This window comes from Parasteatoda tepidariorum, chromosome 2 (assembly GCF_982258835.1).
Source record: "Parasteatoda tepidariorum strain Cologne lab strain chromosome 2, Ptep-v5.0, whole genome shotgun sequence".
Lineage (NCBI taxonomy): Eukaryota > Metazoa > Arthropoda > Arachnida > Araneae > Theridiidae > Parasteatoda > Parasteatoda tepidariorum.
Window position 1 is genome coordinate 51,951,520 of NC_141756.1, and position 1,153,433 is coordinate 53,104,952.

General features: G+C 28.6%; 16 protein-coding genes, 2 long non-coding RNA genes and 4 other non-coding genes across 35 annotated transcripts; 12 read left to right on the forward strand and 10 right to left on the reverse strand.

Moving 5' to 3' along the window:
- The first annotated feature begins 6,544 nt into the window (after window positions 1-6,544).
- Window positions 6,545-100,038, forward strand: LOC107453699 (hephaestin-like protein). Of its 4 annotated transcripts, none has more exons than XM_071177539.2 (15): window positions 6,545-6,706; window positions 68,732-68,982; window positions 75,355-75,567; window positions 76,670-76,839; window positions 78,347-78,513; window positions 79,378-79,484; window positions 80,663-80,831; window positions 82,430-82,674; window positions 84,129-84,328; window positions 88,058-88,208; window positions 90,342-90,554; window positions 92,257-92,476; window positions 94,859-95,325; window positions 96,310-96,468; window positions 99,597-100,038. In XM_071177539.2, exons 2-15 carry the CDS (start codon window positions 68,835-68,837, stop codon window positions 99,893-99,895), a joined length of 2,928 nt encoding a protein of 975 aa, XP_071033640.2. In that variant the 5' UTR covers window positions 6,545-6,706; window positions 68,732-68,834; the 3' UTR covers window positions 99,896-100,038. The 4 variants fall into 4 exon arrangements, with proteins under 4 accessions (XP_071033640.2, XP_042894912.2, XP_042894911.2 ...); XM_043038978.3 differs by having other exon boundaries at window positions 6,562-6,693; XM_043038977.3 differs by lacking the exon at window positions 6,545-6,706 and adding an exon at window positions 25,284-25,810.
- Window positions 100,039-104,442: 4,404 nt separating this feature from the next.
- On the forward strand, window positions 104,443-146,020 carry LOC107453698 (hephaestin-like protein). The gene is made up of 15 exons (XM_087157328.1): window positions 104,443-104,808; window positions 109,308-109,558; window positions 111,324-111,536; window positions 112,422-112,579; window positions 114,246-114,412; window positions 117,002-117,108; window positions 118,451-118,622; window positions 120,780-121,027; window positions 128,891-129,084; window positions 130,730-130,880; window positions 135,932-136,144; window positions 140,421-140,766; window positions 142,587-143,050; window positions 143,904-144,062; window positions 145,641-146,020. The coding sequence occupies exons 1-15, from the start codon at window positions 104,618-104,620 to the stop codon at window positions 145,937-145,939; spliced, it is 3,333 nt and encodes a 1,110-aa protein (XP_087013454.1). The 5' UTR covers window positions 104,443-104,617; the 3' UTR covers window positions 145,940-146,020.
- Window positions 146,021-147,318: 1,298 nt separating this feature from the next.
- TRNAE-CUC (transfer RNA glutamic acid (anticodon CUC)) lies at window positions 147,319-147,390 on the forward strand. Its single transcript has one exon. It is a non-coding gene; the product is annotated as a tRNA-Glu (tRNA).
- Window positions 147,391-168,621: 21,231 nt separating this feature from the next.
- LOC122268753 (uncharacterized) lies at window positions 168,622-190,105 on the forward strand. Its single transcript, XR_015431377.1, has 2 exons — window positions 168,622-168,748; window positions 188,179-190,105. It is a non-coding gene; the product is annotated as an uncharacterized LOC122268753 (long non-coding RNA).
- A 24,572-nt stretch (window positions 190,106-214,677) lies between these two features.
- On the forward strand, window positions 214,678-214,749 carry TRNAE-CUC (transfer RNA glutamic acid (anticodon CUC)). Its single transcript has one exon. It is a non-coding gene; the product is annotated as a tRNA-Glu (tRNA).
- A 589-nt stretch (window positions 214,750-215,338) lies between these two features.
- Window positions 215,339-215,410, forward strand: TRNAE-CUC (transfer RNA glutamic acid (anticodon CUC)). The gene has a single exon. It is a non-coding gene; the product is annotated as a tRNA-Glu (tRNA).
- A 9,901-nt stretch (window positions 215,411-225,311) lies between these two features.
- On the reverse strand, window positions 225,312-250,495 carry LOC107453693 (longistatin). Its single transcript, XM_021148180.4, has 4 exons — window positions 250,116-250,495; window positions 232,867-232,953; window positions 230,761-230,873; window positions 225,312-225,568 (listed from the first exon to the last, which is right to left on the reverse strand). The coding sequence occupies exons 1-4, from the start codon at window positions 250,262-250,264 to the stop codon at window positions 225,474-225,476; spliced, it is 444 nt and encodes a 147-aa protein (XP_021003839.1). The 5' UTR covers window positions 250,265-250,495; the 3' UTR covers window positions 225,312-225,473.
- Window positions 250,496-269,890: 19,395 nt separating this feature from the next.
- LOC147815763 (uncharacterized) lies at window positions 269,891-272,848 on the forward strand. The gene is made up of 3 exons (XR_015430843.1): window positions 269,891-270,042; window positions 270,145-270,255; window positions 272,509-272,848. It is a non-coding gene; the product is annotated as an uncharacterized LOC147815763 (long non-coding RNA).
- Window positions 272,849-304,085: 31,237 nt separating this feature from the next.
- Window positions 304,086-313,914, forward strand: LOC107437291 (uncharacterized). Its single transcript, XM_016049230.4, has 2 exons — window positions 304,086-304,530; window positions 309,489-313,914. The coding sequence occupies exons 1-2, from the start codon at window positions 304,355-304,357 to the stop codon at window positions 311,302-311,304; spliced, it is 1,992 nt and encodes a 663-aa protein (XP_015904716.2). The 5' UTR covers window positions 304,086-304,354; the 3' UTR covers window positions 311,305-313,914.
- A 27,915-nt stretch (window positions 313,915-341,829) lies between these two features.
- On the forward strand, window positions 341,830-347,016 carry LOC147815764 (uncharacterized). The gene is made up of 2 exons (XM_087156573.1): window positions 341,830-344,682; window positions 344,881-347,016. Exons 1-2 carry the CDS (start codon window positions 341,830-341,832, stop codon window positions 347,014-347,016), a joined length of 4,989 nt encoding a protein of 1,662 aa, XP_087012699.1.
- A 10,053-nt stretch (window positions 347,017-357,069) lies between these two features.
- Window positions 357,070-519,390, forward strand: LOC107437293 (ATP-binding cassette sub-family C member 4). 7 transcript variants are annotated; one of them, XM_087157330.1, is made up of 28 exons: window positions 357,070-357,304; window positions 399,332-399,450; window positions 457,258-457,368; window positions 462,845-462,962; window positions 467,657-467,875; window positions 467,950-468,039; window positions 469,002-469,165; window positions 471,811-471,936; window positions 474,394-474,646; window positions 479,202-479,318; window positions 481,734-481,820; window positions 481,920-482,111; window positions 483,028-483,122; window positions 483,264-483,350; window positions 484,994-485,090; window positions 487,800-488,021; window positions 489,195-489,382; window positions 490,963-491,348; window positions 499,920-499,999; window positions 501,170-501,320; window positions 503,065-503,295; window positions 503,411-503,514; window positions 510,099-510,296; window positions 512,077-512,232; window positions 514,657-514,746; window positions 514,834-515,006; window positions 517,437-517,542; window positions 518,925-519,390. In XM_087157330.1, the coding sequence occupies exons 3-28, from the start codon at window positions 457,277-457,279 to the stop codon at window positions 519,246-519,248; spliced, it is 4,146 nt and encodes a 1,381-aa protein (XP_087013456.1). In that variant the 5' UTR covers window positions 357,070-357,304; window positions 399,332-399,450; window positions 457,258-457,276; the 3' UTR covers window positions 519,249-519,390. The 7 variants fall into 7 exon arrangements, with proteins under 7 accessions (XP_087013456.1, XP_087013458.1, XP_087013455.1 ...); XM_087157332.1 differs by lacking the exon at window positions 499,920-499,999 and adding an exon at window positions 492,660-492,739 and having other exon boundaries at window positions 357,232-357,304; XM_087157329.1 differs by lacking the exon at window positions 399,332-399,450 and having other exon boundaries at window positions 357,276-357,304.
- On the reverse strand, window positions 420,022-420,093 carry TRNAE-CUC (transfer RNA glutamic acid (anticodon CUC)). Its single transcript has one exon. It is a non-coding gene; the product is annotated as a tRNA-Glu (tRNA).
- Window positions 519,391-522,666: 3,276 nt separating the features above from the next.
- On the reverse strand, window positions 522,667-614,677 carry LOC107442288 (transcriptional coactivator YAP1). The gene is made up of 7 exons (XM_016055818.5): window positions 613,973-614,677; window positions 535,382-535,572; window positions 531,849-531,934; window positions 530,152-530,355; window positions 528,537-528,765; window positions 525,862-525,956; window positions 522,667-523,517 (listed from the first exon to the last, which is right to left on the reverse strand). The coding sequence occupies exons 1-7, from the start codon at window positions 614,461-614,463 to the stop codon at window positions 523,434-523,436; spliced, it is 1,380 nt and encodes a 459-aa protein (XP_015911304.3). The 5' UTR covers window positions 614,464-614,677; the 3' UTR covers window positions 522,667-523,433.
- A 15,161-nt stretch (window positions 614,678-629,838) lies between these two features.
- Window positions 629,839-718,265, reverse strand: LOC107442289 (uncharacterized). 3 transcript variants are annotated; one of them, XM_043038985.3, is made up of 39 exons: window positions 717,911-718,265; window positions 716,829-716,880; window positions 670,074-670,229; window positions 666,726-666,860; window positions 665,007-665,051; window positions 664,861-664,923; window positions 664,552-664,674; window positions 663,992-664,027; window positions 662,282-662,344; window positions 659,645-659,722; window positions 659,273-659,389; window positions 659,126-659,179; window positions 658,218-658,280; window positions 658,081-658,125; window positions 657,331-657,450; window positions 655,923-656,013; window positions 653,360-653,653; window positions 653,058-653,180; window positions 652,351-652,529; window positions 651,132-651,222; window positions 650,946-651,061; window positions 650,370-650,547; window positions 649,967-650,158; window positions 649,744-649,851; window positions 649,069-649,182; window positions 647,181-647,342; window positions 646,764-646,934; window positions 645,259-645,537; window positions 644,707-644,882; window positions 643,428-643,671; window positions 642,216-642,323; window positions 640,092-640,163; window positions 639,383-639,505; window positions 636,519-636,761; window positions 636,279-636,413; window positions 635,887-636,042; window positions 635,353-635,661; window positions 633,243-633,529; window positions 629,839-631,533 (listed from the first exon to the last, which is right to left on the reverse strand). In XM_043038985.3, exons 1-39 carry the CDS (start codon window positions 718,012-718,014, stop codon window positions 631,261-631,263), a joined length of 5,478 nt encoding a protein of 1,825 aa, XP_042894919.2. In that variant the 5' UTR covers window positions 718,015-718,265; the 3' UTR covers window positions 629,839-631,260. The 3 variants fall into 3 exon arrangements, with proteins under 3 accessions (XP_042894919.2, XP_042894917.2, XP_087013461.1); XM_043038983.3 differs by having other exon boundaries at window positions 670,074-670,232; XM_087157335.1 differs by lacking the exons at window positions 716,829-716,880; window positions 717,911-718,265 and adding an exon at window positions 670,379-670,489 and having other exon boundaries at window positions 670,074-670,232.
- LOC107442286 (uncharacterized) lies at window positions 714,856-800,442 on the forward strand. Of its 3 annotated transcripts, none has more exons than XM_087157336.1 (42): window positions 714,856-715,191; window positions 719,548-719,773; window positions 751,294-751,350; window positions 754,105-754,239; window positions 758,696-758,740; window positions 758,839-758,901; window positions 759,763-759,843; window positions 760,084-760,161; window positions 760,252-760,314; window positions 760,548-760,625; window positions 762,879-762,992; window positions 764,498-764,551; window positions 765,880-765,942; window positions 766,737-766,835; window positions 767,543-767,596; window positions 767,735-767,831; window positions 769,310-769,432; window positions 770,141-770,317; window positions 771,698-771,907; window positions 775,302-775,399; window positions 775,917-776,117; window positions 776,590-776,758; window positions 778,630-778,740; window positions 779,303-779,505; window positions 780,676-780,829; window positions 782,399-782,512; window positions 783,268-783,438; window positions 784,731-784,820; window positions 785,656-785,817; window positions 787,205-787,390; window positions 788,479-788,612; window positions 788,875-789,001; window positions 789,531-789,710; window positions 790,731-790,784; window positions 790,883-791,068; window positions 791,986-792,116; window positions 792,874-793,018; window positions 794,699-794,935; window positions 795,033-795,245; window positions 797,951-798,156; window positions 798,859-798,945; window positions 799,636-800,442. In XM_087157336.1, exons 2-42 carry the CDS (start codon window positions 719,681-719,683, stop codon window positions 799,921-799,923), a joined length of 5,331 nt encoding a protein of 1,776 aa, XP_087013462.1. In that variant the 5' UTR covers window positions 714,856-715,191; window positions 719,548-719,680; the 3' UTR covers window positions 799,924-800,442. The 3 variants fall into 3 exon arrangements, with proteins under 3 accessions (XP_087013462.1, XP_071033644.2, XP_087013463.1); XM_087157337.1 differs by lacking the exon at window positions 714,856-715,191 and adding an exon at window positions 719,365-719,438; XM_071177543.2 differs by lacking the exon at window positions 714,856-715,191 and having other exon boundaries at window positions 719,364-719,773.
- On the forward strand, window positions 747,129-748,157 carry LOC147815765 (proteasome assembly chaperone 3-like). The gene has a single exon (XM_087157338.1). It carries the CDS (start codon window positions 747,639-747,641, stop codon window positions 747,999-748,001), a length of 363 nt encoding a protein of 120 aa, XP_087013464.1. The 5' UTR covers window positions 747,129-747,638; the 3' UTR covers window positions 748,002-748,157.
- Window positions 800,443-801,480: 1,038 nt separating the features above from the next.
- On the reverse strand, window positions 801,481-885,555 carry LOC107453496 (reversion-inducing cysteine-rich protein with Kazal motifs). Its single transcript, XM_043038986.3, has 22 exons — window positions 885,272-885,555; window positions 869,601-869,653; window positions 856,979-857,065; window positions 826,122-826,158; window positions 822,650-822,732; window positions 821,891-821,972; window positions 820,275-820,469; window positions 819,087-819,220; window positions 816,304-816,453; window positions 816,106-816,202; window positions 814,500-814,773; window positions 814,269-814,405; window positions 813,107-813,244; window positions 811,272-811,457; window positions 810,325-810,411; window positions 809,377-809,458; window positions 808,402-808,491; window positions 807,919-807,983; window positions 807,716-807,843; window positions 806,060-806,186; window positions 804,921-805,019; window positions 801,481-802,082 (listed from the first exon to the last, which is right to left on the reverse strand). Exons 1-22 carry the CDS (start codon window positions 885,372-885,374, stop codon window positions 801,658-801,660), a joined length of 2,859 nt encoding a protein of 952 aa, XP_042894920.2. The 5' UTR covers window positions 885,375-885,555; the 3' UTR covers window positions 801,481-801,657.
- A 55,343-nt stretch (window positions 885,556-940,898) lies between these two features.
- Proc (Proctolin) lies at window positions 940,899-1,027,302 on the reverse strand. The gene is made up of 3 exons (XM_071177544.2): window positions 1,027,164-1,027,302; window positions 958,503-958,633; window positions 940,899-941,273 (listed from the first exon to the last, which is right to left on the reverse strand). Exons 1-3 carry the CDS (start codon window positions 1,027,168-1,027,170, stop codon window positions 941,139-941,141), a joined length of 273 nt encoding a protein of 90 aa, XP_071033645.1. The 5' UTR covers window positions 1,027,171-1,027,302; the 3' UTR covers window positions 940,899-941,138.
- A 38,422-nt stretch (window positions 1,027,303-1,065,724) lies between these two features.
- Window positions 1,065,725-1,076,092, reverse strand: LOC107453501 (uncharacterized). Its single transcript, XM_016070360.4, has 3 exons — window positions 1,076,039-1,076,092; window positions 1,070,632-1,070,732; window positions 1,065,725-1,067,162 (listed from the first exon to the last, which is right to left on the reverse strand). Exons 2-3 carry the CDS (start codon window positions 1,070,730-1,070,732, stop codon window positions 1,065,974-1,065,976), a joined length of 1,290 nt encoding a protein of 429 aa, XP_015925846.3. The 5' UTR covers window positions 1,076,039-1,076,092; the 3' UTR covers window positions 1,065,725-1,065,973.
- Window positions 1,076,093-1,081,578: 5,486 nt separating this feature from the next.
- LOC147815766 (uncharacterized) lies at window positions 1,081,579-1,085,815 on the reverse strand. The gene is made up of 2 exons (XM_087156574.1): window positions 1,083,096-1,085,815; window positions 1,081,579-1,081,729 (listed from the first exon to the last, which is right to left on the reverse strand). The coding sequence occupies exons 1-2, from the start codon at window positions 1,085,813-1,085,815 to the stop codon at window positions 1,081,579-1,081,581; spliced, it is 2,871 nt and encodes a 956-aa protein (XP_087012700.1).
- Window positions 1,085,816-1,095,894: 10,079 nt separating this feature from the next.
- Window positions 1,095,895-1,103,152, reverse strand: LOC107453491 (uncharacterized). The gene is made up of 3 exons (XM_016070350.4): window positions 1,103,067-1,103,152; window positions 1,101,161-1,101,240; window positions 1,095,895-1,097,504 (listed from the first exon to the last, which is right to left on the reverse strand). The coding sequence occupies exons 2-3, from the start codon at window positions 1,101,238-1,101,240 to the stop codon at window positions 1,096,202-1,096,204; spliced, it is 1,383 nt and encodes a 460-aa protein (XP_015925836.2). The 5' UTR covers window positions 1,103,067-1,103,152; the 3' UTR covers window positions 1,095,895-1,096,201.
- Window positions 1,103,153-1,143,609: 40,457 nt separating this feature from the next.
- Window positions 1,143,610-1,151,879, reverse strand: LOC107453492 (uncharacterized). Its single transcript, XM_016070351.4, has 3 exons — window positions 1,151,799-1,151,879; window positions 1,146,186-1,146,271; window positions 1,143,610-1,145,222 (listed from the first exon to the last, which is right to left on the reverse strand). Exons 2-3 carry the CDS (start codon window positions 1,146,269-1,146,271, stop codon window positions 1,144,277-1,144,279), a joined length of 1,032 nt encoding a protein of 343 aa, XP_015925837.2. The 5' UTR covers window positions 1,151,799-1,151,879; the 3' UTR covers window positions 1,143,610-1,144,276.
- Window positions 1,151,880-1,153,433: the final 1,554 nt, after the last annotated feature.

Here is a 1,153,433-nt window from a genome sequence, read left to right on the forward strand (position 1 = left end):
TTTTGAATAACAAAAGCGTTTTGTCTCATTTTCTGCCTACTCTACTTATTCTATTACTATTAAACTCTTTGAAAGAATTATTAACGTTTGATTCACGTAACGTAAATATTATATTCAAATCCTCTAAAAATATATTATAATTCGTATAGGTTTTCACTGTTTTAGCATGTTGTTTCAGAATAATTATGAGATATCTTGTTTAAAATAATTAGATTTAGCTACTAATGCAATTTATTTTAGGCATTTTCTTATAAATTATGCAATTGCAATCAAAACTGTACCAATTATTTCTGCCAAATTCTTAGTGTAATTTTAAAAATTTATTCATCTGTAAATTATACGCTGCATCCTGTTATTCTGAACTAAATATAATAGAGATTCTTTTTATTATAATTGAATGAGCTTAGCTTTCAAATTATAGTCTTCCCTCAAGTAAATAGATGGCAGCACAAGTTTTACTACACCACATCCCTATAAATTATTTGAAGCCTGTTTGCAATGTTTTTCGGACCTTTTTGAAATGTAATGTTCGAAATGTAGTTTAAAAAAAAAAAAAAAATATCGTATGGTATTTAGTGATATTTTATTCAAAGCTTTTCAATATTGTATTTTATTTAATTGCAACTGCCATCCATTTATTTAAATTGCGTATTTAAGTATAAAAAAGTTGTCACCTCCATTTCACCGAAGTTATTTTCGATAAACTAATGCAGTATAATTGTACAGTCGAACTCGTTTATAACGAGCTCGGATTTAACGAGAACTCGGATTTACCGAGGGAAATGAGAATTTTTGGTTGGATCAATGTTAAGTCTATGGAACAGAAGTCGCTTTTAACGAGCAAGACCCGGTTTTAGCGAGCAATATTTTTCTGTCTTGCAATCTTTTTTCTCATCTTTCTAGTCTTTCTGTCTTATCTTTTTTTCAAAATGATAAAGAAATGCGAGGGAAGGGGGTTAGTTGTCATTAAATTAAGAAAAGTATTTAATTAAATTAATTAATGTAATTAAAGTAAGTAAGTATTAATTAAATTTTAAGTATGCTCAATCATTTGACCTCCCAAGCTCCCCCCCTCTTCTGGTTGCACGCCTGTCTTAAGGACCCGTTTATTACGAGCACTCGGATTTAACGAGTACATGTTACGGTCCCTTTGTGCTCGTTATAAACGAGTTCGACTGTAGTATAATTTTGAAAGGTTGCTAAAGAATTCTAAAATTTGAAAGTACTTTCATTCTCCAAATGTTTATCGATAGGCATTAGCTAAAATTTAAGGTTCTGCACTTCTAAAATCTATTCATTATACACTTTGGCTCATTAATGGATTATATTTATTGTTACGACCCCTACCCTACTTTTAGGGTGGAATTTCCAATTGGGGGCAGTGATACTTAGTGCATGCCGTTTCGAATGATTTGATTTAGTACTTTTAAAGTGTATATACCAGGACGAAAACATACTTTCCTTTTCCTAAATAAATAACAAATAAAATAAATTAAACAGACTTGGAGGTACAATGGAAAACTTGTTTAATTGTAATAGATCCTGTTTCCAAGGCTTTTCTTTGGTTAATTGCCTAAAGTAAATAATTTTGCATGTAACAAATTCTGCAAATTGCTTAGCAAGTGCACGATTACTAAAAATGTTAATTGGAATTATCATATGAAAATATACACACCTGTTGAAACAATTAGTGCTTTATTTCTTATACGTAAAAAAAACTTTACTTGATTAGAAGGGTTTAGTGGTAAAAAAGACATTATAGCCTTTAATCATTAAAATTTTTTCCAAGGATTTTAACGCTTTCCTTCCTTTTATGCCCAATAATGAGACATGCTTTAAAACAACCGCCCATCTTTATAAATGACGCATTAAATCAGTACCACTAATACTGATAATCCATATTATTATTTAAATAAACAAAACTGATAAGGCAAATATTTTTCTTTTCCCAAATTACTAATTAAACAAAAGACAATTATAAAGATCTGGAGTGAAAAAGGATTATATTTTGTCGTAAGAAATCAGGTTTTCAAGGCCTTCAATGCAACATACTGTCTAATTACACCAAATGATATTTGCTCTAAGACAATCATCTATCTATTTAAATTGAGCATTTTTCAACAAAAAGCTTAAGAAGAAATTAGTAATCGGAAATATCATATTAAAATATACACAACTAATAAAACAAATAGTTCTCCGTTTCTAAAAAAATAATAAATGTAAACTGATTTGCAGGATTTAGATGCAAAAAGGTTATAACCTTTGACCATTAAATATTTTTACAAGGCTTTTAACACTTTGCTTCCTCCTAATGCGCACAATTATATGATTTGCTTAAAAACAGCTTCCCGTTTGTTTAAATGGCGTATAAAATAATGATAATGCATATTATTATTTAAATGAACACACCTGATAAAAAAATAGTTTTCTTTTCTTATAAAAAAAAGCCACTTATAAAGATTTTCAACGCATCAAGGTTTTCAACGCATCATACTGTCTAATTACATATAACGATATTTGTTTTAAAACAATCATCGCCAATTTAAAATGCGTATTTTCCGGAAAAAAAGCGTTCGTTGTATAAAAAAAAGCCTTCAACTTGGGCATGAACAAAGGAAGCAATAGTTAATTTTGAAATCCCCTAATTTAACGAAAAAAAATTGCTCGATTTAATCTTTTTACAGCGGTTTTACTCAACCAGTTTTTTCCGCTTGGATTACCAAGTCAAGGTGAAAGTTAGAGCTAAGACAACAAGTCTGGCTCACCCTTTCTTCAAAACAAAAGCGGATGTATGACGAAAATTATTCCCAATTACTTGCTAAATCGGATGTGACGGCATATGTTCGTCTGCAGCGATTAATACCCAATTTAATACTACTTTCACAACTTGTCAACAATTGCAACCTTTAGGGACACAATGCATTATCGGTCAAGTCTCCCTTAAAGTCCGCTGAAAGACATGTTTGAGATAAATAATGGATGCGTAAACATATTATGACCAGTCCACTTTAATAATGAGATTAATACAAGTCCAGCTTGTTTATGAATCGTGCCCTTCCTTATGGTCGACTTAATCTTATTCGTCAAGTTCAATTGGGCATAAGCCGATATGAAATGCTCTTTGTTAAGGATATTTCTTTTCGTTCTTGTCTATTATGTAGTCACATGTTAAGTAATTTTACAATGCTAAAACTAGTAGCTGTTTTGAAACAACATTGATTGTTTCCTTTTTATTTTTATGGTCTTTCATTTGCTTTGTGGTTAGCTCGGATAGTTTCCAGCTGTGATTTATTCAAATCATTCAACAACGGAAACTAAATTTTAGAAGCCTACTTTCAAAATCAGAATACCCTATGAAATTATCCTATTTTGTGTGATGAAACTTTTGTCATTTGTTACAAAAATTATTATATTATCTATTAATTATTTGGTATCGATTATTTTGTATCGATCATAAATATTTAATTTACTGCGTCTTTCTCAAGGTTAAGTGAACTTCAAAAGAATATTTAACATGGAAAACTTGAAGTTTTTCTTTAAAACAGCTAACGTTTCTACTTTTTGAAATACCATACTTCACTATTAGTGTACTATTGCAGATTTTTGAGCATTAGAATAAAAAAATAAACCCTTTAATTTTATTTAAATTTTATGAATTTGATTTTTTTTTAACAATGTCAATGGCAATGACTAAAATTTAGGAATTATATAAATATATAGCACTAAGAGGTTGTACGTAGCATCACCTACAACTAACATAAGAAAACGTCGCAAAACGTGTTTGTACACATCGAACAAAATTATGGTCGAAACTATTAGTATATGGTAAAAAATGGCGTGGTTCCGGCTTTATGGGGACACCAAAAAGCTCGATAATTTTTGTCAAAGTGCTTTGGTGATGATTTAGGTGAAATTAACTGTAAAATAACATTTTATAATCTGTGTTAAAATTTGGTAAATGTGGTATTGTAAATTTTTTTTCGTATTACCTTAGAGCATGGCATAAAAACCATTTAGTTGGCTAAAATTATTTATAAATTTTGAATTTTCGAACGGTATAATAATAAGAACCATAATTTTGAAAATCAAAATTTCCGGGGAATTGCTACCGTAAAAGAGGGAAAATAAAAAAATAAATGGTTCAAATACCGTATCGTTTGATTTTCATATCCAAAAATATGTTGTTTTCTTTCACCAGATATTACCACACAGAACGGTAATTTCTTCAGAATTTTTTTCTCCGCATATGCTACTCAATCCACATCTCAGCGTCGTGTTTTACTTTATACCTTAAATCATAGGCTTTAGTCTATGATTTAAGGTATAAAATCATATACTCATATGACATACTCATCATATGCTCATACTCATATGACACGTTCGATTAATAGTTGAAATGTTTCGTGGTCTTCGGGAATTCTAAGGAAAGTTTTAATTGCAGCATTAGTCAGCATTTGTGCTTTAAAAGATTAACAGTAACGCAAACAGTGTAAATTTCAATGAAAAGAAAAAAATGGATAAGAATGTCCTTCTTACTCTATTAAGGTAATTAACCAATTGAGGTTATAATGAATCATGTATTTCCCAGTTTGTTTACGATAAGTTTATAACCAATAATAACTTAATCTGAAATAGCAATAAGGGATAAAATAACAAATTCGTCATCTTACCGATAGCTGGTAATTCTACCCAACAGGTTTCTTTTTTTATAACAACTTTCATTTTCTTAAAATAATTTTGCATTTCTATATAATTAGGTTACAATTATTTTTTTTTCTTGTATTCTTTATCCATATGCATGACTCTCTAATCTACAGGTAATTTTGGTTTTAAACATAACATGACATCATGTTAAGAAAAGTGAGGCAATCGACAATTAATGTAGCTATTACCGAAGTATTAGATTAAACCACAAGTATTAATTTCGTGGCAAAGAAATACAAGGATATTCATAATTCCCTCCACCTGTAAACGCCATTTTTTTACTACAACTGACTTCAGTGGTATATGTTACTGCCATCTACCGGCAACTGCGTAAATTAAAACTTGAATACTTTCGGAATAATTTCATATGTTCTTTTTTGCTATATTCGTCTTCGTTTTTTCACTATAACGCTTTGAAACCCCGGAGAGAATTATAAATAACTCTGTAAATAGTTTCTGAGCCAACACCACGCCGATTTAAAAAAAATTGTTCTGGATGGAAAAAAGTAAGTATTTTAGGAGTTTTAAAAACGAAATGGTTAAATAAATAATGAAATTTTATGTTTGGGTAATTTGCGTACTTTTCATGCATATCCTTAACATTTAGGGGGTTTCAAAATCTTCTTTACGAATCTCAAAGAGAAAGATAGAAGGGGTAATTCTAACTAAACTGTTAGAATTTCCATTCTAAAATTATGGCGAAATAACCGACAGCAGTCAGTCCGTCCGATTATTCGTAAAGTCTAAGGTAAAGAACATTTTTTACCTTTACGGTTTCGAAATTATTAACAGCTAGTACGGTTAAAATGTCATGGATAAAAAACTATACTATTATTTAACCATTTACAACTAGCATAGTTTCAAAACCGTAAAAAAAGGAATTAACAGAACATAGGAGCTAGACTTTTCATTAGGTAACGGGCGTTGGACAGTGCAAGACACCGGAAACTCTTCATGTGCTGAGAGGTTTGGGAAGAATATTGCGGTGTTCATGCTTTGACTCAATTGGTCATGAGACTGACAGATTAGCCATACTATAGCCAAAAGGGCTATAGTATGTGCGCAGTTGCAAGGAACGAAGTGGTTTCATTTGGTGGGCTAAGTTGGTGCGTTTAAATTCGGGTTGCTTAACCGTATTAGGTGAAAGCAATTAATAAACGGTTTTTCACACAGTTAACAGTTTGGTTACCATCATATTTACGGTTATTTGACTCTTTTTTTTTCTTGAACATGATAAAATAACAATCAAATTATCTGTTAACCATTTTTCTTAATACTATCATAATTATCTGTAATCTGTATTCATAATTATCTGTAATTCATAATTAACAGATAATCATAAATTATCTGTTAACCGTTTTTCCAAGAAATTTCCAACAGTATAAGAGATCCTTTGGGATAACCGCGAAATAATTCGAAAAACTGTGTTATAAGTATGCAGAGAAATTGAAATTAAGCCATTAGTTTAATAAAGATAAGGAAAAAAGATAATGAAAAAAACTTTATGAATTACTGTAAATTATCTCAGAGAAACCAGGGGATACATAAATAGCTCGACTCATGGCCTTCGATAAACTTAATTTTTGGAAATTTTGGACACACTCAGAGAAATGAGATTGAAATAGTTTTTCAAACTCAAAATATTGTAATATTCCTAAAATAGGATTTATATCAGCCCCACCGAAAACTCCTAAAGTTAAAGCACCAATGAAGCTCGTATATAAATTATCTCGGCAGTTGGTGCTCGACATTTCATTGAAGCTACTTTTGCTAGACAAGGATTGACAGTCCTATGTCATGAGGACTGCTGAAACTTATATTTTTTTCTTGTCTTCCTTAGGATAAGGATGTATCCTCATTAAGACTCAAAGCTATAGGCTCAAGAAAAGAAGCTTTCCTTATCAGGATGGATAGCGTAGCATTGAAGCACCTACTACACGTTATCATCCATGCTCATCTAAGCAAAGTATGAAGTTGTAAATTAAAAGAGTAAGTTTAATAAGTAAGTTATAAAGAGAAAAAGAACTTACACTAAAAAAAAATTCCATATTTTTTAATCAATCAGATTATAATAATTTCTTCACTCACTTATTTTAAAATTGAAATTAATGCCCACTTATTCAAATAAATTATTATTAGTTCCCCAAACGTTTTCCGGGTTTCAATTTGAATAATTAAAAAAAAATGAGAATAATAATTAAATTATGTTAAACATATAATAATTTTAAAAATATGCATTTTTCTATTAATTAATATTTGCCTACAAAATGGCCAACTTTGATCCATTATGTGGAAATTTATATATATATATATATATATATATATATATATATATATATATATATATATATATATATATATATATATATATATATATATATATATATATATATATATATATATATATATATATATATATATATATATATATATATATATGTATATATATATATATATATATATATATATATATATAGCATAAATAATTTAAGAGTAAAAAGAAATCCTGAGAAATTTGAAAAAAAGAAATTTAACAGAAAATCCTGAGTCTGCAGCGATTAATTGAGATAATTTAGGTGTGCCCTTCCGAAGATTCTATTTTATAATACATTATTGACCACTTATTCGATTGTTATTGTTGCCAATGCTATCTAAGACTAAGTTCATTGATCTAGAATGAAATCACGTAGGAAAAACAGCTACTAACCTTCATAAGTTCAGTAAACATTATTTACGCGGACATATAATTTTCTTTAGAAATTGCGATTGAAAACAACTTGACAACGTATTTCAAATATATATTACATTTTAGTACGAGTCTGAAGTTTATAATTTCAAAAAATAAATCAAATACATTCACCGTAAGAATTTTTTTTTAAATAACAGACAAAGAGAAACTAATGCAGTCTGTTATATGAAATTAAACATAAAAATAACAAAGAACAGTAAAACGATGCTTAGTATAGATTATGGGAATAATTGAAGTTGACTTCCAATAAACATAAAAACAATGCAAATAAAGTGAAATATAAATTTGAAAATGACTATTTGTTTTATAGTAAGCTATGAAAAAGAGTTTAGAATAATTATGAAGAATAAATAAAAAAGGAAGAAAGAAATATTAAATAAATCTAAATCTACACTAAAATGAAAACCTAAATCTTTCAAGTTTAGATTACATTTTACTATTTTCTGGGTGCATTAGACCTTTAATGTGAAAATTTTTAGAAGGACATTGCGGTTGCATTCCTAACTAATAGACATTACCAATATGATAGACTTTGTCGAAACATTATTTCAAATGAAATGTAATATTAGACTTATGCTTTTCAGTGAGCACAACAAATAAAGAAGAAAAGAGCAAAAATGCTAATTATTTAATTGATTATGCTGTTTATTATCATATAAAAAAGAGACAAATTTTTAATCAGCGCACTACCAGTTTGAAGTTCAAAAAGGAATTAGAAAAACAAATTAAAAATCCTTTTCAGTTTTTAATACAAAAATTACAAAAAATGGGTTTTTTAATAATAAAGATCAAATTAATAAGGGGTCAGGTGTATTAAAAATTAAAATAATGATTATTTAAAAATAATAATTATTTTTCGTCATGCGTGAATAAATGATAGTCAGTAAATTTTAATTCTTTCTACTACACAAATTAAATAGAAATTTAATTTTTAAAAAGCACATACATATAAAACAGTAATGTTAATACTTCCATAAAGTCAATTAAGATAAATATTATTTTTAGATTTTAACATAAAAAAATAGGTATTTAAATAAAGGGTTAGGTGTATTGAACAATGAAATAATCATTTTTTTCAAAAAAAATCATTTGTCGTCATGCATGAAAAAATTTAATATAAATTTTATTTCCTTTAAAATTTCTTTATCATTCTTTAACGAAAACAGAGATCTTTAATTTTTAAAAGAAACATTAATATGAAATAACAATGTCAATATTTCTGTAAAGTCATTTGTCATAGAATTAGGCAATTTTTTTAGAAATCGATCTTTATCTACTAATTGTTTGAATTTAACTCAAATGAACGCAGAATCATGTAAATAAGTTCAGTTACGCTGCATTTTTATATTTTCTTTTTGCTATTTTAAGCTCTTTCGTACCAGCTTCAAAGTGACTATGAAGTTATGAAAAACAAATTGCCTTTATGACTTTTTTGACGTCATGTTTAAAACTTCAGAACTTCAACCAACCATTAAAATCCTAGCACTCTGCTATTGATAAAATAGTTACATTTAAATATATTTTTTTAAATATTTTCTCTTTGATAAAAGTATTACAGTTTTAATTTAAACTGTGGGCACCTGCATTTTGATCTACAGCACACACATTAGGGATTCTTTCTGTAAATTAGATTGTTATTTTGGTTTTTATACTTTGTTCATTTGTGCCAAAACTGTACAAATACATGTAAATTTAAGTTATTGCTTTAGAAATAAGTTGTAGAAGAGAAATATTTCATTAAAAAACTCAATGACATATAGAAAAGAAATGTTTTTGTTCATATGTGCCAACTGAAGAAGTACATAGAAATTAAAGTTATTGTCTTAGAAACACGATGTAGAAGAGAAATACTTCATTAGAAAACTCAATTACATAAAGAAAAGTATTATTTTTGTTCATATATGCCAACTGTAAACACTTGAAAATTAAAGTTATTGCTTTAGGAACATGATGTAGAAGAGAAATATTTCATTAAATAACTCAATTACGTAAAGATAAAGAATTATTTTTGTTCATATGTGCGAACTGTAGAAGCACGTGAAAATTCAAGCTATTGTTTTGAAAGCACTGAACAAGTGAGGGATATTTTATTAAAAAGCTAAAACAATTACACAAACGAAAGAAATATATTTATTGAAATGTGTGAACATTTCTATTCTACAAAGTGGGTATCTTTTCTTAAGAAATTGAAATTAAATTCTGTCATTTATATGCTATTTTTATTGGATCTCATGCAAATATTTTGTTATTTTATTTTATACCTAGCGTTGAACAGCCGATTCAATTATGAGTTTGCGACAGCCAATAATTTTGAGCCAAACAAAAAAGACAGGGGAACTTCTGGATCAGATATTGATGCAAACTATCCTTCTTTCAGGACTTGCTTTAATTGTACTAAAACGCAGTAGCCTTACATGGAGAGGAAAGCTACGAAAACCTCCCATGGTTAGTCTGTTAGCAAGGGGATTCTAACCCAGGATTCATCTACCACTGAGGATATTTTACATCAGCACTGTGGTCGCTGCAAGGTTCGAATCAACCAGCCATCCCTGGGATTCAAACCCGAGGCACCTCATTGGAGAAAACTCTATCCCCTGAGCTACCATGGCTCAAAATGAAGAGTTCTAAGAAATTTAAATTTTAGTCGGGTGCAAAATTTGTCACAATTAGGTATTCTTATCAGCCAATCCATATCAACTCCGCTGGGAGTCAAACCTGGATCATCTCATTGGGAGGTGAACGCTCTTCCTCTTGACTCACGTGATTCCTCTTGACCGCGGTTACGTGCAAATAATTGGAATTATTATTTTAACCTACATCAAAAAAGAAATATTTAGAAAAATAATTAGAAAAACATTTAAAAAAATTCCTTGTGCTTAAAAAATGCTCAAGATTTAAAAAGGAACAAATTAGATATATTTTATTTCAGTATAGTGAAATAGACAAGATACTTGGAAGAACAGTTATAAAAAAAAATAGATGCGTAAAAATAAAGAAATAAAGGTAATATCTGTATTTAATGACAAAATAAAGATATATTGGATATTTGTTTTGAAAAAATAATGGATACTAAGATAATAATGGATAAAAATACATATGAAGATATAAATATTTTTAATATTCAATTATTAATGTGTGCTGCTTATGGGAGAAAATGTGGATTATCGAAGTAATTTTTTAAACATGCAATAAAGAAAAGAATACTTTTATGAAAAAGATGAGAAGAATACAAAATGCCACGAAATTAGCATTATGTATTTCGTTTGCTATATTCAGGCATTATGGTAATCATTTGACATATCACGTGCACGTCATGCATGTGTCTAAAGCAAAATGTCTACTTAATGCAAAATAAAGGGCTGAATATAAAATTGTCGATTTGTTTCAATACAATTATTAACGATATTTTCGGAAAAATAAAGAAATGTAATTTTTTTCTTTTAAAAAGTAATATATTGCTCTACTTTTATATAATAAGGGTTTAGCATGAATGTTTCATTTTATGGTTATAAATATCAAATAATAATACTTCAGTAATCATTAATAATCGTTTTTAGTGGTGAAAATGAGCTCTCTCATTGATGGAATCTTTCTATCAATGAAATAATCTTTCAGCAAATACGTGATTTTTTTTTTAACGATTTCCTTAATGATTTTGCAGTATGATTAGACTGTTTCATTTTTGCGTTTTCAAATGATACCATAAATCATAAAAAGTTTTTTTGCTTACGTAGCACCACTAAACTGTGTGGGATGAAATAAATTTGATGGGCAAAATAATATTTAAAAGAAAGTATATGAATCATTACAAATTTTAAAATATAGATATTTCTTTTAAAATATAACACAATTAAAATATAATTTAAAATATAATGACGACTTTTCTTATGAATATAATTAAAATAATTTTTATCTATTGAGATTTGGTTATTACAAGATCTTAATAGATAAAAATGATTGTGCCACCCATAAATCTGGCTTAAATCATATTAACGAAATGTTTTTTGACAATTTTGTTACTTAATCACATGCGGCACATATATGACAAAATAAGGGAATCATCCCACATTTTGTTTCAAAACTTAATATATAATTGCAAATAAATCAGGCATTTAAAATGATAAAAAATTAAATCTATAAATTATTTTCTACCAATTGCAATTAACCGTAAGCAAAAATAAATTATACAATATCACCCGTGAATTTTCTTTTTTATTAATTAAAAGTGATATCTGAAGGTGCTACATTTTTAAATTTGCAATCACTTTGATAAATTAACATATAAATAAAAAGGTTTGTGAAATTTTTTGAAGAATATAGCCAGAAGTATCGAAAAATTGAGGTTAAATAGCCTTCGAAGATCGACTCACCTTTATCAGTGAATGAAGGTAGCTTATCAATTGCCTGGTCAAAAAAAAAAAGAAGAAAAAAACATAAGTTACATGTGGATGGATTTAATGAATAAAATATTGATTTCTTTAGGCTTTTACGAAACATTGTGAAATCAATATTTGTTTCTCCATGCTTTTGAACGTGGAGAATTTCAAATAAATTTCATATCGATGTATAAGGAACTCACACACAAAAAAAAATATTTGAAGAAAAAAAAATGATTCAAATTCATGAGGCATGCTGAGTTAGGGCGTTAACAGTAATGTGTGTGAAGAAGGGCAAGTGCTAGAACGATACATTGTTACTATTTCAAGGTCCCAAATATTTATATCAAGGATTTTAATGTCATTTTCCAAAGATTACAAAAGCAGCAATTAAAAAAAAAATGCTGTAAGAAAACCTTACCTTTTACGAAGTAGTGCCACAATTGAAGGCAACGATAGATCACATTTTATTTTTGTTAAGATAATTGGGAAATCCAAATCGTGGACGTCATTTTTCAATGTGTCAGAGTTATTAAAAATTCCAGATTGCGAACGTCATTTTGTAATGCGTCAGTCTAATAGGTGAAGTTACCAGGTTTTTGATTCAATTATATTTTTTAGGCTTATTACAATGAACTAGCTTGAGCCGTAGCGGTTCAGGGGGAAGGGCGCTTGCCTTCAAATGTACCCGGCTCGCACCGACCATAGTACTAACGTAAAATATCCTCAGAGGTCATGAGTTAGGGTCTTCTTGCCGTCAGTTTCCTCTCCATGTAATTCATATGCGGGTTAGTTCTATCAAAATGTCCTCCACGAAGCCAAATTTCTCCCAATTCCTGCTACAGTAGTCCTCTTGTCTTCTGGATTGGGTTCAAAATTCCAAGGCTACGGGATTAGACATTGATAGTCGTAAACTCAAAAATTGGATGGGCTCTTCGACGATGAAATGAAATAAAATAAAAATGAACCAGCTTATCATGAGGATAATAAGAGAATGTACTCCTTACTGCTTAACCCCTTCCTTATCGCTCCCGTGATATTGACGGGCTGGAGGGTTCAGTAGTAACGTAGAATAAAACTAATTCATTTCTTTTGCCCGGAAAACATTTTATTTCTCGTTTTATACACCTGATGGCAGTACCAGGATATTTTTAAAATTATTGTAGATAGTTAGTTTATTTTAAACTAGTTGCAGCACTAATCAAATACGTAATACAAATACAAAAGCCAAAAAAACAGGCACTTTTACGACAGTTTTCTTGAAAATTAACCGATCGTTAATGGGTTAATAAATAAGTCTGATTTATTTCAATCTATTGCTAATAAAAGCCTAAAATATTCACGCTGAGTGAGCAACTTTTTGCCTGTATTTTAATAAGCCCAAGGATATATGGGCTGGATGAGCTATTTTACTTATAGCTAATTGGAAAAGTCACCACTATTTTTAGTCATCCTGGAAATTTTCATTCTTGTTACAATGAGACTGGCCTGTGTAGGGGATAGGGAACTGTCCTTGCATCAGAAAGGTTTTGGGTTCGAATCCCGGGCAAGATATGGATGTTCTTTCCTTTACTGTACTATCTGTCCTTAGTGTGGGAGCGACGTTGGCCCACCTAATATGGTGCCCCTGTAAGAGAGGTCAACAAAATCGCCCTGTAGATGCCTGAATTGACGGATGTTAACACATGCGGTCATTTGGAAAAAAAAGAGACTACTTACCTTTAGGCCAATTAGAGAATACATCATTTTTTTTCTCAATTAATTTAAATATCTATTCATTACTTATAGATATTCAGGTTGATAAGACACTTTTTTGCGCGTTTTATTTTTTTAATTAGACTGCAGTTAAATGAGCTGATTGCATTGAGAATATTTTTGTATTTATCAGCTTTTATTGACTTTTCCAATTAGCCTGGTGTTTTGAAAAATGACAACAATATTTGCAAAAATTGCCGGATTTTCTAATCAACCTACGACTTATTAAATTCAAAATTAAGTGATTAAAGAGTGAATTTTATAAAACTTGTATTAGAAGTGAAAATGCTTGAAATTCCTAATTGTGAGTATCATAACATATTTATTGGGGATGGATAGACAAAATCGAGTTGATCGGTGAATCCAGAACTTTTGGTACTTTTTACTGAAATACTGCTACTATTTATTTGAAATCCCAAGAAACTAGTTGTTGACAGACACCATGCTACTTTGAAATGAAAGAGAAAGAATAATAGAGTATTTACCCAATTTTTTTATTGTTTGCCTACTCCAGGCTATTGGCCAATTTGATTGGCGAAAATATGATTTTTACTCTGCTACTTTAATTTTATAGTTTATATTTGGTTTCGAAGGATTATTTCAGGTAAGTTTAACAACTGATCAGACCAATTTTAAACTACTGTTTCAAATTGTTAAAACAGGTTCTACTTCATGCTCAAAATATGTTAAACCTTCCTTTCTGTAAAATGGCACTGTCGGAAGAATTCGTGACTTTTACATTCAGACATAAACGATTTTATCCGACTGGGTAAATTTTATTCAATTTTTTTTAAATGAAGAAAAAAGACCAAGAATCGTTTAATTAAAGAATCAAGTTAAAGCAACTGAATGTTTATTTAAGGAAATACAAGTCTGTCTAACTGCTGACAAAAATATTTTGTAGCAGACGTAGATATTTAAAATACTGGATACAAGTAACACCATTTATACTCACTTGATTTGATCATTATTAGTTTCTGGAAGGGTTAAAATGCTTATTTTCTAAAAAAGCAGACCAGTAAGTATCGGTTTTTTTTAATTATTCTTTAATCGCATATTAAAAAAAGTAATTAGATTATCAAGAAACTTTGATTCGACTATATTGTTGAAATTTTTAAAGTATTTTGAAATAAAATATTTTTCAAATTTCCAAGCAGACAATGCTCATGATGTACTATGTGCTATGATGGCAAATGAATATTAATGAACAGCGACCATTTACCGTAATAATTACAATAAAATAAACAGTGATTTTATGGTAATTATTACTGTAGAAATTACATGGTATTTACGGTTTTTTGTTCCGTACATGTTCCGATAAAAATAGATTTCACAGTAAAAAGTACCGGCCCCCTAAATGCTGGTACACTTTACAGTTATTTGATCAGGTATTTTTACACGGTACTTCCCGATTAATCAAATGTTGCAAATTAGTCTTAAATTACTTTTTGAAAAACATCGTCAATTTATCCAGAGCGCGTAATGAAATCCCATCTTCAAATGAATTGTACAAAAGTGAAACGGAATATTAACATTAGTTTTATGATATGAAAGATTGAAAAAAGATTGCAACAACCACTTACTTTTTATATAATTATGATTATGATTAAATAATAATTTATTTTTCGAGCTTCAGATTAATTATTTATTTAAGAACGTATTTGAAATGAAACTGAAAAAACAAATATTTAAAGGGAAAAAAACATAAAACCAATAATGTTAAAAAGGGAGACTATTTTTTATTAACCTAAAAAAATCTGGGTGATAAGCCAACAAAGGTTTCTGCCTTCAAAAATTTAAAATTATCCATCTTAAAATATTCATTTGTTTGTTCGAAATTCGAGTTTTTTTCATGAATGTTTTCAGACAAATCGTTTAATGGGTGAAGAAAGAGGAAAAATTGAAGTGCTTTTACAAACAGTGGCTTGAATGAAAAAAAAAAAAGAAAGAAATTCTGATAGAATTCAAATGTCTAAGACCGTTTTGCATAATTTTCTGTCACTTTAATAGGTTACAGGAAAAAAAATGTAGACTGCTGTCAATGATAACTTGTCGCTGTCAACGTAGGCATAATTAAAGCAGTAACAGAATGAAAATATTAAAAAATCACTGTTTCAAAATTTCGGCACCAATTAAACCATCACTGCAATTTCTAATTTCACTTCGAGTAGTATGCAATATTGTAAAAATTTTTAATTATCTAACAGTTTTCAAATTCAAAAAGGGAAGGTTGGTGAAACAATATATTGTAGAATACATAAAATTTGCTCTATATAATGCTGCAAGGCCACATTTGCTGCGTAAATTTAAAAAAAATTAATCTAGAAGTTTTAGATGAACCAAGATATTATTCTATCATAATTTTAAATAAGGAACTTCATAACTATCCAAGCGAGTATAAAGAGGTGACTCGGTAACAGTATGGGCCTGCTCAATGAAATAGTTATGACTGCTTATCGTTTCAAATGATAAAACCAATCAATGTATTACTGATGGGTAGCGGGTACTCAGGTTACACAGCGTCCACTACCCGACGAGGTGGCCCAGATTCGAATCCCAGTGGTGGTTGGTTGATACGAATTCTACTCCCGGCTCGCACCGATCACAATGCTGACGTAAAATATCTTCAGTGGTACACGTATCATGGGTTAGAGTCTCTTTGCAGCAGGGCTAACCGAGGGAGGTTTTCGTGATTTTCCTCTCCTTGTATGGCAATTGCGGGTTAGTTATATCAAAAAAGTCCTCCACAAAGGCTAGTTTGTATCAACGCTTGAATCAGGAGTTTCCTCGTCTTCAGAGTTGGGTTCAAAACTACAAGGTTACTGAACATGGATAGTCTGAAACTCAGAATTGTGTTGATTGTTAAACACCAGATATGAAATAAAATGGATTAATAAGATACTAAGATATAATTGCCTATTATTACTAAAATATAATTACCAATAACTCCACTCCGTTGAAAAATTTACTGATAGACCAAAATCTGATATTATTGAGGGATAATGTTTCAGTTCATAAATTTCTATCCTCAACTAATTGGTTCTTAAAATACAATATTAAGAAATTGAAGTATCTCTCCATACGCCCTAATTAAAACCGTATGAAAATACTCTACTCTAATGAAAAGAAGGCATACTCTAATGAAAAGAAATACAAGATAATTTATGAGGTAAAATCGGCAATCAATGAATTTTTGAGTATCTTCTTTTTTCCATTTGTAAAACTCTTGCATTTTTTTTCTTAAATCGTCTTTTAGATGTTATTCGGATATAAACGAAATGACACATTCTTAAAACTTTGAATAAAAATCATTTTTGGAATATTTTTAATTAATATCCACTTCTGCTCTCAAACTGTTTGGGAAGTATTTATCAATATTTAAAAAATCTTATATTAATAAGATAAAAAATTAATATTTTGTATTAATGATATTAATGATATTTTGTATATGGTCCATTTATTTTGTTGCACACTGTACCAAAATGAAACAAAATTTAGGTGAAGGCAAAAAGAGTTAGTGGAGATTTTTCGTTTAATTTGTTCCTAAGCATTCGAAGGATGAGAATTCTTCGAAATATATGATCAACGTATATTCTCCAAAATCTCTAAATTATTTTACAGTTTATATTTAGGATTAGTAACACGTAAGGATGTATAAAAAAGAACTAAATTAAGATATAACAGGATAAAACACTACGAATAATTGAAAATGAACATTATGCTTCACATTCTTGAACCAAATTAGGATGTAACAGGATTAAGTACTAAGAGGCATTGAATCTGAACATTATCTTTAATGTTCCAGAATTATATTAGAATGTAATGGAATAAAGTACTAAGAGTAATTTTAAATGCACATCATTCTTCACATTCCCGAACTAAATTAATGTGTAACAGGATAAAGAACTAAAAATAATTGAATCTAATCATTATGCTTCGCATTTCAGAACTAAATTAGGATGTAACAGGATAAATTTCTAAGAATCATTGAATCTGAACATCATTTTTCTCATTCTAACAGTTATACTATGAAATTTATTTTTAAAAAACCTAAAAGATCATTGATAACTACTGAATGAAGTTAGAATGAAGTTAAATATGATTTTTTTCCAAATAAACTTTTCTTTTTAACTATTGTTAAAACTTTCATTTTTCTTAAAACGTAATTTTAACGTAATATTATATTTCAAAAATATTATATTATCGCTGAACCAAAATGGTTTCTATTTTATAACAGACATAAACATCATATTACATCACATGAAAAGTGATGCTTGTTCCTCTTTGTAAAAAATATTTTCTAGTCGTAGGTGAATTTTAAAATATTTTTAGCTTAGTAAATTTGGTTTTAAAGTATTAGAACCAGAACCACCAGAACCATATTAAATATACTAAGTTTGATATAATAATCAAGTTTAATGCGCTTGATGCAATATTACCCATTGAAACTATTTGAGAATCGGAGACAAATGTCCATTATTCTGTTTTTAGTGTTATCGTTAAATTCGTAATCAATTTATTAAGAAAACTTTTGCAAAAAGCGGAGCTGTTGGCATCTTTGTCTGAATATCATAACATTAACATAAATATTTCTTTAAATACACTTTTACTTAACTATTTATGAAACTTAAATTTTTCTTAACATTTAATGTTATAACAAACTTTCAAGATTTTAGTAACATAAACATTATACCACTGCCTTGTTTACAATATGTATATCTCAACCGAATTCCCAATCCTTTTTAAAATTTACTAATAGATACAAAAAACTTTTTCGCATAATACTCAGTTTTCCAATTCATTCTCTACTCTTCGGTCAAAGCTAAAACAACTTAAGATATAAGACATCTCATTTAATTTCTTTTTATAAAGAAAGAAAGAAGCACAACTGATAAACAAGTCAGTGTTAGTTATTTACTAACTATATGTATTTCCGCTTTCTAAATTTAAATCCTTTATCTGAAACGGAACCTAAAATTTGAGTCATTATTGATTTATACACGATGCTAATAGCTGTTATCAACAACGAGTTGTAGTACGTGAAATATACCGATAGGGTAATAAATTACCGGAAAACTGCAGAAAGACAATACTTTAAAAACAATGGTCGACAACAACTGATTTGGATAATTCACAAAAGAACTGGGTGCGGCAATGAAAAGTGAAACGAGAATTTTAAAGTTTTCTTAAACAAAGAGATCGATAAGTGCGATATCTCTTGATAATTAAGGCTTTTTCTAATATTTGTATCTTCTTGATCAGTCTTCGAAAATGATTGCAACCGGTTTCAAGATGTGATAGCGAAAATGAGAGGCGTGTGTCTTTTTCGATTTGGTTGAACTTTCAGAACAATTGATGTGAAAAATAGAATACATGATTTAGAAAAATACACAAAATAGATCAAGACTAGGAAATTAACTTAATTGGTCATGAAATATGAACACAAGTAGCTAGTTTTGAAATATTGAAAAATGGACATGGTATAGTTTGGATCTCAGTAATAATTAGACGTTGCAGGGCACGTTTAGAAAGTTTTTAACTCCATGACTATGGCAAGGTAAAGCCATTAGTGTCCACGCTGTTAGAAGTTTAGAAGTGTGTTGCATGGTAAGAATTTTCATACTGAAATTAGGGTAAAATAACCGGTAGCAGTTTGTTTATCCGATTAACCTTAAAATTTATGGTAAGGTACATTACTTTTACCGTTTTGAAACCGTCCACAATTAGCACAGTTAAGAAACTGAGAATACATAACTAAACAGTTTTGTAACCAATTACAACTGGCACAGTTTCTAAACCATAAAAATAAAACCTTAAACGGACTTTGGAGTTCTGTGTGTGCTGCGCCCTTTATGCATCAATAATAATTATTGTGATATCTGCTCTGCAAATATAAATATTGTGATATCTACGATGGGATTACAACCCCTGTTTAGTCGATCATGACATTGATCGATTAGTCCTCTCAATTACAGTATGTACCCAGAAGCTCGGAACAAAATTGCTTCATAAGGTGGGCCTAGATAGCACGATGAAATTCTGATTGTTAAACCATATCAGGTAAAAAACAATCAATAAACTTTTTTTTTCTCATATTTAAAAGTTTGAATATCATCTTTTGTGGTTATTTGATTGCTTTGGTTGAAGATGGTAAGATAACAATTAAATAAAACCATTAATTAAAACCATCTGCAAAGAGAAATAACAGTGTAAACCATAATATATTTAAAATTTACAGCAACCTTAACGAAATTGAACAACATTGTTGTGCAATTGACACCGTCTTAAACTTGGACAAACCATCCCATGCATTGTTTAACTCAAATGAAGAAGTGTTTAACATAACACGTTATAAAGATTGCAGCAAATGTCAAAACAAAGGAAAGTTAAGTAACTTAGAAAATCGGAAGCAAGAAAACCCTAAATAAATAATATATATTTTTTGTTTTAGTTGAATTTATGCATGTAATTATGCATGTTTTATTTTCCATAAAAAATAAAATGTGATTTTTTCGCTAAAAAAATTATTATAAAAAAAGACTTATATAAAAAGACGCATAAATAAACGAACTAACATGCAACAAAATAAGCGTTTGCATAAATAATAAAATTGTTGCAGTCACTCCAACCTTTCTCTCAAATGAGTGATAAACCGCTTCTTTCACAGAAGAAAATTGAGCGCAAAGAAACTTTTACACTACCTTCTTTACACAAAAAACAAAACTGTCAAATAACCGTAAATGAGATGGTATTCAAAGTGTTAACTATGAAAAAACGGTTTATTAACGTTCTCCTAATACGGAAACAACCAGAATTTTATCGCACTGCTACGGTTACCTAATAAAGCTACTCAGTTCCTTGCTGATGGATACATATTATAGCCGAGAGGACTTTTCCGTCAAATGGATACATATTACAGCAGAGAGGACTACTCCGTCAGATGGATACATATTATAGTGGAGAGGACTAATCCGTCAGATGGATACATATTATAGCCGAGAGGACTAATCCGTCAGATGGATACATATTATAGCCGAGAGGACTAATCCGTCAATCTCGTGAGCGGCAGAACGGTGCTTCGAGTCGCAGTTTTGACACAACAATATTTCCTCCATTAACACATAAAGAGTTTCCAGTGTCTAGCAAGTCCCAATTTGTGACCCTGGGCTAATAGATTACGATTCTCTCATTCACGCATAAATGATAGTCTAGCAGCTCCATAAAGCTGCTAAACTATCTCCCATGTCCAGTTAAAATTCGTTTTAACGATTTCTATACAATGCTAGTTGTAACTGCTTAAAAAAACAGTACAGCTTTGTATTCATGTTTTTTAAATCATACTTGTTGAAAACAGCTTCAAAACCGTAAAGCGAAGAAATAGTCTTTACCGTAAACTTTACGGTGAATTGGATGATCAGACTGCTACCGGCTATTTGAACGTTAATTTTAGAATGAAAATTCCAACCGTGCTACTTATGTCTGCCGCTCTTTTGTTCTTCTAGCTGATTTTTAGGAATATCGGATAACTGCAGTATAATTTCTTACCCAATTTTCAGCATAAATTGTCACAAACAGTCTTATCTAGAATTGCACAAGTATATTAAGTTTCATTGGGGATGTGAAAAGATGTAGGCTCTGCATTACTGTCAGTCACCAATGGGACATTCAATTTTTGAATGTCTTACTGGTATGTGTCAGTTTTTTCAGGAGAGCAAACGAAAGTTTGGGCCTCTTAATATTATTTGTTTTCACTTATTTTTAATAGAATTTTTTTTGCATACAATTGGCAAGTTCGTTTATGCAAAAATAATCCAACTTACAAAGTAATTTTTAGCAATAATTAGTTGCATTTTATTATTATTTTTTTTTAATAATAGTCGAAGAACTTTGAAGTGTTATGTATGCAATTTTATACATGATCTTAAAGTAGTAATTGTAAATGATCGAATATAAACTTTTATTTGTAATTTATAACCGCCGTATAGCAACCGATCCAAATGACTACTAATGTTCAACTCCATTGCCTTGTAATTTTGAACCCAATCCAAAAGATAAGGGAACTACTGAATGATGTATTGGGAAAAATGCACTTTCGTAGAGGACTTTTTAATGGAAATATCCCCCATTAGAGTTACTTGGGGAGGAAAACCTTCTACGGTTAGCCTGATGGTAGGAGAACTCTAACCCATGATCCGTCTACCACTGAGGATATTTTGAGTCAGCACTGTGGTCACTGTGAAATTCGAATCGATCAGCCATCGCTGGGATTCGAACCAGGGACACCTCGTTGGAGAGAATTCTACCTCTTGAGCACCCACGGCTCAAAATGAAGAGTTCTCAAGAATTGGAATTTTAGATGTACGGTTACTTAATTTTTTCTTAAAAATACGACGATTGTTGTACGCGCTTCCACCTGTTCGCCTTTTATAGATATACCTAAGGCGGACATTTAAGAGGTTGACCAGTAATCAGTTCTTTCTCTGTACGTCAGACATAGTATCTCATCAGCCTACTTTGAGAAGTATTTACGTCATTACGTTATTCAACTTACTCGAAGTAATACGTTGCTTCATTTTTTTTAATACTTAAATTCGAACAGCTTTATCTTGTTACAAACGTAATATTTTATAGTTCTTAAAATAAATTTTAAAATCAGTTATTACGAAAAAATATATATTAAGATGTTTAAATTTTTTGCGTGTATTGAATGCTAATGTTAGGGAATGATTTTCATTTAGAAGCATATGCATATTACTTATGTCAAATTTTCGTCATATATTAAGATAAAGATATTCTTATCATTATTTGCGTCTTTCGGCATTTATACATTTAAATAACTCTGCATCATGCTCGCTAACTCCAGAATTGCTTACGCAATTTTTTCTTGATCAATTCGGAAATCTCAGTGGAGTACGGATTACCGAAAAAGCGGTGAAATATCAAGGAGTTGGTTGATTTCTGATTTCTTGCAAAAAAAACTTGCAAAGTGGAAGTTCTTAATTGAAAATCCTTACGAATATTGGTTAAGAAAAGTTGAATTTCTTATTTATAGAGACTAAAATCATAAATCTTGAAACATTTTTGCTGTTAAGATTAGGTAACCTAGTTTTAATTTTTACCTTTTTATAATAAATCATACAAAGTGCTACTAATTTTGATTTCAATCAGGGAAATGTGCAAAAGCGACTAAAAAGTAAAACTTTATTTCAGCTGATTCTACAGAATATTTTAAATAAAAGAATATTTAATGAAGAATTTATTTTAACGGTAGAAAAAATTGCTTAAATTACTTTTCTCTGTCTCCATGAAGGACTGGGTCGAACAGAAGGAATGAAATGAAATTAGAATGAAAATTTTAAAGAAAGAAATGAAATGAACATTTTAGAAATCTCACTTAATACTAATAGAAATTACTGGGGAAAATGGGTAAATAACAATTAATTTAATTGTTATTTTACCATACTCAGACAAAACAGTCAAATAACCATAAATAAAATGGTGATCAAACTATTAACCGTGAGAAAACCGTTTATTTACTTCCTTCACCTAATATAGTTAAGCAACCAGAATTTTATTGCGCCAATTACTCTCACCTAATGAAGCGACTTAATTCCTTGCAGCTGGTTCATTTACATAGTTCAGCCGAGAAGGCTAATCTGCCACGATCGGGAGCTCGGGAACCATCGTTGAAACCGCAGTATTTCCTTGATTCATGAAGAGTTTCTAGTGTCATAGACTCCCAAATTAGTGATCCTAGTCTATTATAATACGATACTTTCTCTCACACATAGATGGTAGCATCGTAAATCTTCGTCTTCTCCTTCTCATTGGCACGACAGTCCAGGATGGGCCTTGGCCTTCTCAACAAGCCTATGCCGAGACATTCTTCCCTTAGCCAAGGTTTTCCAATTTATTATTTTTAAAACTTGTCGGTCCTTTTCAAAGCAGTCTTAAAATCTCAGGTTTAGTCGTCCTCTTTTTCTTGTACTTGTTGGCCTGGCACTGAAATTTTTTTTGGTTGTCCTGCTATCCTCCATTCTTATAATGTAACCTGCCCATTTAATCCTTTGAATTTTGATAAGTGATCCCATGAATTTTGATCGTAAATCTGCTTAACGGAAAAAAGTCTAGTATTTCCCAACTTTTGCAATAGATATGTAACACAACCGGATAAATTTATTTGGCCAAATTTCACTGTAGATTTGATAAAATTGTACTCAACCACAGCCTAATTCCAATGCTCATTACCTAACGAAAAGATCAGCTCCAATGTCCTGTTAAATTTCTTTATTACGGTTTTGAAAGCATGCTAATTGTAAATGGTTAAAAAACTGTTTATATTTTTGTATCCAAACTAGTTGTAAACGGTTTCAAAACCGTAAAGGTAAAAATGTTCTTTGTCGTAAACTTCACGGTTAACTGGATTGACAGACTGTTGTCCGTTATTTTACAATAAATTTTTAATGAAAAAATTCTAACAATGTATTAATTTAGGTTATATGGTTTCCGTTAACTAGTCCAACAAATTCCATTTTTTAGTATAGTAGACAATATAGCAATGCTATTTTCCAAGAAAAAGTGAAAAAAATACAAATTTTTGTTCACCTTTCGGGAATATACAAAGGAAATTTATCGGAATGGTTCGAAACTTTAAAGATTTTAAACTAATTTTAATTTTTTTTTTAAAATAAAGGCCAGGATTCTTTCTATTCCTGAGAAAAAGTATAAGTAGTTGTGAAATATTATTTCTCAAAACTGTAAAAAAAAATATATATATATATACATATATATATAATTTTTTTTTAATTTGCACATTTTTTAAATCAATAATTTTTTTCAGTATTTTTGTATAAATTAATAAAAATTAATTAAAAATTATATTTTGCATAGGGTTATCTTTGGATAAACACATTTTACAATTGTGTGCAAAAAATTCTCCATTTGATTCGAGATAAGGCGATATACGCAAAATGTAAAATTAGAATTAAAAAGGTCCAAATATGTTATAACCGTCGCCGAACAGCAGACACGATTTTGAGTTTACTACTACCATTCCTCAACTCCATAGCCTTGTAGTTTTGAACCGAATCCAGAAGACAAATTTACCTTCGAGAAGGACTTTTTGTTAGAACTAACCCGCTTTCCGTTACATGGAGAGGAAAACCATGTAAACCTCCTACGGTTAGCCACACGGCAATGGGACTCATTATTCACCGACCACTGAGGATATTTTTCATCAGCACTGTGGTCGGTGTGAACCAGTTTCGGAGATCTAAACATTCGGCCGCTCTCCAGACCTAACTATTAGTCCATACCTTACTAAGCTAACTTTCTTAAGATTTCAACAACTCTCCATTTTTTTTTTTTTTTTTTTTTGGATCAAGAATCTAAACCCATGTGTTTATTCACCGTTATGCTAAAGAATTTATTAAATTTCGATTACATTTTCCCTGTTACGCAATTAAAATAAATAAGTAAATAACACTCGGTTATTTCGTTAAAAGAAAAGACAAAAAACGAATTTCGTTGAAAACGAAGGTGGCCGACCGTCCTTTAAGAATGACCTATTAAAAAAATAAGAACAAAACAGAATGGGAAGGAAAGCAGTTACGTCAGCGGTGAAAGACTGTTGCCAATTGGAGGAAATAAATTTTTTCCCTGAGAGGTTCTATATGGTTCGTCGGATCCCTGAAAGAGACACAAAGGAAAACTCTTTAAATCAGGGGGTGGGTCGAATTAACAGTTACTAACAGTAAAACTTTCCACCGCCTTTTATTGGATGAATATTAACTAAGAGTAATTTACTCGCAATATCTTTTTCCAAGAAGTGGTGAACGTTCTTTACTAGTCGATACCTTTGAATGGATCACTACACTTTCGATTTCACTCCGTTATTCGATTTTCGTTTTTAGAGCACTTTGCCAACTTAGTGCTGACATAACTGGACAAATATGAGGTGCTTTTCGTGGTGCTATATCAGCGTGTTTTTGCTCGTATTATGGGCAGTGGACGAGTGCTTAGGACAATTTTTCGGTGACCCGGGATGGGGGGCACCGCCAATTAGAAAGAAACATCGAGCGAAACCAGGATTCAAGCAAAATTATGACTCTAATATTGAAAAATATCTACGGAAAGCTAAGACTGTTAGACATTATTATGTTGCTGCTATTGAAGTTGATTGGGATTATGCTCCTGGAGGAAATTTACTCGGTGAAAGGGCAGAAGAGTAAGTTCATCATTTTAATACATTTAAAAAAATTATTTGCAAAGTTTTCGTTCGTAAATTCTGATTGGTGTACGTTTTACTAATGGATGATATAATGTTGCAGTTTCATACACAAATGTTTATCGTGCATTTATTAAACATATTTAATCAGTTTCCTCTTAAGTTTTAAAATCAAAAATACATGAAGTCAATTTTTTTTTAAATTGTTGAAACAAAAAATTGACTTTTGGTTGACATAAAATAACAAGTATTGAAAATTATATAAAATAATTCACCATTTTAATACATTTAAAAAAAAAATTTGTAGAGTTTTCGTTCGTAAATTCTGATTGGTGTACGCTTTACTAAAGGATGATATAATGTTGCAGTTTCATACACAAATGTTTACCCTGCATTTACTAAGCATATTTAATCAGTTTCCTCTTAAGTTTGAAAAATCAAAAGTAAATAAAATTAATTTTTATTTTTATTTTATATTTTTTTTTAAATCGTTGAAACAATATATTGATTTTTAGATGACATAAAATAACAAATATTGAAAATGATATAAAATAAATAAGTACAAAAAAATAGTATTTTTTTAAAATAAAATAAATTTAAAAAAAATTTAAATTAATATTAAGATCATAAATTATTTTCATTTTATCTCGTGTTTTAAAATCAAAATAAATTAAATTCGTTTTTTTTAATAAATTCATGTTTCTTTTAAATCGTTGAAACAAAATATGGATTCATTGTAGTACATGAAATAAATAATATTTTAATTAAATAAATCAGGAAATAAATATCAATATTTTTTATAAAATACTGATTTAAAATAATAAGAAATAATGTGAAATAAGTAAAAATAGAAAGATAATAATTAGAAATATAATATATAAAGAAATTCATTGAAATACATATGTTTAAAACATAGCACATTAATGTGAATAAATACAAAATTCTTGATAGATTGTTTAGACCTAGATTTTTTTCAATAACCTAGATGCGAACAAGAAGAAAAATTTTTGTTAGCAGTTCCTTTTTTTTCTTTTTTTTGTTAAGAAAATGCCAAAATATATTTCAGTAGCATGTAATCAAATAGTTATCTAATTTTAACAGGTAAGTTTCTCAAAGAAAATTTTAAGATTAAAATAAATTTCTATCTCTGAAATAAAATATTTGAATTATCATTATAATAATTTACATTCCTTTTAAAAAGAATAAACATTACGATTTTTCACTATCACATCTTCCAAAGATTTTTTTTGAATTGAAGATTTAATATGACAAATTATTTGTTTTCACTGTCCCCTTGAAAATCAGCCCCTTAAATCGATATCTTAAAACAACTAACATTTTTTTATTTTTTAGGTGCACTTGAACAAATAGTTTAAAAACTTGCGTTACACCTACGTATGAGATATAGTAACTTGCGATACATAATGAGATGCATTAACAACGCCTGAGATGCATTAATTAAGTTCGAAGACCTTAACTGGTCTCTGCCCTCGCCATCTTGGGTTTAAGGTTGATTTTTGATTCGTGTTTTCTGCATATTTTTTGAACTTAGTAAACTTTTGTTGATATAGTATTATTAGTCAACACTATACCTTCAAAAAAACAGAATTTTTTTCCTTCTTTTGATTAAGAGATATTGTGCTTGATAATTTTTAGAAATTCTATGGATTTTTTCTCAAAACTTTAAAACAATAAAATTCTGAGATTTTTAGTTTTGAGTAAGCAATTTAAAACTACAAGTTTCTCAGTTTTTAGATTTTTAAATTCTGTTTTTATTAAACTTTAAACTGATGAAAACCAATTTAGATGACGCTAAAAGATTCTTTTAATGTTAATTTCGTAAAAACAAAGATTAAAAGTCTCAAAACAGACAGCTGCATATAGTATAGGCAAAATAATTTGGCCCCTCATTCGGGAAAATATTCCCGAATTTATAGGCTCAATAAGGATGTAAAGAGACGATATTTTCCGATATTGATCATATATAGAATTAACCGATTCAGCCGATAATTTACAGCCACTTTGCACCCAATATTATCCCTATATATAGTTGTTAGAGTCACCCCATATTTAATTGTCATTAAACCCCTTAATTTAGCCAATATATACTTTTTATCGGTCTCATATAGGCCGATATTGGCTCTATATAGGACCAATAACTCTAGACATGGTGCATATTCATATAGGACCCATATTGAGCCAATTTAGACCCCAACAGGGGACGAGGTAAAATTGTTGCTAGGAATATTTAAATACCTATCAGAAACTGTTGATTTCAGAATTGTAAGGGCACACTTTTGACAGAAAAAATTAATCAAGAATCTGAAATACCAGATGCTTTAACTCGAACTGCAATTGGCTGGCGGTCTTGTATTTTACATGTATCGAAATATAGTTCTCAGTAGAATAAATATCCATCATCAGTTCATTTGGGAAAATTAAATAAAAAGGATTAAAATCAAATTTAAGATTTTTTTATCCTCGTCCCCACGACTGTATCAGTTAATTTCGTTTGGGAGATGAAGTGTCAGTGGCTGCAAATTTTTTCGGCAATGGAACCTTCTGTGTCAGAATTTTCTTTTGGCAGAATCCCTACTTTATATAAGAAAAGGTTCAATGGCATCTCTAAATAAATAAAAAGAACTATTAATTATTTTGAAAACGCTTTATGAGAGGAATTAATTAGATATAATCGTTCTTGGTCTCTTGAAAAAGAATGAAATTAAATAAATTATGGTTTTAAAAAAAAATCTGTTTATTATGTTGTAGATAGTAATCAGAGCAACACAATTTTTTGTATTTTGAATTTATTGTTTTGTTTTAAATTTAAAAACTCGATGAGTTTTTTAGCTGATATTTTACATAAATTATTTCATATGAACCACCAAAATTTTAAACGAATTATGGCTTATTGCTGTGATATAAATATTGTTATAACAGGTTAATAAGAAGTCCTAAGTCTCGAAAAACTTTTTATCTGCTCACAGAATCCTACGTTTCCAAGGAGCACTTTTTAGGAACCACTGTTTAAGTCACATTTCGGTGGAACAAGTTGAAAAAAAAAAGTGCATTTTTAAGAAAAGAAAATCAATAAGGAAGATCATTAATTGCTTTGTGATATAATAAATAATAAAAACTCAAACTTTGCTTTGTGCTTAGATAAATAATAAAAAATCAAGTGAACAACTTTTAAGGAAAAACAAAACATAACAAAAAGAATACAATTATGGGGCCTTAAAAATATTGCAAAGCTTCTTTCAAGATCAATCTGTTGAATTATTCGTCAGTTACACAAATGGAAAATTTTTAGAGAATGCTTCTCTCCTATACACTGTTTCGATAGCTAATAATAATATTAAGATTACAGGAATATTCTCTAAACTTTTCTGGTGGTTGCACAAATTGGCAAGATTTTTCTTATACATAGTTTCACCGTTTCCCTAGCTAATAATATTGGACGCACTCATGAATAATTTCTAAAACCCTATGGTTAGCAGCTGGCTCAAGGGATAGAGAGTTTGCCTCCCGATGAAGTGACCCAGTTTAAATCCTAGTATCTGGTTGATACGAATTCTGCTCCTAGCTCGCACCAACAACAGTTTTAGAATAATCTTGCTGTCGAGTAACCGTGGGAGGTTTTCGTGGTTTCCCTCTCCATGTAATGCAAATGTGGGTTAATTCCATCCTCCGGGTTAATTAAGTCCTCCAGGAAGGCTAGTTTGTCCCAATTCTTGATCCAAGAGTTACCTTCCCTTCTGTGTTACATTTAAAACTACAAGGTCGTACACTTAGAATTGGGTCATCTATTCAATACCGTTAATAAAATAAAGTAAAACCCTATGGTAATATTCAAATGAGCATGCTGGGAGAATGTTTCTCCCTTATTTAACCCTAAATCTATATATTTACATAGGACGCCTTCAAAATTAATATCTAAAATTCTTTGGCAATTGCACTAATAGGCAAATTTCAGGATATATCGCTCATGGGCTACAATAGTGGAACAACTCAAAAAACACGAGTTTTGGTCAAAGAACAAGTGTAAATGGGAAAATACGCATTCTTTCAGCAGCAATACTTGCACAACTCATAATTCAACTTGAAAGTAATCTTCGTTTAAGCAAACGAAAGCATTTCTAATGCATTTTGCTTAACAATGAAAACTTTAAACCCACTTATCTCAAAACTTGATTTTTTGAGCTGTGCCGCTATTGAAGCCCATGAACTATATTTCCCTTCTCTACATTGCTAACTAATAACATAAGAAAACTGTAGTTGATATGCAGATAAGAATGCAGCTCGAAATGTGACTTGCTACGTGGAGGAGTCACATCATGGCTCAAACAACTTTTATAAAAATTTATTGTCTTACTTCGATTCTGAATTTTTTTCCCCCATTTCACGAAAGAATTCTCAAATATTAAGGAAAAATACGATTTCTCGAGTATAGTTTTCATTTGCATGCCACTCAATGGTTAAATAAAATTTTGTTTTTGCATAATGTAATTAAGAATTGGTATAGAGCGAAGGCGTTTCAGACATAAACTGAATATTGAGTGTCAATTATTTTGAAAATTTTGGAACGTGGTGAAATACAAAAGTTACGAATTGCACTTTTTTTCACGAGTGGAAGAGATTCGTGTGATAAATGAAACTTGTTATGAAGTCTAGCAAAGATAACATTCAAAACTTCATTTTAATTCACGTGTGCCCTTCAAAGACCTTCATTTTGAAAAAAAGAACTCTAATATATGTCCATGAACGACAAGTTTCTTCCAACGATCAACTAAAATTGGTGATTCGACACAAAAAAAAATACTTTTGTTGAATTCTTACAACTTAAATTGCGTTAGAACCTAAGCGCCAAAACATATGTTAAGGTTTCATTCTGATCTGTTTTTGAAAGCAATCAACTTCCGTTTTTGATTCTTAGTTAAAAATCTTTTGCTGAAAACAAGTTTTTTGAGAAAAAGTATTTCATTATAATAACTTGTTAATTTTTATTTTTTAGTTTAATCATTATCATTAAATTGCGTTAGAACCTAAGCGCCAAAACATACGTTAGGGTTTCATTCTGATCTGTGTTTGAAAGCAATCAACTTCCGTTTTTGATTCATAGTTAAAAATCTTTTACCGAAAACAAGTTCTTTGAGAAAAAGTATTTCGTTATAATAACTTGTTAATTTTCCTTTTTTAGCTTAATCATAATCATAGAAATTTTAAACTTAAAAAAAAAATCATTTTTATCTCAGTGTTTTGTATAAATAACAATTTAAATATATGCTAAACTGCGCAAGTCGTTAAAAAATTTCACTCTTTAAGTTTTTTTAAAGGAATTTCAAAAATCTTTCTATCTAATTCATGCAAAAATAATAATTACTAAATAGTTTTTATGATTCATACTTAAAATAAATCATACTTGAAATTAAACTTTAAATAATCAAGGCTAAATTTTTATAAATTTAGTTAATTACATTTAGTTAGTTTAGTTAATTTAATTTCACAGTGATTTTTTTTGTTGTGTTTATTTAAAAATGTGAAACTCAAGAAAATTAAATGTCAAAGCGGAATTGTTAAATCACGCATTTAAAAACCGGGTATCATTTTTGTTAATTTTTCCCCTCTTTTATTTTATCTAAGTGTAAATCTGATCATAAAGGAAATATTTCAACATTTTTGAGTTAGAAGTATATTGTGGAATATAGTTTCCAACCTAATTTTCTTCAACCAATTGTCATATGGAATTTCACTTAAAATAATGCTTGTTTGCTTTTTTATATTTTAAAAAAAAAACCCTAGCTGTATGCATGTTTTCTGGTGATTTTTCTATTCGCCATTAATTAAAATAATTTACTTGATTTATTCGTAGGAAAATTTTAAAAAAAATTTTAGGTCAGTAAAATGGCTGCATTAATTTTTTCGAAAAACGACCTCAGCCAATACCACTTCAGTCAAAAAGAATTATGGTCCTTAACCATAGTGAAACAAGTAATAATTAAAATTTCCTACCATCGGTTAATACATTAAACAGTAAATATTTGTAAAATTCATCGACATCTTCTTCTTTTATAACACAATAGGATTCAATATTTTGTGATAGATTGAGGTCATTGGTTGGACTTCTTTATTCCAAGACAATATTCATAATTTTTTTCTCTGAAAAGCAAAGAGAAATAAGCCTATCTAAAACTGTCCTAAGTTTCAGTTAATGTAATTATTCTCAGTATCTAAGAATAATAGTTTATACGAACGCAGTTCGTGTTTCTTGTTTTAAAAAACTGGAATAAAGAAACAGGTATGAAATACAATGAATCGAACTTAAAATTATTAACTATACAATGAATCGAATTAAAAATTATTTGAAAATATAAATATAATGGAATAACATTAGTTGTGTATACAACCATATCTTTCCGCAAATTTTATTTCACGAATAATTAATTTTGATAACACTGTTCCTTTAAAAGAATAAGAAAACATTTTTATTTATATCTTGTAGAATTGTAGTCAAAAAATGTTTTATAATTTATATATTTGGCAATGGCCCTTATCGGTAGAGGAAAAAATAATATTTTCAAACGAAGAAAAAAACAGTGCGTGGTAATACTTCTTTAATACGAAATATTATTGTTTCTCAAGTGTTAACACAATGTATAGTTTAGTGTTTGCTATTACAATTAAAGTGATAAAATACTATTACCATTTATAAGGTTAATCAATATTAAAGAGGTCACATATTTTCCACCCGAATACAATAGAAGTCAGTAATACTGAATTCCATAACAACATCCTCCAAGAACAATATATTTCCGAATCAAATCAATTATAGTCCCTGAAATACTTCCGCAATTCTTCATTAGAATAAATAGACCACGTTATGGAAAAAAAAAGTAAGCAAACGAGTAAGCAAAACTTTCAGGATGCGAATTACGCACTCTTGTTCTTTAGTGCGTGTAATATGACAATGACAAGAACCACTTCCACATCATGTTATGTTCGATTCTTAATAATTAATAGAATTACATCTCTGGTCAGACTACCCAGACATCTTCGCTTGCTTTAAATCCGCCAGCCATGAAACCTGTTTTCAAACTCATTATGGTATAAGGATCGAATCGAACAATTATGTTCGAAAGGTAGTTGCATTTTTTTCCCACCACGACGTCATGAATACTGATGTTAAAAAGCATAAATCTTTTTAAAATATAAGGATTTTGTCAATTATTTCGCCTAAAGAGAAAATGAAGGGGAGTGTCGGGACTTAGCAATTTTCTTTTCTTTCTTTTTTTCTTTTAATAAAAAGTGATTGATTCCTGTTCGCGTAATTTAATAAAGTGTTTATATAAAAACTCGTTATATAGCTTCAATAATCAGACTTGCGACGTAAATCTAACTAGGGACAAAATGGTACCTTTCAGGTTTTGGCGGTCAACTAATGAAACGTTTGAAAAATTAACAACTATGATGGCGGTTGCGTTTATTTGCCGGAGATTACCATGGTCTTCAAAAGAAAAGTGCTAAATTGATGTATATCTCCTTTATTTGTTTGGAAGACTCTAGGTGGTATTACGCTTCCTAAAACCGATGTTTCATATAAAATAGTGTCTTTAGATGCCTTGTCTAAGATGAGTGACAATTACAGAATGCTCTGCTATAAAAGCGCAATTGGATTTTGCATTGACAAGTATTTGCGTAATTTGTTGTAAAGAGAATGTAAGAAAAAAATGAAGACTAAGTTGAAATAAGTTTTAAGAATCATATTCCTGCAAGTAAAAAGTAAACAAAGATTTTAAGAGGCAAACAGGTAAGCCCTGGTAACCCATAATGTAAATTTATTTTTGGCTGTAACTCAAAAATTTCTCAATATTTAAATACAGGGTTATTCATAATTCCTTCCGTCTGTAAACGCCATTTTTCTTTACTACAACTGGCTTCAGTGGTACATGTTACTGCCATCTACCGGCAACTGCTCAAATTAAAACTTGAATAAACTTGAGTAGTTTCGGAATAATTTCATATGTTCTTTTTTGCCATATTCGTCTTCGTTTTTTTACTCTAACGCTTCGAAACTCCGGAGGGAATTATGAATAACCTTGTATTTAACAGCTATCTGCATCAAACTAAGCTATCTAAATTTCACGTGAAAAAACTTTAGAGATTCATTTAATAGGTTATACTAAAAAAATCAAAAGAAGCTCTTGAATTTTTATCATAATCATCTTGTTAAAGTTCCGAAATTTTAGACATTAATAATAAAATATTTGTTAGCAATAAGCAATAAAATTTCAACTTTTGTTTTCAACCAATGAAAGGAGTGATAACTTAGTTCTGAAATAAGCAATAAAAATAATTTTAAATCAACAATTTCTGTGTCTCGGCATTGACTATGTAATGCATTCATAGTACCAAAACGGCTGTCTTATAACTTTTCTTTTTATCATTTTCTAAACGTTTATCTTCTATTACTATGTTTTGTTTTATTAGTTTTTGCAGTTCAAAACCTAAATGTCCATACGTTTTAAACTGAATTTGAGTACAATATTTTTATGCAAACTTTTAATTAATATTTTATACAAACTTTTAAGTAATGAATAGATTTTCTCGTAGCATATTTTAAATATGTCAATGATTAATTTCCTTTTATTATTTAGAAATAACATTAACGGATTTAAAAAAAACTAAAGCAATATCTGTACGTCATTCATTTAAGATGGAGATAAAGATTAAGCAACTCATAAATACTTAGAATAAAAAGTATGAATATAGTTTGTCCAATTTAACAATTTTTAATTTGTTCAATTTGTTCTATTTAACAAATTTAAATTTAACAATTTCTTCCTTTTATTAAAAAAAGTAAAACATTTTTGATGTTTCATTCTTTCACCTAAAACAGGAAACTCATAAATAATTACAAATAAAAAATATTTTGGTATGTCAACTAGGTTATTGAAAAATGCTGTAACAATTATAAACGGATAGTTTGAAACAAAAAATTTCAATTTATATTAAAAACTAAATATGTCAAATTTTATTTGAATATTCTAGAATAACTAAAAAATTTATTGAATGAATTTCCAAAAAAAATTTTAGTAATGGGAATTTTATTTCATTCCGGCACTTTATTCCCTCATTTAAGAAAGACAATACTCATAAATATTTTACTATCCTATTTACTAGGTCATGAATACGTTCAATCTGTCGCAATTATAAACCAATCAACAAAATCAAAATTCATTTCGAATGAAAAACAATAATAATAAACATCCGGAGGAATAATTTGGGCGTACCCTGTGACTTATGTCCATGAAGAAAAACTATGTCAGAAGTTGAAATCGAAACCAAACGTTATATAACACGCGATTAATTTCCACACTCTGAACGTCATTGACAAATTAAATATCAAATGACGCTTTTTATCTCATCAATAAAAGTAATGTAGGTACAACAAGCCAGTAAAGATAAAGAAGAAAGCTCAGGTTAGTGGACCACATGTAAGGCAGGAACAAGAGATAGAATTTAACTGGTCTCATTAAATATCATTAAAGACATTTAAAACACTTCAAGTACGAAATGAAATTGATTACCAATTGGTCAGCGTGTCAAGATTGATGAAAGTTTATTTCGCAAATAAATTAATTAAACCTTCGAACAATATTGTTCAGGTTTAAATTTCGTGAATAAATTACGTTGACCCAAAATATGATAATCAATTTTGCCTTCTAAAAAAGGACATGAGTTTTCCTTGGATTTCTATTGTTGAAGCATAGTAAGAAGCCTGTATGATAAATTGAAAAATGCGAAATTTTATTTTAAATATTTTATTAAAATTATTTTTGATTATTTTTTTGGAACTTTAATAGTTTACGTTGTAAAAATGTTGTGATAAACATCTTTCGAAAAATTATTGTTTCTCCATTAAATTACATTGATAAAAAGTGTTTTGTTTTGAGGGATAGCAGCCGAGATGTAATTCAAACAATTTTTTGATAACATTTAAAACTCAACGGTAAAAATTATATTATTACATTTAAAATTCGACATTCGTGTGAAAAAAAAAACTAAAGACGGTCAGAGAAAGCATAATTTTAGTTCAACAACAGAAAATATACTTGAATTGTATCAATTGCAATAAAGTATACCGATATATAGATTATAAAACATAAAGGATAACAATTTATGTTGTAAATTACCATATTAAACCAAATTATGTTATTACCATAGATACCATCTACCATATAAATTACCCATTTATGTAATTACCATACTTTATAAGCGGATTTAAGAAATATCGTTATTAGATACCGTAGTTTGCGATTAATATTTTTACGGTAATTTGTTTTTATTTGCATATTTATTCTTAAAAATAAATTTGTTACAGATTAGCACGTTTTTTAAGAATTTTTTTTTACGAGTACACACAAATAAGTATTTTTTTTTGACATTTTATTACATTTTAGGAAACATATTTGTTACTAATTAGTACATTTTTAGAAAATAAATTTGGCAGTCACGGAGAAATTGTTCGGAGATAAATTTGTCATAAACTAGTATAATTATTTGAAAATATTTTTTCTTAAATATTTGCTTATTTGTTTGAAAATAAGTTTACATTTTTACACAATACCTCATTTCTTATGAATGGAATTCTTATTTGTTACAAAGTAGTAAAATGTTTAACCTAAATTTTAATTCGTTACACTTTAGCAAACTTTTGGTAAATAAATCTTAGTTTGTTACATTTTAGTACATTTGCTTGAATTTAAATTTTAATGGTCTATACAATAGAATATTTGTTATATTATAAATTTAAGTTTTAATCTGTTACATATTAGCACTCTTTTTCTTAGGATAAATTTTAATTTGTCACATAGTACATTTGTTTGATTTTAAATTTAATGCATAATATAACATTTGTTACATTATAAAATGAGTTTTAATCTATTACATATTAGAGCTTTTTTCTAAGATTATATTTTAATTTGTTAAGTATTTATACATTTGTTTGAATAAAATTTTAATTCTTTACACAATAGAAAACTTGTTTCGTTATAAAATGAGTTTTAATTCTGTTACCTAATTAGCCCATTTCTCTGAGAATAAATATTAAATTTTTTACACATTAGTTCATTTGATTGAGTATAAATTTAATGCTTTTCGCAATAGAATATATTTTTTGTTGCAAAATGAGTTTTAAGCAGTTACATATTATCACATTTTTTCTGAAAATAAATTTTAAACTTTTATACACAAGCTGTTATAAAATAAATTTCATTTTGCTTCGCAGAGTAGTTTTTAGAAGTATACTGAACCCGGAAAAACTAATGTGTGGCTTTTTATCAACTATTAAAAGAAAATCTACGTTTTTAATTAGGTTTGTTGAAAACCTTTAAAGTTTACTCTTATCTTTCAACTTAACGAGCCGTTTCAAATAAATTCATTAGTGTACGTCTTCTGTCTTTAATGTATTCGTAAAATTCGTGACTCTTTTAAGAACGATGACCGTTTATTTTTGCTCGTTTCCTGTCAACCCTGTGAATTGGAAAATTTCATTCTACATAATTTCTTTTCTTTCAAACGCCATTTAAAACTCGTAACACACTTCAGTTTATTTGAGGAAATTACTTTCGCTATTTACCATTCATTGATACTTTTTATATAAACATTCTTTTGTATAGTTCCGAGTTTTCCTGATGCTTTACTTAAAGCCTTTTGTTGCATGCAAGACATATTTATTTATAGACCCAATTATCAGCGCCAAATTTCTTATTTTCGTTTTATTACATACAGTGATATAATATGTAGACCTTTGTTTGTTTAGAAATCCTTAAAATTTCAGGTGATTATGTTACGGCTAATAAAGCTATAATCTGATAACAAAAATACAAGGAAATTTGATCGGGAACAATTTCTATTGTAAAGCTATTTAACAATTGTAAGTTAGTGTCAAATTGTTAAACATAGTATTATACTGGGAGTTTAAAAGTAGAACTTTTCATAAATGTTTTAAACAAACATATCTGTTTATTTTCAATATTATTTAGATCATCATAAAAATTGAATATTTGTCCATATTTCTACATATTCTCTTCTTAAGTTTATGCATTTTGTAGATACTTTGAGAAAAAAGTTGTTACTCCCATGTCATACCAGATCCCCGATATGTCCTAAGGAACACCATTTATTGCTACGTTTAAAAAACATTCGGTAGGGGCGAAACTCCGACGACGATGTAAGAAATGATGTTTATTGTAATAACATGGATGTTAACTGGCATGTTTATATTCATATATGTACTTTTAATGCGTAAAATAGAACCGTGGTGGCTCAGGGGATAAAGTGTTTGCCTTCCAATGAGGTGAACCGGGTTCGAATCCCATCGATGACTGGCTCACACCGAGCACAGTGCTGACGTAAAATATCCTCAGGGGTAGGCGAATCAGGAATTAGAGTCCCCTTGTCATCAGGCTAACCGTAGGAGGTTTTCGTTGTTTTCCTCTCCGTTTTACTCAAATGCGGATTAGTCCCATCGAAAGTCCTCCACGAAGACAAATTTCACCTAACACTTGATCCAGGAGTTCTATTGTCTTCTTAATCGGGTTAAAAATTACAAGGCTGGGGAGTTGAACAATAGTAATTGTAAGCCCAAAATTGGGCCAGCTGTTCAACGACGGTTGTAAAATGAAATTTTAAAAAATGCGTCAAAAGATGCATCAACCAAAATATTGTAAAATAAGTGCATCATGTCTAACGTATAAAAAGACTGCTGAAGACACCATAGATGAAAATTTTCTATATTTAAAAACCGAAAAATATATTAAGTATACAAAATATTTTCAAGTTAAGAATATACCGTTCTCGCTGGAAATGATACATTTGCTTTCAAATAAAGATGTTTGATGTCATTGAATTGGGCACACATGATGATCTGGAATCTTTAAATTTGATACGTTGTGGTATGTTTTAATAGTTTTCATTATGGATTCTTTTTTAAATATTTTCAAAAAAAAATTCTTAACTTCTCTTGTTTTTTAATCTTTCTGAACTAAATTTAAAGTTTTTTTTTAATTTTTTTTTAGTTTTTTTAAAAAAACCTAATTTTAAATTCTATTTTTTATACGTAAAGAAAATAAGAGAGAAACTGCAAAACTATCTTAACTGTATCTTTTAATTGATATCATAAAAAATAAATGTCTATTTTTCTTTCTTAAACAAACCCCAGAGGAAAGATTTAGATTATTTTTGTCTATTAGATTAAGATATTTTGTAACTAACTATAAAAACTATTTAAAACTAAACTAATAATATCCCGATATCAATTATTCTGCAAAGTTTTTGCGATTAAATACATTTATGTATAATCCTTGCATTCTAAATTTTAAACTGAAATCTTAACATCAAGATTTTTTTTTCATATGTTATTGTTGAACTTCCTTATTCATTAAATATGCTATCATACTTTTCCTTGCAGTACGTCTTTATTAAGTTGTGAAATTGTTAAGCCATGCAGAAAACTTTTGTAAAAAGTAAACCGCTTTTTCTCTCTCGCTTATTTTTTCGCACAAAAGATCTTCTACAGATATCTCCTACGGGATAAAACAGCTGTCAATAAGATTTCAATATGATCATCACGTTACTCGGCCCATGTATTATCAATAGTAAGTGGGACGCCTAACTTTTCACAAACTAGATTTGAACATGATGGAAAATCAAACTATTAATCAAGCTATACGACAAATAAAACATTTTGAGAACAAGATTATTTTTTTGATAGGATATATATTCTTATTGTTCTTTACTTTGAATAAAAAATATAAACGGTAGTGATTATTTATACAGTATTTTGGAACGATGAAACAAGCTATTTTTGTAATGAAAAATAACTATTTTCGTAATGCAGTAATGTTTATTTATATAGTGTAATAGTAATAAGCTACGAACAAAGCTTTTTTCATAATGAAAAAAAAAACATTTTTCGTGAAAATTTAAAAATTTCCGTTTCAAGGTCGGCAATCGGTTTTGAACCGCTTTATGACAGCAGATTTATCATTTAAACAATTTCAAACTTGCTGGAGGGCTTTAAATTATTTGTAAACATTTTTTTATTGTTATTTGCTTATTGAATGGTTTTAAGTCGTCTAAGCTTGTTAAGAATACCGGTTAAGAATGAAAAACTGTAACTTTGAACGCACGAAATCGTATTAGAGTGAAAGCTGAGTTTTGGAAGAAAATTGAAAATTAAAATAAATCATTTTTCAAATAGTTGAATACAACAATGAAACGTTTTTGTAAGTAGCGTTTATTAAAATTAGGATAATATGACAACGAACTTCAAAATAGTAATTTAAATTTAGAAAATTAACTGAATAATCGACTTTAAAAAATCATTGAGTTTCAAGACTAGTTAGTATCTGTTGCAATTATCATAAATAAATAAAATTGCATGTTTATATTTATGATTATTTATAATTATTTATAATTATTTATAATAATTTATAATTATTTATAATTATTTATAATTATTTATAAGTATTTTATGATTATACGACAATGTAACCATAGTATTATAATGACTAATAACAATGACAATAAACAACAACTTTTTAATAGTTGTGTTATAGTAGTTGTATTATAATAGTTGTTGTTGATTATGCTTATTTTTTTTTTGCAATTACTTATGATTATTTAACAGTATTTTAGGATTATAAGCTATATTTTAAGATATTTAGAGTGTGTAATATAATGACTAATAACAATGACATTAGTAAGTGCATTAAAATGTGTATTATAATGAATAATAACAATGACAATAAAAACAAATTTATATTAGTTTATACCAACTTTATTGGTGTTTACCTCTTCCTTTCCAGCCTATGCAAGGAAATCAAATCATTTTTACCACTCCATTTGTATTGATTAAAAAAAAAACAGACGCCATTTTTGAAATCAGGGATAAAAAAAACATGAAATAATCGCGCATTCTTTTAACAAACGTTTGACATTATTTAAATATTTCGTGTCACTGTCTGCATTCCGAAACAATAATTAAGTTACCTGGTCGGAGACAGAATTATTTTACTTAATTATAATGGGTCTCGTGATAAATGTCAATTAGCGGGAAAGTTAGCGTTTGTGTTTTTATCAATTTGGAATGGCGGCAAGGAAAGTCAGTATCTTTCGGGGTCATCGGTAATATTCCACAGACCACTTTTTCCATTCATTCGAAACTTTACCTTTAGTGGAGGTGGAGAACTAATTTGTTCGCGTGTTCTTATCTCTAAAAGCGTACTTTAGCAATCAAGTGTCGAAAGATACAAACGGAAACGATATTATTGGTTATATAATAGTAGAACTTATTCCCATTTTAAATCGTTTTCGTTGTGAATGGTTATTATCATTAGTTCAAATGCATTGTTAAGTGTAAAAGGGTTTTACGATCCAGGTTTGGTTTGAGAGTTTCATAACTTTAGTCTTTTAAAGGAAAATTAGCGGCTGTTGAATAAACTATAAGAGGTTTTTTTTATTATTTTGATCAAGGTCATGAGAAATGGTGATAGGTTAAAAAAAAATTCACAGAAAGTAATCTAAACATTTAACAGAGAATAATAATTTAAATTATCACATAATATTGGTAATTAAAGGATAATTTAATGAAATTTAATTATTATTAATATTTATTATTATTCTGACTGATTTGATAAATTGTATTGATTTGAATTTCACAGATCTACTGAAATTCAATTTTGTTTAAGGGGAACCAATTTAGAGAAATTACAAATTTTGTCTTTTTTGTGAAGTTACAACTGACAAATTTCTGCAATAACAGCCAAATTTTGATTGAATAATATTTTATTTATATCATGACATTTGTAAAATTTCTGAATTAAAGCATTTTGATGCTTTTTTATTTTACCTCAAGTGCTTTTTTTCAGATATTACTTTCTTTACAAATTATAATGAAGTGTTGCATTGTATCATAAGCAAATTATAAACTAAATAAAGATGTACACGGAGAAAAAAACCGGTAAAATTTCTGTATTTTGTTTTATTGACCTTTTTGGTAAAAATAGATTCGGTAAATAAATTTGGTAAAAATAAACTTTGGTAAAAATTCATACTATAACGGTTTAATGGAAATTCTGGTTTTCAAGATTATAGTTCTCCTTCTCATTTAGTAAAAAAATACAAAATTGAAAAATAAATTTATCTTAATAACTGATTTTTACACCATGCTCCAAGTTATTATGATAAAATTACTGAATTTACTGAATAAAAGTACTGAATTTACTGATGAAATTACTGAAATGACTTTGGAAAAGTTGACAATAAAATATGGTTTTATAACATGTGATAAAATTTGGCAAATGTAGTCAAATTTGGTAATTTTATCACGATACCCTAGAGCAGAAGAAGTTTTAATCTAGGAAATACTAAATAATCAAGAATCTTTTTGAGAAACGCCTCATTAATAAATAAAATTAGTAACTGAGGATATACTAATCGAAAATAATAATGTTAATGGTATTGATTATATCTAATGTGAAGAATAGCATTCATTTTTGGAAATGACTTTGGTAAAGTTGACAATAAAATATGGTTTTATAACATGTGATAAAATTTGGCAAATGTAGTCAAATTTGGTAATTTTATCACGATACCCTAGAGCAGAAGAAGTTTTAATCTAGGAAATACTAAATAATCAAGAATCTTTTTGAGAAACGCCTCATTAATAAATAAAATTAGTAACTGAGGATATACTAATCGAAAATAATAATGTTAATGGTATTGATTATATCTAATGTGAAGAATAGCATTCATTTTTGGAAATGACTTTGGTAAAGTTGACAATAAAATATGGTTTTATAACATGTGATAAAATTTGGCAAATGTAGTCAAATTTGGTAATTTTATCACGATACCCTAGAGCAGAAGAAGTTTTAATCTAGGAAATACTAAATAATCAAGAATCTTTTTGAGAAACGCCTCATTAATAAATAAAATTAGTAACTGAGGATATACTAATCGAAAATAATAATGTTAATGGTATTGATTATATCTAATGTGAAGAATAGCATTCATTTTTGGAAATGACTTTGGTAAAGTTGACAATAAAATATGGTTTTATAACATGTGATAAAATTTGGCAAATGTAGTCAAATTTGGTAATTTTATCACGATACCCTAGAGCAGAAGAAGTTTTAATCTAGGAAATACTAAATAATCAAGAATCTTTTTGAGAAACGCCTCATTAATAAATAAAATTAGTAACTGAGGATATACTAATCGAAAATAATAATGTTAATGGTATTGATTATATCTAATGTGAAGAATAGCATTCATTTTTGGAAATGACTTTGGTAAAGTTGACAATAAAATATGGTTTTATAACATGTGATAAAATTTGGCAAATGTAGTCAAATTTGGTAATTTTATCACGATACCCTAGAGCAGAAGAAGTTTTAATCTAGGAAATACTAAATAATCAAGAATCTTTTTGAGAAACGCCTCATTAATAAATAAAATTAGTAACTGAGGATATACTAATCGAAAATAATAATGTTAATGGTATTGATTATATCTAATGTGAAGAATAGCATTCATTTTTGGAAATGACTTTGGTAAAGTTGACAATAAAATATGGTTTTATAACATGTGATAAAATTTGGCAAATGTAGTCAAATTTGGTAATTTTATCACGATACCCTAGAGCAGAAGAAGTTTTAATCTAGGAAATACTAAATAATCAAGAATCTTTTTGAGAAACGCCTCATTAATAAATAAAATTAGTAACTGAGGATATACTAATCGAAAATAATAATGTTAATGGTATTGATTATATCTAATGTGAAGAATAGCATTCATTTTTGGAAATGACTTTGGTAAAGTTGACAATAAAATATGATTTTATAACATGTGATAAAATTTGGTAATTTTATCATGATTCCCTAGAGCAGCGCTTCCTAAGCTTTACGGCTAGGAAATACTAAGTAATCGAGAATCTTTTGGAGGAACACTTCATTAATAAATAAAATTAGTAACTGGGGACATACTAACCAAAAATAATAATGTTAATGATATTGATTATATTTAATGTGAAGAATGGCATTCATTTAGTCATTATTTTATCAATATTTATTTTCAAACAATTGGGTTTAAGCCGAACAATTTAATTCGAAGGTCTGGAGTGTCATCTAGACTAAATCTGAGTTTATTTTTGGTGTATGTATAAGCTGAATATGAATTAAGTATACTGATTTATAGTTTTCGAAAGGTACTGTTATAAACTTTGAGATTAGTTATCAAAAAAAATATTTTTTTTATTCTAGGATTTTGATTATTTTACATTGAATTGAAAAGTTCGATGCGAAATTATAATGCAATTTTTTTTATAAGAGCATGTCTTTTTCATAATTTATTCAATGTATTTGTTATTCAAGGAAATATTTTTCTTCTAATTCTTTTCTTAATGTTATTTTACTTAAATAATTAAAAAAAACTAATAAAAATATCAAATAAAGGATTGTTTGTTGTTTGGATATAATGACAGATTTCAAAAATCATTACTGGTTTATAAAATATAAACTCTTGGAACCCCTGGGAGCTTTCCACAAACCCCAGGGTACCGCAGAGAAACATTTGCCCTTTGAGCATTGCAGAAGAACCATTTTTTCAGTTACATTTAAATTTAAGTTTTGTATTTTTTACAAAATCTGTATTAATACGAGTTATTATTTTGAAAATCAGAAGTTCCGGTACACCGTTACCATATGAACGGAAAAATTACTGAATACGGTTTAAATACAGTGTGACGAATATTTTGGTTTTATTAGCAAGACCTACGTATATTTATTTTATTTTTTTCAACCAGAAATCTTAATGTCATACGTTACGATAATCTTTCATCCGTGTTAATTAACTTTTTTTCCAGAAGAAATACTACACACTCAGGCTCTTTATATTTCGCCAAAATAACTTCAAAGTAAATTCCGAAAGAGTCTGAATGGTAGAGACAGACCCTTATATGACTAAATTTAAATAAACAATAACAAAAGCAACTTCTGAAATTGTTTCTATAACCACACCGTGACATATAAAATAAATGTTATTCAATTTTTTTCTTAAAATAACAAATTAATCACTTAGTTTGAACTTTTCGCTTGAGGGTTAAATAATTTCTGAAAGAGAAAGTTTAATCGTCTTCCATGCTGAGTCTTCTGTTGAAGTATTTAAAGAGCTTCGCGCTCTATCACGCGAGGAAAATAATTAATCCTTGAATGATAATCCGTAATCTGCTTTGTTTCCAATTTTAATTTTAGGAAGTTGTTACATTATTCTTATTTTTTCCCAAGTTTCAGAGAAAACTTCTAAAATGAGAAGTTTTTTTTATAATAATAATGAAGGCAAAGTGTATGAACATACTTTAATGTTGCAACATTTAATTGAGAAATTAAAAATCAATAAAAAGATAAGAGTAATAATAGATAAGAGCATAAAAGATGAGAGACTTTGTAATAACTAATCCTAAAATCTTTCTGATGACAAAAATGTATTTAAAAATCCATAAAAAAATTTTGTCAGATTACTGAATTTAAATAAATGTATGTGTCTTGCTCTTCAGTTCAAATTTGTTATTGCGTTATTAATTCAAATACTAATTTATGTGAAAAATGATAATTTTACTGTGCACTCAATAAGAAATTAGTTATTTGCATTTTTGATGTTATTGCACTAATTACTAATTTAAATATATATTTATTTTAAATATATCTTATTTTGTGTTTTATTCTTTTAAAATAAAAATGAAGGGCTTATGTTAAAAAATACTTGTAACTAACTAATTGTGTCAAAATCTTAATTCTATACCTAAAAAATTAATTTTAATACATAAAAAAGGAAATATCCATATCTTTACGAGAAATTTATATTTGCACATTGAATTCTAGGTACTCTTAATATTTAAATAATAAGTAATTTTGGTTTAATATAAAAATTGGTTTTGTTAAATTTAATTTTTAAGTAATGACTAAATATTAATTTGATAAATATTTGCACCAACATAGGAAACTTAAAAAAAGGTGTTGTTAAAAATAATCACTTTTGCTGAATATGCAATTACAATGGATAACAATTCTTAAATGCTAATGCCAAATTAACTTTTTTTTTCGAAAGTCTTTCTCCATGATCAATAAAAATGCCACATTTTAATAATATGCAAATCGAAATATTCTAAACCAAATATTATTAAATGTTATTAAATCTTGTAAAGTAGTCTAACATTATGCTAAAGCATAAATTTTACTACAATAGGGATTGCACGAGCAAGTTGTCACGTTGTGCAGTTGTTATAAAACTTCATCCTTTCTTTACATACAGAGAGAACAATCTGGTAAAATTACCGTACTATATGGTAAAGACATTTCTGGAAAATAAACCATCTTTCAGGTTAATAAAACCAACATATACTTTATTTAAACCATTTATTTGGTAATTTTTCCGTTCATATTGCTGCAGTTTACAGGAAATTCTGTTTTTTCAAAATTATAGATCTTATTACCACACATTTAGTAAAAAATATAAAACTGAAACCAAATAAGTGATTTTTGATGCCATGCCCTAAAGGATCATGATAAAATTGCCAAATTTTACTACATTTATCAAATTTCATCATACGTTATAGAAATATATTTTATCGTTAATTTTATTAAAATTTTTACCAAAGCCCTTTGGTAAAAATTGCCGAGCTTTTTGGTGTTCTCATAGAGTCAGAAACACAGTAAATTCTACCATATTCTGGAAGTTTTGACCAAGTAGTTTTTCTCAATGTATAAAATGTTATTTGCCTTTATCATCCTTTTCATTCAGTTTTTTTTAATCAGAAAAATACCATTTTAAACATTTTTTCAGTGGATATTCAGTATAGCTTTATTAAAACGTTAATTTATAAAAATTCCCCTTTATATTGTTATCGATATTGTTACATTGGGCTACCCGTATGCCCTGAATTGGGGCAGGTCGGGGTAAATATTTTCATATTGTTACATTGGGCGTAGAAAAATCCAAAATATTGAACATGTAAAAAAGTATTCTGATGTTTCTATTTATTAAAAAAATTTTCGATCATTTTATAAAATTACTATTTTTTATTTGTTATATTTTTATTCTCCCAAATTATAAATTTGAAATTTACACAGCCTAAAAAATTAGAATGTAAAAAAAAATGACAAGAGACTTACAATATTCCTTTATTTCCCTTTCTCACAGTTGTTTTTTTTAATTTATTTTTATGACCACTTTGTAGTCTTTTGAAGAAAAAATAAATAAATAAAATTCTACGAAATAAAAGCTCTTAAACAAAATCATGCCTTCGAACGAGATGTTTTAATCTTTGTCTGTAAATAAAGTTGTTCGTATTTCCACACATACAACCACCTTCAAACAAAAAAAAAGAAGGAAAAAAAAAAGAAAAGAAAGTAGACAGTTTTGAATGGAAAAAGCATTAAAAATTCTTCGATGAAAGAAAGGAATTCCAGCATTTATTTATAAGGTAACAATAACCATACCCGTAACACCTCTCCAAGTTGCACGTATATCTGTGACCTAGAAAGTCATTGAGGTGTGGTGCAATATGAACGAATGCGTGTAATTTTCGAAGAACAGGAACTTTTAAGGGAAAGGGTATGTTCAGGTGCGAGTTTCAGTAACAAAAGTATCTTATTAAAATTAATATTAGCTAAGTCACTTGAAGTGATAAATTATTTAATTTTGAATTAAAGTTACTTTTGTGAACTTATAACTGAATTTTTAGTTTTTTTTCGTTGCATGAGAATATATTGTATAAAAGCTTTGACAACTTAACATTAAGTTAAATTTATTGTTGAATACTACAGGCGCTCCACCCTTTTCTAATTTTACTGACCTACCCCCTTCATAAACTTTTTTATTATTCAATTTAAAAAAATTATTCATTTTGAAATCATTTTTTTTTCACTAACAATCGGTTGAATCAAGACCGCGAAATTTTTTATTGTTCCAACTTTGATTTAGTGTTTGGTTTTGTTGGGATAAAAATTAAATGTATTAAATTTATTTGATAGCCTTTACAAATTTTACCACTAATTTTTCTTTAATATTTTAATATTTGTTTAATTTACAATAAAAACTATTTATTAAAAAAATTATTCGGCTAAGAACTTATTTTGCAAAATTTTGAAAAGACAATTCTTAATATTGCTTTAGAATTTTAAAGAATTATTTTTTATTCATTATTTTGAATGCATAGTTTGCTGAAATACAATTTTACATAAAACTCATCATAAAAGTAACTATAGCTAATAAAAAATAAATATTATTTATTTACTGTTAAACGATTTCAATAATTGAATATATCGAATTATTAGCTTTTGAGATCTTGTCAAAGAGGAAAGACATAAATATCACAAAACTTAAATTCAAAATTTTTTTTAAGGAAATAAGATTTTTTACAAGCTACAATATTTTGCAATAAGCTATAAGTAGCTCAAATACTTTTTTTAATTGTTAGAAAGTTAATTTGATGCTTATTTAAATTAAACTATAAATTTTTAATTATTCTTAAAATGATGAATGTCACGTTTTTTATCCTGTTATGTCCCGTTAACAAGTAACTGTTTAAATTAAAACTCAGTCAAATGTCAAAAATGCTTAAATTTTAAAAAGATTCTTATTTGATTTAATTTAAATAACTGGATTTCTATTCAAATATACTTAAATTGTAATATTTCTATACGGCTCAAATTAAATTGCAACTGGATTTCTACTTGCTCTTTTTTAACTGGATTTCTACTTGTTTCCATTTAAATTGTTACTGGATTTTCATTATGTTCAAATTAAATTATTACTGAATTTCCAATCAGTTCTATTGAAACTGTAACTGGATTTCCATTTTATTCTAATAAAATTTTAGCAGAATTTCTATTTAAATTGTAACAGAATTGTTTACCGTTCTGTTTAACTAACTAACCGTTCTGTTTAAATTGTAACTGGATTGCTATTTATTTCTGTTTAAATAACTGGATTTCGATTAAATTCAATTTTATTTAAATTGGAATTCTATTCAATTTAAATTAAATTGCTATTAGAATTCCTATCGATTTTATTTAAATTGTTACTGGATTTCTTTTTGATTCTATTGAAATTGTACAAATTCCACTTAAATTGTATCTGGATATATATTCAGTTATATAAAAATAGTACGCTGAATCAAAAATTTGACGCTGAATCATAAAACGATAAAAAAAAATTTGCAAAATTAAGGAGATATTAAATTAAACAAAATTTCCATTTAGAATAAAGCATAGCATTGTGTAATCAAATTTGAAAAGCATAATAATATGGTTCAGTTTAAAATCATCGATTAGTTATAGCATATTTGAATCATGCACTGTAAAAATAATGTAGATCAAATCACGGTAAAAAGTTCTAGCATCCTAAGTGCAGGTATTTTTCGTCGTAAAGTCTTACAGAACAAAAAATCTGATATCATACAATATTATTTACAGTAAAATTGCTGAACTACTGTAAATTATAAATATTAATGTAAAAATTACGGTATGAATTTTTGTGTTAAAATGTATCTTACGAATGCTGCACTCAGGGTGTTAATGCTTTTCCTCTGAATTTGATCCGGAATTTTAATAAGTGTGGTTCAACTAGGTTTACAATAAATACACAAGTGGGCGACCTTTGTGCTAAAATACAAACTAAGGTAAACAACGTTTAAAAGCACAAAAAATATTTATATATTATCATAAATATTTTTTGTGCTTTTAAACATTAAATATTTTTTGTGCTTTTAAACGTTGTTTACCTTAGTTTGTAGTTTTACAATTTCTAATAATGTAGATTTCTATTTAATTTTACTTAAATTGTTTTAGACCTCGATTGTGTTATAATTATTACTAGATTTTTACATAATTTTATTTAACCTAAAACTAACGGCGTATCACTTTGCTTTATCACAAATATATATTTCTCATTTGTAAAGTCTGAAAACAAACCACTTTGTCAGTTTATTTTGACAAAACAACCTAACCGGAATCCTTCTCAATGCAAATCAAGGTTAAATTTCTTAAGATTTAAGACTTCACGTCTGTGAAGTCAACCATATACATTATGTTTAAAAAGAAGCCGACTAGTCTGGCAAAATGACAGATGTTTAAAACCAATACCCGTGCATTTCATAGACCATTGATCAAAAATATGCCGTCTACTACTTCAAGAATTAGAAAATTAAGTGTAAAATAACGAAATAAATAACTGTTTACATGCATGCAGAAATATTTTAATCCTGTTAAATTGTCCTCTTCAAAACAAGTTTCAGTTCTTAAATATAGAAAATTAATGAAACAAATCACGAAACCATGCCACTTAAGGAACTACTAAGTTAAATAAATAAGAGAAAACCGGTAAAAAAGCATCTCTATTAATATGATTTTGAACTGGTTTAACTTAATTATTTTATAAAAAGTAGCTTGTTTTTAAATTTCTCTTGAGTTTAGTCTCTTTGTCTGGAAATAAATAAATTTTTATTTTACTACGGATAATAAATTTACTAATCGCCTTTGGAATTTTTTGATAATTTTGAACCTTTTACTTATATAAATTTGGCTCACAAATCTTCTGCAATACCTTTTTTAAAAAAAGTCATGATGGCTCAGGCGATTGGGTGATCTTACGCCTCCCAATGAGGTGACCCAGGATCGAATCCTAAAGATGATTGGTTGATACGAATTCTCCAACCTCCTCACACCGACCACAGTGCTACTAACGGGAAAAAAATGCTCAGTGGTAGAGTCTCTTTGCCGTCAGGCTAACCATAAAAGGGTTTCATGGCTTTCCTCTCTATGTAACTCTATGTATATTCGGGTCAATACCTCCAAAAAGTATACCATTAGTGCAAATTTTTCCAATATTTGGCCAAGTCCTTTTGTCTTTTGGTAAGGGCTCAAAATTGCAATGCTGCAAAGTTGAACATTGGCAGTTGTAAACTTAAATTGGGTGGGGGTGATCAACGTCAGTTATAAAATAAAATAAAATAAATTTTAAATAAGTGATGTTTTTGTTTTTGCTTCAACTGATTTTAATATAATTTAATATTTAAAACTTCTATTATTTATAGTAAAATTATTAAAAAATAAATTTGTTTTTAATATCTGATAACTGTTAGAAAAACAAATTCAAATCTTAATATTGCATTTTTATTCATCCTAATTATAAATATTGATAGTTTATTAATGATAAATTTTGATAAAATTGATAATTTTTTATATTTTTTTCTTTTTTATTCTAAAATTGAAATTTGAATTTTCCTGAAGAAAAGTTAAAGTAAAACTACCTTTAAACTGGTTACTATTCATCAACTACGGATTAAATTAAATGCTTCAATAACTTAATAATTTAATAATTAATACTGAATTAACTGAATAGCAAAAAATATGCGTTTGGTGATTGTTTTCCTCAGAACGAAAAGAGTAATGAAGCTTATAACTTTTTCTTAAAAATATTTTTTTTCTTCTGTTATGCAGATAATGTTGGATAAATAGTTTTAATTACCTTGTTCAAATGATTAAATAGTTTTTCTCGAATCATTAATTTTTAAACTAATAGTTTTGTTAGCAATAAAAATTCAAAACAATTTATATTATTTAAACTAAATTTTGTTTTCTTAACCGGATGAATGATTTGAAAGTTTCCCTTAGAAAACAACATTCAGAAAAATAAGTAAAAGTTGTTATTGTCTGATTTTTTTAATTACAAAATACCGTTTATACACAATTGAAAAATATTTCAAAAACTCAATTCTGAAGGTAATTTAGTATTTGTATCAATATTGTATTGCTACTAAATCACTCAATTACGTTTTGCAATGCATTTTCCCAAACAAATGATATATTTCTGTTATGCAGATAATGCTTGGATAAATAGTTTTAAATGCTTTTTTAAATGATTGAGTGTTTTTTTTATTAAATCAACAAATTTTAAGCTGAAATATTTTTGTTAGTAATTAAAATTCAAAACAATTGATATTATTTAAAGCAAATATTGTTTTATTAATCGCATGAATGATTTGAAAGTTTCCCGGCTTTTAGAAAACAATATTCTGAAAAATAAGTAAAAGTTGTTATTGTTTGTTTTCTTTTTAATTACAAAGTACCATTTAAGCATAACATAATTAGAAAATACTTCAAATTCTGAAATCCGAAGTGTATTTGATATTAAATCACAGAATGTTTTACAAACTTTGCGTATTTTTAATAAAAACTTCCGCAGATGAATTTTTTATGTTCGAATTATTTTTTTTGAGAATGGAATTTATGAATATCAGAATTGAGTTCTGAATATGTTTAGAGTTAGAGTAGAAAAGTAATTGCAATTTCCTCAGACGGTATTGTGAAAACCGTGCCGAGAACTGGTTTAATTAGCAAAGACATGACTACTACTAAGATGATTTGAACACGTTGCTCTAACACTTTTTAACAAATGTCTGGATAGGTTAGGAGATTGGGTAGAAATGTAATTGGGAAGAGACGTGACAACTACTAAGATGGGTTGAACACGTTGCTCTAACACTTTTTAATAAATGTCTGGATAGGTTAGGAGATTGGGTAGAAATGTAATTGGGAAGAGACGTGACAACTACTAAGATGGTTTGAACACGTTGCTCTAATGCTTTCCAATAAATGCCTGGATAGGTTAGGAGATTTGTAGAAAAGAAAGTGGGAAGAGACGTGAGAACTACTAAGATGATTTGAACACGTTGCTCTAACACTTTCCAACAAATGTCGTAATAGGTTAGGAGATTGGGTAGAAAAGTAATTGGGAAGAGATGTGACAACTACTAAGAAGGGTTAAACACGTTGCTCTAACGCTTTCCAATAAATGTCTCGATAGGTTAGGAGATTTGGAAGAAAAGTAATTGGGAAAGTTTTCTTCTGATAGTACTGTGAAAACCATACCTCCGAGAATTGGCTCAATAGGCAAAGGCAAGATCACTATTAAGATGGTAGGAACGCGTTAGTTGTGCGAGTTCCAATAAATGCATGGAAGTGTTTGGTGATAGGATAGAAATATCATAATTAAATATGTCTCATAATTCAATTTTGAATTTCTGTGTACTGTTTTAAATAATTTTTAATTACCTTCATAAACTTTTCTTTCTTTTGAATCCTTCCTCGGAACAGCATGTCATCTATTTTCTGTAAACGTTTGCATGTCACACTTAGTCATTTGTAAAACTCCAAGGAATGTAAAGCTTTCACCATAAATGGATTACTTTTCCTTCAACAAGTATTATACGATAACATAGATTGTTTTTAAGATAAATGAAAGATTATACGACTTAACGTCGTTGACTGATTGACGGACGCATCTTGCGAAAGTTTTTTGTGTCAGGAGATTAAAATAGCTTAAAGTCATGAATCAATTTAATCTTCTTAAACAAATACAGTATTTTTTTTTCTTTTACTCTTAATTTTAATGAGAACTTTCCTTTAAATGATTAACAAATATCTCAAAGTACTTCGTATGCGGCATCTCAATTTTGCTTAATCAATTAATGCATATTTGAGGCAAGGTTACCCTAAATTATCTAGGAAATTTCTGATTGAATTGATTTTATGGAATATAATTGGATTTATTTCAAAGATAAATAAAAGATAGCGAATAAAAAAATCTGTTTTAGGTGTCTATTGCTAGTTTTGCATTAGACTTACTTCATATTTTTAATATACTAATTAGCATTCTTAACGTATTAATGACCACCATCTCCGTTTACTAATAGTTCTGAAATTGCATCATAATTTCACCTAATTTATTTTCTACTCACAAAGTTTATCGGTAAAGGGGATTAATTTGTTTTTTCTTCGCTTTTTGATACATTTTAATTCAATTCGTTCGTTAATTTTAATTTGATAATTCCAATTTCTCTTACAAATTCATAAACAAAATACAAGGTTTCCCATTAAAAAAATTAAAAAAAAAATTTATTTACAGAACCTTATCGAAACGTATTTTATTTTATAACCATTGTTGAACAGCCTAATTAGGGTTTACTACTAATGTTCAACTCCGTAGTCTTGTAATTTTGAACCCAATCCCGAAGATAAGGAAACTCCTGAATCAAGTATTGTGAGAAATTGGCCTTCGTGGAGGATTTTTGGACGGAACTAACCCGCGTTAGCGTTACATGGAGCGGAATATGGTACGTTATATGGAAATTGCGTCATATGGTTTGTCTAAATGCAAGGGGACTCTAACCTATGAATCGTATACCACTGAGAATATTTTACGTCAGCACTGACGTCGGTGCGAGCCGGGTGCAGAATTCGCATTGCCCAGTCATAGTTGGGATTCGAACCCGGTTCACCTCATAGGAAGACGAACTCTCTTTTCCCGGAGCCAGCGCGGCTCAAGCCGAAGTTTATTGTGAGCATACAGGCTACAATAAGAAAATATTTAACTAAAAAATTATTTAAAATGCATATTTTTTGATAATTACAAAATTTATCCTTAAGTTCCATATTAGTACGGAGAGAGATATACATTATAAAATGATCGAAAACGAAAAAATTGCCTTTAGATTGTAATTTTAATGCAAGTTTGGTTGTTTTTAAAGTTAAAGATTCATACTTAATGTTTTAATTTATCAATTTTATTTGTTATCCATCACTACATAACTATGAATAAAATGTTGTAGTTCAGCAAAGGTGCAATTTTCAAACCTTATTTTTCTTCATTTTACCGAAAGGAAAGTCACGCTTGTTTCAAAGAAAAAGATTGCATTTGTTCAAGAGCTAAGTTAAATGGGAGGATTGTTACAAACTTGCATCACTTTTGTATTTTTTTTAAATCATTCTTTTTTTAAAAATGTGTAGAAAATTTTTTAAGCTAATAATATCTTCTATCATTTCTGTTTCAAGTAATACTACTTACAAGCAACAAAATAAACGAAATTAATATCAAAAACAGTGAAATATGAGTAGAGAAGTCAAGTGTCTTGATCCATGTCCCATGAACTCAAATTATTATCAGAAAAGAGGCTTTAACGTTGAATCATAATATTTTGATAATGTGTTGCTACCTTAATAAGGTGTTAAATTGAGCCACTGAATCATGCTATCAAATTTAGTCAATGCGATAATATGGTTCAACTTGTTCAGGTTGTATGATAATAGAGTTTAACATGTACCGGTTATACAATAATATGTTTCAAAATGCTGAGGTTGTATGATAATTGTTTCAACATGTTCAGGTAGTACGACAATATGGTTAATAAAGCAAAAATATATTTATGCCATTCATTTTGTAATTTTTTCGTTCCTATGATAACTGTTTACTTAAAATTGTGGTTTTCAAATATTTTGTTCTTATAGCCACACAGTGAAAAATGCAAAATTGAATCGAATAAATGGATTTTGTGCCATACTTTCAGAAATCATGCTATAATTTCCAAATTTTACCACAATTACCAAATTTTATCACCTATTATAGTGCCATAATTTATTGCTAACTTTTCTAAAATCATTATCATAGCTTATTGGAGAGCAAGTACCGAGCTTTTTAGTGTTCACTGCGAGCCATGGAAGCGATATTTTTTACCTTATTCTTGTAGTTTTGGTCATACTTCTTTTTCTCAGAGTATAACATAGATAAGAAAACAAATAAATGTTGAGCTGGTAGATAGTACTAGGTTTCCCTACTTTTACCTTACCCTTCACAAAATACTATTTTCTTATAAAAATAGCACAGAAGGCAAAAAAAGTTGTTTTTTCTCATTATCAATTCTTTTTATCCTGTTAAAGAAAGTGTCTCTGTTTTCGAATTCAATAACTTTGCGCAGACAAATGAACCTTCTGAGAGGTTAACTAGTTTTCCATTTCAGGAAAGAATCATATACATTTCTTTTTTAATTCATTCCATTGAAAGAACAATACCGGAACTTATCTGTTAAGGTCACGTCTCGCTTTTAACGACCTCCAAGTTAACATTAAAAAAAAATAATAATAATCAGAAAGAGAGCATCATTATAGATTTGGGCGATGCAGAAGGAAGTGTTCAAAAGTCCGTTGAAACAATTCAAATATATATTTGGAGAAAAGTTATTGGGTGTAGAAATTTCTTTTTTTACGTCCTTATAAAACGGAATTTCTTTGTTCTTTGTAAAAGATTCAAATAAATTTCTCTTCGACGATTATTTTTACAAGTTTAGTATCAATTGATGAAAGAGTTTCTTTTGTTTAAAAAAATATTAATAGGTTTCTGAAACAATTATTGTAGATGATCATGGCTAAATTTATTTTGCAATCTTAGACACCGTCCTTTCTGTAGCTTGAATCATGCATTGAAGTTTAAAGCGTTAGGGGAAAAAGTACATTTTGCTTTTAATAAATTTTACTTTTGTTTAACATTTTCCTTTTAATATTTTTTCCTTATCTTCAATTTTAAAGTAAACTATAAAAATAAAAATATTTTTTAAAGATGTATTTTTATAGTAAGTATAGCTTTAAAACGTCAAATTAGGAAAAGAATTTGCAAGTGGTATATGAATTAATTATTGTTAAACGACCTACATGAAGCAATGATTTTGAAATCTAGTACTTAAAAAAAGTTGGGGAAAATTACCTAGGAGTATGGTAGAGTACTAATTTAACTTTTTCCTATTTTTGAACTCATTTTATCGGTCATTATATCGTATTCTGCATAATATTTTTACCGATATTGTAAATGAATTTTTTTATAAAATTTTTTGTATTCAATGCCATTTATTAACATTAGTTAAATTTTTTTATTTAAATGTTCTCGGAAAAAAACTACACTTAAATTACTAAAAAATAATTTTGGTTTAAGCTTTTTAACTGTGAAAATAAGTACCTTACCCACTATCTTCCTAATTTATGTACTTTAGTAAATAAATAAGCAAATAGCAAAATAGTTTAATAATAATGAGTACCCAGTCAGATCTTCAAATCTTTCTCGGAATAAATTTCTCCGTATACAAAGTTTTTATTCTTTTTTAATCATAAATATTGATTGCAAATTATTGAAAATTTAAGGCATAGATATTTACGAGCAGAAAAGTCTCCCTCAAAATGTTTCATTTGCATAAAATTTAGAACAACGATTACTTGAATCATATAGTATACATGGATTTTATACATATTCCAAAATTTTGCATTTAATTGACTAGTAGTTTAATTTCTAAAAATGAGCCACAGTGATACGTAAAGTTATAAATAATTATTTAAAACTTACTACAGTTCATTAAACACCATTTAATCTATCTATAATTCATTACACTTATCATAAAGTTATTGAAAGAGCTTGTTTTTTAAATTAACTTCAAATTTTTGACAAATAGGCAACATAATTTTCAAATAATTTTTCTACACTTTTGGATAACGTGAGAGATAAAAAAAAATTAAATGAAATATTCTTAATATATTGTCATGCACGGATGAATATTGCTTACTTTATAAATAAAATGTGCAAAATATTTACTAAAAAGAATGATAGGTAGTATTTTTTTATCCTAAATAAATGCGAGTTTTATATTAATAACAAAAATGCTTTTTTCTTTGATTTATGTGCAATTTAAAATGAATTTAAAGTTGTTTTTCATGTTTAGTTAGAAGATTGCGTGTTTTTCTAATTTTGCAAGCAATTCAATTTGCAAACAATTTGTTCCATTAAACTTCATCGTTTAAACTAGTTAATTGGAAAATGCCTTAATAATCATAATTTAAAAATATTGCAAAATTATCCTCAATTTAAAATTTGAATCAAGGGAAAAACTGTTACAAGGAAATATAATTGCAAGAAAAGTGTTTCTCATTTTACGTAAATTTAAACCATAACTATATTACGATTGAACTCACATGGTGCAATCATATGGATATCATATTGAATACTGATTTGCGATGACTTACATCAAGTTGAGTTTTAAGAATATATAGCATTGGAATTCAAATCATGAAATAAATTTTATTTTATATTAGCTTGAACATGAGAATATGTTATATTGAGATTAAATAGTTTTAGTTAATTGTAGTTTACAGAAATTTGAATCAAAAGTTTGATATTAAATTATTAAATACGTTTAGTTTCTAAGAAGCTTGAAACATACACTGAGATGAAAAGTGTAGTCAAAACTACAAGAATATGGTAAAATTTAAGGTATTTCTGACTCTGTGGAAACACCAAGAAGCTCAGTAATTTTTACTGAAGCACTTTAGTACGGATTTCTGTAAAGTTAATAAGAAAATATGGTCTTATTATATGCGATAAGATTTGGTAATTTTATTATGATAATTTAGAGGATGGCATAAAAACTAACTATTTGGTTAAATTTACTTTGCAGTTTTATACTTTTTTTATTAAATGTGTGGTAATATGAACTATCCTTAAAAAAAGCATTTCCAGTAAACCGTTACCATATAAGCTGAAAATTACCAAATGAATGATTAAAATACCGTGTATTATGATTTTATTAACCAGAATTATGATTTTGTTTTATCTGAAAGGTCATTACCATACAGTACGGTAATTTTAGCAGAATTCTTTTTCTCAGTGCATGAATATGCTATACTAAGTGTGAATTTATTAAAAAAATTGTAATATCTCTGATTATCCATTGTGCAAATTTAAGAAATAAGATAAGCAAATTCAGAAGTAATTTGTTTGACATAAATTATTAAATATTCACGCAGACATAATGCCATGATAAATATAACAAAAAATACATTAAAGAATGAATAGCAATGCAACGTGTTAAAGACTAAGATTAAATTTGAATCTATTGTGAGCAAACTTTCCTTTTATTCTAAAGAAACTTTGCATTGTAAGTACAATATATTATTTTAGAGAAACGCCTTTTTCTCAGACTATGATAGCTGTATCAATGGTCATAATAAGCTTTTAGAATTTATCTTGATTCCTTAACAATACAAAAATATTACCGATTTAGAGCTTATGCTCCACCCAAAAACGTTAAAATCTAACCTAGATATTAGGTCAGTTCGTATATATTTATTTTTTAAAACCATTTTTAGTCTTATTCGCAATTTTGTTGTTTTCAAAGCTTCATTAATCTTTTTACAGCGATAGTATGAAAACAAAAAAGAAAAAAGATTTTGCAAAAAAAATTAAATAATAAAAAGTAAAATTGCTTTTTCTCTGAGAAAAAGTGAAAGGAAATTTATTTTTGAATCATTCATATGTCTCTCTGCATATATTACTGGTCCCAATTTTCTTCGATTACGGTACACTATATTTTCAAGAAAACCCCAAATTCGTAAGTAAAGTATGTAAAACAATTGTGATCATCAATAAAAAAAAATTCCTTTTGAAACTTTTTGTAAGGAGTGTGATATTTTTCATCATTTACCATTAATTACCTTTGATTAGGTTTAATGTTCGACAGTTGAATTTGCAATTCATTTGAATTCGTTTTTGATGCATATGTTACCGGCAAAGTATGTTATGAAACGCCGGCATAACTTATAATGCCTGACGTTTATAGGCAAAGTATGAAATATGAGAAGAATTACTTTCCCTAGGCATTGCAGATAAAGCCTAGGCATTCTATATAATGCCGCAAGCTATTTAGGCAAAGTATGAAATACACGCCCTGATGAGGTTATTATGTAAATGATGTGCATGTTACTGTGAATGACCAAAATTGGTGGTTGTTGAATTTTAAATGTGAATGTTGACAATCACATAGTCGCTTTGGTGAATGTCCGATATATTTATTACATCCGATTTTATCTTAATTTATTCGTGGATATATTTACATTTATTCGATATTTTAATACTTACTGACGATAGATTAGAAGAAACATCAGTGTTTAGAGTATCGGCCAAATGTATACAGGGCAGTGGCACTGAACCTTAATAAAACATCAGTGTAGTATATACCGGGCAAATATATACCGGGCAGTGGCACTTAACTAGACCTAGTATGACTAGTCCTTTGGTAAATGTCCGAAATATATACAAGGTCTAATTGAGTGCCACTGCCCGGTATACATTTGCCCGGTATACCCTACACTGATATTTTTTAAGGCCAAGTATCATTGCCCGATACTCCAAACACTGATGTTTCGTCTAATCTATCGTCAATAAGTATTAAAATATCGAATAAATGTAATTATATCCACGAATAAATTAATATCAAATCGGATGTAATAAATATTTTGGACATTCACCAAAGCTACTATGTGATTGTCAACATTCACCAGTGAAAGTTAACAACCACCGATTTCGGTCATTCAGAGTAACGTGCACATCATTTACATAATAACCTCATCAGGACGTTTATTTCATACTTTGCCTAAATAGCATCCGGCATTATGTAGAACGCCTAGGCAATGTGTGAAATATATATCATTTCATACTTTGCCGGCTAGTTTTAGGCATTATATACAATGCCGGATTTCATACTATGCCGGTAACATATATACAGAACCTGAAAATTAATAAAATGAGTTAAATTCTTTGCGGTTGAAATAAAAACTAAAAATATCTATTTTAAAAGTGAAAAGGAATATTATTGAAACATAAATTTTATATAATAAATTCATAGAGTTTTATTGTTAATTCGAAAAAGGAGAGGAAAAACACAAGTAAATTTTTTTATAAATGCGTGCGTCTTTTGCTTACATTTTTAATTCATCGTTAATAGAAAAATTAAATACATCTCTTTCCACAACCGTTTGCCATCTATTTTTCAATGGAATTTTACTTTAAATAGTTTTGTAAAAACAACCAAAATATTAAATAAATGAATAGATAATTGATAGGATTTAAATGTATTTAAGTAAAAATTTTGAAAGGAACTGTTTAACAAATATCCTAACTGCCAACCTTTTTTTAAAATCTTCCATAAAATCTTAGGATTCTACGGCACCACTTAGGAATCGCTGAAATAAGTATTATAATATGGTGTGCCTTGAAAATATTATAGATGAGAGGAGTTATTCGAGAGAAAAAATTACAATAATTAAAATTTACAGTATTTTCATACCGTTCTGAGAACAGGTATACAACTAGTAATGCTCAATTTGGAACAGCTAGAGAATTAATCACAAAAGTGAATAATCTATCAAATATTTCTAATCTATTTAACCATGATGACGCAATAAAAATCCCCAGAATGCGTATTTGAATCACTACATTAATAATTCACTCCTTTTAAATTAGTTTACCCTTGAAACTTATTTATCACTAATGATTTGTACGTATGAAGATAAAGTGGCAAACTAATATAAGCTAGGTCAACTTGATTTGAAAACTTGAATTCCAATCCACCCTATGATAAATTATTTGTAATAAATACAGGCCTACGATTACATAGGAAAAACTATTAACATTATTTCACAAAAAATAATTTTATCAATTACTTTCAGTAATGATTGTTGGTAGCAGTTCAGTATTTTATTCGAATTTATTATCATTATTAGTTTTTTAAATGATATGTTTTTGGCATTTCCTAGTTTTACTCTTCGAATTTTATCATATATATATATATATATATATATATATATATATATATATATATATATATATATATATATATATATATATATATATATATATATATATATATATATATATATATATATATATATATATATATATATATATATATATATATATATATATGTATATATAACCAAATAAATAAATGCAAGAGAGCACGAAAAAAGTTGAGAAACACTATTATATTAATATATTTTGAGTTGGCTATATTGATACAATATCAGAATGCACTCTTTTTTGCGGATATAATCGTGTGGGCTGATGATGTATATATATATATATATATATATATATATATATATATATATATATATATATATATATATATATATATATATATATATTATCTGGTTAATACGAATTCAGTTCCCGGCTCGCACCGACTACTGACATAAAAGTATAATCAATGGTAGACGGATAATGAGTAAGAATCCCTTTGCCGTCAGGCTGACCGTGGGAGGATTTCGAGTTTTTCATCTCCATGAAATGCAAATGCAAGTTAGTTTCATAAAAAAAGTCTTCATACGAAGGCTAATTCGTCCCAATGCTTGATCCAGGAGTTTCCTTAGATTTTTTCCTTGGGTTCGAAATTACAAGGCTACAGAATTGTTATAAACTCAGAATTGGGTCAGCTGATGTTCAACGCTGGTTATAAAATAAAATAAAAAATTTAATTCGATTCAGTAAATTTGACTAACTGTGCAGTAGGGATAAAATTCTGCGCATTTCTACATCTAAAATCATCTTTACTTCACTTCCACCTAATTATTTTAAGTTTCAAAATTTATTATGTCCAAAAAAATTCAGAATTCAAAAACTTATTGTTTCTAACTGTATTCATTTTTAAAAACTTAATAATTTTTATTTATTGAATTTTTCAAATCTCTAAAACTGAGTTCATTCTGGATTTAAAAAAATGCTTCTTTTTTTTTTCATTTCTAAATGCAGCAGACTATGCATAAAATCCTTCACATTTCGCCCCACTTTTTTCGCATATTTTGCATATCTCTCACAGAAACATTTATACCTTTTCCCAAGAGCTAACTTCCTTCATCGCCAGCAATTCCTAATCTCAGAAGAAAAAAAACTGAACAGCTTTAAGGCGAAGACATTTTGCGATAATGACATCCAATTGAAAAGAAAAATAGGAAGATAAAAAGACGAAAGTGAAATCTTTCCTCAAATGCAATTACAGGTTCCCAAGCTAACTGCAGATGCTTCTTAAATCGTTCTTTGCCCTTGTCCATAGAATCAGTAAAGGAATCAATTTTAAAAATCGAGCACCGGAACACAACATGTTAGCCTATATATTTCAACAGTAAAATGGTCCACAAAGTCTGGCATCAACGAACCATGTAATCCTGTCAGCCGTTTTGGAAAAACCCACTAGACTTGCTCAATTTAAGTTTCACAAAAAACACATTGCCATAAAAATAAGCAATATAATTTGGGTATATTTTTGAGATTAAATGGCAATTCGTTATTGCAATATTTTAAACATACACATTGATTTTTAGCATTATATTTATTCATATAATAAATAGGAAATATTTCATGCTTATAATTTCATGGAACAAAAAACATCCAAGTAAAGAAAATGCTAACATAGCGCTCCATATGCTTATTTTTTAAAAGAATTTATGCTTTGCAAGCTTCTGAACAAAATATTTTTAAAATATAATCAGAACTGACCAATAAGATATCGAAATTTCCAGCCCCAATCAACACCAACACATTGGCTAGTTGGTTTCATATTTGAACTGGATTTAAACCCTTTGCTTTCAAAAATTAAAGCATAAACAAACTTAACATTCCTTTTCTCATAAGTATCGTTAAAAACAGTTTTATTCAAATTCAGCATGAAACAACAAAGCAATATGAAACACACACGATTGCTGGAGAGATAATATTTTATCAAAAAAAAAACTTATATTTTTTTTTAATAGAAATTGTTTTATATTAGTAAAAATGTGTTTTCCTAAGTAGAATTAGTTACCAGGGAGAATAACAGCACAATACTTGGAATATATAATTAATAAAAACAGTGATTAAATATAATCGAATTAATGTTTCAGGTTGTCATTTAGAGTTTTGCTTAATATCAGTCTTTATATTTAATTAGAAAATCTAACTATAACTATAACTAGTTATAGATTTGTTTTAAATGCAGCTATTTTGCATTTGTAAAATTTGTACGAATCGCTTAGAAATATTAATAACAAACAGCAATAATTTCAGTTACGATTATTTAATCATATTTCTATTATAGATATATGTCAATATGTTTCTGTCAGTTATATTGTTTAAATACATAAAAAATCGCTCTACTTTATTGTTAAATGTCACATTTTAAAATATTCAAAAAGTTGTTATTATTACTGGTCTTAGAATTATTTTTGTTTGTGCTAACCACTAACAACTGAGCAAGTCTGACGCAGAACCATTTTCTCATTATCAAAAATTTTAATGTTCTGTTTTATTTTAAAACGTTTAAAAATTTATTAAAATTACATGGTTACATACTTATTTCCTCAAGTTAACGATAAACAACTGAACGGTTACGACGCATTGCTTTTTCAAATGATTAAAAAGATAAATGCTCTCCATTATTCTAAAATGCAACATTCTAAAACATTTACAAAATATTTAAACTTCGCTAGCTATTGATTAGTTTTTGCATGCTAACTATTAACATCTAAACGAGTTCGACGTACTGCTTGTTTCTAAAACAAGTAGACAAGTAGTCTTGTTCTATTTACATCAATTCATCTAAGCTCAGTTATTTATAATTAAGTTTTGCTTTAATGGTTTTTTGTCTGCTGCACTTTTAATTAATCTAAATAGGTTCCCTTATTAAAATCAATACTCAAACTCATAAATAAGCTGTGATTTATTTTTCTCACACGGTGGTGCTAACCTTGATCTCATTTGAATTTATTTCTAAATGCAAATTTGCGTCCCTTTTTAAGAAAAATACGGTAAGCTGCTTGCCTTGAACGTCGCGTTTCTTTTATTTTTCGTGATAAAAATTAAGGAAATATTCCCACAGTGCTATATCACCATCGAAATCTACATTGGGTGTGCCGCTATAACATTTAATTCACATTTTTTTTAAATAATTCCTTGATGTTTATATTGTAAAACGCAGTGTGAGGGCCGAACAATTTAAACTTCTTCACATAGTGTCAATCTTTGTTGCTCTATGGGGAAATAATCTGCATACTTCTGGTACAACAGGGATTGTCAGATACCAAAACAGGATTTACTCGAGGACAAAATGATTTCAGTTGACGTGAAAGTTTTTCACTTAGATTATTTATAATGGATTTCATATTTTTCTAATTATTAGAAAGTTATATTTCAAAGTTTCGTGAGGTTTATTTATTAAATATCAATTAATAAACATATCTTTATCCTAAATTGGAATAAAAATTTTGTACTTAACTCCTGCTAAGTTTTGATACAGATAAGACTTATTTTTTTAGAGAAGTTGGATTTGCCGAAGAAATAAATATCATTGCTGTATGATATTTCTATAACTGCCAAAAAAGTGATTTTTGAAACACTGTAATTTAAAGTATAACTTTTGTTTATTTTTGTTTATTTAAGAAAATTCTGTCTGTTAATATAATCTTTTTATAATTCGGGGGATATTTTATATTTTATTGGAAGATAACAACCCTATGAAATCCTGATACAGTAAGGTATGGTTTTCTGTTCCTTCAAAAATCTAGATTTACCGGAAAAATTATTTTGACCTATTCCAACAAAATCGTGTTTGAGTTTGACAACAGATTGAGAAAAAGAATTTAGAATTTTCAATTCTTTATTTGAAAGAACAGCTAACTTGAATCTCCTTAGCAGGATATTTTTAATACAAAGCTCTTTCTCAGCAAATATGTCTCTAAAAATTATTTTCTTTAAAAAATTTATTTCTGTTTATCTTTTTTTTTAAATGCAAAGCCTAAAAATCTTTCCACGTTCATTTATTTTGAAGTTTCAAACATTTATTTACTTTTTTTACGCACCCATTAGCGAATGTTTCATTTTCCGTTTGTGCTTATTTATAGCACTGATACATTTATGCAGATTTAGATTCAATGAAGTTAACATATTTGAAGCAATAAAATTCTTCATAAAATGTGTTTTAGCATTTAAAGTATCAATCTAGTTTTACAATTTCCGATTTATAGATTCCACAACTGAGAGCTATAGTAGACTTTCTGCTACAATAGACTCTTTGCATTTCTTGTTTGCTTTCTTGCTATTCTTACCTTTTTTGTTTCTGTATCAGATATTGGCTTTATCTCTATTGTTTGTCTTTTTAGAATTTCTGGAGTATGTTTTATCTTAAGTTTCTTTCATGATTTTTTTTTTTGGCTCAGTATATCCAGATCCATTTTTTTTGTTCCATCAATTTCTTCTTTCCACCAAATGCAATCCTGAAAGTATTTAATTTTTTGTTTAAAGAAAAGTATTGGAAAAACATTTTTGAATTAGAATTTTCTTTAATCAGTTTAGGGTATCAACAGCCTTTTTTTTTCAATGAAATGTATATTTTTTGTAGAAAGGGTTACACGATTTAATTAACAGTTGTATAAGGAATAGTTATTGTTATTTTAATAATGAAGAGATAGACACTTTTGAGAACTTCTTAAACTTAATCCAGAGAGAACACTGCATTTTATGTTCAATCAAAAACTAATAATGTTTAAAAACAAATATATATATATATATATATATATATATATATATATATATATATATATATATATATATATATATATATATATATATATATATATATATATATATATATATATATATATATATATATATATATATATATATATATATATATATATATATATATATATATATATATATATATATATATATATATATATATATATATATATATATTAAAAACGGAAACATACGGTGAAACTATTCATTTGCTAATTTTTCCATTCTTTTTACAACTGTTTACAGGAAATTCTGGTTTTCAAAATTACAGTTTTTATTACCACACATTTAGTAAAAATACATAACTGAGAATTAAATTTAACCGAATAATTAGCTTTCATACCATGCGCTAAAGTACCATGAAAACAATTACCAAATGTTACCATAATTTCCAAATATTATAAGATTTTATAAAACTATATTTTGTTATTCATTTTACCAAAATAATTATGTTGATAAAATAACGTTGTTTTTTAAAAGATTAAGTTTAAACAATTAAATTTCCAAAATTATTTTATTTTTTAAATTTTATTCAATGAAATTATCGTAAACGTTACTGGCAACGTTTTGCCATCTAGTGTGCACATTTTCCCTTCGCGGTGCCAAAAATATTAGTTGACTTTTGATCTGGAGATGAAACTTTAATCCTATTTAATTTTTTTAATTTTTTAGACACATCAAAAATTTTGTACCAATTATGCTAAATGGATATCCGATGGTTCAATATCAAATAAGTATAGTTAGTGAGATATTACCCCCCCCCCCTACCACGATTCATTAATATTGCCAGAGATTGTTCTTCCTGATCGATGTTGACAAAAAAATTAAAACGGGATTTGACTTTAAAAATTCAACTTTGACATTTACGAGAGTTTAATGCCCTTGGTAACACTGCAAGTATTTTTGTCATCAACTTTTACGTTACTACTCTTTTGTGAAGAAAAAAAACATAAAATAGTGATTTAAACCTCTTATAGTATTTGGTGTATCATTTTACTATAAATTGCGAAACAAAAATATAAGGTTCGACTTCTTACAAGGTAAACAAGTCATTGTAGCCATGAATTGTCTTTGACTAGACATTGACGCACACAACAAGCAACTAAATGACAAACGAATATGATATTGCTTAGAAATTATATGACTTGCAGAATTAAAAAAAGATTGTTTCATTCTCTTTAGTGAATGATTAATAAACTTCAGAAAATATCAGTTTTGACGTAAATAAGTAAAAAAATGTCATCAAGTGTTTACTAAACAAGCATTAAATAAATATATATATATATATATATTTGTTAGAATCATTTCTAAAATATATAAAAGTAAAGTTTAAATAAATTAAATAAATTTTCTATTGTACCAAAATTGAGATATATCTTGTAAGAAATAATGTAATGCTGAATAATGTTGAAAAAAAATGATGGTTTTTTTCAAATTATAAAAGTTCATTAAAAATAAGTGTTCAAAAACTCTTCCCAAACCTAATTTAATACTGTCTTCTAAAAAACAATTTTCTTTTGTTTCTTTGAAATTCGATACTCGAGAAAAAATAAGTGTTCAAGAACTATTCCCTAACCTAATTGGATACTGTCTTCTAAAAAACGATTTTATTTTTACCATTTAGAATTTGATACTCGAGTGTCCTTTTAATTCTAAACATTATGATACATAAAATCCATTTTTCGGTAGAAGAAATTGTTTCAGAATATTTTTTATTTTATTTTGGTAGCCAGCTTTAATATTTTTCCATGATATCCAAATGAAATATATACTTGAGTAAAAAAAAATCTAATTTGTGCTTTTTTCTTGTCAAAGGTTATCATATACTAGGACTAAATCACAATTTTGAACAATTTATAATTTTAAAAATAATTTGAAATAGCAGATTTTATTAATGTTTCAAAAAAATACTAAAATTTAATCTTAATATTAAAATTTTATATCAAATTCAATTATAATAAAGAAATTTTAAGGGCAAATAGAATTTCTGATTGATTTCCTAGTGATACTCCGGATATGCCGCAGAAAACCTACTACTTTAGAACTCAAAGAGGAGGTAGGGTAAGATAGAGTAAGATAGGGAAGATAGAGTAAGATAGGGAAGACAGAGTAAGATAGGGAAGACAGAGTAAGATAGGGAAGATAGGGTGAGATGTCATAAGATTTGTGAATTAATTAGCAATTGGCAGGAAATTTCATCTCACGACACTTGGTTCGTTTTCCTATTATGAACTTTCTGCTCGTGCGCGTTTGTAATTGTCTCTTATTTATCGAATTATTTTAATTTTATGTTAATTCAATGTTTTTGAGTAATAATTGTCAATAATTGCGTTAAATTTAGCTTAGAAGTAAGCTTTTTATCGCAATTTACTTATTTTGCAAACAACTTGAAAACTTGTCACAATTTGACAACTTGTCGTGATAATGGCATGTAACTTAATATTATATTTCGGGCAATTGATTTCGATGCAATTCTTAATCATTTTGATGAGCTCTACTTCCTCTCTAAGTGTGAAACAGCAGAATCAAAACAATCTGTAGTTTGTATATATTTCAAGAGTGCAGGTTTAAACTGTATGTAATAAATCTTTTAACTCTTTTCAGCTTGTCAAAGAGATATTTTCAAGTCAGTCAAAATCCCTTACGTCTGGGCAAGGTGTACAAGAAAGCTATTTACAGAGAATTCACCGATGAGACTTATACTATAATGAAAGCCCGTGAGCCATGGCAAGGTATCCTCGGACCAACTATCAGAGGAGAAGTAGGTGATATGGCCATCGTCCACTTCTGGAACAATGCCTCCATGCTTCTTTCTATGCATCCTCACGGTTCTCGATACATCAAGGTTCACGAAGGTACGATATTTATCTCATAGATCAAAAGTAGTAATAGTAATTTTAACACATTCACGGCTGATCTCGCACCAGCACGAGACATTACACTAGTGACTAAAAATCCGGAAACTGTAAACAAAAATGGTGAATAAACAGCACTGTAAAAGAAATGTGGATCAAATCACACAAAAAGATGCTGGACCTCAGAGTGCCGGTACTTTTTACCATGAAATCCCTTTTTACCGGAACATATTATGAAATAAAAAAATCTGACCTACCTTAATTTTTACAATAATAATTTCCATAAAATCACTGAATCCCTATAATTAAACAAATATTACTGTAAAAATTACGGTATAATATTTTACGGTAATAATTGTTTTATGAAAAAAAAATTGATTTTACGGTGAAATTTATTTTATGGTAAAACTGATTTTACAGATGATGCATCTAAAGTGCCGGTACTTAATACCGTAATTCTATCATATCGTAAAATTATACCGTAATTCGAATGTATCACACGAGTGCGGAAGAAAGATAGCGAACGTGTCAATCGGATGGCGTATTTAGAGGACGCTATACCTCGTGAGAAACCCTTTAGGGAAAATTATTTTTCGCCTCCGTAAGTAATTCGAAATGTAAATTACAGAAAAAGTTAGTTCAAATAAACCTATAGTATGATATGAAGTTTCGATTACTAAGAAAACATTTCACGATATCAAAATGCAAACAAATTATGATAGGATACAAACAAATTAGGACACTGTGAAAAATTACGCTGTGAAAAATTGCGGATCAAACTCCGGCACTTGAGTGCATTGTCCGTGAAATCCATTTTATCGTAATATTCATTTTTACCGTCAAATATTATACAGTCATTTTTACTGTAATATTTGTTTAATTAGAGGGATTCAGTGATTTTGCCGTAATTATTACTGTAAAAATTACTGTACATCAATTTTTTGTTCCGTAACATGTTCCGCTAAAAATGGATTTTACAGTAAAAAGTTACTTTTTTTTACCAATTTGACTCGGAATATTTTACAGTGTAGAAATTAGCTATGGGATGGTTCTCCAATTATTTGCTTGCATTTCGATATTTGGAGAAAAAAATTTCAGTATTTTAAACTCCATAGTTTTTTTTAATATTACATAAACTCACTTTCAATGGAAATAAAACAGAATTTGCAATGAAAAGTTTCTTCTTCAGTCTAGTTTCCTAATAAGCTATTTGACAATAAAATATTCCCACGTGTAATATAAATGTTTTTATCAAATAAAACCTTTTCACCATTCAAAAGTCTAGAAACTTGAGTAAAGCTTCATTCTTATCTCCCGAAACAGAAGCATAAATACAAAAATTTGTTATTCGTGAAAGAAATGGAACTAAGTGCTACACAAATAATTGACAACAAACAAAATATTTTCGAAATATATGAAGTTAACATTTTCTTATCTAATTTTGTGCAGAATATTATTCTTAACTCAAACAGTATTAGCTTCATGATATTTAGCATGGAAAGGGTACCAAGTGTACGATAAAATTGCCAAACTTTACACCATTTACCAAATTTTATACCATATTATCAAATGATATTTTATTATTAATTTTACCTAAATCACTACCAAAGCACCTTTATAATCATTACAGAGCTTTTTAGAGTGCCCATGGAGACAAAAATACAGTAAATTTTTCCATATTCTGGTTGTTTTAACCATACTTTTTCCCCCAGTGATTTCCCGTTTCACATTTACATATCTGGTCCCGTAGTCATCGGATTGCTTTGATTCAGCAGTAATTAATTTTTAGAACTCTTTTGAAACAAACATTTCGAAGAAAATCAAAATATTAAGAAAAAGACAAACATATATGAAAATAATACCTTAACACTGAAGAAATAACTTTCACAAAATAACTTGCGTGGGTGCATTAAGCGAATTCTACTTTTTCAACACATCAGTGATTCGCCCTATTTCAACATGATGAAATAGAAAATACTGATTCTTAAATTCTTGAAAATCATTTAGCCAAAGTGCGTTAGCACATTAGCCACAAGTGCATCGGTTAATTCGAGTTTAATCATTCTTAGGTAATGTGGCATATATTGATGCACAAAACGGTCAGAGAATCTCACGTGCTCAATCATAGCTATACTAGTTACGGTTAGAAGTAGCAATCCACACGCTCGCTGGGTTGAAAAAAAACGATGTTTTTCACACGACACTGCTTTCTAAATTACCCATGTCACAATGGCTTTTAAATTCTCATTTTTATTATTCTCCATTTACTTTTCTCTTCGCAAAACAAATTGACTTTCACCTGAATACCAGTACTCTTTGAAAAATAAGTGATATCAAGGAAGCTGAATGCTGAAACATTTTTTAGCTTTACAGACGTTTTTAAATAGCATTTTATAGTGTTTACGAACAAAGTAACATATGTTACAATTGAAAACTCTGGTTCAAATTAAGGTATAAAATACTGGCACTTTTAGTTCCTCATCTGTTAAATCAATTTTATCGTAAAATTTATTTTTACTGTAAAATATTATACCGTAATTTTTACAGTAATATTTACTTAATTAAGAGTGATTCAATGATTGTTTAGTAGCTATTACTTAATTACACTACCACAGTACCACAGATTTTTGCTCTGTTACATGTTCCGGTAAAAGTGAATTTTATGGTAAAAAGTACCAGCACCCTGAAAAGTACCAGCCGGTACTTTTTACCGTAATTTGATGAGGAATTTTTTTACAGTGCATCTCCTTTAAAATAGCAGATATTGGCCTTAATATATTTAATTAGTTTCTTTCTCTTTGACTTACTATCTTCGATTATTGTATTGCAAAACAACATAATGTTACAAATATATTTTACAGAATATCAGCTTTAATATATTTTATTCGTTTCTTTCTCTTGATTGACTCTCTTGATTTATTTAACATGCTATAAATATTTTTGGAAAAGTAGAGGATATTGGCCTTAATAAATTTTATTAGTTTTTTTCCCTCTAGATTGACTCTCTTGTATTATTTAATATGTTGCCAAATAACAAATGTTGCAAATACCTCTTACAAAATATCAGATATCAGTCTTAATATGTTTTATTATTTTGCTTCCCCTGATTGACTCTCTTGTATTATTTGTACTGTTATAAAACTCCAAATGTTGCAAATATCTCTTAGAAAATAGCAGACTTCCTCGCTAGTCTTTTGATTGATTCTCTAGTGCATTCAGAACAGCTGTAACAGTTATAATTCATGTCTGATGGGTTACAAAGAAACAGACTCAATATCAAAGTCTTCCTTTGATTGACTCTCTAGTGCATTCAGAACAGCTGTAACAGTTACAATTCCTGTCTGATGGGTTACAGAGAAACAGACTCAATATCAAAGTCTTCCTTTGATTGACTCTCTAGTGCATTCAGAACAGCTGTAACAGTTACAATGCCTGTCTGATGGGTTACAGAGAAACAGACTCAATATCAAAGCCTTCCTTTGATTGACTCTCTAATGCATTCAGAACAGCTGTAACAGTTACAACTTATGTCTGATGGGTTACAGAAAAACAGACTCAATATCAAAGTCTTCCTTTGATTGACTCCCTAGAGTCTAGTGCATTCAGAACAGCTGTAGCAGCTATAATTCATGCGTGATAGGTTACAGAGGGAAAGATTCCATATCAATGACTCTCATTGGCTAAAGTCAATTGATTGATATGTTATTACATATATTACATTATATAAATATTGCATTAGGTGATGTCTTATAAAATAGAATACATATTGCAAATATCTCTTACAAAGTAGCAAACTTCTCTTATAGTTCCTTTATTTTGGTTGACACTCAAGTATATTCAGAACAGCATTAACAGTTACAATTCATGTATGATATGTTACAGTGAAACAGATTCAATATAAACGTCTCTCAGTGGTTAAATCGCGATACTATGATGAATCTTCTATCAATGTTTCATTGTCATTAATTGTCGTAGTTAATGGTATGTAAAACAAAAAAAAGTCTAACATTAATATTTTTAAATTGCATTTCAAAGTTTCGAATTCCATTTGTTTTTAATCGATCAATCAGACCTTTGGTAATGTATTTATACAATCAAAATATAACTTTAATCATTTAATTTCCTAATAGGAATTGGGGAAATATTAAACACATATTTTATAAGCTATTTCTATTTAAAATCAACACGAAGTGTTTCAAATTGAGAAATACCTAATAATTTACCCGAGGCTAAGACTTAACAACATGAATTCATCATTCACAATTCAATAGACATGTTAGGAAAAAAGACTCATTCTTATTTTATTATTCATTGATTCATTCAATTGTTAAAACTGTCATACTTCACTTATCTCAACAAAGGGAAGGTAACTTACATAACAGAATACAAATAATGTGACCTATATATTTCGTTTTTAATATTTTTAATTTTTTGAACTGCTAATAAATTTAGAAATTAATGTTTACAATATTATTTCTAATTTATAATTTAAATTTGGAAATGAATTTTATGAAGAAAAATAGTATAAAAAATTTCACTTACGTTTAATACTGTAACACAAATAATACTTTACGGCATTAATAATTTTTAGCAATTCAATCTAAAAAAAAAAGTTCAATGTTCTGTTCGTATTTTTTACTCATCAACTGAGTTTTTATTCAAAAAAGAACTTAAATGGAGGACTTCTAATGGCATACCCCAATTATTCATAGGATACTTTTTTTGGTTATAACAGTTACATATATATATATATATATATATATATATATCCACTTCGTCGTGAAACTAACTGAAAATTTCGCCTCTTTGTAATCTGCTTTCGTTTCTCTTTCAGACTTATTGCAATAAATGCACGTAGACTTAGGCTAATTAGAAAATATATCATACATTGCCAATTAAATTCCTTTGTTTCAGACAATTTACAATTAGCTTGTTAAAGTTTATTGCAAAAAGCAGAGTGAAGTAAAAACTTTTTAAATATAATTGTTAAAAGAATTAAACGTAAAGAAGACTGAATTATTTCTTTTAATGATAAAAAGATTAAAAAACACGTGTTACTAATTATTTATATGTAGGTCAACTAACTAGCGATTGTGCTATAGAAAATTAATAACAATAAGCTGCAGTCTAACTAACATCTGAATCATTGTTCTTGGATAATAAACTTTTACGCCTGATAAAGCCTATAAATATTTTGATTTTTTCACCCTTTTTTTAATAAAAATGTAAAGTTATTAAATTATTATTATTTAAATGCGAATAGTTTTCAGACACTACTTACATTTTTTAACCTTGAGTAAGTAATTATTCTTTACGGAAAAAAACATTCTGGTAAAATTACAGTGCTGTATGCTAAGAACATTTCTGGTAAAAAATCATAATTCTGATTAATAAAGCCAAAATGTACTGTATTTATATTATTCATTTAGTAATTTTGCCGTACATATATAGTAATGGCTCATTACTGTACATTTAGTAAAAAGTACACAACTTAAAAATAAATTTAACTGAATAAATGGGTTTTTATGCCATGCTCTAAGGTAGCATGATATAATGATCAAATTTTACCATATTTACCAAATTTTTCAATCTATTATGAAACCATAGTTTATTGTTAATTTCAAAAAAATCCTTAACAAATCTATTCTTTAAAAATCAACGAGCTTTTCAATGTTCCCATAGAGCCAGAAACACTGTAAATTTTACCATATTTTTTAGTTTTGGTCTTACTTTTTTCTCAATGTTATTTCTGAGAAAAGAAACTATGCGTGATAAATTAATAGATTTTGATATTTATTAAGTCTTAATTTATTATTGAAAATTTATTATTTAATTTAAACTAAAAATTTTCATATAAGGAGGATTTGAAATCTTTTTTTTTTACGTTTACATTTTATAAAGTGTAGCAAATAATATTTTTGAACTATTAAAAATAGTTTTAATTACCATTTCTATTTTTTTTTAAATTTATTTTTGAAAGTAATTTAAAAAAAATAGCGCTATATGCTTACTTAATTTATTATACTCCATAAATACAATAAAAGATATTAAAAAAAATTTTACTATAATTTCATTTGTGATTTGAATAAAAGAATTACAGAAAAATGTTCCTTTTTATTCCATGCACGGTCATGAATAATATTTTTTATCATAAATAATATATTTAATGGAACTTTACCATTAAAAAAGAATTCATAATTTTATTTTAATCAAATTGCTTTAAATATCGGTAATTAAACAGAGCAGTAAACATTGCGTCATTAAGTTATTTTTGTTGAACGTTTAGTAAGATATTGTTTCATGTTAGTAATACCCAGACAACATTTAATGTCAATAATAAATGAGAAATTACTAACAGAATTTTATTTTTAGGAGCTCTTTATGAGGATGGTACTGGACCACAGGATAAAGTGGATGATATGGTACCACCAAATGGACGACATTCTTACCACTGGTTCTTCATTCCTGAAGATGGTCCTAGTCCTACTGATCCAGATTGTCTCACATGGATGTACCATTCTCACAGGAATGCTGATACTGATATTCATGCTGGTCTTCTTGGGCCACTCATCGTCTGTAGACCAGGTCAGAATCAAGCAATTATTTAATTCTATAAATTAAAAGATTTAAGGGTGTTTTTTAAAGGCTCTATATTTGCATGAAATGATGCTTTTTTTGGAAATAATGTGCTATTTTCCTAAATGATGTGAGTTTGTAAGATTTATTCATTACTGTTAGGTCAAGTTTAGCCTATCTTTATCCAGTGCTGTCTATGCTTATTTTGAAAATGAAGCAGCATGCCAATCTGGAAAAAAAACACAATTTTGAAGAAATGAAAAGTGTATGAGGTCTAATTATTTAAGATTTAAAAACTTACTTCAATGCTGTATTATCTGGGCTCATAAAAAAATTGCAAAAAGTAAAACTAATGCTTTAATTTTGACAATTTTCATGTAGGTGATGAAATGTCGCCAAATTGGCGATTTTTAAAGAAGTTTCGTAACTTTTAAAATATTTTAGTTATTTATACCTTCTGAAGCTCAAATAATTTTTTACGGCAGTATATTATATTTAATTCATAATTATAGCTTTGCTTCAAGTGTAAGGCACTTAAACTGCGTGTTTTTTTCCTAGGCAAAAAAGCTTTGGAAAACCGTGTAAAGAAAAGTGCGCGCTTTATAATAAAACAACACAAAAAAGGCTAATATTCTTTTTTTATCCCTTTTCCCGATTTACCCTTCTTATGATGCACTTACGCATTCAACTTTCAATTTTTTAAACTTTCATAAAGCTTTCAATTAATTTTTATCATATGATTGAATACAACAGTTTTTAATAGTGTTATAGAATTCTTTGAAAACATTAGAATTCTTTGAAAAAAACATTTGGTTAATTACTTTTGAGCTTTTTTAATAAACTCAAATAATTTTATAACATATTTGTATTTTCATTTTTTATTTATAAAAGAAACACGAGGATGTTTAGTGAAAAATCAAGATATTATAAAAATAATATTATCTAATCTTAAAAAAGTGTTTTTTTTAAACATTTATAAATATTAACCTTCATTTTTTGTAAAAAAGAAAACTTTGAAGTCAGAATTTAAACAATATATGTCTTTTGTATTGTTTTTCAATTTACTTTTGAAAAGATGCATTACAACATTTTTATTACTTCATATTTACAGGCACTTTAGATATGTATGACAGACCTAGAAATGTGGACCGAGATTTCATTCTCGTTTTTATGATTTTCGATGAAAATGATAGTTTATACATTGATGAAAACATTGACAGAATGGCACCACACTTAACAGAAGAGGAGAGACGAAGAATTAGAGCTGACATTAGTTTTAGAGTAAGTAATTTGGAGCTTATATTTTAATTAAATAATTTTCTAAACTATGAAGACTTTTAGGAAGAAAAAGGGCTTTCATTTGCTAGTATTTAAAATTTTAGTTTAAAAAAAAAAAAAAAAAAAACAAGAGACGTGCTTTTTTTAAATAAATAAATAAAGAGACATTTTCACTTTTTTGTAGTATTCAGCATATTACTATATGTATGTTCTGTGCGAGAGAAAAATGGCTTTTATTTATTAGTTTTTAATCATTTCGTTTAAAACAAATGAACAAAACAGTTTCTAAGAAAATTCTTTACTAACTCAAAGACTGTACTTAAGTAAATCTTAAGGTTTTAAAATATTTCAGGTAAAAATACGAGCATCATCTTCATTTTAAATGCTTATCGGAAGGAATCATTTTTGTTTCTGGAAATTTTTAAAATAATTTCTGTTACTTTTTTTTCTCTTTCTTTTTTCAAGAAAAAAAAGCTACACTGTTGGCATAATTCTGCATAATATAAAGTTCCCAAATTGAAATTTCATTTAAAAATAGTGTGTTTAATTGTACGAATATTATGTAATAAGGTATAGTGAATCCCGAAAATACCGCTAATTTCAGAAATCAGTTTAAAAGACGGGAAGGGGTTAGAATGTACGTAATTGCTCAGGAAACAAACTTTTTTTCAAGTTTTAAAATTTAGTTACAAAATATTTCAATGGATGGTGCTCCTGATTGATAACATAAAGGAAAAGGTTTTCTACTTTATGTCAGTTAATACCACTAACCAAAAATATTTGCATGGGTGTGCATTAATTCTGTCTCCAGTCTACGGCTATAAATAGTAACTGGTTTTAAAAAATCGTTTTCCAGTCAGCAGTCCAATATTTTAACGAACTTATTAAGTACCCAGATAGCACTTTATGTAGCAGCAACTTTTATCACAATCCCACAACATGGTTTATAAATAATTAGCGGAAAAAAACATACAGTTAAATTTATCTGCGCTTGTTTACGCGCAATTGAGTTCGATATAAGCTTGCATAAACAGTCATCGTATATCGAGATTGAATTGAAAAACACTATACATAATCATTAAAAAAATGTCACATTTGAGAACTATAACATATATAGGGGGAAAAAAAGCTCACACGCAAGGTTGCAATTATATTTTTTGTAAAAATTTATGTATACCTTTTTCTTTTATCTTTAAAAAAATAAAATTGGTCTTGTAATATTTCTGCTTTGTTAAAATTAACCAGTCAACTTTATTTTAACCATCAAACCACAAATACAACGTTTGCCGTAAGATTTCTTGCTATCTGAATATATTTTCCAAGCTTAGTTTCCTTAACAGAAAGCAGCTAACTGTTTAGTTCTACTTTCTTTTGTTTACCCTTAATTTAGTTTTATTTATCTGTTTTTTGGGAATTTTAAGTTGGTGTTATGTTCAGAAGTGTGGAAAAGAGATAAAAAATATTCAACTCCGATTTCTTTTAATAATGTAAAATGACCGTGTACTTTCAGAGATCTAATATGATGTTTTCTGTAAATGGTATGAGCTTCGGCAATCTTAGAGGACTGGATATGTGTTTGGGAGACAAAGTAGGTTGGCACGTCGTCGGAATGGGTAATGAAGTTGATGTTCACAGTATCAGTTTCGAAGGCCAAGTCTTCACAATAAATGGAATGACGTAAGAACAGTACCTTGTTACTATCTTAGGGCATGGTGCAGCACAATGATAAGCCAGACTTTTTGTCAAGGTGACATTTTGATATCAACCTGTTGTTTTGTATTTTTTCCTGATCGGTCATAAAGTTTCCACTCAATGACAGCAAAATAAACGAATACATATTTTGGCCTACACGGAAATTTTAACACCAATAACTCGCTCCAAAAACCTTTGAAAATGTGGCTTATCATTTTAATGCCCCAAGCTCTTATCAATTCCAATTTTAATTCATTATTACGTAAGTTATAAAGTTATAAAGTCTTTCAATAAACCAATTTCAGATCATGAGATCAAAGACTGTTTTTTTTTAATAAATTATATTATATAAATTATATCATATAATTATATTATACCTAATATTAAGCATGATTTCATTTAAATTTCAAAAGATCATAGCTTTCAGCAAAGAATCTAATTTTTTTTTTCAGATCTGATCAAAGAGAATTTTAACTTGTTTCACCATTTACTTGCATTCAGAAAGCTATTAACAATACTTTCAGATTCATTGGTTTTTCGACATTTTGCATCATCTATCTATATTTAAAATTTTAAATCTTTTTATTTTACAAATAAATGGACAAACATTTTTAAATGATCATTTTTTGGTAATTTTTAAACTGAGTGTACGTCAGTTTATGTTAAATAACAAATGTTTATTGAAAATATACGGCTTGTACTTAAATGAGATAAGCGTACATCCTTGGAAGTAACTTTTTCTTAATTTTTTTTTAGAAATTTTCAACAATAAATTGACACCAATTATTTTATCACTATATCTATCTAATAATGTTTAAAGTGTGTTGATACTATTCCATTATATTTTAGAACTGAAATCATTAGCGTTTTTCCTGCTAAGTTTGTAACAAGTTTGATGATAGCTAGCAGAGAAGGTACCTTTCCATTTAGGTGTGAAGTCGGTTTGCATGGATTAGGTAAAAACCTTTTTTCTTAAAATTTGTATTTATCACTAAGTAAACTGATCAAATCTTCACTTTTAATACAATCTCCACAAAACTAAAGTTATTTTAGCTACTAATATCATTACTGTGAAAACTTTTTATAAAAATAAGAAGGAAAAAACTCAAGAATCTCTGTTACATTGCACACGTCTTTTTCCAAGCGTTATAACATGGTTACTCCTTAACAGAGATACAGAAAATGTCGCATTTTCTCTATGCGAACCTTGCTGTGTGCAAAATTATCTCTTTTTCTTTGTCTGTAAAGAGACTATTTCTCAAATACTTAAATATATTGCTATTTAATTCATACGTAAGTAAACGCCCATTTAGCATTAGGGATAGAGATTTCGCCTACTAATGATTCGGCAGCGGTTCGATCCCCTGTGTTAAAACTTTTGCTATTAACACTTTCAACATTAAAGCTTTTGCTAAAATATAAACTCCACTTACCCACCAGTGGTACACCGCAACATCACCTGGCACCCTTCTGGGAATCAATTGCTATCGAAGCTCCCAGACTGCTTTGGCCAGATTCTCAACTGTCACCTAAAATGTCTAACATTCAAATGTGGCACAAAAATTTATCCGACTTATAAAAAATGCTGTGTCTATCCAGCCTTACCGAAACATATACTTGAATGTGTCGGACTATCCAGGGTGGACTTAACTTCCGATCCCTTTCTTGTCATCGACTTTCTGGCTGTCAACAACCTTTTGGAGTTGATCTGACTAATATCAGATCGATGAGGATAAGCAACAACAACTAAACTTTTGCATGTGAATGATTAGCACTTTCTCTGATCGTGTCTCAGCATGTTGGATTCTACTGAAATGTAATGTCCCTGCCCGTTTCAGAACCGGAAAAGACTTTGTCTTAAAGTTGGGATGTAATTTACTGAGTTCAACTAACTTATCACTGAATCGCTTGTGAATATTTTATCATAATTTTGCAGAAATTTTTATTTTAATTGTCTATAATTTTCAATGAGACATCTGATAAATGAATTTCAATAGATTCTCAAGTAAAAAAAAAAGTTTGTTTTCTTATATTAAAATGCAATGTACCATTTAAGCAATTTGTATTTCTGTATTACTTTATTGTTCATACCTAACGTGGTCAAAGTAAAGACAAATAATGCATTTCTCTTTAGCTGGTATGGAATCAGTATTTTCTATCAGCCGTTGTCCACATTCCAGACCAGTTGTTACAAATCTGAATGGTGTAACAAGAAATTATTACATAGCTGCGGAGGAAGTTGAATGGAACTATGGGCCATCAGGAATAAACAAGTTTAATGGTGTACCATTAGTAGAAGATAGGTAGGTACTAAATTTTTTTGTTTTTGTTACTAAAAACATTAACTTTAAAAATAGTGGTTAATGTACTTCAGAATCACACTAATTTGTTTTGCCAACAGCAAAATTGCTTTGACAACGATTTTCTTCACGTCTCCACGTTCCTTTTTGAAAAATAATTAATTTTTTCCCTTTGCTCTGCTTTATTTAAAATCTGAAATATACAGTCCAGCTAAGTTTAAAATATTTTACCGGTTCCATTTCAATTTTGGAGAACTGTGCAAAGAATGAAAGAAATTAGCAATTACGTCCAAAGTTTTAACTGCTTTTCTAATTAAATTTTTGGGACCATAACTTCTGGGGGGACTTAACAGCAAGGGAGGAACTGGGGAAGATATACTAAATGGATTAAACAAAGCCCGAAGAAGTTATGCTATTCTCAATAAATTTTGGAAAAACAAAAACAACAAAAATTAGAATTTTCAACACTAATATTAAATCAGTTCTACAATATGGATTTGAGACATGACACTGCAATAAAAATGACATGAAAAAACTTCAAACACTTATTATCAACTTTAAAGAAGAACCTTGCTTTTTTAAGTGGTTCTGTAAAATTTGTAGTGCAGAAATCCTTAGAAAAGCAAAACAGAAACGATTGATCTGGAAATTTTAAAAAAAACGTAAATAGAAACGGATTGGTTATGTTCCATGTAAACCTAAAAAATTTAAAGTAAAACAAGCTTTTAATTGGAACCCTCAGGGCAATAGAAAAAGAGGAAGGCAAACTACTATTGTGAACGAATTGAAAACAATAGGAAAGACATGGAGAAAGGCAAAATATCTGCCCACAAATAGAGTGAAATGGAAAGTTATGATAGAAGGCCTATGCTCCTATTCAGAGTGTGTATATTTTCCGGAATTCTGCTATTCCACATTCTGTAAGAATGAAAAATTCAAATCTGAGTATGTTATGTATAATCTGAATAATAGCTATTCAAAGAAAGTACGTATTTGTGTCTGGCATCATAATTTAAAATATCATTCGATTGTGTATTTAAGGATACCCATTTGAACAATAAGGTTGATTCTTGTGTATGTAAAAACGTGATCTGAAGGCATTAATGTGATCCGTTTCTTTCTTTTTTTTTCTCCTTTCTTTTCTTGAGCCCTTAAATATTTATTCTTACAATTTTTTATTTTACTTAGCATGATGGTAACTGTTCAAAATTGTGCAGCAATTCGTTTCTTTAATCTGAGGATCTTAATTTTAAAAATTTCACACCTAGATTATAGACAACGACCTACTAAAATATTTTGGTCATCAATCGTTAAAACAAATTTATACCAGTAAAGCTATCTTAAGAATACAGGTATGTTCGTATAAAAAAGGTTTAGTCGTTTAATTTAACGGTCAACTTTACTGATCTTGATGGAACTCGTTACAATTAAGGGCACTGAGCATTTTTTTCTCAAAGGAAGAAGCTGGCCGCGCACATTAATAGTTAAGCTCTGTACCGTCTTGGTTTTTTTTGTCACATTTTTGAATATGTATCATATGAGAACGATGAATGGTATTCCTGACAAAATGATAAACATTTCAAATGTATATTAATTTTCAGAGCTGCTTCCATTTTCTTTGTAAGAAATGAAACTAGAATCGGAGGAACATACAGAAAGGTTGTTTATAGAGAATATAGTGATGCATCTTTCACGCTGAAAAAAGTTCGGGGTGAAGATGAAGCCCATCTTGCAATGTTAGGACCTACACTGAGGGGAGAAGTTGGTGATGTCATCCGAGTCACATTCCTCAACGCAGCCACTAAGCTGTATAATATGCATACCCATGGAGCTTTTTACGAACCAGGTACATTTTTACTTTGATTGTTAATGTTCGTTAAGTAAATAGAAATGCAGTAATATTTATTTTTTTTTTTGAAAAAATTGTTTAAATTATTTAAATTGTGCAAAACCTACAAACTGATGTACCTGATAATAGGAAAACTTACTTGACTTCAAAAATTATTTATGTGAACAAATGACAAACATTATGAGCGACTAAATATTGTCAACTTGAAAATTTTATGTTGCTGTTGTTAAAACACAAAAACTAGAACTGTAACACAACTCTACTTTAGTAAAAAAAAACAGCGTTATTAAACTTAACAACGTTTTATTATTTTAAACATAACGAAAGCAAAGCAACGAAGCATTATACCAAAGAAAACAAACTGAAACTAAAACATAAATACAAACTGAAACTAAACAAAAACAGTTAATATACAGTCATAGTTAACCTAGCTGATGCGTCAGAAACTACATCAGTGGCATAACTAGATCACCCATCGAAACTAGATCTCTGTTTAATTTAGGATCTAGTTCATCGCTTTCAACAGTTGTCGCTTAAAATCGTCAGTACATGAATCATGACAATTTTCCTATCTAACTCTTTTTCAACGATAAATAATTTTACAAGCATTATCCATAATCTATAATAATCGTTACCGATTATTCTCATTATTATTGTTAACGAATTCGTTGTTGATAATGATCGCTTAATATCGACGTCGATAGTTGCAATATATTCCATGTCATTTGAAAGACGTACGCAGCAGTATTCACCATATATAGCAGGATTATCTGTTCTAAATAATGGGCTAAATAACGTGGGATTATTCGTTTGATGAACTATCGCTATCTCCCGAAACTAGCATTGTCATCAGAAGCTCCAATAGAGATTTCAGTGTCCAGACAGTGAAAAACTGGTCGAAGTTTCGATTAAAAGACCACACTCTCCAGGACCCAAAAACCAGTTAATAAAAATGCATTAACCCCTTAACATAAAAGTGCCTATTTTTTTAATCACATATCACAAATACACGTATTTGATTAGTGCTGACATCTAGCTTAAAATAAACTAACTATCTACAATTACCTTAAAAATATCCTGGTACTGCCATCAGGTGTGCAAAATGAGAAATAAAATGTTTTCCGGGCAAAAGAAATGAATTAGTTTTATTCTTATTGGCGCGTTACTACTGAACACTCCAACCCGTCAATTTCACGGGAGCGAGAAACAGAGGGCGAAACCTCACTCCGTCATTTTCAAGGGAGCGAGAAGGAAGGGGTTAATAAAATAAAGAAAAACAATTTTTAAAAAATGCTTGAAAACTATTAGATTTTATGGATGCGTAAAATAGAATAATTTTTGCATTTATAAAATGTAATTTAAATACATATTAAGTAATCTTTCATGCGAAGTTTACTTTTCCAAAGTGTGAGAATTATTCAACATCCGTAATTATACATTCTCTTTTCTAGAAACGCTGCCTGTCGAACCTGGCACTACTAAAATTTACACATGGACAGTAGCGGAGCAATACGGACCAACCCATACAGATCCAGAATGTTTAACATGGCGATACTATTCAAGTGTAGATGTGGAACGTGATATGTGGGATGGTTTAAGTGGTAAACTTTTAACATGCAGGAAAGGAACACTTGATAGGAGTGGAAAACAGGTAATCATCCATTTACACTTTTATTATTTACCTTAATTATAAAAAAATACCAACTTAAATCTGAATGATTTATATTTTTTAAATTAAAGTACCGCCGACCGGCCTGTGTAGGGGACAGGGAACTGTTCTTGTATCAGAAAGGTCCTGGGTTCGAATCCCGGGCAAGGCATGGATGCTTCTTTCTCTCTTTGTGTACCTTTCTCCTTTGTATGTGAATGTGTGTGAATGTGACCCTCCCTGTAAACGGATTGTGGTTGTGTGAATGGCGTGGCAGAAGTCGAATTCCTGGTCATAGATGGCGCCACTGAGAAACAGGAACAATCGCACCACCACTGCCTAAACAGGCATACGACAAAAAAAAAGCACACAAAAAATGAAATTACGAAAAATATATTATTTCAAAAGTGGGAATATTCTTAAAAATTTAGAGAAAATCACTAATAATTATTAAAAAAGAATATATAATTTTAATGAAATACTAAAAATATTTAATTTGATTTTTGAAGATAAAAGGAACATAAAACATGTTCTAACAGGAACATAAAACGTGTTGTTTAAGCAAAGGAAAAAATATTCTGGTAAAATTACCGTTGTGTATGGTACAGACATTTCTGGTTAAAAAGAAAATATGTAATCCAGGTAATAAAACCAAAATATATGGTATTTAAACTATTTGTTCGTAATTTCTTTACCTAAAAGATAACGGTTTACCGAAAAATTTAGTTTTCAAAATTATAATTCTTATTACCATACACTTAGTAACAAAAACGAAACTTAAAACTAAACCGAATAAATGGTTTAAATTCAGGCTATAAAGTATCATGATTAAATTACCAAATTTATATAACAATATTTAATTGTTGATTTTACCAAAATCATTGCCAAAGCTTTTCGGTAAAAATTACTGTGTTTTTTAATGCCCTCATAGATCCAGAAACACGGTAAATTTTACCATATTATTGTAGTTTTGACCATACTTTCTTTCTCAGGGCTCTTAGAGAGAGAAAAATTGTTTAACACTCTCAATTAATTATTTTTCCTCCGTGATTTAAATCTACACCTAATAAATTAAATAATAAAAAGTAGTGATAATAATAAGTAATAAATAAGTAGCAGTTAAATGAATAATAAAAAAATATGTAATTTTAATAAAACACTAAAAACATTTAAACTGGTTTTTGAGGATAAAAAGAATATTGAACATATAGTGTTTACTTATTAAAAATGCGAAAATTATTAAAACTCTCAATTAATAATTTTTTTTCGGCGTGACTGAAATTTACACATGAACAATAGCAGAGCAATATGAGCCAACTCCAGCCGATCCAGTATCTTTAACATTGTTGTGTTGCACTTTTCAAGTGTTAATTTCGATCGTGACGCGTGGGATGGTTTAAGCAATAAACTTTTAACGTGTTGAAGAGGAACTGTCACTAAATATGGTAAATATTTATATCTTTATAACAAAAAGTATTAATTTACTGAAAAAATCTTCAAACATAAAGAAACTAATCGTTTTAGTTCATAATTTTGGTCTTTATTGTTCAATAAATACTCAATAGGTCAACTTTACTTTTAAAGTTTTCCTTGTTGTTTTCATGCGCTTGTTTACAAATATGCTAATTAGTGCAACCCTTTTTTCCCCCTGAATCACGAGCAACGATGTCAAGGCAGTTATGAGAAAGAAACGACCGAATTCGAGGCGTATTTGAATAACGCATAATTGTTTAATGTTGATTTTAAGGCAAAAATAAATAAAAGGTATTTCATCGGGAAAACCATCACAATTAAATAAAAAGCTTTTTTAAAATGATTTCGCAGCAGGTATAATTTAATCATAAAATAAAAAAACTGATAAATTGAAAGCTTCGAGTCAACAGAAAAAAAATATGACGTACATTGCAAAATTACTTAAAAAAACTTTCTTAGCTTGACTAATTGATTTAAATTTGGGTAAATTATGCTCAAGGGAGCATAAAATGCTTTAAATTACGAAAAAGAAATATTGAATATTTTAGTTTATTTTTGACTTTTTATTTCATAATTGAAATTTCACATGTGGTCTGGAATGATTCAAATAATTTCAATACTTTTCTTATAAGTATTTAACCTACATATTTTTTAGAATAACATTAAAAAGCGAGTTTTGCTAACAAATAATCATGCATCTTTTCACCATGAATAGCAAAATGTATGCTAAATAGTAAAATTTAAATCATGATGTAACGCCTAACAATTAGGAAGAAGTTGAATACGTATGAAAATATATCAACATATAAGGTCGACGTGAATAATTTAATTACGAGGAAAGACCCCCCCCCCCCAAACAAAAAAAAACTGGAATTTTTATCAAAAATTTATTTATTAACTATTATACAAAATTCCTTTAGTCATCTTCAAAGTACTCTCCAATAAATGCGATGCATTTGTCAAGTTTTTATTTTTTTCCCTATGGTTTGAACTATCTCTGGTACTCTTCAACATTCAGTGTTCTTTGTGAAGCTGTTTTTCCATCTTAATCAAAACTTCAGCCGTTCAAATTTTTCTCCATTCTCGAAAACAGGAAAGTCGCACCGGGCTAGGTCTGGCGAATATGTAGTATGAGGAATGACTGGCTTTCCCTGAGAGGGCAAATAGTGGGTCACTTGTAAAGCCGTGTGGGTGGAGGCGTCTCATTTACAAATCCTCTGTCAAAATTCGATGACGCGAGTTCCAACTCACGCCTGTGTCTCCTCTGAAATTTGGAACGTTCGTGGAAAGAATATCTATGTTGATTATTTGGTGAATTTTTTTTCCAACTTTTTCATCGCTTCGAGACATTGAAAGACACCCAAAAGGAGCGTAGTTTTCAACATGTTTAAAGCACCCAATCCATTCGAAAATTTGCGTGCGTCTTATAAACATCGTTGAAGCATTTGGTAAGCTTTCGTTGCTGATTTTTCAAACGGAAAGCAAAATTTCAGACACACATTTTTAAAAAAAATTGCCATAAGAATTTCGCAATAGAGACCAAAATAACAATAATAGAAATAGAACACTATGCTTAAACGTTTACTTACAAATTGACGCCACCTGCACATTGTGTCGTGAAGGTTTCAAATAACCCCATCCAAGCAGGACAACTCTGTAACGCAATGGTAGGTATAGTAACGTATTTAGCAATTTTTCCGTTCATATGGTAACGGTTTTCTGAAATTCTGGTTTTCGAAATTATTGTTCTTATTACCACACAAGTAAAAAATAAAAAAATTGAAAATTGAAACTAAACGAATAAATTATTTTTATTCTGTCATCAAACGTAATTGTACCAATTTTTATCACATCTTATAAAACAGTATTTCATAGTTAATTTTTCCAAAATCATTAACAAAGTGCTTCAGCAAAAATTACCAAGCTGTTTGGTAATTTTTATAAAGAACCAGAAACACGGTAAGTTTTAGCATATTCTGGAAATTTTGATCATACTTTTTTGTCAGTGTAGAATGTGCACATATTCTAAGCTGCATATTTTCCAAGTCCCAAAAAATGAAATAAAATGGAAAGTTTATTTATTATATACAGTTGTAGATCACAAAAATGCTCCGAGATAAGTGTGCTATAAAAAATTATAGCTCAACCGTAATCATCACAGTAGTACATGAATTTAATAGCTAAGATCTTTTCTTTCCTGTTTATTATGATTTAGTTATTTGTAACCTATTTCTATACATGTTTATTTTCTTTAAATAGAAATATGTGGATAAAGAATTTGCTCTGTTGTTTTCTGTCATGGATGAAAGTTTATCACATTATTTGCCAGAAAATGTAATGCAATATGCATATAGACCAGACCTTGTCAATACATCAGATCCTATGTTTATCGAATCAAACCAAATGCACTGTAAGTAGTTACAAATAATGACAAATTTTGTTACATTATCATATTATTTCTTAATAAATATTATATAAAAATACATAGTATAATATTTTATTCCTTGCTATTAGATTAAAAATAAAAAAATAATAATAAAGCCCAAAATGCGACAAAAAGTTTTATAAAATAATTTATGATTGCGAGTTTTGGTTTTTATATTTTTCTCATTGAGATGCCTTTATAGGCATTACATATTCCCTAGCTTTTTTTAAATTTCAAAAATGTCAAAAATTTAATTTTTTAATCATTCTTAATCCTGTTAAATTTATCAATCTTTATAAAAAGTAAGTATAAATACTTTTATTCTCTTTTTTATCAATATATGGCTAAATTTTTTAATTCAATATGAATTTAAAATTCATTAATTCGGAGTCATGACTAAATCGAATAACAAAATCTATTTTTAACTCTATTTTTCTTTAAACTACTTTATTTCTCTAATATATAGTGATATGAAGTTTTAGAAATTGGAATTTTTTTTAATATATCATTTCAGCACTCGAAGTTAGCCTTTTGATGTCTTTTGAAGAGATTATAAGTTTAAAAAAATAAAAATAACAAGGAAAAATCATTTTGTCCAATTCAGATTGGTTTTTACGATAAAAATTGTCTTTATAAAACATATTTTATTTAAGGAATCAAATGCTATTCACACTTTAAAATTTGAGAAATAAATTATTTCTCCCAAAATTTACAATTGTTTTCTAATTTTATATTTAAAACAACTTTTGACTATGTTTTTATTCTTGATATTTTGTCAAAAAAATCATTTCGTGTATTATATAATATTCAAGTATTTAGTTATATAATCGAGGAAATTTCTTCTCTTGCGTCGGAAAGCAGGAACTGAGCTATAAGCTGACAGAAAGAAGAAGCTGAATGGAACAATTAATAAATTATAGCCATATTTTACTTTTAATGATACCTTGGATCGATAGGTATTTGCAATAAATCTTGTTGGCCTAATGAAAATGGGCAAATAGTTCAAAAAATGCTAAATTAAATTACATAATTTTATATCTAACATGATTAATGCGCATCAAGAAACTTTCACAACAATACTTTAAGAAGATAAGCCTATTTTGTGAATATTAAGTAAATTAAATTCGTCTTGCTAACAAACAGCGTGATAAATATTGTAGTATTCAGCTTATGGTCGATATATTTAGTAGTATTTAGTTTTATTATCGGTAATATTCTGAATTGATTATAAAACTAAATGTTGTACTTGGAAGAAAAAGAAAATCAGCTCAAATTACCGTACTGCATGGTAATAACATTTAAAAAATAGAAACATAATTTTAGTTAATAAAACCAAAAAATGCAGTATTTAAACCATTCATTTGGTAATTTTCCGTTCATTTGATAACGGTTTGGCAGAAATTTTGGTTTTCGAAATTATAGTTCGTATTACCACACCTTTAGTAAAAAATATAAAATTGAAAAACAAACTGAACTGAATAAATGCTTTCTATTTCATGATCCGAAGTCTTATGATACAATTACAAAATTTTACCTCATTTAGTGCCTAACAGCATGGTAATAAAATCATATTTTATTGCTAATTTTACCAAAATCTTGATTAAAGGATTTTGATAAAAGTTTTCGAGCTTCTTGTTGGACATATAGGGTCAGAAACACGTCAATTTTAACCATATTCTTTTAGTTTTGACATGCTTGTTTTTTATGTGTATTACTGAGTATTAAGTGTGGTATTAAATAGTACATGATTTTTATTATTAGTTTATTTAGAATAGTACATGATTTTTATTATTAGTTTATTTAGAATAGTACATGATTTGTATTATTAGTTTATTTAGAATAGTACATGATTTTTATTATTTATTAGTTTATTTAGAAAAAGTTAAAAATTAATATTTAAAGAAAATATTTAAAAGCATTTATTTTGAATTAAATTAAAAAAATTAAAAAAAATTAGATTTACTTAAAGGTTAAAAATTCATGTTTAAAAAAGTTTTTTTTACAAAAATATTAAATTTTCTTAGTCTTCTATTTATTTAAAAAAATCGGATGTAAAAGACTTTCGTTTCGAGGCGTGAATAATTTTACATGGTATTAATTGAAATATTACTTTCCCAGCTATCAACGGCAGAGTTTGGGGAAATCTTGAAGGTCTTAGAATGTGCGTTGGAGACAAAGTAAGCTGGCATCTTGCTACATATGGAAAAGCTATAGATATACACACACCATACTTCCACGGCAACACTTTCCAAATAAGTGGTAAATTCAGAGATGCTATCAGTGTAGCACCAAGCACACATTACACAGTTGTTATGCATGCTGATAATCCTGGTAAGTGACAAATAAAATATCTTTAGCACATATTTTTATTGTTACTGTTTTACATAAAAATAACATCGTTCATGTATATGATGTCTTCTGTTATTTTTGTTTTGGATGCCCCTTGCCAACCAGTGAATCTAAAGACAGAGGGTGCGTTTCTTGTTTGTGCACTTCTTGTCTTTTATCTATGGTCAAAAATACGCCTTCAGCCACACAGACGTCACAGCCCATTTCTAGGGCGAACCCATACATACATCCATTTATTCATCCACAGATCATGATTTTGAACTATAGAACGATCAATCTCCATTTTAGTACCACCAGGGTATTGATTTGTAATAGGAACATTGAGTACTTTGTGATCCGATAGATTTAACGTGCACTAGTCATGGCCAACGCTCGATCAACCAGGCTATCCTGGATGTTTCTTGAACAGATTAAATGCTTAAAAATTATTTTTGGTAATTTTATTATCATGAAGAGAATTATATTAAAAGTTACAATTAGCATTTAATATTACAGGGCTGCCGGGTATTCAAATTTCATTTTTTGAGGATATTTGTTTTTATAAATCGGTTGATTTTATAAACTGGAATATCTCCACCTAATGAAAAATGTTTAAAATTTGAACTTTATGTAAAAGTTAATTTGGTTGCTACATTTAAATTTTATTCTCTATGAATTTACCTTTGACATTTTAACTAATTGTGAGCTACAATTTTTAATTTACAGAAGGGTGTCAAAATATTAACGTGTTTATTTAATCTGCGAAATTTGTAATTGAAGATTCAACACGATTTCAAACTTTAGAGTAATTATATTAATTTTAAATATTTTCTTATGTAAAATTAATTTTAAAATATCCAGCACTTTTTTATTGAAGTTAGATTTATCCTATTATGATCATTGACATTAAATGACGATAGGCATTCCAAATCGTTTTTTAACCATTATCCTTTAATTTCCTTAATCCGCATTTGACGTTTTTGTTCGTAGGTAGCTGAATTTTTCTTTGATATGCTACGCATATTCTAAAACTTGAGAAGATAGATTATTCTTATAATTCGGACAACAATAATTTTAACTAATGTGATAATGATTTTATTAACAGTTGGTTTTAACATATTTTGATTTCGTAATGATTCTGGTCTTGAAAATTTGATTTTAAAAATCTGCTTTCTTTACAATCCAGTGATTTTATTCATGTATAAGAATATCTAAGAATTTATAATATAGATAAGAATTTATTAGTTATAGTAATCTTATTCCTTTCTATTTTCCTAGCCGCGATTATTTAAAAAAATAATACCAAAATTTTCCATGCGTAAGAAAACAATTAATATAAAAATTTATATTGTTTACAAGTAATATTTTGAGCACCTATCGACATCATATATATTTTATAATTCTAATAATATCACTTATCTGTTAATAATAATACTTTACATTAATTCCATCAATGTTAATTCGCACTTAATACTCCCTTGAGTGCCTAAACAGAAGTGATATGCCTAATAATATTATCACTTCTGATTTCTATTTAAAACTGAAGTATATTTTTACTGTTTTATACATAAAATTGAAGTAAATGTAATGTTGTTAATGTCACGTTTCTAAAATGCCCGGCTTTGCATGAACAAATTATGAAATTTTTCGAGCTCAACTGTATTATTACTATTATTATAACTAATAATACTATTTATTTTTTAAGGTACATGGGCTTTAGACTGCCGAATAAACAATCATTTTGCTGGAGGTATGAGAGCTATTTACCATGTAGAAGATTGTGGTCACGGATTATATCCAGCAAGGCAGATCTTTTATGATCATAAGAAAGTTAGAGAATATTTCATTGCAGCAATAGAAATCGAATGGGACTATGCACCCAACCCTAGGCACATAATTGATGGTTCTAATCTATTAGAAAACGAGTAAGTAATTAAAGCGTCTATTCATTAATCACAATCTGTCAAAAAGAAAGTCTTTGACCTCGTTAGAAAGATTAAAATTTCATTAGAGATTTAAAAGAAAATATTTTCTTAAACTATACGAAAATTTCAGAACTCGTTTTACTGCTTGCAAAGCTGTCTTGTTCAAAAACAGTTTTACCCTCAACTAGGAGAATCCATCTCTTTCTGATTTCACCCATTAACCACCACGATTGCAACGTAATAATTTTTATTTATTTACGATAAACAGATTGTCTCACAAAATTAATTAATAAAACGAACCCGATTTTTTTTTTACTTTACTGACACACATTTAATTCCACAGATTTCTCTATTGAGATAAGATTTAAACTTTAATTTTTTGTTCGAATACTATCGGAACTTCATCATAAGCTTGTATTTTAAATTCTTACTTAATTTTTAGTTTTTTTAAATATTCGTTAAACATTTTTGCCACTTATATTGTTTAGCAATAGTGCAAAAATTTAATTCGTAATACCACTATACAATTTAAAATTATTATTTTTTATTTATAATTATTTTTATTATTTTTTATTTATAATTATTTTTATTATTTTTTATTTATAATTATTTTTATTATTTTTTATTTATAACTATTTTTATTACTTTTTATTTATAATTATTTTTATTATTTATTAATTTATTGTTTTTATTGAAACATCACAGTTTTACATAAAATTTGTAATGCAGCAAAATATAACTTTTTTATCGCTTAGTTATTTTTAAATGGTTGCTAAATATGTGTGTCATATACTGATGAGCAATAAGGTGAGATCAAAGGAATATTTTTGTAAAAAAGTAACACTGATTTTAGATGTGAGCCTTTAATTCCGAATAATAATCAAAATCAAAAGAGTAAAAATAGTGCGGAATAATATTAGGAAGAAATGAAAAATTATTATATGCAAAAACAGTTGAATAAAGAATCAATAATTTACAATTTCATGCTGATTAAAATCTAAGATAATCTGAATGTCTTGTGCTTATCAACGATCATATCATGTAATTTTCATGTCCAATGAGACTACACGAAATGATAAGATGACAATTTTATTTTTAAAGTGTAAAGGATAAATTACTATAAAATTATTTATTAGTTACTAATTTCGCAATTTCAATATGGTTTTTCAATTATTAGGTTTCCAAATACTACATAGTTGCACTGCATACATTCTCAGAAAACGGGTTCCGTATGAACAATAATATCGGTACCCTGGACCATTAATACCATGTAAATTAGCTGACAGCATAATAAGGCGTTAAACAAAATTATGTTTCATTTCAAGAATAATCATAGTACCATGTAATCAAGTTTAAAAAGGATTTATTTACACAGTATTATGGTTAATTTTAACGCTTCATTAAATTAAAAAAATTTGAGCAATATAATGAATCAATACGCTTAAAAACTTTTGAAAGTTTAACTTATTTGTGAAAGCTCAATATTTGATTAAATGTTTGGGAAAAGTTTCTAAAAGAAAGCAAGTAAAATTTAATGATATTATTGATGTATTCTAGCTTTTAAACTGCTGAATCTGGGGAACTGTTCAAAAGATTTAAAGTTTCAAAAGATTTAAATCAAGCTTTGTATACATATTTAATTTGAATATTAAATTTCGTTAAATCACAATCCTTTCGTGTTTTCTTGAGAAAAAAAATTCTAGCAAAATTCTGGTGTTGTATGGTAATGACATTTCAGATAAGAAAAACCATAATTCTTGTTAATAAAACCAAAATATATATTTCAAATATATATACAAAATTCTCTTGATAATTATTCCATTCATGGGGATGCAAAAGTAAATTCAAATAAATAATTTTAATTCCATGCTCTAAGGTATCATGATATAATTACCAAATTTTACCACATTTACTAAATTTTATCACAAATTAAAAAGCCATATTTTATTGTTAATTTTACCAAAATCATTACCAAGGCACTTCTGTAAGTACTACCGACCTGTTTTGGTGTTCCCATAAATCCCAAAACACGATAAATTTTACCATATTCTGACAGTTTTGACCATACTTATTTCCCAGTGCTGCTTTTTGCAAAATTCCTGCATTCTTAACTAAGTGTGAAAGTTTTTCCTCATGTTAAACCATAACATCGCGAAAATAAAGTTCATTAAGAATTAATTTTAATGATGATAAGGTTCAACTTGGTACTTTGTTAAATTTGTAACAAATTTGCGTTTTATTATTGTTTTAGGATTTTAACAGAGCTATCAGGAACTATTTTAACAAAACTATTTATTAATGTTTCAGGATTTTTAAAACTTTTTTGAATGACATGCAGGCATTATGACATTGATCCGTCATTGATTTCGTTTTTTTTTTCAGAGAAAGTCGACCATTTGTAGAGAATGGGCCACAACGTATTGGCAGAATATACAAAAAAGCAGTCTTCCGAGAATTCACTGATTCCTCTTTTACTCACATGAAGCCGAGAGGAAGAGATGAACAGCATTTGGAACTCATTGGTCCATACATCAAAGCTGAAGTTGGCGATCTCATTCGAGTTGTGTTCAAGAACTTGGCATCAAGACCCTACAATATCCATCCCCACGGAGTCTTGTTAGAAAAGTACGAGTCCTACGCAGATGCTCTGGGTGAAGACGAAGAACCAGTGGCTCCAGGTGACACACATGTTTATGAGTGGCCAGTACCAGAACGAGCTGGACCAGGAAGAAATGGATTCAACTGTTCTTCATGGGCTTACTATTCAGCTGTGGATGTTGTGAAGGATACCAACTCTGGTCTTGTTGGTCCTTTAATAACATGCAAGCCTGGTACTTTGACATCCAAAGGTAAACTATAATATAATTTAATTGGTTTCTCAAAATACACCATAACTAGGCATATAGAAAAGTTATATATATATATATCTTCAATTCTCTTTGAAAATAGGGAAATAAAGCGTTAAAAGAAATTCGCTTTGCTCATAAAAAGTCAAGAACTTTATAAATATTTGTGGGTAACATTAGAAAGTTTAAAACTTTATAGATATTTATCGATATTAACATAAAAACTACGCGTATTGGAAGGCTATATCTTCAATTTCCTAGGAAAATAGTGAAACAAGACATAGAAAGATATTCGCTCTGCTCACGAAAGGTTTAGAACTTCTTTAGTTAAAACCGTTTCAACCCCAGACAGAAATGGCTTTAACTGTTCTTCGTGGGCTTAAAATTCAGTATGGCCTTGTTGGTCATTTGATTACATGCAAGCCAAGCACTTCCTACAAAGGTAATATATTATTTTAATTAGTTTCTTTAAATGCACCATAGCTGAAAATACAAAATTATGCTTATTGGAAGGCTTTATCTGCCATTCTCTGGGAAAATGGTGAACTAAAGCGTAAAAAGATATTAGCTCTGCTCACGAAAAGTTTAAAACTTTATAAATATAAAGGAATAATATTTAAAAGATTTGAACTTTATATATATTAAAGGATAACATTAATTAGTTTATGTATGACATAAAACAGGAAATTTAAAACTGAAGTTAAACTGTTTTCTTTTAATTATTATTTACCATTTATGTTCCTTATTTACACAAAAAATTTAATTCTTTAGAAGAAAATCTAATCTTGAGTACTTAAAATAGCTTAATATTAATAGACGTAAAATAAACAATGTAATAATTACAGTAACATAAAAAGGATAACGTAAGAAAAAATAAATTCATGATTTCGAATTATTAGTTTTAGTATATTTTATAAACTGACTTTTAATGGTTGCGTAAAAAAAGATTATTATTCAGAAGCTAAAAATTCTTTCCTTTCATTACAGGACGACGAAGAGATTTAGATCATGAATTTGCTGTTCTATTTACCATCTTCGATGAGAATAGAAGTTGGTACATCCAAGAAAATACTTATAAGTATGCCACCAGGCCGGAAACAGTAAATCCTTTGGATCCTGGTTTCATTTTAAGTAACAGAATGCACGGTAAGCTAAACAATATTAATACAGTAGAACATTCGATAAGTGCTTAAAATTTAACCATACTTTGCAAAATTATGTACAAGGTGCTGCTTAAAAGTTCGGTAAATGAAAAATAAAATCATAAAACAAGCAGTATCAGCAGTGAGATACAATACAATTTTTAATGCGTCGGTAATGCTATTTCAATAAGACTGTAATAGCCTTGTAAGAATTGATCGATGGACTGGTGTCCCACGTTCACAATGAGATCAGCACGAAATAAGCGAGAACGAATCACGAACTTACACAAATATTTGTTAATAATCTGCTAAAACAAAGTTATTCTTTATTTAAAACCACCTTATCTCAAGACTAAACATAGTAAATTAATGTTGTATGCTCATTGCCGATTATAACATGTTTTAACCACGAGAATTAATTGGTTTTCAAAATGAGACTCAACATGTGTTTCTACTATGCTCTTAAATTAGGTAATAAAATTAAATCACTTTGAGTGCACTAAATTTTAAGCCTAGTATTATTTTTTTTCAGAAACTGTATTAAATGATAATGAAGTGATATAATACATAAATTTAATCTTATATATTTTGCACATTAAGTCAAAAAAAAATATGCAACTTGCTTTGTCAGAACATTAGACGGCACATCTGACTGAATGCTTTTTTTAAAACACTGCATTAGACACTGTCTGGCCAAAAGTGTCCGGACACCCAGTGGCATGAACTTAGAGCTTCCTGAGGCACATATTATTATGATACTGCTCCCCTTTTTGCATCAATGACTACCAGCACACGACTCAGAAGACTTCCACAAGTTTTTGATAGGTGACCATAGGAATTGACTTCCAGGCTTTCATCGTAGCTGAAGTGAAGGCTTGCAGTGAGGGTGATCTATTTGACTATCCACGTAATCTTTGCTCCAATTCGTTCAAAAGGGGTTCTATGGGATTTAGATCGAGACTCTGAGAAAGCCAGTCCAGTGTTTGGACATTCATTTCGTTAAATCAGCCTCGATGTGTCAATGGAGCAGTTATCCTGCTGGGAAAAGAAATAGGCCTTCCCCGAAATATTATCATAGAGTTGATAGTGCAGCATTGTTCAGAATGTTCGCATACATCTCAGAGTTCATGTTTCCAACCAGAGGAACTAATGGATTTAGGCCATACCACGAGAAACACCTCCACACCATTATGCTTTCCCCACCTTAACAATCGGGAGTCCAGTGGCCAGATAACGTATCATTGAAATTAAAAATGAAGGATTAATAACTGAGTGAATTAATAACTGAAAGATTAATAAAATATTTATGTTATTAATTAAACTATACACAGAAGAGCCATTACATTATGACCACCCTGCTAATAACATGTAGGACCACCTTTAGCCCTCAAAACTGCTAGCTCCCGCCATGGCATTGATTCCACAAGGTGCTGATAGGTAGTCTGAGGTGTCTGGTACCAAGCACTCACCAACTGGTCCTGCAATTCCTCCACATTGCGAGGGGGTAGCGTGGCAGCACGAATTTGGTTCTCCAAGTAGGACCACGAATGCTCTATTGGATTAAGGTCAGGTGAATTGGGGGGCTAAAACATGACTTGAAAGCCACTGGAATGTTCCTCGACTATTCTACCCAAATGACATGGTGCATTATCCTGTTGGTAAACACCATCCCCCACAGGAAAAACTGCTGCCATGAATGGGTGATTCTGGCCTGCAACTATGTTCAAGTAGCTTACAGACGTCAGGGATTGTTCTATGAGGATTATGGGTTCTAATGTGCCCAACGAAAACATTGTTCCTGGGCGAGAAACAATGAAAACCTGGGCGAGCTCATTGTTATAGATGGACGGTGGTCATAATATAATGGCTCTTCGGTGTAATATTAGCAGTAAAATTGTAGCATATGCCTCCTTAAGTAACCCAGACTTCCGAAGATGAGTGAACCCTTTAGCAGAGAAAGATAAGGAACTGATCTGCAGTATAACAGATTAGCGGTTCTGTTTACCCCAACAACCTACTCATCTCAAGCTATTATTATCAGCCAGTCAACAAATAAAATGTAACCCATTTCTGTACCAATCATATTCCTTTTAAATTATGTTAAATACTTAAAAAAAAAATTTAATTTTGTCTAGATAAACGATAACATTTATAGCTTATATTTCCTTAAATCTCACAATTTTTAGAATGTCTGGTTTCTAAGCAGAGTAATTAATATTATTGACTAACTTATTTTTTGCACTGAGAAAAAAATAATGATAAAATGTATCGTGTTTCTGGCCCTATAGTAACATCGAAAAGCTCGATAAGTTTTACCGAAGCGCATTGGTAATGATTTTCGTAAAATTAACAATAAAATGTGGTTTTATAATATGTGATAAAATTTGGTTAATGTGGTAAGATTTGGTGATTTTATTGTGATACCTTATCGCATGGCATAAAAACCATTCAATCGGTAAAATTTATTTTTTTGTCATATGTTTATTTACAAAATCTGTGACAATAATAAATATAATTTTGAAAACTAAGAATTTCTGGTATACCGTTACTATATAAATGGGAAACATATAAAATGAATAGTAAATAAGTATTTACATATAAGTACAAATATATATATATAAATATACAATATATACATATAAAATAAATATACATATAAATGAAACATATAAAATGAATAGTAAATAAGTATTTACATATAAGTACAAATATATATATAAATATACAAATATATATATAAATATACAAATATACATATATACAAATAAGTAAATACATAGTACTATGTATTTTCGTTTTTTTAACCAGAATCATGTTTTCTTTTACCAAATATTTCGTAATCAGACAGCTCAGTAATTTTACTTGAATTTTTTCCCGGTAAATAAAGCTCGTTTTTTTAACGATATGATTTCTTAATCATGATATCTAAATTATAAGCATAATAATCAGTATTATAGCAAGCTATTTTTTACTTCTTATGATATACTTTTCTTTGTCTTTATTGCATCGAGATCAAAAACACATTATTTAATAGTATTTTCAAGGGTTTTGCTAATAAAAAAAATCTACGCTAAATTAGCAAAATAAATAGTATATAAAATTATTAAATCATCGACATTTATTTTTTTACAGCTGTGAATGGTAGACTGTATGGATCTTTGGATGGTCTTGTTGCAAGGCGGAACACATTGGCTGCATGGTATCTCATAGGTATGGGAACAGAAGTAGATATGCACACTGCTCACTTCCACGGTCAGACCTTCCTACGTCGAACAGACAGTACTCGACGTTCTGATGTCGTTTACCTTTTCCCTGGTGTGTTTGAAACGGTAGAAATGATTATGGATAATCCTGGTACATGGATCCTGCATTGTCACGTAGACGACCATATGAGAGCGGGCATGGCGGTCACCTACACCGTGGAGCGCTGACACAACTAACTCTTAAATAATATTTGTATAAATTACTAATATGGATTATTTTTTACAAACTTGAGCAAAATTAATAGGAGATTAAATGCTGATTTTTATGAAAAACTCTCAACACATGGGGACTTTTACGTCAAAGTGATTGAACACAGCATCTGTCTTTTGAAACCGTCTTCTGTTTACCTCAAAATAAGAAAATGCGATAGTGTTTCAGAAATTTAGTCTGACTCAATTTTTCAACGTAAAGTGAATATGTAAAATATTTATATTAGGAGCTTGTTACTCATAAAACTATTCTTGTATATATTTTCTTATGCATACAGTAAATGCAAATTAAAAAATTAATCCTTGAAAATATATGTATTTATTTTGTAACATTTTTTGAATTCAAAGGCCGTGTATAAGTTTGATATTTATTTTAATATGAAGCTCAATATTTAATAAAGAAATTAGTAAGAGTTTTAATCAAAATCAGCTTGTGTGAAACGCTAGCTCTTTCACATGAAAATATTATATACTCACAAAATATTGTAGAATAAAAGTAGAAATATTAAGAATAAATTCATGAAGCTAATAATAAGTGACATTTTTACTCTCTGTGTTTACTGACATAGAAGTTATACCAAAGAAACACTCACCTTTTTAACTCAAAATTTATATTTATTATTATATCTTTATTTTAAATTTATTTTTTTATTCTAAATAAATTTAAAACAAAGGACTATAAGTTTATTTGAAAGCAATGCTACGCATTTTTAACATTCCAGGCTCATTTTTTTGCTTCATTAAAAATAGAAACTGTTTGAAATTTAATGCCACATTCTTAAAAATTTTAAAAGTAACAATTTTAAAGTGCAAATCTGTAATCTTTTATTCTGTCAAAATAATTCTACCTAATTAAACATTTCAGTATGTCCTTTTTGATGTAAATTTACAGTCCTGGGTAAAATAATATTGATTAGTCTTACTGAGATACAGACTTTTTATATGCAAGTTTTTATATGCGAATTTAAATAACCGAAGCTAATCGAACCAGTTTTAACTTTAAAAATTCAGCTTTTTGTATGTATCTCAATGTGCCAAATATATCAGCCTCAATCTCTATTACTGTAATAAGTCTCACAAAGTCAAGTTTAAATAGTACAGTTATGTTTAGTTTGTACAATACTCCTCTTTGTACTGTCGCTACTACTTATGATATACTGCAATTGAATTGGAAAATGAAGTTTTATGTAGACATTGTAAAAAAGTACATATGAAGCAGATTATTTGCTTGAGATTTCACTACAGTGTTTATTTATATTTTATATGATTGTATGAGAGTGTATGTTAGAAGTATCATGTTTTTCAATTCTTTGAGTCCAGTTTAGCATCAAAAATAGAGTTTTGATGCTCACATGGGCTCTTTGAGAATTAAAACACATGATTATGTAATTTATATTTGTTTCTAGTATTACTTGGTTTAGATACCTATGTATTTTCTATTGTCAATAAAATTAACTCTTAAGATAAATGTTTGTTTCTTATTCGCTTGCTTGAAACTTGAACACACTGTAAAAAAAATACGGATTCAATTGCGGCAAAAAATCAGATATACCATAATTTTAACTGTAATATTTGAGGTAAAATTACTGAATCACTTTAATTAAGTAAATATTAAATAAATATGATTTGTATTTTTATTTATTAAATTGTGATAAAAAGGATTATTCATCAGATAATTGTATAATTTAGAAAAGCACTGAATTCACATTATATTAAAATAATGACTTAAACAAAAGTTTACTTTATCATTTTTAACGAAGCATTTATCACTGTAATTAGTTTAGGAAGATGGTATAGCGCATGCGAAACTCTGCTTGGTAACTATTTTAGTAACTTTAAAATTTAAATTACAGAAAAAAATTTGTTAAAATAAAGAGTATGTAAAATATGAAGTTTTAAATGCGCAGAGAAAAAAATCGGGTAATATTATCGAACTGTATGACAATGATATTTTTGGTTAAAAAAAAGAAGAAAAAAAACTTACTTTCGATTAACAAAACCAAAGTATATGGTATTTAAACCATTCACTTGGTAATTTTTCCTTTCATATGGTAACGGATTACCAGAAATTTTGGTTTTAAACTTTTACTTCTTATTACCCCATAATAATCATACCATATTTTATTGTTAATTTTTCCAAAATCATTACTAAAGAGTTTTGGTAAAAGTAACTGAGATTTTCGATGTTCCCTTAGAGCCAGAAATTTTTACCGTATTTCTGGCTCTATTACCGTAGTTTACCATATTCTGGTAGTTTTGACGACACGTTTTTTCTCAGTGTGCTGAAACCATTTTTTCTAAATATTAATTGCAATCATATTACGGTAATATTAGCTACTGCGCAGGAAAAGGATAAGTAATACTGTCATAATATGTTTGCAATTTGACATTTTAGTAAAAATGTATACTATTGAAACTTCTTGGTCTGTCTATCTTGGTTTATCTGAACATTTTTTTCTATACTTTAAATTCGAAAGTGCTAATATAATTGAAAGAGAATGTCTTATGAAGGGTGACTCCTGTAGTATAGCGTCCTCTTTAAGGTAGTAAATGTTATTATTAGAAGTGCTAAAATTTAGTGCCAAATTCATGATTCAAAGTTAAGGATAAATTCATATTACTTTTTTAGAGAAATTCAGTAGCTGTCGTCACAGGAAAGAAATATCATAGGACTATCTCAGATAAACCGCGATAATGAAACTAAAATCCATGATCCATCTAGAATTGAGGATATTTTCTGTCATCACTATTGAGGAAGCAATACCTGACTTCCAAAGCTGTAACCAACCAAACCATGTAATAACTCTCTCTATACTCCATGTCTGGGCCTGAAGCCGAGAACGAGTATTGATGTGATAAGCATAACTAGAACCTAAAAAGAAATCACTTCCTCAAGATAATCTATTGCAACTAACTAAAATTTATAGATATAAAAAGAGAATACTTCGTTAAAAATACATAAAGAGAAATATTCAAGTCTAGCTGCATTTAGTATTTGACCTTAGCCATACATTATGCATTTGTAGTTATGTATTAAACATGTAACCTTAAATAATTATGATTAAAAAGAGACTGTTATAACTGATAAACAGAAATTAGCTTTGTTTTTAGATGTCATTATACTTTAGCATATTATTTGAAAAATAATGTATATTTTAATAAAAGTAATTTCATTTATTTAATAAAAACTCAGAAATATTAATTTTATAATACTTAACTAAACTATTGCTAGAACTCGAATAAAAAAAAGAGAATAAGTACCTGTAACATACCAACATCTGAAATTGATATTCTATTTATTTAGCAAATGTTATAACAGATATAAACTGTAAATAATTCCAGATCAAACTGCGGTAAAAAGTACCGTCACACAGGGTGCCGGTACTTTTTATGGTAAAATTCATTTTTACAGGAACATGTTACGGAACAAAGAATCCTATATACCGCAATTTTTACAATAATAATTACCATAAAATCATATAATCGCTCTATTTATGTAAATATTACTGTAAAAATTAGAGTATAATATTTTACGATAAAAAGAGATTTTACGAAAGATGCATCCAAAGTGCCAGTACTTCATACCGTAATTTGAAGCTGAATTTTTACAGAGCAGTATAATTTATTATATTTATTACTTGACCAATAAAATCTGTAGTTCGAGATGAATTTGTGTGGAAATCTAAAGTTAAATGTAAAAATTAAATTTCCAAAAAATGGTAACATTCACATGAAGTAGGCAATAAGTCTTGCTTTTAAAACCAAGGTTGAACACCCAACCCAAATTAGAGATTACGACTACCAATGTTCAATTCTATAGCCTTGTAATTTTAAACCGAATCCAGAAGACAAGGGAACTCCTAGATTAAACTTTTGTTAAATTTGCCATCTCGAAGGATTTTTCGATGAAACTAACCCACATTCATGTTACATGGAGAGAGAAGCCACGAAAACCTCCCACAGTTAGCTAGAAGACAAGGGGACTCTAGCCCATAATCCGTCTATTAAAACATTGCATAAATTTAGGTTTAAATACATCGATCTTCCAAAACCACATTTCAGTCCTTTAATTCAGGGGATAACTTTAGCAAAAATAAAAATAATTGCCATGCATAATAACAGCGTTTGTAACATTTTCAGCTGTATCACTTGCTTATTTTAAAAAATTAACAGGATCCAATTTTTTCTCTCTTCTGCTTCGCGATATGTCATGGTATCAAAGATATTCGAATAAAAGAAATAGAAACACTTATATAAATTTGTTTTTCAAAACTTTCACTCAGATATTTAGAAATACAAAGATTAGTAGCATTAGCATATTCTAAATCTCCTATAAATCAGTATTTCCATTGTAAAGTGTTTTAACAACTCTACTTTTCAAAACAACTGCTTCTATCAAGGCTGGTTGAGAAATTTGAGACGAAATTCACCCGTAATCCTCTTACATAACTACTTTATCATTTATGTAGGTTAACTCATAAATACTGCACAAGAATACTGAAATTAATTCTTTAGAATGTTTAGGCTGGCCAACTCGCAATGAGTTTGTTCTTTTTATCTGAAGACGCTACCAGTGAAACATCAAACTGTGAAATCTCGCGTTGTTCAACTAAGTGCACTTGTTCAGAACAAATTAGAGTAACTTCAAGTAATAATTAAAAGAATTTGTAAGACATTACGATGCATGGTGTTCAGTCGACTTATTCCATCTTATGCCGATATGTTTTTGTGGTATGTGTCTCTTTATGTTATGTCAAAACTCAAAGGATACCTGACGAAGATCGTCCAACGAGGACTATTTACATAGGTGCGGTAGAAACTGACTGGGATTATGCACCAGAGGGTAATTTATTGGGTCCTGGTGCAGATGAGTAAGTAAAAATATTAAAATTACCAGGAATAAATTACTGTCAATTTTTCCAGTTTTAGCTTAAAAAGCCCATCCGCTTCCGACCGAAATTAAATAACGAAGGGGTGGATACTAAATATCGAACTTGAATATCAAAGGGGTGGATATTTAATATAGAACTTAAATATCGAAGGGGTGGACATTTAATATCGAACTTAAATATCGAAGGGGTGGATACTCAATATCGAACCTTAAATATCAAAGGGGTGGATATTTAATATCGAACTTAAATATCAAAGGGGTGGATATTTAATATCGAACTTAAATATCGAAGGGGTGGATACTTAATATCGAACTTGAATATCGAAAGGGTGAATATTTAATATCGAACTTAAATATTGAAGGGATCTAAGAGGGAAAATTCTAATTATGCTTTTAATCCTTTTTATTTAATTTTCTCAGATTAACTGATGATGGATGTTTATCCTATTTTGCAGTATCTTTAGATAAATGTAAGATGCAAGGCCACCACCCAATCACAATTTGAGATCTAAACCATGCGGTATTTTTGATTGTCTATTAATTTTTTCTCTCAATATTATGTGAATAGAATTCAGTAATCAACAGTTTCTGATAGGTAGAGAAATAGCAAATAGTTTCTGCATTATTTTTTTGATGAATATCTTTGTTTTCACTTAATTAGCGCCATCCAAATTGGTATTCATTAGTTTAAAATGTAATAAAATTAAATTTTAAAAAATCTAAAAACTGACAAACATATACTTTTAAATTACTGAAAACTGCAAATAGCACCATTTTATTGTTTTAAAGTTTTAAGAAGAAAAAAATGATACAGGTTCTAAAAATAATCAAGCACTATTTTTCCTTATCTAATAAAGTGACCCCTTTATTTTCTACTTTCTTTGAAGGATATTGTGCTGTTTAATAGTACTATATTATCAAAAGTATGTTAAGTACGAAAAATATCCAGAAAACAAAAAAAATTTACATGACAAAGATGGCAAGGGTAGAGTCCTCTTAAGATAAAAGTTTGAAGAAAACAGTAGCTGAATATTTTTATTTCTTTGCAAATAAGAAGCAAAAAATTTTATAAATCTGAGGGAAAATATATAACGCTATTTATTGATATTACAATTATTGAAATTTCTTATATTTTTCAATATACGTTGGAAATTTCCGATTTAGTGTGACATCACAGCACAAGGTTATCAATTCAGTTCAAAACTTAATTTATAAAATAGTTATTTTTGGCAGTTTGGAAAGTTTTTAAAAAAAACGTCTGTTTCATAACTTAAGCTATTCGTGTGTGTCAAAGCATTGCAAAATCTTTGAAATCCAGGATTCAATTTATATTTAACTAACATAAGCATTAGAAAATATTTTTCCGAGCACCAAGTTCATCACACATTCCAACCCTATACAGGAGAGTTTTTTTCCTAAGCGTACAAATTAAAATTAAATAACCAAAATCACGGATGTTTAGAGGATCTTGAAAATGATTGTTGCTATAACATGTTTTGAATTTTGTTAAAAGCATTTAAGTACTTTTAAACTCTCATCAAGAAGTTATAGCATTAAAGTGTAACAAATTATCGTAACAAAACTATCTCAGAACCTTAAGAAATGTGCAAAAATATTTAAAAATAAAAATTTCTCTTTAAAGAAACAGAAAAATTTATCAACTGTACATTTTACGAAGTTTAACTAGATTTTATTTTAAGAATGATATTGTAATTTAAACTTGAAGCACTACAATCTATTTACAGACATTTTGCACGAAAATTATTTAGCTATTAGCTTATATTTCTTGATACTAATAGTAATTTATTTTATTGTTGACATTTTCTTATCTTTTTAAAAATAAGGTAAAATTGAATTTTCAGATAGCATACCAAAAATGCAGATTTTTTCGACAGTTAATAAACAAATTTGCTTAATAAGCCAAAATATTCAATATTTAAAACACTCATTTGGTAAGTTTTCCTTCCATATGCTAACGGCTTACCGGAAATACTAGTTTTCCAAATTATAGTTCCAATAACCAAACATTTACTAAAAATTACAAAACTGAGAAGTAAACTTAACCGAATAAATGGTTTTTATGTCATGCTCTAAAGTATCATGATAAAATTACGAAATTCTTCCACATTTAGCAAATTTCAACACACATTATCAAACCATATTTTATTGGTTATTTTACCAGTTTGTTTCGGAAAAAAAGGACAGAATTTTTTTGATTTCCCATAGAGCCAAAAGAAACGGAAAATTTCACCATATTCTAGTAATATTGGCCATATTTTTTTTTTCTCAGTCTAGTTAAAAACACATGATTTTGAAATGCTTCTCATTATGCGTAAAAATATTTAATTGCGCGAGTCTAAAATTATAAATTAGACGAGTTAAAAACTTAATATTAAATGATATGTTAGATACACAGTCTACAAAGTATTAGGCACACTCTAAACATTATATTATATCCATAACATTGTACCGTGCCCATACATGCGCTTTTAAAAAGTATATCAGAAAAATTTTCTGCAACACACTCGATGCACTTTTTACAATACATTAGATGGATTTTACAGGTTTGAATACTTATTTTAATTACTCAAATAAATCAATAAAGAGTTGAAATCTTTGCTAAATTTTAAATCAAGAGTTTATTATATTTTTAATTATATGTTCTTAAAATAAATTCAATGCTAGTCATGTTTTAAATTTTACATCAAACGTGTTTATAATTTTTAAGTATGCTTTCTTAAAATATTCATCAAACTGCATAAAATTTAGTATTAAACTATTTAAAATTGTTCTACATTATTTTAGAAGGTTCTTATACATTCCCGCCAAATTGATTAAACAGGAAAATCAATAAATATTTGCTGCTCCATAGTGATTCGAAAAATTATCCAATGAGCTTCATGTTTAGTGATAAAACCGAATTCTTTGGCAGTTTAACTAACGGTGCGGCCCTCAGACATTAACTCATTTTTTAATTTATTTTCCCAAATCTTGACGCATTGTAAATTAAACAGGGGAAGGAGGATTTTTTGCTGCATTGAAGCAATTGATTTTGTCTAATTTGGGAGTAGGAAATTCAAATCTGAAATTAATTTTGCACCAACAGCTACATTTTTTTTCCTTATAAATGACATTTTTAGTCTATTTTCTGTTTTTTAAAAGCGTTATATATAGCATGGGGTCGTGCAAGTGTTGCGACATACCTCTTGGGAAGTAAAGACACATCATAAAGATTAAAATTGCCTAGAAATCCATTCCCAGAAATGCCATCGTATGCGGCTAGCGACGCTTTCCTATTGTGACCTGTTCAGAAGCACACGAAGAAGCAGATCGTAATAGAGAAGCGTTCCTAGTGGCGTATGATGACATTTCCGAGCATTAATTCTCACGCAATTTTAATTTTCCCTTTCTCTCCCAGAAGTATGTTGCATCATTTATGCGACCCATTGTTATACATAACGTTTTTAAATTTATTCAACAAAAAAAATGACTAAAAAGGTCATTTAAAAACTGATTGCAGATCGGAAATCAGCGAAACGAAAGTATCCAAGACCTGCGAAAAAAATCTCATTCAGCAGTACAAAAAAAAAACTTATTCCCCAGCTTTATTTCTTTTGAAACTTTCTAAATTTTTTTCTGGATTATTTAATTTTCTTAATAATGGTTTTTTAATAATGATAAACACATGTATAAAAAGAATTCATTGGCATTTGTGTACAAACATAAAACTATCCAAGCCCAAAAAATTTGATTTTTTTTTTTTATCAAAGCTAAACATAAGAAATTAAAGAAAATTGCGATCACTTTATTATGATCACTGCTAACCCATTGGTCAAATGCTTTTTTTTTCTGGTTTGACTCCGATAAACACCACAACATTTCAAATCATGGATTGCAAAAACTGTCTCAATTGATGTTTGTCGTCGAATTGGTTTTCAAATCCTGGCTATATGCGTGTTTCAAGAAGTCACAAAATACTTTTCCTTCTTCAGTATTCATATTTATATTAAAATCACCGTAAAGGTAGTAATTACAAGTTAATAATAAAAGTAATATAAAAATACTTTAAATTATTATTATGTAAATGCATTAAGAATGACTGCTGGGGAAAATAAAGAGAAAAAAAGAATTCTAAAAAAATTATCAAACAGCAACGGTCGCCATAGGAAGGCATGCAATGACGACGCATGCGAACTGTTTACTATTACTCTTAAATACAGTTGAAAAGTATGATAACGTCCAAATAAAGTGCGCACGCCATAAAACCCAAAACAAGACCCATTTTGTCAATGGTTAAAAGTCTTTAAACATCTCATTTTAATGTCATTTCTTTAATAAGTCAAATACATAGTTAATTTCGATATTCATATTCAAACAGTAAAAAAAAAATGCATTGCCTAAAAACAAATGCCTAAAAACAAACCTCGGTTTATAAACTCTACAAATTTACGTAACTCTCAATTGCAAATTTTTTAATAGGTACAAAGAGCTTTATTTATCAAAAAGTTCTGATCCCTTAAAACTGGGTCAGATATACAGGAAAGCAATTTTATGGGAATACACAGATGAGACATTCACAATACAGAAACCAAAAGAGCCATGGATGGGAATACTGGGTCCAGTACTCCAAGGAGAGGTGGGTGACATATTGAATATTGTATTCTACAACATGGCTAATCACCCACTGTCAATTCATCCTCATGGAGTCCGATATCAAAAAATTCATGAAGGTAAAGTTTTTCCTTTCTTAAGTGTGAGTTATCATTATTTATCTGTATTTATCTTTATTTATCTGTGTAGTTATCTTTTTTAATAATACTAAATGAATGAGAATTGCATAGCAGCCTATGACGAAATGGCGAGCTCCACAATTTAGTTGCCTAAGTCGTAACTTACGAGTTGTTTTTGAGCCGATTTGATTGGAATTTGCAATAACATAAAATTAAGATAATTTGTGTAAATATATGCTCTGCAAAAATTTTCTGTTTGAAATGCTCCTGAAGAGCAAGTCCATGGTAGAGAAAGAAAAAACCCTAGCGGTGCTCGAGGACACCTCTGGTTATTGGTTGCTATGCAATTCTCAAACTTAGTGTTATGCACAATATCCATTCCAATATTTTCCTCTTCTTCTTAATCACCCTGTATGCAACAGTTAAATTAGCAAACAGGTAATATAGATATCCTGATGTGGAATGACAGACTACTGACACTTGAAAAGAGGCATTGAAAGCTACAATTCAACAGCTGACTTTACTTACTTGAAAGCTACTTACGAATATAAATGTTAAAGTAATATATGGTTGGAAGTGCACTACAAGCTACTTACGGTTCTTAAATTTAATTTATTAATCATTCACTTAATTTAAAAATCTGCGGTCGAATGACATATTTTTGTAATAATTTTTTTGTCGACAAGAAATGCAAAGTTGCTGGGAATAAAGATTTAGAAATAGCTAATTAGAGTGGTTATGTTCCATTTATGCCAAACGCTCATAGGTGATAAGTTTCCTGGACATTCCGCTCCGCTAAATATGCAGTAAGTTAAAAAAAAAAGTGTTTAAACTTAGAAATAATGTAAAGAAAAATTTACCTAATATCTATTCATCAAAAATCTATTGAAACAATATATTTTTTTATTAAGTAAGCTTTTCTTATAAGCCTGCTTTTTTTTCCTTTAATGTATGCATATGGAGGTAATGTAATTGAAGTTGCCACTGCTTTTAAATCCCTCATATAGTTACATATGAATAGTAAAGTAGTAGATAAAAATAATAACTAATTATCATAATGTACATTCTTCTCGAAAGTTTTCGTTGGATAATTTCTTATAGATTTTATTTTTAAAAAAATTATTTTTAGATGGATAAGACAATGATAAAAAATATTGAAGAGGTTAAATATTTGGCTGATGCTTTGATTAAACTTTCCAAACTACAAATATTTCAGACTGCAACCGCCTATTTTAAAGGTTAATAATTTAAATAAATTGGAAATAAAATATGTTTATTCATAAAAAATACATTCTTGTATATGATTTCATAACTGAATACTTAGCAATCGTGAATTGACATGTCATTCAAAGCACAAAAATATTAACCTTTGTAAACCATAAGCTTCACCGATATAAATAATTAGCACAAATAGTAGTACGCAATAGTTATTATTTTTTATTTAAAAAAATACAGGTGTGTACACTGGAAAAGTACAAGAACAAAATATCTAGGATCAAAATTTCATGAGATAATTTCTCCAGATCCAGATAAAAAAAATATGAAAGATACTGAAACTGCTCAAATTAAAAGTCTAAATAGTTTCTCTTCAATTTATCCTAAGAAATTAAAAGTTTTTAATGAAAAAACGTGCACTTAATAATTTAATAATGCAATTCTGATAATCCTGCTCTAATCATATGAATTTTATTATAAATTCAAGAATTATATGATAATAAATTTATTTTATTCCAATGAGTCAATTTTGGTGGAAATGTATTTTCAGGGGCTCTGTATGATGACAATACGACAGAAAGCGAAAAAGTAGACGATAGAGTACAACCTGGTTCCAAACACACCTACAGATGGCTTATGAATGACCATGACGCTCCAACAGAAAATGATCCAGATTGCTTGACATGGATGTATCATTCCCACAGACATGGTGAAACTGAACTACATGCTGGAGTTCTCGGTCCTCTCCTTGTTTGTAAGAAAGGTGATACGAACATATTTTTAGAATTTTTTTTCTCAAGAGAAGGAGGATAATTAAAGCCATGATAGTAAACTTGATGATAAATATATGATTATTAATAGTCTAATGGAAAGTTATAAATAATTTATGTATTGTTAATAGTCGAATGGATACACACAAAGAAATGCAGAAAATTAAGTAGGCATGCTAAATGGAATGGTTGGATTTCTGAGTAGCAAAAAAATGGTATCGGTATGAAATTGCATTAATCAAAAGCGCTGGTTTATCATCTTTCATTTTGTGATGATATAACTATTAAACTTTCTGTCATGAGTAAAATTGCTTGGGTCGTATGATTAGATGATTAAAGTTATATATAATTAAGTATTTTTATTTGATAAATATTTATGAACATTTTGATACACAAAGAGTTTTGTTTTATGAGAGATTGATGACCCTTTCTAATTGTTGTCATAGTCGCGTAAAAAGTAGTACTAAGAAAGGGGGAGAAATTTTAAGTATTTATTTCTCGTCGAGCATTAGTGGCATCGTTCAGTATAAGCAAGCTGGCAAGTTGTAAAAGATATTGTTGATATCTAATCAGTAATGTGTGGTTTGAAATATTCAGGGTAAAATTGAGATTTTAAAAGCTCTATGAAGAGACTTTACAGCGATTCATTTAGTTTATGTTCTAGTAAATAGGTTTAAAATTCAATTATTAAAATCGGAGTAGATAAAATTTATACGGATAATTTATGCTCTTTTAAGTTAAATGGAAACAATACCACATAAAGTTCTGAAATGAAGAATACTTTTATTGAAATGCAATCTGGGGAAAAATAAAATGTAATTTTTAATTTAAGCAATTAAATGTTGTAAAAGCTCATTTTCTAAATTTGATCATCACAGGAACATTGCAGAAAAAAGAAGTGGATCGTAGAGTTGTGTTAGTTTTTATGAATTTTGATGAAAGCAAAAGTATTTATATTGATGAGAATATTGACAGACAAGCTCCATCAATGGCAAAAGAAGAAAAAGAAACGCTGAAAAAAGACGCAGAATTCAGAGTAAGTTCTGTATTAAAATAATTTACATTTATGATTTAAAGAGTACTTTTTTTCTCGGAAAGTAATTAAAAGTCAATTACTGTGATTTAGGTCAACTTAATTTGTAATTGCGCTTTTTAAAAATGAGTCTATTATACGCAATTCAGTCACATTAATGCGCCCACCGCCTACTTTCGAAGCTAACATGAAATAACCAGCACAAAAGTCAGGGGGCAGAAGTCGCAGTCGTTTTGGTTGGCCGGAGTGGCATTTTGCCCTTTCATCATCTGGTGAGGATCGTTGAGATGGAAAATCTTCTAGTCCTTGTAGCCTAGAAATAGGACAATTTCGCAATCAGAAATAGCAAGTCAACTGATCAATGTGAACCATCTATCGAAAGTAGGCGTGTTCAAATCGAAGTAATTGGCAGTACTATCGTTGGAGGGTTTATAAAGGGTGACAACGGAAAGCGAGTCTTAGATAATGCAGAAGCAGAGTGATATTTGTCAGACGTTGAAAAAGGCATGATCATAGACTTCCGGATCAGGGGTGCAAATGTTTTTAAAACTATTATTTTGTTAACTGTTCGCGTTAAACTATGATAAAAGTATATAGTACAAGGCACAATGGCACTATCAAAAATTTTTGACAAAAAAGATGTCATGCACCACAAATCATGGATTACAATGGTTATCGACAGTTGTGGAGATATCTGGTGTAAAAAGATGTGCAAAACGGTGATCAACAGAAAATTCAGTCTTGAATCCTCAACCACTTTATCCACAACAATAGAGTCGGCATGGCTTCATGCTCCTGCAAATGGTTTCTAGAAACTCAATGACTCTCTCTTTCAGATCGTCCTGCGATGGACCGTGTTCGAGATGCTGATATTCTGGCATTTGGCAGATGATCACATTAAAGGGACTGCATAAGTGGAACACAAAGCAAAATTTTTGATATGTATTTAGATAAAATTTCTTATTTAAAAAACAATCTTGGAAACTATCAGAAAAATTTTGAAAAGTAACTCAGTCGGGATGTCAATTACAGTCGTAATATTTGCACATCTCTTAGTAAGCTCTGGGAATATTCAGTATGCTAATAAGCTTTACCAACTTACATGCAATCTTTTTTCTTTTTTCATTTTCTCAAACTTTGGCAGTAGATTTTTGGAAAATGAAGAAAATATTAATTTTATTTTCTTTCTAAAATTTTGCTATTAAAAAAGTAATTGAATTTAATGTGAACATAATGCTTGAAGAATTTCCTACTTTACATACAATTGTTCAATTAGAACCATATTACTTTTAATGTATATAAAAGTGCCATTTAAGCAATTTTTAAAACTATTCCATTGGCATTTGTTTTAAAATTGTTTTATCTACATAACTAAAAGCCATCTTATAATAAATTTAAAACTTAAAATTTTTTGCACTTTTCCACGTCGGATGTATTCTTGCTAGAATTAATAACTTAAAGTTTTTCAAGAGAATCATGCATTTATTGTCCTAAAAAATAGAAATTTAATGTTTATTTATCAGAAAACTATTCTTACTTTCCAATAATGATTTTTTGCAATTTCTACGCATTTTAGCAGCAAATTATTTGAAAGGAAATGTTAACTTGATTAATTTAAAAAACACTGTTTTGAACCATCGATTATAATATTTTTTCTTTCTTTTTCGAGGCGTCAAATTTGATGCATACCATCAATGGTCTTGCATTTGGCAACTTAAAAGGACTCGAGTTTTGTGTAAATGATAGAGTAAGCTGGCACCTGGTAGGTATGGGTGACGTCGTCGATGTTCACACAGCGAGCTTTGGTGGACATGTAGTTCGATGGAACGGGCACAAGTAAGATTCCAGGTTTTTTTTCCAGACTTTTACTAAAATCATGTACATTAAATATTTATTCCTCAAAAAGGCACAAAGTATTGCACTTTATCCCTTTTCTGCAAAATTTTAACATTTCTGATTATTTTGAATTATTTTGGTTAAAATCAGTTTAAAGTATTATATTTAGCTTTTTAATAATTTATGATGTGACAGCATGGAACGGGGATTTTTTTTCCTGCGTTACAGCTAAAATCTTTCAAACATGACTCGCTTCCAAGCAATAGATTTTCCAAACAATAATTCGAGCGTCATACGTAATACATAAAAGGGTCACCGGTATCCCATCTGCATTAAAGGGTTAAAGTCATCGCATCTTGGAAAGATCTGTAAAGACAACTTGCGCCCTTAGTACTGGCACTCAGAGTGCAACATTCGTAAAATTTTATGCTGTAATTATTACAGTAATATTATCTCAATTACAGTGATTCGGTAAATTTTACTATAAATATCAGACCTTTTGTTCTGTAAAATTTCACAATGAAAATAGACTTTACGGTGAAAAGCACTGACACTCATAATGCCAGTACCATTCACCAAACTGTTTTACATGAATTTTTTACCCTGTATGATTTTTCTTATTATTAGCATCAATGGTATGCAAACAAACTTTGATTTTTACTAGTAAACGTTTTGCTTATTCAAAATCTTGAATCTCTAAGTGATTGAAATTGCAACATGCCTTCTTGTTGTAATAAAAATCGACAGTTTATCTTACAATTCAAGCCACGTTTAGAAGATATTTTGTATTTTCATGTTGCTGGTTTCAACTGTCTCTAAAGATGTTCTACGAGAACAAAAATACGTGTTTATTAAGTTGATCTCAGTTAACAAAGTGTTATTGTAAAGCAATCTCTCTCTGATATCCTTAGCCATTTGCTTACTGGCCTTTATTCCTCTACAAAGCGCAGGCTGCTCTGCATCATAAAACTTATTTTTGAAATAGTAGTTATAACTGAGTAATATACACCGAAGAGTCATTACATTATGACCACCCTCCATCTATAACAATGGGCTCACCCAGGTTTTCATGGTTTCTCACCCAGGAACAATGTTTTCATGGGGCACATTAGGACCCATAATCCTCGTAGAACAATCCCTGACGTCTGTAAGGTACTTGAACATAGTTGCAGACCAGGTTCACCCATTCATGGCAACAGCTTTTCCCGCGGGAGATGGTGTTTACCAACAGGATAATGCACCATGTCATAAGGGTTGAATCGTCATGAATTGGTTCGAGGAAAATTCCAGTGACTTTCAAGTCATGTCTTGGCCCCCAAATTCACCTGACCTTAATCCAATATAGCATTTGTGGTCCTACTTGGAAAACCAAATTCGTGCTGCCACGCTACCCCCTCGCAATGTGAGGGAATCAGAAGACCAGTTGGTGAGCGCTTGGTACCAGATACCTCAGATTACCTATCAGCACCTTGTGGAATTAATGTCACTGCGGGTGCTAGCAGTTTTGAGGGCTAAAGGTGGTCCTACATGTTATTAGCAGGGTGGTCATAATGTAATGGCTCTTCGGTGTATATCAGGTAGCTCCTAAGTTCTTATTAAAAAAATACAATTATATTTGTTTAAAAGAATCAGGAAAAACCAGGGCTCGAAAAAACTCAGAAATTTTACCTGTCCCTGAGGACGGCTTGTCCAACAACGAACCCGTCCTCCTTTGAAACTAACCCGTATCTTCTAAATAAATAAAAATATAATTTTCTCTTATTTATTACTAACATTTATATAAATTGCACAATGAATTAGTAGTTACAAGGATTACAAATACTAAGATTACACTATACAGTAATGAATGAAATACTAAGACACTAATAGTAATCTAGTATTTCTTTTATGAAATAATTTAATGACAAAGGTCAAGTTATCTGGAATGTCAATTTATCCGAGGATACAGCGTTTTTTAAATGAATCAAATATGACGCTTACCAGTTCCACAATCAAGCCAATGATTTTTAGAGGTTTCTGCACAGAAATCTGAAGGGGGTTTTCCATTTAGGTAGATGTTCATAATTGCTTTTAACGCTTCTTGTTTAAGAACAGTACATCATGTGTTTTTTTTTGTTTTTTTTGTTTTTTTTTTTGTAAGTTCGTTGCTGAAAAGCCTATTTTAACTGCTGCAGTACTCCCAGACAGAAAAAAACATTAATTCCACCATGTGCTGTATGTTGCTGTATTGTGGGTCATTTTGCCGCATTAGGTCTTAATAAGTAGCTTGGGCTAGAAGGGCTGAGTTTTCTGGTGTTTAACGATGCTATGTATCTTAAATTTTAATGACACCCATTAAAATTTAAGATGTATGCCAACAAAAATTGAAAATGTATCACGAACATTAACGGGAAAAGAGCCGTCCGTGCGGACGTCAGATTCGAGAAATTCGTTGTCCGCGGGGAATTTCTGACGGACGGGTTGTTTTTCGAGCCCTGGGAAAAACCATTTCTAAAATAAAATCTAGGTTACAACTTACTTACTTACTGTGACGTTAACAAATTATCCATACTACATTTTTGATTTAAAAATCCATTTTTTTTCTTTCAGAACGGATGATATCAATCTATTTCCAGCAAAATTCACAACCAGTTACATGGTAGCAAGACGAGTTGGTGTTTGGCCTATTCGCTGTGAGGTTGGATCCCACGCGCATTGTAAGTTTTTTAAAAGAACAATGCAATTAAATAAAACCTCATGCAAAAATACAAAGCGCAATAAACTACAAAAATCTATTATTAACCTTCAAAGTAAAAATAGATCATTAAAATAAACTTACAATATAATTCTGTGCAAGATTTTAACATTCAACTTTAAAATAAAAATAAAATTTTTTCAGGCATTTCATAAGCATTTTATACCATATATCTATATATACTACTTATAAAAAGTAACAGAACTGTAGATATAGAACTAAAATTATACCCCCAAACATTAAAAATGCATAATTTTAAAAATAATTGTCGTAGTCAAGTAATAAATAATATTTTTTGTAAAATTTCATATTAAAGCACCAGTGATCCCCGAACATGAAAAAAGATGCATAAATAATTTTAAGAAATATCCGAGCTAAATTCGGAGAAAATATTTTTATGTTTGCAAAATTTTATATTAAAGCATACTAAACAAAAGTTGATTAGTTGATTGAAAAGTTGATGTTGTAAGGCAGAGGGAATGGATGTAAAACGACGAGAATCTACTCAATAACTCGGTAATCCTAAAAAGCTTCTCGAATGTAAAACACATTTGTAGTCGTATTTAACGAAATATTTCATTTTAATTTCTCTAAAATATAGTTTTTAAACAAACTTGAAAAAGAGTTCGCTGAAAATAATGCATGAGTTAATTGAATTTAAAATTTATTTCTACTCATTTCATTTTTATTTCGATAAAATATTATTTTAAAACAAACCTGAAAAAGACTTCGCTAAAAATCAACAATCACGTGAGTTAAATTAAATTTTAAATTTATTTCAATAAATTTTCTTTTTATTTGAATAAAATATCGTTTTAAAACAAAATTGAAAAAAAGTTCACTAAAATAAAGAATTACACGAGTTAAATTAAATTTAAAATTTATTTTATTTCATTTCAATAAATATTGTTTTATTATTTCAATTAAATATTGTTTTAAAACAATCTTGGAAAAGAGTTTGCTAAAAATAAAGAACTACATAAGTTAAATTAAAATTAAAATTTATTTAAGCTTATTTCATTTTCATTTCAATAAAATATCGTTTTAAAACAAACTTGAAAAAGAGTTCGCTAGAAATAAACAACTACATGAGTTAAATTGAATTCAAAATTTATTTCATTTCATTTCGATTCGTTTCATTTTTATTTCTATAAAATATCGTTTTAAAACAAACACGAAAAAGAGTTCTCCAAAACTAAACACTTACATAAGTCAAATTAAATTTATTATTTGGAAAAATATCTTTAAGAACGGTTTAATATTGATCTGTATCAATAATTGTCTTTATTTTTTCCTCAAATAAGCTGGCATGGAAACATTCTTTCGAGTTCGGCAATGTGAGAATTCTAAACCTGATGAACAGACGACAGTTAAAGGAAAGTTTAGAGAAATATACATTGCAGCTGAAGAAGTTGAATGGAATTATGCCCCAACAGGTTTTAATTTTTTAAGTGGCACAAACCTCACAGATGATGCGTAAGTATATATGTGACATCATTACATATTCATGTATGTTACATTATCTCATGTTCGTTCAAAACGTTTAATTACATTAAACTATAAATTAAAAGCAAATTGCTCATTTATTGTCTAATCAATTTATATTTTATATACTTCTAGAGAGAAAAACACCCTGTTGTCCAAAACTAAAACTTAGTTTTCTATGCTAATTCTTCAGTTTTCTAAGAACAGAATATAAAAAAGTAGTATAAAGTAATAATAATAAATTAGTAATATCAGGAAGTAAAACATAAGTAATTAGAAATATAAATTAGATATTTTTTTAAGTTGTTTTTAATTAAAAAATAATACATATTGACGCAATTGTAAGATTTTCTAATGACTTGCTCTGGGTTTATTGCAAACATTCGAAATTATACGAAAAAAAGGCAAAAATTATCTTTTCTTTCATTTGCTGAAAGATTTTCTCATAAGTATTTCAAGCATAGTTAGGCTATCAAAGCACAGAAAGGCTAATTTCAATAATAATATTAAAGAAACAAAATCCCAAAATTTGACTTTTAAAAAAAATCGAGAAAGATTCGATTTTTCATGACAAAGCAATCACACACGGGTTTAGAGAAAAAAATTTCCGGCCAAAAAATTCTAACCAAGTAGGCATTATTGGTTCAAAATACGAGAATTACATTACTGTGACTGATTAGAACCTTTATCTGTTCCATTAAAAAGTGAGACTGAGCTACATGATATAACGAGACGTAATGTAAATATTACAGACATGTACGACGTGACTGTATTGACGTGAATTGCAACAATCAAAACTTTTAGAAGTGTAGTTAGATACACTGAAGTGGTGTTTTGTTTAATACGCAATTTAACCCCCCGAGTAACAAAGAAACAATGCGTGTGTAATTGCAGAATACGAAACATTAGAGATGTAAGATAGTTGCAAGCCGAAACATTTAATCAGAAATAATTCCAATACAAATTGCCGAGGTCAAATGGCTGTACATTTTAAAGCGAAGATACGACACTACAATGTGAAAAATTCTGAATCAAAATACAGTGAAAAACATTAGCACTCTAATTGCCTGTACTTTTTATCGTCATTTCGGTTTTTAACGGGACAGGTTACGGGGATAAATATTTGACATACCGTAAAACCACTGAATCACTATAAATTAAATAATTATTACTGTAAAAATTACGGTATAATATTTTTCGGAAAAAAATGGATTTTACGGATGATGCAGCGAAAGTTCTGGAACTTTATACCATAATTTGATCCAGAATTTTTTACAGTATATTGACATGATGGCGCAAGAGCCTATACGTTGTATAAAATTGATGAATGGTTGGAACAATATAAATAATATATCATGATATCATATAGTCTGAATTTACCCCACTTATATTTTAATTCATTCGAGGTTTTAAATGTAATTTTAGACGGTAAGCTATATTTTGCGGGTCAGAAAGATTTTTAAACAACGTTTCAGAAATTATCCATCAGCCTAACTAATTACAGCACAATAAAAGAGTGTTTTCGTATTAAAGCCACTTTGGGATAAATGTCTCAACATTAAAGAGATTTTCTAAAACGTTACGGTTTCCCCTAACTCAAACGCTAACTTTATGTGAACTTCACAGCGAAAAATTCCCAACAAATCACTGTTTCGCTTAGAGATGTAAAATAATGTTACCATTTCGATTAAAGTAGTGAAAACTTACACAACAATATTATTACAAAAATACGATTGTATTAATCCCTTCCTTCTCGCTCCCGTGAAAATGACGGGATGAGGTTTCGCCCTCTATTTCTCGCTCCCGTGACATTCCCGGGCTGGAGTGTTCAGAAGTAACGCGCCAATAAGAATAAAACTAATTCAATTTTTTTGCCCGGAAAGCATTTTATTTTTCATTTTACACACCAGATGGCAGAACCAGGATATTTTTAAGGTAATTGTAAATAGTTAGTTTATCTTAAACTAGATATCGGCACTAATCAAATAAGTGTATAATATACGTGTATATAAAAAATAGGCACTTTCATGACCGCTTTCTTGAAAAATGACCGATCGTTAAGAATATGAGTACTTCCTTATATAACCCTCTTAATATAGGTTATATTAAATTATTATAACATAATCATCTGCTCTAATAATATTTTAGGTATTCTGAACCATATTTTGTGAAAGGCCCACACAGAATTGGCGGAATATACAGAAAAGCTGTTTATCGAGAATACACTGATGCTACTTTTAAGACACCAAAAGTGAGAGGACCGGATGATATTCATTTAGCTATTATGGGACCTACAATTAGAGGAGAGATTGGGGATATCATCAAAGTGACATTTAAGAACTTGGCGTCCTGGCCGTATTCCATTGAAACGCATGGGGCATACTACTTACCAAATGGTAATTTATCAGAATCTGTATATGCTGAAATATATCATTAATGAATTGATTAATTTTTTTAATTGCCTTTCGTAAGTAAATATTGTATCAGTAAGAGAAATATTCCATTAATAATCGAAGAATTTGATTATCATTTTTGAAGTGATTATAATCCACTTAAAAGTGATGAACCCGAGGAACCAAAAATGAATACGTGCGGAATATTATTCTCTTTCATTTCTTCTTTATTCTTATTCTAATTACGCTATTTTTTTACTTCCTCCATTGTTATCCAGTTTTAAATTTTAATTTATTAAATACTGTTACTATTGTAATAAAAATAGAATTAAGAGCGTGAAAATAAATGCATAAGTAAAAAAAGAAAACCAAAAAAATAACAATATTTATTAAAAAAAAAACAATAATATAAAAATTAGTAAAATTTAATTAAAAAAATAAAAAATCTTCAAAATAATTACATATTTTATCCCTTTCTAGCCTCAAACGTTAACTTATAACTGAAAAAAAGCAAGTAATAAATGAAAAATAGATATATTAGTTAAATAAATTTCATTTTAACATTTTCTTACCACTCTTAGAAAAAAGTATGATCAAAACTAACAGAATATGATAAAATTTACCATTTTTCTGACTTTGTGGAAACACCAAAAAGCTCAGTAAATTTTACCGATTTTTTTTCAAATTAACAATAAAATATGGTTTTATATATTATTAAATATCTGTTAAAATTAGATAAATATAGTAATTTTATTATAATATCTCAAAGCATGGCATTAAAAACCGTTTGTTCGGTTAAACTTACTTTAGAGTATTGTATATTTTACTAAATGTGTGGTAAAAAGAACTATAGTTTTAAAAACCGGAATTTCCACTTCATATGAATGAAAAAATTACGAAATGAATAGTTTAAATAGTATATATTAGTCTTTTAAAAAATGAAATGATTACACAGTTCGCTAATTTTACAAATTTTTTCTTCTACCTCCAAAATGCCCCTTTATTTTCTTTCAATGATTTTGATCTTTTAAGATGCTCCCACCGCGCATTTTGATTTTGTCTGTTTTTGAATAAGCAGGCATAACTAACTTCATATATGCGTTGATTCCAAATTCCGCAAGAAAAACATTGCTGATAAGCAGTTTATTACAATTTTATTATAATTTTAAATTTATAAGTTATTATAATTTTCAGAGAATTAGAAATAAAGGCATAGGAAAAAAGAGTTTTATAAATGTGTTATTAATGTGTTAATTTATTTATTAATGCATTTATTTATGTATTATTAATGTATTATTAATGTATTTATTAATGTGTTAATTAATTAAAATCATATTGTTGTTCATTAAAATCTAATTCGAAGAAGTAATAAAATATATAGTTTTCGAATATAGGCTAAAAAATATTATTTTACAAGTTTGAGCACCACGATATTTTACAAATATAAAAAATTAACCATTTTAATTAAAACAAAGGGGTTTTTATAATAATGATTAAGAAAAATATGTTTTTTTTTAATTGAACGCGATTTATTTAGAGTCAAAAGCCTCACCGACGTTTTAAATAAATCAATTAAAGAAAAACGGAAAGAGATAGATTCTACTACTAATTTATTTATTCTTAGTTAGGTTCGAAATTTTTTGCGAAGTCCAGAAAAAGAGAATGCTGGACTTTGTTCAAGAAAAGTGATAATACAATCAGTGATAATCCAATTCAGAGACTGAACTATTAATATCATAAAATGAAAATCATAGGAATTTAAAATTCAATTTAAAAATTTTCTTTTCAGAAAACATTATCAAATTAAATCAAATCTAAAAAACGAATATTACTTCATAGTGAAAATTTTCACATCAAATGTTTCTTTCTTCTCCAAATTGTATCTAAATCCTATTTAAAGATAAATTTTAGAAACATCTGAACCAATAACTAGAACAACTTTAGTACGAAGCTTCTGTTTTGAGTACATCTAGAAAGTTCCAGAAAGTTCTTAGATCTTACTACAGGAAGACGCCAAAATCAGTAAATTGGCTTATAGCTTGGATAGAGGGACAAATAAGAAATTAATTTCAATCGAATTCAAATGAAATCGAAACTTAAATAAAAATAAAAGTGATAAAAGGAATAATAGATAATAAATGAAAGATGTAAAGATAGAAAATATGTGATAAAAAACATCACAGCTCTGACTCTTTTGCCGTTGGCTAAATAGCAACCTGATCTATCTCATTCATCATTGTTTCACTCTTAAAAAAATTATTAGATAAGATCGAGATGACAGGGATAGCAAGTATATGGTTGATTTTTCAGAAAGTTCAACATTCATGAGGAATAAGACATGATTTATGAGATTTTTTTTAAATACCAATTATTAATAAAAATCAATCTACACATACTCTTGACAATAACGAAACATAATTCCATATACTCGATGAAAGAAGCAATTAATAAATGTGTTTGACCAAAAAGACGAAGAAAAATTACTCTACTTTTTCATTTGAAGGATTATTTTTTTTCTAAATAAACTAAAAGAAAGCATTTAGTGATTTGCTTTGAGAAGTATTAGAGCATTTTTCATTGATTCTTTAACCCTTTGACACAGAATTTTTATTAAACATATTTTTCATTATTTTTTCCCACTGTTTTGTATTAGCTTAGATCAAACTAAAGAAAAATATTATCTTTGGCAATTTAATAATTTATGGTTAGAAAACACCGGTCTCTTTTTCTGAGTTAAAGGTAAGATCTTTCAAACACGGCTCGCTTCGAAATAATAATGTCTCAAACTTGCACTTATTTGCCGTTATTTAAATCAAAGAGAAACAGTTATTCCTCATTGAAAGTTCTTTAAGTTACAAAATCAAAACAAAACTTTTAAACTGCTTTTTTCGGATCTTATGTTTTAATACAATTATAATACCGATAATCTAACAGATTTTTTTTAAACTATTAGACTTCTTATATAATTAGAAAATATGAAAACATATTTTTGCTATTAATTAAAGCGTTAGAAAAAATACATAAAATACATCGGTGTCCTATCTTCGTCAAAAGGTTAAAATTGCAAAACAGAATTTTCCTACACTTTTTGAAAAATTTACAGCCTATTTCATTACTATATGAATATTATTATACATTATAATATATAGAAATATTTGCGTGGTAATAAATTGGGCATTTAATAAAGCAATTTTACAATATATTTTATTTTTGTATGTGCCTGGTTTGACACTCACGCGCACAGAATAGTGACATACATACACACAAATAGACAGGCAGTCTCTCCATTCTATTATTACAGGTAAATTTATTGCTCCTTAAATGCGCAATTGTAAGGCTTTAATAGTATTTAAAGAAAAGAAAACATTCTTTCAATGAAAATTAAATTAAATAAATGCAAAAGACCCAAATGCCACACTTTCTGAAAATGCTCCATATGCATTAATTTTATTATAAGCATTAGTATCTTGAGCGTAACACGAAGGGTTAAAAATCGCTCTCGGACTGGCCAGCAACGGCTTTTTCGTTCGCGAATACAAGTAACTCTTTATTAATTGCCTTTATTACAGTAATTGCCCATTTTCACGAACTGACATCTTCATGATTTAGTAACAAACCAGAAAAAGGAATCAGCTTGAAAATCAGCTTTGTTGGAAACAACTATGCTGCGCCATACTTCACGTCATAAATTTGTTTTCGTAAGACATTCACGTTTTGCAGTTCACATTTTATCAAACCGCCTTCTTGGGAAGTGAAAGAATAGGAATGGGGAATAAGGGAATCGAAATAAAATTAGGGATTGGAACGAGTAAAGGTCTTGCCTTTATAAATATTTTTTTAACGATTTTACCACTAAAATATTTTTTTAATTGCTTTTTTACGTATCAACCTATTTTTAACGTATTTTATTGTATTTCGCATGCATTAATTTCTCTATGTAATGTGGATTTTTTTCCAATTATAATTATTATTACAGGATTTTTTTCATGGCAGCAATAAAAAACTGTTTTATATATGTAACATAAAAAGCTTCAATTAATCTTTTTATGTTAGTTTCTTTTATAAAACTTCATCCCAATTAATTATTCTAATCGAAATACTTTCTCACACTTTTAAAAGCCACATCCTGTTCTTAAATCTATTTTTGGCTCAAGTATGCATTTAATTAAGAGCAGGACATTTTTCCCTTTGCTCTGTGTGGGAAACGTTCGATCTATTTCATAAACCAATAGCAACTACTAAGAGTTCCCTCTTTCCCTAAATTAAGACATATTACGGATTTTACTTTGCAAGATTTTCCCTAACATATAACCAAGGAGCACAACTTTTCGTGTTCACTTTTACTCACTCTCATGACTGCTGTTGTCTAATAATTAATAAATAAATTTTGTACCCTCCTTCCCTACCTATGACCTGTTTTAATCGTTCCACTCGGCAACGACGTTATAAGCCGACAGGATTAAACGGTCGGGAAGGGGGTACGGTACATCAACGATATGGAATATCTCTCATTTGAAATTAAATAAATCAACTTCAGAAGAGGGTACATCAAAAATATGGAATAACTTCAAATCATTTATTCAAATGAGCAGTTAGTAAATAAGCAGTCAAATTCTTCTTCAACTAATGGCAAAGAATAATTCATCCAGTAGCTTCAACAAAAAATAAACTCTTCAATCATCAAGCGTTTAGTTTATTATAAATGATACCTACGCACAGTGGAACTAAACGATCATCCGTTTTCCATGTCTATGCTGCATATTTTGTCTACGTTCCTGAGACTACTAGAAAGCTGAGCTTCAATTTCTTTCCTTGGACAAAAACTGCATCGAACTCCTGATAATTAAAATGTTTTTATTGAAACCCTATCCCTTTGAGAAAGCGTTGATTTTGCCACTCTTAAGTGCTGAGCTGGATTTTATCGTCGATGAATTGTTTTCACACCCCGGAATGGTTTACGATGGTCTCCTTAGATGTTCGACATTCCCCTCCCACCTACTCAGAACTCAAAGAAAAATAAGCTTCAATTTCTCCATTCAGTGTTAATTTACAATTCATCTTAACGAAGAAAAAAAAAATTTCCCTAGCAGCTCTCGTCTTTGCTTTTGGAATTGTGCTCACGGAATTTCAACGCACTTTCATCGCTGATGTTGTGGTTTTCAAAATATCTTGGACTAATTCGAACATTTTCACGCATCCTTTGAGTTAAATTTTTTTACAATTCTCATAAAACAATTTCTTAAATGATTATGATTTTAATTTTTTCCCATATTTGATGTTTCAAAGTGAAACTACTTTTTATATATTAATCGTATTTACTGTTGAAATTTTTATTTTCAGTGAATTGATTGTCATAAGAAATGTTTCGAGAAATTATTTTCAAATTTATTGTTTCATGTGTTACAGCTTCTATGATTTTTTGAGTAGTAGAAATTATATCTTTGTTTTACAGTGATTAGGGTTTAAATGAAAATACCATTTAAATTTTTTTTTCTCTTCGTAATGCAACTGCAATAATTATTGAGATTCAATTTTAATATATAAATGCAATTACGGTGTGGCAAAAATTAAATCAAGAAATGTCAAAACTAATACAAATAGTTTGGAAAAATGAATAAAATACTTGTTGTTAGAATTAAAATTGAAGTACAACCAGACATTAATGCTTTAGTTCAACGTTGGTAATTAGTTCATAGCTCTGTTATAGCTCAGTAATTTCCATAAACAAATCGTTTCTTTATTTCTGAACTTTAATTCCAGCATACAGATAGGAAAATGATCAAACACAAATTGAAAAATTTAGTAACCAAATACACTTCAAAAACGCGTTTAAAATAGAAATGAAAATATTTGAATTCCCTAACAATTGTGACAAATTAAATTATCAATTAAGATCTCTGCACAAAAATTACTTTAAAAAATGTCCGAACTAAAATTTTTGAAAAAAAAAATTATGTCCAAAAAAGAAAAGAAAGAAAGAAAGAAATATTAATACAAAAAAAAAGAAATTAAAGGTAATTTGCAAATTAACCAAACTTGCACTTCAGATTAAAAATAAGGAAAATAGCTAGATCAGTCAAAAATTAAAAACTGATTTACCTTAATACCAAATTAAATTTGAAAGTTTGTTATGGATTTCAATTAGTGATTGTGTTAAACAGGTTGTAATGCAAAATCTGAGAAGACTGATCATCTTTTCCGATTATAAAAGCAATTTGTCCTTGCACATTTTTCCTGAAATCCGGGTTAATAATTGCAATAAAAATACCAAGAAAGAAAATAAAAGTATAAAACAATATAGAAAGTAGAAATAAAAGAAAAGTAAAAGAAAGAAAAGAAAAATAAAGGAAAGTAGAAAGAAAAATAAGTGAAAAAGAAAAGAAAGTAGAAAGAAAAATAAGAGAGAAAAAGAAAAGAAAAAATGTTATAGAAGGCAAATTTTGGACATAAAGAAAAAAAAAATTTCCGGATATTTTGCTACTAAAGTGATAAATATGAAAGGCAAATAATAAATAAAGTGAAATGAAGACAATTCTGAAGTCTTGGTCTTCAGAATAACAACCACTGTGTCATTTTTATTTTATTTTAATTTCAAAAAAGGTAAACAACACTCAAATCTAATTTCAGATTGAAATTTTTCCAGTAAAAATGTTTTTTGTATTTTGTGTTTTACATTTTAAATTACACATTTCTAACAAATGTTTATAAATTTTTGTCATCATGATTGAAGAGTTAACATAAATTGGTATTATGAGGAATACTTCTTGGAGAATAACTGTAATGTGATCTTTAAACAAAATACTTTTGAAACTGAAAAAACTGTTAAGTCAAAAAAATTGTTGAAAATGAAAATCTTAAAATTGCTGATAATGCTACTACAGATTTTTAATTGTGTTAAAATTTTTACAATGAGAACATATGTAAATGTTTTATAATTTATATTACTTTTATATATTGCTAACATTACAAATTTGATTATCTTAAATGTGCTTCTACCATAGGGAAGATTTTGCAAATGGATAATTTCAAAATTTTTGGATTCTAATTAAATAATTTTGGCGAAGGAGGATGTAACATAAAAAGCTTCAATTAATCTTTTTATGTTAGTTTCTTTTATAAAACTTCATCCTAATTAATTATTCTAATCGAAATACTTTCTCACACTTTTAAAAGCCACATCCTGTTCTTAAATCTATTTTTGGCTCAAGTATGCATTTAATTAAGAGCAGGACAATTTTCCCTTTGCTCTGTGTGGGAAACGTTCGATCTATTTCATAAACCAATAGCAACTACTAAGAGTTCCCTCTTTCCCTAAATTAAGACATATTACGGATTTTACTTTGCAAGAGTTTCCCTAACATATAACCAAGGAGCACAACTTTTCGTGTTCACTTTTACTCACTCTCATGACTGCTGTTGTCTAATTAATAAATAAATTTTGTACCCTCCTTCCCTACCTATGACCTGTTTTAATCCTTCCACTCGGCAACGACGTTATATATATATTTTTACCAATTTTTCATACGATAAAGCTGAAAGTGTATTTATTATATTTTTTCTTCTAAACAACTTTTGTTAACTGTTAGATTAGTATATCTAATTTCAACACATGTTAATTTTATTTTACTTCATATCTCGAAGTTTGTTTTCTGCTTTTCTTTTTTCATCTTAGACTCATTTAAAATTAAATTTTTTTAAGTCTTCAACGCATTATGAAGAGTGATTTTTATCTTAGGATAATTATTATTTATTTTGAAATGTCTCTCTCGCTGTAGTAAAGGAATGCGTCCTGATGAGAACCTTTTCCTTTTTCCACATTTTTTTTAATTAATTTTCTAACTATATTATGTTTATATATATATGCAGGAGAAGTGAAGACAAACGAGACAAAAGTATCCTACTGGACTCTTTTGCAACAATATGGTCCAACAAGTATGGATCCAGATTGCTTACCTTGGAGATACTTTTCTGATGTAGATTTCAGGAGAGACGGTTATGATGGTTTGAATGGAATTTTACTTGTATGCAGAAAAGGTATTCTTAACGAAGAAGGCAAACAGGTAAGGAAAAAAACATTTAATCTAATTTATTCAATTTGCTAGGATAAATCACTTATAAAATAAAAAGTTTATTGAATAAAGGGGTTTATTTTCATAGGAATATGATTTTTTTTATTAAAGAATTGCTAAAAGAACTATCTTTAAAAAAGGAGGTATTAAAAATTTATCTATAACATATTTTTACCTTTAGCGGATATTTATAACCTCAAAAAATACTTTTTTTTATCTCAAAACCTGCTTCAATATTCTCTTTTAAACTTCATTTATAATTAAATTTTATATAAAAGGAAAATTTAGCTAGATTCAATAGATTACTTAGCTAGCTTCAAATTCCAAAATTTTTATCAACCTTACAAATTAGCTTTAACAAATTATACTATTTTGAAGTTGAAAGTTTATATCCGATTAAATTATTGTATTTAAAAAGATAAAATTTCTATATAATTAAAATTTCGATTTCTTGTAAGAGATCGATCGATTCTTGTAAGACATATTTATTGTATAATCAAAGCTACATATACAAATTTGTTATAATTCTCTATAAAATTACATTTTTCTTAAACTTCGCTATGTTTGAAAATTTATATACAAATTTTGTGATCAGTTAACTAATATAACTTATCTAAATGTGCCAACTCTCCCAAAAGAATAAGGTATTTTTTCAGGTTGTTTTGTTGTTTACAAGTGAAGTGACACTTGTCAACATCAAAACAACCTGATACGCCAGAGGTAGATAATTTTGTCATGATTTGCACCAAAAGTAAATTCATCAATAAACCTTAATTTAATACTTATTAACATCTTATAAAACTAACCTGAGTTAAAGCTAAGCATTATTTATAGTTGAAATCGCGTGAAATTATTCACACCTCAAATATATTTATTCACTTGAAGTGTAGAAAAAATAGCCTGTACCCCTGAAAATTGACTTCTCTAAGCAGGTTGCTCTAAGATAGATTTCTCTCAACTTTAAAACAACCTAAAATTTTAATAAAACAACCTCATGCATCTTGATTATAAACCTTAGGAGGCTGATTTTTTAAGGTTGTTTTTTAAGTTAACTTCTAATAAACCTCAAATCAAGCTTAACACCCCAAAACAACCACAAATAAACTCATTTGTTTCTGACAGTTGTAATCAAAACAGTTGTATATATCTTTCAAAATTGACCTCTCTAAGCTGGTTGCTCTAAGGTAGATTTCTTTCAACTTTAAAACTGCCTAAAGCCTGAATAAAACAATTTCATAAATCTTGATTATAAACCTTGGGAGGTAGGTTTTTTAAGGTTGTTTTTTAAGTCAACTTCTAATGAACCTCAAATTGACCTTAACACCTCAAAACAATCTCAAATAAATCTATTTGTCTCTGTCAATTGTAATCAAAACAACAACAAAAAATTTAAAATATCTCGTCTGTTGTAATCAAAGTTTTGTCAGTTCTAACCAAAACAACAACAAAATTTTGCAAATATCTCGTCTGTTGTAATCAAAGTTCCGTCAGTTGTAATCAAAACAACAACAAAATTTTGTAAATATCTCGAATTTGTTTCAGTTTTATTGAGTTACAAATGTAATTTAATCAAATTTCGTAATTCTTGACTAAATTTCTAAAACTAAAATTTTTCTTTTTTCACGTTTATTTGTAGAAGAACTTCGATCGAGAATTCTCGCTACTTTTTTCTGCTGTGGATGAAAATGTTGCTCACTATATTGACGACAATGTCTTGGCATATACGAGTGATCCATATGGTGTTGATTTTTATGACAATGATTTTAGGATTGCCAATAGAAGATACGGTAAGAAAAATTTATTGAATGTGGGAAGGTATGAAAATTTGTTTTTGAATCTGACTGAATATCTGTTTTTCGGAGGAGGAGGGGAAAAAAAGTAAATAACACTGCATAACAAATTTTTCGTTGCACTTATAAAAATACTTGATCTTGTTTAATTCTGGTATGGGTATTTCAAATCCTAAATTAGTTTTACTCTTAAAGCTGCATACTTTAAATGAGATTTTTAGTATGATATTTCTAGTCTATTTTTGTAGAAATGTACGAGATAAAAAACGTTATATGTAAGGGTTCGCATAAATGTTGTGACAAACTTTTTAAGGGAGTTAAGGCACATCAACACGATTAAAATTGCATAGGAAACAATGCCTAGAAATGTCATGCTAAGGGCGCGGTTGAGGAAGCTTATCTAATGTGACATGTCTAGCAGCACTCAGAAAAAGGGTTTATGATAGGGAAGCGCCCCTAGTGGTGTTTGACGTTTCCGGACATGCGTTCCTGAGCAATTTTAATCCTGATCATCAGCCCTAACGTCTCTAGAAGTTCGTCGCAGCATTTATGTGACCCCTGAAGTTAACGTTAACCCCCAATTAGTTTACACATTTCGACCAAATATAATTCAAATTGTCATTTTTAAAAAAAATTTAACTTGGCTATAAAAATACTTCACATTTGAAATTGATCGATTGTAGAATGAATCGATTGCAGATTTGTTACAAACGGGATTTGTTAAAAAGTCTCCTGTAACAGAAAAAAAATTAATAGCCCATTGTGCAGCTCTATTGTGACGTAAATAAAGTACCTACCGACCTATAACTCATATCAATTTAATGCTGATGACAACCATACCAATACGAAAGTTAATGTGCGAAAACTGGATCTATCATGTGATTTTCCGACCAATAAAAATTAATTGACAACAATGAAAAAATCAATGACATTATCATTAGAATTTTATATATATTAAGATACTCCCAATTCATATGTTCAATTCATATTAAGATACTCCCAATTCATATACTCACAATTCATATATTTACTTTTCAACTTCTTAAATGTTTTCTCAAGTTGCAATTCATGATGTGCTTTGCACAGTTTTCTGTGTTATGTTTGTAATCTATCAGTACCCCCTGGGTGCCCCTAGGCGGGGGCGGGACAGGGCTCAGTAATAAATATATATTAAGATAATTACAAAAAACACACAATACATTACATGATCGTAAAAGAAATCTTGAAGTAAATTATCCTTAAAGTCTTTCTGCGCTTTTTGAAGTTTTTAGATTGAAGCATTTGAAAGAAAGATATTACTTTCAACTTAATTTCCATACAAGGAGTACAAGGAAAAAAGATAAGTGAGCGACAGTTAGAAACACACCCAAAATGTACAATTTCATTTCACGCATACCAGTTAACATCCAAATAGACTTTTTTTTTGTTCTTATTAAACGAGCTGTATATTTATGTTATTTCTTCATGAATGTTTATTTTTTTATTATAATTCGGTTATATCTTGACTTTCTTGTGGTTATTTTTTGACGATAAATACATGCAAAAGTAATTAGGTTTTATCATACTCCGTTCATAAAAGGGACGCAGATTGCATTAGGTAAATAGCTTCCTGATAAAACTGTCAGATTAAACTTCTCTTTCATTCATCTAGTTAATTTAATCAAAAAGCAGAAAGTTTTCATCTGTGTTACGTGTCAAATTGTAAAACGTTATTTTACAATAAAAAATGCCATTCTGTTTAGATTTTATATACACAGAAAACGATTTGTTTTTATTTCCATAATTGTTTTTTACTTTTTTATGCATTTGCGCATAATTTCTGATTAATTGCATAATGATAAGCGTAATAAGCATGAATACAGTTAATTAAATATTATAACACGTTTACGATAGTATAAATTGAAGTTTTTGACAATGTTCGCAAGGCATGCGTCGCTTTTACACAAACTATCAATCACAGTTGTAAGACTTTCTCGGTTTTCTTTGTTTTTTCCCTTGGTATATTTTAATCCATCCTGTATATTTTAACCCTTAACTGTCTAGAAATACTTCAAGCTTAATTCCCAGAAGATATGCTTACAATAATTAATTATAACACCAATAACAATAATACATTAACAAAGATTAAATTAATTTCAAATATGTTAACAATTAAAGTGAAAAAAAAGGATTTCGCTGCCATTTGCGTGGCATAGGACACAGTAAAAAAAAGTGCTATGCCCCTTATATGACAGAATTGATTCTTATATTATTGCTTATCTAAGGGTTAATATAAGGAGTAGAATACGGTTGACATAGAAACAATATAAATAATACATATTTATATGTTATTATACTCTTAAATATTACAATAAAGTAACTGAATTAGTAAAATTTGATTTAAAAATTAAAAAAAAGTTCAGAGTTAAAAGAAGCAAAATAGAATCGAGTATGGAAAGTATGTTAGGTGTGTCAGTCAAAAAGAGCAGCCAAGTCAGTATGGTGAATTACAGCTTCACGGGAAGTGGTATTTCCCGTGTATATCTTATAGTTTGTTCAAAATGAGAACTCCTCCAGACATTCGTCTGGACCTGTGGCGGTGACCATGGTAACGAGGTATGACTATTTCAAGTAGGAGTGCGGGGTCACTGTTTTGGAGTGGTTTCGGCTCGAGTCGGTGAGAGAAAGGGAATCTCTTCGGTCTATTGTGTTAGTCCTAGAGTGAAGCTACCCTCCCTAAAGTGCGCCACTCTTGTTTCCATAGCACCAGACGATTTCAGACTTCTTAGCTTACACAAACTATAGTTTATGTGTTCTTAGTAGCTCGGAATCAACTCTAATTCAATATTCCGCTCAGTTTCAAAACCGATATAAAGTTCATGCACGCTTATGTGCTTGGACAGAGTGGTGCGAAGGCAGGGTGATTACTACCATCATCCTCCATCTTATCTGAATTTTAACAATTTTAACACGGAAGTAGGAACATGCGCCATTAACACCTTCGCATTATTATTGAAATAGAATCCCATACCATTGCCAATAGCCTATTAGTATACTTTTAGTGCATTAAGTGTAGTAACTAGAGTTGTTTTTTAACAGCCAAACCAAATCAAAATTCTCCTCTACGAAAACTAATGTGTATTAATGTTTGAGTATTCTTGTCTCATGAGGGGGAATTGAAAAATACAAAATTATACAGCTGAACTAAAAAATCGAACTGCTTCAACTGGATTTAGTTGTTTAAGTGTGATAACTCAGCTAAAATTTTGACCACAATTATCTAAATTTTATTACATTAGATGTTAGCTAACAAGTATTTAAGAAAAATATGGACCAATTTTATTCTCATTTAAATTGAAGAGTTTGGAACAATATAATGATAATCAATACTTTTAAAATGACCAAAATAATTTTTTGAAAGTAGTTTCGGTGAAAAACACCACGATTTTCCTGTTAGCAGCAAAATTATTTTAGCTATTATAATGTTATTTAGAAAATACTTGTAATGAACCTATTTGGAAACAATAATAATTAGCAGTTTGAAGCAAAATATATTACTTTTGGAAAAAGTGTAGTTTATCGATGTATTGCTCTAAGTCAAATCCTTCAGTTACAAATTTGATAATCTCTGATGCTACGAAAATCAAAATAAAAAACGAACGAAAGCAAGATACTGTCAGAATTGATTTTCAGTGCATGATCAAATTTAAAAGGAGATACATTTATAATAAAATTAAATAAAGTTTTAAAAACTACGTTTTTCGATTACACTGAAAAAGAGAAAAAATTTTATTTTTGTTAGATCTGAAACGAAAAATGTAGGGTTCCTGACTTGCAAAAAGACTGCAGAAAATTTTCTTTGGATTAAAAGTTAATTATGTAGATTACACCCTAAGTTTTTCTTTCTTGGTTTAATAATAATGAAATTATTATACTTTTGTCTGTCTACTTTAAAAGTGTAGCTTTCAAAACTTTTATTATGTTGCATTACTTCCTTCTTTTTAATTTGTGCCTGTTAGTTTTTTTGCATAGAAAAACTGTCAAATTTCAATTGGAAAAACAAAAATAAAAAGTAAAGCAATAAATTTAGCAAGCCCTTTTTAGAAAAACTATTGGTAACACCAACCACTAAGCTTCAGTTTATATTTAAGTACCCTAGTTAGTCAAAAATAAGTCGAAGCTTTTATTGACGATAAATTCTTTCTGGTGATAAACTAGTGAAAAAAAATTTGGTTTGCAGCAATTAACAAAGGAAAATTTGCATTATTATCAAGTACGGAGCACTGTAAAAACTTCAGAATCAAATTGCGGTAAAAAGTACTGGAACTCTGAGTGTGGATACTTTTTACCGTCTAATCCATTATATCGGTATATGTTACGGTAACGAAAAATCTGATATACCATAATCTTTACAGTAATAATTATCGTAAAATCCTAAATTAACTATTACTGTAAAAATTACGGTATGATATTTTACGGTTAAAATGGATCTCACGGATGATGTACCTAAAATGCTGGTACTTTGTACCGTAATTTGATACGGAATTTTTTAAAGTGCAGTTAAAATTCGAGTTATCTAACTCAAAAGTGGTTGAAATTTTGAACTCAATATTCCACCATTACAGACACGAAATCGTCGTAAAAGCAATTCATTTCCATTCATAAAAAATCCCATCACATTTTAGATCTAGCATGCGAGCTTAAAGCTGAATTTGTGTCAATTTGAAACTATGTTAAAGATACATTTAGTATAAAAGTAAGAATGCATAAAAAATCCCATCTCATTTTAAATCTAGCATGCGAGCTTAAAGCTGATTTTGTGTCAATTTGAAACTATGCTAAAGATACATGGTATAAAATTAAGAATGCATAAAAAATCCCATGTCTTTTTAAATCTAACATGCGAGCTTCAAGCTAATTTTGTGTTAATTTAAAACTGTGTTAAAAATTCATCTCGTATAAATTTAAGAATTCGTTCAAACGAATAATCGCTTGAATTCTGCTAAGAAGACAGAACATAATATCCAATTGTTCAAATTCTGTCTATTAATTCGGCATTTGGGTTTTAGCTATTAATGGACGTATGTACGGAAACTTGGAAGGACTATCGATGTGTAAAGGAGATCGCGTGGTGTGGAACATCCTTTGTGTTGGTAGATCCATTGATCTGCATACAGCATATTTCCATGGCAACAATTTCCTCCATCGGGGCATCTATAGAGATACGGTGACTGTAGTGCCGAGTATCTTATATGCAATAACAATGACAGTGGAAAATGAAGGTTTGTATTAAGTGCTATTTTAAATGTAACAATATCAAATTACTAACTTTAAATTTGTCCGAAAGTTGCGAAAAAACATTTGGACATATTTATAATTATTCTTATCTGTCTCATATATTCGTTAATTTCTAGATTAATTCGTTTTGTGGTTGCTTAGATTTTCGAGCGAAATAAAGTTTAAATGAAAGCTTTTTTTTTAAATAAAATGACATATTTTGTTTTAGCGAGTTATATAAAGTAAACGAAGAAAAATATTATGATAAAATTACCGCATCGTATGGTAATGACATTTCTGGTAAAAAAAATAAGCCAAAATTCTGGCCAATAAAGCCAAAATATATAGTATTTAAGCCATTCATTTTTCCGTTCAAATGGCAACGGTTTATCAGAAATTCTGGTTTTCAAAATTATAGTTCTTATTACCACTCATTACTATTAGTAAAAAATACAAAATTAAAAAATATATTTAACTGAATAAATGTTTTTTATACCATGTTCTAAGTTATCAAAATAAAATTACACGTTTATCAAATTTAACTGCACATTATAAAGGCAAATTTTATTATTAATTTCACCAAAACCATTAAGCGCTTCAGTAATTTTTATCGAACTTTTTGGTGTTCCCATAAAGGCAGAAGCACAGTAAATTTTATTATTTTATTTTGGTAGTTTTTATCAAACTTTTTTGAATGTAATGTTTAACCTTCATACAGCATATTACCATGGTAAAAATTTTCTTCATCAGGACATTTTCAGAAATATCGAGTTATTGCATTAATAGAAATCTTATAAATAAGATTATATATAAGATATATCTTATGTAATCCTATATATAAGATGTATATATACATCTTATATACATAACAGTGCAAGATGATAGCTTGTAATAATAGTTATTTTAAATTAACACAGATATTCCAAATAAATTTGAGTTCACAATATTGAAAAATGGTAACTATTCAAACTTGTACCACTAATAAGTTTAAATAACCACACTTATCTAAAATACTTATAACATTAAAATACATTGTTTTCCAGTAGTTTGGAAAAAAATTTATAAAACCAACGTAATAAGATATAAACATTTGATAAAAATTAATGACAGATTTTGAATTTTTATTCAGAATTACAATAAATTAAATTAAAAAACGTTTCTTGATTAAAATCTGATCAGTTTGGATAGATTTTAACGTTAGTTGATTTTGCTTACATCAGACATTTTAGAAGCATTTAAACTAATACGTTATCTCTTCAACTATAATTAAATAAACCATTTCGTAAATTTTCAAATATTGCTCTACATATTACCATAAAAGGTACGAAATTCAACGTTTTTTTTTATGTTAAGCTTACTTTTCATCCAATTTTTTTAAATATTTATTTTGACACTTTAAACAAAACCTTTATTTCTTAATTAAAATATGTCAATCACTTCATGAAATTTGAAATACTTCTAAAAGAAACTTAACGTGCAAAGATTATGCATTTATTTCAATCTTATTTTAGAGAAAACGCAATAAATATACATTTCCTCTAACTTTTCGAAATACATTTCTGAGCATATTTTAAATTTTACAATGTTTCTTTGACACTTCATATAGTTAGAAATAAAAAAATTTAAATGACACTAAGTAAAAAAAAATTATAAGATTTTCCTTTCAATCATACTTTAGAAAAATAGTTTTAGAAATATATTTTATTTTCATTCATTTTGATTTTACCTCCCAGGAAAACGTAAAGTCATTGTAGAAAAAAGTTGAATATTTTAATCAAATTTTATTCTAAGTTAAATATTGGCAAGATTTAAAACACACCAAATTGCTAAAATACATAAAAACAAAATGAAAAAAGTAAATATTAATCCTTACGCAGCTTGAGGGACAGTAAATATTGCTTCTAGGTTAAATTTAAAAAATAAAAATAAAAAGAAGAACATTCTATGCAAGAAGTTTAAGAAGATTTAATTATAAGAAGGGAAAAAAAAGACTACTAACTTTTAGTTTGCCTTATAACTCGTAAGACAAAGTTTAAATTGAAATAGGAAGAAAAGGTTTAAGAATGAGGAAGAACGCATTTTTTCTTTAATGAATTCAAATAATTTTTTATCGTGAATATTTTTTACTATTTTTTTTTTCATTTCTATTAAAAGCGATGGTTTAAGATTTCCTTAAGCTAAAACTTCAAGTATGTAGCGTCAAAAATAATTACAACTTACAAAGCGTGAAAGAATAAATACTGATTTTGATTTAGGTGTTATGTATTTCTTATGTATTCTCTTGCTTCGTTCTTATGGAACAATATTGAGTAAAACTTAATTGTTTAATTGTTCATCGGAAAATTAGGCCACGCAATTACTACATTATTATGAAGGAAAAAGAACATTTTTTTATGTGGGTTATCTGAAATGAATTCTGTAATCGAGGAGAACAGTTTCCCTAATTCTTTATTACAAATACAATGAATTAAAGATTTGAGAGCAAAACAGAATTATTTAGAATAAAAGATTGAAATAAATATAAATAACTTATATTACATGTGTTAAAAAAATATGTTAAAAAATATGTTACATATGTTAAAAAAATATGTTAAAGGTAAAATTTATCATGTTTTGGCTCTGTGGGAAAGCCAAAAAGCTCGGTAGTTTTTACTGGAAAACGTTGGTGATGATTTTTGCATACTTACCAATAAGTCATGGTTTTATAATATGTAATAAAATTTAGTCAACGAGGTAAAATCTGGTAATTTTGTCATGAAATTTCAGGGCACGCAATTTCATGACGTGGCACGAAGCCATATATTTAGTTAAATTTGTTTTACAGCTTTGTATTTTTTTTAATTAAATATGTGGTAATAAGAAATATAATTTTGAAAAGTGGAATTCCCGGTAATATCAGAATTAGGTAAAATTATCATGTTTTGGCTCTATGGGAACGCCAAAAATCTCGGTAATTTTTACTGGTAAACTTTAGTAATGATTTTTGCATACTTATCAATAAGTCATGGTTTTATAATATGTGATAAAATTTAGTCAACGCGGTAAATTTTTTTAATTTTATCATGAAACTTTAGAGCACAACGTTTCCTGACGTGGCACGAAGCCATATATTTAGTAAAATTTGTTTTACAGTTTTTTATTAAATATGTGGCAATAAGAAATATAATTTGAAAACCGGAATTCCCGGTAAACCGTTAACATATGAAAGACGAAATTAACAAATGAATGGTTTAAATATCATATATTTTGATTTTAATAACCCGAATTATGTTTGTTTTTCAGTAATGTCATCCTCATACAGAATGGTAATTTTACTTAACTTTTTATCCTTGTTCATAAGCAAGACGAAAGCTAAAAACAAATAGCAAAAAAATTTACTACGAGTGATAAGTAAATAAAAATTAAAGGGCGGTAAATAACTTTTGCTCTAATGAACAGTTTTCTTCTCCCGGAACGCGTAACGAAATTGAATTAAGATAACTAATTACGGCTCTTACATCGTATACTAAGAGATAAAAATGGAACCCTTGGAATAAGGACACCATACAAAGTATCTCATTCAGCCTTTAGCAATATTTGTTGGGTCGAAATATTTCTACATCACTTAACATTATGTATAGCCATTATGTATAGTCGAAACATTACTACATCACTTAACATTATGTATAGTCGTTATTGTATAATTTTTTGTCCATCCAACAGGTGACTAGATTTATTTTATATTTTGTAACTGTCGTTGAACAGCCGACTCAATTTTGGGTTTACAACTACAATTTTCAACTCCGCAGCCTTGTAATTTTGAACCAATCCAAAAAACAAGGAAGCGCCTGGATGAGTACTCCTAGAGGTATGATTTGTTATAGGAACATGAAAGACTTTGTGACTCGTCAGATTTAACATGCATCAGTCACCACTCTTTGGCCTTTCGGGTATCGAACCCTCGAAATCTTTTGCATGGGCCCAGTACCCTGTGAACCAGGCTATCTCGGCCCCAGGTAGAATTTCAGGTAGCTTGTAGAATTTCGGACAAAATGTCAACTCATGGTAGGAATGAGGCCACTATACGAAGTGCATCTGGTTGGTAATATTACTGCATCACTTAATATAGTGACATCATTTTACTACCAATAGTTGACTGGATTATGAAATGTCGAACAAATAGCCATCTTACTAGAGAAATGAGGGCTCTGTACAAAGTGTCTCATTCCTCCTATAAGATGGCTGATTGTTCGTAATATTACTTCAACACTTAATATATTAACATCATTTTACTATCCACAGGTGACTGGATTATAGAATGCAGAACAAACAGCCATCTTACTGGAGGAATGAGAGCTTTGTACAGAGTTGCTGAATGCCTAACTGGCAATCGCCAGAAACGTCAGATTAGTGACAGCAGCATCAATGAAATCGCAAGTCGAGTGGAATATTATGATGAAAATTCTAAAGAAGAGAAACAATACGAGAAGGAGACAATGAAGAAACCTTTACCGGAATTTAAAATGAAAGCAACACCAATGCGTGATGGCAAAATTCGAGAATATTTTGTCGCAGCTCTTGAGGAAGAATGGGAGTATGCTCCCAAAGACAGACATTTAATTCTGGGAGGTAGCTTAATGGATAGCGAGTAAGTATGCTCTTACAGCAATTATATTTTGCATACTTGAGACCAGAACTTATTTAACTGTGAACAGCAGTTTGAATTAGGGTCGCATCACTATTATATTTTATACGTTGTCGAAAATGAATCTGTAAATGAAAAGAAATTTCAAGCAAGTTCGTTGTCGGAAATTCTCCTTATCATCATTAAACTTAGATTCAAATATCTATTTTTAAGATGTTTCAGTTTTTTATACAGGTTTGAGGTTATAGTGTTCATGAAATAATCTATTTATATTTTATACGCTGTAGAAAATGAATCTGTTAATGAAAAGACATTTCGAGCAAATTCGTAGTCAGAAATTCTCCTTTTCATCATTAAATTTAGATTCAACTATCTATTTTTAAGAAAAATGTTTTGGTTTTTAATATATATTATAGTGTTCATAAAATAATACAATTTAAAAATTCGTAATAAAACTAGATTCCATCTACTTGAATATTATACAAAAGTAATAAAAATTTAAAGCATATTTATTAAAAAATATTTTTAGAAAAGTAATTGTTCAAATTTTAGTATCTAATTCTGTTTAAATTTGACTTGCAACAACGTTTCATTTAGGTAATAAAAAAGTTTAAAATTTAATATACATCGTCAATAAAATAATGTATTAGAGAATCATTGCTTCTGCAAAATATGAATGGCTTGAGAGCGTAATTGTTAACTACAAAATTACAAATTCAGTGCAGGAATATATTCTTTCATTAATAAAGCGGGTTAGGTCCAAAATTGTAGCTATTTGTTTAAGTGAACGAATCCTAATCTGTTTTAAACTTAGCTTAATAAAATATCTATTAAAGTGTCTATTAAAGTGTCTATTAAACTTTTCGTCTAACTGCTAAATTGAAACATTTGCTAAAGTATAAGTTGTTGCATTTGAATGATGTCAGTCTAAAAAAAAATTTCCAAGTAAAAAAGTAAAGCATAAAATGCATATGTCACCATCAAAAATCAAATTAAATCTGCGAATAATTATGTGTGGCAATTTCAGCCAAAGTATGAAATAAAAGAATTATTTTACGCTTTTTCTATGCATTCCTTATTAGGACAAATGCATTTTATGCAAAGTATGAAATGCTTGAATCATTATTATATATATATTGCATTAAGGTTCTTTATTCGTCATTCTACTGAATGACAATGAAAAGTATGAAATATTATTCATTTCATGCTTTTTGGGTTTGCCATTTGGCATTCTATACAAGGACTAGGTATTCTATAAATCTTACACGGAGAAAAAAATCTGTTAAAATTGCCATGCTGTGTAATGATGACATTTTAGGTCAATGAAACCAAAATATACAATATTTAAACCATTCATTTAGTAATTTCTCCGTTGCTGAGGTAACAGGTTTTCAAAATTATAGTTAATTATAGTTCTTACTACCACACATTTAGTGAAAAATACAAAACTGAAAAGTAAAAACCAAATAAATGGTTTTTAGACCATGCTCGGAGGTATGATAAAATTACCAAATTTTACCACATTTGCCTAACTTTATCACACATTATAAAACCATATTATATTGTTAATTTAATCAAAATTATTACCAAAGCGATTCAGTAAAAATTGCCAACCTTTTTTAGTATTCTCGTAAATTCAGTAACATGGTAAATTCACCATATTCTAATAGATTTAGCAATACTTTTTTCTCAATATAAGCAATGACAAAGGCTTTTCAGAATGCCGAATTTCATAAATTGATTCATTACCATTAACATAATTAAAAGTCATTGTTGAAATTAAAATAACTTAATTCGTATTTTAACTTCGCTTTCCTTTCCAGAGAAAGTAAAAGGTTCGTGGAACGTGGCGACAACCGTATTGGAACCCGATATAAGAAAGCTCTTTTTAGAGAATTCACTGACGGAACCTTTACCAAAAGAAAATGGGAAACTCCAAAAACAATTCACCTAGGAGTTCTAGGTCCGATGATAAAAGCTGAAGTAGGCGATCTCTTACGAGTTACGTTTCGGAATATGGCATCAAGACCTTATTCGTTTCATCCACATGGACTCCTAAACCACCAAGACAAAAATCACATGAATCTAGGAGCTGATGAGGATCCAGTTTACCCAGGAGATGTTATGGTTTACGAATGGGTTGTACCGAAAATGGCTGGCCCTGGTCCCAATGGATTCAACTGCACTTCATGGGCTTATTATTCAGCTGTTGATCCAGTAAAAGACACAAATGCTGGGCTCATTGGCCCTCTAGTCATTTGTCGTCATGGAATTTTAAACGAAAATGGTGAGTTTTAATTTTGGGAATGAACAATGAATTTTATAATTTAGGAATTGTGTTGCAAATAGCTATTTTTATATTGATCTGAAATCCTTGAAAAGTTTATTATTTTTATTTAAGATAATAGCAATAATTTAAATTGATATTTGGATCCTTTTTTTCTAGATGTTTGGTTTTCTTTATTGTAAAAACATGCAGATTATGATATTAATAACAGAATCGCTAATTACGTTATTATTAAATTTTTATAAATTGTTAAAAAAGACTTACTAATTTAAAAGAAGATTCAAAACTTTTAATAGGTAGAATTTCAAATTAAATAGTAGTATAAAATGCAAACTGGTTTTCTGGGAATAAGGAGAAACAACTTATGAATCACTACAAAAACCTACCTATTAAATGGAGATAAATCTAGCTATTAAATGGTATTTTTATTAGAGATATGTCTTAGGTTTTGTCGCCAATAATTCTGAGATAAGAGTTATTCACAGCAGCTTAAGCTTTTTGAGGAATCAAATAAAAGTATAAAATGCTTTTTATTACACAATTATTAATTTATTCGTATAATTATACTTTTATTCACTTGTATGATTTTGTTACTAATTATTTACTATTTTTTTATATATAAAATTATTAATTTACCATTTAATTATTTTTTTAATAAATAGGGTTAAAGACTAATTACATTTCATATTTTGAATATTTGTGGCTGTTATCCACTCATTGGTAGAATTTTCAAATGTTTAAGAATATTCTTCAATAGAAGCTTATTTAAATAATTATAAAAAAGTTATTTATTTTAACTTATTTGCGATATTTCATTGTCAAAAATATTACTTTTTTATTATTTTTTTTTCAGGAGACAGGACAGATGCAGAACAAGAATTCGTTGTGCTATACACTATTCTAGATGAAAATGACAGTTGGTACATTCAAGAAAATGTCATGAGATACACTAGGCAACCCTATTCAGTGGATTTTAATGATGCTGATTTTAAAGCCAGCAATAGAATGCACGGTAATGCTGATTTATATTTTATTTTATAAGTTAAGGATTAATTGAAGCATATGGTCAAATTACCAAAAGTGCAATCGTGCAAAACACTTTGTTCATTCTGTATTTTGGAAATGTACGTACTACGAATAAACATACTTAATAAACAAACTCCCCTCTCTCACTCTCTCTCTCTCCCTATCTATTAATATCTGTATCTATCTATATAATCTATCTATCTATCTATATATCTATACCTCTCTCTTGTGCACTTGGAGAATAAGAAATGTAATTAATCCCCTTCTTCTTGGACACTACAGCCCAATCAATAACTTTTAAATTATCATATCTATAAATAATCATATGTATATTTTTAAATAATCGTATCATACCTGCCTATAAAGACCTAACTTGATTCATGAATAAAATAGCAAAAAATTGACATATTTCGAGCGCTTGTTAACAGGGCAAATTAGAAATATGAAAACTCACAGTTTTCAATGAAAATCTAGGTAACAAAACAAGAAAAACCGTTCTGACTGAAGGAGGCAAATCAAGGCAGGATGTATATCCATGCAGAATATGGGGTGATTTTTTAATATCATTTTTTTTTTAAATCTTAACACGACGAAATCAAAACAATGCGATGTAATTAAATATGATTAAAGGCTTTCTTCGTGTATGCACGTCATTAAGAAATCGATTAATTATCCCTTGCCGCACATCGTTGAGATCTGGGGGATAAGTTTTTCTTCTATAACGCGAAATTCTTTTTATCTCTAAAGTTTAATAGCTCATCTTAGTGCTATTGAACTTTATTACTCCATTCTCTAACAAATTCATTCCTCACAACTTTACATTTCGCATGGAAATATAACCTATAATATATATATATATATATAATAAATAAGTAAATACAAGAAAACACGAGGAAAGTTAAGAAAAACAATAAGTTTCAACTAAAGTTCATCATAACATAACAACATAAGTTCAACATAAGTTCAAACAAAATTTTCTGTCCTTGTAAGTTGATCTGATTTTGCTACTCGCTTTATAGTCCCTTTTAAATGTTTTTTATTTTATTTTCTGTTTTTGCATGCTATTTTTACTTTTTGTGATCTATTTTATTTGTTGTTATTTTTATAAAAAAAAATTTTGAGTGCTCCTCACACTATTGTATTAATATATTTTGCTTTGGCTTTATTGATACAATATCAGAAAACACTCTGTTTTGCGGATATAATCGTGTGGGCTGAAGAAAAGATATCTTTTTTTTCCCCGATTTTATTTTTTTTGTTTTTTAAATAAAATGTCATCCTTTTTTTTTTTTAATTATATATATTATATAAACTGTTGTTTGTTATTTTTTACTTATTATTCCCCCCCCCTTTTTTCATATGTCTATAATTTTTCTTTGTTTTATTCTTCATTTTGAACTTATATATATATATATATATATATATATATATATATATATATATATATATATATATATATATATATATATATATATAGTATTCGTTTTAAATTTTTACCCTTGTAATTCACCTTCAGCGCAATTTTGTCTTGAAAACTAATCTCTTGTCTTGATTCTTTTAACAGCTGTAAACGGACGAATATTTGGTACTCTGGAAGGACTAGTGTCTCGAAACGGTACTAAGACAGCTTGGTACCTCCTGGGAATGGGAAGTGAACAGGATCTTCATACTGCTCATTTCCATGGTCAGACGTTTCTCATTCGCTCGGACACTGTCCGGCGTGGAGACGTTGTTGATTTGTTCCCCGGTTATTTCGAGACTGTAGAGATGATGAATGATAATCCGGGTACCTGGATCTTACACTGTCATGTTGATGACCACATGAGTTATGGGATGGCTGTCACTTTCTCAGTTGTTCCATGAGATTCATTTTGTTTCCACATGAATGTTATTGATAAATTATGGAGAGTTTGTAAATTATGAATAAAAGGAATTACAAATTAAGGAATGCCTTGTCTCTGCATTTTTATATTTATTTTACTCATTTATAATTAATAAATACAGAATTCTTATTTTAATGGCTTCTTTTCCTTAAAGTCACGTCACACATAATATTATTCTTTGATAGTTTCTTGCAATTTTTCATTTCGGTCCAATATTGCAGATATTGCACGGCAAATTCAGAAAAAAAAATTATAAAAATTTTTAAAAATTGGTATTGCGACATTTAATCTTAACATATTATAAATAATTCAAATATTACGACTTGATTAAATAGTGGGATAAAAAAAACTATTGAAAATCTTTGTGAATATTTTTCAGAATTTAAAAAAATATGTTTTATGATTTTTAAAATATTTTTATTAATATCTTTATTGGAGGCACCTCGATGAGAAAAATTCTGTGAATAAGACGTTCTTTGTCTACATGGACCATGGATTATGCCACAAAATTTAAAACCAATAGAGTTTTGAGTCAGAAATTTCTCATTGTGGCTGAGAAAGAGTTTTATTTTTCTGGAAAATTTTAAAAAATTGCCCCTCTTAACTTAAAAGAAGAAATACTCCCCCAGAGCTTAAAGTTAAAATCCAATATACTAGATGGCGCCACAAAGCATGAGGAGAAGTTATCTTTTAAATTTATAATTGCTTTCAACCATATTTTTATTAAAAAACAAATACAAAACATTTTCCTAATCTTCTGCGTTCAGAACCTTTCAAATCGAAATAAAAGGTGTTCTTTTAATACACATATTTATTGCATTTAAGAACGCAAACAATTTTCCTTTTTCTCACTTGTCTTTTAAGAAAGCGAAGTTAAAATCATCCGTAAACTCTCATAAGAGCGATTTTATGCCATTTTAACAACAATAGGATACGTTTTTCATAACTCAGTATTAACTCTGAGTATATGTTTTGTACAAATTAAAATAATGATATATTGCTAGATAGTCAGGGAGGGAAAAAAATTAATAACCAATTTCGTTTTGCGATGGGAGAAGTTTTGAAATCGTTAACTATTTAAATTGTTACTTAAAAATTATTTAGTAAAATCTGTGACATGATTTAAATAATTGTATATTAGAGGAACTGTCAATTATTTAAAAATTATTTTAAAACAAAATTATCACGATGCAAATAAAACAATTCATAAGGTAACAAAAATTTCTTCCGGAAGGTCCATGAAAACAAAATAAAGGAAATCGAAAAAAAATATACCACGAACAATTTATTCTATATATTTACAAATTGAATAATTGATTACTTTGTTTTATATATTATGTAAATATCTCTGGCTATAAGTCCCACGTGGTCTAGTGGTTAGGATACCTGGCTCTCACCCAGGAGGCCCGGGTTCGATTCCCGGCGTGGGAAGTCTTTTTTACATGAAATGTTTACAAAACAGCAAATAATCAGCATTCATAATTATAATTATAATCTATAAGCTTATGAAATTCGATACTTTTCTGTTGATTCATTGACTAAATTAATTAAAAGAGATCTTTTGCTTACAAAAAAATGAAATTACAAAAAAAAGTTGCAAATTCAGCGTCGCCCTAAAAGAATAGATAAAACGCTGTGACTGCTAAACACTATAAATACGTTTTTCCCCTTCTTCATTTTTTGCTGCAATGAAATATTTTCAATTGGGAGGATATTTAAATAAAACAAAATATTTTATGTCCAGATTTCAACGAATGTTTAAAGTTTGTAATATTTCTAGCCTATTCTCCTATATCCACAATAAAAATTGTACCATGTAATATAACTAATCTCGTTCATTTTAACAGGTAATATTTCGTAGGTATTTTGTAAGCTGATTAAAGTTATGAGTGTAAAAAATCACTCTTAAATTAACAATACAAATTATATTTTTTACTTATTTTTTCATTTAATTCATTGTTGTTTAATACTTAATTATTTATTCTTAGAATGTAGCACACGACTATATCATATGATTTAGCAATCACAAAGAAATCACTTGGCAGAAATTACTCTGGTACATATATTTTGAAAGCACATTCGCTTAATTATCACTAGTAAAATATAGAAACAAATGATAATGCTCACAGTCCTTATGGTAATAATATTTCACAGTCCTTATATAAATAATAATACCTATGCCGTTAGTGATTCAACCTTCGAAATGCCGTATTAAGAAAGGGTAAACCAAATAATTTGAAATTTGATAAATTTGCTACTAAAGAACATTTAAAGACAATAGAATTAAAAAAAGGTATAAAAAAATTTCAACGATGTTCCATTCCTGGAACATTTGAGTTTGGCAGCTTTTTTGACTGACGGTGGTAACAATTGCGTTCCAGTACACAACCTCAATCGGAACAAAATGGTATCCACTTATAGTTTGACTACGGTAAGAACTCCCTCCGTCACAAAGTCTAAGGCCGCCGGCTGCTATGGAAACAAGAATAGAACATTCCAGGTAGGGTAGCTTCTCTTCACTCTAGGGCTAACACAATAGACCGAAGAAAAAGATTCCCTTTCTCTCACCAACCAGAGCCAAAACCTGTCCTAAACAGTGTCCCCACACCCCTAATTAAAATAGTTATGCCTCGTTATCATGGTGACCATCCCCACGGGTCCAGACGAATGGCCAAGAGAGTTCTTATTTCAGACAAACTATAATAGACCTTGAAAATGTAAAATATCATTCTGGGAAGTATATTAGAAGTTTTAAACTTTTATCAATGGGTAAAATTATTATATGTTGACGAGATATTCTGGATGATCTCCAGGAATAGTTTTTAAAATACTTCTAGAGGTGCACGATTTATGACATTTTTACAAAATTTCTTCCAGCTTTTTTTAATTCTGTTGGCTCATCAAATTTCATTTCCTTATTCGATTTTGTAACTGGGCTTTCATTTTTTTCTAATTTTGTGTTTGCGCTTACTTTAGGACTTTTGATTCCCACTTAATCTTCTCCAATATTACTTTTAAAAACAATATCCCACAGAGATTAGAATGTCATAATAAGTTCTAAGTTGTTTTTTTATCTATGTTTCCCATACAATTTTTTCCCCAGCCATTTTAGGGCAGATTTACTGGCCACTCTTTCAGGGGCACCATATTAGGTGGCCTAACGTTGCTCCCACAGTAGGGACAGATAGTACAGAGAATGAAAGAACATCCATGCCTTGCCCGGAATTCGAACCCAGAACCTTTCTTTTCCATATAAATTAAAACTCCTGGTTCATTAAGCTCCAGCCGATAAATATCTAGACCTTCCAAATCTGAATCAGAATATATTTCAAAGAAGGCCTACGTTTGTTCTAGCGTTATGCATCTCTTATACATGTGACTAAATGAAAGCAAAATTTGTGAATGTGACAAATAGAAGGAGAACACGCTTTTCTTTTTATCTACTCACTCTGTAACAGCAAATTTATCGCAAAAGTAAAATTAGTCGAGAGAATCATAAAGGAAAACTATCAATAACAAGAATCTATACAATACCATTGCTCGTTTGATGTTAATTTTTAACTCTATCATTATCAAACTACTTTAAAAAGTAGTACATCCACCTGAAAGCCTTTTCAGAAGAAATTTCTTTTCAATAGTTAGAATTTCAATTCAACAAAAGAGAAAATCATTGACTAAGAAACAGTACATATATTAGTACTTACTAAGTATTCTGCATCTGTCATTCTGTTATCAGCCACCTGTACTGTAAATTTATCACGCTTTTCATTCAAATATCATTATTTATCTTGAATAAGTGTCATAATACCATTGAATGAAATGCAAATAACATAAATCAATGCATCACTCGAAAATCTAAAAACAGAACCCTTGAACGACAATTTTCAGAAATGAAACATCATGTTTTAAACTAATATTTTTAGCTTTAAATTTTAAAATAAAACTTGATGCCTATCGGCGGCTTATATTATCCTTTTAAGAGCTTGTAAGAGTTGTAGTTGTATTATATGTAATTATTGAATTTTTTATAAAAAAATTTTAAGAAGTTGGATAAAAATTTGAGCATTATATCAAATTTCTCAAATTCATAAAAAGTCAAGTAATTATGGAAACGGAACCAAACTAAATGCAAAGAATACTTGCCATGAAAATTTTAGATGTATGGTAAACAATATTATTCGGTCATTAAATTAAAACTCAATTGTTCATTAAATTTGAACTCAAGTCCATGTTCCAGTTTTGGAACATTGGCATGTAAGCAGTTAAGTAAAAACTTTAAGCTGTCGTAAATTTCCGAGTGATAAATAATTTTTTTGTAAAAAAAATTCTCTATTTAAAAGAATAGATATTAATTTGAGCTTGTTAGAATATTGATTTATGAGAAGGAATATGCATTGGTACATTTGTACCATAGAGTCCAGTTATGAGATTCAACCAATATGAACGTATCGGTTCTTAAATTTACTAAAGTTCAAGGTTCTTAAAATTACTTAGAGTGGAAACCATTACCAAAAAAATCAATAAATTATTTAAAAAATAGAAATCGTCTGGAATTATATTGGGCAAACTTCAAATTAATTGTACATTTAATGGTATACAGTAAAATTTAGCAAATTGCATATAGATTGAATAAAAGTATAAATTCCACTGGTAGATGAACAGTGCAAAAAAAAAACTGATGTCTCTTAATAGCTTTTGATTTAATATTGCTGTTCTATGACTCATTCTTAATGATTCGAGGGACTGACCTCAAATATGTTAATTAATTAGTGCAGACAATTATTTCAAGTTATGAAATTAGACACGAAAACATACTTTCTCTGAATAAACATACTCATTTTTTGACGGATTCAGATTTCTGAAATCTAAAACATTAGGGGTAGCCGCCATCTTGGAAATATCGTCCCAATAGTATGGTCAGGAGAGCAGTCCAACATTCGGACCTTTTAATGTTAATTTTATTTTTTGTGTATTTCTTCATATCTCGAAAATTTTTTAAGCGAATTGAAAACTTTTTACACAGAGATATAAAATTCTTTTATACTTCCATGTAAAAATTAATTTTAATAAATTATTTATCATTTTTTATTATTTTCATTAAATATTAGTCGAATGGTTTTCGAATTGTAAGGTATACAATTTTATATATCCATAAAGGTATACAATTAAGTATATCCATCTCTTGTGGCCGGAAATATTTTTATTGTTATTTTACCCACTAGATGTCAGCACTATCTAAACATTTGTATTTGTAATATGTATTTCGTACTCTTAGCTCAGTTACTTATGCTCTTTGTGAATACGTATGGTTTGTTTTCTGTGACAACATATTTTTTTAATGTGGATGCATTGTGGAGTCAGAGTTACATAGACATATGGAGTACAGATGGAATTATAAATTTCAAAATAAAAAAATTCCAAATATCATAAATTCATACATATATTGCACATACAACTTTTTCCATGCATAATTTTTTGACTAAAAGAAATAGGCACTTTTGAGATCATTTTCTGGAAAATAATAAGATTGTTCAGGGGTTAATCAATAACATTGATGTTTTATGCGATGAAGACATGCGTGCTCATACATTGCATATTTTATTCTATTGGATGAAAAGAAAATTAGCTCTTTGAAAATATTATATCGCATAAGAAGCGGTAAGAGAACTAAGCCAACCAGTCGCATAAGAAGCCAACCAGTCTTGAGTCGCTCTCAGATAATGCGTATTATGGTTCAGAAATATATTTCATTATTTTAACTTCTGTTTTTTAAATATCAATGCAACAAGCATTTAATTCTGCTCTCGAGAAGAAGAAAAAATTACGACCTGAGTTAGTTTGCCTGCGTTATAGGAGCTTTAAATGATATTTTGATGGTCGCATTTTTGTATTTTCTTTGTAATCGTAGTAAATATAAGGTTGCCAAAATATATGACAATATGTCAACCTTCAAGGCATTTTAATTTGTGGCAACTCTCGTTTCCTCTGAACTGTTTGAAACTATAATTACCAAGACAAACATTTGAAATATGCTTTTAAAACACTTTGTAATAACATTTTTAAAGTTAAGCCTATTCAGGAGTAAATATTAGACAATAAAAGCAAATATAATATTTATTCAGTATATAATTCGAAAGTTTAGTATAACTCATTTGGCAAACTTAAATTCATGTATAGTTTAACATTACCGATAACATTAAGTTTTATACACGCAATAAGAGCAATAACTATATTTTTGGAACAAAAAACAGCAAAAGGAAATGGTTTTTACTAACTTGAACAAAAAAATACATCGCCTGCTTTTAAGAATAGATGGTCTTGTATTTTAATGAGTTCGATAGGTATGACAGCGCCAACTAGTAGAGAAATACTGAAAAACAGAATACCTTGTTAATGACTGTTCTCAAAAGAAAAAAAATTTATGTAGCTTAAATTTTTCCTCTCGTGACCAAACTTTCAAATATATTAAAAATAGAAGGATGAAATATACCTAAGATATTTGCCTTTTTTTCCCAAGGAATTTTCGAATTCCTTAATATAATGATTTTGATAATATAACTCGGAGTTTAAAACTAACTGTAGTAATAGAATTGACAATTTTTAATTTTAAGTACTGTAATTATATTTATTTACTTTGATTTTAAACTAACGTAATAGTGCTTAAAAGGAATTTTCGTCAAAAATTTTAAACATTTATTGTTGACTTTCTCAATTACCATTTTGTATTCAGAGACATAAATTATTCCTTTTTTTTTTTTTTTTTACATTAACCATCTTAGACAATCTTTCTCGTAACCATAATTCCTACCTATTTATCTAAATTTAACAATTCGCAGAGAATATTAGACGCTGTTGGTTGTTAAATCAGATTTCACTTTTAAAAGTAATAATAATAATAATTCGTTGCCCAACAGGATAGTTAAGGGATTTTTTTCAGGCTCCTTTACAGCATCGCAAGCAACGAAATTTTCTTGAAATAAATTCTGCATTAGTTGCGAGAATGATTCCCAAGCCCTCTGTAATCCCTACAGGAAATGTTCGAGAAACTTCCAGTGAGAATCATTGATGTGACGAAGGGGGGAAAGGGATTCCAAGTCCAAAGGTTGCACCCAATCGCATTTAAAAAAAATAGTAAAATTTTACTGTTAAAAAAATTTTAATTCTGATTTATTTTCTTCAAACAGCAAAGATACAAGCAAAAATAATTTCATTTATTGGTCAACCGAGTTACATTAGGTTGGACATTTTATGATTCATTATTTATATAATATCTGTTAAGCAATGAATGCGTAGCGTGTTAAACACTACAATTATTCAATTCCAATTCACTAGTATATAAGACATGTTAACTTGATTCTATGTTGGGGTACCTTTTCATAGATGAAGGTTGATATTGTCGATAACAACTTTCCCCACACAAATACAGTAGGGAACCGATTATCCGGAACGGTCGGGACCATCGCTATTCCGGATAACTGATTTTTCCGGTTTTCTGAATCGCTACAGAAAGCCGTTTTTTTCATTGTTAAACCCAACTAAAAAAAAAAGATTGGAAATAGTCTTAAAAAGAAGATAAAACGATAAAGTAATACACTAACGATTCTTTTCAAAATGATGGTAAGGTAAACATCTTTAAAAAAATAAAGAAAAATCGTAAAATCTTATGAGGAAAAAAAAAATTTTTTTTAAAAATTGCGAGAACATTTATCGAATTTCGTTCCGGTTTTTTGGTTTTCCGGATAACGGGTTCTGAACTGTAGTTTGATACATAATCTGACAATTCAAAATGTGTTCGCAACTTTAGCTGAACTCTTTGAAAGAAAAAAATCTTGCGATGAGTTTTGTCGAGTATTACTTTTGTTGCTTCATAACACTGATGCTACGACAACAAAAATCATTTCCAAAAAAACAACAAAACAAAAAACTTCCGAGTCTGAGCTTTAATTGTAGTCACTTAACCCTGTGTGAAACATTTCAAGTTGACTTCTATTATTAAGATCCGAATTTATTTATTATAAAGGAGAGTAAAACTTTGCTACCTGACAAACAGGCTATCCTGTACGTTGATAACTGAATTAATTTCTATTCCTTAGGGAAGAAAAAGTTTGTATAAAACTCTTCATAATTTGAGCGAAAAAACTTTTACGAAATTTTCCAAATTAATTGCAATTTTAAAATAGATAAAAAAAAAAAAACTAAGTGTAACTTATCACTTTGAGATTTGATCATATGGGAAAACTATTAAAAGTTTTTCTAATAAATAGGTTCATAAATGCTTATAATGAAATCAGTTTTAATTTGTTGAAATAAGTACAATAAAAAACTTTATAATTGTATACACATTTTTGCTTACTGATAATTTAAGAAATTAGGTATTTGTGTAAAAAACAAACGAACAAATAAGCATACTTGTTCTGAGCAGTACAGTTAATCTTTTCTTTAAAATAATTTATTTTGAAAAATAGAATTACGTTTTCCGATAATAAGAAATATGAAGGATAACTATATAAAGTTTTAAAACATTTGCTTTATAGACATTGCTAATTTCATAAACAGTAATATTTATTAAGTTATATCCATAAATATTTTATTCTGCAAAAAATAAAAGTTTAATTTATTCTTCTAATAAAAACAAAGATCACAAACATACTTGAATTTTCGCGATCAAAATAATCCATGTATGTTTTAGCAAATGATGCAACAAAATCTTTCTCTCTTTTTTTCTTTTTTCTTTCTTCTCCTCAATCAGACTTAGCAAATATTTGAAGCTCCTATTTATGAGAATTCTTCTAAATCTCCTATTTCTTCTAGGAAAAGAAATAGGGAGAAATAAAAATAGAGAGGAAAAAAAAAATCTTGTTAAGCTGTTTCTTTTCTCGCATTTATTTTTTCGGCATCCGAAGTGTCATGATTCACGTGACTGATTTCAAAATAATTTATTCATGCATGTAAAGGGAGCGGAGAAGAAAAATAAATATACGATGAAAAATACACCAGATATCTTTTGCGCATTAATTTCATCTTTAAAATTATTTCAGGCTTTTCTTACTTTTTTTTACAAGTTTGTCTTTGTGTAGTTTGAAGTTTTGGGATTTATTTTTTAAAGTAGTTAAAAAATATAAAATAAAAGAATATACATGACTCTTAATATTTAATTATGTCCATCGATTTCATACGTTTCATCACTAGAAAGGCAAAAGAAAATGAAGTTTTCTTTTTAGAATTTTCATAATCATTTCCATGTTGTGAATTAAATATTTTTTTCTCGAAGTATTGTAATTTGTTCGTTAATACTTATTTTTCCCATGACTAATTTATCGAGTGAAAAAATGTATCAGTAATATATATAAGAAGATGGAATTCGGAAGTACTTTTATTTAATTTTTATACTTCAATTTAATCTTATACAAGGTGTTTAGCTTATGTCTCACAGATATCAAAATTAAAAATCTTCGAAACTAAAGATGAAAGAAGAATGAAACAAATGGTGGTCTACTGTGAAAACTGAAACTTTTATGCCGAAATTTTGGAATTAAGTTTTAAAAAAAGTTGCTCATACGTGGGGCAGTACATACAAAATTCTTGATAAGACAACAAAGGCCGTAACGCTGAAATCGAGCTGAGATATTTCAAAACCAAAAACACACATATGCAACGTCATCTGGGGACAATATTTGTAACTATATCCCCAAATTTCTAAATTAAATTTTGACAGCCTTCGCAATAAACAAACCTTTTGTTTGATTCCCAGATATTTAAATCAGTCAATCATCCGCTGCACGTGGACTGAATGAAGACCGTATTTGAGTTGCGGGACAACTTATGTTAAACTTAATGCCGTTTTTTGTTGAGTAAAATCAGACCACTATTAAAATTCCATCTAATATCTAAAAAACCATCATAGCCTACAATAATGTAAGAGATACATTCAGCTTTTGATACTTTTTTGAATTTCTTCAGAAATTCTTTAAGAACTATTTTGTGACTTTAGAAGTGTTTAGTTCATGCGATTTTTCATGCTTTTCAATTAAGTTTAAAGCTTTCAGGGGTTTGAGAGATCGCAAAAAATTAGAAAAGAAAACAAGTATTTTTAAACACTCTACGCTAGCAAATCAAGCAATAAACTTGTAACTTGTATTGATTACTTTGGTTGTTATTTGTATTAATGTATACTATTGTCTCCTTCGACAATAGACATTACTCTCCATTGCTTTCTAATTATTATTAATAGCTGGTTTTGAGGGGATCATTTAGTGGACACTTTAATATTTTTTTATAGTTTTTGAGCTCAAATTACAACTTTGATACTAGTACTAAGTCAAAGGATAGGTGCCAAAATTTCAAAAAACATAGAAATATGTATAAAACATTTTGAAAAAATATTTTATTTTGTCCTTGTCACTATATATATATAATAGTTAGCACAGGTGTCGCTAAAATCGATGAAGCTGCAAAATACGATATGAGGAGGTTTAAAAAATCCGTATAACCTACATTTAATGTATACTATAGGCATTCCCCTAGATTGCTTTCTAATTATTATTAATAGCTGGTTTTGATGGGATCATTTGGTGGACACTTTAATAATTTTTGGGTTCAAATGACAACTTTGATATTAATACCAAATCAAAGGATAGGATTCTAATTTTTTCCTTAAAACAGTGAATGAGTGATAGACAAAATTTATAAATCTTAATATCTAATATCTAATAATACATAGTGTGCATAAATTTTGTATTTTGCGTCTACATGAAGAAAAAATGTCTGGTAAAGTTACCGTACAGTATCGTAATAACATTTTTGGTAAAATAAAAAACATACATCTAATTCTGGATAATAAAACCAAAATATACTGTATTTAAACCATTCATTTAGTGATTTTTCATTTCATATGGTAACGGTTTACAGGTAATTCTGATTTTCTAAATTATAGTTATTATTTCCGCATATTTAGTTAATATTATAAAACTGAAATAGCATGTTTTACTAAATAAATGGTTTTTTGGTCATTCTCTAAGTTATCATGATAAAATTACCATATTTTACCACATTTACCAAGTTTTATCTTATTATAAAACTATATTTTATTGTTACCAAACAATATTTTACTGTTTTGTTTCTCAACCAAAGTACTCCGGCAAAATTAGCGAACTTTTCCATATAGGCAGAAACACCGTAAATTTTACAATATTCTCGTAGTTTTGATCATACTTTTTCTCTCAGTGCAGCTTCGCTTTATGAAAAAAGAATTCTGATTTAATTTATTTCAGACCCAAACTTCTTGCAAATTTGGAGCAACTGCAGTAAGTCTACTTACATTTAAAGTAATTAGAAAAGATATCATTGTTCAAATAGCCTATTTATTTCATATAGATGTAATTTTTAATGTAATACTTTGTAAATCGACTTATTAAAGCATTAAATCTAAACAAATCCAGTCTATTTTAAGTAAGTAATTTAAAGCAACATTTCCTAGTTACATAAAGGCCTATAACCTAAATGCGATAATCCTAAAAAGTATTGGACAAATTAAAAGAATGCTGAAAATTTGTTCGTGCATAACATAACTCATTTCGATTCGTTTTCGATTCACATTTTCGATTGGCAGCTTTACCACTGCTGTTTTGCAACATTCCATACGTCTTGCCAATCTAAAATTCAACTTGACAATGAAAAAATTTCCTTCTATTCTTCTTCTATTCAACAAATCAGGTTTTCTGAATACAAAAATGATGAAACACTGATCAAATGACCCTTAAAGACATATTTTTTCCTACGTTATCGGTTAAACTTCTATTAATTTATTCAAAACACTTCAGAAAGCTTTCAGCAAACAATTATCAGTAGTAAATAATTTGAATATAAACGTAATTCACGCAATCATTTAACTCTTAATTCATGCCTGTTCTATAAAGGTCACTATTTCGAGACGAGAAAAATATACGCAGCGCATTTCCATTCATAAGAGTGAAGATTCATTTAGAAATTCAAAAGGTAGTTTTCAAGTATGTTATCCTATCATCAGATCGTAAACAAGGTTATGCTCTTTGTGCTAACTGACTTCAAACCACTTACAAATGAATTAGATTAGATTTATTATGATTTGAAAATGATAACAAAAGAAAAAAGACGTAATGAAATTTAATTTAAATGCGTTTATATGAGAGAAAATTACTAAATTGAGAAGAGGGAGACTGATGTGGAAATTTTTTTACTAATTTGTCAAAACAATCCGAATTAAATATAATTTTTAACTCTTGAAGTATTCTTTTCACAATAATTCAGACGTTTTGAATATTCTGGTTTATGTCTGGATTTAAAAAGTTTAGTTTTTCAATAATATTTTTTTAACAAAAGATAGTTTTACTCCGCACAACTGAGGGCTAGTGTGGACAAACTTGATAACTTGCTTAGTAGTCAATTATTACAACTCAGAAAGACATATCTAAAGCTAATATGAAATTAATTTCAATCTAAGCCTTTTTGGAGAATAAATATAAGTGTAATAGAGCGTCTCCCAATATGAAATTAATTTCAATCTGAGCCTTATTGGAGAATAAATATAAGTGTAATAGAGCATCTCCCAATATGAAATTAATTTCAATCTAAGCCTTATTGGAGAATAAATATAAGTGTAATCGAGCATCTCCCAATATGAAATTAATTTCAATCTAAGCCTTATTGGAGAATAAATATAAGTGTAATAGAGCATCTCCCAATATGAAATTAATTTCAATCTAAGCCTTATTGGAGAATAAATATAGGTGTAATAGAGCATCTCCCAATATGAAATTAATTTCAATCTAAGCCTTATTGGAGAATAAATATAGGTGTAATAGAGCATCTCCCAATATGAAATTAATTTCAATCTAAGCCTTATTGGAGAATAAATATAGGTGTAATAGAGCATCTCCCAATATGAAATTAATTTCAATCTAAGCCTTATTGGAGACTAAATATAGGTGTAATAGAGCATCTCCCAATATGAAATTAATTTCAATCTAAGCCTTATTGGAGAATAAATATAGGTGTAATAGAGCATCTCCCAATATGAAATTAATTTCAATCTAAGCCTTATTGGAGAATAAATATAAGTGTAATAGAGCATCTCCCAATATGAAATTAATTTCAATCTAAGCCTTATTGGAGAATAAATATAAGTGTAATAGAGCATCTCCCAATATGAAATTAATTTCAATCTAAGCCTTATTGGAGAATAAATATAGGTGTAATAGAGCATCTCCCAATATGAAATTAATTTCAATCTAAGCCTTATTGGAGAATAAATATAGGTGTAATAGAGCATCTCCCAATATGAAATTAATTTCAATCTAAGCCTTATTGGAGAATAAATATAAGTGTAATAGAGCATCTCCCAATATGAAATTAATTTCAATCTAAGCCTTATTGGAGAATAAATATAAGTGTAATAGAGCATCTCCCAATATGAAATTAATTTCAATCTAAGCCTTATTGGAGAATAAATATAGGTGTAATAGAGCATCTCCCAATATGAAATTAATTTCAATCTAAGCCTTATTGGAGAATAAATATAGGTGTAATAGAGCATCTCCCAATATGAAATTAATTTCAATCTAAGCCTTATTGGAGAATAAATATAAGTGTAATAGAGCATCTCCCAATATGAAATTAATTTCAATCTAAGCCTTATTGGAGAATAAATATAAGTGTAATAGAGCATCTCCCAATATGAAATTAATTTCAATCTAAGCCTTATTGGAGAATAAATATAGGTGTAATAGAGCATCTCCCAATATGAAATTAATTTCAATCTAAGCCTTATTGGAGAATAAATATAGGTGTAATAGAGCATCTCCCAATATGAAATTAATTTCAATCTAAGCCTTATTGGAGAATAAATATAAGTGTAATAGAGCATCTCCCAATATGAAATTAATTTCAATCTAAGCCTTATTGGAGAATAAATATAAGTGTAATAGAGCATCTCCCAATATGAAATTAATTTCAATCTAAGCCTTATTGGAGAATAAATATAAGTGTAATAGAGCATCTCCCAATACAGAACACATAAGAAAGACATTTTAATAGCAAATCACTACAAAGGGAAACCATTATTCATTTTTATTAATTTTATGAATAGTTTGATTTTTTTTATCAAAAGAAAATCAACTTTACTGTCAACTTTAAATGTTAATTAATTTTTGTGAACTCAAAATGTGAATTAACGCCTGCCTTCTCGCTCCTGGGAAAATGACGGGGTGAGGTTTCGCCCTCTATTTCTCGCTCCCGTGAAATTTCGGGGCTGGAGTGTTCAGTAGTAATAAGTCAATAAGAATAAAACTAATTCATTTCTTTTGCCCGGAAAACATTTTATTTCTCATTTTACACACCAGATGACAGTAACAGGATATTTTTAAGGTAATTGTAGATAGTTAGTTTATTTTAAACTAGATGTCAGCACTAATCAAATATTTGTATTTTGCAAAATAGGCATTTTTATGACCGTTTTCTTGAAAATTAATCGATTGTTAAGGGGTTAAGACAATTTTTTTTCTTCGGAAAAACGAAAGATTTATGATTGGTAGATTTATGCCTCCCCCCCCCCCTTTTTCTTTTTTCATGAATTGAAAATTATAATCTCCAAATCGATAGACAACTTCCACTCGACCAAAATAACACACAATACTGTTTTTTATTTTTATTAAAATAATAATAACTTGACTAGCACAAAGTCGTTAATTTTTATTGAGTCAATGTTGCCAAGAAGTTTCAATTTATTTATATCGATCTGATTTCGATCATTGCGATTTGAAAAAAATAAGAAAAAAATAAAGTTGCTTACTTTTAAATAAAAGAAATCATATCCATACTAGCCCCATCACTATGTGTCTACGCTAGCTCCACTAAGATACTAGCTTATGCCTAACTCTGACTAATTGAAACTGTACAGAGAAAAAGTTATTACTAAAATTTCAAAATCTGAGAAAAATCGTTTCCTGAGAAATCGAATTTTAAATATCTTATTTTTTTTAAAGTAATTTTTTGTACATGTAAGGATCCATAAAGACACCCGGTGGCAGACAGGTAGCACTTCGCCCTCTTGTGCCACAGATCCTGCGTTCGATCCTCGGACCGGGCCAGGTTGACTCAGCTTTTCATCCCTTCAGTCTTCAGTGGGTCAATAAAATTAGTACCAAGCATGCTTGGGGACTAAACAATTGGGGTTCCGCGTTCGGCTGACCACCGAACCGGATGATCATCGAAACTCTGTTCCTGCTCCCAGATCCCAAGGTCAAGAAAACTGAGATGGGCACAGTAGGCCTTGGCCCTCTTTGGGCTGTCGCGCCATTGAGTTTTGTTTAAGAGTCCATAAAACTTTCTAGTGCTGCTGAAGGAAAATCTCAGATAGTATTTATCTTGCTAGAGGTATTAATAATTTTATACTCGGACAAATACTTCACGGTTATGACAAAAGTCAATCAAATAATTGTTTATTTTTTTGGGGGGGGAATGACTTAAATTGTAATGATGCAATATAAATTTAGATAAATTTATTTCGAAAATGCTCAACTCGGCTTTTTTCTTTTGATTAAATTTATAATTTTTTCTCGTGTTCATCTTTAAAAGAGTACGTAAGAACGAACATTAAAATAGTTAAAACGGTAACTTTTATTATTAAAACTCTTCATGCAAATTTTTTTTTCTTTTTTAACTTAAAGAGAAACTCTTAAATTAGTTGTTTTTGCTATCTTGATAGTCAAGAAAATAAGAAGACCTTGGAGTTTTTAGAGTTAAGCAGATGATCTGTAGGAAAGAAAAGGAAATATTACCGCCATAAAAAAAGCAAATATGTCTAGTTTGCACATTATTTATTTTTGAAACAAAGTGAAACGCTCTTGAAATTTTTTCTCCACTTATTTATTTTAAAGATAGGATAAACTGTGTCATCTACCTTGATGAGGTTTGCAGTTACCGTTAAGGATAAGATTCTTTCGTTTTTTAAAGCAATACCTCATTTATATTTTATCGTTCTTTTTTTTTCTTTCTTTTTTTTCTAAACCTTTATTGTTGATATTCCTGTAATCCAATAAAAAGGGTGCTTCAAAATTTGACCGACAAATTCATGATAAATACTATCAAGAAGATAATGAAAACTTTCCACAGAATAAGGGATCGCAAATCACGTTAAGCGAGGGTGAAAATCGCGAAAACTCCATGCACATTTCTGCATCATGCTGATTTTGGCGTTTCATGCGTTTCGCAACTAAAGATACTACAAACTTGGTAGCTGTACAAAAAAGATTTATTTGACTGGTTAGTACAAGAATTATTCCAAGTGGTGCCCGCTAAAATCGTTGCACCGTCTACAACGACGTGAAAACTAATCGCAGATATCAGGTGTGCTTTTGATGTCTGCCGAAGCGACGACAATCACCACTCTGAGTTCTTCAGGTGTGTCCACGGACATTCAGATTCATACCTTGAATGCATTTTTCACAATTTTGCTCCTTTCAACCTGATTTGTATTTACAGTTTTCATCTTTTAGTGCCTTTTCCCAAAATCTCTGAATCACAGAAAATCCTATATGGTGATTATTTCATTGTATGATTTTTTTTTTAAACCAAAGACTTCTGAATGAGTAGCCTGTTGTTTTGCTGACTACCTACGATGCTACATTTTTTTGTTTATTTTTACGTCATGTGTTATACCATGAAGACGTTTAAAATTAAGACAATTCTTATTATCTATATTAGAACACAAAGGCCAACGATTCCCATGCAATTTTACCATTTGCAACTGAATTTTTGGTAGTTACCATACTTATGTACTTTATTTACTTATAGATGATTTTTTGCTTGTATCTTTTTTGGTAAAATTATAGTCATAGAAAAAGGTACTTTAATTGGATATTTTTAATGTAATTACATATTTTTATTATTGCTAGAAGTATCCACTCGGCTTCCCTACTCTGTAATTGTTTCTCAATCCTTGTTTTTTTTCCCTCCCTTAACGCCACAAAAAGACAAATTATACATATACAGAATAAGAATATACAAAATACACAATTATTGCAGCTTTATGTAGGAACATTTTTTTAACACGCTAATAGCAACAAATGGACGATTACCTTAATTTAAAAAATAATCATCAAAACTTTTAAAAATTTCAAAAAATTAATCTGAAAAATACAAATCGTGTGATTCAATGAGAAGTGATTTTACTCGTTGGCGAGATTTATTAAAACAATTCTTATCTCTTCTTATTCTGTTTTTATTTATTCATTTTTTCATTTTCTTTTTTTTACTTTTAAAAGTGCCACTGTAAACGTTAAGATTTGTATCTGGCAACAAGTTATCTCTCTCTCTTTTTTCTTTCCTTTTTTTTCTACTCGAGAGCGAGATTAGATTATAAAATAAAGAAATAAAGATCACGAAAGAGAAAAATAGGTTTTCTACAACTGTGAATAAATAGTCAATATTTAAAGCAAAAAATCTGAAAAAGAATCACGAAAAAGCATCTAAATTTGCTATAAGTTTCGAACAAATTGGAATTTTAAAACAAAATTTGTGTTAAGTTCACAAACGAAAATGGTTCAATCAGCATGCAAATTTTAACTCTGTAGTTGCATTTCAGCAGGCTACAGATCAACCGAAAATGATATTTTCCCCCATACGTTTAACAATTAATAATTCTCGAGCTAATTGTCGAATTCTAAATTTTTTTATTCTGTCGTACTTCCTGCCTTTCTTCTACATAACTTCGTAATTTCGAACTTCTATATTTTATACATTTTGTGTAGCAAAGAAAAATGTAACGTAAAGCAAAAGCTGCTGTTTAAAAAAATCGCGAAAAATCACTTTGCATTGCTATAATTTAAGATCAAATTGGAATTTCGAAAAATATTCTATCTTAAGTTCAGAAACAAATATGGTAGGTAGGTACTTTATTTAGCCGCACTAGAGCTGCACAATGGGCTATTGGCGACAGTCTGGGAAATATCCCTGAAGATGATCCGCAGACATGCCATCTCAATTTTGATCCTCTGCAAGGGGGATGGCTCCCCTGCTTTGGTAGCCCGACGAGCTGCACGTGAAGTTGAGCACTTTACCGTAGAACAGATTAACGAGGACCGATACCGCGTACCCACCATCCCTACACAGGCTGATCACCCACCCGCCTACTGACCGCAGCCAGTGATGCTTGAGTTCGGTGTTCTACTGGGAACCGTGCCTTTACGATAAGTCTGCTGCGGGACAAACAAGTATGGTCCTTTCAACTATCTGAATTTCAAGTCTGAAGTTGCATTCCTCTGGCCTGTAGAGTGATGGTTTTTAGTGCAAGTTTAACATTTAATAATTCTCATATTTTATCGAAAGCTAATATTTTTATTCCATTGTTCTCCTTGTACATTTTTCTACACACCTTTGTATATTTTCCAGTTTCTAAGTTTTACAGTTTTTGCAATACAAAACAAAATGTTACGTTAAGTTGAACACCAGAATAGCAGCAGTGACGTCGGTGGCCCTTATGATTTTTTTAATTTAGAGAGATTATTGGCGTATAAATCTATGGTAATTATAGCAATGTCAGAGGGAGCTTAAAATAATATTTGTTTAGCTGTGACATTTGAGAGGACAGTTGAGCAATCGAAAGAGAAAAATATTATTCAAATGTTCGTGAAACAGGAGAGGAGGAACGTTCTGACAAGTTCCATGCGTAAACTGTAAAATAACGGTGGAATAACCTCTTGAAAAGTTAACCTAAAACATGCTTCTGTTGTTGTTGTTTTTTTTACTGTTATTATTTTTTCTCTCTTTTGTGAGAATTTCTTAGAGCTAGATTGAAATTTGGATAATCGTTGCACTTCTTAAGATAAAATTCCGAAGGCAGATTGCATGTTATTCTCATATAATGCAATTTTTCTAAGCCATTTCATTTTCATTAAAATTTTCTAAATTACAGTGACAAAAATAATTTATTCATTTGGGAAAGATGGAAAAAGAAGATTTAGAAGTGAAGAATTATTTGGTACATAATAGTGATGGAGATTTATTTTTTGTGTGACGTTTTCTTTAAATGAACGAGTTCTATAATTGTGCTGAAAACAAAATTTTATACGCCTGAATGGATTAAGGTAAGTGGCGAAATAAGTTGGAACTCTTGACAGAACCACTTTCATGCCTGAAGCCAAATTCTAAAGCCGTAAACTCCAAATTGCGGCAACCGAGCCGTGATGGTTTATCCGGCTGGCACCGACCACAGTGCTGACGTAAATATCCTTAGTGGTACACAGAACATAGGTTAGAGTCCCCTTGCCGTTAGGCCAACCGTGGGAGGTTTTCGTGGTTGCCTCTCCGTGTAACGCAAATGCAGGGCTAGTTTTATCAAAAAGTTCTCCAAAAAGGCAAAGATCTCCCAATACTTGATCCATGAGTTCCCTTGATTTCTGGATTCGGTCCAAAATTACAAGGCTACCGAGTTGGAAAATAGTAATCGTAAACCCAAAAAAAATGGGTCGGCTATTCAACGACGGTTATAAAATAAAATAAAATTACGGCTACCACGAATTCCGCATCCGGCTCGCACTGACCACAGTGCTGACGTAAAATATCCTCAATGGTTGACGGATTTTGCCGTTGCGCTAACGCAAATGCCGGTTAGTTCCATCAAAAAATCCTCCACAAAGGCAAATTTCTCCCAGTCCTTGATCCTGGAGTTCTCTTGTCTTCTGGTTTGGTTTAAAAATTACAAGGTTACGGAGTAGAACATTAGCAGGGGTAAACTCAAAATTGGGTCGGCTGTTCAACGAAGGTTATAAGAAATATAAAATGAAAAATTACGACTACCTCTAATCCTTCGTAGTTTTGGAAGTGAAATATTCAAATGTTGTTGTTGTTGACGTATGCCTGTTTAGGATGTTATATGACGTATGCCATTATGTTGTTCTTGTTTTCCAGTGGCACCATCTATGGCCAAGAATACGTCGCACCCGTTTATAGGGAGGACCCATTCATACATCCCGTCATGCATTCACAGATCGTAATCTTGACCTGAATCAGAGAACGATCGATCTCCAATCCAGTACCCCCAGAAGTATTGATTTGTTATGGGAACACGGAGGACTTTTGCGACTGGACGGATTTAACGTGCATACTACACTTTACTACACGGGGAGTCTTCGGACGGCGGGGTTCGAACCCACGAACTCTCGGACATGGGCCCAGCACCCTACCGACCAGGCTATCCCGGCACTTGCAATATTCAAATCTATCTCAAGAAAGGTGTGTCAAATTCAATTAACGTACTTTCTTGTGTCTCGCTTCGTAACTCAAAATATAATTATATATATATATAAATATATATATATATATATATATATATATATATATATATATATATATATATATATATATATATATATATATATATATATATATATATATATATATATATATATATATATATATATATATATATATATATATATATATATATACAGTGGTGGCCAAAAGTGTGGACACTTTTTGAAAGTTTCATGTTTTTCAACTTTGTGTGCTTGTAGAATATATTAATTTTCACTTAAATACAAACGTTTATATATCAAATTGAAGGTAATTTAATGTAGAATTTAATAATAAATACAGTATTACAATATCTGTATTACAAAAAAAGTTATGCAATTAATAGTAAGGTCTATCTTAGATTTGCATTTTTTTAAAGTGATACTTACACAATCAATACTTAGTAGGATAACCCTTAATTTTTAAGACAGCTTCACAGCGTCTCTTCATCGAGTGAACGAGTGTTTGGAGTTCATCTTTCGTAATCACATGGTGCCAAGAATCAATTATAGCTTCACTTAGTTGTCTTTTATTGGAGGGACGTTTTTTTCGTACAAGAATTTTCAAACGTCGCCACAAATTTTCAATTGGATTGAGATCAGGGCTGTTTCCTGGCCATGGTAATATATATATTTCTTTATTTTGAAAGCATGCTTTGCATACTTTTGCTGTGTGGCATGGAGCTGAATCCTGCTGAAAAATAAATGGTTCGTTGTTGGGGAAGAGATCCCTGATGGAAGCTATCAATTTTGATTTCAGGACAGTTTCGATGTATTTTTTGGCATTCAGGATGCCAAATCTGGCCGAAAAAAATGCACAAGTGCTACTACCGATAGAAAAATTAAATGGCTATGCCTTCAAGATAGAAAAATGTCATCAGATGCCATTAGATGTGAAATGAATGCAGCTGGTATTGCAGTAAGTTCAAGAACAATAAGAAGAAGCTTATCAGAATTTGGACTACAAGCTAGAATTTCAAGGAAAAAACCATATTTAAATCAAAAGCAACGCGAAAAGCGAGTTAAGTAAGCAAAAGAACACATTAAATGGTCAGAAAATCAATGGAAGCAAGTAATCTGTAGTGATGAGAGTAAAATATCGCTCTTTGGAAGTGATGGTAGAAAATACGTGAGACGTAGAGTAGGTGAGGCGCTTCATCCTGATTGCGTTGAAGCAACTACTAAAAATCCAACAAATGTCATGATTTGGGCATGTATATCTGCAGATGGTGTGGGCCGAATTCAAGTGAATGATGGCATCCTGAATGCCAAAAAATACATCGAAACTGCCCTGAAACCAAAATTGATACCTTCCATCAGGGATCTGTTCTCCAACAACGCACCATTTATTTTTCAGCAGGATTCAGCTCCATGCCACACAGCAAAAGTATGCAAAGCATGGTTTCAAAATAAAGGCATAGATATATTACCATGGCCAGGAAACAGCCCTGATCTCAATCCAATTGAAAATTTGTGGCGACGTTTGAAAATTCTTGTACGAAAAAAACGTCCCTCCAATAAAAGACAACTAAGTGAAGCTATAAATGATTCTTGGCACCATGTGATTACGAAAGATGAACTCCAAACACTCGTTCACTCGATGAAAAGACGCTGTGAAGCTGTCTTAAAAAATAAGGATTATCCTACTAAGTATTGATTGTGCAAGTATCACTTTAAAAAAATGCAAATCTAAGATAGATCTTACTATTAGTTGCATAACTTTTTTTGTAATTCAGATATTGTAATACTGTATTTATTATTAAATTCTACATTAAATTACCTTCAATTTGATATATAAACGTTTGTATTTAAGTGAAAATTAATATATTCTACAAGCACACAAAGTTGAAAAACATGAAACTTTCAAAAAGTGTCCACACTTTTGGCCACCACTGTATATATATATATATATATATATATATATATATATATATATATATATATATATATATATATATATATATATATATATATATATATATATATATATGTTTTATTCATAAAAGGTGAGTTTTTGTGTCTGATTTCGTAATTTGAAACATCAGTTCGCACCGTTTTCATTGTTTTTGTAACAGATTTTCCTTAAGTTAGCAATATTTCTTCGTAAATTAAATATACTCTTTTGTTATAGAGAAGCAAATCCAACAATTTATCTTTGAAGAATTATTTTACAATTCAAACTACAGAGTACCAAAATATTGCCTCGAAGCTGTATACGCTTGAATTGAGAAGGGGTTAAGATCTAAATCCCCCTCGCAACTAAATCCCCTTTTCCTTTATATGTACTAGAAAGACGACGAGGGAGTGTCAAGTACAGGACAGAGGGGGGAACGATGTATTGATTTTTACTTAGCTCGCTGTTGCTTTCATTCTCAAGAAGAACGTTGAAGTTCATGAGATGGCTTTGTGGTAATACGATTAAGATGGTTGCTTTAGTCTAGAAGAAAAATAACGTGGGAATAGTGGTGAGAAGAATTATATTATGTTTTTGTTTGAAGGTTATTGGAGAAGTAATTGAAGGGGGAAATGTTGACTGCCGAAATATGTCACACGCAAGTAAATAAGTTGTAAGGGCGTATTTTTGCTGTATGCTGTTGTATTTCGCAGATTATTTAGCTCTCTTCAAGATTATTTCTTAAATATACATTTTAATAAAAAAGGAAACGAAATATATTTGTTGCAAGATGTAATAATATATTATTTTTTAACATTTGTAAATAGGACTTTAATAAGTAGTTTGTTCAGAATGCGATGAGTCAACATCGAAGCACCAAATTGTCTTGTCGATATCGATTCTAGAACACCATGAGCCTGCTATCCTCAATTTGCCCACTTATCGATCAAGAGCAAGATTTAATCACGTTTACTTTTTAAAGTCTGCAATTTTTTTTAAGAAAGATAAGTTCACTTGTCATAAAAGATTACAATTATTTTTTAACATTTGTAAATAAGACTTTAATAAGTAGTTTAAACAGAATGCGATGAGCTAACATCGAAGTACCAAACTGTCTTGACGATATCAATTCTTGAACACCATTAGCCTGCTATACTCAGTTTACCCACTTAGCGATAATTTGTTAATCAAGAGCAAGATTTAATCACGTTTATTTTTTAAAGTCTGCAATTTTTTTTAAGAAAGATAAGTTCATTTGTCATAAAAAATTATAATTATTTTTTAACATTTGTGAATAAGACTTAAATAAGTAGTTTATACAGAATGCGATGAGTGAACATCGAAGTACCAAACTGTCTTGACGATATCAATTCTTGAACACCATTAGCCTGCTATACTCAGTTTACCCATTTAGCGATAATTTGTTAGTCAAGAGCAAGTTTTAATCTCGTTTACTTTATTTATCTGCAATTTTTTTTTAAAGAAAAGTAAGTTTACTTGTCATATAAAATTTAAAAAAATTTTTTTAACATTTGTAAAGTTGTAGTTAATAATCGGCTTATTAAGGATGTAATGAGTTCACATCAAAATGCAGGCCAAACTGTGCTGTCGATTTCAATTCTTGTACAATTCTTGTACTGCATCCTTTATCCGTTAAGCAAGCGATAAACTACCAATCAAGAGGATGTTTTTATTTCTTTTTAAAATAGTTAATTTCAAAAGAAAATTAAATTTATTTATTACAAATTAATCATCTATTTTTGTATTCTGAAATAAGACTTTGATAGGCAGTTTATCCAGGATGTGATTAGTCCACATCGATGAGTCTAAGTTCCTAAAAATCGGCAATTTTAAAAAAAAAGTTCACTTGTCACAAAGCAATTGTACTATTATATTTAAAAATTTGTAAATGAGAAATAATCAGCAGTTTATCTAGAATGCGATGAGTTCGTACCAAAATGCCAAAGTTTCTAAAGTTTGCAATTCAAAAAAACAAAGTTTATCTGCAAGCGATGTATAAAATCGTGACATTTGTCTATGCCAAGATTCTGCTGGCAATCAAGTTCGACGCACATAATTGACGTTGCTTGCAGTTATCCAATGAAATCTTTCCAAAAATTGATTCAAAACCAAATCTCACAGATTAAAATGTCTCTGTATGCTTATTTAAACAAATTTTATACCAAGTGTCCCTAAAATGTGCGACGAATGAAAAAAAAAACAATCAAAGAAAAAGAAAGGAAACAGAAATAAACGGTTTGTTGCATTCTGATGAGGAAACTAGAGCTTAATTTTTACCAAATTTTAAAATTTTCTCGTCCAAAGATGGCGCTGCTTTCTTTGGGCGAACTATGGAACAACGGTTTCTAAATAAATACCATTTGTAGCAACAATGTGTCGCTCATGAACAGAAGCTCATGCAAATATTTTAGTTGAGGTTGAAAGTAAGTATAAATGGTCTGACATTATACTTGCTATAAAAAAAGGATAAAACAAACCTTTTTTTTATTTATTTTTTTATCGTAAGCTTTCTGTTTGTTCAGCTTAAATCTTATTTGTAGCCAATGTTGAATCGACGTTAATCCTCGAAAATTAAGTTTGACTCCCAATTTCGAAGAACTCGTCCGCACTTAGCTCGAGCATTATCTTTAATGCCCATTAACAGCTTTTCTCGAATTAGGGCGAGTTTAGGTCTTTTAGAGAACTCAAAATCTTAGTCTCACGGAATATAGCTTAATCAATATCTCATTTGAACTAATGCTTTTGTGTAGAAGACTAGCGCATTCAGGGAAACATAAAGTTTGCTTTTAAAAGCATTTTAACGACTCACATTTGGATAATTAAGGGGAAATAGAAGAATTATAATGCATCCCCTTATTAGAAAATTTCAGAATTAAAGAAAGCATTTTATCACGAAGAATTGTTCATTTTAATTCATTTTAAAATATCGCTGATAATCCAACGGTCGGTTGAATTTATATCTTCAAAACCTTGTCATTTTAAATACACTGGTGGGCAAAATTAAGAGATGGAAGACATTTCCCCAAATATCTCAAAAAATACTGAATATAAATAAATGAAATTTAGTATGGATATAGCTTATTCCATGATAATAAAGTATGCAAAATAAAAATGAAAGTGCCATTCACTGGCAAGAACTATTGCCAATAAATCCAATGTAGTCTGAACTTAGGGATAAAAGATGACAATAAAAGTGAGGCTTGTACAGTGTGTGTTGCCTCTAGTATGGTGCATGGTCACCCCTGACAGACAGACAGCATGCACAACTAGTATGCATGCTGTTAATAAGGGAGTTAAGGAGGACTTGTGGAAGACCCTCCCATTCTTCCACCAGAGCAATTTTTAACTCCAGAATGGTTCTGGGGGAGGTTGGCGCATCGCAATAGCTCTCCCAAGAGCATCCCAAGCATGTTCAATAGGATTCAGGTCAGGGAATTCGGCTGGCCAATCTATTCGTTGAATATCCTTGCTTTCCAGATACTCATCAACCATGAGAGTCCTATGTGGTCGCGAATTGTCGTCCATAAAAATGAATTCAGGGCCGACAGCGCCCCTGAAAAGACGCACATTGGGCTCTAGGATCTCCTGCCTGTACCTCTGGGCACTCACGGAACCATTGTCAAACACATGGAGCGGTGTGCGGGTATCTTGCATGTGCGAATGAATGTGCGAAACTACTTTCCATCTCTTAATTTCGTCCACCAGTGTACAAACCAGGTGACAAGGCGACTTTAAAGGCATTGGGACCTGTCCGCATTTGTATTATGTAAAGAGAGAACTAATATGTCCGCCTATTATGTGACCTATGAACACCTATTATGAACACCATGAATCCTTGTCATAATATCAGATCAGAACAGCATGCAAATCATCTAGTTATCTCCATAATTCATACGCTTGTTTAAGAAACGTTTTGAATGGAATTTTGAAATCTAACAAGAGTGCACACGCCATCCAACCATGATCATTTCTTAGGGTTGTTTTTTTAACAACCATGGTGGGAACTTCACGTGATTTTGACTCCGTCAGATGTCATGAACATCGTCTGAGTTGGTACCCCTCTCCATACTTCTAAACTACAACCAAAGAGAGGACTTTCAGCCACGACAGAATTAACGTGAACCGTGATGCGTATACATACCGATTGCTTAAACGGCTGCCAGGATCAAACTCACAATGAACCCCCAGTTCTCATCCATCGGTGTGAGCAACTTCTTGACCCACAGCAGCACCGGAAAGCACATCTAACAAGCATTGTCGCCTTTCCACAAGAAATCAAAAATACACAATATTTCATTATTGCTGTTAGTGAAGCTCAATCAGCTTCCTAGCTATTTAATTTTTAACTCAACTCATGGCACGAGGAAGTAAGAGTGAGATATCGAAACGAATTTTTTGAGTGTAACTAACCCTCTTTTGGGCTGCATGAACCATTGATAACCCACTAACGGTTATTTCAGTTGCAGTAAAACTTATCTTTCTCATGTGAGCATTGATCTCGTGCAGGGATGGAATAGCATAGGAATTAATTAGTCATTGACATGATTGGTTTATTTGTGTTAAAAGCGTTACTTTCAAATTCGAATTTAAGTAAACTTGGAAATTTAATCAGTGCATCGCCGCGTTCTCATAAAAATTAGCCAAGGCACAATAGTTTATCATCGCATTAAATATGAAATGATGCTTTTAATGCGAAATGACGCTTTTTTGCTACTAACATGTAATTTTTGTAACTGCTGTGAGATTGAAACTGTTCTTATGACAGTTAGTTCAAGTTTAGCTTATCTAAAGCCAGCGCTGTCTGTGCTTAGTTTGAAAACGTCGCAAAACGTTAATAAAAGGAAAAGCCCAGTGAAAATTAAAAAAACGTTTGAAGTCTATGTTTTTAACATTTAAAATCTTACTCCAATGCTGCATTACCTGTAGTCATAAAAATGTTCAGAAACTGAGAATAAGGCAGTGAATTTGATAATTTTAATTTAGGTGGGAAAATGTCGCCAAATTGGTGATTTTTAAAGAAGTTTAATAACTTTTAAAATATTTATATATTTGTCTGTCTTAAAACCTAGAAAATGTTTTACTGTAAGATTGTATACATGGTTAAAAATCATTGCTTCAAGTGTAAAGCGCTTAAACTATAGCTTTTTTTTTATTTTCCTTGGCATCAGAGCTTCGAAAAACAGAGTTAAGACGAATTCGAACTAGGCTTAATAGAACGGAAGCGGATAAAAAAATATTCATAATAAAATTAGTTGATACAGTTCTCAGAGATTTCAAAATTAAAATATAATTTTCCTCATTGCACAACTAGAAAAAATGCATGCATATTAAGCAGGGAAATTTTGCTTCTGTTAATGAATATCAGCGTTAAAAATTACAACACACTTATTCCTTAAGCCAGCTTATTCCAGATCGTAAGCCAAGTACTCGCGATATTCCACTTGGCGCTTCTTGACATTCAAAGTCACCAAGTGCCAACCTTGGCGTTTTCGGAAGTGACAATATTTCTTGCATGGTGCAAAAGTTAGGTTCTAGATTGTTTAATTTTAAGTGTTTAGGTTTAAATTACACCCTTTAAATACTATGGGAACACTCTATTTAGTGTTAATCCAGAATGAAGTTGCGTAGCGTGAGTTGTTATCGACAATGTCAACCTTCGTCTATGTAAAAATACCCCAACATAGAATCGAGTTAACATGTCTTATGTACTAGTGAATTTTGATTGTATTTTTGTAGTGGTAGATACACTACAGTACTCCACCACCAGAATTATGTATGTGATAGAATTCAATGAATGGATACCACTAGTTGATTCATTGCTTTTTTGTGAGAAGCCGGGAGAGCTGTATTAAGTTCTGGATCGTAGTCGCTCCTGTGTTGCCATTAGCAGTCGAGTGAATATATTGTACGTTGCGTGTGATCGAAACTGAGTAGCAACAGCACGAAGAGATGGATAGTGTCGCAGTCACAAGTAGCCACAAGTACAGTCAACTGTTCAATGTGCACCATCCACCGAAGTAGGCGTGCGTGTTCAGATAAAAGTGAGAGTTGCTGTCTAGATAGGCGTGTCCATATCGAAGTAGGCGTTACTGCCAAGGTAGGTGTGTTCACACCTCGCCAGGATCACCAATTTGGTTATCGACAATGTCAACCTTCGTCTATGTAAAGATACCCCAACATAGAATCGAGTTAACATGTTTTATATACTAGTGACTCGGGATTATATTTTTGTAGTGGTAGATACACTACAAAATGCTCCTTCGCGCAGTTCTTTGAGCTGTTTAACATCATATTTGGAGAGATATTGCACCACAGTTTTCACAGAGAAGTTAATACACCTAAAAAAAACATAACTATTTTAAAAGATTTACGTTTCTAAAATATTTCCTTATTAACTCTTTTAATTTAATAATTAGCTTAATTCCTTGAAAATAAACATCTTAATATAATTTTCACTGAAAAAGTTTCTTAGAAAAATACCTAATCAAATAAATCTTCAATTCATTCCAGAAGACAAACTTAGCAATTCTCTTAGAGGATTCAATTTGTTTCATTTGCAGTTAACCCTCGTGTATTTCTAAATACTCCTTCTGATAATCGTTTTTACTTTTTTTGGTTAGATATTTATAGAATAAATTTGTAAAATACAATGACTTTAACATTTATAAACACGGTTAATCACCGGATTTAAAGTATTTGATCGGGGAATTAAAAATAAAACTCTTTAGTTTAATCTTAGTTAATTCACTTAAATTTGAATTTATTTTCTAGTTCTAACAGTCAGAAAAAGTAAAACATTCAAAATCAAATGAATTAGTAATTTAAAAGTAAGTTAACGTTCACTAAAAATATTATGGTACATTTCAACGTTACATAATAAAGATAGATGCATTTATTTAAATCAACCTTTTAAATGAAATTTATATTTATCTGCCCCTATAAAAAAATGTTTCCATTAAATGTTAACCTACGCTTTCTTTTTATCCTTTCTCAAATTCAAAAAATAAGCAAAACATTATCTGCTCTATATAACCTAGAACTAATTATTATTTTTTCACAATATACCTTTCATAAAAATTATTTTTTTTATAATTGTTGAAAGCTAGATGAATTTGATTGAATTTAAAAAAAAAGGAATAAGAACACAATACAGAATTTTCTGAAAATACATTATGTAGGGCTATCTTTAATTTATAGTTTTAAAATAGTTTTCAAAGTTACAATCCAAAGTCATTCATTTTAATGAATCGCTGTTTAATATTTAAATAGGGGGAAATCGCTATCAAACTATGACGAATTATTACACGATATCAACATCTGTCAAAGAGATATTATATGTAAAAGAGAAATTAAAACAATTCAAAAATATTATATTTCTCTCTGGAATGCTTTCACCTTTCCTTATTAATTGGCTTCTATTTATCTCTTCAAATAAGGTGGTATTAGAAGAGTTTGGTTATTTCTTCCGTTAATTGACCTCGATATTAATTCGCTCGAACATGATAAAAAAATTAAATTTTTTTTCTTAACATTAACATTATTACTGAATTTCTGATGTTTAAGTAACAAATTATATACGTAGTCTGAATGAAATCATGTGATTTATATTTCATCAAGGTATTGCTCAAAGCATATGTGCTGATTTTGAAGGTTGTTTACGTAATTTATGATATTATTTATTTCATTATTTATTTTATTTGTTTAATCATTTTATTATTTATTTCATCAATTATTTATTTATTTATTTATTCTATTTACTAATTCTTTATTTTTTTTGTTTACTTATTTTATTTATTTAATTTTAAGATAATGCACCAACAAATTTTTAAATTATGCATTCTTGCAATTAAATTACAGGTGATGTTTTCAAAATAATAAGTTATACGCAACCTCTAATTAGGTATGACCTCTTGATTTTATATTTATTAGTCTTAAAAGATTCATTCTAGCAACCTAAGAAAATTAAATGCAGGTAATAAATTACGCAATTTCTACTATTTTTATTTTTTTTCTTACTTTAATTTGTACTTCATTTTTAAATTTTTTTAATATTTAAGTAACGAAATGTAAGTGAAATCCTGGGATTTATATTTTATCAAGTTATTGCTCGAAGCACCAAGCATCTTTGAAAGTTTATTTACTTTATTTTATATTTTATTTTTTTGAATTATCTTATTATTAATTTCATTATTTATTTATTTATTAATTCTATTTATTTATTTATTTATTCTATTTATTTATTAATTATTTATTCTATTTATTCATTTATTAGTTTATTTATTTCATTTACTTATTTATTTATTTATTCTATCTATTTATTTTATTTACTTACTTATTTATTTATTCCATCTATTTATTTTATTTTATTTTAAGACAATCTATCAATTAATTTCTAGATTAGGCAGTCTCGCGATTATATTACAGGTGAAGTCTTAAGATGATAAGTTAGGCACCATGAAAGTTAATAATCTCCTGATTAAGAATAATGAATTATTATTCTTAAAAGATTCTTTCGAACAACCTAAAGAATAAAATATAGATTAGGATGGAAACAATAATTAAAATATTTTAATTTTTTCTTACTTCAATGTACACTCCATTTCTAAGATGAAAATAAATAAATTTAAGAAGCGAAATTTAAATCGTCTGAATGAAACCCATTTAAGTTATGATCTGAAAAACTCTGATTTCATAGAGCTCTTAACATTTTAGAAGCAACTGAAACATTAGTGACATCAGACTAATGTACACAATTTGTTAAAAAGTGAAAAAAATTTAAAGAGAAAAGAAACTTGCTAGAAAAATTAGAAAAGTACGAACTGAGTAACTTCTTGAATGGGAACTTCATTTGAATGTCAACCAACTCAGGTTCAAAATGGCAATTCTTTTTAATTTCGTAGAATATTCCAATAAATCCATAAGTAGCGTCTGTTTATCGAAGTTCATAACCCATGCTATCCAATGCATGCATTTCTAAGCTATTTATTGCAGAAAGTTCTATCTCTTTAAACTTATATTTTAGGTTTAGCTATCTAATTTTTACATGTTTTTTGTCCTAGAATTAAAAAAAAAGACATAACATTTCTTAATCCAATTTTCATTTTTTTAAAAACTGTGTTATGTAATCTAACACTTAGAAACAAAACTGACATTTTCTGTAAAATTATCTGAAGATGTAAAAGTGTCTCAATAATGGATGAAAGTTTTTACTCAATTTTACTAAAACAGCTTTGAGAAGCATAAATGTTTAGTATTCTTTATAAACACAGATATGCTCTTGCTGCAGTAAAGATTCTCGAATATAAAATTTATTACTGGTATAATAAAAAAGACGCCAAAAAGTTGTTTGGAGAGTTTATTTCTTCGCTTACTTATTCCAGAAACAAAAACGTGTGTTATACCGTTTTTTATTTAGGATAGCCTTCAACGCTTTTTCAATTCTTTCTTTAAACAATATCGTGTTTTGATAGAAAAAAGTTAATATCTTGAACATTAAATGTAGAAAAAATATAATCAGTAAATAGCTTATCACAAATATAAACAGCATTTTACTAACAAACTCTCAACAAGCATTTTTATTTGTTTATTTATGTTTTCTTCTTTTTTTTTACAAACTGATTCACTAGTGTGATTTGCTTCCTCATATTTTTATTCTTTTGCTCATTTGCTATATCATTCATAAAAACTGTTTCAACTGCGAAGCTCTATCTGTTTACATTTATTTACAAGCTAATTATCAATGATTCACCTACTATCTGTCCATGGAAACAACTTCTCCCGCCATTTGTCTGAATTAGTGGAGGTAACTATGGTTACGAGGTGTAACTATTTCAAGTAGGGGTGTTGGGTTAATATTTAAGACGCGTTTTGGATCGGGTCGGCTGGAGAAAGGGAATTAGGATAAAGAGAAACTCCCCTCTTTGAAATGCACTATTTCTTGTTTCCATAGCAACAATCGGCCTAAGAGTTTGGGAGAGGGAATTTCTTTCTGTAGACATACTATATCCATCAATATACTGATTTACTTCCTACTTCAGGAATCATTCATAGTAATAGTTGCCATGTCAACGCGTTATTTATAAAAAAATATTAAAAAACCGTTGCTGAAGTCTATATCTCCCCAGATTATCATATACGATTGATAAATCTTTCAACAGGTTTGTGAACTTATTTTGAATAAGTAAAATCTAGCATTTAGACCACACAATTTCGCGAAAGCATAATAAATATATTTACAATAAAATAATTAAACAAAACACATAACATAATTTTTTTTTGAAAAAAAATAAGAAGAAAAAAGAATGATTGATACAAAAAAAAAAAGAGTAGTTTATTGCAATTTTTCACAAGAACCGATAGTTCATTCAAGAATTTTAATCAAATATAAGACTTATTTCAAGTTGTACATTCCAAAATTATTTTGAACATCTTACATAATTAAAAAATACTAAATCATAGCAGGATGCTCTAAGATCACCAAGCTTTATTTATGTATTTTGAACCTTTCTCATAAAATGAAGTCATTGGAGTCCACAAATTAAGGAATGAAAGGAATTATTAAAATCTAGAGAGTTGTTATCGATGCCAATCACAATAAAGTTGCTATTAAAAAAACAGTAAAAACAGAGTTGAAAAATCTTGTCTCAAAAATATTTAATACTCATAAATATTTTTCAAAGTTCAAGCTCTAAAACATTTTTATTCCTCTAAAACTTGGTTTGCTTGGTAAATTATTTGCTAAATTAAGAGTTTGTATTCGATGATTGACAGTGAGTCAATCCTTTGACTCAAACGGGTTACTCTTTTAACTCTTTTATTTATATATTTTTTTCTGTTTCTCTAATTACAAACAAAAGTATAATTAGATAATTTTTGGTTGTAAAAAAACAATCTAATAGTAACTGACGAAATCTGTAAGATTAATTTAAATATATTTGTACTAAAATATAAAATCGAAAAAGTAGTTTTATTTTTCAAAAAATTCATTCATTTTAAAAAATTTATCAATTATTGATTTTGTACATTTAAAAAACTTCAATGATGAATAACTGTTTCACTTAGATCTAAATAACTGCAAATGTGAAAAATTATTGTTTGGAAGATTTTACCTTTAAAAAAGTATAAAAGATACCTGTGTTTCATAACTATCAAATATTAAAATGCTAAATATAATATTTTTCACTTATTTTGACTGAAATTAATACAAAATAATGAAAAAAGGTTTTAAAATGAAAAGTTTAAAATGCTTAAAATTTGAAATTTGAAGGAAAACCAAATTAAAGTACAATTTTACTTCTGGACAAAAGCGAGCTCAAGATATTTTTTCATTATTGAAAAAGATAACGAAAATTTTATAAGATTTCCGACGAATCCAATTTACAAATCAATAACACCCAATTTTTATCGGTACAAAAAAATTCCTCAAATTCCATAACCAGCGGCCATACAGGCTTTTCTCTGATCATAACATTCATTTCTGAACACAAAAAGAAATTGAATAAAGTCGACACTTTTCAATCAAATTTCGAATTCTTTTTTTCTTTAAATCAAAAATACAGCAACCATTTCGGAACAAAAAAAAAAAGAAAAACTAGGTATTCGTTTATAAAGGAGAAATACATCCATTGTTGTTTCTTTAGGGCAAATACTCAAGGGAAGAAGAAGAATACGACTGCATTGTAAAAAAAATAAATAAAAAAATAAAACAATATGCCAGTTTTCCGCTTCTGCTAAGAATCCTTTATTAGAGTAGCAAATACTTATGTTTGAGTCTTGTTTCGATTGATCTTTATTCTTTTAAGGTCTCGATCATAACTCAATAGAAGTTGCCTAAAGAGATGAAATAGGATCTCTATTTAATGCTATAAGAACATATTTCCCCAATATTGAGTAATAGAAAGAAATGATATGGAATATTTTCTTGGCATTAGGTTAATGGAGTTTTTCCTAAATGTGTTTGCGATACGAGAAAAATATTTCCTTTTTATTTGGAAAGAATAAATTGAATTGACCAAAATATCATGTTGCAATAAATTTTATTACATGTTTGAGGAAATTCTGCAAATACAGAATCATTGAGATATATCTTGGTTATAAATCTACAGCTATGAAAATGGATTGAAATACAATTTATGTAATAGATAATTTAAATCCATTTTCATAACTGATTTATTAGCTAGATATATCTAAATGATCTATATATATCTCAGATATATCTTAGATAGATCTAAGATGAATCTGAGATGCATCAAGAGATATATCGAGATATATATTAGAATTTCCTAAAACATGTAATAGAATAGGCAGATGAAGTACGGATGAAACATCGTATATTGCATTTCAACGACCCGTTGTTTTCTTTTGCATTGATTAATTAACTTAAAAACTTTTACACTCAGTAAAAAAAAATCCGGATGATATTACGGCATAAAATACTGGCACTTTAAGTGCATCCAAATGATACACGTACGGATGATGCATGCAATGATGCACGTAAAATAGATTTTTTAAAGTAAAATATTATAACGTAATTTTTAGAGTAAGATTTATTCAATTAGAGCGTCTCAGTGATTTCACGGTAACTATTACTGTAAGAATTACTGCAAATCAGAGTTTTTGTTTCATAACATGTTCCGTAAAAATGAATTTTACGATAAAAAGTACTTGCACCCTGAGTTGCCGGCACTTTTTACCGTAATTTCATCCGAAATTTTTTACATTGCATGAAAGCGAGTTTACCCAATACTTGATTCAATTAGTTTTCCTGTCTTCCAAGGAGTATTAAAAATTACAAGGTCATACAATGAATTTTCATTTTATATTATTATTGAAAAGTTGGTTCAAGTTCAGGATTTCAGGAAGTAAAACTTACCTTCATATTTTTGTAGTTTTCTTACCCAACTCAAAAGACAAAGGGACTTCTTTGTATCCAAGTCAACAAATCTTGTAAAAGCTTTTTTAATGAAACTAAACAGTACAGGATGATTTGTATTTTATGACAAGAGACCTACCAAGATTAACCGAGCAGCATAAGGATTCTAATCCTTAATCCCTCAGATTAGACCTTTTAGATTAGGTCAGATCAGTTAGATTAGATCAGAGTTTTAGTCAGATTAGGCTTGTAGTTATACATGAATAATCCAACTTTCAATGAGATGTGAGCCAAAGTCACTTGGATCAGAAGCGAACGCTCTATTCCCTGAACTATCCTGGCCTTGCAAAAGAACATTTTCTTCAATCAGCTTCATAGAAGCAGCTGTGGCTCAGGGGATAAAGCGTTCGCCTCTCAATGAGGTGATCCCAGGTTCGAGTTCCTGCTTTGGCTGACTGGTATAAATTCTGCTCCCGGCTCGCACCGACCACAGAGCTGACGTAAAATATGCTTAGTGGTTGATGGATCATGGGTTGGAATCTCTTTGCTTTCGGACTAACCGTGTGAGGTTTTCGTGATTTTCCTCCTCACGTAACGCAAATAACGCGGATTAGTTCCATCATAAAGTCCTACACGAATACTAGTTGGCCCCAATGCTTTATCCAAGAGTTTCCATGCTTGCTAAGTTAGATTTAAAATTACAAGTTGAACATTAAAAGTCTAAACTCACAATTGGATTAGCTGCTCAACGCCGGTAATAAAATAAAATTAGCTTCTTGGATAAAAGTAAGAATAAAATATAGAACTCTTCAAATTTCTGTTCTGTGCTTTAAATATATAAATTTTTTCAAACTTATAATGTTCTAAAAAATGCATACTGGGATAAAATCACTTAATTATTATTTACATTTTTTTCGTGTTAAAAATACGATTTTTATGTTCCAAGAAATCGTGTGAAAAGAAAGAGTTTTAAATATTGTTTTTTAAAATCATTAAAGTGTGTCTAATGCCATTTGTTTTTATTTGAGCTTCCTATTATTTCCCCAAACCACAAGAACGGATTTTATGGAGGTGAGTCACTTACCAATTTATTTAAGACGTGAAAGAAAAGCTGTAAAGTCGAAATGACAAAAGCTTTATTTTTAAGTCTTGCGAAAAGAAATATATCTTCCAAAATCTTGGCAACACAAAACCGTCCAAAAAACAGTAAAAATCGTTTGAAGCGAGAAGTTGCCTTTCAACTTTCAATGGAAAGCGATGTTTACTTTTTTTTTTTCAGTCTCGTTTTACAGTCGCTTTTGATGATACAATAAAAACACAGAACTCCGATCCTAGTATGTATCGTTTTTCGAGTTTTAAGTTCGTAAAAATAGAAAATGGAGGTGGGCAATTGACTGAAACTGTAATATTCGTAAAAGGAGTCGAGACATGAAATCGTCATTTTTAAAAAGAAGAAAAAGAAGGAAATTCCTTAAATTTTAGCTATATAATATGGTAAGTAAGTAAATATATGAGGCAAACAATTATAAAATAAATAATAAACTAATAAAAACAAATTTTGATAATAAATTACCTTCATTTAAATATCTAACTTTATGCAGATTTGAAAGTAATTTAAAAACGTAAAAATCATACTTGATAACCAATCGATATAATAAAATTATAAAATAATTCCAGTAAAGGCAAACATATATTTTGTATAAAAATTATTCATTGAAAGTGTTCGTAATCACCACTCTTAATATATATGTTTAAATTCATTATCAAAATTTATTAAAAATTAACTATCGAAAATTAATATATATTATCAAGAAAAAAGTTATAAAATAATGACGAATTATATTAACAAAGAAAGCGAGTTTGAAGACTACAAAACATGTTTGATTGCCGGAAAGTATGTACTTATTTAGAATTTAAGCTAGTATGCTGATTAAATGCTCCCAAGTGTAATTTAAAACTACTTCCAAATTTCCAGTTTGAATGCTGACTGACTTGAAAACTGATATTAAAATTTCTGGTACGATCTTATACTGGCTTCAAACTGTCCATTATATTTGAAAGCTTTTATCAAAATTTTCAGTATAGTACCATAATGCTTTTAAAATTTCCAGTATGACGCCATACCGGTTATTTAAAAATATCTTATAAATAAAAATAGATTTATTTGTAACTCGTGTTATTTTTTCCGGAGCGTGCACTCACAATTTTTTTTAGAGCGTTTTTTTTTCCTAGCATTTCGGATATTGTTAAGTGAATTTTACCTTTCATTTAAGACATTGAGTTTTCCCTATCAAAAAAAATTGTTTATCCTCCCATCAATTACTGCTGCATTGCTTTTGAAATGTATTTATTTATAAAATTACTATCTTATATTTTGTACAAAAAAGTTTTTATGTCATATTTATGGAGTATAGGGTAAACCAACTAGTGAAGGAACACTACCCAGTGAAGGAACATTTCATATATATTGATTAAAAATAAGAATTTGAAAGTTTTTCTTTAGATTGATTGGTAACAATAGCTTACTGCCAAACAATAGGAAGTCATCTAGCAATGTTTTGGATTACCTGGTCAAATAGACTTCTCTGGAAAAATTTTTGAATTTGTTATTATCGCTGCAACACCTTGTTTCGTTGAAAAAATTATAAGGTGAGTGTTTGTATTTATATGTTTGAAGTGGAATTAATTGCATGTAATAGTCTTATTTTTCTCACTGTGAAAAAGAGAATTCAAAATATAGTTATTGAAGTTACGTTTTATTTTTTTTAAAGCACCATAGCATAATCAAGTACTGAGATAAGGGGGTGTTTATTCACTGGATCACCAAACGATGAAAAACCAGTGAAGGAACATGTGTTCCTTTACTGGTGTTTTTTCCCAGTTAATGAAAATAAAAGAAATTTTTTAATTTTCTTGTACTTTTAGTCATATTATACATCAAAATTCGGTTTAAAAGACAAAAAACGACTTCTAACCAGTGAATAAACAGGCATGTTCCTTCACTGGGAGGTATACTTCCAGTGAATGAACAGTAATGTGTGAAATATGATTTTACATGACTCTAGGATAAGTAATTCTGCTATATAGAGGACAACCGAAATTTTGTTAAAAATTGTATGAATAATTCTTGAAATAATTTCAGTACAAAATGTTAATTTAATAGCTTAATTTATTAAAAATTATAATTTACATTTATTAATGGGGTGTGTAGTTACATCAAATGTTAGGCAACTTCATAAACTGTGTTTACAAATCGAAAACTAATTAAATATAATCATAAAAATTTGAATCGAGCATCTTTTCGCTGGTTTTTGCACCAGGAACTCCTAATAAGCTATCATTATAGGATAGCAACGTGATTATATAATTTATAAAAACTACTTTACTATGTTAGAATTTAGAAGCAAGCTCCTCAACAAAAAACAGAGCTAAACAGAAACGATACTCAATTTCTTCAGAAGCTTGAGAGGGAAATCCCTCAAGATATGTTGCAAATTTTTAACGCAGCAATGACTGAAGAGTCTAATATGGAAAATGTCCAAGAGCCTGTACCTTTTTCAATATGGAAGAAGTACGTATTAAAAGAAGACCACTTGGTTAAGTCAAACTTAGGAACTGAAGCTAGTATTGATAATTAATGCATCTTAGATATTGAATTTGAAATGAATCCTCATGCTGATTCTCTCTTAGTTGAAAAAAGAAATGATTCTATAAGTAAAATCAGTACTTCTAAAGATGCTCTAGATATAAGTCAACAAGAGATGGATTTTCCTCAAACTTCAGTACATCTTTCCCCCGTCTATTTTCGAGAAAGGCATTCTAGAAATGTTACTGAAAAATCAGAAGAAGTTTGGAAGAACCATTTACATTGGCCAAATATTGATGATAAAAGAAAGGTCAAATAAGGAGACAACGAATAAATTACCTTTTGCACTAACGACAGAGAAATGGCAAAAATTTCAAGAGGCTGAAAGATCTAAAAAAAGTTAAAACAAGAGAATATGGAGAAGAAAAAGAAAGAAAAAATACTTAAAAAAGAAAAAAAGCTTCAAGAAATAAGAGGAAAAAGAGTAAACAAAAAGGTGATAAAATAATAATGATAATAAACAGCATCGGATGACACAATGATTCAGATTTGACTGTCAAATTATAAGAAAGAATGATTTTTTTTTATTTATTTTGTATTTAACATCACTTCAATTTTTAGTTCATGATTACAGAAAAAAGTTAGCATTTTACAAGTACTAGTATATTATAATTTCACATATAGTCTTGTTTTTATATATTTGTATGGCAAATAAATTCATAAAGAGCATTAAAAAATAACCAAAATCAAGTGTTCATTTATTGGGCAATTTTGTGTTCCTTCACTGGTAAGAGCTGTTCCTTCACTTGGTCTTCTTACTACTTGTTATTTGAACCTCCAAAACTTTAAAACAATATTATGTAAGCTCTCTAAAATTTTTTGACTTAATTTCCAATTAGTAACAAATATGTTGACACAGTCATTTAACTAAAATTACGAATTTTGAAATTAATACGATTTTTTAAAAGGCAAGCGAAGCTTAAGTGTTCCTTCACTGGTTAGTTTACCCTACCTATTATTGCATTGAGACCACATTGAAAGTATGTGAAAAAATGCACATTAATTTACACGCAATTATTGTGATTATTAATTAAGGTAACATTATCAAGATTAATATCTAACTGATTGAAAAAGAAACCTCCGATTTATATTTTAAAGTGAAATGAAAATATACGTGAATCTACTCAAAACACATTCGACATCGACACAAGCAAATTTTATCCGTAAAGGAGCCACAACATAAAAAGTTACATAAATGTATCTCTTTTAAATGAATAAACCGAAATAAAAGGATACGCCTCTCTTCTCAAAACACACTCGACACAAGCAAATTTTATTTGTAAAGAAACCACAACATAAAAAGTTACATAAATGTATCTGTTTTAAATAAACAAACCGAAATAAAAGGATAACAAACACTTTCAACTCGTTATGTAAACAAAGAAAAAAGCTTTTAAAATGATTTTTTTAAAGAATACATTTATTACTCTTTTGTAGTAATTCTACATTAAAGTTTGTGGAATACTTTTTACATTAGAAAAACTTGTAGAGATTGTAGTTCACAAATGAACTCATTATTTAAGTATTATCATAAGGGATTATTCATTTCCTCAACACTACAGGAAGTGTGTGAATCTAACACATGGTGACTGCAATAATAATACGCTACACTGAGCTTTTGAAATGTTCTAGCACACGTGGCAGTTGACATCGGGGTCGGGGGAATAGAAAAAGAGGGGGCGTATCAAAAGGAACACAATGTAACAACTGCTGTCATATCTGTCTCCTCACACCAACAAACCTAATACTCACTCTGGTATGATGGGTAAAAAATAATGCCCTTAGCATTAGCATACTTCATTGTACTTCAATAAATTGAACTTCACCACATTTACATTCATTATTGTTATATGACAATACATAATTTCTTTAAACTAATGCAGTAGTTCGAGAAATTGTTAACCAACTCGAAAAATATGCTTTTATTTAAGAAAGATATAAAAATAGCAAAAAATTTAAAGATATTGTAAATATTCATATAGATAATTTTGAAGCCTCTCTCTGAATTTGGAATGAAGTTCATGCGTTCATTCTAATGTTAATGGATTGATATATATTCATTCTCTTAGTAATGGAATTCATACTTTAATTCTGTTGGTAATGAAATTAAAACATGTTCATTCTGTTATTTATAAACTCTCGGACATGGGCCCAGCGCCCTACCGACCAGGCTATCCCGGCCCACTATATTCTCATTCAGTTAGGGATTGAATTACTGTATTTTCATTCTGTTAGGGATTGAATTACTACATTTTCATTCTGTTAGAGATTGAATTACTGTATTTTAATTCTGTTAGGGATTGAATAACTATATTTTAATTCTGTTAGGGATTGAATTTCTATATTCTCATTCTGTTAGGGATTGAATTACTATTTTTATTTTGTTAGGGATTGAATTACTGTATTTTCATTCCGGTGAAAAATCAATTTATGTATATATATATATATATATATATATATATATATATATATATATATATATATATATATATATATATATATATATATATATATATATATATATATATATATATATATATTATACATGTTAGTAATTAAATTCATATATATTCATTCTGTTAGGCATGAAATTCACATGTCAATTCTTTTAATAGTTTAATTCGTACACTCATTCTGTTGGTAATAAAATAAAAATGCTTGTGCTCATATTTTATAACAGAACATTTTCTGTGTCGTAAATGAAGATATTTTGAAACCTTTCAGCAGCTGAAAGAGACCACCATTCAGTGACAGACTGTGGAAGCCAATATCGATCGCTATTTCCATGTCATGGCAAATAACTACGTGAATTAGACGAATGATGCTAATAGACAGCTAAAGGTTTATAATCAAGCCCTAAATTGTTGATTACGCACTGTGCAGAATGCAAGAATCTATCGAAAAAAATAGAAAATATGTTGGCTTTTACAAAGAGAAAGTAAAATTGTGTCCACATTGTTAATATTTTATTAATTTTACTTTGTTATTGTAACATGTAATAGATTTCGAATAAAGATAACTGTTTTTGGATTAAAAAAATAAACTGTTTTATTTGTTTACATTATAACTTTGTAAGTTATTCGTAAAAAATGTGTTGTACTATGGATTTATGGAATCTTCATGAAAAAAATTTGAGTATTTCGATCAGGGGAATCTTGTAACAGTCGATCCTTTTTTACACAACTAATTTACTATTTTTAAACATAAAAAAAAAATCGTCATATTAATTCAGTAAATTGAACTGACTGGAAAAAATTTATTGTTTGCTATTTTCTTTCTTTCTTGGCCTTCTTATCTCCTTTATCATAGCCATTTATTTATTCGTTCATTTATCTGTTTATTTATGCATTTAATTATTCATTTATTTATTCATTTATTTATTCACTTATTTATTCATTTATTTATTCATTTATTTATTTATTTTAATATTTGACTGTTTATGAAAAGGATTTCATGTTTTCAGATTCGAGGATATTTGAGAAAATTTGTTAAAATTTGAAAACATTTTCTGTGTTCAAAGATGTTGATGACATCTAGAGAAATTCGTGAACTGTACTCGAGATTTGAGGACGTCTGGTCACTTTACTCTATATAGATTCTTTACCAAGCCTAGATCACCCATATGGATCCTGTGTTTCTCTTCAAAATTTGAACAATAAAACCAAAATTTTAAAAAAAATAGTAATACTCAAGTTTTTTTTGCCACTATTATTCTGATAGCTATAATTCAGTTATTTTTATTAAACCAATCCCGATACTTCATTTATTTATTTTTTGCTAAACCAATCTCTATATTCAGAAAAGTTCGTCCGAGTTCTTCAAGCATATAAAGTCTACATAATAGACACGGTTACTCTTCATAATAAACGTTTATTTGAATAAGAGAAAGAGGAAATCATACAAAATTTAAAAATTAAAATTTGGTCTTTTGATTTTCTAACGATGAAACACATTTTCGTACATAAAAAAGTGTCTCCTAGGCTCTGGAGAGTTAACAAATATTTTATATAAAATATTAAAAATGTCATAAGACTACAAATTTAATATATCTACTTAAATTGTATATAACTTACAATATAATTACTTATATATTTAATATCACTACGAATTTCATATTTGTTTACAAATCTGTAAAAGTACCATAAAAATTTTCTTCACTTTCAAATTTTATATTTATTTATTTTAAAATATATTCATGAATATTTAATAAATGAACTCGAAATATTTATAGGGTTGAAAACAAAATTAGAAATATAAAATTTTCTTGCATTCTATTTTTTTTTTAAATCTTAAAGTAGTAAACTACTCATGTTACTTTTTATTCTATTTTCTACCTCAGTAGGCGCAAAAAATTTTTTTTCGTTCATCTAAGAGTTATAACTGCAGTGTTAGAAGCGCAAAATGGACTTCTTTTTTTCGTTAACGTTAGAGCATTTTTATCCTAGCATTCTTTCCTTTTTACTCAAGATAAAAAATAAAAAAAAGAATCTGTAAAAATTTCTTCCAACTACATAAGGAATAAACAAACTGTTTCGCGAAAAACTGCAGCAAAATACTTATAGATATTTTTATAAAAAGTAAAAAAACTAAAACTTTGTCATACTTTTTACGAAAAAAAAATTTTTTTTGTCAGAAATATTGATTCGAAAAAGTAAAATGGCAATTTACATAATTTTTTAAGTCCATACTGATGTTTTTATTGATTGATATGTTTTGTCTAACTTGTTTAGTAAGTTTTTAAAAATACATTAAAACAAATTAAAGTCTTTAAATGTGAAATAAAGATATAATATTGATGGGCACATTGATGGACTAAATTTTGAAATCATACTTTTTGCTCCAAATTTCACGCTTAAAAATAAATACGAATACAATTTAAAAGCTATTGAAAATATTATTTTATCTCCTAACTGGTATTTTGATTGGTTGATGCATTTCATAATGTTTTGTATTGCTTGCTAAATAATTAGACTAATATACATAAAAAAATGCAATTATCTGCTGATTAAGAGTAAAATTTTTGAAATCATATTTATTGCTTTAAAAATGTATACTAATACAATTGAATAGCTTGGAGCAATCCACAATTAAAAATTATTTAGAAAAGTGTTTTGGTGAAACTAATTGATTATATTTTCGATGTGAAAGAACCGAATTTGACATGGATAGGAATTATATTTTTGCTATATTGAATTGATATTTTTGTGTACTGTGTGCTACATCTACTGAAAATTCCGGAATCTTAAATGCATATCTGGAAACATGTTGATGTAAAAATGTCTCTCTCGGAAAAAAAATAGTTAATCACTATATTTGTATAGCTATTCTGTTACTTAAAATATTTAGTAAATTTGACGTTCTACAGGAAAATAAAAGTTCTGCTCTCTAAATGAATTTTTATCGACATTTATTTAAGCAAATTGAAAATGTCTTGCCTTATATACAGCCCTAAATAAACAAAATTGCCTAAAAAATATAATACACATGAAAACTGCATTTCTTTCAAATGCAGGATGGATATTGTAGTGTAGTTTTTGGATTGCGATTTTTTTTTATGCAGATTTAATTTTTTTAACGAAAAATAGATTATCTCCTACATTTTTTTCAGTTTTGAATTATCTGTATAACAAAATTGTTAACACAAATTCATAAATAATGACCAAAGCTTTGAAAAAAACATTACAAAATTTTGCTATTTTATGGATTTATATGAAATGTGCACTTCCTGTAACAAGCGTAAAAAGTTTAATAGTGATTTGATCAAATGTTTCTTTGCGTTAGTAAATTATTTCAGAAAAATGTATATACCAACACAAAGATGCCAAGTAACATCATAAATTGAAAAATTGAATTGAAATGCATTTTGGATTTGTTGTGAAATGTCCAGATACTTTTTGGTTTATTGAAAAATATATTACTCAATGCTGAATTAGCCAGATTAATTTCAGTGTGTTTTAATTAAGCTTAGATTCCTTTAATCTAATTAAAAATTTAGTATTTCTTGTTCTATTTATCTATTGATGTACTTCTTTATTTAGAGCAACTTAATGCAAGACTCAGTGCAAAAAGCCTAAAGAAATCAAGCCGATTGAGTAAATTTTCATAATTTTTTAATTAACTTAAAAACATAAAAAATAATTCAAAATACATTTTGATTAATTGAAAAAAATAATACTCATTGCTTAATTAGACAATTTTTTCAGACTTTTTATTAAGCTTAATTCCTTCAATTAGAAAATATATTATCCCTTGCTCAATTAGTTTGCTGCTATATTTTTTTTTATTTAGAGCAACTTAATACAAAGTTCATTGCATTAAGCCTAAACAAAATCAAGTTGTTTTAGCAAATTTTCATAAATTCTTAATTATCCTGAAAGCATGTGGAGTAATAGAAATAACCCTGGAAATTTTCTGATGAACATGGCGCATTTCAAATTATCGATAATCGCAAAACGCGGAGAATTTCAATTACCTCAAGACACATGATTAAGCGTATTTTTCTTTTAATGATAAACGTAAGCCGCAGTGCCTCGGTGACTCAGAGGATAGAGCGTTCGCCTACGAATGAGGTAACCCAGGATCGAATCCCAGTGATGGCTGGGTGATACGAATTCTGATCCCGGTTCGCACAGACTACAGAGCTGACGTAAAGTATCCTCAGTGAAAAACGGATCAATAGTTAGAATCCCCTGCCATCGAGCTGACTGGGTGTGGTTTTCACGGTTTTCCTCTCCATGTAACGCAAATGCTGATAAGTTCCATCAAAAAGTCCACCACGAAAGCTTATCCCAATGCTTGATCTTAAAGTTTCTTTGTTTTGTGGATTGAGTTCAAAACTACATGAATACGGAGTTGAACACTGATAGTTGGAAACAAATGGAGTCTGCTGTTCAAAGCCAGTTATAAAAAGAAATAATAAACCAAAATAGTTTCTTTAAATAAATTTTTTTTTTGATGGCTGTAATCTTATAAATCCCATAAATCATTAAATTTTTTGACAAATAAAAAAATAATAATTTTTTTGTAAAAACGAAATTTTTTAATGCAATAAAAAAATCTCGAGTCAAATTAATGTATAGTTCTTCTAGTATTTAGTTCGTAAACAAAACATTTAAGCGTTTTCTTATTAATTAAATGTTCTTAATTTAAATTTGTAAAAAAAATAAAATCTAAAAAAATAGAAACCCATATTTGTGTTCGGGGGAATTATAAATGTTTTTACAACGCTTAGTTCCAGGTGCTAGAGCAACAGTAATTCCTTTTATTTCTTTTTTGCGTCAAAAACGTGTGTTTTATTTCAGTAAAACGAATTCCTTCGTGTTTTTTTAAGCTACATAAAAACAACAATACGGAAAGAGTTTCTTTAGAAAATCTTAGTTTTTATTTTGAAAATAAAAAATGAAATACAATTATGCTTATCTCAGTAATTGCATGTTTAGATTTAGAGCCATTAAAAAATACCGGCCATCGAATATTTTGGAAGTTTAAAAACAAATTGATTTTATAAGACGATGCATTGGAGAGGGAATTTTAATTATGCATGCATCGAAAGTACTTTCAAATGGAAACAAACAAAAACTTTTTTTCAGATTTAACACAAATGTTAACGAATGTTAAAATATTTTATCTGATGATATAGAACAATAGTTTTAAAACATTTTGATTTCATTTGTAAATTATTTAATTTTCTTACATCTTAGACAAGTTTTATTTTTATAATTTTAAAAGCAGTTCTCATCTTATTTTATTCTTTCATCTAATCTTAAAACTACACGGAGAGAAAAAATTTGGTGAAATTACCGTACTGAATGGTGATAAAAATTTCAGGCAAAAAAAAGGTGAGAAAAACACAATTCTGGTTGATTAAATCTATATGTACTGTATTTATACCATTCATTTGGCTATTTTTGAGTTCATATGATAACGAATTTCCGTAAATTCTGGTTTTCAAAATTATAGTTCTTCTTACCAAACATTTAGTAAAGAATCTAAACTAAAAAATAAATTGAACCATGTATATGGTTTTTATATTATGCTCTAAGATAACTTGATAAAATTACCGAAGTTAACCACGTTTATCACATTTTATCACATATTAGAAAACCATATTTTATTTTTAATTTTGCCAAAATCATTACCAAAACGCTTCATTAAAAATTACCGAGCTTTTAGATGTTTCCATAGAACCAGAAACACTAAATTTTGCCACATTCTGGCACTTTTGACAATACATTTTTCTCATTGTACCTCTACACTTCACATTCAAAGACAAACAATTTAAAAAAGATAAAATATGTAACATGAGTATGGTTCTGTTTATGAGTATTTGTCTTTAGCATCTAAGGATCTGAAATTTCGATTTGCACACACATACCAAATTTAACCCAAAAATTGCTGCTGACCAGATGTTACACATGTTAGACATATTTTCAAATTTTAAACTGAAATAATTGTCCTTCGGTTTTTGCGATTTTTCTGCATTGAAATTAAGAGTTCTGAAATTTTCATTGTTTCCCCAAATAGTAAAATCATTTTGTCCACATTTTTTGAGAAAAAAAAATTCGTTTATTTATTTGTTTTGGCCAAATATTAGGTCTACTGAAAAGTTCTGTCTTAGAAAGTACAAGCGTCCTTTTATAAGTAATGCAAAAGGTTCTTTGATAAAAGAAAGTGGTAGTGGTCCCTTTAACTCAATGATAGACAAACAAAAAAAGAGTATGCATACATATTCAAACTTCTAACGAAAGTATCCTGCAGAACCAAGTGGCCCATCTAATATATGCGTACTTTAAGGAAAAAAGCTCTACCCCTTTTTTTCATAAAGGCACCTTTTGCATTCTTGTATAATGGAATGTGTTCTTTTGCGGACAGAATTTCAAAATATTTTTCAAAAATCGTTCCCATCCCTTAAAGTATCAAATTTTCTTATCTCATTTTACTCACAGAGACATTCTATTCTTTTCATTAATATTCTGTCATTATACTGTTCACAAAAAGTTAAAAAAAATAAGAATAATCGGACAACCCTAAATAACTTCACGTTCTAGGACTGAACCTTAACGGTGCAAGAGGGCGACCTCAAATTTGGCAATTAAGTGCAAACGATATATTAAAATACGAAATTAGACTCAAAAGCGTTCTTTATTTTAAAAAATACACCTCTTTTTCGACGGATTCAAATTTCTACCCCAAAAATATAGAAAGTATCCGCAATCTGAAAAAGGAGTTTTGTCAGGAGAGCAGCACAAAATCTTGACTTTTTAATGTTAATTATACTTTTTGCTTATTTCACCATATCTCGAAAACTTCCTAAGCGAATTTAAAAAATTTTACACACAATTGTAAAATTCGTTCACCTAAAAATAATTCCATCAAAATATAACTTTTAGTGACTATTTATTATTTTTTATTTAATAATAGTCGAATATTTTTTGAATTGGTGTACAATTTTTAACATCATTTCAAAGAATGCAATTTTAAATGGCATAACACAAAATTTGAAAGAAATCAGTCGAATAATTCCTTACAAAGCGAGTTTTAAAAAATTCGTCTTTGAAAAAGTCGAAAAAATTTTTGAAAGCTTCCTCTACCTGGTATTATTTGATTTAATCTCGCAAATTTTATTTTAGATATCATCACGAATTTGCTCTAACAAAATCCGTATGCAAATCTTAATACAAAATTACCAACCTTAGAACTATTTCTTAATCACACAATCCCTTCTGCAACACCTACCGTGGTATCCCATGATACCAATAAATAACCATTAAAGATAACAATCCCACCGTACACCATTTAATTCTTCTTCAAACCGAGATAAAACCCCCTTCTTTATAATTCCCCCCTCAGAATCACACAGATGTACGCTTTAAAAATCTCGAAAAATCCCGTCTGTCGTCCCTCACATTGCCAGAATCCAAATCGCATTAACATCGAGAATAGAGCTTCAAGCAACTATTCTACAAAAGGTCCTACAACTTGTGATGCAGGATGAGAGATACCTTGTTGAGATTAGGGGAGGAGTTATTTCCTCCAACTTCCAGCTCACTCGATCCCCCAAAGCATGATTAGAGTCATTACATACCCCTGCTCTCTTCGTCATTTGATCCAGTCTTCTGTGAAAAGCTGGTGCAGTGTAATTACCGAATTCAGGAGCGTACTTGAAGAGGTTGGATTCTCAATTTTCTGGTTGACCCTTCAAAAGAATTAAGTTCAATTGCTGAATGTTTAGTTGCTCTTGGTGATAGTTATTGATTTGTCTTGAGTTGAAAATGTCTGGAACTTTCAGCAAAATAAGAAGCTTATATTTGCTGACTGCATGCAAACCCGTGCTTTTTAAATAAATGCAAGTTATTTTATCGAAATAAAAGATTTTCGATTTCAAGAATACTTTTTACTGAAGAAAACTTCATGTTCATTTGTTATAATCAAAAGCCTATCATCAAAGTATTTTGCTTAAAAAAACTTTTTCGTAATACTGTACATTTTTCCAAAAGTCTAATCTAATATAATAGTATAGTCAACATTTTACTAATATTGTAATTTTTTCAAGATTATAAAAGAAAAAGAATCAAACGCAATCAAGAGGTTTCATTCTCAATTTTTCTTCTTCTTTTGGCTGGCTGATGCTTTAAAAGAGTTGGGTTCAATTTCAAAATATTAAATAGTTGTTGGTAAGGACTATTATGTTTCGGGTTAAAAACATCTTTAAAAATTAAATTGTCTTTACACTTTAAGCTCAATAAGAAAAGGCATTTAAGTTAAATGTCAATTATTTTGTGTGTCTTTTCTTACTGAATTTTAAGTGTTTTCTCAAACTAAGATTTTATGATTTCTGGCTTACAAGCTTACTGGCTTACTGGCTTACTCTTTTTAAGATATTTGGCTTACTTTTCTGCTATTGTACTTTTTTAAGAATCTTAATGTCAGAAAATACTATAATTAAGAGATTAAACTATGTTTGTTTTCTGGTTGATTATTTAAAAACTAAATAAGTAAAATTGATCAAAGTTTAGTTTATTCCACTAATGCGAGAGAATCTGTCGTTTTAATTCCTAGCAACATGACGTTTACTTTGCCAAAATATTTCTGAAACTTTATTGTATTGTTTAAAGAACATGATCGAATGAAATATAATCAAGAAGTTCAATTTTCTATTTTCTGGTAAACTCTTTATAAAAGTTAGGTTCAGGAGTTGAAAGTTTATTTAAATTCGATTAATTTATCTTGAGTAAAAAAATTTCTTCTTTTTAAATTATAACTTTTATAATGTTGAAAAACTGATTAATGACTAATTTTACTGTCTTATAATTCAATTAGAATTTTTTTATCGAAATAAGAATTTGATATTATTGGTATCATTTGCCAAAGAAATATAGAAAAATTAATTAACCAAGGGCGAATAATTATGTAGTTTATCAACAAGGTTTTTATTCTGTTAAAGTTACTAAATTAATCTAGTTTCTTTTTTAATGTCATTTATGAGCGATAAGCCATTTTAAGTTAATTGAACAGTATAAAGCCAAGTTAATTCAATAAAATTAGACTTCATCTTGGGGAAAATTTATACTTAAAATTATTTTTATAGACCTTTACTTATGTTATTATAAATGATACCTGAACTTTATGTTAAATTAATGTTATTATAAATGATACCTGCAAATCAAAAAGTCTTTCCTCTTTGCCCTAAATGCCAACAAAACCAGGCATCACCTGAGCACATCTTGAACTGTTTAGGGCTGGACTGGAATGACATTCATTCCTCTCCCATTCTGGTTTCGGATTTTCTGAATGTCAACGGATTCATTGATCTGGTCTGACCCCGTCAGACCAGATGGGAATTAGCAACAACAACATAAATGATACCTGAAAAATCTCAGATTCTCCTCTCAAACACGTCTTTTTTTTTAGAAAAATGGAAGTGATTTGAATGTAAAAATCAATTTATTTTAAACAGGTAAGTAAGACATATTATCAAAATTATGAATGAGACCAATCCTGAGGCGATCGGATTAATAGTTTAGAAGTTATAAGGGTCTTATGTGCAAAAAGTACAATTTTGTATTTGCAGTTATATATGTACTTGATATTGCTGTCTTAACAAGTGACAAAATGCTTCTTATGAATTTTGTTTCACGTTAAATCGAATCAGACAATACAGAAGTCAATAGAACAATTAGTTCAAACGATGCAAAAGATTTTTATGTATAAGAGACGTGCTTCTTTTCAGACATATACACTGTACTTTTCTCCGCAGGTAACATAAGGATTGGTCTTGGTCTCTTTCAATTCAGAGTGAAATAAAATATCAGAGACAATGTCTCTCTTGTCTGTTTAGAAAAAAATTATTCTCGCCCTCAAATCCACTCGCCCATTTCTTTCCAAAAAGGGCGAGTAGGAAAGTTTTTAGGCATCATTTATAATAGCATAACAAAGCTGTCAAAAAATGTCTTAGGTATTAGTTTTTCCAAAGAAACACCCTTTTTTTTACTTTTTTAATAATCTATCTTTCAATTCAAGACTTAAACTGAGCATTTTATCAGCTCGGACATGGCATCATTTCTTTCTTCTATGAGTTAAATTTGTTAATTATTAATTTTGTACTTTTGTAATTTTGTACTTTTCAAGTCAAAATATTCAATGTTTGGAAATATTACGCCTAAACTTAATTGCCAGCATTTATTTTTTCTCCACAAACTTTAATTATTTTATTTTAATTTTAAAAGTTTTTAAAACTAAAGCATTAATTAAAGTTTTCCTCACAAACAATGATTTTATAGTCATTGCCATAAAATATGCAAGTCATCATCAAAAGATGTATCGCATTTGATAGAAATTACTTCTTACATAAACATATTTGAAGGGTTGCTATTCTATAAGTTAAAGCCTTAAGTGTAAAAAACAGTTTCTCTACAAATTTTCCAAATTATCCAGCTGATGCTTTGATTCGCTAGGATTATTCCGCTGAAGTTTTAAAGAATTGTTTGATTTTCAACCTACGCAATCGGTAAATCACCTAGATAATCTGCACATTACCCACAAAACACTCGTTGAAGTAAAAAAGTTCCCTGCTGGAATAACAGCAACATTTCTGCAAGCTTAGTTTAACATAATGTTCTTTATTAATTTTTCGCTATCCAAATCATCTAGGTACTACAATAAAAAGTTCAAAATAGTTGATAGAAACAACCATTTGAAAACAATAAAAAAAAGACTTGAATGATTTAAAATATTATTACAATAGGAATATCAACATAATGTCATTTATTTGTTTTCCAATACCTAAAGAACTAAGTCAATACAACCAATCAACATTTAGTTATAGACAAGAGAAACAAACTTTTGAACTTTGACAATACGGAAACAGTTAAAGTGCACATTGCTAAGGTAAATTTTATTTTATTTTATACCCGACGATGAACAACTGAGCCAATTCTGAGTTTATGACTATCAATGTTCAACTCCGTAGCCCGTAGACATTTGAATCCAACCCAAAAGGCAAGGGAACTACTGGATCAAGCATTGGGACGAACTAGTCTCATGGAGAACTTTATGATGGAACTAACCCGCATTTGCGTTACACGGAAAGAAAAAACACGAAACCCTCCCCCTGTTAGCCCGATGTGAAACTTTCTTATTTCGCCACTTAAACGATTTCCCGAGTTCATCTGCTATTATTGAGCATATTAATGGCTATCTAACTTAAGTGGTTACATATATACAGTAATATGTATGCAATATACCGACTACTTTGTTGTGTCAAAATTTTTGACTTAGCGTTTTAGCCTAGTGAGTGTCAATGAAACGTAATCATCATAAATATTAGGGGAGAGTGGGGTCAATTGTAACAGAGTACGATTGTAACAGAACAAAAAATTCGAGTGTCGGGTTCTAGATTTGGTTCCTAGGTGGCGCACAAGGTGTATTTAATAAATCTACATGTGCACCCTGCTGGCAACCATTTTTATGTACTTTTGAAAGAGTTACATCACAAAAGATATTTTCACGCTACGTAAGTACTTTTTTTGATATTAGAATATTATATTGTAACAAAGTAATTTTGCTTAAACAAATAAAAATTATTAACCAAATATGTAAGTGGACACCTTAATTAACATTTCAAAAAAAATTAGTTTTGTTAATTAACTAGCATTGTTTTCAACAAATAACGCTGAAATGGCGAATTGGGGACGATTGTAACAATAAGTAAAGGGACGATTGTAACAGCTGAAAATAAATAATCTTATGTTTACAAACCATTGCTTAACTCTTTAAGAACCACCAATAGTTTCCTATATCATTTATATTATGTTGCATGTGCATTATTTTATTTGTCACCTTTCACAGCATAAATTAAAATTTTTAACCCCTTAAAGTTAAGAGTTTAACCCTTTAGGTCTCTGCTCATTATTATTTTTACTCCTAAAATATCACTACTATTTTGATCAATAAATAAATATATCACAACTATGATAATATGTATAGTTAACTATGTTTTAGTTGAATTTATGAACTGTTACAATTGACCCCGTAAGTGGGGACAATTGTAACAAGTGCACGACTATCAAAAATTGTTAATAACTAATATGATAACATTTAAAATAAGGTATTTATTTTTTTCCAGTAAAGGATAGTCTACTTTACTCGTCTGTCAATTAATACTAATAACATATTGGATTTTTGTTAGTTAAAAATAGTTAAGTAAAAAATGTTACAATTGACCCCACTCTCCCCTACTTCAGTGTAAGAGCACAATTTTATGAGCTGTAAGCAATTGATTTAAAATTTAAAATAACTATAAAAAATAAAGACAAAGTTGAATAATTTGTTATTATGCAAAAACTAATGGTACATAACGAATAAAATACAATTTTATAAAGTTACGTCACCATTTTTATCACGAATGGCTGGATAAATGTGGAGACAATTTAAAATGCTGAATGCGCTCTGCTCCCAAAATATTCAGCGTATTTTTCTATTTTTTTATTTAACATTTATATGGTAGCGGATGTGACTACAGCACAATCGCTCCATTGTCCTATAATGACCTCAGTTGAAAGAATTAGATATACGCTTCTTTTATCAATTCTAAAAGCATCTTAGAAATAATTTTTTATTCGGACTAGAAATCTGCATCATTAAAGCTCATAGAGCGGGATGGAATATTGCTGTTTTTTATTGTTACCATTTTGAAAGAAATGTCTTAGAGTAATTTATTTTCATTTTACTTCTTTTCAAATAAACTTATTGTATGTCTCTCTCTGAATGTATGGAATTTTAGCGTACATTTTGTTTTAGGATTGTTAATTTAAATTTTAATTTGGTGATCTCGTATAAATACCGATTTCCCATCGCCTGCGAAAATTTATATAGTGAGAAAAAAAATAAGGTCAAAACTACCAAAATTTGACAAACTTTACAGTGCTTCTGGCTCTATGGGAACACTAAAATACATTGTAATTTTTACCGAAGCGCTTTGGTAATGATTTAGGTAAAATTAGCAATATAATTTTATAACAAGTGATAAAATTTGGTAATTTTGTCATGATACCTTGCAGGGATCCCCAACCTTATGCCCGCGGGCACCATGGCGCCCGTCGATCGGTCTAGGTGCGCCCGCTGCTTGTGCCCAACGATAAAATATTTCAGTTTTCCATCTTCCCATAAAATGATATGCAAAAATTACTGCTGTTTTACTACAATTGTTACACATAATGAAAATTATTTCCGAAATAATAACCTAAACTAGCAATTTAAACTTAATTATAGCAGTTCCTTTGCAACTTCGACTTTTCAAGGCCCTGTAACAAAATCCTGATGATGCTGACCTCATTTTTCATACTGAAGTACGCTGGCTCAGTAATGGCAAAGTACTTGATAGATTTATACATTTAATCGAAGAAATAAAAAGTTATTTTGCAGCCGAAAATCAAATATTTTTAGAACTAAGAGATCCTCTTTGGCTAGGAGATTTTTCTTTCGTAACAGACATAATTGAAAAACTAAATAATTTAAACTTGGAGCTGCAGGGAAAAGACAAACTTATAGCAGGAATGATAAGGGCTATGAACTCATTCAAAATTAAGTTAGTTTTCTGGATATATGAAGTATCTTTTGCATTTTCCGAACATGAAAAAAATGATAGGTGACAGTGAAATTGTCTTATTAACATTTGTCATCAACCTCCAATTGCTTCAAGATCAATTTGAAAAGCGCTTTCAACAATTTAATATCATCGAGCCTATGGTCACCTTTTTTTGTTAATCCTTTGACCATCAAATAAATAACGAAATAGCAACATACATTTCAAAATGTCTTCAAGTTAGGGGAGAAGAAGTGGAGATAGAAATTTTGGAGATCTTCAGAATGACATTATCCTCAAAACTATTATATCAGATGAGAAATTCTGGAATATAGTTGACAGAAATAAATTTTCATTCTTAAAAAGAGCAACATCTATATATATATTTCTCTTACACGGCGATAAAAAAAAGCCTCATTACAACTCCCCGAATGGCAACGCTAGAAAATCAGCCAATGATTGCCGCTAAAAATGTCACATGCTAAATCTATATTAGATGGCTCAACATATAGCGCTTATAAAAACGGAAACTGAAATAACAAGAGTGTAAAATATTATGTGCTTATGCGCATCGTATTTTTTGTTAAATAATTTATTTATTATATATCAGTTTATAGATGGTAACGAGAAGAGTTTTGTGGTTGCTATGGTGACTAATTAGAATGTAAATTGTTTTTTTGAGTGAGTGTGAGATTTGTTTTTTGGAACTGCGATACTGTAATTTTATTGTTTAGATAATAAATCTTTCTTTTATATTAAACGTGATAGTAGTTTCATTAATTATTTGATTCGAAGTCCTTGGAGTTTTATTTGAGGTCAGTTTATTTTGTATTTTTTTACAAGAGAGAGCATTCTCACTAAATGAGATTTCTTCCGAAATTCAATGTTTTTCCATTGCAATTCACTTATTTCAATTTTTAATAGGCTTAATTATAGCCAAAATTTTAACCTTTTTAAAGAGATATTAGTTTTAGAAATTTTATCTTAAGATTTTATACTATAGCACATTTCTAATAGGTTTAACGAATTACATGACATTTATTTGAATTCAAATTTATTTTAATGACTTTATTAAAATAATTATATAAAATATTAAGTATTTACTAAAAAGATGTAATTTTTTTTTAAAAAAAAGTTGCGATATGAATTTGAATGATTGTTTTGAATTCTTAAAATTTTGTGCATTTGCAATGTACCTAAGTTAGTAGCGAGCGAAGCGAGCTTGGTTTGCGAAGCAAACCACATAAGATTGCGTAGCAATTTTTGGGGGTTGGCGAGCGTTAGCGAGCAGGGGGCACAGCCCACTAGTATAAATTAAAGTAGTTTTGTAGTTCCACATATTTTTTAAACCTTTTTTTTTAACAATGAATTCAAAATATAGATCCCGATTTACACATAAACACCTTGACGATAGGTACAAAAAGGTTGGGGACCCCTGCCTTAGAGCATAGCATAAGAACCAATTATTCAGTTAAATTTATTTTTCAGTTTCGTTTTCAACTAAATGTGTAGAAATAAGAAATATAATTTTAGTTTCATCAAAAAGTTCTCCACGAAAGCTAGTTTGTCCCAATGGTTGATCCAGGAATTCCCTTGTAATCTGGGTTGGGTTCAAAATTTTGGTGAGCTACGGAGTTGAACATTGATAGTCGTAGACTCAGAATTGGATCGGCTGCTCAACGCTGGTTATAAATACAAGCAAATAAATATTGTAGAACACTTCATTATTAAAGATTCAAAGATTAAAAAATAGAAAAATTATATTAAGAACAAGGTTGAAAAATCTAGGGAAAAAAGATAGCAATAATATATAATATTTCAATAAAAAAGGCATTATTTATTCGCAAAAATGTATTACTGAAACTATAAACAATAAAAAAAAATTAATTGCGTAAAATTTATTCAAACAAAGTTAAGAATGTTTCGTAACTTGAAAGAAAATCTCTAAGAAAATGTTCAGTTGTTCATAAGTTAGATTAAAAATCAAACATCAAGGATCCTTTCTCGTTTATAGATTTTTATGACATGTAACTTTATAATTATAAAAAAATTAAGTTCTTATCATATTTAGTCTTTTAAGGGACTACTTTGTGTTAAGTACTATCAAATTTAACACTGAAATTTTAGGCATGTAAGAATAGAGTAAGCGATTTTGCAAAAAATTAAACAAATAATAATATAGTAGTAGAAGTAATAATTAAATAAATGAAAAAAAAAATTTCGGAACAACAGTGATAACGGAGCATTAGATTAAACTGGAATATTAAAGCTTTCATTGATATTTATTGTTTTTATAAAAAATTTGATATAAACTCAAATTATTTCATTTTTTTTACATTAATGAAATTGAAATGAATATCAATATTTTTTTGTAGAAATCGTTTTTTTTCTTCAGACATCTCTATTTGTTTAAATACTTAAGTAAGTTAATTTTACTTCTGAGAGGGCTCGCCCCTAAATGAGGTGGTCCCGGGTTCGAATACCAGCGATGGCAGGTCGATACGAATATTTCACCTGGCTCGATATACAATGCTGACGATATGTATATAATATACGTTAATGTTTAAAATTCGTTTTGTAGGAACTATTCAAAAATTTTATGACTATTATTTAATACAAATGAAAAATAAAAATAATTAATAATTATTAAAAACTATTTTTTGTGAGGAATTAGCTTTGGATCAATTAATTTTATGATTGTTTTATAAAAGTTTTTCATGTTACTTAAAAAGTTCTCGAGATATGGCGAAATTCGCAAAAACTAGAATTAGCACTAAGGGGACCAAACTTTCATCCTTTCTCCTGACCAAACTATTAGGGCCATATTCCACAGCTACCATTTATATTTTAGGGGTCAGGAATCCTACTTTGTAGAAAAAAGGTACGTTTATTCAGTGAAAGTATGTTTTTGTGTCTGATTTCGGAACTTAAAATATCGAGTCTCCCTTAATAATTAACATATTAGAGTTTACTTAGAACTATTAAGTCCCAGTGTGTGAAAATCTTGTTATGATATCAAAAGTTATTCTGGATGTTTATTTATTTATTTATTTATTTTTGCACGTACACATGCATTGCTAAAGACATTAATTTCTAAAATAAAGAGTGAAAAACATATTCAATTTACACCATAAAAGTTCTAGATGTTTAATATAGTGAATGAAGTTCGATTTACTAGTTCAAATGATAAATTACCTCCAGTCCTCCAGTTAATGTAGTGACAAGTCTTTAAAAGCCAAATTTATCGTTTTGTGGAACACGTTTGATAGCCTTTTTTTCTCCGTACAAACAGCAACAATAGGGTTTAGAAATATGCACACAAGAATCAAAATGAAAATGTAATCAATGAAGCAAACCAACTATAAAAAAAATCTTCTTCAGACTCTATTTACAAAATTTTATGAAAAGTTCATCCTAAAATTAGGAGTTTGGTGATTTAAGTTATGAAGTCTATAAATTTATGATGAAATTATCATAAATATAAATAAAATTTATAAATTTGCTTTTAAAACACATATGAGATTGATATATAGGGCATCGAACTCAAAATAGCGTAGGAAAATCGAACTCAAAATAGCGTGGCTAAAATCATCGTTCAAAACATACCGAGCAAAATTACTTTAGTAATCCCGGATGACAGCACTTAAAAAATCTTAGAAATAAATTACTTTTTTTTCAGTACATGGGCATTTTAACTAATTTACACTGAGTATGAAATTTATCTACAAATCCATTTTGATATAAATAAGGGCTGAATAATCATATCAATTCAAAGCATTTCATACCCTATTTTCCGACTTTTATATACTTTAATTAATCATTCACAGTAAAAGGAATTCTAGAAAATGGCTCTCTATTGTACAATTGCATTGTACAAAACAATTACATATTTCAGATATGAATAAAGACTTACTATCCTCCTCAGAATTTAGAAGGCTATTAATAACTCCTATTATTATTGTAATAGAATTGTGTTCTATAATTTATGTGGAGTTGATGCTTGGAATGAATTGCTTTGCTACTTCATCTCCATTGCCTGTAGTCATTAAAATCAAAATACAATGGAATTGTGCCAAAATCCAAAGAAATCACTGGTATCAATAGTTTAATCCAGTGGTTCCCAAATGGCGTTCCGTGGAACTCTAAAGTTCTGTGGATGAGTTGAAGGAGTTCCGAGAGTTAGGACTTCTTTCTGTTTAATCCGCAGTGATTTTGGTACTTTTAATTATACTTAAATCTAATCAATTAGCCATTATGAAATTATTCAGACTGAAATACCAATAAAAAAGAAATGGTACTTTAAAAAAAGAAATAATTATATTTTTTTAATAACAATATATTTAATGAATTACAAAATAGACTTGCATTTAAGAAAATGCATTCGTATTTCCTTCAGGCTTTTAAAATCAATATAAATTTAGTAAATTTGCTTACAACAAAATATGTTTCCCTAATGACCATATTCAACCTTTATAGCGGTTTTTTTAATGTTTATTTTAAAGAAACTTATAATTCGACTCATTCTGTTCGTTTTCAATTTATGTATAACCAAAAATAAATTTAGTACTGGACTAGACAAATCTCGAGACTATTTATCGACGAAGCTGTTTATGAACTGTTATCAAAGACGAAGCTGTTTATCGGCTCATGAGGATTTTTTTTAAATCCTTTAATCCATTATCTCAGTGCCATCAATAAATGTTTTTAAATGACTAAGCCGAATACTTTGCTACCACCACTGAAAAATTCTTTAGATAGCTTCTTTGTAAAAACGCTAGAATATTCCATAGAATCTAAATATCACTGGAAACAATTTATCAACTGAGAAGAAATCTGATTCGAGACTTTTAAAGACTGGATTCAAAAATTATCAAATCAAAGACTAGCCAATAAATTATTTTTAAATGACTCAGAGATCTCCGTAAAAGCTCAGTAACATTCTTTAGAAGTTCTTCCTGAAAAATTTATAGAATCAAAATATTGCTTCAAGCAATTTATCGAATTAGAATCTGTTTGGAAACATTTTAATGGGTTGTCCCACAATCCCGTGAAAAATGTATTTAAGACTTGGTCACTTTTCTTACAAGCTCAAACATTTTTTTCTTCGAAATTTTCTCTGGAAAATCAATATGATCTAAACATCGCTGAAAGCAATCTATGGACTCTGAATCTGTTTTGAAACCTTTTTCGGAGCTGTCCCACAATCTTATCAAAAAATGTATTTAAACGACTCGGCTTCCTTTCTTACAAACTCAGACATTTTTCTTTTTCGAAATTTTCTCTGAAAAATCAATATGATCTAAACATCGGTGAAAGCAATTTATTGACTCAGAATGTGTTTTGAAACCTTTTCCGGGGTTGTCCCACAATCCCGTCAAAAAATGTATTTAAACGACTCGGCTTCGTTTCTAACATACTCAGACATTTTTCTTTTTCGAAATTTTCTCTGGAAAATCAATATGATCTAAACATTGCTGAAAACAATTTATTGACTCAGAATGTGTTTTGAATCCTTTTCCGGGGTTGTCCCACAATATGATCTAAACATTGCTGAAAGCAATTTATTGACTCAGAATGTGTTTTGAAACCTTTTCCGAGGTTGTCCCACAATCCCGTCAAAAAATGTATTTAAACGACTCGGCTTCCTTTCTAACAAACTCAGGCATTTTTCTTTTTCGAAATTTTCTCTGGAAAATCAATATGATCTAAACATTGTTGAAAACAATTTATTGACTCAGAATGTGTTTTGAAGCCTTTTCCGGGGTTGTCCCACAATATGATCTAAACATTGCTGAAAGCAATTTATTGACTCAGAATGTGTTTTGAAACCTTTTCCGGGGTAGTCCCACAATCCCGTCAAAAAATGTATTTAAACGATTCGGTTACTTTTCTTTCAAGCTGAGACATTTTTTTTTTCGAAATTTTCTCTGGAAAATCAATATGATCTAAACATTGCTGAAAGCAATTTATTGACTCAGAATCTGTTTAGAAACCTTTTAATGAGTTGTCCCAATCCCTTCAATAAGAGTTCTTTTAAAATACTTTTATTTACAAGTTCAATAGATTTTTTTCTTTTTTTAGAAATTTTCTCTATAAAATAAATAAAATCTTTATATCATTGAAAGCAATTTATCAACAACTCAAGCGTTACCCATTTTGATTCCTTTTAATATATTGTCCGGATCCTAAAAATAAATGTTTTGAACGATTCAAAACGATTCTTTTCTTATCAGTTTCTGCAAAATTCTTCTGAAATTTTCAATTTAAAATTTCTCTAGAATCTTTTGAAATAATTATAAAAAAGTTTTAATTATTGAAAAACATTTTGTTCCACATTGAAAGAAAAATATATTGGAAGCAACGGAATAATAAGCTCCTGCTACTATGTATAGTATAGTGAATAAAAAAAACATTTTTAAAGGACAGAAAATAAAAATGTAACTGTTATTTATTTTTCCCTCCCCTATCTTTATTTTACATTTGTTTTTACCTGTCATCTGTGAAGTTTTATACCCCATTTTTCTTTATCTGTTATTTACCTTTGAAAGACAAATAAAAGAAATGTTTAGTTCTTCCAAATATAAAAAGCTTGTTACTTTTCAAAAGACAAGTTTTGGTTTTCTTCGTGTCGTTTATCTTTATTCTCTGTTTTCTGCCTTTTTCTTTAATACTCTTTATGCTTCGTTTTTTTTTTCCTACGAAGTTATAAATAAAGATAAAAATCAACATATATTTGCATTAAAATGTATCCGCGAAAGAAATTCAATTAAAGAATACTTTAATAAACAAGTTACTTATTTTTTTCAGCAAAAGAAGCTAAAAGAAAAAATAATTTAATTTCGATACGAAAAACATAGGAAAAAAATATTTAATTCGCTTTTTCTTTGCTGTTTTCAATTTCATCCTACATTATTTTTTGTTCGTTATTAAAAATTAATTAACTTAGTTTAAATTCAATTTAACTTCCTGGACTGCGAGTGTTTTTATTCTTTCATTTGCGAAGAATATATTTGATAAAAGCAAACGTTATTATTAATTAATTATAAATTTTTAATAAGCAAATAATATAATTAGAAATGCTTTTAAAAATTCGGTATTAGATTTTTTTCAATGGTGATTAAAATCTTTCAATATTTCTCGTACTATTTAGATCAAAACTCGCCTGTCGCGAATTTAGGAACTGATTTGAAACAAAAAGCAACAGGTTGAAATCAAAAAAATGGAGAGTAACACACGTTAATAAACTTCAAATTTTTGTTAACGTTATTTAACTTTATAACTTCTGTGCCTGCTTTCGAGCGTTTGAAATGTATCGAATTTTTCCATTGATATGAATTGGAAATTATGAAATTTATAAATTGAAATGAAGTTTACATTATCAGATATTACTAGAGTAGTTACGAAGTATGAGCGAATAGTAGCGTGAAGAGGCCAGAAACACGGTAAACTTTACCATATTCTGATGGTTTTTACCATTTTTTTGCAGTGTAGAAGTTTTGCATCAGTTTTAAATCGAACAATAAAGTTAATCTATTTATTTCGTTTTTTGTTGTTCATTAACTTATCGTTTGTTGCTAAGCAATTGAGATAAAAGTTTACGACCAAAGTTTTTTTAAAACCATAGTTGATAAACTTGATCTTTGATTTGTAAAGTTAACGTCAGAAATGCGGGCAAAAAGCATTTTAGTAATACACAAAAATATGAAAACGTCAATTTCTTTCATCACTGATATGCGTAATCATATAGGTTTATCTAGATAAAACTTTACATTCTTTCAACAGAATTCTGATTAAAATCTATCCATCTAATTAAATTTTGCAGTAAAAAATTAAAAAAGTTTTTTTTTACGAAATATTTTTTTATGAATAAATATTTCTTTTTACAAATACTGTTTTTAATTTTATTATCGGTGTTGAACAGCCGCCCAACTCTGAGCTTACGACTATCAATGTACAACTCACTAGCCTTGTAATTTTGAACCGAACCTAGAAGACAAGGGAATTCCCGTATCAAGCATTGGGGCAAACTAGCCTTCGTGCAGAAATTTTTGATGGGACTGACCCGCATTTACGTTACATTCAGAGGAAAACCACAAATATCTCCCACAGTTAGCCCAACGCCAAGGAAATCCTATCCCATGATCCGTCTACCACTGGGTACATTTTACGTTAGCACTGTGGTCGATGTGAGTCGTATCGACCAGCCATATCTGGGATTTGAACCTGGGTGATCTCATTGGAAAGCAAACTCTCTAATAGCTGAGCCACCACGGCTCTTGTTCTATTTATTAATAGCTTTCTATTATTTTATAAAATGGCTATTTTTATATTTATACTGTTTTTATTCTATCAAATTGTAAATTTCAAATGTACACATCCTAAAAAAACGTCTACCAATGAGGATATTTTACAACAACACTGTGGTCGGTAGCATAATTTTAGTACCCACTATCCACCGTTGAGATTCGAACCTGGTTCACCTGGGTGGCGATCGCTCCATTCCCTGAGTCTCCGCAGTTCTTTCTTTAAGAATTTTTTTTATTTTATTTTTTTGATTTTATCAGCCGTTGAACAGCCGACTCAATTTTGGGTTAACGACTACAAATGTTCAACTCCGTAGTCTCGTAATTATGAACCCAATCCAGAAAACAACAAGGAAATTCCTGGATCAGTACCCCCAGAGGTATTGATTTGTTATTGGAACATGGAGGACTTTGCGACCCGACAGATTTTACGTGCATCAGTCACCATATACTACACTGGGAGTCTTCAGCTGGCAGGGATCGAACCCACGAACTCTTGAACATGGGTCCAGTGCTCTACCGACCAGGCTATCCCGGCCTTTTCTTTAAGGATTTTATTTTATTTTATAACCGTCGTTGAACAGCCGACCCAATTTCATGGGTTTACGACTACTTACGTTCAACTCCGTAGCCTTGTAATTTTGAACCAATCCAGAAGACAAGGAAACTTCTGGATCAGTACCCCCAGAGGTATTGATTTGTTGTGGGAACATGGAGGACTTTGAGACTCGACAGATTTAACGTGCATTAGTCACCATTTACTACACGGGGAGTCTTCGGCCGGCGAGGATCGAACCCACGACCTCTTGGATATAGGCCCAGCACCCTACCGACCAGGCTATCCCGGCCCTTTTCTTTAAGGATTATGAATATTCTTCACAAAATAAATATTTTTTGAGAAAAAAGATCCTTTAAAAAAAAAAAAAGGAGGGGTTGTGGAAGATTAACACTAAACGCCCAATCAATCCGTAAATTTCGATAAAAAATATAATTTCGAAAGTAGTAATTTTTTTAGATTTATTACTATTTAATCACTGATTTAGATTAACATCTACGCAATATCTCAGTAAATATTATATGCCACAACAAATTGATCGGAGCATGTATTTAATATTCAGTGTGTGTAAGTGGATAAAGTATCAAGCTTACCAAAATGCTTATTATATCTATAATTATCACCCATTATAAGCAATTATAACATTTATCACTTTCAAGCTAATATATAGAATTAATAATTATCAATTCTCAACCTATTATTGATTGTAATTTAGCGCATTCCTTGTGTTGAAAAGAATTTATTTAGCAAATCTTGTTTTTTATTTTGTTTTATTTTCAGGTCAAATTGTTCCATAAGTGTAACTTATTCTCATCGTTTTATGGCATTAGCAAAATGTGGCATCGATTAAAAAGAAGAAAATCGTCATTTATCGGAATGAAAGCAATTTGTATTTATGAGAGAGTTTCTGCATTAAACCATTTATTTTCTTATTTAAAAGGTATTTAGGAAAAGTGAAGATTTTTTTTTCAAAATAATTCGAGGCATAAAATAATATGTACCTATGCTGCGTATTATGTCTTTATTTTCTAAGTTACAAAATTAATGCTTAACAATAATTAAATTAAAATTATACGAATGCAGTGTGCTATTGACAATTGCCTTCGTTAGTGCTAAAATAATGATTGTATTTGAACTTTTTAATATTTGAATAAAATGTGAGGCAGCATGTAGTACAGAAAACTCACCGAGAATTTTTTTAAAGAATAATTAAACGTATTTAAGTAACTAGAGATTATACTTCCATTTCTTACATAAAATTTTGATTCAATGGAGTTTAGGGGACAAGTAAGAAATTAAAAAAAGAAAGTAAGAAATCAACACTTATGCCAGGGGTGGCCAAGCTCCTTGATAGTCGAGCCATTTTTCAAAATTTGAAATTTTTCGCGATCCGCAATTGAATACGTATTTAAAAGGTATTAAAAAAATTTTTTATATAAATTATATTTGTTGAGAATATATAAGTGAAAGTACAAATTATGTGTATTGAATTTAAATATTAAAAATTAAACACATTTATTCTACTTCTCTTGATAATTCCATAACATTTGGTGAATAATTGGTGTCAGCACTTCTCAGTAATTCTTTGAGATGCTGGTTAGTTAATACTAATCAGTTTAGGGATTTCACGAATTTTAAAGTGGAATAAAATGATTCACATAAGTACGTTGTTCCGAATATTGAAATAATTCTACAATCGACCTTGTTTAATTCAGGATACTTCGATTCTGGTACAAATTTCCAAAATTCAGTAATCGACGTCGATTTATATTTTAATGGTAGAGCTTGATCTTCTTGCATCTCTATTAATTCTAATTCTCCAGATGCTTTTTGTGTCATAATTATATTGGAAGTGGAAAAATCACCTTGAATTGAACAACGTTGCACTTAGTCATTCATATTTGTTCTCAGTAATTTAAACGATATTTTGAAACACATACGGAACGATAATAATTTTCAAAATATAATAGCACGAAAATTAAAAGGGAACTCGGGTATATTTATCGAGAGCCACAAATAATCCTTCAAAGAGCTGCATGTGGCTCGCGAGCCGCAGGTTGGCCACCTCTGACTTATGCCTTAAAAATAACAGAAAACTTGCTTTTCTTCTTCCTTTGCTTTGCTGGCATCATTCTGACCAATCTTTACTTCCTCCAACCAAATGACCAATTACCAATCGAATTGACCAATAATTACTACACTCATGTGCAGTGTGAATCTACTTAATGGTGCAAAAACTGTCAGTCTATAACTTTTACACAAATTGTCTAATTGAATAATCCAGTTCTTTGCAAACAGCCTCCACAACGCTTATTTAAAAAGTATTCTTTATTAAAAAGTATTCTTATTGTAAAAGTATTCTCCAGTATTTTTTATTGCTTAATGCGGTGACATAACTTAAAGCTAATTAGAAAATATGTCGTTCATTGCTTAATTAACGATTTATTTCGTGCAATTTGCAGTAAGCGCAGAGAAATGAAAGCTTATTGAAAATAGCCTTATTAAGGTTTATGGCTCCAAGTCTACAAAAAATTTAGTCTGATTGAATATTTCGTCGCATATTTCTTAATCAGCCTAAAGTCATATAATCTGAATGTAACAAACTTAAAAAAATATCAGGCTAAAAAAATTTTCCAATCAACCTGATACATTGTGAGATTCCCCTGATATTTGCGAACACCCGGATTTTTCAAATAACCTCAGACCATATAAACTTATAGTGCATATTCACGAAAATATAGATGATTAAACTTTCTTTTTTTCCCGTCTTAGTTTATATTTTTAATAGACAAAACTTAAAGGGGGCAAAATATTATTTGTGAAATTTAAATAGTTTATAAAATTTAGGGATCTTAAACTATAGGGAAAAAAAATTAGGAAATTTGCTTTTAGCATTTTCCAGCTTCTAAATTCATTTGGTTCATTTTTCAAAAATTGAAAGTTTTAAACTATTAAATAAACTTAATAATGTATGGCATTCTTTCTGAAATATTGTTTAAAATGTGGTAAGCAATAAAAGAATCATTTCTAAAATGGAAAACAACTTTAAGCAACAAACCTGAAGTAAAGTTTTTTCGAAATATTATAAAATAATTATACTTTCATATTTCTTAAAAAATATAATACAATGAATTTAGAGTGCATTTGAGTCCAAAAACGTGGCAATCGGGTGTTGATTGGCAAAAAAAATTTCGATCGCCACTTGTTTTATTTAGTCGCCGTGTGGTGAGAAATAATTTTGCCCTGTGCCCTAAACTGAACTTCTTAGGCTTCATGATAATTCAAACTCTAATTAAAATTTAAATCAGACAAAGAATATTAAAAGAAAATTTAACTGGAAAATAATTTTATAAAAATTAAAACAAAATGGCATAAAAAATTCAACAAAGTATAAGTATTTGCAAGAAAACTTTATTTAAAACTTTGAAATAAAAATCACTGAAACTAAAGCTAAAAAAAACTTTTAATTCGAATCGTGTGTTTCTTAGTTTATATATATTTTTATTTTGACACAAGTATATTTACTTTAATCTCTTATAAAGTCTAAAAATATTTTTTAAAAATATCTGGCTAACAAAAGCATGAAAAAAAACACATAAAGAGATAAATTAAAAATAAAAGCACGAGACAATTTATGGAACAACAGTAGTGGATTTTTGATGAGTATATCTTTTGATTTGAATTTAAGATTGAATTTAAGACAAACCCGTTACGGGTTTTTCCATTTATTTTGCAAGGTTATTACTAACCCATTACGGGTTTTTCCATTTACTTTGCAATGTTATTACTAACCCGTTACGGGTTTTTCCATTTACTTTGCAAGGTTATTAATAACCCGTTACGGGTTTTTCCATTAATTTTGCAAGGTTCATACTAACCCGTTACGGGTTTTTCCATTTATTTTGCAAGGTTATTACTAACCCGTTACGGGTTTTTCCATTTATTTTGCAAGGTTCACACTAACCAGTTACGGGCTTTTCCATTTATTTTGCAAGGTTCATACTAACTAGCTACGAGTTTTTCCATGTATTTTGCAAGGTTTATACTAACCCGTTACGGGTTTTTCCATTTATTTTGCAAGGTTCGTTCTAACTCGTTACGGGTTTTTCCATTTATTTTGCAAGGTTATTACTAAACCCGTTACGGGTATTTTAATTAGACTTTGCTTAGTTTATGTGTGTTGTCAAATAAATGTGTTTTTATTAAAAAAAGAAATGTTTCCTTAATGTAGTATTGTCGTGTTAATATTTTTATTACACAACAACATAAATTTTTATTAACACAACATGTACACAACATATATTGTTGTGTATATACTTATTGCACAGATTCATGATTAAAAAAACTCACTAATTTTGTAATAAAGTTTTACGAATCATTGATCATTAATTGAATGCTAAATTCAAGCAGAAATCTATATCACCCAATTTTTATAACATACAGGGTAAAAAAATTATGTTAAAAAATTAGAAAAGTTCGTAATTTACTAATTATTACACCTTATAAGTTATAAAACCTTATAAGGTATAATAATACCTTATAAGTTATAAAACCTTAAATTATGAAACGTTAAAAAGCTAATTATAAACAATTCTTTCTTGTTAACGTTCGAAGTTGGCAAAGAAGGAATGGAAAAGAAGTTTTTTTTTCACATTTATTTCCGTCTATTTTTCCACGCTTTTACCCTCTCATTTTTATCCAAACTTTCTGTTTTGTTTTCTTATTAATTAGTTTCAGAGCAAAGAGATTCTTTATATGTTTCTTCAACATGGCTTAAAAAAAACTTACATTTGTTTGATGTCGGTATTGAAAAAGATACCTTATAATCACAAGCAATTTTATCTTAATTTTCAATGGTTATTCAATTAGCTTCATTAAAGTTGTTGATAACTATTTGAACGATCGAAGTTATTCTATGATTCAGAATATTAAACTAGAGAGCACACTTCATTGTGTATCATAAAGAATAGTTTTTTTGTTTCTTTACTTTAACAAATAATTGTTAAATTATAAAAAAGCAAGTCCCACGTTGTCTAGTGGTTAGGATACCTGGCTCTCACCCAGGAGGCCCGGGTTCAATTCCCGGCGTGGGAAAGTTTTCGTTCACTCTTTTGAAACAAAATATTGAAGTTTTTCTAGTTAAAAGATATGAATCAAAGCAGATACCTTATATCACAAGCAATTTTTTTCCTAATTTTCAATGGTTATCTAGTTTTATTATAGTAGTTGATAACTATTTGAACAATAGCAGTTATTCTATGATTTGGAAATATTTAACTAGAAAACACACTTCATTGTGTATCACAAAGAATAGTTTGTTTTAAATATTAATTGTTAAATCATTAGAAACAAGTCCCACGTGGTCTAGTGGTTAGGATACCCAGGAGGCCATGGTTCATTTCCCGGATAGGGAAAATTTTTTTCCTCTCTTTTGAAACTTAATATTGCAGTTTTTCTAGTTAAAAAACATAATTCAAAAGAAATATCTAATATCACAAGCAATTTTTCCGTAATTTTCAATGGTTATCTAGTTAGTTTCATTACAGTAGTTGATTACTATTTAAACAATAGAAGTAATTCTATGATTTGAAGTAATTCTTTGATTGAAAACACACTTCATTGTGTATCGTAACGAATAGTTTGTTTGTTTTTTATGTTAATTGTTAATTCGATAGTCTTTAAGTCCCACGTTGTCTAGTGGTTAGGATACCTGGCTCTCACCCAGGAGGCCCGGGTTCAATTCCCGGCGTGGGAAAAAAATATGTTTTTTTTTGCACTTACTTTTGAAATATTTCCAGTTCGAAAATGTAATTCAAAATAATCGAAATTATAACACTTAACTATTCGAAAAATAGAAGTTCAGTTTCTTCTCTGCAGAAAAAATTTTAAATGAAATTTTAAACTCAATGCAAACGTTTCTATTTTAACCAAATATAATTAATATTTTAACTTAATTAACTCTGAGTGAGTTATACATGGGCAGGAATAGCCATAAGCATATGAAATGCAGTGGCTCAGATTTATATTAAATTCAGTTTTTTTATAGTAAGTCAAATCTCTTTTCATTTCGTAACAGAAAATGGATATGAACATTTTTCTTCCACTTTTAATTCATGATTCATCAAAACCTTTTTTAATATTTAAGGAATAATATCATCAAAAGAATTAATCTCATTCCAATATATCATTTCTTATTTTGTAATATGTAATAAAATATCGATTTTAATCATACATTAAAAAATAATTAAGGATAGATTTGAATGAGGAAACAATTACGAGACTAAAAAAATATATGTCTTATTATGTTAGGAAAAAGGACAAATAAAGAAATTATTTTATTGGCACATTTACAAAATTGCTATTTCGAAATAGGTTCTAAAGAGTTATTTCAGATCCATACGATAAACATTTACTTTCCTATGGGAAATTTTATAATCATAAACACTACAATTATTTACGATATGCTTATGATATGAAAATGAGGTAAAATAATTTAGTAAAGTATTTTTAACCTTAGGATTGTAAAACTTTAAAAAAATATATATTTTCAAAAATAAATTTAGCTTCTTTTCTCATTTTCAGTATATCATTAAAAAATTAAAGTACTTTAAAATAATTCCGTGCAAGAACAAATTAGCTAATATTTTTTTTTATTATTATTACATTTAATAATAATAGTCTAAAAATTTTCGAATTGTAAGGTATACAATTTTTTACATTATTTTAAAGCAAAAAGTTTTACATGGCAAAATACAAAATTTGAGTGAATCCTAAGAAATCGAATTTTAAATATACGACTTATTTAAAAATAAATTTCTCATGAACTATTCTACCGATTTCGCTCAAGTATTTTATTTTGCCATGTAAAATTACATATTTTAAAATGATGCAAACAATTGTATACTTTGCAATTCAAAAATTTTTCGACCATTATTAAATAAAATAATAAATATTAACAAAAGTTTATTTTTCGCACGGAATTGTCTTTGGATAAATGAATTTTATAATTGTATGGAAAAATTTTTAATTCGCTTAAAAAATTCTCGAGATATGGTGAAGAAAGCAAAATTAACATTATGAGATCCAAACTTTGGATCGCTCTCCTTACCAAAGGAGAACATATTTACCAGACTACCCCCAATAACTTGGAGATCAGAAATCCGAATCCGTTGGAAAAAAAAGTATGTTTATTCAGAGAAAGTATGTTTTTGTGTCCGATTTCATAACTTAAAATATCGTCTGCACAAATTAATTAGCATATTTGAGGTCACCCCCTCGAATCATTAAGATTGAGTCCTAGAAAGGATAGATCCGTTCATTAAATCAAAAGTTATTCAGGGTCGTCCATTTATTTATTTTTTTTATTGCTTTTTTTGAGCACTGTACTTAAAAATAAAATTTCAGAACTCATCAAATCTAAAACAGTCCATTTTGATTTAAACTATCCTCAGTAATTAAGTGGTCAAAGTATCGTAAAAACAATTATTTTTTTAGATGAAAGTAAACTAAGCATCTTTCCAGTTGCATTGTGTGCACACTTGAATAAAAATCACTTTAATTTTAAAAATTAGCAATATGGCTCAAATTTTTAAAAAAAAAAATCTATACATAAATTTCACAATTTTTAAATCTTTAAAACTATAAATTTCTGCGTCATTTTGTCCATTTTTTTTCTTTTTTAGCGTAATGAATACTGCTATAAATCCGGGCAGTCGCTTGCTTTTATCATATTTAAAACATTGTTTATGGTTAGTTATGTGCAATATAGAAAACATATCGAATATACAGATGCAAAATGCTTTAAAAATTTTACAAATTTTTAACACGCTTATTCACGCTTAATTTTATAAAAAACTTTTTAGGTCAGTTGAAAAGAAAAAAAACTTTAAAGTTCTATTTTCAACAGAAAAAAGAATCCATTCTGATTTATTCAAAAAGCAAAAAATCATACATGTGAAAAAATTTGCTTTTGCTGGAAAAACCAATGTCTTTTTGCCAAAAAATTATAAATAATGCAGGTAGAGGGATGAATTTATTTCAGTGTATTTGGAATTGCTTGAAATTTAAATGTAAGCAATAAACTATTTTTAATTACTTTTGTCAATCTCTTTTAATGTGACACCGTAAAATTAAATTACAAAATCTAATAATTAATTTTAGCAAAGTAAAAATTATTTAGGACTTCATCATAAGATACACATAAGCAATTAATCTGTGTAAGAAAAAATAATGCCTTATGAAGTACATATAAAAGTTTCATTAAAATTAATTTGAAAATATTCCCTCAGAAAATAACTTATATTCCTTTTTTTATTATTAACTATCAGTTAATAAGCGTGCATTCAAGTATAAATATTATTATTATAAAAGCAAGCTATCCTTAAGAATAAATAAGTTTCAAGCGCCAATCAACACCGTTATTAAATTTTTGTTCTTTTTAGAAATAATGTTGTTTATAGTACTAGTTTCCAAAATAATAAAAATGTCAGCTCTTTAATTACATCAGATATTTATTAACGAAGATAGTTTTATATTTGGTCTGAATTCATAAAAATTTTCACCAAACAAATGATGTTTAAATTAGATTTATTTCATGACTACAAGTTTCGAGAAAGTACGAATGTTTTGCTAATTTTATTTTACACTAACGAACAATGAACAATACTCGAAACATTGTAATTCTTTTCATTGTGTAATTAAGAAGCTTATATTAAAGTTTTCAAAAACAATATAAAAATATTTAAGATAAATAACACTTACTGGACTATTTTCTATTGTTTAATAACTGCCCCGTTTAATTGAATATATCCAATTTTGTTTTAGTTTCTCATTTTTGGGTTGAGACGCGGTTCCCAGCAAATCACCGAAGTCAAGCATCACTGGCTGCGGTCAGTGTGCGGGTGTGTGACCACTTGGATTCGTCTGCGTAGGGACATAGGTTGTGCGGTATTGGTGCTCGTTAAACTGTTCTACCAGACTTCGCGTGCAGGTCGTCGGGCTACCGAAGCGGGGGAGCCATCCCCCCTCGCAGAGAATCAAAATTGATCAGAGATGTTTCCCAGACCGTCGCCAATAGCCCATTGTGCTGCTCTAGTGCGATAAAAATAAACTGCAACAACAACATTTTTGGAGAATTTGTAAACTTCCCATTTCTTTAATTACTTTTACATCTCAGAGCAAAATGCATAGGTCATTATTAAGAACTATATAATAATAGCATATATAGAATTGCATAACCGACCGTCAAACGAAGCCGCGTTCAATGTCCAACATTTAAAAGTCAGAAATACCGTGTGTCACTAAAAGACCTTGGTGATCTCACCGGCCTTGTCTCTAGATGTCTGCTATGAGTAATTTATGCAGAGTTATTTCGGTGTTTTAAGTTAAGAGGTAAATTATCTAATCCATTTTTAAATTCAGTAATAGTTTTACTGTGGTGTCTCAGGGGATAAAGCGTTCGCCTTCCAATGAGGTGAACCGGATTCGAACCTCATTTGTAGACGGATCATGGGTCAGATTCAACTTGCCGTTAGGCTAACCGTGTGAGCTTTTCGTGGTTTCCCTCTCCATTTAACGCAAATGCAGGTTAGTTCCATCAAAAAAGTCCTCCACGACCACGACGGTAAAATGTTCTCCCAATGCTTGATCCAGGAGTTCCCTTGTCTTCTGAAATCGGTACAAAATTACAAGGCTACGGATTTGAACATTGGTTTTACCTAAAACCCAAAATAGAGTCTGCTGTTCAACTACGGTTATAAAATAAAATATAGTACATGGTTGAAATTCTCAATTATTCAATTTCAAGCTAAAAATTAGCATGAATGAGTTTTTTTCTGTATTTTTAAATTTTAATTTTCCTGGTTGAATAAGTTGCTTACGGAATTTCTAAAGCAGTTAAGGTGTGAACCGATATAAATTAATTATAGCGTAACAAGCAGGGATTACAATAGATTAAGTTGATTAAGTTGACATTTCTTTAAATATTCCTGTTATTTTATTAATTTAATTTAAGTGTGGATGTTATCGCTCTATAATGCATTACAAATTAAAAAAAATTATATTCATCGCGTCTTCATATTGATTGATTCATTTTTCTTCATACTAATTTTCTAATTAAGGGATTTTAAAGCATAAGTATTTTTCCTCTTAAACAAATAAATTAAAACCATATGCAGATATTTTATGACTATTTTAGAAATTACTTATACACGGAAATCACTGACATTGTAACTTAGAATCTTATGCGAAAATTTAAAAAGAGTCCATTGCAATTAAAAAAAAAAAATTGGAAATACAATCTACCCTATTACGTTTTTCTACATCCTTCGAAGATTTAGAAAACTGTATATTAACTTATCATCAAATCCGAAATTAGTAATTTTTTATTATTTTTCCTCTACGATTTTTGATTGATAAGATGATTAAAAAATACAAATGCGGCAAAATTTATATGGTTAACTACATTATATGATTCAACCAGAAAACTTGAATTTTTCTACAAACATTACTTAACAATTTTTAATATTACCCAAAACTCAATCTAATTTTGGCTTCATTGAAATTAATTACAATTAATATTACTACAAAAAAAACCAGAAAAATAAATATAATATCAAATTAGTAATTAAGTAGTTGTCATAAATCTTATGCACCCAAATAAAACATAAATCATTATTTCAAAACATTCTGTTAAAAAAAGTTGAGTTCGTAAAGCATTAATTTAAAAAGAGTATATTAAACACTTTAAAAACTAAAAGTTGAGAATTATCTTTTTGAGCATATGAAATGACCGTGTAATTAGAACTCGTTAATTTTTTTTTATTCTTATTAATGCGAACTGTGTCAAGGATTATGAAGACGGAAATTACTGATTTTTTTATTTCATTTTATTTATTAGTTTTTTTCATGATCCTCTTAGAGCTGGTCGCAAAGGAAAAGTCAATTCAAAGAAAGATAACATTATATTTGAAAAACGCTTATTGGGTATATTTTCTGATTAAATTAATTATCTGTTTCTTCCTCTTTTTTTTTATAGAAATACGTAAAAAATATTATTTGTTCCGGTAAAAGTTGATCCCAGTTTGATATGAATATGTTATTTACTTTTCCTTCTAAGAGGGAATATTTTGAATATAAGATATTTAAAAGATATTTAATATTAAATATCATAGATATTTAAAAGAGCTTGGAATAAATTAATAATAAATATTAGATGTTTTTAAAACTGTTTTAATTTATTTTGACCATGTTAAATTATTCTTTAATATCAAAGAAGTCTTTAATTATATCTAGTTTGATATTTTCAGATATTTACTGAATATGAAAAAGTTGAATTAAAAATTACATATAATTTATAAATCATAAGCGTTCGGGCAAATCGTAAGGCTTTGGGATTTCGTAATTTTTAAACCATATGCTTGAAGTTTTTTTTAACAAAACGTTAGAATTAAATGTTCACTCTTCTTTTTACCAAAGAAATCATTTTTTCTTTAGCTTTAACTTAAATATACCGGATGTTAATGACTCAAATTAGAACAATGCAAATAATAAATGAATTCATTAAAATTGAAATGCTTTTTTGGTCCCAACAGTCTGACTGATGGCAAAAACTTTAAGCAGATAATTATATTCAATTATATATTTCAATGCCTAAAACAGTTTGTGTGCACTTATCGATTGATTTCTTAATGCTTAAAGTAGTTTGTTCGCACATATCGACTAAAGTGTTCTCAGCTTTTCAGGCTTAATTAGAAAAAAGAAAAGAAGAAGGGATATATTTAAATATTGCTTTCTAGACATTGTTTTCGTAGTTATTGTTTTGTTCTAGCTATTGTTTTCTGTGCATATTTTTTTACGCTGAATGGAAAGAAACCAATTTTAATTTGATAGGACTGATGGTTTAAAAATTATCAAGACTAGATCTAAAAACAGTACAAATTTGACTTATATTTATTTGCGCATTTGGCTTTGCTATCTAGGAAAGTCAACAAAGTCGCTATGATTAATAGAAAGAGTCCAAATATTATTTAAAAAAATTTATGAACAAAAGTACAATTTTGTACTTACCCCAATATACATACTTGACACTGCTATATAGACAAGAGATGTATTGGTAATAATGAATTGTTTTTAGCATTTAATCGAATGACGTCAAAACCAAGTCTATAGAATCAAAAGTTTAAAAGTGATAAAAGTTATAAATATTTCATGTGTATAAAGTACACTTTTTACATTACTTATACCAATTACCATTGCTTATACCTGGTCTTACTTATACCTATTACCATTGCTTATACCTGGTCTTACTTATACCTATTACCATTGCTTATACCTGGTCTTACTTATACCTATTTACACTTCTAACATTGCCATCTTTACAAGTAAAGAATTATTTCTTATGCAGCTCTTCTACATTAAATCCATTAAATTAAAAATTAAGGTGTTAGAACTAATCGTTGTAAAGAAATAAGTTTTTTATGCATGAAAATGATAAGTATCAATTTCTACCGCTTTTGGTTAAAACTCATATACTGTCGAAACTATTATTTCTATTAAATTTAATTTAATTTAATTAATTTTAACTTGAAAAATATACAAGAAACAATGCACCACTTGTTTACATAGCAATATCAGACAAGTAAATAGGCATCAGTAAAGAATTATACATTTTGCTTACAAAAACTTCTATAACATTGGAAGTATTAACCCGATCTTGTTTCTCTTGCGTTCGTTCGATTCAGTGTAAAGCAATACATAGGAATCATCGCCTCATTTGTCTAGATAGCAACATTTAAGTCTATCTCTTTTCACCTCCCTTACACCATGAACTCTATGCTAGAATATAATATGTCTCAATAACTTAAAATCATTTTCATATTAATTACTAATAATGATAAAAGTTTTAAGCTAAGTGCACAATTTTTTTCTAAGCCGCTTCACTTTATAGTAAGTATAAGATTCGAACGATATATTTTTGTACTTCGTTAGTTAAAAAATTGATAATTTTTTATAAGAAAAAACTATCATAAATTTTTGCGAATGTAAATTTTAAAACTGATATCGCTAAAACGTAAAGTTTCAGCCATGTAATTGTATCGGGGTATAGTTCTAAAACTAAGCTGTTCTAAAATACATGTTTCTAGAAATCTAATGTTTTGTCTTATTTTAAGAGCTACTTAGTTCAACTTCACCTGGACACCTATAGCTAACTTCTATATATGGTTACATGTAGAGTTCTAGAAAAAGTATTTCTTAAGTATAGCTAGACAATAAAGAAACAAACAAGTTCGTAATATTTTGTTTTCCTTTTTCTCATTATTGGAAAAAATTTTGATGTTCATTAACCATGTCCATTTTATTCAGGATCAAAATGAACGTATTTTCTGTTGAAAAAAAATTGCCTTGAATTATATTTTGTTTTTTAATTTGTATTGTTAAATTTTTTAATCCAAGATACCAACGTTGATTGAATTCCTATAATTTTAATCATCAAAGTAGTATCAAATTAACAAGAAATAAAACAATTTCTTTCACATGGTAAGAGAAATCGATACTAGTTTTTTAATGAGTCGATTTTACGAAAATGTTTAAGTATTTTAAGTATACTCTAAGAATTATTTTGCTTAGTTTTATAATTTACACGCATAGCAATGACAAAAAATTTAGATTTATATAAAATAGTGCAATTTCTTTATTTGACATCGTATAAAAACGTAAATGTGTATTTTTTCGTTAAATTTCTAAATGTGTTTTATTTTAAAGAACTTTTATTCGACCAGTAGAAATAAAATCATTTTAAAAGCATTTATATTTTTGAAAAAGGAATTTCCAAAAATAAAGAAATTTATGATTAAAGTTATTGTTATGAACTTAATATGTTAAATATGAAGTCATTTTTATCAAACATTCTTTGTTTTATAGCAACAGAATGTAACGCATTAATTTTACTTACATTTTAAAAAAATTGTATATTTAAACATCGATTACTCAGGAATTATTCAACCGATTTCGCTCAATCCTTTTATTTTGCCATGTAAAATTAGATACTTTAAAATTAGGTATAAAACAGTATACGCTACTATTCAAAATTCTTTCTACTATTATTAAATAAAATAATAAATATTTACTAAAAGTTTTTTTTTGCATGGCATTATCTTTGGAAAAACGAATTTTATAATTTGCAAAATTTTTCAATTCGCTTAAAAAGCTCTCGAGATATAGCGAAATACGCAAAAAGTAAAATTAATATTAGGGGGAGAAAACTTATAAACAGCTTTCCTGACCAAACTATTAGAACCATATTTCCCAGATTGCGACTATTTTGGGTTCAGAAATCTGAATCCGTTAAAAAAAAGGTATGTTTATTCTATGAAAGTACGTTGTTGTGTCTGATTTCGTAACTTAAAATATCGTTTGCACTAATTAATTAGCATATTTTAGGTCGCCCCTCGAACTCTGGAAGATTGAGCCCTAGAAAGTGAAAATCCGATCATTCGATCAAAAGTTATTCAGGGCAATCCGTTTTTTTTCTTCTTTTTTTTTGGCACACTGTGCAGTGAGCCAAAAAAAAGCATACCACCTTGAATAACTTTTGATCTAATGATGGGATCCTCACGTTATTGAACTCAATCTTAATGGTTCGAGGGGATGAACTCAAATGTGCTGATTAGTTAATGCAGACTATATTTTAAGTTACGGAATCAGACACATAATACGGTATAAATAGACACACCGTTTTTGCGACTAATTCGAATTTTCGACCCCCACAATATAGAAAGTAGTCACTACCTGGGAAATATGGTCTCCCAGGTATGGTCCATAGTTTGATCAATAGAGCGATCCAAAGTTTGGACCCCCTAATGTAAATTTTCATGTGTACCGCTTTATGTGTCTGATTTAAAATGTCGTTCGCACTGAATAATTAGCATATATTAGGTCACCCTCTCAAACCATTAAGACAGAGTCCTAGAAAATGAACATCCCATCATAAGATCAAAAAGCATTCAGGGTGGTCTGTTTTTTTTTTTTTTTTTTTTTTTTTTTTTTGTGCACTGTACATTAATGTTGCAATTCAATATCCGTAACATGTAAAAACTATCGTTACAAATTTAATTGAATAGCCGACCAGTTGGCCGAGTGGTTAGCGTGCCTGACTGAGGTCGTGGGTTCGTGCCTGACCGATGGTCGCGGGTTTAAATCCTGCTCAGGGCAAGCATGTTTCTTTCTCTTTGTGTTCTTTCTCCTTTGTGTGTGAATGTGTGAATTTGACCCGCCCTATAAACGGTCTTGTGGTTGTGTGACGACGTGGGCGACGCTGCTCCACCGCCGTGGCTTCGCCACAGATGCCCACTGGGTAACGAGAAAGTAGTAGCAGTTCTGGCATTTTCTGAGGTCAATGGGTCTTCGTCCCAAGTGCCCGCCATTAAAAAAATATATTTGAATAACTCTTACGAAAATAAAGAAGGAAATCAACTGCCAGAAACGGATAAAAAAATTTACTTTAAGCTTAAAATTAATAAAAAAAGAATTTTAAAACACCAAAATAATTTGCATACAATATTTAATTTCTCCAATTTAGGATTCTTATCGATATCTTTAAAATATAAAATTGAAAATAAATATTATTAAGCAATAAAAAAGCAGTATTTCTTACAATATTTTTTTCTGAACATAATGTTATTAATTTATTTTGACTAAAATAAAAAATACAGTAAATCTTCCTTTATACACTTTGAATAAATCACGAAGTATTTCAAGATCTTTATTAGCTGTTCTTTTTTCTTTTTGTTCTAGTGTTTCATCTAGCAGAATCAGATCTATCATTTTTCATCCGGTGAAAGATGCTTTCGCAATTCAGGATAACTTATCATTCCATCATTATCATCATCATAAGCAAAGAAACTATCCACAACAGCTGCAATAAGAAAACCAAAATATCTTTCATATAATACAAATCAGATGTGTTTTCAAATGCTCGAGATTCTTTGAAATAGTTCAGTTAAATTTTTCACAATTTAATAAATTTGGAAATTCTAAAATTTTCAAAAAGGTAAAAGTTTAAAGCAATGTACTAAACTAAATATAAAAGCAGTATTTTTATTTAGAAATTATGGATTAAACTTCAGATTGAATGAGATCACACTCTCAGAAATATTATTCTAACTTTTGATGATTGAACAGTCCTTTAGCTGCATTTCGTTAATCTTGAGAATCATTTCGTCTCGAATTCGCGTGATTTGTGATGAAAAGCAAACTCAACTGAAACTTAATGACAAAATATGTATGACATGTAATGACGATATGTAATATGTAATGACGGTATGTATACGTATAAATGTATGACGAAAATGTTTCCTTTACTCATAACCTCATCGTAGTGCATTGTGGGAGAATGAAGAAACTAGAATGAAGACCAGACGAAAGAAAAATAAAGCGACAACATATGCCGACCAGATTACATGGTGGTCAAGAAGTTGGTTTTATGTCAGGAAGATCCTGGGTACGAATCCCGCTTCGGGAATTTGTGTAGTTTATCTCTCTGCTCTATCTGTTCTTCTTGTGTTATTATAGCGTCTTAAATCCACCTTTATGGTAACCACGTGATGTTAACGTGTCTTATAGTAACCACGTGATGCTAAATGTTCGATACATGAGGCACTAAAAAGTTATTTTTAAAATAAATAGAATGAGGAAATAGCTCTTTAATTTTGGCGAAATTCGTTTCCTCGAGGAAGTGATGATAGTTATTTCGACACTATGACGAAATGTTCGTTCGAAGCATATACCAGGACATGGTTTGGTCAAAAACGAACGTGTTATTTGAGTATCCATTATTTTACAATGAGCATAAGATCAAATAACTAAATATGTGCCAAAAATGAAAAAAAAAATAGGTAAAAGCTGCTACAAACGGAATAAGCAGCAAAGTTAGAAAATATCGTAAAAAGTTTATTTGTCTACACATAATAATCGTATTAATATCGTTCAGACTGCTCACAAGGTTGAAATAATTATCTGTGTTTACTTAAAGTAAGCTTGATTATGATGGAGATTTTTGACAGCATTTGCATTACAATAAACGCGACGCTAACCATGCTTTTTACACTTCAACCATTTTGCGATTTATAGAGAATTTTTTACGTATGCGCTGTCAAGCTTTCAAATAGCGTTAAATATAATAACGTTCGTAAAATAAATAGCTGTACTAAATACCATTTGTAGAACAAGTATGAAATTTTCCTTCTATAGAATTTCAAAACTAACTTTGTGGTGTGCAGTTTTTATTCTCTAAGGGTACTGAATTGGAGATTGATCGTTCTCAGATTCAAGTTAAAATTACGATCTGTGAATGAATGGCTGGTTGCATGAATGTGTCCCTCCTATAAACGGGTTGTAACGTATGCATGTGGCAGAAGTTAAATTCTTGTTCATAGATGGCGCCACTAGAAAACATGAAGTAGCGCATTCCCTTTGCCTTTATGGCATACGACAAGAACAACAACACAACTTTTATAGCTGAAAAAAGCATATCAATGCAAAAAATATTAGTGCAAAATAAAAATTATTAATTTAATTCCCAGTTTTTTGGGAAATACGGCATTTTTTGAAAATTTTTTTATTCTAGCCTAAAAAGAGAGATTTAATGAAGAAATTTAAAAAATAATTCTTTGAAATTAGTTTTGATTAGCGATTAACTTTTCAAGGGATGCCCATATACTAAATGCTTTTCCGTGGTCGCTGGACTATATTTTCGAAATATCGGAAAACATTTTCCGTAATGTTTAAGACAATTTTCAATAGTGATATTGAACTTAAAATGAAACTAGTTGAAACTCTTATAGTTAAAACTCAACAAATACATATTTCCCAGTAAAAAAAGTAAACTTTCGTTAGTTAGATTATTTAAACTAAGCATTTATGTTTACTGGAAGATTCATTCGAATTTAGTTATCAACCAAGTTATTTAGTTCGACACTTTCGCATAATTCCTCGCTACACGGAAAAACTCCTGGGGAATAATACTAAAATTTACAGTATTTAAATCATTCATTTGGTAATTTTTCCGTTTATATAGTAACGGTTTACCGAAAATTGTAGTTCTTGTGGTTTCTTGTCTGCAAATTTTGGTATACCGGATGTTCTTATTATCCCACATTTAGTAAAATAAATGCAAAACTGAAAACTAAAATAAACCAAACAAATTATTTTTATGCCGTGCTCTAAGAAACCATGATAAAATCACAAATCAAATTTTATCTCATTTAATATAAATTTAATCACATTCTATAAAACAATACTTTATAGTTAATTTTACCAAAAACATTTGACAGAGCTCTTCAGTAAAACTTAACGAGCGTTTTGGTGTTCCCTTAGAAAAATATAGACCTTTTTAGATTTTGTAGAAAAATATTGTCTAATGATAACAAGGGTTTTTTAATGAAACAAATAAGAAAAATGCATCACAAAATATAATTCAAAGCGTCGAATTTAAGCGTCTTAAAATAAAATTAACGACTTTGTAAAAGCTTTTCGAATTCATATCAAATCTAGTTATATCCAACTGACCAAAAGTATTTCAGAAGCTTAATCTAAAAACTAATTCCTTTTCAGATAGCTTTCTAGCTACTCATTATTTATACTCATTTTTTTATTTCATAAACAGAAAAATAAATAATCAGAGATAAATCTTGACTGTCAAAATAAAAAATGAAAAACCATGGATGAAAGATTTCTGAGAAGAAAAAAATGGTAAAAGTGAAACTTAAGCCTTTTATTTTTGCAAAACTTCTATCTCTTCTACTATTTCCAATTTTGGAATTAAAAAAGAGAAGAATCATTCAGCTTGAAATATTTTCAAACAGCTTCTTTATATGTTAGGACTTATCTTTCCTTCTACGACTGTCACTGTTTAAAAATATCACTAAGATTTAATAAATTTGTTCCTCGAAAATCAGTGCTAAAAAAAGTAAGGAATGAAAAACTAATTTTAAAATATTTTAAAAGAATTTTTGTTTTATCTAATTCCTTGTACTCAGTACTTATTGAGTTTTGTAAAACCTGCTTAAATTCCATGTTTTTTTTTAATATTTTTGTAACACCTTTTCACGTTAGTTTATTTACAAACATTTCATCTTTTTTGATTTAAAATTTGCGAAGTAATCTATAATTTTTAATTTCGTAATCAGTTAAAATTAAAAAATTAAGAGGACACTATACTACGGGAGGCGATTTACGAATCTAGCGGTTTTTAACGATTGACTCTTTTGCTTGGTATTTTTTTAAATAAAGAAAAACATGATTTTTGGCTTCTTTTTTTTAATTCAGGTAACAAGTTTTCAATGAATTTTAAGCTTGCGTAATAATAAAGCCGAGCTATAGAGCGAGTCGTTAAATGTCGTTGGATTGTAAAGTGACTTACGGGAGAAACTTTTCATGTAAAATTCTGTTATATCTTCATTTTTGTTTTAAAATTTAAAGCTTAGAGAAAAGTGACTTCAGGAAACTCAAAGTAAAATATGACACTTCAATTGCTGAAAAAATGTTTTCAAAATATTAAAATGAAAGAAAATTATCGCATGATAATTTGAACGATGCATAATCCTGAGTAATCCCACCGTAATTTGTTAGCCTTTTGACGTTTTAAATTTTTTTTCAGCATTCACTGTAAAAAATTCCGGATCAAATTACGCTTTAAAGTACAGAATCTCAGGGTGCCTATACTTTTTACCGTAAAATCCTTTTTTATCCGAACATGTTACGCTATAAAAAATCTGATATACCGTAATTTTTACAGTAATAATTACAGTATAATCACAGAATCATTCTTATTAAATAAGTATTACCTCAAAAATTACGGAATTCTATTTTACGAAAAAATGGATTTTACGTATGATTCACCGTAAGTGCCGGTGCTTTACACCGTAATTTGATCCGGAATTTTTTACTAGTGTTTGAAATTTCGTGTTATATAACAGGGGTTTCCAACTTATATCAGGCCGGGGGCCACAATTAAAAACACAAATCAAATGGCGGGCCGCAACTTTATCTTAATTTTATGTAGGACTCTTTTATGTTAGAAGGAACATTAAATAGTAATGGTAGAGTTTTACCAAGTTGTACAAAACAAAAGTATTGATTGAATTGCAAATTAAAACAAGAAGTAGATTTTAAAAAAATATTTAATTGCTATTAATAATATTCTTAAAATATTAAATAAATAATAAAATTTCGGGCTACAATAACTTTAATGTGCATCTATGTATTAAACAATTAATGTGCAACAGATATATAATTGTTAAGGTATAAAACTTTAGAAAGGTTGGTAATAAAATTTATATAGTATCACACAAAATATTCAATGAGAAAATTGAGGTTTGTCTGCGGCAACTATCAGAGAATAGATATCTACATTTTAAATTAAAAATTGAAAAATGTGTATGTAAATATTTTCGTCCAAAATGAGTGGTTTCAAAAAGTTAAATGGGAAAATTTCTTCGAGAAAATTTCTGATACGCATATGCTAAATTATGTTCACAAAATAAAATAAAAATAAAATAAAAAAGAGCAACATATACGATTATTTTTGTATTTTAAAAAAATATTTTCATTGATTCAAAACCTGAGAAATAAATTTTTTTGCGTTGGTATGTTAAATTTCACAGAAACGAAGAAATTAGGTTTTTATTAACGAGAAAAGTGGAGTTTTTACCATATAGTTTTACGAAAATTAACCGCCAAAAAGTGACAACTAATGTAATTTTGTTCGCGGGCCACAAAAAAAGGCTTCGCGGGCCGGATGCGGCCCTCGAGCCGCCAGTTGGAAACTCCTGTTACACAAGATATAGAGTAATATAGAGGGCATGTTGTTCAAAAGCATATGTTGTAGTTCAGTATGTTGTTGTTTGTCACTTTGTAACTAAGACTGAAATATGGGGAAACATATTGAAAAAAGAAGTATATCATATATGAATGGTCTCTAAATGGAAACAGTCTTATAAGCAGTTTTGTGAATATTGCATTATAGTTTCATGTTTTGCATGATTTTGATTGTTTTGTTCAAAACGTCATTTAATCTATTTGAACCTACTAGTACATTTAAATACCCACCTTCTTTTTCTGGGAATTCCATTTTTGAATCCGATGAATGTTCTAATGCGTGACCCATGGCTGCCATGAGCTCGTGACCATCTAATTTCTTATTGTCGTCGAAATCGTGCATCCTGTGGCAAAATAGAGATGATCACACATGAATTTAAAAAAAACTCATTGCTTAAAAATATTGTGTGAACTGCATTGATAATTCAATTATTATAAATCTAGTCAATTACTACAATTGTAATAAACAATGAGATGCTAGCTTGCTATAATTTTACATGAGGTACTTTGTAAAAATATGAGAAAGAAATCATTCTGGTTAAAAGGTTCTATAAAATAGAAACTATGAAATAATCCAATTGCTACTTGATGCATCTTGGACAACAGTAAAGCATGTTACATCGTAAACACATCGTCATTAAAACACATCGTTATATCGTCAATAAAGGTTTGAACATTTTCACAGCAAAGTCATAATCCATGTTATTATCTGAAGCATATTTTAGATTAATTCCGACTAAAATTAAAATTACTCTAATAAATAAATTAAATAGTTAATACACTTTCTACATTCATTATCAAAAACATCCTACTCGTATATAACTTAGTAGCTTTCAGATCTTACTTCAAAGTCACTTTCCTAATATTTCGGCTCATATAATAAGTGGTACGATAACTCTTTTTTTTTAAAGAAAAATATACATGTTATCATAAAAATTCGTTTGGCGAAAGTCAATGTTTGCATACCATCAATGTCGCACCAGCAATGAAAATTTAGTGATACAATAGGATCATCTAGTTATTCATTTAATGGTCCAAAAAATTAATATGGTAAACAAACTTCAGAAAAATTAAACTTTACAATTACATAATTCATGTTATGGTACACATCAAAAATTATTGATTGCCATCTGTATTATCCTAAAAATAATAGGTTCATTAGCCCATAATGATCGAAGATTATTTGTTATTGAAATCAAGTGTAAAAAAGCTAAAATAATATTAGTAAATATATTCATAATAAAGATTAAAATGCTGAGACCAAATAAATAAATAAATGAAGAAAACAAAGAAAGTAAAAACTAGCAAAATATTATACTAAATATTAATTATATAAATATTATAATATTTTAAATAAAGTCGATTTTAAAAAAGCTAAAAATATTACTTTATTAATGAAAAATTTTACTGCCAGTACATGAATGCAAAGCACAACATGTAAATTTGAACATTTAAAGTTAAAAATCTTTTTAACAAACACTTAAAAATGGTACGACAAATTTTTTTCAAATGCATGGAATACGATCCAAAAAAACTAATTTTCGTTACTATTTTTGTAAATTGCAAATTTTCAAGACGACAAATTTGTCGCCCTTGCGTATGATTTTGGGGATATTTGTAGAACATTTGGTGACAATTGTCGCCATGTCGCCCTACTGGCGTGAACCCTGGGTGAATACTTGAAATATTAGTTAAATCTCTTGATAATACATTATTTCTTATTATTTTTAACTAATATTTCAGACTATTTATACTATATTTAACAAATTTTTGACCGGCAAATGTCGACCTTCTGCACATTTTCATATAGTGAATGTTGCCAATATAATCCTGCCATGCTAGATATTTATGTTTAATTTCTATGAATTGCACTTTTATCGCAAATGCGTTCCATTTTAGAAAAAAACAAGAATTTCACCATAATTTTAAAAATACGACACCAATAGAATTTTCTACTTTTCAATGGCCGCAGATATACAGTGTGTCGTACAATTAAACATGATTAAAATTAATGTAAATTTACAATTTATCGCTTAGCAGTCACTACTTTTTAGATAACTTATATTTTAAACAGTTTTTATTCAAGATTTTGTTGATCTTCTATGTAATAGAGAAAGATGAGTTGAATAATTTACCAACTTAGGAAACGAAATGCATTTTTAATCAGCGTTAGTATATTACTATATTCATTTAAATATTCATATATTATTTAGAATTAATCTATTCAATTTATTTCTACGAATAATAATACTGAAATGTATTTTCTTTATTCTAGTTCTTTATGTTTTAATTCAGTAGCAAAATGGTGCACTACAAAAAATACAAAAAAAAGCAAACCTGAGAAAATAAAATAGTGCTTCATTTGTAGAAATCTCCCCTGTATCTTGTAACTTTGAAATCCTTTGTACGTCACTTTTAATATGGCTGAAAGAAATAAAATTAAATATATAAGTATAAATTTTATTCACAAATTAAATGAGTAAAAATGAATAAAATAAACTGAAAAAAATATAGTCAAAACTACCAGAATATGGGATCATTTACCGTGTTTCTGGCTCTATAGAAACACCATAAAACTCTGTAATTTTTAAGAAAGTGATCTTCTAATGATTTTGGTAAAAATAAACACTAAAATATGGTTTTGTAATATGAGTTAGAGATTGGTAAGTGTGGAAAAATTCCGTTACTTATTCATGGTATCTTAGAGCAGTGTCTCCCAAACTTATGTCTTTTGTGTACCTTTTCTAAATTTTTCGTAACGCTGTGTACCACTAATAAAAAAATTTATGTACTTCTTACTATGAAAAATTTGCACAAAAGTTAAAAATCATAACTAGCTGTTGACACCACTGACTATTAACTGTTAACTCTGCAAAAAATAGCTATTAGAAAAATACGTTATCGTAAATTTTAATGACTAGCTTTGTTTTTAAATAAAAAAATTTGAAATTTTCGTTCTTTGCAAGATATTTCGCATAAGAATGCGGACTCCCTAAAAACTGTTCCCTTACCCCTGGGGGTACGCATACCACACTTTGGGAAACACTATTTTAGAGCATGGTACAAAAAATCATTTATTCGGTTAAATTTACTTTACAATTTAGTATTTTGTTTTCTGTAAATGTGGTTATAAGAACTATAATTTTGAAAACCAGAATTTTCGTTAAACCTTTACCACATGAACGGAAAAATTACCGAATGCATGACTCAAATACCGTATATTTTGGTTTTATTAACCAGAATCATGTTTGTTTGTTCTTTTTACCAGAAATGTGCTTACCACACAGTACGTCAATTTTATCAGATTTTTTTCCCCGTAAAATCTTTTACTTTTTACATCAGTACTAATCTTAACTAATACTACCTTCGAATAAAATTTTTATAACAAACAAAATTTCCCCTAGAGAATTTATAAAAGTGATGATCCTGTGTTTTCCATTCTAAAAATGACAAAAATTGAACTATTTTCTATCTAATTATTTCCTATCTATTATTTTCTATTAAATTCTATCTATTCAATTATAGTCCACTTGAGTTCTATCTATTCAATTTCAGTGAATTATTTTCTATCTATTCAATTATAGTTCATTTGAAAAATTTAATTTCCAAATATTTATTTTACTTTATTAAAACATTACCCTATCATACCTACACTTAATTCCAACATTTTGTATTAATTCTTCTACTACTTATTATAGCTGAGCAGTTTTTCTTTACCAAACACGCAATTTGAGAAAAATCTCTCATTATTTTTTTTAAAGGATACTGATAGCGATGATTGGCTGATTTCAAATTGCTCAAAAGCGTTATGAAACGTAAGTACCCGCATTTCTAGCTTAGTCTTTTTAATACCCACATGTTTACCCTATATGGTAATCATTATTTCGATTTATTTTTCTGTTTCATGCACTTCAGATGCGATGATACTTTAAGCTATTTCATAAGAGCCAAAATCAATTGTTAAATACAATTTTAATTAAGTGATTGATTGGAAGAATGGCATGAATAATTCTTTGAAGATAAAAGAAAATTTACGATATATTATTTATTGGCTGTGATCGTTTGGTTTTCTCAGAACTTTTTTATTTTTATCAACGTATTAATCAATAATTATAGCAAAAGAAATGACGTTTGTTCTTAAAAATTAATATCAATATGCTATGTTATTATAAATTAGACTTAAACACTCCGGACTTCTATTAAACACTGTAATAGAAGTCCGAACTAATAGTTTACTAGTTATAAGGGAATTTTTTGTACAAAACATACGAATTTTTAGTTGCAATCTGGGAATTGTAATCTGGCATTATTATCTAAAAAACGTGAGTAATTGTTTCCTATGTAATTTTAACTTTGAATCGAATGAGACTATACACAAGTCCATAGAATGAATAGTTCAAAAGTTGTAATTTTTATGTATAAAAAGTACTACTTTGACTTAGTACACTTTCTACTTAGTACACTTTTAGGGCTATCTGAACATGTAAGGTGTAATTTCCAATGAAATTTTTTTTTTCGCTTTTAATGACATAAAATTGGAGTCGGTAGGATTAATAATTTTGAAGTTATAAGGGTTTTCTGGATCTGGTTCATTTAATCGACAATCACTTCATCGACAGGCCATTTCATCGACACCACTTCATCGACAGGCCATTTCATCGACTAGGTCATTTCGTCGACAGGCCGTTTCCTCGACAGGGTTATTTCCTCGACAGGGATGTTTCGAGACAGGGTCATTTCGTCGACAAGTCATTTCGTCGACAGAGGTCATTTCGTCGACAGGGTCATTTCGTCGACAGGTCATTTCGTCGACAGGGTCATTTCATCGACAAGTCATTTCGTCGAAAAGTGATTTCGTCGACAAGTCATTTCGTCGACAGGGTCATTTCGTCGACAAGTGATTTCGTCGACAGGGTCATTTCGTCGACAAGTCATTTCGTCGACAGGGTCTTTTCATTTACAGGGTCGTTTAGTCGACAAGGTCATTTCGTCGACAGGGTCATTTCGTCGACAAGTCATTTCGTTGACAGGGTCTTTTCATTTACAGGGTCATTTCGTCGACAGGGTCTTTTCATTTACAGGGTCATTTCGTCGACAGGGTCATTTCGTCGACAAGTCATTTCGTTAACAGGGTCATTTCGCCGACAAGTCATTTCGTCGACAGGGTCATTTCGTCGACAGGGTCATTTCGTCGACAAGTGATTTCGTCGACAGGGTCATTTCGTCGACAGAGTCTTTTCATTTACAGGGTCATTTCGTTGACAAGTCATTTCGTCGACAGGGTCATTTCGTCGACAAGTGATTTCGTCGACAGGGTCATTTCGTCGACAGGGTCATTTCGTCGACAAGTCATTTCGTCGACAGGGTCTTTTCGTTGACAGGGTCATTTCGTCGACAGGGTCATTTCGTTGCTAGTGTCATGCGTAATTCTGAAACTATTTTAGAGATTTAATCTAAATATTTCTATTATTAATTAGAAAAATGCACTTATTTAATTTTATACTAAAGTAAAATTCTTTATGGCGGTTTATTGTTCCAATTGCACTAAAAGAAGTTCGCTTTTTAAATTAATTAATAGGTAGTTGAGAAGCGTTTAAACGGTTGATGTATCGAAATCTACTTTTCTATATCTAAATCGTAATAGCTCGACACTTATTTTTAGGATAGGTAAGGATTGTCTTCAGAACATTACCAAGCATGATATCCGGACCGTGGTTACAGTTAATATAGTATGACGTTAACAATCAAATTGTTTTTAATATCAAATCAAATTAATAAAATATATTTTTAGAATTGAAAGCAATAAAAATATATTACAATGAAAATGTAGACACTATTTCAAGGAGAGGAAAGCTAAATTTATTGCTGTAAAAATTTTTAACATTTTTTCATAAATTTTAACAAAAACATAGACATCAGTCGAATTCTCACAGAAATGAAAATAATCATAGACCTAATTATTATATCTGCTTAAGTAGAAAAAAAATTCTAGGTTTTTTATGATGGAAAAGTAATTTCTCAATGTTCACTTTAATTGCAATTTTAAACTTTTTGTTCGGCATCTTTAACATTAGGACAGGAATATGCGTATTCGAACAATCGAATTGAGTCTTAGTTTCGTTACTACTATTAGAGATTTCGAAGAACAATAGGAACACAAGCTTGATGTTTAGGTATTTACCGAGGCGGTTGTAGATTCCCACAATATTTAAAGTACTACTCACCTTACCAAAATTGTTTAGAAGCACGGGCGTAACGTTGCAAGCCTGTTAGTGTTTGGTCTTCACAAAATATGTTTTTTCTATGAATAGTGAATTTAATAATAGTATTAATTATTCAATTCTAATCTAATACTATCAAATTATACTATTTTTGCATTATACTATTATTATAATTAAATAATAATAGTATAATTTAATAAGAATAATAATAGTAGTAAGTAAATGATGAATTAGTTCATTTTTTATTTGCAGGATTTAAATTAGACACATTTTGCTTAAAAGAAAATTAACAAAAAGTCAAGCTTGGAATTTAAATGTAAGAATAAATAACTCCTACTCTACAAAAAAGAAAAAAAAATTTGCAATTAAAATTTGACCAATTTTTTACTAGTATAATTGCTGAAATTTTTAACTGATTTTCTACACAGGATGAAAACACAATTTTCAAACACTTACTGACCACTATTAGCACGACTTATCGCCAATCAAAATTTTGATTATTTTCTGCCTGAACAAGCCAGGAGACTCAAAACTAAAATGCAGAAAAAATGAAAATAAAAAATGCATATGTATTTAAAATATCAAGTTTGTTCAATAGACTACAAATGAGAAAAACATTTTATAAAAATTTTCACGCATAGCAAAAACCACAAGGACAAAATTTCACAAAATATTCTATCAACATTCAAAATTCCACTTTTTTCGTTTTGGTAACGAAAATTCACATTTCTTTATCAGGACACATATCAAACATGATATTTAAAAATTTACACTTTTACACTTTTTAAAGGACTTATTGCTCGCCTTTAAAATATATACTCTCCCTGCAAATTTTATTAATTTAAATAAATTTTTATTCTCTTGCAAATCGAAAAGAAAAACATTTTAATATTTGAGTAAAAAAACAAGTTTGCTGAACTTATTTTAATAAAACATTAATGGGAATAAAATCAGATGCATATAGATAACTCTCCTCAATTATAAACTCAAAAGTCAATTTATTTGTTATATCGTAGTAAATTGCGTTTTTTCCCCAAATGTTTTAGATCATAAAAACCAATTAGACAGGTTTCCTCCCCTCCTCTGATTTAGAACCATTTTTATATCATTTCGATTGCATCGCATACCGAGGATGTGGAGGCATTATGAGTTTTTTTTTTTTTTTTTTTTTTTTTACTTTAACGAAGTTTATTTTATAAGGTAAAAGAACTTATAAATGTTTAGGGAACATATAGGAGGATAAAATACATATTAAACGCCACAACGTTATAAATAATTAATTAAATAAGAAATAAAATAAACTGGAAATGCGAGAACAAGATTTTTGTTTAAAATAATATTTCATTTAAATTTCACAAGAAATGTCAGAAACTTCACTCTTCAGCAGAATAGCTTACAAAGACATGAGGAAGAGGATTAGAACAAAAAATTTATCAACATTATTTCCCAATATGTTTTCCAAGTTGGATTTTCATTTTATTTTTCCCCTCATGCATTTTTTTCCCAAGATTTTTATAATACTATAAAGTTCAGCCCGTTGCTCACTTCGCTCGCCAACCTTCGTAATAGCCACTCATACAACTTAGTTTGTTTTTTTCCTATATCGATCTTTCTTTTAAAGAGAAAATATATAAATATTGAAATTTCATGTAAGAAAATTTTATTAATATGTCAATAGTAACAAAATTAACGATTACTTGCATATAAAAAAAAATCAACTGAGCTTGAAAAAAATAAATATCTAAACACAGGGAATATATAAATTTTTGATAAAACAAGAAGTAATCTTACTAGCTAACTATCTAAAAGGTTTGTGTTTTTCGGATTAAATTCTTCGTAAACATCACCATTGTTATCATTGCAAAAGTTAGTTCCTTTTCCTTCTCTTTTTTTTTTTGGACAAGATTTTAAACTGTATTAATGCGTTTTACTCATTGCGGGGGAACGTTATATAAGTATAATTTTCTTTTTTATCGACAGAAAATTTTTGCAGCTGAAATGGCCTGTTAACGAAAAAACCTTGTCATTGAAATTATCTATCGACCACATGGTTTCATTATCTCACAGATTCATTTTATACCGTCTTTTTTTCCTTCCTAATTTCACCCGTCATTCACTCCCTACATCAAGAATCATTCACAATAGTTGTTGCAATTGCTTTTGCGATGATAATCTACAATAATGTACATTTAAGGTCTGGTTTCTTAGGACAAGCGCCTTATCTGGGCGTCAGCGGGACGTCAACGTCACGCTGACGCCAACAAAATACTGGTTTGTTAGCTCAAGGCCTGGTTTCTTAGAACTAGCGCCTTATCTGGGCGTCAGCGGAAAGTTGACGTAGATCTGACGCCAAAAAAATACTTTTTTGTTAGCTCAGCGTGAGCAGTCGGTCCAACGCAGACATTATCTCTCATTGCGCATGCGTTAATAACGTAAACAAATATTTATTTTGAATTTGTATTGATTTTGTTATTGTCGACCAGTGTTTTAAAGAACAAATAATGACTTTGTCCAAGAAAAAACACATTATAGCTGAGCTAAATGAAGAGTGCTATGTTTAATGAAGAAGCTATGTTTAATGTCAAAATCAAAATCTTGGCTTATTTCAATGTGCTGTTGGATGTTGTCCGCCATTGCTTCTGTGGTTAACGTCACGTTGTAATCCAACTGTAGTTGAGTTGGACGGCAATTGTAGTTCAAGATGAGCGTTCGATGACGTATACTATCAAATTCACAAATGTACCAATCAGAGGTTAGCGCTGATTTCCAGCTTACGGCGTCCTGTCCTAAGAAACCAGGCCTTTAGAAACAAATGTGTTAAATATGATTAGAAAAAAATTGTGTAATATACATCTTAAATGTGTAAAATACAATTAATGTTTCGTTTTTGCAACGTGATATGAATTGAGGAGTAGGCAATTTTCAAATGAAATGCTTTTTTCCGGCAACTTCAACATACTATTAAGATTTTGCATCAGGCTAGGCTTAAAAAATTTCATCAGAAATATACTAAATTACAAAAAAGTGCAAGGGGCATAACGTCTATTGTAAAAGAATCATAAGACTAGTTTCAAAATTACGCATGACTTTGCCTACAAAATAATCTTCTCTTAATATTGTCGACGAAATGACCCCTGTTGACAAAATGACCCTGTCGACGAAATGACCCTGCTGACAAAACTACCCTGTCGATGTAATAACCTAGGTGAAGATACGACCCTGTCGATGAAATGACTTGACGACGAAATGACCCTGTCGACGAAATGACCCTGTCGACGAAATGAACCTGTCGACGAAATGACTTGTCGACGAAATGACCCTGTTGACGAAATGACCCTGTCGATGAAATGACCCTGTCGACGAAATGACCCTGTCGACGAAAAGACCCTGTCGACGAAATGACCCCGTCGACGAAATGATATGACGATGAAATGACCCTGTCGATGAAACGATCATATCGATGAAATGACCCTGTCGACAAAATGACCCTGTCGACGAAACGACTTGTCGATGAAATGATCCTGTCGACTAAATGACTTATCGACGAAATGACCCTGTCGATGAAATGACTTGTCGACGAAATGACCCTGTCTACGAAATGATCCTGTCAATGAAAAGACCCTGTCGGCGAAACTACTTGTCGACGAAATGACCCTGTCGACGAAATGACTTGTCGACGAAATGACCCTGTCGACGAAATGACTTGTCGACGAAATGACCCTGTCGACGAAATGACTTGTCGACGAAATGACTTGTCGACGAAATGACCCTGTCGACGAAATGACCCTGTCGACGAAATGACTTGTCGACGAAATGACTTGTCGACGAAATGACTTGTCGACGAAATGACCCTGTCGACGAAATGACCCTGTCGACGAAATGACTTGTCGACGAAATGACCCTGTCGACGAAATGACCCTGTCGACGAAATGACTTGTCGACGAAATGACCCTGTCAACGAAATGGCCTGTCGACGAAATGACTTGTCGACGAAATGACCCTGTCGACGAAATGACTTGTCGACGAAATGACCCTGTCGACGAAATGACTTGTCGACGAAATGACTTGTCGACGAAATGACCCTGTCGACGAAATGACTTGTCGACGAAATGACCCTGTCGACGAAATGACCCTGTCGACGAAATGACTTGTCGACGAAATGACCCTGTCGACGAAATGACCCTGTCGACGAAATGACTTGTCGACGAAATGACCCTGTCAACGAAATGGCCTGTCGACGAAACAACCCTGTCGAGGAAACGGCCTGTCGACGAAATGACCTAGTCGATGAAACGGCCTGTCGATGAAGTGGTGTCGATGAAATGGTGTGACGATGAAGTGATTGTCGATGAAATGAATGCGACCCGGGTTTTCTTTATAATAACTGCAATTAAAAAGTAAAACTTTTTATTTTGAACAAAACTATTTTAACTTTTTTAAGTAGGAGCTCTACTGTACTGGACTACGGGGCCAGTGGTTGTGGGCTCGAATCCGACCGTAGACATGCATGTAGCTTTCTCTCTCTTTGTGCTCTATGTCCTTTCCTCTGAGTAATTGTGTGAATGTACGTCCAGGTCACCAACAAATGTTGTGTCCTTATGTAAATAACAAGTTAGGAATCTTGAGGCATCTTTATAAAAAGAACTTTGTTTATTATTTTTCCAACTACTCTCTCTAGTTACAGAATCGCTCGTAACCATGGCATCGTGAACAACGTTGCCACCGGAATTTGAGCCAGCACAAAAAACAATTAAATTATAACACCTCGTGACACACTCCCACCTTTGATTGTTCTTAATAATCAAACACAAATCTCTTAGACATTCAAAGGTAGAAGAAGCTACAACAGTTGACGTCTAACGATACTTAAATTAACTGTAACGAGTTGGTTTTCGTACAGCCCTACCACATTTAGTTTTCATTAAGTCTGTGTATCGTTCATCATCTCTAATCTCTCCAAATTCAGTTTCACCTTTGAGGCTATCAACTTTAGTTTTATCCTTACAGTTATTGATCTTTACTTGTTTAAATGGTTCACGGTTAAATATTTCATTTGTGAAATCGAGTTCCAAAGGATGCAATCGTTGCACAGGACGAATTAGTTCACCTTTTCCAGTTTTCAATTTTACGACTCTAACCGAGTTGTCCTTCCCAGGGAAAACTTCAACTACTCGTCCCATTGGCCAGTCCAATCTCCTTTTGTCACACTCGATGAGGACCACATCTCCAATTTGTATTCGCTTGATAGGTTTTTTATTTTCCTGCCTATGAATAAGCATACTGAGGTACTCTTCCCGAAATCTCTTCCGGAGATCCTCTCTCAATTTCTGTTGATATCTGCACCTTTTGGCCAGGTTGACGCTATCTAAATTGTCTAAGTCAGGCACTCCCACCGTTTGAACGTCCTGAAGGAACAGCTGGGGTTAGTGGTGTTAAGTCCTCTGGATCTTCAGATAAATAGTTGAGTGGCCTGGAGTTGATAACTGCTTCTGCATCACATAGAACGGTACTCAACTCTTCAAAATTTATGGATGCTTTTCCTAAAACTCTTCTCAGAAGGTTCTTCACCATTTGGACCATACGCTCCCAAAACCCACCCCACCAGGCGGCTGTAGGAGGGCTAAAGACCCATTGAATTCTCAAAATTGAACTCTCTTGAACTATTTTGCTCCAGTCGATAGAAGCCATTAAATTGACCGCTCCAACGAAATTTGTTCCGTTGTCGCTATATATAGTTCGTGGTCTCCCACGTCTTGCTATAAATCTTCTTAGTCCAAGCAAGAATCCATCAGTTGAGAGGCTCTGTATCAGCTCTAAATGGATAGCCCGATACACGGCGCAGGTAAACAATAATATCCAAACTTTATCTCCATTCTTCAAATAGAGTGGCCCTGCCAAGTCAACCCCTGTCACCTCGAAAACCAACGCGTCTCGAACCCTGTCTTCAGGAAGGAAGGCAGGCACGGTTTCTAATTTCTTGGAAGAATATCTCTTACATCGAATGCATCGTTTCAAGATCCTTTGAACAGTCTTCCGACCTCTGAGAACCCAAAAAGTTTGTCGAAGATCTGACAGGACAACTTGAGTTCCACTGTGGCAAGAAACCAGATGCTTTTCATAAATTAACTTTTCCACAAGTGGGTGATCAGACGGTAAAACTATGGGACATTTGAAGTTTTCTTCATCTTCCCTTCTGAAAATTTTTGTCTTTATTCTTATCAGATCGTCGGCATCGCGGAAAGTGTTGAAGCCTTTCAATTTATTCTTCGTGACAGTGTCACCAAAACTTTCCTTCTGCACAATTTTTAGTAGTTTCTGCTCAGCGGAGTTTATATCGTCAACGGATAAGTCTCCTCTTCTTATACTACCTGGGTTTCTACAATTTGTGCAGAATCGAAGGATCCATGCTACCATTCTGACTATAGTTGAGTATTTTGAAAACCGCTTCAAATACCAAGTAGTCTCCTGAGTATGAAGATTGGTTACAACTACGGGTTTCTCTCTCTCTCTTGAGACCTCATCTTCATCGGTTTGTTCTGCTGAGTCGGGCCATTCCTCCTTTGACCCTTTAAGCCACTGTGGGCCCTCCCACCACTTAGACTCTTTAAGAGTTTGAACAGAGCATCCTCTCGAAGGGAGATCAGCTGGGTTGCTGTGCCCAGGAACGTGTCTCCACATTTCTCTTGATGAGAGCTGAACTATTTCCTTTACTCTGTTGTTCACAAATGTACCCCAATTTTCGTTGTTCTTAATCCAATGGAGAACAGTCGTGGAATCCGACCAAAAGAATGCAGGTACATCTTTTAAACTCATAGCTTTCTGCATTGATTGTGCTAGTCGAGCGCCAATACTGCATGCCAGTAGCTCTAATCGAGGTATGGTTGTGAGTCGTATCGGCGCGACTCGTGATTTGGCCTGTAGTAGCTGTACATTAACACCCTTTTTTCCTTCTGATCTCAAATAAATTACGCAAGCGTAGCTCGACGCGCTAGCATCACAAAAGGTGTGCAAGCTGAAAGACTGTCGGTATCCTAAAGGAATCACACATCGGGGTATTCGTATGGTTTTCAATTTAGTCAAGTCGGACAGCCATTTGATAAATTTCTTCTCTGCTTCCTCAGGGAGTCGTTCATCCCAAGACAATTTTTTCTTCCAAGTTTCTTGCAGCAAGAATTTAGGAATGATTGTCACCGGGCAAGTAAACCCTATGGGATCAAAAACCTTTTGAATGGAGGGCAACACATTTCTTCTGGTAAAAGATTCACAGCTGCTATTAAATTGATCAGAATCACAAAAAAGTGCGTCCTCATTTCGGTCCCAGAGAAGACCAAGTACTTGGGAAGGCTCCAATTCAGCGTCACTTGTCGTACTTTCCCAGTCTCTAAGTTCAAAGTTTCCAAGTTGCATTAATTCGGTTGCTCCGGTCACGAAATGAGAAAGTTCTCGAACGGTATCAACTGACGTGACGCAATTGTCCACATAAAAACTTTTCTCCAAAATTTCAGCAACATCACGATATTTTTGAGGGCAACTGTGTAAAAGGTTGTTGATTACAGCGCCAAGTATAAATGGGCTACAATTCAGTCCAAAGACCAACCGTCTGTGTCTGTACGTCTTCATCTTCCTTTTTTTTTCATAATCACTCCACCAAAAAAATCTTAAAAAATCTCGATCTTCTGGATTTATAGATATCTGTAAAAAAGCTTTCTTTATGTCGGAAATCACGCCAAGATTCTTTTCTCTAAATCTCATCAATATCGATGGAATGGTATCCAATACATTCAAACCCTTGTCTAAACAGTCGTTGAGAGAAAATTTGCCCTTTTCTTTACTTGCGGCGTCAAATACTGGTCTTACTGTAGTTGTCGAATGTTCCTTAAAAACTCCTCTGTGAGGAAGAAAATGACACCTCCCCTTCGGAACTTCATCAGGAACCACCTCTATTATTTGATCCCTTTCCCATTCTTGGAAAACCGACTCATAGGCTAAATATCTTCTTGAAGAAATTAACTTGGATGTGGTGGAAAGAAGTCTTTTTTCGGCAATGATTCGGTTATCCGGAAGATCAGCATTGTCTGTCCAGGGTAATTTAACCATATAGCGCCCATCAATATCAGTTGACAAGGTATCGTTGAAAAATTTCATCACTTCTTCTTCTGTTGGGGCCTTTTCTACAGGATCTTTGATTCCTAAAATTTCCATGTCCCAAAAGTGTTCTATTTTATCACTATGAATTAACATGGTGATACTCACAGAAGCATTAGTGCGTAATGGGTCGTAAGAATCATTGGTGGTTCTACCCATAACAAGCCAGCCTAAATGAGTTTCACAGGCAATCAACCCACATTGAAGACGTTCCATGTTTCCGGTGAATATCTGTCCGCAAAAGTCGGCACCAATTAACAGTTCTATATCAGGTGAACCTTCTCCGTAATCAGCAATCCATATCTTTTTCTTATATAATTCCTTATTCCACGGTCCTCTTTTAAGTCTAGGAATTGTACCACAAATAGACTGCTGATCAAAAACTTGTATGTCCAGAGAAAAATTTCTATTTTGTGGTTTAAGAGTGATTTGGTAAAGCCCATGATCTTTCACTTGCGTCGTAACGCCGCCAAACAATGATTGGGCTAAACTTCTTCTTGTCGTAGGTTTAAGGCCCATTTCTTTAACAGTTCTCTTCAAGATGTGAGAATTCTGGGAGCCACTGTCAATAAGAGCTCGAACCAGTTTTCTTTTCCCATTGGCTTCAATATTTACTAAGAAAGTCTGCGGAAGAACTTCGTTACCCTTTTTGGCGACCAACACATTACTTGAATCTACCCTTTCCTTAGCTGTAAACTCCCTTTTGTTTACTGGTAACTCGAAACACATAATTACGTGATGCCGCTTGGAACACATCATACATTTGAGTTTTGCTTTGCACTCTTTAGCTCTATGGTTAGCCTTGAAACAAATATAACACGCTTTCTTATTGCTTAAGACTTCTTTCTTCTTATCCAAAGACCAACTTTGTGCAATGAAGCAATCTCTACTTTCATGAGTCTTGTCACAGAACACACAAAATGGATGCCTCTGGGATATGTCACTAGAAACCAGAGTGCTGGCGGTGGGAATGACTTCGTCGATGTGTTGCTCTTTCTTAGACCTCAACCTTGTCCGAGCACCATCAAATCCATTTCTCGCCAGTTGTAAACGTTCTTCGCCTTCCACCTCGCGTAACAATTCAATCTTCGGAAGACGCATTCTTCGTTTTGTATTTGGCGATAAAGTGACGGAACTCGCCGCTCCAATCAACACAATTTGTTTACTGAAAAATATTTCACTTTCTACTCTTGCCAAATCCATTTTTTGATCATATTCTTCAATCTTATTATACTCAGCTTCAAATTCAACGTCTGTTTTTATATCGTTCAAAATTAATTCGTCACATTCTTTCATTTTATTAAAAACTCTATCTAAAGTAAAACACTGCTGTTTGATGTTTTTACTGTCAGGCGTTTGTTTTTCTAATTCGTCAAATAAACTTCCTATGGTTTTGGTAAAAGTCATTCTAAGTGGTTTACGTTTTCTGATTATGTCCTCCATTATACAAAATTCAATGCTTTTCCTCTCACTATAAAATATTTCACTAACCTGTGTCAACTACGGATCACGTCGACGGGTCACCAAATGCTGTGTCCTTATGTAAATAACAAGTTAGGAATCTTGAGGCATCTTTATAAAAAGAACTTTGTTTATTATTTTTCCAACTACTCTCTCTAGTTACAGAATCGCTCGTAACCATGGCATCGTGAACAACGTTGCCACCGGAATTTGAGCCAGCACAAAAAACAATTAAATTATAACACCTCGTGACACCCGCCCTATAAATGGTTTTATGGTTGTATGACGTGGGCGACGCTACTTCACCGCCGTTGCTTAGCCATAGGTGCTCACTGGGTGACGATAAGAGAGCAGCAATTCTAGAATTTCTGAGGCCTATGGGAAATAGACCCAAATGCCCACCAATATAAAAAAAATATTTGTTTTTCTTTAATCTAAGTATATAAGTTTAAAGACGTTATATATAACAGAATGTTGTATAAATGTTGAGATAAAATTCCAGGGGTGTTTTTTTTTATAACCGTCGTTGAACAACCGGCTCAATTTTTGGGTTTACGCCTACCAATGTTCAACTCCGTAGCCTTGTAACTTTGAACCCAATCTAGAAGACAAGGAAACTCCTGGATCAAGTAGTGGGGGAAATTTGCCTTCGTGGAGGACTTTCTGAGGGAACTAACCCGCATTTGCGTTACATGGAGAGGAAGACCGCGAGAACCTTCCATGGTTAGCCTGACGGCAACGGAACTCTAACCCATGATCCGTCTACCACTGAGGATATTGCACGTCAGCACGGTGGTCGGTGCAAGCTGGATGCGGAATTCGCATCGACCAGCCATCATTGAAAGGGGAACGCTCTATCCCCTGAGCCATCGTGGCTCAGGGGATAGAGAGTTCGTATTCTAGGGGTGTTTGAGCACATCAAGAATAAAACTATGCAGATTAACCCATACCCGGAATGTCACCATAAGCACACGAAGAAACAGTTCATAATAGGGAAGCGTAACTAGCTGCATATAACGACAATGTCGGGCATGAATTCGTATGGAACTTTAATCCTGATTATGAGCCCTAACTACCCTAGCAGTTTGACACGACATTTATACAACTCCCGTTGCATATGTCATTTTTCAAACTTGTACATTTCGACAAAAAATAGACAAAACTGTCATTTGAAGGCACTGTTGCTTGGAAAGAGAAACCACTATCAGATATGAAATCAATGAAAGTATCAGTGATTTGTTAAGAAATCTTATCCAACAGAAAACAAACAAAAAAAATTGTACCCTACTATAATCATCTTAATTAAGAAAAATATACCTAAGATTTTATAAGTATACTTTTTTGCTCAACAAAAAAAAATTCATACGATTTTTTTATAATCAGGCAATAAAAAATTTCAGAGATATGCTGCATTGGAATGACACTATACATTTCCGTTTTTTAACCAATCGCTTGGTATATTGTGGCTGAAAACTTTTATCACTATGTCAGTGAGTTAATTTGATTTATTTTTCTTGTGAAACTCGTTTTTTGAGTAATGTGTTCGTCATTCATCTGCAAATTTTAATCAGTACAATCTTTGCAAAGAAGGCGTGAGAAAAAACCGAAGCTTGATAAAATTCTTCTTGTACACTGTAAAAAATTCCGAATCAAATTACGGTATGAAGTACGGCCACTTTGAGTACATCATCTTTAAAATCCATTTTTACCGTGAAATATCATACCATAATTTTTATTTATTTATAAGTTATTTTTACTTATTTTTATTTTAGAAACATTGATTTGATTGGGGTGATTTAATGGTAATTATTACTGTAAAAATTACGGTATATCAGATTTTTTGTCCCACAAAATGATCCGGTATAAAGGAATTTTGCGGTAAAAGGTATCAGCACAATGAGTGCCGGTACTTCTTTCTGCAATTTGATCTAGAATATTTCATTCCAGTATTATTACAGAGAAATTTTTGCATCATTTAAAATAAAAATTATTCTATACTATAAACTTATAATATTTTATTTAAATTGACTCTTATAATTTATATTGTATATATTATGTTGTATTTTTATATGTTTTTAATATATTTGTATATTTATATATTATATATTTTTAATATATTTTGTATGTTTATACGTTTTTAATAATATAAACATTATAATAATAATATATTTTTATCTCGATAAGGTTAAGCCGAAATCTAATCATAATTTCTGTCGAAAGGAAATACCTTTTTTTAATGTATTTAGTTGAGCTCAATCCTTCAGATAGTGCAAAAAATTGCACAATATAATTACTTATATTATATCTTAACCCTTTGACGAATAGTTTTCATAAAACATATTTTTCCTATTTTTTAATTATTCTGAATTAATTTAGGTCAAAATAATGAAAAATATTATATTCTGCATTTTAATAATTTATGATTATGAAATAAAGCATGAAACACCGGTATCTTTTTCTGCGTTAAAGGTAAAATCTTCCAAACAATCATTTTGCTCTTGTTTACAGTTATTTAGATCTAAGAGAAACAGTTATTCACGATTGAAATAAATTTCTTTAATTTACAAAAATAAATTTTTGATAAATTTTTAAATATGAATTTAAAAAAAATCTTTTTTCTTAGTACTTTTCTTGAATTCTATATTTTAATACAAATATAATTCTGACAATCTCACAGAGTTTTTTTACTAACTATTAGACTGTTTTTTTATAAATAAAAAACAACAAAATATATTTTTGCTCGTAATTAAAGCGTCAGAAAAAATATATAAAAAGGATATTGGTTTCTCTTCCGCGTGAAAGAGTAAATTAACATAATAATTTATTTTTGCCTAAGTAAAGTTAAGCCCTAATCTAATCATAATTCATTACGTCTGTTGAAAGGAAATGCCATTTTTAATGTATTTAGCGGTGCCTAATTTTTCAGATAATGCAAATAGAAAAAAATGCACAATGTAATCACCGATATTTGTTTTTAATGCTACATTAAACTGTTAGACGTAACTTACTAAATTGACAAAAATTGATTTAATTATTTTCAAACAAAAATCATTTGAAAAGTAAAATTTTATTTTCAGATAATCAGCACTCAAAACTTTTTACGAACACTGAAACTATAGCAGAGCCTTGCATTTCGTTGGGATAACTTAGAAAAAACAGAGTATTCTTATATGTCTCAATAAAACATTTGAAAATCTAGGAAAGCAATTCGAAAAATTAAATTCTAAATAAAAAACTGGAAAAAAGGGTTTTTAAATGTCATACAATTATATACATATTTATAAAGTAAAGAATAACAGTATAGTTCTTTTAACTATAGTTTTATAGAATAGTTAAAATTTTGTTTAGATTCCAGTGATATATTGGTTTATTAAAAAAATCATAATTCCAAATAATAATTATCCAACACTGATAAAAGTGTATACCTCTTAGAGGTTAAATACATATGTATAGAACAGCATTAAAATTATAATAAAAAATATTTGAAAATAGCGTTTCGTGAAATTAAAAATACCAATAAAATAATGAAACAAAAAAAGAACTATTCATAAGCTTTAGTCATGTCATTTTATAGAACTTTTTTTTTGTAATTCTAAGAAAAGATCAGTAAATTTTCATATGATTCAAATCTCTTAATGAAAGAATTTTGCGAGTAGATGATCTGTTTAATGATATGGTGACGTCAGCATAAACAAGCTTATTCAGAGTCTGATTGGTTAATGAATCTAAAAAAAAAGTTTCCTCTCAACGTTTACTTACTCTAAATCACGGATGATGTCAGCAGCGCCCCATCTTTTTCGAAGTTCTTGCAATTCCGGCGAAATGGCTCCTGGGAAATCAGGACGCACATGACTCAACACCAAAGACAATAACATTAAGATAACTAAAGAACGAAAACTATGATGCATCTTGAAAGAACTAAAAGTAAAATTGTAAACCAAACTAAATATTTAAATGTATCTTCGATGTAAATTTATTGACTAGGAAACATAAACCCGCATGTGTTACGGGGTGGCGGTGTAAAATCAGTGTTCAGCAGCAGACACCTACGTCACTAATGATCACAGCTGATAAACAGTTCAGATGATAAGAACCACATTTCACTGAATACATAACGCGCCGGCTGTAAACGAATACTTAATTTTTGTTTTAAGGCAAATTAAGAGGTACTATTGATTACAACATATAAGCATTGTGTTTAAAAACATTATCTTCTATAATGCGTATAATAAACGTTAGTAGTAACGTTTAATAATAAACGTTCATTTAATAAATTTTTCTCACCTATTTTTTTTTTCATTTATTTATTTCAAAACAATATTTTTTTTCTTATTTTGAGATCAAGAAATGCATTGATTCCTTCATCTCATTCTTTTCTTTTAAATAACGTGCCGGCTGTAAACGAACAATTAACTTTTGTTTTGAAGCAAATTAAGAGGTATTATTGATCACAACTTATAAGCATTATGTTTTAAAACATTGCTTTGCATAATGCGTATTTTGTTTAATAGTAAACGATTATTTAATAACTTTTTCTCACCTATTTTTTACTAATTTTTGTTTCATTTATTTATTTCAAAATAAGCATCAGAAAAAATAGGTAAAAAGGAAATTGGTTTCTCTTCTGAGTGAAAGAATTAATAATTTAACAGGAAAATAATTTATTTTAGATATAACATGAAAATATTGTATTTAGATATAACCTAAGCTCTTACAAACAATGTAATTATAACAGGGCTTTGAATTTCGTTGGGATAGCTTAGAAAATTAATAACAGAGAATTCCTACGTGTCTCAATGAAATGTTTGAAAATCTGGAAAAGTAATTTGAAAAATTAAATTCTAAATGAAAATCTGAAGAAAAAAAGGTTTCCAAATGTCATACAATTATAAACTTATTTATAAAGTAAAGAATAACAGTATTTAATTATAGTTTTATAGAATAGTTAAAATTTTGTTTAGGTTCCAGTGATATATTGGTTTATTAAAAAAATTGTTTGTTTTTCTTATTTTGAGATCAAAAAAATGCCTTGATCCTTTAATGTCTCTTTGTTTTTTTAAATAACGTGCCGGCTGTAAGCAAATAATTAATTTTAGTTTTGAAGGAAATTAAGAGGCATTATTGATTACTACATATAAGCATTATGTTTTAAAACATTGTGTTTAATGCGTATTATGTTTAATAATAAACGTTCACTTAATGACTCTTTCTTCTTTCTCACCTATTTTTTGTTTATATTTGTTTCATTTATTTATTTCAAAACATTGTTTGTTTGTTTTTTATATTGAGATCAGAAAATGTCTTGATTCTTTAACTTCGCTCTGTTTTCTTAAATAACATGGTGGCTGTAAACGAATAATTAATTTTAGTTTTGAAACAAATTAAGAGGTATTATTGATTACTACATATAAGCATTATGTTTTAAAACATTGTGTTTAATGCGCATTATGTTTAATAATAAACGTTCACTTAATGACTCTTTTTCCTTTCTCACCTATTTTTTGTTTATATTTGTTTCATTTATTTATTTCAAAACATTGTTTGTTTGCTTTTTATATTGAGATCAGAAAATTTCTTGATTCTTTAACTTCGCTCTGTTGTCTTAAATAACATGGTGGCTGTAAACGAATAATTAATTTTTGTTTTGAAGCAAATTAAGAGGTATTATTGATTACAACATATAAGCATTATGTTTTAAGACATTGTGTTGTATAATGCGTATCATGTTTAATAATAAACGTTCATTTAATTAACTCTTTCTCACCTATTGTTTATTTATTTTTGTTTCATTTATTTATTTCAAAACATTGTTTTTTTTTCTTATTTTGAGATCAAAAAATGTTTTGATTCTTTCATTTCTTTCTGGGTTTTTTTTTATTCATAAACAATATCAAAGCTATTATATTTTTAATTTACAGTCATGGGAGTTGTTAGAGGGGACAATGGGTATAAGTCCCCTTTAATAATTCGAAATCTCTAAAAGACTGTACTATATGAATGAGATTATACACAAGTGAACAGAATGAACAGAAAAGATGCAATTGTTTTTATGTGAAAAATGTACTATGGCGTGAGTGAGTGGACTTTTTACTTAGCTATTTAGGGACTATCTGAGGTGCAATTTCAGATTAAATTTTTTACATCGAATTTACTGAGATGAAATTCGAGTTGATGGGATTAATAGTTTTGAAGTTATAAGGGTTTTCTTTATAATAAGTGCAATCCAAAAATATCCTGCCTCACTAATTTATTTTATAGCATTTAATTTATTCGTTTATTTATTTTGAGATCGAAAACTTATTTCTTCCATTTATTACTGTTTTCTTATTCATAAACAATATCAAATCAATTATATTTTTAATTCATATCCCAAGTTATGGGGATCGTTGACGAAGGGGATGGTGGTTATAAGTCCTCCTCAATAATTCGAAATCTCTAAAAGTCCCCCACAGTATTTCAGAAAACTAATGAGAATTTTCACGAATTATCATGGATTTAAATTTCTTAAAGTTAAAAGTAAGAAAGAGATTAAAAAATCTTTTTGCGGGTATTTAGTAAATTTAAGATTTTTTTTTCTTATGGGAGAAAATATTCTGACTGTGTAATTTGATTGCGTCCTCCTCGAAAATTGCATCCCTGCGACGCCCCTGCCCAAATTTGTAGCTTAAAAGAAACATCAGGTAAATTTACTATAAATAAAAATCTATTACCTCATTTAAAGCTGACATATGATGATGTTTATTTTTATTCCTAATGTTCAATAAATTTACAGAAGAAATTTAAAAGTCATTAAATCAAAATTTAAACACATACGTCACCAACCAACCTATAAAAGCAAATTTCTCCTCCAAGATTAATTTATTATTAAATAAGTGTCAAAATCAAAATAAAAGAGGTAGTATACAAAAAAGCAGTTTAAGCATGATTGCTAAAAGAAAAAGTAAAAAACTTAAGCCAGAAAGGGAGCTTCAGAGATTCAGTCAAAGCTTTGGTACTCATTTTATTTAATTATTTATTTATTTATCTGTATTTTACTGTTTAAGTATAGAAAATTACTACATTCTTATTTTCGGTGTAAAGCATAAAGTGAGTTTCAAATCATCCACATTTTAAAAACTATTGCAGCTAAACAAGTTATTAACTAAATAGCGTTTTGATATTGCTTATTTTATAATAAAAATTAATGAATAAATAAATAAATAATAAAGAAAATAACATCTATAGAATTGAGAACACCTTACTTAGAATTGCTTTCTCGAAATAATCTATTCTTTTTTCTCAATTTTAAGCATTTTATATTAGAAAAAATAACGTACATGAAAACACCTTGGGTTACTAATTGTTCTTAAATAAATAATAAACAATACGTAGAAAACTAAAAAGTAAATCATGTATGAACTATGTAAAATAAATGAATAATTAAGTTAATTGCTCATAATATCAGTCATTTAATGTTAATTTATGTTCCCCCTTCGAAAAATCAGTAGCTCATTTTCAAGGAATTTTATGTAGAAAAAAAAATCCGGTAAAATTACAGTACTGCACTATTCTTATTAAAAGAAAAAAACATGATTTTGCTTATAAAAATCAAAATGTACTGTATCTTAATCATTCATTTGGTAATTGTACCGTTTATATGGACAAAGTTTACTGAAAATTCTGGTTTTTAAAGTTAGAGTTCATCTGATCACATATTTAGTTCAAGAAGACAAAACTGAAGTGTAAATTTAACTAAATGTATGCCATGCTCTAGGGTATCATCATAAAATTTCTAAATTTTACCACAAATTATAAAAACATATTTCACTGCTAATTTTACAAAAATCATTGCCAAAGCGTTTCCATAAAAAAATACCTTTTGTGCAGTTATCGATATGAGATTTATGAATATGATAAAAATAAAGGCATTCTCAGAACTTAACATAATACAAGTTACTTTAAATAGCGACGTTAAAGAAAAATAAAAAACCTATTTAAACATTTTTATTTATTTATCCTGATAACTAGATAATTTAAAACGTTAATATCACGTACCATAAAGTTGTTTTGTGACAGCCAAATAGCTTTTTGATCAGCGTCGTTTTCTCTCTAGACTAATCTGTCTTATCATCAGGTCAAATCAAAAAAACTGAGTAAAAATTATTCAGAAAGTTTAAAAATAGTACCTTAACGTTTCGATTTTCATAACTATAAAAGTAAAAAATACCACCATTACTTTATAAAATATCTTTGCTGTATATTATTATTGTTCTATTTACAGAACAAAACATTTTAATCTGAACTTTCCATCTGATCTTAAACATTACTTAAACACCAAATATACGCTGAGAGAAAAAAAAACTATGGTCAAGACTAACAGAATATGACAAAATTTGTAGTGCTTCTGGCTTTATGGGAATACCAAAGAGCAGGGTAATTTTTACCTTAGCACTTTGATAATGATTTTGGTAAAATTAACAATGAACTGTTGTTTTTGTAATGTGTGTTAAAATTTTGTAAACGTGGAAAAATTTGGTAATTTTACCATGCTACCTACCTAATCATTTATTCGTCTTTTTTTTCCTTACAAAATACGTGGTAATAAGAACTGTAATTACGAAAACTATACTTTCTGTAAACTGTAACTATGTGAACGGAAAAATTACCGAACAAATGGTTTAAATACAATATATTTTGGTTTTATTAACAAGAATTTCAGGGTTTTTTCTTACCAGGTATGTCATTACCTCACAGTACCGTATTTTAATCAGAATTTTTTTTCTCCATGTACAAAATTAAAACTATTCTCTAAATAAGGCAATATAAAAGAATTAATAAAAAGTAATAAATTACAGATAATGAAAATTTAAAGCATTTTCACTTTTGCAACTAGAGTTTTCACAATCAGTAGTTTTCAACAGCAAAGAATCAAATAAAAAAAAATTACAAAATCAGAAAAAATCATATCAACTATAGCCAAATACTTAAGTCTCGTAATAAAGGAAGTCGTTAAAAGTCATTAATTTGTTTTCGTAAGAAGATTTTCCTTTTATTAATTTTTCCTGTTCAATTTAATTTCCTAATTCTCCTAAAATGATTCAATTATGAAAAATTAAGTTACTTTGTTTACTTTCGGGTAAGCAAAAAATACTTCCTAGTTCAGTATTTTTTTCATTATCACATCTTATTCTTTTTTATTTATGCTTAGCAAAGATTATTAAATCATTATATTAACGGAAAAAATGTTTAGAAAAAAGATATTAGTACATGAAGTTAATTATATTTTTTATCAATTACTTAATCATTAATAAGAAATGTATTTATAATTATAAAGAGTATTCCATACATTAAGTTACAATATTCCAAATATTCTGGAAATAAATATGTTCTAGTACGCGATTCTAACTATTATGTTCCAATAATCCGAAAAAATATATCAATTTATAGGATATAGTTAATGTTTTTTAAAAAAAATTTAATTGATCATTGTGGGAGAGATATTCAATTATTTTAGGATTGTTTCATTTAGTAATTTAACAACTAATTGGAAAAAAGCTTCTAATCTCTATTTAAATTAATTGATTAAAGAGCTTAACCGAAGGCTATTGCTTGATGAGTTTAGTAAAGTATGCTGTAATACTCTAAATAAAAACCATGAATGAATTCAGAGGCAAAAAATATTAAATTAGCAGTTCATAACGTATAAGCGAACAATATTAAATCAGCAAGTAAAATATATCAACAGACAGTATTACATCAGAAAGTGTAACGTATGTATCAGCTATTTTTACTTAAAAGTTATTTATTCACAATTTTATTCAAAACTCGGGAGATACTTCAGTGCGTGCCTCCTAAATCTAATAACATTTGAAACAATGAAAGTTTAGTTTGGAATTTCGTGCTAAGAGAGTATTTCCTCTAAGAATTAAATTCTTGTTGTAAGAGTATTTTATTGGAAAATAATATAAATGTTGTGAAGATGTAAGTAAACGAAATCAAGCAAATGATAGGGTATTATATAATATTTTAAAAAGTGTTGAAAAAAGAGTTATTCTTTTATACTGCATACTGTCCTTAAAGTGACGCTCTTATTAAATCACGAAACAGCAATTTTTTTTATAAGTTATCTAAACGAAATTACTTGCGGAAATAAATTACGGAATTCTATATTAATCTTTAAACTGACAAGCTATGTAGCTTGCTCTTCATATAGGATAGTAAAATAGATTTATAACCAGACGCTGAAAATAAAAGTTCTACTTTCTACCCAGTAACTATGTGTAAAGAATCCATCTTTTAGTAGCTGATAAAGAGTTGAATATTTTTTATATATACTTTTGCTTTGGATAGAAGAACACCAAATACGAGACGATATAACTGATACTTCGTCTGTCGTTTTTTAAATTACATACTTTAAATTCTTTACTTTACATTTTATACCAGACTTGATGTTTTTATACTAGATGGAACTAATACTTCATTAGGCGTTATGCGCATCGGGTTAGTCAATAAGGGAGAAACTTTAATATCTTAGAAAACGAAGTATTATTTTCATTATATACTTTTGTTTTACATTGAATAACACCAAGTATGAAACGATCGACCTAATACCTCGTCTATCGTCTTTTATTCTAGATACTTTAGTTTCTTTACTTTACATTTTGCACAAGACTTGATTTTTTTTTAATACTACATAGAACTAATATTTCATTAAGCGTCTTACGCATCGGATTAGTAAATAGGATAAAAACTCCGAGATTGCTATCTAAACAAATCGATTGCTATCTAAACAAATAAGGTATTGTGTACGATATGTACTTTTATATGATATATTCTATTATACGATATATACTTTCATACTTACGACATATACTACAAAAAATACATTGTTTGAATTGTATCTATTTATTATCATCTGACATAATATAGATGTTTTGAAGAAATATAAGTCAAGAAATAACAATTATTATGCATAAAACTACAATAACTTCAGAAATATTATTTTCATCATCTTTAAATTTGTTTTATTAGAATTGTCGTAAAAAATAGATAGTAAACAATGCCTAATTTGTTCTGTCAGCATTTTCAAATGCGTAAATAAGCAGAAGTCAGACAAGGCATTTTTGTTACATAAAATTATTATAACTTCTAAATTGTAATTCATTTCAGGTTATAAAAATGAATCGCGAAGGAAAAAAAATTAACCTGTTAAGAAACTCTGAATCAAATTACAGTACAGTATACAAGCACCCAGGATTTACGGAGCAAAAAAAAATCTAATATACCGTAATTTTTTTATAGTAATATTTATTGTTAATATTTGTTGTTACCGTTGTTAAATATTTATTACTATAAAATATACGGTATAAAATTTACAGTAAAATTTTATGGTATTTTACGGATGGGGCAACCTGGGTACCGATACTTTTTACACTGCAGATAACACTGTTTAAGTTTCGCCCCCATTTACACCTCTTTCCCTATTTACTGCCAAAGCACGATGAACGAGATCGTTGTTGAATGTTTTCCTGGTTCTGCAATTTCCCGTTTTGGAGAACAGATTCAGCCTTCTGTTTTACACTATAAAAAATTCCGTATAAAATTGCGGTATATAGTACCGGCACTCAGGGAGCTAATACTTTTAATCATAAAATCCATTTTTACAAGTAAAATTTTACTGAACAAAAAATCTCATTCCCCGTAATTTTTACAGTAATATTTACTGTAAAAGCACTGAATCACTGTAATCAAATAAATATTACTATTAAAGTTACGGCATAAAATTTTACGGTAAAAATGGATTTTATGGATATTGCACTGGGGGTACCCGTAATTTGCCTTTTCTTCGGTTTGTTTTAAATTCTAGTTTTTGCCGTTGGGGCCCTTAGTTTTGTTAAAAGTACTAAGTGGTAAAAGTAAAAGTGGTACTAAGCGCTCTATCAACGATATTGTGCTATATTTATACAAATTGGAAACTACGTAGGCCGTTTATCCAATGTGCTAATTGAAGACGTCGGGTGAAGGACGTCTTATGCCCATGAAAGCTGTTTCTGAGAAAAATTATTTTGTGCGCGCAAAGCAATACCCAAACACAACCCAGCTGAATACAGCCCATTTTCACTGTGTAATAAATCTCGAGGAAAACTGATTTTTCACGTAATTAATTTCTTAAAACTTAACAATTCTCAAAACATAAGACGATCCAATCGTCATTGGACTTTCCGTTCCTACCTATTGATCTTCAATTTTTTACTGTTAATTTAAGAAGGCATAAAAATCACAATTTTGATGTAAAAACTTATGTTTTTTATCAAAATTGCTTTTTGCGTCTATTAGAAAAATTTTAGGTTTGAATGAACTATGACCTTTTACAATTAAGATCTCTCAGCTTAGGCAAATTATGTTGTTGTCGTGGGCTATTAATGCACTAATACTGCAATTTTTCTTGTTTTCCAGTGGTGCAATCTATAAACAAAAATTCGACTTCTCACACTCAAACGTCACACCCGTTTATAGGGCGGGCCGATTCATACATCCATTTATTGACAGATCGTAATTTTGACCTGAACTACAGAACGATCTCCAATCCAGTATCCGCTGAGGTAGAATTTGATACGGGAACATGGAAGACTTTATGACCCGACAGATTTATCATGCACCAGTTACCATTTACTACACGGGCAGTCTTCGGCCGGCTGGATTCGCACTCCCATTCTCACGAACGTGAATCCAGTTCCGTACCAACCAAACTATCCCGGCCCATGTAAATTATGTAAACTTTACCAGAAATTTGTGTTGTTTGATTCCAAACGATAAAAATATTTTCAATGATTTAGAATTAAAAAATGCTAAAATTTAAGTATTATATGTAAAAATTTAATTCTTTGAAACCCTCTATTTAAACGAATTATACATTTTATCATTTCAGTGGATATGCTTTTTATGATTAAATAGGAATTTCAATGTTATTTTTTGTGAACGTATAATTAAATTTGAGTACTTAAATCTTTTTTCTTTTTTATCATCTCTCTTAATGCGTTTCATTTTCGCAAAAAGACTGTTAGGTAATCCTTTTTCTTCAGTATAATTAGTCCCAGAGAGACTTTCTTTAGTTTATTTCTACATTTTATTTAATTTAACGTAATCTAATTAATGGCTTTAAATTTTTAAAAAAATGACTTTTTTCAGACAAAATTAAGGTTAAATTCTACTAAATCATTCACTAAGATCAGGTGGAGTAATCTGATCATAGAAACAGCCTTATTTTTTTAAATTGTAGAAACTGAATGTTATTGAAAGAGTTCAAATTATTTTTTATAATTTTACATTTCATTTTTTAAATTATATTTCTGCATAAAATAAAGAATTTTTAACTAGAGTTGCCGTACGCATTTTAAAAGGAATTCAAAAAATAATATTTATTTGATTAACACGCTGTTTGCCGATATTTTTCAATTTTCGACTATGCAATACGCTGCTTATTGCATGATTGGTGGAGGAACAATATATGGCAAAATGAGACACCAACACAAATTACATTCAGAACTAACTCAATTCACACACAAGCGCGTCATTATTCTTGTCCACATTTGTTCACAAATCATGAGCACACTTCTCTTTATCGTTCTCCGTTTGATATACCATTCTCTTGCATGTATATCGTACAAACATGTAAAGTGAAATCGTACAAACATGTATCGTACAAACATGCATTGTGAAAAAGAGTAATGAGTACTCTTATTCTGTAAAAATTAATTAGAGTACTCTTATTTATAAGTGAGAATAGGTTATTCCTGAAACTGCTAAAATAACTTAGTCTCGCCAAACTGCTATAGAACTTGATTGAAAGATTTTCAACAACAAACAATTATAAAAATATAGGCTCTGTATACAGGAATAAATTTACTTTCACTGCAAATATAATTAAAAGTTAAAGTGGATTTGTAAAAGGCATATAAAATATTTATCAATGTCACAAACTTAACGATTACTACCTACTGCCTACTTTTGCAACAAGAATAAAAATCTTATTATATGCATGAACGGGCTCGAGCTAAGGACTTCAAATTACTAGCCAGTAAATTAGCCAAATATCAAAATTAGCCAAATTTCAAAAGTCTTAGTCAAAATCAAATCTTAACAAATTTTAGATTAATTTTTTTCCATCTAAGCCTTTAAGTCAAAATACGAATTTACTATAAATTGAATTATTTTGAAAACTCAATCAAAATCAAGAGTCATTTTTCATTTGGGGAGGAGTAAATGAGAAATGATTGAGAGAAAGTATCAAAAATGTAAATGTTTTATCGTCTTTGAGGAAAAGAAATCAAAACATGTTGGGGTTAATTTTTGAAAATTTCTTAGACTAGAGGCAGTAACATGAAGATAAACCCGACGCAACATTTGATATTTTTTTTAGATTTGGAATATCTTTTAAATAAATATGTATCTACATTTTAAATAAAGAGCTTCATTCAAGTTTTTTTTTTTTTAATAAAAGAATTTTAACTGTTTCACTTAATTTTTACTCTCGCAAAAGGATCGCGGCAGAAGAAGATAACGTTATTTGAATCATTTAATTCTGTTTTATTGGTTTTTATACTGCTCAGATATTTATAACGCAATTTTGGCGCTGGTTTGACAGGCTCATTACCAGTCGAGTGCAGGTGGTTATCCTATATCTATCATTAAAAATTTATAATTTATAAAAATAAAAACAAAATTAAATTTCTTTTATTTTAACAACCAATAAGTTTATTGTAGTTCTAATACAGTTATTTCGGCAATAAGTTTTTACGGATGGATCTCTAAAATAAATAAATATTATATTACTTGATTTAAATCTTTATGCGCTTCAAAAATACGCAAATTGGAAGTAACACTCAGCATGTATCAAGCGCTGAGAAACAGGTTTCCATTTTCAAGACTTGCCAGAAGTAAAAGAGAAGAAACAAGAGTGATATGATACATAAAACGTAAAGTTGCAGACGAAAACTGTAAAATTAAAGTTTCGAAACACAAAACTAAAAAAAACACGTTAGCAAAATAAAAAAAGAGGAAAAACAGAACAAAGAAAATCACTGTAGCAGAAAGGAGCAAATTAGGGTAAAATGCATTTCCACTCTCTATGGAGAGGTGGTGAGAAACTAATATTCTTACTAATGTTATTTAATATTTAAATAAGTAATAAGTTAAGTACAAATTAGTTATATTTAGAAGTTATAAGAATTATTTAGTTACAATGGAACAATAAAAAGAATATCAAAATATCTAATATTTATCACGTTATATATTTAAACAGAACGTAAAAAAGACTATACCTGTAAGTCTCTGACAGTATGTCAATGTTGAAATAAAAATGAAAATCACTACTATACTTCAAAGTTTTTATTCCAGAACATTTTGACAACACAATATTAGTCACGGTTTTAAAATCGACAGCAGCAGAATTTTCCCCTTATTCCTCTGGCTGTTTTCTTCTTACGTTAAAATGTGGAAAAATAAATTCAACCTCAACATTTTCTACTATGAAATGCGTATGAAGACTAGTTTTAAAACATTTGACAACTTACGAACTATCTTAAGAAAATAGTTTGTAGCAAAAAAAATGTCTAAAGTCTTATGTTTTTATGCAACATTTTGAAAAAAGATCAAAAGAATGTTTGTTTTTGATAAATCATTTCAAGCAAGAAATTACTATTATGTCCGTAATCATTTGTCACTTTAAATTGTAAACTTTGTTTTTTCAGCTTCTTTTTTTTTTTTTTTAACTTTTTTCTTGTCGTTTATATTTAATAGATGCCTGATTCACAACTTTCCAAAAATATTAGGTACAATAATATCGTGAAATTATCTATAAAATTACTTTTATAAGAAGCCTACCCATAAATTCTTCGAAAGAAGATGGGAAAATTTTTAACCCTTAGACGCAGAATTTATATTAAACATATTTTTCATACTTTTCTCATTATTTTGTATTTAGATCAAAATAGTGAAAAATATTATAATTAGCATTTTAGTAATTTATGCTGATGAAACACTGGTGTCTTTTTTTACGCTAAAAGTAAAAAATTCCAAACACGGCTCTCTTCCGAGCATTTTCAATTGACACTTATTTGCAGTTATTTAGATCTAAGAGAAACAGTTATTATTGAAATTTCCTTAACTTACAAAATAAATGATTGATAAATTTTTGAATATAAATGAAAAAGGTTGTAAATTAATTTTTTTTAAATTTATGTTTTAGAACAAATATGATATAAATTCTGGTTTTGAAAATTATATTTTGAAATTACCATACATTCAGTAAAAAATACAAAACTGAAAAGTAAATTTTACCGAATAAATGGTTTTTATGCCCTGTTCTAAGATTCTAAGATATCATGGCAAAATTAACAAATTTTACCAAATTTATCAAATTTCAACGCATTTTATTAATACATATTTCATTTTTAATATTACAAAAATCATTACCAAAGCTCTCCGATAAAAATTTCTGGTGCTTTTTTGTGTTATTATAAAGCCAGAAACACGGTTCATTCTATTATATTCTGTAAATTCTGACCATACTTTTTTTTCTCGAGGCTATTAACCTTTTATAAACAGAATAAAATTTGTATAATAATGTGCATAATTCAAATAAAATAAGCATACAAAAAATGAAACTGCTTGCTTTGAAAAAAAGATTTATTTTATAGGTATTTTGAAAATTTGTTAGTGATCATCATACGTTTTTCTCTTTCAGTGAATGAATTTCTTTAGCTTTTGCTTAGTCAGTATTCTAATTACTTTTTTCAAATTAAAATTTAATTTTATTTATTGATCATATTTTGACATTTACTAATGCTTTCAGTAAATTTCAGTTATTTTCTTTTTTCATATGCCAGAAACATAATAGACAAGATAATTTTGGTAAGAAAAAACATCCGAATCTATTATTTAAACCTTTGTTTCTTTCATGGTATTAAGCAATATCCTTTTTCTCTTTACATTAAAATAAATTACAGAATAAGTACTTAATTTTGGTTAAAAATGCAATTGGTATTCGCAATGACACGCTAAAAAATGACAGATGCGTCTGTTTTGAATTACAATCAATACAGACGAAGTGTAATTTACAGCATTTACCATCAAATAAATGCTTCCGTGACACAAGAAATAAGGCACTAAAACAACTCAAAGACGGATGCGCATTTCAATATAAAATCAAAATGTCAGAAAAATAGAAGGCTGGCGATTTCGATTGAATGTTTTAATTATCGTGTCGGTAAAACTTTTTATTTTTTGTGACAATCGATATAATGTGACCAATGATGTAAATTTTGCATTAATGATTGCTTTTGTCGCAAGACTTTATGAATACTTTATTGAGTCATCTTTTTCTTCCTTACCTTCTGAACAGGCAGTTTAATTTTCGAATATACAGGATATAATGCAGGCAATAGAGTTCAAAAATGATAGACGTTACCCGGAAAAATTGGCACGAGATTTATGTTTTGTATACTTATGTTTTTTTGGGGGGAAGGGGTCTGGACATGGATCACATTTTGAAACTAAACTTTTTTCCAGGTAATATGTTTTTTTTTCAGAGAAAACCCAAGAAAAAAAAACAATTGTTTTTGCTTATAACTTTTTTTTTGGTTTAAGATAGAAAATTTCTGATGACATATATTTGATAACGAGAGAGAATTTCAATTGAATGTTTTAATTATCCTGTCGGTAAAACTTGTTAATTTTTATGATAATCGATATAATGTGACAAACGATGAAAATTATTCATTAATAATTACTTTGATCCCAAGACATTATGAATACTTTAATGGGTCAGATTTTCCCGTTTTTTCTTCGAAACGTAGTTTAATTTTTGAATAAAAGGGATATTTTCCAAGCAATAGAGCTCAAAAATGTAAACTACAAAGAAAAATTGACACAAGTTTATATGTTTATGCTTTGTGGAATGCTGAACATGGAACCAGATTTTGAGACCAAAACTTTTTTCGTAAAATATGTTCTCTTTGCAGAAAAAAAATTGGAAAAAAATTCAATTTTTTTTTCTTTGGTTCCTTGGTCTGATGGCATATTTAAAATGAGTAAATTTCCTACTAATTCTATGCCTAGAGTATGTCTCTAAAGAAATTAATATAAAAATTATGACTGTAATGACTTTAATTAATGACAATGACGTAAATTATGCATTAATGACTGCATTTCAGCCAGGCAATATAGTTCTTTAATCGGTTATTTTTCCATCTTTCTCTTATAAGCGGGTAGCTTAATTTCTAAATATACGGGATATAACCCAGGCTCAAAAATGGACGTACCCAGAATAATTTTAACGAGTTTTTATTTTTTGTATGTTTATCTTTTTGGGATGCTAAACAGGAATCCGCATTTTGTGACCAAAACTTTTTCTGGGAAATATTTTTTCTGTGAAAAAACCTGAAAATAACCATTTTTTCTTGTTTTTTGGTCTAATGGCATATTTAAAAAATAGAGGAAATTTCCTACAAATTCTATACCTAGAGTGTATCTCTAAAGTAATAAATATAAGAATTATCGCTATAATGACTCAAATTAATGACAATGATGTAAATTATGCATTAAAAATTGCTTTTTAGCCAGGCATTACAGGCACTTTATGGATCATTTTTCGCCTTTCTATTATTAACTGGTCGTTTAATTTCTGAATATACGTGACTCAAAAATGGATGTTACCAAGAAATACTTCAGTTTTTATTTTTCGCATATTTATGTTTTTGGGATGCTAAACATGGATCTGCAATTGGTGACCAAAACTTTTTTTGGGAAATATGTTTTCTTTCTAGGAAAAAACCTGAAAATAATCCATTTTATTCTTATTTGTTTTTTGTTCTAATGGTATATTTAAAAACTAGAAGAAATTTCCTACAAATTCAATGCCTAAAGTGTGTCTCTAAAATAATAAATATAAGAATTATGACTATAACGACTATAACTAATGACAATGACATTAGTTAACTAATGAAGGCATTAATTATTGCTTTTTAACTAGGCAATATAGGTACTTTAATGGGTCATTTTTCCCCTTTCTCTCATAAACATTTCTGAATATACGGGATATAATCCAGGTTCAAAAATGAACGTTACCAAGAAAAATTTTCACGAGTTTTTATTTTTTGCATATTTATCTTTTTGGGATGCTGAATATGGATCCACATTTTGCGAGCAGAACGTTTTCAGTAAAATATTCTCGTTTAAGAAAAAATATTGGAAAAAAAACAATATTTTGTTCATAACCTAAAATTTTTTCTGAAATGAACTACTAATTTTTCTGATGAAACATAACATGAACTGAATAATTTTCTGATTTCTCACTGAACCATTAATATTCACATTACGTACCTAATCTGCTAATTAACTAGATTAATCCGTTAAAGTGTTGGTATCGCGATTTCTACTATTTAACTATTTAATGTGGGCTTTAATGATTTCCGTATCGATTGAGTTCAAAAGTTTGTTTGTCTCCTTCTATTAACTAATTTGTTAATTGATTATTGTATTTATTCATTTGATTCATTAGATGTTTACAAATTAATAAATTATGTGATATAATAGCATTAGTTTCCTATATTGAAATAATATTTTAAACCGTTTGATTCCTTGCATTTTAGTTTTTTGAGTGATTGATGCATAATTCTATCAACGAATGTGTAGATTGTTTGATTTGCAATAACTTGATTTCTTAGGTAGCGAAAGATAAACAAATAACATTATGATAGTTAAAGGGTATAGAAACGTTGCTGTTGTCCAAGCAAAGTTCTTATTTTTACGTTCACGAGTGCCTAGTTTCTTATTTTTACTTTCACGAGTTTTGACATTTTATAGTATCACCCTAGTTAATCTGCACATTGACTTGATAATCTGCAGAATTACTTATTTCTACACTTGATAATCTGCGGAATAACTTATTTCTACACTTGATAATCTGCAGAATAACTTATTTCTACACTTGATAATCTGCAGAATAACTTATTTCTACACTTGATAATCTGCAGAATAACTTATTTCTGCACTTGATAATCTGCAGAATAACTTATTTCTACACTTGATAATGTGCAGAATAACTTATTTCTACACTTGATAATCTGCAGAATAACTTATTTCTACACTTGATAATGTGCAGAATAACTTATTTCTACACTTGATAATCTGCAGAATAACTTATTTCTACACTTGATAATCTGCAGAATAACTTTTTTCTACACTTTAGTTGTACATATTTGAGATTTCGAATACATATTTGAGATTTAAAATTTGATTATCTATACTACGAGTTCTGCATCATTCAATAATTTATGGATTCATTTTCTTAGCCTTACGCTCTCATTCAAGTATTTTTTTTTGGAAACTTTACTGTAAAGGGAGGAAGAGATGGTACCATAAATGGTATCAGCAGCGTATAGTTTCTTCTGTTACCTTTTGATATTTTTTTCTAAAGTTTGTTTTAGAATTGTCTGCTTTATCAACCATTGGAAATGGAAAAAAAAACATGTTTGTTTTTGTAAAAAAAAACTGAAAAGAATCAATCGGAAGGGAAATGGAATTCGAATATTTATGAAAAAAGGGAATAGAATGCAAAAAGGAAATAGAATGTATACCAAATCGAGAATGAAATGTAAGAAATACGGTGAAAAAGAATATGATAAAAAACTATGGAATGGGAATCCAACCTCAAATAAAGCAGACAATAAAAGAATAATAAAATAAAAATAATGAGTTCGATTTCAAAATTATTTGAAGAAAAAGGAGTAATCATACCTAAAATACATAAAATACAATAAGTATATGAAATTTTAATATTCATTCAATTCCAAATGGTTAATCTCTGCAGGAAAAAAATACCAATAATAATTATGAAAAAGAGAGAGAGAGATAAAACGTGACCATGAAAATATTTTCATTTTTTTAAAAAACAATAAATAAAAATAATGAGGGTTCAATTTAATAATGTAAGGGGTTTATAAAAATTAAAGACTGACTATGTTAAAATAAAAAAATAAGGTGTCGATACAAAAATATTTCAATAAAAAATAGTTAATCTCTCTCGTTTCTATAATACATGAAATACAAAGAATCTAAATTTTCAATATACACTCAAAGACAAGTGGTTAACTTCTGTAAGAAAAAATAATTATAAAAAGAGAGAGAGATATAAAGCGTGACCGACCCCATTAAAACATTTTTATTTTCTTTCAAAGATTAAGAGATAGTAAAAAAATTATGAGTGATTCCACTAATAATGTGAAATGTTTATGATATTAAGAGTCTAACTATATTAAAATAATCATTTAGATAAAAATAATGAGTTCGATTTCAAAAATATTCCAAAAAATAATGGTTAATCGCTCTCGTTTCTAAAATACAAAGAATCTGAATTTTTAATATACATTCAAGGACAAGTGTTTAACCTCTGTTAGGAAAAATAAAAAAAATAATAAAGATAAAGCGTAGCAGGCCCCATGAAAACGTTTTTATTTTCTTTAAGAGATAAGAAACAAATAAAAAGAGACATTCAGTGTGAATTTGAAGTAGGAAAGCCTACTATACAAAATCCCATCCTAGACTAAAAGAGTGTACAGCAACCATTTTATTGATTTTTCGTCTCGCAACCCAACGCCTTCTCGAGTTATGGGGGCCCCCCTCATCTTGAAGTAAATCTGGCGCATGCAAGATGTAGATTAAGTTTTGTTTCGATTGGAGTAATAACTCTTTTTATTTCTCTTTATAGCTTTAATGTCTTCATCAATTTTTTTTCATGGTCGTTTTTGTTTCCTTTTGAGAGAGAAAAAAAAATGCAAAGGGTTCATCTAGTTTTTTTTTCCTTCTGTCTTTCCACTTTTTATTTCTAATTCTTTTATTGTTATTCGTAAGCAAAAAGAAAAATTTTATGCTCAAATGTTGGAGGAAAAAAATGAAAATGATCATTTTTTTTTATGAATGGTTGGAATTAAAAATTTCGGGTTTTGTGGCGAATTTCTAAATTTTTTTTAGAGATATTTAATAAAATTGCAGGAAAAACCGAGACTCATAAAGTGTAACTTTTCTCTCCGCAAGTAGTATTTCTACGTTTGCAGCAACCCTTACAAAAACGAGGTTATTTTGAGGTTGAGGGATGTAAAAAATGCACCTGAGGTAGAAAATGAGGTTATATTTTACCTTATTGATCCCTAATTCAGCCCAAAAATAACCTCATTGATAAACTTCAATTTCATCCTCATTTACACCTCACGAAATCAAGCTCATATATAACTCAGAAATAATTTCAGTTTAGAACGGGGGACATTAGTTTTATCTCGAATATACGTATTTGCTAGAAGTGTTAAAAAATAATCCTTACACCTCAAAAACTACCTTTTTATACCGGGTTGCACCAAAGTAGATTTCAATCAATCTCAAAACAACCTCAAGTTTGAATAAAACAACTTCATACTCCTTGATTATTCACCTAGGAAGGTTGATCTTTTAAATTTGTTTCTGAAATCAATTTAGAATAAACCTCAAATCACCTCCTTGACACCTCAGATCAACCTCTAAAATACCTTCAGTTTCTGCAAGGGAATTTACCAAACACGAAACAAAATGGAAACAATAGTAATGTAAGAGTAAATAATATTTTATGCATTACCCATTATATAGACGAAAAAAAATAAATAACTTAGAGAAAATTACAATGTTAGTTGCCTTTGGCGACCAGCTTGGTCATCTTTCAAAATTAACTTGTACAACCAATAAACTTTAATGGTAATCCAACCGAATGCATAGCACAACTGTATTTAAATATTCTAATTCTTCAATCCTAGCAATTTAAAACACTGCATTAACTAATTATTTACACCGTCTGATTGTTGCCCGTGGCTTTATCCGTGGCTTCATATTGTTAAGAGATGTCCGCGATATTATCAACGTTCTTTATGTATTGAATTTTAGTAATAATTTAAAATCAGTCCGGCAGCCATTAAATCACACAAACCGCCGTAAGTATGAGTTTGACACATTTCATCATAGTAGGCAGCAGTTATCTCCATCTCTGTTGTGAGATAAGATAGAGGAATTTGAGGTAATTGTGAGAAGATTGTGAGATAATTAGAATACTCAATGCTACATTACGTAAGGTACTCCTTCCTTCCAAACACCTCTCGAGCCCTAACTTGAGTATCGTATGATCTATAAATGCTATTGCTTGAAACAGGCAAGCGCCGTCGCTAATAATTAATTTGAAAATATGCGGCACTATAGCACCATTTATGCTTAAAATGTCTACAGTCATGGAATATATTTGACCATTTATAGAAAGGATAAAAAATAAATCTATATAATTACTTCGAAATTAAGTTTTTATTTCTACAAAATACATAATTGTTCTAAATAAATACATGATTTATAACTCACTATTCAACACTACTTAAATAACTATTTAAGACAACGTAACGTAACGAAATGTCTAAGCCTAACCAAAGATTGTATAAGTGTAAAGATGGGAAACTCGCGAAAGTCGTAACAAAATTTGGCACAATGCCAGCGATTCGTGTACGGCGGAGAAATTTGTCTCCAGGGGCACACTGCAGCGCATGCGCAATATCATCCTTAGTTTTGGAAGGAGAGTTTGGAGAGAGAAGCACATGAGAAATCAATCAATGGCGGACGTTAATTTGACAATTATCCCTCACAAGTAAGTGCGCTTTGTATAACCTATCTTCTGTTGATTTTTTTCTCCTTGTTTTCATTTTTCATAAAGATTGTAATCCACTTTTTTTCTTTCAATATTTTTCAGTGATTCTTCTGTGCGCAAAGCAAAGAATTATGATAGATGTGCTTACTGCAATGTAAATAGAGCAGGTTATCCAAATTTGAAATTGTTTCGTTTTCCTCAAAATATCGAAATGTAAGTAAATAGTTAAGCATTTTCGAAGATTTCGGTAAATTATTTTTCAATGATTGATTATATGAACCTATTAGATAAGACTGACTTAGAATCGTAACTAAATGTGTGACTAATTTATAGTGTCCGACTTTAATTTAATTTCATTTGGTTTTTAAATTCTGTATAATTCCATAAGTGCGTTTATCTTTTTTGGTCGGAATTAAATATTTACAAATGAAATTTATGTGTAGAACTAAGTAAAAATTTAAATGTTTTTCAAGAAATGTAAAAAAGATCTATAAATCTGACATTTCAAATTTTTGAAAGTTCATTACATACATGAAATTATTTAAATAGTGTTAAGTGTAAAAAGTGTTACTTTTTAATCATATAATATTTATAGAGTGGTTTATAGTAGATATATATATTTTATTTATCTGTTAGCTCTAAATGTCCAGTAAACGGTACAGTCTTTACTTATAGGCACACAGGGCAATGCCCGGGGACCCCATTTTCTCAGGGGCCCTAGAGAATCGTACTTTTTTGAAAAATTGCATTAAAAAAAATTTAAGACTAAAAACATTACCTTATATATTTTAAAAAATTTTTTTTTTATAGAGTATGCATTTTTTTTCTACAAATGGTGATTGCTTATCAAACACCAATAATTGGAGTAGTTTATCACCAAGAAAACTTAAAAAGTCAACCGAAAACTATTTTTCTTATTTTATTATATGAGGATTACAACTGGTTAGCGTATCAATTTTTTTTAAACTATGCATAGTTTAAAAGTACTTTATTTGAGTTTTTGTGGTAATCAAAAATAGTTAAAATTATTGCATTATACAGTCCCTGGCCAAATTATTAGACGCACTATAAGATTCTATGTAAAATCTTAATTACTCAGGTGATACAGTCGAACTCGTTTATAACGAGCTCGGATTTAACGATAACTCGGAGAATTTTTGGTTGGATCAATGTTAAGTCTATGGAACAGAAGTCGCTTTTAACGAGCAAGACCCGGTTTTAGCGAGCAATATTTTTCTGTCTTGCAGTCTTCTTTCTCATCTTTCTAGTCTTTCTGTCTTATCTTTTTCTCAAAATGATAAAGAAATGCGAGGGAAGGGGGTTAGTTGTCATTAAATTAAGAAAAGTATTTAATTAAATTAATTAATGTAATTAAAGTAAGTAAGTATTAATTAAATTTTAAGTAAACTCAATCATTTGACCTTCCAAGCCCCCCCCCCCTCTTCTGGTTGCACGCCTGTCTTAAGGACCCGTTTATTACGAGCACTCGGATTTAACGAGTACATTTTGCGGTCCCTTTGTGCTCGTTATAAACGAGTTCGACTGTACTACACAGCTTTATTGTATTTACGCTACTGAAACCGGTTTGTACTTGTTTACGTTTGTGTATCAATTGGTTAAATAGGCGATATGTAATACAAATTCGACAAAATGTAATAAAAATACAGATTATTTATTGTATCAGGTACTATATTATAATAATTAGGTCAAATTAATAGACGCACTGTAGTTTTTTAATAATGACATGATTTGCACGAGTTTACATACTATACTTTTATAATTAAACATACGCGTTAATTTATTAATATAATGTATTTAATTATAAAAGTATTAATATGCATGTTAATACTTTTATAATTAAGCATACAAATGGATTTTTATTCAGGAGATTTTTCATTCACCTCCTATTTGTATTTATTTTTAACGTATTTCATTTCATTGTTAACCAACTGATACACTAACGTAAAGAAGTGAAAACCGGTTTCAGCTACGTAAAAACAATAAAGCTGTATAGTAAAGCTGTACCTGATAATTATAATTTTACATAGAATCTTAAAGTGCGTCTAATAATTTGGCCAGAGACTGTATCTTAAAAATGATTTATTTTTTGTATATGAAGTTTTTTAGTTTGTTTTCAAGCATTATGACACATTATAGGTCTAAAATATTTTTGTGCCCTGGGCCCCTGCATGCTATGAAGATGATACTGCCAGTAAAACATAAATTTAATTGATTTTGTTATTTAATCACCCAATGAATTGTTTTGTTATTAAATTTCCTTTCTAAATATTTTCCTTAAACACTGCCTACTTTTTTAAAACTATTTAATAAAATATTAATACTTAAGAAAAATAATACATATAATTTATTAATGCCATACATTTTAAGTTCTGTTATCGAATTAGACAGCATTCTTACGTCATATTAGCACTTTAATCTTACTGTGTGATTTTTTTTTTATATTAGGTGCAGGAAATGATTAGAGGCCAGCAGAATTGCATCGTTACTGAATGTTGATACTGACAGACTGACTACACAACAGATGTAGATTGTGTTCAAGACATTCTAAAATTAAAGATTATGTATCAAAAATAATGCAGACTTGTTCCTAGTGCAGTTCCAATGAACCAATATTGCATCTTTTTAATTTTATGTTAATTTATTTCATAAACTTGCTCAAATATTTATTTATTGTATAAAATGTATACAATTTTATTTGGGTAATTTTTATTTTATTGAAAAGTGTATTCTTAAAATATATAACTGAAAAGAATATTTTTAGATAGTTTAATAAAGATAAAACAAATACTGCAACAAGTGTCTCGTTTATTTTTTTAAAACTCTAAGTATATATATAATTGAAAATTTTTATTTATATATGGCACATTTCTTATACATATAAACACATGGAAAAATTAACAAAGCGAAAAAGTTTTTTTTTTCAAGGGGAAATAAGTTTTACTCAATTTCTTAAAGTTTTAATGAATTTTTATTTTTTAATATAAATTACTTTAGTTAAATAAATATTTACTACTTTAAAATAAATTATAATCCTGCTAAATTTGTGAACTGAAAAAAATTTAAAAGCAAAATCGAATCCGATAATAATTAACGGAGAAAATATGAGTGCATTGGGTGAAAATCAAATGATCTGCGCCCGTTCTTCAATCGCTCTTAACGGTGGCTTTCCTGCATTACACCTTCAGCGCCCAAGTTGGGGGAAAGATCCTTACGACTTAACATTGATAGTATAGGAAGTTTCCCTTCTTTACGCGAAGGGTATAAGTTCTTTGGCCTAACAAAATATCTAAATAAATACTTAACGTAAAACTGATTTTTTAACACTACTTAAATTATTACTGTTAAAAGTACTAGATTTTATTTATTTGCTATTTGAGTACATGTAAGTTGTAAGCTAGATTTTAATTTATTTGTTATTTGAATATATATTAGCTGTAAGTTAGAGCTTACATCATCGGTTGCTATGGCGATATTATAGAACAAATTTTTTGTGTTAAATAAAAGTGTTATGTTTCTTGTTTTTTGTGAAAATGAAGTCCGAAAAATTTTATTTTAGTAAGCTGTAGTTTTTAGAAGAGAACGAAAGAATATTGCACTTTCTAGTAGATTCTCTTACCAATTACTAAAGACAATCTAACGCAATGAATAATAAATATGTTGCAAATTAACGCGAGTTAATGGTGCCTTAAACGATAATATCACTGAGTCCTGTATCTTTTAAATAATAGAAAAAAAGAACCGTTTACTGTCTAATTTATAAAAACTAATGAGAAAAATTCATTTTTGAAACGTCTCTTTTCAAAAAACTAATAGCAATTTTTAAATGATTTTTAGGTTCGGAAGCTAAAATTTTCTGTTTGAACACGTTGTCTAAATCTCAGTTCCGGATTATGAAGCACATACACACAAGCACTTCATTTTATTACATAGATATACAATAAAAAAAAAAGTTTTAAATACCTTTCTCATTATTTCATGGTTCGGGCTTCTACTCGGAGTTGGGACCGCTAAGTTACTAACCCGTGTGTGTAAATAAATAACCTATGTTAATTTTTTTTTTAAATCGTACATTGGAAATAATCTCAACCAAAAATAAAGCTACACAATTAAAAAAAAAAAAAAAAAAAAAAAAAGCGATGTATTTCTACAAATAATAAAACGGACTAGTGCTGGTTGAAGCATTCTTATTTGAAACTATAGTTGAAAATCGTTCCATTTCAGGCAATATCGGCGAAGAGGATTGTTGTTTCATCTCATTTTAGGCGAAAGGTTTCGAGATTTCTATAATTGGTTTATGAGCACTCATTTTCTTTCTAAAAAATCGGTACTAAGTTGATGAGTAGAGAAAAATATTTTCTTTACCCAATAAATATTTTTTTATAATAAACACGAGTTTTTCTTTAATGATCTTATTTAGCTGTTTTATAATAATCAATGTTTATAATAACAACGCGCGATTAAGATATAATATGAAATACAGTCAGTAAAGAGAATACTTGGCAATGTCACTAAACCTTAAAAAAAATCAGTGGGGAATACCGGACAATATCCTTCAGTATTATAAAAGCATCCCGGTAGAGAATACCGGGCAATGGCACACATATTCTTGCCTTGTTACTCATCCCATTAATCCAATTTTTATTACAATCAATTATAAATAATAAACATATCAATAATAATAACCTGTATTGTATAACACTGATTTATCTTAGATTTCGTTTTAATCTATCGTAGGAGAAAATAAAAATAAAAAATTTAAAAACTATTATCCCCGACTACTGAAAAATAAAGGAATATTTTAATATAAAATACTATATTGCATTTTATTTTATATATAAATTATCTTTTGAAATTTATTTTGAAACCTAACTAGTTTGCATCATCAAATATGAAACCTTCTCCTCAAACGAGAATATGCTAAGCGAGTACTTATCCCCACTATCTGAAATGCAACAAATTTCGTCCATAACATCAATTTGGACCACCTGAATCAAAACACCACAAATAAACATACATAACTTATATGATTCTTTTATGTTATGATATTGTTTTAAAATTATTATTATTGCCGCATATCAATCAGCAAATTTTATGAAACATTAGCATGATACCTTTGTATAAACGCCAGACAAAAACGTATCATTGCAAAGTAAATATTTATCAGATATTTTCAGGAATTAAAGTTACAAAATATAAGTTTGAAATTTAAAATTAAAAAATTTACTAGCATATGTATTTTTTTCTTTTAGGAATTCTTTCTATTATAAAGCTCTTACTGACTGCTGATCATAAAAAATATTATAAATATTTTATAAACATGTTACCCATTTTATTTCCTAAAAACGCTTGTTTTTTCCGTCAACTTTTTCGAGTATGTTTGTAAGATGATTTACACGTACACATGATTTATTTTCATATCTTTTTTAAAATGCTTGTCAGATCTTGTCTTGATAAATAAAATAAAAGTACCCACATTTCGCTCTTTCTCTCCTGTTTTTCAAATGATTAATAGCAGACGCGTTTATCCCTTTTCTAATAAAAAGTGGACAAAAAATATTTTGTATAACATTTTGTGTATTTTATGACGCAAGACAAATATTTTCAAAATCTTTTATTGAATAAAAAATGCTGCAGTTTAAAATAAGAGATGAATTTGTAATTTGTTATATTTTTATGTATATTTTTAACTTGTGAGCTTGTTGTTTGTTTCTTTTTACTTTCTGAGTTTTAACGTAAGTTACAAAAAAAAAGGGCATTTGCTTGAAAAATTTCGGAAAGAAAGATTAGGAAGAAATACGAGAAATATATTGTTATTTATAAACTATATTAGCCTAAAGATATAGCAATCCAATGTAAAATTCGATCTTTCGTTACTATGACAAACGAATATAATAAATTTACGCGAGGTCATGATTTCAGATTTATTCACGCGTGTGTTAATAAAGTGATTATTTTTAAGAATGTTCATTTTGAATTTAAAATGAATTAAATTTTTTCATTCTGAATTTAAATATTTTATTTATTTATTTACATATTTAAAATTCCACAGAGTAAATTTTAAGTTTTTTAATATTCGTTTGGAAATTAACTAATTTATGTTGACGTTGTTAAGTTATTTAATTTTGTCTTCAAAAACGTAGACAAGGCTTAATACGTTTATTCTTTGAACTATTTGTTTTAAAGTTAAAATCCAATTTACTTTTTTTTCTTTTAAGAACGTTATTAACTATTACGTAATTATAGTTAATGACAGAGTGAACAAATTGATTAAGATTTTAACAATTAGTTTTTCTTTATTTTATTTAGTTTACTTTCGTCACACATTACTTATCACTTTGTTTGGTGAAAGATTGTATTATCCTATACGTATACCTATAAGTTTGCTAATTTCACATCTATTGGTTTACCAACATAATTAAGTGATCCATTTATTAAATACATAATCTCAAGAACTTAAAGAGGTAAGATAGTACTTGATTAAAAACTTCATTCGCTTCAAAAATGCACAAATTGAAAATAACAGTAGACATGTTTCAAGCACTCAAAAACAGGCTTTCATTTTCAAAACTTGCCAGGCGTGAATGCGAAAAAACAAAAGTAATTAAAATCACTTTTCTTTCTTCTCATTCACGTCTTGAAAATGGGTGCCTGTTTTTGACCTCTTGAAACATAATGACTGTTATTTTCAATTTGTATATTTTTGATAGAATGAAGTTTTAAATTAAGTAATGACCCTTTTATTATTTGAATAAAACTAGTCCAAAGCACAACAATCTCCTATATTCTATAGGGATGTCTTAAAGAGGCACATGCCTACCGAGGCCTTAAAAATAAATATTGCATTTTTGTAAATGGACATGATTAATAAATCACCCTGTTGTTATTTAGTTTATCAATAATGCATATTCATTTATCAATCTTATTTGTTCGTTTATAGACACTATCAATTAATAATGTATGGAAAATCAGTAATTTCTTGCCACCGACCTAATTATTTGACATTATTTGTCAACATTACAATTTTTGCAGTTACCACCAGTTTAAGTAGGATGCACCAATATTTTTTTACGTTGTACTTTTACAACATAATGTATACAAAAATAATTACGCAATATGTATTAATTCAATAATTATTATTTGAATGATTTAAATTAGTAATATTAAAAGTTATAAATTCATTCATTATTGTTTCAATTTTCGACTGCTTTAATATATGTAGTAATTAGAAATGCAATATGGTTTTGTAAATTCACAATGGTGTTCACATTAAATCTTCTTCTTCACTATTTTTCAGCTCTAAGTGTAGTAAAATATTTTAAGTATTACCTTCATAAATCCCCTTAAAAATCCCATACTTTTAAACCCATAATAAAAACAACTACATATAAAAAAATGTAATAACTAATACGAATAAAATTGCTGGTCATGTCGAAAAAAATCTCATCATAAAAGTGAGCTAAATTCTCAAGAATGAATATTGTGTTTATATCTATCCTATTATGAACTATGCCTCCAGAGACGTTTGAAAGGAAAAAATGGAGAGTAAAAAGTAATCTCAATGAGTTATTTTTACATTTTTGTATTCCCTATTATTATTCTCTCTCTCACCCTGTTATTTATTCCCAATCTTTTCTTTTCTTGTCTTTAAAAAGAAATGAAATATGTTCTTAAAGAAGTTTTTAAGAAATATGTTTTTATGTTTTCTATGAAGATTTTCAAGGAACTTGGTAAAAAATTTCAAGAACTTAATCTGAATGAACTACCCTGTTTCAACGTGAAGAAAGTTTAAAATCTAATAATATTGTCTCTCTGACTAAGTAAAAGGTAGGTTTTAACGCCTTGAGCTGAAGTTATTATTATAATATTATTCAATACGTTAGTACGGCGGTACAATTTTTTTACTCTCTGAAAATAAATAAATATATTTGAAAAGATTTACAAAAACTTTTGCACAAAGTTTAAAATACTTAATCTGAGATAGTTGTTTTGCTGTAATAAATGTTTTGTCGTCATAAACAAGAATAGCTCTTATTATGTTATCACTACTTCAAACCTATTTTGATGTCTAGAACTAAAGGTTTCTTACAATATTATTTATTAAACAAGTAGAAACAGGCTTATTTTTTCAATCTTATATAGCAAAGTAAATATAAACAAATATGTTAGATGTAAAGAATAACAAATATGTCATAAATAAATATGAAAAATAATAAATATGTAAAAAATAACAAACGTGTTTTACACAAAGTGTATATTACTACGTTTGATTTTCCTGCCGGAATAGCCTGGTTCGGAGGGCGTTTGGCCTATATCCAACAGGTGTGTTCGATCTCTGCCGTTCGAAGTTTCCCCGTGTAGTAAATGGTGAGTGGTGCACCTTAAATCTGTCGGGTCATAAATTCCTCTAAGTTCCCACAACAAATCAATACCTCTAGGTCAGTGTTTCCCAAACTTATGACTTTTGTGTACCATTTCTAAATTTTTCGTGAAGCAGTGTACCACTAATAAAAAAATGAATGTACTTTTTTTAAAAATGTTTATTTTTCTTTTTTGGTACAAAGTTTTGTTAATAAGTTTATTTGCATCCGTGAGAAGGATGATATTGTTTTTGCTGAGATAACAGTTATAGAGATAAAAATTGTATTTTATGAAATTAATCAAAATAAATAGAACTTATTACAAACCTTTACTATAAAAAATTGCACAAAAGTTAAAAATCACAACTGACTGTTGACACCACTAATTATTAACTGTTAACTCTAAAATGGCCAATAGAAAAATACGTAATCGTAAATTTTCATGCCTAGCTTTGTTTTTAAATAAAATTGCTTGAAATTTTCGTTTGTTGCAAGATATTTCCCATAAGAACACATACCCCCGTTAAACTGTTCCAGTACCCCTGGTGGTACGCGTACCACACTTTGGGAAATACTGCTCTTGGGGTACTGAATTGGAGATTGATTGTTCTATGGTTCAGGTAAAAATTACGATCTGTGGATGAATGAATGAATATATGAATGGATCCGCTCTTTAAAAACAGGCTATGACGCGTGTGTGTGACTGAAGACTTAATCTTGGACATAATTGGCGCTACTGAACAACAAGAAGCTCACCCTCAACTTTAAATTAGTGTGGTTTTACCAAACAGGATAACTGGTTAGCAGGCAAGTGTTATTCGAAGCAACACCAACAATATTTGATTTTAATTTACTCAACATTAATATTATCACTGTTTCAAGCGTATTTTGACATCTATAACTAAAATTTTGTTACATTATTAATTGAAAAACGAGTAAAAACTGCTTTACACTGTAAAAATGGTTTCTAAAAATTTAACGAAAATGTGTGGAAATATCTCCAAAACAAATAGAGTCGAATTTGAAAACCCCGGGTATTCAAAATTTAAACACCATATACTAAATATTGAGCAAACGTCATAGCCTCAAAAGTGATGTAGAGAGAGAGCAACATGTGAGAGAGATGTTCGTTAGCTCCCGGCAAGACTCGAACCAAGGACCTCCAGATTCGTAAGAGGTTGCTCTTATCAGCATAGTTGTATATCTCAATCAAGGAGAGTTAGGAAGCTTGTATACAACGACCGCCTCAATGACACATCGTGACAAACTAATCTTTAATTTAAGTGGTATAAGGGATTATTATTTGTAAAATATAGTCCCAATTAGCATAGTCAGAGGATCGGTGATTTTAATTTCCCTTTTTGCTTAATTCACTACATCTTAAAAACTTATAAGCTAATCTAATGTATGTCATGATGTGGTATTGTGGAGGCCACTTTATAAAGTTTTCGAACTGTTCTTGGACTGGAGTGTACAACTATGACTGTTAGAGCCTTATGCTACAATCCGGGAGGTCTTTAGTTCGAATCCTGCCGGCGTTCAACAAACATCTCTCTCACGCTGTTCTCCTTCCACGAGCTTTTTTCTCAAAAATTAGTATATGCTGTTTCAGTTTTGTATGCATGAGGTTTTAAAATTAGATTAAATTTAAAATTTATTAGTTATTTAGACAAATTTTTTCTCAATTTTGAGAAACCCTTTTTTTAACATTAAAAAGAAAATTATTATTAGCATTTCCTAAGTTATTAAAAAATATTCAGTGCGATTTAGACAAAGTATTAACTGCTACCTAAATTTGATTTCAATCTGCGCTCCATTAACACATACTTTGAAATCTAAAACAACAATTATTATTGTAATATTTTTAGTCAAATGCATAGTATGTACTGCTTTATTTTTTCTAATCATTAAAAAAGAAAATATATATTTTTAAAATACTCCAAAATGATATTCAATGCGTTTTGTACAAAGTTTTAACTATCAAATCTAATTGAATTGTACTCTGTTTAACCGTTAAGAATATTTTGGCTCATAGAACAGAAATTTTCTGTATAATATTATCAGTAATAACGCAACAAATATTTTAACGTCTAGAACTAAAATTATTCTTATTATATTATTCATAAAACTACTCGTAAATACAGAAACGCTTTTACGCATAAAAATATTATAGCAAAATAAAATATATTTTTTGAAAATCGTCAAGAAAGATTCTCAAAACATTTGTAGCTACTAAATCTCTCGTATATTGTAAGGAATATTTTGACATCTGAATCTAAAATAGTTCTTATAATATTATTCATTAAATTGCGTATAAATACAACAAATCTTGGGGAAAAAGTTTCGGCTTTATTCTTTGCATAATAACGCAACGAATATTTTAACCCCTAGAAGTAAAATTATTTTTATTGTAATATTCATAAAACTAATCGTAAATACAGAAACGCTTTTACGCTTAAAAATATTATATAACAAAAAAAATATATTTTTTGAAAATCGTCAAAAAAGATTTTCAAAACAATTTTAGCTACTAAATCTCTCGTACATTGTAAGGAATATTTTGACATCTGAATCTAAAATTGTTCTTATAATATTATTCATTAAATTGCGTATAAATACAACAAATCTTGGGGAAAATCTTCGGCTTTATTCTTTGCATAATAACGCAACGAATATTTTAACCTCTAGAAGTAAAATTATTTTTATTGTAATATTCATAAAACTACTCGTAAATACAGAAACGCTTTTACGCTTAAAAATATTATATAACAAAAAATATATATTTTTTGAAAATCGTCAAAAAAGATTTTCAAAACAATTTTAGCTACTAAATCTCTCGTACATTGTAAGGAATATTTTGACATCTGAATCTAAAATTATTCGTATAATATTATTCATTAAACTCCGTATAAATACAACAAATCTTGTGCAACATCTTCGGCTATATTCTATGCGTGGTTGAGCTTGAATATCCCAAAAGATTAAACTTCGTAATAAACTTTGCCGACTTTATATCAACGAGCATTTAGAATTCCTTTCATGGACCTTATAATACAGTTGGAAACATAAAAGTCTAGGACGTGCCCCGGATACTAATAGTCGGATTTTCGCCATGCGCGATTAATGTTGAAAGGGCGCGGCAAGGATGGATGGGAGACTCTCAAATACGTATGCTTTCTTTTTTTTTTCTTATCTAGATATCAGATTTTGAAGTTCTTTTTTTCGATAAAACCTTGTTGATTTATCTAAATCTGAATCAAAAATATCTTTTCGTATGAGATAAATAAATTCATTTCGCTCACTAAATCTATTTCCTTCTTAGGTTTCGAATATTAGAAAAGTAAATGTGAGAAAGTTTCTATCCGCTAGTAAGTTATGACCTTAAAACTAGTGTGCTTGAAGTTTTCAAATTACTTATTCTAAAAAAAGATTTTAACTTTACCATATGTTCAGGCCTTAAAAGTAATCTAAGCATAGTGGTAGTGGTGAATTTAGTTACACTGTAAAAAAACTACGGATCAAATCAGGATAAAAATTAATGATTGCCTAAATGCAGCATCCCTAAAATCCATTTTACCGCAAAATCCATTTTTACCGTAAATTTTGTACCGCAATGTTTACTGTATTATTTATTTAATTATAGTGATTCAATGATTTTACAGTAAATATTACTGAATAAAAATTAGAGTAAATCAAATATTTTTTCTTTGTTCCGTAAAAATTTATGGTAAAAATTGATTTTGCGGTAAAATGTACCGGCACCGGCACTCTGGGCTCTTTTTACGGTTACTTGATGCAGAATTTTTTAGAGGGTGTGTGAAAACACTTTTCACAAATATCATAAAGAACCAGTGAAAAATAATTTTACTCACTTCATTTTTAAGAAAAAAAATCATAAATTTAGAATTTTCTACTTAGGATCTTTAAATGCTTTATAAGATAAATTATTTCTAGTAATAAGGTTGTACTGTTCCCCGCTAGCAGTCGCTCGACAGCCTTCGGAACAGACTTAGCATTTCGTTTCGGATTGCTTTACAACCTGAGCACCCTTGCCTTGTTCTATTACATATTAGAGGTACGCCATCTAGCTTCACCAATAACTATTATAAATTATCTGTCAAGATACAACTAACGACAACTATAATTGTAAGACCACTAAATATCGTTATTAAGAATTTTTACAAAACTCGGAAAAATGTAAGAAGAACGTGTGTAAGTAAAAAACATATTCACACGAAATAAACAAAACATAAAGTTAACAAAACATTCATCAAAAGTTTAACCAGATAAAATTATAAGAAGACACACTAAAAAGACCCTAATCTCCGAATTTTTTGGTTAGCATATCAGAATTTTATATCAGCTACCCTGGGCTTCAAATCAGCAAGAGAATTATAAAAGAGTAGGAATAGAAATTTTTACCATTTTCCGCCACAAACAAACACATAAGAAACTGAAATGCAGAAAACATTAAAATAAAAATTAATTATAACTTCTTATGTATTATACTTCGTTACTGATTCTACAGCCCTTTGTGGGCCAATGCCTTCCTTAGAATCTTCTTCCATTCTGTTTTCTTCGCTAGGGGCTACGATTGGCTACAAACAAATTTTATTTTCTATTTAGTTTTACATGCCTCATCATACTATAGACAAGGTTTGACCGACGTCACTTCACGACGTCATCAGCAACCCCCCCCCCCAAATTTTCCAATAGTAAGATGGAAGCGAAGTTTAACATGGCATTTCCTGTTGAAACTGAAGTGACATATTTTTTTCGTTGAATTTTAAAACAAAATAGTTCATTTAAATATATTTGCGGGTCTGTTTTGGATAGAAAATAATTGGTTTGATATAAAAACATTATTCAGTTATAGTAAGATCGTTTTAAAATGTGATAAGTTACAGAAAGCGTTCTTTTTCCCCCCCAATTACATTCTAAATGAACTAAAACTCAATGATGCTATTGCATCAATGATGCTATTGCAAACTAAATTGGCGTATTGCAAACTAAACTATTCTATTGCATCAAATCTATCATTTTCTATCCAAATCAGCTTCTTAGTGTAATTAAAAGAACTATTTAGTTATAAAAATTTGACGAGAAACATACATTCTTTTACATTTAATGAGAAACGCCATATTAAGGATTCAGTTCAAGACACTTTTGAAACGTTGTCTTGATGGTGGGGATGATGTTTGACATCATGATCTACGTTATCACTAACCATGTCTATTTGGTTTACTATACGCTTACTAGACTAAAAACATCATACTCTTCAAAATTAAGTTTTAGTTTCTTAAAAATCCTATTAGTTTTGATAATCGCAGGGGCATTTACCACATTCCTTGGATACATTGGACGAACTAGACTCGGTTTGAAGTTAAGACTTAAGAAACACTATAGATCAGTGATTCTCAACCAATGCGCCGAGGCACTTAGCGTGGACATCTTTGTCGGCGATTGTGTTGTCTCTGACAATCTTAAAATAAGATGGAAGTGTTTAAATTGCATATGACACACAATTTTAAAAAATGTTATAAGAGCTAATCATTAAAGTAAGCTATGCAATTAATAAACAAATTAACAAAGGATAACTAAGAAAACAAATATATAAAAAATGAATTAGCAAAGGATAACTCACAAAAATTAAGCTAACAATTAATAATTAGCAAAAATACTAGTTAAGAAGAAATCACAAAAAAATAACAGTTAATATAAAAAAACTAACAGTTAATAACTATAGAAAACAAGCTAACAATTAAAAACTAGTAAAAAAATAAATAACGGTTACTAACTAATAAGAAATTGATCGAAAGAAATAATTAATCCCTTAATAAATGTGCTTTTATAGTACATATTATTTTATTTCACATTCAAAATTATTATCACAAACTATTTAACACAGTATAAAATAGGTAATTAAACAACTTTTAATCTAATTTTTTTCATTGTGTACCGTCAAATTTCGAAATCGTTAAAAGTGTGCCGCAACAAAAAAAAAAGGTTGAGAATCACTACTATAGATATGTCCGTTATCAAGAATTCGAAAAATCATGAATTGCTGCACATCGTTGGAATCTTGGGCATAAATTCAATTTCGACAGTGCCAAAAATTATTTCCAGACAAGTCACATCAGCTTATCTTGATACCTTGAAATCTTGTTTTATTCATATGAATGCTGATTCCCTAGTTAACTACATTAGTTCCTCACCACCTCTCCATAGCGCATGGAAATGCATTCTACCCTGATTTGCTCCTCTCGGGCACAGTTGTTTTTCTTGCACTGTTTTCCATATTTTCTCTCTCTCTCGGTTACTGTGGTTTTTCTAGTTTTGTTTCTTACTTTTATTTCATTGGAAGCTTCACTTTTTTACATTTTAAATCACTTTTCTTTCACGTCTGGCAAGTCTTGAAAATGGGCTCCTGTTTTTTGACGCTTGAAACATGTCTACTGTTATTCCAACTTTGAAACGAATGAAGTTTTTAATCGATTAATATGTTACCGTTTCAGTTTCTTGGGATTATTAATCGCTTTCAACTTGTTTCGTTATTATTCTTATCACATAATACTTTAATGGAACTTAATCAGATAAAACATGTAATATAAACCATATATGAAAGGAAATTATAAAGTCTTATTCTGTATAAAAGTAGCGTATGTTAAGCAGCTTTGCTGTTCTGATAAACGTTTAGCATATTAATTTTAATGATAAAGTTTGTCAAACACATTAATATTCATAAATTCTATTCTGCACTCTATAAAACGTAATGTCAAATAACACAGCAAAATTTCCATAAACAGTTTTCAAATAATGTCAGTTTAACTTAACTATTCTATTTAAACATGTTTGACAGTAAATTTCAAAAAGATTCTAAAATTCGACTCCATAAATAAATTCACAAAAGACTTCATATGCCATAAGGAAGTGACAGTTGCAGAGAATTTTTATGATTTATTCAAAATGGCTAGACAAATTTTACGTTCAAAAGAAAAATAAATACGGTAAAAGAAAGATTGAATCAATGTTTACTCTGATCTTATTTGGATTGAAAATTGTAACATCTACAACAGTTTTCAAAACGAGTGTCAGTAAAAAGATGCTAAATAAAATATTTAAAAAATTATTTTTAATGTACGATTGTTTTACTATATTTATTTTACATTTGAAATAACTGTTATGTTAAACCAAAACTGAACTTCAAGAACTCATAATTAAGACTACATTTCAATCACTGATCCGAATCTCGTGATTTGAATTAGTGATCTGAATCACTTGATTCGAATCAGTGATCCGAATCTCATGATTTGAATCAGTGATCCGAATCTCCTGATTTGAATTAGTGATCTGAATCACTTGATTAGAATCAGTGATCCAATTCATTTGATACAAATGGTGATTTAAATCACTCGATTCGAATCACTGATCTGAATCACTTGATTCGAATAGTGATTTGATTTTGTGATTTGAATGATTAGCCTCGACCAGTGGTCGGCAAACTTATTAGCCAAGGAGCCAAATATGAACATTACAACAATTTTTAAAAAAATTGGGAGCCAAATCTGCTTGTTTAGTAAACTTTTATTACACTAAATAAGTAGCACACTAATTAAAACTAAATTTCATACTTAATAAATATTTATTAATGCGAACAATGTGCTTGCATCTCCTTGGAAAGTTTGAGTAAGTCAGGTTTGTATGTTGTTGTTTTTAATTTTAAGCCAATTCGTACCCCCACTACTTTAGAAAAAGTATGCGCGCATGCTTGTGGTACCTTTATATCACACCGGAGTACCCCGAAAACATACGAACAATTTCAGCCGGTAGCTTGTACATGGTTTGTGTTTACGTTTACGAAAACTAATAAAATTAAATTCGATGTTCGTTACGTATTTTTACAACAATATACCTATCTATCTTTTAACTTAAACAAAAAGTTATCCATGTTTTCGACTTATAGAAGAATTTTAATTTATCAAAATAAGATGTAATTTTTTTCTTACTAAGTTTTTTATTTTTAATGGAAATATTATTGCGCCTTCCGTGGATATTTGCCCCAGAGCCGCACTTAAGGAGCCAAAGAGCCACATGCGGCTCTGGAGCCGCTCTTCGCCGACCACTGGCCTAGACCTTCAGTAATAAGCTTCTTCCCTATGGTAGTGGGTTATTCCATTCGTTTGGCAGGAGAGGAAAGGTAGGGAGTGCATGCAAGCATTTTTTTCTCCGAGCTAAAAACAGCAGATGGAATTTATTTTCGATTTCAAAATTTGGAAATTGAAAATAAAATATTGCAAAAAATAAAATCTTACTAGTGGCTAAATTTAGTCAAATGCATTTTAACGCTTCGAATTGGTCACGTTTTGTAATGTTTTTTTTTTCTAATTTATTTCATATTATTGGATTAATTCAGTTTTTAAATAGCCCAGAGATGAGGTTTTTATTTTAATTTACTTTCAGAGGAGGTTGTAAATTTTACTTTTAAAATATATTATGAAAAATGTCAGTATATTGAATACCGGGCAATAGTTCTTTACAAAATGAGAAATCAGCAAAGCAAGAAATACACTTCAAATTCGTTCTGAATAACAAATAGTAAGGCACGTGATTTTAACACGAGCCTCGGCTCAGAATTTGCCAGATACTCATTGAGGTTTGTACAAGAACTTCGCAATATTTCATACTTGCGAAGCTCTTGTGGGAAGCTGTCTAGCAGTTTGTGTAAAAATTATATAGAATACCGTCATATTTTGCCGGTAACATCTTATATTGTACCATTTACAAAGATTCGTTTCGATTGGAGATCAAAGAAATAGTCCTCAAGACTCCAAAAATATATTGGGGCACACACTAAATTCTTCAAATTCAAACTCCTAAAAGTATCTTGAGTGATAGAAAAGCAGCAATTACTTCTTCCCATTTTAAAAACTTTCTTAAACATAGCAAAATCAAATAATTATTAAACACAGCCCATGGACCCGAAACTAATGGAAAGGTTGAACGTTTAGGACAAACCATTGTAACACGTTTAAAATGTAAAATTGATGATTCTTCTACAAATATTCCTTGGCCTAAATTATTAAAAGAAGTAACTGAAGAATATAATTTAACTCCACATTCGGTGACTAAATTTCCACCAGCTTACTTAATGTTTGGCTCTGTCGCATTGAATCATCCTTTATCAGAAGAAATTTATCCACCAATAGAAGAGGCTAGAAAAAATTGCTGTTGAAAGAACAAAACAATATCATGAAAAAAATTAAGTTTATTATGATGCAATATTCACTCATATTTAATTTGCTCAAGCAACAAGGGGTTTGTCTCAGTTAATTCAGCTTAAATACATGGAATGTTATACTTTACTCGTCTTGATAACAATGTCATAAGCGTGAACAGGTTGAAAGTAACATTTTTTATAGACATAAAAATCCTTGCAACTTCCCAACTAAATTCAATCTTCCATCTCAATTCCATCTTCCAAAATTAATTCCATTATCTTGGAATAGAATCCAAAATTAATTCCTTTATAGACATAAAAATCCTTGCAACTTCCAAACTAAATTCAATCTTCCATCTTAATTCCATCTTCCAAAATTAATTCCATTATCTTGGAATAGAATCCAAAATTAATTCCTTTATAGACATAAAAATCCTTGCAACTTCCAAACTAAATTCAATCTTCCATCTTCCAAAATTAATTCCATTCCCTTGGAAAAGAATCCAAAATTAATTCCATCATCTTGGAATTGGTCTCTTTCGATTCAGAGTGAAACACTACAAGACTACAATACTTTGTAAGTTAAAAATGTTGTATGCGAGTTTCTTCCCTTTTATACTCCTTTTTCCCTCCTTCGCAAAAAAAAGCAAGACTTTGTAGCTTTTTACCACTGACTATGAGGAGGGTACCTCCATTTTATCCCAGGTTAAAATTTTATTTGATTAGGTGTCTATTTTAAACCCTACTTTTACTGTAATATATCAACTTGTATCATTTCCATTTATTACATTGGCCTTCATTATCAGTTAGTTGCATTAGGAATCAGTATTCGTTAGTAGTAATCTATAGTTGAACCAAATTTTGTTTAAACTGAACTGATTATTTCTATGGTTAGTCTCCACCGTAATTCAAAGAGAAATTAAAATTTTCTGATTTATTTCATTTCCAAATACAGATTTTTAAACTATTAATAGAATATAATTATTAATAAATTTATGAGTTATATGTCTTAAGACTACATATATGTAACAAATAAATGCATATTATAAATATATAATTTAAAGATACCGTATATTCCGGTATAGATGTCGATTCCCGATTTTTGATTACGAGAAATTTTGTTAAGTTAAAAATGTTTCACAATTTCTCTCGAATATGACACATTTGCCCTCAATTAAAGACGTCATGTCATGAATCAAATGATTCAGGGTGTGTTGCAAAATAAAGATTCAAATGTTATAGTAATAATTTTTAAAAAGTGTGGAATTCTGAGTTCTATTCTGACACGATTCTGATACGATTTTTTTATGGGAATCAGCAGATGAAGATGAAGTAGAATCCATTGTGAAGTGGGATCGGTATGATGTTGACTTTATTGGTTCCGACTCAGATGTTGTTCGATATGGTTGTTGTTCTGATGCGATTCTGATACGATTTTCTATGGGACTCAGTAGATCAAGATGAAGTCGAATCCATTGTGAAGAGGGATCGGTATGATGTTAACTTTATTGGTTCCGACACAGATGTTGTTCGGTATGGATGTTGTTCTGATGCGATTCTGATACGTTTTTATGGGACTCAGTAAATGAAGATGAAGTAGAATCCATTGTGAAGTGGGATCGGTATGATGTTAACTTTATTGATTCCGACACAGATGTTGTTCTGATGCGATTCTGGTACGATTTTTTCGATGAGTCAACAGATGAAGATGAAGTAGAATCCATTGTGAAGTTGGATCGGTATGATGTTAACTTTATTGATTCCGACACAGATGTTGTTCGGTACGGATGTTGTTCTGATGCGATTCTGGTACGATTTTTTTATGGGACTCAGCAGATGAAGATGAAGTAGAATCCATTGAAGTGGGATCGGTATGATGTTAACTTTATTGTTTCCGACACAGATGTTGTTCGGTACGGATGTTGTTCTGATGCGATTCTGGTGTGATTTTTTCGATGACTCAACAGATGAAGATGAAGTAGAATCCATTGTGAAGTGGGATCGGTATGATGTTAACTTTATTGATTCCGACACAGATGTTGTTCGGTAGTGATTCCGACACTGTGGTTCGGTACGGATGTTGTTCTGATGCGATTCTGGTACGATTTTTTTTGTGACTCAACAGATGAAGATGAAGTAGAATCCATTGTGAAGAGGGATAGGTATAACGTTAACTTTACTGATTCCGACACAAACGTTGTTCGGGAATCTTTAAATATGTAGATTCATGGTATATTTTAAAAGTTTACATTATAGTATATTTTTTAAAAGACTCTCGAATAAATTATCTTAAATTTTCTTAATTTTCCTTCTGAACGTAATGTAAAGTATTATTTCAACGAGAGAAAAAAAAAACATAAATTATTATGGATGTATAAATCGACCCACTGATTTTTGTAAAATTTTGGGAGTTTGAAAAGTTGACTTATACAACGGATGATATGACATATATTTTTATGACCTGGATGAATGCATTTAATAAAATTAAGTTAACCGGCAAAAAAGATGCTGAAAATGATTCGTTAGTTATTAAGGCGTGAATAACAATATTTAGGCAATTATCTCATCTAAATTAAATTTCTTTCGATGTATTATTTTTTTGGATTTAACCTAATGAACATTACGAAAAATTCAATCGCAATCATATTTTGCAGGCAATCTTTTTTTTTTTTTAATTTGACGGATAATAACTATCAAAAATTATAATTTTTACTCAATGATCTTGCATCCACAACGTATTCAAAAACTCAGTAATTTTTATTTAATTATTTTGGTTAGATTTGTCTGAGTTAAAATTTCTAATAATCTTCTTAAGATTAAACTATAATTAACTATTCAAATATTTAATTGATTAAAGAGTTCTGTAAGCAACAGTAAATCACTATTAAAAATAAAAACGATTCATAAGGGACAACGATAAATAGGCTTAAAAAATACAATACTTCAGTTTCAAAATTTTGTTGACAAATTTTTGATACAAAATGTATCAAGTTATTGTAATTGATAAGAAAATTATTTGTATTTATACCGAAAAATTTTCATCGACACTTTGGCTTGGCAATTTCGCAGTGTTTGATGCATAAATAGACCACGTAGATAATCTCATTCATAATGTATCAGGGCCTTTTTAACTATATATTTTTTCATTTGTAATAATGAAATTGTCGTAGTTTAATGAAAAAAAATCTTTAATTTACGAATAAATTATTAACTATATTAACTAATGTTATCCCAAGAAACTGAAACGTTAGGATAAAAAAAAAACTTCATTTGCTTCAAAAATATGCTAATTAGAAATAACAGTCGGCGTGCTTCAAGCACTCTAGAACAAGAATCCATTTTTGAGGACTTGTCGAACTTTAAAATAGAATTAAAGAAAAAAAAAAAAACGGGTGTTTGTTTTTGAGCGTTTGAAACATGTTGACCGCTCTTTCTAATTTATATATTTGTGAAGCGAATGAAGTTTTTAATCAAGTAAAATATAAATATATTTATAGTCTAACTAATTTGTGTGTATAATTTATAATTTACTCATTTATAATTTATTCATTTATAATTACATTCGTATTCAATCCAGAAACTAATTTGTCTGTGTAATTTATTATTGTATAATTTATAATTTACTTATTTATAGTTTATTCATTTATAGTAACATTCTTATTCAATCCAAAAACTTAGTGATTAAATCGGAAAAATGTGTCTCACAATTTTGGCAAGGTCTCCAGTCTATTAGCTGTTTTAGAGCCGCTCTTTCCCTTAATGTTTTACCTATTTTATGATAAGTAAGTTAAACTTCAATTCGAATATTGAACACAACCGTTAATATTAATTATACAAAATATACTAATCAAATTATTCACATATATAAATTTAAAAAAAAAAAAAATACAAGGTGTTAATATAAATGGTGAAATATGACTACGACCCCTTCGTCTGAGAAACTCCAGGAGGTATCCTGCACAGCTGTCTGAAGAGTCAAAAAAGTTACCATTGAACCATACATTCTCATTTTCACCATTTTCTCCTCCCCCTTCTTTTTCCCTGCAACCACTCAATGAGACAAGTGATAGAATACTAGAAACACAGCTGAAAGAAGAAAAAAAATCTGATGCAAGAAGAAGAAATGTTTTAACATCATTTCAAAACGGGAGATCTCCTTCTATTAATGAGTGTTTTTGTTATGTTATTGAAATGAAAGAAGGGAGGGTATTGTTATGTTGAAAAAATGTTAGATAATTGTTTTTAAAACGGGGAGATTTTAAATCCAAAATTGCAAGGTTTTTTTTCTTCTTTGGAATAGCGGCATAGTTAACTGTTTTGCTTATGTTTTCATTTAAAAAAAAATAACGAAATTTAATTTATTCAAGTATTTGAAGAGGTATTTTTAAATGTAGATCATTACCATAGTTTTTTTTTCATTCCTATTATTTATTTATTTCATTCGTTAAAAAATACATGCCGTTTTAAATACGTTAAAAAAAAACAAGTTGCATTTGATTGTAACTTATTATCTTCTTTTCGGATTTTTTTTTTTTTTAACTTATTTAATTTATTCTGCTATAAAAACAGACGAGAAGCTATTTGATAATAAATTGTATATTTCATAATTCAATACATTTTTATTATTTTAATGATCCATGAAGAATATTAAAATTTTATTATTTATTATATTTATTTATTATTTATTATATTTATTTATTTATTTATTTTGTTAAAAAAATACATGCTGTTTTAAATACGTTAAAAAAAAGTTGCATTTGATTGTAACTTATTATCTTTTTTTCGGATTATCTTTTTTTGACTTATTTAATTTATTCTGCTATAAAAACAGACGAGAAGCTATTTGATAATAAATTGTATATTTCATAATTCAATACATTTTTATTATTTTAATGATCCATGAAGAATATTAAAATTTTATTATTTATTATATTTATTTATTATTTATTATATTTATTTATTTATTTCATTCGTTAAAAAATACAGGCTGTTTTAAATACGTTAAAAAAAAGTTGCATTTGATTGTAACTTATTATCTTTTTTTCGGATTATCTTTTTTTAACTTATTTAATTTATTCTGCTATAAAAACAGACGAGAAGTTATTTGATAATAAATTGTGTATTTCATAATTCAATACATTTTTATTATTTTAATGATCCGTGAAGAATATTAAAATTAGATTAAAAAGTCGTTAAAAGTAGATATTACACTAACGTGAACAAAAGTTCATAGTTGTAAGAGGAAATTCTAATTATTAATAGTGAATAAAAATTACGATAATTAAGATTAACGTTTTGTAGTTTATGAATACCGTGTACAATAATAAAACTATTACATTTAGGAGTAAGATTTTTACTTTATATTTAAAATATTACTCCTAAATGTACTATTCCTATTACACTTAAGAGTAATATTTTTACTTCAAATATTATATTTAAAATATTACTTCTAAACGTAATAGTATTATAATTTTGCTTGTAACCAGTAATCTAGAAAATATTGTACATATAACTCACAATATTTAGGAGTGATTCATTACAATAAATGTTAAATTTTTATGAACGAATAATAGTAATTAGTAGCTTTGAATTGATGTTAACAAATAAAATAAACAATCTTGTTTCTTTTTATCTCCTTCAATCTCACTACCAGTGACATTTCTATGCCACGCGAAGTAAACTATATTTATTAAAATATTTGTTCTTGTGGAGATCTTCATCGGTTCCACAATTCAACCCTTCTCCCTGACTTTTTACAAACATTTCTATGAAAATTAATGCATCCATTTATGAACTATTTCATCATTACCCAAACGAGGGAAATTTTTTTCATTCATTAACGAAAGGAAAGTTTTCAAATCTGCAAGATATATGGAACAGAAATTCACATTATTATTCGGAAGTACGTACTTGTGCTACGCCATAGGTTCACAACCTTTTTTGGATCACCAACAGCTTCGCACGTCAAAAATTTTCAACATCCCCCATTGCTAAAAAGAAGAAAAAAATATTAATAATAACAACAAATTTTTTTACTTTTAATCTTTTTGTTATGACACTATTCTATAGCCAGCCTTCATGTTATTAAAATGTACTTACATTAAAAACAGTTTTTATGCTAATTTTAACGAAACTAACTGATGTGTAAAATTTTTCTTCACAGCAAAATAAATGTAACACATCGCTAGGCAATTTAAATAAATAATTGAATATTATTTTTTAAAAAAAAACGTGAAATAAGTGATGTCATTTATAAATATAATCAAATCAACAACCAGCAATCAATTGCCAGTGTTTTTTACTACAGCAAATGTCAAATTTAACCTTAGCTTAGACTTATAAACATACTTCGAATTTAGATCAGAAATTTATTTATTTTGCAGAAAATCCAGCTTTGATTTTACATTTTTAATGTCCCTTTAAATTACCTGGGGGAGAATTTTTTTCTTCTTCTGTTCCATGAGATTTTTAACAGATTTTAGAAATTTTCGTTTTATTGATTTCGAATCAGCAATCTGTATATTTTAAGTCTGTTTTTTGTCGAAATGAACTATAGTTTAAAAACGTTATGTGTAACAAGAGATTACATAAACGTTGCGACAAACTTCTAAGACTGCACTATCAGAATTAAAATTGCATAATAATTCATGCCTAACGGAAATGTCGTCATATGCCGTTAGGGGTATGTAGTATTTCAGGGCATAGATTGCTATGCAATTTTAATTCTGATGATGTGCATAACTCCCCTAGAAGAACGCAGCATTTACACGACACCTTGTTGTATACAAATTCCTTAAACTTAAACATTTCAACAGAAATAGACTAAAAATATTATTTTAAAAAAATCTGTAACTTTAAGAGTAAAACTAATCTCAGATTTGATAATTTCCCACTCCAATTAGGCATCATCAAGTATTCGTATAAATGCAACAAAAAAATTGATTCTCAGTGTTATTAAACAAACATAGCAAAATATTAACTTAAAATTGTATTCAGGGCTTCTTTATAAAAGAGAAAGAAAAATAAACGAAAATTTAATTAGTTTAAGCTTTTCAAATAATACTCTTTACTTAACGGCGTGTTTATGTTTCAGAATGAATCAACCTTTAATTAGGAAGTGATATTTAGGAAAGCAGCTAGGGCACAAATGTGTCTACTTCTTCCGAAAATCATTACGCCGTCCTGCTTTAAAATCGTTAAGTGGGTATTACAACATTTTTTTGTCATCGTTAGAAACTTTTCAAAAAAACAGACGAAAAATTTTAACAACAAAACTACTATAATAACAATGCTGAGCTAAAAAGTGCAAATAAATTTCTGATACAAGCTAAACGATTTATAAATTTTTATGTATATTAAATACTAACTTCATGTATCCTTGTCCCACAGATCGTAAAGACAAAGTTCTTACTAGATCAGAGGTCATTGAAAGGGTGGGTAACCACTTTGATTAGCCTGCGATGGGGCCGAGGGTATGCGGTATAGATCCGCCTTAAAGTGCTCAATTTCCCTCGTGCAGGTCGTAGTACTACCGAAACGGATGAGCTAATCCCTCAGCAGAGGATCAAAATTGTAATGGCATATCTTCCGATCAGCCATCCTCAGGGATGTTTCCCAGATCGTCGCCAATAATCGGTTGGGGTCGCCAATAGTCCAATACAACAATAAAGTATATTTTATTTTATAACCTTCGTTGATCAGATAACAGATGACATTTTATAACAGATGACCCAATGTTTTGGGTTTACGACTACTTATGTTCAACTCCGTAGCCTTATAATTAAGAACCCAATCCAGAAGACAAGGGAACTCCTTCATCAAGTATTGGAAAAATTTGCCTTCGTGAAGGACTTTTTGATGGAACTAACCTGCATTTGTGTTACATGGAGAGACAGTCTTCAATTCTCTATTGAACCATATGTTAGCTTTTATGTACACAATGCAAAGAAAAAAAAGAATAATCCTAAATAACTTTTGATCTAATGATTGGATTTTCACATACTGGGGACTCAATCTTACTGATTTGAGGGGATCATCTGAAATATGCTAATTAGTTAGTGCAGGGGTATTTTAAGTTACGAAATTAGACACAAAAACATATTTTCGCTGAATGAACATAACTTTTTTTTTTCTCTACGGATTATGATTTCTGACCTCAAAATATAGAATGTGGCCTCAATCGGGGAAATACAATTTCAATAGTTTGGTCAAAGATAGCGGTCGAAAGTTTAAATTCCTTAATGCTTAACTTTTTGCGTATTTCGCCATATCTCGAGAACTTATAACTGAATTAAAAAATCTTTACAAATATTTATAAAGTCATTTATTATTTTTCCGTTTTATTTAAAGATAATAAAAAAAATTTATTTAAAAGAAATAAATTTTTTTACAACATTTTAAGGCATATAACTTTACATGGCAAAATGCAAAATTTGAACGAAACCAGTTCAATATTTCCTGAAAAATAGAACTTTGAAAAGTTAAATATTTAAAATTCGATTTCTCAGATACTATTAGACCTATTTCGCTCAAATTTTGCATTCGTTCTATAAAGTTGCATTCTTTAAAAAGAAGAAAAAAAATTTATACCTTACAATTCAATTTTTTTTCGACCATCAATGAATAAAATAATAAAAAATATAAAAATAATTATTAAAAATGATATTTTGCATGGAAATTGCATTGGAATATTTATGCAAATATTTTTTACATTCGAATTTTTTTTTATTGGTCTTTGAATAAACGGACTTATAATTGTGAGGGAAAAAAAAGTTTCTTCAACATATTTCTCAGGTTGGAAAATGCACAATGGAGACCATATTTCCTGCTACCCCTATATTTAGGAGATTAGCAATCATAATCCAAAAAAAAAGGTCTGTTTATACAGAGAAAGTACAATATTGTGTCTAATTTACTAACTTAAAATATCGTCTGCACTAACTAATTAGCATATTTGAGGTCACCACATCGAACTATTAAAATTGAGTCCTAGTACGTGAAAATCTTTGATCTATTGATCATTAGATCAATAGTTATTCAGGGTAATTCGCTTAATTTTTTTGAGCTCTGTGCATTACCCATTTTGTAGTCAGTTTTCTTTTTTACGATTGCACACACATTTTAAAACAATTCTATCAAAAATTACTCTTCTCAAGAACTTATTAATATGCAATAAAAAATGTCAAAATACACATTATTTATTTGTGTTGCAGTTCCCGCACGGACTCGCACCGTCTGTTAAAATACACACAAACACACATCTTACTTGCCTTGCAACTCAATGCTTACTTTTTTTCATAACTTGATGGAAGTTAGCCATTTCTGATCAAGATGGTAGCACCCCCCCCCCCCAAAAGTAATAATGATAAATAAATTTGCTGTGTATGGACCTGATTACATTGCGAGTCTCAATTGTTATAATTGCACACTAGTAAGTTGGAAACAACTGCTATATACGATGGCATCAAAAAAAGTATCAAATCAACTCTTAATAATCCCAATAATAACATGAGATCAAGGGCAAGTTACACGGCTATGCTTATACGATAAAGTCCTTCTGCTTGCTATGCTTTCTCAATTTTGAAGACTCGAGATCTACAAGAATTTGTGAAAATCAGAGCTCAACAAGATATGTATGCAAGCACTATAATAGTCCAAAACTAAAATAATAATAATTTGATATATTGCTTAAAAAAGATTGAATAGAATAAGGAGTTTCGAGTTAAAATTGTACAAAACTCATTATAATACTAAAAAGGAAAAACGAAATGCTAGTGAAGAGCTTACAGAAAGAATATGTTAAGAAATACTTGAGTCAATTTGTGAAAATCAGCTTTAAAACGTCTAGAAACTACAGAGATATGTTTACAAACCATATTTTTATTTAAAAACCTCGTTTTCTTTAAAAGATTCACTGTAAAAACTGAGGAGTGGTAACTCTCCTACTTTGGAATTCAACAACCCAGACAATGTGTGAAGGAATACATAATTTCAAGTTTACATCAAATGATACATTCGTATATATACTTTAAAGTTTGTTAAGTTAAATCTTAACACGAATAATAGAGAATGCTTTGCTCCAAATTTACACACATTCTCACCATTCAGAAATTATTTTCACTTTAAAAAACACCAATTTAAGAGTAATTGGAATATCTTATTTTATTTTATAACCGTCGTTGAACAGCCGACCCAATTTTTTGGGTTTACGACTACTAATGTTCAACTCCGTAGCCTTGTAATTTAGAACCCAATCCAGAAGACAAGGGAAGTATTGGGAGAAATTTGCCTTCGTGGAAGACTTTTTAATGGAACTAACCCGCATTTGCGTTACACGGAGAGGAAAACCACAAAACCTCCCATGGTTTGTCTGACGGCAAGGGAAATCTAACCCATGATCCGTCTAAAACTGAGGGTATTAGGATATCATTTAAAGATTAATTATAGTGCGGCTTTCAGGAGAACTCCTCCAGACACCCGTCTCGCGTCGTGGCGGGTACTATGGTTACGAGGAAAGGTCACTTCGAATAGGGGTGTGGGGTGAATAGTTTTCTTTTAATCTTAAAGTAGGTCGTCGTGAGTAAACCAATCGACACCTTCTTTCCTCTATTTTACCCCCATTAGAAATGTGCTCTCGCTTGTTACTATAGCAGCAGACAGCCCCAGACTTTCAGTCTGGAGGAGTTCTCCTCAAAGCCGCACTGTACAATCAAGTACAAAATGGCATTGTTGTTTTCTGCACGCTACTTGCTACTATACATCAACTGAATCTAAAGTTCGCCGTTAAAAAACGGATTTTTAGTTGTGTTGTAAGAAAAATTGTATTTACGTCTCAAATTTTTATCAATTATATTAAATGATTTTATAATATAATTTCTATCTGCTTCTAATCTAATAAGCATAATTCGAATTCGTCTTAATATTCTCTCTGTGTGCATGCGTATGTTTGATTTACAAATTCATTTTGCTTTAAGAATTAGTGAGCGCATGCTTCCTCAACTAAACTAATCTTATTTTAAATTGTATCGCAAAAATACTTTTACCGACTCTGATATCCTGACTCTTTTCATACTGACATCTTGTTGTCATAATAAATTTCAGTGCAACTGAGCACCAGAAAAATGGTGGTAACTACTTTACACCAAAAGTATGAAAAAGAATATTTCTGCTCTTGTTTCAGTGTTCATAACTCCAAGGAATTACTCTGATATCAAAACTGTTGTTACAGACATCTTATTGTTATTATAAACCTTAGTGGAACTGAACATTTGAATATAAATAATAATAAATATATTTGAATTTATGTTTTAAACTAATATCAATGTTTAAAAGATGCTAGATATTGTGGAGATCTCAGCGTATTTCCACTAACCGATTGATCGGATCTATATTGACCTATAATGAGAAGTCAATAAAATCTAAAAGCTTAATTTGTAGGATATTTAAAAGACATTTCCTAGTTTTATATATAGAAATGTCTAAGCTGATATCACTTCACTTACTGGTCAACTAGCAATCCATCAATGAATTCATGATTGACCAATAGGAATACGTTTCTATTGGAATGGGAATACGATCAGTAGGAATAGTGTGAACAACTATTTGGCATACACGGCTACAAAATTATGAAAATTGATTGATTTATTCCGTTCAGTGATATAGTTCAGCTTCTGGCTTGGACATCTTTATTTATTGAGATCGCGAGACTTAAATTGAACTAAAAATTATTCGAAACAATCAATAAATAAATCAATGAATTGTTATATTTTAAGCAATATAGCTCATTTTGACTATTTATTTGTTTCAATATTGAATTATATCTATCTGAAATTATTTTATTTTCTACTCTTTATTTGTGCATCTCAATGTTTAAAAAGTCAGAATGAATAAGCATGCAATATATCAATACGACCTTGAAATTTGTAACGTAAACTATCAATTTTTGGTGCGAAAATTCATCGAAAATAGCAACCCGGAAAGCACTTTAATTTTCTTCAGCCACCCAACATGTTTAGCTTCATACAGTTAACCACAGTAACCGTAATTTTGTAATGAAATTTTAAGCATATTTAGGTTATTCAAATTTAAGGACAGACGAAATAAGCGAACAAAGTGAACTCTGATAGAACGATCGAACAGAAAGCTTAGCCTGTAAAATAAGTTTTAGTTAAGTTATTTTGCATCAAATATTTTTTTCCGGGCCACGTAATGTAATTTAGTGAAAACTTTTAAAAATATCCCTTTCAACTGTATATGATGAACAAAAAAGTAATACAAATAATATATTCCTATTTCAGGGTGCGTAAGAGTTCTTAAAATGCGCTAAAGGTGCGTATTTTCGATTTTCGTTTTTTAAAAGCTCTTAAAGGTGCTTCTTTCATTGGGTGTTTGTAAAAAGTGCTTAATTTTTCCTTTACCCTGTTGATTTTGCCATGTATTATGCAAAAAGACACTGTTCGTATTGTTCTGTTCGACGTTTTCGCAATTAATTCAACCCCAATCTATTTCGGCGTACCGTCGGTCCGCAGCGTATGAAAACGCCATTCGTTTTATAATTCAAAATTTCATGATATTTAACAATTGTCAAAAACTATACAGACATTTTTTTTTTTTTTGACGTGACGATTAAACCGTCAATTGTCAAAAATTGGCCCTACCCTGGCTAATTATATTTTTTATAAGTGCTGGAAAATATTTTTAAGTGCTTGAAAAGGGCTTAAAAGGTGCTTATTTTTTGTTGAAAAATTTAGTTACGCACTCTGTATTTGATTTGATTACATGTGGCTCGTTAATAATAGATATACATAATAGCTATACATAATATATATGCATAATAGATATCAACTTAACATTTCGATTTGAGTTTTTCATAAGTAAGTATAAGTATTTCGTAAGTATAACACAAGAGTAACACCGAAATTCAGTTCGTTGCGAAAGGAAAATTAAAACTACGAATTTCTTTTCCAATTCTTCCATTGGCCATTTGAGTTACATGACATTGTTTTCCTTATTACGCTTTTTAAAACTTCGAGAAGGTATTCAAAGAGGAATATATATATGTATTTTTAATATTTATTTTAGAGTGGAAAAAAAGGAAGAAAAATGCTTGAATTACAACAGAAGAAAATTACAGCTTTCAAAATGAACTATTTTTACTGAACTAAAATTTGAGTAATATAATAAAAATTAAAAAGTAAATTGTTAGCATGATAAAAAAAAGTAAATATCATTTAAAATATAACTTTTTAAAAAAATATATACTTTTTTTTTATGAGTATAAATTGTTACAGTAATCAATCAGATATATAGGGTAAACCAACCAGTGAAGGAACGCTACCCAGTGAAGGAACATTTCATATATATAGATTAAAAATAAGAATTTGAAAGTTTTTCTTTAGATTGATTGGTAACAATAGCTTACCGCCAAACAATAGGAAGTAATCTAGCAATGTTTTGGATTACCTGGTCAAATAGACTTCTCTGGAAAAATTTTTGAATTTGTTATTATCTCTGCAACACCTTGTTTCTTTGAAAAAAATATAAGGTGAGTGTTTGTATTTATATGTTTGAAGTGGAATTAATTGCATGTAATAGTTTTATTTTTCTCACTGTGAAAAAGAGAATTCAAAATATAGTTATCGAAGTTACGTTTTTTTTTTTTTTTTTTTTTTTTTTTTTTTTTTTTTTTTTTTAAGTAGCATAGCATAATGAGGTACTGAGATAAGGAGGTGTTTATTCACTGGATCACCAAACGATGAAAAGCCAGTGAAGGAAAAAGTGTTCCGTTACTGGGTTTTTTTCTAAGTTAATGAAAATTAAAAATAAACTTTAATTTTCTTGTACCTTTAGTGATGTTCCGTATCAAAAGTATGTTAAAAATACGAAAAACAACTTCTAACCAGTGAGGGAACAGGCATGTTCCTTTACTGGGCATAGATTTCCCAGTGAATGAACAGTATGTGTTAATATGTTGACACTTTAATTTTCAATTCATGATTACAAAAAAAAGTTAACATTTTCCAAGTATTTATATGTTATAATTTCAAGAATAGGCTTGTTTTTAAATATTTGTATGGCTTATAAATTCATAAAGAGCATTAAAAAATAACAAAAATTAAGTGTTCCTTTACTGGGTGTTCATTCACTGGTAAGAGCTGTTCCTTCACTTGGTCTTCTTACTACTTGTTATTTGAACTTCCAAAACTTTAAAACAATATTATGTAAGTTCTCTACAATTTTTTTACATAATTTGCAATTAGTAACAAATATGTTGACACTGTCATTTAACTAAAATTACAAGTTTTGAAATTAATATGATTTTTTAAAAGGCAAGCGAAGCTTAAGTGTTCCTTCACTGGTTAGTTTACCCTAGGGGTCGTTCATACATTACATAATCATATTTTTGGCAATTATTGTATTCCGACTTATTTTTTTAATAAGGATGCTAAATGAGTTGCTAAATATTAAATTAAGAAGAACGATTGCATAATTGCATTGTAATTATTGTAGTAATTCCCGAGAAAAAATATTCTATGATACAAAAAAGGAATTCTTCATATTTTTAATTTAATCAATGTAATAATATGTAATTCCGACGCAAAACACCAGTCATAATTTTGGACACAGTGTGGAGAACAAAGAATACAAACCTTTGCTATAAAATTAGCACATATACAGATTGTCCCAAAATGACTACCTTAATATTTATTTATAAATTTCTTGTAAAAAAAATACGTAAAAAAAAATAAACATAAAGGGACCCAGATTAATATGTAAATTAGTAAAAAACAAAACACCATTAAAATATGTCGAATCGCTAACGAGGAAAACGACATGAAAAACATCAAAACCAGTTTGATTGTCAGACGAAGTATCTCTAATAATCACCATTCTAATCTCTTGTCTCTTCCAGCAATCAAACAGGTTTTGATTTTTCTCTCACGTGTTCCTCTCGAGTGATTCGTTAAGATTAGATAACATTAGATAATTTAAATGAGATTTTCTTTTTTTTCCTCGAATAAATATTAATTTGTGAACTCTAATGCTTTTATTTATTTATTTTGGCTTCATTTTTGACAAGAATTCCAAAAATATGAAATAAAGGCGACTATTACGGAATACTTTGCATCTAATAAAAAAAGTGAATAATAAAAGCAAAAATAAAATTATTGGTTAGTTACATTAAACGCAATTTTAACTAAATTGCAGTTGCATAAATAAACTTAACTTCGCAAAGATAGAAAGTTTATTAAAGTCGTTGTCGTAGCAAAAGTTTATCTGAAATATAAAAATGATTCTTCCCATTCGTATGGGTAAAAGCTTAAATTTTAACAAAATTGCATAGTTAAAATTAATTAAACCTTCTTTTTTTACCAGTGGCTGATGTTAAATATTTTTTTAACATTTATATAGTGACTTTAAGCAACAAATGAAATTTCCTTTAACCATCCATAATTGTCATTATCTCGATTTCAAATAAAATACTCAATCAATCAATTACAAAGTGAATTTGGTTTACTTTATTCTTACTATTATTGTTATTTATCTGAAAAATATCCAATAATAAAAGATGCACTCATTCATTATTATCAAAACATTTCAAGTTAATATAAAGATCAAAACTTTTAATGTGTAAATTTTATATTTCATTGAGATGTCGTGGAATTCTTTCCTTGTAAACAGTTAGTCCAAATAAATTAATCAATCATTCTCATATTAATTTATTTATATGAAGGATTAATGTGTGTTTGTTTGTCTAGTTAAGATATTCCTTACATTATACCGTAAAAGAAAGATTTTTATTTTTAACACGCACTTATAAGTAGAGGAAATTCATTTGTTTATATTTATTGTTCTGAACTTTTAATTCCTAGCTTTTTAGCAATAAAATAATATGAATAAAATATATAAACTATTATGTATATGGACGAATGAATACTATTATTTTTTAGCTTAAATTGCTGTGAATAAAATATTTGTTATGTATCTTTATATATTTTTACTATAATTTAGTTTCATTATATAGTATCATAATGTATTTTTCAGTCTGTATTGTCGGCCGAAATAACTACTAAATAATCAGGGAAATAAATGATTGAATGTCAAGCAAAAATAATTATCATGTGTAGCTAAAAAATAGTTATTTAGTAGGCCTTCTACTTATTTACAGCTCGAAAGATCACTCAAAATGGCGTCTAACAAATATAAAGATTTCTCATTGTTTTACCACGCGAAATAAGGTTATGGTATCATGTAGTTGGAAGTTCATTCTTTTATAAAAATCACTTAATTGTAATTCAAAAAACATAAAAATGATTCTTCCTACCCAATAAAATTGTTCTAAATTAATTTTAAATGTGAAACACAAGTACATAATTAAAATAGATAGACATAAAATTACTAAGAAATCACTTAGGCCTTGCCCCAACTATAGTGGGTTAAAAATATTCACTTGTCTCCCGTAACGAATCGTAGATTGGGAACGTGGCCCTTTGGGGGGATGATTGGTATTTTCGTTTAATTTGTAAAGATAAAATATGTATTATGCTTTATGAACTTAAAATTCATAAAGCTTAATGTTTATAGAAACATTTTGTAAAAGAATTGGAAGATAATATTAAAAGTTTTACATGTTTATAAAGCTTAGAAAAAGCTTTAAGAAGATTTGCTTTTGCGCAAGCGCAGTTAGCCTCTTCGTCTCCGTTTGCCTTCCAAAGCCATGGAGGGTAAGCCTAGCATATCAGAAATGGCGACCGATACGGACTCTGATGTCACAAAATTGAAGGGGACAAAAATTTTAGTATTAGTGGAAGATGCTCTTATTGATGTTTTAGTCGTGTCATTTAATGTAGGGACCAAAATATACCAAGGAGCATTGCTGGACATCACGAAAAAGTAAGTAAAAATAAGTTAATTCAAATAATTTCATTAACACAAGAACACACAAAGGTGTGCAAGCTGTTGCTCTCTTTTTCTCAAATTTGATGGAATAAAATAAAAATTAAATAGTATATCTAAAAAATATACATTTTTACGAACCTATTGATATATAATACTTGCTATTTTTTTCAATATTTAAGAAATTAGAAGTTTTGTATCAGTTGTGAAAATCATGATCATATGAACAGAAAAATTTTATTTTTTAGTGTAAATAAAAGCTTATTTCTGCCTAATGGTTTTGGAAATATATGTATTTTTATAAAGTCTATCTGTATATTCTTTCAAATTACTTAGAAATATCATACATATTTTTTAAAATAAAAATATCTGTTTCAGTTATGGAATTTCCATATGCTAATGGATTCTTCTTAGTGTTCTAAGTTAGCCAATATCAAGTTTTTTAATTCTTTAGAACTTATTTTACGTAATATAATGATTAAAATGTTTTATTTATCAATTTTGTTTAAGTTATTGTTTATATTACTAGTTAAATTTTGATAATAATATCATTGTGCAACGCCCTTGAAATTATTTTGTTCAATGTTGCCGATTCTATTTGTAACATATTTTTAATGAAACTATTTATCCTGCATGATTCTTTATGAAAGTGATTGATTTTTATTTTGTTTCAATAAATTTATGCGTTATATTTATGTACATGTAAATACTTCTTCACAATGACGCTTCTTTACATTTGCGTCATTGTCAAGCATATTCTTATTTTAAAGAGCTATAATTTATATATTTTTTTCTTTTAACGTTATTTAAACTTTTATTTATGTTAGGACCAATTTAATTAGCTATTAAAAAGTGCCTAAAAATTACTTACAAGTGAACTTGCATTGTAAGTACCTATAATAGTACCCAAAATAAATTAATAGAATGGAAAGCTTCTTGTAATTTATTCTTGTTAATTTCTTTAATTAGATATTTTTTATAGCTTTTCTAAGTATATTAGTAACCATAAATTATTCTATATTCATCTTATTAAATTTATAATGTTTTGGTTCTCCATTTTAACAATTTCTAAAATACATTGTTTACCTAGATTCTTTGTATCTATACATCATTTGTTTACATATTTATTTCTTTAATTTCATACTCTTATCATCTACTTTACACCAGCTATTATTGTATTCAAGTTTTGTTTTGCATTCTCATAAAAGTATTTTTTTTAAAAATATATCATGTAAATAGTAGCCAATATAAAATTTCTAAGAATCATTAATTTCTGAATTATTCCTTAACATTGGAAATCTTTCTAGATTACTTTTCAATAGTATATTTTAATGATTATATACTATTAATTAACCCCTAGTTTAGTTTTAGCCACATGTGTGAAAATGTGATAATTAGTGTTTCACAAATGGTATATCAAAAAATAAAGCTTGCTTATTTTGTTCTAAAAGATTTTTTTTAATGTTCTTTAGCAATATATTGCTTATAACAAATACATGTAAAATAGTTATTATATTCACTTTTCACTACTGCTTTGGATTTTGTTAAGGTTAGGAGAAGTGTATGCAAACACATCATTAAAATGTTTAGAAAGTCATTGTTAAAAAATTGAGGTTCCATATTAAATTAAATTAGATTTTACCTACAGTTAAGAACTTAAAATAATTGTTTTTGTTTTGAGTTGAAATTTGTAAATTTAGTAGTTCAATTAAATATTTTATAACTAGTTCAATTATTTTTTTATAAATATTGTTGAATAATGAAGAAAATAATTATGATAGTATATAAGTACTAATCAATACGTATTGCTTGAATATTTATTTATTAATTTTTTTTTTTAAGTTTTGCATTTTATTTAACATAAATCAAATTGTTACTTAAATAACTTTTCCTCTTGATAGAAGTTTAGAAAAAATTAAAAGTTTTAAAATTATAATTGAATTCAATGATAATTTTTTAATATAAATTTGAGTAAATAAATGAAAAAATCTTTTTAGTACTAGTGTAAATTATTTTTAAAAAAAATAGTAATAAATTTAATTATTTTGAGTATAGGTTTAAAATTTACATAAAACTCTTTGATAAAATCACATTTAATTTGAATGATCATTTAATGTGCTGGAGGGAGGCTAAAAATATCTCAATATAATATTGGGAGTAATATTAGCTAATCTTAAAAATGCAAGACACATTTATATTATATTTGAAAGTAATGTTAGGATAATTGATGAAATAAATAAATAAAAATATTAAATTCAAGTAAGTCTAAAAATGAAAATTACTAGAGAAAAAAGCATATCATTATGACTAATTAATAATAGTTATAAAAAAAATGAATAAAACAATAAGAAATAAACTTAAATTATCCTAAAGAAGTTACTTATACTGTTATTGAGAAAATGTAATTTGTTACTAATATAGCATAAGATGAAGGTGATGATTGTTGTAATTTTGAAATAAGGTGCATATATTTTTTAATTCATCTGCCCATTTTTTAGAAATTTTCTTTTTAATTTCTTTTCCACTTAAGGATTTTCTTTTTTTTTTTTTACTAATTTATAAAAAAAAAAATTTGCTAAAACCAACCCATTGTTTTAAACAAAATTCATACATCAAAATTATTGCAATATGATACTCTGAGAATGTCTTTAAACTGGATTTTTTCTGATACTTTTTTAGCTTTTATATTTTATATATAAATGTCTAGGCTAAAAGTGGGTGATTTTTCAAAATCATTGAATATTGTTTGAAGCAAGCCATTTTTTGATGCTACAAGAAAAGATGGTTTTCCAAAGTAATTTTCATTTGATCTTTGGACTGTTAAATTAATAATAATTTTTGAGCTTTTTTTCATTTATTTCTGTCAGGAGACATTTTATTCGATACTAAATCATGCACAATACTTGCATTATATACTATAATAAATATCTTTTATATTATTTATCTATCATATAGAAAAGATATAGCCAAAATTAGTGAATCTATTAAATAGTTTTTCTAATTCTTAATACTTTAAGACCCACATTATAATTAGTATTTGGTTTATATTAGTACTGATAATTATTATGAGTTATTAATTATTATCAATCTAAATATTGGTTTTAATTCTTTCATGTTGCAATTTAAGCAGACTTTTCAGATGAAGTAAAATAAAGGGTTTGCCAATAACTTTCTGATCTCAACTTATATTTTTTTTTATTGACTCTCAACATGCCTATTTGTGTAATTATTAGTTTGAATTACTTAAGTTTATAATTAGGACCTTAAATTTAATTTGATAAATTATTAGGTACTATTTCAATATGATTTGATTTCAAGAATCATGTAAAATCAAATGAATTTTTCTCTTATTTAAACTATATTTTTGAAAAAGTTATTGTACTTTTAAAAAAAACTAAAATTTTCGGGGAAATTGTGAACCAAAAAGAAAATTTGTTCATAGGGAATATTAGGTTTTGAGAATTTTCTGCTATCCTGCTTATATGTATACATGAATATTTCCAATAAATCTCGACTCTAATATATTACCCAACTAGTGAACTAATTATAATTTACAAAAAATGTAAATGTTTGTTTAAATGAGTAAATAATTTCAATCACTTCAAGGGCTTAATTAAATTACTATTATTTATTGCAGTTGTTAGAATAAATTTCTTGGTTAAATGTTATCTTATTATTATAATAGTTTAATATGTATGCATTCTAGTCTATGTAGCTCAGCATTTAATTGAAAGAATCATTTCAAATTTCGATCTTATTCATACAAAACTGAAAAATGACCTTGGAGTACAGAGAGTTTCAAATCTAATCCCAGCATCAACTATCTAACTTCATGATTTTTGATTTAGTTTAATTTCTGTGTAATGCTCACGTAAAAAAAAAATTTTTTTTTCTTGGGAAATTTGTGGAAAATTCCAAATCTATTGTTATCAACAGTCATGTCATATCATTTGTTGCCACTTGTAGGTTAATAGTGCCTTGAAAGAATTTTTACTTTGTTTTTTTAAACATATATAGTAACAGAAATGTTAAAGTGGAAGTTTATTTATTATATACAGTTTATTCAAAATTTTATCATTTTAAAAGCAATAATTAGAAATATAAAATTTTGGTACTATTGCATTAGCTGAGTAACGAGCAAAAATCCGTATTGGATCTTGAATCATAATAGTTTCTGATATTTTGTAAGAACCTTGCTGTGGCAAAAGAGTAAGTAACTAACTGAAAAAAAATATTTATACTAACTCATGGAAAAATTCTGAGGCACCACTGGGCAAGCCATTATTATACTAGAATTTATAGCAAGTTAACGAATTGAGCAATTGTTATGGTGACTTGTCGATTGCGGTTGATATAATCAGAACCCACTCAAAAATTGTTCCAAATTAAAATTAAATCTTAGGAGGGTCAAATATTCTAGTAACCAGCTAACAGAAAAAAGAACCTTAATTTTACTTAATTATTTGAATCTTAGTACTTAGTAGTAAGTCATGATTCTTGTTGCAATAAATGCTAACAGAAATTATAAGTTCCCACAATACCACTGCAACTATTTTTGGATACAAGCCCACAACTTCTATACTCTATATAATATATCTGCGATATACGTTTTCTTAATTTAATGCGTAAAAAAAAAAATGCTTTTTTTTTTCTTCATAAAATGAGTTCTTAAAATATACAACTGTATTCTGATGCATGAAGTGTGTCATAAGCCTTTGCAAGGTGTTGTACCACACATCATTTTTTAATTTCACCAGCTTTGTAATAAATTAATGTTCTAGGTGATCAAAAATTTTTTGGATATCAAAACCTTGAACTTCAAATACTTAGGATAGATCTACTGAAACACTTTTCCTATACAATGGAACATTTGATTTGGAACCTTAAATAAAAAATACTGTTTAAATGTTAATTTCACTAAAGTTGAAGAAATATATGTTTTTACTTTCTTTTAGAAATGCACCGTATGGAATAGTACCTCCTGCTCCAGAAGTCCCTAAAGATGAAAATGGGCCTACCAGTACTACTGCAGACACTACCGAAGAAAAAGTGGATAAATTATATGCACTAAAGCAAAGACACACCTACTACCAAGTTACCCCTGGTGCAACTCCATTTTTCTTTGGTTATCGATTTGCACGAAATGCTAAAGATAAAAATGTCCGTATGAGAAGACTTCGACCTCGTAAGGTTCTCTGTTCTCAGTGTCAAAAAGTTGTTGCTGAAAATGATCCCAATAAAAAGAAATTTCCAGGGGTCGTTACTAGAAATTCTGCTAATAAAATACTGCAACAAGGTGGTGCTGTCAATAACTCCGAAAGTGGTGCTAATACGGGTAGTGTAGTAAATTCAAATCAAAGAATATCTACCAGAAGTACAAAAATTGACTCTTCAGATAAATGTGATAGTGCCTCTATAAATACAGTGTCATCTAGTGATACAAAAAATGACTGTGTTCATGATAGTGAATCAAAAACAGGAGACTTGAAATTAAATAGATCTGAAAAAATGGTGTTGCGTAAAAGAAAATCTACGGACATAGAAAATACTGAACCTTCTTGTTGTGCTGCACCACCAGAAAAACTTAAACGAATCGATTTAGTAAAAAGTGAAGAAGTTGATTCTGGTTCTGTTACTACTGGAGGCAATAATGCAACATCTAAGCAAGGTCTTGCTAAAACCAGTCCTGTGATCAAAATTTCTTTTGCTAATCCTCAAGGCAAAGAATCTGTTCTAAAAATTCCTGCCAGAATCAAAAATGCTAGTGATACGGAAGAAGACAGCAATTGGTCTTTGCAAGAAAATTCTGATTACAGCACCAAAAACTTTTCTAGTGCAAAAGCTGCTAAAAAAGCTCTTAAACGAGCTAAGAAAGAAGCTCAGAAACGGGCAGTGACTACAGCGAACTCTCCAACAACAGCAGTCTTGAGCCCCAGTAATGAAAATGGAGATACTCATGCTGCTGACAAAGAAAAACACCATCACCATAAGCATAAAGTGAAACGAAAGCGGAAACATAAAAATGGCGAGACTGAAACTGAAAAGTGTGATTTAGAAAATACAGATACGCGAAATGTTTTCAATGCAAATGGAAACGATGGCTGGTGTCTAAGAACCTCTTTTCCAGGAGACATTGTTTCTGCCGAATTGAACAAGACCAGTGTGTTTGATGAAGTCAAAAGCAAATGTTATAAAAAACTATCAATTAGCTTAAAACGTCTGAACGCCAAAGCTTATATGAGATGTAGTCCCAAATATTCTATTGAAGAAGACTCAGTTGCTAGTGATGTTAGCAGTGCTAGCAATAATAGTGTTTGTTCTGGTTCTGGGAGTGATTATGGTGATGTTCCAGATTTTCCGAAGCATTCATCACCACTCAGGGACAATGACAAAGTTAAATCATTAACAATGAGGATAAGAACTCAAAGTGTTAAAAAGTGTATTCTAGACATTGGTCGTGAAATGACAGTAGGTGATATTGTATGGGGTAAAATTCATGGTTTTCCTTGGTGGCCTGGAAAAGTGCTAGCTCTTACTGTTTCTCAAAGTTACAATGGTGCACCTGTTAATCAGCAAGCGCACGTGACTTGGTTTGGTTCTTCAACATCCTCCTTTATGCCTTGTAATCAATTAACACCATTTTTGGACGATTTTAAAATTAGGTTCAATAAAAAGAAGAGAGGTCCTTACAAGGAAGCTATAAAACAAGCTATTTCAGAGGCTCAGAAACCTCATAGTGATATTAGTGAATTAGGGCTTATGCCTTCTTAGCATAAGCTTTTGTTTAGTTTTTTGTAATTTACATCAATTTTTGATGCCAATAATAGCTTTAGTGCAATTCTCACCATTACTCCATAGGATCATTATTTGCTTGACTCAAAATTATATTTTATTGCAGTCACGAATCTTGTCAAGAGATATTGTTCTATGTTGCTCTTTAATTGTGAATATTTTTCTGTCCTTTATGGACCACACACTTTCTAACAATTTTGGCAAAAATTTTATTAAATAATTTTAAAAAAATTCTATGAAAGTAATTGTTTTAAACTTATATGTAATTTAATTTATAACTTTTTTTTTTGATATACATGTTAACACTCTCAGTACTAAATTGCTCTTAAATTATTTAATCACCATAGAGATTAAATGGATGAAGTCTGCTTTGTTTTGTTTTATAAGCATTTTCTTCACGCTTTTTAGTAGGCAATAAACATTTAGAAAATATGCTGTACTAACTTTTTATTAATTGTATAGAAAACCCTTGTTACACTTGCTATATAATTTCAAAAAAATTCATGTCATACTACCTTCATACTTAATAATTGGGAATTTTTTTTTATTATTTGTTGAGAAAAAAAAATTGTTTAACATTCTTTTTTCAATTTATGTAAAAGTAATTGTCATAAATAATTAAATTAAAATTTCACTCTCCTTAAAATACCAAATGTGTATATTTAATAATCTCAAACTTAAGCCATTGACTGCCAAGTCCTTCAAAATGTTTATTTTACTTGTATTAAATTGAGTGGACTAATAAAATCAACCTCACATATGTGAGATCTTCAGCCTTACTAGTAACTCTTGAAATCTTGCATGCATTATGAAAGATATTAGCAATTTCACCATTTAGAAATGTTATATTTGAAGACTTAAAAAGTATTTAATTCAGTTTTAAAAAATTAAGCAGCTCTAATATAATTTTTATTAGAATGAGTATTAATGTCATAACTGAGTTAGTCTTTAAATATGACGTTTGTAAATTGCTGAATTGACCTAAGGTAATTGAAACTGAAAGCAATCTAAGCACAAATAAAATAATTAACTATCACTGCTCCAAATTATTTTGTTTGTGCTAATTGCATTGCTTTCTCTTTTAATTTCATACTAATTTTTTAATATTTACATTGATTGAACTTCTATTTTCTTTTGTATAATAGTGTAAAAACATAAATTATACTCATTTTATTCTTGAAAATGATTGCACTCGTATATTCACAATTATGTCATAATTTTTTTTTTTAATATCCAATATTTGTATTAACAGTGCTAGATTAAAAAAATGTTCCTATTTTTTTCTTCAATTTGATAAATGGTTGGATTTTCTGTTTTGTTGATTTTGAGAGTTTATTTAGTTCTGCTCTATCATGCTTGTTTCTTGTGCTAGCTAAATCTCATGTGTTCCAAAAAAATGCACTAATTTTCTTTTTAGCACAGTTCATATTGGCTTTTAATGTAACTGCTAATTCTGTTATGTAATGTTCTATAATCATATTTTGAAATTTTATTCTTTAGTTTAGAAATTACATACTTCCTTTTAAAATATATCCAGTCAGTGAAAAACGAAATCTGTTAAGAAAAATAAATATATACTTATGTTTTTGCATTAATTCTAACTAGCTTCAATTTGTTATAAAGAATTTGTTTATTATCTTTAAATCTTTATTTATTATTATTTCAACTTACACAATTAGTAATGTGTATTTACATGTGAAAAAATCTCTAATTTTCCTTTTTACTTATTCATGTTACAGCAACAGGTTTACTAAGCTCCTAATTTTTTACTAATTAGCAATTCCACCATTTAAGATTGCCATATTTGCAAACTTAAAAGTGTATAACTTAGTTTAAAAATCTGTATCTTTTCAATGTCAAGGAGTAACATATTAAATTAAAAGATCAAATTCAGCAATAATTTTAAGGAAATAAATCTTTTAAGTTGTAATTTCTATAAATAAATAATACAAACTATAAAATAAACATTAAAGCAGTTGGTAAATTAATATTGTTTCCTTTAATACAAACATTGTATTGTATATAAATTTAAACATTGCCTTAGTTATAGTGTTAAAAATCTATAATTTGATACAATTTTCTGCCAAATTGAAAGCAATCAATTTTGATTTCTTTGCTTAATAAATCCTCATCCTCCTGCTTATAATGGTTGAAACATAAGTTACAGAAAAATATGTTGAAAAAAAAATTTTTTTTTATTCGTCTGGCTGACTTTATGGAATTAGTTGGTTCCTGAAAATACGTGTAATACTTTATTTAATATTCTACTACTAAAAGTTAATTTACTAAACAAATGCCGCTGAATGTATTAAAATAGAAAAAAGGTTAAAATTTGTCTTAGACCATATTGTCTTTTAAATTATATTTTTTAAGCAGTTATTTTTAAAAAAAATTCTAGTTTGATTAAGCAATTTTTTTTATACTTAATAAATAATGATTATTTTGTTGCTCGCATTTGAATCACATAATGAAATCAGTTCTAAGCTAACATTCTATAATTGGTGTAATTGCTGAATATTTGGTATTTAGCCTTGGATTCACACTTGATAATATTGATTGTGTAAAAACGATGTGTTTTTTGTAGGCTGCCTTTAAAAAATATTTTTTCCTGTCACTTATAAAAGTTTTTTTTTTTTTTCACTATTTCTTTCTAATAAAACTTAATTGTTTTACCATCATAAAAAAAACAAAGAAACTGTGTGATTTTGTAAATGAAAAATGTTCATAACACAATAAATTTATATTTTATTCATTTAAATTATTATTTAAAAATGCATAAAAGATCAAGTACAGAGCCAGTAATCAATTTCCCTTCATTTTCTCTGTTTTTTCCCTTAAAAATTATACAAAGTAACAGAGCATTTCTTAATATATAAATAAATACTATGCAAGTGTTCATGCAAGAACTATCTATTCTTGTATTTGTCACCATTGATGAGCTTAGGAGTTATTGGAATTTATCTTCTGTTGTACATTATTGATGTTCATCCGATATATATTGTCATAACTACAAATTGCAAAGCTGATGTGCGAAAGAGTAGACTGGCTCTGTAGTAGGGTTCTTGCCAGAAAAAAAACATGATATTGATATCATATACATGTGATATAGAAATTTATTCACACCCTATTTTTCGATTCATAAAGAGAAATATATTAAAGGAGTTTATCAATTTATATTTTTGTGCATTAAATAGATTTGTTGTTATTCATTGATATTGTATATGTGTCATGTAATGTGTTGTACATTCAAGGTTTAATATATTTTTTAAATTTAAAATATTCCATTTGTTTTGGAAAGACAATTTTTAATCATATCATAGCTTAAATTTTGGTGAAAATATGTTTTTAAAAAATTAGTTTAGAAAATTGTAATTTTAAAATGTTTTCTTTTTTTCCCATGAAAACTAAAAAATATGTATCTACATTCAGTTACAGTCGAAATAATTTGTACAAATTCAAAAAGTTGGATTTTTAAAAAAACTCCCTGAGGATTTACATTAAGTACATTTTATTCATATATTGTTTCCCTATGCATTTTTTATTTTGTAAGCTCACTATTTCATATCCTCAACTATGCTATTACCAATACTCCGTTGCAAGTAACTAAAAGATTTTACGATATAGGATTTTAGTAATCATCTGTGCTACACATAGTTCCTTTTTATTTAGTTATTAAATTATTTTAGTGTGCGTTTAAAACAATATAAAAGATTTAGAAATTGAACTCATCGATCAGAAATTTAATTTGTGCTATCTTTTATGATATATATCATAGAATTACAAAAAAAGAGAGTTTTGTAGCCTTACTGAAATCCTAGATTTGACAACACATTTGGATAAATAAAAACAATCGTTTTTGGAATAAGAAACAACTATATAACGTTGCAAGAGCATTGGGTTTGATTGGATCACTTAAAATGGCACATCTTATGCTGAAATTTCTTTAACAAATCAAAAGCGAGATAAAGAATTTTTGTTTCGCTGAAGAAAATGGTCTGCAAGGAATGAGAGTAATATTGAATATTCATCATTCATATTCTTTAAATATGCACAGAAAGATGCATATTTGTTATGATTTTTTGATATCATTTCACTTGATTTAAGAAAGCAAGCAAAAAGAAGGCAATGCAACGTTTCATGAGTTTGCGATGATGGCACCAGGAGCTTAGTATCCAGTTGGCGTGCACTTGGATGCAAACAGGCTCACTCCATCAGGATAATGGTTTCCTCTTAACTTGCAACAGTATAGAATTCATAGAAAGATAAAGAAAATTTAGGAAAAAAGAAGGCTATTTATCCACACATTCCAAAAATGACTTCAAAATTGAAAATTTTTTTAAGTACCTCAGGTACCCATAAAAATGAAATTTATATACTAGGAAAATAAATATTAACAGCACAAAAGTAAAAATAGTACCAAATGAAATTATTTAATTGTATTAAAATATAGTTGTTTTTAAAAAAGTAACTGCAAAATTTTTAAAACTGCAAATGTGTATATGCATGTGTCTATATTTATCTAACTCTGCCAGGGAAAACATATTTTATTCCAACCAAGGCAAACTTGATTTTCACTTCCAGCTTATTTGGTTGACTGGAATCGTAATTTTTGAAGTTTTAAAAACTTAATTCTTTTTCCATTAAATTATAATATAACGCTTTCACTTAACCCCCTCATTTTTCATTGTAAAAATATTCATTATTAAGTAATCATTAGAATCTGCTAGTCATTTTATATTTATTATTTTTTGCATATATATATGTGTATGCATATATATATATATGTGTGTGTATGCATATCACAGTATATTCTGACCTACATTTCTTTTCATTTTCATAATACATCTTTTTCATTTGTATCTCCCAAGTAAATCGCTTTGATTGTTTGATTTAAATATTGGTATTTCTTTAAGAGGTATAATAATTAAATCATTTCTCATGAGAGCAATTTATTATTTATGGAACAAAATCTTTGTTTTAAGTTTTCACTTTATCATTATGTATAACAGTGATTGAGTACGTGTTTTTCTTCATACTAGAGAAGCATCAAAATATTTTTTGAATAAATTTGTCGCAAGTCGAGTGTTGATACACTTTTTATTTCTACATTTTAATAATTTTTTAAGCATTTAAAAATAATTTTTAACTATTAAAAGTTTACAATGATTGCTCTAAATGCTTTAATTTTTTATTATTTTTTTCGGAAATTTTGATCAGTCTTGTCCAGCAATTTTTTTCATATTAACCAGGGCCTGATTAAATTGCCATGCCATGGCCTTTTTAAGTAAACATCAATTTACAAAGTGTTCATTATGTGCTAATATTTTAAAAGTATTTTAAGTGCTAATACTGTTAAATTCTTGGCTAATAATGAAATTAGTGGTGCTCTGAAATCTGATAACTTATGTGAGTACCCCATTCGTCTGTAAAATAATCAGGTCTTGGCTTCAAAAAATTTTTCCGGTCATTTAAAGATATTTTCCACATCAGTAATATTGACGTGAAAAGTACAAATGAAAAATACTTATTGGGATATTTTTATGTATGGTAAGTTCATTATACTGTATTTTTCAATAAAATAAATAGCATTCTATTTACTCTGTTCTTGGCTGGCTTGAACCCTATTTTTGTTCTTTTATAAATGTGTATATATATAGCACAAATTGTTTGTTTCAAGGACAATTGTACAGAGATGATTATATTATCTTTGAAAGAATTACATATTACTGTACATTTTGTAAAATAAATTTTCTAATTCACAGTGCTCTATTTTTCATGGGCATTATTTTGTACTTGATCCCACTGGTTGTACAGTGGTTCCTAGTGTATTAATAGCTAGTATAATTTTTATTCCAATCGTTAATGTTGTTTCAACTTCATTGGATTCTTCATTCTCTTTTAATAAAACTGTAATTTTTGTTAAATTTTCATTATTGTTACCTCAGTCTTTAATCATACTACATTTACGAGCAATCATTAAGTCAACTTTTGTTTTTCTCCATTAGTACCTTTGTTGCAAAATATTTTGAAATTTCAATATTGCTTTTGTGAATAAATTTTATTGAAACTTATACAACTATATTTATTGAGCTTATTTTAGTACATTATTTTGTAGTAGTAGGGAACCGATTATCCTGAACGATCGGGACCATCGCTATTCCGGATAACTGGTTTTTCCGGTTTTCTGAATCGCTACAAAAAGCCGTTTTTTTATTGTTAAAAACTAAAAAAAAAATATTTGGAAATAATCTTAAAAATAAGAAAAAAACGCTGTCCAAAACGATGGTAAGGTAAACATCTTTCAAAAAAGAAAGAAGAATTCTAAAATCTTATGAGAAAATTTTTTTTAAGTGGCGGGAAAATTTTTGGAATTTTGTCCCGGTTTTTTGGTTTTCTGATTTCCGGATAACGGGTTCTGTACTGTAATACATTTGGGGTGATTTCAGACCAAATCTTCTTGAAATTTAGAAAGAATTTCAATTTGTTAGAGAAACTGTAAGTTTTAATCTTTGAAACGCCTGAAAATACCACTTCAATGCCGGGTTAAATAAATTTTTAGCTGAAGAATTTTGCCTAAAAAAGTTGAAGGAAAAAACTTATTGAGTCAGCATTTTTTTTTCTTCGGAAAATATCTATCTTCTTGATAGTAAATAAATTTCTTTTTCATCACTTTTTTTTAATCCGAAAATAAAAAAGTTGGATTCCGTTTTTTTAGACCCCGCCTCAATAAAATTGCTTTAAGATTTTTTTTTTTTTTAATTAACCTTTTAGTCTCTAGAATTCATACTATTAAATTAGAAAATATCTATCTAATATATGTTGGTAGGTAAATAATTCTTTGGAAGTATGCAATTACCTAATTTTATGCAATCTGATGGTAGGGCAAAATGTTTATTGAAATAAGGAAAAGCGTTTTTTCTCGCTGAATATTTTTTAACTCAATTAAATAAAAAATATTCGCAAAAAAGGGCCCAAGTCTCGTGTTATTTGCATTAGTATTTCCGTGATTCTAGGTTTAGAATATCTGTAGTTGACAAAATAGAAATCAAACAGCCTGATTAATTTTCAATATAATAACTGGATTTTCTTGTACTAAGTTACGAGTTTTGCGTTAGTTTTAATAAAATGATACAAAATCTTTACTGTGTAATGAGTTCAAATATTTATTAACATTACTTTCAATTGTAAGTATAAAGTTATAACTTAAATAAATTTATTGGAATCATTAGTTTTCACTTTATAAACAAAATGCTCATAAGTGTCGGGCAAATTTTCTTCCATTTGGTTTTGGTTTCACGTGTAAAATATTTTTTAATTAGCATTTCAGTTTTTGCAGCGGTATATTTTTAAATTAAAATATATATATATATATTAAATTTAGCTGTCGCATACGAAAATTGAAGACTTTTACAACTGACTCTGGGCGCTTTATCACGGAAACTGGGAATTTTAAAAAATTAAGAGATATAAAAGTTTCTAACAAAATGAAAAATAGAATATCCTAAATATTTTTTGACCTTAAGATCGGATTTTTACGCACTATGATGCTACCTCAATGAATCAAGAGGCAAACTTTAAATTGAGCTGATTAAACTCTACAAGACTATATATAAACAAACAGAAAAGCTCGATATAACGAGTGCGGCATATTACGATAAATCCGCTATTACGACAAATTTTCTAGTCGTCACAATACTATCAATACAAAAATCGTATCTTTCAAACTTTACTTAATTTGTGTTTCTAACTTAACACATTATTTTAATAAAGCAATGCGTGTACGATCATCTGGTAAGTTATCTTCTACCAACTAAGGAAAAATTCTATTGCTATTTTTAAATTCCTGCAGAACATTTTAAAAGAATGCGCCTTTTGTTGCTTACTTATCTATTATGCTGGCGTATTTCCTTAAGTTACAACTCCTTATTAAAATTAACATTCACTTATCAATGACGTCAAAAGCAGGGTTGTCACAGGTGACTGAAATGCAACTATGACAACTTTTTTTGCCTGAAAAGGTTAGAGCAACTATTTTCAGGAAAAAGAGACTATTGGGAGACTTTTCTGTGCTTCTAATGATTTTTTTTTAGCATAAATTGGGTTGATAATCCTGAACACATGATTTTTGTTTTCTTAAAACAATAAAAAAAATGTTATTGCAAATTTGAGTTATCACTTTTTAATGCTCTCAATTTGCACAATTTCCATTGTAAGTCTATTTTGTATCTCCATCGTCTTTTCAATGGTTTTTACTACGAAATTCTGAAGGATTTTAAAAAACGTAATTTTTAATACGATTGTAGGATGTGTGATTTTCGAATTTGAATAATCGCTTTTCACATATGTATATATATTTGCTGAATCAGTTATTGATAAAAGAGAAAATTATTTAGAAAAAGTATTTTTTTTTCAACCAAGTATTTTTTGATAGAATACTGGTAATTAAAATATTTAATTTTCCGTAAATATGCTAATTTTTAAATAAAAATTTATTGCTTGAACACTAGCGCTTAAGCTATTTCAATTTTACTCTGTCTCATTTTCTTGGTGCGGAAATGACACTTGTATTGGCGTCATGAAAACCGGATCGATGAGTAAAATTTAGGGTTAATAAAAATGACCTTTACTTATAAAATTATGTGTAAAAAAATTTACCAATTATGAATGATAGAACTATTTTAAATAAATAAACAATTATGTTTTTTTTTTAAATTTAAGTTTGCATTTAATTTTATATCCTAACCAATTACCAATCTTGAAACTATCCAAGGAACAATTTATAAGATTTAAGGGTTTTATTTAGAAAAAGTACTAATTGCGCAACTGAAATTGCTGCCTAAACAAGTGAGGCATTGTTTTCTAGGTATTTTCTCTTGTTGAATCGAATGAAACTATACACAAGTCACTAGAACAAATAGTTAAATTTCTTAGAGGAGAAAAAACAGCGAACACAAAATATTTTATGTTTTCTGAGTATTTTTTTAAATTCGATATTCGTAGTCGAGAGAGGTATAAAAATTTAAGGTTGATAGAACGAATTGGTTAAAAAAAAAATGGTTTAGACTGAAAAATTGGCTCGGATAAATATAAATAAATATTTCTAAATAATTCCTCATGTTTAAGTAAGCCAAATAATTTAATTTTTTTTTTTAAAATTCAAAACCACTGTGAGCATGGGTGTGAATTAAGTTCTGCAAAGTTTGTCGACTGAAAGTTGTGAAGTGGTGACTACAATTCGAAAGTAGCTTGAAAAGTATAGTTTAAGTTGTAGTTAACTACATTTGTAATAAAGTAGTTTTTCTGACAATAGTTAAAAAGTAATTCGTTTAAGTCTAGTAAAAATTTTAAAATATTGTGTTATCATCAAAAACACATACCCGTAAAAGAAAAACAAAAGGATACAAGCTTCAATTACTCATAATATTTATTATTTAATTTGACTAAAAAAATATTTATTTATTTCCTTTCTCTCGATTACTATAGTTATATAAAATGTTTCAAGGATAGAAAGTATCAATATCGAGTGAGGAAAATAGTTACATTGTTTCTCGATGATAAAAACGCAGAAGTTTATAAAATTCAAGCGCAACAAAAGATGCGTGCGTTTCCTTCCCTGTTATTATCGATAATGCCAAAGAAGAAAGAAGTGATTTTTTGAATTGATGTTTGTATAAACACGCGTGTTTCACCATCTTGTTTCAAATAATTTGATAACGTAAAATTATTTTTTCATAGGCTCTCAGAATGTCTTCATTACAGCTATCTTAAATTCCCTAAAGATTTCAGTTAATTCATTTTCGAATTTGTTTCTAATTATAGGTTCACTTTTACATAAATTTTATTTATTTTGAAAAAAATTGCCCAATATTTCACTAATAAAACCATTGTACTGTTTTTTTTTTTTTTTTTTTTTTATAGAAAATATCTGCGATTTTCTCTAGTTAAACGTTGACTGCTTTTACCTCTATTGCCTCACTGTGGTAGTCAGTTAGCAATCTTAAAAACTAAGACTCTAAATTAAAACATTTTATATTTGATGCTAGATGGAATTTTGTCCTGTGAGAGTCACCATGGCTCAGGAGATAGATAGAGCATTCGTCTCCCAATGAGGTTTCCCAGGTTCGAATCCCAACAGTGACTGATTAAGGCAAATCTTGCTCCCGGCTCGCATCGCCCACAGTGCTGATGTAAAATATCCTCAGTGGTAGACGGATCATAGGTTAGAATCTCTTTGCCATCGGGCTAACCACGCGAGGTTTTCCTCTCCAGGTAAGATAAATGCTTCTTAATTGCATCTAAAAGTCCTCCACAAAGACTAGCTTATCCCAATGTCTGATTCAAGAATTTCCTTGTCTTCTGAGTTTGGCTCCAAGTTACAAGGCTCCGTTGAGTTGAGCATTGATTGTCGGAAACTCAGAATTGGGTCAGTTGCTTAACACAAAACAAAATAATATCTTCCATGTGAAGGTATTGACGAAAAAAACTAGATTGATACATGGTTTAAAGCATTTTTTACTTTTTCATTGCCGTTTCCTGTAATCAATCGCTTCACAATCCAAGAATTTTTTGATTATGGAACTTAAGTAGTTTTTTTAAATCTCTATTTATGAATATTTTATAAGCGTTAAAAGTTTGGTAAAAAGCTTAGTTTTGAAACTAATGAGCAACTCAAAATTAGAGGTATAAAAAATTCCTACGCTTCAATGTTTTCAGAATTTGATTACGTGTCTCTATATATCATAAAAAGAATATTGGCATTTTACCATTTATTTCACTGTGATTGAACAAAAAGATTCCCATAATATGATCACAAGTGAAAAATGCTACAGGTATCTTTGACTGTTGTCAGCATAAAATCAATACACAGTTCTATAGTTAAGTGATTAATTGATTTATTTCATAACAGTATTTACCAGTTATATTTATCTATCACTCCTTCGTAATATTATCCTCTGTTGCCCTGTTTTTAATTTTTATTATTCGAAATTAATAGTGTTATTCCTTTATTAAGTGTTTTTCCTTCATTAAAAAGTAATTGCATGACATATTACCTTATATGCAACACTTTATGTCGTTAAGGATAATATTTTTTTAATATAAAAATAATGATAGCTACTGTTTTTCAGCTTTTAAACGGTAAATAAATTATACTTATTTTGTGAGTAAATCTATGGAACTAAACCTATGTATGTAAGATAACAAAAAATGATGGGATCTTTCAATTAAATACACTCTATAACAAAAAAATCGACGCACCAAGAAGGAGTTGTCCGATTGAAACGAAAAATGGTGGATAGGAAGACAATGTACAGAATAGTAAATGATTAAAATTTCAGAACAATTGAATAATTTATTGCAGAGTTACAGTAACAAGTTCAATAAGGTGTTGACCCGCCTCTAACCTGGATACAAGCTGCCACACGGCGTGGCATAGATCGATAAAGCTCCCGGATAGTCTCTCGCGGTATTTCCTGCCAAATTCGATTCAATTGTCGAACGAGATCATCAACATTCCGTGCCAGATGCAATCGCCTTCCCTTCATATCCCAGACATGCTCGATGGGAGAGAGATCTGGTGATCTGGCAGGCCAAGGAAGAGTTTGACAAGCTTGCAGACAGTTCATAGTAACACGTGCCGTATGTGGTCTGGCATTGTCCTGCTGAAAAACCAGCCCAGGGCGCTGCAAAAGGAACGGTAGCAAAACAGGTCTTAGGATGTCGTCGACGTACCGCTGTGCAGTAAGTGTACCTCTAATGACGACCAAAGGGGTCCGGCTGTCAAAGGAAATGGCACCCCAGACCATAATGCCTTGTTGAGGGCCGGTGTGGCGTGCAATAGTGAAGGCAGGACCCCCCCCCTCTGCCCTATGCGTCTCCAAACACGTCTTCGATGATCGTCAGGACACAGTTGGAAGCGGGATTCGTCGCTAAAGACTAAACGCCCACAGTTGGCATCATCAGCCTGATCGAGCGTCGATTTTGCGCGTCTTAGTGCGTTCTTGGTGCTTCGATTTTTTTGTTATAGAGTGTAATTTTTATTTTTAGAGATGTAGGGTGGGTGCTCGGAAAAATATGGTCCCAGTTTTCCAGATAGCGGCTAAATCAGAATAGTAAAAAAATTCGAAACAACTGAGTTATAAAGCTTCTTCGAGAATAATAAATAAAGCGAAATACACAAAATATAAAAACGATATTGAAGGACGTATTTTACTGAATTTTCAAGAACTTGGCTACGTGCGTATATTTTAATCGTATAAAATCCAAATCTGCCGCGGGGAAGAAAAAAAAAACATTACGTTATTTTGAAAGAAAGTTCAGTTTTGGGGAAAAACGCAGCCTATTTAAATTTTGATTTTATTCATATACAGGTGCTATTCCGTTCCACAACCTTTCGCACCTTTCCGGCTACTTGAGAGTTCTGTCCTACCATCAGCTTTCAGGGATGTCCAAAAGCTGTCAACTGAAAGTCGGATTGAACTTTTCGAACAACTCAATAAATATATTTATTCACAGAAAGTGCGTTTTCATGCCTGATGCTGTAATTTAAATTTTCGTAAGCAGTTGTTTAACATAGACATCTCAAACCACGAAAATCGCATATTAATACATAAAACTATGATGATTAGTTAATCTCCGTTGCAAGTATACATCATTCTTAACCTAAATAAGGTCTATTTTCTAAACTTGATTTTATGCGAAAAAAGGCATTTCTACGTTAAAGTCAAGGTCAATGTCACAATTCGAAAATTTTTCTTTAAAATCAAACAATTCGAAGATTTATTACCACAATGTTAAACATCTTTCATTATGAATTAGCCTTGTATTCACGATTCTTTGAAAGACAATTATAACTCTTCCTATAATCTGTTGCAAGTGAAGAAAAATTAGTTAATTCCTATGGTGAGAGCCTGTTTGCATCTAAGTGCACGCTAAATAGATGCCAAGATCCAAGCGCGAACGAATATCAACATCGCAAATCTTGAAACGACGTAGTACGGCCTTCATTTAGTTTATAAAAAAATACCACGAATCTGTTTCTGTTCGACGAGTTTAACTTTTAAAAGCTTTTATATTGTTTTGAAAGTATAATTATATAATTTGATAGCTAAATAAAACGGAACTATATGCTGTCGCGAATGATTACTTAAATCCTATACCTCAATGTTCTTTTCTTAACTTGCAAGCAACGGAGATTAATTCGTTTTACAGTATTAGATAGTTTAAAGGATAAATATTTTTATCATGCACAAAATTTTTATCAGCAGAACAGAAAACGTTGACCAATCAGAATAATAAAAATTTCAATATTTAGAGAAAACGTTTGTACAGAATAAATTCGAATTTCTTCCTCCGCTTATATGCAAATTTATTCCTTTCAAAATATATTTAAATTTTTGTTCACATTCAAATATGTGAGTTGTATCTTGCGTGGAAAATAATTTTTAAGAAAATATGAAAACCTACGGCATATGAAACCTCTCCAGATGTATTTGACATTTTTGTTCGAATATGCGGTCTCAGAACACGCAGGAAATTTTTGAATTAAATTTTCAGAGCTCAATAATAAAAGTGTTTCCGTGGTTACGTTTACCATGTGAAAACTGTTTTTTCATTCCTGTTTATTTAATATGTTTACGTGAAGAGTTATATGAAAAACAGGAAATGTTATTGGTTCTGAAATTTCACGATAGCAAGTTTTTCAATATAAAAGCATTTTATCTTTCGCTTGGTGTATTGAAAAATTTGAAAACAGATTTTGCCATTTACCTTTTTGAAGCATGAATGAAACTTAATGCTTGTCAAAATATTATTTCAAAGAAATGTATGATTTTTGCAAACGTTTGAAAATGATATTCATATAAATACGACAATGATTCATGTTTTTAAAATACTAAGTTGCCCAGACTCCTGCTCGTTTTGCTCACCAACCCACATTATTAATCCACAATGAATCAATGATTTTTGCTTCTTGATCATATGTTACTTCAAATTGAAACTTTTTGAATTGAAGAATCCTTTTCTTCTTTGTATTGACTCTAATTTGGTTCCTCAGATTTAGTTTCATCTTTGATTTGGTTCTTCAGATTGGTTCTACAGATTTAGTTTAGATTTGATTTAATTCCACCAGAAACTAATTATGTTTCACAGATTTAGTTTACAATTCTATTGATAAAATTTAAACCTTATAATTTTTATCAGTTATCATTGCAATTTTACCTTATTTATATAATAATTATAAACTTTAAAATCTGGAGTATAATATCTCGCCGAATTCTATGTTGACCAACCTTAAAAGTGATTAAAAGAACACTTTTTTTCGGGTTAACACCAAATCAAGCTTTTATACATAATTTAAACGGTATATGGAATCTCTAAACACCGAAAATATAAAAAATTTACACCAAGATCACTCGATTTTATGCCATTCGTTAAATATTTTCGCTTCCGAAAAGTCCAATGTTAGCGCGTTTTCATTGTGCCTTTAACTGTTAACAATTTATAACTATAGTTCGTTCATCAAGAGTTGGCACTTGGCTCCACCTCCTCGGACCCAGACTTTATTTCAGCGCGAGTGTAAGAGGAGAAACATCTCCGCGCTTAAAGTTGAGACAACCCTTAATGCACGCCAAACGCAAACAGTGAATTCTTTTTCCGTCACTTACTTCACTTTACCATCTGCTATTATATCTTTCCTTACTCTAGATCAGAGGTCGCCAAAGTGGTCTATATAGACCCCCAGGGGTCTATTTAACAAAAGCGGGGGTCGATCTGAGACAGGGGGGTGAATAGGGGTTTATCCGAATCGGAAGGGTCAATTGTGGGTCGAGAAAAAAAAAACAGTTCTCAATACGCAAATCAGACATACCTAATTAAGTATGTAAAATTTGTGAATTTTTTTTATACTTGACTCAATATCAGTTTCTTTATAAAACATAAATTAATAAACGTATATTTATTGGGGTGAAACAAGTATTTACGTACCACCGCGCAGTGGCACGAACTCAGGGCAGTTTATAAGTCATATGCATATGTGCCCTTGTCCAAATGTCACGTGTGACGAGCATTGACGTTACAAATGCAAATATCATATGCAGTTTCAGCTATCTTTGAAAACTGTGTTGAATATTTGCTGTGTTAAACTTTTGAAAGCTTTGACTGAAACTTTGGTGTTATTAAAACTTTTATAGTTTTAGATAATTAGTTATTGTTTCGATAAAACCATTCGCTTGGTTTAGATATCAATTTTAATTATCAATGCACAAAAAAGAAGGTAAGCATTAATAATATGGATTAGTACAGCCCGCGACAAAACTATAGCACACTTTGTATTTTTTTTAGAAAATTACAAAATTGACCAATTTTGAACCCAATATAGCGAACCTTGCAAAAAAAAAAAAAAAAAAAAAAAAACACCAGGCACACCCATCTCATTGATCAAGAAGCACCTTAGTTACTTTACATATTATATCTACTTATGCATAATTACTTATTATTTAATAATAAGGTATTTAAATTTCAATATTAATATATTTTTCATAAAACTACTGTTACACAATGTACTATTAATTTAATAAATGTTTAAAATCATGAAATAAATGCACAAACACAATATCTAATAGAGTTTTATTTTAATTAACAGAAAATTACTTTTGTGGGGGTCGATGGAGATTTCGAAAAATTATATAGGGGTCGACGATCAAAAAAGTTTGGCGACCCCTGCTCTAGATAATTAAAAATATTTTAAATTTGAAAACTGCTGTTTTCCCAGCAAAATTTTTCAAATTTCTATTTACTCAAAAGAGAGAAATTTCATCAAACTTATGAGATATTTAATGTTAAAAGAATGCACACAAAGATTGCGAAATAAATAGTTTTGTCCTATGATCCCCAAATACCAACCTTGTTCAGGATTTTTCAGATACTTCTCCCAAAAATAGCGAAATATTATCGTCGGATACCACATGATGAAGGCGGAGCTAAGTGCCAACTCCTGGTGAACGAACTATAGTTGGTGAGTTTTTATGCCGGTCTTAAACGTGGCTTTTCATCTGTTTGCCGTTAAAAATATGTAGGCCTGTTTTTAGATGTCTAATAAGGATATTTATATTTTAATCTTCAAATCTCTGTAAACTGTATTAAATAATTTTATAATGTATAATTTCTGTCAGCTCTTGTTCTCAAATTCGTCTTAACATTCCCTCTGCTACCAGTATGTTTGATTTATTGAACACTCATTTATTTATTTATTATTAACTCATTTTATAATAAGGATTAGTGCATCTCTGCAACCTAAATTACTATGCCTTATTTTATAGTGTATCATAAAAATAACTTTATCAATTCTTATATATATCATAAATTTAGTCTCCGAAAACTGTGTTAAATAATGTCATAATGTATAATTTTTGTGCGCTCTTGTTCTGTTAAGCTTAGTTCAAATTCGTCTTAATATTCTCTCAGCTACTCGTATGTTATTAATTACTCACTTATTATACAAAATTTGAGCATAATTAGTTGAATAGTTAGTTTGAAGAAATTGAATTTCATTGTTTGAAGAAATTGAAGAAATTGAAATTGAATTTTTGAGAAATTGAATTTCAAAAAGTCAGATATTTAAAATTCGATTTCGCAGGAACTATTCGACCGATTTTGCTCAAATTTTGCATTTTGCCGTGCAAAATTATATTCTTTAAAACGATGTAAAATGTGTATGCGTTACAATTCAGCATTTTTTTACTATTGTCAAATTAAATAATAAAAAATAATAAACATTTATTAAAAATTATTTTTTGCATGAAATTATCTTGGATAAACGAATTTTATAATGGTGAGTAAAAATGTTTGCAATTTGCTTAAAAAGTTTTCGAGATTTAGGGAAATACTCAAAAAGTTAAATTAACTTTTGAGAGCTCTGCTCACCAAAGTATGGAAACCATATTTCCCTGATTGTGGCTATTATTATTATTATTATTGGGGTCAGAAATCCGAATCCGTCAAAAAGAAAGGTATGTTTATTCTGAGAAAGTAAGTTTTTGTGTCTGATTTCGTAACTAAAAACATTGTTTGCTCTTATTAATGAGCAAATTTGAGGTTATCTTCTCAAACCATTGAGATTTTGTTCTAGAACGTGAAGATCAGATCATTAGATCAAAAATTATTCAGGGTGGTCCATTTTTCATTTCTTTTATTTTTTTTGTGCACTGTACATTGCTTAGTTAGTTAAAGAAATTAATTCCGCTATTTAAGCATATTAAATGCTTCCTTTGCTTTATTATTTTACGCTTCTTATTTGAATGAAATTATTATTGTTTTTTTTTTTAATAAAAAAAAGTTGATAAGGACTTTTATTTAGTTTCGCTTTAGTTTAACTATTAAGAACAGAAAAAAAAATTATGTTTCAAGAAATATTACTGCTCCGTATCCTTCTACTTTCTTTCATGACTCAAAAATAAAATTTTATTTGAAGCACTTTTTTTTCTGTTCCATAAAATGCCTCTTTCTTGCATGCTGTAGAAACCATGAAAATTTAGTGAGTCCGCTTATTTACTCCGTAATGTTTATGAGCCATTAAGCATTCAATTACTACTTTTCCTTCCTTCCTTAGCTATTACTACGACTACACTTCCAACTGGCGTTCAGAAATTCACCATCTGAAAATAAATTTCATTACGGTTATACTATTATTCCCCCTTAAAATATTATTAATGTGTTTTTGCTTTTCATATAATAAACGAAATAAAATAGTTTCATGAAAGTTAGAGTTCTTGATTGAATGTAATTAAGCGTGACTTTTTTGTTGTTTAAAAATAAAGGAATAAATCTAACTCGTATCTCCTAATGATATGTGGGTTATAGAAATATTTTTACATTTATATTTTACTATGCACTGTAAAACATTTTGGTGTATAAATACCACATGAGGTAAACTAAATAAGTTTTTAAGTACAGAGCATCGTGCTAAATATTATATAAAACTGAAAAAAACAACAACAATTGATGGAAAGAACTAGTGCAAACGTATAACTAAAAATGTAATTATTTTTAATTGAAATATTTTTGCATAAATTGGATCTAATGCGCATAAAAATATCCGTTGTCAGCAAATAAACAAGCAAAAGATTTATAAATAAAACTATAGCAGCGAAAAAGTAAATAAAAAATGTGACTACATCGCTCTCAGAAATAAAACTCTCTCTTTTGACGATTCATCAATCCTTGAGCTGTATTTCGTTGTTTTGAGAATCCTTTTGTCACGAAATCACGAGATTTGTGACGAAACGTGAACTCTTAAATATCTGACGAAAATGCATCGGAGTGCATTGAGAGAAATTGCTAACTAGAATGAAGACTAGAAGACGGAAAATCAAGAGACAAAATGAGTTGACCGCTCTCTATGGTGGTCAATGGGTTGGCCTCGAACCAAGAAGACATGGGTTCGAATCCAGCTTCGGACATAGACGTAATTTTTCACTTTTTTTTATTCACCCTCTTTGTGTTATTGGGGCGATATTGATCCATCTATAAGGTTCCCCCGATAAAAGTCATTATTAGAAAAGGTAGATATGAGGAGTGTTTTTTAGGTAAGGGCCGTTTTGTTGTGTACGCTAATTGAAATGCGTGCGTGGCAACAAGTGTTTGCGTCGCGTCCTGTCGTTTTATTTTATAACTGCCGACCCAAATTTTGAGTTTACGACTACTAATGTTCAACTTCGTAGACTTGTAATTTTGAACCCAATCCAAAAGACAAGTGAACTCCTGGATCAAGTATTGGGAGAAATTTGCCTTCGTGGAGGACTTTTTGATGAAACTACCCAGCATTTGCGTTACATGGAGAGGAAAACTTACCACGGTTAGCCTGACAGCAAGGGGATTCAACCCATGATCCGTCTACCACTGAGGATATTTTACGCCAGTGCAAGCTGGTGCAGAATTCGAATCGACCAGTCATCGCTGGGATTCGAACCCAGTTCACCTCATTGAAAAGCAAACGCTCTATTCCCTGAGCCACCACGGCTCTCCGGTATTCCTTAAGGACAACTGTGCTCAGTTGCAACTGTGTAAGTAACGTATGGTCAGTATAACGGATTTCCACACTTAGGCGGTGACAAATAGTTACAATTTCAAAAACGCTGAAGGAAAGCTAGCTCTTGTCAGCAGTCACTACAAAGCAGTTTTTTTTACTTGTTAGTTTATTAAAGATGCCGTAAATGAACATTATCAAGGCTTAGGGAATCATATCTTCATTCATCGCCAAGTTTGATATCTACAAGGCAAACATTGGTCGCAAAGAGCTAATGCAATTTCCAACTCTTAGAAAGTGTTCAATGGCAGATATCGAGATTCTCGAAAATAAAATCTTAATTTTTACTGATCACCTTGATCAGTTAATAACTGATATGGAATCAAGTTTTAAAGATTTGATGAAATTAGAAATTCCGGATTGGAGTTTCGATCCTTTCTTTTTTGAAGTTGTGGATAAGCTCACTTCCTCTTTGCAGATTGAGTTTTTAGATTTGAAGTATGCTAAAGTCGTCTTTAAAAAATACGGTTGCGAGTTAGCATGGGTAAAGCTTATGGACACTTATCCACAATTGTGAAAACAAACTGAGCCGCTCCTCATCTCGTTACCGTCAACATATTTAGTGGAGAGAGGATTTAGTTCTGTCGTCCAGCTCCTCACAAAGCAAAGAAATAGGTTGGACATTTACTTCAAAGGAGACCTGCGACCTGCGTTTAAATCTGCCGAACATAAAACCTGACATTCAAGCTTTAACTGAAATACACCAAGCACAGGGCAGTCATTGAAGTGGTAAAAATGTACTTTCTCACTCTTCATTTTTTTCCTCAAATTTTAGTTGCTAACCTTTTAACTTTTTCTTGATTACATTAAAGTATGAATTTTAAAAAATATACTTTTGTTTTAATTATTCCGTTTTAAATATCCTTTCTTTTTGAAAAAAAAAGATGCGCAATTTTTTTTAAATTAATAAAAATGGCAGGATAAAATTGCCTCCTTATTTGCATTACAATTTAAATTAAAATCAAATTTAACTTAGCGTTTGGTTGCTCACAAGCAGCAATGAATGGTTTTCGAGCAAAAAGAAAAAGGGGCGATATGTGTCAGCCAACCCCAAGAGGGGGGCGATGGTCCACAAAAGGTTGGGAACCACTGAGTTAGACACTTATCTAAACTTGCCGATTGTCGGGACAAATGTTAAAAAAAAAGTTTCGAGTAGTTCTAAACTTAGGGAGGTGAGAGCAATTAGTAATTACAATTTTAAAACTGCGTACAGCCTTCAAAATTATTAATAACCTATAAAGTGTCTCTTAAGTAGCCTAATTTGTTAAAAAGCATTGTTTCAAAATGAGAAAAAAAATTGTCTGAGCAAACGATTTTGTGAATGACATGTTTTCAAAATTGTTTGCTAATTCAGAATTCCACTCCTTTCTCTTTAATTCTTTAAATAACAATAAAATAAAATATGACATGCTAAAATAATCATACGGTTTTAAATTGTTATTTGGCAATATTTTGTAAGTTCCTCAAAATTTAAAAAAAAAATGGATTTCATATGTTAGTTTAGAGATTGAAATATAACTTTTCGAAATTCTTGTTTCAATTCGAAAAAAAAATCTTTGAAACAGTAAGTCATCACACTGTTTTATATTCTGTCAGAAGTCTGCTTTGCTTATTACATTATTCACATATTCTATTTTTCAAAAAATATACATCCTTTTTTCTGTTCATGAAAATAATCGCGTAGGTAGAATACAAAACAGTTTGTAGACATCATGTCAAAAAGGTCATATGTGCAGAAAGGGTTCAAATATGATATAAAAAAAAAAACTAAGAGTTCATTAAAATATGGAAAAGCTCGTTAAAATAAAGTTTATAAAATTAATATAATGTGCGTATTTTTTTAATTTTAAGAATAAATTAAAGTAATTCGGAGGAGCCTGAATTTAACGAGACATGAAATTGTATTTATTTTTGAAATAGTAGATGTAATAAATATATGATAGCAGGGGTGGCGAACCTTTATGCACCAACGTGCCATTTTTTCTGCAAATTTTTTTAATGAGGTCATAGACGTGCCGACAAATAGTTTTGACTTCATGATTATTGGGTAAATAATAATACTAAATACTATCAACTCAAAACTCTTTATTTACAACGAAAAAAAAATTTTCTTTTTTTGCAATGTCTCAATTAAACGCATAATTCAACTTAAAATAACATCAGTGTGATTTCTGTTGTTGCAGATTAGATGACAAATAACTTATATTAGGGTTATAAGATGTTAGTTTAAGCAGAACTGTTAATTTTTTTGCTAGTTATTTATTGTTAACTTGTTTTTTTTATGGTTATTAATTGCTTTTTTGGAATTGTTCATTTTTTTGTTAATTTTTTGTGAATTTTAATTTAATTGTTAATATGCTTCATAGTGAACTTTGTGATCGGTGGCGTGCCCAAAATATTGTGTCGCGCGCCATAAATGGCACGCGTGCCATTGGTTCGCCATCCCTGAGGTAGAGCATCGAACATAATGTAACAAAAATGGGTTAAAATTTGTTTATTCAGAGAAGTAGGCCACGCGATCTAAGGGGCGGAAGTGGCGTCATCATGGAAAGTCAACCGGAGCTTATTTCTGCCCCAACCTGAAGTTGCTTATTTCTGCCCGCCTAAAACCGGAAGTTGTTTATTTCTGCCCTCCTATAAACCGGATAAGCATAGCTCATTTGAGTTAACTTCGTCGTTTTGGAAAAATCGCAATTTTTTAGTTAAATGGAATATATGTTTCATTACAATAGTAAGCTACATTTTCAAATTGATCAGAATCACGTTTTGATGAAAAATACCTCAAGTGAACTCTGTTATCAAGTAGAATTTTCGGAAACTTGTAAGTACCTATTGAGTAACAAGAATAAGGAACAGTGTGATGAAAAAAATGTCATCAGAGAAAAAAATTAGTTTATTACTATATTGCTTCGAATTTTTAAATAACAGCGTTGGGATGTTATTAAAATGAAAGTATTCTTGAGTGTATAAAGAAAATATTGTGACAAATTTAGTTCAGTAAAACAATTCTTCGAATTTATTCTTTTGTTAATAATATAGTCATGTTTATTTCATAATAAATAGTTACATGGTACTATTACTTACATAAATAGTTATATGGTACATAAATAGTTAAGTTTGCAATTAGTATTCAAAATTATTCTCTTTTTAATTTTACGCTAATTAGTCATGTTTATTTCATGTCATGTTAATTTCATAACAAGTGATTACTTCAATCTGCAATTATTCTATGGAATTAGTCTTTTGAAAATTTTATTTTAATTAGTCATATTTTTTGTCAAGTAATTAGTTCTGTCTCTATTATTTTTTTATTTTTTATTCTTCAGGATTAGTTTTTTGTTAACTTTATATTAATTTGTCATATTAATTTCATGCCATATTAATTTCTTACCAAATAATTAATTAAGCTCACAATTGTTCTTCGAAATTAATCTATTGATAATTTCCTGTTAATTTCAAGTTACGTAATCATATCATGTTATAACAATTGAACCTCATGATTGCAAACTGATTAAAGTTTAGGTAGTTTAATAATTTAGTAGTAATAAGATAAAAACAAAATCAAGCAGCAAAACAAATGCGTTTAATAATTAATAATTAACGTTTATTCTAAAAATGTCGCCGTTACAAAAATACGCAAAGAATATTGAGGTCATCTAACAGTTTACTTACACTTCATTGACAGTCTAATAACGTTTGTTTCAAGATAAGATTTGCGTTTTTAGATTATGAAATAAAATGACGCTCTTCCTCTATTGATAAAATATGCAGTAGTATTTTAAGAGCAAAAATACTACAAAATTAAATTTTTGAGTGCCAACCTTTGAACCAACCAAAAAGCACGGTATTTTTTACCGAAGCGCTCTGGTAACGACTTTTTGATAAAATTAATAATGCAATATGGTTTTTTCCACCAGTCTTTATGGTAGTAAATGTTGTAAAATTTGGTAATTTTGACCTAAAGTCGGTAGTTTCAGTACTTGTATAGTTTAGGATGACGCAAAAAGGTTTAGTTTGATAACCTCCATTTTATTTGGAAAACAGTAGAACACCGAAGTCAAGCATCACTGGTTGCTGTCAGTGTGCGGGTGGGTGGTATTTTTGATCAGCCTGCGTAGGGACCGAGGGTGTGCGGTATCGGTCCGCGTTAAACAGTTCTACCGTAAAGTGCTTGACTTCGCGCTCTGGTCGTCGGGCTACCAAGGCAGGGGAGTCATCCCCTCTGCAGAGGCTCAAAATTGCGATGGCAAGTCTTCGGATCATCCTCAGGGATGTTTCCCAGAGCGTTGCCAAGAGCCCATCGTGCAGGTGCAGCTCTAGTGCGACGTTAATAAAGTACTTACTTACCTTATTTGGGGTCCCGTCGTGAACTGATCGTTATAACACACGGTTCCCAGAAGATCACCGAAGTCAAGCATCACTGGTGGCTGTCAGTGTGCGGATGGGTGACCACTTGGATCAGCCTGCGTAGCGACCGAGGGCGTACGGTATTGGTCCACGTTAAACTATTCTACCGTAAAGTGTTCGACTTCGCATGCAGGTCGTCGGGCTACCGAAGCGGGGGTACCCTCCCCTCTGCTGAGGATCAAAATTGTGATGGTATGTCTTCGGATCATCCTCAGGGATGTTTCCCAGACCGTCGCCAATAGCCCATTGTGCAGCTCAAGTGCGTCGTAAATGAACTACAACTACAACCTTATTTGGGAAACACTTGTTATTTTTTTCCGCGTAGATTAATTGTTTTTTTCTTATGTAGGCTTTAAGATAGCAACTATCAAAATTTAAAACTATAAAAAATGTGCATTTATGAGTGTAAAAATGCCTGCATACTCATAAACTAAATCAGTACCGTAACTGTTACATATCAGGGCTGACCCAACATCCTAAAATTATAGCGTAGAAATAGCTGGCTCGAATCCCACTATAACCCTGGATGCATCTATTTATTTATTTATACTTATTTATTGTCACGCAGTTGAAATACAAGTAGCACAAGATAGAGAAAGACAGCACAAACACGCATCCTGGGACACGATGAGATGCAAACCCGCTACCTTCACGTTACATCAGCTGCATCTGTGTAACGTCTTCTCTAATTTGAGCTGTCTGTTCTTCAGTTTGACAAGGGCTTATAATAAATAGTATTTTGTAACGAACACGCAAATCTGCATATCCATGCGTATCTATAAATAAATAAATAAATTCTTAGAATAGTATTCTTTTTTTTTTTTTTTTTTAATATTTTCTTACAACAATCTTTCCACCAAACACTATTTAAAATGAAGATGGCGGATTCGAATCAAAGTATAACAAAGGATATGTAACAATAAATTCATAAATTTGATTTAGATACATATAAAGACTCGTGTGCTTAATACAAAGAATGACTTGTCTCTTGCTAAATTGCACAACAGATAGCACAGATATGAGAAAAACAGAACAAATATATTAAACCCGCTACCTTTACGCTTAAGATCAGGGCCTTTTGCGGAAGGGCAACATCCCGCTGCAACGGTGGCACCAATAATATATGGTTGTTTTACTTGCATTTTTTTGTATTGCTGTTTCGTTAATCGCTCAGAAGTTTAGAAGAAACGGATTTAAATCCAGCCATAACACTATGTTCTTACTGTCTTTCGTAAAATGATATCTGTTTACTGTTTTTCAAACTGAAAAGAGTTTTTAAGCAGTGCTTTGCCTTTATTAAGAAATCCACATATGTATGTGAATAAATGGATAAATCCCACCAACCCCCTAAAACAGTGTTTCCCAAACTTATGACTTTTGTGTACCCTTTCTAAATTTTTCGTAACGCTGTGTACCACTAATACAAAACGAATGTATTTTATACTGTAAAAAAATTGCCCAAAAGTTAAAAATCACAACTGGCTGTTGATACCCTTAATTATTAACTGTTAACTCTGCAAAAAATAGTTAATAGAAAAATATATTATCGTAAATTTTCATGGCTAGCTTTGGTTTTAAATAAAATTATGTGAAATTTTCGTTTGTTGCATAATGGCGTACCCACGTACCCCTGGGGGTACGCGTACCACACTTTGGGAAACACTGCCCTAAAGGATAGATGAAACAGTCACTTTGTTATATATCTGAGTTTAGTATCTTTAAAAGTTAAATTTAACTTAAGTTAAACATTTGAAGTCATCATTCCTGTCCCATTATCCCTTGTTAGAATTGTTAAATTATATTACAGTAGAATAAAGAATAATTAACAGTCATATTACTCCTATAATAAATCATTTAAATAAACTGCTATTCTAAATAAACCATAGAATTTTAATAATATTATAGTTTTTTTACTTTTTTTTTGTGAGGCATAGACGTCAAAAGGGTGAAATTACCAAATAAATTATAAAAAGAGTTACTCTAAAAGGCATTTGGTAAATTTTTACGTTATACTTTAGAGCATAATATAAAAGCCATTTATTTGGTTAAATTTACTTTTCATTTTTGTATTTGTTACTGAATGTACGGTAATGTATCGCAAAATGCATGGTAATTAGTAATATAATTTTGAAAACCAGAATTTTCGGTAAACAGTTACCATAGCGAATGTTAAAATTACCAAATGAATGGTTTAAATACGATATGTTTTGGGTTAATTTCCAGAACTGTGGTTCTTTTTACCAGAAATCTTTTTACCACGTCAATAATCTTGCCAGAATTTTTTTCTCTGTGTACTTGAAAAAAATGTAACTTAGGGAATACAGTTTGTGTGACTCAATGGGAACAATGTAAAGGAGAAGTGATTTTAAAGGTTAACGAGCCTTCTAACATTTTTATTAGGGAATGGTTTTCATCGGTCTTTATTAAGGTTTTTTTTTATTTTAAAAAATTTCAATATCATGCAATCTTTCTCTCTCTCTCTCTTTCTTGCTACTTTTGACATTAACTCGGGCGAGAACCAAGAAAATAAAAAAATTAAATCATCAATAATCAAAAATAAATCAACAAAAAATAAAAAACAGATCTTATGTGGAATTTTTTCTTATTTTATAACAAAGACAAATAGAAAACATTTAAAGCAAGGAAAAAAAAATCACGAAAAAGATGCAAAAGTAATTTTGCAATATGAACAAATTGGAATAGTGAAATAAAATTTGCAAGAAAATTACAAAATTTCATAAATAAAAATGACTTTTTCAGAACGTCAAATCTTAACTCCGTAGTTGCATTTCAGCGGGCTACGACCAAACAAAGTATTTTTTGCCTATAAGTCTAATTCCTGAACAAATTGTCGAATCTTATTTTTTTTCTCCTTTTTTACTTCTGTGTCTTTTTTACATGTTTTCACAATTTAAAATTTCCTAATATTAATTTCATGCGGAAAAGCAAAAGAAAAAGTGTGAGAAACTTTCAAACAAATTAAAATTTGGAAAAAAATAACTATGTATTAAGTTTATATATGATATGAACCTCTAAAAATACTAAATTTCAATTCTGTAGTTGCATTCCTGAGTCACGATGATGTAAAAAAAAATGGATGAAGGCAATTTAAAAGAAAAAAATGTAATAAAAAACACTTAGTAGAAACACTTAGAGAACTAGTAGAAACATCGACTCAACTGTTATTTATCCTTTTTCAAAACGTATTCATAAGTTTTAGCAGTTTTTCCTTTATTTATAGTTACAACATAAAACTTTCAATACATTTCATCATTCGAAAGATAACTTAGCGAAATCTGCAAATCCCACGGTGTTTATGCAAGAATTCCGAATAAAATATTAAGTTTTTATTGGTATATTCGCTTCATTGTCACTTTCGACAGATTACTTTTATAAGGGAGGTGGTATTATTCACTATAAATCACAACAATAAAAACGGAATCAATCCTGCGAGAACAAAATGCCTCAATTTATTATCCCTTATTTTTATAAGTATTAATCTTAAACTGAAGCTGCGTGACACGAATAAACGTGACTCAAGTCTTTAAGTTACTAAAAATAGCCAAAATTTATTCTGAAATTATTAAGAAGATTTCATATTTCAAAAAGGGTTATGTAATACAAAATATTCTTCAGTAGTTTTAGAATAGATGGAAAAAAAAATTTATTGCTTTGACGTGAGTCACGATTAATATTTATCTATTAGAATAAATTAGTTTTTGTTTCTTTTTTTCTGGCAGAAATATTTGGCAAAATTGAATTCTGAAATTTTAAATTTACGCTATAGCCTACTTTTCATAAATAATTGATTAAAAACGAGAATTCTTATTAAATTTATCACATTAATTTATTTCTGATTATTCGGTATAATTAGAGATATAAGAAAAAATATTGAGCAATCATTTATCTATTAGAATAAATTAATTTTTGTTTCTTTTTTTTTTGTCAGAAATATTTGGCAAAATTGAATTCTAGAATTCTAAATTTACGCTATAGTAATACTTTTCAGAAATAATTGATTAAAAACGAGAATTCTTATTAAAATTTATCATATTAATTTACTTCTAATTATTCGGTATAATTAGGGATATAAGAAAAAGTATTGAGCAATCATTTATCTATTAGAATAAATCAATTTTTGTTTCTTTTTTTTGGCAGAAATATTTGGCAAAATTGAATTCTGACATTTTAAATTTACGCTATAGTACTTTTCAGAAATAATTAATTGATTAAAAACGAGAATTCTTATTAAATTTATCACATTAATTTATTTCTAATTATTCGGTATAATTAGGGATACAAGAAAAAATATTGAGCAATCATTTATCTATTAGAATAAACTAATTTTTGTTTCTTTTTTTTTGGCAGAAATATTTGGCAAAATTGAATTCTGACATTTTAAATTTACGCTATAGTACTTTTCAGAAATAATTGATAGATTAAAAACGAGAATTCTTATTAAATTTATCACATTAATTTATTTCTAATTATTCGGTATAATTAGGGATACAAGAAAAAATATTGAGCAATCATTTATCTATTAGAATAAACTAATTTTTGTTTCTTTTTTTTTCGGCAGAAATATTTGGCAAAATTGAATTCTAAAATTTTAAATTTACGCTATAGTACTTTTCAGAAATAATTGATTAAAAACGAGAATTCTTATTAAAATTTATCATATTAATTTATTTCTAATTATTCGGTATAATTAGGGATATAAGAAAAAATATTGAGCAATCGTGGAAGAAATGTCGATCCGTTAACGGATCGTTCACTTTTTATTTTATCGTAAAAATGGACGCTTGGCGATATTTTTCATTTTGGAAATGGATCCATCACAAAATTCTTCTTTTTTTAAATTGAGTTTATGATGTCATCAATTTAATATTTTAAAATTACAGCTCCTTAAAAAATATGGTTGTGAGTCTTTTTTTCACAAAGACGGGACTTATTTTTACATATTCACACAGGGGAAAAAAACTAGTTCAAAGGTAATTTTAGATTTAAAAAAGTATGAATAGATTTTTACACACATATACAAAAAAGTTCTCTCAAAATGACTGCACACTTCACTGGCTTTGTGATTTTTCTTAAAATCACGAAAATAGATCTCGGTTTTCACAAATCAAAAACATTTGAGGAGTTTTTCACAATTTCACAAAACACTGACTTTTCACGAAAAGTTTGGAATAACTTTTGATAATGGTAAGATTATTTTGGCTTGTATATTCCGGCATTAATTCCAGATTTTGCTTACTAACATATTTTTTAATTTTCTTTTGTTTGAAATAAAATTTATAGTTACTGGACCACATTATTTTTTTGAAAAAAATATTACTGGATATTATTACATTCGATTATTATTGACTATTGACATTTAAATAATTATGAAAGAATGTTTTCATTAGAAGCTGTTGTATATTATAGGTTTCCAACTCAGCTTAATATAGATAATATTTTTAGCTGGGAGAATTTATTACGAAAAAAATTAATTACGATACTATTAAAAAATATAAATCATGAGAATCAGCCTTCCTTTTTAAAATTTATAAATATAAAAAAATGTACTACTACCTAGCCAAATGTACTACTTAATAATTCTTATTCTGAAAAAATATATGCCTTCTTATTGTGTTTTTATAAGGCAGGACACACACTGAGAAGGCATACGGTCTTATACTTTTGCATTAGGATGCGAGAGGTGATGTGCGCATGCTAATCCAAAAGTATAGGAATCTGCCTTTCGTATGCCTTTTATTTACCGATAGCTCCCTTAGTATGTGGCCTGCCTTTAGCTGACCATGATATATTATTCGCTAACAGTGATTGTCTTATAATGATTATAAGTGTCTTTCATTCGCGTTTTTGTAGTTTTGGAACGAAATGTGTGAGAAATATAAATATTTTTTTGTCCTCCTGTCAGAAAAAGTGTGTTTTTTCTGATTTATATGATTAATAAGTTGTAACAAAAGTTCAAAGTTTCAAATTATTTTAATATGAATGAGTTTTTTTATACCTTTACAAAATAATTTTTTTTCAAACTAAGTGCCATAATGTAAAAAAGATAATATCATTTAATAACGAGAATTCCTTAAGTTAATCTGAAAAGAAATCGTTAAAAAAAACTGATTTGAACTGAACTGAATCGTAAAAAAAATTTTTTTTTGTTTATTTTAAAAAGGCTATTTTTTAAAAAATTAATTAAAAAAATTTGTTAATGGTGCAGATTGTGAGATACGAATTGTATTTTCATAAAATACTTAAGTACAACTTGGCTATGTAAAGAACTGAAAGGAGAAAAATAATTACAAACCTACACCAATTGGCATGGAAAATTTTGAACGGTTTAATAAAAAAACAATATTAAAAAAAATTGTTTTGACTCTTTTTATAATTTCAATAACAGATGGCGCCAGTGGTACTGTTAATCAAGAAATATTTTGTTTTTGTTATTTTCTTTCCTTTTTTTAGTTTCAGTTTAGATTTATTCATTAGATGAGTAATGAGTAATATTAGGTATGAGTAATATGAGTATATTGGTAGATGAGTAATATTTATGTTTGGCAATATGGCCATTGAAATTTCAATTACTCATTTATAATTCAATGGAAAATATTTCAGTGTTATCCATAAATCATGCTCTGATAATCAATCAAAGAAATAAAGTATATATCCGGTAAGATTTTGAAACTTATTTGTTGTGCTAAGTTGTCATAATTTTCATTTTCCCACATTGTATTAGTTTCTATAATTTTAATGATATTCTACTTAACTTTTATGATTTTTCCATTATATAAGTTTATGATTTATTTAAGATTCATTCCATTTTTTGGTCCTTCGAGACCGGAGTGAAAATTCTGAGCTATTGTTTATAATTGTTATAATTGTAGTTTCGATTTCAATTAAGAGAGCTAGATAAAAGTATTTTATATTGCTCTAGTTAATGCTGTTTTTTGTTTTTATTTTTTGGTCCGTCGATAAATCTTTGATCTTAAATCTTGTATTTTGTAATTATAATGGAAACTTTAAAGAAAAGACGTAGTATTTTGAAAGGTAAAGTAACGCGTATAAACAATATTCTGAAACCGAAATTTGTGTCTGGGGAAATAGAAAGAGCGGAATTAGATGTTTTTTCGGCTCAAATGAATGAAATATGGGTGGAGCTTAATGAGATTCATACGGAAATTATCGTTTCTTGCAAGAATGAGGAAGAGGCAAGCAATATGAAAGAATTTGATGATTTGGCATCTAATATTGATACGTTGCGAATTAATATTGCACGGGAAATGTCGGAATTGAAATCAAAAGTAAACAATACTAATAATGGCGGCGTTTCTCTAGATGATTCGAAACCGAAACTAAATGAATCTTGTTTAAAGTTGCCCAAATTCGAGTTACCGAGTTTTTATGGAGATTTCAATAATTGGATGTCATTTAAAGAATTGTTTTTGAGTTCCATAGATAAAAACACAGAATTAACAGAACTTCAAAAATTTCAATATTTGTTTGCTAGTTTAAAGGGTACTGCACACAAGCTTATTTCAGGATTTTCGCTCACAGATGAAAATTATAAGCACGCTTGGCAGACTCTAGTTGCGAGATATGATAATAAACGTGAATTAGCGTTCGCGCAAATTTCAAAACTATTTAATCTAAAGACAATTAAGTCTAATTCTGCGGTTTCGATATTTGAAATTTTAGATACGTGTAATGAGGTTATTCGAATTCTTTCAACTTTAAAGTTAGAAGTTAATCCTATGGTAGATGTTATTTTAATATTTTTTATTTTGGGAAAACTAGATGATACACTAAGGCAAAGATGGGAATTATCTTTAACTAATCAAGATATTCCAACATTTTTAGAATTGGCTAAATTTCTTGAGCAACAAGCAAAAAGTATTTCAAATCAAACAGAATGCAAGCCAAGGGTTCTTCCTAAAAAGGCTTTTGTAAATAATGTGATAGTAAACAAAACCGAAAATTTATGCAATATTTGTAATGAAAATCATTCGATTGTCAATTGTCCCATGTATAATAAGATGTCTGTTGATGACAGGTGGAAGGTAATTAAATCTAAAAGGCTGTGTATAAATTGTTTAAGAAAATTTCGTATGGCAAATAAATGCCGTTTTACTAACACCTGTAAGGCATGTCATAGAAAACATCATACTTCATTGCATAGATTTTATTCTAATTCTGAAGAACCTAATGTAAGCAATACAGTTTGCTATTCTAATTCAAATTTAGATAATGCCAATTCTGAAAATGTTCCTACAGTGAGGGAAAACATTCAACTTAGCACAACTTGTCTAAATTCTAATAGTGTAGATAGTAATACTTTATTATCAACAGCTTTAATAAAGGTTAAAAATGCTAAGGGACATTTCGTTAATTGCCGAGCTCTGATTGACAACGGCAGTCAGAAATCTCTAGTGAGCAAAAACTGTGTTAAAAGACTGCAATTATCAAAGACTGTTACAAATCATTCGATTTCAGGAATTAATAATACGCTAGTACAGTCTTCTTTATCTGAAGTATCTCTGGTCTTTTCTCCACATTTTAATGAGAAAATTTTTTGCTGTAAAGCCTTGATTGTAGACTGCATAACAAGTGATTTACCGAATTTCACATTTTCTTCATGCAACTGGCCACACCTGCATGGTCTAATGCTTGCAGATCCAACATTTCATGCAACTGGTCCAATAGACATTCTGTTAGGAGCCGACTTATACGCTGACTTACTAATTGGAGAACCAATTTTAGGGAAGAAGGGTACTGCAGCTGCACTCAATTCTCATCTAGGCTGGCTATTATCGGGAAGAGTGTTCTCAAACTCCAATAAGGAAAACTCCTTTGTGAACTGTCATCTTACCTCATCGTTGGATTGTCAATTGGCTAAATTCTGGGAGCTCGAATCTTTACCTCAAGCTGAACTGAAATCAAAGAATGATTCAGATTGTGAAGCATTTTACGAAAAAACGGTTGCTAGAGATCCATCTGGACGTTATATTGTGAGAATACCTTTCAAACATTCTATAGAATTTGGTGACTCAGCTACTCAAGCAAGTAAAAGATTCAACTACATTGAAAGAAAACTAAGTAAGAATAATGAACTTGAGCATCAGTACACAACTTTCATGTCGGAATATCTTCAACTAGGTCATATGGAAAGGGTTCCTTCCGACGAACTGATTAAGGAATCAACATTTTATCTACCTCATCATTTCGTTATTAAAGAAGACAGCAACACAACCAAACTAAGAGTGGTCTTCGATGCGTCAGCTAAGGATTCTTCAGGGAATTCTCTCAACAATGCATTGCATGCAGGTCCTCGTTTGCAGCCCGAATTATTTTCTCTATTACTAAAATTTAGAACTTTCAAAGTTGCATTTACTGCTGACATCGAGAAAATGTTTCGCCAAATTCGTATTCATGAAGAGGATGCTGATTACCAACGAATACTCTGGAGGTTCAAACCTGATGAAGAAATCCAGATATACAGATTATTAACTGTCACCTATGGGACAGCCTGTGCTCCCTATCTTGCTGTAAAAACACTTCAACAACTCGCTAAGGACGAAGAGAAAGCTTTTCCTGATGCTTCAAGAGTTCTTAAGGAAGAATTTTATGTTGATGATCTGTTATCAGGTACAGATTCCATCCCCAAAGCCAAAAATCTAGTTTCAAACTTAAAATCACTTTTGCAACGAGGAGGTTTCAATCTCAGAAAATGGTCGTCTAATTGTTCAGAGGTTCTATCAGATCTTTCCAAAGACTCTCTCTCACAGCAGCACAATGTTACTATAGAAGAAAATCAATGTCAGAAGGTCTTAGGACTGTATTGGAATACACAGCAAGATACCTTTCAGGTGAACATTTCATTTCCAGAGATAGTTACCTCAAAAAGAGAACTGCTTTCTGTCATAGCTAGGATTTTTGATCCCCTGGGCTTTCTTTCACCTGCCACAATCATCTTAAAAATTTTGATGCAAAGCCTATGGAAAAATAAATTAACTTGGGAAAAACCTTTAACCAAAGAGCTCTTATGTGTCTGGAAAACCTTCCAGGCTGAAAAACAGGCTTTAAAGGAAATAGCAATTCAAAGAAGACTGGTGTCTGTAAATAATTTAATCATTGATGCCCAGTTACACGGATTTTGCGACGCCTCACTCAAAGCATATTCAGCTGTTTTTTATTTGAAAGTAGTGGATAACGAAAATAGAGCTTCAGTGAACATAGTGGCAACAAAAACCAGGGTCGCCCCTTTGAAAACAGTATCATTACCTCGCCTCGAACTGTGTGCAGCTCATTTGCTAGCAAAATTGTATAGTAATCTTCAAATTTCGATAGATCAAATTTGGAAGCAAGCGTTCTTATGGTCGGATTCAGAAATCGTTCTGAGTTGGATTCGATCAGACTCTTTAAAGGATCAGTTCGTAAAAAATAGAGTTGCAGCCATAACATCACTTACTAATATTGGCGACTGGAACCATGTGGCTGGAGTTACCAATCCTGCCGACTGCGCCTCTCGAGGAATTTTTCCAAAGAAGCTTAAGGACTTGGAACTTTGGTGGCAGGGCCCGGAGTGGCTATCTAATGCAAATTCAGCATTCACCGAAGAGGTTAAACCAAACTCTGTTCACACTTCCAACCCTGACACTTTAATACATGCCTCAGCAGTTGAAAGTAATTCGATGCAAGAGTTAACTAAAAAATATTCATCATTCAGCAAATTAATAAGAGTGATTGCTTGGTGTAAAAGATTCGTGTTCAACTCGAGAAATTCGGAAAATCGGATAAACGGTTGCCTTCAAGTTAGTGAACTGGATAATGCTCTTATCGCAATTATTAAAGAAATTCAAAGGGTGGAATTCAGTGCTGAAATTAAGTCAATCAAAAATAAAGGCTGTGTTCCAAGAAACTCTAAAATAATAACCCTTTCACCTTTTCTAGATTCTGACAAGGTCTTAAGAATTGGTGGGAGACTCAAAAATTCAAATCTGTCACTGTCGGCTAAACATCCTTTTCTTTTGCCGAAAAGTCATCATTTTGTCAAGCTTATTATAGAATATTATCATAAGCTTTCGTTACATTCTGGCATTTCTGTAGTTTTATCTTTAATTCGGCAAAAATTTTGGTTTCCAGCTGGGAGAAACACAGTAAGAAAGATCCTCAGAGGCTGTATAACTTGTTTAAAGGTAAATGCTGTTTCTTCAAGCCAGCTCATGGCCGATTTGCCTCGTGATCGAGTTATTCCATCTAAACCTTTCCAACGTGTTGGGTTGGACTTTGCAGGTCCAATTTCAACCAAACCAAATTTACCAAGATCTAAAGTCACCTTAAAGTCGTACATTGCACTTTTCATTTGTTTTGCTACGAAGGCTGTCCACTTGGAACTTGTCTCTGATTTGTCAACAGAAACCTTCCTAGCATCCTTTCGTCGATTTATTGCTAGACGAGGGTTGCCATCTGATGTATACAGTGATAATGCCACAAATTTTAAAGGAGCCAGTAACTATTTGAAGTCTCTGTTCAAAATTGTTCGAGACAATTCAGTTCAAGATTTTTCCAGCAATCTTCAAATCTCTTGGCACTTTATTCCTCCAGCAGCACCTCATTTTGGCGGACTCTGGGAGTCTAATATTAAATCAACCAAGAGACACCTGCTGAAAGTATGCGGCTCAGCTACACTGAATTTCGAAGAACTGGCTACGCTCTTGTGTCAAATTGAGGCTTGCCTCAATTCACGACCGTTATGTCCATTAACATCAGAAATAAGTGATCTAGAGGCTCTTACCCCTGGACATTTTATTGTGGGTGCTCCACTTCTTTCATTGCCTGAGAGAGACCCATCACCATCCGTGTGTCTCAAGTCTAGATGGTCTTTAATTCAAAAACTTCGTGCTCAATTTTGGATCAAATGGAGTAAAGATTATCTCCAAACTCTGCAAGCAAAGTCTAAATGGACTGTTTCTGGCTCAGAGTTTCATGTTGGAGATTTAGTTCTTCTCAAAAATGACAATGTCCCACCTCCATTAAAGTGGACTCTTGCACGAGTTGTGCAGGTATTTCCTGGAAACGATGGTATTATTAGGGTTGTTAAATTAAGAACAGCTCATGGAGTAACCACCAGGCCTATCTGTAAAGTATGTCCATTGATAAAAAGTAACATTTCCACCTCCTTGGGTGGCAGGATGTTTTGACTCTTTTTATAATTTCAATAACAGATGGTGCCAGTGGTACTGTTAATCAAGAAATATTTTGTTTTTGTTATTTTCTTTCCTTTTTTTAGTTTCAGTTTAGATTTATTCATTATGTTGGTAGATGAGTAATATTTATGTTTGGCAATATGGCCATTGAAATTTCAATTACTCATTTATAATTCAATGGAAAATATTTCAGTGTTATCCATAAATCATGCTCTGATAATCAATCAAAGAAATAAAGTATATATCCGGTAAGATTTTGAAACTTATTTGTTGTGCTAAGTTGTCATAATTTTCATTTTCCCACATTGTATTAGTTTCTATAATTTTAATGATATTCTACTTAACTTTTATGATTTTTCCATTATATAAGTTTATGATTTATTTAAGATTCATTCCAAAAATAGTAATTAAAAAAAATATTTTTTTAAGAATATTTGTTAGAAAAAATTGTTAAGAAAATATTTTCAGCAGGACTAGCAAAAATAAACAATTCTTTTAGTTTCAAACTCTTAATTTAGAAAACAATCAAAAATAATAGTACCAAAGTAGAATAAGACAAATATTACAGGTAAATACCTTTAAATAACGAATACAAAAATATTTTATCGGAAAATAATACAATTTATGACTGTTATCAATTATGCTGATGATAACCAATAAATATATAAATTAATGTGGAAAAACTGGATCCTACCATGTAATTTTCCAATCAATAAAAATATACTGACAACAATAGAAAACTCTGGTTGGACCAATATTTTTTATGTCGTATAGAGGAATAAAATAGTATAGAAATTTAGTTTTAGTTTATAGCTATACTTAGCTGAAATAATTATTGCTTAGTTCAAAAATATTATCTAATTTCGTTCATTAAAATAGAGCATAAAATATTTTTCCGTATCTAGTTGAAATTTTGGCTATTTTCCCCCCTCATTTTTTGCAGTTCTTTCCTATATTTACGTACAGGAGACGGTCGTAATTCACCTGATGTGATACCAAGTAACAAATGGGAACGAAAATGACGTAATAAGGAACAATAGATAACGACTTAATGCTCCTAAATGCTACGCCAGCAAGAAAATTGCTTATCTCACCCATTTAGAAATGACTACTTCCAAGGGCGGCAGACATAATTGGCTGTCTATTACATCTCTCACTAAATTACTCTTTTAGAAATATATCTAGATACGACTTAAATCTGCTAGATATTTAGCGTTGATGAAAAGTTAATTCCGCCGATATATCAAAATAAACTGATGATCAAATAATATTTTTTTTTTCAGAATATATTCTACAAAGCATTAGGAACAAGAAAAATGAGTTAGAGATAGTTACTTTTTTAAAAATATATCGAGATACGACTTAAATCTAGTAGATGTTTAACACCGATGAAAAGTTAATTCCGCCGATATATGAAAATAAACTGATAATCAAATAATAATTTCTTTTTTCAGAATATATTCTACAAAGCATTAAGAACAAGAAAAATAAGTTAGAGATAGTTACTTTTTTAAAAAAATATCGAGACACGATTTAAATTTAGTAGATGTTTAACGATGATGAAAAGTTAATTCCACCGATATATCAAAATAAACTGATAATCAAATAAAAAAATTTTTCAGAATATATTCTACAAAGCATTAGGAACAAGAAAAATGAGTTAGAGATAGTTACTTTTTTAAAAATATATCGAGATATGATTTAAATCTAGTAGATGTTTAGCGTTGATGAAAAGTTAATTCCTTCAATATATCAAAATAAATTGATAATCAAACAATAATTTGTTTTGAGAAAATATTCTACAAAATATTAGGTACAAGAAAAATATGTTAGAAATAGTTACTCCTTCAGAAATATATCGAGATACGATATTAGATAGAGTAGATGTCTCAGGTCTTTCTATAGTAGATGTTTAGGATTGATGAAAAGTTAATGTCATCAATATATCAAAATAAACCGTTAATATATATTGTTTTAGAATATATTCTATAGATCTCTAATAGATTTTTAAGGTTGATGAAAAGTTAATTCCGTCTTTTTATCTTTTATCAAATGAAAAGCAATAAAACGATGAACAAAGAGTAAATTTTTTTTTAGAACTTATTCTTCAATATGCTAGGGACTGTAAAAATAAATTCTGTTATCAAAGAGAAACTATTTATTATTAGTTAAATGCTTAAATTATGCATTACCAACCAATTTGTTAAAAAAAATAAATATTGAAAAATTTGTTTACATAAGGATTTAAATCTAGGAAATGTTTAGCTTTGATGATTAATTAATGTCATCAATTTATCAAAATAAACAGTTAATCAAACAAATTTTGTTTAAAAATATATTCTATGAAATATTAGGAACATTAAAAAAAAGATTTATTATCAAAGAGAAACTTAATCTAGTAGATGTTCAGCCTTGATGAAAAGTTAACTCCGTTAATTTATCAAATACATACCAATAAACTGATAATCAAATAACAAACTTTTATTTAAGAACCTATTCTTCAAAATGTTTGGAACAGTAAAAATAAATTTTATCATAAAAGAGAAACTTTTTATTATTAGTTAAATGTTTGAAATTTGTGTTCTTAAATAGCTTGTTAAAAAAATTAAAATTTGGATTAGATATCTTTAAATCTAGTAAATATTTAGCGTTGATAAAAAATTATTTTTATCAATGTACCAAAATAAACTGATAATCAAATTATGAATTTTTGTTTAAGATTATATTCTATAAAATATTATGACAAGAAAAATAAGTTTTATTATTAAAGAGAAGCTTAAATCCAGTCGATGTTTATCGCTGGTGAAAAGTTAATTACGTTAATTTATCAAATGCAGACCAATAAATTTATAATCAAATAAGAAATTTTTATTTGAGAACTTAATCTTCAAGATGTTTGGAACAGTAAAAATAAGTTTTATTATAAAAGAGAAACTTTTTATTATATATATATGATAGCTTATAAGATTTCGCAATTAAGTAGTTTTGGTTTCAAAAAAATGAAATAATGAAAATTGTATTTAATAAAGAGGTTATAAAGAAATATGTTAATTACCGGTGCGAAATTCAAAATAAAAGATGATTTATATAAAAATTAAAGTGAATAAATTTTTACCACAATTTTGACTTCATTTTAAGAAAATATGATACAATTACAAATATTGAAAAAAAAAGTCTGAATTGCAACAAAACTTAATGTTTAAAAATAATAGCTGTATAGATAAAACGTTCTCAATACTAGTGTTGGCATGTAGTTCAATAAAGTGATATATTTTAAGAATATTAAAAAAAAAAAAAAAAGACAAATGAAAGAAATTCGACATTTATAAGATCTTTATTTTCCTACATCGATATCCATTTCCTTAAAAGTAATGACAGAAATATTAGAAGTAAAAAATTTAAAATTCAAATGCATCATTATACATCGATTTGAAAAATGTTTTTTCAATGCAAATCAGTAAAGTTTGAATAGCGTGTTTTAAAACGATTCGATTTTCACAAAACTGAATATCAAAATATAGATCGTATTTTCCATAAAGATCCTAAATGGGATCCCTCAAAAATCGATATAGTTTTTAGGTAAACAAATTGATTCCTCTTTGATTCAAATAAGTGATCGAGTTTTCTTAATTGGTTTTAGTTTTAGTTATACAATTATTCGAAATTTATCATTTAGAAAACAGGATGAATGATATGAGTTGGAAGCTTAATAACTATTTGAGAAAACGATACTGTATCAATTAGTCTCGCACAGTTCCTTGACAAAACTATGTAGTTATGACAATGTAGTTAATGTTAAAAATTATTGTGAAAATATTTTAGTATATTGTTATAGATAAATTAGTATACATAACTCGTTATTAGATGTGAAATATTTCCTTATATTATTGATAAATAAATGGAAATTATCGCTTCTTTCCTTCTTACTTACTGGTGCGGAAAGTAAAAATGAGCACTTTCCTTGTTTCTTTATCGACAGTCGTTTATCTTATTTGCTCCGAAATGATTAAGAGAAATCGATAAAAGAAAGCATTCCAGTTGCTTCTACATATATATGACATTCTACATATCTTTCTTTTTAAAGAAGATGCATGTTTGGTAATTAAGACTATAATGATTCCCCTAATTAATTCCTAGGGAATAGTCTTTCAGTGATATTTTGTGCTGTAATAATGCAATTAACAAGAAAATGATCGCTGAAAATGTTTAAAAAAATCTGAAGCAGTATATGTTTTAGTTAATAAGACATGTCGTTAGTTTGTGAAAATAAATTGCTTTTACCAAACAAAAACGATATATATTAATGAAAACTTTATTTTTGCAGTATAATTTAATGCTTTTAACTTCTAAATGCGGATAAAATATTTCTGCATAATTTATGCATGGAAGGGTGACTGTAAAATCCCTTTAGTTTTATCCAAAAAGTGAAATTAAACTTCTTATAAGAAAATATAGTTTCATAAAATATGAATTAAGAATCAAAATTGTGCTCTTCCTTTAGAAGAATACAAGATCCTTTTGTCTGGGAAATCTGTTTGTCAGGACAATCAGGAAAACATTGACTTGCCACTAAAAATAATAATAATAATGTGATACCATTATCGGCTCCACAGTAAGTTGTAGCCAAATGCTTTATAAAACTTTTTTAACGCTTTCAATGGTTGGACTGAGGGGCCATCGGACATCGAAAAACCCCAACCCTAACTCCGAAAAATTCAAATTACTAGTAAATACATAGTTGTTGAAAGCGATGAATTAGATCATTTATTTGAAAACGACAATAAATTAAAAGCGATGAACTAGATCATTTTTTTGAAAACGGCAATAAATTAAAAAGCGATGCGTGATCTAGATACGCCACTGATGTTTCTTCTGTTTTTGTTCTTTGGTATGATGTTCTTTTTTGCTATTACTGTTATGTTTAAAATAATTTAAAGTTGTTAAGTTTTGTAACGTTGGTATTGGCAGTTTTTTTAAAAATAGAGTTGTGTTTTAATTAGTTCTAGTTCGTGTTTTAACAATAGTTGCTAACGGACTCTTAGGAACATGGGAAGAGATTTGGAGAGTTATTGATAGATAATATAGCTAAAACTAAAGACAACTCCGTGTTATTAATATTCAATTTTATGCTATCTGGCTACAATTTAATCCTAAAAAAGACAGTTAGAATTTAGTATAACGGTGTCACCGAAGAATTTCAGTGGTTAGAAAAATAAAATAGTTTAAAGAAAAATAAAATATTTTGCTAAAGTTAAGAAAGTTGAAAATATAGATTTATTTGATATTTGATTTGGAGCGACACGGAATTAATGAATTAGACGCTTGTATTGATTTACAAAGAGTTAGCCGTTGCATTGATTTGTTAAGAAAAAAATTAAAGTATTTATATTCGCTTTTCATAATATGTGATAAATTGATTTTATTTAATTACTGCAGGATTAAAAATAGTTAAACAATTAAATTTGTGAATTTAAAGAAATTTTAAAAGCTAGGAAATACGTAATACCTATAATGGCATCACATTTAATAATAAAAAAAAATTACCATCTGACATAGGAAAATGCGATTCCTTTAAAAATGTATACAGATTATACATTTCTCAGGGGGCTACGCGGCCCACTAATCTGTGAAATCTTTAACTTGAAATGGGGCTGTACAACATTGCTTTGCTTCTCAAAATAATTACCAACTTTTCTTTGGAAGATGAGTTTGCTTTAAAAGGAATTCAAATTCTAGATTATGCCTTTCAGATTATGCTTTTGCCCTTTTATCAGGGAACTGATTTCATCAATCAAAAATTATTATTAATTGCAACCTTGCCCTTTCCTCAGAAAAGAAGAAAAAGGACGGACTTTTTGGAGGAAGTTGCATTTTTTTTAAAAACAAATTATAATACCAATTAAATAGGAAATTTTGACCTACTGAAAGGAAAATTGTGGAGTTATCCTATTTGCATTAGTAGTATATTGTGTCTGTGTTCAATACTTTCCATTTTCGGTAATGTATGAAGTATGGTAACTATTATATACTTTGTATAATAAGGCTCCGTATACAATCACAAATGCTCTTTAAGCAAAGTGTGAAATATTAGACTCACAGAGACGAAGAAAGAAATATCAGCGCATTATTTTTTTTCGCTTTCTTTGTTTGATTTATTTATTTAAAAAAATATTTCTCTGTTATTGACAAAAAAGCAACATTAGCTTTATTCAGTAAATTGTATTTTTATGAAGCACTATTTTTACTCTAACCAGCTTATTTGATTCTAATTAATAATATCCAACCAGGAAAGAAAAAAAAAGAGTACAGGACAGCAGAGTTGGCCGTTGATTACAGTAATCGATTACAACTGTAATTGATTACAGATAATTACAGCTATGTAATCAATTACTTGTAATCACGATTACAAGTAATCAATTACTTGTAAACGTGATTACAACTTTCAAAAAATTTTGATTACAGCTGTAATCATGATTACAATTTTGATTACAGTAATCAATTACTTGTAATCACGATTATAAGTTATCAATTACTTGTAATCGTGATTACAACTTTCAAAATATTTTGATTACAGCTGTAATCATGATTGCAATTTTGATTACAGTAATCAATTACTTGTAATCATGATTCCAAGTAATTGCGATTACAAGTAATCACAACAAAAACGATTACGAGTAATTATGATTACAAGTAATCAAAATATATGATTACATGTAATCATGATTACATGTAATTTGATTACATGTAATTTGATTACATGTAATTGTGATTACTTGTAATCAAACTATACGATTACAAGTTACTACGATTGTATACTATAGTCAAATTTTTTATGTAAGTATTCATGTGTTTACATATTTTTATGTACATAGAATGTACGCACGCATGAACGTACAATTTGCGATTCCTATACATACAATGTATGCACAATCGTTGTTTGTACGTACAATATTCATAATTATATAGTAATATGCTTAATGCAATGCGCATATGCTTAGTACATATAATTATGCATTTATAATACATGTACGCATGTATGTTAGTTTTTACAAAAAGGCAATGTTTTGTATCTTTGTATACATAGACAATGTATGTATGAATGTATATGAAAATAATGTTTATGCGTTTGCATGCTTTTATGTATTTAAGTACATATATTGTATAAATTTACGATAACAGCACATATATACAATGTACGTATGTATATAAAATTGTACGTATTTACGTACAATATGTAAGAATGTTATTTAAAGGTGTAATATATGCACATAGTTCCGTAAATAAAATGCGTACATGTATACATGCATATTTATATGTACATCGATATATGTGCACGCAAAGTATGTACTTATGTACATCTTGCGTATGTACTTGTATAACTACGTACTTTTTTAATACTTATGCGCATGTAATGCATGGATGTACAAAAAATAGTTATATGCACAATGTACGCATGTACATACAACGTATACATGTACATAATTACAAGTAATGTACAAATACATGCGTACATTTAAATATATGTAATTACAATATACACATACATTGTGCATACACTAAAAAAATTTATATGAGTAAAGTTATTAAAATTTGTTTTAAAATTTATTCTAAGGCATATGAAACTCGACCTCATATTTTTTAGAAAGCAAACGATAATTTTATTTTGAATTTCTAAATATTAATTCCACACATAAAATTTACCGTTTTTCTTACCATTTAAAAAATTTTCTATGAATCATGCATTATTTTATAAAAAAAATAAATCTGTATTGTCAAACATTTCATGAAAATACCTGAAAATAATTTTTTATTCAGAGAATTTCAAAATGATATAGAACAATTAAAGCTGAAAACTAAATTTAAATATCATTTGATTTTGTCATTTAACTTGCTTGAGTCATTAAAAGTTAACTTACATGCATTTTATTTATTGCATTGTACACATATTTAGACATAAATGTAATGTACATATGCATACGTGTAATGTATGTACGCATGTACAATGTATGTACATACATTCATGTATTGTACGTGCTTTTTTTGTACATATGGATATGCATACATGGAACATATGTGTATTGTACATGTGTGGATACATTCATTGGACATATATACATTGCACCATATGCATAGATAGGGATAGCATGCATGTACACATGTAAAATTTGTACGAAAGAATTATGCCCAATATATTTATGCACATATGTACTGTATATGTACACACATATGTACATTATATGAACATTATATGTTCATTTCATGATATGTACATTATATGAATATACATCTGTACAATATATGCTTCTCAAATGTGTGTATGTACGTACGTTATGCATGTCGAATGTATGTATAAATATATATGTAAAATATAAATACGCCCAATGTACGTACAATTGTACACAAATGTATTATGCATATTTGGATACATACATTGAGCATGAACATATTATATATATGTACATATATACACTGGACATGCTTATCATGTACATGTATACATACATATATTGTACATCCTACAGATATACCTATATTGTACATGCATACATATATTATACTGTTCATAAATAAATTGCACATGCATGCATGAGACATACATTGTACAGACAATGTACGTATGTTCGTACAAACACAAGTACTTGTATATACATGCGTACATGAACACAGATATACATTTTACATACACAAATATTTGCATAAAATGCATATATTCATTGTGCATAAATGTGCATGTCTACATTGTTTGCACATACATACGTAATTATTATCTATATACATACGTACATATATTTTATACCTACAATATAAGTGTATGTACATGTATGTGAAACTAAAATGTCTGAACATATGCACTAGATAAAATCATATGTACATACATTTTAGTTACATTCATTTGTACGTATACAAATACGTACAAAATGCAGTACATGTTAATACGTGCAAAATGTATCATTATAAAATACATTCTACTATCTACTGTAAAATATAATTATTTATAAGAATACAATAGTCTTGTAATCGTGTATTTAGATTACATGTAATCATAATTACATGTAATCAAATTACATGTAATCGTGATTACATGTAATCATATATTTTGATTACTTGTAATCATAATTACTCGTAATCGTTTTTGTTGTGATTACTTGTAATCGCAATTACTTGGAATCATGATTACAAGTAATTGATTACTGTAATCAAAATTGTAATCATGATTACAGCTGCAATCAAAATTTTTTGAAAGTTGTAATCATGATTACAAGTAATTGATTACTGTAATCGACTATGTAATCATGATTAAAGCTGTAATCAAACTTTGTAATCACGATTACAAGTAATTGATTACTGTAATCAATATTGTAATCATGATTACAGCTGTAATCAAAATTTTTGAAAATTGTAATCATGATTACAAGTAATTGATTACTGTAATCAAAAAATGTAATCGATTACATTTTTGGCCAACTCTGCCGGACAGTGACCTCGCTCATCCCCATCGAATTGTTATCCTGGTGAATCTGGTTATTTTTTATAAATATATAGCGACTACCAAAAACTTTTGCCTCTTTTATTGAAGAAAAAAGTAAAAATGGGAACTTATTGTTATAAAAGAAATTACTTTCCACTCATGCAAATAAATCATAATATCATACTAATTAAACATATGACACAGAAAACAATTAATGCTTTTGCGGTTTGTCATTTGGCATAGTATGCAATACTTAGTTTGCAATACCTAGCAATAATTTGTAATGCTAGATTGCCAATTTTGCTGGTAATACATACATACATAAATATTTTAGTGTGATTTAAAATATTTAAAGTGAGGTCCGTATTTTTAAATAAGTAGAATTTCAATTATTTCTAAAAGATTTAAAATCTTAAAGATTAAAAGATTAATTTTTAGATTTAAAATCGTACCGTCAAAGATCAAGACAGTATGTGTTAAAAATTATCGTCTGCGTAATTTTAAACTTTGATCTAGTTCATAAAATAAAGTTGCTATAGTAACGGTTTTGTTTTGCTTTTTTTTTTTTTGTGTGTGGAGAAGAGACAAAATGGCTTTGAGTTCATATTTATTTGTTTTTGAGCATTAATATATTTACGCCATTTTATATCTTTGAGCGTTTCGAGTTATACTGATGACGCTAGTATTTTATATTTTTGTAAATAGAACTGTAAAACAAATCATTTCGTGTGTTGTAAGTTGTTTTATGGAATAATTAAGAACGCTGACATCTTTCACTAATTCTGATTCGAAGTGCAAAATGGAATATTATATGTAAGTATAATAAACTCTTATTATTCAAGTGAGAGTGGATTTAATTTTTGTCTCTTACATATTCGTATGGTATAGTGGTGAATTAGTTATTAAAATGTTAAGTACCTACAACATAGACTAACATTTAAAAAAAATCCTAAGTATTTCAACGGCTTTTTTGATGGATATTAAATCAAATTAGCAACTCCGTCAAAATCAAATTGCGTATTTATTTCTTGTTATTAATTATGCGGGTCAATGAGTTTCATTTGTAAGTTTTTTTTTAAAAGAACGAAATGAATATTAACCGTTATAAACTTCCTCAAGGTAAAAGAACGCTCAGATCTAAAACAGTAAATGATACATTTGAAAACAAAAGATAAACTTAGAAAAAATAATTTAGAATTAATAACGCTGCTCAAGAACTAAAAGTCAGCTTATCCAAGTATTCGAGTACTTATGTTTAAAAATTGAAATCAGCCTGTGTATTTAATTATTCTACTTCTTTATAGAATAGTATATATTTCTGTATCTATATAAATCGGAAAACAACAAAGAATCATCCGAATTAGTTGAAATAGTATCATTTGTGTTGATTATTAATACATTTTTATCGTTTTCTTGGTAAGTATTTTTTTATTTTGAAAGATTAATTTCAACTGGAATTCAGCTATTCTGTTTTTAAGCTACATATTAAAATTCATATCGTGATCTTACAATTATAAAATTTTGTTGTGTGGATATGTCATCTAAAAGTAACGGAGGGATAATCTACGTATATATTATTTGAGAATAAATTTTTCAAACAAAGAACATTTCATTTGGAATTATCCGGATTTATAAAGCAAGTGTTATGATGATTTTTATAATAAAAGATTTACCTGTAAATAATTTTTTTTTATAATTTGATAATAGTTCGCTACAGAATGGTTTTCTTCGTCTGATCAAGAACTTTAAGACTTTGAAAAAAAATATAAAAGTTTTTTTTATTTCAATATGAGGAATTTGTAGAATCGCTTTTTTTTCATCCTAAGCATTCCTTATTTTACATTTTTAGTTTGTAAATAATGATTTTTTAATGAAACTTTAAATTTTTTGATAAAAATTGTATTTACAAAATTAAATCGTATAAAATTATGTGATTCTGTATACTTTTTTTACATATTTTAATGTTTCAAGTAATATAATTCAGAAAAGTATAGAATGTATAGTTTAAGTAGATCTTTCATATTAAATCATTAAATTTAGTAGAACGATTTCTCAGACACTAGGTTTTATCTCTAATAATAAGATTTTTTACAAATATTTTCCGATGCGTTTCGGATGTTCCATCTCTAAATAAAAGAGATTCCATTTTGTTTTCTATTCCATAAGAAGCAATATCATACATTTTCCTTTTTTAAATTTAATTGGCCACAATAATGTAAGGAACGTTGCCATTCTACACTTAAAAAATCTCCAGTGCAACTGATGTTGTTCTGCTGGCAGGAATTCGTCTCAAATAACAACGCCTCCTATAGGTCGTTGCGTTCGTGAATTAAAATTTACTTCAGCTTGCCAACCAGTTTTAAACTTTTTTAATCCTAGACGAAAGTTAATTGATCAAATATATAATTTATGTACGTTTGGGGAGTCTATCCGCTGTTGGTTCCCAACCTCTAATCTTCTACTTTTATGTTAAAAGGATCATGTATTGGCGCCTTCTTTTTCGAGTTGTCACCCACATGAACATTCACACCGATGAGTGATGCGTATAAATTATAATATGGTTATTCAAAAGTATATTGTGATATTTTCTTTAATAATGTAATTTCTACATTAATGTCATTATTTGGTTACCCAACTATAATGTAGCACCATTCGCAATGATATGGTATTCAATAATTACCGCTTTGTTTAATATACACGATATTGTCATATTCGATTCCCTATGTGTATTATCTGTCACCGGTGACCTGCGCAAATCTAGCTCTGCCGCAAATCAGAACTTAGCGCGGTTCTACTTGTTGGTGAACTTGATTCATAGGCTTGGTGTTGAGAATCGATTTAATAGTTTTTAATCGTAATCGTTATGGATATTTGTTTATAAAAATAATAACCTGAATCTGGCTATTGGAATTAATGTACGAAAAATAAAGAAAGGTTGTTTTGTTTTATAATTGAGAATTAAGCATTTCTCTGCGTGAATTTGTTTATTAATTTCGCCTTCATAGTTCGTGAAACGAAACACTTGGCAATAAGTATTGATTTTTAAAAAAAAAAATTTTTAATAAAATTTATATTTTCATTTAAATAATAACATAAAATTTAAGAATTTGAAATTCATGATAAAAAAAGAAGTGAATATTTTATTATTTTCATTAGTTGGCACACATTAGAATTAGAATTAAGCCTTGAATTTTAAATGTCTTTTGGACCAATAAGAATTTATATTTTTAATTTTATATTTATGTTTATGTTTAATGTTATGTTATGTTTATGTTTATGTTTATGATATTTATGTTTAATATTACCACTCACGGTGAAATATAATCTTTCTTCAATTTTCGATAACTTATGTTAGCCTGTATGCTTTTGCACGCTTATGCATTTAAACTATGACTTTACTGAGCTTTAAGGATATTTAATGCTTTCTAGTGGTTCCGCCTGCTTCTTTTTTTTTTTTTTTTTAACATTTTGTGAAAATGCTGTTTCTATGACAGCGCACATTTAAGCTATGTTTTGATTTAATTTTTTGTCATCAATTAATATTTTACATTTTAATATTTTTTTATCAATGAAATTTCGTATTTTCGATGTTGTGCCAGAACCACATAACCCCGAAAAAAGATGAATATTTGCAAACCACCCCTAGAAAATTTAAAAACTGCTAAAAAAAAAAAAAAAAAAAAAAAGATCTAAACTGGTTCTTTAGTGACTAGAGAAGATACATGGATAGACTTTTTTTGTAAAGAGTGAGGAAATATGAATTTTTAACAAATGACCTTTTCAGTAGATGGCATTACTTTAATATCATAATTTATTTTTTATTGAATTCTGAATATGAAAAATAATAAAGCAAGAAGAATGTTGCTCTTATTTAATATAGAATTTATGAAAAGATAAAACATTTTGAGCAAATTCATTATTCAATAGATTAAAAGATAAGAAAATGCGTACGTTAATCAAATGCTTAATGTTTCGAGGTCGAGTTTAAAATAATAATGAATATTTTGTGTGATTACAAAATCATGACGCTTTAATTAAATTCGGGGCTGTTGCAACAACTAAAGGAATAATATTAATGATGTATGTTACTGTGCCTGATCTCAATTTTATTATCTCGACAATCAATATTTATCAGTAGAATATCAAGATTTATTTGATAACTGTTGAATGAGAGTGACTTTCAATTTAACTATTTTTGTATCATAATCACTTCAGAATATGAATTTTTTTTTCTGAGTACTCTGGGCTTAAAAACTAGGTCAGTAAAAATGGGGCTCATTATGGTAACAGTGAGAGAAGAATTGAAATAATTTTAAAAATTGTTGTATGCATTGAGCATGGAAACTTGAAGTTTACCCCTTCCCCGAGAGTTGAGTTTTAGTCGACATTTACTCAGATAAACTTGAACTTTTCAAACAAGTTTTTTTTTTCTGTTATGACCTTTTTCTCAGTAAATTCAAAATGGTGACTAAAACTCATCTCTCGGGGAAGGGATAAACGAAGTGACATGTAGTTTCGTATAAGAAATGGTGACTAAAACTCATCAAAATGGTGACTAAAACTCATCTCTCGGGGAAGGGATAAACGAAGTGACATGTAGTTTCGTATAAAAACTTATCGGCTGAATCGAATGAAACCATAATTCACCAAGTTGATAGGACGAAGATTCAGAAGATATACGAGAACTAGCCGCCTTTGTCACTTTTCGAAATTGATTGTACATCATATAAATTTTAATGGTAGCTAAGCACAGCACAACTGTATTTAAATATTTTAGTTCTTCAACTCCTCTTCCAATCCGAACGCCTTATTTAATTTAAACATCGACAGCAATTTAGGAACCGCTTCATCTCTACTTAGTGCTCTAAATATTAGCTTATATTATTGAAAGAAATATGATTTTGTTAGAATTTATTACAAGAATAACAACATTACAAGAACAGTCATTATAACTAAAGTAAAAGACGTATTTTTAAAAATTAATTTTCACTTTTTATTTTTTCTTCTTTTTTTGCTTTACCATTGAACTTTACCATTGCCAGTTAATGGTAATGGTAAACTTGATAGACTCAGATAAACGTGAACTTTTCAAACAAGTTTTTTTTTCTGTTATGACCTTTTTCTCAGTAAATTCAAAATGGTGACTAAAACTCATCTCTCGGGGAAGGGATAAACGAAGTGACATGTAGTTTCGTATAAGAAATGGTGACTAAAACTCATCAAAATGGTGACTAAAACTCATCTCTCGGGGAAGGGATAAACGAAGTGACATGTAGTTTCGTATAAAAACTTATCGGCTGAATCGAATGAAACCATAATTCACCAAGTTGATAGGACGAAGATTCAGAAGATATACGAGAACTAGCCGCCTTTGTCACTTTTCGAAATTGCTTGTACATCATATAAATTTTAATGGTAGCTAAGCACAGCACAACTGTATTTAAATATTTTAGTTCTTCAACTCCTCTTCCAATCCGAACGCCTTATTTAATTTAAACATCGACAGCAATTTAGGAACCGCTTCATCTCTACTTAGTGCTCTAAATATTAGCTTATATTATTGAAAGAAATATGATTTTGTTAGAATTTATTACAAGAATAACAACATTACAAGAACAGTCATTATAACTAAAGTAAAAGACGTATTTTTAAAAATTAATTTTCACTTTTTATTTTTTCTTCTTTTTTTGCTTTACCATTGAACTTTACCATTGCCAGTTAATGGTAATGGTAAACTTGATAGACTCAGATAAACGTGAACTTTTCAAACAAGTTTTTTTTTCTGTTATGACCTTTTTCTCAGTAAATTCAAAATGGTGACTAAAACTCATCTCTCGGGGAAGGGATAAACGAAGTGACATGTAGTTTCGTATAAGAAATGGTGACTAAAACTCATCAAAATGGTGACTAAAACTCATCTCTCGGGGAAGGGATAAACGAAGTGACATGTAGTTTCGTATAAAAACTTATCGGCTGAATCGAATGAAACCATAATTCACCAAGTTGATAGGACGAAGATTCAGAAGATATACGAGAACTAGCCGCCTTTGTCACTTTTCGAAATTGCTTGTACATCATATAAATTTTAATGGTAGCTAAGCACAGCACAACTGTATTTAAATATTTTAGTTCTTCAACTCCTCTTCCAATCCGAACGCCTTATTTAATTTAAACATCGACAGCAATTTAGGAACCGCTTCATCTCTACTTAGTGCTCTAAATATTAGCTTATATTATTGAAAGAAATATGATTTTGTTAGAATTTATTACAAGAATAACAACATTACAAGAACAGTCATTATAACTAAAGTAAAAGACGTATTTTTAAAAATTAATTTTCACTTTTTATTTTTTCTTCTTTTTTTGCTATACAGCATTTTTTCTTTTAAAAATGTGCTCCGACCATAGTAAAAGAAAGACATCAACTAATGGCCTATCTCATTTTAAGGTTTGGTGAAAAACACAATCATGATTATGTGATGTAACCCTGATCATTCCCTAGTGAAGTATCTTTTTATTTTTCTCATTTGTCCTTGGATTACATCCAAAAGAGCACGCCTTTACTAAGGCATCCAGGTATTGCTTTCCTGAAAGGGAGAATGCCAAGGTTTCATGCATTGGTTATCACTTCAACTGCTAGCTCCCACTATGGATAATTATTCCCTATTTGCATTTTATTTTTTTCCTTATTGTATTTTTTTATCAGACAAAAGAAATTAAAAGTTTACATTTATTAAAGTAAAATGTTTCCGCAATAGCGTGAAGCATATTGCCTTTTGTAATAAATTTGTTTCCTTTTTTTTTTTGTCTCAAATAAAAGTTTTTGATCAGAGAAGTGGACTTAAATTAGCAACAAAAAAGTATTTTCAAAAATTTTTAAACATAAGCATTTTATAGCCATTTAATTGTTTGAATAAAATTTTTAATCTATCATTACATATCCCTGAAAAAAAAAGAATCACGAAAATAAGCACCTGAAAAAAAGCACCTCATTTACAATTATTTAAATTCAACGTCCGATTCCATACTGTATTAAATCTTGGATCAAGTTACGGTAAAATGTACCGTCCCTCAGTGTGCCGGTACTTTTTTTTCCGTAAAATCCATTTTACCGGAACATGTTACTGAACAAAAAATCTGATGTGCCGTAATTTTTACATTAATAATTACTGTAAAATCACTGAATCACTCTAATCAAATAAATATAAAAGTAAAAATCACGGTATAATTACGGTAAAAATGGTTTTTATGATAAAATGGATTTTACAGAAGATGGACCCAAACTGCCGATACTTAATGCCATAATTTAATCTGAAATTTTTAACAGTTTATTCGGGCTGCTGAGCCTGAAATTAATGTAATTTTATAATCAATCTTTCGTAACTACATATTTCTTAAAAAAACTACTATACAAAGCTTAGTTTGAAGTTAAATCAAAATAACTTTTTAAACTTTATATATTTTAATGCAAATTATATAATATATTATAACATTATTATAAATAATGTATTAATTAAATAAATTATCAATAGTCTTTTATGGGCCCAATCTTTAAATACATTAAATATATTAACAAAAATGATAAAGTATTTCAAATTAATAGTTTTTTAAAAAAATAGCCCGTTGAAAAAGTACTATTTGCATATTATTATCATATCACAATACAACAAGTGCAATTGCTATAATTTAGACCATTTTTAAAACTGCTTAAGAGTCATAATTTTTTTGTGCATTAGTTTGAAGTGAATAAAGTTCCTTTCTGCATATTTTTAATTAATTCTTATATATTAATTCATTTTTTGAAAGAATATATAATTTCATTCTATTAATTATTTAATTACACTAAATTCTGGTTCACCTACATGAATTTGTAGTTAAGTGCTTAGGTGCTTTTTTTTAATGTTTTGTTTGCCGGTTATTTTTTACCGTTGTTCTTTTTATCCATCTAAAAGAAGTATGACACTGACTTAAAAACAAGTTTTTAACTACAAGTTTCTAAAAATCATTTATTGATTTATTTGAAAGAAACACACAAACAATTTCAGAAAATGGGACTTATTTTTTCCCTCCAAATGAAAATGTGTAAATTTGAATAATGACTATAATATTTTAAAGTTTAAAACAGGCTTGCTGTTTTAACTAATTTTAAGCGAACTTATATTTAAATATCAAACTAAATTGTTTTTTTAAAAAAAATTTATAACTTAAATGTTTTAGTTTCGCCGTACTTTTAATTCTAAATAACTCTTTTCGACTCATATTAAAGCTACATAATGTTTTCCTAGACATTAACTCATATTTCTCGCTTTGCGTGACGTTCTAAAAGCACGCTCTATAATTTTCCAATTCGGTAACTTTAAAGTTAGAGTTACGTTCAATAAAATAGCAAAATCAATCGCTTAACTAATATCAAACGCAATATAGTTAGATAAGTAAAGGTAGCATTTTAATTTTGAAAATGCTAATTTTAAATCGAGCGAAACTTCACAGAAGACAATTGTATATATAAAAATTTTTTTTTCCGCTCCTTTCATATTCATTGGTAAATGATTCGCAACTTTAGAGAGTTCATTTGTTTACTTTGACAAAATTGCCTTTTTTATTTTATTTAATTAAAAATGTTTTATTTAATAAAATTTTTTCGCAGTTGCCAAAGCAAGTAGTAAAATCTGTCCCTCTGGGTATTTTTTCTTCTTTTTACTTTTATTAGAAATCAACTGCTTATTATTAGCTGCCGGTAGTGAGGATGAGCATTTTTAGGAAAGGATTACATTCCTTTATTTAACGAAACTAAAGCACAACTCGCCCTTAAAACCTAAACAAACAAAACAACAATAAAGTGAAGTATCTTGAAAAGAAAACTGAACCATTTCAAAGAATAATGTAATAATAAGAAATAATATGAGTTTGAGGGGTTTTCTCTAAGGGAATTTTGCATCAAAATCTTCAATTGAATTCCAATTCATTCATTTTCATCAGTCATTCAAAATCCCCCACCTTTAACCGTGGTGCGTCATGGGATAGAGCGATGGCCTTCCAATGAGGTGACTAGTGATGGCTCGTCAATGCAAATTCCGCTCCCGGCTCACACCGATCACAGTGCTGACGTGAATATCCTCAATGGTAGACGGATCATGGGTTAGAGTTCCCTTAACGTCAGGCTAATCATGGGAGGTTTTCGTAGTTTTCCTCCCCATGTAACGGACATGAGGGTTAGTTCCTTAAAAAAGTCCTACACGAAGGCAAATTTTCCCCGATACTTGATCCAGACTTTCCCTTTTCTTTTGAATTGGGTTCAAAATTGCAAGTATGCTGAGTTGAACATTGGTAGATGCAAAGCAAGAATTAAGTCGGCTGTTTAACGACAGTTATAAAATAAAATCATTCAAAATCGAGCCGTGGGGGTTCAGGAGATAGAGCGTTCGTTTCCCAAAGAGGTAATCCTGATTCGAATCCAAGCGATGGCTGGTTGATACGAATTCCGCACCCGGCTAGCACCGACCATAATGTTGACGTGAATATTCTAAATGGTAAACAGATCAAGGGTTAAAGTTCCCTGGCCATCAGGCTAATCGTGTGAGGTTTTTGTGATTTTCCATTCCATGTAACGCAAATGTAGGTTAGTTCCATCAAAAAGTTCTCCATGAAGACTCGTTTGTCCCAATCCTTGATTCAAGAGTTTCCCGTCGGCTTCGAACATTGATAGTCGGAAACTCAACACAGTGCCGGATTACCCATCAGTCCAGACTAGGCCATGGCCTGGGGCCTCCAATGATTAGGGGCCCCTTTAAAATGGATTTTTTGAAAATAAATTTTAAAAAATTAAGAAAAACAATGATTTTTTAAAAAAAATAAATTTCAAATATATATTAATAAAATACGATCTTTTTTTTTACATAATGTTAATCATATTGCTTTCTTAAATGAAAAGATGTAATGCCTGGGTTGCCCGAAAGAGGGAGCTAGGGAAAACTTCACCCATGATCCTCTCGGATTCTTCTGTAGAACGTTTTGTTTACAAGTAGATGTGTATATGTAGTACGAAAATGTTGTTTGATATTTGTTAGTGTTGTGTTTGTATTTTTTATATTAATTAAAATGTTATAAAAATAACATAGAGAGCTAGCCTGGTTTATTATAGTGGCGGCCCACCTATGGGGCCCGAAGTCTTCATTTTTATGGCTTCGGTCAAGAACCGAAAATAGTGATGTAGTGCAAATTTGCATCGCTTTCGTTTTCGTCATGATTCGTTTTCAAAATAGTTTTCGTCGAAATACCAAAGATAGGTAAACGTATACCTAAATCTGTTGCTCTTATGAAGTTCTACAATGTGAATACGTTCAATAAGTTAGGTATTTCCGAATTAGAAATCCGAAGCGGGGATTTCGAAAATAATGATGCAGAATCAAACCTGCAGAAATTAATGCAGAATCAAACCTACAATTATTAAAATATGCAAGTAATGTTAAATATTTAAATTTTGGGCCGGCCGGCCAAACCAAAGCAAAGTAAAAAAAAAAAAAAAGGAAGATAGGTTCTTTTTTTTTTCAGGAGAAAAGAAAGAAGATATATCTATTAAATAAAAATTTGCGGTTTGTTCTTTTGAATGATGACGTAATGTTTTTGATGCTTTGTTTTGAATATTTAAAAGAACACTAATTTTTAAAGGAAATTTATTTTGTAGATTATTGCTATTGATTTTATTTATATTGTTGGTATTGATATTATTGGTATTATTTTGTAGATGATTGGTATTTATATTGTTGGTATTGCTATTATTGGTATTATTTTGTAGATGATTGGTATTTATATTGTTGGTATTAATATTATTGGTATTATTTTGTAGATGATTGGTATTTATATTGTTGGTATTGATATTATTGGTATTATATTTGTTCATTATTGGTATTGATATTTTAATTTGTTTAAGAATTAATTTTATTATGAGTACTGTTTTATTGCTATAAAGATTTAGTAGTTTATTATCTCAAGATAAAAGTGTGAACTGTTATATAATGCACAAAATTATATATTTTATATGGTAATTAATATTTAAATGAATATTAATTAAGGTGTTAATTTGAAATTAAGTTTGTTAAATATCTTAATGAGTGGTATAAATTTCACCTTTTATTAGTGAAAAGTAAATATTATTTTAGGCACTGAATGTTTTATGTCATGTATTGAAATAGTTAACAAAGCTCATGGGTGAAGGTAAGTTTTAACGAATTTTTAGTCTTTTTCTCATGTTGTTATTAGAGGATTTTTAGGGAAAATAATTTTTTTTTTTGTCAAAATGTCTGAAATTGACAAGGCGCGTAAGGATATTTTATATCAGGTAGCACTTGAGATGGAATTGGACGTTCATCCAACCATGAAAGTTGCAAAATTGCGCGAGCTTATAAAATCCTCCCCTCTGTTTAAAGACGAGGTCTTCGTAAATTCATTGGTCAAAAATATAGTTGAATTACGTGAGGAAGAACAACGTAAGGCAGAAACCGAATTGGAAGAGAAACGTAGACAACAAGAATTCGAGTTAGAAAAACAAAAGATGGAAATGAATTTTGAGTTGGAAAAACTCAAACTGCAAGCTACAGAACCTAAAGGTGCGGAGACTGGAAGCGTAGTACATCCGACGTCTTATTCTGAGACCAGAGTAGATATTCAAAAGTTACTGCCTCCATTTAAAGCCGAAACTGATGATATTACCCTATTTCTGATATTGCTGGAAAGGCAGCTAAAGTTGGCAAAAGTGCCTGAGCAACTTTGGGTTTCCCACCTGTTAAGTCTGATACCAAGTTCGATTTCTACCCTCATAGCCCGTGAGTCTGAAGAAAATGCTTCAAATTTTAACTATGTAAAAGATTTGCTTCTCAAGCGTTTCAAATTGAGTTCCGAGAAATTTAGGCAATTATTTTTTGCTCATCGCAAGCAAAAAGAAAGCACCTGGCGTGATCATTATTTTGAACTGAGAGCTTATTTCGAGAATTGGTTGAATGAGCTGAATGTTACCACTTTTAAGGATCTTCAGAATCTGATCATTGCGGATCAAATAAAAAGAAGAGTTCCTCCTGATTGCAAGGAACATCTGTTGGATGAGTGGGAACAATTAAACTCGCCAGATACTTTAGCTGATAAGCTTGACGCCTACGACAACCTTAGATCCACTTATGTAAGGAAGGATACTGCTGTTAAAAGTAAGAGAGAAATCTTATCTCAGGATAGTTACTCGAAATTAAATAAGCCTAATTATGCAGTAAAAAGAAACGAGTTTTCCTCGAATAAAGAATCGAAGATATCTTGTTATGGTTGTGGAAAACCAGGGTTTATAAGAAAGAAATGCCCTAATTGTTCCGTTGCAGAACAGAAAGAAACTGTTGAAGCAAGGAAGGTAATGCTCTATAGTTGTAATACTTCGACCGGGTCAACTCCGAATATACCTATTACGATCTGCAATAAGGAGGTATATGTCTGTGCAGACACAGGAGCAAACCGTTGTATTGCAGGTGAACGCATGTTTGAACTATTCAAGGAAAATCAAGTAGCATTGAAAAAGCACACTCATAATGTTACATTAGCTGATGGTGTGACCCAATCTAGAGAAACTTTGTCAGCTGTACTGCCAGTAACTATTGAAGGTAGAATTATTGAAACAGAATTTATAGTTTTACCTGAAGCTAAAGGTAACAGAACCTTGATGGGTATAAATTTTTTAAAGAAGGCTAATATAGTATTAGCAGCATCAACCAAGTCTTGGTATTTTGGTGATAATCCTAAGAAAAGGTATTCACTAGTTGAGGATTGCGAATCCACTGAACGCATTCCTGTAGCGAAGGTTGAAGTTAACCAATTTGCTTTGCGTAAAGATGAAGGAAAAGGTCTTACGCCTGATCAGAGAAATCAAATTAATGCTCTTCTTAAAAAGTATGAAAGATGCTTTCAACTAGGGGGAGAAGTTACTCCATTCGCCGAACATCATATTGAGACGGGGAATAATCCTCCTGTTGCAACGCCACCATACAGAATGACGCCTGTTAAAAAGGAAATTCTCAGGATAGAACTAGACAATCTCTTGGCTCAAGGTGTCATTGAAGAATGCGAGTCACCGTACGCTTCACCTGTGGTTCTTGTGCCTAAACCGGATGGTAGCATGAGGTTATGTATTGATTACCGCAAACTTAATTCCCTCACTGTACCAGATACATATCCTTTACCATTAATGGATGAATTATTGCATGAGGCTAAGCATACACCTTATATGTCAACATTAGACCTTAGATCTGGTTATCACCAAATTGCAGTTTATCCACCAGATCAGGATAAAACAGCATTTGTTTGTCCCTATGGAACTTTCCGGTACTTAAGGATGCCGTTTGGTCTACGAAATGCTCCAGCCACATTCCAAAGGTTGATTGATCGTTTCAGAAGAGGCTTGAAGGATATATTAGCTTTATCTTATCTTGATGACATCTTTGTTTTGTCGGACACTTTTGAGAACCATCTCTCCGATCTTCAAGCAGTGTTTGAGAGGCTCATCGAATTTAAACTGAATGCTAAACGAGAGAAATGCCACTTTGCTTGCGAAAAAGTAAAGTACTTGGGACACTGGATAACCCCTAATGGATTAGAACTTGATCCTGCTAAAGTGGAAGCTATAAACAATATACCCCAACCGAAAAATGTAAAGCAAGTGCAATCCTTTTTACAATCTTGCTCGTGGTATCGACGTTTTATCCCGAACTTTGCTGATATTTCGCGGCCACTCAGTAATCTAACAAAGAAGAGAACCAGTTGGAATTGGGGAAAAGCAGAACAACAAGCTTTTGAAACTCTCAAGAAATGTCTTGTAACTCCTCCAGTATTGAAACAAGCTGATTGTAAGAAACCATTCATCTTAAGAACTGATGCTAGTAACTATGCCTTAGGAGCAGTGCTTTTACAAGGAGAGGATAAGACAAATGAACATCCTATAGAATATGCCAGTCGACTTCTCACAGCAGCTGAAAGAAATTACTCAACCACAGAAAGAGAAGCATTAGCTGTCGTGTGGGCGCTTGATAAATTCCGCGGTTACATAGAAGGCCAAGAAATCACTGTAGCGACAGACCATCAACCATTAAAGTGGTTGATGAATCTAAAGTCACCGTCTGGAAGATTAGCCCGCTGGTCTTTGAAAATTCAATCTTATAACCTCAAGATCGAATATTTTCCTGGAAAATCGAATGTAGTAGCTGATATGTTGTCTCGACCTGTCTGTGATACTAAAGTAAACAATACAGAAATCTGTAATTTTGTGAGCGTAGATATGCCATCTAGAAGTCCTGCTAGCATTCGTGATGCTCAGCTAAAGGATGAAAATATTAAGAAAATAATCGAATGTTTTGAAAATAATAAGAAGAATGAAGATTTTGTGAACTGGTCAGATAAAGGATATTTGATGAATCAAGGGATACTCTATAGATATGCCCCAGACTCCGATGCAGAAGAAGCTCAACTTGTAATACCTTCCCAAGAAAGAGAAACTATCATGAAATTGCATCACGATTCTCCTACTGCTGGTCATTTTGGAGAGAAAGGAACTTACCAACGTATTTCTCAGAGATACTATTGGACCGGCATGAGATCTTATATTGAAAATTATGTCAAGAAATGTCCTGAATGCTGTCGTTTCAAAGAAACCAATCAAAAACCTGCTGGACTCCTAAGAACTCCGGCGTACGCTCAGCGATTCGAGACTTTGAGTATAGATTTATTTGGACCGTTACCAGAAAGTAAAGAAGGCCACAAGTGGATCTTTATTATTGAAGATTGCGCAACTAAATGGGTGGAACTGTTTTCTCTTGTCTCAGCCACTGCACATGAGTGTGCAACTAAACTTATTGAAGAAGTTTTCCTGAGGTACGGAATCCCAAGGAAATTAATTAGTGATAATGGCCCACAATTTGTTAGTGCTGTGCTGCAACAGGTTTGTTGTACACTGGACATTGATCAAATCCTAACTCCACTTTACCATCCACAAGCAAATCCAGTCGAAAGAAAAAATCGAGACTTAAAACCTCGTCTTGCTATCCTTGTGGGAGATTCACATGATTCTTGGTCTGAAAAACTACCAAGCATTCGTTTCGCTCTTAATTCTTCTAAATCAGATACAACTGGACATACTGCTGCATATTTGCAGTTTGGGCGTGAATTGAGGACAATTGATGATGTAGCCTACGATCTAAAAGCTGTTCTGGACAATGATAACTTTGTTCCGGAAATTACGCCGTACTTGAAGAGATTGGCCTCAATCTCTAAGACTGTTAAGGAACGCGTTGAAATGAAACAGGACCAGAGAAAGACTTATTATGACCGGAACCGTAAAAAACTGTATTTTACTCCTGGCCAAAAGGTTTGGGTTGCTTTACATCCAATTAGCAGAGCTCACAACAAAAAAACAGCAAAATTTATGCCAAAACGCGACGGCCCTTATGTGATCCTAACTCAAAGATCACCAGTTTCATACGAGGTGGCCAGTTTGGACAGTCCTAACACACCTATAGGAACTTACCATGTTTCGGCATTAAGACCGTTCGTTGAAATGGAGACTACTCCAATTGCTCCTCTGCGAAAAAGAGGAAGACCGAAGAAAAATGCTGTTTTAAAAGCGAGACGCTAATTAAAACAGAGGGGGAGAATGTAATGCCTGGGTTGCCCGAAAGAGGGAGCTAGGGAAAACTTCACCCATGATCCTCTCGGATTCTTCTGTAGAACGTTTTGTTTACAAGTAGATGTGTATATGTAGTACGAAAATGTTGTTTGATATTTGTTAGTGTTGTGTTTGTATTTTTTATATTAATTAAAATGTTATAAAAATAACATAGAGAGCTAGCCTGGTTTATTATAAAGATATATAAATACTTTTATATTTAAATAAATAAAAAATATACAGGAAAAAAAATTATTCTAAGGGCCCCAAAAATTTTAATGGCCCCGCGTACGCTTAATTCGGTCCTGACTCAACATCGTGTTGATATATCATTCAAAATCATTTTATTGCAGAAAACAATTTTAAAAAATGGCGTAATAAAACGTCTTTTTTTAATTATTTAGCTATTGTATTTGGGATAGCACCCTAAAAACTTTAGTGCCTTTTTAAAAAAAAGGAATTAAAAACTATATACATTCACACAAATTTGCGATTTATTCGAGTCATCCATTTTTGAAATCTACATAAATCTATTAAAATCTCGTAGTAGATACTAGGAGAGAAAATACGAGAGAGTAGACGCATAAATAAACTGTTTAGACGTCAAAGGACAAATTTATAATCAATTTCCTATTCATAAAGTAAAAAGATTCTGCTGACCATTAAAATATCAATAGACGAAACAAGAAAGATGTCAAGTTTAACCATGAACCAACTTTCGTCATATAAAGGTCATTTAAAGCACAACTTCCGCTTGAGTCATGGATGAAAAATGACAGTTTTATTTATTAATCATTGAAAAAAGGAGTGTTTATTCACTTACATTTCTCTAAATTAAATCTTGAATTAAAAATTTTATTCTTCTATTCTGTATATTATGATGGTAAAGATTATTTTAACAATTACATCATTTTCATGATGTTTGTTTCGAATTTCCTCTAAATTATCAATCTTGGAATTTAATTGAATTATTAATAATACATTACCTTATTCAAAAAGCATGATTGAACTAAATTACATATTTAAATGATGGTTATAGTTATTCGAAAAATACATCAATAAGAATTACAAAATGAATACATTTTATGTTTTCGGAAAATAGTGTCTTTATCTTTATTAATGTGGGAAATGAAAATACTCATCTATGCCTTTTTATACTTGCTAAACTTTACTTATGTTCTGTATATACATAATTCATCATCTTCTACTGAATTATTTCATTCATAATTAATCACAAAGAGTTATTTTAAATAAAAACAAAAATTTCTTCTTGCACCGAGTAAATAAATGTAAATAAGGGTTTAATTCAAATGGAAGGATTCAATTAGAAATTTGATTGGATATATCGTAAGGTCAATATCTGCTTATTTCGGATATCGTCAGAGATTTTTTAAACATCATGCCAATTGTTCATTGTTAAATAAATACACAGGCGAGATATATAATCATTTGATTACATAATATATACGACATATTTTTCTAATGGAACTATTTTATTTTTTCCGATTGACGGAGTACACTCCTATTACGCTATTAATTAATTATTATTATTAATAATAATAATAATAATAATAATTACGCCTTATCACTCTTAATATGCTGGAACTTGCTTATAAGAATAAAGAAGAATAAGGTCACGTACTTAAAGCTTTATCATTAGAAAAATCTTTCATAAAATTGAACTTAAATATGCGTAGCATTTTCTGCAACAATATTTTGAAATTTCTTTTCTATTTTAGAAAAATTACTTAATCTACTTAAATTAATTTCCTAAATTTAAATTGAAAAAACACATGAAAAATTTTCTTAAAAAAAACAGTGAACTTTTTGCTAATTTAAATCATTAATTATTTCCTAATCACTTATGAAATAAATTAAACTAAGTTTTCTTTTTCCTATTCCAAAGGGAAAGATTTTTAAATTTTTTTCCGTATCATTTGCATGGTTAGGCCATTTTAACTAATAAATCTGTTTCCCCCCCTTTAATTTGTTTGAAACTAGTAAAGATCTAAATATACGATATTGTTGTCGTGTAGTTTTGCTCCTACAAGAAATTTATCAGGGCCAAAGTAAAATATTGGTATTAAACAAAACTTTTTCTCAGATTTCAATGAGATATGTATTTATCAAAAATAAGATATCAGTTTTCAAAAAGATATGTATTTATTAAAAATAAGATATGTATTTATTTTGTAGCCAGTTTTGTGTTATTTAAGTTATTCACTTCTTTCAAGCAATAACATTTATTTTCCATAAAAAAAAACATATTAGAAATTCGAGATTGCAGATATGGTTAGATCGCAATGGCACATATGGAAAATTGAAAATCATCTAATTATGAGTTTCCGGATTCGAAACCCAAATTCTTATTAATTTATTTTCTATTCGTTATCGTCACTCAGGGTGGCAGTACTTTTGTTACGAAAACATGTTATGAAACATGTTAGTAACATATTATGAAACAAAAAATCTGATGTAACGAGACATGTTACAGTAATAATAACCGTAAAATCACTGAATCACTCTAATTAAATAAATAGTATAAAAATTAAGATATAATATGTTACAGTGACTCCCGGTGGCTGAGTGGTAGTGCTACACGCTCCCGTGGCACAGGTCCTGGGTTCGATCCTCGGCCGGGCAAGATTGACTCAGCCATTCATCCCTTCAGTTGGTCGATAAATGAGTACCAAGCACGCTTGGGAACTAAACACTGGGGGTTTCGCGTACGGCTGACCACCTAACCGGAAAATCTGCTCCAGCACCCCGGAGCCCAAGGTCAAGAAAACTGAGATGGGCACAGTAGACCTTGGCCCTCTATGAGCTGTCGCGCCACTGAGTTTAGTAGAAGTTTTAGTTTTTTAATATTTTACGGTAATATGGATTTTACGTATGATGAACCTAAAGTGTCGGTACATTATACTGTAATTTGATAACGAGTTTTTAACCGGATACTATTGTTACGATATACTCTTTTATGATTATACCGTAGAGATGTAGTTATTAATTATATTAGAAATGAAGTTAACAATTAAATAAATATTACTTTAAAAATTATGGTATTATATTTTACTATAAAAAGGAATTTTACGATTAAAATGGATTTTGTGTAAGATGCACCCAAAGTGTACTGTGTACAGAAAAACGAATATAGTTCAAATCCAAAAGGGAACAAACCATTTCCCAGAATCCAGATTGCAATAAATATTCCACAGATCTGTAATATAACCACAAACTTCTTCTAAGGCTATCTTTGTTGTATTTTTCCTAACGAGAAAGTATACCAAAAACTCGTTTTAACTATTCTATGTCCCCTTTCTCATATAAGATTCAGTCATTTATTCTCTCAAAATTGCTTTTTTGTTCTTAAGAAACAAGTATGAGTAAACCAGATGTTATTGACAGATGGAATTACATTAATTCACAAATAGTGAGAGGGTAATAAGATTATGATTACTTAAGCGGTGAGAACACTTTCATCGAAGTTAACGTGATGGTGAGATTTTTGGTTCTAGATCAGTTTAACTACCTTGTTCCATGCATTAGTAATAATATTTTGTTTTGTATCTTTTAGTGATGCATACAAATTAGCGCGTAACGACCGTTCTTCTCACAAAATCTTTAGTGTGGATAGTAATTCGAATAATTTTTCGTTACGATCTTTTCGTTCTGCGAACAATATTTAAAACTGGAAGGGTCGAGAAAAAAGCAATTTATATTTTCCGACTGTTTTTACGAAGGCATTTATACACAGAGTAAAAAAGTATGGTGAAAACAACTTAAATATCGTAAAATTTACCGTGTTTCTAACTCTATGGGAACACCAAAAATCTCAATAATTTTTACCGGTAAACTATAAAAATTAACTATAAAATATGGTTTTATAGTGTGTGATAAAATTTCGTAAATGTGATAACATTTGATAATTTTATAATTATACCTTGAGCATAGCATAAAAACTACTTATTCTGTTAAATTTATTTTCCAGGTTTGTGTTTTTCAATAAATGTATGCAGGGGTCTGTCCAGACATTTTGTGAAAGGTCCGTTTTTGTAAAATTATGAAAAAATTACTTGTAATTTGTGAATATAAAATAAACGTTAAGTCGCATTCTTTCAACCAGGGTCCACTTTTTTGAATTTGTGCAAATAGGGTCCGTTATTGCAAAAAAACTTTTTCAATGAGTTTTTAAATTGTAAAGACATGCAAGATTACACTGTACGCTCAACACTGCAAAATTATAATTTAAAAAATTAAATTTTAAAAAATAAACAGCAATTACTAAATTAGCGATACAACATATAAATATTTGGTATTTAGCCTATACTGCTGAACGCATTCATTTCGGACGAATAAAGGAAGAAGCATCTGCCGAAGACAAAATTTAGTTCCTTACATCTGTCTTTCTTCCCCCCCCCCTACCTGAGAAGGGTTTAGTCGATTAACAAAACAATGATGAAGATAAACAATTTTGTGAAGGGTCCGATTAAAAGATAAATTATTTTGTGAAGGGTCTGTTTTTAAGTTAAAATAATTTGTGACGGGTCCGAAATTTGTTCTAAACAGACCCGTGGTATGGTAATAAGAACTATAATTTTGCAACTCAGAATTTACGGTAAATCGTTATCAATTTGAATGGTGAGGTGTATTTCAAATGAATGATTTAAATACCATATGTTTTGGTTTTATTAAGTTGAATTAGGGCTTTTTTTTGTTTTCAGAAATGCCATAACTATATAGTACGGAAATTTAACCAGAATTATTCTCCTCTGAAGTTTTCCTCCTTATTTTTCATTTGTCCCTATTTTTTTAATAAATACGATTTTTAAATAAAATTAACATAATTAACTACTGAGTTAGGTACTTTGAAACATTTAAATTTAACAATTAAAAAAAAAAAACGAAAGGCATGAGAGAGAAGAAATCGGATCCCCAAAACCTTAAATTTTGGGTTTTTGTATATTTCAAAACAGTTTTATCTTGTTTATTTTGTAGACTATATTTTTATTTGATAAATGCAAAATAATTTATTTTGAAATAATAATAACTAAAATTATAGAATTTTTTAATTTTTTTAACCACACTGTTTGCGGTTTATGCGGGTTACAATTTTGAGATATTTGATTTAGACAAATCAAAATGCGTATCAGACAACTTAAAATGAAAGTGCAAGTTTATATGCTAGCAAATAAACACCAATCAACTATGTAATAAAAATTTTTTTATTCACTGTATTTGATTAGTCTAATTTTTTAAAATATGTATTGCAGATTAGATAGCAGTCTAATACCGTTATTTTAAACTGTTATTTACTTTGTGATTGCTGTCAATGAGTTACTAACTTCAATCTAACTAATTTGTCCCCTAAATCACTATAAAATACTGCCTTTTAAAATAATTAACTTAATCCTTTCATCACTGATTGGAATTTTTTTTAAAAAAAAGAAAACTTTCTAAATTTCCACTTGTGACTAAAATAAAGCAAATTATCAGGTTATTAAATGAGATTTTTCGAAGGCTCCGTCGTCTTTTAAAATGATGCACTTTTGCGAAAAATATGCTCATGCAACAGTAGTTAGTTACTCATGACGGTTAGGTTAAGTTTAGCTTATCTACAACCAACGCTGTCTATGAAAATTGCCCAAAACGTCGATATGGAGAAAAGCCACAGTTTAATGAGAAAAAGCACTTGAGGCCTAAAATTTTAATACTTAAAAACTTTCTTCAATGCTGTATTACCTGGGCTTATAAGAATGTGCGAAAACTGGGATGTCAAGGTGGCCTTGCTCGAGTGCTGACCACATTGTTAAAATCATGCCGTTGGTCACGAAATTGTGGAGCCTTAACCTTCATGACCCCTCTGTTCCGTGAATACTTTTAAAAGTTAAATTATACATTACACTTGAAAGTAGAGTAATATGATTGTTTCTTATTTTCAAAGTTAAAGCCAAATATCGGCAATGAAATGGTATAAAATAACTTTAAAAGTATTCATAACTTACAGATCATAGGTGTAAAATAATTTTTAACTCAAAAGTATCCTTTTATGGTAATTTAAAAGCAAACACTTAAAATTGAAAAATAGAAAATAATTCCTGTAAAATTTTTTTGTTTAAACTGAATTATGTCATAATACATTAAAAAAGGCATTCTTTCTATTATATTAAAAAAATATTTGCTGAATGCAAATAAGAGTATTAATAAATAACTAAACAAATAAGTATGACAATTCAAATAAACAAATAAGCTTCTCTTTGACGTTACATAAAACTATTGTACTTTTAAGTCGCAAAAGAAAAAAAACACTGCATTTAAAGATGATATTTCCTTTAAAAAATTTTGTTTAATTAGATTCAGGAAAACTATGAGGATTAGTTAAATTTTTGTTTTGTTTTCAGTCAAAGCATAATAGGAACAAATGTACAGATTTTAACTGACTATAAACCATAAAAAAACAATTCAAATATTTTATTTTTTAGTCAAAGTCAAATAAATAATAGGACAAAATGACATTGTAAATGGCTATAAATCATGAAGAATAATTCAAAACTGTAAATAATTAATAACTAAAACTTGGAACATAATGAAAATATACGATTTCTTTTGAGTAAGAAAATATTTTTTCGTGCCTGCATTTATAGGAGTCAACTGATAGAAAAAATGATTCTGACAACTGAAAAATGATTTACACAGCATTTTATTTTGCTAAATTTAGTTAAAAAAATTGTATATCCGAGAGGAAATATTTTTAACTATATCATTTTCATTGTTTTTATAAAAAAAAGACATAAACTCTAATCAAGACACGAGAAGGGAAACAAAAAATTTTTTTTCGTCTCTACCAAATCGTAACTTTTTGTAGTACCTCTTAAACCTCTTTCTTTACAAGGATTATCCAACTTATTTGAAGTGCTGAACCATTACCTACACGTTTGGATAAATTTTGTATCTAGGGTAAACTAACCAGTGAAGGAACACTTAAGCTTCGCTTGCCTTTTAAAAAATCATATTAATTTCAAAATTCGTAATTTTAGTTAAATGACAGTGTCAACATATTTGTTACTAATTGCAAATTATGTAAAAAAGTTGTAGAGAACTTACATAATATTGTTTTAAAGTTTTGGAGGTTCAAATTACAAGTAGTAAGAAGACCAAGTGAAGGAACAGCTCTTAGCAGTGAATGAACACCTAGTAAAGGTACACTGAATTTTGGTTATTTTTTAATGCTCTTTATGAATTTATAAGCCATACAAATATTTAAAAACAAGCCTATTCTTGAAATTTTAACATATAAATGCTTGGAAAATGTTAACTTTTTTTTGTAATCATGAATTGAAAATTAAAGTGTCAACATATTAACACATACTGTTTATTCACTGGGAAATCTACGCCCAGTAAAGGAACATGCCTGTTCCCTCACTGGTTAGAAGTTGTTTTTCGTATTTTTAACATACTTTTGATGCGGAACATCACTAAAGGTACAAGAAAATTAAAGTTTATCTTTTATGTTCATTAACTTAGAAAAAAAAACAGTAAACGAACACTTGTTCCTTCACTGGTTTTTCATCGTTTGGTGATCCAGTGAATAAACACCTCCTTATCTCAGTACTTTATTATGCTATGATGCTTAAAAAAATAAAACGTAACTTCAATAACTATACTTTGAATTCTCTTTTTCACAGTGAGAAAAATAAAACTATTACATGCAATTAATTCCACTTCAAACATATAAATACAAACACTCGCCTTATAATTTTTTCAAAGAAACAAGGTGTTGCAGAGATAATAACAAATTCAAAAATGTTTCCAGAGAAGTCTATTTGACCAGGTAATCCAAAACATTGCTAGATGACTTCCTACTGTTTGGCAGTAAGCTATTGTTACCCATCAATCTAAAGAAAAACTTTCAAATTCTTATTTTTAATCAATATATATGAAATGTTTCTTCACTGGGTAGTGTTCCTTCACTGGTTGGTTTACCCTATAAAATTTCACAAACAGCTCTTTCCATTCCGAAAAAAATAACTGATCTGTAAAATATTTTTCATCTCAATCATTTATATACCACTACTATATTATAATCATTTACATTAAGCCATTATCTTAACACGTTCATCTCTTTCTATGAGAATCGTAAAACTCATTTTAAGTGTTGATCTATTCAACAAGTTTTCGATTAATTTTGAATCGTTAAAAATTCACAAACAGTTTTCTCTACTGAGGAAATAGAAAACGATCTGAAAAATATTTTTCATCTCTATCATTTATATATCACTATCATGATATAACCATTTACATTAAAACCATTATCTTTACCAATTAATCTCTTCCTCTACGTGGATCGTAAAACCCATTTTAACTGCTTTGCAATCCTACACGTTTTCTATAATTTAAGCAGGTACGGATTAAGTTTCACGTTCAGTTGTTTTTCTCATTCCATGACATGACTAAAATTTTCTGGAACACATTTTTCTCCGCGACAAATTAAAAAATTAAAATGAATAGATTGAAACCTGAATTATTTATTTTAATTTTTTACCGAATGACTTTGGTAATGATTTCAGTAAAATTAACAATTAAATATGATTTTATAATATGATATAAAGTATGGTAAACGTGATAAAATTTGGTAAACTTATCATGATATAGATCATGTCATAAAAATAATTTATTCGGTAAAATTTACTTCACAATTTTGTATTTGTTACTAAATGTGTGGTAATAGGAACTATAATTTTGAAAACCAGAATCTCTAGTAAACCGTTACCATATGAACGGAAAAAATTACTTTAGTAATGGTTTAAATTCTGTGTATTTTGATAATTTGGTTTTTAATTCAAGAATTATATTTATTTATTTTTATCAATGTATTTATTTTTATATATGTATTTTTTTAGCAAAAGTGTCATTACAGTAAAGCAATTTCACCAAAATTTTTTTTCTCCGTGAGATTTTTGTGTTTTTACTCTCATTTTATATTAACAGCGTTTATCAAAAAATGCGCTATAGAAACAAGTTTTTGGCTTGATACTCTGCCTAGAAATTACCTACCCAGATAGAACAGACTGTCACAGTGATGTCACAATAAAGTAAAAAGCAGTCACAGTCTCAGATGTAACCGTTTTATATTGTCATAAAGAGGTCATTATGTTACTTTGACGTTACTTTTTCTTGTGATATTACATAAAAGTCTCAGTGACTATTCAGTGTAACTTCGACATTTGGTAGTCACAACTATACATTACTGAGACTAAAGTCACATAGAAACGTTATTGCAGCTTTGGTCCCTTTAATGTCACGTGGGAAACAATTCACAACTTGTTTTACTAAAATCACAGAGGTATTTATGACCTTAAATTATTAATTTGTATATCGTCACAAAAAACACAGGTGACCAGTTAAAATAATTCCTAAGTCCTCGGAATATGACTTTGAAACAAATTGTTTTCGTACAATATTCGTCCCATCTCACGCTGGCAGTGTCAGAAAAAAAAAGATATTAAATGTAGATATAGACCATGTTTACATACGAAACTATACTTTTTTTAACGATCAGAAAAACGACACATTTTTTTTAAATGAACAAATCCAAAAAGTAAGCATTTTGAATAAAATGCTTTACTCGATTTGTTTACATTTTGAGTAACATTTCATGTCAGCACAAAAAAAAGATTTTGCTCCAGTAAGAAATGTCGACTAATTTTTGATAGAACATGAAGCACTTTGCATTGAAACAAATATTGTGTTCAAGCACTTTTAGGTTTGTTAAATAATTTGTAGTTTAAAATGAGTATTAGAATTTGTGAAAACTTTTAAATATAATTTTACAACTCATAAAAACACAAATGAGGAGATTGTTTATACGATTAAAAAACATTTATTAAAAAAAAGAATAATCTAATCGATATTTCATGGCAAAAAGCAAACGATTTTAAAATTGTAACAGCTGCCTTTTCTGCTGCCAGCTTTTTTTAAAATCATTATTATTAATTTTGCGACATCTGAAGTGTGCCTCGAAAGTTTAGAATAGTTGATTTTAACCTCGAAGAATTACAAGTCGTCCGTAAAAGAAATAACACGAAATCGAACATTTTAGCTTGCGTTTAAAATACTGTTCTATCTCACTATGTTCTATTCTATTCACTTATATGTTGAAAAATTTACTCCATTAAAGCATAGTTCTAGAAATTTTTCATTCCGTGCCTTTTTTCAAACGTTGATGAAAGGATTATTTCATCAGGAGCTCCACAATTAGATGCTCAAGTAAGTAGAATTATTTAATAGCATAAATTTTAATTTAAATAATATGAAGTTTTCTTCCAAAATGATTAGGTTTTGAAGTGTATTAAGACTATGCAATATTTAATGAATAACCCTAGAATTCTTCATAATTTATGGGAATTAAATAATAATCGTTGATTGACAACAATTTGAAAATAGAGTGTATTATAATTTTACTCTTCATATTTTTGGGTAATGAAAACTTTTAGTGATGAATAAAAGGAATTTTTTATGAATATAAGAAATTTTTATAATTGCTTCACACAAAATTAATTCCCTATGAAATATTGAGACATAAGAAACAATCTCAATGTGTTATATGTATAAAAAAATTTGTTCTTAGTCATAATTCCTTGAAAATTTAATGTTGGATAAATTTTAATTATTCTCTTAATATTCAATTGCACATAAATTTATCCTGTAATTGTTAGAAGTGAATTAGTTATTCTATTTAAAAGGATATTCTTCCTGTTATCTTAAGTTATTATAAATTTTGTAATAGTTATAGTTAGAGTAGTAATATTTCTATAAATATTTAATGTAAATAAAACCAGCTTGTTGAAACTTTTGTGAATAAAATTAATATCTTGCATTTTTTTTAAAACAAATAAATTTTAGATAGTTTTTATTTAAGCATTTGTTGAAATATTTCTTAGTTATTACTGCCTGAAATTTTTTATTCTTCATTTCAGCTAGTATATCTTAATTTTTGTACAAAAGGACAGTTGAAAATTTTTTTGGAAATTATAAATAAAATTGATTAATTAAGTTGTACTTAATTTTATAAATTTTAAAGTGGAATTATTCTTTAAGTTTCTTTTCATTATTTCAGTAGTTCAACTTAGCCCTTTTTATAGTGGAGCAAGGTACCCCATGTTCTCAATTTCACCAAACATCATAACATTTTACCTTCATATCATATAAACTTAAATATCTGCAAATAATTATTCGGGTACTAATTGCAGTGTTCTTCCTAAGTATTTTTAGAAGGGCAGCCACCCTGCCTGCCCTTTTACAAAGGTAAATGTTCTTTCTGTTAAAATGTCGTACCCCTCTATTTTCTTTTTTAAAAAATGTTCTTTTTATATTATAATAAAAGAGATCGCTGTAGCAGAAACTTCAAAATACAATAACTAACTGCAAACTATTTTTGACTAGAAGTTAATACGTATAAAATATTATCTCTCATATTTATTGAAGTATTTGAATTCTGCTTTGAAAGGAACTAATCTAGCTAAATATAACTGATATTGCTAGCTAAATATAATTGATATGTTAATTTGCAAGATTAGTGTCCTTCAAAACTGAAGGTGCCCCTATTCTTGAAAAAGCACCATGCCTTTTTTTATTTTTATGGAGATTTCTGTAATTGTAATTATTGCCCTATTCATACATGAAGAAATTTTAAAAATTGAAGCTGCAGATTTTTAAAAATTACTCACCAGTGCTTAAATACAGCTTAACAAAATAAAAATGCTACATTTCAACAGTGCTTCTTTCATAGGATTTGTAGGATAAGTAGTGCAATATGTTAATAAAGAAAAGAAACAGAAATATTTAATGATATTATAAAAATTTGGCCTGGCTCAAAGTTGAGATTTAATAATTAGCCTGTTGCCCGTTTTTGACGTAATATTACACAATATGGTATTTTGTGTACCCTGTTATTGACATATTATGTTACGGTTTCCTCCTTCCATTTCCCTGTGTTTTTTACTTATTTTATTCTCTACGCTTTGCCTGCATAGTAGCAAAGATAGATAGAAAAGCAAATAGCATCAAAGCAGGTAAGGGGTTAAACAAATTTTCCGTAAAAATTTGTTTTACATAAGTAACTAAAAAGTTATTAACAATTGTGATGTATTTGTTGATCTATTATATATGAGTTATTGATTGTTCTCAATATTTTGTACTTTGCTATATCCTACTGGAAAATACTTCATTTTTACATTGGCTTTAAATTAAATTTTTATGACATTTAGAAATGGCATTGGGGAGATTTTATGGTGACGTCACATTTTGACTCACCCGGGAGTCAATATGAGACCACAATGAAAAATTTAATTCACGGGGATGTTACCGTGTGACGAAAATATATCAAATTTGCAATTCAACAGGGTCACGGTGGGACGAAACTGTGACACATTTATGTCTCAACAGGGCCACCGTGTGACGAAGATGTGATGTATATTCACGCCTCGACTAGGTCACTGTGGGACAAAACTGAGACATAATTACGTCTCAATAGAGCCACCGTGTGACGAGGATGTGACATATTCACGGCTCAATTGAGTCACCATGAGACGAAGATGTGACATATTCAAGTCTCAAATAGATTTCCATGTGAGACTTATTCACTCACAACGCACACAATGTCAATTTTGTCACAGTGTGACAAAATTATGACATATTACGTCTCAATAGGGTCTCTATGCGACTAAGTTGCGAAGTGAATATGTCACATATTCGTCACACGGTGATGTCCTTTCGACAATTATAGGTTTCATTTTGGTCTCGTGTTGACGTCTGGGTGACGTCATTTGACGACTATAATGACGGACATAGTAAGCTTCAAAAACCCACGAATCGACGTCGCAGAGGTCACATGTGAGTTCACAAATGAGTGTCCGTGACTGTCACAATTTTTTACAAACTAGTAAGGGTGCTATCTGGGTAGTTTTTGGGTTCTAAATGAGCTTTATAATTTTGTAAACCTTTTACATAAGCGTGTCGTACGTTTGATGTAAATATAATTGATAACGTAAGAAAATAAAAAAAATAAAGGAAAAAATTAAATACTATTTTAACTTTTGATTTGAGACAAGTGCTAAAAAGCAAATCATTTAAATTTATAACAAATGTCTTACATAAGAAACATTAGTCATTTTTCTAGCAGACATTTAAAGGAAAAGATAAGGAAAAATTGACAAAAATATCATTGGACAAAATGAAAACCTAAAATTTAAATATTTTGCTTTGAAAGTAATGTTTTCAATCAAGGCTAACCTTTCTATGATTCATGACAAAGACTCGATTCTTATGATTGATTTCCACGCGGGCCAAGTTTTATGAACGCCATTTTAGAAAGAAAGAAAAAAACTTTTATTGCCTCAAGCTGTATCTAACAATTCTTGGAATATTTTGAGAATAAACTGCTTGATATATTTCTTGACATTCAAAGTAACATATGAGTAAATAGTTGTCATCGATTTCAAATATTAAAATATTTCTATCATATTACGCATTTTTTTTATCCTCAAAAGTAAGAAAATATTGAATTTCTTATGGAAAATATTTAAATAATTTGAAGTACTGCAAGATCTTGGAAAATTAAATCAGAGCCTATTTCATTATGATGGAGTATAAAAATAACATTTTTTGCATTTAATATAATTCTCTTATTTTTTGTCACTGTTCGACCTCTAACATTCAATTTATCGAGCATATTTAGTTTGAATAAATATATATAATATAAACATTCTTTTTTGCTATAAACTGTGTTCCGTAAAAATGTTCGACAGTTTTAAAAAGTCGATTGCAGAAAAACGCAAGGAGATAGAATTGTACCGCGTGCTGCGTTCTGCTTCGGAAATCAGATGTAGATTCTTACAAAATTTAAAAAAGTAGTAATAAAGTTAATTAACAAATGACGCTATTGACTGGGACATCATCTATTAATATTTTTCGCTTGATGTCAAATCATTCCAACAGAAATGGGATTTGTTCAAATTTTGTCCTTACACTGCGCCAAGTTGTTGATGTAATCTTTGTTTGAAATCATTGCTTAATAGTTTCACTCAGGTAGCAGTACCATACATTGGCGAACTTTATAACTAGTTATGATACTTAGTCTCAGAATAAATTCTCTAGTTTCCAAAGCAAAATGCAGTAAACCGCAAATTTTGATATCCTTTCGTTTTTCTTTAATTTATTTCTCAATTTCACAGTATAAACTCATTGTACATAATACACTAAAAATACAATAAAGAATATAATAAAAATACAATAATAAAACCTTCAAAAATAAATAAATAAAATGATGAAACCTTCTAATAAAAAGACATAGTCTATTTCTGAAATTGAAACAATATATAATATTGGTAAAGGTTTAAAAATTTTGGCTGTTAATATCTGTCTAATAAAGAATGTTTAGCGATATTAGAATAATTTCATCCTGTTAAGCAGAGGCAATATATCATGAATAAAGTTAAATATAAAATCCATTTAAAAAATTAACGTTTTCTTTCAGAGAATATTTCAAAAAGAAAAAAAAGTAAGAGTTCCTATTTCTTTTTCTTTATCCTCTTTTTTTGATACATTTTTTAAAAAATTATCTTTGACTAGGAAAGTACCTTCTACCATTCCAGATTTTCATTACCTGGTAATTTCCTATACTTGGCAGACGAACCTCAATATCTGGTACTCGGTACCTGGAAAAGATTATCCATTGCCATTGCTAGGTACCTCATATATATTTTTCCGGGTATACCTCATTTATTCTCGACTCACCCATTATAAAATTTATATTTAACCTTAAACTAATCATAAAAAATGAATTTGAAATTTATGCCGTCTATATGTTAAGAACTGGAAAACAATTGCTGGGAGAAGGGCAGAATGGGAAAAGCTTCTGAGGAAGGCCCAGGCCCACAAAGGGATGTCGTGCCAATGCTGATGATGATATGTTTCTTTAATAATTAGAGTTAAAATTATTGGCTTAGGCGTAGTATATTTTAATATTGTGATAAATTTTGACACTGATTACTTCATTAAATAGAAATAAAATTGAAAAAGAATACGCAAAAAACACATAAATATAGCAGGCAGTAATTTATTGAGAGTAAAAAACCATAATTCCTAATAAGGTCTGACATCTTTTAATTTTAAAAAATTTAAAAATATAAGATAAAAAGAACTACTAGAAAATAAATATATAAATACTACCGCTTTAATGCATTTAAAAATACATTTCAGAAAATCATAATTTAATTTGAACTCTTACATCCGCTATTTGGGTCTCTCGTTAAATATCAAGGTAAAGTAAAAATTTAACTCACTATCGAAAGATGTAGGTTTTTTACTAATAGGTTTTTGTACTAATGTAGTTCCTATTTTGCATGTACATAAGTTTCATTATTATCGGATTCTCTCTCGTATATAAAGTCATAGATCATTGTCAGAATATTAAACAAAAACTTAAAGTTTTTACAATTTATATAAATACAAAATAATTTTTCGGGGAAAATTTATAAATGTGTTAAAAAGCTAAAATTTTTTTTCCAAAGACTTTTAAAATATTAGGAAATTTATGAAATCAAAGGAAACCTCAAGCGTATTTAATAAACCATTGTATCAACAAATTAAGATTTGAACTAAACTTTAATATTTTCTTGTCTGAAACAATAAAGCGCATGGGTTTCACGTATTGCTGCCAGAGCAATACGGTACTTCAATAATGGGTATAATTCACAAAAAAATATAAATTCTTTGTGTGAATTTTTAAAAATTGGAGTTTTTTGCTTGCTTACTTTTATGTGCATTAGTTTGTAAGTGACAATGACTTCGAGACCCATTGGAAATTTAAAGAAAATATTTATTATTTTTCGACCTCTCAGCATGTTGACAGAAATGATTTTGATTTCTTAAGAGAAATGTCATTTTAAAGAATCTATTGTATTTTGTAGTTTTGTATGGACAATTCTGGACAAAAATAGATCCATCTGTTGGTCTGACGATTCAGTTCGGTGTATTGAGGATTAAAATGCGAAAGTTTAAAAACATTTGAAAATTCACACAAAGTGTTAATTATATAAAATTAATTATAATTAACCACTTTTTTTGTGGTATGTTGGAAAGAATTTGATTTAAAAAAATGTAACGGTCTCTTTAAATTTGAGGTTGGTTAATCCGACCTTGAGTTAATATTATGTAACAAAGCAAGTTTTCTACATACTTACAAATAAATTTGAAACCAAAAAAATGCAAAATTGAAAATGCTAAAGGTGGTCCCTACATGTTATTAGCAGGGTGGTCATAATGTAATGGCTCTTCGGTGTATACCTTTGAGAGTGAGGCACCACTACATATTTGCATTTTTTATGTAAGGTACAATTCTTATCGTAAATCATTTCTAGTACTAATAATATATTTCTATATTATAAAATGTTTCTAAAAATATTGTTCTCAAACGTCCTAATAGATCCGAAAAAAATAGTCAAATTTAAAACTACCATGTATTTATGACACAACATACAGTTATTTTTAAGCAAAATGCTTACTCTCAAACGGGATCTGAAGGAAGAAGTATCTGTGAGCAATGTTCATTGGCTGCCTCTATGTTTCGAACCATGAACCTCCGAATTCGGAGTAAGAGATTCTAACCACCAGCGTTGTACAATCCAGTTCAGGGAAAGTTAGAAAGCTTTATATATTTCATTAGTTTAAACGTTTTTAAGTTATAGTAAGAGAAGGGGAAAAAAATCTCCCATCTAAACTGTATTGGGGTCATATTTTCCAAATTGCAACACATTGTATCTTTTAAATTGGAAATTAAGATGCCATGATGTGTTATTGCGGCGGCCACTACATTTTGAAGCGAATCTAAATTAATTGAATTAATTTAAATTACTTGTTCGAAATTTGTTTCTAAAATATTAACTTTAGTTAAAAAAAATAAATATAGAATTTTTTTTTCTAAGTTTAGTTTATAGTACCATATATCTCATAATGATTTGCCACTTTAAAAAAGTGTTGAATGACCAATAAATAAAAAAAATAATACAAGTAAATTAAAATAATTTCTCTTCTAAAATCCAAGACTTCAAGAATAAATAAATAATTAAGATAAATAAACTCGGTAAAATTGTTGAAAAATTTCACATAATGTCATCTTATTTGACTTTTACCCTTAACAAAATTGCGAACATTTTTTAAAGTCAAAAATTAGTTAATTAAATTTATTTTTCATACCGAAAAAAACCCACCTCGAAATGAAGAATGCCATTTTAATGAAAAATAACCAAAAAATTGAGAATCATTATATTTTCTCCACCTTAACGAAATAATAAATGACCCCTTAATTCCGAAAATTAGCGCAAACTAACAAGTCAAAACTTGCCATTTCGTTTAATATTCATCGCTTTTTAAAGATGTATACCTTAAGAAATATTTAACACACTCAGTCCCTTCATCCTTACGCGGTGAATATTAATAAAAATGAAGTAACAATAAAAAAAACGAATAAAATATTAAAAAAAAGATTCTAATGAACATTTTTAATGCTAATTCTAGCCATTAAATATGCATTCGCAGCTCTCAGCATTCAAGGAATAATTATCGTCTGCTTCAGCAACTTTTTTTTTGCGCAGCAGCTGCCTCTAATCGAATTTTTTCTCCCTTCATCATCGTTTTCGTAATTACGCTATAGATCAAATTATTTAACCGTGAAATTTTTAACTAGATTTTCAATACATTTAACGCTAGAAAATATGCATTTAAATTTGTTTTTTAAAGTTGCGTAAATTTTGCTTTTCTTAAATATTTTCTGTCTTTTTTCCACTGCAAGTCAGGAAATATTTAATAATTAATTTTCTTTTTAACACTTTTATTTGCATGCATCTTATTTGATTATTTTTGCAATTCATTAAATGTGCGTCTGGTTAATATTTATATATTTTTCTATCCATTATCGTTTATATATTGAACAAGTAATATAATTGTGTATATTTTAGCTAGATTAGATATCCTAAATATGTACAGTACGCAGAATAAAAAAACCAAGCACCCTGAATAACTTATGGTCAAATGATTGTATCTTCACCTTCTAAAACTCAATCTTAATGGTTCGAAGGGATGAACTCAATTATTCAAGGGGTTGACTGATCTCAAATATGCAAATTAATTAGTGCAAACAATATTTCAAGTTTCTAAATTAAACGCAAAAACGTACTTTCTCTAAATAAATGTACCTTTTTTTTCGACAGATTAGGATTTCTGACCCCCAAAATATAGAAAGTAGCCGGAATCTAGGAAATATGATTCCTGCAGTTTGTTCAAGAGAATGGTCCAATGTTTCGACTCATTAACGTTAATTATATTTTTTTTTCTTACTTCCCCATACCTCGAGAACTTTTAATGCGAATCGAAAAATTTTTGCACACAATTATATAATTCGTTTAGTCAAATATAATTTCGTGAAAAATGTAATTTGATTGAGTCCTAGAAAGTAAAAATCCGATCATTAGATTAAAAGTTATTCAGGGTTGACCATTTTCTATTTTGATCACTGTACAATTAGAGTGAGTATTCAGTCAGAAATTTTGGAGTGTGTTGTATTATTTTTTTAAACTTATTACAGCCTTAATATGGAGCCACCATATTATCAAACCATATAATGACCCATACTTTCAAACATCTTAAACTGGAAAACATAATACTATGATTAAACTTAAATGAAACAAGTATAATTTTTTACTGTAGTATAATTTTATACACGGTGAAACAAGCATAATTTTATACACCTGTAGGCCAAGGTGGCCTACAGGTCACCGTGCCCGATTGCGAAGCTAATGGTTGAGGGTTCGAAACCCGCTCTGGTCATGGATGTTTCTCTCTATGTATTGTCCTTGGTTGTTGTACACCCTATAAAAGGGTTTGTGGCAGTGTTTGTCGGTAATGTTGCTCGCCTCCGTGATTTAGGTAAAAGGTGCCTACTTGGTACCTTTAAATGAACAACAAGCGTTTTCCGAGGAGCAGTTCAGAGTCTGCTATTCGGAAAAAAATACCCTTTTAAACATATTTGATAATTATATTTAAAATTATCAAATAAAAATAGGGAAAAAAAATGCCTTTTTAAATATATTTGATATATTATCAATAAATTTGCTCCCAATCAATATAGTTAATCATAAAAGTATCAATGTTACAATTCCGCATTAAATAATTTTTTTTATTATAATGTACTGCAATTGATACAATTATAAAAGTTTTGATAACATAGCAAAATGAAAAATCACAAAAATGTGTAAAAATTATGTGCAAAATAAAAAATAACAACGCAGAAAAAATAAACTGTTTTAAAATGATCGTATTATAGCAATATCTCATAACAAGAACGTAATCAAATGTGTTAAATTACTCAAATACTAATTCTAAAAAATATTTTCATGTCTGGGCCGGGATAGCCTGGTCGGTAGGGCGCTGGGCAAATGTTCGTGGGTTCGAATCCCGCCGGCCGAAGACTCCCAGTGTCTACTAGATAATTATTTTCATTTAACGGTTGGTTTAATTGCAGTTAAATAGGAGGCAAACATAGCAATTTAGTTCTGTCAGACGTATTAAAATGGTATTACGCTGGCATTATTTGTACAATACTAATTTCTATATATATGCTACATTTACTAAAAACAAATAATAAATTAATTTGAATGTTTGAAAATTTTATTTGGAATTTCATTCTAGCAATTAAAGTCATGCAATAGCAAGTGTGCATCGTTATGTAAACAAGAAGCTGGACTACGTATAAGGTTCCATAAAATAGAGATTTCAATTTCAAAACATAATTAATTAAAGAATGACATATATTTTTAAATCTGGATCGTATATTAAACCAAATACCATTAGAAACCAATTTATATACCAATATCAATAAAATACAAAGAATGTAAATATGTATAATTTGAAATGTTTTCTGTCTTATAAAATTAGCATTGATTTATTTATCCTGATTTACTTAATTATAACTTTCACCGTGCTTCATTAATATTCACTTATTTTTAACATTAATATTAACTTATTCTATTAATATTAACTTATTAACACAATAATTATTATAGTAATGAACATTCAGCATTTTTTTTTAAAATTGTTGGTTACTGTATTTCGTGATGCTTATCAGCGTATCCTGTTTTTCTAAAATTGAGTATTGCTTTTGTATTTACTTAAATCATTTAGAAAAGTTTCATTTTGAGAAGAAACATTCGCTTATTTACTTAGAAATTATGTAATGATGTGTCAAAGCAATCACGTTTGTTTATTTCAAATGTATTAAATATCATGATCACGGATAGAGAAAATGTACAGCTGTGTAACAGCGAATTAAATTTTAAAAACAATACCATATAATCTTTCCAAAAAATTATTAGTATTTTGTGAATTCTCTATTTATAATAAAGTATTTTCTAGAAATAAGGGGAACTACTTACCTTTTATTTACTTACTTACATTTTCTGATTATGATTCTAATTATTTACTTACACATTTTCTGTTTTCGATGCGGAATGACGTTGACAATATTTCCTTATTATGCTCAAAATTTCGTAGCGGAATAACATTGAATTGACCAAGATAGTTTCTTATTGAGTGCAATGTGTATGCGGTGCTCAAAAAAAATAAGCAGACCACTCTGAATAACTATGGATCTAATGATTGGATCTTTACGGTTTAGGATTCAATCTTTAATGGTTCGAAGGGACTCAAATATAAAAAATTAGTGCTGACGATATTTAAGTTACGAAATGAGTCACAACGTACTTCATCTGATAAACATGCAGTTTTTTCGATAGATTCGGATTTCTGAGGCAGTAGCCGGAATTTAATTTAGTTTAATCTTTTGCGTATTTCGCCATGTCACAAAAATTTTTTAAGCGAATTGCAAAATCTTTAAGTACAATTATTAAATTTGTTTACCCAAAGATAATTCCATGCAAAAAATGACTTTCAGAAATTATTTATTGTTATTTTATTTAATACTAGTCAAAAATTTTTTGAATAGCAAGGTATAAAAGTTTATTTTAAATAATGTAATTTTACGTGATAAAATCCAAAATTTGAGTAGAATTTCCCGAATAGTTCCTATTATAATATTTTAAAAATACGAATAATAATATATGAATATATACGAATATGAATATAATGTTTTGAAAATACGACTTTTAGTCCTAAAGCGTGAAAATTCGATCATTAGTTCATAAGTTATTCAGGGTGGTTAATTTTTTATTTCGTGAACTGTACAATCGGTTTCATAAACTCAGTGTGTCTCTTTACAATGATATGACCTCACTTTAAAAAACGTTAGACTGAAAGTTTATAGTGAATAAATATTACTACTTTTAATTTGAATAATGATACTGCAATTATTATTTTGTATCTAGCGAATGCGATTAATAGCTTGCATTAAAATTTATGTGAGTCAAAAGGTGAATTTTAAAAGCGAATTTAAATATTAGAGCAACTATGAACTTGAAACAAAACATTTTATGCATATTATTTGATCTTATGCAACCTATGGTTTATATAACAATGTGTTTTGAAATGTATTGATTTAACTTTTAAACTATAATGAATTATGGGATTTTAATGAACACTAAAATAGTATTTTAAATTAAATATCAGTAAAAAATATAGATAGATATTTATTTTGTATTTTACTTATTTCAAAGTTAAAGTTTTTGGATACTTAATTGGACAGTTTCGGATTTTCTTGGACATGCATTAGTTATTAAATTATTCAATTAAATATTTTTTTTTACCTTTTATAGTTTATGACTCTTTGTAAACTGCTCAGCTTTAACATTATTCACATACAATTGCTCTATTATGTTCTTAACAATTAGACACAGAAAATATGAAGAAAACTACTTTTAATTCCATTTTTCCTGTTAAATATATTTTACAGAATGTAACTACATTTAATAATAGTTTAATTAATAAATTTTTGATTTTGTATGCTGTATTTGTTCAGTATTTTAGATGATTAAATAAAATTTACGCTTCATCTATCAAACCTAACTGCGGAAAGAACTGTTTATACAACTGAAAGGTTTCAGAGAGGTACAAATCACGTTTTTTTTTACCATGTAGTTTATCATTGGGTCCAGAACCTTGCCAACTCCTGTTTTAAAGATTGATCCTTGCGTTTTAATTTTCTCAAAAAAATTTATTTAAGTATTCTTTTCCCATAATGTAAAGAAAATTTACAATGATGGTAATAACGAAGGATCGGGTTTTGATGACATTTGAATTTTGTAATTTGTTTGCTCTTTTAAGTCAATTTAAGGAATTTTTTTTTAGATTTTTAAATTATTTTTTTAATATTAGGGTATTCTTTGAAATATTTTGAAGAAATAGCTTATTCTTACTATTTTCCCATTTTTTAACTGATTTTCACACGTTTTTACTTAACGTTGACGTAATAGATAAAATAAATGTCTCGGCAATTTACTTGTTATATGACAAATCATTGTATCTTTTACAACGAACAAAATGATGTACTTTTAGTTCATTTAAACTTAAAATGATTATATCAAACTTTAATGAAAATTGCGCCTCAATAAACTATGTTTTAATCCAATTATAGATCACGTGAAATTTTAAGAAATCAAGGATGTTTGGGATTAAAATTCTTGCTTAATTATAAGGAAAGTCTTTTTATTTTATTTTAAAGACATTTTTTGATATTTAAAAGGGTATCTTTTACTATTTTTAAGGGCACTTTTCCGGATTATCAAAATCCGGGCTCCACACTGAGAAAAAAAGTATGGTCAAATCTACCAGAATAAAGGAACATTTATGGTGATTCTGGCTCTATGGGAACAACAAAACACTCGGTAATTTTTACCGAAGCTCTTTGGGGATTCTTTTGTCAAAATTAACAATAAATTATTGTTAATTATATTTTTATATTATTTAATGTGATAAATGTATGTTTTTGTATTATGTGAATATGGTAGATGTTTCAAAATATAGTAATTTCATCATGATACTTAGAGTCTGGCATAAAAATAATTTATTCGGTAAAATTTATCTTTATTATCATCAAATTAATTGTTAATAATACAAAAGAAATATATCCGGAAATTCTTTCGAATCTTTCGGAAATTCTTTCGGAAATCGGAAATTCTTTAAAAATCAATTAATGTCAAAGCGACTTCCTTTACAATCTAAATAATGAGTTAACTTAGGATACTTTGGTTATCATCAAATTAATTATTAATAAAACATATGGGATAAATTCTTTGATACTTTCGAATGATGTTTAAATTTAAAAATTCATTATTGCCAAAGCCACTTTCTTTTCTTTCAATCTAAGTAATAAGAGGTTACCTTAGAATTAATCAATCAAATTAATTATTAATAATAAATATGAAATAAATTCTGTAATTCTTTCAAATTGTAATAATGATGTCTAAATTTAAATTCCATTATTGTTAAACGACTTCCTTTTCAATTTAATTAATGGATATCTAGGATACTTTGGTTATTATGAAATTAATCATTAATAATGCATAAGAGATAAATTTTTTTAATACTTTCGAATTACAATAATAATGACTAAATTTAAGAATCCATTATTATTGCCAAAGCGACTTCCTTTTCAATCTAAATAATGTGTTAATTTAGGGATATTTTTGTTGTCACCAAATTAATTATTACTAATACACTGGGAATAAATTCTTTAATACTTTCGAATTACAATAATAATGACTAAATTTAAAAATCCATTATTATTGCCAAAGCGAATTCCTTTTCAATCTAAATAATGTGTTAACTTAGGATATTTTTGTTATCACCAAATTAATTATTAATAATACACTGGGAATGAATTCTTTAATAATTTCGAATTACAATAATAACAACTAAATTTTAAAAATCCATTATTGCCTAAACGACTTCCTTTTCAATCTAAATAATGTGTTAACATAGGATATTTTTGCTATCACCAAATTAATTATTACTAATACACTGAGAATAAATTTTTTAATACTTTCGAATTACAATAATAATGACTAAATTTAAAAATCCATTATTATTGCCAAAGCGAATTCCTTTTCAATCTAAATAATGTGTTACCGTAGGATATTTTCGTTATCACCAAATTAATTTTTAGTAATTCACCAGGAATAAATTCTTTAATACTTTCGAATTACAATAATAATGACTAAATTTTAAAAATCCATTATTGCCAAAGCGACTTCCTTCACAATCTAATCAACTATTAACATTACAAACACATTTTCGGAGTGGCAAAGGAAACATTACTTCCCGGATATCCCCCCTCCCCTAGACTGACCCCTGATAAAACATTTCAAGTCCCAGAGAAGACATTCTTCCCCCAAAGACTGATATTTACTCAGCGGCATCGTATGAAACCTGACACCCCCGAACAGCTGGCAAAAGCATTATATCTTCGGCGAAGTCTATGCTTGACCTAACGAAGATGATTTAGAGACATTATCGATTTGTGGTATCCTCTTTCTCGAAAATCAAAGAGAATATTTGCACCTGGTTCTATGTATTGTTGATTATGGAAATACAATTCTAAGATGAATTGGAACACGTTCGTTTTGATCAAATACGCATTTATTAAAACTTACAGCTTGTTATTTTGAATGAAAAGGATAAATGTTATGTAAAATTTCATATGATAGTAGGGTTATCTTGTTTGGTTGGTCTTAATTCATTATTTATTCCAAATGAAAGTAAGAAGTAATTTCCAAAATATTTTTGAGAAAAATTGAACAAGGAGCAAATGTGCTTATTAGTTTATTTTTTTATATTATTTAAAACATGTTTAAAGAGTGTTGTATCAAAGCAGAGAATAATATTTCGAAAATTTTTATATAGGAGAATTGTGGTTTAGGACATTATTAAAACAATAGGCGGAAAAAAGAAAACTAAGAAAAATCTCTTGAATAAAGAGCTCCAAAAAATCACTTCCTAGGATATGATCATTACTATATTGGATTAATTTTGGTTAAGTATAGAATTGCTTTGTAATCTTTTTCCATACTTTCATAAATAATTTCTATTAATGTTCGTACAGTGGAAAATTTTCGAGAAACTAATGTTTTAACAGATTTTAATTTAAAAAAAATACTTCAAAATAATAATTTGTGGAATTTTTCTTCTTTTATTTTATTTATATAAAATTGATATTTCCTTTTATAGCTAGGTTCTTAGCTGATATTTAATATTAAGTCGCAAAATATAGTTTATAAAAGAAAAATCAAATTCGACTTAATTAAATAAAAAATATTTAAAATGCACTTGGTCACGGAAGCAATTCAAGTTTACTAGTTAATTATAAATTAATTCTTATTAGACTTCAACAAATAAAAAAATAATAAGATTATTTATTTCAGACAGTATTTTTGGGGTTGAAATTAGTTCTATTCTGATTGTATTTGTTTTTCTTAAAAGCAACAATAGTTTAAACAATCAATTACATAACTGATTCTTTTATCTTTGTTTTTTTTTTTTTAAAGCAATAAATTTTAAACAATAGATTTAATAACTTGTTCTTTTATGCTTGTTTTCTTTTAAGAAAAGGCAACAATAGTTTAAACAAACAATTTTATGCTTGTTCTTTTTTAAAAAAGCAACAGTTTACGCAATCAATTTTATAACTTGTTACTTTAGGTCAAAAATTTTAAAAAGCCATTAATCAGTCATTAAATCCATACATCATTAAATAGTCGTAAATTTTTTCTCATCAAAACTTAATGATTCTGTTTTTTTTTGTGGTATAACATGGACTGTTCTCTGGTGCTTTTTTTTAATCTTTTTCCACTGTTTTTTTCCCGTGATTCTTTTAAAACTGACCTTTGTATTTAATAACTTTGTTATTGCTAGTGCTATATCCTTAAAAAATGGTAGAAAATAACAAGGAAAGGTTAATGAAAAACGAGTAGAAAGATTGGAATGAGAAATATTCAAAAAAATGGAAGCATCTCTTATGGAATACATAATCCAGTTATTACTTGATTAAATTCATTCGCTTCAAAAATCTATAAATAGCAAATAACAGTCGATATATTTAAGCGCTTAAAAAAAGGCTTGACAGACGTGAATGAGAAGAGACAAAAATGATTTGATAAACGTTACATTGCCAACGGAAAATAGAAAAATAAAGGTGAGAACCAAACCTTGGCCGAGAAAATACACAGCCGAGAGAGAAAAAGAATGAAAAACCGAGCAAGAAAGACCACAGTAACTGAGAGGGGAAGATCAAGGTAAAATGCATTTCCACGCGCTATGGAGAGGTGATGTGGAATGATATGAATAAAATAATAATCCAGGGAATAATAATGAATAAAATATAATCATCTGAATAAAATAAGATTCCAGGGGCATTAAAATGAGCTGGTGTGACAGGGGTGGAAATAATTTTGGCACTGTCGAAATTTAATTTAAGGCCAAGATTCTAACAATAAGCGGCAATTGATGATTTCTCGAATTCTTGCTAATGGACGTATCTATCGTATTCCGTAACTCTCTTCTATTCTTCAAACCACTTTTGTTTCTTCTCATTCGCGTCTGGTAAGTTTTGAAAATGGGCGTCAATTTTTGAAATGCTTGAAACATGTCAATTGTTATTTGCTATTAATATATTTTTGAAACGGATGAAGTTTTTAAACAGGTAATATCTTACCGTTTTAGTTTCTTGGGATTATTTATTTAGCATCTTTAGAGTTGAATTCTGGAGATCTGAATGCTGCGAGATCTAAATATTTTTGAAAATACACTAGGCGGTGACTACTCATCACCTGGATTCATTTTGTTCAATTGTGTAACTACTGTTTCATACCTTCTGAGTGTTTTGTATGATCTTGAGTGTCTATTATAACTGTTAAACCGTTATACTTTACTGGTATTATATCTACCTATCCTCGAACCAAAATCGATCGAGTGGTTATAGAGATAATAGAAGAAATCCTAAAATTCTCATATTTATTAAATACCAGTATTGGATTCGCATACATTAAAATATGACTTCTTATTCTTAATCAATAAAGATGTACGTATTTTTTTTCATAGCTATATATAAAATTTATTTCTCTGACATAGAATATTTATGGACTATTTCTTTATAGAAGCTGTTTTATGATGATGCTTACAGTTTTCAAAGGTCAGCATAAGTTTGGCGAGTATAGATAAGATTCTCAAGAAGTACTAAAACGCTGAATGGCTTTTGATCACATTAACCTCAAGCGTAAATTTTTCTTTTCATTATTTATTTAAAATGTATTATCTATTTTACTATCCTAAATATTTATTTTAGACGAGTTTTATCTGGTTTTATTTATTTTTCTCACACGGACAAAGGGAACAAAAATAAATCAAGTTCAAAAAATATTAAAATGAGCTTTAAACTTTCTGAAAACGTATTAGAGTTATGAATTTTTTTTTTTTTATTCTAGTATTTATATTACTACCGTATTCTAAAATTGAAAGCAAAAACATATTTTGCAGTTTGACTTATTGATTACTTGTGTTGAAAAGATGCTTTAAGAAATTGTAAAAACTTTGATTTTGGAACATCTAATGGATGTTACCCTTTACGGTACTTTTTTTAATTTTTAATGTCGTTATTTGATCCAGAATTTTTTAGTGTTGAGTTTATTGAATTTACTTCATCAAAAAAATTTGGTGCTGAATATTAAGGGTTTAGGCTACAAAATAAGTATAAAACATACAGTAAAATCTATTTTACCGTAAAAATTGTTTTATCGTAAAATCAATTTTACCGAAAAATATACCACAAAATTTACGGTAATGTGTATTTAATGATAGTGATTCAGTTATTTTACGGTAATTATTACAGTAAAATATACGGTATATCAATTTTTTGGTTCCGTAACATGTTCCGGTAATAGGTGCCGTTATGGTATTAACGTAATTTGATCTGGAATTATTTACAAAGAAGGATAATTTAAAAAATGTAAATTAACCTATTTTTTCAACCTTATTAACCAATCTTATTATTTAAATTGTTTACTTTATCTTTGCCACAACTATCAGAGATAAAATCCTCATTGTTGATTGAGAATTCTTCCCTGGTGACTCATCTAATTTCCGGAACCGTATCATCGCACGAGGTCGATTTGATGGATAAATTTTGTCACATGGCAACTGTGTGCTCCCTTAAGTAGGGCCTCACGACTAGTGTCCTTGACAAGGATCGAGAGCCACTTCCTGATCTAATACATCGACCCCGTACTCCTCAGGATGCTTGATGAGGCAATAATAAATGTCGAGTGCATTCAAAATCCCTAAACTTCCAAAAATTATGATTAATTTGATTCTCTCTCTCTCTTGGGTGTATATTTTGATGAAAATTGGTTTATTAGAAACTTAGATTTCATCAGCTTTAAAAGAATTAATGTTGTTTGAGAGCAGTGGAAGTAAAAGAGAGATAAAAAGGATGAGATTCGGAATAAAGATTTGTGAAAAGTGAAGAAAAAAAAATTGAAAATAACAATTAAAATTTTTTTATTGTTATTTAAAACACCTGAAAACAAAATAATAATAAACTAATTCAATAATCGAACCTGTGACACTTGACTTTCATCTTAGAGATCGAGTTTTCCCTCAGTCGAATATGCATGTATACTTCTACTTCGATTTTCAAAGTTCCATTTCGTAATCTTCTAACTAGCTCTGTTTATTTATTTATTTTTTTGGAGGAAAAAAAGGGGCGCTGGGCTGTTTGTGGTATTTAGGGTCTGTCTGCAGAAACTGCTTCTGCACTGACTGCACGGTAATGTCCCCTGAATAAGTTACCATGTTGTCAGTGCTTTTGAGTTTTTATTTATATATTTTTACTTGATTGGAGCAGTTCTCCGTGGATTCTTGGTGCTTTTTCAGTATATTCTGTTGTCTACGGTGCTTTAGATTTTTGGTCTGGTATTTTGTATTTAATTACATTTTCTCAAATTAAATTAAAATTTCTTTAAATGTTTTTCTTCTACTTATAACATTAGTGGCTTGGCACTGTTTTAACTTGGAATTATGATTTCTATTTATTTTATATTTGATTAAGCATTGTATACAGTTGAATAGCCATTCTCCTTACTGGAAAGAAAACAATCAATGAATCTGTACTAAACATTATACGAAAGCATGCACAAAACTGAAAGATATTATTGTATTTATATTATTGTATTATTATTCCCGGTGGCTTTACGTGGTGTCTTGGGATATTCATCCACTTTTAGATGCACATGGATAATTTTTTTAAAAAAATTTTTCCGCTCATGCGCTGTATAAAGCAACTACTTCAATTACTCTTATCTGGCGCAGTTTTTATTATTATTTTTTTAATTTTAAAGCAATAATTTCGTTATAAGTTTAAAATTGATTCAAACGCTTTGTTTAATTTTTTATATTTAAGCTATATCAAAATTAAGCAATATTTAAGCTATAGCAAAAGTGGCACTAGACCTAGTATATATTTCGGACATTTACCAAAGGTCTAGTCATACTAGGTATGGTTAAGTGCCATTGCCCGGTATACCCTACACTGATGTTTTTTTAAGGTTCAGTGCCACTGCCCGGTATACCCTACACTGATGTTTTTTAAGGTCAAGTGCCACTGCCCGGTATACCCTACACTGATGTTTTTTAAGGTCAAGTGCCACTGCCCGGTATACATTTGCCCAGTATACCCTATACTGATGTTTTTTAAGGTCAAGTGCCACTGCCCGGTATACATTTGCCCGGTATAACCTACACTGATGTTTGTTCTAATCTATCGTCAGTAAGTATTAAAATATCGAATAAATGTAATTATATCCAAGAATAAATTAATATCAAATCGGATGTAATAAATATTTCGGACATTCACCAAAGTGACTAATTTGATTGTCAACGTTCACCGGTGAAAGTCAACAACCACCGATTTCGGCCATTCACAGTAACATGCACATCATTTACATAATAACCTCATCAGGACGATTATTTCATACTTTGCCTTAATAGCATTCGGCATTTGAAAAAATAAAAATAATTGGTTTTGTTGGCGATGATCTCGTAAGGCGATAAAGAATCATGCATAGTACTGGTAAGGAATATATTAACCTCGAAGGAAAAGTGTATGAATACCCAATACCCCAAGGAACCCTTTACGTTACTAGGTTAAGAAGTTCAGCTCATCAAACTTAAGACGAGTTGCATTTAGTATCATTTGGCATACTTCTGTTGCTCGAGGCTAACTGATGGTAGTCAAAATTTACAAGCCAAATTTTTATCTAATATTTAGGTCTTTCGTGGGGCCTCAAAAAAACTATTAACACAGTATGCGAGTACCTTGGTACCATCCAATATTAGTATCTTCAGTCACTGTTAAAAAAAATCACCAGTTATGACAGTATTAGCAGCCAATTATCAACATTAATTAAGCCTCAATAATAGTAAGGTGATTTTTTTTCCGTTCCTCTAAACAAATGTAGTGTTTGTTCATACTTTTTTTTTCAACAGAAATCAATTTAATTGTCTATTTTGAAGAGCACAATGAAAGAAAACTTGATTTCGTCTCAAAAAATGTAAATAAAAGTAAATTTGACCCACAAATTGAAAGAGAACATGCTGAAGAAATATATTTTTTGTTAATTTTCATGGTTTAGTAATATTAAAATGCTGAACTACAGATATAGTACAGACCTGTTTAAGAGTTCGGGAGTTATTGAACTTTAGAAAGTGGATGACAAATTTTGCCAAACATGTATAATTCTGTATTGTTTTGTTATTTTTTTTCTTTTTAATTTTGAGCTTAAATTCCCTAACAGTTTATTTAACACTGTGCATTGCACAATTTTAAACTATTACAATTTATTAATTTTACATAGTGCAAATTTCTAACTATCAAAGCTGACTAACAAAATTAATTAACCACAGTACAATAGTTATTGGATGACAAGCATTCAACAATTGTTCTGCATTACAATTTTCAGCTACGATACCTTTATAGTTTGTTTAAATGCGGATTTCAACATTTCAACTATCAAAACCAATCAATAAGATTAGCAAACGTTACTAAGCATTGTACGATATTAACATAACGAAAACAACTACGAATGATCTAAAATACAAACATCATCAAACAAGTAAAAACGAATGCCAACATTAAATGAAATGGAAAGCTAACTTTAAGAAATTATCAACTGACTGGAGAGGATTTTAAACTTTTTCTTAAGGAGAATAACATGTTTTGAACGATGTTATTTATTATTCTTTTTAAAAAAACAAAAATGAGGAATTAAGAGATCTGTCAACAACAAAGTCTGGTATTAAAGTCACGCACCAACAAATGAATGTCGTATCAGTGGGCAGTTTTTAAAAGAAAACTAACCACAGAAGAAAAACACGAATAAATGGCGAGAGAATTATTTAAAAGAGAGGAAAAAGAAAACACGTCATCCGGCTTGAATCACAGATGCCTCCGCCGCATTTGAATAAAAAAGAACGAATTTGCTTTTGCAGTACAAAAATGTGGAATAAAAGTTGAGGTTTACTTTTCTTATTTTGATGTAAGCTTGCTGTTCTTTTTTATATTTTATGAATTCTTGGCATGGAGCTGTTTTGGTTTAATGAGAAATTCTGAATATTATATCGATTACATTTGTTTCTTTTTGAATATTTTGGTTCTACTTAATGTATCTTTTAAAAATAATATCTGTGAGAAATCCATCGTAAAATATATTGTTTTGTGAATATGTATTAAGAAATTAGTATGTATTTAAATCCTATTTTTATCTTTCAATGTTAGTTTTCTTTGAAAAATGTACTTATATTTTTAATTAAATTAAAAAACAATACTTTAATATCAAGATAGTGCTACAAATATTAAGGAAAATTTATTTATGCGTGGCAGTTTTATGGTCTTTATTTAATTTTCAAGCTCGAGCTCATGGGCGTCGCAGGGGCCCAGTATTTTTGGGGGACGATTTTGAATTACACAGTTACAATAGTTTTCTAAATTTCATAAAAAAGGAAGAAAAAAAAACCTTAAACGTGCTAAATAACAGAAAAAAAGTTTAATTTTTTTTTTTAATCTCTTTCTTGTTTTAAACGTCATAGAATTTAAATCCGATGGTAATTTTCGAAAATATTTTCAATTTGTCTGAAATATTTAGGGGAACTTTTAGAGATTTCTAATTATTGAAGATGACACATACCACCCCCCCCCCCGCCAACGATGCCCTGTTCACGCTGTTGTTTCTGAATGAAATGAAATTAAATTCTTTAAGAAATTTTTGGGCGACAAATAAATCTACAATAAAAGTTATACGGTGCGAAAAAAAAACTTTCACCCAAAATACCTCCTGATCTAATGATCGTATTTTCACGCATTAGCCAGACTATAGCTTAAACATTTGAGGGCCTGAACTAAAATACGTTACTCAATTTGCGCAAACGATTTTTAGGTTACAAAATCTGACACAAACTGTGCTTTCCCAAAATGAAGTAATCTTTTCTGTTGTTGTTGACACGTTTGGATAGTTGATCCACAAAATATGGAGAGGGGGTTAGCCACTCTCCCGAAAATGGGGACCAAATAGTTCAAGCAAGTGAGTGGTTCGAAGTTAGTGCCCCTTAAGAATAGTTTCACCCTTTGCGTGTACTGTCATCTCAAAGAAGTTGCACTTTTAAATTTATGTTTCTCAAGAACAATAGATTCCCTTCTAATTTTAAAATGTATCATTAAAAATTATATTGAAAATTTTTAACAATTCAAAATTTTTTCCAATCATTACTAAATTAATAAATGCATAATAATAATTAAAAATAACTTTTACATGGAATCATGTTTATATAATACAAATTTTGTAACTGTAGGCAAAATTTTACTGATTTGTAATCAGAATTGGTAGTCGCAAACTCAAAATTGGGTCCGCTGTTCAACAATGGTCATAATATATACATATAGCTTGGTTAGTTAGGTAACATATAGTTAGGTAAATGTCCAAAAGGTTGTGAGTTCGATCCCCACCGACCGGACCAAATGGTGACTGTTGCACGCTAAATCTGTCGGGTGACAAAGTCCGCCAAGCAGGCTTGCTGGTATTGGCAAGTGGCATTGGAAACAACAACAAGGTTCATTTCCGAAATGAAGAAAAATTGTAAGAAACAAGCGTTAAATGAACTAAATTTTAGAATATTGAAAAACATTCATAATTCTATATTTATTTTAAAAAAAATAATAAAATGCACATGAAGGGCTTTTCCGAAGAAAAAAGAGATCATCGAGTGGCGATTGGTTTTTATTCTATAATGCTACATTAGTTTTTATTTCGTATAATGCATTTCCACTTGCTGTTAAAAGACCTTTTTTACTTATAAGAATTTATTTTTCAAAACAAATATAATAATGTGCTTATAACTTATAAATTAAATGTGCTTATAAATTTAATAATGTGCTTATTAACATTGTATAGTGCTAAAAAAAATCGAACCTGATAAATCAAATTTTAAAAATACAAATTTTTCAAAATTCGATTTCTCAGAAACTAATCGACCGATATAACTCAAATTTTGCCATTTAAAATTATATCCTTTAAAAAGAAGTAAAAAATTGTATACTTTACAATTCAAAAGTTTTCGACTGTTATTAAATAAAATTACTTATTAATTATTATGTAAACTTATAGTATTAATTTTACATAAACTTATACTTATTAGTTACTAAATAAAATTTCTAAAACTATTGGGACCATATTTCTCAGATTGGGACTACATCCTATATTTTGGAGGCAGAAATCCGAATAAGTCGAAAGAAAGGTATGTTTATTCAGATGAAGTACGTTTTTGTGTCTGATTTCGTAAATTAAAACATCTTTTGCACTATTTAACAAGAATCTTTGAGGTCACCCTCTCGAACCATTAAGATTGAGTCTTAGAATGTTAAGATCCGAACATTAAATCAAAAGTTATTTCAGAGTGGACCGGTTTTTATTTTGCTCCCACTCTTTAAAAAATCTTTCTTGTTAAATCCCTTAAAAAAATAAACCATTAAAAAAGATTTTTTGAATTTATAAAAACGTTCTAAGCTTCCTATATTTACTTTACTTTTGACAGCACTTCAGGCATTTATCAATAAATGGATTATGAAGCAGAAAGCTTTCTCCCTAATTTTAAAGAAACTTGGGAATTATTATTTTTTCTTTTTAAAAGTAGAACATTTCTTTTTCATGGCAAAACATTTACTCAGCTTAATGCTCTGCGCAAAATATTTGTAGTAAGTTTTCGCAGACAATATTTTATTGGTGGTAAATATTTGTTTTCAAGCAAAACTTCTTTCCGAGATTGGTCACTGTTTACATGTGAACTAACGAGCCCCATTAACGTTTTTTTTCTTCCAGGTATTTACTCTGCCTAACAAAAACTAGAATTAAGATTTAAAAGAAATAAAATAACATTGTATCTCTTAATTGTCTAATGACTTAAGATATTTTTTTCTTCTTTACTTTCTCTACTACGCAGTTTGTTGGTAGCTTATATGATAAGCGAATTCCCGAGTGGCTAATTTAGTTTAAAACTGGATGCACGAAATTTTTTTTTTTAACTCAGTCTACTTGATCCAATGTTACTGGAAATATCGAGTGTTTTCGTTTTTGATTCAATATTTAAGTAATTTGATTCAAAACATAATTATTAAAATATCATTTATTTACAGCGTTTGCGTTGCAGACTTGAGATTTTCTTTATAAAATTTTTACCAAAAATTACATACTGAACAAAAATTGCTCTAAAAATCGGTATATATTGCAGGATACATCGCTTCTGTGAATATTTAATGAATAATGATATATCACACGTATTTAGGCGGTCAGCTAACGCTGTCGATAAAGGCGTAAACAAAAACTTCGCTTGTTGATAGTAGTGACTCGTGAATTCAATTCCGGCAGCCAACTTAGCAACATCACCTAGGCCGTGCTGGCTAAGGGGACACAGCTCTCGCATCGTACTGAGATGGCCCGGGTTCGAATCCCAATTTTATTACTTATTATGTGAATGTGTGTATGTGTTTCCGATTACCTTGCAATCGGACACAATGAACAAAGTAAAATTTGTAGAAAACTCCTAATCCTTTTGAGCTGTACTTTAAAAATTACTAAAACTACATAGAAAATTGCTCGAAACTTTTTACGTTTTTAAGACATTCAAATAAGACTTTTTTTCATTAGTTGCCAATTACAATTCACTACAAAATTATGAAAAAATTATTTAAAATTTTTTCTTGCGTAGTTTTAAGCGAACTTTTTTTACATTTTAAAAAAAAAATTGTTTTTAATTTCAAATTGCTCCAAAAATTTTGCTTAATTTTACTGTATATTTAGAAGTTATGGCAAAAAACTTTGACAAAAAAAATTAGTTTCGTATAAAAATTGCCATCTCTCTCTCTCTCTCTCTCTCTCTCTCTCTCTCTCTCTCTCTCTATATATATATATATATATATATATATATATATATATATATATATATATATATATATATATATATATATATATATATATATATATATATATATATATATATATATATATATATATATATATATATATAAGCTAAAATTACGAAATTTTATGCAGTTGTTGCAAATAACAATTAAAGAAATCGACATAAGTTACAAGCTTAACACATCGGCTGATAAGTTCCCGGTCTAATGAAGTAAACACAACTTTTTTAGTAAAATTCAAATTTATTCATCAACATAGTCTCCTTCAGAGATATACAATCACTCCATCGCCTCTCTAACATCTCTATACCTTTCTTAAAAAAAGAACCATCTTTGGCCTCAAAATAGGCGTTTGTTTCGGCAATCACTTCCTCATTCGTGCTGAATCTCTTACCCACGAGCATTTTTTTCAAGTCTGCAAACAAGTAGAAGTCACTAGGAGCCAAATCTGGTGAATAGGGTGGGTGCGGAAGCAACTCGAAACAACGTCAAACAGCTCTCGGAATCATCAATTCGTTGTTGTTTTTGGTCAACTGTTAGCACACGCGGCACCCACTTCGAAAACAGCTTTCTCATAAACAAATGTTCGTGCAAAATAAAGCCTACACGCTCTTTTGATATATTTAAAGTATCAGTTATGTCATGTAACTTCACTTTGCGGTTTTCTATAACAATTTTGTGTACTTTTATAATGTTTTCCGGATTAACCACATCTTTAGGGCGTCCAGAGCGTGGCGCATCTTCAACATTTGTACGACCACGTTTAAAATCAGCAAACCAGTCAATAATGGTCGCTTTTCCTGGTGAAGAACCCAGATAACACTTATCGAGCCAAGCTTTAGTTTCTACCGTTTTTTTTCCCATTAAATAACAATGTTTAATAAGAACACGAAATTCTTTTTTATCCATTGTTCCAATAATATAAATTGGTGTTCGATTAAAATCACTGTAACTTTAAAATCAATCGGCAGATCGTTATAAAATTTTGACACCTTTTATTTAAAGGTTAGGACTTGCTAAACAAAATACTAATTCTGCATTTAGGCCGCTATCTGTATGCCAGACCGGAAACTTATCAGCCGATGTGTTATTGCTTTATTTTCTGGCATAGGTGTTTAAAAATACTAGTTTTCTTTTGTAATTTACTGTCGCATGAATTAAACAACTTTAAAGTTACAAAATAATCCTCAGGCCGACAAATTTTAAAAAAAACGTCAAAAAGTGAAAGTATCTCTGTGTGTACTTTCAACAAAAAAAGCGACATGAAAAAATATTAAGAAATTAAAGTTGACAAATCAATCTTACAAGTTTCATCAATGAAGACTGATATATCATGATTTTAATTTCGAAGCCTAGAGTCAATTTATTAAACGCCATTTATAATCTATCACCCCCATTCTTTGAAAAATGGTCAAAATTTAAGTTCTATAATATTTAATGCTGACTATAGATAGTTCTATTTTAACTATCACAAAACGATGGTAGAATCGAACTTCAATTCCAGAGGGGAAATCTGTAGAAAATATATAAGTGAAAAATTCAGTTTCGAATTCGAAAGATAGATCTCATGCTTTTTGTGATAAATATTCCAAAGGCATACAACCTTTTCTGTCGAATTTTTTCTGTCTTTTTTTCCTTCTTCTTTTAAACAGAGAAGATTTATGAGTCCTCCAACTCTGGAGGTAAAATCATCCGATACTAAATCGTAAATCGGTATGAGTATGCCCTATATCGGAATATGTCTGAAAGTATAGCGCAGATGGAACGTCTTACTTTCAAATTTGATACAACTTTTTTTTTTCTTCAGTATTTCTGAGATTTACTTGAGGATAAATTCATAGAATTCTGGAAATTTTAGTATTTTTTTTTCAAGAGAGAAAGTATCATCCATCCTTTTTGAAGTAAATTCATGTAATAATAATAAAAACTTTTTATTAAGGTTGCTAGCAAAATTATCAATGCTAAACGTACAATTTTTATGTACTACGTAACTATGAAAAATTACTCTTGAAAACAATTTATTAAAATATTGTGCTTTTAAATAACCATCAAGGCGATATATGCTATAAAAATTTTTTAAGTAATATTGTGAAGTTTTATAATGTAAATATTATTATGCATAACAATCAGGATATCTCTAGGTTGTTAAACATATTTGTCATCCTACCGTTTTAAGCATTCTCAATGCACAATAAAAGAAAATAAAGAAATAAAACTATAAATAAATAAAATTAATAAAAAAAATTAATTAATAAATGAAATTAATTAATAAATAAAATTAATTAATAAATGAATAAAAAAACTTGATATGATTTTCTATAAACTAAGATACTAATTATCCAGATATTTAGCTGTCATTAACATAATTAATAAAAGTTTAATAGTTAACTCTATATTTATATCTTATTTAACGGTATTTATCTGTAATATTTATTCATCATCTTATTTAGATATTCTCTGTTATTTGTTGTTTTTTGATTTTAATCATAACATTATATTATTGATTTTTCAATTCTGTTTGTAATTTTCTTATTAATACATTTTTTAGAACTGTGTTCGGTATTCAATTAAAATAATGAATGCAAAATAATTATTTGAAGTTCTAAAGCTTAATTAAGAATTATCTTTTTGCTCTATAGCTAATCATTATTTTTTTTTTACGAAAAGTATTGGAACAAATTTTTATTTCAACTAAAAATTAAAAAAAAAAAAAATTTATGATTAAGTTTTGCAGGAAAACCGTTTAAGTGATTAGATTTACATTCCATCTTAAGAGAACCAGAAACCAAAACTGTGGAACCAATTCTGTATGAAAACAATAAAAAATGTCTGAATTTATTAATTGGATTATTTTTAATTTATATGCAGAAATATGTATATCGTCTGGAAACAAAATTAATTGAGAAGCCGTCGTGGGGGTTGGTTGAGCAAATGAATGGGTGCTGTCTCCTTTAGTTAGTTCTGTTAATAGTATTTCCCACAGATGGCGCTATGTTCAGTGACGTATTATTAATTAGTATTCAGATTTCATCCAGATACTGTAATGATAACATCATATTCTGTTATTGTTATAAAATATATTTTTCTGTTACAAAGCGCTTTGTTTTAACTTATGTAACTCACTTATCTTATATGAATTAGCGAATGAAAGAATAACCATTAACCCCGAGATTATAGTATTTCACAAGTCTGGGAACAGAATTTATGGCGTTTATCTACAGCATTGTCTTCAGAAATTTAAATTTCTTGGCAGTCCTAACGCAGCCTGACTGAGATTATTTCTGTCTGAGTTTTTTATAAAATGATACTCATAAGAAGTAAAATCAACCCTTATACCTTTGACACAGAATTTTTATTAGACATATTTTTCATACTTTCTTCATTATTTTGTATTAATTTAGGTCAAAATAAGTGAAAAATATTATAGTTAGCATTTTAATAATTTATGGTTATGAAATAGGGATAGATAGGCTCAGGTAGGGGACACATGTGTCCCTAGAGAAACGTCATCATTGAAATTTCTCTAATTTATAAAACCAATTATTGATAAATTTTAGAATATGAATGAATTTTTTTTAAAAAATGTTTTGAATTTTATATTTTAGTACAGGTATAATTCCGATAATCTAACAGTAAATATTATATTGTTTTTATATGATTAAAAAAAAAAACGAAATATATTTCTACTTATAATTATAGAGTGTCAGAAAAAATATATAAAAGGGACACCGGTGTCCCATATGCGTCAAAGGGTTAAAAAATAAAAGTCTGTAATCAAGTAGAAGAATTTTTTTCTTCTTCTTTACCGTTAGTCCTGTGATTTATATTCTGAACTCAGTTTTATAATTTTGATTCGAAAGAAGTTTAGAAATGTTTTTGAAATGAGTCTTAACAATTTCTTCCCCTTTTTATTCCCTCAAATCTGATACCCGCTGATGTGCAGAACGGTTTCGGCTACCAAGTCTATCAGTAGAAAATATTGTTCCATGATGTTTGATAAAGTGTTGTAGAACAATACTATTTTCAAAACAATTAAAAAGTTGTAGTTTTTAAATGGAATTATATCGTAAGAATAATTAAAGTTTCAAATTAATTCCATAATCGATAAGAATTTGAATAAATTGTAATAATTCTAGATTACAGCATTGTATTTTTTATTTGTACAGGTAGAATTATTTTTTAAATTTACTTTATGTGAGTCAACATTAATTTCAAAGTTGAATAAAACTTTACAGATAAAAATAAATAGATATTTTGTAATTTTCTTGGTTACGCTTTTATGCTGCATTTAAGAAAACAAATATTTTACTGCGACAATTTTTTTTTTGTTATTGAAAAAAATATTTCGTATTTTGATACAATTTAAAAATTTATACATTTTACAGAAACACACAAATAAATAAAAATAAATCGATATTTTGTAATTTTCATGAGCTCCCTCCACTTTTATGTTATCTTTTTAAAAAAAAGTAAAAACGTAAAAGATCAAGCATTATTTGAAAAATAAAAGTTAAATACAATTAAAAAAATTAATTGCACTGAATAATTTTTTTAAATATTTCTGAAATAACTATACAATTTATATGACTGCTTTCACATAAAAAAAAAAACAGAAAGGAAATAATAAATATTATAAAAAACAGATTTTCATGAATCTAGAGAGTAACCATTACCTTCGAAGAGAGTTTTAGATGCAAGAGAAATTAGAAGTTATACCCGCAATTTTTTTCAAGATAATTAGGTACTTGTTGCAACTAATCACATGGTTGTGCATGACGTGTTAACGTTACCGCACACTGAAACGATTTTTGGATCAGATTTATATCTGCGAAAGACATCACGCATGTGTGTCGAACCTGATTGGTTGACCCAATAGTGACGTGGCTTGCAGGTATCCAATGAGAAACCTGCATGCTTTGGGTAATCGCGTAATGGTGAATACTCAGCGTGTTCAAAATTGACTCGCATCTTTTAAAATTATAACTTAAAGTAAAACTAACTTCGTGCAACTCTAAAAGAGGAGATGATTGCTTATTACGTCAGAATTCACTTCCTGAGTAAACGGTAGGGGGAATCAAAGCTTACCACTGGGGTAAATGTTGTTGTCTACAAAGGTGGTTTTATTTTAATATTATTTAGTAAACAAATAGATAATGCTGATAGGGATATTTGGTTTGAGAACTGATATTTTTGAATCAAAAATATCAATTTTGTCATTTTAAAGTAAACTATATGCATAAGAACTGTTTCTCCCCCTTGATCCCAGATACGAAACGAAATTTTTAAGATTTGGAATTTAAGCTTTTTACAAGAGATGCAATTAATTCTTAACTTTTTATTTATTTATTTATTTTCTTATAACTCTTGAAAACCTTCTCCCCTGCATAACTACAAAAATAAATGAATGAATAATTATTTATTTGTAATAATTTTTTTTTTGTCCCGTATTGAATTTATTCAGAGTAATAAACTAAGCTCGAAGTTTGTGTTTTAAAAGTTAATGCTATTATTAGTTAAAATATCTTTGTAAGACGTATATCGCAAATTAAAAATAATACAAAAAAATAAATAAATAAATAAAAATAATAAAAAAGAAAAAAAAACTATAAAACACAATGAATTGTTTTCTTTTGTGTTTATACCATACGTAGTTTAAAGTGTGTCGTAAATACAAGTGCTATTGATGAATTTAAATGAAGAATGATTTTTAAATTTTCGTTTCTTAAAATTTAAAATTTTGTAGAAGTTGCTGTTTCAGAGACAATGAATAAGTTATCGCAGAAATTTTTTAAAATTATAAAAAAATTTAAAGCATGAGTTTTGTATTATTTTGAGAAATTTTTCTTGTTGAACCCCCTTCCTCTGAAAGAATTTCTGTGGGTGCCCTTTGCAAAATAAAATAAATTAATTGATACATGCAAAAAAAAGTTCGAAACTATTTTCAAAATTTGTACTTTTTTCAGTACTTTTGTAGAAAATTAATTTTTTTATAATATTGCTTTATTTTTACTAATAATGAACAAAAAAGTATGATCTATTTTATAACTTTTTACATAATGGTTTGTAATTGTCCCAGATAGAGGTAATGGAAATGTATAAGACTTTATATTTAAAGTTTCTAAGAATTAATTTTCAATATTTTTCTCAAGAAAGGTCTTTTTTTATTATTCACCTCTAAAATATTTAATTTAATTTTTTGTAGAAGAGATACAAATAATTCTAACCCCCCTTTCATTTCAAATTTTAATTCTCAATCACTCTATCCTCCTCCCGATTGCACAAAAATAAGATAAATTGCAATTTCGCTTTAAAATTTCGATTTCTCAATAAAGTAAAAAAACGTGCAATAATGTTTTGGACGCAGAAGTTAAAGCAGAACGGATGTCGATTAATGAAACGAAAATATTCATAAAAAGGAAGAGTCGGTACACGATTATTTTCTAAGAATAAAATCCTTTCCTTTCAAAAAATAAAAAAGGAAAAGGAAAGGAGTTTTTTTAAGTTTTTTCTTCAAATAAAAAGTTGATGCGATTAAAAATACTTCAAATTTTCTTCTATGTAATTAAGGATAATAATAATAAATTTAAATTTGTTTTATATTTTATTTGCTTTATAATTTTAAATCTGTTTTATAAAAAAATAATAAGATTTTTTAGTATTTATAACCTATTTTATTCTTTTCATCCAAACGTTTACACAATCAAAAATCTCCGAAAGTTTTTTTTTTGTATGTAAATTTTGTCTCTTGTGCCCACAACAAAAGGAGAACTATAATGTGAATATTTACTCAGAAACTATTGTACTTTACTTGTTTCAACCAAATAAACAAAAGAAAGGGAAAAAGGAAAACGAAACAAAAAATTGTAAATGAAATGTTTTGAATTGACTGTCAAATTTTTTTTACTACTACTAATTTTTTTTAAAACAATTGCCTCTTTGTTTTATTCAGAAATAGAAAAGCTAAGAAAAAAAAACTTGAGTAATGTAAGCTACAATTTAAGTTATAATTGCTTTTGTGTTAGAAAAAGTATGAAAAAACGTACATTCCTCCCTTTAAATGTATTTTCTGTTAGTTTTAAATTAGTAATAATTCTACGAATAAAACTATTAAGAAAAAGAGCAAGTTTAGGAACAAATATTTTACAAATTTTAAACCTTGAATTAGTCAGTCTAACTTATTTGTTTATTTTACCATTATTTTTTCTGAACCACGTTATTTTTTAAACTAAGTTTCCTGGTTCGAAATTAATTCTTGTGTATTTTCTACCTACGTAACACATTAATATTTGCTTTTGAGACCACGTGGGACTAAGGTAAAGCTTATTATTTTTTTAAGTCGTATTTTTAAACTATTAATTTTCGGCACATTTAATCAGCCAATTCATTTCATATTTGTTTTGATGTTTTAAATTTCGTAATTCAATTATATGAATTAAAATTATTTAAATATTTTCTAAATAAATGACAAATAATATTATTATCAAAATAAATTATAAAATCTACACTTTCAAAATAAAAAAAAGAAAGAAAAAAAAGAAAAAGAAAAAACGATATAGAAATTTTCACCTCCGCTGATCTCTCTATTGTCGGTAGTTCACTTTGCCAATGCTATGAAAATAAACATTATGTATCATTTTTTATATTAAAATGCAATTTATTTAAAAAAAAAAAAACATTTTTTGAAATCCATCTGAATAATACGCCATTTTGAAAAGCTGATGGTAAGCGCGTGGAAGTCTGTGGTAAACTTTATAAGATGCCCCTGGAAAAAAAAAAAGGCATAATCACTGGAAAGGGCAGATATAAACTTATTTATATACGAAAATAACTCATATAGTTAAAATAGATAAAAATCTAAGTTCATCTCTTAAATTCATTTTGTATGCAAATTCAAGTTGAAATCATTCTGCAATAAAAATTATTTTGCGATTGTGATTCTACTCTTTCAAATTTTAATGCCTTGAAAACTATTAAATTTGTTTGAAAATCTTATTACATTCATCATGAAAGGTTTTCCTTGAGTTGTTCATACGCTTAAAATCACATGAAAAATAATAGTAATAGATTTGAAATTTTATTGAATTAATCATAGCTTTGGAGTTACGAGTATCCTGCTTACATCATAAGTCATCATTTTATTATTAAACATATTTGTCGCAATTATAGTAGACCATGGTGTCTTTGTTTCCTATAATTATTGAAAATGAAAGAAGGAAAGAAGAGGACTTAAGAGCCGACAGATTTCATTGATTGTTGAACAATTATTTTATATTTGCCAATGAATCATAAATTGTTCTAGTTTTACTCTGTTCATTCTATTTGTATATTTGAAATTACATTAGTTTACATCCATGTTTGACGAAAGTAATTCAAAATTGAAATTTTTGTAATGTGAAAATGTTAATGTTTTTAGAAATGTAGATTTTCAAAATCGTCCATTAGGATGCCCTTTTTGCTGGGATACATCTGTTTTCCTTCTCTTTCTGCACGCCACTGACAATATACCTAACAAACTTGTTTCATCCGTCAATAGTTGTCTTTATAAGCGTTTGATTATTTCAAAAATTATAGAAACATTAAAGTAGTCATATTTTCTAATTGACAAACACTGGGAGGAAAATTTGTAAATTTCCTTCATTTGAAGTAGCAGTCAAATTTGGGGGACAATTTATTTACAACTTTATGACACTATAAGAAGATATTTCAACCATTTTGTTATGTATAAATAAACATGATGAAAATAAACACACGATTATTTACTTCATAACAGTTTAAGAGAAGATTTCTACCATTTTTAATTTAGTTTTATAAAGACGATGAAAATAAACATTTACCCAATTATTTACAACTTCGCCGCTTCAGAAGATTTCTACCATTTTATTTATATATAAACATGATTAAAATAAACACTTACAAATTATTTATAACATCATTACAATTTAGGAAAAAAGTTCTACTATTTTGTTAAATATATGTAAACATGATAAAATTAAACACTTACAAATCATTTACAACTTCATCACAGTTTATTAAGAGATTTCTACTATTTTGTTAAATACTTATTAACATGATGAAAATAAACGCTTGCACAATAATAACTGTATAACTTCATCACATTTTCAGAAATTATTTTCTACCATTTTGAGACATAGTTTTAAAAACGCGATAAAAAGAAAGACGTATATAATTATTTACAACTTCATCAAAGTTTCTTAAGATATTTGTACCCTTTTGTTAAAGATATATAAGCATGATAAACATGAACACTTACATAATTTTTTACAACTAAATCACAGTTTAAGAAAGCATTTCTACCATTTTATTAAATGTATATAAACACAATGAAAATAAACACAAATCATTTATTACTTCGTCACAGTTTAAGAAGAGATTTTTACCATTTGTTAAATATATATAAGCTTGACAAAATAAATACATACACAATTTTTTTAATTGAAAATTGATTGTTAATGTTTCACTTATTCTTTTTTAACTCTACAGGATCTTCCTACAGTTGGATAATAAGGACCAGTAGAACCAACTAATGGTTATTCCATAAAAAAATAAAATAAAATACACTTTCGTCTACCCTATTTTCAACTTTTATATCCACTTATTACTTCATAAAATTTGAAATCGTCTACTGGAAGCAACAATGGTAGGTTTTGTCAATAAAAGCCGTTGTAATTCTAAAAATAAATAAATAAATAAAATAAAAACCCCGGTATTGAAAAAAAAAAAAAAAAGAGAGAATGTGTAGGAGGGAAGAAAATGGAACATTCTTTCTCCAGAGAGAAACTTTTTATCTTTTCGATCCAGCCAGAAACTTAGCTTTTTGGAAACTATAGCTCTGAGGGATGCAATACGCCGTTTGCAGCTGATCCAATAAATCGATAGTCAATAACTTACGAAAGGTTATACACCTACACAAAAAGATCTTTTTTTTTATTTCCTATTTAATAGAAAACGCAAACGTCTTCCATTTGTACTGGCAGCTGCAAACAAACTCACGTGATAGCTAAAAGGCGGGAAAACTGTGAGTAATTGATAAGTTGTTAATAATTTAGCAATCAATAATGAATTTATATACAGTATAGGAATCACAACATCTGAAACTGCAATCTAGCTGTAGACGTCTCAGATGCATTATTTTTTTGATGTCATTGAATTGTTTATGTCATTAATTAGCATCTCGCATGTTCGAAAAAATTGGTATCGTTGAAAAATCGATTAGCTCTAAAATTAAACATAAATGTATAAAAAGTTGTAAGTCCGCATTATTTAAGAAAAATAATAGCAGAAATGAATAAAAAAAATCTTTCAACTCTCTAACAATTTCTAATTGCTTAAAAAATGCAAATTAAATTAGTTCTGTTTTCAAACATTTAAATAATTAGAGTAACCTTTATAAAGACGCTCAAGTCTTACAACAGCATGTTTCTGGCATGTAGGCATGTTTACGTAAGCAACTAACCCCCCTTGTGAGCTAAAATAAGCAAATCACAGACCCTCTCCCATGCTTACGTAAGAAAATTGCACCATCTTTTACCCTCGACATTTTTTCCTAACTTTGATTTGATAATAAAGCAGTCTAATTTTTGAATTAATTTAAAATAAAAGGTGTCCCTTTTATTTGAAAACTAAATAAAATATAAAGCAAGATTTAAAAAATAAATTTTGTATGAAACAAAATTTTCTTTTCAATTTCATTTACAAAAAAAAAAAATTTTTTTATTTTTTTTTTTAGTCGGGGTATTCTTTAAGAATTTTTTGTGTTTTTCTTTGCGGGTCAAAATTTTAATTTTTAAAACTTCTTTCGACTTTTCCCCAACTATTTCTTTTCCTAAATGTAACTTTTATTTCAAATGTTTTCAAGTAATTTTTTTTCTGAATTATTTGTCATATTTTCTTTGTATGTAAAAAAAAAAAAATGAAAATAAGAGAACTTTTAGTACCGAACATTGCTCATAGCTTTAAAGATTTGAATTTTATAGTGCTATTACAAATTTGATATATTTCTGAATTGTTTTGCATTCTCTAAATTAAAATTGTATGCTATTATTATCATTGGTTACTTTTAATTTTTTCGCTAAGAAATTTTGATCAAGTATAATTTTTCCAATATATTTAAGTGGATTAAAATAAATTCTAACTAGTTCCAATTAAATAACAGGATAAAATAGATGCTTATTTAAAATTTTAAAAACACTATGTATTGTAAATATATAAATATAAATTACGATTATACAATTTTACCGAGTAATAAATTATTCAATTTAAGACTATGGGTTTAGATCAGTTAAAGAAAAGAAACTAAAAAGAAACTTATTTGAATCGGATATTAACACAGACCTGATAAGGTGTGATAGTTATGTATCGTGTTGCCATCTAGTAACGATTGTAAAAAGATAAAATTCTTTTATCTCTAACATTGAGAAATAAAAAAATACCTTTATGGGAAGAAAACTAGGTTTAACCCATAACATATTATAATATATATTTTTATTTTTAATTCAATTTTTTAAAAAATAGAATGTAAAATCAATTTTTCAAAGCACTAATTTTTTAGAATTGAAATTTTTAAAATTAGTACCCATTTTAACATTTTTAATAACAAAAGGATTAAAAATTGTTTAAAGCTTGGATTTCCTTAAATTAAATCAGTAGTTTTAGGAGTTTACTAAATAATATTAAGACTAAAAAAATATGAACATTATAAAAAAGAGTTTTATTATTATTATTATGATTTAGTTTTTAAGAATTAACAAAGGAAATAAGGAAACGTATGAAAAATCATTTTACGGATCGTAGGTGCTAAATTATAAAAAGCATTAATTTTTTAACTAATCAAAAATTACAAATGAAATTACTTAAAAATTTTTTTTAAAAAATCTCTAATTATTTTAATCAGAGTTTATAATTATTTCGAAATTAAAATTTATTAATTAGAGAAGAATGTGTGGCAGATATTTAAAATTACTGGCATACGATGGCTGAAAGGGGAAACTTACAGAGGCGAAATCTCAAAACTTGATGAATTCTTTATTTTTCATTACAATATTGATAGCCATTCATAGTAGCTTACTTACTTTTCTCATTTGTTTCTGTGATTGATGCATGTGGGGAATTAATTATCTCAATTGCATTTATACTCCCTTTTATATTTGTTTCATTTGAGTTTCAATATATTGTCACTATTTATCTAAATTATATGAAATTTGAAGCCAAATGTTCATATTACATACAGAAATGCTTGCATGAATCAAAAAGAAAGTACACAAAAACTAATCACGGTAATAAAGGGAGAAAATTGTACTAAAAATAATCTTCCCACGCCGGGAATTGAACCCGGGCCTCCTGGGTGAGAGCCAGGTATCCTAACCACTAGACCACGTGGGACTACAATCTACATGAAATGTTTAACTACAAAACCTTAACTTTTTTTATCCATACATTTTCACCTATGTATTTTAATATATTTTTTATGCGATTCTATCCATTTGTGTCTTACAGTAAAACGAAATCCGAAGTGTCGCTTTTTTACAGAATGCTGTTTATATTCTTGTTTAATTATTTTCATTTATATTTGTGAAATGTATTATATCCGGATTGATAGAACCGAATTTATAACCATTAAATGTTCGATACATAAATAATTTTCGAAAAATAGTTCTGGAAACCGATTTTCCGCAACATATCAATGATCTAATGTTTGATATTTGAATAAAACTTATCGATTCCTTTTTAAAAACTAAAGCATATATTTTAGCTAGTGCTGCCATCTATTTTACTTTCCATAACTTCAAACAATTTTTATTTGTATGAAATTCAAATGTTGGCCGAGAAAGCTTTCCAGTTTAAACATCGAGATTACGGAATTATTATTATTTGTAATGGAACTACATAAAAATTGTTTTCCACCATTAGATTATTAGCATTTTTTCCCTCCAGTGTCAAATGAATTTCTATAAAATAGAACGTTAAGTTATTAGAAATTTCCCCTATATTAATGAATAATAAATCTTAGTTCAATTTAACGTTATTTGTTTTGCTAAACAAAAACTATAAGACTTAGAAATTTGAAATTACTAATGGTTTGTACAAAAACGTACCGGAATTACGTTAGAATAATAGCTATTAACATTTGGTAATTAATTCTGGAATTATTATTTGTTGGAAAAAATACCATACGGGTCGCTCAATAGGCCGTGGGAGTGAAACTACAGAGTTGGAATTTGGCGTGCTGAAAGGGTCATGTTTGTATATGAAATTAACACAGAGTTTTTCTTACCTAAAATTCCATTAATTGATTCCATGAATTAATTGATTCTAAAATTGTTGCTATTTTAAGTGCTTTTTTGAAATTTTTTCACTCTTATATTTGCTATACGTTGCATTTTTCTTTATCGCTCAAAATCTATAAGACTTGGAATTTTGAAATTACAGATATATGTAGAAAAATGTAAAAATGATTTTAAAAAATTGTAAAATTAAAAGAGAAATACGATTTGATAATTTGTTTGAAAAAGAACCTGAACTGTTAAACTTGTAGTAAAAAAAAAAATAATAATAATAATAAAATAAATAAATAAATAAAAGCAAAAATGGTAGTTGATCTACAGTCCACTGGAACGCAAATACAATAGTTGAAATTTGTCATGTTGTTTTGAATTATAAACTTAACGAATTTTATTTTTCTTAGAAATTCTTATTCGTTTGAAAATTATTGCAATTTTAACTGTTTTTTTTTTTTGCAATTTTTATTTCCTCAGATAAAAATAATTTATCCATTCCTGCAGAAAAAATTTACCTCTATTTTAATGTAAATTTTTTTATTTTATAAGATCGCTTTAAAATCAAAAAATGATATTATAGTCGTTGATGCCAAAAAAAGATAAATAAATAAAAGAGAGAGAGAGATTACATAAATCTTTACATTTCTATCAAAATTTAAAAAAATACAAATTCTGAAGAAAGATAAAAACTATTTTTAACGCGATACGCGTACTATAATATATCACATAAGGTTATCGCTATACATTGTCAAGAAATAAAATTAATTCTCATTTATTACTTTTTTTTGCAGCTTTAAAATGTTTTTTCTCAAAAAGATCAAGGGGAAGGGGACGGTTTATGTTCAGAAAAGCACGTACAGGAATTATTTTTCCACTTCACAGCGTAATACATCTTCACTGTGTTATAACTCTCAGGAGAAACCTATTATCAATGTTATTGATTTACCAAAAGCTAGTAATCCTAAAAATGCAACTGAATTTTTGTTAAAAATTGACATAAAACGTTCTTTTCCTTAAACCCTATATGATGAAATGGGAAGCAACACGGTTGGTGAGCGTAGCGAAAAAGGGACGGAGCCTCCCAGTAAATATTACTAAGTTAATTAAATAATATACCATTAATTAAATGTTACTAAGCTCAAGCCCACCATGCTCCAATGCGAATGCTCTAATGTTGTGTCACCTCATTGGAGCATTCGCCTCCCAATGAGGAGACACAAATTCGAATCTCAGCGGTGACTGCTCCCTGCTCGCACAGATCACAGTGTTGGCGTAAATTATCCTCAGTGGTTGACGAATCACGGCTTAAAATCCCTTTGCCGTCGGGCTAACTGTGGGAGGCTCTTGAGGTTTTCCCGTAAATTCGTACAACGCTAATACAGATTAGTTCTATCAAAATGGCCTCCACGAAGGCTAGTTTGCCCTAATGCTTGAACCAGGAGTTGTCTTGTTTTCTGGTTTGGGTTTAAGATTACAATGCTACGGAGTTGAACGTGGATAGTCGTAAGTTCAGAACTGAATCAGCTGTACAACGCATAAAATAAAAAAATAAATAAATAATTATATTATGAAATAAAAAAAGTTAGGCAAATATTAATAAATTAGTTTACATTACAGTCTTTCCTTCTTAGTGAATCGCATTTTGGATTTTTCTTTTTTTCTTCATATTTACTAAATTATTTTAAAATAATAAACTTTTATAGTGTCAGTTATCTTAAAGGATAGTTCTATTTTTTTTTAAAATTTTTTATTCTTTTAGGAGTGATTATTTATTTATTTTTATAGATGATAACCCACTACTCGCATTTCGAATTTATTATAATATCAGTACTGCATGCATGCATTTTTTAGAAACAAAGAAAGCTAATTGTATCTGCAAAGCTTAAATTCGCGATCGACACAAAATATAACAATACTTAAATTCGCAATGAATACTTCAAAACTGAATTTTCTCAAAAATTAATACTTGATTTATCTGAGTTAAAATTAATATTTGAAGTGAATCAACGAATTGACAAATCTACGAGTTAACAAAACAATAACTCAATGAATAAATAAATCATAACTAATTAATAAATGGGCAGATCTGCAGGATAACGAATCGTTGAATGAGAGAATCATTCAAATCTCAGAGTGAAAGAAATTACGAATGAACATATACATGTTTAAGAGAATCAGTGAACGAATGAATCATTGATTTAGAGCAGTGGTTTCCAACTGGCGGCCCGGGGGCTGCATCCGGCCTGTGAAACCTTTTCTTGTGGCCCGCGAACTAAAATATATTAGCTGTCATTTTTTTGCAAACAATTTTCGTCGAAAATCTATATGGGTTTAAAATACTTTTCTCGTTAATAAAAACCTAATTTCTTCGTTTTCGTTTCTGTGAAATTTATCATACCAACGGTGCAAAAAAAATTATTTCTCAGGTTTTACATCCAAGAAAATATTTGTTCAAATATAAAAATAATCATGTATGTTGCTCTTTTTTATTTCATTTTTTTGTTCTTTGTGAATATAATTTAGCATGTGTGTATCAGAAATTTTCTCGAAGAAATTCTCCTATTTAACTTTTTGAAACCCCTCATTTTGGACGAAAATATTTACACACACATTTGTAAATTTTAAATTTAAAATGTAAATATCTATTCTCTGGTGGTTGCAGCAGACGAACCTCAATTTTGTCATTGAACAATTTGTGTGCTACTATGTAAGTTTTAATACCAACTTTTTTAAAGTTTTTTATCTTAACAATTAGATATCTGTTGCACATTAAAGTTATTGCAGCCCGAATTTTTTAAGATGCAATTAAATATTTTTAAAAATCTACTTCTTATTTTAATTTGTAATTCAATACTTTTGTTTTGTACAACTTGGTAAAAATCTGACGGTAATATTTAATGTTCCTTCAAGCATAAAGGAGTCCTACATAAAATGTTGATAAAGTTGCGGCCCGCCATTTGATTTGAGTTTTTAATTGTGGCCCCCGGCCTCAAAGTTGGAAACCCCTGATTTAGAGGATCATTCAATGAGTGAATTAACGAATCAGAGCTTACATATCTATTTGTTAATTTATTGAATTTTATTCAATTATTACCTTATTCGTACATCTGCGAATATATTGATTTTCTGATTCGACCATACTTTATTTTACTGATTTATTTACTCAATTACTTCTTCGTTCATTCATAGTTTCGTCTATTCATTCATTCATTAGTTCAATTCATGCATGTAGTTCAATTCATTAAATATTCATGCATTTTTTTCTTTTTTTTTACGTAACCAATCATTTACTTATCAAATTGTTGCTGACTCATTTTTAGTTGTTTCGCTTACTGATTCACATTTTGGTTAATCCATTGATTCACTTCAGAATAGATTCGCTTGTTGATTCTCCCTTCCAGTCATTCTTGGATCCTCTGTATAGTTCTTTCGTTTATTTTTATCACTTTCTGATATGTTTCTATTGGTTGCTAAGTTTTTTGATTTTCGTGTTAATTGATTCGCACCTTCATTTATGCGCTGATTGCAATTTTGTTCTTTTTACAAGACAGCTCCAAATAATCAGGGGTTTTCCACAAGTTTTATTATGCAGCAATATTGCAAATTGTGCTACCTTATAATTAACTGACAGCAATAACAAAATTATATATGTAAAAAAAAATCGTTATCGTGCTTGAAGCTTTTTATGTTTTTAAGATATTTCAATCAAATTTTTTCTATTAGTTGTCAAATACGATTCACTATAAAATTATGAAAAAATAATTTTAAAATTTTTTCTGCTCATGCGCAGAAAGAAAAACTATTTTAAATACCCAGATCTCGCGCATTTTTTAACAATTTTTTTTCTTATTTGAAAACAATAATTATGTAATTAATTTTAAATTGCTTCAATTTTTTTTTTAATTTTACTGAATATTTTCAAGTTTATAGCAAAAAACATAAGACAAAAATTTTTTTTTTCTTTCTATTAATAAAAATGTTTATATCTCCATAAATATTTAAGCTAGATTTACACAATTTTATGCAGTTACTGCAATTAACAACCAAAGTAATTTATGCAAGTTAAAAACTTATTACTGAATTTTCTTGCATAGGGTGTTCAAAAATACTTGTTTTCTTTCGTAATTTATTATCGGTTCTATTGTCGGTTCTAACTCTAAAAGTTTAATGCAAACTAAAACTTTAATGCAAACTAAAACTTTAATGCAAAAAATGAAAGATCGTTTGAACTAAACACTTCTAAAATTACAAAATAGTCGTCAAAGTATTTCTTGAGAAATTCAAGAATTATTAAAAACTGATTGTGTCTCTTCCATTTTTATCGGGTAGTGTATGCCAGACGCAAACGAGAGAACAAACAAAAAGGTCTCAAGGGCACTATGATCATAGATTCTGTATTCGTAAGAGAACGCATAATTTAAATTTGATGTCAACTTTCATGATTCTTTAATAATTGAATATACAGAATATCTCAACGCCAAAATTAACAAAGTTCTAAAATGATATAGTACACTTGAGTTAGACTATAATATTGGATTTGAAACATAGAGGAAATTGAATAAGGCATCCAGCATTATGCAGTGCATAACATGTTAAAAAGTGTTACATCATCTATGCAATGAAATATTTAATGCGACAAATAATTCTAACAAAAGTTAAATATTTAAATAAAGTAAAGGGAAAAAAAGGCTTATTAAAAAGCTATTTATTGCACTTTAACAAAGTGATTTTTTAAAAATGTTCTTTTTAAAAATGTTATAGTTAAATTACAGATGTAAATATTAAATACTGATGCAACAAAAAAGAATTTTTAAATAAATCGTCAAAAATTGACTTTTTTTTTTATTAATATAATTGTCTTTTTTCTTACTTTTTTATTATTTTTTCTCTCTTTTATTTTATTTTATTTTCTTTGCAAATGAGAACATTTATTTTTCAGATATGTATTATTAATTAATAAATACTCCTGTTCTTCATGAAATTCTCTTTCTTAATGAAGAAATATTAACTGTCAGAGGAGTGTGGGCAAATGAGAAATTGCTTTACATCATTGCCCACTTTCCCTTTTAAGAGACAGTTCTAGAAATCCATAAAAAGCTTCTACTATTGTCACGACATAATTTTAACATAAATGATTATGTTTGTTTAAATTAATTACTCTGATTATTGTTCAGTTTATAAAACTTTTCTTTGATAGATGGCGTGATTTTCAGTTTCCATGAAAACTTTTATTTTAATTTTAATGAAATTAAAAAGATTGAGTTAGAAATTGGTTCCCCGTTGGAATCAAGAGCAAATCGACATTGTTCTTAAATGTATGAATCAAGATATGAATATAATTAAAATAGTAAAATTCATGGCCCCATTTCTTGTTATTTAAAATTCATATTATTTTCAGACAAATCGTATTCTTTTTCTTTAGCAGGAAGAAATCACAGGTTAAGCTCATTTTGATAACATATCAGTAACTTACCAATCGAAACATTTTGCAGGCACCCGGGAGGACTTCTATTTGTAAGCAAATTCAATGTCTGATATTTATATGATTTAATGAAGGTAAGAAATCAAAATTATTATCATTTGAAATCGAAAATCTTATGTTTATATTTAATGACTTGCTGCTGTATGAATCGATTAATATTAGCATTATTTATAATAAATCGAGCTTGGATCGAAATTTATAATTAGTTGGTGCGATTTTTTTTTTAAATATTTATGTCACTTTAATTTTATTTAAAAAGTTACTTTTTAGTTACTAATTCAAATCTAATAATTGTGTTCAAGGTTATTACGATTCCCTGCTTTTCAAATCCGAAAGGAAACTCTGAAGTGGAAAAGGGGAAAAAAAAGGGTTACCTATACATCGAAGATACCGAAAGGAAAAAATTATGTTCCTTTTATACTCAGGTTAAAGAAATAAAGAGATATTGTTGTTGCCTTGATAACGCTATTAATTCTCAAAAAGTGCAAAAGAAAATTGCGTTAAAAATAAAATTTTGAAATGTCGCGATAAGATTGAAGAAGTTTATTATGATTTTTCGCTTCGATGATTTTGAAGAAGAAGCAGAATATAAAAAAAAAATCACTGAATCAAAAGATACTGCTGATTTAACAATCGAAAATATTAAGGCGTTTTTAGATTCTATTAATGATAAATTGATGTTAAATGAAATCGATAACGATAATTTAACTCCTAATCCCCATGTTAATGTTGATTTGCCGAAATTCGATATCCCTACTTTTTCAGGACATTTCGAATTTTTAATCTATTTTTTTTTAAGTTCTATTGATTCAAATAAATGTTTAATTCCAAAATTTCAATATTTACAAAGTTCAGTTACGTTTGATGCGTCGAGATTAATTAAGGGATTTACAATTACTAGTGATAATTATAAACATGCTTGGGAAACACTTTTATGACAATAAAAGGGGAGTTGGCACTTTCACAGTGTAAATAATAGTTACACATGATAAATATTAAATCAACAACAGATTCCATTCGGGTAATGCATGTAATGAAGTACTTCGATATTTTGAAACTTTAGGTTTAGAATCAAATAAATTGGTAGAATTATTGCTGGTTTTCATTTTACAGGATAAATTAGGGGTTTAATTAAAGTTATTTAGGATTAAGAGACTAATTTTCCATTGCTTAAAACCTGTCTTTCATTCCTAGAAACGCAAGCTAGGAGTCTCCAGGGGATTAAACAAAATCAAAACCCAGACAAATCAAATAGAAACTTAAATAAAACGTTAGCACTTAAAACTTTAGTCAAACCATCTGATGGAAAATCGTGCAAACTTTGTTTATGTGAAAAATTTCTAAAAATGAATGTTCTGGACCGTTGGGATTTCGTTAAAAAAATCTAGATTGTGTTTTAATTGTTTGCGTGCTAATCATAGCTTCCCTACGAACAAATTTACAATTTCTTGCAGTGTATGTAAGCAAAAACATCACACGATTTTGCATACATTTCATTTGTTTAATCAAACCAATCAAGTAACCAATCAAAATCAGCCGCCGATACCACAACCAAGTACAAGTTCTGAGAATAATCCAATTTGTCTAACAGGTCATATGACTGATTCAAAACTAATTTTACTATCAACAGCAATTGTAATGGTTAAAAGTAGTCAGGGACAATAGGTTAACTGTTGCACTTTAATTGATGGCGGTTCTTAAGCTTCTTTAATCACGAAATCATGTTGCAAGAATTTAAATCTTCAATTTCAAAAATCTGAAAACACAATATAGGGATCAGATGATAAAGTTATTGCTCTTGCAACTTGAAAGGTCGCTTTGAGCTTTTCGTTGTATTTTAGTCTAGAGATCTTTAATGTAAATGTTCTTGTTGTCAAAAATCTGACCTGTAATTTGCCTAACTTCGAAATCTCAGTATTTGAATGACTTCATATTCAAGGATTGAAACTAGCAGATCCTACTTTCTCTATCAGCCGACGTATTGATATAATCCTGGGCGCTGACATATTCTTTGATTTAATTCAAAATGGAAAAATATCAGGAAGCCAAATTCAACCATCAATTCAAAACTAGGTTGGTTACTATCCGGTTGAATTTCTGCTGTTTCTAGGAGTGAATAGAAGAGTATATCCTTAATTAATTGTCATGCTTTGGTGAAATTGGATAAGGTTACGAACAAATTCTGGGAAATAAATCTGCCCCAATTGCTTTTACTTTATCTATCGATGATCGAAAAGTCAAAAAATTCTACCTCCAAAAAAAAAAAAAAAAAAAAAAAAAAAAAAAAAAAAAAAAAAAAAATTGCGAAGATATATTGTTATTCTACCTTTTAAGAAAGAAAGAGTTTTAGGAAATTTGCGGAATTAGACAAAACAACGATATTTTTCATTGGAAAAAGGTTTCGTGATAACCCGAAATTCAAAATTCAATATGTTAATTTCAGAAGGCAATATATCAAGATCTGGAACCTATGCAACTTGTTCCGAATCATGAAATTTCCAAACCAACTTCAGAGTGATTCTATTTTCCACATTTTGGCATCATTAGAGAAGAGAGTGAAACAACCAAATTGCGTGTTGTGTTTGATGTATCCGCAAAATTCAAGACAAGTATTTCTCTTAATGACGTTCTTCATGTAGGTCCAAAAGTACAAAACGAACTATATAATGTTCTCTTAAAATTCAGATGTCATCCTGTTGCACTAAGAAAACTTGTTGCACATTGAAAAATTGTTACGTCAAATTCAAGTGAACAGTAGCGATGTGGATTATCAGCGGATCTTTTGGCGGGAAAAGCCTGAGGATCCATTACATGAATTTCGATTGCTCATCGTAACATATGTTACAGCTCTGGCTCTTTATTCGCACGATTCAAGAGCTGACAAAAGATGAAACAGCGTACTCTCCAGAAGCTTCTAGAGCTGCTTTAGAAGATTTTTTATGTGGATGACCTTCTAACTGTAGTAAATACTGAAAAAGAAGCTCAACAACTAGTCAGTCAAATGATAGAAGTTATGAAAAGAGGAGGATTTTCAATTCGAAAGTGGACTTCTAATAAATTATCAGTCCCTGAGTCTTTACCACCTGAATTGCGCTGCTCCCCAGAATCTCTACACATTGCAGGAGATCATGTCTTGAAAATCTTGGGCATTACCTGGGATGCCAAGGAAGATACTTTCAGAATTGAAATAAATCGTACTTCATAAGACACACTCACAAAGCGTCAACTGTTTCTATTATTGCCGAAATTTACGATCCTCTTGGTTTCCTGTCACCAACAGCAATTCAATTAAAAATCCTGATGCAAGAGCTAAGGAATAAGGAACAACTTCTTTTCCAGAAAAAGCACCTACTAAATCAATTTCATTAAAAAAGATATTGCACTTGATTCAATTGCTCCGTAATCAATTTTGGTCTTGGCGGAGAAGAAACTATTTGAGTTATTTGCAGCAGCGGAGTAAATGGAATAAACTTAATAAGAACTTTAAAGTGAATGATCTAGTTCTTTTAAAGGATCAAGATCTTCCACCTATGAAATGGAGTTTTGGTAGAATTGTGAAAACATATCCAGGCAGTATTGGTGTGGTAAAGGTGATTGAAATCAAGACTGTGAAAGAACAATTCTAACTCCCAATAACTAAGTGTTATCCTCTTCCTCCTGACTGCTGGACATAGTTCAGACGGGGGAAGATGTTCATAAAACTTTTCTCCGATAGATGGCATGATTTTCAGTTTCAATGAAAAACCTTTATTTTTTTTAATGCCATTAAAAAGATTCAGTTGGAAATTTGTTGCCTTTGGAATCAAAAGCAAATCGATATTGTTCTTAAATGTATGAATCAAGATGTGAATCTAATTAAAATAGTGAAATTCATGGTTCCATTTCTTGGTATTTAAAATTCATATTATTTTCAGATAAATAATATTCTTTTTTTAGCAGCAAGAAATCAAAAGTAAGCTCATTTGATAACATTTCCAAAACTTACCTATCGAACCAATTACCATGGCCACCAATCCATTGTATTGTAATCTACTGAAGAAAATAATAATATGCACACATTTTTTTAATAGCTTTAAGTTCTGTTACTCTTTCATTTCAAAGATAAACTTAAATATTCCTATCTAAATAAGAAATTATTACCAAGGAAATTTTGTTATGCTGGAAAAAATAAAACCGATTCCAAGTGGATACGATTAATACTTTAGAAGTTATTAATATTTTATATCTAAAAAATACAGTTTCGTTCTCATTTGTGCACTTTTTGACTTAGACCTCAGGCAAGTGAGGCACTGTTTTGGATGTATGTTTTTATGTTAAGCAACATCAAATCTTAATCAATAGACTTAATAGTTAAGAAGAATGAGGAATTTATTTATGAGAAATATATTTTTTTAATTATACCTGTTTACGTACAAAGCCTATCTATCTTCAAAGCTATGAGATCTACCGTTTGAATTTCCATTTGATTTGATTTAGCATAAAAATAATACATAAGAAACGAAGCCTCGTGTGACTTCAGTTTGAGATATGTAAATTGGTATGAATACAAAATTATGGTATGGTAAAAAACAGTTTCGAAAGTGCAAAACTGTAGAACAAAAATACTTATGTGTCGAATTTCTGTTTCATAACTTATGCGAATTATTTCTACAAACTATTCCAGAAACTATTTTTTTTTGTTCCAAAGAAGAAAAAAAAATACAATTGTGAACAAAAATTGTTTTGTTCACAGCTTCGAAAGGGCAAAACTTTAGCACCAAATTGTTTTAAACAAATAGAATTTCAATTATAAAACTGATAAAAATGATTTCTCCAAATCAAAAATTGCTATACTTTTTCTATCTTTTAATTTATGCATTGCACCTAATACTCCAACCACTTCCTATTTAACTACAATAAGCTCATCTGATTCTATCATTCTTAGATATATTCCAAATATTTAATGGAATTCGCTTATTGTGTATAACTCCAAGTATGAAAAAAAAATAATGCAATTAAAGGATTAAATATCAAGGTTTTTTTCATTACCACCAAAACGAAATTTTCCAAGAGACGGTAAACATAAAACAATGACCTTTCTTCCTCTTGTTTACGTTTTTATTTTTACCTTCATTCAATGACGTCTGCCATTTTCTTATTTCTAAATGAGCTCCATAGATGGCGCAACAGTTAATTTTGGATTGAGAAAGCGGGAAAATCTACGTTTGTTCTTTCTGCCTAAGATCTGCTCTTGGACTTCATCTAAACACCTTTCTACATCAATGATAAGTTTGGATAAGTGTAACATATTATCCCTTTCTCTTATCAGCTGTTTGGGGTTGTAAAGTCGAGCTTTTTTAGTGATTTATAATTTACAAAGTGTATTGTGTGACTTGCGGAACTAGAAGGTTATTAAAGGAGTGAAATTTTATAAATATTTGCTGGCAGGTGATCTTACAGGAGAAGAGGTGGATATTTTAAATAAACTTCGTAATCTTTCCTTTCTCGCGCGATGGAGTTTGAGAAACGGAAAGAACTGCCAAATCCATGGACAAAAGCGAATTTCTTTTCCAGACTTTTTTTCTGGTGAGTAAAACAAAAAAGATTTACAAATTATATACTCTGTGGATAATTTTAAGAACACTAAACGAAAGAAAATGATTTTATTCGAATTTATTCTTTCTACAAGATATATTTTAAACAGCTTTCAATTTCTGAAAAAATTACAAACTTATGCTGTAGAACAAATACTCTACCATTTTTTATTAAAAAAATATTATAAAATAAGAAAAATAAACTATTTTATTTAATTATTTGCGCAAACTATTTCATAAATGATGCATTTTTGGAATCAGTTTTCACTTTTTTGTTACAGAATAAAATATGCATGTAAAGATACTTGCAATGATATATCAAGTTTTCTCATTATCTCTTAATGGTTTAAAAAATTTTTTTCAAAAAAAATTCTGTTGAAAATTATTCTATAAAGAAAAAGAACTTCTTTTAAATAATCGCTTGCTTAAAAGAACGTTATTTTTTTTGTAAATCAAATTATTACTTTTTAATTAAATATGGCACAGCAGGCCCTCTTTTATTTGAGTAATAGTATTCGTAAGAAACGTTAATTTCCAAAAATTATTTAATTTTTGACTACATATGGATTTCAATTGGAATTTAACAAAAAATAATAAATTTAAAACGAAATAGATTATTTAATGTATTTTACATCGAATTTAATTTTAGAAAACATCTCATTTCTGTTGCATCTATTAATAATAATTTGTTCAATTTTATAAGCTTTTCCATTCATTTTAAAATGAACTCTATTTCAAATTCATTAATTGAAATCTACAATTAAGGATTGCCAAGGAACAAAAGGGATTTTAAAGATGATTCATCATATATTTATGTTTAAGTACTTAAAAAGGATTTCTTTTCAAATTTATTGGTCGTAATATTATTAAATTTCAGTTTGGTAAGCTTGTATGCTTTGTAAAGGTAAAAAATTATACAGTTTTAATGCAATAAAGCATATTTAAGACCAATTAAATTAAACTTGTATCTGTTATCTCTTTATTTTAAGAGACCTCTTAATTTAGATAATTTTGTCAGAATGATTCATAAAATACAATCTGAATATTTCAGCCTTGAAGTGCGACGAAATATTCTTGGCAACAAATTATAATTCAATAATAATTGGAGACAAAGTGCCAATTATGATTATTTATTAGCGCTGTTTTTTTAAATTTTTTTATTTTATTTTATTTGATATAATGCATAAATATTTTGAAAAATATTTGAAACAACTTTTAATGTATCTTCTCTTTAAACACAATATTTTTGTTAATATTATAAGTTATATACAAACTATAATATTTTCTTAATCATCAAATTCAAACGTTTTACTATGTTTATATATGAGTAATATATGTATCTTTATATCCACCTTATTAATAGTCGATAGATTTATGTTTAAAAAATAGTAGCTATTTTAAATTTAATTTTCTAAAAGACGTATTTATAATAAGACTTACAAATGAGCCTTAGTCATAAAATAAGAGAAGCCTTTTAAAGTATTAATATTGTTTGAGTAGTGGGCTAATTTATGTTTGATGTAGTCAAATTTTTATTTCCGTATTTTCTGCCATGCTCTGCAATTTTCATTTCTATTAGTTAAAATAACTTTTAATTGTGCATTTTATTGGTTATATTAAATTTTGACGATGGAATATATTCCTCCATGCTTAGGTCTTTAAATCAAGGTCGGGTATTTATTTTTTCTTGATAAAAATATTTTATTTAGTAGAGGAAATTGAGAGAAACCTAAAGTGGCTAAGAAAATATTGATTATACTTTGTCAAATTCATCGAAATTGGGCTATTATTTACAGACGAAAAAAAGCATTTAACTGCATTAGTTTCTATCTGACAGCTTATGTTTACTTCATTAATTCAATTGAAATTAAAGAGAAGAACAATTTAAATGTGTTAACTTATTTTTTAAGTAAAAAATTTTTTTAAAGTTATACTAATTAATTCAATTTTAAGCATTTATTGCTTTTCTGTTTTACATGGTCGCTTAAAAAAAGCAAATTTTAACTATTCAATACTTTGTTAACCTACTTGGACCACAGTTATAAAATTAGTAGACATTCCCCCCCAGAAACTATATCTTGTCATACATTGGGAGAATTTCGTAACATGGAGCTCTCAATCGTTAAAACTGTCGCTTTATGTAATTATTTAAAAAAGTTTAACTTGTTTAAACGACAGAGTTCGGAAATATTTCCCGTTTCACCTATTGTTTTGATGTAAATAAATAATTTCAAATTAAAACAAAATGCTTTATTAAATTTTTTTTATTTATGATAAAAAATTTTAATCACTGTACAGACTATATTTTTTACTGTATTTTATAAAAATATTCCGGATAAAATTATGGTAAAAAGTACTGTTATCCTTAATGCTAGTATATTTTACCATAAAACCCATTTTTACTGCTAAATTTTACAGAACAAAATACAGTAATACTGATATACCGTAGTATTTACAGTAATCACTGTAATTAAATAAATATTGTCTCAAAATTAAGGTATAATCTTTTATGGGAAAAATGGATTTTACGGACGTTGCACTCAGGGTGCCAGAAATTTTTACCGTAATTTTACCCGTATGATTTTACAGTGTAACTTCTTTACTTAAATTAAAAAAATTACATATATACACTGGAAAATTGAGAATCTGATTCATGCAATTTAAGTAGATAGATTCGATAGTTGTAGTGAGAATGGTTCCTCAGTTTCTCAAAAATATGATTCGGTGATTTTATTGTTAAGTTTCTTTTTAAATATGTACGATTATAGTTTGTTTTTACTTACAAAATCATTTTCAATGTTTAAAAACATAATTTTTACTAGAGACAGAATTGATAAAAAAAGATTGAAGAAAGCTAACAAAATGATCTAACAAGCAAGATTGAATAAAGCAACATAAAAACACATAAAAAGAAGCATTATTCTGTGATAATATAAATCTGTCTTATTATCCTGGAGTCGTTATTGTTAGAATTTAATTGTTTTACCTTATCATCCAAGAAAAAAAAATCTCCAAATTGCTCTAAAGTTTTGAATAAATTTGCGTTTGAACCCGTGTTCCCCCCAGTAAGCAAACTAAATTTTTCAAACCTTTAAGACTATTTTACTTATATTAATAAGTAAAGGATCATATCTCTGGTCTGTGTGATTTTTTGTTTATTGGACAAATCTTTAAATTCTGATTTACTTTTTGATTAAACCACTATTTCTCTTTGAGAAATCGGTTATTATTATTATTTTTTTAAATTTCTTGTGTTCTCCTCTTTTATCCTATGATTTGACTTTGATGAAGATTCTTCGTTATAGAACTAAATATATATATTTTTTGAATTTATTTATGTCTCATTATTTGTGTTTTATTCACGTTTTTTAGCTTTATTAATATAGCACAAAGTCTACCTTTTCTTCATGTAAATATGAATTATATATCTCGGAAGATCAGCAGTCTAGCGAATGTTTACAACTCAAAAGCTGAAGGTAATGTAAATAAGTGCACAGAACTTGATTATTTAAATATTACATATCAGGAAAGAAAATTGTGCTCAATTTCTTGGAAATTCTACCTTTGAATCAGAAAATGTTTTTGAAGTATAATAATTTACTCAACTCAATACAGAATGAAAATTCCCTATTACATCTATAGAATAAAATAATTTAAGTAAAAAAAGAAAGAGAAAAAAGTATTTCAAAATATCGATGTATATTAAGTACAAATATATCTTGAAAATAAGATAAGGAAATTTTAAAGTTAATTCAACTAGTATTATTATATTAGAACACTAGTCCAGTATGATACAGCTGGAGTTTTGAAAATGCGTATCCTTAGAACTCAGTACTTCCAAATTTATTGGTCCTTTTTCCTTAAAAGAGGGAAAGAGGGTCTCTATTAAAAATAATAATTATGCTGATTATAAGTGCTACAAAGTTAAACTACACATGAAAATAATTTTTTTTAAAATTAGAAAAACACCGTAGTAAAAGAAATGAATTTTTTAAAATATTAATTAAGTAAAATAACTAAATAATAAAATCAAGAAATTATAACAAAGATAATATAGAAATTATAAAATCGATACAGTTTATTAACAAAAACTAAAGATTATAATTTATTAACAGAAAAAAAATTGCAATAGTAAAGATTTCAGAAATAAAAAGGAAAAATATTATTAAATTCAATTGTTTTTAACCTATTAAAGTTAATTAACACTGAAAACAAAAACAGAAAATATTTATCTGGTTAACTCCATAATTAATAATTAAATAAAGTCTAAAAACTTTCAGAAATTACAAAAATAAATAAAGTTGTATTTCAAATGATGTTCTAAAAACAACGATAGAGAGAGAGAGAAAAAAAAAGATGTCTCTGAGATGAAAAAGTAGACGATAATTTTTGTAGATCTCTTTATTAATATCTCTCAATTTCGGAATACCTCTCGTATATTGTATATAAATATATATTTCGTGGTACTTAACGGTTAAAGGAGTAATGTGTTTGCGTTTGTTTTTTTCCTGTTATCACACACACGAAATATGTTGGTCCTCATGACTGATGAGTACAAACTTTAATATTGCGGTGCATTATCAAAAAATGTAGACATTTAATTACTTGTGTAAAATTCCTTCGACATCCCTCCCCCCAAAAAATATTGTATCTTCCGTATGAAATTTTTTTTTACAAATAAACTGTGCCGCAGTTTATTTTTTTTTTACACATAGTCTCTAAAAAATTTATTTCAACATTTTTAAAATTAACTGTTTCGTTTTGTTCAAAATAAATATATATTGGTTACAATCAGCCGCGATGGTATCGGGGATAGAGCTTTCGCCTTCCAATGATGTGACGGTCTGCACCGGTCTGACGGTCTCCAACGGTCTGCACCGACCACAGTGCTGACTTGAAATATCCTTATTGGTAGATGGATCATGGGTTGGAGTCCTCTTGCCATCAGGCTAATCATGGGAGGTTTTCGTGGTTTCTCTCTCCATGTAACGTAAATGTAGTTTAGTTCCATCAAAATCTCCTCCATGAAGGCAAATTTCTCCCAACACTTTATCCAAGAGTTCCCTGGATTGGATTCAAAATTACAAGGCTACGGAGTTGAACATTAAAAGTCGTAAATGCAAAACATTGGCTCGGCTGTTCAACGACGGTTATAAAATATTAAATGAAATACTGGCTAAAATGTGAAAAGATTTAATGTAAATTTGGCGGAATTTATGCCAACTTATTTTCATGGGCGACGGGATTTAAATTTTCATGTACCGTCATTTAACAAAATATCATATTTTTGAAATTTTGTTAATTTATATTTTTTTTACTTTGGTCAATATTCTCGTTTTTCAAATTAAAACTTAGCAACACTCAGAGTTAATTCAATAATTATCCGCTGTGTATAATGTTCTTTATATAGTCGTATTTTGATCCTCGAATTTTGATGCACCTATTTATATTATCAGTAATCGGTGACCCATGTAGATCAAGCAATCGGATCATGGTCCCAAGTACCCATACATTTAATTTTTTTCATAAATTTTATGATATATTCATTTTAAAGATAATAATATAAAATTTTAGAGAAAAGTTTTTAACAAAATAGTATTAATATTCGGTAATTAGTTTTAGTATTTAGAGTTTAATAAATTTGAAATTCAAATACTTTTTGGGAAGGTATATATATGCTTAAAATTGTCTGCAATGGTTAAATACATATTTTTTTTAAATTTTTGATAACTAATGTTAGCCTGCATATCTTTTTTCTTTCTAGCAGGCATTTTTATTTCTGCACTTAAATACTTCAGCTCACTTTTTACTTCAGCACTTCAGATGAAGTGAGCTTTAAGTAGGTTTTTCTTTTCGCGAGATTGTCTGATTCTATTTGTTTTCAAACATTTGGCAACGATGCTTTTCCATGAAATCGAGTGTCAAAACATTGAAGAAAAAAACACGTTTTTTAAATATTTCGTGAGGGGGGTGGTCATAGGGGGCAGTCACCACCTCCGAAATTTAAGTGAGGGTTCGAATAATATGTTTCACCCTTCCTGAAATTTAACATTCGTGAAAATAAAGTGAAGTAAATTCCGACTAAAATGACAATAAAAGAGTACCGTCATTCGGGGCTACTTTGTGCAGGATTTCGCAGTTTTTGAACTTTGACAAGTAAAAAAACTATGTTAATTCAAACTTTAGTAAAATTTATCGATATTATATTCATAACTGGACTCAGACGAGCGAATTTGATCAATATTGGCATTATTTGTATGTAATATTTACGAATAATAAGTCAAAACATACCTTGCACAAAGTAGCCCCCAAATGGGGCTACTTTGTGCAGCGATAGGAATTCAGTTTAATTATGTTTTTAGTAAAATATTGATATAAAATTGTTAAAAAACTTAATTGTTGACCTTTTTAAAGACAAAAACATCAAGATATGTAAAGATATTAGTTTGAAAATAATTTTCAGCGTTAAAAAACCATTTTTTTTTGAAGAATTTTTTCTTAAAAAGAATGTTTATTTCAAAACATTTGAGTTTAAACAAAAGAAAACCATATACTTTTTTTAACATTGAAATGGATGATATTTCAAAAATAATAATTGGGTATACTATAGCCTACGTCACAGGTTGTGTTATTCCTACTAAATTTAACCCATGAACGGCATTTTCTGCGAGCCTAACTTCAAGCCACAAATAAACAAATGAAGTGTTTGATCGTTTAAATAGCTGCTCGCCAGATTTTATTGCATTATAAAGAAAAGTAATTGATATTCGATTTTTGATTACTAATTGATTTATGTGGATAGTGGCATTTATGTGGATAGTGGCATAGAATTTAGCATTGCGTCATGGTAAATGTTATTCCTACTAAGTGGAAGTAGTTGTGTTTTTTTTATATTATACCCAATTATTACATATTCATTAACATTTATAATATTGATAAATTTGAACATAACATGCTTGAATGAACACGACAGAACTTGCTCTTCAGTTTCTGTCAAAATCACCTGATGTCCTATAAAATATATTTTTATGTGTTAAATCGTTTGATTAATTCATTAGAAGAAAAATAATAGTTCACCAGCACGTTTCACGTGTTTTTTGTGAATTTTATTAGAGATAGTATTTCTGTGGATTTTGTACTTCCGAGAAGCTTCTGCAATCGACATATCACCAGCAACTGCTTGCAAACATTGTTGCAGCTTTTCAAAAGTGTAATCAAGGTAATTTCTCGTTCGAGGTATTTTTTTATAACGTCTGACAATTTTTCTGTCGAAAAAAAAAAACGAATGAAACTTTGCACAAAGTAGCCCCACAGTGCATTTTTTTTTTCATTTTCCGTTTATTTGTTATTAATTTTCAAATTTTTTTAACTCTAACATGATATAATTGTTTATTAATATATAAATAAAAAATTTTGCACTTACGACAATTGTTTTATCAACGTCTTTGCATTTCACAGCTAAAGTTTCCACGCACACTTTTCAACATCGGACGTCCTCGGAAAATTGCTGACATTGGATGAACGAAACACACTCTGAGATTGTTTTAAAATTCGAAATTTTTTTTGTAGTTATAGAAGAGACTTCTAACTTCAAATTACACACATGAAATAAACATAATACTGAATAGCAGCACTTGAAAAATGCCAAATTCAAATTTGCACCAAGTAGCCCCCGCTGCACAATGACGGTACATATTTAGAAAGAGATTTTTTTTTTTCAAGTTTAAAGCTATTTTTCGAAAAGGAAATTTTATTTTACTCTTGAAATAATTGAGGGGGCAAAGGACGTGCTTTGCCCCTTTTGAAATTTAGACATTCGTAAAAATAAAATCAAGTTATTTTGTAATTTTAGGAAATGAAAACTATTTTTCTTTTCAATTTTGAAGCTATCTTTCAAAAAGAAAACTTCATTTTCCTCTAAAATTTTATTAAAGGGCAAATTAAGTGTTTCGCCCCTTCTGAAATTTAGACATTCGCGAAAATAAAATCAAGTTAAATTAGTAAAATTAGAAATAGAGATAATAAATTTTTTTCCAACTTTGAATCGGTTTTCCAAGTTGAAAACTTAATTTTCTTCTGAAACTAAAGTAAGGGAGGGAATAATGTGCTTCGCTCATTCTGAAATTAAGACTGAAATTCATAAAAATATTCAGAAATTTATAAAAATAAATTCAAGCTAAATTGGTAATTTTAGCCAAAAAAAAAAAACTATTTAATTCCTACTTTGAAGTTATTTTCGAAATCGAAAACTTGATTTTACTCTTGAAATAATTGAGAGAGCAAATAATGAACTTTACCCCTTCCGAAATTTAGGCATTCGTGAAAATAAAGTCAAGTTAAAAAGAAACAGTTATTTCAGAAAAAAAAATTTTTTTTTTCCACTTGGAAGTTATTTTTAAAATTGAAAACCTTATTTTCTTCTGAAATTTAATTGAGGGGGTAAAAAATGTGCTTCGCCCCTTCTGAAGTTTAGACAGTCAGAAAAATAAAGTCAGGTTAAATTATTAATTTGCGGAAAAAAAAAACTTTTTTTTTTTCTACTTCGAATTTATTTTAGAAATCAAAATCTTGATTTTACTCTTGAAATAATTAAGGGGTAAATAGTGTGCTTCGTCCCTTCTGAAATTTAGACATTCGTGAAATTGAAATCATGTGAGTTTGTTAATTTTAGAAAATAAAAATTACTATTTTTTCGATTTTGAAGCTATTTAAAAAAAAAGGAGAAAAAAATCTATTTTTATCTGAAATTTAATTGAAGGGGAAATAATGTGTTTCGCCCCTTCTAAAATTTCGACATTTACTAAAATTTTCAGTTAAATTAGCAAAATGAGAAATAGAGAAGAAAAACTTTTATTTCCAACTTTGAAGCGATTTTTCAAGATGAAAACTTTATTTTCCTCTAAAATTAAATTAAGGGAGTGAATAATGTGCCTCGTCTCTTCCGAAATTTAGACATTTATTAAAATAAAGTTAAGTTAAATTGGTAATTTTCGAAAAAAAAAAACTCTTTTCAGCTCTGAAGTTATTTTTGAAATTTAAAATCTTCTTTTCTTCTTAAATTTCATTGAGGAGGTGAATAATGTTCTTCGCCCCTTCTGAAATTTAGACATTCATGAAGATAAAGTAAAGTTAAATTAATATTTTAAGAAAAAAAAACTTTTTCGATATAATTAAATGAAAGAAACATTTTTCAAAACAAAATGCACATAAAAAAAAAACGTAAAATTTGTTCCAAAGCTCAACCACTTTTAACCCCTTGACCACCCACAAAGACTATCCTTAGTTAGATTCCTCAAAAACAGCCCCCTCATTTTACTCTATGAGAAAAAGTCTTTTTTCTTCTTTAAATTGCCGTTATCATTTTTATGTCCCTGGGCACCTTTGTCCTCTTTTTAATTCGTCAGATATCGACAGAACCATATTTTATTTGGATATCTCTACATAAATTGTCTCAAACAGGCAATTATCTAGTTTTTCTAAGAAAACAGATGTTTTAAGCTAAATGCGCTAGACTTTTTTAGAGATTTTAAGAAATGTTTTCTGTTTCAATGTTCAATGTTCATTTCTTTTCTATTGCACTTTAACATACGATAACGCGAACATCACTGTATCACGAAATATAGTGCATATATAGTTTTTTTAAATTTTTTTTTTTTGTATAATACGAATTTAACTAAAATATTACTTGAGATTTTTAAACAGTTATTTACTATTCATTACTTTAATTGAATACGTTAAGTGATTTTTTTGTATAATCATTTTTTGTTGAAAAGAAAGTAACAAAAAATTGCTGAAATGATAGAATAAATTTAATATACATAGCGTAACTGCCATATTTATCGAAAATAAAGGTGGTATGTGCGCAATACCGATCGCGCTCTCAGAATAGTAATATATTTTTCGTCAATGAAGCTATTTAACAATAATGAGAATTTAACTATTAATATTGCTTCAGAATTTTAAATTCCTATTCATTATTTTTATTGAAGGAACATAATTAATTTGATTGAGTTCTCATTTACTATATATATATATATATATATATATATATATATATATATATATATATATATATATATATATATATATATATATATATATATATATATATATATATATATATATATATATATATATATATATATATATACCGAAGGTGACCTATGCGTAGCGCTTAATATACCATTGGTCACGAAATTTTGGAGCCCTAATCTCCCGGGCCCACAGCGGACTGTCGAGAGAATATTTTACCTTTCTTTTAGTTTTAACCATAACGTAATAATAGTTTAGAAAGACATAGGATTATTTAAAAATTGCCCATTACTATTCTTATGAAGAAAATAGAACAGGATAAAAAACATCGCTAAATAAGAGATAAATTTACTGGTAAACATCATAACTTTTATTAGTTTTAAGCTAGTACGAGTATTAGTATTCGTTTATTAGTTTTAAAATAATATTAATTTAATTAACTTAGAAAATGTATTTTATTATTGTACAGAAATAAATAAAATCCTTTTCTTGATATATATATATATATATATATATATATATATATATATATATATATATATATATATATATATATACAGGGGTCTGTCCAGACACTTTGTGAAAGGTCCGTTTTTCGTGAAATTGTGAAAAAAATTACTCACATTCTTTCAACCAGGGTCCGCTTTTATGAATTTGTGCAAATAGGGTCCGTTATTGCAAAAAAAAAACTTTTTCAAGGAGTTTTTAAATTGTAAAGACATATAAGATTATGCTCAACACTGTAAAATTATAATTAAAAAAATTAAATTTTAAAAAATAAACAAAAATTGCTGCTTCTAAATTAGAGATGCAACATACAAATATTTGGTATTTAGCCTATACTGCTGAACGCAGAATATTCATTTCGGACGAATAATGGAAGAATCGTCTGCCGAAGACAAAACTTAATTCATTTACATCCATCTTTCTTGTTTTCCGCCCTGGAAAGGGTTTATTCGATTAACAAAATAATAATGAAGTTAAACAAATTTGTGAAGGGTCCGATTAAAAGAAAAATCATTTTGTGAAGGGTCCGTTTTTATGAAAAGATATTTCTTCTAAACAGACCCCTGATATATATATATATATATATATATATATATATATATATATATATATATATATATATATATATATATATATATATATATATATATATATATATATATATATATATATATATATATATATATATATATATATATATATATAAAGTTGTTATACATATTTAAATACACATTCCACGTATACCACCTTTATTTTAGAGAAATTTGGCAGTTACACTAGATATATTAAATTTGTTTTATCATTGCAGCTATTTTTTGTGAGTTTTTCTTCAGATTCATTCTTTGGAAATAATTATACAAAAATAAATAAATAAATAAATGAATAAAAACAATAACTACAGTCACTCAAAGTATTCAATTAAAATAATAATTAGTAAATAACTGCTTCAAATTCTTAAGCAATATTACTAGTTAAATTCACATTATGCAAAACAATATATATATATATATATATATATATATATATATATATATATATATATATATATATATATATATATATATATATATATATATATATATATATATATATATATATATGCACTATATTTCGCGATACAGTGATGTTCGTGATTTTGTGTGTGAAACTGTTAAAAAAAAGACTTGCCCCATTCCCGACACGTGACTGACACAAGCCATCTAATTGATGCTGGGTAGTAGCGTATAGCCTGGTCAAAGACCGTACACGCTTCTGAATTTCTGAATGAGTGTGAGTAAACTAGCTAAAAAAACCTGCTTATCATCAACCAATCAGGATGTTTACAAACATTTCCAGCAATTGATTACAACATTAGGAGAAATGAAATTCTGTTTCTTTATTCCCCTTCCCCTCTATCGAAGAGCATGCTCAAAGTCACCTTTCACGAAGTATTGGCCAAAGTTTGACACCTGTTGCAAACCTGATAAAAATCCTACCTTTTTCCGGGGATTCCTGGAATTTTATTCATAGTCACTTTTTTATTTTTAATTTTATTTCACATGCAATAAAATTTTAATGTGGGGCTGACCGTTAAAATGCTGTCAGCGGGTCACTTATGGCCAGCGGGCCATGGGTTGACGACACATATCTTAAAACATGCTAAATAATTTTGCTATTGTTGCATTTTAAAAGAAGTTATGATAATCCATTTATGATATGAGTTAGCTTACGATAATCTATTTATGATATGAGTTAGCTTATGATCTATTTTTTGTCAATTAATATCACTAATCACTAAATTATTTTACGTGCAGTAAGATTTTAATGTGGGGCGGGCCATTAAAATGCTGTCAGCGGGTCACTCATGGTCAACGGGCCATGGGTTGACGACCCATATCTTAAAACATGCTAAATAATTTCGCTATTGTTGCATTTTAAAAGAAGCTATGATAATCTATTTTTGATATGAGTTAGCTTATGATAATCTATTTATGATATGAGTTAGCTTATGATAATCTATTTATGATATGAGTTAGCTTATGAGAATCTATTTATGATATGAGTTAGCTTATGATAATCTATTTATGATATGAGTTAGCTTATGATAATCTATTTATGATATGAGTTAGCTTATAATCTATTTTTGGTCAATTAATATCAATAATCACTAAATTATTTTACGCGCAGTAAAATTTTAATATGGGGCTGGCAGTTAAAATGCTGTCAGCGGGTCACTCATGGTCAGCGGGCCATGGGTTGAAGACCCATATCTTAAAACATGTTAAATAATTTCGCTATTGTTGCATGTTAAGATTATTTCCATTCTGCATATTATTACATATTCAGTTAAATTCAGTTTATTATCACATAAGGATGCTAATTTTTCCTATTACAACATAATTCAAATTATAATGCTGCGGAAAATTTGAAAGACCATGTTACATTAACGATGTAATTAAATCTTTTCGATATTATGATTGAACTGGGAAATTTAAAAATGCAATTTGATATTAAAAACTAGGTTATTTCGCTTACAACATAAGTATCTCTATTGCTTTACCTCGATAAATTATTTACACAAAGCCTCTGTACTTTAAAACACAACATCTAAAACACTCTCTCTTACAGCGACTATATATAAAACACTTCCTGACGTTCGAAACCATAATGTTCTCCAATTTATTTCTAAAAAAATAGATCAAGGCATTTTTTTAAACTCTAAACTTAATGCATTTGAGCTAATGATCCGAGAAAAAAAGCTGATATAAATTGAAAACGGAATGAAAAACTGAATGGGTGATTGTCCAACACATTTGGCTAGTTTGATCACGGTGTTATTTTAAGCATCAACGTTTATAAAGAATCTTATGCCTGTGTGTGTAAATTCTGAGAACGGTGCTGCTGACATTATTTTTATAACCTTGGTAAACATGATGCAGTTTTATTTCTTGTATTTTAACGCCGTTCGCATAAGCGAAATAATTACGTTATATGATAAAAGAAACCCATTAGGTTTTAAAATTTTGGTATTTTAGATAATCCTTCAAATGAGGTCATTTAAAAAAAATTAACTATAGAGATTTTAGAGATTAATATTCAGAGAAACAGGTAGCGAAGGGTAAAAATACACGTGCTTACTGAATGCGTGAATATTGCTCGGTGTATATTTAAACTAGCCTTTAGATGAAAGCTCTAAAAATTAATCAACATTATTGAAGAAAAATATTTATACTTGGGAATACATGCTACAATAAAAGAAATGAAAGAGAAGTAATTTTACTTTATTAACAAGACTTATATCGCCAAAACAGTTCTCATAGGAAATAATTTTTATCTCTTGTATTAAAATTTCACTTTTTTAAAATATAATTACATTATGTATGTTGAGATTTATACCTGGCAACATCTAATCCCTTTTTGCCCATTATGCCGCAAATGTATTTAAAAATGTATTCAAAAACATTTCGAGTTTCTAAAATTCTTTAATTTAATTTTCTTTTCAAAATCTTTTTTTTTTTAAAGTTGTCGTATGGGCTGCAGATTTCAGGAGCTGAAAAGATTAGAAGGAATGTAAGTGTAGAGAATACCGTACAATTCCCTTAAAATTGAAAGGGAAACATCAGTGTAGGGAATGCCGTGTAAGTGTGTTCCAGGAAATTTTATTTTATAACCCTTGTTGAACAGCCAATCCAATTTTTTATGTTTACGACTACTAATGTTCAACTCAGTAGTCTTGTAATTTTGAACCCAATCCAGAATACAAGAGAACTCCTGGATCAAGTATTGGGGAAAACTGGACTTCGTGGACTTATTAATGGAACTAACCCGCATTTGCGTTACATGGAGAGGAACCAAGAAGTTCTCCCACGGTTAGCCTGACGGCAAGGGGACTCTAATCCATGATCCATCTACAACCGATAATATTTTACGTCACTGCGAGCTAGATGTGGAAATCGTATTAACCAGCCATCGCTGGGACTCGAACTCGGTTCACCTCATTGGAAGGCGAACTCTCTATCCCGTGAGCCATCGTGGCTCGTGTACCAGATAATGCAATACTTTATTTTATAACCGTCGTTAAACAGTCGACCCAATTTTCGGGTTTACGACTACTAATGTTCAACTCAGTAGTCTTGTAATTTTGAACCCAATCCAGAATACAAGAGAACTCCTGGATCAAGTATTGGGGAAAACTGGACTTCGTGGACTTATTAATGGAACTAACCCGCATTTGCGTTACATGGAGAGGAACCAAGAAGTTCTCCCACGGTTAGCCTGACGGCAAGGGGACTCTAATCCATGATCCATCTACAACCGATAATATTTTACGTCACTGCGAGCTAGATGTGGAAATCGTATTAACCAGCCATCGCTGGGACTCGAACTCGGTTCACCTCATTGGAAGGCGAACTCTCTATCCCGTGAGCCATCGTGGCTCGTGTACCAGATAATGCAATACTTTATTTTATAACCGTCGTTAAACAGTCGACCCAATTTTCGGGTTTACGACTACTAATGTTCAACTCAGTAGTCTTGTAATTTTGAACCCAATCCAGAATACAAGAGAACTCCTGGATCAAGTATTGGGGAAAACTGGACTTCGTGGACTTATTAATGGAACTAACCCGCATTTGCGTTACATGGAGAGGAACCAAGAAGTTCTCCCACGGTTAGCCTGACGGCAAGGGGACTCTAATCCATGATCCATCTACAACCGATAATATTTTACGTCACTGCGAGCTAGATGTGGAAATCGTATTAACCAGCCATCGCTGGGACTCGAACTCGGTTCACCTCATTGGAAGGCGAACTCTCTATCCCGTGAGCCATCGTGGCTCGTGTACCAGATAATGCAATACTTTATTTTATAACCGTCGTTAAACAGTCGACCCAATTTTCGGGTTTACGACTACTAATGTTCAACTCAGTAGTCTTGTAATTTTGAACCCAATCCAGAATACAAGAGAACTCCTGGATCAAGTATTGGGGAAAACTGGACTTCGTGGACTTATTAATGGAACTAACCCGCATTTGCGTTACATGGAGAGGAACCAAGAAGTTCTCCCACGGTTAGCCTGACGGCAAGGGGACTCTAATCCATGATCCATCTACAACCGATAATATTTTACGTCACTGCGAGCTAGATGTGGAAATCGTATTAACCAGCCATCGCTGGGACTCGAACTCGGTTCACCTCATTGGAAGGCGAACTCTCTATCCCGTGAGCCATCGTGGCTCGTGTACCAGATAATGCAATACTTTATTTTATAACCGTCGTTAAACAGTCGACCCAATTTTCGGGTTTACAACTACTAATGTTCAACTCAGTAGTCATAATTGTTGAACAGCCTTGTTGAACAGCCAATCCAATTTTTTATGTTTACGACTACTAATGTTCAACTCAGTAGTCTTGTAATTTTGAACCCAATCCAGAATACAAGAGAACTCCTGGATCAAGTATTGGGGAAAACTGGACTTCGTGGACTTATTAATGGAACTAACCCGCATTTGCTTTACATGGAGAGGAACCAAGAAGTTCTCCCACGGTTAGCCTGACGGCAAGGGGACTCTAATCCATGATCCATCTACAACCGATAATATTTTACGTCACTGCGAGCTAGATGTGGAAATCGTATTAACCAGCCATCGCTGGGACTCGAACTCGGTTCACCTCATTGGAAGGCGAACTCTCTATCCCGTGAGCCATCGTGGCTCGTGTACCAGATAATGCAATACTTTATTTTATAACCGTCGTTAAACAGTCGACCCAATTTTCGGGTTTACGACTACTAATGTTCAACTCAGTAGTCTTGTAATTTTGAACCCAATCCAGAATACAAGAGAACTCCTGGATCAAGTATTGGGGAAAACTGGACTTCGTGGACTTATTAATGGAACTAACCCGCATTTGCGTTACATGGAGATGAACCAAGAAGTTCTCCCACGGTTAGCCTGACGGCAAGGGGACTCTAATCCATGATCCATCTACAACCGATAATATTTTACGTCACTGCGAGCTAGATGTGGAAATCGTATTAACCAGCCATCGCTGGGACTCGAACTCGGTTCACCTCATTGGAAGGCGAACTCTCTATCCCGTGAGCCATCGTGGCTCGTGTACCAGATAATGCAATACTTTATTTTATAACCGTCGTTAAACAGTCGACCCAATTTTCGGGTTTACGACTACTAATGTTCAACTCAGTAGTCTTGTAATTTTGAACCCAATCCAGAAGGCAAGGGAACTCCTGGATCAAGTATTGTGAGAAATTTGCTTTCTTGGAGGACTTTTTGATGGAACTAACCCGCATTTGCATTACATGGAGAGGAACACAACGAGAAACTCCCACTGTTAGCCTGACGGCAAAGGGACTGTAACTCGTGATCCGTTTACCATTGAGGATTTTTCACGTCAGCACTGTAGTCGGTGCAAGCCGAATGTGGTTTTGTATCAATCAGCCATTGATGGGATTCGAACCCGGTTCTCCTCATTGGAACTCGAAAGCTCTATCCTCTGAGCCATCGTGGTTCCAGGTAATGTGATCATGATTAATGGGATATTTTTTATTACATCAATCAAAAGGCGCAATCATTATTATTAATGAACGGATAAACCGGAATAATAACCCACCAAGAATGCGTGGCATATAACCCAGCTCACAACGGCCCAGTATTCCGTACACCTTTGATTCTTTAAGGTAAGGAGCATTTCCCATATTTTAAGATATTGTTTGTGTAAGGTAAAGGGCAATTGTTCAATACTTAGATTTAGGGAATGCTGCAAGAATACGTTTAGGGAACGCTGCAAAAATACGTTTAGGGAACGCTGAAAGAATACGTTTAGGGAACGCTGCAAGATTAAGGGTATTTGAGAGGGTGAATTGTGGGACTTCTCATCAAAATACAGATGAAAAATGAAATTAGTGTTGAGTAAACATCAGAATTCATAAATTGTTTAACTTGTTATAATAACATTATTTGCATTTTTTTAGCTTAGAATTGTTATTATAGCAGTTATGTTATTAGAGTTTAATTAATTTTTTATAAACGTTGCTTAAATATGACAAAAAAATTTTGTGATGATACCCACTTAAGGATTTTAACGTTGAACGGAGCATTGATTTTTGTATGAATTCGAAATATATGTGTCGTAACTGCTTTCCTAAATACCTTCCAAAAAAGCTGATATATTCAGTAACATAAACGCGCATTTAAATTAAACGTATTATTTAAAAAGCTTAAACTGCTTAATTTTTTGTTTCTTTAACTTATGAATTGTATTATAACGAAGTTTTGAATGCATTTTTTAGTTAATTTGCATAATTGTTATGTTTCCTCCTTTGTTTAGTCATTAAAAGGGTCACTATCAAAATGCAATTAAATTTTGTTTTCTTATCGATAATTTACTAAATACAAATATTTGGTTTAAATTTTAAATATGTTTAAAAGTTTTACGTATGTGTTCTTTTCACCAAAATTATTGTAAAAATTGTTTGTAATATAAATTCAATGGTTATTTATACATGTTTTGAATAACATACAGTATCATAACAAAATATTAAAACAATCTAAAAAGGACAAAAATATTAATAAATTATTTAATATAATTTTTTTGTAAGGGTGGATCGACAATTTTTTAATTTTCAAAATGGGTGGTTATCTATAAAAAGTTGGGAAACTATGCCTTACACTGATGTTTTTTTAAAGTAAAAGGTCATAGCCCGGTAATCCTTAAATCCTTATTAATTCATTTAAGTAGAAAATTCGGCTTTCAAGCCAAAAAGGTTTCATTTGCAAAAGAAATAGAAAAATCTAGTTTCTTAAGAAGGGAACGGACATAGAATTAATTAAAAGCTAGCTGAAAATTGGAGCTAAACTCTGAGTACGACAGAATAATCCCTGGTAATCAAATTATTTAGTAAGCTGTCACCTTACTTTTCTTTTAATGTTGCTTACTTTTTCTTTTGATGTTGAAAATTTTACAGTTTCGTTTCCTTTCAAAATTGTCTATAAACTAGATACACTAATCCATTTTTTATTGGTTTGAAATCAGGTGATGTTAAGCAGGAATTTATCACCTTTTATTTGCTTTTGAAGTAACTTAACTGCACCTGATATAATAGGAATTCGTTTTGTTTATAAAAAACCGATAGCATTGAAGTGCCTGTCATTCAACTCAATAGGTGCTATTGAAGAGTTATTCAATTCTTTATTGACTTCTAAATTTTTTATTTAACTTTAGGTGATAAAATAATTAAACATGTGAAGCCATTGATAAATGTATTCTAATTGTATTTTCAGTGCTTGAACTTATCTCATGAAAAGAATTGAGTTGACAAGGAATGTATGTTTTCTACCGCATGTTTTGTTTTCATATTTTTTCGTTAACGATAAATCTATTACATAAAGTTACAAATTTAACTCTTTGGTACACAGCGAAAAAAAAAGTATGATCAAAACTACCAGAATTTACCGCGATTCTGGCTCTATGGGAGAATCAAAAAGTTTGACCATTTTTATCGAAGCAATTTGATAAAATTAACACTAAAATTTGGTTTTATAAAATTTGGTAACCATTAACCGGTACAGTGGCGTAGCGAGGGGGGAGCAAGGGGGGGCATCATGCCCCGGGCGCTACTCACAAAGGGGCGCCAAATGGTCAACAAAACAAAATTGTTGGATAATTTTTTTTTTATTATAATTTATTTCTGGAAAATATATTTTAAATTTAGTGCCAGTGAAATATAATAAATGTTAATTCGCAAATAAAAAGGAACACTAATCAAACTGTAATAATATATTAATAATAGAAATGACACGTCTTTTCTAATGGCAGGGCTGACTCGACCTGTGTCTGTCAGCACTTCCTTATGGCATCTACGCTGTGTGGTTACATATATTATCTCCAAATATTTGCAGGGTGCTCCAATTCTGTTGCGAAATATACTAACTTTTAGTTTCATAACTTCAGTTCATTTCTGATATGAAATCTTAAGGAGGAATGATCGTGTGCAGCTCAGATTACAAGATCTTAGAACGAATTTTAGAGAAGCGTTCCATGATCTTGAAACATTAGCGACTGAACTAGCCGAAATTCGAGACAAGCTCTGTGAAGAGGCAATAGAAAAAGCGAAGTCTCTTTGTGAAAAATGGGATATTGATGCAACAATACGTGTAAGAAGACGCCACAAAATGCCCGGAGAATTGGCTAGAGATGTCAGTCTTTCCGCAGACAGTGAAATTTCTCGCGTTATGAAAAGCGTTCTTGATCATCTCCAACAAGAAATATAAACAGGATTTACACGATTAAGTGATCTTAATTTCAAATTTGGATTTCTACTAGACGTTGAAAATTTATTAAACAAGGATAATGTTGATAACGACCTTGAAATTTTTTTAAAAAAATTTGGGGAATTTTATAATACAGATTTCAATGGAATAGAACTCTTTATCGAAGTATGTGACTGCAAAATGTTACTCCGCAGTAGAAAAGAAATTGAACTTAAAACTCCATTAGAATCTCTTACTTTTATAATCCCGTATGGAGAAGATGTTTTTCCAAACCTGAGAGTGGCACTTCAAATACTCCTGACTATCTCAGTATCAATTGCTAGCTGCGAATGGCCATTCAGCAAATTAAAATTAATTTTGACATATCTACGATCAACGATGGGACAAGATCGCCTAAGTGACTTAGCATTTTTAAGTGTGGAAAAAGAAAAATTTGAAATGATCAACTTTGATGATATTATTGATAAATTTGCTTCATCAAAAGCGGAAAATTTATACATAGTAATTAGTTTTATTAAAAGTATTATAATCATATTATTAAATATATGTATAATCATATTATTAAATAATGTTATAATCATATTATTAAATAATGTTATAATCATATTATTAAATATTTACTTTTTTATTGTTTTAAAACTGCGTGTTTTTAAAATATTTCTTCATAAATATGTAAAATAAATAATGGGTATCTTTTGAACTAATTCTAGACGATCATATACATTTCAAAATCTAGTCGTTTTCTCTCAACTACATTTTTTGTCTCAAATTTAATGCCTAGCTTGAGCCTATGACTTTATTTATTTTACTTAATTTATTTATTACTTTGCGAGTATATTTTTCTTATAATATTAGATGGTTTTCGAGTGAGGGGGGGGGGCGCTAAAAAGGTATTGTGCCCCGGGCGCGAGTTAAGCTCGCTACGGCACTGAACCGGTAGCCATAAAAACCATTTATTTGATTAAATTTTCTTTTCAGTTTCGTGTTATTTATTAAATGTGGGGTAATAAGAACTATAATTTTTAAAACGTGAATTTCCGGTAAACCGTTGGCATATGAACAGAAAAATCACCAAATAAATGGTTACCGTATAATAATACCGTATAATTTAGTTTCGCGTGTTATTTTATGTGTTTTTTTCTTTTTTTAGAAATGTTATTATCATTAAATTTTATAACACGGAAACTTTACCAGAATTTTTTTCTCCGAGTATAGTATTTACATAAATTTCCAATTGTCAACTGATTAACTGATTTATTATTTTATACATAATCCTTTGAGGGTATAGTGACCTGAATAATAAAAAGAGATGATACATAAATTATTTATGGACGCAGCTCATGTTGATGGATGTGATATATATTAATTGATATGCTTCATCTCAAGTTGTTTACGTATTTCCAAAAAGGAAATACAGTGTATTAGATATAAGTTTGGATTCACTTTCGAAGGTTTGAGCCAGTGATGAAGAGGTATAATAGGTTTATGTAATGTTTGAGATCAAAATGAGGTTAAATATTAAATAAGGGACCTCTCTACTATTAATAAAAAAATGCCATAAATTGTGCTATCACCGCTATGAAATGAGAAAACTGGAATGAAAGAAATAAAAAATTTGCTGTTAATATCAAAATTATTTCAACATGAAACTTCAGCTAGTTTTTGGAGTTCTGAAATTATCTATTATAAATTTATGCAATATATATATATGTCAGATAAAAGAAAAAAAATTGACGGTGCCACTTTATTTTTAGTAATGTAAAAAGAAATATGAAGAACATTCATAAATTTCCTTTGACCCTTTGCAAGACAGAAAATTTTAGCCGAAAAAAAAATAAGTCAAGAAAAACCAAAAGAGTTGGTCCTCTATACATATCCACAATGAAGCTATTTATTTTTAAAATTTTTTGAATAGAAATGTTTGAATAAAAACTGTGTTGTTTACGAGATAAAAACTCTTGCAATTTTAGTGGTTCATATTATTGTCAAAAATAAGGGGAACAGTTTTTATCTCATCACCCGTGAAAAGGGTTAAAATGGAAATCTCAACCCACTTTTAGAGGTCGGACTCCACTCAAGGTTAAAATTGCATTTCATTTATTGTTACACATGCATATGCAGGCTTGTATGTTTATTATAAAGAAAGCAAGTTGGAAAACAGACAGTAAAAATTCGAGAAATGCATTATAAAAGTACATCCAGAGTTACGGCGGGATTCGAACCCGCTACCTTCACAATATGGATCGTTTGGCAGATCGGTGGTACTGCTCAAACCATGGAGGCTCTCCAAACTTATTAAATATGTTATACAGCTGCTGTGACTCAGGAGGTAGAACATTCGCCTACCATTAAGGCGACCCAGTTTCGAATTCCAGTAGTGGTTGGTTGATACGAATTTCGCTCGAAGCTCGCATCGACCACATTGTAGACTTAAAATATCCGTAGTAGTAGACATGTGGGTTAGGATTACCTTTCCGGCTGAATATCCGTGGGAGATTTTCGTGGTTTTGTTCTTCATGCAACGCAAATACGGGTTAGTTGAATCAAAATATTCTACACTAAGGTTAGTTTGTCCGAATGCTTGATTCAGGAGTTCCATTGTCTTCTGGGTTGGGTTTAAAATTTCAAGGGTACAGAGTTGATAGTCATAAACTCAAAATTGGGTAAACTATTCAACACCGGTGCAAAACTTAATGCTGCCACTTTACTTACAATAAATAAAAAATGACCAGTAAAATTTGAAAAATTATTAAAAATACACCACTTAAAATGAAACTTAAAGAGAAAGAGAAAGTTTAAATTTATAAAAATTTAATAATTAAATTCAGAAAACTTCAGCGCAAACCCGAGCTAGACTATGAATCCGACTATTTTAATAAAGAGTTCAAGTTGAAAATGTTCCATCTGTACAATGCATAACGTAAAATAAAACAAGTTATATCATTTGGTTAAAAAGCTTTAAAACATAGCATTTATTAGAAAATAGATTTCCTTCTTTTTATCAGATCTTTACCTTATTTGCTTAAGTATCGCTTGTACATTTTATCACAAAGAGACTAAAAATTTATGACTGAAATTTTGAAACAGAAACAAGATAAAACTAAATATGTAATGACAGTAAACAAGAAAATAAATCCAAAATCTGTGCTAATAGTCTAACTTCTAACCTTGAATTTCTTTTGTACTATCTACCGCTTTAAATCACGTAGAATTTTTTGACATTCCTACAATCATATATTTTGATATTTTTGATGGGTGAAAGAGGTGGATTTTAAATATAAAGAAGATGTTTATATCTTGTATTTCTAGAAACTAAAAAATTAAAATAATGTAATTCAATGTTAACTAAGAAAGATAAATAAAATGATAACGTATGCTATTAAGTGATCGGAATGAAATTACAAAAAGAAACTTTAAATTTTTCAATTCTATATTTAAGTAGTAACAGGAATTATTTATACAAAATTACTGTTATCAGCCTTTTTTTTATTCAATTATTCTTTTATCTACAGCACTTATGCTTCTGGTATATGAGAGTTATTGCAATACTTTTTTATTACAGACGAAAATAATAGCCATTGTGTTCAAGCTTTGTTGTCCTTTTGTTTGTTTGCTAGAACCCTTGTTTTATTAATATTCCATATCTCCAGAGATGGTTTTAAGTTAAAGCAATATTTATATTTACGTTAACCTATAAAAAAGATTTAATATATATAACTAAAATGCAAATGAATAATATAAAAAGATTAGTCATTCTTTGAAAAAAATTAATACATGTAATAGTTAAAAAATGGAATTTGCCTCCCTTTGGGACATTTCTCCAAACCTTGATGGAACTTATGAATTTTTTCAATTGTTCACAAAAAAAAATACTTCGGCTTCCAGGCAATATATTGTATTTAGATGACATAGTTTGTTTTAAACCTATAAAAGATACTATATATTAGCATAGGATTGTAAAGACGTAGGAGTTCTTGATACAATCACGACTTCCTACGATGCATCTTAAATTTATTTATTTCTATTGTTGTTGATGCACAAAACAAACATGAAAATTAATATAGCACAGTAGCTACCGGCCATCTAAAAGGTTTTCTATTTTCCGAAGGAACTAAGACCTGCCCTTTGCCCTAAATGCCATCTACACCGGACTTCCGCCGATCATATCCTAGACTGTCTTGGTCTTTTCTGGGAAGACATTTACTTTACTCCTCTTTTGGTCTTTGATTTCATTCAGGTCAACGGGTTCATAGATCTGGTCTGACTTTTGTCAGGCCAGAAGAGGATAAGCTACAACAACACAACAATATTACAAACAACACTATCTTATAATCTCTCGACACTTAGTCTCTTCAGAAAAAAAGCTACTTTGCTACGCCATTTAGTGGCCAGTGTCTTGCAGTATACATTCTGTGCAAAATTAAAAGTTTTAAGAAACTTAACTGAATTTAAAACGGGAATGTAATACAGATATGAAGAATATTAATATGTTGCAAGCTGGCTACCAAGTTGGCTTTGTATTAGGGAACATAGGATATGAAACGGGAGGTTTCATGCAGATACTGCCTGTGTCTCGAACTAGTCAGGCTACAAGACTTCACCGCTTTGCAATTCCACATTGTTTATCACCTGCATAACATCACCCCTTCACGACTCCAAGTTGCTTCCTGCTGCTTTCGATTGCATTTCTCTGACTCCTTTGTATGGAATACTTTCTATGACTTGCCTGTGACAACCAGTCGGTCCTACACACGCATGTCTACATAACCATCACTACCTCACCTTTTTCTGACTTAATGGCAACAAAAGTCAGAATCAGCTATGCTATGTCAAACGCATGGGGAAAATTAGTGGAAAAGTATAGTCATTAATGTCCAATAGGCACAATAATAAACAATTATAAAAAAAAAAACGTTTTCAAATTTATTTTTGTAATAAAGAATGTCGCTGGGGACACTTCTCTATTATGAACTCTTTTTTTCGTGTGTGGTCGTAGTAAGATAATGCCATTAGCGGCATATGATGACACTTCCAGGCATGGGTTTCTTAGCAATTCTATGATGTTCCAATTAGCAATGATGATGTCCCTAACTTCCCTAGAAAATTGCTTCACCTTTTACGTGACACACTTTACATTATATAACGTTTTTAAGGCTGTACATTTCGATTAAAATCGATTAAAAATGTAATTTTAAATAAAATATGAGGCTTTAAGAGCAAAACTAATTTCAGTTTAAAATCCCCAAATTAAGCAAGATCAAGTATTTGTATAAATGCAACAAAAATTGTGTTTCCCATTGTTATTAAAGATATTTGAAGATATTTAAACTTTAATACATTTATTTGAATTTAGGAAAAAACTGCTCAGTCAAAAAATTTTTAATATGCATATTTATTTTCTTAGGTGGCTGACGCCATTTTTTATGAAAGGTAGGAAGGGGAACTTGAAATTAACTGATATCTATGATTGTCCAACTGTTGACGAATCTGATAAAATAAGTGACGTCCTTATAAAGTAAGTAGTTTTTCTCCTTTTTCTAACTATAGACTATATATTTGTTATAATAGGGAATTAAAATTTTTTGTACTTTTGCCTGTGAGCTTTTTACGTTTAAGTTCTAAATTCTATAAGGAAGCTAACGTTTATTTTTATAAAATATTAAAGTCAAATATAGCTTTAATAACTTAAAAAAGAACAGAAGAAATGAATTACGATTGATTCAAACATTTAAATTGTTAAGTACTCTACTATAAATTTATATTCTAATTTCACAAAACTTTCTTTGTTTTTGACGATACCGTTTCCTAGTGCATGCTTCTGGCAAACATTTCGTCAAAGCGCGCCAACATCCCGCCCGGCCTTGCAATGTTCACATGCAAGAACTTAACCTAGAAAATTTAAAAATAAACACAAATATTACATAACTTGACATTATATAAAACATAAACATTATAAAATGTAGAAAACAGAATATATGACATTATATGAAAAATACATTCCTTTTTTTAGGTATCAATAGGCAAGAGAGCTATTTTAGAATCAGCTCTTTTAAATACTCCAGCTTTTGTGCGAATTTTCACTACACGCACTTTATTATCTGAACCATAATAAACATAAATTATTCGGCCTTAAATCCAGATATTTAAAGGCAAGAAATCTTCTTTAACAAGTACCATCTGTCCTATCTTTAAATCCTTTTTTGTAACCATCCATTTTTATCTAGCTTGCAACGTATTGAAATAATCTGACTTCCACTTTTCTCATACAAGTTGTACAACTTTTGCAGTTTTCTGTCACCGACTTGGACGATTATCATTCAGATCAGTTAAATTTGGCACGACAATTAATGTTATAGGCCTCCCTATTAGGTAATAACCTGGTGTTAAAACATCAAAACTTTCATTATCACCGCTTAAGAGCCAAAGGGGGCGACTATTAAGAATTAACTATTGTTTCCATCTATTCCTATGAAATTTTCCAACTGCTCTTTTAAGATGTTTTACAGATTTTTAAACCACCTTCCAAAGACCTCCAAAATGGGGCGATTTTGTTGGAATAAAACTCCATTCTATGCCTTCAGAGGTTAATTAGCTAATTATAGCAAATAATTAGCTAAGCTCTAATCTGGAAAATTAATTAATCTCTAAAAGTTTTTTAATTGAGAATTAGCCCCAACAAAATTAGTGGCATTATCGGTATAGATTTTGGAGCATTTATCGCTTCTACTCTTAAATCGTTTCAGTGTGGCAATCATCGAATCGGAAGTCAAATCAGACAGCTGTTCAGAATGGTTAACTTTTGTGGAAAAACAAATGAAAATACAAATATATACTATGTTGAGAGTACCTTTACGCTGATGTTTATATTTATAAGCAAAAGAGCCGCACAGGTGACGGAAAATGGGGGTGACATGTTGACTCTTTCATTTGGTAAATTACACATAATTTGAGTGGAAAGGAAGGGCTTATATTTAGAGCATGTTATACACTGATGTACAGTTTGACGTGCAAGATTACGACCTCCTAAAGGTCAAAATTTTAACCTAACTGCACTTAACAAACCTTGAGGGCCAATATGAAGTAATTTCCTGTGTAAACTATCGAAGTAAATTTTATTTAATTTGAACTTTTTTGGTAAGATTACCTGATGTTTCTGATCAAAAGGTACTGAAGCTTTATCTAACTTTTTTCCAACTCGTATTAAACCGTCCCTATTTACGAAGGGATTTGTACTAGAAATATTGCGCGAAAATTTTTTTTATTTACCAGTTTCTTCTGAGAATGCTTAAACTGGATATTTGCAGAATACATTACCTTGTCAACTGTCAAGCGTCCCAATTTCTTATCCTTATGTCTACAATTGTAAAGAAATCCTCAAATATAGCACAAAATATGATTAATTTTATAATAATTATTTGAGAGTTCTGAAAGTTTATCAATCAGGCTCTGTGAATCATCAGTTAGCAAAACAGTCTCTTCTGTACTCTCGGTTGAGGAAACAGTTTTTGGAACAGGAATTCTATCTCAGGAATTGATTGTTCAAAACAAAAGTTTCTCGAAAATCTTATTCCATCAAAACTTCGGCACCTGTCCACCACCTGGAACTATCAACCAGACATTCAGCACTAATTCCACGAGAGAGAATACCTGCAGGATTATTTGTACCTGCACAGTGGTGCCAGGAATTTGTATCTCTCAAAGTGACTATTTCTTTAACTCGATTAGCAACGAATTGTTTCCAACGAGTTGTCTTCCCCTTTATCCAGTAGAGTGCAATTTTAGAGTCAGTCCAATGATATGCAATTGAAGACCTTTTCAGATTCACAATCTTTTTCACTTTAAATGTCAAGCGAGCAGAAACTAGAGCTACCAGCAATTCCAGTCTAGGCATACTCGGCTTTTGAAAGTCAAAAGTCTAACGATAGGTCCATTTGGTGTGTGAATTTTCAAATATACTGTAACACCGTATGCGTTCTTACTAGCGTCACAAAAACTATGAATTTCGACGATATCCTCCTTCGATAGAGAATTAAGAACTAGTCTAGGTTTCTTAAGATTTTCCAAAAAAGGTATCTCTTCACACCATTTTATCCACTCTTTCTCTATTTTCGGTGGCAAGGATTCATCCCAAGAAGTTTTTTCACTCCGTAGTTCTTGGATCAGACATTTCATTCGTATGGTGAAGCATGAAGTTAACCCTCAAGGGTCAAATATTTTCCCTATAGCCTGGAGTATCGAACGTTTTGTACTTTTGCTTGAGGATACGAATTTTAAGAGACTTCTAGTATCTACAGAAAAATAATCTCCTCTGGTGTTCCATAAAAGTCCCAACACTTTAGTCTGATTGGAGTCCAGACTGGCACTAGCGTTTGCAGGATGAGTATCTAGTCCCTCATTCTTCTTATGCTCCATCAAATCAGCATCATTAGTAATCCACTTCCTTGGAGTCATTCCAGCAGCTTCTATTATTTTATTTGCATCCCTGGATATTTCTAATGCTTCATCAAAGTCATTGCTACCGGATATATATGTCGTCCTCGTGAAGATTTCTATCTAGAAGTTGAATGATAACAGGAAGATCACTTTCATATATTTTGATATGGTGCCTGATAGTAGCAGCTAGTAAAAATGAACTTGATTTGACTCCAAAATTATTTTTTTTGGATCTTTGGAAACACTTGGTTCATCATTGCTCCAAAAGAATCTTGCTGCGTCTTTGTGTACCTCAGCAAGACCTATTTAAAGGAAGGCCTACTTCACACCAGAGCAGAAAGCGGTTCGGTCAAGTCTAAATTCAATAAGCACATCTGAAAGATTGGGGTTTAAATTTTGTCCTGGCCACAAACAGTCATTGAGAGAGAGAGTTCATTGACGTCATGCGCCGCAGCGCCAAATATTAATTAAATATTCCCATGGCCTGATGTTTCTCTTGTAAAATTGTATCGTCCTTCATCCCAAGCCCCTCCAAATTAAAAAAACAGTCGAAATGGATATAGTTAATTTCCAATTAATGTTTTGGGTCGATCCGTTTCAACCCGAAACCTGTGTTTTAATTTTCTCCTTTTTAATCCCTAATAAATAGCTCATATGTTTCTTTAGTACGCATATATTAGAAGCTGAGTCAATAATCGCGTTTATTTTTATTCTCCTATCATCTACACATGTAATAAATATTTCAGCCGTTGAGAGCAAAACGTATTTTTTGTTTTGTCTAGATGTGGTTTAAAACCGAAGCATTGAAATTCGGATTGTAGTAGAGGAATTACTAGTAGATTATAAGGAAGTGACAGGTGATCAACTTTACTTTGAGACAGCAAACGATTAATATTCATAGAACTCGAAGACGAGATATTTGACTAACTTTCTTTCGAGTTTAATTTTGAGCAAAATAGCTTTGAATGTTTCAAAGAGCAAGGACACCGATATGGGGCTTAGTGTGATTGGGCTTCTGCATGATTTTTTTTCCGGACATATTTTGCATAATTTATTAACACGAATTATGTATCTTTATTCTTTCTTCAATGTCAAGACTTAAAAATAATGTGCAGCGAAAAATAGGGTGCATACCTTGCTTAGAAAGAAAGCAATTCTTATTTTTATTCTCGTTTTCAGACGCTAAAAGAGTTTTAGGTTTAGAAGGAAACATTTGGTACTTTTTTATTTTTGTTTCGGAAGCATCGAAAGATGGAATTTCTTTTGTTTTTTGTAGCAGTTCAAAGTTTTTATGTGATTCTTTATAGAGTTCTTTTAACATTATAGTTTGTTAAAATATATCAAATAGAGCATCTTGATTATATTTCAACACCTTTAGAGTCCTTAAATTTTTATTTAAACAATCAATCAAGGTACAAATTTCTACAGCATTTTCTTTTTCAATTTTCTTAAAATTCAAAATGGATTGAATGTGTATATCTACGACTAATCTTTTACTGTCATATCTTGAAATTAATGCTTCATATAAAGAAGTAAATGTATCGAAAGTAGAAGCAAATTCTTTCACTTCTTTAGCAAGACAAGAGTTTAAATAATACACTTTCTGTGCTTCACTGAGTTGATTGTTAGAAGTAGTAATTAATCAAATCAATCGTCAAATTGATTTTTAAAACTGGAAAAATGTTCATATATTCCAGTAAATATAGGAAGAATATCAGAAGGACATTTAGTTACAGTTTCTAAGTTATCATTTAATTTATTCTCTGTCTTGTTATTAGGATCTGAGTTCGGTAGTTTATTAGAATTTATTAATTGTAAAATTCCTACCTCTAAATTATCCAAACGATCATCACACTGATTCAAATCAGAATCGGTGGCGGCAATATCACCAACTTGGATGTCCAAGTGGTAGTGTGTTTGTCGTAATGCATCACCTAATGTGTCACTATAACTTCTATTTCTTAAAGACTTCTAAGTTTACGTTTAACTCTAAGATATCAAATTCACGCTGGTCATCAGGTTGTAAAAAGTTCTCTAAACGAGTAATTTTTCCTTTGAATGCAGTTCGAGATCTATTCGTGAGGTCGATAGCTTTAGGAAGAGCCATTGTTCTTGGCTCAAGCTCCGATGCTCGAAGGAGCCAGATGTTCAGAAATTAAATAGACGGACCAGTGTTTAAAAAAAGAGATGAATTAATTTTTATTTATTTTCATCTTAATTATCGCTAAAAGAGCGAATTCAGTTTTGTTTTTCATTAGACGTAGCTGTCGGTACAGCAGCCTGTCATTATAAAGAATTTATGTTAATCATGATAGAAAATCTCATTTATAAATAAATATGATTGAACAGTGCAAAAATTATAATTTTTTTTGACATTAGACATTATTTGAAAGAAACTGTATAACTTAATTAAAATTTTTATTATATTCGATTTTATTAGTCACTATGAATTTTTGTGATAATTTTATGCGCTTTAAGTTTTTGTATTATTCATTATCCACTATTTTTTTTAAATCTTACTATTTGACTAATTGCTTTCTATTTCATTTTTTTTATAGAGAATGGGAAAAGGAACTTAAAAAACAAAAGGAAGGAAAGAAGCCGAGTCTTTTTAAAGCAACTATAAGAAGTTTTGGTCTGTTTTATTGTCTTAACGGCATTTATACTCTTATTGAAGTAAGTAAGCGGAATTTTAATTTTTGTAAGTCATTAATTTTTTTCAGAACATCAAAATACATTAAAGCAATGAGTGCGCATTCATTAGAAAGTACCATGCTAAAATTTTCAGGCTAGAAAAATATCGCGTGTTCATCTTGTGTTCAAAATACTAATGAGATATTATATTTAGATTTTATATTTTCACGATTCATACACCATTCGTTAGATTTTGAAGGTAAGATTCACAGAACTGATTTAAAAAAAAGAACCAAATAAAAAATAGTTAAAATATTTTTTTTTACAAATGAAAACTAAAGAACTTAAACAATTGAAAAGGTGCATTACAAGTCTAGTTAAATTTCACATACATTCCGCATGATAAATTATATATGTTTTGACACAATCAATACACTCTCAGAAATAAAACTATCGATTTTGATGATTCAGTAATCTTTGAGTCGTATTTCGTTAGTTTTGAGAATTATTTTATCACGAAATCACCTGATTAGTGACGAAATGCGAACTCTCAAATGTATGACGAAAATGTTTCGTCAACTCGGAACCTCATCACAGTGCATTGTGGGAGATTGCGGGACTGGAATGAAGACAAGACGATCGAAATTACAATGACGAAATAAGCCCAACGGTTCTATCGTGGTCAAGGAGTTGGCATTACACCAAGAAGATGTCGGCTTTAAATCCCACTGCTGCCATTGATGTAATATTTCTTTCTATTATGTCTGTCCGTATGTCGTTGCGGCGAGATATTCAACAGTATAGTGCCCTCGGAAAAATAATCAAAATTACCACTATGTCATGAAGTACTACGAGTGCCACATAAAGTTTTTCTTTCTTTTTTCCATTTGGAAAAAAAATTAAAATGGCGAAAAGTTTTTTTATGTGTGGAAGTGACTATATTCGTCATTTTGACGAAATGTTCACTCATACACCAGGAAACGGTTTCGTTCAAAACGAAGAAAATTTCGTCAAATTTTCGTCAATTATAATTTTTTTCTTCTGATTAATTAACCTTTTTGTGAACAATTAAAATGATAATGTTAGTCTCCTTTTTCCGTGTTCTGCCGTTCTTGAACTTTCAAGAGCCTATAATCCTCATAAAATTGGCGGAATCAATTTTTGAGAATTTTTTTTTTGTAAACTATTAGCAGGATAATGCTGTTCTTCCGTTAGTTAATTTTGCTTCGGTGTTTCCGAGTTCATTTGCTTATAAATTAAAATTTATGTGAACAATTAGTAGGATAATTATGTTTTTCTATTAATTGCCTTCGCTTGTTTGCAAATAAACCCTTTTTTGTACACAATTAGCAGGTTAACGCAGCTCTTCTGTTATTTATCTTTAACGCTGTGGTTGAGTTCATTTGATTGTCAGGCTTTTCTCTTAGAAATTACCATTTCTGTTTGGTTGGTTTAGTTCTTTTTTTTCAATGCACAAAAAAGTATAAGACTTTTTATTATTATTTTTTACTTATTAATTTAGTGATTTGTTTTGTTCACGCAAATGATGGAATTATTTAAAGAGTTCAAAGCTAATAAATATTTTTGTTAACTATTAGCAGAATAATGTTGTTCTCCTGTTAAATTAAATCTGAAATGTAGCTTTCCAGTTAATTTGATAAATAATTAATATTTTTGAGAACAATTAGCAGGATAACTCTGTTAATTGTCTTTACCGTTGTGGTTGTTAAGTTCATTTGTTGATAAGCAGACTTTTCTCTTAAACTACCATTTGAATTTGATTAGCGTATTTCTTTTTTTTAATGCACGACAGAGTAATAAGACTTCTTATTCTTATTTTTTACTTATTAATTTAGTAATTTGTTTTGTTTACATGAGAAAGCATATCAAAATCATTTCAGCAAAAATTGAAACCGTGTTTGTTTTTAATTCAATGCACAAGGGAGAAAATATTAATCTTTTGTTATCTAAGGTAATGACACAATGTTAAGAGGTTTTAACAGAATTAAAATAAATTCGGTTATTTAAGATGGCATGACATGGCTTGTTTGTTTACATAGACTTATAAACTTGTCTACCATATGTTGATGAGCATAACTCAAAAAGTTTTTTTTATGTTTCGTCAAGGTTTGCTTTGCTTGTTTCGTTTATATCAATATGAAATTAATCCCTTACATAATATAAAGTTAGGCTTTCAAGCTGACTGCGTTTTCAAAGAAACCCTAATCCGGATCATGACTTAGCGCTTCGCTGAATCTATCCTTGTCTTTTTGGACTGTTTTGAGAACAATTTCAACGATTCTAAGCGTCCGTATATGCTTATCACGTTTACGGTTGCCAATTCTATACATTTTTTAGTATTTACTTTTTATCCGTGTGACCTTCTGACCATTGGATAAGATTAAATAAAACTTTCCATTCTAAATCCTGAGATCGTAGTATACTAAAATTTAATATATTAAAATTAAAATTGAGTGTCCACAATGCAAAAAATTATAAATAAACGAGTTATTTTACTGTTCCAAATAAAGCAAAATTTTATAAAAAGAAAATTTGAATTAAAAATAGTCGTTTGCAGTTCTAAAAGTTAGTTTTGGAGTCAATTGTTTTTATTGGTGTGATATGTTTTTTAAACAATTCTATCTAAATTTGTAAGTAAGACGTACGTGCTCGGGGGAGGGGGTTGAAATTTATTATATTCAAATTATAATTAATTGAGTGTTCAAGATGCAAAAAAATTATGCACAAAAGAATTATTTTACTGTTCCAAACAAAGAAAAAATTTATAAAAAAAAATTTGCATTGAAAATAATCGTTTTCAATTCTAAAAGTTAGTTTTAGAGACAATTGTTTTTATTGGTGTTTATTTTAAATGTTTTATTATCATGTTTTATTATTACGATATGTTTTTTTTCAAATAATTCTATCTAAATATGTAAATAAGATGCAAAAGATGTAAATATGTGCTTAAATATCTCTCTATACTCGGCTTATATATCTAGATTGAAGAGAAAGTAGTTCAGGCGGAGTAAAGTTTTAATATATAAAATTAAAAAGTATTAAAAGCTATTACTTTTCAACTATTTGAAATAACATCAGATACATGTTTTAACTGCTAGAAGTTTTATCAATAAGAAATAGAATAGAACACTTACGTACTTATGCAGGTGTACAATAAATTGTAATACATAAATATCAAAATGAGTTTAGTTCGATATTATGGTTACATGTATTTTGAACTAAAATCTTAAAAAAATTTCAAATATACGATGAGATAGAACTAAATATATTGTTCAATGTTCATTTTTTTTTAAAAAATTTTTAAACATTTTTAGTTAAAGTATAATAAGAGGAATAAATTTTCTCATAGACCTTAGATTTCAGATAAAAACACATTTAACATTATATAAATTCTACGTACGAAGTTATAAAGAATTCTATAAATCAATGATATTTGATGATATTTGCTGATTATCACCAAGTTAGATACCTTGATCTAATAACTTTAATAAATGCATCATACTTCTAAAGATCAATTAGCAATTTTTAATAATAAGATATTTTTGCTAAAGGTAATTTTCCCCTCTCCTGTTCTCCGAAAAGGAAGAGGGTACTTATCTATTTTAAATTGCACGTCATTTAAAAAGTGAAAATCTGCAAGCAGAGCAAAAATATATATCGTCATTTGTACAGAAGGCATTAAAAAAAAGCACTGTCTTAAAAGTATTCTTTAGCTAGCATATTTGTGTGTTATTTTTCCCCTCCCCTGTTTTCCGAAAAGGAAGAGGGTACTTATTTTATTTAAATTGCACGTCATTTAAAAAGTGAAAATCAGCAAGTACTGCAAAAATATGTATCGTTATTTGAACAGATTGCATTAAAAAAAAAGAAAAGAATACTTTTAAGACAGTGTTTTTTAAATGCAATCTGTACAAATAACGATATATATTTTTTCTGTACTGTCTTAAAAGTATTCTTTAGTTAACATATTTGTTTGTTTTTTTACCCCTCCCCTGTTCTGTGAAAAGGAAGAGGGTACTTATTTTTTCAAATTGCGCGTCATTTAAAAAGTGAAAATCAGCAAGTACAGTAAAAATATATATCGTTATTTGTACAGATTGCATTTAAAAAAAATAAAAGAATACTTTTAAAATATATATCGTCATTTGTACAGAAGGCATTAAAAAAACACTGTCTTAAAAGTATTCTTGTGTTAGCATATGTGTATGTAATTTTCTCCTCCCCTGTTCTGTGAAAAGGAAGAGGGTACTTATTTTTTCAAATTGCACGTCATTTAAAAAGTGAAAATCAGCAAGCAGAGTAAAAATATATATCGTCATTTGTACCGAAGGCATTAAAAAAACACTGTCTTAAAAGTATTCTTTAGTTAGCATATTTGTGTGTTATTTTTCTCCTCCCCTGTTCTCCAAAAAGGAAGAGGGCAGTTATTTTTTTTAAAAATTGCACGTCATTTAAAAAGTGAAAATCAGCAAGCACAGCAAAAATATATATCGCTATTTGTGCAAAATGCATTTAAACAGAAACACTGTCTTAAAAGTATTCTTTAGTTTGCATATCTGTGTGTTCTTAGAATAATTTAGACTACAAAATTTCCCATTGCATTCGATTATTACATAAATTATTAATTTTTGTGGAAAAAAAATCTGTTTCTAGAGTGCAATTTTTAGAGAAATTTTTGTTTTCTGTTTCTTCTAGTTCTGTTTTATTTACTTTAGGAATGTTTCATTCACGTAATGCAGCCTATTTTCCTTGGATATCTCATCGAACATTTTGCAAGACTGACGGTGATGCCAAAACCAAGTTTATATATGTATACGTCTTTTGTGTGTCTTTTAGCTTGCATGTTTGTATTTACTCATCACAAATATTTCTTTGGAGCACAAAGAATGGGTATGAGGCTTCGTGTTGCTTGTTGTGCCCTTATCTACAGAAAGGTTTGTGTCATTTCATTTTTTCTTACTATAGACTTAATATTACTTATTTCTAATTAATTTTATATTAATTTCAGTCTCTAAAATTGAGTCAAGCTGCTCTAAGTCGGACGACTGTTGGTCAAATGGTTAATCTTTTATCCAATGATGTGAACCGATTTGATCAGGTGAGATGAAGTTTGTCCTAATAAGTAAACATAAAGGAAAAATTTAATTCAAATATTTAAAAACCACTTTTTATACTGTTTGAAAACTTAAAATTCTCATACCGTTTAAAAATCGGCTTTTAATGGCTTATTTTTATCTATTATCCGAGCATTGACTGAAATACAGTTCCACAATAACGTAATTATACTGGAATAAACCTTATTTTTACGATTATCTCGGAATTTTTAAGTTAGTTTGGATACTGCATGCGCTAGTTAAGAATTATATTTTAAAACGGCTGATTATTTAATTTTCTAACTTCGGAGGAATAAACCATTTCATTTAATTAGATACTAATTAATATCGTATAATAAAAACAAATGTTTAAGATTTATTTTTAAAATTTTATGGCCTTACAAAGTATCAAATCAAAATCTATTAAAGAAAGCTAAAATAAAAACAATAGAAGATGAAATTAAAAAACGAAGATGGAGCTGGCTCGGACATATCCTTAGAATGCCCAAAGAAAAAATTACATCTGTTGCTCTTACATGGGCCCCTGATGGTAAGAGAACAAGAGGAAGACCCAGACTTACCATCCAGCTCATGTTTTTGGGCGAATTAAAAGAATGTGGAATATCTGGCTGGGAGGAAGCAAGATCTATTGCTAGAGACAGGAGGCGTTGGGGGGATATGCTAGAGGCCTTAAGTGCCCAAAGACACGTAGAGGATAAGTAAGTAAGTAATTAATATCGTAAATACACTAATTTCCTAAATTAATAACATAAATGAAAAATTGTCTTATAACGGAGTCTATTTTTTCACATATTATTTACAAAATATTTATAAGTAAAAGAAAATTAGGTTTACATTACTGCTTATAAAAGTTTATTTATTGCTTTTAAAGTTCAAAAAAATTTTGCAGTCTTTATTTTTATGTTTATCATAATAAATAATTTTGACTATGTTTTGATTTTTGCAGTCTGTTGTTTATTTGCCATATCTAGTGGCAGGTCCAATTCAGACCGCAATTATCATTGCTGTCCTCTGGTCTCACATAAACTATGCTAGCTTGGCTGGTGTCTCGGTACTTCTGTTATACATTCCATTTCAAGGCTTGATGGGAAAATTATTCTCGAAGCTCAGGTAACGTATGTTCTGACTGTTTCAAACGCTGAACATTTTCTGAAATTTTTATTAATACTCTTCAGCACGAAGTCGGGAAATTCTGAATTAGAGCTATAGAAAAAATTATATTTTACTTTATTTTATAACCGTCGTTAAGCAGCCGACTCAATTTTGGGCTTGCGCCTACTAATGTTCAATTCCGTAGCCTTGTAATTTTGAACCCAATCCAGAAGACAAAGGAATTCCTGGACCAAGTATTGGGAGAAATGTGCCTTCATGGAGGACTTTTTGATGGAACTAACCCACATTCGTGTTACATAGAGAGGGAAACCATGAAAACCTCCCACGATTAGCTTGACGACAAGGGGATTCTAACCCATGATCCGTCTGCCACTGAGGATATTTTACGTCAACACTGATGTCGGTGCAAGCCGTTTGCGGAATTCGTGTCGATCAGCCATCACTGGGATTCAAACCCAGGTTCACCTCATTGGAAGGTGAATGCTCTATCCGCTGAGCCATCGCGCCTCTCATTAAAAAATTATAGTCGTATTTGAAAGAACATTATTTTAAATAAAATATTAGTGAATGATACCTATTAGCTTCTAAACTAGCTTAGGTCTCTATGGCTCCGTCCTGGTGGTCGTTTTGGGAGCTTTTCAGAGTTTGGTTAGTTCCAGTTTTGGGAGTCAAACATTTGGGTGATTTTCTTCCCCATTTATCTCGAGAGTGAGCATTTTTTTATTTTATTTCATTCTTTAAAAGCATTCCTTTTCTTTCCATTTACTTTACTTTTAATGTGTTTCGTTTAACTAAATTCATTTATACGTTAATTCGTTTCGGTAGACGCTCAAACTAGCGAGTATTTTTTTTAAAAAAAAGACTGAAATAAAAAAGCAAATTTGTTTCTTATTTTTTTTAAAATTGATTAACCTAATTTTATGACGTAGAGTTTGCATAAACATATTAAAAAAACTATTATAAAAGCGTTTTAATTTTTCCTTTGTTTAATTTTAAGAAATTATATTTATTCTTTTAGTTTTAATAGTAAACTATAAGGTTCTTTTTCTGAATTTATCTATCTACTTATCTATCAAATTACCTAATATCAACTAACTTAACTGTGCTAAACTTTCTCCATCCCCATTGTTGCTAGAACTGCCGTAAAATATTTCTTGGTTTTCTTGGTTGGAAAAAACATAAAATATTCTTCAAAAAAGCCAGTTTGTTGCAGCCTTAATCATTTCAACATTGAGCCATTGTAAAAGTATCTTTAACCAGGAGATCGTGTAAACATGTTTTAACCTTTATGCAGTATTATAAACTAAACCTTGCTCCCGAACAAATTTAAACAATATTATTCTGAAAATTTAGTTCCAGAAGAATTAATTTGCTAGATTAGATAATATGGCTCAGCTTGGTTGCAGCAAACTACAACGCCATTATCGATGGACAAGTTCTAAACTTCCTTAGAATGCAGAGTTTGGTTAAATGTAAGTGAACATTATTGCCTATGCGTTATTAGAATTTTTCGCTTTATGCAGTAGGTGTAAGCGGTGCTTTTTTCAGGAGAAACGAAATCGCTTACATTCCAAAGGAAGATTCATATCCGAGATAGCTTTCAACTTTGTTGTACTATAATAAGGTAGTTATTGATCAAGGGTTAGAACCTATTAATAATTGCTCAAGGTTGCTTTGAAATATAGTCATTTTTCTGTGTAACAGTATAGTGCTATATCTCCTTCTAATATTGACCTATAATATTCATACTGGACCACGTACCGGGTACTAGTGTAACCCACCAGAGGAAATAATTACAGGCTCATTAGAGGGTACACAAAGTGGTCCTATAGGTTACTATGTATAAATATATACAATAGCCTTAAAATGAGGAAATTAGAATTTAATATTATGCATTACAACATGGCCCTATATCTCCCCTATATATTGTCCCTAATTATACAAAATGGACCAGGTATTATATTTCCTGGTACTAGTGTATTACACCAGAGGAAATAGTTATCGGCTTATTAGGGGGTACACAATGTATTCCCCTAAAAATTGTTCAAATGATTGTGGTTTCAAGCACCGATTAAAGGAGAGTGGGTTCGAGTCATTCTCTAATCTGTCATTCATTCTCTAATTTTGCATCTATTAAAACTTAAAACCGTTCAGAGGAAGGATTCATGTCCGTGACGGTTTTCAACTTAGTAGTACAATAAGAGAATCATTAATCAATGATTATTCTTTTTTTTTCTATGCACACTCGATTAACATTCGTTATTCAGATATCACTAGGGCAGATTTGTTCGCCACTCTTTCAGGTCACCATATTTGGTGGCCAACGTTGCTCCCTCAGTAAGGACAGACAGTACAGAGAATGAAAGAACATCCTTGTCGGGGATTCGGATGTGAGGTTAGCTCCCTGATCACTACACTGTCCGATCAGCTTGATCAATGATTATAATCTACTAATTGATAACGAGTCGAACTTACTTTTAAGTTGAAATTTTGTCTTTATTAACCTAACTCGTTTGTGACATATCAGTTATGGGTTATAACTTCGGTTATTTTATTTAACTAATAGAATTTCCTTTTGAATGAGCTTTTGTTATTTGTTTAATGAGCTTTGTTACTCAACTGATTTTAATTAATGTCTCCAGAATTAAAACAGCTGGTCTGACTGATGAAAGAATTCGTCTAATGAACGAAATCATCAGTGGAATGCGGGTTATCAAGATGTATGGATGGGAGTTCCCTTTTGCCAATCTCGTTGATCTAGCTCGACGGTAAGTTTTTTACTATCACAATTACAATATTCTGTATTTTGACATAAAAACTCAAAAGATATGATTAAAGTTCCTTTTAAAGCAGTTTTCTCATCAAAGAATTTTTTTTTTGCTTATTACCTAAAAGATGAAAAAAATTGCAGGTTTTTATTTCTTTTATCTATTGTAATAACTATTCAAGAAGTGTCATAACTAAAGGCTATAAACTTTTACCGTAGCTACCTATAAAATTAAATGTGATGTGTGCACTTTTCAGTTTAACTAAACGAAATATGTATCTTCTTATGCTCCCATTTTTTCCTTTTTAAATTAGAGCTTGATTATTTCGGCTTCAATTATTTATTTTTATGTTTATATTTTTTAACTGTCACGACTGTGTTTTTTCTGATCATTTTTCGATTAAAAAAATGTTACTTCTGTCATCACCGTTGTTTCAGAAAGTTCTTTCCGTGCGTTCTTTTCACTCTTGCGACACAAAAAATATTGGATAAAAAACTAAAAAATTTAATTCTTTTTGATAGAAATTTAAAAAGAACATTCTCATACAAAAGTGTTACTGCTGTTGATAATATTTTTTGAGTTCTACTCTATTAAACTTTTTTTCTTACTTACGTAATTCGAGAGCAATTGTCATAAGAATCATGATATTTTTTAAAATTTTATTGTTTCCTCAAACCAATAGAGGGATTTTACATAATGTTATGGTTTCCTCTAACTCTAACGTTGAAACGTTATTTGTCACACAGCCTTCATTAAAATTTACCTACAAACGTAAGGTTAACGTAGAACATAACGTAAAGTTAAAGTAATTTAACGTATCAGTTATAACGTTACCTAAGTTTTTACGTTACTAACTGTTATAAGTTGACGTATAGCATAAGTTAGTGAGTACATAAAGTTAACGTAAGACAAACGCTATTTAAAAGCTCTCTAATATCTATATTTCTAGAAATAAAAATTTATTTCAATAATTTGATTAATTGAAATTTTGTTACATAAAGCAACAATGACAAATGTTAAGGCCTGGTTTCTTAGGACAGGACGCCGTCAGCTGGAAATCAGCGCTAACCTCTGATTGGTCCATTTGTGAGTTTGATAGTATACGTCATCGAACGCTCATCTTGAACTACAATTACCGTCCAACTCAACTGCAGTTGGATTACAACGTGACGTTAACCACAGAAGCAATGGCGGACAACATCCTGTTGCACATTGAAATCAGCCAAGATTTTGATTTTGACATTAAACATAGCTTCCTCATTAAACATAGCACTCTTCATTTAGCTCAGCTATAATGTGTTTTTTCTTGGACAAAGTCATTATTTGTTCTCTAAAACACTGGTCGACAATAACAAAATCAATACAAATTCAAAATAAATATTTGTTTACGTTATTAACGCATGCGCAATGAGAGATAATGTCTGCGTTGGACCGACTGGTCACGCTGAGCTAACAAAAAAGTATTTTTTTGGCGTCAGATCTACGTCAACTTTCCGCTGACGCCCAGATAAGGCGCTAGTTCTAAGAAACCAGGCCTTGAGCTAACAAACCAGTATTTTGTTGGCGTCAGCGTGACGTTGACGTCCCGCTGACGCCCAGATAAGGCGCTTGTCCTAAGAAACCAGACCTTTTAAAAAGTTTTACGCTTCTCAGGAACTTCCTATTGCAGAGAATACTAATTCTGCCCTTCATTGACTCCTTTTTCACATTTTACGAGTTGCTTAATTGGTGTTGGTAATTGTCATTTTCTAGTTTTTAAACGATGTCAAGCATGGTGATACAGTTATCCCTAATTGCTCTTGATGTGTTGAGTCATCAAAGTGCCGATAAAGGAATTGCTTTTAAATTCTTTTTCATTTTTTTTAATGTAATGCTTAAGAGAAATATGAGTCGATGATCTCTTCTCGTAATTATTACAATTGACTCATTTTTTAAAATTTTTTCTTGTGTGTTTACGCGGTATTTTTGTCTGCCTGTCATGTCGCTAAGTCAAAACTGCAGAAACATTTCAACTAGGGTTCTGGACATCGATTACAAGGAACAAGGGCAATGACATTATTTTTCTCGTATGCCATTTCTCAGGTTGCTGAATCCCTCATATCTCTGCTAGAAATGAGGGATTCAGCAACTTGAGAAACGGCATACGAGAAAGTTACACATGAATGGTGAATGTTTAGGCATACGATGTGTGCCATTTCATTCACCATTTCATGTGTAACTAGGTTCAACTAGGGTTCTGAAATTTTGACATCGATTACAAGGGACAAGGGCAATGACATTATTTTCCTCGCATGCCATTTCTCAGGTTGCTGAATCCCTCATATCTCTGCTAGATATGAGGGATTCATCAACCTGAGAAATGGCATACGATGTGCGCCATTTCATTCACCATTTCATGTGTAAAAATAAAATAATATCATCAAATAGTCAAATTTAGAAATTTTTTTCTCCTTGTAGAAAAGAAATCAGGAAGATTCGAATGACATCAATTTTAAGGGGAGTGAATCTTGCTGTATTCTTTATATCATCCAAGCTCATTTTACTCATATCATTCGTGGTCTTTGTCTTGGGTGTGAAGGGTGACTTGACGCCAGAAAAAGTGTTTGTTTGTATGTCACTTTTCAACAACCTTCGATTGGCCATGACATTATTCTTCCCATATGCCATTGCTCAGGGAGCTGAATCCCTCATATCTCTCAAAAGAATTCAAGTAAGATTATTTTAGAAAATCTTTGTTCTTATGTTTTTACTGTTTTTATAAAATGTCGCAAATTTAATTCAGCGACCTGAAAAGGGGGGCAAACGGCCCCAATCAATCAGCCAGAAGGGGCATCGAATCGATAAAAAGACACTTAAATATATAGATACTAAAATTTTAAGGATTAATATTTTTTTTTACAAAACTAACTTTTTTAGAAAGTAAACAATTGATTCATGCAAAATATTTTATCAAGCATTAAGCATGATTTTCAAGTAAATTTTATAATTAAGTTTCAGGTCCATTAATACTATATTTTTTAAATTTAGGAAAAATAATATTTTGTTTGAAATAATTATCTTTTTACCAAACAATAATTTGTGCTTGAATGTAGATAAAAAAATGGATTCAGATATAAGTTTAGCTTACTATAAATAGCAAATCTTTCCAAAGTTTTATTTCCCTTTTTAGTGTGCTATATTTTTCTTCAGGAGAAGCTCCTGAAGAAGCTCCTCTTTAATCAAGGAATTTGCTCCGAGAATCCTTGCACCGTTGCAAGCCACGGATTGAATTAATTACGATGAAAATTTGAAGTTCAATACATTTCTAATTGGAAAAATTTAACGAGCTATTAAAGACATTCACGTCTTTGGATAGAAGTAAAAAGCTTCATCCTTAAAAAGAATCATCATCTCAATGTGCTGCAATTGAGGAAATTCGTGAGATGATGAATTAGTAAATTGGATCGTTCTTCGAATGTCATTTTGAATAATTTTTTTGTCGCCGATTGTTAAACACTTCCATGCAAATTAGTTTAAAGCAAAAATTTTCCTCTCTATACATGGAGGTGAAAATCTCTCACAAGAAGTCTGCCAATGTGCACATATCGTAAAGAATTTGAGGACATTCTTCGTTGTCTTCTGCATCTCATCATTTCTTCATAAGTGACACTACGATAGAGCTAACTTATAATGTTGACAGTCTTGAAAGACGAGATCCTTAATTATTGACTGATTTCCTAATTTCAGGGCCGTCAATTAATCTAAGAATAAGGAAGATGTTTCTAATTTAAAAAAACAAATTTTCACCCTTATTAAACTATTGTCTGCTATTTGACGTAAAAGTCGCGGTATTTTGTACTTCTGCAAAATCCTTTTATTAATTTTAATTTTGATTAACAGCTATTTGATGTTTTCTTATTCCATTTTAATCAGTTTTTCTAAATTTTTATCCCGCGAACACTTGGTCCATTGGACGTTTTCACTTTTAAACTAGCTTTCGTAATCGACTTATTAAAAATTTTGCATTTAACTTCCTTAACCACATTTTAAGTACTAAGTTCAATTTTAAACCAATATGTTCTTTTCTCGGTCATTTTGTAGCTTTTAGCCTACCAACTTTTAACTCAACCTTGTTATTTAGTTCCTCTTACAGATATGCTTTATCTTGTTTCACCTTGATTCGTATCTATGTCTCTTTTTTAAAACCTTGGCAAAACTATAAAGATCTTTTGGTCCATTTTGTCAAGCCACGCCTCCCACAAATGAGTTAAAACTTTTTTGTAACCTTACAATTGTATTTGTTAATTTGAAACGTTGATGGATTTTTATTTAATTTTACGGCTGTTGCCATTTAAAATTTTGTAACTCTATGAATTTTTATCGATTTTAATAAATTTTTTTAATTCTATGAATTTTTACGATTTCGCAGGGCCACTCCACCGGCTATTACCGGTTCGGACCTGCGTCTCCTCTCTTGAGGGTTGATCTTTTACGGCGACAGATCACAAAATTTTCCGGAATATCCTGTTTTTAGGGGAGGAGGGGAAATCATTTGTACTTTGGGATAAGATAGATTTTATCAACCTGCCAAAATGCCAGACTTTATCGCGTTAGAACTTAAATACTTTTTTTTCCTGAATTGAAATCAGCACAATGGCATGTAACTTAAACAATTAATAAGTTGTGGTATAAGCAGGGCTAAAGAGAATACAAGGGCTAGTTCACTCCGATCTTAGAGCTGAAGCTACGATTTCCCTCCTCATGACGTCACTGTGTCCACAGATTTCGGAGATCGCAAGCAAAGATATGACAACTTTGCATCTTTCTCTTTGTAAAAATAAGTTAGACTTTTTCTGGTTATTAGCCTTCAAACTTTACGTAATTAACACATTATTTCCGTTCATAAACATAGTTCAAAAAAAACTTTCTTGGTTATTATATTAAAAAAATACCATTTTAAACTTATAAAAATATTTTGCTAGTTGGTGAAAATGACACGATAAATACTTTATTTTAAAAAGTTCAGTTTTAACTTTAACTATTAAGAAAAATGAAGGCATATATCGACACTTTTTTTATCTACATATTCTTTTATGAAGATAAGTTAAGTTAAATTTAGAATCCTTGATTCTAAAATATATCGTTAATAGCAATTTGTTCATACTTAATCATTAGGAAACATCAACCTTAAACGCTAATTACTGAAACAAAATAATAATTTAGGTTCATAATGACATTAGAAATTTTACAATTGTTTATAGACATTTAAATTTACGATGATATAATTTATAGATATTTAAATTTAAGAGAATATAATTTTTCAAAAAAATCATAAATATTTAGAATAACTACATTAAAAAATATGTTATGAAATTAGGAGAATTTCAACTATATACTATATATTTTATTTATACTTTTTACTTACATTTTAATTTTCTTTGACTTTATCTATTTTTTAATTCTTTTCACCTGCCTTTCTTTATGAAGTAACGAGACGGTTTCTATTTAGATAATGAGTTTTTATAAAAGTTCTTTACTACAGAATCAACGTATTGCTGTTTTATATTAACTGTGTCATTTCGGAATCCATTCTTTACATAGCTGTTCATTTACTTTAGGGAACACGCGAAAAATTATACTTTTTCCTTTTGTTTTTATATCAGAATTTTTGCAAGTTGCAATCGCGCAAACTGGCATTTCGATAATAGTTTTAAATTCTTGTAAATTCACTGCAAAAACTGAGGAAAGTCATTGTAGAAAATAACAAATGTCTTAAAATATCTCGCAAAAAGAAATGATGCAATATTAGTTGGAGCTAGTAAGGCCAAACGCTCCGTTCTTGAAGTAAATGTGCGAGCTTTGCGCCAAAGTGACGTCACTAGAGTGACGTCGGAGGATCGACTAGCCCTCTTCTCAACTAGCTGTTGCCCGCTCGGATGTCGGGCAGCAGCTCAATTTCACGGATTTCAATTTTAGCTACTTTCAAGAGATGTTCGCGATATTGTCAAATTTTTTTATTTATTAATAATTGGATGAAAATATAAATCATTAGTATTTTAGCAATGATTTCAAATATATTCGGCTGCCATTAAATCACATGAAACAACTGTAAGTATGGATTTAAAGTATTTCAACGTAGGCAGCAGAAATTTACCATCTCAATCGAAAAATAAGATCGAAAACTAATCTCAATATTCCATTATGTGCTGTATTACCAGCTCACACACCTCTCAAGCCAAAACCTGAGTATCGCAGAATTATGTATGCAATGGGATACCTGCAATGACGTAACGTGGGTATCTCGATCCTGATCGTTTGTTGAAACGTGGCATTTGTTTAATTTAGCAACTGTTCTTCTATTTCGAGTAAGCCAAGACCGTCATGTATCAATTCTCTTAAGTGACACATTCTATATTCCTTCCCAAAGATTCTTTCACAAAGATTTCAATTTTTTCACTATTTATTTCTTAACACAAAGACAGGCACGAAGCCATGTAGGACATAAACTAATTATGCATCGCAGTTGCCAGGTACACAAAAAATAAATATATCACGGTTAGAATAAAATACGTAAACAAGTTATGTAACTAAATTAAGTAAAAGATGCAGACGAGAAAGAATTATATTTTAACGAATTCGATGTTCGAGTATTTAATTAACTTCAAGTTAATTAACTTTTTAATTTATGTGGAAAAACTTAGCTCAACTTTAACAAGCCATTTTGCTTATAAACGATCAGCTGGCGTTGACATCATAGGTCACATGTGCGGGTCTCTATGATCTTCTTCTCGAAATACAAGTACCCAATTGCTCGAAAAAGGTAACCACTGTAACAACCTCTATAAATTCTGTCACCTGGAGCCCCTAAATTAGAGCCTTACTATCTCCTACCATGTAAAACAAGAAACACGGTCGGGAATTATGGTGAATAAAAATACAAAACTGATCTAAATAAATGCTTCACGTATTAAAAAACTATTCAACACAAATTATTACTTAGGACAACGTAACAAAATGAAACAAAATAAATACTTCATTTATAACTAATTTTTTAACACTATTTAAATTTTTACTCAAGACAACCTAAGAAAATGAATAATACTTATATAAACGTACATATATTGGAATACATATACTGGAGTATATAGTAGTACTCCAATAGATCGAAAAATACCCGAGTTTATGGTGGTACATCAAAGAAATATATGTATATATTTAGATTATCCATCTAACAATTTCTTTCTGATGAAAAAAAAATAACATTAACTTAATTTTACTTTTGTCAGAAATTCTTGTTATTGGAAGAGCAGCAAGAGACAGCGCTATTAGATGTTTCCAATCTGAGACCAAAACTCAGTCAATGTGGAATTTATATGGAAAAAGTTTGCGCTTCTTGGAATAAGGTAAGTAACAATATCAGAAAATCACGTTTTGATTGTCGATCAAAGACTAACAGCTGCAATACCGTGCAAGAGAAATTTATTTACTCAAAATATTTGTGGCCTGCAAAACACAGTTTCATCTATTACTTATGTCGCAAATGCGTAACATGATGATACTGTGGGATTTGCGTCTATAAATACCTTATAGTATTTCATGTTTAATTAAAATTTATACAGTTAAAAAATCCTAAAATGTTTTGTTCTCATAACGTACATTTAGTTCCCGATTGTTTAGGAATAAAATGTAAACCTTATCATCCTGTGCGGTTAGTATAGCAACTTTAACTACAAATTTGTTTTAAGTTCTTATTTCATTTTGGGCTATAAAAAACAGAAGAAAAAATTCTTTAAACGTTTTTTTTTCGAAGAGATTATTTGGCAATACTGTGAAAAGTTTAATTTGAATGCCTCTGTTCGCAAATTTAATGAAACTAAAGGGCTGCGCCCCCTGTTCGCTAACGCTCGCCAACCCCCGAAAATTGCTACGCAATCTTATACGGTTTGCTTCGCCAACCAAGCTCGCTTCGCTCGCTATTAACTTTGGTACATTGCAAAGGCACAAAATTCTAATAATTAGAAACAATCATTCAAATCTATATAACAACTTTTTTTTTAAAAAAAAAATCGCATCTTTTTGCTATAGTATAAAATCTTAAGATAAAATTTCTAAAACTGATATCTCTTTAAAAAGGTTAAAAGTTTGGCTATAATTAAGCCTATTAAAATGACAGCACGTCGTCTACGCATTCTTTCACCACTACGTCTTTCACCACTGTCATCAATGCTCTCTTCCAATCTTCGAGCACGCTTCTTTTGATTATACTGCAAAAGCATAACAGCACGATTGAGACTCTTTTTTCAATGAATAACTAATAACAATAATAAAACAAATAAATTCGTGATATAAATCAAAAATCGTCAAATAAATTCGTAATATATAAATTCGTGAAAAAAAGCGCTTTTGACAAAATACTAAAATAGAAATCTATCGACAAAGACTACTCACTTCTGCCTAGCTTAATAGAATGAGATTGCCGCAGCTGAATTGAACAACCTAATAGGATCTGTTTATTTCAATTTCCGTTTTTAAAAGCGCTATATGTTGAGCCACTTCAGCTAGATTTGGCATGTGACATTTTTAGCGGCAATCATAGGTCGATTTTCTAGCGTTGCTATTCGGGGAGTTGCAATTAGGCTTTTTTTGTCGCCGTGTAAGAGAAATATATATATAGATAATTATATTGATTACAAATGTATAACTGTTCAAGTGGAGGAAAGCTGCGAGTCGTGAGTTCGTTTCTGGCAGCCGACAAAATATGCAGTGTATAAGCAACAAGATGTACATTAAATCTGTGTCGCTGCTAAAAGTCCCTTCATTGGTTGTGGTGTGGAATTTTGGATCGGGGTTGGGTAGTCAGGGTTGGGTAGTTATGTTGATTGTTCGGTGTTTTGCATAAAATATATTGTAAAAAACTAAATATCACTTACTTACTGCAAAATTGAGAATGTCCGAAATAATTTTTAGATTTCAAATTTTTTTTCACTTTCATTGTCAAGTTTCAACGTTCAGCATGTACCGATGTAGTAAGTGTAGTAAGTGCAAAATATTGATACTAAACCTTATGTATTTTGGATTCTCACTGAAAGAACCGATGGAATGTCATTATTTACTAGATTTTGGACTTCAATAACATTCATATTCATATAAACGTAACTACTTAATGCTTACGTTTCTACGAGTTGAAAAATAATGAATTAGTGAAAAAAAATTCTATAGATTTCAAAATCGTCTTCGAAATTTGATTTCAATTCTCAGAATTTGGTCAACATACTATTTAAAGTGATGAGTACGCACGGCTAGATATTTCGGCTCGTGTTGACCTTTGTCGACTGTTGACGCGCGTTGATTAGCCTGTTAAAATTTTGGCGCAAATTTTTGCAACTACCTTCAAGTGACGCCAATCTTAATATGTTGTCATCTTATTTTACTTACAATTAACCACGTATTTTGATTCAACTTGAAAGTAGATACAGTACAATATAACATCTTAATAAGATTGCAGCAAATTTGTACTGTATTTTTGTTCAAAATATTAATATTATGGTACAACATAGAACAGATTTTTCTTAGAGTGTTAGTACTCTTACTATGAGCAATTTAGTAACGGCACTACTCAATACTGTCAGCAATAAGTCACTATGAATGAATGCACGTGACACAGTTAGTGTCTTGTAAATAATTCAGATTTGTAGGTATGATTCATTAAGGACACATTTAAATGCATATGTTAGTAGCATATACATTCATATATGTATTTATTACTCTTAGATATCTCATTAAAATCTAATATTGTTTCTTTATGCAAATTTTTTCAGGATGGCGAATCGACTCTTCGTAATGTTACACTTACAGTAAAACCTGGAGAGCTTTTAGCTCTTGTTGGACCAGTTGGATGTGGCAAGGTAACTCTTATTTGTACAAAAATATTGATACGTCAAAATATAGTTTTAATTGTTATCGTATAACCATTTGGATGTATCCTTTTTTTTTCTTTCTTATAGACATCTCTTCTGATGAGTATATTAGGCGAACTTCCCATAACATCAGGTGAAGTTAAAGTTCGTGGTAAAGTCGCCTACGCAGCTCAAGAAGCCTGGGTATTTGGTGGAACCGTAAAACAAAATGTCATCTTTGGAAGTACTTTTGATGAAAATAGATATAAGAAAGTTCTCAACGTTTGTGCTTTAGATAAGGTCTGTTTTTTTCTTCTTAATTCTAAATCATTATCAGATTAAGATAAAAAGTACCTCAAAATATTTTAGTTATGCTTCTAGATTAATTTAAAGAGTACATGGACTGAATTGATTGATTTTGATCCAAAGTTTTTTTTTTTTTTACATGTTTATCACTCTTGCAATAGGCGTTGCGATAATTTGTGTGGATTTCAACTCTAATCCAGAAATTGTCTTAAGTTTTTTTTAACGTTTAATTTATTTAAAGTTGACAAGCACTTTGTGATACCTTTGCTAAACGTTTGAAATAATTTTCTAAATAAAATACACTAATTTTTAAAGGTTATGAAGTAGTAATAAAAAGCCACAAAATCATTGCAATGGTAACCATATTTAAAAACAAATAATTGCCCGTAACCGTAAAAAAAATAATTGCCCGTATTTTTGCAGACCGTTTGTTTATACAGACGGTTTTCTTATTATAAGTTCTACATGTTTTTTGCTTCATGGAAAAATTGTTTGTTACTTTTAAACTAACTGAAAAACTTTAGTTTGTGCTAAAACGCCTATCTCTTTCTAACAATTAGAATTAATGAACTATACTGCAGAGTTTTTTGCATGGATGCATTGTTTATAAATATTTAATTTTTCATGTAATTTTAAATATTGCTTGTAAATTTTTATCTTTATTTTAAAATAAATCTTATACAGTTTAATTTAAAGTAATGGTAAAGATTTACGCTTTATTCAAAATTAAATGACGCGTGTATTTGTTTTAGTTAGCTGATGTATTTCCTTAACATTAACCTCTTAAAAATTTTTTATCAAAAAAGTTAAACTAATTAAAACTTATTATAAAAGGAAACAAAAAATAACAAAAATAACTAATAGTTACCATTAAAATTATTTACAAATAATAAAAAATTTTTTTTTACAGGATATTGAACTTTTTCCGTATGGTGATCAAACCGCTGTTGGTGAGAGAGGTGTTAGTTTGAGTGGAGGGCAAAAAGCAAGAGTTAACCTTGCCAGGTATTTAAAAATAAGATTTTTTTTCTGTAATTCATAAAATATAATCTACATAATTGTAATTTGTATTACACATTAAATTTATTCTTAATTTTATGGAATGCGTGGAGTCTATTTTAACATTTTATGTTTATGCCTATCCAGAGCTATGTATTTTGATGCTGATATTTTTCTCTTGGACGATCCTCTAAGTGCGGTTGATGCTCATGTCTCAAAGCATTTGTTTGAAAAGTCAGTATATTTTTGCTCTATTTTCTTCGTATTATTGTGTTTTATTGTTATTGGCATACATTTACAAGCGTCTCAACCACATTTCAACCAAAGCAACATTGCAAGAAAAAGCACCTTTACCAAATTGCAACAGAAATGAGACAGTCACTGATTTGTGAAGTCACGTGCAATTATTTGCGACGTTGATGCCACGTGCAGTTTTTGCGAGTCAAAAAAGGTTACTAAAAGGTAAAAGGTTACTACCACATACGATAATATGAGACAACAATGAAACATTTAATTCTCGCAGTGACGTCACTGTACGACGAAAATGTGACATATTCACGTCCCAATCTAGTCACTTCGTGACCCTGTTGAGACTTGAATTTGTCGCAGTTTCGTCACACCGAGACTCTGTTCAATGAATGTGCTGCAGTTTCGCTACACGGTGACAACGCTGTGACAATTAAAAGTTTCATTGCAGTCTTATGTTGACATCTGATTGACGACACTGAAGACGGACGCGGTAACTTTTTTTTTAACCAAGTATCGACCTCGCAAAAACTACTCGTGTCTTCAAAAATGAGTATCCGTGACTGTTACATTTTGTAGTAGTCTGGTAACGGTGTTATCTGAGATAAGCTCAGTTGTGTCATTAAAATGTATTTCAATTTTAAAAATACTAACTCAAAACTCACAAACCGTATATATAGAAATGAGAAAAAATGATCTTATATAATAATAATCATCATCCTTTCTCTCAAGTGGAAGAATCTCTTTATAATTAAACGGGAAAAAAATCTGTTTAGTAAAAAAGTAAAAAAAATAATATTTACATCACCCCAAATCATATAAATTTTACGGAAAAAGAGACGAAAAAAGTATCTCTCTTAAAATAGTGGGGAAAGAAAGGTTTTTCTTTACGTACAAATAAAAAGAAATTTACTTTGGTGAAAATGTCAAAAGCAATATTTTTAGCATATGCAAAAGAAAAAAAAGGATTTTTACACTAAAATGAAAGAAAAAGAACACTTTAGTGGAGAAGAGAAGGAAAACAAAAATACCTCACTTTCAAATATGTCTTTATATGTGTCTAGTTTTCAAAATTTTGTGTTCTAGTTCTTTTTCAAGTAGGGAATATTTTCGGTCAAGTCTGCAATTCATATTTTATTAGTATTTCTACGGCATTAAATCCGTAGTGCCTCTAAACTTCCTCTTGTAGAAGAGAAACATGTGTCAACATGAACTTCGTTGCACGGACCACAATTCCAAAATGAAGTTTTCAGACGTATTTACATTTATAATTAGGGGACATTATATGATTTTGTATAAGAGATACATGATTAAAAGAATGAAGGTTTTTATTCTTAAATATATCCAACCTTGTTTTAATATTCAAAACATTCTAATCATTTATACAAAAAAAAAAAGTCTGAAACTATCTTTTAAGATTGAAAACCTACTAATTACCATAAATAAAGCTTGCAAAATCCTCAAAAATGAATATTTTTTAAACCTTATATTGAAGATTACAATAAGATTTAAATTGGCATCTTTATTTTATTGTTAACTTTAACATTGTTAACTTTTGTAAATCAAGATTGCAAAAAGAATTCTAATACTTCCCATTTTCTTCCCAACGACTATTTTTAATTTTTTTCTAGATGCATAAATGGATACTTGAAAGATAAAGTAAGAATATTAGCCACTCATCAAATTCAATTTCTGAAAGGAGCTACTCAAATTCTAGTGTTGAAGGAGGTAAAAAAATACATCAATTTAATGCATTGTCACAGTTATAATAATACTTTTTTAAGTACATTTATTACGATCTATTAATTTATATTATTTATGAAACTAACCCGATAAAAGAAATTTGAAATTGTGAAAGCTTCAATTCAATATGCTGTTTTAAAAGAAACTTCATGTTACTCTTAAGTATAAAAAATGTAACAAATATTATTTGCAAATGCGATAAACATTACATTAAAAAATTTTATGATATTGGCTGAAGGTAATTTTTATGCATCGAAGGCTATATTTGAAAACGATTGATTAAAACGTACTTAAAAAAATGGTTTCAACTATCGCATGTTTGGAGAAAAATTTAAAATTTTGAAGTAAACAGATTACGTAATGAATTTTTAATCAAAGTTCCTTAAAAGGTTTAGAAAAAAAAATCGCTCCTTATTTTAGCGAACAAATATGCTTTAGAACCATTTATGCTGATTCATTAAATTGAATTCGTTAATCGATTTCGTTAAAATAAATCGTTTAAAAATAAAGGAACACAGATAAGAGATTTTATCTACTAGTTAAAAGACTCTTTGTCTCGCTTTTATATTTTAAGAACTTAATTTTTTAAACAAAAAATTTATTTAATATTTTTTATTAATTATTTTATTTGTTAATTTAATTAATTTATTTCATTAGTTTTATTTTGTTATTTCAGTTAATTAATTTATTTAAATTGTTTATTTATCTATATATATTTCTGTAATAAATTTGTACGTATTTCTCTTCACCGTATTCGCATTTTTTTTTTCCAGATAAACAAGGTAAGCTCCTATTTTTCTAGAATTAACGCTGTTTTTTATACGATTAATTTTACTGTTATAAATACTTAGAATCATATAATATTTATAAAATTTCCCTTTGAATCTTATTGCGAAATCTATCGGTATTTTCTACACTGTAAAAGATTTTCTTGTATCTATGCACCAAAAATAGTTGCAATTACTTTGCACCAAGTGGTTATCTGTAATAAATTTGTACGTATTTCTCTTCACCGTATTTGCATTTTTTTCTAGAATAACAAGGTAAGCTCCTATTTTTCTAGAATTAACGCTGTTTTTTATACGATTAATTTTACTGTTATAAATACTTAGAATCATATAATATTTATAAAATTTCCCTTTGAATCTTATTGCGAAATCTATCGGTATTTTCTACACTGTAAAAGATTTTCTTGTATCTATGCACCAAAAATAGTTGCAATTACTTTGCACCAAGTGGTTATCTGTAATAAATTTGTACGTATTTCTCTTCACCGTATTTGCATTTTTTTTCCAGAATAACAAGGTAAGCTCCTATTTTTCTAGAATTAACGCTGTTTTTTATACGATTAATTTTACTGTTATAAATACTTAGAATCATATAATATTTATAAAATTTCCCTTTGAATCTTATAGCGTAATCTATCGGTATTTTCTATACTGTAAAAGATTTTCTTGTACCTATACACCAAAAATAGTTGCAACTACTTTGCACCAAGTGGTTGTTTCATTAAGTGTTCTAAAACACCAAGACCCAAGGATAGGGTTTGGTGCTGTGAAGCACCTAGAATGTTCTTTTACACGACTTGGTGTAAAGTATCTACCACTAACCACTATGTTTTTCATTTAGCAACACTAAAATTTATAATTATATTAAGACATGATAAACATAAGAATCAGTACAGTACATCAGTATTCTTACGAAGCAATATCAAGTAAGAACCAATAATTTAGGTTTCAGTGCATACACTAATTCGTAAAGTAAAATGAGCTTGTAAATCAAACATATGCGTAGCAAAGAGAGGCTGGTTTTTCGAAGGCTCCTTCGTAATATAAAATTATGCTTTTTTGCGAATAATATGCTATTCCTATATTTGATGCGAGTTTGTAACTGTTACTCATGACAGTTGGGTCAAGTCTAAACCTACCCAAAACCAGCGCTGTTTGCGTTTATTTTGAAAATGGCGCAGAACGTTATTATGGAGAAAAGCCACAGTTTTGTTAAAATCAAAAGCGTTTGCGGTTTAATTTTTTAATATTTATAAACTTACTCCAATGCTGCATTACTTGGACTGATAAAGAATTGCAAAAACTGAGAATAAAGCATTGATTTTGATAATTCTTATCAACGTGGAACGATTCTGCCACTAAAGATCACACGAATGCGCGTTGTTCTGAATGCACCCATTTGAACAAGTTCTTACATTCACTTTAAATGCTTTTATGGGAACAGATTGATCAATCACATGGAAACTAGCATTTATTTTGCATCGTATCTTGAAGAGTGGTGCTGCTATAGCTACTGTATTTTTGACACCATCACAATCTTTATTTGGTCAATCTTTATAAATACCTATATTAAACATTATAATGAAAATTTTCAAATATTTAAAAATATTATATTTAAAGTAGAAATAATAGATTTAAATGTAGTGCAATTAAAACAAATTATCAATTAAAATATCTAAATCTAATCTAGCTAAATCAAATTATCCATTAAAATACCAAAATTTGTATGATTAATACAAATTATCATTTGAAATTTCTAAATCTTAAACTGGTAATAAACAGATAATTATTTGAATTATAAATTTTCACTTATCAGTTGTTTAATATTGTCATCTATTTGACATTGTGGTACGCAACATATTAGTACTACGCTTTATTTAAGATGCATTTATGTTTCTCAATTCAGGGGCGCTGCCTGGCATTGGGTTCTTATGAGCAGCTAATAGAAATGGGTGTTGATCTTGGCTCTCTTATGGAAGACTACGAACACGATCGTCGCCAAAGACTTGCATCTATGACAAGCATGACTGCTTCAATCCATGAAGAAATTACAGATATAACTGGTCCAATCCCAATATACGAGTCGACACAATCTATAGCGTCTTCAGTTTCTGCAGAATTTAATCAAGTAAGTATCCAGAAATTCTTAGAATATTTTCTGAAATAAAATGCTCTTTTTCCCTAATTACTTATTTTAAAAGGAATGAATTTGCTTTACTTTATTTTTCATGCCAGCCAGGTGGCCGAGTGGTTAGCGTGCCTGACTGCGAAGCCAATGGCTGCGGGTTCGAATCCCGCTCTGGTCAAGGATGTTTCTCTCTCTCAGTGTTGTCTTCTGATGTGTGAATGTATGAATGTGGCCCACCCTATGAACGGGTATTTGTGGCAGTGTGGCGTGGGTAACGTTGCTCGCTTCCCTGACTTTGGTTCACAGTTGCCCACTGGGTAACGGTAAATGAGCAACACTTCCGGCATCTTCTAATACGAAGAACGAAAGTTCAGTGCCTGCCGTTATTAGATAAAGATAAAAAGCTTTTTTTTTACATCCATGCATTATATGGGAATGAAAATCTTAGATTTGATATGTTAATTCTATTGTTTGTTTAAAAAAAGGCTCTTCACACTCTCAGAGACAAAACTCTCACTTTTGAAGATCCAGGAACGCTTAGCAAGATTTCGTTTACTTTGAGAAAACTTTCGCCATGAAATCACGTGATTTGTGACGAAACGCGAACTCTCAAGTATATGACGAGGCTAGAATGAAAACTAGACAATGAAAAAAATGACGAAATAAGTCAACTGGCCTGTATGGTAGTAACCAGGAAGAAACCGCGATTGAATCACACTTCGGCTATGGGTGTAGTTTACTGCTTTGTTCTGTCTGTACCTTGTGTTGACAGGGCGACATTGATCCACCTATATAGTGCCCACGATAAAATGATAACTAGTAAAGTGAGATATTTCAGGCACTACGTGTTTTTTTCTTTTTTTTTTTTGTTAAAAAAATAGAATAACTGAATATTTCTTTAATTTTAGCGAAATTCGTTTTCTTGAAGAAGGGACTATACTTATTTTACCACTTTGACGAAAAATTCACTCGGAGCATATGCCAAGAAACTAATTGATTAAAAACGCGGAAAGTTTCGTTATATCTAAATTTGAGTGTCCATATTTACAGCACACTGGGCTTAAAAGTGATTTTTTAATCCCGTAAATTTCTGAAGGAAAAAAAATTCTGTTTTATGATGTTTAAATTGTTTTTGAATCTTCTATTTTAAATATAAATGAATCTACTCTACAGGCAGATGAGCATGAGGAGAAAGTTCCTAAAGGACCAGAAGAACTCAAAACGAGTGGCGCTGTGACATTCAAAGTTTACAAAGAATACATCAAGTCTGGTGCTGGTTGTTGTATGAGAATAATTCTTTTGTTAGCATACATTATTACTCAAGTCATATTTAACGGCAGCGACTTCTGGCTTACTGCCTGGTAACTTACTTTTTCTATTCCTCCAAATTAACTTCAAAAATTCATTATTTGTTTTATATTCAGAATTTATTTACAAGTATTTAAACATCAATTTTTCGCAGTGCAATTTTTCTCCTTCATTTATTTATCAGTGAAAATTAGTCCAGTGTGATTTTAAGATTAACTTTTGATAAATATACGTTAAAAGTTATCAGTATTATTTCTTGACTATATCCGACTGTATAGTTCTCTTATAGCTTCGTAATTATAATATATTTTTGATTATGCACTTTTTATTATGAGTAAATAAATAAACACAAATTATTTTGAAAGTTTTTTTAATGAAAAATAAGACCCTTTTAATTTCAAATAAATTTGTCGGAACTTAATATCCGTTTTTGCTGCAAATTGTTATTAATAATTTTTGTACTTTACGAATGCTGTTAGAAATTTTAGAACGTGTTGAACCTCAATATCGCACAAATTTGCTGTAACATTAAAACAGTGCATTGAAAAAGATTCCGGATTAAATTTTGGTAAAAAGTACAGGACATCAGGATGCCGATATTTTTTATCGTAAAATCCATTTTTACCGGAGCGTATTACGGAAGAAAAAATCTGATATTTACATTTAAAATTCAATATTTACAGCAATAATTACCGTAAAATAACCGAATCACTCTAGTTAAATAAATATTACTGTAAAATTTACGGTATAATATTTTACAGTAAAAATTGATTTTTCGAATGGTACACCCAAAGTGTCGGTGCTTAATATTGTAATTTGATCCAGAATTTTTTGCAGTGTGGTAAATTTTACTATATTATTTTGCAAATTAAATCCGTCTAAACTTTACATGATATGGAATTTTTAACCAATTTTTTTACAAGTGTAGCAATTTTCAAAACTGTGTTGATGCTGTGTAATTTACTTTGAGCGTTGTAATTTACTTTAATTTATATATATATATATATATATATATATATATATATATATATATATATATATATATATATATATATATATATATATATATATATATATATATATATATATATATATATATATATATATATATATATATATATTAAAAATTTAAAAATAGCACTGATGAATGAAAGTATAAAAGAAGCCTTGTCAGAATGTATTTCTTAAATAGCCTTATTATTTTCATTTTTTTTATTTATTTTGAGATTAAGAAAAGTACTTTTTGCTCGAATGATATTCTATATTGATGATTATTAGAAAAATTGTAATGACAATCTATATTGTAATCTAAATTGTACCAAAAAAAATAACTTCACAGTGGGCATAAAGATATTGCAATTAAATAGTTTAAAATGAAAGATTGAAGCACAAAACATCATATTCCTATAGTTTATGAAAAATAAATGAGAATAGATTTCGAAAAATAATAGATAGTTAATTGATTTGGAATCCTAGAATGTGAAGAACAAATATTATTCTAAGTGATCTGTGTTCATTTATTTATTTATTTTTTTGCCCACTGTACTACGATCTGATTTAATGACTGCATTTCGTATTTCCACCCTACTTTTATCACTAACATCACTAAATCAAGTGCGTGATCATATTACAGGACAAACAGTGAACAAAGAAGATACAACATTAAAGATTGTTGGGGAAACACCACCAAAAGCGCTTTGAACGAGACTAGACTTTACAACGATACTTACGGTTTGTTCGATCCAGAATACTTTAGGTATAATATAGCTAATGTAAGTGACGATTGCTTCAAGGTAACCATGAACTATCTGAAAGACGAAGAGGATGCTTCTGCAGAAGTACGAACGTCTTTCAACTTATCCGTTTATGCTGGGCTCGTCCTCTTGGTCTTTCTTCTGTCACTCTTTAGGACCACTGGGTTCTTCCACATGTGCATGAAAGCATCTGTAAACCTTCACAACAAAATGTTTCGTTGCGTTCTTAGGTCACCTGTTTCGTTTTTTGACAGCAATCCTGTCGGTAAGTTCTTCTTTTAATTCTTAATTTGATAATATAACTAAAGAGTTGAGTGGATAAAGGTCTATGTGAAATTTCAGTACATTCGAGAAAATTATCGTTAAAGTTGATAATAATATATTAAGAGTAGACATTGTCTTCCAAGAGCTTCTAATTGGAGAACTATATTAATTCCTTATCTCTCATTGGAAGTGTTTGTGTTATTTTATGATATAACTAAAGAGTTCTGTGGATGGGGGTTCTAAATGAAATTTAAGAGAAAAATTATTATTCTTTTCATTCTTACATTGATTTAGTTTTAGGTTCTTTTTCTAATTCATTATATGATAATAAAACTAAAGAACTTAGTGGATGAAGGTTCTAAATGAAATTTAAGAGACGCCGAGAAAATTCTTCTCTTTTTAATTCTTAATTTGATTTAGTTCAAGTTTTTCCTTTAATTCTTAATTTGATAATATAACTGAAGATCTGAGTGGATGAAGGTTCAAAGTGAAATTTTGACAGGGAATTCGAGAATTTTTTAAAAAACTTTACTCGTTAAACGTATGATATTAAAACTATGTGTTACCTTTATTTCTTGTCCACATGCTTCTAATTAGAGAAGTATATAAATATCTTCGCTCTAAATCATTGTCTTTCGTATTATTTGATGAAGAACTGAGTGGATGAAGGTTGTAAGTAGTGTAGTTATTTGAGAAGTTGAGTGAATTAGAGTAAATTACCTTTAAAGTATATATGCGAACAATAGGAATTAAGATTAGGCCTTGTCCTTATTTCTTGAACCCTTCGGTAGAAAATGTCTCATGAAAAGGTTTACACCATGAAGATTTCTGTAGACGAGCTCACACAGGAGAGCAATAACTTTGAGGCAAAAAGGCTATGAACTTTCCTAAAAGGAAATATTCTACAATAGTGAAGGATACTTCTCATTGGTCAATCTGCTGCTAACAATCAGGCAGGAGAAAACTTTTTTAGTGACGACTTTTGTTTTAGCTTTTGACATAATTTGTAAGAGCATTTGATTTCGTTACTTTTAAGAATTTAAAGTCATTTAACATCAGCGCAGTATATGGGTTTTTGACTTCAGTGTCATTAAATTTTAAAATCAATCAATCTTTAGAACTTTATTTTAAAACAAAAACGCCTCCGCTTGTTCATTAAAATGGTGTATTTAGTTTGTATTTCATTTTTTGAAGTTAAGTGTTAATTTTTTTTAATCGTCTAATTATTTGTATTTCATTCCTATATTTCGTACAAAAAAACAGCACATCTACAGCAGTGCTTGTTACTAATCTTGACATACTATATTATCAGGACGAATTTTGAACCGATTTTCAAAGGACACTGGTGTCATTGATGAAACGTTACCCATGGCTGCCTTAGACGCTGTTATAGTGAGTAAAATATACAGGAAAGCACATTACAAATATGCATGATGTGTACTAACTTTGTATACTTTCTTTCTTAGCACGGGAATGGTGGCAATTACTTTGGTGATGGTTTTGTCAGCTGGTGGTGGATGCTATCTTTGAATTGGGATTTTATTTATTTTAAATTGATATGGGTTTTTTTGAACTACCCATTTATTGTTATAAAATATCTTCGAACCTACGTGAAAGTAGTAACTCTTTATTAGCATATAAATAATTTAAAAGATTTTTTTAATGAGAAACTTTAATTTTTAATGTGCAGGATGTATCGTAACTGATGGTTCATCCAAATTTTAAAGGGTAACAGAACAGGATGCAGAAAATAAAAACATTGATGCAATGTGCTATAGCACCGAAAAAGCAAGCAAAATATTAAGACTTAACTGAACGAAAGATATACTAAGTGTGCAGTTCAAGTTTAAATGGAAATTTTCTATCAATCTAAACTAGATAATTCTTTATTCTATAACCTAAGACTCTGGAAGAAATCGAATTTTTAGTTTCCGATCGTTAACAATTAAAATGAAATTTAAGTAATATGAAAAGGTAAATATATTCAGAAAAACAAAATGACTGTTAGATAAATTGTTTAGGTTACAGTAAACAAATATTTAAATATTAATTAAAATCCAAGCTGTAAATTATTGCTATTTATTTAAAAACCTATTAATCTGTTGCGATAGTGCTAAATTGCTGTTATAAACTGTCTCAAAACCAACGAAAAATTGTGAATAAACAATTCATAATAAGTAGTTTTTAGTTAGAGTTTGCAACAATTTCTTTAGATATGTTATGCCCTATTTTTGACTGTAGTTAGTAATTAGACATTTTTTTGGATAAATATGGGTCCCACAGTGATCCCTTCTTACGGAACAAAAATCGGATATACCTTGATTTTTACAGTAATTTTTACTGTTATTTTTGGATGCTGCACTCCAGGTGCCAGTACTTTTTAGCGTAATTTGATTAGTCATGTTTTACTGTGTACCCTTTAAAATTTGATACATTAGTTCACATACTGATATAAGCCATGCATATAAAAAAAGTTCTTAAAGAGTAAAATGTACAATAAAGTTTAAAAGACATTGGTAAAACATTGAGTTTAAAGATAATGATTTAATGTGAAATTTATTTTTAAAAGTATTTAAGTCTTAGGTATTTTTTAAATTTATAAAATTTAATAAATTGTAATTTTTAAGGGACAAAACCATCAAAATGATTTAGAGAATTTAATTTTTTTTTAAAAAAATAATTATATATTTTGTCACAAAACGTAAATTTGTGAATCAGAGAATAGTCTATCAGGAAATAAAGATAAAAGCAGAAATATTATCATATATGCTGAATGTAGATCTGAATATCTCATTGAATGAATTTGTGAATAATTTAAACTAGGTTTTGTTGTCACCCTTGTTTGTTTTAAACTACATTTGATGAAAACGTTATTGTATTTGAAAATAAATAGCCGTTTATTTGTCACTTGTTTTGTAAAATCAAAGTAGATAGTGCTAACTATCTACAATTTGATCAAACTTTGTTTATTAGAATTGGAAGTATCATGAACTGCATTTGAGAAACATTTAAACTTTTAGGTTTTATTATTGGAAATTTGTTTATGTGTTCAACATAAGAACAGGCTAATTTTTGACTGAAATTTTTAATAAGGTGAATTAATCATCTGATTTTTGCTATTTAGAAACAATCAAGAGGAAACAAAATAGTGTAAAATAATCTAAAGAATTTGCAATTAATATTTTTATGAATTTTTTTTAATTTCTCCTTTATATCTCTTTATTGTAAATATTTCTTGTTATGTTTATCATTTATACTTAAATTTTAAGCTAAATTAAGATTTTTAGTACTTGTTAACACGAAAGTTTAACTCCTTGCTATGAAAGGTCATTGGGGATATTTAAATATAAATAATTTTATAAAAAAATTTTAATTATGAATTTTATTACGCTTAAAACACATAGTATACTTTATTTACAGACCGAGAATAAAAATAGTTTTTTTATTATTTATTTACAAGATCATTCCTAAAATATTGTTTATTACAAATTAAGCAGCCTAGATTTGTATTTTCAAATTTAGTAAATTAAACAAAAAGTTTTTTAAGCAAACAAATATTGCCTGGGTAAGTGCTTCTATGACTGCTGTTATACTAACAAAGAAATGAAGTGCTACTTTAAAATATTTTGAATATCATTTTCCTTCTTTTTCTTTTCGAATTTCCTTCTTGCTTTTCTTGTTCCGATAGCCCTCTATGCTATTTATAGTTAAAATAAATTATGCTTCTTTTTCCTATGTAGATAATATGGACTAGAATTTTTTTAAAGAATACACCACATTTTTTGTTTTATTCTTATATTTCTCTATGCTTTTTATAACTGTAAATTTTTTTTATTTGCTCTTGTTTGTACAATTTGTATTTATGTTACGTATTGTGTCTGCTTTAATCAAAGTTAAGCACTCATGCATAACCTAGGCAAATAAAAAAATCGAATGTTTGAATTTAAAGAACACCAAATGTCAAAAAAAAATGTCTTGGGAACCCCTTAGGATAATTATTTGAAATGCTGAAATATATCATTTAAAAAAAAACGCATTTTAAGAAAATTTTCACTTGTTAATGAAAAAGCTGATCTTCCTTAGGAATATCGTACCCATAGGGTTATTACCCATAGGGATATCGAAAGTGTATCATAAAATACAGACACTACACTAAGACAAAGTATGGACACAACTGCCAGAATATGGTAAAATTTACCGTAATTCTAGCTCTCTGCCAACACCAAAAAGCTCAGCAATTTTTACTGAAGAGCTTTGGTAATAATGTTTGGTGAAGCTAAAAATAAAATATGGCTTTATAATCTGTAATTAAATGTGGTAAAATTTGGTAATTTTATCATGATACGTTAGAGCACGGCATAAAAATCTTTTATTCGGTTAAATTTGCTTTTTAGTTATGTATTTTTTGCGATGTGTGATAATTCGAATTATAATTTTGAAAACCAGAACTTTCTCTAAACCGTTTGCATATGAACGAAAAATTACCAAATGAATTATTTAAATATTGTATATTTCGGTTTTATTGACCAGAATTATGTATTTTTTTTAATATTATTATTATTAAAAATGTTTTTACTATACATTTCGTTAATTTTACTAGAATGTTTTTTTCCGTGCACTATGTTTTAAATAATGAATTTGTTGGACAACTTCATTAAATAACAAAATCTACCATAATTTATTTTCAAAAGTCTGAAAAGAACTTAATAATGATTTGATGAGTTTATAAGTTTATTCAAACAAAAATTTCCTCGTATAGGGTAAACTAACCAGTGAAGGAACACTTAAGCTTCGCTTGCTTTTTAAAAAATCATATTAATTTCAAAATTCGTAATTTTAGTTAAATGACAGTGTCAATATATTTGTTACTAATTGCAAATTATGTAAAAAAAAATTGTAGAGAACTTACATATTATTGTTTTAAAGTTTTGGAGGTTCAAATAACAAGTAGTAAGAAGACCAAGTGAAGGAACAGCTGTTACCAGTGAATGAACACCCAGTAAAGGAACACTTAAGTTTGGTTATTTTTTAATGCTCTTTATGAATTTATAAGCCATACAAATATTTAAAGTCAAGCCTATTCTTGAAATTATAACATATAAATACTTGGAAAATGTTAACTTTTTTTTGTATACATGAATTGAAAATTAAAGTGCCAACATATTAACACATACTGTTCATTCACTGAGAAATCTATGCCCAGTAAAGGAACATACCTGTTCCCTCACTGGTTAGAAGTTGTTTTTCGTAATTTTAACATACTTTTGATGCGGAACATCACTAAAGGTACAAGAAAATTAAAGTTTATCTTTTATTTTCATTAACTTAGAAAAAAAACCAGTAAAGGAACACTTGTTCCTTCACTGGTTTTTCATCGTTTGGTGATCCAGTGAATAAACACCCTCTTGTCTCAGAACTTTATTATGCTATGATGCTTAAAAAAATTAAATGTAACTTCAATAACTATATTTTGAATTCTCTTTTTCACAGTGAGAAAAATAAAACTATTACATGCAATTAATTCCACTTCAAACATATAAATACAAATACTCACCTTATAATTTTTTCAAAGAAACAAGGTGTTGCAGAGATAATAACAAATTCAAAAATTTTTCCAGAGAAGTCTATTTGACCAGGTAATCCAAAACATTGCTAGATGACTTCCTATTGTTTGGCAGTAAGCTATTGTTACCAATCAATCTAAAGAAAAACTTTCAAATTCTTATTTTTAATCAATATATATGAAATGTTCCTTCACTGGGTAGTGTTCCTTCACTGATTGGTTTACCCTATATCTGTTTAGATTAAACAATAATAAAGATATCAAAATATGTTTTTGAAAGATGTGTTACCCTTCGGTTACTTTTATAAATTTCATTAAAAGTTTGCATAGTTATTGTTTTATTTTTTATTTAGTTTTTTGTAACTTTATTAATTTTTTTGCAATTAGATTTTATTCAAATAGATTATGGTTCGATCAAATAGATTATGGTTTTTATGCCATTCTTTAAGGTATCTTGATGAAAATTACAAAATCTTTTCAAATTTTACCTCATTTACTTTTAAACTCTTGATAATAAAATATTTATTCAACATTAACATTATGTAACTTTTACTGTTGATATGTTAACGGTTTACCGGAAATTATGGTTTTCAAACTTTTAGAATTTTTTACCGCATAATTAGAAAAAAAAATACAAAACTGAAAAGTAGATTTAACTGAATAAAGGGTTTTTATTCCGTGCTCTGAGGTATCCTGATAAAATAGCCAAATTTTACCAAATTTCATAAAACTATATTTTATTGTTAAATTTACTAAAATCACTACCAAAGCACTTAGCACAGTAAAATTACTGAGATTTTGGTGTTTCAATATGGCCAGAAACACATTAAATTTTACTATATTCTAGTAACCATGCTTTTTTTTCTCAGTGTACAAATTATGTTTCTAAGTAAAAAAAATAGATAACGATTTCTTCATTTCTTGAGTCTTAAAATGTAAAATATTCCATTTGAATATTAAAAATCATTTTAAAGACAAAACACAAATATATAGTTTCCTATACAGATTAAAATGTGAAAGTAAATTCAATTTTAATGTTACTAAAACTAAACAACTTAAAAGAGCACAATATCACAAAAATCTGCAAACTTTGGTTTCATTTCTGTAATAAAGAATCTCTTTCACTGTTGAAATTCAGATTTGAAGAGGGCAGCACTGCGATGTCGAAAACATTACAAACAAGTTACAACAAGAAAAAAATGGAAATTTTTCCAATATGTTTGAGGAAATAACCAAACATAAATAGGAAAAGATAAGAAAAAGGTATAGTGGTGTATGGTGAAAATCGCAGATATTGCGAAGTTGCCGAAAATGAAAAGAAAGTAGAATCCCAAACATTTGGAAAAAAAACTAGAAAGAAGCTAGAAACTACTAGAAAGTTGATTAACTAAATTATAAGAATACTTCAAAATCTTAAATAAATTTAGTCCAGAAACCTACATTAGCGGCTGAGGACCAGTATTGATTATGATTTTAGTTGGACCAGTATTGTTAATAATTTTAGCAAAAACAATTTAGTTTATTTATTCCTTTTATGATTTCTGTGAGCACTCGCGCAATAATATTTTATTCAATAAAACTCACGCAATAAAATTCTCAGTGTTTTATTTCTAAAAGCTGGTTTTCATACATAGTTTAATGTTATAGAATATTTGCCTTCGTGACGGACTTTATTACAATTGTGAAACACTGTATTGAAAGCAATCACGAAAATAAATATGCACCTGTACGGGTATTATCTCAGAAAATGTAAAAAGAAAACTAGTACACCACACAAACCTTGAGATCTGGAAAGCTTATCTTGTGATATAGACTTAAACGTGATATAGTAATGATTTATCACTTATCATATCCACTTAATAAATCTATGTTAGTTACGTTAGATAAATAGGATATATATTTACGTCCCAGAAATTAAAAATAATTTTATTTAAGAATATTTAAAATTCAACAGTATTATTTTCGTCGGTGACATTGTATTTGTGTATTATTTGACAAAATGACAGTAATTTATTTTTTAAGTTTTATTAAAATTGACTTTTCAGTTTTAGACTAGAAAAATTTTCGAATAACTATTTTTTAAGATAATTTTAGTTTCATTTCTTTAATTTTACAAAATTTGTCCACAATAATGTGAACAAATGTCTAAAATCTTATAGACAGATCTCAAATTTCAAATTTCATTGATTGTCGTCAAAAACTTTCAAACACTTTAAGCACAGAAAATGTGCTCGAATTTTAGCGCGTGTCCTCAAGTGTCTTAATTTTTTCCCGAAAATATATTATGTTTTTTACCTGCAGTATAATAATAAAAAAAAATCAGAAATGCGCATGTTTTTTCTGACAAGGTGGTTTTATGTTAGAGGAAATACAAACGAAAAACTAAAAAGCACCATGCTAAAATTAATAGATGAAAATGCAATACAAGTCTTAAAGTAATTTGAGCAAAAGTTAAACAAATTCTAACTTAACAGAATATTATATAATATTTCAAACTGTTCGTAATTAAATCAAGTTTGATGGAGATGGTTCAGCAACTGACATTAGTTATCAAGTAGGAAAAAAATCTTTGTCGCACAGATAACTTAATATTTTCCATTAATTGTCCTTAAATTAAAGTAAATTCGAAATTCCTCAAATTCGAGAACGCTCCGCTGATTTGTCCTCAAATCATGGTTCGTAAATCTGGTCGCTTTAATACATCTCTTAGCTACTTAATACTTATACTACTTAAACCACTTAATACTATACTACTTAAACCACTTAATGCTATACTACTTAAACCACTTAATACTATACTACTTAAACCACTTAATACTTACTTAACTATATCATCTTGTAAATTAAAAAATTAACCTATTGAAACTGAAATTAAAAAAGCGGGATTTAATTTAAAAGCTATCGAAAGGAAGTTTCATATTTATGTGACTTTTTACTGTATTAACATTTCGATCTTTATAATACTAACACACAATCTTGTCTTCACCACTTTCTCACTTGCTAACCCAGGCAATATTTTAAACCGATGTTCCCGAGACTTGGGCATCATTGACGATGTTATTCCTCCAACTGCTTTTGACACCATAGAGGTAAAAGATTCTTTTAATAATTATTCTATTCATCTATTTCTAATTGTCTATTTCAATTGTATTCTATACTATAACAGCGTATTATACTGTAATAACATCTATTTGTTACTACAACGTTTTTATTTACTCGTTTTTGTGTTTGTAATAATTTGATCTTACTATAAGAGAAAAAAAAAAGAATGGTCAAAACTACTAGAATCTGGTAAAATTTACTTTACTGTGTTTCTGGCACCGGACACCCGGACATGCCCATCGGACACGGAAACCATCAGCCGCCACCCAGAAGTTACGCGTGTTGTCCCGTGCTCCCGCGTGCGTTGTGCCCAATCCTTCAACCCTACAGACCTACTAAAACCCGTCTGTCTGTCTGGGCTTGCATGAAGGGAAGAAGTTTAGTAACATGAAATTATTTAAAATGCCTTTGTAAGGCAATAAATATAGGCCGGTTAATTAAGTCTTTATTATAGTAGCGGTTACATTATTACAGTAAGTCGGGTAATTTACAACAGCGGTAGCATAATAACAGTAAATCGGATTACAATAATTACAGCTATAATTACAGTTGAAATTAAATAATTACTTAACAAATTACATTGCAATTACATTACAACTAAAAATCGCATTAGTAACATATTTGTTAATTTGTAAAAATGAGTAGTTTTTACACTACTACGTTATATTATACAGTTTAATCATATTTAACCTTGCTTTGGACGCCCAAACTCAGTTCGGGCAACTCAAAGAGACCGATTCTGGAATGCCAGACCTGAGTTCGGTCACGGGAAAATTCGGTGCTTCAATTCTGTGAAGCCCAAACTCAGTTCGTCCTATGCATATGTTGTTTGATTTATTTTGCTATGATTTCAACAAAAATTGCTGTAATCCATTAGCATTTCTCATCTATGTGAAAATATTGAATACAATAGTCATTTCGTTAAAAAAATTTCAAAAATAATTTATTTCTAGCATTTTGATGATAACAACGAGCAAAATTAAAAGAAAATTTTTTTCTCTCCAGTTTTGGCACGTTTTTCTCGAATATATTCCACAGGCAAGGGGTTAACAATACAAAATGTATTTAATATTTTTTTTAAAAAAAAAATTATAATTTCAAATATATTTTAACTCCTAATTCAAATTCATTTATTAAATGGTTAATTCTATTTTCAGATATTCTGTAATATAATGGGCATCATATGTGTGGTTGCTATCGTTGAATATTTGTTACTCATTCCTACTCTTGTAATCAGTATAGCATTTATATTCATTCGAAGGTTTTACTTACCAACTGCCAGAGATGTTAAACGTTATGAAGGAATCAGTGAGTATCTTAATTCTTTTGAAATACAACATACACAATAACATATAAGTTCTTGTGTTTAAAAAAAGTTGTTTTAGTTTTTTGTACGATATGAAATATTACAATATTTAAAGCATTTCACCGGATTAATTCCTCTGTTGGTGAATGTCAGAATTGGTCATTCGATTACTGTACAATTTTAATCATAAGGCAATCCTCGCTAAAGTCAAGAGTGTGTTTTTCTTAAATAATTTTCCAAAATTCATATCCCATATATGAACCAAAATGGGTACTGTACATTTACACACATAAGCGAATCCATGTAAAAGCTAAGAAAGTGTTTTTTTCTTCTTTTTTAAAAAAAAATTATTTTCCAAAAATCGTATCCCATGTATAAACCAAAATGGGTACTGTAAATTTTCACACATAAGCGAATCCATGTAAAAGCCGAGTGTGTGTTTTTCTTAAATAATTTTATAAAATTCATATCCCATATATAAACCAAAATGGGTACTGTACATTTTAAAAAATTTGAATTTTTAATGTAATCATATTAGTGTACTAAAAGTCAGTATACCTAATGTTTACTAAAATTCTTTTATTTATTTATTTAATTTACAAAATAGCTATTAACGGATCAAATCGAGCATCTCGGATCAAGTGGCACAATATGAAAAATTAGAGATCAAAATTACACCATAAAAAGCACCGGTATTCAGGGTACCAGTACTTTTTACCTTAAAATCCATTTTCACCGTAACGTTTTACGGAACGAAATTCTGATGTACGGTAATTTGTACAGTAATATTTATTATAAAATCACTACTGAAACTAAATATGTTTTACTGTAAAAATTAAGCTACAAAACTTTACGGTAAATAAATTTTTCGGATTCTGCACTCAGAGTGCTAGCACTTTTTACCGTAATTTGATCCAAATAATATTTTACAGTATAAAGCGCGAAACAATTAAAGAAATATCAAAAAGCAAACGAAGAAACAAAAAAAAAAAGCGACTGTAATATTTTTATCTAGATAGTTCAGTTCACAAGCACAACTAGAATTCCAATTATGCTTCAAATTTGTTACTTTCATCAATAGTTGAAATTCATTTATACAATTGTTGCTGCATGAGCTTTAATCATTCTTTTAATTTCCAATGGGGTAAAACTTCTCTCGCCGTGAATGAAATCCCCCTCAAGTAAAGAGATTTCACTATCTTCTCACACTCATGAAAAAATATAAATGAAAAAGCTTCTAAATAATTTTATGGAGTAATTTCAACTAGCAGATTTAATTACGTTAAATAATTAGGAAAATATATGTGTTAAAAATAGGTCATAACATACCTCCCTTTTTCTTTAACATTTTGCAAAAACAACTAAATTTTAGATTTTTATATCTATTTTTCGGTGAATATTTACATCCTTAACTGAAAAATACAAAAAATAAGGAGGAATTCGAGACAGTATAGATTCCATTCTTGCTCACTGTAAAAAATAATTTCTGAAAAATTACGGTAAAATATACCAGCACTCAGATAGCTAGTGTTTTCTACCGTAAAATTCTACAAAACAAAAAAAAACTAATTTACCTTCATTTTTACTGTAATATTTACCGAATCACTGTAAATAAATAAATATTACTCAAAAAATTACGATAAAAAAGGATTTTATGGTAGACATCCTGAGTGCCGATATTTTTTACTGCAATTTTTTTATGAATCTTTTTACGATGTTGATCATATTTCATTTAATGATTTTCAGCAAGGAGTCCTGTCTTTTCTCACCTTAGTACTTCTCTTTACGGTTTGACAACCATTAGAGCTTTCAAAGTGCAACAACCATTCGAAGTGAGTTTCGATCATTATCAAGACCAACATACTGCGACATGGTTCATGTTCATCTCAGTGACTCGTTGGTTTGGTATCGTCTTGGACTGGTTATGTGTCATCTACATCACTTTTGTTACATGGAGCATGGTCATATTGTCCGAAGGTAAGAATTATTTTGTTTTCATTCGAATAAATTTCAATACATTTTTAGTATTTTTTTAAACGATTGTTTAAAAATTTTACTGATAGGAATTATAAATTTGCTTTATTTTTTAAAGATCCATCGTATGCGAGTAAAGCAGGATTGGCAATCGCTTCAGCTCTTCAATTAAGTGGCAGTTTTCAATGGGGTGTGAGGCAATCAGCTGAAGTAGAGAGTCAAGTAAGTTTTTTCGAACATTAATTGACTAGAATGTTTCATTCAAAATATAAAACAATAAGATTTAAATACTTTTGGTGAGAGATAATTATTTCGCTATAAAGCGCGAAAAAAAATGTTCCAAAACAGCTTTGCATTTTTGCGCATTCTTATCAGTGCGGTTTATTTCGTTTGCAAAGAATGATCCAGATCTCTTTGGTTGTCATCAGCATACACTAAAAGGAAAAAAAAAAGATCAAAACTACCAAAACATGGTAAAATATAACGTGTTTCTGTCGTTAAGGAAACACCAAAAAGTTTGATAATTTTTTCCGAAGCGCTTTTGATAATATTAACAATTCGCGATCGCAACGAACTATAGGGGGCGTTGTTGTATGAGACTAATACCTGCAATTTCGATATTAACAGTCATTCATTTACTCTGGAGACGTCTTTAATGTAGCGTGTAACATTGTAACGTTCCTTCTTTATCGTGGCTTATTAAATTTAAAAAAGAAAAATGTTTGATATCCTTTCTTATGCAAACGAAAACAAAATGGTATCTCCTTTTATTAGAGAAGGAATATCCAAAACACATCGGAAAAATATTTGTACATAAACAGAAAAAAATATGTATATTCTCATAAGAGTTAAAACCTAATGCCCGAGAAATAATTTTACTGAATTTAATGATATAACATGAAAGGCCTATTTAAACTTTACATTCCATAGTTTTAAGAATCATATTACTTCAAAAATTAAAATGAACAAAGAGTATACATAAGCCTCATAATTTTATGAGATTTAATTTTGTAAAAAAAGTTTCTTGACAACAATTTTTATCAAAATATTTCAAGTTTCAATAAAAATCAATATTTAGAAACTAAAAAACGTAAAATAAAGAATTCTGACGAAACAAAAACAAAAAAAAAAAACAATTCTTTTTTGTCGCCATTTTTTAGTGCTACGAAAATTCGTCTTTGGGATTTGCCAAAAACAAAACAAGATGCAATTTTGTTTTTTCAGGAGCGAAATATTTTACCGAAAAAACGTACCTATTCCCACGACATGAAACTTTATCTTGGTAAAAGTACGTTTTGGAAATGTTATTTCATTTGGAATCTTATTTATCAGAGTTCATATGGCGATATGATTTTTCCACCGAAATCCGATCGACTACTTTGATTTTAAATAGTGTTTTATTTTATGATTTGTCGCAAAAATTTTAAATGTAGATTGGCGTCACTTAAAAACCGCCAAATCTGTAGCGGCGGTGGCGTTAATACGTAAGTACCGAATTTTTATTCCATACTTTTCTGAATCATATTACTTCAAACATTAGAATATATAAAAAGTATACATAAACACATAATGTTATATCATTTATTTCTTCAAAAAAAGTTTCTTGACAATACTTTTTATCAAAAAATTATAAACTGAAAAACGGAAAATAAAGAATTCTTAGGATAAAAAACAATTCTAAGAATTCTTCACATTGAAATAAAAACGTTCAGATTGTTTCTTTTTTTATTATTCTTATAGTTCTTAATCAGACGTAAAAAACCATTCTGTAGAGAACTATCCTCAAATAAGAAAAAAAATATTTACAAGCAAATATTTTATTATAAAAATCATAACACTCACTTGTTTTATAAATCTGTAGAATTCCAAATGAAATGTTCGTCGTTTGAAAATTTTATTTTCAAATAATGCATGCATAGATTATCCCTTCATTACTTTTAGATAACATACTACACAGCAAAATTTTATAATTGATATGAATTTGAATGTGTAGCTAAAAACAGAATAGCTGAATTCTAGTTGAAATTATTCTTTCAAAACTAAAAAATACTTACCAAGAAAACGATAAAAATTAATTAAGAATCAGCACAAATGGCACTATTTCAAGTAATTTGGATAATTTTTTATTGTTGTTTACCGAATTATATGGATACAGAAATATATACTATTCTATAACGGAGAAGAATACTCTATAACTATTACAGTTCTGAATTCACATTTATTTATTGGAATGACGTCACTTTAATTTGTAATGAATTGAAGACAGAAAAAATGCATTTTACCTTAGTACACACATCTGTAATAGTATGCGATAGCGAAATCGGAAGTTATCAGTTGCAAGTTTGTTGATAATAGAAGTTTAAAATTATTGAGAAATTTTTCTTCAAATGTTCGACGTTTTCTGGGTCTGAAAGATATCTCAATATTCTGGAGATTTTTTTCAAGTTCTTCGGATTTTCCTTAGGGAAATTTTTATTTTTTTTTGCTGCTAAGAAAACGGCGTCTGACTCTGCCAATGATTTTGATGGAACTAAATGAAAACGTGATAAATTAATGCCTGATATTTACAGGCTTTCGCTAGAGGGCCTACTCGAGCATTGCGATCGCGAATAAAATATAGTTTCAGAATATGTGGTATAATTTGGTAAATATGGTAAACTTTGGTAATTTTATCATGATGCTTTAAGGCAGCGTTTTCCAAACTGGGAGGCGCGCCTCCCTAGGGAGGCGCGGACTAGTCTAAAGGGAGCCGCGAAAATTAGTCACAGTGAACAATTTTCCAAATTATTGCTAAAGTTTTCTATGTAAAAAATGAGAGAATAAATGAAAAAATAAAATCGTGCTTTATTGCGCATAGTTCAACTAAACATTTCGTAACTTAGCATCCATATACCTAGACGTCCTAGACCTCGGCAAATCTTTTAAACCAAGGCCGTCGTTAATTTGACGACACTAGCGGCACTCGACCGACACAACTTAACAAAAGCCAGATGCGCGCGCGTTAACGCCACTGGATGCCACACATTCAGAAAAGATCGACGCACGTTTAGATCACCAGTTTCGTATCACAGCTAATATTTAATTGGTTCAGCAGTGTTAGGTTGTGTTTCTATTGTTATTGACGTGATTGCCCACTGATCATAATAGTAAGTAGTTTAATAGTTTTATTTTTTTAGAATAATGTAATATTATTCCTAATATTTCCAGACAAATAGATAAGTTTTTGATAGGATATAAGCGAAAATTCACTAATAATGAATATTCTGATGTTGGCACAAGTAGTGGGAATACAAGCCACAAGGAAGAGGAAGGAAGAACTCCCAAGACAAGGAAATACGACTAATCCTATTTATCGTTCGGATTTACTAATATTATTAACGATAATGTGGAAAAACCAATGTGTTTGTTGTGTTCAAAAGTTTTGGCTGCTGATAGTATGAGACCCGGCTAATTGAAACGGCACCTTGAAACTATTCATTCTGAATACGTTGGTAAGCCCCAAGAATTTTTTCAATGAAAATTGGATGAGTTATCTAAAAACAAGCAAAATTTCAAAAAAATTGTTCATATTCCATCAAACGCATTACTAGCATCGTACCTAGTGTCGTACAGAATCGCGCAATGTAAAAAACCCCACATAATAGCAGAAACCTTAGTTTTGCCAGCAGCTATTGATATGGTCAAAACAATGTTTGGCCAATCTTATGCGAATCAGCTGCGACAAATACCGCTTGCTGATAATACAATTGGCAGAAGAATTGATGATATATCTGAAGATCTTTGTGATCAATTAGTTTCTCGAATGCGTACTGCAAAATTCGCCATACAAGTAGATGAAGCTACTGATGTAGCTAAAAACGCACATTTAATTGCATATGTTCGATATGTTGACGATACTAATGTAATTGAAGATATCTTATTTTGCAGACAAATTCCTGACAGAGCCACATCCAATGAAATTTTCAAAATAATAGACAGATTTTTTTAATGAGAACGACATGATGTGGAATAATTGCATTGGGCTCTGTACTGACTGTGCACAGTCAATGGCGGGACACAAAACTGGTCTTCAAACACTAGTTAAAATGAAAACACCTGAGGTTCTCTGGACGCACTGCATGCTCCACAGAGCAGCTCTCGTGTCAAAAACTATAAGCGAGGAACTTAACATTGTTTTTGCAAAAGTAACGAAAGTTATAAATTACATAAACTGTCCATTAAGAGCAAGGTTGTTCGCAAAACTGTGTGAAGATATGCGAGCTAATTACACGTCACTTCTGTACTATTGTGAAGTGCACTGGCTATCTCGTTCAAAAGTGATTCAAAGGGTACTTGAACTCAAAGAAGAAATTGCTATGTTTCTCGAGGAAAAGCATAATGAAGACGGCAATATGTTTAGGGATGATAATTTTATCGTTAAACTTACATATTTGGTTGACATTTTTGAAAATTTGAGTGTTCTTAATAAATCAATGCAAGGACCGCAAATGCATTTGCTTATACAAAAAGAAAAAGTGAGAGCATTTATTAAAAAAGTGGAGCTATGGAAATCAAATTTGCAAAAAAATAAGATTGACAAGTTTCCATGTTTAAATTGATGCGCCCGAGATAACATAGAAGCAAACAAAAATCTCTTTGTGGAACACTTGAATGGTTTGTTGCTTCAATTTTCGATCTTGATTTTACAAAGTTTCCGTGGATGCAGAATCCATTTATCGACGAAGAAGATGATGAATTTGGATTGACAAGTATTGAAAAAGAAAAATTTATTGAATTATCTTGTGATACTGCATTAAAACATAAATTTCAGACTGTATCTCTGGTTCAATTCTGGTTGAATTTTCATACAGAATACAAACACTTTGTCAAACAAAGCTTTGAAAGTACTGCTGCCGTTCGCAACATCATATTTATGCGAAGCGGGATTTTCTGCTTGGCTGCAATGAAATCCAAATATCGAGCTCGTTTAGTTGTAGAAAAAGAGCTACGAGTAGCTATATCGTCACAAACACCAAGATTTGATCAACTTTGTGCTAATAGACAAGCACATCCATCTCATTAAAAACAATAATAAAATATCGTTTTCCATTAGTTTATATGAATAAATTTTATAAGAGTAAAAATGTTTGTGTTTTTATTTTATGAAATCTTCAGGGGGGGGGGGCGCCAAATGATTAAATATTTTTAAGGGAGGCGTAGTAACATCAGGTTTGGAAACCACTGCTTTAAGGCATGGTATAAAAGCCATTTATTAGGTTTAAGTTTTTTTTTTAATTTTTTTTATTTTTTTTTAATGTGTGGCAATATGAATTATAATTTTGAAAACCGGAATTTCCGATTAACATTTACCATATGGACAGAAAATTTATCAAACGAATTTTTAATTACCATGTATTTTGATTTTATTAATCAGAATTATGATTCTTTTAACTAAAAATGTTAATGTCGATTATTTTACCAAAATTACTTTCTCCGTGAAAAATTTAAAGTTAATTAGATATTTTTTACCTTTTAAATATATTTCTCTCTCATTTAATAGTATATAAGTACCAGTAATATTTAAAAAAAATTTATTATCTTTTCTTAGCATAATTTTCGGCTATTACTTGGTTCTTGATTTTAATTACTATTCCAAATTAATGGCTTTAAGAAAAGTGGCGCTACATTACGCACATCTCCTCATTACGCTACATTTTACGACTAAACACATTTGAAACGGTTTATAACTCATTAATTGTTTTGTAAATTTTAAACATTTAATAAGTTATTTGCGCTTTTATAAGTTTTGGTATAAAATTGTCTCCAGTCAAAATATGCAACTAAAATAATGAACACAATTGTAAAGAACTCTCTGGAATAAAGTATTCGCAAGATTATTAAGTAATCTCTTTAGATTTTATGTTAGCCAAAATTGATTGTTAAACTTACAAATGTCAAACATCCAATGTAGTAAGACTTTAAATTGTAAGCTGTTACACAACATTTGATTGTTCAACTTATAAATGTCAAACATCCAAAATAGTAACACTTTAAATTGTATGCTGTTACGCAACATTTGATTGTTCAACTTATAAATGTCAAACATGAAAAGTAGTAACACTTTAAATTGTATTCTGCTACGCAACAATTGATTGTTCAACTTACAATGTCAAACATCAAAAGTAGTAACACTTTAAATTGTATGCTGTTACTCAACATTTGATTGTCCAACTTATAATGTCAGACATCAAAAGTAGTAACACTTTAAATAGTATGCTGCTACGCAAGATTTGATTGTTCAACTTATAAATGTCAGACATCCAGAATAGTAACACTTTAAATTGTATGCTGTTACACAACATTTGATTGTTCAACTTATAATGTCAAACATCAAAAGTAGTAACACTTTAAATTGTATGCTGTTACACAACATTTGATTGTTCAACTTATAAATGTCAAACATCAAAAGTAGTAACACTTTAAATTGTATGCTGTTGCGCAACATTTGATTGTTCAACTTATAAATGCCAAACATCAAAAGTAGTAACACTTTAAATTGTAAGCTGTTACACAACATTTGATTGTTCAACTACTAATGTCAAACATCAAAAGTAGTAACACTTCAAATTGTAAGCTGTTACACAACATTTGATTGTTCAACTTATAAATGCCAAACATGAAAAGTAGTAACACTTTAAATTGTAAGCTGTTACACAACATTTGATTGTTCAACTTATAAATGTCAATCATCCAGAATAGTAACACTTTAAATTGTACGCTATTACGCAACATTTTATGAGTATTTTAAGGCATATTTTGTTTTTCAGATGACGTCAGTAGAGCGAGTTGTGGAGTACAGTAATTTGCCACCTGAAGCAGCTCTTGAAAGTGAGAAAGAGAAGAAGCCACCCAAAGGATGGCCATCAAAAGGTTACATCGTCTACCAAAACGTCAATCTGAGATATTCTCCCGATGAACCTCCTGTTCTGAAAAATCTCAATTTCGAGATATATCCAGAAGAAAAGGTAACTGCTTCGAAATGATTTAAGAAATTACTATTGTCTCAGTTATATTTTTTTATACAGGGCAGTCGCAGAAGAGGGTTAAGTCAGGAAATGTTATCAATCTTGCAAAAATCAGAAAAATGTCAGGTAATTCGAATAAAAACATCCGAAAAAGTGGCGCGAAGGAAATTAATTTGGGTTTGAGGTACCTAAAAGTCCTATACGTTTAGCAGAAAAAATTAATCTTGTAACAATTGTTAAAAAAAAAAAGTGTTTTAAGTTAGTGTTAAGTTAAGTGTTAAAAAAGTTAAAAGTTTTTTTCCAACATTATAATAGCATTGCTGTTCGTGTTTTGTGCTATACTTTCCGTAAAGTAATAAAACATTAAGAAACATAAAACATTTAAGCGATCAGTTACAAAAATCCGAAACATTTGTTCAAATATGTCTGGAAACATATGAGGAAATCCAGGAAAACTTTTTCTGTTTTTTATGCCCACCCTATATTATTATCGATTTATAATGTTTATGACTTAAAAAGAAGATATAGATCTAAGCAGATTCATATTTTTTTAGATAATTAAAAAAAATATTCAAGATTTTTCTCAATTAAAAATTTATAGCTTCAATTGAGACTAGGTCTTGAGACTCTCAAACCCCTGACAAAAAGAAAATTGAGAAGAGGTACGACTCAAAAAAATATAGAAAATTTCACGAATTATAAAAAAAACCCAAGAAACAAACAAAAAAACATGTAACAGAATTGTCTTGAGATAGTTCAGTTTATTGAACTTAATTCATTCAATAATTTTAATTCAGATTTATTACTTTTCATGAGTTGGATGTTTCTTTAGATCGAATTATTGCTTGTAACATTTCTTTGTGGAATTTAATTATTGATATGCAAGTTTTAATATCTCTTTTAAATTCAAATGTTCTAGTTGATAGAGGATAAAAACCACGATCGAGTAAGGAGGTTTGTCTCAATGTTAACTCTTGAAAAATAATTTATGAAAAGATTAATTTACAGTTTAAGTAAAAATTAATAATCTAAACAGATGAAAAACGTTATAAGCTATCAAATAATGTCAACAAAAGTTTCATTTAAAATCTGAAAAGAAAAAATTAAACCATTGCATTTATAGATTTTAACTTCGAAACCTTAATGTTGTAAATGTTATACTTGTATACATAAATGAAAATAAAGCAAACTCAGTACTGAGAAAAAGAAGTATGATCATAACTACCAGAATGTGGTAAAAATAGCCATGTTTCTGGTTCTTTGGGAACACCAAAAAGCTCGGTAATTTTTACCGCAGACTTTTAGTCATGATTTTGGTAAAATTAACGAATATGGTTTCAGAATGAGTGATAAATTTGGTAAATGTGTTAAAATTTGTTTTTTTCTCATGATAACTTAGAACATGGCATAAAAACCATTTATTCGGAAAAATTAACTTTTTAGTTTTGTATTTTTTACTAAATGTGTGGTGGTAGCAAGAACTATAATTTTGAAAACGAGAATTTCCGGTTCACCTTTACCATAACAAACGGTAAAATTTCCGAATGAATGATTTAAATACAGTATATTTTGGTTGTATTAACCAGAATTATGTTTTTCTTTTTATCAGAAATGTCATTACATACAGTATGGTAATTTTACCAGAAATTGTTTTCTCCGTGTGAGAATTTTCTGCTGCCTTAATTTTCAAAGTTACATTTAAGAATGATTTAAAAAAAAGTTTAGTGTGTAATAACTCATCACTTTCAAAAAAAATATTTATTTTCTTTTTACTTTTTAGATCGGAATTGTTGGAAGAACAGGAGCGGGTAAAAGTTCTATGATTGCAACACTTTTCCGTATGACAGAACCAGAAGGTGAAGTAAAAATCGATAGTATCTGCACTAAAGATATCGGCTTGCATGATCTAAGGAGAAAAATATCTATCATTCCACAGGTATGCGCATTAAAATTTGTAATATTCTATACATATTTTATTGAAAATTAAGTTCATGTTAAATAAAATGCATGGAGATAACCATAATATAGGCTTTAATCGGCAATAAATAATGAATGCATATACACGAGTGTTAATGACATAACTATAGTTTGTCTACGGCAAGAACTCCCCCCGCCACAAAGTCTGTGGCCGTCTACTGCTGTCGGAACAAGAATAGCACATTTCAGGGAGGGTAGCTCCTCTTCACTCTAGAGCTAATTCAATAGAATGGAGAAAAATAGTACCTTTCTCTCGTCGACCCGAGTCAAAACCTGTCCTAAATAGTGATCCCACACCCCTACTTGAAATAGTTATATATTATTACCATAGATGCCGCCACCGGTCGAGATGAATGGTTAGGGGAGCTCTTACTTTAGACAAACTATAGAATAAGAAATGTAAACAATCGAAGTATTGTCATATGATATTACATAAACTACGATGATATAAAGATACAGTATGAACTAAAGGTACATTCACCGCCACCCATTCTTTCAGTATACTACGTAATCCTTTGGGTAGACGGGCAATCGTCTCTGACGATCAGTAAGGGGTTTGTCTGGAGTAGAAGGAATTTCAGAATTTACAAATTCTGAGAGATTGTGGGTCGGGTCTGTGTTAACCTCAAGAATATTTGGTAGAGTCTTAGTCATGGCTTTTGGATACAGGATGTCATCTACACGCTTTATGGTACTAATTAATAACTGTGCTAAATTAGCTTCTATAAAAGTTTTGTCAGTGTTCTAAAACGGAGCTAATTCATAAATGACATAAATATTTAGTTGATTTTGTAAGTCGTTTAATGAGTAACAAATATACTCACTGAATTAAACATAGCCACCTCTAGAGAAATCATGAAACGTATTACTTAACGGGAAATGACTGTTTTTTGGATTTTTTATAACGGTTATTTTGCTTATTGAAGTGACCGCTAACATGTGTGTTAGGATATATATTTTTACCATCTGGACGACCTGTTACCGTCAACATCTTCATGAAGAGTATAGTATTGATGCCTCTATTTTTCAAAATGTTAACAGCAAATATCATCGGACTAGTTTCATAAAGGCTCATACTCTGCATTACATCTTGACTGGTCTGTAAAATCTGCTGAATTAAATCTTAAAGGAAATCTGTGGGATACGGTGGAACAGCAGTTAAAAATATCGATCAGTATTTGGTGGATTTGCAAGATCAAATAATCAGACAGTGGATTAAAACTGGATACGTTTATCCCGCAAAACATTGTAGAAAAACTTTCTAACCGCAGACACGTGGTTGCGCAACATTAAATTTTGATTTTCAAGATCTGTCTAACTGTGATTAATTTAATGCCCAATGAGCTTAGGCTTGCTTGCTTTTTAATTTTTTAAATAATAATTTGACTCATGGTAATATGTTAACTTGTTTCAAAACAATATTCTGGTACATTTCCCCATCAATCCGTTGCCTGACTTCGTTTTCCCAACCACTCAATTGCCCTGGAGGTATACGTTTGCTCGATAGGTCATTTTCCCGATAGCTACTTTTGCCCGACAGCTCATTTCCCAACAGGTTTGTTTGCCCGACAACTCTTTTCATTCACAATCTTGTAGTAGACGTGCTCACTTTATTACATTTACATTTTTTATAACATTATTACATTCTATAAGAATGCATTTCCTACTCTTTGATTTTGCTGATATTTAGTAAAAATTGATCAATTGTTATTGTAAAAGCACAGTTTTAAAAACCCCCACTCAATTTAGCATTTTTAATAAATCATTACATTTTTGAAAAGATTGATCACAAAATTTTAGTGATCCGAAATACTAAATCTTGACGTTTTTTTTAAAGAGAAATTTGCTGTTTTGAGGTTTTCATTGCTAATGGTTAGAGATCGTTGCGCATGAAAAGTGAACGATTTAATAACCTCAAAATAGTTTTAAGGTCAGTCAAATAATCTCCAGCTGAGAATTTTAGTTTCAGCATTTCTTTATTCAAATAATAAATAAATTCCAGTTTATTTGTATTAAAAAAAATTATTTTATCAATTTACACATTTCTTTTAGATCAGAAATTTGGAGAAACGCTAAATGATGTTTTTTTATATAATTTTTATAGTTTCACTTTATTTTTTCCATTTTATAAAAAAACTTCTGCTAAAACGATTTTTTAAATACGTTTTAATATAAAAAGTATTCCTACATCGTTGCTTATAGATCAAAATAAGCGTTAAATAGCCATTTTCCCCCAATAAGAACGTTATTTAAACAGAAAACAAAAAAATAAATTTAAGAGTACTATTTTACAAATGACTAAGTAATGATGAAAATATTAGTTGAATTTTTTATGGTTTAAATCAACAATTAATCTACAATTAGTGAAAATGTACACTTTTAGGATCCTGTTTTGTTCACTGGTCCTGTAAGAAGAAATCTGGATCCATTTCAGGAACATAAAGATGAAGAACTATGGCTAGCTTTAGAAGAAGTAAAATGTTTGAACAAAATGTTAAAGATTAATTAATACCAGTAAAAAGTCTATTTTAATTAAGATTCCGAACTGTTTATGTTTTAGGCCTATTTAAAAGAATCTATCGAAGAAATGCCTGGAGGATTGGACACAGAAGTAGCAGAAGGAGGGAGTAACTTCAGTGTTGGACAGAGACAGTTAATATGTTTAGCTAGAGCTATTCTACGCAGAAACAGAATACTGGTTCTTGATGAAGCCACAGCTAATGTCGATCCAAAGTAAGTATAATGTTCAGCTAACAGCTAAATGAAAAGTGAATACGCGAGATAGCGTCAGAAAAACAGCGCCCATAGCAGTAGCCACCCATCTGGGTTATAAAGTGAGTTAATAGGAGTGTACAGTGCGCCAAGGAAAAACGAACCACCCTGAGTAACTTTCGATCTAATGATCGGATTTTTACATTCCAAGACACAATCTTAATGGCTCTAGGGAGTGACCTCAAATAACCTAATTTATAAGTGCTGACGATATTTTATGTACTTTCTCTGAATAAACATTGAATAAACATAAAAATACCTTTTTTTTTGACGATTCGAATTTCTGATCCTTAAAATATAAGGGCTGGCCGAAATTTGGAAAATATAGTCTCAATAGTTTGGTCAGCAGGAGAGCGTTCCATAGTTTGGACTCCTTAATGTTAATTTTACTTTTTGCGTATTGCGCTATACATCAAAAACTTTTTAAGCAAACTGAAAACAGTTTGCATTCAATTATAAAATTCGTTTTCCAAAGATAATTCCATGCAAAAAATAACTTTTAGCAAATATTTTTTTTAAAAAGAAAATAAAAACTTGACTAGGTCGAAATGGTTAACTCTTATTCAGTCAGTGTTGTCAGTTTTTTTTTTTATATTGATCTAATATCATTGCAATTAAAAAAAAAACACTTAAAAAAACCCCTCTACTTAAAGTATGCCCACACTACCCCCCCCCCCCGAAGACATGTTTATTTATGTCTATTGCAGTTAAAATGAAACAATAGGGAGTAAAAAACAATATTAAAATAGATGGGAAAAAAGTATCATTTATAACATATTATCAATAATAGTTGAAATTTTAAAAAATAAAATATGTTAACAAAAGAGCAAAGAACTTGAATTTGAAACTCACTTTTTCACGATAGAAACTTTCTTTTACAAATTTCTACTTAAGAATTCACAGTGTGACTATGCAACTGCACATGGAAGTGAGCAACAATATTTCCAAATTACGATAGCTTACAAGAAAAATTTGACCGTTAAACAAAAACGTTATTCAAGATGTATACTTCAGTCTCATGTCCACACCCTCTGCCCTGCACTCAGAATAAGTTTTGCTGTGCTGGGATGAAATATCTGTTGTTTCATTGTTGCACCTAAAATATTACTATTTTACTAAGATGATTATTTTTCGTATAAAATTTCGACATATAAACGTACTTTTTAAAAATAATCTCTCTTCTTCGATTTGATTTTTAATCTCAAATTAAATAGAAAACCCAAAATGCAGAAAATAAGGTCCCTAAAAATTTAAAGCAATATCAAATCTTGTATCACCAGATTTTTTACACACAATTACAAAGCTTTTACGTTCAAAGGTTATTTCATACAAAAAGTAACTTTTAAAAATTGTTAAATTTTAATTTTTTATCTGGTTTTATAGTCATCAAAAAGTTTCGAATTTCAATACATAACAATGCGTCTTATTAAACTAGTTATTTTTAAGAGATTGCATCTAAAATTTGAATTATATGAATTGAATAATTCCGGAGAAATAACACTATAAATATGAATTTTATTTTAATAAATATCTTTAAGAATGTGATTTTTTTGCAATGCCTATTACTTTCTCATAATGCTAATTTTGAAGAAGAAAAAAATTCACATATAACAACTACAGGTGCGTCAGGTATCTAAAATATTTTTATTTTTAATAATTGATAGGACAGGGTTTTCACAATACTAATATACACCGAAGAGCCATTACATTATGACCACCCTGCTAATAACATGTAGGACCACCTTTAGCCCTCAAAACTGCTAGCACCCGCCGTGGCTTTGATTCCACAAGGTGCTGATAGGTAGTCTGAGGTATCTGATACCAAGCGCACACCAGCTGGTCCTGCAATTCCCGTACATTGCGAGGGGGTAGCGTGGCAGCATGAATTTGGTTTTCCAAGTAGGACCACAAATGCTCCATTGGATTAAGGTCAGGTGAATTTGGGGGCCAAGACATGACTTGAAAGTCGCTGGAATGTTCCTCGTACCAATCCATGACGATTCCACTCTGATGACATGGTGCATTATCCTGTTGGTAAACACCATCCCCCGCAGGAAAAACTGTTGCCATGAATAGGTGAACTATGTTCAAGTAGCTTGCAGACGTCATGGATTGTTCCATGAGGATTATGGTGCAATCATCCTAATGTGCCCCATGGAAACATTGTTGCTGGGCGTGAAACCATGAAAACTTGGCCGAGCCCATTGTTATAGATGGAGGGTGGTCATAATGTAATGGCTCTTCGGTGTACATACTATTAAAGAATTATTATTTGAACTAATCCAATTAGGACTTTTTCATTTTTGCTCACGATAGAAAAAAATGCTAAAATTTTTATTTTTTTACAGATGAATTTCATCCTTGCTTTAATAAATTAAATTTTATTTCTAGTACTGATAGTTTGATTCAGAAAACAATAAGAGAACGTTTTGCTACTTGCACAGTACTCACAATAGCCCACCGACTTCATACAATCATGGATTCAGATAGAGTTTTGGTAAGTATTTCATAACTCATTAAAATATAATTTATTAATTTGTTATGCAAAAGCAATACGCTATTATCTGATGAAACTGTTTCATTACTTTTTAATACACTAGAATGCTTATCTCCCTCTTTGCTTCGCTAGCAGATCTGATGCATTCATCATTGTTTCGCTCTTAGGAGTTGATATTTTTCACAAAAACAAAGAACATTTTGTTAATAAATTATATAGATATTATAATTTAAAATAAGAACAAATAACTGTATAAACAAATAACTGAATTGGTAAAATGTTAATAATAATAAAATGAAATGAATGATTACTTGAATTTGATAATCAACAACTGTATCGACTTGAAAAAAAAATATTAAACTTAGGAATATAGAATGTGTGCTGTAATGTAAAGATATAAATGAGAGGTAATGCACGTTAAAGAACGATTAGGATTACCTGATGTCATTGAAACAGTTCAAATCGGAAACGGTTTTTATGTTTTTCAATTAAGTTCTTTATATATTTATTTTTGGAAACATTTAATTTGCTACTTGCTCTTTGCTACTTCATACATCGACTTAAGTGCAAGCTCAAAAATTAAGATATCAAGAGAGTTAAATAATTTTGTCTACAACAATGAATAAATAGCCATCATTAAAAGCAAAAAAGTGGGATGAATTCGAGGAAAAAAACATCAACTTAAATTGCAATAACTTTCGATTAAAAAAAAAAAACATTTTAAGTTCATAAATAAAAATAGCCCGTTTAGCATGTTGCATGTCAATTTCAACACTGTAGTTGAATTTCTGAGGATTGCAAATTTACCATCATGGTATTTTTTAGTATATTTTTAATAGTAAATTCTTGAAGTAATGATCGAATGTCAATTTTTCATCTAATCGTACTCCTATAAGCTTCTAAGTTTTACAGTTTTTTCGCTTCTAAGAAAAATCTAACACCAAGTTGAACACCCAAAGCGGAGGTGACAAATTTTTTCATATAGTGGCATATTTATACCTCAAACGAATGAAATCATTCAAACTCATAAACTTACAAAATGAAGAAACTCAAAGTGTCACTCGTTAATATACTTGATATTTTCATGCAATTAGTATGCATAAAAGATGTCGCTTTGGTTGCGAAGATATAAGCTATTGAGAGTGTAAATTCAGGCAAAAAAAGGGAAAAGAAATTTCAGCCTCTTACCGCTGTTTGGAGAATGAATCGAACGTGGTGACGTGTTGAGGCTAAAATATGTAGTTTTTGATAATTTAATAGTACTTTATAAATTAAGTTCTAACTCTTAAAGATATCAGTGAAAATATGCAGCCCAATTTCCGAAAGACACTTCAGATTATTAGATTAAGAGGTACTTGATAAATTAAATTTTTTATCCAAAGGTACTTGATGCTGGGGAAGTCAAAGAATTCGACGAACCCTACACACTGCTACAAAACAGAAACAGCCAATTCTCTCATATGGTGCAACAGACAGGCCATGGTATGGCAAACCAACTAAAAGAAATAGCTCGAACAGCATACCTCAAACGTGCTGGTACAAAGAAAGATACTGGCACCATCGTCTTTGGTGGACATGGGGGAGGAGATATCATAGAAATGAATGGATCAGCACCCAATACAAACCACATTGCTAATGGAAGAATGATGAACTCAGACATATCTACAAGTGATGTGCACGAAAATACGGAGATGACGTATTTATAGCGATATCATATTAAATAACAAATAAACCATACCAAAGACTTGTAAATAATCTGTTTTAAATGCTTATTTTTCACCCTTTTTCTGAATTTTAGTTTTTTAATGTATTTTGTTGAAATGGGAAATAAAAGTGTACTTATTTCTTGAATGTTTGTTTTATTTTATAACATTGTCACACGTTTATGTGATAGAGTTGATATGAATATGAATGATCAATTGTGGAGTTTGCTTTCATGATAAGTGTATTTTGCTGCTCAATAATATTCTATAAAAATGTTTTGATAATAGAATACGAAACAAATTGTTTGATATCCTAATAAAAAAATTTTATAGCAGATTTTTGTATAAGTTTTGACTTCAAGTTATTAAAGAATTTAGCTATAAAATATTATTTTTGCAGTTGTTGTGAAATCATGTATCACTGTTGTCAGGCTAATTGTAACAAATATTTGTGGTTCCACCCTTCATGTAGCATGCCTTTGAGTGTTTTGTAAAATGGATTCGAGTATGTGCTAATGGATACGAGTTTGTTAATAGGATACACGTATAATGAGATACAAGTTTGTTATTACTTGTATCTCATATCACAAAATGTTTGAGCTGAATTGTGATCTTGATAGCAAAAATGGTTCGGAAATAAACATTTATTGATTTCAAGTCATAACCGTCAATGATAATGAGTTAGGCAATGCTAAACTTCCTGGTAATAGGATACTAAATTTCAAATTTGAGACTTCAAATTTTTTAATGAACCATCCAAAAGTAATTTTTTTTTAAACCAAATACGAATTTGAAGATATAACATCTCTTTTTAAAAATATTAATTATCTTTGCACAATAAAAAAAATTCTTACTTACTAATCACAATTGAATTAACATTTGTTAAGTAAAAACATGGAATATAGGAGAAAATAATTATTTCTGAATCATATTAAAATAACAAAAATGTATGAATAAAATAAACATATTTAGATGAAATTTTTATTTGTAAATATTTGTTGTATGAGTACAGTAAATTAGAGTTTTGCACTTTGTTGAATATTAACATTTAAAAAGAATTGATAGGAAATGATCAACAAAATACATTTTGGTTATTATCTTTGATGATATCAAAGAAAACTTATTTTTTAAATCAGCATTTAGAAAAGCATGAATATTATTCTAAATTTTTTAAAACCAAATCTGTTGAAAAATAACGCAATTAAAAACTGTAAATGTAAATAATACATTCCAAATACAGAAGATGTATACAACTTACATAATATCGGAACAGCTAGAAATGTTACAAAATATAACAATACATAATATCTGATTTACATTAAAAAGCTTCCTGAAAATAATTTAACAATTCATCAAGTCAAAAATTATTGCTCGTTTCATTTTTTACATTTTAAGGCACAGACATCACAGGGTTTGTATTATATCATTAAAAAAAACATCAAGTTTCAAACTTTTATTTCAATTCAACAAGTAGTGTAAGAACCTATCATGATATGAAAATCTCTATAAAAAGTGAATTAGTGGGACTTCTTATGACGTAATATTACATCAAAACAGACTTAACCAATAGCTTCTTGCGAAAGCAAGGACTGTATGGTGTGCAGTTATGCATTGTTAGCAAGAAGTAGTAAGTCTATTAGTACAAAGAGAGGCGAGCTAAATTATCGATATCCATGATGAAAAAAATATACAATATGAAAGAAAACATATTAAGACGTAAAAAAGAGTAAACAAATAATGAATAATGATTTTGTGCAGTATATTAATGTAAAGATCTTTTCGTAAAAAAAATCGCATTTAAAAAACGTTTCGGTGCTACCTCTCAAAAATGAAGTGTACTGCTCGCTCCGTGTAACGTTAAGTTACACGCTGATGCCCAGTGCTTTCAGTGCGCAAGCGTACACAGAAGTGTGAAGAAGGGTGTCTCAAAACTATTACATTAAAAGTTTGTTAAAAATTAAAATGTGGGTTCAAATCTCGATACTACTTTTTGGTATAATAATTGGTTGAAAAGCAATGCGATGCTCAGGTCATCATAGATTAATAATCATAGATTGTAATCACCATAGATTAACTAATTTTATGAATACAATGATTGCTTTGGTAGTGCTTTAAAACACATCATGTAGGCTTTTGATACCACAGTGTTAGAAGTTTTAAATCATTTTGTGCTAAGCTATCATTTAAATTTGCATAAACCCTAATACCTAATATGACGTTATTACGGTTTAGTTATATTATACACCATATTATAGTTTAAGGATTTGAATGAACCATATTATGGTTCATTCAAATTTACATCAAACCAAATACCTAACCTAATATGACATGATTTTAGACCTTATCGTGTAATTTAATCTTTATTAAACTTGCAGCAAATTGGCACCATATTATGAATATGAATCAACATTAAACCAATTATTCTGAGATTATATTAGCCTGAAAACACAACAAATGAGAATTTTATTGAATTTAAGCAAAACAGAATAAATGCGCATTGCAAATAATTATATTTCTTAGAATTATTTATAGATTATAAAAGTAAAATAAAAACTCTTAAAAAAAGTTAACTTTTAATTTTGAGTTTTACAGTGTAAAAAATGTACACATTTATAAAGTTTGAGCATATGTTTTGAGACACCCTACTTAAAGTTAACTATTTAGTACATATTAGTCAACAGATGCAAGATAAAATATTTTAAGAAGTTAAATTGAAATAAAAGTTTCTGACCTGAAGAATTTAGTTTTTTACACATCTAAGACCCTTATTAGCCATGATACTTTGTTTTCATAAAAATAAATGACCCTCTGTGCTTGGTGACACAAATAATGAATGAAAGTTGGGGGGTCATGAAATAGTAATGAAGCACAGAGTTTTGAGCACAAAACTTATGATTCTGTATAAATGAAATCATGGAACTTAAAAAAATATAGCATGTAGTTTCAGATGTCAAACTAAACAGTCGTATATAACCTTTCCATCACCTTCTTTTAGTCTTCCAAATAAAGAAGTTAAAAGTGGAAATTGAGAATAATCACTAACAAATTTTCCCTGTTATTAATTATGAAAAATTAATATAGATAAAGATACTATTGTTAAGTATTAAATACAATGACAAAATAAACAAATTTAAATTTTCTAATATATTGGATAAATCCCATTTCCTTATTCTAGCTTCGTTTCGCTATAAAAGATGAAACACGCAGTTCTATCTATTCTAATATATAATTAAATAATCTCAAAATTGTTTTTCTGTGATTATTAAGCACTACTCCGTTCATATATTTAGAATAATTTTTTTTTTGTTAGCATGATATAATTTAAAAATAATTAATTCTGGTGTATGACTGTAATGCTTTCAACAATAAATGCAAATTATAAGAAACATAAATGTTTTTTTTCTTCTTTTTTTTGTTGCAATGTTCTACAAATCTCGCAATGGCGCTGAAGAAATTGAAGTTATCGCCAAATTTTTAAAAAAAATATTAACCTGGTTTTGCGTTCTAATTTTTCGTTGCTTTTCATTCCATAGCATGGTGGCTACTGAAAATTGGTTTTGATTCCTGATTTTTGTAGACCCTGCCTTGTTGCAATTTTCATGAAATTGTAAGTGAAAACGATAAAAATAATAAACAATAATAAAGCGAAATGAAATTCCGAGTAGCAGACGACAATACAGATTCGAATAATTAATGTACATAACAAGATAACATAACAATCCCAATAATATATATATTCTAATTATTTTAAAAAGAAAAAAAATATCCACGAAATACTACTTTATTTGGAAGACTAATTATCTAGTAAAAGTTTCCTTGGTTAGTTTTAAACATTTAGAAATTACAATTGTTAATATTTGAAAAAAAGTTGAATTAGTAAACCTCTACCTTAATGAGAAACAGAGAGAATAAGAGTGCTTAGTACCCAAATAACACACAATATTGTATGGCATCGTACTAATGTTGTTAAATATTGTTGGATATTGAGTCAATATCGCACGCATTTTTTGGGCCTTTTAGAGGTAGCCAAGAAAACTTTTACTGAGAAGTAACTAAGAGCTTTCAAAACAATCCTCTACGTTCGAAAGTCTTCATAGCAAATAACGTGTAATAGAGCCAATTCAGTTCAATATTCATCTCCATATTCCATGTAATGGAACATATGAGATCATGCTATATTTAATAAGTTCACAGCCAAGTCAAAACGTTGTCCTTTGTGTTGGCAGCCAAGAGAGCTTCAACATCAGACAATATATCAGCATTTAATTCTTCCTGGAACAAGAAAAATACTATTTTATTATTTTTTATATTTTATGCCACATGAAAATAATACTTTTTACAAAAACCTATTAATTTATTATTAAACCAAATATATTTATTAGTATTCTACACTCATAGAAATATGGAAATTTCTAAGAACATTATGTTATATGTTAAAAATGCAATGTGTATTTTTAAATATCCTGCTGAGAGAAAGTTGTAAATATATATATATATATATATATATATATATATATATATATATATATATATATATATATATATATATATATATATATATATATATATATATATATATATATATATATATATATATAATGCAATACTTTGAAAGTATTATTTCAAATTATTATTGGGGAAAATATGTTTTTAAGCAATTGAATTCAAGATAAAATATGTAGATTTTCATTAAATGAAATGCACTACAAGCATTTCTGGATTAAATTACAATAGAAGTACTCTTTTTCTTACTGTACCGGTTACTTTCTTTACTTTGAAATCAATCTTTACCATAATGTTTCACAGAACAAAAGATCTGCTATACTGTAATTATTACATTAACATTTGCTGCAAAATCACTGATTCACTGCAGTTAAATTAGTGTTACTGTAAAAATTACAATATAAAATTTTAGGAAAAAAATGGATTTCACGGTTAAATGGATCTTAAGGATGCTGCACTCAGAGTGCCAGTACATTTTATTGTAATTTGATCTGGGTTTTTTTTACAGATTGTTCAGTTGTAATGTGGTATCGTGTAAAAATTTTATGTTAACATATATTTAATAAGCATAAACAAGGGATCATAAATTTAATATGCTCTTGACAAAAATTGAAACATTTAATTTAAAATGGTCATGATCGTTTTGTATACAATTCTATTATCTTTTGTATATAAGGTTCAATTTTACTCCCCTCCCTGAAAAAATCACTCAAACTCTGTTTGAAATTTTTCTCTTACAAATTATGAAACCCATTTTTCAAAACAATATTAATTATTAGCTTTTTATAACAATAAAAAATTTTCGTCCATTTTCCTTGTTTAAAAAAAATTTAAAAATAATTTTTAACTTCTTCTTTATATGGAGAAGTGTAATTTAAATTCTGAGTAGAATACTATTAGTGTTCCTATTATTTTTATATATTGATTTTTTAAACTTAAATGTTTGAATGTCGAAAGTGTTTCTTACAAACAACGTTAAGGAAAGAGACAAAAGTTCAAGAGAAGGATTTTTCATAGTTTTTTTTTAAATCTTTAGCGAAAGTTTTTAATCTCTTAGTTTCACTTTAATAACTACAAAGCTTACAATTTAAAATATGAAAGAAAATCAGATTAAAAAAAGAAATTTTAAAACAATGTTTATCAAAAACCAATAAACGTTTGTGGAATACACAGTATTGTTGAAAATACCCTTAAAAAATTAAAAATTAAAGAATTATTGTGAGGTCTTCATTCTTCCAAATTTAGAAGTAAATATATGAAGTTATATTTTTAAATTCACTTTTAACCAAATATTTAATCTAAGTGTGAATAAGATTTTAATTGCTCAAAACTTTTTTGCATTTAACATTATGAGTTAAAAGTAATTGTTAAAGAATATTTGTTTAGAAACACGTTAAAAGAATAGACTATACTTCATAAAAACAGTTATTCCTTTGTTTAAAAAAAGATACAAGCAAAAAAAGCAAGGGAGAATAAATTTTATCTAAATATGTCCATTTCATGCCAGCATTTTTGTTAATTTATTATGATTCAAGAATAATTTTGTTTTCTGTATTCCGTGTTTTATTTAATTAATGTTAATTTAGTTGCAATTAGTTTAGCAAACATTTTAAGCATGTGCAAAGATTATTTGTTCATGACTTATAAAGCATTTCTGCTTTTTATTGAAATACTTTCTAAAGAGAATTTTAAGCATCCAATATTTAAGTCTCAGAGCAATTCAATTTTATATGCCAAAGTAAATATTTTATGAAGGAATATAATACTGGTAGATCAAATTATAAAAATTTAAAATTCTTTGGTAAGGATTAAAATACAAGATATCTTTAAATACCTTTATATTTCTTTCTAAAAAAATAAAACAATTTTTCATTAAGGAGTTTATTTGCATCATTTTTTTTAGAAAACTGTTTTATGGGTTTAAATTATTTTAAATAAAATGGGTTTAATTTGTTTTAAAGAAAATTGATTGACTAGCAATTTAAAAATGAACGTCATTTAAAAAGCATAAACATATTTCCATCGGTAATGTGTCAATTTATTAAAATAATTTATTAAAATGCAAATATAGTTTTACAAATATATCACACTAAAATATAATCATTTTATTTACTTGTAAGCTTGGAACTAAATCATCTGTATCCATGTTATCATCACCAAGATCCAAATTTGTTTGAAGATCAAGACCGAGATCATTACTTTGCCGATCTAAAAATAAATAAATAAATGAATAACATTTTATAAAAAAATGTATATCTATTTTAATTGAAGAAATTATTAGAAAATATAAGTGTGGATGATAAGTTATAATTTATTTAAAATGATGAAAAAAATGTCTTAAAGAAACATCTGTTGTCATTGATAGCAGCTTTATTAAAAAAAATTGATTAGAATAAATTTTCTTCCTTACAGTTCAACATAACATGCTCTTACGCCTGAAAAGTTGAGTGTTTTTGAAATGTCACTTAATTTTTCGCCAGTTAAAATTTTATCAAAATAACGAATCTTACTAAATAATGTTAGTAAATATTAATATATTCATAGTCTTTTAAATAATAATACAATGAATTGCATTTCATAACCAACAGTAATTATGTACTGTTTTAAAAAGAGGCCTGTTCCTTGAAAAGATATAAATTTAAGTAAAATATTAACTGGTTTTCAATATTTCATAAAACTTTTAATAGATTATTTTTTAGGTAAACTATTAATTCCTTTTTGGGATAAATTTAAATTATTTAATGTCAAATGAAAGGATATGATATATGAAAATAAGAAAAAATAATTTTTAAAGCGTAAACAAACCCTAAGAGGAAAATTTATATTCAAAAATTGTATTCCTGAGTTTGTTATACTGTTAAAAATTATTTTTGGTTAAAAAATCCTAAATTAACGACGATTTATTCAACTCAAATTACTTGTACTATCCCCTTAAAAGAAAGATCTTGTTGTAGCATGAAAGAATCAAGACATATTATTTAATTGTATGAGTGGTATTAAAACATAATATACAATAGAATTAAAGTTTAACTAAAGAATAATTTAAGTTTGACAGCTAAGCTCGTATGATAAAAACAATGTGCAATGATGTGCTCTATAACGTAGTAAAATGATTTATTAAATAAAGGAATTATTGAAAAATGTACCTCTCTTAAGTAATAGGATAGAGTTTTCTGTGAAATTAAAGAAAAATAAATGAAATCTTATAATTTTCAATATTATAATATATGCCATTTCTTGCAATTCCCTAAGAGAATGGTTGCACTTGGCCATCTGTGTAGAATTTCAGTGTTACAAATATTTCTAGAAAGCTATGTTTATTAATGTGCTGTATTAGAAAATAGTATACCTTTCATTGTCAACAAATATATCTCAATGGTATTTTGATTAGCACCAATGTCATAATAGATTCATTTACTTGTTGTCATATACATAGTAAAAGAATCAATACACTAACCAGATGTTTAAATAAATATATTTCATTGATTATAATTTTTTTTCCCTGGAGAAAATATTTTTAGGTTCAAATTAAGCAAGATGTGAAACGATACTAGCAGAGCGACATTACAAAATTAAAGAGTCTTATGGTTGTAGAACATGTCAGGTCTGAAAATCAGATTTAGACTGTATAAAAAAAGACATTGTTTTTTTACTGATGATAACAAAATAAGAGAAAATCATCATAAAATTGCATGGAAACAATTATAAACTTTATTCGATGGTACAAAAATAATGTTTAAATAATAAGATATAGATCACATGGAAAAAATGCTTAACTTATTTACCGCTGTCAATAAAGTAAATTTTGGTTGGACAAGAAAAATATGGAATACTTTTTTTGTCGATGACAAGAAAATAAATGCAGTATTAAATTAGACAGTAACAATAACTTACTTTATTACCAACTGCACGAAAGTATTGTGCAGATGATAAGGGCGTCTATATGTTATTTTCTTGTATTTTCTGTTATCACATTTTCTGTATTATTGAATTTATTTTTTTATAGACTTTAAAAAATTGGCATTTCTTTTTTTAATGTTTCAAAAAATTATTACAATAATGGTATCAAATAAGTCTTCTAAGATTGAAAGCACACTCCAATTTTTAATACTTTTTTTAAAAATTAAATTAAATCAATTGCGGATAAAAATTTATTTCAAATAGCAGACAATATATTGAAACCTCTATTGAAAAAGTTATATGGAAGTGGCACATTAATGTGGCAAAATAAAAAGGGTCTGTTTTCTCTAAATTAATTTATTGATCATGTAATAAATGGGAACTTATACAATATATACAAATTTTTATCCTACATGACATATTTTTTAATTATATTAAAATTATCTAAAAGAGGATAGTTTACACTTTGTGCGACATAACAGCGTAAATAAAGCAGAAATACAGGTACAGAAGTGTACATTCTATAAATTTGGTTCTATAGAAAGGAACCTTTCTCAGTTTCTAAGAGGCTAAGCATCAGTAAGGAAAAGGGACTGGACAATATAAAACTCTATCTTGTTCAGCTTCGTTTCTCTTTCCCTCACGCGTCACACAGTTTTGCACTCGTTGGACAAGCTACTTTTTTTACTGTCACTTGGTGCTTAGACACTGAGGATGGTTTCTGAGGATGAAACTAAAGTATGATCATGTCTGTACCTGTAGTTGTGCTTTATTCAACTGAAATAACTACTTTCACCAGTAAATAAATTTCAATGCTTGTAAATATTGCACATCAAATAATACATATTTGTCTGAATTAATTCACAAAGTTAGCAAGAGTAGTCATACCTTCCACATCGTCTAAATTGCTAAGAAAATCTTCTGGAGTGTGAGGAAGGCTGTAATTTGGACCTAGTCCCAAACCACTATCAGCACTCTCTTGTCGGGAATGGAAATCAGTTCCTCCATCCAAAAACAAGTCCAAATTAGTGGACACTGGCGGAAGATCTGTGGATCCCGTGGGTGAGGCTGCTAATGTCAGCTTCTCTCCTAAACTTTGCCTTAACAATATCTCTTGCTGAAAAAACAAACAAGAAGTCATTTAAAAAAAACGATTAAAACAGCACACACTAAGAAACTAATTTTGGCCAAAACACCAGAGTATATTACAATTTATCGCGTTCCTGGCTCCATGGAACACCAAAAACTCCAGTGATTTTCACCGAAAGGCTTTGGCAATGACTTTTTGGTAAATTTAACAATAAAATATGGTTTTTATTACCGTGCTGTTTGATAATATATGTGGTAAAATTTGGTAAATTTAACCAAGAGTGGGTAATTTTAACAGTACTAAGTTTGAGATGACGCTTAATAGTATAGTTTGAGTACAGTTCATAGATGAGTTTATAAATAGTATATGGGATGACGCAAAAATATTCAGTTTAGTAATTTCCATTTTATTTGATAAACACTTGTAAACTTTGATTCTCGTAAATTAATAGATTTTTTTACCTATGCAAGCTATAAGTTAACATTTAGCAACATTTTAAACAATGAAAAATTTTCATTTGTAAATGTACAAATGTCTGGACAGGGCTTAACTATATCAGTATCTTAACTGTCACACACATGGGCTGTCCCAACAACATAAACTAGAAACATAGAGGTGGTGGGTTTGAATACAACTGTAATTCCAGATAGGACTATTTATTCATTGTTACGGACACATATGAGGCTGGGGTAGCTGAGTGGTTAGAGAATTGAACTATTGAGTACATAAAATCAGTGGAATTGAAAGTTCTATGGTCGGTAGCTGAGCAGTACTATGGTTGCAGGGATCTGGAGAAATTTCCTTTCTCTTCAGATCTATGTCTAAATTGAGAAAGTGACCTCACAAATTGTGATGAATTGTCTTCTGATCATAGTCAGGGATGTTTTCCAGACCATTGCCAATTGCCCATTGAGCAGCTCTAGTGCGCCGTAAATAAAGCAACCATCTACCTACGCACAAATACACAGTGTTGGAAAATAAACGATGGCTTTTCATTCCATAAAAAAACGATATTTGAAATGGAGGTAGTGGGTTTGAATCAAAGCCTAGCCATGGGTGTGTTGCAGTAAATAAATAAATTTGGTTTGGATACATACACAGGCTCGTGTGTTTCATGCAAAGAAAGGCCAGAATTTTTGGTAAACCGTTATTATAGCGAACGGTAAAATTATCAAACAAATCGTTTAAATCGCGTGTATATTTTGGTTTAATTACCAGAATTATGGTTTCTCTTACCAGAAATGTTTTTACCATACAAGTATGGTAAGTTTGCTAGAATTTTTTATTCCGCGTAAGGTCATGCACATTCAATATGAAACTAAAAATCAAATGACATTTTTAGGCATCAAATCACAATTTTAAAAATCAAATCACAAAATAATTTAAGTGACGAAGAAAAATATAAATGTATACCTGGCGCATAATTTCTTGCTGCCTGAGTCTAAGTTGCTCTCTCTCCATTTCTAAGCTTTGTACACGGAGGTTCTGCTGTTGTAATTGTTGTTGCTGCTGCTGTTGTTGCTGAAGGCTCATAGCAGCAGCAGCAATTGACGAAGGCAATTTTATCGTCTGAGTAGGAAGCTGTCTCAACAGATTTACATTGTTAGCACCGGGAATCTAACGAAATAAAATGTTTCGCATAAAAAATTCATGGCCACACATGCATAGCAAAAACGCCTCATTAATAAAAAATATGCACGAAATAATATTTTATTTATCGATATATTTTATTTTTTAATAATTTGAATTATTCCCTTGCAGATATCTGAATTTTACACTTCCAAAAAACAAAAATTTTAGCTTTTGAATCTTGTTTTTTATTATTAAGTATACTACAGCATTTGTACCATTCATCGCAAAAAACTTTTTTGAGAACCTATAAAATCTTAGAAATGAACTTTTTTCTTTTTGATTCCAGAAATCAAATTTGTGTCACATATACGCATTCAACAAAAAGTGCCAAGTTTTCAAAAAAAATATTGAACTTTGTAGACATATTAATCCATACATTTAATATATTTAATATATTAATATTTAAATATATGCATAATTAAATTTGCTCCTTGTACAATAAAATCCGGAACAAGTATTATATAAGTAATTTGAGGAATTATAAAGCAAATTACAAATTTTTTGATACTTTTTTTCATAGAATTTTATGAAATTTTAAGCTTTTATACCTCTAAACTATGTAATCAAATGTAACATTTGTCCAAAATCTTATTTGTGGCCAAATATGCAAAAAAATAAAGTTATTTTAAAAAATGTAGCAAACGAAATATTTTTAATCTCATGCAAGAAAAAAAGGGTTTTCATTATAAATATTGATAAAAGAATTTGATCATTTGTAATAAAACTTGACACGTAAGGTATTACCCGTAAGTTTAGCTCTCACACGAAAGAGTTAAAGTTTAGTAACATCCATTAAAAACGTCCAATTTTCATAAAGTTCACGATCTGCAAAAAACTTAAAAAAATCTTATTGTGTTATTAATAAAAGCTTAAATTAGACTTCTTTCAACAACAAAAAATTTTTTTGCTTAAAAAAGTAAACAAGTTTATAAATTATAGAATTTTAGACTTCCACTATTTTTAATAAAACTTGGTATGTGAGGTATTTCTAATATGTATAGTGGTCGCACAAAAAAAAAAATTAAATTTTTAGCAAAAATTTAAAAGAAATCTCCTTATGTTATTAATAAGTTCTCAAATTAGACCTTTTCTTTTAAAAAGAATATTTAATTTTTTAATTCAGAAAAATAAATTAACTTATGAAGTATAGAATTTTAAAGGCCTTATTTAGATGCAATACCCTATTTTAGACAATATTCAAATAATCGACGTATTGTGAAACAAAGGCAAGTCTCATTTTCGAAATAAAAGTTCTTTATTAGCTCTAAGTATGAATAAACAATCTATTTCAAAAACGTAAAAGAAAATGCTAAACCTTTTTAAAAAATGCATTATATGTTCTGAAAAAGACAAGAAACATTTCTTAAACTATAATTGAATTTCGGAGAGAATGTATAAATAATTTTCAGTAATCATTTATTTCTTTAACTAAGCATAAATATGCTCATTAATCAAGAACTTCACGATTAATTAATTACCTGTGAAGATGTTTGAGATTGTAGAGCAGCAGATACAGACATCTGAGTAGGGGCAGTTACTGTAGGAGGGTTTTGAAGGTGAGCAGCTGTATGCAAATAGAAGGATACTTTGAATAGATCATTCATACGACGACAGCATGCATTTATATAAATACAAGTATACTTTTAATACATCAAGTTTAAAAAATTAAGCTACAATTACATGCATTTACAAAAACATTTGCATACCTCAAGTATTGTTTACAGCTTAATTTAAATTACAACAGCATTTATAATTAATATTTTTTTCCTAAGTGCGTTTTACAAATAGTGTTAATGCAAATGTGTTAAAATATAAAAAATAAATAAATTTCTATTTGAAATTTGTTTTTAGGCAAGAAATATTTTTAAAATTTATTTATTTATTTTCTTCATTAAATCAAGAAATAACTGCAAAAGTTTGAATTGAAAGCTTGAATAAAATTCTCTTTAAAATCTTAATTAATTAATTTATTAATTTTTATTTCAAATTAAAAATTTCGAGCTAAATTGGCTAGATAGTAATTACGAACTGAAAGTCCAAAAATGTGTGTGTCTTGAACTATGAAACCGATATCACACAAAATTTAAGTTTTATCATTCAGAAATATCGCAATTTTAAGGGATTCACATCCTTTATACTTCACAATATTTTAGATCATGATTAAAAAATAATAACTTTGAGAAATTATTATTTTACAAAATTATCATTGGGTACTTGAATTTTAAATATGGGTACAAAACGATTTAGATTCACATTATTTGTTCCTCATATATAAGGAAATAAAATAGTAATATTAGGATGACCAAATTTTAAACTCATCACATAATATGCTATCCTATAGGAACCAATCTTTCCAGCTAGTTCCAAATCGTAATCTATCGTAAAAAAAGATTGTTTAGGAATGTTATTTTCTTAAAAAAAGAAATTCAGTTTTGACTCTGATTCGAAAAATTAAATTATTATCTGCATAATTAATTATTACTCGCGAGATAATTTTTTTTGCTTCAGGTGAGGTAAATTATAAAAAAATTAGTCTTCATATTTAAAAAACTAGTATTCAAATCAAAATTTATTAAAGTTGGAAAGTTTTTTTATATTGCATTTTAAAGAAAGTACAGAGCATAAAATAAAAAACGGAACACCCTGAATAACTTCTGATCTAATAATCGGATCTTCACGTTCTAGGACTAAATCCTAATAATTCGAGGGGGTAACTTCAAGTATGTTAATTATTTAGCGCAGACGCTATTTTAAGTTACGAAATCAGACACAAAAACGTACTTCCTCTGAATAAGCATACCTTTTTTTTCCCGACAGATTTGAATTTTGGACCCTCAAAATATATGGTGTAGTCGCAGTCTGATAAATATGGCTCCAATAGTTTGTCCGGAGAGCGGTCTAAAGCTTGAACCTGTTAATGCTAATTTTATTTTTTGACTATTTCGCTATATCTCGAGAACTATTAAAGCGAATTGGAATTACAATTATTGGAGCATTATTAAGAATTGTTATGAATTGTTATGATTGTTATGATTATTAAGAATTGTTATGTTTACAATTATTGGAGAATTATTGGAGCATGCAATTACAAAATTCGTCTATCCAGATATAATTCTATGCAAAAAATACCCGTTAATAATTATTTACTAATTTTTATTATTTTATTAAATAAAATAATAAAAATTAGTAAATAATTAATAATTTAAATTTTATATACATTTTTTATATCATTTCAAAAATGCAATTTTATATGGTAAACTACAAAATTTAAGCACAATAGGTCGAATAGTACCTGAGAAATTGAATTTTGAAAAAGTAGCATTTTTAAAATTCCATTTCTCAGGAACTATTCGATCGATTTCGCTCAAGTTTTGTACTTCGAAATCTAAAATTGTATTTTTTTTTAATAACATATGAAATTGCGATCCTTACAATTCAAGAATATTTCCACTATCGTTAAATAAAGTAATGAATAATTACTAAATGTTATATTTTGCATAGAATTGTCTTTGGCTAAACGATTTTTATAACTGCATGTAAAAATGGTTCGATTGGCTTAAAACATTCTCGAGATATAGCGAAATATGCAAAAAGAAAAATTATCATAACAGGGTCCAATGTTTGGACCGCTCTCCTGGCTAAAGAACTGGGACCATATTTCCCAGATTGTAGCTAATACCTATATTTTGAGGGTCAGAAATCCGAATCCGTCAAAAAACGGTATTTTTATTCAGAGAAAGTACGTTTTCGTGCCTGATTTTGTAACTGAAAATACCGTATGCATTAATTAATTAGCTTCTATAAGGTCACCCCCTTCGAACTATTAAGATTGAGTATTGAACCGTGAAGATCTGATCATTTGATCAAAAGTTATTTAGATTGGTCTGTTTGTTTATTTTGTTTTGGCGCTGAACAAAATATTATACTCATTGCAATAAAGCTAAATTTCTTAAACATTTGGTATAAGCTTTGTGTAAATATTTCTTTTTCTCTGTTATTTTGTTAGCAGATGGAACAGTTTTTGTCTATCTATCCAAAGAACTCTTCTCGCCACACTGTCAGAGTCTGTCTGATCCTATGGAAACAAGAAGAAGCGCATTTCAAAGAGGACAGCTTTTGATATTTTCCTTTCCTACCCGATTTAAAACCTGTTCTAAATATTTACCCCACATCCCAACTTGAAGTATTTTAACCTCATAACCATATTCACCGACAATACTCTAGATATTTGAGAACCCAGTTACAGGTGGTAGTACCACAGCACCACCGTTAAATGAATTCGATCGGAAAGCTATTGATATTTTGGAGAATACAGCCTTTATTGATGGTCTTCAGACTCAGAAGTTAGATAAATTTTTACATTTGATATTGATTTTTTAACAGCTCTTGCTTATCCGATTCAAAACCTATCCTTAATGTTTACTCCACAACCTAACTTGAAATAATTTAACTTCGTAACCATAGTCACCGACAATGCTCTAGATGTTTGAGAACCCAGGTACAGGTGGTAGCACTACATCAACACCGTGGAGTGAATTAGATCGGAAAGTTATGGTGAATTCAGCCTTTACTGGTTTTCTTCTAACTGAGAAGTTTGATACATCTTCCACAGCTTTTGATATAGTTTGTCTATGCTAAGAACTCCTCCCGCCTCAAAATCGGAGGCCGTCTGGTGCTATGGAAACAAGAATGGCGCATTTTAAGGAGGGCAGCTTCACTCTAGGACTTACACAATACACTGAAGATATTCCCTTTTACAGGGACTCTGCACCCCTACTTGAAATAGTCATACCTCGTTACCATAGTAACCGCCACAGGTCCAAACGAATGTCTGGAGGAGTTCTAATTTTACACAAACTATACCTCTCTTGTCTCTCCGATTCAAAACCTGTCCTAAATGATTACCCAACACCCCAACTTGGAAATAGTTTAAACTCATAACCATAGTCATCAACAGTGTTCTAGACGATGGGCAAGAAGAGTTCACTAGTTAGAGAGACAGCATACTTACGTATTCTTGGGTCCAACCAACTTGTGGTGCGATCTATATGATTAATAAAGTAAACTTCACCCTCTAGTGTAGTAGCTTGCTCCCATCCTTTAGGCAAGGCACCAAGATTCTGCATATTGACTGATGCCGCCATGTTTCCTGACGTTAATTTCTTACGTGGATCAACCCATGTCGTTGTTTGTGTTAAATGACTGCAAAAAAGTACATTACATTAATTACAATTACATTGCATTGCATTATATTACACTACATATAGTAATTCATCCTACAGTAAATTTCTAGAAGGAAAAATAATAAAATATTATAAAAGTAGAGAAGACAATTTTATTTTATTTCATAATGACGTCTCAGAACAATATTAGCATATTTACGTTTGGTAACAAGTCAGTTATAGCGGTTGTATAAATTGCTAGCTTTTTTGTAATCGTTTCATAACCAATTTAAAAAAACCAATAAACAGCTTATTTTTTATCAGAAGTAAAAATAATGTCAATTTTTACTTATTTATTTTATTTTTCAAACTTTACATTCAATGTTTAATATAATTTTTTCTTCTTCTAAAAATTGACAAATTAGATTTGTTTTAATATACTTAAGTTATACTAATTGAATAAATTTGATCAAACTTAAATAAACCTCAATCAAGTTTGTTAAATTGAGATTTTTTTTTGGTTTAGTTAGGTTTAGTAAGCATGTGTGATCAAATAGTATAAATGTATCTATTAATCAGATTTATATATTTTTTATTTTAGTCTGTATGGTATCCCTGATTGCGTCCTACGCTTTCCCAGACTTATAACATTTTCACAAATCTCTTAATTTCATATTCAATGATTTACCTTTTTAATAACTATAAGTCATTCACAATATGCAATCATAATGTTTAAATTATGATTACCATAAAAAATATATATATATACTGGTATCTTTTACACTGTTGACCAAACTTTCATAAGACGAAGTAGTGCGAAGCATTTTTGTAAATAAAAATTTTGAAAAGAATAAAAATAAAATTTAAAATTGAACAAAAAGGCTTTCTTGAGGCCATTGTAAGTTTTCTTATAATCCGCCTCCACCCTTGGTTGAACATTAGCCGCCCCATTTCTGTTGCCTACAGGCCAATTTCCCTTTTTTTTTGCCATTGATGTAGGAAAAGTCACTAATCACCTTCGCCAGCGGCAAACACCCTCTCTTTTGTCGGCAAAAGCACTCGCGTTATCACCTGAGCTATATTTAGAGGGAGGGCAAACAATAGCGTGAAATTCTTTTGAAAATGATGGATATTTCTTACTGTAAATCTCAGAAAAGAAGGATATATTAAACTCTTTGAGTGTTACGCAATTTAGTTGAGAACATAATCACGTTACGGATTATAATGCAAGGTAAAGCTCCGGTAGGAATTGATTTTTTAAACTCTGGATGTAAGTGATTTAATTTGAGCCAGTAAATTATCCTTCAGAAATTATTCAATAACTTTTTTTTTGTTTAATTTAAGCATTGCAATTAATGCAAATAGAGCACGGTAAGTTGATAATGAATTGAAAAATTATATTTACAGAATTCAAAATTAAATAGAAAAATTATAACTGTGACAAATAGAACTATCTAAATTAAACTGAGACATAACACAAATTAAACTTTACCGAGCATGAGAAATTAAACTGAGACATAACACAAATTGAACTTCACCGATCTTAAGAATATCATCAAAATATTTATGAATATCAGTTTTGCAATTTGTAAGAAAACAAAAGATTATTTCAGTACAGTTTTTTTTCTCCTTAAGATTATATTAAAAATTTAAAATTATTACAAAAAACATCAACTGTATTAACCAAAATGAAAAATTAAAATTGTTATACACTGTACAAACTGTATTGAAATTGAATTGAGGTACTTCATATATTAAACTTTACCTAAATATTTTATAAAAATCTTGTCGCGCCATCAATTTTTATTAAGTTATTTAATTGAAATTTACTGTTATTCTGAGAAGGCGCAATTTAAGCAAACTTCATTGAAATGGAATAAAAAAATCACACAGTCATAACAAATACAAACTGACTTTAAATACAATAGAGCTGTGTAAAGTGTTCTTAACGAAAAAAACATGTTACCCAGCATACATTTTTAGATGCATTGAATGGAAAATTTACAATATAAACACAAGAAATGCAGATTATAATAACTAAAAGGAAACTTAAAAATTGCAATAATATTAAATAGAGCAAACTTTGATTAGGAAATTGCAACCATACATATATTATATAATAAACTAACTGCATGTACTAAATTAGAATTTTTGGAGTTATAAAAACTTAACTTATTGAAATTCTCGATACTGATTATAATAGTTTAGTAAAAATAACTTATAAGTCTTTTCTTTTCCTTTGTAAAAGTAATGAAGAAAAAAACAGTGAAATGCTCAGCATCATTTAAAACTTTTTATTTTTTTCCACTTAAAATGAACAAACAGTTTAAATAATGTGCCTGCAAATTACAAATTCGCTGTATTAACAGAACTTTTTTAAAAATAAAATCATAAATTAGTACAAAGATGTTATATATAATACCTTTTTCATCTTAAAATAAACAAACAGTTTAAATTATTTACGTTTTAATAACTAATTCGTTGTACTGACAGAACTTTCTTAAAATAAAATCATAAATTAGTACAAAAATGGTGTTTTTAATGCAAACATTTTTATAACATCTGAAAGAAAACGTTAGAAGATTAAAGAATGCTTTCTTTCTAGACTTAATTACTAGCATAAATAAATTGATTCTGTAATTGATTGAGACAATTTAATAATAAAAAGACACATATTTCAGGAGTTGACCTACATTGTGATAGAATCTTAATAAAAGCTTCAAGGACGTAGCGAGACAAGGAAGCAGTAAAATTTTAACAATATCGTGAAAGCAGGCAATAAAGAAAATAAATTATCCATCAAATGCATTGTACGCTGGACAACAATAATCAAATCATTCATAATCGATTATGGCTGTAAAAAAGTGAATATTTATTCATTATAGCTTAAAAAAAATAGCCTTTGTATGAGCTTCGAATTAGAGTATTATGGGCAATTAGTTTCTTTAAAAAAATACATATTTTCTGAGATGTGTTATGATAAAAAATAAATTATATCTCTATACTCTTAAGGTTAAATATTCAAAGTCATCAATATCCAGTAGATTCATTATGTTAAATGATTAAAGACTACAAGTTACACCGTAATTTTAATTTATTATTCATCACCTAATGTTAACTGTACCTCAATTATTTTATGATATAATCATAATTGAAGAAAACTTCAAGTATCAAAACATTCTGTAGAGAAATTAAAAGAGAATGAACAAGGCCGGTTATATTAAATATTACAGATATAATTTAAATTTTTCATGTCTGGAAAATGTAGATAACTGAATAATGTATCCATTAATGAATTTAGGCAGTTTCCGATTGAACATTTCTCTCTTTCATAAACACAGATTAGAGATTATTAACAACCATCAAACCCATCTTATTTCGAAATTGAACAAGGTAATTTTTTTAGTTCCTGGCATAAAATCTCAATTTTAAAAAAAGACGATCACAAACACTGTTTAAAATATAGGATAATGCTGGACGATGTTATCGTAAAAATCGGCCTTAACTATAATAATTCTTGTTAAACTACACCGGTATTGTGGTTTTAAAAAAGAACTGATATTGTGGTTCAATATTGCATCAATTTTTCTGAGTAGTGTAATTAATATTTATAGAGATTAATATCTATAGAGTTTAATATCCATAGTGTGAAATAAGTTAGCAGATTTAAGCATTAAGCGTTTATTAAAAATTTGGAAATATCCTACAATATTAAATCGATTTGTACTTCTCCAAAATAATAATAATGCTAACTATATTTCAGAATCATATTTTTTATGTTATGTTTTGCTTTCCCTGAGGTTGTTCTCTAACTGCAACACATATCACTTTGATACTGTAATTCGTCGTTAATATCCCCAGTCATTAGAAGGAGAAAAAAATACACGTTCAAATTACTTTGTTACTATGCAGAATAGCAATATCGTTTGATATTTTACGACCAAACGCTCATTTCTTAAATTAGTCATAGTCACACATTATGCAGAATAGCAATATCGTTTGATATTTTACGTCCAATCTTACAATTCTGAAATTAGTTATTGTCATATATTATGCAGAATAGCAATATCGTTTGATATTTTACGTCCAATCTTACAATTCTTACATTAGTAATTGTCACATATTATGCAAATTATCAATATCGTTTGATATTTTATGAGCAGTTCCGTAATTCTGAAATTAGTTATTGTTATATATTATGCAAAATAGCAATAACGTTTGATATTTAACATCCAATTGCGTAATTTTTAAATTAGTTATCGTCACGTACATAATGTATGATTATCTTCATTCGTACACCAACCTCACTCATTGACTACGGAAATCGTAATGGCGATTTACTACTTACACATTCAAGAAAGGAACTAAATAAATCGACCAACACAATTTTTTTAATACGCTCAAATGATTATCAGTTCTTTCTCACAATTTCTGAAGAAAAAAAAAAATTAAAGTCGTTTCTTTTCGTCTTTCCGCTGATCCCTAGTGTAGCAGAGGGTAACAAAATGATTGGCGAGAGATCGTTTGTTCGACTCCGCAGATGTCAAAAACCTCGATTCTCTTCACCCCAGGAAACAAAGTTGCACAGTTTCTTTTTTGGCGAAGTGGACACGCTGATTGGTTTTCATACAGAAGCACCTAAGTAACAAAAATGGTGCAAAGACAGAGGAACTCGAGGCGTGCCTGATTGGAGGGCGAAAAGTTCGGCGACTGAGAAAATCGGCAGTCTTTTTTGGATTTTGTCCGGCGTACTAATTCAAGCAGTTACAAAAAATAAAGATAACGTAAATTTTCCCCGGAAATTGCTCGTTTTCCAGTTTAGACTTCAACGATCGCTTTAAAGATGCGCTCTTCAACTAATGTAGCCATTTATTCCCATGGAGATTTATTATTTATTTCAGACACGAGATACAGTTTAACAAAGGTAAATGATCGAAAAGACGAAATGTTGAATGCAAGTTCAATGAAAGTGTGTAATAAATACGTTGGAGAGGAACACAAATAGGGTATGTCCCTGTGTTGGCATTGTCGAGTTTTGGTGCTAATTGTACCTGCAGTTAACACACACAATAAAAATCTCCCTCAGTCGTTTTAAAGGCAGAGTATTAAATTGAATAAGTTTGTCCATGTTTTGCTGTTGTTGAATTTTGATTTCCCTTTCTTCGAAAAGTTAAAGAACAGATTAATTAATCGTTCAATCAGATCGACATTTCTCTGATTCACTGGCATCACCTTTTGCTGTCTGAAGTTTATTTAAAATAGACTAACTTCAAACAGATGAGAGCTTACAATAGATAGCCACAAGACATCACTCCCCATAGAAGTTCTGCATAAATTTTTAACATCAAACTTTCAAAGGAATATACAAATATTTCATCATATCAATTCCTATGTTATGAATAGAACTAAAAATTTATATTTAGGTCGCTTTTGATTTAATGTTCTAATTCTGAAAAATGATGCCATATTCTCGCTACTATGAATACAATTTTTTATAAAGATTCACGGAAGCTAACACTTGTTTTATCTAATTTTTTGGGTGTGAAAGATTAAATTTGAGAAGCACATACTTTCATTTTCAATCTATCAAATTTTTTGATCAATTTTAGTTTTTTCTTCAATTCAATCAATTTCAAAAATACAGGAAAAACAGCTAGGTAACTTTTTACGGGACAAAATTTAATTATGACATTTACATATAATATATACTAATTTTATGCGAACTAATAGATTATAGTTTTGGGTTGACTAATAGACTATAATTTTATGTTGACTAATAAGAGTATAATTTTATGTTGACTAATAGACTATAATTTTATGCTGATTAATAGAGTATCAATTTATTTTGGCTAAAATGGAAAAAATTTAAGTTCTGTGACACTTCATTAGAAATTTTTTCACAAAATTGCAGCGGTATTTAAGAAATTTTTTTAGATAAAAGCTCAAAAAAGGCCCTTTGGAGTTTTGAAGAGCAAGTAAAAACGCTTTTTCTAACTTTTTAAAATATTGTTGTTCAATATAAAAAAAAATTCTGTTCAATGTTGAACAATTATAACAATATTTAGAACTATAATACGAAGGGATTTTTCTGTAACTTCATGTCCTGAATTTAACCAAATTTCCTTTCCAGTTCTGCCATGGCATCGAATAATCAACTTTAAGAAATATTATAATATGGTCCAATTGTGTACCATATTAAAATAGTGGTGAATTTGAATGGTTCAATACTCTCCAAAATTTTTTAATTGCGCAGATACGTTATAATTTTTTTCAAGTTATACATTTTTACGCTTCTGCAAACAATTCTGATATGAGAGTTGATGATTTTCTTAATTTCTTTTATCGTTTAACTTATAAAAAATGTTTTTGTTAGAAACGCCAACATTTTACAAAGTTTTCCTTTAACACTGGCAATAAATATGCTGTGGTTGCACTTATCCTCTTTTATACTATGTAAAACACATAGCTATTATCGTTCTTTTATTTTTAAAAACTTAATGCAATAATTAAAAATTTCAAAATGTTAAGCAAACTATTACAAAACGAAAATATGTATTGCAAATGTGTATGTAATTTGGAAAACTTTTTAAACAAATTTCAACAACTCCTACTAATTTCACACAGCTAAAATAAAGTAAAAAAATCTCACCAACAATCGTACTCTGAATCTAAAATGAGTTAAGCAATCCATTATTTCAGAGCATATTGCAAGTGCGAAGTTGACAATTTGTGTCAATAAAATTCGCGACAGAAAACCGATATCGCGGAAACCAAATGTAGAACAAAATACCCATCACGCAATCCTTGTTGTCTAAATTGTAACAATTTGGCATATGCAATCAGTTTTAAAGATTGGAATTATTACATTTAGTTTAAAAATATCCCATTCAGTTAGCTTTGAAAAAGATAAAAGGTGCATATTTACAATTATTTATTCAATACTTGAACAAGATGAAATTTAAATACACTTTACTTTAAAACACGTCATACAAACACAGTGAAATAAAAGAGTAAAAATATAAAAAGGAAAATTACCTTTATTAGTATTAAAACATTGGATATCTGAGAATAGAATGGTGTAAAGACAAAGAATGTGATGTTAAACTAGCCAGTCATTAAATAAATAATGCCAAAAAACTGAAGCAGTAAAATATTTCTATTTACATCAAATTACATTAATGTCTGGCATATCTTAAAAATGGAAGCGTAGTTTTGGGTGCTTGAAACATTGTATATTTTTGTATATTTTCATTTGTATACTTTTTAAGCGAATGAAGATTTTAATCAAGTAATAGAGAGTAAGTGAGAGGTGTAAAAAAAGACTGGGAGGTTGACAAGTGTAAAAAAAAATATACCTGAGGTAGGAAACAAGGTCATGTTTGGCACCAAAAATAGCCTTATCAATAAACCTTAATTTCATGAATATCATCAATAACCTCATAAATTCTACCTCATTGACACCTCAAAACGTCAACCTCATATATAACTCAGCAATGCTTTTAATTCTAATTGGGAGATTTTATTCACACCTCAAATATATTTATTTGTTTGAAGATAATAACATTTTCACCTCAAAAACAACCTAAGTTGGCTGCTCTTAAGGTAGTTTTCTATCAACCTCAAATCAAACTCAAGTGCTAAAAAATAACTTCATACACTTTGATTATAAACTTTTGGATGTTGATTTTCTTACGGTTTTCTTAAGTCAGCTTTAAACCTAAAATCAACCTTAACACGTCAAAAAAAAAAAAAAAAATATTAAAGTTTTGTAAGGCTTAGCTATCGTTAAAATTAAACAAAAAGTATGCAATTTAATTAGCTTTAAGACACATTATCGGTTGTTTTTTTTATATTGACTCGCTGAAAACTTATTGAAAAATAAGTGATTAAAATACTTCTTACTTTTTAGCGAATTGATCTTAATCAATCAACACACTTAGATATTATTATCAACAATCAAAATACTATACAGCTGACATTAGTTTACTTTCAATCCAAAGAATTTACAAGATCTTCGACCCTGAATTTACGTAAGCACCAGTTCTGTCCATCAAAAGCGAACATAAAATATCTCCATCTGTGTAACTGATATTTCGGATCAACCTTTCAAAAAAGTATGCTAATCAAACATAAATCATGTGCGTTGAAATAATATTGGTATAAACTATGCTGGCATGCAAAATGTTATGCTCTGGAATTTTGAGACCGGATAAAGTAAACATATGTTGCTATTTATCATAGAAGTATTTTATTTTTGATCTCAGATCGTCTAATTAAGGGTATTTCTCTTACGTCAAAACAAACATATTACGTTGGCTGACGTAAATCATTCTTGAAATTATAAAATACGCTTCAGCATTTATTCGTGGACGAGACGCAGTCGTGTTTTGCTTAGTGTCAATTGTGTCAACATAAAATTATTATTTTAATTTATAATTTTCGATTTATTAAATAATAATTAATGCGAATTATAATAACTAATGCAAATTATAATAACTAATGCAAATTATGATAACTAATGCAAATTATAATAACTAATGCAAATTATAATAACTAATGCAAATTATGATAACTAATGCAAATTATAATAACTAATGCAAATTATAATAACTAAACCTTAAAAAATATTATTTTAGCTAAAATAATTTTGCTTAGTTTGCATACAAATAATTTGACTAATGAACTACTTATAATTCATTTCGAAACTAATTATTTACATTTAATTTTAATAATTATTACCGCAGAATCAGGCTAGCACAGTGGAGCCTAGAAGGATACTTGAATACGTCATTTTTTAGATATTAAATTATTTTCGATTTCACACAATTTTAAGAATTGATTTCGTTGTTTTGTAATGTGCTTTACATTATTTGCCAGAAATTGTAAACATTATTTAACAAGATAAATAAATTACATTTAATTTTTAAACACTTTATTTTATTAACACTTTAAGTATGTTTAGCACTTTAAAAACTTTCTCCTAATAGATTTCCTATTCCAGAAAACTCTGAATTTACTGTAACAAACCATAGGATTGCTTTCGAACTTTAGGACTGTAATATTACAATCTATAAAATTAAAAAACGAATCTTGTGTTTTCTGCTTTGAAATAAAATATATTCATTTATATTTTTAATTTTTAACTTATAAAAAGTTTTTTTTTATTTTCCATTAAAGTGTCATTTCAATTACATAAATTATAAAGGTAAATATTACAAAGAATTTAGTTTTTACTTCCATTTAAACTCTAAACTTCCTGAAATAAAAGAGTAAAAAATAATGCTTTTTACTTTGAAGGTATATACACATTTATTTTAGCCCTTTGTTACCCCATCAGCATAACATGGAGTAACAAAAACTAGAGTCAATGTAAAATAAAATAACATAAGCAAGATATTGAATTCTTAGTGCTAGTTACCCCACATTGAGGGGTAAATAAAAATAAAAATAATTTCCTTTCTTTCTTATTTTTTTAAATCTTTGACATACACGTATAAGAATATTTGAATGCGTGTAACGTTCACGGAGAAAAAATATCTGGAAAGATTACCGTGATGGATAGTATAGACATTTTTTGTTAAAAAACCCCCATCATTTTGGTTATAAAAACAAAAATATACGATATTTAAACCATTCATTTGGTAATTTTGCTGTTCATATGGTAACGGCATACTGGAAATTCTGATTTTCAAAATTACAGAACTTATTTCCACACATTTAGTAAAAAATGCAAAACTGAAAATTAAATTTAACCAAATAAAAGGTTTTTATGCCATGATCAAATTACCAAATTTTAACACATTTACCAAATTTTATCACTTACTATGAAAGCATATTTTATTGTTAATTTTACCGAAGTCATTATCAAAGCGCTTCGATAAAAATTGCCGAGCTATTTGGTGTTTTTATAGAGCTAGAAACACTGTAAATTTTCCTTGTTCTTGTAGCTTTGATCTTACAATTTTTCTCAGACCGAAGTCTTGGAACAATTAATTATCTCTAAAATAAATGCTCTTAAATTTTCAGATATTTATATTAAAATTTTTTTGAAGCAATTCCGAATGACGTCATCTATATTATTATTTATCTGTGAGTGATATTATAATTTTCGCCAAAACTAGCAACCCTAAAATGGTGGTTTTTAACGGATTAGAATGTTTTTTTATTTGGCATTAGAAAGTCAAATTTTTCCCTTTATATGGAAACAAGCTAGAAAAAAAAAAAGGAAATGATAACAACAATAAAAAAAGTGAAAAGCATTTATTCGAAAATAATGAGACAGAAAAGGTATATCATCTGAAAAACCAGTTTTTTAAGCCGATATTACTTTTCTTTCTCTTAGGAAAACAAAAACTATTGTTCAACTTCGGTAGCATGATACTTGATTTATATTTGTTTTTACATTCTCATAACTCCCCAACCGCTAATTTGCCCAATTTTTTCGATTTTATGAAAAATGATTTCGTAGAAAATCAAAATATAAATAGATGGCGGCTGATCTTTGATTTTTGAAGCATTCGAATATTTCCTTGATTTTTCTACGGACCAATAATACTTTAAATTTGCCAGTATTTTTCGCACTTCGCCAATGACTATCACCATTGGGGAAATTAGACGTGACATGATGAAATAAATAAAGGGCTTGTGGGAGAACGTATTTTTTATTAGAAAAATACTTGAATTTTTAAATAAATTTTTTTTTCTATTCTACTTGCACTATTAAAAATTCCAGATCAAATTACGGTAAAAAGTACCGTCCTTCAGGATACAGATACTTCTTACCGTAAAATCCATTTTTACCGTAACATGTTACAGAACAAAAGTTTGATATACTAAAATTTTTACAGTAAAAACCACTGAATCACTCTAAATAAATAAATATAACTGTATAAAATTGTGGAATAATATTTTGCTGTAAAAATGGATTTTACGGTAAAATAGATTTTACCCATGATGCACCCAAAGTGTCGGAATTTTATATAATAATTCAATCTGGAATTTTTTACCTTGTACCATATTAAAATTGGTCAGTGTTTTCAAGGAAGATTTTTACGAAAAAAAATATTTCTTTTTTTACTTAAAATTTTTTTTCAATAAAGGTCGTTTATTTCTGAGCAGCTGCAGAATCGGCTACTAAATATATGTAACATTCTTTTTTTGCTTGAATTCTCAGCGCTTTAAGAATAATTTATTACTGTTATTTTTTTTAAAATTCAAACGATTTAAATAGTGAAATTGAAATTTAAAATTTAAGTTATTACTTTGATGAAAAATTAAATTTGCAAATAAAAAAAAAACATTTAAGAGAATTTCGAAAAAGACCTCTTTGTTAAACATAATTATAAAAAAGCGAAATGAAAAACAGAAATTTGATAATCGCTTCAGTAGGTTCTAAGAAAAGCGATCTTGTATGCAAAAAGAAAACAATAATCATTATATACATACGGAAAGTTTTCCAAAGATTGCATCCTATTTACACAGAAAGTTATTATAGTCAGTAAACCATCACGAGAATTAGATAACTTTCTTTTAAATTGATTGTTAATATATGCAGAATTTCAAAATGCTCAAAAGTCGATATTTGTATAATTTGACCCTAACGAACATTTCAATGGCTGTGACATAAAATTCATATTTTGCCAATTTCTTTTAAAAAAGGTGTTATTCAGTAGAAAAAAACATTTCGTAAGCAGTTACTGTGATGTTTTCCTACACCTACACCATAAAGCTATTTAATCAAAATCATAAAAATGTCAACATCTTTCACTAAGTTACGAATCAAGTTCGTTTGTTTGCCGTGTTTTGCGAATAACGTATGATGCTTAGTTTTAGGTTCCGGTTCCTTATTATATTTATTCATGGCAGAAAAAAATAACTAATACTATAATGTAAAATCTTACGGTTCAAATAACGGTATTAAGTATCGGCATTTCAGGTGCATCATCCATAAAATCTATTTTTACTTTAAAAGATTATATCGTAATTTTTACAGTAACATTTATTTAATTAGAGTGATTTTCTGATTACAATTTTAAAATTAAGGTATATCAGGTTTATTGTTCTGTAACATGTTAAGGTAAAAATGGATTTTACGGTAAAGAGTACCGCCATCCTGAGTGGCGGTACTTTTTTACCGTAATTTGATGCAGATTTTTTTATAGTGTAGTGGTAAAAATATAAAATACTTAATAAATATATCTAAAAAGCACTATAAATACAAGGTAAATATATTATATTTAAAAAATATTAAATATATGACACTTACTTTATAAAATCTCCTTTAGAAACTTACGATTATTTTCCTTTAGAAATGTTAGTTTTTCATTTATAGATTGATTGAATTTAGATTACGTTCCCTAGAATATTCGATATATATATTTAGAATATGGAACAAAATTTACAGTGTTTTTGGCTCTATGGGAACAACAAAAAACTCAGTTATTTTTAACGAAGTGCTTTAGGCAAAATTAACAATAAAATATGGTTTTACAATGCGTAATAAAATTTTATAAATCTGGTAAAAATAGGTCATTTTATCATGATACCTTAGAGAATGGCATTAAAAACCATTTATTCGGTTAAATTTACTTTTCGGTTTAATAATTTTTACTAAATATGTGGTAGTAAGAACTATAATTTGGCCATTTTACCGTTTATAAACCATTATCATATGAACGGAAAAATTACCAAATGAATGACTTAAATACCGTATATTTTGATTTTTAATACCAGAGTTATTATTTTTTTTTTAATCAGAAATGTCATTACCATACAGTGCAAACATTTTACTAGAATTTTTACCCTTGTTTTAACATAAAGCAATAAAGTTCAAGACTCAGCTACAGAAAACTCTTAACTATCAATTCAGTATTAAACTATGAATTAAAACTGCATTCAAAATTCTTAAAATGAAGAGAAAATCATAAAGCTGCCACAAAAACTGAGTTAAAAAATACGATTAAGCAATTATACAAAACAGTTTGCCTTTTAAAACCCAATTTGATATAGGTTATTAAAAATGCAACGTTAATTCTAAAATTCTTATTGATAATAACATAGTTTACAGTTTAAAAAATCAGGTGCAAGACATAAAATCAAAGGCAAATTAGTTTTTCTTAAACTAAACAAGCTAACAGGAAAACGGATTTCATCCTAAACTTTAATTAAGCAACAAAAAATTTAAATCGATTCCAAAGAGACATTTTATTGCATTTCTAGAAAGGTAAAATTACAAACAGAAAGTTTTTAATTATCACCAAAAAGCTATCGATATTAAATTAGTATCCGTTACACAAAAAGGTCAAACTTCAAAAGTTCACTCAACCCAAAGGCTGAAATGATACTGTGCGGCTATACACCTTTCAAATATATAAATGGTATATTTAGGCAAATAGAGTTGTCCTTTAATTGCTTCCTTGCTTGCTGCTAATGGAGGAATGGAGTTAGAATTTCTTTAAAAAAAGAAAAGGAAAGAAAAAAAAAGCTGTTTAAACTTAGAACTTGTTTTGAGCCTACAGTTTGACGTATGTGCATATCATTTAGACTTCAGAGAAAAATACTTTAAACTCACATTAAATTTGAAAAAAAGAATTTATAATAAAATATGTATATTTTTTAAATTAATATTTAAGAAAATATTAAAGAGAAATTAAAACAAATAGTGTTTCTTATGCTAACTGAAATCAAAGAAAATTTCAGCTATAAGAAGTGCAAATGTATATACATATTAAAAATTACATAGGAAGTTTAATATGCTATGGAATTTCTCTAATAAGAGATGTAATTTTATTAGATTTGCTATGAATTACATTAGTTTCATAAAAGTTTTTACAAATCAGAAAAATTTATGCTTTAATCTACTTCATCTAGAAATTTCAAATCGGTTGATTTTTTTCAAAGAAAAAAAAAAAAAAAAAATCCTAAATAAATTTTTTTTCTTATATCTAAATTAGAAGATATTCCTCCTCAATTAATTACATATCCAAAAACGAATTCATTATTTAATTGTATATTCACGGATATAATCTCCAATTTAAAGTTGAAAATAGAAAATTTTAAAAACCTGACACTCCTATTTCCAAAATTTATGCTTGTTTAATGTAATTTTTTTATTTTATAATAATTTTTTTCTTTCTAGTTTTTTTATTATTCTTTTTAAACTATACATCAATTTCCGTATCCAATTAAATATACCTAATTATTAAAAGTGGCTTATTTATAAAATTTTCATTTTCTGTAGAGAAATGTCAAAAATAAAACTGAATAAAACTAACATTAGCACAACATGTAAAAACATACTGTTACATTTATGTATATTGCATGCAAAGCATTCGTAAAATAACCTGGTATAACTTGTATTATGTTATACAAAAAGAATTTATCATGAACAATCACAACTTGTATTTTATTCTTTTAACTTAATTTTTATAACTCTAAGTGCTGTTGTTAAATATTTTAAACATCAAAATAGAAAATTTGATAACTTTTTTAAGAAAAAGTATCAAAATGAAAACCTGTAAATTAAAATTTACATAATAAGAAATAAACAATAATGTTGGAAATGTTATTAACCACGTGATAGTTACTATAACTGCTAGATATAAAATAGCTAAGATATAAAGTAACAGTTTCAAAGTCACTTATTTAATAAGGAGGTGGGAATGTTGAATATAATAATAAACGCAATTAATTTTTAGATATTATTATTTTTATTTCAAAGAATAATAAAAACAGATTTATAACATGAAATTTACAATTAGTAATGGCATGAAGCGAAAGATATTAATCATGAAAAATGAAACACATTATTTTCAAGCCTTATAATTTACAAACTGAATATTACAAATATTTCAATGTTTTAAATTCATTAAGGATATATTTAATGGTAATTAGTATAATATAACTATTAAAAGCCAAAAGACAAGGAAAATGCTTGAACTAACTATATCATTAACAAGTTTTCGCAATTAAACTTAAGGCCGTGAAACATCTGCATTAAAAAACATATATGTGTCAATTTACAATGCCATCTTCCTGTTTTATTAAACCCTTTAAGAATGATTTATTTTTATCAAGCTTTTGTTCTGAGTTAAATTAGGCGTTGTCAATGTTAAACACTAAATAAAGAAAGTCGAGTCAAGGTTGGGGTGAATTTTGACTAATGTTTCCAGTAATTTTTAAGTTATTGCACTATTCATAAATAGAATTAACTATGAATAATTTGTGTGTTATCAGTACAAAATTTACCAGTAATCTTCAGGCGATTGTAATTTTAGTAAATAAAATTGTCTATTGATAATTTTATGTGCCAATTATTTTGTGTATTGTCAGTAAAAATTTTTCTTCCTCAATATTTGAGTGTAGTAGTGTGAAAATTTTGTCAAGTAATCTTTAAGCCATTTCAATTTTTATAAATAGAATAAACATTTCTTTTAAATAGAGGAGAATAAAAACTAGCAATTATTATCTTTCTCAATTTTTTAGTGTATTACAAGTAACAATTTTTTTTTACAGGAATACTTAAGCCATTGCACTTTTTATAAATAGAATTAACTAGGAATAATTTACTTTCTCAATTTTTTAGTGTATTGCAAGTAATAATTTGTTACCATAATCGTTAAACTATTTCACTTATTATAAATAGAATTAACTACGAATAATTTACTTTCTCAATTTTTTAGTGTATTACAAGTAATAATTTGTTCCCATAATCTTTAAACTATTGCACTTTCTATAAATAGAATTAACTAGGAATAACTTACTTTCTCAATTTTTTTGGTGTATAACAAGTAATAATTTGTTCCCATAATCTTTCAACTATTACACCTTTTATAAATAGAATTAACTAGGAATAATTTACTTTCTCAATTTTTTAGTGTATTACAAGTAATAATTTTTTCCATAATCTTTAAACTATTGCACTTTTTATAAATAGAATTAACTACGAATAATTTACTTTCTCAATTTTTTAGTGTATTACAAGTAATAATTTGTTCCCATAATCTTTAAACTATTGCACTTTTTATAAATTGAATTAACTAGGAATAATTTACTTTCTCAATTTTTTAGTGTATTACAAGTAATAATTTGCTCCCATAATCTTTAAACTATTGCACTTCTTATAAGTAGAATTAACTAGGAATAATTTACTTTCTCAATTTTTTTAGTATATTACAAGTAATAATTTGTTCCCATAATCTTTAGACTATTGCACTTTTTATAAATAGAAATAACTAGGAAAAATTAACTTTCTCAATTTTTTAGTGTATTACAAGTAACAATTTTTTCCAGTTATCTTTAAGCTATTGCACTTTTTATAAACAAAATGAATTAGGTATAATTTACTTTCTAAATTTTTTAGTGTATTACCAGTAACGATTTTTTCCAGGAATCTTAAGGCGATTGCCACTTTTTATAAAATACTAGGAATAATTATATGTCTTTTGGAATAATTTGTTTAGGATAATTGTATGTGCATTACCTGTAAATATATTTTTTTCTCAATTTTTATATGCCTTTATAATAAACAATTTTTCTAGTTAGCATCAGGCGTGTGCACACTTTATAAATAGAATTAACTATAAATAATTATCTTTCTTAATTTTTTTGTATTATTGTTAAAAAATGAACTTAAATGAAAACTCAGATTTCAGGTTATTTTATTTGTTTATTTATGCATTTTTGAAGTAAATAAAAAGCTAAAAACTTAAATAAAAGCAATATTCATTTCGAATATAATACATTTTTAAAAATATAGTATTTTTTAGATTGATACAACAACTAACCAAATTTTACATCAAATAATTTCATTCATGAAAAATATATAATATAATAATTATATTATATATTTTTATGTATAATATATAATATATGAATTATAATATATTATATATTAATATATAATATTAAATATAAAAATATATCATAAATGTATACAAAAATGACCCTTTATTTTAAATGGTTTGAATGTCTTCCCAAAATTTTAAACAATTTTAAGCCTTTCTGCGCAAATCATAAAATTGTACTTATTGTTAGCTCCCAACGAGCCGGAAACGGAAGCTAATGAACTCTAATTTGTAAATTGATTGGAGGAAGCTATTAAATGAGAATAACAAGAAAGATGAAATACCACACACCGAGACACGATTAACTTAAGTATTACTTGCCATACATATTTTAAAATCGAGATTTTAAACAAGTAATATTACTCAATAAACAGTCAATACTATAACAATCATGTTAAAACAGTCAATATTTTTTCTATCAATCTGAGTGCGAAGTTAAGATTAGTCAGAATGTTAGCTACAGAAATTTTTTTTAAATGTAAAAAAAAAAAAAAAAAAAATCGATTGAAAATACTTATAATACGATAATATGATTCGAATAGGCACTATATTAATGTTATAGTGATTTTCATCGATACTATGGTTCATCGCTATGTAATCATGATTAATTATGAAATCATGTAATCATGATTATTCTTAGCATTCTTAGCAACTATGTAATAATGATTATTCTTAGTTGTAGACCCTGATTACATGTAACCGCAAATCATGACTACTTATTATTACTAGCATTACTTTCTATTACGGTTATTGGGTATTCTGGTTAAAATAATCTCGGTTCTTATAATCAGAAGTTATAATTGCCTTTAAATACAATTACTTGTAATCATAATTAGATTACTATATCAAAAATAAATACCGATTGCTTTTAAAAAGTACATTTGAATCAGCTCTGTTTTTCGAATAAACTTTTACCAAGTTGTGGTTAAAAAAATTGATATAATTCAACTATTGCCAGATTTTTGACCCTTAACAGATGAGATTTTCTGTAACTAATTATTCCCAAAATAATATAATCATAAAGCATGAATGCCAAAAGGATTGCTGAATTCTCTCATCGACAAATAAAAAAAATTAAAAAAAAAATGCGCAGGAAATGTGGACTTTAGATTAATGAAGACTGGCTTGCGTCGCCAAGAAACTAAAGAATTTAACCATTACTCCTCACATCAAAATCACATTAATGAATTTTGGCGGGATCGCGACTCGCATCGCTAGGAAAGTGGTTACATTTTCAGAAGGTCGTTATCTCATCTAGAAATGGTAAGCAAGTACTTCTAGATTCCACGAAAGAGCTACCAAAATAATCGGGTGTCTTCGCTTTGAATCAAAATTGTACGTTGAAAAAAAAGGAGAAAAAAAACTAAGGGATAAAAATAAAACAGTTGCTTTTCCACTTCCAGTTGATTCCCGCTATCATTCATAAACATTTTGTTCTTCCAGTAAAAGAAGCCTTGGCACGGTAATTAAAAGATTGTACGTAGGCAATTTGCCCTTAGCGCGGCGCACTGCCAAAACATAGACGTAATTTATGAGCTTCTCCTTTCAGAAGCAGGTTCAGTTCAAAGTGTTGTCCTCCAGCAATAAACAAATTGTCACAAAATCTCACCTATAATACGTACTCATGTATACAAATCTCCGATATGACAAATAAAACACTAGTGAGGAAAATAACACTGAAAAAGGTTTAATAAACAACCCGTACGAATTTTTGAATTAATTACCGATGCAAAGCAATATCATTTACTTTTGTTATTAAACAATCTAAAACAAAATTAGCTTAATTTTAATGTAATTTCTGCAATAGGTTAATTGCCCACCTATTTTAACTCATTCCTCCTTCATTCATATTACTACACTGAGATAAAAACAGTTTGATCAAAACTACCAGAATATAGCAAACTTTACCGTGTTTCTGGCCCTATGTGAGCGCCAAAAAGCTCGGCAATTTTTACCGAAGCATATTAGTTATGAGTTTAGTAAAATAAACAATAAAATACGGTTTTATATTATGTCATAAAGTTTGGTAAATGTGGTAAAATTTAGTAATTTTCTCAATATTCCTTAGAGCATGGCATAAAAAACATTTATTCAGTTAAATTTACTTTAATGTTTTGTACTTTTTTACTAAATGAGTGGTAATGAGAACTATTTTAAAAACTAGAATTTCCGGTAAACCATTACCATAGAAAAATTATCAAATAAATGATTTAAATACTTCATATTTTGGTATTTATTACCAGAATTATGTTTCCTTTCTTTTGCCATAAATGTCATCACCATACAGTACGGTAATTTTTAACAGAATTTCTTTCTCCATGTAGAAGCTCATTCCTCCATTAAAAACTCAAAAGGTTTTGATTATATGTTCACACATTTTAAACAACCCGTTTTAGCATAGAAAAATTTTGATTAACCATTGCTTTCAAAGTTGCGTTTTTCATTTTATTTTATTTATTTATTTATTTGGTAAATAATTATTATAACTTATTTAAGTGAAACAAATGAATGTAGCAATTTCTAGAAAAAATATTAGTATAACAAACATGTGTGTTATAATGTTACTTTCTATTTAATGGTGTGCCTGTGATTGTCTTTACTTCACTAATTATTTGGATACACTGACTTTTACTCGCAAATAGGTCACTTTCGACTCCCGATCTATTTTTTTTAAGTCGTGTTCATTTGCAACGTAATTGAAAAGACTGACTCGAAAAAAGAAACAATACCTTGAGAGCTCTTTTCGTCACTTATGATTGAGATTTGCGCTTATTTCACTTGAAACATATATTTTGCTTGAGGATCACTTTTTAGTACAAGAAATAATCTTATAAAACAATCAAGAACTTTTCAATAGGCAAATTAAATGGATTTCGAATTAAATGTACTTTCACATGAAAATTCAATAAAGCATACCCCAAATTTATTTTCAATCTGAAGATACCAAGGAGTCTGCATTAGAAATCTAGTGTTATGAGACTAGCCTCAATTACCCCTTGAAACTGCAAAATTTCTACCCGGTTGGGAAACAAAATCGCTACTAATTAATATATTTTCAAGCATACAAATCTTCGACAGTGAAAAGTAAAAGAATGAAAGGAATGTTGGAAAAGTTTCATTAAAATTAAGAAAACAGCCTAATATAACTGAAAAACTACACGAAACAAATTAAATAAGCAAAATAAATTTAGCACCAGGCCAAAAGATATTTAACCCATTAAAGCCAACAGACTTATTTTAGAGACGGCTGCCATCCTAAGTACATAAGAAATATTTTTCGATACATTATAAAAAATTTCGGATCAAATTACATTATAAATACTTAGGGTGCATCACCTGAAAAATCCATTTTTACCGTTATTATTACAATAATATTTATTTAATGAGAGTGATTAATTGATTTTACGGTAATTATTACTGTAAAAATTACGGTATATCAGGTTTTTTGTTCAATAACATGTACCGGTAAAAATAGATATTACGGTAAAAAGTATCTTGAGTGCCAGTGCTTTTTACCACAATTTGATCAGAATTTTTCTACAGTGTACTTTATATTTAAATAAATAAATAAATATCTTTCTACATTTCTCACTCCACTGCATATATCAAGCATTCAATTGATTTCTTGTAGTCCAGTAGAAATTATTCTTTAATGCTCCGTCTGACACGCAATGATTTACAATTGCTGCGAAGACAATTAAAGTAAGTATTGAAAAAAAATTTATAATACTTTTTTATTTGGAATTTCTTACGATGTCAAAGTTTTTCATTTTGCATTGCGTCCCAACATTTTGAGAAAGTTTCCCTTTTTTAAGGGGTCACAGTACCCAAAAAATGACAAAAATACCAAATTTTTTTTTATTGCTTATAATAAAACTTCAAAGTATTTCAAATGTACAGAAAAAAATTCATCTCTCTATCTGCATTTTTAAAAAAGTTATGAAGGATTTTAAATTGTTCTAATACAGAAACTTGCTCAGCAGTCTGACTTTAAAGTGCTTTTTCGCATAGATGATTATTTTGTGTCTTAATCTTAATTAAATCCCTAAGGAATTTTTTCTATTTGAGATAAAGCTTTGAAGTAAACTTTTTTATATTGAGTATAATACACTTATTTAAACTGTGCATGGAATAAGCATTTTATGAGGTATTACCATTTTTACAGCATGTTATATATTCCTAACAGGAATTTTTACCCTTTTTTTTCTACTTTTTTACAAAATAATCTATAAAAAATATTCTAATTGATATATCAACAAATGAATGCACAAAATTATTAAGATAAATATTGCAAGCACTATGAAAAAAACTTTTTTTGAAAATATGTTAAAATAAAAAAGCCTTAGGGATTTAAAAATTTAGAATTTTTTCAACTTTTTTTAAAATTTAAAAAAAATTAAACAGTTTAATTACTTTTTGAAGATAAATTATTGATTATAACTTAAATGAGCATGTAAGGCATCCTCAAAATGAATGATTATACCTTTATTTTAAAAAATTGTTGCAAAGGTACTGTGACCCCTTAAGAAAGAAATTAGAAATTTCAAGATTTTTTTTCTCCCATGTTTAATGACTTTCCATTAGGTTTCATGACATTTTATAATAATTCAAAATATTATTTAAGAGTTGTACCCTAAGTATTAACCGGACACACACATTTAAAAAGAAGAGAAGTTCAGAAGAAATCGGTTTAGGTAAGAATTACTGATATGCATGTGCTTATATAATATCCCTAAGATAACAGGTAGTTAACCGGTAGATAAATTTGAGTGAGACACCTTCAACTGACCCGGACATTCCGTAGAATTCCTGCGGTTTTCAGTAGCAGCTCTAGAAGGTTATATAAAAACTATCCACACTTTTTTCTGGGTTTTTTTTTTCTTACATATGATGGTGCGCATTCTTTAAAATAAAGAAATATTGTCACAAAATATCTTTTAGTTCTTTTGCGGCCGACTGAGTTTGGGTAAACTTACTTAAAAACTATTAAAAAAAAATTTACAAACTAAAATTATTAAAATGAAAAATGCACATTTTAAACGCAATCATTTCTTTTTCTGAAATTTACTTCTCGAAAATTATTTGGCTGGGTTTGTTCTGATTTTGTATTTTGTGATATAAAATTGCATAATTTGAAAGGACGTAATAATTTGTGCATCTTACAATTCACAATCTCAATATTAAGTTAAATAATAAAAAATAATACATTATTCAAAATAGTTAAATTTTGCATGAAATTGTCTTTGGATAAATGAATTTTGAAATTGTACGCAAAAACTGTCAGAGTCGAATAAAAAGTAATAAACCTATAACGAATTATTCAAAAAGGGTAAGTTAACAAAACGGGGACAAAGTTTTACACCATTCCCTTTCCTAAATTACGTTTCCCGGCTGTCCCACCCTCTTTTATTTCGCCCTCACCCTTTTCGGTTGAAAATTCAAAGTCGCCAAAAAAGAGGCATGTTTATTCCGAGAATGTACATATTTGCGTCTGATTTTGACATTTAAACTATCGTCTACACAAATTAATAGCATATTTAAACTAAGCCTTTCCAACGAACCATCATGCATTGTATAATTAATTGATTTTTAAAAATTAAAGAAATTTCAATGATGAATTACTGTTTCACATAGGTATAAAAAAGTACAAAAAGTGAGAAATTACTGTTAGGAGGAGAGCCATGTTTCGAAAATTTTACCTTCAGCGAAAAAAAGACACCGGTGTCTGAGGCAGTATTTCATAATAAAAAATTATTAAAATGCTAAATATAATATGTTTCACTTATTTTGAACTAAATTGATACGAAAGAATAAAAAGTAAAAAAAAAAGTTGTTTAAAGAAATTTCAGCGTCACAGGGTTAATAATCATCCATAATTATACTACATTAAATTGAATTAAAGGCGTAGGAGTAGTCAGTCATATTTCTACTTTGATTACATTGTACAATTTTATGCCCAAGACTAAATCAAAGGTTAACTTCATTTCCATATTTCAGATTAAAAACAAATATATTTCTTCAAATAGATAAATCAAATCATCTAAAAAAAAGTGCATGATATAAAAGCGCTAAATCCAACAATGGTGTGCAGGCAGACAAGAAAAATAAAAATCCTCAAAATTATTATATTATCAACACGGGAAGTTGCAATAGAAGCTAAACTGAAAGATACATCGAAGAGAAACAATACGTCATTGTATAGGCTGTACATCCAACCGGCTAATTACTATATTTGATCCAGACGATTAGTAGACACAATAAGATGGTCTCCGGATGCTGCTAACAAAGCTATCTGGGGAGTATATTTTTAAAGAGTCTGGCGGAAACTTGCAAAGCGAGGAATGTAATGACCTTAACATCAATTTCTATGCATCGCCAATCAACCTAGGAACGCTCCAGAAAAATAATATCATGTTAACCTTCATGTAACCACCGATTTAATTATTCCGAGCTCAAATAATGAGATTGTATACATGTAAGATGCTCTAACAAAACAGTTAATGTCCACCACATGTAAAGTAGATTTGCTTTTATTTCTGGAAATAATACTGACCAAAGTGGAAAATAGCATGCCAGGATGGAGGGGGACCTTTTTTTTTTAATTGAAAATAATGGGGGGGGGGGAATCATGACTACGGGGGACATCAGCAAAAAGAATTTTTTTTTACACATAATGTGATTTTTTTTTCTTCGTTATAATTTTTTGACATCTAATTAAATGCCAAAAAAGTGCGTGTTCAAAAAAGTAGAAGCATTTCTCAAAAATTATACCGGAAATAAAAGACTGCACAGCAAAAAATTATGGAACAAATTACGGTACAAAAAATGATACCGGCACTCAGGGTGCAGCTACTTTTCACCATAACATCCATTTTTACAGAAACTTATTACAAAAAAAAGCGACACTCCTTGATTCTTGTAATAATAATCACCGTAAAATCACTGAATCACTCTAATTAAATAGATATTACTTTCAGAAATTTACGGTGCAATATTTTATGGTAAAAATGGATTCTACGGTAAAATGGAATTTATGGATTTACACCTCCAAGTGCTGGTACTTGATACCAAAATTTGATCTGGAATTTTTTATAGTGTGGAAGTGTTTTATTTTATATGTTTTCTACTTATGCCTGCACATCCTGCTCTGTCAATTTTTTTTAAAATTTTCTTCTTCTTTATAATACAAAATGAAATTTGTGGAAAATCCTTTATCAAAACTTTCGTTTTTTTTTTAAGTGCAAAAACAACTAGAAAAATTCATATGAACCTTATTCAAATCCGTTACTTTTCGTCAGTTAACATATAGGATTTGCAACAAAATTGTGAAAGTATTCTCTTAAATGTTGTCCATGCATCCGCAATATGTAAGAATTACTTTAAATACTCATTTCTTGCGCAATTTGTAATGCATTGCTTCGGATTTTAAAATGACATTTTGTTATTAGTAAACACTACTTAGAAAATTTTGTTTAATTTTATTGAAAACTTTTAAGTTATAATAAAAAAAAACATAAGCCAAAAAAATTCTTTTTTCAAAAAAAAATGTTTATTTCTCAATGAATTAATAAGACAAATTTACAAAAGATAAAGATAAATTTATTATAAGATTATATCGATAAATTTAGAAAATTTCATCCAGTTATCGATAATAATAACCAAAGTAATCTATACAAATTACACGCTGATTGCTATATTTCGTGGCTAAGGTGCTCAAAATCAATGCTTCTCGTTCCTAACTTATTGATCGTCCCACAAATCTAAGAAAGCTTTAATCTTTTTAGTTGAATATATGCAATCACGAGATCTAAATCTCTAAATTTATAAAATAATCATCACAGTACTTTTTGAGAAATCTGAAAAAATGTCAAAAATTTAAAGCGTCCCAACCATTGTTGTAGAGCAGTGTATATATTCTAATTCTTAATCCTTATACAGCTTTCTGTGAGTTCAAAGACTAATGTTAACAAACAAATAAACAAAAACAAAAAATATGAGCAAAAAAGATGAGCGTTAGCGCAATCAGTAAATACCACTGAACAGTATCAAATTGTTAATTTTATTTAATTCATTGACAAATATACATACGTAAAGTCATTTTCTTAACATATTGTGCTAAATTTAAATTTCTGATAATAATTAAGTTGCAAATTAATTAAGATTATTAATTGAGATTCGTTTTTGCGTTCTAAATTTAATTAATTCTTTTAAATAGAGAACAAATAAATTTTTACTTGGTATATTTTCATATAAAAGAGAAATATCGATATTAATTCTAGAATTTGAACTATTATATGTATTAATTTTTTCAATAACTTAAGACATATAAGTTTGCTGTTAAAATATTGGCGAATACTGTCATTTCTGACTGTGTTCGAAAATATTCCGTAGACAAAAATATTAGATTTAAATGATTTAGATTTAAATGATTTAGAATCAGATGACTGAGAGAATAAAGATCGAATTGTAAAAAAATCGGAAAGCATTTGTGAAACCTGTTGTGGTGTTTAGCGAGTGAAAATGAGCTGGTGTGAAACCCTTAGTTCTACTGTAAAAAATTACAATATTACATTAAGAAAAAAATCATGGTCACTACTATTAGAATATGGTGAAATTTTCCGTGTTTCTGGCTCTATGGGAACACCAAGAAGCTCGGTAATTTTTATCGAAGAGCTTTGGTCATGATTTTGGAAAAATGAATAATACAATAAGATTTTATAATAATTGAAAATTTGGTAAATGTGATAAAATTCAGTAAGAAAATCTAAATTACAAATTATCGCAACACCAGATCCTTAATACGCACTTTAAGTATTTAAGAGCTTTCTTTAACGCGGTTAACACAACAAATTTAAATAAAATTTAATTTTAATGCTAATTTAAAAGTACAAATTATAGATAAGATTAAATAAAAGCTTCGCCACTTTCAATAGATAAGGCATAACAATTCCTAAAAATAAAAGATTTAAGTTTGGAAAACAATATTCTGATCATTTCTGAATGTGAACAGAATGTAGTCAATGGTTCTTGTAATTACCTTTTGCACATCAATTATCAAAAAGTCAGATACAGACTAACAATCACAATAATGAATGCTTAATAATTTTGAGACCTTATATTATTATTTTTCACCGAGATCTATAGAATGATGTAGTCGTATAACTAAACCGTAAAACGAAACGTTTATTGGTAGCAGATAGACAGACATTATTGTTTTTATTTACTTTGAAACAATACATCTAGCAATTAAGGAAAGACAATAGGGATTTGTAATGGCATTTAATGTTCTGAAAAAAAAAACAATAAAGCATTGTAGAATTAGGCGCTAGCGAAAAAGATAACAAAATAAAACAGAGAGCCGCGTGCAGGAAATGTTGATCAATATCAACTTATTGTTACTATTGTAAGTTAACTGAAATGCATGTGGTATTTGAATTAATCTATGGAAAACTATATTACAGCAATAAATATAAAAATTCGAAAACATTAATTTTCCCATGCATATTGTACAGCGAAATCCCTCACAACTTCTACGGCAAAATTCAGCTGCAGGTAATCAAAAATCTTAACAAGAAAAATTAAAAAAAAAAAAAGCTGAAAAAAAGCTTTATTTTACTAGATATAAATTACATTAAATCCTTTTATATTGTTTGTTAGGATCAAAGTAGTATCTCATTGCAGAGAATTTAAATACACTTTCCTTTCAAAAATTTAAACTGGTTCTTCATTTTAACAAATTTTCACCAAAATTTCACTTTAAAAGATTTAAAAAATTTTGGGGAGATTTAAGAACAGTCCCTTATATCAAAGGATTTGAACTGAAATTACTCGAAATTTCATTTCAAAAACCATCACTACAACTATTAAAACTGCAATAAAGAAAGAATTTTCTACAATCGATTTGAAATAGTTGATTATTTTGGAGAATATGAAAGTGTTTAATATGAGAAAAGATTTGGTTTCCATCCATAAAATTTCAACTACTATGTTATTTCAATTTGTTTAAACCAGAGTGTTGTCTACCACTGACAAGATTCTCAAACAAAAATATCCTTCCGTGGTTTTGTAAATCATCATTTCTTTATAAAAACTAATTCCTATTCAACAATATCAAACTCATTGAAATAACTATTTCTAAAATATTAGTTTGGTCAAAAATCTTAGATCAACATTGAATTTGGATTAAATGGCACAAAAATTTTAATGACCGCTTGGCAGTCTAAATTAAACTAATGTTTCAAAAATTGTAGTTCAAAATTACCTATAAATACATAAGAAAATTATGAAATGAAAATGCTACTGAACTAAAACTGAAGTGACAGATAAAACAGTAATATTTTTCGTAAAAACGATTTGGAATAACATTTCGTTTCAGAAGATATTGAATAGTGTTTCATTTCAGCGAACTATGTATGTTTCAATTTAGATAATTAAATATAGTATTGATAAATTTCAAAGAATTTTAGCTAAGGTTTAATTTTAACGGAGATTTTGAACTAATATTTAAAAAAAAAATTTTTTTCAAAACCAACTAAAAAAAAGTTATGAAATAAAAATGCTACTATTCTTAAAAAGTTTGTATAGAATGAATAAAATATATTTTCTTTATAATTTAACGAAGGAAAAAAAATATTTAACTCTAAGGTTTTGTTCAAGTCATTTTGATTTGAAGGTTAAATCGAAAACATTTTAGGTTTCACGAGACTATGAGCTAACTTAGGAAGAAGAAAAAAACACTCATCAAAAATGAAGTCTCAGCAAAAACTGTGAACCATAAAAATGCTGAAATCATTCGCTATAACACACTGTTTAAACAAAGAAAAAAAAACATCATTTAAAACGAATTCAATTTTCAGACAATGAAAATATGCTTATTTACACCGTGATATAATTAAATAAAAATATTAAATTAAAAGCATAAAATATAAAGTTAAGTTAAATAAGCATTTTTACATTGCTTGAAAAAATTTTCTTGTAAAAATGAAATAACTGTCTATGATACTTTTTGTAGATTGACCCTTTAGTTTCCTTTTTAATAAAGCACCTAACAACTATTGCTAATTAAAGTTATCCTTGAATAAAATACCTATTTACTTTTTCTTTAATTCCAATTGATCGACGTAACTATTTTGTTATTGAAATTATTTCAATTGCTTTTGAAGACCGAGATATATTTTACCTCATAAACTGCCAATATTGCTTAAGAGGGCGCTATAACGGGGAAGAAACTTTTCATGGCTAATTCTGTTTCCTTAGCAATTTAATATGTAGAAAAAGTGAATTTACATAAGCTTAGAATAAACAATGAACTTTCAAATACTGAAAAAATGTTTTAAAAATATTAAAATGCAAGCAAATTCTAATAGGATAATTTCCTCACTGCGTAATCTTAAGTAATACTGACATAATTTGTTTGGATTTTGATATTTTTAATTTCTTTCAGCATTTGAAACTTCATGGTTTAGGGTAGGTTCACATGAACTCTTTTTTCTCAATACTTTAAATTTTAAATATGTCATGTAGGTAAAATAGAATTTGGTATTGAAAGCTTCTCTCGCTACGACGTATCGTGTCTTCTTATTTCCTTAGAAACTAATGGACGAAACTGTAAGGGGTAATAGAACTTTCCGAAACGACCTAAAAATTAAGGGCGAACAATAAGCAGGCGACTGCATGCTGAAACAACCTGAACAAATTGAATTAGCAGCTTTCGAACAATCTCTTCGACTCCTAGACATGGGGACAACTAAAAAGTTCTGTTTAGGAGACGCCTATCGAACCACTAGAGAACATTGTAGCCCATTTTTTAACTTAACAGCTTCAGACTTCAGTGAAATGCTAGGAACTTGCATCGTCCTCGATGCAGCTGGCGGTCTCTCGTTTCAACATGTATTATAAAAAATTTTAATAAAAGGATTCTGGATCTTTTAATATTTATTTTCTTTATCACATTGTCAATTTTCTCCAATAGCACCCGCTCGAGACTCGCCCTTTGCCTTTCGACCCTACATTGTATAGTGAAAGTATTCATTTTGGAACGTTATATCTCGCTTTCACAGTTGAGACTAATTTTAAGATATTCAACAAGTTTGATAACACCCAAAGAGTTTATTTGCATGAACTTAAAAAATATATAAATACTGGTTTTGAAAAACGACTATTATGAAACGTTTTTGAAAAAACAATTTTTCATAGTAAGGTACGCATTCTCCTTTAAAAATTTAGTAGGAGGTTATGTAATGACTCGGTCAACATTCAAAATATGTGAGCACTATTGAGGTGCAGTTTTCACCTTGTTTTATTTAATTAACTTTTATGTCCGCGGAGAGAAAGTTCTGCAATCGAAATTTCGATCGCTTGCTGTATAGTCCCAATTTTAAATGGAACTTTGTATTGGACCACAATAAGTTTCAATCGTTTCCTACGAGTGTAATTTATTGCCATTTTATCATCAAATATAAAATACCCCCATATGAAATTTTGACCGTTTTCCAACGATAAACAAACAAACTAACAGACACAGAACTAAAACTGAAAAAGAAAAACCTTTTATGCCACGTTTTTTCAAATGGACTAAAGCAAGAAAATGTTTATTTGATTTCATCACACATGAACGAAAACGTAAGATACACCACTTTTCATAATGCACCAATCCTATCAATAACCTAGCAGTGAAAAAAAAAATTCTAGAAAAGTGAACATATAGACACATTTTCCCTGTAAAAATGGAATAATGACAAAATTCACCGCAAAGTGTTCCCTTTTAAATAATTAAGAAGAAAAAAAAAACTTATGATAAGTAGCTTTCTTAATTTAACAGTCTATATAATTTCCTCTATTAACATATCATTAATATTTCAAAGTTAGATCGCCACAGCGATGGTCAATCTATAGTCTGAAGGACGTTGAAGAACTCACGATAGCATTTCACCGACCTTGTTCGAAAAAAAAAATTAGTTCATTTTACCTCCAGGCACGCGCGATAATGCTAAGACACAGAAGAAAGAAGAAGAAAAAAAAAATGAAAGCAGTAGTCAGAAGGCAGGTAATAAAAACAAATTACGCTCTTACTTTGCAATAACTGTAGTGGTCGCGACACAGATAAAAGGTGATGAGCAACCGGAAATGTGTAGGTGTCAGGTACAGTTCGTGCACCTGTTACTGCGGTGTTTGTAGATAGATAATGCGGTCCTAAGTCAAGGGGCATTCTCATTTGAAAGAAATAATGCTAACGGTTTGAAGATGAAGATTTGATATTCGGATTATTGTATTTTTCCTGATACCTTGCATCCATTGTAATGGATGTTTTTCTGTACACTTTTATTTCATGCGAAACAATGCATGTTTATTTTTCCTGATGATATACATAATTTTAGAGTGAAAATTAATCCCCGGAACATTAAAGGAGAAAGAATTGTCAATAAAGTTAATAAAAGTTTATAAAAGTAGACTAAAGTAGACTTTCAAGTAGACTAAAAAGGCGAAAAAATTTTATTTCTGTCACAGTTAAAATTAAAAAAAATCAAAATAAAAAATAATAATTTTAAAAACCACGTTTTTGTAGTGGAGAATAATAATTAAAAAATAAAAATTTGAAAAACGAAAAACGTGGAGCGCATAAAATACATAACAGTAATGTTATATTAGTGTGTGTATGTGTGCTCATGAGAATATGTGTATGAATATCTGTAATTGTATCTGAATGTAGATGTGTATGTGGAATATGTTTGTGTATATGCATGTGTATGTGGATGTGTAAGTGGCTGTGCATGTGTATGAGTAAGAAAATGTGTATATGTACTGTTATGTATTTCAAGCGCCCCACGTTTTTCGTTTTTCAAATTTTTTTTTTTTAATTATTATTCTCCACTACACAAACGTGGGTTTTAAAAATAAAATTTTTTATTTTGATTTTTTTTTGTACTCACTTCTAAAATCAATTTTTTCCCTCACTGTACACGAAACTTTTCAACTGACATGTGACACTAATTTGAAATAATCGAATCGACAACAAAAGACAATCGCGAAAATACTAATTTTTCTTTATTTTAATTTTTTATTTTACTTTGTATGTCTTCTATCTCTTCATTTTCATGCATTGTCATCCAATTCTGAACTATGTGCCAAATTTAAAGTCTGTAGCTAGTCGGGAAGTTAGTTTAAAATCGATTACAAAATCCCACCCGAACAGACATACACGAAGGCAAGTTAATATAAACGTGGTAAAAATGAATAAATAAATAGAAGTTGAGGTTGTTAGTTAAGGTGAGGAATACTGAAAGCGATTTGCACGCAGTTTTTCTATTTAGCTGTTAAAAAAAATAAAACTATTTTCTATTTTTTTAATCAGCTTAATTAATGTTTTTTTTTAAACAAAAAACGATTTTTAATTTCTTGTTATTTTTTTTCTTTTTGTATTGATTGTGTTTGTCAGCTTCATGGTGAAAAATGGTCAAAATCACGATTAGCTATCTATGCTATGAAACGATAAATTCGGATTGTAGCGGTCAGAAAACGTTTGAAACTTATTATGTCATCTAAATCAGAGATCCACTTTAAATTTGTGACCTCTAACTAATCGTAAAGTGGTCGAAATTTTGATGAGAAATATAATCAATATTTCACTAATTAATATTCAGTGCTAAGAAAAACTGCCATAAGTTTTGTTTGTAGTGATCAGGGAAAGATTGAAACTTGTATCTGCACCCGGCATGAAGCTCTAGTATACCACTAATCACTCTAGCTAATCGGAAAATAGTAGAAAGCTCGATTGGCAATCTCCTGCTGTAGACACAGAGCTCCAGATGAAAGTTAAGTGGTGGAAATTTTGACTGCCGGATTTGTTCCTCACACGAAAGCAAGTTAAAACTTATTAAGAATAAAAAAAGTGAAAACTAGTATCATGTAAAAATCAAAACAATTTTATAATGCATGGAATATACACCGAAGAGCCATTACATTATGACCACCCTGCTAATAACATGTAGGAAAACCTATAGCCCTCAAAACTGCTAGCACCAGCCGTGGCATTGATTCCACAAGGCGCTGATAGGTAGTCTGAGGTATCTGGTACCAGGCGCTCACCAACTGTTCCTGCAATTCCTTCACATTGCGAGGGGGTAGTGTGGCAGCACGACTTTGGTTTTCTAAGTAGGACCACAAATGCTCTGTTGGATTAAGGTCAGGTGAATTTGGGGTCCAAGACGTGACTTGAAAGTCACTGGAATGTTCCTAGAACCAATCTATAACTATTCGACCCTTATGACATGGTGCATTATCCTGTTGGTAAACACCATCCCCCGCAGGAAAAACTGTTGCAACCTGGTGAGCAACTATGTTCAAGTAGCTTACAGACGTCAGGGATTGTTCTATGAGGATTATGAGTCCTAATGTGCCCCATGAAAACATTGTTCCTGGGCGACAAACCATGAAAACCTGGGCGAGCCCATTGTTATAGATTGAGGGTGGTCATAATGTAATGGCTCTTCGGTGTATTTTAGTATAGCATCATCGAATACGATGCAGTTGGAAAAAAAGTACAAAAGGCATACTTTAAAATAAAGGTTGTGTTTCAGTTATTGAAAATTTCTCAATTTCACTGGTTAAAAATTTAGTATCGCCCCCAAAAACTCAATTAACATCAGAGCACTTTTTCAAATATCAAACCATTCTAGCAGCAGCGGACATGCTATACACGCAGCGGGCATTTTTCACTGAGGACTGCCTCAGGCACCAGAACTCACAAAAAACATCTTTTTAATAAATATTTGGAGCATTTGGCTCTAGTTAAATAAATGTGTTTTTCAATTTTTTTTGTTATTTATTAAGCTTCTGTTACCTAGTAAGCTTAAAAAAATTATTTAATAAAGAAAACAAACATACAGAACAATATTTTAAAAGCATTATAAATAAGGAAATTGCTTGCGTGTTGGTAAAAATGGTAAATAAAAGAAGAAGAAAAAGACAGTAATAAATTGATAAAAATAAGATTTGATAAGGGCATTTTTACTAAACCTTTATCTGTAAAATATTAGTTCAACAATAAATTCACGGAGACAGACTATTGATTTATCGGCTAAAACTGTTTATGGACATCTTAAAAACTATAAAAGAACTTTCCAAAACTTTTTACACCTAACAAACTGCTGTCCTCAGCAACATAAGAAGACAACCTTAGATTGAACTTTTAACACTAAGTTCTGAAGATAAGCTTCCGAGGATTATATTGCCAACTCACGTGCCAACTAAGATAAAAATTTATAAAAATGATTTTTACCTTAATTTATGTTTAAGTGTGACGCCAAGAAGAGTGATATTTAGAAGTCTGAGCACATTTTTCGAGGTAATAAAATGAAGAGCGTGAAAAAATGACAGCAGCCGAGGTAGCAAAACTTCCATTCTGATACAAACTCGGTTTGTTAATTACACATTAGTTTTCTTGCTTGCAACAGTAACATAGCACGATTTCTGTTCATGTTCGTCAGCTGAACCAAACGTGCCAAACGAAATGCTCATTTAGATTAAAATGCCAAGTAGCATTTACATGTAGAATGCCATAAATGTGCGTTACATTAATTTAGATTTCAAATCTCAAACAGGAGTACGTTGTGAGGAATAGCAATTAAAAATACTTTATTTATAAATCTGTAATACTGTTATCTGTTATTTATAAATCTGTAATCTGTATTTATAAATTTGATTCACATAGAATTTACGGCTAACATTGTTCACCAGTATAGGCATAGGCTTATAATTTGAAATCCAATCCAGAAAACAAGGAATCTAGCAAATCAAGCAAAGGAATAAACTTCCATTCTAAAAGGCTATTTGTAAGAGAAACTTGCGTTTGTCATGAGGCCCGACAGAGGGGGATTCTTAATAGTACTTGGTTTCACCACTAAGGATATTTCACATGAGCATAGAAGTTGGTTCAATCCGGGTACAGTACATGACTCTACCAATCATCGCCGGGATTTGAACCTGGGTTACTTTGTTGGGAATCAAAAGCTTTATTTTTTGAACTCTCAAATAAATGCATTAAATTGTGGATATCTTGCTTAGGGTAAACAACTCTATGACAGGTAATTAGGATACATATTTATTTATTTTTATAGAATTCACCAAGCTATTCATTCGAAAACATTTTTTAAAAAAGTATATGCTGAAATTTAAGCCTAAGTTTTGCAAACTTTATTTCTTCTAGAGAATTTAATAACATAGTTAACGATATTTCGCTGATAAATTAGAACATTTTTTTCTTTTTAAATCTGCTTATTCTAGATACAAAAAAAATGGTTTCGATACACTTTTTTTTAATCCTAACTTAATATCTTTACGGTTGATTGAGACGAGTCAAAAATGATTGGATTTTTTTCCAATAGTTTTCAGTGCATATATTACGCGATGTGTATACTGTATATAATTTTGGATTGCTCTAAAGCACAATATCGTACAAGGTTTTACTATGCCTAATTGAACCATAGTCACAAGAAGATTAAACCATCTCAAACTTCCTTAAACCAAATTACGATCAGATTTGAACGAAAATATAGTATGATTTATCAACATATTTAAATTGCAACGAAGTTGCATGATAGTGTGTTTTAAAGTACCGATATTATGAATCGATGCTTGAACGGCTCGTTTTGAGAGTGCACCACACTTCAAAATTATGATATAAAAATAATTTATTCAATTCTCGATAGAAGCTGTTGAAAATCTATTCTATCTAAGAATCTGTTGAAAATGTCTCCATCTGTACGCGTAGGTATAAATGTATATATAATATGGATCGATGATAATATGGATGATGGTTATATGGTTAATATGGATAATGTTAATATGGATAAACGTATATGGATCGATGTTAATATGGATGATGGATCGATGTTGCGTATAAACGTGTATATAATATGGATCGATGTTTGAACGGCTCATTTTGAGAGTGCATCACACTTCAAAATTATGATATAAAAATAATTTATTCAATTCTCGATAGAAGATGTTGAAAATCTATTCTCTCTAAGAATCTACTGAAAATGTCTCCAACTGTAAGCGTACGTATAAATTTATATATAATATGGATCGATGATAATATGGATGATGGTTATATGGTTAATATGGATAATGTTAATATGGATAAACGTATATGGATCGATGTTAATATGGATGATGGATCGATGTTACGTATAAACGTGTATATAATATGGATCGATGTTTGAACGGCTCATTTTGAGAGTGCATCGCACACTTCAAAATTATGATATAAAAATAATTCAATTCTCGATAGAAGCTGTTGAAAATCTATTCTATCTAAGAATCTATTGAAAATGTCTCCTTCTGTTCACGTACGCATAAACGGATTAATTAACAATATACTTTTAATAACTTACGCCTCAGCTGTTATATGTACACTAATTTAGTTAGTACAGTACAATTAGAATTACATTGAACATTTTGAAACACAGTGTATAATTTTAACGGGAAGGTTTTACCACTGATAAGACAGTTGGTTTTAAGTGATAAGTTGATAAAATTAACTTCAAACCATGATTGATAGTGTGAAAAAAATCATTTGACTCTTAAAAAACACTGTTCACACTTTCTTTTTCTTAGCCTTACATTTCAACAAGTGTAGTTTCAGAAAGCAGTTGCCTCTTCCTTCACGTTAACAGTCCATTCCAACAAGCCGTTTTTTCTTTGGAACGGGCTTCAAAATGAGAGTTGTGGGAAGAAGAAAAAAAGATTGAAGATTCAGGCACCATACAGTAGGAAGCACTACCACTGTTTATTTACTACAATCGCTCATAATAATGAAGGAAGGACTATTTTCGCTGCAAAAAGTAAGTTACAAGGGAGAGAAAAAAAATAACCCTTTATATTTTTAGACTGTGTACACATATTTAAAGAAGGCCGTATCCTTTCTCTCTTCCTACCCATTTATAATAAATAGAAGCTCCCAAAATTAGCAGCGCTACCAAAAAATTAAAAGGAAAAATAAAAGAGCAAACTTATTCCGATGATGGAAACGTATAGTAAGGGACGCAACACAAAGTAAAAAATGAAACTTTTTTTTTCAAAATATCATTACAATTTGTTTCAAATTCATTAAACCAGTTGCTAATTTTCAAATATTTAACAAATATTTCAACAAAACATTGTTGATGTAAAGTCTAATTTTCTTAAGTATAAGTTATACAGTAGATTAGTAATACATATAAAAAACTTCGTAAAATTTGAAAGGCAATGTTTGATATTCGTATTAACGAATCAAACTTCAGTTTTCAATTTGAACTCGCTAATGCTACAATCAAACGGAGAAGTGAAACTCAGTTTAAACACATATTATGCAGTATTTACAATGCACAATATTTATTCGGCTGAATTTAAATTTATAGGTTATACTATATTTCCAAAACTGTATTGGTCAGTAAGAAATTTTTTTGAAAAAAAAATTTATTAACACTTTATTTAATTATTATTTGAGCATATTCAAGCAAAACCGTCAAGTAAACAGTAAGAAAAATCGTTTATTGACTGTTTTCATCTAACACGGTCAAACAACAAGAATTGTATCCGAGTCAATCAGGCCAACCTTATGAAATCACTTACACCGAACGGCCATTACATTATGACCACCTTGCTAATAACATGTAGGACCACCTTTAGCCCTCAAAACTGCTAGCACCCGCCGTGGCATTGATTCCACAAGGTGCTGATAGATAGTCTGATAGGTATCTGGTATCAAGCGCTCACCAACTGGTCCTGCAATTCCCTCACATTGCGAGGGGGTAGAGTGGCAGCACAAATTTGGTTTTCCAAGTAGGACCACAAATGCTCTATTGGATTAAAATCAGGTGAATTTGGGGGCCAAGACATGACTTGAAAGCCACTGGAATGTTCCTCGAACCAATCCATGACGATTCGACCCTTGTGACATGGTGCATTATCCTGTTGGTAAACACCACCCCCGCAGGAAAAACTGTTGCCATGAATGGGTGAACCTGGTCTGCACCTATGTTCAAGTAGCTTACAGACGTCAGGGATTATTCTATGAGGATTACGGGTCCTAATGTGCCCCATGAAAATATTGTTCCTGGGGGAGAAACCATGAAAACCTGGGCGAGCCCATTGTTATAGATGGAGGGTGGTCATAATGTAATGGCTCTTTGGTGTAGTCTATTTCAGCAGGTAACATTCTATAACACAGAGGGTAATGGGACAATCTATTGAGGGGCTGAAGAGGGTTCGAATTCCAGCATTAACATCACAATAATACTCGAATTCCAGTGTCCTGCACTCCCCAAATGGTGGACCCTTAGACCACTGAAATAAGAAACTCTCATTCACGAATAAAGGGCAGCACCACAGAGTTTTTTAAAACAATTAAGTCTAGTATTCCCATCTCTCACGTTAGATGGCACCACCAGAGAAACTAATTAAGTCAACTCCAATGTCTTTTACCTAACGAAAAGCCTAACATAACTTATCTCCGATGTCCAGATATATTTCATCTTTGCTGTTTTGAAACCAGGCTAGTTGTGAATGGTTACATAACCGTATAATTTTGTATTCACTCTTTTCTTAACCATACCATGATTACACGGTTTCAAAACCATAAAAGTAAAAGAAATATTCCTAACCGTGAACTTTATGGTTAACTGGATGGATAGACTGCTTACGGTTATTTTATCGTAGTTTTAGAATGGAAATTCATACATCTGTGCATTAAATATGAATTGAAAAGGCTTTCATAACAATGGGAGGGCAAAATTGTTGATTATTATAAGCCAATCAAATTGTGGATGGATAGACTGCTTACGATTATTTTATGTTAGTTTTAGAATGGAAATTCATACAACTGTGCATTAATTGGAAAAGCTCTCATAACAATGGGAGGGCAAAATTGTTGATTATTATAAGTCAATCAAATTGTCAGATATTTAACAAATTTTTCAACACTGTTGGTGAGAAGTCTCTCTCTAATTCACCTTAAAAATAAATTATACTCAACATCAATAATACATAAATAAAGAACTTCCCTAAAAATCGGAAGGCAGTGGTTGACATTCACGAATCAAACTTCCGTCGTCGAAGTTTGCACGCAATTGCTACAATACAACTACAGAATAGGTAAGAAAAAATAAATAAATAAAAAAAAAAAGTACGCACACGAACGGGTACTTTCCATCAAGTTTAAAGCCACGCAAAAAGAACTGCTGCGCAAGATGAAATGCAGATAAATTGTTTAATGTTTGCCGCCGAATTTCGTGCAACTGTGTATAGCCATTAGTCGGCTTTTCGGAACGGAGTAGTCATTTACGAAAATTGGATACAATAGAAGCAGCAGGTTTTGGAATTAAAAATATTTTTTCTACCTTTTTTTTTTAATTAACTCAAAAACAAAATTAAAGAAATACTACTGCGCTTTATGTATACTTTAGTAATAATAAAATTCAGATTACATTCATAGTGCTAAATTAGAGGTGCATGGCCTCTTTCAAAGAAAATCCGCTGATTTTCTTTTCTTTGATTTTTTATTTTATTTTTACGGCCGCAATAAATTTGGTTAACTTAATCACACGTTACTTTATTAAGAAAAACACCGATTTTGTAGTATATGCATGAAATGTTTGAATTAAAAGATATTTAATATACACTTTGTCTTTCAATAACATTCATATTCAGCAATTTTTTATTTTTCTCCAAAAAAAAAACTAATTTAATTATTTTGTTTACAGCAGATAAATTATTTACATTTTTAATTTTAAACGAAATCTTTAAACTCTATTTGTTTTGAAGATATTTTGAAAGAAAATTTGTCATGTCGAAATGTTGATCTTTTTCTTAATACCTCAACATTTTGGATTTCACTGGTACAATTTCGTTGAAAACTAATTATCATTCATTAAAATTTAATATTTAAATAGTTCCTATTCTAAGAAAGTGGAAATGCAATAAAACGTGAGTTTTTATAAAGTAAAGTAACTATTTATTGGATAATTTTACATTCATACAGTTTACATTCAGTTATTCTATTTTTAAACGAAATTTCTGTTTATTTAAGATAAGAGAGTTTGGGAAAAAACACAATAAAGTTTCTAAAATATATCATTTTCTTAAAAAAATGCACTTATTCGCACTATTTGTTCACAAATAAAATGTTTAATATATTTCATTTAACAAATTTATGAATGCAAAAGAAATTGTTATTTAAAAGAAATATTATATAAATTATCATATAAAAATAATTATACAAAAGAAATGAGAAATATGTTATAAAATAATTATATAAAAGATATATTGCATATAAAAGAAATGATTACATGCAATAACTTTTTGTTCATGATAAAGGAAATTCTAACATCAAACTTCGGATCAATAACTTCAAGATCGGACAATATTTCTATAAAAGGGTGGCAAATATATATTGCATACAACTATCGTTAAATAAATGATCCAGAAATATTTTACAGGTAAATTATTAATTTATGCTAATAGGAACCAAAGAAATATGGATCTTTTTTGTTAATTAAGTAACCATACCACGTGATTTTCGAACAAATAAGAATGAACATACAATAATGAGAAATACGTTTAGACCATTATGTCTTCTATGTAAAATAGAGATACAAATATTAAAATAATTTTCACTTGCATTAACCACGTAAAACAACTGAATATCTTGTTGCATAGATGAATTTAAAGTCATAGTACTACAAGGGGGGGGGGAATTTGGTAAAGCTATCTTACTGTATGGTAAATATACGATATTTAATTAATTTCATTCATTTGATAATTTCTTCATTCTTATGGTACCAAAAATTCTGGTTTTCCAAATTCACATATTTGATAAAAAGTTAATTTAACCGAATAAATGGTTTTTATGCCCTTCTGGTGGGTATAATGATAAAATAGTCAAATTTCACCACAATTACTGAATTTTTAACCCATATTCTACTGTTGATTTCACCAAAATCATTGCCAAAATACTTCGGTAAGAATTAATGAGGTTTTTGGTGTTCCCATAGTGCCAGAAACATGGTAAATTGTACCATATTCTGCTAGTTTTGACCATACTTTTTTTCTCAGTATATACATACGCAAAAAGAAAGCTATAAGCACACACCTGAATAAAAATAATAACAATAAAAATGTGCAAAAAGGCATCATGTCTTATCGCTATAAAATTGAAATTATTTTTAAACATTATAATCTGTTTTAATTCAAATTTAAAGTTTGATTTTTGAAACAAAAAGCATATAATGAGACATTTTGATTCGATATATAACTCTTCAAACATAAAAAATTAAAAAAAAAAATTTGATATTATATGCCTAATAAGAGAAAAAGTATAAAATATAAATAATTGTTTGAAAAAAAAATAAACTTCGTAATGTTGTGAAACAATAGTGTAATTAGCGTTGTATAAAGACTAGGTTATTTACATTGACACTCACATGCCAGTCAAGCGTGCAGGTTTAGTTCTGCGCTAATGATTATTTCAAGGTTATTCATGTTGGCATTTAAGAAATAAATGTTTTTCAGAATTTTAAATTGGAAATTTTGAAAATTAAAGGTGAAGAGCTTTCATAACATTGATTAAATAAATTACTTTTTATAACTGAAATTAAAATAAGTTCTTCAATAAAAAAAGAATTTCTAACTGAAAATGAGGTGTTTTCATAAAAATAGTGTGCCCCAAAAATTTTTTAGTTATTTTTATTTTTTTTCAATTTTATTATTGTTTATTCCATATTTGAAATTGACTTTTTTCTTTTATTACTGATTATTTGACACTTGAATCGGTATTTCTTAATTATTTATTTTTTTTAATTTTTCTTTCATTTTATTATTGTTTATGCCATTTTTGAAATAGTTTTTTTTTTTCAATTTTATCATTGTTTTTTTTTAAAACTTTGTTTTCTTTTCAATTTTAATTATTGTTATTCGATAATTTAATTTTTTTTTCAATAATATTATAAAATATGAGTACATATTATATTATAAAAATCAAGTTTTTGTTAAAACGAGAAAAAAATATTTTTTTTAAAATAAAAAACGCGTTTTCCGTAAATTTTATTGGTAAGAGTAACTTAACTATCTTACGCATTTTTTTAAAAAAAATAACTTGAATCTGTATATTTTGTCACGAGCAGTTATAAATATTTAAATCAATGATTATACAAACTTCACGCGATTATCTTTTTTAATCGTTTTTTATTATAAACATCTCAATCATTACGGCTATAAAGCACTTGCGTTTTTCTACCCGTTTTATGATAATACTAGAGAGGATAATACTAAATTCTTTTTGTTAACTATTCGTGACCTTTTTCAAGTAGAAAATGTGTTAAAGTAATAAAAAATGATTATTATCATGACATTAAAACATCTAAGAAGGAAGGGTTTAAAACTACAGATTGTAAAATAATTTCGAAAATAAACCATTTAGAATCGTGTGCTCTATTAAAATTCTGCAATTTATTAAAATTTTTACCGAATCATGAGAAATATTAATTCGAAGCAAATGTTAATTTTAAATTTTATGCATCAATTTTTTCAATGTACGAAGAGAATTAAAGGTTTTTTTTTCTCCCTTAATCAATAATATTATTTGTTATATTACTCAATTAATATAACAAATAACTATATTTATTTGCATTATCTATCTACTGTACCTGAATAAAATTATTTTTGAAATAAATGAATCAAAAGATAATTTATAAATCATTTAATTGTAAAATGATAATTTATAAAGGATAATTTATGAAAGATAATTTATAAAAGAAAATTATAATTAATTCATCAATAATTTTTCCAAATATTTATTTTGCGTTAAATTGAAATTATGATCAAAAGTATTCAAATCTAATAAAACTTTATAAGTTATACTTTAATAATTGTCATAACATACATTTAAGTAATACTTTTGATCACATAATTATACATATCTTTAATTCTCTTAACCTATATTACCTAAGCTTAATTGAACTATTTAAAAATAAATCTTTCGAATAAACTTAGTTGGAGTTAAGCCAACTCCAAAGCCTGACAAACAGTGTTCTTTTTTTTTTTTTTTTAAATTTACGATGAGTTTTTAGTGAAATAAACTATTTTTCAACAGCAATTTCTAAGTTAGGCAAAATTCGAAAGCTCCTTTTAGTAGAATCTGTGAGAAAATAAAGATGGAAAAAAAAATTTAGAATTAAATTATCCGAAAACTAAGATGGCTCGGATGTATGAATCGAAATTATCCAACTAGATATTTCTATTTTGCATACTTCCCAGAGAGAAACCACCCAACACCAACTCCGACTCTTGTGAAACTGTCTTCGACTCCAATTCAACAGCCCTAATAAGTACTGTAATTTTCCTTATTTTACAAGGATGCTTTAAGTAAATAAAACTAAGCATCTAAAATTTAATTACTATAGTAACATTAATTATTTTCCTCAATTTACGATTGCTTTTAAGAAAAACAACACGCATTTCAAATATTTTTGAATAATTAAACTATTTTACGATAGCAATTTCCAAATCGGGCAAAATTAGAAATTTAATTTTAATAGAAAATGTGATAAAATAAGAATAAAAAAAATCAAGATTTAATGATTACGATACTAACTACGAATCCTGCTAAGTTGTCGTCGATTCCGACTACACCTTGAATTATTTAATGTTTTGTATCTAAACTTTAACTAAAATAATATGAAATATTTTCCTCATTTCACGATAACTTTAAAAAAAAATAACATTAATTTAAAATACTTTGGAATGAAAAAATTATTTTATAACAGCAATTTCCAAGTTGGGACAGATTAAAAATCAACTTTTAAAAAAAAATGGTGATAAAATATGAATGGGAGAAGAAAACACAAAGAAGAATTAAAATATAACGACACCAACTTCAAATTCTGCTAAGCTGTCTTCGATTCTGATTACACCTTGAAGAAAAGTGTTAAGAAATATTAAATTTTATGTATCTAATGTATGATAATTATATAAACATGAATTACTTTCTTAATTTTACGATTAATTTTTAAAAAAATAGCCCGCATTTAGAATATTTGTGAATAAAAAAAAATATTTTACAACAGAAATTTCTAATTATTGCACATTAGAGAGCTATTTTTAATAGAAACTTTGATAAAATATGATTGGAAGAAGAAAAAAAAATCGAGAGTTAAATAATTCGAAAAAGAACATGACTTTCGGACACCTAAATTGAAGTTATTCAATAGTGGGTATCTCTCTTTCGTTTACTTCCCAGAGAGAAAATAAAACTGAATCCTGTGAAGTTGTCGTTGATATTGACTGCACTTGACGAATAGTATTATGTTCCTTATTTTAGAAAAACAACACACGAATAAAATAATTTTTGGTAAAAAATTATTTAACAATAGCAATTTCTAATTTGGACCAAATTAGAAAGTTACTTTTGATACAAACTGTGATAAAGCATGAGAGAGAGAGAAAAAAATCAAGGATTAAATTATTACTGCAGTAATTTCGAATCCTGCTAAGTTTTCTTCGATTCCGACTACACTTTAACGAACCGTGTTATGAATTATTAAATTTTATGTGTCTAAAACTTAATAATTATAATAACATGATTTATTTTCTTCATTTTACGATTACATTTAAGAAAAATAACATGCATTTTCAATATTTTTGAATAAAAAAAATTTTTTTTTTACAATGGCAATTTTTAAGTCGAACAAAATTAGAAAGCTACTTTTAATAGAAACTGTGATAAAATTAGAATGATAGAAAAAAAAATTCGAAAATCAAATGATCCGAGAACGAATATGACTTGGACATCTCAATTGAAGTTTATCCAATTGGATATCTCTCTTTTGTTTACTTCTCAGAGAGCAATCACAAAGAAAAAAAAAAAAGAAAAAAAGAGTTAGATGAGAAATATAAAGTCTTCTTCGTATGAAGTTCTTGAGAAAGATGCGCATAAACAGCATGCTTCAGAGAATCGCCACTTTTCGGCAGGCACACTTCAGCGATTCGTAATTCCTTCCCATTTTCCACACTCCTCAGCACACAATGACACTATTAGTAAAGATGACAGATAAGAGGATGAGGCTTTTGTTATAGGCGTGCCGCATTTCAGAATCCATTTTGTTGAATAAAAACGCGGCAGACTTTTTATACTCACTTGACAGAAATTGACATTCATTCAGATGGATCTGATAAGGCTCTCTGAAACAAAGACTAATCAAATATTTTTTTTTCCCCTAAAGAAAATTCAGGTGACACTTAAAGTTGAATTTGGATGTAGAAATATAAAATTCAATATTTTTTTCTTTCCAAATATCAAATTTAAATCGAGTAAACAATAATGAAATGGAGAAAAAAATTAGCTCAAATATCTAATAAATATTATTGATATTGAAAAAAATAAATAACTATCAAATAACCAATAATAAGATTAACAGAATCTATCAAAATATTAAAGAAACAATAAATAAAATTTGAAAAATAAATAAATATAAAAATTAGAATTTTTTTTATTTCGAATAAATAACAATAATATTCAAAAACCAAATTCATTTATCGAATGAACGATAAAATAGAGGAAACAAATTCAAATATCAAACAAACAATAATAAAATTGAAAAAACAAATTCAAATATCGAATAAACAATAATAAAATTTATAGGAAAAAGAAATCGATTTAAATATTACAAGTGAAAATATTAATTGGATTATTGAATAAAAATCAATATAATTGAAAAAATAAGTTCAACTATCTCATAAACAATAATGAGATTAAAAGAACAAATTCAGATATGGAATAAACAATAAATAAAATTTTTAAAAAGTCAAATTCAAATAATGAATATAATAAAATTGAAAAAGAGACAATTTTATCATCGAAAAAACATTGCTAATTGCTAGATATAAGGGAAATATTCGGCATTTCAAAAAATTTTATTTGCATATACTTTAAGTAAAATGCTTCGCTCATACACATTGGTTTTGAAAACCATAATTCTGGTTATTAAAACCAAATTATATAATATTCAAACCATTCATTTGGTAATTTTTCCTTCATATGGTAACGGTTTACCAGATATTCTGGTTAAGAAAATTGTAATTCTTTTAATACCATACATTTAGTAAAAATATAAAACTGAATAGTAAATTTAACCGAATAAATAGTTTTTATGACCTGCTCTACAGTATTATTGTATTACGAAAAACTTACCGAATTTTACCACATTTACCAAATTTTAGCAAATATTATAAAACCATATTTTATTGTTAATTTTAACAAAATTATTACAGAAACACTTCGGTGTTCAAATAGAGTAAAAAATACTGTAAATTTTACTATATTCTGACTGTTCTGATCACACTTTTTTCCTCAGTGTGTGAATGAAGTGGAATTAAATCACAGTTATTAGAATGAACTGTGATAACCATTGTCGGATGTAAATATTAAACAACCAAATTAAAGTTTTGTTTTTGTAAATAAAAAATATATTTCAAAATTTAAAGCAATATTTTTCTTTTTGTAATTGTAAAAAATAAATAATGTTTTTCATAACTTTTTAAACATAAACAAGCAGTGAAGTAATTAAAAAATTAATTTTTACTAATTAATTTTTGCAAACACCTACATAATTTTTTTTCCATTCACGAATATAGTTTAAAATAAATATTAAATTTTATTAAAATGGAAAAAAAAACTTAGAGTTCTATGTACATTTTATTTTAAATTAAATGAAACAGTACAGCAGCTTATACCACCTCATTTTATAACCAGAGTTGAACTGCCGATCCAATTCTGAGTTGCACGACTATCAATGTTCAACTCGGTAGCCTTGTAATTTCAAACCCAATTCAGAAGACAAAGGAACTAATGAATCAAGCATTTGAACTAACTAGCTTTCGCGGAGAAATTTTGATGGAACTAACAAAGCTAATAGAAACGAAATCCTACCCGGTTAATCCGGTGGCAAATGGATTCAAACACATGACGCGTCTACCACAGAAGATATTTTATGTCGGCACTGTAAGCGTGTAAGCCAGGAGCGGAATTCGTAAGGACCAACCAACACTGGGATTCGAACTTGGGACACCTCATTGGGAAGCAAGCACTCTATCCCCTCAGCCACCACGGCTCTTCAAATAAGCCACGTCCTTCTTTTATATTTTAAATGCAATTTGGAATAAGATCTAATCAGGCATGTCAAGCACGTGACCGATGAACCAAATATAGTATCTATACTGAGGTCAACACAATTTTGCCAGGAAACAAACTTTTGATCAAATGCAAATGATTCACGTTCTAGGACTCAATCCTAAAAGTTAGAGGGGTGACCTCAAATATGTTAATTAATAAGTGAAGACGATATTTTAAATTGCGAAATCAAACACAAAAACGCACTTTCTCTAAACACAAAATTTTTTTCCGGTGGATTCGGATTTCTGACCCCCATTTTTAATGTTTGCGTATTCTGCCATACTTCGCGTTCATTGTCACCCCCCTCGAACCATTAAGATAGAGACCTCGAACGTGAAGATCCGATCTAAAGTTATTCAGAGTAATATTTATTTTTTTCTTTGCGCACGGTACATATTACTATATCGATAAGCTACAAATATATATACATTAAATTTAAAATAAAAAAAAAATCATTATTTTTTATCATTTTTATCACTTTTTAATTTTATACGATTCAGCCCTAAATTTCAAATAATTTTCCCAAGTGACATAGAATTCTAATATAAATTTGAAAATTCAAAAATTAAAGATCCATGGTATACTGATTTCTTTTTAGAGCTGTTACATTGTGCAGATGCTTTTTATTTGGACAGCACATAATGCAAACAACTAAATATTCTGTCGCCCTTTAAATCGCGACAAATCAAAGACGGAGAAAAGCTGTTGTTCGATCGAATCGACGACCGAGTTCAATCGAACTAAGGAAACAATACTAAAGGCAAGGCAGGAAGAAACAAAAACCTTTATTTACGTTTCCGCTTCACAAGTCTTTGTTTACAAGGACTATCTATCGTGCCAGTGAAACCGGCCGTCTACGTCATCAAACCGGTTCGAATCCGGTTTCCTTTTCTATATACGCTACGAAACTGTCTGTGGCAAATAATTTGATGGAAAACCTCATTTTACGAGATAAGAAGCACGAATCGCTTATTTTAATTTTAAAAAAATAAAAAACTCACTTTCATTGAAAAGCAAATTATTTATTCGAAAGGGTTGAAATCTATTTGATTTAAAGGAAGCAATGGAATTAAAAAAAAAAAAAATAAATTACATTCGCCATGTACTAAAAAAATGAAATTGAGCACATTTAAAAAAAGGAAAATATATTTCTTTTGAACTGTTTAAAATAATAACAGATTGTATAATATGTTAAAACCAACTTTAATTTTATAATTTCTAACTTTTTTCTAAAATTGAAGTTGGTTTATTTTATATTCAATTCTTTTGTTTCGATGATTTAAAAAAATTAATTGAAATACAAAAACAGATTATATAACCGATTATATAACCAAACACTAATTATATAACCAATTTATGTTGATATCTATAGTAAAAGAGATAATATTGCTTAAATATTTTTATTGTTCATAATAATTTTAAAGTGCAAACATTAATTTTACTTCGAAATGTTTTTAAATTGATGGTTAAATTTTAAAATGCTCTAAATAATTTCATTACTATATTAATTTTATTTCTATATGTTTTTGAATTGATTTTGAAATTTATCTAAAACAATTAAATATTTAAACAATATTATCTCTTTCGCTAAAAATATCAACATAAAACACTATTATATTTAACGTACGCAATTTTTTTTAAAGTAAATTTTTGAAATGTAAATAATTTTACATAAAAAATTTTGAAGTATATCAAAACGTAAGATTTGAAGATTTGAATCAATTTTAATTTTATTATTGCTAAATGTTTTTAAATCGAATTTGGTTTATTTAATTTTCAAATCTCACGCTTTGATATTCCTCAAAAAATTTATTTAAATAGAAAAATTGCAAACACTAAATTTACTAGCGATTTCAGTGGATACTTTAAATATATTAGCGAGTTATGTTGATACTATTTTATTGCTTTAAATAATTTTAAAATGTAAAGATTAATTTCATTGTTCCTAGAGTTTTTATATTGATGTTTAAATTTTAAAATTATTTTAAAATAAAATAATACAAAATGTATTTCATTTATGAGGTTTTCATAATGTTAAATTCAATTTCAAATATAATACACTATTTTCTTCACATAACTTATCAGATATTAAAAGAAAAACTAATTATCGATTACATAAGTTTTTATTTAACTAAAATGAGAAAAAGATACATTAGTAGTAGTAAACTTTATTTCAAAATACACATCCTATTAGCCATAAAATATTAAATATCTAGATTGTATAAATAGGACATAATTGTTTAAAAAAATTATGACTTTCTAAGGAGCACATACAGCTTCCTATCAAATTATGATTATAATTAAACAAAGCCAAAATTGAGAAGAGAAAATATTTTTTTTTTTTAATTGGTGAGAAAGTCCGCTTGCCTACTTCAGTTCATACTCGGTTTTAAATATGCTATTATAATAATTATTAAGATCTCATGTACGAAAAAAAGTGCATGAAAGAGATGCACGACACCAGAAAATGTCTTTAAAATCAGAATTTTCATTAAATTATCCAATTACTTTAGCAGAAGCAAAAAATGCTATGTGTAACGGAAATTCACATTTATAACAATATTGCTTTTAAAAAATAATTTTTTTTTTTATTCAAAAGTGGCAGAAATTATCAATTTAGTATAAGAAACATAGTTTCAGAAAACGCCGTTTAAAATTTAGGAAGACATTTGATTCATTTTTGCAAGATTTATTTTCTACAGAATAAATCTGGCACATAGTGCAAAATTATGAGAAAGTAATTTTAACAAAAGGTTACAGTGGCGATTAAGATTAAATGTTTAACATTTAGTTCGATTTTTGAAAATACTTGAAATTAAACCTTATGAAAATACTTGATATTGAATACTTATAAAAATGATATTGAATACTTATAAAATACTTGAAATTAAACCTTATCTACCTACATTTGGCCGAGATGAGACTTACGTTAATTCATTTACTTACACGTATAAGGAAAAAAATTATAAGAAAAAAAACATCTAAAATTCAAAGCTAGTTTTAAAATTATAAGAAAACTTCCACAATTTTGTTTATCTAATTTCGATTACGTTTTCTCATATACTAAACAGGAGTATCTGGTATAAGGATGATTCAAGAAAAACCAGAATTGCGAATTAAAACAACGCACAACCAGCTGGAAAATAAACAAAACTTCTAAAAAAACAGACCACTGCGCACTCAAAAGGATATCACGTGCGCGAATGGGGTTTGAGGGTCGTTGTCCGTCCCCAGCCGTTTTTTCACTAGGTCGTTTTCTTTTGTAGAGAAAGTGGCCTGGCTACTTGATTCCATCACAAAGACGCGTTTTTGACTCTTCTTTGAAAGTGCGCCTAACTGCAACGCTTGGCTGCCTCTTTCAGTTTTGTTTTATGGATAGTCTCTTTCGCTATCATTCACCTTCTGTGACCAGACAACTCTTAGAATAGATACTGAGATTCAATGTCGTCAACATAAAACTTAGAATCGAAATTTTAAAGAATAAAATAGTCGTATTAGAACTCAAATTGAATCAATGATTTCGAAAACCAGTCATTACCAACGAAACTAATTTTACAGGAGAGACAAATTACTGAATACTGAAGTATCAGCTTGATATATTTAGCGAGCTTTTCTTACAGCACAAAATATACTATACCAAGAAGGTAGACATCAATTGTTTATATACTAGCTATGTATCTACGTCAGCTAAACTAAAAAATATAAGAATCTCAATTTTGAAATAAAAGTGGAGATGATTGGTTTTCGGACTCATTCAATTTTAATCATTATATGCCTTACAATCACAAATTAAACTTTTATTACAAAACACTCTTATATATTATACAAAAGGCGGATATTCTCCCTGCTATATATTTAAATAAGATAAATACTTAATCTCTATTTCAGACATCTAATTACATTACAAAATCATTGTAAAAAGAAAAGAAAAAAAAATCACTAAATATAATGAACAATTTTCGATCGAATAATTGGTTTTTCTTGTACACGATTGTAATCTTCATAATCTGAGTTAAGAACATAGGAATTAACAGTTAACATGAATTGACATAAGTTAAACATTTAATTAGTGATAACTATGACATAATATTGACATAAGTTTCTTTCTTATTGTCAGGACATACTTTTTCTTATTGTTAGAAGCTACTCAAAATTTACGTAAGCATGATTTTAGCAATTTTGAACTTCCCCTTTGTCAGCAAAAATAAGCATAATACAAAAAAATAACATCTTAAGCTTACGTAAGAAAGTCTCAACACCCTTGTAGTGTTCCTTAACTTTGACTTTTACTGTAGTAATCTAATTTTAGGATTTAGTTCGAATAAAAGATGTAACTTTGCAGGATACAAAATTTACGTTTTCTTAAATTTTAAAAGTATTTCAAGAATTTTTTCTCCAATTTTTCTTTTTCCATCTGAAATTTTTCCATAAGAACTTCGTATTTTCATTTTTCACATTTAAAAAAATTGAAAATGAGGAAATTTTAGGGTCTCATGTATAATAACATAAAAAATGAGGTATATGAGATCATGTATAATAACATACTTACACTTAAAAAAAATTAGATAATTATTAATTTCCGAAATACATGAGAAAATAAACCTGTGAGCATATTTAAGAGAAATTTTAATAATTTAACTTTTTGACCTATTGGTTTCAAAAATTAAGCATTTTGTAATCACAGAGCAACAAATAGCTTTGCTTAAAAAATAATTTAGTTAAAAAAAAAAACCAGAAGAGGAAAAGAAAAGAAATAACAAAAAACAATAAAATTTATCTTTAATCCTTAAGATATCATTTCAATCGATCTCCTTAAATTTGATTGCTATAAACAATAAAAGTTATAATATATTAGAAAATTTGAATGAAAAATGTGAAACAAGCTTTGTTATATAATATAAAACAATTTAGGTCTTGAACTTGATAGTGTAGAAATCTAGGGTGGTAATTTTAGGTTAATTATTTGAGTTACATAACTTTTTTAATGTTTTATCAAAACAATTATTATTAAACACGTTTAAAAAAAATATTCCGTGTAATTAAGAAGCGTTGAGAAATTTTTTCGTTTTATTAAAGGAGGTTTTTTTCAATTGCAAACAAAAACAATTTTATACAAAGCAATCAATCACTACAATTACATATAAAAACTGGCACAAGTAGAATAGAAGAAAAATTTGATCCAATTTTTAAATTTGAATGTTTATCAAAATCTTTAAACTATAATAAAGTAAAAAATATTTGCAAGCATCAGCTTTAAAAATTAAATGTGAATATTATTTTCAATTTCAATTGAATTTTAGAACTTTTGATAATAGTAGATTTTTAAACTAAAATATTCAGCAATTTGATGTTTCAATTCTATCAATATGGAAAAAAAACCTATTCTATTGATTGAATTGTTGAGATAAAAGTATGTCAAACTGAAAGATTAAAAGAGGCAGTTTTTGAAATAACCAGATATCAGCTAAAAAATTTTTACACCAAAAGAAAACAACATAAAAATGCGCCTTAATTAAAAAATCGTAAGTGCAGCCAAGGCTTGTTTGGGTGTTCAACTTAGCGATATATTTTGTTTCGATGCTCAGAAGCTATAACATTTAGATGCATGATATTATGAAGGTGTATAAAAAAATGACAAAAAAGTTTTAACATTCGAGAATTAATTATTGACTTTTTAATTTGAAAAAAAAAAAATACCAAGCAGGCCGCTCTGCAGCACATGGAGCTATGGAGTTGAAATTTTGCGTACCGAAAGAGGCATTTTTGTAGCTAAACGTGACTTTATTTTTTTCTTCTTTTCGAAATTCCAATTTGTTCGGAAGCTACTGGAACTTTTAGCTGCCTGTTCACAATTTTTTTTCCATTACTTAATTTAAATAATGACTATAAATCCTTTGTTCCAAGAAAAATAGAAAGAATTATAAATCTATGTTTTTTTTTTTTTTAAATTTATAAGCTTCTTTTTCACGTTAAAGGGATTGAAAAATGTATGAATCATAAAAAATATATATAAGTGTATAAATTGCCATAATATCACCATATCACCAAAGTTTTCAAAAATTATTATTTTTTTACTCATTAGGAAAAAAAAAAATTTTTTTTGGAATAGTTTTTGCTATACAAATTGCATTTCGTAACGAATATAATAGAGGTGTGGTTTTTAAAGAAAAAAGTTCGAGAATAAGAATTCAGGAAATAAATATTTAAACTTTAAAAAAAAAAAATAAATAAATAAAAAAATAAATACATAAAATAAAAACTAGTAAAAACCATTTTTTAAATAAGAAATAAACAATTCTTTTTCAATGCTTTTTTTTTCAGATCAGCCAATGACTATTGACAATTTTTAAAAAGTTTATTGTACTAGAAAAATTAGTAAGAAACATATTACTGGAAATCAAATAAAAAATTATCAATTACACGTCAAGTACACAAAAATGTGGAAAATTCATGTGAACTTAAGGAAAAAAAATTATTAAGCATGTAATGATTATCAGCCTTCCCTTACAAAGATATGATGTTATTTTTTCTTTCAGAGATGCAGAATTATTTGTAAAAGAAAGGTAAGGCAAGTAACGAAAGTTCCACTTTGTTTTCGGATCTTTGTTGCGGAAAAATTGTAAAAAATCAAAAATCAATCAATCATACCGGCACTCATGGGGTCAATACTTTTTTACCGTAAAATAAATTTTTACCGAAACATGTTACGGAACAAAAAATTTGATATATCGTCATTTTTACAGTCATAATTATCGTAAAATCACTGAATCACTCAAATTTAATAAAAATTACAGTATAATATTTTAGGGTAAAAATGAATTTGACGGTAAAATGGATTTTAAGGATGATTCAACAAGTACCGGACCAACAAAATAACGAACGTTTTTTTTCAGAATAATAAATGCTTTAAGTACTGGTAGAATGAAGCACTTGTATTTTACCTTTTTATTTATTTATTTATTTTTAATCACAACAGAAGTTTGTGCCAGTTCAGTTTCCTAATTTTAGTTCATGAAAAATTTAGCTTTCATCGATAGATTAGATTCCAGTTTCACAACATGAAGGCGGAGCTTCCGAGTGGAATTCAAAAATAAAATAAAATTTCAAAATAAATCTCAGTAATATCATGAATCCAGGTTTCATTTTAATTTCCTATCATTAATACAAGGGTAAAGAAAATTACATATATCAGCGCAAATCGCTTCGCTTTTTTCCCAGGCTTCTCTGTTTTAACTCACAGTTATAAAAGAAACCGACTCCGTCCGTTGCATCAACACAGCGCGTGAGTAAAATGATGAACGGTCTTTTTCAGATTATTGATTTAAAAGAAAATTATGTGAAGACGCGAGAAAATTAGTCAGATTGAGGAATCAGTGAGTCACTACTAAAGAATGAAACTAGAATAATGGTTGGTTACAGAAAAATAATTAACTTTCGAAATAAAATACTAGACCAGAATAATAGAAACAGCTGAATATTGTATGATTTAAAGTCTAGCTATAAAAATAAATAATTAAAAAAAACTTAGCTAGTGTAAAATATAAATTAAAAACGAAATTTTCAATTAAAAAAACATTGATTTTTAGTTGCACTACCACATAAAGAATGACTATAAAATGATTTTAATTAATGCTTTATATGAATGGTGAGCTAACTCCATCTTTGTTCCTTTTGAGATACAGAGAGTATGAAATGTAATGAATGTTTTGTTTTTTTCTATCTTGTCTGATTTCTGTTACAATATCTTCAATGGTAAGGGATTTACTAGTTAGAAAATCAGATTTAAAATAATGAATTTATAGAAGCGAAGACTACATTTTTTTTATAAATAAGTACATTTTGTTCACTTTTCAAAATTAAGTCCTTCTGATGTATTATGAGTCTTAAGTTCAACTTCATGATGTAGAGTGTGCGAGGAAAAAAAATGAACCACACTGAACAACTTTGGATATAATGATCGAATCTTCATATAACTAGGACTCAATCTTAATGGTTACAGAAGGTGATCTCAAATTAATTAGAGCAGATGATAATTTCATTTTCAAAATCAGACACAAAAACATACTTTTTCTGAATAAAAACAACTTTCTTTTTTTTTTTTTTTGACGTATTCAGATTCCTTACCTTCACAATATAAAGAGTAGCAGCAATCTGGGAAATATAGCCACCCAACAGTTTGATCAGGAGAGCGTTCCAACGTTTTTACCTTTTCAATGTTAATTTTACTTTCTTTTAATGTATTTTGCATTATTTCTAAAACATATTAAGTGAATTGAAAACATTTAACTTAATTATAAAATGCGTTCAGCAATAGATACAAAAAAATAATTTAAAATAATTACATAATATTTTTTATTATTGTTTTTTAATATTATAGTTCTTTATACCACACACTTAATAAAAAATACTAAATTAAACAATTAATTTAACCTAATAAATGGTTTTTATGCTAGGCTCTGAGATATCATGATATATAATTACCAAATTTTTTTACATTTATCAAATATTATAAAACCATATTTTATGATCATTTTATCAAAATCATAACGAAAGCACTTCGGTAAAAATTTACCGAGGTTTTTGGGTCTCCCATAGAGTCGGAAACACGGTAAACTTTAGCATATTATGGTAGTTATGGCGATACTTTTTTTCCTCGGTGTAGTATGTAGCATAACACCAATTAGATGGTGGAGAAGGACTTTTACATAGTAAACAAAGGAAACTGGAAAAGCCTTGTTGGGGATAGGACCAGATGGCACGGGCTTGGTCTTAAACAGGCTGTAAGCCTGTAGTGTCTTGAAAGAAAAAGAAGCATCTAGCAATCAGATGATAAGTTAAACGGTGCCTACGAAATAAATTCTTCTAAATATTCTTCTTTCGATTATGTAAAATTTCAAGTTTATAATAATAATAATAAACGTTAGGTTGTTTGCTTTTATGAATAAAATTCGAAAAAAAAGAAAATCATGTTTATCACAATGATGCAGACGAATCCTAGGGGTCAAAGCGATTCATCTTCCTAAAGGCACCACAAAAAGAGAACATTTAAAGAGGTCAGAAAAATGTTTAAATTAAGGCCCCACAAAGTATAGGAACTATTCTGGCCTTTGCATCTCTTTCTCTTTCACTTCTAAAGTGAGGTGCAGCAAACAAATTTTCATCATGCTATGAAAAAAAAATGATGATAAATAAAACTGTATTAATTGGACAGTCTCTTTTGTGATAAAAACGTTTAGTATTAACAGAATACAATTCAATACGGGAAATAGGAAAACCGACAATCTCAGTAACAAACGGAGATTTTGACACCAGACAGACGTATCACCCCAACCATTTAACAGCAGTATTTGTTCGATCCGGAAAAGACAGCACACACAGTTACCTGAGAGCAAGTGCCGCATATGTGATTCTCAGAAAATAAAATAAAAAAATGTCTGAAATAGAAGAATAATGAAAAATAAAAATAATAAATTAAAAGCAGCAGTTGTGTGGGTCCTCCGCCCTTCCAGGAGCGCATAATGGAGAAAACAAAAATCCATTGTGATTTGTCGTATTTGGGTTGGAGTATAAATTTAATTCGTCGAACAAAACGACAGAGATTTTTGACAGATCTTGTTTAAAGAGAAAGGACAAAGCCATATTGTCGGTTTACGTGGTTGGGTCCTCTATTCTTTTCATCGTGTGCGGTAAGTGTGATATTCATTTCAAGACGATTGTATAGATACCGGTGCAAAGGATGAGTGCGGATTATGATAATTCCTTTCACTTGAGAACAAAAAAAAAAAAAAGAAAATTGAAATGTGATGCAGTGTGGAACACAAAGGAAAATCATCAATGAACGCTTTCGCTTGTCGCAGGTTAAGTTTCTGGGGCATTTTAAATGGAAAAGTTTTAGAACTCTTCTGGAATTTTTGGTCGTGGCCGGATTATAGGCCAAAAGCAACAAATTTTGGTATCTAAAATGCAAGGAGTAATGTTCAAACAAGTAACAAAATTAGAACTGTTCTTGGACTTAAAGAATTGACAGGATCATAGTCATGGGCAATCCCCGATTATCTACCTACATTATATATACTACATAGGAGCGCCTCCACACATATATATTTACACATACTACACATTAAAGCCTGTACAACATACTACATTTATATCTACATTATGAATTATAGTAAACACACAAGACTATGACTTTTGAACAAGAAATATTACCATTAAATTTCATAATGTTTTATAGAAAAAGTGTTGTAATGTTTTATGTGTGTAATGCTTTATAGAAAAGTTTTCATTTCATAATTTTATAGACAAAACGAATGATTCTTATTAAACGAAATTGAAGAAATAAGTTTTAAAACTGAATAAAATTGGAAGAAATGAATAAAAATACAGGACCAAGATGGTATTGAAAATCTTAAATGAAATTCTAATGAATAACTAAATTATAAAAGTTCATTTTTTTATTTATTGATTGAATTATTTATTTGGATGTAAAAAACAACATCCACAATAGGAATGAACCAGCAAAAAAGTGAGCAACTAATAAAGATCACAATTGAAATTTATCTGATATTTTAACAAAGAATAATATATATTTTCATTTTTCTCAGTGAACGCAATTGTTTCAAAAACATGAGTGTTAAAAGTTGTTGGATCTATATCTCTGCACCATTGTTGTATTATATCTTGCAACCAAAGGTTCCTTAAAAAGTCCAAAAATAAAATATCAAGAACAAGCAAAGCTAAAGCATTTCAGAATGTGGTTAGTGAATGCCTGATCAGCCTCCCCCAACCATAGTACTTTTCAAACAAATGACACTCAGAAACGTTATGCAAAAAGTAAGCAAAATATATGGGTTATAGACCGAGGTATAAGGAAATAAAAACGAAGTTATTAAGTTCACGGCCAAAAATGATTCCAAAAAGTTACAAATTATAAAATTGCTTTTTAAAAAAAAACACAAATTTCTTTAAATTTCATCAGATTCCTTACTTTTCTTGCATGTATATACAATCATCTTAAGTATTATGGATTAAATTGACGTTTGAACTTTAGACATATTCTTCCGATAACCCACCATAAACCATTTTTTTTTCTTCAAGCAAATGTAAACCCACATTTTGTTGAATTTCATTTAATTATACACATTTAATCATTTCAAAATAGATCTTTAGACTGCTGAACATATTCTGGGTCGCGGTTTAAAAATCCTTTTAGAAAATCCTGATTTAACAAATATACATATAAAAAAACACAGCTGCTTTATAAGGAGTCGAGTACTACTTTACAACAACATTAATAACAACTATATTTTTTCCAATCTAGGACTCTTATCTTTATGGTTTCATGCATAAAGATAAACAATATTTAATACAATAGAAAAGGAAAATAAAAAAAGACATTATAAAGCCTCAACAAAACAGCTGAATGTATGGAAAAATATATCAAAGATTACTATCAACAGTGTTCCTATCGCTTTGAGGTACAAACTCCTTAAAAGAGAATAAGAAAAATAAAGGCAGAATGGTGTAATATTTAACTCCTATTATGAAATCTAATTCGCGCATGAAAAACTTTCACTTTCAAACTTGCTATCAACTTAACCTATTTATCGTTTCTATTCTTCGCAATTATTGGAAAAAAAGCTTATTTTTTCTTCCAAGAAGTGGTTAACTGTTGATATTTTACACTTTTCAAGTATTTAAGATTTCGTTGCATCAGCTCATTTCTATTCCAAATAATTATGCAAATACATTATAACTATATTTTAAACTAATTTGTAGAAAATGAGTCAATGTTATAATGAAATTAACAAAATTAATGTGATAAAACTACATTTTTAAAACTAATTCTTGTGCTTAGAACTTTCAGTGGACAAAACGAAAAACAGTAGTAATAAAGCAATACCTTTCAAATTTAATGTAAGATTATGTACTCAAATTTTATTTTATTTTTTATGATCAGAAACATATTTGATTATCTTCACTAATTTATCTTACAATTAAATCTTCTGTTGACATATAAACAAGAAAATAATGATTGTGTCGTGTTAAACTTTTATTTCTTCTGTCAGTTCTTCAATTTTTTGGTTTTCACACTCGATTAGGCAAGATTATTTCTACCCTAACCTACATAAATAGGTTTTAAAATAATCTTACAACTACTTTTGTTATTCATTAGAGTCAGAATAGAGCTCAGAAGAAATTTTTTGTAAGCATTTTTTAAATTAATTGCGACGGCTATCATTTGTGAGTGATTAGTATTACTAAATAAATTGCTTTACCAAAGGAAATTTACTTAAATGTTTTAATACATCCTTTAACATTAGGGCTTAACTAAATATATTTATTGAAGAATTGGCAAGATTATCAGATTAGATTTTTTTTTTGACAAATGATTTCTATAACGTATTACAGATATTATCGCTCCTTTAATACAGATTTTCTTTTCTTCCAAGGTTTTTTTTCTTCTTTTTACATAAATTTGTTTCAAATATGCATTTTTCAAAAAAACTTTATTTATAACCGCAGTTCAGTTGATAATGCAATCGTAATTTCTATTAAGTTCAACTTCAAAACATTTTTTAACAATGCAAAAAAATGTCTGTCGGTTTATTTATTTGCTTGCTATCAGAAAATATTTTAGCATATAATTATAGGAATAGTCCTTTCTCATAGAAAAAAAGTGCCTAGCCGTTTATTTATTCATTTGCTTTCAGTAAATATTTTAATAAATTATTGAAAGAATACTCTCTTCTTAAAATTTCACATAATTTTAGGTTTAAAACATTTGGCACTTTTACGAATTTTTCTTCTTTTTTTTCAAATAACAAGGAAAATCAAAGCATAATTCATTTTAACAATTAGTTTAGTAGATCAATACATTTAATATTAATAAATAAAATTAGTAAACTTGCATATAGAGAAATTTAAGGATAAATTATGGATATTAATGTTACATTTATGTCTTCTATTTATTTGTGAAATAAGTCTTTCTATATTGCATAAACAACAAAGTAAAAATCAAGTTATGAAATAAAAAATGGTTTTAATAGTAAGTTATTTGTTAGTTTTCCACACTAGTTTTGTGTTGCGTTTAACTCAGCTTTAATGTTTTTTTTTATTTATTTACTTATATAGTTCGAACACTATTCCAAAAAATTCAATTGAAGATTCTGCTTTTTTTTGGAGCCAAAAAAATCGACTTTTGCTTATTTTACCTCAAAGAGTGATCTCCATTGGCCAGACAATTAAAAACATAAATAAACGAAGAAAATATAAAGACACACATCGGAGAAATGATAATTTTAAGTCGTTTCAAGATGTGTTTCCAATTTATTTTTAGCTTTAATGGAGGCAAGACAAAAACAAGTTTTTTTTCTGCCAGCCTATCACTTTATCTATCACAAGATAAGGCCACGGCTCTAGTTTTGTTTCAAATTTATCCATCGATCAATCTCAGTTAATAATGACAATTGACGCAGAAATAAAAGTGCATCTACACTTTAATAATTATAGGTTCTTAAATTTCGTTCCCCGCTTTCCTGATAATTGGAGATTAATTATAAGAAACAAAGAATTATGTATCTTAAATATTAATAAAGTAAAATACATTATTTGAATTAAAAGCAAACAAGTAAAGAACAAATAAGTTACTTAAAAACCAAGAAAATATAGTTCATGTCTAAAATTATTATAATTATTTATTAAAATAATACGACTCATAATAACTAATTTAATTTTCCCTAGAATTTAAAGATACACTATGTTAAGAAATTTATACTTATTTTTATTAAGTCAATTCAAGAAATAAATTTTACTACACTGAGAAAAAAAATGTAAGGGTGGAACTACCAGAACATGATAAAACTTACCATATTTCTGGCTATATGGGAGCACCAAGTAGCTCGGTAATTTTTACCGAAGATCTTTGGTACTGATTTTGATAAATTAACAATAAAATATGGTTTTATTATGTGTGATAAAATTTGGTAAACGGAGTAAAATTTAGTAATTTTACCTTAGGGCATAATTTATTCCGTTAAATTTACTTTTCAGTTTTGTATTTTTTTACTAAATATGTGGTAAAAAGAACTATTATTTTTTCTAAAACCAGTAATTTCGGTTAACCGGTACCATAAGATAGGAGAAATTACAAAATAAATGATTTAAATACTGTACATTTTATTTTATTATACCGAATTACGTTTTTTTTCTGTTCTTTTTTTTACCAGAAATTTTAATACCATCCAGTACGGTAATTTCAAGAGATTTTTTTTCTTCGTGTATAACAAATTGTTTATAAATAAGTTTTATTGAAATTATTAAATTTATGCTAAAAAAATTTTTTTCATTAAAATCACAGCATAATAATCTATGTAATATCATTTCGTTAAACCTTCTTAAATGTAATTATAAACTATCACTAAGGAAGAAATAGTCCTATTGCGGTATAATAAAATTATAACCAAACCAAAAGGAAGTTATTAAAATCGTAAATAGCTTTATATTAATAATTTTTGTATGAAATGTAGCAACTAATTATACCACTTACTTTATTGTATTTTGTTACATTTTTGTTACATTTGCTTACATGCGAAGAAAAAAATAACAAAATCATTAGAAACTATACAAAATTAAAATTATACTTATTTTATTTTTTCTATAGTGATTTACATAGTGGTAATATAGTGATTATTCCTTACAATTTTATTATATCTATACATTCACACTTTGATCAGTAATCAAAAACATCATATTAAATTATTTTAGATTTTCAAATCACAGTTTCAATTTTTTCATCTCTGTTTTACTAATTCATTTTGCGTCAATTTGCTTAATTCAACGTTAGTTTTACCCTTGAATAATTTAATTCCCAAATTAATTAAAACAATTTTTATGCAAACATTAGCTAGATTAATTCTGGTTTGTCACTTAAAAGATCGAAAAGAAAGAAAGCTAGCACCTGGCAGAGCATTATATTTATGAGTGACGGTAAACTGAAGGAATTTATAAAAAAAAAAAATATGTAGTGTATGCTTATTGTATTGTTGGAACGAGGGAAGGTCATACCCGATTCTTGTCCTGGATGTCCCACAAAGAGACGGATTATTGAAAAAGCGGCAAAAAATCAAGATTGTGAGTTTCAAGTTTGCAAATGCCTAACTTGTAAATTGGAAATATTCTAAAATACAGTTTTTAATATTCACTTAGGTAGCGTAAATGTTACATTTTTATCGCTTTAATAATATATCATAAAAATAGCAAATAATTAGGGTTATAATGTGTGAAATATTAATGATATAAGTGAGAGAATTTACTTCAGTCAATTTTACAAAGTTCCGCAATTTTACTTTACTCTTTAATTATTTATAATAGTATGTAGTATTACAATATATAATTGAAGTGTATATTTATGCAATAATGTTATAATAAATATGTAGGCCATTTTAATCTATTTTCATATCATTTATATACTAAAAATTTATAAACAATTGAAAATCAGACGAAGATTTAAACTAAATTTTTTAATAAGTTTAATTATTACAAAAAATTAGTAAATATAAAAAATATGAAATCACTAAACTTTCTTTTTATGAAAGTATAAATTCATTCAAATTTTTCTATTATTTTTATGCCTTAAATTATAAAATAGAGTTCATTATCGTATTAAAGAAAAACTTATTAAATTTCAAATATACGACTCTTTTTGTCAGGATTAATAATTTTTGTACAACAATGCCTTTCATACATAGGGAAAAACTAAATTTTATATCAGCTCCTGATGCAAAATTTTTTCAGTGTCTTATAAAAATTTAATTCAGTTACTTTTGCAGTGCTAGTGACTTAATTTTAATAAATGTATCTGGAAATGAGCCTCTCTGCTAGTTACCTTTAGTTGCAAAAAATATTTCTCTCCAGCGCAGAGTTGGTAAATTTTAGTTAATTGAAACTTGGAAGCTTAACAATAATAAAAATATTATTTTACAATATTTTTCTTATTGTAATATGCAATATGTGATATAAATAAAAATATTTTATAATTGTGTTTTTCATACTCCATTTGGTATTTACAATATTTGCATTGTTTATGTTCATTAAAAATATTGTTTTACATTCTCTTTAATTAAATTTCTTTTTATACATTTAAATGAAACATAATAGGTAATTTTTGTAATTTAACTTTTAAAAAATGCATAAAAAATTCTTATCTATTGAATTTTAATATAATATTTAACAATAATAAATAATATTTAACAATAATAAAAATATTATTTTACAATATTTTTCTTATTGTAATATGCAATATGTGATATAAATAAAAATATTTTATAATTGTGTTTTTCATACTCCATTTGGTATTTACAATATTTGCATTGTTTATGTTCATTAAAAATATTGTTTTACATTCTCTTTAATTAAATTTCTTTTTATACATTTAAATGAAACATAATAGGTAATTTTTGTAATTTAACTTTTAAAAAATGCATAAAAAATTCTTATCTATTGAATTTTAATAAAAGTCTAAAATATGTTCAGTGCAACTTTGCCCAAGCAAATAACATCAGGGGCAGAATATAAAATATTTTAATGGCTGTATGTCACGGGTTTAATCGAATTATTTCACATATTTTCAATTTAATCTTTCTCAGTAGAGGTTTATTAAATTTTGATAACTTTTTTGTTGGTATGCTTTTTCTCGTTTTTTTCTAGCTCAAATATAAGCATGACCCCTAATGTGTAATGAAGCCTAATGCGTACCGCTAATGTTATCTTAATTTTTGAGAGGGATTTTAAAAGAATATATGAAGGATAACCATCACGAAATTTAATGCATACCTATGTAATAAAAATTATGTTTAATAAAATTACATGATGAGACATATAGAACACTCGTATACAAAATATAAAACAATGCCTAAAACAGAAAACCTATTCACTGAGCTCATTTGTAAGTGTACAAAATCTACCAATAAAAAATAAAGAATATACATTTATCTATGCAAAATAAATGTTTGTTTAATAGTATTATTTTTTTTTTTTTTTTGCGTGAATAATTTGTGGATATTTTTGTTAAATCGTAGTCAGATCAGTACTATCAATTTTAACAATTGAGCTTCAAGACAAAAAAGATGAGTAAAACAGTGAAAAATGCTACCCAACTAGACTAATACTAGACAATTTTACCAATAGCGCACAAAGACAAAAGAATAAATAATACAATGAAAAAGTTTATCCAGCATGAGCAATACTAGACAATATTACCAAAACCATTCCAAGGATTTAAAAAAAAAAAAAAATAGTGATACAGTGAAAAATTCCACCATTACTAGACAACTAGACTGCTTTACCAATTGCTTTTCCAAAATAAATGAATGAGTAATACAGTGAATAAGTTCACAAAGCTGAAGCATTAACTTGACAATCTTATTAACAGCGTTAATAGATAACAAAATAATAAGAAATAAATAAGTAATAAAATAAAAAAGTCCACTGAACAAGACCAAAACTAGACAATCGTGCCAAAAATGTTCCAAAATTTTAAAAAAATTAGTGATACTGTGAAAAAGTCCACCGAACAAGACCGTTACTACAAAACTAAGCAATTTTACCATTTGCTCTCGAGGACAAAAGAATGCGTAATACAGTAAATAAGTTCAGCGAGCTAAGTCATTAACTTGACAATCTTACCGATTGTGTTCAAAGATTTAAAAAAAAAAAAAAAGAGTAATACAATTAAAAAAGTCTACTGAACTAGACCAATGCTAGACAATTTTATCAATAATGCTCCAAGGCAAGAAAAATTGTTATACAGTGAAAAGGTTCACCGAACTAGACAAATATTTGACAACTAGACAATTTTAGCAATAGCTCTCGAAGATAAAAAATAAATTTAAAAAAAGAGTAATACAGTAAGAAAAATCTACGGAACTAGACCAGGCCCCGATTAGAAGAGAAAATAAGTGGTTCATTGGAAATATGCCTAATGGTTTAATAATTAGTTAATTGTCCCTAAACAAAGTAATACAAACACTAACTTAAATGGCGGCTTCCGAAGTAACTCCCATCTACTTGAGTAGAGTGTTACAAGGATGAAATTAACTGAAATGGCTCGTGTTCAAACAGAGGCAACTAAATACGGCTGTTCTCACTTTTGAGGACAATAAAACAAAAGAAACTTCTCAACGACTGGGCTTTTACTTTTATTGATTACTCTAACCTCCAAAAGAAAGACTCCTCAGTCTGTTTCTGATACAAAACAAATAAGAGCTCTTTTTAGTCTTGAACCCAAACATCTCAATCTTCTAAAGAAAATATTGTGCGAATCCCAAATAAGAACTTGATAAGTATATTATTCTCCTCAAGCTCAGCTTAAGAATGAGTATTAAAAACATTAAAATCATAGAAAGTATCGAAATAATCTGCAAAACTGTTTGAAAATTTTGAAACGTATCCAACTATATCTTATAAGTTTTTGGAAGTTGATGGTTATTGGAATGATAAGTTTATTTTGTAAGTTTATGTAACTTATAAGTATTTATAACTTATATTTTTAACTTATAAGTATTTATAACTTATATTTTTAACTTATAAGTATTTAACTTATAAATAAGTTTTGTACTTATAAGTTTATTATTGATGATAAATTTATTGGAAGTTGGAAGAATTATGCAAGTTGAAACATACATTAAATTTGATTACACTATATTATGGTTCAATTTGAAAACGCGATTCAATTTAACGCTTTATTAAGGTTGCAGTAAATATCACACCGCATTATAGTTTACGGTACAGATATTATGTTTCATCATTGGACCAACTGTTACGAGAATATATGATGAGAAGTACAAGAAAATGTTTGAAATAAAATGACAAAAGTTAAAAGTAGTAAGCTTGTTTTTAAGTACCTACAATTTACTAGTTTTGCTATACTTAAAAATAATAAAGTTATAGTTCATTGATGTAGTATAATACCATTATACTACATCAATAAACTAAACTAAACTGTTACTAAATGTAATGTAATCCAAAAAGCAATCGTGTTCTTGAAAAGCTTTATTTCATTCAAAACTATTACTTTAAAATAAAATAGAAGCATATTTTGTATAAAAGGTCGTTTTTTGGAATTTATTCTACACTGTAAAACATTGTAGAACAAATTACAGTAAAAAGCACTAGCACCCTGAGTTCAACATCAATAAAATCCATTTAATTCGTAAAATTTCATACCACAATTTTTTTAATAATAATTTAACTGCAGGGATTAACTGCAGTAAATGTTACAGTAAAAATTATGGCACAGCATATTTTTTGCTCCGTAAAATCTTATAAGGAAAATGGATTTTACTGTAAAAAGCACTGGTAACCAGTGTGTCGGTATATGTAACAGTAATTGAAGCCGGAAATTTTTAGAATGTACTTTGAATTTGCTGGCAAAATTGTTGCAATTGAATTTGTTGAATGAAATTATTCATATTTTGAGTAGCTAACTATACTATAACAATATATTTTAATGCGTGAAACTACTAAGAACAGCTCAAACATGTTTGCCTTACACGACACCAAATTCGAATGTATTTCTCTATTTCAGTTGACAACACTTGAGTCATCCATAAATACAAGGATTTATTTCAAAACTGTGTAAATATGCCTCATACAAAATAAATAATTAAATAAATACTGATTTTAATAAACTTACAAATACTTTAAAAAAAATCATAATTTTTTCCAGTGAAATAAATTTTAAATTTGTTTTAAGTCTTTTTTTTATATATAATATTTTTGGAGACAAATAGGTCAACTCTAGATTGTTGTTGTTGTAGTTCATTTACGTCGCACTAGAGCTGCACAATGGGCTATTGGCGACGGTCTGGGAAACATCCCTGAGGATGATCCGAACACAATTTTGATCACCCATCACAATTTTGATCCTCTGCAGAGGGGACAACTCTAGATTGAGTTAACATTATAAATACCACAAAGTTCTTACATATATGACGATAGATTTAAATAAATTTTAATTACGGAGTATCAAATAGATTTGTATAAATGATAATTTAACTAAACCAGAACTTGAAAATTTCTACCATCTTGTATAATTCAATATTTTTAAATTTTTTCATGAATTAAGATTTTGTCACAGAAAAAGAAAATAAGTCATATTTCCGCTTGATGCCCTTAACCCCTTCAAAACCATGATCACACATACGTGATCATGCGATTCTTCCTTTACGGCCCACAGTATCATATATTCATAAATAAATCGAGATGCTTTGATTCTAGTGACCCCAGATCACGCGGATGTGATCTCAATTCGGTAATCTCGTATAACATCTCGTATTAGTATATAAACGTTTATAAAGTCGGAAAAGGTTGTCTTAGGGTCCTGAAGGAGTCAAATTTTTCTAATATCCTTAGGTGTCACATGAACATCAGGAGTTAAAGTTAAGTTGAACTTAAAAATCCTTCTTTTATATTATTGAAATGACATTTTACCAAAAGTTAAGCATGCAATGAAGAGCCGCAAAGTTGTGGGTTCACTAAGACGACCAAGTTGTTCATAAAAATGAGGTATTAATAAATTTCTTAAATAAAGCACTAAGCCGAGTCTATTACATAACCCGAGGAACTTAGTTCAATAACAATTTTTAAGACTTTTATATTTTTTTTTCGGCTCAGAATAAACAAAAAACATGTTTTAAAGATTGTTTTCACATTAACAAGTTATATCTATATATTATGTATCAAACTGTACTAATAATAAATATATAAAACAATTTTTGTGGCACAGTAAGTTTTGAAAGAAAATAAAAATTGTAACTTAATATTGATCTAAAAAAAAACTCGTTGTTTAAATTTATACACGATCTGATATTTTGAAAATTTTCTTATTAATTAATGCGCGTAGATTTAATCCATCTACGCGTCAATATCAAAATTATTTTCACACAAATTGCTTTAATAATATGAAAAAGAAAAAATTGGATTTTAAATTATCACCAACAAAAATCAATTAGAAAGGTAAACGTAGAAAAATTCAGCAGAAATTTTTTTTTCATGATTTTATCAATTTATTTTATTTTATTTACCGATACATATTTGTAATGAAGATCATTCCAGATCTTTTCAAAATGATACATGCTCCATCTTTCAATGAATGATTGTTAATAATTGACAGATTTATTAAGAGTAACCTAAGAATAATCTGAGAATGAAGAAGAGTTTTTTTGTCTTGAACAAGGGGTGAAATATAAGGACAGAGAGCAAACACACTCGAATCTTTGGAAGAAGCTAAACATATCGCAAAAGTAAGGGCGAGAAAATAAAAATACATGGGTGGGACGGGGGTATAAAAAGAAGAATATCGTCGTAAAGTAAGAATGGGGGTGAAAAGTGTCCCCTTTAAAAATAGAGTTAAAAAAGAAAGTGGCGCCGATGAGCTTCCACAGAGAGACCTTTGCCAGGGCGCCAGGCCAAAGATTGGGGGGCCCATTCGTCGTGTCGTACGCTGCAAAATGAAAAACAATGCCCTCTTGAATCAAGCACCGTCCTCCCGCCACACACACTATCACTAACTAAGCAGAAACTAACACTCAGAATCATTTGCGTAAGTTGGTTTCATTGACAAATCATCCTACGGTGGGTTTCTTTTAAAAAAATTACGCTCACAAATTATTTACAATTGGGCTTTAACGACATAAATATTAAAATTATTATACAAGATAAGACATTGACTATTTAAATACATTAACAACTGCAATTGATAATGACGACAATTATTTTTTATGCTATGTAGAGCTATATATTGATGATAATGTTGTGTGGGATACATGGTGTATCACAGTTTATTATTTTATTTTATACCCATCGTTGAACACCCAACCCAATTTTTGGGTTTACGACTACTAATGTTCAACTTCATAGCCTTGTAATTTTGAACCCAATCCAGAAGACAAGGGAACTCCTGGATCAAGTATTGGGAGAAATATGCCTTCGTGGAGGACTTTTTGTTGGTACTAACCCTCATTTGCGTTACACGGAGAGAAAACCCCACGAGAACCTCCCACGTTTACCCTGAGGGTAAAGGGACTCTAACCCATGATCCGTCTACCACTGAGGATATTTCAAGCCATCACTGTGGTTGGTGCAAGCCGGATGCTGATTCGTATCGACCATCCATCGCTGGGATTCGAACCCGGTTCACCCCATTGGAAGGTGACACTCTATCACCTGAGCCATCACGGCTCTCACAGTTTATTAGTAAAATTTAATAAAAAATGATAAGGAGATAAAAAGGATAAACAAAGAGGATAAGAGGCTATTTATCATAGGTTTTACTAAAGCAGGGGAACAATTTTCTTGCATGCCTTGTTAAAAATAATTGATTGTTATTGATGAAGGTGAGCACACATACAGATCAAATATAAAAAATTATAGTCATGATAAAGAAGCAGATAAAAGGTAACTGTGCGCAGGCAGAAATAATCCGATTCAATGGTAATTTGAATAGTTTCACTTTATGTTAATTATGGATAAAAATTTTATCATATATTGCTTACAAAGACAAACTAAATTCGTATTGTGAACGTTTTGGAGAATTAATTTTGTATATACGTATTGATCAAAAATAACAACAACAAAAAATTATCAGCATCCAAATGATATTTTTCTTATTTATAGAAGACAACTGCAATCAAATTTTAAGTAGTTAAAAAATTCTTTGGGTTCACGTTTCTAAAACTGCAAAGAAGTGGATGAGGGTCTTATGAATGAGGTTATGACAGTGATGGATGATTCATAAATCATTTTTTTTTTAGCCTGCTCAGTCAATGAATGTTCAGGTGTTCAAGGTTAAGACAGGTTGAACAATTTGATAAGAATCTGGACAAACAACGATATGAATTTATAGACCCGTGCAATAGACGAGTATCAAGATAGTATCTAACTATAGACTAGATAGAAGCGTCCGTATAAATGAGAATAAAAGATTTTTGTGTATACAATAGACTAATTCACTTGAATAATTTAAAATAAAAAAATTTAACGCGAAAAAATTATGAGGGGATTCATATTTTTTTAATAAACTGAATTACGCCGATTATTAAAAAAAGTAAATGGATTGAAAAGAGAACAAGAAAAATTATAAAAAAAGAAGAGCTAATAGATAATTTATAGTTATTTAACGTTATTTTTAACCTTGTCGTATTAACGACAAACTTCAAAAATGTAAATACTATCATTTAAAAAAAATACATTAGTTGATAAAACCAAAATATACGGTATTACTTGAATAAAAACTTCATTCGCTTTAAAAATGCACAAAATGGAAATAACAGTCAATATGTTTCAAGCAGTTAAAACTTGGCACCTATTTTTGAGCACTTGAAACATGTCGCCTGAAATTTCCATTTTGTATATCTTTGAAGCAAATAAAGCACCCAATTCTAATTGGTTGCTTTATTTGCTTCAATATTTGCACCCAATTCTAATTGGTTAAGCGGCGCATCTACCGAAAATTACTGTAATCGAACAAAAAATATTGATTTCCTTAGAAAAATTCATTTTGACGTAATTTTGAGGATCGAATTAAATATATATTTTTCTGTCCAATGGAAAATCATTCGCCAATACTTTCTCCAAAACACAATTTTATTCGCTAAATTTACGATTTTATCGCATTTATCGAGGTGGCGAATGCTTAGCGCGGGTCCTGATAATGATTTCCAAATAGGTTATATAAAAATAATTAAAACAAATCTTTAAAAAAAAAAAAAAAACAACTTTTGAAATAGTAGGATAGGAACGCCCTTCTTTGTTTGCAAGTGAAGAATGGATTTTTCTTCTAATGCTACCTTCATATGCTACAAATAAAATTTTTAAGTGTTGGGTGTACAGTTGAAAACACCCAAATTAATGTCATTATTTGAACTCTAGAAACAAGCTGCGTTTAAGATTTTTGTCTTATATAATATGACATTTAAAATAAAATAAAATTATTTCTACAAATGCTTTTTCCCCCCTTACTTTTATAGTTTCGGATATCTTTTGCAAGGAAATATTCACCAGTTGTTTTAATTTTCATTCATATGTTCTAATAATTTTGATTAAAAAAAATTTCGAAGACTCCTTCGTAATCTAAAACAATGCTGAAAAATTGCACATAGTTTTATGCTTTAATCTTATCATAAAAACTTTTTTAAAACATTAAATACTTGTTTGTTTAAAATAATTCAAAATATCGAAACTATAATTCATAATATAACAAATATAATTTTTCGAAACTATATGCATTAAATAGGATTCTATAGATATAGGTTAAAATTTTTTAGAATCATATTTTTTAATTTTTGTTTAAGCTTTTTCATTGGAATTTTTTTTGTACTTATTGATGTAAAAAGTTTATTTCGAAAATGAATCTATGAAATTTAACAGGAAATTGAGGAAACATATAAATTAGCATGCACTTATCATTGCAAAACCATGGAATATAAAAATTATTTAATTCTTTTTAACTTTAATTAGTAGTATGCGCTCTATGATATAAAAAACATATTGTAAGCGAGCTTTATTAAAGAAATTAATAAAGAAAATAACTTAGCTCTTTAAAATGACAAAAGATGGGATTTTTTTTTCACTGCACAGCATTCAAATTTTACATAGATTTCGCTTTATAGTATCACTCCTTTAATTCTCGCTATGTACGATGTTATATTTCTCATCATAATGGCAATCAAAGACAGAAGAGAAACAGGAAAAAAAATTTAATAACTTGTGCTCTTAATCACGGTAAAGAAATTCTGGTAAAATTACCGTTCTCTATGGTAATGATATTTCAAATAAAAAAAATATATAATTCTGGTATCAAAGATAAAAATATACGGACGGTATTTAAACTAATCATTTGGTTATTTTACAGTTCATTTGGTTTACCCTAAAGTCAGGTTTACAAAATGATAAATATTATTACCACACATTTAGTAAACAATTCAAAACTGAAAAGTAAATTTAACTGAATGAACGGTTTTTAAATGAAAATGCAATGCTGTAAGGTATGATAAAATTGCCAAATTTTATCGCAAATTACGAAACCATATTTTATTGTTAATTTTACCAAAATCATAACCAAAATGCCCTGGAAGCCTGCTTTTAGGTGTTTTTAAATAGCCAGAAACACGGTAAATTTTACCATATTCTGGTAGTTTTAACCTTACTTTTTTGTCATTATTAATTGCCTGAGATATTTTACGTTATTAAGTTTTTCCATACAATAATGATATTTAAAAGTTCTTACATTTTTTATTATAAGCAAGCACTATTTTATGAAAAGAATCAGATGGCTGATGATTTTTATTGGTTACTTATCGAGAAACAATAATAAGCTTTAATAAGTTCAAAACTCTTCAGTCGCTTATAACTGAATAAAAATTCGTCTTTTTTAAAAAAATTATTTCAACCATGACTTAACTATAAAAACTTATTTAATGCATACAGTATGGAAAAATAACATTTAATGTGAATCCTTCATTCTCCGGAATTTTGCCAATACCATATGTTGTTCACTAAAAAATCAAAAAATTATTTGACAAAACATCAGTAAATGGAATCACTGACATCAATCTCTTCATGGTAATTCAATAATAATTAAAGGGAATAATAGCATTGGTTAAAAAAAATGATGTATTTGTCATTTTAGTGAACACACTTATTTTTTATTTGTATTAAATTTCAAAACTCTTCATTTTTGTACCTAAGAATAATATACTTAATATTCATTTGACCGATTTCGGAACAAAAAATTAAGACTAAACCTATTCGAGCGAATTCAAGGGTAGTGCAGTCTAGGTAATCATATGCACCAAGTTAATTACGCGAAACACAACGTGAGAGAAAAGAAATAACTTTTCTCGTATTAATATCGAATATGCTTCTCGAAAGAGTAAGAAATAGACAGCAGAACATAAAACTATAATCTTGTTTCCTCATCACAAACAAGCATCAAAGCGTTAATTTGCAAAGTCTGTGGGCCGGTGAGAAGGTCTTAATCTCAGACCCACCGACAACAGACCATAAACTCAGACAAGTTGACCATGACCGCCAAGAAAATGAGTCTTCAAACCATTGTTTCTAAGAATAATTAGTCATTAACATATGTAAACGAAAAACATATTGCCAGTAAAGCTACGAATGCAAAAATGAACATCAATTAGATGATATGATCTGATATTGCTTTACAGAGAGGCAATTTTCAAAAAATCAGGGTCAACATTTTCGATAAGACACCAAAAATTGCTTCGGTTAAAACTATAATTATAACAAATTAGTACAGTTAATTGAAATTCAATTTATAATTTAGAATACTATTAAAAATTTGCCAATAATAACATTCCTACTAACCAATAATAACTAAATTTATATTTTTTCTTATATCTATCATATAATTCTTGTTGGACTATACGAAGGAGTTGTTCTTGAACGATATTTTGCACTTTCGTCTTATGTACTGAGATTCAGCTTAAGTTCTTATTCCAAGTTATTATTAGGTCATATTAGGTGAGTTTAACAAAATGCAGCAATTTACCGCCTTTTACTTTTAATTCTTTAAATCTTTCAAATAGTTTAATTACAGTATACAGATTCTTTGAAAAAAATATCTGAGATATATACCATCAATATAAAAATACAATACTAACTTTCAAAATAGTTTTGCCAGCACTTATTAAAAAAGTTGAAAGATGCCAAGGACTGTTCAGCATCTTTCACACAGTATGTTATAAAGAAGGTAATAGAGCGTTTGTAGTAGGTTTCGCACTCTGTTCCCAACTAATGTAATTAATTACGCAATTATAGACTGACGTAGGGAACACTCAAAATAAAACTTACGCAAAAATTTTAACAAAAATGCATTCGTGGGTTGTTTATGTATGATATTATGATACTGATATTAAGTTATTTGTGAAATGTAATGTTTAAGTAACAAAGCTCACAATAATACATTCGTAGGGATATTTATATTAATGTTTATGTAGAGAAATTCTCACAAATGTATTCGTAGGAACACTCGCTTGCTATCAATCGGAAATTCAATTGATGGATGTAAGGGTGAGGATTAACCATTATTCCCTTTAAATAAATAGGCTTAACACATTGATGAATAATAATTCTTACGCAAATGGGAATTAGTTTCAAACTTTGCATGATGGTCTTTTAAATACTCTAGAAATTATTTTTGCATTCAGATGTAACATTACAAAGTAACATTTACAAATATGTACTATAAAGTCATTCATTGAATAAAATATTTATTGAGGTAATAAAACAAAATATTTTAGGCAATCTAGAGCGATATGAAATAATGCAGGATTCTCCGTAGTACCCTTTAGTTAAATATACTAGGTTTGGCATTAGCTACTTTATTTAAGATATTTCTGTCACATAAATTGGAAAAACTATCAAACATTTCAAGAGAAATTGAATTATGATCATTGATGTAAGTTGTTTGCATAAGCAGAGTCAGTAGGGCTTACATCAATAATGCTAAAATTGATCTTTTATTGATGTACCTTTCAAAGAAACTTTTTATGATATCTCTTTGAAATTTTTTAAGATGTTGGGATACTTGAGATTATATCAACCGCATGCTGTAATATTGTTTTAACGTAAACAGGAATACTTTTTCTGTTATGAAAGATTTTTGCTCAAAAATGATGAAACTTTTAAAAGAAGTTCTAAGTTCGTAATTTTTAAAAAAGCCTCTGCCAAAGATAAGCATTAACAGTTATCACAGTGTAAACATGTGTATGTTAATATTCTGTGAAAAAAAATGAAGCAATATCTTGCTTAGATGCTGAGAGAAAAGATACATCGAAAAAGGTCAGATTTAACATTATTGGTATATACCCTACCGACAAGCAAAGATAGAAGTAGAAATTTAGAACATTCAGATAATATTATATTGGCGAAATCTCTGAACATTCTACAACGACAAAAGTCCTATTATCCTGTTCTAAAAATGTATACTTAAACAGAATATAATGGATTAAAATATATTGTCAAAACTACTAATTTAATTGTAAAACTGTAAAACGATTTCAAGTGCGGGATTTCCGACAATATTAAATCTAAACATGAATCGTTTTGACGCAGTTTTTCTTTTCCTGTACAATTCATACCGCAGACGATTTAGTCATACACTTTATTACCAAACATGAAATAGCTGAAAAGCTTAATTTCAGCTACATTTATGACGTCAACTTATAACTCACGAAAAATGACATCTTTTGAAAACTCAGCAAGGACGAATGCATGATTTATTGAGAGTAAGGTCAGCATTAAATAAACACAATAAAGGTAAACAATATTTGTTCTAAGAACATTTGGGCACAGATTGCACACAGTACTTAAAGTGAGCTATCTTTCTCTAATATTAAAGTGTAGGCAAATTTGTCAACAAAGTTGCCTAGAAGAAATATGCTAAAATTGGAACTTAAAAATGTTAAACTACTTACAAATTATTGTTGTAAAATTATATCGTCGCACCAAAAAAAGAGTTTTGATATTGTATATCATATTTTATTCAAGAGTGAAAGTTTGAAATTGATAGTTTAAAAACTATTTTCAAAATTGGTTATTTGCCATATAATTTGGTTCAATACCTTGTTTATTGTCACATTTTTAATAAACCTTTAGCGTATTAAATAAATTGCTGTTGAAATAAATCTCTACTAATCATATAGATACAAAAATCCTCAACAAGTAAATGCTCATTCCAACTGGAATAAATGATCTATTTTCATTTGAAATATCATTTAAAAAGGTGCAGAAGCTTTGGTTAACTCCCAATGTTTAAAGGAACTTGAAGAACTTGACTTATCTTATCTTATAATAAGCTATAAAATTTTTTGCTTAAAGACGTTATTCTTTACCTCACTTACAAATACAATATGACGTGCTAAATATAAATACATTAAATTAAACGCTATATACAGAAGTAATAAAATGTACAGTGGGGGGAAAAAAAGAATTATCCTGAATAACTTTTGATCTAATGATCGGATTTTCACGATCCAGGACTGAATTTTAATGGTTCAAAGGGGGTGACCTCAAATATGCTAATTAGTAAGTGCATGAGATATTTTAAGTTACGCAATCAGACAGACACGAAAATATACTTTCTTTAATAAATATACTTTTTTCTTTTTGACGGATTATGATTCCTGACCCTCAAAACATAGAAGGTAGTCGCAATCTTGGAAATATGGTCCCAATAGTTAGGTCAGGAAAGCGGTTGAAAGTTTAGACCACAAAAAATAAATTTTTTTTCCTTCTTTTTTTTGCGTATTTTGCTATATCTTGTAAACTTAAGCAAAAGGAACAATTTTGCACACAATCATAAAATTCGTTTATTCATAAATAAAGCCATACAAAGAAAAAAATCTCGTTTTAAAATGAATATAGATGAAATCAAAACTTCATTTATGATTAAACAAGAAACCATAAGTGAATAATAATAATTTACACAAGTTTCATTAATAGCAACCTTAAAAATTTTATAATAAAATTATTGACTTTTAAAACATTTGTGAAAATTTATTTTTTGGGCATATGATGTTGATTCTTTAAACACATTTATATATCAAATAAAAAGAAATGACTACATTGTTTGTGGCAATGGTGAAAGATAAATTTACTTTTCTCTAAACAATGAGCACTCAAAAAACAGTCATGACCTGTGGTTGAAAATTTTGATTGATATTTACTATCTTTATTTAATGATTACCATCCCATTCACTCAATATATATTTCAAAATTCATAAAATGCAAAATTATCACCCAATCAAAAAATTTTAACTATTTTGATATTGAATAAAACCGCTGAAAAGTTTAGGACAAAATAATTGACTATTTTCGTTTTAAAAGATCACCTTCATTGATTTTGAGTATGTGTAAGACAGAGAAATGTATTTAAGAATAAATTGTCTATTAGCATCAATTATCTAGTGTCTAGTAGTAGCCAGTAGTAGTAAAATAATTAACATTTTAAGTCGGTGCAATTTTTTTTCGTTAATTTATAATTTCTTTTAGGAAAGAATCTCTTTTTGCGAGTTAAACTTGATACAATTTGTTATTGTAATTACATTTACTCTTCAGAAGGAGCCTGATAAAAAAAATAAGAAAAAACACTTTTCATTGATTTGGAGAAAATTTTGGCAGTTGTTTTGTACTTCAGTAGCGACAGGCAGAAGTTTTATATTTTGAAGCCACTTGCAAAAATAATTTTACTCTCCTTTTATTACAATAAGAAATAAAGCTTAATTTGATTCTATGAAATAAAAATAACTAGAACTTTTGATCAGTTGTGCTTAAAGAGTTGAAAGATCGTTTGAGTTTTAATTCAGGATTAAATAAAAATTTCTTTTAATTCAGGATTAAATGAAAATATTTTAGTTTTGATTGTATTTTTACTATTTACCTTAGGTTTCTAACTAGCTTTTGGAAGGACAGAAACAAAAAGGAATTGCGAGAATGTAGGAAGAGTTTTGAAAAAATACTGTAGGAGTTAAGTTGGTTAAATATGTTTAGAGAAAAATGTAATTTTTACCATTAAAAGAAATTAAGGTAAAAAATAATCCGCACAGAAATGGTAACCTTTTCACATTCTTCATTAATCTTTTTCTATGCGTGATATCCATTAAGAATTAAAGTTCATTTTATGTGTATAACTATAATTGATATTAATTTTATATACTTTCACTTGTCTATTGATTCTTTTAGAATTCAAATAAAAAGTATGTAAGCTTCAATTCTCTGAAGTCAAATCTTGTTCGTAGTCTTTTATTTTCTATTATTTGTAATTTATTCAAGGCCGGCAACGCTACAATTCTATGCTTAATAACATAACTCTCATAAAACTTAATTGCATTTCTCAAAACACGTTTTTAACCATTATGACTTTAATTTACATGGGTTCAATCAAATGAGCTGATATTCAACATATAGTTCAAATAGTTCTTTAAATATTTTATTTTGTACCCTATACTACCTGTATGAGGGTAATTTCAAAAATAGAAATAAGGAAGTAAAAGAAGAGACTGATTTTCTCAGAAGACCGGAATTTTTCACAACAATCAGTCTCTAGAAAATTAAACAATCAATAACATTTGACAGATAATGATTTAAAATGTCCGACTTTATATTTATAACAAGGAGGACCAAGAGCAGAAATTTTAACCCTTCAGTGAAATGTGCAGTTCAAAAGTTCTTGAAGGTGCTCTAAGCAAGACGGATTTATAGAAAAAGGGCAAACCGTTCATTTTAAGGAATTCATTTAATAGACGAATAGGATTTCGTTAGATTCCCTGTCAAGAATTGATAATAATCATTCATTTAATAAATTTTTAAAAGCATTAATTTAATTTTTTTAAATTCAATACATAAATTTGCAAAATTAAAATAATTTAAATTTACCACTTAAATTTTCAAAATTATCGTTTTTTTAAGCTAAATTTATAAAAATAATTTTTTTGAAATTCACTACATAAATATGTAAAAATACCTTAAACTTAAACATACGTAACGCCTCTTAATAAAAATTATTCATATTTTAGTTTATATGAACATCAGCAATTTCGTTCACTTACATATTTAGTTTAGACTTTAGACACTTGAAATAGATTTTAAATCACAAAAACGTTTATTTTTAATAATAATACTTAAATTTATAAGTTTAGATTTTGCAAATTTAAATCAATTATTTTTTATAAAGGTCTATATCACTGCATATCGTTTTAAAAATAATTAATCTTTTGTATCAGTAATGGGACACACTATATCATTAAACATGCTTAATAAGAATGATCATCTCCAAACAATTTTTTACCCTAACACGTTTGTTTAACTACTTTTAGTTAAACTTAACAACTTTTTACTTAAGTACTTTTATTTAACTATTTACATTATTACTTAAATTATATATTAAAATTCAGTTATAGAAATTTACAATTTTTCATTATTTTTATTTTATTTCCGTATAAACAAACAAATAAATTTTAAATATACATAATAAGCATCTTTCATCATTGAGAACATGTATGTCTGGTTTTTTCCAAGTATTTCATTGCATTAACGCTTGAATATATGTTATTATTTTTTATTTAACACATCACTACCTACTTATACCAAAAGAGCTAGGTGGCAGTTGTAAACATCTATATATTAAATAATAATTGTAAATACCAATATGTTAAATTTTTAAAGGTTAATGTCTGATTCGAAATGTAACAAATATGTAATATTTTGTTAGGAATATATAAAACAGTTAATTTTCATCAGTGGTAAATAATTAGTGATTATAAAATATTTAGATTTTCATCAGTTTTTATAAAAATAATTGAAACACTTACTTAAGAAAATATGTTTGGCCAGCTGAAGTTTTTGCCATTTCCCATCCTGGAGGTAAAGGTGTATTATCATCCAACAAGTCTCCATAGCTCCTTTGCCTCAAATGTTGATGGGACACAGGCCCGCTTTTAGAGTATCCCTGCTGTAATGAAGCTGGGGAAGAATGGGCCCTAGGATGATTGATTTGCAGGCCACTGGGCAGTTGAGTCGGAATCGTTTGCTGCTTTTGGGAGGGGTTAGGTCCAGTCGGATAATTGGTATTGTCAGCACTTGATTCACGGGAGTGGGACGGAGATTTCGAACCCTTTTCAGGTTGCTGAAAAAAGCTAGGTGGCAAGTTTCTTAGCCTCATAGGCAATGTGCCAGGCACTGGATAATCCTTAGGATGTATGACGGCATTAAAAAGCTCATCTAATTTAGTTTCACTGTCACTACGGATATGAACCACTTGATTAGTCCCTTTCTGTTCGATGACGTCTTGTTGTTGAGACATTTTTCTTTTAAAATATACTTGATTCGGATCCCTACTTCGTCACCAAACAGAGTAAGGATGAATCCTATTCAAATATATATAAAATCAAATCTTCAATAACGTATCATATCGCCTTACCCCCACTTCGAACTCACCAATTCGCAGACCCTAAGCCGTGTTATTCACTTATGATTGTGTTTGTATGGAAACGATGACGAAAACCAACGACTAGGTTGCCGTAACAAGAGGAGTTGTTAGCCAATCAAATCGCGATTTGAAAGTTTCGCCAAGGCGACTGCCAAATGTGGTGTTGACATTTCGTAGGGTTCTTTTCTCTTTGTTTTCATCTATCGTTTTCTCGCTTCTTTCCGATCAGCTGTGTAGGCGTGGGTGGGGGAAAGCAGTAAGGTGTGCTTCCAGTCAGGTGGTTTGAGAATAGGTTTCGATACGGAGAGTTAACTTTCGAATTCGGCGTTTCCTGAGATTTTTTTTTTCGCCATCCCCGATGCGAATTAAATTGAGCTTGACGTCTGAGTTTCGACTGAAATGAATAAATAAATATGCATTATTTCTTAAAATTTTCGGAAATAATCTATAAAATGTATTAATTTTTAATGTCTCGAATCATTTCATGATAGATATCATTTCATACAATGATTGAAACCATAAAAAAGATGTTACAACATTTAACTACCTTAAAAATACTAAATAATTTACGATTTATACTTTTGACAGAAAACTATGAAACGTTGTTTCTGTTTTTTTTTTTTTTTTTTTAACTCATTTCTATGAATTAATCTAATAAGTCTAAATATAAGCGATTTGATGATAATTACCATCATATTGCAATCAATAAAAGAAATTATCAATTAAATTTAATAATATGAAAAGTTTATAACAGTAATAATATAACTTTGTAACATTAGATATACATTATTTCTGTTATAAACTGTGTTAAAATTATATCTTTCCATTTAAAAACTTTAATAAAATTAAAGTTACATCAATTTGCAAAATTAAGAGATTTTAATTGCATTTTAATAAGTTCAAAAAGTTGATTAAAATAATTAATTATAGTTTTTTCGAACAAAAAATGAAGACAAAATAAAATAATGTAATAAGACACCTAATATAATAGCATTGATTGTATCACAGAATCAAATTCTAAGAATTATTTCTATCATCCGCATATATTCATTTCAATAAGCTTCCCTGCATTTTTCAGAACTAGCGAGTATCAGCCGTTGCAAAGGGAACTGCAATTATTATTTATTTACTTATTTATTTCTTGAATCTATAATTTAGACCCAATGAAGAAATAAAAATTTCTATACTTTGCGCGTTATGATCGTTAGGTTTAGATGATTATATTGTAGTAAACTTTCTCCTAAAACTAAAATAATTGATAAGCTCTTGGCTTGTTGCAACAACAAGGTAAATTCAGATTCAAAAATTTCTGGTGAGAGTCAAATGAAATTTAAAAAGACAACAGATTAATTTGATATCAAAAAGACAAAAGTTTAATCAACAATGCGATTTTTTTAAGCTAAAAGGCACCGTTCCTGCAATCTCATATCACCAGCCCCTGTGGTAGCCTTTCATTCAACTTAGTTGTGTAAGTAAAATATAGATTTTTTTTTATAATTTTATGTAAGAACATTTTGCTAATATGTAAATCATAGCAAAATGAACGATTACCTGGATTTCAAAAATTATCAGTAGTTTACAATACATATAAAGAAAATCTTATACATAACCCTCCAAATCAGAAACGGTATATATCTTTCTTGGGTCTTTCAAATTTTTAAGAATTTCGTTATAAAAGTTAAGATCTGTATCTGGCAACATTTAATCTCTCACTCTCTCATTTGTTTATATTTTATTTATTCCTATTTTTAATTTTGATTCTTATGGGATCTATTCAAGAACGAGCTTATAAAATGAAGTTATCGAGAGAGATGAATACATTTTTCTACGACATTTGATGGAAATTTAATATTCAGAGCAAAATCGGGAAAATGTACATAAAGTTGCAATAGATATCGAACAAATTGGAATTTCGAAAGAAAAAAAAATCGTGTTAATTCATAAACAAAACTGGTCCTTTTTTCTCGTAAAAATTTGAACTCTGTTGTTGATTCGTTTGATCTGTGGGGAGGTTTTTATTTTTTACAACAAGTTTAGCTAACTAAATATCTAATGTTGTTTTTTGTTAAATCATCGTACTTCTTGTACATTTTGCTACAGAACTTCGCAATTTGAAGTTTCAGAGTCTTACAGTTTTTGCGCAGCCAAACAAAATGTAAGTTGGCAACTCAGAATAGCGGCGGCTGGGTAGAAAAATAAAGAATCACTTTCAGGATGGATTTCATTAAGTAACGTTCTGGATCATTTCATGGTATTTAATGTTAGTTTACATAAATAAAAAAAATATAAACAAGACTTTCATGAATTAAGCCTACTCCTTACATTTTTAATCAATTAAGAACTTTAACAATCAATATAACTCATTTAAATGATTATCAGACATTATATAACTTATAGTGAAAAAATTTGTAACTGGGGGATTGATCGTTAGTTTCCATGTATTCCTCAAAGTTTAAAAAAAAAAAAAAAAAAGCTTTCATGATTTAAAATTACAGTTTTTTTTTCGAAAAAAAATTTAAAAAATGAGCTCTTTTTATTTTTAAAATAATGTTTTATTACTTCAAAACTTAATGGTCAGTTAGTTTTTCAATTTATTTCAACTGCGGCCGGGATTACCTGGTTGGTAGAATGTTGGACTCGTGTTTGTGAGAACAGGAATTCGAATCCAGCCGGCCAAAGAGTCCCTGTGTATTAATAAGTGCCTAATGCACGTTAAATCTGCCGGGGTTACAAAGTCCTCTAAGGTCCCATAACAAATCAATACCTCTGGGGTTTATAAACTGAAGATTGTTCTTTCTCTGTTTCACGTCAAAATTACGATAGGCGGATGGATGAAAGGCGGGTGAATGTGTTCTCCCTTTGAAGCTTGTTGTGTTGTGACGTATGTGTGTGGCATAAATCGTATTCTTGTCTATAGATGGCGCTTCTGAAAAACAAGACACGCACCCTATGCCTTAAAAATTCGCATGATTTCAAGCAGGCTTGCTGATATTGCCAAGTTGCATTAGTAACAACAACATTTCAAGGTTCATATTTTTTTTTATGGAATAAAGACATTTAAGTTGCCCGGCAAGAAACAAATTCAGCCCATTTTTGCGATGTTACGTTAGAAATTTATTTAAATAGATTAAAACTGGTAAAATAAAGAAAATAAACATAAATTTTTTGAGCAAAAATCAATTACATTTTACAAAATGATGTAAGAAATATTAATGTTTAGATAGCTTTTACTGTTTATCTGTTTAGTCGAATCGCGTCGGAAAAGCACTGTAAATGTTGCTTTAAGGCTTTGCTATACTACTCTGCGAATGCCAGCTCATAACTGTGCTGCAACATTTATAATTTCTCTTATTTAGCTGTTATTTACTTTTTTGCTATTCGGCAATATCTTATCGACCTATTTAGAAAGATCTGGGACTAATAAAAATAATTAAATTTTTTTATTACTTAAAATAATGTAGTTAATGATCTTTAAAAAGGTGGAAAAAAACAGTTTTTATCCAAATTAGAATATAGTTCTGTGTTTTTAGAAACTTACTTTCCTTTTTTATTATTTTTCTCCCTTTTTTTCCAGCTATAAAACGATAAATCTTAAAATCTACATTGTAAAAAATTCCATATCAAATTACGGTATGAGGTACTCACACATTTGATACATCATTCGTAAAATCCACATTTACCGTAAAATATTATATCGTAATTTTTACAGTAATATTTATTTAATAAAAATAATTCCGTGATTTTACAGTAATCATTACGGTAAAATTCACACGGTATATCAGATTTAAGTTCTGTAACATGTTCCTGTAAATAAAGAATTTTACGGAAGGAAGTACCCCCTGAATGCTGGTACTTTATATCACAATATGATTCGGAATTTTTTACAGTGTATTTAAAAGCAACCAACTATATACTCTCTAAACATGTTTATTTCAGATATTTTACTTCTGGAAAGTCATGAAACAATTTTAGATTTCATTATGTAATTTTGTTAAAAAAAATAATAAAAAGAAATATATAAAGCAATAATTAGAGTTTGACAATGATTCAAATAATCAAAATGTTGATTTACATCATAATATTATTCAAACCACAAACCAGTAATTAAACGCTGTTGATTTATATTTCCTTGTTCAAATGTATGGGGTTGAATTAGCTGATTTGAACAGTGCAATAAAAATACATTGATTCAAATTCATTTACACAAATTTTCGAATTCTTTGACATCAATTCGTAAGTTGAATGATTTAATTAGAATCAAGTAAATTCATTCAAATTAATGGATTCAAACCCTTAAGTCACTAATTTAAATGTGTTGATTTAAAAAGGTTTGAATTTTTTGAGTCAGATCACTTTAATACTCTTTTTCGCTTTTCTCATAAGCGTTTTTCATTACTATTTGTTAAAAAAATATTCCATAATGAGAGATTATGGTAGAATGTCGTTTTCATAAAAATATAAATGGCATTTAAGCTCATAAAGATATTGTTTTCACTTCATTGAACTAATTTGAAAAGTGTTTTAAAGTTATTATGAAAAAGAAAATGGATAAATTTGATAATTTTAAGACAATAATTTTTTTTATTATTTATATCTCGATTTAAAAACAAAATGATCCGTAATTCCTTTTTTTTCTCAATTTCTTTCAAAAAATGTTATTTATGAACCTGTAGAAATGTTTCCATTCAAAGGTTCTATTCTAGTTTTATGAATGATTTCGATGAACGAATTTTTTTGACGAAGATTTCTACACACTTTCATTTTATCGTCAATTCAAGCTGTGCTTATCTCTAATATTTACATGTTATTTCCATTTCATGCAAGAGCCGAAAAAGTCGACAGTGTCCAAAATGACTGAACCGTCTTTAAAAAGTCTTGCAATTCTATTGTGAAGTTTTTTTGAATACGTAATAAATTTTAGTTCCTTGTTAGACTCTTTTTCCAGTAAACGTAAATACGCAGAAAGAAAGTGGGTGAAAAAAAAACTTTTATTTTAAAGAATATAGGGCGTGTAAAACGAGAACAGAGAGACATTGAAATAATTTTTTACACTAAAGAAATTACGGAATGCCATGATTTTTAAAGGATTCCCCTAGAATTAGAACCTCAAATGGTGTTCCGCAGCAAAACAATAGGGATCTGTGGAAGAGTTAAAGGAGTTCCGGGAGTTAAAGACATTTTTTAAACCCTCAATAATTTAGGAACTATTAATTATATTTAGATGTAATCAATAAGACATTATTTATTTAATATTTAGGTTCCCCTTGTGACATTATTCAAACTGAAATTCAATAAAGAAGAAGTTACACTTTTTAAAAAAAGTAATATACTTGTATATATTTTTTGATAACAATATATTGAATAAATTATGAATAATTAAAAAAAAATTTTTTTTCTATTTCCCAACGGGCTTTAATTATAATAAACTAACTAAATTCACAAAAGAGATATATATTTCCATAATTGCGATCTTCAATATTTCTAGGAAATCTTTTTAATTTTAATTTCAGAGAAAACCATAATTTGGCTCATTTTATTCGTTTTCAATTTATATGTAAGCACCAAAAGCAAATTAAGTACTGGAGGAGACAAAGTCACAGGACTGAGAATTTAACTGATGGGCATAAAATCTACTTTGAAATTATTAATAATGAAACGAGGAAAAATATTCGTTTTATTTTTTTGGGGGGTTTACAACCAACATCGCTGTCCTTCGTAGACTAAAACCCTATTCTTGAGAAATCAATCCCTTGGATTTTCAAACTGGATGGCTTATTTTTAAGCGTCCGTAAACAGCACAGTATTTTAATAATTTTAAGAACGTAAAATATCGACTCTACATGCAAAAGCATTGAGTTTTAAAAACTATAACACTGGGTAACAAAAATTTTTTTTTTTAAATTAATAGAAATAATTCATCTTCCTTTTTTACAGGTGGTGGAATTCAATGCTGAAATTAGTTTGGCTCCAAAAGCTACCGACTTTTTAAAAGTGACATATTTAGTCTATATTTGGTCAAAGTTTACAAGTTTAAAAACGTTATATGTATAACAGGTCATTGCATAAATGCTGCAAAAAAAAAACTTCTTGGTGAGGGCATATCAGAATTAAAATTTCACAAGAACCCATGTCTGAAATGTTAACGTACGCTGCTAGAGGCACTTCCCTATTATGACCCGGAATCACCTTTTATTGCTTTCCTATTATGACTTCGAGTATCTAACTGACACACGAAGAAACAGTTCTTAATAAAGAAAGCGCTCCTAGCTGCGTATGGCGACATCTCAAGACATGTGTTGCGTTCTTATGCAGTTTTAATCCTAATGGTGTACCCTAACTCCACTAGAAGTTTGTCGCAACAGTTATGCTATCACTTATTACATATATCGTTTTTAAATCTGTACATTTCGACAAAAATAGACTAAAAATGTCATTTAAAAAGAAACTGTAACTTGGAGAGAGAGGATAATTGCAGATTTGAAAATTCAGCGATACGAAAATATCTAAAATCTGTAAAAAAATATCATGGAATAAAAAAACAAAAACAAAATTGTTCGCCAGTGTTATTGAAGGTGGTTCCTGATACAAAAATAGTGAGAGAGATTATTTTATTAGAGCAGGCCTATACAACTTTAACAATGCCATATGCCGTATTATGCCAAACTTAAATTGCCAAAAATAAATTTTAAAAAATTAAAGAAAACTTATATGAAACAACATAACTTATAAACTTATATAGTCTTAGTATAATAAAAATCAAAATAATATTATTACTTATTAGGGATCATATATCATATGGAACACCATAATGCTAAAAAAATACATTTTACAAAATTTAATGAAGAACAAATTATTATTCATGAGCTCATTACGAAATGCTTGTTTTTTTCCTTCGTTTTCAAACTTATTAGATTCATGAGTTGTTTGTAAGAGTTGTTTGCAAAATTTCTTCCAATCATCAATCAAGCATGAGCGTTAATATTTATGATGAGGTTTGTAATCGAGAAAGTTTGCTCACATATGTTGTCGCTAGAAACACCCTGAAAGTTTGCAGAGAATAATTTTTATGTAATTATGACGATTATAAAAGTTTCATATTCTTATAAAACTTTTTTAAAATGCATTTACGAATTTTAGTTATCGATTTAAAAACTTCACGGGTTAGAAACGGACTGCTAGTGGGCCATATGTTGTGCAGTAGCATTTTAGAGAATTCTAATTTATAAAATTACATGCAATCTCAGAGATAATTTGGATTTCATTTCGTAACTTTTAATATCGCGTCTTGTACATTGAAAAAAAAATGTATGATGAAAGTTAACAGAATATCGAAAAATGTACCGTGTTTCTAACTCTATGGAAACACCAAAGAGCACTGTAGTTTTTACCGAGATGTTTTGGTAACATTAATTTTTTTTTATTATTGTAATATGTATAAAATTTGGTAAATGTTGTAAAACTTTGGAAATTTGGGCTTTAGAGAATGGCTTAAGAAATTTATTCGGCTAAATTTACTTTTCAGTTTTGTATTTTTCACTAAATGTGTTATAATAAAAACTGTAATTTTGAAAACCAGAATTTCGGGTTAACCGTTACTATATTAAAGGAAAACGTTACCATATAAATGGTTTTAATACCGTACGTTTTAATTTCATAACCAGAATTATGGATATTTTTAAGAGAAATGTCATTACCATACAGTACGGTAATTTGGACAGATTTTTTTCCTCTCTGTGCATTAAGACATGCCTTACCTATAAATACTTAAATTGCAAATTTACGATTTCAGTTAGAAGGCAAAGCAACTAAAATATTTCGTAAACAAAATTCTTACTAAGTTCTGGAGATGATTGAAAAAAAAAAAGAATAAAATTGAAGATTTAGAGGAAAGAATTTAGGTCAATTTTTCACAAAAATTGTCGACTGAATCGTCATTTGTTGTATTTTGATTACCAAGTTTCGATAAATCAATAATGTGAGAAATCGGTTCCCCAAGAGAGTTATTACACAGTAAAGATGGGCTTTGTCATGGAAAAATGATTCCTGTCAACATTGAAATTCGTTTTTCTCGGAATCAGCTTTCACAGGCATAAATATTTCTCCCCCTTTGAGCAACTTCAATTGTTAACACAAAAAACATAAGTTTTATTTATGTTCATCGAGTTTACAATTTTCGAAATAAAGTGATTATTTAAAAAAAATATTTTTAAGTATTTTTTTTTTTAAAAAGTGAATATTTAAATTAAAAAATTTGCAATTTTTTATGGAAGGCAATAGAAAGTAAAATATTTCGTAAACAAAACTCTCACTAAGTGCAGGAGATTATTCAAGAAAAGAATAAAATTCCACAAAACAACATATCACATGGTTTCACCAAAGAATTATAAATTTTTTGTTTCTAGGTCGCGGAAGCGTTCATTGCAGATAGCAGTTTCACGAGGCTTGAAGGTGACATCGGTTCTATTTCAATAATATGTAGATTGGGTAAAGAGATGTCTTTTGAAAGCTTTTGTGCTATAATTGTATGACGGTGATCATTTTGATGTAAAGATTGATCTGTACAACTTTAAATTCTGATATAAAAAGAATGCACAAATGTTATTGAGAAAAGATAATAAAATTATCGGAAATTTTTTTTTTAATTATTATTTTTCTTATTTTATTCAATATATACAAATTGATTCTATATGCTATGCTCTGTTCATTCCATTTCAATAATATTCAAATTGGATAAACAGATGTCTTTGAAAGATTTTGTGCTATAACTGTATGATGGTGATCATTTTGAGGCGAAGATTGATATGCACAACTTTAAATTTTGATCTAAAAAGAATGCACAAAAATTATTGAGAAGAGATAATAAAATTAGAAAAACAAATTTCTTTTCAATTATTATTTTATTCAATATATGTAAATTGGTTCCATATGCAATTCTCTATTCATTCTATTTCAATAATATTCTAATTGGATAAACAGGCGTTTTTGAAAGCTTTTGTGCTATAACTGTATGATGGTGATTATTTTGATACCAAGATTGATATGCACAATTTTAAATTTTGATATGAAAAGAATGCACAAAAGTTATTGACAACATATAATAAAATTAGAAATTTTTTTTTTTTTAATTAGTATATTTCTTATTTTATTCAATATATGCAAATTGGTTCCATCTTAGCTTTATGTGCCTTTGGTTCTATTTCAATAATATGCAAGTTGGAGATTGGATTTGGATTGGATTGGATGGTGTCTATGAAATTTATTGTGCTATAATTGTATAATGGTGATCATTTTGAAGTGATTGATAAATACGACTTTAAATTTTGATCTGAAAAGAATAAATAAAAGTTATTGAGAACAGATAATAAAATTAGCAAAAAATACTTTAAAATATTATTTTTATCAATGTATGCAAATTGGTTCCATCTTGGTTTTATGTGGCTTTAGTTCTATTTCAATAATATGCAAATTGGAGATTGGATTGGATTGTGTCCTTGAAATTTTTTGTGCTATAATTGTATAATGGTGATCATTTTGAAGTGATTGATAAATACGACTTTAAATTTTGATCTAAAAAGAATAAATAAAAGTTATTGAGAACAGATAATAAAATTAGCAAAAAATACTTTTAAAATATTATTTTTTTACTTTTATCAATGTATGCAAATTGGTTCCATCTTGGTTTTATGTGCCTTTAGTTCTATTTCAATAACATGCAAATTAGAGATTGGATTTGGATTGGATTGTATGGTGTCTTTGAAATTTTTTATGCTATAATTGCATAATGGTGATCATTTTGATGTGATTGATAAATACGACTTTAAATATTGATCTAAAAAGAATGCATAAAAGTTACTGAGGAGAGATAATAACATCAGCAAAAATTATTTTTAAAATATTATTATTTTTTTATTTCATTCAATATATGCAAATTGGTTCTATCTTGATTTTATGTGTCTTTAGTTCCATTTCAACGATATGCAAATTGGAGATTGGATTTGGATTGGATTGTGTCTTTGAAATTTTTGTGCCATAATTGTATAATGGTGATCATTTTGATGTGATTGATCAATACAACTTTGGATTTTTATTGAAAGAATGCACAAAAATTAGTGGGAAGAGAAAAAATATTTTAAGTATATTTTTAAGGATTGATTTATAAAAAGAAATTCATTTAGCTTGTTACTTAAAATTTATTTGATTTTTTTTTCATTCTGTAGGGAAAGATGGGTGGGATATTCAAAATTTTACTCACTGTAAAGAATTGGTCATAAACTTGAACTTCTGTGTACATAAATAACTGAGTTTGCAAATTCAGTGTTTATAGCTACACATAAGTTCAATGAGAAATGATTAAATGAACGAACGCATAGCAAGATGAAATAGCTCCCCAGTATTGACCTCTCCTCTAGATCCCACGCAAACCTATACTGTTAATTGCATTCATGTAAACATTTACTCTTTACTTTTTTAGTATTATTTGAAGCTATCAGCATAATGGCTGCTCAAATCGTAGTTGAGAAAATTGCTTCATATTGCTAGGTAAAAACTAAAAAAGTTCGTAGGAAGAATATCTCCCACGGCCTTATAAAGGATTAAATATAGGTATTTATTAATTAATGCCTTATATTCAAAACTAAAAAGTAAGAATTTGCTGCAACATAATTATTCATATTTTCAAATTGTTCAGGAAAGTAATATTGGCAAGAAGTTACTGTGAATTTTTTTGTAGTAGAAATTTCAAAAATTTGTAAAAAATCTGAGTGCCCTTATGAAAAAGTGTTGCTAATCACTATATTGCTCCAAGCTCATAAAGCTATAAAAAATAATTTATTTGCCAAAAATTATCTATTTTGAAAATAAGAACCTTTTAAAATAACATTCATATGCAAAAATATAATTTCAAATATCTTTACTTTTCATAAGGGCACATTTCATAGAAAAAAAATTAAATAATTTTATTCTATACTGCTTGATTTTGATTTTCCGATTACACTTTAAAATTATTTTTAACTTGTTACGCAATAATGACATTTAAACTTTTTATAAAAAAGAATTTTAGCTTTGAATAATTGTATTACATAATAAAAGATGTATTAGTATAAATATGTATGTAAAATATATATATAGCATGTTGTAAAATGCTAAAATAAATAAATTAAGAGAACTTGGATAGAAATAGAACATTGAAAAATAATAAGTCAAAAGATGCCTAAACTTTCGTATTTTATAAAGTTGGATAAATACGGAAATCAAATAAATTCCTCTTATTGATTTCCGATTATTAAAATAAAGAGAGATAGAGAAATTGAGAAAAGTACTTACGTGCTGCATAAAATATTTTTTTTTTCAACAGAGAATCTTGATAATGTCCTCACTTTTGCTTCATAGAAATTTATTAGGAATTCGAAGTTAAAGTAGGTCATAATATTTTAGTCTATTAATTGAGTAATGAATAGTTGTTATTTCAAAGTAATTTTCCATTTTCCCATTACTTTCCAAGATGTTAACTGTAACATATATTTTATATACTACAGAAATTATTGTTATGAGAAACAGTGGAATCTTCTTTATGCCACTCAAATGCTAAAATAAAATAAAAATTAATATATGTTATTTAAATAATCAGACGATATTTAATTCGACCAATTTTTCTTTCTTCCATTTTCTTTTCTTTCTTTAAACTGTGTTTAGCACTATTTGATAGTTATTTAAACAGAGATATATATTAAGAGTTTCAATTCTAATGCTACACTGTTTTAAAAGACGAGTTTTTTTTTTTTTTTTTAATGAATCTGAATCAATATGGCAACAGACTGGCCAAAACCGTTTAAGCACGCCACGCTATGGCAAAAAGTTTAACTATCAGTTAGATTGATTCATTTATGAGTCAATCGTTTTCTTTTATTATTTTCACTTAAATTTATCAAGATCTTTATAATCGTTTGGTCACTTGTTTTATTTTAGTTCTTGTAATGCTAAGATGTTAAATCGTTAAGGATGTTGTTTGTTAATGAAGACAAAAATACGTTTATTTTAGATATTTTAATTTCTCATCATTTTTCCTGTTTTCATATTCAATTCAATGTTGGATTTAATGCGTATTAACATGGATGAAGTGTACCATTAATTCTTTTGAACTAATAAACAATTAACATAGAAACTTCAAGAAATGCTTCGTGATTGGATCGTCCTTAAGTATTAGTCCCTGGTTATTACATTTTTCTCAATTAGATTTGAAATAGTTACAGTGATTTATAATTGCTGAAAATTTTTAGGGAGGGTTCTGAAAGTGCACAAGCTAAGACAAATTATTTTTTGACGTAAATTTAACATAAATTATATCTATTAATAATTTTTTAATTCTTTAGTTTATCGAGATTTGTTCATCGGGTAATAATCATTCCAGTTTTAAAGTCCAACTGAAAATTAGTATTCCTAAGAGATATGTAAAAAATTTCTACTCTAATTCTAGAACATGAAAAAATCTCATTTCAAACCCATCAAAGTATGGCTAAACCGCTTCACTTTCAACCAAATGGGTATAGCCGTGGTAATAATCTTAGCAATTTAGATGAAATGTAACAATATTGAATATTATTATTCAACAATTTACCGTAATAATGGGGTTAATTGCAACCAGTTGTTTGTACCATTTTATTTAGAAATCAAACGACTCTGGTTGATCAATGATAAATTTCCTGCAAGTAGTGAAGTGACGTCAGCTTAGGTATCTCTATTATACGTTAGGCTTTTTTTTTAAGGATCCTGAGCACCGAGAATATCTAGAGATGTCTAAACTGATGTTACTTCACTTACCTATCAACTGACAACCCATCAATAATCAATCAATTACAGATGGAGTGATGAAAATACGTTTCTATTGGAATGGGAATATGAATCGTCCTATAGGAATAGTGCAAATGACTAGTTGCCATCCACAATCACAAAATTATGAAAATTGATTGATTTATTCATCTCAGTGATATAGTTAAGTCTCTGGCAGAATTTGATAGCACAAGCCTACCTGATTAGGTTGTTTTACCAGCAGTTCCAACATATACCACAAATTTTCTACAAGGTTTAAATCAGGTGATTTTACAGTCGAATTAAGAAATAAAAGGGTGTGCGAATACTCATAAATCCAGTCTTTGCTGTTGTCACCAAGAAAAATAGGGGTATCATCAAATGATTCACAAAGACGTTGTCAAAAAGGCAAACACAAGGCATGTTCTAGAATGTTAAAACAAATATGCTAGTTCATGTTAGTGGTCACCTCAGAGAACACGTCCTATCTATGATGGAAAAAAAAAAACAGAGAACTGACGGTATATGATTATGTTTTCATTATTTTTTTCTGAATTATAATTATTTATTTAGTAAAACCAACCATTTATAGTACTGCATCAAAGACTAACTATTTTTTAAGAACGTCCCAAAATCAATAACCAGGTCAGCTTTATTTTGAAGTGAAAATACCTTCATCAAACAAAACAATAGGATTTTGTTTAAAATTTAGCAAATAATTGTTTTAATAACTTACCTTTCATAATTAAACGTTTACTATGAACAGCTAATGTAATCAGAATAAATCTTCTGATTACATTCTGTAAAGAAAGAGAAACAGAAGATTTACTCTATCATGTTAGTGTAAATAGAGTAAATCTTCTCTTTCTTTACAACTGTTTGAATACGCAAAATGTTTTTATCATTTAAAAGTTTGACTAAGACTTCTTTCACATTGGCGAGTTAACTTTTCCCTATGTCATTAAATTGAAAAGTAGTGCATTGGTAAGTGCTTATTGTTTAGAGGATGAAAACTTAAATTTTAAAAAATATATAAGCAGTTCAATTTTTAATTCCTGAACAACTTGAGGGATTCATCTCTTAAACCTTGACATGACAGACTTTGCAGTTTAGATTTTTCAATTTTAGCAATGTTTGAGATTATCATAATTGGCTAATGTAGTGTATTATAAATCCAAGTAATCAGGAGCCCACAATCAGAAATTGCATATAGAGTAGCCCAGCGTAGTAATCAGGAATTGCATTTAGCGTAGGAATTAGAAACTCCTTGTAAATAACAGAGACCTTTCACATTAATGCTTCATATTCCCTCACAGTCATGTACGCACATTCTGAACTAACAGTACAAGCACAGTTTTGAAGTCTCTTCATTGTGGGCATGCGCAGCTAAGTGTACACTTTTTTTCTTCTAAATTTAAAATCGATTAAAATTTGTCAGCCTAGACCCATATTTATTGGCAAAACAAAAACTGTTTAGTTAAATAAAAAATATTTAGTCTAGCAGAATGGGCATAAAATTTGATTTTTGAGAGGACAAAAGTGTAAATTTTAATTTTTTTTCAAAGTATAAATACAAAAATAATTTTAGTCTTGAATTTCAAAAATGTACAGTTCAGAATGTGAAGTAACAAGTAAAAAAATTACTCATGAAATGTAACATTCAGATCTCCTAAATGTACATATCTGAGTACATTTAATAATAACATAACATAAATGTACTTAACTAAGTTTAAAGATTAGGTTGAAAATATATGTATCTGCTATTGAAAAGAATAAGATTCTCCAGTAGATTCCCAGAGACCTAAACATACATTTCATTATAATTTATTGATTGTTGTTCCTTCGAATATTTGTATTTTTGTACTTGAAAACTAAAGTTTGATTCATACCTAGATTTTTAATAATTTTTTTAACTCAAGGTAGTAACCCCGAAAAAGAAAACATTAGGCTCATTTTAAAAGAATAAAGTAAATATATATATATATATATATATATATATATATATATATATATATATATATATATATATATAAAGCACAAATATATGTTATAATATGAACATTAGTAATAAATTTTTATCGCTTTTATTTGTTTTGTATTTAGGTCATTTTGCTTTAATCATATATAGCACAAAGTAAAACCTCTCTTCATTTGGCCCTTTTCCAAAATATAAATGTTTTTTAATTTAACTAAATTTATTTTTTGGTTAATATGTAAAGACACATTTACGCAACTTGCAAGAATTTTTTACGACTTAAAATTTTGAAAATTACGAAGGAAATGTTTTTTTTTAGAGATAAATTCCAATGCTCAGTTACTTCAGAGCACACATAACGCGTACATAAATTGATCTAAATCATTGCTTAAAGTATCTAAATAAGGATTCTTATAAAAATAAATAAAACTAGTTTCACAAAACCAATAGAAGGCAACAAATAAAAGAAATATTTTTAACAACAATTTTATTGAACACAGAAGCTTACAGAGAGCAGCATATCGATCTGAATACTTTACATGAAAAAAAAAAGGAAAACAGTTATATATGTATAAAAGTAAAGACTAGGACTTAGACAGATGGCAGTGATACGTGCTTGAAGCTTCATTTATAGACAAAAAACATTATTTGGCAGTGTTAGCGTTTAATAATTTAACACTATCTCTTAGCCCTCATTGAAGTAAGTCAATTCATAAGAATATCACCGTCCAGAATTTTGATAAAAAGTAATAAATTTTACTATCATGATAAAATTTTTTATATTTTTGAAAATAAACTATAAAAATAATTTATAAATATGTACAAAAATATATTAGACAAATTATTTCTACTTACAATTAATAAAATAGTTACAGTGACCGTGTGCAGTTAAAAGAGTATGGCACAAGGTAATTGTCATAAGTACAGCAATCATAAAATTACAATGATATTTTGTTCAGAAATATATTTCTGTCTTACTGCATAATTTTGCACTGTACAACACACAGATAAAAATAGTTTAGTAGTGGTGAAATCGGGAATAAAAACACTAAAATTTTTTTGTGTAAATAAATAATTGAAATGAAGAGGAAAGAAACAAATAAAATGAATTTTTTTTCCCATCAGCATATTATGACATTTCATTAGCGTATTATAAATATATGATTTCAGACAGAAACTTCCTCTTATTTCAAATATTAATTTTTAAATATTTTATACAATAAGTAAAATTTATAATTTTTCTGCATATTTTTTAACAAAACATAATAGAATGAAACGTTCACAAAGCTTTGCAGATGTTACAACAATTTAGTCTCATAAAAAACATAAAAAGTAAATGCTGACATACATCATGCAGCATTGTCACACAATATACGTTAGTAAATAAATAAATGCATACTATCAATATCTTTTTTTATTTTTATTCTATTAAAAAATTTTCAAATTTGGTTATTTTTAAAAAATAACACAACTTATAACTAAAATTTAAGTGATAAATGTCAAAAAAGATAATGTACACAAAATAAAAACTGAAATCTTCAAAAATAACACAAAAAGTTCATATAGTATTATAATTATCCATTACAATGTCATCAAGTCAATTCTATGATGTACTAAATGGAAATAAAATTATTTTCAGTCAACTCTTTAATTTAATTAATTATTCTCATTCAAATAAATTATTCCAATTCATTTATGTAAATAAATTTAGAGATCAATACAGCATTTAATTTTAAAGAAAAATATTACACTTACCAGAGTAATTCTAACTTATCTTCCAGTTTTTTGTTTTTTTTGAAAAAAAAACGTGCCATACACTTCTTTAAAGAAAATTAAAAACAAAAATGAAAGGCACAAATTGGCACCAATGAGTAAAGTCACAACGTCTTCACTTAAAGTCCATTATAATTTGAGTTTTTTATGCATACTGCACAGCGACTTATTCTCGTTCTTAAATTTCCTGCTTTAAGAGTCGTGCTAGCGGGACGAGAGAATTGGTCGTTGGGTTCAATGGTTGTTAACCAGAAACTGTATTTGTTTGCAAAGTAATGGCATGTACCACGTGCACCATTACATTCTATGAAAGGAGTGGCGCGGAAATCTTCCAAGCAACTTCCAGGACTAGAAAGGGATTGCCCACCTCCTTCTGCACCGGCAGCTGTATGCTATAATCGAGAAAATACATAATTAGTACTTCCCATCAATTACTTGCAGTGAACATAATATACTGATTGATTTATAATATCAGAATAATAACATTTTATATTAATAAATATGACACATTTCTCTTTCAGTAAAGGCAGTCTTTAAACCAGAAATCAGAACTAACATGCTAGTAGTAACAAAACTACTGTAGTCACTACTTTTTTTTATGTAGTTTATAGACTAACATGGTACTTTTTTTAAAAAAAGAAGTGGCTTAGCAAGCAGTGCAATACAAAAAAAGTTTTTAATGATTTCTTGCATCTACTTTTAGCGTTAGTTTAGTTAAGAAATAAGGTTCAAGTGCAAATAATTTTTTAATGCGTTGAGCAAATCTTATGTGAGTTCTAAAGGATTCAATAGGAATTCCACTTGATACACTTGTCTTTTTTTTCTCTCTTGCTTCAGTTAGGCTTTCAATACTAAAATATCCAAATATTTGATAATTTTCTAGCATTCCTGGAAACAAATCTTGTGAAAAATTAAAGGATAAAATAAAAAAATTCGTAAAAAAATTGGCTTTTTATTATTATAAACGATTTTTTCATGAATTTTGTTTTTTAATTTTGAACAATGAGTATAAAGTGATTCCCCCATCGAAATTCGTCTTCTAAAAGTAGTCAATAGAAAGTGGTTTGTTAGTAATGTCTACAGTTTGAAAGTGGTTTATAATCACAACTTTTAAGAAATATTGTAGTAGGTGTAGTTTACATTTGTGATAAATTAGTTGCAGTTGCAATTAACTACAAAAAATATAGTTTTTACGACAGTTACTGATTTATTGGTAAAAATTACTATATTTAATAAAAAAATTACAATAATTTTTTTTCTTCTAGTGACCACCTGGAGAATGACTTTTCGTCATACAGGCATCTGATTTGTTAGCCACTCTTTTAGGGGTTTTTCGAGCCCAGAGCCTGACTGATGCAAGCCCAGTTCCTTGGCCCCTACATAGTCCGGACAGCAATTATTCCCGATGCCCACCAGTGTTAACATTTCTTCAATTCAGGTATTTACAGGGCAGATTTGTTGGCTATTCTTTCAGGAGCACCTTATTAGGTGGGCCAACGTCGCTCCCACAGTAAGGACAGATAGTACAGAGAAAGAAAGAACATCCATGCCTTGCCAGGGATTTAAACCCAGAACCTTTCTAATGCAAGGGCAGTTCCCTGACACTTACACAGTCCGGTCGGCAATTACAATAAAATAATCACTAGAAATTAAAACATATTTTTGTCCATCTTTTTTAAGTACAAAGGATATTAATTTAATAAAAATACAAAGCAAATGTTAGTCATGAACCACAAGCATTTTGAATACATGTTTTTTGCCTTTGCAGACATTTATGTTGACAATAGAATATAACTCCTCTTGTTTGCAACAGCTGATCTACAGGATTTTGTAGTTTGGCAAATGTGTACTGTAATTGTTAAAAGTATATCAGAACCTCGCTCATATGAAATAATTCGGAAATGAACCATTTCGGATACTTAAAATATTCGGATTATGGTGGATAAGATTACTGTTATAGTTTGTGGATAGATTTTTAATCTATTTTCAATAATTATCACTGAAAATTAAATTTTTTAAACATTTTTAAGCATAAAATGGCTGTGAAAACATGGAGATTAGGAATTTAAAAAAAGGCTACATTGTAAAATATTACACTAACCATTGCAAAACTGTATCCAATCCAAAGCACATTCCATCCAGCTGGGCAGTTAGGTATATTGAGAGATTGACTGTGAACTGCAATGGCATTTGCTGGTGCCTCACACACAACACATCTACTAATGTATTCTTGAATTACAGATTCACCCACTGGCATCATTGGTATTGGAGCATTGGTGGATAACCAGTATGATTTATCATTTCTACTAGCATAGTTACAAACACTATTGAAGTCACAGAACAGGAATGGCATAGTACTGAATCTTTTCAAGCAAGATCCGGCAAAACCTGCAATAAATGGAAAATCATTTAAGTAAGCACTTAATAGTAACTAGATTCATAGCAGTAATTTTAAACAATTTAATTTAATTTCAAAAATAACTAATGTTGTATTAAAAGAAATTTAAACAAGCTATAAGAGCACAAATAATGAAGATAAAAGAAGAAAATGATTGTTTACATGATATAATAAGTATTTTTATAAGTGTTTGCATATACAGTCAAACCCCGCTATAGTGAACTCCCGGATATAGTGAACTCCCGGATATAGTGAACGAAATGTTCGGTCCCGTGCCTTGCTATACCCGTATAATGTTATTTTTTGTGGATATAGTGAACCAAAAAATTGATGAAGTCGGATATAATAAAGTTTTTTCTGTCTTCGACTGATTTTTTTCTCCATTTTTTTGTTATAATTTTGAAATTTCTACTTCAAAATAATTACATATACCGATTTTTAAAACTATCTATAGTGGGTAAGGTAGCGATAAGTATTTTTTTCTTGTATGCTTCTTTTATCTTACTTTTCCATCCCTAAACAAATCAAGTAGATGTTTCCAACCCAGGCAGATGATGCACCTGTAAGGTGCCAGTGAGATCAATATGCATTTTCTGTCAGAAGAAATGAGTAATTATTCATTATTGGTCAAAGAGTTGGACACTAATATGTGTTGATAAGGCCCTCATTTCAACTCCTTTTTGCTCTCAGTGTAGTTAAAAAAAAGCCTGCAAACAAGTGTCTCAAATTTAACTATGACGAGCAATAAACGTAAATGTTCTCCTTTGATGATGAAATGAGCATAATCGGAAATATTTAAAATGGATGCAATCAAGCTGATATTTGCAGGGAATATAAACTATCCAAATCTACAGTTCGTAACATATGGAAAAATAGGCAATTAACAATTTCTGCTCATGAAAAAAATTTAAATGGCAGAAAAAAGTGGAGAAAAGCAGATCACAAGGATGTTGAAGAAGCATTACTGAAGTGGTTCAGCATTCAAAGAAGCCGCAATCTTCCAGTATCTGAACAAATGTCGATAAATTTGCTATCCGATTTTATGAGGTTAATTTTATGTGCTCGAATGGCAGGTTAGACAAGTTTAAAAAGTGGACTAACAGAAATTCAGGGAAAATTATCTGAGAGTCGGGAAGTGTTTCCATATCTGATGTTGAGGATTGTTCATCAGCTAAAGATTACTAATTTTACTTTTTTTTTGTACGCAGGACGGAGAGTTATAAAAAAGAACAAATTTTTTGCTACTACATAATATTTTTCAGTCATTTATTTGAATAAAGTGTAATAAAAGGAAGGAATTTGGGAACCATTAGTTAAATTGCCCGCATAACGGATATAGTGAACTCTCGGCTATAGTGAACCAAAATTTCGGTCCCTTGAAGGTTCACTATAGCGGGGTTTGACTGTAGATGCTTTCTCCATCCCCCTGATCTCTGGTAACTATACTTCGACTCTTATATGTTGTAGATCTATTTCATTTAATACTACAGCACATGAATACATTTTGTTCTTTGGAATTAAGTAAAATTGTTAAAAATATTTAAATTAACAACAAAAAAGTAACTAACATAAAAAATTTTTCTTAATGAAAATTTTATTATTTATTTTTGTGCAAGTCTAGTGATTTAGTAAAAAATAAACTAGATAACATTTTCCCCAGAAATATTCAGCATGTAGAAGTCTGGAGTACATCGAGAAGAGAACTGAAACAAGTTCATTTGTATTTTATGCAAAACCTTTTTTTAGCAGCAGCTAGAATGAAGCAATCATATCACTTTGTTTAATTAAAATATTTATACGAAAAATTTCATACCTAAATCTTGGTTGTGTGACTTTTCATTACCCTCGATGTATAAAAGACTGTAACCATCCCAAAGCTTTTGCATTCCTTGAGGACACTGTGGAACAAAGTTGGACTGGCTGTGTTTTACAAGTAGAATGCCCATCAGATAATCACCTCCGGGTATACCAGGCAGTCCAGCAGGTCCCGGCTGTCCTTTAGAACCAGTCAAACCAGGTGGGCCTGGCAGACCAGCTACACCACGATCACCTTTAATACCTATAGGTCCAGGCAGGCCAGGTAATCCCGATTGGCCAGCACGTCCTTGTTCCCCTTTGAAACCTGAGAGCATTTAAAGTAATGTACAGAGGTCAGAGCAAAAAGCTTAAAACGTTATATCAAATCATTTCATGGACTTTAAAAGTATGTTTCATTTAACTCAGAAATTTATGTTTAATAATATTATATTAATGAAAACAAACTCTTTGTGTACATCGAAAAGTAAATGAAACAAACTTCTGCAGCTTGAATATAAAAGCATCAATACAGATTTATTTTATTACTAACCAGGTAATCCTGGAGGTCCATCATATCCTCTTGGTCCAGGTGGTCCAGCCTCGCCAGGTGTACCAGGGAAACCAGGTTCTCCTTTAGGTCCTCTCAATAAATTCAGTGGGGGTGAAAAGCCTTTTTCTCCCTTGATACCAGATGCACCAGGTTCTCCTGTAAAATATGTTGATTGTAACTATTTGTCTCCATTATAGTTCTCATTCATTTAAAGCGTAGTGAAATGTAGCAAAGGCAGCTGTTATGCTTTCCTTATAACATGAAAATTCGCCATTATTTTTTTAAAAATATTTGATAATTAATAAGAAAATGCTGTGAGAAGATAAATATATTCAAAATTTTTATTTTAAATTTATTAGAATTTATATTATTGATACATTTAAATATACTACCAGGAGCTCCATCTAAGCCTGGAAGACCAGGTAATCCACTATCTCCTTTAACTCCAGGAAATCCAGGTTGGCCTGATAATCCGGGATCTCCTTTGGCACCAGGGAATCCAGGCAGTCCAGGAAGACCTTCACGACCTATAAGTAAGCATTATACATAATGCTCAAGGTGGTAACTATAATTTTAATTCATTTAGAAACAAACCTCATTGTAAGAAATGAAGCAATTAAATTGGTTATTACCAGCCGGCCCAGGTAAGCCTTTTAATCCAGGTGGTCCTTCTAATCCTGGTAAGCCTCTCTCTCCTTTAGCTCCAGGAAATCCAGTCAAACCACTTTCTCCTTTTACACCAGGAAAGCCATCTCTTCCAGGCGGTCCAGGGAAACCAGGTTGTCCAGAATCTCCCTTTAAGCCTGGTAAACCAGGCAAGCCTTGATCACCAGGTAAACCTCGTACACCAGGTAGTCCAGGTAAACCAGCATCGCCTATAAAAAAAATTTTAGTGACAAACATAAACTTCTTTTTATCAAGATACAATAATTTAGAAATGTAATTAAGTTGCAAAATTAATTTAGTTCTTGGTGTGTCGAAGTTGCAATGGAAATATAGAAGGCATATTCATAGCATTTCGTACTTCTGCTGACCATGCATGTAGAAAATCATCCACTAACTTGCAAGCTTTGAAACTTCTCTAAAAAAAACAAATCAGTTCAGGGCTCTCAATATGTTTCAGGGCCATTTGTAGTTAAGAATATATGATTTTGGAGGATCATTTAGAGTTTAAAAGAGGTCTCCAGAGAAACCCTTATAGTTAAGAGCATTTATAATCAGGTACTGCAATAAATGATTTAGTTAGTTTTCTTTTGATAAGCAGTAGAAAATCAGTTAAACAGAATTCATTCAGATATAGAATCCTACCAACAAATTAAAAATGAAACAAAAAATTCTTAACTTAGTAATTAATTTTCAAAGAGCACTAATTTTTGAAACTGCTCTTTTTGTTGGTGTTTTAAAAAACAAGTTAGGAGTTTCAAAAGATTTATTGAATAAAGACTAAACGAATCTGATGCTTGTGTAAGTTCTCAAAATTTATTTAGTATTGCACACTTTGAACACTTGCTACAGAAATTGTGTAATAATTATTAAAAGAAAAGAGAAAAAAATTGTCATAAGAAACTATATTTTAAACCATTTTTCAAGAGCACCTACAATGTTGCATTTATAATTCCCATATTTTATTGACTTCGTCACATCTGAAAAATTTTTGCTCTACAAAGTACAAAGAACCCACTATTTATTTTCTATTAAATTAATATTATTAATTGAACCGAATTGATAAAGATATGTTGTGAATCAGGCGAATTATAAACACCTAAATAAAATCATATTGTTTTTAAATTACTAAATGATCGTGTTAAATTTTTATTATTTAATAAATTGTTAATTGGGTACAATCACAATAATCATAGAGATAAATAAATGTAAAAATTACAAGTTTATTAAAAACCTTTTGGAAAGTGTTTTTTCAATTTAAACATAAGTTTCAATATTAGCAGTTTCAATATCAAATAACTAAAAAAATCAAATAACTAAAAAAAGTTTCAATGACGTTATAAAGAGTCAAACTAATTGTCAAAAGTAAATTAGCATTGTCCTTCAATTCATCCATTTGACAAAGTTGTGTTTATTTCAGTGTAAATAATTAAATTTCTTTAAAAAAATAAAATGATAAAGAGATTAATAAAATTTTTAAGTCATAAATCTATATCATATAAATTTTGTAAATGCATTTATTAATAATATGTATTAGATAAGATAACAAATCAATTTGTGAACAACCTTTCAGTTTAGCATTAAGATTTTTGTGATTTATGAATTGTCAATATGATAGTTTAAATAAATAGTATGAAGAGATCAAATTAGAATTATGAAACAACTACTCTTAATCATATACAGTAGGGAACCGATTATCCGGAACGATCAGGACCATCGCTATTCCGGATAACTGATTTTTCCGGTTTTCTGAATCGCTACAAAAAGCCGTTTGTTTATTGTTAAACCCAAATAAACAAATTTTTTTTGGAAATAATCTTAAAAAGAAGAAAAAACGATGAAGGAATACACTAATGATTATTTCCAAAATGATGGTAAGGTAAACATCTTTCAAAAAAGAAAAAAAAATCCTAAAATCTTATGAGGAAAAAAAAATATTTTTTTTTAAATGGAGCGAAAATTTATCGAATTTCGTTCCGGTTTTTTGATTTCCGGATAACGGGTTCTGTACTGCATTTGTTTTCAACTTCTAAAAATAGTAAAGTATATGACCTCTAATTCATCTTTACAAAATTTAATTGCAGGAAATTTTATTTTTCAAGTTTTATTTATATATAGTGAAACCTCGGTTAAGTGGGCACTCTTGGAACCGAAAAACTGTCCGTTTACAGGAAGGGTACTCTAATAACGAAGTTTAACCCCTTGTCAGTGTCGCCTGAATCCAGTTTGGAGAAACTACTACATGCAGTATTTGTGATGCCCGAACTAGAGTTGTATCTCAATTCTAATGTAATTAAAACACTTCTTTAAAATTATTTTCAAATCATTCAAAAGTGAACCAAAACATTAAGAGGACATTACTTTAAAAATGGACTTCGGAATGGAGAAAAGAGAACCATTTGAGAGCCCTGTTATTTTCATTCAGATTCAGTACTATGCCCTGTTATTTTCATTATTAGGAGGGAAATAGTGTAAAGAGTTGAAATAGCTTTAAAAATTGTGCTTTTGATTAGATACCTAACGAAGAAAATTATTTTTAATCTAAATTAAATGTTTCTATAAAAAATTCAATGTGTACTTAATATAATTTCCCAAGATCTTATCTAATAGAATTAAGTTGCAAATTTCAAACTAGTGAAAAAAACATTCATAACAACTAAATATAAACAATTTTGTTTTATTTAAATAGATTACAGTTTAAATTAGTTAAACCCAAATTTGTCCAAATGCAATACAGATTAATATATTTAAATATTTTAAACTTACAGTTTTAGGAATAGTAAAAGTTTTAAAAGTTAGCAAAACTTTAACACAATTTTTTAACAAAATTTACCTTTAGCTCCAGGCACACCAGGATATCCATCAATTCCAGGTTTTCCAGGTAATCCCTGATTACCCTTTATTCCTACACCAGGTCGGCCAGGTGGTCCTTGAAGACCAGGTAAACCAGGTTCTCCTAAAACGAAAGTGTAAACATTGAGTTTGCCTAGTAAGTTTTATAATGATAAAAAAATTTATATGCTAGAAGTCTGGCATTCTAAGTCCAATTGAAAAATTGACCAGTTAATTATTATAAAATTGACTGGCAATTAATTATAAAATTGAAAAAAGTGCAAAAAATATTTGAAATGTTAGAAGTGTAAAAGAAAATTAAACTTAATATTTAAATAAATTTAACAGTACATTAATTATGATGTGTTTCAACACTTGGAACATTTCTTTTTAGTATGGTGTATTTTTCAAATTGCCATTATAACCTGCTTAAATATGTTTCAACTTAGTGTCAAAATTTTAATTTAGTACAATTATTTTTAGTTTTTTGCATTTCCTTAGACATAACATTTTTCTGGATCACTTTCATTTTGTATGGAAATTGATTTGGATTAAAAGCGAACATTAGAAATAATTAAAATAATGTTATAGGTGTTTTGCAAAAAAAATTAAACAATTTTTTTTAATTTACTGATTAAATTAATACAAACCATAAATCTTCATCAATGACATGAAATTAAAAGCATACATTTAAAAAATTAACAAATTACCAGGTGATCCTCTAATGCCTTCAGTTCCAGGCAAGCCACCTAAACCAGGTAAACCAGGGTCACCTTTTGCACCTAAATTTAAATATATATACATATTTTACAAATAATGCAATATATTTTGGTGAATCATAAAAAGACTTTCAAAAAGTAATTTATTTAATATTTTAATACTCTATTACTTTAAAAACACACACAAATCTTTTTTTATAATAACTATAGTTCTTTTAACATAAAAGTAAATAACAAAACTTTTATAACAAAAATAATAATTCAATTAATTGAATTTCAATTAATTTAAGATATCACAACAATGTAATTTATCCCTAGAAATTAATAAATTATTAGGTGCCTACTCATAAATGAACATGCAAAACTACTTGTAAGAAATTAAGCAACCACCTATGGGATAGATACTGATTTCCCGCTTTATCATGATGATTAAATTTAATTTATTGAAAGGAAAGAGAAAAAGTTGAGCTTTTTCAGAATTGTACAATTAGAGTTAATCTCCAAAATAAATAAATATGTATAAACAAGTAACAATAAAAAATTATTATCAAGAGTAACTCATTTATTTTTCAATAAAAAAGCTTGACAAATCAAAAGTGATAGGAAAACAAAAGAACTTCATTCATAAGTTTCAGTTCATAACAAAATATTCAACTTGACAAAAAAAGACAAGATACATTATGAAATGTTATGCACAAAATATGGCAAAAAGAAGCATTACTTTATGTAGTGCATTGTTTACGTTGCAAAACATCTGCACAATGGGCTATACACGATAATCTAGGATGATCTGAAGATGATCTGACCTCAAGATGATCTGAAGATATACCATGACAATTTTGGTCCTCTGCAACCGCTTCAGGAGCCCGAAAGTTGCTAAGTTGCCACTTCAAGCATTTTACAACCAAACGGTTCATTGAGGACCAATACAATACACATTTTATCCCTTCACAAGCTAATCAAAGTGATCACCCACCTACTCACTGACCACACTTGGTGATCTTCTGGGAGCTTACTATCAGTCCACTGTGACTAAAACAACTGTGGGAACGCCGCTACCACTGTTTTGGCTGTTAAACTTAATGTTACATTCTGAGTAGAGAAATCTACAAAGAGTACTTTCATTTAGGTATGAAAAATTTAATTAGAAAATTATTAATAGTCAAACTTGTATCAAAAATACCATATAGGCATGCAACTACAAACTTGAAATTTTATATGCCGTAAGGGTCATTTTTGTGAATGAATTTAACATGAGCTTTTTTCGAAATTCTAATTTGTTCAATTTATGTTCAATTTAAAGAAAACTATTGTACTTTTAAGTGCTTTTTAATCCCTGAATTTTTCTTACTTTCATTACATCTGGTTTTGTTGCGCAAAAACTATACAACTTGGAAGCTTGAAATTACGTAGGAGAGTGGAAAAGTGTACAATTTAAAATTCAATTAGTAATTTGAGAGTTAACAACTATTGAACTTGTATTAAAAAAGACCATGTAAGCTGATCTATTGGCCATAGAAATGCATATCTAGAGATAAAATTTGACATGTTGAAAGAGCCCTTTTCAATTATAAACTTGCCCTGGTTTTTTTTCCTTAATTCTTATTTACTTAATTTTTTGATAGAAATAATGATTTTTTATCCATTGTTGTAAAAAATGTACTTCTCTTTCAAGATCTTTATTCAATAAGTTTGCACTTGATGTCAAAATAATAATTAAAAAAATTTTTTTTTAAATACGAAAAAGAGATTAGATGTTGCCAGATATAAATCTTAACATTAATATCAAAATTTTTTAAAAAAACTTGAGACTTGTATCAAATTTGAACTCTTATACAATTATGATTATTATAAATTGCTAACAGGTAAAATTACATTTCGTTTATTACTTCTTATTGTGTCACACATTGTGTAGTCTTACTAAGTTTAACAGCGCACACACTTTCAGTCCTTTTACAAGCAGATCCAAGTGATCATCAACCCACTCACTGACTTTTGCCGGTGATGCATGACTTTCCTAATTTACTGGGAACCATGTCTTATGATCAGTTCTCCGTAGGACTAAGAAAGAAATGTGAAATAGAGTTATAAATGATAAAAATCAGAGTAACAAACCTGGAATGCCTGGAATACCATCAAATCCTCTTGCACCTTTCTGACCAGATGTTCCAGGTATTCCTGAGAATCCTGGCTCTCCTTTTTCTCCTTTATCAGCTCTATCACCTGAAATCCAACAAATAAAACCATTAAATAACAGACTTAATTAAATTTTTTGCAATAAAAAAGAGTGAATAAAAATAATGCAATAAGCAGTATTTAATAACTTTGATTAACAAAACAATTTATTTATTAAATAATTTTTGCTTCTTCAGTTATTAGTCTCAATTATATTTTTAATCAATTGAGAATTTATATTAAGTATATACTGTAATGCTTTTAGCAGTATTTAAGACTTTATATCTTCTAAAAAGGAATACTTACAAAATTAATTTAAAACACAGCTGCTTTAGATTAAAATAAGTATTCAATATGATGCTGACAATTTTATGTGATAATAATGTTTATTATTTCTTAGCATAAAAATAATATTTAATTTCAATAATTATACAACAAATTTAACACAGAAAAACGCAGTATAAATATTTGAGTTGAAAATTTTATCCTCAAACAGTAAGAAGATAAAGCTGACAAGTTTCTTTGCTGATTTGATGTGATTTCTGTAATTTAAAACTCAATTTAATTATTGGAGATATGGCTGCTTTGCTTTTTAAAGGCAATATTTTATTTAAATATGAAATTGTAAAAACATAAACTATAATAACATGTGAGCTACTATGCGATTTGGATCAATAAATTTAACTTTCTTGGAATTACAATTAGAAATTAAGTTTCTTTTTAATGCAGTATAAATTATCTGCCAATATTTTAAAATGACCTATAACGAATTATGTAATTCAGTTATTGCAATTATAATTACTTTATTTAGAAATATATGCATAATTTTCTGAAAAGCAGTAGCAAATTTAAGAAAAGAAAATACATTTGAAAACTTTTTAATAACCTTATTCTCTGTTATAAAAATAAAAACTCAATAACTCTTCCAAAGTAGAATTCATCAAAAGACACTGATTTTTTAACACGAGTAATACTTATTTCTGTTCAAACAAAATATCTTTCCTTAAATGTTACCCGAAAATTTATTAACTTATTTTTACTTACAGATTAAAACTTTTGAATTTTTGAGTTTGAGACAAGCAACTTCTTTTAACTCTGACTTTTTAAAAATTGTCTGGCAAATATCAGTGTTTATAATAAAAAAAAGCTTACCTGGAGCCCCTGGGTAACCTTGTTCACCTTTTCCTCCCTTAAATCCATCTAAACCTGGCAGACCAGGTGCACCGCTGTCTCCTCTTTCTCCTTTTGGTCCAGGCAGACCGGGAAGTCCAGCATCTCCAGCTTCACCTTTTACACCAGGAATACCAGAAAAACCAGGATCACCTTTCAAACCGGGTAACCCACTCTGACCAGGGAATCCACGTGCTCCAGGAAATCCAGGTAGACCTGGTAAGCCCTGTGAAAGTTAAAGACAGTATTCAGATGATTTAAAAAAAAAATTGAATTAAATAATTCTTGAATCTGAATAAAAATCAAATTGAAACAATATACACAGATGGATACAAGTCAGTTTGTAGTATCTTTTTTATCATATCTTTTGTGATTTTTTTCTTTTAGCTTACAACAACTAAAGCTGAATTTAAAGTATTGACATTATAGAAATTATTTAAATTTTTAACCAATTGGTTTCACAACTATAAGTTCAAGGCTGAGAAACAACTCAAAGTTCATTAACTTTCATTATATAATAATTTTGATTGCATGACCTGTTTGGATAAAGTTTTCAAATAATACAACTTTATATAGTACTTATTGTATTTTTAATGTAAGGAATAAAATTTTAATTCACAAAATATTTCAGGTGCTTTTAATCTGCCTAAAAAAACATTTTTCAACATGTGTATTATAGGTTTGCAAATATTTAAAAATTTGCAAAATTTATGAAAAAAATCCTATAAAATTCAGATTTTTGCCACTTTTGAGTTGGGGGAAAAATTAAATCCTCTGCTTAAATGACCATATCAATATTTAATTAAAATTTATAAAGAAATAAAAATTTGTTTATAAAATGATGATTGAAAAATTATTTTTAATGTATCTGTTTAGAAATCACCAGGAAAAAAAAGAGATTTACATAGGTGAGTTGCCTATTTAAATATTATTAACTAAATAAGAAACAGTAGGAAGATAACTATGCTTAGATAAAAAAATTGCTTCCAAAAATGCATATGGGAGAAGAAGAAAAAATACAAACAAACACAATTACTTCAAAAAACGCAAAGGATTTGTAAACTGACATTATTTTACAATTTATTTCTACATAGTTGGAATAACCAAATAAAATTCCCAATCAAAAGTAAAATTATAGAAACTTCTCTTACTAAATGAAGATTTTATTATTAAATTTGATTTCTGCAGCATTTTTAATGAAATATTATAATTCTAAAAAAAACTAGATGTGATAACAGATAAAAGTAAAAATTCAACTAACCTGTTCTCCTTTATTTCCAGTAAATCCTGGTAATCCATCAGATCCTTTTGCACCAGGGAATCCTGGTGGACCAGGTTCACCTTCTATACCTCTTTCACCAGGAGCACCAGGCAATCCTGGTAATCCTCGGCCAGGTATCCCAGCATCGCCTTTTAATCCAGGCAGACCACTTAAACCTATAGGAAACGAGTCTCTTTATGTTTAAAAATCATAAGGTACTCTTTAAACTTAGCGTATAAATGTTTGTTCTGTTATATATGTAAAAACAATGACTTAGAAACATGAAATTATGAGACTATTTTTTTTAAATACTAATTTTTTTGAATTTGAAAAGGTTTTTTTGGTGAGATTTTTTCTTGTTTTTGTTTAATATAACCTTGGGTTACATATCGTTTTTCTGCACAAAAAACTATTCTTACAATTATGATGGGATATAGTAAAATGTACAGGAAATATAATAGAATAAAATAAAAATTTATATTTGATTATTAGTTCAAGAACTAATCACAGTCGGGTTAAATATGAGACTGTTAGTAGTAAAACGGTTTTTACCAGGTGGTCCAGATTCTCCAGGTAAACCATTTAATCCAGGAAGCCCAGGTACGCCTTTTTCTCCTTTAGCTGCTGCATCACCAGGTGGGCCCTTAGAACCGGGGAAACCTGGTAGACCAGGTTCTCCCTTAACACCAGATGTTCCAGGAAAGCCATCAGTTCCAGGGAAACCTGCGAGGCCTCGATCACCTTTTTCTCCCATTAATCCAGGTAAACCATCTAAACCATTTGGTCCTGGTGGACCAGGGAAGCCATCAATACCTCTTTCTCCTTTTTGTCCTGAAATATTGTTTAGAAAATTACAATAAAGTTCAACGAATTACATGTTCAACAAAGGGAAAAGAAACAAAAATTCAAAATGGAAAAATTTCTATCACTCTTTTTGCAATTGATATACAATGCACAGTGCTACATTTGGATGTTTGTTACCCAGAAACGCCTATTTTCAATCACTTTTTAATAATCAAAACAAACAAATCATTTTCCCCTTTTCCAAAAATGAAAAAAAATTGCCCTTTTTTATACTTTTGCAATTATTTACAAAATTGCTTGAATAAGAAAATTATATATAAGAGATAGATTTTCTCAGATAATAGGTCTTTAATTTATATTCCTCTTATGCAGAAAAATCTATTCTTAGAGATAATAAAAACTTTCCATTTTTAGACTTTTTGACTTTCTACTGTAAAAATATAAAAAAATTAGGCCAAAAAAACACATCATAAAAATAAGATTATCTGTGAGAAACTTATTTAAAATGAATAGGAGTAATTTCGTTTTATTTTTCATTTAAAACTTCATGCTATAATTTTATGCTTATTATTTCTTTGAAATTAAATACATTTTTACCATTGCCTCTTTCACACCTGTTAGATCTGAAATTATGTTTAAAAATTATGATGCTATTATCACAATATATCTCAATAAATTTTATATTTCAACAAAGGAAAAAGAAACAAAAAATTCAAAGCGCAAAAAATTTTCTCACCCTTTTTACAATTGATATACAGTACACAATGCTATATTCTGATGTCTATTATCCAGAAATGCCTATTTTTCAGACAATTTTTAATAATCAAAACAAACAAATCATGAGTAATAGTAATTTCGTTTTATTTTTCATTTAAAACTTCTTGCTATAGATACTTATAATTTATTTGAAATTAAATACGTTTTTTGGATAATAATTTCAACCTAAAACAACAATTCAAGACTTTAAATTTTATTAAAATATTTTTAATGAAACATATTTATTATTATATTTCTCTGCATCTTCAGGCCAATTAAAATTCAAATTTTCCCACTAAGAATTTTTAGTTTAAAAGTAGATATCGCAAATCTAAAGACATAAAAACATTCCTCATTCTACTATACAGTATAAATAATAAAGAGAAATTACCTTAAAAAATAGCCATGTAAAAACATAATTTTAATATAGATTTCAGTTGGTATAGAAAATATTCAATTATGTATGACAAAAATAAAATTAGGCAAAATGATTTTACCGGGTATCCCAGGAAGACCTTCTAAGCCATCTCGTCCAGGTTGACCGGGTTGACCAGGAATTCCATCAAAACCAGGTAAGCCAGGTAATCCAGGAAGACCAGGATCTCCTTTCATGCCAGGTAGACCTGGAAATCCTGGAAGACCTAAATCTCCTTTTGGCCCAGGAAAACCTTTAAAAGAAAAAATATAATAAAAGTTACATTTTGAATAATTTTAGGATTGATTGAATATCATAATGTAATGGAAAAAAATGCATAAGAAAATTAAATCTTAATATAAATTAAGTTAAAGTAGAGTAACCTCTTTTTTTCTGATTTCCGTCAAATATTATTTCTTTCTAAAATCTTTTTCAAAAAGAATACAATGATACAATTAAATGCATTAACTAACAATATAATAATAAGTCTTTTAAGTACCTTTCTGTCCATCAAATCCCCTCAATCCAGGTTCCCCAGGCGGCCCAGGCAGTCCTTCTCGAGCAGGTTCTCCTTTACCTCCTTTTGCACCAGAAAATCCAGGAAGTCCAGGGCTACCTAGTTCTCCTTTTACTCCAGGAAAACCTGGTAATCCTCTCTCTCCTGTAACATTTATAGCAATTATTTCCCTCTAAATATATATAGACAGTATTTGCCTGGAATGCACATCAGTACTTAAAAGGAAAATAATAAAGAGTTATATAATCTTGGACATATCATATGGAATTAAATTTTGGAATTATTTTAAAAATAATAACACTTAAAAAGAAAGAATTTTTTTATATTCCAATAATTATTTATCTATTTTTTAAAAAAAACATTGAAAGTTTTTTCAATTGTACCAATTGTTTAATGATTTTAATTCCAATAACGCAAACAAACGTATGTATTTTTGTTTTAAACAAAACTTATTTCTCATTATTTATTTCCAATTTCTAATCAACATAAAAAAGAGAAATGAACTTTAAATGTATAAGGACTAGAAAAAGAGCTAAATTAAATATTAATATAGTGAGACAAACCTAAAACTTTTTTGATTACATTAATTCAACAAACCTATGTTTTAAAGAAATTTTAAACGCATACTTTGACTAGAGCATATTTGTGAAAGTTACATTTATTATTTATTGCCTGAATTTAATTCAAAAAATTATCTTTAATATATTCAAATAAAACTAATATTTCATTATAATTATCTTCAATTTTATTTCATAAGCAGATTAAGTTTATCCTCAATAAATATAAGACATTGTGTTATAAAGTTGAAACAAAGGGTTCTAGTTTGAATTTTAATATGATCCATTTGTTTCTTTCTTCTCTCTTTCCCTTTAACTCCCTATCTACAATTATATCCTTTTTCTAGTTTTTTTTTTCTTTTTTCAATTTATAGTAAACTGAAGATAAAATATGAGATAATATCAATGCTAGAGATATTTCTAAAAAATAACAAAACACATAAGAAACCTGTTATTTGTGTGAAGCTATTTTTGTAATAATGTGAATAAGATTAAAATGTAGACTAAGGTTCCCTTTGCTAATGAGATAAATCAGGAATTGATTATTGTACAGTTAATGAACATGAAATCTCATTTTAATAAGCTATATTATATAGATATTTATTAGAGAATAAAATAGGATAAATTCAGCAATACCTTACAAAATCAATTTTCCATAACTCTGTAGGCATGAAAAAAAAGTAAAGCATATACTACTATAAATACTATATAAACAGTTTTAAAACAGATGAAAATGATGAACCTTTGCTAAGCACATTGGGGTGCAAATAGCTACCAATGAAAAATTTCAATATCTATATTTTCTATTTATTTCATTATTAATTATTCTGAATTAAACTACAATTAATTAATATTAAATACAGTAAAACAAGATTTTTTAAGTTTGTTTAAGTGTAGTCCAGTTAAGTTCCACTTTAGTATAAATTAGTAAACTTAAACAACATCACTCTGAATTAACACAGCATAATGTAGTAAATGTAAAAGGAAAAAAAAACTATAGACATTTTCAACTTATATGATAAATTAGACAATGAGTTTCTCAACTTGCATGATAAGAGAGAATTATTACCTTTGCGTAAGTGATCAAAACATCATACTCATCATAATTTTCTGTGAATTGTTTTGATAACTCATTTTTTAAGTTTGACTTTACGTAATTTAAGACTCCTGTCTAATAAATAAGATAAAATATTTAGACTAAACTTACTACTGTATTATTATTAGAGCTTAACTCCAAGAGTTACACCCTTTGATTAATATTATATCACAATTGAAACACAAATTTTCTTTGAAATTAATTTGAATGCAATAACCTTGCAGTCCTGGAGGCCCTGAATATCCTCGATCCCCTTTTGGTCCAGGTAATCCTGATAAACCAGGTGGACCAGGACGTCCAATGCCTGGTAATCCTTGTTCACCTCTTGTACCTGGAATACATAAATTATTCGTTCAATAACATATCATAAGTATTAGTTTTATTTTTAAAAAAAACAATATCATAACGATATAGTTTAACATAATATTCTATGAAATTAATACAAATTATATTTAGGTTAATGTCTAAGCATCAAAGTACGATAAAATAATTGGAATTCATAAGTAACCCTACGTTTCACGAAAAGAAAATGATGCAATTTTTCAAACAAAACTATACTTCAAATAACAATTAAGTAGTGTTAGAAACCATGTTAACAAAAAAATTAATTTAAATTTAAAAAAATAATAACAGAAAATAAAAAAAATGAAAGAAAAAAAACATGCCAGAGTCAGACAAAAGCTTCAAGGATTTCAAGGAAATTTTAGAACAATCATAGAACACATTAGATTATGGAGAGAGTATATTCCAAAAAATACTAAAAGTAATTTTCTAGAAAGATAAAAAAAAAAAAAAAAGTAATAATCCATGTGCATTATTAACAAGAAAATAAAAAAGTAAACTATGCAGTGTAAGGATACAAAAACATATTAGCAAGTTATAAGAATATTACCTTTAAGCCCTGGTAAACCAGGTAAGCCATCATCACCTTGTTGTCCAATCTCACCAGGAAATCCCATTGGACCTGTAGCACCTTTATCTCCTCTTGGACCAGGTAAGCCTGAATAAAGTATTAATAAGAAATATACAGCAAGTACATTAAAATTTTATTTTGATAAAAAAGTTGAATTTAAATTATTATAAATTTTTAAAATAGGATTCATAAATAAACTTACCTCTAGGTCCTGGCGGACCCGGTAATCCATTTTCTCCAGATTCTCCTTTAGGACCTGGAGTTCCATCATATCCGGGTTTCCCAGCAACTCCTGGAAATCCTTGAAGACCATTAGCACCAGGTAAACCAGGAGGACCTGGTGGTCCTCGAGGACCAGGTGGCAATATCAGTTCCTCAGGTGGTGGTAATTTTCCTAAAGAAAAAAGATACACATTGGTGTAGTTCGTATTTTGTTTTACTGTGATTATTTCATTTTATTTTTTGCATATGCAATGTATAAAAAGGTTAAGTAAAATATCCAAAAATTTAATTTAAGTACAGTAGTTACATTATATATTTCCTGAGTAAATGGTCATTTAATAATGGAATGAAATAAATGTATCAGGTTAAATGAGGAAAATTACCTGGTTCACCCTTTTGACCAGGAGGTCCATCTAATCCTGCAAATCCCGGCAGACCTCGTTCACCTTTGTCACCAGGAGCTCCAGGTATGCCAGAACCTCTTTCTCCTTTAGGGCCAGGAAATCCAGGTAATCCTGCTACACCTGGCCTTCCAGGTGCTCCTGGAAACCCTGGTGCTCCCTATTTTGTGTTAAAAGATAAGTTTGTGTTTAATCTTTAACAAATAAAAAATTATTTAAACAAAAATTTTCACAAATTTTTAAATAATTCAAAAAATTATGTTATGAGAAAATTGGTTAAATAACTAAATTATTGAGTGATCAAATGAGTCTTTATAATTGGAAATTAATATTAAGATAAGAAAATCAATAGAATAATTATGTAATTTGCAATGCTGAAAGAAAATGAATTTAAATTACAAGTTTATTTTTAATTAAGATGCATAATAAGATAGTCAAAAGTTAAAAATAAATTTTGTTGTTTAATATCTCAATTCATTACTCCGTTAATTTTTCCATTTAAGACAAGGGCTTATTATTAAGTGTAAAATGTGAGTATTGATTTGAAGATGTAATCACCTTGTCTCCAATTAGTCCCAAAGCTCCAGGAGGACCTGGTAAGCCAGGTGGTCCAGGTAAACCATCTCTTCCTGGAATACCAGGCAATCCTTGATAGCCAGAATCTCCTTTATCCCCTGAAAACAATATTTAATATAAATGTTCAATAAACACAAGTGTTCACTTTTCATAAAGAAATAGGTATACCCTTTTCTCCAACAACTAAATCTCGAGGTATAACTGCTGGGGGCCCTGCTTCTCCTTTGACACCATCACGTCCTGGTATACCAGGTCGTCCCTGAAATCAAGCCAGATGTTTAAGTATATTTGTTATTGGAAACCAATAGAATGCACACAGAAATACTAATATTATTGATAATAAATTAATTTATAAAATGTAATGCAAGTAAGTAATTCCATAAAATTCCTCGTGATTCGGTTGATTAAAATGTATATAGGAATTTATAAATATGGCAAGCTATTACAGCAATTCATAGCATAATCCTGGTTTTCCAGGCTAATCTCCAGAAAAATTGGCATGAATGAAGATGGATATTCTAAAACTTTGTTTTATACAATAATTGTTACATATGAAAGAAATGGTTTTTGTGTCTTTTCATTTTATAAGTCACACACTGTATGAATTTGTGTAGAGATGCAGATTTTAAGAATGAATTATTCAGTGAATCATCACTTGGCCTACAATAACAAAACGAGAACATAGTGATACCTGTGTGAATACTTAGTGATGCCTATGAAGACTGTGAAATGGGACCAATGATCTTTCCCAATCATCATTTTTGAAAGGGCTGGAAGCCTTTGAAATAACAAAGAACATTTCGTATTGATATGAATTTACAGAAAGTGAACATCTTAAATCTAAACTCAATTTTGTCTGAAAATTTAATGCTTGAAAGTATTCTACGAGTATTAAAATCTCTATATAACTTCATTTAGAAATTATATATTATATATAAAATATATAGTTTGTAAATTAGGCTAAAATGTGTGATAACATGATGGTATAGCTGGTGTTAACGTCTGTTTCTTATGCATGTTTAAGGCAAGCATATATACTTTACAAATCAGTTAATGGGATAATGATTCCAGTGTAATATAAATTTCCTAAAATAATTTAATGATTACCACTACACTTTATGGATTCTCCTTTTAAAAATTTATGTACTTTTGTGCCTATATATTAATAAAAGAATAGAACATTTTCTTTTCAAGAAAGAAATTTCTTATTAGAATGTAAAGGGTTATTTCTTCACATAGATTTTTAAAAAATCAACTTCTAAACCACACGAGATTTTTTAATATACAAAATGGAAACAAATGCAAATAGTTCTATACTCAAAAAATTGCATTCACTGTAAAGAAATTTTTCATATTTATGAGACAAATAACGAAATGCAAATCATACTTCGTCACCAGGAATTCCAATTAAGCCTGACAATCCATCATCACCTTTTGGACCAGGAGGGCCAGGCAAGCCTGTTTCACCTCGGGGTCCTTGTAATCCGGGTAAGGCATCCAGTCCTCTTTCACCCTTTTCTCCTTTTATGCCAGGAGTACAAGTAATGCAACTTCCTCCAGTTTGACCTGAAAATATTTTTATGTTTAACAACACATAAAGAGATAGTTTATCAATTAATCACAGATATATATATATAATTCATGTTAATATTTAAAAGGAAAATAAAGCATAAAGTCAAAATATTGCTTCCAATTTAATATTGATTTAAGTTAAAAACATTAAATTTTAAATTAGGGAAAACACATTTAAAATTTACTTTATGCCGAAGAACGATGCAATATATAAAACAATGTATGGAACTATTTTTAATTAAATCCTAGATCATTTTTGATTTTTAAATGCAACAGTGATTTTATTTCTCATGTTTAAAACAAATTGAATTTTTTTAAGTAAATAACTAATTATTTAATATTGTTACATTAATAGAAAAATATTTTTGCAAAAACCTATTTACGAAATGACTATGCAAAACCACCAAGGAAAATTTTACGTTTTCTAATCATAAAATTCTTTTCTTTTCATAAGAGTTATCATGCATTAACAATAAAAAAGCTATAATTTTCTAAAGTGCTAAAAACTATATATTTTTATACCTTTAGGTCCCATTAACCCAGGTAAACCAGGACGTCCAGGCAATCCAGAAAAACCTCTTTCTCCTTTTAGACCAGGCAACCCTGGTAAGCCAGGAGTACCTTCTTGAGTATCACCAGGGGTACCTAAGGAAATCAATTTAAGTATTTGAGTCTTTCTAAAGATAAAGACAAATTTGACAATGAGTGAGACATAGTCCATAATCAAGCTTTTGAATTGACAAAAATTTTAAACATAAAATGTTTACTAGGTGCTAGCAGTTTAAAGAAAAACATAAATGAAAAAAGGTAACAAAACCCTTTACCTCTCTCTCCCTTTGGACCAGTTTCTCCTCTTGGACCTGTCAATCCATCTAAACCAGGACTACCATCCATGCCATTTGGACCTTGAATCGAAAGACCAGGGCTTCCTTTTGGACCTGGTTCACCTTTTGGACCAGGTGCTCCTGGTAACCCAGGCTGGCCTGGAAGGCCTTCTAAACCGGGTAAACCTCCATCTCCTTTTTCACCTTTGTAGCCAGGTGGTCCTTCTCGTCCAGGCAAACCAGGAATTCCTGGTCCACCTGGAGGTCCCGGAGGACCACGGGGTCCAATTTCTCCTAAATAAAAAGAGCATACATTAACCTGCAATTACATAAAAGAAAAGTGAAAACAAGTTACAGCATAGTCTGGATCTATAAGATTCTATTTCTGCAGGCCATATTAACCATGCCTTGTTTTGATTTACTTAAAACAGATCTAAGATTTAAAAAAAAATTTATGTTAAAAATAAGCTTTGTATTCTTAGTATACTGTTTAATGAAATACAAAATAATGTTGTTTTTTTTCTCCTGATAACAAATGAATAGACAACATGCACAAAACTATGGAAATAAAAAAAAATTGTACAGGAGCGAAATGAATTTATTACCATTAGCACAATAATTGTATAAATAAAATGTCATTCAATGAAAAGGGTCGCGCAATTATGACCGCTTGCATGAGATACAAGTCATAAAAAATTTGACTGCTAATATGGGACATAAGTCCAAAGAAGTTGTCTTGACTGGCTGACCTGACCAAACAATAGTGACTATATTTTCCAAATTGCGGCTACCCCCAAATCCAAATCCGTTGAAAAACAGGTATGTTCTTTCAGACAAAGTACGTTTTTTTTGTCTGATTTTGTAAATTAAAATATTGCCTGCATTTATTAATTAGCATATATGAGGTCATCCCCTTGAGCCATTAAGATTGAGTCCTAGAATGTGAAAATCCAATCATTAGATCGAAAGTTTTTCAGGAAAATCCGTTTTTTATTTTGCACACTGTACATATGAAAATTTCATTTTAAAAGTTACTGACGAGTATGACTAACAATTTTTATAATCAAGGGAAAATGGAAAGAAATAGAATAAATGTATAATTTTCTGCTTAGGAGAACAGGCACTTTTTCTCAACAAGCTTCAAATTTCGTTAAAAAGGTAGTACTGCTTACTGAGAAAACTGCAATATTTTTTAAATAACCACTCTTTGCATGGCAACAACCCGTTGCAGTGAGAAGACAAAGTCAACAGAAATTTGTGCAAATATTTCAGTAGAAATGGTCGGTAGCAGAAAGCAAAGTTTTAAATTTTTTTCTAGATAGCAGCACTGTTGGTTAAAAAAACTTTGCAACTGATTTTCAGTTCATTTTTTAACTGATTTCAATTTGTATATTATTTATTCATGATACAATCTAGTAAAACAAGGAGAATGCCTTGAACTGTAAGTTTCTTCTTCTGTTTTTCTTTAATGGGTTTCTACAAATTGTCAGTCAGTTTTGGAACACCCATCAGTAAAATATTTCGTTATATATTACTATGCTCTGTTGTAAGTTAAAAAAAAAACATTATCCCTACACAGAGTGCCTGTTTGCATCTAAGTGCATACTGAATGGATGCCAAGCACGAACGAATATCAACATCGCTAACTCTTAAAACGACGTAGCACAGCCATCTTTTTGCTTATAAAAAGTAGTATTAATTAAATTTCTGCCTGACGAGTTTAATTTTTAGAAGTAGAATTATATAATTTGAAAGCTAAATAAAACGGAACTATAAGCAGTCACGGATGATTACTTAAATCCTATACTGCAATGGTCTTTTCTTAACTAACAACAGCACATAGCTCATAATTCCTTGTGTGTCATTTATATAATCTTTAACTGAATTGGTGCAGAAACAGAAAAACAATTAATCCATTTCGCTGACTAAAATAATAAACTGCATTATTATAGAAATTTATACTTTAATATGAATAATTTAAACTTACTAGAAAATCCAAAGACAATTAATGATTGATACTTTTACTACATAATTTAGTCTAAAAAACAAATTCTCATATTTATATTTTCAGTAAAAAAAGTCATGTTTTTAAAACGTTTATTATATTTTTTTATATCCCTGTGATATATGTCATTTCGATTAGAAACATATTATATATTTGCGCCTATATTTTTATCATTGTTGTTTTCTGTATTTTTCGTTACATTTTAAATAAATTGATTGAATGCATGCTTCAAACATTAATTATTTTTTCAAAAAATTACAATATGTCAAAATTTGAAAAAGAAAAAAAGAACAATCTAACTATAATTTCAATAAGATTTAAACAAAGTTATACTACAAATTTCGAAAGAGAGAGTGGGAGAAAAAGAATTACCTTTGTACAAGCTGTGTGAAAAAAAGAATGTAAACATCAAAAAAATAACGAGTTCAATACATTTATATCACATTTTAAAAAGCTAAATTTTAATAAGCAAATAAAAAAAACTGCAATACATTTTTTAAAACAATAATTTTAGTTGTCTATAGTTAAACATACTGCAACATTTATAATCTAACAAACCTGATAATCCATCAACTCCTGAGAAACCAGGAGGGCCAGTTATGCCTGAAGGTCCTGGGGGTCCGGGTGGGCCAGCTCTTCCTTCAATACCCTAAAAATTTCCATATGAAACATGTTTTTAAAAAATGTATATCATTTTTAATGACTGGTAAATATATACATTATTTTTTATGGTCTACAATTTCTGTACCATATTTTCATGGCCAATATCTACAATAATTAAAAATGTAACAATTTCAAAACAGTATAAACTGAGATTTAAAAATTTTTATAAGAAAATTTAACCATACGGATTGTATTGGATTGAATTAGACAGATCTCTGTATGTTTAGATCTGTAAGTTAGATGGGTTTGAAAATCGAACCTGGTCGGATAACAACATTACTTTTAATGTTATTTTAGGAATGTTAATCATGTTATTTTAGAACACTGCAACAGAATGTTAACTATAAGCTACCTTTAACTTGCATTGATTAAAGCTATTTTGTTTCATTCAAACTATTATACTTAGCAGTTTTAAATAAAAACAAACACAATGAAAAAAAAGTAATTTATTCTTTTACTATGTAATTATTAAAGATTTTCTACTTCAGATATTGGAAAGAGTAACATTTGACACAGTTCAGACATTAAAAGAATTAACAAAGGAACTGTTACTTAAGTTTAAGCTAATGAGAATAAGAAGAAAAAAAACTAAACTAAAAGTAGATAGAGACTATTTTTCTGATGCATTTACCTACATTACTTTACCAAAAAAACAGGCTTTTCATAAAATAGTCAAACGCTGAGAATTTTCACTTTTTAAAAAATAATTTTTAGTATTGCATTGAGAGTAGCGTTTTACTTTGGTGTTCGCTGCCATAATCCATCTCTGTCAATACTGCACCATGTTAAAGGCAAAAACTTACAATACTAGATGCTTAGAATATCATAAAGTGTTAGAAATTAGATCTGACAGATAATAAAACAAGAAGAGTGAGGAAAGAAAAGGAAAAAACAAAGAAAAAAACAGAGGAAAGCTCCTTAGAATTCCTCAGAGCCACAGAATCATAATTTATCAGAGAAAGTGGTATAGAAATACCACTAGCTAAATTTATTTTCTTTGAACCTTTCCCTGAAGATTGGCTTTGATTATTCTTACCCCAGCAATTTAAAGAAATTAAAATATCACAACAATTATGCATCATAATTCAGATAATAATGAAGAACACTCCAATACAAGATTGCTGTCTGAAACAAGCAACTAATAAAATATGCTAAATATTTGCACAATATTTATGCGAAAATAAACAATAAAAAAATATGCTGGCTTGATACTACAATTCCTACATAAAAACTTTTTCTTAAATTTTAGGTCCCTACATGAAATATTCATTCTCAACTCCAGAAAAAGTGAAGTAATACTAACACCCGGTGGTCCTGGTGGTCCAGGCAAACCTCTTGGTCCTGGTATGCCGGAATCTCCTAAATCTCCTTTCATGCCAGGTAAGCCATCCAATCCAGGTAATCCATCATCACCTCTATCACCCTAAAATGTGTCAAACATAATTGAACATATAGAAAAGAAATATAAAAAATCGATTCTCAATTATAAGAATGATTCTTTTATATTATGAACTTTTTTACTAAAAATAGTCATTACAAAACATCATCAAAATAAACTTCTAATGAGCATATTAGTAAAAAAAAACTGTAAAGAATCTACAAAAATGGAATATTGAAAATTATATATTTTCCCTTATAGAAAAAAAGTTAATATTACAACTTACCTTTTCTGTTTTTAAATATCAAATTTTAAAATGAATCAGAATTTTGAATGTAAAATAATCGCAAAAATACAAAAAACTTTATAGAAATATAATATTTCCATAATTAAAATAAATAAAAAAAATATAAAAATTAATTATTTATATGTTTTTATTCTATAAGATTAGAAAATAATTACTAATTTAGAGCAAATATTAACATTATATAAAGTTTAAAATTTTTGACAATTGTTAATATACTTAAAAATATTTGAATTCATATTTTAAAAATAAATTGAACAAAAAACATATTATTGAGTCTAATATATTAAAAATATATTTATAGAAACCTAGTCTCATAAATACTAATTAAAATAAAACATTCTGCATTATATTAGGCAGTAAAAAATTACTTTGAAGCCTTGTACACCAGGAGGTCCGGGAAAACCATCTTTTCCCTACATAAGAAGAACATTTATTAATTACAACAGTTTCCATAAAACATTATTAACTAATAGATATATATTTTAAGCTAAATTTTCTAGTATACCCTAGGTCCAGGATAACCAGGAAGGCCTTTTTCACCTTTCATACCAATATCACCAGAAGGTCCCTAGAAAAAAATTACTTTGCAATTACTGTCTAAAAAATTTTCAAAACCAAAACACAAATCATATTATCAGTCAAATTATTTTTTACATTAAATATGCAAGCAAAACAATTCTAATTCAACTTTTAGCTAATCATTTATCAAAAAGCATTTAGGCACATGATTTATACTGCTTATGTTCACAGTAAATTCTTTATATTACATATTCTTTTAAATTCTACACATAAACAACGAATAAAACCAACTTAAAAATGCAGATAAGTTGTATATGACAACAAAGTTCTTTAAAAAATATTTCTCATAGATGAGTATACAGAATAATTTTGACCTCATGAAAATGATTTAAATATTAAAAAATATAAGATGTTATAAGGTTTTAATACATAACTTTACTAATACATGAAACTAATAAATAAAACTAAGTAGAAAAATATGAATAAAACATATTGATTAAAAATTATAATATTGTTAAAAGATTTGCTAACTTGGCTAAAAACACACATTAAATTTTTCTTCTTAAATTTATAAGAAATAACATTTATAAAATGATTTCCCTACAATTGAAGCTTCAGAAACAGGTAGCTTCACTTTTACAATTTTTTATAAGAACTGCTTCTAAAATAACAAAAATAGTTTCAGTTTTTACCCTACTGTTCTACCGAGCCAAACAAAACTAATTAAAGCAATTAATATAATAAGAAATAGAATGCAATGTTTGATTGTGCACAGAATAATTCCAGAAATTTTTTCTTTAAAAAGTATAACCAATAATAAAATCATAATAGTGCTAGGAATTCTTATAAAATTTAAATTTTATTTATAATGTTGGGTATTTTATGAAGACTTACAGTTAAGCCAGATAATCCAGCAAATCCTCTTTCCCCTCTTTCGCCTGATTCCCCCTACAAAAAGATTTAAAGCAAAGTTTTATAACACATCAAAATCTGAATTAAATACTTATTTAACATATGAAAAGAATAAAGCAATAATTTCACCTTTTCTCCCTTTGGGCCAGGTAAACCAGGAAGTCCGACTGTTGCTCCTTTTTTACCTTCAAAATATCCATCACATGCACCTGGTGGTCCGGGAGGTCCAAGCAAGCCACGTTCACCCTAATATGAATGAAACTTAGAATTTTAATTCTCGAAATAAATAAAGTAAGAAAAATGGTGCCATCATCAATTTTTTAATTTAATGTATTTCACATGTAAAAAATATACTTAAAGTACACTTGAATCAATAAAGACTGGAAAAAACAGTAATGAAAATAAATTAGTGAAACAACATTTACTAATTTTTTTTCATTACTATTCTTTCCCTTATTTTGATATTTTTAAATGTACACTTAAAATAAACTTTATACTTACACGCTCTCCCTTTAAGCCTTGAAAACCAACTCCCATGTTACCTTTATCACCTTGAAGTCCTCTCTCACCTTTTACTCCCTAAAATCATTCGATAAACATATCACTTTATAAAAGAATGTATAAAATACTAAACTTTACAAAGAATCAATAAAACCCAAATATGAGTTGAAATTTCATATTAAGTTTATTTCATTTTTATATAATTTAAAATGTAACAGTTAAGATGAATAACATTACATTAATTATTTAAAAATTGACAATCAGTTTATAAATATTTTACAAAACATGCAATCTGAAACAGAATACTCTTATTTATAAAATTATTATTAAAACACTTGTTTATCATATGATTTTAATTTAAAAAATTTGTGATAGTTTTCAAACTTTTTTTAAAGAAGATTGTAGTTTACGCTGGTGATTTTTAATGTTTTATTAAAAATGACATAAAAGACAGGGAAGATTACAAAAAACTTATATAATAATAGCAATTATGTAGTATTTATCCTCCAACAAAAGTCAAACTCAAATATGATTGTGTTAATTGAAAAAAAAAATACGAGAAAAATACTATAGAATCCCAAAACAGTTATTTTACTGCATGATTTCAAAATACAGTGAAACCTGCCAAGTTGACCACCCTTGTAAGTTGAACGCCTGCATAAGTTGACCTCAATTGTCAAGAACGGAATTTTTCCTATATAATATAAAGAAGCAAAACCTTTGTAACTTGACCACCTGTCTATCTTGTATGTTGACCACTGAAGTAAGTCGATTTTGTCTAGGAGTATTATGAAATTCTATTCTAAAACCCTCATAAGTTGACCAGAAAAAGAAAATTCAGAAAATTTTGTCATTTTGCAATGTATGTTAAAATTTCACTTGTTTGGTGAAATAGTGTAAAAAGCTAATCTAAACTTTTTTGTGAGTTGATCATCTGGGGAAACTGTAGGGGGTCAGCTTTTGACCATTTCTTTCATTCAAAACATTGGGCTGATGTAAAGTCTAAACAACAGCGCCAAACAACAATGAGGGAATATTTTTGTAACAAATAGGTTTGTAAGTGTAGTAATAACAGAATAAATTTTAAAGTGTTCAAAAAATTTTTTTTGTTAAAGCTTTCAAATGTTTGTTAATGTTTTCCTGTTCTGATATTTTAAGAAATTATTTTTATTAAACATGTCAAATGCATAACTAACGAAAAAAAAATTTTAAAAAGTTAGTTAAATATTAGAATTATATGTAACAAATTGAAGTTCATTCAGGTTTAAACCTTTTTTTTTAAGATATTCATTTGACTATTTGCTAAATAAAAATTTTAAGTCAAGTAAAAAAAAAAAAATTTAAATACTATATAGCAAATAGGAAACGAAAAAGTAAACAATGACCCACCCCCTCTATAAGTTGACCACTAAAACAATGCACCACAAGTGGTCAACTTACACAAGTTTTACTGTAATATCAATTTGACCATGTCTTAGAACAACAAGAGTGAATAATAAATAGTTCTAAATGATGGGAAAGTGACTATGCCAACTCTTTTGTTGAACTTTTGAAAAAATAGGTATTCATATTTTCCATAATGAAACTGTAGCTTTCCAATTTAGTAAATTCTCAAACAAATAATATGAAGTTGAACTTATTTTCATCAGAAAAAATCCTGGGTGGTTTGAAATTACATTAAAATTCCATAATGAGTCTACTTATAAAATTAAAAATAATAGCAATAATCCAAAATATAAAAATACATAACCTTAGTTCAATAATTTTGAATTTTTTCCTTAACTACATACTTTTAGAATCATTTTTCGATACAATAAAAAAAAATTGTGGTCATAAGCTATTTTTTATCAACAGCTTGTGAATTTTGAAAATTTTTAGCATATTTATGATGAAAAAACCTAAAGGAAAATGAAGAAAATAATCTTTCATGTGTTGACATTTTACAGCTTAAGTATACAACTCAAAAATAAATAACACTAATTACTAGAAATATAAAAATACATAACCTTAGTTCAATAATTTTGAATTTTTTCCTTAACTACATACTTTTAGAATCATTTTTCGATACAATAAAAAAAAAATTGTGGTCATAAGCTATTTTTTATCAACAGCTTGTGAATTTTGAAAATTTTTAGCATATTTATGATGAAAAAACCTAAAGGAAAATGAAGAAAATAATCTTTCATGTGTTGACATTTTACAGCTTAAGTATACAACTCAAAAATAAATAACACTAATTACTATCAATAATAAAAATAACACTAAGTAACAAAATTAAAGACTGCATAAAAAAAAAACTTTCATGCATTGACACACTCAACTCTTATTGAAATATATTTATTTTCAACTTATATCAGATAAAGTAATGGAAAACACTTTTCTATTTAATACTAAAAAATTTTACGCATAATTTGTCACAGATTTCAGATTTAAATTATTCTGAGACAATTTCCCAAAGAAATTAAAACAAACTGATATAAAAATTAATAAAATTTTCCTCAATTTTCAAAACAGTGTTGAAACATTTGACAATAAAAGAGACAATCGATAGTGACAATCGATTACAATTTACTAAAAAGTTATTTGAATTTTATAGTGCATTATGAAACATGAAAATAAAAATAAGTTTTTATTTACTGGTGGTCCGTAAGGCCCTCGATCACCTTTAGGTCCAGAACTTCCATCAATTCCAGGTGGACCCTAAAAAATAATTTTTACCTAAATATCAACAAAAATTACATTGTTCAAGACAAAAAATTGTAAATGATATGTATTTGTGATTAAAGAATATATATTTTAATCGTTACCACAAAAACATGTAAACAAAATTCTACAAGAACTGAATTCTAATTAAAATTTGATTTATTAGATAAGTACTTCTCCACTGACTATTGGACATTTTTATTACTGCCTGCCAATCAGAGTTGGTCAATACAAATCTAGACGTGTGTTTCACACATTGGATATAAGTTTCACTCCTCAAAAATTTATTGGTAGTGAAAATTCTCCCAGTAAAATGTCAGGATGTTTTTAGCAGAATGTCTTATAAAGGGTTCCTTTTTTCATGTCGCCAATGAACATGTCAATTGGAACACGAATTTCAATTACACTTTGAAATTGTGGAAACAAAAAAAAAATTACTTAGTTTTAATACACTTTATGAAAAAATTTTTTTAAAAAAAACCTTAGTATTAATTTAATTTCCTAATAGTAGAGAACCGATTATCCGGAACGATCGGGACCATCGCTATTCCGGATAACTGATTTTTCCGATTTTCTGAATCACTACAAAAAGCTGTTTTTTTATTGTCAAACTCAACTAAAAAATATATATATATTTAGAATAATTTTAAAAAAATGTTACTTCTTTTGACAGTGTAGGAACTAATGATAATTTCTAAAATGATGGTAAATATCATTTAAAAAAGAAAGAATTCTGAAATCTTTTGAGGGAATTTTTTTTTTTTTTTAAATGGTGGGAAAATGTATAGAATTTCGTTCCGGTTTTCTGATTTCCGGATAAGAGGTTCTGTACTAGCACACAAAAAAAATATAAATAATAAGGAATAAAAAATTTTAGTAAAATTTTTAATTATTACTTTTTTTTGCATAGTTTACTTTGCATAAATAATATGTTGTACTATAATTTGTTTTATAAAATGGTGATAATGTACAAACATATTTTTAATTTGGAAATTCACTTCTTAATTTTAAATTTTACCTCTGAAAAATTAATGGGGGAGTGAATCTAGAATCTTTACTCTCTAAAAACATTCTTTTGGATAACACTATTGCCAACACCAGAGAAATAGCGAGAAATTTTTCATGTGGAGGGGATAAGACTACATACGATATGCATCATATATTTTATAAATGTCTATTACTGTTAGAATGCATGCATTTCACGCAGTTAGAAGAAGTTTATATGAAAACCTTATATAAATGAATGGTAATCCAATTCTGCTTTGATTTATTTGAGAAACATAATCATAAATTCTAATGAATAAATTTTCCCTGCTGTCTTTCTGATTTTTGTAGCCACCAGTTTGACAGCAGAATAAACTTAACTAGTTTTAAAATAAGATAGAAATAACAAATATGAACATGAAAGTGCAGACAATTCCAATTTTAATGAGTCATATGCTAATATGTAATGAAATAATTTCTTTATTTTTAAAAAGATTTTATATGGTGCTTAAAAATTACACTTAGTGCATATTACTATATAAAAAATTAAATTAAAATGATGAATTAATATAGACATAATGACTTTAAAAACATTAAGTCAATTAATAATTGTAAGAACAAAATAAAAACATAATTTAAAAAACAAATATAAAACCTTACAGGTTGTCCTGGAGCTCCATCTCTTCCATGCTCTCCCTGAAAAAAGTAAACAAAAATAATAAGATATATGGAGACTTAATGTGTTAATCAAATAAAAACACAATTACTGAAAAAATATCCACTCTAAAATTATCTTCAAATTTTGGTTTTAAATTTATCAAAATGGATAAATTGTTAATCAAGTAATAAAATTTCCCAAAAAGGCAACGCATTTGATACAATATCTAGATGATATATAAAAGTACGACACTTTAAAATTTAAAGGAACCTATACATTGTTCTAATCATACAACTTATCTTATGCATATAAATTTAAAGATTCTTTATTTAATCAAACATTATTAACTTACAAATTTTATTAATTTCCCAATTGTAAAAAGTACAATATAAATTTAAAGAAATGTAAAGGGTACCATTGAAATTTAATTTTTTATTAAGTTATAAAACTAAATTATACTAAGGCCAATTTTAAAAATATTGGCAAGTACAATTTTTTGACAAACATAAATTTTAAAGGACATAGTTCTTAATATTATCATTTGCATGAAAACTGCACAAACCTTTTGCCCTCTTAAGCCTGGTGGTCCAATAGCCGGTTCTCCTTTTTCACCTTTATATCCTGGTGGTCCTGGTACTCCTGGTGGGCCAGGATCACCTGGGTATCCATCAACACCTGGTGTTCCCTAATCAGTTAATAATATTAAACATTATTAGTATTATAATTACTTTTTTATAATTAAAAAATTTCTTTTTCATAAAAAAAAATTATATTTTTTATAAAAAAAAATTATATTTTTGAAAGACAAACATCAGTTTATAAGTTTTGTAAAAAGGAAGAGGAATAATAAATTCCATAAAGCATAGCATACATCTGTTCCATTGCATCCATCAAGACCTGGTGGACCCCTAGGACCCATATGGCCTGGTAAGCCCTGAAAGATAGAAAACCAGTCATAAAATAATAACAAAACATTATTCAAAATAATTCACCACTAATTTCTGATTAAATACATACATGTATACCATTTTGTCCAGGAAAACCAGGCATACCCATTTTACCCTGAAATAATTAAAAGAGTATTATTAAATCAAAATTCAAAACTGCAAAATAATACTAAATTTGTGAAAATATTGTAGTTGTTTAAATTGGTATATACTAAATTTGGCAAATTTTTACAACAATTTTATTTATAAGAAATTTTTAATTTAAAACATGAAGAGAGCTCTCGTTCAACTTATTAATATTCAAGCCAAACATTTTTAATAATATTTCATAGATTTATTGAAAAATATTTATAAAATATTTAACATAAATGTCATTAAAATGAAATCAAATGAAAACTTAGTCACCGTAACTGTCATTAGGTCATCTATTTTGCATTATTTCAAAGGAGCAAAAAGTTTTTGAAATTTTAGCATTACGCAAAACAAAATGTTAAAGGTTCATCAAATTTTAAAACTGTTTTTATTAAATTTCTAGAGAAAAAATTTATTTTAAAAATTTTATTTATTAAATATCTGTCGAAGAACAGTAATTTAATTATTAAATTAAATATGAAGCAAAGAAACAGTTTATTCTTCAATATTGAAAAAATTATTCATTTGGGCAAAGCTTGAAAATAAAAGGCTGTATTATTAATCCATTATGCTAATATTAAAAAAAAAAAGGATTTTTAAACAAAATTTTTGTCAACAAATAATTATTTCTTTGAACTTATGACACACTTTTATTCTGAAAAAGGGACACAAAAGGCAAAAATGTGTCAAACATTCTACTTGATTTCGCCTTTAAGTTTGAATTTTACAACTTTTTCTTATTTACTTAATACAGGTGTAGTGTAACATTTTTGAATAACACAGAAGTAAAATTTTAAAATAAAAGTGAATATTACTTGTACAAAAAAAAGTCATAATGGGAATTATCATAAAATGTGTACATGAAGTAACAGTAAATTACAATATAAAACGAGTTATGTCAAAAAAAATTCTTAGCAGTTAAACACTGAAACCTTTTATTTTTAGGATTTTCTTCCCTTCTCCTTTGCTTACAATATAGCAGTTATAATTTTAATATAGATAAAATACTTTTAATAATAATATTTTTTCACTTAACTGAACTCTATTTTTTGCAGCAATTAAATTAAATATCCTGCAAAAAAATATAAAAAATTATTTTATATTTATTTCCTTGATTGGATACTTTTGAGACTTTGAGTTTAGATTTTTTTAGCACATTTTCAATGCTATATATAAATCTAAAATAAAACTAAACACAAAATGAATACTGCATTTTATAATTTTTCAGTTGTGTCAGTTTGAATCAGTTTTTAATATTAAACAAACTAATGTTAATTAAATGTGTACACAATCTAATAAATCTGCCTTTCAATTTTGAAAAAGGGGTGATAATAATATTGTTTGCTTAACTTCTACACTGTTACTTTAACGCTAAGGTAATTGTTCGGTAATTTACTACTATTAATTTAACATTAAGGTAACTGTTCATTTACCTAGACTACAAAGTGGTCCATTTAAGACTGATTGAATTCAGAGCTTACGTTTCAAATTTTTAATTTATAAAAGCAGACACAATTCATATTAAAACACTCTTACAAATAAGTAGATAACAATAAAAATTATGATTCTTTTTGAAGTTTAAATATCAATTGTATAGCAATGAGAAGATATCAAATAAATTCCTACAAGACTAAAATTAAAGAAATAAAAAAATTACTCTATCCCCTTTTGAACCTCGAGGTCCAGGTATACCAGCATCACCTTTTTCCCCTTTATCACCAACAAGACCTTCAGGTCCTTCGAAACCTCTCAAACCTGTTGCCCCAGAAGGACCGGGAGAGCCTGGTGCCCCCTGTAACAGTAAAAATAATTATTATATTAAGTACCTAAAATTTGAAAACACAAATTTCTACAACTAATAAATGATATATAATTCAGCAACCAGAGAGCTAACATAAAATAATTTATAAACAAATTCTGATGAAAAATATATAGGTTGGTGCGATAGAAACAACAACCAGTTACTATATAGAGTGACTACTGCTTATTACAACCACATTATTTCTGGGAACATTTAATTTCCTAAAGCAGTGATTTTAAAAACCAGGATATCAATTGTTCAAAGAAAAATGAGGTTTTAAAGTTAAACTTTACAAATATTCTCAAAGCTATACCATAATTTGAAAAAAATATAATAATTCTACAAATTTTAATTTACATTATAAACAAAACAAAATCAGTTTCATCAAAAGCTTCAAAAATACACAAGTAAAGAGTTAATGTATCACAATTGTTAAAAATTAGCATTTTGAAATATCTTCCTTCTCTTAAAAAATAATTATAATTATGCAACAGCAAACAGGTTGATTAGGTAGAAAAATTAACAATGTATGTAGGAGCAAACTTAATGGGTCAAGAAAATCTGTTTTGATATGGTGATAATTTAAATGTAAGTTTTAATAATTAGTACCTAAATAGATCGTATCTATCAAAGGATAGTCTAACTTTGTGATGTAGACTAAAGTAAAAAACAATATGAATCAAGCCCAAATAATAGTACATAAATGGACATATTATAGTTTCTATAACCTTTCTATTTATTCTTCTATAAACATGAACCTAACACCTGTTCAATATTGATTTGTACTTTCTTGTTCAAACTTGTTCTTCTTTACTCACTGGTTAAACTACTTGTTTGTCTCTTTACTTCATATATCATCATTTGGTGTTCCGACACTGAGAAAGGTTCTTGTTTATAGAACTGAAATTATGGTATGTCCATTTATGTACATTCATTTGCGCCTTATTCATGATGTTTTTTGTTTGAGATCTCATCATTTTAAAAAAAAGTAGCCATTTAAATTCAATAATGTAAAAACCAGATGAATTGAATGTGAATTCCAAGTGAGGAATTGGAATTTTCACAATAGAACAATAGCATATGAATTTATATCATAATATTAGATAAAATAAAAACAATCATAGAAATATGTGATTCACAAATGTAATTCACAAAGTGAAGTTAAAAATGAAATCATGTACTTATTCATTTTGAAAAATAAAATAGATACTGTTTGGGTTAAGAAATCAAATGTGCTTTATTGCCTGGATTATTTTAAAATGATTATTGTTCTTATAAATGCCTTCATTTTTTTTCACATTATCTCCAGACAGACACAATATAAGCCATTACTTTAACTGAAAAAATTTTCAAAGAGGCAAATTTTTATGTTGCCTTTAATAAAATTTACCTTCAAGCATTTAAAAAATAAAATTTGCTTCTTCAAAAACCTGCTATTCTAAGAAATAAATGAAATTTTAATGTTTGAATACTAAGTTAAAAATTAAAATTTTAACTTTTCGCATGTTACAAGTTCAATTACATTATTATTTTATTATTTAAAACAATGCAAACATTTTTGTACCAACCTTATAAACATCTAATCTATGAAATAGAATTGCACTTATCCATATCACATAATTTTATTTTTAATATGAATTAAAATTTAATACAAATTACACTGCATTCAATGATGTTTATAATTATATATATATATATATATTATTCTACATTTAAACCTAAACCGCTTTCTGCTACATGCCGGTAAGTTTGGTTACTGCTTTCTTTTTTTATTTTCATGCTCTTTTTCAACAAATATTTTGTTGCGATATCACCTCATATAATGAATAATTTTTATCTTAGGATAATTATTCTTTATTCAGAAATATTGCATTAAATTATTCCAATAGATGTGTCTTGAGGAAGACTATCTGATTTTCCCATTTATAGCTTTCTCTTTATATTATTTTATTTCATTATTTGTATATATATATATATATATATATATATATATATATATATATATATATATATATATATATATATATATATATATATATATATATATATATATATATATATATATATATTACCATTAAAGTATGAAATCTGTTATTTTATAGAATACCTAGTTATTCCATGAAATAACTGATCGTGTCAGTTAAAGTGTAAAACTCTCTTGTATTTCATGGTTTAACTAGTTATTTCATAGAATAACGATCTGCAGCCCGTTAAAGTGTAAAATAATCTATATCATATATCTCGCATGACAAATACATTTACCTTCCACCCCTACTGCATTTATCTATCATCATAAAAATAATTGAAGAAGGATTTTTCCAATTGGGCTCAAGAAACGACAGCATAAAACAATTATATTCCCGATCCCAGTTCAGTGTTTGTGAACAAAAATTAATTAAAATCAAAGAAGTACCGGATGTAGAAATATCGCTCCGGTCGGTTGCTACAGCTCAAAGTTTAGGTACTGGTCAGGGATTTAAAAAATGTTCGTGTAAAACCCAGTGCGTCAGCAAAAAATGTTTTTGTTTTAGAAATAATGTTCTTTGTAATTCCAAGTGTCATTATAGTAATCCTTGTTGCAACAAATGATTTTATGGTACGTTTCCATAAATACCATTTATACGCTGCTTAAATTAGATAAATTGCTTCTTTTTCATTTTAATTGTCTATCATTAGTTTATTTATAGAATACCTAGTTATTTCATTTTAGATAAATTGTTTATTTTACACTTTAACTGTCTCGCATTAGTTAATTTATAGAATACCTAGTTATTTCATAGAATAACTAGTTAAAGTGTCAAATTAATAACATATTACACACTTTAACGGACACGATCAGTTATTTCATGGAATAACTAGGTATTCTATGAAATAACTGCATTATATACTTTAACGGTAACATATATATTATATATGTGTGAATGTGTAGAATATGTTTTATATTTTATTAAGTAGTATTAGCGAAAATTAAAAGTGGAAAAAAAACTGAACAAAGCTTTACAGTAAATTAGAAATCCTTTAACTTAAGAAGAAAAAAAATCACTGTCAAGCATTTAATTATGAATGAACAAGAATGCTTCAAGATATTAAGCAGCTTGTACAAAATTAAGTATTGCTTTATCACGAATACATTGGTAAACAAAGTAAACTAGACAATTATTATTTACTGTACATAAAATAAATAATTTACTTAAAAATTCTCACCCTGGATCCTTTCTCTCCAATACATTTGCATCCGTTGTTTCCTTCACATCCAACACAAGGTCTTTCATTTTCTCTAGCAACACTCCGATTGTCATAGCGATATTGAGTTGGAAATTGTTGCGATGGGTATTGCTGTGATGGATATTGTGGATATTGCTGCTAAAAATAACAAAGAAAGATTTATTTAAAAAATTGTTGACAAAATCGAAATCAAACTCTTTAGTCATTAGAATTTATAAGTCAATCAATATTAAAAGTTCATATAATCGTATAAATAAATTGATGTATAATAATAAGTTTTTTACTTTCCAATATTTGATTTTACTTCTTTGTTTATAAACATTACAGAGTGGACGGTGGTGCTGTCCTCTATTGATAATAATTCATACTTCAAACTCAAGTGGTGAAATATGTTAAAGTTGAACTTGATATGGGAAATTTACACGAATACGGAAAAAAAAAAATTTTTTAAATTATATTTTAATACTGCAAGTTGTTAATTTAATTTAGGTAATAATTAGTTTTATTTTAAATTTATTTTTTTAAAATGTACTATTCATTTATTTGATTCATTTTATTGATAAGTAAGAGAACGTCAGTAGCACAGAATACAGGTGCTTTAGGGCTCACTTTTGGAGGTTCGAGCCCGAAGAATTTTAATCTTAGCTCAATCAAGCCCGAGATACATAGGACAACTTAGAGCTCGAGTCCAATGAATAAATCAGAAGAAAATAGATGACATATTTGTGAACTAAAGATCTTGAGAAAAAGTTTGGGGGTGATTTATGGAGGATGAAGTATAGAGAATCAGATATAACTTTGAATTATACAAGTATACAACGAATTTAAGAAACATAGTTAAGATAATTAAAATTAAGCAGATAAGAGGGCTTGGTCATAGCTATGCTTAAAAAGAAGAAGAAAGGCGTGCCATGGTTGGAAGATGTCGGAAAATGACTAAGCTATGCATGGGTAAATAAATAGAGAGTACTCGTGGAATAAACTGCTTGAGACAGTCAACGCTAACAATTGGCTGTGGTGCTAATAGAAGAATTGTAATTTGCTCAATTTCCTTTTCAAAATTTAAACTTATTTCGAAACTCACATGCTGCGTTTTGCCCACAGGGCAGCTAAAACTTTACAGCCCCTGTGATTATAGATTAATTAGACAATAGATAATTTGCAATAAATTAAAATGCAACCTTTACTGTTATTTTCTTCATAACAGACACAGTCGAAGAATAATGTAAAATTAAGGAAATATTTTACATTTCTAATTTCACAAATACCAATTTTAAAAAAATAGCATAAATATATGGATTAGTTCAATATTGTTACAGTAGCTAAGTTAAAGCTACTCAGATATAGATGATATTTTTTTTAAATTTGTTTTTTTTTTTTTTTAAATTAGAGATATAAAATGTGTTACAAATTTTACTACTACCAGAGCAAGCTTCAAGAAACAAAAACAATGCACCAAAATTTTAACAATGTCTTTTTTTTATACCTTTTAAATTTGAGTTCAGTAAAGAAGCTAAAAAATGTTATTAATTTAAAAAATATATATACATTTGTTTCACAGCCTCGGTCGTCGGGCAGCAATACACTATTGGGGGAAAAAATCTAAGAAAGTTTTGTACAGCTTGCAAAACACGACTTAAGGTATGAAACATGAAACTAAGCAGCATTTGTGATTTACTGAATAGAACTTAAGATACAATTATCTTTCAAAGAACATTAACCTTAACCTTAGCTAACCTCCTGAAATAAAAGTTGATGAATGAATTGTAACCGCTTTTGCTTTTAGTCATTTTAGACAAGGTCAATTAAATCAATTCAAGTGCTAGTTTTATAAGTAATGTTATTAATTCGTAGATAATTTGTTATGCATGAAGAAGTTAACAAATTATTAGTGAGCATTAAGTAATTACATTTAACACTTTTGATTTTAGACCCGACAAATATATAACTTTTCAAAAAAATGTGTAAAACATTGACTGCTTTCTTAAGTTTCTATTTAATAAATCATTTATTTATTAGAATCATCCAATTTTCCCGTTTCTATTCATATATAAATTTTCTTATTTATCATTTCTAACCGATGTCTAAATATAATGAATTTTCTAAGTTCTAAATATTAATAATTTCAATATTTATTTAAACTAAATGAAATGTTGTAAATGTTAATATTTCGAACAATAATCGATAGCATTTTATTAACAATTTATTATAATCAAAAACAGGGTTTTAACCACATTGATTTAACCAACGGTTTAAAAAAAATGGTATTTATTTAAAAAAGGAAAAAAAAACAACTCTGGTGTTATTTTTAAAAAAAGAGTAAAATCTTTTGAATAATTTAATTTTCCATTTTTTACATGAATACTTTAAATTTAAACATAGCTGAATGAAGAAAAGCTTTTAATTTTCCCATAGTCTTTACCATTTTGAGTATAATTGCTAATGTGAGTCCATGTTACTTTAAATTAACAGTACAGTATAATTTTTAGACTTTATTACAGTGTAATTTTTAGACGCTATGTATAATTTTTTTTAATGTTTGCGCATTTCTGCAAATATATATACACGAAATAAATCAATGTTAATAAATTTAAATTTAAGTCATGACTTAAAATGTTTAAAACAGACCATAATTATCTTCTGATAGTTTTTAAAATTAGTTAAAAAATGCAAGTAAAGAACGAGTTATAATCAAAAAAAAATTTTTTTTTAAATAATATATTAAACTTTCTACATTTAAAAGTATATATTGGAGTGCAATTCTAAATTTTATATTTTATTTTTAAGAGATAATACTTAAAACTTTTTTAGGAGAAAAACCTTTTTTTTTTCTAACCCTCATCAAAAATTAATGTTACGAAATTATGTCCACACTAAATTTTAAAACCATTTTATAATAATAGTAAAACAAAAATATAATATGCATTGCAATACCATGTTCATGTGTTGTTTTAACAACATAAAAACCTGTGTAAGTTGAGTTCATCTTTAATTTCCTGTATCATGTTATTCTTGCACATATACCATGTTATTTCTGCACTTATATCATGTTATTCATATGTTTCTTACCAATCAAAATAAATAGCATAAGTTAGTCTTTTTCATGAGTTTGAAATATTAGTTAGAAAAATCTTATATATCGCAATAAATTATATTACAGAAGGAATTGTAATTTGTCAAATAAATTAATTAAAGCTGAATTTTTAATTAGTGATGTATGTCAAATATTTATAAATAATTTCCTAAGATATTAATCATTAAATAAAAGTAGCAAAAATATATCTCCTATTATACAAATAACAATAATTGAATAATCTGATAGATTTTATCACTAATAATTTAATAATCAGATAGATTTTATAAATACTAAAAGTTGTAATGAAATGTAAGTATATTGCACAAAGTTATTAAACTCTACTAAAGTATTAATTTTTCATTTTAAAATAAGCTTTATTTCGGGGGGAAATGTATGATATGGAATAATTTATCGAAAAGAGCAAATGACGAACGTGTTTGGAATAAATAAGGGATTGCTGAATTTTATTTAGTTCTTAAAAAACAGCACCAACGAGAATAATTAAGTTACCAAAGAGTTGAACTAATTCATAATACGAGTATGCATTGTCATGCACCCGAATAAAATAAATTTATAATAATGAAAGAAAGAGTTTGCGTTCCTGTGAATGCATCTCTATAATTTCAGAACTTGCCTGAATATACTGCACTGAGAAGAAAAAAGTATGGCCGAAACTATCTATATTGTAAAATTTACCGAAGTTCTGTCTCTATGGAAACAACGAAAAGCTCTGTAATTTTTTTTCAGAAGATTTTTTTGTTAAAAATTTTGGTAAAATTAACAATGAAATATGGTTTTATATGATAAAATTTGGCAAATGTGGTAAAATTTGGTTATTATAACATGAAACCTTAGAATGTGACGTGAACCCCATTAATTCCTTTAAATTTACGTTTCAGATTTGTATTTTTTACTAAATATGTTGTAATAAAAACTATAATTTTGAAAACCAGAATTTCCGGTAAACCATTATCGTATAAAAGGAAAAATTACCAAATGATTGATTTAAATACTGTTTATTTTATTTTAGTTTTTATTACTAGAGTTATGGAATTTTTTTTAAAAAAGAAATGTCATTACAGTAAAGACACTGTAATTTTACCAGAATTTTTTTCTTCCGTGTAAGGCATTAAATTTTTAATTTTAAAATGCGTTTTATTCCGAGGAGAAATGCGTGATGTGGAATAATTTATCGAAAAGTTTACAAATAATGAACGTAAACATATCATTATTTCGAATATAGGATCAAATATGGGATTGCAATAACATTTTTAGCCCCTAAAAAAAAACAGGACCAACAACAGTAGTTAAGTTACCTGAAATCTGAACTAATTCATAACACGTGTCATAAAAGCATAAGAATTAAAATGGTTTTTAATAATAAAAGATAGAAAACGGAACAAAAATCTGATCTATTGCAATTTTTATAGTAATAATTGCTGTAAAACCACTGAATCCCTCCAACTAAATAACTATTAATGTAAAAATTACGGTATAATATTTTGCAGTAAAAATGGATTTTACGATAAAATGGATTTCATGGACTATGCACTTAAAGTTCCGGTATTTTATATCGTACTTTGATCCAGAAGTTCTATGCATAATTATTTAATTCTGTAGCAGTTTTTGATAAATTCATATTTAAACTTGTACACTCTTTTCATTTTCTTAGAAATCAATTGAATTAAAAGAAAGTGAAAATAGTTTGTCATTTAAACTACTTTAATTGAAAATCAATTGTTATTTTGGATAATAATTCAGTTACTAAAGACAAAACTACTTACGTATTATTGAAACAAAGTAAAGGGAAATTTAAAAATACTCTATGATTAAATGCCTAGTTTGTCTCAATAAAATTTTTAAAAAGAAATTTTTACTGCAATTAAATATTCAAGGGGAAAAAAACCAATTGCAACTAACAGTAGCTCTAAAATTTTACAAGTGAATTAATTATTACACTCTTAACAAATAAATCAAAGAAAAAATACCGTTCACGGTTAAATCATGCGTGCGAAAACACAACAGCCAGTCTAGAAAAAATTCGTAAACCAACATAAAAACCATAGCGGCCTATTTTGTTGTATTTGACTACAATTTCATTCTTTCACTTGCATTAGTGTTTCTCAGAGCGGTAAAATGTTTTTAAACCATGAAATGAAATTTAGTCTATTTATGCAACATTGTGTCATTAAATTGAATTCTTTATTGATGGCTCTATTATTTAATGCAATATTCTTTAATGTTACAACGCTTAAAAAATATTGGAAGGAAAAAAATCATTTGTGCTCTTTCAAAATAACTTCAAATGATGTTATTACAACTAGCAATAAACCCTAATCAAATATTAAGAAATATATTTTCTATATTCATTTATTTACTTTCTATTTTTTAATATTCTTTTAAAAGTTTGATTTCTTAACACGCGCTGTGTGTGTAAATCTAATAAGTTATATTTTTTTACCTCGTAACCTATAACAAGAAAAGAAAAAAAAACGGAGTACTGCATTATTCATATTATTTGAAATATGATATTAATGTTTGGAATAATTATTTTACTTGCTTTTTATTTCTGAAAACACAGTATTTAAATATTTACATTAAATTTCATTAGCAAATCAAGTTTTTTCTTTTGAATGCATGAATTTTTAATTTTTTAATTTCATGTAATAGTTACAGGGCTCAATGTTTTGGCATATATTTATATTTTATAAAAATAAACATTTATTTTGTTTTATATATGGTTACATAATAAATTTTGATTTTTATATTTATTTTCTTGTGGAAGTAAAAAACCAGTTGCATCATTCGCCAAAAAATATCGAATTTTTTCGATAAAGTTAGACTCAAAGAGCAAGTAACGAGCTAGTTAGTAACAAAGAGAAAAAAAAATTTGTTGATTTTCTTTGGTTACGGAAATTATAAAAAGTAAACTTTTATTAAATAATTTCTTGAAAAAATAATCGAATATTTAGACAAATGAACGATAAATATATATTTGATTGAATATCATGTTTAAGATATTTAAAAATACTTTACGCAAATTTATTTATTTCAACCAAACTATGGTCGTTCTTAGTTTTCTATTGTTCGTAGTCAGCTTCAAAAGAAAAAATTTTGTAAATTAATAAAACACTACAGCTTAAATTTGAATTACAAAGATATTAAATTGAAAATTAGAAACAGTCCTTAAAAATAAATTTTAATGAATAAATAAAATGTTGGGAAAATGTTTTATAAATCACTTGCAATAAAATTAGTCCTTATTCGCATTTTTGACAATTTCCAATTATGACATGCAATGACTACTAAAACTGACTTAATATGTAAAAAAGTAGAAATTAATTAAAAATTTTGGTTAAATATTTCAGTTTAAAACAATCTTTAACTTTATTACGAGAACAAAATAGACGCAAATATTTTATCTCCTGACAGTAAAATTATTTTACCTATAAAATATAGTGTTGCTTCAATTAGCAACTTGCACTTTTAGGATACTTAAATGGTCAGGTTTTAATTTAGTCTCAAGAAATATTAGTAAATTTAAATAAGGAATTAAACTGCGATGATATTTTTATCTTGAATCCAAATATAATTGTGTTTGAATTTGTTGTAGGGAAAGAATTCAGTTATTATTGCATCAAACAGGCACATACTTTTACTATAATTCATGGTTAATTAGTCATATTGCGAAAATTAAAGTTGAAAATGACCAATTCACGATACTTTTCCAAGTACATTATAAATAATCTTTATATCAGAAAAGTTTTGATAAATGTGAAAAAATATTACATTTCGTTAACTAATTTTTGTTAACTAATTTTCGTTCTTAATTTTCGTTAACTAATTTCGTTAACTAATTCGTTGACATTTTTTGTGAACCTAAAGTCAAAATCATATTCAATAGACGTACATTTGTGTATCAATTATTAAATAATAGCGGCATTGAAAACTTATATAAACTTTTAGTTGATATAAACTTTATGGGGATATGTCACTAATTTGTATATAAATGAAAATATAGACAACCATAAAACGTAAAACGATTATGTGCGATGAAAAAAACGATGAAAGTTCTTTTCTCACATTGGCAAAGAAGAGTTGAATTACTGAGCTATAAGTAGGGCAGAAATGCACAGTAAAAAATAGTTGTAAATTTTGCAGGAAAAAAAAAAACACATTTTTTACAGAAAAAACTGCTTAAAGATAAATATAATTTTTTTCTGTTCTTAATCGTTCCCCCTCACTCTGCAAAAAAAGAAAAAAAAATATCCGATCATTTTACAGACTTTCTCCGTATATTTGACGATTTAAAGCTGTTTATCATTAAACAGTTTTTTTCTGTTATTGACCCTAATCATAAATGGATTAAACTGTCATTTTTAATTCTAGTTTTTGCCATGTAGTTTTGCTTATCGTAAGATAACTTTATCTTTATTCAAACCATTTTTCCATTAATTTCTATATTTGCTTTTACTTTTCAAAAATTATTTTACGGTTTTGAGTAACCTATAAATAAAATTGAAATTCAACTTCTTCATTGTTGAATTGATATTCTACCTGCTTATGATCTGCTTTTAGATATAATTTTTCGGTAGGTTGAATTGCAAGACATTTTTATAAGGGTGGACCAATATAGTTTTAAGCATTTTTACACTAAATCAAGATTTTTTAAGGTAAAGACAGTTTAAATATGTTTTTCATAACCATACACGATCGACCCCATCACATTGATGTGACCCAGGTTCGAATCCAGCGCTGACTGGTCACGCGAATCCTGTTTTCGGCTTACACCGACCTACAATGCTGATATAGTAGGATTATAGACTTTTTTTCTTTTTTAAAAGAAAATATTTTTTTTTTTTGTTGCTAAAATAACAGAGTTTGTTTGTTAACACGTTGAATGCCATGGGGGTCACCGGTGACCGGCGAAGCCAAGATTATTAGAAACACATAATTCGAGTAAATTTTTAGTTTTTTATATTATTATTGTTACTAAAATGGTTTGAAGAAATTAATGCAATATAGAACACACGAGAATAGTTTTATTTACATGCACAGCGATGCCAACTTGTTCTGGACAGCGAATAAATATTTTCAAGGGGTAGTTCATTAATTGTGATTCTTGGTTTAATAAATTCAATTCAGTAGATTTTTATCCACCACTATTTCTAAGCAATTCGTAGGCTTATACAATTCACTACTTTTTTCAGATATGCCATGCTAAATCTTTTAAAAAAGCAAGCAAAATCTGTCTAAGTTTGCAAATTCAGTTTGTAGTTATTTACCGTTCGGCCAGACGGGCAAGCCATGTAAAATTAGAGCGGCATTCAACGTGTTAAGGAAGAAAAGTACTTATCTGCTTAATAAGCAATCTCCAATTTTTAAATAGCAAAATTTTTCCGTCAAATAAATGGCTTTATAATAGCGCACCATCTGACTGTTTTTTATCTGTAAATTTAACTTTTTCTGTACAGAGATGCTTTTTTGCACATTTTTTTAAAGCAAACTTTTTATACTGCTATATGTTTTTGTTTTAATTATTTTAAATTTAAGTATGGCTCAAATTTTTTTTAAAAAAAAGTTAATATTATATGTGGAAGTCTTGACTAAAATATCTCAGTATCTAGCGAAATAGCGAAATGGGTTTAGGGGTTGGAGCTGGGCACGCCTGTAATTAGCTGCTTACAATAGATTCAATTAACTTGGGGATCAAAAACTTTGTTATTAACTGTATATTGTGACAAAAGTTCAAAATCAGACTTATATTATTCAGAAAATCATTATTCATATCATTCACCTATAATCATATATCCTTATGTATACAACTTGACATCCCGCAAAATTCACAATTCACTTTATTGCTCGTTTTATATCAGTCAAAACATTTTTATATTTTTATAACCGTCGTTGAATAGCCGACCAAATATTTTTTTCTTTTTGGGGGGGAGGGGTTACGACTACTAATGGTCATCTCCGTAGCCTTGTAATTTTGAACCCAATCCGGAAGACAAGGAAACTTCTGAGTTAAGTATTGGGAGAAATTTTTCTTTCCAGGAGGACTTTTTGCATTTGCGTTGACCACGAGAACCTCCCACGGTTAACCTGACAACAACGAGACTGTAACCCATGATCCGTCTACCACTGAGGATATTTCACGTAAGCACTGTGGTCAGTGCTTCGTTCGAATCCCAGCGATGGCTGACCTATAAGAATGTATGTGGATTCTTATAGGTCAGCCATCGCTGGGATTCGAACCCGGTTCACCTCATTGGAAGACGAACGCTCTATCCTTTAAGCCATCTCGGCTCTCAAAACGTTATTTGACATAATCAGTGCTTTGATACTTGATTGTGCAGTTTTTTTCCCCCTTCTTAAACTATAATTTGGCGTTATAAAGGTTTTAAATTATCGCTTTACAAGCCGAGCATGGATATACATCTCAGGGCCTAAAGAATACTAACAGTTGCATTGAGTATAATTTACTAAAATCGATAAGCATATGGTATATTTAGTATGAATAATCAAATATGTATGCATATTATAAGCATGATAACTGTATCGCACGAGCTATGCTTATCATACAATGAAATAAATAGAAAGACATTTTTAAAATTCAACTATTAAAATTTTCTCAAATTAATAAAGGAAGAGTGTTCGGCTGAAATTTACTACATAGAAAAATATTGATTTGCAATTAATATTTATAGTTATGTTTGGTCTCAATACTCTAAGCCATAAACTTAATCTCTATTAAATAAATAACAGTACATTTAAAATGTCACAAATCTTTTGAAATGCTTATTACTGCTTTTTGAAGTTTATTAGCAAAAAGTCTACCTTAAGCGTAAATAAATTTTCGGTTTTTTTTTAGCGTTTTTCATCGTAAGAATGCTACAAATATTATATATTTTACGTTTTTGATATTATTTGAATTGGTCATTATTATTAACTGCATTACTCAAAATTTTAAGCTGTTTAGTAAAAGATTTTTATATATTTTACTTAGTAATCAATAAAAATGTCGGAAAACAATATAGTGTCAAAAAGAGGAAAAAAAGAGGAACTTGCTTTTAAAATATTTTTTTTTTCTATTAATGATTTAATTTTTCTTCAGATTACGGGCTTTTAACGCTTATATAGGTACATAAATTGCATATACTTATCAGTTTCATAATTTGTATTTATTTTACTCTTTTAATCTCTGGGAAACAAATAATAAACTAACAATGATATTTAAATCTGTAAAATATAGTAATTTTAAACATGTTTTTGACATGTTTAACATGTTATGTAAGACATCTATTTAGTATTAGATAAAACAAAATTATTTTTGTAAATAATATTATTAAGGAAACTTTATTAATTTGCTTTAATGTGTTTTTATAATTAAATATTAAAAATAAACGTAGATTCAAACAAAAGGCTAGAATGGAAAATAGCTCGAAGTCAGGTTTAATATCCAAAATAGAGTATTTAGATACATTATATTTCTCGTATATGTAGTATATAAAGCTCTATTAGAACTATTGCTATAAATATTACTGTCTAAAAAAATCTTAGTTTATGTGTAATAAACTTTGCAAAAGCAAATGGTAATTTCTCTACTTTGATTTCTAAAAAAGAACTGTAATCTTCTACCATTTGATCAAATAAGAGATTTTCACTCTCAAGATTTCTTAACAATAAAAAAATTACGTCAAGGCAGAAAAACTATTACCCACTGATGTGGAATGTGAACAATTAAAACACATCGTTACCAAACAAAAGTGGAAAAAAGAAGTAAAAGTAATTGTGTCCAATGAAGTGGTCCGTGCCCGTATCTGAACAGAAAATTATTCGATTACATCATTTAGTTTATTTACTATATAAAGTCTTCTGTAAAATGCTAGATCCACAAGTTCTCTTACAGAGATTTCCAATACAATTCTTGTATTTTAGTGTGAATAAGTTTGGCTGTCACAAAAATGAATTCTATTGTCATTTTCGCATTGGTTTGCTTCTCGATCATGATCCTCGAAGTAAGTGGAGAATCAAAAACCAAAGAAACATCAGGACCGAAAGCGAAGCATCATCATCATGACCATCACGACCACCATGACCATCATGATCATCACGACCACCATGACCATCACGACCACCATGATCATCATGACCACCATGATCATCACGACCACCATGATCATCATGACCACCATGATCATCACGACCACCATGATCATCACGACCACCATGACCATCATGATCACCATGATCATCACGACCATCATGATCATCACGATCACCATGATCATCATCATAAGTGATATGAGTATGTACAAAAGACTTCATAATGCCTTTATTAGTGATATAATGTATACTACAATCTGTATATTTGTATTAGTGATGTAAACTTTGAAGAAAATCTCCTCTAGCAACATTTTAGTATGTTATAATTGACTCTTAAAAGGATGTAATTTAATTAATAAATTATTTTCTCAGATTTCTGTTTCCTTGAAATTACTTTTATCGGAAAATACTTTCAGATCAACATCAATTGAATAATACATTTAATAACAAAAGAGTAACTCTAAACAACTACATGTGATACAATTTAGTAAACTTTAAAGATTTAAATCACATAAATGTGATTAAGAAAGATGATTTTAATTTAATGTCATTAAAAATCAAAACATTTTTAAAAATATATTTTAAAAAAATCATCGACTATTGCTCGTTTAAGATTTTATAAATAATTTTACCTCTTCTACAGTTAATGACATACATTTTTAACTTAGTCAAGCATCATTTATCGATGTATAACTGTATCTTTTTCTAATGAGTAGAATTAAGTTTTTTTTTTTTAAAAATCAAACAAGGAGCTTCAAGAACACGTTAATGAATTTGAATTACGTGATTTATAACATTTTTAAACCATGTGTTATATTCTTATGGCCTTATTGGTATTTATTTACCATCTAAGTAAATAAGTTCCAATTGACGAAATTAAGTATATCAAATAATTATAATACAAAAAACTTTCGAACAATAAAACTTTAAATTTAATTATTTGTTTGCTAACTTGAACTTTTTTTTGAAATTTGAAAAATGCTTTTAATTAACTACTTTTTGACTTGAAGATGAATTAGTTTATGAAATTGTAGGCATACATAAATTAAGTATGCTTGGAGCTATTACATTAATTTATGGTAAAGAAAGAGTTGGACGATGTATCGATATATCGTGTGAAATATAAATCCTTTAAATATCTCAAAAATGATATCTGAAAATATAGTCTCAGGATATGTTAGAATATCATGTCTTGCGATGAATATTGAATACAATGCAATTATTAACAACAATAATATTGTGATCATATATAATGATATCGTCATCATTATCAGCAATGATAAATATCGAAAAAGAAATCATTGGAAAGATAACGGTGAATATCGTGTTGTGAATGCTGTGATTCCCAAAATCTACAGTTATATTTTTCTTATTACTTAATGATTCTTATAAAATTCGGGTTAATAACAATGTTTAAGAAAAAGTTTATAAATGTGTTATTTTCTTTAAAGCTAATGTACAATAATAAACAATAGAATACACGAATAACTTGCTCTAATGATCGGAGTTAACGTTCCAACCCTTTGACGCAGATGGGACACCGGTGTCCCTTTTAAATATATTTTTTCTGACGCACAAGTTACAGGCAAAAATATATTTTCGTATTTTTAACCATAAAAATTAGTCTAATAGTTACTAAACCGTATCTGTTAGCTTATCTAAATTCATTCGTACTGAAATATAAAATCAGAAAAAAAATTTTGAAGACAAAAATTTTTTTTTTTTCATTTATAACTTTTCAATAATTTCAATAATTAAACTTTTTTAATAATTGATATTGTAAACTTATAAGGATACATAACTGCTTCTCTTAGATCTAAATAGCTGCAAAAAAGTGCAAATTTGAAAAATCATTGTTTGGAAGATTTTGTCTTTAGCGCAGAAAAAGACACCGGTGTTTCATAGCCATAAATTATTAAGATGCTATTATTTTTCACATGTTTGGACTTAAATTAATACAAAATAATGAAAAAAGTTTGAAAAATATGTTTAGTAAAAATTCTGCATCAAGGGCTAAAAGATAGTTTACAACCTAGCTTTAAAGAACTATTTCAAATTACTTGAATTTGAAAACTATTGGAATATATCCTAAAATAGCGTGATATTTAAATTTTTCGAGCGATACAATGCCATATTAAAGCTACGATAGCAACCAGTCATTAAATTGATGATGTAAAATATTATAATGTTCATATTTATCTTGAATTATCTAAATGTTTTCGATAATTTTCAAGTAGAACAATATTAAAAGTCGTAACATATGTATGTTTTAAAGATGATGTCTAAAATTACATTTAATTATCTTTAGCAAGCACGTGATGATAACAAAGAGAGTTTTATATACCACTTTGAAATCGTGATATGACGGAAATGGTATCATGAATCACGGTGTCCTTTGAAATGATCCCAGATATCGTAATTTATATCTCTCAACACTGCTCCAATTATTCCGGAATAGACGGTTCGTCACACGTTAACTAAGCAAAACAAGGAAAATTTTCTTTTTGGCCAGAGAATTCCTCCGGCATGGATGTTTTATAAAAATCTTCGAAAAAAAGGGAAGAGCCAGAGCAATGGGAGGGAAAGAAGAGAAAAAAAAAGACAATTTCCGGAATGTTGAAAGAGCTTCTTGTTCTGTAGAGGGGAAAGACTCTGTTACCTAAACAAATTACACATACGATGACATCATAGCCAATGTAAGCAAGAAAAACATGCACGATATTTGAAAGTCTAGAAAAGTCTTTAGGAACACATTTTAGGTTAGAGAATAATGCTACATAACCAAGCAAAAAGTGCAGAAAATTTATTTTACCTCAATCAAAAGTTAGTTTAATAATAATTTTTGAATGTAAACAATATAAAATTTGAAACCTTAATAAAAAGATAACATTGTTGCAGTATAATATACAATAGTATGTTTAAAATCACATGGTAATTTTAATTACATAATGAAAAATTATAATGATGCCTCAAAATATACATTAGATCTTAAATTAATATGTTTAAAAAAACATGTTGTTGAAAAATTGTTCTCTTATTAGGAAGAATAAGAATGGATTAATTACAGTGCTAATGAAATACACAAAGTAGGGAAAAAGTTTTATACTACGAGTATCGCGTCGCTACAAAAAATATGCGAAGTACCGTCAATAAACTTATTCCAGAAGGAACAAAACGCATATTTGTGTAGCGAATGATACGAAGTCTTTCTTAATTATCTACCGTAATGTAAAAAAAGTTAGAATTCACGTCAAAATTTGAGTAAAAAATATACAGATTAGATTCAACAAATTGGTGAATTTTTTGCAAAGAGGAGAAAACGCTTAAAAAATTCAAAGAACCATCATTAAGAAATATAGGATTAAAAACACTAAAGCATGTTTGCCTGCTGTATAAAACTTGATTATGTTTCTAATAATCTCTTTTTAATTTATCTCTGTTTTTTCAGGATAAGCAGGTTTTTAATCCCACTTTTTTTTTACAATGATTCGTCAGATGTCGAAAATGTTTTCGTTTTTCTTTTCTTCACATGTCAATGTTAAGTGCACAAACATGTCATTATATAAAATGCGCAAAAAAAGGAACACCTTGAGTAACTTTTATTCTAATTATCGGATTTTCATGTAATTGGACTCACATAAATGAATCACGGGGATAACTTCAAATATTTTAATTAATAAATGCAGAAGATATTTTAAGTTACAAATCCAGATACAGAAATCTATTTTCTCAGAATAAACATACGTGACTCCTGACCTCCAGGACATGGGGGGTAGCCACATTCTGGTAAATAATGTGTAAATATTTTTGTCAGGAAGAAACTTTCTCAGAAACTATTCGATTGATTTAGTTCAAATTTTATATTTTGTCACAAAAAATTATATTTTTAAAATGATGCAAAAATTTGTAAACTTTCAATTAATTTTTTTTGGCTAATTATTAAATTAAAAATAAGAAATAATTATTAAAAATTATGGTTTGCAAGGAATTATCTTTGATTAATAATTTTAATTATTGCATGCAAAAAATTTTCGATTTTTCTCAAAGACTTTTTGAGATATGGGGAAATAGGGTAAACCAACCAGTGAAGGAACACTGCCCAGTGAAGGAACACTGCCCAGTGAAGGAACATTTCATTGTATATTGATTAAAACTGAGAATTTGAAAGCTTTTCTTTACATTGATTGGTAACAATAACTTACTGCCAAACAATAGGAAGTCATCTAGCAATGTTTTGGATTACCTGGTCAAATAGACTTATCTGGAAAAATTTTTGAATTTGTTATTATCTCTGTAACACCTTGTTTCTTTGAAAAAATTATAAGGTGAGTGTTTGTATTTATATGTTTGAAGTGGAATTAATTGCATGTAATAGTTTTATTTTTCTCACTGTGAAAAAGAGAATTCAAAGTATAGTTATTGAAGTTACGTTTTATTTTTTTTAAGCATCATAGCATAATAAAGTACTGAGATAAGGGGGTGTTTATTCACTGGATCACCAAACGATGAAAAACCAGTGAAGAAACAAGTGTTCGTTTACTGTTTTTTTTTCTAAGTTAATGAAAATAAAAGATAAACTTTAATTTTCTTGTACCTTTAGTGATGTTCCGCATTAAAAGTATGTTAAAAATACGAAAAACAACTTCTAACCATGTGTTAATATGTTGACACTTTAATTTTCAATTCATGATTACAAAAAAAAGTTAACATTTTCCAAGTATTTATATGTTATAATTTCAAGAATAGGCTTGTTTTAAAATATTTGTATGGCTTATAAATTCATAAAGAGCATTAAAAAATAACCCAAATTAAGTGTTCCTTTTCTGGGTGTTCATTCACTGGTAAGAGCTGTTCCTTCACTTGGTCTTCTTACTATTTGTTATTACAATATTATGTAAGTTCTCCATAATTTTTTTTACATAATTTGCAATTAGTAACAAATATGTTGACACTGCCATTTAACTAAAATTACGAATTTTGAAATTATTATGATATTTTAAAAGGCAAGCGAAGCTTAAGTGTTCCTTCACTGGTTATTTTACCCTATACAAAAAAAGTAAATTTAACATCAAGGCCCAAACTTTGGAAATCTCCAGACCAAACTATTTGGATCACATTTTTTAAATTGTGTCTATTCCAAATATTTTGGAGGTCAGAAATTCAAATCCATGGAAAACATTTGCGATTATTCAGAGAAAGAACATTTTTACTCCTGATTACGTAACTTAAAAAATCGTCTGCACTAATTAATTAATATATTTGACCTCTCCTCCGTGAACCATTAAGTTTTGTATTAGTACAGGAAAATCTGATCAATAGATCAAAAGTTACTCAAGGCGTATTTTTTGCTCTCTATACCTGTATTATTTAATATTTAACAAGAATTCTATAAGCATATATAAAGTGTAGTGATTACGAAGCATCCTATTATATCAAGCAATTCATGAAAATGACAGCAATATTTTCAGGAAAATTACATTACTTTTTGTCTCTCGTTTTTGCAAAGAAAGGACAATATTTAATATTTTATTCATTTCTTAAAAAACCTGATATTTGTATGTTCCTATATTTTCAATGAATTCAGAGAGTAAATTGTTATTCAGTTTTGTAGCAAAATGGAGAGTTTCATCAATCGAAGGAATATCCAAATCTTGTTTGATTTAAGAAAAAGATTGTTTCGCGAATCTACGCGGAGAAAAATACTTGTTTGAAAGTTTTAAACGTCAGTGGAGGTTTTTAATCATTTATGATCCACAACTTACTGCTTTCCATAAAATAGTAGTCCTGGAGCTATACTGAGCAACAATCAGCAATTTTTAAGTAAAGATAATTTACTTTGCACCTGTATGTACGTGAAATAATTTTTTCATTTTTTAATCAATTTCTTCTAATTGCATTTTCAGCACTAAAACGAGCTTTTCTCTTACAGCGGGAGAGGAAATTTAAATTAAAGACAATTTTCCTCTCTCTCTATCTTTTTTTTTCTATCGTTCTCGCAATAAAGGATAGGAGGAGTAATTTTTTTAGTCAAGTAATTTTTAAAGTTTTAAATAATTTTCAATAGCCTGCTCAGAACAAGTCTAAGCAGCTAAAATCGAAACAAGCATAATTAATTCACAAAAACAACATACTACGTTTAAGTAGTAATTATCAGAGCCTGACAGAGGAGGGGGCAAGCGGAGCAGTTGTCCGGGCCCCACATCAGAGGGCCCCCAAATCGAATTGAAAGTTTATTTTGGGTTTTCTTCTTTAATGAACTTTTTTTAAACAAAATATCAGTACAATGTAAAATCCGTCATTTTTATGTTAGAATCTTCATTAATCTATCGTATGAATACAAAAAAAATCTATATTTCGTAAATCCATGACTTCCTAGTGCAGAATTCAGCTAAATTTTCGCAATTACAATAGACAAATTTGGCCAATCAAAAGCCTGTATTTTTACATATCGCAAGATGTGATTTGTTTACAAAAATATAAGCTTCTGATAGCCTTAAGTGAGCCATCGTAATTGCGAACATTTAGCTGATTTCCGCCCTAATGTCAGCAAGTATTTGAATTTTTCGCAGCAAGATGACAAACTGAACCATCAGGAAACTGCATTCGGCATGATGGACATAAAATTGTCAGAAAATCAATAAAATGGCTAAAACGATATTTTGTCTGACCATTGGAGGGAGGAGGCACTTTATAGCTATGTTAGGTTCTAGTCAATTTTCTTGTCATCGATAATGAGGTGAAAAATTTAAATACCTCCATAAAGTTCGGTTCTTCATAACTGAAGTGGGGGGAGGCCAAAGAAATATTTGCCCCAGGCCCCAATTAGGCTAAGTCGGGCCCTGGTAATCATACTAGCGTTGAAATAAGTGTAATTAACAAAAGTACTATCAAAAATACTAGATATTAACTACAGCTAGAACAACGTGACCTGCACACAAACGTGGAATATACAAAAGTGATAAATTTTTAAGGGTCTGAAAAGATATAGTAAATTACAAAATATGAAAGCAATTTAGATAATATGATAACAATATTAACAAAACTTTAATTCTAAGATATTTATATTAGAAATTATTTTTGTTGATAAATGTATCATTTTTTTAACACTCAGTGTTTATCAATTTTTTTTTATGTGACCTATTCGCTGTTTACTTTCTTGGAACTGAAACACTAAGAGCTTTTTTTTATATACTTGCAATTGAAAGCGTTCTTAAACACCGCTTCTTTTATTCAGTCGTTATTTTTTTAATACGAGTTTTCTTATGTAATTTTTATTTACTTATTTATTATTTTTTTTAACTCAATGATGCTCTAGCTTTTTTTCTCCCGTTGTGGTATTTTTATTAATGTCAAGAGCAAAGGGGAAGATCTACTAAGAAAAGTCATTATTTTCGACCAAGAAAAAAGGCCTTTGATAACAGTTAACAAAGGAAATGCTTGCCATTTTCATAGCAGAATTGATTATAAAATGTTACTTTTTGGTATTATTAAAGGCATAAGAATGAACAAGCTTTGCGATTTCGATACTTTTAGAATTACAAAAATTTCTTAAATTTTTGTCTTATCAATGAAACTGTTCTATTGACTGGTTGATTTGATAATATGATAAGAGAGTATAGTGTAACAATTCAAACTGGTCTAACAAAAAGTTTAGAAGAGTATCCGGTGCATTGTAGCGAATTGTTTTAATTTTTATAATTAATAATGACTTATTTTCATGAAAGAACATATATAACCATATAATGTTACATATAAAGTCCTAATTTTAAGTAATTTTACATTTATTTCCATTTTACCGTTGCTCTGTTTAGACTTATGTTCATGAAAGAACATATATAACAATATAATGCTACATATAAAGTCCTAATTTTAAGTAATTTTACATTTATTTCCATTTTACCGTTGCTCTGTTTATTTTTCTTATTAAAGTTAATAAAAAAGTGAGTTTTGTAATGAAATTATGTTAAATGCATCGTTCATAAAAATTGTCATACAACTGCGAAGCTTAAAATTTTATTCCTTTTTTCATTTGTTATATGATATTTAGTCCTACCTTTCCTTATATAACTAAAGCAATGCCAAATCGCTTCACTCGTATATGTATTTTCCATAATTGTATTAAAATCCCATATAAGATATCATCAACTAACTCTACTAAATCGTTAAAAAGCTCGTTCTTTCAAGATTTATTTACAAGGAGAAACTTGTATTTGATTATGAACGATCCAAATGTAACACAACAACTAACAGTATACGTATTAAAACATAAACCTTTAGCTTTAGAATGGAGTTCGTTTCAGATTTCCCATTTAATAATTTTTTTGTCAGAAAAAAGTAAGTAACTAGTCAGGTAACACTAATAACTTTCATGCTTCATTTCAAATTTAGATTCGAATTGTTCATATACCAATGAATGAATAATTTTCATCATGCGGATTCTTTTCTAAGTTAAATAACTGTGGTTAAAATAAATTAATTAACTAATGCTATGTGAACTGATGAATGATTAAAAGGACAGAAAATTGTTATAAAACAACAAACAATATAATTTTAAGTATTTTTGTAAAAAAGTAAACAAATTAATGCGTATGTGGCAAGTTAAGACACATGCATTTATAATTTTCTGTTATTCATGAAGCCATAGTTCTGGAACATTAAACTGAAAATGGCATTTTTCAACTCATAGTCAGCGTGTTATGAAAATAAAAATCAAGTTATTATTTTTTTGAAAATGCTCATGGAATGCAAATTTTCTTCCTGTTGCTTTCTTATTTATTGAATTTAGAAGATCGTAAGCAGTAATACTTTTAAATAGATTTTGATCTTTCGTTTTTAAATTTTGTTTTTATAAAAAAATGACATTGGTCTTAAAATTGGTTAAAAAATATATTAATAATAAAATTTTTTAAGAACTTCGTAAAAGAAAGTTTTTAATTTGCTGAGTAAAATGCAGCATAAGAGATATCGAACAGTGATGAAATTTTTGATCCTCGAGTATACTTTAAAAAAAAAACATGTCTTATGCTCTTAATTTTTAAATAAACAAAAAGTCCTTTTTATTTAGTCATAACTTGTTATAAAATAGGTTGCTATTAAAAAAAAAACTGTAAAATAGGTTAAAAGGGGACGTTTTTATCATCTAACTGTGGTGTAAACCTGTAATAATCAACGTTTTAGAATTTATCTAAATTACACACTGTGGAATAAATTTAAATATTCGTACTGAAGTTAAAGGATTTCCAAGCATATAAAATAATACTTATGCGCTTTGTACGGAACAGACAAAGTCATTACGTACGTTTTTAAATTGGCACATCGCACTTTTATTTGAATTCTTATCAGACTTAACATACTTTTATTCTGAACAGACTTCTTAGCATTAGAGTTTTCTTATTCATTCATAATAATTTTATGAAAATTAATCATGCAACTTTTATCAAATCAGAGGTGGTGATAGGAAATGTCGTAAAGATAAAGTCATCAGTCAATGAACTGGTCGCCATAGCGACAATCTATTACTTTTATTTTCCTTTGCTTCAATGAATGCTTAAAATATTAATTGGACAGTTTAGAAAAAACATCAAGTTTTTGTAAACATAAAAAAAAATTGTATAACATATGCACTCACTGAGAAAAAAAGTATGTTCAAATCTACCAGACTATAGAAAAATTTACATTGTTTCTGACTGCATAGGAACAAGAAAATACTCAGTAACTTTTACCGAAGAGCTTTAGTAATGAATTTGGTAAAATTAACAACGGCTAATGTGGTGAAAATCGGTAATTTTATCATCTTTTAAATAAAGCATAAAAACCATTTATTTGATTAAATTTACTTTCACTTTTGTACTTTTTACTAAATGTGTAGTAATAAGAGCTGTGATTTCGGCAATCAGAATTTCTGGTAAACCATTCCCTCATGAAAGGAAAAATTACCATATGAACGAGGAAAATTACAAATGAATAGTTTAAATACCGTATATTTTGGTTTTATTAACTGGAAGTATGGTTTTGAATAAATTATTACCATTCAGTTCGGTAATTATACCAGAATTTTTCATCCGTGTGCAACACGTATCAAAGTAAAATGCTATTTAGTAAATATACAAGGAAATCTTATTTTCGATCAAACTGTAATACGGCAAATGGAAATCGACCATTCAAAATAATGGAGTTAACTAGATAAATTCGAAGACTTTCAATTTTAAAATTAGTTTTACATATACTATTTAACCATTTAGCATATTATTTAATATACTATTAGTACATCATATGCTTTTTAAATAAATTATATTCATACTAAACATATCCTTGTTTATTTTCGAAGTGTTTCTGTATAAAAATTATTAAAGATGAAAATTAAGTTGTGAAATTTTAAATCTTTGTATCATATCAGAATTATGCACTGTCTCAACTTATTAACTCCTTAACTTTGACAGCGTGTAACAAAATGTACAATGAGAAAAAAAAAAAAGAAAAATGGACCAGACTGAACAACTTTTTATTTAATAATCGGATTTTCACGTTCTGGAACTCAATCTTAATGGCTCGAGGGGATGGTTTCAAATATGCTTATTAATGATTGCAGAAGATATTTTAAGTTACAAAATCAGACACAAAAACGTACTTTCTCTGATAAAACATACCTTTTTTTCCGACGGATTTGCAATCTGGGAAATATGGTACCAATAGTTGGTTCAGGAGAGCACTCCAAATTTGGTCCCCTTAATGATTATTTTTCTATATTTCGAGAACTTTTTAAGGGAATTGAAAAAATTTAAAATTCGTTTACCCAGCGATAATCCCATGCAAAAAATAATTTTTAGAAAATATTTGCTATTTTTTATTCTATTATTTAAAAATGAGCGAAAAATATTTGAGTTACAAGGTATACAGTTTTTTCCACTATTTTAAAGAAAATAATTTAATGTAGCAAAATCGATCGAATTGTTACTGAGAAATCGAATTTTAAGCATCTTACTTTTTTTGAAAATCAATTTCTCAAGAACCATTCGACCGATTTCGAATGTACTTAAATCAAGCTGAAGCGGTTTTTATACTCAGCACTCACTACTTAATAAAATCTAATTTGATTTATTTGCAAAATTATTACTAAAAAGCTGAACATAAGCAGTAGTCTGGCTTCTTGTGAAAGAGGTCTGTCATTTATGAAATATTTTTATTACAAAATTTCCTCACTGCATATTTGATTTAGGTCTAGATAAAACAGTAGAGCAGGAGGGGAAAAAAAACAGTGGAAATTTGAATATGATATACATAAAAGAAAGTAATCGACAATATTTAAATCCATAAAAAAAGCTTATGAAAAGGTACTAGAAAATAGCAATAAGTTCAAACTTGCCTTTCCTTGAAATCACATTTAAAAAGACAAGTTTCCATTATGTTTCAAGCTGAACAACGCTATATGAATATTCTTGATTTTATTAATTTTTATCAATCATTTCCCAGTGATAAGTGTTTTACCACCATAAGTTGGCATAAGACTTCTTAAATAACAAAAATTGTTAAGTTTTTTGCGTCATATTAACTGCAGTTGTCTAAATTGTATTTAAAACAAAGCAGCGCGTGTGGGGAGGGGGGGAATTCCTAAAAATGGGAAAGGAAGGATTGTCTTTACTACTCGATATGAAAAGATAAATCCATGATACAATTTTTCTCGTTGCGAAAACAAACCGACTTCGAAGAAATGTGCAAAATTAACAGTCGCAGCAGGCTACAAGGAGTCTAAATACTAAAAAACGTAAAACGTTTTTTGTTAATCGCTACTCGATAGTCACTTTTTTTACCGAAAATGCATCCCATGTTTACCAAGACGGGTGCTTTCGGTTTTCCGTATTACTTATTACACGGATAAACAAACTGCAACTGGTTCACTGGTTCAAAATTTAAAAAATTCTGAATTTGAATATCAAAGATTTCCTTCAAGTTAATTCCATGCCTTAAAAAAATCATATTTGATATAATTTAAAAGTTAGTAAATTTCATTATTATAATAACAATTATTTCAGATTCATTTTGTAATGAATAAATTTTATGTTTATTAATAAAAATAAATTCCATATTGCATTATTAGTTTAAAAATTTAAATCCAAATTGTTACTATTTGAGAACAATCAATACTATTTTTAAATTTGACATAAACCTAATTAAAGAGGTCAGGAAATTTTTCTTCATTTTAGAAATGAACCCTTTAGCGTTTACTACATTTTGAGAAATACTCAAAAAAAAAATATTTTAATAAATAATATTTTTTTAGTACTTTAGAATTTTCAATTTTTGATAAAATGACCACATGTTTTAAAAAACGGACCCTATTGAAAATGTTAGAACTGGCCACTGGCTGGTAACAAAATTTACCAATTTTGCTCTATGTTTTTAAGAATATAGTTTACGGATGGTAAATAATTTTTATTTTTTTTTCACTATAAACTATTATTTTATGTAGTAGGGGTCACATTTATTACAGTCAGCTTTTTCATTAGTATTATAATGAATTCATAAAATACTTTCAATATTTAAGATAAAACAAAAGAATAAATGCAAAACTTTTGCAGCTAAAGGCTATTTGATATATATGCTTCTTAATTCTTTTAGAGGCTTAAAATAGTTTGAGAACACTTACGTCTGACATTAATTTAGTACCGTCTCATGTTTACTTCCCTTTTCATCTTGTTTTAATCGATTTTCAAAATTTCATTTTTCTAACATTAAATATTTTCCATCCACAAACAGAAAAACAGAAAAATTTCTCGGATAATAGCATTTTTTCCAGTTGTGATCAAAATCTAAAATTAAAAAATAACTTTGAAAGCTCAAATTTTTATCTCTCATTAATTCTATAACCTTAACTTTCTTTCTTCCAAGATATACGATTTTAGGGATTATTCAACTTTAAACTTGTAATAGAGCATTTTACTACTGTTTCAATTTCAAATATTGATTGTTTTATTATTTTAATTTCTAATTTTATTATTCTACTATTCAATTTAAAGATTAATTTCGCAATATGTTTTTATTTTAACATTTCCCCAACCATTTTAATTTAGAATAAATACTGTAAACTCTTCTATTAGAGGAGGAGAGTTAAAAAATAAAAATAAAATAATACACGTTATTTAAAAGGTCCGTAAAACGATTCAAAGTTTATATAATTACATAAAAAAAATGTATTTTACCGATTTTGAAACTAAAAATCATGTTAAATGCAATAGGCGCTTCGGTGGTGCAGTTCGTTAATGCTTCGTTCACACCGCTGTTTGGAGAACTGATGGTATAGTAAGTTCGATCCTGGTGGCTGACAAAACAACCGGCGAGTATACACAGCAAGGAGAACATTAAATCTGTTGTGGTTGAAAGTCCTCTTTTTGATTGTGGTGTGGAAGTTTGGAGAGAGAGGTACCAGCTAAGGAGCTGTCCGCGTCGTTCGATTACGGTCAAAATTACGTGGCATTCCAACCATGGTAGTTAAAAGATAGGGCCTTAAAAATAGGGCTTGGTACTGGGGATTTTGGTGTTAAATGCAACAAGACTACTTTGTATTAGATACTTCTAATTTATTAAAAAATATGAATTAATTTTAAAAATGAACTGTTTGAATGGTTTGAATGAAACGAAAAAAAATTCCTATGAATGAATTTATGAATCCAAGGTTTTATGAATGAATGAATGTTGGAGGAAGTAATACAAAAAAGACAGATTAGAGCTTGGGATGAAATTCCACTTCAAACTATCAAATTGAAATAAAAAGCAAACTTCAACGAGTTTAATTACCGTAGCTTAAAAAATTATAAACGATGAACATTTTTAAATATTTAACTAGCTAATGAGCTTAGAATATGTAAATATATACGCATCACATCTGACAGTTGAGACAGTTCTCCTTAAAGCAATTATCTGTTTTCATCAAACAACACTTTTTTCAACTCAAATATTGCCTTTTTTTCGAATAAAACAAACGCGAATTGAAAGATTGCTTTCAGTAAGTGTGAAGAGTTTTAAAAAATCTGCATCTGCAATGAATGGTGACAGCAATACAGATGAAAACGCCAAGGACCCTAATGCACTTCAGTTTATCTCCGATCTTTCACAGTGGCAATTATCTGAGATGATCAAGGTAAAGCGGTTTGCAGTTTGATAAACAAATCTCCCAGCCAGACTATATTTCTATTTATCACTCATATGTTCGTTAAATTGTTTCTGCCAACCGCTATCTTTTACTCTGGAGTTTCGACTAGCGGAAGTGAACTTTCGCCTTCATTGACGGATATAGCATCAAATATAACATTTTCTACCTAGGGGAAAATATTTGCTTCAAAAAATGGTTTCGTCTCACTGTAAAAAATGGATACTTATATATCACACCTTCTTCGTTTTTGACGAAACCGTTTCCTCGTAAATGCTCCTAGCAAAAATTTGGTCAAAGTGACGAAATAACTAAAGTCACTTCTTCAAGGAAACGAATTCCATGAAAATTAAAGAAATATTTTGCCATTCAAATTATTTCCAAAAAAAAAATTTAAATTTTCCAATCACCATTTTAACGTGGGCACCATGTAGGTGGCACAATACAATAAGGGTAGATGGAGCAAGTAGATAAATTTCACCATTCTCAAAGCGGGATTCGAACCCCGGTTCTTCCCAGTTCTAGTACGAGGCCAACTCCTTGACCCTCATACAGCAGGTCAAATGTCTAGTCTTTATTCTAGTTTCGTAGTTCTCGTTAACAATCTCCCACAATGCTCTACGATAAGGTTTTGAATTGAGGAAATATTTTCGTTCTATATTTGAGAGTTCGTGTTACTTCACAAATCGCGTGATTTTGTAACGGAATAATTCTCAAAATTAACGAAGTACTGCTCAAGGATTGCTGTATAGTCAAAATTGAGAGTTTTATTTCTAAGAGTGGTTAGACATTTTCCCTTTAGAACTTTTTGAAGTTGAAATATGCAAATGTTTCCCAGTTATGTACAAGGATTCTTTATACACAAGTATTTTCTTATAAAATAAATATGAATGCTCAGAATTTTGTCTAGCTGCCTTAGAGCAGTTTTTTTAGAGTGTTGGCAGCGATTTTAAACGTGTTTACCTAGGAAAAGTCTTAAATCCTGAACTGGCTGTCGTGAAGAACTTGGGTCGTAATTTATTGTATATTGTCTCAAACTGTATCATTGGCTTATATTTTTTACTCGTGGATAAGAGACTGAGGAAAGAACTCTCCCTTCTAACACAGTGACTTGGATGACTTCTGACACAAACGAGTCAGTTATCTATCATCGAATACAAATCTGTATGATGGATAATTGGCTTAATGTTGACATAAGACAGAGATAATTCCCTGTGGCAGAAGAATCTTTATGCCTTTAGTTAACTACGAGAGGGTTTCGTGGTTTTCTTCCCCATATTACACAAAAACTAGTTAATTTCCTCCAAATAGTCCCCTTCGAGTCGAGTTATTCCTCCATTGCTTTTTCAAAAGTTACCTAGTATTTTATGTTGGATAGCAAAGATACGAGGCGAATGTTAACGCTATAAATCTACTAATTGATAGGCTCTTTAATGTGGGTGATAATATAAGATAAAAAAAATTGAAACTTTCAAGTATGTACAAAAACAAAATACCAAATCGAGGCATAAATTTTTAAAATTTACATTTACTTCTTAATAAACTTGCTTCTGGAAGTTATGCCCATGCAACATACTAAATTCATATAGAAGAGTACGGAAAAAAATTGTAACGTATGAATGAAGTTTAAAAGAGCATTGGAATTAGAATATTTGAATTTTATTCTTTGTTTAAAAAAATTAGTATAAGTATTCGATAATACATATGTGTCAGATGAAAATTAATATGCATTAAATGCAAATTAATGCTTTTTTAATTTACAAAAGAAAAGGAATGAACGAAAATGAAGTTACACGAATTTCATAGGCGATATATTTTTAATTTTTTAAAATAAGAATATCTTTTCAGAACTATGTGATGGAAAATCTTAATATAATATCTTATTTACATAAAAAAAATGTAAACCCTTTTTAACTTCAAGCATTATCTACGAAAATTTGGTATTATATTTTCGTGATATAGTTTAATCTTTGAAGCCAGATCTCTAAAAAGAAACTCAAACTGTGTACGTTACTTTCCATAACGATTGTGAATGAGGAAAATATCCAACCCATTTGCTTTAATGATTGAGGTTTTAAAAAGTATAACCAAATTGTGAAATTACTAAGGCATACACAAACAAATTTTCTATTTTATTTTAAGGCATTAATCAAATGAACATCAGATTTTTAAAAAGAATTTCGCCTAAGCATCGCAAGCTAAAGGAAAATCATCCAGTTGAAAGGAAAATCATCCAGTTAAGAAAGAAAAAAAAGATAGAAATTTGATATTTTAACGAGATACGTAAATAAATGGAAACATAACAAGATCGGTAAAATCACTTAAATCAGTTTTTTATTAGTATTAGTATAAAGTGCTTTTGTATAATACATAAGAGTACTAAATGCTTTTAAGTAGACATGACCGGTGATATAGAAAATAAATATAGCTTCGGTTGTCTACCTGCTTTGATTTAAATTGTTTCTAAAATTGTCTCTAATTTCTTTTCAAAATAGATAAATTAGTCATCTATTAATGTATTTTAATAAGGAATAACAAAAACTAAAGCACACAAATCAAACCATCTATAAATTTTAATGCAACAATTATACTGTTATTATTGTTAAATATAATTTATAAAATTAGGTAATTGCGTCACAAGCATTTATACGCATTGGAATTAATAAATTTCCCAATTTCATGCAATGCACTAAAATGTGTTAAATATACCAAAAAATAATTAAAAATCATCATTAAAAAAGTAATAATAATAAGAATGGAGAAAACACGTATTGTCTGCAATAAAAACTCAGTTCTAGTCAATGCATACGTTTGCTCAAATTTATTAATACCTCAAAACGTCATCAAACTTGCATATATGTAAATGCATTTTTATGCAACGTTTATTTTATATTTGTATGATCCCTTCAGCATTTTGACTGTCCTCAGATACACACATTGTAAAGCCATGTAGTCACTTTCTGAGCATCACGACACGATAAAAAAAAGTTCCAGCACGCCTCTCTTTCAAGTTAAGAAAAGAGATGGGAAAAAAAATTGTTTTCTTATAAGTAAGTAGCCTCTTTTTCAAAACGTTGAAAAAACATCCCATAATACCCGATAAGGTAGTATGTAATTTACTTTTGAGTGCTCCAAAGAAGATTCAAGCTGAGGGCTGGCGTGCTTTGCTGAGAATCTCTTTTACCGTGACACTTACAGTATAAAAGAGTAACAGTTAAGGAGTAAAAAGAGCAACGATGTTTATATAACATCATTTCTGCTTATCTTCAAATATGTATTGAATGTTTAGAGTTCATTAAATGCCTAACCATTTAATATATTTTATTAATTATTAAAGCTCATTCATAACATAAAGATTTTGAAAAAATAAATAATGACTAAATTATTTAATTATTCATTCATGTTAGAAACCAATAACTTAAATTGTTAAACTACAAAGGAGATCATTCCAATTTTAACAATTGGCAACATTCATATACATCATAATCTTTTTTTATTGACATTTTGTATTCAATAATTTTAGTTAAAATGCGTTATTTTAGATCATCATATAAAGCTAAGTTATAAGCAAATTATAATTAATTAATTAAATATTAATAACAATTAATTAATTAAATAATTAAATATTAATAACAATAATTTAATTAAATATTAATAATTAATTAATTAAAATTTGGTTTAAAAGAAATGGCATGAGGAAATTTTACTAAAATTGCATGAAAATTTTCAGTTTTTTATAAGCATTAAATGTATGGTAGATTTTATTTTTGTTTAAAAGCTTAAATTACATTTTTATCACAAATTCTGTAATATACAATACAAAACTTTCACAGTTTATTAAAAACAGCTTTTTAGCTTAATAACATGTACTGATAAAAACACGGGTTTTCATTATTAATTAATTATACTAATTAAGCTAATTAAATTGAAAATAATATGGAATTACTTCCAATAATAGCATTTAATGAAAAATACAAATCAATAAATGTAAAAGTTAAAATATTAAATAATTACTTAGATTTAATTTCATTGATAATTTTTTCAGCGTGTAAAGGTCTTCTGAGTTTAAGGAAACATATTTTGCCTTATAAGAAATATTGCATAAAACCTTACAAAATCATAAATTTTTACTTTAGCTTTATGAAAAATGGATGAAACTTGAAAGATGAAAGATAATTTTTCAATGTTCATTCAAAACAAGTGACAAAAGCTGTTCTTTTCTTAACAGCCCTAAAAATCACATTTAGGAGGGGGGAGGGGAGATAGGAAAACGTCTCGACAGCTGACATGAAGTGCAAGAATTTTGACTTCGGAATTTTTCTGGGTGTCTCAATTTGAGGGAATGCTTTTTTAGTATTTTTTTTCCTCACCTATTGTCAAAATAGTATCATTCAGGAGATAGACAAGAAAAAAAAATCCTTCATCTAGAAACAAAACGTAATTATTGGTATGTTAGATAAATTTATTTAAATTGAAATTTTTGATCCTTCAATATTTAAACACCTCTTATCAAACTACTGATAACACTATAGGAAATATTGATGAATATTTGTCACCATTTTTAGTGTTGAGGTTAACAAATACTTTTTTTAAGTATACAGCTGTAGTTATCTTGCGGAAAAGGTTATAAAATTGACAAAATAACAATCGTTTAAAGGAATTAGAGTAAATATATTACTAAAAGTCTGAAGTAAAATTGAATACTTTAGCAATGAAGCTATAAATTGATTCTAATGCTCATGAAAATATGTGTTACCAGTAAACAAACAAACAAAAAATAGAAGTAACAAAGCTATAACAGTGAAAATGTAAATAAAGAATACGATTACGCGCACTGTAAAAAATTTCTGTTTACCTCAACACCAAAAACAGTGGCAACGATATTTGTTGCAGTGTATTGATTTATTAAACTTGTTACAATTAAAGTTGTTTATTTAAAAAACAAGTTGTTTTTAAATTAATGGTAATGACTTGAATTTTTTTTATGATCATTATATGTTTAGAATTCTTCGTTTGATTTTGGTAAGGTTTATATTTTTTGATTAAAACATTGCAGTCTATTTTTTTTATAATAGTAGCATTGAGTTTAGTACATATATTTTTTACAGAATATTTTAGTTTCAGTTTCTGTAAATCTTTTAATATTTTATGCTTATGAAAATCAGTAATTATTTTTAAACCAATGATTACATTTTCAAACTGCAACTAAAAATATATTTGTACTCTCATTTTTCTTTTCATACTGTGTTATCTTTGCAGGAAAATCCTTATCAATGCTTACATGAAAAATAGTTAGAATAAATTTCACTCTAAATTAAAAAAGAGTATTAGTTAAACCGTAAACTAATCACGATTTTTTACAATCAGAAAAGAAATTTAGGAAAAGTTATCGTATTCTATGTTAAAGTAGATTTTGGGGAAAAAAATCTTAAATCAAAATTATACGGTATTAAAAGCATTCTTTTCATAATAATTCTATTCATACGGTAACAAAAGTTCCACGGTTTAACCAAAAATTCTGGTTTTCAAAATTATAGTTCATAATAATACATATTTAGTAAGAAAATACAGAACTTAGTAAAAAAAATTTTTAGATTTTTAATTATTACAGTTAATAAAAAAATTCTTTTGGCAAATTTTCATTCATACATTAACAATTTACCAGAAATTCTGGTTTTCAAAATTATAGTTCTTATTATCAAATATTTAGTAAAAAATACAAAATTGAAAAGTTAGTTGTACCAAATAAATGGTTTTAATGCCGTGCTCTAAGGCATCGTGATAAAATTACTAAATTTTACTACATTTTAAAAATTTTATCACAAACTATAAAACGAATTTTTATTGTTAATTTTACTTAAATCATTACCAAAGCAATTTGGAAAACAAATTTACCGTGCTTATTTGTGTTCTCATAAAGCCAGAAACACGGTCAATTTTACCATATTCTAGTAGTTTTGACCGATCTTTTTTTCCCTGTGAGTATTAAAAGTGGCTGAAAATTTTTTTTTGAAAGGAAGTAATTTTTGCTATATTTTTTTAATTATAAACTGTACCATTTTACCGATTTTTATTTTGTTTGACTGAATGTTCATAAATTATTTGACATTATTGGTGGTAACAGAAACAAAGGCAAGAAAAAGAATTATAGACACTTGCTTCGTTACTATTTTAAAATTTCAAAATTAACAATACTGCAAAAACGTTGTGTAACTTTTTTCGAAGTTAAATGAGGTAAAGAAGGATTATGAGGGAGATGCAACAGACTCGATTTCCAGCCAACTCTGACACTTGGGATTCTTTATTGTTACAGAGCTTCCGCTTTTCAAACCCCCATGCTTTACAATCTCTTTATATAGATCTGTATATATTATGTCAGATGGCTTTAGCGTAGGTCTCTTCGAAGACCAACGAATTTTAAAAATAGAAAGTAACAGTCTTCAAAACGTCTGAGAGGAAAACAAAATTACTTTTTAAGTCAATCAATAATTAATGTTTTTTTTTAATTGAATAGCTAAAATGAAGTGAACATTTCTACTCCTGAATCCTTTCGATTTTGGTCACACTGTTTGGTTATACCATTTTTCGTATCGTCAATAACTTATTAACAAAATCATACTTTGTCTGACTTTTCTTTTCAACGTTATTTTTCCTTTCAATGTTATTTTTTTTTGTAGTAAAATTTCCCAGAAATATTGAAATCAATATAGATCATTTTAAACACATCGATACCAAATATCACCGTATATCTTTACCAAAATATATCGAAAGCGTCTAATCTTTTTGAATCTTCTTTAAGTGATAATGAAATTTGTTAGGGGAAACTTTTTGAGAAATTTTAATGACTGATCATCATGCTTTTGTACTATTTTCTATAGAATTAAACTGATATTCGTTTACCTAACATTGGTAAGAAAATTTTGGGTAAGACTATTTTAATATCCAACAAATAACTCTTAAATCATCAACATTTAAATTAATATGCTTGTACTTGAATTGATTTTTTCAAAAGTGTAAAAACTGTAAAAAGTTCTTAGCGACTAGCTTTCTGTAATTTAAAACTACTGATATTTAAAGGAAGAAAAAAAAGAGTTAATTTAAAAAGGAAATATTTTCCTGTGTCTCTTCTAGATTTTAGTGAATAGTAGCAAAAAAAAAAATGTTTATAAAAAGTATAAACTATAGATTAACTCAAAAACTATAAAAATATCGCGAGAAATAAGAAAATATTTTTAATCTACTCACTTTTTAAAATAAATCGAGGAAAATGAATGCTGTATATAGAATAACGACATTTTTTAAGTGCAATAAAAAAAAATTCATATTTTTATTAAAGAATATCTATATGCAACGATGGTATATCGTCAGATGAACTTGAGTCATTCTAAGTTCAGAACCTGTTGTAGAGCTATACAAAATTAATGCTATTACTCCTACAATATGGATTTCTTTTTGAAGGAAAGAACACATTTATTTTCTGTTTATTTTATACTTAAACATAAAAAAAGTTTAATGATCCATACATGAATCATATATCAGACATTTCATAAAACCTTCTGCATATTTATAAACCACAGACATTTTTTATCATAATCTTTTTTTATGACCTACTAAGATATTTTGTGAATGATAAAGAATATTTATCAATCGAAAAAAAAATGTAAAAAAATAATAAAATAGAATTGTAAGAAGGTTTCTTTTCCTACTTTTCCGGGATAAAAGCATTTTTATTATTTTGCAAAATTTTACATTCAGTTATAATCATTTTTGAAAATTTTACTCTGAAAATTTTAGAAAAAAAGACTGGAAAAAAATGAAATGTTTCATCCAATTGTTATGCATGGAATACATTTGTAAATTATATTTCATTGTTTTACGCAAATTGAAGCATTTTTAGCCAACCCTACTGTCTCTAGTATCATAAACCTTCGAATGGTTAATACTGTTACAAATGTGAACCACATTATCCATCAAATTGTTGCACATATAATATGATGCTAATGTATTCTATATTATCGTGAGAATCTTTCGTGAACTTGCTTACTGTTTATGTGGCTCAATCTGAACGGAAACATGGTTCAATTTAATATTTTATTAAAGTTGTATCATATACGCATAACATAATTGTTCAAGATACCGATATTATGATTCAATGATAAACCAATTTTTCTGAAAGTGTATTTCCCCTAATAAAAGTCATTTTATAAATGAATGGTTAGACGTTAGGTTGATGAATGCTGAGTGCAAACGAACACGAAACGAAATTCGAATAAAAGTTTGATAGTTTTTTTTTGTTTTACTACGTTTAACACATGTTTTAAAAAGCATATATCAAATTTCATTTGTTTTATAAACATTCTCACAAATGCGCACTTTAATTTAAGAAATAAATTTTTTATATCATTTATTTAGCATATTTGTTTTTGTGTTACCTATTATTAAGAAAAATAAGCATAAATAAAAATCAACTTTTGGTCGAATGATCGCATTTTTACGGTTTAAGGCACTATCGTAATTGATCGAAAGACAACTATTAAATATGCTATCGAGTTAGAAATTTTATCAATCAGTTTACAAAATCTAAGATATTCGTTTTTTTGTAGAAATAATTCGTTAAAAAACGATTATACCATAAAAACATACTACTTTTGATATATTGTTAATATTTAAAAAACAAGGTGTAATAATAAATAAAGCATAAGTGTAAGTAATAAAAATATAAGAAAACTTCGCTACAATAATTTTAACTTCAAATATTCATTTTGTTTACTGCACTTTTAAACATTTTAATACTTAAAAAAGTTGTTTTATAATGTATATTCAACATATTATTTTTCCTATGAAAACAGTTTATCTTATTACTTCACAAAAATATAGAAAATATCTCATACTTCTGATACAATTATAAAATACATTGAATCTGTATTTTTTAATCGTAATACCAGTTATAATTTTTTAAAATGATTTACTTATGCAGACAAACTGAAATTATTAATAACAATGTTTAACGTTTAGACATATGTTTAGATAAATTTTATAATAAACTAAATTATATTAATTGAAATTTTTGTACGTATTCGCAGTTTATTTTAATAAGAAAAACTTATGCAAAATTATTGTAAATTTCAATTCAATTGAAAAAAAAGAAGGAAATCTTAAAAATTAAAATTAATTTTAAATATATAACTACCTTTCAAAAACAAGTGTCAAATAACACCAAAAACTTAATACTAATGAAAAAAATAATAGTTTTTTTCGGAAAAATTTATTCATTTTTGCATCGTCGAGATTTCTTTTAATGTTTTTGGTAACAATGAACACCTAAGTACAATTTTAAATGTAATACTTATTTAACAATATTTATTTTTTTTTACGAGCTAAAAGCTGAAATCGTACAATAGTAGCTAAAAAACTAAATGAATAACATGTTTTGTTGGTGTAATTATTTAAAACTTTTTTTAAAAATATACTATATTTAAAGAAACTAGACTTAACAAATACATCTAAACTTGTTAACCATACAAAAGTTTTTGGGACCATTTAATATACTTTTTTATTAAAATCAAATTTTTTAGAAATTAAAATGCAAATTTTTCTATTTAAAAATACAAATTTTAAACAAGCGCAAAACATAATCAAACAATACCTATAACAATGTTTATAAAAGCAAAGAAAAATAGTTTTAAAACAAGTGTGTTTGATTATCATCTACCAAAAGTTTGAATATAGTTTCAGAATTATTCTTAATCATTCTAAAACATGACATAACTTATGTATGCTCTAATATACGTTTTTTTAATAATATCTAGAAAATATATTATCATTTTGTCACCTAGATTTTTAAATTTCGGTTATAATAAAATGAAACGTTTTTGTGATATTTTAACAGAACTTTTAATAGGCACATTTTTAACGCTTTTGAGATACATAACTAAAATTGTTTTGATAGATAATTCAGAAAACGCTGATATATAACGAACTTGAAAACGAAATAAAATATTTCTGGGACTTCTTGAAACTTTTTCGAAATGGTTCAAAATGCCAAGAAAAATTATTTAAAATTGGCACCTAGAATTTTGCATTTTGGTTATAATAAAATGAAACGTTTTTGCGATATTTAAATAAAGATTTTAATTGACTCATTTTTAACGCTTTTGAGATACGTAAATAAAATTGTTTTGATAGATATTCCAGAAAACACTGATATATAACAAATTTAAAAGCAAAGTAAAACATTCCTAGAACTTTTTGAAACTTTTTCAAAACGGTTCGAACGTTAACGAAACATTATTTCAAATACTTAAAATATGTTTACAAGGTCAGAAAAACCTTTTTAAGTTCCATTCTAATGTTTAAATATTATTAAACTGCTATTATAGTTTTAATATTTGTATCAAAATCAAAAAATAGATCTTAGTTTTTACTTTATGGCTTTAAAAAACATTCATTAGTAGAAAATAGATAAGCATACCTAAAGAGTTAAAAACCGTTCTATTAAGGTGCCATTTTAAATGCATTGAGTTAACGTGCTTACAAATTACGTTGTTCCCTTCTTTAGGGGGAGGGGGGCTTTAATATTTAATATAAAAATCGCTTTAATATTTGCATTTTAAAATAATACAATAGTTTTCTTAAAAAAATAAATAGTTAAAAGCAATATTCTATCCTTTTAAAATGTTTAACAGGTCATTCTAAATGCATTGAATTAACATTTCTGGAAATTATATTATTAAATTTTTGTTAAGTGAATACCTTTGTTATTTATTTTGAAACAGTGCAATTAATGATTTTTTGAAATGATAAAAACAGAATATTGTAAAAAAAATTTTCAATGCCTTGAAAATAATTAAGAAATTTATCTCTAAGCAGATCTAAAACAGAGAATCGAAGTAAACGTCAAAATTCTTGTTGGAAAAATACTTTATCAGTTACAAATTATATTATGTATGTTTTTTTTTAAAACAATTTCGTAATAATGTCATCACTAGTCTATTTTCTCCTTATCATACAAACTCTCACTTTAAGTGTACAAAATAAGAATTCATTTCATAAAAAAGGGATGTTTATTCATCTCAGAGTATTACATTATCTTTAATTTCAAACTTTGATAATTATAGAACATTAAAGACCAGAACATTAACTTTCAAAGTTTACTTATATTTTGATTGCAACATAAAATAGCTTTAATTACTGAAAGACAAAACAAAATAGTTCAAATCAGTTTATGATTTACTATGTAGATCAATTCCAAAATCTGAATTTAATGTTAAACATCGATACATAGATCTAAATTTTCGGAAGATAAAAGCAAGTTCCTAATTTTATTTAATTCTAGTTTAAAAGAAATGCGTATTTTGTGATCAATTTGAAAGTTTGAAAGTTTTATTTGCTTTTTTCCATATATAACTTTTAAAAAATAGATTATTATATTTTTTGTAAATGTTTCTCAAAAAATTTATATAAATGTCGAATTAAAAAACTTTAATAAAAAATTCAAAATTAGTAACTAAATATTTTTCGTTTACATTTCATTCGCGTACATTTCGAAACTCTTAAAAACCATTTGTCATACTTGAACTTTTCCAGACTGTTCAAGGAAAGTGTTCTAAAATAAGATAAAGTTTTGTTTAAAGAAGATGTCCGGATAACTCTCGAACGTTTCCATTCCACCCCTTAACTATTTCTACCTTGGATCATCGTCTCAAACAAAATGCTCCAATTTGTTTTTATTTTGATTCACGCGTCATCAGCTCATTAAAAGAACAGAAACAGAACAATCGTTGTATTAATGTTTAAACAACGAATGTTAAAAGAAAAGCAAGGTAATTAAAATATATATACTCATGCACGCAAGAGAATGCAGCCATGATTAAAATTAAAAATGATTATTCTTACATTATAAATTTAAGATTTCAAGACATTCGTTATTTTTAATAAAATTTTAAAACTTATTAAATAATTTTCCTGTTGGGAGATAATGCTGAAACCTTTTATCTATTGACGTTTATTTGTAAGGCATGTTGAAAATATTAAACAAGGTACGACTATCAATGTTGAACTCCATGGCCTTGTAATTTTGAACCCAATCTAAAAGACAAGGGAACTCTTGGATCAAGCATTGGGACAAACCAGGCTTCATCGAGGACTTTTTGAAGGAGTTGAATTGCACTTTCGTTACACGGAGATGAAAACCAAGGAAACCTCCCACGGTTAATCCAACGGCAAAGGGACTCTAACCCATGATCCGTCTAAAACTGAGAATATTACTTATGTCAGCTCTGTGGTCAGTGCGAGCCGGGTGCGGAATTCGTATTGATCAGTCATTGATGGTATTCGACTCGGATCACCTCATCGAGGCAAGTGCTCTATCCCCTAATCCACGTCTTCTCATCATAACACAAATTCACTGAGTGGAAAAATGCTCAAACTAAGCTATTTTCAGTCGAATTTCTAAAAATTATAGCTTTCTTGTCGAACGCTTCAAACCTGGTTCTTCATTGGGAGGCGAACACCCTATCCCCTGAGCCACCGCGGCTCAAGGGCTTGTACTAAGAACATCATGGAATTAAAAAGCTTTATCAGATGAGACAATATATTTCTGAAGCAAGTATAATCTTTGGAATCAATACGCATCAAACAAATAATGCTATTATTTCTATCTAAAGCAATTTTAGTTAACTTTTAAAATTAGTAACGTTTTTTAACAAGTTACTTTTTCAAAGCCTGTTTAAAGTAATATTGTGCAGCAGTTTTTCTAAAATTGACATTCTTACATCACACCATTCTTCAATATAGTTTCCAGATATACTTTACAAGTTTCCAGAATTCCCACTAAACAAAGAAAAAATACACGGAATCATCCTATTGCCTTCTGGAAAATATAAGTGTTTTTCACCAAAAAAGTGCTTTTAAAAAAATGTACTTTTGAGAAATTTAAAAATAATGTCAACTACATTGAATTGATTGCCATTTAATTGAACATTTATTTTATATAAATCTAAATTAATAGTTAAGTACTATATGATTTTAAAATTTAAAAAAAATTACTTATCATAAAAGATCATTTTTTATTCATTTTTTGATAATAATAAATAATTGTATAAATCAATTGTTGTATTAAATTAGTAGGATGTGCTAGTAGTGGAATTTCAACATTGACTTTTATGAAAAATGTTCTTTTAATTTGGATCATGTCCTTAAAACTATTTTACACTTCTATGTCAGTTTCATATGTCATCAAACATTTAAAAGAGGTCAAGAATAGACTTCCGGAGACAAGTCATTCATAAATATTATGGAGATTGTTATACATAGCCAAAATGCGACTCTAGATTCATAATTATCATGTGGTAAAAATGTCCCCGACTAAATGACTTATCAAATCTCCAATCTAGTGCAATAGAAACGCCTTCACTGAAGAAAAAAAATGGGAAGACGAGTCATTTTTTGAGCATTATTCGTTTTTATGTCGTAACCCGAAAGGAAATGTAAACACAAACATCCTTTCAAAATATATGAGTTTCTTAAATGATGTCTGGAACACAACAAACATGAGAATAAAGGCCGCTTTATAAAAACGGCCTAGCACATTAGTGTAATCGATACTGAAAAAGACTATCCAGTTTATTAGGCACAAATTAAAAAATATATTTAATTGACGGAGCCTCGTGTTGAGAGAAGTACATTTTTCACAAGGACAGCCTCTTCCCACGTCGGTAATCTTTTTGAGGAGCGTAGGCGTTTATATACACTATCTGAACTGACTTGTGGTTGATTTACAAAACCATGATACAATAAAAATGGTTAAACTAAATCTGTCTTAACTAATGAAAGTGAGAAGTCTTTTTTTACATGATTGGCAATTCAAAGACTTTTCTTTATAATTCCATATCGTTTTTTTTTTCCTTTATGTTTGCCAGATCTTGTATTAGAACAGATTTGTTCAGCTGATGCACACTTATAACTCGTACATACATAATTCTTATAAAAAATTTATTATATTTCAAGTAAAAATTTCTTGAGCTGTTTATTCCTGAAAAATTTTAATGTCATATTTATGCAGTGGAAAACCACTACACTAAACTACAGTGAGAAAAAAAATTATGGTCAAGACTACCAGAATATGATAGAATTTACCATGTTTCTGGCCCTAAGAAAGCGCCAAAAAGCTCGGTAATTTTTACCGATGTGCTTTAGTAATAATTTTGGTAAAATTAACAATAAAAAATAGTTTTAAAAATTTGATAAAATTTGGTAATTTTTTCATGATGCCTTAGAGCATGTTATAAAACTATTCATTCGGTTAAACTAACTTTTAAGTTTTGTATTTTTTATAGTGTATTATATATGTTTGATAATCCATTTTATATGTTTAATAAGAACTATAATTTTAAAAACCTGAATTTCCGATAAACCGTTACCATATGAAGGGAAAAATTAACCTAGTGAATGGTTTAATACCACATATTTTGGTTTTATTAAATTATCTTATTAAATATTGTGGTTATTTTTAACAGGAAATGTATTTACAGTACGGTACTTTTCCAGAATTTTATTTCTCCATGTTATCTCCATTTACCATTTTTATTTCATTTTACATTTTTTTAAATAAATTGTTATTATTAAATTAAATTATTAAATTCAAAATAAATTAATTTAATAATAAATTCAAAATAAATAAATTCAAAAGTTATTAAATTCAAAATGTATTTAATAACTTTTCTGAAATGATTTGAATTAAAACAAAACGGATTAAGAACAAAATGATGATAGATAAATGAACATACTTATAATTAATATTTTCTAATTAATTATAAATCTTTTTTACGATATTTAGTTCTTTTAACCTAGTTTTTTTGCTCGCCAACATGTGGTTCCTCGAAATCTTGTCACATGAATCCCGTAAAGGTCATAAACCTTGACATGCTTTGGTTCTTTTCCTTCCATTTCCCCCCAACAAGAACGGGGTATTTCTTTGGAAACCAAGACCACCCATACTGAAGTGATCGTAATTTTTTGTAGCCTGAAGTATTTTTATTATATAAACTATCTTTCTTAAAACAGGAAAAAATAGAAAACATGAAATAAATATTTTAGGAAAAATAACTAAATTACAAAGCCTTTTCTTGCCTTCATTGACTTGAAATTAGATAAGAAAACAAGGAAACTCTTAAAATGGCAATAAGTAGTTTTGAGTTGAATATAACCACACAAGAGCATTTCCAATTTGGAGAATGTCATAATAATGACAATGGATTAGTCAAATTGGTTTGACTAATTAAAAAAATTGAGAAATCTCAGAAAGCTCAAACAAAAGTTTATTAAATATTTCATTTTACTTATAAACTTAAAACAATTGAACTTATGCGATAGATTTTAAGCAAAGATATGAGAATTTTATATTTTGTGCAAAGAAGGTTAAAAAAAATTCGTGTATTTAAATTTTTTGTCATTAGTGCACATAATATTTAAGATATAATAAATATTACTTATACACAATTTAAAAATAGGTATGAAATTATTCCTCTAATTAATTATATTGGTAGTATTATACTTTCAGAAATAGATTCTTTTTTTAACTCGATGTTTTTTTTCCTATTTTTTTCAAAAGTTAATTTATGAAGCAAAGGCATCATAATATATAGGTTTATGTTTCATAGTTAAAAAAAATCATGCCCGAACTTCAGTAATTTGATAATCCTATGTCCCTTGACTTAACGTTTACCTAGATTAATACAGTTTAAAACTATGTCAAAAGGTAAGCCATGTACTACAATTAGTTTTCATTTTAATAAACATTAAAAATGCTACTATCTCATGTTTTGATGCTCACTCTATCAATTTTACAATTTATTCTTAAACAAGTAAAATAAAAATTTCGCCATTTTAATATTTTAAACATAAATAACAAGATTGTCATGAATGTATTAGGATTCTTTAGACTTCTAACTGGTTTTCATAATAACGTTTGTAATAACGCTAATATAGGTACATAATAGAATAATGTTATAAAAAAATTTCGACTTAACGCTCAATATATTTTATATCTAAGAACCTATTTCCTTTCTCGTGTAAATAAAATTCAACAGAATTGATTTATTCTTGCATACGCTTCCATTTCAAAATGTTTTGCCCATATTTCTTATTTCAGTACAAAATTTTAATAACTGTAACGTAATTAATAGCAAATAGGTGTTTGTTTTTTTAAAAAAAAAATAATGAAGGAAAAAAAACTAATTGGTGAATAACAAGCTAAATTATTTAGAACTGATTCATTTTTGCTAAAAGGAATGCTTTTTCGCTATCTTATGAGGTTTAAATCCTGCGCTTAAGTGCTATAAAGTGACTAAAATGGTGGCTGAAATATAGCCTTGCATTGCCCATATAAACACACGCACATGGCATCGAAGAATTGAGTGAAAGGTGGAAAAAAGACACCTTTCGAGTTATTCAGATCAGAGGTCAAATCCCAAATCTAACATCTTTTTCGAACAATAGATTTTTTTGAATGTGATAAACTATTCACGAATATCCAGGTACTACGCATTCCTATGCGTGTAGACCACAGGTCGTTCTTTCAGATGTTTCTGAACGGGGAGGTAAGTGAAAAAAATAAATAAATAAAATGGAAGGAAAAAAAAAGTTGAAGTGAAAAACTTGAAGGAAAAGCCCGCGGCGAAAGGGAACAAACCATTTCTAGATTGATTTCATATAAGAGGTCGGCAGCCCTCTTTATTGGGGGCGAGAAAGGAAATTATCATGCAATTTCAGGCGTAATCTGTTCCAAAACATTTTTTTCGTAAGAATTATGGGAAAAGAGAGGGGATGTATTTTATAAAATAGAATGTGGTCATTTTTCTAATCCTTAATAAGCTGCACTATTCACCGAGAAATTTTTTTTTCTTCATAAAAGATATCAATTTATTTTTTAATTTACTTTTACTCATAAAAAATATTTGTATATATTATCTGAATATAAAAATGATTTTTAAATAGTGTCAAGGACTACGATTAGCAAAAATAAATTGAAAGTTTGCCAAGAATTTTAAAAATCAGTCTGTCATGTGTATTATTTAAATCATTTTACATAAAATGTATTTTTTTAAGCCATTTTAAACTAATACTAAAATATCTATAAATAAATTAATAGTTTCCAATAGTTTTAGATTTTGTTAGGTTTTTTATCGAAATAAGTATAGAATAGTTAAGTATAGAAATGATCTATTCCAAAGATCTATTGCATATAAAAAATTTTGTAGTATAATTACAAATTAGTCTTCAAAAATTAATGGATCTCTGAAAATGCTTATTATTTTTAATACGAATAAAATTAAATTATGTTTAATATTTATGTATAAAAAATCCATGTACATTTTGAAGAAAATGTTACAGTTTGCAATATTTTTAAATGCTATTTTTTTCAAGGATAAATTTAAACCAAAAAATTTATTAAGCAAATGATAAATAGGTCATTAGAAATCTTTTTTAGTCTATTTTCTTACTGAAGTTCGTCATAGGCAAATAATTAGTTCAAGCAAATTATTCTTTTTTCTCTTTCTAAAATACTACATTCTAGTATTTTTTGAAAATTACATTGATAAAAAATATCTTAAACATTATAAGTTATTATATGGGTGACAATTATAAATATAATTCACAATATAAATTCGAAGACAGATAATGATAGTTGCGACAATTAAAAATTAAGAAACTTAAATGAAATATTTCCTCTCAAATATTTCCTAAAAGTTTACAAAAAAAGTAATGATCATTGTCAAATTTATTTTAATATGTTAAAATGTCATAATATCATATCAGTTTGCAATTTGCGCCAAATTAAATAATAATTTTTTTTCTCATCACTCGTCTTTGTTACAGTTGAAAATCCAATTGTTATATTTTAGGGAAACTTAAGTTGTGTAAAAAAATTAATAACTAACAGAAATATGTTCAAAACTTTGAAGCCTAATAATCTTGTAGAATTTTTATTAACCAACTGAAAAATGGTTTATTTTTACTTTTTTTTTAAATATGCTTTTTTTACATTGCTTAATTTTAATAAGTTTAATTAAATTTAATAGTATCTTCTATAAATCAAATGTTTAGTTTTAAATATCATTAGGTTCTTTGAAATAAAAAAAATTATAAAGGATGGATATACTTTAAAAATACGTTAAAAGTAAACACACACAATTTATATTACTTTTAATATACTTTTTTATGAATTTAAAATTTATATTTTGCGTACTATTTCCGAGTTAAGAAGAACAATTTTCATTTTATATTAAAAATTAATTTTGAATTAGGTAATAAAATTTAATAAGACTTCAAATTTAATAAGAATTATTATTAAAAAAAAGACGTGTAAACCACGAGAAAAATAGTGATTTAAAAGGTATTTTTATAACTGATAACTGTTTTCTCCTTAAAAAAAAAATTAAAACTAATTTAAAGCTATAACTCATATTTTAAAGCATGTTTACTCATGAACTTTTACTCAAATAAAGTAAGTCTTCTAAAAAGCGTTTTACCCGTATATTTCGTATCATACTTAGAATTTATATAGGTATATTTTTGTAATCAAAATATTCACACAAAAAAATATTACACTGGAGTTTATTTGCATCAGAAATCTACTCAGTGAATATCTAAACTAAATAAACAAAATTCTACTTTAAATTTTTCAAAGCTTATTCAGGTGATAAAGAAATATAGATAAAGATAATAAGATTAATTGACGTTTTTAATGTTTAACTTTTTGCGATTAATCACAATATTTTTCACACTACAATAAACATGTATTTACATTAAGTATCGTTAATGTTACTTGTAATTTATAAACTATCGATTTTAAAATTGTTAATGGTTAAATTTAACTAGATATTATATTTAAATGCCAAAATATATAAGGAATAATTAATTGTTCGTTTTATTAAGGTGTTCACTACCAACTTCAGTTTCAAATCTATTTAAAGTAATATTTTTTAGGAAAGTATCGAAAGTACAAATTTGAAATTTTTTTATTACAAAATCAAACTAAGAACGAATTTGAAATGTACATATAAGTATTAGGAATGTTTCAATTAAAGTATTTAGACACATTTTAATAATTTCTTCTCAGTTAATCTGCGAATACATCAAATATAGCTTACATAATCAATTTAAGCTTTTTCTTTAAAAAAAAAAATAAAACCACTTTTAATTATTGAATAAAAAGGGGAATAAGACGAGAGCAATAAATAAGACAAATAAAATTTGTTTACGCTTCCCTCATTGAAAACTGTCTTACCAACAGGCACTTTATAAGATCAACACAGATTCGTCTCGTGTTTAGGGGGTCATGGAAATCTACAAAAAAAAAGGGGGATAGCCCTAAAAACTCGGCTAGTGAAGGTCAGGGTCGAGAGGAGAAAGTACTGCTACTGCTAAATTGTATTGTAAGAATATTTTCTCGCTACTCAAGGCATGGTACGGTCTACTTCATTTCGAAAAAAACCACGGCAATGCGAACAATTCTTTTGGTACAAAAACCGCTTATTCTCCTCATATTTTTTATTTTTTGATCTTGATTTGAGGGGTTTTGGCATTCCCCTCTCAACACTTCTCTGCTTTCCTAAATAATGATGACTCAGTTCGTCAGACGAAAAACACCCGCCATTACAGTGTTATTATTTTATCAAATTATACCCAGAGAATAATCTGATATTTACGGAGTCTGCCGCCATGAAAGAGCTTATTTATGATAGATATTAATGAATATTCCTTGATAAGAAGTAAGTATTTTTTTTCTTCTTTTTTTTATTCTGTGAAGATTGTTACTTTCAAATTTCTACAAAAATTATGCTTTTGGCATCAGTAAATAAAAATTAAGTTCCTATTTTTTTTATCTCCGAAAATAAATAATTGAAGTGATAAGATGTAATGAAATATATTTTTATGGTGGTAATGACTTATTGGAATTGTAGTGGTAAGAAGATAGCGTATTTTTGTCTTTATAATAAAATTTAATATTAGGCAACAATTCGTTTTTTTTGTCAAAGGTTTTACGAATTTCTTTGCTACAATATTTCAATAAATTATAAAATAACATAAAAATTTATGAATATCATCAACACTTAAAAATTATGGAAGCATAAATAATATTATATGTATTACATCAAATTTACATATTTCTGTTACTTTAATGCAATTCTAATTTTTTGGGATTCATTAACAACACTTTCTTAATAGGATATTTATTTAAAGGACTTCAATCAAAGGGAGCATTATTTAAACTACAATAGTTTCAATTGTTAATAATCTACCGAATATTTAAGAGCAATTAACGATCAACAAACAACGATTAAAAATTTAAAGAAAAAAAAAGGAAAACATAACTGAGTGCAAAAAATAATTAGTTAGTACATAATAGTTAATGTATCATTCATATAGAAGAAGGACAGATTGATTCTGAATAGTTAAGATAAGATAAGTTAAGATGTATCAAATTGCAAATTTTAGGATCTTCTTAAATATCGGGACTGCTCTCTACTAAGCAAATTTACTTCTAAATGTTTCTTCGATTCTTTTCTTTAAATGTGCTTATCATGCTTTCTTTCTTAATATATTAAACTACAACAATGTGCACTAATATTCATAAAATACAATAATATTAAAACTTACATTTTTTACTATCATTAAGTAAGGAAATTTAAGTAAAGTTTTATATGAAAATGCATAGAATATGTTTTCTAAAAATATTTCTAATTTTTCGACTTTTACCGTGAAGTTTTCGTTAACTTTTTATTTTAATGACTATTTATCAAACAAATTGAAAAAAACTAACCTAACGAACTTATTAAAAAAAATTTAATATTTAATTATATATCGTATACATAATTTGTTTTTCAAACTCTTATTATATACAATTAGAATAACTAATACAAATAGTAACAAAGAATAAAAATGACAAAAAATCAGAATAGTATCTAGTTTAAATCCGATTAAATTTAACAATTGAAAAAAAAAAACGATTAATCACATTAACTCTTGTTCCAGTTTAAAATTTTCTTTATTTTCTGAAAAATTTGAAAATGTATTTTTTATTAAACTTAAAAACATTTCTGAAAATTAATATATTTTAAATAAACATACAACTAACAATCAAGTAAAACCTTTACATTAAATTTAACAAGAAATGGCTTGAGTTAAAATTGGAAGTTAAAAAAGAATTCATAACACTTATTCTCTTTTTTTCCTCCATGCTGCTGTAGGGTTACTGTAAATTTCACTGGAGAGATTACACGATCACATGATGCAATCCTCAATTCACAGAATTATTTGCAACTAACATTACGTTTCTAAAGGCAAGCCAAATTATTATTTTAAAATGGAAAATTGATGAATTGATAAAAATAAAGGAATTACTTACAGCTTCTGTACATGTTGATAGTTTTAACAATATGAGACATATCACTAAAAACCTAAAAGCAAGCAGCAAAATTAATATGAAAACTCTTACAAGACAAAAAAAAAAAAAAAAAAAGAAATAATAATGATGATAAATAAATTTAAAAAAACATATTTTAAGGACCAATGCAAAGCTGTAACCGTAAATAATTCAATAATTTATTTAGTTACAAATTTCAAAATCCTTTTATATATAGATCTTTAAAAAGTGCTTTTTTTCGATTGTGCCTTACTTAATAAGAGCCAAATAATAAGCCTGCATAATGGCAACATAACACTATAAAACTTTCCACGGACAGATCGAACAACAATCCGCTGACTAATAAAAAATGGATAAAATATTTCGACATTGTCGTAGTTAAAGAGTAAGATGAAAATCTAGTCTTATAGTCATTCAAATTTGCTCAAAGTTTTTATTAAAAATAATAACTAAATTAATTAGAGTTGTAAATTTATAACTAATAAAAGTAGCTATAAAAATATACCTGTAAAAACTAAGTAAGTTATCCTTATTTTAATCGTGGTGTTAATTTATGAATACAAGGAGACATATATTGTACTGAACAAGGAATGTTTAGTACTATATATGTTTGAATAACTAGAATAAATATATAAAAAGAGAAGCAATTCTAAACGTACAGCGAAAAATAGTTAATCAAATTTTTTTTTAAATAAAATAAAATTTCAGTTCCAGCTTATAAAATTAAAAAAAAAAAATAACGAAATTTTAAATAATAAAATTTTTTAAACTAAGTTCATAATTACATATTTTTTTTAATAATTTCATAAAAGAATTACTCAATATCCTGGGAAATAACAATTTAAGAAAACAACAATAAGAATTCCTTTTTTCAAAAATCCAAATTTTAAATTTTATTTTTGAAAATTAAAATGGGTTATGGTGAAAAACTTATTAAAAACTCGACGAAAGATAGCACTAGTAACAGCTCTATAACTGTTGATACATTAAAAAAGAAACTAAAAAAAGATTGGCATCCCTGTCATTCAAAGCAATGAACAGGAAGGTAAAAAAAAAAAACTCACCTCCACCTCGCCAGGTTATTCGAAATCACAGTGTTTTTCCAGTTAATTGTTCTTATATTCTTGGCACTCACACCGGAATCCGTCCGGTCGAACACCCTAAACATACCTATCTTCTTACTTTGACTAGCACCATCAATACGATCGGAAAATATTTCCTCTCACACACTTAACACCAAACTAAAACCCTCAGTTACTAATCCAACATAGGGCGAAGAGATGGAAAATTAAACTAATTTTCCAGTCTTCAGGCGCGGTTTTTCTCTTAGCTCAAATGATCTTGTATACTACTTAGATCTGACGAAGGACTCTCTTGGCTGCCTCTTCACTCCGGAGAAGAGCAAGCACGTTTCTGTAGAGAGAGGGTGGCGTTATAACGCGTCATTTGAGTGGCAGCTGAAAGGCGTGGCTTAAAAAATATTTTTTTTTCTTTAATTTCTTTCAAAAAAATTTTTTAATGATTTATCATTAAAATAATTATTTTAATAGTAAATAATATGGTAAGAAAAATCATTTATGTGAAAAGAAAAATCTTTTTAATTAAAGCAATCGAAAATGTAGTTAAACTAAGAAAATTGATTTATAGATGAAATAAATATAAAAATATTACGTATAGAAATTATCTTGTAAATAGTTATCGTATGAAAGATATTTTATTTATCATTAAAAAACAAAATTCAATTGATCTCAAAATTATGTGTTTTAATATTTCGAAGAAATGATAGAATGGAATTAAAACATTATTAACAGTACATAATAATATAATATTACATTAAACATATTGATAGTTAAATAATAGAATTATCAGATAGGTGAAATATTAACACTATGAAAGATATTCAAACGGCTCAAATATCATGTTCAAGTAAGTGGAGAAATGATTTAAATGATCAGTAAAATTCAAAATATATAAACAAAATAAAAATATAAAAATTCTAAGCACCAAATAAATGCTTATTATCTTGCACTTATATTTATTTGTATAATTTATTATTTAGTAAGCTTTTTAATAGTTCAATATTACATTTAAAAAAAGACTAAATATACATGTTTTTCTCTTAATTTTATGCATATAATGAAATAAAAAATTAAATTTCAATGTTAGGAAATATTTATAACAAATTTTTAATTGTTATTTATTGCCAAAAATTAGAAACTGATGACATATTTATTCTAATTCAGGATAAATCCATTCAAAATATCCTTTAAAATAATTTATCTTAATGATTAACCTGATTTTAAAAAAAGTAATAAAAAAATTTAAATAAAAAAATATATATTAGTCTTATATTATTCCCTCTTTACTCGCACTTACTCTATCACCCCTAATTTTTTTCCCCTCATCCCGACGAAATCGTAAACAAAGTTCCCCCATGTGCTTGTCATCGTCTGCCATTGGCTAAATGCAACTGCCAGTCAAACAGTTAAATGACACACCTCCTTCGCCTCACGTTTTGAAGAATCAGCTCTTATGTTCCTGAAAGAGCATCTTAGACACTCGGTGACTGTTTGAAGGAGTCGTCCAAATGAAGTCGAATATTTTTATTCCTGTTTTATTTTCTTAGCAGCATGAATTAATTCATAACATGTTATTCTTCAATAAGTGTATATTTTTAATATTATCGATTTGTCTTTGTTAGGAACAGGACTATCATTCGGTGTACAATATTAGGAGTGTGATGCTTTCCATGACATGAAGATCATACGTTGAAAGCATGGCTTATAGAAAAAAATAAATTACTATTGTTTGAAGGCATTTAAACTGTCTCGATCATGCGAAGCCTTTGGTTTCACTACAGTCAAACATATTGTTTGTCTCTCATTGTCATTTATTCATTGCTCAATTGCCAACTTGTCGACTCAGCGGTGAGTGAAAATTTATTAGTTTATTTATTTATTTATTTATTTTTATGAATTTATATTATCGCATTCCTTTTCTAAAACAGTCAATTTAATTTATTTTCCGATCTTTAATTTTGATGATTTGTAGTATGTGTGAATGACTCTCGGAGGAATGACAACAGGAGAAAGTAGTAGATCAGCTTGGCACATTTCTCGCTCTTGCGCCTCTTTTTTATTATTTTATTTTCTGCCAAATAATTTGTCGAATGCGTTATTTATATAGCTCTAATTAGCCTGCCCGGCTATTTCATTCTTATAAACAAACACAATGTCAAAATTTATAAAAGTATCCCTATTTTGAGTAAGAGAATTTTTCAAAATAGTTATACGATATTAGATTAAAAATTCCATAGTTGCTATGTGAATTGATTGAGCATAATGATAAAAATAAACAAAATTATTGTTAAATTCCCAATACACAAATCTAAATTTTTTTATTTTCAGCAAACTGAAAAAATTTAAAAAAAATTTAATGAACTATATTTAATTAAATATATTAATTGATAATTTTGATGAAATATTGCGTAAGCTCTTTTAAACAAATATTTATGAATAATTAAAAAAGCTCCAGTCGGTTAATTCTATTATAAACAAGAATAGTGCTTCTCTCCTTATAACTGCAAGTAGCAAGAACCTTTTATTTGTGTAATTCTTATGTGTTAATATACAAGATTTCTGTAATATTAAATAATATTTTATAATAATAGTTTATTCAAAATATAGAAATTACTTATTCATAACTAACGCTTTCCTAATTTTTATGATTATTAAAATCATTCAACTTCTTTTGCAAGTTATGATCTACTTAATTGCACATTTCACTTAAATTTAATTTCAAATCAGATTAAAGGAATATAGAAATTCTATTAAAATTATATTAAGAAACGTTTATGTGTTATGAAATTCAATATAAACTGAAAAATCCTATTTTGCAATTTTCATAGGCCTTTTAATGTAAATTATTTTTATTATTAATGTTAGTAGTAAGTATTTTGGTAATTATCATTTCTTCTATTGTCAGTAATCTGAAGAAAAACATTAGCATGACTTCATAAGTTGTAGATTTAACGATAAAAGGGAAATAATATGTTTATTTATCTGGTATGCATACTACTCTTTTGTTGCATTTTTATGTATTTTAAAGTTTTTTGAGCTTGCAAAATATGAAATTTACAAATTTATTCTCACAAACGCAGAAGTAAATTTTACTAGTATATATTTTTTTCCCTAAAATGCAATTATTTGAGGCTTAGGATACACTTCCTTCATAAAGACTTTAAACACATTAATTATAATTAATTATGTTTATGTATATTTCTAAATGCGATGTAGTTTTAAGACATCAATTGCTAAGCATTAAAATTGAGGGAAGCTAAATATAAGATATATAAAAGGATCAAACTTTTATGTGGAAAAAGGAAGAAAACGAGGGGTCAGCAGCAAATTAACTTCGGCAAGCAATTGGTTGGAAAATAAACTACTACATTTTACCATTTTACAGCTAATGTCATATTTTCTTTAAATGAATAAATAAGTTATTACCTGAAATTAATAACATCTATTTCGAAAAAGGACAATAATTGCATTTAGAAGAAAATATGTTAGAAAATTCTTAATGTAATTTTAACATTTTTTTTCGATAAATATATGCACCTAACCCTTATAAAAATAGAATAAATACGTTATCATTTGTTACATACATAAACTATTATTTTGATTTTTAATTTTTACTCGAAAATTATTTCGATGATTTTGGTTTTATACATTTTTCTTGGGTGCAGCAAGGTAAATAGGTATTCTCAATTGAAATTAATAAAAAAAAATATCAACTCAACAAAAAAATTTTTACTAAATAAGCGTATTTTAAAACTATAAGAAACATACAATTTATTCTATCATTTTTATTTAAATATAAAATATTAATTATAGAAATAAAAATTAAGGGAAAAAAATTTTCACCAATAAACAAACAAAGGAATTTATTGTACGAATTAGAATTGTTTTCAAATTTTAGAAATATTGGCCCTCGTTATATAATAATGTGGTTTTTCATGGTGACAAATATATATGTATAAGATGACAAATTGAACTTTATTATTTACCTAGCTTCTTTTTTTCACCCCTATTCTTTTGACACTTCAGTTCAAATAGGAAAAAAATGATGGTTGAAGTAAATTTATTAAGGTTACAGCTATTTTGCAAAGAAAATATGATTCAAAATAGTGATAATATGGTTCGCACTTGAACCAGTCTTTCTGAGATTTTAGCGTATTTATGTCTTGGAATTTTAGTAAGATTAGCATCATATATTAACTTGGCATACTTGAACAATTTACTGTGTAATTTGATCCAATTTCATATATCAACATGAACAAAAACTTTCAATTAAGCTCCTTATAAAGGTTTCAAGATATAATTTTTCAAGACATAGATATAACATGGTACAACGTGAAACATCATACAAAATTTTGTGAAAATACATTAAAATGTGACGTGAGATAATTACTATTTTTGACTTTACTATATCTTGTAGTAGTTGAAAGAATAACTATATAGTATTAGATTTATCTATATAGTTAATGTTAATTATCTTATGTGGCCCCAGAAACTCTGGTATTTTTTAATCTAAATTGACAACTCTGTAGTTATAATTCATTTTGTTAGGTTATTTTAAGTAATAATTTCAGTAGCGTTAAATATTTAGTAGCATGTTAAGTATTTTTTCTGTTTGATTAATTTTGTTAGATAGTCACAAGTGATAGTTTAAGGAGGCTTGAATAGTTATATTACGTGAAGTATTTATTTAGAATGATTTTGTACTGTTATAGAAATAAACAGACATAACAGAAATGGGAATAGTTTTAATATTTCTGCTGCCTACTATGCTGAATTCATACGTTTAGTGGTTGGTGTGATTTAATGACTGCCGGAAAATTTAAATTAATACTAAAATTCTAAACATGAGATCGCTAATAATATGCTGGCATCTTCCTAGGTAACAATCCATTTGAGCATCCATTGAGCGACATAGAAAATAGTTGAACTTGAAATCAAAATACTTCCACACAGACAACAGCCAGTATTGTAAAAAAATTTCTACTCATGGATCTGCTTTATGTTGAGTTATATTAATAAATTAATTGTAATTTAACTACATATAATTTTTTATAGCTATATATTTTCTGTATATATATCGTAGTCACTAAAATTTCAGTTCAAAATAAGATCGGACGAAAGAGACGTTAGAAGTTACGTCGCAGACACATATATTTACATTCTGTGAAAAATTTTCTCAAGGTTGAACCACAAAATACTTTGAGTTATATGTTATATAGGGCAGATATTTTTCATGTTTAATGCAATGTTAAATAAGGCCTTGTATATGCTCACATTGAATCATGGTATCATGGAATTAAACTCAAAAAAGGTTTGCAGAATAATATAGTTCAATTTGAAACCATTTTAAAATTTCAATTAATTCCAAAGATATTATGATTCAATGCTATACAAAATTTCTCATAGTCTATGAACCAAAAAAGCTTTGCTAATATATTCAGAATTAATTTTAATCCAGAGATAAAAACTTCAATAATATTTGCTCTTAATAAGGAATTTAGTAAACACAAAGATTTGGCTGAGCATATTATGTATATTGATAAAGATTTGTCTATATGCAAATTATATTGATATTGATAAACAATTATGGTATCATTACATACAAAATTCAATAAAACATGAAATGTAAAAGGAAAAATATTAAAATTTTCGAGAAAGGTGCAACATAATAAATTTTTATTTACATTTAATTTTCACATTTAGGATAACATATAACGACTAGAGGATTACAGGGGGATACAGGATATTTGTAGCCTCCCTAGCAGCAAAATAACTGGGACAATATTCACGAATCCTAGCTCAATAACGGTTCAAAGGGCCGTTATTTTCCAATATTAGTTCTATAATTGTCCGATTTACCCGATATTTTATAACCACTTTGCAACCAATATCGACCCTACGTAAAAGTGTCAGGCTCATTTTGTATTCATTATTCAACCAATATAGGCCCTATATTAACACCGTAAAGGCCAATATTGGCTCTATATAGGGTTAATATTAAAAAATCTTGACATCCCAATATTGGTCCCTTTTTGCTAGTTCATATAGGTCCCATATTGAGCCCAACTGAGGCCTAGGTAAAATTGTTGCTAGGGCTGTGATATACATGAGGGCCTAATGTATACAGCAGGGCACACAGGTTGTTATAAATTTTCGAGTACCTAGAGGAGGCCGTATCAAAGAAAGCTCATCATACTGTATATATTTCAGATTTAGAATTGGTGAAAAATACTTCAAATTGTTCAAATTGAAAAATATCTCAATTGTTCAAATTTCATAAATCCATTTTAGTAGTTAATACTTCGCAACGGTTGAGTCCGAGACAAGAATCTTAATATCTGGTACATGCTCTTAATATTTAGTTTATAAGGATTGTTAGTACATGATGACAGTATCACAATATTATCATTGTTTAATGATGTTTTAGGAGCCACGATGGCTCAAGGGATAGACCTTCCAACCGGGTTCAAATCCCAACATTGGCTGGTCAATACGAATTTTGCATCCGGATTACACCGACCACAGTGCTGACGTCAAATATCCTCAGCGGTAGACGGAGCATGGGTTAGAGTTCCGTTGACGTCAGGCTAACTATGAGAGGATCTCGTGGTCCTTCTCTCCATGTAACGCGAATTCGGGTTAATTCCATCAAAAAATCCTCCACAAGGACAAATTTCTCCCAATACTTGATCCAGGAATTCCCTTGTCTTCTGGATTGGGTTCAAAATTACTAGATTGCAGAGTAGAACATTAGTAGTCATAAACCCGGAAAATTGGGTCGGCTGTTCAACGACGGTAATAAAATAATAAACTAAAACGATGTTTTAAGTTCCTCACATTACGTCCAGCTTTTATGGTTTTTGAAATTCCAAACATTGGAGAAGTAATCAAAATTTTAACTATTTCTCCAACTTTTGGTCTTCAATAAAGGGTTTACATCTATTAATGCGAATTCTACAAAATTTATAATCTACGATAGTTCAAAAATTCTCATTGAACTTTTAATTTTATGACTCCATACATACAATTAAACTTGGCAGAACTCCCAAATCCTAAAATAACACCATAAATTGAAAAAACTCAAATTACGCAGAAAAAGACTTTTCACTTTGAAAGTTTAATCTCGATACAATGTTGCAGAACTTATATTTAGTAATAGATATTGATAGATAAACATAATTAAAAGTGCAGATATAGTTTAAAAAAATAAAGTAAAAATAAGTAATGTTAATCAGCAAAAAGCGAGAATTGTAGTGTTTGTCATCTAGAAGAAAATGGAAAGTGAAACTTCTGATTCAAGCTAATTTTTTAAAATATAATGATTTCTTATAAAAAAATTTATGAGTTCACCTCTTTCAATGCCGCTATCTGAGATTCGTCTTTATCAGTTTTAACTTGATACTTTGTGCTTTATTTTTTAGCAGACACTTTAAAGATAACAGAAAATTGCCTTTTGTGGAAACTAAAAAAATTATCGGTCAAAGCTTGGTCTTAAGAGAAATGCTCCAGCTAATCTAACATGAAGGCTTAATATAAAAATCAGATATTAATATTATATCTGTTCCAAATCTCAATTTATTGTTTAGTTTTAAAATCTGATGTTTATTTGCACTAATTTAATAAATCCATTTGTAAGAAGTTGTTTTAATAAAAATGATTCACATAAAGAAAGTTAAACCAACCTTTGCTTATTAATAATTAATATTTTTATTTAACTGATGAATCTAGCAATTTAATTGCCAAGAAATTTGCTTTCAATATTTATATTTTCCTAAAAAAAATCTGCAAATTTATCAATAACTGTTTTATGAAAGACACATTTTTTAGTTCGTAAGCGATACAGGAAAAAATAAGATGGTAAAAAATAGAGTTATAATTCAGTGAAGTAATTGGTGCAATACATTTTATGCTCAAAAATTGCGTTGCATTTTTTTGTAAATGTATGTTGTTGTTTTTTAACTAGATTAATAAATTTTTATAAGGTCTAGAGGAAAAACTTTTTTTATATAAATTCTTCATTACAATCTCAGGTGATTTTGTTTCAATATCATGGTATAAAAGCAATTACTAATTAGTGTACATTTTTACTGAAGACATTAAATATGCTAATATTTAAATAAAAATTAGTATAATAGAAATGGGTTTCATTTTAATTGGAAAATGGGTTTTTATTTTAGCAGAAAAGCTTAGGCTATGAAAGTTTCTCAATCAGAGTATCTTTCAATATTAAAAAATTTTAAACGACACCCCCACTGATGTTTCGGGTGTAAAGTTTTTTTTTTTTTTTTTTTTTTTTTGCGCAAAAATTATACGGTATCGAGACTTGAAATGAAGGGCACGTGTTGAGAAATGTAGGAGGAATACTATGCAATATAAAATTTAAAATAAGATGATATATGTTCGATAACATACATTATCGTATCACTCTGTTAAACTTGTAGTAAAAATGCCACAAACAGAAAAGCAACTACTGAGTTAAAAGCTGAAAGGGTCATTTTTATTTTTGAATTTAAAAAAATTTTCAAAATCCTAATTTATTTGAAAGTTATTGCAATTTTAAGTGCTTTTTTGCATAATTTTTCTCCTCATTTTGTATAAAATAACAAATATTCCATTGATGCAAGAATGTTTATTCATATCGCTCGAGATCTTTAATTTTATGAGCTCGGACTTTATAGCTGATACTGAAAGCAACAAAGAGAGAGAGAGAGAGAGATTAGATGTTACCAGATCTTAACATAACAGACATCTTAACATTTACTTGAAAATTTTTAAAAATATTTTTTAAAAAAAACTTAAATTGATGAGAAATAAAATTAGATGAATTTGATTTGAACCCTTATAATGGTATAACGTTATCGTTAAGGAGTAAAATTACTGTCCATTTATTTTTTCTTACTATGTCACATATTAATAGTTTAAATTTTATTTTCAAGTACATTTACTTATTTTTCAAATCAAGGTTATGGATCATTTTGCTTCACTTTTCTTAAAAATTGTTTGGATATTAATTTGTTGATTCTTAAATTTTACTGCGGAGAACGAATTGCATAGACTTGTTTTACTGAACCAACAAAATAAAATCTATTTATATTTGCAAAAATTGTTATAACACCACATCACGTTAAATTTTATTTTCATAATGTGATGTGCATTTTAAACTATCGTTCTTTAATATCTATCTCTAATTCAGAGAAATAAAACGAGTTGGAAGGCAAAGTCTTCTTCATATTCAAAGAAAATAAATATGAAATTTTTAAATCACACTTGAAAATAAAATCTGTACATGACAAAATTTTGAAATTTAAAATTAAAACATTTGGTACTATCTCAAAATTGTCTTATCATTTATTTCTATTGTATTATCATTTATTTCTATTTGATCTGAAGAAACTTCACTGACAAGAGGTCAATAGATAAATAGGTTCAACTAGCATGCGCGACTGATCATCTTCAGCTTCAGTTATATCAGCATAATTATGGTCCTCACGTTGTACTAAATTCCTAATTATAGGTAAAAGAACATCATATCGATTCTCCATAAAAGGCCTTCAAACGAATAATAAGAGCATCTACATACAGGTTTAAACTAACGTGTTTATAGGGCGGAGTCATCATGATGTAAACCTCAATATAAGGTAAGGAATTGAAATCAGAAACAAGTTGCTGTTTTTGTTTTGGTTGGCAAGTGTTACAATTTATACGAATGAAAATGTGAATTGATTAAAATTAATTCATTTGACTCCGTAATCGCTATCTTTATAAATAATTCTATGTAGTTCCGTTTATTGCGATACTTATACTTTTACGATAAAAATGTTTCTGAGATAGTTCATGAGTAAAACAATGATAGAAACAAATATTTTTTAGTACAAGAAATGCTTATCACAACTTTCTAATTTTTCGTTTAAATTTCATTTGATTGAAAATTCGAGATTGTGTGTTACTCTTTGAAACTTCTGAAATAATACTTTAAAACTATAATTTTAAAGCAAAGAGTAGAATTTTTTTTTTTAAAAATTTAAACATGTTAGTATAATTAATCTGACAAATTAAAAGCATGGTTGAAACTATCCCTTTGAATTGAATTGTACCAAGTGTATTGCGTTCAAAAAATTCTCACAAATAATAAATTATTTATTATTTACTTGTGTATTGAAAAAAAACCCTTTTAGTTTGTTTAAATCAGATTTCACGACACATGCTAAGTTATTTAATAAATTTTCCCGCCGCAAAATTTAAGTTCCCATTTTGTTCACAAAAACCTTTCAGAGGAACATTTTAAGTTTAAAACAACAAGTGTCAAACTCTTCAAACCTAATTACCCAATTCCAGCATTCGAAGTAAAAATATTCGGAGCTTAAAATACTTCTACAAATTTATCTAGTGAAATTTGATTATAAGACAAGGAAAAACGATTCGGGGTAGACGTTTTAGAGTTAGAAAGCTGATGTTAATGTTAGCAAGAAAATTTCAATAATACTTGCAACTACTTTTTTTCTATTAAAAGAAAAATTTGTTTAAATAAATTTATGCAATTCACAATTTGAGTGAGAGGAATATTGTATTCAGTTTGATAATATAGCAACTATAAAACTGTATAATTTTATTAACTGTGTCGATAAAACCGTTTGGTTTGTTTTCTGATGTCCCAAATTTACTATAAATCTGCATAATTTCCGAAACGAGACTTGAGTTTTATATAAAATTTGGTTATTTGGAAAGTTTGTGACGATTTTCGGTGGTTAGCATGTAGACAGGTCAGAACGACTTACGAACTTAAGTTATTTTCGTTTTAAATTATGTTTCTCTGGCTATTCAATTTTATTTTGAGATATTGTATTGTACTCTTATTTTGTTTTCCATTATTTGGCCTCAGGACACAGTCAGTTTTTGGTTTTACCACTAACTGCAGAAAGACTCCAGCATGTTAGCATGGCGGTGTGCCCCCTGATGAATTATTGTTAATGCTAACTTGCGTATCTTTAAAATTTGTTCAGTTTTATTTAAATTCTCACATTTTTATTTCAATTGTTAACTCAAGATAATTTTGGTTTTAGCTACTTTTCCATTTTGACTTATTTTATTTAAATTCAGGTCTTCATTTTTGTTTAATTCAATTTTCATACTTATATTAAATTATAAATCTTCATACTCTGAAAGACAAAACTCAAAAAAGCGTTTCTCTTAGTTAGACGTGTTTAAGGTAACAATTAAATAAAAACTTCCGGAAATTTAGATCTGGAAAGGTATTTGACAACTCGATAAAGGTTGTAAAAGTTCGGTTGGAATGTTCTACTTCATTCATCATGTTCACAAGTACTCCCTCGTATACTATTTCGGTCATTAGAAAATTCCATTGGTGAATTCCCTTTGAGACGAGATGAAAATTTGGGTCGAAAAGTTTTTTGCCAAAAGAACGCCAGAAGTTCTGGAAGAATTGAATTTTTAAGCTGCTTGAAGTATGTTAAAATGGTTGTGGAACAGAATTGCAGTAACATAATTTTAAAAAATTTAAAAAAGTTCAATTTTGCGATGCTTTAATTCTTTAAAATAAGCATGAGCTTTCCGGGCAACCCGATATAAACCAGCTATTAACACGTATTTTGATTCACTGAAAACTATTTAATTTTTCATTGTAGATGTAGTTGTATCTTTCAGAAGTTACATATGAAAAATTATGATCTGTCACAGTGCTTGCATTTTAAAGAAATTTAAACCGTCAACATTTAAAGTTATCTTCTCTCGAGACAAAGATAACTACCTAATTGTTTGGGGCTCTTTTTTTTTCTAATTTGTCAGACTTAAGTTGAAGACGTGACAGTGCTTATAGGTGTTAAACGCCTTTCTTTACATGCATGCCGAACGTAGCGTCTCGTCTTTGAAACTTGAATCTCGTGAGAAGTCGGGATACACATCATCGCCCACGCTACAAGCTCCTCCTACGCGAAAATATTAAAAGCAGGAAGAATGACACACATCGTTCACTCTTGTTAACGCTTTCCAGACACAAGATTTGAATTTTTACTAAGATAACACACTGATCTTCCGTAACAGCGCCAAGGAATATTGTCATTTTTAGAAACTAGGAAGAACGCAGACTAAAGACTTGGAGAGTCAACTTATCACACAAATACTTAGTCTAAGAGAGGAGTACATTTGGAATCTATCAACACTTCCCTAGGTGACAGTACAGCATTTGATTACATTGCACCTTGTGTGAAAATTAAAACTTGCATGTGTCTTAAAATCGTTTTAAATAATTTTTAAAAAATTTAAAAAAAAGAAAAAAGAAAAAGAAAGTGCAACATTTATTTTATACTAGTAAGATGGTGTTGTACCTCATAGCAAATGAAAAACAAATATTTATGTTTGGGTCATAATTCAAAACACAGTATTTTTTAGAAAAAAAGAAAAAAAGCTTAAGTGGTTGTTGACAGAAAGGAATAAGTAAATACCAGCCCAATTTGAACTTGTTGTACCTCATCACCTTTTTTTTTTTCAAAAAAAAAAAGCACTTTTCACATCATTAGAATACTTGAAGTTGGACGTAAAAGAAAATCTACAAAGCTAGTCTATTTTTTTTAAACATTTGGGGTGAAAATCAGTCAGTATAGATGTACTACTTTGTAGTATTTGCAAACATTTGGAAAGAAGTATGGCAATAAATTATGGAGGAATGGGCATCCCTGTTCTACCGGATATTTTAATTAAAACTTGGTTAAGAAGTACAAATAAAAATAGAAAAAAGTGTATTTTGACACCAGAAACAAATTAAAAATCAAAAATATGTTTAAGCAAATAGAAGAGTTCTAAAACTCTTATCTCATAACTTGGAAATATGAAATGAAAATAGTCAAGGATATTAAAATATAAAAATTTAAAAAAAAATTGATATCTAATCATTTGTCTGGAATGAAAGAAAATTATTTATTTATTTATTTGGATCTGAAGGACTTATTTGCGTAATTTATCACAAATGATCAATTTTTTGTCAAACATGTGCGATGTGTGCCTTATCGTTCTTTAAACTGAATGAATTGTGAGAGGTGATCTAAGACAGAAAATCATTTGAAATATTTGTCAATGGTGTATAAGATTTATCAGCTCTTTATTTAAATAGGTAAATAGTGCTTAGGCATTTCGGTAGCCGCATATCTTAGAATATTTACTCTTATTATAATACGTATATCGGAGTAACTGATAACATTATCAAATCGATATTGAACTAAATTCAAGTTATAGAGAAGGGAAAAAAATTAACCACTGTAATTGGGTGTTTAATTAATAATTAGAAACGGAGAGAAACCTTACAAATGAAACTTCATAATAATCTTAATTTTTACGAAACCTTTATTGTTCATCAAAAAAATTTTTCCAACTTTTTTTCAAACTTTATTGTTCAACAAAACATTTGCAATTTTTTTCGGGAAATTTTATTCTTAAATTCTATCACTACTGAATTTTCCCCAAATTCGTAAATTTATTATAGTTTTTTAAATGTCAATTAGATGAACTAGAAATGAAGCACACAAAATTCAGATAGACTATCCTATGTTTTAGACCCGATGTAACATCAATTCAGAGGAAAGGGAAAATAGTATATAATGCAAAAAGGAAATGAAGAACACTTGGTTGAGTGCTACAGTGGAGGTGACAAGTTTCTGTTTTTTTAAGCATAAGGATGCATTGATGTGAGCTATATTGACTTACAATTTGTTTTATTTCATTTACAAGATATTTAGATTAAAGTTAATCATGTTGTCATATTCATCTTAGTAGCGTAACTATTGGAGAAAACTCTCCTGTAACACCAAAGAAGAGTATACAACACCGAGAATTGAATATCAGGATTTTAACGAAGTTTTTTTTTTATTATATAAAGTTTTGTGTGCATGCCTAATTATTTCCATGCGTAGTTTTAAATTTCCAATAAAATAGCATAAACCTTTGTCAGTTCTGGTTAAAATTTTGATGAATATGATTCTTCAGTGATCGAGCGCAATTTTAAAAGAAGGGAAAATTGGGAAAAGTAATATTTATTTCAATTTGAATCGGTGTAAAGTACATAGTTTTTTTTATTATTATTAAAATAATGATCAACTTCAAAATTACCAAATGAAATTAATATTTATTGCGGTATTTTAACCAATCTGACATTCTCAAAATAGTTTCTATGTTTCGTGAACTGTGAAACGTATGATAAATCGGTTGTTTAACTACGTAGAAGCAGAGTGTATCATCAATATGGAAATGATAATTTATGCTATCGTTAATTATTATAACCATACAAATGATTATGATGAATTTTCGGTGAAATTATAGTACGAAGAAGAATTTACACTAAAAGGGAGATGATTGTGTTGGTGAAGTGAGTTGTCAACAAAATGATCTATAAACAATAAAAACGTGACCTATTTTGGCTATTTCCCCATGAAGTATTTCTGATTACATTGTAATTCCTATACATTTTAAAGTTGAAAAATTCTGTTGTCATTAAATCTGCAGCATTTGCATTTGTTAAATTTGCATTTATTAAATTGCAAACAAGGATAGCACCCCCCCCCCAAAAAAAAAGCTGTTATTCAATGTAACAGAGGACGCTTCTTTAGTTATAATAGAGGTTAACTTCTCTTCGTCATGTTGACTGACATTAGTTAACAAGTAGCATGGCATTTTTAAAAAATAATATTGGCTCATAGATTTGTCCTACTGGAAATCTAGACTAGAACTTATACGATAGACTCCAGAAAATTTATGAAGCAGCTGTATTTATCTAATTTCCAATTTGTCTGATTTTTGGATCAATAAAATATTCCAGTCATTTTTACGGTGCATGCAATTATTTTGACTAGCCACGATAGCATGTCAGTTTAATCTTCAAGATTAAGGAATATTTTCAATGGGGATTTTTTTAATACTTATGTTGTAGTCGTATTCTCAATAAAACTAGCAGCGATAGCATTTAGCTAAATATTCAGGGTCAATTGATTAGGGTATACTTTCAAAAGAGTTTTTTTATTACTCAAGCTTTAGACGTAATCTCTGTATAAAAAGGTAAAATTTTGGCAACATTTTTACCAAAATGTTCTGAATAATTTGTTATGTTATGTGTGTTAGAGATTTTTAATAAATTAACGTTTATCCAAAACTATTCTTATAGCATCTCTTTCATTGATTCAGAACAAGATTTTTATATAATGTTCTCGATTAATATTACAGGCATAAATATAACCTCGACTGTAAAATTACGTCAGAGTATATTACATACATTCTTAATTCTGTAATACTCCTTTCTGTTATTGAAGGGAATGCGTATCCGCTTCGGCACTTAATGATTATAAGGTTCTGAAACTGTCAAAGAGAATTATCTTGACACATTAAATACATCCCATTTTCATGGCGAAAATTTACTTATCTGATGATGCTTACTCATCTTCACTGGCTTAATTAGAAAATGTCCTTTTTTTTGATGAAAGGAAGGTAATAAATATGCAATAAATCGCTCTCAGCTTTTGCTTACTTATGAGACAATATTATTCTCTTATCTTTCTAATTTATATTGATCTTTCTCTTTTTAGAGCATTATCGTAAAAAAAATATTGGTTAAAAATGTATGTCATATTATTAGTACTAATTGCTATATAAACTTTGGGCTTCGGAATTTCTAACTTTTTTTTCGTTTATTATTTGACTTATTTATAATTAATATAATTATTTTCTTCTAATGCAAAGAATAATAAAAATCAACGCATCACCAAACTTTGTTCATGAAATTATGTAAAATGTAGAATATGTTTTATTTATAAGAACGTGTTTTATTTATAAGAACGTGTTTTATTTATAATATTAAAAAGAGATCATTTTCATAGAAATTAAAACATTGCATATTGATTTATATGCCTATGATAATGTTTATTAAGATTTATCCTCACAACACAAAATACTTCAACTATGAACATTTGAGAAACATTTTTAGTTTTCCAAAATGTATCGCAATTTCTGAAACACGTGAGTATAATGTTATCTTTCAAGAATGTAATTAAATTTTCAGAAGGAGTTTCCTTTGAAATATTTTTAGGTATTTTTAGGTTATAAAATAAATAGCGTTTCAATCATCGTAAGGCAAAGGTTTTACCTTAACTGATAAAAATTTCGTTACTGCCTCTCAAGCAATCTAGAAACAGGATTAAGGCGAAAATCGCTTACGGAGTATGTCTCAATTGATAAATCAAGACTTTAATAAATGGTGCAAAAATAACTGTGATTGTTAGTGTACTTTTATCAAATATTTGTACATTAATATGAAATGGAGATGGGGCGGTGAATGTTCAACCAATGGTGAGAGCCACAGTGGCTCGGAGGATACAGCTTTTACTGCCCAAGGAGGTGACCTAGGTTCGAATCCCAGTAGTGACTGATTGATGCAAATTTAGCTCCTGGTTCTCCCATTGTAGACGAAAAAATCCTCAGTGGTAGAAAAATCATAGGTTAGAATCTCCTTGCCGTTAGGCTAACCATGGAGAGGTTTTCTTCTCCATGTAACGCAAATGTGGGTTGGTTTAACCAAAAAGTCCTCCACGAAGGCTAATTTTCCCAAATGCTTGATCCAGGAGTTTCTTTGACTTCTGGGTTGGGTTCAGAATTACAAGGCTACAGAAATGAACATTGAGGGTTTTATACCCAAAAATAGATCAGCGGTTCACCGCTGGTTATACATGTTGCACCTGGCTTTGTCCGTCCAGAAATACTTTGATTTCAATTTTATATTATTATATAAAATATATCTAATATATCTATTCAATATTATATTATTAGATGTCCACGACATTGTCGAGGTTTTTCAAGAATTGAATTTCAGTAATAATTTTAAATCTTTTGGTCAGCCATTAAATCATAAAATTAAATAATTACTTCGTAACTATGTTTTTAGTTCTATTAAAAATAAAAAATCATTCAAGACAAAGACTTAACGAATGGCTTGCTATTTAACACAACTTAAATTATTACTTAAGACAAGCTAATAAAATGAATAACTATTAAGTGTTGTCAATAGATTAATAACCGAGTCTATAAGAGCCATATAAGAGAAATATATATATATATACATTATTTATTTTAATTAACCATATTATTTTCATGTGGAAAACGTTTAAAAATGTGATGTGAGAAAGTTTATACTCTATAAAAAAAATTAGTTTAAAAGTTTTAATACTTTTCTGTTTGATTAGGTCGACTGAAGAAAAACGGAAAAAGACCACTTCCTGAGTCTAAGAAAGTGTCCTTCAGTGTCTAATATGCATGCTCCCACTGTTTTCTCTTTCTATTTTCAGTCATGACTGACTCCTCGGAGAAGAAATAGGTCTTCTGTGTAGGATGACAAATCGGGCTATTGGGTTGGTCCATCCGAATTTCACTCTTATATTTTCTTCTTTTATTTTTACATGGTTCGGAAGGACGATTTTGACAAGAGGTTCTTTGTCCATTTTGTTTGTATACTGCAGAATGTACGCTTCTTCTCAGTTACATATTTGTTTTTTGTTTTTGTTTTTTACTTATTTATTTTTGCTGTATTTCTAGGAATTCGCTATTGAACTAAGTTCGCTTACTTTTCAGCATGATTCTTTCGTAATTGGGCTAGCGCACCAAAAGATTGAGTAGTTCGCTAATAAAATATTCTCAAGAATTGGTCTATCAAGATCATAAACTAAACAGCTAAAGTTAATGAATATCCACTCAAAATCAAGACTGTTCTAAAGATAAAACTGCCAATCAAATGATGTAGAGCTTTGTTAAAAGAAAGAAAGAACAGTATAAAAATAACAAATGAATTTTATACGTTAAGCCCTAAATCAAAGATAAGATAACTGCTTTATCTGAAGACTCGTTATACTGTCCCATATCAATTTTTTTCCTGTTTTTCCTTCATCTTTATCCCACTAATATAGGCTTCGTTATTAAACTACCAAATTTTGATTGAAATTAATTCATCAGCTTTAAGGATTTTCTTTAATTTTTTCACTAATTCGCAAATTTTTTGGCGAAAATACTTTATTTAATATTTATTTTTTTAACTGAATCAATATTAGTTTCTATTTTTCACAGCATATAAATGCATTCTCAAGAAATATTCAATTTGTAGTTAAATTTCTTTTTGTCTTCCAGTATTTTTTTCAGAAGGAAAAGTATATCTAATGATTTTTACATCGTATCAAAAGGTATTGCTTGATTTAAAAAAGTATCTAGCCCACAGACATTTTAAAAGCTTGATTTTAAATGTTCAACTCTTGATAAAAGCTAAAGTAAGTTGACAGAATGATAATATTTCTTAAATAATAAATTTTATTTGTTATCTATCTGCTCCTGACAATTAATTTATTGGCATTTTGCCTACGAGATTTTCTTTTGTCAATTCCCCACCTTTTAAATCGTAAAAATAAAAAACTGTTTATTAATTTGAGTTAAATGCTAATTTAGGGCAATTCCATTATTTACTAATGTCATAATTACCGACTTTAAAAGCATTTAACTCAGTCAGAACAAAAAAAAAAAAAAAAAAAAAAACAGTTCTAATAATTTTTGTCAAAATAAGCACGTATCGTTTTCCTTTTTCTGGAATTTTACCTTTAGAAATAACTAGCCGAGTAACTTTAACTGTGTTAAGTCCATAATACCCAAATTTTAATTTTTTAAAAATTGCTGAACTTTTCGAATGTTTTTAAAAATTGAAGTTAGTTAAAATTACACTAAGTGTTATTTTAACAAAAATCATTAGAACTGCCTTATTTTTCCTTTAACTATTCATTTAAAGTCTACAAAAATGACATTTGTAAATGGTGGGATTGCTAATAGCACAATTATTTAATAAAATTCTTCAGTTTCCAAAGAAAGAAACATAATCTGATTTTTTATTAGTTGGTAAATTTTCATACTAACTTTCTTCACGGTTTAAAAGCACATTTCAGACAAGTTAGTTTACTTAGTACTAACCAATAACAAGTTATAAAATCAAGCAACTGAATACGTTTTATAAAGTATATTTTTTCAATGATTTTACGCTCTTAATGCCCAACATATAAGGGATATGAAATCTAGGAAATGCTCGAATATTGTCGACAACACAGCACTGAAAATTTCGAGTCTCTCTATTTTACTCTCTGAAAATATTTCCAGGAATAAAAACAATTGACCTACAATTATATCATTGCTCCATTGAAAGATAAATATTTCAAAAAAATATTTTCATTCCATACATTTTTAATCATTTAAATTATTAAGGATTGAAAACGTTTTGAATTATGAGGGAAAAAAATTTATTTAAAGCGTTACGATTATCACGTAAGATGAAGACAAATTTGTTGAGATAGCCACTTTAATTTCTATTTAAGTATTAGTTAAGAAATAAAGTTTTAACTGAATTTGAAATCAAATTATTTAATTAACTGAACAAGTCAGTGGGAAAATATTATCATTTTGTTCTAAATAATTAGTAATGGAATAATAAACCCAACATGAATTCTTCTGATAAAATCATAAAAATCTAATATTAAGTTTTTTGCACAAGTATTCTTTTATATTTGATCTCAGTATAATCGACACGTAAATTAGCATGTGGTTGTAAGAATCCATTTATTATCTAACTAATTTATTATGATTAATAAACACATCCGCTTCTCTTACTAACGAAACTAAAAAATTATACATTTCCAGCTATACTGAAATATTGTAGTTGATTTAAAATTTATACAAGATTTAAAGTTTTAAAAGTTGACTTCAAAAAATTAATAACAAAATTTACTTATACTTACACAATTTAAACATGTTATACATCTTAAATTCCATATTCTTTATTAAAAACCCATTTTACTTCTTTTAAATTCTATGTCTTTAAGAAGTCAGCTCCATTTATCGTCTGCATTTGCTTTGCTTAAAATTAAAACACGAATTTGCATATAATCGTTATTTAAAGAAGGTGATAAAATATTTTTGATAAAATTTTCATAATTAATTATTTTAAGTTCTTAAAATGTTTTAAGGTAACAAAAAATAATTTTTAAGTTTCATATATCAGTTCTCATTTTATGCAAACGGTTTTAGAATTTCCTTTCTGAGTTTAAATTTTTTGTCGTAAATATATATGAAATATAATCGTTTGAAATATATATTAAACGATTTTTCAAAATTTTCCCAACTTACTATACATTGATGAAGAATAATTTGTCTCCCAAAAAGTATCTCATATATGTAAGTTAAAAGTGAAAAATTTTGTAAGTATTGTTTTTTTTTTCCAATTTTTTTCTCATTTTAAAATTGATTTATTTTTAATTCGATAAGGCATATTGACCTCATCAGGACCATGATTGCATGTGGTCGCGAGAACCTCCCTTCATGGTCCAGTGTATCTTATAAAATGACCCTTTCTGACTTTCTTCTAAAGCTAAGTAAGAAAATACTTCCACAGATATGATCTTCATACTCTCGTCTTATATTTCGTTTTAGTACATATGCATATTCTTTAGTATATATACTATCGCAGTATGCAAACCTGGGATACTTTTTATGTTGGCCTGGGGGGAAGTACTTTTTCTTATTCTGCCGGATTCTTAAAAGAAGTAAAATGGATTTTTGAGGAAGAATACGGAATTTAAGATTTATAACTTGTTTAAATTGTGTAAGTAAAAATTATTTATTTGTCGTAAAGGAATTCAAATACTTTCTAGCTTACGATTTATTTTGTAGTAGTAGTATATATGTTGTTCAAAATCAGAAACGCAATTTTTACATATTTCTTATAAAAAAATATGAAAGCCTACTTTTATTGTATTTTAAGCCTTACTCAAAAATACAAACGTAAGCAATTGAAAAAAATGTAAAAGATAAGAAAGGGCCATTAAGATCTCTTCATATTTGGATTTTGCCATAATTTTTATTGCTACAGGGATTTCTGCTAAAGCAAGTACCATTTATAATTGTAAAGAATTCATAATATATGCTTAGTAAACAAACGTATCTTTTTAAAAAGTTCGTATGTATTAAATTTGAAACATTTTAGATGTATGCATTGCAATTACCAATTTTCATACTATATAACTTTTGACTATAAAATATTTGCGAACTTACAAATATTAAGAGTTTTTTTTTAAAATCAAGTTAGCGCTTTTATTACAACTTTTATAACGCTAATGCAAAACTTAAAAAATCCTTAAAATTATTAGATGTTAGCAAATTCAATTTGTTATTCTAATTTAATTCTATAACTATACAATCAAATACTATTTCATAAAGGTAACTATAATTTACATCGAAGAAAATTGATTGATCAATTTAGATGCAATTGAACTAAATAACCATTTTAAACAAAATAAATTTCTTATGAGTAAGAGAATATGTAGACATTGTTTAATAAAATACAAGATTTGAATTTTCAAAATTTGATTTTAAAAAACGAATAATGTACGCCTACACAATTTAAACAAGTTATATATCTTAAATTCCATATTCTTTCCTAAAAACCCATTTTACTTCTTTTAATTTATATGCCTCTGAAAAGTCAACTCGATATACCGTCTGCATTTACTTCGCTTAACATTAAAACACGAATTTGCATATTATTTCTATTTAAAAAAGGTGATAATAGTTTCTTGATAAAATTTTTATAATTAATTATTTAAAGTTCTTAAAATAATTAATGTTAATTTAGCAATTGTGCAATAATTATGTAAATTTAGCTAGTATCTTGCATTTGGTTGATAAATTATATAGTTGAATAAGTTCGAAAATTGGCTATTTACAGTGGATTTCTAAAAAAGATAACCTGCTTTTGGGCTTATTCATTTAATTTAGTTTAACTAATTTTCTAAATGTTTTTTTTCCATCGTTTATTTGTTTCAAATTTTGATCTATAATATTTATAGTTTTTTTAAATCTAAATTAACGATTTATTAATTAATTTAATTATTTGATTATCAAGAAGCATGACATAACGAAATAATCCAGTTGATATCATGATCATCTTGAAAACACCCGTACTAGTAGGAAAATGATCTTTTTCAGCTCTTGGTTACATGAATTCTGATTGCTCGGATCTAATTTTTAACAATTTTAAATTTTAACTGGATTTTTTTCTTCTTACAAATTTTGTGGTTTAGTAGAATTTCTTTACTTTAATAAATATTAACTCCTAGAACTCATGTCTGCTTGTGTCATTTTTAATTAATTGATTTCAATGAAAGGGGGGGGATAGGAGGCATGAATTTCATTCTTGGAATGACTTTTGTTTCTGAAGATGTTCCGAGAACGAGCAAAAAGTCACGTAAAAAGCATCTGATATCAAAAGAATCATAAAAATACGACAGGCAGAAGTGAGATAATTTTTTTCTTCTTTTCATTCCAATGTCATTTCTGCCACTCTTTCTTTTTATTTTAATGAAAGTTTTTTTTTAATGTATATTTCATCTTTGAAAATTAACGTTAGTGACGTAACTATTTTTGTGTGAAAATGGTTGCAGAATTTTAAGAAGGATCAAAATTGTCATTTGAGAAGTATTGAAATTGACAGTAAATAAACTTTAAATTTCGAAATTAGTATTTTTACTTACTTTCTTAAAACAGTTTTCTTTGTCTTCACTATTCAAGCTTCGCCATTTTGGATCTACGTGATTTTGAAGTGTAGTTTCTAATTGCTTTAATTATTTTGATTTCTTTTCTTATTAAACAATGCCTAAGTTATTTTTTATCTTTGATTTTGTTGTTATTAGTTTGAATGTGGGGAAGCAGTGAAAAAGCGTGCATATTAAAAGAGTACACAAATTAAAGTAAATGCACAAATTTAGGATTTACCACTGCAAATACGTTTCTGAAAGTGAGTAGAATAATAAGTATTTGGAAAAATATTTCCTTAGTTCACTTTTACAAACGCAACAATAGTTAAATAAATTTAAAATATTTACATTTCTGTAGAAAAAAATTTCGGTGAAAAAAATTTATTTTTTTAGATAAAAGAAAAAATTCAGGAATATAAGCTGGATAATTCATGGGTTATAATGCAATAGATGGAACTTTCTAACAAAGTTTTTAATAACATAGCTTAATCCCATTTAGCCTGCTTAGCTTTGAATAAGAAGCAAACACATTCCAAAGATAATTTACAAATTTAAGCAGTTTAAAGGAATTAAATAGAAAAATAAATGATAAATAACGCAGACATTTTTCTTGATTTCAGCACTTTATCGAAATAAATAGCTAAAACAAAAATATCAAGACAGACGCATAACTGGTTTGAATATTTCGTAGTAGATAGATCCGGCCCTAAAATCCAGCCCTTCTCTCAATTATCATTTAAATTAGTCTCATATCGTAGTATATTGACCTCACCCTCGAAATTTCATTCTACATAACATATTGTTTTTGGTGAATTAGAATTTAATCACTGTTTCTGTCATTGCCATCCCAAGAGATTACAGTCTGAAAACAATTGTTCTTGTACAGTAGCGTTTAAAGCCAGAAAAGAAATCTTCACGCATCCTAAATTATCGTTCAATCGTGTTTTCACGCTTATTTTCTTGCTGGTTTTAATACAAACTAAATTGCTGTTTTGACAGTATCCGTTAATCTTGAAAGGTAATAGCCTTTTTTATGAACCAGAAAAATATTATTGATACCAGTCACTTTCTGATAATTTTAGCGTATCGTTAACGCCAGACCAATTTCATGCTTTTCAAAGTTCAAATATTATTTTGCTTGCCGCAGATCGCAATGCTAGAAGAATTTATAAATACAGAAATATTAATTTAATTTCTACGCTAGAAAAAAAATTGTGAAAAGCTGCCACAATTTTTTGGTGTTTAGGTAAACTAAAAGTTTTTGCAGTGCATGTAGTCACATTTTTTTTTATTCACTTTTTCACTGTTAGAGTTTTATTTATTTATTTATTCGTTTCTTGATACTTTGTTTACGTACAGTACACATTTTCAATCACATTAGAATTAATTTATGACTCGATTGTAAAAACATTTGGTTTAAAAAACAAACACATTTATATTAATATATTCGTCCTAATTCTTTCAAACATTTGTTATCCAGAGAATTTTATGTAATCTTTTACACAATAAATACAGTTTCGTACTTATAAATGTATTTAGCTTAAATCAACACCAAGACACACACTTAAACACTAAAATTTTTTAAAGTGTATTAACTTTAGTAATTCTAATCATAGTAAAATCGTATAACTTAATATAATCACTTTTTAATTAAACAAATACAATATTCCAGTTTCCAACGTGTAATAAAGCAAATAATGCTTAAAGAATTTCATAGATACCTCTATAATAAAAACGTTAAAAAAAAACACTGTTTTATTATAAAAATTAAATGTAAGTGAATGAATCAACAAACTTTAGCTTACTAAGTAAGAGTAAAGTGCAAATTATTTCAGAAATTATTATTATTATTGTTAAAATTATAGTTATTGTCTAAATGTGACATGTAATTACTTACTGCATTTTAAGCGACCAATATTCGTAAGGTATTGCCATTACATTATTGAAATTAGCTTTTTGGGTATTGTCACAAAAGATTGAATGAGCATAATTTATCTCTCAGAAAGAGTAACTTTTTTCTCTCTCTCTCAATTCTCCAAAATAATAAAAAATCCAAAATGGTGTAGGTTTTAGAATTATAATACTATATAGCCTACTTCATATTGTAAAAACGCTATCTCAGCATTCTAGAATTTCTATAAAAAAAGAAATTAAAAAAAGTTTTGAAAATAATTTTACACCGAGAAAAAAAATGATAATCAAAACTCTATGGTTAATATAGTTAATATGGTTAAATTTACTGCGTTTCTGGATACATGAGAACACCAAGAAGCTTGTTAATTTTTACCGAAGCGCTTTGATAATGATTTTGGTGAAATTAACGATAAAGTATGGTTCTATGATACGTTAAAAAATTTAGGAAATGTGGTAAAATTTGGTAATTTTATCACGATGTTTTAGAGCATGGCATAAAAACCATTTATTCTGTAAAATTTACTTTTCAGTTTTGTTATTTTTTCTAAATGTGTGGTAATATGAACTATCATTTTGAAAATTCGAATTTACGGTAAAACGCTGCCATATGAACCAAATGAATGGTTTAAATAAGTATATTTTATCTTTATTAACCAGAATTATGTTTTTTTTAATTCTTTTAAACGGCTTTTTTTAATTCATTGCTCAACTGTACGGTAATTTTACCAAAATTTTTCTCTTTGTATAATTTAAATAAGTCATTAATTGTGCTTTTTATTTGATGTTTCGATATTTATATAATATTTATCTATTATTATTTTTTGTTGGACGATATGAATACGAAGGATTTTTTTCAGATAAATGAAAGTGTATTCATCCTACCATGTTTTTATGGAGTTTCAATTTGTTAAGTTAAGCACTCTTAAAAAAGATAAACTTTATTATAATTTTGATAAATAATACCAGCATTAAAAAAAAACCTGTATCAAAACAAAGTTGTTAACTTAATGCCGCCTACAGCATTCCTTAATTAAGCATCGTAGAGAATTTTAAAAAAAAGCAATTTCTATGGTAGATTTAGCTTAAATGAATGTTCCGGCAATTTTTCGCTCTCACACTTGTTTGTCAACAACATCCGCTAAGAATCACACTTCAAATTATAGTAAACAAACCACTAGTAAGCAGAATTTTGCGAAATCACTTTTTTCTTCTCTTTTTTACACACTTCTGAAAATAAAGCTCTTTAAAAAAATTAAAAAAAGTAGAATTGTGTCATTTTAAAATAATTGCTAACGTTGAATGATGGTTATGGGAGGGTTAATTGAAATTTTTTATTTGCTATCTTAGAGCCTTTTACTTGTTTTGATAAGCGTGACCAAGATTTAGTTATCCAGCTTATTTCATCAGTTGCATCATATTTCCGGTAAATAAATATTAATTTCATTTTCTGTCTTCGATTTTAATGCTCCAGTTATTAGAGTTCAAAGAAACAAGTTAAATAACTATATGAATTCAACGAACCTGTATCTTTGTTCAGTTATTTAAAAAAAAACTATACATTTTTAAAACTTACATATTACTAAAATTTTACATATTTTTATGTAATGCCGAATTGTGTTTCATTAAAATGAAATGAGACAAAAAACATCTAATAAATAATAAATTTATGTTTTAACAATGCATATATATTTGTTTAGTTAATAAAAAAGTGAGTTAAAGTTCAAATTCATAAATAAAACCGAAGTGAAATAACATCTAATATCAAGATTTACTTCGATTATATTATATGAAATTAATTAAATAATTGGATGATAATTTATTTTTAGGAAAAAGAGTTTAATTCACGTTCACAAATAATATCGAAACCTCATACTTTGATTTAGTATCAAATTTTATTTTATTAAAATATGAAAAGAAATTATCTCTTTACGAAACTTATTTTTTTAATGTTAATACATCTTTGTTCATATGTTAAAAAAATGTCGAATTAATTTTCACGAAATTAAATGGAGAACTGAATTGAGAATCATGATCAGACAGTTATAAAGGCCTTAAAATGTGCGATTCTGAAGGCCTGGGTTTTATTCCCGACGTAAGCTGCTTCAGATTGTGTAGTTGCTAGTCCGAGAAGTAAAGGCAGTAGGTGCGCAATAGTTGCCCATTGCCACCGTCACGTTACGTCATTGGTTGTGAAATTATTGAACCTTTAACTCTATGACCCCCTTGAACAAAAACGTGCTATTGTGGTAGTGCTTCACTTTACCAAATTAAATTTCGGTAAAATAATATGAAATAAACAATATGTAAAATTCCTTTTCCAATATTAATTATGTTTTTGTTAAGTTATTGAAATAAGAAGTCTAATTTTCTCCTACAAAGAGTATAGTGATGCAATATTTTTATATAATTACCAAATTATATTTTGAAAATATAATATGAAGTAAATTACCTCTTTGAAATTTTTTTTTATTTTTATGTTAACTAAGTTTTTTATTAGTTGTAAAAAAAATCAGGATACTTTCTAATTTACTTTCTCCAACATTATAGAAATTACATAAATTTATATAGTCTTAAATTTCTATTTTATTTTAGATCCGTCGTTGAACATCCGACCATATTTTGAGTTTAAGACTGCCAATGTTCAACTTCGTAGCCTTCTAATTTTGAATCTAATAAATATATAAAGAAACGTGATAGTGAAAATGAAATTGTTTCATGTTTAGAAAAAAGGAAGGATTTTTTAATTTCTTTTTTTCGATTACAAATATGGTCAACAAATTTATTCATTACGTAACAAGTTATGCTAATAAAAGAATAAAAAGAAAGCGAGAATATATACTTTATTGGTCTGCATTTTAACCTTGAATTATAGGCGTGATTTTCAAACTCTATTTAAAGTTATGATATTACTTAATAAAACTAACAACAGGAAGTGCACACAATGGTTTAAAAAAATAATTTCATAAAACAATTGCTTAACAACTTTGATGCAAAATGTGTCCATTTAGCAATCATCACCCACCAGTGCTACGAATGACAGTAATAAATAGAGCCCGGATTTTGATGACCTAAAAAATCCCCATTAATGCCCTTAAAAAGTGCAAAAAATGCCCTTAAAAAGTGCGAAAAATGCGAAAATTGCGCTAAAAATGCCTTATGACATGACTTAAATAAAGTAAAAATATTGAACTAAAACAATGTTTTACTCTTTAAAATTATTATGAGCCATTTCAAAAAATATAAAGCAATGCAATACTTGTTCTACGTTCATTAAGGTTTGAAAAATATGTTTTATATCCTAAAATAACAAAAAAAAGGAAAATAGATTGACTCCAAAACATTTTCATTTTGTATAGAAACTTTAATGAATATAACAACTTCCATCTTATAATATTACTAAATATCAGAATTACATTGGATTATTTAATTTTTTTTTGATATTTTGAAATGTAAACGAGCGTCTCTTGTCTGAAAGTAAATTTTTATACCTGGAGAAGCTTCTTTCAACGTTTACTGATGTTATTGGTGCGTACTTGAAAAAGACGGTTTCACTTACTGTCAATTCTTCTTCAATTTGAAAAGATGTTGCTTCACCTGTTAATATCCTAGAGATTTTCTTCACTGTTTGGAAGCCAGTGTAATAATAAAAAATGATAAAAAAAATAAGAAGAATTGGAAAAAACTAACAAAAAATTTAAAAAATGTTTTAAAATGCAAAATAAGCCAACAAATTTAATGAAAAATGTCCTATAAATCTAAAAAAAATGCTCTAAAGGACAAAAAATGTCCAAAAATGCAAAAAATGCAAAAAAATGCAAATGTCATCAAAATGCGGGCTTAGTAATAAAATATTTACAACTTTCAAAAAATAATTTTCTAGTGAAATAATGAATACATAGCTCTAATGATGTAAAATGAAGCACTAGATTTGCACAATGGGCTATTGGCGACGGTCTGGGAAACATCCCTGAGGATGATCCGAAGACATACCATCACAATTTTGATCCTCTGCAGAGGGGATGGCACCCCCTCTTAGATAGCCCGGCGACCTTCACGCGAAGTCGAGCACTTTACGGTAGGACAGTTTAACGAGGCCAATACCACACACCCTCGGTTCCTACGCAGACTGATCCAAGTGGTCACCCATCCGCGCACTGACCGCAGCCAGTGATGCTTGACTTCGGTGATTTACTGGGAACCGCGTCTTAGCGATCAGTCCACTGCGGGACGAATGTTCTAATTGAATTATCAGGACACATTTACTTAAATTCAAAAAAGAACTATCAAGTTTAAAAAAAATTAAAGTTAATGAATTTAAAATGAAGTTTAAAAAAGTAAAATGACAGAATAAATTTACGAAATTAAAGTTCTATATTAAACTGAATGGACAGTATTGAGTAATTGGAATATAGTAAGTTTATTATTTATTTTTCAAAATAAAGTTTTAAGTGTCAAAGCATTGTCACCGCCATTGTTATTACTAAAATGTTAACCATTGTGTTAGATATTAACTAACCAATATTAACAAGCGTTTAATAGCATAGAGAACAGTGAAACACATTGAACGCCAGCATACTACTACAATTATCGATTTAAAAAAAAGACATTTAACATTTTTGATTTATATTAATTCTTATAAATATAGTTTGTTAACTTGTCAGCTTGAACATTTCTTTGTTTCTAATTAAAAATAAAAATGTCGGAAACAAGTACTCAAACCTGCATTTGCATGTGCAACAATAAATAAAATTTTAAATAAATATGTTTCTTGGTTTGCGTTGCCTAAAACTACAGTTTTTTAAGACACTTTACGTTATAAATTATGTGTGGTTTCATGCAGGATTAGTTGGCCTTAAGAGCACCCCATCAAAAAATAAATTTTTTTTCAAAAATGTCCTCTCGTTTTTTTTGTTTCTGTCTCTTGTAAACGACGCCGTAAACCCTGCCTTCCGATTGGCCCGATTATCAAGACGTCATAAGAACATTTTAGTGTGAAACAAACTGCAGCATATAATTTTTGTGCTTCTAGGCCTATATTCAATCCTTATCTTTAACTGTATCTTCAGACTTTGTTTTTGTTTTGTCATGCCGCAGACGTTTTTGAGCTCTAAAATTCGAATCTTCAAAAATAGAAAAGCTAAATCTTATTAAAACAATCCATTTCTACTGCCGGAAAACACTGTTGTTACTGTGTTAAAATGGGCGAAATAAATGAATGGAAAATTTCAACCCGTCAAGGTAAAGGACTTGTGAGTGAAAAAAATACTGAAATCTGTATCACCGAATTTCGAGATAAATATTTAGTTATTATCTCAGATTGTGGTAAAATGGGTACTATGGTTCAAGTTGATTATCGAACGTCCGATTTACCCTCTCCTGAAAATGTGACTTACGATGCTAAAGTAATATTTGGTCGTGATGAACCTGAAATCCAAGCAGTAGCTTTGACTTTAGCGGAGACATATTTTCACAAAACTGTACTGTTTGGCTTATCTCTAAAAGAAATCAATCAAAATACTGTTAAAGAATTAAAAAATCTTGTTTCAAGTACACTTTCATGAACTTACTGATATCGAAGTTGAAGATAACGATTAATGTTTATATATGCATTCTTTGGAAAATCAAATATTTTTTAAAAAACTTCTTGAATGGTGTTATCGTTTAATTTGTCTTACTTTATGTATTGTAAAAACTTAATAAATAATTGTTGAATGTTATATGAATTGTTTTTTTTTAATGTTCTCTTAATTACCTACATTTGTCTTAGCTATAAGTGTTTCCATGTTATATTAAACTGTATGAATCATATTTATGATTTAAATATAGAATTTAAGGGAAAAACTAATCACTCTTTAGTATTTTTTATCTTTGCAATACTTTGGACAAAGCATATGATCCTAATTATTGGCATTTATAAATAATATTAATTTTATTAATAATATTTATTATTTATATCTATTTATTCTGAGGCTTTATTACACATCTAATAATCTTACTAGTGTTTAATTCAAAGAAATAAATGTGAAGTTTTAAATCTTGATTAGTCCCGCAGTGGACTGATTGTTAAGACATGGTTCTCAGCAGATCACCGAAGTCAAGCATCACTGGCTGCGGTCAGTTTGCGGGTGGATGACCACTTGGATCAGTCTGCCTAGGGGCCGAGGGTTTGCGGTATTGGTCCTTGTTAAACTGCTCTACTGTATAATGCTCGACTTAACGTGCAGGTCGCCGGGCTACCGAAACGAGGGTGCCATCCCTTCTGCAGAGGATCAAAATTGTGATGTCATGTCTTCGGAATCATCCTCAGGAATGTTTCCCAGACCCTCGCCAATAGCCCATTGTGCAGCTCTAGTGCAAAGTTAAATGAACTACAACTACCAAAAATTTGTTTAAACTTTAAACTAAAAGAATCCTTTATTTTTATGTCTTATTGCTATGTATTTTTTATTTTCAATAAACAATAACATTAGTAAACTAAAATAATTTGACAATAAGTGTAAATAGAAAATTATTTTATCAAGTTTGTTTTCTTAAAAGTTAAATGTGTAGACATTTTGTGTTTTTAAACATTGCATTTTTTCCAAGACAAATTAGAATAATAATTTGATTTCATTTTTTTATGTCATCTTTATAAATTATATTTTTAATTATGTATAGGTGTACAGTATGCTGAAACTGACTAACCACCCTGAATAACTTTTGATGTAATGATCGAATCTTTACAACATTCTAAGACTCAATCTTAATGCCTCAAAGGGTCACCTATGCTAAATCATAAGTGCAGATCATATTTTTAGTTACGAAATAAGACATAAAAGTGTACTTTCTCTCAATAAACATATCTCTTTTTCGACGGATTCAGATTTCTGATCTTCAAAATATGATCCAAAGTATTCCCCAAGGTTTGGTGCACTCCAAAGTTTGGAACCCTTAATGTTAAATTTACTATTTGCTTATTCCGCTATGTCTCAAAAGCTTTTTAAGAGAATTGAAAAATTTTTGCACACAATTATAAAATTCGTTTATCCAAAGATGATTCCATGCAAAAAATAACTTAATTTTTATTTAATAATAGTCTAAAAAATTTTTAATTGTATGATATACATTTTTTTGCATCATCTTAAAGAATATAATTTTACATGACAAAATACAAAATTTCAGTAAAATTGGTGAAATAGTTCCTTAGAAATCAAATTTTAAAGAATCTGACTTATTGAGAAAAAAAATTTTTAAATAATTTTTCATATCAGTTTTTTTCATAAATTGCATTATTAATGAATCGCATTCAATTAAATGTTTTTGAAGTTATTAAATCTTTATAAGATTTTTCTACAAAACTCTATTTATTCACTTAATTATAAATTTATATAATTTTTATAAAATTAATAGTTATTACAAATGTAGCAGAATGGTCAAAAGTAATTCACTGTTTATATATATATTTTTTGCTTCAATCGAGTAAAAGAATTAATATTAATATACTGATAAATATCTTATTAAGTTTATAAAATTAGTAGCTTTTAAACTCTTAAAATATGACATTTTTATAGACACAAATAAGTAAAAAGCATCCTTGTATTCAGACGAAATTGTGGTAGTAAATTTAAATAGAAATAAAATGGCATGAGGAATGAACCTTGAGTTCAGTTTACTGGACAGCAAATCAGTTATAAGGTTTAAAAAAAGAATATTGTTTTTAACTATTTGATTTTTAATTCTATACTACATTCTAAAATATAATATACATTTAAATTAAAGCTTTTTTTTTTCATGTATGTGTGCTGCTCTCTTTCCCTAATTTATTTCTATCAAATTATGTAACAAAAAAAAGGAAGAGAATATTTATATTTGTCTTGGTTTTTCTTTTTTCAAGGAATAATAAATTGGCATGAAATGATATATTTCTAAGAAGTTTTGCTTTTCTTATAATTTGAATGATGAGGTGATAACCACAAATTCAAATGTGTTGAATTAAGACATTCTTCGTGTCAAATTTCATTCAAATTACAATTCAATTACCTTAACTTTATACTTTTTAAATTGTTTTTCTTAAATTTCCTTTTTTTCATTAGATTAGCAATCAATCTAATAATGTGAAATCTTTTATTCTTTGAAATAAAAGTGAAGAATAACATTTAATAATTTTTGCATGATAAAAAAATACTGTTTTTATAGTACATATATACATACTTAAATTTTATCATAGCCCTACAATATGTGCAACTGCTTTAATTATTTTCTGTACACTTAACTTTAAGGGGAAATTTGTGCAGGATTTTTTCTCCGTCACCTATATTTTTATCCAATAAAATAAAATTAAGAAACCTGCTTTTTCAGCATGTTTTGCAAACAGTTAAGTAAAACAGATGAAAACTTTCTAGATACTTGTGTGATATATGTGGTGATAGTTGTGACATCTTAATAGTTATGTGTTCCTTAATATGAAAAAATTCCCTTCCCAATCCTCTTTCAGATATTAGATCTGGAACTCAGTTAAAACAATAATTTGGCTGTTTTTTAGCTGATTTTTTTCCTTGCCCGTTACGGATACGTGATGGATCAAAAAATTTCCAACATTTGTCAAAAGGAACTTAATAAGTTAAGGGGTTTAAGTTTGAAATTTATGATATGTATCCACCTACATTCTTTTTCTTTTGTGTATACCAGCTTATACATTACTGTAATGCTAGTATACACAATATATTTCACCAAATAAGTTAATACGGGAAGTAAGAAATGAAGTGAGTATTAACTCATTAGAAAGAAACTCTTTAGCAATATAACTGTTTTTATTATTAAACATGTTACTGAATGTGTTTATTTTTTAATTTTTAAATTCTTATTTTTATTTAGGCTTGTAAAGGATGTGTTCAGCAACCTTGTATATGTACTGGAGAGAAAGGTCTTCCTGTAAGTTACTTATATCTTCCTGTTATGTTTTACTATTAACCAATATTTTTAATAAAATAGTTTTCGTTTCATGTATGTCTTAGAAATTTCTAAAAATGTTAAAGGCCGTGACTTTATAATATCTATCTTATTGACAAACTTGTATACAAGTATTTTAATGCTCAATTTATATCGTCTATCACTTAGCTTTTTATCAATTATTTTTTGTTAAGAAGTTTGATTTATGTTATGAATAGTTCTTTTTTCTACTATTATTTTTTTGGAGGGTAAAATTCATTTCTATGATAACTTTATTTTTGGTAAATTCGTAATATGGAGTCAGTTTATATTTTAAAGAAAATTTTATTTATTTAAAGCATAAATGAAAATGATATACATAAATGAAATAAAAATGCACAATGAGCAATAAAATAAATGCAGGACTTAACTTTTAATCGATTGATTTGATTTCCACATAACAAGACTTATCTTTGTGGTTTTTGGAATTGTCCTCAAATCTGCTAATTAATAGGTGCAAACTGTGGTGATTTAGACAATGGAGCGTTTGTCTCCCTAGTGGTTGAATAAAAATATTGGGATATGATTTGCAACATACTCAGGGAGACAGAAAATACTCAGTTTAATGTTTCTCCAGAACACAGTTTTTTTTTAGATTTAAATTTCTTCCAAAATTTATAGTGTTTTATTTGTTTATGTTTTAGATACAGTAACTTTTTCAAAATATTTTTGGAAAGTTAAGTTAGAATATTAATAAAAATTTTTCGTGATGATTTTTTCTGTGACTCAGAAAAAAAATTCTTTTAATTTTTTTCGTTACAAGCACATATTTAAGGAGTGCTAGTTCATTTATTGTTGCAGATCATGAGTGTGCAGGTTGAAATTCAGATAAAGGTCAAGAAATGTATTGACACAGGAATGAATAATATGGCTGTGAAGAAATCAGGCTTGTATTTACAACTGCCTAAAACACAAACTTAACATCAGTGTGATTGAGGGGAACTGCCTAAATACAATGCTGAAAAAAAGTATAAAGCCGAGCAAAAAGTCGCTAAATATGAAACACCACTGTTATGGCTGAATATACAAATTTATTTTCTACTTGCAAAGGTAGAGCCTAACTACTATGCATAACAAGTTTGTTTTTAATCCAAATATTATTTAAATCATTGCAAAATGGACATAATCATTGTAAAAACAAGTTGGAAAAAAGTATAAAGTTAATACTAATTGCAAGAACTGTATTGACACAGGAACTGTATTAACAAGAACTGTATTGACATAGGAATGAATAATATGGTTATGGATTAATATTAAATAACCTATTTATAAATAAAAATGTGCTAAGTTACAATTTTATCAATCAGTTAATTTTTTAATAATTGAAAATAAAAGTACAGAAACATAATTGAATAAAAATTGAGAATAAAAACAATTGAAAATAAAAATCTTAAAAAACACTCGACATTCATTTTATTCATTATAGTATGTTAAATCAATTTTCATTTTAATACTTCTTTTTCTCAAAGCATGTGATTACAAAAAAGTAGTTTTTTTTTTATATTTTTCAGTTTTGTATGAATAAGGACGAAATTTAAGACTATTCTTTTGATTGATGCTGAACTACATAGACTAGAATGTAGAGTCACTAAAACTATTGTAACATAATAAAATAATATAATTCATAGATTTATTTATTCTAATAACTGTACTAAATGTTGATAGTAATTAATTTAAACCCTTGAATTGATTGATTGAAAGGATTATTAATTTATTTAAACAAACATTTATATTCTTTATAAATTATAATTAGTTTACTTATCAGGAAATATTTTATTCATAATCCAAAATATTAGCCTTTTATTTCCTTAGTACAATAACTTTTTTTCAAAATGTTTTTGAAAGTAAAGTTTATGTAAGAAAAAAATTTATTTAATTTTGCACAATATGTGAATAAACGAGCTTATATGTTAAAAATAATAGAAATCAAAGTGTATTGAAATAATAATAATTTATTAAATTAAATGTAAGGTCTCTCTCATAAACTAAAGGAATTCAAACTAATAAATACACAAATTAACATATAATGTTTTTAAAACAAGGAAAAATTTTCAAATTGACACACTTTCTAAACAATAAAAATTTTGTACGAATTTGTTTAAACCTAAAATTTACTCATGACTGCCTGAATTTTCTTCCAAGCCTCATTCTTGCAAACATATAATGCTACCCTGCATATAACAACAAATATTGAGAATAAAAAATAAGTTGTGATCTGACAATTAGTGGTGACCACTTTAGTATTACTTAATCTGAAAAATCTGCCTAATTTTGGCATAAAAGAATTAAAATTAATGTTTAGATAGATAATAATCAATCAATAGCTTTTCCACAGAACCCCAGGGTACTGTGGAAAAATTCAGTTTTCATGGAAACACCATTTGAAACCACTGCCCTAAAGTATTATGTGGCAAGTAATATAATTGGATCGGCCTATTTTGAAATTGTTGATCTATTGAATGTTACTGACTTACTTCATGTGATTATTAGTAATAGTATTTTTTTCATTTTTACTAAAATTTTGTTGGCATCATATTGTCTCTTATAATATATATATATATATATATATATATATATATATATCAAATTGGTTTTAAAAATTTAGGCTTTTGTTTTTCTTAATTCATTTCAACTGTTTTGTAATTTTCAAGAGTACTATTGATGCTTATGACTATATTTTTTTATATATCTTTTTAGGGTCTTCAAGGTCTAACTGGTTTACAAGGATCAGCGGGTCATCCTGGAGAAATTGGTCCTGAAGGACCTATTGGTCCTCGAGGTTTAAAAGGAGATTTTGGAGATGCTGGTGCAATTGGGCCAAGAGGAATTAGAGTAAGTTTTAATGGATTTCATAGTAATTTTTTAATTTTGACATTACAAAATAATTGTGTTAAAACCTATACAGTCTAAAAGTTTAAAGTAGATAAATTGTTACTATGCCTTGTTTTGAGTCTATACACAGTCCAGTCATATTAATGTTATCCCCACCTACTTTCGACTTCAACAAGAGTTAACTAATTACAGAAGGCAAGTGGCAGCACATTTAAGTGGAACGTATATAAAAGGTGTCCGAGGGAATCAGAAAACTTTGTAATTAATGGCGTAATGCAGAACCGGTCTGACGTTCAAATGGGCATGATGGTTGACTTTTGAGCCAAGAGTGATGGCATTTCCAAAACAGCCAATTTTTCAAACTGTTCGCATGCCGCTATGTTAAAAAGAAGTATACAGTGTATGGCAAAATGGCCCTCTCTAAAATCTGTAACCTGGGAAATGCACCACAGGTCATAGATGATAGAGGTTAAAGAGGGTGAATAAGCATGCAATTGTTGAGCAGCTTAGTTTCGAGATGAACCCAGCGGCTCCCGACAGTGTCTCCAGAACAGCAGTTCAGGGAATGTTACAATGGGCCAGAGACACCTGGTTAATGCACTGTACTGACTGCTGTTCATTGGCGGCAAAGGCTGGAATTTACACGCCTGTACTGCAACTGGATGTCCCGAGTGTTGGCAGGTGGCTTTTTCTGCTGTAATTTGTTTTATGTTACATCCGACTGATGGATATTGGCATACACGGCATTAAACTTCTGAAAGCGAGCATTACGGTCTGCAGAGGGTTTTCGTAGTATTCTCTGTGTGCATTCATCATTGTGGAGAGCACAATACACCATCATGTCCATGCCTTACACGCAAGCTGTTTTTCTTCTGGATGATGGCATCTACTAGCAAAATAATGCGATATGCCATATAATTTGCAGCGCACGTTCATGGTTTGAAGAGCACCAGGGTGAGTTTACTATATACCCAGTGGCGTAGCGAGCTTAACTCGCGCCCGGGGCACAATACCTTTTCAGCGCCCCCCCCCCATTCGAAAACCATATAATATTATATGTAAAATATACTCCCAAATTAATAAATAAATAAAGTAAAATAAATAAAGTCATAGGCTCAAGCTAGGCTTTTAATTTGTGACAAAAAATGCAGTTGAGAAAACAAGACTAGATTCTGAATTGTATATGATCATCTAGAATTAGTTCAAAAGATACCTATTATTTATTTTACTTATTTATAAGGAAATATTTTAAAAACACGCAGTTTTAAAACAATAAAAAAGTAAATATTTATTATCTCTAAGGGGATACATATATTTGTTAATAATATGATAATAATACACTAATAAGACTAATTACTATGTATAAATTTTCCTTGCTTTTCATGAAGCAACTTTATCAATAATATCATCAAAGTTGATTATTTCAAATTTTTCTCTTTCCACACTTAATGCTGGGTCACTTAGGCGATCTTGAACCATCGTTTATCGTAGATATGTTATAATTAATTTTAATTTGCTGAATGAACATTCGCAGCTAGCAGTTGATACTGAGATAGTCAGGAGTATTTGAAGTGTCACTCTCAGGTTTGGAAAAACATCTTCTCCATACGAGATTATAAAAGTACGAAATTCTAATGGAGTTTTAGGTTCAATTTCTTATCTACTGCGGAGTAACATTTTGCAGACACATATTTCGATAAAGAGTTCTATTCCATTGAAATCTGTATAGTAAAATTCACCCAAATTTGTACAATTTTTTTCAAGGTCGTTATCAACATTATCCTCGTTTAATAAATTTTCAATGTCTAGTAGAATTCCAAATTTGAACTTAAGGTCACTTAATCGTGTACATATTTCTTGTTGGAGGCGATCAAGAACACTTTTCATAACACGAGAAATTTCATTTTCTGTGTAAAGTCCAACATCTCTAGCCAATTCTCCGAGCATTTTGCGGCGTCTTCTTACACGTATTGTTGTATCAATATCCCATTCTTCACAAAGAGACTTCGCTTTTTCAATTTCTATTGCATCTTCACGGAGCTTATCTCAAATTTCGGGTAGTTCAGTCGCTAATGAGTCAAGATCATTGAAATGATTCAAGATCTAATGATTCAAGATCATTCTAGGATCTTATAATCTGAGCTGCACACGATCAATCCTCCTTAGGATTTCATACCAGAAATGAACTAAAGTTATGAAACTAAAAGTTAGTATATTTTGCAACAGAATTGTTGCTTCACTTCTGGTGTCACTTGTAGTGGTAATGGCCTCTGCTAATTTTTCTAATTGTTCTACTCTATTCTTGAGCCCATCGACGATAATGCTAACCGCTTGTATTCCGCCGATCCATCGTGTTTCAGATTCACGTTTGACAGTTTTTGTTAAAGCATTTTCTAATAATTCCCATCGTAATGTTGAACGTGAGAAAAACAGATATATGTTTTCAATTATTCCAAAACATGTCACAACGATTTGATCTTGTTTAGCTGCAGTAACTCCTACTAAATTCAATGAATGGTTATCACAATTTACAGATAATGCTTTATGATTTTTTTCCACTATTCTTTGTTAAACGCCAGATTTGTGACCTGCCATCACGGCAGTATTATCGTAACATTGTAGTCTGCAGTTTGTTAATGAAATTTCATCGGAATTTAATTTATCTAAAATTGTATTTTCGATCGAGGCTGCATCTTTAGCATGTATTTCAATAAAACTCAATAAAGATTCTTTGATGGAAACTTTTTTATTCATAAAATCAACATCTACATACCTAACGACTTGGGACATTTGTTCTCGGTGAGAGATATCAGGAGTTGAATCAAACAAAAGTCCATAATATTTATTTCTTTTGATATCGTTTATTAGTTGATTTCGAACTGTAGATGCCAGAAGATGAATGAATTCCTTTTGGATCTGTGTTGACAAATATGAGACAGTTTTTAGAGTTTCTATGGCATGTTTAAGATGATTTGATTGTAGCGGATCAAACTGAGCTACAAGTCTAAGTAAAGATAATAGGTTTCCTACTTTTGTACCAACTTGAAGTGCTAGTTTTTAAACATGGCTTCATTATTTGTTTTATTACTTACCAAGAATGCCTTGAACTTGAAAGGTAGTAACACAGTGAAATATACATTAGAATTCATACTAACATTAAACTTATAAAATATAATATTTAATAACATTTCATTTTTATTCTAAGCAGAGTGCGATGACAAGGATGCAAAACTGAAAAATACACGAACAAAATGACTTAAACGTTAATATTTCGGGTATTTCCCTAATTTGTTGCCGACTTCCACAGCCTGTCGTAAGTGTCTACGATACGTACAGTCACTAAAAAAAGTATCCGGAAGGTAACAAAAAAGGAATCGTTTATTTTTTAATACTGATATTTCTCAGGCACACAACAAATACGGCGTTTGTGTCCTTTTCTAGAAACGGCAAAACTATGTATTTGTTGTGTGTCTCTTTTCGATCCTTTAGTTGTTATTTTTCGGCTACTTTTTTCCGTGTGCATATAAGTACATTAGACTGTACATATAAGTACATTCGAGTGTTATTGTTATCGTTTAAACAAGCGTAAGCTACATTGCGTTTATGGAAATAAAAATATATATTGTCCTGAAAGAAAGAATGTTTGTACTTTGTACACTTCAAATATTTATTATTACATATTATTTTATCAGACAAATCAAGAAAGGAGATAATTTATGTTACTACACAGCGTAGATGCCATAAGAAAGTGCTGATAGACACAGGTTGAGTCAGCCCTGCCAGTAGGAAAGACGTGCCATTTCTATTATGAATATATTATTACAGTTTGATTTAGACTATTAATATTCCTTTTTATTTACAAATTAACATTTATTATATTACACTGGCACTAAAATTAAAATATGTTTTCCAGAAATCAATTATAATAAAAATAAAAATTATACAGCAATTTTTTGCTTTGCGGACCATTTGGCGCCCCTTTGTGAGTAGCGCCCGGGGCATGATGCCCTCCCTTGCCCACCCCTCACTACGCCACTGTATATACCATTGGCCACCAAACTCCCCTGGTTTAAACCCAATTGAGAATTTGTGGGACTATCTTGATAGGATTGGATCCTCATCCATGCAGCCTAGCTCAGTTGGCCACCTACTAGCCCGCTCTGCACAAAGTGGTTCTTTTGACATGTGCCCACATTAGTTTGTCTGTACTAACCATAACCCTCATTTATTATTGTGTTGTTTAAATTCTCTTCATGCATTTGAAATGCATGAATACTGCTTGGGCAATGCATGTAAGGGGATGAAGCTTTTACTCTGGTTCAGATTTTTTTTACCTTTTTTCTCTTCATTCTGCTAAAAATATGTATTTATTATTTACAATTATTGTTTCTGATTTTAAAAAAAAAAATATGTATATAAATGTATGTTTGAGTTTTTTTTTTCCTTTCAATTTTAGGGTGATACTGGTGTTCCAGGATTCGAAGGTACACCTGGTATTCCTGTATGTATTAAACTAATTTACTTATTTTATCTTAAATGTTTTTTCTTATGAATCAACATTGAAATAAATTTTTAATTAATTTTAATAAATTGCTTCAGGGCCTTCCAGGGAGTGATGGTCCCCCTGGGGAGCAAGGTTTTCCTGGCTGCAATGGAACTGATGTAAGTTGATACTCTTGTTATTTTAAAACCACTGGTTTCCTTTTATGATAATAGTTATATATTATAAACTTTTGAAGAAGGAAAATTCATTAATCTTCTTTGTTTAACTTGTATTTATTGCTTGAAGCACAAACCATTTTTCAACCCTTTTTTTCTAAGTTTCATTTTTTCTGAAATTTTTTATCTTAGGATAAAATTATGTCTATTATAATGTTAATTATGTCTATTATAATTAATTAAGATAAAATTATTATAATTTGTAAGAAAACTAATTAAAGGCATGTCAAAAGACAATCTCAGTTCATAAATGTTTTTCAAAAAGGAAAAAAAAAAAATTTAACTTAAAAAAATGATTAATTGCTAATTAACTTGAAAGTTTTTTTTATAATTTAAACTGGAAATTATTAGAAAATAAACATTTAAATGTGCATTTTTTTTTCTTCAAAAAAAAGATGAGAATAATCCAAACAAAGTAAATATTTGTAATAGTAATCATAATTAAACCAATAAACACAGATAATTTTACCAGTGCATAATTATTATTTAAAAAGGGTAATACTGTTTTTTTTTTTAAAACTGAATTGTGAATAAAAAGGCAGTGTTTTAAGGGGATTGCAACTTATTTTTACTAAATGAGCAAAAAGGGCTCATTTGTAGAGATAAAAGAGCAGGCCCTTGTAAAAACGCCTAGGGAGAACACTGTTTATATTTCTCTCAATATTACTTGCTCACTATCATTTCTAACACTTTATATGAGACAATTTATTATTGCTAACATTGTTTTGTATTTTTCAGTGCTTTTTTTAATATAGGTTTGAAAAATATTTAATTAAAATTTAATTTTATTGTAATTTTTTAAAGGGTGCTCCTGGACCACCAGGATTTATCGGTCGACCTGGAACCAGAGGCAGGCCCGGCTCACTTGGGTTTCAAGGTCCAAAGGTAAATTGCTGTCTTTAAATTTATTTATATTATGTGGTAACTAAAAAATACTTTTTTATTTTGTTGCTGCTAAAGAATTTTGATTCATTATTTACCTTTCTCAATTTAAGCATTTTATTTTTTCTAGAAATCAAATAAATCAATATCAGGAATTTAATAATGGCTTTAAAAAATTGCTTTGTTAATTTTTTTTAAATTGAAAGACTTGATTGATTAATTGAAGAATTTTTTAATTGATAGGGTGATCCTGGAGACGGTGGAATAAATTCAATTGGAGTGAAGGGAGAACCTGGTGAAGCTGGCTACCCTGGTGTTCCTGTAAGATTTTTTTTATGTATTGTGATAAATAAAAATTTTGTTTTATTTATACAAAAAATAAGTATTTTATTAAATTTTTTTTCCATGTAGGGTATACAAGGTCTATCAGGATTTAGTGGGGAAAAGGGAATACGTGGTGATCCTGGTGTCGCAGTAAGCTGATTCTCTTCTAACCTTATTTGAAAGCCATCAAATATTTTTAAATAATTTTCTTAACAAAATTTTTTATGGAAATTGTTTTAAAAAAGAATTATTATTTAAAATAAAGAAAATTTGTAACAATTGTTTTTTTTTTTTTGATTTTGTAATAAATTTTTTATTTATTGTTTTTTAACTACTTACCTTTTTTTTTAAAATTAAGTTTTTCATAAAAGTACTTTTTTTAGGGTATTAAAGGTGAAGTTGGTGATAGAGGTTTGAAAGGAATTGAAGGTGAAGGAGTTGCAGGACCAAAAGGAGAAAAAGTATGTAGCTTACAATAGAGATTAGTTAAGGCTCACTTTTTTAGGCTGTGATAATTACAACAAATGGCGCCGAAACATACATTTAGCAGCAAACTGCTTAAATGTCTAATGAAATCGAAGCTAACTTTAAAAATTAGACTCGATAAACACTAGAAAATCTACGCAATGCTTCTGAGAAAGCTCAGCTTTCTCTTAACTGTGGCAATGGGGTTTTCCTCACGATCTAATTAGAAAATTTTTGTTCTTTTTGTAATAGACTTTCACTGGTGAAATTTTTTGCTAAAAATCTTCATTTTTGTGAATGCATTTTGCTTTTGCACCTTCTCCAAGTTTTAAAACTTTCTGTTGTGTTAACTTTATTACCCTAATACTTAACTATTCATTATTTTAATTTTATTATTATTAATATGAGAGTTTTTTGCTTTTGTCCTTTCTGTTTAACTTTCAACCTGTATTTTTTATCACTTTTAAGCAAAATTTAATTCTGCAGATTCACGTTTAATCTTTTTAAATTATGAATCTTTTGTTGCACTTCGTATGAACAACATTTATGATGTAGACTTTGAGGTTTACATTAAAAAGATTTATGAATCACCATCTCAATTTGAGATTAATATTCATATGATTAACAAATCATTACTTAGCATGGTTTTCGAATTGTATTTTTCTATTCATATTTACTTGATTTACAAATTACGCATCTCAATTTAATATTAACTTGGGATCTCTGTATTCACGTGGTTTACAAAATCACCCATAAAATTAAGTGATTCATGTTTTTGGGATTTAAAAGTCTATTGTGATTTGTGTTCACGTAACCTTAAATTTATACATCAAGATTCATATTTACTCGATTTTCAGATATCGAGATTCATATTAATTTGGTTTAAGAAACACCATAACAATTCGTATTTACATGATTTAAAAATGAACCAAGTGATTCTTATTTTTGTGATTTGAAATCAAACATCGTGATTTGTTTTAACACAATTTTAAAATGAGAGATCGTGTTTCTTTTTCCTGCGATTAATTTTTGAGAATTGACAATGCTAATTCATGAATTAAAACCATACAAGCCTACTTATAATTTAAAACACGTCTGTAATAATAATTTTCCATGTTCACATAGATAATTAAAAATTATTGTTTTTTGAAGTATTATTTAATTTTCCTGAGGCTTTCTTTCTGACAAAAGTATAATCCATATCTGTGTTAAAAATTGAAATCTCTTGTGATATTGTTATGAAATGTAGGTTTTTTAATATTTTAAAATAATATGGCTGATGTTGATGAATTTTGTGCATTTATACTTTAACATGTAAGTGTTAAAATTTCATGTAATAAGATTAAAAAGAAATATATGAGTTTCTCATTTGCTTATTACTTAAAATATTCTAAAAGCAAAAATTGATCATAATAAATAAGTAAAAATTGTCTCTTACATTCGCTTTTTTCCTGCTAAAATTTCTTTATGAAGCTACTATTATCCCTGTTAAATATTAATGATAATTTTTATGATATATATTTTTCTGTTTCATTAAATATTTTGTACTAAAATCATTAAATATCAGTTTAAAACAAACATTTATTTAATAAAAAGATGCAAAGATATTTTTATTTAATTTTTATATCCCCTTAAACTTTCCTGGCACTATTTATTTAGCTAATTTGATCTCAATCTTTGATTCTAAACTTTACTAATGTTGTACTCCTAAAACGTATATCTGAACATAAATAAATGGCTATTTTTTTATCATTTATCAACCAACTATAAAACAATGTGTTATCAAATCAATTATACCCTTAATTAAAAATCTCTGTTGAGGAAACACTATATTTTTACTGAGAAAAGTGAGACTAATCAACAATTGACAAAATGTGATTTCTGCTGAGATATTTCCTGTAGTTGCAGTATCATGTATGACAGATAGAAACCAAAACCTGCAAAAAGAAAATCCAAATAAAATGCCTAATTGAGATTTATTATTTATGAATTTTTTAAACTTTTTAATTTCATACTTTTATAATTATTATGTTTTTTAGACTTAATAGTTGAACTAAACAGATTTCTGTATACCTGTTTAAGTAAATGAAAACTTTATTGTGAGTCCAAATAGTTCTTTCAAATAATGAGCTCGTCTCATCTCATGCCTAGAAGTTTTACTGCGAAACCCTGCTTTATCAATTAATGATGAACATTTTCTTTCTTTGACTTAGAGTTTTTATTTATTTAGTTATTTTCTTTTTCTTTAGGGTGAACCAGGTATGCCAGGATCTTCTGGTCCTCCTGGAGAGTTAGAAGCTGTTGAACCTGGAGATGAAGTGGTTTATCCATTACCAGGTCATACTGGACATCCTGGTGAAAAGGTAATTTATTATCAATTAGTATTAACCTTTTTTTTTGTTTTAATGAGTTAAAAGTGATTACGCTACATTTTGAAAACTTTGAGTTTCTAGGATTTTCTACTTTCAAATTTCTATTTTTTTTTTTTACCTGAACCGGGTCTCAATGAAAAGTAGTATAAATCTCTATTTTAAAGATACACATAAAAAGAAAATATTTAATGTATTTACTTTTTAATGATGTTATTTTGAGTAAAAACTCAAAATCTTTATAAATTGCAAAATTTTATGTAAAATGTTTAAAACGATGCTTTAAAGATTAAAATTTAGCTAAAGAGGGAAGGCCTTTCAAGATTTAAAAAATAAAAATATGCAAATTATCTATGATTTTTAGCCGACGATAAATTTTCTACGTCTTTATTCATCTAAGTAATGTGTGCATTTATAGGCATTGCATTTATTGATACGCTAAAAAAAAAGGAAGAAAAAAAAATTGTATTTGAAGAATTCAAGGCTTTTAATTTTATACTAGTTTATCTGTATTAAAAATTAAGGCTTTTATTTGTATGATTTTTCCCTTCTGATGTTCATAAAAAAGTTTTTTTTTTTAAACGAACTTTGGTTATATTTGATCAAACTGAAACCCATCCCCAATTTTTGCTGTGTAAAATTAAGTGTCCTAGGAGACTAGTTATAACTTTATTTTTGCATTCTGTGTATGATTTTAAGCATATTTGATGCGCTATAGTATGTAAGTGGAATCAGTGGTTAATATGCAAATAAGGAATGCATTCTTTGCTTAATTATATGAAAAATATTCAGTTTATTGGTTAAATTTCTAAAATTTTAGCCTCAAATGAGGAATTTTTAACTGTTTTATATAAAACATTGGAAAAAAGCCATTACTGTTTTTTTATGTGTATATAACTTATGTGATGACGTCTGTTCTTATGGTTATAGTACTTAGCAAGTAAGAAAAAGAAAATTTAGTTTACTCAACTCAACTTAAACGATTATAGAGAAACAGTTTTTTTTCTCAATAATTTCAAAAATTAAAATTAGTTTTCAGTTTTCTCCTCAATATCAAAAGCATTCCCAAGCATATCTACTGTCAACAGTACAAACAGAGTCACTAGGTTATAATGCATGCTTATGCATAGAAAACATTTCACTTCATATTTTAAAAATTTATAACATGCAACATAAGTACATTTTCCAGTGTTAAAATATGAAGTACATATCATAATATAGATGTAAATTATAATTTTTACTTCTAAAAATAAATAGTTTAGTGAAATATGAACTATAAAATACTTAGAAACAAATAGTTGCTTATTTTATTAAATTGTTTATAATGTTTCATGGCTACAATCTCATTTTAAACATACTTTATAATTTAAAATTATTTGATATTTAATACAATGATTTGTTATTGTATTTTTATATTGTCATTAAATTATTAATTTTTCTGTCACTAAAATCTAGATTTCTCTTCTTTATTTTTGCCCTAATTGTTTTTAACTTCTTAGGGTGAAAAAGGTGAACATGGTCATCGGGGATTTGATGGTCGTATTGGATTTGATGTAAGTTATATCATTGCATTTAAGACAGATAATACTACCAATCGATTTTTTTTCTAGTTTTATTTAATGTTAGAAAAGTTTAGTTAAGTATTCTCTAAAATGTTTTTTTACAGTTTCCTTGATATGATTTATATTTTTCTTTTGTGGATTTTCATAATGCTTAAATTGGAAATATGTTGGATTGCGTTTCACTTTGTTTTATAATTAAAATTTATGTCTGTTTAATCATTTTAGAAGATTATTAATTTTTAAGAAGATTGAATAAAAAAAAGAAATTTATAAATATGTATAGTAATAGTTAAATAGTTATATAATAATAATTTTTCCTTTTTTTTTAAACATTTTGTTGATTTAAAAATTGTTTGAATTGTTTTACAGCCTGCTTAATCTAGATTATTACTCTGTATATTGCTGTTTATATCATCTATCAATTTTATAGTTATTAATTCACTGCTGTGCAATTGAAAAAACATAAGCACTTCACGATTGATTTTCGAGAAAAGTGGCTTGACAACTTTTTTTCTATTGCTAATGTTATGAATGCTGAAATAGAATGTCAAAAAACTGATAAATTAAATTTATTTATGAAAGTTTTTTTTGAAATTTGTAGCTTGTCTTATAAAGATGCCTAATATATAAAAATCTCAATTTGGAATTCTTCGTCGCTTACTTTGATTTTTCTATTGTACGGCAGTACAATCATGTGATTCTTCCGCTAATTCACAGAATTCCGACAATCACAAGACTGTTGATTTAGGAACTTCCGCAAATCAATAAATTGTATTTGGACAAATTTTTTCGGAGTTCTGCTAATCTAAAATTTAAATTTTGTTACTCTCAGAAATTCTTGTTATCAAAACATTTATTTCGCCCTTACCAGCACCCTCTTTTTTTCTCCTTGAATTCTGTTCCATGTACGATAATGATTTTTTTATGCAGATTTGTTAGTGAAAAATGCAACTTTGGATTAACTCCAGGACCACTAGACTGAAAAGAAAATTAATTCTGCAATATCTTTGACTAAAATTAATGAACTACTGAGGCAAATGCAAAGTATAAAATTGGTCCACAAAGTCCTTTAGTTAGGTTTACAGTTATTATAAATTTCTAGTTACTATAAATATATGTATGTGTTTTATAGCTTTTTAATGTTATGTAATTCGATTATTTTTGCATTAATCATTTCTTTGCATTAGTAATTTATCTTAAAAAATGTAATTGTTGACTTAGTGTTATGTTTTTGATAATTTATGTTAATTTATTTCTTATGATTATCTTTAGATTTTGCAATATCATTAAAATAATTTTGTTTACTTATTTGATTTTAGGGCCAGAAAGGCTTTGCTGGACCTAAGGGAGAAAAAGGTTTGCGAGGTGATGATGGTCCTTTGGTAAGTATTTTAAGTTAAACTAATTTTTTTCTTAGTATAATTTAATAAAAAAGTTTCATTTTTAAAGTTGTAAAATGTTTGAATTTAGAAAATGTTTATGCAACTGGAATTAAATTAATTAAAAATTTATGCTTGATATAAAAGTTAGTAAAAATTTTTATGAATTATATTTGAAATCGATAAATTTGAAACTGGATAAAATCAAAATACTTATTTTTTCCTTAAATTTTATTAATGTAAACATTAAATTTTTTGAGCTTAAGTTTTATACAGTTTTATCTTTGATTTTATGTCTATGTGCTCAAGTTTGTCAAAACACTTTTTTTTCATTTTATAATTTTTTTAAAAATTGATAAAAGTCAATGATTATTTTTCAAATGTTTTTGAGTTTCTAAAAAAAATTACATTCATTCGCATTTTATTTTTAAGAAATGCTCTACCTTCTCTCGAAATTTTTTTTAATGTGTTTAGACATTTTCATTATAATATGTACCATCTGATTCTCACTCTTCGTTTACTTTTAAATGTATTATTTTAAATAAATATAGTTTTCTAAATTAATATATTAAATAAAATAACAATTCTAAATCATTTCTTGAAATTAAATTGTTCAATGTAGTTACTTTTCTTGCAATTTATGTTAGAGAATTTTACCCTTCTTTTTCTTTCTAAATGTTAATAGGTATATTTAAAATTTATTTTTTGATTAGATTGAATTCTATTGCGTATTGAAATTGTTTGAAGACCAAATATATAGATTAAATAAATTTTTAATTAATTAAAAAAAAAAACAGGGCAAAAGAGGCAAAGCTGGTTTTCCTGGTGCATCAGGAGAAAAAGGACAAAAAGGAGAACCTGGAGATTTTGGAATTGATGGGAGAGAAGGCTATAAGGTAACAGTTCTTGAACCTGTTTTATATCAAGCTTTTAAAAAAATGAAATATTGAATGAAAAAAAAAATGAAATAAAACCTATAACAATTACTGCAGAGGGATATTTCATTTAAGTTATTTTCAGTTTTTTTGTTTCAAAATTATTGTAGCAATGCTTATTACTTTTTGTATTATTAATAACATTAATAAATCAGGGGTCTGCCCAGGGATAATTTACTACCGTTTAGCGGTACCTTCAAAATTCAACTTTAGGAAAAACGGTACTTTCACAAAATACTTTTTCTTAAAATTTAATTTTTTTTATTCTGTAAGAAATTATAAATCCTTATTTTTGTGTTGATTTTTTAATATAATTTTTAATTTTCACAAATTATGTCTACATTTTCACAAAATAGGTACCTCTCAGAAAAACCTAGGCAGATCCCTGTAAATAATAACGACACTTCATTATTTCAAGTCAATTGTTAGGTTGTTTTACAGGTTTGGATGTCTCTTTCTTGTGAAATTGTTTCTTAAAATTATTAGCGTCTTTTTCTTTTAAGATTTTTCAAATGTAAGTGCTCCTTAAATTTTTTTTTAAAATTTATTTTTTTATGTTTCAAATGTATAACTAAAAATAATTTTTATGTATATGAATAAATAAAGTAGTTAAGCATTTACTTGCTACATTTTTTTGATTAAATCAAAGATTGCTTTGTATTTTATAGGGTCCAAAAGGAGAACATGGTATTTCAGGATTTCCTGGTTCTCAAGGTCCACCTGTAAGTATGTTTACTAATAAATTGTTTGCTCATTTACTTTTTTCTTTTCCATCAGTTTTTTTTAATGAAAAGAATGGTTATTTTATGTGCAAATTGTGTGTTTGAACAAATCATAATTAAATTATTTCATTTGTGTAGGGACCACCAGGGATAATAATTGACACTGGTGAGGTTATCCCTGGCCCGCGAGGAAAGCAAGGTGTTCCTGGTGATAGAGGCTCACCAGGGGTTTCAGGTAATTTTAGAAATTTCATTAAATGTTAATTTTTTATGCAAAATGAAATTCGTGATTCATTTACTTTTAATGTTACACTTTCCTTGAATTATTAAGTCTGCAATTTTCAATGGTTGTAAATTTTGGAAGATGTAAAGTAAGACAATATTCTTACCAGACATGTAGCAGCCGAGCTGTTGGAAATTTTCTGAATTTGGGAAACCGAATGACTCAAAGAAAATACAAAATTTATTAGTGCTGTAAAATATCATACCCATGACATTTTACAAGAGCATGATAATGTACATGTTTCTTTGCAAAATTAGTGCAAATTTCTATGTTATACATCTAACAAATTTTTAACTATTAATCAATGAATTATACAATTTAAAGTGGATTTGCTTTTATTATATATATTTAAACGAATGATTTATAAATTACTGAAAGCACATAAACTTAGCATGTGCTTTGATGTTGCTGACGAAAATCCGAATATAAAATATGGAATGCATTATAATAAGTGGAAAATGCATTAACTCTAGCAACCAAATGCACAACGTACCTTCTTTGAAAGTATACTAACAACCATCATTTTAAATTATTGGATTGAAGATGGTATGCACTAAATAAATATAATTGAAGACTTTGAACTCTAATAAATTGAATTGTCGTTGTGGGCATATTTTTTAGAATATTGTGAAATGTTTTTTTAAAGTACAGATTGCACCATTCCCTTCAAACCAAAGAAAAATTCCGAACAAAACTGAATGAATTTACCATGAAAACTAATAATCTTCTGCAAACATCTGTATAAATGTAAAAGCATTTGTATCTATCACAATTTTATGCTAACTATCTACTGTATCGTAGTGTTGTCACTTGAAAACCAGTGTAGTGCAAGAATACTTTAGGACCTTTATTTTGCATACATTGTAGTTTAAATAAGATATTATACCTGATCACCATTGCTGCCTAAGTAGATTCTGTAGTATAGTCCACTGGTGAGAGATGCTTTAAGCAGGATAATGCCTTCTACTGTACTGCTGGTATTTTAAAGATCGGTTTGAGCAACATGATTGAGACTATATTTTGTTTTAATGCACCCGCAGTTCCCGTATCTCAATACTGTGGAAAATTTGTGGGGTGGGGGGGGAGTTGAAAAAGCCCTCTGACATTTAGATCTTAACTCATCCAGTCTCACTCTATTGGAAAGTACTATTCAAGCTTAATCTGAAATGCCACAAGCGGCATATCAATGTCTCGTAAAGGAGGTGTATAACAAGAGTAAAAAGTTGGCCTAATGAGACATTAAATGGGTGGATGTAATAAAACTGTTGCTCAAAAGAATATGTATATGTATGTATATTTCAGTTTTTTACATTTCTTTTAGGACTGAATTTAATTTTTAACTGCCTTCTTACACATAAAGTTTGAGAACAACAATTTTGCATATGAAGCTTAATTATTTCATTGGAAAAATAAGTTAATTGATTTTTTAGGTAAACCTGGATTGAGAGGACCAGTTGGTTATGCTGGAGGTCCTGGTGAACCTGGACCTCAAGGTGATCCTGGGGAACCGGGTACTATTGGTTTGAGTTTTAAAGGAGAGCCAGGAGAAGATGGTATGCATTACATTTTGATCATTATATATATATTAATTATTAAATTACAGCCTCATTTTATTATATTTTTAGTTTTTGTTTTGTCAGTCACTTTCTAGCTTATTTTGTAATTATTAGTAAGGAAAATTAGTTTTCGTAGGTGTGTAGTAAAAAATAATTTATCAAGATTTATTTGAATTAAATGTTTTGACCATATCATTAATGTGTTAATTAAAGTAATTTCTTAGATTAGAACTTAATTTAACTGCTTATAAGTTAGCAAAATTGACATAAAAAAACATGGTAATTTTTTGTTAACATTTAATCATTCTACTCAATTAATTATAAAAACATATTAGTTTATAAATTACCTCTTTTCTTTCATAAGATTTGATAATGATTATGGATTGATTAGAAATCAAACAGTTTTTTCCCATCCTTTTTACTGCTCAATTTATAAATTTTATAATCTTTTAAGTTGGCTGTCTAACATTTGATAATTGTGTTGTTAAGTAATATTTAAAATAAAATTAATTGACATTTTGACACATTCATATTGCAGATCTGAGTTAATTATGTGAAATTAGTGGGTGAAATAATAAAAAAGAAATAATTATGCATGAGTCAAAAATTTAAATTGCTACTTTAAAATATATTTTAATGTCCATATTTTCTATTTTTAGAAGATAAAAATTAAAAGTGTACAAACTATGTTATTTTTTTAATAAGGTTTTCCTGGTATACCTGGATCAAGAGGTCGACCTGGATATCCTGGCCTACAGGGTCCTAGTGGAGCAAAAGGCGTTCCAGGAATTTCAGTCATTGGCCCTTCTGGTTTAGATGGTCGGCCTGGGAAGGATGGTGTGCATGGCTTACCTGGAGCAAGGGGTGATCCTGGCCCACCTGGTAAATGAATTTAAAATTAATTTTCATACTAAAAGCAGAAAAATAGAGATAAATCCTTAAAAACCAAAAAAAAAAAAAATTTTTTTTTCCATCTTAATATGCCATCACAGTTTTGTGCTATGAAAAATAAATTTATTTAGGATTGTAATTTGTTGAGAAATTTGGAAACAAAAGCAACTTGATTCCATTTCTTTATAAAAAAATCTATTAAACTTTTTTTTAACAAAAAATGTCTAACCTGCAAATAGATAAATAGATATTTTTAAAGTCTTTCTGTATGAAACTAAAAAGAAAAAAATATATATTGTTTGATTTTTCCTAGTTTAGAATTATTTTTAGTAAAGTGAAACTTAATTTTTAAAAACTAAAATGAACTAAACACTTTGTATCAATTCAAAAATGAATCTAGTTTCTTTCAGTGTAAGCTAAATACGAATTTTATAAACACAAATTTTAAAAAGAATAAAAATACTATTACTGCTCAGTACTTAACGCCTTTTTGAGAATTCAAGTCTGGCTCAAAACAGCACTCCATCCTTAATGGTTCTGGGTTTTGGACTTTCAGTTCTTAATTTAATAAAAGTACTAGTTAAAAATTAGATATTTTTACTAGTAATTTTACTAGTATAAAATATGACTTACATAGTAGACTTAGTGTGATAAGTCACACTCTTCCCTAGTATGAAATTTTTTACTTGAAACAGTTCCTAAGTATTACTTCTAGTTAGGTACTTAGCAAGTTTTCTGAATTTTCTATATATAGCAGTACAATATGCAGTAACATGTAATTAAAATCATAAAGATAGTAACTGCTACATGGCAGTCACATAAACCATAAAAATCATAGTACTTTTCTTAAAGAACACACTTTTTTACAATTTGAAAATATGACCTACCATTATATTTCCCAGGCTCTTTTATTATTTTATTACTTTTTTTTTCTTGAATGAAAGAGTGAATATTGTCCAATTTTCATTGTAACTCAATCCCTCAAAAACTAATACAAGAACTATTGTCCACTTTTCAATATAACACTATCCTTCAAAAACTAGAAGAGTCTAACAGTATTTTAATTACCTTTAAAACGAACAACTTAGAGGTCGCAGGCATTAAATTACTGTTAGTTTAGTAATATGTCAAGACTATTATATACCACATGAATAAATTTGATATGAACTTTATGCTTAGATATGCTGTGACAATAATCAACAATCTGCTGTTAGATTTTTTTTTCTTCAAAATACAGGGTGTTACAAAAATAATAGTCACAACTTTAAAGGGTAATGCATGCCTTTCCAAAATAAACAATTTTCAATTTTTATTGTATAAATTTCCCAACATTAAAATATTTTTCATTTTTTTAAATTTTAAATATTTTAGGAGAAAAAGGTTATCCTGGTTATGGTGTGACGAAACAGGGACCACCTGGTTTACCGGGTTTATCTGGCCTTCCTGGGGAACCTGGAGAACCAGGAATTCCTGGAGAAGATGGGAGAACAGGTCCCATTGGTCCTACAGGAGATGACTGTGGCTTTTGTCCTCCTGGATTACCAGGATTTAAGGGTGCACCAGGAGATGAAGGAAGACCAGGTATAAAAAATTTACACCAGGAAACTTTTAATTTTTTTCAGATAAATATTTTCTATTTTTGTGAAACCTTAAAATCCTAGCTTACAATTTATTCTACACTGTCATTTTTGGACGATTTTACTAATCAAATGCAAAGATTGTTAAAGAAAAGTTGTCTTACACTTAAAACATTTATTAAAAACTTCTGCACTGCAGAACTATTAATGTTTTGAGCTAAGTATTTTCTATATAGGTCTAACTTTAAAAAGATTTCTCAGACTTTGCTATTGAGTTGTAAATTTTTTTTTTAAATTGGCAGTCAAAAATAAGTTTTAATTGTGTAGATAATAAATAGGCTTGGTACTAATGATATTATTGTTAATTAAAAAATTATCAAAAGAATTTGATCATAGGATTTTTAATTATTCTCATTATAAATATTTTCTAATTTTTTTAAAATTTAAGATAGTATTGTTTTGTTTTTAACTTGCAAATTTTTTTAAAAACGCAATCCAATTTTAACTGTTAAAAAAAGACTTACATTGTAATGATAGAAATGTAACTTAAATAGTACATTAAAAAAGCATTCCCATTATTTCTCAACTAAACATAGAATATAATAATTCAATTAAGTATTGTTAAATGAAGAAAAAGGTTATGAAGCATATTTTTAACAATCCATTTGCAGTTGTTAGATACAAAATAAATTGACAATATCTCCCTATCTATCATACTGCTACTCTTAACAATGCATTTAAAGAATACCAAATAACGCTATTGAATCCAATTTTCAAATTATTTATGTTTTTCGGTGTGCAGAATCTGTGTAAAATAATGCTAAGGTGAAAGTCCTAGTAATTTTCTTCTTAAGATTTCTGATTAAAAGAAGAAAAAAAATTTATTGTTAAATATTAGGTTTTTTTAAGAAAATTATTTTAACTATACCTTTAATAAATAAGTTACCAAATCATTTTGAAAAAGTATATATTCCTTATTAAACAATTTGTTTAATAAGGAATATAACACTTATGTTTAGATTTATCATGCTTAATGACTCTATGATTTATAATTGAGTTATTCAAAGAGTTTTGGGAATGTTTTTTGTTGTTTAATTTTTCGAGAAATTGCTTTGATTGATCTTGTATGTTTTCATAGAGTAGAATATTATTTTTTGAAAATTATGTTTCAATATTTTATTTATTTTTTTTTATACAGTCGAACCCCGCTATAGTGAACCTGGGATATAGTGAACTTTTTTAGCGGTCCCGTCCGTATTCCTATTTAAATAATGTTATTTTTAACGCTTATAGTGAACAGCTTAGAACTTAGAAACTCGGTTATAGTGGACTCAAATTTCATTTCTTTAAATATCTTTTTCAGTCCTCCATCTTTAAACTTGTAGGTGTTGGGACTGAAAATGAATGCATTCCTATAAAATGTGTCATATTACTCTCCTTTATGCTTATCATTTTTAACTATACTGTATTAAATGTCAAACAGATCATTTATCTTATACTCCCCCCTCCCTGACAAGCCTCGCTTTCTCTCTTTTCCCCAAGCTTGCTCTACAACTAGTTAACTTGGCCACTTGCTGAATTTTTGGAATTTTCTTATCTGTTCAAACCATATTCTTTACAAATCACCCCTTGACAATCAAAAAGGGGAACAATTTAACTCATTCTACAGCTGCTCTCTTCATATTCTTACATTATCTATTTGAGACAAGATTTTTATTTCAAAAGCAGTGAAAATGGCAAATTCTCTAAAGAGAAAAGCGTTTTCGATAGACGACAAAGTTAAAATTGTTAAGCGTATTGATGATGGAAGCAATCAATCGACACTGTGTAAGGAATTTTCCTTGTCAAAATCTACAGTTTCAAACATTTAGAAAAATCGAAGTGCAATTCTTGCGGCATACGACAAAAACATGGTTTCATCGAAAAAACTGCGTGGAGCTGAAAGAGAAAACGTAGAAGATGCTTTGTTAAGATGGTTCGAAATCTTGTTCAAAATGTAAAAATCTTACATTCTTTGCACATTGTAGATAAGAAAATTGATGAACTCAATTTAAAATCAAATTGTGTTCAATCAAAAATCACAAATTTTTTTCATAAAAAGTGAAAATAAAACTAATATTTAGCGACGTAATTACTTTTTCCATCAATTTTTGCTTTATTATCTGTTAATTAGTTAATAATTTTTTAAATAACTTATGCAAAATTGCAAAGCCAATTTTCAATCATTCAACTGTCTTATGCAAAAAATATTTTTCAAAAAATTTGGATATAGTGAACCATTGGTTATAGTGGACACATTACTGAGTCCGCAGACGGTTCACTATAGCGGGGTTCGACTGTATATATCAAATATTATTTTAACAAAATAAGATGCTGACTGTTTTTAAAATTATTAAGAAATAAGTTGGATTTTTGTAAAGTTTTCATGTCTTATTAATCATCAATGCTGGACTGCACAGTTTTCAGAAAAAATTAATAACTAAAAATTATTGAAATAATTATCTGAAACTTAATGCTGAGAAAAATAACAATACAAATGATCATGGCCAATGTTGCTTTGTACATGGATGTCGGTCTATATCGGAGAAGAATCTAGATTTCTGTCAGGAATATTTTCTTGTAAAAACAATCACATTTTACCAGAAAATTTAATATCTAAGACGAAAATAAAAAACAAATTATGCAATGCAGATGTGTTTAATGCTAGTTATTTTATCTTTTAATACTATAATTATAATCTATAAAGTATTAACTTTAATAATGTCGATAACTATCAAAACCTTTAAATAAGGTGTGTGAAAATGTAGAATTTGAGAGTGCTTGGTTTCAAATTTGAAAGTTTTTACACTCTTAATAGCAAATCAGTTATTTTCAACTTACAAAGCACTTTTAAATGCAAATTAAGAAAGGAAGTAACTTTGTCAATATTTTGAAATTCCTGAAATTGTGAGAGTTAAGTTTGTTAGATATTTTCTAATCAGCTTATGTTATCTAATAAATTTTACATTACTGAGAAAATAAAAAGTAGCTTTTTACTTTATTACTTTTAGTTATACCTTTACAGCTTGACTGGCACATTTTTGAAATAAGGTAGAGCAGTGGTTTCTAACCTTTTTAGTTGTGCTGACCACTAGTTTTGTAAAAGAAAAAAAATGCAGCCTGTTAACTTTTGAATATATAAGTAAAAAATATAATGACAAATAGACAACACTTATGTATGTATGGTGAATTATCTTGCCTTAGACTTTCAACCAGTGCCCCAATACTACAATGCTCTCTGTCAATTTGTGAGCTGTGTCAAAAGGTTGGGAATCTTTGAGGAAGAGAATAAAATGAAAGTAGAATAAGGAAAAATATGTGTATCAATTTGAAATTGAAACTCATTTAATTTTTTGTAGGTCCACCAGGACCTCCTGGATACCCTGGATTTATTGGATTAGCTGGAAGAAAAGGAGAGGGTGGTTTACCTGGTATTCCTGGCCCTAAAGGATTTGCAGTAAGTTCTAAATATGTCACATAGGTGTAAAGAAAAAAAATTATGACCTTAATTTTGATATTGTAAAAATATTTTAGATTTTTAATTATTATTTTAATTTTTTAAATTTGAGAAATGCTAACTTTTAGATTGTATGAGGTGTATTCGAATTTGTATTGAAAGATTTCTTTTCAGGTTTTTCTTTTAAGATTTTACATCAATCATGAATATTTAAGTTTAAAAAAAATTGGTTAGCTCTATTAAAAACGAGTTCAGACACTTTTTGAATGAATCACAATTTATTCTTACAATTATTTTTCAGATAAAATCTTTTTAGAAAGATGATGTAAATATGAAATAAAAGAAGTGCCAAGATAATTTAAAAAAACATTTTTATCAACAAAAATTTATTGCAAGGTTTTTTTTTTATGACTGGAAGTATTGCCATTGGAATTAATTTCACCACTCACATCTCTTATTTTGGAAATTGTGCTATTGAATAAAACTCATCTCTCACATTTTGTAAATTGTGTTTTAGGGTATACCTGGCTCAGATGGTAGTCAAGGTCGTCCTGGTTACCCTGGTGATCCTGGAGAACTTATATTTCCTGGAGCTGTTAGAGGACCAAAAGGAGAACGAGGGGATCCCGGATTTGAGGGTGCTCCTGGAGCACAAGGAAGAGATGGTTTGCAGGGATTGAATGGGTTTCCTGGATTTCCAGGAAGGAAAGGAGAAGTGGTAAGAATATTTAACATGTTTGCAATCTTGCAGTTCCTTATTATGAATTGTTTTAGCTTTTTGTTCAATTTTCTTCCTTTTTTTAAAATTTCATAAACAATGATTAGTCTTTTATTTTTAATTTTAAAGCAGTAAATATATTCTTAATCCTAATTTCTCTCCAAAAAAAATTATTAGTTTAAAACATCAAACTTGCAAATCTATGTTAACAATGAAATGAAAATTTGACATTATTTTATATGAAATGTTTAAAAGTGAGTTTAACATACTAAATAACAAACATTTGCTCTTTGGGGCAAGATAATGTGAGCACTAATACATTTATAATATCGGAAAAGGGATAGTTATTTCATGGTGTCAATTAGAGAAATCTGATATTTAAAATAAGCTTGCTTTGTTTCCTATTTTTTGCTTATAAATTATAATATATCAATCTACAGAATGTGAGTCGGCTTAAACATACTTTTCATAGGGTGCTTATGGAGATCCTGGTCAGCCAGGGCCTAATGGAATTCCAGGCTCACCGGGTGCTTCAGGAATGAAGGGTGAAAGAGGAGATGATGAATATGGTTTACCTGGTCTTCCAGGAGAAAGGGGATCAGCAGGTCTTGAAGGACTACCTGGGATAAGTGGAATAAAAGGTAACTGAACTAGCATGTTACGTACATTTGCTATGTATGGTGGTGTGGATAATTAATTTAGCAATTAGATGAATATCATTATTTTTTTATATATATGCATGAATTATTTGGTAATAAATTAATGCATTTTTTAAAATGTTTTTAATTTCACTTTTTTTAAAAAAAGAAACTAAAAATCAGCGTTATTTAACATATTTGAGAAAAATCTATCCAAATAAAAGCCATACTCTTTTTACTACTTTTTTCATTCTTTTACATTTTTCGAATAAATAATGATTACTTTAACTGATTTTTAAGCTGCACTTTCTATATGGTTCAGTTGTGGAATACTTTTTTTAAGCAATGCTTTACTTCATATGTGTAAAATAGTATTATGTATATTATATGAAACATCAATGCATATTTATGTCTATTGCACCTAACCACCTGTTGTAGGAATTTTTTTTTGTTGGCAACTACAAATTGAAAACTGAAATATCAATCAATTGAACAGACATTAACATAAAAAAGAAATCAATATCTATAAATATGTGTATAATAAAGCATTCCCGCTACAGTCAGTCGTGGGTCAGGGAGATTATGGTGGTTAATCCATGAGAACACTTTTGCGACCAGTGGAAATATATTCAGCACTGCACACAGGGCATCTTTACTTAGTAAATATTTATTATTAGTATTTATTTTATATTCGAATTATAAAGTACAAAATTTTTACATCATTTTAAAGAATGCATCATTTTTAAATGGCAAAATACAAAATTTTAGCTAAATCTGTGGAATAGTTCTTGAGAAAGCAAATTTCAAAAAAGTGGTATTTTTAAAATTTGTTGTATAACAAAATTACAAATGATAGGGAAAGAATGTGATTTAGATTTACTTCAAAATTAATCTGCATATTATATTACAGGGCTGATTGTGCTCCGGAAAAATCCGGATTTTTTGCTAACAGTGATCTGGAAGTTTCCGGAGATCGAAGGTCCAGATGTTTCAAAAAATCATTGATCACAGAAGTTTCCGGAAATTAAATTTTCAAACGTGGAACTTAAAAACACAGTTTATTTTATTTGTTTGTAAGGGAGAGCCAGATACTTTATAAGCTTATATTCATAATTAATATTAATTTTTTATCAATGAATAGTTATTATAATTATAAACTCAAGAAAGAAAGACATATTTGTAAATTTTAATTACTTCTCTAGGTCATCATAGATATGTGTAAATGGTATAGGTATATGTAAAATTTTAAACATATTTTAAATAAACTAAGAAATATTGAGAAAAAGGAAAAAGAACCTTGTTTAAATTTTTTTCTAATTTTTCAATTTAAACTGTTTTTTTTTTTAACTCAAGAAATTTTCTGGAATTTTGACTTGAGCTCACAATCACCCCTGATATTACCAAAAGTATTGACTTTTACTTCTTAGAAACATGCTTTTGAAAAAAAATGATGTGAGAAGAGTATGAAGTGTAAAATGTATTTTAATTTAAATATTTTGAATTCATTTGTTTGTGCCCCCTGTCCGAAAAGGCTTGATCCCCTGTCATGCAAAGTCTGGCACCGCCTTTGGAGCTAACAAAGCAAACTTTAATTGCAAAGTTACCCAAAATAAGCTGACTTTTCTGCCTGAATCACAATTGGGGTTAGGGGGTTGATGAGCTTAATAAGCTGAGGGTGGAACCAGTTAGTTTATTTACATGTTGGTAAAATTTATAATCAAAAATGTTCATGTTTGACCACTTACTTGTAGTTTTTCACTGGATCTTGTTAACTTAATAGCATGTTTTGTTTATGTATATCAGTTGTTATAAAATAATTGTACAAATTAAAAAAATTATTTTTTGTTAACTTTTTTTGTGTATTTATTTAAAAGGTGAGAAGGGAGAACCGTATGCTTACGATTTTCTGAAGCAATACAAAGGAATACAAGGTCCAGCTGGTCCATCAGGTGCTCCTGGTATACCTGGCCGTCCTGGACTTGAAGGTAGTAACACTGTTATTTCTTAGTACTTATTCTACACATGAATTTATTGCTGTTATTTTTTTTATAGTCATTGCCAACCTAATTCTTATTTTTTAATGCTTTCAACTAAACCACTTATTAAGCACGACTTTATATATACCATTATGCTTTGAAATTAAATTTTCTCTTACAATTTTTAAAAAAAATTATTTCAGATTTGATTCCATGTAAACAAGTTACTTAGAAAATTTACTGCATATCAAATAATTTCTAATGTGAGATCACAGATATTTGTACTAGCATTAGCTATTTTAACATTGTAATTCACAATTTTGAATTTAAATAAACTTTAAAGAATGTGTTTGTAAAATGTTAATTGCTTTAAAATTAGATACACTTTATATTATATAATTCTTTATATCTGTGTGGTCATTTGTGGCTTTAGCAAGTTTGAGTTTTTTGTTTCTAGTACATGTTAACTAATTATAGCAGCATTACACCCATATCTTGGCCATCAGAATATCTTGAATCAGTATTTTTGAATGGAAAAAATTTCTAATCTTGATTCTATTAATTTAATTAGGTAAGCCTGGTGCGCCTGGCCTTGAAGGATTGCCTGGTATGCCTGGGAAGAAAGGAGATTCGGGGTATCCAGGCTCTTCCCAAAGAGGAGAACCAGGCTTAAAAGGCTACCCTGGATTGCCTGGCGATTCAGGTAGAGAGGGCCTTAGAGGAGCTAAAGGAAGACGTGGTGAAGATGGTTTGTTTGGTCTTCCAGGACCAAAGGTATAGTTTATATATTATTTTTTGTGTGTCCTGTTTACTGTTTACTTCCTTATGTTCAAAATATAAAATTTTTAAGCGGTATAAATATGCAAATTCAGTTAAGTTTATTTTTGAAAACTTTTTTCTCTTTTGAATTGCTAGTTAAAAATGTTGATTGCCAATCCTTTAAAAAATAGAATTAAAAAATTTAAATAGTTCTTGAAAATTTTAAGAAAATTAAATATGTATGTAACATATGTGCTATTCAGTTTGGTGATCCATAATTTCTAAGCAGAGTATTGTGAAACAATTCACTTTAAAAACATTGGCAATTTTGCAGTTATTTCACGAAGTGTTCTTTGTTTAAAACAAAGATAGCAGATGTTTAAAATAAAAAATTGCGCAATCAATCCAAGTTATTTAGAAATCACTGTTTTAAATTGTCAGTTAAAAATATTTTTTTTGAATGTTCTTACATAAATTGAATTTCTTTATTGAAACCACAACAAATTTATAATGTATCAGATGTTTTCAAAACTATGTGCTAATGATCTAAAAATTAAAGTTGAAGTGTGAGGGCATTCAAATTGAACCTTAAATATTTATTTATCAAATACCAGTTATTTGATCACTAGACCACGGCGGACCAATACTTCTCCACTTGACTGAAGAAAACAGATAATATAAGGCACTTGTACAAGTACAGAGGTCATATCCTTGCCACTCATACAAGAAAAACATGCAGGAGAGTCAACAATATTTAAATGAATGAAAAAGATGAGCACAAAAACAATCCTGGTTCTTCAAAGGTTCACCGTGCAAATTTAACATTATCCTGAGTGCACCACTAGGAGGCTCGCTATGTTAGACCTCTAAATATAATTAACTACATGCACCTCTAAAACCTAATACTGATATATAAACAAAAAAATGAACTAGATTAAATTGTTTAAATAATTCAACTATTTTGTTCTAAAATTTTTACTAAAATTTAACTTAGTTAAAAATATTGCTGATAAAAATGAACATTTCAAATTAAGCTGTAGTCGATTATATTCAAAGTAATAATAATCATTTTTGAGAATACTTTTAAGTATATTTTTAATTATTGATTTTTATGTTTCTGAAATTATAAATTTTTTCAGTTAAAGCATATTATTTCTGAGTGATCAAATATTTTAATTACTTTAGGGTGATCAGGGTGAAGTTGGTATTGATGGATATGAGGGACCATCAGGATATCCAGGAATAGTTGGATTGAAAGGAGAAATTGGAGAAAGTGGAACTATTGGCAGAGTAGGTTTTCCTGGAGAATCTGGAAGTGCAGGACTAGAAGGGCAAAAAGGTTTAATGATTTTATATTACGATGATAGTATTATTGTAATTAAATTTTTTCAAATTATGATTCTACATGTAAAACTTAATTTTTTTCAGTTACTTTAATTAAATTTTCTAATGTGGTTACAAATATTTATAATTGTTTTTTTTTTTACTTTCAAATTATATTAAATGTTTGAACATATAATCAAACATTATCTCGACTCACTTCAAAAAGATTAGAACTCGATTAGCATTAAGTTTCTGTTGTAAACTCCTAAATTGTGCAAAATTTGAAAACTAGTTTTGCTCACTTCTTGTAAATAGAGTCCCTGTATCTAACATATAGATAGAGAGTAGTTACAACAAGCAGCTTCTAAATTTTCAAAAGAGTAAGATATTGGAGTTAGTTACCACACTTAGAGAAGTTTCCCTTGAATCTCTTTTTTTATTCTACATCAAAATCAGGGTAACCGTATCAAGCTACATTTTGCTATATTGCTCGTCTAAAGGTCACCCTTAACTATAGCTGAGTTGTCAAAGTTATTGTTGTGCTGATTCGGCTGTTTGAATACAGAAATATAACTTTATTTTCAGTTTGAAATTTTTTTTTTAGTAGAAATAATTTTTTAATAGGAATACTAACATTTCATCTATAAAAAATTTTTTTATTTTGCATATAATAGCAAAAATAACTTGATAAAAGTGACAAATATTGGTCTCATGGGTTTTTAAAAGCTAATTTTTCTCAAATTACAAGGTTATTTCATGGTTGATACTTTGAATAGTTAAGATTAATTTTTTAATTAATAAAAATGGTATGTGAGTAATGATTTTTAAAAACAACTATAAAGATACCTTGTAGATCTCTCCATGTTAAGCCTATGAGGATATTTTTTTTGGGTAAATTCTGGCCCTTAACTAATCACAGAATGTTATTCATACAAAATAACTCTCAAGCTGAGCTACATTAGATAGAATAACTCTTCTTATCAATACCATCTGAATCAAAAATATACTTAAATTAGAGAAACCTATACTCACTGCTTTTGAATTTCAACTAAAGGAAATTGGTGTTTGTCTGGTGTAGAATTAAAGTTTTAAGTGACCTATCATATTGTAAGTACTTTAAAATTGACAAAAATAATTCAACAAATGACTTTTCACCCTCTATAAATATGTTAGAATATTCAATTTAATTGGGGAGTTGCAATTAGTTTATGTTTCTTTTTAGATACAAATATACTTAAATCTAGTTAATCTGATAAAAAGAGGAAAATGAAAAACATCAATTTTCTATATTATTAACTAATTTTAAATAACACTTTTTACCATTATCATAAGTGTCACGCCAACTCAGGTATTTTTTTATTATAATTTAATTGTCAAAGTGATATTTAAAAGTTTTTAAAGTTGAATTGAGAACAGGAATGCAACCTTTTATTTTTAAGTGTTTGCAAAGTATAGAAAAAAATAATTGATTTGATATTGAATAAAATGAACTTAACCCTGTATCATAAACTCTTAATTTAAATTGCAAATTATTTTTTGTTATTCAATTTATCCCATGTCATATTTTTCGTTTCTTTATTCTTAGGTGAACCAGGATATGATGGTCTTCCAGGATTTCCTGGTGAAAAAGGAGAACCTGGAGATGCTGGACCTGGAAATAAAGGTTATCCAGGATTGCCTGGACTTCCAGGATACCCGGGTAAATATACTTTTTTTTCAAAAGAATCATTACTTTTAATCAGTATTTGAATATTTTTTTCATATTTTGATTGCCTAAATGCTGAATATTTTTCACTAAAAATTTTTTGTATGTACGTAAATTAATTTAGCTGGTTTTCTGATAAAGATTCTGGTTTTTGTAACTTTGCAGATAAAATTCTTCTAAAAATTGAAATAACCTTAGTGTTTTTTATGCAAAAGTTTTAATATAAGATTTTAACTTTATTTACAGACTTTTAAATTAATTTAAGTAAATGAGTATCATCAACTTTTATGTTTGCTAATAATTGTTTAGAAACAAAAACGTTACACCATCAGGTAAATTTTGAATTATTCAAATCAAAGTTAATTATTTTCAGAAAACTCTAAAAATTGTCAGCAATGAAATACGAATTAAAAATATTTTGTATTGTTATTATTTTAAATTGTAATGATCATAAGATCACTTTTTTTTAATCTTAAAGAAGAATTGTTAGCTGATTCACAACATTAACATATAACAATTGTAGCCGGTTATTTTTAATTTGATTAGATATGAGGATTTTATTATTTTTTTATATTCTATTAATTTACAACTTCTATACAATATCTAGAAATATCAACTTTAGTTATCACAAAATAAGGCTATGCATTACATCTACATTTATTTTTCATCAATATTCACTATATAGTTTAGTTCAAATATACCAGATTTATTTCTGAATTTTGTTTTTATTTATTCCTTTCTTTTGACAGGACCACTTGGAGACAAAGGTGCACCTGGACTTGATGGATTGCCAGGATTACCAGGTATAAAAGGAATGAGAGGAGATGAAGGTGCAGCTGGCTTGAGAGGACCAGATGGACAATCAGGACGTCCAGGACAACCTGGATTCGCTGGCAAAGATGGTTTACCTGGACTACCTGGTAATTATAGCTCTTGTTTTGTGCATATTTCATGAATAAATGCAAATTAGTTCTGTGAGTTTCAAATTTCACCTGAAAAAACTTGAAATTGAGACTTTTTACTAAAAAATTTTGATTATTTCTCCTTTCTTCCCCAACTTTTTTTCCTACTTTTAACTCGTTTGAACTTTTTTATACTAAAATTACTTTTAAAAACTTTTGAGAATAGAAAATATAAATAAATAATAATGTTAAAATTTTGTTACCTTTTGATATAATCTGCATTGTAAGGAAATATTATTAAGTACATTATACTTAAGTATATTTTACTTAAGTAAAGTATACAGTCGAATAAATTAGATAACCAATTTGTGAAGTTAAAAATTAGATGACTGTTTTTTTTTCCTTCTGTATTTTGCATATATCCAATTCCAAAAGATATGTTAGAAAGAGAGTTTGTTTGTTTTTAAGTTTGCCTTTATTGTCATAAAAAGCGAAAATTGTAACTAAGTTAAATATTTAAGGCCTCAAATCTGCTTCTTTATTTTATTTTCTGCATAATGCAAATCTTTTTAAATATATTTTCTTATTATGTTCGAGATTTTACTGACTTGCTGTGTTTGACATTTTAATGTTTTTTTTATTATTAGCTCTTTTGATAAAATAAAACTGAAAGTTACTTGAATAAATGACCTATAATTTTTATTGATGATTTTACTAATTTTTGTACCAGGATAAATAAATAGAATTGCTCTGTTTAACTTTTAGTGTGATTTATTAAAGTTCAAAGTTCCTTATGAACTGTTTTTACTAATTATGTTATAAATTTGTAAAAAAAGAAAAGGAAATGAAGAAAAAAAAACTTGAGAAATTACTTATTTATACTAGTTATAGAAGTTTTTTCTTCTTTTTCCTACGACTTATTAAAACTACTTCATAGCATGCCTTACATTATTTAAAAATAAAATTTAATTAAAAATTGGTTCTAAAAACGTTACATTCATTTAAAATTATCTATTTAAAATTATGTTATTTTTCTTACTTAATACTACTCTTTTCTGACAGTGTGAATTACTAAGGAAAGTTCCACACTTTAGTAGAAAAACAGTTTGTGTGTTCCGCGATGTTTAAAAACTAATTAAATTTTTTTTTTTCCTTTAAGAAAATGTAAAAGTAAGGGTTTCTCATATTTAAGAAAATTTGGGATGGTCAGGGATTCAGTCAAAACTAAGTATTTATTACTATTTGACATTATATTTATTATTATTATTTTTTAATTTCTTTTTTTTTTTCTATTTGCTCTATTGTTTTAGGTCTCAAAGGAGAAATGGGTGATATGGGAACTCCAGGACGACAAGGTTCATCAGGCCAATCAGGTTTACCTGGACCAATTGGAAGGAAAGGTATCCTTAATTCATTCACTTATTTATCTGGTGACTTATTGTTTTTTGTAATTAAAGCATGGTTTATCATATGCAGTTATTCTGATTTTGAAGTTTTCGATGGAGTGAGTTCCTTAGTTATAAATTGATACTTACTTATGGTAATAATTGATACTTTATTATAATCATTAATTTTTTTAAAAATTAAAACATGGTTTATCACATGCAGTCATTCTGATTCTGAAGTTTTCGATGAAATAAGTTCCTAAATTATAAATTGATACTTTTGATTATTATAATTGATACTGAATTATAATTATAATTGTTCCTTACTTATAATTGATACTTATAAATTGATATTACTTTTAGCATAAGTTTTAAAGCAAAGTAGCATTGCATAAAGTTTATTTTGCTTTCTCTGCATTGAACACAAAATTTTAAACAAAATGCATTGGTAAATTCAAAGTTTTTTTTGTAAAATAATTTTTCACGGGCAATGCTATAGAAGTTTGACAATTTTTTTTTGTAATATATGTATTTTATTCATTTTCTTCTTTAAAATGCTTTTCCTTTTCTTTTGTTCTTAAAGTATTAGTTAAAAAATATAATAATTGATTTTTATTATTCTTTTTTCTATCTAATTCTTTATGCTTTTAAATAATTTTTTTTATAAATAACAAATCATCTATCAAATTGTATTTTGTTCCAATATACTTTTTTTGGACAGAAATGTGTTAAGTTAGATTTTAGTTAAGTTAGATTTTATTAAGTTATAATTTCAAAATCACTGCAATTTTATGTTTAATTTAAATATCTTACCTAACTTCTAAGTTCATCATTTGATCTAAATTTCCAGGAGAAGTTGGTGAAGTTGGATTTCCTGGACTTTCAGGAAGACCTGGTTTAGGTGGCCTACCAGGTTTACCCGGGGATCGTGGTCTTCCAGGATTTGCGGGGCCTAAAGGAGAACCATCATTTTTCAGTGACAAAGGAGAACCAGGAGATAATGGCCTTACAGGTATATTAATAATTTTATATTTTAGGTATATTAATAATTTTATAACCTCAATAGACAAAGCATAAACATGTTTTGTTTCTTGAGGTTAAATTTTATTTTATACAATTATTATGCCATTGGCAAGTTATTGTTTATATTAACTATTAGCAAGTTATTGTTTATATTAACAAGTTGAAACATTTTAGTAATAGTCTGTGAAAGTAATGCATATTTCTAACAAAATTGCTTGGTTATTCAACTCTTTTTCAAGTAGGTGAGAAAAATAAGTCAAATAGTTTTGAAATATTTTTTTTTTTATTCCCAATGAACTTTGTAAGAGAAGGTGAAATTTAAAGCGAGATAAAACTTTATCTATGTATTTTCTGGAAAATGTTTGAGCTTCTTTTTTTAAATTTATTTATTCATTTATTTTTTTGTATTAAAACATTGATTTAAAATTGTATATAAGATAAAATGTAGAATGTATGAAATTATTTTACTCAAATAACTAATGATAAATAAACTTCTCGAACCTTTGCTTTTATTTAACAATAAATACCTATTGTTTAGGCATTTCATGATAAACAGAAATAGACGTTATTAAAATAAACTGTTTTTGGCAGTGATATTTGGTTTTGGAATACCATATGGTTTTAAATTTAGTTTTAAATTTGGAATAATGCCTATTTTATAGATAATTCTACACACTTTTTGTTGTATACTTAAAATGAAATATTCAACAAAATTTACTTACTTTTAAATTTTCATTTTATAATTTTACTTTTATTATTTTGCTAATATCTTTATATTTACTTAGATATTAGATAAGGTATTTTGGCTAAAGTATACTATTTTTGCAATTATTTTTAGACGAAAAGGCATTATTTATTTTAGTTTTATGCCTAAAACAATTAATGTTTTCCAAATAAATTTCTAATTAGTACATTTAAAATTTTTGACTCATTTAATTTTAGATTCACAATGACTGATGTAAGAGTAGTGAGTAATACCAAACGCAGATAAATTAGTAAAAATTGCCAGATTTGATAGCAATGTTTAATTTTGAGCCAAAGTTAAAATTTAAAATTAGTGACAACAGACTTAAGCATCTGTGTAAAAAAAACTCTGTTTTGCAGATTGTAATCAGAATCTAAGAAGAAACGCATCTATTCAGTGACATAAAATTTCTTTGTTTTACAATATAAATATTAACTGGTATGCTATTTTAAAAATTGTTGCCTTGTGTTATATTTTGCAATGTAAATTTTCTTTTTAATAACATATCTTTAATATTGTTCAAAAAATGATTTTATTACATAAAATATCTTATGATTATTCTTTTCTCACTCTGTATCTCAAGTTACGGATAATTATTAATGTGCTATTTTTTTTGTTTTTTGTATCGTAGGCTTAACTGGCTCACCTGGTAGACCAGGCTTGCCTGGCCTTCCAGGACCTAAAGGAGTGCAAGGTAATCCTGGCCGTGCTTTAAATTCTGATCAAGGACTTCAAGGTTTCCCAGGACCTAAAGGCTATCCTGGGCCTGCTGGTTTGCCTGGTCTTAAAGGTGGAATGGGTGATATGGGTTTTCCAGGTAAATGTAATAAAATGTTTCGATATTTTTGGTTTCTTCTGTTTTGAGCAAGTATTTTTAAGGGGGATTTTTTATGAGAGTTATGAATTATAATGAGCTACGAATTATATGATCTTATTGTTTTTAGTGTTCAAATAAGATATATAAATAAATTTATTAATTTTTTATAAGCTACTGTTCTATTTCCTATGAAAGTACACTTTTATTCTAGGATAATAACAATCTTGTAACTAGCATTGATGTTAAAACCCGCTTAATATTAGCACTTTTACAAATTAGTTTTTTTGCTGCATTTATTCCTTTACTAGGGTAGTTATGATTTCTTTGTAAATCAGTTTTTTATTTGAATTATTGTGTTTGGCTCTGCAGTCACTCTTATATAATTATTTTATGTCAACATTATGAAGTTACATACTGTTTCAAAACTAAAATCTGCAATTGAATATTTCAATTAGGTTTTTTTTTCTCAAATGGTTTATTGTTATTACTGGCTTAGCTTTGAAATTTTTAGTGATTTGCGATAGTGATTGTATAAATGCCATAGAAGTCAAATTGTACGTGACCTGATTATCTTCCATTTTTTTTAAAAATTATAAAATCCTACTATAAATTTATATTAGGAAATTTAAATAAAAATATTATAGTTATAAACCCTGAAATAAGTTAGTTTGCAATTCAAATAATTAAATACGAAAAAATTCAAAATAAATTATAAAAATGTATTTAAAATTCATTCATATTAAATTTTGAAATAAATCAAATCATTTTATAATTTTGGCATCAACATAAACCTTGTCGAATTTTCGTCTTTTGCTAAATGGAGACAGACGATAATCAAGATATGAGTGATGAGAAATTTCATGAGTTAGTAAATATTTCTTCCTTAACTATATTTTATATTACAATATTTTTTTCAACATTTCATGTATTTTATACAACAATATATCATTTTAAAAAAATTAAATATTTAATGTATGAATTCTACATAACTTTTTCTGAAGCATGAGTTCTGATATATAGCTGTCATAATATAAAAAATCAAATTTTTTAAAATCTATGATTTAATTCTATTAATTATTTAAATTTAGGATCTGATGGAGTGAAAGGAGATCCAGGATTACCTGGCCTTCCTGGACAACCTGGACTTGATGGAATTCCTGGTATTCCAGGTAGGAAAGGTGAAATAGGATATTCTGGTCTACCTGGCTTGCAAGGATTGAAAGTAAGAATACATGAAGCAAACTCTGCCTGTGATCACATAATTTTTTTTTATAATATACAATACTTGTAAACGAACAACGAAAATAAAAACGTCAAAACCTCCAAATAGTGCATACATTTTAATGCTCAAATTCAAGGCATTAGCTTCTTACTTTTATTTATAGTAGTTAAAATACTTATGTGACAGCGTTATTGAATTTCAAACAAAATCTATTATTACTATGATCTTGCAAACTAATTAATCTTGTAATATATTATGTTAGGGTGAGACTGGGCTTGAAGGTCTTGTTGGTTTTCCTGGTCCCAAGGGTGAAAGAGGTCTTTCTGGTTTTCCTGGACCTGATGGATTTCCAGGAATCAAAGGAGAAAGAGGAGATATTGGTCCTAAAGGTATATCTTTTTTAAGTGAATTTTTTGAACAAAGATATTGATTAAAACTATAGTTCGTTGTATGAAGCATAGCTTGATAATTTCAACTAAAAAATTATTTCATATTTTAGATTAATCATTAATGATCTTTCGCTAGTATTCTTAAACATTCTATTATGCATTTCTGGTTGTTTTTATTCAAAGAATAAAAATAGACTAAGAGCACTATGTTTACACAAGATGTATAACATATAACTTGTTTAAAATAAAATGCATCATTCTTCATAATATCTAATGACAGCGGGTTATAATTTATCCTAGTCTTGGATTACTTATAATGTCTTGAATTAGTTTTAAATGTTCACTATATAATTTACCTATTACCCATATATAATTTACCTATTACCTTATCTTGAATATTATTGTAAAAATACAAGGTTTTTTATTCTTAGTTTGTTTCTTTATATAAAACAGTTTTTATAGTTATTAATTCAATAAAATATTCATCCTTTTATTAAAATTTTAATATTATTAAAAATTTTTATTCTAGGTTTAGCCTCAAGAACTGAGAGTAAAGGATTATCAGGTGAGCCAGGTCTACCGGGAATAAATGGTTTGCCTGGAATCAGAGGAGAAGATGGATTTCCAGGTATTCCTGGTTTAAAAGGAGAGCGTGGTGAGCCTGGTTTTGATGGAAGACCTGGAAGTCCTGGCAGTCCTGGCCCTAAAGGTAATAAATGCAAGGAGCAATATGAACTTTTTGAGAGGTGTGCAGAATATAAATGCTAATACCTTGTTACCTAAATATATAATTTCAGACTTATTTTAGTTTATTATGAAATTTTGTAGTTATATTAGAAAAGGAAAAATGCAGTACAGCTTCTAGGTTTCATTAAATTTCTCTACATTGTAATTTGCATTAATTATGTCTTTGGTGAAAATATTTGAATGTAATAAGTTAGAAAATAAATTTCTAATTCGACATTAGTTGTTTTGTTTCACTTTTGAAACAGTAAAAAAAGCATTTAGATAATGGGTGAGAAAAACAAAGCTTTTTTTAAATCAACTTAAACAGTTGGGGTATACATGCCATTTTCAGTGATGTGATAGCTGCTCCATCTTCCTCTGATATACTGATGTTTGTACAAAAAGCTTTAAACTTGTTTTTTTCTGACCAGGCATTTTTCGCAAAATTATACTCGTCTTACTCCAAAATTTATTTTAATTGTTAATTTTACTTAATTGTTTTTATTTGTAAATAATAATAAAATAAAACAAAAATAATTATAAAATATCTTATTTTTATCATTATTTATATGTTTTTATTAATATATAATAATAAATTAAATAAATATAATTATAAAAAATAAAACAGACCATTTAGGTAGAGTAAAGCTGTTGCCTTTCTAAATTTCTCCTAAAATTAATAAAAATCTTTTCTGAAGAATTAAGGACGGAAATTCGAAACTCCCAATCACATCAATGCATTTAAGAAATTTTTTTTTATTTAATTGAATCAGATTAAGATATAATTTAATAAAAATTTGTATTTATATCTAAGGCCTTTTATTTTCTGTAAAATATAATTTTACAGCTAAGTTTAAATGCATACAATTATTCAAAATTTCTGAAAAATTATACAATATATTGAAATTTATATTCAAATATTCATAATTTTTTGCATTATAGTTTTAGTTCAATACATTTCTTTTTTTTTAAAAAAAAATTATTTCTTCTTTGTCTCTTTTAGGGTATGAGGGTATTCCTGGATTACCTGGTGATGAAGGTATACCTGGCTTTGGAGGTAAATTTATAACAGATAGGTGTAATTTAGATTTGAATTTCTTTTTAAAATTAATCCCTGTAGTTCAAATTTCAATTAATATTCTTGTATTATTCTAGAGGAAAAGGGTTTGCCAGGAGATGAAGGATTGGCTGGACTGCCAGGATTTCCTGGATTATCAGGTAGGAAAGGTGAAGCTGGAGAGCCTGGTTTACCAGGATTTCCAGGCATAAAAGGCTATCCAGGATTTGGAACTCCAGGAATTAAGGGAGAAAGAGGCAGCCCTGGCCCAATCGGTCCACCAGGTAACTCTCATTTTATGAAATTATTTATTTTTGCAAATTCTTTTTTCATTGAATACAATATTTCTAATACAAGTGAAGTTGAAGCTCTTTATTATTATAAATCTTACTGTGATATGCATTTAGTGTTCGTAAAAGGTTCAATCCAATGTAATGATAAGTCACATTTTTTAAATTATTCATAAAAGTATTTTTTATTGCATTGTTGGTGAAAATTACGAGGATTTTTGTTTAAGAAATAAATTGTTTCTGTACATTATGTTGTTATCTTGTTAAAAATTATGGAAATTTACTAAGTAGTGATGTGTGAACATAACTAAAGAATAATTCCATGTAAGGCTGAACATTTTTTCTGAAACATTTATCATTTAAATTGTGACGTAGAAGATTTACTTTTAATGAAAGTGTAAATAAATATATGTGGATTTAAAAAAAAATAAAATAAAATAAAAAGGATTAAGAGATAATTTTTTTTTAAACATTAAGTAAAAGTTGTGCCTTATAAGAACCTTATTCAATGGCATGTGGCACACAGTTTTAATTTTCTAAAATTTTAATTTTAATATACATTGAATGTTCTGTTTTTTTTAAATTTTTTTATCCAGAAATTATAAACAGAAGGAAAACATACAATATGTTATTTTTTTATTTTGACCCAGATTCGACAACAAATGCTTATATTATCCCCGATTGACAGTATTTAATTATTTTTATGAAAAATTGTTTTTATTAATAATGTATTCAGTGACTTTTTGCCTCATTTTTTACTTGTTCAAATAAAAATAAATAATTATTTTAATGGGAGCTTATTTTTAATTTGATATTTGTAAAGCGATATAAAAGAAAATTCTAAATTTTAGCTTTAATATATTTAGTCTTAGAATATGCTGATTTCTGATGTTCTTGTAATTTTTGATCAGGTTTACCTGGAATGTTAGGGCTTCCAGGTCAACGAGGTGATGAAGGTCTTCCTGGATTACCTGGCATTCCTGGAGATCGAGGATTACCAGGAATAGCCTCACCTGGAGAAAGAGGTCCTGTTGGTTTGCCAGTTAGTACTAGTTTTTTAACTTTATATTTTGACTTCCAAATATGCAATCTTTTTGCTGACTCGTTTTATAGGTTAATCATATTTTGTCATAAGTTCCTTAATTTATCTCTTTGAAACCAATGATTTTTATAATAAAAATAGACTTTCTGTAGTTTATCATATATGATAAAAAATATTGAATATCTGTAAAAATGGCTCTGATCTTTTCATTTGATCTTTTTACTCATGTGTTTTATAGGTTGCTTAAATTTTTATTTTTCATTATAAATAATTATCAATTGCACTTTGACTTCCAAATATGCAATCTTTTTGCTGACACATTTTATAGGTTAATCGTATTTTGTCATAATTTTCTTAATTTATCTCTTTGAAACCAATGATTTTTATATTAAAAAGAGACTTTTATATAGTTTATCATATATGATAAAAAAATATTGGATATCTGTAAAAATGACTCTGAACTTTTAATTTTATCTTTTTACTCTGCGTTTTATAGGTTGCTTAAATTTGTGTTTTTCATTATCAATTTAACTCTTAGAAAGCAATATTTTTCAATAGTTTTAAAAGGGGACTTTTAAATAGTTTATCATATGAGATAAAAGTATTAAATATCTGTTACAGTAACTCTTACCTTTTCATTTGATCTTTTTGCTGACATGATTTATAGGTTGGGTTGATTAAGTTTTTATTTTTCATTATATTTTATTTTTCATTTCTGTTATACAGTACTTATACTCCTGATCTAATCAATTTTTAGGGTTTGGATGGTTTTCCTGGAAATGTTGGGCCCAAAGGAGAAAGAGGATTACCTGGCTTATCTGGATATCCTGGCTCAAAAGGACTGCAAGGGGATCCTGGATTACCTGGTTTGAGTGGACGTAGAGGACAGCCAGGTTTCCCAGGTATAATATTCATATTTATTTTTTTATTTTACGCATTTTTTTTCTGTATGGAGATGTATATTTAAAATACAGTTTTAATTTTTACTGTCTTCATTAAAAAATTTTAAATTGATTGTTGGAAAATTAATTTTTGCTTGCATGCTGAAATTTTAAAATATTTGCAACCAACTCCAAATAAAATGACCGCTGTTATTCTAATGAAAGTGGGCATCAATAGATCATTATATTGAAAGTGAACAAAATTAATGCAAGCATCAAAAAATTTGAATAATTTATAAATTTTAACAAAATACTGTTATAAAATAATACTGTTTGAAAATATTATTTAATCTGATAATTAAGGATAAGTAATATTACTTTATTTCTATTCATTATTTTATTTTTGAATTCTTTTATTTATGAATTTCGATCATACTTTTTTCCAAATAATGGAAACCAGACTAATTTCTGCAACAAATTTGTTAAATTTTTAAATAATTAATACTTATAAAATTTTTTATTATTGAATTATTTATAGCTATTTGAATTGATATTATACTGAAAAAATTGGGAAATTAGTTAAGGAAATTAATTAGAATATTTTTTATTGTAGCTAATTGTTTTTTAAATGGCTTTCAAGTTTCGAGCCAACATTTATTTTTTTTAAAAATTGTGTTTCACAAGTTTTAACTATAACAATGTACTTGAACTAATGAAATTGGGTTTTTCTAATTATTATAAAACTGCTGCTTCTATTATAAACAGGTATTTAAATTATTGTATTTGTTTTGTAGAATTGTCAATTAAAATTTTCTCTAAAAAAATTAGTTCTTGAAAACAGAAACTTTTATTTTATGAGAAAAAACTCATACAATTATTTAATTATGTCCATATTTTTATTTGTTTTATTATTTTTTTAACAAAAAGGTTAGCTTAAAACAGCATTTATTTGATTTGAAAGTTTACTATGAAATTTTAAATTTTTTATGGTGCAAGCTTTAAACTTAAAATTTGCCAGCTAGTAATGCTCTTTCATCTTATAAAGTTTAGTTCATATTTGTGAAGAATGTGATGCAGTTTAATCTTTAAAATGCTGTGTTATAGTTAAGGTTTTGATTTTTAACTTATCTAAATATTGAGTATTTTAATTTTTTTTTAAAATTACCTGACTTTAAATCTTAACCCCTTAACGATGATTTAATTTTCAGGAAAATGGTAATAAAAGTGCCTCTTTTTTTAACATCTAGTTTGAAATAAACTAACTATCTACAATTACCTTAAAAATATCCTGGTACTGCCATCTGTTATGTAAAATGAGAAATAAAATGTTTTCCGGCAAAAGAAATAAATTAGTTTTATTCTTATTGATGCATTACTACTGAACACTCCAGCCCGAAAATTTCATGGGAGTGAGAAAAAGAGGGCAAAAACTCGCCCTGTCATTTTCACGGGAGCAAGAAGGAAAGACAAGTGTATCATTAAAAACAAAGAATGCTAAAAAAATCACTTTAGCTTGCCTAATTAAAGAGTTCTTTTTTTTTAAATTCATTCCAGCAGCAAGAATTTCCTCTTTATATTTTCCTAATAAATCTTTACACCAATCATTGCCATTGATTAGAATAATTTATATTAAATTGTTATTGTAATTTCTTATTTCCTATTTATTAATAAGATTTGAATTATGATTTCTTTGCATTTCAGGATTAAAAGGTATTCCTGGTGATGCATATGCTCCTGAAAAGATAACACAAATATTTGGAGACAGGGGTGATCCAGGAAGACCTGGTTTGCCTGGATTTCCTGGAGAAAGAGGTCCGATGGGTGATCCTGGTATTGATGGTCTTCAAGGACTCCCAGGAAATCCTGGACTACCTGGTTTTGATGGACTTGCAGGTTTTCCTGGCAACAAAGGAATGGCTGGAGAACCTGGATTTAATGGTATGAAGTTTTAAACCCAACATAATTAAAATAAATATTATTTTTCGTTACATTGTTAAATGAAAATCTAAAAATTGCTTCTGTTATTTTTTTCCAGGGTTGGAGGGCTTAGCAGGAGTAAGTGGAGCAACAGGTGATGCAGGACTCCCTGGATTACCTGGCAAAGCAGCAGCCTCTCGTGGTTACTTTTTCACTAGGCATAGTCAAACTAGTGATATTCCAGAGTGTCCATTCAATGCTCCACCAATGTGGACAGGATATTCTCTTTTGTACCTGCAGGGCAATGAACGAGCACATGGTCAAGATTTAGGTTTGTAGTTCATTTAGTACTTTTATCTTTGATAAAGGAACATACTTTTTCATTTCATTTTCTGAAGGCATTTCTTGCTGTAATGAACATTTAATATATGTTCTTTTTATAGTTTATTTTAAAAAAATCTTTGATTAAAACTTTTTATAGTGATTTATTTCCTTCATTAAGATGGAAAAAATTATGTGTGGAAAGAAAATCCTTCTAAGTAAGGTCTGTTCTGGTCAATGTGCCTTGCTCCTCGGAGCTGCCCAGCCTGTAAGTCTAAGTAGTTCTTAAGTTTTTGTTTTTGACTTAGATGCGGGCAAATTTTTTCCAAAGTTATTCTTTTATTTAATCTTTTAAGTTGTAGCCCAAGCTTTTATTTTGCAAGGTCTCCTTTATCAAAAAACTGTTACTTAATTAAAAAGTAATGATTTATGGGATGATTTCATCACAATGTTACTCATGAACTCAATGGTTGAACGGTTAAATAGATAATAAAAATACTCAAATAACTTGGTTTAACACTGTGTTAATAATATTTGCAACAGATTTTTCGATATAGAAGAAGTTTATAGTGTTTAACCCTGAGTGTTACTGTTTTTTTCTTCTGGAGCATTGATGACTTTCCTGCTTAAAAAACAATTTAATTTTACTTTTATTTTTTTTATATTATTCACTGTGAAAGTAATGTGTAGCAGGGAAAGTTTAGTTAAATTTTATGGGATTATAAGGTTTTTTATGTATGTAAATAAAGTATAAACTCTTCAGTATGCCTCCTTATGGCAAGCCTTCCATTATAAACAACCAACGCATAAGGTACTGTTAATCATTCGATAGGTGCAATGTTATTTTAACGCCCATTAAAACATGCACTGAGCCGTTCATTCCATTATGGCACACAAAATATTGGTATTTGCTTGTGCAAAAGCTTTAAAGAAATTTTTTAAACATTATTTCCGTTGATGTTATGGTACAGAAGCATCTATTTCCTTTGAATAAAAGAAAAGTGGCATGATTTCCTAGATTCTTACTGTTGTGATCATGATTTATGGATTAAAAGTTGTGGAACATCGATAACTTTACTGTGATAATCAAAAGTGCCTATTGCACCTATGTGCAGAAATTCTGGAACGAATATAAGAATCTGGTATTTAATTGATTGAAATCCTGAATTCAATTGGTTAGAAGAATGCATTCGCAATCTGTAAAAATTTCTTTTCAAAGAGTTCAGTAGATTTATCAAACATATTTTTCTTGTTCGAAAATTTTGTATATTATTTTTGTAAAACGTTAATAAATATCTTGGGTGGTTCATTTTCCAGTAAAAGCTTGTGACTTTTACAATTATCTTGACATATGTTATTTATCAAAAATAGTTATCCCGTATCATTGAATTATTATTTTTTATGCATTTTTCCCATATCAAGTATTTTTTAATTGTTCTTTTGTATATATATTGAGATAAAATAAATTGCTACTTTGTCTAAATTAATCTAGTATCTATAAGTCAATATCCATAAGTCTTCTAAATCCATAACTCAATATTTAGTCTATTTTTGTCCATTACTAATATAACAACTTCATGTTATAACATCCATTTTACGTCCACATAACATCCCAATTACTGCTTTGTCTAAATTAATCTTGTATATTTTATCCATTAGTAAATACGTAGGTTTTTTTTGTCCATTTTTCAACAAAGGATTGTTTACATGAAGCGTTAACTATAAATATATATTCTTAAAAAAATTGTTAAACAAGTATCAGTAACTGTTACTAGCTTTAAAACACAAACTAGAGAAAATCTTGAGTGAAGGGCACCTTGGAAATACTTGGATACTATCTGACAGCCTTAGTTCAATTCAACACCTCAAAAATTGGACCCTCATTGGAGATAAAAACAGTTTTTCGATCTTACAAAAAAGTAAAGCTCATTTCCCAGCAGCATAGGGGCCACTTTCAATGGATCCCGTCCCACGTCGATTTCCACGGAAACGAGTTGGCTGACACTCTTGCAAAGAAGGGACTAGACCATCCAGTCCCCTCCACCTCAGAGCTTACATACCTTGAACTTTTCGCAAGGCAAAAGGCCCAGAACAAACAAAAGTGACTGCTTCCACCTACTCACTACTGGTATAAAGCAAAAAGACCAGGACTCTCTCTATCTCTTCCTGGTGACAGGCAGACCAACACTTGCTTATCCCGAGTGGCCAGTGGACACCTGAAAAGTCGCACATTTTCTGCTAATCAAAAGATCTTTCCTCTTTGCTCTAAATGCCAACAAAACAAGGCATCACCTGAGCACACCTTGAACTGTTTAGGGCTGGACTGGAACGACATTCATTCCTCTCCTATTTTGGTTTCGGATTTTCTAAATGTCAACGGATTTATTGATCTGGTCTGACCCCGTCAGACCAGATGGGAATTAGCAACAACAACAACAAAACACAAACTATTCTGTAAACATGTTTAATAAATTCCTTTTTTCTATTTAGAAAACATTTTTGCCAGTAAAATAATTTTGAATATGGTTTTAAATGAACATATTTGAATGATATCTAATACCTTTTAATAACAGCAGCTTACAGTTTATTAAATATATTTATTGTTGTAGTTTAATCGTGTGCTAGTTTTATAACTTCTAAAATGTATTCTACTTCCATTAATGAATATTACTACAATAATTTTTATTATTTAATTTAAAAAATTATTTCATTTAGGAACACCTGGAAGTTGTCTACAACGTTTCAGCACAATGCCTTTCATGTTCTGCAATTTGAATAATGTTTGCAATGCAGCTTCAAGAAATGATTTCAGCTATTGGCTGAGCACAGCTGAACCAATGACAATGTCCATGACTCCTATAGTTGGGCAAGAAATTCGAAAATATATCAGCCGTTGTTCTGTTTGTGAAACACCTACCCAGGTAAGACAAACAACAACAAAATACTCAACAAATACCTACAAAATATTCCAAACAATAAACTATTAAAACTATCATGTAATTACAATACTATCTGTGATTAGAATTTATTATTTTCTTCTTTTTTTAATGCAGAGATGGTACTACAATCGTTTTACTTTTTGATTATACCCTCCTTTTTAAAAAGAATTTATCCTATTCTAGCTAATAACCAGTGTGGTTGTTTTGTGGTTTATATGATTTGTCAGGTTTAATAAAATAGTTAAGTTTAATTTTGGTGTTCCTCTAAACAAGACTATGAGATTTGAACAACCATTACCACAGAATCAGTTTTGAAATTACTCTATTTTGTGTATTTATTTTCAATTTTAACCCTTAATGGACCCATGCTGTCATATAAGCAGCATGAAGCTTTCACGTTTGATTTTTTTTTTACTATGCGTACAATAGTTAAAATAATTTTCGTTATTTTTATCACACCCATTGCTGCCATATTTGCAATCAATTTATTTAAAATTAATTATATACTTATAATTAATCATTATAGGTAGTAAGTAAACTTAAAATATTTCCGAATTGTTAAGGGTTCGAGGGCAATTATTTTTATTGAGGAATGTATAAGTTAAATATTTTATGCATCTGGTAAACACAATTTTTCTATTCTAAATTTGATTGTATTTTAATGTTGTAATGTTAACTGTTTAGGTCATTGCTGTACACAGTCAAACAATGGACGTGCCGGAATGTCCTGGTGGATGGGATGGATTATGGATTGGTTACAGCTTCCTAATGGTATGGTTTTAATAATTTATATTTTGATGTTAATGTTTGATCCATTTAACTCAGAGTTTAAACACATTTCTTTTTATCACTAAAAGTATGATTTTTTTTATTCTTAATCTTCATGTTAGTTATTTAACTCTCTGTATATTGTACTTTACAATATACAAAATTACAATATGCAAATACATTCATTTACTATCATCATACAATCATTTACTATCAATATAACAAATAAAACAAGTGTCTTTTGAATGAAAACAAAAGTTTTTTTCATTAGAGCAACACACACAGCAATGGACATAGGCTCTTATTTGCTCATGAGTTCTGATTGATAATACTATGTGAACTTTAAAATAATTACAATTCCACAAACCAAATGTATGCAATATTTTTTCTATTAGTTTTTTCTTTATTTGATTTTGGAACATTAAACACATAATGTTGGTGCTATTAGTCATGGTATTAAATCTTAAATGCTAATGAACAATGTTCAACTAACTGTACCACATCATAAATTTATATATTTAAAATAAATTTAGGTTTATATTTATGTATTAAGACAAGTCTTCTGCCCCTCTCTATTTTAGGCAACTGTACATCTCATTTCACTTATTTTTTTATTCATGCAATTACTTGAAACTCAAAAAAGAGAGGAATTTAAAGCATTTTTTTTAAAACATAAAATATGTATTCCTATAGAATACTGATTCTGGAGGCGAAGGTATTGGCCAACCTCTGGCATCACCTGGCTCATGCCTTGAAGATTTCAGACCTTTGCCCTTCATCGAGTGCCAAGGTCATGGGAGATGTAATTACTATACAACTGCCCAAAGCTTCTGGTTGGCTACACTTGATGGAATGAGGACTTACGAACAGCCCCGTCCAGAAACTTTGAAAGCAGGAGATTTACGAAGAAAAATTTCTCGGTGCCAAGTGTGCATGAGGCGGCATACACCTGCCATTAACTTAGGAGGAAGAACAGCTTAGTGAAGTGAAAAATGTGATGTTTTAGTTTTCCAAATGTTTGTTTTCTCTTATTGTATTCATATGTGAACTCAGCTGAAATAATGGTGCTAAAAATGCCTTGAATAGTTTTGATTTTATAAACTGAAGTGTTTGTTGTCCCACAGCTTGTATATATCAACTAAGAATCTCACCCTGCTCAATCTTGGAATCTGATTTTACACAAGATCTGTTTACTATACAATATTGAAATTCTATATTTTGTGAGAAGTTATTACCACATTTTTAAAGTATTCTTTTTGTGTTGTTAAAGCTGATTACAAAGCATTTATTTTTGTATTTACTGACTATGTGCCAAAGTAGTCTTGATGTGTTATTATATTTATTAACATAATTCTACTTAATTTACTCTGCTTTTAGATATACAGACAATTTGATGCTGGCTGGCTGTAATTGCCTTTAGCCTTAATAATGTAAAGTGTGTAAAAAGATTTTGAAATTATGCAATAAACACTGCCACACTGTGTGTATCTTTCATATAAAGTTGTTGAATATTATTTATTGAAATATATTGATTAAAGATTAAGAACATTTGAGACAAACTTTCTTTATATATAAAAGTAGTTGTTGATTTTGTTAAAATCTCTTAAATGGTTCCAAATATAGATTTCAAAATCATAGATCCTTAATTTTTAATAACAGTTTTACTCCTATAGATGGAATAAATCTCAATTTATTAAAATGGAGATAAAAAACCACACCTCTGCTTAAGTTTCATTTTTTAATACATTTTATTTTTATGCTTTGCCCTTTCAAAAACATGACTATTTTAACATAGATAAATGGAGTTTAAAATGCTTTAATTAAATTTAAGGTTATTAAGTGATAATTTTATACTAATGATATGCACATAAAGCAGACCAAAGCAATAAGAATCTTGAAAGGCGTGAGGAAAAAAATTATTATAATTTTGAAATATCATAATTATGCACATGAAAATATCTTTAATTTTCTTCTCAGTTCTGTGTTATGGGAAGTGAAACTGAGTAAAATAAATACTTTTATAAATATTTAATTTAAAAATATATTAAACACTTGATGTAATTTACAATAAAAGATTTTAATTTATATAATTTAATATTAAGCGTATCAAATCAATTAATATTTTGAAGTCGAAATTTTAAGTGGAACTTAAATTCTGTTGATGGGGAAATTTAATGCTTGATCTAGAATTTAAGATTTAATCAGCTTTATCCTAAATTAATTTAATTTGAATGCTTGTCAATCATTTTGGTTTTTGTCGTATTATCTTATAAATAAACTTGAAAGCTATCAAACACTATTATTATCAAACACTATATACTTTAACAATAGGAAGTTTCTTAACATGCATCTTTCACTACTTAAATATAGTTTATTATTCCAATCAATTAAAAATTTTGATGTTAAAAAAGATTAAACTGCAATGCATTTAGAAATTGTTTTTTTATTTTATAATGTATATATATATTTTTATTTCTTAAATATTGATGTTTTTCTTATAAGTTTCAAAAACACATCATTAAAAAGAACCAGAAAATGTTTCAAACAGTCGTAAAAATAATTTATTTATATCACAATTCATTTTGTTTACAAAATTTTATGTATAATAGGAACACACGTCATCAAATAAGTATTTACACTCTCAACTTTTATATACATATGTACAGAAGTTTGTTTTGGCATGAGCAATTAAAAGAAAAAAGAATTCATACTTTTTCAAGTCCTTTGTATGTGATATGTAATCACTGTAATTAATAGAAAAACTAATAAGTAAGTTTGATTAAAAGTCAACTGTATTGCACTGTCTGTGACTGGATCTAGCATCATGGCTGTCGTGAAAAACGACAATGGCAGCTCTGTCAGTAGTGTTGGGCTGTGTTGCTGAATTAAAGCTTGAAGCTTCTCAGCTTCACGCACACATGCTTCAACTTGTAGTTTTGTTGGGCTATCAGTAATAGCCATGACTAGGACTATGATGTCGGATTCTAAGCTCAAATATGCAAACACTTCACATTCTGTGACTTTAACATGTTCTCTTATTTTTTCCGCAATTGTTTGAATTACAACAGGGTCCACATCTCGAATAGCTTCTACAGAGGCATCTGATAATTTTTGACTGTAGAGCAGTCTAAGTGCTGCACCTGCAAAAGTAAAAAGCTATTTTTAGAACAAATTAAACCATTTGTGAAAAGCAGTTTATAAATTTATGGTGTGGCCTAACTACCACTATGATTATTAAACATCAATTCAATAGTATATAAAACATTCTAACTCAATTCTATCCTGAGGTACGTTTTGATAGATGAAGGTTGACATAGTGTATTTCTACTCTCCCCACATTGGTGACCAGTGGAAATCATATGAACTCACCTACATCAAACGTTTCGTCCACATCCATTTCGATGGATGGTCCACATTGAACAGTTAACTTTTGCTATTTGTGACTGTGTCATCGTCCTGTTGCTTCTCAGTCACATTTACTCGCAAACAAATCTTGCACACACTTGACTGTTAATAGCAACACATGCAAGATTAGACACACAACCAAAACCTTAATACAGATCTCACGACCAGCACTCTAAGTTCGGTGACCTTAATACAACTTTCACCAACCACGTTCAAAATCCGCTAACCTTAATACCAAGTTCTCCCAGTTTTTTACAAATACGGCAACTAGTGATATCCTTTCATCGAATTCCATCTCCGATAAAATTCTGGCAGGGGAGATGGCATAACTACGACAATGATTGTTAAATATCAATTTACTAGTATATAAGACATGTTAACTCGATTTTATCTTGGGTTGCCTTTTGATAGATGAAGATTGACATTGTCGATAACTTCTCTGGCATGATATGATTTAGAACTAAGAAACATGATCACTAGATGTGTTTTATTATGTAAATTGCATGCTTTGTTGCTTGTGGCAGGATTTCATGCTTTTTTATGGAATTAGTCTTGATGGTGAAAAAAAAGGCCAGTTTAAGTATACATATTTAATCTAATTTATACCACTAACTATTGTTTGTAATAAATAATTTTAATTCAGTAGTCTAATATAATAAAGAATGCTCTAAAATATTTAAATCTGTCATATCAAGATTTTATTTTTTATGAGGCTATGATTTATTTTTAATTCATTAGCATATTAAAGTAGGTGAGAAGATTTTTGTCTTTAAAAATAAATTAATATTCTTAAATTTATTAAAAACTTAAATATTAAATTTGTTAATGAATTAATAAATTTAAATAATGACTACTCATTCTAATATCTTTAGTCTTAGATCTGAATTAATGGACATAAATGTACAATTTTTTAAATTCTTTATAAAAAATTTTCATTATGCTCATTTAAGGCTTATTCTTAACATATTAAATACATACATAATTTTAAAATTATATAGACAATGGAAAAGCTTGGAATACACTTTCAAATCCAAACAAATAAAAAGTTTTTGTCAAGTAGATAACAAAAACATTAAATATTTTCAAAGTCATAAAAATAACAAAACTTGCTTTGTTGAGAAATAAAATTATTTTTCATTTGAAGTTTGTTTTGAACATTTATCAATGCTTCTTTATGTTTTATAATTCTAAGTTTAACACACAATATTAAGCTTTTAAGCAAGGACATGAATATTTAAAGTACTTTTGTTTGTTATTATGATTTATTTGACTAATGATCAAAATATATATTATATATATAACTGACAATCAAACTCTCAATTATCTTTCAGACAATGAGAATAATCATTAAAAAAAGTTTTTTTTTAAATAGTGACAAATGCATAACAGAAATTTGAATAAAAAGGAAATAGTATACCACAAAAGGAACTGTTTTATTGCTGACGAAATAAATTTTTATAATAGTATTATTTAAAAAGCAAAAAATTGTTTATACTTTTTAAGACAAAAGTGATGATTTTATTGTTTTAACCTTATTATTCAAAGTTAATTTATTGTTTAGTCAGTCTGTTTATATTTTTGAATGGCTCATTCTTTTTAACTCTAAAAAAATTATTCATTCAATAAAAAATGAGTATGAAACTTTTTTTAGGTAATAAAATAAAACCACCATTTTGCAATTTTTATAAATTTTTTTATTCTAGTTTTTCCTATAATTTTCTAAACAAAAAACCATTAAATTATTAATTATTATGAACTTAAGGATTTTAAACTTTGTTAATATCAATGAACTACTAATTATCATATTTTATTATTCAACGAAAGTTTGAAACTGATAACACTGAAAATTATTTTAAAATCATGACTTAAATTGTTTATGGTAAAAAGGTTTTTTTTTTTTATTATTTTTAATTTTAGAATTAAATTCGATCAATAAGAGACATCACCATCATCTATGAGTAGGTAACAATTCGTTTCAAAAGAATAATTACTAAATGCATAATAATTGCAAATTTTTACTTTCATTTTATGTTCAAATTATCACCATTTTAATGTATTTTAATTTTCAAGAAAAACAGATGTTTTTATTTGATGGAAAAAAAATTTCGCACATTCTCCGCATCAGTTTATGATGTATTCATCATTTTTTCATTATTTTTTTAACATGTAATCTGTGGAAAATACATATGTGAAAATTAATGGTTTTATTTATTTATTTATTTAATTTTTTTTGGATCAGTAGGATTTCTGCCATAAGGTTAAGTCCTCGAAATGGTGATTCGGTTTTCGTTTTCATATATTTAAAAGTGTATAAAGTTAAATAAGAAAAATTTTAAGTAAACAAAACTTGTCACTTGTTCATCAAAAAATACACTTAATTCATAAATACTTGTTAGAATGGGAATTAGACTTATTGTAAATTTATGCTTAAAAATAAATGCTATAAAAAGTCCAGCTGTAGGAAAAGTATAATAAGATATTTGATAGATTGAGTACCTTTAAATCTTGTTGGACTGCATATTTATATCTGATTTTAAAATAATGTAATAATGAATACAAATTAAAATATTTACCACATATTGGACAGCAACCACCAGGTGGAAAAACTTTGGTACAATCTTCTGAAGGCAAAGGTGGACATTTAATACCACCACAACGTGAATATTTTCCATCTGTAAGAAAAGTATGAAACTTTATTTTTGATGGCTTCAATAGTTTTTTTTTTGGGGGGGGGGGGGGGGGAGGTGTAACACATTGCACTGCTTTTAATGTCCTCTTTAAACTTAGAACTGCATCATATCTTTAACACAGTCCAACTGATTTTACATCAGGAAAAGTATATTTTGTGATTTTTTCCTTAAATTTACCCATAACTAGAAAAAAAGTTTAGATTTTATTTAATGTTTTTAGAACATATAAATGATTTTTTCTAAAAAAATTTATTATAGCTAATACAGTTATGAGAAAAACTGTTTTTGAACAAAAAAGTTAATTGTCGATGATTCAATAATGAAAATTCATAAAAACAGAGACCAGTTTGAAAAATCTGAACAGTATTTTTGTACTTAATTTTTTCAGAGACATTTCTTGAGAAATTTAAATAACTGCCTTTAAAAAAATTGTTATGAAAAAAATTCATTTACAGATTCAAGCAATGGTTAATATACAATTTGTGTTAATTTGTTTCAAATGGCATAACTTTCCTATTTGTTTTGCTATTAAATTGAAAATATATGATATTAAAGTTTTTAGATAGCTGTGATCCTTTAATTATTGACTAATTCAATAATTAAAGAATGTAAAACCATAATTGGATATAAATCAATAATTAATTTGATCTATAATTAAGGAATGTAAAACTATTCAAGGAAGCTGATATCAACAAATACATCAAAATAAGTCTCTTAAAGCTTGTGGCTCACATCTGGCAAAAACTTCCTTCTTGACATTTAAGATCTTTAATTACAAACCAATGTGAGCTAGAGTTAGAAGTAGGCCTAAGATCAGATCCTAAGAATTACTAACTGGAGAACAATTGCAAAGAAAAGAGCAGAATGGAGGAAGGTTCAAGGAAATGCTATTTTATAATAGAATATTTTATAATGCCAAAAATTGTTCAGAGCAACTTTTTTAGATTTTATTTTGCCCACAATGTATTTCAAAAATTATGACTACTCATCTACGAAATGCTAAACTAAACATTTTAACTTACCTTTCGAACCAACTGCAGCACAAGCTCCTTTATAATCAACTGAGACTCTTTCAGCCCAGGCTGCACATTCACTAGCATAGGTTTCCCCATTGTGACCACACACCAAACCTGTCCCCCGACAATGCGACTAAAATATAAAAAACAACATAAAAGTCATATGACATTTCTATAATTAACAATGATATTTTATTGTAAGGTAACAATTCTAATATAACTGCTATCTTCTAATATAACTTACTTCTAAGAAAACATTTTTTCCTATTAAATTTCTTATTCTTTTTGTGCAAGTATTAAATAATTATGTACCTTAATTTTTACACTCCTAGCTAATTTAAGTTTCTAGTTTTTACTAGGGTCTCTTGTCAACCCAAAATTCAGTAGCTCAATGATTACCTATTTTCGAGGTGAAAATGCTTGGTAAATATTGGTTTAACTAACTGGTGGTTTAGAAAGACTTTCAAAAAGTGTTACTTTTATTTAAACAGTTCTAAAGAAATTCTATCCTGAATGAAATACTACCACAACTTCATGTTTCTCGGTTTCTGTTCTCTATCACAACTTGTTAAACAGAGAGAAAAAAATTAAATGTTTATTTTTTATGTTATTGTGTTGCATATTTGAAACAAACACAAAAAGCGTATACATCTTAATAAGAAAATTTTGAAGGACGATTTCAGCAATATAAGAGCAACATTACTTTTAACATATATTGCCCAACTTTTTCTACTACTTGGCGATACTGAGGTGATTTTTAGAATTGCAATTCAATTTGTTCCTGACTAAGTTGTGCACGCTTGATGTTTCAGGAATGGCATTCAAATTGAAATTTTGTATTGAAATGAATGAATTGAATTGGGTTGAAATTTTTGAATATTAAATCTCTATATTATTTTTTGCAATGTTTGCAGAAATAATACAACCAATATTTTGTCATTTTGAATAATATTGTAGAAATGCAACAAATCATTTTTTAAATAAATCTTTAATCAAATTAAATAATTAATTATATAATTTTTTTTTATTTTTATGTGCTTATACTTTCTAATATATTAAATTTTTTTTTCTCCAATTGAGGGTGTTAAGATATAAAGGGTTAAAATGAAAATGTAGATTATTGCATAGGTTTTATATCAAATAACATTCAACAGAGCATTATATTGCCCTTTATTCAAGAAAATGTTGTGCATTCCTACATATGAATTACTATAAAAAAAAAATTTTTACAAGATATATTTTTAACTTACTTTTCAAATAATAATAACACTTAATTAAACTTCTGAATTATTTTTATAATAAAGTAAATCATTTTCACGTATTATTAAGATGAATTTCATTTAAATGTGGTAAATTGTTAAGTGCATACAATGTTCCAATTTAGTACTTTTCTAAATTCCACCTTTCTATCACAATTATTAATTCCTTATTAATTAATATTAAAATAATTTAAATTAAAATAAAATAAATGACTTTAAATACCTGAATGTATCTTGATAATATTTTTGTTTCATATTAAAATTTAAAAAAATTTAGGTCTGTGATAGGGCCCATTGGGATATCTAAGTCTATGTATGCCACTGGGTTGATATACATTAAAGCTACCTTAACTAAACCAATCTAACTGAAAAAGAAGCTACAAGAAAGTACATGTATACTAACCATGCATTTCCCATAATATGCAAGTGACTTTCTTCTTTGTAACATCCAACATATATTAGGATGCTCTACATTATCTGTATCACACACAGGGAACTTTGGTAATTGGTTGCAATTGTGTTGCATGTTCACTGTAAGCATAATTTTGAATTAGAATAAAAATCAAAAGTTGTAAGAAGAAGTCAACCAAAGTTAGCTTAACTTACCACAATCATATTGCTTGCAACTTCGGTGTCTAATACTCAAGCAAACTCGTTTCTTAGGAACACACCTGTAATGAAACACAAAAAGGTTAAGTGTGAGCAAACAAGGGAAAGTATTTCTGCAGATGAGTTTAGCCTTTTAATTCATTTTCTCCTTAGAGCTGTTTTCCAGCAACCATTATTATTTTACCTTAAATGTATTTTGATCAGTCTTATTTTACAAACCATTTCAAATGAGCCAATATGATAAAAAGTCAATGAAAAAGAAATCCAATTTTCAGTAATTATTAGATACATGTCACATTTCAGAATCATTTTCAAATTTAAACTTTCATTTTTAATTAAATGCAAGATATCAATGCATTTTCAAATAGTATTAGTGATAGTTTCCAGTGTATCAATACAACCATTTGTATCAATTAACAACACTAACACAGTATCTATCAATTTAGTTTCAAACTGATATAGTTAATATAGCATAGTTACCTATGGTAAGGATGGCAGGAATTGGGACTGCATGGGTCAGAATCATAACAAGCACCAAACTCAAACTGGTCGTCTGTAAGTCCAACACACCTTTAAAAGAGAAGTACAAAATTATTACAATGTAATAAGATTTAAGATTATAAATGCATAAAACATTTATTATGCATATAAATTCAAAATTGTGTGTTGTGTGAATAATAAATTTGCTACTAAACAAAGCTATAGTTTTTAATTAGATATCACATTAAAGTGGAAACTCAAATTCATGCTTTAATGCATAATAATAAAAATTATATCTTATATAGCAGCATCAGAAATACAGTAGTGATAGCAGTTCCACCATTCAATTTTGCAATAAGGGAAGGGAATAGGAATACAAAGCAAACTGCTTGTAATTGAATAACTAGTTCACACAAGAGCATGTGAATGTAAAATCAAGCTGAAATGGATGTTCCCAGAACAAATCAAAGCAAAAAACTAAAATTTGTAGAGGCAGAAGGTGACTCCACCATTTCATGGTGAAAGATAAAAAGGTTGCACAGATGTCACTAGTCATAACTTTTTGATTACCTTTAATCATCTCGTCAATAGCAACAGTGGAATCAATGGCATTTTTTAGCCTGGATCTAGGCAGATTGAATTTCGATGCAAGTCTTTCACAAAAAGTTTATGCTATCTGTGCACAGCCGTTTGTCTTATTTCAACATTAAGCTTTCGATGATCTACATTATCTTCATTTTCTGCCACAAAGAATTGAACTACAGTTATGGACATAACTAACTTAGCATGATTTTACATTTACTTTCAGTGATATGATGCAAAGTAGTTATTAGTTATTCTACATCTTTAAAAACTGATGGTTGGTCCTGCTATTTCTTCTATATTTTTTAAGTGAAGTCTACTTTTTATTTGAACAATCTTTAGATTGCGGGGAAAAAATTAAAAGAGTAAGAACTTTAAAGAAAAATTTATCACCTTGCCAGACATGCACTTGGATAAGTTTTGCCATTAGCTCCACAAACTGGAACATAATGATCTTGGCAGTTACATGGTAGACCTACAACAAAGGTAAATATAATTTACATTTAAAATCATTCCAATGTTCAAACTTTCCATAAATAACAGATCTAAGATTGCAAGTTCAGATGTAGTTTTAAAAACAATAACGTTATTAGTCACATTATAGAATTTGATGTTTATTTTTTTCATTTGATAACCAATTAATCTTATCATTTGGTTATCAAAGCAAAAAAAAAAAAAAAGAAGAAAGAAACCGATTTTAACACAACAGAATAATATTTAAGTCTCCGCTTTTTCATATTTTTTGTTATATGTTCAATCTTGGTATTTATTTGCTTTTTGTGCAGCAAACAAATAAAAAGCAATTTTGAAGTTGCAATGTCTCTAGAAATTTAAAAGTGATATTGTCTCCTTACTGTATTTTTATGGTATCATTTGAAAGCAAGTTAAGCTAGTCAAGAAATCTAATTATAAACAAGACTATCCAACTATCCTGGGAAAGTAAAGATGCAATATTTTTCTTTTACCATTATCACAAACAATATATTCATTAAAAAGTTTGTTGAAAAAATCCAATGGTTTCCATGAAGAAATTTGCTTGTGAAGTTGGGACCATTGTCAGTTTAGTATGATAAAATAATACTATGAACAGAGATAAACTAAATAAATGGCGTTTTGATTAAAAGATTTAAACTATGTGTGTGGAACTTCTCTTCATTTGCAAAAACCACTCGATGGTTTTAATTCCAGAAAAATTTAGAGTCTTTTAAAAAATTACTGATCAATGAATAAGACAAAATGACATCAAAGAAGCTGTGGCAAATAGCTGAAAATTAACTTAAGCATTTGAGGCTCTATACCACCAAAGTAATGGGTAAAAAAATTAAAACAATTAGAACTTACCAGTGCTGCATATCTGAGGGGAACAGGTAACTTCACCATCATAGCAAAAGCAAGTTTTACAGCCGGCTTTGAATTGTGTATTATGATCTGCAAAAACAATTCATTAAATTATAACCTATGACTTCTCCATTGAATAGCTACTATAACCTATGGCTCTTCTATTAAATAATTTACATAACCTATACAAGGTAATTAACACTTAGACAACAAATTATAATTGTTTCCCGTTATCAAATTTTCTTCCACCATGCAGGTCATCAGTCTAGAAGTTTTATTTCCATTAAAATAAAACTCTGTTATTATTTTTATATTATCTATTTTTTTAATTTATTTTTCGGAAACAGTGTTGAAAGTTAAATACTGTATTGCAATTCATTATACTGCAGAAAATATATTACAATTCATTAAATTATATCCTATGAATTTTCTATCGAATAAATCAAATAGTAACTAACTATAATAACCTATGACTCTTCTATAAAATAATTTATATAATCTATTCAGATTAATTTACACTTGAGCAACAGAAAATATAACTGTTTCCTGTTCTCAGTGTTATCAAATTTTCTTCTGCCATCAGTTTTATTTCCATTGAGATAAAACTCCTATTATTTTTATTTTATCTATTTTGTTCATTTATTTTTTTGCAAACAGAGTTGAAAGGTTTTTATAAAAGCACTATAAAGTTTTGCACATTTGAAAGCAAAGAATGAAACAAAATGATTTCTTGTAGTTTTTCTAATGAATGATTTTTTTAAATAAACTTGTTTACTTTTTAAAAAGTTCTGGAAATCATTTTTTCTGTATAAACAAAAACAGAGAGAGAGTATTGTGTATTGGTACACATGTGTAATAGGCAACATTAAATTTATTGGTTTCCTCACTAGGTAAATATTGAAAAGTTTCTATATAGTGTAAGAAAATTTTATTTTATGTTTTTGACTCACTATATCTCCTTCCCTCATGCCAACAATGCTCTGTGCTTAAACAGGGTTGTGTCATACAATCTTCCAAAAGATTATCCTGATTACAATAGCAAACCATGTGGCAACGAGGTCCATGAGTATTGCTGGGAACTCTGACATATGAACTTCTAGGTACGATGAGCTGTGACATGTCACCCATGCGGCAACCTAGATAAAAAGAAATAAAATTTTGCATTTGTACTAGATATAATACCTGTATACTTCTGAATAACACAATTGCTTTGAAGTGGTATTTTTCTTAAATTTTTTACTATTATTTTTGTTATTTTTTACAATTATTTTTCTCACTAAAATAGGGTGTGATAAGACAAATTTTTGTTCAATGATATCATTAAAACGTAATTCACGACATTTGCTTGACGCCATCTATGAATTCGAAAGAAATTTCGATTTGTAATTTGCGAAAAATTAAATCAGAGTAGTATAATTGATTTTCGATTTTTCCCACAGTGGACTGATCATAACAAGATTTCCAGTATGTCACTGAAGTCAAGCATCACTGGCTGTGGGAAAGTGACCACTAGATCTAGCCTAGTCTGTGAAGGGGCCGAAAGTGGGTGAACGAACTGTTCAACCGTAAAGTGCCTTTCTACAAAAAATAATTTTTTTTTTATAACCGTCGTTGAACAGCTGACCCAATTTTATGGGTTTACGACTACTAATGTTCAACTCCGTAGCCTTGTAATTTTGATCCCAATCCAGAAGACAAGGGTACTCCTGGATCGCGAGTATTGGGAGAAATTTGCCTTCGTGGAGGACTTTTTGATAGAGCTAACCCGCATTTGCGTTACATGGAGAGGAAGACCATGAGAACCTCCCACTGTTAGCCTGACAGCAAGGGGACTCTAACCCACGATCCTTCTACCACTGAGGATATTTCACGTAAGCACTGTGGTTTGGTGCAAGTCGGATGCGCGGCGGCTCAGGAGATAGAGCGTTCGCCTTCCAATGAGGCGAACCGGGTTCGATTTCCAGTCGATACAAAAAATTATTTGTAAAAATGTAATAAGTTATTGCTGTAGTAGTATTATAACTAAAGTCAAATTTGCCAATAGAGACTTGATGGCTCAGGGGATAGAGCGCTCATCTTCCAATGAGGTGCACTGTGTTCGAATCGCAGCTATGGCTGGACAATGTAAATACGAATTCCGCACCCGACTCGCACCGACCATATATCTTCCGTGGTAGGCTGATCATGGGTTAGAGGGCCCTTTCCATCAGGCAAAACGTGGGAGGTTTTCGCTTTTTTCCTCTCCATGTACGCAATGCGGGTTAGTTCCATTAAAAAGTCCTCCACGAGGACAAATTTACCACAGTACTTGATTAAGTAGTTCTCTTGTCTTCTGTATTGGGATCAAAATTACAAGGCTACAGAGTTGAATATTAGTATTCGGAAAGCCAAAATTAGGTCTGCTGCTTAACGACGATTATAAAAGGAAATAAAATTTACTAGAAAAAATATAAAAGTCAAAATTAGGTTGGCTGCTTAACGACGGTTATAAAATAAAATAAAATAAAATTTACCAGAAAAAATATAAATGGCAAAACGATGAAATGACATTCCTCTTGTCTATTGTTTGGATCAGGCATTTATCAGGGTGCCAGAAGTCAATTTTTTTTAACTTGGTAAAATTGTTTCAGTATTTTTCCTTTTTTTTATTTACTAATTCAAGTTTTATTAGTTTTAAAGGTAATTTTTCGTTTGTATATTTTTAAACCTTATAATTTAAGAAATATTTATATGTGTGCCACACATTTCTAATAAAAAATTTGAATTGATAAAACAATTATCTTACCAGGAACACACGCATATGAACGGCAGGGTTGTCCAATACGGCAATTCCTTTCTACCATACAAACACCATTTGGACTACATTGATTTGGCTTACATGGATGACTAACTTCCGTAGATGTTTGAGTATGTTTACTCTCAACTGTAAGTAAGAATTTCTAATTAGATTTATTCTAAGTAAGTATTTAAGGGCATTAATTAGGAACTTTTTAATCACATAATTTCAAGCAATTTAGAATATATAAGTTGAACCTCTTTATAGAAACACGTATAAGGTAGGGTGTCTAAAAAGTAAAGAAATGACCAAAAAATACACACCTGGTCTAAATTCTCAAAATCTACTTCTGAAATAATTTTCAAAAAATGCATTCAATAATATTTAATGTCAAACATACCATTCTGACTTCTTGCCCTATGGATGATACTGAAAGTCTTTCAGGATGGTGAGGGGATCAAGAGTATTTCATACAGGTTTTTTCAAAATATGAAGTCCCGCAGTGGACTGATTGTTAAGACACGGTTTCCAGCTGATCACCGTAGTCAAGCATCACTGACTGCGGTCAGTGTGCGGGTGGGTGACCACTTGGATCAGTCTGCGTAGGGACCAAGGGTGCGCGGTATTGGTCCTCGTTAAACTGTTCTACCGTAAAGTGCTCGACTTTGCGTGCAGGCTACCTAAGCGGGGGAACCATCCCCTCTGCAGAGGATCAAAATTGTGATGGCATGTCTTCAGATCATCCTCAGGGATGTTTCTCAGACCGTCGCCAATAGCCCATTGTGCAGCTCTAGTGCGACGTAAATTAACAACAACAACAACTGAATAGTTTGTGTAAAGTTTAGTTATTCGTTAGCTGCGTTGAGAATTAAGCTATGAAATAGCTTATAATACATAACATCCCCATTTTAAGAAATATACCCCGTTTTCAGATAGCGATTGCAGTGCCATCTATGAACCAAAATGCAAAAAAACAAGTAGGTCAAATTGGGTAAATATCTCTAGAGAATCCAAAACTGTATAAATATCATGATATACATCTTTTCAAAATATTTTACTCTATTTTTATTCAATGCAAACGTCTCCAGATGTTAGATCGTTTCCATATTTTTCGGACACCCTGTAAACTACTATGCAAATGGAAACTATAAAACTTTACAATAAAGCTTACCGAGGTAGGGTGAAAGAGATATGCAAGGAGTATCATTTCCAGGAGGCGATAATATCTCACAGAGGGTGACCGGATTCTGGTTGTGGAGTAGACGACTTCTGTCCACACAGCTGTTAAGTATATCTATGCAGTCAGCCCTGTAAATAAGTGAATTACGCTGTGTTTAATAAACATTATAAAAAAGTTAATGATATACAAATTCATCTAGATTCGGCTCAAAACATCTTTTACTTGCATATCCTGTTGATGTGAGCTATAGGGTGACAAGGTTTTATTTGCAAGGCACATGCAATGGCTTTCCACACTTCAGAATGGCAACGAGAAATTTTCAGGACTGGTATTTCCATCATGGGCAGGTGTATAATTCCATTTTCCCAGTGCTCTATGTCATGTTGAGCCGCCTTATCTGCACGCTGATCGCAACTTCTGAACAATTCAGTGGGACGAAAGTTAAAATTTGTGCAATATTTCATTCCTTCACAACCGAGCTCACATGGCTCATCCACTAAAAATCAACAGTAAAATACATGTATATAGAACCATACTAAATAGTTTTTTAAAAAGCTGAAGATACTATAAAATATTGGTGAAATGAATATGTTCTTCAATATAGCTGAAAAATCTCTATTAAAAAAATAAAGCTATTCATAAAATTTTTTAAAACTATTTAGAATTAACAAAAATTTATATATTTATCAATGACATCAATAAAACACATATACATAAAAATATATTAATATTTTTTAAAAAGCTAAAGTGTACTTAAAAAATTGGTAAATTAAACAAATTCTGAAATAAAATAGTATGTGCAGCTAAAAAATCAGAAAAGACTCTTATAAAAATAAATAAGTCTAAAGTGAATAAAGCGTAAGTCAAGTACATAAACATACATTATTCATGTCATTGTTTTCTACTTTACCTTACATTATTTTCCACTTTAGTCTATATAGCACTAAGTTTACCCTATTCTTTCAGATTTAAATAAACAAATCCCTCCCCCCCCAAAAAAAAATTTTTTTTTTAAAGCTATTTAGATTTATAAAAAAGTCATGTATTTATCAATGATATCTATAAAATACATATAAATAAAATCACACTAAATAATTTGTTTAAAAAATCTTACATTAAAAAATTGTCAAAATAAATGCGACACTGCCTCCAGTTAAATAGTATATGTAGTTCATTATCAGAAAAGACTCCATTAAAAAAATAAAGAGTTGACAAAATTTTTTAAAGCTATTTAAATTTACAAAAAAGTCATGTATTTATCAATGGCATCATTCAAAACATATTTGTTAAAATATTCGATAAGAATCCTTTATAAAAAGTAATACAATATGTCATAAACAATAGAGCTATTGTAACTAATGGGAAAGCCTTGTATTTAAAACTAAAATATTTGCCATAACACAGTATACCTTGTATTAGATAAATCAAAACAATGCAGAAAAAATAGTAAACATGTCTAAATTTTTGAAAAGTCCTGTATTTATCAATCTCATACGATTGTATTTTTATTGTTTAATTTATTTATTTTTTTAATTTTCCATCAATGTAATTGGAAAGTTACATACGAGAGTAAATAAAAAATATCATGAAAGTGATAAATTGCCACTAAACACACAATCTATATCGAAGATATGAGTGGCGGTTAATTGAGCAATTGATAGCTAAATTATGTAAAAAATAGATGTTCATGAATTTTATTGCTTTGGTAAAAAAGATTTTGTTAAAGTCAGTTATCAATAGTAATTAATATTTTACGTTTTTTTTTTTTTTTTTTTTAAATAAAAATTTACATTTATCTGAAAGCTGAATGTTAAGCTATTTAGTTTACCTTCAGTCAAGCATCTTATCATTTCGGACTCAGCCAATTGATACTGACAAATGCGGTCAAAATCACTCCAACTGCTTGTCCACTGATTACTAAAAGTCTGAAATCATTAATGAAACAATAATTAGTGAAATGTTATGGAAAAAGATATGCCAGGATACATATTTATTGCACTATGGCAGGATACATGTATAGACTTACCTCAATGCAAAGTCTTTGGCAGTTGACTGTGGCAGCTCGAAAACAACACTGCAACTTTGCACTGTCCATTCCGACTTTTTCTGATTGAATAAGTGAACCTCCAGGTTCATTGGCTGCTGAATTGATTAGGAAACATTGCCATAACCTATCCTGAGTAATTAATATTTTAGTGAAGAATTCATAAGTAATCTATACAATTAAAAAAAACAACGTTTCTTTTATAAATATATTTGTGTGAACTTGTTTAGCTAGATAACAAAATAAAATATTAGCAAAGTTTTAAATCTAATCTTTACAAGAGAAAAACTCTTAATGAAAGGAAATTTTTTTTTCTTGTTTCATGAAATAAAGCAAATAGAGTACATTATATAAACATTAGTGTAGATAAATTGATATTTAAGCGGGAAAGAAAAAACCGTTAATCGCAGGTCATTATTAAAGCTATGCTCAGTATTAAAATAATTAAGAGCTTGATTACCTTAATGATTGGATGGAAACGATCCGAAACGATGGAAACGATGCTATCCGAACTTGAATAAGGTATAATAATTCAGAAAGTGGGATAACGATTTCTGTATAATTAGTATAATAAATACTTCAGAACCGATTGTAATTAAGACCAATACCAATTTCGAATCGGGGGATTCTTTTTGAGATGTGAAATTTAATCGTTTTTATTAGTGACACTCCTTTTATAGGTTGTTATTTATTAATTTAAATTACACATATGTCTAAAATTACCAAGCGCATTAAGATTAAAATAAAAGAAATATATATATCAATACTATACCAAGTATTTCTACTGAAAATTAATAAAAATATTAAGCTTGAAATGAAGAAAAAAAAATGAAATAAACTGTAGAGTTTAATAAAAGAACACGTTAAGTGATATTTTGAAAACATTCAACTCCCTAGGTTATATATTCGGGGTGCAATATAATAACTACCTCTAATATGTATATTTCTAGACAGAAATGAAGTAAATCAAAGGAAAAAGCAAAAATGTTATCAAAATCTGACGAATCCCTATTGAGGAAAGCAGGAGTAGAAACACCAAAACATCTTGGCTTTTTATATGACAATCTAACGATTTTGATGTTTTTAATAGCGTCTTCCTCAATAGAGATTAATCTAATTCTAATGTTATTCCTCGCTTAAATATTGATGTGACCTCAAAAATATATATTTTTACTCACTTTTTAAGAAAGATTCTAAAAAATATATACTAAGAGCGGCAATTGCGGAACATCTCACATTGAGTCTAAAACATTGTCTTTTCCCATTAAGTTTTTAAAAATCAGTTTTCAATGAAATTTTTCTAACGGGTTTCTGTACATAGCTAGTTTTAAGCTAGTTTCCTCAAATTCACTTAAACGTTATCTAACACGTTCTTCCTCTAAGCACTTCAGTTATGAAATTACAATAGATAAAAATTAGCTTACCCTCCTTCAGCAGCTTGTAGAAATATATAAAAATGTTACATTTATATAATAAATTCATAAATGAAATAAGCAGAGTGAAAAAGTACAGCGGTTACAAATTTGGAGGGGGAAGGAGAAATAAAGCACATCATAAGGATTGAAAATTGCAGAGCAACCCTTGACAGAAAATATAATCGGAAGTAGAAAGGAGCCTCTCCATTATATGGACTGACTGTTCATGCGCATTTAAACCAACACTTTTATGCATCTAAACAATCTTAATTTAATATCTTTCAATGATTATAGCCAAAAATGGTATTCAAATCGGCTCAGGATAGATGTTTGTATTGATTTGGTGACAAATTTATATAGCTCACTCATTCGGTTACTAAAGGGTTAAATATCGGCACTTTAGCCTGTTTAAATGCAATTTTCGATGAAAATCATTGAAAGATATACAGAGCCTGACTAATTCAGGGGTGTAAGGGGCAGCTGCCCCGGGCCCCCACATCAGAAGGGGCCCTCAAATCGAATAGAAAATACTTCTTTAATGAATATTTTAAACAAAATATACAGTGTAAAATCCACCAGTTTTAAGTTAGCTTCTTCATTAATCTATAGTGAACGCAAAAAATATATATTTCGTAAATCCATGGTTTTCTAGGGCGGATTTCGACTAAATTTTCGCAATGACAAATTTGGTTAATGAAAAGCCTGTACTTTTACATATTGCGAAATGCGATATGTTTACAAAAATATGGGCTTCTGATTGGCTTAATTGAGCCATCGTCATTGCAAAAATTTAACTGAATTCCGCTTTAATGTCAGCAAGGATAAGGATATGAATTTTCGCATCCAGGTGACAAAGTTAACAATCAGAAAACTACATTCGGCGTGACGAACATAAAATTGTCAGAAAATCAATAAAATGGACAGAACGATACTTCGTCTGACCGTTGGAGGAAGGGGCCTTTCTTGCTATTTTATGTTCTAGTAAAATTTATTGTTAAATATATATAATGAGGCCAAAAATTTAAATACATCCATATAAAGTTCGATTCTTCATTACTGAAGTATAGTGAAGCAGAGAAGGGTCCCCAAAGAAGTTTTTGCCCTGGGCTAAGTCGGGCCCTGAAGATATAAAATTAAGATGACTTTCGTTAATAAAAGTATCGGTTCAAAAGGAGCCAGAACTTATAATAAGAGATCACTGAGAGGCGTACGATGACTTTCAATCTTTGATATGCCTTACCTTTCCTCCGAGTTCGTAAACACTGAAGTGAACTAAAGCATAGTTCAATTCAGTATTTACAAACTAGCTTAGTGCTCTAAAGCCTAGTTAACTAGGAAAACAAATCTTACTTGTGGAAGTGGATTTCCACATTCACTCCTACTGAGGACATCAATGATATCTTGATCGGTTGTTTCAGTTCTTAGTGCTTCTTTACACACAGTCCGACATCGCAAATTAGGAGATTTTTCACAACAATGCATGTCTGAAAATAAAAAGTAATGAATCATATAAAATCTGTTTGAATTTATTGTATATTATAATAAATTTGTACTTCTTCTAATTTCGAGTTCTCTAATGATTGGGTGATAAGTCAGACATATCTTATACTTTTTTTTAAATATATTTTATTATATTAACTTACACCGTCACACTTTGTGTTTTGACCTGATATTCTATAGCAAGAAATGTGTGTTTCCTTAGGTTTAATTTTTATCATTATAGATGAGACATTGATTAATAGCCTGTTATTTCGCAATAGCCACCCTTATTATATCTATTTTAAGAATCTTTGTCAAAAATGTATGCAAAATAGTATCTACATAGGGGTTACAATTTAATATTGAAGTCAGGAAACAAAAACTGCCGAATCACTTATGAGAAAGGTGGGATACAAAACGAGTTTGATTTCCTTATGAAACTTGGAGACGTTTTTTAATAATCAATTCTTTCAACTCCTCTCTGTTTCTTCCATTAATCAAACAGGTTTGAGCCTGGTACGCTAAGGGGATAGAGCACTCGTCTCCCAATGAGGTGACCTCGGTTTGAATACCAGCGATGGCTGGTCGAAATGAATTCTGCATGAGGCTTGCACTGACCACAGTGCTGACGTAAAATATCCTCAGTGGTAGACGGATGATGGGTTAGAGTCCCCTTGCTGTCAATCTAACCATGGAAGGTTTTCTTCTCCATGTAACGCAAAATGCGGATTAGTTCCATCAAAAAGTTCCCCACGAAGGCAAATTTCTCCCAATGCTTGATGCAGGGGTTCCCTTGTTTCTGGATTGTATTTAAAATGACAAGGCTATGGAGTTTAACACTGATAGTTGTAAACTCAGAATAGGATCGGCTGTTCAACGCCGGTTTTAACAATATAAAATCAAACAGGTTTTAAGATTTTTCCCACTTTAGGCAGCAGGAATTAGTGTTTTTATTTTTCCTATACCATAAGGAAGAGCAATATATACAAATGGGCGATATCTTGTTACTATTAAACAATATTCTAAAACAACTGGAGGAGAAATATAAACCCTTCTTACTTTTGAATGGATTGTCTGCTGGAGTGACGCTGATGTATGTGTGGATGCACTGCTGTATACGAGGATTACCTTCTGAACAGTGTTTGTGGTAAGCGTCTCTTACGACTTTGGTTGGAGTGAAGGCATCAGAGAAGACATTCTTGCAAGCTTCTAAGCAGTTTTCCGTTTGAGCATTCTTGCAACATCTCTCACCAGCTGGACATAAATAAAGATTAAAATAGTAAGATTCAAATGCACAGAGCTCATAATAACAAGAACATTAAACACCCTAAAAAGTTTTCGACCTAATGATTGGATATTTACATATTAAATAGATTCTATCTTTTTGATTTGAGAGGCCCATTTAAAATTTGCTTATAAGATACCTTAGGGATGTTCAGAAATATTTAACCTTATCCCCCTTTTTTTTCTTTGATGGAATTTGGATTTATGACTCCCAAAGCATAGGATGCAACCGCAATCTGGAAGATTTGTTCCCCGTAGTTCAGACCGAAAATTTATTAAATGTTTGAACTCCTAAGACGTCATTTTTACTATTTGCGTATTTTACTTTTCTTAAAGTGAATGTTTTTAAATAAAAAAATAAATAAATAAATAAAAAAAATAGTAAATAGTTCCAGGAAATGAAAATGCACAAAAATAAATATTTTTGAAATATATATGTCATATATATTTGAAATATTTTTGAATATATTTTGAAATATATATATCATTTTTGAAATATATATGTCATTTTTCAGAAGCTATTCATCCGATTTCTTTTGCATTTTAGGAAGTTATACTTAGGCGGGGGCCCTCACGATTGCATCCTAGTATTTAAATTTTCAAAAATAGGTTAAAAGTTATTCAGAGCAGAGTGTAGAATTTGTTAAAATCTATATTTTTATCCATTTAGAAGATTTGAAAAATAATTTCAGTTTTTAAATGTAGTGCTCATTGTAAAATAATACCAAGCAACAAATGTGGATAATGATAAGCCACAAAATGAATATACAGGAGATGAATAATGTCTCTGAATTTATGGGTTAAACTGTAAGCAGTGGTACAGTACATCATGACTGGAAATGTCATCGATGCTTACCTGGTATGACCTGGCTGTTTGTGTGCATTTGACCCGGTACTTTGATTAATTTATCAAAATTGTCTTAATTTTATGTTAACTACACGTTTTTTAGTGAACATTGTAGAAAATTGCATCCAAATGGGCCAAAAAATATCTGACTTATCATAGTTTAATAATCTGCTGGCTCCGACTTTCTCAAATCGGTCCCCACATCATAAAATATTGATTAAAAAAATTGTATCTGGACCAATTTTAATACTTTTGACAATAATTCTGTTTGTTCAAAAAGTAATGAGAGTTTAGAAAATTGTATAATCAAATATATGGATTATTTTCATATTATTTTAATTTGCAAATGCTTTTGAAAGTCATAATAAAATTAAAAGCAGTAAACAAAAAGAATTACAGAAGAAAAAACAATGTTTTTTATAAAGCGATTTTAAATAAAGGGAAAAAAAGTGAGCCTTTAAGGAAAAAGCTAATGTAAAAATGCTTTTTTTTTAACTACAGCATTGTTAATTTTAATAAAGTTGGATATCAATTTTACACTCACCTTCTTGTTTTTCAATGCAAGTGTAAAAAGCTATTTCATCACTTTTACGGCAAGCTATAGTAAGATCTAAAACAGACTGGGCCTAAAAGATACAGGGACTCAATTAAGGCTGCAAATAAATAAATAAACAAAAGCAAAATGAAAAACTAAAATTATTAAAAAAATAGGCATATACAGTCTGTAAGTAATATATAATGACGCATATACCGCTGAGATAAAACCATGTAAAGAAAATCAGACAGTAATACAGCGACATTACTGTGCTTAAATAAATGTCAGTATATAATAACAGCAAATTTCTCTCTGGTAGAGCAAAAGTGTTATCATGCAACGTGCCATTAATTAATGGGGAATTTTCAATTATTTTAAGCCATTAAAGACTTTGTTTAGAAATAAAGATTTTTTCTTAATTTTCATAAGAAAACTTCCTATGTTATTTAAAATTTAAAAAAAAACTCGCAACGTTTGTATGAAAGCCACTATTTTAAAAAGGTTGATAAAAATATATGCAAGTAAAGCAATTTAAATAATGTTACTTAAACAAAGCAGATAAGTTATTTTGAGTGAATGTAATATTTAATACTTTATCTTATACAAAAGTAAACAAAATTTTAAAAAATTTCATTACTTTCTAATTCGAGAAGAAAGTTTCAGGTGTCACGAGGTGCAATGTTGCTTCCTATTTTAATTATATCAGCAAACAAAAAAAAAAAAAAAAAAAAAATCAATATAGGTAAGGGATGTAGAGGTATTTCTTACCTGTAAACAGGCTAATTTGCACTTCTCAGATTGAGGAATACCACAACATGGTCTGCCGATCCAACCGCTTCCCTTATCAATTTCTAGAACAAAATATATAAAATATGACCAAAAACACTTTTTTGTGAAAAAATAATCCTGGCCAAAAATATTTCTTTATTCAAATTTCTTAATTTTATTCGAAATTTCAGTCACTCATTCATTTCAAAATTAGTTTTAAATAAATATTATTGTCATAATCTCAAATGCATTCGTGGGAAAAAAAGAGAAAAATTTTGATATTATTAAACTCAAGTTAAGTTATGGTGCTGCCATCTATTAAAGGAAGTTTAATTTATTGAGAATACCGAGATTAATTTCAAATTACTGCCTACATTAAAAGGAAAGATTTAAAAAAAAAATAATAATAAAACTGTACGTAAAAGCATTCATAAGATTGTTATCGATCATAATGCAAATCTATAACTATGAATTGTGATATATTTATAATTAGAAAGCAGAATTAGTGTCAGTTGTCTTCTGAATAATTATTATTATTTTGAATAATTAGAGATCATAATTTTATTAAGTTGTTGTTGTTGCTTATCCTCTTCTGGCCTGACGAAGTCAGACCAGATCTATGAACCCGATGACCTGAATGAAATCGAAGAAAAGATTTATTAAATTTTTTATTACGGAAATTTAACTGAACTATTGAATATAATTAAAAATACTAAAACTCATTAGGAAACGGTTTCAAAGCATGAATGAAAAATATGTGTCTTAAAAAGAAGATTGTTAATTTGCCCAATGTAATGGGGCACAAAAGAGATGTTTTAATTAAAATGCAATAAAAAATCGTTTTTTAGCAATTAAGTAATGGAAAAAAGTTTAGAAGTTTTACAGTCTTTGTTTTCCCCAAAAATAGAAATTATTTTAAGTAGTACTTTGGTTTGTGAACACAAAAGTAGCAAATTCACAAGGACTCTTGATTCTGAATATTCATGTAAATGAGTTGAAACTATTCATAATTATGACTAAAAATATGAAGTTTAAAAAAATTCTAAATAGAGTTTCAAAGATAGGTCCAACACAAACATAACCCATTCTGTGCTGTCAATTTTATTCTTTGAATTTTTATCTGCATCAATAGAACTAAATGCGGGAATGAAAAAATTTAAAAACAATTACTATAAATCTTTCTTTTTATCTAAATATAATGTCACGCAGAAGCGGAATTTCTAATAACTGTTTGTAACGTTTTATTATTATTATTGAATATATTTTGAATTATTATGAAATAAGATTATCGAAGATGTCTGTCAGTAACTTAAGTTAAATTTGATTAACTTTTTAGCTTAACATTGTTCATAAATATTTTATCATGAAAGCATAATTTAACATTGCTCATAAATTTTGTGGGTTTTATTAGATGGTGTTGCTTCAAATGTATAAGACTGCCTCCAACCAAAAAAGTACTTAGATTTCAGTTTGATTTTTTTCAACGTTAAAAAATTCGGTTTTAATTCATTCAAATTTAATTTTCCTTTTAATTATTTTCTTTTATTTGCCCACAAATAAATATACTAATTGTATCTTTGGAATTTATCAATTTCTAATGAAGAATCACATCTCAGGCACGGAAAATATAGATTTTAACTTTCATCGTTTTTAGTTCTACAAAATATTATAATTATATCAAATTCTACTGTCATTCCTAAATAAAATGCACAACATACAAATCCGACACCAATAAAATTGTTGTCTTCTAATATTTAAGTCATAAACTTGCCCAGACATTTTAAAAATATTGAACCAGTATGGTTTCACAGCTAAATATGTATTCAAATGCAAATTTTTTCAGACCAAAGTTAATGTTAGGTTGATTCATAAAAAAAAAACACTGAATTTTCCTTTAATTTCGCAGAATTAGTCATTGTTGAAAAAAATTGCATTATCAGAATAAAAAATTGATGACAAAATCAACGATTTTGTACATTTTGTACAACGATTTTATACATTTTAAGCAGCTTAACTATTCTATTTTTTAAAAATATACATTCTTTGAAAAGATTCTCTTTTTTGATTATAAAAATATTAAATAAAAAAAGAGGAAAAATAAAATATTTTACCTAAATTGCTCTTATTTTAAGATGAATTATTGCCCATTACATAGGAACTTCATGACACTTTTAATTAAAACAAATGAAAAGATAGAATTTATAAAAAATAAAGAATAAATTTTTTTTTGTTGAAATTATAACATATTTAGCCCGAAAAAAGCTAAATATGTTATAATTATAAACAATTTTAATTTCATATAGTTATAATTTCAACTTCTTTCGACGCAACTTCTGAATTCAAAACAACTAAAAATTTAAGTTTTACCCCAGATTAAGTCTAATCTAATTATATGAGTATACAAAAAGTTCCGTTCGAATATTTTATATCGATAATTAGTTTAAGTAATCTTTTATATTTTGAAATGCATACGACCTATTACAAGAATCTGCAACCTTGATAGATTCTTTGTGAGCCGGTATTATAAGTTTCAAATGGAAACGATTCTAAAAAAGCAGCATTTGTGGTTCGATCATTGTCTTCTCAAAATATGTTTTTTTTATCTCACTTTAAAATATTATTTATTTATTAATTTTTTTTAAAATTTGATAAGACATGTTTTTGGGTTGTAGCCCTTTGACGCAGATGGGTCACCGTTGTCCCTTTTTACATAATTTTTTTTTCTGATGCTCTAACTACAAGCAAAAATATATTTTAGAACTTTTTAATTATAAGAAAAAAGTTAATAGTTAGTAAAAAAATATGTTAGATTATCGGAATTATATTTGAACTAAAATACAAAATAATTTGCTTGAAGAAATTTTTTTCATTCATATTTAAAAATTTATCACTAATTGATAAATTAAAGAAATTTCGATTATGGATAATTGTTTCTTTTAATTCTAAATCACTGCAAATTTTAAAAATTATTGTTATGAAGTAAGCCGTGTTTGGAATCTCTTGACCTTTAAGGCTTCTGCCTTAACAGGTCATGAGATACATTCATGGCACATGGAGATACATACAGAGAGCATAGGTCAAGAGATAACCATTTCATAACCATAAACTATTAAAATGCTGAATATAATATTTTACACTTATTTTGACTTAAATTAATACAAAATAATGAAAAAAGTATGAAAAATATACTTAATAAAAATTCTGCATCAAACGGATATTGTTATTCAGGAATATTTTGTTAATTACATAAAATGTGATAGCTTCTCTTAACGTATTCATTTAAGAAAATATAAAAGAAAATTTGTTAGAGAACCATTTTTACCATAGGAAGTTTTCTGTAATCTATGGCGTTGTTATAGTTAACAAAATCATAACAGGTTCATAATGAGCAATCAGGTTCTAAGAATAAATCTAATTAACGAAAGCAGAAATAAACATTAAAAAAAATTGGAAAAAACCAAATTCAACTTACCCGCTAAACTCTCGTTCATACAGTTCCAGAAAGCAAGCTGAAACAAAAACAAAAAGCAATTAACATACGTAATTTGTTTGAGCGTTATCAGTATATTAGATCGCTGTGTCATGTTTCTATAAATTGCTTCGTAGTTAAATCACTGAAGCTTTGCATCTAGTTTTCGGTACGAATACGTCACATTTACTTCGGCTAAAATTAAACTTGTTTCTATCTTGTAGCAAATAAATAAATTAACAAATAGCAAAGTTCGTTAGACGGGGGATTTCAAAGGTGTGGCTCAAATTAATAGAATTGTTATATTAGTTGGGAGGTAAAAAGTTATTAAAATAATTATGTACGAAAACGTGTAAGCGCGTACACAATGAGGAAGTAATGCGCAAGGTGCATATATTGTAAATGTAATTATGGATTCTGAAAGAGAAGTTTATATTTTGTAATAGATAATGTGGATTAGGTAATGATATTAAAAAAAAAGAAGTTTAAATTCTCATAGAATGTTTTTCAAAGCAGCAAAAGGTAGGCATGCAATTTTATTGTATTCTTTTGTAGGAGCAGGTTTTATGGAAGTGTAAAGAACTGAGAAGCGAAAATATTTTATAAAAATTAATATTAACTTAAAGTCAGACTTAGATTTTTACTAATCAAATTTTTAAAAATAATAATAATTACTTTGGCAATAATACTTAGTTTTCTTCTTATTTATATATATATATATGTACTAATGTACTAATTAAAAGCATTATAACATTCGTGTTAAGCTGTACTTCAAAGAACACGTTCTTTAAAAGATATTTCGAAGTTAGAACAAAAAGAAAAAGATAATTAACGTTAAAAATAAAAAGTTTATGAAGCTCATGTAATTGGAGGGAAAAAACTGAAACAAAGTACCGAATTCAAGAAAAATAGCTTAATAAAAAGTTTTAAATTTTTATAATATCTATTAATTTTCTAGAAAAATTTAAGTGGAATAGTTTTGCTAAAAGTTTACAAGTAAAATGTTTAATTTACACTAAAGTACCAATACCAATATTAAAGTTGCTATGATCATGTCGCTATTTTAAGTTTATAAAAACAATACGAGTTTCTAACTCAATTATATCAAAATAATATGAACTAAAATTATTGTGATTATTGTGAAACCCAAGAAAATTCTACAAAAAAAATCCAAAGTTTTTCAAAGACGAATAAAAATTTCTTTTATTTTACTCTGGAATGTCAAAAATTAATAAGGAATATTGAAATAAATATTTTCGTTAAAAACAAATTTCAACCATTGATTGTGAAAAAATATTTTGTATCGAATAAAAAAATCGCATTGGTTCAAAACTATCCATGAATGTGGCGGTAATATACGATAAAAAGTACTGACACTCAAGGTACTGGTGCTTTTTACCGTAAAATCCATTTATACCGAAATATGTTAGGAAACAACAAATCTGATATACCTTAATTTTTACGGTAATTACTGTAAATTCACTGAATCCCTCTATTAAATAAGTATTACTGTCAAAATTACGGTACACTATTTTACGGTAAAAATGGATTTTGTGGATGATGCTCCCAAAGTGCCGGTACTTTATACCGTAATTTGATCCGGAATTTTTTACAGAGTAATCAAGTGGAACTTGAGATAAATATCTATTTTAGATGGAATAAAATGAATAATTCAAATAATCTATGATGCTGTTCACATTTTTTACCATGAAAAACACATATTTATTACAAAAAATTTTTTTCTCTACACGTACTAATGTTATCGATGGGCGAAATAATTCACCTCTATTAATCTCTCTCTCTACTACTCTCTCTTTTGTGTCAAGACAACAAAAAATTAAGAAAAAAATAATAAATAAAATTAAAGGCCAACAATTAGTGAATGCTTCGTCGAGTTTGTTTACGACTCCTTTACGCAGAGAACATTCCTTAGTTGAAGCCAAGAGAATAAAATTATGAATTAAACGTCATGAATCGTTCAATTCACCGAATGAGGTGACAATACCCGCCATTTAAATGTCGCCAATACTCACATAACGCTGTGCCATCAACAGTGAAGGTCAGCATTATTTGTAGCTTGTGGACATAGAGAAGATGATTTGGAGCTGTTATATTTTTTCTTATGAGTATTTAAGAGACAATGCCTAGCTTATTCAAAGTAACATTGAAAGAACAGGATCAAGTTTCCGGTCCTATTTGTTATTTTATTTTGATTCAACTATAAACAAAGACCGGGAATGAATTTAATACCCTTTTTTTCTACTTCAAATGGTGTTTTGTAGAAAATTATTAAATTAAAAAATTCAAGGAAATTTCGTTTATTCCTTTCTGTGATGGTAATAATTTGAAGCAGTTTTATACTTATATTGAAGTAAAAAAAATGATTCTAAAGAAAGTATTCTTATAATTCTATTTGTTAAATCTATTCATTTGAGTAATAGAATTAGTAAATATAAGAACACACATTTTTAAAGTTCTTATCATTTAATTTTCTGATTTTATTTATTTTAGTACTGTAAGTAAAATTATTAAATACAATTATAAGAATATATTTCAGAATACTCAAAAATGCATTAACTAATTCTGTTAACTTAATAAAAGCAAATGAAATGAGTCAATAAAGTTATTAGAATGTTTTCTTTTGAATTCTTATAATTGTATGCATTTGCAAATTCTATTTACTCTATCTAGAAAAGTAAATACAATTAGTAAATAGAATTATGGACTTTCTTTGGAATTTTTAAGTTGATAATTGCATCAACTATTTCTATTTCTAAAAGTATATCCTGAATACAAATAAATAGTAAAACAGATTTTACATTTTTTTTCTAGGTGTAGGGATAAGCCGTTTCCCAGCTGGATTTGATACTAAAAAAAGCTACAATATCATCAACCTAACTTTTTATGCGCACTGCGGTAAATAAAGTTAAAAAGAAAAGAACGAAAATAATAATGAATAACTCATAGCAAAAAAAAAATTCTGAAGAAAGTATTCTTACAATTGTATTTGTTAATTCTATTTCCTAAACTAATAGTAACTACTAATAATTAGTAAATTAAGTAATTATTAAATTTGTAATTAAGTAATTAGTAAATATAAAAACACATTTTTAGAGTTTTTATCATTGTATTTTCCAATTCTACTTACTTCAGAACAGTAAATAAAACTATTAAATATGATTATAAGAATATATTTTAGAATACTCATAAATGTATTAACTAATTCTGTTAACTTAATAAAAGTAAATAAAATTAATAAATACAGTTATAATAATTATTTCTCTTCGATTCTTTTAATTCTATGCTTTTACTAATTCCATCTACTATAATAAATATAATAAGTGAATAGTATTACGAAGTTTCTTTAAAATTTTTTAAGTTAATAATTGTATTTACTATTTCGAATTTTAAGACTAAAAAAATGCTACAATATCAACTAAACTCTTGATATGCGTTAGCATTAATAAAGTTTAAAAGAAAAGAACGAAAATAATAACATAATAACTCATTTGATTACATGGTTCAGGGGAACTTCTTAGTGGTGTTGTAACATATTTGTCAAAAATTACAATATTATTTTTCAAAAAAGCATAATTATTCAAAAAACATAGCGATAGTACATAGCAAAGTACTGGGGAGATGCATAGTATTTCAAAGCATAAGTTGCCAATTAGAAACCAGAAAACAATGCAACAAAAAATTTCATTTTTCTTTTAAAAAAATATAAGTTTTTTTTTTAGTTTTTTAACTTTTTTTTCAATTAAAATAAAGGAACTTATCAAAACAACTACAAGGACTGAAAATTTTTTACAACGTTAATTTTAAAGTTGTACTAGCATATTAACACAGAATTTTTTTTTCTTCTGTAAATTATGATTAAAAATTTCCTGCATATTTAATCACATTAAAAACAATACCTTAATCTACAATGTACGTTAGAGCCTTTTTTCTTCTCACAAATACTTCATCGCATTCAAACTTTGACTGACACCAACGGTTGTAAGGTTTAATCATAAATCTAATACAAGTTTAATTTATTTTTCTGCCATGTTGTTCTGTTCGATGTATCGCAGCTGGGGCGATATTCGAAATGTATCCGGATTCCAATGAAACAGATATCGGTGAAATTTTATTACAGATGTTACGAAAAGATTTACAATGGGTCGAAATCAAGTCTTGCGAATCAGCAACATATGAGGTCTTGTTGAGAAGAAAATCAACAATGATAGTTAAGTAATCTGCCACTCAATGATATGTTAAGCAATTTGTAAAACAAAGCTTTGACGGATGATAATAGATATGTTTTTATTCTCAATAAGTTTGACTTGTGGCATTACCAATAAAACTTGTTAGTATATTTTTATTTTTTACATTTTTACTCTGTACATAAATCAATTTACGAGACACGAATAATAATTAAAATCGTTAAGAGCTTCTAAATCTTTTGATTATATATATATATATATATATATATATATATATATATATATATATATATATATATATATATATATATATATATATATATATATATATATATATATTTGTATTTATTGCGCATGAGACAGTGAATAAATAGAAATGCATAATGGTACGCGTTTTAAGTATGCACTTATGTATTTTAAAATTAATCGCATGAAACTAGTAAGAAAATGTAAATAAAATAAATACAATGTAAGTCAAATATTTCAAGAATATGATAATGTATATCTTTTAATTTTCCATAAATTTATTTCGTGCGGTGTTCATAACAAAAGCTCTTAAGTATATTTTAAAACAAAATCATTACAAGGATCATGAGTTAGATATTATATTTACCCCTTTTCTTACGGTGTTCTATGTTGTACCATCACGTCTGGTACACATGTTGTACCAGCCGTAAGCAGAAAGTTAACGATACATGAATAATAACAATTGGAATTATTAAAAACTTTTAATTCAAAGTAATTGAGTATAAAGCAATGAAAGTGCAGTATGCGAATGGAAATGCATAAGCCATCAGCTTTGCCACTATGATTTCAAAATCTGATGGGTAAATATTTAAAAATCCGTGAACATGAATAGTTTCCATACCAAAATAATAATAATTAGAATTATTCGCAGCTTTTAAGTCAAAAATAATAAGGCAATGTAATCATAGCACACAAACACGAAAATGTATAATACAAAAGTATTAAGTGTCTTTCTATATTTTTATAGCCTGTGCAAAATAAGCAAAACCTTAAATAAAGTAGTAAATAAAAATAAGATGACAAATCAATATCAAGTTAAATAATTCAAAATCCGATGAAAAGATACACTTTTATTTTTAAACATTTATTATTTAGCATTTATATTATAAAAATTTTTTTATTCCCACTGAACATAATTAAATTTTTCAGAGCGTGTAATTTGTAAAATTTGTTCATGCGAGAAACAGGTACTTTATCTAAACACGTTATTATTTAGTAAGTTTACGCTTTTAGGGTAAGATTAAAAACATGTCTGATGTACAGAAAAATAAACAATTATATTGAATAAGCAATATTTTTCTAAAAAGAAGAAAATTATAAGAAATTTACAAATAATTATGCCCTTTGAAAAACTTTTCTATTTAACGTTTGAGATAACATAAACCAAATCTTTGATATTGGTGATTTTTGTTTTATTATTGCTTATTTTCTCAAAAAAATTTCAATTTATTAATATTGGTTTAGTAAGTTGTATCATTACATATACATATATTTTTTTAATGTAATACATTGCTTTTTTTTAAAATAGACATTTCTGAAAGAGTTTAGTTTAACAAGAACATTAAAAAAACAAAGCTACTTTACGTTAGCAAATGTTAGTTATTAGTTTCTTAAAATAAGTTCTTTTTAAAGAACGTAGATCATAAGCAAGCAAAATTCTGTGTTCTGAAAATAATGAAAATTCTTGGAAAATAAGTAAAAATTACTGTGATCACCTCACTTTGTTTTTTTTTTCCTCGTGATACAAAAAGTAAAATAAGAACGATTTGCTAGACTATTGAAAAATGCTAGAATCTCTTTCACAAATCTTCAAGCATATAGTTAGTCCAACTAAATTTAGTTCGATTAGTTCTTGGTTGAAAAAATTAGTTCATCTGAAAACAAAATATATCCCAATAAAGTTAGCGTGATTTGGTATTTATCTCCAAAAAGCGACTAAATAATTAACTAATATTAAAGAAACGCTCTTAATTAACATATGATATCCAAACTTTAAGCTAACTTTACTTGAATCTTTTCAGAAGTACTATTTAATTGCTGAAGAATGTTGATAAATATAATTCCGTTAGATGTTATACGAAATTATATAACAAGATAATATTATATATATATGTATATATATCTATGTTATATATTTATATAACAAGAGTTTATGTGTCTCTTTAATAATTTCAGAACTATTTGTGCTAAGGTCCAGAATTTTACAATGCGTGTCCGAGAAGTAACTTCCAATCTTAAAAATGGAACAAAAATTTTTGATGAGTCTTTTCGAGAAGAATGTCGGAAAAAACAAATTTTTCCCATAAATTGGCAATGTGCGTTGTTCCATACAAAATTTCGACGATTCTTTTACAGTTCTAATAAAAAACGAGTTTCATTAGAAGTTTATTGCGAAGACCTTTATTATTAGTATTTATCTTCTTTCATTCATTAAGAATTAGTTCTTATCTTTGATCGAATACATCAGATCAGCGCAAGTAAAATCAACGTAAGATGAGATCACTAAATTTAAAGTTTGATAATTATCTGTAACCAAGGGATTATTTTGTTTACCTTACGCTTTTAAAGAGTATTTCTCTGAACCTAAATAGCTTGAAGTCAATGGTTAGAGAAATAAAAATTACATTAAGTTATGTGCCTAAGTGCAAATTCATTAGAAAAATTCTCTTGATTGTGATAATTATTGACTATTGTGTGTTAATCCGATCAACTACAGCATCATTTTCGGTGATGGATGATATTGAATATAGTTAATTGTTGTTTTGATGAGTTAAACCTTTTTTTAAAAACGGAGAAAAAAAAGCACAAATAATAACAAAAAAATTGAAGTTAGTTAATTTATAATTCTGGAGAAAGAGCTAAAAATGGTTATACCGCACCATTAACTTCGTATGATTTACTGATTCCTATATTTTAAAATTAAGTCCTTTGGTTTGGTTCGGTTTGGAAATAATGAGAATAATATTTTGTATTAATGATTATTATTATTTTAATCCTACACTACCGAATTTTAGAGAGTGTTGAATAACGATATAGTGATAATTTATTGGAATCTTAATTATGGGTCAAATTAAACCACAGTATCATATAAATTAAAACTGAAATTTAAATGCATAATACCATGATTCAACTATATGTCGATGATGTATGATTAAATGTTTTAATTTGTATAATACTATCGTTCACAATACCATGATATTATACAAATTAAAATATCTCAAAATTAATTACGCGATATTATGGTTCAAATGCTATATTTTAGATGCAGGATTTGATGTTTTATTTGACTGGTACTATAGTTTAAGATACTATAGTATAACGCAAACAAGAACATTTCTAATCACTTACACTATAAACCACAGTATCGTGTTACTATGGTTTATCATGTTCGATCGTTCAAGTTAAACCGCAGTATCGTTTAATTATGTACGATGTTTTTATTTGTATGTTACTACAGTGTCGTGAACAAGATTATCATATAAATAAAAACATCTCAAAAGTAATAACACGATAACTACTATATAGTCGATGTTTGATTGCAAGTTTAATTTGTTGGATACTATCGTTCACGATATCATAGTATCATATGATATCGGTATCATACGATATCATTCACGATATCATAGTATCATATGATATCGGCATCATACGATATCATAGCATCGTCAAATGGAAACACGATTCAATTCAACCCTTTTTTAAGGTAGCAGCAACCTTTCACAATATTATGGTTTAAAATTGAACCGATTTTTTTGAAACTGAATCACAAAACTCACAACATTTAAAACTATCAGAAGTTTCTATTCTAAATTTTCAGTCATTTTTATGCTTTATTTTGTTTCCATTTTATGTAATTTTCATAGGATTGCTGAGGAAGGATATACTACGCACGTGATCAAATTTAAATTTTATTAAACTCGCAGAAAAATCAATTCCACGTTTAAACAATAACAGCACTTAAAAAATGATACGATGCGAATTTTTTGTGATAAGATGACAAATTAAACCATTCGTACAAGCTGAATTATAGCATCGTGTAATTAAGAAGTATCATATGGTTCAACTTGTTATGGTTATACTGTTAAAGAATTCCGGCTCAAATTACAGTAAAAAGTACATGCACTTTCACCGTACGTTTACTTTTTACCGTAAAATTCTTTTTTATCAGAACATTCTACTTAACAAAAAATCAGACATACCGTAATTTTTACAGTAATAATTTAAATATTACTGTAAAAATTACACTATAGTATTATTAAGGTGTAATATTTTATGGTAAAAATGGATTTTACGGATGATGTACCCAAACAGTCGATACTTTATTACAGTGAACAATCTACAATTTTTAACACTGTAAAGTAAATTTGAAATATAATTTGATTCAACGTATTCAAAATTTTTTAACAATGTTTACTCGACTCTGTTAAAAAAACAAACTGGGTTTGGGTTCTTAGAATAATGTTTGGATTAAGGTTAAATAATAAAAACTGTGATGATATAAACAAATTAAAATATCCCGTTATAGTAAAAGTATCCTTGAACCTGATGTATTTGACAACGCTTAGATGTCAAGCGTGCCTAGTGTCTAAATTTAAGTGTGCCAAGAGTTGGACTTGGCTAGTTGTCAGCATTTCTCTTTTTGTTTTCTAAGTAAGAGGTCATCGTACGTTGCTTTTAGAACTTCAGATTTCAAGCAGAGATTTTAATAGTGCATTTTAAGCTACTGTAACGTCACTGCTTGATGCCCTTACAACGTAATTAAAAACTTTTTTTTAAGGAGTTTTTATTTTTCCTCTTTTTCTTACCTAAGAAAGAACTGAAAGTGATGAAACTTTTAATTACAAGAGAAGATCACAAAATCTCACATTATATTTTATGATTTTAGTGTGATTTTGTGTTAATATTGATAATAATACAAAGCAAATATATAAAAAAATATATGAAAATAATATTATTTTAATAATTATTTTTAAAACAAAAATAATTCAATTTGCATTTTTTTGTAAGATAATTTGCAGATATTTCTTGAGTGAAATAAAATAATTTTATTGCTATAAATTTGATTTGTAGCAATAAAATATTGGATTGAGAGTTATCGATAAATGAAAATCACGTAATAATAAAAGTCATCTTTAATAGGATTGATAACCTAAATAATAAGATAATAATTTGCTGTATTCGCTAAAACTCGTATTAATGCTAGATTGATGAAATAGTTCATTCAGATATTTGGTTAGTTAATTAACAATAAGTAGGGATCATGGAACATGACAATCAATGACTATAGTGTGAACCAGGGCTGTGAAGTTGGAGTCGGAGTCAAATAAAATTTTACAGGAATCGGTGTTAAAAATTTAAAAAAATTTACTCGCCACCAACTTCAGTTATTTAAAAGTTAGATCCTTTAGGTTAAAAGATGGAAAGAAAATTTGAATTTAAAGAAAATTAATTAGAGAAATATTTAAAATTATGTGAACAAAAACATTACTCAAATGAATATTATAAAAATAATTTAAATTATAATTTACCGCAAAATTACTGTTTGTTTTTCTCTCCTTGAAATGAGCATTTAGAATAGATATATTTAATTGAACAATTGCAAAAGAACACAAAAATTATTGAAAATCAATATTGATCAATGAAACATTCGTTTTCTGTTGCATGAGATTTTTTAAAAAAAGATCTTAGATACTTTCGTTTTGCTGATTTCAAATCTGAAATAGGTTTTTCTGTCCAAGTTGCAGTTTTTCTTATTAAATCATATTTTGATTTACATGAAAAGGTATAGCTTGAATTTTGCTAACTAACTACGGGAGTTAAGGCCCATCATTAGAATTGAAAAAGCATAAGAACCCGCTCCCGATAATGCCGTCATACGCCACTAGGGCAGCTACCTTATTACGAACTGTTTCTTCGTGTGCTTCTGAACAGGCCATAATAGGAAAGTAACCCTAGCCACGTACGACTACATTTCCAGGCATGGGCTCCTATACAATTTTAATCCTGTTGGTGTGCCCTAATTCCCCGTGAGATTTGTTGTAATGTGTAGGCGACTCCCTGTTATATATAACGTTTTCAAACTTAAACATTTAGACAAAAAAGTAATAAAAGTAAGTAAAAAGAGTAAAATGCCATTAAAAAAATCGATTTAAGATCGAGTATTTGAATAAATGCATCAAAAATTTGTTCCCCAGTGTTATTATTATTAACTTATATTTATCATAAATTCCAAAACCAAAATTATTTAACAAAATTTGAAAGTAAGTTAGGAAGATACAGAAATAAATTAAACTCTTTTATTATTTCTCACTAACAATAATCGTGTCATAAGATGTTAATATATGTGGGAGTATCCTTGTAAGATAATATCTAGCTCTTTTGCACAATTTATATATTTCGAACTATATATATTTTATTAAAACTCATTTCTTCGACTGCTATGAATGACTGCTATGCCGAAAGTGTAATTTTAAATAAAATATTTTTAACTCGAATCTTAAATCAAAATTCGAACACATAATGCGAAATTAACCATTACTTAGAAATAATATTAATAATTTCGTCGCATTCGGGCGAAATTTTAATAGAATATTAATCGGAATTGGTGTCAGAGTCGAACATTTCAACTATCAAATCCACAGTTCTAATTAAGACCCCTCTATTAAAAATCAAAATTTATTTAAGATTTTTAAATAAAACCTATATTTTTAATTACTTGTAAGGACTTAAAAATAGAACAAATTTCGATAATAATCACAAACATTGTATTTTTACCAAAAAAAAGACACATAAGGCTCTTTCATTATGTAAGCAACAATTTAGTTTGCAAAATACATTTCATTTCGCAGTCCATTCTTAAAACTTAAGGAGACTTTTTGTCGAAGAGAAAATACCGAAGAGCGTAATGAACATAGCTAAATTTAGCAACCTCCTTCTCTTCGCCTACCATCTTCAAGAGTCTAAATGACAAATGCTATCTAGAATAACAGGAAAAAAAATTGTCTTTCCCTTTGCAGCAAACACAGAGACCGCCTCACGCCGAAAGAATTTGGTAACATATTTGTCAAAGGGAAAATCCGAACTGATTTAAAAATAAGTCCATCAACAAGAACATCCCTTGTTGGAGATGCTGAACCAAAATCTTTGAAATTCCAATTCGAAATAGAAAACACCCCCAAGTGAAACTGATAATCAGCCCGAACCTCCAAAAAGATTTAAAAGAATAACTGACAATTGAATTGCAATAATCTTTTTGCTCACAAAGGAATTTACTGCCAGACGAGAGATGGATTATTGCCTGAGCTAAGCGATTTTTGACTATCAATACGCCCTCTGTAATTCTCTGAACCAGCGTTAGGAAGGGAATTTGTCTTGGCCTCTGTATTTTTAGGAATTCCATGAGCACCACACTTATAATATCAACAAAACAAAAAACTTTATTGTAGAAATTTTATTTTTTTTTAATTACTTTTAATATTGAAAATACGAAAACCTTGATATTTACCGAAGTTTGATTGCTCAATGTAAATTTTTTTAGAAACTTTAAGGTTTAGCTAGTCTCGCTTTTCGGCATGAATGATTCATTTAGTTTCACAACGGCGTACCGTAATAGTTACTACAAAAATCATTTGCGGTCTTTTTTATAAGTGCATTGGACGTTCCTAAAAGCGAATTTCGAAATTGTAGCTTTGATCTCTTCGAATTGTATAGAGCAGGTAGACAAAAATCCTAGAAAAATTAAGGAATTAGGGTGGGAGGTACTGCCTCACCTACCATACTCATCCAATATTTTGCCTCTTGTGTTACATGTTTTTTCCATCTAAAACAACATTTACTAAGGGGCTAAAACTTGATTTTGAACATTTGAATGATATCCAAAACGCCATCTCATAAAATCTTGCTCAAAAACCATTAATTTGTTTTTATCTATCCAACATTGAAACACTGAGGTTGTTGATAACGAGGATAAATGAGCCGCTCAGAAGCGAATGCGGTTAAGTCCATTTTTTGATATTTTCTGATTTTTGGAAATTTTGATGAAATAAATAATAATCTTCTTAGTTATTAAAAGATTTACTCGTTGGTTACTTTTTTCTAGGTTAGACAGCCCTTTTTTTAATAGCTTCTGAATATATTGTATAATAATTTCAGAAGCCATTGTGAATAAGTCCACTTTTTATCAATATTTTTTTACATAAATTTCTTATCTTTTTCAGCTGCCAAAAGGTATAAGTCCTAAAATTTTTAAGATGCTGTCATTATTTCAATAAATACTTACGTTTTTATTTAGACATCCTGTACATATCTTGTTTTTTTTTGCAGAGTTTACACCTCGAAAAAAGATTTTATACACTTTTCTAATTAAATTATTAAACCAAGAATTTTAAAAACTAATGTATCAAAAAACATTAATTATCTCAATTTTTGTGTTTTGGACTTAACCGCATTGGCTTCTGAGCGACTCAAATATAGTGTCATTGATTAAAAATTAAAATTTTTGAAAATTTTATTGTGTTAAGTTAAATAAGAACTTTAAATTACACGATACTATTGATGCAATTTGAGTCGGAGCACGGTTCGATTCAGCACTTTATGAAAGTTACACTAAATTTGCATTTTGTTATGATTCAACCGATATATTAGTTTAAAAAAAAGATTTTTCTGAAAGTATACGATAGCAAAGTTTTACTATACATTGACAACCAACACAATGCTTCATTAATTAAGATTTCACAGCATGTATCATTTTACATTCTCACTATGTAAATACCAAGTTGATTGAAGCATAGTATTGTAAGATTTACTGTCCTGTTAGTGTAATGCAAAATTAAACTAAATTACTGTACTTCTTAGACTTGATTACACGATACCATTGACACAATTTAAGCGGGAAAATGACTATGGCTAAAGGTATCATGGCTAAAGGTATATATGCACAGGTTCAATTTACCCATTATTAAAGTTTCAACGAATTTACACTATGTAATGATTCAGTGTCCCAGAATACTGGTTCAGCATCGAACTGATATATCTGAGAGTGTATGATGGTAGAATTTTACAATACATTGACAACTGTCGCTGTACTTGATTAACTAAGATATAAATACCGAGTTAACCTAAGCATAATATTGATAAATTTACTGCTCCCCTAATACGACAGAAAATTAAACTAAATCATCGTACTTCTTAGGTTTGATTACACAATACGCAAATTGACACAATTTGAGTGGGAACATGTTTCAATTGAACACATTATTAAAGTTGCAACTAATTTACATTATGTAATGATTCAGTGTACTAGAATACTGGTTCAACATTGAACTGATATATCTGAGAGTGTATAATGGTAGAGTTTTACTATACATTGACAACCTTCACTATACTTGATCAAGTAAGATCTATGAACATATATCATTTTACTTCCTCGATATATAAATAACAAGTTAACTTGAGCATAATATTGTTAAATTTACTGCCCCTTAATATGATGCAAAATTGTACTAAATTGTTATACCTTAGGCTTGATTTCACGATACCATTGACACAATTTGAGTGGGAACAAGGTTCAACTTAACATTATTAAAGTTTAAACTAATTTACATTATGTTATGATTCAGTGTACCAGAATACTGGTTCAGCATTGAACTGATATATCTGACAGTGTATAATGGCAGAGTTTTACTATACATTGACAACCTTCACTATACTTGATCAAGTAAGATTTATGAACATATATCATTTTACTTCTATAATATACGCTATATAAATAACAAGTTAACTTGAGCATAATATTGTTAAATTTACTGTCCCCTTAATATGACGCAAAATTATACTAAATTATTGCACTTCTTAAAGCTTGATTATACGTTACTATTGATACTATTTGAGCTGGTATTGATAAATGGTTCAAATTAACATCTAATTGACACTGTTGCTAATTTGTGTTCAATTATGGCCTAAGGTTCGATACACAGGTTCAGTGCTGAACAAATTTTTTTCAGTGTGTATGATGGCAGAATTTTATTACATCTAGACAACCATTACTATACTTCAATTAAGATTTCACAGCATTTATTATTTTACCCTTTCATTATATAAACACCAAATTAACCTGATATTTTGCATATGAAAATGTGTCCTCACTTAACCTGAGCATTGGAATTTGGACAGTTTATCAGCGATGTTTGCGTTTGGTTATAGCTACTAGAAAGAATAAGAAATGAAGTTCGTTTAAATATATCTTCTTTCACCTTCTATCTTGACTTCTTATGTTCTTTTCCGTGGAGTTTTATCTTCTTTACGTGCCAAGAGAGCTGATAAATATTCCAACTCGTGTTTGACTACGATAAGAGCATAATAAACGCTACCATTTAACATCAAGCGTCAGTGCAGTTCTAGAAATAACAAATATAGCCTATATCACTTACGGAATCTGTCAAAGACATAACGCGATTTAATTTCCATGCAATAAATTGAATTTGTTTTAAAAGTAATTTTTTTTCCATGATGATTTTTTTAAAAATCCGGATGAAAAACTTGTTTTTCAAGTACAATGATGATACGAATTTAAAATATGAAAAAAGATTGTTAGCTGTATAAAAAAATGAATAATTACTTGTGATGGGGAAAATATAGATAAAATTAATGGATTTGCGTTGCATGAGCATTATTTTATTACATGTATGTGATTGAACATGTACATATTTAATGTGTTTTATATCGTTTACCATATAAAGCGGGTTTTAACTTTTTTTTTTTTGTAAAAATTTAAAAACTGGTTTTACTTTATGTTATTAAACGTTATATAACTTTAATAAAAATATCCTAAAAATGTATACAGTAAGATTGGCTCTAATTTAAAAATTGTAGAAACTGATTAAATGAAATGAGCTTTTATGTTATAATAATGGCCATAAGAACACTAGCTTGTAGTTTGAAATTGCAATCACGTATTTTTGTATTTAAATATGTTTTGCAATTTGAAAGTTCATATTTTTAACAAATTTTTGTTTTTAATTACAGTGAAAACAATTGGTTTGTCGTAAAAATGATCAAACAATTTTTATTCCTGTATAAAAGACAGAACACAGTTAAATTACGTAAAATATACTGAGTAATATTAAAAAGTTTAGCAAATTCTCTTAATAAGATATCTGAAAATTAAACAAATGTTAAATCTAACAATGACAATTTAAAAGTACGGAAACTATTTTAATTTTGAAATGTAGAAAGCCCATGCACTTAAGTTTTCTAAATGAAATGCATCAAAATATTTTTTTAGCATTTTCAAATTTTATAAATTATTACTTTAGAATATTCCAAATACTAAAGGGTGCCTTGATTTGTCCTTTAGTTAAAAAAAATGGCGCAAAAAATTAGAAAATTAAGGATGGATTTCAATTCACTTCAACTGCCTAACTACATAAATTCAAAACAAATTTCTCTAAAAAGTATTAACACCACTAAATAACTAATTAAATAACCACAGGTTTTAGCCGTTGAAGTCCTTTCAGGGGTTTATATGCATTTAAATTATTTACATTTGAAGGGTTAAGTTCAAGGTATTATTTGATTATTAGAATGAGACATGATATATATTGGATGACAACAGTCATAAGTAAATAGTGAGAATAGACGTTTTACTTCTTTATCTCTATTCTCCGATAATTTTAGTTTAGGGGAGGCTTCTAGACGCCATTCTATATGCAACCAAATTAAATAAATAAATGGGGCGAAAATGTTTTGGTCACTCTTCTGTTGTTTACTCTTATCAATGTATTAAACATTAATGCATTAATAGATGGCTACTATGACGATGAAATTTCTTTTCTGCTTTAACTAGAGCCCTTGAATTAGACTTAAACCCATATCATAGGAGCCTTAGCTTTAACGACAAAGAATTGAAGTAAGCAGGTATAAGTATGAAAAGAAAACAGCTTTTGTTTTTAAAATTTAATCGCTACCTATTTTTCTATAGATATTTATCGCGCGTTTAACAAAAACCTGCACAAGTTGTGCAAAAATGAAAGACTAAAAGCAAACTTTACTATAAGAAACTTTTCTTTCTTTCTTTTAATTGTGTTTATAAATTTACGCAGGTAACACAATAATTTTGTTCTATATTTTAGTTCATATACAATAGTCAAACGATAGAAGCTGTTGCGTCTTCCAATATTGAAATTTATAACCCTTTGACGCAGATGGGACATCAGTGTCCCTTTTATATATTTTATTTCTGGCAAGCAAAAATATGTCTCGGTATTTTGAAATTAAGAAAACAGTCTAATAGTTATTAAAAAATATGTTAGACTATAGGAATTATATTTGTACTAAAATATAAAATCCACAAAAAAGTAGTTTAAATTTGTTTTCCATTCATTTTCAAAAATGTATCAATAAATTTTACAAATTAAAACATTTGAATGATAAGTAACTGTTTTCCTTTTATCTAAATAACTGCAAATAAGTGCAAATTTACCATTTATTTTTAACGCAAAAAAAGACACCGGAATTTCATGCTGTACTTCATAACCATAAATTATTAAAATGATAAATATAATACTTTTAACTTATTTTAGCCTAAATTAACACAAATAATGAAAAATATATTTCATAAAAATTCCGCGTCAAACTGATAAAATAGCAAATAAGGTATTCCAATTTGTTCCAAATGTAATTTCCAAGTAGTGCTAAAATGTGTATAGTATATCCTTTCCTTTAATCCTCTCTAAAACGTAAAATCATTTAATATTTTTCTAACGACAATTTCATATTTCTTCATGACTTAATCAGTAAATTGCCTGCCATGGAAGGGCATATATCATATGAAACGAGCAACGTAATTCTGTCAGTATTTATTTATATTATTCGCCTATATATCCTGATTATCTAATCTTACTTGATGAAAAATACCAAACTTTACTATCTTCTAACAAGATTAGATTCGTCTTCGAACATCAACCATTTAAAACATTCTTGGGTGATATATGATACCAGATGTTTGTACTTGTTTCTAGCCGGAAAGAAAGATGGAGCAAAAAAAAAAGCAAGTGCATCTCCTGGGTGCAGGAGATGTGAGGGGAAGTAAGGGATTCAGTGGAAGAGGATTCTTCGGGGAGGAAGTAAGGTATTCATCAGCATCTGTCAACTAGGATTGGGTCGCATCTGGTGAAACCATAGTAACGGGTGGAAGTTGAGCTATTTATTGCATTTTCAGAAGAATCCGTGATGGGTTAGTTGCTGAAGTCCCATGAGCAGAACATGCAGCTGGTAGGCTTTTTTAACGGCCTTCTTAATGATTGCGAATGAGCGAAACCATGACAAAAGTCTGTAGATTTCTTTGTGTCATCCTTTCCCCCATCAGACGCAGAAAAATTGAAGATGGGAAGGATATATCAAAAATTACGTGGGGTGTTAAGTTAATAAGGGGAGGCAATATGACATGATTTAGTTTAGGGTTGCTATCAAAAGTGGGGTTGAAGCGATAATATGAGGATATTCAAGGAAACTAATTATTTATTGAACTCAACTTTAATGTTAGAGGATAAATTTGTATCTGTAATCCGTAGTATGCCGTATTTAACTCAGCATTAAAAGAACTAATTTCACTTAATTGAACTCAAGATTCAGAGAATCGAGAAAGAGTGGTTAATTTACTTTTCCTCATCTTTATATAATTCTTACCAATAAGCTAATAATTATTATTTACACAACTCAGTAATGCGTTTTCAAACCAATAAATGACTACGATGTCTCTAGTCAGAATGAAAAGTGAGGCATTTCAGATTTTCTTCAAGTTTTCCTCACAAAATTGCAGCAATATAACTATATGATTAACTATTGCTTCCTAAAAAATATTCTTTACTTATAGACGCATCTTCACTGACGCGCAACCACTTTCGCATTATGAAATATGCGAATCGCTTACGATCATCATTGGATATTATAATATTTAAAGTTAATTATAATTAAATTATTTTAACCCTGATTTTACTACAAGCAGCTTTTCTTTATACTTTAGATAATCAAGGGTTCAAACGTATAATTTGATTCACATAATATATGAAAGATGGTTGAAATGAACAAAAAGCTGTCGCAATATATTTTCAGTAATGGAAGAGATTTTCTCACTGTTGAGTTAGCTGAGGGAATTATTGTTACCTTATTAATAATGCTACTTATAACCAAAATATGAATTAGTTTCATTTAGTAATTTAGAATAAGAAAAACCAGTTTATCCCATACCTAAGCCCAGTATATCCCCTTTTTTTGGTTCCCGATCACAAATGGCAAATCATGGGAAAATCAACACCGCAAAAATAGAATAAAAATCACTGGTAGATAAAGAAGTTAAAGTATGTTATAAAAAATTTTACTTTAAAAAAGTTATCTAATATAGAAAGGTTAATTTAAAGTTTATAGCAAGGAACTTATGACATTTTTTAAAACTGTACATCTTTTATAATAGTGTTAAGTATGATGCATTAATTAACATTAGAATCGTGGGGGTCAAGGCTATCTTGTTATAAGTTATATATATTTACAAAAATTAAGAAGTGTTTTACTTTAATACAATTTTCTTTAAGAAAATCACAAGTTGAAAAAGTATTGCTTGCAAACTGTTATTATATAACAATTTAATAGGAATAATTATTTGAATTTCATAAATTTTCAGAACTTCTTAAAAGTTAAAACGACTAGGAAAACTGGGATACCTATTATTTAGGTAAACCTAAAATTTAAGGAAAGTCACTAACTGTAAATTTTTTTTTAAAAATGCATATATATTAATTAATTTTCAGAATATTATTAATTTATTTTCAAACTACAATTACTTTAAAATCAGACTCAGTTTTATATCGTGATCTAAAAGAGATTCTTTTTTATCGGTTGCTTATTCCTATAATGCTTTTTTACCATTTATCGAAACTGGAAGGCAAATAAATTTAACTTTAAGAACAATATATGAATTGATTATGCAATATATGGGACTCCAGAGACATTTTAACAAATCAATATATTAAATGAAAGAATTTTAAGTCCAGCTGTTGTTTTACAAAAATCTAATCCCAACTAGAAACAAACACATAACATATTCCTTATTTATCAATTGCTTTGAATATTTCAAGAGAAACAATGAAATATAGAACGGAGCTTGATCAGACAAAACACCAACTTATCTATTAACCGCTTTTATTTCAATGCAAAAATAACCTTGAATTGCAGTGAGATAAAAAAAAAAAAAATATTAGATAAATTTTTATCTTCACCCTTTTCATCGGCAAAGGTAAGTATGAGCTAAAATAATCTTTGATCGATGCAATATCGAATAGGTGAGAAGATAGAGATTTAAGTATGCGTTATTTTTCATTTTTCTGTTTCGTTATTTCATTGAAGAATATTCAACTTAAGTAAATAGAGAGCAGTTTCAATTTAAACATGCGTCATAATATCGAAATGTTTATTTGATATATCAGCAATAGGTAAAGCGGATACTATATGGAATAGAGACAATACAAGATAAATAATTCTTCCTCTTTTTCTTCTTCTTTTTTTTTTTTTTTTGATAACATTTTTAAGTGGATGAGTGCTACAACGTTTTATTTTTTACATATTAAAAGAGAATGCTTTCACGTGACAATTCATGATTACTTGTAAAGCATATATGACAAGCTAAGTAAAAGAAAGCTCTAAGCGACATAAAATTTTTAAGTGGATGAGTGCTACTATTTATTCCTTTTTACATGTATTAAGGAGAATGCTTTCACGTGACAATAAACTATCACTTGTAAAGCATATATGATAAGCTAAGTAAAAGAAAGCTCTAAGCGACTTAAGTGGATGAGTGCTATAACTTTTTTTTTTACATATTAAAGAGAATGTTTTCACGTGACAATTCACAACTACTTGTAAAGCTTAAAACTAAGTGGATGAGTGCTGCAACTTATTTCTTTTTACATATTAAAAGATAATGCTTTCACGTGACAATTCACGATCACTTGTAAAGCATATATGATAAGCTAAGTAAAAGAAAGCTCTAAGCGACATAAAATTTTTAAGTGGATGAGTGCTACTATTTATTCCTTTTTACATGTATTAAGGAGAATGCTTTCACGTGACAATAAACTATCACTTGTAAAGCATATATGATAAGCTAAGTAAAAGAAAGCTCTAAGCGACTTAAGTGGATGAGTGCTATAACTTTTTTTTTTTTTTTACATATTAAAGAGAATGTTTTCACGTGACAATTTACGATCACTTGTAAAGCATATATGATAAGCTAAGTAAAAGAAAGCTCTAAGCGACATAAAATTTTTAAGTGGATGAGTGCTACTATTTATTCCTTTTTACATGTATTAAGGAGAATGCTTTCACGTGACAATTCACGATCACTTGTAAAGCTTAAAACTAAGTGGATGAGTGCTGCAACTTATTTCTTTTTACATATTAAAAGAGAATGCTTTCACGTGACAATTCACGATCACTTGTAAAGCATATATGATAAGCTAAGTAAAAGAAAGCTCTAAGCGACATAAGATTTTTAAGTGGATGAGTGCTACTATTTATTCCTTTTTACATGCATTAAGGAGAATGCTTTCACGTGACAATAAACGATCACTTGTAAAGCATATATGATAAGCTAAGTAAAAGAAAGCTCTAAGCGACTTAAGTGGATGAGTGCTATAATTTTTTTTTTTACATATTAAAGAGAATGTTTTCACGTGACAATTCACGATCACTTGTAAAGCTTAAAACTAAGTGGATGAGTGCTGCAACTTATTTCTTTTTACATATTAAAAGAGAATGCTTTCACGTGACAATTCACGATCACATGTAAAGCTTATATGATGAGTTAAGATAAAAAACTATCTACGATACATAAAATATTTAAGTGGATGAATGATGAAACGTATTATTTTTTACAGAATAAGGAGAATGCTTTCACGTTATGATTCGCGATCACTTGTAACGCTTATAGGATGACCTAAGTAGAAGAAGGTTCGAGAGACCTTTTTGAAAAAATTGAGATTTTTCTTCGAAAGACATTCATTAAATAGCAACGCTGGGTCGAAAATCAAACTTATATGCAATTTAGAAAAATTGAGACGAGTCTGAAATGTAGTTGCTGGTGTGACGAAACGGAATCACGCGTTCTTCACTCTCTTGTTAAGAGTATTGGTCATGCAAGCGAGGATAAAGGGATGATAACCAAGCAGCTTGCTAGTCCATTCATTCCATTTCTGAAATATGCAGATAATAAAAATGCTCCGTTGTGGAAGCATTGATTGTAAAAGAGCATTGGTTATCAGCCGCTCCTTTGTAAATATCTCGGAGATATGGAGCTACATTCATTGAACAGCATCATTTTGAAGCACAGACAAAAGTCGAATGGCAATGAAATCAAAACGGCCCTCTAAACGTTCTTATGGAGGAATGCTCTTGCATGATAATGCTGAAGTTCATACATTCATTGCAATATATTTATTCCTTGCAATATATTTATTTCACGTTTAGCGTAGAAATCTAGTTTTAGTTGATTGGAAGAAGATAGTAGGAAAAACTTTATCTAAAGCACTACAATGTAATACTATACGTTTAGCTCAGAAATTAGGCAGAAAATAGGATTTTAACTAGTTGAGTAAAAAGTTTTTTTGTTAAAACGAAATATTATAATACAACATAAAAAAATATAGGTAATTCAAGTAAATTATTTCCTTCTATTGTAGGGCTTTAAATAATGAAAAATTATTGGATCTTAAAAAAAACCTAACTAGTGAAAATTTAATCAAACAATTTTAGAGAGTTTCATTGCATATCAGTGATTAACAAAAAGTGATAAGCATACTACGGGATACAGGCTATAGGAGTATTTTAAATATCTACGTCAACATTAGAAATGTGAATTTTCCAATGAATGACACTTGTGTTGAATGTGACAGTTACACGATTTTTGTTTTTATAATCCAATTGCTTGCTATTAATACAAGAACATTATTATTTGTATAAGAATAATGATCTGAGAAGTAATAAAAAATCTTGAACGAAAAGGTATAATATACAAATCCATGTAAATAAAGCAAAATGTTTTTTATGTATGTACTTTATAAAAAACCGTAATTTTGAAACGGTCCGTAACAAATTTGGTGTATGTACATTGGAAGACACGATGGACCTAAATGTCGACATTAAAATTCCTTTCGAACGCCAGTTAGTATGTAACATGCCAAAGAAAAATTTCCATATGATCTGACAAATATTTTTTAGTATGACTCATTTGTTAGCTTGCAGCTCTAATCAATCAAAAATAAGTTTCTTTCTTCACACGTTTTTATGAATAATTTATCTTTGGTTTCCAAGGTTGGGTTATCGCAAGTAAAATCAACGTTAATAATTTGGTGACATGTGATGACGACGTTACCTAATTTTTGTACTTTTTTTTTTTTTCGTATTTTATTGGACAATATGTTTCTTACAGTGATACTTATGCTTTAGATTCGTATCTTTGTAAACTTAAATAATAGAAACTCAAAAATAACTAATAAGATCAAATTAAAGTTACCTATTTAATATAAGAACCGTAAAATGTCGCCATATTATTATTGACGACAACTAATTTTAATAGTAGGTACTACTGGTTTCATGTTAATTGGTAAATTTTGTAGTTACTAAATATACTAATATTGATACAAAGATACCAAATATAGGTACTGTATAAATAGTTTTTTTTTCAGGGCCACTGTAAGGAATAGGTACCTGAGAAAATTGTTGATTATTGCAGTTTTTGACTTTCAGGAATTAACCTCGAGTAATAAATAGCATACCAAATGATACTGAATGTAGTTAATCTTTATTTTGATAAATTTAACTTCTAAAAACGTGTTTTCCATAATCAAATAACGTAATTCCATCTAAAAGGATAACAAATAAATAAAATGAAAAAATAAATTTGGAATTGTTTTAGCTTTATGAATTGTCTCATAGTTTTGTGCAGGATTTTGTACTGTTCATGAATACCGATTTGTTGATTACTATTTACTTTTTTTCACCCCAAGTAAACATATTCAGATAAGGTTAAATTTTCAGATAGTAAATAAATAATAATTACTAACAATGACATCGAATTTATTATTTTATTTTATAACTGTCGTTCAACAGCCAAACAATTTTTGGGTTTACGATTAATAATGTTTAACGTACCCTTGTAATTTTGAACAAAATCTAGAAGACAATGTATCTCCTGAATCAAGTATCAGAGGAAAACCACGAAAACCTTCCACGGCTAGTCTGACGGCAAGGGGACTCTAACCATGATTTTTTTAAATTCATGTTTCCTGAGATGTTTTAGTTATTAACCATTCAAGTTTTTTTACGCTAAGAAACTTCATGAAGCTGTTTTATATTTAGAGCGATTATTTTGCAATAATTATAAAATGGTATTAAATAATTTACTAACTTAAAAATTTGGTACTAATAGTTCGGTTAAGTTTCTAATTGTTTTGTAAAAATTTGGTAAAGTTAATAACTTAAAAGTTTGGTTATTGCTGGGACCGGGGATAGCAATTATTACTAAATAAAGTATATATCAACTTTAAATTTTTACATAATTTTTGATTTATAAAACATTATTATGGAAAAGTTAAATCAAAAATGCTTAGTTAAAGTTTCACTAGGAAAAATTTTATTCTTTAAACAAAAAATATTTTTATTGAAAAGAATTGTTCTGACAAAAATTCAGTTTAAGGGTAGGGCGTATGAAACACTTCTCGTTACGGTACATATAATTTTTTTTTTTTACAATCCTACATATAATTTATTCTTATGTTACTCATTTAAAATTTCACAAATTTAATTATGTTTATTTTATCAAATGTGAGACTAAACCACAGCAAAATGTTTACTTTAATATTGGTTTTCATATTAGTAATATTATAACAAATATCGGTTTAAAATTTTGTATAGTTTCAATAAATATTCTAGGTATTAAACTCCGATTATTTGTTTTAGGGGCCAAATTCATTTATAATCTATAATTAGTATAAACTGTTTACTATGCCTTATAAATACAGTTATTTATTAAAAATCGTAACGTAGCCTTTACATTTAAATGTTTTTCATAATATATAAATTTGACTTAGCAATATAAAAAATTTATAAAAGGAAAGTTAATAACTTAATTATGAACTAAACTCAATCATAATTATTGCTATTGTTATTTATGTAATTAGAATAAATTTAGACAAAACTTATTTGAAACTAATATAGATATGTAATATAACCGATATAAAACCCAATTTTAGTATTAACTCTTTGTTGTTGTGTAGCATAGCATATCATAAACCATTTTTTTCATATCAGTGGTTTGTGAACCACGATTGGTTAGTGAGGTGTTGTAGAATTTGCATGTATCACTTATAATTTTATAATCATCCAAGAGTAATATGTTCTCTAATTAATGTCTCTAAATTTTAAATTAATAAGGATCATTAGTTTATTTTTTTTTACTTTTTATTTTACCCTTAAATCATAATTTGATTCATGAAAGTAAATTTTATTTTAAGAAAATTAATTACAGAAAATAAAAAAAAAGTATCGTACAATTAGTCATTTTGAACTAGTTGATGAATGAAGTAATTGTAATAGTAATTAATTTAACATGCATTTCGAATTAGAAATGAATTTTTTTTTTAAAAATATAGAAACGATTATATTTTAATCAGAATAATATGTTCTCTAATTAATGTCTCTAAATTTTAAATTAATAAGGATCATTAGTTTTTTTTTTTTACTTTTTATTTTACCATTAAATCATAATTTGATTCATGAAAGTAAATTTTATTTTAAGAAGATTAATTACAGAAAATAAAAAAAAGTATCTTACAATTAGTCATTTTGAACTAGTTGATGAATGAAGTAATTGTAATAGTAATTAATTTAACATGCATTTCGAATTAGAAATGAATTTTTTTAAAAAAAATATAGAAACGATTATATATTAATCAGAATAATATGTTCTCTAATTAATGTCTCTAAATTTTAAATTAATAAGGATCATTAGTTTTTTTTTTACTTTTTATTTTACCATTAAATCATAATTTGATTCATGAAAGTAAATTTTATTTTAAGAAGATTAATTACAGAAAATAAAAAAAAAGTTTCTTACAATTAGTCATTTTGAACTAGTTGATGAATGAAGTAATTGTAATAGTAATTAATTTAACATGCATTTCGAATTAGAAATGAATTTTTTTTAAGGAAAATATAAAATCGATTACATTTTAATCAGATCTTTCGTTAAGTATATTAACGATGGCACCAAAATGCATATGCATGTACGACATTTAAAAATTCAAAATAAAAATTTACTTCCTAATGCGTATGTCGTAAAACTTATGTTTAAAGATTTCACATAAATAAACTAAATCTAATGCTTGTCTAAATGAATACCAATAAAACAGTCTCCTAACTGATTCAAAGACGTAGATAGAGCTTTTGAATAGTTCAATGCATTTACTATTTACTTATATACATCTTAAGAAATATAACTAGGATCAACATAAAGTTTATTTATGTACTCATATATTTCACTGGAGGCACGCGCATGGAATAAACAAGTAGTAAAATAGTAGGGGGGCCGAAAGAAGTTTTAAAGAAAAAAAAATCGAAACCTGTCCGTTTTCTCTATTAGGTGCATGGGGCAAGGTATCTCTGAAATCAAATCTCGCTTTAAGCTGATTATGATTTTTTTAGTTACTTTGTAACTTTTGTTTTAAAAAACATACAATTGCAAGACTTATACAGATTTAAAAATACTAACTTCGCATAATTATAAAGTGCTCTCGTTACCATTAAAGGACAATTATTTTTATTTTGCAAAAAAATAATTTTTTAAAAATTAGGAGCCCGGAACTATTTTATCCAGAAAAATCATAAATTAATCAGGTAGAAACTGAATTTCATAAAAACATGATTGCGACAATTTGAATATAGAGTATTACTTTAACTTTTTAGATGACCAACTATCATTTCGTGAAATAATTAATAGTCGCTACGAGAAAAAAAAAATTAAAATTTGAAATTGTATATTTTTCTAACTTTAATTATAATAAAATTTTACATTTTCTTAATTATTTGTCAGTTTTATTGAGTTAGCGTAAAGTTTTAAACGTTTTACTCAATGGTTACCTGAAACTCAATATTATCGGAACGAGAATACTGATACTAGATTTCAGAAAATCATTGCTTGTTTATTTTGGATAAAGAAATATTGCCAGATTGTGTGTTAAGAAATTTTCCAAAATCATGGAAAAATTTCTTTCCGTTAAAATTAAATCTTAAGAAATACAAAATAATAAAAAGAATTTTGTAACTTTTAAAAGTTTTGTATGACACAAAAATGTATTTTCTCTGAATAAGCATACAATATTTTTTTAATGAATGCGGATTTCTGACCCTTAAAATATAGGGGGTAGCCACAATCTGGGAAATATGGTTCCAAAAGTTTTAGCCCATTTCGCTATATATCGAGAAATTTTTGAGCGAAAAATAACTTTGAGTAAATATTTATTATTCTTGATTATTTTATTTAAAAAGGTCAATAAAATTTTGAATAGTAATGTATAGAGCAATTTTTTGCATCATTTTAAAGAATATCATTTTTCATGGCAAAATACAAACTTTAATCGAAATCAGTCGAATAGTTCACGAAAAATTGAATTTTGAAAGAGTCAAATACTTAAAATTCGATTTCTCAGGAAATATCAGAACGACTTCGCTCAAATTAATTTGCGAAATTAATTTGTGAAAAAGTAAAGTTAATATTAAGAGGACCAAACTTTCGAGCCTTCTTCTGACCAAACTATTGGGACCGTATTTCCCAGATTGCGGCTACTCCCTATATTTTGGGAGTCAGGAATCCGAATCCGTCGAAAAAATTGTATGTTTATTCAGAAAAGGTTACGTTTTTGTGTCTGATTGCGTAACGTACAATATCATCTGCACTTATTAATTAGCACTGTTGAGGTAATCTCCTTCAGCCATTAGAAATGAGTCCTAGAACGCGAAAATCCGATGATTAGAACAAAAGTTATTTAGGATGATCCTTTTTTTTTCTAGTTCACTCACTGTACATGATGCGCCTTTTTAATTGGCTATGATTTTATAACTGGGGAAATACACTGCTTCTATGGGAATTAATAAATCGTTTGCTTTAAAATTATTTGACAATGAGACAAATGAAAACTTAGAATAGGTAATATGGTACTGGGATAAAGTCGTGAAACTACTAACGGTTTCACTATGTTCTTGCAGTTTTAGTTAAAACAAATTGAAAATATTGCTAAAAGTAGAATTTTTAAATATTCACAACAAAAATATAAATCAAGTATAGCTAAATTATAATTCCTTAATATGAAATAAAAATATAATTATATGAAATAATAAATAAAAAAACTAATGTAAAACTTTATAAACTACAATCTAAAGAATTAAATATAAAATGATAACAATAAATTAAACAATTAATATTTAAATTCATAATATTAATTAAAAATAACTAAAAAACAGGATATGTCTTCATCCGTTACTTTGGTAACTATTTGCCGCTATGGAACACATCTAACCCAAAATTTGAGTTAAGATCGAAATTTAAAGCAGTTTTTTATCTTAATGTCGTCATGTGAAAACATTTTATCGAATCATGTGTATCAAATTATTTTATTTTGTGAGTTCTTTGAATGCCGGTTAAATTCTTATATTCAAATCCGTTGTTGAAATCTTAACACTAAATTTTTTTCCTAAATGAAAAAACAGTTAAAAAATAATGCCACCATTTTTATCATAATATTCTATAAAACAAACAATCAAACCTTAGCCATTGTTTTTTCTTATAGCAATGGTTAGTTTTTACACTTTTTGTTTCATTTAAGGTGACACGGTGATCTTTTACGTAAACAGATATGAAATTTTTTAGAAAAAATTATTAATTTTTTTGGCTTAATTTTGTAATGAATGCCAGTTTCAAGGAATTTCTATTGTATAAAGATAGATAATAATAAAAAAGTACAAAAATTATCCTTAGAAGAAAGTCTTCAAATTTTTCTAAATATAGATATTCATTTTTTTTAGTTCAGAATTATATTTAAAACAAAAAAAAATTACTTTTGATGCATTTTTTTCTACAAAATTATGCATTTCGATGCATTTAAATCACTAAAAAAAAAGATTTGTAATGATTATTTCAACAAAAAATCTAAAGAAATCTTTTAAATTATTATGAAGATTTTATATCAAACTGTCAGGAAATGTAATAAAAAACTAACTCGTGAGGATCAAAATAAATAAAATATTAAGAAAACATAAAATATTTTGAAAAAAAAAGCTAACTTTTTAGAGCAAACTGAAGCAAGATTGTCAATGTAGTTGTTATCGCAATATGTATAGATATTGTTAACACGAAAAATAAATTAAGATTTCTATTAGAAATCAAGTAAAAAAATGAAATGCGCTAAGACCAGTGAAATTTAGATTCCACATAATATATCATTAAATTGCAACATATTACCATTAATCATTTAAAAAATTTAACTTTATCGGTCGCGAACAGCATGCTGATTAAATCACTATGATTAATAAATAAAAATTTAAAATAAGAACATTGTCACAATTCGCGAATAAAATTAACGAAATGATTTCGACAATATATTACTTTGATACTATTCTTTCTAGACCTTATCAATTTTTTTTAAGATAAAAACTCAGTTTACATTACATTATTTTGAGTCAGAGCTCTGCATGTAAATTGCATTTTAAATTTTTTAAAAGATAACATACACTTCTTAAATCAAAAACATGTAAGATATAACACAAGCTAAATAACAAAAAATGGAGAAATTTAACACTCTTAAATATTCCAAAAGCGTTTTAAAAAATCGCAAAGCACTTTAAAAGTAACTAGTAAAACATTTGGTGACTAATTTACATATTGAATAAGGAAAGAAAGAAAACGATAAATTCCGTTTAATTAAATTAAAATGAAGAAGAAAAAAATTGTTATTCAAATAGTGGCAAAATTATATAATATGTAATTAAGATAAAGATAGCATCAATATTTTGGAATTTCTTGATAGTTGGCTAAAAAATCGTCTAGTTACAGTGATCAATGGGTGCTATGTTACGGCATATTAAAAACCAAATTAATTTTAATGTACTATCTTCAACACAGAGTTTTTTAGTTTTTTTTGTTAATTTAAATACTAAGATGAATAAACAAGATATTGAACGCGTGATGTACAAGCAGACGATATAACTCAAGAGTGAAAGATGGGTTATCACTGTGGGGTAGATGCTTCATGTCTTTGAACCATGACGGGAAAGAGGCATGTGGTTTCAGAACTGACACCCGCTGGTACCTGACAAATAAGGTGAAGCCGCTGTCAAATGTCAAGCAGCCTTAAGGTATAATGAATAGCCAAAAGTTGAATGTTTTTAAAAGGAATTGTCGCTTTTGGGAATGGACCCTGTTGAGTATATTATTGTCTTTGCTATTATTTCTCGCTGTTTGTTTTTAGGAGATGGCTAACCACTGAAGATGCACAGTTAATGAACGATGCAAAAACGAATATTAATTTGAATCACGAAAAAAATAAGTCCATGAAACAGAAACAACTTTAATTTCAAATATATACACTGAGAAAAAAGAAGTATGCTCGAAACTACAAGAATATGGTAAAATAAACTGTGTTACCGGCTCTATGAGAACACCAAATATCTCGGTAATTTTCACCGAAGAGCTTTGGTAATGATTTTGGTAAAATCAGCAATAGCATTTGGTTTTATAATGTGTGATAAAATTTTATAAATGTGGTAAAATCGGGTCATTTTATCACGATACCTTAGAGCATGGCATAAAAAACATTCATTTGGTTAAATTTACTTTTCGGTTTTGTATCTTTTACTAAATGTCGGGTAAGCAACTATAATTTTGAAAACTAGAATTTCCGGTAAACCGTGACCTTATGAACAGAAACATATGAAATGTATGGTTTAAGTACCATATATTTTGGTTTTTATAATCAGAATTATGGCTTCTTTTTTTTTCAACCTGAAATATCAATATCTTACAGCAGAGGTAATTTTACCATAATTTTTTGCTCCAAGTAGTTAGACAGTTTTTTTTAATTAATTGACATGCTAGGATTAGTTTGAAGTTTAAGGAAAGAAACGTTGAATATATTATAAAAATAGATTTTTAGGTGGTAAATCTTGTCATAAGTTAATTTTTCAGTGTTCGAGTTAGTCGTTCAAATTTTTCAAGCATAATTAATCTTACTTTAAATGAGTCAAACTTCTATTGCCATGTTTTGTTAAATACAGTCGCAGTAAATGGCAACAAATAATAATAAATGGGGATTATTCTACATATTACGATTTTTATGTTATATGCTTTTAAGTTTTGTACATGATTTAGCAGGGTTAACAGGGTTCCCGATTTATTGATTATTTGCAATTTTTTCCCTTGCGTATCAAGACTTGATATTCAATTAGTTGGTAATAAAATAAGTGATATATGTAATAAATATGATTTACATTAATGAAAATATTATAAATATAAAAATAAAAATATCGACTTACCATTGGAGATTTTGGGCACAAATCATTTAACTTTTGAAGGTTAATTTCGAGTTCTCTTTGATCAGTTGCTAGAGCTACTAATGATATCTGAAATAAAAGATAATACAGTTATTACTCAATTATAAATTAAGAGATGATTAAAATGAACCAAAAAGAGAACTGTTGAATGTTAGCTGCATAAATAGGAAGGTAATAGAATTTGAAAAAAATAAAATCAATATAAAAATAGATCAAACCTTATTAAGTAGTCATGCAATAGTTTTTTTTTTTTTTTTTTTTTGCATATGGGTGATTCTCACGAAATGCGACAATTGATAGACTTTTGCTCCAAGATCTACTACTATATACTACTAATAGAACTTTTTGTAAAAAAAATTTATAAATAGCATTGCTGTTAGCATTTTAAAATGACTTTGCATTAGCATGGACTATTTTGTATATTTAAAAAATTTAATTAAATTTCAAAATTTCATTTTCCTGGTATGTCACAAACAATATTTCCAATAATAACTAGCTTCAAAACTGCCCACAAAAAATTTTCAATATCTAATTTTTTTTGTCTCAACCGTTGTAAGCATTTCTTGAATAAATGCAAAAGGTATTATTTCCAAAAATTTTCTTGAAAATAATTTTTTCTGTCATTAATTAGTTTCTCACATAAAAATCAGTCCTTTTCCTGGCAACTTTTTTTTAGTAATTTATAACCACAATAGAGAGCACCAGCAATAAATATCTTAGGTTAAAAGATTGATTAGAACATTCTATCAGAACATGTCTTATTTCAATTTAATAATTTAGGTTCAATTTAGTAATTTAGTTTCAATAGTTTCAATTTAGTAATTTAGGTAAAATAATTCAGATTTAAATAATTTAGGTAAATTTGAAATTAAAATATGGTTTGATAATCTCAGATGATCTTTGGTAAATGGGGTGAAATTTGGTAACTCAATCATGATACATTTGATCATGGCATGAAAACTATTTATTGGTAAAATTTACTTTTCAGTTTTGTATATTTTACCAAATGTGTGGTACTATAATTTTGAAAATCCGATTTTCCGTTTACCACATAAACGGAAAAATTATGAAATGCATGATTTAAATGTCGTTTATTTTAGTTAATTAAGGTTTTTGTACCAGAAATGGCATTACCATACCGTACAGTAATTTTATCAAACTTTTTTTTTTCTTCGTGTTTAAATAATTTAAATCTAAGAACATAAATAATGGCCTAGTATTCAAATATTTATTTAAAAAAAAAGCCTAATGGTTTATATTAAAAATAAATGACGTAGTAAACTTTGATGCTCATTAAACTTCGGAAACTTTATATAAATTCATCTTAGATGTCCTTGTCAACATATATCGTTGATGTGGCAACTAAAGTTCATAAAGATTTAAAAGAATTAAAGGGTAATTTCATCTAGTTAATGTGTATATGATAAAATAACTAACCAGCTAATTAAAATACTGAACAGCAAAATGTTTAATAGACATGTGTCAGTATAAAATTATGAGAAACACATGTTCCTATTTTTTCTCTCCATGTAATACATAACAGAAGCCATCCCACTAAAATATATGCAATAAAATATGAATCTAAATAATCTGTGGGGGAAAATACGTATATTAATTTAAAGAATTGAAATAATGTAGCAGATCAATTAAAAAATAAAAATTGCATTTATTGAAACTATTCTAAACTAAAAATTTTATTCGAAAACAATCTTATTTAAAAATTCATTATATGCATACCTAGTGGATTTTAAAAACCATAGTATACATTCACATAAAACGAAATTGAATAATGAAGTTTTAAATTAAGACAATTAACAGTGTTGAAAAACCAATTATGCGCTCCGCAATAAATTTACTCCCATTGAATCAAAAAGAAAAATATAATTTATTTATTTTCCATCTCATGTTACTTCAAGCACGTGCGATTTATTCAATTACCCCATCCTAGGCAAATACATCTCGTACATGATAATGATTTAATAACCTGTTTTACTTAAATTATTTTCTCGCTACCTGAAGCCGGTGGTGCGTTTAAATTCTCAAAGCATCCACAATACGCCAGACAAAACGCAAACTCACCGCCGCATACCTTTTTAACACCACCGTTCATACATAATCATACAAAATATTGACTCTCTCCGAGCAATATGCCGACCTCATATTTTGCATCAAAAATTCTTATTCACGCAACGATCTCATTCCTTTCCTAGTCCTCCAGGGATGAAATAAAAATATAAAAAACCATCTTTTTCTTTTTTTACCCCTTTCTTTTACTTGGCGAGAAAATTCAGTTTGGTGAATTCATTTTCCATGGTCAATCAAGTCTTTGGTCGTGGAGATAAACACTATCAGCAATTAAAGTTCAAGCCGCTTCACGGAGATCTTCTGGAGCGATTGGGAGTGGCTGAATGTCCCATTAAAAAGGCAAAGTAATTAATATCAGCCAAATCCTCATCGGGTTTGGATTAGGCTCGTGTTTGAGATACGCGGTTGGGGCTACAGAGGAGTGAGTGTGCGTTTGCATGAGTTTCTTCACCTCCGAATGCTTCGAATATTCACATTTAGCTTATCTGTCTTATGTTGTCTTCCGTGTTAGTCGTTTTATTTTTTGGCGTTGATTTAATTATGTGTCTACATGGGGGAAACAAGGATGAGCGGAAAGCAAATTTGGTTATTTGATTAATTTGATGTATTAGTGTCATTAAATAATTAATTAAAAATCGCATAACGAGCTGAAAGCTATTTGTTTTAGTGAAGACTGCTGATATATTCAAAATATTTGCTTTACATTTAATAAATAATTGTATTTTGAAAAATTTTTCTAATAAGCTGTTTATAATTAAATTAGTTTTATAGTTTCATACTGTAAAAACATGTCTGTTAAATTTGTAGGAAGAAAAAAAAAACACTGCTAGTATAAAACCGTTTATTTCACAGGAAAATGTTGTTGTTTAAAAACGGAAGCCTGTTTTTTTGGCCAATAAGTGTTGTTATTTCAGCAAACAAATTCTGCTATTAAAATAAAATCTATAAACTATAACTGCGAAAATCTATATCTATAACTACGACGGGATTGTGGTCGTTGGGAGCAGAATTTGTACTACGACTCAAAGTCGGAATTGGAAGTCGGGTCATCTCAGTGGGAGGCGAAAGCTCTGTCTTCTGAGTCATGGCAGTTCTAATGTTTGGTTATAACAACAAAAAAAACTTTATCTGCCTTCATCTTAGAAGTCTTACTCATTAAAATCACAATTAAGTATAAAAACATTTAAAACTATATTGACCCTACTCCTTTATAAAAATGTCTCGGAATTTAATTTGCCGAAAAATTAGATCGAAAGACAAATAATAATCAGGTAGAGTATCAATTTAACAATAAAGTCGACTCGCAATTTTATTTATACGATATTCAAAACCATGAAATAATTGCTGAAAGTAAAAGCAAGCATAGAATATAATTGCAAAAAGATTTCGAAAAAAAAAAACATAATAAAGTCATCTTACTATAAAGCAACTTTGCATAGCAAAAACTAGAACTTGAACTGTTTGTTTTAAATCTGAGAAAAAATCTATAAAAATTTTTTTTTATTATTTATTTATTCATTTGCAGAGCGTGAGTAACGATTAATCAGTATTTTTCTTTAAACAGTTTTTTTAATAATTTTTTTTAATATAATATAGATATTTTTTTTTACACTGTAATAGTTGCAAAAAATAACATACAAAAAAAAAAGAAATAGAACAAAAAAGCTTTTTAGGGAAAATTTGAATAGAAGTTCGAAAAATATTGCTTACAAAACGCACAATAAAAGAAAAAAAAATTGCAAAAAAGGAAGATCCAAAATTTAAATTTTAAGAACGCTTAACATGTTTAATCTAAAATTTACTAAGAGGATCCTAATTGAGCAATGCACATTTTTACATTAATAAGATAATTAACTGCATTAAAATATTAAGCAAATAACTAAACTTGAATGGTAAGACGTTTTAGTTGAAAACTTAAATTTGCTGCAGTTTTACTCCATATTTCTTTACGAGTTATATAAGATTATTCGAAAATTTCTCACTTCAAATTTAATGCAAGCTTATTTTTGTAAGCTGTTCAGCTCGCCAAATACAACAAAAATCGCTAATGAGCTTTAGAAAAGCAATTATTTTTTTCCAACGCTGTTGTTCTAGTACTTTTATCGAACTTTTTTAATTAGTTTTTTTTATTATAATTTCCTTTAATGAAAGGTGTGAATTGACGGGAAGTTCATTCTCACGAAATACAATAAGAAAGCTTTGTATAAAAAAAACATAACGTCTCTAGTGTGGTCGATCTGATCTTTCAGAAAGAAAAAAAAAATTAGTAGGTTTTTCATCGTAAGATGAAACAGCGTTTTGCTTTGAACAAACAAGATAATATCTTTTTAAAGAGCAATATTTTGTAAAGAATCAATTAGTGTCTTTGCAAAGGTTCGATTGTTCTATAAGTGTGGGCGTATATTAACTCGTTTCACTTCGACGAGTTTTTTTCGTAAACTTAATCCTGCTTTTGAATTATTGATTAATAAATGAAAAAAAAGCGTTATGATTAAAAGTGTTCGCACTCCCTATTTGTCATACAGCAGTACATCTTATACGGACAAAAATGATATGTTCGAATTTATTCGTTAATCAAGTTTTTTGTTGATTTCAATAGTTGGGGTTTCCTGGGTTGTTATTTCCCTGCAGTGAAAGAGTAAGATCTTAACACTGTAAAAAATACCGGATTAAACTACGGTAAAAAGTACCGGCATTTAGGGTGCATCGTCCGTAAAATCCATTTTACTCAAGACTCCATTTTTTCCGCAAACTATTATGTAATTCTTAAAGTAATATCCATTTTATTAGAGTGATTAAGTTATTTTAATGTGATTACTAATGTACAAATTACTGCGTGTCAGAATTTTTGTTCCATATTATGTTTCGGCAAAATTGGATTTTGCGGTAATAAGTACCGACTCCCTGAGTTCCGGTACTTTTTACCGTGATTTGATCTGGAATTTTTCATAATGTACAATTGTCCTTCTGTGAATAAACGTAAAAAAACTATTTTCTTTAAAAAATTTTACAGAGGTTATTAGGTACAAAGTATGTATCTTTATGCATTTTTTAGTACATATTATACATCAATTTGTGCTATAAAAATATCTGACAAATTGGATAAAAAATGTTTCCGGGGAAAAATTGGCAGCTAAACAATATTGACGGACAAAAAAGCACAAATTTTAAGTCAATTATTAACATATTTTATATCAATGTTAGGCTTATGTACTGAAGAATTTTTTGCTGTCTCTTATTTACAAACTTTTACCATTCGTATACTATACAATAATTGCAAAATTTTCATTTAAATTTTTAAATTTATGCCCATTGAAAATATAGAAGGAAAAAAAGCGTCAGACAATCTTTTTTTAAAAATAATAATAATAATAGCTTGTCGAGAATGATATTTTATTTAGACTAATTCTAAGAGATTTATGTATTAAAACATTATACCTTTATCACATGTTTTCATTCTTTAACTTTGAAATTATCAGTCAATTCATTATAATTATCTTGCAAAATAAAAACACGAATACTATGTAACTTAGAACCAGGTATTGGTCACATTATTCTCATCAATACATTTTTATTCAAAACTGTTCATGATAAAAAAAATTATTTAAATTTATTAATAAATATATGTATATAACATTAAAATAAAATGATATGGACAACGAATCTGTAGAAAATGAGCCAAAAATTGAAGTAGCACGGATCAAAACCTGCCAAATTTGCAAGAAGTAAAAATTGAGTTACACATAAAAATGTGCTTGTAGAATTGTGGTATTCCTTACCAAATCTAGTAGACTTTATGAAGAAGAAAAAATTATCGAAAAAAATAAAATTAGTGTGAGATCAAATTTTAAGTCACACATAAAAATTATTTTACTTACTTTAGTACTTTACTTATTACACATAAAAATAATTTTCTTTGGGTGAAAAATACCGTTTTTTTCTTTTAAAAAAAAAATTATTTTTTTATTTTTAGGAACTCATTACAGCCTTTAAAACTCCTTTAAAAACACAAAAAACTTCGTCATTGCATTTCAAACTGCACTTTATAGGTTTTAACAATAAAAAATATATATACTCAAAAAATAAAAACATATATATCTTAAAATATATATATGCTATTAGCTTATATACATTCATACAGAGAGATCATACAGAATGGGAAATTTAATCATACCAAAGATTACACTTATAACTTCAAAGTGCTACAGAAAATCTGATAATTATTTTATATTATTCATATTAAAGACCCTGAATAGCTATTTTAGCTGTTAAATTTAAGCTTTAAGGAATTTTCTTTTCCTTAATCTACTACATATTTTTAATGTTTATTTGGGAACAAAAAATAACGCTATCATTCTAACCTATCATTTAATGTTTTCCTTGAAAGGCAAAATGAAAAAGAATAATCTGACTAATCAATCAGCAAAATGTATACGTGACATTCAAAAACATGCATCTCCTTTATGAAGTTAAGCGTGCTGTCTTTCAGAACATGGCAGATGTCAATTAGTTTGCATTTATATTGCCATTTAAGATTGGAAGTTTGCCTCGGTAGAAATGAATCCACATAAAATGCTGAACTTCATTTTTCGTCTGAATTTACCCTATGGCCAGAAATGTAATCTTAGAGACGAAAGCCGGAAGAGGAAAAAGAAAATGGCATATCGTAATTATTCCTTGGAACTAGAAGTGCTTCCATTTGAGCGTGCTTGTCTAAATTTTAATAGGCTTTTGCAAACGATTTAAATTATAGGACCTTGAACTTCTTGGAGAAACCGTACATAACTTTTATTAGAATATTATTTATTTTTGGTGAATATTGTTTTTGTTTTATACATCGGAATTAGAAGGAACAGTTTTTAAAAAATGGAATCCGGTTTGACATTTTCAAAATTGATAGTAGACATTAACAATTGCAGGGTAGATAAGAATGGCGAAATATATCTCTTTGAGAAATCTTTTCATTAATATTTATGATTAAACCAGATGATAACACTCGTAAACAAAATAATGATAATATTTAGAAATCAGAATTAACATAAGCTAATTATACCCTGATTCAAATTCTTACACTCATAAATGGTAACATTAAGAAATCAGAAGAAACATGAACTAATTGCATACTAATTAAAATTCCAAAAATATAGGATTTTATTTTGTAAAATAGTTTTAGTGAATGATTTCTAATTCCATTATATTTAAAATTAGAACATTTTTGTAGTTATCAAAAAGTTCTTACAATATTTATTTGCATTATCCTGTATTTTAAAAATAAGAACTACATGCTCGTTACGCTAAATTATAAATTGTTATTAAATTTAATTGTAAAATCTTAATTGAGATTGTCAATTTTAAATAATTATCAACAGAAATTTAAAAGATTTATTATTATAAATTAAATTATGTAAAAATTGAAATAACTATTATTATAAGTTCTAGTCTTTATTTTTATAAAAAAAGTTAATTAATTATTATTATTATTTGCATAAAAATAAATTTATTATTTTGATTATTAAGAACAACATTATTGAAATTTTGATTATTTTTTTATAGAAAATATTGAATTAATTTATAGTCTTATAAAAACTATTCTTATTTTTCAAGAATAGTAGAAAATAGACAGATTTTTCGAGATTCCATTTTTTTTCTGCACGGCAGTATTGAATAAAATATATAAATTGCAATTTTTGAAGTTGGCGAGTGTTAAAAATCCTGAGGCTGCGATGCTGTTAAAGAAGATAAGTAAAAGAGTTTCTTCTTCTTTATTTTAGAATGTAAAAATAATACCAGGATATAAAAAATTTTTAGTTATTTTTTTCTTTTCCTTTCTTATAAATAAAACAAATACATATATAAACCAACTTTTTTTTTCCATAAACAAATTTTTTTAAAGCGAATAGAACTATGCAGATGAAGAAAAGATGGCAAGAAGTGTAAAACGACATCATTCCTAGATGACAAATGTCTTAAGTCACGTGATAGTGGTATTTTAGTTCTAATATGCAACAGATTTCAATCAATCTCATGTTCTCTTCTTTGAGAAGTCTTGTTGCACTTCTATTTTTTCTTCATGCTCGGTGTTTTATAATCCCCCGCCCCCACTGTTTCAGAAAGCTAATTTATAAGATTTTCAAAAGAAAAAAAAATACACAAAGCGAGACATTCCAGGATTTCAGTAGGAGTTGTTATGATTCACGTACGACCTCTTAGTAAATTAATTAGTTTTTCGTTTTAAATAGAAGCCCGTTGTGTGTTTTTTCTTTCAATTGCAGAAAAAAAAATTACGAAAGAAAAACCATGTCATGCACCTTGTTCAAGTCAAATTTAAAACCTTTGATATTCATAGGGACTATTTTTTCTGCATGTAATATTTACTTTAATTTTATAGAGTTTGAGAATACAAAAAAAAAGTATAATTGTAGTCAAGGAAAATAGTCAAAGAAAAATAAAAAAAAGTAAGGGACAAAAAGATCAATAAAAATAATCAAGTGAAAAAAAGGTATGTACATGTTTTATGTAAGTTTTTGTATCAGGCTTTGAGAAATAAAAATAGTATAAATGATTAAATGGAAGTATGCGGATCAACCAGGATTTGAACCTGGTTTTTTTCTTTCACAATGTACTGCAAGGTTGCTTACCACCATGACTGTTGAAATGCATGTCTATGGTTAGACATTTTTATAAGAAATACCTAAACACATAAATAATCAATTTTCTTAAAAAGAAAAATAATAAATTTAAAAAAAAAACAATCTCAGGATTGCAACAAATTAAAAAGCTTATTGTACAATATCGTTCTTTTTTCTCACAAAAAATATTATTTGAGTTACGGACATTTTTTGAAGTTAAATATAATTTCACTCAAAAAATCTTAAAATATACAGAATTTAAACGTTAATTTTAAGATATTAATTACATAAAATATGAATTCAAAAAATTCTTATTAAATATTTCTGTACTACTAATACATCTTTAATTTAGGTACTTCCAAAGTAGGAGAAAGAAATTTAAAAATAAAAGATCGAGAACGAATATACAACAATATTCATTCTTTACAGCGCAACAAATTTTGATTTTTAATTAATTTTAAAAGTTAGTCAATCAAAGGATAATTGCCATACTTTTTACCTCAACATAATAATATCGATAATTTTATATTGTTAGAGGTTTATGTGTCTAAAAATGACTTTAAGCATTAAAAAAAAAATCTAATCAGTCCAAACTCGTGCTGAGAGACCAGAATTTTACTATCGTGATATACCTATCATCAAAAATTTTAATATTTTACCATGATATTTTCTAATTTAACAACTTTATGAATTGGGGGATCATGGAGGTTAAGGTTCCACAATTTCGTGATAGTTGCATTGTCGTCACTGTTGAGCACGTACCACCTTTTCTTCATAGAAAAGCTTGTACCATCAATCTGAAGCTGAGTAAGATCGTCAAAAGGGTGGGAACGTGAGGTAAGTAATTTTAATTAAATTTTTTTTATCATCTTTATTTAATTTTCATAAGTTAAGTTATATTAGAGACCTATTCTATTCAGTATACTATCGTTCGCAACACGTAAAATACAACATCATCGCCCAATTAGAACCAAAGAAACATAGTGCATCGTATTTTAGATTCCCTATGGAATTTTTTGTTACAAAATACAAATACAATGCTGCAATCAAAAAGTTTTTGAAAATTAGTTTGGAATTATACATCTACCAGCGTTTAGAGATTTTTGATAATTATGTATATTTTTGCGTAATTTACATTCAGAGGTTTTCTTTAACGGCATCCAAATATATTTCCATCAGTTTAAAGTCATCAGTTATAAGTTTTTGAAAAGTAGTTTTCTTTAATATTTTATAACCGTCGTGGAAAAGCCGACCCAATTTCGGTTTTACGACTTGATCCCAATCCAGAAGACAAGGTAACTCCTAGATTAAGTATTGGGAGAAATTTGCCTTCGAGGAGGACTTTTTTATGGAACTAACCCTCATTTTTGTTACATGGAAAGGAAAACCACGAAAATCTACCACAGTTAGCCTGACGGAAAAGGGACTCTAACTCATTTTCCGTCTACCACTAAGGATATTTTACATCAGCAGTGTGTTTGGTGCGAACCGGGTGCGGAATTCGTATAGACCGACCATTGCTGGGATTCGAACCCGGTTCATATCATTGAAAGGCGAACTCTTTATCCCTTGAGCCACCACGGCTCTTGAAAAATAGTTTGGAATTATAGATCAGTCAGTTTTTGGATTTTTGAAAAACATCTTTATTTTTGAGCAATGTACTTTAACAGATCTTATTATAACGACATCCAAATAGATTTGCATCAATTTAAACAATAATACAAGTAAATCTAAGAAAAATCTAAAAGCACCATTACTTTATTGCTTTACATTTTTGAAGATAAGAAATTAAAAAAAAATCAAAAAGTTATCAAGCGCTATTTCTCTTAATCTAATAAAGCAATGCCTTTATCTTACACTTTTTTTTTGTCAGGTATTGTCATAGTTTAATATCAAAAGTTTGTTCTGAACAGAAAAACATAGAGGAAACTAAAATAAAAAGTTTAACCTAAAATCCTAAATGGTAACTTAAAAGGCCTCTTAGAACTGAATTTTACTTAGGATTTGAATTTTACCACTAGCCTTAATGACGGAATATAAAAATGAAACGAATCTCAGAAAGGGAAGAAATCGTGCAATTCCTAAACCTTCTCATAAAGAGGATGAAGATTTCATTTTGCAGAGCGACAGAAATATCGGAGATTTTATTTATTTGCTTATTTTGGCAGAGTTTCTAAACCTCTTTCCTCGCCAAGAGATGCTTCACCACTCATTAAACCTTGAGAATTTTTCCACAACAAACACGCAACCAACCATTATAGCTTCCAACTTCATCTATCCACGGCAAGATCTTATTCTAACGTTTCGCCAACTATTTGGTTACATCTCCTGAGGAATGATGAGAAAAAATTCCCAACTTCGTTCTTCGGGAATATTTTGTGCTTTTTATTATGTTTGTTTTTGAAGTCAATGAGGTGAACTCCGTATGGGGGTGTTGGAATAAAAATAAAAGAGGAAAAATAGGAATTAGAGAGGCGACAAACCGTGAGAGGGGATGGTTAATCGTCGGACTGGAAAACTTAACTTCCGGAGAGGTCCTAGTTCTCTGGTTACCGTTTAGTACGGTGGGTGGTGTATGCTAACAGCTGTTCAAAAAAAAAAAAAAAAAAAAACTAAATAGTTTTTTTGTTCGAAATAATCGTTGGCTTTAAATTACTTTTTCCGCTGGAATGTTTTGATTAATTGATCTTCAGCATAAATACTAAGAAATTCAAACCACTTGATGGTAAAAATGTTATTTTAATATTCGAATTTATGGTAAATATCTTATTTTCGTCAATGAAAGTTCGATGTTTACATTTTTTTTTAAAATAAATTGAAAGTTTTATTTTTGAAATAATGGATGGAGGATGAAGATGAATTTGTGGATGGAAAATAATATGGATGAAGTGTTTGATAGAAAAATTATCATTATAATAATAAATGGAAATTTTTGTGGTAAAATTGTAGTTTCAATATAAGGAAAGTCTGATGGTAAAGGTTCTTATTCTAATAAGTGAAAAGTTTGATGACAAAATTATTATTTTAATAAATCAGAAGTTTGATAGTAAAATTCTTATTTAAATGAGAGAAAATTTCTTGTTTCAATAGGTAAAGCTTATGGTAAAATTGTAAAACTAATCTGTAAACTGTTAGAAATGTTATTCTAAAATTACGGAAAAATAACAGGCAGCAGTCAGTGCATCCCATTAACCGTAAAGCTTAAGCTGAATAACAGCTTTTACCTTTACGGTTATGAAAACGTTATAACTAATATGGTTATAAAACTATGACTGAAAAACTACATGTTTTTTTAAACTATTTACAACTAGTATAGTTTTAAAACGGGAAAAAAAAATTAACTGGACAATGGAGTTACTCTTTTCATCATGTAATGGGCATTGGATAGCGCAGGACACAAATTGGAGAGTGCAAGACACTGAAAATGAAAGAAAATTAGGAAATATAGTGGTGTCAACACTAGGACTCGAACCCCCGTTCTGCCGACCATGAGATTGACAGGCTAGCCCGCTCGGCTATAATATGTGTGCACCGGCAACCAACTAAGTGGCTTATTTAGGTGGACTAAGTGGTTTCATTGAGTGCGATAAATTCTGTTTTTTTTTAACCGTATTAGATGAAAACAGTTAATAAATGTTTTTTTCTCACCTATTTAAATACTATCTTATTAACGGTTATTTGATGTTTGTTTGAATATGGTAAAATGACATTTAAATAAATTGTTATATAACCATCTTTTCCTAGAAATTTCTAACAGAGTAATGTGGGTATCATTTTCAGCTCAGTAAATTCTTCTTGCCATTCCTAACTTGGGTCAGAAAGTAAGGAAACTTTGAAATAAAACTAGAAAGCTACAAGACAATGTAAGTTTTTATCAAAAAGTCTCTTACTTGTTCACAAGCGGATCTACAGGAGCCATTTGCATGACTGCAACATCGGAGACCTAAAAAATAAAAAGAATATAATGAAACTCAAACTCATAACTTGTAAAATAATAATAATTAAAAAAATTAATAAACTTAATTTTAAAAATTGAATAATTTTTAAAAATTTTTTATAAAAATTTAATGTAGATATTTTTTAAAATTATCTAACTGAAATAACAGCCATTTTTTGGTTTTTGTTAGTTATAATTAATAAGAATGTAATGAATTTTTTTTTTTTTTTACCTGGACGCCAGGGTTTTTTGTAACTTGAATATTGTGGTCACAACGGTACCGTAAGAGTGTTAAAAATGAGAAATGTTAAAGTAATGATTTAACTTTAAACCATATATTTCATATTGCGTTTAGAAATGTATAAATGCAATTCTTTCCAGTGTGGAATTTTTTCCTATGTACCATTTTTTTTTACCAAATACCACGAGAAAAAATATATTTTGTAACAAATTAAATAATGAGAATTTTCAGATATAACTCTCATGAATTAAAAAGAATAAAATCTTGCAAAAAAAAAAAGAAACGATAAAATTATTATTATAATTTTCATAATTCATATTTACGAACGATCAAAACAAGTGTCGTACACACCCCTGTGCTTCGAACAGTAATTTATTTTGCCAAAGGATAAAAATCGTTTTGAAAACAAGATTTTTCTTCATCAGCATGCTAAGATATTACCATACAAAACAAATGCAGCCAATTTGTAAGGTATTTGGAAACTGATTTATTCCACTTTGGCATACAAATATTGCAAATGACTACTGCTAAATATGCTTTTAGATTCGCTCGAACATCAGAAGCAGCAAAATACAACTAAAATACCTCTCTTTTCGGGAAGCTAGCCAGGCGAGAAAATGGGTTTTTAAGAAGAACAAACATCACTTAAAAAAAGATCACAGCGTTCTACTGTCAGAGAATAATTGAATTCAAAACAGTCTTCCACATTGGTTATGTTAAGTAAGCAATTCATGGTCATTTTTATACCGTCATTGGAAACGGCATATTGCGTTTTTCTGGATGCCATTTTCTGTTTTCTTTTTTATAATGGAAAATATCATTTGAATTAGAATTGGTAATAGGGAAAAGACACGCTTTCCAATCGTTTTGTAGGATGTGTGCCATTGTATTCCAGTTATCTTATGGCAAGCTTATATACATATTCAATGTAAGAACTCCTTAAAGGTAAATAATGTTTTATACACACGTACATGAAATGATTGTCCTACTACGATAAATATTATTTCATATAAAGTTTGTACTAAAACGTTTGCTGGCAAATATTTATTTCAATGGGACAGAAAACAATCTCACGGCCTAGTGCGATTGTTTTCTTGTAGTGGCGTCCGTTCTTTTCGAACGAAATACAGATACATAATTTTGCTATCAAAATTTGGCATAAAAGCTTGTAGTGAAACCCCGCTCAGATCTTTACAGTCGAAATAAGGTTCTTATCCTTGCAACCACAATGCATTCTGATATATCTGTAATTTTTAAACATTTTTTCCATTTACAAACTGTAAATATCTATACTTCAGCGAGAAAAAAATTATAGCGTGATAAACTTAAAAAAATCATAAAAATAGAGATAGAAGCATTTATTACTGGTTAAATGGTTAAAAATCAAACAAAATATTAGAGATCTAAGATTCCGGTTGAAATTGCTTTCAATGATACTATATTTTAAAGGTGTCTTACACATTTATTTTTCACCCATTACTGAACCACACAAATGACAAAACAGAAGAAAAAATTTATTATAAACCAAATGATGAGTATATTCCAATATTACTGTCGTGATTATCAGGTACTTGACGCATAGAAAAGAAAGTATTGAAATCTTTTCCTCTGAAAATGTTGCCATCAATAATGTGTGAAATAGACAAGAAGCGCATTGAGGTACGATTGCTAGCTTTGTCATCTAAAAAGTAAACGAATAATAGTTATTTACTATATGCGCCTGAACATTGTTTTCATGCTTCTTCAAGTCAAAGCTTCCTGATCAACGAAAGGCTTAGGCTTAAATTTATAGGTTCCTGGCAGAAGGGGTAACTGAAGCTAAGGATGAAGTTAAATGACTTCGCATTATCTGGTGTATGGCCAAAGCTTTAAGAGGACACCATAGAGTTGACTCTATGTAGCACTGTATCTATGGAGGACACCGCATCTATGGAGCAACTTTTTTTTTTCTTTCCTCCAAGCCCTGAGCATGTGCCTAGGTTATGAAAACCCTTAACCATATACCCAGGACTTGGAGCAACTCTATGGAGGACACCGTATGGCGAGAGAAACTTTTCATCGCAAATTCTGCTTCACCTCCATAACCAATTGAAAATCCTAGAGTGGGCCATGAAGTTTCAGTTACTAAAAAAAATAATTTAAAAATATCAAAATGCAAACAAATTATTGGAAGAGAACTTCCCTATTAAGTAATCCTAAGTTATCCTCTCATAATTTGTTTTCATTTTGATATTTTGAAAATTTATTTTTTCACTATTTGAAACTTCATGGCTTACTCTAGGTCTGCCTGAGCTCACTTTTTCATACTCTAAATTTTAAATTACTTATGGAGATGAAATAGAATTTGGAGTGATAAGTTTTTCCCGTTGTATAACGCCCTCTTAAAACAAACCATCTCATGTCAGTAGCGGCCACATTTTTCGAAGGAAAGTTATAAAAAGGAATAATTGTATTTTCTATTAAAAATTTTATGACTTAAATAACACCCGTAATTTTTCTCACACAAATTGCAGAATTTTTGCAATATGATAAGTACATAGAAAAGTACTCAGTAAAGTTAACACATTAATATTTACACGAGAAGTTTTTTTTTAAAAAAATCTGATGAATCATTATCGAGGTCAGTCTTAGCAAAGGTGGGATTAAAAGCATCAACACCAGTTTAATTGTCAAGATGAAATGTTGAGCTTCTTTAATATTTTGGCGCCACATTGTACAAAACAAATCATACTTGAATAACTGATACAATCATACAATTTTTACATTCTCTTAAAAAATTTAAACGCTCAAGGTAGTATTTTACGAAAAAGGAAATAATTTATAATTGTAAAAATAGCAATCAGTTCTAAATCATTGCAAAAATATACAAACTATCTAAACAAAAGTGCTTTCATTCTTAAAATTTTACCAGATGTTATTCAAAATACAGTTTTCCTGAGAAACTAGCTAAAAGGTTAATAAAATATTTACCCAAACGTCAATATTTTAAAGGGTAAAAAAAATATCATAAATGTCTGTTAGACGTTTCTGCTTTGAAAAGGAATGTTTAAGTTCAGGCTGTAGCTGAAAATATCACGGTTCATCAGTTCATTAGTTACGTGATGATGAAAACGGAAATTTTTCCCTATTTTTCCCTCCTACCGTAAACCGAAATACATAAACATTCGCAATTTGATACCGATGAAAACATAATTAATTGTTAGGTGATGAAATCAACCCGATCTCAGCGTTGAAAGCGTTAACCAATTTGTGTTGTCATCAATTGGAGTTATCTTATCTGAAGCAAATTTTTTCCACATGAGCTATCAGTCTTTCAATTAAAGATAGAAATGAATTGTCTTATTTATTTAGTGGCTATGAACTTCCACAGTTGTTTAGAAATGAATGAAATATAGTTAACACCTCTTATAAACAACATTGAGACTATCTAACAACCCTTCAACTCATTTTCCTCAATTGCTATTTTTTTTTTTTTTTTTGTATAAGAAAACCAACACTTTTTTTATTTAACTTTTTTTGTTGTTGCAAATTTAAAGAAATTTTACAATCGAATATATCAGGGTGATTTCTTTTTCCAATTTTAAAAACATAATGAACTTGTATACACTGGTATAAGAAATTAAGAGAATTTGCAGAGTTGGTCGATTATCTCGACCGATTTTAATGAAATTTGATATGTACATACATTGATACAATCCAAAATGAATAGCCATTCAACAATTGTAATACACGCGCTGATCACACGTAACACTTGTTGGAGTCGGAAAGTATGAAACAGCCGTTGAAGAATAAACAAAAAAAGAAAAAAAAGCGGTAAATAATTAGTATGGTCCCCTATTACAGATATACAAGCCTTGAAGCGTGATTTCATACTTGAAATAAGGCAATTTATCAATTCCTGTGGCAATTGGCCTGTGGCAATTTCATACGTTCCGACTTCAATACGTGTTACGCACGATCATACGTGTGTATTACAATTGTTGAATGGTTAATTGTTTTGTATTGTATCAATGTATATACTTATCAAATTTCACTAAAATCGGTCGAGTAGTTCAGGAAATAATCGGCCAAGTTTGAAAATTCTCTTAATTTTTTACACCAGTGAAAGTGCTGTCCGATGTTACTGACTCAATACTGTTACTGACAATTTTAAGACTGGTTATTTTCCAGTTATGCTATAAAAATTTCCCAGTTTCTTTTTGTAAAAAGATGCACCTTTTCTTGACTATTCCCTGCTTTTTAGAGTTAAAATAAAATTCCCTAACAATTCCAGGTTTTCTTTGTCCTCCCTGACCCGTAAGAGACCCGTAATATAACCATGCTTTTAAGTTCTAGAAAATGAACCTCATGAACAATAAATAGATTAATGTATGAAACGTTTTTATTCTTATTTTAATAAAAAGGACTTATAGGTAAAATTTTTACATTTTTGCATTAAAATAAATTTAATATATTTACTTAGCAGTTCATATTAAGCATAATATTCCTTATACATTACATAGAAAACGTGAAATAAGTGATGTCGTTTATCAATGTAATCAGGTCCACCTACAATCCACCTGTGCTTTTTAGCACAGCTAAGAGGAAAGTAAATTTAAATCAAATTTACAAAACAAAGAATTCCAAAACAAAGAAGTTACTTTGCACAACACTATATGTAAATTATTCAATGGTTTATATGAAACGAAAAGTGGTTTATATGAACGATATTTTCTCAAAAAGCGTGGAAGCGGCTGGCCGGATAATTGTATTTGCTACGAGTAGAATTTTTTTTTTTTGGACTACGGAAATTGCGTAGTAATTGAGTGATACGTAATAGTGTACAGTTTAGTTTAATTTGGACAATAATATAAATTTCTGAATATTATCTTGAGAAACTTTTGAATTTTCCTAAGTATGAAATTTGTTGTATGTGAGAAAAATAAGTTTTATAAGATATTTGAAACAACAATAAAAACTTTCCATCCCTCCCTTTCATAGATGGAGGGATGGGATACGTTTTTACAAGTTAATAATTCCTTTTCTATTATGCAAACGTATTATAATTATTTTAAATAATTTCTATTAATTATATTCCTATACTGACCATTTTTTTTTCACTTTCCGAATATGATTTTTCCATATTTTAGTAAGATGTTTGTACAACTTTTGCACAATTATCATGAATTATCTTTGACTTTATCCGAAGGGGAGTTTCCCACGTGGTAGTAAAATCTATTCACGCTTTCGTTCAGTTATCATAAATTTATGCTTATTTAAATTTTACTTCTAAGTAATGTTGGACAAAAATAATTTTAAATTAAATTTAAAAGTCAAAAACTGAAATAAAAAGCATAAACTTTTTCTATCACTACAAATAAATGATTAAAAAATAAATTTGTCAGCTGTGCCCCAAGCGTCTCTCCCCCACTATTTTTTTAAGATGCGTGAAAAATGTTTTCGTTTAACATTAGTTGTGATTAGTAATCTGACTTTTTAATACGCATGTCTTCATTATTTATTACTAAATCAAAACATGAGGAAAAGTAATTCTGCCAAATGCTGCTTATCAAAAAATTATTCAGAATATTTAAAGATAAAAAATCATGCGAGAAAAAAAATTCTGCCCAATGCTGCTAATTAAAAATATTCAGGAAATTTAAATTTAAAAAACAACTTATTAGGAAAAGAAATTCTGCCCCCTAATACTTATCAAAAAATATTCAGAAAATTTAAAAATTAAATACCATATGAGGAAAAAAAATTCTGCCCAATCTGAGGAGAAGGAATTCTGCTCAATGTTGCTTATTAAAAAATTATTCAGAAAATTTAGGAATAAAAAACCATACGAGGAAAAAGAATTATTCCCAATATTAGGAAAAAGGAGTCCTGTCCAATGCTGCTGATAAAAAAAAAAAATTCCAAAAATCTAAAAATAAAAGATCATATGCGAAAAATGAAATTCTGCCCAATATGAGGAAAATGAATTCTGCCCCCCAATGCTACTAGTTAAAAAATTATTCAGATAATTTAACAAAAAAAACCATATAAGAAAAAGGAATTCTGCCCCAATGCTGTCTATTAAAAAATTAACCAGGAAATCTAAAAATAAAAAAACCAAAAGAATTATTTATATAATATAATCTTTTGTTGTATATAAAATAATTATGTTAAAACATCTCAAACATTCCCATTAATCAATACCTTTTTTTATAAATTTATAAAGAGAGTTATAAAAGATAAAGAAGAGCAAGAACACACGGAGAACAACGAAACCTTCAGCTTAAAATTTGAATTTCGCGCTCTTTTCTTTATTATGATAAAGGGGGCGTGGTCAAAGCTTTGTTTAGTAGCAAAGGTAGCATGCAAACGAATTGGGTAGGGGAAAGCATTGACAGTTAAGAAGTTTTTAGTTGAGAGAGCTGCGCTGGAATCTTACTCTCGAACTCCAGGATCTCTCAACCAGCAGTGCGGACTGCGGAAGACTGCGTGGTGTGAGTTCGAGCGGGTATTTTGAAATTGACTGGTATTATGAATTCTATATCAAACATGTTGAAAGTGAGAGAAAAGTAAACAAAAAATTAAATGCTTAAAGGTTTTTAAATTTGTTTAGTTTATTACCAGCATCAAACCAATTCTGAGCTCACGACTATTAATGCTCAACTCCGCAGTCTTGTAATTTTGAATCCAACCCAGAAAACACCGAATTTCCTAGATTGGACATTGGGATAAACTAACCTTGGTGGAAGACTTTTTGATAGAACTAACCCGTATTTGCGTTACGTGGAGAAGAAAATCACGGAAACCTCCCACGATTAGTCCTGTCGGCAAGGGATTCTAACCCAGAATTTCTCTACCGATGAGGATATTTAACATCAGCACTGCGGTCGATGCGTGCCGGAAGTAGAATTTGAATCAACCAGTCTCGAACCTGGGTCATCTCATTGGTAGGCGAACGCTCTATCCCCTGAGCCCCCACGACTCTATTTTTCAAGCATTGACATTTTTTTAAGATATGAAAAAATAGTGCATTGTATATGTAATTTAGTTAAAGAAGAGATTTTATGCGAAATCGGCAGAGGCACAAAATTTTAAAATTCATTTGAGAATAACGGTGCCGTTCAACCTTAAAACCGTAATACGGTCATCGTTTTAAAGCTTTTATTTTTGAGAGAAATGCAAATTTAAAAAAACATAACTACATTAATAAGAAAAGATAAGCTGAGATTGAAATGTAAATAATTCCTCGATCCCAAATAAAAAAATTATGAATTTAAATTCGTGGATCCCACTAACATAGTTTGTTAATGACTATACATCCGACAATAACGCCCATAATCTTGCCAACATTGATAGTACCTACGTTGAAAACCTATGCTCTAGTTCGATATAATTATTTATAGTAGGAAAATAAAATTTTTATAACTACATTCAGGGTCTTCCAGATGTAAAGTGACAACGTTTTATTTTCATTTGACACAACAGATTAAAAGCAATATTCATATGCAGCGAATGTGAGACAAAAACTTTCACCTTCATATCTTGTTATTTTGATTCTCACTCAAAAGACAAGGGTAATCCTAAATAAAACATTAAGGCAAACCAGCTTTATTAAGGAACGATTTGAGTATAAATAATCCATAATGCTCCACTTGTAGAAAAAACATCATTTAGTTAGTTTGACGACAATGAAGCTTTAACCTATAATCCGTATAAATCGGGCAGTTTTTTTTCTTCTTTTATTTCAAACTTTGCTATTTACGTGCAATATAAAAAATTCAGTATCAAATTACAGTAAGTACGGTATGTCACGGAACAAAAACTCTGATACACTGTAATTTTTACATTAATAATTAACGTCAAATCACTGAATTAGCTCTAATTAAATAAATATTACTGTAAAAATTATGGTAAAGATTGATTTTACGGGTGATGTATCCAAAGTGCCGGTACTTTATACCGTGATTGCATCCAGGATTACGAGCTAACGAATCCGGAATTTTATACAGCGTTTAAAGAAAACATCACACGGTTAGCTTGACGGCTATTAGACTCTAACTCATAATTGGTTTATCAATCGTGATGTTCTTTTTCCTTTTTTGAGAGCTCTGTCGCTTACGTGAGCAGGCAGAGAAGTGTGCTATCGATCACAGACGGGATATAGATTTGTATCAATCTTAAATAAAAGCCTAACATTTTGTTTAAAGTAATAGCTAGAGTAAGACTTTACAACCTTAAGCTGTTATAGGAGAACAGGGTCTCTAACCCACTAACGGTTTAAAGCCCATCGAGCTTTAGATCTCAGATCAACTTGGTTGGGAACATTACCACCATCACTTCGATGATCCCGAAATTGCAGAGCATTAAGTAGATAAGTTACTAAATTAAGTTTAAGTAGATGAATTACTGCTGAAGTGATTTTTAATTGTTAAGAGTGATTATTTTTAATGAATTTCACATAACTGAATCAAATAATATATCCGGAAAGTACATATAATTAAAGAATATTTTTAAATTGAAATGCATACATAACATATACAGAAAAAAAGTAAGAAGAAAAAAAATCCTAATATTTGCAAAAAGAAAATGAACTGCAATATTTTTCAGCAGAAAACAAACATACGCTAAAAAAATATTCTTGAAACTAACAATAAATCGTGATCAAGTCAAGCTTCCGTGTGAGGTGGCAGCTCCATTTCCATTTTTTCAGACTGGAATTACAGATAAGGTTCCTCAGCCTCCCCCAAAAGGAGCTTGCTTATCACCCGTTTGGAGTCAAATCAGTAAACCAATAGGAAGATAAAACGGTGCTATCGTTCAATGTCAACCTATAACCGTAGACAGGGTGACAAACAAAGTCCCCTAGACAGGAAAAATGTATGGTCCTCAAACCAAATTTTTTTCCTTAAAGATTGTTTACATAAAATAGAGAAAGAAAAAAATATGGATCGAATATTCTACTTGTTCATTTCCTTTATTAAGAGAACAGGATATTCACTGCCCTGACTCAAGTTAATTTACTGAATATCAGAGAAGACATACAATGATTGATGCTTTTCAAATGAAATTGAGAAATGATCATTGCTTAATGATTGTTAAATAATAGTAATGATTGTTGCTTAAATGCAATTTTTAAAAAAAAGCTTTTTTCCCCATTGGGTTATGGATAGTATAATGAATGATGCATCACTCTTAATTTTTATTTCAAATTTATTGCAAAGATGCTAGCTTATGTGGTCAACATATGACAGAATATAAAAAATGGACGTTAAAGGAAAATTTTTCAACCAAACCAGTAACAGTTATCATAAGCGTAAACAAGTTTCTTTGAATTTTGAAAGAGTGATCACAATAATGAGTTTTCATTCTATATGAGAAAAAAAAATCGTACATATATGCATGTTGTCATCAGCAGTGTGTCCCCTTAGCGCAGCGCTGGTGCCTAGAAACTCAAAGTAACGATCTGACAAGGGACCAAAAATCTAGATTTTTTAAAGCAAGGAATATTTTTATGAGTATGGAAATCAATCGCATATTTTTTAAAGCAAAGAATATTTTTATAAGTACTATTTAAATCAATCGCATATTATGAAAGCATTATGTATAGGCATAAGAAACTGCTTTTGATTTAGAATTCATACTTTTCCTGTTTTCTGCGTCAGCGTTCCTCTCACAAAAATTTAAAAATAAAAAATAAAATAAAAATAAAAAAAAAAAAAAAAAATAGGGAAAAAAACTGATAATTTATGTATACTTAATAAGAGCTTTAAGTGTATCAAAAATAGACTTTGTCTTGGAAAATAATTGTTTTATAAGCAATTCATTTCATTTTAACGAATAATTGATACGAAAATTCTAGTTCTACTAGCAACAGACTTCAAATCTACTAAATTTCAATACTTATATGTTTTTTTCTACAATGTAAATGCATTATAATACCTATCAACATTTTCAGTTAATTTTTTACATTTTTTTGAGGGAAAAAAAACTGTTATAAAATTTTTTTAAAATTTTCTTTTATTCATTAATCTAAAAAAGCTTTGCATACATTTGCTGCCATATATTCATATACTTCTATTACAAATAGAACAAATTTAATTTTAATGAATACTTTCAAAAAAGGGCTGAATCATTTACAGATTTCATATCGCTCTCATCAGGAAAATGGTAAAACAATCCCCGATTTAATCCTTTTTATAAAAAAATATATTGTTGAAAGTCTGGACGAAAATAACCAAAAATTATTTGTTTATCATAGAAGTATTGAAACTTTCAAAATAAAGATACACCAGGAAAAATATATATTTGTCAAATACAAACACAAAATATTGCTTGTTTTAATGATTTTTTTTATTAGTTATAAAGGAAGCGAAGATTTTACAACTGAAACTTTCTTTGGTTATTTTTATATTTTTAGTATATCACGCAGGTTTCATAAAAGGGTATCGATTTGCGAACAATCCGGAAATACATTAAATGATCGATTGGCGTATGAGTATTATTAACATACGTTAGAAGAGAATATTTGATTATTATTATTTAATAATAATTAATTTTTATTGCAAAAATTTTAAATGATATGTAGATTTGATTTTAATTGAAATGTATGTATAAGGTTTTGTCTGAAATATACATTAAGGAAGCACATTAAAAAATTTTCTCTGAAACATCTGATAAATAAAAATATTAAAAATAAGTTACTCTTGTTTGGAATACAAAACCTCATACAAAACGAATGCAAAATCTCATACTTAAAATGCAAAGTAATGATTAAAATATAAAAATTAACAATAATTGAAATTTCCTCTATTGCTTAACATGAATCATTTTAGTAATATTAAATTTGACAAGCTTAAGTTTATATTTTCCTTCCTATAAATATTTTTTAAAGATGATTGAAAATAAAGAGACAAATTCATTTATGCTAAGGATAAAATAATAAATAAAACAGAAAAGAAAATCCCAGAAAAACTAACGGAATAATAAACATAAATAACATTTTATAAAATTCACATAAAATGTCAGTTCATAGATAAATACTCAATGCGTTCGCAGTATTCAAAATTTCATCATATTGATTTATTTAAAAAAGACGTTCTTTAAAATAGTAAGCGAAAACATCGATATCTTTAACAAAATATTACTTACTTCCAACTATGTCATAATTTGTTTAAAACCTTTTTTAACAGGTGAAAAATGCATGGATTTAAAAAAATTTCTCTTGGAAAAAATTAGACTGATTTAGCAATATTTTTTTACTGTAATGCTTATACTTAGTGTTTAAATAATTAAGGAAAAGTAATCGTTTAACTCCTCGTTTATTATTTTAAATTTGGGTTGAAAACTGAAAAGGCGCATTTTTTGCTGCATTCATTTTCATAAACACATATTTCAGGCAGTGTCCATTTTCAGATACTTGCATTTTGAGCTGTCTATTTTCGTAAATACGCATTTCGAGTGTTGGCCAGATTTAAAAACTCTCCGACGATTTTATACTGTTAAACCACTTCTAAATTCCAATAACTGTATTGTGTATTTATTCGTACATAAATAATAATCTTTTTAACACTTGTTTACTGACTCAAAATATAAAGAAGAATAGTATTATAAGAGAAAAGTGAAAAATATGAGAAGTTTCATATTAACTTCAAATTAATATTTTAATAATAAATCAAACATTTATAGTTCGAGCTCAATGGCCAGAATCAGCCAATCAGTCAGAATCAGTCCTGCTAAATTTTTAAAGCGAGTCAGCGTTTTAAAATTTAAATTTATATAACATTGCAGAAATGAAGTAAATCGCCGCTTAATGTTTTTTTATCTCCTTTTTTTGTATTGTTATCTTACAGGGACTCCTTTCCCAAGTGCTTCCAAAAAATACATCCTAAACGCATAAAAATTATTTTTTCGGTATAAATTATTATGCGTTCATTCCTTTTAAATATTTCCAATGAAAGCAGGTATTAACCGTTGAAAACACACACTATTCTTCATTTGCTACGTTAAGAAGAAAAATCAATGCTTCATTACTTCATTAAATTACTATAAACATTTTAGTAAATTATAAGAATATTTTTTTTCTTGGTATCGCATTTTATGTTTTAGCAGTTTTGGCATTTTGTATTGCTTCACTATATTTTAAGGAATTTGTTACATGTCCAAGTAAAATAAAAAGTTACAAAGCTGGGTTTTTTTTAAAGTTACTTTTGCTTACTTCTTTATACGCTTATTTATTTATTTTGGCATTTTCCATTGTGATTTTAAAGTTGACAGAATTTACGACTTTTTTAAATGTAATAAAAAGTTCTAAAACAGCATTTATTGTGGAAAGTTCAAAAGTTCTTAATATTTCATTTTATACATTTTAGTAATTTCTTAGAACCTCTCTTTTGATCTTTTCATAACTTTTTTGGGAATTTAAATAAATTTTTAAATATTGCAATATTTCCGATCTTTTTAAATGAATCAAGAAGTTTTAAGACTGGTTTCTTTTTCTTTTGTATTTTCTAGAAATCTCATTTTATATATCAATAAATTTTTAGCATTCCGCTTTTTGTCTCTAAATTTTACGGAATTTTGAAAGTTTCCAAAAGAGTTTTTTTTATTCTTTTTCAATTTTTCAAGTATATTTTATAATATTTAATGCTACTGCACAAGTCTTCTTTGAAAACTATTACTTGCAACATTTGTTTTAACCTTTCAATTTACTAATTTGTGCAAAATATTATTGATTTAAATTTGTAAGCTGCATTCCATTATCATATCAAGTGCAAAGACCTCTCTTTCAAAAGTCAGATTAGTCTTTTGACTTAATACTATTTTGTCAATCTTATCTTCTATAAGTTATCGTTACTTTAGAATGTTCTTTGATTTCCTAGCATGGAGTAAAAAACAAAATTAAAAAACTTCTAAACATCTCACTACTTTCTAAGACATGTTATATACAAGCTCACACACAATATGAAAGCGTATCTGAAGATACCTAAATAAGTTATATGTTTGTTTTTTATGAAAACCATATGATTCACTTTGAAAATGTATAAAAAGAAAAACAATGTGTTCATAGACTTCATAGGTAATAAATTATAGGTTTATAAATTCCTTACTTATTTATACGCCAGAGATCATTTTAGGAAAAATTTGGGATGGTTAACAGATTTTTCTACAAAAATTGTTATCCTTATAACAGTGCTTCACATAAAATTTTATTGCGAAACGGACCTTTCTGAAATCTGAGTCAAGGACGTCTTTATTTCATATTTTTAAAACTAAAACTCTTTGAAAGAAATTTCTTGTATTTTTCCCCCAAGAAAACAGAGCTTAATGGCCGTTATTCATAAAACTATGATTAATTTTTTTTACAATTTCTCAAAAACGGAACTTTTTCAAGATGCTAAGAATAACCCTTTCAAACTGATTCGCTTATTCAAAATATATACAAGTGAACTTAGTTGTTTATCTGTTTTCTTTTTCCTTATTATAGTCATTCACTCACTTATTCATTCCCTATAGCAATAACTAACATCATGCAAACATAGCATGATATAAAATAAATAAAAAAGCGAAAGATTGTCATAATAAAGTAAAATAATAAATAACGTTTACCCAAGCGAACTGCTCAAACGTAATTATATCATTAATTATATTATTATTATTATTATTATGAGCGCAATCTGTATAATTGATGGAATTATTCAGAATGCTCGTGATAAACCTTTCAAGTGCCCCATAAAAAGAAACCTTAAATAAATATTATCTGAATAAAAACCTTATTACCAAAAAATGAGTTCTCCGCAATTTTAAACCCTTTGATAAAAATTCAGTAACAAACATCCCAAAATGGGATATGCTCAAAGTGCTTGATTTTCTTCATTAATCTGAATTTTTATGATAACTTTACTTAAACGTTGAAAACTTTATCTATTTAAATATGCTTTTACGCTGTTAAAAGTTTAAAAAAATTTATTTGTAATTTGTAAAAAATAAATATTTAATTTATTTGCTGAAAATGGTATTATCAAATTACTTTAAATAAACTTCTTAACTACACACAAATTTATTCTCACTTATGAATCGTAAAAATAATCATAAATTAATTTAAACCTATAATCTAAGGATTGTTTACATTTTTTAGACGGGAGCCAACCTCAAACGGCGAAGTTTCTTAAGGAGTGGAATTTAAACTTTTAAAAAAAAAGTATCAAGGTAGCATATGTTTTTAAGCAACGGAGCAGCAGAAATTAATTACTTGAGGGATTTTATTAGCCTAAAACTTCTTAAATATATTTGCTGTTTTTAGTCCTTCGGGGCTTTTGCTTCTCATAAATGAAATTTCTCAGACTTTTCTTCATTACAAAAAACTTGTATGATTTTTTTTTTTTTTTACTTGATAGTTTTAAAGGTTTTCGCCTTTTTCTTCTTTTTAAAAGTTAAATTTGTTTTTGAGAGAGAGAGGGTGGTATTATTATTATTATGCGAACAATCTGTAATCGTACTAATTAATCTGAATATTGCGTAATTTTAGTTTAATTACGTAATTTTCAGTTTTAATTTTTTAGAAAGTTTTAGTATTTGTCTTATTTATCAATTTGAGTAAAAGGCATAGCTATATTTTGACAGTGCTCAAATGCAATATGAAACGTCAAAAAACATTATCATTTCTTTCTTTTTTTAATATTGAAAATAGTGCGAGAAGCAGTTAAGAGTAGAAACAATTTTTACAATAATTTCTTTTCAATTGATTTTTTTTAAATCGCGGATTTTAAATTTTTTGCTCATTTTCTAAATGTTAGTTATTTTTTTATAGTTAAAACGATTTAACAACTCATAAATATGTTTCATTTCAAATTCACTCATAATTTCGGAAAATATTTTTCGAAAAATTAAAATTTCATTTATCACAAATGTTAAAATGAAAAAAGTATATATATTGTTAAATTATTCTAATTTGGTCAAGAATAATTTCTATAAAAAAAATTTTTAAGCAAATGCATTTTTTACCTGTTGAAAATGTTTTAAACAAATTATGACATAATTTTGGAAGTAAGTAAAATCTTATAAAAAATTTAAAGATATTTAAAATTCAATTTTAAAGGCAATAAATAATTCTAGCTCAACTATAAAAAAATTCAATTACTAATAAAATATTTTTTTACAAAAATAAGAGATCATCGCTTAATTTAAAAGTTATTTTTTTAATGTAAGTTTTTGTTTCAAGCTTATAAAATAATAATAACGGTGTAAAAAAGCATTTAAAATAAAATTTTAAAAACTATTATTTTAGCTAAGCTCATAAGAACATTGACATCCAACAAAAATAGCAGATCTCTTAATTCAATAAGTTATTTTTTCATTGTTCAAAAATTCGAAAGAATAAATAAATTAATTGACGGAGAGGCACTCACTCGCCGCGTGCGCCATCCACGAAATGTCCAGCAATCCAATGACAATAATAGCGGTCAAGATGCGATGACCATAACAAGTAGAGTGCCAACTCTTCTCCCTCATTGCAGGAATAGAAAGAAGAAAAACTGTAATCAGCTCATTTTCATCGCATCTTTCCAGAAGTCAGCATAGAACGGCATGTGTTTCAGAAACCATACATGCTCTCACTTTTACTAGAGAGACTCGTAGAAATTTTTGTTTTTATTTTTTCGCTTTTCTCTTTACGAAGAGGTTGCCGTAATTCTGCGAAATCGCATGCGGAATGAGTTTTTCTCTTGAATTCGCCAATGTGATGATCGTGTGTCGCCAAATGAGGCGGTGATAGCCTCTTTCATTATTTTGTTGTTATAAGAATCTTTTCTAAATTTTTTTGTGTATGTTTTGAAGTAATTATTCCTTTTAATCCATGTAACAAGGCTTTATTTTATTTAAATATATACATTATCTGTAAAAACCATTTTGAATATTAGTTGCAGTAGTACTAACAATAACTTCTATACTGACAATAATTGTTTCGAGTTTTTAAATTGTAGATAATTGCTTGAAACTGAATTAGTACGATCACGAACTGCGGTATTATATAGAAGGCAATTTTGGGATTTTATTTTTATAAGAAAATTTCAATTGTAAATAATAGTCGTTAAAATATGACAACTGGCATCTTTTATAGATGTAATTAGATGTTTTACAGAATTCATCAATAGGACGCCTGAAACTAACATCGGATTATTTTATACAATCGAAATAACTATAAATAACTAAATCCCAATCATCTTTAGGTAAAATAACAAGCTTGAATTCTTCGAAAAAATTACTTTGAATTAATTAAAGATCATCGATCTTTTAACGAAACATCTCAGTGCATGTTTGGAATGATCAATACGATTTTAAATTGTTTATTCTTAACAGTCAATGTGCTTTTGAGTTATTAATTCTTAATGGTCAAAGATCAAGTACAATTTTACTTTGCAGTTTTTAGTTTTTTCAGAATTATTGAATATAGAAAACATATTAATAAATATTATAATTTATTTATAGTTTGCTTGATTTGATAGATGACTTTTGTAGTTGACAAAAGCAATCAAAAGTTTATTAAAATATGAGTTTTTCATCGATATTATTGCCTCTATAGTCAATATTTAGCGCCTTTTTTCGGTCATTCGCGAACGTTTTTTTGCTTCGATTCGATATTTTTATCATTGACCAAAAATAAAAAAATAAATAACTTTTTCTTCTTTTTATTTTACTTAATTAAATTTATTTCAATGCGTTCGAAATTAGTTTATCTAATTTTGCACACATTGAAATTGAATTTGAGTTCTTTTTTAATAAAATTAAGTTTTAATTAATGCTATTTGAAGCTTTGTAAAACTTGTACTTGTTATTAAGCATTCAAATGAAATTTTTCTATACATTTGTACAACAATTTACATATTTTTTGAATGCACTATAAATTCTAAAATAGCAATAGTTAATAAAACCAGTTAGTTATATTTATAATTGCAGGATAATATTTAATACTATTCTATTTCTATATAGCTATAATCATGATTAATTAATTGGAAGAATTGAAAAATTAAACATTAGAAAGTCTATTACTTTATTTATTTATTTTTTACTCACCCAAATTAAATTACAAATTTAACGAGTCAAATCTAATCACAGTATTTTTAAGCATTAAAAATATCAAAATAAAGCCTGAGTTAATTACATAATTTTATTTTGAAAATATAGCAATCTTGCCCCGCAGTGAACTGATGGTAAAGACACGGTTTCCAGCAGAACACCGAAGTCAAGCGTTCACTGGCTGTGGTCAGTGAGAGGGTGGGTGATCACTTCGATCGGCCTGCTTAAGGACCGAGGGTGCGCGGTATCAATCCTCGTTAAACTGTTCGATCGTAAGGTGCTAGACTTCACGCAGGTTATCAGGCTACCACAGCAGGGGAGCCATCCCCTCTGCAGAGGATCAAAATTGCGATTGCATGTCTTCGAATCATCCTCAGGGATGTTTCCCAGACCGTCGCCATAAAACTAAATCTATGAAAATGTCTAAATGTTGTCGATTTAGAAATATTATTTATTTCGTCTTTTCATTTCTGGCGCAAATGTCTTGCACTCCTAAATCGATTTTTTTTAACTATAGCCTTCAGTTTTCTGAGATCTCTGGCCAAAATTTTCGGTTTTCGGCCATCATTGAAATGATTATCATTAAACTATCCATTCTTCTAATACTGCTGTAAGATGCTGCAAACATCTGATAGCGAAGAATTTAAATATCTAGTATATATTGTTGATTTCTACCATGTCATTGTAAATAACTAATTTGTAGTTTAATTGGTTTTGAAATATCACGTAAACATTCTATTTTAAAACAAGTTTTAAACATGAAACACAGAAAATAAATCTTTTTAATATGATTGTCTGCAATAAATATAAAATTCTCATAAGCTACTCGTAAAATTATTAAAAACAAAATTCTAATAATTTCGACCAAACAATTTAAACATTCTAATATTCTGAGTTATTTCAATATTTTCATTCAGAATGATTTTATAAATAATGATTAAAGTGAAATTATATTAAAAAATACGGACGTAAAAAAATTTATATCTATAGGCAAATTCAAATGCCGCAATTCTTTTTTGAAACCTAATTACCTTATTGAAACTGCATTAAGTTCAAAATTACTTACCCTTCATTAAAAGATACCATCTATATAATTCTTCAATATCATGGTATCTTATCTTTCAAAGTATCTTCAAGGTATTTAATCGTTCAAACTCATAGTATTAAAAACTACAAAACTTATTTTTCTCCTGATCAATTAAATTTCCACCTAAAACTAAAAATAAAACAATGACCATGTTTTTGGAACCGTTAAGTAAAATCATTGCTCATAATAAAATTCCAAACGATCAACTTGCCAGCTGCCAGCATTTGAAAATTATATTACACAAACAAATGGTTGGGGGAAAAAATAACAAACGATAATTTTTAAATATGATATTATTTTGTCCCAGTTTTATGAGTTTTGGTTTGCAGACTTTTCCTTTGCTTGTTTAAAAAGTAGCTTAAATTAAAAATGATGCATCAACATTAATCATTTATAACTAAACAATACGGTAAAAGCGAAATGTAACAGCAAGTATTTAAGCATTGTATATTTCGTATTATATTTCGCATTCATATTAATATTATATTTAAAAGTCGCCTTATATTGAAAAGTCGGTTTTGTTCATCTTTAGTAAATATAAAAATTGTACTTTTTTGTTAATGATCCATTTTATTTTTCATTTAAAATTTTACGCCTTTACATATGATAATATAAACGTTATATACTTTAAGAACAAAGAATTAAATAACATTAGAAATTATAAATTTTTTCCCCATATACATATCTTGTAGTTTCGTAAACATTGGCAACAAAAGGTAGCATAAAGTTTAACATTCAAAACATTGCAGCTGCGCTTAAAATTGTTTTAATTTGGAAAAAATATTCTTGAACAAGGGACATTTTTAATTACGCGTAATTAAGCACGTGTATTAATTTATATCGCAATAAAATTTAGAGAAAAAAGCCCTGGATTACCAGATGAAGTAGCTACTTTTTTCGTATCTAGTTTTCATCAACCCAAGAGTTGAAAAGTAAAGCCCTGGATACTTAGAATAAGTATGCCGTGCCGCCATTTTGGTGAATGCAACTCTCTTGTGACCGCAATCTTCAATGTAGAAATAATGAGTTTTTATTCTTATATGCGAATTTTTATTGATTAATATTTTCATATTCTTAAAGATAACTTAAATATTTACTATATTTTCTTTTAAACCTTAATTCTTCTTTTTCTTTCTGAAATTGTACAATTTATTTTTATTTCATTCAGGGTAAAGAATACCATATCCATAAGTTAAATCTTTTTTATTTTCTCTTTCATAATATGCTATAATTTTTCTAAACTCTTTGAAATTTTTTGCAGTCTGTTTTTTTATGAGGTTCATAGGGTTAAATATAGTTAGATATAATTAAAATAATATCAGTTTTTTTAGATACTTTGAAATTAAGGTTTGTGATAAAGTCAATAATTAGTCCGATTTGTTCAAAAATTAATAAATATTTCTCTGAGAATTTTTATTCAAATTCAGAATATAAAATATAACAAATCTATTTTACATAAAATTTTGCTATAATGTATGAAATATTTAAAATAATAAAAATAAAGAAACTAAGAGTTCAAAGAGGAATTATATCATATTATTAGAACGTCGAAATTTCAAAAATTTACTCATTTGAAAATTACTCGATATGCTAAGCTAGAGTTTACTTTTAATTCTATTAACAAAGCACTCAAATGTTTAAATGTTATTAAAATCTATTATTAAAGTTTTCTAACAAAACAATTATTTAAGTTAAAAATAATATTTGTAATCTACTTTCATTTTTTTCAGGCGAACATATTTAAAGCAATTGAATTTGTCAAATCTCCAATTGAAAAAAAAAAGTTAAACATATTTGCTCTTCACAGTTAATAATTAATATCGTGACAAATGAATGAATAAATTAATTTCAGACTTACCGGACACAATCTGCTGTTTTCGTTTGGATGCCATTAATCTCTGTAAAATCTATCCAGGCATATTTTCTTTTGCTTTTTTATTGCGATCTTCAACAGGTAAACAATGTAATTTAAAGTCTAAATTTGACTTATTTGAACACCTAAGCGCGATATAAATATAAATTTGAATTGTCAATATAAATTTGAAAGTATGAAACAAAAAAAGGGAAAAGAAAATTGAAATAACAGATTGTGCGCAATGATACTTAACCATTTAAACTACAGCGACAGCCAATCAAAATCGAAGGAAAAAGAGAGACGCTACTTTATCTAGATAATCCAGGGCTTTATTGAAAAATAGTATCCAAACGGGTGAATTATAAACCACAAACTTTCTCTTTATTATAGATTTTTAGAAAATTTAAATTGTAATATATTTTATAATTAAAAAAAACAACATGCAAATTGAAAGCGCTAGATTTGACTTTCACAAATGCAAATTTTATGTTTTCCAATTTTTAAAAAATATAAATTTTAGTTATTATTCCAGATTTTTGAAGGAATTTTATATTGTAAAAATAATTCTTGAATTTTTTTAAAAACAAAGAAGAAAAGAACACAAGCAAATTGAAAGTACGATAGAATACTTGCAAGTGACGTCATCGCAGATATATCGTGGCATTTGTCGATTCAGAAACATTCAAATTTGACACATACGCGTGACGTCGCTGACACGTATAAAATTAAATCTGATTTAAAATCACATGGTTAGGCATAATCACTTCACTTCTTCCGGAGTTGCAATGAAGTTCAATTTAAAAAATCTTCTTTTCACTAAAAGAAAAAAAAATTGCTTTTAAGCACCAATTTCGGAATTAATTAAGAATGAACAATACAAATACCCTTCCCTCTATTCAACAAAAGTAAAAATTTATATACAGCCAAAATTCAACAGAAATGTAACTTGCAAATATTACCATTTGACCAATAAATTTAAGAACAGAATTGAAATTTCTTTGGTCTAACACCATCAATTTTTCATTTTGCTTAAAACATTGCAGAATTGTTTTTTTTTCTTCAGTTTTTTGTAATTTTTACTGCAACGAAAAACATATATTACACATTATCGATTTTGTACTGAAGAATTGATTGCAATAACATTAAATATAAGAATGTATTTTATATCCAGAATTAAGTATTGTCTACGAGCAAGAAAAACTGGACTTTTCAAATGATGCTAATAAAATGATGTCATTTCGAATGATGTTAACGAAAAATTAAAAATAAAACTTTAACTTTACTTTAATGTTATACTTCGCTTTCCAAAATATTCTGTAATTGTTTTTAGATAACTCATTAGTCACTGTCTAATCGGTGTATACACCATTCCAATTGTTCCTGTGATAGATCAAAATATATAAAATGATAAATGTGTAAAACCATTCATAGTCAAGGAAATTGCTCAACAGCTTAAAAAAAAAACTCCATCTTCCAGATTGTTCTTATATTATTATTTAAAATCTCATTTCAGTTTCTCCTTTGCAATAAAATATAGAGTAAGTTAGATTGGATGCATTTTCCGAACTTCATCAACAAAATAAAGACCTTGAAAGAAAACTAATCGAAAAGTCTTTGTCCAGCAACTTTGGGTAAAATAGGTATTCGTTTTAGGGTTGTTTATTTTACTATTTTGCAATGCGATTGTTGAAATTCAACAGAGCCTATCGCTCCTAAATCTTAAGGAATTTTTTTTCAGTGTTTTATGTTTTCTCGGAAACTATTTTGTATCACTTTCAATTGTTTATTTTCGTTATTGATTCGAACTGTCATTTTTAAAATGTGCACCTTGCACTTTTTTCAAAATTATGGTATCGAAAATCATGGGTTTTTTAATACTTATATACGGTTTTGAAATAGATGGAGTGTCAATACAATTGCGAGGGTTTTAAAGTAAATTTCCTGCTTTTATATAATATTTTAGAAAATGGAATATTAAGTTAGGGTTAGCACAGAAATTTCATTGAATGCAAACTGTATCTAAAATGTGAAAAATATTTCACGATATTTAATATTAATTCAGATTTTCAGCTTAAAGTATAATTTATGAAGCTTTGCTTTTAAAATGCGTGGATGAAAATATTATGAATTTGTTTATTTTCTGTATAAATTGGTGGTATGCTAGCATATTTTTTAAAAATTATATTCATAAATTGATAAATTCTCTTTAAGGTGTCTCAGAAAAAAAGTATATAATACACTCTATAACAAAAAAATCGACGCACCAAGAAGGAGTTGTCCGATTGAAACGAAAATTGGTGGATGGAAAGACAATGTACAGAATAGTAAATGATTAAAATTTCAGAACAATTGAATAATTTATTGCAGAGTTACAGTAACAAGTTCAATAAGGCGTTGACCCGCCTCTAGCCTGGATACAAGCTGCCACACGGCGTGGCATAGACCGATAAAGCTCCCGGATGGTCTCTTGCTGTATTTCCTGCCAAATTCGATCCAATTGTCAAACGAGGTCATCAACATTCCGTGTCAGATGCAATCGCCTTCCCATCATATCCCAGACATGCTCGATGGGAGAGAGATCTGGTGATCTGGCAGGCCAAGAAAGAGTTTGACAAGCCTGCAGACAGTTCATAGGAACACGTGCCGTATATGGTCTGGCGTTGCCTGCTGAAAAACCAGCCCAGGGCGCTGTAAAAGGAACGGTAGCAAAACAGGTCTTAGGATGTTGTCGACGTACCTCTGTGCAGTACCTCTAATGACGACCATAGGGGTCCGGCTGTCAAAGAAAATGGCACCCCAGACCATAATGTCTTGTTGAGGGCCGGTGTGGCGAGCAATAGTGAAGGCAGGATCCCCGCTCTGCCCTGTGCGTCTCCAAACATGTCTTCGATGATCGTCAGGACACAGTTGGAAGCAGGATTCGTCGCTAAAGACTATACGTCCCCCAGTCGGCGTCATTCCAGCCTGATCGAGCCATGCATCACTGTAATCTGGCACCAAGAAGCTATCGGGTGATTGCTTTTTGGTGCTTCGATTTTTTTGTTATAGAGTGTATTTCCGTTATTATTGCTCACAAGTATTGGGTGACGTTATTTTCACATATCATCTACGCTGATGTTACAAGTGAATAATTATAGATTTTTGTTTATCGCACTTTAACATTATATTTCTGGAATTTTTTTAACAATCACTTTTATAAAAATAACAATAGAAAATTTTTCGAACGTGGTGAGGGATATAAATTACATATATAGAAAATAGACTAAACATGTTTGTAATTTGTTGACAAAATTTTTAACAGCGAAAAATTTTAAACGTTACTTCACTTCAGAAGAATTTTTATTGATTTATTAGTAAAAAATAATTACTATGAACAATAAATTTCTTTATGCTACATTTAAGAAAATTCCTTATATTTCCTTATATTATATTTGTTTCACCAGTATCTAATTTTTTAAAACTTTTATTTGAATTTTAAACTAACTTTTTAAATTAACTTTTGAGTTCTATTTGAGTAATAACAGATTTCAGCATAATTTTTTTAAAAATTAAGCATAATTTCAATGGTATTTTCTTATATTATATTTTATTAAAAATCGAAACTAGGAAATGAACAGCAAAACAAAACTATCATCATCAACAAAAGTATTTTTAGAATTTCTGAAATTTACCGTTTGAATCTGAATGTTCGGTTTTGAATTCAATATTTAAGTTAAACTCTGATTACAAAATAGGTTTTTTAACTGCAATTCTTTAAAACAATTTATGGCAATATTATTAAGTTATGAATCTTATCGTATTTTAAGTTAAGACTTTACATTGTACCTCAAAGCACGTTGAAATTAATATATCAATAATAAATAGTTAAGATTTATACTTGAATAATAAAACTAATATTTGAGTTTAATTTTACTTGTTTTCGTTTTACTAAAAAGAATTTATCTTTTATTAAGTATAATATTCAATTGAATGAAGTTAACTGTCAAATAACATCTCTTTTAAAAATCAAGTTTAAATCGTACTTTAATCGTTATGAAATATTATTTACAATCGTGATAGTTAGCTGTTAATGAAAATAACCTTGATTAATGTATAAAATTTTCCATCTGATGAAAAATTTATTAAACAAAATATAAGAGAAAAGTTTAAATAGCTTTTCGGTGAGAAATTGTTGCACAAATGACTGAAAAAGGTATTTATTTCGCGTAAAAAATAGTATACTTTGACACCAGTATACTAGTAAAACATTGCGCATAACTTAAGCTAGCTAAAATAAGTAACTGGCATTAGTTGCAATAATTGATTAAAACATTATAACCTGGCACTATAGATTTTTATTAACTAATATACCTATAAGAATAAAACTTTAAAAAAATTTAATATTTCCATGTATTATTAATCATTTATTTTTCCCACATTTAACTCTTTTAAAAAATATTGATTAATGAATTGAATACGGCAATGCCGTGGCATTGAATGAAGCATTGAATACCGCAAAGGTTTCAAAATGTTTTACAATTTCTTGATTTAATAAACCCTTTTAAACTCTTTCCAACACAATCTTATAAAATTAACAAAAACAAAAAAAAAAGTAAGAAAACATTAAGATAACAAAATATACCACTATTCAAAGTCATATGGGAAAGAAGTGTAACGCTAAAAAACATCAGCATTTATTTTCAATTTATTATCATTTTAAATAATTAATCTGCAATTTTTTCTAATTACTCTTTTCGTTTTCGTTGTATTTAAGAACCATTAATGGATTATGATAGACATTAAGAACTATTAAGTCAAGATAAATGATTGAGTTGAAATCTTTATTAAAAAAATATGATTCGCCAAAAAATGAAAATAATTATATAAACAGTTATTAAACAATGTTTATGTATCCGGTTCAGGTTCGGCAAATGATTATCATTATCGAGTGTATGATATTGGTAATGATTTTTAATACATTTGTATTAAAGCACGAATATGCTAATAAACGTTTAAAGGCGTACAAAGGCTTGTAGTTACAAAATCATCATGATCATTTTTCATCAATTTTGCAGGAAAGCTGAGCTGTCGTATGGTTGGGGCAAAGCAATGTATTTGCCCTGGATCCTGCATATCTAGGACTAAAGAAGGATGTCTCACGTCATTGGTCCTGCCATGTAAAAAAATTAAAAAAAAATATGTAAATAAAAAAGGAATAAAAAAAGAATTAATCTTTAATCCTTAAAAGAATTTCGAAATTTTTACAGCTTATTTTTAGCTTTAATGTGACTGGTATTAATTAACTTTATCTGGTATTAATTAACTTATTTTAGCTTTAATGTGACTGGTATTAATGTGACTGGATAAATTTAGATAATCGAACATTTTGTGAGTTATTGAGTCATACAGAATCAGATGGCTGGGATATGTTTTTCGTCGTGAAGATTCCGATTCAGTTGAAAAACTAGCATTTCAAAGATTGAAGATACAAGGTAGAGAGGTCCCGCAGTGGACTGATCGTTAAGACACGGTTCCCAGAAGATCACCGAAGTCAAGCATCACTGGCTGCGGTCAGTGTGCGGGCGGGAGACCACTTGGATCAGTCTGCGTAGGGACCGAGGGGGTGCGGTATGGGTCCTCGTTAAACTGCTCTACCGAAAAGTGCTCGACTTCGCGTGCAGGTCGTTGGGCTACCGAAGAGGGGGTGCCATCCCCTCTGCGGAGGATCTAAATTGTGATGGCTTGTCTTCGGATCCTCCTCTGGGACGTTTCCCAGACCGTCGCCAATAGCCCATTGTGCAGCTCTAGTGTGACGTAAATTAACTACAACCACAACAAGGTAGAGAAGGAAACTGGCAACAAGGTGGTTGGACTGGGTGGAGAAGGACCTAAAAGTATTGAGAGTGAATAGATGGAAAAATCTGGCTACTAGTCGAGCAGCCTGGAAGAGGCAGACTGGGAAAGCATTGGCTTACACTGGGCTGTAGTGCTGTTAAAGAAGGAGAAGATAATGCTACATTGCTATTATTATTTACTATTTAAATCATATGTGATGATTTTAAGCTTGATTTTCGAAAGTAGCTGTTTCCATACTATTAGAGTTAAGAAATCGCAGAATTAAAAAAAATAAAATATGTATAAACATCTTTCGATCAATATTTCAATAATTTTATAAATTCAAATTTTTTCCTTCCTAAAGGTCCCGCAAGTGATATATTCCTAATAAGAAATAAACGATAGTGTAAAATTTGAATATGAAATTTGAAAAAAAGAAAAAAATAGAACAATATTTAGTTGCCTGTTCTTAAGAATACATTGAAAAAAGAAGTGATATGAACAAATTTTAACAAATTACGGAAAAGGCCTAAAATTTCTTTGTAGACTGTAGAAAGAGAATATTTAAAATGCCTCTAAAAGTCTAGCGAGTTCTCTGCAGGAAAATTAAACATTTTTCAAGACAAATATTTTGCAAAAAAATTTACTATCATGAGAATATTTTAAAAAAGTTTCTTTTTTAAGTCATTTTAGTTTGAAAGGAAAGTTAAAAAGTTTTTTTCGATGGCAGCGCATTGTAAAAAATTCCATATCAAATTACTGTATAAAATCCATTTTTATACCACAGTTTTTACAGTAATATCTATTTAATTAGACTGATTCACGGTAACTATTACCGTAAAATTACGGTTTATCAGATTTTTTGTTTCTTAACATGTTCAGGTAAAAATGGATTTTACGGAGAAAAAAATACTGGCACCATGACTGCCTGCACTTTTTTTATTTATTATTTATTTTATCTTTATTTATTTTATCTTTATTTATTTATTATTTATTTTATATATGTCATTATTTATATCATTACTTACGATATAAATAATTAAATATCATGTATTTATATAATGATTTATTTAATAAGTAAAGTTCGGTGTAAATAAGTTTAACGAAACCAACTCTCGGCAAAACTGTGTATTTTTCATAAAATGATAAATATCCACGTAATTTTTTACTTTAATAAAAATAATTTTATCAAACTTTTCTTACGGAATTTACTATAATCTGTTAAATAAACCTTTTATTGTTTTATGCAATTTGAAAAAATTAAAAGATATTGTTAGTAAAAATCTTAATAAAAATAAATAGAGGTAATTTTTTTCAATTATTTTATTTTAAATTGTGTTAGCTCAAGAATGTATAGCATTTTCAAGACAGTGAAACAAGATTTCGTAAAAGTATTGGATCGACTTGGATTTGAATCGAAATTACTTAATTACACTGTATTGATAAAAAACACATCAATAAAAGATTATATACTTTTTATTAATATTAATACTTATATTAATATTAATAAAATTATATTATATTAAGATTATATACTTTATATTAATAAAAGAGCATATTCCTTCAAAAGAGACGTATCTCCAAAAAAGTTAAAATCCATCTATCAGAAAACAGCAAATATGCTTATAAAATATAATTTTTCAATTAAAATCAGAATTTTTTAAGTTATTTGTTCACGTAACGAAAAATTTCCCAGCATTATCGAAAATATTTTGTAAAACTTCATTTTCTAAAGACAAAATTGACATTTTGAGCAAACAAATATCTGATGTGGTTAATAACTTATTTATTTATGTTAGTATTTTTAATATATTACACTTTGTATATTACACTTTTAATATATTACACACCTTCTAAAAACGGCCAATTATATAATATTCATAAAAAATTATTCGTTAATTAAACTTAAAAACTTCACAAATGCAATAGAAAAAAATTAACAGAAAACGAATTTAAAACAAAAATTGTTTTATTATTATTAGTATTTATTGGATGACTTTTTTTATAATATGGTAGGGTTAATCATATAAATAGTGTATACCAGCTTTGTGAAAAAATAAGCTAATAAAACCATTGTTTTAGAAATAAAAAATTCAACTCGCGTTTCTACGAGCGATTAAGCTCCAAATCCGGTAGAATGAAACTTTTTGTGTTCATTTTTGACGTTGATTTGTGACCACGTGATTCATACTGTTGACATTATTAGAGCAGCTGTGATTGGTCTTTACGAATTGCATGCGGTAGCTCCCAGCTTTGTTTCCTAAACGAAATTGTTATTCTTTTACTAAAAAATTTAAAAATGTATTTGTGTTTCTGCGGAATATAAACTTCGAGGAAATCGCCTCTAAAATTGCTAAGGAGGTTTGCATTTATTTTTCTTTGTGGAAAAAAAAGAAAGATCTCCGATGTATATTGTTTTTTCTCAAAACTCTAGTTTAACATAACTTTTCATAATATTTGTTTTATTTCTTAAAATAAAAAAAAATAAAAAAAACAGTATTTACGTTTTAGGAAAAATAAACTTGTTATTCGTAAATTATTTATTCATTTTTATTGCTCACAAGCTAATCTTAAAAATAAATAACTGCAAATAATATTATACAAATATTTTTTTTATAAATATCGAAAGCATAAGGGGTAAGTAAATTTTTTTTAAAGATTTTACTGAAAAATTATTATTACAAAAGTTTTAATTCAACGACGTTTCTAACGACATATTAAAATATTTTGATGATGAGCGTTTCGTTTCATTCTCATAGGAAGCAAGGAAGATCTAAATTTCTTTGGTTGACATCAGCATAAAATTGTCAACAGCTCCACTATTTTTACCATTAATTTATTTATTCATCCCTTTAAGGGAATTTCCAGTAATATTTATTTTCATTTTTTCTTAATATTATAGTCTGTTATTGTTTCATTTTCGATTATGATAATGTTGCAAAAAATAGAGGCTTAAAGGTAAAAGTGTAGTTCCTTTTTCATATTACAAGGTAGTTAAATGATGCTTTATTATGCAATATTCTATATATAGGCCACGGTTTTGTAATTATTAAACGGCAAATAAATTATGTTTCATTTGCAATAAATTATTTTCACTTTTATATTGAACTAAAATAATTCTAAAAATAATTCAGTTTCAAACATCAATTTTATGTCAAACTAGGCAAGATGGCTATTTAAAATTCGAAAGCAATATTAATGATCAACTTTTCCCTTTCGCGTTATTACTAAATAATCTCTGTGACGAAAAATATTTTATAAGTGTTTATTGTAAACAAAAAATAAATAAAAATTTTAAAACTGATTTGTTAAAGAAGTTATAATGGTGACCGAGCAAAAATATCAGATTTGATGATTCAGTAACTGAATCTAGAGAACCAAGTCTGTGTTAATACCATGTTAATACAATAGTTTTTTTTATGCAGTAGTTTAGAGGGGTAAAAAAACCATAGTGGAAATTTTTTTTAGTAAATAAAATTATTAATTAAAATTATAATTTGATAAATATAACAATAGAATGAAATAAACTTATTCTGAAATACTTACTTTCATCTTTTTTTCTAAATATTTTTTTTAAATTGATGTTAGTAAATGCCACGTGCTAACTTTAATAGGTTGATGTCTTGCCACTTAAATAAAACATATTTAAAATATAGAACATGTAAAGTTAATAAGACTAATATTAACAATAATATTATTATTCTAATATATACCAAATTAACTATTTTAAGCGTTCAGTTTTATAAAACTATACTAATTATGAGAAAATTTTAATAAATAAACTGAAATGTCTGAAACTGTCTGAAATGAAAGTATCTTGAGAAAACTTTTAATTTTCTTTTAATTTAATGATTATGCGCTTTACTTTGTTGAAAATATAAAAGTTTTAACAGATGTGTTTAAAATAAATAATATATTTAAAAAAATATATAAATGTTATCGAAAATCGTAAATATTTAGAATTGTCTGCTCTGTTTTATTCTCTTAACAACATTATTTTTTTTTGAAAATCGTAATAAAAAGAAGCATAAAGGTATTTTTGGAAATTCTCGATTTACCATTTATTTACAGAAATAGTTTGTGAGTGTTGTGTGTAAATTACATAAAATCTAATTTGAAATTTAAAATTGACAATAATTATGTTGAGTTTTTCTTTTCACACTGTGATGATGATGATGAACAACACCATTTGAAATTTATAATAGTGGAGATTAAAAATGGATTGCATGATGACTACTAACCAGTATCCTTATTTGGGATCCATTTTTTCACAAGGTTAATCATAAACTTGATTGTTTCATTTAACCGATTTAATTAAGGATGCTTTAAAGTTAGGTGATGATAATTATAAGTTCCAGTTTTAACTCACAGCAAAACATCATCAAAGAAAAAAAAATTATTTTCCCACCAGTACTAATTTTAATTTGTTGCTTCAATTACTGTTGTGATTCCTTAAAACTAAAAATAATTTGTTGATATCAGTTTGATATCCCCTATAATTCATTTGAAAAAATACCGAAAACCTACTTTAACCCCTTAACGATCGGTTAATTTTCAAGAAAACTGTCATGAAAGTGTCTATTTTGCCAAATACACGTATTTGATTAGAGCTAGTATCTAGTTTAAAATAAACTAATTATTTTCAATTACCTTAAAAATATCCTGGTACTGCTATATTGTGTGTAAAATGAGAAATAAAATGTTTTCCGGGCAAAATAAATGAATTAGTTTTATTCTTATTAGCGCATTACTACTGAACACTCCAGCTCATCAATATCACGGGAGCGAGAAAGAGGGGGTTGAATATATTTTTCTAATGACAACAAAATATATATTTTTCTAATGAAAAAATAGGAACTCAGTCAGAAAAACCTAAATGAAATGAAAATGCGTGATAACATTCGTATAAATATTATAAAAACAATATAAATAAATACATAATATACATCAATAAAATATAAAATATATAAATAATAAATTATACTAATAGATGAATAATAAATTACACTAATGCATAAAAATATATATATATATATAATAATATATAAATATATATTATAAAAATATTTTACTTATTGATATTTTTTAAAAGATTATAACAAAATTAATTAATTTGCTGAGTTCGATTAGAATATTATTCTGTAATAAAGTTCATGGAAGCTTTATATTGTTCATGTGAATCTAGATTGTTAACTGACATATAGGTAGCAGCACTAAAGCTTGGATTTTGATTGTACTTTTATTTAACACTTTAATCAAGTAGAAAAGACTTACTGAAGGTGTGAAAGAAGTGACAATTTTGAACTTTTTTTCGTATTTAGTTTTTACTGATTTTTTCGTATTTAAGGAATATCACTAATTAATTCAAATTTTAAATTAATATTTATATATTTTCTTTTTTTAGGGTTCAAGGGTTCGTTTGAGAGATGCATTTTTAAAATAATCTACAACCAATGCCTATTTTCACTTATTTTATCTTTTTCGAAAATTACATCAAAATTACCAAAATTAAGAACAATAAAAATAAATTTTCAATAGTTTAAATATCAAACAAATAAAATTATACAAGTTAAGCTCTCTTTAATATTTTGTAGATGGCAGCACCACAAAAATTTATAAATATTTATAATAAAATGTTTTTTTGTCCATAGATGGCAGCACAAAAGGTTAAAATTTGTTCATAATGCTAAGTATCACAACTTTTTTCTTGTGTTAGAACCATAGATATAGAGATAAAGATGCCCTATATTAGTCCCTGGTTAGAACAAATTTCTTAATCATTTTTATTTTTAAGAATTAAAATGAAAGAATATCATTTATATATTGATATAGAACTAGTTTGATAATACAAAGCAAGCAAGCAAAGCAACATAGCAAACAAATTACAAGCAATTTATATTATATTTCTTTTTATAGCTACTTTGTAAAATATCTTCTAATTATTGAAGTCATCTGGATAAAAAAAGGTAATAAGGTACTGTAAATAATTATACCGAGCTTATCCCTTCAGATTGCTCTAGTATAGATAAGCAATTGTTAAGTAGTAAATATTTAACAACAATTTTTTTTCTTTCAAATATTTCATAAAGCATCAAATTATAATGCATCAAATGATTAAATTATTTTGTTTTAATATTTTTTATTTATATTAATATTTTGTGTTTTAATATTTTTTTTATTCAGGAATAAAAATGACCTTTGGTAAAAAAAAATTGGCTTTGAGGAAATAAGTATTTATAAGAGAAAGATATGATTTCAAATTATGTATTCTCTTATTATTAATTTCAAACTTATTTACTGAAATTTTTAAAGTTTAATACAGCCAGTGAGGTAAGTTTCAAAATAGATTTTTGGATATTTTTTAATTTATTATTATGCACATACAAACATCAAATGCTAATAATTATAACAGTAATCTATACAGATTTATGAATTTTGAATTACGATGGAGGAAATGCTTTCTTCGCCTTCTTTCTATTGATTAGCTTCTTACTAACATCTTTCTTTCTTTTTTTACTTGATAGTAAATAAGTTTCTTACTTTAAAGATATTTTTAAAATCTGAAAAATTAAGTCTACTGTAATTGTATGTATTCAGTCTCTAAATTGAATTAAAACAACAATTTAGAGTGATTGCAAGTTTAGTTTAAACAATCGAATCACCAGACTTTCAAGTGATTTACTAATTTTAAAAAGAAAATTTTTTTTAATACTTCTTGATGCATGTAAATAGTGAAATGCATTTCACCTGCCACGAATTTGTTTCATTAACAAAAAAATCATGTCTTTATTTAAATCAAAGATTCTAACCCGGCGTTAAAAAAGTAGCTATACAAATTGTACGAAATTATAAAGCCGAAAATATGATGACTAATTTTCAGCAATATGTTTTATTAAAATTAAACTCAGAAATCCATACTGAACTACTTTTACATATTATATTTTAGCATTTGAACAACTTGTTTGAATAACTAAGGTGTTTGGGTAGATTTTAAAATTCAATTCACATGGAGGAAAAAAAATTGACGAAAATTGGAATACAATTTGGCGAGGGAGAAATAAAAAATTAGAACTCGAATCATAATATCACAGAATGTATATTAATTATGTATTTAATTAACTGATAATGTATATTAATTAAAGTAAACATCTTTATTAATGTATCGATATTTTTGTGTGTCTATTGTCTAAAGCAAACCAATTGTTGTAACACACTATAAGTAACCGCGATGTGTTGAATATTAAAATGAAAAGGTTTGAATTCATTTTAACAAGGACAGGCTAATGTAAGTGCAATGAAAAATGTGCTGCTTTCAGCTCATAAAAAGATTGTTATGTCTTTCCTTGGACAGAGCTTCTGAAATCAACCTCATTTTAAAAAACGGATATTTGCTGATTTTTGTCAAATTTTATTCAACAAATTTAAAATGCTTCGTCGGAAAAATAATAAATCAATATTTTCTTTAATTATGCTTATTCATTTTGTTAATGAATAAACCCGCAGTTAAACATTAATCAAAATTGCTTTTATGTAGACTATAAAAATTTTACCTGAAACTAGAGTGAAAAGTACTTTGAATACAGCATCTCTAATTCCTTTTTAATGAAAAATTCATTTCTGCCATAAAATTTTATACAATAATTTTACGGCACAGTGATTCATGGATTTTACAGTAAATATTTCTTTACAAATGGCTGCATACCAGATTTTTTATTCCGTAAAATTTTACGGTGAAAAGTACTGCCACGCTGAGTGCCGGTACTTTTTACGTTAATTTGATCCGGAATTTTTTACGGTATAATCTGCGTTGTTGAAATTCAATAGCTAAATGAAGAATATAATCTTGGTTTTAATATAAGTTTTTCAGTTGATTTACAAAATAAACTGTGAGTTGTTATTAAAGCTGAAGCATAATCGTACGTAATTTGAATAAAAAAAATTTTTTATGACAATAATGTGAAATGGCTGATGGAGTAAAAAATTTTGATTGTGTAAATAAATTGTTTTACAAAAAAAAAAAAAAAAAAAAAAAAAAAAAAAAAAAAAAAAAAATGCATCACACTAAACTATTAAGTTGGGTGCAATTGTAACTGCTTTAGCCATTGAATATTCAATTAAAATTTTTACATTAAATTACTTTAAATTAATTCAATTTAATTATTTATTATTAAATTATTTATATACTTTGTTTAATTATAACTGTCTTTATTTAAAAACTACGTTAACTATAAAATTTTTCAATCAGTTTGCTTAAGCATGGTGCCTTTAATTATTTAATTATCAATAATATATCTAAAAAAATTGCATTTCAAATTCGTAAAATTTGAAGAAATTAATTCAAATTTATAGATCCAAATATTTTTGAAGAATGAAACCTGTATTTCAGATTTAATGTATTTTTAATTAATTGCATGTAAATTCATGAATTTATTTATCAATGTTGGAAGATGAAAACAATTGTTTTGTGTAATTAAATTGTTTTACAAGAAAACAAAATGCTATAACTAGGGATGCATAATAATAAACTTTCCCGTTCTGATTTTCGCTGTAATTGCACTTTTCTAAGTGGTTTCATTTTTCCGTATTTATTTAATTGCGATTTTAATCAATAACCTATTTAAGTATTTAGTCTAAATTTACTGTTTTTAAATATTTAAACATCTTTTTTATAATATAGTTACTTAATTTCCTTGCCTACAGTTATAATCCTTAATTAATGACCATTAAACTATTAAAAAAATTTATTTTTAATAATTACAAATTTAAATGAATAATTTTAAATTTATCGATCTTATTATTTTCAAAAATAAAGCGTATAATTCGGAATTGATGCGTTTTTACTAAACTGCCAATAAATTCATGAATCTAATTTTTCCAGATGATTAAATGCTAAGGAATTCAATTAAAAATAGTGATTTTTCTTAATTCAAATTTTAAAAATTATTTATTCCTCAAAATCTTAATATCTTTATTTCTTTTATTTCTCATTACTTTTGATCTCGTAATCTTAAGATTAAGGAAATAAAAGATTTTGCGGATCCTAAACTTCTTACAGAAATATGACTGGAAGAAAAACAAGCCAAATATGGCGTGTTTAAACGGAAACAAATTTTCTTTTTTCATTTCTGCTTCAAAGTTTAATTCAGAGGGATTTAAAAAGGTTTATAGAAAAGAAATGATTTATTTTTAATGATCTTTTTGCAAGCTTCCCTTTCATTTTTCCCTTAGTTTTTATGTTTTATTTTAACTTCAATGTTAATTAAAGCATTTTTTGTTCCGAATCACTTTTTTAATTTATCGCAATTTTAAGCTTTTTTTTCCTTTCAAAGATGTTTGAAAAAATTTAAATAAATTCCATGCAAAAAGAGCATTAGATGATTTCATTAAAATGTTCATGATATTTCATGATTTCAATTTCAAATATTTTTTTCTTAACTCTTTCATTCCGGTAGGGTCTGAGATTTTGAGTTCCCCTGTTACGGCAGTTTTCAGAAGGAAGGTATTTCACTTGAACTCGACCACGGTTCCCACCCAGTGAGATAAGTAAAAGGGGTGTAAATGATTCTCCTTTCTCTTCATTGAAACTCAGTCAAGTGGGGGGAAAATGCATGCAGCAACAAATTGTTGGATAAGTTTAAAACACCCCATTTACCAAAACGTTAGTTCAGCACTTTTTTGGCGACGAATAACTAGAAATGTAAAAGTTTCATTCCTTCTTTTTTTGTTTTCTTTTTACATCTTTTCTATTGTTTTTTTTTTACTCGATTTTTTTCCACAAAATCATGAAATGTAAAAAGTTTAGATAAAAATTGCTCTTCAATAAATTTTTTATTACATTGCATTATTTCAAATAATTCTTGAATAATCAATTCAGCATTAGATAATATGTATACCATACCTCACAAATTTCTCTGTTTTACCACTTCCGACATCGAATCTCGAGACTTCTTTACTCAAATTTTATTTAACTTAAAAATAATTTGAATAATCTATTATTTTTATTAAATGGAGATTTTTATTAAATAGTTTTTTAACAGTATACTGCATTAAATTTTTCAGAATCTTAAAGATTAAATTATAAAATTTTGCTCAATCTTAAAGATTAAAGTTTAAAGATTAATATTTTGCAGAATCTGAACGATTTAGCTATCTTAGTTTTATAAATGACGATACCCATGGCTCGAAATGATCAGTTGAACAGTCCCTAAAAAATACTAGATTTTATTTTTTAACCGTTTGACGAAGATGAAACACCGGTGTTCCTTTTATATATACTTTTTCTTGCACTCAAATTACCATCTATAACTTATTTCAGTACTTTTTAATTGTAAAAAACAGTATGATAGTTTCTAAAAAACTCTGTTAGATTATCAGAATTATATTTATACTAAAATATGAAATATGAATATAATAATTTGAACAAAAATTTTATTTTCATACATGTAAAAAAGTTATCCGAAATTGATTTTCAAAATTAAAGAAATTATAAAAATTAAAAATTAAAGAAAATTGTTTCTTTTAGATCAAAATAAGTGTGTGTGAAAATAAAGGCAAACTTTAAAAAAATATATATATAATGTTTGGAAGTGATCTGTGTTTGGAAGATTTTATCTAACTCAGAAAGAGATACGGGTGTTTCATGCTCTATTTCATAACCATAAATTATTAAAATGCTAAATATAGTATTTTTCACTTATTTTCAACCAAATTGTCTTAGTGTAAACACATTTTATACTATTTGAGTAATACTTTTTGATCCCCATAATTAGATTCAGAGAGAGTAATAGAAAGGCATAATAGTTAAAGGTATAAGTTTCAATCTTTCTCTTTACTGATCTATGAAGGCCATATATTCCAAATTATCTTTTCCTTTCTGACAACAATATTTTGAAAAATATTTATTTTCATTCTGAGGAATCACCTGTGTATTGAATTTTTCATAGAAATCAATAGTTATATGAAATAATATGCATATTCTAAGTGGACCTCTTAAGACAAAAATATTATTTCTTTTCATTAAATAGAATCATCACTCAAAATTATTAAATTTTGAGTGATAATATTTAGCGCAGCATTTTATTGCAGAGCACATCTTATATTGTTCAATAAATTAGTAATAAAACTGAATGATATCAAGACCTGCGTTTTCATCTTTAAGAACTAAGCCTTTACATAACGTGCTCGCTATCTTGTAGGCAAGAACATTCGGATAGTGTCATCGGCTTCATTAACTTTAAATTAAATTATAACAAAAACTATTCCCGCATCTGGTGGCCACAAGTTATCACATTTTATTTGTGTGTATTATTATAGATATATGGTTAGTTTATGATTGAAGAATCAGAAAGATGGATTAGTCTGTTCAGTATCTTTTTCTTTTCAGTGAAAAGAAATCTGTGAAAAAATAGAATACTATCATCTTAGCTAATTTGTATATAATTATCAGGCATAATTTACTTTTAACGGTGTAAGTGTAATAAGCAATTTGTTGACATTAATATTTGATAATGGAGAATTTCAAAGTTGTTAGAATTCCTTAAATTCATTTTTTAATGAAAATAAAAGAATTTTCTTTTGTAGTTTGAAAGTATATTATTTTGTCTAAGTTTTAAAATACAAGTCTAGTTGCAGATTCTTTTTTTTTCTCCCAATAACCACTTTTGACGTCGAATCGGAATTTGTTTGCGTAAACGTTCAACAATAAATTAAAGAATGTGGTTAATTCTTCATGGTTAAATGAAGCCCAACTGTTATTTTTCTAAGAAAATGTTTCTTGCTGGTTGCAATCCTTTTCAGCAAAAATGGCCAAAGTAAAATAAATTTTAGCTTTTACTATCTTATGTCAAGAAGTGTTTTGTACAGTATATTATTATATTCTCATTACGCAGCAGGTATTCGTCTTACACGCCTCAACTCAGTACCCTTTCCAACCGGCTCAATCATTCACAACACACATCGGGAATTCTTTCCCTTTTGTATAGCGATTGACACCACTATATTCATCGATCAAGGTGTGCTGGCCTCCTTCTCCGAAAAAAAATAAATAAATGAAACGGAAACTGTATGTGAATCCTTCTTGCTTGTATATTTTTAGAAACATTTCGCCCTAGATAATTTTTAAAAAAAATAATTGCTATCGTAATTTTACAAATGTTATTAATTTATCTATTTAATTATCTTTTTCTTATTTATTTCTTACGTTAGAATGCTTTAATAAGTCACATAGGTGCTAAGCATTGTTTATTGTTGCAAAAACAAAAGTTTATATAAAAAAGAACTAAAGTAATTCAGTTGTTTTTAAATTTTCTCTATAGAAAAAAAGTATAAACGATAAAGAAATTAATACAATTAAAGATACTATCTGATTAATTTTAATATTTTGGAAGGCTTTTTCTAAATTTTAAAAGTATTTTTTATTACACTCAGTTTTTTAAAAAATTAAATAAATGAATAAAGTAAACAGCACATTGGAGCAGGAAGCGGGAAGGTGATAATATCCATTCCGTTATATTAACATTTTAAATAAAACCTGTTGATACTTGAGTTTTTTTAAAAGTAAAATGTTTCATTTATGTTCTTTTTTTCAATATTAACGTGAATAATTTTAATAAATGGAAATAGTAGTATGTTGCATGGTTAATAGCATTAAAATAACTTAAATCTTGAAAGAAAATAATAATAATAAATAAACACACTGAATAATTTTTTTTAAAATTTAATTAATGAGGTAAAAACATTTCTAACTTCTTAAAACAAAATAAGAAGAGATACATGCAATGTCAGAAAAATCAGTGCAAGATTAAATTTGCTACAACCGCAAAGAAACATCAAGTTAAGCCATATTTTCTATTCAACTCTAGCCAAAGTATTGTGCGATTCAAAATTTGATTGACGCAAAATGAAATTCATTTATACGTTGCAAAAACAAATTACAATTTTTTTATAGAAATATATCACTTTTTAGTCTTAGACTTACTTTGAATAATTATTGCTCTAAATTATTTGAAACGTGTACCATTGTTTTTTTTCGCAATAAAATTTAAAGCATAATATTTACTTCACTGATAATTTGAATATAAATTATTATATTATACTCGATATGATTGTTTTAATGCAGACATGTTTGTATATAATAATATTTTTATTTTTATTTTGCTATATTGGAGACAATAGTTACAGACAGAAATCATACGTTTTGGGGCGGAAAAAAAATAAGGCACAAATCGTTAGTCTAGAAAACTTCTAGAAGTTTTTATTTTATACTTTGGTTGATTCCAGGCGAAAATCGTTTAATATTTGAACGCGTAGTTAGTGATTCTAATCAATGACATAGCAAGGTTTTTGATTTTCATTCACAGATAGGTAGCGTCTTAGGTACAAATTGTGGATTTTTATTAGATAGCTCAGTTCTTGTAAGTATTGCGGCAAAACTTTTCGTGAACATTGCATACAAATTCAAGAAAATTCAGTTGGGAGCAAAAAATAATACACTGAACTCAGCAACCACCAAAAAATAAAGTTATTGGTAGAACAAACTGGAGGATATTTGGGGAAATGATAAAGCGTCTATTGGTGATGAAGGAAAATGCCCAAATATCATTTTAATTACTCACAAAAGGTAGATAAGGACAGAATAAGATAGATAGAGGAAGCTACGAATAAGAAAGGGATGAAAAGGTTTCTTTCCTAGTTTTTCAGGAATACGAACTTATAGAATGCATGGTGTCATAAAATTATCCCCGCTCGTTCTTCCAAGCTAACAGTAAATACTTTTATACGTCGTCTAGAACAATCAAACTTTCAAAATATTTTTGAAATAGAAACGATTTTTTAGAAATTTTATCCATTCCTCATATAAGAAGAAAAATTATTGCACTTTCTCCTAAATTAGAACACATAGAAAAACGGCAGACCACATTCATTCATAACGAAAATTACTAGACTTAGTCCCCCTCGTTTCCTCCCTCGTGAAACAGTTGATTTTTATTTATTTTTTAATTTAAGCATTACAAAGAGGTTATTCAAAAGAAAATAAAAGGATAATTATGACTGACTAGGACTAAAGTCTTTTTCAAATTGTATTCAAATGATTAATTTATTGACAAAATTTGAAATTTATTAAAATTGCTAAAATCGAAACAGAACAAAAAACTTAGGTAACTGTTTCCAATTGCGTTATTAGAAAAAAAATAAAATTTAAAAAGGAGAAAAAAAAGCTGAAAAGACAGCAAAACAACTATTGTTTTCTTTTTAAGAATTTTCTTTAAGAAAAAAAAAAGATTTGATTACATAAAATATGATAGAGTTTTCTTATGTCTACCAATATTAATCATCAGATTTTGAATAAATTGTTTTGAATTAATTTCAATTGAATGGTACCATTGAAATAAATATATTTTATGAATATGCTTACATTTATTTAATGGTTGATTTTGTGAAATGATTTAAAATTTAAATATCACTATACAATATAATTTCTTATATCATTGAAATCTTTAAAATTTTAAATTATAATTTCTGCGCAATTAGATTTTTTTGAACAAGTATTTTAAATTCCTTAAAAGTTCTGTTTTCAAAATCTTTATTAAATATTCTAAATATTGTTAAATCTGTTTTAAGATTGGCTGCCAGCAAAAAAAAAAAGAAAAAAAAAAAAAAAAAAATGCCCACAATATTTAAAATCTTTTAATTTTTAAGTATTAGTTTTTAGACATTAAATTTCATTATTTCTAATAAAAATCACATTTCTTATTTTGAAAAAAAAAAAATTTAAGAAGAGAGAAAAATAACTAAGTAGAGGAAGTTTATTTCTTATAATTTTCTGTTTCTACTTTGCATTAGTAACAATATATGTCTCTGCTTAATTATTTACTTACTTAATTATATTTTTTTTTATGTGTGGATAAAAAATTTTTCTATTTTTTTTCTTAAATCTATGGGAAACACCCTAAACTAGGGTACGTAGTCGATCAGAGAAGGTATATATGAAATTGAAAATGCATGAAAAATTTGCACTTAATAAATTGAAGTATATATTATTTTCCCCTAATTAAAACAATTAAAATTTAATTAACTCATGTTATTGTTTAAAGAGAGAGAGACTAACAGTTGAATTATTAGACATTATTTACTAAAAGAAACTAATTAAATACAATAGAAAAAGTGTAATAGAAAAAAGGCTAGATATCTTTAATTTTATCACCATAGAAAAACCAACAGTACTTAGTTAATATTATATTTATAAATCTGATGAAAATTGCACGACCTTTTGGTGTGACAATGTTTGAATATGAATTTCTCTAACTTTTTCCCCTCCAATATCAGTTTTATCTATATCTTTTTCTTAAGGTGTTCCGTGTTTTTTCCTTATTTTTTACGATGATCGCTAATCTCTCTCTCCCAGAAAAAAAAAAAATATAGTATAATTTTTTCTTGAATTTAAAAAAAAAAACAACAGAAAATGAACTGGTTGAATTTTGTGTATTTTTCTTTGGTGACGTTTACTGTGTGCAATACCTTACAATGCCTTTCCGCAGCTATTGTAATTCCACGAGTAACAATGAAGAAGGAATAGACAAGTATTGAAAGAATTTCTGCCTCTGGTAACTGTGGGTTAGTAGGATAGTTTAGATGCCCTGTGGTGAAGAGGAGTCAAAAAGCTTTGTGAAATTTCTCTATGTAAAGCAAATAGTGGACAACCGTATTGTGTAAATCATTACTCAGAATACTTACAAACATTAGTCTTTCCCTTGCCGCGAAAAAAAAAAAGAAAAGAAATATTCCTAAGGGAGTACTACCACAGTAATGTAAATTTGAAATAGAACACTGAAGGATTTTTATGAAAAAAAAATGATTACGCATAATTAAGAAAAAGAAAAAAAAAGAAAATATTTATTATTTAAAGTTAGTAAAATATTAACACTAATCATTAGCATTTTGAATAACATTAAAACGAATTGATATCAATGAGGTTGAGAATCAATGAGAAATTAAAGTAGTACTTTGATCGATAAAAACTTGATTTTTGTATGACAAATGAAAGGCTTTCAAACATTTTCGAAAATTTGTTAGGTCGTCTATTTCTAAACATTTTCTGAACAAAAATAAACGAAAAAGATATTGAAAAAAGTAGAAATACTGAAAATTCTTTAGAATAAATTCGTATCTTGAATACATTCGTACATTGAAATAAATTTGTAGACATTAATGTATTGTATTTTCAATATTTTTATGCACCATAAAATATTAAAAGATAATGTCTAAGTTTCTTTATTCGCGATCAATATCGAGTAACATAACGACGCATATCATAATGAAAAATATAAGTTTTAATGTTGTTATACATTTTTAAATTTAAAAAAGTAACTAAAACAAGAAATCAGTCCTTTTTCAATTTCAATCCTTTTTTTTTTTTCATTTATCGATTTATGCGGCGTATTATTATTTAACAATAAAGCATTGATCTTTATCATTCGAAGACTATTCGAAAGTTTTATGTAAGTGTTCCTGAGGTTTCCTTGTGTACCTGCTCAAAAGCACATTAATTCGTATATGTACGTATAAAACACTACATTTCCTCTGTGTACTAGATATATTGTTTTGAAAAAAAATTCCGCGAAAAACTATGTTGTAATTAAAATTTGATTCCACTTTTTAATAAGAAAAATTAAGTATAAGGTAATTGCTCAAGCATCATAACCTCCAAAGACTTGAGAATAAGAATTGTATTAGGTAATTAAGTTGAAATATCAAACAAATTTCTGTATGCGCTAATTACAAAACGCTTTCTTTTTTCTATTACAAAAGTGTTTTTTTTTCCTTCTTTCTTTTATTTATTCCTTTTTTTTAACCATGGATGTATTTTAACAAGTGTAAAATAAATGTTAATCAATGTTTAACAGAATTAATTGAACAACTTTCTTATTCCTATGAATAGCGAATATTTAATGTGGTTAGAGTGAAGTACAGTTTCGTCAGTTTAGGCTATTTTGTCAGTAAACTCGACATGGAAATCCAATATGGCAACAGTTTATTTTACGTTTCAGTTAAAAGAAAAAATTTTAAATTCATATATACTTATATTTAGCACGATTTTAACAAGTCAAATTGCCACAAATGAACATAGCCGTTGATTAAATGGTTCTTTTTTTTTTTTTGCTTCAAAAATAAAATTTCATAATGTGATATGAAAAAAATTATAATTTCGTTTTGAAATTTATAGTGTTAATGCAAAGAAAAATTATTAAACCGAAGAAATTAATATATGTTCCATAATTATTCGAAGTTTGCTTAACGGTTGCACTATGACAAACTCTTGTGGCTAAGAGAAGAGAATTATTAAAGTATAGCAGCTCTTAGGAATTCCCGCGAAGAATAAAAAAACGCTATGTTTTAGTTTTAATTGTAATTTGACACAATTATAAATTCTTATTGATTAAATAATTGTAAATACTTTAACATCAATTCTGAAAAACATTTATTTATTTATTTATTTTTTATAAAAAAGGGCTGTGAAGCATTTCGTTATAGCACAGGATACGTCCATTTGTTGATTTAAAACAGTGTCTTTCCGTGAAGTGTGCATTAGAAGATAAAATTTGGTGTTTGGCGCTTTCTCTAAGAGCCATGCCTGCAATTTTTAAAGTTAAGAATAGCAACCTTAGGAGAAAACTTTTCAACAATGCATAGGGAGGGAACTAATTGATGTTAACTGACAATCCTATTTTCTCCCCTCCCCCAATGAACCCCAACAACCGCGAAGCTACCTTCCCCACCTTATTCACCTGGAGAGTCACGAAACAACACCTATCCGGAGTTTGCATGTAGATGTTTTTTCGTGACGCTTCGGAAATAAGGGGTTAATACAATTGAAAGGTAAATTTTAAAGATGAATAATTATTGTTCGAAGTTCAAAATGCAATTTTAATAGAGTAGAATGTAAAAGAAAATCTTCTAAAAATTATTTATTGCGTTATTTGGTTTTGGGCGTATTATTTAGAATTATTACTTTTTTTTAATATCATTTTGTATGCTTACATATTGAGAGGGGAGTTTATGAATCCTTTCTTTTCTTAGCCTAACATATAACAACCAACCATCTATCACCTATATAGCTTTCCATCAAATTGTGTGTTATTTGTCTGAGTTTTAAGAAAAATGAATAGTATTCTAATATGTTATTAATGCAGGTTGACAATCATTGAGCAATATCAAATAAAAAAATAGCATTTTTACAACATTTTGTGTTCGAAAATTTATTGCAAAAGGTAAAAATGACTACTGATATTTAGATTTAGACATGATTCAGTTTTTTTTGTCATTTCATCGCATTCCCTATAGTATATTCTCTACATCATATTCTCTACAGTATATTCTCTATAGTAATCTCTATAGGATTCTCTAAGGCCGGGATAACCTGGTCGGTAGGGCGCTGGGCCCATGCCCGAGAGTTCGTGGGTTCGAACCCCGCCGGCCTAAGACGTAGTGTAGTAAAGTGACTGATGCACGTTAAATCTGTCGAGTCTCAAAAGTCCTGCATGGACCCTTAACAAATCAATACCTCTGAGGGTACTGGATTGGAGATCGATCGTTCTCTGATTCAGGTCAAAATTACGATCTGTGGATGAATGAATGGATGTATGAATGGGTCCGCCCTATAAACGGGTGTAACGTATGGTGTGGCAGAAGTCGAATTCTTGGCCATAGATGGCGCCACTGGAAAACAAGAACAATCGCAGGCACACGTCAGGCACACAGGCATACGTCAACAACAACATAGGATTTTCTATTGTATTTTATACCATGCTTTCGATAAATTCTTCAGTGGTAGTTTTAAGCTCAGTTATGGTTTCGACGACCTCTTGAATAATAGTTTTAAGCTAGCTCCGATACGGTTTTGACGACCTCATAAATTGTAGTATTAAACTTATGGTTTCGACGACCTCTTGAATGATAGTTTTAAGCTAGCTTAGTTATGATTATGACGACCTCTTGAACGGTAGTTTTAATCTCAGATATGGTTTCGACGACCTTATAAATTGTAGTATTAAACTATTGTCATGGTTTCGACGACCTCTTGAATGGTAGTTTTAAGCAAGCTCAGTTATGGTTATGACGACCTCTTGAACGATAGTTTTAATCTCAGATACGGTTTCGACGACCTCATAAATTGTAGTATTAAACTTATGGTTTCGACGACCTCTTGAATGATAGTTTTAAGCTAGCTTAGTTATGATTATGACGACCTCTTGAACGGTAGTTTTAATCTCAGATATGGTTTCGACGACCTTATAAATTGTAGTATTAAACTATTGTCATGGTTTCGACGACCTCTTGAGTGGTAGTTTTAAGCAAGCTCAGTTATGGTTATGACGACCTCTTGAACGATAGTTTTAATCTCAGATACGGTTTCGACGACCTCATAAATTGTAGTATTAAACTTATGGTTTCGACGACCTCTTGAATGATAGTTTTAAGCTAGCTTAGTTATGATTATGACGACCTCTTGAACGGTAGTTTTAATCTCAGATATGGTTTCGACGACCTTATAAATTGTAGTATTAAACTATTGTCATGGTTTCGACGACCTCTTGAATGGTAGTTTTAAGCAAGCTCAGTTATGGTTATGACGACCTCTTGAACGATAGTTTTAATCTCAGATACGGTTCTGACGACCTCATAAATTGTAGTATTAAACTTATGGTTTCGACGACCTCTTGAATGATAGTTTTAAGCTAGCTCAGTTATGGTTACGACGACCTCTTGAACGGTAGTTTTAATCTCAGGTATGGTTTTGATGCTATTTACTTCACAAAAATAAGTTTACTAGGGTTGAGTTCAGAGAATAGGATGGCTTTTACAATTGATATGAGCTCAAAAACATCATAATTTTCAATAAAAAATGACTAGCAACAACAAGATTGTGCATGTTAAAAAAAGCAACATACTTCTCATTTAACCACCAATTAATTTTAACTGAATTCGGCTTAAGGTTCAAAATTTATAAGAGTTTTTTTCCCTTTCTTTAACATGTCGGTATGTTCCTCCCTCGTAACTAATATACGCCTTTATTGATTATTAAAAAAATATTTATTACTAAATAACGCTTATTAACATATTTAATGTGACTTTAATTTATGGCACACTAAACTACATGGGTCAGATCGTTTTGGCGTAAGATAGTTTTGGCGTAACTAAATAAAAGCGACAACACAAAATTTAATTGACTAAGTCACAGTACCTTGCTTGAATTTTTAATGCAGTTACAATCAGGAGTTGAGTGAGTAAAGCTGTAGAAGGTATAAATTTATGAGGAAATTATCTTAAGTAAAGTTTCATAAACTTACCTCTAAAACAGTATTGAAATATGTTATCTAACACTTCACTGAAAAAAGAAATTTGGAAGGAAAATTAAGGATCACATATCTACAAATTTAATTAACATGAGCGAACGAAGTTGGTTTAAAGTATCCATGGAGGACGGTACTTTACAACAACTATTTTAAATATGTTTAGAGTTTTATAATACATCTTTTTCTTTTACACATTAAAAATAAAGAAAGAAAAGAAATGTTTTTAGTTATAAATATTGATACCGCTGACATTTTCTACATATATTCAAAACTTTGGCTTTTGATGCATAGGTCTCATCCGTAACTGAGGGTATTGTCTTTGGAACAAATGAGGTTTCAAAAATGTTGATGTACCTCAACAGCAAGGGTACGATAGGAATAGAATTTAAGAACAAATGTGAAAGTGAAATTTTGAAACAACGAAACATTTCTGTGTGGCTTTTCATTATTGCATAAAAAGTAAATTAAAAAATACATTATTTTTCCAAATAATGAATATGGCATTGACATAGTGAAACCATTATAAGAATTTATCAATAATAAATTTTATTTATTTTTAAGAAAGCAATAAAAAAACATGTTAATTTTTCATTACTTTGCTTTAAGATTATTTTAATATAGCTGTGAAGGATTCAGGTAAATGGCCTTGCATCAGAAAGATTTTGGGTTCGAATCCCAGTCAAGGCATTTCCTTCTCTGTACTATCTGTCCTTACTGGGGGAGCAATGCTGGCCCACCTAATATGGTGGCCCCGAAGGAGTGGTCAACAAATTTGCCCTCCAGATGCCTGTATGACGAGAGATCATTTGTCAGGTGGGAGTTGGAAAAGAAAAATGATTATTTTAATAAACAATTTTGGTAAGATTTCACTTTAAAATAAAAGCAAATTTTAAAAATTTAAATAATAAACACTTTTTTGAAAAAAAAATTAAAGATTAAAAGAAAAAATTATTTATACAGTTTTAATAATCAAGTATTGTAACAACTGTACACTTTGGATTTGTTAGCCGAAATTTATAATTTGGAAACAGGGTAAGAAATAATGAATAAAGCATTGAGCATAAAAAAGAGGATAAACAACAGATAAAGGGATTTTTCGATTATGAAAAATGTACACCTTTGATTGTAACTACATAACGGTGTAAAAAATTAAAAAATGAGGAGTTGGTTTAGTAAAAAAAAATTTTCAAAAATTTAACAAGCAAATTTATGGATTAATAAGAGTTTGAAAAATAACTAGGCAAAAAGGTTGAGTTGATGAAAAACAAACTTTTGAGGATAATGATAGCAAAAGGTAATTGTATACAGAGAAAAAAATTCTGATAAAATTACCGTGCTCTATAGTAATGACATTTCTTAAAAAAAATAAATGAAAATTTACGGTTTATAAACCATTCATTTGGTAATTTTTCCGTTCATAGGGTAACTGTTTATCGGAAGTTCTGGTTTTCATAATTACAGTTCTTATTATCACACATTTAGTAAGTAATACAAAACTAAAAAGTAAATTTAAGTAAATAAATGCTGTGTCTAAGGTATCACGATAAAATTATTAAATTTTACCACATTTACCAAATTTTATCATATGTTATATAAAGCTATATTTAGTTAATTTTCCAACGTCCTTGCCAAAGCCCTTAGGGTAAAATTTACGGTGCGTTTTGGCTTTCCTATAGAGTCAAGAACATGGTAAAAGTTGTCATATTCTGGTAGTTTCGACCATAATTTTCTTAGGTGCAGCTGCGTCAAATTCGGTTAAGTTCAGTAAAGTTGTGCCCAAAGAAGTAGAGTTTATAAATAAAATATAAAAGTAGATTTTTTTGGTATTTTTTCTTAACACGTTGTCCTTTTTTTTAAATTTTATTATTTTTGTTTCACAGAAATATACATTTATATGCTACATTCTAAAAAAATATGTAAAAATTTTAAGTATATGTATATGACTTTATAGTTTGTTAAGGATAATAAATAATATAAAATGTCAATTGTTCAAAAAGCTACTGTTTAATCAAAGGCTATACCATATTTTTGTGATTGTATGCGTAAAAACGTATGATATTACGCAAAGTATCCACTTTATTATGACTAACCTCTCGCATCTTGTTTTTCAACTTTTTCTTCTATGCTGGTTTGATTCTACTTGATATAAACTCTACTACAACATACTAATACGTCATTTATGGCACGTTTATAGCACTTTCCAATAGAATGAGACTGCATAGATGTAGGTCTGGATGATGGTACAACTCCTCAATAGATTAAGATTTGGGGATTGTGAAGGCCAATGTTTAAACCCATCATTTACAATATCAGCGGGTAATTAAAATTATATGGTTTATTCTACTGTTAAAGGTTCTCCGCACTATTTTAATAAATCAAAATTATAATATACATTTGATAAACTGCATTCGTAAAAAATTTAATGGTCATAATTACCAGAATATTGTAAAAAGCTCCGGACTTTTTACCGAAACGCTTAGGTAATGATTCTGGCAAATAAAAAATAAAATATTATTTCATAAACTGTGAAAAAATTTAGTTAATGTAGTAAAATTTTTTTATTTGTCATGATACCTTAGAGATGGCATAAAAACCATTTGTTGGGTTAAACTTACTTGGAATAAAAAACTATCACATTGAACTATTCACATGTGGTAATAAAAAACTAAAACATTCAACACCAAAATTTCAGATGAACCGTTAACATATGAAAGAAAATTACGAAATGAATGATTTAAAAATCGTACATTTTGATTTTATGATTTTTGATTTATCAATGTCAATTTTGCATGTGGCAATGGTAATTTTACCAGAACTTTCGTGATCGCTTACAATTATTAGGTATGCCACCGCACAAACAAAATAAAGGTCCTAAAATGTTACCCTATTCCTCAACTCTGAACACCCTGACGCAAAATTTCATTCGAATAAAACTGTCAGGTGATCATTCATAATTGGCCTATCAGCATAAAAATTGAGATGAAAAACAAATGAAGATTATGATGCTTTAAAAAGTATATCGATTAACAGAGTTTTTGGTAAAAGAATTACACAAAGTAAAGTGTTAAAATGACTTATTTTAAAATTGCGCTTAAAATATTTTTCTTAAAAAAATTGAGAACTTGGATCAGAAAAGCATGAATCCATTGAAGATTTCTGAATTTGTTTGAAAGTTGAAAGTTAATGTCCTTTACTTATGGAAGAGAGCGATGACACTTTCACATATTTTATGTTTCAAATGTAGTTATTTGACAGAAATAGAACATTTGCCAAAACAGAATGATAGATTTCTGTGACCAAACGTTCTTGATTTTTTTTGTTTCATTTTTTTTTGTTGATTTTTTCGAAAACATTTTCCACAAGTATTGTTACTTCAATTTGGATGACTTCCAAAGATAGGAAAAAAAGTAGCATTATAAAATAAATATTTTTTAAAAAATCTCTTAATTTTAATTATGAAAATGTTATTGATTTGCAACTTTTCAAATGTAACACACTATTTTGAAATATTATTTGTAAATTACAGAGGGAAGAATATTTGATTCAAATGAAAATGGAACATTTAAAATATCTGCGAAAAAAGAAATGTTATAGAGAAACAGCATTTATAACTTCCTTTATATAACTTCTTTTTTATACTTCTTCCTTAAGCACTTATATTTTAACTTCGTTTGCTTCTGTTTATCGATGTCAGAAAGTACGAAAGAATCTTTAAAATGCACAAAAAAATGAAACAAGTATGCTTCAAGCGTTACAAATTTTACAAGGAGATAAAAAATATGGTTAAAAACTACCAAAATGTAGTAAAATTAACCGTGTTTTTCAACAATATAGGAACACCAATAACCCAGATAATTTTTACCGAAACAATTTGGTAATGTTCTTAATAACAATGAAATTAACAAATTGTAATTAATTAATTTTAATAACACATTCCGAAATTTTAAATAATTTTAATAACAATAAAATTAACAATAAAATATGATATCATAATATGTGATGAAATGTGATTAATGTGGTAAAATTTTGCAATTTATTATATTATCTTAGAGCATGGATATTAAAACCATTTATTCAGTTACCTCTCAAATTTGTATTTTTTACTAAATATATGGTAATAGGTAGTAGAAACTATAATTTTGAAAACCAGCATTTCCCGTAAGTCCTTACCATATGAGTAGCAAAATTACCGAATGAATTGTTTATATACCGTATATTTTGTTTTTATTTACCAGAGTTATGTTGTTGTCCTTACCATATGAGTAGCAAAATTACCGAACGAATGGTTTATATACCGTATATTTTGTTTTTATTTACCAGAGTTATGTTGTTGTCCTTACCATATGAGTAGAAAAATTACAGAATGAATGGTTTATATACTGCATATTTTGTTTTTATTTACCAAAGTCATGTTGCTGTTTTTTAGCATAAATGTCATTATCATACAAAATCGTAATTTTACCAGATTTTTTCCTTCGTGTATAATAAAAACAATTTTAAAAGTATAGTTAGTTATTTAAATAAATTATCTATAATTATGTAATAAAAAAACTTTTTTTAGTACTTCAAGTAATAAAAGCATGGATACCAAAACCATTTATTCTGTTACTTTTCAAATTTGTATTTTTTACTAAATATATGGCAGTAGAAACTATAATTTTGAAAACCAGAATTTCCCGTAAGTCATTACCATATGAGTAGCAAAATTACCGAATGAATGGTTTATATACTGTATATTTTGTTTTTATTTACCAGAGTTATGTTGCTGTATTTTAGCATAAATGTCATTATTATACAAAATCGTAATTTTACCAGATTTTTTCCTCCGTGTATAATAAAAACAATTTTAAAAGTATAGTTAGTTATTTAAATAAATTATCTACAATTATGTAATTAAAAAAACTTTTTTTAGTGCTTCAAGTAATAAAAGCATGGATACCAAAACCATTTATTCTGTTACTTTTCAAATTTGTATTTTTTACTAAATATGTGGTAGTAGAAACTATAATTTTGAAAACCAGAATTTCCCGTAAGTCATTACCATATGAGTAGCAAAATTACCGAATGAATGGTTTATATACTGTATATTTTGTTTTTATTTACCAGAGTTATGTTGCTGTTTTTTAGCATAAATGTCATTATTATACAAAATCGTAATTTTACCAGATTTTTTCCTCCGTGTATAATAAAAACAATTTTAAAAGTATAGTTAGTTATTTAAATAAATTATCTACAATTATGTAATTAAAAAAACTTTTTTTAGTGCTTCAAGTAATAAAAGCATGGATACCAAAACCATTTATTCTGTTACTTTTCAAATTTGTATTTTTTACTAAATATGTGGTAGTAGAAACTATAATTTTGAAAACCAGAATTTCCCGTAAGTCATTACCATATGAGTAGCAAAATTACCGAATGAATGGTTTATATACTGTATATTTTGTTTTTATTTACCAGAGTTATGTTGCTGTATTTTAGCATAAATGTCATTATTATACAAAATCGTAATTTTACCAGATTTTTTCCTCCGTGTATAATAAAAACAATTTTAAAAGTATAGTTAGTTATTTAAATAAATTATCTACAATTATGTAATTAAAAAAACTTTTTTTAGTGCTTCAAGTAATAAAAGCATGGATACCAAAACCATTTATTCTGTTACTTTTCAAATTTGTATTTTTTACTAAATATGTGGTAGTAGAAACTATAATTTTGAAAACCAGAATTTCCCGTAAGTCATTACCATATGAGTAGCAAAATTACCGAATGAATGGTTTATATACTGTATATTTTGTTTTTATTTACCAGAGTTATGTTGCTGTTTTTTAGCATAAATGTCATTATTATACAAAATCGTAATTTTACCAGATTTTTTCCTCCGTGTATAATAAAAACAATTTTAAAAGTATAGTTAGTTATTTAAATAAATTATCTACAATTATGTAATTAAAAAAACTTTTTTTAGTGCTTCAAGTAATAAAAGCATGGATACCAAAACCATTTATTCTGTTACTTTTCAAATTTGTATTTTTTACTAAATATATGGTAGTAGAAACTATAATTTTGAAAACCAGAATTTCCCGTAAGTCATTACCATATGAGTAGCAAAATTACCGAATGAATGGTTTATATACTGTATATTTTGTTTTTATTTACCAGAGTTATGTTGCTGTTTTTTAGCATAAATGTCATTATTATACAAAATCGTAATTTTACCAGATTTTTTCCTCCGTGTATAATAAAAACAATTTTAAAAGTATAGTTAGTTATTTAAATAAATTATCTACAATTATGTAATTAAAAAAACTTTTTTTAGTGCTTCAAGTAATAAAAGCATGGATACCAAAACCATTTATTCTGTTACTTTTCAAATTTGTATTTTTTACTAAATATATGGTAGTAGAAACTATAATTTTGAAAACCAGAATTTCCCGTAAGTCATTACCATATGAGTAGCAAAATTACCGAATGAATGGTTTATATACTGTATATTTTGTTTTTATTTACCAGAGTTATGTTGCTGTTTTTTAGCATAAATGTCATTATTATACAAAATCGTAATTTTACCAGATTTTTTCCTCCGTGTATAATAAAAACAATTTTAAAAGTATAGTTAGTTATTTAAATAAATTATCTACAATTATGTAATTAAAAAAACTTTTTTTAGTGCTTCAAGTAATAAAAGCATGGATACCAAAACCATTTATTCTGTTACTTTTCAAATTTGTATTTTTTACTAAATATATGGTAGTAGAAACTATAATTTTGAAAACCAGAATTTCCCGTAAGTCATTACCATATGAGTAGCAAAATTACCGAATGAATGGTTTATATACTGTATATTTTGTTTTTATTTACCAGAGTTATGTTGCTGTTTTTTAGCATAAATGTCATTATTATACAAAATCGTAATTTTACCAGATTTTTTCCTCCGTGTATAATAAAAACAATTTTAAAAGTATAGTTAGTTATTTAAATAAATTATCTACAATTATGTAATTAAAAAAACTTTTTTTAGTGCTTCAAGTAATAAAAGCATGGATACCAAAACCATTTATTCTGTTACTTTTCAAATTTGTATTTTTTACTAAATATATGGTAGTAGAAACTATAATTTTGAAAACCAGAATTTCCCGTAAGTCATTACCATATGAGTAGCAAAATTACCGAATGAATGGTTTATATACTGTATATTTTGTTTTTATTTACCAGAGTTATGTTGTTGTCCTTACCATAAGAGTAGCAAAATTACCGAACGAATGGTTTATATACCGTATATTTTGTTTTTATTTACCAAAGTTATGTTGTTGTCCTTACCATATGAGTAGAAAAATTACAGAATGAATGGTTTATATACTGCATATTTTGTTTTTATTTACCAAAGTCATGTTGCTGTTTTTTAGCATAAATGTCATTATCATACAAAATCGTAATTTTACCAGATTTTTTCCTTCGTGTATAATAAAAACAATTTTAAAAGTATAGTTAGTTATTTAAATAAATTATCTATAATTATGTAATAAAAAAACTTTTTTTAGTACTTCAAGTAATAAAAGCATGGATACCAAAACCATTTATTCTGTTACTTTTCAAATTTGTATTTTTTACTAAATATATGGCAGTAGAAACTATAATTTTGAAAACCAGAATTTCCCGTAAGTCATTACCATATGAGTAGCAAAATTACCGAATGAATGGTTTATATACTGTATATTTTGTTTTTATTTACCAGAGTTATGTTGCTGTATTTTAGCATAAATGTCATTATTATACAAAATCGTAATTTTACCAGATTTTTTCCTCCGTGTATAATAAAAACAATTTTAAAAGTATAGTTAGTTATTTAAATAAATTATCTACAATTATGTAATTAAAAAAACTTTTTTTAGTGCTTCAAGTAATAAAAGCATGGATACCAAAACCATTTATTCTGTTACTTTTCAAATTTGTATTTTTTACTAAATATATGGTAGTAGAAACTATAATTTTGAAAACCAGAATTTCCCGTAAGTCATTACCATATGAGTAGCAAAATTACCGAATGAATGGTTTATATACTGTATATTTTGTTTTTATTTACCAGAGTTATGTTGCTGTTTTTTAGCATAAATGTCATTATTATACAAAATCGTAATTTTACCAGATTTTTTCCTCCGTGTATAATAAAAACAATTTTAAAAGTATAGTTAGTTATTTAAATAAATTATCTACAATTATGTAATTAAAAAAACTTTTTTTAGTGCTTCAAGTAATAAAAGCATGGATACCAAAACCATTTATTCTGTTACTTTTCAAATTTGTATTTTTTACTAAATATATGGTAGTAGAAACTATAATTTTGAAAACCAGAATTTCCCGTAAGTCATTACCATATGAGTAGCAAAATTACCGAATGAATGGTTTATATACTGTATATTTTGTTTTTATTTACCAGAGTTATGTTGCTGTTTTTTAGCATAAATGTCATTATTATACAAAATCGTAATTTTACCAGATTTTTTCCTCCGTGTATAATAAAAACAATTTTAAAAGTATAGTTAGTTATTTAAATAAATTATCTACAATTATGTAATTAAAAAAACTTTTTTTAGTACTTCAAGTAATAAAAGCATGGATACCAAAACCATTTATTCTGTTACTTTTCAAATTTGTATTTTTTACTAAATATATGGTAGTAGAAACTATAATTTTGAAAACCAGAATTTCCCGTAAGTCATTACCATATGAGTAGCAAAATTACCGAATGAATGGTTTATATACTTTATATTTTGTTTTTATTTACCAGAGTTATGTTGCTGTATTTTAGCATAAATGTCATTATTATACAAAATCGTAATTTTACCAGATTTTTTCCTCCGTGTATAATAAAAACAATTTTAAAAGTATGGTTAGTTATTTAAATAAATTATCTACAATTACGAAATAAAAAAAAACTTTTTTAGTACTTCCAGTAATAACATGAATTTTTAAAGGTATTAAATATTTGCTTTTAAAATTATGTCTAAAAATACCTTTTATATTGTTCTGCATATTGCAAATATTATCTTGTGAAAAGTATCTTTTCCAAGAGTTTTTGACCAAACCAATTTTACTATTTTTTTTCTCTTACTTAAAAAAAATTAATAAGCTTACAAAAAATATAACATAAAAAAGTTTTGCATGTCATTGGATAAAAAAGCTTTTTACATTTTCATAATAAAGAAATCTAATTCAGGCCTAACCAGAAAGAAATACGGAAGCTGTTTATTTAAACCTATGCATAAAAAATATAATCATTGTCTTTTGTCTTACATTTAAAGTAAGTTAAGTTAACACTGAGAGTTTTTTCTAGTACATAGTAAGACATTCCAGATCAAATTACGGTAAAAAGTACTGACACCTTGGGTGCATCATCCGTAAAATCCGTTTTGCAGTAAAATTCATTTTACCGTAAAATCAATTTTACCGTAAAATCAATTTTACCGTAAAATCAATTTTACCGTAAAATTCATTTTACCGTAGAATTCATTTTACCGCAAAATCAGTTTTACCCTAAAATTCATTTTAACATAAGCTTTGTATCGTAATTTTTACAGTAATATCAATTTAATTTCAGTAATTATAATTTTGTGATTCAGTAAAAATTGTTACTTTAAAATCAAGAAATTTTGTTACGAAACAAATCATTACTGTTAAAAAAAAGACTTTTTGTTTTGTAAAATCTTACACCGAAATCCCGAAACTTGTAAGGTAAATATCTCAGAACAGTTTAATGAAAAATTTTACCTTTAAAAAATTTCGCTTATAATTATACTTCTCCAAGCCTTTTAAATATCTTTATCTAAGTTAAAGTTACTGTTTGACAATAAGAATTTGTTTTTTCATTTTGCAAGATTCTAAATCTACTTCAAATCCTAATTTATTCTTTTTTTAAATGAAAGCTTTAATTTCTTTACAATTCACTTGCGGTGAAAGAAAAAATAAAATTAAATACAATATTGTATATTTATTTAAATTTATCGTATAAATATGATCTAAAAAACATTAAAATTTGCAATCATTTTAAAGCATTTTGATATCTGCGTAACTAAGAAGTTAGTTTTAAATGTATAATTGTTTTCAAAATATTATCAGAATGTTAAAATAAAAAAAAATAATAAAAAAAAAAAATATCAATGTGAACCTGCAAATATTTTGAAAATTGTCAAGGAAAGCAGGGCTGATTGTGTTCCGGAAAAAAACCGGATTTCCGGATTTTTCGCCAACAGTGATCCTGAAGTTTCCGGAGATCGAAGGTCCAGACGTTTCAAAAAATTATTGATCACAGAAGTTTCCGGAAATCAAATTTTCAAAGGTGGAACTAAAAAACACAGTTTATTTTATTAGTTTGTAAAGGAGAGCCAGAGAGATACTTTATAAGCTTATATTCATGATTAATATTCAATTTTTATCAGTAAATAGTTGTTATAATCATAAACCCCAGAAAGAAAAACATATTTGTAAATTTTAATTACTTCTCCAGGTCATCATAGGTATGTGTAAATGGTAATAGGTATGTGTAAAATTTTAAATATATTTTAAGTAAACTAAGAAATATTGAGAAAAAGAAAGAAAAAAACAATGTTTTAAATTTTTTCTAATTCTTCAATTTAAACCGTTTTTTTTTTTTGTTTTTTTTTTAAACTCAAGAAATTTTCCGGAATTTTGATCTGGGCTCACAATCACCCCTGCAGGAAAGTTAACATTTATGAAGGTTGACAAGGATTCATGAGGTTGTTGATAATTATTAAATGTTTTACTTTCACCTTGGTTTTAAGAATTGAGTCGATCAGTTTTAATGCCTCAATATATTTCTTTTGATTTATAAATACATTTTTATAGATAGGAATTAGCAGAAACAATTTGATTCTTCAAAATTTCTCAACCACTTTTTAAATTTTTTTTCCGATTCTGCCGACTTAAATATGAATCAAGCATTTTATATAGTTTTATGTAAAATTACAATAAAAATAAATGAAAAAAACCGCTCAGGTTTTTAATTAGAAAGTTATTTTCGATTTAGAAGATAATTAGGATTTTAGTTTCAAACATAATCTTAATTCTTATAACATTAGACATTACTGGTAATTTTTAACTTAGTGAGAAATTATTTTTCTTTTCTTTTTAATGCATTTTGAAAAGGAACGTGAATATTGCATTAAAAAAAGTGGTTTCATTAGCTTAAAAGTAATCGCTTATTTTTACTGATAAATAATAATCTTTTATGAACAACTATACTTAAAGCAATATTCCTTGACAACTGAAATCCTGAATATGAATCTGACTCTAGAATATTGATTTGTATTGATTGTTTTAAAGCTTTATTTAATAAAAAATGGAATTTCACTTTCATATTGTTTTTTATAATTTCGATGTGTAAAAATGGCATCAAGTTTATATCGATTTAAAAGATTGTAAACAAAGCCTTTTTAATCTTCTTAAGAGTGAATTCAATAATTTTTTTTTTGCTGCAGAAAGAGTCGTCGTTTTTTTAATATTTCTATTTTTTTTTCTCACGAGAAACTGTTGATTTACGCATAGTTTATGAAACATTTTGTTACTATAATCCTGTTTTCTAAAATTTATTGTTTAATGTACTTTCTAAACAAATTTTTGGACAATTTGTAGCAAACAAAAATAGTACTGAAACAGATAGTTTATAATTTCTTTAAATGGTTAGAAATTAATAATTGAATTAAATTATAGTGTAATAAAATTAAATGTAAAAAATTATGTCAACTTTTTTAAAAAACATTTTAGGATTTTAATCTTGATGTGGGAAGGGGATAATCAAAGATTTACATTAGAAGCACGACGAGATTTATCATAGCATATAAATTTTCAGGAGAAATTGTTGATTTACGTATAATTTATAAAACGATCACTATACATTTTTTTTTCTTCCAAAATGCATCATTTAATGTATTTTCTAAGCAAATTTTTTGAAAATTTGTAGCAATCGAAAGCAGTACTGAAGCAGTTTCATTTTGATTTTAATAATAAAAAAATAATTACTGAATTAAATTATAGTATAATAAAGTTGAAAGTAAATAATTATGCCAACTTTTTCAAGAAACATTTTAGAATTTTTAACTTGTTGTGAAAAGAAAAAAAGAATTCATGGATTTATTTTAGAAGCATATGACGAGAAATTGTTGATTTACGCATGGCTTATGAATAAGAATATTAGCAATATGCTTCCCTATAATTCTTTTTTTCTAAAATTTATTGTTCAATAAGCCTTTAACAATTTTTAACAAGCGGAAATAATTCTAAAATAGATAGTTTCTAATTTCTTTTTGCATTTAACAATTAAAAATTATTTATTGAATTTAATTATACTGTAATTAAGTTAGAAGTGAATAGTTATGCCAAATTTTTCACAGAAGATTTTAGAATTTTTAACTTTAGAGAAGAGAAAAAAATGAAAAAAAGATTAATTTCAGAAGCTTGTCGAGATTTATCGTAGCATATCAATTGTAGCAAGAAATTGTTGATTTATGGATTTATTAATTTTTTTAAAATAAATTTATGTCATTGTCAAGAGTTTTTTAAATTATTCTTCAATGCACTTTCTGAAATTATTTTTGACTGGTCTGGAATTTGATTACTTTTACTTTAAAATTTTAATATTTTTACTATTTATAATATTGGTTTGAAATTTTAATATTTTTTTAAACATTTTGTGGGCAAGGTTACGATGAAGCTTATAGCTGTAATGTTATCCCAAGTCAAAATTCTTGATGGTTCCATCAACTCATTTTGATAGTTTATGTTTGTTTCTGTGCGATTCATGATGGTCCAATATCATTAATAATAAATAATGCAGAAATAAATTATCAAAGCGTATTTTATAACCGTCGTTGAACAGCAGATTCAATTTTTGGATATACTACTACTGATGTTCAACTAGGTAGCCTTGTAATTTTGAACCCAATCCAGAAGACAAGAGAACTCCTGGATCAAGTAGTGGGAGAAATTTTTGCCTTCGTGGAGGACTTTTTGATGGAACTAACCCACATTTGTGTTACATTTAGAGGAAGACCACGATGACCTCCCACGGTTAACCAGACGGCAAGGGGACTCTAATCCATGATCCGTCTACCACTGAAGATATTTCACGTCAGCACTGTGGTCGGTGCAAGCCGGATGCGGAATACCTATCGACCAGCCATCGCTATAATTCGAACCCCGGGTCATCTCATTGAGAGCCCAATGCATTATAAGTTGTTGCCCTCGTAAACAACAACATTTAAAGGGGTCGCAATCATTTCATCGACAATCACTTCATCGACACACCATTTCATCGACACCACTTCATCGACAGGCCGTTTCATCGACTAGGTCATTTCTTCGACAGGCCGTTTCCTCGACAGGGTTGTTTCGTCGACAGGCCATTTCGTCGACAGGGTCATTTCGTCGACAAGTCATTTCGTCGACAGGGTCATTTCGTCGACAGGGTCATTTCGTCGACAGGGTCATTTCGTCGACAAGTCATTTCGTCGACAGGGTCATTTCGTCGACAAGTCATTTCGTCGACAAGTCATTTCGTCGACAGGGTCATTTCGTCGACAAGTCATTTCGTCGACAGGGTCGTTTCGTCGACAAGTCATTTCGTCGACAGGGTCGTTTCGTCGACAGGGTCATTTCGTCGACAGGGTCATTTCGTCGACAAGTCATTTCGTCGACAAGTCATTTCGTCGACAAGTCGTCTCGTCGACAGGGTCTTTTCATTGACCGGATCATTTCGTAGACAGGGTCATTTCGTCGACAAGTCATTTCATCGACAGGGTCATTTCGTCGATAAGTCATTTAGTCGACAGGATCATTTCATCGACAAGTCGTTTCGTCGACAGGGTCATTTTGTCGACAGGGTCATTTCATCGATATGATCGTTTCATCGACAGGGTCATTTCATCGTCATATCATTTCGTCGACGGGGTCATTTCGTCGACAGGGTCTTTTCGTCGACAGGATCATTTCGTCGACAGGGTCATTTCATCGACAGGGTCATTTCGTCAACAGGGTCATTTCGTCGACAAGTCATTTCGTCGACAGGTTCATTTCGTCGACAGGGTCATTTCGTCGTCAAGTCATTTCAGCGACAGGGTCGTATCTTCACCTAGGTTATTACATCGACAGGGTAGTTTTGTCAGCAGGGTCATTTCGTCGACTGGGTCATTTTGTCGACAGGGTCATTTCATCAACATGATCGTTTCATCGACAGGGTCATTTCGTCGACAAGTCATTTCGTCGACAGGGTCATTTCGTCGACAGGGTCATTTCGTCGACAGGGTCATTTCGTCGACAAGTCATTTCGTCGACAGGGTCATTTCGTCGACAAGTCATTTCGTCGACAGGGTCATTTCGTCGACAAGTCATTTCGTCGACAAGTCATTTCGTCGACAGGGTCATTTCGTCGACAGGGTAGTTTTGTCGACAAGGTCATTTTGTCGACAGGGTCATTTTGTCGACAGGGTCATTTTGTCGACAGGGTCATTTTGTCGACAGGGTCATTTTGTCAACAGGGGTCATTTCGTCGACAATATTAAGAGAAGATTATTTTGTAGGCAAAGTCATGCGTAATTTTGAAACTAGTCTTATGATTCTTTTACAATAGACGTTATGCCCCTTGCACTTTTTTGTAATTTAGTATATTTCTGATGAAATTTTTTAAGCCTAGCCTGATGCAAAATCTTAATAGTATGTTGAAGTTGCCGGAAAAAAGCATTTCATTCTAAAATTGCCTACTCCTCTATTCATATCACGTTGCAAAAACGAAACATTAATTGTATTTTGCACATTTAAGTTGTATATTACACAATTTTTTTCTAATCATATTTAACACATTTGTTTCTAAGATTAATTTTTAATGTACATTATTGTAGATTATCATTGCAAAAGCAATTGCAACAACTATTGTGAATGATTCTTGATGTAGGGAGTGAATGACGGGTGAAATTAGGAAGGAGAAAAAGACGGTATAAAATGAATCTGTGAGATAATGAAACCATGCGGTCGATAGATAATTTCAATGACAAGGTTTTTTCGTTAACAGGCCATTTCAGCTGCAAAAATTTTCTGTCGATGAAAATGAAAATTATACTTATATAACGTTCCCCCGCAATGAGTAAAACGCATTAATACAGTTTAAAATCTTGTCCAAAAAAAAAGAGAAGGAAAAGGAACTAACTTTTGCGATGATAACAATGGTGATGTTTACGAAGAATTTAATCCGAAAAACACAAACCTTTTAGATAGTTAGCTAGTAAGATTACTTCTTGTTTTATCAAAAATTTATATATTCCTTGTGTTTAGATATTTATTTTTTTCAAGCTCAGTTGATTTTTTTTATATGCAAGTAATCGTTAATTTTGTTACTATTGACATATTAATAAAATTTTCTTACATGAAATTTCAATATTTATATATTTTCTCTTTAAAAGAAAGATCGATATAGGAAAAAAACAAACTAAGTTGTATGAGTGGCTATTACGAAGGTTGGCGAGCGAAGTGAGCAACAGGCAGAACTTTATAGTATTATAAAAATCTTGGGAAAAAAATGCATGAGGGGAAAAATAAAATGAAAATCCAACTTGGAAAACATATTGGGAAATAATGTTGATAAATTCTTTGTTCTAATCCTCTTCCTCATGTCTTTGTAAGCTATTCTGCTGAAGAGGGAAGTTTCTGACAATTCTTGTGAAATTTAAATGAAATATTATTTTAAACAAAAATCTTGTTCTCGCATTTCCAGTTTATTTTATTTCTTATTTAATTAATTATTTATAACGTTGTGGCGTTTAATATGTATTTTATCCTATATGTTCCCTAAACATTTATAAGTTCTTTTACCTTATAAAATAAACTTCGTTAAAGTAAAAAAAAAAAAAAACTCACAATGACTCCACATCCTTGGTATGCGATGCAATCGAAATGATATAAAAAATGGTTCTAAATCAGAGGAGGGGAGGAAACCTGTCTAATTGGTTTTTATGATCTAAAACATTTGGGGAAAAAACGCAATTTACTACGATATAACAAATAAATTGACTTTTGAGTTTATAATTGAGGAGAGTTATCTATATGCATCTGATTTTATTCCCATTAATGTTTTATTAAAATAAGTTCAGCAAACTTGTTTTTTTACTCAAATATTAAAATGTTTTTCTTTTCGATTTGCAAGAGAATAAAAATTTATTTAAATTAATAAAATTTGCAGGGAGAGTATATATAAGTCCTTTAAAAAGTGTAAAAGTGTAAATTTTTAAATATCATGTTTGATATGTGTCCTGATAAAGAAATGTGAATTTTCGTTACCAAAACGAAAAAAGTGGAATTTTGAATGTTGATAGAATATTTTGTGAAATTTTGTCCTTGTGGTTTTTGCTATGCGTGAAAATTTTTATAAATTGTTTTTCTCATTTGTAGTCTATTGAACAAACTTGATATTTTAAATACATATGCATTTTTTATTTTCATTTTTTCTGCATTTTAGTTTTGAGTCTCCTGGCTTGTTCAGGCAGAAAATAATCAAAATTTTGGTTGGCGATAAGTCGTGCTAATAGTGGTCAGTAAGTGTTTGAAAATTGTGTTTTCATCCTGTGTAGAAAATCAGTTAAAAATTTCAGCAATTATACTAGTAAAAAATTGGTCAAATTTTAATTGCAAAATTTTTTTTTCTTTTTTGTAGAGTAGGAGTTATTTATTCTTACATTTAAATTCCAAGCTTGACTTTTTGTTAATTTTCTTTTAAGCAAAATCTGTCTAATTTAAATCCTGCAAATAAAAAATGAATTAATTCATCATTTACTTACTACTATTATTATTCTTATTAAATTATACTATTATTATTCAATTATAATAATAGTATAATGCAAAAATAGTATAATTTGATAGTAATAGATTAGAATTGAATAATTAATACTATTATTAAATTCACTATTCATAGAAAAAACATATTTTGTGAAGACCAAACACTAACAGGCTTGCAACGTTACGCCCGTGCTTCTAAACAATTTTGGTAAGATGAGTAGCACTTTAAATATTGTGGGAATCTACAACCGCCTCGGTAAATACCTAAACATCAAGCTTGTGTTCCTATTGTTCTTCGAAATCTCTAATAGTAGTAACGAAACTAAGACTCAATTCGATTGTTCGAATACACATATTCCTGTCCTAATGTTAAAGATGCTGAACAAAAAGTTTAAAATTGCAATTAAAGTGAACATTAAGAAATTACTTTTCCATCATAAAAAACCTAGAATTTTTTTTCTACTTAAACAGATATAATAATTAGGTCTAAGATTATTTTCATTTCTGTGAGAATTCGACTGATGTCTATGTTTTTGTTAAAATTTATGTAAAAATGTTGAAAATTTTTACAGCAATAAATTTAGCTTTCCTCTCCTTGAAATAGTGTCTACATTTTCATTGTAATATATTTTTATTGCTTTCAATTCTAAAAATATATTTTATTAATTTGATTTGATATTAAAAACAATTTGATTTTTAACGTCACACTATATTAACTGTAACCACGGTCCGGATATCATGCTTGGTAATGTTCTGAAGACAATCCTTACCTATCCTAAAAATAAGTGTCGAGCTATTACGATTTAGATATAGAAAAGTAGATTTCGATACATCAACCGTTTAAACGCTTCTCAACTACCTATTAATTAATTTAAAAAGCGAACTTCTTTTAGTACAATTGGAACAATATACCGCCATAAAGAATTTTACTTTAGTATAAAATTAAATAAGTGCATTTTTCTAATTAATAATAGAAATATTTAGATTAAATCTCTAAAATTACGCATGACACTAGCAACGAAATGACCCTGTCGACGAAATGAACCTGTCAACGAAAAGACCCTGTCGACGAAATGACCCTGTCGACGAAATGACCCTGTCGACGAAATGACTTGTCAACGAAATGACCCTGTAAATGAAAAGACTCTGTCGACGAAATGACCCTGTCGACGAAATGACCCTGTCAACGAAATGACTTGTCGACGAAATGACCTTGTCGACGAAACGACCCTGTAAATGAAAAGACCCTGTCGACGAAATGACCCTGTCGACGAAATCACTTGTCGACGAAATGACCTTGTCGACGAAATGACCTGTCGACGAAATGACCCTGTCGACGAAATGACTTCTCGACGAAATGACCCTGTCAACGAAATGACTTGTCGACGAAATGACCCTGTCGACGAAATGACCCTGTAAATGAAAAGACCCTGTCGACGAAATGACCCTGTAAATGAAAAGACTCTGTCGACGAAATCACTTGTCGACGAAATCACTTGTCGACGAAATGACCCTGTCGACGAAATGACCCTGTCGACGAAATGACCCTGTCAACGAAATGACTTGTCGACGAAATGACCCTGTCGACGAAATGACCTTGTCGACGAAACGACCCTGTAAATGAAAAGACCCTGTCGACGAAATGACTTGTCGACGAAATGACCCTGTCGACGAAATCACTTTTCGATGAAATGACTTGTCGATGAAATGACCCTGTCGACGAAATGACCTGTCGACGAAATGACCCTGTCGACGAAATGACCCTGTCGACGAAATGACCTGTCGACGAAATGACCCTGTCGACGAAATGACTGGTCGACGAAATGACTTGTCGACGAAATGACCCTGTCGACGAAATGACCCTGTCGACGAAATGACTTGTCGATGAAATGACCCTGTCGACGAAATGACCCTGTCGACGAAATGACCCTGTCGACGAAATGACCCTGTCGACGAAATCACTTGTCGACGAAATGACCTTGTCGACGAAATGACCTGTCGACGAAATGACCCTGTCGACGAAATGACTTCTCGACGAAACAACCCTGTCGAGGAAACGGCCTGTCGACGAAATGACCTAGTCGATGAAATGGCCTGTCGATGAAGTGGTGTCGATGAAATGGCCTGTCGATGAAGTGATTGTCGATTAAATGAAACAGACCCCATTTAAAGTATAGCAGTAAAGTAAAGTAGTGTAGTAAAAACAACATTTATTAAGCTATGTGCTACTTACGATAAAGGGAATATTAGAAAGGTAAGATATATTAGGCACAAGTTTTCTTCCTCTTTTTTTGTTTTTGGAGAAAAAAAATAGAGTGATGAAATTAGCTTTCTTGAAGAAGTGGTGGTAGTTATTTCGTCACTTTGACGAAATAATCACTCGAAGCACACAGCAGGAAATATTTTTGTCAAAAACAAAGAAAGTTTCGTGAAATTTGAGTATTTATTTTTTCTCAGTGTTGAAAAATTATAAACAAAACTTTGATTGTTATGTATAACTTTTTATTAGCTTAAAATTTTGGTTTTGACTGAGAATTAAAAGCACAGTTGATTTAAATTGTTGAGATATGTTGAAAAATATTTGTTATTATAAATTGTTGAGACAGTTGAAAAATATTTATAATTCGTTTCTATTGGCATTAAGTCTTTTTTAATTTCGCAGATTTAATAGGAAAGCATTGAAACATGATATGGACAAACTTAATACATTACGAGAAATACAACCAAACTAATTGATTACAAAAAGAGTTGCATTTATATTTAAATGGAGCAACTTAAGATATCAGTTTGATTTATAACAATATCGTCTCCTTGAATAAGAGACAAAACTACTCATGCATTTAAGAATGAGTTCAGGAACTTTGAAATAAGTTCAAAAATTATTTACAACTTTGAACTAGGTTCATAACTACTTCTCAAAACTTTAATACTTGTAACTGGTTTCGAAAGAACTAATACTGGATTCATTCGCAATTGATAAATGATATAAATTCTTTTGGTGCTGCCATCTGAATGATAAATTTTTAAAATTATGATTCTGCTTGCTTTTTGCAAGTTTTAAGTGAATTTTAAAATTTTATTAATTATCAATGTACTCGTTAATTTAATGATGTATTAATTTAGAGTACTATATATTTTTATGCATTAAGTACAAAATATCCGATACATTGAAAGAAACCCATCTCTATTATCATCTAATTATCATTAAATCATTGAAACTTTATATTTTTTTGAAGTTATCTTTATATTAGTGCTTTTTAATGTACCAAAACGTGCTGCAATTATTAGATTTTACAATGATTTTCTATTTTTCAGAATATAGTGAAAGAAAGAAGATTGGTTCTGAAGATAATAGTATATAATAATATGTATATTCCAAGCAGGAACCTACTTATGCTCGGATTTTCAAGTAAAAAAGTGCATTCTTAATTATCAGAGAAGTACTTCAATTGCATTTATAATCGTTAAATTAAATGATAATGAAAATAAATAAAAACGTATTTATGAAAAATTATTTTGGGCAAAATTGTCTTTGCTTTTAAAAAGATCGATAAAAGAATTTTTTGATTAGTTTTAGATATATGATAACGCATAAAGTTTAAAAAAAAATTTTTTTTTTTTAGAGATCCAATTTTTTTTACATTCCCTTGATTAGACTACTGCAGCCACCCTTTCGACAACCTTAATTTGACAATAAAAATGCGTATTATTTTTTAAAAATAGGTACAATTTCGAAGAAAGTACATTATTTTTCAAGATTAATTTCATAAATTAAATTAGGGTTTTTGCTAGATAATTACTAAGATAATCCTACTCGAATCTTTGAAGAATGCCTTTCACTACAAGAAAATGCCTTCGTTAAATCGCAGCTTTTTTTTTTGTTGATTTCATTTATGAATGCACTACACAGAAAAGTATATAGCTGGATGAAGGAAACAGAGCAACTTTTATGTCAGTGAGGCATCATTAAGGACCGAGACATTATCATCAACCATGAAACACAGAAAAATTAAAAAATTAAATAAATAACTGCTTTTTTATAAGGGGACAGTTTTATAGGCTTTAATGTCCACTAGGTTATAATTTCTTTTTTATTTCATACCGCTTCGCATTTGTTTAAAATGAGGCTGTTGAATAATTTCCAAATTCAATTAAACTATCCGTCGGTGTTTTCTAACATGAACAGAGCAACAAATTCATTTATTTTATCAAATTTTTTACTCGTCTGAGAAATTTAATTTCTACTTACTGCTGAATTTTTTTTAATTTGCAAATAATATAAGCGTAGTTTTAAAATGTACGTATCCCTAATTCGGGTATTAAAGAATAAGTAGAATAATTGTTTTCAGAACAAAAATTATCAAAGTCATAATTTTCAGGAATCATTTACGTTAACAATAAATAGCCTTATTAAAGGTTGTCAGTTTTATGTCTCTCAATGGCTACGATTTTCGAGTTCAGATTAATTTTACTTTAGGATACTTCACTTTAATTCTCCTTTTCATACAATATATTCTCGGCAGACTGCTATTAACATTTGCGTTTAGTATTCTTTTTGAAAAGCAGCACACAGAGAACAATAATAGGACGCAATTCAAATAAAGATTTAAATGAGAAATGTACTTTTAAAAATTACGAAAACGCAGACTGATGCATCCAACACTATGAGAGTCAAGACAATTAATGGTTAATCTTTGAAATTAACATATCATTGATTCAGATCTTCTTAATTACTCGCATTTAGAGGATATTTACAATGGAATTATTTTTCATTTTTCTACAGCAGATTTTAAATTACGCAAAATAATAAATATTAGATGAATTATCCGTTATTTCTTTTTATTTAAGCAACCCATTGAACTTATTGATATTATCTCCGTTCTTAGAGATAGCTTAATTGCAGACCAGTTTAAAAACATATGTTATTTTCAAAGAGTGGCTTTCTTGAGCTTTCTTGGGTTTGGGTTAAACGAATTTCTCTTTCTTCGATACTTATTTAAAATTATTTGCACTAAAACATGGAAATTGTGTCTGGGGTTTGTAGATTATTTTAATGTGGTCATTATAAATAGCTAACTTGAAAAAAAGTTTAACAATACCTATTATTTTCAACGTGTCTGGTTATCTTGGGGTTCTTTTGGTTTGGGTAAAACAAATTTCTCTTTCTTGGTTAATTATCTAAAAATATTTGCACTAAAAAATGGAAATTGTGCCTGGGGTCTGTAGCGTATTTTAATGTAGTTTGCAACTATCAGTGCAAAGGAGACAAGTTCAGTTGGTGATGGCTTGAAATACACCCAACTTCAGATCGATAGGTAGTAGCTTGTCTAGGAAGTAAAGATGGCGCAACGATGACTTTATTGTTACCACTCAAAATTGTGGAACCTTAATATCAGTGACTCCTATTTTGATTGACGGGTTGTTGTAGAAAAGCTTTATTCAGCAGCAGTCAATCGACCAAGCTTTTATAAACTTATCTGAAGCTTAAGTTAGTTTTTAAGAAGTTTTTTTTTTCTTTTCCAGAATTATTTTTTTTTTTTTTTTTTTTTTTTTTTTTTTTTTTTTTAAATTTTTTGCTGGGAAGTAGCAATTTTCATCACATAAATAGTTTTTTTCTTATAATGTTAAATCTTCTCTTTCAACTTTACTTTCACTTTTCAACATCGAAAAAAAAAAAAAAAAATCAAGTGTTTTTTGTTTTTCGCCTTTATAAATAGTGATTTTTTTTCCAGTCCAAACACAAAGTTTATTAACCTCATTATTTTTCGCGCAATGTTAAATGTTATATATTTCAATATAAAAGAAATTAAGAGGGGGTTTTTTGTTTTTGCTCATTAAAAAAATGACTTACTTTGTTACTTTACGTCGCACTAGAGCTGCACAATGGGCTATTAGCGACGGTCTGGGAAACATCCCGGAGGATGATCCGAAGACACGCCATCACAATTTTGATCCTCTGCGGAGGGGATGGCACCCCCGCTTCGGTAGCCCGACGACCTGCGCGCGAAGTCGAGCACTTTACGGTAGCACAGTTTAACGAGGACCAATACCGAGCAGCCTCGGTTCCTACGCAGACTAATCCAAGTGGTCACCCACCCGCACACTGACCGCAGCCAGTGATGCTTGACTTCGGTGATCTGCTGGGAACCATGTCTTAACGATCAGTCCACTGCGGGACCATTAAAAAAATGAAAAGTGGTTTTTTGTCAAAATATTTAAAGTTTTTTTTTATCACCAAAACAAAGTTTATTGACCTCAATCTTTTTTTCTCGTAATTTTGAATGTCAAATGTTTCAATATAAAAAAAATTAGGTAGGTGTTTTCTGTTTTTGTTCGTCAAGAAAACAATAAATAAATAAATAAATAATAAGTAAATAAATAAATAAATAACAAGTAAATTAATAAATAAATAAATAAATAAAACAAATAAATTAAAAGTGATTTTTATCCAACTTCTTTAGAATTTTTTACAACTCAGAAACAAAATTTCTTGACCTAAATTTTTTTCTTGTAATGATAAATGTGTTTTTCAAAGTAAAAAAAGTCAAGATGTCGTTTCTTGTTTTTGTATTTAAAAGAATAAAAAATAATTGTAGTCAAAATTTTTTTAAAGTTTTTTTTTATAGGACAAAGACCTTTCTGGATCTCAATTTCTTCATATGTTGTTAAATGTAATTTTCAGCATAAAAAAATGGTAGAGTTTCCCTATCTTAATCATAAAAATTTTTTTTTTGATTTTTGTACATTAAAATATATAATATTTACGTTGTGAGAAAAATATTAAGGTCAAGAAACTTTGTGCTTTAAAAATCTGGAAGAATTTTACCTAAAAACCACTTTTTATTTTTATTTTTCTTACTGGTCAAAAACAAAAAGCACCTCCTTTAATTTTTTCATATATAAAAATGACATTAAAAATGACGGGAAAAAATTGAGGTGAACAAACTTCGTGCTATTAAAAATTTTTGAAGTATTTTTTATTAAAAACAACTTATTATTATAGTTATCTTACGGCAAAAAAGCCACTACTTGTTTTTTTACATTGAAAAATCTGACTTCTAATGTTATAAGGCAAAAATTGAGGTCGAAAAACTTTGTTTATTATGTACAGTAAAAATTTTTTGAAGTATTGTGACTAAAATTTACTTTTTATTTTTTTAAAGACAAAAATTTGAAGTAATGAAAGTTATTTCCCCACAGTAAAAGAGTGTTAAAATTTGAAAAAAGAATTTCTAAGAAAATTATTTCAATAAAAATTTTTAAAAAAATATATAAAAATAGTTTTAGCATTTAAATAGCCTAATTGCATAGTGTTGATTTTTTCTTTCGAATGACAGCAAAATTAAGAAAATTGGCTTATAAATAAAAAAAAGAACTACGGACATTTTAATATAAGAGCTATCGTCTGTAGTCATGCCATTTTTTTTCAATTGAGTCAAATCTCAAAACGGCCTCCTAATCGTATTTTTGGCCCAAAAATTCTCAAGTTATTTTAGCTAAAGTTAAAGTTATTTTAACCATTTTTCATCAAGAACTTGAAAATCTGGGACATGACAGCAGCGGCATTTGATTGATTTCATCTGGAATGAGCCTTACACTATACAAACCCATCTTAAGCTATAAACTTGTCTAAAGACTTGAATATTCAATAATTTTTTCGAAATATGATGCAATCAAAAACTGTTTCAAATAATACAATTATTACATAAAATTAAATATTTACGAACTATATCCAATTATTCGCAGATCCATTAAACTAAACACTTATATCTGAAAAACGTGGTTAATGTCATGTTTAGCATTTATGCTTTTCTTAAATCCTCATTATACATTGCAGTTTTATTAATTTTTGATCATCTAATTAAACATTCTAAATTATTCCCTATTCTCAAAGATTGTTCTAATTTTCCAGTTCACTTGACAATCGTACTAATTTTCAACTGAATAAGGCAAAAATTATCTATATGAAAAGACATCGTTGCATTTTACTTTCTATCTGTTCTTACAATCAAACGAAGGCATAAGGAACAAATCAATTTATTTCATACCTTTACAAAAAGAAACACATGTTCAATAAAAATACATTTAATGTATCTTTGGCATTGTCGGATAGTTTATTTTATTCACTAAAAATCACATTAAAGTTTTCCTGATGACAAACTGATTACATTAAGAAGACAAAAAAGAAAAGAAGTTAAACGAGAGACTGTCAAGTTAAGAAACGATTTATGAAGTTGTTCATAATGACGGTTTAACTTAGTTTACTCCGCGTCCCTCTGAAATGGAATGGATCGCTCCGGTTCTTGGACTGATCTTTTTGCCATGGATCCACTGTGGAGATCATAGGGATAGCTGGAACGTCTGATATCTCTATCTTCGGGAGCCAAATCCAGGAGCTAAAAAAAAAATCGACATTATTATCTTAAAGAAAATCATATGGATATCGTTTTTCTCAAATGATAAACCTAGAGTACTTGTGAAAAAGTTCAATCGATTCTACGCAGTTTTTTGGTTGGAGTCCTTTTAAATATACTCGTAGAAAATTGAAAAGCAGCATTTTTGGAATACTTTATTTTTTGCACTCGAAAAGGTAAAAAGGCTGTTCAAGCAAAAAAAGATTTATCCGGTTTGAGTGAAGAAGACCTATTATTAGTCCACTGGTGCCAAAACTGATTTGTAAAAATTCGATTCGGCAATTTTGATGAAGATGCACTACGTTCTGGAAGGCCAGTTGAAGCTGTGTAGTGAACTGGTGAATAGCAACTGATGAGATCTCTAAGAGATTAAATTTGTGAAATTCGACAGTTCATGATCATTTCAAATGCCTAGGTTTATTCTCAAAGTTCGACATATGAGTTCTCCATGTTCTTTTGGAAGGAATTTGTGTCGTTGCATTTTACGCCTGTAATTTGTTTCTCACATGTTAAGAAATTTATCCATTTTTGAAGAGAATCATCACTGGGGACGAGAAATGGGTTGTTTGCAATATTTGCTCCGGTCTTTGCAAAAAGTTTTTAGATATTAATATCTTTTTTACCAGTAAAGAATAAAACTTTTACGAACTAGGAACCATGCTACTGTTAGAAATAAAGCAAAAAGCATTGCACTAGAATGGACAACATATAATAATTCAATAAAATATTTATTCACTATAAGAAAACCATCCTCCATTTTCATAAGGAAAAAACGACAACATTACATTAATTGCAAATTAATGCATACCTACATTAATTAGCAATCTTTTATGCACTATTTTCAATTTACAAAAATTCCACCCATAACGCTCCTAAATTCAATTTCATATAATACAAAAGTAAATAAATATCTCAAAAATAAATCAGCAATATTAAAACAGTTTTCAAATACAGCTCTAAGAGCTGATTTTATTACATTTTTGAATTACCAGAATGACTTCGAGAACATGTTCTAGATATTACCAGAAATATAATTCTCTTCTGATTTTTGATACTGTTTATCAACACTATAAAATGCGTACCTTTGAGAAAGATATTCCACCGATTTTCTATACAATATTTCGAGATTCACGATTGTCTATGGTGATTTACAGAATAAACGCTCTCCCGTTTTGTGAGTTGAATCTAATTTGATGAATTGAATCGAAATTTTGAGAATTATGTCATTGATAATAAGAGTTATTGGTTATACAACCATCTATTGTAAGTGTAAAAAATACAAGTTACCCAATTTTTAACTTTACAGTATACAGCATAACTGATCAAAAGTGTTAGATAATTTAGGATTTGATTATTGCCGTAATTAGAACTACTTTTATTTTGCGTGTTACGGTACGGCTAACACAGTTTCTTTTTTCACACTATAAAATTGACTATTGATATATAAAGTTATAAACATAAGAGTTAAAATGACTCTTTTTGAAATTTATTCGCGAACTGTTTTTTTTTCTTTTATAGAGCTACAACTGAATCTGATTCTCCAAGTTGTTTACCCAATGTGTAAAGACAGAGTTTAAAACTTTTATTTATCTCGGTTATGTATATTCTTGATCACGCGATTTACAGATTGTCTCCGTTTTTTCTAAAGTTCTATAGCATGCAACTGTGTATTACATTTAGTTCGAAAACACTTTTGTTTCATAAACGAAGAAGAAAAATTGAATTCTGATGTCCCTTTTAAAATATAAAGGAATCTTGTAAAAAGTTTTCATGAAAATTCAATTAATGTGTTAATAAAAACAATTTTTCACAGCAAAACAAGCACCGGCACTTCCATATGTCATGTACCAGCGCTCAGGGCGTCAGTGCTCTTTACCGTGAAATCTATTTTTGTTGTAAAAGTTTAAGGAACAAAAACTCTGGAGTACCGTAATTTTAATCGTAATATTTACAATAAAATCACACTAACAAAATAAATATTGTTGCAAAAATTACGGTAAAAATAGATTTTACGGTAAGAAAGATTTTACGGTAAAAAAGATATTTAGGAAAAATGAATTTTACGGATGTTGCACTCAGGGTGCCAGTATATTTTATCGTAATTTGATGTTTGATCAGGAATTTTTACAGTGTAATTAAAGAAATAAAATAAAAATAAGAAGCTCGAGAGCACTAAAATTTTTTGAAAGCTGCAATTGCTTTAATGTTTAAAAAGACATATTAAATGTTTTCCCATCGAAATATAAAAACAAAGACAAATTTGAAGTGAACAAATATAAATGTTCTTTTCATATTGTGAAACTATATCGTAAACCGTCCCGCAGTGGTCTGATCGTTAAGACACGGTTCTCAGCAGATCACCGAAATCAAGCATCACTGGCTGCGGTCAGTGTGCGGGTGGGTGACCACTTGAATCAGTCTGCGTAGGGACCGAGGGTGTGCGGTATTGTTCCTCGTTAAACTGCGCAACCGTAAAGAGCTCGACTTCGCGCGCAGGTCGTCGGGCTACCGAAGCGGGGGTGCCATCCCCTCCGCAGAGGATCAAAATTGTGATGGCATGTCCTCGGATCATCCTCCGGGATGTTTCCCAGACCGTCGCCAATAGCCCAGTTTGCAGCTCTAGTGCGACGTAAATTAACAACAACAATATCGTAAACCACATGAGATATTTCTTCGCAGTTTTACGTATCATCCGTACAAGAGTTTTGAGACATACCGTGAGGCATACCGTACAAGAGGTTTGCGCATGCTGACAACTGCGCATGCTTGATAACTATTATAATTTTTTTGAAGTTAATATCCGGCTCCTCATCTACTCTGACGCATGCGCAGTTTTTTCAAAACGTATCGTACGGGAGCGTTCGGAAAGATACGTGAAGCTGAAAAATCTCTCTATTATCGTGGTTTTGTAGAGTTTACCTTAATGAGCTAATTTCTTAAACCATAATTTGTTGCGTATTGATTGCTTCAAATAAATGAAATCACTGTCATTTAAGATTTTTCAACATTAATTGTACAAATAATTTTTTTGCAATAAATATATAAACATAATCTCATGAAAACAATTAAATTTGGAAATCAGATTCTGAAGATTTTTGCTCTCGATTACAAATAAATAAATATAGCTTTAAGAGGAACGGTCAATCTTTATTTTTTAAGTACTTAAATTTTCTAAAGAAAATAAGAATTTCTATTTCTATTTTCGCGGAGGACTTTTTCATGGAACTAGCCCACATTTGCGTTACATGGAAAGGAAAGCCACGAAAATCTCCTACGGTTAGTCAGACGGCAAGGGGATTCTAATACATGATCCGTCTGTCACTTAGGATATTTTACGTCAGCACTAGGATCAGTGCGAGTTTGAAGTAGAGTTCATATCAGCCAGCTGCAGCTGGGATTCGAGTCTGGGCCACCGTCGCTCAAGGAGAACTATAATTACCATATGTACGTTTTAAAGTTTTTATCTAAATAAAAGTTTAGTATGCTAGAAAATTATCTAAGAAGCTGTTTAAAATAAAAACACCATTTAAAATTAGCCTTTAATTCCCTCCTCATGCGCGTTAATGCGAAACGTGCTATAATTTATTCTTTAAGATGAGTTTCAATTTATGGATATCATAAATACTATCAAATTACAAAGGGAAAATAAATAAGTTTTTTGATAATTTTACAATGAGTTTGAAAATTTCTGAACAAAGAATACAGCAATCTGCAATATCTTTGTTCAGAAGCTCTTTCAGTTTGGATCTCCTTAGCTAGTTAACCTCAATTGTGGCATGTATAAATAATGTGAATATTAAAATATATTGTGATGAGTGAACAAATTCTCATGATGTTGTTGTCGGCCATTAAAGCAGACGGGGGTGCGATTGTTCTTGTTTTTCAGTGGCGCCGTATAGTCTGGCCATTTTGTTCCCCTTTTGAAGCTAAGCATAGAAAAGATTTCTTATAAGATCATCAAATTAATAATAATAATCATTAGACTTTCATATTTATTTGTGATTTATACGCAAAAAAGAATCCATTTAAAAGTAAAAATTGAGAACAAAATAAAGTACAAGTTGTTAAAGTCCTAACAAAATCGCATGAAAGTTATTTAGCTCGCAGATACAAAAATCAACTGCCCTGGAAAAAATTACAGATAAAATTACGGTGAAAAAGACTGGGACGCTGAGTGTGGCCTCTAAAGTTTCATACAGCAATTTTTACAGTAATATTTTTAAACTACAGTGAATCAGTAATTTTACAATAAATATTATTGAACAAAAATTGCAGTGTATCAGATTTTTGTTTCGTAATAGTTTCCGGTGAAAAGTACTGGCATCCTGAGTGCAGGTACTTTTCATCACATTCTGATTTAACAGTGTGTTTTTTAACAGTGTGTTTTGAGTAAACAAGTTAGGTTTGTATTTTATTTCACTCACGCGCGTGTTAACGCGAAACTCGCAGTAATTTATATTTTTACACGAGTTTCAACTTTAGAAATTGTCAAATTAGGTAAAAAATTAAAGTCTTTTTTTTTTTTTTTTTTTTTTTTTTTTTTTTTTTTTTAAATTTTCACTGTAGTTAGTAACTTTAATTATAGATGATATAAATATTATAATGCATTGTTATGAGTGAATGAAATTTTATGTCTATTCATGTACAGTTGATATTTTAATTGCATTGTAATTGCATTTGAATTAGTTTAATTGAATTTAATTGCATTTTAATTATTTTAATTGTATTTTATTGCTTTAACAATTGAGAATTTCGTTTATTAATTACACATTTTTAGTTCTATTAAGCAAGTAAGTGCTGCGTATTTAGCACTTCATGCTATTTATTTAGTGCGCTTTCACGTATTTATTTTGTTATATTTTCTCTGCTTCTAATGCCACCTCTTAGTTCTACTGCATATGAAAGAGTTTTATCATCTTTAAGGGAAGTCAGTAGGGCATATATCAATAAAGCTAAAACTGACTTTTTTTGAAGTACCTTTTCTAAGAAACTACTTATAATATCGCTTTGAAATTTTTTGTTGATATTTGAGATTATGTCAGTTGTATGCTCAGATAAAAGTATGTATTTAGCGCTAAAAGTTATTTAAGATTTGTGATAAAATTTTTTTAAAAATTAAAAGTTCTCAGTTCAAAATTTTTTGAAAGAATTTCTACCAAACATTTTTATAAACAGTTATCAGATTGTATACACATACATGTAAATATTCTGAGAAAAAAATAGAAGCAATATGTAGTTTAGATGCTGAGAAAAGGTAAATCGTAAAAGGTCAGTTTTAGCATTATTGGTATATGCCCTACCAAGTCTCCTTAATTATTCTCTCCCCCCTTTTTTTTTAAGCTAGAGGAGTTTCATTATAAGAAATCACTTCAATCAATTTTTTTTTAAATAAGCAATTTATTCATAACTAAGTTCTTAACAAAATCTGGATACTGTCAAATTGAGTAAAGAAAAGAAATGCATTGTTATTGAATGAAGATATTCTCATATCTTTTCATATAAATTGATATTGTTTTATATTCTTTAAATATCAATTTTATGGTTGAGAATTGCGTATCCCAAGTGCATATTTTAAGAGCTATTACGTATTCATTTATTTATATTTTCTCTTCATCTGATGCCACCTTCTCGGTTCAAATGCTTATGCAAGGGTTTTATCTTCTTCTACTATTCTTTTTTTGTCTCCCTATTAGGGCTGGAAAAGTTTTGCTTATAAGATCAGACTTTCACATTTTCCTGCTGCTCTCTTTACTTATTTAGGAAAAAGTTGAAAGTAAAATTCGCTTTGCGTTTTAAAGTTCGAAATATTGATCGCATATTTCGAATTCTTGAGTGTTTTCATTGGTGAAGTATTTTAGCGTTGGGAAGAATATAATGGAAAAAAGGTTTTAAAACCGAGACGGATAGCTAAAAATTAATTTACAAATGTCTCTATTGATAATGAGGGAATTCATATAGATGTATTTATTTTCACAAACTTTTCGATAATGTTTTGTAAAACTGTTTTGCCCTTTTACTTTGAGAAAAAAGGTATGGTCAAAACTTCCAGAATAGGGTAAAAACTATGTTTCTGGCTCTATGGGAACACCAAAAAACAAGGTGATTTTTACCAAAGCGCTTTGGCCATCATTTTGACAAAATTAACAATAAAATATTGTTTTATAATTTGTAATAAAATTTTGTAAATAGGGTACGATTTGGTAATGTGACCGTGATACTTTAGAGCAAAGCAAAAAATCATTTATTTGGCTAAATTTACTTTTTAGTGTTTCGTAATTTTACTCAATATCAGGTAATACGATTTATAATTTTGAAAACAAGAAATTCTGGTAAACCGTTACCATGTGAACGGAAATCTATACCTTATGGATGGTTTAAATTCTGTATATATTGATTTTATTACCGGAATAGTGTTTTTTCATTTCCAGAAATGTCTTAGACATGCAGAACTGTAATTTTACCAAAATTTTTCTCCGTGTGCCAAAAAAATAGATCTACTATAGTTTCAGTTCTATACTGAAAAACCCGCAATATTGTCTAAACGTAGAATTTATTTGAAAATTGGTATAGTATGTCTAAGAACGATTAAGGTTCTTCATTACAGTATAAAATGTTGTTTTATTTTATATTAGTTATACTTTATTCCATACTGAAGCTATTAGTGTCAATTTATATATTTATTAGCTTCTTGTCTATTGACCTCGAAACTCGGTGACTGTTTAAAACTAGAATTTTCAAAATTAAGCCAATTAAAATTCTTTATTTTACCTAAATCTGTTTAAAAATTTTATTCTTCTTCAAAAATCTGATAGAAATCACTAATAATGCTTAGTTAATTTTACAAAAGCGCTGAATACAAATTTATTTAATTGAAGTATTATAATTATGCATTCTTCATTTGAGTTTCAAATAACAATATCTCTGAGAATTAAATAATAGCACACAATAAAATTAAGTAATAGCACAAAAGGAATGGAACACAGGACGATCGCAAAAGTGCTTTTGAAATTAAATTGACTTTCATTTCAGAAAATTTTTATTTCAGTAAATTTCATTTTGAGTTTTAATTAACTTTATGCAATCAAATATAATGTACATCCAATAAAAAACGATAAAAAGGTTATTAAACATTAACTATACCATCAAGAAAAATGGTAATGAGTCTGAAATGTAGTAGCTGATGTGCTAGAAGATATAGTTGCTAGGTGTCGAAAATTCTTACACGAGCAATAATAAAGACATGATAACCAAGCATCTGACAAGTCCATTCTTTACGATTTTAATTCATAGAAAGGGATCTTTGTAGATTTTCTGGAGTTATGAGCAAAACTCCAGATCTCAGTAGCATTTAAAAACGCTAACGAAGCTAAAGAAAACAATCAATCAAAATGTATCGGTAAACTTTTTGACCAGGCACAACCAAGTTAACAAAGATAATGCTCCAGAAATGGAAAGGGAAAGTTCTAAACCACCCACTATAATATCCAGTTCTCTCTCGATATTACTTCCACATCTTTGGTTAGATCATCTTTGTTGAATGAGGACTACCATTTTAAACGGATGACGAAGTCAGGAAATGATTGCGCAAATGGTTTAAACAACAGCCATTTTTTTTTTACGAGCATAAAATTTTGCGACTAGTTTCAGAATGGGATAAGTTCCTTAACAATTGCAAAAAAAGTATATTTTTGATTTTCCTTAACTAAACTGGGAGAAATAGCTTCTGTTTTTTGATTTATTCACTTTATATATTCTCTTAACTTTATATTTTCAACAAAAAAAAATACGCAAATAATATTGATAAACGAAATGCTTGCAATAATTGGGAGTAAAAGTATTTATAAAATTTAAACTGAATAAGAAGTAAAACTATATTTTAAACCAACACCTTATTAAAACTATATAGTAGTTAGTATAGTTTTTAAAAACGTCATTGCCGTATACGTTATATAACGAACGCTAACAAAAAAGCTGAAATTTATAAAATTATTTTTAATTGCAATAGTTCCAGGTAAAGAAGCGTTAATGCAAAACATAATTAAAAATTGAGCTCGGTTAATTTAAATTATAGCATAAAGCTATTATAAGAAACACTAATTTCGGTGAACAAAGCTCGTATTCTGGGATAAGAAAATAAGCTAGATGATGGAAAACTGTTTACGCATATTGTTATTAATTAAAGTAGCTTTCACGGAGACGCTTTTTGAGTTTTTAATTAGTTAAATTAATATTTTCTCAACTTCATTAGTTTTTCAAAAGGCTTAAAGAAGTAGTATTATTGATCGCTAATGAAATTTACTGCTGAAATTTAATGAACTTTAAAATACTTCTCCTTAAAAACAACAAGTTAAAAGCAAGAGTAAAATGAGTGTTAATATTGTTGATTTAACATGGATTAATTTATATTTTGCGTTTTTTTCTTATAAAAAGGTGAATTTCATAAAATTGTAAGTAGTTCGTATGAAAGCATTTGTTTATAATTGCTAAATACTGCAGTAGTGAGCATATTAATTGAATTAAGTTTTGATTCTTCCAGCTATAGGAAAAGAAAATGTTTTTTTTTGTGTTTTTTGAATGGCGTAGGATTGATTATTCTTGTTGATATTACCTTATAAATTAACAATGACCAGTACAAAAAAATAATGACCAAAAGAATAAGACCAGAGTTTAGGAAAAGGCTTCCATTCAAAGATATATTTCAAAAATAGCATTTTAAGGAATTGTTATTGTTGAGAAATGGGATCGGAAGATGGAACTTTTCAATAAGATTCGGCAAGATTCGACAAGGACCAAATCCAAATGAAAAAGTGAAGCAATACTTAGTAAAAAACAAGTTGATCTGGATTTCTATTCTATAGAGAAACTAAGAGTATCAGCAAGTTAAAAAATTTAAAAAAAATTCCACGTAGGACGAAAAATAGTCTAGTTTGTTTATTGATTTAAGTATGGCACATGGATTAAAAAATTGTCAAAATTGTAAAAGCTTGTTAAAATCTAATTCAAAACGAGTGAAACTGGCTTTGAAATCGAAAAGAGCTCACTGTAAGAGACAGAATAAAACGAAGGCTAACCTAAGCAATAACAAAGTGCAGCCTAATAAAGTACATTGCAAATTGAAAAACCAGACGACATTTTTGGAACTCTTCGAGAGTTGCTTTGTGGGGATTTAATTTTTGACTGTGTCAACGTCTTGTATACTAGCGATTTGGAATTTAATATTTGTAGTGGTTGTATTTATTGTAGTGGTTATATTTAAATTATTTTCGAATAAATTTATATTATTACTAGTTTATATGATTTGAATTTGGTTTTAGCTGCCTTGTGCGCTGTTCCAATTTGAATTTGAATTAATGTAGTTATGGTTATTTTTATTTTTCTACCTCCTGTTTAATTAATTTCACTTAAGAATTTGAATTTACGTTTGAACAATTACAATAACTAATAGTCTGCATTGAAGTAATAAAATACCAATTTTTCTATATATTGAATTATTTTTTATCTCTCACAGGACCTTCTATGGGCCGAAACGAATGTTGCCCCCTAAAATTATTCCTCATAAGCCATACATCCCACTAGTTTATTTCAAAATTGGCGAGTCACACTTCCCTAGTTTCCCTTGTTAGTGAAAGAATTTAGGATAGGTATCTCTCGTTACAGAAAGATATTCCAATTGAAGATTTAAAATTTTCAGTTTATGTTAAATTCGATCTCAAATCCAAAAAATATTTTAAAAAATTAGGTGGAGAAATGAAAGCTATATGATAAATTTACTAAAAGATCAAAATCTTGTTGAGAATTTTCAAGAACTAACCGTTTTACTTTCTCCTAATGAACTCATAAATGAAACAATTTCACGTTTATACATACATCTTCATTTTTATTGACGAATTCTATACGTCTAGAAAAAATATCATTTCCAACCTACAAATTCATATGGTAAATTTTAAATATGAGTGGCATTTGAGGCAGGCTTCTAACGCTTGACTTGTCTTGACGTTCGGCTCTGATTTGAATACTGACATTTAATAAAAAATTTGAAAATCTTTTTACGATATTTTTACATTTCTTCAATTTTCACGGGATGGGTTTTTGTTTAAATGAAGAAAACTTCAAAAACATAAATTTAATTTTGTATTAAGAATCCTATTAAAGTCTCAACGAGATACACAAAACTTCTAAAGAAGAAGCATTGCTGATTTAAGCTTTAAAGAAAAGCTTAAATTAAAAGATTGCTATAAATTTTAAAGATGTTGAGTCTTATCGAGTGTTTAAGCGTTCAATTGTTTCTTTAGAATAATTAATAGATTAAAATTTTTTATCAGTAAAATGTTAGTTTAATCCTAAATAAAATTTGTTTCGTGCGATTAGACTATCAATACCCTTCGCTTTAACTAATTCAAATATTTCCCATGACATTAAATTAGACTAATCCAAGTCCATTAGGTTGTTGAAGATGAAGTGTTTGCTATTTTATCGTGGTTTCTAAAGGATTTGAGAAGCTTTTTGATTTGATTTAAAAGCATATAAGTTTCAAATGTTTTAATTTGAGCAAATTAAGAATGTTTATATAAAATGAAAAATGTCTTCATAATCGATATTTTGTTGCACTGTTTTTGTATTCAATAAGCATATATTTTGTGCATTATCCATTTAAGATTTACATAGTTACGGGGATCATTTATAATCATCTGAAGCTTCTATCTATTATCAAAGACGAATTCAACTTCATAACACACAAATATCATAATACAGTAGTTAAAAATATTTCAAATTTACTTGCTGATATTAACTATTGTACGCGAAGAAAACAATTCTGCTAAAATTACAGAACTGTATGGTTATGGCATTTTTAATGACAAAAACCATAATTCTGGTTAATAAAATCAAAATATACGGTATTAAAAACATTCATTTGGTAATTTTTCCAGTTGACATGGTAACGCAGTTTACCAGAAATTCTGGTTTTCAAATTTATGGTTCTAATTATTACACATTTAGTGAAAAATACAAAACTGAAAAATAAATGCAAGCGAATAAATGGTTTTTATGCCATGCCCTCAGGTATGATAACAAAATTACCCAGTTTTACCACAACTACTAAATTTCATCACATGCCATAAAACCATATTTTACTGTTAATTTTACCAAAACCATTCCCAAAGCGCTTTTGTAAAAATTACCAAGTTTTTTGGTGTTCCCATGGAACCAGAGCATGGTAAATTTTACCATGTTCTTATAATTTTGAGCATATTTTTTTCCTCAATGTATTATGATATTTATGAGTTTTTAAGATGGTCGTTATCTTTGAAAATCATCGACTAAAGATTTTTTTTTCAAGTAACACTTTTTCAAGTTAAAACAGGTTTTTAATAAGGTATACACATAAATTAATAGGTAAAATTTATTACACTACAACCTCATTTATTTATTGATATATTTATGGAATCCGTAACTTATTTATTGATTAACTACATAGATATTAGTTTTCAGTCTTTATTTCTAATTAGATCTATTTTAGTTAAGATTAGTCATTTTTCTAGTCAATCTTATTCTTTATTTAGGTACAACAGGCCACAAAAATGAATACTCAAATAGTTGAGAACTTAAACATTAAAGCTTGATTTTCTTACATGAAGAAATATTATTCCATGAAGTAAACAACAATTTAAGATACATAAGACGGAGAATTTATGGTACAACCGATTTGAAATAAGAAAAATAATTCTTTTTTTCCCCTTTCAAATACTTGAAAGATTAAGTAATGCCAATTTCATCTCAACTGAGGAAAAAAAATCTAAAAAAAGAAAATGTTATCAAAATGCCTTGGAACTATCGAAAAGAAAATATCTACTGCATAAACAAAAAAGAAAAAAAAAAGAAAATTGTGATCGAATGGTCAGAAATATCGATTGTCTCTTATATTCAAAGAAGTTTTCAGAGATGAATAGTGGATGTATTCACAATAGAGACATTGTATGGGCTTTATGCCCCTAATTCATTTTTTTCTTCATTCCATTCACATTATTTAACATGGGAAGATGGTTGATAAAATACCATATGCTGCTACATCTTATACTTGTTCTTTCACGATATTTTCTTAAAGTTTGTTACAAATAAATGAATGAAAGCTGTAGATTTAAGAAAGAGAAAACGGTAGGGAGTTTTAAATCTTCAGTTCTCTTTACGGTATAGGCAGTTTTACTACGTTTTTGCTTTAAAAATTATACATATGATCATTATTATTTAAATATTTTAATTGTCTTATCTTAGATTCTAGTAAATCTTAAAAGTTAATTTTTCTGAGTAGAAGCTCTCTCAATTTCTCTGAGTAGTATAAAAAGCGTCACAAACAATTGTAATTTATCCTATTTGAGTTTCCAAAATTTGAGATATAGTAATTTAAGATATAGTAATTACAGTTAGTGCATAAAAATGTTAAACTTTTGCTTCTTAATGTTAGAATTTTAGCTGTACTATTCGTAACGTATTTAAGATTTTAGGAAATATATCAAAACAGTTTTAAAATACGGAAAAAAAAAACAGCGAATTTTGTCTTTTAAAAGTGACTATGTACGTGAAGACGAATAAAGTTAATCGTATCGGAGACAAAACAGGCTTAGCTTTGTAATAGAAACGAATTTTTGGGAAGAAGACGGAAGATTTAAAATAAAATATTCAACATAGCGGATTTAGACTAAGAAAACAATAAGATAATCCAGTGAAATATACTGCTATATCAGAGGACCTCAACTTTTTTGTCACTAAGAGCATGCTCTAAAATACCAACCTGCCAGCGGAAGCCACTTTTTAAGTTGAATTTATAGTTAGAACTCATAGTTTTACATAGCGTTTTATTGAAAACTTGAATATTTTTTATCGTTCTCGTTCACCGGCGGGCACATATAAATCGATCGGTGGGGGCTTAGAATTCGGGAAACCCTGAGCTATTCTACCAAGTATTGATCATATACCAAATTACTTTTGGTATTGCATTTTAACTTGGAAATTTGAACTAATTAAGCATTTTTGTCTGCTGCAATGTCAGACAAGTTAATTTTTGTTTTAATTGAAAGTAATTTAGAAGAAAGAAAAAAGGGTATTTTATTGAGTTTCTGAAATTATTTTACTGAGTTGTCTTTAAATATTGTGCAAGTTTTCATAGACAAATAAAACGGAAGAAGTTTTAATTTTGATATACATTTATTACATCATAAAGCGCCATTCTTTCTAAAATCCTATTAAAATAACTAAGGAAATTTCGACATGTTCCTTTTTCAGAAATTTAAATTTTTTTCGACAAAATAAATTTCTTCATGAGTTTATTAGACAAAACCTGAGCCAAAGTCTGAAAGTTTTTATTTCTCACTAAAGCAATTTCATAATAATCGAAATATCTGAGGGCTCCAGGCCTTGTGTTGGTCTAATTTTTTTCTTTTTTATTACGTCTAATTGGAAACAATATCTTTATGAATTCCGTCTTTTAGATTTAGAATATTCAAAGATTTTATTTGTTTTCAATCATTCGCTTATAATCGAACCAACTCTTATTCCACAAACCAAAATTCTTAATTCGATGGACAACATAATAAAAACTCAACTATATAGTGTTGATTGCATATAGTATGTCAAACCACTGCCTACGAAAAGTCATAAATATGCTTTTTTAAACGCTTGTTTTTCAAAGATTAATAATTGCCCCTTGTTCAACAAAATTTTTTCAACAATGCTAAAATAGTTTTTCAGTTTTTTCAGTCATATACCGATAACTTTTCTCAAAATTAGAGAAAATTATTATTTTGTTTTGTGTGATTAGGAAAGTATTCTGACTCGTAGCATTTTTTACATTTAAATATTCATAAATAAAAAATCACAGATTCGAAAAATTTTAATAATAAAGTACATTTTCTCAGATACTTATATTATGTTTTCTGGTCAAGATGTTTGCACAGTAAGTGCTGAAAATTAACTGCTTTTGAAAGGTTCGTAAGTGGTACGATTTAGGAAACCAGTTTTAGGAAACTCTAAATTGTAGCTACCTCAAAAATATCGAGCATTTTTTATTAACCCCTTGCTCGATTACCGAGTCTGACTCGTGATAAAATTTTTTATGGCAAACATGAATATCCTGAGCCTGTGTTCAAGTAGCTTACAGACGTCAGGGATTGTTCTACGAGGATTATGGGTCCTAATGTGTCCCATGAAAACATTGTTCTTGGGCGAGAAACCATGAAAACCTGGGCGAGCCCATTGTTATAGATGGAGGGTGGTCATAATGTATTGGCTCTTGGGTGTATATAGTCTCCTAATCTCTTATCCTCTAATCCTCCGTCTGTCTCTCTTGTCTTATGCTCTTTTCGCGAGCATTCGGATGCTTAAGTTAGGCACGCTTGTTTCAAATTTCAACGTAATGCAACGGTTTAAGAGTGAAAATAGACAATGTGTAACCTGAAACAATTGTTCAGAAACATAATAAAGAGAATGTGAAATTTTTGGATTGTCACAAGTATAATAACAGATTAGTAAGCCTATAAAATATTAATGGAACATGATGCTATTGGTACGAAGTTCATGCTTGAATTTTATAAGTGCTTCTTGTTAAGACTGTATCTTTTTGGGTTCTATAACCAACTTTCTTCTTCTTCGATCTTAGAAATAGAAAAATTGATTTGATTTAACTTTCAAACTGCGACAGATCAACATATTACGAGATTACTAGCCAGACTTGACTAACCAAAAAGCGAATAACTTAGATGTTTTTCATCGCTTTTTCTTTCTTGGAAGTAAGGAAATTAAATGTCATTATAAGTTCATCAAATCCTTGCATTTACTGAATCATTTAATTTATTTTCTTTCCAATTGATTCATGCATAGATAGAGGTTTTCTGTTGACAAAAAGTCAATGTAATTAAGGATTGACGAACCAGAAATTTGAAATACTTTAACACACATTTAGTTATTAATAGCTGAAGTCTAGTAAACCTCAATTAAAAGATGAGATATTTAGTGTTGAGTGAAAGTTAGTCTAGAAATTTTCACCCATTTTTCGACAGTTTGGGTGCAGTTCAGTTAAAATGGCATGAAAAAGTGAATTTAGACTTCTCAATGAGAATAGTGACATCTTAATAACATATATAGTAACATGTATTTTTTTCTTTTAAGATAACGTTTAATATAAATGTCGTAATTATATTCTATAGTCTCAGTGAAAATAATGACATCTTAATAATCTCTTAAAATAACGTTTAAGATAATTGTCGTAATTATATTCGATCCTCAATAAAATAGTGACATCTTAATAATCTCTATACAAAAGGTGATAAACTAGGACTTTAAAAAATCAAAAGTCTTTCCATTTTGGAATAAATTTTAGTCAAATTTCCCTATTACATTATATTCTCCATGAAAATATATTCGATACTCTATTCTAAATTAAAATAGTGACATCTTAATACAATTTATACAAAAAGTAGTCTTTTAAAATCAAAAGCTTTATCTTTTGTAAAAACGTTTAAGTCAAATTTCATTATTGTAGTCTCATCTCAATGAAAATAGGGACATCTTAATAACATATATACAAAGCTTTGTAAACTAGGTTTTTCAAAATTCGAAATTCCTTTTGCTTTGGAATCACTTTTAAATCAAAATTATTTCTTATATTCTATTCTCAACAGCAATTGTGACATCCTAATACCATGTACATAAAAAGTGTTAAACTAAGACTTTTAAAAATCAAAATCTTCCTCTTTTGAAGCAACATCTAAGTCAAATTTCATTAATATAGTCTATTCTTGATGAAAGTAGAGACATCTTAATACCATTATACAAAAATATTAAACTAGATTTTTTCCTTAAAAAAAATTCTTTTGTTTCCTTTTGAATAGCGTTTAAGTTAAATTTCATTATTATAGTCTATTCTCAATGAAAACAGTGACATCCTATTACCATGTACACAAAAAGTGTTAAACTAGGACTTTTAAAAAGTCCTTTTCTTTTGGAATAACGCCATGATCAATTTGCGTTAACTAGATACAGAGAGCAACTTTTTTTTCTCTATCTCTGCACTACTTGTGGAGTTTTGGTGCTTCTTTGGCTGCGATGATATTATTGATATGTTTCTCTTGTAGCTGAAAAGCACTGGATGAAAGCCAACTGCCAGAGAATTAGATTTAGTCCATAAAATGTCCTTGTTAAGAAAGCGTAAATAGAAAGTGTTTCTCCAGAACCCACTCACAAATAGTTTTCGTTCAACTAAGGCTAAAGCGTAAATTGTTTCTTCACATCTTTCAACGCAATAGTTTGGAATTTTTTTTATATCGTTTGTAATTTATTTTAAATTTGTGTAAATTTAATAAATTGTGATGAAAACTAATGAATTTGTATTATTCATGGAAGATAAATTAGTTATAAGTTTCTTTAAACCTATAAAAGTTTAACTCGTCATAATTATATTTAAAGCAAAAAAGAACATAAAATAATAAAAGCATTCGAATTAGTAGTATTCGAATTAGTGAGAGACAACTAACGAATATCTACCTTAAATAACTAGTAAATGAAATTTTTAATTTTAGATGCTATATTATAGATAACTAAAAGGTATAATTTTATGGGTACGGAATTAACTAATAACTATCATAGATAACAAAACGATTTTGCGGTTTTGCACGATTTTGGGGGTTTAACTATCTTCAAAATTTCCAAAATAACAGACATGCCAAGAAGGGCGGAAATTTTCTAATAAAGCAGATCAGTTTGGAATATCAGTAATTCAGAATTTGTTTATTTTTAATTTTTCATAATGAACCATGAATTCAATATGCAAGTTAAGAGGCGCGATGGCTCATGGCATAGGGCGTTCCCCTTCCAATGAGGTGAACCAGGTTCGAATCCCAGCAATGACTGGTCGATAAGAATTTTGCATCCGACTTGCACCGACCCCAGTACTGAAGTGAAATAACCTCAGTGGTAGGTGGATCATGGGTTAGAGTCCCCTTGACGTGAGGCTAACCATGGGATGTTCTCGTTGTCTTCCTCCCCATATATCGCATATTCGGACTAGTTCCATCAAAAAGTCCTCCACGAAGGCAAAGTTCTCCCAATACTTGATTTAATAACTGCGCAGCTCACAAGATTCAAGTAACATTCTTCTGTATCTAAACAGATGAAGTGAAACAATTAAGAATATTTTATTAATGTAGTTCAGCAAGAACTTACTGCTCCAAGAAGTTCTTTGATTTGTTCTCTTCGAGTGGAATCACTTCTGGTGGGCAGATACCTTCCCGATGCAATCCACGAACAGGACAATAGAGTCAATAGAGTTAGCGCCATTACTTCTTTTCGAATAACTAGAAAAAAAGAAAAAGTGGATTTATATTTAATTAATCATAAATAAAACAAAGTCTTAATAAAAAAATGTTAACTTAAATTATAAGCAAATAAGTTTATTATTTACGTTAGTTAGTTGAGTTTATTATTTAAGTAAATGAGCTGGGGAAAAAACTTGAGTGGTTAAAAAAAGAAATAGCCACGTCGTGCTGTGACATCATGGAGTTGTTTTTGACATGCTATGCTTATGTTATGACATCACGGAAGATTTTTTTTTTCAGTATAGATGGTGAATTAAATGCTCTACTTCTACGGCGAGGCATCTTTAAGATTTGATTATTGCCATAAATAAATAAAATAATTAGCACATACAATGAATGTATTCATATCTTTCCAGTTTTTCAAATTACATTCAAGAGTATAGAAAGTGTGGGTGGTACGTAAATTATTACATACAATGAATGTGTATATAATTAATATAGTATATAATTAGCACATACAATGAATGCAATCATATCATTCTAGTTTTTCAAATTACATTCAAGAGTATAGAAAGTTGGGGTGGTACGTAAATTAGCATATGTATTGTATGTGTAGATAATTAATATAGTATATAATTAGCACATACAATGAATGTATTCATATCTTTCCAGTTTTCAAATTACATTTAAGAGTATAGAAAGATGGGGTGGTACGTAAATTAGCATATACACTACATATGTAGATAATTAATATAGTATATAATTAGCACATCCAATGAATGTATTTATATCATGCTAGTTTTTCAAATTACATTAGAGAGTATAGAAGTGTGGGTGTTACGTAAAGACTGTGCTAGTTAAAACAAATTAAATATAATCATATTAAAAAGTGCACAAGTCATATCCTATTCCGAAAAGCTTTTTTTTCAATTCTCATGCTTTCAGAAATTGAAATCATCATAATTTTTACTTAATTTAAATATTTATAATTAATGCTCAAATGTACAAAAGAAAGAAAAAACACATTCTTCTTACATTAAAGTTTTTAATGAAATAAAAATATATCTTTTTCATACAGACTTCAATAATCCAAAATGGATCGCTCTAATTAGAATAATGACATTTCGTAATAAAAGAGTTAAGACAATTATTCTATTTTGCATCTTGGACCGGAAAATAGACAGATGCATGCGCCAAACGTTAGCGACGTCTTTTGAAATTAAATACAACGCACTGAAAAAATTTCGGATCAAATTACGATGTTAGTAATGTTCCTTTGTGTACATCATCCGTAAAATCTACTTTATCGTTCAATATATTTTTACCATAAAATATTGTACCTTACAGTAATATATATTAAATTAGAGAGGTCCAATGATTTTACGGTATTATTACGGTAAAAATTATGGTTTATAAGACTTTTTGTTCCGTAACATGTTTCAGAAAACATGGATTTTACCGTAATTTGTTCCGAGATTTTTCTAAATTAAATTCTGCCTGCTGCTTCTACATTTTTTTCATTCTTTTAAATTTCATTCTTTTGCTTCCAATGGCTTCGAACTGCATTCTGTTTTAGTTTATTTATAGTGAATTAAAAAAATTATTTTACTGTAGAACTGTATGAAACTTATTTTATTAAATGTATTGAAGAAAACCAAAATATTTTTTTTTATCGCAAAAGTAAAGAAGGGAAAAGTGAACAAATACACTTTGGTATTTGTTCACTTTGTATGCGTAGACCACTTCACGTGTATAGATCTTTTTAATATTTAATATTCAACATTTTGCTTTTAAAGCTATTCACATATCTTTAGGCTACATTTTAATAAGTTTTTAAATATTATATTCTTTGGTAAATAATGAGTGAAATTATTTCTTTTAAAATTGAATGTCAGATTAAAAATCCGTTGTTTAATCATTTTGGCTTTCTTATTTATTTTTTTGAAGAATTGCATTTTTTGATAAATTTTTCAAAATATGTTGATGTCATAAAACATAAAAAATCTCCTACATATTTTTTTTTCAGCAGTAAATAAAATTCACGATTAAAAACAATATATTTTTGTAATATAAATAAGAAAAGGCAATTTAGAAACACGAAACTGGTTCTTAAAAACTCTTTCTATCTGAAAATTTTATTAAAAGAAAAAAAATATCACATAAATCTCGTTATTTTGTCAAATTTATCAACTTAATCTTTATCATTAAATTTTAGCATGATAGTTTTTTTTTTAAAATGAATTCCATTTCTTCAAAAAAAGTTAAATGCAATTATTTATTTCCTTTTATTTCAAAAAAAAAATCATTTTACTGAATTGTTCTTCCTTTTTAGAAAATGCATTTAATCAGTTTTTTATTGTGAATAAATCTATGTTTAAAAAAAGTTTAAGTTAATTTATTTATTGTTTGAATAATTTTTTCTGTGATTAAATACTCTTCTGATTAATTGCATTGTCTAAACGTTACGTTTTATTTTACGTTATTTTGTATTATTCTAAATTTTGGTAATTTTATATCATTAATTTCAATTTTTAATACGTCAAAGATATGAAGTAATAACTGTTAATTACTGTCATAGCATGCTTCTTAACTAAACATGTCTTTTTTATTTTTTGTATATGATATTTAGAACTTCATTTAAATAAATTATTAATTATTAAATTTGCTAAGTTAAGTGAAGACATTTAACTGTTTTTTAAAATAAAATAGATTTAGCATGGATGCCTCAATCTTCCTAAATATAAACATAATTTTTAAATAAATAGAAAAAACATATGCTGCGTATTTATAAGTATAATAATAAAAACAAATGTTAAATCTGTAACGTTAGCACACCTTGAGATTAGTTACAAGTACCAAATTCCGAATCCTGGGTCGTATTTACTCATGAATTTATTTCTAATAAATCACAAGAAACTTAAAATTCTTTGGAATCATTTTAAATCATGTTTAATTTGAACTTAAATTGAAATTTAATTTGAAATAATTCAGAAAACACTTATTGCCTATTTTCACAAAGCAAACAGAACGGAACTGTGATTAAATAATGAACGAACACAATTCTATTGTTACATGTTTGCATAAAGCAGTAAATACAGTAAAAGTTTTCTGATAAATACCTTAAATTGTTCTGTATTACTTTTGATTTTTAAATAATTGCACGAAAAAGTCCATTTCATTACGCTTTTACTGAAGTATGCCAATCATTGTTTTTGTTGTTTCACATCAAACTGAATTATTGAAAATTATGGAGCAATTTCCCGTTAAATCCTCAAGAAACAACTTCCGGGCAATTCAGAACCGAAGTTAAACTTAAACACGGAATGATTATTATAAACTGATACTTCGTATTTTAGTTGATCCCATTAACAAGGAAACCGTGAGAAAACCGAAATCATTTGAAATGGTCCCTAACCTGATTAATCCTGTTGTTTTCTTAAATTTGTTTTCGGAAGTTGATATCTTGATACAAGAAAATAATTTAAGTGTATTTTGAGTTGAAATTTTTGTTATTTAAACAGTTTTAAAAACAAGTACAAGAGTACAACATTAAAAGTTTAGATAAAATAGCTAGTGTGATATGGTGTACTTCTTTTTGCTACATTTACTTTTTATTATTTCTATTTGGGGCTTTTGCCATAGTTTGTCCTGATTTTGAAAACAAAAATTCTATTAAAAGAATTAGGAGCATTTACAAAAACGCATAATTTAGAAAAAATAACTGCCAGAATATTATGTACATGGAAAAAAAATTCTGGTTACTATACCATATTGTTCAGTAATGACATTTCTTGAAGCAAAAAAACATAACTGATAGTTAGTTAAACTTAAGTATACACATTTAATTCATTTATTTGATAATTTTTCCTTTCATATGGTAATACTTTACCAGAAATTCTTCTGGTTTTAAAAGTTATAGCTCAAAAGTTACAGCTTATTACCACGCAGTTAGTAAAAAATACTAAACTAGAAAGTAATTTGAATCGACTAAATGGTTTTTATACCATTCTCTAAGTAACCATTATAAAATTACCAAATTTTACCACGATTACCAAATATTATTATACAGTATGACCTCATAGTTTATCGTTAATTTTACGAAAATCCTTACGAAAGTATTCACTAATAATGTTTTGCAAAATTGACTATAAAATATGAAAAACACTCAGTAAGACCGTAAACCGACACAAAAACACTCAGTAAAAAATACTGAGTGTTTTGGTGTTCCAATAGAGCCAAAAACACGACAAATTTTACCCTATTTTGATTTTTTTTATCATACTTTTTTTCAGGGTATGTTTTTTGAATGTTAAATTCATCTATTTATTATTTTTCGTTTAAGGCTTTTATCGTAGTGTTGTTGTTTTTTTAATTTAACGACAATGTAAGTATTAATGCAATGGAAAATTTTATTCAAATTTTATTCACATTTTTGCTTTACATAATATAGAAGAGAGAAAAAAGCATATTTTTTCTTGATTTTTAATATTCTTGAAATATAATTAGGAATTATTCAGAGCAAATTAGTACTTAAAGTTTCTTTAAACTCATCCTTTATTTATTCAAGAGTAATTCTAAAAGTAAAAATATCTTTTTAATTAATACAAATTACTCTATCGCGTGATCCTTAATCAATTATTTGTGAAATTAAAAGATTCAGTTAATTGTATTCACATCTACACCAACATGAGTGAATCATTAAAAGGCTCTTAATGTATTTAATGAATGTTTGAAAAAAATAAATTTAAAAATACAACAAAAAAGAAACACTCAGCATATTGTTTATAAAAAAGGATTTGTATGTATGTTGAGAGCATTATGATGATGTAAATTATACTCATCTAATTATTTTAGTGACAGTGACGAAAACATTAAATATATTAATTAAAGTTTGAAAAAAAATTTAAAAGTAGGGACGCAATACCTTTTTTGACATTTATTAACAATTTACTCGTATATATTTCATAAATCTTGCAAATTCTAGGAGTACAAAGTTTTTAGAAATTTAGAGTAAATCGGATTTAAGCAAAAAAAATAGTTTATGAAGTTCAACAACAATGTCCATGCCGTTATATTTAAGCCGAAATAATTACTCTTTCCCACTAAGTTAAAAAAATAATTCAGAAAAACAGAAATGTTTGATCGCTTAAGACTTACTTCTTTTTAAGTAATTTCATGTTTGATTATTCAAGAAATTTACCCTACTTATGTGTTTATTTACAAATTGCAATACAAAAATATATTGCGTTTACGCTCATAGGAAACCAGATTGTTGCGTTAGTTGAAAAAAATTTAATTTTAATTTATATTTTTTGTTTATTTAAAAAATACATACTGGTTCAAAAAATACATTCTGGCTTTTTATCAATTGAAAGAAACCTAAATTAATTTTAACTTTCGTCTGAATTTTTAATCTTATTTCTAAATAAATAGAGGGGCTATTAGTTTATTCAGAAACATAGTTCCTTTTAATCGAGACAATAGAGATATAATCACAATTTTCCGATAGAAAACAGTAATAATTCTGTTTAAAATTTTATTTATTATTTAAAAAACTAGCATGAAGTACTCAATTTCTTAGAAATCCTATATATTATTTTCTGAAAAGGCGAAGGAGAATGCTGAAAGGTCTTAAACAATCGCATTTTTGTTTTTGTTACTCTCTTACTACTTCCTTTAAAAATCAAACTGGTTTTTATTCTTTCAATTCCATCTTCGTTGTAATTTACTTTTACTGATTGGTCTGATTTTAATTTTTTTTTACTAAACGTTTTGTTGAATAATGCAAAAATAATGTTTAATAGTCATATATTTTATAAAACAATCAGCTTTTGAAAACCGCAATTTGAATCTGCTGTTCAAAAATAGAAATTTTTAAAATTCTTTTTCGCAAAATTCCATAAATATTTATAAAGGGTGGTAAACTCTCTGCATTTTGGTAATAAAAAGCGTACAAAGGTGGATTTTAACTTTGAGACATTTTTGCACTGCGAAAGAAGCATGGGCGAAACTGGTAGAATATAGTAAAAAATATCGAGTTTCTGACTCTATGAAAGCACCAAAATAGTATACTTTTCACCGAAGAACTTTGGAAATGATTTTGGTGAAATTAATTATAAATTATGGTTTTATATGAGACGAAAGTTGATAAATGGCGAAAAAAATTAGCCAATATTAAAATATTGAATGAAAACCATTAAATTTGTTTTTAAATTTCATATCTTTTATGAAAAGTGCGGTAATAAGAATTATAATTTTGAAAATCCGAATTTCCGGTAAAATTTATGAACGGAAGAATAACCAAATAAATTGTTAAAATACCATATATTTTGGTTTTATTAATCTAAAAAGTATGTTTTTTTCTTCGTAAAAGTATGTTTTTGTATCTTAAAAGTATGTTTTTGTATGTTATTATGATTCGGGTATACGGGTAGGTATTGTAAAACGAAAAAAAATTTGTGAAATTGTCCGGTCAGTTGTTTGTTAATGTAGTTTTAAATTTATGATAATTTTTAAGATCCCCAGAAGTCTGTATTTTAATTCAAACTTTATACTGACTAATAAAATATGTGAAAGAAATAATAAGAATCATTGTTAATTGCTAACAATGATTAGTTTCTATTTTGTTTTTAAAATGGTTTCAGCTTCAAAAATGCCTTAAATTTGAAAATCATCTACGCATCTTAAAAACTTATCAATTAAAAAAATATTAAAGCCTAAAAACTCATCCAAAAATATGTATTTAAATTATTGCTCACAATTTCAAATAATGTACCGAGAAATTCTTAAATGTATATTAGATTTAAACTGATAAAAAGAACAAGATTTCTCAATGGAATTAATTTCCTAAACTTCTCTTAAATTCTATTTGAAATAATTTTCTTTCTGAAGTGATTATCCAACAAAATTAAGTTACAAAATGAGTGATGGCCATTGGAGATTTCAAAAAAGTATTTTCATTACAATTTTAAACAAAGGAAATTTTTAACAATAAAATAAAACCTCATTGATTTAGATTTAAAAACAAAAAATGTTCCTCTTAAACAATTTAATTTCGAAAGTGTTTGTTGAGAAAATATTTGTTCAATATAAGAAGTCTCAAGATACTTTTGCAAGATAATTAAGTTACTTTAAAAATTAGGTTATTTAAAAACGGACTTTAAAGTGATTTCATTTCAATGTAGTTTCAAAAGAAGGTTTGTTTATATTGAGAAATTCAATTGGTTTAGTTATTATTAGAATTACTGATTGAAAATAAATATTTGGATTTAAGCAATTGGTTATGTGGTTTTAATGAAGAATATTTTATTTTAAGAAGAAATCTAACTGTGCTTAATAAAACTTCATAGTCACAAAAGTTTTATTTTGTTTATGCAAATCTTCAAACTAGCTTGTTCCCACTTTCTAATTCTAATTCAATTCTTCGAAACCACTACACGAGAATGTTCTTCAGGGTGACTTTACAGCTTTTTGGTCCGGTTAATTGTTTACTTTCGTTTAAACCCCTAAAAGGCTATGATAAATTTAATTTTAACCAACTGCAATAATTTCTGAATGCCAAAGGGAAGCTATTTTATTATTATGATTTGCGTGGCTATCTACTGATCAATTCAGAAAATACAAAAATGTGCCAATAAAGTGTTGTTTTCTTTAAATTTTATTTTTATAACCGTTGTTGAACTGCTGACCCAATTTTTGGGTTTACTACTATTAATGTTCAACTCCGTAGTTTTGTAATTTTGAACCCAATCCGCAAAACAAGGGAACTCCTGGATCAAGTATTGGGGAAACATTTGCCTTCGTGGAGGGGAAGACCACTAGAACCTAACGACAAGGGGACTCTAACCCATGATCTATCTATCACTGAGGATATTTCACGCAAGCACAGTAGTTGGTGCAAGCCGGATGTGGAATTCGTATCGACTAGCCATCGCTGGGATTCGAACCCGGTTCACCTCATTGGAAAGCGAATGCTCTATCACCTGAGCCATCACGGCTCCAATAAAGTGTTTGAAATAAATGTGCGTAACAGTAAAGATAAACGTGGAATCAAAAAAGAGAGGCCAATACTGAGAAGCTATTTTCTTTTGCGTGTTATGCTTTCGTTCATTTTATCCTTTCTCATTGGATTTGTTCGTTGTTATAAAAGCAAAATTTATAAATTCTATTATTCATAAGCCCAGAAGTTTAAGTTAAGATCTTATTTGTTGTAATAGGTCAAATTTTAAAAATCTTAATCGCCTTCTCGCCAAAGAAATGGTCTTAGAAATCAAAATAATTTTAAGCAAAAATCTAAATAAATGTTTTTTTTATAAATCAATATCAAAAATTATTTTAGCATGGCTTCGCTAAAAAACTTTGCCCTATAAAGGGTTAAATACATCACCACATTTTAATGTTAATTATATCAAAATCATTACTAAACTGCTTCGGTAAAAATTACCGAGATTTTCGGTTTCCCATGCAGCTGTAAACACTCTAAATTTTACTATATTCTGGTAGATTTGATCATACTTTTTTTCTCAGTGTATTAAACACAATTTGAGAGTTAGGTTAAACGCAATAATATATTTTTGTGATAATCTGTCTTATGTTTTTCGATCTCATGGTGTCAGGAAGATGTGATAGATGAGGTTTTGTGAGACTGCCATGGTAGATGACACAATTGATCAAGTTTTTTTGTTTTAAAAAATCTAGAGGGTTCTGTAACACCCGTTCTTAAAATTTAAGATGTTTTAAAGGACGGACTTTAAAAAATGTTTGAAGCAGTGGCATCTATGGTAGAGAAACCTATCTTAATAACAGTTAAGAGTATTTTTAAAAAAATTAAAATTTTTCATTAATTGATTTACATTGTCTTCTTACTTTTGGGATAATCCCTTACCATTGTCCTAAGTACATATACTTTATGCTCCTGAATTTGCGTGCTATTGAACTATTAGGTTATTAGGAATTTTGGAGAGTGTTAAAATTTCTTTATTATTTTGAAAATTTGTAGTAAAGCCAAGTGATAGGTTAGACTCGTGAATTCCTTAATAATACTAGCTTTTTTTAAAAAAATGGCCAATGATTTAAAAAAAAAAAACACATTGAAAACACAGGTTTGTTGCATTTTGCCTAAGAGAACAGCTGTCGCAATCTGGGAATTCTTCATTCCTATTATTTTTGTTGTTAATTAGTTAAAAATCAAATTTGCTATAAAATAGTTATAAGGTTTGTTTTAACTAATAAGGTTTGGTAACTAATTTTAAAACAAAATAAAGATTATTTTCTTGTTTTTAAGCAGAACGCCACAAAATCTACGCTTTACACCCCTTTATTTTTTCTTGATTTTTCAAATCGTCAAATATTTTAGAAATAGCGAGCATAATTAGAGAGTTTTACGAGTATACCTTATCCAAATGCATTGAGTATAACTCTTAAATGAGCACAAAAAAAAATCCTGATAAAAAAATTTCCGAAAATAAATGTTTTAAGACATAAGCAAGAATAGCACCCATCTCTATGATTAGACTTTGGTCTCTGAAATTAGTATTAAAGTCTAATTATAATTACGTATACAAAATTCCAATTCGACAATCCAAATAAAAACTTATGAATGACTAATGAATGTCCTAATGGAATACAATCCAAATATTATTATTATTATTATTATTAATGAGAGAATACGTAAAATACTTAAGGACTAATGGAAGATAATCCAAATATTATTATTATTCATTAGAGAACCCAAATAAAAGAGTTATGAAAGACTAACGGAAGTCCTAGTGGAAGGCAATCCAAATATAATTATTATTATTAATTAGAGAATCCGTAAAATACTTAAACTATAATGAAAGTCCTAATAAAAGACAATCCAAATATTATTATCATTCATTAGAGAATCCAAATAAAAGAGTTATGAAAGACTAATGTAAGTCCTAATGGAAGACAATCCAAATATAAAGCATATTCATTTCACTAATAAAACGTTTCAAGATTTCAAATAATTTTACTAACACTCGAAAAAAAATTTTAAATTTTAGATAATCAGCTTTTAATTTACACGATTAGCTCTCTTCTTTGGAGAAAAAAAGCTCTATACCCGTAATTGTAGCGAAATTCAACAATTCAATTTCTTTAAAATTTGATTTTTCAAAAACTATTCAACCGATTTCACTCAAACTTTGTATTTTGCAATGTAAAATTACATTTATAAAAATTTTATTCTTTACAATTCAAAATTTCCCCGACTATTAATAAATAAAATAATAAGAAATACTAAATATTTCCTGAAGTTTATTTTTTACATGAAATTATCTCTGATAAATGAATTTTGTAATTTAATGTAAAGCATTTTCAATTCTCTGAAAAAGTTCTCGAGATATGCCGAAATACGCAAAAAGTAAAATTAACATTAAGAGGTACAAACTTTGGATTGCTCTTCTTATCAAACTAGGGAACATATTTCCCAGATAGCGGCTTTTCCTCTATTTTGGGGAGTCAGAAATTTGAATCCGCTGAAAAAAGGTACGTTTATTCTAAGAAAGTACGTTTATGCGTCTGATTTCGAAATTTAAAATATCGTTTGCACTAATAAATTAGCATATTTGAAGTCACCCTTTCGAACCATTAAGAATGAGTCCTAGAGCGAGAAGATCCGATCATTAAAACGAAAGTTATTCAGGGTAGTCAATTTTCTTTTGTGCTCTGTACATAATCCCATTTTAATTTTAAGAAAATTATTCGCACAACACAAATTGATGGCCATTATTGACACTTGTTTCGTAATTAACATTTCAGTAAAATTAATATTAAATAAACATTATATTTATGCTTAGTGAGTTTTTTTTTTAGAATTTACCTTAAAGTAACAAACTATCAATTACCTATTGTGCTTGTTTTTGAATCAATATCTTTATTAAATCAAATAATTTTTTATCAATCAATCTCTACCGGAGAATCATAAAACTTATTACAACTTTACATCCCTCAGCAAAACTCATTTATGTAAACATAATTTCATTAAGAAATAGTTTTTAATAACTATTTGTTACTCTTTATTGTTTGATTTCGCAATAATAAAAAAATAATAATAATCTGTAAGCTATAAAACTTTTTATACTTTTTAAACACTATTGCTACTATTTCAGTCAAAACTATTTTACACACTCTAAGAAAAATAGCGGAAGCAATAAGTATAAAAAGTTATTATTGGTTCAGACGAGGTGGTACATATGAATATGAATAAACTTCACAAGTATGAAAACCCCTTTTTTTATTGTTTCCGGAGATGCTGTTGATTTGAAAAACGGATAAGTCTGTTTTTTTCTTCGAATGTATACACTTTTAAGGTATTCGATGTTTCTTTTAAATTATTTCATATATATCATCACTCATATCGGAATCAGATCTCGATGTACCGAAATATATATAGAAGTACTGAAAATACTATATTGAGCAAGAAGCCTACACGTTTCATTTTATTGATTTTAAGCTTCCAAGTTAGGAGAGAAAAAGAAGTAATACTGCTATAATGAAAAATTTACATTTTCATGCTTACGCTATTTGTTCTATATTTTTGAATAATCATTTTGTTGTTTTCAATAACAATACATTCTTACGATTCTACCAGATTTGTGAGAAATACTGTACAATACTGCTAATGAAGTAATACTGCTATAATGAAAAATTTACATTTTCATGCTTACGCTATTTGTTCTATATTTTTGAATAATCATTTTGTTGTTTTCAATAACAATACATTCTTACGATTCTACCAGATTTGTGAGAAATACTGTACAATTTTACAGTGTATTTGTCTGAATGAGAAAGAATCAATTTTCAATAAAGCGAGATATTATAATAAATATTTGATATATTTTAAAAAAGAACAATTTTTCATCGCCTTATTTTATAAAGCAATACTCAAAAGTGTTGTTTTGTTTTTTCCTAACAGCTCAAACTATATAGATATTCGAAATTTGGAAATGGAGAAAATTACTACTTGTTTTTTTTAATAAATTTATAATAAGTGTGTTAATAAATTACAGGTTGTGAATATGTTTTTAAATAATTCCATATGCAAACACATTAGTGTGGCTATTTTTGTTATTTTTAGGGAAATGTAATTTTAATGGTAAACCAATGTAAAAAATTCCGGATCAATTAACAGTAAAAAGATCGACACCCTGAGGGCATCAACCGTAAAATCTATTTTTAACGTAAAATTTTATACCGTAATTTTTACAGTAATATATATTTAATTGCAGTTAATTCAGTGACGCGGGAGAAAATTCTAGTAAAATTGCCGTGTGTACAGCAGTTACATTTTTGTTGAAAAGAACCCTGCATAGTAATGGTAAATAAAAATAACATATACTGCATTTAAACCATTCATTTGGTAATTTTTCCATCCATATAATAACGGCTTACTGAAAATTCTGATTTTCAGAATTATAGTTCTTTTAAATATACATTTAGAATAAAATACAAAACTGAAAAGTAAATTTAGACGAAAAAATAGTTTTTATGGCATGATGGAATTGCAAATTTTACCACACTTACCAAATTTTGTCCCATATTATAAACCATATTTTGATGTTAATTTTACCAAAATGCCTTGGTAACAATTTACCGAGCCTTTTGGTGTTTCTATAGTGCCAGAAACACTGTGTAATTTACCATAATATGGTAATTGGGATCATGCTTTTTCCTCAGTGTGAAATAAAGTGACTTTATTTATAAAAATAAATAAATATTAAAAGCACACGAGGTGCATTTTGGACAAAAAAAGAGGTAATTGGATGGCTAAAAGTTAACAATTTTTCACTATCTAGTGTTATTCGTCAAATTTACTATTATATTTGTTATATTTAGTATCCTTGAGGCCGGGGGAGACAGTTAATTTTGCCCTATACAAGGATATTCCAACACATTGCACAACTTTTCTATGAGATTCAAGTCAGGTGATTTTGGTTTTAGTCAATCAAAGACTGTTTTTTGTGTGTCATAACTCTCTAACTAGTAAGATAAGGTACTGTGACTTCCTACAATAGCAGCTTACGTGGACTGCGTATTACACAAATATTGCATAAACTCCTCAATTAAGAAAAGAGAATAACAGTGTATTTTTCTTCTTTCACTTGGCTTATCATTTGTGGGTTTTTAATTTATTAACAGTGCATAATTGAAGCAATACGAATAGCAAGTAATGCTTAATATAATTTACATGAACGACTAGAATGGTCAATGACACTTATTTATGTTACAACCCAGATTTCTATTCAAACAAAGTGTAGAGAATAACACGCGCAAAATTTTTTTAATGGAAACGCATTTACTTGGAACATTTTATCTAATAGTTTCATCCAATTGTTCACGAGTCACCAAAAGACAGAATATTCAGCCACTATGAGAGGTTACTTAGTATTCTAAATGTAAATTTAGCTCGATAGCTCAAAGCGCATTAAAAGTCTCATGTTGGTTCCGCACAATTTAGTTTATTACCTTCTTGAAATTCAATGGAGGTATTCTTTTGCTCAAATGAATATTATAGGAAGAACTGTGTCTGAAATACGCTTTTCGTCAAATTATAAGTTTGTTTTCTGATTATAATCACACTTTTACACTTTAATGTTTTAAAAAATTGGATTAAAGATGGATAATTTCTGATAGTCATGTGTCAGAGCGTTTCCATTTGTTATAGTTTTTGCTGAAGAAGTTAAACATATAGTGAAATTTTGTTTATCTACAATTCCTTTACGATATTTTTATATAAAAGTTACGGCAACTTTGTTTTTTTTCTCCAAGTATTTGAAAAGAATATAATTTTAAGACTTTGACAAAGAGTATAATTTGAATTTGAAGACTTAGACAAAGCCATGATCCTTTATCCAAGATCCAAGAAGTTGAATGTCACGTTCTTTGACCACCATATCAGCTGGTCAATAAAACTGGAGCAATGAAACCCATGAAAACAATAAAATTCTCAATTTAAATATATCACATAAATGACATCTAAAAACTTTTCAATTTGCTGGAAGTGAGAAACAGTGGCTCGTGGATTACAGCAGGGATGGGCAAACTACGGCCCGCGGGGCAACTGTGGCCCGCCGGAAGGTTTTATCCGACCCGCGGATAGAATTTTAACTTACCGATCCGTGGCGAATATAAACTATATACATTATACATCAATTCTCTTGTCTACTTCGTTTAAAGCTATTTTTGCTCTTTATTTTTCAACAAAGTACAGCAAATTTTTTCAACTATGACCCTTAGAAAAAATCGTTTTAGAAGTAGACTAACAGACAAGCATTTAGCCTCGCTCCTTAAAATAAGTACATCTCACTTCGAACCTCAATATAAGGAACTTTTAAGAATGAAATCGCAATTTCATTCATCTGATTAAATATTTAAATTAAAACTTGTATATAGTTTTTTAATTTTAGAAGTTTTTACTTAGTCCACCAAACTTTTTTTTCCCAATTTTTGGCCATCGACCAATAAAGTTTGCCCATCCCTGGATTAGAGCGCTCATCCCCCAATGAGGTGGACAAGTTCGAATCCCAACATAGCAAGATTCCACTGTCACAAACGCAAAAACCAGTTAATAAAAGCTTATTTATGATTAAAAAAAAGTTATTATTAAGGAAATTAAAATCAAATATGAAGTTAGAATCCTTGTAAATTTATTTTACTTTCCGACTAAAAAATTATTAGATTAAGTTTTCTTTTCTATTTTTTTCCAAATAACCTATTGTAAATTGTCCCTTTTAAGATTCAATTTCTTTGTTTGGTTTAAGAAATTTCTTAAAAGGAAACTTCAATAGAGTGGGAATATTTGTGAAATTAGAACTCATTTGTGAAATTAGAACTATTTTTGATTTAATTAAAATCATAAAATTACAATTAAATTTTCGAGTTTCAAAGCTAATTTATAACTACAATTTTAGAATTACGAAATTAGAATTATAAAATTAGAATTGTACCTATATGTAAAGCATTTCAATAAGTAGATTTTCACTCAGTCTTACCTTAAAACAATGCCTTAAGGACAAATACACTTTAAAAATTTAGGAGTTTATTGAACCACATTATCGTATGAATTCGTTTTAATGTGATGACAAGTTGATTTTGCAATTAAATTTTTCTCTCATACTTCTTTACACAATATTATGATTAATCTTGCTCCGAATGTTAAAATTTAAAATTTAGTTGAGATTGCAGTTAAGTCACACCATATTGTGTCTCAAATTTTAATTGATTTTAATGGTAACTTTAGACCCTGCAGAAATTTGTAGTTATGACTGACGTTCGAATATGTTAAGTAGCATTGTCTGAAAAATTGAATTTAAAATAATGGGTTCTTTATTGTACATGCAAATAAACAATGCTTAAATTTAATAACAATTAAAATCTTAAAATTAACAACAAAAAAACTGAGCGAATGCAGTCGTAATTAATCGCCTTGAAAGAGTTGAAAAAACAGTTGGAATTTAGTTATGTATTTCAATTATGAATGGTGAGATTCAATTATGTATGTTCAACTATTTTAATATCACAAAAAATTATCAGAACAATAAGATGTGATTATTCAATTTAGTTAACATCAATACTTGTCAAAAAAATATGGTTTATGCTTTCACAAGTAAGGTAACTTAAAAAATATGCGAACTCATTTCTAATAAATTTATGTACTATACAGAATGTATGAACGATATATTAATTTATATAAACAGAAAATACCAATTAGTTTTTTTTTGTCAAGAAAAGTTCTCTAAGAAAAATCTAGATAATTTATATAATGCTTAGATAATTAAAGAAATATCCATTAACTTATGCTCTGAACTAATTAAAGTGCTCAGGCGTTATCTAATTGTTTTTAAATGTGTCATTGAAAAATTTAATTATATTTTCAAAATTACTTTCAAGCTAAAACATGCCAAAATACATGTCCTTTACTGCAATTTGTATACAAAGGATAATCATCAATTAAACTTTCTACAAAATTCTTATTTAATTAAAATTCCTATTTTTTTTATTTTTACAAAATACTTGATATTAAATAGTTCCACTATTTGTTTTTCTTTTAATTTGAGATTGGTGGCAAATAACTTAACTTTATCGGTTTCTGACAAAATTAAGGACGTAGGAATTCAATTTGAAGTCCGGTGAAATTTAGTGCTTTGAATCTAAAAAAACTTTCAAATATATAATATGGGGACTGCTTGAAATTAAATAGGCTAAGTTCAATTAAATATGCGATTAGTTTTCATAGCATATATCAACAAAAAACAATTACGATAAAATAAATTTCATATTCTGCATAATTTTCCTTAAAAAAATTACTACCAACTGAAGATATTTTGTCCACTTTTACGTTTCTTATAAATATGTACTTTTAAAATGTAAAATATGTACTAAAATATGTAGTAGTTGGAAAATGGAAAATAATTTTTAGACTCAAGAGAGGACTTACAGTTTTGATATGTGATGTTTAAATAAATTTTCTTTGCTTTCATTCAAGTAAAAATTCAAAATCCTGGAAGGCAAAATTATCCTTACAATCGTGATGAATTTGTCCACCTGGCAAATTCTACCGTAAAATTTGATCATTCTACAAACCGCTAGGAAGTTCGCAGTGCACCAGACCGCAATATCATGTTAAATTGCTGGAATCTCAACGCAGTGATAAATATAACTATATCAACGCGTAATTAAGTTAATTATTCTTTGATTCGTAAGATAATGTGGTGAACGGGAGAATAGTACAATTTAATTTCACTTTAAGTTTTCAGAATATTTGCATAATATTATGTTCAACTCTGTTAGAAATTTCATAGGGAAAATGAATAAGTAATAATTTAGTTCATTATTATTTTACCATATTCAATCAAAACTGCCAAATAACCATAAGCAAATGTGGTATTCAAATTAACTTAGAGAAAAAGCGTTTATTGACTGTTTTACCCAACTAGGCCATAGCCAATCAAGCACACGTTTAACGAAAGTTGAAATCTAAACTATATGATAAAATTTACGAGTCCCCATTTTTATTTTCCATCATTGGATGCTTAACACAATAGCGGTTGCCTGAGCCGCGATGGCTCAGGGGATAGAGTGTTCGCCTTCCAATGAGGTGAACCGGGTTCGAATCCCAGAGATGGCTGGTCGATGCAAATCCGAATCCGGGTTACACCGACCACAATGCTGACGTGAAATATGCTCAGTGGTAGACGGATCATGGGTTAAAGTCCCTTTGCCATCAGGATAACCGTGGGAGGTTCTCGTGGTCTTCCTCAACAGGTAACGCAAATGCGGGTTAGTTTCAACAAAAAGTCCTCCACGGAGGCAAATTTCTCCCAATACTTGATCCAGGAGTTCCCTTGTCTTCTGGATTGGGTTCAAAATTACAAGGCTATGGAGTTGAACTTTAGTAGTCGTAAACCCGAAAATTGGGTCGGCTGTTCAACGGCGGATATAAAATATAAAATAAAATAGCGGATGCCTAATAATCTTATAGTCTGGCAAATATATTATAATGACTCATAAATTCGGCATAGCGGGGGTTCGAATCCCAGTACCAACACCTCATTATTTTCATTCCCTAGACAATTGGACATATTTAACTTAATATTTATGGATATATTTAACTTAAAACAAACAGAAACTGTTAATTAAAGCTCGTTTGTAACATTTAAAATAAAACAAATAAATAAACTTGTAAACATGGTCTCGTTTTTAATTGCATTAAATTTGAAATAAATCCCTATTTATGAAAATATGTTTAAACAATTTTCCTAATTCCTATATTTTTCAAACAAATGAATAAAAAAATTGAGAGTTTAGCTTTAACTAGTTTTACATGATGTCTTTTAATTGTTAGTTACACTTGTCTTTTTTTCTCCGAAGTAAGCACTAAGTTAATTATGTTATAAAATAATATATATTACAAAAGGTTAATTAGAAAGCTATGCAATTGCAATAATTACAAATCTAATTAGAATATCAGAAAAAAATTCATTATGTTTTAAACATATGTTTATTCATATGACATTTCTGTCACCAGTGATTAAAAATGGTAACTTACATAATATCTTAGTCAAGAAATAACAAGACGAAAATTTAATAATAATTATTTTGTGTTAAAGCATTACAAAGAAAAAATTCACAATATGTGGAAAAAAAGTTAAGTCATAAAAAGAAAAGGCATGTTAATTAAGCAGTTAAAAATATCATGTAATAGAATCAAACTCGATTATATTATAAAGAACTTACAAATATAACTGAGTTAAACAAATTTGCAAAATAGCGTGGAATGTGAAACAATACTCCCAATTTGTTTGTTTTTCTAAACTTTTTTGTAAGTTATATTTTAAGATAAATGCAACATTTGCACCATTGTCGTGTAGATAAAAAACAGTTATCTAAAAATTAGTTTACTTTTAATTAGTTTAAGGTAAAAGTGCTCAAACTATCATTCGTTTTATTTTTAAGACAATTTGTATACTTTTTAACTCATAAATACGATATTTATATAATAAGCAATAAGAGTTAGCTTTTAATTATATGTAAGCTAGATTTCAACTTGCTTATTATAAGAGCAATGGGAACAGTTCGGGGAAAAGCTCTTAAGTACACAAAATGAAATTGATTAATTGATTGATTTGTTTATTTACGTCGCACTAGAGCTGCACAATGGGCTATTGGCAAAGGTCTGGGAAACATCCCTGAGGATGATCCGAAGACATGCCATCACAATTTTGATCCTCTGCCGAGGGGATGGCACCTCCGCTTCGGTAGCCGGACGATCTGCACGCGAAGTCGAACACTTTACGGTAGAACCGTTTAACGAGGACCGATACCACACACCCTCGGTCCTTATGCAGACTGATCCAAGTGGTCACCCACCCGCACACTGACCGCAGTCAGTGATGCTTGACTTCGGTGATCTGCTGGGAACCATGTCTTAACGATCAGTCCACTGCGGGACAAATGAAATTGAGAGTAAATCAACTTAGAAATAATGAAACATTCAAAATAAGTAATACATTTTAAATATTGTTCACGGTATTTAAGTATAAGAGTTGCAAAATTTTGAAAAGTTGAAAAAAAACTTTGGAAATTTTTTTTTCATATTGATTATGCTAAAAACGCAAAAAATATATAAAAAAGTAAAATTTTAAAGTTAAACTTTATTTTTTTCTTTTAAAAGTTTATAAAATAAAGCATAAAAAATAAAGGAACGTAAAAGCAAGTTCCTCTAAAGGTAAAGGTATTATCATTATCACAAAAAAAATAACAATGAAGATTGTAATTTAGACAATAATAATTTATGGGCTGGCAAAAAAATTTAAAAAGTTTATAAAATATTTTATGTATTACCATAGCAACAATAAATGTCCCGAGGTGCAGTAAAATCAGCCTTCAATGGTGAAGTTATTCTTATAGAAGAGTAAGAGCGAACGGTGAAAGAACTAATTCATACTTTCTTCTAAAAGAAATTACTATAGGTATCTTGCATTTGTAAGGATTTATATATTTAGTTATTATAAAGAAAACGTAACATAATAACAATACATACATTTGAAAAAGCATTCCCGCAACAGCCCGTTGTGGTCCAATAATGGGCCATGGTAAATTCTCTGCAATTTCCTGAGCAGAAACAGATTTAAGATAGCGATTAGGTCCGTGTAGTACACAAACTACCTTTACTTCCAAATCAAGCTGGCACCCACACTGTAAAACGATTTTGTGCAACTGGACACCAAAATTAGTGTCAACTACTTTACACCATAGTGGTGTTTTTCTACCCAAGGAAAGTTCCCGTGGTTGTAAAATAACTAGAATGTTTTTTTTACACTACTTGGTTTAAAGCAGCAGCCATCAACCACTATGTTTGTCATCTAGTAATCCTAAAATTTATAATTACAGTAAAATATGATACACGCGAGAATCAGTTAAAGTTTGTGGGGCTTAGTAGTTACAGACCATGTCAACCTTCACCAGTGGTCCTTAATCTTTTTGATATAATGGACCCCTTTTAAAAAATTTTATGAAGTCACGGACCCCGCCCCCCCCCGTGAAAAAAATAATTGCAAGAAACATCAATTATTAGAAAACATTTAATATTATTATTTTAATAGTATACAAAATTTTTAAAATTAAAATTTTTAATGTGAAGGTTGCTGCTGCTTTTCCTTAATTAATAAATAGCATTGAGGGATGGTTTTCGACAAAGCAACGTGCATATCATGTTCAACATTCAATCGATTTCGATGTTATGTTTTTATTGTCACAATTGTGGAAAATCCCGCTTCTCAAAGATGCACTGTAGCAAACGGAATTATAGCTGACATAGCTCGCTTTACAAACAATGGGTAGGCTTTCAAACGTTTTAAAAATTAGTAGTCAGTGGACCCCCAAATTATAACTCATGGACCCCTTAGGGGTTCATGAACCACAGGTTAAGAAACCCTGATCTATGAGAAGGTACCCCGACATAGAGTCGAGTTAACATGTCTTATATACTAGTGAATTGTAGTTGTAATTTTGTAGTGATAGATACACTACAAGTTATTTTTATGTAACAATATAAAGTAAGAATCAGTAATTTAGATTGCATACACATGCACTAATTCTTAAAATAAAATTATTGTGCAAATCAAACATATACTATAGCAGAGAGAATATTAAGACGAATTCGAACTAGGCTTAACAGAGCAGGAGCGAATATAAATTACACATCATGAAACTATTTCACACAATTTGCAGAGACTCGAACATTAAAAATCTAAATATCCTTAATTAACTAAAAACATGCATACACATTTTTAAAGAGCGAATTTAAGTTTCTGCAGAGGAAATGTAACATTGTAGACAGCCGTTAACACTCGCTATCGATAGTAAAGAATTTTAGGGACGGCAGCAAAATGCGCCAACTTTAGAGTTTTCGGAGGCGAAAATATTTTACGTATGGTGTGAAGGTGAGTGATTTTGGTGTAAACGTTTTGTATTTTCCATGTATAGAGCTCTCATACACCTTTTAAATTGTGCATGAAAGTTCCATTTGGTGTTAACCTGGAAAAAAGTGCTCGTCGCAACTTTTAGAGTCATTCAACATCAAATTCGAAGATATACCACATGTTTTGCAGTGCACCTAACTGAAGCAGGGTAGGGATCAAGTAACCAGAGGGGCTTGATGCCTACGGAGGGCACATATATTACCCTACTATTTATATGCAGGGCACATATATTTGCCTATCATATATAAGGAGAACACATATATAAACAATTGGTGAAAATATTGATTTATAATAGTGGTAATGTTTAACTGATTTCTAAGCATTATTTTTTAGTTACAAAAGCGTTACGAGGGTTGCTATTTATATTTCTGGCCTTGACAACAGTAAGTGTTGCTAGGCGACGGCAGACGATTTTAATCGAAAGTTTGATATTTTTAAACATAAATACAGCAGACGATTTACCATTATAGCTTCATTTGTGTTGTTCACAGTAAATTGAAAAGTTCTTCTCTTTCAAAAAATGAATCGTGAACATTTTCGTGCCATTAATTTTCATAACTTTCAACGTGGATTGTCAAGACAAGAGTGCTTCGATGAACTTAATTCTTTATTCAGCGATAAAGCGCCATCCTACAGCACTGTAAAAAATTGGTATGACGAATTTAATCGTGGTCGATTTTCGATCCAGGACGAATCCCGTGCAGGTCGTCCAAAATCCGTTGTTGTGCCAGAAAAGATCGATGCTGAGCGTGAACTGATAAAGCAAGATCGTCATGTGACATACCGTGAGATAGAGGCGTCTTTGGACAATAGTATGATTAGCATCAGTAAAATATTGCATGAACATTTGAGCGTAAAAAAATTTGTTCGCGTTGGATCCCGCATAATCTGACAAACGCTCAAAAAAAAGGCTCGTGTCGACTGGTGCAAGGAAATGTTGGAAAACGACGTTCAAGGTACATCAAAGGCTGTGTATAACATCTACACAGGCGACGAATCATGGATCTATGCATATGAGCCGGAAACAAAACAGCAATCAACTGTATGGGTCTTCCAAGACGAGGCAAAACCAACAAAAGTTGTTCGAGGAAGTTGTTGCACATTGAAACAAATGATTGCCTGTTTCTTCGGCATTAACGGTCATGTGGCAACAGTGGCGTTAGAGCAACGCAGGACGGTCAATTCTGAATGGTACACGACCATTTGTTTGCCAGAAGTCATCGGAGAAATTTGAAAAAAAGCAGAAGAACAGGCGAATCATTCTTCATCATGACAATGTGAGCTCTCACACATCGACTCAAACAAAGGCATTTCTGACGGAGCGTAAGATCGAACTGATGGGTCATCCGCCGTACAGCTCTGATTTGGCACCCAATTACTTCGTCTTATTCCCACACATCAAAAATAAACTACGTGGACAACGATTTTCGACCCCCGAAGAAGCGGTTGATGCATTCAAAACGCATGTTTTGGAGTTACCTCAATCGGACTGGAAAAAGTGCTTTGAAAATTGGTTCAAACGCATGCAAAAGTGCATTGATCATCATGGAGAATATTTTGAAAAACAATTAAACCAATTTCGATCCTACATATTTGTTTTTTCATTATTAGGCCAGAGATATAAATAGCAACCCTCGTATAGCATTAGAATTGAAATGTACATTTTAAAAAAAGTTTTACGTTAGTTTTTAAATATTTTTTTTTTTTTAAATTTATATTTCACTTAAAACATTTCTACTATAATACAGGGGATTTAATTCAGTCTAGCTGAACTTCCGGAAGGAAATTGGTAAACATCACCTCCGTATTGCAAAAAGAAAAAAAAATCGATTCCGAATCGTAACTCTCAGTTCTACTTTCAAATAGAAAGTTATAGTTTGAATTTCAAATAATTTTTCTATGCACAATCTAATTATTCATAATTTTTCTATGCACATTAACTACTTGAATATAAAGTAATCTCTTCTAAATTAAAGTGTTTGTCATAATAAAATTATATGAAACTTTAATATATAATAATTGAACTTTTATTTTTAAAATTTGGCAAAAGTATCTATGTATAAAAAACAGCAATATTATTCGCAATTAAAAATTAAATATTCAATTAAACTACTAATTTATAATAAAAAATGCTTAAATATACAATCTGATATACATAGAGACTAGACCATGCATTAATGAGCATTTCAAGATATATTAAATTAGGTTACAGCTTACATAGTAGGAGACTTCATACTCACCATCTCAAGCTTGAAGTATATTTATTTATTAAAAGAAGTTAATGAGATGCTAAGAGAAAATTTCATTTATATAGCAATGAAGCGTTTCATAAATTGCTAATGAGTCTATGTTCTTAACTACAAATTTATTTATCAAGCAGTCAAAAGTTTTATGGACAATTAGTTGATTTAAGTGGAGGAGGGCTTTTCACCTAGCTTAATATTGAATTATAATTTTAGTTTCAGTTTTTTTTTATTTTATGCATTTAAAAAAATACAGTAAAAAAATAGAGTGACATTTTTAATTCATACTTCTTTATTAAATGTAACTTCAATATTTAAGTTAATACTTGTAAAGAAAATATTTTTACAATACGCTTATTCATAGAAAATTGTATGTAAAGTGGGCAGGAAACTGGACCACCCTGAATAACTTTTGATCTAATGATCGGATTTTCTCTTTCTAGGACTCAATTACTGGTTTGAGGGAGTGACCTAAAATATGATAATTAATTAATGCAGATGATAGTTTAATTTACGAAATTACAAGCAAAAACCTACTTTCTCTCAGTAAACGTTCTTTTTATTCGATTCTGACCCCCAAAATATAGGGGGTAGCCGCAATCTGGGAAATATGGTCCTAATAATTTAGTCAGGAGAACGGTCCAAATTTTGGACTTCTTGCAGTTAATTTTACTTTTTGGCGCATTTTGCCTTCTCTTGAAAATTTTTTAAAAGAATTGAAAAATTTTTGAGCGCAATAACAAAATTCGCTTATTCAAAGATAATTATGTGCAAAATATAACTTTAAGTAAATATTTCTTATGTTTTACTATTTTATTTAATGATGGTCGAAAGAATTTTGATTCGAAAGACATGTAATATTTTTGGACATAAAAACATTTGAAAGAGTGTAATTTTATAGAGCAAAATACAAAATTAGAACGCAATTGGTCGAATAGTTCCTGCGAAATCAAATTTTAAAGAAGAAATATTTTTAAAATTAGATTTCTCCGAAACTCTTTGACCGATTTCTTTTAAATTTTTTAATTTTCCACATTCTTTAAAATGATGCAAAAAGATTTGTACCTAACAATTCAAAATTGTTTTGACCATTATTAAATAAAATAATAAATATTAACTAGAAAAGTTTTTTTCTGCATAGAATTGTCGTTGGATAAACGGATTTCATAATCGTGTGCAAAAAAGTTTGAATTCGCTTAAATTCTCGAGATATGGCAAAGTAAGCAAAAAGTAAAATTAACATTAGGGAGTCCAAACTTTGGATCTCTCTATTGACTTAACTATTGGAACCATATTTTTCCGACTGCGTGAATTATTTTGGGATCAGAGATATGAATCCATCAAAAAAATTTATGTTCATTCAAAGAAAGTGTTTTTTCACATCTGATTTCGTAACTTAAAATATCGTATGCACTTATTACTTAACATATTTGAGGTCACCCCGTCGAACCATTAAGATTGAGTTCTAGAACATGAAGATCTGTTCATAAAACCCGAAGTTATTCAAGGAGGCCCATTGTTTGTTTCTCGAACTGTACATATAGAAAGTAAAGCATCGTGTAACGCATTAGATATTCCAAAACTCCCTCTTGTCATATAATTTACACATCATAATAACTGTATAATATAGATGAGAATTCAACATATATGTTATAACTATAATTCCAATAAATTGGAAATAGTTTTTTTCATATTGGATTGTTCTTCAATTTCTTTTTTGTTAGAGTTAGCATAAATGGATGAACTTGGTTAATAAATTATAGAGATTAAATCTTTAAAGCGAATTGCATACATACTTTTAAATTGCGAACTGATTAAATTATAATTTAACACTGATATAAATTAACATTGCTCGTACACTATTATGAGCAATATGTTATTCTAGTACGTAATACTATAATGTAGATATTTTAAAAAATAGTATTATTAAAACTATATATAATAAAAAGCCAACTTCAAATTTTATAGAAGACTTATTAATAAAACACTTCTTTCCATTAAAGAATGATTAATTGAATGAATTTTTAAAATTAATTATAATGTTGGATACTTGAAAAAATGCTCTTAAATTCACACAATTAAGTATTTTTTTTTTAAATTCTCTGTCGTATCCTTTTACTAATCTCTTTAATAATTTAATCATTTTCAATTATTTATTTAAAAAATTAGGTACTTAGTTGCCATTTTAATTTTTTTTTAATAGGAAAAGAACATATCATGCTTCGTATGTAATATTTATTAACAATTATTTCTTATTTGTAATAAAACTTTTATTCCTATTAAATATATCCTTCACATTTTCTATTTCTATAATACTAATGCCTTGAACACACAGGCCATAACCATGCTATTTAGATGCCGCTATTGCAGCCAATTCAGTGCCACAAACTTCTAATTTCTAACACAAAGCAAACTGAGATCTTTTTCAACGTTTTGAAGTCATCTGGGGGTGATCGATCTCCTTTTTTAACACCCGAGGTCTTGAAATGAGTAATCCAAGTAACTGAAGCTGAAATATATACTTCATTTGCTTCCGAATAATGAAGGTAATCAAAAAAGTCAACATGTTTCGAGCGCTCAGAAATAGGTACCCATTCTACAGACTCGCTATGAAACAAAAGTCATTAGATTTGAAACAGAATATGTAACATTGCCAACGAGAATTGTAAATTAAAGATGAATATAACAAATCTAAAAAGCCGCATTAGCCAAGAGAGGAAAATCAATGTAATATATATTTTCACGGGATATGGAGAGTAGATTACAAACTTATGTCGTTGAAAAGGGAAAGGCATTCATGTACAATACATACGATTCATACAAGAAGTTTTTAAATCATTAAGTGTAACTAAGGACTTGGTAAATGGCAGACTTTTACTGGATTGTAGTTTTCTAATCTGTGGACATCTTTAACAATGTTAGGTTCTTTGAGCTTTTTATACAGTTCATGGCTGTAGAGTACTTACCAGATATTGTTTTCGTTCACAGCACCATAAATTTTTATCAAAACTTCCATCTCAAATATCAGCAATTTATTGCTTTGATGAGTGTCCAACACTCACTGCCATGGTGGCCAAATCAGAGTCTTATAAATATCACTTTATATTATTAAACTTTAAAAAAATATTAAGTGTTTCAAAAATTAATTATTTTTTATCAATAAGCAAAAAAAAATCTAAGCATTTTTAAACTTTAACTTAACAAGATTTTTCCTTCACTAAATCATTTTGAATTATTTCAATGAACTATTTTAAAAAATTAGGTACACACAATATTTTGAAAATATTTAGAAAAGAAAGAGCTACTAAACTTTATATATATTATAAGATTTTTGAAAATGTTTATTGTAATAATGCTAAATTGAGGTAAAAACTGTTTTGCCTTTTCTTTTTATTTTCCCTTTTCAAACACTTAAATTTGCATAAAATCTTGTTTTCGTTTTAAAATTGAACAATGAAAGGGTTTTACTTATTCCTTAAAATAAAAATAAAGGAAAAGTAAAAAGACCTTTTTAGAATTTGAAATAACGAGGCAAAATAATTCTAATCGTAAGTTCCGGAATATAATAGGGGATTCTCAAACAATTTAAAGAGCATTGCCTTTTGTCCTTTTAACAAATGTTTAACAAGTACTTAAACAAAATAACAACGGCTTATTTATTTGAAGTACTGAACTGCAAAATATTGCATATTCATATATTTTAATTGTGAGTTAAACATAATAAATACTAGTTATACGATTCGTTTTCTCTATAAGAGAAATGCTATTGTTGAATAGCGCTGAAGAAAGCTCTTATTTGAGAAATGATAAGTGTTTTTACGGGTATATGATTTGCGTTATAGATTGTCTCTTTTAAACTATAATCTCACATTTTTAACTTAATAAAAGTTCGAATTCTCCATTCATAGTGAAAAGGAAATATTTTTTGAATTCTAAGATAATCTCAGATTTCTAAGTTCTAATTATTATTTTTATTATTATTAATTGTAAATTCTATCCGTTTCGTGGATTTTATTCAATGTAGTTGTAAATCGAATTGCAGCTATAATTATATTTTCAGATGTTATGTTTATTTATTTATTTACAGTTTTTTTTTCATATTTCTTGCATTAGAGACACTGCAGCTAGAGTGTTGCTCAATCTTAGATTAAGATCGCATACATTGCATACATTTATTGCATAATAGATACAGAAACTCCCAAAATGCAATTGACATGTTCAGAGCGGTGAGAATAGCTCTTAAGAGGATATAAGCTTAGCATTGAACATGAAGATCGCAAGCCACGTTGAGAGGGTGAAAAATTTGAAAAACTGCTGAATCAAGATTTGGCAAATCTTAACTGACCTCTACCTTTTGTCTCTTCCAAACCCAGCTTTTGCGTGTGTGGGGATAGTAATTTCCGACAATGTCAACGTTCATCTATGAAAAGCTACCCCAACATAGAATCGAGTTAACATGTCTTACATACTAGTGAATTGGAGTTGTATTTTTGTAGTGGTAGATACACTACAGTACTTCCCCACCCGAATTTTATCTGTGATAGAATTCGATGAATGAGACACCACTAGTTGATTCATTGCTGTTTTGTGAAAAGCTGGGAGAGCTGTATTAAGATCACCGTACTTTTGAGTGCTGATCGCGAGAGATGTATTAAGTTCACCATCGTGGTCGCTCCTGTGTTGCATTTTTAGTAGTAGAGTGTATACGTTGTAACGTTATGTGTGATCGAGACTGAGAAGCAACAGCGGGAGGAGGGCAATGTCGCAGTCACAAGTAGCAAGTCAACTGTTCAACGTGGACCATCCATCGAAGTAGGGCTGTTCAAATCGAAGTGGGCGTTACTATTAAGATAAGTGTGTTCATATCGAAGTGGGAGTTGTCAAGGTAAGCATGTTCACATCACGTCCGAGTCACCAATGTGGGGATAGTAATTTCCGACAATGTCAACGTTCATCTATGAAAAGCTACCCCAACATAGAATCGAGTTAACATGTCTTACATACTAGTGAATTGGAGTTGTATTTTTGTAGTGGTAGATACACTACAGTACTCCCCCACCCGAATTTTATCTGTGATAGAATTCGATGAATGAGACACCACTAGTTGATTCATTGCTGTTTTGTGAAAAGCTGGGAGAGCTGTATTAAGATCACCGTACTTTTGAGTGCTGATCGCGAGAGATGTATTAAGTTCACCATCGTGGTCGCTCCTGTGTTGCATTTTTAGTAGTAGAGTGTATACGTTGTAACGTTATGTGTGATCGAGACTGAGAAGCAACAGCGGGAGGAGGGCAATGTCGCAGTCACAAGTAGCAAGTCAACTGTTCAACGTGGACCATCCATCGAAGTAGGGCTGTTCAAATCGAAGTGGGCGTTACTATTAAGATAAGTGTGTTCATATCGAAGTGGGAGTTGTCAAGGTAAGCATGTTCACATCACGTCCGAGTCACCAATGTGGGGATAGTAATTTCCGACAATGTCAACGTTCATCTATGAAAAGCTACCCCAACATAGAATCGAGTTAACATGTCTTACATACTAGTGAATTGGAGTTGTATTTTTGTAGTGGTAGATACACTACAGTACTCCCCCACCCGAATTTTATCTGTGATAGAATTCGATGAATGAGACACCACTAGTTGATTCATTGCTGTTTTGTGAAAAGCTGGGAGAGCTGTATTAAGATCACCGTACTTTTGAGTGCTGATCGCGAGAGATGTATTAAGTTCACCATCGTGGTCGCTCCTGTGTTGCATTTTTAGTAGTAGAGTGTATACGTTGTAACGTTATGTGTGATCGAGACTGAGAAGCAACAGCGGGAGGAGGGCAATGTCGCAGTCACAAGTAGCAAGTCAACTGTTCAACGTGGACCATCCATCGAAGTAGGGCTGTTCAAATCGAAGTGGGCGTTACTATTAAGATAAGTGTGTTCATATCGAAGTGGGAGTTGTCAAGGTAAGCATGTTCACATCACGTCCGAGTCACCAATGTGGGGATAGTAATTTCCGACAATGTCAACGTTCATCTATGAAAAGCTACCCCAACATAGAATCGAGTTAACATGTCTTACATACTAGTGAATTGGAGTTGTATTTTTGTAGTGGTAGATACACTACAGTACTCCCCCACCCGAATTTTATCTGTGATAGAATTCGATGAATGAGACACCACTAGTTGATTCATTGCTGTTTTGTGAAAAGCTGGGAGAGCTGTATTAAGATCACCGTACTTTTGAGTGCTGATCGCGAGAGATGTATTAAGTTCACCATCGTGGTCGCTCCTGTGTTGCATTTTTAGTAGTAGAGTGTATATGTTGTAACGTTATGTGTGATCGAGACTGAGAAGCAACAGCGGGAGGAGGGCAATGTCGCAGTCACAAGTAGCAAGTCAACTGTTCAACGTGGACCATCCATCGAAGTAGGGCTGTTCAAATCGAAGTGGGCGTTACTATTAAGATAAGTGTGTTCATATCGAAGTGGGAGTTGTCAAGGTAAGCATGTTCACATCACGTCCGAGTCACCAATGTGGGGATAGTAGTTTCCGACAATGTCAACGTTCATCTATGAAAAGCTACCCCAACATAGAATCGAGTTAACATGTCTTACATACTAGTGAATTGGAGTTGTATTTTTGTAGTGGTAGATACACTACACGTGCATTCTATGCTGGTTTTACTCTTTCAACGTGATTTGCCACCCCATGTCTTACTATCTATGTTATCTTCCCATATTCATGCTGCCCTTTAACACCATCAATAAGAATTTGTCGGTCTAATTAATCTTAAAAGTAAGTCGTTCTGCAGAAAATAAAGTAAATTTAAAATAAGTACATTTAATCGAATAAATGTTTTTTTATGCCTTTCTCAAAGAAAACTCGTTAAAATTAGCGAATTTTAGCAAATTTATAAATTTTTATAACATATTATAAAACTATAATTTACTGTTAATTTTACCAAAATAGTTACCAAAGCGCTCCGGTAAAAATTACCGTACTTTTTGCATTCTCATAGAGTCAGAAACATGGTATATTTTATCATGTTCTGGCAGTTTTCGTGATACTTTTTTCTCAGTGCTGAATGATTAACGATTTTATTAATAAACACCTTCCTAAATAAGATACTATCAAAATTAGCCGATGAACAATTTGACATTGCTTTAAAAATCAATTTTAAGCTTACAGATTAATTCTCAATATTAATTTATAATATTTGCTTGAAATATCTTACTCCCCCCCCCCCACAAATTTAAATAAAAGCGATCTGAAATTGATATTTATGGTATCTGAAAATAAAGATATTCAATGTATTACGTCTTTAACATACTGACATCATTTCCATCATCCGAATGCTATTTCAGCACACATGTATTGATGCGAACTCTAATTTGCATAAATGGGTTATGTTTTTTATTTAAATAAAACCTTTTTATTCTCTAATTCGGATATAACGATTGAAAAGCCGTAAAATGAATGGTAGCTAGAATTTTGCAAAAAGAAAAATAAGTTATCACCATCATAACGCATGTTGTCTTTTTGAAAGATAACTTCTTATTGAATAACGATGGTTTCTTTTTGATGTCTTGTTGGCGACGCCAAGACGCGACGTGCTTTTATCCTTTCTCAGTCCTTAGATGGTCTTCTTTTCGAGCACTTCCAAAAGCTGAGACACTGTCTATTTCTGATGACAAAATTTAGTTATTCTTTTTTTTTTTTTTGCGTAAATAAATCACTGTAAGACATTTTTATAGTAATACTCCAACAAAAATGGAAGCCTAAATTATGCTTTCCATGTGAGAAATTAATGATTTGGAAAAATGTAAAGCTAATAACGATGCATTGACTAGTTAGAACATTCATTTTAGATGAAGTAAAAGTTAACTCTTGACCTTCATTATCAGTTATATTTAACAGCTCAGATAAATGCTTCGGCACGATAAAATTGTAATGTACATAAATATGAATAAGTATGATAAGTTGTTGTTTGAAAAAAGTAAATGCTTTACTTTTTTTGTTCGCTTCTTTTTAATTTGTTATGTTAATAGATAAAATTTAGATTCCTATAACATAATATTCCCTGGTGTCCAATGTTGCAATTTAATGATTTTTCTTTATTATCTAGCGATCTGATTGATGTTTGAGAAATTTATTACTAAACAACTTGAGAATAATTTGCAAAATATTATTCTCAAAATTTTAGTGATAAATTAAATATCCAAACAATTCATTAAAATTATAAACTCATTTATTTAAGTTCGAACAAGTTTTTTCGTACTTCACTGTAAAAAATTCTTGATCAAATTACGGTCAAAAGTACTAGCGGCAGCATCCGTAAAATAAATTTTACCTTCAAGGATTATACCGTATAATTATATCGTAATATTTATTTCAATTACAGTTTATCTGTAATTTTACAGTAAATATTACTTTAAAATTACGGTACTGGAGATTTTTTTGTTCTGTAGAATTTTACAGTAAAAATAGGTAACTAAAAGCCGGTACTTTTTTACCGCAATTTGATACCCAATTTTAGGGTTCCACTTCAGGCTAAATACATGTATTAAATACATAAATGTATAATAAAAAGTATTCAATTAAAATTTCCCAATATGTTTTATTTGAAGGCCGATTATACCTATTTGGTTTCACTGGATTAGTTCACTTATCTATTGGAATAAAATTAATACCTATTTATTTTAATTGCTAACCAAATCATTTTGCTTTGTTTCATCTATAATTTTTTGATTATTAATAGCTGCATTTTAACTTTTCGATACTATAAAAACTCACTTTATGGTTTCCACTAAAGAGATTATTTAGCAATAGTGCAAGAAAAGAAGAAATTTCTAACATTTTCTATTTTACCTGACTGCTTTAGGTATATTACAATCGACCATGATTAAATCAACCATAATCGACGCTAATTAAAAATATACGAAGATATACAAAATTACTCCTGGATTTGCTTAAGCTTATTAACATTAAGTTTACCATTAAACCTTAAATAGAGCAGCATATTGAATCAGACTAATTGAGCAATAAATGATACATTTCATGCTTAGTGTTATAAATGTTCAACCTGAAATAAATCAGGCTGATTATACGATGGATGTTTCGAATTAATCTAAAAGTATCTTAGCTCAAGCTAATTGGAAACTTTTAGTGGCTCTTACAATTACACGTTTTGCAAAATGAAAATGAGACGTTTTTTAAACTGTGAATGTCGACAGTCACAGAGTTGCTTCAGTGAATGTCCTCAATACATATTGCGTCTGATTAGATATAATTTTTTTTTGTAATTTTAATATTTATATGTTATTTTAATACCCGAATTAAGATAGATTAGGAAAATGCCAGTGTAGTAAATAACCTGCGAAGATATCATGCAAAGATTCCCGGTATTCCCAAAACTGATGTTTTTCTTATCTTAATTTGGGTATTAAAATATCGAATCATTCTATCAAATCAGATCTCGCACATATATTTTAACATTTACCACCATGAATATGTGATTGTTGACACACAATTCATTTTCAGAGTGACATTTAATTTACTCAACAATGTTCGCTTCCTGATTGAAAATGAATTCGAGCGAAATGTAATACAGATAACGTTTTTTGCATAAAATATTAGAAAGCATCTAAGATATATTTTCTTTTAATTATTTGCTGTTTCCAAGCAAAAATAATTATGCAAGAAACTTTAGAATAAATGTATAATTATTTTTTAATTGTAAGAGTTTTTAAAAAATATAGATGAAACTTTAAGGAGTTATCAAGTTCGAATTTGTTTAAAAAAACAATATTGATCAGATGCTGTTTATTTAACAAAATACATGCAATTTATTTTAATTGCAGTGTAAAGTGTAGTTCAACGTAAATTCAAACACATTAAACAAATCGATCTGTTTTTATTTTATACTTTATATTTAAACTCAGATAACGGAAAGATGGTTGAAACAAATTCAAATTTTTAATTATGAATGTTAATGCGGATAACATTAATACATACAGACTAGAAAATAATAAGATGTAATAGATATCAATTATTGAAAGTCAAATAGAGATGGAAAAAAAGTTTGGCAAAATTACCATACTATAGGTTATTGACATTTCTAGTAAAAAAAAAGAGATCCTTAATTCTGGTTAACAAAACCAAAATATATGGTTAAACCATTCCTTTGATAATTTTCAGGTCCATATGGTCACGATTTACCGGAAATTCCAGTTTTCAAAATTAGTAAAATATACAAAACTGAAGAGTAAACTTAATCTAATAAATGGTATTTATGTCTTGTTCCAAGGTATCATAATAAAGCATTCCCATTTTACTACATTTATCAAATTTTATCACACATTATAAAACTATATTTTATTATTAATTTTAGCAAAGTGCTCCTGTAAAAATTACCGAGGCCTTTGCTGATCCCATAGAGCCAACTGTGGTAAATTGTACCATATTCTGGTAGTTTTAACTATGGTTTTTTTCTCAGTGTATTTTAAACATAATTTATGCATTTTGAACTTCTTAAAATATATAAAATGAATCGAGAGATATAAGCTAATGTAACGGTAACTTTTAAAACTTGACAATTTAAAGAAAAGGGTATGGCTATGCAAACAATTAGTCCACTAGCCTAACATAAAATTTTATTTACACGACGTATGCAAACTAAATCTTGTTTCATGGAAATTTCAATCGACTCTCAAGTCGAAGTTCAATTTTGACCTACGGCAAAACGATTTTATATTTTCTTGCTCGTAACTTGTGCCTTTTTTCCTATTCTACGCAAATATTAAACAGTAATAAATAAAAAAGTTTTTTTTGCGAAAAAAGCAAACTTTCTTTCATTAAATTTTTAGAAATATTCAGAAAATCTTATTTTACAGCACTGTATCTAAAAAACCATTTTGAAGTTATATATTAACTGAATCATAGTAAATAATATAGTAACCGAGAAACGCAATTAAATGCTTACAATAATAAATCTTACATACCAACGAAAAAATAACTCATTCCTGTGAATGGTTAACTGCTTTAATGATTATATATACATATTTTTCTTAAATAAAACTGATTTAATAAAAAAAAATTGAAATATTAGTTTTTAATCCAAACTAATAATTTAAACTTCAGAGAATCTTATAAAAACCTTCTTTGTTCTTATATATTTCACAATTTTTATTTGCTAATTTCATTATGTCGGTTTATTTTTTAAGCACGCGAAGAGACCAAAAAATCAAAAAACTTTTAAGTTTTAAAATAATGAAATTCTTGAATTTAAAATTGTAAAAAAATATCTCAATGACATTCATAATACTTTTAATTCATCTTTAAAACGGATCAATTGAGAGTTATGATTTGTAATTAACAAATATGTCGAAGATCAAGCAACACTTCTATTCAAGAAGATCACAATAAAAGAAATGGTGCACACAAAGAACAGTCCTGTGCGACATATGGTTTCGAATTGCGCAATTAAGCAATAGAGAAAGAAGAAGTGTTTGAAATTGGTAAACACGACTCTACTCAAAACTTCAAATTGAAGGAATGCCAGAAAAAATAATGTTATTAAATTTATTGTAAAGCGTAAACGCTTTCCAACGCGCTTAGACGGCTAGGAATCGGCAAAGCTTAGCTTACGCACAATTAGTAGCCTAATCCTCGTCATCAATCATCCAGAGATTAAGAACAAGCATGATTTGGAAACTAGTTTTTGTCTCATGTGCAAGCGACCATACAGCGCTTGATGAAGTGTCGCAGATTTTGTGTGAAGTTCGGCAATTTGGAACTTTTTTCAATGATGAAGACGGACCTTCGTGATGGTTTATTGTCGAAACGCTGAGTATTCTGTTCGCACTAAGGTTTTCCTAAAAATCGTGAAGAAGTAGTTCATACTGAAAGGCCGTTAGTGACCTCAGCAGCGAATATGCGACACGAAAGAGTTAATTCTTGAACAAAGATTCGTTTGAAGGTTCATTTAATGACAAAGACATGAAACATTCCAAAATGTATTGACTCAACATAGCAGACATATAGAAATTACTTGATACCAACGCACTTGACTGTTCCGCTTTTTTTCGCCGATTGTAACGTACTAACAGTTCTTTAGCTACTATATAGTCCTTAGTGACTATTTCAGACTTCTTTTTAAATCCGAGACTCCAGTGAAAGAACATCATTTTAGATCAATTGATGCTAAAAAAGAGGCTTGCACCAACACTCTAAAATAAACATTCTGGAAAAGTCCTCTCCTACTTTCTCCCTGGGTGGTCGGAGTCGAGTTAGCATACGCTGCCTGCCCTCTCAACCGATTCCAACAGATCTGTGCGTACTAAAAATATGAATAATCTTAACCATAAATTCTATGATTTCTTATTTCGGACGCACATCTATATATGAACTCAAAATAATCTCAATAATCTTATAATCTTAAAATACTTTTTTTTATCTTTTTCAGTGATCTCGTCTGGATCACTAATCTTTAAATTCCACACTGAGAAAAAAATATGATTGAAACTACCAGAATATGGTAAAATTTACTGCGCTTCTGGCTCTGTGGAAAAAGCAAAAAGCACGGTGATTTTCGCCTAAGCGTTTTGCTAATAAATACACAAGTGGGTGACCTTTGTGCTAAAATACAAACTAAGGTAAACAACGTTTAAGAGCACAAAAAATATTTATTTATTTATTTATATTTATAATAATTTTACTTATGCTTATTTTGCTAATGTTTTTGATAAAATTAACAAGAAAATATTGTTTGCGGTTGTTGTTAATTTTGCAATATGCCTTAGAATATGGCATAAAAATTATTTATTGGGTTAAATATACTTTTCAATTTCTTAATTTTTCACTAAATGCGTGGTAATAAGATCTATGATTTTGTAAACTAGATTTTTTTTTTATACCTTTACCATGTAAACGGAAAAGCTACCAAGTGAAGGGTTTAAACGCCGAATATTTTTGCTTTATTAACCAGAATTATGGTTTTTTTTTAAACCAGAAATGCCATTACCATACAGTACAGAATTTTTGCCATAGTATCCTTCTCTCTGTAAAGAATTTCTCTTATTTTCTCATTATTTGCGCAAAAATATATTCAATTCGTACTAGAGTTTGATTATTTTCTGTGTTATATCATCAAAAGTTCACCACTAAATACATTCACTACTTTAATTTGCTTTTAATGAAATAAATATGCAAAGTATAATGAGTGTTGCTGATACGTTTCAGATACGAGTAAAATGTCGTAAATATGCAAATGGATTCACGTCTAGCTCTAATTTTCGACTGAGACTTTCAACTAAAGAGTTGACGGGACCTCTTAAAAAGTTTTCTTTTCCTAAAGCTAAGAGGGTGCAATTAGTTAAATCGAAATAATTGATGTTAATTTGTATTCTTGCTCTTAAGAACCAATTTACTTAGGCTATTAAAGTTCCCAGAGGTATTTAAATGATAATACTAATGTAAAACTTGATTATCCATAACTTTATTAAACCATTCCATTAATTATGAAAAAAAAAAGTTTAATTTATTATATGAAATCTTTTTAATTGTTCATAGAGGATTATTATTCTTTATGAAACAAAATTAAATAAGGACTTTTCAAATGCTTTTAAGATTTAACTTTCGTGTTATTATATAAATGTGTGAATAATTTTAAGTAGAATTGCAATTTGCCATCAATAAAATTGCTATTAAAAATAAATAAGAATTCAAGATTTAGTGCTTCAATAAATATTTTAATCAAAACCTTAAAAAAATATTTTAACTTGATAATGCATATAATTTATTATCGATTTAAATTATCACACTATTATATCTAATGAATACTATTTATCACAGTAAACACTTTTTTTCTTTCACTGAAGCGTTTCAAATTATTAATTATCAAAGTATTTTAAACTTATCTTACTAAAAAAGCATGTGATATTCATAAACTACTGTACAATATATTTAAAGTAATAATTATTTAAAATTTATAATCAATTATAACTCTAAATATATAATACTGTAATTTATAATCTCTAAATTTAAGTAAATCATATTTTTAATAAAGCAATTCTTAATAAATTATAAATTAAACTTAATGAAAATACACTCTCATAATTTATTAAAATATTTGAAATTTGTCCCTTCAAAATGATATCACATCTGCAAAATACAGTGTAATACGCAGTAAATTGCATTAATTTAAAATACAAAATAGCTTTTAAATATATTTGGAAATTATAAATTATTAATTAAAATAATGTGCTTACAATGACTTGACTGATTTTTAAATTTAAAAAAAATCAGAAGTTGCAAAACTGCCGTTATTAAATTTTAACGGTGTTACCTAAAATCTGGTTATTAATTAAACTAATAAAATAAAATTTTAATACAAACTAAATATATTTCGTTTTCAGTCACTTTCCAATTCAGTACTTCATTTCTTGGTAGATTATAATTTTACTCTAATTTTATTCAAGTTTTTCGAATATTCATTGGAAACTGTAATGATAGATTAATTTTTAGAAAGGATGTTTTAGGGTTGAGAATCAGATTTTGAAAATTACCATAGGTGGCTGTAGAATTATCAATTCAAATAGAGAAATACTGACTTTTTTGGTGCCCGAAGGAAAATTAAATAAATAAATGATGATAAATATTTTTAATTAAAATGTTAGACATTTTCCTTTTTAAATTATTGCATGAAATTTTAAAAGATTCATGATCCTCAAATTTAAAAAAAAAAGAAAGAAAAGAAGAAAAAAGAAACAGTTTACAAAAATAATTTTTATTTTTTCTTTGAAAAATTTCTATTCTTTTTTTTTTCTGTCCTAACTGTCTTAATCAAAACTATTCTTTTAGAAAAGCATTTATTTGTGACAAATAGCAACAAGTAATTTCTAAAAATATTATTAATTCAATGAAACACAAAGAGAAATAATACATTCAGTTGCAAAAGAAGCAATTTCAAATGAAATGTTGAAGATGCACGAATCCATGCATTTATTAGTGTCTGTTTTCATTCGTAAAGTTATGACATTTTGTGCGCAAGGTAACTGATATTGTTTCTTTTTACTTCAAAAAAATTTAGATAATGCTTCGCCTTCATGTTCACTCGGGTTTTGGTTCAAAAGAATGACAGGAAATTGAATCTGTTTCTGACAATAAGTAGAAGATGCACACATTAAAGAATATTTTTGTACTCCTGGATTTTCACGTTTGAGTAACTTTATATGACATAAGATTCATATTGCCTGAATTGTACTACAAAACTGAAGAGTTAGTCGGAAAGAAAAACGCATCATATTTTTACTGTTTTAAACGCCTTAATACAACTATGGTTCTCGATTATACACTTTATTTTATCATTCTGAAAGATATCTAAAAAAATAGTGTAAGTTAACACTGCGTGCACAGTTTGAATAATGTGTATGACATGATTCTTGGCATTTTCCAATTATAAAAATCTAAAATCTAAACAGAAATGGGATTATTTTATTTTTGTTACAGACTCTTCCTTTTTTTTTAATTCGGCTCGCAAAATATCCTTAGTGATCCTTAGAATCAGTTAACAGGGTAATTTTAGAATTGAGTTTAAAATATAGTATTGAGTATAACAGTATTGAGTTTATAATACATCACTTGTATAACAGTATTGAGCTTTTTATACATTACTTGTATAACAGTATTGAGTTCATAATACATAACTTGTGCAGCAATAAGTCTTAGGCCAAGCACTAGAACATGTCAGAGTCAGAAGGAATAATTTAATATCCCATCAGAACTCCAAAAATACATATTGAAAGATGAGACTTCATACATTCTAAGCGGACATAAATTGGTCGCTCTTTATCGCGGACGGATCACCCTGATCACCGTTGGATATCGTCAAATCATGTCGGCTTTTGAATGCAAGAAAATTAAATCAGAGAAGAAACTTGGACGAGTGACATTGGCACTTGATAACACGCAAACGTATGTTACACGTTCCTGAAAAAAATTTGAATGGGGTGTCTACCTTCCTGCATTCAAAACGGCACAAGCCGGAGCCCAGATTAGGGGATCTAGAGGGGATTCCTCCTCTTGAACAGGTATTTATCAGTCGAGTGATTTTTATCTATTTGCATGAGTATCCAGATAATTGTATTAGTATCCAGAAATTACTATGTTATATTGAACTGGCTTAGAAGAAAGGTACAAAAATATTTCATGTACCTTTCTTTGTGTTTTATTTGCATTGTTAAACTTTATTATTCTAAATTATATTCAATTTTAAAATTCTTTCCATCTTTTACCAGTGCACTTATGATACAAGAATACATTTTAAAGGATATTTTCCTTAAATATTATTTTTAAAATTGATTTCTATCGGTAAAAAAAATAGAAATGATTAAAATTAGTTCTTGAACCATAATAGTTGTGTATAAATTTGGTTATTACCAGAACGAGCAAATATATTCTAAGATAATTTTTATAACTCATATAGAATGAAATAACATAATTTATTTGTTTATTTTTAGTTTAAAAGCATGCAATTTGTAGGATGATATTTTAAATTTAACAATATTGACAGTTAGCTCAAAAATTTACCAGTTATTATTTAAATCTTTTTCCTACATCATTTATGATAACGATGCAACTCTAAAAAAAACTAGTTTTGTTACCCGAACAAAAACAACATCTAGTCAAAGAATTGAGATTGATTGCACGATGAATTTCCAGTCTGTTCTAAATTGTAAAGAAATCGCTCCTTGATTAGTTATTCCAATTTCAGTATAGAACGCCAAAAAATCGTCATTTTTAACTCGTATCTTTTGAAGCATGACGATCCGAGATCTATAATCGTTCTTTTCTGATAACAGAAATTATCTGAAATTTATGTTTTTGCTACTGCCTTATTATTTTCTATGCTCGACGCATATGCGACTATCAATTTGCTACTTCCGAGTTTTCTTGTCAGATCGTTTGCAAATTCCTGAATCACGTATCGGGTTGATTGCCGGTACAAAACACTAGTATGCACTTACGACAATTGAGAAGCTTTTATTTTGTCTTTTTAACGACTCGGTGTTGATTTTGAATCCCAATGAAGTCTCTACTATTTTTTTCATGAAAATTCTATTAGATTGAGTTTAAGTTCATTTGTCAGATTTTTTTTTCATACTTCATACAATTAATTCAGAATCAGTTCTTATTTATTGGAAAAACAATTTCTAAACCATATATTTACATATTTATTCAGTTTAAATAAATATTTACAGAGGTAAACATTTTATTGTATGTATAATAATAAAATGTATATGTTAATTTTAATGTTGTTCTTTTGCGATAGCAATCTTCAATTTCGCGTTTAGAAATTCCCAAATGAATGAATTTCAGCAAACATTTTTATTAAGGTAAATAGTAATAAAAAAGCTATTTACTGCATTGCAAGGTAAATTATTTGTAACTATTCTTGTATTTAGAATAATAAAAGATTATAAGTGTGATGTGATCCTCACAATGTTTGTTTTTCCAAGTACCTACCGGGCTGTCTCCAACTGAAGCGCCCCCTTTGTTGCCATGGCGAGATCTCTAGGGCTCGGCTCATAGCGCGTTGACACGATAATTTTTCACAAAGCTCTTTGGTAATGATTTTGATTTTATAGTTTTATGTTTAATAAAATTTGAAAATTGTGGTTAAATTTGGACATTTTATCAAGATATCTTAGAGCATGACATAAAAACCATTTAATTTTATTTTTCAGTTTTGAATTTTTTTTTACTAAATTTGAAGGAATAAGAACTCTAATTTTCAAAACTAAAATTTCGATGCACCGTTATCAAATGAACGGAAAAATTATCAAATTACTGGTTTAAATACTGCTTTTAATACTAGAATTATAGTTCTTTTCGTTAGAAATGTAATTACCGTGCGATGCGATAATTTTACCAGAATTTTGTTCTCCGTGTAAAGATATAAATATTTATATACAATTGCTTTATAACGATATTTAAATATTGAAGAAGAAACATTGTTCCTTTGCAATAATATTGATCGTAAAAAAATAGCACAATTCTTTCTTTTATGGAATTACTCCAACAACTAAGAAAACAGTTTTGAAGGAAAAAAAACTATTTTGTTATGAAATACAGGATTTTGACACGGAACTGGGCAAGTCTTTCTAACCCTCACAGATATACTCAGATATATTTCTATTTTGTAACACCTATCAGGAAAATTATATGAATATTGAAACTGCTTACCCTTACTTTCTAACTACGTTAGATACAGAGATACTATCGTATCTGACAGCAGTTTAAATTCCGCTTTATAACAGTTTAACTTACTTATCAATAATGTCTCCAATAAACTCAAATAAAAATATTATGTCCGTTTTTGTACTGTAAAATTAAAAGTAATTCACACTTAAAATGGTTTTCTGATTTAAATAGGATTTTATTTAGTTTAAAACGTTTTTTTTTTAGTGTAACCAATCTGCTTTAAATTACTTTATCAGTCCCATTATAAACAAAAACCTTGCCAAAAAGCATAAATAAACTGACTAAAGTTCGTAAAAATAAATATTGATATATTTTTTTAAAGCAAAATTTCCATAAACTAATCAGTAGACTTAATTTTATTCCAAATCTCACTTAGTAATTTCAAACGCATTTTATTTGTAATTTATTCTTGGCAAATTCACCAAAGACATAATACCACTTTAAAAGAACTTAATTTACGCATGTAAATTAAGTTGGAAGGTGAAATGGGGAGAGAGAAAATGTACAACGAATCCACTTGAATTCAAGTGCTGAATATAATGACAAAAACAAGAAAAAAGGAAAGAAACTTGCACCCATCTTTATTTCTTCTTCATTTTTGCAGACAGGCAGAAAAAAGACTGAACTCATTTTACTCGAACTTTTCAACTTTTTCACTCTTTATTTTCAGTTTATATACTATGAAGAAGAATTGAGTTACCCTTTGATGATATACTTTTTTTTACTAATAATCTTTCTTTTCAAATCAGAAACTTTAGTTTCAACAGAAATATTTAACTGCGCCATTAATATTAAATGCTAATTTTATTAATAAATTATTATTTTTTAACTGAAATAAAAAGAAATAAGCTATTTCTTACAAAGTCTATGCTACTCGTTTCTTTTCAAAAGTTGAAAATTATATTTTTAAGAAACTTTCGCTTTTGCGTCTATAAAAGGTTTAAAAATTAATATTTTAATGGAAATTTATTTTGTTTTTATGGGATAATCTTGCCAAATTTCAATCTTTCATCCCTTAGAGCAGTGATTCCCAAAGTGGTCTATATCGACCCCCAGGGGTTGACAACAACCTGCAAGGGGTCCATGTCAAGTGGGGAAAAAAATTAGGGGTCAACGATATAATCTCTAAGATCTTATATAAGCAGGTCGTGACTTTTAATTTTGGCATTTCATGAATGGAATAATCAACATACACTGATAGTACCTATTTACTTACATTATACTACCTGGTAATATAAAGTCATATATCTATCTACATTCTACACAATGCATAAAAGTAGCTATGAAGTAAAAATTTTATTAAAATTTAAGGTATTAAGATTATTTTTTAATATATGAAACTGAATTATTATAAACTAGCAGTTGCCTGCAGTTCCACCCGCGTACGTTTTTATTTTCTCTGCGTGTAAGATTTTATTTTCTATAAAAAAAAAGCATTTTTCCGTGGTAAATTGTAGCCTAGCTTATGTCAACTCTAGCTAGCTAGACCTCCAAATTTATCTGCGCAGAAGATCACGAAGATTTGTTGTTTAGTTTTTACGTGAAAACGTAATGAACAGACCTACAATACACTACCACTGTTTTGTATACAAACTTATTCCTACAATTACAATATTAGTAGCGGAATACGGGTTTTATAGTGCACTATTTTATTCCATTTACACATCAATTAAATTAAATTACTCTGAAATTAATTAATAAATGAATAAAATTAACATGTGTTTTTCTCTTGCATTTTTCACACTGCACATCATCACTACAGTTAGAAATTTAAATCTTTCACAGTGAGTATCATGACTCTACAACTCATTGTGCCAGTGAGTTGTAGACCATTAAACCAGTTTACTGGTCTACTAACCAGTTCAAACCACTAACCAGTTTCAAAACCAGTAACTAACCTGCTTCTAAACCAGTTTCAAAAATACATTTGAAGTTCATGAATGTACAAAAAATCATCAATATCAGGCAAGCAACCAATATAACCAAAACCGAAAAACAATGCAAGGGGTCTACAAGACCAAAAAGGTCAGGAACCACTGTTTTAGAGCTTGGATTTCAATATGTTTCAAACCAGTAATGCCGTTGAAATTATTATTTTTTTCCATAAAAATTAGCTAAAGATTTGATATTATAAAAATTAATTTACTTGTTTGTTTTGCTAAAATTTTTGTTGTGATACTTTTTCATGTTTCCTTATTTGACCTTTTCCGCATTTGGTGCAGAGTTTTACATGGTTGCTGGAAGAGGTTTTAATGGTCTTATCAAAAAGTCTTTTTCAACATAAAGTCTATGGTAAAAATTCCATGTCTCCCAAAAGTGGTCTTAAATATAGGAGGTCGCTACATAGCGGTGGTCTTTCACGAAGGTTTCACTGTATATGTATTTTTGCTATGAAAAACATATTTTTGAACACTAGAAAGTCAAATTTTGCAAGTGCAAATAATAATGTGAATTTACTTAAAACTAAAGCTCCTTTTAAAAGCTCGTGTAAAATTCAAAGGTTCGTAACAAAATAAGAATAAAAAGTTAATCCTACCTAGTTTTCAAGTTAATCAACCATTGTGTTTTCGATTATTTGTCAACTGAGCTTAACTGTTTGGCGACAACTTTTAAACACTTTTTAAAAACAGTTTTTTTTTATTGTTTTTAAATTGAGAGTTAAATACAAATATATAGATGCTAATCGACTAATAATACTATTGATGAATGGACTACAGTTAACAATTAAACTGTTATCATTAAATGTTAAAAATTTATTTTTTCTTTATTTCTCATGAATTTTTCAGTTTACTGCCTTGTCGTAGAATAGGGTTACTGTACTAGAATTTTTATGTAACATTTTAATTCAGATGACATGTTTCTGAATTTAACAATACAGGGGCTCACTGCTCTAATTTATGGTAAATCTCAATCATAAATGGAATCGAAATTTTACAATTTTTTTTATTTTAAATTGACCAAAAATTTACTTTTTTCCAGTTTCAGGTTTTTCTTGTCTCACTAAAGAACCATTTAACATGGAATTTTTATCAAACATATTTGTCATACCTTTCCATTATTTTGTATTAATTCAAATCAATATAAGTGAAATAAAGCATGGAACACTGGTGCAACACCTTTAAAAGTTAAATTTTCCAAGCATGATTCCCTTCTAAACAATAATTTTTCATATTTACACTTATTTGCAGCTATTTAGATCTAAAAGAAACACTTATTCATCATTGATATTTTCTAAATTTACAAATTAATTATTAATGAATTTTTGAATATGAATGAAAAAAAATTAAACTACTTTTTTTGGAATTCATATTTCAGAACAAATATAATTCCGATAATCTAAAGACGACAATTTAGCAACTATTAGACTATTATTAATAATAAAAAATACAAAAATATTTTTTGGCTTGTAACTCGCTCTTCCAGAAAAAAAATATATATAAAAGGAACCCCAGTGTCTCATCTACGTCAAAAGTTTAAACATTAATGAGATTTATAAAATATTAGAATCTGAATTAAAAAATAACTGTAAAGAGAAATTTTTAAGAAGTTTTATAAAATAATTTTTTTCAATGAGACAAAATTTCTCATTGATAAAAAATTTGACCAATTAAACAAACAAAAGCACAATTTTGTTAAATTTGTTATAGCATGATTTCATCATATCTAAGACAGACTTTAAAAAATGCACAACATTCTTTTCAAATAAATATGTCATCATAAAATGTTGTATGCAATCTGATTTCTAGGGTTTGTAGAATAATGCTTACAAACAGGATATGAAAATATTGGATTTTTTTAAACACTCAGAACCGCTTTGTGAAAAACCAATACGAAAGACATATACTTCGGTACAATTTTCCGATAATTTCCTCTCTCTATGCAAGCTTCGATTCGCATAATGCTCTTCCTTTTAGTTATACCGCTTTTACTTGAAAAGATTTAGTGTATTGTTATTCAAATCCTAGCCATGAGAAACATTTAAAATATATATTTCATTTTAACCTATTGAGAGCATTATGCCTTTGGATTCCATTATGCTAATCAACTTAAACTATTTAGGTGCTTTGTTCATATAAATACTAATTGTATATATTAGGCTGTGATCTGAAATAAATATAGGTATTCCTAGCTCATCATTATGCAATAAAAAATAAACTATTATTTTGTAATCAAACGCGCGAAATTAAATATTAGGAGAAGAGTCTATTTTCAAAATTCAGATTCATAATTTTCATCTGAATAAATGGTATTTTACGAGATAAATTGATAATTTCTTATGTTTTTCGAATGCAATATCTTGTTTCGAATGAGAGTCAACTGTTTTTGGTTTCTCTTCTATGGAATTTCTGACGAATTCACTCAAGTAGATATCACAAAATTTATAAGGAAACTATTTTTTGGTCACTTTCCAGTAGCATGTATTGCAAATTCTCAGAAAACTCTAAGCTCAAATCACTAATTGACACAATCCAAGATCTTTAAATGCATATAAATTCGTAAAGTACTACATACTGATAAAAAAAATTATAACAAAGTATGTATGCGTGTAATAAAGTGCTCCGCTGATAATAAAGTGTTCCGAGATACAAGAAAACAGAACTTAATAGTTACGCGAGGAGAAAACAACCAAAATAAATCTACTAATGAATAGAAGGGGGCAGAAATTATTAAAACCTGTTTAATTGCCAATGGAATTGCAAATAGAGGTACTTAAAGGTACTAACTGAAAAACCCTGCAACACACCAAACATTGAAACTGGCTTTGTTGTCTTTTATGATGTTTATCTCAGCAGATTTTGACAGCGTTTCTATTTCTTCCTTACTAATACTATTCAAAGAACAAGGGTAGAAGAACGATTTATTTCCATGAAAGATTATTCTGATTCTAAGAATTCTTTGATTCTCAGAAGATGATTCTAAGAAACCTGGCCTCTAAAGTCTAATTTACAGCTCTGATTGAATTTTCCTTTTTGTCAATTATTTGAAATGCAGATAATTGTAGCGTTTATCATATAGTAGACCTTTTATTTATATAGGAAATACATCATTAATATAGAACAAGTGCACTTTGTTATGGATACTCCACAGCAAGTTTTATTTATTATTGTTCGTAATATACATAAATGCTTAAATTACTTTAACATCCATAATACTTAAATAACATAAACTTCTCTCAATTATTATAAATGCAGATATTTACATCCTTTATCATATAGGAGACCTTTTTATGAACAAGTGTACTTTATTATGCTTTTAAGGATCTTATACAGCAAATTTCAACTATTATTGTTCGTAAAAAAATATAAAAGCCTTAATAATCAAAACAAACAAAATTGAAAATAACTTAAATAACTTTGTTTCACTCAGTAAATGAAGTTTCATCTTTCTTAGTTATTCCTCCTCACCTTTATGTGAAAGAGAAGATAGTTTGTGCCATACTTTCTAACAAATGACTTTGTGCGATCCATATATCACGTGATCTTGTCCAGAGACTAGAGTTTTATGAAAAATTACTGAATGAAGAAGCATTTTCAAGTTATTTTTAGTGTTTTGGTTTCAAAATAGTTTAAATATAACTTAATACTTAGATGTAATGCAAATAATTTCACATGCGCCACTGTAATATTTTTTTTTCGTGTTATATTTGAGAAAATATCTTAATAATATATTTCATTTACATTTTAATCTGCGAGTTTTTAGTTTAATATTCTTGTTTAATTAACTCACTTATGCAAAACCTTCATATTTTATTCAAGCAATTAAAACAATAATTTTATGTATGTAAAAAGAAACATTTTCAGTCTAAATCCGAGGATATTTGTGTTCTATTTTCTCGCAAGCAATGGTCTTATTTATATATCAAGAGCAAAGAAAATTTAATATTTGACTTAGTATTTTAAGAACTGTATATAAATATATCAACATTCATTTTTTCACTCTTCTTTAAAAAAGGATAGTTTTCTAAACATACCAAATGTAATAAAAAAAAAAGAGTTGAAAGAAAATAGACCATAATATTTATTATGTAGATTGATACTTAATAAAAAATTTATTATCTGATATATTATTCAGTTACAGTATAAGCTTATTTTTATTTGCACAAGGTAAGTTTAAAGAAAAAATAAGATGTATAATGCATGCTCAAAAAATAACTCACTAAATTTACTCAGTTTTTTCACCAGTTAAAATATTTTATTATATTTATATGCAAAACAATTATGCAGTCATAGAACAAACCTTTTAAGAATAGATTTTAATTTAAAAAAAAAACAGTTTTAAATATTTTTCGTAATGTTAAGCATTAACAAAAAATTTAGAATTAGCTTTTCTTAAAATATGCAAAGAAGCTATTTTTTTCCGGAATAAGTTTCTTTTTCCGCAAAACAAAATTAAACTATTGATGAATCTATAAATATTTTTAACTATTATGAATCTATATTTTTAACTATTGATGAATCTATATATATTTTTAACTATTATGAATCTATATTTTTAATTATTATGAATCTATATTTTTAACTATTGATGAATCTATAAATATTTTTAATTAATCATATAACTCAAATGTAACTCAAAATCATGCTTTATTTAATATTTAACTTTAACCTTACGTTTCTCCGTAAATAAAAATTCTTAGTATAACTTCTGAAAACAATTCAGACAACGCATATGCTAACGAATATCAACTACATTATTTAAATGACGTTTCCGACAAACTATGAAAAATATATGAAGAAGTACTTTCATCACGATATTACTTTTTTATAACTCATACAAACACAATTTATTTGTGTCAAACTGCAGCGTTCGAAATGTTGTTGCCATAACCTTTTCTAACATCGTTTATTGAATAAATTGCATTGCTTACAAAATAAATGAATTCCCTATCACACTAACGATAGATGTAAAGATATGGAAAGGTGTAATAAAAAGAAACTGTAATACGCGTTGCATACAATATGAGGATTCAAAGATATTACCAAATACTCTAATGCACTATATGTAATAATACTCTTAATTATTTATATGTATACAATTAGGATTCATTTTACATTTTCAGGAATTGAGCAAAATGTTTGCCAACTCTAAAGTAACTTTTTTGAAAACAAAATGAAATTTCGTAATTTATTTAGAGTTGAATAAAGAATGGCCTGAGTAAGCTTTTACTCGCTAAGTACATATTTTATTACCGATATAGAATAATATTTAGCATTATATTTTATTGGGTTAAAGCTGTGTGCACTGTAAAATAATTCCGGTGAAAATTACTTTTCACAGTAAAATCCATTTTTATCAGAACATGTTTTGGAGCAAAAAATCTGATGCACCATAATTTTTACAGTAATAATTACCGTAAAATTATTGATTCACTCTAAGTAAATAAATATCACTGTAAAAAGTACGGTACAATATTTAGCGTTAAAAATGGTTTTTACATTAAAATGGATTTTACACATCCAAAGCGCGGTATTTTATACCGTAATTTGATTTGGAATTATTTTCAGAGTGTGTAAATAAATGCTTCGATTTGAACTATCAATCGAATGCTGATCACAACATTAAATATTTGAAGTTTCAAAATATAATTAAATACCAATTTTAATCTAAACCAAGTAATAAGTTAAGATAAGATTAAATTTAATAGTATGGTTAATATAATTTAACTTCAAATTCAATATCATTTCATTCAAGTCAAATTAATTTTAATTTTGGTATCAGTCAAATTATTAACTAATTAAAAGTATTTTTAAAATATAAATAATTGTAATTTTTAATTCTTACGAAAAGAATTGATGACTGCGCTTAAATATTTTACGTGTCGAAACAGTAATTTTACTAACAATAATAATTTTTTTAAAATAAAAATGACATAAATACTAACGTTTAGTTAACATTCTCATACTGGATTAAAAACTTCATTTGCTTAGATATACGGATGGAAAATAACTGTTGACGTGTTTCAAGCGCCCAAAAATAGGAGCCCATTTTCAAGACGCTAATTTTTTGCCCTTTTAGATCATCAATTCTTTGTTTCAAAACTAAATAAAATCAAATATTTTATTTTTTTATATTTTGTCTCATAAGTTTTTAATAATGATAACACTCAACGATAAAATACTATAATCTAAAATATTACTTTAACGAAGTTATAAAATTGATTAATGTGAATATTTAATCGTATAAAAAATCGAAGATGCTAACCACAGAAGGTGCTAGCCGTAATAATTCGTTATAAGTTTCTGGGTTACTACTTCTGATTTATTTTTAGATCTAAGCTTAAACTCGCTATCCAATACTGTTTTCGTAATTGTACTCTTTACAACATGAGATGCTAAATACTATTCAGTTTGTAAATCCATTAAAGTTTAGCTTAAAACTTTACAAAAGAAACTTGAAAGTAGCTCTCAAAATATAACAACCTTTACTCTTCATTTATATGACGATATTTCTTTTCTAAAATCAATTCATAGCTCAAAATATTTTAGTATTAATTAATTACAAACAAAAAACTAATGGTGTAATAATGCGTAATCTAAAATACAATTATGAAACTTATTAAAATAACAAGCCTTTTCATACATCGTTTCGTAACCATAATTTAAGCGGAGGTATACATAGGAAGTTTTCAAGATTCCATTCCCGATTCATGTCTTTCTATTGTTTACATTTAGCTAACCACCCTTTATACTTAATTGACTTCGGTTTTACACAGAAACAGGAAGTTATTATTAAAAAAAAAAATTTTCTTTGTAAAAAAATTAATAAGTTTTGAATTAAAAAAAACTATGCTTTATAATAACAAGGATAAACGTATGTAAAATATTAACTGGAAGGTAATGTTCGGAACATATTATTCTTATATTTATTTACTGTCTGTCATTATTTATCAGACTGCTTTCTTTTGTGCATCTCTTTCTCTCTGTTCGAAATTTTTCGAAAAAAATGGTTAAATAACAATAATATCTCTAATTACTATTTTGCTATATTTAAACAAATCAGTTAAATAGCTATAAATAAGATGGTGTTCAAACTGTTCAATTGTGAGAAAAACCGTTTATTAATTGCTTTCACCTAATAGAGTTAAACAACCACACTGTTAGAAATTTTTCTGAAAAAATGGTTAAATAACAATTTATTGAATGGTTATTTTACCATACTTAATCAAAACAGTCAAATAACCATAAATAAAATGGTAATCAAACTGTTAAGTTTGAGAAAAACTGTTTATTAACTGCTTTCACCTAATACGGTTAAACAACCGGAATTTTATCGCACCAACTGGAACCATTTAATGAAGTTACTTAGTTCTTTGCAATTGCGTACATATCATAGCCGAGCGGGCTTATCTGTCAATCTCATGACTGGCAGAACTGGAGTTGTAGTCCTAGTGTTGACACCACAATATTTCCTCCATTCCCTTCAACACATGAAGAATTTCCAGTGTCCGGCACTCTCCAATGTCCATTACCACACGAAAGGTCAAGCTCTTATGTCCAGTTAAATGATAATTTTTTTTCACGTTTTTGAAAAATGCTAGTTGTAAATGGTTAAAAAACCGTATAGTTTCGTATTTATGGTTTTATAACCATACTTTTTGTAAATGATTTCAAAACCATAAAGGAAAAAAAATTTCGGTTAATGGGATGAACCGACAGCTGTCAGTTATTTTACCACAATTTTAGAATAAAAATTTTAACAGTGCAGAATGTCTTTTCTTTTGTTTATATAAACTAAACATTCACCTTTGTCATCGGTTTTTAAATTCTTGAAACATATTTTAATGTTATTTAGTTTTTGACTTCTTAATTGTTTTATTATGTGCTGAATACTTATTTTTATTGATTTATAAAATTCGGATTCTTAATTATTGTAGACATTCTAATTATAATGTCATTATCCTATTACCTTGTTTAATTTATATTTATGTTCCTTTCAGTATTTCGTTTCGTTTTCATAAATAGCGCATTCAACTTTAACATCATTTGTCAAACTCTCATGAATAATTACAAATAAAGATATTATTTTTCTTTTTTCAAAAATGTAAAAATTATTAACACTAGAGATTATCGGCTTCATATTCGACGTGAGTTTTAAGCTCTCCCCATCAAATATTCTAATCTCTTTTGTCAACGAATTTTAAAATACACGAGGAATTTGAATATGCGGAATGTTTACTCTCTGTACAAAATGCGGACATATTCGAAAGAAATGTTTGCAATTTGCATGAAATAGTTCCTTTTTTTTACTCTTTCTCTAGCTTAAGAAAAATTTCCACATTACATTAATATTTTATTTCAACAATTGTGATTTATGATTCATATTATTCGAGACTTATATTTAAATCACTGGATCGCTTATTTATATAGTGCAGTTTTCGTCGAACGAAGTTTTTATTATTTTTTTTAATTATAAAATAATTCAAATATGTTTTCAAAAATGAATATTTTACTATATATTTTACAAAAATGACTATTCATATATGCAAAATTTAACATGGATTACAAATATAAAGTGAATAAGTTAAATAACAGTTTAAAAAGTTTATGTCATAATAACATTTAAAATTGTATTCTCATACTGAATTAAAAGGTATAGTCAAGACTACCGAAATATGGAAAAATTTACCGTGTTTACGTAATATGTTTATGTAATATGTTATGTAATATGTTACCGTGTAATATGTTTATGGAAATACCAAAAAGTTAAGTAATTTTTAACCGATTTTTGATATCCATGTAGGCAAAATTAACAGTAAAATATGATTTTATAATTAGAGATAAAATTTGTTAAATGTGGTAAAATTTCTTAATTTTATCATGACACCTTAGTGCACGATGCGATTTATTCGTTTAAATTTACCTTTCAGTTCTGTATTTTTTACTACATGTGTAGTAATAAGAACGATAATTTTGAAAAACAGAGTTAAACCGTTATCGTGTGAACGGAAAAACTACCAAATGAATAGTATTAAAAACATATATTTTGTTTTATTACCAGAATTATGCTGTTCTTGTTTACCAAAAATGTCTTTACCATACAGTACATTAATTTTACTAGAATGTTTTTCTCCTTATAAGAATAAACTTAAATCATAAAGGTTGTTTTTATAATTTGCAATCAATAATTTTTTTTATAAATATGGCATTCAGTGAAATTAAATTTAACGTAACGTAAATTAACGTTAAATTTAAAATGTAACGTTGAAAATTTTTTTTGAAGTATTTTTTGTTTGATATTTAATCAATCATTAAATATTAAGGTTTTGTAGCGGAATATCCCGTTTGGCAAATTCAAATTTAATTTGTGCCAAATTTAATCATAACAGAACATAAAGAAAAAAATGTTTTAATTATTCAAAGCAAAGAAAATTCTAGAGTTAAAAGAATCAGGTAACTGCTATTTATCATTAAAAACAGTTATGCTATAAAAATAGCAATATAAGTTTTTCTTATATAAATAAAAACCAGTAACCAGTTGTTTAGCATCATGATTTCTTATCAAATTAATAGAGAAAAACTTCTGAAATATAATGAAAATAAAACAAAAACTTCAGTACAAAGAGCATTTTAATCGTTTAATTTCAGAGAAATAATTGTATTTCCTTATTACGAAACACATCATTTCATTTTAACTATATAATTTACGTGAGAGCATATTCAACATTCTTTTGGGAAAACTTTTAAGAATCGATTGCTAACAGACTAAAGAGACAGTTCGAAAGATAATTTTCCTACTTCATTATCTAAATCTTGAATTTAAAAATATCATAAAAGATACCATGATTGTCATTTTATGTCATTCGAAAGATATCTTAGATTTCAAAAATTACTATTTTCTCAATCTTTGATAAATCGGATGACAAATCCAATGGACATGCTGAAAAGTTATACTTTTGAAAAACTTAAGAAAATGGCATATCATTTTAAATCACGTTTAATTACGTTATCTTTAAATATTTGTTGTTCTAAACATTTGTTTGAAACGGATTTTATAATTTCATTTCAACTAAAAAAATGTACAGCGCGCAAAATAGAAAACGGAACAACCTGAATAATTTTTGATTTAATGATCGAATTTTCACACAATAGGACACAATGGTTCACGGGGTGAACTCAAATTTTAAGTCGATATTTAAAGTTACGAAATCAAACACAAAAACGTACTTTCTCTGATTACATTCCTTCTTTTGACAGATTTCGTTCGACTGATGAGCGAGCAAAGCAGGCACGGGTAGTTCAAGAAGTGATCCAAAAGTTGCCCAAAAGATTACAAAACATCAAGCGTGCCTTTCCTTTGCGGGTTTGAAAGATAGGAAGTGCATCATGTACCAGTCACTTATGTTTGTTTGTGTGGGATTGCCCGATTCGCACTTGCTCTGTAGTGTTCATTGCTCTGCTGTGTTTTTAGGTTTAACGGTTATTGCTTGGTATCTCCTACACCGACATTTTTCCAATCTAAATTGCGTAAAATTCGTTGCTACTTACTGATAAAAAAATATCCTAGCCACTGAGGAAGAACCAGGGTGGCACAAGAGATAGAGCTTTCGCCTTCCAATGAGGTGAACCAGTTTCGAATCCCAGTGATGGCTGGTCGATATGAATTTCGCACCCTTCTCGCACCGACCGCAGTGCAGACGTAAAGTATCTTCAGTGGTGAACGGATCATGGGTTAGAGTCTCCTTACCGTCAGGCTTACCACGGGAGGTTTTCGTGGCTTTCCTCTCCTTGTAATGCGGATGCGGGTTGGTTCCATTAAAAAGTCTTCCACGAAGGCAAAATTTCTCTCAGTACTTGATCCAGAAGTTCCCTTGTCTTCTGGATTGAGTTCAAATTACAAGGTTATGGAGTTGAACATTGGTAGTCGTAAACTCAAAAGTGGGTCGGCTGTCCAACTGCAGTTATAAAAACTACTGATGAAAAATGGTTGAACATAATAATATAAAATGTAAACTTATTCAAAGTGTATCGAACTCGACGAGTCGAAATGCTCCTAAATACGTTTTGTTTTTAGTAAGGTAAAATACCCTTCCTTTTTTTACTTGAAATGAAAGGCAACAATTCATTCCCCATAGGGAGACCTTTTGCAATTGATGGACTATAGCAGTGCACACTTGTTGTTTTGTTATCTTGTTTCTAGGGTTGAGTAACAATTCAATGTTTATTTGGTTTAAAATATTGTTTGGCGTACTATATTTCTTAAACATTTACATTATTGAAACTTTTTTAATTGTATGCTCTATTTTAAAAAAAAACGATTTTATTCAATTTTTTTTTAAATATTTAATTTTTTTTTATTTTTCTACATTTAATTAGCTTTTTAACTGAAAAAAATGAATAACAAAACTAAAACTGTTCTCATTTATTTTGCTTGAATTGCTCTAGCTTTTTTGAAACATTAATTTGTTCCCCGTTATCGAAGTTGTTCTTTATTGACGCAAATTAAAATTGCAAAAATTTTATAGTCTTTGCTATAAGAGCAAATTGATTAGATTGTGTTTGAAATTTCGAGACAATCTATTTGAAGCACTGTACTTATTAAAGTTAGGATTCATTTTGTAATATTATTAAGTTTTTATTTGTTTTATAATATGAAATTTGTTTCAGTGGTATACTGAATTCATTACGTTTTGTTATATTTTTGAAATGAAATATGTCTAGATTAATAACCTGTTCAAATTCATTTTAATAACTACTTAATGGAAAGGAAAAAAATTAGCAAGAGAACTGTAAATAAATTTATAAATTTATAAGTAACTTTATTCATTTGGTTTGAATCAATTTGACTTTTTCTGAAACAATAATATGCTTGTTGTTATTAAACTTGTCCTTTACCAAAACAAAATAATAATGCAAAACTTTTACTTCCTGTATTTTCTTCATATCTTCAATTATACATCTAATTGGTTACATTGTGATGGGATTTTCATGTTTGCGTTAAGACAACACGACGCCATCTTATTTTTATTGTCGCAGGGAAAATTAGATCCTTCCACAAAATCGACTTTCTATGCTAGAGGATAATTGGAGATTTTATACAGCATCTAGTGGTCTCTTATGTCTACAGTTTCCCTACAAATAGTTTTTTCTTCTTTTTTTTAACTTAGAATAAATGGTTGCATTACAAGAATGTAAATAAAGAAATCTTGAATGATGCAATCGAATAATGATGATTTTATTTCATAAATACATTGCTTTTATAAGTCATGCCGAAACAGAAACAATAATCTATATCTGAACTGTGTCATTTATATAAAATTTTATGCGTTATAGAATTTAGTTGAAGAAATAGTTTAGCACAAAACTTTACTCAATGTTTATAGAATGATTATTTATTTTAGATTTAGTTTTTGTTAAATGTTGTTGAACATTGATGATATGTCATTTAAGAGTGAATATATAATACAATCGAATAATGATGATTTAGTTTTTGTTAAGTGGGTGATTCTCACGAATTATGACAATTCACTGTCCCTTGCTCCACGATCTAATACTATAATACTAAAAAAACTTTTTTTTTAAAAAATTAATAAATTGCATTGCTGTTAGCATTTTAAAATGACTTTGCACTAGCATTGACTGTTTTGTATAGTAAAAAAATTTAATTGAACTTCAAAATGTCATTTTCCTGGCATGTCCCAAGCAATGTTTCCAATAATAACTAGCTTCAAAACTTCCCATAAATTTTTCAATATCTAATTTTTTTTATCTCAACCGGTGTAAGCAATTCCAGAATACCCTCTGCTTCAACCGGTGTAAGCAGAGGGTATTATTTACAAAAACTTCGTTGAAAATAATTTTTTCTGTCAATAATTTGTTTGTCCCAAGAAAATCTGTCATTTTCCTGGCTACTTTTATTTAGTGGTTTATAGCCCAAATAGATAGAGCCAGCAATCAATATCTTATGTTAATAGATTGATTAGATACCCTCCTATATGAAAATGTCTTGTTGCATGAATAAAGAACCAATTTTCTGGTTCAAAATCTATTTCAAAAATTTTTTCAAGATTAGTAGGCTTTTGTGTTGTCATTTTCCTGGGTTTTTGAAATCATTAATAACATAAGCTACATAGATTTATCTGAGTTATTTTAAGAAATCCTGTTGTTTTCTGCAGAATGTAAGCGTCTTAGGCCAAAATATTAAATTATAGTAAAGTTATATGCTATAAAATGGCGAATTTGTCATTATCCTGGCTGTCAGTTTCCTGGCTTATGATTTCCAGGACATTGAAATGTTACCAGAAATTTTTTAACTGCTAATACTGTAGGGAGGAAAAGCAAATATTTACCTAATACCAGGTTTATGTATGATTGTAATATGGTTGGATGTAATCAAAGTTATTTATTTAACGATTGATTGTTGTACACAATTTTATTCTGTACATATCAGCGACAACAAAAAATTTGATTCTTTCTACAGTGGTCAAAAATAATTAATTTAAGCAATTTATGGTCCATCTAGCAAAAAGGCCTAAGCTGAGTTACTTACTATTAACTTAAAATGACTGTTTTTTAAACTTCTAAGCTAATATGTCATTTTCCTGTCATTCAAGATTTGATGAATTTCTATTTTGTTTTTTTTTTCTCGAGGAAATGTCGATAAACTACACTGTTGTCTGTAAGATATTAATCAATGTAACTAAAGAAGTACGCAAGGAAAATTTTAGATTATTTCGAAAACTTTAAATTTGAAGAAGTTATTTGGTCAGAAATGTCATGTTTAAAAAGAATCACCCAAATGCTGTTAAAAATTATGAAATAGTAAACATTAGATGTTTTTTGGCACTTCAGAAACTAGAAAAATAAGTAACGAATCTAAATAAAGCGCATAAGATATATTTAAGTTTTTTTATCGTACATTTTACAAATTAAACAATTTCGCTGTTAAATATATTACTTGATATACGAATTAATTTCTCTTCATCGTTTATCTTAGTACCAGAAAAATTTTATCTTAACAATCCAATTTCTGTTCGCATGCATGCAATTTTGATTTAATACATTTATTATTAAAATATTTCTAACGCTCTTTAAATATAATTTCTGAATATATCGACTATTAAGCATTCAAAAATTATTATTGATTATAAGTTAAACGTCAATGGAAAAATTATAGTTTTGAACAAGATTTTCTAAAACCTAAAATAAATAATTCTATCTAAAAAGTCTAAAATTTATATGCAACTACATTTTTTATTCTTCGCTATAACTTAACGCTAACATGAAGCAAATAGAATAAAATTAGATAATCCAATGCATATATAATTATATCACTTATTTGTTTTAAAATTAGTGAACTCCTTGTGTTAATAAATAGCTTTATTAAAGAAAATATTAGCTTCCATGAAATTGATTACTTTGTAAGCTTTAGTCTTTGTAATAGTTTATTCCAACAGTGCATTATTTTAGAAATAATCAGTTGAATTCATTGAAATGCATTATATGCTTTATTAACAATTACAAATTATGTAAAAAGTTTTTATTTTCCAATCAAGCTAAATGTATTATCTTTGAACAACCATTATTTTGATAGCTGTGCTAATGTTTAATGCGTCGCGAAAATTGTAGCGTTTTTTAATTAATTATGCATTATAAACTGTATAAGAGAATCATAAAATGGCATCATATAAATTTTTAGAGCTATATTGAAAGATATTAATGTTTAAAATTACATCAAACAAAGCCCTTTATCCCAATTCATGTTCGGTAAAATTTTCAAGCTATTTAATTTTTTAACTTTTTTTTAAAAAGAATATTAAATATTTATGAAAGTAATACTGAAAAATCTGAAGTTGTGCTTCGTCCCTGGTGATTATTATATTATTCATAATATTTGAAAGACATGTTTCAAATAATTTTTAATTCATAATGTTTTTAATAAAATTTGTAAGTTAAGTATAAACAAACGAAGAAAACATTATATGGAAATCAATAATTATTTTTAACACATTTCTTACCAGAAAATGTTATATTTTATTCTAGAAGCTCTCTGAATTTGTATTATATTCATATTATATTCATTTTATCAGAGAAAAAAAATATTTCGGATTTGTAATGACTATTCAAGGCAATGAAAATATATGGTTATATTTTTAACAGTACTCAATGGTTTAAACTAGTTAAAACGTAAATTACATATAAAATATTTTGGATCAGAATCTCATTTCAAATTTCACTACCTAATCATTTCCATTCCATTCAAATCTCGAAGAGTCGAAAGTTCGAATCGAAGTAATCATCTTTTGGCCAGCTGATACACTCACATATAATATTTCAAATCATCCATTCGCTTTAACAGGAAATTTGTTGAGTGCAAAAACAAACTGATGCAATTGATCATCTTCAAATTTTAATGGAACTATCTTACCCATTTAAACTCATTTCATTGGAGTATTAAGCTATTGATTATGAAATACAATAAAAATGAAAATAATAAATGAGAAAGGGGTACCATTTATACAATTTGGTAAACTTTAATTATACAACGAGGTTTTACAAAGGAAACCATGCCAAATTTATAGATATATACCATTTTCCATCGTGATTTTATTCTTAAATTACAATGGGCTTTAAATTACACCTTCCAGTTCATTCCACGGAATCTTTATTTTTTTCTAAGCCGTGGCAGAAAGAAAATAAAGCCTGACTTTCTCTCATCCTTTAGAGATCATGTACCAAATCACTCTATAAAACGCCTCTGAAATTATTTTTTTAATCAAAAACCTGTGGGCCGGGAGAGCCTGGTCGGTAGGGCGCTGGGCCCATGTCTGAGAGTTCGTGATTTCGAACCTAGCCGGCCGAAGACTCCCCGTGTAGTAAAGTGACTGATGCACGTTAAATCTGTCGAGTCTCAAAAATCTGGATAGGAGATCGATCGTTCTCTGATTCAGGTCAAAATTACGATCTGTGGATGAATGAATGGGTCCGCCCTATAAACGGGTGTGACGTATGGTGTGGCAGAATTTGAATTCTTGGCCATAGATGGCGCCACTGTTAAACAAGAACAGTCGCGCCCCCTCTGTCTAAAACTGCCATACGTCAACAACAAACATCAAAAGCCTGTTATTATGGCAGTTTGTAGGTCCTACGTAGTAAATGTTATTAAAATTGGAGTCTTTAAGAAATAAGTTTTATTGTCAAAGTATGCTACGCCTATTTAAGTAAAATAAAATGTCCATAATTTAAAATTTTTTGAATTTATCTTCCTCTCCGATTTACTCGCCAAGACTCCGTGGCTGCTTGTCACACATAATTTTTTTTCCCTTAAAAGTCGATAAAAAAGATAATTTTGGTTATAAGCATATAATTATTATAATTTTATGCAAGCGTAGTTTGTTAATATGAATGAAATTAACGGATACCTAGATTAAAAAATAATTTGCAATACTTGAAAAGTATTTTAATTCAGGAATACAGAATGCGCAATTCTGCATTCGGTTATATACTTATTCCATTCCTGTCTTAATAAATGAGAAGTAATTTTACTTATTAACAGTTAATAAAGATCGTTTTAAATCATATAATAGTTGAAATTAGAAACGAATTGCATGTCTCGTAAGCCTTTCATACTTTTAAAAATTTCGATGCTGAGATTTAAATCTGGCAATATCTCTAATTTTTTATTACATTTATTCCTGTTTTGTTACTTCTGAAATCGGCTCCAGCTTAAACTTGTGAAGATCGTGATAGAAAATTATTTTTCTACAGAAAATGGATAAATAGTCACCGTTTAAAGAACAAAAGAGAATAATATCTAGAAAAATGCACATAAAATTATTTTAACTTCGAAATGATTGGAATTTCGATTTAAAAAAAATAAAAATGAAAAATAAAAAGTAGCGTTAAGTTCATAAATAAAAATAGTCTTTTTATCACGTCAAACTTCGATTCTGCAGTGGAATGTTTGCAGCTTGCAGAGCGGCCCGCATGATTCTCGAACAAATTATAAAATATTTGATTTTTTACTCCATTGTATTCTTTGCACATTTTTCTGCAAGTCTTTGTAGGTTCTAAATTATTTTTGAGAAGGAAAACAATATGTAAAGTTTAATTTTTAAAACAATGGCATAGGTTATGATTTTTGAATACATACAGATCACATCTAATCCAAAAATAAATTGTCTCAGTAAGATGTCTTACATTGTTTTGCCTGTGTGAGACTGAATTTAATAATAATTTGTCTACGTGAGACTATATCTTACAATACTTTGTCCGTGAGAGATAATGTCCTACATTATTTTGTCAACGTCAGATTCAATCCAATAATTATTTGTTTCTGGAAAGTGGGAAATTGCGTCTGGCAATACGTTGTCTTCATAAGATGGCGCGGGATAAAATATTGAAATATATAAATTTAGAAATATCCACTAGTTTTTATTCAACTTATAAAAAATCACTTAATTTGTAATGTAATATTTTATATTTAAATAAAAATAACATTTATGCTTTCTAACTTCATTTAGTTTCTAGTTGGAAAGTCGAAGTAGGAGTTTCGGAGGCAGTTTGTTTAAAATTTTTGAATTTTTATTTAATTTAAAATTTTTAATCCTAAAATATAAACCAGATTCAATCTGAATTTTTAACAGTAAGATTTTGTAAACTAGGCTGGTCCACTACTTTGGCGTTAAGCCTGTAATATTAAACTAAGAGAAAAAAAATGTAATTTCAAAACTACCAGCAGATGATAATATTTTCTACGGGAGCACCAAAAAGCTCGGTATTTTTTACCGAGCGGTTTTGTATTGATTTTGGTAAAATCAGCAAAAATATAGCCTTATAATATGCGATAAAATTCGGTAAACGCATTAAAATTTGGGTAATTTTATCATTATACCTTAGAGCAGTGTTTCCCGAACTGTGGTACGCGTACCCCCAGGGGTACGGGAGCAGTCTGGTGGGGGTACGCGTTCTTATGCGAAATATCTTGAAAATTTCAAAATTTCACAAAACAAATTTCACGAGATTTCAAAAACGAAAATTTAAAAATTTTTTATTTAAAAACAAAGCTAGCTATGAAAATTTACAATTACGTATTTTTCTATTGGCTATTTTTTGCAGACTTAAGAGTTAATAATTAGTGGTGTCAGCAGCTAGTTGTGATTTTTAAATTTGGTGCAATTTTTTTATTGAAAAATAAACTTTTTTATTAGTGGTACACAGCGTTACGAGCAATTTAGAAAGGGTACATAGAAGTCATAAATTTGGGAAACACTGCCTTAGAGTAACACTGCCTTTAGCTTCCTTTTAGTTTCGTATTTTTATTAAATGTCTGGTAATAAGAAGTATAATTTTGAAAAGAAAAATTCTTGGTAAACCTTTACCACATGGTAAAAAATTTCCAAATTAATGGTTTAAAACAGCATATTTTATTTATCGATATTAAAATTATGCTTTGTTTTTTTTTATCTGAAATCTAATTACTATACAGTTCATAAATTTTAACAGATTTCTTTTCTCCAGGCGGGTACGTGAAAAGGTTTCATTAGCTATACCGTGCAACTCGCAATCTATTTCAAGGAGAACTTTCTAAATATAATGATCTTAAATTACTATATAAATAAGCTATCTATTTCAATTTATCTATTTCGAGGAGAACTTTCTAAAACACTCTTAATTTACAATACAAATAAGCTATCTATTTCAACTTGCAACGCTATTTCAAGAAAAACTTTCTAAATAAACAGATCTTAATTTACTATATAAATAAGCTATCTATTTCAACTTACGATCTATTTCAAGAAAAACTTTCTAAATAAACAGATCTTAATTTACTATATAAATAAGTTATCTATTTAAACTTACAATCTATTTCAAGGAGAACTTTCTAAATACACTCTTAATTCACGATACAAATAAGCTATCTATTTCAACTTTCAAGAAAAAATTTCTAAATAAACAGATTTCAATTTACTATATAAATAAGCTATCTGTTTCAACTTACAATCAATTTCAAGTAGAACTTTCTAAATAAACAGATCTCAATTTATTATATAAATAAGCTATCTATTTAAACTTACAATCTTTTTCAAGGAGAACTTTCTAAATACATTCTTAATTTACAATACAAATAAGCCATGTATTTCAACTTGCAACGCTATTTCAAGAAAAAATTTCTAAATAAACAGATCTTAATTTACTATATAAATAAGCTATCTATTTCAACTTACCATCTATTTCTAAGGAGAACTTTCTAAATAAACCGATCTCAATTTACTATATAAATATGCTATCTATTTCAACTTACAATCTATTTCAACTTACAATCTATTTCAAGAAAAATTTTCTAAGTACAATCTTAATTTACAATACAAATAAGCTATCTATTTCAACTTGCAAAGATATTTCAAGAAAAATTTTCTAAATAAGCAGATCTTAATTTACTATAAATATAAACTATCTATTTCAACTTACAATCTATTTCTAGGAGAACTCTAAATATGAAGATCTTAATTTACAATGAAAATAAGCTATTTATTTCAACTCACAATCTACTTCAAGGAGAACTTTCTAAATACAAAAATTCTCATTTACTATATAAATAATCTACCTATTTAAACTCGTAATATATTTCAAAGAGAACTTTCTGAATATAAAGATCCTAATTTACTATATAAATAAGCTCGAAACATATTTCAGTTTCATAAATGTTAATTCTACAAAAAAATTCTAAAAAAAGTTGAAAAAGTTATCTTTGAAACTTATTTGTATAATACACATATTATGTTATCCAATCACTTTTTAATAAGCACTGTTTTTATCTGAAAAAAATTGAAAGCTCTCAAATCTATTCTATTTCGAAATAATTTCGTTCCATTTCTTTTCTATTTTCATTGACAACTCCCTCAAACAAATTATGGCAGTACATATCCTTATGCAGACAAATTATCGTTTCTTTGAATATTACGCAGACAAAATATTATCTCTCATAATCTAACATCTATAAATAATTATTGGATTGAGTTTCGGTTTTTAACAAATAAGATTTGCATTTGATTATCGAAATATAATCAAATATGTAAGCTTTCCCAACATTTCTAAACATTTTTAATACAGTGTGGTAATTTGCATGTTCTCATACATTTCCTACAGTATATTTTCATTGCTAAAATTTTTATCAACCTAGCCTTAGAGAATGTATTTAGTTGAGTGTCTAGTATGAAATTTTTTTTCCCGGATTGTTATAAATATGTAAGCTTTCCCAACATTTCTAAACATTTTTAATTCAGTGTGGTAATTTACATGTTCTCATACATTTCCTACAGTGTATTTTCATCACTAAGATTTTTATCTACCTAACCTTCGAGAATGCATTAAGTTGAGTGTCTGGTTTGAAATTTTTTCCCCCGGACTGTTATACAATTATTTTAAAACTTATGGGGCATCATCTCGTCTACGAACTGGTTGAACGTTTTCTTCCAACAAATGTTTAAAATGTTTTATTAAGTTTTTGCACCTTTTAGTTTTAAAAATTTTGTTTCTTTTACATTGAATTATACCGAAACTTTTTTCTTCCACATTTCGTGAGAAGTTAATAAAATTTCACTTCTCCATTACATATTAAAATATTCTAAGAGCATTTCTTAAATTTCATCTATTTTGTAATTCTGTGGGGGATTTCTTAGAATATTACTGTTTTTCGCACATAAGAATTTTACGTACATGAAAATGCCAAACATTTTAAATGAGTTTTGATAGGATATTATGGTAATTTTAGGTGAGTAAGAGTTTTGATGATGGTTTCGCTTTTGAAGATAAAATTTTTTGAAGATAGATTTTTTTCGAATTAGAAATTTATGCATATTTTAAAATTTTTCTTCTTGCTTTGGAACTTGAATTTGTTTGTTTTTAATACTGTATTAATAAACATGAAATATTATATGCATAATAAATTTATCTTCACCAAAATTAAGAAAGAATCTATTACAATATAATTGAAGAAAATAATCTCACGTAGACAAAACTTTGCAGCATATAATCTCATATAGATAAATAATTGTTGGTTTGAGTCTCATGTAGAGAAATACTATAAGATATAATCTTCCTCAGACAAATTATTGCAGTACATATCCTTATGCAGACAAATTATCGTTTCATTGAATCTTACTCCAACAAAATATTATCGGTCATAATCTAGCATACATGAATAATTGTTCTTTTGTGTCTCGCGTAGACAAATACTAAGACCTAAACTCCTACATACAAATTATTGCTGTACATTAGATCGTGCATATTGTTTCATTGAATATTACATAGACAAAATATTATGAGACATAATCTAACGCAGATAAATAATTGCTGGTTTGAGTCTCACATAGACAAATACTATAAGATATAATCTTTCGCAGACAAATTATTGAACTGCGTAACCTTATGCAGACAAATTATTGTTTCATTGAATCTTACGCCGACAAAATATTATCGGTCATAATCTAGTATGCATAAAGAATTGTTTTATTGTGTCTCACGTAGACAAATACTAAGACATAAAATTATTGTTTCATAGACAAAATATTAGACATAATCTAACACATATGAATAATTGTTGGAGTGAATCTCCCGTAAACATCTTCCTCTAAGATATCTCCTGTAGACAAATTGCTTCTGTATTGAATTTCATGCTGAGAAATTATTGTTGGATTAAGCTACACGCAGACAAAATATTCAAAGGCATAATATCTAAATATGTTAAAGATTAAATGTCAAGGAATATACAAAACATTGAAATGCCAAACAAATCAATTTTTAAATCAAATCTCCATCAGTTTCAAAATGTGGTAATATATAATCTTATGCTGACAAATTATCGTTGGATTAATACTCACGCAGACAAGATACTATAAGACACAATCTCATGCAAATAATAAGTAGTCGGATTGAATCTCACACAGACAAGTTAAAGTTGCAGTGTATCTCATTTAGATAAAATGTGTGTCAGAGAGAAAAGTGTAGGGAAAAAAGATTCTTACCCCAATAAAATATCAGAGGAGCCGATTTTCATGCGAGTAAAATATTGCGAGCAGTAAGACTTAGGCAAAGTTTCAAAAAGCTAGTTCTCATGAAGATAAATATTGTGACCGGAGATAACAAGTTCAAGTAAATTTTCCGTAGTATATGGTCATAACATTTATGGTTAAAAAAGCGTATTTCTGATTAGTAAAACTTAAATATACGGTTTTAAACCATTCATTTGGTAATTTTTCCGTTCAAATGGTAACGGTTTATCGGAAAATCCGGTTATTAAAATTATAGTTCTTATTACTGCACATTTAATAAAAAGTATTATATTGAAAAGTAAATTTAACCGAATAAATAATTTTTATACCACACTCTAAAGCATCATGATAAAATTACCAAATTTTACCATATTTACCAAATTATATCATATATTATAAAATTATATTTTATTGTTGATTTTACCAATACCATTGCCAAAGCACTTCGGTAAAAATTACCGAGACTTTTTTGGTGTTTCCATGGAGCCAGAAAACTGTCAATTTTACCATATTCTTTTAGTTTTGAGTATACTTTTTTTTCCTTATTGTGGTATAAAATATTCTATGAGAACGTTTCAGGAGAAAAATAATAAAATAATAATAGTGTATATTAACTTCATGACTCTTTAGATACAGTGAACAAAACCGAGGATAAAATGCTCGGTGAATACTCCGCCCTCAGATGATCAGGGAATACTGCATTTAAAATACCGGTATATAAAATATTTCTCAGTTTCTTAATTGCAATAGATCCAAAACCTCAAAAGAAAAAAGCCATAAATTCTACACCTTTTACATAAATTATTTGATTTTTTTCTAAAAAAATTGCTTAGTTTTTATGAGGATCATTGTGTTTTTTGTTTTTTGTTTTTAATTGTTATTTTATTAAAAATAGTAAATAATCTAACATTAAATCAACACAAATTTTTTTTAAAATTAATTTGTACAAAAAAGTAAAAGTCAACAATATATAACGTTGAATCTTTTTATACAATTAAGATTATGTTTCATATAGTACTTAAAAAAATATGAAAGCAAAATTTATTAGTTTTGAACCTGTTTCTAAGTATCATATCACAATCTTGGTTACCGTATAGTAACATTGCTTTGAACTCCTCCAAAAATAACTTATAATGTCTGAGTAGTATCTACAACTAGAAATATGGACTGCCCTGCAATTTGATTAAAAAATATTTTTAGAATACTTTACAAAATCTGCATAAGGCGTTGGAAGAACATATTCTAATTTCTTACAAACACTGTAATGCACTGTAAAAAATTCCGGATCAAATTACGATTTAAAAAAAATACCGGCACTCAGGATGCCGGTACATTTTTCCATAAAATCCTCTCTTACTGTTAAGTTTTACGAAACAAATAATCAGATTTACCGTAATTTTTACAGTAGTATTTACTATAAAATCACTGAATTAGTGTAAGTATATAAATATTACAGCAAAAATTTCAGTATAAATTTTGACGGTAAAAATAAATTTTACAAATGACACACCCATTGTGTCGGTACTTTTTACAGTAAATTGATATGGAATTTTTTATACTGTGGATCAAAAATATATATATTATTTTAACTTGAAGTTGAACATTTATTTTATTTTTTTTTGCGATATTAGATTTATAAGAAATATTTAAATGTTTAAGGCTACTTTATGAATGTTTTAAAAACGATTATTTAATCATTAGATGTAAACGCCAATACAAATTTACTTTTGACATTTAGCAATGTTTTCAGAAAATAATTCATAAATAAGTTATATTCTTGCATCTTGCTGGTATTAACGAATGGTGAGTGATCATATATTAGTTTTCATTTGTATTTGAATTCTAATGCATTCAAATCATAAACCTTCGTGATATATTTCAAATATATCAATTTAAATGTAACAACATATCACATGTTTTATTCAATATGGGCTGTATTTCGAACTCATTTTTATGAATAACATTCAAATTATAAATAATTTACAGTTATGTAACCGTACGTTTGAACAACATTGATGCAAATATTTTCAGACAACAAACATTTTGAGGAAACAAAATTTCCTTCAATAACGAATATATGAATTTAAAAATCGTGATGCAACACTGTCGGAGCGGGGGGAATTAAATATCACAAATTCAAATGTAATTCTAACATTAAAGAAACTTAAATTAAAATTTGAAACAGTTTGCTAATTAAGAAACATAAACTAATTTTCTTATAAAATTTATTTTATCGATTTGAAAGCTATTTACAAAATGATACATTTACACTAAGGAAAAAAAATCATCAAAACTACCAGAGTATAATAAATTTCAATGTGTTTCTGGCTCAATAGGAACACCTAAAAGCTCGGTAATTTTTACAGAAGCGCTTTGGTAATGATTTTGGTAAAATTAACAATAAATTATGGTGTTATAATGTGCGACGGAATTTGCTAACTGTAAAAAAAATTTTAATTTTATCATATCTTAGATTATGGCATAAAAGCCATTATTTCGATTAAATTTACTTTTCACTTTTGTCTTTTGTACTAAATGTAAGGAAATAAGAATTATAATTTTAAAAACCGGAATTTCCGGTAAACCGTTACCATATGCAAAGAAAAATTACCAAATGAAAGGTTAAAGTTTTATTTACCAGAATTATGCTGTTGTTTTTTTTATTACCAGAAATGGCATTACCATGAAGTACGGTAATTTATCCACAATTTTGTCTCCGTCACTTAAACCCATGCAAAATTTACTTCTATTATCTAATGTTCATAACAAACGAACATATGAGAAAGTTAATATACAAAGATATGAATGGCGATAGATACTCTTTTTAAAAATTTCTCTTCTTAATTTTTATTGTTATGATATTACATGATAAAGTCTTTCAATTGAACTTTTCAGAAACTTTTCAAAAATATTTTTCACATACTTTTTTTCCAACTTTTTTTAAAAGATATATTTTTATTTTAAAACAAAATTTCGCTTGCTTTTAGCAAACATTTTCTATTTTTTCAAAGTTGAATATTTGAAATCAGGGAAAAAAAACATGATATAAGAGAAGAATTGAAAAAAAAAAGAAGACTAACCTGACATTGTTTTACTGGTGATAAACGTTTCGGAATAGATAGAAACTGTATATTTCTCAGCCAGAGGGGGTGAAAACTGAAAACAGGAAAAGCCGGGCTTCTGTTTTCGTATTGGTAGCTTGCGGCTCGATTCTTTGTGAACTATGTTCGAAGATTTCTAGGAATATATAGCGGTTAAATTCGTCGCCCCCATTGCGCATTCGCTGAAAATGCCATCTAAAGAGAGGCCACACGACCCTTACAGACCACGCCTCACTAAAGTTTAATTTTATTTCTTATATTTATTATCCCACGCACATTTAGCCGTCCTTCCCAAATATTCCTAGTTGAGTATTCCAAAAATGAGATGAGTTGAATTTAAAAGATAATAATTAGATTTCGTGTTCAGTAATTTCCCTGAATAACATTGTTTTTGTAATTATTTTATATACGTAGATGTTGTGTATCATTGTTTTTTATATTACCCAACACGTTATTCATTAATACAAATTATATTAAAACTTAATTCTTGTAAATTTGGCATTAGTATTGATTATGAATTACGAATGTATTCGTAACAGTTTTAATCTTTAAAATATACCAAAAGAGGATCATTTATTCAAACAAAAAATCAATGTAATTGATATTTTAAGACTATTTTGTATTAACGTATTATGAAATATTAAGAAGACTGAATACGGTCAATAATAGGCTTCGTCGTGAACAATATGTTCGAACACGCAACAGTACAATTAATTTTTATACAGAACAAAAGTACGGGAAAGTGTTGTACCTTGGACAAACTTTGATTTTTTCTAATATTTTTTTTTTTATGGAGAATGCAATAATTCAAAGGATTTAAGAATTTTATGAGAAATCATACATACGTTTGTCCATTAATAGAATTTTTGTGAATAAATGCAACTACGCAGTTCGGAAAATAATTTTCTTTTTAAGTATGAAAAATTAAAATGAGGTACAACATGTGCTTTGGATCAATAGAGGTTGTTTCTTGGATAAAATTTTTTTTTCTAAACTTGGTTCTAATATCAAAAGTACATGCGTTAAAAACTTATTTTTCAAGTCCTCTACATGAGCTAAAATAAATAAAATAAATAAAATAATAAAAAAATAATATTTTATTGGAATAGCTCAAAAATTTATTGTTTTATTAAGAAAATAAAAAAATTACATTTTGTCTGTGGCAAAATTCAGAAGGAAAAATTGGACATGTTGCGTATGCCTTTGACCTGTCCAAGATATAATATTGAGACTGGCCCAAGATACAATCATAACTCACAAAAGATTTTTAATTCTTTCCGCTGCCATGCGTTTATTGATACATATATTGAGACAATATGTTGTACTATAATGTCCTGTTAATGCTACTGCTTAGATCTTTTATATCGAAAATTGCTTGTACGCTATAGAAAATAACGTAGTAAATGAGACGAAAAAGGATATATTCCTCGAAAGATAGGTGGAAGATAATTAATAGAGTAGGAAAATTTCTGTAAAAGTGGTAGGCTTAAGATGGCTTTTCCTCCAAGTCAAGCAAAATTTATTAATTAAAAAAGGAAAAAAAATATGAAATCCTATAGGATTTTAGCATTTTTTGCCTTTTTCCAGTAATAAAAAACTTGGTGATGAAGGCTTCCATTCACATTGTAAAGTCTCGAGGATGCTTCTCGATAATAAGGTGTTCGCTAAAGATTATTCAGTGGCTTTTCCCTGAGGCCAATTCCTAAGAAAATGGGAGGAGGGATCCTCAGTAAAACTGTATATGCCTGTTTGGCTAATTCTGAGTTCTGACTGAATTCGGCTAATATGTATACCTGTTGTAATGTTGATGCTACAATATCGTTTTTCAGAAATAGGTAAATGGTGTACCCGGAGATGACTGGTCGATACGAATCTACATCTGACTTGCACCGACCACAGTGCTAACGGGAAATATCTTCAGTGGTAGACGAATCATGGGTTAGAGTCCCTTTGACGTCAGGTTAATCGAGAGAGGTTCACGTGGTCTTCCTCTCCATGTAACGCAAATGCGGGTTAGTTCCACCAAAAAGTCCTCCGCGAAGGCAAATTTCTCTCAATACTTGATTCAGGAGTTCCCTTGTCTTCAGGATTGGGATCAAAATTACAAGGCTACGGAGTTGAACATTAGTAGTAAACCCAAAGCTAGGTTGGTTGTTCAATGACGATCATAAAAGTAGTATATAAGTGGCTCAAGAGATAAAACGTTCTCCTTCCAATGAGGTGAATCGGATTTGAGTCCCACCGATGACTTGTTGAAACGAATTCCGCGCCTGGCTCGCACCAACCACAGTGGCGACGTTTTCCTCTCCATGTAATACATATGAAGGTTAATTGCCTCAAAAAGTCCTCCACAAGACAAAATTCCTCCCTATACTTGATCCAAGAGTTCCCTTGTCTTCTGGATTGAGTTAAAATTTACAATGCTACGTAGTTGAACATAGTAAACGAAGTTGAATGCAGTTGGGTCGGCTGTTCAACGAAGGTTTTAAAACTATAAAAAAAGTAGTATAAAAGGAGCCACAATGGCTCAGGGTGATAGAACGTTCGCCTTCCAATGAGCTGAGCCTGGATCAAATGGGTTTTTGTATGTATGCTACCGTTGAGTTGTTGAAATTAGTTATTCTGCCGATTTTCTTGCTAATGTGCGGATTAATTAGGGTGATCTGTTAAAGATCACCCTAATTAACTAGATATCTAGATAGATATTTACCTAACTAGATATTTACTAAAAATGAAATTTTTGCTTTGTAATATTTAATAAGTGTGTAAATAATTCACAAAATAATTTTTTTACATAAGTTTGAAGAATTACTTTCTTATTTTCACGTAGTTTTTGTGGTTGAATGTTACAATGAGGCATAAAAGTATTGAAAACTATGAAGTATTCTAAAATTGTCTAAGCTTACGCTATTTTTGCTTGTTTTCAAGCATGCCATAAATTTGATTTTATTTTACTTAGAACTTTTATGACATATATGTTCTATTTAGTAATTTATACCGTAGTAGGTTTAACAGCTTTTTTTCTTTTTTCAAGAAACAAAAGATTTATGATTCTAATAAATAGACAATATTCATGTTAGATATTTTTTGCCAAAAACCTTATTGAAATAAACTTTCAAGTTTCATATAAGTTATAAAAAACATTTTGACAGAAAATTGTCCATTGCACTATGAATTTAATGGCTTAACGAATTTGAAAGTATGAAAATGTTGAATGATCGTAAAAATATGTAGTTTATAGAATTGCTTGCTTATTATATATTTTTTTCAGTTTCTAAACCTGAATTATTATGTTTTTAAAAATTAAAAAGATTGAGACCTTTGTTTAGTTACAACTTTTATTATGAATTATATTAGATGTCAGTAATTTCGTTTTGAACATACCGATATTTGAATATGATTTCTTTTATTAAAAGAACCCACTTTTCACGCGAAAGAAAAGCCCTGATTTAAATTATAAAAGAAAAAAAAAAGTTTTCCAGAACAGTTTTAATTGTCAAATATCCTTTCACAAAAAAATTGTGTTTAACCCAGCCTACGTCTCTAATAAGGCCTTAATCTCTTGACAATAATAAAAAAATTGGATTTTTTTATTTCTTCAGGTGAATTCTTATTCTTTTGGTGATTTGACTGGCATTCATTGTGTTTTAAAATTACAGGCTATTATAGATTACTTTTTTAAATCTTTTAAATGCCATCAACTGTTTCCAATTTAAATAGACGAAGATACAAGAATGGTGGAAAGACAAGTTTCAGTACAGCAACGCTTTAAAATAAATCCAAACTGCATACATTTACATTTCATAAACTAAAATAATTTGAGCTAGAAATACAGTCTATTTAAGCATTAAATTTGTTAAAATTCCTTTAGAGTAAATTTTTTTCCAGAACAAAAATAAAATAGTCATAGAGAGACTTTGAGACTGAAAAAAAAAGTTTAACGTTTCTCCATTTGAACTTTTTGTAAATTTAAAACAGAACTAAAATAAATTGTTGCAACTGTTTCCGTAAAAATGTTTTTAAAAAAATCTTTTACTGCTTTTAGCAATCATCAAATGGCTCTTCTAAATTACTCCATGTTGTATTTATAGGTAGCTATCAAACTCTTACTTTCCTGCGTAAAATTATTGGAACTGCAAGAATGGTAAACCTTCCGTTCTGTTCTATCATGATATTCTATGTGAATCATTATTAACAATGACATCTATAAAATCATTCTAGATAATGCTTTTTTCCATCAAAAGAATGTGCCTGTACACTTTAAAACACGTAAAATTTTTGTTATACCTTCTGCGCCCATTTTTCAGCTTTGCCTTTGAAAAAGATTGTAGACTACCAAAGAAAAACGTTTATGAAGCTTTCTTTTGCCCTACACTTGCAGAAATAGCAAAGTTAACAAGACTTGAACATAAATAAAAAAATATATTTATGTAAGTAAAAGCATCTGAATAGACACTTCAAGCCTTTTCCCATAATGAAATTTTAAGTCTTATAGTGAAAATGTTAAGTGGCACTAGCACTTGTTCACCTTTTCACAGCTAAAAAATATATAAGATTACAAGGAGAGTTTAAAGTTATTATTTTTTTTTTTTTGCAATTTTTTTAAAAATAAAGTTGTGCTTTTTCATTTGTGCACTATGATTAATTTTCTCAAAGCTAACACCTAAAGTTTTTAAAAATTGTAAGTTTCTTTTTCGTGCCATCAAAACTATTTCGTCACTTTAAACTATCAATGATACATATAATATCAATTAATTAGAAATTTCTTATAACCAAAAATTTCAACTTTTTTAGCAGAATACGAACATATCTTTAAATAAATTATATAATCCACATAAAATATTAATACATACCACATAGCATTGAATTCTAGTTTAGTATTCAAACTAAGTATACATTGTGAAACATTCCGGATTAAACTACGGTAAAATGTACTGGGTACCTATGGTAAAAATATTAACTCAAGGCGCCTGCATTCACTGAAATAAATCACTGAATCACTCTAACTAAATAAATATTACTGCAAAAATTATACTGTAAATTTTTATTTTACTGTAAAAATTGATTTTACGAATGATGCACTCAATTTATTGATACTTTATAACATAATGTGATCCGGAATTTTTTACAGTGTATTTTGCTTTGAAAAACCACAAGTATGTTTCAGCTGTGGTTATCAAAATAAAAGCTGTTTTTATTTTATACATAAAATTAGCTACATAATTCAAGCTATGCTCTCTAAGTAATTTTATATTTACAGTATTGAAATAAGTGTGTTGTATGTGAAAAATTATGTATTTTAAATAATTTAAACTGCTTTTATCTTAAACTTAAAAATTTCCGTTTAACCTGAGCGTAAATTTTATATAACATTTCAATGTGTAACTCTCTAAATTTGAAAAAAGGTAAGTTACAAAGAACTATACATATCTATTATTTTGCAATTGGCTATTAATTAATTCATGTAGATAATCATAATATCAACATGTATGGTTTCTGGAGAAGGAATCGTGATAACTTCTAAAGAGGTTGCGGAGGTGCTAAGCTTTAATGGTTTCACAGCACCTCGCATGAAGATTCAATTAATTTTCTTGAAAATATAGAATGCTTGAATTATCTTTAGGACTTGAGCAGTTTTATACACATAATTAATAGTGAAACAAGCATCTAGTTACACTTTTAAGAAATTTTTATAAGCATGCAGATTTTTTTAAGCTGCAGAAAAACTTTACTGCCTGACCTGAGATAGTTAAATAAAACTATTTATAATTTAATTTTGTTCAAAATATATTAGGTGTTTTTAATAATTGTCAAAGCTCATCTGATATTTTTTGCTTAGAAATAGACATTTTTCATTCTTTAAGCTTTCAAAAAGAATTACCGTAAACCGGAGCGAGTCTACCCATTTTTTCAGTTTGTCAACTTTCAAGTGGTCAAACTTTTGTAAATATTAAAGAAAAAAGGCTTTTAATAAGTGTTTCGGAATCGCTATTTATCCCTCTTTAAAGCTGTGAAATCGATCTTAGAAAATATTAACAGTTACGCTGTTACTGTATATTTTTATAGAACTGCTGACAAATCTCTCGTATGGGGCGAGTCTACCCATTCTACTAAAATGAATGTTAACATTGTAAATAATCAAATTTTACTATTAAATTGTTATTTTAGTTACTATGTAGGATATTTATGAAGTAAAATTCATAACTTTATTATATATTCCATTTTTTTATTCATAAAATAACACAAATTGAGTATTTGATCGATTATCACATTTTGATCACAGTTTTGTTTTTATAATCATTAACATTATAAAATAACATTTTCTTCTGATTATTGTTGATAAAAATAAATTTAAATTAATATAAATTTACAATTAAATAATTAATAAATAATAATAATTAAAGATTATTAACAAAATCGAAATTCAAACATTGGGAATCATGAAAAATCCTTTTCCCATTCTTTTGGAAGGTAATAATAATTTATAAATAATAATTTATTTAACTTGCATTAAATAAAAAAAATTAATTTTGTAATATAAAAATTGAAAAAATAGGTAAAATAAACATATTTTATATTTACATTTATATTTAACCTATAAATTTTCTTATTAATGATAAATTTATCAATGCAGAATTAAAGTAATATATTCAATTCACTTAAAATGACTTAATTTTAGTATAAACAAAGTTCTAAATTATATTATTATGCTTTATTAAAACTAAATACGAATGGGTGGACTCGCCCCGCGAATTCTGGCTTTTTGTTTACAACAGCAAAACTTACATTCTTTTTGTTTTTTTTTTATATAAAATTAATGTAATCTTAGTCTTAGATAAGTTTATCACTTAACCAAAGTGAAAATAGCAATAATAATAATATACTTACGGAGCACCAACTAAAAGTTTGCTGATTTTCAATACAAATCTCTCAAAAGACGTTTGAACAGGTCGGTTAAAAAGACACCAAATAAATAAAAACAGATCAAACTACTACAGCGCCATCTTCCTTAGAGTCTGAACTAAGTCCTCCGTCGGTGAAAAAAAATTTTATTTGCAATTTAAAATAGTGAAAATTAAATAAAACTAAAATGGGTAGGCTAGCCCCTGGATGGGTAGACTCGCCCCGGTTTACGGTACTGATAAAGACTTCGTGAGAATTTTTTTTAATGTTAATCACATTCAATTTAAATTTTAACACGAATAACTCATATTTAATTTTTTAGGCTCTTAATGATATTCAATTTATTTAACTGCGTCATGATAAAGCATCCGTGTTAAATTTTTTAAAAATTTAAAAAAAAAATTCTTCATTTTTAATTTAGAATAATTAAAAAAAACATAGGTAAAAGTCTAAAAAATATTTTACAGAAAGATAACTTACGCCATTAAGCTATAATGATGCTCTATCATTAATGATTTTAAATTAAAATGATTGATGATTTATCATTAAAAGCAAACAAATAACATTTTCTCCATGAAGAAACCTTTTTTTTATTAAAATATTATTATCTATTTTTTAATTATAATTTAAACATTCTTAAAAACAATGTTTTTGTATGTTTTAGAATGCATAAATTTATCATTTATCGTTATTTTAATAATCAGTTTTCATAAATGGGAACCAAAATTTTCAGATTTTCTTTTATATAATTTAGTACGTTTGCAAGATGTACGTTTGCGTCCGATGGTACATTTGCATACGGTCTTAGAGAAATCGAATGAATTTTTCTTTCAACTTAAATAAAGTGCTAAGTTAAACCACGTTTTTGATCAAGTTGAATTAAACAATTAAAAGATGGATTAACTTGAAATATAATCTGGTTCAACTTGTTAACGTCTTAATGTTGTAGAAGATTTGAACGAAATTCTTTAACTGTCATTTTTTAACCAATGTTTTTAATTGTGAAAAAAAAGATATTTTTACATGAAATATTAGTATCAATAAAGTTTAATGTCTTCTTTGGAGGGGGAAAAACGAAAATTAAAGTTGAATAATTAACGTATTTAAAAGGCATAATAGGAAAAAATAAGAAAGATTTCACGACGTTCGCACTACTAAAAAATCGTATTTCTTGTTTATGGTAATCCGTGAGGAGACCTTTTCTTTTCTAGAAGGTGTTGATTTAACCCGGTAGAAATGGTAGAATGAAGTAAGAAATTTTCAGAAAAATTTCTTTGTTGAAATTTGAAGAGAATGCTTAAAAATGGGATTAATAATCAAAAAATGCTACTTACTTTCCAATAGAAAAATAAAAGTTTGGGAGTAACATCACTTATCACTTATTCGCCAAACAACAAATTAAAAAATAATAAAACATTTAAGTATAAAAATATTTAAAAAAATAAAAATCAAATATTTTACTCGAGAAGAACCGTAAGAATTATGTACTATGTCGCCTGTCGGAAATAAAGTGATCTGCTCTATGGTTACATTTTTCATAATCTAAAGTGCTTGATTAAATCTCGCGTAGTTTAAGAGATTAAAATTATTAGAGATCTATATTATAGTCGAAAATAAGTAGAATGGTTTTCATATCCCCACTCCTAAAAGAGTTAAAAATAGCTTAAAGCATTATTTGTATTTGCTGTTAAAGCTTTGATATGAATTTTTAATTTCTTAATATAGAAATAACTAAATTTGATATTAGAGAGTATAACTCAAGAAATGAGTATGTTTCACTACTTTCCACATTCGTCTTAAAACATCATTAAGTGGACTCAGTTTTCATTAAGCTGTAGAGAGTGTAGATCATTTAGTGAATTAATGAAAAGGAAATTTATTTCTCATTCCAAATTAAAGTGATGAAAGTTCCTTAACAATAACTTAAACTTTTGAATTTCTCCAATCCTTTCTCAAAAGTGTACATTAATTAATAAGAAAAATATAAGTTTTCTAAGAATCTAAAAAATACTTGTAGAAAATTTACTTTTGTCTGCATATAATTTTGAAAAAAAAAGCCAAATTTATTGCTTTAAGTGCTGTAGTAAAATTGATCAAAATATATGCTATATTACGAATGTGAGTAAGAAAATTTTAAGCGTTAAATATTAAAATACTGCAAGTGAATGAAATTAAGTTAAATAGTTATATACAGTAAATGGAGTGATATTCAAGTGATGAATTTACCATACTATATGTTTTAGATGAAATATTCAGTGTTTTCGTGATAATTCTTTGAATAATGTATAGGGAATACGCTAAAAAAATTTAAACTATTAATTCATACCTTAAACAAATAGTATACAAAAAATACTTATTTTGCAAATGTTTATAAAAGATTTTATTTCGAATTTGTATATATATATAACTTTTTATCTGTCTTTTTTCATTTCCTTAAACAATTGCAAATTATTTTGGGGGAGTTACAAATTTTATACACCGTTTGTGATGTTATGCACATTGCTAATAATGTCAAAACAAATGCTGGTTGACAAATTATGTCTCCGGTTTTTAGAAGAGCTTTTACTTTACACATAAAAGAAATGTTTACATTTATTTATGTTTCGAAATTTTTAATAAATTGTCATTTTGTCATCAAAAGTTCCACACTTAAATATTTATTACTTATGCTTGCTTATACTTTTGATGACAAGTACACAAACAGAAGTTTAAATGGCTAAATGTACTCTTAGAAGAATCACCTCAACGATAAAACATAAAATCCATTCCTTGAACTTTAATTCCATTCAAATTTGCTACATTCTCAATAAGGTCTTAAATTCAAACATGTTTCCGTTAAAATTGAACAATGATATCATGTATTTGAGTTAAAAGAGATTAATTTGCATTACTCCTATCTGATAATAATGTTTCTACTTGCCGTCTATTGAGGAGGTATCAAATCATAGGAACCACACTCTACAAAAATTATTTCTGTGTCAAATATGTAATGCAAAAACTATACCATACAACTACTTTGACTATTATACTACTACTTTTTCATTAAAATGATATTACGTTAATCGCGTCATTAAAATGATATTACGTTAATAAAAAAATTGACATAACAATGGCATCATGAAAGCATTTACATCATTAACATTAAAGTTTTAGGACTCATCCAAATTTTCTTAGATTTTATTCTTTATTTCATCCAAATCTGTATCCTAATACTGATTAATATCAACAATGGATATTTTAAAAGATTTAAGATTCTCCAAAAATATATTTTAAAATTTGTCATTTTGTCCTAAATATCTTTGAAAAGAATTACCTTTGAAACATTTTTATTGTAAAGTGTATGAACAAAACTTTTCAAATAGTTTCTTAGCAAAATAATATAATGTTAATTTTCTGCATCCTCAATATGGATCTATTAACCCTCAAATTAAACCATGTTTCTGTTGAAATTAACTATAGTATCTCGCATTTAAGTTTAAGAAAGATTCATCATCATCAATGGCTCGACAGCCCAGAGTGGGCCTTGGCTTTCCCAAGAAGCTTTTTTCAAACTAACCTTTTTCCAGATTTTTTCGATATAATATGGTCTACTTTATACCGTATTAAAGTGGTATCAAATTTGAATGATACTATGGGTTCAACACACTCTAAAATTTATAAAAAATATATTCAATATATAATTTAAAATCTACAGCTACTTTCTGGCATTAAAAATGGCCTTATGTTCAGATTAGCAATTATATATTTTGTTTAATGAACATCGAAGTCCAACTAATGCAGCATTCAATATAAAATCAAAAATTTATTCAAATACTGATGCATAATTTGCCCTTTCGGTAGAAAACTGAATTTCCAGTGATCTCATCATTAACAACTATGGTAATTTGTAAACATCAACACTAAAACTAAATTCATGCAACTCGTCTAATCCAAAATTTCATGGATTTAGTTCATTAATTCTTCTTGATCAATACGAATATCTGAATTCTAATTAATATCAGAGATGCATATTTTTGAAGCTTTAAATTATGTCATTAATTATAACGCCACATCAAAGGTGAGTTACCCACAAAGTAATTTGGATTTCTCACGTTTATTTAATATTGTTAAACTTTCTTCTTTGGGTTATAATACTTGAAAGGAATTTATAAGAGTTCGAAAGAGATAGTTTTGCTTACCAACTTTTCACAGATCCGGAGGCCGCAGGTGGTCTTCTTTGATATTATAAGTTTGCGAAAATGGAATAGATTAAGTAAGCGTTGTAAAAGAGGTTTCCTTCAGTCGCCAATTTTCTCGAAGAATTACTTATAATTTTGAAGAACAATTGATATTTAGTGATGGTCAACAGCCGAAGTATATTTTGTTAAATATTAGATGCAATTTAGTTTCCAGAATAGAAATTTATATGTATTCTTTAAGTTTAAACCGTACAAGTGAAGTTGAAATTGTATAGTCAGCTTTTGAATTCTAATTTTTCTAGTTACTGAATAATTTACATATTTAGAAAACATTTCTTACAATAGTATTACTTTTAAATATGTATTAGGTTTTTGACATTCATATCCTACATTCTAAAGTGTTCTAAAAAGGATTCATCAAAATTTGTATGTTATTTTGAATTGAAAAGATTAATTTATAATTAAACATAATAAAAGGACGTCTCACGTTTGGTAAAATAATACATAGAATTTGAAATTAAAATATTTAAATGAAAATTTTATTCGGTAACCCAAAACTCAAAGATTTTTGCCGTTTTCTCTTTTCTGAATAATTGAATTATGAAATCCAAATAAAAATTTTGAAACTCCTTTTTTCTTAACGGAAGAAATTTGTGAAGAATAAAAATAATTTCCTTTTGTTATGATAAATTGTTTTCCAAAAGAAATTTATTTATATTGTTAGTTGTTAATTAAACTGAAATAGACATCGATCTTGTTTTTTTGGTTGTAGATTAAAGATAGTTAAAATGGAGTCCGATACAAACTGCAGGAGTACCAGTAGATAATTTTAACCATCTAATATATACTGCTGAAAGTTTTTACGATGGTTTCTGTTGCTGTAGTTGTTTCTAATGACACTTGGATAAGCCAAGCTTGCAAATCATTGGTCTTACAAATTAAGTTAAGAAGGTACGTCCTTCTTTTGACTCCTTTAGTGTGAAAGTGCATCTTAGCTCAGAAACTCTTAATGGATTTTGGGAGCATTGAATACGAATGGTACGCCAAAGCGCACATACAATAACGAGGTTTAAAAATTACATAGAGATACAGATTTTACCAACTACATAACAAATGCCTTAAATTTTTTGAGCACATCTCAACTATCCTCTTTAACAACTAGAGTCTTCAATTTTAAACTAATTGGTACACAAATAAGAGGCAAACCCAAACTGAAAGTCTATATTGTCTCTTATTTGGATCTAAAAGCATTGATTTTGACTTCAAAATATTAAGAGTTATCAACTGAAGTACTGAGTAAAAAGGTGAACAGAATGGAAGATACTGAAGATCTCGACCCACAATGGGCTGCAGAGTCAAAAAAGAATAAAAGGGACACACACTGTTCATAAAATCAATTATTTAACTCTAATTTTAAAAAACAGAATTTCTGTTAAGTTGTTTCCGTATTTAAGGAAAAATGACCAAATGAATGATTTAAGTTCTGTATAATACATTAGTATTAGTAACCAGAATTGTGGTTCGTTTTTTTTTTACCAGAAATATCATTACCATTTAATAAAGTAATTTTGCCAAAGGTTGGAAACCCACTACGTTCGGGTGAACCATAAGAATTGTATTGTATTTTCTTGTTTGATGATAAATGAGAGTTGGTTTCTCCCAAAAAGTTTTTCATAAATCCGAGTTTTCCCTTAAAATTGACTCTGAAGTTCTTATATCTTTCGAGAATAGTTCAAAATTTTCTGAACACCGAAGAGGAAATTATCGCCTTAAACTCATTTCTTCAATAAGTATTTATTTAGTTTTAATTTTAGAGAAGAAATGTATTTATAAGTTTTTACATAAAATTGAGTGAAAAAAAAGTTCGGCCACTCATATCATAGGATCCATATTTAAATCATTTTGCTTTAAAAACCCATGTAATGTTACAAATTAATTTTATAGAAATTTATTATCGATATTACTACCATTAAAACTACCTCAAGTCTTATTTATCTAAACAATTTTTTTTCTATTCTAAACAGCGCTTTTTTGGAATATAAAGTACGTGTAAAACTTCAATATTCAAAATTTTAATTTATAATTAGAATATTTTATAATTTCAGAGCTGTCGAAAAACTAAAAACTACCTTCGAAGTATTTATACATAATTAAGTGTCTTTAATATTCGTGTACTTAATGATTAAAAAAATAATTATGTCCGAAGAAATCAAAAATTAAAGTTTCTAAAAGTTTATACTTGTGTTAAGTGTGTTGCTTCTTCAAAACTGCATTATTTTTCCTTTACTTAGCTTAATTTTGAAATAGTGTCCGCCGTATGCCTAAGACGAAATTGATAAAAATATTTTTCAAACTTCTTCTTAAAATTCGCTTTTTCATGTTAAACATAAATTTATTACTATTTTCTATTTTCATATTTTGGTTCCAAAATATTGAAACTTTCATAAATGCATTTAGTGTGTTAGTACTAATAACTTTTCGTTTTTAAATTTTAAAAAACTGAGCTGCAGTACACTGTAAGAAATTTCGCGGATAAATATTGTAAAATAAGAATTTATTTAATTATTATTTAACCATATTCAAGCAAAATAGTTAAATAACCGTAAATATGATAATATTTTAACTGTGAGCTATAAGAAAAACAGTTTATTAGCTGTTTTTACATAATACGGTTAAACAACCAGAATTTTATCATACCAACTAGAGCCACCTAATGAAGCTACTTAGTTCCTTGCAGCTGGGAACATGTTATAGCCGAGAAAACTATTCTGCCAATCTCATGACTGACTGAACGGGGGTTCGATTACCAGCATTGACTCTGTAATATTTCCTCCAATCTCGTCAACACATGAAGAGTTTTCAGTACCCTGTTCCTTCACATTTGTGACTCTGGACTATTGGAACATGATACTCTCATTCACGCATCGATGACAACACCGTACAGCTGCTCAACACAAAAAAGTCCAGTATTTTTCGTCTCTTACGATCGGATAAACAACCATTTACACTAATTAAACAACATTCTACGGTTCGTTTGATGAAACACAACTCAACCACAACCTAAATGAAATGCCAATTACCTAACTTTTTTACGGTTTTGAAACCATACTAGTTTTAAATGGTTAAACCATTTAAAACTAGAATAGTTAAAAACCATGAATTCAAAACTATACGGGGTTTTTAACATTTAAAATTAGTATGGTTTCAAAACCGTAAAGGAAAAAAACGCTCTTTATCGTGAACTATACGGTCAGTTGGATGGACTGACAGCGGTCGGTTATTTTTCCGTTATTTTGGAATGGAAATACAACAGGGTAGTATTAGTTGTTTCAAAACTGAATTTAGTAGTTGAACTCGATACATTTCCCATTACGGACAAACATTTGCTTTAATTTATGAAATAAAGTTATTTTTCTGTATTTCCATAATCATTTTTTACATAATGAAATTGTATTTTAAAAAATGTGTCTGAAAAGTGAAATCTAAAAAATTGCTTCTCAAAAATTTGTTGTTTATTTTGTAAATAAATTTATAATTAATAAAAATAATTATATTTGTAATAAAAAAACAAGCAGTATCTAACTGTTTTGACAAAGCCATGTTTTGCATTAAATTGTTATGTTAGTTATTTGAAGAAAAAAATTATGTTGCTCATTTGAAAAAATTATCATCAAGCTAAAATTTAATTCTTAACCACAAATATCTGACAAGAAGTCTGCTATGGATTAGGAAAAAAACCAAATGTTAAAATAGAAAGATTTTATCATTATAGTTAGTATTAAAACATATATTTGTTTAAAAAAACATTAATATACAGAGTTAGAAAAATTTGACCTGAAGAAAAATTTTAATAGTAAATAAAAGAAAATTCACAGATTAAAGCTCTAAAATGAGTCTTAAATCTGTTATAAGCAAATGAGAATTAGATTTAATTTACAGGCCCATATTTTACAGAATAAAAATATATATACTAACGTCATTAAAAACTAATAAAAAATACTTTTTTTAAAAAATACGCCCTGTTATAGATCTTCTGTTTGGATCATATTTTGAATTTATGATTGAAACTGCTTTTTAAATAAATCAAAATTAGGAACATGATTAGAGCTAATATTTATGTCGCCATATATGAGTTAAACACATTAGCAATGATTTTGAATAAAACTAAATGACAATCACACATATAGATGATCTTATACATAACAATTTGAAACTCTTATTTAATATTGTTTTGTTTTTAATTTAAAATTCTGTTGCACACGGCTCATTTAGTTTTAGTTTTCTTTCTTAAAAATTATGATTTAGTTTTAATAAATAGACAAGTTATTTGACAAGTTCGAAAAACTGAAGAACTATGAAGTAATTTAAGTATATTTTTAAAGGAACTTGAAAAAAATGGGAAAAGTTATTGACGTGGGAGATTTAAAGAGACATCTTAGAAGTTTTTAGAAATGAGACATGACACGTGAGAGCTTTTTTTCTTTTAACAAAAGTGAAATTGAAATCGGCTTGTCTGGCAGTTAAATATCTATCAGACATAACGATATGAAAGCTAGATAGTTTTTTATTATTTTGAGGGAGTTTGAAATAATCAGCGAAAAAGATATTTCAAAAAGTAACAAATGTTGCATTATTTATATGATAATTAGTTCGATACTAAGTAAATTAGTGAACATTGTTAAAATTTAAAAATCTTGAACAAAATTGTGTTGTAGAAAATAATAACTGGTAATGAAATTAAAACTTTTAAACAAATTAAAACTGGTTTTGGAAAGTTCAAAATGAGCAATTAGGAGCCATAAAACTATTTGGATTAGAAGCTCAGGATTAAAAAAAATAATGTTATCTTTTTTCATGCTATAATTTTTCTGTCTGCATATCTGCTTTATAAATTTTTAAAGAGGAAAACAATTTTTAAAGCTCAATTAAAGTAAATTAAAAAGACATTCAGTATTCGGTGTTATAACAAGTAATGAAACTATCAAGTTAGGTAAAATAGAACAAGTAGTAATTATTAAGTATGCTACATATATATCGGTACAATAATACCAGGTATCCAGTAAATGACCAATGATTTACAAAAACAATGGAAAAAAAAATTTTAAATTATAGAAATGTATTTCTTACAGGGTAGATCATAATGATCGCCTTTATTAATAATAAAGAAAAGTTCTTAATATTTTAAGAATTATTCTTGGAAAAGCATGCAAATTATGGAGAAAAAAAATCAAAATTGAAGCAAGAAGAAACAAAAGCACCAATGTCTGCAGAATCACTAATAAGGAGGAAAGCGGGACAGAGAATATCAGAAACTGCTTGATTTTTATTTTATTACTAACGTTGAAAAACCATCTCAATTTTGAGTTTACGACTACTAATATTCAATTCAGCAGTCTTGTAATTTTAAACTCAATCCAGAAGAAAAGGGAACTTCTGGATCAAGTAGTGGGAGAAATTTGCGTTGTTGGAGGACTTTTTGATTGAAAAAAAACTCATTTGCAATAGATGGAGTGGAAAACCATGAAAGTTTCCCATGGTTAACCTAGCAGCAAGAAGACTCGGATCGATGCACGCCGGGTGCTGTATTCGTATCGACTAGCTTTTGCTAGAATTCGAAGCCGGGTCTCCTCACTGGAAAACGAGCGCTCTATTTCCTAAGCCACCATTACTTAAAACTGCTTGATTGTCGAAAGAAACAAAGAGGAGTTGAAAGGAGATTATTAGAAGTGCCTTCAAGTTACTTATTTTGACTCTTCACATCGTTTGACACATAAGGCACCCAGCCAACTTTCCCATGCATCCTAATCTTTGGCTTGAAATTTCGCTTCCTCTAATCCTTTGAATTTTTCTCCTTAAAAATTCATCTTCGTTTGTCCCTGCTAAGTCGTCCTTAGTCTTTTCCTTTTTCTTTTATCATTGGGGATACTAAAAGAAGAAACAAGTTTGATCATGAAAATAAACTGACTTTAGGTTTTCTTCAGCCAGCCAAGCTGTAAGTTATTCTTCAAATTACGATTTTTTTTTCTTTTCTCACATTGGGCTACGGAATTTCATAGCATTTAATGCAATAGTTTTGTGCACGTAGAAAAGAAATCTGGGGAAATTATTAAACTGTATGTTATTGAAATTTCTAGTTAAAAAAATGGTTACATAAACTAAAATATACGGAACTTAAATCATTCTTTTGGTCATTTTTCCGTTCATATCGTAACGGTTTACAGAGAATTCTGCTTTCCAAAATTAGAGTTCTTATTGCCATGTATTAGTAAAAAAATGCAAAATTGAATAGTATATTAACTGCAATATAAGCTGAATAAAATAGTATAGTAAAGTTTAACGAATAAGTACTTTTTATGCCATGCGCTAGAATATCATGATAAAATTACCAAATTTTACCTATACCAAATTATTGTATGAGATTTTATAATATCACATATTATAAAACCATATTTTATTATCAAATTTGCCAAAATCACTACTAGAACGCTTCGGTGGAGATTGCAGATCATTTTGATGTTCTCATAAATTCAAAAATGCGGTAAATTTTACTATACCAAACTTTTTTTTCTCAGTTAAACATCCAACCAGCACATTTATATTAAACTGCTGTTTGTAGAAAATGCAACACCATGAAAGAATCATCAGAATCAAATGAAATTTAATGCAGAAACGACTTGTACTGATACAAATAAATGATGAAATTTTCAAAACAAAAGAAACAAATTAAGCGTCCGAAATCAGTATTTGGTGCAGCCACCACGCGCTGCAATAAGTGCTGCTATACGACGTGGCATGGAGTCAAACAGATGTTGAATATCTGCTTGAGGAAGAGAATTCCATATCGCTTGTATGCGCAACCAAAGTTCGTCTTTGGAAACTGCAGGACGCGGATCACGAGTGAGACGCCGACCAACCATATCCCACACGTGCTCAATAGGCGACATATCCGGCGAATAAGCAGGCCAAGGAAGAAGTTGCATGCGTTGTGCTGAACAGAAGTCTCTAACAGTCCGCGCAACATGTGGGCGTGCATTATCCTGCTGAAAGATAGCTCCAGGGATGCCTTGAAGGAAAGGAACGACTTCGGGCTGTAGCACTTCACGGACGTATCTGTTGCTATTGAGATTACCCTCAATTCGTATCAAATTGGATCGTCCATGATACGAAATCGCACCCCAGACCATAACTCCGGGTGTTCGACCACTATGTCGTTCAATAATACACTCAGGAAGGCAGCGTTGACCGGCATAACGTCTAACACGAACACGGCCATCATGGGTCCACAAATTGAAGCGTGATTCATCTGAAAAGACAACTTGGTGCCAATCAGCTCGCCAGTCTCTGTGCTCAAGAGCCCACTGCCGACGCAGCCGTCGATGATCCGCCGTGAGGGGAATCCTGTATAATGGCACCCTTGCACGCAATCCACGGCGCAGCAGACGACGACGAATTGACGAAGCCGACAATTGTACACCTGTAGCAGTAGACCAATGTGCTGCCAGCTGCCTGGAGGAAGCTGTGCGATCATTCACCGCCATGCGGAGCAGGTGTCGATCATCGCGCTCTGACGTCACCTTCTGTCGTCCAGTGCCTGTTTTTCGAGTTGTTCGGTGCTCGTCGGTCCACTGCTTCCAAACTCGCATCACTGTGGAACTGTTCCGCTGCATACGAGCTGCTATTGCGCGATAGGAAAATCCTCCTTCTCGAAGGCCGATTATCCTCCCTCGTTCAAACTCCGTAAGTTGCTTGAATTTCTTATTCTTCCGTCGTGGAGGCATACTCAGGTCTGACTAAACGTTTGCCACTAACAAATAATCATAGACTATTTTCAACGTCCCGCTACAGCACTTTATTTATACGCTTTCAGCATCAATTCAGAGGGCGCTGCGCGCGCCACGCACGCGCGATGGCTCTGAAACTTTATTAATTTGCATAATATCCTATAATTGACATTTGCTGCGAATTTCATTTGATTCTGATGATTCCTTCATGGTGTTGCATTTTCTACAAACAGCAGTTTACTTTCAGATTATTCTGTATTTAGGCATTAATGAATTCTTAAATATTTTGCTCAATAATACAACAAAATACTTTAATTTGGATTCTGCTATACAATTATCTATTAACAATATTTCTATAAATTATTATTAAGAAAATGTGATTGAAATTCGAAATTTGTTTATTAGAAACACATTTAAACAGTTTGAGTTAGACTTAGACTGATATTTCATTGACTGATATTTCATCACCTATAGCAAAAATAAAAGATAAACTTAATTTGCATATTCTTCAAAACTGCTTCACGAGCAAATAGAATAATGTAACACAATCAAATGCTATAATTAACTGTGAATGTTATTAGCAACTCTTCATAGTACTACAACTACTTGTTAACCTTCATATCTATTGATTACTATGCTTCTACCAATATAATTAGGTATTTACTCTTGATTTGAGAATTGCAGAGCACTAAACATATTTAGAGATTGTTCAATGACTATTGATTAAATTATAATTTAAATTCAGAAAAATTATGTGCGAACTGATTTTGAAGTTAGTTTTAAAAAAAAAACATTTAAGTTATTTAATGAGCGTTTAATCGGGATTTATAAGTTATTTAATTAGGGTATATGAAACAAAAAACTAAACTTTCACATATTTTTTATCATTAGTCATAGAACAAAATAAAAAGTATCTGTTAAGTCTTAAGTTTATCAATCAATTTTATGGTTAAAAGTAGTGGAAGTCTAAGAAATCATCATAGCACTTTAATGAGTAAGAAATTGAAACTCCTTAAGTAATTTCGCTTTTACTTTGCGCTTTTTTTATTTCACCGAGATTTTCAATCGTTGTCATTGTGAACTACCTGATGAAGAAAAGCCCGTTCTTTCCAAAACGCGTAGCTCCATATTTCTATATAGTCTAAAAAAGATTAAGAACATTCTTATTTTATCAAGAAAAGAGCTTTATTGCACAAACTTAAATATTTAATTTATTATTGACTTGTCACATAAATTCAATAAACAACGAACAACGTTGAGGTGGCAGGACGGCAGGACTACGTCACCACATTAGTATTCCTGAAGTTATCTGAAATCACATGTTTATTTATTTATAACAATTCTTTTAAAACTTATTCCTATATAAGTAAATAAAATTAAATCAACGGTAATTGAAATGAATAAAATAGTAGTGTATTGAAAAGCAAAATTAATGGGGAAATGGTACTAATTTGTTTAGGACAAGCGTAAAAAATCACCATATTATTAGTTTCATTTAATTACGCCAAAGGTGCTTAAATAATTTTGGTAATGGATGCCTATTGGAATAAAAGAATAACGCTGTGCACTAAAAAGCAAAACTTATGGAGTACTTATTTGCTAAGAGGAACCATAAAAAATCGCCATACTATTACTGACACACATGATGTTTAATTAATGGTGGTAATATATACAAATCGAAATAAGAAAATAATCTATATACTAAAAAGTAAAGTTAATGGAGAAATTATACTTATTATTTTTGAGGAACAGTAAAAAGCCCCCATACTAATGAATGACATCAATGTTTAATTAATATTGGCAATATATATTAATTGGAATAAAAAAAATAAGTTATCTACTGAAAAGCAAAGTTAATGGAGAAAAGGTACTTGTTTGCTTAGGAGAACCGTAGAAAATCTCCATTCGCAGATGATGCTTTAATAATTTTGGTAATATGTAGGGGAGAGTGGGGTCAATTGTAACAGGGTACGATTGTAACAGAGCAAAAATTTCGAGTGTCGGGTTCTAGATTTGGTTCCTACGTGGCGCACAAGGTGTATTTAATAAATCTACATGTACACCCCTGATGGCAACCATTTTTATGTACTTTTGAAGGAGTTACATCACAAAAGATATTTTCATGCCACGCAAGTACTTTTTTTGGTATTAGAATATTATATTGTAACAAAGTAATTTTGTTTAAACAAATAAAAATTAGTAACCGAATATGTAAGTGGACACTTTAATTAACATTTCAATAAAAAAAAAGATTAGTTTTGCTAATTAACTAGCATTGTTTTTAACAAATGAAGCTGAAATGGCGTCTTGGGGACAATTGTAACAATAAGTAAAGGGACGATTGTAACAGCTGAAAATAAATAATCTTATGTTTACAAACCATTACTTAACTCTTTAAGAACTCTTTAAGAACTCTTTAAGAACTCTTTATCAATAGTTTTCTATATCATTTATATTATGTTGCATGTGCATTATTTTTATTTGTCACCTTTCACTGCATAAATTAAAATTTTTAACCCCTTAAAGTTAAAAGTTTAACCCCCCTTTAGGTCTCTGCTCATTATTATTTTTACTCCTAAAATATCACTACTATTTTGATCAATAAAAAAATATATCACAACTATGATAATATGTATAATTAACTATGTCTTAGTTGAATTTATGAACTGTTACAATTGACCCCGTAAGTGGGGACAATTGTAGCAACTGCACGACTGTCAAAAATTGTTAATAACTAATATAATAATATTTAAAATCAGGTATTTATTTTTTTTCTAGTAGAGGATAGTCTACTTTACTCGTCTGTCAATTAATACTAATAATATATTGGATTTTTTGTTAGTTAAAAATAGTTAAGTAAAAAATTTTACAATTGACCCCACTCTCCCCTACTACTGGTATCACGGTAATTGTTGCCGTTTTAATAAGAATTCTACAACGAAGTAGTTTCAGAAAGTATTTTTTTATGGTAGCAAAGATAGAGTCTTAATATTTTAATGAATTAGAATTAAAATAACTTCTTTTCCCACCACTACTTATAAATATTTTAAACAGTATATTAAAAATGAGATGGAAAATTCCTCATCATAGTCATGAAGCGTGTGTTAGTTTAGTGTTAGTTTGCTACCACTGATAAATGAATTTCTTACGAAACTCAAATGTTGAAGGGTTATGTACTAGATGACAAATATATTAGTAAAGGTAAAAAGATGTTTTCAACTATTAAAACATCACGATTACTGAGCAGTTTTAATACCAATAAGTATTTTATGTCAATTCAAAAGGGATATGTGCCAGAGAAAATTGCTTGATAATGTTACATTTTCACTTGTTCCACTGAATCACAATTGGTATCCCCGCAAGCGTCCTGGTGGAGCCCTTGACCTTCAGGGTACACGTGCCGACCAAACCGCTACCTGTAGATTTGTCAGTGGGCATACTAAGAGCCTCACTTTCAGTGGACAAATTAAACTTTTTCCATCTTGTAAAAAGTGCAACTCCAGTGAGGCTAGTCCTCACCATCTACTTGATTGCCTGGATTTCACCTGAATTTCACCTTGAGAGACCTCTCCTTTTCCTCGATTTTTTGAAGAATCACGGCCTCATGAATCTGGTATAGCTCCGCTATCTCAGCTGGGATTGGAAACAACAACAAACAACACATTTTCACTATCATGAGTTGGTCGCGAGCATCATGCCAAGTGATGCTGAATACAGTTACCTCTATTCTGCTGGGAAAAACTACCATAAACGTATTTTTCTTAATTTAATAAGGTTAAACCAGCGGGAAGGGCAACAAATAATAATAAATAAAAAAATTAAACTATTTTCGCTTTATTGGTTGTGTCAGTATATGCTTTCAGTTTCGCACATGATTTTGCAGTTTTGTTCAGTACTTGATTATTTTCTTCCCTTTTTTATTCATCCCGTACGAAGAACGAGAAGTTAGCTAGTATTTAATAATTACTATACACAAATTTTGCACACGAGCGTAGTTTACAAAAGTTTGAAAAGATTTCAACTTTCGTAATTGGTTTTTTGTCTATAGATAAAAACTCAAAATGTATAAACAATGGCGGTCTACACTCTCAACTGCTCTACCCGTCTAACGTTCGGGTATTTATGCTTTGCACTACCAATTCCTTTTATATTTTAATTTCTGATTTTCTTATACATTAACATCTTTACATACAAATGTACGAAGCTGCTAATATAAATATTTAGGACAGTAGAATTTCTTCCAAACTGTTTAGTGTTTAAATTTTCTAAAACATAAACAAAATAATCTGTTTTTAATTGGACAAATAGCGAAAAACAGTATTTTTTTTAAACATGAATGACATAACATTAATGAATTTAAACAAACATTAATCGATTAATTGAAGCACTAACTTTACCCTTTCTACCAGACTTTGAGAGAAATTGAAAATAAAGATATGTTCTCGACCTTAGCGACCATTTAATGATACTCTTGCCAGTGCTTCTCTTGATTCATGCAAGATTCAAGAAACCATACCTTTGCCGTTAGCATTATATCTTAATCAACTCCCATAGCTTAGTGACTTGCAGAGACCAAATAACTTACGAATGTTTACTTTACTGAAATAGTTTTCGGTGGAATAATCGAACTCAGAATAAAATATGCATGCAAATTTGAAAAATCTTGAGTTTTAATTAGTTATGGGAATAATTTTACAGTAAGGTAAAAAATAAATCTACTTTCGGAAGTTAAGAATTAATTTCTCTTGTGTTGAAATCTTTGTTATTAAATTATCGTTGATATTTCCTTAACGAAGCTTGGGTTACACTAGGTTCAATTTTATTTTAGCTATAATCGTGAAATAAACTCAGATAATAAGGTACGATTTCAATGAAACTAAGCAGATAATAAGATAAGCTTCAATGACATTAACTTTTAAAAAATTTATTATATTGAAATGAAAATAATCTATGCATATAATATATGTGTTATAGATAAATGCTATAGCTATTTTTATTGATGTTTACATAACATATGCATGTTAGGAACAATATGTACCCATTTGCCTGTATAGTGTCAGGGAGTTGACCTTGGGACTGGGATTCAAGTCTTGGGTCAGAGGCCTTGATGCTCTTACCTTCTTCTCTTTCTGCACTAAAAGAGTGGTCTACATATCTGTCCAATTGACACCGAATGATATATATATATATATATATATATATATATATATATATATATATATATATATATATATATATATATATATATATATATATATATATATATATATATATATATATATATATATATATATATATATATTGTTGAATAAAAGTTTGTCTCACTTGAGATCTTCATTTTATAAGCTCGTGCTTAAATTCAATATTCAAAAGTAACAAAAAGTATCAATAAATATATTTCAAAAATAAGAGAGTGGGAGATTAGTTGTTGCCAGATATACATCTTAACATTTGTATCGATAGCAAATCGATCTTAACATTGTATTGATCATAGTCTAAATTTTTGTTTATAAATTGAGATTAATATATGACACTGTTTGTGACTAAGTGAAACGCTGTTTGTTGTGATTGTGATACATTAATCGCTTATAATGTGATATGCTGTTTGTGGCTAATCTGAGACACTATTTGTGACCAAGGTGAGCTACTGTTTATGGCTTTTTAAGACGCTGTTTGCGGTTTTTGCCGTTATGAGACACAGATCGCGATTAATATGAGACTCTGTACTTGGCTGATATGAGGTGCCACTTTTAGCTAATATCAGACACTGTTTTGTAGCTAATGTGAAACAGTACGTAACACAAATATTTTTATAATTATATATTTAGGACATTCGATATATCTTAGTTCGAATAAAACGAAAAAAACAAAAATAAAGGTAACGGTCTCGAAAACACATTCATTAGCAAGGATAAGAAGACTTTAAAACATTTGATTTCTTACACCAGTCTTGTGCCAATCCAAATGAATTTCTTATGTTGCCTTTGTTATTTTGTTATTTTTTTATATTGTTTCGTGTATTTTTTTTTGTTTTCTATTATTACAGTGTTCAACAATATATGACGTCTTATGATAAGCAAAATAATTTATGATTGTAACACCCCCCCTTTTTTTTAAATTTCTATTTTAAATTTATTGTATTACTTTTCTTTGTCGCCTGGACAGGATTTTCCTCTTGACGACGAATAATATATTCCTTGTATTTATGTGTTTTTGTTCCCAATAGAGTTATATATATGTAAAAAAAAATGACAGCCTAAGGATTATGCCATAATTTATGTATTGCCTATTTGACATGTTCATTTCTGACATTTGTGACATATGTTATTTGACATGTTCACACAACTTCACTTATTTTTGTAAAGAGAAGACATGAAATTACTTTTACTTTTTTATTTAATCTCATTTCGAGTTTTAGATAACAATTTTTTAGTTAATAATTAAAATAAATATTTTTTGAAATTCATGAACTTTTTCCGATAGTTTAATGAGCTAAAAACATATTAGAAATTATATATTTTGTTTAAATATTTTAATTTTAAAGAGTTTTAGGGAAATTTATGTAAAAATATTCTATTTAATTACTGTGAGTGATATTTAATTTGATACAGTTTCCATTATTTAATTCTCACTAAACCGCATTTTAAACACAAGACAACACAAAAGGAGAAAATAATCACTTAAATAAAAAAACGCTTTCGAAAAAAAAAATATTTAGAGAAAAATACTCGCAAAAAAATTCATTAAATGAATAAGAAAATTTTTTATTAACATCTTTCTAAATTATTGCTAGGAAATGCAATTGATTTAATTAGCTATTCTAATCAATAAGGATGAAAAAGAAATAACTGTAATCTTTTTTATTTCAAGCTTTATTTCCTCGAATACCTTTTCAAAATTGCATTTCAAGATTAAATTTTGCTAATTCCTTAAAGCTGCATATTTCAGAATGGTTCGAATAAACGTGCATTATATTTAATTTTCATAATTTTAAAATGTTTAAGCTAATTAATTTATGCCAATGAATTATTTTTTTTTAATACGTGTTTTTAGATTAGTAAAACATGTATAAAAGGATGAAAATTATAGCAGTGTGTTAGATTGAGGTTTTTATTATTATTGAAAAGTTTTTAAGATAATATGCACCATTATATGCACAGATTTCATAACATTTGCATGCAGTGATCTAAGTTTATTGATTTAAATAAATATAGTTAATCTTACAATTTTTCATCTCCTCTTGTTATGAATAATTCTAATGACATCTAAAATTCTCTTTCTGTTCTTCACATGATGTAAATATGCATTATAACCGTATATGTATTTATAACCGTCGTCGAACAGCTGACCTAATTCTGTGTTTACCACTATTTGAACTCCTTGTAATTTTGTAACCTTGTAACCTTAATTTTTTGTAATTTTATAACCTTAAGAAAACCTTGTAGTTTTGGGCCTAATCCAGAAGACAAGGGAACTCCTGGATCACGCATTAAGACAAACTTGTCCTCGTGGAGGACTTTTTGTTGGAATTAACACGCATATGCGTTACATGAAGAAGAAAACCACGAAAACCTCCATCGGTTAGCCCGATGTCAAGGGGGGTTATAACTTATAATCCGTCTACCATTAAGGATATTTTACGTCAGCACTCTGGTCGGTATGAGCCAAGAGCATAATTAGTATCAACCAGCCACCGCTGGGATTCGAACCAGATTACCTCATTGAGAGGCGAGTGCTCTGTCTCCTAAGCCACCGCTGCTCAAAATAAAGGCACAAAATAGTGTTTATTATAGTTTCAAGGTTAATTTTTAAGACTATTTTTCAATTTTACCTATTTTTATATACTTTTGAGCAAAAATTCTTAAAAATCGCTAAAATTCTTAAAAATCGCCAAAATTCTATAGAAACAATGGCAGAATATAGTGTTTTAGATTTATATCGATAAAATAAAGATAACGAACACTTAAAGGAACATCAAATGCTATGGGAAAAAACAATATGAAAATTTGATTATGATTTTTAACAAATATTTCCAAATCTGCTTGAATACTATTAAAGTCTTGAAATCTATAAAGGAGATTTTTTTTTTAAGTCTTCTTCATAATTCAAGCTTATCTTAATTATCTGTGGGTTTTCTATTACTGTCAGGAAGTGAAACAATCGCAAACAGTGATCAAGATAACTTGAGTAATTTAAGGAAATCTTTTACCTCTTTCTAAAAATAAAATGTGGTAAGTCGCAGTTTTCTCATTTCTATGTTAGATGCTACAAAGATTTTACACTCATACTATCTGCACTCTCGCACACGTAAATTCTACACAAACTCTTGTAGAATACCAAGGTTGTTTTGTGGTATCTGTGCAGAGCAGATCTTACATTCGTGAGCATTTGGGACGTCACGTGAGAGTGCAAAATCTCTCTAATTAGAACGAATTAGTAATGATTCTTCAGAGGCCTCCATGTTCATTCATATGTCTTCTTAAGTAACAGCCGATGATTTGATTTTTTAAAATTGAGCATGCTCAGTTACATCAGATCATATGTGTTATGATTGTTAACACAGATTTTAAAACAGATCACAGATTTTAACTCATAACACAGATCATATGTGTTATGAGCATATGATTAGTAAAACAATAAGAGAGCGATTAGTTTTTTGGAAAAAAGAAAAAACTCGGAAGTTAAGTGAATTAGAAATTGTTTCGAATTCATTGTGATCTAAATTTTTAGGGAAGTTATGAATTAATACCCTTATTTTGAACTACTTTTTTTTGCTCTATTTTTATTTTATTCCATTTTTGTTTTTTCGTTATTCTTTTTTTTTATTCAACTTAATCTTTATTAAATTCTATAATCACAGCAAATGAAAATTTTCAATTTTGTTTCAAATTCTTCCAATAATATTAAAGACCGCTCTGGATTCTAATTGTGCTTGTATCTTTTGTACTTTCTGGAATATTTTTTTACGGTAATTGTTTTGTTTTTTTTAATATTTATCGAATTTTTGTATTCAAAATTTCAGATCACTCGATCTCGGTCATATATTTATCATTTGTTACTTAAATAACTAGAAGCTTCCACCACTGATGACGATGGATTTGCCTACTTCATTATTTCTCCCTAAAATATAGTTTTTCCCCACAGAAACAATTAAACTTATTATTTTACAGAAGGAAAATTTTGTTAATGAAATGCAATGATCAAGCAAAAAGTATTTTTTAAATAATATTTCATAACACGCTTACTGTTTAATTTAAAGCTTAAGTATCGTTTTTTTTTTACCACTGATATAGCCTCTAATTTTTCAGCTAACTAGTATTTAATATAGAAATAATGAATAATTTAGAATAAAGTACTAATCATTAGCATTATAGAGAGAAACTAAGCATAACATATGCATTATTAACAAACAGTATGGTATCAAAATTATCTAATTTCTAGTCTTGGTAATGATGCTGTTAGTGGCAAAGATTTCAGAGAGATAAAGTTTCCTCTTATCATTAATAAGCATACTGCTACTTAATTTAAAGCATATGGTCACTGAAGAGTGCATAGGCGTGCAATTAAACTCTGATAGTGTTACTCTCTCTCTCTGAACTCTTTTATGTCCTTATTTTAATACGTACATATAATTCAAGTTACTTTATTTTAAGTAAATTACAATCTTATGGATTTAAATCATTTAAAACTAAATTGAAAAATTAAAATAAGTTATAGATTCAGAGTCATTTTCTCAAAGTTCATATAATAATCGTAGAGAAATGAAACTTATGATTAAAACTAAGAAATCTAGAACACGTGACGCAATACAAAGAAATGGGTGAGAAATAATTTTACACATGATAATCATAACAAAAATGTGATAATCTTGCCTATAATATAAAGGTGTTCAAGTCAGAGGCGAAACTAGAACGCTGTCATCCAATCTTCTATCTACTACTAATTCCAATATCATTCAATCAATTTACGTTTGCACTGTTAATTCATTCTTTTATTAAAAAATTTTTATAGCCGTCGTTAAACAGCCGACCTATTTTTTGGGTTTGCGGCTACTAATGTTCAACTCCGTAGCCTTTTAATTTTAAACCCAACCCAGAAGACAAGGGGATTGGTAGAAATTTTCATTCGTGAAGGATTTTTGTGATGGAACTAACCCGCATTTGCGTTACACAAAAGGAAAACCGTGAAAAAGTCCCACAGTCAGCCTGATGGCAAAGGAACTCTAACCCATGATCCATCTACCACTGAGGATATTTTACGTCAGCTCTGTGGTCGGTGCGATCCGGGTGCGGTATTCGAATTGACCAGCCATCGCTGGGACTCGAACCCGGTGTGTAACTGATTGATCATTGATAAATTCATCGTGTACTGGTAAGTGAGGGTACCTCAGCTATAAATTATATTCTCAATCTATCTTCTATCTTAAAAAAGCAAACAAATCCTACTGGAAGACTTGCTGTCTTCCTCTAATGTCATAGTAGAACGTGACTATTTCTTTTTTATCCAGTCTTTCCTCTTTAATGCATTATTCCATGGAATTCGGCATGATAGGTATTTAGGGAATTTGAACATCCTAATTTCAGATAATCTCTCTGAAATACCTCTACTCTCTACCGTTGAAATCACAAAACACGGTCGAGAATAAAATCATTCCAGAAACTTCATCAGTGCAAGTAAGAAAAAAAAACTTTTATCTGCTATAAAGTGTTTTACTTAAAGTTTTTTTTATATTTTTAAAATTTTAATATAAATTTTAAGATTTATATCTAGCAACATCTAATACTTCTTTCTCCAGTTTTTTCTTCGCTTTGTTAACATCGACATCATCAACTCAAGAGTGAAAATATTAAATAAAAATCACTAGAATATTTTTAAAGTCTCTCTAAATTTTTTTTTACAAAACTTTTCAGATGATTTTTTTTTCTTCAAAAAAGCACTTCAAATTGAATTATTTTAGCAAAAACTTAAGTTTCGGAAAAACAATCCTTCAAAAAATTCGCCAATAAAACTTCCCTTTTGAACTCATCAAATTTCAATACCACAAATGCATTTTATTCTGAGCTGCAGAAGGCTATTTTTAATTTTAAGTTTAATAGACACAAGTTTAACAAGTTATACAGAAGTATAAGTTTTTCTAGATTTAAAACACATCAAATTGCATTTGGTAATACAATATTGAAATATGGCGTAGCATGATATGAAGAAATGAGAGAGAATTAATTACATTCGTGACTAGGAAGAATACATGATTCTCGTACGGGGTGATAAAAAAAGTAAATTAATCAGTAATAAATGATACTATGAAATCATGCGCAAAACAAAAAAAACATGTACCGATACAATTAATAAAGCTAAAATATTTCCGATTCTTGTATTACCATATACTTCACGTCATCAGATTATGCCGGAAGAAAAAAATTCTGGTAAAATTACTGTACTGTATGGTAAAGCTATTTCTGGTAAAAAAAAAATAATTCTGATAATAAAACCAACATATACGGTATTTAAACCACTCATATGGTAACGGTTACTGTTCATGTGGTAAAAGTTTACCGAATATTCTGGTTTTCAAAATTATCATTCTTATTTCCACACATTTCATTAAAAAAAATGAAAAAGTTAGTTTAACCAAATAAATAGTTTCTATACCATTCTCTAAGGTGTCATAATTATAACATTTACCTCATTTTATCGCAAAATATGTATCATATTATTTTAGTGTAAATTTTACAAAAATCATTACCAAAGTGCTTCTGTAAGAAGTCAGCAAGTTTTTTGGAGTTCCCATAGAGCCAGAAATACGATAAATTTTATCAAACTCAGGTAGTTTTGACCATGTTTTTTTTTCTCAACTTGCGAAACATGTTTTTTTGCACTGTGTTTAGTATCATTTGGTATGATCCTGTTTCTCATAATACTCAACTACAATCAAGCATTCTTCACTGGTACTTATCCCTTTCCAGAGGTCGTAAAAAACCTATTTCCATAGTATATATGTTAAAACTGCTCGGTAATTAGACATTCTAAATGTAAGCACTGATAGTAATGTAGCAATTTGCATATATATTAGTGTATGTAGCAAATGTTAAAACTGCACTAATTACGATAATACCAATAGCGCCTATTATCAAAATTAATTACGAATCATTGACGTTTACAATAGTAGGGCGATTTTTTACTTTTCTCCTAAAACGAAATAATACCATTAATTTCGCCCAGTCAAGTGGCGGGCCGCAACTTTGTCAAAATTTTATATAGGACTCTTTTATGTTTGAAGGAACACTAAATATTACTGCCAGATTTTTATCAAATTGTTCAAAACAAAAGTATTGACTTACAAGTAAAAAAAATATTTTCTTGAATAAATATTTTCCTGGGTGCAAAACCTGAGAAATAATTTTTTTTTGCACCGTTGGTATGTTAAATTTCACAGAAACGAAGAAATTAGATTTTTTTTTCAACAAAAGAAAAGAATTTTAAACCCTATAATTTTTTTTACGAAAACTATCCGCAAAAAATGAGAACTAATATATTTTAGTTCGCAGGCAACCAGTTGGTAACCACTGATTCAGACCTATAAATATATAATCATCAGTCCAAATAGGATCCGTTTATTTCATCATACTCCTAGTTCAATTTCATGCACACTTTTGGAACTTCATGTTTTAAGCATTATGTTTTCAGCGCAGAAAAACTAAATATAACATAAAGTTGAATATCCGAAAAAAGAACAACGACGTACCCTAACGATTTTTAATATAAATAGAAAATAAATGCATGAAAATAAACATTAATATGTTTTAGATCATCAATGTCATTAAATTTTAAATTATTAAGATTATTAATATAATCGAATTTTAAATTATTAAGATTATTAATGTAATTAAACTTTAAATTATTAAAATTAATAATTGAATTAGTAATTGCTGCTTAGTTTATTTTTTATTATAAATCATGATTTTAAATAAATACGTAGTAATAATATTTAGCTAAAATAGTAGTGCTTTTAGATTTTATCACTTAGTAAAAATGAATACCCAAAAGTGAACTTAAAATAGAATAACATTAATAGTTATAAGCAGTTAGGAAATCTAAATATAAAGAATCCTTCATGCGTGAGAAGCACAAAAGAAGTTTGAAATTAGACTAGAAACAATAAATCACACTATTACTTCCACATATGGATCCATACAGCAGCAAAACACTTTTCTGAAACTATGAATCGAGCTGCCAACTACAAAAAGCAAACTAATGTTTCCGAAATCGTTTTCTAAATGTTTTGGTGTGAGGTAAAAAAGGCGATAATCGTTAAACGAACTCGAAACGTTTCCTTTATTGAAACGCTCGATTAATTGGCATAAATGAAAGAGTATCACGATCCCTAAGCTCAAGGCTATGGAATTTACGCTCCCGTGAATCTATTTTATTAAAGAGCGTTTAATTCGTCCATTATATCATCTGCGATTAAATGTCATTAACTGTTACGGAACCAAAATTGCAACTTTTTTTTTTTTAATTTTTTGTTCATTCTTGTCAAATGAAATTAGCCATTCTCTTTTGAATGAATAAAGGAAAGTATTTATGGGATTGTTTTTACTTTCTTCTAAATAAAGAAAAAAAATTTTATTTCGAGAAAAAATTGTATTATTTCAATTTATTTTCCTTTTAGATTATTTTTATCAATCTTTTCTGTTTTGCACTTTTAGGAAAATATTTTGACTTCTTCATTGAAATTTGAGGTCAGACTTAGGTGCCTTTTTCAGATTGACATCTAAATACCTCAAATTCTTATTATCTGTTAATATATTTTTTTTTAAATAAAATTTATTTTAAGCTTTTTTATAACTATTGCTTGATTCCGATCATAGTATTTTATTTTAAATTTTAATTTTTTATGATTGGTTCTACTTTAAAAAAAAGGGATCAATATTGAAATGTGTTAGAAACAAATGGAATTATAAGCAAATGGAATTATAAGCAAATGGAATTATAAGCAAATGGAATTATAAACAAATGAAACATATTATAAATAATTATGGAATTGCAATAAAAACGTACCGGTAGGTATTTTCTCCGTAACATTTACTTTTACCAGATCATATTATGAAAAAAAAATTTAAATACCATCATTCCTACAGTAGTAATTACCATAAAACCACTGAATCATTCTTTTTAATATTACGGTAAAAACTTCGGCATAATATTCAGTGAGCGCTGGTACCTAATACCATAATATGATTCGGAATTTTTACAGCGTACTTGAAAATTTGAAATAGTCTCAACAAAAAATGCTTACCAGAATAAATTTTTCTTAACCATAAAGTAAATAATTTATTTAAGATCTTTTATTATTTCGTTTAAATATAATTTGAAATTTAGAAAACATTGGTGAAGAAACCTTTAATTTCAAAATAAATTGATATATAAAATTGAATAAACAATTTAAAATTGGAAATATAAGTAACATAAAATTATAAATTGGACGTGAGCTGAACCCAACAGGTTTAAAAAATTGGTATAAAAAATAGAAAATTGAAAATATATAAGGAGCACAGAATAATAAATTGGGCGTGAGTTGAACACAACAGGTTTTGATTTTAAACAAATAAATTGATCGAAAGAGCTATATTAAATAAAGTATCAAAATTAATATAAATTCTCTACTAAATGTGCAATGAGAAAGAAAGTTTGGTCAAAAGTACCAGAATATGGTAAAATTTACTGTGTATCTAGCTCTGTGGGAACACTAGAATGGTCGATCATTTTTAACGAATCACTTTGGTAATTAGTTTGGTAAATATAACTACAAGATATGGTTTTATAATGTGATAAAATTTGGTAAATGTAGTAAAATTTGGTTTTTTATCTTGATACATGACATAAAAACCCTTTATTCAGTAAATTTACTTTCCATTTTTGTATTTTTTACTAAATGTGTGGTAATAAAAAATAATATTTTGGAAACCAAAATTCTCGGTAAATCGTTATTATGTGAACGGAAATATTACCAAATGAGTGATTTTAATACCTTATATTTTGATAGTTATTATAAAAATTAAAGTTTTCTTTTAACCAGAAATGTCCTTACCATGCAGTGCTCTATTTTTACCTGAATTATTTTCTTCTTGGAGTTTTCAACGTTTTATAATAATAATTCATTGTTTATAATTTTATTATCAACTTACTTAATTATCTTAATACTTTAATGTTAATTGTTAACTAACATCTGCATGTTTCATAGTCAGAGATTTTACAAGGATTAATACTTTATTTTTGAATTACTCTTATACACTATTTGTGCTTAAAAAGATAGTTTTGAATTCTCTTGTTGTATCTTCCAATATACAAAATGTAGAAAAAATAAATAAAAGATAAAAACTACAAGCATTTTAAAAGAATAAGCATTCTTTCAAATTTTTAAATTTTGTTAGAACGACAATTATGCATTTTCTCTTATTTATTATTTAATATTGTATCTCTATGAATCATAAAAAGATAGACGCCTTAGTTTTTCTAGTAAAAGTATTTACCTGTGAATTATTTACTTATCACTTATTTAACCGTATTTATTCGAAATATTTATTTATCATCATTTCTTAATACTATTCTCCTTTATTAGAACGCTTTTTAATTTTATCTAAATTTAAGATTTAAAACCGTTATTATTCAAGATTTAATGATAAAAAAATTTAATGGTAACTGGGTTAGATTTCCTTTTTAACTAATAATGCCTACTTTTATACAAAAGTTTACGCAACACTGTGTTCTGCTAATGCATACAATTAGAATAATAAATGAAAAATAAATATTTAAAATTCTAAATTAATATTAAAAATTACATTTTCGCACTATTACTAAAAAAAGCATTTTGCCTAGAATTATTTAACGAGTTCTTGCAGCAACTAAAATTTCAATAAGAATTTTTAAAAAAAATTAACAAAAGCTGTAGTGGCAATAATAGGATTTAAATTTTATCCCCATCGTATTGGAAACTTTATATGTGGAACCTAATCTCTAAGAAATAAAATAAAAAATTATAAAAAATGGGGTATTTCAATTGATAATTTTATTAATTTTAATGTAATCTGTTATCGTCAATAAATATCAGTAATTGCGAGGATGAAAGCGAGCGTATAAGGCTTCCTAATTTGTAACACAAAAATTTCCGTATCATATATCGTTTTATGAAATAAATAATCATGGCTTATCAAGCATACTTTTAAAATGTCCCATTTCTGTACCGCATCGCAAAATACATTTGAGTTCAAAGATGTTTTTTTTCTGACCATGTAATTTAATTATTCGTCCTACGAGTATCTAATTGCAATTCATTCTCTCTTGAATTTAACTATTAATTTAATTGCATTATTGTGGCTATTAACTATTTTCTTTTAAAAAATTTAATTTCATTATTATTACTGCAAAGTCCAGTGTAAATTACTCATGCCGAGCGCAATTATGGCGAGCGTATTATGCAAGGAGTAGAGCTCCCTAGTTTTAACATAAATATTTCCACAACATATATCATTTTATATGAAGTAAATAATCATGGTTTATCAATAATACTTTTAAAATGTCCTATTTCTGTACTACATCTCAAAATACATTTGAGTTCAAAAATGTTTTTTTCCTAACCATGAAATTTAATTACTCATCCTACGAGCATCTAGTTGCAATTCATTCTCTCTTGAATTTAGCGATTAATTTAATTGAATTATCGCGACAATTAACTATTTTCTTTCAAAAATGCAATTTCATTACCATTACTGCAAAATCCAGTGTAAATTACTTCCTCTTGACGGTAACCTAAATTTACTTTAAAAACTTTGCCTTTAAATTGCGCCATTTTTACTTTCTTTAAATATTCCGGTTAATTCTATTTAAGCATTAAATTGCATTAGAAGTCGACAACTCGATTATCATCTGGTTCGAAGCATCCCTGCTGGTTCATGATTTTAAAAAGCTCAAAATAGATCACTTTTATATTATTGTTTCCATTCTGATTGTTCCTTAAGAATAACTACAAAGAAATATTCCAAACTAATGACTTTTTCGTATGAACTCTTTCATTTTCTAAAAAAAGCTTTTTATTTTAAGGAAAAAAAATTTAAAAGCTTTTATAAAACTTAGATTGCTTAGAGTGTCTTTATTTGAATTGAATAGAAATCAGAATGCGTGTGTAAATTTATAAATAAAGCATGTTATTAAAAATGACTTACTTCTAGCTGTATGGTAATGATAATGCAAAAGTGAATTTGTTTAAAAAACATGTGTAGGTAAAATTGGGCAAAGGTGATTTTACTTTTAAATTTTCAAAGGAAATGAATCAAAGGAAAATTTTGTTTCTTAAAGATGAAATTGAAATTTATTTGCTCACTTACATTTTCTTCTATGTATTATTTGAGTGTTACTATGATTTGAAAGTGCGATTCTGTTACAGAAAAAGCTAATTATAGGAGGAAAAGAATTTTAAATAATATTTTATATTGAGATAATTAGTATTTTAGGATATTAATAATATTTTATATTTCTCCTTAAACTGATCAAATTACTATGCGCATTTAAACGCAATCTTCAATTGAGAGTTCTGAGTTGTAAATTAAATAAATTCTTCTAAAATTACCGTACTGTATGGTTATGGCACTTTTGGTAAAAAAGCATAATTCTGATTTTAATAAATCTGGCTGAAAATGAATGGTTTAAATATACGGTATTTAAATCATTCATTTGGTAATTTATTTCTTTTATTTGGTAATAATTTACCGGAAATTCTAGTTTTCAGAATTATATTTCGTATTATCACATATTTAGTTAATACAAAACTGAAAATTAAATGTAACTTAATAATTAGGTCTTACGCCACGCTCTAAGAATTCGTGATTAAATAAACAAATTATACCACATTTGCCAAATTTTATCACTTATTATAAAACCATGTTTTATTGTCAATTTTACTAAAATCTATACCAAAGCGCTTCGTTAAATAATACCGAGCTTTTTAGTATTCCCTTAGAGCTAGAAAAATGGTAAATATTTTCTTATTGTGATAGTACTGACCATTCTTTTCTGGTAGTTTGACCATACTTTTTCGCTGGGTTGCATCGATACCTTGCTCTTACTAAAAACCTCAAAAAGATTCTGAATTCCAAAATAAAAAATAAAAAACAAATTCTTTTGATTACTTCACCACATGAGATACAGTTGGAGTAAGTAAAATAGAAAAGCGCACGGGTAGTTTTTTTTTCACAGTAGAAAGTTTAGAAACAAAGCTCAACCTTCTTTGCCCACTGTGCAAAGAAAAAGGTGAAATCGATTATTTTTCAAACAAATAACAAATTAAAAACTATTTCAAATCAACTTCAACTATGAAATTAAAAATGTACAAACTAATTTATCATTACAGATAAAAAAAATTGTTTTTTAATTTCAAAAATGAGAATTGCAACGTTTTTATTTTTAAGACTTTATTACAAAACTTTGACTACTACTACAGACAAAGAGCTGCAATGAGCTTAATCTATGACAAACTTGTAGCAATGAAAATACATGGTATAGAATGTCCATATGTTGTGAAAAAGAAAGAAACCAAATACCATTATACTGTATATAATATCATGACAGGGTTTTCTTTATGGACTCAGTCATAAATCTTAATTATGTTAATTATAAAAAGGCCTGGCAAATGTCATTCAAACATCTGGTATGGGACAAATGGAAAAAATGAATAATTATTTACCAGTTTTAGAGTGAAACGCTGAAATATTTGCTCATGTAATTTTCTTATATAAAAGGGTTATTATTTATAGAAATATATTATTTTTCATGTCTAAAAAATGCTTTTTTATTTTTTTAGTAAACTCTTCTTTCTTTCGATATAACTCACTTGCTTTATAACATAAGATATAAATTTTGAAATGATCTACTCACCCAAAATAAGCAAAATCAAGTGTTTGTATAAATGCAACAAAAATTTTGGTCCTCAATGTTGTTTCTCTATGTATCTATAGAGGTTACACAAAATAGTACGAACATGGCTTTGCAAATTTTAAGAAACATCATTTCCTTTTAAGGCAGCAGTCTTTAAAAATTTTAATACCCGAAAAGAATCCTACTTAAAATAGTAATCAACGAAACTTTCAAATTACAACTGAATCCTTACAAAACTTGAATCAACTACAATAATCCGAAGATCATTTAAGACTTGGTATTTTTTGTACAAAAGAAACCACATAACTATTTGTTTCATTCAAGAATTAGCTCTTTAATTACGAAATGTTTCTTGGGACATCATCCATTGTAAAAATGCCTATTGACATCAAAATATGAATTTTGCAAAGCTATTATTTATGAAATAACTGGAGAAAAAAAACCCAAGCCTTAATCGACTTTCCCTACGTTTTAGTAGTATATATTTTTACGGATACATATGTCCTCATAATTGTAAAGCTGTTATCTTAATCATTTAAATGCGTTAAAAGTTTGGACCTATAAAACATATAAAACCATTTTGTCCATAGTATGCATAGACCTATAAAATCGACACAAATCATTCATATTGTTTTGTCCATCCTTGTTTGTGACATTGAAAATAAATTAAATTAAATTAAACTAAAATATGCCTTAATTGCAAAATATAAATATTTATTTTTCATAACAATATACATATATGGCTTGTACATAAAACAATTTACTAAGTATAAATGCAAATAGACAAAAAATAAATTATATAACAATTGGATGGCTATAAATATAGAATCTAAAATAACGACCTGCTACCTAAATAAAAGCTTCCCTTTTCTGCTATCCATCACCAAGTATGTGCGTTTTAGTTTTTTTTTTTTAAATGAACAGACTTTTAATATACATGTATCTCATTATGAGATGGATTTTTTGCGTGAGATTTTCAAAATACAGACTCACACTAAATTTAATGTATAATTACATTTTTGATTTCATTTGAAGAGTTAGGACTAGATTTACCAAAATGTCGGTATTCAACGGTTACAGCTTTGCCTTCAGCTGGCAGAAGATCGTACTTCAGCTTAGAGTCTAAAGTATGTTCAGGTTCAACTTCTTCACCAGCTTCAGTTTTAACGCCCTCAGAAGCGTCATCATAGAGAATTTCAGGTTCAACTTCTAAAACTTCGGGAGAATATTCATTTTGTTCATCATGGGAGAATTCTTTTTCTTCTGCAATGGTATGTGGATGACCTTTTAAGCCAGTAATGTAGCCGAACCATTTATGTCCATGGTGATGGCCATGTTTGTGTCCGTGACCGTGTTCGTGCTTGTGACCATGTCCATGTTTATGTGCGTGACCGTGTTTATGACCGTGCAAATGCTCGTGACCATGCCCATGTTTATGGGCATGAGCATGTCCGTGCCCGTGTTTATGTCCATGTCCATGCTTGTGGCCATGAATATGTTTATGACCATGAGCATGAGCGTGCTTGTGTCCGTGACCATGTTTATGCCCATGTTCATGTCCATGCTTGTGTGCGTGGCCATGCTTGTGGCCATGTACATGACCATGCTTATGTTCGTGACCGTGTTTATGGCCGTGAGCATGTTTATGACCATGCTCGTGAGCATGTCCATGACCATGCTTGTGAAGATGGCCGTGTTTGTGCCCGTGTTCATGAACATGTCCGTGGCCGTGTTTATGCACATGCCCATGAGCATGACCATGCTTGTGCCCGTGTTCATGCTTGTGAACATGTCCATGTTTATGTTCGTGGCCATGTTTATGCCAGTGCCCGTGCTTATGAGCATGCCCGTGTTTATGCGCATGTCCATGTTTGTGTCCATGTATATGTTTGTGACCGTGTCCGTGTTTATGAGCATGAGCATGTTTATGAAGGTGCCCATGTTTATGGCCATGCTCATGTTTGTGCCCATGAGCATGCTTATGAAGATGACCATGCTTATGACCGTGTTCATGTTTGTGAACATGACCGTGCTTATGACCATGTTCGTGTTTGTGACCGTGAGCGTGTTTATGACCATGAGCGTGCTTATGATCATGACCGTGCTTGTGGTGATGATGGTGGTGGTGATGATGATGATGGAAATGTTCCGTCTGATCCTTGAACAAGATTACTTGCTTTTTCTCATGCCTAAACAAACAATAAATGCGAATTTTTCGTTAATAGAAATAAAAAGACACAATAAGTTATATTTGCTTAAATATTGAGTTATGCTATATATGCCCATGTTATGGCATATTATGCCACAGAAGTGTAGAAATGTCTTACGCTATTAACCATGAGCATATGAGCTTTTAGTTTCACACAATTTATTTATTCATTTACTATTTTAAATGCAGGAGTTCAGAATAATGTAAAACAACTGTAAACACTTTAAATTAGTATGTGCAACACAGAAAAATTCTGCTTAGTAATTAATAAGAAAAAAATAGTTGTGTTTCTCCTTAAATTACTTTTTGAATCTCAAAGGGTATTTTGAAATATAAATTATCTTGAAAAATTTTGCATTTCATCTTTCAAACTAGATACTTTAAAGCTCGTTTTATTGCATTAGATTCATATAAACTTCTGAAAAATACTTGATGCCTCTTTATATGTCTTGTAGGCCTTTTTAAATCGCTCAAAGAATTAAACTACATCCTCTTGAATATTTTATAAAGCAATAAATGGAATCGATTCAGTCAGATTTTAAACTTATTCGAGTGTCCCTTGACGGAAAGAACGTTTGCAAATATTCAGAATCTTTGAGGTTTGAGTCTATTGCTTGTTATAGAGATTTGTTTATACATTTGAAAATATACCGAATATTTTTAGTAAAAAAAAACAGTTCTGATATTAAAATAACAAGCATAGATTTTATATCATTACGTCTTTATGAAAAATTTTTATATGTAAAACTACAAAGTAAAACTGAAATTTAATAGGTAGAAATTTCGTAAAATAAAATATTTGCATTTCTGATGTTTTCAGTGTTTTACTAATATAATACTTTGTTTTATGAAAAAATTCAGCAACAAAATCTGTTATGAATTCGATTATTTTAAATAGTAAAAATGCTTTTATAAAATACAACGAAAGAAGACATTTTTTCCCGTACTGCCTCCATTGAATTGCGGCAAAATGGCAATTTCAGTTTAATAAAAATATGAGGAAAACCCAAATTGTTTCTATTTTCTAAACAGTATTTCAATTTTTTTTTTTTTAAAACATAAATTTTTTCCTGATAAGCAGATAAATAGCATATATCTTAAAAGATAATGTAATAAGAAATCAATAACAGTCTTATTCTTAACATTTCTTTCAAATAAAAATAAAAAGGAATACTATTTAAGGATGCCATATGCTTTTTATATGAGAACTAAGTAAGGAGAAGAAACAACAACAAAACATGAAAATGGATAATGAAGGAATTCTTTTACATTTATTTCAAATAAAAATAAAAAGGAATGCCATTTAAAGATGTTTACTATGAAAGCTATTTACATGTAAATTAAATAAGAAGAAGGACCAACCAAACAAGAAAGAAAATAATAAATGAATTAGATGTAAATTCATTTTCGAAAAATATTTATAGAATATTGAACCATAAGTACCTTAAATTACCTAATTTAATCATTAATAAATTAATGGAAGAATTGAATGGACGTACCCTTTCATGAAAATCGGTATAGCGTCTAACCCTAATATTGGTACCTTGAAACCAATTTGAACTAACAATTTGAACTTGAAACTAATTATTAAAAATAATTAATGGTTATATTAGTTGGTAAGTTCATTTTCAAGAAAATCTACCCAACATTGAACCAAAATATCTGTACCTTAAAAAAATAATGAATCGAGACCTAATTAAATCTTTAAAACAGTTATTGGTGAAATTAGTTAGAAGTTCCTTTTGAAAGAATTGATTCAAAGTTGGAGAAAAATATAGGTACCTGGAATCATAAATAATCAGTCCCTTGAGCCACCGAATTCAATTAATAAAAAAAATAATTAATGAATATAATGATTTGAATTATAATCGGTATTATCGGTACCTTGAATTACTGAAATTAATAATTAGAGAAATTAATGATAGAATTAAGAGGAAATATTATTTAATGAAAATCAGTACAGCTTAGAACCATAATATTGGTACCTTGAACCATCAAGTTTAATTATTACGGAGGATTATAATCGGTATTATCGGTACCTTGAATCACTGAAATTAGTAATTAGAGAAATTAATGGAGGAATTAGGAGGAAATATTATTTAATAAAAATCAGTACAGCGTAGAACCATAATATTGGTACCTTGAACCATCAAGTTTAATTATTACAGAGAATTATTGGTTGAATTAGTTGGAACTTTCAGAAGAAATCCTCAATCTAACGTTGAACCATAATATGATACAAATTTGATAATGTCTCTATAGACTAACTTGACCCTGTTTCTGAAGTTGAACCATAGTATCATGTAATCATTTTAAGAAGTAGGATTAACTACAATGAAATTCATCTTAACCCTATATGCGATTATACAATGAAGTTTAGCTAAGAAATGTATTTAGGTTTCAAAGAATTGGAACGCTATTATTATTCAACATGTTTCGTAATCTCTAACATAATATATACTTCTTATTTATACATAAAACCAAACAAGTTGTAATAGAAAATAAGCTCTTTATAGTAATAAAATTCAAATTAAATTGAAATTTTTATGCAAAATCGCCATTCTTGTAATTCAATTTAAATGAAAAAGACTGCACAAAAAACGCTACTGAACTAAGGAAGTAAATCAAAGAGCTAATTAGGAAAGGAAAGCTAAAGCTGATAAAAAAGGACATAAAACTGATGCTATCAAAGGTTCTAAATACAAGAATAATTTTGCCTCCCAAAAGGATAAAACACATGAGACCGAAAGGAGATCTAACACACGAATAACCGTGAAGGAAGATTGCCAAAACAAACTCCATGGATGTTCTTTTCCCCCCTTTACAAATGAAAGAATTACACAAAAATACTGTTTTCAGTGTAGTTTCAAAATAAATATATTCTCGTAATTTCATTAAAATTGCATAGTTAACAATTATTTCAAGATTTTTAAAGTTATTAAAGTTTTTGAAAGTTGAAAAGAAAATTAATGATAACAATATCTTAAATATTGGCTAGAAATTACTAAGCGAAAAATGACTTAGATTTTTTAAATTAATTTCTTAAATCAATTAACTCCATTTCTAATTCTTTATTTTAATTTCAAAGCATTTCATTTGTGCGTATTTTCAAAAGCAAAATTCTCCAGTAAATTAGTACTAACGCCACAAAATAACGAAGCTTTCTATAAATTGTGTATAGTAAATAATTTATTTCAGTAGTATTTACTTTTTCATTCAGATTGTTACTTATCTTCTTTTAATGAAATTAATTGATTTGACAAATAAGTCATTCACGTGACTTCACAAGTTAGTTTATTCTGTTTAAATTCTGCCAAAATATTCCAAACAATTTATATTCAATCACTTACGTTCAATAAGCTGCGAGTAAAAATATTTTTATACCATTGCTTTTATAACACTTTTATGAAAAAGTGATTTATATATAGGTGTTAGTAAAATTTCATCACCTTGGTTCAATGTCTGCTTCTGTTTCCGGTTCAGGATCCGCTGCAATACACATTGCAGATATCATAAAAATGAGGATGCAGGCCTTGACGTTGAGCCACATCTGCAAAAAATTAATGTAAATACAGCAAAACTTTTCAAAGGAATCCAATAAATTTAAAATTTAACAAGCAATTGAATTGAATTAAAATTGACAAACAATTGAATGCAATAAATTTAACATTTTAATCTGTTGAATCAAGTGAACCTACTAGTTTAGCTTTTTAATGGATTTTTTAAAATGTATTTAATTATTTATTTGCATACATCAGATTTTTACATTGTTTAGACGAAAATCATGTCACGGATTTTTGATGAATGAAGTTTCTACATGCAAATATATGTATAAGCAATAATAAGAAGTTATCGAACTCATAAGTAAAATTTTTCTGAGTTTTTTATTTATTTATTTTATTTTTGATAAATGGAAAGATTTTTATTAACTTTATTATATGAAAGTTTTAAACATTATCTGTATAATTTTCTTTCTTATTCTGCAGATATTACGTTGAATGCAGCAAATAGAGAATAGGATTTTAAATTTGTATGCATTTGTTTGTATGTAATCAGTCAAAGCTCTCTCCAAATCTGCATTATTTGGCCTAATAAAAATTTGCAAAAATTAAAATAAGTAATTGTTTTAACGTTTTTCATCTAGGTAGAAAACTCTTGTCAAACTAACAGAGTTTTAAAAAGTTTATTACTTTTTAAAAATATAGCTATTCGTCCATTCTGAAGCTCTCATAATTCTTTGATGCAAAATTGTATGGAATCAGTCAAAGGTCTCTGCATTATTCGGCCTCATAAAAATTTGCAAAAACTGACATTTTTTATTGTTTTCAACGTTTTTCATTTAGGTAAAAGACTCTTGTCAAGCTGACGAAGTTTTGAGATGTTTTTTGAGAAGTTTTTGAGAAGTTTTGACGAAGTTTTGAGAAGAAAAATTTTTGAAAACTATTTAAGCTGTATAATTAAGCCCTTCTAAAGCTTTCATAATTCTTTACTGCAAAATTGTGTTTATAGTTAAATCTTATAGCTTTATTTTGAATTTATATCTTAAACTGTGGCATTTTTTAGTTTGCTTGGTAAAATTGTTCGAAAAACACTGCTTAGAAAGCGAGATTTTAGAGAAATTACGCCAAGTGTGTTAACTCAATATCTTTAACAATTTTGACGCTGTTTGTTGAAACTCTTTAGCTAAGTCAGATACAGAAAATCAAAAAATAGGTATAACAGTACTTTTATAAGGAATGTAATTCAAATTACAAACAATTTACAAACTACTGTACACAACATTTTTTAACCAGAAATCATATTAGTAAAATATATAATGACCCAAAGGGAAAGTTTAAATCTTTTAGACATTTATCCCCCCCCCCCCAAAAAAAGTAGTTTCGACCGTAATAAATAATTATAAAATTATGCCAGACATTTCAAAACGATTCAAAAATAGAGTTATATAATTTACTCTTTATCGAACAGTTAGTTTAAAAAGTGTCATTTAATCAGCGCTAATGCAACGCATAAAAAAATGGTCTAACTTTTGTAATTTTCACAAGTTCTGTAATTTTGCTCTCTTTTTTTTTAAATTTCGCTTTGGATTATTTAAGAAAGAATTTGTGAAAAAGTTTTTTTTCTTCAAATCTTTTCACGCTGGATTCGTTCCTGTTATCTAGTAAATCAGCATTAATGCTACATTTTCGAAAGTATAAAAGTACGATGAAACAGATCTAAGAGTCCCCGGTTCAAACAGCAAAGACATCATGAAATACATAATCAATTATTCACAAACAAAATGCAGAATTCATTTAGTAGCAGTAGATTTAGTCAGTTTAATAGCAGTACATTTTTATATTTAGCTTATTTATTTTATTCAGCCATATAACAGAGCAGACAGTCTTGGAAAATTAAACAATTTTAAATATTCAATACAGCACTAAAAATGGCCTCATTTACAATTTCTTTAATTTCGATCTCTTTTTTTAGTTTCGTTTTGAATTATTTAAGAAGACATTTGTACGAAGAGTTGCTTTATCGAATCGGATGGTACCGGTTTCAGCAGCAAATAAACAAACTGAAAATTTATGTATCTTTAAATGTACGATAAAATAGATCTAAGAGTTTCCGGTTTAAACGCCAAAGAAATCACTTGTTTACATGCAAAATGTCGCATTTATTTGGTACTAATAGTTTTAAGATGAAAATAAAAATCAGTTTGTTTTTTATCAGATTAAATTTTTATAATTAGTGAGCTTTTTTCAACCAAGCGTATTACTGGAGCTAAGAATCTTGTAAAAGAAAGTAATTTTTTCATTACGAAACTAAAAGTGTTTTTTGAGATTGCATAACACTTCAAAGCGAAATTTTCCTGAAGAAATTAATACATTAAATCATCTAATTCATCCTATTTGTCAAGTCTCTATATAGATTTTATTTTAACCATGCATTTGCTTAATACTGAAAACATGTAATGGAAGATCATGTTAACGTACGTTTCCGTACTGTAATGCATCAACAAAAAAGAAATTTATAAACAGATTGGTTGTGTCGCAAAGCTACATTATCATATGATTTAAGAAAAAAAAATTTTTATTTTTTTAAAAAACCAAAATATTAGTTTAAACAAATTAATTATTAACTCAAAAACCTGAAATTTTTTTTAAAGCAAAACATATCCTTTTTTTTATAATGTATTGCTTACCACTCTTTCATGATATTTACCACATGCTATTGATAATGTTAATTACCACTTAATCTAAGTGATATATTGAAATATAGATATAGATATTAAGCACAGGAAATATAGATATTAAGCATTATGATAACGCTGTTGTGAAGCAATACAATATTTACGAAAAATATGTTATAATAAGTAACTATTTAAAATGATAATTAATTATGGTAATAACAAGATTATTATTGACAACAATAAACACGTTATATGGTAATATCACAAAAATCATCCACATCCAAAAATATTACGTTGAGTGACAATACATATTGTTTTTTAATTAACTCACAATTTAAAGATAATATTAGCGAGTTACCTGAGCCTGGCATAATGCCAATTCTTGAAGTTGTAGTAAATAAAAAAGTTAAATGTATTTGTTAAAAGGAAAATTATCGAAAAGTATCGTGAAAGTATCGTATATCGCAATATTAAAATTGCGCTACGTTATGACCATCTTGGCTGCCAGCAAACTTATTAATCCAATTCAAATCCATGGAAGTACATTGTAAAAAATTTCTGCTCAAGTTAAGTAAAAGCATGTTAGACATATAAGCAAAATGTGTTGAAAAACATCTAAAAACGCTTAGACAAAAAGTCTGATATACAACACCTTTTTCAGCAATAATACAGTATGATCACTGCCTCTCTAAATGATAATTATTTACTCTAATTAAATAATTATTCTAACTAAATAATAATGCGATTTAATATTTTATGATAAAATTGGATTTTTCAGTAAGATTAATTTTATGGATGGATTGTGCCAGTACTTTATACCGTAATTTGAACAGGATTTTTTTAGGGAATTTCATAAATCGCATTATACGGCTCATGCATTGTTTAATTTTGTTTCATAACCGACGTTAAACAGGCGATCTATTGCGTTGTATCAAAAATCTTACTCGTAACCATGAACCTAACCCAGAATACAAGGGACAATCTGGATCAAATATTGATATGCACTTATCTACAAGAATGATCTTTTGAATTAAACGATATTCACATTAAATGGTGAGAAAAACCATGAAAGGCTTCTAAGGTTAGTCTGACCGATTGGATTACCTTTCAGGGGATATTTTTCCTCAGTACTGTGTGTACTGTGTCTAGTCATTTCCAGTACTCGAATCTGGGACATATTCGAGTTTGAGCATTCCATCACTTCAGTTGAATTCAACCAATAACACGTATTATAAAATAGTTTTATTAAATTAGTAATAAAATAATTTTTTTTCCATTGTATCATACAAGAACTAAATAGATTAAACTTCCCTGAATACACACTTTTTTATGCTTATCAATTTATGAAATATGAATTTTAATAACATATTCTTTACTCAATTTAGACTATGAAAAATTCAAATCAATCTTAAACTAAAATCGATTATCATTTTTAAAAAAAAATGGAACCACAATTTGAAGTAATTTTGAACTACAACCGCACATTTTCACTTTTTTGAATTTAAGATTTACAGATTTTTGTGACATAAATAATGCTTGTAATGTTGTCCAGAGCATTTTTTCAAAAACATTTTCAAAATCCATACCGACAGCAGAAAACTGTCATGTTTCGAATAAGTAAAATATAAATAAAAAGTTAATCAGCAGTTTGCCAAGATTGAAGTTTTATCCGTTATTTTAAATTATAGTTTAGAATTTTGAAACTCTCGAAAAAGTCGAAAGTTCGAGAAGTTCGTCCAGTCGAGATTTTCTCAATTCTTTCGCGTATAAATATATTATTTAAAATTTATAGAAAAACAAAGATCCCTATCAAAACTAATGCTTTTTTTTAATATTTAAGAAAATATGAATGAAAGGATATTATCAGATTCGAATAACTAAAAACTGCAAACTAGTTGTTTTTGATGGCATCTTCGAATAATATTATAGAATAAATAATTGAAAAGGAATTAAATAAATCCATAAATAAAAATAAATCGATAAAAAATAAATTAAAAATTAAACAAAATTTCTGGTTTTCAAAAATATGGTTCATATTATCACATATTTAATAAAAAATACAAAACTGAAAAGTAAATTTAAGCGAATAAATGGTTTTTTCTGCCATGCTCAAAGGTATCATGATAAAATTACTAAATTTTACCACATTTACGAAATTTTATTTCATATTTTAAAACCATATCGCTGGTTCAAAACTAAAACGACACTTCTGCATTCACTTCTCATTGAAATAACATGAGAAGTGAGTGCAGAAGCGTCGTTTTAGTTTTGAACCAGTGATATATATCATTGTTAATTTTACCAAATTTATTTTTAAAGTGCTTCAGTAAAATCATCGTGTTTATTTAGTACTCTCATAGATCCAGTAAACATGCTAAATTTTACCAGATTCTGATATTTTTGACCAAACTTTTTTCTCAGTGTACCTGCTATGTTGTAAACATTAACGGAATTTAATTAAAAATGCGGTCAAAATTTAAATCGGTTATAAAGTTATGTAAACTTATTTAGTGTATTACAAAAAAAATAATTTTTTTAACTTTTTAAAAAAAGCAATTAATGTAAATTTTTCAAATGATTAAGAAACATATAAATTTACTAATACCTTCACAACTTGTGTAATCCTTTAGACAAGTATACAAATAGACAGACATAAAATATATCCAACAACTAATATATACCTTTTATATTGACTATCCCTGTGTCTACAAGAAAACCTATTGTGATTTTAATTTGAAATTGGAACTTTCGCTATCACTTATATACACTTTGGTCAAATTTCATGGACAGCCACCCAAAAATAAATTACTTCCTTTTTGAAGAGAAGAGGTGTTACATTACTGCGTCCGACCGTAACGGAAGTTTACCTTTTCCCATCAATGTCGGCAATTTGACCAACAAGGGCCATTTTCTCACGTTGCTTCTCAGAGGAAAAAAATAAAAAATAAATTATTTTTTATACGAGAACTCATTTTGGCGATTTGTTTTCTCCTGGTTTCAAAAACGATGACATAGATATGGCGAGTAAGAAGAAATTGCTAACAAACAGTGGGAAATGTTATTGTTTTCGTAAATAAAATATTATGTTGCATTTTTTCCTAAGTTGTTTTTTGCTACAGTAATTTTTAGGAAATGCAGAAAAATTTATTTGGAAATTAAATTCGATGCAATCTTGAAATATAAAAATAGTGTAAGAAATAGAACGTTTTACAAAAACGTTGCTTTGCAAATAACAGTTTTCCAAAAATATTTGTCTCTCAATAATTTTAATAATTAAATTTATAATGAATTTAAGATTAAAAAAAATGAAATCTTATTATTCGTTGTATTTTTTCATATATTGTTTAAAAAAAAGTCCAAAAACTTGCAAAGAATTACTAATTATATGCGTAAAATATATTTCTATATTATTTTTTATTAAAATAAAATTTTGCATACATTTTTAGAAGCCAGTAAGACGGGTTGGATCTAATTTTTTAGGTTGGATTAAAGTTTACTAGACTATGGAGCGCGACAATAGGCGTCGTAAATCCACTATGTGGATTAGTTGTTGCAGTTTGACAAATTTTGTTTAATTTTAAAGAAATTATTAAGGTCTTCCGTCTTAATTTGTGTATTTCTAAATTATTTATAATTAAAATAAAATTTTGCATGCATTTTAAGAAGCCAGTAAGACGGGTTGGAATTAATTTCTTGGGTTGAACTAAAATTTACTAGACTATAGAGCTAGACAATAAGCTTTGTAAATCCACTATATGGATTAGTTGTTGCACTTTGACAAATTTTGTTTAATTTTATAGAAATGATTAAGGTTTTCCGTCTTAATTTATTTTATTATTTAGTTAAGGTTTTGTGATTTTTCATAAATATAAAAATTATTTTTTTTTTGTGCAAATGCGGTAGATATATGATTTTTTTCCGTTGTTTTTAAATGTGTTTTTAAGATTATAGAAATACTTTGCCTTTCTTCTTTCGTACTTTTACTTCAAAATTTACTTCTTACTTGACGTTGGAATGGCATTTTGTAATATTTTAGCGAAGATTTTAATAAACAATATTAAAGACGATTTGAAATAGGCAAAGAACTCAATCTCATTGTATTTTAACTTTTTTCACTAGAACATTCACTTGTCACACTTAAATTTATGAAAAAATGTTTTTATGAATGAAATAAAAGTTTTAATAAAAAAATAAAATTTTTAATTAACTGCTTATTCATATATCAAATTTTATTTGGCAATACCTTTTAAAATAGAATACATACAAAACCTTTTGCGCATACCATTAAAAAAGAGCACCATTAACTCATATTCATATTTAATAATAAAAAAATCGATTGGAAATTGAATCAGAAAAGAACTTTAGAAAATATCATTACAGCAATTTCAACTATTTTTCCCAGATAGCACCATTACCAGATAGCAACAAGATTTCGACAGTCACAGGACTAATTTGGGAAGTCACATGTGACTTCTCTGTCGACGCATAGGTCAAAAACTGTTACAGTGTCCACCTTTGGTATTGTCTCACTTTGACGTCACACAAATGTCAAATTGAGACGTTAAGGTGGGACCACACTGCATTTATTTGCTAAAGTGATGTCACCGAGTACCGAAATGTGACACATTCACGTCTCAACTTAGTCACCCGGTGATCCTGTTGAGACGTCATTATGTCACACCATGACACTGTTGAGACGTGAATATGTCACAGTTTTGTCCCCCGGTGACCTTTATATGGAATCGCTCTGTATTTTAAACTATATCAATTGATACGATAATAATGTTATTCTTCGGCTGAACTATTCGGTGGTTTTTTATTCAGCTTTGAGTCGAAAACCGAATATTCATTGCATACTTAATTTTTAAATTTTATTTCTGAAAGCATTGTGCGTAAACTTTACGCATTTTAAAAGGTAATGTTAAGAGCTTAAATTTAAGAATTTAGTTTTTTTCTTTTTAATTATTTTAATTGCTTCTATCATAAATATTTTAACTGTTTCTTGTAAGTATGTATTGAGCCTCGATGGCTCACGGGATAGAGCTTTCGCTTTTCAATGAGGTCAACCGGGTTCGATATTGACTTCGTATATTCGTATCGACAATGGCTTGTCGATACGAATCCGCATCCGGCTTGCACCGACCACAGTGCTGACGTAAAATATCCTCAGTGGTAGACGGATCATGGGTTAAAGTTCCCTTACCGTCAGGCCAACAGTGCGAGACCTTCGTAGTTTTCTTCTTTATGTAACGCAAATGTGGATTAGCTCCATTAAAAAGTCCTCCACGACGGTGAAATCAATCAATATAAATGATAAAACAAAAACCCTAAAAATATTGCTGATTGGGATGCTTATTATATAAATTAAAAGAAAACTTTAAAAAAAATTGATCACAATGAAGTAACATTGACTTAGCCATCGAAAATAAACACCCAATAAGTATTTGAAAATAGAAGAACGAAGACTAAAATATGGATTTAAGTAGACTTTAAAAAATAGAACGATAATCAAAAACATATCAATATTCTTTAATCATCAATCTTAAAGCAGAAATTATTTTAATTAACCTAAAACCACAAATACTAATTTATTCTCTAATTTTATGGCTTATTATAGGAAAACAAAATAGGTAAGGCTAACCCTCTTTATTATGCTTTTACACTTCTCGTTGCATCAAAGTACTTTTTTTTCTAGAACAAAACCGGAACTAGCGAGGTTGAGAAATCATTTTCTGCTTTCGAAATAACTCTGAAAACTCAATGTATCTTAAAGTCGCAGACTTTGGAATACACAATACTTTTTGGAATAAAAAAAACGCAGTGGCTATTAGCCATATCCTCACAAGATCATAACTTTTTCTTTGTTTAAACACAACATTCAGCAAAAGTTATCACTTTTTGAAAATATTTATAGCATAAAGAATACGAAGAATATTAAAAATAGTTTAATATTCTTCTCATTCACTTCAGCAAGTCTTGAAAATGGGCTCCTGTTTTTGAGCCATTGAAATAAGTCGATTGTTATTTCCTATTTATATATTTTTCAAGGGAATGAAGTTTTAATCAAATAATACCTTACCTTTTCAGTTTCTTCGGATCTACCGAATTTATCGACAATCTCTCCTCTTACATTTATATAAGCTTCAAAATTAAATTTAAAATTTTGCTTAAATTATTATTTGTATTATAAATTACAGATTATTTAAGAAATAGAGAAGTATCTGAGTGCAATCCATGCTTAAAGGTGAAATGCTTTATATTCCATAGAAAATTTGTCGACACTTCTTTCTGAAAAAAAATTTTTGTAGAGCAAACATAATCTGTTTTAGTCAAATTGTGCTCTACATAGAATAAACTATTACCTATACTCCAAAATAAAAGATTACGAAACAATTATAAAAGTGCTCAGCATAACAAATAGTCCGCTCAATAACTGATTTATTTCTCTATCTCTGCAATAATATTTTTGAGTAAAATAAATGTTATCTAAATTGTTTGAGGCTATAAGAGTTATGTAAAATTTGAAATTTTTTACATGGATCTTAAAGAGAACATAAACATATAAATACATCTATTATAAAAACAGAATGATTACACGATTTCTCTTAAAAGACAATATTAAAATGAATTTATTTACATATTGTTCGATATTTTAAACTAGTCGTATCGTTATGTTTAAAAACGTTTTTTCTAGCATTGTGAGCGATAAAGAATGGAGTTTTTTTTACCTTTAGGGAAACAAAGTGTTTTCCCGTACCATTTAAAATGATCATACATAATGTGTGATAAATGTGTGATATCATTAAAAGATTTTTAAAATAAAAAAAATGAAAAAAAGTGGGTAAAAATTAACCGGTTGTTTACTTAAATTTAAGTAGCCACTTTGTTTTGTTGATGCGCCACCTGACGAGAAGCGAGTGGTTATTTTCAAGTTTAGTATGGTCTTATATGGACAAGTATTAGTATGGTCAAATATTACCAAATTTTTCCACATTTATCAAATTTTATCACAGATTATAAAACCATATTTTATTTTTAACACTAGATTGCCTAAGGAAGTCCTTTTGACTGCGTTTAATTTCAATTAGAAAAACAATGATGTATATAATGACACAATTTCTTAGAATTTTGTACAACATATAATTTTTTTAATGTTAATATTTTACTAATAACTTGTTATATAACTGTAAATAACATAAAAAATATTAAAAATTAATTGTAAACAAATTTCTTTATGCATTATTTATTCTTTTACAATTGAGTCATTTTGACTGCTTTTGGGCAATATAAGTATATACTAAGTTTCAGTCATTCTAGTGTTAATTTTTCCAAAATCTTTACCAAGGCGCTTTAGTAAAAATTACCGAGCTCTTAGTGTTCCCATAGAGCCAGAAAAACTATAAATTTTACCATAATTTGGTTGCTTTGATCATACTCAGAGTTGAAATATTACCAAAATATTGCGACTCTCAGTGTTTAAGTATTACCGATAAAAAGACATCGGTGCATTTTTACGTATCAGAAAAATTAAATTAATAGCTTTCAAAGTTTTTGTTTTCTTACAAATCACTTTCAGAACAGGTGATATATAAATAAGAATAAAATTAATGATCGATGGGCTTACTTTAAAAAGCATTGCTTAATATTTGTTCATAAAATATATTTGTCAATTGCTTCACACAACGATGAAACGTTATATGAAGTTGACATAATATAAATTACTCCAATTCTTTGTTGACAATTCATTTTTCATGTAAAACAAATGCAATTGACAGAATAATATTTAATAGAAATTATATCCGTATTTAAAATTTAAAAGAGAATAATTCTCTAGTTCTTATTATTTTTGACACCTCTCTGAAAAGTTTTAAGAAATTTCAAAATCTTTTTTTTTTTCTGGAACTATTCAACTGAATTTGTGCAAATTTTAGATCGTGCAATTAATAAATTGTTTAAGAAATCGTTAAATTGTTTAAGAAGATACAAAATTCTGTATACCTTATAATGAAATGTTTTTTTTCAACCATTATTAAATTAAATAATTAATATTAATACAAATTTCAAGTACAATGAAATTATATGTGAGTTAAACGAGTCACATAAATAGATTCTTTATTTGAGAAATGGCTTCTTCAATGAAAAAAAAGGCTTCTTCAGAAAAATGGCTACTTTGGAGATATGGTATTTTTGGAAAATTTGCTTTTTTGGAGAAATAGCTTCTTTAGAGAAATGGTTTCTTTGGATTAATGGCTTCATCGAAAAAATGGCTTCTTTGGGGGAATTGTATCTTTGGAAAGATGGCATCTTTGAAGAAATAGCTCCTTTGGAGAAATAACTGCTTTAGAGAAATGGCTTCTTTAGAGAAATGGTATCTTTGGAGAATGGAGAAAAATGCAAGAAATAAAAATGATATAAAGTGGGCGAAATTTACAACTTTTGAATAATTTTACTTCTGTGCAGGGTTAGCATGATTGAAATAACTTGATAGTGATTAAAATCGGGATTTAAATTCGATAAGTCGAAACATTTTTATACATCTAATCTTTAGGGTGCGATTATGGTCAAAGTCTAATCTAAATGATAATGAAAATTTTATTTAAAAAAATAACGAAACGATACATTTTTTTTTAACATTTATAAAAAAAAATGAAATATAATTCTCCATAAGCTGTATGTAAAATAATTGGCTGGTAATAAACATTATTTTAATTATGTCCATTTAGTTTTATATCCATATGAATACGTATTTTTAAAACATCATAAATACGTTGTTCACGAAGATGGAGGAAAGACTTGTTCCACTCAGAGTAACTTATAATATTTTTCTTCTTTTAATATATTCGCATCTAAACTACTCTTCATTGGAACTGTCAAATTATCCCTCTGCCTTTTAAACTTCAAGATATTTAGCTTGAACAAGAATAACCGTGATTCAGTGATTAGTTCATGATTAATTCAATGAACTTGTAATAATTGGGAGAAAAAAACTTTTAAAGCATTTTAGTTAGAAATATCAACTATTTTAGGTATATTATTGTTTTTGAATAATATTAAATAATGATAATATATTTTATTAAATTATTTGACTGTTAAATATAAAAGCTCAAAATTCTTTAATTTAAATTTTAAAAAAACTGATCGAAATCAAATAAATCCAATTTTTTTTAAAGAATCATGAATTTTGTCAACCCTGCTTATGTATGAAACTATTTTTGCTCTTTTTATAACTTCTTTTTATTATATTTACTCATATGCAGTACAAAAAGTGTTGGATTTTGTTGAGAGCAAATCAGACTGAAAGTCACGTAGAACAAACTGAAAACTTAACTTTATTTACATAAAAAAGAATATAAAAACAATAAGATGTTGCCAGCACAGGAAACTCAAAACTATATCTAATCTCGAACTCAAACTTCAACATCCTCCCCACCCTGGTCGACCTCGAGGGGGATGACCAGAGCTACCGGACGGGTTATATTGTGACCATTAACTCTCAGCTCACAGGATCTTATTTTTCCATCTCGTCCTTCATGCAAGTTCACCACTCTAGCTTTCTTCCACATGTGACGTGGTCGGACATCTTCTTGTAGAAGTACAATATCGCCAATTCGGATGTTAATGATATTGTCCTGATTACGAACTTGATGAAATGACCGCAATTGAAGCAAATATTCCTTAGACCATTTTTTCCAAAAGCAGTCGAGTAAGTCCTGCTGCTGCTTGTAGATTTTTCTTAGCTTTGTGTTGTTATTTGGGCTGGATGGAATGGCCGTTAGTTTTCGTCCTGTCAAGAAATGGCTTGGTGTTAAGGCTGTGGAACTGTCATCTTCGTATACCAAAGGTCGGCTGTTCAGAGCGGCTTCTATTCCAATGAGGTCCGTGGACAGACCTTCCTCGTCAAGAAGTGCTCGTCCGAGTACCTTTCGTAAACATCGCTTGACAACTCCGATTAGGCGTTCCCACCAGCCTCCCCACCAAGCCGCTCGAGGGGCGATAAATTTCCAAGTTATGCCATTTTGGGCATAATATTGCTGAGTTTTAGCTGATGACAGAACTTGCCATAATAGAATCAAGTCTTTATTTGCTGCATGAAAAGTGGTAGCATTGTCGGTATAGATTGTGTGTGGGAGTCCTCTGCGGCCAACAAAACGTTGTAGTGCCAAAAGAAATTTGTCTGTGGTAAGATCCGACACAAGTTCGATGTGTAATGCACGTGTTGTTGCGCAAGTAAATAGTGTTATGTAGGCCGTGTCTCTTGATTTCAAACATCGAATATTCACGGGTCCAGCAAAATCAATTCCTGTGGTAGTAAATGGAGCAGAAGGTACAACTCTTTCAGGAGGTAAAGGAGCTTCGATTTGTTTTCCGTATTTCGCTTTGGACAGCTTGCAAGGTAGGCATTTGTGAATAACTTGCTTTATAGCTTGACGTCCTCTTAAAATCCAGAAGGTTGAACGTAACTCGGACAGGATTATACGCACGCCTAAATGATGAAGTCGTATGTGGGTATGCTGGATCAAAAGGTGGACAAAATAGTGTTTACCATCGAGCAATAAAGGGTGTCGAGTGTCAGAAGAAATGTTTGAAAATTGCAGCCTTCCCCCAAGGCGTAAATAATTATCTTCAAGAAAGGGATTGAAACAGGAAATTTTGGATTTTTTCGGCAGGGGACGTTCAGCTTTTAAGGCATTTATTTCAGCTGAGAAACATTGATTCTGTACAGTTTGTATCCAATAGTTTTCAGCTTTCTCTATTTCATTACAATTCAGTTTATGAGTTATGCGTTGCTGAGTCTTACAGTTGTATACAAAACGTAGTATCCAGGCAGTCACACGAAGAAGTTTCGTATAAGAACTATAACGAGATATGTCTATGATGGGTTCTGTAGTTGCAACGTAGGAGGATTGAAATTTGGTTTTTCGTGATTCAGCTTCAACTAAAGGTTGTGTACGTGTAGATAAAACTTTGATAGGCCAAGTTTCTGGATCATGTTTTAGCCATTTCGGACCGTGCCACCAAGATTCTAAAATCAATAACTGTGATGGAAAGGTACCACGAGTAAGATGATCCGCTGGGTTATCTGTACCGGGACAGTGGCGCCATTGTGCTGAAGTAGTGTTTTGAAGGATTTCTGTTGTTCTGTTGCAGACAAATGTTTTCCACTGGTTAGGATTTCCCTTTATCCAACTTAAAGCTACAGTAGAATCGCTCCATAGTATGGCAGTGTGGGAATTCATGTTCGTTTCCCTGCAAAAATACTGGAGTAGACGAGCTCCTAGTAGTGCAGCTAACAATTCAAGTCTCGGAAGGGTGACCCTTTTGATTGGGGCTAGTTTATTTCGACTGCAAATGAGATGGATCTCTGTAGAAATATCATCTGCGTGACGAGAGTACAAGCAAGCACCATATGCACGTTCCGAAGCGTCGCAAAACACATGTATGGTAACGTCGGAATTTTCGGAAAAGCCAATCCATCTTGGAATGCATGTTTCATTCAGATAGTGTAATTCATTTATCCACTTGTGCCACTGCTGCGCTACAGATGGAGGTAATAGTTCATCCCACTGAATACCACTAAGCCATGTATCTTGAAACAATATCTTTACAACTACTGTAACTGGAGCAAACAAGCCTAGAGGATCGTAAAACTTTGACATCAACTTCAGTAGTAAGCGTTTTGTTACTGGTTCTTTACATGCTTGAACAATTTTTGTCTGCACATCAATTTGAAAAATATCACTGTTAGTATCCCATTTAACACCCAAGACTTGCGTAATATCCTTAAACGAGACGTTTTCTTGTTTCCACATATCTTTCAAAATCTTAGAATTTGTAGTCCATTCGTCTAATGGTAGGCTAATAAGTGATGTAAGTTGCTGCAGTTCTTGGTAAAGAATCAGAGCTTCAGTATCCGTAGACGTTCCGGTTACAAAATCATCCATATAGGTGTTATTCTCAATGTGTCTAGTTGCTGTAGGATATGCTTGTTTGTGTTTTGTAGCCAATTCACGAAGAGAAGCTGCTAATAAAAATGGACTAGAGACGAGTCCAAATGGAAGACGTGTGAATCGATAGGTTACAATTTTATCTTCAGTGCGGAGTCTCCCATCAGGAGTATATGTAGTATTGTACCAAATAAATCGTGTTGCATCTCTGTCTTCTTCTGCTAGAATCAGCTGCAGAAATGCTTGTCGCCCATCACTAGTGATTGCTATTTTAGAAAGTCGAAATCTCAACAATGTGGCTAAGATATCAGGAAGAAGATTTGGTCCTACTTCAAGAGCGTCGTTCAAAGATGGGTGACCTGGAGAATGTGAAGATGCATCAAAAACTATGCGCCACTTAGTTTCTCCATTTGTGATTTTCTTTACAGCGTGATGGGGCAAGTAAAATAAACGTTCTTCATTATGTGTTTCTGAGACAACTTCAACGTGTTTTTTATCAATGTAATCTTGCATGTGCTCAATATATTTTACTTTGAATTCTGAATTTGCATGCATTTTCCTTGTTAAAGATTTAAATCGTTGAATTGCGACTTCATAATTGTTCGACGAAAGTTGAACTTCTGGTTTCCAAGGCAATTTTACAACTCTTCTACCATCGATGATTTCAAAAGATTGATGAAAGTTCGTTAAGAGTTCAGAGTTGTGAGGACTTATTTTTTGTTGTGTTGGTTGTATACCAATGCTCTCTAAGTTCCAGAAATTTCATACCACATTATCTAATTCCTGAGTTGAAGTATCCACATCAACATTATGAACCGTTGAAATGAAGGAAACTGTTGCGTGTGATCGAGTTCCACTAAGTACCCAACCAAAACTTGATGGGACCAAGGCCAGAGAATCCGACAACCTGACTGGAGCTTCAGAATTCATAATAATCCAGTAGTAATCTGCACCGATTAAAATCTCAATTGGTAAGTTCGACAATGAATCATCTGGATCAGCAAGTTTCATTCGCTTGTTTTTAGCAAAAAGTGAAACATCCGTTGATGAAGGTAGGTGTGATGCATATTTGTTGGAGCTTTCAAATGCAGTAACATTAACTTTAGATTTGTCCCAGATACTTGATAACTGAAATTTGACTTGTCTTCGCATGCAGCCAACATTAGCTGGGGATTCAAAGGCTTGAATGTCCAAATGTCTGGTTGAAATTACTGGAAGTTTTAAAGTATCCACAAGATTAGAAGAAACGAAACTAGATTGACTTCCACCATCCAAAAGACAACGTGTCAGTTTTGTAATGCCAGTGGGCCCAGTTATGAAAACTCGTGCAGTTTGCAAATGAACGAAATTGGAAGAAGATACATCAATTTTGTTTGTAGATGTAGCCGCAGGCTGCTCATTGGTTAGAGGTTTGCATATTGATGTATGGTGTTTTCTCTTGCATTTGGAACAGACAAATTTTTCTCTACGAGGGCAATTTTTTTTGGTATGTCCTCGGTTAGTGCACAAAAAACATCTATTACTAGTCTTCAATTTCTGTATGCGCACGTCTATGTCCGTTACAACATTGCACTGTTGAGGCCAATGTCCGACAGTTTCACAGAAAGGACAAAATGGTGACATTATTTTACTTTTGGTAACTGATTTAGAATTCACATTAAAATTTTCTAAGGAGGATTTAATAGGATAGTCTGGAGCAAGTGAACCTTTAATATTACTTGCAGTAATTGATCCCTCGACCTCTTCTGATAAAAATTTCATTAATTTTGAAATATCGCTTTCACCAAAATTTTCACGTTTGGCATGTACAATCCAGTTACGACAGATTTCATGAGGAAAAGCACGAAGTATTTTAGGAGCCAAAATTCTTTCGTATGATTGAGCTTTTTCTCCTAAAGCATCTAAAGCCTGTATTCTTCTATTACAATCAATATATAACTCATTTATTGCTGCTGGAGAGTGATTTTTGACAGGTTTTAGGCTTTCTAAATAATCGAGATGAGCCTGTATTATTTTATCTTTATCGCCATATTTCGATTTCAAAATATTCTTTGTTGTTGCATATGTTTCTGCAGTTATATTAATTCCATCAACTATTCGTTTTGCTTCTCCATCTAAATATCCCCGCAAAAAAACATGCTTGTCAATCAGCGATAAACTTTCGTTTTTGTCGATACAGTTTTCAAAACGCTCCCAAAAACTATGAAATTCTTCAATTTCGCCGTAAAACGTATTTATTTTTATTGTAGGCAACTTTACTGTAACATTTGAAGGCGAAGCTGAAAAATTATTTATATTGGCAGCTGTTGGCGATGTTTCAGAAATTGAATTCGTGTTCCGATTCGCTGTTCTTTTGAAATTAAATAACGCCAAATGAGCATTTTCTGTGTATCTTTCGCATTCTATTATGTCTTCCTGATATTCTTCATCATTTAAAAAATTATGTATTTCATCGTCTGCCAAGGTTAATTCTTTTATTTTATCTTGTAAACGTTCAATATTGTATTCTTTTTCAGTTTGTGTACTAGCAGCATCGTTCAATTTCGTCGTTAGTTTCGTAATGGCGGTACGTAGCGTTGTTCGTTTGCATTTAAATATTACAAGTTTTTCACTACCGGTAGCCATTCCAATTCAGATTTTTGACGAAAGTAATTATAAAAGGTTCAGTATGACTTACCGAGTTGTTTCGGCACCAAATGTTGGATTTTGTTGAGAGCAAATCAGACTGAAAGTCACGTAGAACAAACTGAAAACTTAACTTTATTTACATAAAAAAGAATATAAAAACAATAAGATGTTGCCAGCACAGGAAACTCAAAACTATATCTAATCTCGAACTCAAACCTCAACAAAAAGAGCGGCCGGGATAGCCTGGTCGGTAAGGCGCTGGCCCCAATGCCGAGAGTTCGTGGGTTCGAACCCCGCCGGCCGAAGACTCCCCGTGTAGTAAAGTGGCTGATGCATGTTAAATCTGTCGAGTCGCAAAAGTCCTCCATGTTCCCATAACAAATCAATACGTCTGGGGGTCCTGGATAGGAGATCGATCGTTCTCTGATTCAGGTCAAAATTACGATCTGTGAATGAATGAATGGATGTATGAATGGGTCCGCCTTATAAACAGGTGTGACGTATGATGTGGCGAAGACAAGAATCACACACTGTGCCTTAAATTTGCTCGGTTTCACCAAAAAGGCTTGCCCGTATGGCAAATGGCATTAGAACCAACCAACCACCAACCATAAAAGCAGCTTTTTCTGAATAATGTGAGCGTATTTTTTAAACTATAGTTACGATTAACTATGTTTGAAATTAAATATTCCGTCAAAAAATATACTTTTTTACATGTATGTTTATTATGATTCCATTTCTTATTCTACAATTTAATTTATATCAAACTTTATAAAGGGTTTTTTTTAAATATTAAATTGCGTATCAATATTTACAAATTAGTTACGGTCATTAGGAAACAGTTTTTTCTACGAATAACGCATATTTATTGAGAAATCTCATTTTCGAAACAAAAAATGCAAAAAGATTCGAACTAAAATTGCAGAAAGATTCCAAACCTATTATAAGATCTAAACTCCCACGTAACTTTTGTGATCTAGACCTGAAAATTTAAAATTTTAGTTAGTAGCCAGTGGCCAGCTACTTAATAGCCACTTTTTCCTCAAACCTAATGAGCCGGTGACCTATAACGATACGTCTTTTTCATTTAATAGCCAATTTATGCAAACTTCTTCTTTTCTTGGAATAAATTATATATTCTTTTTAAAAATTCATAGTAGAAATAATATACAACAATAAAAATTTAGTTCAACTATAAAACTAATATCAGAAAGTGACAAAATTCAGTTAAACATAAAGAACTTTATTTAAGAATAAAGGACTTTATTTAACTTAACTTAAGAACTTAAAGAACTTTATTTAAGAATATTCAGGAGGCAAAATACATTTAATGTATACATTACAACTTTGATATATGTGAATTATTAATGAATTCTCCTATCACATGAACTCTCCTACCAATCTTTCCACCACAGATTGATGGAATCTGAAAGATCAAAATTTTGGACATTTTAATGAAAACTCTGCGTTTAGAGACTTCTGCATTGATATACTTTTATCATCAAACAATTTTCAAAATTAATAAAAACAAAAATGGTGTCAAAAAGTGACTTGTTGTTTACTTAATTTAAGTAGCCACTTTGTTTTATTGACGCGCCACCTGGTGAGCAACGAGTGGTAATTTTCAAGTCTAGTATGGTCTCACACCTCTTCTTAAACGAACGAGATTGCACTAATAACACTTTGGAACAAATGTTTTGTTGCATTTATTCAAATACATTATCTTGTCTAGTTAAGGTGTGGTGATTTCAAGTCAAAAATTAGTCTTGCTTCTAAATCTACAGATTTTTTTAACGACATTTTTTTGTCTATTATTTGTCGAAATATACAAGTTTAAAATATGTTTCACGTAAATGGGTGCCGCGTGAATATTGCGACAAACTTCTTGGAGAGTCACATCATCAGGATTGAAATTGCAAAGTAACCCATTCGCTGGGAGAGTCAAATCATCAGGATTAAAATTACAAAGTGACCCTTTCGCTAGGAGATTCACATCATCAGGATTAAAATTGCAAAGTAACCCATTCGCTGGGAGAGTCACATCATCAGGATTAAAATTGCAAAGTAACCCATTCGCAAAAATGTCATACGCGGTTGGGGAAGCTTGCCTATTCAGACCCATTTAGAAGCTCACAAAAAACAGTCCATAACAGTGACATCTAACGACATTTCGGGCATGGGTTCATATCCAATTTTAATCCTGATAATGTGTCCTTACTCTCTTATGTGTTTGTTGCAACATATAACACCCTGTTATATATAACGTTTTTAAACTTGAACATTTCGAGAAAAACAACAGACTAAAAATGTCATTTGCCAAAAAAGAAAAAAACTGTAGTTTGGAGAGAAAAACTGATTGCAGATTTGAAATCAGCGACATGAAATTATCCAAGATCTGTTTTAAAAAATCTCATGCAACAGAAAACAAAAGAAAGAAAAATAATCCCCAGAGTAATTTTTAAGCACAAAAAAAAAATTTTTTTAATCATTTAGGGATTTAGATAAAGACTCTTTTTAATTTGTTAAATTGTTATAAATAACATGAAAGAAATAAACCAATGTTCAGATTCTTAAGAGAAGTAGATTTATAGAAAAATTATCTTTTGGTGTTGAAATATGTAGTTTCTACGAAAAACCAGCCAAATAGACCAGACGGCATTATTAAATGTGACACAAAGAGCTTTTTTAACATCATAGAAATTTATAATTCAACTAACATACAAATGGAAATTGTCTTAAAATTGTGAAAATCTGAACTTTTTTATGAAATAAGTGTTGATATATATGCAAAATTTGTTTGAAAAACAATACCTTTTATGTATTTTGAGTGATTTATTATTAAACAAAACCAAAATGTCAAATTTGAAAATCCTCTTTAGTGTTTTAACAGTAGAAAAACGTGTTTTTGCTCATTTTGAATTAGCGGTATGAATTAGCGGTACGGTTTGATTTTCTTAAAACATATACGCAGCCTTTCTTTTTCTGTTAAATTTATGTTTGCAGGGAGTGTGATTAAATACCAATGATAATTTCTTCTTTTAACTTTATAATTCCTAATTCACTTTAAAATACATTAATAGTTTTTAATTCAATCCAAGTAGAACTCTAATCTTCTTAATGTATTTTAAATAAAGAGTAAGAAAATCTACGAATTGTCTTATTAATTAATTTTTAATCAAATATATAAGTCTTGTCGTCAATATTTAAATTTAAATTCTTTGCTTTTTCATTAACCGAAATGTACTTTTTTTATATAGTCATGCTAAGAGAAGATTATTTCCCAAATGGAAATATGTTTTCAAAATAAAAATTAAAATGATAATTGTAAGAATTCACTTTAAAAATATTTTACAATTATTATTTCTAAAAAAGAAATTTACGTATACTAACTGCAAGAGAGCATTTATTACAGTTGTTTTCTGTAAACAATTTAATGCTTCAAATAAAAGTAATACAAAACTCACACAATAACAATTGAAATATTTCTGTACATTTTTCAAATCTTTAAACTTGCTTAGAAAAATCAGCCATAAACCTATTTTTTCCACTATTAAATACTGTCTTTTTTAAGTACTATCTCCAACTACTTTTAAAATCTATTCCGTTTCAAAATCACTGGAGTTATTTTTTTTAGAAAAATAAACTTCTTATCACAAGAACGCATTTATCCCATTCTAAAAATTCTTTGACAATAATACTTTTTTAAAAATCCAGAATGTTTCATTCTTTTCATTTGAAAAAATATCACGTTTCAATACGGTTGAATTTCTGTCAAACAAATATTTTTAAAATCTGCCAGGAAAATAATACTATGAAAAAACTGTTGTTACATGCTTGTCATTTTTACTTGCTAAGAAACAATAAAACTGATCAAATCATTTTTTTTTTGGAATTTATTACTCAATATTAAGCTTTAACAAAAGTAACAAACTGAAAAATTTTCAATAAATATGTATACTGAGATGAAATAAATTTAATAAACATTATTTTTCACTTTATATTTATCTCATTGCCATGTTTCAAGTCTTATCAGTTTACACAAAACTTATAAGAACATTTTCAAATTGTATTAGTTTATAAAAAACAGTTACATTTTTTAAACTTCCTATTTACTCTCTGTTTATAAATTTTTCCTTTGAACCTGAACTGCATTCCTATTAAAATACCATCCAATTTATAAATTTTCATTCTAGATTCTTTTTAATTTAGAATTATTTTCTTATTATAATTCTTTTTCTAAAAAAAACAAATTTCACAGAAAATGTGAAAAGTCCTTTTTATCAGATATTTTCATTTTTTTAAGTATTATATAAGTTCTTTTTGTTTAACATTGATGCTTGCAAGTTTTATTTACATATGTTTAGTTTTGAAAAATTCATGAAGCCTATCTCATATCAAAATAAACTCATAGTGTAATATCGAAATTTTAAAGTATTGAACCTGAAAAAAAAAACTGTTTAAATATCACATTTGCCATGATAAAAACTTAATACCCTTCATGAATTTTTTATTCTAGATTCTATTTTAATAAGAATTAGTTTCTTATTATAATTATTTTTCTAAAAAAAAAAACTGCGTTCCATGGAAATAATGTAAAAATACCTTTTTCAGTGATTTTCATTTGCTAAAGTATTATGTAAGTTCTTCTTTTTGCTTAACATTGATGCTTGTAGGTTTTATTTACACTTGTTTAGCTTTGAAAAATTCATAAAACCTGTCTCATATCAAAATAAATTCTTAGCGCAATATAGAAATTTTAAAGTACTGAACCTGATAAAAGACTGCTTAAATATCGCATTTGCCATCATAAAAAGTTAATCAGAAACAAAATAATTTTAAATTTACGATTCCTGTATCATTTACAATTATAATATTCCACAGATCTGAATTTTCATTTATAAATTTACGAGCATAGATGCTTGTATAAACTGCAAAATCTTATACAAAAGCTTACTTTCTCGTAATAAACACACATTTTCCAACAAATTTAAATTTTTTGATCCATATTACAAGAGGTATGGCAGAATTTTAAAATTACGGCATTAAAAATAGTGTAGTTTATACCGTTTAATGTCATTTTTAATCTTTTTGATGTAATCATACCTCTAAACTAAACTGTGCTTATCTAGAAATTATTTAACAGAAATATTGGAAATCTTTGTTGAAAAAAGTACCATGCGCCATTTTAGAGGATTTAGAAACATCTTCTTTTAGAGGTATATAAGCAGCAAAATTGCCTACAAAACCGCTCTTTCATTAAAAAAAAACGCCTTATTCAAATACGTGACAGAAAAACACTATTATTTAAGCATTTTTACATACTTTGAAATCGAAAATTATTCAGAATGTCGTTTCTCATGTCTTATATTACAGGAATCATTTACTCAAAGAGAATTTTATAATTGAGACAAAATATAGTCGAAAGATATGATAAGATATGCAGTGTTTATGGCTCTATGGGAGCATCAAAAAACTTGGCAATTTTTACCGAAGCGCTTTGGTAAAGATTTTGGTGAAAGAACGAACAAAATAGGGTTTTGTAATATGTGATAAAATTTGGTGAATGTGGTAATATTTGGCTGGTAATTTTATTATGATATATATATATATATATATATATATATATATATATATATATATATATATATATATATATATATATATATATATATATATATATATATATATATATATATATATATATATATATATATAATGTAATTATTATATTGTAAATTTATTAAAACTTAATATATTTGTTATTTTGTTATGTGTTAATTTAAATTATTAAATACAAAATATCAGACACCATGATACAAGTCCCAACTTTTTATTCAAAGTTGGTAAAATAAAAATTTTAAAAAATCTAATAAGTTTCTATATTAAACTGTTCCTTTTCTTTCAATGTTTCAATTACAAACCATGAACAAATAGGTAAAATAAACAAGAAAGATTCGATTTTGTTTTCGGAAACTACAAAAAAGAAAATTCACCTTTCTTTGTTAAATATTCTATTCAGATAGGAACATAGCAACAAATTTGGTAGTCAGAGCATTCTATACATTTTATTCTTTATGTGGTTTTAGACTTTAAGTTCCATCATCTTATTTCAACGTAAGTCTCTCCGGAATCTATTTTTTTAAAAAAAAGGAAAGGACAGAAAGGAAGAAAAAACAGGAAAAGAAAAACCTAAATTTTCTTTAAACTATCTCAAAACGAACTACAGCAATCTAAAACTCGTCCAGATCATGAAAGAAAGGGAAAGAAAACTTCTTTTTGTCTATCCGCCATCGGAAATTAAATTGTATCCTATCCCAGATAAATCCATCCCCCAATTCCTTAATTCCATTTCCATTCTGGAACGAAAATGCGAATGTCCAGCGTGATGGGCTATCTGGTACAACGAAAAAAGAACAAGAAAGAAAATAAATAAAGCGAAGTACAATCTGATAACATGTTATTTAGTTAGCTTGGTCACTGCAATCACATCTACAACGAAATTGCTAAAAGGATAGAACAAAACTTACTACTGCTATTGGGACAACGAATTGTTCTATTTTGTTTTTACTTAGAAAAAGGTTTATTTTGTAGATCATTATTCCAGATTAAGGATGAAGTTGAGGTGTTTCGTTTCTACTCTTCGAGCAATCTATTTATCAAAGCACCTGGACTCCTCGAAGCAGTTTCTGACGTATTTAAGAGGCAATTTGCTCCAGCAGTTATTTATTTTCCTTAACTTCAAATAACTATCATCTGTTTGCGTGTAGTGTCTAGTTGTAGTTTGAATTTAATGATTGATATTTCTTTTACGCTTCATATTTTTTTCTTGGGTGATGTTTAAAAATTGAATTTAGTTCTGTTTTCGAAGGGAAAGTTATAATTTTTAATATTATATATGAATTAAGATTGAAAGAGAGAAAATTTTTATTGTTAAAAAACGAAAGAATCTTAAATTATTAAATATTTTTTCCGTTAAACCAATTAAATTTGAATCATAGCTTGATAAATCAAATTGGATGTATCTAATTATTAAACGGAATAAATATATTTTCGTTCAAAGTTAGATATTTTAATTTGAATTAAGACAATTAAATAAAAGAAATATGGAATGGATATTTTATTTAGTAATCGTTTTAATAAATAAAAAATACTATGCATAAAATTTAAAATTATAGCAAAATGTTTTTTCAACAGTAACAGAATATTTTTTACGATGTGCACTATTCTTACTGAACTGATGTTCTGAAAAATGTTTGAAGCTTCTGGTATAAGAAAATGTGTAACGTTTCTGTTTAAAATATTAATTAGATTATAGTATATTTATTCATATTCTGATTTATTAAAGCATAAATTTTATTTTTAATGTGTGTTATAATTTCCTATGGTTTCTTTTCAGTTATAAAATAATTAAAGGAATACTTGTTATAAATAATAAAGTAGTGATGGCGTAGGAAATTTATATCCATGAGTCAAAATTATATGGTAAGTCATCATATGGTAAGACATTATATAGTAAGAACTTTAAAGAACCTATGTAATATTTTTATGATGTAAAAGTGAAAAACTGTGCTTTTTCTTCCATTCTTTTAAGAATAAAGTGAGAACTGCTTTTGATTTTCTTAAAAAACATTGAATATTAGGAACTTTTAAATATACTCTTGTTCAGTTTTCGTTGATTCTTCATATATGTTAACTATAAATGAAGGTTTTATTGAATTGCAGTAATGCAGAACCGAAAATTGCAAAGATGTGATCTTCAGTCTCAACTTTTGTGTCGTACTTTTCAAGGAAAAAAAACAGTTATTTAAAATGACAATTCAAGTTTCGATAAGACCATTAGTATTACAAAGAAAATTCAAGTCTATTCGATGAAACTTATTATTTTTTCATTAAAAATTTCGATTGAAGCAACCGTCCTTAATCGATAAAGTGATTTCGAATGAAATAAAAAAGAATACTATTCATTTTATATGAATGACTTTATTTTACAACACTTATGCCTTGGCAAAATATACGTACATGCTGCTTTTGTACATTATAATACATAACTCAAATTCACATGCCCGGTGATATTCACTCCAGGGCAAAAATTTGATATTTTGCAGTAAAAATATGAAACTTATTGATCAATGATTTTCCCAATCACACTGGGAATCATGAGTTATGGCCGAGGCTTTATAAATAAATAGGAATGTGAAAAAAACAGATTTCCACTCATTTGTTTGAAAGTTCCATAAATTAATCGTTATTTCAGAAATTCAAGGCACTACATTACTGTACAATGGCGTCTTTTCTTTTGATTTCGGGAAAGTTGGCATGAAATCCTCCTAATTTTGAAAACAGAGGGTTTGTCAGTCCACTTCCATGGCCAAAATGTCGGTATTCGTGAGTTACACCATGTCCACCAGCAAAAAGAGGCTCGTGTTTGATTTCTGAATTGAAACCTACAATGGGTTCATCGTGACCGAACGATTCTATATTAAAACCAACATGCTCGGGTTCTTCTTGGTGATGAGGCTCAGCTTCAACTGATTCAGGTTCAGCTTCAACATCTAAGCCTTCAGCATGGATGCCTTCAGGTTCAATATCCAATCCGTGGTGAATTTCAGCTTCTGGCTGCTCGAATCCATGAGATTCGACATTAAGGCCATGTCCGGCATCGAGACCATGTCCGTGGATGATTCCGTGCCATTTGTGTTGGTGTTTGTGTCCATGGTGATGACCATGATGATGACCGTGTTTATGTCCGTGTCCGTGCTTGTGTTCGTGACCGTGCTTGTGTCCGTGCTCGTGTTTGTGACCATGACCGTGTTTGTGTTCATGACCGTGCTTGTGTTCATGTCCGTGTTTGTGACCGTGCTCGTGTTTATGTCCATGACCATGTTTGTGCTCGTGACCGTGCTTGTGACCGTGTTCATGACCGTGTTTATGAGCGTGACCGTGTTTGTGTTCATGTCCATGCTTATGTCCGTGCTCATGACCGTGCTTATGGGCATGACCGTGTTTGTGACCATGTTCGTGACCATGCTTATGTTCGTGACCATGCTTGTGTTCATGACCGTGCTTGTGACCGTGTTCATGTTTGTGTCCATGACCATGTTTATGTCCATGTTCGTGTTTGTGACCGTGCTCGTGCTTGTGTCCATGATGATGATGGTGACCATGTTTGTGTCCGTGTTCATGTTTATGTGCATGACCATGTTTGTGTCCATGTTCGTGTTTATGTTCATGTCCATGTTTGTGTTCATGGCCATGTTTATGAGCGTGATCATGTTTATGTTCATGTCCGTGCTTATGTTCATGTCCATGTTTATGTTCGTGGCCATGCTTATGAGCGTGAGCATGCTTGTGACCATGTTCGTGTTTGTGACCATGTTCGTGTTTGTGGCCATGCTCGTGTTTATGTCCATGCTCGTGTTTGTGATCATGCCCATGCTTGTGTTCATGACCATGCTTGTGTTCATGACCATGCTTATGTTCGTGTCCATGCTTATGGTGGTGATGGTGATGATGGTGGTGGTGATGGTGGTGTTCACTTTTGTCTTTAATAACTATTACTTTCTTGTCATCATGTCTAAAAGAAAATAAATGAAATAAAGATTTTTTTTAAATGATTTTGCTTACTTACTCTAAAATTAAAATAAATACATTTCTTATACTCGTATTTATAACACAATAAATTACATCGATACCAGTTAAGCTTTTATTAAAAAGGATTAGTTTAAGTTTACCTATAGAGATTTATCCGACAAGCTTAGAAATTTTTAAAATCTTTTCTTCAATTCAAGTCTTTGACATATATAATTTTTCGAGTTTAAAAATTTGAGCATTTTTTAAAATTTCATTACATGTTATTCTATCATATTCTTCAACTCCTATACGCAATCTTTTAATTTTAATATCTGAGTTCTGTACTAAAAAAGTCGTGCTTTCTTAAGAAAGAATGAAAAAACATCTATGTATAATTGATCCCAAAAGGAGAAACTTCTCTCTTGACCTTCACCACCAAGGAAAAATTCAAGGATTTATCTGCCAATTTTTGGACAAAGATTTATTAGCAGAATTATTTGCATTCAAAAAATTTTGTATTTACTAATTTTTGTCTGTAAGACAAAATGAAATCTGTGTGGGACGTCACATTGGTGCATTATTTTTACTACCTTGCAAAAGCTCTACTGATCAACTATTATCTGAAAAATTTAGTGACCGTGTTTTTAAAGGCTATGTGCAAATCAATAAAAATATCTGAAATTTATTCGAACGAAACTATCCAGGTTAAAAACTGAAATATTTTCAGTTATTTGACTAATTATACAGACCATCCAAAAGGTTTGACTTGCTTGCTGCGCTTATCGAAATCAAAACAACTTGCTTATGTTTCAACTTTTGTCTTCAATACATTCTTAAATATTTAAGCAAAACCAAATGTATATTAATTAGACTTTTTTTAGACTTTTATCAATGTAAACATTCCAACGAAAACACTTTCAATTAAAACCCCTTCAGTATTTTTATGATTTTTTTATATCATATGATTTTAAATCAGTGTTGTTAAAGAATTATATCTTTTATAAAGCAGCTTGAAAGTAAGAATTCATAAAATTTAAAGCTCTTTGAGTAGAGAAAAGGATAGAAAATTGGTTGAAACTAAAATAAATTATTTTTTTAAAAACAGTTGGAAAAGCAATAACTTCAAGCAGCAGCTTAATTTAAATTAGTTACGTTTAAAGCGCATTCTTTTAATACAAAAATATTAGTGTTATTCTAAATACTCCTGAATAGTAAAAGAAATAATTGTTTTTGAAAAAAGATCGAATCTTAGTATGTTCAGATGTATGTTAATTTTGGTTAAAAAAAATTCAGTTTTAAAATCAATTTTTAAAATTAATGCGATGAATCACATTTTTAATTTTATATTTTTCTTAAATATTTCATTCTCTTTAATTATTTAGTATTTTTATAAGCAATGCATTTTATTTGACTAAAACATATTTCATCAATTGAAAAATTATTAGTCTTCTAGTTAAGGAAAATTTAATCTCTCTAATACAGAATTTAATTATTTCCTAAGTTCTGTATAATTCTATTAATAATAAAAATTAGATTCCTAAGCGTAGAAGAATTTTCGAATACAACAAATTTTTAATGAACACAGACAATTTCATCAATTTATATGTAAAAAATATGTGTTTTTTGAAAATTTCCCCGAAACAACTCAGTATTTAGATTTCGAATCAAAGACCTACGTTTGGAAAATAAATTCAAATTAAGGCTCATAATAAATTATAAATCAAAAACTAACTATTTCCTTAAAACACTTTAAAATTTAGAGACTTTCTATAAAATGCACGAAATTACGCATCTGCTTATTCAAAATTTAATTAATTATGGATTAATATTTTATTCCACAATTATTTCTGGTGCGTGTCTGTAATTTTTACCTAGATTATGTAGTACTTTATTTTTAAGCATAATTTAAACAATTCGTTGCATAAAATAGTATTTTAATTGATCCTATTTAGAATAAGTCTCATTAAAGTGAAAAAAAAATTATACATTTCTAGTAACAATTTTTGAATCAAGAAACGCTTTGAGAGAATAGTAAATTTTCATTATATAAAGTGCATTTTTTCATTCCTCAACTATATTCCTAATTATAAGTCGTGTCAACAATATCATATATTAATTTTATTATTTAAGTTTCAGTTATAATTTATTAATACATTGATTTTACTATAAATTGGAAAGATCGTGTGTTACGTTTAATATCCTTTCTGCAACAATTATTAAATTTTATACGATAGAAAAAATTGAATTTAATAAAATTTATAAAACTTGCTAGTTCAATAAAAAATTATTTGTTTATAAAAATTAAAATTACATTAAACTATACTCAAACCATTGAAGAGTTATAAAAAACTAGTTTCATTCATCCTTTCTTGATGAAGCTATTATTTACGAGCATATAATGATTTTTTCCCTCAGGGATATAAATTACTTTTTTTCCTATTTTCTGTGCTTTCATATATTATGCGTTTTAGAAGTTTACTCTATATTGAAAAATAATGCTCAATTCCTTAAATATATTAGAAGTGCTAGTATATACGCGATCCATTTATGTGAAACATACTTTACAACAATCCACCATAAACGTGATCTTAGTAAACAGATTTTTCTTTTGTTTCATTAGGTTCGTCCGCAAACCTAAATATTATTATCTTAAAAAATAACATTTTATTTGTTGCACTTCAAATCAATAAACGATTATTAAATATGCTACAGCTAAAGCTTGAAAGTCTTTAGCATACACATTACCTAGCTAATCTTCAGATTAACTAAAATGATCCCTTAAAGCATGGAATCAAGAGTTTTACTCATTTTACTTTTGTAATGTGCACATTAACAGCTTCCATATCGTTAAGTTCAAAAATTTCTTTGTCTCATCCCCATACTTACTCTTTCCATCCCTCCATTCAAAATTTTAAGAAAAAAGCAAGCTAATTTTTCTGAATTTTAATAACATTTTCAGCCATTTGATTTTATCTATTTTAAACTCTCAATTAATTGCTGACTGATTGTTTCAAATAATTTTTTGACTTGGTTTTTTGATTATATTAGCTACAATTCTTTAAATATTAAATAGAGAACATGATTTTAATTTTTTAAATTTTAATAATATTTTAAAACCGTTTGATTCTAAGTATTAAAGTTTTTTTTAAAATTATTTATGATTGATAGTTCCTATAAAACTAGTTTATTGTTTAGTTGTATTTATTCTATTCCTTAGATTTAGAAAATTAAATAAATTAAATTTAATTAAGAGTACAGAAAGGCTGATGTTCCAGAAAAAGTTCTTATTTTCACTTTAATGAATACTTAGTAAGTAAAGTGCAGATTAATGAGTGTCTAGTAGGTAATTTTTAGATTATTTAGGTGGTTCACAGATTATTTAGGTAAATGGAAGAATAAAACAATTAATTTTTGATATTTAAATGTAACACACTAGTTAATCTGCACATTTGTTTTTACATTTTAGTGATATCATTCACAAGAAATTAAAATATAAAATATTGAAGTGCTTCAATATTTTATGTTAAATTATATAGTAAAATTAAATATAGTAAATTAAATGTAGTAAAATTAAATAAATTTTGACAGTATATAAATATATGTTAGGTATTGTTTGAACTAGCTTTTGAGAAAGAAAGAAAAACAAGGGGTATAACTTACGGTTCAGGTTCTGGTTCAGCTGTAACGTAAGCCACAGCAACAATCAGGAACAAAAACGCTAATTTCATATTGATCTTCATCTGAAATTCAAAAGTTACTTTTAGTTAAATAAGTTGTTAATAATGAATATTAAGAATACTTAAACTAAATCACATAGTACCAATAAATAACATTAAGCGCTATGACCTGTTATAAGAACAAAATAAAAAAAAATTTACGTTTCTTTTTCTGTGCAAATGCGGTCATTTACTATGAGTATGAAAATGACAAAGTGAATTAATGGGAGAGAAAATATGATACTAGTTTGGTTTTATGTTGGTAAAAATGAAGCTAATTTGACAATAAAGAGAAATGATTTAACCATTTATTTTTCCGTAATTGAAATATATTATGTTTTTTTAAGCAAAGAAAAAAATTACTGTCTAAATTAAGTAAACATTATCAAATTATTATTTTATTTTGCTCATTAATAGGCATTTAATGACGATTGACCGATATAATTTAAGAACAATCTTACAGGCGCAGTACTTACTTCAAACGAAATAATAAGTTTAGAAGATAGATTTAGAAGTTTAGAAGATTTCATATTTATTAGCATAAAAATTAATGATTCATTCCAAAATTTCAAATTTTATTTATGTCCACAAAAATTAATATTCCTATTTTTAAATTGTTTATAAATTATGTTATTTATAAAACATTTTATGATATTACGAAAATACGACTAATTTATTAATCTGAATGTAAAATTACAACAATATTTTATATTCAAAACCTTCTAAAAGTCTCTGTTACTCTAATTTATTTTTTTAAATTAATAAATTGTTTTAGAATAATAATAACTGTTTCAAAATTAAATAAATTTAAAATTTATAGTTAGACATAATTTCAAATAATATTACATAGAATACAATTAATTTGCTAATAACAAAAATAACAAAAGCTATATTTTTGCAAACATAAATTAATTCCTTTTAAATTTAAGATAAGCAGACATGTCTATAAATTTTATTTTTATCTTTTATAGTGAATACTTTGTGTAAGTAAAGCCTTTTCATAATTAAATTGAATTTAGTTTCACAATGAATGTATTTTTACTAAGATATTTAGTAGTAAGAATGTAAACTTAAGAATGTAAAGAAATTTTTTTTATAAATCTTTTGTATTTAATTAGAATTAGCTATCTATTTCCTTTAATTTCATTTGATAATCTGTAACGCTTTATATCAAAATTTAAAATATTTATCAATTATATCATAAATTTCATATATCGATGTACTATATTTAAATTGTATAGATATATTAAAAATTAATTTTCTATACTTAATGAAAATTACTTGCAAAATTCAAAATTTTTTTTCATAAAGATTAAAATATGATTTAATCTTTTAACATTGTGCCAACTATTAAGCTTATGTTAAGTTAACTGAAATTTATGCTAGAAATTCGAAAATAATTTAAAAGATATTATGAAACTAAAAAAATATTTCTAAATGTACACTCCATTGCATAAAACTTCTCGCTTGTTTTACTACCTATACTAACCCGAATCCGAGATATTTAAAATTTTCTTGACGTACTCAAAATTATTTATACATATTCAGTAATGCATTCAAAATTGTCTTATCATACATAAAAATAAATTTACTTGCAAAATTTTGATTTTTTTTCCATAAAAATTTAAAATATAATATTTTTTAACTTGATGACTTTTTAACTTAAAATTAACGCAAAATAATTATAAAGAGACTAGGTATTTTCGAACCGGAACTCTTAAAAACTTCATGCCTATTACACACTCTACACTAATCCTAATCCGAACACATGAGATTACCACAATACAAACTTGAAGTTGTAATATAAATCCAAATCGTTTTAATCCACAAAATAATAATCCAATAGATACCTTGTTTCCGAGTAAGTGCTGCTGGAGCTACTTGCTCGATGGAGATTGTGTGATGGAAATGAAAATGTATCATATCCTTTTATACTACCTTAAGATTACTTACCAAACACCCCCACCTACCTAAAAATTACTTCCTATACCTCCGAAGAATTCGAATTAACACTTCAAGCGTAACGGCGTCACTCACTTCCTTCAATAGACATTTGCTTTCAAAAAAAAAAAAGACAAAAAACAAAGAAAGAACAATTTCTTTGATCAATTTTCGTCATTATATTTATTATCTGACTTGTTTTTTTGTAACTTTTGTTTGTCCAGCCCCGTTTTGTGATCGTTTGCATTTATTGATAGCGGTTAAAATTATTATTTTTGAATATGGCAACGTCTCCGGAAGGTTCTGAAGAGTGTTTAAAGTCGTTTGGGTAGAAATTGTTCTCCCGATGCTGTGAGAAAGAGTGAATTGGTTTTCTTTTATTTTTCAATTGCATTAATTTATTTATTTCCTAACTAGACTCTGCTCCCAATACGTTAACATGAATTTATTCTCTTAAAATTTATATCACGTTGTTCTGAAACAGATAACCATTCATTATTTTGCAATAATATTTATGTTATTGTTCCATAATGTGCATGAAGTAGCTCTAGTTTAATGTTCAACAAAAAACTGTATTATTCAAATAAAAACGCTCTTAATATTTAATTTTTTTATTGATTTTAATTTCACCCGAAGTACAATTCCAATATAAATCATTTTCCAATAACTAAACAGTGTGGTTCTAAAGAGAAGAAGATTTTTCGATCACTTTATGCATAAAGTATTTTATCTGTAAATAAATATTTATGTAAATCATCAAAGAGGAAAATCGAAAAATATTTTCTAGAAATGCACTTGGAGTATTGTCACAGAATTTTTTTAAGATAGATTCATTTAAAGCAGTTCAGTAGGAAATATTAAATTAATTCAGAGTTATGACTTTTAAGTGAAAAATTTAAAATGTTTTATGTAATCCGAAGTTCAAAATACCATACTCTTGTACTTTTATTTTATAATATATAAAATAAATCCTATAATTACCTTACTGAGAAAAAAATACTATAGAAACTACTGCAAGAATATGGTAGTATATATCATATTTCTGTCTCCACGGGAACAACAAGAAGAGTGATAATTTTTACCGTAAAAATTTGGTAAGATTTTGGTAAAATTCGCAATAAAATGTTGTTTTATAAATGTCATAAAATTTGATAAATGTGTTAAAGTTTAGTAATTCAATATGAAACTTTCGACCATGCCATAATAACCATTTATTTGGTAAAATTTACTTTCCAGTTTCTTATTTTTACTAAATGTGTATAATTTTGAAAAACAGAATTTTCAAGAAAATCGTTAACACATAAACGGAAAAATTTCTAAATTAATGGTTTAAATATCGTATATTTTGGTTCTATTAACCAGAAATATTATTTTTTCCAGAAATGTCATTACCATACAGTACGATAATTTTACTAAAACTTTTTTGTCTCTCAGCTGGAAAATCATAATTTTTTTATTACTTGGAAACAAATATGAGTAACTTTAATAGGGAATCTAGTGAAACAGTCAAACATGTTTTTTTTTTCAATTCAATTCAATTATTCAATTATTTTTATATAACTACTATTGCATATTTGCCACACAACTTTAAGACATGGAAGCGTATCTTTAAGCTTAGATTTTTAAGTAAAATGAAAGTAAAAGAGGAACAGCTTATTCTAGAAAAGGGAGTTCATGAAAGTTAAGTCGCCAGAATTTCGTAAGTATGGACATATGGACATGAAGGAGATTATGTGGTTAACATAGCGCACCAGACGCCTTCACTTCAAGATAATCCGGTACCCACAGTTCTGAAGTTAGATAGATTTCAAGCGGCTCAATCTCCAGTGATTCATTACATTAAACTATAAAAGCTAAGAGTTTCTAAATTTTAAAAAAAAAACTTGATAGCTTTAAAAAGATGGTGCACTGTGCTAGGAATATAGAAAACAGTTAAACATATTTTAATTAAATATTTAGACATAATTTTTTCTTAACAGTAATATCTTGCTTCGACTCTCGTATGAAACTAAAATATAAGTCAGTTTAAAGATTAAATTAAGCTTATGGTATGTTTTTTAAAACTTTATTACAAGCTCCAAAATTTATTTTCATTTAATAAGTATTTTAAGCGCTATAAACTATATGAAAGAGCACGTTTTTTTCCTTCTTAAGGTATGTTTTGTACTATTAAAACCACATAGTTTAAATACTTATAGAGTTAAATTTAATACCACCGCACAATTTTTCAAAAAAAAAACAATCAGGTATTTTAGAATAAAATTTTAATTAAAGAAATTGCCTAGAGGTGAATATGGTTTATAAATCATCATTCATAAGATGATTATCATCATTTTAATAGTCCCGCAGTGGGCTGATCGTTAAGACACTGTTCCCAGCAGATCACCGAAGTCAAGCATCAGTGACTGCGGTCAGTGTGTGGGTGGGTGAAAACTGGGATTAGTCTGAGTAGGGACTGAGGGTGTTCAGTGTTGGTCTTCGTTAAAACTGTTCTACCGTAAAGTGCTCGACTTCGCGTGCAGGTCGTCGGGCTACCAAAGCCGGCGTGCCATCCCCTCTGCAGAGGATCAAAATTGCGATGGCATGTCCTTGGATGCCAATCTCAGGGATGTTTCCCAGAACGTCTCCAATTGCCCATTGTGCAATTCTAGTGTGACGTAAATGAAGTACAACAACAATCATTTTCATAATTCAGTCAAAGAAACTTTTTTAATTTTCTTCTATTTTTTTTAATTTCGAATACTTTCTTTAGAGCATGAATATTCACTCATTAACTATATCATTAATGTAATTTTATCAATTAGCAATAATTAAAGGCCAAATTCTCCGAGACATTTTTGTTTCAAAACTTAAAATAGCGATCCATCATTACGTTCGAAGATTTAAATAATTCAAATATATACTAATTAAAACATATTATTCAGTTTAATAATAAATAATTAAATAATAAAAACGTTAAATAACGTGTTATCCTGATTTTTTACAATAAAAGTAGCCTAAGAGTTGACATTAATAACTGTATGATAAAACTGTGTAAACTATATCAGCCTATAGGAAGACTTACCATTTTTTATGAACAAGTTTTTCCATAATTATCATCATTAGTATAAATCTTTAGAATTATTGTAAGACATTAAGTAAAAAGACATTAAGTATTGTAAGACATTAAGTAACACATATAAAATATTTGTTTTATAGTTCTTTGTCGTTTTCGCTATGCTAATTTAATTTTAAATACATATAATTATGATCTAACTGAAAATATTAAACAATAATCATTAACTTTCAAAATATAATAGTAATGCGTGTGAAAATAAATTAATCTTTATAATATATTTCCAAGCTCAAACAAATGCTAAGTTTAATTAGAAACAATTACAATAAATAATAGAATTTTCACATCAAAATTGACGTACGCGGGTCTTGATTCAATATTTAAGTATAAGCTGAAACTTCAGTGATCTAGTTTCACAAAATTGCTCTAAATTTTTAGGAAATTATCGTTTCAAAGAAAAGACTATTAAAGTTACTTAAAGGAATATATCACTGACAAAAGAACTATTTTAGAAGATAATATATTCCGCAATACTTAGATCTTTCTTATTCAATTTTCTACCAACTCTGACGTGAGTAATTTACGCTATTAATGAAATTTTTAGTTTTTAAATTATTTTGTATTCAAAAATATTCTGATGTGCGCCAAACTGTGAACAATATTGAAAGCAATAAAAGTATTTAACATATTACATTATTTGATTTAATACGAATGCATGCTATTGTGTAAAATACAATTTGATGAAAGACACATAGGAATCAAATGGAAAATAAAACAGAACTCTCATTTTAAATGTAAGGTAAATAAATGTTTCTAATTACGCTAAAATCATTCACTGAATAACTATAATAAAATTATGTATTACAGTTTCAATTATTACCTTATAGAAAATCCAAATAAGCATAGAATGAAACTTTTATTGGAATAAAAGCTTATTATTATCTCGTTATGCTCGAATATTTTATACATATTTTATGCATATTTTAAACATACATACTTTAATATTTATTAATAAAAATGTCTAACCTGACTATCGTATATATAAATGAAAAAAGTTAATTTGTTAAAATTATAGCAATTATTTTTAATATGTAGTTAATATTTTTGAAGTTATGTTTTGATTTCAGCAATTCATGAGAAAATTTAGTCATATTAATAATGATAATATAATAATATCTGAATAGAAATATTTTATATACTCCAGATCATTTTATTACATCAGACACATTATTTAAAAAGAGCAAATATAATTTTCAAAATTCAATAGAAAAGGTTTGAAGCAAAAAAATTAAATTTATTTTCTTTTGTTGAAAGATACAAAATGATAGCTATTCAATGCTATAATGCTATTAAAAAATTATAAGATTTTATAGATTTAACGATATATAGATTTTATAGATTTTATAGATACTAAAGATTTTATAGATTTTGTTTTCATTATCATTATTGTTTTTGAAAGGGTGAACTGGTTTGGGCATACATTTATTTTTTTATTGAATCTCAAAAAACAGATAACTCAGTACTATTCTCTCTACTTTGATATACAAGGACACGTGAGATAAATAAAATAACTAAATTATAGTGCTTGTACAATTTACTCAGAGAAAAGAAGTATAGTCATAAATATCATAATATGGAAACATTTACCGCCATTCTGGCTCTATGGGACTACCAGAATATGGTAACATACTGCAACTAGAATATGGTAATAACGTACTACTGACCGAATTTGGTAACAATCCACTACCAGAATATGGTAACATTTACTATGTTTTTTTTGTATGGGACTACCAGAATATGGTAACTTACTACTACCGAAACATAGTAGCATTTACATTGTTTCTGGCTCAGTAATTTTTATCAAAGCTCTTTGATAATGACTTTTGGTAAAATTAGCACTGAAATATGGTTTTAGTACTATACTGTTTGGTAGTAAATAGACAAAAATTTGGTAATTTTAATCACAAATGTAATAATTTTAACAGTACTAGCATAATTTGAGATGACGTAAATATATTCAATTTGATAACCTCTGTTTCATATAGTGGACACTTGTTAACCTTATTTTTCGTCCGGGAGTTGTTTTTTATTTATTTGTAGACTATAAACTAATATCTACCAAACTTTAGGACTATAAGAAATGTGTGTATATTTGCCTATATACAAATGCGTGAACTAGGTTAAACTAAATCAGCATCTTAACTGTTTAAAATCAGGGTTGTCCCAACATTCTGCAATGGAAGCGAAGAGATAGCTGAGTCGAATCCCACTACAACCCCGGAAGTATCAATTTTTTATATTTATTGTTACACGTACATACGCATGCTTGTGTGCTTATTACAAAATTTGACTCATAAACCCTTGTCATACAAAATACAGATAGCAAAATAAAAAAAATACAGATAGCACAACATAGAGAAAGACATCAGAAACATATAATTAGATATTCGGTGGGATTTGAATCTGCTGCTTCCATGTCTCATCTTTGTAATGCCCTTCTATAAATTGAGCTATCTGTTCTTCAACTTAACTAGAGCTTATAATAAATCATACATTTAGCTTGAATCGTAAAATGAGCACAAAAAGTCTTCATGTGTTTGTCTAACAATACATAAATAAATATTTGAAACAGTAATTACGTTTTAATCATACATTTCACAAGGGCTTTTCTGGAGAAGCAGTCATGCCTTCTCACAAAATGGTTCGAATCTTACTGTAATCCTGGATTACAGTAAATAAATAAATAAATTTAGTTTAGATCTACGTACAGGCTCGTGTGCTTCATGCAAAGAATGGCTAGACTCTAGTGCACAAGATTAAGATTGCACAAGAACAGATTGTGCAAAAATAAAATTTAAAAAAAACAGACAGACGGTATTGAATCTGCTACATTTACTCCTTAGAGCACTTGGTGGAAGACAGTACCCCTTAGCAATGGAGGCTTTAGTAATGAACAGATATTTTACTTACAATAAATGTTAGGGCTCTTGGCTGTTCTGTTCTATCGATGTTTTTTAGTGAGAATGTAGTGGGAACGAATCCCTCTATAACGCTGACTGTATATTCTTGTTGTCTTTTCAAACTTGTGCAATCTTTCTTTTTCAAATTTAAAAAGAGTTTTAAGCTATTCTTCGAACTTACGAGGAAAATCACGTATAAGTGAATGAATAAATAAATAAATAATTGCACCTACCATATGCATACAACAGAAATAGTATGGTCGATTTATCCGAGTATAGTATATCTAAAACCTTTTAAAGCATCATTTTGACTTATTTGCCCTCTGATTGAGGAAAAAAACAATTAACAGTCACCTAACTCCTATCAATCATTTAAATAAACCATCATTTTAAATAAATCATGGAAATGTTAACAAGCTATTACGATTATGTTTGGTAAAAAGTATCAAAAAAGTAGTAAAATTTGGTAATTTTATCATATTTTACTGTTGCAGAACTTTCGAAAATAGTATTTTCAAATTAAAGTAACAATGAGATCCTGCATTAAAGAAAATGTGAATGTGCCACATGAATTGAAAAATTATCAAATGAATAGTTTAAGTACTGCATATTTTGATTTTATTAACCAGAATTATTATTTTTACCAGAAACTTCATTACCATACAGTACGGTAATTTTCCTAGAATTTTTTTCTTAAATTCAAACTATAACGCTCAATGTGAAATTGCGTTTGAATGTACAATGAAAGTTGATGATTGTAATGAAAAATATCATTCCTTAAATAAAATATCATTGAAAAATCTTTTTGCGTTATAATATTTAACTGTTGCAGAACTTAAGAAAATAGTATTTTCAGATCAAAGTAACAATGAGATCATGTATTAAAGAAAATGCAAATAAACAAGTAAATTTGGTAAAATTTGGCAATTTTGTCATGTTATCTTAGACCATGACATAAAATCCCTTTATTCCGTTAAATTTACGTTTTAGTTTTGTATTTGTGTTTAAATGTGGGGTAATAAGAATTTTATTTTTGAAAACCGAAATTTCCAATTTAACCGTTACCATATAAATGAAAAAATTATCAAATGAATGATTTAAATGCTATATATTTTAGTTTTTATAACCAGAATTGTGAAGTTTTTTACTAGAAATGAACAGTAATTTTAAAAAATTTTTTCTTTGTGTATCTTAAGCTTTCAAAAAAGTGCTGTAATTAAGCAATCTAAATCAAGCAGAAGGTTTGTTTTCTCAAACCTTTGTTAATCTGAGTTAATTTTTATCTGTCCTAAACACTCCATCATTCCTTTTTATTGTGCAATTTGCATCATTAAGAATATTTAAAAAAACTATCTATAGTCTTCTTTTCATTTAAATAATAATATATTTTCATGTAAAATGTATAATCATTTTATTTAAATTTTACTTCGACAAGAGGAATCATCCTTAATTGCAAAAACATTCGAAATTGAAAAATATGAAAACTTTTATTATAAAAACAGTGCAAAAGTTTCAGATCAACTCATGAACTTAAAAAACTATTTTACACAAAAAAACGATAAATAATATTTCAAAACAATACTCCATCCAAACAATTTTATTGTTTATTTCTCTAAATAAATTATTTGAATTCCAGGCATTGTTCTGTAACTATTAATTTGATTAAAACATAATTTTCCTATTTTATGTGTTTCATTAAAAATATATTTCTTAGATTATCAGATTAAATCCAAATATTACTTATCTGCCATGCCCCTTCGCTAAAATACTACATATTACCTATTATACGAACGCAAAAGTGATAATAGTTTTCTCTTGAACTTGTTTCCGCGTGAGTAGTTTTGGAGCTACTTGTAATAAAGAGTTTAATACACCTGACACAAAAAGGAAAGGCTCTTTCAGAAAATTTAGATAGTGGAATAATTTCTTTAAACTATTACAATTTTGAATTCATTAAGATAATATTACATTGAATATATTTATTGCAAAACATTTCTGGAATTTTTATAAAATTAACTAGGCATATCTAATTTAATGTTTAATAAAAAGAACAAGTATCATTTTATATTTATACCTCATGGTTCCACTCGGTTTATGAAAACATATTAGGAATAAGAATATAGCCTGAAGGAAAGCATTGGAACTGTAACTTTCTATTTGAGCTACTTTAAAAAAAGTCTATTTTGCACTAAAAGTGACAACTTTTAAATTCTTTTTTTACAGTAATTCATTCCTTTTTTCAAACCTCTGCAGTGAATATAAATTAAACACAGAAGGTTTGAAATTTTTAAGAAAGTTAATGGTTTTATTTTTCATTATGTTTCTTTTTTTTTAAAAAAAAAACAAACCTTGTTCTATTGCAGAATTTAATGCAAATATTAGGCACTTAGTATAATAAATTTCATCAAAAATCTTTTATTTACTGATCGTTTATTTTTTTTAAATAATGACTTTTAAGCAAGAAAACAACAATTATTATTAGGATTCCATGACGAGAATTCCTAAAAATATTGAGATTTAGTGAGATGTTACCTCAAACATGTGTTTAATTATAAATAATTAAAAATACCCCAAACAAATATTTTCGTTTTAAATTATTAAAATTTTGGTTATAAAAAAGGGTCTAGAGCTACATGAAAGCTTTCAAGATAGCTGTTTCAAGTGCTCTTTTTTAACAGAACATTCTACACCACTCTATTAAGAAGTGTATAAAAAAATTTTCATTTGTGTTGATCAATGTAAATATATATGTTTAAAAGCATTTTTGTTGCATTTATTTAAACCTTATTAGAAACTAAATTTTTTTAAAAATTGAATTAATTTTAAGAAATTGACAAAGCTAAGCGTTTATTTTTTAAAAAGGTGCAATTAAAATTATATTTAAGCTAATATTCCATAATCTTAAATATTTTTTTAACCTTGTACATTAGATATCATATATATGCATAACTGACAATAAAAAACTAAATTTCAAAAATAAAAAATTGAAAAAGAATACAAAATAACTGTTGTTGTTGCTGGCCCACACGGTTAGCGGAGCTAAACCAAGGCCATGACTCCAGAGACTCTGAGTAAGTCTGTAACAAAAAGTGGATCTGAAAAGAGGTCCACTTTAGAGATATTTAGGCATTGAAGTATATGTTCAGGAGTAGCTTGTTGGTCGTTACACTTAGTGCGAACAGGGAAAACTCTTGAACCATTACTGAACAACATAGTTCTTAGGTGACCGCTTCGAAATCTTGATATAACCGTCTGATCCCGCCTACTGCACTGAAGGGTCAGGCTGCCACCTGGGCGGTTGCACTGATACCAATGATGAACAGGAGGGGCCACAGGATCACGAAGCCTGTTAAAACGGGAGTGGAGCTCCGAGAAAGTCAGAGATGCCGAAGAATGCAAGGGCAGATCAGTTCCGCTCTTAGCCAAGGAGTCTGCAATCTCATTACCCTCAACATCGACATGAGATGGGATCCATTGCAAGTGTATATTATGGGAGAAAGAAAGGCAAAATAACTAACGTGCTTTACCAACTATTCACTAATGTTTTCAGCTTACTATGCAATTGTTTGTGTTTGAAGATCCCAAACACTGAGTTAGAAAAGAAATTGCATTTTTTAATGCTTTTATAATTCACGACATTCACTCAACCCCCTCTATACCGAATTGTTAACCCAATTGTGCTTAGAGTTCTTTTAAAAAGACGTTTCCCTTTTCAAAAAAAGGAAAAAGTGGTGGTATAGGGATGTTATTCTTAAGAATTATTTTGCAGAAGCGAAATAGTTCGGTCTCCCACAATATATTTGAAATATAAATGTTTACTAGCCGTGGTAGACCAGTAGTTAGAGAATTGAACTCTGGTCCCGCTGGACCGGGTTTCGGTTTTCGACTCCACTAAAGATCGAGTACATTTGATGTAAGCGATTGTTAAGTCTGCGGTATCTTAAATCTTGTAGTTGTTCGGTGAGTAGCACGATGAGTACTGAATTAAATTTTCTTCAACTTCAGATCTATTTTAAAACTATGGAAGTGGCTTCACGAATGAGAAGGGTTGCAATCAATCCGGGAAGTTTTGAGCTAAGGCGTACTTTCACCCAAGCGGTACTCTCTTGTTAAACGAAAAGCGCACCTTACTGACTTAACTCACAAAGGCCGGTGGCTAACTTGCTTAGTTTGTTCAAGCTTCATAAGAAACAATAGCAATATAAATATTTATATTTGTGTCGTTGGTCAAGTTTGCTTTTTTAAAGATAAACAAAAGATAACAAAACGAAATATCCACTTCGACAACAAACAACAGTGGTAGAATAAACAAATGTGTATTACCACTTTTTTCCTGTTGTTGTGTTTCGTATATAGGTCACTTTTTATATCTAGTTCCTAATGGGTTAAATTCACCTTCAAATCTACACTTCATTTATAGGATTCCGAAAATCAAGAATAAGACATTGTTAATTTTTTTTTCGAATGTGACTTCTATCATTTTGTCTTGTTTTTATTTATTTAACATCAAACTAAAGAATAGTTTTAATTGAAATTTCTAAAGACAAACAATATCGTATGTTTATGTTTTAAGCATTGAAATAATTTGTGAAAAATATAATTTTTTACTTTAATCTCTTTATTTTAAAATTTCGTGTTATTTATCTCTTACCTTATGTTTAATTGCATACTCTTAAAAATAAACAAGTGGATAAATGTTTGTTTTTATCTTTGTAGACTGAAGTTAAGAATTTCTTCAATCGAGAAAACTTTTCAGAATCTCTCAGCAATAGAGTTTAAATGGATTTTTAAGAAATTCAATAATAAAACTAATCTGAGTATTTTTAGGTACATATGTTTGCTTAATTAAGTTTTTTAAAAAATATATTATTTTGCTTCTGATGTTTTTGGTCAGTTCTGAACCACAAATAATTTGCTTGAATTCCAGTAATATCTCATTTCGACAATGCTAAGTTAGAATTGAGCATACGTCTAATGTTTTCTTGTGTCATCAAAGATTAAAAGAAATTCAAAAATAAATGATCAATAAAACTGATCTGTGAGTCTTGTAGTATCTTTAGGTATATATATTTGTTTAATTAAGCTATTCAAAACCATAATCTTATTTCTGATGTTTTCACCCAGTTTTGAACCACAAATTATTTGCTTAAAATTCCTTCATTTGATTGAATTCCTTTCATTGTGACAATTACAAAGTTAAAATTGAGTATATGTTGAGCGTACTCTTGTGTCATCAAAGTTTAAGAAAAAATTAAAATAATGGATGGAAAAAAACTGATTTGTGAATTTTATAGTATCTGTAGGTATAAATATTTGTTTAATTAAGTTAATTAAAAAGCATTATTTTACTTCAGACGTTTTTACTAAGATCTGAACCGCAAATAATTTGCTCGAATTCCTGTAATTTCTAATTATGACAATACAAAGTTAGAATTGAGCATATTTTAATGTTCTCTTGTGTCATCAAAGTTTAAGTAATTTTTTTTAAATTATTTAATGAAACTGATCTCTGGATTTTATAATATCTTTAGGTATATATACTTATTTAATTAAGTTATTTGAAAATATTATTTTATTTCTGACATATTTACTCAGTTCTGAACCATAAATAGTTTGCTTGAATTCCTATAATTTCTCATTATGACAATGCAAAGTTAGAATTGAACATATGTCTAGTGTTCTCCTGTGTCATGATCGTTTAATGGAGCACGAAAATTAACGATGGGGGAGTTCTCAGAAAATTTAGGTCATAACAGCCACTTCATTATATTCAAAAGGTTTGCTAAGAATAGATTCTGTTGTGTTAAAACATATAATTTTAGATGCATTCTGTCAATGGCTAAGAATTAGGCATTAAAGTTTGGCATTAAATATATAGCTTTAAAGTTACTCAAATAAGTCATAAAATTACGCAAATTAAGCAACTTGAAATTTTAAAAAAAATTACTTATAAATAATAATTTATAAAACTGAAACATTTAGATATCGATTTACAATTTTTTTTAGAAAATAGCGTGCGAATATATTCTCCGATCCAATCCGAAATTTCATCTCTTTTTTGATTTTAAAAAAAGAATATTGTGGGAAATCCAATTACCATTCGGTTATTAGTTAATTAAAAAATCTAAAAGTTTCTTGTCTTTAGTATGTAGATCACAAATTTTAAACACTATAGCAGAAAAAGTTATCTAATAATGACATTAATAAATTAAAGCTTGCATCAATTATGTAACTGTAAAATAACTGTTCCTGCAACAGCTTAAGTGGTTTAGGGGTGTCATGGAAATTAAGACTCAACAGCTTCATGACCAACGACGTGTTTGCAACATGTTATTACAACATCGCACATCGACCGTCTTTACCTCCTCCCAAACATGGTGGTACCCATGAATCTGGAGCTGAGTTAACTTAAACAGCCACCAGGAATCGAGCCCCAGTCCTTCATTAAGACATCTCAGGACTTTAGCAACTGAGCAATCACGCATCAAGTTTGTAGTTTTGAAATAACTAAAAAGTATCTCTAACTCCAGTAAATATTAGCTAATAAATTGGACGTAAGACGGAAAGTGGAAAACATCAATTTACATAAATTTCAAGAAACATTCACTAAATTAACTGATGCGTAAAGAACTTGCCAATGGTTCAAAAAAAATAATTATATTATGAAAATATTAAGGATTCATTCTAGCGTGTTGAGTAGGAAAAAAAACTTCTTTTCTAAAGTTTGGAAGAATTTTATCTGAATTATTTGAGACACATATTTAAATTCAAAATTTAGTGATAGATATGAAATATCCGTAACAATAAATAGTAACACACGAATTGAAACTTAATAAATTCCGAATTGTTAACACATTTTTTGGATACGATATTTTGATATTGTGTAAACTTAAAAAAACTACATCAATTTTTCTTTTTAATGTTAAAAAATGGTTTTAAATAGGAAATTATATCAGTACTCATAAAAAATTTAACAATCAAGTACAATACAATATATTTTCTTAACAAAGCGTGAATTATTATTGTTATATTTATATGTTTTTATGTATTTTTATATGTTTTCGATGTGTTTAGTTTATATTTTTAAAAATTGTTAAATATTTATAAAACTAAAAAACTTCTTGCATGGAACTTTTTAAGTGAGGAATATTAGAATTATACAATTTTATTTAAGTGAGTTTTTCTTTCTAGAAACATTGATATATTCTGATTTCCTTTTTTTTTAATTTAAAATAATATTTATATTAACTAATTCTCCTTTTTTTTTCCTCAATATAGTTGAAAACTCGTCTGTAGTTGAATATAGTTTATTATAGTTGAATGTCTGGTTACCGTCAATGCCATGTAATTTTAGAATCATATAAAAAGAAAATTGCATATTATCATCACAATGCAAGGACAATTTATATTGATTTTCGAAATATTTTTAAAACTAATATTAAATTACTTTTAATCCTAGTCAAATTTTAAAAAATTGACTTTTGAACTCGTATTATGAACCTTGATGACTTGTACATCATCTTCATGAATCAGAAAAGAAATAAAAAAATTTTGAAGAAGAGAAAAGGAACAGAAATTATGAAAAATATGAAGAAAAAAAATTAACTAAAACTATAAAAAATATAATTTAAAGATGCAAATTATATTTTAATAAGTTTAACTATTTTTTTTAATTTATTGTTTAATTTCTAATAATTTTTATTTTTCTTCTCCTCTTTTTTCCTTTTATTTATATATATATATATATATATATATATATATATATATATATATATATATATATATATATATATATATATATATATATATATATATATATATAAGTTCAAAATGAAGAATAAAACAAAGAAAAATTATAGACATATGAAAAAAAGGGGGTGGGAAATAATAAGTAAAAAAAAAACAACAAACAATATTTTATTAAAAAAAAAAAAAAAAAAAAAAAAAAGTGAATTGTTAATTAAAAAACCGGAAAAAAAGCCGGAAAAAAAAGATATAATCTTTTCTTCAGCCCACACGATTATATCCGCAAAACAGAGTGCTTTCTGATATTGTATCAATAAAGCCAAAGCAAAATATATTAATACAATAGTGTGAGGAGCACTCAAAAAAAATTTTTTTTTTATAAAATAACTACATAAAAATAGATCATAAAAAGTAAATATAGTAATAGATAATAGATAATAGATCAAAAAAGTATATATGTAGTTATTTTATAAAAAAAAATTTTTTTTTGAGTGCTCCTCACACTATTGTATTAATATATTTTGCTTTGGCTTTATTGATACAATATCAGAAAACACTCTGTTTTGCGGATATAATCGTGTGGGCTGAAGAAAAGATTATATCTTTTTTTCCGGCTTTTTTTCCGGTTTTTTAATTAACAATTCACTTTTTTTTTTTTTTTTTTTTTTTTTAATAAAATATTGTTTGTTGTTTTTTTTTTTACTTATTATTTCCCACCCCCTTTTTTTCATATGTCTATAATTTTTCTTTGTTTTATTCTTCATTTTGAACTTATCTAATGAGTGCTGTTTACTTGCAGCTTAAGCGCAATAAATGTTACTTATTGTTTTTCTTAACTTTCTTAGTGTTTTCTTGTATTTATTTATTTATTATATATATATATATATATATATATATATATATATATATATATATATATATATATATATATATATATATATATATATATATATATATATATATATATATATATATATATATATATATATATATATATATATATATATATATATACATATTTCAAAAAAAATTTCAAAATTTTAAAAAAAAAGCTAAGCAATGAAAATTTATGATTACGTATTTTTCTATTGGCTATTTTTTGGAGAGTTAACAGTTAAAAATTGGTGGTGTCAACAGTCAGTTGTGATTTTTAACTTTTGTGCAGTTTTTTTAAAGTAAAAAATACATTCATTTTTTAATTAGTGGTACACAGCGCTACGAAAAATTTGGAAAGGGTACACAAAAGTCATAAGTTTGGGAAACACTGATTTATTGGATCAAACCTTATTCGAAATACCCCACCTCTAATTTGGAAAGTAATAACTAATAATTTACTTTATTTGCGACTACATAAATCGTAATCAATTTCGAAGTTTGAAAATTCAAATAAAGTGCTAGCTTTTAAAATTCCTAAAAATGTTAATGGGTTTGTTCCCACTTGATTACAAATTCGCGTGCGGAATTCTATTTGAAATTTCGCTCTTTTCTTTTCAAGAACCTGTCAAACTTAGACAATTTTATTCCATAATTCTTTTCTTAAAAAAAGTGAAAACTTTGCACGACAAATCTCGCATTACTTCCTTCCCCAAAGATGTGCATTGTTAAAATTATCAGATTGCCTCTGCTATTTCAATGTTTGTATTGATAATCTTGAGAACACTTTGTTCGTAACTTGCTCAAATTCCTTCTCTTTAGAGAATCTGAGGATCACTACGGATTAATTCGATTTTCAATTTCCGCCCACCAATTTTCACAGATGTCTTGAGCTCAGTGTAGCGAAACTAGGTTAATAATCGTCTGCAAGCTTTGTGGACCTTTGATGCTCTACTGAAAGTAAAGAACAAATTTCGGAGCATTAAAGAATCATTAATGCCGATTAAGATTATCAATAATCTTTGGATTAAACAAATTCGAAATAAATTTTGACAGGTGACATTAATTTAGATTACTTTATTTCAGCAGTTTCATATAATCATTTGTCATTGTAACATAATTTCTGAGAAATAGGAAGAAATTAATAAAAAGAAATATTAGCAAAAATTAGATTTAAACTCGAGCAATTAGTTAAGTATTTATTCATTCTTAATTAGAAATTTAATTTTAATTTTAAAATTAAAAATTAGTTTAATTTTTAAGATAAAGCTAAAAATTTTATAAATTTTTTTTTACTTATTATTAAAAAATACAATACTGTAAATCAGGGATGGAAATTTCCTCTCTCCAGTGTAGTATTGGTGGTAAAAAATTTGGCTGATAAAAAAATTTGGCTTGTAAAATTATATGTTGCAAATTAATATTTTCCTTGAGTTTGCGTTTACTCGCTGCAAACTGAGACTCAACATTTCTGATATTTTTCTTGTATTAATGTAATGTCTATGATATTGAAACTATTTAAACCTTATAGTAATCTTATTTTAAATTGATAGCATTTTTACAATGCGTTTAAACTTTTCAGTTCTACATTATTTTTTGCCTTTATACTATATCTGTTTATATTTTAAAAGAAAGTCCACATTCATAGAGAAAATTTCGTCGAGTATAAATTTAAGCCTAGCTAGTACTTTTAGAGCATGTCTTGCTGATTTAACACTTTTCGTGCAGCTATTTTAAGTAATGATTTTGTTGAATTATGTAAACAATATATACCAAAACAATACACATTTTTAGGGAATGATGGTATATTTATAGGAATTAGGATGATGGTATTGAGTTGATGATGCATCATAATATTTAAAAAGTAGAAACATATACATAGCAAGAAAGAAAGAACAAATAGTAAAAATTCTATGTTTATTGGAATAAAATAAAATCCAACTAAAAGCTTGAAACACATACATATATACATGAAAGGCTCCGCTGTTTTCCGTTGTACTTGTGTTTTTCTAACAAAAGAAATTAATTTCAGTTCTTATTTTGTGAATTTAAACTTGTTATCACATTTGTGTTTTAAATGATAAAGGTTTGAATTCAACGAATAAAGACGAAACGAATAAAAGTTGAGACGGACCTCATAACCAGCAATTACCCGGTAACTGGAGTTTTTCATTACTCGGCTATTACTCTGACCTAACTGTGGAATCGTAATACGGAGATAGAATCGTAACATTAAGCAAAGCATAGGAATCGAATCTTCTGTTCGACTATACGAATGGGTCATTCTCACTGAAAAGGTATAAGTAGACTAAAAAATTTCTAAAATTAAAGTAATTACAAAAGTGATAAAAATTACATAAAAGCCTTTATTTATTTTTCTTATATGTCCTTATAATAATGGTCAAGTTTTTTATTTTATTTTTTACAAGAATTTTATAATAATAAAATATTTTATAATAAAGAATAATAAAATATTTTATATTTTGCCTTGTCCATGGAAGAGATGTAATAGTCAACGGAGGAGACATTTTATGTTATAAAATATAAAATGTCAATGAAGACTAATTCATTAATTATTGGGTACAATTGATATGAGTTTAACATTAACAAGAAAATAATAAAATATTTCATTATTAGAGATAGAGCTACTTCCGATTAATCATGCTGCTATGAAAGGAAACATCCATTTTTAACCTAACTGTTCAATTTTTTAAGTAACTCTTTCTGAATATTAATAAATTAAAATATAAAGACTATTGAAATAAAAATTCAGACTCCACATGAAAGTTGAGTGTTGAGGGTACTCTTTTATGAACATTTTATGCAAATTAAACATACTGTCATCCAAATGACTTTTTTGTTTTTACTCTTTTCTTCTTGTTATTGTTTATTTTTTCCCTGGGCACAAACAGCTTACTCTATCAATTTCTAGAAATTTAAGTGCATTTAATCACGATTTTTCTGTTAAATCTTCTGATACAGATTTTAAAGTTTCTTGCTCCTTTTTTTTTACTTTCTTCATTCAAACAATATAGAGTTTTCTTTTAATTTCTGCTTAGCTTGTCTCATACTAAGTTTTTTCTGTTCCCTTCTCTTTTGCACTTTTGCACTTGAACATTTGATTGCTTTCTTGTTGGTTTCGCCAATTTTTTCCTAAAATTTGAAGAGAAAAAAATTTTAAACATCACGGAAATTATTTAGAAAAATTGTCAATATTTACTTCTCCGATAAGAAAAGTTAAACTTAATTGATTTTCTTTAAAAATACAAACAAATTAACACATTTGTTCCGTTTTTAAAAATATCAATTAAAAGAAAATAGCTTTTTAATTATCAAAATTGTATTATGGTTATCTAACACATTGTCTCTTCCATTGACTGTGTCTTCTCCTCCGTGGAATTGCCAGGTCCACGGAGGGGACAAAAACTAGTTCTTGAATTTAACTGATTTTTAATTTTAAAGTTACAAAAATGTGGCAGTTCTTTTTATTAAATATACTATTTTTGCAATCTAAAATTCATCTATCAAAAATAAAATAATTTTCTCTAATCTTTATAATTTTATAATTTTCTCTTTATGATGTCCACGGAGTATACGGTGAGAACATTGCCAAACCCCAGTTGAACACAACCTTCCAAAAATGACACCAAAGAGAACAGAAACAACTGATAGTTAACAATAGAAAATGGAATGGTTACCTTTCCCAGCAGCTGTCTTATAGGGATTTCACATATGCTGCCCTTTATTGCATATTTGCCGAACTATATTAATTGTCCACGGAGGGAGATTTCATTTTTGATGGATAAAGTTTACTAGTCATTTATTTTAGAAAAATAGTTTTTTTTCAAAAAAATATTAAATAAAAAGTTACTATAAACATATAACTAGGTAAAACTACAAAAATCATTAAAATAACATTTAAATTGTTTAACAGCCATTAAAAATTATTTTGTGTCACAGACGTAAGGAAGTCCACGGAGGAGATTTTGAAGTTATGTTTATTAAAAAATAGTAATGAAATATTAAATACATTTAGCAGAAATGCGTATGATTTGTTAGTTAGAACTTTACGAAAAATGATGAAGAAAAATATTAAGAAATCTGCTGTATTTTCTAATATTTATTACTAAGGGACTTAAAAAATCACCTTTTTGTGAGAATGACTCGAATCATCGGTTTAACGTTCTATAGAAGATAAAATTTCTCATCAAATAACAGAAAATTTATGAGATAATACTTAAGTAAATTTCATTGCATATAATTTATGCTTTTTTAGCTATTGGATGATTAAAAAATAAACTCAGATTTTAAAAAAAAAACATTTTTCATTAAATGTACTATGACTCTATTAAAATATTTTTAGAATATCCTATTTTTAAGAGAAACTGCATTTCTAAGTTTATTGAAAATTTATATAAATTAAATGAAAAATTAATCGATTATCAAGTTCAATATAAACAGACTTCATGTCCCTACTACATAGCAATCTCTTACGTTAATCATTCTACATCCAAACAATCATCCCAAATTTCTTTTCGAAATTTTTTCTGAAAAAATTATTTTAAAAAAAATTAAAAACAAAATAAGGTTTTCATAATGTTGTGCAATAAATTCCCTTAGAACTATATCTTCTAACCTATTTGCTTAATAGAAAGCTTTACGGTTTTTATATTGTTTTGCATAAATGTTGTAATATTCGGTCGGGAAATAAATTCAAATTTTACTGGGTACCCTTAACCTGTCTGATAACAAATAAAATTTTTACCAGGTATCCGGGAATGGGTTGGTAAAAGATTCCATTCCCCCCCAAACCGGATATATATATATATATATATATATATATATATATATATATATATATATATATATATATATATATATATATATATATATATATATATATATATATATATATATATATATATATATATATATATATATATATATATATATATATATATATATATATATATATATATATATATATATATATATATATATATATATATATATATATATATATACAAGCCATGATCATGACATTCTACTTGGCAGTTATTCTTTTGATACAGATCATTAATCTTGTGCAGTTAGGACTTAAATTGTATTGAAAAAAGACAGCCTCTAGAATTTATTCTCAAGATCTTCATTTATAATTAAGTTTAAATTTCCCACCATACTATTTTCACTCTGATTGAACAAAAATAAGTTTAATTTTACCTTAAAATAGAAGAGGATATAATTGCTCTTTACGTTAAGAAGATTAGATTTTGGAAATTGAATACCAAAGTGCCAAAAACTCTTTTTTTTCTCTATATCCTCTTACTTAGAGGGAAAAAAACAACATATTAATGTCTCCTAAGTAAGGAACTTGCCGCAATTTTTTTCTTAATTCTTTTTTTAATGTTCTCATACCTGAGAAAGTTGTTTGATTGGAACTAATAAACAAAAGTATTGCGATGCTATAAATATTTGTGAGAAAGTAGTTTCAAAAATAATATGTACTTCAATATTTTTCTTTTTTCCGTAAAATTTTTGATCTAAGAATTTAAATTTATAGTGAATTAGCTATCCTTCATCTAAGTAAGTGTTGCGTAGCATGATTTGCACTCACCATAAAGGATGTGTTTTTAGGAATTGCTTTATCGCCAAGCTAACGACGCTACAATTTGAGTAACTTAAAGTGGAAGTAAAGATATAATTTTGGAATAATAAGGGACTTCAGTCCTTTCTCGCTTCATTCCTTAACCCCCATGATTCTTCACTTTTTTGTCTGGGGATGATGCAGAAACTTTCTGGTGTAAACTTTATTCCAGTCTCCATAGTTTACGTTAATCATTCTAAATCTGAAGAGTCATCCATAAATTCTTTTAGAAACTCCTTTTTTTTTAAATATAGTTTTTAAAAAAAACTAAATATTAAACATGTTTTTTTAAATATAGACGTACAATAAATTTTCTTAGAACTATACCTTGCAAGCTGTTTGTTCAATTGAAAATTATATGATTTTTATATTGCTTTGCTTGAATGTTATAATACTCGACTGAGAAACAAATCTTAATTTTTTATCGGGTACCCGGAACTGGTGGGTAGCAAATAATATTTTCACCTAGCAGAAGTTTAGAATCCTGTACATCGCAAGTTTAGATGTACATGCATAAAAGTCTAATGCGTAAATAAAATGCATAGATAAAAATACAATACATGCATAAAAATCTTACTTTATTTTAAATACGTTGGTCTACAAATCGGAAGATTTTTTTTTCTTTTTTTTTCTTTTTTTTTATACATTAATTGTGATTATGACAAATTTGTGATATGGCTCTCGGCAGTTATGAGTCACAGTGATTTTTTTTTTCTCGTTGTGACTCAGAAAATTTCTGGTACTAAACTTGTTCCAATTTCCATAGTCGCATTGACGTTGAGGAACAGCTTTATTGAGGATAGTGGCAACTTGCTTTGTATTCCATGCTGTTATTAGGGCTTTATTATGTAATTATTTAGACTTTATCCAGTAATTTATTTAAGTCGTTATTTAGGCTTAATTTAATTCCCGTATAACTGTGTCCTCTAATTGTTATTGATTCTGCTTTTATATTTTTGTATTGTTATACACAATTTTAATGTAATTGTCATTGATTCTGCTTTAGTTTTGTATAGTTACGAACAATTTTAATATAATTGTTATTGATTCTGCTTTAATATTTTTGTATAGTTACAAACAATTATAATATAATTGTTATTGATTCTGCTTTAATATTTTTGTATAGTTACAAACAGTTTCAATATAAATGTTATTGATTATGCTTTAATATTTTTGTGTAGTTGCAATCAATTTTAATATAATTGTTTTTGATTATGTTTTAATATTTTTGTGTAGTTACAACCAATTTTAATATAATTGGAATTGATTCTGCTTTAATATTTTTGCATAGTTACGAACAATTTTAATATAATTGTTACTGATTCTTCTTTAATATTTTTGTATAGTTACTAGCAATTTTAATATAATTGTTACGGATTCTGCTTCAATATTTTTGCATAGTTACAAACAATTTTTTATATAAATGTTATTAATTCTGCTTTAATATTTTTGTATAGTTATAAACAATTTTAATTTAATTTTTATTGATTCTGCTTTAATAGTTTGGTTATAAATAATTTCTTGCAAAGAATGTATAAGAATTTAATAGATTGTGTGCATAAAGTGTCTGCATTTTCCTTTTCCACAGCTCAGAGAAAGCAAAAATTGCAATTGAACTTACTCATATTGCTTTAATAAATTCATTTGGCGTTGTATGTAAAAACAATAGATTAGATAAAAAAAATGTTTAGAATAGTATCGGGTTCTTAGATTAGTCAAAATTGGGAAATAATTATAATTCAGTCATAATAAATTGTAAATCAAATTAAATTAATAGAATATATTCTTAAACATAAAAGCAGCTTTATATATTTCACTATAACAATTCAACACTCGATATTTTCAGTTTTCTTCTCCAACTATTTTGAGAACAGTTAAGTTTACAATGATATTTTTTTACTTCATAAGTTATGTCTGAAATGCTTAATTTACAGATTTTTTGCCCGATTGTTCATGGTAAAAATATATTTCTTATTAACTTTGAGGTACCAATTTGCGTCATTCTTATTTTTAAATTTGAAAAAAAGCATTGGGAACTTTGTTTCCTTGAATAATGAACGAATTTCAAACCATTTTAAAAACTTATACTATTTCAATATTATTTTTCCGACATCTAAAATATATTAAAGATTTTAATTTTTTATATTCTCTTTTTTCCCAAAGTAAGGCCAAAAAAAAGTTAAGAGAATATTTTCACAGCAGTAAAGCATACCACTATGTTTTATTCCCAACCAAAAATTGTGCACCCCAAGCAAGCGCAATTTGTAGATTTGGCAAGCGTCAACCCAGAGGTCGCCAAAGTGGTCTATATAGACCCCAAGGGTTTATTTAACAAAAGCAGGGGTCGATCTGAGACAGGGGGGCGAATGGGGGGTCGATCTGAATCGGAAGGGTCAATTGTGGGTCGAAAAAAGAAACAGTTCTCAATACGCAAATCACACATACCTAATTAAGTATGCAAAATTTGTGAATTTTTTTTTAATTGACTCAATATCAGTTTCTTTATAAAACATAAATTAATAAACGTATATTTATTGGGGTGAAACAAGTATGTACGTACCACCGCGCAGTGGCACGAACTCAGCTCAGTTTATAAGTCATATGCATATGTGCGCTTGTCCAAATGTCACGTGTGACGAGCATTGACGTTACAAATGCAAATATCATACGCAGTTTCAACTATCTTTGCAAACTGTGTTGAATATTTGCAGTGTCATTATTAAAACTTATATAGTTTTGGATAATTAGTTATTGTTTCGATAAAACCATTCGTTTGGTTTAGATATCAATTTTAATTATCAATGCACAAAAAAGAATGCACACTTTGAACTATAGCACACTTTGTATTTTTTTACGAAAATTACAAAATTGACCAATTTTGACGAAAATTAAAATTGACCAATTTTGAACCCAATATAGCGAACCTTGCAAAAAAACACCAGGCCCACCCATCTTATTGATCAAGAAGCAGTAAATCTTTAGTTACTTTGCTTATTATATCTACTTATGCATAATTACTTATTATTTAATAATAAGGTATTTAAATTTCAATATTAATATATTTTTCATAAAACTATTGTTACATAATGTACTATTACTTTAATAAATGTTTAAAATCATAAAATAAATGTACAAACACAGTATCTAATAGAGTTTTATTTTAATTAACAGAAAATTACTTTTGCGGGGGTCGATGGAGATTTCGAAAAATTATATAGGGGTCGATAATCAAAAAAGTTTGGCGACCCCTGCTTCAACCAATCAAAGTGCACTGCTAGGGGGAACCTCCTTTTTGATTAAGGCTCTTAAATTTTCAATGAGTAGTTTTACAAATTTAAATATTTTACCTTATTGCTTGTTTAATGTATTTGAAATATTTTTTTAATGTTTGTAAAAGACGATAAAAAGGATAATAATTTTCGTTATGATTTTTAATGCCATGCAGAGAGTAAAAAATGAATTACTTTTGATTATTTTTTTTACAAGATACAAACTGAACAACGGGGACTTTGGCATATTGCGTTGAATTTTGCAGTATAAAAAACACTCTAGAAACAAGTGTCAAAATCGTTTGGCTAGTATTTTCAGACGGAAAAAGAAGTTGGAGCCAAAACAAGGACTGTTCGCTACTGGTATATGATTACCAGCAAAATTGAATATTATCTAACGCCGATGGAGTTAAAAACACAAAACATTCATGGAACCAAAAACAAAGTGTAAAAGGTAACGCGTCATCAGTTTTCAATAGTTTTAGTTGGAGCCATAGCGATTAGCAATGCACGCTTGATTTGGTCGCCAATCCTTGCAATAAGTAGCATTTACATGTGGTCAGTGCCAACGTCTTAGATGAGCACCATCCTACTGCAATGATAAAAGGGGATGATCCCTTCCAAATAGAATTTAATAGATTAAATGGATGGATGGATAGCCATTGAATCTAAACAAAAAGTTGCCTTTTTACATAAAAGCGAGGAAAATTATGATCAATATATTTACCATAATGTGCAGTCTGTAAATTCCCACAAAAAAGACTTAACATTTGACTACAGCTTTATGCAGAATGATATACGGCTATTTGAAAGAGACATGATCCATACCAGGGGAAAATGTCAAGTTTCCGAATTTTTAAGCTGGCAACTAAAATTATCTCAACTGTAATCCGCACCAGAAAGTCCAGTGGCGTTTATATTTATGTAAGAAAAGGATAAACGTGCAAACCATACAAGCATATATGTAACAGGGATTCATGAAGCTGTAGAATTTTGCCTTGCTGCATGCTAAATTGGTCTCAATAACCGATGACTTAATGGATGGTATGAAAAGTTTGCTTTGACAAGACCGTCTTGGCCGACAATTTTAATATGAATATGAAAAATGCAGAATGAAAAGAATTTTGGATATATTAAGATTAAGAAACGTATGTTAGACGCAATTGAAAACTAATCCTGCTTATTCGACAACAAGAAGATAAACATCAATCGATGCTATTTTTTCTAAAGCCCTAGCCTTTAATTCGCGTCACTCTTTTTCTCGCGACATTTGTGCCGCTTTCGATTTTGATTGGCTGTCTCCGATCACTTGGGTAAACAGGTGCCATTTTGTTGACTAGTTTGAACAATGAAGTATCGTTGCACTCGATCTGTTATTTCTTTTTCGCTTTTCTTATTACTTTATTTGTTTCATACTTTTAAATGGATAACTACAGGTTGTTGCACATTTTGGGTGTTTAATAAATCAAAATTAGGGTTTAAATTATATCGTTTACCTGATGGAGATCGCAATAAAGAACGATGGAAAGTATGACTGCATAAAATTGACAGAGATAAATGGACTCCAAATGATACTAAGTACGAAAGGAAGTGCTAAAAAATAATTGCCTCATTATATTATAAATTGCTCATTATTTTGTTTGCTTAAGTGGAATTTTGTTTTTTTAGTTTTAAAGAAATGTCTCTAGAAATATCATTATTAAATATATGACTTGATATTTATTTTATTTTATAAAATAATAATGTGTCTACTTTAATAAACTAACAATTATGGCAAGTATTTTTCTCCTTAAAGATATGCTATTAACATTATTTCTCATTAATGAAGTATAAAATTGTTAAAGAATCATATTGAATACAATTTAAATACCTTTGTACTAATTCCGTAAAATATATATCTATTTTTTCATTTTACATACCTCACAGTCAGATTGTTTTGTTCTATCAAGTTGATAAAATTGAAATTTTTTTATTTTAATATCAAGAATTATTTATTAAAATAAAATATTTATCTTACGATATTATAAGTACTCAAATAATATATCTCAAATATCAATCATAGTGAATCTATATAAATTTTTAAAAAATGTGAAATATTTTGAAAATAATAATGCTGCTCAAGTGAATTTATTGGTTTAATATTTATAATATGCTTTATATTTTAATTGACAAACTCAATTGAGTATTTAAAAAATTAAACAGTAATTTTAAAATATTTTTTGCTTTTTAATTAAGATTTCATTTTAAATTTAATTTATTGTAGATACTTAAAGTTATATAGCAATTTTATTCATTATAAATGTCCAAATAACAATTGATTATGAAGAAAAAGATTTCTACTATTGGGGGGAAAAAACTTTCTCTTTGAACACTGATAATAATGTCCATAATGATTGAAATCTCAAATCATACCAATCTTTGAACCCCATATAAAAACCGACTGCAAGAAATTTCAGAGTTTAGAATGAAAGTTATCGCAGAGTATGAAAGACCAAATAGGAAAATCTTAACTTTTGGATAAGGTATTATTTTCACTGAATGGAATAAAAATATATAATTTCAAAGATAAAAAAAGAAATCAAAGAAAAGAAAATCATGAATAGGCGAGATTTCAAAGAGAAGAAAACTAAGAGGGTCCCAAACTGATTGGCACGTTCCAAAAGGTTAGAGTTGAAGTAAGAAAAAACGATGCCAAGGCCTAAACTTACCGAGGCTGAAAAAGCCAAAGCCAAAGAACGTATACTGGAATACCTTGAGCGTTGTTCACAAACGGAAAAACGAAAGGATTCCGTTCGCAAACGCAAGCACGAAGCCCGTTCCTCACAAAAGTACCCAAGTGGTTGACAGGATCGAACCCGACCAAAGAGCAAATGGTGGCTCCCATTCATGCAAATACGAGAACTGAGTGTTGATCACCAGTTAGTGATAAAAGGATCCATTGTCAAGGTACCCAATGACTTGCACAAAACCGTAGACTGTCTTCCACGCAATATAAATGATTTATTCAATATTCATATAAAATTGGAAAAATAAGCCTAGCTTTCAAATCATATTTCATGTATGAACTTGTGAATCAGAAACGGGCGTATGATACAGCTTACAATCTCCTTCAAACACCATTGTATCGATCCTAAAATGTTAATATTGATATCGATTGGCTGTTCAATGTCTGTTCAATCATCAAAAGAATTTACACAGAATGTGTCTGAGCTGCATTCAAATATGTTTGCGAAATTATGTACCGACCAGTTCAGGATTAACAGTTAAAGATGTCCCAGATGAAAACACAATAAAGCTGCTTTTTCCAAAAAAAATTAAACAACCATTCTGCCTATGGGTAACCTATGATCCCCTTACGGCGATGACAATTTTTAATGTTATTCTTTTCTCTTGTTTTTCATTTATTGCTTTTTTTTTTCAATGTGGTATAATTTTTTCTTCCTCTTAAGTAAACATCATTAGTTTTGTTTATTTACCGAAGAAGTTCTGTTTGTTTATTGGTTTGTTCATTTGTTTATTGATATAAAGCTAGAAACTCATGTTAGTATTGTTTTGTTGCACTATTTATAAATTATTATTTTCAAGCAACCTCTTAACAAGACAAATAATAGTAATAACAATTTAGTGTTGTTTCGGTAAAACAGCGCGTATACGTTTTATCAGTAGATTTTTTTTTTGTTTGAAATTAGTTTTATGTTGACATTTTCTTTTTAACCGGGGATATTTCCGTATCGTGATCCGTCGCGACAACTACAATAACAAAGGCGTCAAATGGATTTTAAACTTGCAATTTAAAAAGGAAAACAATATAAAGAGGTTTGCCCGGGGGGTAGTTATATTCTTCAAGTCATATTCTTCTACAAGTTATATTCTTCGAGTTAGTTCCCTTCTGTGATTTTCTTTCTAGTTTTTTGCTGGCCAAAAACCGGAGGTTGCCAAGGCTTGGCAATTATTCTGCCGCAGATAGCTAGATGGAAATCTTTCCAAGATTAATACGGTTTGGTAAGAGTATCATCAGGAACAACCAAGATCCGTTTTTTTTCTTTGTTTTTTAATTTGCGGTCACATATTCTTTCTGTAAATCGGTAACTTGTCTCACATTGTTTAAATTTCGAATTAGTTTATAAAAATGTTGTTGTTCTTACTGACGGACTACCAGCTTTTCGAATTTTTAGACTAACTTATTGCAGAATAAAAAGTAGTTCTTTGCCGTTTTGCATTCTTATGACTGAAAACAAAAGAAAAACAGGCGTTCCTCTTTTTTTAAGTTTTGTATTAGTTTCAGATCAATTATATTTTAAAACTTTTGCATGGAGAAAGATTTCCAGCAAAATTATCGTACCGTATGGCATTTGTGGCAAAAAAACAATAATTCTGATTAAAAAAGGTAAAATATACGGTATTTAAGCCATTTATCTGGTAATGCTTACTTTCATATGGTAACTGTTTACCGGAAATTGCGGTTTTCAAAGTTATAGTTCTTATTACCATACTTTTAGCAAAACGCCTAAAACTTAAAAATAAATTTGATCGAATAAATGATTTTTTATGCCATGCTCTGAATTATAATGCTATTTTGATAAAATTACCAAATTTTACCACATTTACCTAATTTTATCACAGATTACAAAATTATATTTTACTGCTAACTACAAAATTATTACCAGAGAGCTTCTGCAAAACTTACAGAGCTTTTTGTTGTTCCCACAGAGCCAGAAACACGTCAAATTTTACGACATTCTCTTTTTCTCAGTGTAATGCCTTTTATACAATCTAGAAAGTTTAACAAGAAATGCGTATTTTTTACGTAGTTTGGATACAACGATGCCAAATATTCCTCTTTCCTTAAAAGAATTAATAAATAAATAAATAAGTTACCAAACTATTTGTTATTGGTTTGTGGGATAGAAAAAAAATTATGTCTTCATATTATCAGCGAATAAATTTATTTATCTTTATTTTAATTTTAATTTATCAACTGGTTCAGTAATTGTATTATTTATTGGCTAGAACAAAATCGTGATATGTTGGTAGAAAAATTTAACAGGTTGTGAAAATAGTAGCACTAGAATAATTTCCTTTTCTTTTATTAAGGCAAATGAATTGCATTCTTATATAAGTACAAAGATGGTGGCTTTTTACTTTGCTTTTTCGAATTACATAAATAGATGTATTTTAAAAGACTTTCAATGAATTTATATTCAGTATTTGGCCAAGAATCATTATAAAATATTAGCATCAGTAACTATTATCTTCGAAAATTACGATTATGATTGTGGCATATGCTCGCTTTCATGAATTAATATTGTATTGTTGTTCCTAATGATACTCGGACAAACGAAACTCGACAGCCATTGGCCTTATGCGCATTAAGTCAGAATCGTGCTCCTTTCGTTTTACCAAAGAGCACCGCAAGGGTGAAAGTACGTCTTGGCTCAGAAGTCTACGGAATGAGTGACAGCATCACTCATTCCTGTGGCCACTTCCTTAATTTAGACATAGATCAGAAGGAGAAAGAAATTTTCCCCAAATCCCTGTACCCGTGGTACTGCTCAGCAACCGACCACGGGACTTCCGATTTTAAAGATCTTACGATCACGTAAATCGCATGTACTCGGCGGGTCTCAGCGGCTCAAGGATCAGATCCCCCTCCCTCAGAATCCCATTCTTTAACCACTGAGCTACCGTGTCCCATTAATATTGTGTTGCTGTTGCTGTAGTTCATTTACGTCACACTAGAGCTGCACAATGGGCTATTGGCGACGGTCTGGGAAACACCGCTGAGGTTGATCCGAAGACATGCCATCACAATTTTGATCCTCTGCAGAGGGGATGGCACCCCCGCTTCGATTGCCCGATGACCTGCACGCGAAGTCGAGCACTTTACGGTAGAAAAGGTTAACTAGGACCAATACCGCACACCCTTGATCCGTACGCAGACAAATCCAAGTGGTCACCCACCCTCACACTGACCGTAGCCAGTGATGCTTGACTTCGGTGATTTGCTGGGAACCGTGTCTTAACGATCAGTTCACTGCAGGACCATTAATGTAGTATTCATAAGTAGACACGTAATTTTTAGCATTCCGGGCATCCTGATTGCTGGTTCTTTTCATCGTATACTTAATCCAGAACTTTTACCATGCGTAAAAGGATTCTTTTGATATGAAGTGTGTGTTTTGTATTTAAAATAAAAAATAAAAACGTGTTTTGATCAATCAAATAATTTAAAGTTGCCCTGAAGAAGAAATGTGAAGATACCTTCTATGTGGTGAAAAAGAATTCTATAAAATTTTACGTGGAAAATGTACATCAGGGTTAAAAAACGTGTCTGGAATAACATATAGTTGTTTATGACACATGGTTGTAAAATAAAACCACCTCAGGTTCTAATTTTTGAGAACTAAAAATTGTTCATACTTATCACTTAATCAATAATGTACCATTTATTTTTTACCCGATCTACTCCGGAGTCAACAGCTACCATTTATATAAAATCACTATCCAAATGTTTGTTGATCGAATGAGTGAAATTCAACAGCGATTGCATTCTGCAATCTCTGCCCTTCCGGGTGTTTTGGTTATTGTACCCGTGGCATTTAAAAGCTTCTTGATATTGAGCTCTATCCGTTTCACTATAAAATTCTATTTATTTTCCTTTTGTAGAAAGTATCGACTTTTGGACCAAACATCAGGTGAAATCTTTAGAATTTTTTTAAGCTTGTATATATTCTTAAAATTTTCTCTGCAGAATACTGTTATTCCTTTTTGGAGTTTAAAGGTTTTCCTGGGGGCAATGAATAAAGCATTTTAGAGTAACCCAAAACGTGGGGTGAAATTAAGGAGAATTTTTGAAATTTCTCAAAGCTAGATGTATAATACAAGAAAAAAACACAAGTAACCAATTTATAATAAATATAACAACAATATTTGTATTACTATAATTATATGAAATTACAAAAATTAGAAATGATACGATTATGGTGAGAATTTAAGCATACGAATCGTAAATAAACAAAATCCCTTAAAGTTAGAAAGACTTCCTTCCAAAACAAATTTTCGATTTTAATATAATATTAATGAAATCTATTAATTTTATCAAAAAATGCTAAATATTTTTTTTTCACTTTATATATAGTAATTAGCGGGCATTTTAGAAATGATAAAAGGTTCCTTTTTTGCTTACTAATAATTTTTTGTTTTCTTTCTCAAGTAGTATCTGCGTGTCATTTTGTAGCATTGTTGATTAATAAACTATTATTGACTAATAACTTTTGCGGAGACAGCAAAATCATCATGAGTATGTAAACACTATAAAATAATCAATTTATTTATTTTTTATTTTTTTATATTATTATTATTATTATTTGCAGAAAAATAAATTTTGGAAAAGTTAAAATGGTCTACAGGTAATGCTTGTGCAATGGCCCTATTTTCCTTAAATTAGGGGCTATAATGCAAATAATAATACTGAATTCCAAAAATAACAGTGACGCAGTGTAGACGGTGACGCAGATCGTAAAGTTACGGTTCCCAGTAGAACATCTAAATCAAACATCGAAATCTAGCATCACTGGCTGAGGTCAGTAAGCGGGTGGGTGGCCACTTTGATCAGTCTGAGTTGGGACCGAGGGTGCGCGGTATCGGTCCTCGCTAAACTGTTCTACCGTAAAGTACTCGACTTCGCGAGCAGGACGTCGGGCTACCGAAGCAGGGGAGCCATCCCCCTGTAGAGGATCAAAATTGTAACTGCATGTCCTCGGATCAATCCTCAGAGATGTTTCCCAGACCAATAAAACATTGTGCAGCTCTAGTTCGACATAAATAAAGTACCTACCTACCAAAAATGACAAAATATAAGTATAAGTATATTAATTTCACAAGCACTTTTTTTCTAAAATTTATTTCCGTGTGCTAATACCTATTTTGACCTTGCACTACTAATTTACATAATTGTCATTTGAGCAATGACTGGAAACATATTATGGGGGTTAATTGTTGATTTATTGTACGCGGAGGAAACAATTCTGGAAAAACTACCATACTGTATGGTACATGTCTAGTAAAAAAATCGTCATTCTGATAACCATAACCATACATTTAATAATTCTTTCGTTCGTATAGAAACGGTTTACCGAATTTCTGTTTTGAGAATTATAATTAATATTAACACACATTTAATAAAAAATATAAAACTAAAAAGTAAATTTAACAGAATAAATGGTTTTTATGCCATGCATTTGTAAAACCATCACATTTTGTAAAACCATATTTGTTAATTTTACCAAAATAATTGCCAAAGCTCTTCAGTAAAAATTACCGAGCTTTTTGGGGTTGCTATAGAGTCAGAAGTATGGTAAATTTGACCTATTTCTGGTAATTTTGGCTATACTTTTTTCTCAGTGTATTACAATATTGCTTACCAGATGAAATTCCATTGTGAAGGTGTTATTAATTTTTAAACCATATTTAAAATAGGAAAAAAATAGAAAAATAGAAAAAAAAGGATAAATAGAAAATTATCAGTTTTGTGAGAGAGATATTTCTCTTATACTTAACATTTGAAAATTTAAAAACAAAAAGACTTATCTTAATGTATTTTATCTTAGATCTTTTTTTTAAACAACACTACTTTAATTACATTAAGATTTAACGAGTTTAAAATAATCAAATTTTGAAAGTACATTTTAAATTGTATTTGATTATTAAATTATCAAATCCAATTCAATTATCATAAACCTGTTTTCAAAAATGCTTTCCTCTTATTTTTCTTATTTTGTCACGTGTTATCTCCAATGCAAATTTTTTTAAACCCTTTCTTAAATTCTTAGTTTTATACTTGTGAAATAATTAACAAATTTACCTAAATAAAGTTTTTTGTTCTTTATTTTTCAAACGTATAGTGTAGGAAAACAAATTTTTGTAATACTTTGTAAGAAGTATAGCATAAAATAACAAATTTGTCGACTGATTGTTAAAGTTCTTGAAACGCACTTAAGTTTTAGAAGCAAATTTACAGCTGATTAGCTCTCAAAATCCTGCAACTCAATATTTTATTTCAAAATTCTTGTTTCACAAAGCTCTTAAAAATGCTCCAGTTAAAAAAGAATTAATGCGAAAAATAGCTAAGAATTTAGGTTAAATTCAATAAATATATTTACATTACAGTAAGAGCTTTCGAGGACGATTTTCAAAGCTTCTTGTTTATTTTAAGAGCGTCTTACTGATTAAATTATTAATATAATTAAATAAATTAAGCTTCAAATTAAGCTTTTAACACTTCTAAAAACAAATCTGATGAAAATTAGCTTTGACCTATGTTTAATTTTGACAAAGTTTGTAAGTTTAATTCAGAACGCTCTTGAAACTTAAAATGACATTTAAAAAATAAATAACATATCACAACTAGTTAAAATCAATGTTTTTAAATTTCTCCAAATATTATTTTTATTTTTTATTTTATAAACGGCATGAAAAACCGACCCAATGCCGAGTTTACAACTGTCATTGTTCAACTCAATAGCCTTGTAATTTCGAACCCAACCCAGAACACAAAGGAACTCCTAGATCGAGCATTAGGACATTCTAGCCTTCGTGGTTTACTTTTTGATGGAAATAATCCGAATTTGCGTTACATGGGGAGGAGAACCACGGAAACCTCTAATGGTTAGGTGACGAGTTCCAACCCATGATCCGTCTAACACTGAAGGTATTTTATGCAAGCAATGTGGTCGGTGTGAATGGGGATTAGAATTCGTATAGCCGCTGAGATTCGAGCCTGGGTCATCTCATTGCGAGGCGAGCTCTCAATTCCGTGAGCCACCGCTGCCGTCGCCAAATATTTGAACGAATTAGAGTTTTCGAACAAATTAAGATTTTTTTTAAAAAAAAAGAGGGAAAAAACTCGTGACAAGTTTATAAATGAAAATGGTTCATTTAGCACGTCAAATTCCAACTCTGTAACTGTATTTTAGAGCAGTTTACATGGTACTTTTTACTTCAATTTCATCTGTTAATAATTCTTGACTAATTATTGAATATCACATTTTTTTATTCCATTCTTCTCTTTGGTTTTTCTGTACACCGTCGTAACTTCCAGTTTCTAAGTATTATAGTTTTTGGGCGAAAAAATAAAATGCAAAGCAAAGCAAAAAATGTGTGTAAAAATACATGAAAAACCGTTTAAAACTGCAATATATTTCAAACAAACAAATTAGAATTTTAAAAAAAGACTTCAGTTAAGTTAAAAAATGAAAATGGCCCTTTCAAAGGGTCAAATTTCAATTCTGTAGATGACTTTCTGTGAATACTAAACCACCCGCACGTTTTCTCGAACTAATTATTAAATATTAACCTCTTTTATTCCCTCGCACTCTCTATGCATTTTTCGACACATCTTCGTGATTTCAAGATTCTATGTCATAGATCTTTTGCGCAGCAGAACAAAATGTATTGTGAAATTGAACACCCAAAACAGTGGCAGTGGTGCTTGCGATTTTTTAATATAGAGAGAAATATTAAAATTCCAGATTAAGAAAAAAATAACAACAAAAAATTCCATTTAGAGGCGAAAGATGCTTTGTTTTAGCAATTATATTTACCTATCTAATTACCATTTGTTAGATTGTAACTAAAAGTCAAACGGAAATAAACTAAGGACATATTTATTTTAGCGTTGTTATCTGACAGTAAATATTTCGCTTATTATTATAGTAAATATTTCGTTTCTGAATCTTTCAATAAAATCTTTTGTAAACCATACTTTGGCCATATATCGGTTGAATAGTTACTGAGAAATCGAGTTTTAAATATATGATTTTTTTAAAATTCGATTTCTCCGGAATTAGTCAACCGGTTTCCCTCAAATTTTGCATTTTACCATGTGAAATTAGATACTTCAAAATAATATTTAAAAAATTATGCCTTCCAATTCAAAGTTTTTTCGACTATTATTAAACAAAATAATAAAAATTTTCAGAATTTTTTTTTGCATGGAATTTTAGTTGGATAAACGAATTTTATATTTGCGTGCAAACATTTTTCAATTTGCTTAAATTCTCGAGATATGGCGAAATACGTAAAAAGTAAAATTAACATTAGAGTGTCAAAACTTTGGTCCGCTCGTTTGATCGAACTATTTGGACCATATTTCCCAGATTGCGGCCACTCCCTATATTTTGGTGGTCAGAAATCTGAATTCTTTGGAAAAAAAGGTATGTTTGTTCAGAGAAAGTATATTTTTGTCTCTGATTTTGTAATTTATAAAATATCGTTTGCACGAACTAATTAGAATGTTTAAGATCACTCTATCGAACCTTTTTTTTTTTGAGCACTGCGCAACTGAATTAAGTTTCTTCATTGTCAATTGTATAAATATATATTACAGTTGGAAAATAATGTTTTTTTTCTTTGTTTTTAAATATATTTAGTTGTAGCATACTTTCAAAAATCAATTAACTTACCTTCTAAAAGATAAATCTTTACATTAAATAACTTTTATTTTTGGAGTTAAAGGGCTATTTCATCATCCAAATAAAAGAATGTAAACAATTTTATTTACGAATTTCTCACTGAAAATAGAAACCTTAAGGATCCGGTATTGCCTGACAATCCCCAATATTTTATCAGACCTAAGTAATTAGAAGTTTTATCTTAGTTATCTAAGTTGAAATTGCTATCGCTTAGTGGAAAAACATGTTCAATGGCATTTAATGACTTTCGGAAATCAGCTTTAGAATGTACAGAAGATAGAAAGATGTTTAGAAAAGATATTTTTTATTGAAAATCGCCATATTTTTAAATTTGTCAGAATATCTTAATTTTTATTACTTAAACTGAAGTTAACTTGCGTTTTAAACTGGAAAACTTAGTGTTTACACAATGTCATGCAGCACATTTTTTACTAAATTTTTTATAATTATTATTAACAGAAAAAGTGGCTGCAAAATCGGCTGCAGAACTTTCCTTTGTTCGTATTACTAGTATTCTTTTCTAACTTTTCATTTCTTTTTATGTACGTATGTATGTTTTTAAATTATTAAATGTATATATTGAGAGTATATATTGAAACTTTAGACTACGTGAAGGCCGGAACAGTCTGTTTGGCGTGGCGCTAGACTCACGTTTTTGAGAACGTGAGTTCGAATCCAGATGTCCTGAAAACTCCCAGTGTAGTAAATGGTGACTAGTGCACGTTAAATCAGTCGGATCACACTGATACATAGTCTCAAAACATAGCACAAACAAAACACGCATATCCCACAATCAACCACGAACTGGCTCACAATGGCAACCAACGTGGTTGATCACCACACACGTCTCTCCACTGACCCTGCTCCTAGACACTGTGGACAAGCAGTGTGCCAGGAGCTTTTCAGCTACCCGTGATGGCCATTTATGTTGAATGCAAAAATAAAAAAAAATTAAAAAAATTAATAAAAAAAATTTTTTTTTAAAAATTAAAAAAAAAAAAAAAAAGAAAGGGAAAAAAATAATAATTACAAAAAAAACCTGTGACGTGACTACGTATTTTATATTGTACTGTTATTGTCGACATCCATCCCCTGAGTCTGTAATGTAACGCTGCTAGTTAATCAATGTAAAATTAAATTGTCGCTACTAGGCCGGGATAGCCTGGCCAGTGGGGTGCCGGGCCCATGTCGAAGAGTTCGTGGGTTCGGTCCCCGCCGGTAAAAGACTCCCCGTGTAGTAAATGTTGACTGATGCACGTTAAATCTGTCTAGTCTCAAGGTCCTCCATGTTCCCATAACAAATCAATACCTCTGGGGGTACCGATCCAGGAGTTTCCTTGTCTTCCGGATTGGTTCAAAATTACAAGGCTACGGCGTAGAACATTAGTAGTCGTAAATCCAAAAATTGGGTCGGCTGCTCAACGGCGGTCATAAAAAAAATTATAAAAAATCAGTCGGATCACAAAGTTCTCTGTGTTCCCATAACAAATTATACCACGGAGGTACTGAATTGGAGATTGATCGTTCCTTGGTTCAGGTGAAAATTACGATCTGTGAATGAATGAATGGATGTATGAATGGATACAACCTATAAATGTGTGTGACGTATGGGTGTGGCAGAAGTCGAATTCTTGGCCATAGATGACGCCACTGAAAAACAAAAACAAGAGTAATACCACCCATTTCCTTAATGGCTTACAACAACTACGTTCTAGTTCTCGATGCAATTCTTGTTGCCAACACCAAAGTAGGAATATTAAAGAAAACACTTTCTTGAAGTGGGAAGTTGCCTAAGCCTTACCTTACCTGAATCTTACCACCTTTAATTTGTAAATAACAGATTGCACTAGCTAATAAATTAAGAAACTTTTCTTGACGTGGAGATGCATTCTAAGACTCAAGTCTCCGTGTGCTTGCGTTGAATTTTTATTTAAATTAATCTGCTTTTCAAGTTTTTAATATACTTTTTAAGCATCCTGTGTAAGCATATATCAGAGATAAAATATTGTACGAATGCAACTTATTCTGTTATGTTCTACTCTTTTCTTTGTCAGCTAAATATTGTTTGAGGCTTGGAATAACATTTTGTTTAAAACGCCTCGTAGTTGCCTTAAATCATACCTCATGTACAGACCTAAATCGTACATATAAGATTTAGGAGCAACGTATCAACTTCAGATACTGAACTGGTCGATTTTCAGCCATTTTAGCTGTACTACACCCAAACTGCTTAAAAGTGTTTCAAAACCATCTCCGGACTAACTAAATTTCTCATCTTGTGATTGAGATTTATATTGAGACAGTAACAAGTGAGAACTCTGTTTAAAATTATTTAACAATTTTGGGTGTCAATCTTTAATTAGACTGTTTTTATTTATTTTTCTTTAATTTTTTATAATTTAGCATAAAAAAGCATCAATTTATACGTGAATCAATCGGTGGGAAAACTATTCCAATAAATTCAATTAGATCCTTATAATATATCCTTATTCAATCCAACATCCTCGTAAAAAGATTAATTTTTCTTATTCATTGTTCGGAAAGTAAATTCGTTTTTTCCCAACAGAGGACTTAAATGTATTTTTTTCACAAGCAATTTTATTTTTAAGCCACATAATCATTATGTATTGTGACAGCTGCTTTAGCAAAGCTTGCTTGTGAAGAAGTTTAAGTGATTCAACCCATTAGTTTCTGGTTGATGTCTTTGAAAATATAGAAAGTGCAACGCTGTACTTTTGGCACATTTTATTTTTTTACTATTAAAAAAGTAAAAATGCTGTTTAAGCAAGAAACGAAATTATCCGATATGTGTGTAGTGGATGCAATATGCCAATGCCGAATCCGGTTTGCAGAATTTCGATCTGGCAATTTTGACGTTAAACATGCACTACGTTCTAAAAGGCCAGTTGAAGCTAATAAATACACAATAAAAACAGTAACTGATGCTGACCAGCGAATAACAACTAGTGGGATCACTGAGAGATTAAAGTTATAGAATTTTTTTATTATTATTTTATAGCCGTCGTTGAACAGCCAACCCAATTTTTGAGTTTACTACTGCAAATGATTAACTACGTAGCCTTGTAATTTTGAACCCTATCCAGAAGACAAGGGAACTTTTGGTTCAAGTATTGGGGGAAATTTGCCTTTATGGAGGAGTTTCTGATTAAACTAACTCGCACTTGAGTAACATGGAGAGGAAGGTCACGAGAACCTCACACGGTTAGCCTGACGGTAAGGGCACTCTAATCCATGATCCGTCTACCACTGAGGATATTTCACGTCAGCACTGTGGTCAGGGCAAGCCGGAGGCGGATTTCCGTATCGACTAGCCATCGCTAGGATTCAACCCCGGTTGACTTCATTGGAAGGCAAACGCTTTATCCATTGTGATATCGCAGCTCATGGAATTCAACCATTCATGATCATTTGAAACTCCTGGGTTTAACCTCAAAACTCGCAGTATGGGTTTCTCATGTTCTTAAAAAAGGAAATTCCTGCCTTCCAGTCGATTTACTTCTACAACGTCAAGAAGAAGATTCATTTTTTAAGCGCATCATCACTGGAGACGAAAAAGAGGTTGTGTACAACAATGTTAAATGCAGGAGATCATGGAGTAAAAATGGTGAACCGACTCGAAGCAAAAGATATCATAAATCCCTTACCAAAGTAGGAACCAACAGCAGTTGATCTTACCAAAGTAGGAATATTAACTTACACATTCTTGTAAGCTTTTTTATTTTTCTTAAATTAGCATTTTGTACTTAACTTTGTATTTTTGATATGCCGACTCGCAAATTATAAACTGGTTTTCTGGAGTTCATTTAAAAACTGTAGACAACAATATTTCTCACAATTCCCAAGTCTTATCTACACCAAAGTATAAAGATCAAATTGCACATTCTTGTTCTCTTTTTTAAAAATAAACATTAGTTTTAAAGTTAAATGAATTTTTAAGATTTGAGAATTGTTAGTTTAACAATCAGCTTTACATTTGAAACGATTAGTAAAAGAACTTTCCAAGTTATAAAAAAGAATTTCAGGCTCTCAAGTTTCCAAATTTAAAACAATTTTTGTTCGACTGTTAACCAAAGAACTTTATTAATGAAAAATAATCACTAAATAAAGCGGGTTTTTTTAAGTAATAGAGGATTCTTAATTTCATTTATTTCCTGATATATCCATACATTAATACACTGAGATTTTTTCAAACGCCTTAATCAGTCATTTAACTTGTCTTCCCTCACAGCTCTTCTTATATGTTTGCTGATTTTAAAAGCTGTTTGTTATTATTCAAATACAGCCGATCACTGATCTAGTGGTTTTGTACTGGACAACGAGTCAGTGGTTATGGGTTCAAATCCCACGGTTGGCATGGATGTAACATTTTCTGTGTGTGTGTTCTATGTTCTTTATTCTTAGTGATTGTGTGAATGTAATCCGTCCTATAAACGGGTTTGTGGTTGTATGACGTTTGCGAAGCCAATGGGAAATAGACCCAAGTGCTCGTCATTAAAAAAATTATTCAAAGGCATCTAGTATATACTGGATTACAAGCACCAATCACCATGTTATAGTTCTGCTAAAAGGAGTTATATAAACATAAGTAAGATGCTTTCAAAAATTTACAAAAATTAAAACAATGCACTGAACATCCAAGTTTTACCCTGCATACTACGAGTATATTGCAAGATTAGAATTATTTTCCACAAATTCAAATTAGAAGTGATGTTTTTTTTTCCTTATTTGGGAGGAACTTACTTAAATTGGATATTTAATTTTTCTATGTTACTGATGAATATACACTGTGAGAATTTTCATTCTAAAATTACGGTAAAATAACCGGGATCATTTTGTCCATCCAATTAACTGTAATGTTTACAGTTTGGATCATTTCTTACCTTTGCAGTTTTGAAACCATTAACAACTGGTGTGGATAACAAATCATAAGAATAAAGTTTAACCAAACATAGGATTTAAAGTTATGCTAGACTTTTCGTTAGGTAATGAACATTGGTGTTAAGTTGTGGTTTAGTTCTGTTTTTCCGATTCTGTAGAGTGCGGCTTAATTAGTTTTTGTGGTTGTACCATCTATCGGGAGAATAAAGAAATGCTAGACTTTTTTGTTTTAAGCAATTCTATTTATAGATTAGAGTAAGTACCCACTGCAAGAATTTAAGTAGTTTCATATTGTGGGCCGAGTTGGCATGGATAAAATTGTGGTTGTTAAACCGTAGTAGGTGAAAATAGTCAATAACCGATTTTTCCCACAGTTAATAGTTTGAATAACATCTTTTTTACGGTTATTTAACTGCTTTGATTGAATATGGTTAAATAACAATTAAGTAAATTGTTGTTTAGCCATTTTTTTCAGGAAATATCTATGAGTGCAAAAAACACATGAATTAAATTAACACAAAAATATGTATTTAAAATTTTTATTCACACCACTTCATTCTATAATAAAACAAATCACATTTTCCCGCATGCTACCATGGATAAATAAATAAATAAATAACAATGACTGATATAACAAAGCAAGCTGTATCTGCCATCCAGAATACCGTAACTCAGTTTATAATGAATATATATATGCATAAATCGAAAGCTATCACAATTACCTTTGAGCATCGTAAGGAAACAAAAAAGAAAACAAATACTATGCATTTTACAAGAAAGATTTCGGTTTCTTTGCTTTTTTAGTAAATTATTTAAAAATTATATTTTAATTACTTCCTTTTTTCTTATATTCATAGTTTTTATATTTGTAAATTTTTCGTGTATGGATTTTTTTTCCCGTAAAACACGTGACTGCTTTAATGAAATAAATCTTTAAGTTAAATGAAATTTACCTTGGAAAAATCCTTTTGCTGGAAACAAATTACATTATAAAACTAGAATTGTACCCAGAGTATTCATTTATACAAAACCACTCAGCTTTTACATTTAAGTGCTTTTGTCATATATTTATGAAACTCTCTCTAACTTTTGACAAAGATTGAACCATTTGTTCTCAAACATAGGTTCTTTGGCTTTAAATAATGAAAGACATTTGGCGCATTACATTTAAAGGAAAGTTTGCATTCCTCTTCTTAGGATATTCAATGGAGATCAAAGCTTTCCAAATCAAAACCATGACCATGGTGTCCATGACTAATGTGGTGTAAGTGCTTGTGTCCATGGTGGTGTCCGTGTTGGTGACCATGCTTATGTCCGTGCTCGTGACCGTGTTTGTGACCATGGTGGTGTCCGTGATGATGTCCGTGCTTGTGACCATGGTGGTGTCCGTGCTTGTGTCCGTGTTCATGTCCGTGTTTGTGTCCGTGCTCATGTCCATGATGATGTCCATGATGGTGACCATGGTGATGTCCGTGCTTGTGTCCGTGCTCATGTCCATGTTTGTGGGCATGGTGATGTCCATGGTGGTGTCCGTGCTTGTGACCGTGTTCATGACCGTGCTTATGACCGTGTTCGTGACCGTGTTTGTGGGCATGGTGATGACCATGATGATGTCCGTGCTTGTGACCATGTTCATGTCCGTGTTTGTGAGCATGATGATGTCCATGGTGGTGACCGTGCTCGTGGCCGTGTTTGTGACCATGTTCATGTCCGTGTTTGTGAGCATGATGGTGACCATGTTTATGACCATGCTCGTGCTTGTGTGCGTGACCATGTTTATGCTCATGACCGTGTTTATGATGATGACCATGCTTGTGTTCGTGTCCGTGCTTGTGATCATGGCCGTGTTTGTGCTCGTGTCCATGATGATGATGGTGACCATGCTTGTGTTCATGACCATGATGATGATTATGACCATGTTTGTGTCCGTGCTCATGCTTGTGCAAGTGGCCGTGCTTATGTCCGTGTTCATGTTTATGTCCATGTTCATGTTTGTGGTCATGTCCATGCTTGTGTCCATGCTTATGATCATGCTTGTGTGCATGTCCATGCTTGTGTTCATGTCCGTGAGTGTGATGATGATGGTGATGGTGATGATGATGATGTTCTGACTTATCTTTTACAACAATAACTTGTTTGCCTTCATGCCTTTAATGAAAATAAAAAAAAGTTACTTAACGAAACGTAATTTAATAACAAAATATGTTTTACAATGTGCTACATCCTTTTTTCAAAATTATTTTTACAAACGTAGTTTTATTATCTGAAAGAACTTCTGAAATTCAGAAAATAAAAAATTTTCAATTTTTTATTTTCAAATCTTTTAATATTTAATTATTTGTCACCTGAATTTAGGAATACAATAATGTAATTATATGAAATTTAATTAGATAAAAGGCTTAAGTATAAATTGCAAAAAAAAAACGAGATATCATGCACCTTCTTTTATTTAACACTTAAAAGTATTTGAGTATAGTATGTCGATTTGAGGAATTAATTAGATAATAGGAAATAATTTTAAAAAAAGATTTTTCCAAAATCTGAAGAGGAATTCTACTTGTTTAAGACATCCCAAAAAAAATCAAAGAAGAAATTAATTATTTGCTTCTACCGATCTTTTAAAGCTGTATATTTCCAGTAAATTTTTGCAAAATTATAAATGTTTGCCAAAAAAAAAGAAACCCAGAAGTATATTGTAGATGAAAATTTATTAAATGAATAAATGATAATTTAATGATTAACATTAATTAAATACAGAATAAATATCTCTAAGATTTCCGATTGTTTACCTCTTTAATACTAATCTTATTAAAAAATTAGAAATTGTATAGAATTTTTAAGACAAGCAATTCTACTAAATGTATTATTTTCTGAATCTATTTATAAAGTTTCGTAAATATTTTTTTAAATACGCATAAGAAATTAAAAAAACATCTATTTACAAAAATCAGAAAAAGGAAATCTATTTGGAGTAAGGAATTTTACAAAATATGCATTTTCTAGACGTTTAATAGATTTTATAAATATTTGCAAAAATGAGTTTGTGGTACATAAAAATAATAAATAATGCAATGTACTTAAAACGATAATAAAGATATAGCCTATACTTACTCTGATGGTTCTGGCTCTGGTTCAGCTGTGACAAAGCAAACAGCAATCATCAAGACCAAACACAAGGTCTTGATGCAAAACTTCATCTAAAAAAAATAAACATACAGTCTTAAAATAAAGTATAGTTTTACCATTAAGAATTTATAACTGACAAACTATAAAAGGAACCTTAGTTGTTATTATTACAGACTATAACTATCCATAACAACTTAAACATTGTTTTCAATAATATCACTTCTATCAACTAATTACATTATTTAGATTAAAACATTGCTAAGAAAAATTTCTATCTCATATTACTCTCAAATGAAATTCCTCAGTAACTTTATGGAAACTATGAGAAGAATCTTGGTTTTTTAAAAACTGTTATGCTACATAGAAAAGTCGTTAAAATAGGGGCATATTACTTCCATATCTGGTGCTAACCATATCCATATCGCATATCTGGCGATATTTGCTCAAGCGAAAAATTATCTTGTGCCTAGCCTAGTTTTTGTTTAATACTTACTATAAATTAATTTTTCATTCAAAACTTAGTTCATAAATTATTTATAATTTATTGTTTTAACTTAATTAAATAAATGTTACTCTAGCAATTTCTCAACTATGTATTTTTCATTAAATATTTCGTTGTGTTTTTAGTGTTATTTTTTCTTAACTTTTAATGTTTTCAATATTATCAACAAAGAATTTTTATCCTATCTATGTTTGTAAATACATTATTCATTTTACTTCTTTTTTCGTTTTTGAATACTATTACATCCCTTTTGAAAATGTAACATTCACGAAGTGCGCAATATCATATAAATATTTTAAAATTTGCTCTAGTGAATTCAAACTTTCATTTTCAATGATCGTTCAACAGCTAGTACTTCGGGCTATTTGCAAAGCGCTTACATCGAATAGAACTGAACCTCAAAACAATTTCTTTTAACCCATGATCTATCATAACTTACAGCCATAGACTGAAATCGGAAATAAACAAAAAAGAAATATGGGATGCGCGTAACAGAAACATCAAATCAGAACCGGACCAATCCGGTTTCTTTGGAGAGTGTATGTGATCAGAGAGTAAATAAACACTTTACTGAAACGATAACCGATTCAAAGTTATTGCAGACTTTTTCCATTCCATTTAAATTTTCTCCTGTGTTTCCTGTGAGAGTTATTATATAACGTGAAGTAAATTCCAAGAAAGGGATTTTAAATGAAACTTAAATATGATTTATTAAGGATTTAACTGAATTTTTTCGGAACAGCCAGAAGCATTGGTTACCGTATTTGAATGAAAAGAGCTTAAATTGATTTTTTAAGAAATAGAAAACTCCAGTATTTCTTCAGTAAGAAATAAAAATTTAACTTTTTACAACAAATAAATTATAAAAATAAATAATAAATTTAAAGTAGTTATAATTATTAATTTTTAATTGCATAGCTAGTTCTAAATTAAATAAGAAATAAAAGGATTTGATATTATAATATTAAACTTTAATCTTTTGAAATCGTAACATGCATATGTTGCATTGTTATTTTAATTTCTCTTACGGTTTTACCAATTAATAATTTTAATTGAAATACTTCCTTTTAGTTTTTTTCTAAATTATTATTTTCTTTTTATTGACTTAAAGTATCTAAACATTAATATTAGGATTAGTTCATTTCTGCAATTATTATTCGTGTTTTTTCATATTAATTTATAGAATTTTAAAGAATAATTTTTGCATTCAATCAGTTCGATTCAAACTAGCAAAAATATTTGAACAACAATTTTTCCGATTCTATGCATTTTGAAATTTTAAACCCTCTCTTTTAGAAAATATTCGAAAGTAGCAAACTGAATTATTATTCTTAAAAATATGGGAATTATAAATTTTAATTAAAGAATTAAAAGATTTAAGTGTTTAAAAATTACGAGTAAATTACAATTTTAAAAAAAAAAACAGTTAAACGTTTTCAAGAGCTACAAAATGATACATTTCTCAACTAGTTTTATAAAAACGAAAGTTTCCTATTAAAATAAATTTTAACGCAACCTTTGTTTTGTATTTTTTTTAAATTTTTAATTACTTTATTTTCCTATCTTTAACAATCAGTTTTAAGATTGTAATATTTTATATACATGTCTAAAATAAACGCCGATAAAAATATTAGCCTAAGTAAATCAACATCTCTTTTTAAAATTCACATTTCTTTAATTTAAACAATGTTTTGATGACATGCAAAACTTTTACTTTCACTTTCACTGATTGATTCCAATTTAGAACGTCAAATTTTTCCGCACCAATACTTCACATTAATATTCATGCATTCCCAAAAGCAAACAAGCTTAATGAAAAGCTTCAATGAGTCCAACGAAGCGTTAAGTGGAGAAAAAAAGCGAAAGTTTCCGTTTTCTGACATAACAGTTTCTCTACGATGATTATTAAGCCTGTGCATACAAACATATTATCTATAACCTGAGGAAGTTTTAGAAAAGGATTGGGAGAGTGCTTATAACAGGTGACGGAAATATTGATGTTGTTTTTACCTTTTTGTTGTTGTTACAACTATTAAAATTTCACTTTCTTCCTTTATGGAGTTACGGAGATTAAATTATAAGGATTAAATAATTTCTTTTTCATTTCCTCAGAACTAATGTGATAGGAAAAATTTATTGTTTGTGCCTGTTCTATTCTGTGAGAATGCACAACATTATTATGAATAATAATATAATAATAGACATCGTTGTAGGTATTTTTATTCGAGTAAATAATACGGCTACCGAATAAAATTACTATGCATAACGTTTTTTCATTGGAAAATTAATAATTTATTTAACAGCAAATGTTTGATTTTTTTTCCTTTATGTAATAAATAAAACAGAAAGTCGTAAAAAATTATTTATGGAAATAAAATATAGTAAAATTATTTTCAAATTTGTATAACTAGTTTTTTAGAGGAAACACAAAAACTATGTTATTCTGATACACTGAAACTATGTTTTTTGATACACAGAAACTATGTTTTTTATGTTACTTATTATTTATACTTTTTCCATTTTATGAACACACATAACTATATTATGAATAATAATGTAATGATAGATGTCATTATGTGCATTTTTGTTCGAGTAAATAGTAATACTACCGAATAAGATTACTATGGTTATAATATTTCTATTGTAAGATTAATCACTATAATTTATTTAACCCCATATGTTGGATTAAATTTACTTCCTTAAAATAAAAACAAAAGCAATGTCATAAAAAGCTACTTTTAGAAATGAAATATATTAAAATTATTTTCAAATTTTTAAAACTAATTTTTTTAGAGAAAACACGAAAACTATGTTTTTCTGCTGCACAAAAGCAAAAGCTATGTTTTTGTAGATTAGCTGAGTTGCTATTTTATAAATTTTATTTAAAGAACATAAATTATTTTGCTAGAAATTTGATATTTTACTACTGCATTTAAAAAAAAATTATTAATTTGTAATCAGTTTATAATTTCTCAGTTTCGAAAATAGGAGTGAACTTATCACAAAAAAAAAATTCTTCGAATCCATTTATATGTAAATAAACATTTTTTTCATTATTATTGAAAAATTTAAAATAAAATTTCCTTATTTTATCTAATAGGAAAAGGTTATTTCACTTCTTTGAAAAAAGAAACATTGTTGTGTATTCCATTAAATGTAACGTACCATTTGTAAATAATTAAGCTGAAGTAAATAAATGAGCGAAAAGTTTAACTGTAACAAATAATAGTAACAATAGTAACGAGTAGAATAGTTATAGAATAGTAACAAAAGTAACAAATTATATTTTCGATAGTAAAGCTAATATCTAATTACTTTACCACTACTTTCAAAATGCAAATATTTCTTGCCCGGAGATTAATTAGATTACTGAGATTTATGAAATATTATTATACATTTGCCAGATGATCTTATAATATTTAATTTATATTAACAAATAATCAAATATATTCTACACATTTTATAGCTTACTAACTAAGGATGGAGAGATAAATATAAATGCATCTTATTAATGATATTTTTAAAATAATTATAAATAACTCAATGTTATGTCAATAATAAAATTCTTGCCTTATGTTTGTTAGCTTTAAATTTTACGTTTTATCCCTGTTACTCGAATACTGGAATTATTTTAATAAGCATCAGGTTTACTTTTTTCTATTATTATGTAAGTCTATGATTATGTAATAAATAATAATGTTTTAAAAATGTTATTTTAGTATACGAAGCCTATGTTATGATTCATTTAAGGTATAACTGCACTTTTAAAATATTTATAATTGCACTCTAATTTCATCTTTTAAAGTATATATCATAGATATAGCGTAGAATATCATATACCAGTTAATATGCAATAAGTAACAATGGAAAATGTCAGTTTAAAATGTACAATTTGAATTTTAAGCATGTATGTAAATATTTTCTCATATTATATTAAATAACAAGCTAAAAACATATAGTTGAATAAAATATGCATGCACGTATAACTGTTTTTAAATATTTATATGCAAATGTTTTGGCGGTGACATATGATATGAATCCTATTTTTTACAAAAAAAATTCTAAAATTGTTGAAATTTTATCTTGGCATTGTACATTTCCTTTTAATGTATGCATATTTTTATTAAATTTTTTAGCATGAAAAAAACTGAAAATTATTAGTATATGTTCTTACAACATCAAATGTAAAAAAATAGTTTATTGTTTTTATGAGTGAGTCAAATGTTTATTCAGTTACTAAAATTTTTACAAGTACGAATTGAACTTATTAAGAATTTTTGATGTACAAAAGTTATATTTAATTTATTAGGAGAATTATTGTATTGAAAGTTATGAGAATTTTTTTAAAAAATAGAGGTATTAAGAAAATTAGAAGCAAAACGGTCTTTTATCATTTTATTGTATCAAATTGAAAAACGAACTGAATTATTTTTCTGACATAATAATACAATAGGAGAATAATAAAGTTTAAATTGGTTAAGCTATCATGCATCTGTTAGAACATATGCAAATGTAATGATAGAAATAATTCAATGATTTACATATTTGAAGATTAAAATATTCAATGATTTAAATTTTCTAAGATTTAAATATTCAATGATTTACACGTACAATTCAATTTATTAAGAATTTGTAATACTTAAAAATTGAATTTAAGATTAACTCTTTTTTTAAAAAAACTATTAAGAAATTTTGCAAGCAAAAAACTTTTTTCATAATTTTGTTCTGAAAATATTTTTTATATTAAATTGAAAAATTAATTGAATTATTTTTTTCTGATATAAAATTGCAATAAATACGATATTTTAATAAAATTTTAATTTGTTTATTTATGATGCACATGTTTGAAAAATATACAACTGTAATGAATTTGAAAGATTTCAAAACTTCGTAAATGTTGCAAAAAAAAAACTTCAAAATTATAAAATTTTTCATTTTCATAATAAATTTTAAAATCATAACATATAAACATTAAATATTAAATTATGGATAATTTTGCAACTATATCTTTTGAGAAAATCTGAACTTTTAAGAACGTTTGAAATTTTTTAAACTTGGTAAACTTTTTCACAAGTTTTGAATAAATATAAACCTACCTTGCTATGAATAAAAACCAGACACCAGCACTCAGAAAAAACTGAAATCACTGTTTAGAGAAGTTGAAGAGAAATGATATCGTTCTAAGAACAGAATGAGCTTTATATACCTGTGTCCGAAATTAAGGAACCCACCGCCAAGATCAGAAGTTTTAGAACAAAACTTCCTGTAAAACAGCGAATTATGTGGTGCATGACACAGGCTAAGCTTTAAGAGACTTCCTGCGGCCGAATATTTCGGGGTCGCGAATCAATCCGCTGTGGAGAGTGGTACCTATGCACACATATGGTGTCAAATTTGTTTAATTTTTTTTTTAAATTGTAGAGAATTCTAAACAAAGTTGACATACCTAAGAATCTTAATCAATCTTTAATTGGTCATGACCTCCATAATAGAATTAGACATTTACGGAGTTAAGTAGGATTCTTATAAGTTTACAATAACAAAAACTGTGTTATGAAGATTTTTTTTATTTATTTATTTATTTATTTGTTTCTTTGTTTATTTATTTATTTATTTATTTATTCATTTATTTATTTATTTATTGTTAAATTGTGAAGTTTCGCTCCCTGTTCGACTGGCTCACCATCCCCTGTTGTTGCTTCATATTCGTGGCTGTGTCAATATTTTAATATACAGAGAATACTAAACAAAGTTGACATACCTAAGAATCTTAATTAATCTTTAATTGATCATGACCTGCATATTGAAATTAGACATACACTGAGTTAAATAGAATTCATATAAGTATACAATAATATGAACTGTGTAGATAAAAAAAAATTGTGGTTTTTAAATTATTTTTTGTTGTTGTTGTTATCCTATGAAGTTTCGCTCCCTGCTCGATCGGCTCACCATCCCCTGTTGTTGTTTCCTCTTCGTGGTAGTGTCAATACTTTAATATTGTAGAGATTACTAAACAAAGTTGACATATCTAGGAATCTTAACTAATTTTTAATTGAAGATGACCTCCATATTGGAATTAGACATTCACTGAGTTAAAAAGGATTCATATAAGTATACAATAATATTAACTGTGTTGATGAAAAAGATTTTGTGGTTTTTAATTTTATTATATTTTTCCTATGAAGTTTCGCTCCCTGCTCGATCGGCTCACCATCCCCTGTTGTTGTCTCCTCTTCGTGGTTGTGTCAATATTTTAATATTGTAGAGAATACTAAACGAAGTTGACATACCTAGGAATCTTAACTGATCTTTAATTGATGATGATCTTTAATTATTGATCTTTAATTGATTTACCATCCTCCGTTGTTGCTTCTACTTCGTGGTAATGTCAAATTTGTTTAAAATTATTATTGTATTATTGTAGAGAATTATTATTATAATTCTGAACAAAGTTGACTTAATCTTAATCAATCTTCAATTGAATATAACCTCCATAGTACAATTAGACGTTGGTGGAGTTATATATGATTCATATAAGTTTTCAAAAATAAACACTGAAGTGATGAAAAGTTTTTGTGGTTGTTTAAACATTTTCTTTGTTAAGTTAGGTCTCTCTACCTGTTTGTTTTGGTCGCCAACCCCAAAATAGTTGATTCTCTTTTATCATAATATTTTTCCTTGAAAGTCGATGAAAAAATATAATTTTGTTTATAAAGTAAATAATTTAA

Coding starts and splice junctions, on each gene's coding strand:
- LOC107453699 (XM_043038977.3), top strand. CDS start 25,536: ATGAGGTGCTTTTCGTGGTGCTATATCAGCGTGTTTTTGCTCGTATTA. Junction 25,811..68,731: donor CTCGGTGAAAGGGCAGAAGA/GTAAGTTCATCA, acceptor AACTCTTTTCAG/CTTGTCAAAGAGATATTTTC. Junction 95,326..96,309: donor TGGTACTTTGACATCCAAAG/GTAAACTATAAT, acceptor CTTTCATTACAG/GACGACGAAGAGATTTAGAT.
- LOC107453698 (XM_087157328.1), top strand. CDS start 104,618: ATGCATGGTGTTCAGTCGACTTATTCCATCTTATGCCGATATGTTTTT. Junction 109,559..111,323: donor ATATCAAAAAATTCATGAAG/GTAAAGTTTTTC, acceptor ATGTATTTTCAG/GGGCTCTGTATGATGACAAT. Junction 129,085..130,729: donor TTAACGAAGAAGGCAAACAG/GTAAGGAAAAAA, acceptor GTTTATTTGTAG/AAGAACTTCGATCGAGAATT.
- LOC107453693 (XM_021148180.4), bottom strand. CDS start 250,264: ATGCATCATAGTTTTCGTTCTTTAGTTATCTTAATGTTATTGTCTTTG. Junction 230,874..232,866: donor GCACTATTTTATTTTCTCAG/GTTTGCTTTTTT, acceptor ATTTTGCCACAG/GATGCACGATTTCGACGACA. Junction 225,569..230,760: donor GGAATTCCCAGAAAAAGAAG/GTGGGTATTTAA, acceptor TTCTTATTGCAG/CTGTTGTGGATAGTTTCTTT.
- LOC107437291 (XM_016049230.4), top strand. CDS start 304,355: ATGGAGGGTAAGCCTAGCATATCAGAAATGGCGACCGATACGGACTCT. Junction 304,531..309,488: donor TTGCTGGACATCACGAAAAA/GTAAGTAAAAAT, acceptor ACTTTCTTTTAG/AAATGCACCGTATGGAATAG.
- LOC147815764 (XM_087156573.1), top strand. CDS start 341,830: ATGGAAACTTTAAAGAAAAGACGTAGTATTTTGAAAGGTAAAGTAACG. Junction 344,683..344,880: donor CACAGCAAGATACCTTTCAG/GTGAACATTTCA, acceptor AAAACCTTCCAG/GCTGAAAAACAGGCTTTAAA.
- LOC107437293 (XM_016049232.4), top strand. CDS start 431,963: ATGGAGTTTGAGAAACGGAAAGAACTGCCAAATCCATGGACAAAAGCG. Junction 474,647..479,201: donor TATCTCTCAAAAGAATTCAA/GTAAGATTATTT, acceptor TACTTTTGTCAG/AAATTCTTGTTATTGGAAGA. Junction 512,233..514,656: donor AAATATCTATCATTCCACAG/GTATGCGCATTA, acceptor GTACACTTTTAG/GATCCTGTTTTGTTCACTGG.
- LOC107442288 (XM_016055818.5), bottom strand. CDS start 614,463: ATGTCTCAACAACAAGACGTCATCGAACAGAAAGGGACTAATCAAGTG. Junction 535,573..613,972: donor GGCCAAACATATTTTCTTAA/GTAAGTGTTTCA, acceptor ACTTTTTTGCAG/TCATTTAACACAAACAACGA. Junction 531,935..535,381: donor TTGGTTGGACCCAAGAATAC/GTAAGTATGCTG, acceptor ATTTGCATACAG/CTGCTCACCTTCAAAACCCT.
- LOC107442289 (XM_043038983.3), bottom strand. CDS start 718,014: ATGTTTAGGGTGTTCGACCGGACGGATTCCGGTGTGAGTGCCAAGAAT. Junction 664,028..664,551: donor CAGGCTTAAGAGGGCAAAAG/GTTTGTGCAGTT, acceptor TACTTTTTTCAG/GGAGAGCATGGAAGAGATGG. Junction 657,451..658,080: donor CTGGTGTACAAGGCTTCAAA/GTAATTTTTTAC, acceptor GACACATTTTAG/GGTGATAGAGGTGATGATGG.
- LOC107442286 (XM_087157336.1), top strand. CDS start 719,681: ATGCGAAGCCTTTGGTTTCACTACAGTCAAACATATTGTTTGTCTCTC. Junction 751,351..754,104: donor CTGGAGAGAAAGGTCTTCCT/GTAAGTTACTTA, acceptor ATATCTTTTTAG/GGTCTTCAAGGTCTAACTGG. Junction 764,552..765,879: donor ATGGTCGTATTGGATTTGAT/GTAAGTTATATC, acceptor ATTTGATTTTAG/GGCCAGAAAGGCTTTGCTGG.
- LOC147815765 (XM_087157338.1), top strand. CDS start 747,639: ATGGGCGAAATAAATGAATGGAAAATTTCAACCCGTCAAGGTAAAGGA.
- LOC107453496 (XM_043038986.3), bottom strand. CDS start 885,374: ATGAGGGAGAAGAGTTGGCACTCTACTTGTTATGGTCATCGCATCTTG. Junction 816,203..816,303: donor GCCAAAGACTTTGCATTGAG/GTAAGTCTATAC, acceptor TAATGATTTCAG/ACTTTTAGTAATCAGTGGAC. Junction 811,458..813,106: donor TTCATATGCGTGTGTTCCTG/GTAAGATAATTG, acceptor CTTTTTATCTAG/GTTGCCGCATGGGTGACATG.
- Proc (XM_071177544.2), bottom strand. Junction 941,274..958,502: donor TCAAAGAACTTCTTGGAGCA/GTAAGTTCTTGC, acceptor TTTTTTTTTTAG/CTCCTGGATTTGGCTCCCGA.
- LOC107453501 (XM_016070360.4), bottom strand. CDS start 1,070,732: ATGTGGCTCAACGTCAAGGCCTGCATCCTCATTTTTATGATATCTGCA. Junction 1,067,163..1,070,631: donor GAAGCAGACATTGAACCAAG/GTGATGAAATTT, acceptor TTGTTTGTTTAG/GCATGAGAAAAAGCAAGTAA.
- LOC147815766 (XM_087156574.1), bottom strand. CDS start 1,085,815: ATGCAAGATTACATTGATAAAAAACACGTTGAAGTTGTCTCAGAAACA. Junction 1,081,730..1,083,095: donor AGCCCAAATAACAACACAAA/GCTAAGAAAAAT, acceptor CATTCTCCAAAG/ATACCATTTCTCTAAAGAAG.
- LOC107453491 (XM_016070350.4), bottom strand. CDS start 1,101,240: ATGAAGATCAATATGAAATTAGCGTTTTTGTTCCTGATTGTTGCTGTG. Junction 1,097,505..1,101,160: donor GCTGAACCAGAACCTGAACC/GTAAGTTATACC, acceptor ATTTTCTTTTAG/ACATGATGACAAGAAAGTAA.
- LOC107453492 (XM_016070351.4), bottom strand. CDS start 1,146,271: ATGAAGTTTTGCATCAAGACCTTGTGTTTGGTCTTGATGATTGCTGTT. Junction 1,145,223..1,146,185: donor CCAGAGCCAGAACCATCAGA/GTAAGTATAGGC, acceptor TTTTCATTAAAG/GCATGAAGGCAAACAAGTTA.